General features: G+C 44.8%; 7 protein-coding genes, 2 long non-coding RNA genes and 1 other non-coding gene across 27 annotated transcripts; 4 read left to right on the top strand and 6 right to left on the bottom strand.

Annotated features, from left to right (window-relative positions):
* Positions 1–303,740: 303,740 nt before the first annotated feature.
* LOC133055702 (uncharacterized) lies at positions 303,741–313,159 on the bottom strand. The gene is made up of 3 exons (XR_009692685.1): positions 313,061–313,159; positions 307,529–307,612; positions 303,741–304,231 (listed from the first exon to the last, which is right to left on the bottom strand). It is a non-coding gene; the product is annotated as an uncharacterized LOC133055702 (long non-coding RNA).
* Positions 313,160–324,667: 11,508 nt separating this feature from the next.
* Positions 324,668–372,369, bottom strand: MN1 (MN1 proto-oncogene, transcriptional regulator). The gene is made up of 3 exons (XM_061141647.1): positions 372,259–372,369; positions 366,903–370,955; positions 324,668–325,499 (listed from the first exon to the last, which is right to left on the bottom strand). Exons 2-3 carry the CDS (start codon positions 370,630–370,632, stop codon positions 325,318–325,320), a joined length of 3,912 nt encoding a protein of 1,303 aa, XP_060997630.1. The 5' UTR covers positions 370,633–370,955; positions 372,259–372,369; the 3' UTR covers positions 324,668–325,317.
* A 23,314-nt stretch (positions 372,370–395,683) lies between these two features.
* On the bottom strand, positions 395,684–417,182 carry LOC133055492 (uncharacterized). The gene is made up of 7 exons (XM_061140686.1): positions 417,177–417,182; positions 415,225–415,411; positions 409,630–409,838; positions 408,871–409,110; positions 405,398–405,555; positions 405,131–405,318; positions 395,684–395,865 (listed from the first exon to the last, which is right to left on the bottom strand). Exons 1-7 carry the CDS (start codon positions 417,180–417,182, stop codon positions 395,684–395,686), a joined length of 1,170 nt encoding a protein of 389 aa, XP_060996669.1.
* Positions 415,951–474,298, bottom strand: PITPNB (phosphatidylinositol transfer protein beta). 2 transcript variants are annotated; one of them, XM_061141646.1, is made up of 12 exons: positions 474,176–474,298; positions 469,259–469,289; positions 466,368–466,513; positions 459,617–459,708; positions 458,981–458,988; positions 458,401–458,475; positions 456,724–456,807; positions 436,717–436,794; positions 424,308–424,418; positions 422,526–422,648; positions 419,162–419,247; positions 415,951–417,990 (listed from the first exon to the last, which is right to left on the bottom strand). In XM_061141646.1, exons 1-11 carry the CDS (start codon positions 474,193–474,195, stop codon positions 419,200–419,202), a joined length of 816 nt encoding a protein of 271 aa, XP_060997629.1. In that variant the 5' UTR covers positions 474,196–474,298; the 3' UTR covers positions 415,951–417,990; positions 419,162–419,199. The 2 variants fall into 2 exon arrangements, with proteins under 2 accessions (XP_060997629.1, XP_060997628.1); XM_061141645.1 differs by lacking the exon at positions 419,162–419,247.
* Positions 474,299–474,434: 136 nt separating this feature from the next.
* LOC133056377 (uncharacterized) lies at positions 474,435–535,052 on the top strand. The gene is made up of 3 exons (XR_009692795.1): positions 474,435–474,552; positions 532,939–533,283; positions 534,920–535,052. It is a non-coding gene; the product is annotated as an uncharacterized LOC133056377 (long non-coding RNA).
* TTC28 (tetratricopeptide repeat domain 28) lies at positions 528,664–1,104,232 on the bottom strand. 3 transcript variants are annotated; one of them, XM_061141642.1, is made up of 23 exons: positions 1,104,116–1,104,232; positions 1,086,131–1,086,409; positions 815,526–815,673; positions 806,321–806,593; positions 805,282–805,412; positions 693,123–693,630; positions 630,679–632,020; positions 628,901–629,424; positions 625,316–625,425; positions 623,420–623,549; positions 621,140–621,358; positions 619,034–619,199; positions 559,277–559,417; positions 548,797–548,941; positions 543,557–543,736; positions 541,268–541,988; positions 539,817–539,941; positions 537,323–537,554; positions 536,790–536,866; positions 535,544–535,567; positions 534,987–535,116; positions 532,612–532,719; positions 528,664–531,547 (listed from the first exon to the last, which is right to left on the bottom strand). In XM_061141642.1, the coding sequence occupies exons 1-23, from the start codon at positions 1,104,215–1,104,217 to the stop codon at positions 529,920–529,922; spliced, it is 7,443 nt and encodes a 2,480-aa protein (XP_060997625.1). In that variant the 5' UTR covers positions 1,104,218–1,104,232; the 3' UTR covers positions 528,664–529,919. The 3 variants fall into 3 exon arrangements, with proteins under 3 accessions (XP_060997625.1, XP_060997626.1, XP_060997627.1); XM_061141643.1 differs by lacking the exon at positions 535,544–535,567; XM_061141644.1 differs by lacking the exons at positions 1,086,131–1,086,409; positions 1,104,116–1,104,232 and adding an exon at positions 936,023–936,701.
* LOC133058077 (U6 spliceosomal RNA) lies at positions 893,433–893,542 on the top strand. Its single transcript, XR_009693201.1, has one exon. It is a non-coding gene; the product is annotated as a U6 spliceosomal RNA (small nuclear RNA).
* Positions 956,795–957,258, top strand: LOC133055701 (small ribosomal subunit protein eS25). Its single transcript, XM_061140828.1, has one exon. It carries the CDS (start codon positions 956,817–956,819, stop codon positions 957,192–957,194), a length of 378 nt encoding a protein of 125 aa, XP_060996811.1. The 5' UTR covers positions 956,795–956,816; the 3' UTR covers positions 957,195–957,258.
* A 1,197-nt stretch (positions 1,104,233–1,105,429) lies between the features above and the next one.
* On the bottom strand, positions 1,105,430–1,143,648 carry CHEK2 (checkpoint kinase 2). Of its 5 annotated transcripts, none has more exons than XM_061141637.1 (15): positions 1,142,579–1,142,715; positions 1,141,136–1,141,433; positions 1,135,046–1,135,170; positions 1,134,780–1,134,927; positions 1,132,277–1,132,367; positions 1,128,225–1,128,333; positions 1,126,364–1,126,417; positions 1,121,033–1,121,094; positions 1,118,735–1,118,834; positions 1,116,319–1,116,405; positions 1,115,231–1,115,394; positions 1,114,885–1,115,000; positions 1,113,813–1,113,898; positions 1,109,587–1,109,667; positions 1,105,430–1,108,457 (listed from the first exon to the last, which is right to left on the bottom strand). In XM_061141637.1, the coding sequence occupies exons 2-15, from the start codon at positions 1,141,425–1,141,427 to the stop codon at positions 1,108,368–1,108,370; spliced, it is 1,605 nt and encodes a 534-aa protein (XP_060997620.1). In that variant the 5' UTR covers positions 1,141,428–1,141,433; positions 1,142,579–1,142,715; the 3' UTR covers positions 1,105,430–1,108,367. The 5 variants fall into 5 exon arrangements, with proteins under 5 accessions (XP_060997620.1, XP_060997621.1, XP_060997623.1 ...); XM_061141638.1 differs by having other exon boundaries at positions 1,142,563–1,142,682; XM_061141640.1 differs by lacking the exons at positions 1,141,136–1,141,433; positions 1,142,579–1,142,715 and adding an exon at positions 1,143,568–1,143,648.
* Positions 1,143,649–1,143,801: 153 nt separating this feature from the next.
* HSCB (HscB mitochondrial iron-sulfur cluster cochaperone) lies at positions 1,143,802–1,152,482 on the top strand. 11 transcript variants are annotated; one of them, XM_061141625.1, is made up of 8 exons: positions 1,143,802–1,144,113; positions 1,145,641–1,145,737; positions 1,146,238–1,146,327; positions 1,146,911–1,147,055; positions 1,147,161–1,147,307; positions 1,150,874–1,150,921; positions 1,151,003–1,151,104; positions 1,152,342–1,152,482. In XM_061141625.1, the coding sequence occupies exons 1-8, from the start codon at positions 1,143,878–1,143,880 to the stop codon at positions 1,152,431–1,152,433; spliced, it is 957 nt and encodes a 318-aa protein (XP_060997608.1). In that variant the 5' UTR covers positions 1,143,802–1,143,877; the 3' UTR covers positions 1,152,434–1,152,482. The 11 variants fall into 11 exon arrangements, with proteins under 11 accessions (XP_060997608.1, XP_060997609.1, XP_060997611.1 ...); XM_061141626.1 differs by having other exon boundaries at positions 1,143,804–1,144,113; positions 1,147,233–1,147,307; XM_061141628.1 differs by lacking the exons at positions 1,151,003–1,151,104; positions 1,152,342–1,152,482 and adding an exon at positions 1,150,375–1,150,515 and having other exon boundaries at positions 1,143,804–1,144,113.
* Positions 1,152,483–1,153,433: the final 951 nt, after the last annotated feature.

The following is a 1,153,433-nucleotide window of genomic DNA, read 5'->3' as shown; positions in this document are numbered from 1 at the left end:
AGCCTAACACTGGGCCAGGTATTGGGCATCCAGTGATAAAGGCAGATGTGGATCTTACATTTGAGGCGCTTAGAGTCTCCATGTGGAATTTCCCAGATAATAGAGGCAAAGGTGAAGATTGTCAAGGTCAGGGAAGGGTTTGACCTGAGCTTTCAGAGAACAGCCTGTTTCCCTCTGCTCTCTGCCTGCATGCATCCCCTGTGAGGAGCTAACATCACTGCTAAGAAATTCACCTGTGCGTTTTCTTAGTGGAGCTTCCCAGGTGGTACTGGTGATAAAGAACCCACCTGCCAATGCAGGAAACATAGAGATGTGAGTTCGATCCTGGGTTGGGAAGATCCTCTGGAGGGGTGCATGGAAGCCCACTGCAGTATTCTTGCCTGGAGAATCCCATGGACAGAGGAGCTTGATGGGCTACAGTTCCTAGGGTCGCAAGGAGTCAGAAGCGACTTAGCACACATGCGCATTCTCTTACTGACCCGACATTCATTCCACAAATACTTCCTTAAGCATCTACAGGGTACCATCCTCCATGCTAGAGGCTAGAGATTCCAGGAGGTCCAAGTCTCCCAAATTATAAACTCCAGAAGGTGGGAGGGCCCAGAGCAGACCATTCTTGTTAAAAGGTCCTTTGGTGACAAATAGCAGCATGGTTCTTTCCAACCTGGCCAGGGACCAGTCAGTTTCCTTCATCCCTTATAGATGCAGAAAAATGCATGAGTCAAGACTATGGTCTCTGTCCTGAGCAGACTGGGTTTGCATCAGGTTTGTAGAACTACTAGCTGGTTGGCCTTGAGCAAGTTGCCTCTTTTCTGCACACCTCAGTTTCTTTATCTGTAGAATGGGAGTAAACACACTATCGACCTCATTGGGTTGTTACAAGAATTAATGAAAACTGGCAGAGCACTTAGAACAATGTCTGGAACACAGGTCTTATTAAGTCTTTGTTAGCTAAATCACAAACCTTACTTTTGAAACAGTTACTCGAAAATAAAATCCATTGTAAAACCAGATTGCTTTGCTTGTTCCATGATTGCCATAGGGGATTCATTTTACAAGGGGAAAAACTTGGGTAGCCGTGTGTTGAATTTGCTAAGAGTGAAGGAGTCGTGCTGCCGGCTTCTGACAGGGGCGGGAAGGGAACTTTGCTAGGAGGTATGGCAGGTTGCTGTGGAACACCCATCTCTGAAGGGTCTGGGAGCTCCTTGAACTCCCTGATTTTGCCTCCATGTTCGTCTATCTTTTTCCTTTCTTTGCCCCCAAAGTCCTTGCAACACTGGGAGGTGAGAAGGTGTCTCAACTAAGACCTAGTAAGGGACACATGTCCTGCTTTCTTAACATCTCAGGACGGAAAATACTGAGAACTTTTCTGAATCCACAAGCCAAGCCTGCTGTGGGAAAAAAAAAAATGTCTTCCCTGTACATCTCTCTTCACTTCCTGTACCTTTCCGTCCACTTCCTGCTCCACAGGAAGTGTTGAAACAGGAAGTGATCACTTCCCATCTCCTGGGCATCTTGGCCAAGGTGCTCTGAACATAAACACTCCCCTCAGCAGAGTGCTGGGCCAGGGCCACCCCTCACTGCCTCACACCCAGCGACGCGGGACCACCTCTGAGCGTCACAGCCCAGCGGATGATCTCAAAGTTTTCACAACTATTACAGGTGTCAACAGAATGGAAATTAAGCCAGAAGCTGTGCTGAGATTCTGCCGTCGAGATCCAAAAAGGAGCATTCGGCTTCCCAGCATTTCTTGCCAAAGATGATCTCAGATTCATCTGTTCCCATTCACAGTGAGCAAAGGCCTTGATTTTAATAAGGGTGTGGCTCCCCTTCTCCTGTTCCTGAAACGGGGCTGGGTGTGGGGTTGTTGATGGTCAGAACTGGGGCAAATCTGGAGAAAAGTGTCCTCGTGTTGGCAGCTGGCGAAGTCTGCTGCCTACAAGGGTTTTGGCATCTCTCCTTGTGTGGCTCTCCTCTCACACAATCCGCTCTCTCCTGAGGGCCCCTGGGCCTCTGCCTGCTCCCATCTCCACTGACTCATTTATTATTATTTTTTTTAAGGTTGAACATTTATTCTGGGAATGCAGAGTTGAATGAGACACAGCCCTGTCTCGTGGAGCTCACAGCTGGAACACAGGATGGGGGCAAGTGAACAAATAAACAGACAGTTAAACACAGTGGTAGGAAGCGTGACACGGGAGGCAGGGGCACGTAACAGCTTGAGATGAGACATTAGCGCAGCCTGGAGAATTAGGGGAGGTTGCATGCACAGAGGGGATCCAGCAGAGCATCTCTCTCAGAACCTCCCTGCATCCCTCGGACCTTATCAACTCACTGTGCCAGCTGCTGCAGGCATCTTCGGGTCTGAGGGGTTGTGCCAGAGATCCACGGCGTAGGTTACAAGTGCTCAGGAGTTAATTCATCAACCCCAACACAGAACAGCCCTCATTCTGGAGAAATGGTGTGTTAATACCCAAGCCCCCTCACTCCTCCAGTGAGATGATGCTGAAGCTTGTGTTTTATGGTGTTTTCTAGACTTTCTCTGCAGGATCAAGCTCCAGCCACGCTCTGTGATAACTGGCTCTATGATACACCCTTTTGACCCACCTCAGTTCCTCATTCCCCTAAGTGAACACCCTGGGGTTCCTTTCCCAAAACACTCCCTGCTGTTGAATCCTCCATGTTGGCTTCTGAGGAAATTCAAAGTAAGTGTGTGGGGAGGAGAGAGATATGGTCAGGTCTCGGTTTCCGAGAAGACTTGCTCTTTTTATCCACGTGGCTGGGAGGTGTCTCAGAGTGGACAGGTGAGACAAGACCACAGGTTATGATCTGACTGGACACCAGGATTCAGCCCGACCTTTCAGTCCTGGAAATGCTAAGAATGTTCCCCCTCTGTGTCCCAGAGAGCATTCCTATCCTCCTTTAACCTCACAATCCCCTTGAGGCAGTTTCTGTCGATGGGAACCCTGAGGTCCAGGGTCAGGGAGCAGGTGACCGGCAGACGGTGACTCTGCCATCACTGGGTAGAGACAGGATTGAGGCCAGGAAGACCCAGTATTCGGGCAGCTGGACTGGCATGTTCTGAGACAGGAACTCTGGCCCAGAGAAGGGAGTGATCTACTCCAGGGGATGTCTAGACCTAAGACACTCAGAGTCTGGTGGGCCCTGAGCACCTGCTGTATCACACACACGCCAAGGGTGACGGTGGACGTCCCCGGCTGCTGTTCTCTGGGGTCCTTCCCACGGCCAGGTCCCCAGTGTGTTTATGATTTAAAAGGAAAATTAATGGTTAAAGTGTGTGTAAAATTACCTGTTAATGTGTGTGTGGGGGGGTTAGTCTCTCAGTCGTGTGTGACCCCGTGGACTGCATGCAGCCCGCCAGGCTCCTCTGTCCATGGGATTCTCCAGGCATGAATACTGGAGTGGGTAGCCATGCCCTTCTCCAGGGGATCTTTCCAACCCAGGGACTGAACCCAGGTCTCCTGCATTGCAGGCGGTTTCTTTACCACCTGAGCCACCAAGGAATCCCCTAACAGTTAATAGAGAGGAAGAAAGAAGGGGACAGTAGAAAGAGGGGAAGGAAGGGAAGGAAAGAGGGAGGGAAAGAAATCTCAGAAGGGCCGGGCCCCTGGCAAGGGAATTTGAATGTGAATGAGCAGGATTTTTTTTTTTTAAGAGAACATTATTTATTTACTTTAGGCTGTGCTGGGTCTTTGCTGCTGCATGGACTTTTCTCTAGTTGAGGCGAGCGCGGGCTACTCTCTGGCTGCAGTGTGGGGGTTTCTAGGGGCGATGCCTTCTCTTGTTGCGGGGCGTGAGCTCTGGGGCGCGTGGGATCAGTAGCTGTGGCTCACGGGCTTAGTCGCCCCACAGCATGTGGAACCTTCCCAGTCCAGGGATTGAACCCGTGTCCTCTGCATTGGCAGGTGGACTCTTAACCACTGGACCACCAGGGAAGTCCGTGAGCCAGTTTTTTATCCCTGGTTCCAACTCCTGAGGACTTTGCACCTGGTGACAGATTCCTCCATGTCTCAGCATTTAGGATTTCTCATTCGCCCAGTGGGAGCCTGCTTCATTTATTCCTGAACAGCAATGGTAGCAACAATATCAACGACACAGTCGCGCTTCTGTAGGGTTTGCTCCATGCCTGGCCCTGTGCTAAGCACTTTGTGATCTTGGTTCACTAGAGGCTCAAGATGACCCTGGGAGAGAACACTAAGCTAACGCCAAGTCACCCTAACCCGAACCCTGTCTCCTTTACACGCTGGGACACAAGTGTGCTCAAGTCGCTTCCGCGGGGCCGCAGGGCTCCGGGGTGGCTGTGTTGGAAGATGAGGACAGGGCCAGGGTTTGTGGCCACCAGGCCACACCATCTCTTCCTGCCCATCAGGCAGCGGGCTGATGGGGCCACTGGCAGCTACATGGGAGGACACCTGCATGAGCCTGGCACGATGCTGAGCACATAGTAGGTGCTCCAGACCCACCCCTTGCCTGGCCCGCTTGCTACAGTCTCCTAAGAGCCAGCCCTCTGAATAGTGGCTCAGACAGTATGGAGTCCACCTACAATGCAGGAGACCCAGGTTCAATCCCTGGATCAGGAAGATCCCTTGGAGGAGGAAATGGCAACCTACTCCAGTATTCTTGCCTGGAGAATCCCATGGATTCTGGAGGAGCCTGGCAAGCTACAGTCCATGGGGTCACAAAGACTAAGTATGCACCCACTCCCAGGGCATCTTTTAATTTTTTGTAAGTTTTTTTTTTTCATATGGACCATTTTTTTTAAAAAGTCTTCATTGAATTTGTTACAATATTGCTTCTGTTTTATGTTTTGGCTTTTTGGCCGCAAGGCACATGGCATCTTGGCTCCCAGACCTGGGGTTGATCACATACCCGCCCTGTACTGGAAGGAGAGTCTTAACCACTGGACTTAACCACTGGGGAAGTTCTGGGTATCTTGTAATTTAACCACAGCCTCGCTCTGTCCCTCTTAGGATGGCCAGTCCTGACAGGACCCCTGGGCTCATACCCTGGCCAACCAGTGGCGGCCCAGCACCCCATTATCATTCCACTGCCTGCCGATGGAAATTATAAGCACTTTGTGTCAACCCCAGCAGGCGTGCCGGGGGAAAGCGATTGAGGTCAAGGGAGGCAGACAGCCTACCCATCACGGCCGCCACGGCCATTCCTCACGCGGTGACATGCAATCTCCCGCCGAGGGTCACCTCTGGGGAAGCGATTCCTTCAAGCCCAGAACAAGTGCCAAATTGCAGCTTTGCCGAACAATCACGTGGAACACATTGAAAATAGCGGCCTCCGTAATAGATGGTTAACCAAAGCGGCCCCTTCCTCCAGCATAAGCAAGAACGCGGTCACTGTAAATACATTAACTTATTCGTGCTCATGGCCCGGGAGCCGGCTCCACAGGCAGTAGAGAGCAGACCCCAGCCAGCCTGCGAGGGAGCAGACGGTGAGTGGGAGGAATTTGTCAGCCAGGAAGAGGAGGAGGTAAGCAGGGGCGCCCAGCATGAAAGAACCCACTGCTGGTCCCGAGGCCCCGTCCCCGGGGAGATCTCCCTAGAAGGAGACTTGTGATTTTGTATGAGGCTGTCACACTGCACCCCATGGAATCTGTGAATTAAGACTGGATTGAGGAAAGAGGCATCCGTGTGTCTTCCTGCTCACGTGGACGTCAGTGGAGTGGCAACTCCGAACTCTCCTGGACAAGTGTGTTGGGGAGGGACTTGAGGGAGGGGAGGAGAGAGAGCAAGACAGAGGGATGGGGAGAAGGAAAGAGTGCCGGTGAGAGGCAGAAACGTGAATGAGAAACGCGAAAAAGAATGGAGAAGTGATTGGAAGATGGGAAGAAGGATGACCAGAAAAAGCAATACAGAAAGGAAAGATTCTTTGTTATGTTCTTTTCCCTGATGGTTTATGGGAAAACAGCACCGGGAACTATACTGAATATCACACAGGATGTGTGGTTCCCTCTGCTGAACGGCAGGGCCTTGTTGTTTGCCCATTCTCAATATATTACCAATAGTTTGCATCTACCAACCCCAAACTCCCAGTCCATTCCCCCCCACATTCCCCTTGGCAACTGCAAGTGTGTTCTGTATGTCAAGGACTCTCTCTGTTTTGTACATAGGTTCACGGTGATAAGCCTGATTGGAAAAGGGTAGAAAGAATGTCTACATGTGTATGGCTGAATCACTTTGCTATACAGCAGAGAGTGGCACAACATTGTAAATCAACTATATTTCATGAAGAAAATCAAAATTTAAAAAATTTAAAAATAAATAAAATGAAAAAATCATGACAATGGCAAGATTTATATGTGTTATGCTGCAATAAAAAGCAGACCTATTAAAGCATTTTATATTCTTTCTATAGAATATTTCTGCCAACTTTTCCCAATCTCAAAGTACAAGATTTGATGTATTTTTCCCACATTATGGACTATTTGTCAAAATTATGGTCATGGGTTATCAATATTGTCACCTTAACCTGCGAGTTAGTCAGAGAACTGGTTAAACTGTATTATAATGTACCTTGTGATTGTCATTGACAAATACTAGGATTTCTTTATTTTTTCTAAACTTATTTTTAGCTGCAAAAAAAAGAAGGAAAATGTGCTGGAGGAGGTGGAAGAAGAGGATGGAGAGACAGGGAATGTGCAGGGAGAGAGAGGTGGAGAGGGCAAAGGTCCGCTCTGCAAGGCAGGGTTTTGTTTTCACCGAGAACAAACATCATTCTTTGTTATCAAAAGCCTTGCGTGACACCAGCAGACCCTTGGACCCCCTCTCCAACACAGCAGCACCCAGACTAGTGCGAGCATGCACTCCCTGACACCCTCACACACTGACTCGTAACCCACAGTCCATCCCCTGCCCCCCGCCCCCGCCCCCAGCTCTGAAGGCAATTCAGTCCCAGAGCAGAAAGCACAGTCAGTGGTCCTAGCTAAAGGAAGGAGGCCAAAACCAGATGGGAGCTGGGTGGAGGGGAGGGCAGAGGAGGCAGCCCGGGTCAGGGGCCCAGAGAGGACAGAAATGCACGTGGAAGGAAAGAGAACCTGGAGCGCCCTGGGGCAGGGCTGTGGCCTCCAGCACCCCCAGACTTGTCCCCCTTCATCCCAGCATCAGGGGCCAACTTTAATGGGCCATGGCCGCCCGCTACCTAGAGAGGTCTGTAGGACACAAGCTTCAAGAGGCAGGGACACCCCTGCAGATAGCGGGCATTCTGGGCCACGGCAGGCTCCCAGCGTCTCCTTCTGAATTAGGTGGGCAGCTTCCGGCCAGCCTTTAGCCCGTTAGCCTTACTCCCTCCCGCCGCCCCTGACACCTCTCACTAATTTGCCAAAATTAATAGATTTATGGCAGCACCTTGGTTTGGATGAACTTTTCATATGTACTTTGCAAGAGAAAAACATTTCCCTCTTCCCTGACTTACTGTTTGCCCATTAATACACTCCACATTCACTGGTGCTTAATGACTGTTCACATTTTCTCTCTTCATCGAGAATGCTGTTGTGATTAAGGGTGCCAGGGTTCTCACAAGTACAAACACACCAAAACCATAAAAAGGGCAATTAATTCTTTTAAAAAAAAAAAGATACAAGAGTGTGGGAGACAATGGAAGCTCTGTTTACAGAAAAGCAAGAAAGAAAACAGGTGTTTGTCAGAAGTGTCCTTACAGGGCAGTGATGTCTCCTGTAAACCATTGGAAAGGTATTGTCCAGCAGACACTTGGCCATTGAAAGGCTGTGTGTCAACCACTTGTGATTAAGCCGGCTCCTGGGGTGGTCACTGGAGGAAACCACAGAGCATGGTTCGGAGGGGGGATGTTCTGGCTAGAATGGAAATTCCACCTCTAGATAAGGCACCTGCTTCCTCTGAACTTCAGTTTAGTGATTACATACTAAGTCATGTCTGACACTTCTCGACTCCATGGACTGTAGCCCGCCAGGCTCCTCTGCTCATGGGATTTCCCAGGCAAGAGTGCTGGAGTGGGTTGCCATTTCCTTCTCCAGGGGATCTTCTTGACCCAGGGATCAAACTCACACCTCTTGTGTCTCCTGCATTGGCTGGCAGATTCTTTTTACCACTGCATCACCTGGGGAACCTCAGTTTTCAGTTCAGTTCAGTTCAGTTCAGTCGCTCAGTCGTGTCCAACTCTTTGCAAACCCATGGACTGCAGCACACCAGGCCTCCCTGTCCATCACCAACTCCCGGAGTTTACCCAAACTCAAGTCCATTGAGTCAGTGATGGCATCTAACCATCTCATCTTCTGTTGTCCCCTTTTCCTCCCGCCTTCAATCTTTCCCAGCATCAGGGTCTTTTCAAATGAGTCAGTTCTTTGCATCAGGTGGCCAAAGTATTAGAGTTTCAGCTTCAGCATCAGTCCTTCCAATGAACACTCAGGACTGATCTCCTTTAGGATGGACTGGTTGGATCTCTTTGCCGTCCAAGGGACTCTCAAGAGTCTTCTCCAACACCACAGTTCAAAAGCATCAATTCTTCGGTGCTCAGCTTTCTTTATAGTCCAACTCTCACATCCATACGTGACTACTGGAAAAATCATAGCCTTGACTAGACGGACCTTTGCTGGCAAAGTAATGTCTCTGCTTTTTAATATGCTATCTAGGCCAGACCTCAGTTTACTCACCTGCAAAACGGGAAGCTGAGCCCCCTCCCCAGGATGGCTGTGATCATTCAAGAGGAAAATGTCTATCAAGGGCTTGGTTGGGTGCCTGGCACATAGGCGTACAAGAATGAGCTGGTTCTGTGTTCACTCGTGCATTTATGGACCACCTCCTCTGGATCAAGTCCCAGGCTGGATTCTGTGGGTGAGATGCCAAGAAGGATGTACCAGTCCCTGCTTGTGTTGAGCTGACGATCTCTGAATGGGAGTCAGAAACTCTAAGCCTCTAAAACTGTGATGTTTCCTACAGTGACCAATGCTTGCAGAAAAGCAGAACACAATGAGCGAATAAAAATGTCCTGGTGGGCTCCGACAGACCGTGGATGGTGGCGGGGATGGAGGTGGGGGTGGGGGCAGGCAGGGGACTTGAGCACAGACCGAGCAGGGCAAAGGGTGAACGGTGGATTTTGTTGATATCTTTCCCAGTCGCTTTCATCTTTCCTAAAAATAATGCTTAACAAGTCCCGAAAGAGCAGGGAGAGACAGTTGTGTGTGAGCAACTGAGACATACTTTGGGAGTCATTAAAAAAGAAAAAAAGGTCAGGACACACTCAGTGAATGTTCTCTTTCAAAAATATGTATGTGTGTTCTGAGCACCTACTACGTGCCGGGTGCCGTGCTGGATTGTGGGGATACAGCCACAGAGAGAGCAGGTGTGGCTCCCGCCTCCTGGCTCTTAGAGCTGCGCAGGGCTGGAGTTCGCACCGTGAACGAACCCACACGCTCTGGTGATGTCCTCACACGCTCTGGCAGGGGCCTCAGTGAAGACGCGGTGAGCTCTGGGGCCCGCACCGGGGGCCTGACTGGAAGTGACTACGCAGGTGAAATTGGAAAGGTGAGTAGGAGGTAGGGGGTGGCGGGAGGGTGAGACAGGGAGGAACGTCCTTGAGGGAGGGAACAGTGTGTGCGTGGGCCAGGCCGGTGGGGAAACGAGACACACAGGCTCCGGGGTCAGGCCGACTCCGGTTCAAGTGCCTGCCCCGCCGCCTCCCACCTGTGTGACCTTGGGCAGGTAACTCGGTGTCTCTGAGCCTCACGGTTCTCACCTGTAAAATGGGGCCTCGCTGAGACTCCACGGGGCTGTCCTGAGAACCTGAGGGAGGGAAGCGTTTAGCAGAGTGAAGTCCTAAACTAAATTGGGCTTCTTGCAGAACGATTGGATCTGGGGGCAGGGTGGGGTCCAGGCAGCGGTCCAGAGACCCAGCATCCAGATCCTGTGCTGTCCCTTGTCCCGCGCTGACATCATCTCCTGTGATGTCCCACACCATGAATGAGGGGTCCCCATCGCTGTCTCAGGAAAATAGCATTCAATCCACAGAATGGACACTGATCAAGTGCCTCCCAGGTGCCCACCAGCAGACTCAGGAGCTAAGATGACCTGGTCTCAGTTTCAGTCAAGGTCAGCATGAGTGACTTATGTCCATCCAGTGACCACAGAAACAAATTCCAGATGGTTCTCCACACTCCGCTTCACTCAGCCGGTCACTGATTCCCCAGTCCAAGCCTCACCCCGTCCAGTCGGATCGGGGTCAGGTCACTTCCACCTCCTTGGGAGGGGTCCCTGACTGGCTTCCTGGCAGCTCCGTGTTTGCTCTGCCCACGACCCCTCCATCACTGGCTCTGCCCTGGTGCCATCTCCTCCAGGGTGATCCTGTGGTCCTTGCCTCTCTCTGCCTGGACTCCCTCCTCAACTTCAGCCTCGCTGTCTCAGCTGCCCCCGTCTCACCTCCACTCTGACGTCTAAATGACATGCATGCTTAACATGATCAAAGCCAACCCTGACCCCACCTGACCCGCCCCCACCCTCTTCCACCACACCATGCCCTCCTTTCAGCAAAGGATGGTGCCAACCTTCTTCTGTCCCCGTTTCAAGAAAAACCCTTGGCCTCACCCTGGATGCCTCTCTTTTGCTCACACTCCACATCGAGCTAGTACTCTTGGTTCCAACTTCATCATTTGTCTGGAGGCCAGGCACATCTCACCAGTCTCAGAACTACTACCCAAGCCCGGGCCACTGTCACCTCTCGACAGGGTTATTGCGGCAGCCCCCAAACACCTTGCTGCTCTCTGCATTACCCCCTCCCCATAGTCTAACTGAAAGCTAAGATATACATCAGACCAGGTTACTCCTCCCCTCCAGGTCCCGTTAATGCAAGCTGGCTCCTTCAGAGTAGAAGCCTGCATCCAGCTCCCCCATCACAGCCTCACTGGCATGGTTGGCCCCAGGGCCTTTGCACTTGCTTCTGAAATGCTTCTCCCCAACGTGGCCACTCCCTCACCCTTTCTAGGTCTCTCGGGCTGTCAGCTCAGAGAGGATGGCAAAATTAAAACACTCCCTAGACCCGGTTCTCCTGCCATATGGTCTACAGGGCACTCAGCCCCTTCTGACCTTCAGTATCTGTTCAGTCACTCATGGTCTCCTTCCTTCTCTGCACTAGAAGGCTGGGTTCTTGAGGTTTATTGGTTGTGGGGGGTGCCACTGAGGAAATATTTGTTGAATGGATGATGTCTGTGACTCAAGCCGTGATTGATTCACTGGCCCTTTAGATCTTAGAAAGATGGCAAGGGGCAGCTTCTAGTGACATCTAGAGCATCCCATCTGCCAGGGGTCTAGCTTCCCTTGAGCTTGACTGAGATATCTAGAGGCTGAGCTGAGGGGGAATGAGGGGATGGAGAATCATGCTTCAGGCAGAACCCATGCAAATCCCAGCCTTGGGAACTCCCTCCAGGTACCTGATACTCATGTTCTCATCCATAAAATGGAGCATGTTGGGGACTAAACTGTGCCCTCCGTAAAGATATGCTAGCTTACCCCAATGACTTAAGTGGTTTAAAAAAAAAAAAAACGCCTGCAATGCAAGAGACGCAGGTTTGATCCCTGGGTCAGGGAGATCCCCTAGAGTAGGATAATGGCAACCCACTCCAATATTCTCGCCTGGAAAATCTTGTCGACAGAGGAGCCTGTCGGGCTACCCTCCATGGGGTCACAAGGAGCAGGACATGACTGAGCAATTGAGTGCACACATAAACACGTGCTAAGTCCTAACCTCTGGGAATGGGATTCTATTTGGAAATAAGAGGTTTTTGCAGATATAAGTAGCTAAAAACTGAGGTCATACTGGATTCAAGCGGGACCTAAAACCACTGGCTGATAAGTTTATAAAAAGGGGGAAGTTTGGAAGCACACACACGTAGAAGACAGCGTGGGAAGAGGGAGACAGAGCTCGGAGGGGTGCTGCCTCAGCCACGGAACACCTGAAGCTTCCAGAAACTGGAAGAGGCAAGGAACGCTCCTCCCCTGGAGACCTCAGAGCAAACATGTTACTCTGGACACCTTGACTTTGGAATTTCAGCCCGTAGAACCGTGAGACATGAGACTCCCGCTGTTTGAAGGCACCCAGTTGCTGGCATTTTGTTACGACGGACAGAAACACAGAACAACACCCCCCTGTTGCTAAGGTCTGCGGGATGCACTGAGGGCCCCCAAGGGCTAGGTCACAGCAGCCCCTCCCCGAGTGCCCCCTGGCCCCTCTGACATGCCGGACGCCACTTCTGCCAGCTCTGAGGAAGGGAAGGGGGAGGACGATGAGGAGGACGATGCTCGAGTGACAGGCTGAAGCTGCGGTCTGATCACAGGGTCACCAAGATCTGGGCACACAGGGGACCCACAGAGTTTGGCGGCTGGCCCCTCTCACCTGCAAGGGGGCCAGATAAGCAGCGACCCTTGTGAGCCCTCAGAGATCTGCTGAAATCTCTGTTCTGGTCCCTCGGAACCACGCCTCCTCCCCAACACCCCCAACTAAAACACAGCCAGATTCTCCATCGGATTCTGCTAAACAAACCCAGTCTATCCATCCACCACCACCCCCCCACCCCGACCACCACAGCCCACCTCCACTGCCTCCATCCACTGACATTTGGACCCCAAAGCTAATTGCAGCAGCTTCATCTAAAAGGAAACCACAAACACGCTCTCACCCACGTTTTACGACTTTATAACTCACCAAATAAACCTGATTCCTATAACCATAAAACAAAGCAGAAACGAGTTGGACATGTACCAGCCAGGAGAAGTTGGGGGGGGAGGAGGGGGTGGAAATTGCCGGAGGGGCCTCTTAGCTGTGGAGCCGCGGTTCTCTGTGTGGATTTCGGCGCCGCCGCCTCGCAGAAACTTAATATTCCAATCAGCACCCAAGCAAGGCATTAGAAGCCAAGGAGTGCATGAATGCCCCCATAGCTGGGGGAATATTACTCACCAGGTCATGGTCGGCTGCGTAAAATACAACCCTCATATATCATTATAACTGCCAGCCAACGACAGTTATAATTGAGACGGCAATAACTAGGAGAGAGTTCTTTAATTTAACATCCAATTATTACAAGTTATCACTTCTTAATAAATGTAATATAACAGACAATCAATGTTGCATGCGACGGCCCAGACTGCAATGGGATGGGAAATTTATATCCTGGGGAAAAAAATATACTCTGTGTAGTGTGTGTGCGTGTGTACGTATGTGTGTGTGTGTGTGCATGTGTGTGTGTGTGTGTGTGTGCGCGCGCACGCGTGTATGTTTCAGCTTTCTGAAGTCTGCAGCGGCTGTGATAAGTGTTGCAAGACTCCAGCTATAAATAGCAGAGTTTGCCTCAATAGCTGACATCGCCTCATTTGCATATGTACAATAGCTCCAGGCCAAGGCAGAGGAAAGAATCAGAAGAGGGGGAGAAAAAGATTTTCTTTTCTCCCTGTTACTGGCTCTGAGGGGAGCAAGGGGAAGCAGCTTTCCCCTGACCCAGAGTGTGCTGAGACCCAGCAGGACAGCTGCTGAAATTGTCCTCAACTTAACACTCTGTCGGGTGCGACTCTTTGAGAACCCGTGGTAGCCCACCAGACTTCTCTGTCCACGGGATTCTCTAGGCCAGAATACTGGAGTGGGTTGCCATTTCCTTCTCCAAGGGATCTTCCCAACCCAAGGATTGAACCCATGTCTCCTGAATTGACAGGCAGATTCTCTACCACTGAGCCACCAACTTGGCAGGGAATGCTTTTTTAAAATATTTTTTTGTTCTTTGATGTGTGACAAGTACACAGAAAAGTGAGTACGTTGTGAGTGAGAGTGCAGCTGGGCGACTTTCACAAAATAGATACACCCTAGGATTAGCAGCTGGGTAAACAAGTAGGAAAGATCAGCCCTCTCCCCAGAAATCCCCCTCCAGGCATTACCCTCTCCTGGCACAGCCAAGATAACCTCTCCCGATTTCCTCCTCCACAGATGATGTTTGCTCTTTTTCCAACTTTGCAGAAACAGAATCAGACAGTGCATTCTCTTGAGTCTGGCTTCTTCCGTGTGATATTATTTTGTGAGTCTCAGCCACCACACTACTGCACGTGGAAGCGCTTCGTTTTTTTTTCCCAGATAATACCCAACCTTGGGAATACGCCGTGGTCTATTGATCTGTTCCTTAACTGGACGTCTGAGCAGAGTTTTCAGCTTAGGGCTCTTACGTGTAGAGCCGCCACAGACATTCTTGTGCGCGTGTTTGGCGAATGTATGTAGATGGTTCTCTGGGGTGTGGGCCTGGGAGGAGGATATCTGGTCTCCAGGGAAGGTGCGCGTTTACTTTAAGAGATGCGGCCAAACAGCTCTCCAGGGTGGCTGTACCGTCTGCTTTCCCAGCAGCAGTGCTCTACATCCTCACCAACACTTGATGGAATCTGTCTGGTTGGCCTCCATCATTCAAGCGGGTGTGTGGGAGGATCTGGGTGTGTCTTCATTCACACTCTCCTGGGGACTAGGAAAATCATCACTGTGGGCGAGACTGCCGTCTTGAGATTAAAAGACGCTTGATCCCTGGGAGGGAAGCTATGACCAACATAGACAGCATATTAAAAAGCAGAGGCATCACTTTGCTAGCAAAGGTCCGTCTAGTCAACGCTATGGTTTTTCCAGTAGTCATGTAAGGATGTGAGAGTTGGACCATTAAGAAGGCTGAGCACCTAAGAACCGATGCTTTTGAATTGTAGTGGTGAGGAAGACGCTTGAGAGTCCCTTGGACTGCAAGGAAATCAAACCAGTCCATCCTAAAGGAAATCAACCCTGAATATTCATTGGAAGGACTGATGCTGAAGCTCCAATATTTTGGCCACCTGATACAAAGAGCTGACTCATTGGGAAAGAGCCTGATGCTGGGAAAGGCTGAGGGCAGGAGGAGAAGGAGACAACAGAGGATGAGATGGTTGGATGGCATCGCCAACTCAATGAACGTGAATTTGAATGAACTCCAGGAGAGCGTGAAGGACAGGGAGGCCTGGCGTGCTGAGGGACACAACTTAGCGAGGGAACAACAATCAAGTGGCTAGTGAGGTTGCCCACCTTTATGTGCTTTCATGAGCCATCTGTCTGTCCTCAGTGGTGACGGGCTTGTTCTAGTGTTTTGTCCATTCTAGTGGGTTGTTTGTCCTTGTCTTTCTCTGGATACAAATCTTTGTTGGTTGAAAGGATTGCAAATGTCTTCTGCTCTGCTTTGCAACTTGCCTTTTCATTCTGTTATAGTCTTTTGGTGAAGAGAGATTTTCAAATTTCAATCCGGTCCAATTTGCAAAGATTGGCTTTTGCAGCAGTGCTTTTTCTGTGCAGTACAGAATTTTGATCCTCTTTAAAAAGAGGAATCTGCTCGAAATAAGTTTTAGTTAAGCTTCTAAGAGAACAAATCAGTTGGGCATTTTGTGGGGGTTTTTTTGGCTCCGCCTATTAATCCACACCCTCAACTTGGTTCACATGGATCCAGTGAATAAAGATTATGGTAAATCATTCATTCACTGTGCATCCATCTCTCCATCCATTACTCAGTTATGGAGACTTGAGTGCCAGGCACTGTGCTTCTAAGAACTTGAGTCACATAAATGAATACAACAGACATAGTTCATGATCTCAAGAAATATAAAATTCCCAGAAAGAAACATAGGGTAAAATTCATAGTGACCTTGAGTTTGGTAAATAATTTTTTTTTAATTTTTATTTATTTATTTTTGGCTATACTGGATCTTTCTTGCAGAGCATGGGCTTCTCATCGTGATGGCTTTTCTTGTTGCCAAGCACAGGCTCAGATGCCCTGTGGCATGTGGGATCTTCCCAGAACAGGGGTTGAACCTGTGTTCCCTGCACTGGCAGGGATTCTTAACCATTGGACCACCAGGAAAGTCCCTTCTTAAATTAAACAAGAAAAGAATGAAAACACATGAACTATAAAAGCAAAAATAAATCCCTATATTGGACTTCATCAAGATGAAAAAATTTTGCTTTACTAAAGACACTTTAAGAAAGGCTGAAAACAAGTTTTCCAGTAATCTCTTTATTCATCCATTCAGTATTTAATGAGTACACACGATGTGCCAGGGAGCATGGGGGGCCCTAGGTAATCACACCTGGAGGAGAATGGCCAAGGAAGCACGGCTATGGGGCCCTGTGCAACGGGGGCTGCGTGGAAATCAGGGCGGACGTTGTGGGAATGGTGAGGAGGACGCTTGGAAGGCTTCCTTGAGGAAGTGACCTTTAAACAGGGCTCTGAAGGATGAATACCGGAAAACAGTCAGAGGCTAGGAGTTAGGAAAGAGGAGGCAGGTTCCACAATGGAAAGTCGCTTTAAGACCTGGAGGGCAGACAAAGGAAGGACAAGAGGTGAGCCTGGAGAGGAGGCGGCCACGTCTAGAGGGGTCCACGTGCCCTGAGAAGGGCTGGGATTGCATTGCGAGGGCAATAGGAATGTCGGGAGGACTGGAACGTCTCAGAAGTAAGAACAAGTAGAATTTCAGAGCCGGGCACTTGGCGCTCAGGGTCCTCTGCATCCTCCCCTCCTCCGGGCATCCCCTGGGCGGGAGCGGGGGCAGCCCGCAGCGGGCAGGAGTGACACCCACGCGCCCCAGACAGAAGGTCCCCACGTGGGGCGTGGGCTCTGAGCTGAGCCTCCGCAGCCGCACCGCCCTCCTGCTGGGGGAGCCGAGAGGTGGCGGGGCTGGGGGCCGCGGGGGAGGGTTGCGCTCCGCTCGGCAGCCTGCCGGGCAGACTAAGGGGCTCCCCGCCAAGGGAGGTGTGATCTCCCCCCAGCTCGGCGTCCTGGAGTGCGAACTTCAAACGCCCGATTCCCAACATTTGGCCGATTTTTTTTTTTTTTTCCCTTACCGCAAAGCAAATGTGGCTCCAACGTGGGCTTCTGGCGCCCGACCCTGGAGCAGTTGGCTGTTTTGCCGGGATGAGAAGGGCTCACTCAGCCGGACCAGGGAGGGGAAACCTAGTGCGGGGAGAGGGAGGCGAGACCTCGGGCAGGGTCATCGCGGGTCGGGGTCTGGGTGGGTGGATGGATGGAAGTGCCAATACAGAGGCACAGAGCGGGCAGTGTGGTCAGAATGGGACCAGGACCCACCATCCCCTCTTGCGTCCTTGTCACACTCACCTCCCCGGACGAGGAAGACCCCCTTTCCTTTCTTCTAAAGGGGTGAGTCTCCCCAAACTCCCTGAGGCTGGGGCTGAGCATGGGGCCTGACGCGGACCCACATCCAAGTGGAGAGCAGAAACAGGGAACGAGATGGGAAAGAAAGAAGGAAGGAAGAGGAGGTGAAAGGAGGGAATTCGGTCTTGATAGAAACAACAGGACGTCTCACACAATAGAGAACCTTCTCCTGCTACTCCCGGCCGGGATGACACAGCTGCAAAAAGGGCCAGACACTAAAGGGGAGACTGTGCAATCCCAGCTGTCTGAGTGTCAGACCGGGCAGCAGTCGGCGCTGCAGGAGGGGTCGGAAGAACGGTCACCCCTGGGGTCAGGTAGTAACTGGGGAGGCAGGAGGGTGTTGGGAATATTCTACAATCTTGATCTCACTGATGGTTCGGGGGGCAGCCACGTATGTAAGAATCTATCGAATTGTAACATAAAGATGTGTGGACTTCAGAATACACGTTCCTATGGGCACATTTTAGAGCTCCATCACTTTTTAAAAGTAGATAACAAGACAGAAAATGGATGGATGGATGGACAAAGGACAGATACTCATTTAGTGGATATGTATGGACCCTTCATGTGAGCGGGATTCTGTGGTGTTTTGGGGGTGCCCAGAGACAAACCAGTCAGCCTTTTCTTCCAAAGAACTCACAGTCGGACCGACCGGGAGACAGGTGCACCCAGGCAGGCAACACAACAAAACAACAGGAGGGCCGCGGTTGGAAAGAAGGGAGGGGCTGCATCAGAGGAGAGGGAAAATATTTGCCAAGAGCATCAGATGGGCCGAATGGGAAGAAAACACAGAAGCAGACTGAAAGCAGAAGCCTGAGCAGAAAGAAATGTGAAAAACAGAAATGGATGGATGGATGGGTAGAGGGATGGATGGATGGATGGATAGAGGGATGAATGGATGGATGGATAGAGGGATGGATGGATGGATAGAGGGGTGGATGGATGAGTGGATAGAGAAATGGATGCATGGATGGGTGGATAGAGGAATGGATGGATGGATAGACTAATGGATGGATGGATAGAGGAATGGCTGGTTGGCTGGCTGGCTGGATGGATAGAGGGATGGATATCTGGATAGAGAAATGGAGGGATGGATGGAGGGATGGATGGAAGAATAGAGGGGTGGATGGATGAGTGGATAGAGAAATGGATGCATGGATGGGTGGATAGAGGAATGGATGGATGGATAGACTAATGGATGGATGGATAGAGGAATGGCTGGTTGGCTGGCTGGCTGGATGGATAGAGGGATGGATGGCTGGATAGAGAAATGGATGGATGGATGGATGGATAGAGGAATGGATGGATAGATAGAAGGATGGATGGATGGGTGGATAGAGGAATGGATGGATGGATAGAGGGATGGATGGATGGGTGGAGAGAGAAATGGATGCATGGATGGGTGGATAGAGGAATAATGGATGGATGGACAGGAATGGCTGGTTGGCTTGCTGGATGGATGGATGGAGGGAAGGAAAGAGGCAGGGATGGATGGGGAATTTATTTTACTCCTTGAATGTTGAAATTGCCTTGCACATAGTACATGTTTAATTAGATGTTGAATGAGCAAGTAAATGAATCTGATACGTTCCAGTTTTTCTAGCATGGCTGATAGCAAGGTAACTAAGAAAGGATCTTAAACATTTTGAGCTTCTTTTGGATCTGAACATCTACTTGCTCAGATCCAGCCTACAGAATAATCAGGGATGCAAGAAAGACCATGGAACAAGGGGTTTGTTGTGGCTTTATTTATAATGGCACAGGTTAGGTGGCAACAACCCCCGAAAGGTAACAACAGGGGGCTTTGATGCAGCCACACAGGACTATGTAGCTTGACAGAACGCTCCCTTGGTGCCTCAGACAGTAAAGAATCTGCCTACAACGTGGGAGACCCAGGTTCGATCCCTGGGTGGGGAAGATCCGCTGGAGAAGGAAATGGTTACCTGTTCCAGTATCCTTGCCTGAAGAATCCCATGGACAGGGGAGCCTGGTGGGCTACAGTCCATGGGGTCATAAAGAGTTAGACACAACTGAGTGACCAACTTTCACTTTTTTTCACATAGGACAAGGGAAAAAATGTTGTCAGTGACACGAGAAGATGTTTAGGATGGGGAAAAAGGGCAAAATAAAATAAATAGTATATAAAAGTAGTTTTACTATATGAAAGCACTAACGTTTGTGGGGTTTTTTTGTTTTTTTGTTTTTTTTTAAGAAAGGACTTAGAAAAACATCATGTGCAGGCGTTTCTTGCGGCTTTCCCTAAGTGGCAGGATAATTTTGTTTTCTGCTTTGTTACATATTCTGCACTAACTAACCATCATGCAATGACAACAGAGCGCTTTAGTTATCAGACAAAGAAAGGCCATTTCTGTTTTGCCAACTTCAAGGGAAAAAGAAAAAGGGAATTTGGTCTAAAAAATAATGATGGTGTCAGTGATGTAATAATGACAATCAAGTCGAAAATATTCCACCCTGAAGTTGCTCCTTTTTTAGTTCTCACGAGCATTTGTGTCCCTCTGAGCAGAGCAGTATTAAAAGGCTCAAGAGACAGATCTGTTTGTCCCTGGAAACAGTGCCTTCATTCACCACAACACGTCTGCTGAGCATCTACTATGAGCTGGATAGGCCAATGGGCTGCAAATGACTCTCTTTGCTGGGAGTGTGTGTTTTGTTAGGTGTCAAGCCTGAGTAGCTGGACTGTCACCCCTGTTCACCCAAGCAGGGGTAAGAAGAGTGCCTAGCGTCTATGGAGTCCTGATTCCATGCCAGGGCCCTGACATTCATCACAGAGACTAACCTCAAGCCAGTCCATGAGACCAGCCCCTGTGTGCATTTCACCAACCAGGAAACTGAAGCTCAGAGAGGCCAGGGAGCTTGCCCAAGGACACATGGAAAAGATACGGCAGAGCAAGAGCCTATGCTCACACCTTCAAGGCCACCCTCTTCACCCTCCCTCTCTGAGACCTGCTTTCTCTTTGCCATTACACTCATTCAGAGAGAGAAGGCAAAGAAGAGATGATGGAAAGATAACATAATGTCATGCTGTGGAAAGTTTTGTGGAGGAAAGCCAAGCGGATGAAAGGCAAAGGGTGACACGTGCATGGGGCCAGTTTAGATAGAAGGGGCTCCGTGAAGGAGAACACCACGGGGAGAAATAGATGGAGTATCCCAGGCAGCAGCTATGGCAAGTGCAAAGGCCCTGTGGCAGGACAGAGCTTGGCAGAAACAAGGAACAGGGGAGCTAGTATAGCCGGAGTGAGGTGGGAAAGAGAAAAAGGGTGGAATTAGCTGTGGGTGTGTGGTAGTGAGTTCCCCATCCCTGGAGGCAAACAAGAAAAGTAAATGAATCACTGCACACATATAGGCTTCAAGTATAGAGTATACTAGATTATCTGTATTATAGTAATAGCCAGAGCATATGTCATTCACTCATCCATACATATGCTTATTCCATCAATCATCGAGCATCTACTATGCACCAGACACTGGGTTTTTAGCAAAGACACAGGAAAAATATATCAACATGGTCCCTGTCCTCACAAGGCTTACAGTGAACATGATAGCATGAGCATTTTGGTAACATTCACTCCGTTATAGACAGTGTGGCTGGCAACCCTGCGATGTTCACACTTTTTAACTTCATTAAATTTTCTTCAAGAAGAAATTGGCATGCTCCCTTCATAGAGGAGGAAACTGAGGCAGGGAAAGTTACAGAGACCTCCCTAAATGGTGTGTTAATGACAGAGTCGGGACAAAAGTCTGGATTTGCTAAAATCTGCATGGCAGCTTCCTTCCCAGTGAAGGAATGCTCTAAGACCCTTACGGAAAACACTGGGTTCCTTGCACTGCACCTCCCACTCCTGGCCCCCGCCCCCCAAAAACCCCTCATGCCGATTTGCCAGGTCAGAGGGTGCTCTGGGAATTCCCAGTCTTTCCCCCACTCGCCAGGAGGAGACCCTGAGCCATGAGCCAGGCCACTTCCCTCCCAGCTCCCAGCTTAATGAATTCTCTGCTAAATTAAAGTCGTACCTCATTTTCAATTAAGGGGATTTTTTAAAAAGTAAAATGTCTGAAACATTTAAATATCATTAGTAATTACATTTTATTTTATTTCGAGCTGGTTGGAAACATTTTATTTCTAATTAGGTACATTTGTTTTTAATATCCAGTTTACTAAACAGAAAGACCTCTCTAGTAATGATTGGGGGAGGGGTGAGGGGCTTTGCTGGGTCCATCAGGTGATCAAGGGAAGGGGTCTGGGCTCTGTGGAGATCAGAAACCATCACCCCCCCTCCAGACCAAAACTCACAACTCTGAAGCCAGTCTTTCCTCTGGTCATCAAAGAATCCAGGGAGAAAATACAGAAGTGAACGCTAGTTAAAACTTACAATAATAATCACAGCGAACTCAAAAAAAATTTTTAGCGTTTACTATTCCTAAAGCACTTATGCTAAGCACTTTACTACTCCAAACGCCACTGCTAATGATTATAATCAGCTAACGTTTACTGAGCAGTTGCCATATGCCAGGCACTTTGTGTGTAGGATTTGTTTTAATCCTCGCAAGAAACTTTTTAAGGTAGATTTCAATGCCTCAGTCTCAATTCTATAATCCAAAAATCTCTGGAAACTTCAAGTCTTTTCAGTAACGCACCTGGCAGCCATCCTGACCTCAGGATCGCGCCTACTGGGAGCCCACAAGCTCGGCAGCCCCAACGCCCCTGGGATGGTCCTGGACACTGGCCCAGCCCGCAGGTGAAATCTCTGAAATCTGAACAGGATCTGCTCCCCTCAAGAGACTTGGACGAGGGATTGTGCACCTGCATTTCTTTTCTTTCTATTTCACAGGTGAGGGTACAGGTCGGGTGGTGAAATAACTCACCCCAGAGTCATACAGCTCAGAAGTGTGGATTCAAACCCACATCTGGCTTCCCAGGGGCTTCCCAGGTGGCTCAGTAGTAGAGCATCTGCCTGCCGATGCAGGAGACCCGGATTTGATCCCTGGGTCGGGAAGATCCCCTGGAGAAGGAAATGGCAACCCACTCCAGTATTCTTGCCTGGAGAATCCCATGGACAGCGAGGAGCCTGGTGGGCTACAGTCCATGGCGTCGCAAAGAGTCGGCAGGACTGTGGGACTAAACCACCACTGCCACTTCCTGTTACACTGGTCAGAGCAGCAGCCGTGATGGTCCTTCACAGACGTATTTCTTCTTCCTCTGTCCTGGCGGGAGGCTGAGGGCCCCAAGCAGGACCAGGACCCAGGACTCAGCCTTACTGCCCCTTCCCTTTCCCTGTTCAGCTCGCTGGCCAGAGTGTTTGTTGACTGGCTAAGGAACCTCACAACTTGCATCCTGAAAGGATGACCTTGAAGTTATCTAATTACTGAGCTGGAGGGGGACCTCAGATGTTATGGGATCTACAGTTCAAACCTTGGGGAGGTTTTTGCACAAAATACTGCTCTCTGAGCCCCCACCCAGATCTGTGGAAGCAGCGTCTCCCAGGGTGTGGCCCAGGAATCTGCATTTCCGGCATTGACACCTCCTTCGTGATCTGATGGTGAGCACCTCAGGTCCTGGGCTGGCATTCTGGAGCTTAATCACCTCACTGCCCCCTCTGTCTCCATCTCTTGTACTGATCTTCTGTTCAGCCTCCCTGACAGAGATGCTTGGCCTGTTTTATTTGCACACCTCCAATGGCAAGGAGCTCACTCACTCTCATAGCTTTTAAGCCCATACTTGAAGCTGATGAAGCACCCCGGGGCTCATCTCTAGCATACGTATGTGCTTAATGGCTCAGTCATGTCCGACTCTTTGCAATCCCATGGATTATAGACCACCCACCAGGCTTCTCTGTCCATGGCATTTTCCAGGCAAGACTACTGGAGGGGGTTGACATTTCCTTCTCCACTGATCTCTGGAGCCTTTCAAAAGGAGCAATTGCTCCTTCACAGGTTAACTTGATGGAGGGCAGATCAGACAAGAGTGTGCATGCGTGAGACAGAGGCTGGAGCCGTATTCTAATTCATGTGGAAATCATCACTCAGGTAAAGGGATGGGAATGGGGCTTCAGACGTAGCACCACCGCACATGTGCGCGTGTGAGCAGTGGGTTAGACCGCATCAGGCATAGTCCTCCGGATGGGCGGTCAGGAGATTCTGGCTCTGCCCATCATTTCCTGTGACCTCAGGTGATTTGCTCACCCTCTCTGAGCCTCCCTTCCTCTTCCGTACAAGGTAACAAATAATGACTACGTCTCAGGGGTGTATAGGCTGAGTCCCTGCAGGAAAAGGATGCCATGTTGCAGATGGGAACCACTGAATAAGGGGATGTATTTATCACGTTGGGGGCTGAGTACAGGAAACCACCAGACAGCTTCCTGGGGTCTGTAGCAGGAGGGAGAGGGTGCAGAGAGACCCCGAAGGGGCAAATGGACAATATTTGAGCGCATCTGTGCTGCAGATTTAATGAGAGCGTGGACTGCAGAAGCTGGCCTGGTCCCCGGGGCATACTCAGCCTCGGAAGCTTAAGTCCACTTCCACTTTCCCACCTCTGCTGTTTTTTGTTGTTATTTAGTCGTTCAGTCGTGTCCGACTCTTTGCGACCCCAGGGACCGTAGCCCACCAGGCTCCTCTGTCCATGGGGTTTCCCAGTCAAGAACACTGGAGTGGCTTGCCACTCCCTTCTCCAGGAGATCTTCCCGACCCAGGGATCGAACCCGTGTCTCACGCTTGGCAGGCAGATTCTTTAGGGCTGGGCCAGCTGGAAAGTTCCTAATGCTCTTGGTGACGACCAAAAACCCCAAGCAGAATACCTGGCTGGAGGCACCTTACGTCCTCCCCTTCGGAGTTGGAGGTGGGGGGGTGGGGACCCACCAAGTGGCCGGATCTGGGTTCTGCAGAGACACAGGGCACAGCTGCTCTGGGAAGCCGGCCCGCTTGAGGCCAGGGGCCTCCGGGGCTGTTTGTGAAATTCTGGCTGCGCGGAGCTGTGAGCTGTCGAAATCAAGAGGCTGACATTTAACATGCAGCAGCTTCCTGTGATGGATAAATATTAAGCACAGCACGACCGACAAGACTAAGTAAATACCTATTAGTCTCGGCGATGGAGTCGGCAGACACAAGGAGAGGATGTCCTAATTGTTCACCCTTCTCGCAATATTAAATCAGCACCCCGGCAGACTTCAGCCAGGACGGGCTGTCTGACTTGGCTCCTCTCTCTTTCTCTCTTTATTTTAATCATATTCAGTTGAAAAATCTTACTTGTTTTGAGGCCAGCCCCCAAAATGGATCTCACAGGTGGAAAACCATTTCCATGACCCTCCTTCAAAGACTAGAATAGAATAGAAGGGGAAACTTAGAGATGGTCTAATTCAACCCATCACTTGACAGGTGCTAAACAAATAAATAAAAGATGAAGGCCAAGGAAGTATAGAGGAATATCATCCTTGAAGCGAGCTCTGACTTCTTTCATGTATATTGTAAAGTCTAATTCATATGTGTATATAAATATATGTATAATTATATTATCATATGCATTGTAATTATTCCTAACATATATATTTATACATCCACACACATCTTGGCAAGGAGTTTCAGGTCCAGGGGTGAGCATCATGCATTTGATCAAACAGCAGGTGTTCACTAAGCACCTACTCCAAGAGAGACGCTGTGTGAGCCTCTGAGATAGCAAAGCAAAGAAGACAGAATGGCTTATTTTGTTACTACGATATAGCTCAGTCTATCACAACTGTTCCCGGAGGCAACCTCAGGGCCCAGGGCTTCTGGAGAGGAGAAGAAGGAACATGGAGAGGAAGGAGCTCAGCCACGCGTGAGCATGCCCTACTCTGCCTGAGCTCCAAGCTGTAGGCGAGATTTGTTTGGGGTGGCTTTTCTCACCCCAAGAGCAGCCGCACTCCTTAGTACGCGCTCTGTTGGTGTACGCAGTGGCAAAGCTCTCAGACTTAGGTTAGATAGACTCGGGTCCCATTACTGACTCCGTGACCTTCGTCAGGTGATGCAGTCTTTCCAAGGCTCAAATGCCTCACCTGTAGAACCCGGGTAAAGATGGCACTTTCTCCAGCAGCCGCTGTGACGATCCAAGTAAGCGCTCAGATAATGGTGTGCGCGGGTGCTCCTTGTTTAGTCGTGTCCAACTCTTTGCAGCTCCAGGGACTGTAGCCCGCGAGGCTCTTCTGTCTATGGGATTCTCCAGGCAAGAATACTGGAGTGGGCTGCCATGCCCTCCTCCAGGGGATCTTCCTGAGTCAGGGATCGAACCTATGTCCCTTGCCTCTCCTGACTTGGCAGGTGGATTCTTTACCACTATCGCCACCTGGGTAAGCCCGTACCCAGGTAACGATGCGTGCTAACTTGCTTCAGTCATGTCTGACTCTGAGACCCTGTGGACTGTAGCCCGCCAGGCTCCTTTGTCCATGGGGATTCTCCAGGCAAGAGTGATGGAGTGAGTAGCCAATGCTCTTCTCCAGGAGATCTTCCTGACCCAGGGATTGAACACAGTCTCCTGCATTGCAGGTAGATTTCTTTTCCAACTGAGCCACCAGTAGCTATTATTATTAAGGTTTGTGCTTGACTAATAGCGTTTGGCTTCCTCCAAAGCTGACTTCTGTCTGATCCCTCTGAGTGTCATCCATGAGGTCAGAGCAAACCCATCTGAGGACTTGCTCCAAAGGAACATTTAGAAAAGGGAGCACCCAGCAAGGAAAAGGTTTGCCAGGAATCCCAGCAAGCAGGGAGGTGCAGAGTCAAGAACCCCAGGCTGAGGCTGAGGCTGAGAGCTGAAACCACCACTGAGCAGAAATGAAAGGAAGTCCATCTCTGAGCCCTGCTGGAAACCAATAGAAGACCTGGAATTCACACTGAGGCTGTTTCATCTCACAACGTGGGTGCTTTACCACATCTCTGCAGGCTCTTTGCAAAGCTGAGGTCCATGAATCCACCCGCTTTGTTATGCTGTGTCCTTCATGCCGGTAACTAACATGCTCCATTCCCATGCAAGTTTATTTCAAGGTTAATGCTTGCTTTTTGTAGGTGACTTCCTGCACTCCCTCTCATCAGAAGTCCCCGCCCATACAAGGTATGTCTGGATGGTGGGGAGCTTTGGAACACAATTCGGTGCCCATGGGTTTGAAGTCGTTTGTCACTTTGTGTCCCTTCTAGGGTCTCTGACCTCTTCTCTCCTTTAAAATCTTACCTCTGCCTCATGTTAGAAGCAGTGGCAAGCTCCCCAGTTGATGAGCAGATTCAAAATTTTTGCAAATGTCCATACCAACTGAGTTATCTTAGAATATGTCCGGGCCTGTATAGGGTCACCACCAAAGCCTCTCAGTGGGTGGAACCATAGGCTTCTAGACCAAGTGGTTCATTATCAGGCCTGGTGTATCAGTTATCTATTGACGACATGATGCTGTGTAACAAACAGCTACATAATCTTAGGGGGGCACAGCAATGAACTTGTGTGTTATCCCCATCACCTCTTCCCAGGGGTGGCAATTTGGTTCCATAAAAGCTTCCTATTTTCTGGGAGCTATTACCAAGAGGCCAGGCATCTCAGGAGGGGTCTGCCAGGGGTTATCCCATTTTCCAGAGACAAGCCAGCCAGGTACCAAGGCAAAGATGCTGCAGCCACACAGACCAGCCGGAATAGCTCTTGTAAAGGCATTAGTCAGTGTTTCTAACAGGCGAGTGACAGGAGCCACCCAGTGCCATTCGGGGGCAGCCTGGGACAGAGGAGAAGCAGTGGGCTTAGGGGTGGCTTCCCCTGGACCCAGTACTTGTTTGCTCTATGACTGCCTGCCTGAGTCTTCATCTCTCTGAGCCTTGGCATCCCCCGGAAGTGAGGATGACACCTAGCTGGCACAGTACAGGGCACACTGGGTACGCGGAGCTGGAGGGCGGCCAGGTACTATTATTGTTTTTGTTTTATCCTTCACTCCCATCCCCTCTTCTTGACTCTTCACAGAAAAAAAAACACCCATGCATTTCAGCCGGGGCCCAAGCTTCTGTTTAGTATGCAGCTGACTGTGTTTTCCCCAAACCCTCTTTTGAATTTTAGATTATAGGTTTGATTAAGGATTCAAGATATTAGAATATGAGAGTACAAGTAACGTCCTATTTCCTGCTGTGGATTCAGGCTTTCTCCTCCCCCGCCCCCGTCCTTCCATCCCACGGACTTTGCTGTGTGGTACCCGGGACACAGCAGGCTGGCACAAGCTGCCCTCACCCAAGCCCCTCCTTACAGGTCCAGGTGAGTGTGGTCCGTTGTCAGAACCTTTGTAAAATCAGGCCTGCTGTCATTCATTCATTCAATTTGCTAAATAGGAATGAGGCACTTGCCATGTGCAGGCAGTGTGCTGGGAACAGGGAAGCAGGGGGTGACAGCCAACCCCAGCCTGCCCTCGAGAACTCAGCATCCTAAATGCCATGGTGATAAAAATGAGAGATCTTTACTGAACGCTCTGCCCAATACTTTCCAAGCTCTGTCTCATAACAGCCGAGCCCCAGCCACCTGCCCACACATCCCCAGGTCCCTGACTCAGAGGCAGGACAGATTGGGGTACCCAGGAGAGAAGGGATCACAGCCCAGGGAGCAGGGGTGGTCACTTCCCCGTGCCAGGCCGTGTGCTCAGGGAGGCCGGAGCAGGAGGGAGGATCCTTTAGTGACTGCTCACCACAGCAGGGGCTCTTCTCAGCCCTGCACACCCACCGTGGACCAGAGCAGACTGGGACAGTCTCTGGGGTTTGGGCAGCAGCCTCTGGTCACCCGTGACTGACTCTGTGCCCGTGATAGCACTTTCCGCTTGGGATGGTGAATGGACATTGCAAGCTTCCCTCACCATCTACTGGGCCTAGTGCCAGCCTGGGGGGAGGCGCAACATGTGGACTGATCATTATGCATGTGGTAATAAACATCTGGGTGTCTGCCCATGTGCCCACTTTACAGAAAGGCAAACTGAGACTCCAAGAGTTTAGCAACTCGTTCTCATTCTCCTAGCAAGCAAGCCAGCATGAAGTTGGGTGGGGACTTGAACTGATTGACGTGAAGGGTCCAGGCCTTTGCCACCACCTCCCATGTACCCAGTGATTGGGCCTCGGGTACGGGGAGGAGAGGGGACTGGTGTTGTCTCGATGCTCAAAGGCTGAGAGTGGAATCGAATTGCCAGGAGCAGGAGTCTGTGATTATGTTTACTTTTTTAATTCTTTCTTATTTCATGGGTTTTGACATATGTACACACCATAAAACCATCACCACCCTCAAGATCATGAGCATATCAATTACCCCCAGAAGTCTCCTCCGGCCCCTCTGTAATCACTCCCTCCCTCCAGCCAGGCAACCGTTCGTTCATCTGCTTTCTGTCACCGCAGATGACTTCGCCTCTTCTAGAATTCTGTGTGAATGGAGTCCTACAACATGTAATCTTTGGTGTCTGGCTTCTTTCACTCCGAACAATACCCTTGAAGTTCATCCAAGTTTTTTGAAATGTCAATAGCTCATTCCTTTTTATTGCTAAGTAGTATTCCGTTGTGTGACTACACTAGTCTGTTGATCCATTCACCTGCTGATGGGAATCGTTTAGATTGCTTCTAGTTTTTTGAGCTACTTCAGAGAAAGCTGCAATGAAGGTTGGTGTTGTCTTTTTATGAGCACACACTTCCAGTTATCTTGGGTGAGTACTCAGGATTGGAAAGCCTGGACTATCTGGTAGTGGGATGTTTAAGTATTTTTAAAACTGCAAAACATTTTCTGAGGAAGCTGTGCTGTTTACATTCCCAACAGCCGTGAATGAATGTTTCCATTTCTCTATGTCACCAGTACCTGGTGTGAACAGTCTTTTAAATGTTTGACTTTCAAAGGAGTATGCAGTGGTATTTCACTGGGATTTGAGTTTGCATTTTCTTTTTTTTTTTAAATGAATGCCCATTAGTGATTTTTTTCTAATTCAATCAATGAGGGGAGTAGGTAGATGTTACAAGTGGTTCAAAAGAGAATCGGAAAGAGAGCAAACCTATTTATAGATCAGGAATATTGACATGGATGTGCAAAAAGAGGCAAAATTTGCTTCCTCAAGGGGCTTGGGAGTCAACTGAGCCTCTACCATAAGGGACGGAGAATTTACATTTTCTTAATGATGATTGTTGAGCGTCTTTCCACCTGCTTCTTTGCCACCTGTATGTCTTCTTTCCTCACCTGTCCATTCAAATTCTGACACTCAGAGAGCAGATACCCTAGATACCAAGGGCTTCCCAGGTGCCTCAGCAGTAAAGAATCTGCCTGCCAAGCAGGAGACACGGGTTCTGTCCCTGAGTTGAGAAGATCCCCTGGAGAAGAAAATGGCAACCCTCTCCAGTATTTTTGTGCAACCCATGGACAGAGGAGCCTGGCAGGCTATAGTCCCAGGGCTCACAAAGAGCTGGACACAGCTTAGCGACTAAACAACAACAACAAACCTAGATTCCAGGACTTGGGAAGAGCTGTCCAAGGTCCCAGAACAGGGACTTGAATACAAGTCTGTCTGATTAGGCTTCCCGTCTTAGCTCACCACCTGGCTTATTCACTGAATGAATGAATGAAATGGTAGGATAAAGTGAGTGAGCACACGCATTAGCATGTCTGTGGGTCCCTCTATTTCTCACAAGTAATCAAAACTTCCTGTGCAGGTTATAGGGAGTCATTTCAGAGGCTCAGGGAAGGCAAGGCATTTACCTAAGGCCATGCAGCCAGAGAATCAGCTCCCCCCAAAAAAAAAAAATTCTCCTCTCCCCTTCTTTTCCAATTGAGGCTTCTAAAGCAAGAACTGTGTTCCGATAAAATATATATATATTTACATGCAATATTTGGCTTTAAAGATGTGCACAGCTATATCTCTTTCACCTTGGCTTGCAAGCAGTCAGGTTTTATTTGGACAAATGAGGTTTGAGTGCACAGCAGAGCTCTGGGTGAGGGGACAGAGGTCAGTGCTAAAGAGGAGAAAGGAAGCAGGGCTACTTGGTTAGGCTCTGTCGAGGCTTGTTTAGAAAACACGCTCAGTTCACTTTCCCCTGCAGCAGGGAACTTAATCTGGAGGGCTTTCTTCTCAGGATCATCCCAGGCTACATGCCACCCGTTGAACCACCAGGACTGTTTTTCTTAGAGAACCAGTTTGGAAACAAAACCATTGAAAATGACTTGCCTTTAAGAAGCCTCTTGGTTCAGGCTAAGAGGCACATAGGGATGAACATGAGTTTGAAATGAGATCAAGTCCAATCTGGGTTCCAACAGGTATTAATTAGGACTCTTTCTGTTGTAAATTATATGATCCAAACCAAACTAAATTAATAAGTGTATATATCTGTGAATACATATAAACACATTTGTCCATTATGTGTCATGTAATCTGTTCATATAACTGGGAAGTCTGGGATGGAATGCTTTCAGGTAAGCTGAATCCAAGTTTCTGTCCCCCTTTTAAAATAATCTTATTTGTTGCCATTACAAAATGAATCATGGTCATTTTAGAAAAAGTATTGCTTAATATATTTAAAAAGTGCTGTATATGGAACCCTGCTCAATGTCACGTGGCAGCCGGAACGGGAGGGGAGTTTGGGACAGAATGTACATATATATGTATGGCTGAGTCCCTTTTGCCGTTCATCCGAAACTATCACAAGATTGTTTGTTAATCGGCTAGACCCCAAAACAAAAAGTGTTTTAAAAAATAAAGTAGAATGCATAATGAAGGGGCTTCCCAGGTGGCTCACTGGTAAAGAATCCTACTGCAGTAGACGTGGGGTTCAATCCCTGGGAAGTTCCTCTGGAGAAGGAAACGGCAACCTACTCCAGTATTCTTGCCTGGAGAATCCCATGGACAGAGGAGCCTGGCAAACTACAGTCCATGGGGTTGCAAAAGAGTCGGACACGACTGAAACAACCTAGCACTCATGCACGCACACAAGAGAAAAAAGGCTGATAAATTGTAAAAGACCATTCCTTGTAAGTAAGTTCCATCCCAATTTCAATTGCTAAAATGAATTTACATTTTAGCAACATTCAGTTGCTAAAATGTAAAAACAACAGAGGGAGAGACAAAATGAATACAAACTAACAACAACTAAATAACCTATGTATATCCTGTTAATAACAAAATTCAGTATTTTTTCTCTTTTTATATTCACAGTTGCCTTCTATTTATGACTGGTGATGAGGGTTTTCTGTTTAACATGGTTACATAAACTAGCTTGGGGAATAAATATGTTTATTAAATAAAAGATTTAAATTGTTTACTTTTAATCATTAAATTTCATTTTATTTAATTAAAATGCATGAATTTAGAAGTAAATGTGTGTCCTAAGTAAGTTTATGGATTTATTTAAAGGAAAATATTAAGTAGATCACAGCAATCCTGATACAGATACTGCAGGCTGGTCAATGAACAACTAAAGATCGGGAAACCCCACTGCAGATGGTTTGGCAAAGTGTGGGTGCCGTGTAATCATCAAACCTTTCTGAATATGAGGAAGAGAGTCCCCTCTGACTGGAGATACCCTAAATGAACATTTGGCACATTTTCATCTGATAGATGGGGAAATTGAGGCTGAAGAGGAAGGAATGTAAGTTCAGTTCAACTCAGCTGTATGTCTTCTCCTCTTCCTTCCTAGGACCAACCTCCAAGCCTTACTATTCACTACATTATTCAGATAGAATCTCTTGCTGGGTCAAAACCAAAACATGGGTTACATGCAAGTCCTTTCTCACCATCACTTAGATATTCTTGAGTCCTAAATTTTGATTCATCCTTTCATTGGCTGGAATACTTCTTCAATTACTTTTTTTTCCAGAAGGGTACATGAGAATACGTTATTTTCCAAATCCTTCACTGTACGTTTCCTTCTGTGGTTTTCATACGTTAAAAGCAGTTGGGCTGGGTATAAAATTCTTGGGCCACAACTTTTGTTCTTTTAATATATTCCTTTCAGGGAGAATTTATTATTGTGGAGGATAAATCATGGTCTTTCAAAGATAAAATGATTCTTTTAATGTTTCATTTTTTTTTTCCTGTCTAGATTCCTATAGGATTCTTTAATGTGCCTTTGGAATGCAAAATCAGATTTCATCTAGTCATGGTCACCTTTTTGTTCGTTTATGTATAATGTCTTTTGTAATTAGCACATGTACCATTGTGTATATGTATATGTGATGCTGCTTTTCAAATACTTCTTAAGACGTTTCTTTCCATTGCATCTTTGATTAATGCTGGAATTGAAATGTTCCAGCATTAATAAAAGATGGTTGCTGATTAGATAACCATTTTAACTAGAAATTTCTCCCCTGATTTCTGGCCTCTACTAGGTACTCAAAATTTTAACCCCCTTACCTGTTTTCTTCATAATTGTTTGGGGGATAGTTGGGCTTCTCATTTGCATATATTTTGTGTTTATTCATAAATTGTTTCTCATGATTATGTTTTGCCAGATTCCTTTTATTAGGTCCAGAACAAAGTGCTTTCTGATCTCCTAGAACACAAGAGATACCTTCATCTCAATGAAAGAGACTTTTGAGGTTTGACCTGAATCTCTAGAGAAGCACCAGTCTTTCAGTCTCAGACAAACTAACAGCAGACTCTCATGAAACATTTTGAGATTACAGATGTGCATTCTAAACTTTCTGTGAGTGAGAAGGCATAAAACTTCAGCAGCTGATAAATTCTTTCTTTCCACAGTGCAATTAAGCTGGCTAAGCAAATGTAAGCAGGATAGAAGAGTATCTCTTAAGAAAGGAAGAACTTTTTTTTTCAAGCAGTTGTTAAAGACCCATCTACAAATTGCATATATGCTAATTATAAATCAAGTACCCTACAAAGGCCCATTGATAAATTATTTCTATGCAAATTCTAAATCACTTAAGAGAGCTCATTCACAAAAAGATCTATGTGCTAATCACAAACCAAGCAACTTAAACATACCCGTATACAACTGGTATATGTGCTAATTACAAAAGACACTTTAGATGTTCTTATTTACAAATTAAATACATGCTCACTGTCCACTAAATAATTTAGAAAATTCTATGCACCAATGGTTTTTATGCTAATCACACAACAAGTAATTTGAAGCACATATTTGCAAATAAGCCATGTGCTAATTACACAACAAACACTTTAAAAACACTAATATACAAATGATTTATGTGCCCTTGACACACCAACACCTTAGGAACCCCCAAGTACAAATGATTTATATGTAATTACACACCAGACACTTCAGGAACATCCATGTGCAAATGATTTATGTGCTAATTACACCAACACTTAATCTCAAAAATGTCAAACAACAAATTACTTGTATGCTAATCACAAATCCAAACGCTTACTTGCAATTGATTTATGTGCTAATTATTAGCTGCGCTTATCTGTTTCCTTTAAAGGCACATTGTCATCGACAGATTGACAGCTTTCTCCTGGTTGATACTCATTATAAATACAAATAAAATTTGACTCCATAATGAAAAGATTTTAGGACCCTCTTTTTATCCCCCCTCCTCCCTTAATCTTGCCCAGTCATTGCAGTCTGATCACATTTTGGGGGTGCTGTGAATCTGAGGAACCGTCTCTTAGAACAAGCTCACAGATATTATCCAAGGTAAGAATACACTCTTCCCTGTGTCTGTTTGGAACCACCCAAAGAAATTAAAAACTGAAGCATAGATGTTTATTTGCCCCTTGGTCTATATAATCATCTTTCACATTCAAGGGGGCTCTTGCCATCCTCATTCTGTTTATACATAAATGTCCTTACGTTGTCTATCACAGACACTTCTATCTGTTTATGCGTCATCTAGCATGTCATAGCTGATAGAAACTTTCCATACCCATTAGGTCTTTCCATACCCGTTTGGACTTAGATCTCATGAAAGAGGGAGAAATCCAGAACTGGAATTAGACTTCCCAATTTTACAGATGGGAAAACTGAGGCTCAGAATAGCAAAGCTGTCTTTGACCTAATTCCAAAGTCGGCCAGACTCCACAGCTCTCGATCCTCCTGCATGGTCTCCAGGTGTCATTTCTGCCACAATAAAACTTCCAACTGCCATACTCCCAGACGCCTCCTGAACCAAAAGACCCACACTGCCGGAGGCCCCACTCACCCTTGCCACCCCACCCCATCCCCTCTCCCCTCCTGGCATCCTCAGGTCCCTGGCCTCTCCCTCCAGACCAGGCTGGCATTTCAAACCAGACTGGGGGCCCCGGCATGCTTCTCACCTCTTTAAGAGTGAAAATGTATATCCCTGAGATTGTGGCTTAATTGACTGATTAATAACAGAAAACCTAATTGAATGCTCCCAGCTTGTATGTACGATGTCTTAATGTTAGAGCCTTGGGAATAAACGCACAGCAGGGGAATCTGAACTGCAGCACAAGCGCTAGCACTTTCATTTTAAGAGTCAATCTCATTATACAAGAAGCTGTTCCCTTGATCCCCCTGGAAAAGCTCAGGCTCTCAAACCAGACTCCCCTTGTACCAACATCCTCCACTCTATCCTGTCTATGAGATGCAAATAGGAAGATGGGTTCTCCTCTCTCTCTCACCCTCCCTCCCTCCCTCTCTCTGTCTCTCTCTCCCTGTCTCTTTCTCCTCTTTATTATTTGCTCTCCCCGCTGCATATCTGAGCAGCTCAGTGAATATTCATGAAATGCCATCGTGGGGTCTGTGAATTGCACAGACGTGGGCCCTGGGAGGTGATGTGTAATTTGAACTTGCCGGCGCTGAAGGGTGAAGGAGGCAGTGAGATGCCTCCAAGTGAGTCCTCTAGCTACAGTCTGCTCCTTTTAGCTTTCTCCTTCAGGGCAGCCAGATCTTTTGATGCCCACAGAGCTGGGGCTGATGTTCTGGGCTCAGAGTGATGAGAGAAGACACCCCAGACCCCAGGCTGGTGTTCCTACCTGCTAGTCAGTGGCAGCATCTCGGAGCCAGGGCCGCCGCCTCCTGGGCATCCCTATCAGTCAACCTGGGCTGCCGTAACAGTACCATGGACTGAAGGGCTGAGACAATGGGAAATAATTTCCCCCAGTCTGGGACCTGGAAGTCCAAGGTCAAGGTGTCCGCAGGTTTGGCCTCTCTCATTGGTTTACAGAGGCTGCATCTTATCTCTTTTGAAAGAATAAATAAAAAGAGTCACTTGAATTTTTGTTTTACTTCAGTGAACTCACACTTTTTTTCCTGACTGATACTTTCCTTCTCTGTCTTGTGCACCTTACTGAAAAAGCCTTCCATGGTGTGTAACCCTTCGGAGTATCTCCCTGTTTATCATTTGAGATGCTGTCCCACTGGGGAATCATTTAATAAGGCCAATTAGGTCTTCAAATCACCTCAATTAGACTTTGTTTTTTAACACAGCACCAAGGAAAGGTCATGTGAGAGGGTGGCCTTCTGCTGGCCAAAAAAAGATAGTCCTCACCAGGAACAGAATCAGCCCCACTTTGATCTTGAATTTTCCAGCCTACAGATCTGTTGTTTAAGCCACCCAGTCTGGGGTATTTTGTTATGACAGCCCAAGATAATGAAGACAGATGTTACTCAGTCACTAAGTGATGTCCAACTCTTTGTGACCCCATGGACTGTAGCACCCCAGGCCTCCCTGTCCATCACCAACTCCCAGAGCTTGCTCAAACTCATGTCCATTGAGTTGGAGGTCCATCCAACCATCTCATCCTCTGTTATCCCCTTCTCCTCCGGCCTTCAATCTTTCTAAGCATCACAGTCTTTGCCAGTGAGGTGGCTCTTCACATCAGGTGGCCAAAGTATTAGAGCATCAGCTTCAGCATCAGTCCTTCCAATGAATATTCAGGGTTGATTTCCTTTAGGATGGACTGTTTTGATCTTGCTATCCAAGGGACTCTCAAGAGTCTTCTCCAGCAATATAGAAACTTGCATCCAGCAATTCCTACCTTTTACTTTCTATAAAGTGAACCTCATACCGAAGTCAGCAAAAAAGAGAGAGAAAGGGCAGCCTGACCTCATTTGTACCCCCCAGCTGGTAAGTGGGTGATGCAAGTTGCCATTTCCTGTGCCCATTTGGCAGACAAGCAAAGGGAGGCTGGGGATGCTGAAGGACTGCATGGATACAGTGGCAGAGCAGGGTGTGCAGTCCAGCTGAAGTTTGGTGCCACTTCTGAGGGATGCTAGACCACGGGGTGATCATGTGTAGACCCAGGCGTCCCTCCTGAGGAGTCTAGCCATGACAAGTAAGTAGGTATTTACAATACTTCATGGTCCCCACCTTGATGGGCTTCAGGGAGGTCATGAAAGCATCACAGGGCCACCCAGCAGCCCAGGATGCCAGGAACAGGGGCTTTTGAGCCAAGACTGAAGGATGGCCAGGCACTGAACCCATTTTGACCCACTTTCCCAGTCTGTGCATGGGAGCCTTTAAGCCCTGCTTCTTAAGGTGTGGTCTGTGAGCCAGCATCAGCATCGCCTGGGACCAAGTGTCTGTACTCAACCTCCCGATTGGCAGGTCTACCCCAACAGATATGTGAGCCTCTGATCTAGAAATTTGCTTGCTGGCTGGAAAGCCAGCTACTTGCCTGCAACAAAGGGGGACTTCTCCGCTCCGAGTCCCTGGATAAAGAAGGTTTCCAGGCTGGCTAATTACCTGATAGGTAACAAGGTTCTCTCACCAACTAGGCCTTTTAGCTCAGATAATAAAGCAATCCACTTGGCCTTTTATCCTTCTCTTGTTGTGACTTCTTGGCTGACACAGGTTTTTACAAAGTGAGAAAGTTGTACCAAGCCTGCTAGCTCCAGGGTTTAGCATCTAAAAGAAGGAGGAGGGCCCGGACTCCTCCAGCTCCTCCCCAGGCTACAGCAGAACAAGGCACCTGTAAGAAGGTGAGCTCCCCCCACCCCCTTCTCTTGAAAGGTCTGTAGACCCAGCAGGTGTCTAGATAATTGTACCTACTATGCAGGTTAGTATAGCTCCGTTGGTAAAGAATCTGCTTGCAATGCAGGAGACCCCAGGTCGATTCCTGGGTCGGGAAGATCCCCTGGAGAAGGGATAGGCTACCCACACCAGTATTCGTGGGCTTCCCTAGTGGCTCAGCTGGTAAAGAATCCGCCTGCAGTGCAGGAGATCTTTGTTCAACCCCTGGGTTGGGAAGATCCCCTGGAGAAGGGAAAGGCTACTGAATCCAGTATTCTGGCCTAGAGAATTCCAAGGACTGTATAGTCCCATGGGGTCACAAAGAGTCAAACATGACTGAATGACTTTCACTCATGCAGGTTATGCTAGAACTAATGTCAAGATCATATGTGGTGGACTTCCCCAGTAGTTCAGTGGTTAAGAACCCACCTGCCAATGCAGGGGACACAGGTTCGATCCCTGGTCCAGGAAGATCCCACATACCAGGAGTCAACTAAGCCGGTGCCCCACAACTACCAAGCCTGCTCGCCTGGAGCCCGTGCTCCGCAACAAGAGAGTAGCCCCTGCTGGCCCAACTAGAGAGAAGCCCAAGCACAGCAATGGAGACGCAATATAGCCAAAAATTAATAAATAATACGTTTTGAAAAGCAACCATCATCTATGTAAAAGGAGCTCAGTAAACTGTAAGCTTATAGGTAAGCCCGTGTGCAGATCTGCTTGCTAAGCTCGATCTTGCCGTCTTGAAATCGTCTGCTCAGCTGTACTTAAGTGATGGGTCCCCGTCATTATTTACTATCTGCCCAGTGCGTTGTACACCACAGGTGCCTAATGAATGCTTATCAAATAAGTGAAGGAATGAATGAGGCAATTGACAAGGAGCCCAGATGGCAGATCCAGGCTTGCCGGTTCATCTTTCCCACCCGTCCCTGCTTTCTGACACCTGGAAGGTCCCTGCGGCGGAGAGGGGGGTCCCACTCGGATGCAGGGGAGTTGCCAGCTCTGCATGTGGAAAGGGCGGGAGGCACAGGGAGCTTGCTCACCCAGCCCAGCCCTCGGTGCTTGGGTCTCCGGCCTCTGGCATGGTCCCCACGGGAAATGCTCACCTTTCCATCTGGGTCAGCCACCTCCCATGTTTGCCTCCGCCCCACCCATTTCTTCTTTTTATTTGGAGCCTCTTGGTGCTCAGAAGAATGTAGGTTCTGAGATGTAGCTCTCATGTTTCAGGAAGTTTGGAATACCCATGGCTTCTAATGGTGTGTGTCTCCTGAACTGCCCCAGAAAGAAACGGATTAGGCGCCTCTGTCTGTGGGATTTCCCCGGCAACAGTACTGGAGTGGGTTTTAATTTCCTTCTCCACCACCCATCTTCTGAAATGACAAGACGCATGACCTTCAGCCACCCAGGAGGCCCAGAAAACCCAAGCAGCTTTGTCTCCTTGCTTGACGTGGGCTGTCAGGCAGCCCGGAGAGGCCCTGTGGTTCCCCGGCTCCTGGTACCTCCACAACCATCTCAGGGCCTGCCCTGGCGGGCTGGTGGCTAAAACCCTGCACTCCTGATGCCGGGGTGCGGGTTCCCTCCTTGAGGGGAGGACTGCGATTCTGCAGGGGGCACAGCGCGGCTGAAGAAAGAAGGAAAGCGCCATCTGAGACACCGACAGGCCCAAGAGAGGAGGTGACTCCCGCTTAGGGAAAATCGGTGTAAGAGCCGCCTGGTGCCTCATCCCCGTGTCAGACACAGGACGTGCGTCATTGGGGTGACTTGGCTGCACCATCATTTCTTCATTTAGGTTTTTAGGGTTTTCTGTGTTGGTCTGCCAGGTGGGTAAGGGCGCTGCCTTCAGTACAGACCAAGGGCACAGAATGCTTGAGTCCTAAGTTCTCCACAGTGTTCTCCAGGAAGTGGGGGGGGGTGGGAAGGAGTGTCTGTGACACACACACACACTCACACACACACACACACGTGCACGCACACCCACACACGTGCCCACACATGTGCACACACATATAAACACACGCACACGCACACACACACGTGCACACCCACACATGTGCATGTGCACACATGCGTACACACATGCGCACATGCATATAAACACACACACATGCCCACACCCACATACACACACACACGCCCCCCACACACACACATATCCACCCAGACACACATGCACACATACACGCCACACATACACCTGCATGTACATGTGCACACACACCCACACACACATGCACACACATACACACATGCCCACACACACACACAGACGCCCACACACACACACACCCAGACACATGCACACACCCACACACACATGTGCACACACACACACGCAACACACGCCCACACGCGCCCACACACACACACACCCACACACACATAAACACAAACACACACACACCCAGACACACATGCACACACCCACACACACGTGTGCACACGCATGCACACACTTACGCCCCCACACATGCATGCACACACGCCCCTCAAGTGCACACACGCCCCCACACATGCACACACACACGCATGCACGCACACACGCCCCCCACACACGCACACACACACACACACACAAGCACAGAGGAGCCTGGGAGGAGGTAGGATTCAGGGCAAAGAAGAATGTAGGAGGAAACAGATCAGCCAAGAGTGACAGAGGGTGCTGACATTAAAAGGAAATAGGAGAAGGTGCTGGAAGGTAAGATATAAGAAAAGGGAGGTAAAGAGGGCAGGAAGAAAGGGTGAGGAGATGAGGGGCGGGGAGGGAAGGGGACAGAGAAAGAGAGACGGCGGAGCAGAATACCCCCAGAAAGGGGGGAAAGGAGACGATTATGAGACAAGACAGATGGAAGGGAACAGAAAGAGAGAAAGGAGAGGAAATAAAATAGGGATGGGATTTGGGAGAGAGAAAGGGGGAAAGGAGAGAGAAGGGGGAGGAAGATGAACAGAATGAAAACAGGGAGAGAGGCCAGCGCTGTTCTCAGAGTCCTGCCGAGCGAGTGAGGGACACTCCGGGGTTTTCTTTTCTTTGAATTTATTTATTTTTATTTATTGACCATGCCACATAGCATGTAGGATCTCAGTTCCCTGACCAAAGATCGAACCTGTGTCCCCTGCTTTTTGGAAGCTCAGAGTCTTCACTGCTGAACGATCAGGAAGTCCCCAGCAAGCTTCTAATTTTTTTTTTTTTTTTTTTGGCAGCACCCTTCGGCTTGCGGAACTTCTCCGACCAGGGACTGAACCCTCGGCCCTTGCAGTGGAAGCTCGGAGTCTTCACCGCTGGACCTCCAGGGAAGTTCAGGACCTTTGATGAGCATTGCTACTTGTGGATGACAGACAGATCCAGGGGAAACCAGAGACCCAAACAGTAGTGTGGTGGTGGGGTGCCCAGGCACCCCTGAGTTTGTCCTCTCTGCCCTTCAGAAAGGAATCCAGACCTCTTGAAATGTGGCTGCAAATGGACTGCGAGCTTCCCAGTGGCCCCAGAGAGGAGTGGAAGCCACGCAGCAGCCGCAGGAACTTGGCTCTTGACCTTTGCACAGAATCCTGCGTGTCCCCAAGTCAGCTGCGTCCAGCATCCCAATCCATCCACCTGCGCCCCCCACCCCCATCCCATGGGCCCAAACGAAGCCAAAGGATGTTTCATGCTTGTGGTGCAGGCAGCCTCCCAGCTTCCCAGAGAGGTAATGCTATTTCAGTATCAATATATGTATTTTGTGAACTTCAAATGACTTCAGAGGCATATTATGTCCCCTTCCAGATGATCTCCTCAAGGAGAGATACTTTGGCACAGAGTCCTGGTTACCGAATCTTTTACGGCATTGTGTGTGGCAGGGTGCAGAAGACCTGTACCATAAACACCAAGTAAATAGAACATTAAAAAGCAAACAGAAATTCAATTCCTTGTCTCCTGCTTTATAGAAAAATTTGTACCCCATTATTCTGGGGGAAAAATATTTCAGAAATGTCTTTAGAACAGTGAAAAGAATCGTATCATAGGACCAATAATTATGAGAATCCAAAAGAAAAAAATTTTAACCCAAATAATAAATTTCTGACATTGGAAGTAAAATCTTTTTGAAACATTCTAGAAGGCCAGTAAAAAAAAAAAAAACAAAAAAAAACAAAGTTAATTTTTAAAACAAGATGAGGGATTTCCCTGATTGTCCAGTGGTTAAGACTTGAGCTTCCACTGCCTGGGTTTTGGGTTCAGTCCGTAGTCAGGGAACTAAGATCCCACCTGCCACGTGGCCAAAAAAAATTTTTTAATTAAAAACAAGACGAAGAAACTTTGTAAGGAGATTTTCTTAATGTTGACCAAGTATCTCCTTACTCTGAACTCTGAAAGAAATCTATCAAATGGGACTTTATTTATGAACCAAAAGAATGATTCAGGAGCAGTACCCTCAAGTGGTCAAAATCTATAGTGACATCACTCTGGAAGGACAATTCTACAAAAATGTATGCTTGTGTGGTCTATTTCTTATTACTCCTTGCGAATTTGCTTTTACTCACTGCTTTGTTCTTAGCTGCTGAAGAATCCTAGTATTTTTCAAGTAGACTCTTGCTGCTGTGTTAAAAATATATTCTGTACATCCAAAACCTGACATTCACGGGGTCTCTGAAGCTAAACCATTTGACTAAGAACAGTGAGAAAGATATCCATGTGCACCAAAACCTTACTTAAGGATTTAAAATATATTTTATTACATACCTATTATAAACTAGATGTGGGGGGGGAAGGAAGGGGACAGAGAAAGAGAGACGGCGGAGCAGAATAGCCCGAGAAATGGGGGGAAAGGAGACGATTATGAGACAAGAGAGATGGAAGGGAAAAGATGTGCATACATATATGTGCATACATACAAGTGCACATATATGTGTACACACGTGTACATGTGTGTGCATTGCATATACATATGTATGTGTATATGCATATGTGTGTTTATGTGCATACTTTGTTCTTTAAGCTTACAACTCAAACCACTGTGAGGATCTCAATTTTGAAAAAAAGAAGAAAAACGCAATGAGGAGACATAAGAGTCCTTCAATGACCTCTGCATGACAATGGAAGCCTTTGGCCAGGCCAGGCTGGATGCTGCTTCTCCAGTTACTGGCCACACACGAGTCAACCTTGACCCCCGGAGAAGTGTGAGCAGAAGCCGCTAGGCGTCTTCCGACAGGTGTTTTTACCTTTAATAACTCCGAGGTGCAATTATGCAGGAATGTGGCCAAGCTTTTTTTCCCAACTATTTATACATTCAGCATGTACCCAATCGGGAGAGGGAGGGATGGGTTAAAAAAAAAGAGAGAGAGATTTTAATCTCATGAGATTTATTTTTTGTCGTAAAATGACTTTAAGGGAAATGAGGTGGGTGGGTGGCAAATTGTCCCGTATGGAGAGCGTGCTGTGTGCCGGGCGCCACACTGGGGGCCTCATAAACAGCCCCTCATTTAATCCTCATAAGGCCCCTACATGATGGGGATGGCCATCACGTTTCGGGGATGAGGAAACAGGCTCAGAGAGGCCCAGGAGGTTGCCCGAGACCAGTCAGCCTGTGTTGGTGGGTCTGGGGCCCTGGACTGCGTGCTCACAAAGCCTGACCCCAGGCTTTTCCAGGGGGCCAGAGGTGGCTGCCCTGACTCCTTCTAACAGCCTCCTGGGAAGCTGAGCGATACACGCGGTTTCAACTCTCTTTTCCAAAATTGTCTCCCTCTCGTTTCTCACGTTTGCCCTGTTCGATCCCCAGACCCCAACCCAAAGTCTCTGCAGTTTGGGGGTTGTGAGGCTAGATGCTTAAGGGGTTCCCCCGGCCCTGGGGGTGCATGAAATGCTCGGGAAAGCCAAGGGACTTTCATAAAAAGGCAATTTCTTCAGCACGCAGTGGGGGATAAAAGCCACGATATTTTCCCATTCTTTTTCTTCAGGACTTGATGAAAACATGAGCCCATGCACAGGCAGGAAGCAGAAAACGATCATTTCCCAGCAGGTGGCCGCTGCGCCTCTACACAGGGCACCATCTAATGGGAGGGGGGTACCGGGCTGGTGCCTCTGAGGGATGGGCTTCTCTCTGCAGCCCGGTGGGGGCCCTTCCCCTCTCGGGGTCCCCCCTCTGCTACCTCCCTGCTCTGACGGTCTCCCACGCTCCAGGTTCGCTGGGTAAAGTCAGGGGCTGCCCGAGCCCAGCATTCTGCTGTAGCCTCCACTCGAAGGGGTGGCCTGAAATGTCGAAGTGGTCCAGCAAACACCTTCTGACTTCTGGGAGGAGATCTTCAGGAACGCTGGCAAGTTCATGCACCTCTTACTGTTTGCACTTGGCAAAGAACTAGCTCTGGGAAAGAACATTCCTCCTAATCCTGACGCTGCTGGGGGTGGGGGATGAGGGGACAGGCTCAGACACCTGTTCCCACCTCCAACAAATCGCCCGGGGTTCCACTTTGTTGTTGTGCTAGGCTTCTGCTTCCCTGGTGACTCAGACAGTTAAGAATCTGCCTGAGATGCAGGAGACATGGGTTCGATCCCTGGGTCGGGAAGATCCCCTGGGCAAGGGAATGGCTACCCACTCCAGTATTCTTGCCTGGAGAATCCCATGGAGAGAGGAGCCTGGCGGGCTATGGTCCATGAGGTCGCAGAGTCAGACACGACTGAGTGACTAACTCTTCCACTTTTCTGTGAAAGGTTATTATAAAGAAGCAAGTCCAACAGACCCTGGTGACACAGAGAACAGAATTGATATCTGCTGGCTGTGTGACCTTGAGCAAGTCACTCACCCTCTCTGGTTCCTGCACTACACAGCGGGCTGTACTTTCTCTGGCTATTGGAGAAATGCAAGACCTAAGAACATGACAGCCTGTGAACACAATAGGAGACTGTCTCCCGTTGATGACTATCACACAAGCTCTGATGGGTTAATTCAACCATAACTAGGATGAAGATACAGGATCAGCAGGAAGGCGGGTGGGTCAGGGAGGTGGGATAGGGGCAGCCTAGATGCTGGGTTGCCAAGGATTACCTGGCTTTTGTGTACGTGGTGGAAAGAACTGGGCAAGTGAGCTGGGGGGTGGGGTGTCTCTGCAGGACCACCTTCATGAGCATGCTACCTCTGCAATCACGCAGAGTGACCTTGGCACTTGGCGTCATGCTCCTGAAATTCACATACATTTTGAAGAAGGGGCCCCATTTGTCCGTTTGCACTGCACCCTGCAAATTGTGTGGGCTCTCCTGAGTTTCAGCCCATGTAGTCGTCTTATGGCTGCATGTCAGCTGCGATGTCTACAAAACAGGCACGCCGGATGGTGAGGGCATGATGCTACAGGGGACAAAACATTGCCTGTGCTCTTCGGAGGCCTCCTGAGCTGTGCCGAGCACTCCCCATGCCTTGCTCGGTGCTTGGCACCAAATAAAGACGTGTTAAACACTCTGGTAAGTTTGGGACTCAATGCCCACTGCCCACTTGTAGGACAGCAAGGAGTTCAATCACAGGAAATTGGAACCAGCCGGACCTGGGTTCACATCCTAAGCCCTCTACCCGGCAGTCATGACCTTGGGCAAAACCCTACCCTTCTCTGCAACGTCATGGTTTACCATGGGGGTGATGACACTATCTCTTTTCGAAGTTACTGGGGGGTTAAATGAGATTATGTATGTTGAGCAGCAAGCTGGGTATTTTAATAGCAACCCTTAAGATGCATTTATTTATTAACTGAGGACCTACTCTGGGGTGGGCTCTGACCACACAGTGATGAGCTGATTCAGCCCTGACCCTCAGTGGGTTGACAGCCCAGATGGAGGGCAGCAGATAAAGAAGCAGAGGCCGCAGGGTAATTTTACATGGTGCTGGCGGGGAGGGAAGGCTCTGCCATGCGGAGGAGGTGATTAATCACGTGACAGCTCCTTCCGACTTCAGAGCTGAACTGGTTTGGGGCTCGAGCTGGGGGTTTCAACCCTACCCATGGTGCAGCACAATTCAAAAGCATTAGTCTCTCAGTCGTGTCCGACCCCATGGACTGTAGCCTGCCAGGCTCCTCTGTCCATGGGGATTCTCCAGGCAAGAATACTGGATTGGGTTGCCATGCCCTCCTACAGGGGATCTTCCCAACTAGGTCTTGAACCCAGGTCTCCTGCATTGCAGGCGGAATCTGAGCCGGAACCTGAGCCACCATGGGGTATGCAGCACTATTAGGGGAGGGAAATATTTTCTAGGAATTTCCAGACAATTCACCCCCAACTCTACACCTGGAAAAGAAACTGTGTCTCCCCACCTCCGGGCGGGGTGAGGGGTCGGGGGCAACCACCCCCCAGGGGACCCCACTAGGAGCCTCCCAGCACCCTGCAGCCCTGGGACCCTGACCCCCGGGACTGGTGAGAGCTAAGAACAAACAGAAAGGGAAATGAACAAATTATCCTGATAATTTGTTTAAGAAAAGGAGGGGGGGAAAGGCACCCAAGAAAAATGATATCCACTAGGACGGTGGGTTTCTAATGAATGTACGGATAATGAAATAAACCCGTTTAGGCCACGCTTGGCCCTGATCTTCCCAGGCCTAGATTAAAAAATGGAACATCTGTGATGATTTAATTTACATCTTAATAACAAACAGGCCTCGAGAAACCCGCGGATAAATGCCTTTTATTGCCGGCGTATCTTTTGCACTGCAGCTTGAATGAAAACTCTGGTAATTAATTGTTTTAAGCGATTCTATTAAAAAGTGTCTGCAAGTGCTGTGTGCCGAATGTTTATGCGGGCCAGGCTGCCACAGGAATATAGACAAGCCGAGCAGCGGGCAGAGAATGAGGTGACTTAGCCTTTTTTTTTTCTTTCCACATTCATTGCCTTAAAGACACGCAGTCTTTTTATTTATTCTTTCCAAAAAGATAGCTGCAAAGCTCGCTCGTTTCCCATCCATGTTTTTCAAATCTTGTCAGTCTCTGAGGTGACAGAGGCATGGTCTCCTCCCTGCGGTCCCCTCCCTACCCCGACATTGGCTTGAAAGTCTCCTCCCATCCACCCCAGGAAATGCGGCCAGGTCGCATCCTGTTTCCAACCTTCAGATTCCTCATCTGGAAAATGGGGCCATGACTACGCTGTGGCTGGATGGTAATGGTATCAGGTCCTCTTCTGAAAGATGGTTCCCTCGAAACACACTAAGGAGGGTGGACGTGCCGGGCAAGGTGCTTGGCAGACTCCAGGGCTTGCTTCACGGCTCCTGGCATCTGTGAAGCTCTGGTCGCGGGGTGGGGGGAGCAGGCAATAAATGTGCAATCGGCGAGTGACCTCCTCCAGCCCTGGTTCCAGCCCCGGCTGCACATTAGAACCCCCGGGGGAGCTTTCAGTGCAAACCCAGGCCCCCACCTACCCCTCGGAGGTCTTGATTTAATTAGTCTGAGGTGGAGTCCAGGCATCAGTATTTTTTTTTTTTTTTGAAAGCTCCCCAGAGGATCATAGAGGCATAGAGCATTTATGGATATTTTCAACTCAGCTCAGAGTTGTGAAGGGATGAGGTCTCAGAAGGTAGACTCTGAGAAGCAATCAGGGTGGCCTCCTGGGGGTGGTGACACCCATGGTCAAGACCCTGTGTGGGTCTGAGGAAGAGTGTTCCAAGCACAGGGAACAGCATGTGTGAAGGCTCTACCAGGGCTAGGTGGGTGTGTTTGATGGACAGAAAAGTGGGTGTTCATGCTGAGGGTGGAGGAGGGGCGAGGCTGCTTCCTGGGCCGGCTGCCTGTGCCCCCACCTCCAGCCCCCTAGTCTGGACCTGGATCCAGCTCTGTATTCCCTTAACCCCCAAGTGACCCCATCACTGCCCAGGGCACAGTGTGTCTGTCTATACCTGGACTGAGGAGGGGGCTGGATTCTGGATGGCAGGTGGGTCACAAGCCTGGATGAGCCGTCCAACAGAAGGGCTATCTCCGTGTGGGACCCTGTCCAGGTTTTTGTCTTCCCAGCCCCTGTCCCATCCTAGACCCAGTACCCACTGCAGCACATCACATACACCGCTTCTATCCAAGGAGGAGAGTGAAGTCAGACTTCGAGGGAGTCTCTGGGTCTGCCACCTGCTTCCTAGTCCCCATCTTCGTTTCTTGCATCTGATCCTTTTTCAAATTCTAACTTTAAGACTATTTCTCCCATACACAGAGTCTTTACAAAAGTGGAGATGGGCCTGGTTGGCAAACACAGGCGGAAAGCTCAACTTCAATAGGAATCAGAGGAAAAGACATTAAGGCAATTAACATATAAAGGCTTTAATTAAAAAAAAAAAAATTGTTGTTGTTGTTGTTGCTAAGGTGACCTGTCCATGAAAATCAGGACGTGGTGAGAAGGGCCCCTCGCGCGTTCCTGGTGGGGACATAACACGAGGGCAGGGCGTCTTCAGAGTACGTGAGGCAACCAACTAAACTTCCCAAAACGACATGCCCTGGCCCTGGGCTCCAGCTCCTAAGGGGTTGCCTTTGAGATGGAAAAACAACAGTGCTCCATGTAGCATTACATATGAGCCCCCAAATGGGCATTGACCTAAATGTCTACCCAAGGGAAAATGAAAAATGAATTATGACTTATCTGAAGGCAGAATATTATGCAGCCATTGAAATGTTTATAAAAATGAGTAACAACATGGAAACATAACTGTAACATAATAGTAATTGAAAAGGAAAAAAGACAAAATTACATAGCAAATATGTCAAGCACAAAAAAAAAAAAAGAAAAGAAAAGAAAGGCACAGGGCAAAGACTCCAGATAAAACCATGAAACAATAAAATAGCCTCTGGTTACATTGCTGGAAATGGAAATTAAAGCATCTTGTTTGTTTTGTTTTGGAGGGAAGGGGGAAGGGTTTACCATAGTCTGTTCTCTGCTGTCTAAGAATTATGGAGGTTTTTTTCATCATTTAGCCCCATTTGCACACAAAGGTAGAAATCTCAGTCTCCAGAATAGGTCAGGCTAGGCTAGGCTGGATTCCTGCTCCCCCACTCACCAACCCTGTGACTTTAGGTAAACCATCTCTTCTGAGACTTGGTCTCCTCATCTGTAAAATGGGCTCATTCATGCCTTGTGAGACCATCATGGGGAACTTAGCAAAATCAAGGTGTAAAGCCTTCAGAGTCAGCCTAAGTATTGGTCAGCATAGATCAGTGTTGTAATTATTTTCACGAGAGAGATTATTTTTAATCAAAGGTCATTCAATTTTGTAGAGCTTCTCATGTGGCACTAGTGGTGAAGAACTCTCCTGCCAATGCAGGAGATGCAAGAGACTTGGATTCAATACCTGGATCAGGAAGATCACCCGGAGGAGGAAATAGCCACCCACTCCCGTATTCTTGCCTGGAAAATTCCACAAGCAGAGAAGCCTGGTGAGCTATAGTCCTTTCGGTTTTGTACATTAAAAAATTTTGCAAATCTTTATTAAGTGAAATAGTCCTCCAAATCTGGGCCACAAACTAATAAAGGAAGCTACACCTGAATCCAAGGGTCTCTGACCCACGTTTTTCAGGGCTCCCCCCTTTTCTACAGACTTTGGCCGTCCACATGAGATCTTTGAGGATCCCTCTTTGAACAGGGTGGGCAGGACCAGAGAGACAGGGTGGGTGTGGAGAATGAGGCAAAGCTGTTAGAAAGTCAGAGATCTGGGTCAAGACTCAGAGACCGAGACCCTCAGTTTCCCGACCTATGAAAAGGATAGGTGAGTCTAGACTGGCTTTTCCCAGCAAGGACTACCAGGATATGAGTCTGATGCATCCTGTCCAGGGCTAGGCTCTCTTCTAAGACATCAACTTTTTATGAAATGCATTTGACCATGGACATTTCCCCCCAACTGTACTCTCACTGTTGCTTTTGTGGCATAATAACACTTACCAACCTGCAAACCCCACTTGGGAAGCTGAGAATAAAGATGATGCATTTCATATCTGTTGGGAACCTGATGTGTGTCCAGCAGCGACATGGGTGTTGAGGATACAGCAGGGAACAACACAGAGAAAAATTCCTGCCCTTGAGAAGGCGGACAAAATGAACCTCATAAATAGGTAGGTTATAGAGCATGATTGTTGTTGTGGTTCAGTCACTAAGTCGTGTCCGACTCTTTGCAACCCCATGGACTGCAGCGCGCCAGGCTTCCCTATCCATCACCAACTCCTGGAGCTTGCTCAAATTCATGTCCATTGAGTCGGTGATGCCACCCAACCATTTCATCCTCTATCGTCCCCTTCTCCTCCTGCCTTCAATCTTTCCCAACATCAGGGTCTTTTCCAATGAGCTGGCTCTTTACATCAGGTGGCCAAAATATTGAAGCTCCAGCTTCAGCATCAGTCCTTCCAATGAATATTCAGGGTTGATTTCCTTTAGAATCAACTGGTTTGATCTCCTTGCAGTCCAAGGGATTCTCAAGAGTCTTCTCTAGCACCACAGTTTGAAAGCATCAATTCTTCAGCGCTCAGTCTCTTTACGGTCCAACTCTAACATCCATACATGACTACTGGGAAAGCCATAGCTTTGACTATTCGGACCTTTGTTGGTAAAGTGATGTCTCTTCTTCTTAATATGCTGTCTAGGTTGGTCATAGCCTTTCTTCCAAGGAGTAAGCATCTTTTAATTTTATGACTGCAGTCACCATCTGCAGTGACTTTTGGAGCCCAAGAAAATAAAGTCTGATTCCATTGTTTCCCCATCTATATGCCATGAAGGAATGGCAAATAGAGTTTGATAGAAGGTGATATATGCTATAGCAAAAAAGGCAGGAAAAAGAGGGGAAATAAAAGGACCAGAGGGAGGGGTTTTGATTTTCAATAGAGTCATCCAGGTTGCTTCATGGAGAAGCTGACATTTGAAGAACAGCTAGAAGGAACAGAGGGAGGTATTGAGGCATTTATTGCAAGGAAGAGAGTTTCAGGCAGGAAGAGCAGCCAGTGCAAAGGCCCTGGGGCAGGAATATGCAGGGCTTGGAAGAGCTGAGTGGGGCTGGAGCAGAGTAAGCAAGGGAGATTTGGGACAGCAAGGACAGAGAGGTATCAGGGCTACTACAGGGATGCTGGCCGGCATTCTAAGCATTCTACAGCTCATGGACTAGAAACAGGGCTCCCCTTCCACACTTCTCTCATCCCACCTGTATCCGAGAAACTCCACCATGCCAAAGGTGGACAATACAGAGGGGCTTCCTTCTCCTCCCCGCCTCACACAGCCCCCTAAGTGGTACCCACACTCTGCAGGATCGGTCTCCTTGTTCCCCACGTACAGAGGGGCCAAGCAAGCTTGGCGAAGTGTCTCGCCCACCGCCTCACACACCCTGGTGGAGGGGGAGGGGGTTGTAGATGCAGACTCAGGTCTGAAGGGCTCCATGGCAGGGCCAGCCCTCAGAGAGAATGAGTTCCGTGATGGAGGAAAAAGCTTAATCAGCGTGTCCCCTCCTCTCCCCATCCATCTCACGGGGACACTCCAAGGCATTTTAGGGAAAAATTAAAGTGCTGTAGGGCTTTACTCGGTGGGAAGTAAACATATGAGATTCATTATCCCAAGAGGTGGTGCGGGCTAAAATTACATGTTGGTTCGCGGAGGGTTTCGAGTAAAAGTAGGGATGATGGATTCGGGACGTGTTATGAAGGGGAGCGAGGCAGCTCAGCGAGGAGGCAGGACTGGAAGGAGGCGAGGTCCCGGAGGGCAGGGGTCGCCTCCAACCCCGCCCTCTCTGGGAGCTTTTGGGAGGCAGCTCAGAGGAGGGGTTTACCGGACGACTCTGGGGCCAAGCAAGCAAGCCCGAGTCGCAGTCCCAGCTCCAGTTTGCACATCGCGGGCAAGTCTCCCACGTCTCTGACCGCAGGCTCCTCTTCTGAGAAACGGGGAGAGCACTGAGCCTCACCCTCCGGCAGGGGAGCGATGATGAGATGAGATAACGCTGTAACCAAGCACGCTTAGCGATGCAGGCGTTTGTTCAATGTCTGTCTCCCCGCCGCCACCGGGACGTGTCAGAGGCGCCTCTCTGCCCAGCTGGTGCCTGACCCACAGGAAGAATATTGGTTGAGCTACATGTCCGCCTCCTGCATGGTCGAGCGTATCTACCTGGGTGTTGGACCCACCCCTTCCTGCTTCCTCAGGGAGCTACAGCCCTCCTTGCGAAGTCCAACCAGCCCGGGAAACCACCCGGCCAGCCCTAACCGACAGCCGGAGTCAGAGGAAAGAGCTAAAGGCCTCGACGTCTAGACATATACACACTGCTATGTTTAAAATAGGGAACCGGCTAGGACCCACTGTAGGCCCTTAGAGAATGTCCATAATCTCAATATTCTGTAAAAACCTAAATGGGAAAATCGCTTGAGAAAGAACAGGTACATGGATGCGATGAGTCACTTGGCTGCTCACCTGAAGCACAGCATTGCTCATCAACTCTACTCCAACATAAAACTTTTTAATAAAAAAATAAAAATTTACCAACAAAAATATGATAAAAATGACTCCTAGTCCAGACAGACATCACCCTCAGCAGTCTAATCCCCAAGGAGTAGCAGGAATGGAGTGGGGTATGGGTGAGCAGGGGGTTGGGGCTTGAAACCAACATTTCCATTCTGTTGTTGTCATCGTTCAGCTGCTAAGTCGTGTCGGACGCTTTTCAACTACAGCACACTGGGCCCCTCTGTCCTTCAGTATCTCCCTGAGTTTGCTCAGACTCATGTCCATTGAGTCGGTGATGCCATCCAACCATCTCACCCTCTGTCACCCCCTTCTCCTCCTGTCTTCAATCTTTCCCACCATCAGGGTCTTTTCCAATGAGTCGGCTCTTGGCATCAGATGGCCAAAATATTGGAGCTTCAGCTTTAGCATCAGTCCTTCCAGTGAATATTCAAGGTTGATTTCCAGTCTGAGGTTTCATTACTTTTTCCATTCTAAAAATTGTGGATTTCAGCTGGGTGGAATGTTTCCTTTTCTCTACAGCAAGACAACAGTCCAGAGGCTAAAAGCAATCACAAACAAGCTGGCCTCATGTCTCAGTGCAACGAGGTCACAGAATACTTCCTCAGCGGCAGGGGCAGACCTCAAGTCCTAGAGCAACCCAACCCCAGAGGAACACAACACAAGCAAATCATTTAAACTTTCTAGAAGCCATCTTTTTAAGAAAAAAAACCTGGGAAATTAATTTTAATAATATCCTCCTTAACCCATTACATCAGAAACACAGTTCCAACCTGCAACCAACATGAAAAATGTCTCATCACATAATTTTCACTCATTCTTGGGACCCAATCCTTGAAACCCAGAGGGTGTTTTACACTTACGGCACATCCCAGTTCATCTGAGAGTGTAAATTCACATGGCCACATTATTCTAAGTACACTTAAACAATTTCCAATAACTGAAAGAGTATCTGTTTTTAGATTTCGCTATCATTAAAATCTCATGTAATTTAAAATTCAGACCCTTGGTCCCATTAGCCACATGGAGAACAGCCACACGGGAATGCGCAGGGGTCAGCAGCGGCCCTGGCCCCTCCATCCTGAATCCTGCTTTTCTCATCCCCGTGTCTCCTGTTGCAGGTTCTCCCCCATCCAAAGCCTGGAGAGATTCACAGCACGGCGTCTGGCAGGAGAGGGTCAGGCTCCCTGTCTCCACGCCCCCATCCCTGGGGAAAGGCCTTTCCAGTGGCCCATCCACTCAGGGCCTGTGCACGCGTACACACACACACACACACACACCTCTCTCATGGAGCAGTGTGGAAAAGAAGTATGTTGGGAAGGAAGCCTATGTGCAGAACTGGGAGGTGTCAGAAAGTCTCTCTGGGGGGCTGGAGGTCGCAGGGTTCCCTCTCCCTCCTCCCAGACCGCTAGTCCTCCCCCGCCTCCCCTCATCCCTCCCGGCGTGTGTCCATCTCTGGACTCGACTGCCCAGCCCCTCTGGGGGCGCAAATGCTGTGCTTTTCTGGCCAAAGAGTACAACGTGGGCAGTCTGGAGGAAAGGAAGGAGGGATGCCGGGGGGAGCAGGGGTGGATACGAGAAAGGGGGGATGGTAGGAGACAGACAGACAGAATGACAGACCCAGACGGAGAGACAGGAACGGAGAAAGGACCAGAGAATCCTGGAGAAGGAAAGGCTCAAGACATGGGGTGATTGATCGCCCAGTGTGCCTGGCACCAAAAGGGCTCGTGGGATGTGTGACTTTCTGTGGGGGGTGAGGGGGTGTCGGGGGAACCTCACCAAGAACCGCAGGCACTGAGAGGTGAAGCCTGAGAGATGCAGAGGGTGGTAGGGAGAGGAAGCGATGGTCAGAAAGGGGCGGGCAGGAGCCCTGCCCCCAGGCCAGGCTGGGGTCTGTCGCTGGGCAGCCCTGGAGAGTTGCTTGGGGTAACATGACCCCAACCCACAGGCAAAAGTCAAAGAAACTTCCCTCAAACGCTCATGAAGCTGACCTTCCCAGAGAGCTACTCCTTTCTTGCGTGCATGCTTAATAGCTCAGTCATGTCCGACTCTTTTGCAACCCCATGGACTGTAACCCACCAGGCTCATGGGATTTCCCAGTTAAGAATACTGGAGAGGGTTGTCATTCCCTTTTCCAAGGGATCTTCCCGGCCCAGGGATCGAACTGTCGTCTCCTGCATTGGCAGGTTGATTCTACTGAGTCCTAGAGGAAGCAGCCCTGTTCCTGTCTACCATTTGACAATGGTTCTAAAGCCCAGGACACATCTGGACCCAAGGCTCTGGCCTCGGATGGTGGCCTCTGAGCCACCTCTTCCAAAATCAAGTCTTGATGAAGTTACTTGCTGAGCATCTGACCTCGGACGGCCCCCACTGCTCCCCCAACTCGGGCTGTAGCCCGTCCATCTTCAGCTGGTTGAGCTGTCGCAAAACCCCCCCAGCTTGAAATATCCCCGGGTCTAGGTGCCGGGTGATTTCCCCCCCCCCCCTTTCTTCCCTTTGCTTTCAAATGTTAACCGTGAAGGGATTTATTTCAAACCAAATCACCTCTCCCCGTTTCCCGGGGAAAGTGACAGTTTGCAAGGCCTGTAATTCTTTTCTTCCGAGTTAAGATTTGCTGGAGAGAAATGGATTTCTCCACATCGCACAAAGAATGCAAGGGAGAGAGGAGGAGATATAAAAAAAGAAAAGGGAGGCATTTGTCAGCTTTGGAGAGTGTGTGTGCACGCGCACGTGCACGCGTGCCCGTGTGTCTGTGTTTCCTGCTGTCAGCCGACATTTCACGGAACTTTGTTTTCACTAGTTAGCACGATTAAAATCACAAGGAGGAGTCAGGTAGAAATCAACGTTCCTTTGCATTTCACCAGAAAGACGAGCGGCTGACTCCTCACTCAGCGTGCACCAATAAAAGATATGTGGTCGCCTTTGGCGGGAGAGGCAAAAAATAAGCAATTTAGGATCTTAAAAGATAAGAGATAATAAAAGTAATTAAGATAATTAACCACCCTGAAGAGAGAAGAATTTACTGCTGTAAATTTTGTATTTTGTTTCGCTTGGCAATACCACAGCTGCCACTCTGCTTAATATACAGCGCGTCAAGCATCTGAGAGTCTTTGGCTGTCAAAAGGCATATATAATAAAAATTTTTAACAGAAGAGGAAGGGGGGAGAGATGAGGGCTGCAATTACAATTTTTAAAAAATCTGGTTAATTGAGTTTGGAGCCAGGTGGTCGGGCTTTCTCTGCGTCCTGTGGATTTGGAAACGATGAGATTTTAGTCTCTCCACGTACGGTCTCTGCAGCCATGGAAGGATCCCATCTGTACCACCCTGCTTCTCCCCCCGCCACCATCCCCACCCATTGGTCCCCAGTGTCACCAACTCAGTTCAGCCCTTCTTGTCTCTTTCCTGGGCTGCCCCGTTCCTACCGCGCTGTCTCCGTAAGCATCAGATACACGTATACCTACGGCTGATTCATGCTGAGGTTCGACAGAAAACAGCAAAATTCTGTAAAGCAATTATCCTTCAATAAAAAATAAATTAATTTTTAAAAAAAGATGCTCTAGCATCCCACTGCAGGGTCTCCCCGGGGGCCCTCAGGTCTAAATCCTAATTCCTAGCCTGACATTCAAGCTTCTGAAAGATTGGGTCCCTGTCTCAGCCCTGGGTCCGTCCATCCTTCTTGCAAAATACAGACACTCAGCACTCTCAGGTCTTCCTAGGGGACGCGATGTTTCTATCCCTTGGATCCTTTTGCCACATGAGCACTCTGACAAACTCCTGCTCACCCTTCATCTGTCAACGCGAGCGTCAAAGCTTTTGGGAAATGCCCCCAACAGACCCCGTACCCCTAGAGCCCCCATGGCACTCACACTCCTATGACTCACTGGTCATCTCTGCCTCATGATACTTCTCCCATCTGAGCATATTTTCTATATCATTCATCCCCACATTTCATTGAACAACTGTTTAGCTGCTGTTGAATGCCAGCTACTGCATGGGCTGTTGTGGGTGCAAAGATAGGTTCATTCATTCAAGGAATTGTTTATGGAGCATCGATCACATTCCAGTCACTGATCCAAGTGCTGAAAAGTAGCGGGGACATAAAGAGACAAAATATCCACCCTCATGAAGCAGAAGTTCCAGGGGGAGGGAGGGTGACAGATGATAATCAAGAACAAATAAATGTCGATCACGAGAGGCGGTGATAAGGGTTGAAGTGATATAATAGTAGTAGGGCAGAGAAGGGTAGAGAGATTAGAGCTGAACAGAGACACAAAAGAGAGGAGGGAAGGAGGCAGGCATTTAATTGGGGCACCAGTACTCCTGGCAGACGGCTTGGCATGTGCAAAGGCCCAGAGGTGAGACTGAGTCCGGAGTGCGGAAGGAGACCCTCTAGTATGGCTGGGGCTGGCCAGCGAGGGTGGGTGATAAGAGCTCAGATCATGAGGGTCCAGAGTTTCCCTGGTGGTCCAGTGGGTAAGTCTCCATGCTCCCAATGCAGGGGGCCTGGGTTCGATCCCTGGTCAGGGAACTAGATGCCACAGGCAGCAACTAAGAGTTTGCATGTTGTAACTAAAGATCCTGCATGCTGCAATGGAGAACCGGCACAGCCAAACAAATAAGCATTTTTGAAAAGTCACGCAGACCTTGTAGACTATTTTAGGAGTCTCAGTTCTCCCCTGGGAGGGGCAGGAACTGGAGGATGAGGACAGAGGGGTGACCAGACCTGCTTACTGTCGGCAGCTCATCCTGAGTTGCTGTGGGTGGGGGCGGGGGCAGGTTCAAGTGGGGAGGGAGAAAGGGAGGGATTCAAGAGGAGGCTGTCTTCCCCCCACCAGGCCAGAGAGTGACCAGTGAGGGACCCCGAATGTCCTGAGCATCTAACAAGCACCTGGTGCGTGGGAGCCTTTCAGTTTTGGTGTGTGTCTGAGGGTGTGCACGCGCACACACACAGGCACACATGATCCACACCATACAGCCTAGAATTTAAGCAGTGAGCAGAAAAAGGTGACCCTGAGTGAGCACACTTGCCTTCTTGCAAAAAGTATACATGATACACCAACTCTTTGTCCAGCCCCTGGTTTAATAAGAGATTCTCTCTCACCTCCAGAACCTTTATATTCAACCCTGATGCACGAGGGGTTCTCCTGATCTCTTTATGGAATGAATGAATGAATGGATGAGACGAGGAGGGGAGAGAGACCGGTGAACAAACAGATCACGAGATAGCTCTAAACCAGAGGCACGAAATGGAATCACAGGTATGAACGCGCGACAGGAACCCACTGCAAGAATCCAGAGGGCTCCCCAAGGAGGCCCTGCCACCCTCTTCGGACACACCCCGTTCTAGGTGTCCCTCTGGACCTCCACGTCCCTCCTCCCTGAGAGCCCCCAGCTACCCCTTCGTCTGTGTCCCCGCGGATACGCCTATGCCAGGAGCCCCCCCAGCACCATGTAAATCTGGACCCAGGTGAGACGGGCACCTGAGATCTCTCAACAAGCAGATTTCAAGGGGCCCCCATAACTCAGCAGCCAATTACCTCACCCGCTCCATCGGCTCAGCCCTCAGAGGCAAGCAGCCCATTTCCCTGGCAGGCTGGCCCATAAAACGCAAGAATTTACTGTATTTATTTATTGGGATTTGGAGAAATACACCTGGTACCCAGGGGCCTTGGGACGTGGGGACATGATTTTGAAATGCAGATTGTTAAACTAAGGGAGAATTATAGGAAAGAAAGAGTCAGGAGGCTCCCACTCTTCTGGGAAGCATCCAAGTGGTGGGAGTGCAAGAAAGGCAAAATTTACAGACCCACCACCCTGGTTTGGGGTCCTGAGTTCTGCTCTTCTGCTTAGGCCCCAAGAGACTCAGTTATCTCATCTATGGAGCAGGGAGAGTAACAGCCCCAACGTAATCACGATGAGGAGCTTCCCTGCTGGCTCTAGCGGTAACAAACCCTCCTGCCAGTGCAGGAGATGTAAGAGATGCGGGTTTGATCCCTGGGTGGGGAAGATCCCCTGGAGGAGGAGGGCATGGCAACGCACTCCAGTATTCTTGCCTGGAAAATCCCATGGACAGAGGAGCCTGGCGGGCTACAGTCCACGGGGTCGCAAAGAGTTGGACGTGACTGAAGCGACTTAGCATGCACACACGCAGTCATGGTGAAAGGGCACACGTAGGGCACCCCAGGCAAATAGTAAATGCTCAGCAAATTACAAGAGAAGGTGTGTATGAGCACAGTCCTCACGCCCAGCCTCACGTGTAGCACTTTGCAGGTGGCTCCCCAGTTCTTCCTTACGCCAGGCGTGAAATAGGGGCCCTCACCAGTCCCAGGTCACAAAACCGAGAAGGCTCAGGAGGTGAAGGTCAATGGCTCACAGGCAGAGGCCACACTCAGGCCCTGTCTGTCTGACACCAGAACCTGTATCCCTAACAGATTCCCCTCGCTGTTAAGACGTGTAGGCTTGGAATACACGTTTGCTGCCTTCTCTGGCTTCGCACATTAATCTCAATGTGCAGGGGGATGGAGGGAGGGGTCCCTCCACATGGACGTTGAGGAGGACCCCAAATGGAAAGCATTTTAGGGCAAAAATATCGTGTGATTCCTCCCAGGAGAGCTGTCTTTTTGGGCCTGTGTTTGGAGACTGTAACTTACAATACAAGGGACTAGCTGTTTACCAAATGGTGACAAGAACACGTGTTCTAGCATCTCAGTACTACCTGCTTCCTCTGTTGGAACAATAGGCTGAGATATGACGGGTCCAGGGAGGAAACTGGAAAGGAAATACACAGCTCCAACGCCTCTCCCCACCCCCCGTCCTGGGAGCCTAGCCCAGAACCCCTTCCCCCTCCCAACCCATCAGCAACCTTTCCCCAGACCCCAGCTTGCAGGGGCCCTTGGCTCCCAGAGGCAGGACCAGCCATCCATCAGTGACAGCCCTTCATGGTTACTCTGGGAGAGTCACCTTAAGTCCCATGGAAGAGAGGCAGAAGCAAAGAAAAATGGCCCCTGACTTAAGAGCAAGATTCTGGTGCCCACACGGCCCTTATTTCACTGAGAGCATCGAGCAAGTAGCCTTATCCTGTATAGACCTCAGTCTCCTCATCTGCAAAATGGGTATAATCATGATGTCATTCCATAGCCACTTTCCCTGCCACCCTGGCAGCAAATCACTTACTTTGAAAAGAGGCTCTTTTCAAAGCCTCAGTTTATTCACCTATAAAATGGGTCAATAATAACAATGGTCACAGAGTTGCCTTGAGCCCTCAGTGCCACGACAGACACCAGAGGTCAGCAAACATTTTCTCTAAAGGGCCGGATAGCAAATACTTTCAGCTTTGCAGGCCAGATGGTCTCTGTTGCAACTACTCAACGCCGCCATTGCAACGTCAAAGCAGCCTAAGACAAAATGTGAACGAATGGGCGTGGCTGTGTGCCAATAAAACTTTATTTCTGGACACTGAAATTTGAATTTCAGATAATTTTCATGTGTCACAGAATAGTATTCTTCTTTTGATTTTTTTCAATGATTTAGAAATGTAAAGCATTATTTTTAGCCCACAGATCCCACCAAAACAGATGGGTGGTTTGCAGCCCCCAATACACACACCAGTTGCACCGTACCTGGCACATAGGCCCTCAGTCAGTGTTCATTTTCTCTTTCCTCTGAAATTTAAGTTACAGGAAGAACGTTGGAGGTCATTCATCCAATGTTACTTCCACTTTAGGAAGCTCATCCATCAGACTTGGGAGAAAGACAGAGCTGGTTGTTGTCTTTCTGAATATAAATCTTCTAAGATGGGGTCCTTGATTTTATCAAGGCAAAATCTCACTTCCATCTCTGGCCAGACTGGCCCAAAGTGACTTCTGTTGGCTGTTTAGTCACTAAGTCCTGTCCCGCTCTTTGCGACCCCAGTGACTCTAACCCACCAGGCTTCTCTGTCTGTGGGATTTCCCAGGCAACCATTTCCTTCTCCAAGGAATCTTCCCAACCTAGGGATCGAACCCATGTCTCCTGCATTGCCAGCTGGATTCTTTACCACTAAGCCACAGGGGAAGACCCAAAGGGACTTTACCATGAAATACAAGTATGCTTTGTAATAAGCACATTTCAATGCTTATTTGACAATCTCTGTACCCTTAATTGCTCACAATACCCTTTGAGGTAGCAGCTATTATCCATGCCCATTTTTCAGATGAGAAAAGTGAGGCCAGAGCAGTGGAGTCATGTGGCCCATGATTGCACCACCGTGTCTGGGCAGAGTCAGGGTTTGAACACTGGCTGTCTGAACCCAATGATTAGGCTCCAGGGTAACCAGGGTACAGCCTCTCCACCTTTGAGAGGATGGAGGTCATGGTACCACTAGCCATCAGCTCCCATCTCCTGACATCCCCCCAGAGAGAAGCCCCCCTCCCAGACCTCACTGTTCCTAACAGTCAGTTACACCCTCTCCCATGATTCAGTGAAGCTGAGCAGCTTCCCGGCAAGAACATTATTCTTGCAGGGAAGCGAGTGTCTGATGTTGGGGGGATGGGGTGGGCAAGGGAAGGGGTGGCGGGCAAGAAATCAACACATAAGCAATTAAAAGGCATAAAATTAAAAAAAAAATATATTGCTTCCTCTGCATGGGTGGGCTGCAGATACTGACGGAAGGTTGCACAGATGCCCTGTGCTTTTCTGTCCGGGGATGTAGGAATGGATTTGGCTAATTGAACCCCCATGTAGTGAGAGGTGCGGGGGGAATCTCAGGAGCGATCCATCTCCCCTGGCAGGCTCGTTCCAGGAGGCAGACGAGGGAGGCCTTGTCGAGCGCCTTCCAAGACGAATATCCCTGTAGCACGAGGGACGGCTCGCAGGAACCCTCGTTTGTTTTTCGGGATTCTTTTTCTTATAGAACTGACGTGGCAGTTTTTCCCCCTGATTTTTCAGAAGCTACACTTATTTACTGCTCTTTGTGCATCTTCAGAGAAATGTGACTCCAAGTCTTTTCTTCATGGAGCGGGTGGGAAAGGAAGATCAGAAAATGGAATTAACCTATTTTCTTTTCAAAAAGAAACAATCAAATTCTGTAGTTTATGTTCCTGGGTGCATGCATGTTCAGTCACATCCAGCTCTTTGCAACCACATGGACTGTAGCCCGCCAGGCTCCTCTGTCCATGGGATTCTCCAGGCAAGAATACTGGAGTGGGTTGCCATTTCCTCTTCCAGGGGATCTTCCCCCATCCAGGGATCAAACACGTGTCTCTTGCATCTCCTGCACTGGCAGGCGGATTCTTTACCTTTGGTTGCTTCCAGCTTTAGGCTATTGCAACCAATGGTGCAGTGAACATCCCTGAGCAAAATTTGTTTTCGTAAATATAGAAGGAACTCGGAGAGGATCTATGTGCTGGTCACTCACACTGCCCACCTCATATGCCTTGCTCTCCTCTGAGGCTGTGGTAGGACTTTGCTTCCTTGCCCACATAGAGACAGATGCGTCATGGGCCTGCCTTCAGTGACCTATGTCATATTTTTCTTGCATGGTCACTTTGGGACTGAGATTCTCCCCTCTTTTTTCCTTCTGCCACTGTGGCTGGCCATGCTCCAGAAAGTGACTGCTCCACCCACCAAGGTTCTAAGCTACAGATAATGGAGACATGTATCAGATCCCCCAGCCAACCTGCAATGGACATATATTGTGAACCATAAAAAACAAACAAACATTATTTCATGCCATTGTGATTTGGAGTGTATTTATTAGTGCAGCATAAGCCAGTTTATCCTGACAAGTACAAGCTACTAAAATGCTTCCATTTTATAGACAGGAAAATGAAAGCTACCTTTATTGCCTCTAATCCTTCAAGTTTAAGTATTTTTATGGTGCCCCACCACCCCCAGATTAGAACTCAGACTCCTTAGTATGTTATTAGTAGGCTTTGATTACTTTATCACAGCATACCAATCATTGTGGTATTATTTCCACCAGATTTACCTTGTGCCCCAGCCATACCTAAGATTCACCATAACTATGGATTCTGCAATTTCATCCACGCTGTTCCCTAGACCCGGAGTGTACCTTCCTGCCTCAGGGGGAATTCCTACTCATCCTTCAACAGCCAGTTTAAAGAGCTGCCCATTTGTCGAGCCTTGTCTGGTGCTCCCAGGCAGCTGCTTCCCCAGTACCTTAAACAGCCTCCACGTGGGACAGAATTACACTCTTTCCTAATTGCTTATTTGTGTGACTGTTTTACTGACCCCCAGACTGTAATCCTCTTGATTGCATGTAATCTATTTTATTCATTGCTCCCCAGTGTCCAGCACAGGGCCTGCATATGGCAGGTTCTAGGTGAACGTTCTACCCATGAATTAATGATACCAGTGAATTAGTGAATGGATGGATGAATGAATGAATGAATCTACGACCTTGACCTTCTAGCCTTGTCCACTATCACACTTCTCTCTCCTTCCACAGCCCTTCTTGTATCTCCTCGCTGAACAGCTCGTCCCTGATTCGAGGTTTCCCTGCCAACCCTCAGATGGAAATGGACGGGACAGTGACGGTGGACAGGTTTCAGGTTGCCAACACGACTCCTCTAAAGACATTATTATGGTCCATGCAGTAAGATGATAAGGCAATGTAGCAGGTCTTCAAAAAGTTCAACGTGGAATCACTACACAACCAGCAGTTCCACTCCTAGATATAGAACCAGAAGATTTGAAAATAGATGTTCAAACAATCCTTGCACACCCATGTTCATAATGGCATTATTCACAATCACCAAAAGGTAGAAATAAACATCCATCAACAGATAAATAGATAAGTACAATATGGTCTAGCCATACAATGGAATACTATGCAACTGTAAAAAAGAATAACACATGCTGTGATGTAGATGTCTCTGGAACACAGTAGGCTAAGCGAAATAAACCAGACACAAGGGGCATCTATTATACCATTCCAATTATATGAAATGTGCTAAATAAGGAAATCTAAAGAAGCAGAATGTAAGTTAATGGATATCCAGGCAGGGGCAGGTGGGTGGGTGGGATGGAGAGTGAACTGTTGGCTGGTTATTTTGTTTTGCTTTTTTTTGTTTCTTTTTTTCACCTCTTCACTAGGCTTGCGAGATCTCAGTGCCCAGACCGGGGATTGAATCAGGGCCACAGCCCTGAAAGTACACAGTCCTAACCACTGAACCACCAAGGAACTCCCAAAGAGTGAACTGTTGATGGATAATTTTGGAACGACAAGAGGGTTCTGAAACTAGATAGACGTGGTGGTTGCCCCATACTGTGAACGTCACAAAGCCACCAAAGTGTTCACTTGAAAACAATTAGTTCAATGCCATGTGATTTTCACCTTAATTAAAAATAATTTTTTTTTTTTTTTAATAAAAGAAGCTAGAAAGGCAGCTGGCACATTCCTTCCTGGCTTCCTTCTGGGAGGCAGGATGGTGGGCTGAAAGCTGGGGCAGGGCAGGAATCCTGAGCAAACGTGCCTGGCACTAAGCAATCTGTTTTCCTAGAGGCTGATCCCTTCAAGGGGGCAGAAATGAAACATGGGATGTCAGTGGGGTGCATATACTGGAGGAGGTGGAGGAGGGAAAGACAGGGAGAAAGAGGGAGAGACCTGGAAAGAGAGAGAGAAACCAAACCCTAAAGAGAGAAACTTGGGGCGGAACAGAGGAGAGGGAGGGTCTTGGATGAATTAAGCAAGCCAGGAGGACCACAGAGCCCTGATTACTCCCTGCTGGGCAACATGTGAATAAGGAGCTGAGAAAAAATAAGCAGAAAATCCGTTTTTTTTTTTTCTCTTCCCTCCCAGTGACAAATCCATCCCACAAGCCAGATGGAGGCTCAGCCACAGGCTTTTGAGTGGGGCCTGGGGAGGGAAGGCCACCTCACTGGCCCCCACCGGCGGGGGGGGCGGGGAATGGACACATTCCAAGGGGCCCTTGGGGATGATGGGATGGTGGGCTTCCTATGCAGTGTGGGCCTGGGGACTCTTTCCTCCTCTGAGCCTCTCTGGCCTCAGCTGCAATTAGAGCAAATTGTGTTTTCCAAAAATGATGACAGCAACATTTGCAGAACTTGCCAAACAAGAAGCGCCGACTGATTCCCCTCCCTCTGAAAGTGGGCAGGTCTTTGCAACTGCATGGGCTTGAAAGAAGGTGGCAGATGCTCTAAGAATTCTGAGACGAGGCCGTGAAAGGTCATGTGGACATTTGCCCTTGGAATCTGGCCGCCATGCTGTGAGGAAGCCCAGACCACACATAGAGAGGATGTGGCCATGGGCAGGCGTTTCCCCCAGTGGCCCCAGCTGAGGTCTCAGCCTACAGCCCCCAATCCAACGTCAACCACATATGTGTGAGTGGACACGACTTCAGAAGCCCCACTCTCAGACCCTGAGCCATCTCAGCTGACACCCTATGAAGCAGAGACCAGCTCTCTGTGCCGAAGTCTGCCCCACTCACAGACCCATGAACAAAATAAATATCATTGTTTTAGGCCACTAAGTTTGGGATGGTCTATTACACAGCAGCAGACACCTGGAAGGAAAAGCAGAGTGCCTGATGCATTGCTATTGCTCCCGAGATATTTGCTACAGATGAATGGGCAGCACTCAAAGGGCCACCACGTCCCTTACAAGGTAAATGCTCCATCTTTTTTTACATTTTATTTATTTCCTTTATTAATATTTATTTGGCTGTGCTGAGTCTTAGTTGTGGCACGCAGGATCTTTGATCTTAGTTGCAGCATGTGAACTCTTAACTGTGATATGTGGGATCTAATTCCCTAATCAGGGATTGAACCTGGGGCCCCTGCATTGGGAGCGTGGAGTCTTAGCCACTGGACCACCAGGGAAGTCCTGCTCCATCATTGTTATGGGCTGAATTGTGCCCACCAACCAATTCATACTATGTCTCCCCCTCCCCCCAAATCTCACATTTCTTTCATGTTGAATTCCTAACCCTTAGTAGCTCAGAATGAGACTGTATTTACAGATGTGATCACTATAGAAGCAATGTTAAAAGAAGGTCGTGAGAGTGGGGAACCTAATCCAGTATGTTGGGGTCCTTATAGGAAGAGGAGATTAGGACACAGACATTCTCAGAGGACAGACCCTGTGACGACAGTGGGACAAGGTGACCACCTGCAAGTCAAGGAAAGAGGCCCCAGAAGACAGCAACCCTGCTGACACCTTGATGTTGGGCTTCTAGCCTTCAGGATGGTTAAAAAGTCCTTTTCTGTTGTGTAAGCCATCACGTGCGTGGTGTTCTTTATGGCGGCTCTAGAAAATGAAGATAATCAGTGAACCCACTTTACAGGTGGGAAAACAAAGCTCTAAGCATTCATGTGTCACCAGACTGCCCAGCCAGCCAGCAATGAAGTGGGCTTGGATCTTCCCTACTCCTGAAGGGGAAGGGGTGTGAGCTCGTGTGCTGGGTCTGAATGGAGTGGATGGAGTAGACCAGCAGGGTGGCGCAGAGCCCCAAGCTGCACCCCGGGCGGGCACGGCCAGCCCATCCAAGCACCCCATCCCCCAGCCCAGAAGTGGCCTGAGTTTCCTTCTGCAACCAGGCGGTCCCATGGGGACCAGGAAGACAGACAGTCCTAGGCACCGCTCAGAGGGGCCTGCCTACAGCTGCTCTATCTGGGTAACCCTTTAGCGGTGCTGGTCAGACCCTGAATGGGTTGTTTAGTCGCTCGGTCGTGTCTGACTCTTTGTGACCCCATGGACTGTAGCCCATCAGGCTCCTCTGTCCATGGGATTCTCCAGGCAAGAATAATGGGTGGGGGGCACCGTTTCCTTCTCCAGGGGATCTTCCCGACCTGGGGATAGAACCTGCGTCTCCTGCATGGGCAGGTGGATTCTTCTTTCTCTGAACCACCAGGCAAGCCTTCTGTACGGGTTACTGTAGTGAAAATGTTACTCCAGGAGGCCCTTCTGACTAACTCATGAGCATTATGGTGACATGGCGTCTGTGAGATAAGCTAGGTTTCAAACAGAGACTTGTCCAGGGTGCAAAGCTGGGCCTACCACAAGGAAAATTATGGATTAAATGTTGTCCTCAAGAAGATCCCTTCTCCCCAGCCATTGGGTCAGGAAAGTTTAGCAAGACCCCAGCCTTGGAGTCTGAGTGACCCCCAGTCTGCCTGTTGGAATTATGCAGAGGATTAAAATAATTACTTGAGCTGGTTCCAACTTCCAAGAGTCTCATGGGATTGCCCAGGCCTAGGTTTTTCTTTAAAGCCCCCTGGAGATTTTCTCAGAGTCTGAGAACCCCGATATGAACCTCAGTGGGAAGCTGGAGGTACAGAGGGGGCCCCGGGGTCAAGGGCCTCCTGTCAGTTTCTCGATGGGGCAAGCTTGTCGCTGCCACAGGGTCTTTGCACAGACTGCTCCTGTGGCCTCCACACGCCACCCTCTGAGGTTCCTAATTCCCCCTCCAACCTCAGCTTAAGCACCATCTCCCCCAGGCTGCCTCATCCTGGTTCTCCTGCCCTTTTTCCTCCTCTCTCACTGTTCCCTGTTCTTTCCCTTTAGATCTCTTACAGTATTGTCCAATATTGTATTCTTGGCTGTTTTCCTTACTTATTGGGTGTTTCCCCACCACACTTCAAACCCACAGGGGCCACAGTGAAATCTGTGTTCTTCACCAATGGGTCCCAGGGTTAAGCATGTCACAGGTTCTCAACAAATAGAGAGTGAATGAATTTAATGACAACAGGTCAGTTCTCCTCCCCCAGCCTCACTTTGTTGGAAGAAGTAAATGAGTTCATTTCTGTAAACTGCTTAGAAAGCTCTACTTCATGTTGATCAAATGCATTGGTGCAGATCAGATGCCTCGTGTGAAGTCAGACCTAGAATAAGCTCACAGTAATAATGATGGCTTACTATTATTGTCATGGCTACTGTTGTTGTTTACCCCGGCCACAGCACAGAGTAGGTGCCTGATAAAAACACGAACTATCAAAGTCATGTGGCCTTGGACCAGCCATGAAGATGGAGGACGTGGCTACCGGAGGAGGCTTCCGCGGCGGTCCGAGATGGAGAAGAAAGCATGGCTCAGAGAGGGGAATGCACCGACCCAAGGTCACCCAGCAAGTCTGAGGCAGCTCCAGGACCACAACCCAGAACTCCTGGCAGTGTGCCCTTCCCCTCTGTGTAATGGGCCTGGGGGCTCTGCCGAGGTCACAGAGGTCAGGCCCACCCCTGCCCTCTGCCCCCAACCCCAAAGCCTGCAGCATGGTGAGCTGGGTGACCACGTGGTGGCGCTGTGGAGTCATGCCAACTGGCAACCACCCCAGGACCTAAGTCTAGTGGGGAGCGGCCAGAGACCTCAGAGGAGGCAAAACTGGGCCTCAAAGGGTGTTCTGTGCTGCTTTCCTTTGAACAAGGAAACCAAAGCCCAGAGAAGGACAGGCAGCTTGCCAAAATCACACAGCCAGCCTCAAAAAAAGAAAAAAAAGGCTTTTAGTGAACACCTACTATGTACCCAGGTGGCGCTAGTGGTAAAGAATCTGCCTGCCAAGGCATGAGATGCAAGGGATATAGGTTGGGTCTCTGGTTTTGGAAGATCACTTGGAGGAGAAAGTGGCAACCCACTGCAGTATTCTTCCCTGGTCAATCCCACGGACAGAGGAGCTTGGTGGGCTATGGCCCACGGGGTCACAAAGAGTCAGACATGACTGAACACATGCGCACGTGGGCAAACACACACACACGTGCACACACAGACACACACACGCACACACACGCGCGCGCACACATGCGTGCATACGCGTACACACGCACACACATATACACACGCACACACATGCACACATATGCGCGCGCACATGCACACATGCACGCGCGCACACACACACACATACACACACACACACTGTGTACCAAGTCTGCAACTATCTCATCCAGGTCTCACAACCGCCCAAGGACTTGAGAACTCTTCTCCCATTTTCCAGATGAAGACACTGAGGCACAGAGCGCTCACGTGGACCTGCAGCAGCAGGGACGACAACAATAACAGCTGTGGATAATATTTACTGAGCGCCACCTGTCCAAAATGTTGTCAGTACAGCTGGGCAGGCCCACCACAAGGCTGAGGCTTGGACTCCAGGATCAACACATTTTAAAGAGATGGAAACTGAGGCTCAGAGAGAGGAAGGCCTTTGCAGAGGTCGCACAGCTGGGGCATGTCTTTTGCCAGGACTTGCTGCTATCCAGACAGGATTTCACCGATTCTTGTCCTCTCCCCACAGTACCCCAGTCTCAGGCAACTCCCGTCCAGCGTGACCAGACCTAAGCCAGATCTATCCTTCCAGGGCTATGGGAAGGCCAAGCCCCTTCCCCAAACCCAGAGCTGTCCAGGTTGGGCTCCACGGCTGACTGAACTGGGCTGCCATCAAGTGTCTGGTGCCCACTGGAGCTCGCAGGTATGTGGAGGGGTCCCTGCACCTCTCCCCATGGCCCCACAGTCCCTGGACCAGACGTGAGTTCAGGGGTGCTACTGCCTGTGTGAGAATTCTCTCCAGGGTGCCCTAAAGGAAGAGGGTGCTGGGGTGATAGCCACAGAGAAAAAGCCACGGAAAGATGGTGCAGTAGAGAGAACAGAGGCGGCGACAGAAAGAGAACAAGAGAGCCCAAAAGAGAGAGAGGAACAAATTCAAACAAAACAGAGGGGAACCAGCCGGACCAGAAAGATAGGGGCAAGGAAAGATGCTTATTAGGACAGACAGAGACAGAGAGAGGGAGACAGGGACAGAGATAAGGAGAGGCGGGCATTATCAGAGACAGATAAGGACCAAGGGCCAGAGGGTCACAGAAACAGAGAGGGACGTGCTGCAGATGGAGACCCAGAGAGAGACAAGCTCCAAGAGAAGGACCCCAGGGAATTCTCAGGTGAGAGGGACCAGGAGTTTGGGCAGGGAGAAAGCCACTGAAAAAGAAGGGCTGGAGGAAGGAGGCTGAGAAGAGCAAAGAAAAAGAGATCCGAGGGAAGCCAAGAGGAAGGTGAGACTGTGCAGAGAGCAGAGAAGGGACAGTCTGGATGGGGAAGAGGGGAGGAAGACAAGACAGTCCGAGGGCGGAGGCCAGGGCCAGGCAGGGCTGGCCCTGCGGCCAGGGTTCCTGGCAGCCTGGAAACACTGGCAGCCTGGAGACCCTACCCGGGGCCTTGGATGCTGGGCGGCCAGGGCCCTCCACTCACCATCTGCCCCTGCGCCCTGGAGCCTCCCCCAGCAGCAGGGACCTGGCCAGGACCCTGGACGGCACAGGCCTGGGGGGAATGGACACCCTGACATCTTCCATTTCCGCCCACTCAGCAGGCCCCAAGCATGTCGTTTGCATAAAACAATATTCCTGTGGGGGATGCTAATGGGCCCTGCTATTTTTGCCTCTCCTGGATCGTGGTTTGCATATATTTGCATACCCTGGGAGAATTAAGCTGGGATCATGTAAATGAGCCCACAGCTCGGGGGTGAGGGAGGCTCCTGGCTCCTTGCCTCCCTACAGGCTGCAGAGGCCTCAGCCACCACCTACCTGCACCCCGGGGCTGCCCTGGCAAGACCGGTCGACATGAAGGATCTGATGTGTGCATCTCCCATCCTGAGGCCACTGTCCACCAGGTTTCGTATAGCCAGAGGGAGCTTTTTCAAAAACCCAGATCTGCGTGCATCACATCTTTCTTGGAAGCTTTCATGGCTTCTGAGGTCTTAGAGTAAAGGTGCAAACCCCACTAGAGCCACAGGGATGAGCCCCCACCCCCCCCAACCCACACTCCCCCTCCCTCCAGACACATGGAGCTTCCTCCTCTCGGGGTTCACCCTCACCAGGGTTTTGTCCACCACAGGCCCTCTGCACGTGCCATCCCTGCTGGCTGCCATGCGTTTTCCTTCTCCTCTTCACTTACTTACGTCTAATTCATCCTTCAGGCTCCAGCAGAGCACCACTTCCTCAGGGAAGCCTTCCCGTCATCTCCAACCTCCTGAACCTTATTTCCCCTTCTGCAAACTGGGAACAGTAGAACACTTCTCCTTCAAAGGGCTGTGTATATCAGATGCAGCCACGGTGCCTGGTACATCGTGAGCCCACAATGAACAGACAGGCATTCTGTTACTACTGGGCTTCCCAGGCGGCACTAGTGCAGGAGATGTAAGAGACTCGGGTTTGATCCCTGCGTCAGGAAGATCCCCTGGAGGAGGGCATGGCAACCCACGCCAGTGTTCTTGCCTGGAGAACCCCATGGAGAGAGGAGCCTGGCGGGCTGCAGTCCATGGGGTCACAGAGTCAGACATGGCTGAAGCAACTTAGCACGCGTGCACGCTTTCTGTTATTATTGTTCTTGCTCTCTCCTGTCTAGGTGTCAGGAGTTTGGTCCAGGCCCCTGCACCACCCAAGAGACAGAACACATCCAGGCTGCCTTCTCCTCCCGTGGTTGGTGTCCTGCAGCCTCGTAGAGAATGAGGCTCAAAACAGGTCTGAGTCTCAGAGCAGCTGAGCCACACTTGCCCTGGAAATGAAGTATTTTCTTTCCAGAAAGTTCTGCCCTTGACATCAAAGTCTCTCCTGTTCAACAAACCAACACTTGTTTAATTATTAGGAGACGCTCTTCAGCCAGGGCAGGGATCAGCCTGGCTGGACTTTCATGGGTGCCAGCGTGCCCCGCATGCAGGCATCTGTGGTTGGGAGGTGAATAGGGCCAGGTCTGGACAAAGGCGCTGGAGGAGGTTGTGGTGGGGAGGAAGATGCTGACAGTCGATGTTCCTCCAGCCTGCTGTGTCCAGCTCTTCCTAGAAGACATCGGGGTGTTGGGGAAGAAGACAGAGAAAATTATCTTCCTTACCTCCACCCTCTCTTTGGGGAGGACGCCCTGCACTGGTCCAGCCGACTCAACGGTATCAGCGTGTGTGGGCTGGAGACACCCCAGGTCTGCCTTTTCTCGGGGGGAGACCCGCCCTTGTAAGGTTTCCACCTGGTATCATGTTTCCTCATATCAGGAGCCTCAATCTTTTCAGCTGAAGGAAGCAGGGGGTCTTTTTGCGGAACTACAGAGGTGTTCCCCGCGACTTCCCTAGAGGCCCAGTGGTTAACACTTCACCTTCCAGTGCAGCGGGTGTGGGTTTGATCCCTGGTTGGGAAGCTAAGATCCCACATGTCTCAGGGCCAAAAAATCAAAATGTAAAACAGAAGCAATATGGTAACAAATTCAATAAATGGTCCACGTTGAAAAAAAAAAAAAGACTCTGCTCTTCAAAAGCCACAGGTTCGAGCCCTGGTCAGGGAACTAACATCCCACATGACATGCTGCATGGCACAGCCAAATTAAAAAATAATAAGAAAATATAAAAGACAGAGCTTCAGCCTCATACCACCCTCCAAGCCCCTCTGAGTGGGTATGAATATCAGTTCTGGACTGGACGCACCAATCCAGCTTCTGCACTTGCAAACCAAACGCTGCTCAGATCCACCCCCAGAGACTCAGCTTTCCCATCTGAGAACTGGGGATGGGTCTCAGACTTACTTCATTCATGGGGCTGGGGCGAGAGTTAAAACAGTGCAGGCAGCTCTGCACATAGTAAGAGCTCCATAAGTGCATCTTCTGTGTCATGACAATTGTCATGAGGTCTTAGGTTTCCACTGGGTTTATCACCATCTCCCCATGTGACTGGGCAAGTTCTTACTCGCTCTGGGACTCAGTGTCCCCATTTGAATAAGTAAAGAGCGGGGGCTTGTTCAAATGACCCCCTGGGACTCTTAGTATTTTCACCATTTCCAGTCTCAAGTTCTGTCTCTTGAATTCTATGTTTCTCTGCAGCCAAGATTGAATTCACCCATTTCCCACAAACATCAGCCCAAAGGATCAAAAGGTTACCTTGAAAACACAATTCCCAAAAGAGAGAGATCCTCCATAAAATCCCCTTCCCCACTCTGCCCACAATCGCCCCTCCAAAAGGACCCTTGACAGAGATAGCAGCCACGCTGACCCAGCACCTACTGTGTGCCAGGCACTGTTGTACACACAGCCATGAGGTACAACCAGGGCCTCCATTTTACAAGAGGCACAGAGAGGTTAAGCGACTTTCCCAGGGTCACATAGCTCAAAATTAACCCAGCTGGGATTTGAACCCCAGCCATCAGGCCCTCAACCCCAACGCTCCCCTCAACAAACGATGGAATATCGGGCATGCGACAGACGGATGGCAGGTGACATTTGGGTAGGGAGAGCCTTTGGTGTCACAGACACTGCCCTGTTCTCTAAAGATGCCCCAGACTGGCCTCATGGGGTCATGTCAGGAGGTCTGCTCAGCCCAGGGGAGGCCAGACCACCCCCTCTTCCCAGCCTGTTGGTTTAAAGAAGGTCCAATTATCTCAGCCGTGGTGCACACACGTGCTCTGATGAGCTGAAAAGGGAAAATGAGGAGCCTGCGTCACATGCTGTCGGAGATAATTAGAGGTAACATCACTTTTAAGGAAACAAGCCTGTGGCCAATTGTTCAGAACTGATTCAGTCGGTGGCCAGCAGGGGCAACGGGGATCAGGGAGGGCAGTCTGACCCTGATCACATGGCCTGCATGTGGCAGGGGCCATGTGCTGGGCTGGATGGCCAAGGTGGGTGACTGCCAACCCCCAGCCTATGCCCTCCCTGCCCCAGGGGTTCCTGAGAGCTGCTGTCATGTGCATTCAGGGTGGATGTGTGAGCAAGGGCCTGCTTGCTCCCTCAAGGCAGGACAAGGGCTTGCCAGCCCGGGGGCATGAGCTGGGTGCCCTCAAAGAGGGGAAGATAGATTAGGGCCATCAACTCACAGCCACTTGGGCACTGTTTATTGAGCATCTCTCATACACCATGAGGATACAGCCTGAAAGTTTCTTCTAAGCAGAAAGGGCAGTATGTGCAAAGGCCCTGAAGCAGAGGCAGGCTTGGATATACTTGAGGCCATGCAGGAAGTTCAGCTCGGTGGGAGCAAGGATGCTTGGGAGAAGACAGAACCAGATGAGCTTCTTTTAAAAACTGTGAATGAGCCACTGGTGTTTCTCAAGGATTCCCTCTGTGCCTGGCATTGGGCTCCATCTGCCCCACAGAAAGGCTCTGAAATGAATCACAGATCATAGATGAGGAGTCTGAATGTCACAGAAATGAAGTCATCGCCAAGGTCCCATAGGTAATACATGGCAGAAGTCGATTCCTTTTATAACATGACTTGTCCCACACGGCCAAGCCCAGTTGCCCCAAACCATAGCTTTCCAACAGGACAGAGCCTGAAGGTGACCTTGAAAGGTGAGTAATGGGAAAACTGGACACGGCAGCATGGAGGTAAGGTGCCGCCTGCCAGGCTGAGGATCTGCCGTCCTTGCATCGGCCCCCACAAGTACCACTTGGAGGCAGCCACGGTAAAGCAGAAACCACCGCTGGGAACTGTTATGACAGAGCCAACATACTGGTTTTCTATGAGCCAACAGACATTATCCTTTTCTTTGAAAGTCACCACCCTAGAGCATTTCCAAATAGTTTTGGGTACACAAACTCTCTGGGGTCTTCTAAAAATCCATGGTTCCAAGCCATCTGAACTTGGAATATGCTGCTAACTGTACCCACTTTGGAGAATCGCTCTATGTGTGTGTGTGTGTGTGTGTGTGTGTGTGTGTGTGTGTATGTGTGTGTATTCAACATATAAAGGCTCTGATAAGGCCTGCTGCAAAGGAACCTGTTTTCATTTCCTTAGCCCAGCATTCCCCAAATTCATTAGAGCATGTCATCTTTACAAACATGATCAGAATTAGAATTTTCCAGGAGTGATAATGGAAAACACTGGTGTTGATAACTAAGAGAAGCTAAACTAGTCCTTCCGACCTTAGAGGGGAAAAAAAAAATCTGAATATGATTTGGAGGGCAGGTGAGATGGTGAAGTGATGGAGAAGTATTTAAAGAACCAAGGGGGCTATTTCATACAGAGAAACAAAGACCCAGAACAGGGGATGGTGGCCATAGTGGCCACCATCAAACCCACTGGAGACTCCCAAGTGTTCTGGGGGGTGAGGGAGGGGAATTCCTCTCTAAATTCAGAGAGCAGAGCTAGGACCAGTAGCTGATGCTGAAGTAGGAAAGGAGTTGGAGCTTTCACTGGAGACCCTCCGTCTTGGTAGAAACTGAGTTTCCCATCACCAGAAGTGTCCAAGTAGAAACTAGAGGACTATTGGCTACTAAAGGGCTAGTAAAGAACAGATTCATTCTATAATTCTGGAGTTTCCAAGGCAAGGACAGATTGACCTAGGCCCCAGCCATGCTATATTCCCCCTCTTCTCCCAAGGCTGGGCAGAAAGAAACCAGGCATGTCACATCCATCTGACATTAGGAAAATTCTTATAAATAAAATAGTTCCTATAAAAGGTGTATGAGCTCTCTCCAGTCCATCTCATCTCGACAGTAATAAAACCAAGCCCGTAACTCCAGCGTCGCCTTGCCATCTACAAGAGGAAACGCTTATTTTAAGAAGTATAAAAAGAAAAGTAATTTACAGTCTATTAACATTTTAAAAAGTGTGTTAGCAAGAAGGGGGAATACATTACGGGCTCGATGAGGGATCCACAGAGAGCGGAAAGTGAACTCGTATAAATTTTCCTCGGTCTCCATCTTAACCTGGGGACTGCAAACGCATCCTGAATCCTTTCCTCTTTCCTGGAGAGGAAGGTCTGATGGAGAAAGGGTGGCCAGGAAGAGAGCAGTGAGGTGGCTCCATGAGGCAGTGGGAAAGGCATGGATGGGGTGGATTAGGATATCAGATCTACATTCCCTTCCCGGCTGGGGTTCCTGGGGGGCTTTGTCAGCTGCCCAACTTCTGTGAGCCTAAGCGAGTTGCCTAATCAATGGATGTAATAAATCCCAGGGTCCCGCTCTTTCATGTAAAAGTCTTAGCTTTCCAGTAGACTTGAGAAGATGGTGACTGGGAAAGGTACCGGGTATGCTGTGATCCGCACCTAGCCTCACCTCCTCGCCCAGCAGCCGGCCCTCCATCTGCAGGCCCAGAACTGAGCCCGGTCCGGGGCGGGGGAGCGGAGGAGCGTGAGGATGGATTGCAAACTACAAACCGAGGGAAATACATGGAAACAATTACAGAAGGATGGACTGGAAGGGAAAACAAACCGTTCCCTCAAAGGAACGCAGCCACAGAAGACTAGCCAAGGGGAGGACTAGCCGGGGGAGGACTAGCCAGGGGGAGGACTAGCCAGGGGGAGGACTAGCCGGGGGAGGACTAGCCAGGGGAGGACTAGCTGGGGGAGGACTAGCCCTGGGGGAGATGCCAGCTGCTGAGCAGGAGGACCAGGCAGGGGGCACCCCCGAAGGAGGGGACATTCCATGTGGCTGTCACTCGGGCCTGGAGCCCTGATTCAGACCTTCACCTGCCGTGACATTCCAAATAAGCCCCTTCTCCTTCCAGGGCAAGCACGCGTGCACACACACACACACACACACACACACTATAATTTACATACACACAGGCCAACACAATCTCACACATGACACACAGACAGTACAGTCTCACACACCTATGCCTGTCATAGGCACACAGACACACAAGCCACACGCACACACACAGGCACATGCACACAACGAAACTTACCCACACAGACACCAAAGCAATCACACATGTGGTCACATGCTCATCCACTTCTTGTACACATGAGCCAATGTAGGCACATGTGTGCGCACACATGCCACCCCGCACACGTGTGTGTGTACATGTCTGTGTGATTGTCCACAGGCACGTAGGTATACGTGTGTGTTCAGTGCACACACCCACGCTCACCCCTGCTCCCAGTCATTTGCCTTTACACACTTGTGTGCACACACAGTCGACATACCCACATCCTGACACTTGCTCCACACACGTGCACACACATAGACACCCAGGCGGCAACTTCCCTCCCCCTTCTCCACACCCCCCACCATCCTGACTGCTGGAAATCATGCCCAAGTGCAACACACGCGTGTAGATTCTCCCAGGAAAGTGTCCGCGGGCGCCAGCATGGGGTGCGGGCTGCCGGGCGGGCGGCATCTCACACCCCGGCCGCCCCCCTGCCTGCGCCTCTGTTTGTGCAGCTGCTGCTGCTGGCCCCCGACCCTGCTCCCAGCGCGGGGAGGGGGCAGGAAGAGCCACGCAGGGGAGGGGGTTGGCCGCAACTGGCCCTAATCAAAAATTTCACACCCCCATCGGGACCAGGCCCCTGTGCAAAGCCCGTACGCAGCTGGGGGAAAGCCCAAAGCTGGCTTTGTTCACGGCTGCTGACGGCCGGGGCCCCTCACCGGGACAGAGTTCAGAGGGCCGGGCCCAGACTCGCCCATCTCTCGGCTCTTCCAGCCCTGAGTCCTGCTCCCCCAGCTGGGGGCCCTGTCGAGGGCGGCCAGCAGGCCCCGAACGGGCCTCAGAGAGCCCTCCGCCCCTGGCCCTTTCCCAGGCCTTATCAGTGAAGGGGGAGGCGGTGGCCTCCAGACACATCGGCCTCCAGCAGGCTGTTGTTCCCAGTGTGGCTGAGCATGGCTGCTTTTAAGATTTGAATCTGGAGAGGCCTATAGTCTCAGAACCACACTCCCGCCCTCCCTCCCATTTTTCCAGCCGATCATCCTTGAAAATGATGCACCGTCTTCACCTCCTGGCCTTGCCCCAAGTTGTTCCCCCCATCCCCGACCCATCTCAGATGTCTTTCCTCTTCTCTGAGCATGGACAACTCTTACTCATCACTGTTCAAGACCAGCACTGATGCCTCCTCCTCCAGGAAGCCCTCTCTGACTCTTCCGGCATCTTTCTCCTCTCGCACCGTGTTGTCAATTTCTTGTTTCACTCATCCATGTCCTGGACCATGAGATGCCAAGGGCAGGGACTGGGCTTCCATCACCATAGCAACCCTCAAACTGACACAAGACCAGGCGTACGGTGGATATTTGTTGAAGGAAGGGAGGATTACTGGGTGGAGAGACATGGTGAAGTTCCACATCAGTGCCTCACATCCACGGGCAATGAATTAAGTCCCTGATCTGAATTTAAGAGTTAAATAATACCACACATATATTACAAAAGTTAGGTAAATTTCGCCTTCCCTCCTGTCATTACCTAGAAAGCTGCCAACTTCTAGATTGTAATTATGTACATGAATAATGAAATTAGCATATCTACCAGCTCACTCCCTGCTCATTACTTACCAGCAAGAGCCATGTGTTCTGATTCCAAATCTCCCACCTCTGGAGGCTGGCTGGGCTCCGGGCTCTGGAACAGCCCCTGGGGAAAGGTTGCAAGTCCACCCTGCACACCCTTGGCCTGGGGGAAAGGGCTTCAGGGAGCCCCTAAAGACCCTGCTGGATGGAGAGCTCAGGTCTGATGAGCCTTTAACCTCATCCAGTGGGTAGATGGGAACCTTCATTGAACCAGCCATGGCAGGGGGTTGGGGCAGTGGAATAGTGATGCTAGGAAGAGGACCTGAGTCCTGGGTCCACTCTGCACCACTGTGGGCCTGCGGATAGGCCTCCTTTCCCACCCATGAAGTGAGCATGGCGGTACCATCTGTTTTGTTGAGGATGGTACGTAAACAGGATGTGCTCAGAAAAGCAGTGTCTGGATGCAAATGGACTTGGGTTCAGGATACGGCTTCACCACTCCTCTGCTACATGATGTCACTCTGAGCCTTGGTTTCCCCTTCTGTAGAATGGGTATGATCAGGCAAGTGGAAGGATCCAGTGAAGTTCCACTGTGCTCATATCATATAATAAACACTCAGTAAACATCAGTTATTGCAGGTGTCTTTGTGGAGATGGGTGTTTATGCCTTAGCCTGAGGGATGTCATTCTCTGTGATGGACTACATGTTTGTACCCCGCCTCCAAATTTGTATATTGAAACCCTACTATCCATGGGATGGTATTAGGAGGTGGAGGTGGTGCCTCTGGAAGGTAATTAGGATTCAATGAGTTCATGAGGGTGGAGTCCTCATGATGCAATTACAGTCTTTATTAATGTAAGAGCCCTCCCTCCTAGCTCCGTGAGGATACAGCAAAATGTGGGTAGTCTATAACCCAGAAGAAGGCTGTCTCCAGAACCTGACCATGCCAGCACCCTGATCTTGGACTTCTCAGCTCCAGAGCTGTGAGAAGGAAATGTCTTTTTTATTAGCCCCCCCGTCTGCAGGATTGTTGTCACGGCAGCCCAAGCTGAGGAAGGCATAGGCTCCCAGCAGGAATCCTCGTCACAAAATGGTACTAAAATAAAACCCAGGACTTGGGGCTTCCCTGGTGGCCCAGCGGTTAAGAATCCGCCTGCCAAAGCAGGAGACGCTGGTTCAGTCCCTGGTCTGGGAAGATCCCGCATGCCATGGGACAACGAAAGCCCGTGCCCCACAATAAGAGAAACCACTGCAAGGAGAAGACCACACACCACAACAAAAAGTGGTCCCCACTTGCCGTAACTAGAGAAAGCCTATGTGCAGCCATGAAGACCCAGCACAACCAAAAATTTAAAAATTAAAACAAAAAAAGGAAGTCAGCACTTGGATCAGCCCTGCCTCTCTACCAGGCATCCTCAACTCCTGGATCCCCCTGTAGTTGTACCAGAAGGCCAAGTTCTAGACTCTCCACCTTGACCTCACCCGAGCTGCCTTTCCCCGTGGAGCTGAAGCCGTGAGCAGGCAAAGGACGGGCCCAGCCCGAGACTGCCCAGCTCACATGTACCGACGCGTTCAAACTCTTATCCTGGGCTCCCTGTGGGCGATGTAGGAGGCTGTGGGGAGCCAGTGAATGCTTGAGAGCAGGGGAGAGTTGGATGCAGAGTTTGACTTTCAAATGATAAATGTCAGGCTGCTCTGGGGACCTTACCCAGACACCCCTGACCCCACAGAGAAAGACTCAGAGGCTCAGCTGGTGCCAACTTTGCTTCCTGACTTTCCTCCTCAATTTTGCAGGGCTGGCTGGCTGGCTTTGGCCCAAGCCTGCTAGCTTCCCAAACTGACTGGGCGTCTTCACAAACATCACCGTTGCCCCCTTGGAAGATCAAGATGGGCCAGGCCTCTTCCTAGCACTCATCATCCAGAGCTTTGCCACCGTGAGCTCAACTTCCGTGCCCAGTGACTCTGATTGGGTCCCTACTGCACCCATTTCAAAGATTAGAGATGAGTCAATCCAAGATTCATGGAGTCAGTGGAAGCATTCAGCTGAGACCCATGGGGCTGGGCATCTGCAAAAGAAGAGGCTAACTAAAAAGAATGAAATCATGCCATTTTCAGCAACACAGATGGACCTGGAGATGATCATAGTAAGTGAAATAAGTCAGACAGAGGAAGTCAAATATCATCTGATATCACTTAGATGTGGAATCTAAAAAATAATAATAATACAAATGAAGTTATTTACAAAACAGAAACAGACTCACAGACATAGAGAACAAACAAACTTGTGGTTACCAAAGGGAAAGGCAGGATCGAGGGACAAACTAGGAGTAGAGAATTAACAGATACACACACTACATAGAACCTAGATAAACAAGGATTTACTTTATGGCACAAGGAACTATGTTCAATATTTTGTAATAACCTATAATGGAAAAGAATATGAAAAGGAATATGAATTTATTATATATGTTCTGTATATAAATAATATATATTATTTTAATATATATATATTAAATCACTTGGCTGTAACCTGAAACTAATGCAATAATGTAAATCAACTAGACTTCAGTTTTTTTAAAAAAACGAAGAGGCTACACATTACCTGTATTTTTACAATCTCCTCCACACTCCAGGTCACCATGGCCTGTGCAAGACACACCCCACGTAGGTAGATAATAGTAATCATAGGAGCTAATAACCTGGGCACTTACTACATGCTCTAGGCCCTCATTTAATCCTTGCAAAGCCCGGAGCACAGTGCCTGGCACATAGTAAGAGCTCGATAAAGGTTTACAGAAGAGATGAATGAGTGAATGAGTGAATGAATGAATTCAACAATAGCGACAAAGAAGCAAATCTCACAGCCACAGCCCGGGGCTGGGAGTCAGACAGACCTGGGATCGAATCCTTGCTCTGCCACTTATCTTGTCAACTGTGTGACCTTGCCTGAGATACACTCCTTCCTGGGGACTCGAGTCTTCCCATCTGTAAAATGGGCGTGGTGACACCTGCCCAGCAGATGGGAAAACTCGGCACAGGGAGAACTCAGCACCACCGGGTAAGCCCAGAGCAGGGGCCAAAGGCTTTTGTTCTTGCTATTGTTGAGGATGAGGGTGCTCTTTCCATCTGTCCCCTCAGCTTGCAGTCACGGGTCAGGAAGTTAGAGCCCAGAGGTCACACATGCATGGTCTGGAGACTCCATTCGGCTCCCAGATGTGTTTGGTTTGGCCCTCCTTTCAATTTTCTTTTTTTTTTTTTCCTAATTGAATTAGTTGCCAACATTTCAAGATTGAGGGATTTCACATAAAATACAGAATTTTTTTGGTGTCTCTTGGAACTTTAGAAGTTTGAGCCACATCAGAATCACATTCACCCGGAGCCAAGGTCAGCCTAAGCCGAGAAGCATCCATCCTGGAGATGAGCTCTGCCCCGGTCCCCACCCCTCCGTACGGCCTCACTCCCCGCCAGCTTTGCTCATTTAGGTCATTCACCTGCCCCGGGAGGATTCTGTGTTTAGAAGGCCCGCTCTAGATTTTCTCTTCTGTGAGATGTACCAAGCAAGGTCCAAGTTATCTTGAACCAAGGGGAATTCAACAACGAGAAGGAAAGCCTACACCTCCCAGCGATTTCATGGGCTTTTCTCCCAGCTCCACAAATGCACGCCCACCTCCCCGAAGGTTCCATCACCCCGTGGATGGTGAAAGCCACCTTCGCACCCATGCCCACTAGAGGAGCCCACAGGAAACGCCCCCCCTCCAAAGCGCCCCAGCCCCTCCTGCAGGAGGGGGGTGAAGAGAGAAAATAGCTCCCATCTGAGCCGCTGGGGCCACCGCTTCTCCAGCTCTAATTGGGATGCAGTAATTAGATGATGGCAGAGTGTACCCGGGCTCAGCTTTCAGCCTGAGGTTCCACCGACAAACCATCCCATTTGGAAAGTTCGCCTGACATTCCTGAGCCGGGACGCCTTGCCAAAGAAAACTCAAGCGAGGCTTGTCTTGGCGCTGACTCAACCCCCAGCCTCAGCAGGAAAACCGAAAACATTTACACAGCTGGGGCTGCGACGCCCGCTTCCCTCAAGAGTTTGTCAGGGCCCGGACAGCTCGGCTGGCTCGGGGGCCACCTCTGAAGGGGCCTGTGTTCCCGAGCACAGCCAGGCTCGGCCGGCCAGACAGAAAACACTGTGGCCGGCCCCAGGGGGTGGGAGAGAAGGGGCTAGAAAATAAGGACGGAGCAGGGAGGGCTGGGGGCCCGGGTGAGGTCCATCCTTGACCTCCGCCCCCTTCACCAGCTGCATCGGCACGGGTCATCCCGGCCAGCCCGCCACCCCACCTGTGCACGCTGGCTGCTAAATGGACCCCTAGATACAGCTCCTGGAGGGCTCGGGGCCTGGGGCCCCCATGCTGACAGCTCTGAGCACCTCTCTCTTCACCACCCTCTCGTTGCACTCAGTCCCCATCTCTTTCCCTGGCTACCTTTCCGTGGGCTTCTCTGATGCTCTCCACATCCTCCCTGTCCTGCCGCCACCAGGCACCCCAACTGGCCTCCCTGTCCTGATGACCGAGGACAGTGGTGAAGAGGTCCTCAAAGGTGTGGTTAAAAGCCAGAAGCCTAAAGCACTGGCGAGCACGCCGGGAGTCACCAAATTATCTGCCAAGTTCCTTGGGAGCCCCTCCGCTTCTCTCTGTCCCCATCACCACCGCGCCCCCACCCCCCGTCAAGGTGACCATCGTCTCATACCTGGGTGGCTGTGGCAGCCTCCCCTCTGGTCTCCCAGCCTCCATCCTGTCCCTAGAGCCCAAGCCAGCAGAAGCTTTTTTATTCTCTCAATCGTGAAACGTAACTAACATACGGCAAAGCACAGAAAATGTAGTTTTGCACAATTTCATGATTAATTATCCAGCAAACACTTACATATCAGACAAGAAACAAGATCTCAGAAGCACCTGCTTTCCCTCTTCCATGCTTCTCCTTCCCCTCCTCCTGACTCTGGTGATCATCACTTCCTGGGTTTTCTTTAGACCAGAGAAAAACCTGGTTTCCTATTGCCTACTTCTGGATAAGTGGAATAATAGTATTATTACAATTATTCTTACTAATAATGTCAGTGTTATTTTGTGTCTGGCTTCTTGCCTTCAACATTGCACAGCAAGACTCATTCATATTGTTGCCAGGAGCTAAAGGTCATTCATTTTTCACTGCTGTATAACATTCCACTATGTGAGCATAGCAGAGTTTCTTTACCTGTTTCACTATTGTTAGATTTTGTGTTGTTCCCAGTCTGGGACTATTTTAAGACTATAGTTTTATCTTCTGGTGTCTGAGTACATGGCATATAGAAGTTTTATACTCTGTGATCAAACACAAGATCAAAGAAAGCTACAGTATGCAAAACTAAAATTACTTGTTTCCTGCAGGACTTGTCAGAGCCTTTAATGTATCAATGTGTTGACATGCACTAGGACTCTCCAGAAGGACCACCTCTGTGCCAGGCCCAGATGACGCAAAGGTGAATAAGCCTGCCTTAGTGAGTAAATGGGGTGGATGGAAAGTATTGGCTTCAAAATGTGGTCATGGTCATTACCTCTTCCTGATTTGCTGTGCAGGTTTGGGCAAATCTCTTGCCCTCTCTGAGTGTCTATTTATTCATTTGCGAAATACAAGTTGAGAAATTGTGATTCCCTCACAGACTTCCCCCTCTGACACTAAAATACTCATGTACAATGTTTTTAAACAATCGTTCACTGTTTTAACTGACCAAACCCTGGAGGAGGGGACATCTGACCTGCATCTTGAGTATTTGGATAGGGGTCGGGTGGGGGCAGCAAGGCCGCGTGAGGAGAACACGGACCTCCCGGAGCTGGTTTGATGTTGCTGTTCAGTTGCTCAGCCGTGTCCGACTCTGCAGCACCATGGACTGCAGCCCGCCAGGCTTCCCTGTCCCTCACTGTCTCCCTGAGTTTGCTCAAACTTGTGTCTGTTGAGTTGATGACACCATCTCATCCTCTGTCACCGCCTTCTCCTTTCCCAGCATCAGGAGCTAGTTTAGGGGGAAGCAAGAGGAGGCTTGGGGCCCGTATGGAGGGTTCATCCAGTGCAAAACGAAAGAGAAATGATTTACACAAATCAAATCACCTCCTTGACACCCCCCTTCTATCCTTACCCGACCACCGTGGGAACCACTAAGAGACAAGCAGTGACCTTATAGCCTAGAGGATGCATTCTCAGCAAGGGTGAACTTTGCCCATCGGGGAACAAACAAACAAAAAAATCTCACAGCTATACGTACAGAACATGAATACTTATCCAATATATCTGTGGTATTAAAATTTCACCAGAGGGAGAAGGGACAAGTAGGGAGAAATGTCTAAAATGGTTCCTTATGGGGGCAATAATGTTTTAAAGGCTGAGGACACCTTGATCTATAGATGCCCAATTCAAATGCCCCAGGGGCCAGGCTGGAAACTTAGGGAATCCAGTAAGTGGTATATGAAGCAATAAGGAAGGGTGGGGACTGTGGCAAACTGGCACACCCACATTAAATGCATCATTTCCTTTTTTTTTTTTTTCCATTACCATTCAGGCCAACAAAGCATACCTGTGGGCTGGATCAGTCCTGCCATCCATCAGCTTGCAACCCCAGATTTCAATAAAGAGCCGGACCAGACCCAGTTTCTGGAGCTGATGCCAAGACAGCGCTCCATTTGCCTCCATGCCAGTTGGCTGCCGCCACGTGAGAGGCGCCCCACACCCCCACCCCAAACACACACCATCCCGGCAGCTTCTTTCAGCATCCTCCCGCCGACAGGACCCGAAGCCTTGCTCCACAGCGCTCACACATGCATATGATGGGGATTAATGCTGCATGATGCATAATTAATGATACTGAATAAATATGCAGATTGGCAATCACCGATTGACTGCTATGATCGGATTCCTGAACATTGGCTAATTGATAGGCTGCCTGTAATCACCGTATTCAGCGCTGTTTTCTTCAGCACATGTGCAAACCAGTCCTGGCAAGGGCAGAGGGCTGCCCCATGGCCCTGTCGGTTCTAAGAGACACAGACCCTCCGTTGGAACCTCCTCTCGTTGCTCAAGGTGAGGTTTTCTTGACCCCTGGCTCTTCATCCGTTGCACCAAAGGTGTGGACCGAATGCCATGCCATTGTTCAGGAACATATCATTATTGCCATTTCACAGATACAGAAGGAGCGGTTCAGAGAGGGTATTTTGCTCAGGGCCCCACAGCTTAAATAGATGGGGGAGGCCAGGATTCCAACCCAATGTGTTGACCCTAGCCCCTCCTCTCTTTCCTTTTCCCAGTAGTTTCTGACCTCCTGATGGTGCAACAGGGGAGAAAAGGGATTTTACTCACTGATTCACTCAATTTATCTTGGGCACATCTGTTGCGCCAGGCAAACAGCGGTGAACCAGAGACAAAATCCTACCTGAGAGAGGACCATGTTTAGGGTTGGAGATTGTGTTTTGAGAGCCTCAGAGCGAGCATCCCGCTGTGTGCATCTCATGGAGAAGGTGGTAATTGAACAGGATTTTGCAGAGGTGGAAAGCATTTGGAAAGGAGGAGATCATGGGAAAGCTAACTTCGAGGGCAAGGGCAGTGGAAAACGTGTGGAGGTGGGAAAATAAAAGGTGTCGCGTGAGAAGAGGCAGATGGGCATTTAGAGGGAGGCGGAGGGAAGGTGGCAGTGGGAGGGACAGGGAGCTGGGCGGTGAGATCCCTGAATGCCAGGCTGAGGAGAACGAGCTGGGGTAAGCCCGGGACCTGTGCCCTGCAGCGCAGAGCAGAAGCCAACATCGGGGGCTTCCTCAGGCACTGCACTGGGTCTTCTCCTTTCCTTTTTTTATGTTTATATTTTTACTTATTGATATGGCTGCTCTAGGTCTTAATCACAGTACATAGGATCTTCTGTCTTTGTTGCGGCATATAGGATCTTTACTTGCAGCATGCGAACTCTTAGTTGCAGCCTGTGGGATCTAGTTCCCTGACTGGGGATCGAACCTGGGCCCGCTGCATTGGCAGCATGGAGCCTTAGCCACTGGACCACCAGGGAAGTCCCTGCAATGGGTCTTTGTTGACTGTTGTCCCTGTATGAACCTCTGCTGACCCATCAGTCACGTGTTCACAGTCACATACACGCTCACACACTCTCCAGTGTTCACACTCACTCTTGGTTACGTAGCATCCGGAAGCGTCCTCTGCCAGAATCAGAAGCTGCAGTTGGCCCAGCCTTGCGGTATCCAGCATAGGAAGCCCTGGCTACAGACAGCAGGATCCCAGAGAGAGCCACATGCTAGGGCCCTGACCTAGAGCTGGTGGCACCATCACTCTGGGCAGCGGGGAGGAACCCCCTTGGTCCCAGAGCCCAGCATCCGGGTTCTGGGCTCCTGCATCGGGGAACCTCCCTCTGCCTTCCTGCCTAGCTGCTCTGGTCCCGGGAGGTAGATGGTCTCCTAGATAAGAGCTCAGGCCTCAGAGGCAGCACCAGGTTCCCATCCAGCTTCACTGCTTCCTTGGGCAAGTTCCTCACCTCCATGTGGCCTCAGTATTTTCACCTGTAAAGAATAGATGCCTTTGAGCATCTTGAGAGTCCCTTGGACTGAAAGGAGATCAAACCAGTCCATCCTCAAGGAAATCAACCCTGAATATTCACTGGAAGGACTGATGCTGAAGCTCCGATACTTTGGCCACCTGATGCGAAGAGCCAACTGATTGGAAAAGACCCTGATGCTGGGAAAGATTGAGGGCAGGAGGAGAAGCAGATGACAGAGGATGAGATGGTCGGATGGCATCGCCGACTCAATGGACATGCGTTTGTGCAGGCTCCAGAAGATGGTGACGGACAGGGTAGCCTGGCGTGCTGCAGTCCATGGGGTCGCAAAGAGTCGGACACAACTGAGTAACCGAATAACAACAACAACCTCAAGGGGCTGAGTCTAAATAACACGATTCACATAAAGCACTTGGCATTTGTCTACAGCGAAGCTCTCCATAAATATCAGCTCTTATGCATCGTTGGGCTTCCCAGGTGTTGCGAGTGGTAAAGAACCTGACTGCCAATACAGGTAGATGCTAGAGACTTGGGTTCGATCCCTGGGTTGAGAAGATCTGCTGGAGGAGGGCATGGCAGTGCACTCCAGGATTCTTGCCTGGAGAATCCCCATTGACAGAGGAGCCTGGCAGGCTACAGTCCACGGGGTCACAGAGAGTTGGACACGACTGAAGTGACTCAGCATGCACGCACATGCATTGTCGATCGTTATGATTTGTATTAGGATTTTGGAAGAGGGGTGCTAGCACACACATGTGCTCTTGGAGGTGTGGCAGGGAGCTGGGTGTTTGTAGGAAATGGAGGGGAAGAGGCCAGGGTAACCAGAAGACACAGATGTTGGGGGACCACTTAGCCACGGGACTAACAAGCGGCCTTGTGACACCACTCAGAGTTGCCTGAAGGCCACACCGACTCACCAAGGAGAGGGTGTGTCAGTCGCTCAGTCGTGTCTGACCCTGCGACCCCATGGACTGTAACCCACCAGGTTCTTCTGTTCATGGAACTCTCCAGGCAAGAATACTAGAGTAGGTTGCCATTTCCTTCTCCAGGGGATCCTCCTGTCCCAGGGACTGAACCCAGGTCTCCCACATTGCAGGCAGGTTCTTTACCATCTGAGTCACCAGGGAAGTCCAAAGTATTTAGTTCTTTATTTTAATTTATCTATTAATTTGGCTGCACTGGGTCTTAGTCGCAGCATGCAGGATCTTAGCTGCCACACGTGGCATCTAATTCCCCAACCAGGAATGGAACCTGGGGCCCTGCATTGGGAGGGTGGAATCTTAGCCACTGGACCACCAGGGAAGTCAAGGAGAGGTTACCCCAGGCTCATTCCTCTGGCTCCCCCGAGGCCCAGGGTCACATCTCCACCCTTGTGAGCAAAGCCAAGAGCCTACATACCCGCTCCCCTCGCCCCTCCTCCCGCAAATGAGTCTTGCTTTCTTCCAACAGGTTGCCACATGGAAATAAACAGGAGCCTCTGACGCCTCGGACGATTTCCTTGGGTTGTCCTTCAACTATGTAGAATAGCAAAGGGACAGAAGACACTATTAAAGCAACGTAGGAGTTGCCATAAATAATAAATCAATAACTATCGGTGATTCGCCCATCTCTCTTCAACCGGGTTTAAAACAAAAAATTAAATATAGAACAAAGGAAACTATAAAGGAAATACAAGAAGCAGCGGGAGAGAGATTTTCCTGCTGTTTCTTGCCTTAAAAAAAAAAAAAATCCCTCCAAGGCAACCGGTCTTGGCTGAGGAGGGGAGGGCTGGGGGGCTCCGTGGGGGGTCGTCATCCAGGCAAGCTGCCTGACTAAACACTCCCCTGTTGCTGAACCACAGATTTTGTGCCACAGAATAAAGGAGGAAGCCCCCTAGAGCGGGCCCGGGGGCTGCGGTGGGGAGAGCTGAGTCTTGGGCATGTGGCGTACGTGTGTGCTAAGTCGCTTTAGCTGTGTCCAACTCTTTGCGACCCCGTGGACTGTGGCCCACCAGGCGTCTGTCCATAGCGTTCTCCAGGCAAGAATCCTGGCGTGGGGTGCCATGCCCTCCTCCAGGGGATCTTCCCCACCCAGGGATCGAGCCCGTGTCTCGTACATTTCCTGCATTGGCAGGCAGGTTCTTTACCACTAGCGCCGCCTCAACAGTGGTCTCAAGCCCCCGCCACTGGGAGCATGTCTGAGCTTGGGCTTTGCTGTTCCTCCAGGCTCTCCACCTGTAGGGGGACGGGAGGCGGGGTCGGCACTTTACAAGTTTGCCTCTTCCTGGGACTGTTGGGAGGAGGGAAAGAGACAGAGCAGAAGGGTCTAGAACCTTGGAGACAACAAGGGAACTCATTCAGGTCAAGTGCCTTTCTGGTCTGACAATGCGCCACCGATTTTTGTTCAAAGCAGGACATGGAGTGCGTGCTTCCTCACTGGGGGTGTGCGGTGGGGGTCTCTCAGCCAGCTCTGCCTCTGCAGCGCCCCACAACAGCATTTACCTGCTGACCCCCACGGGGGTGGCTGCTTGGCTCTGCTCCTCTGCTGGTATTTTGTTGAGCACTTACTACACGCGTGCCAGGCAAGGCCTCCGTGGCCATCCAAGCTCCGGAGTTTTCTCTTCTATGAGAAGCCGAGGAGGATGGGGAGATGTTAAGGAAGAAGAGGCCTGGCTCCCCTCTCAGCCACATCCCTGGTCTGGGCAGCCCCTCCCCTCCCCTGCCTTCAGGGACTGTGCACGGCCCACAGCCTCAAACCTCCAGTCCTCTGGTTCCTCCACATGGCTGGCTGGACACCCCCTCTTGGCTGCCATCTCTCCCCCTCTCTGTATCCATGGCTTTGACCATGTGACTCGCAGAGCCCTTCCCCCTCTGACTCTGGGCTCAGCCACCTGCTTTGGCCAACGGGATGCTAGCAAACACGACGCAAGCAGAGGCTTGGAAAGCGCTCGTGTGACTGGGCTTTCTGCATCTCTGCGGAGGCCGTGAGGACACACTCGTGCCAGCCTGCTACATGATACGCTGTGTGGAGCCGAACCTAGATCGGCCGGCAACCCGCCCCCTCCAGGACTGTCTCAGAGAAGATCAGCCCAGCCCAGTTCAGAGCCCCTGAGTGCCATGGACACACAAGATGAATAATTATTGATCACTAAATTCCACTGAACCTTAGTGGCTATTTGTTAGGCAGCACAATTGTGGTTGTAGGTAACTGATACACTCTCCAACTCCTCAGACGTGACGTGGGTCCATCTAAACTCTTTTTCTTTGCCCTCAAACTGCCCACTGACCCCCGTTTTATGGACTGCCCCCACCTTCCACCCAGCTGCCCAGGTTAGAGATCTAGGCTTTACCTTCAACTTCTCCCTCTTCCTCACGCTCCCCACAGACAGATTTGTGCTGCAAACTCCAGCCCTGAACGTCTCTGGACTTGGACTCATCTCACCTGAACATCTGATTCTTACGCTTGGCTTATTCCCACGGACACCTACCTCTGAACTAGTCTCCCCCATCCAGACTTGTCCTCGTCAATTGGGTATCCGCCCAGCCCTGCCCCCAGGAAGAATTTTCTAAAAGGGAATCTGCTTAAAACTATCCACCGACAGCCAGAGATGCACCCAGCCCCTATCGCCTCTCCAGACGAGGACTCCTACTGTACTCCTCCAAGCCTCCCTCACTCCACCCCCTTCTCTGCAAACACCGTCCTGCTTCATGACGCTGTGCCTTTGCGGGTGCTGTTCCCACCACCAAAGACGCCCTTCTCTGCATCTTTCAGGTTGGTACCTTCTATGAAACTCCTTCATAAATAAGCTGTCACCTCCTCCGGAAAGTTGCAAGCTGCCACAGGAAAGAGGTGCCACAGTTCAGAGGATTGGGAGTGGGAGACAGTTCACTCTCCTCCCGGAAATTCAGGAAAGCTGAGCTCAGGATTTTGACTTCCGCCAGTCTGCCGTGAGGAGTGCGTGCATGGTCCTGGAGACACAGAGAACTGGTTTTAAATCCCGACTCGCCCTCCCCTTGCCTAGAACAGCAGCTTTCGGAGCCTGAACTCTCTGCAGGCAGGAGAGTGGCTGGTGGAGTGTAAGAGCCGAGGCCCCCTGGAGACGTGCAAGAAGTACAGGGGCTCATTGGATCCTCTGCTGACCCTACTGCGCACGGGAGGAAACGGAGGCTTTGAGAGGATGGATGACTTGCCCACGGAGTTGGAGGTGCACCCCCTCAGGGGGCCTTCAAAGAATAGAGAGGGAGCAGCCCAGACCCTCCCACCACCAGCTTCCCTTCCCCACAACTCCTTCTTGCAGGAGTCCCTCCCAGCCTCCTCTTTCATTCCGGCGGCGGCGCCCCTGACCCCTTGTCCCTGAAGCTGGCGTTAGATTACAGATAAAGCTCTGCCAGGCAGGCAGGAGCTGAGGCTGGGGAGGGCCTTCCCCCACCATGACCTCTGACCAGGGATGAATGGGGGCAGGAGGCGGGCAGAGGGGACAGAGACAAGCCTGCCTAGCAGAGTGGGGAGATAGCTGAATAAAAGACAGCTGGGGGGTGGAGCCAGAGTCAGGAGCCAGGGGACCTGGGAGTGAGGAGGGACCCCGGGCTGGGCTGGTCACAGGTGGGAAACCTGACGCCCCGTATCCCACCAACTCTTAGTCACCAGTCTGGGCACAGACCCCCAGACTCCCGATTCAGTGTTTCTGCAAACAATGAGAGCCAGCCCCCTACCCCACCCAACCGATGTTAGCAGACAGACCTCCCCTTTCTCTTATCCTCCCTACAACCCGGGGAGGCTGGCAACACGGGCTTGCCTAGACCCATTTCACAGATGGAGAAACTGAGGACCCAGGTGTTGTATCCCCCAGTCTCACAGAGACACGGTGAAAGGGCTGGGATAAACCCCCCTGGGGCTGATGTCTCCAGGTCAAGGCAGATGTGAACATTATTGGGAAGAAGAACCCAGTAGGAAGGCACACAAATGAAGACACTAATGTTGGCTGGCACCTCTCCCATGCTGGACACTGGGTGACCAGGTGAGCCAGGCAGGCGGGGTCCCTGCCCTTTCAAGGCTCACAGCCAGAGGTGGAGACACAGTACAAGCAGAACAGCGCTGAGGGCCAGGCGGGGGCGGGGACCCAGGAGGGCGGGGGTCAGAGACCCTGTGAGACAGACCCCAGGGTGACGCTGCACCCATTTCACAGATGAGGAAGAGGGGCTCAGAGCTGGGATGGTGCCTTGAGCCCCAACTGACCTCAGGCTCCCTTTCCCATCATCTCGCCTCCCTCCTCATTCCCAGGACCATCCTGGGTCTGGATTCTCTTTCCTGGTCCCCGTGGGAGATGACAGAGGCGTGGCTAGGCCACCGCAGGCCCTGGGCATGCACGAGCATCACCAATCACCTTGGGAGCCTGAAATGGGCTTCCTGGTTGGATCCAGAGTCCAGCTCCCCAGGACAATGGGGGCTATAGGTGCTGTGAAGTCTTGGGATAGGGCGTCACTACGCTGTGTGAACTCACACACACACACACACACACATACACACAGATGCAATCTCGTTGGCCTTGGAAGCAGCTAATCTCTAGCTGCTAGATGTCAGGACCAGCCCCAAAGTAAATACAGAAATCAAACTTCTCTCCAGAGGACTTGCAACCCCGTTCCTGTGGGGCCAAGAAATCCTCCCATCTCAGGGGCTGCGAGAGGCTGAGTCCCTGACCAAATACAAGCCACCCCCTTCTTCCTGCTGAGTTTTCACCCTCCCGGGGGTTCCCAGGAGAAGGCTCAGAGACCTCAGCCCTGGCATGCTGACTTCACAGATGTGGAGCCTGAGGTCTGGGTCGGGGTGGGGGGGGGGCAGCGCGGGGTTGGGGGGAGTCGTGGCAAGAATACACCAGGGTCACGTGGTCTGGAAGCAAGTCAAACCTAGGCCTGTCTGAGGCCAGGCCCAGGGGTCCAGCCACTTACCCTTAGACTTCTGGAAAACAATCTCGGCATCTTTTTTTTCCCTTTTCTTTCCCCTTACTTGAAAGCCAAGGGAGAGAGTGCGGCAGAGATGAGATGGTTGGATGGCATCACTGACTCAACGGACATGAGTCTGAGCAAATTCCAGGACACAGTGAAGAACAGGGAGGCCTGGCGTGCTGCAGTCCGTGGGGTCGCGGAGAGTCGGACATGACTGAGCGACTCAGCAGCAGCAAGAAGGACTTGCTCCTCTGTTACCTCTCCATTTTCTCTTTTCACTCCCTCGTTTAATGGTCCACCTGCCCTCCCTTCTGTCTCTTCCTTTCTTCCCTCCCTCCCCTTGGCCCCCTCCCTCTCTCTCTGTGGCTAACTTTGTCCATTTCACCACTTCCTTTCCCATACCCCTCATCTCTATCCTCCTTAATCCTCTCCCGGTCCTCCGTTTTTCTCCCGAGACCCCCATTTCCTCTCCCCTGCACCCCTTCCCCATCCCCACCTTTAGAGGGTGCCCTCTGCCTCTCTGCCCACCCTGCCCACCAGCATCAGCGCCACTCTGCCCCATCCCCCAGCCCGAGCTCCGCGAAAGCCAGGAAGCTTCCCCGCCCTACCCCTCCCACCACCCCCTCCAGCCCAGGACCACCGGGCCGGGCTCCGGCTGTATCTGCAGCCACGAAGGAGCCCCCACCCCAAGTGAAAGAGCAAACACCTGAGGGGCGCAGGGCTGGGGTGGGGTGGGGGGGTAGCTCAAGCCCTGATTAAAGAATGCGCTTCCAGGGCGGCCTGGTTTGTATTACCCCTGGCCGGGCCGGCTCCAGCCTGACAGCTGGACACACTTTTCCAGGGTGCGGGGAAGGGAGCTGGGCCGTGTGTGTGCGCACATGCGTGGGCCCCGGCCCGGACAGCCCCGTAATGGCTTTCGCATGGAAGAGGAAACAAACTTCTCCAAGCTCAAGCACCGATTTTCCTGTCAAGAGATTTCTGGATTCCAGAAGGGAAGAAAAAAGAAAGAAAGAAAAAAAATTATAATCACAAAGAAAAGGGCTTTGCAGTCTGCACAAAAGGGTCTGGAGCCCTGTGAAGTCAGATTCTGAAATGGAACCAGGGTCAGGAGACAATAGCGCGGGGACAAAGGGAGGCAGAGGGGCCAGTGGCTCTACCCCGGCGGCGGCGGCCTGAGACCCTCCCGGGCCAGGCAGGCCGCAGCGGAAACCTCTGCTGCCCGGCCGGCCCGCCAGCACTGCCCCCACGGTCCACCCCCTGCTGTCCGTCCACCTCCTCCCCTCCCCGGGTAGGAGAGCCCAGGGGCATGAACCCAGATTCCCGCATTTGCTCCTGGTTTGAGTCCCAGCTCCTTCACCAACAGCTGTGCTGAGCCCACCGAGTCCTAGCTTCCTGCCTTGTGAAATGGACCCATGTGCCTTCTTCCTGGGGCTGTGGGGAGACTCTACTTGAGCTGGGACCTGCGTCCTGCTTGGCTGATGGCCTAGACTTCTCCCAGCTGGAGGTAGCTCTTCCTCCTCGGAGGAAAGCCCCGTGAGCTGGAAGGCGGCGAGCCCAAGATCCACCCTGGCTCTGGCTTTCGTCTCTCTCAGGTGACTCCCAGGCCTCAATTTGCCCATCTGTAAAATGGGCAGGCAGGGCCTGAGCCCTCTCATGTCCTCCTCCTAGTGTCCTGACCTGCCCTAGAGCCTGGCCCACGGAGAGGCTCACAGGACTTGCCCCGCCACTTCTCCCCACTTCACCGCCTTTGCCTGGAAGGCCCTTCCCCTCCCCCACAGGCCTGAGGGGAGGTGACTCCTGCTAGGGGAAGTCCTCTCTGGATCTCAGCCCACTGGAGTCACAGACTGCGTGAGTGTAACCCTGAACAATCCCTTTATGAGGAAATAGAAATTTCCCCTGCCACAGAGCCCACAGGACCCAGCAATACAGTGGCTTGTCTAATTATAAGAAATTGAACATGTATAGGGCACCAATTATGTGCCGGGCACTTTAGCCATAATAGCAAATGAATGGATGGTTGGATGGATGGGTGGATGAAAGGATGGATGGATGGATGGTTGGATGAATGGATGGATGGATGGGGGGGTGTGGATGGATGGATGGATGGGTGGGTTGATGGATGGGTGGGTGGATGGATGGTTGGATGAGTGGATGGATGGATAGTTGGTGAGAAACAAAACACATGGTTATGAGGCACTTACGCCAAGCCTGTGCCAAGCTCTCTACACGAATCATCCAATTTAATTCTCACATCAACCATTATCCCCGTTCTATAGCTGAGGAAGCCCAGACAGGTTAGGTAACTTGCTCAACGCTGCATGGCCAGTGTGGTGGAGACAGGATTCAGTCTCTGGCCGTCTGGTTCCAGACCACATGGGCTCAGTCACTCAGCTAGACTGGGGCCAGCTTGAAGTGATCATGAGGGCTATCTGTAGGCACGTCTGTCCCCACCCACTGGACTGTGGGTCCCTGGCTCGCCTCTGCAAGGGGCAGCCTGGATGCAGAACAGAGGGGCAGGGCAAGACCAGCCTGGGAAGTGGCTCCAGATCCCAGGGAGGGTGTTTGGGGCCCATTTTACATCTGTGAAGGACTTCCCTGATGGCTCAGACGGTAAAGTGTCTGCTTACAATGCAGGAGAGCCAGGTTCAATCCCTGGGTCGGGAAGATCCTCTGGAGAAGGAAATGGCAACCCACTCCAATACTCTTGCCTGGAAAATCCCATGGACAGAAGAGCCTGGTAGGCTACAGTCCATGGGGTTGCAAAGAATCAGACACAAGTGAGCGACTTCACTTACATCTGTGAGTGATTGTGGAATCAGACCGGACTTCGAATCCCTCCCTCTACCTACACAAAGTGACTGATTACCAGCTGTATGACCTTGGGCTGCATGTGAGCATGTTCAGTTGTGTCTGACTCTCTGTGACCCTGCGGACGGTAGCCCGTCAGGCTCCTTGGTCCATGGGATTCTCCAGGCAAGAACACTGGAGTGGGCTGCCATTTCCTCCTATAGGTGACATTCCCAACCCAGGGATCGAACCTGGGTCTCCTGTGTCTCGTCTCCTGCACTACAGGCCAGTTGGTTTACCGCTGAGCCACCTATGACCTTGGGCAGGACACCTAATTCTTTTGGGGCTTGGTTTACCCATCTGAGCAATGGGAATGATAAAACCTGCTCTGCAAATTAACACGCTCCTGTTGCAAACATGTGCCCACCCAGTTCAAGTCGGGGCACATAGGGGGCTCCACTCCAGGCGATGTTTCAGGAGCAGCAGAACCTCCTGAAGGACTTGCACCTCCCGGACCCAGCTGGCTTCTGGCCTGGGTCCAGCCTGGCCGCAGCCGCCAGTCCTCCAGGCTTAATATCCTTGGCGGCAAGGCTGGAATAAGCTGCCTTTCAAGAGGGGAACTTTATTTATACACCAATGCCAGTCGCGCTCCTGCTATTAGAAATTTCATCGGCTCCTCTGATTTAGGGCTTGCCACGAGCTGCCAATCGCAGCCGCCTCCCGGCCTGGCCCTGTGGCTCGGCCAGCCTTGTTCCGGCTCACAGAGGCAGAAATGAACATTATTTAATTTCCCGCCAGCAGGCAGTGAGAGCCGGGGCTCCCCCTCCCGCTGGACGTATTTATTTAATCCTTTTTTGAAAGTGTCTGGCTAGGGATCTGATGGGCAGCTCTGGGTACCCTCCTAATTCTCTTAGCCTGGGCAGATGGGGCCTGGGGACCACTGAGGGAAGGAGTCTCTTAGGAAGATTCTAGGGGTACCTCAAGATGGGGTACCTGCCACCTCCTGACCCCCAAGGTTCTTTGCATGGAAGGTGTTAGCCACAGACCCCGCAGTAAGCACTCCAGGGTGTTTATCTGAGAACAGATCCCAAGAACCATCCGAGGAGATGGAAGAATTGAGATAGGAAAGGATGAAGGACTGGCAAGCAAATCAAGATGCATAAGTGAGCAGGTTTCCACCATGAGCACCTGGGGCTCTGGTGTGCCGGGAGATTGCATAGAATCTCTGGATGCGTAGACCCTGGATGATGCATCTCAGGGTCATCCACCCAAGGGCCCAGAAGGTGGGGAGTCTATCCCAGCCCCCACCTGCCTTCAGGTGAGGCTACTTCCCCTGGGGGAGGGGCGGTCCGTCCCCAATACTTCTCTCCTGCCCCACGTTCAGACCAAACATGCACCTGCAGCTACCCTGACAGCTTGGGGGGGGGGGGGCACGGGGCATGGGAAGGTGGGGCACTAACCTCACTCACATGTCTGTTCATCCTCCTTGTCCCCTGTCAACTCCTCCTTGTTCTTCAAAGGGCACCTCCTCCAGGAAGCCTTCCCTGACCAGTCCAAGAAAGAGACTGTGACCTTGTCATCAGATAGTTCTTCCCTAACCTGTACCATGAGCCACGATCCTCCATATATTTGTTGGTGGGTTTATTGTCCATCAGCCTCAACTAGACTGGAAGCCTCCTGAAGCGGGGAGTCACATCTGACAATTTCCATCATTGCCCCTTGTACAACTTAGCTGCACAACGAATGTTGTGGGAAGGGGAAGACTGACACACGCCATATTCCAGGCCAGAGGTCATTTACCCCAGCACCGAGCACCAGACTTGGCTTTTTCACATGTGACGACAGATTCTTTAACACTCAAGCCAAGCCTTCGAGGAAGGGAGTGGAATGCCCATTTGACAGATGGAAAGATGAATGCTCAGAGGAGACACTGCCTCAAACTCAGCTGCAGGTTTGCATAATGCCCACATCTTGCTTCTTCTTCCCTGCAGCCCCAAAGAACAGGTAGAAAAGTCTTCCAGACCTCATTTCACAGCCAGGAGAGCTGAGGTTCTTGGGGCAGGGAGCGGGGAAGACAAAGCCCTCCTGGAGCCTATAAGATCAAGTGCTAGAGGATAACAGTGGAGAAAAGTATTCAAAAGGGGGGAAGCAAATCAAGGGATGCTTCCTGGAAGAGGTGGCTTTTTTCTCTCTCTCATAAGCAGCCAAAGAAGAAAGTCTCTTGAGGCTTGAGGAGGGAGGAAATTAAAAAATATTTGATGACCCATTAATCCCAGCAGTATCGAAACTTTTATGCACAACATACTTCCAAGTTGAAATTTTTAAACTATGTATGGCTCAGTGTTAAAGAATCCACCTGCCAATGCAGGAGACGTGAGTTTGATCCCTGGATCAGGAAGATCCCTTGGAGAAGGAAATGGCAACCCACTCCAGTACTCTTGCCTGGGAAATCTTATGGACAGAGGAGTGGGCTACAGCCCATGGGGTCGCAAAGAGTCAGACATGACTTAGCGACTAAACAACAACAACAAATGTAACATAATGTCACACTTTACATGTAATGATTTTTAATATGTAATGATTCCAAATTGCTGAAGCTGGGAGATTAAATGCCGAAAAGTCTAAAATAAAATAAAAGGGAACGAGAACACAAGGAAAAATGTGTAACTAGATGAGGTGGTGGATATGTTAACTAAATTTACGGTGGTAATCATTTTGCAGTATATACATGTATCAAATTATTATGTTGTACACCTTAAACTTATACAATGTCATACATCAGTTACATCTCAGTAAAGCTGAAAAAAACAAAATAGTAGGTCAAACTGAAATAAATAGAAGGTGGAGAGAGAAAACCCAAGGTGAAGTGGGCTGGAGCACAGGTGGGAAGAGGCGTAACTCTGAGCTACTGACTCAACCCCAGGGCGATGTCGGAGTCTTTCTCACAGGATGTGGTGACAGCACTGGCCCGGGAGTGCTAATTGTCTGTGAGTCCTAATAGGTGTAATATTCTCGTGTGTTACATGTGCATTAATTAAGTCACAGTGCATTTAGCTTCAAATCATGCAGAAGGCTTGTGTGGTGTTTGCACAGGCATAAATATCCGTTCAGTTACCAAGTGACTGGCGTGCTTTCCTCTGTGCCCATTGCAGTCAGAGAAGGCATTTTGGGGAAATGGGGGGTAGTGGAGCCAGAAGGGGATGCAGGGAGTGAGGAAAGCCTCTCCATGGCCAGGGATGGCGGGGGGAAAGAGGAACGGAAGATAAGCTCCATGCATCTGGTAACCGGTGCACTCTGAAGCCAGGCAGATGCACATTCGAGGCCCAGCACTGTCCCAAACTTGCTCTGTGACCTTGAGCAAGTGGCCTGGGCTCTCTGAGACTGTTTCCTTATCCAACAAAACAGGACCACAACAGGACCCCCTCACAGAGCGGTTGTAAGAGGCCCAAAGGATGAACGCCTGAAAAGCGTTCCGCACAAATCACTTCAAGATGGGCAGCGGTGATTCGAGCCTCATTTTGGGATGAGATCTGAGCCTCTCAAAGTTGGGGTCTGGCCCCAGGTGAATCCTGTGCGTTCAGGATGCTCCAGGCAGAGCGGAGATGGCAGGAGGAGAAAATGGTTCCCTGCTTGGTGCAGGACTGAGCTCTCCGCATGGGAGGGAAGGAAGCAGCTGCAGCAGCTACCTGGGAGAGGCAGCCTGGGGTGGGAAGGGGCTAGAATTGTCACAGGATGGGGTTACAGATATGCCATCTTGTCCCCCTCTCGGCTCCTGCAGGACGTGACGTGGGCTCGGGCCCTCTTCTGCTCTGAGCGTCAGTCGTCAATGTGGGACCGTAATTCTGAAACATCCTGATGTTTGTGTTCATCGCTCAGTCGTGTCTGACTCTCTGTGATCCCTTGGACTGTAGCCTGCCAGGCTTCTCTGTCTGTGCAATTCTCCAGGCAAGAATATTGGATTGGGTTTCCATCTCCTTCTCCAGGGAATCCTCCCAACTCAGGGATCAAACCCAGGTCTCCTGCACTGCAGGCAGATTCTTTACCCTCTCAGCTACCTGGGAAGCCCCAAAGTGTCTGTAGCTGCCCACAGGAAACCTTATTGGAATAAGAAGGATGTTGACATTGGCAAAGAGGCAGGAGGATCTGCAGGGCAGTGGAGGTCCCCAGGGTCCTCCCTGGCCTCACTGAGTGTCCCCCAGCATCATCAGACCTTGTGCCTTCCTCCCCTTTCACAGATGAGGAAACCGAGGCCCCAGGAAGGGAAGGGACTCTCTCAGGGGTTCTTTGCCATCGGGTGGCAGCCTAGAGTCCAGAACCTTGACTCCTGGCCCTGGTCCCTTTCCCTCCACCCGGCTCCAAATCCACAGGGGGACCCTCAGTCACAGCAGCAGCCCGCCCCATCTACCGGGCGACCAGAACCACCGGTTTTTTGTCTGTTTCACACTCTTGCATCTCTGTGTTTTTGCTTCTTCTTTTAAAAAGGGCTCCGGATTCAGGAAAACCAACTCAACGTGCATAATTTAGTAATTATTTCTTGCGTTCATCCTCAGGGCCGCGCCTGCATACAGATATTGGAATTTGCATAAAACAATCTTGCTACCAGTCCTCCCCCCGGCCCCCTTCACCAACCCTGCTTGCTGGGGAAGAAGACACCCAAGTGGGGGAGGGGAAGCTCAGGTCAGGCCCACCTGTCCCCGGTCTGTCCTCCACCACAAAGGCAGATCCAGGGGAGGGGGCGGGGGCTCAGCCTCTGGTACCCACACCCAGGGGAGGCAGCGGAAGGCGGGACCGGTGGGGCCTCGGTGGGCGGAAAGACACCCCGTGGCAGCTCGGAACCCTCCCGATTAGTATTCAGCGAGCATCTCGCTCAGAAAGGATTAATGGAGTCTGATGCTTAATATCCTGGAGAACAATTAATTTGCCCACAGTTTTGTCATGGTTGAAAGTCAAGTGCTGGAACAGATCGATGCTTGTGCAGCGAGCAGGAGCCCAGGAACCTTCCGCAGGAGCGGAATTTTAATTTTCCCGTCGTCCTGGCCACCCCCTCCCCCACCCCATTCCCAGCACACCCACTTTCTAATAGTTCTAAAAGCCACCTTCTCCACGTACAGCGCGTGTTGTCTTCACGACAAAAGTCCACTGGGAGCCTTCGAAGGCAAAACCCTCCCAGTCTCCCATTATGGGATTAAAGTCGGCTGCTCTTTCTTGGGGGCGGGGGTCTGACCTGTTTAATTCCAGTTGCCCTCTCCAGTCCCCCCCCCCACACCAACCCCCACCTCCCCCACTGCTGGGCCCCTGATGTCTCAACACTGTCACCAGAACACTTGTTCTGAAAGATGCTGGAACGAGGTGGGACATATGTGGGGTGTGGCGGGGATTTGCTTATTTATTTGCTTGCCAGGGTTTCACCATTTGTTTACCCCGAGACATTGACTTGGCAAGGAAATTGCAGGCGTGGTGGTGGGCTTGAAAATGTGGTGAATTGATAGGCTGGGAAGGAACGTGGGCTTTGTTTAAAAGTCACTTCCAGCCGGGCTGAATGGACGAGGCGACTTTGGTGATTTGATTCTGGTCGGGGTTTGGGGGTCTACGATTTGGGGGCTTCGTGGGGGGACAGGGTGCCAGAGGGGAGCTTCCAGGCCACCCCATCTGACCCCCTCACCTTCCAGTTGGGGAGACTGAGGTCCAGAGAGGCCAGACTGGTTGCCCGAGTTCACGGCACATGGCGAAGGACCAAAACTGACAACCGGCTTAGCTTTAATGCCTCCCAGGGCTGCCCCCGATGGCTCAGCTGGTAAAGAATCCGCCTGCAATGCAGGAGACCCTGGTTCGATTCCTGGGTTGGAAAGATCTGCTAGCGAAGGGATAGGCTACCCACTCCACTATTCCTGGGCTTCCCTTGTGGCTCAGCTGGTAAAGAACCTGCCCGCAATGCAGGAGACCTGGGTTCGATCCCTGGGTTGGGAAGATCCCCTGGAGATGGGAAAGGCTACCCACTCCAGTATTCTGGCCTGGAGAATTCCATGGACTGTATAGTCCGTGGGCTCACAAGGAGTCACATAGGACTGAGCAACTTTCACTTCACAGGGCTGCCACTGGCACCCCAAACCCCGCTCCTCCAAGTGTGGCCCCGGGCCAGTGTGACCCCGGGCCAGCAGCCATCACCTGCCCCCCCCCCCCCCCCCCCCGCCCAGAGCTTATTGGAAACGCAGACTCCCAGGCCAGCTTCTCAGACCCGTGCAGCCCATGTGTTTAACTTAATGCTCTGCCGTTGACATCTTGAAATTCTTTTCAGCAATTTCTGAAGCAGGATCTCGCGTTGCCATTCTGCCCTGGGCCCTGCAAATCAGAGACTCAGGCCTGCTCAGTCAGAGTCTGAATGTTAACCCACCTCCGAGTAACTCCCGGCACAGTGAGCTGTGATCGTGGTGGATTTGAAAATCCCAGGTACCAGCCCCCAATTTGGAGGGCTGGCCAACGAGTGCCATCAGCACCCCAAAACCCACATGCCATCCACACCCTCTCTCCCAGGAGCAGAGAGCCACCCCCAAAGGGCAGGCTCTCCTATCAGGCTGTATCTCGACTCATTCAGTGTGGACCAAGTGCCAAGGTCCCCACTGCACTTAACCCCTTTGTTGTTTAGTCGCTCAGTCATGTCCGACTCTTTTTGACCCCATGGACTGCAGTCCGCCAGGCTCCTCTGTCCATGGGATTCTCCAGACAAGAATACTGGAGTGGGTTGCCATGCCCTCCTCCAGGGGATCTTTCTGACCCAGGGATCGAACTCCCGTCCCCTAGGTTGCCTGCAAGGCAGGCGAATTCTTTATCACTGAGCCACCAGGGAAGTCCCATATAACCCCCGAGGCAGGCACTATCCATGGGCCCATTTTACAGATGTAAATGCTATGGCACTGGGAGGGGACATGCCTTTCTTGGGACCTCAGGCTGGGGGAGTCTGGGGAAGGCTGAGTAAGGGGCTGGCTGTCCTGGGCCAGCGTCCAAGCTCCTCGGTGCAGACAGGTGGTGGGAGACGGATGATCCCAGTAGTCTGACCCCACCTCACACGCCGGGTGACTGAGGACCAGAGAGGGTGAGTGACCCCCCCCCCCCCGCCCCGGTCACACAGCCAGCCAGCTGGGACCTCCTGCTTGGACCCAGGAAGCCAACCCCCGGGGGACCCCCATAGGCATGGGTGTTGGGGGGGCTGGAGAACATGGGTCTGTGGGATCTCCCCAGCCCCGAAAGAAAGACCCAGAAGGTTCCTGCAAGCACACACCCCTGCACAAATGCTTCCCCAGCCCGCCCTCGACCGCGGGCTGAACCCCGTCACAGAAAGCACCCCTCCCAGCCTCACGGGGTCAGCCAAGGAGGTCCTCAGCCTCCAGGACCACAGCTGGAGCCTGCTTCGTGGACACCAAACATCTGGCTGCTGGCTTCCAGAACCACAGATGGGCCGTGGGGGAGAGGGGCCCCTCGAGAACGCCTGGGTCGGATCTCCCCCCAGGAGGCCCCAAGCCTGGATCTGCCCACACAAGCAAGCAGCAAAAGTGGGGAGAAGCATGAACATGCTTCTATGGGAGGCAGGGTGGGCCACCTCGGTTCCCTAATCTACAAATTGGGACAATAAGACTCTATTAATGGACTCTAGAAGCACTGACCCTACCGGATCAGGCTAAGTGCTCAGTAAGCAGGCACTGCCAATATTATTACTTTTAACTAGAAATACAGTCATCCCTCAGTATCCCTGGAGCATTGGTTTCAGGGCCCCCTGGCTAGTACCAAAATCCCCAGATGCATAAGATCCCCGGCTTTATATAAAATGGTGCAGCATTTGTATATAACCTATGGTACATCCTCTGAAATCTGAAATGGTTTAAGAACCATCTCAGTTCAGTTCAGACTCTCAGTCATGTCCGACTCTTTGTGACCCCATGGACTGCAGCATGCCAGGCCTCCCTGTCCATTACCAGCTCTGGGAAGCCACTTAAACTCTGGTCCATCGAGCCGATGATGCCAGCCAACCATCTCGTCCTCTGTCATCCCCTTCTCTTCCTGCCTTCAATCTTTCCCAGCATCAGGGTCTTTTCCAATAAGTCAGTTCCTCACATCAGGTGGCCAAAGTATTGGGGCTTCTACATCAGTCCTTCCAATGAATATTCAGGGTTGATTGCCTTTAGGATTGACTGGTTTGATCTCCTTGCTGTCCAAGTGACTCTCAAGAGTCTTCTCCATCATCTCTAGATCACTTATAATCACTAATACAATGTCCATATGATGCAAATCATTGTAAAGACCATGTAAATGCTATGCAAACAGTTGCCTGCACATGGCAAATTTCAGTTTTACCTTTTGGAACTTTCTGGAATTTTTTTTTTTCTCCCAAGCATTTATAACCCAAGGTGAGTTGAATCTGCAGATGTGCGGATTCAAGCGCTGACTGTATTCACGCCACCATGCACCCTCTGAGCTTCACTTTTAGCACAGAGAGTTCAAGGTCAAGGAGGTCACTGGAGATCAAACCTCTAGGAGAGAGGCAGCACGTGTGGCCGATAAAAATGCAAGGGGCTGGGCTCAGCTGGGCTTGAATTCCTACTCAGTCTCCACATCTTGCAATCTTGTGTGCTCAGCAAATTACTCCTGAGGCTGAGCCTCTGTTTTCACATCTGCAAAATGGGAAGCGTGCCAGCATCACTAGGTTGCCTAGTGATCTCACAAGGCTCTGACTGTCGGAGTTTATGGTCAAAGTCTCTGTTGCAACTAGACATTTTTCATCATTGTTGTTTTACTTAAATGCCAGGTCCTCGGTGGACTACTGGTTCTCCTAGGACCTAATATGATGGTGCCTCCTAGCTGGTTCTCATCCTCAGGTAACGCCCTGCCAAATTACTGTGGATTCAGTTTTCTCTGCTTCACGATGAGGAGAAGGCTTTGGCCAAGGTCAAGTGCCCCAGCCCTGGCATGCCCTCCCTGGATATGGCAGAGGAGCCGGAGGCAGCCTCCAATCAAAGGCCACATTCCCCGGAGGAAGGTCAGAGACAGGGCTGGGCATGGTGGGGGAGGCCGGAGACACCATCCATCTTCCAGGACTGCTCCACGTGCCGGCACGGTTATTAGCGCCGTGAAGGTCCGATAATGCTGCTCATCTGTCTGGGAGCCGCATCACGTCCCAGCTGTCTCCTGCATCCCAGGAAGGGAAGATTTAAAGACAAGGCCTTTCTTTAGGGCCCCGGGGATGGGGTGTTCCCACTGAGGTGATCCAGGAAGAAGACGGGGGTCAGCGGTGTGGGTTCAGATCCTGCCTTTGCCTCCCCCTTGCTGCAAGGCCTTCCTTCTCTGGGCCTCGGGTTCCTCACGGGTAAAACGAGGGTCACACTCAAGACCGGTGAGTGCAATAGCACGGGTCGTTTTGGGCGCCCGCAAGTGCTCAGGAAACAGGAGAATCAGCAGGCACGTGAACCACTGCTTTAGTCTCCGGACCCTTGACAACACTGTCTCCTATGCCTGGATTTACAAGCCAGTCAAAGACTCAGCAGTGTTCAGGGGAGCCCCAGGCTGAGCAGCTCAGGGCGAAGGGCAGAAGTGGCAAGAGCATGGTCTCCAGACCGGGCCTGGCCTAGGTTCGCATCTTCGGCCTGGCCCTTGCAGCTCTGTGAAGCCTGCTGACCTCTCTGAGTTTCTGTCCCCATCTGTGAAATGTGCAGAGCATCCCCACCTTGGAAAGGCTGAAGAATGTTCTTACACATGTCAGAACCATCCTGGTGTACAGTTCAGTCCAGTCGCTCAGTCGTGTCCGACTCTCTGCGACCCCATGGACTGCAGCACGCCAGGCCTCCCTGACCATCACTGACTCCCGGAGTTTACTTAAACTCATGTCCATCAAGTCGGTGATGCCATCCAACCATCTCATCCTCTGTCATCCCCTTCTCCTCCCGCAATTTTTCCCAGCATCAGGGTCTTTTCCAATAAGTCAGTTCTACCCATCAGGTAGCCAAAGTATTGGAGTTTCAGTTTCAGCATCAGTCCTTCCAATGAATATTCAGGAGGGATTTCCTTTAGGATGGACTGGTTGGATCTCCTTGCAGTCCAAGGGGCTCTCAAGAGTCTTCTCCAACACCACAGTTCAAAAGCATCAATTCTTTGGCACTCAGCTTTCTTTATAGTCCAGTTCTCACATCCATACATGACTACTGGAAAAACCATAACTTTGACTCGATGGACCTTTGTTGGCAAAGTAATGTCTCTGCTTTTTAATATGCTCTCTAGGTTGGTCATAGCTTTCCTTCCAAGGAACAAGCATCTTTTAATTTCATGGCTGCAGTCACTATCTGCAGTGATTTTGGAGCTCCAAAAATACAGTAGAAGCTAGACAAATGCTGTCTTTCATGGCTCCATACTCAAATTAGGTTTCCTATCCTCATTAAAGCAACTTGCCACTTTCTATAGGAAAAGATGTGTTTTACTCACAGATTTCACAGATATTTCAGACAGTATCTGATTGGGGTTGGGGATGGGGAGATGGGAACTCGGAGTTCCAGGCCAGGGAGCCCAGTCGAACCACATTTGATGATCTTTAGCAGGGTACAACTCTCCTCTGAGCCTCGCTTTCCAGGTTTGTAAACTGAGGAGGTAAAGAGACGGTTAACCATGATTATTTCTATGTGCGAGGAAAGTCCTTTGATCACACCCCCCAACTTCATTGTGGTTCATAGGAACGGACAGCCACTGAGAATTGTCAGATGAATGACATCGAGGGATTTGAGGGTGACTTTACAGCCCCTTGAAGCCAGCAGAAATGAAACAGTGTCAGAACTTACTAGAATTGTGGCTGGCTGTTAGCTTTGCACAAGTTCCCCTGGGCAGGTCCCACTGCCCCCTAAATACTGGCCACAGTGTGGTAAGGACCCACTGCTTCGGTCCTTCAAGGGGGCAAGCAAGGACTTCCAAAGCCATTTTTGAGTTAGACAGATAGAAAGATAGTAGACAGGTAGTCAGGAGGGTGGGTTGAAGGATAGTTGGATGGATAAAAAATGGGTGCATGAAAAAATAAACAGGTGAATGAGTGAATGCTTAGAAGGGACATCAAAGAAAAAGCTAAAGTGAAGAATGAAAACCCCAAAGATTTTCTAGTGAGAGAAAAGTCCTTCACCTTCTCTCCAAGGCTATCCAAACTCTGTTTCTGGAGCCCTAGCGCCTCTCTGGGACATTCCTGGGATGGCCACAGTGTAAATAAGCCTGGTTTCCCACCCATCTTTTAGGTCCTTCCATCCCCCATCCCACAGCCCAACAGAACAGGAAGTCCTTGCCATATTCCTTGTACTTGAGGACATGTGTAGCCTGGGATGTAGAACCATCCCTATTCCAGGATTCTCCCAAGTGCCTCAGAGGCAAAATAGGATGCTCTACAGATCCTGGAGCTGGGAGCCCACTTGGAAAACAGGCTTCAAACACAGCACCCTGGCCCTGCGCTCTGGGATGCGAACCACCAGCCCCGAAGAGTTTTACCAAAGTCTGATCAGTGATGTCCTGGTACACCTGCTCATCCAACCACGGACATGTTCATTTAGCAGCTCTTTGTCCATCTGTCCATCCATCTGCCCATCTATCCGTTTGTCTGATACGTATTTGGTGCTTGCTACCTGCCAGGTACCACGCTTGGTGCTAGGCACCATACAAATCCCATTTGGAGCTCCAAGGTGCCAAGTCTTCAGGGTTTCACAGCCCAACTTGCCAATTACACAAAGTGGGAAAGCGCGGTGCAAAGAGAGGAAGAGAGTGGGGTCTCTGGTTCTGTCCTCCCGCCGTCCCCCCACCTCCAGCTTCCCTCAGCCCTCCAGCCTGGGAGAGGGCAGCCTAGCTCTCTGGACTGATCAGGCCACTAACTTGGCCACTTGCCTTTAGCATTTAGCACATTCACATCTTTCAGCCCAGTTCACACCAAGGTGTCAATGACTGGATATGCCTGCCCCCTGGGGAGTCATCTATTGAAAATGAAAGGTGCCGAACCCCAGGATCTTTCTGGCAGAGCCCTCCTGGATTGAGATAGAGAAACCTAATTCAGGAAGCACTTGAGACAAGATCTCAGTGGGGGTGGCATGAAGGAGGGGGTTCTGGAAAGCCCTGTCTACGTAACAGACTGGTGTGGGGGAGGGGGAGAAAGCATGGAGTCAGGAGTCTACTGTCCTGTGTTGGGTGCAGACATCTCAGCTCATGGTCCTGTGCACAGCACTCAACAGTTTGCATGCGTGGCTGGGCAGACACACCCCATCCTGCAGTGAGAGGACTGATCCAAAGCCAAGGCCACTGCTGCCCTCTTTCTATTGCCTCTGATCAGTCACATGGCTTCTGTCCTCCAAAGCACCACACTTCTTGCCTCTGGGTCTTAGCATGTGCTATTCTGCCTTCCTGAAACGCTCTTTCCTCCTCCTCCCACCCCACCCTGTTGCCTACTTAACTGTCTCTCAGCTGTCAGATCTCATCTCATATGTCACTTCTTCCAGGAAGCCCACCATCATCCAAGTGTAGGAGCTGTCCGTGGTGTGTGACGCCACACCCTCAGTACTACCTCGATCAGTAATCCACCCTTTGCTGGAATTTTCCTCCTCTCCATCTCACCCTCTGTCCCCTCACTCCTGCTTCCTGTAATCAACTCCAAATACATCTCCTTGTCCCTAAGGCGGTTTCTCGAGTCCTGCTTTCATAGGCGCCAAGTTAAGACATTTGATGAGCAAGTTTTTCTCGCTGACCATACTTGCTGTTTCTTTGAAGGCAGAGCCTGGACACTCTGGGGTCTTTACTGCATCCCGCGCCTAGGACCTGGCCAACAAATGACCTTGGAGAGAGGGGAGGGAAGGGGGAGGAAAGGGAGGGACAGAGGAGGAGAGGGAGGGAGGCAGAGAAACAAACACCTCAAACCCAGGTGTGTCTTGCATCATATCCCAGATATATCGCATCATCCTCAGGTTCAGCCAGTGTAGAGAAAGGAAACCCCTGGGGTGGATGCCCTCCCTCATTCTTATCATCATTCAGAAGAACTCTAGTTCCCCCTTCTCTTGCTCACCACCCTCCCACACACACACATGCAATGAATTATATCCCTGGGGGGGGGGGGGGAGCTGGGGGGGTGGCATGGAGGGGTCCTGCCTCTGTATTAAAAAAAAAAAAAAAAACCCATAATAGAAAACTCCACCAGTCATTTTTCCCCCTCTTTTTGTATCCATGAGCAGGTGCAGTGTAATGCCCCTGATTTTCAAGATCTGATTAAACTGTCATAGACGCAGCACAATCGCAATAACTCCTCCGCCTCGGCGAGGCCCAAATTATCATGGACCCGTGCACACCCCGAGACGCTGTAGATAAGGGCCTGTCAGCGTTTCTATTACGGGGCCCCGTTTGGGGGATTTGTTTATTTAAATTGGACGGACTGGGTGCGCCGGGGAGCGACCGCTGCGCTGCAGGCAGCGTGGGCGGCGGCTGGGGGAGGAATCGCCTTCCGGCTGCCACCTGTTGACGTCACGCGTGCCTCGGGTTCCGCGGGATCGGCCGGGCCCCGGTGACTGACTGCAGATGGGGCGGGCGGAGCGGCCGCAGGAAGCTGGAGGAGGAGGGAGTCACGGGAAAGATGTTGTAATGTGGGGTGCAAGAAGTGTCACATCCACGCGGGTAGCGATTTTAGAGGAGAATCACAGCAAGGGGCCAAAAGGCAGTGGGCAAAGGAACCAACAGGCTTGGAAGAGGTACCTTGTTATAAATTAACTCCTTGCCAGGCATTTGGAGCATGGTGGCCTCCTGGTAAAGAATCTGCTTGCCAGTGGAGGAGACATAACAGATGCAGGTTTGATCCCTGGGTCGGGAAGATCCCCTGGAGGAGGGCATGGCAACCCACTCCAGTATCTTTGTTTGGAGAATCCCATGGACAGAGGAGCCTGATGGGCTACAGTCCATGGGGTCGCAAAGGAGTTGGACAGGACTGAGCGACTAACATCAATAAGCAACATGTGTGAACTTGAGCTCGACCTCACCAGCACCTTCACTCCCAAACTCTTGGCCACAGATGGCCTTTGAGACATGCTGTGATTGCGTCTCACCTCTGACACACCCCGGACCCACTCACCCTGCTCCAGCCACATGACTACTCAAGTTCTTGAATATGCCAAGCTTCTGGACCACAGGGCTTTTGCACAGGCTAAATAAACCATTTGCCTGAAATGCCGTCCACCCACTGGCTTCCTCACACCCTTCCTGCCTCAGTGTGAATCACTCCCCTGATGACTGTCCCTGACCATCCGTCCAAGGCTCCATCCCCACAGCCCGCTTCAGCATGAGTTACTCTTTTGAGCGTCCTGTCTTTGGCCGACAGAGCATTTATCACCCTGGGTAATTATGTCCTTGAGTGTTTATTTGTTTATTCTCCAAAGAGGACATATGTTGTTTTTGTTTTCCTACCCTCCCTCCTTTGGAGAAATCTCAACCTCTCGTTGCATGTGGCTCCAGCCTGGCTGCAGTCACAGGCTCACCCTCCCCGCCCACCCCCCGCCCCCCCGCCAATGTGCACACCGGCCCCAGAAATGGGGGTGTGACCCAGGTCTGGACAGTCACAACATCCCCTTCCGCAACAAGAAGGACTGGTTCAAGGAGTGCACACGGGGCCCAAGCAAGTGCACTCAGTGACCCCAGAGCAGAGGCCGTGCAGTGGTTTTAAAACATGGCAGCAAATTCATTGACCCTGCCTGCTCCCAACAAAAAGGCAGAATCCAGTTCTCCTCTCCTTGGATTTGGACGGCCTTTTGTAAGTGGCAGAGAGCAGAATATAGCAGGAGACGCCGCATGACCTCTAAGGCTGGGTTACAAAGGATGACACAGCTTCCACCTGGCTCTCCCTCTCTCGGGGCACTCATCCTTGGAACCCGGCCACCATGTTGTGAGGAAGCCCAAGCCACATGGAGAGGGCACATGTTTGATGTTCCAGCCCCAGCTGAGCTCCCAGCCAAGAGCCAGCATGAACTGTCAGACGTGTGAGCAAAGGAGACTGTGGATGGTTCCAACCCCCAGCCTTTGAGTCACTATAGGTGATGCCAAGTGGAGCAGAGACAAGCTGTCCTGCTGAGCTCTTCCCAGATTGCAGATCTGTGAACAAAATAAATGGTGTTGTTTTAACACTCAGTTTTGGGGTGGCTAGTTATATAGCAATAGAAGAGGGGAATGGCATACTAAGTTGAGAACTCTAGGTAACCAGGATTCAAATTCAGGCAGTGTGAATAAAGAGTCTGTGGACAAACTTTAGGGGTGAGGAGCTATCCGAGGCAGCAAGGAGAAGGAAAAACATTTCTTATCACCTGAGTACCCTTTGTTGCATAGAAACAGTGAAAAGAGAAAGAATGGGGCAAGGGGAAGGGGTAAGAAAACTGTTACTCAACACTCAAGACCCCAGCTAAAATGCCCTTCCCCCCACTGACCTCACACAGAATATAGTAACTCTCCTGTCTTGTGATTACCCTATAATAATAACAAAAGTTAATATTTATTGAATGCTTACTATACATCAGGGGGTGTTCTAAGAGTATTATACAATTTAAATAATCCCTATGGCCTGTAGCCCACCAGACTCCTCTGTCTATGGAACACTCCAGGCAAGAATACTAGAGTGGGTAGCCATTCTCTTCTCCAGGGGATCTTCACGACCCAGGACTTGAAGCCGGGTCTCCTCTATCACAGGCAGATTCTTTACCATCTGAGCCACCAGGGAAACCCCAATAATAGTAAAAAAAAAAAAAAAAGCTAATATGTATTGAATGCCTACTGTGTGTCAGGGGGTGTTCTGAGAGTATTACACAATTTGAATAACTCTCATGCTCACATTGATTCATGAGGCAGGTATTATTGTGACCCCCACTTTGCAGATGAAGAAATGAGACCCAAAAAGATAAAGTGACTTGCTCACGGTCTCTCAGTTAGTATGTGGCACAGCCAGGATTTGAGCCCTAAGCAATCAGTCCTGGCCCCTTTACCAGGCAGTTGGTACTTGGCGTGTGTCTCTGAACTTGTCTCTGAACTTGTCTGACTTAACTCTAGGCCTCCCAACTCTCCTGCCACCAAAAGCTCTGTCTTCCCTCCCATCCCTGGGGTCCACCCTCACTCCTGGGGACTCCGGTCCCGTTTGTGACACTTGTCCCTTCACCAGGCAGAGTCCTGGGGTGGAGGCATCCTGGGACAGGTGAAGGCACTCCTTAGACCTTGCATGGCAGGGTGGGGACCCCGAGCATCAGAGAGAGTCCACAATGGAGTCTGCAGGGTCCAGCCCCACAGCGTGGGGAAGCAGAGAGGACAGTGGAGAGAAAGTTTCTTCCAAATGAGTGGGGAGATGGAGGAGGTGGACACAGGAGGGGAGAGGAGGTGAAAACACAGGAGGGGAGACGCCCAGACAGAGGATGGGGAAACGGACAGAGATGAGGAAGGCAGAGACAGGGAGGGAGAGAGGAGCATTGAGGGGGAGAGAGGGATGAGACACACAGATAGATGAGAGAGGAAGAGGAGAAGGGAGAAGGGAGAAGGGGGAGGGAGGGAATGGCCGGGAGGGGGTGGATGGGGAGGGACGCAAACCGCAGGAGACAGGGACAGTCAGAGGGGCGCAGGGATACCGAGGCGCAGAAACAAAGGAGACCCAGGGACAGAAAACCAGGGGGACGGAGACCCCGGAGCCGAGAGAGACCAGGGAGAGGCCCCGCAAGTCGCCGGCAAGAGGGCAGGGGGCCGGAGGGGCCTTAGAACGGCCCCCTCGCTGCCGCCTGGCACCCTGTTCCCGGTACAAACACTCGCTTTGCTGGCCAAACAAACCTGGGCGGAGTCTGAGCTACATCACTTTCTCGTGGCAACTGTTGCCACATGGAGAGGCCCCCCACCCATCTAAATAACCCTACGTCCCCCTCCTCCCCGGATCCTAAGCTCGGTGGTCCCCCGAGTCGGAGTGGGGTGGGGTTGGGCGGGGGGCATGCCCGCCTCCCTCAAGTCTGGAAACATAAGTATGCCTCTCTTTTTCTTCCCTTCCCTTTCCCCCTCCCCGCCCCCATCACCGCCAACCCCACCACACATCCCAGGGAATGTTTTATTTTTTAATTTTTTTTTTTTTTTTTAAGAAAACAAGTCTTTCGAGACAGAGGTGACCCCGACAGTGATAAGTGGGAAGGTTCACCTGGGAGAGTGTTATCAGCTCTCCGTGGCTGCCGGGGCCTCAGATTTCTCATTTTGATGAGGAGGCCGGGGAAATTGGATGCAACCCGACTGTGCGTCCTGTGATGAGCTTCCTGGAGCCGGGCCTGCGAGGGCAGCGCTGGCCTCTCTCCGAGGTCGGGGGGGAGCGGGGAAGCGGGGCGGGCTGGAGGGGCCCTGGGTCTGGCCGGGAAGGGCTTTCCGGAGTGACTTTCTCTTCCAGCTTTTCCTCTTTCTGAGCATTCTGCCTGCCTCCCGCTTTCTTGCTGTCTCAGCCGAGGGGAGGGGTCTTCCTGACTCAGGAGGAGATGCCCACGGAGACCAGCTCACAGCCAGAAAGATCCCCACGGTGGGCACAGAGGGGACGCCCCCAGCCCACCTCCTCGTTCATTCGATCAACATCCCACCTAGGGGTCAGCCAACCTGGGCTGTGAGAAGACCTGAGAGTAAACACTTTCAGCTTTGCCACCCACGGGGTCTCCCTCGCCTCCTCGACTCCGCTCATGTAGACAAAACATGAATGAATGGGTGGCTGTGTCCCTAAAACCTTTATTTACAAAAGCAGGCAGCAGGCGGGACTTGGCTACTGGTCTGCCACGTCCCGATCATCAGTAGCCTCGCTACTCAAAGTGCGGTCCCCGGACGGACCTGCAACCTGGGCGTTCCCTTGTTAGAAATGCAGAAGCTCAGACACCACCCCGGACCCGCTGTCTCATTTAATAAATTCCCCGGCGAAGTCTGGGAAGCCCTGGTCTACACAAAGAGAGGGGTGACTTGCTCTCTTGCATTTGAGGTCCCATGTCGCATGACAGGTGAGGAAACCGAGGCTCAGAGAGAGGTCGGCCGCCCAAAGACATGGGCCAAGGGTGGCAGAGTCAAGATTTGCATCCAAGTTCAGAGCCCACGCTCTTGACTGCTGGGGAAAGAAAGGCCCCTGGTGTGGCTGCTTCCGTCTGCCTGAGGGACTGTGCAGGGACCCTGGGGTGAGTAGAACTCACTCTGTGCCAGCAGCTTCTCTGCTTGGAGAGACCCGTCAGCCTGCCGTCCACTGGCCTGGTTTCCTGGAAGGCAGGGCCACCTGGGGAAGGCAGTGGAGCCCCGGGGCATCCGGCCCCGCACTCTCTGGCCAGGCCCTGTGGCGCCCACCCCGTCCTGCCCTCTGTCTAGCCCCTGCAGTGCCCCACTCCCCAGTTCTCCGTGCCGCTGCCCTTCTTCTCCACGCTCAGGTCCCCTCCTGGAGAACACACAGATGCTCATTGACTCCAATGCTTGGAGAACGAACCTGTGGTCAGAGCTGCTGGCGAGGGACCCACTCTGTGCCACTTCATGTCCTGCCTCCAGCTGGACACAGGACCCTTGATCCACGAGCAGACCTCCCCGAGCACCCACTGTGTGCCAGGCTCTAGGCTGGAAATAAAAACGTGAACAAAGTGCTTCTTTCCTCCCCCAAGGAGCAGAGAGCCTGGCGAGGGAGACAGATGTGGATCCAAGTGGCTGTGACGGGAGGTGGAGAGGGGTCAGTGCTAAGTCAGAAGGCCATGGACCTGGGACTGGCTGCAACATCGTAGAGCCTGCTGTGAGCCAGCCAAAGACCCACTGTGGTCAGCGTGACCGGTGACACGCTGGGAAGCATCGGCCTAAGAAGGGGCTTGAATGCTGAGTAGAGAAACCCACAGGTCTTGGCGTCGTCCTGGCACTGTGAGGGTGTGGATCTGGGCCCTGCCTCTGTATGACTTAGGGTCAGAGTGAGCGCTCCGATAAACAGCACTGCATTTATTGTCATTATTAACACTGGAGTCAAAGCACTGCTGTTGACAGTGTTTTTCGGCCAGACTATCCACTTCAAGATAAGTAGACTTTTCCAGTTTCTGCCAATGCTGAACAGCCCAAATTCCATCATCCTAGAAGAGAAGACCAGATAAGAGAAATTCCCTTTTTCCTATTCTATCCATTAAGGTTAAGACTGACTGAGAGAGAAGCCAAGTAACAGTGGCTTCAACAAGATAGGCTATTTCTCACTGATGTCACAGAAGTCCAGAGGGAGACCCCCTATACAGAGCTTTGTCTTCACAGTCCAATATGGCTGCATGAGCGCCAGCCATCATGTCCACCTTCCAGCCAGCAGGAAATTGGCAAAGAGGAAGAAAAGGCGACAGGGTGCCCACCCACGATGTTTTAAAGAGGTTTCCCTGAAACTCTTTCCACATCACTCTGTTTGCCTCTCATTGACCAAAATGTAGTCACAAGGGAGGTTGAGAAATAGTCTTTATTTTGGGCGGCCACGTACCCAGCCAAAAATTGCAAGTTCCATTAGTAAGAGGAAACAAACACATTCAGCGTAGGTGACTCATAGTCAGTTCTGCCCTTATTATTTGTGGGGGTGGGGGTGCAGGTGGTCTTTCAAGGCAGCCTGGAACCCACCTACTGGAGGATTATATTTGGAGGCTTCCAGACCTGATAAGAAGGAACAAATATATTCAGGTGACCTTTTGCAACATCCCAGGCACCCTGCTTTCCCTCCATCCTCGTGTTGTGAAGCGGAAGATGAGAAAGTCCAGGGTCGGAGGGGGACAGCCTCCCCAGGGTCACCCAGCCGGCCAGGGACAGGGCTGGGTTCTGGATTCTTGGAGGCCAACCTCCGACCACTTTCCAATAAAGCTCACCGCGAGCTGTTGAGAATACGTTCATTTCCCGTCTTGACTCTGAGAGGCAGAGATGGAAGGAGAGAGACATATACACATATACATACATAGAGATGGATACCTGTGTCTCTCTCCTTTCCTCTTCCCTTTTTGAAAAACAACTCTGAGCTTCAGTTTATCAAAGTTCACCCTTCCTGATGAGGCTCCTGAGGAGCCTGGTGTGGGGGCTCCCCAAATAGGACCCCCAGTCCATGGCATGTTTTTAGATCCCTGCTGGGGGAGCCAGGCCTGGCCTCTTCAGGGCAGAGCTGGAGCTGGCTGTCTCTGAGTTTGGGGGAGCGTGTCTGTGCCTGCCCCGAGCATCTGGTGCCATCAAGGGCTGCGGAGGCAGATGTGTTGAGGACGCCAGCCTGGGGAGAGGGGCGAGTGGGCCCGGCAGACGGACGTCACTGAACCTTGGCCACGGCCCGGCAGGCGTGCCCCGACAGTGTCCCAGCTCCCTGCTGGGGACTGGGATTTAGGGGCTGCCCTGCTCAAACCACAGCCTCCCAGACAGAGAAGGGCAGGATTCCAATCGGGCGGCGCCATCGTCCCCGCCCTTAAGAGAGTCCTCACAGCCCCACCCCCGCCCCAGCCCAGGTGCCGGGTCCTCAAATCTGCAGTGACCTGAGGGCCCAGCAAAGGACCAGGTGGTCCAGACACAAGCTGAAGAAGAAGGGGAGTTTTTGCACGTGACTCCGCACACACACACATAGAGGCATGCATACGGACACACAAAAGCATACACACGTGAATGTACACACAGGCACACGTGGACATGTGCAAGCACAGACACGCACAAATGAAGACACGCAGACACAACGAACCACGCACGCACACGGACATCACGCTTACACACATGCGTGCATGCTCACACACGCACATGTGCACACGGCCCATATTCCAAACAGGACCCAGTCTCTCTGACCCCCGTATGGAGGGGGAGACAGTCTCCAGACACTCCTGTCTGTGGCCTGCTGCACACTGGAGACTCCTCAGCCAAGGGTGGAGAAAACGAAGACCCCAGAACTGAGGTCCGTCAGTCCCTGAGGTCTGGTTCCCTGGTCCAAACTCAACCCTTCAGGCCCCCGCATGGGGGGCTCTTTGGGAATATTTTGGAGTCATCCAGTTCAGCCTCCTGCTTACAGAACCTTCTCCCAAGTCCAGGCTATGAGCTTGAATGCCCCCGGGGGTGGGGGGCTCATTACATTCCTGGGCATTCACCCCAGTGCCGGGCCACTCAGGACATCGGAAGAAGCCTCACTTGCCAGCCACGTGACCTGAAGAGATCGCGCCCCACCTTTTACAGCTCTGTACCTTGGTCTGCAACCACAAATGGAGTCTCTGCCCCCACGAGGCTTATATGCCATCAGGCAGGTACAGCTCTTCTCTGAGCAGACAAGAGCGTGAGAGTAATTATTCTTCATTGCTGCCTCCTCCAAAGTCAGCAGGCCCTTCCCTGTTTGGAGCAGGGTGTCCGCACTGTGGAGAGGGGAGAATCAGAGGACCAGGGGCCTCTCAGCAAATAGGATGGGGCTGTGCCACATCCTGGAAGCCACCCTGATTTCACCCAGGAGCATCTCCAGCCCTCACAAGGCTCACACAGGTGAATGGCTGCTGGCCAGGGCTCCCCAGGGATGGGTGGTCGTTGGGGTCTCACCGCGATGAGCCAGCTGCCGGCATTCGTGAGCAAGGCTGCTCAGGAACATGGCAGAAGAAAATACTCTGGGCAGGAGTGCAAGCATTGCGTTGGCTGCTGTGTTATGGCCGGCAAGCCTGTCTTCTGCCCGGAGCCTCTTTCCCCAATTCTTATCCAATGGAGAAGGGCACAGCTGCCCCAGAGCTCTGTTGTGAGGGTCCAACCCACAAGTAGGTGCCTATCCCCTAAGCAATAGGTACTCACCTGTATGACTATTAGTTTCAACCAAACTAGTCCATAGAGAGAAAAGTGGACACCCAGAGAGGGCAAGTCATTGGTGCAAGGTCACACAGCACGCGTGACCATGTCATCCATCTCAACCCCTATTTGATGAAAGGAAAGAAGCTGCCCCGTGGGCGTGGAGACTGCCCCCAGCACAGGAAACCCACACGTCCGTCCTTCAATAACTTACACCAAATCCACTGGGCATTGAATTAACTCCTCCTTTTGCAAATGATCCGCAACACAAAACTCCTCCAGAGACAAGGGAAAATATTTCCCCTAAACCTATTTACTTTTCAAATTTCAGTTGCCATAACAACTCGGCACAACTATTTATGTGAAATCTTCGCCTTCCAAGTCTTGTCGAGCACCACGCTCTGCAGAGAGTTCAACTCGGCCCTTTCAATAACAACACATTTTTTCAATCAATGTGGGTCTTGGTTTTCTTTTTTTTTCCTTTTCTTTTCTATAAACACACATAAAGTATGTTGTGCAAAACTTCTGAAAGCTAACAGGGAAACGCTGAGTTTTACAGACCTATTCTTCTCTGATTGCCCCCAGTAGATTCTTCTGAAGTATGACAGTGACAGAAACAACAGGCCAGCTTGGGTTTGGGTTTTTTTTTTTTTTTCCAAATGTCTCTGAATTGTTTCCACTCCTGGTCGTCTGCGGAGCACCTAGAGGCAGCGGGGGTTCTAGTGAAGCGCTCTGAACACCGGCTCCAGCTCAGGCCCTGCCCCCCAACCGGCTGCACGTCCTTGGAGAACTCAGCGCAAGTCTCTGGGGGCTTGGTCCAGGGGCACACTCGGTCCAGCTGGACCCCTGCCCGAAACTGAGGGATGGAGGATCAGGACAGGCATCGTGTGTCTGAGGCATCCTGCAAATATCCTGGGATCATGACGGCCACGGGTTTTCATTTTCCGAAACAACCCCAGCTTCAGATTTTCTGTTCCAGGGTCCTTGTGAGCCTTCGTACAAGCTGTTCCCTTTGCCTGGAATTTCCCCTTTGTCGACCTGTCAAGTTGACGCAAAGGGGCCCATGCTCGGTGTAAAGTTCTGTTGTTGCTGTCTTGAAGTTCATACGTATTATTGAACAAGAGGCCCGGCACTTTCATTTTGCAACTGGGTCCTTGGATGCCATAGCGGATTCCTTGGAGTTCTGTTCCAGCCAGTCTCTATTCTAGCACGTTGTGTGTATCAAACCGTTGAATCCTCAGACAACCCTTTAAACACACTGTGGTGATATCTGTTTTACACATAAGGAAACTGAGTCCCAAGAGACCAGAGGTCGAGGATAGTCATCATTCCCACCCACCATCACCCCCCTATCCCAATAGGAGCTGTTATGCATTAGGCACCATTCCAAACACTTTTTTGGGTCACTTCATCTAACCCTGTGAGAAGGGAACTACTATGATTCTCATTTTCCAGAGGCACAGAGAGGTTAGGTAACTTACTCAAGATCACACATCAAGCAAGTAGGAAAGCCATGCTCTCCTCTGAGGCCCTCTGGATCTCTTCCCTACATGCCAGCAGCAGCTTTCTCAACAGGTTCTGACCTCTGAGCTAACCCCTCCCAGCCCATCCTCAGCCCAGTAACTAGAGCCATGCATCTCCCGTATCCTGACCTTTCATTATGCCAGTTTCTGGCGACAAATCCTCCCATGGCTGAGGAAGGAGGTTTCGGGAACCTCCAGAAACATCTAACCTCCTTTATCTGACCGTTGAGACCCTCAATGATATGACCGCTGCTGACCTCCACAGCTTCAGTGTCTCTTGGGTCTCCATGCTCCCACCTTTCAGATTATTTGCAGTTAGATCTCTGCACACATCAGGCTGCTTCTTGACTTATCAAGTTAGGGACCACTGGTTCCCTACACAGAGCCTGGCACACAGGTATTCTAGAAAACTTTGCTGAACTGAACCAACCTGTCCTGGTGGAATCCATCAGGATGGATGGATGAATGGTGGCTGGATGGGTGGATGGATGGAGGGATGGGACGGTGGATGGGTAGGTGAATGAAAGCATGGATAGGATGGTGGATCAGTGGATTGGGTGGTAGATGGGTGAGTGGGTGGATGGATGAATAGAATGGTGAATAGATGGGTTGATGAATATACAGATGAATGAAAGAAAACCCCAGAAACCATCTCGTAGCCATTAATACTTGGATGGTAAGGTACTCGAAGTTCTGAGCATGGAGTAGACCAGCAATAAATGTTGACTGAATGGATGGTTAAATGGATGTCAGAGAGCAACTGGTCATTAACCCTCCATAAGCACCTGTTTTCCCTCTTGTTTATTCCTTTCTGTCCCATCTCCACCCTCATTCTCCCAGCCTCCCATCACTTCCTGCAGTTGTCACATGACTCACAGTGGCCAAGCTCCCCAGGTTCATGCCTGCACATTAATTATTGAGTCATATAATCCAAATTTATCTAATGAATTAATAATAGACCATGGGGTATTTTAATAATGAAATATTTGGAGTTGTATTTTGATAATTGGAGCAGGCTTTCATAATTACAGCACGGCTGTGGAACTAAAATCAAAATCAATTAGGTGGTATGCAATGACACCCCAGGAGCACCTTCTCAGAGCTTCAATAGATAGACCCACCAAGATGAGGTAGAACCATTTATCTCTGGAACCAGATGAGGCCTGGGGGTCAAGGCCTTTGCTGGATGCTTAGGCTGGGGAGGATTCCAGGAAGGACAAGGGAAGGAACATCACTGAAATACATCAGATGTTTGAGTCACAAAGTGCTTTAAAGGTCAACCGAAAAAGCGTCTGCTCTTACAGAGGAAGAGACCAAGGTTCAGAGAGTCACCCTGACTCACCAAGGCATCCTTAACATAGAGAACCTGGACTGCATCTCTCGACACCTAGTCCAGGGCTCTCTTGGCCCTGGAACACACACTCTCCTCCTTTGGCCACAATACAGCTCTCAGTGGCTTGGCTATGACTCCTGCCTCAACCCCTGAGACTCCCCGTCCATACAGCCAAACCTCGTAATATTCATGAACTTCAACTTCACACCTCTCTGCCTTCCCCTGCGCTGTGCCCTCTGCTCAGGATGCCTTCCCTTCCCCACACTCAACATTAAAATCCTCCCAGCAGGGGTGACCTCCTTTCCTCCTGCCCTCAAGGGTTCCCACTACATGGTGATTGCCCCTCTGTCTTCTCCAAAAAGATTGGAGCTCCTTTAAGCCAAGGGCAAGTTCATTGTGTCTCCCTGGGATGTTAACACTGGGGGCTAACAAAGAGTAAATGCATAATATAGGTTTATTCAAGGCCAGATGGTGGACAGGGAGGGAGGAACAAGAGAAAAGAAGGGAAATAAACAAGAAAGTTGGTTCTGGAGTTATTTCCAGAGTGCATTTAGCCAAGGCCTCCGAAAGGACATTTGGGCTTAAAAATACTAGTTTAGGGACATCTCACTGGATATTTAAGCTGCAACAAAATTAGACACAAGAAAGCAAGAGACATCTTTTCAGGAGGACAAAGAATGCTAATGATGGCAGATTGGTATTCTAAACCACCATCCTCCCCCTCAATCCGCCCCACACAGTCAAGAAACCTGGGCAATTGACCCTGAGGTCCTTCTCTAAGATGCGTCCTCAAGAAGCTACTTGAACTTCTGCAGACACTGCCCAAAGCGGGTCCCCCATGCAGAGCTGACAAGCGGCAGCTGGGCCTGCAACCGGTGCGATTAAGATCTGTTTCTTAAGGCCGTGGTGGTTCCACTGCCGGTAACCATGGAGCCAAGTGTGAACTGCAGAAGCCAGCCAGGTTTGGCCACCTTTATCATCTGTGAAACAGTGGTCGGGTTTCTGGAGGTGGGAGGGAGGCTAATGTTCAGGAGTTTGGTAACCTCAAAGTATCACCACCTCCCACCCCCTTCCCCCACTCCCCACTTCCAAGCAGGATCTGTTGATTCAAGCTCTGAGCTTTGAGAGGCACCATAGCACTGCAGTTAAAAACACAGACTCCAGAGCCTGACTTTAGGGTTCAGACTCCAACACGGCCACTTAGGAGCAGCATGACCTTGGGTGACTCTCTTAACCTCTCTGTAAACCAGGGCCACTTGTGGGGAGTGATGAGCTGATTGACCTAAATGCTGGATTAGGGGATGTCTCTGTTCTCCCCTCCTCTGTTCAGAGCACCTTGATGTGCAGTGCTCTTCCTGACTCTCAGTATGGACTGGAAGACACTGGCCCCGCCCACCAGCGCCAGGACTTAAGCCCCTCCCCCATAACCAGCCAATCAGCAAAGTCCATTCCTCTGGACCACAGAGATTGGTCAGGATCAAACCCTTACTGTCAGTTTTCAGTCGCTCAGTCCAGTTCAGTCTCTCAGTCCTATCTGATTTTTTGTGACCCCGTGGACTGCAGCACGCCAGGCCTCCCTATCCATCACCAACTCCCGGAGCTTGCTCAAACTCATGTCCATCAAGTTGGTGATGTCATCCAACCATCTCATTCTCTGTCATCCCCTTTTCCTCCCACCTTCAATCTTTTCCAACATCAGGTTCTTTTCCAATGAGTCAGTTCTTTGTATTAGGTGGCCAAAGTATTGGAGTTTCAGCTTCAGCATTAGTCCTTCCAATGAATATTCAGGAGGGATTTCCTTTAGGATGGACTGGTTGGATCTCCTCGCAGTCCAGGGGACTCTCAAGAGTCTTCTCCAACAGCACAGTTCAAAAGCATCAATTCTTTAGCACTCAGCTTTCTTTATAGTCCAACTCTCACATCCATACATGACTACTGGAAAAACCATAGCTTTGACTAGATGGACCTTTGTTGGCAAAACAATGTCTCTGCTTTTTAATATGCTGTCTAGGTTGGTCATAACTATTCTTTCAAAGAGCAAGCATCTTTTAATTTCATGGCTGCAGTCACCATCTGCAGTGATTTTGGAGCCCCCCAAAATAAAATCTCTCATTATTTCCATTGTTTCCCCATCTATTTGCCATGACGTGATGGGACTGAATGCCATGATTTTAGTTTTCTGAATGTTGAGTTTTAAGCCAATTTTTCTACTCTCCTCTTTCACTTTCATCAAGAGGCTCTTTAGCTGTATTTGCTTTCTGCCATAAGGGTGGCGTCATCTGCATATCTGAGGTTATTGATATTTCTCCCAGCTATCTTGATTCTGGATTGTGCTTCATCCAGCCCTGCATTTTGCATGATGTACTTTGCATATAAGTTAAATAAGCAAGGTGACAGTATACAGCCTTGAAGTACTCATTTCCCAATTTGGAACCAATCTGTTGTTCCATGTCCAGTTCTAACCATTGCTTCTTGTCCTGCACACAGATTTCTCAGGAGGCATGTCAGGTAGTCTGGTATTCCCATCTCTTGCAGAATTTTCCAGTTTGTTGTGATCCACACAGTCGAAGGCTTTGGCATAGGCAATAAAGCAGAAGTAGATGTTTTTCTGGAACTCTCTTGCTTTTTTGATGATCCAACAGATGTTGGCAATTTGATCTCTGGTTCCTCTGCCTTTTCTAAATCCAGTTTGAACATCTGGAAGTTCACGGTTCACGTATTGCTGAAGTTGGCTTGGAGAATTTTGAGCATTACTTTGCTAGCGTGTGAGATGAGTGCAATTGTGTGGTAGTTTGAGCATTCTTTGGGATTGCCTTTCTTTGGGATTGGAATGCAAACTGACCTTTTCCAGTCCTGTGGCCACTGCTGAGTTTTCCAAATTTTCTGGCATATTGAGTACAGCGCTTTCACAGCATCATCTTTTAGGATTTGAAGTAGCTCAGTTGGAATTCATCACCTCCACTAGCTTTGTTCCTAGTGATGCTTCCTAAGGCCCACTTGACTTTGCATTCCAGGATTGTCTAACTCAATGAAACTATGAGCCATGCCATGTAGGGCCACCCAAGACGGACGGGTCATGGTGGAGAGTTCTGACGAAACACAGTCCACTGGAGAAGGGAGTGGCAAGCCACTTCAGTATTCTCGCCTTGAGAACCCCATGAACAGTATGAAAAACCCTCACCTGAAGCCCACCAATCAGAGCTAAGGAGGCTCTTCATCAGGGATTATGAGCTAGTTTGGCTGCTATGTAATTGTGACAGATGTTGGCTCTCCAAGTTGAGTCTGTCTAGAGGGTGAGAGAGACAAGGCGACTAAGAGGTCTGGGATCCTTGGGTGGAACGCCTGTGTCCTTTTCCCCTGTGTTCCCCAGCACGGCTGGGTCGGAAGCCTTCTCTTCTGGTCCTCAAAGGCTCCTGCTATCTCTATTGTAAAGTGAAATAAAACTGGTCATGCTGACGGTGGGTCTGATTCAAACCTCGATCCTGGGACATCCCTGGTAGTCCAATGGTTAAGACTTTGCCATCCAATGCAGGGGATGCGGGTTCAATCCCTGGTCGGGGAGCTAAGATCTCACATGCCTCGCAGCCAAACAACCAAAACATAGAACAGCATGGTAACAAATTCAACAAAGACTTTAAAAATGGTCCACATTAAAAAAAATAAATAAAATAAAATCGTAAAAAACTAAAACCACCCCAACCCTCCCTTCTTACACGTGGGACCATCATCTCTCACCACTCAGTTCCCTCACCTGGAACGTCGAGGTGACAAAGGACGCTGGCCCTGGGGAGGCTCTGAGGCTCAGTGCAGTCAGGCGTGCCCAGCACTTGGCACCAAAGTGGCGCCCAGGCAGAGGCGCAGGTCATTAGTCACATGCCTGTCCCGCCTTCTCTTGCAACTGGCTCTTACACATCTGTCCCCCGTGCCACACTGGGCTCCGAAGGCGGGGCCCGTGGGGATGATCACTGTGCCTTCAGCATCCTGTGTGAGGCCAGGAACGGGCGGAGGAGGAGGGGGGATGAAGGAGGGGACAGAGGAAGGGAGGGAGGAAGCTCAGGTGTGTTTATGACACTGAAAGCCCAGCTGCTCCAGAGTCAAAACACATTTAGATCAGGAGACAGCCGACCAATCTTAAGGCCTTCACTCTGCAGCGACAGAGCTCAGAGAGAGGCTCTGACTTCCCCAGGGTCACACAGCAGAGCCTAGCTAAATAGCCCCCTGCCAACAGTGCCTCCCCAGACCCTCCAGCCAGCCTCTGGCTCCCCGGCAGCCCAACCCCCGTCAGGCCGATCCCAACGTGCAGCGCCTTTTTCTGTCTGGAGGGAGAGACGCCACCCCCAAGCCAGGTGTTCCCCTCAGGTGTCTCCTTCCCCAGAAGGGCTGGGCCCCAGAAAATATCCTGGGGCCTCCAGGCCAGAAGGAGCAAGGTGAGTCAGAGCCAGGTGAGGGGGAAGTGCAGGCAGAGAGAGGCTGGGGGTGTAGCGGGGAGAGAGTGCTTTGTAAGTGAGTCAGGCAGGCAAGCGTCTCTCCAAATAATATCAAGGATCTCTTGGCCTGAACTCAAGTCTGCAGGGCACCAATGTTGGTTTCCTGTAACTGAACTTGCGGGACCAAAGCCACCCTAGCTCGGTTCTGAACGCACCTGCCGTGTGACTCCTATCATGGGGTGACCTCCAGTTTCACTTCTTTTCTGGCAGTCTCACCTGGGGGCGGGAGGTCTCTGTCTCATTGGCGGAGGGGTGGGTCACGGGTCACCAGTACTTCCCAATGAATTGCTTGTATCTGAGGTTCTGACCTGTGAAGTGATCGTACCTCCTCACACCCAGAAGCATCATTCCCTCCTCCAGGTAATAAATGCAGGATGCTTCCCCTGCCATGATGCCCTGATTGGGGGGTGAGGAGGGTTACAGGAACCCTAGAGGCAAACCTCTGGGTCTTGTTTCAAAGAAGCATGTCTCTCCTGCCCGTCCAGGGTGGGCTGCTCCAAAAGCACACCTCTGCCGACAAGCACAGCGGTGCAAAGGATGTAAGAGGGTTGGGGGGAGGAGTGAGAAAGAATTCTCATTTTCCAGGAAGATTCCACTGTGAGCAACTGGGGCTCCATCCCCCTGGGGACCTCTGGGAGACCTTGAACCACGCCTGGGAGGGTCTCACCCAAGGGAGGGGGGAGCTGGGGTACAGATCCTCCATCTCCCATAGGGTCTGCCATTGGCCGAGGGGTACTCCCCCGGTACGTTAACCTCTGTCCCTGTGAGACAGGCCTGGGACCTGGGACTCTTTGCTGCAGTGTGGCAAAGATTGCCCCTGGATGCACCTCTCCTCAAGCTACAAAATTCAGAGAAACTACACGGGACTCTGCGCCGGCACAGTTGGGGCAAATTCTGGATCAAAAGATATCAAAAAAGGAAGAAAAAAACACCCTGCTGTCATTTCTGAAGAGCCAAAAGCAAAAAAAAGAAAAAAAAGAAAAAAGAAAAGCTGGGTGTTGGGAGCAAAAGCAGGGTATTGTTTATGCCATCTGCACTCACCATCACAAAGGAAGGGGCAAACCACCTCAGACACCCGTCCAGCCAAGGCCTGGACTCACCCTCACCCCATAGAAGTCTGAGCTCGCCCCTCTCCTTGGAAAGCAAGCAAGGGAACCCGAATTACTTGTTTTAGCTCCCCCTGCAGCTGGCACCTGAGCCCCTGGAAGCCTTGCCTGAATTTCTTGCCTGGCCTTTTTGTTGTTCGGTTGCTCAGTCGTGTCCGACTCTTTGTGACCCCGTGGACCGCAGCACGCCAGGCCTCCCCATCCTTCACCATCTCCCGGAGCTTGCTCAAACTCACGTCCATTGAGTCGGCGATGCCCTCCAACCATCTCATCCTCTGTCGCCCTCGTCTCCTCCTGCCTTCCATCTTTGCCAGCATCAGGGTCTTTTCCAATGAGTCGTCTCTTCGCATCAGATGGCCAAAGTATTGGAGCTTCAGCTTCAGCATCAGTCCCTCCAATGGATATTCAGGGTTGATTTCCTTTAGGATTGACTGGCCTTTAGTCAATTTCTGTTGATGGGGGAAGGCCAAGCCCCTTGGTCAGTATCAACTTCATCAGGGAAGGACTGGCATTTGGAAGACGTGGGGTGGGCCAGCATGGGGACGGTGAGAGCCACGGAGTGGTGGGTGAGCATCAGCGGTGTCTGCCACCCTCACTCAGCTAGGAGTACCAGTCCCCAGCCTGTCCATGGAGCTTTGCTATTTACACTGCACTCACCTGTGATCTCCTAGCATCAGCTGCAGACATTGGTTCCACCCCCTTATTACAAATGAGGACGTTGAGGCCTGGAGCAGGGAAATGGCTCCCTGGTAAGAGGCCAAGAGGGGGCCACGAATCCAAGGCACTGGCTTCTAGATCCAAGGGAACCAGCTTCAGAGTTAGTCCTGGCTCTGGGTTCAGATCCTGGCCTACCTCTCCTGGCTTTCACAATACAGAGCAGAGTTGTAGACTTGACTTCCCTTTGGCCTCTGTTTCATCAACTGCGAAGTAGGGACAAGATCAGGCCCCCTCGCAAAGTCGACGTCAGGACCCAACCAGGGGACACGTGCAGACAGACGGGAGCAGGCCCAGCGCACAGTAGCTGCTCGGCCATCATTTCTCTCCAGGCCCCCCTGGCCTCAGTCTGCTCCCCTCAAGGCACTCTGGGACTGTGGGCCAGGCCACGGTTAATCCAGCAAACACTTACCGAGCCCCTGAGGTTGCCTTCTTCCTGTGCTAGTGCTGCTTACGAACAAGACAGGCCGGGACCCTGCCCTCGTGGGAGGCAGGCAGGTAAAGAGAGACTTGAGCAGCGTGGGGATGGCTGCACACCCTCCTGAGTGGGAGGCCTGGGAAGGACAGACGGAGTTGCCCCGAGGAGAGTCAGGAGGATGGAGGGGGCTGGGGAGCAGTGAGCTCACAGCAGAGGCCAAGTAGCCGGGCCTGGAGGCAGCCTGGGGTGGGAGCAGGGTGGAAGGCTGAAAGCTGGAGGTGGCAGGGTCAGATTTTTAAACACCTACGGCTGCTGCATGGATGCTGATTGGAGCTGACCAAGAAGGACCATCTCTTACCAGAGATGAGCACAGATGACGGCCTGGCCTGGGACTGGAGTGGGGAGGTGGGCAGAGGGGCTGCAGTGCCAGCACTGAGTAGGTCCTTGGGGAGGCAGGAAGGGCAGCCAGGAGACGTCAAGGACAGCCTTCATTTGGGAGCCTGAGCCCAGCTTGTCCCAGGACCTCAGTTGACCCTGCCCAGGTTGTCCCAAGACCCAAAGCACCACCCCATGGGCCCCACACCCTTCCTGCACCTCGGGGTTGTGACTGTGGCCCCCTGGACCCTCCGCTTCCCTCAGCTCCATAGTCACTAACCTGCTTGTTGTTGTTCTTCGCTAAGTCGTGTCTGACTCTCTGCGACCCTATGGACTGCAGCACACTGGGCTTCCCTGTCCATCACTATGTCCCGGAGTTTGCTCAAATTCATGTCCATTAAGTTGGTGATTCCATCCAACCATCTCATCCTCTGTTGTCCCCTTCCCCTCTTGGCCTCAATCTTTCCCAGCATCAGGGTCTTTTCAAATGAGTCAGCTCTTCACACCAGGTGGCCCAGGTATTGGAGCTTCACCTTTAGCATCAGTCCTTCCAAGGAATATTCAGGGTTGATCTCCTTTAGGATGGACTGGTTTGATCTCCTTGCTGTGTCCACGGGACTCTCAAGAGTCTTCTCCAGCAGCACAGTTCGGAAGCATTAGTTCTTTGGTGCTCAGCCTTCTTTCTGGTCCAGCTTTCTGGGGCCCCCACCCATTTCTTCCATCAGCAGATATAAAGACTATTCTCCTCCAGGATGAGCTCTGAGACCCAGCTCCTGCTGAGAGAAACCAGAGGCCAGCAGAGTAAACAGACCTAGGCAATGATCCCTTGCCTGGTAAAAATGTAGATAAATGATGGTGGGAAGGACTGTTTTTGGAGATGCACCCACCCAGCTCCTAGGCTCTCGGGCAGGCACCTAGATCAATTGACCCATTCTCTGATTGTCAGAGGGACTTCCCATTGCCTGGGCATTCTCACAGCTCGGTGAGGAGGCTTCTTTGCAGACCCACAGGGGACCCACTGGGTGTGCAAGGATCCCTAAGTCAGACAGCGGGTCCAGCAAAGGAAAACACATTTGAGAGGTTGTAGCTCGGTTAGTAAAGAATCCGCCTGCAATGCAGGAGAGCCTGGTTCGATTCCTAAGTCAGGAAGATCCTCTGGAGAAGGGAATGGCTACCCACTCCGGTATTCTTGCTGAAGAATCCCATGGACAGAGGAGCCTGATGGGCTACAATCCATTGTATTACAAAGGGCCAGACACGAGTGACTAACACCTTCATTGTTCTTGCTTGTGTTGGATTGCTTTGCTTTGGTTTGATTTTTTGCAGACAATCTAGGGATATACTATCATGATTCATAATTCAAAAGGTACAGAAGGATATACAGTGAAAAGTCTGTTAGTACAGTTATCCCTCGGTATTTGCAGGGCATTGATTGGTCCAGATTCCCAAATGACCAAAATCCACAGATGCCCAAGCTTTTTACAGAAAATGGCCATAGTATTTGCCTATAACATATGCACATCTTTTTAATTATTCCTGGATTTTTTAATGATGCCTAACACAATGTCAATGCTATGGAAATAGTTATAAAGACAATGGGAATGCTATGTGAAAAGTTGCTTGCAAACAACAAATTCTAGTCTTGCTTTTTACTGGCATTTACTGGAATTCTTTTTCCTGAATATTTTCCATCTGAGGTTGATGGAACCCGTGGGTAGATGCAGGACCCACGAGTGGCTGGCCGACTGTATACTGAAGAGTCCCCCTTCAGGGCATTGATTGTTCCAGATTCCCAGTCTGTTAGTATGTTTAAAACACTGAATTGTACCCATAAGGCGAATTGTATGGTAAGTGAGTTATATCTCAATACAACTGCTGAAAAAAGAAAAAGTCTCCCTCCTCCTACCCTCCTCACCCAGGTACCACTCCGTTATCCTGGAGACAACTCTAGGACCTGTTCTCTTCTGCCCCATCCATTCCTTCTTTAGACTTGGGTGGATCTGGGGTAAAAAAAAAAAAAAAAAAAATCATGCTGCCAAAATAAAAGTATTGAATCTCTCTCTTTCTCACTCCCTGTCTGACATTCAACAAGCACCTACTACTTGCAGCCATTCCAACGTCTGTTTCAGACTTCACCACCATGTACTGAGCAGCAATAGTTAATTCCACTTGCCAGATGAAGAGGAAAGCTGAGCATCAGTTCAGTTCAGTTCAGTTGCTCAGTCGTGTCCGACTCTTTGCGACCCCATGAATCGCAGTACGCCAGGCCTCCCTGTCCATCACAAACTCCCGGAGTTTACTCAAACTCATGCCCATCGAGTCGGTGATGCCATCCAGCCATCTCATCCTCTGTCGTCCCCTTCTCCTCCTGCCCGCAATCCCTCCCAGCATCAGGGTCTTTTCCAATGAGTCAACTCTTCGCATGAGGTGGCCAAAGTATTGGAGTTTCAGCTTCAGCATTAGTCCTTCCAATGAATACCCAGGACTTATCTCCTTCAGGATGGACTGGTTGGATCTCCTTGCAGTCCAAGGGACTCTCAAGAGTCTTCTCCAACACCACAGTTCAAAAGCATCAATTTTTTGGCGCTCAGCTTTCTTCACAGTCCAACTCTCACATCCATACATGACCACTGGAAAATCCACAGCCTTGACTAGACAAACCTTTGTTGGCAAAGTAATGTCTCTGCTTTTTAATATGCTATCTAGGTTGGTCATAACTTTCCTTCCAAGGAGCAAGCGTCTTTTAGTTTCATGGCTGCAGTCACCATCTGCAGTGATTTTGGAGCCCAAAAAATTAAACTCTGACACTGTTTCCACTGTCTCCCCATCTATTTCTCATGAGGTGATGGGACCAGATGCCATGATCTTGGTTATCTGAATGTTAAGCTTTAAGCCAACTTTTTTACTCTCCTCTTTCACTTTTATCAAGAGGCTTTTTAGTTCCTCTTCACTTTCTGCCATATGGGTGGTGTCATCTGCATATCTGAGGTTATTGATATTTCTCCCAGCAATCTTGATTCCAGCTTGTGCTTCTTCCAGCCCAGTGTTTCTCATGATGTACTCTGTATATAAATTATGCATAAGCTGAGCATAGCCTTCCCAATTCTGGACATTTCACTGAAAGGGAGTGATAAAAGATGCAATTTTTTTTTTTTTTTGGTCCAGATTCTTTCACCTAGCGTCATGTTTCCAAGGTTCATCCATGTTGTAGCGTTTGTCAATGCTATGTCCCTTTTCATGGCTGAATAATATTCCACTATGTGCCTAGACCCCCATTGGATTTATCTGTTTCTCTTTTGAGGTGCAGGTGGGTTATTTGTACTTTTTGGCTGTGGCGAATAATGCTGCTATGAATATTCATTTGCAGTTTTTTTGTGTGGACATATGTTTTCATCTCTCTTGGGTGAATGCCTGGGAATGGAACTGCAGGATCATATGGTAACTCCAGGTGTCATTGTTTGAGGAACTGCTGGACTCTTTCCCAACGCAGCTGCACCTTTTTTTTTCATCCTCCAGACAAGGGGCTGTTTCTTGAGCCAGCAGCTCACACAAATTATCTTACCGAATCTTCCCCACAAGCTGCAGAGGTGGTGGACGCAACTTTCATCCCATCTTCCAGATGAAGAAACTGAGGCTTGGCAAGGCAGATCCACTGGCCCAGGTCACCCAGCCCGTGTCCAGGATTCCAGCCAACTGGCTGGCCTCGGACCCAGCCATCAAGGAGCTGACGGGACCTTGGAGGCTGACGTGAGAAATCGGGGGGCAGACAAGACTCCAACACTGAGGGGACCCTCCCCCATGCCTGCCAGGTGATCCTGGAGAGCATTTACCCTGGGGCTTAACCGGCTGAGAGGGAAAGCCCTCGGGGGCTGTAACTGAAGAGGCTGGCCCTGGGGCTCTGCTGGGGCAGTAGAGCAGGCACAAAGGGGTCTTTGTCCTGCCCATTGTTCAGTAGCCCAGCCAGTCTTGCTGCGCCCCTCGGACCAACAAGGGACGCGCTGGGTCCACAGAGCAGCTGGGCTGTCTCAAGTTCTCCAGGGGGCCCCCTGGGATGGGCCTGAAGATTCATTAGAGGCTTGGGAAATATTGGGGGATTAGTAGATACCCAGCGGATGGGAAACCATCGCCCTGATTTTTTTTCACTTGTCTTCTGTCCTTGATGTGAAGTCCCCGGGACACATGCAAGCACAGAAAACCAACCAGCCCTAAGGACGGGTACATTCAGCCTTCCACGCTGAGCCCGCAGCCACATCCATATCTCTTGTGTATCTTTCCAGAAAGTTGTCCTTGCTTGTAGAGGAAAGCATTTGCATGTGTGTATGTGTGTATCTGCTTGTTTTTTTTCACATCCATCCCACTTTTTTTTTTTGTACGTGGCACCTGGAAATAATCCTGTCCCAAGACCAGCCCCTGCCTTCTTCTCATTGACTGTGGTGCTCTGTCTAGAGAAGCAAGATCCTTTATTCAGTGAAGCTGCATGTAAGCTTTCCTAGTATTCCTACTACCCCAGCTGACACGAATGTCTTGCACAGGGATCTTGGCACACAAGGGTGAGAACGCCCTGGGCGTGTGTGAGATGGGCCATTGCTTTGCTTCTCCGTGGGGGGTGGGGGCAGGCTCCACACTCTCCCCAGCATGGCGTGGGGGCCCCTGTGTGCCAGCACCCCGCCAGCACAGGCTGGCATCAGCCCTTCTGTTCTTTACTTTTTCTGTATAAAAGCGCACACCCGTCCTCAGAGTCCAGCGCGGTGGGTTTTCACCCTTTGTAACCAACACCCAGCTCAAGACCGAGAACATTCCAAGCCCCCAAAGCCTACTTGTAACGCCCTTCCCAACATCACCCTGATTTTTGCTCAGCCCTTTCTGCTAACTAATACCCGCCTCCTGTACCCAACCTGCTTCATCCACAGTGGCCATGCCAGCATCACCTCAAGCATAAGCCAGGAAACTTAAAAAAAAAAAAAGGCTTTGTTTTAGAGGAAAGATAAATCAATGAGAACAAAGGTCAGCCAAATCCAGTTCATAACCCTTTTTTTGTATGGTCCACAGGCATAAAAGGATAACCTTCGTTAACCATTTTTAAAGGGTTTATAAAGAAACTACAGAAGAATAATTCATGGCACATAAACATTTTATCAAATTCAAACTCTGGAACCCATAAATAAAGTTTTATTGGAAGGGAGGCATGTCCTTCATGTATGGATTGTCTCTGATCACTTTCCGGTCACAACAGCAGTCGAGGAGTTACTACAGAGACCCTGTGCTCACAAGGCTGAAAATATTGCTATCTGGCCCTTGGCAGAAAATGTTTGCCAGTCCATAATCAAAGCATCATCCCTGCTTAGGTAGGGACCTAGATGCTGTCCCTTGGGGGCTGGAACTGCAACGGATACCCAAGCCTCCCCATCCTGCAGTGGGGCCGCAGGCGGTGCAACCAGAGCCCAGGTGGCGGATGCTGCAGCCTGGACTCACTCGCAAGGCAGCAAGGATGGAGAAGAGGAACTGAACTGAGCAAGTCCAGGGGTTACACCAGCAGCCGTGGGCTGCTGAGGGATGTGCAGACAGAAAGAAGGGAGGACAAGAGGATTCGGGAACTATTTGGGAGAAGCACTTAATGGCTTCATCACCCCAGGAATCCTCTGATCCTGTGCATGGCACAGGTGTCCAGAATCCATTTAACCAAGGGAAAGAATTAAGGGAGAAGAAGCAGCATTGTTGATTGCAGGAGGTGTGTGTGAGGGGAGAGAAGATCCCATACAACCAGCAGGGTTGGTTATTTGTGCTGGGCACCACAGCACATTTGAGAATCACCTGGCCCAGTTGCCCATCCAACTAAACAGAGGTGGGATTAATGTCGAGTAGTGGCCATGGGATGTTTCTAGAGGTTTCTCCTGGCTTGGGAGTGGAGACAGTGCACACAGGCTGCAGACTCACAAGCCTTCAGGAGAATTCTGGCCGCATCACTCAGCAACCCTAAGTGAGTTCTCTTTACCTCTTATATCCTCAGTTTTCCCTTCTGTGAAATGAGACTGTAATCTTGACTTTGTAGCAGTACAATGAAGATTAAAGAAGAGTTTGTGTGTGAGATGATGGCTCATTGGAGCCACAGCCCAAATGCCAGCCCCTTTGGGGCCTTCAAAAAAGTCTCTAGATGGGCAGCCAGGAGTTCTACTATTTTGTTGATTTGGAGAAATTTCCCCAGAGGGTGACTCTGCGGGAACAGAGTGGAGGCGATCCGGGTTGGGGAGAGGCCGTTTACGACTCTGAGTGATGCCAGCTCCAACTCTTATTGTCATAAAGGAAGTTATTCAAACACAATCAATTAGGCACCCATATTAGCATATTTTTCATTGTGATACAGCCGCAAAGAGGAGATTCTAGAGACTGTTTATTGCTGTTCTGAGCTAATATTTGTTAAAGTGATTAATATGTTTTTCAAATATCTGTGACAGGCATGGCAGGCATTGTTTATCTCCACCGCCTGGAGCCTGGAAGGGTGCCGGGTGAGAGTCTTCGGAGAGGGGCATCAGGTAGGGGCCTCGGGGGGCCGCTGGGGATGGTGTCCACCTCCCCCTCCCTGCTCGAGCCTCACACCTTCCATTGTACCCCGTCCCAGCCCCCCAATCCAGCCTTGAACTCCGGCTCTGCCGACCGCTCTCATCAGCATTCAAGGGCGTCCCTCAATGCAACAGATAAGACCCCACAATTCCTTCTCCATCTGTTCCTCTGAACCCCCACGTCCTCCAGCTCTTTAACTGTCTTCCTCCTTTTCTCCAAACTCTTCCAAAGAACCCTCCCTACCTCCTTTATTCACCTTCCAGTCCTGGCTTTTAAAAAATCATTCTGAGATATGAAAAGCACACAGAACCTTCTAGAACAGCATCGTCCGAAAGAAGGTTCTGTGATAATGGGAAAGTTCTCTATCTGCATTGTCCAGTATGGGAGCCGCAAGCCACATCTGCCTGTCGAGCCCCTGAAACGTGGCCGGTGTGACTGACCAATTTATTGAAAATAAATTTTTACATTTCATTTATTTTTAGTGAACTTCTACATATTTAATTTTAAACTTTTTATTTTGTATTGGGGTATAGCCGATGAACAATGTTGTAATGGTTTCAGGTGAATAGGGAAGGGACTCAGCCATACATATGCATGTATCCATTCTCCCCCAAATGCCCCTCCCATCCAGGCTGTCACATGATATTGAGCAGCGTTCCCTCTGCCTTACAGCAGGTCCTTGTTGGCGATCCATTTTAAATAGAGCAGTGTGTCCATGTCCACCCCAAACTCCCTAACTATCCCTTCCCCCAGCCTTCCCCCAGCAACCGTAAGTTCGATGAACTTCTATTAAAATTGAAGTTCCCATGTTTGGCAAGAGACTACCGCGTGGAACTACTTAGTTTTAGAGAGTCACATAATGAACACTGCATACTTACCACCCATCAGCTCTATCGAAGGTCTGCATTTTTGTCATACCTGCTTCTGTTTTTTTTATGTAATTAGATGTTATGATCCATTTCCCCCTTTTCCTCTGTTGAGTTAACCCACTGTCTTGAATGTTTACATCTCAGTATTGACCCTTCCCATTCATGTTTTTATGCTTTTACTATATATGGATCCACAAGCAATATATAGCAATATTTTTCACATTTTAATACTTTGTATACATGGTAAATTATTCTATGCATCATTCTGCAACTTGCTTTTTTTTTTTCCCAAATGGGCGTCACACTAGTTCATTTTCACCAAACTGTAGTATCCACCTGCATAAGCAGCCTGCTATTTAGTTCTCGTCTTAAGGAGTGTTCTAACAACACTGTGATGAACATCTTGGGACATATTTCTCCGGGCAACAGGCTAACATTTCTAGAGAATATTCACCAAGAAACAATAGTTCGGTCAAGTTACAAAGCTTTAACTTGACTAGATGCTCCCAGAGAGCTCTCCAAGATGCTTGTACCAACTCACACTCCCACCAGTGGCAGAGGAGAGGTCTGACTGCTCTACAGTCTCATTGACACTTGGTATTCTCAAGTTTTAAATTCTCTGTTAAGCAGATGGGTGGCATCTTACGGTTCTTTCCATTTGTATTTCCTGATTACTGGTGAAGTTAAACGTCTTTCATGACAATCACTCATTTGGGTTTTCTCTTTTGAGAACGGTCTGGTTGTACCCATTGCCTATTTTTCTACTGGCTAATTGGTGTCATTCTTATTGATTTGCAAGTGCACTTTACATACTATGGATTCAATTCTCTTTTAGTTATATGTGCTCGGATATTGCTTTCTGGGCTTCCCAGGTGACTCAGTGATAAAGAATCTGCCTGCTATGCAGGTTTGATCCCTGCATTGGGAAGATCCCCTGGAAAAGCTATCTGGGAGAAGGAAACCCACTTCAGTATTCTTGCCTGGGAAGTCCCATGGACAGAGGAGCCTGGAAAGCTACAGTCCATGGGGCCATGAAAGAGCTGGACACGACTTAGTGACTAAACAACAACAAAATTGTTTCCTAGTTTTGTCTGCTCTGTTAACTTACTTATGATGACTTTGATTGAAAAGAAGTTTTTAATTTTAAGGCAGTCAAATTTATCCACTCTTTCTTTAAGTTTTGTTTTTTGTGCTATGATAAGAAATCTCTCATCCCAGGGTTGTAAAGACATCTTATATTTCCATTTGGAACTTAATTTTGTTTCCCCTTCTTGTATTTAGATCTTTACTGCAACTTGAATTTATTTGTATGTATTATGCTAGGCAGTTTGGTATCTAATTTAATGCTGTTTATATTAGCTGTCGACATTGCATGATAAAGTTATGCACAAAATTGATGGTTTAAAACAGCACACATTTATTCTCTCACAGATTCTTTGGGTCTGCAGTCTGGACACAGCTTAGGAAGAGCCTCTGCTTAGAATCTGTCCCAAGGCCATAGTCAAAGAGTCAACTGGAGCTGCGTTCTCAGCCAGAGGCTTGACTGGGGAACGATCCACTTCAAGCTCCTCGGGCTATTGGCAGAATTCATGTCTAGCCAAACATGGGGACTTCAGTTTAAATAGAAGTTCATTGAACTCATGGTAGCTGGGGGAAAGGATTGTAGCTGTAGGATTCATGGCAGCTTGTCTCCTCAAAGCCAATATGGAAAGAAAGAGAGAGTGGGAGAGAGAGAGAAAGACAGTTTAGGAGAGAGAGACAGACCCCCAGTAAGACAGAGTCTTACATGATGTAAAGTGATGGAAGCAGTAACATCCATCCCCTTTGCCATGTTCTACTGGTTAGAAATGAAGTAGCCAGTCCTGCCCACACTCAAAAGGCAGGGGCTGCACAAGGACCTGAAAATCAAGAGGTGGGATCATGGCGTCGTCTGAGACTGTCTGCATCTTGTGCACATTGACCATCATTTTCCAGTATTCTTTTGTTAAAACTTTCAATTCTTAGAGCGATTTAGGTTCACAGCAAAACTTAGAGGAAAACACAGAGATTTTTCATAAAAATTTTTTTCATAAAATTTCAAAAAATTTTTTCATAAATACCCCCAGATGCATAGCCTCCCCCATTCTCAACATCCCCCCACCCGAAGGGTACCTTTGTTAGAAGTGATGAACTTACAATGACACGTCATCATCTACCAAGGTCCACGGTTTACATCCTAGCAGCTAAGTCTTGGTGTTGTACACTCTATTTGTTTGGAAAGTGAAAGTCGCACAGTCGTGTCCAACTCTTTGCAACCCCATGGACTATATATACAGTCCATGGAATTCTCCAGGCCAGAATACTGGAGTGGGTAGCCTTTTCCTTCTCCAGGGGATCTTCCCAACCCAGAGATCGAAGCCAGGTCTCCTGCATTGCAGCCAGATTCTTTACCAGCTGAGACACCAGGGAAGCCCAAGAATACTGGAGTGGGTATCCTATCCCTTCTCTAGGGGATCTTCCCAACCCAGGAATCAAACCCGGGTCTCCTGCATTGCAGGCAGATTCTTTATCAGCTGAGCTACCCAGCAAGTCCTTTTTTTTTTTTTTGGACCAATGTATAATGATGTGTATCCATCGTTATGATATCATCCAAAGTGCTTCCACTATCCTGAAAAAGCCTTGATGCTCTGCCTGTTCATCCCTCCCTCCTCCAGTTCCTGGCAACCACGGATCTTTTTACTGTCTCCATAGTTTTGCTTTTTTTCCCCAGAATGTGATAGAGTTGGAATCATACAGTATGAAGCTTTTTCAGATTGGCTTCTTTTACCTAGTCATATGCATTTTCATCTCCTCCATGTCTTTTCATGGTTTGATAGCTCATTCCTTTTTCATGACAGATAATACCCACCAGCATTCTTTTATAGATGGCCCAACCTCTTCTCCACTGGCCGGTAACGCTTTCTCCATCACATACGAAGTTTCCCGAGGCACGGAAGTCTGTTTCTGGGCTCCTTCGTGATTGTTGTTGCTGCAGTGGGGTTCCTGCTCCTACCATCTGTCTGAATATGCTCTAGTTTGGGATCACCAAGAGTACCATGCTGCTGAGTCATACTGGATCTTTCCGGACCTCACCAGGCTAGACCCCCTCACAGACACTGGGCTTTTGCTGCTCAGTGGCTCAGTCGTGACTCTTTGTGAGCCCATGGACTGCAGCCCGCCAGGCTTCCCTGTCCTTCACCATCTCCCAAAATTTGCTCAAACTCATGTCCATTTGAGTTGGTGATGCCATCCAACCACCTCATCCTCTGTCATCCCACTGGGTACCAGAGACCTTTCTCTTCCTCTTGAATCATCCTCTCCAGGTTTGAGGTGCCTTGGCATGGATCTCCACCAGCTGTCCCTTCTGTCTGACACGGAAGCCCTAGAAGTCATTCACCCTTTGTTCATTGTCCAGGTAATCTCCCCTGTGCATTGGAACTGAATGCCATCTTTAGGCTGAGGGGCTCAGGCCCCATCCCAGGCTGGAAGCTTCCTGGGTCTCCACGTTAATGTAGCCAGTGGCCTGTAAAACTCCACCCGGCAGACCCGTGGCCAGTTTGGACAACACAACCGCATGGCATTGGGGCTTGAGTCTGCCGCCCCCCGCAAGGACCCCCATCCATTATCTGCCTCTAACAAGAGGTAGGTCTCCCACCCTACGCCCGCGGTCGCCTCACCCGGGGTCTGGCCGCCTCCTTCCATCCCCTCAGCTCCCACCTGGCCCGATCCACCGTCACCTCCTCCATGAGCGCCTGCGGGAGCCTCCAAGCTCCCACGCCCGCCCTCTGCAGTCAATTCGCCACACGGCGGCCAGAGCAATATTTTCAAAAACATAAATCATCTCACATCATCCCCCCACTTAAAACCCTTTCCAGAGCTTCCCACTGCTCTCGGAATGGGATCCAGTTTCCTCAGCGCGCCCTCAATCAATAGTGGGCTGTCACCTCCTCTCCAACCCCATCCATCACCACCCGCACCCCCCCACACTCTCAGCCCCCACCTCACCCCACCCCCGCTGGACCGTGGAGATGATCTGATTATTTCTCTAAGAGGGAGACTTTGGGGGTGGTCCAAGCGGTCTGGGGGTGAGGTGCCAAATTCCCTCTCTGAGTGGCAGGACCCGGGCAGGGCCACGAACCCCGAGGAGGTCAGGTTAAGCGGCGCTATTTACTTTAACCCTCTCCAAAGTGTGTTTTGGTGGTGGGGGAGAGTTATGAATAAGCTCTTAATTCCAGGGAGGGCGTGGGTCAGCTCTCCGACAGCGGCGTTTATTGACATTCACGTCTGAGCCTTTGCCCAGCGCCCCGAGTTTGACTGGCCTGTCTGTGGCGGGCCTGGTGGCCCCAGCACACCCAGACCTGTATGGGCACGGTCCTCCCTGTCAGCTGTCTCCAAACTGGCACCAGCATCTCGATTCACCTACTGGACCCTCAGGGAGTAAGCATCTGCGAAAACTGTGGTGAGCAGGGAGTGACCCACACCCCACGCCCGGAAGGGAGAGCCCAGAAGCCAGACGCCACCCAAGGAACCAGGCGGGTGGGAGGTCGGCGGGGCTGTTTGAGGACCTGTCACCTGGTCAGGCTGTTTGTTTGTGTTTTCACCAGACTGACAGGGTCCTTGGGGGCAGAGAGGGAGCCAGCTGGGCTCCTGGGCGGCTGGCTATGTGGCTTGGTTTCTCTTGCTGGTCCTCAGCATCTCCATCTGTCTCACAGCCCTTCTGTGCAGTGGACAAGGATACAAGCACATCTGATGGCATCCTACAGCCTCACAGAGGACCATGGCACCTTTAAAGAGGAATATTTGAGAACAAAAATCGAAAGTTCAGAGAGGACAGTTTGCGTGGCATTCTTGAAATGATGAAACTATAGCGCTGGAGCGTAGATGAGTGGTGGCCTGGGGACTGGGAGAAGGCAGGAAGGGCCCATCCCTAAAGGGGGGGTCACACAAAGAGCTCCTCCATGCGGGTGGATCATCTTGACTGTGGGGGTGGGGGTAGGGGTGGGCCTGGGTATCCACTGTTGTTGTTGTTCAGTTGCTAAGTCATGTCTGACTCTTTGCGAACCCATGGACTGCAGCACGCCAGGCTTTCCTGTCCTTCACCATCTCCCAGAGCTTGCTCAAACTCATGTCCATTGAGTCAGTGATGCCATCCAACCATCTCATCCTCTGGCACCCTCTTTTCCTGTCTTCAATCTTTCCCAGCATCAGACTCTTTTTCCAATGAGTCAGCTCTTCGCATCAGGTGGCCAAAGTATTGGAGCTTCAGCTTCAGCAACAGTCCTTCCAATGAATATTCAGGGTTGATTTCCTTTAGGATTGACTCGTTTGATCTCCTGGCTGTCCAAGGGACTCTCAAGATTCTTCTCCAGCACCACAATTCGAAAGCATCGTTTTTCCGGCGCAGGAAAAAACCATAGCTTTGACTATACAGACCTTTGTCAGCAAAGTGATGTCTCTGCTTTTCAACACACTGTCTAGGTTTATCATAGCTTGGGTGTCCATATGTGAGAGCAAGTTGCACAGAACTCCATACACACATTCATGAACAAACCAGTGAAAACTCAGTAAGTAAGTGTTAGTCACTCAGTCGTGTCCAACTCTCTGCAACCCCACAGCCTCCTCTGTGGGCAAGGGATTCTCCAGGCAAGAATACTGATGTGGGTTGCCATGCCCTCCTCCAGGGGATCTTCCTGACCCAGGGATCGAACCCAGGTCTTCTGCATTGAAGGCAGATTCTTTACCATCTGAGCCACCAGGGAAGATCTGGAGTAAGGTCCCGGGGTCTAGTTAAGCTTGTACTGAGGTCAGTTTCCTGATTGTAAGTTCGTGTTCTGGCTCTGTAAGGTGTCGGCACTGGGGGAAGCTGAGTGAAGGGTTCACAGGACTTTCTGTATGATCTTCACAACTTCTCATTTCGAAATGAAAAGTTTCAAGAAAAAGTTCACAGAGGGTCATGAATGTGCCCAATGCCAGCCAGCAAATCGAGAATGAAGCTAGAGTTAATACCCTGGTGTCCTGATAGCCAGGTTCTTACTGATCTTTCCTAGAATGATAGGGTGGGGCGGGCATTTGGCAAAATAAAAATAAGTGAGTCTTAGTGATGGCAGCGTGAGAGGGGAACTAGAGGAAGTGGAGATAGTGACCATAGTAACAGGGATTAAGAACAGCTTCTATTTATTGAGGCCTGACACCAGGCAAGGCATCTTGCAAGCAGTCTTAAATGCATGACTCCCACTCCTCACCATGCTCTCCAAGGTCACATCTGCCAAGCTGAAACTTGAACCCAGTGCCCAGTCTCAGCCCCTAGGGCCTGTCTACTCTCCGAGGGGGGTCCTGGCAGACACGAGGAGCAGTAGGATGACTGATGGCCCTGTCCGGGGTCCTGGCAGCCATCCAGGGGTGGCTCTAGCGCTGAGCGGCCCTGCCCACCTCATGTTCACCCACGAGCCATCCTGATGGAGGTCAAGGGCCAGGACAAAGAGGTGTCCAAACAAACGAGGAAGCAGTCACCCGAGGCTGTGAACACAGGCAGGGTCACCGGCCGAGCAGCCCCGGATCCTAGTCGCCAACCTGCCGCCGTGGGCTGGGTGCCTGGGAAGAGCTCATCCCTCTCTGGTCCCAGGTTTTATCTCAGAAAATTCTAGGCGGGGGGCTTCCTGCTCAGATTCCACCTCTCCTCCAGGTGGGGATGTTTCTAGCTCCCCAGACAGCCTGACCCATCCAGGTCTGTGTGGCCTGGATGACCCTCTACTGCTGGGCGGGGTCCTGTATTACTGTCTCGTGGCTGTCATAACAAACTGTGTGGCTTACATTAACACAAACATAGTCTCTCGCAGTTTTAGAGGCTGGAAATCTGAAATCAAGGAGCTGGCAGGGCAGTGATGCCCCCACAGTCTCCAGGGGAGGATCCTTCCTGGACTCACGCCTGCATCCCTCTGTCTCCATCTTCACCTGGCCTCCTTTTCTCTGTCTCTCCTCCAGTAGCTGTTATAAAGATGTTTGTCCTTGGATTTAGGGCCCACTCAAGCAGTCCAGGGCTTCTCTGATGGCTCAGTGGGTAAAGAAAATTCAACAGCAATGCAAGAGACACGGGAGATATGGGTTTGATCCCTGGGTCAGGAAGATTCCCCTGGAAGATGAAATGGCAACTCACTCCAGAATTCTTGCCTGGAGAACTCCATGGACAGAGGAGCCTGACATGCTACACCATCCATGGGGTCACAAAAGAGTTGGACACATCTGAGTGCACGCACAGCCTTTGTTGAGCTCCCACCGTGCACCAGGCATTGCTAAGTTGTCATCTCAACAGCCAACTCTGAAGAGTAGGTACCCTTCTTGTCTGCATTTAACAAAGGAGGAAACTGGGGCTCAGAGAGGGGGAGTGAGTGACCCAAGGCCACACAGCAGTCATGCCTCAGAGATAGAGCTAGAACCCAGGCCTGCCCAATCCTAAACCCCAACTTTAATCTATTCACTTTGACCGTCTACCATCTTTGGCCCAGTCATATTCTCATTCTGGACTTGGAACACGCTCACCCCAAGGACTGTGACCCAAGCATCTACACCAGGGCGTTGGCACACCACAGCCCACCATGCAGCCAATCCAGCCCATCACCTGCTTTGTTGTTTGGTTTTAATGGTGCCATCAGTTTATTTCATTCTGCTCTGTTTTAGGCCACAGTTGCATGTGGAATGTGGAATCTTAGTTCCCCGACCAGAGATGGAATCTGTGCCCCCTGTGGTGGAGGCACTGGAATTGAAAAGTCTTAACCAGTGGACTGCCAGGGAAGTTCCCCACCACCTGTTGTTTAAAAATTAAAGTTTTATTGTAACACAGCCACCCCCATCCTGTTACATATTGTCTTTGACTCCTTCCATGTTCTAGTGGCAGAGCTGAGTAATATAGAGACTGCGAAACCTGACAGATTAACTGGCCTTTTATAGATAAAAGAGTTTCCCTTGTGGCTCAGTTGGCAAAGAATCTGCCTGCAATGTGGGAGAGCTGGGTTCGATCCCTGGGTTGGGAAGATCCCCTGGAGAAGGGAAAGGCTACCCACTCCACTATTCTGGCCTGGAGAATTCCCTGGACTATGTAGTCCATGGGGTCGCAAAGAGTCAGACACGACTGAGCAACTTTCACTTCACTTCACTTCCAGATAAAAGTTTGCTGAGCCCTGCTCTGGAGTTAAGGATGGTTGGATCCTGGCTTCATATAATTTAAAGTAGAAGAATGATGCCCACAGTGGGGCCCCTTAGCCCTGGAGTCCATGGACTCCCAAGGAACACCGCTGAGAGGGGGGTTGGCGGGGGCGGGGAGGGGGAAGGTGGCCAAGACGGGTGTGCATGTGTGGGAGGGCAGAGACAGCTGAGAAAGACGTGTTTCCTGCTGCAGAAACGTCTCTAGTCACCGAAGGGGAAAGCCCCAGGCTCTCAGCTGCCTCTGACTTTTCAAGCCCGCCGGCTCCCCCACCCCCATTTTCTTCCTCTCCAGCCCCACGGCTTCTCGCAAGGTTTCCTTGCATTCTAGAAAACATAGCCCCTGCCCTTCTAAGTCACCAGGGCCCTCCAGCCCCCAAGGGAGCCCTGACTTGGGAGACAATGAAAAGTCGGTGAGAAACCCAATCTGGGGCTATCAGGTGGGCAGGTTGGTGGAGGCGGTCTCCTTTCTGGCCCCCAGACAGGTCGGATCCTCTTGCCCGCTCCCAGACGTCGCATTCCGAGCACCAGTTGGATCCTCTCGGCCGAAGAAAAGAAAAGTCCTTCCTACCTTGCAGGGGTTCCGAAGACTTTTTTATTTTTTTCCCAAAGTAACCCCCCAAACAGTGGCTTTTCAAGCCACACACAGACTGAATCAGGCTCCATTTGTTTCCAGAAGGCCGAGGGGCAGCGGTTTGGAAAAAAGAACCTTCTCTGTAACTCACGGGGAGGCGAAGGCGGGGTCAGAGGGCACATTCCTATTGCTAAGATGCATTGACAAGAGCCCAGGCCCCCCTTGGCCCTGCCCAGAGACCTGAGGAAGGGGAGGGGTCTGGGGGGGGGGGGTGGTGCATAGCAGCCTCAGAAATGCTCCCCTGAGTCACAAAGAGTCAAAGGGTGACCCCTCCTCTGTTGCTGGACCCCCACCTCCTACAGATACGCCCAGAAAGAACCCCCAGGTCTGGAAGGAACAGAGTAGGGAGGTTTAGCTATGACATTTTTTTTCTTAATGTTGGTTTGATCAGTTGATTTTTGCCCCCAAATGTTCAACTGGAAGCACAAGTGATGAACCATGGTGAAAGCTGGGAATTTCTCATGACTGTTTGCAAAAGGGGAAGACACGGACTGGGAGGTCATGGTACAAGTCCACGCTTGGCTGTTGATGGCTGGGTGACCTTGGACAGCTGTCTATACCTCTTTGAGTCTATTTCCTCGGTGTCAACTGGGATCTGCCCCTGGATTTGGACCATCCACTCAGATGGTGACACAGGGTGAGGGCACGTGCGTGGTGACTGCACGCACAGACCAGATGCTCTGAGATGGTGACGGTGGATGTGGGGAGACTGAAGGACCGGGGCTGAGCAGATGAGGTTCCACTGGGGGCAGGGAAGGACCCAGACCCAGAAGGAAGGGTTAACCTTGCACCATGGAGCGGCTCGAATAAAAACTCAGAGAACCATTTGTCGAAATGCTCTTTCCAGGGGGAAACTGAGGCCTGGGCCCACCCCACGTGTCAGTGAATGAACCCCTAGCATCACCTTATACCCAGCCCCCCATCTCTGGACTCACCTTCTCCAGGTGGCACTTTGACCAGATGCCTTGGTCCAGCCCTTCAAGGTAGGTCAGAAGCATCATTCCACTATAGATAATGGGAGGAGGGGGTATGCCTAAAAAGTTAAGAAATGCAGAAAGAAAGGTTGCCTCTCTCCCTACAGAGAATAAGCATTCACAGCCCATGAGTTCTGGCCTCAGCTCAGTCTAGCGGGGTGAGTGGGAAGTATCACAGTACCGCATGATGCAAGGTGAATTCACAGGAGTGTGACTGTGGGGTCACACCGGGGGCAGGGTGGTCTGTGAAGCCTTATCTCCTCGCCCTCCTTAGGCAGCAAATCACCACAAATTCCCAGGCAGGCTGGGGGACAAGGGGACAGAACGCTGGGGAGAGGTGTTGGGCCATCTACCCTCTTAGGGCAATTTCATCGTCCTGATAACTCTCCAGGCAGGCTGCTAATGCTGTGCCTTCCAGATCCAGGCTCTCAAACAGGCTCTGGCGGAGGCCACTTCTGCCTTGATGAGCCCATTTCCCCATCAGCCTGTCCCAGGGGTCTACTGAGGGTACCAGCTCCCCTGGGTACAACGCTGAGCTGGCAAAATCAATGACAATCTTCTTTCCTCTGTTTGGGAGATACCTGTTCCCCTCTTGCTTCCTGCCTCCCATAGAACCAGGTGACCCAGGGTCTCCTCCCACAATGAGATGTTTCAAACTCACCTCTACAGACAAACCCTCAGGAACCAAGCTCCAGTGCTTGGGAGAAAAAATGGGATGATGGCTCCTCCCAGGACCTGAGACCCCACCTCCCCAGGACGAATACACCATCTTATTGCCTCCCGTGAAATTCTCAAGGTTGGAAGTGATGTGAAGACCCTTCAGAGGTCAGCCCCGGCCTGGGGCTCCTTCCTTATGTCATGGCACGTGTGTGATCTTTGCTTCTGCACAGCGTCCGGGGCCTGGCCTGGCTCACTAACCATGGGACCCCCTTCCCAGTGCTCTTAGAGGGAGGCTATACCACCAGTCACCCCTCAGGGTCCTTGGACTCACTGCATCTTCTTGCCCAACAGAACTGTGTTCCTGATCAAGCCAGCCTACCCTCTCCTGGACCAAAGCAACGACCTCAGTTCCTACCTGTGTGTCTATCACCCCACTTGAAAGCTCCTTCCACCAGGAGCTGGTGCTTCCCAGATGCTCTGGACCACTTCTGTTTCAGCAGTTTCCTCACTAGCCACTTCTGGGCCTCTGCCAGCAAGGACCATCACAGTTCCAAAGTTGGGCTGATGGGAGGACTCTGCGGCTGTGACACGGACCCCGGTTCTAGGTGGCTGTCAGGATCAGTACTATGAAAAGGGGCCCCAGGAGATTCCAATGCTGGCTCAGCATCCCGGGGAGTGTGAAGGTGACACCCTGAAAGACAGCCTCACATGCATGTGCAAACGAACGGCAAAGCCCAAAGTTGCCTGGTCCACAGCCCTTCATAGTTTGCAACATGTCTTTCCTTCCTTCATGAGAGCTCCCTGGTTCTTCTGAGCAGCTTCTCAAGGCAGGGAGGACAGGAATTCTCATCCCCACTCAACAGATGTGGATTCTGAGGTTCAGAGAGAACCAGGACTCAGGTGAGAAAGGTGTTAGGCAGGAGGAAGAGGGAGCTGCCAGAAGCCCTGTCTCAAAGGATCACATCCTGGGTCTGCTGTGGATGAGCTGTGTGACATTCAATAAGTGGCTTAGCCTCTGTGTGCCTCGATTTGCTCATCTGTCCAATGGGGATACTAAGAAGTTCCTACCTCTTGGGGTTACCGTACAGATGAGATGAGTTAATAAACATAAATCACTCAGGGCCTGGCACGTGGCAAGCAGAACAATTGCCTATCACCATCACCATTGTCGTCATCCCAGCCCCGCAGCCAACCAGCAGTGGGACCTTGGGTAAGTCCTCTTTTGCCCCTGGGCCTCAGTTTCCCCACTGGTAGAATGATCCCTGATGGTCTCTAACAGCTCAGCTGTGTCCACAGTTCATGCTTCCAGACCCAAAGCACAGACCAGAAAGGGGATAGACAGTGGAGCTCCCAGAACCCACAGAAGCCCATCTCCTCTTTCCTGGGCCTCGGCTTCCCCCTCTGCTAAGTGAGGAGGGGGAACAGAGAAGCACAGAGCCCAGTCCCTACACCGTGACCTCACCAGGGTCCCAGACGTGGAGCTCTGGGGGAAACTGAGTTACTGGCGTCCACTTGCTCCTCTGTGGCGACCCGGCTGCAAAGCCAGGGCAGGATGCAAAGGGTTAACCGCCGCAGGCCAGGTAAAAGGAGCCCCAGGTGCCACCTCCGGACCCAGGTTTCAACAGCCAGAGCCCTGAAAAGAAGAGCCTTCGTGTTTGCATTGGCAGCTGGGCCAGTGGTGGGAGGAATCACCGCCCAGCGGGGCCTGGAAAAGTCTGCTCATCTCGCAGCTGGGCCAGGCCGCCTCCTCGCTGGGGTCCCCGCTCCACCTCCTGCCACCCCATTACCTAAGCCCCATACAGGACATGACCGCATGGCCCAGGATGAGGGGCGCAGGCGGCCCAGACAGGGTGGCCATTCACAGAGCCGCCCTCAGCCTGGCTCAGACGCAGCCCTGTGCTCCGGGCAGAGGAGCGGGTGCCAGGAGAGGCGGACACCCGGTGGGGGTAAGGGGCAGGGCAAACCCGGCCGGGCGCCCCACACAGGCTCCTGGCCTGGAGGACACGTGATGTCATGGGGGATGGGAAGCGCGGGGTGAGGTAGGAGTGGGGAGAGCTTCCCCTCCCTCACCTGAGCCCCTGGAAACAGGGCTTCACTGGGGGCCCTGCCTGGGGGGCAGGGAGCAGGAGGCTGAGCCCATTCAGGAGCTTGTCCCGCTCTGAGGAGCTTTACAGAGGCTGCAGAGCCAATGGGACGTGTGGCCTGGCTGTTGAAGGACAGAGGGGAGCTGACCCATCAGACCAAGAAGAGGAAGGTCCTCCAGGTGGAGGGAGCCATGTGAGCAAAGGTTCAGCCATGTGAGACCTTACCTGGGACATCGTGGTCTTTGAGTGGGAGGGAGGCAGGGGAAGGAGTTTTCCTGCAGGGCACCGGTGTCTGAGGGGGTCTGCTTCCATGAGACCTCAGACAAGCCAGTTTGCCTTGCCTCAGTTTTGGCATCTGTACAATGGGCACAATCAGTGGGCTGCAGATGTAGTGAAGAGTTCCTGACTCACAGTAGGCCCTCATGAACCCGTGGGCCTTCCTCCTGTGAAATTCTGGGTCTCCATTCGAGGCACTGAGGCAGGGTTCAGAGACTGGGCTCTAGTCCCGCCCCATGGAACCACACCTGCGGCCTCTCCAGCCCTTGATGTCTCGTGTCTGAGATCGGATTGTTCCCTTGCTCCTCAGCATCCTCACTGACCAGCCTGGGATGAGCAGTCAGAAGATGCTTTGCCAGCAGAGGACTTTCTGTGACTCCTGGGGCCCAGCCTGGGGCTCGTGTTGGAACCAGCCTGGGTTCGAGGCCTCACGGCACGTCGTTTGCCCCTCCGCATCCTCACCTGGTTCTCTCTCATCTGTAAGATCAAGGCCGCGGCAGTGCCTGGCCCACCAGGGTGTGCTGTGGGTGAAATGAACTGGACCAGATGGGGCTATGGGGCTCCCCAGCCCCCAGGCTCCCGGGCCCCGACCACGAGGGCTCGTTCCGTCAGACTGATGCCGGCGGTCCAGGGCCCACACGTGGAAAACCACTGGTCTTGTGCACGTAAAGGCTGGACCTAGTGCCGAGGACATGGCACCCATCCCTCCAGATTATAGCTCTGGTAGTGCCATTAACAAACCATAGCAGTGATAACTGTCCCCCTCCAGCGAGCACTTCTGGCCATGCAGACTCCGGCATTTGACCCAAACGCTTGTTCCCAGTGTTATACCAGGCCCAGGCCCCCATATCAGCAGGGGCAGCCCCTGACCTTCCCAGGACTCTCCCCACCTGGACTGCTAGGACCCCAGCTTAGACCTCTCAGGCAAGAGTGTGTGTGTGTGTGTGTGTATATTAGTCGCTCAGTCATGCCCGACTGTTTGCAACCCCGTAGACTGCAGCCTGCCAGGTTCCTCTGTGCATGAAATTCTCCAGGCAAGAATACTGTAGTGGGTAACCATTCTCTTTCTCCAGGGGATCTTCCTGCCTTAGGGACTGAACCTGAGTTTCCTGCATTGGGGCTTCCCTGATAGCTCATAGTTGGTAAAGAATCCACCTGCAATGCGGGAGACCTGGGTTCGAGCCCTAGGTTGGGAAGATCTCCTGGAGAAGGGAAAGGCTACCCACTCCAGTATTCTGGCCTGGAGGATTCCATGGACTATACAGTTGCAAAGAGTTGGACTCAACTGAGCAACTTTCACTTTCACCTCCTGCATTGCAGGCAGATTCTTTACCATCTGAGTCACCAGGGAAGCCCCGCACCACCACCCCCAGCAGCCAAGAAGGAGGCTAAACAATAAGCTGCTGGGGAAAGGCGAGCTGGTTCCAGGTCCCATCCCCTCCCACCTGCCCTCAACCCCCTCTCCCCCACAGCCCAAAGACCTCTGAAAAGAAATCCCTTTATCTCTCTTTCCCTTTGTCCCACCCAGGATGGGGCTGTCACTGGGGCATCTTCTCTCCCCAGACAGGCTCAGAGCCTTTCCCTAGGAAATGTGCCAACCAGTTGGGAGATTTGGACATTCATACTCTCCTCCTGGGCAAAGGTCAGCTTTCTGGGCTGCACATGACATCCTGGGCCACAGGTAACAAATCAGAAGGCTTAGGGCCTAAGCAGGAAGGGAAATGCATAAAAACAGAACGCGAGACAGTAGGGAATGATGGGACTAGAGCCAACTGTAGAGTACTGGTCTGCCCTCTAGGCGGTATTGCCATGTAGAAATGTGCGCCCACAGCACCCACTTCTTCTTAGTTCTTTGAGAGAAGCTGGAAATTTAGAATTTTCTCTTTTGAAAGTAAGAGTTGCTGACCTTCTAAATCCTATGTGGGCCACATAAAAATCACTGAGGACTAGATATGGCCAGGAAGGTCATAAGTGCCGACCCTATTCCAGGCTAGTGTGTTCTGCAGACCAGGAATCCACAAAATGATCCCTGATTAAAGAGTTCCTTGGTCAATAGTGCTGGGCAACAAAGGCATTCTAAATCCCCGCTGGGTGTCCCACTGCGCATTAGCATATTAAAGGCTCTGAAAAGGTCTGCAGGAACTAGACCTGATGAACTTTCTGAAGCCCAGGAGCGCATGCGTGATCCACAGGGCCTGTCCTGAGCCACAGCCTAGAGCTGCAACTTCTGACTTCTGCAATGTGCTCACCAATTCAAAGCTACACGGGCCCCTGGGGCCCATCTGAGCCCCGAGTTAGGAAGCGCCTTCCTTCATCTGCTGGCCCAACAATAGCTATGGAGATTGTGCTGGGCCAGGCTTGGTGTGAGCTCCAGGGACCTGATACTTGGGCCCCTGCCCTGTCTCGTGGAGCGCACACACAACTGCCCCTCTGTCCAGGTTTGCCCCCTTCAGTAACTCTGGGCTTCCCATCACACAGCACTGACGCACTTCACATAAATATGAAGCCTTTGTTAGCCAAAAGCAGGGACTGATGGACAAGCCACCAACACCTGAGCCCAGGGCTACTTTGCACATACTGTGAGACGTCGAGACAACATTTAATCAACAGTACTGACCGAGCGAAATGAAAAGAAATTAGAAGATGAAATTAAAGGATGCTTGTTCCCTGGAAGGAAAGCTATGACACATCTAGACAGCATGTTAAAAAGCAGAGATATCATTTTAATAACAAAGGTCTGTAGAGTCAAAGCTATGATTTTTCCAGTAGTCATGTACAGATGTGAGAGTTGAACCATAAAGAAAGCTGAGCACCAAAGAATTGATGCTTTCGAATTGTGGTGCTGGAGTAGACTGCTGAGAGTTCCTTCGACTGCGTGGAGATCAAACCAGTCAATCCTAAAGGAAATCAACCCTGAACATTCATTGGAAGGACTGTTGCTGAAGCTCTAATACTTTGGCCACCTGATGCGAAGAGCTGACTCACTGGAAAAGACCCTGATGCTGGGAAAGATTGAGGCCAAGAGGAGAAGAGGGTGACAGAGGATGAGATGGTTGGATGGCATCATCGACTCAATGGACATGAGTTTGAGCAAACTCTGGGAGATAGTAAAGGACAGGGAAACCTGGCATGCTGCAGTCCATGGGGTTGCAAAGAATCAGACACGACTTATCAACTAAACAACAACAACTGAATGAGCACCTACTAAGTCCAGGCAGTGAGCTCAGCGCCAGGGGCACAGCTGCAAATAAGAGAGATCTCAAGACTCGGCCCCTGTCATCATCAGGCCTGCAGTACAGAGAAGGAAGCAGAGAGAAAAAGCAAGGGGGCTGGGGAGACAGTGGGAGAGAAAAAATACAGTTCCAAGGAAGCATTTCAAGTTTCACAAAAGACATAAATAAGAAACTGAAATCAAGTGCAGTGAGCTGGAAAACCTACTTTTGATGGGGTCAAGAGAAGTATCTCTAAGAAGTTGTTATTTATACTGAGACTTAAAGTGTGGGAACAAAAGAACCATGAGAAAGCTTTCCAGGTAGACGGCACTGCATGGGCAAGGGCCCTGAGGCAGGGAAGAGCAATAATCATGGAGGATAGCTTAAGATGAGACTGAAGAGGTCAGAAGGGCTCAAATCATATAGCAGCTGTGGGCTGTATGCATCAGCCAGCTATGGCTGCATAACAAACAAGCCCTAAACTTAGTGGTGCGTAGGAAGTACCACCAATTATTATAGCTCACACTCTGGGGGTCAGATGGTGTCTGAGAGTGCTCTACCATCAGGCTGAAGAAGCCTTGCTCCACATATTCCCCCTCCTCCTCCTTAGACTTGGGGGACTAGCCTGGCAGTCCCCTTCTCATAGTGATGGTGGGAAGGCAAGAGAGAAGCAGGAGCTGCAAGGCTTCTTAGGGCTCAGACTTAGAACTGATAGGCTGTGTTACTTCTGGTCCTTTCTATTGACCAAAGCAAGTTGCCTGTCTCCTTCAGGGGTGGGGAGGGACATCCCCCTGACAGTGGGAAGACATCGCAAAGGACAGAGGAGGTGGCTCAGATGAGGATGGCGACCATGATGGAGAGAAGTCACCTAAAGGCAGAAGCAATAGGAATGTTGCTGATGGATTAGAGGTAAGGAAAAGGGTGGAATCAAGTTTGGCCTCCGATTTTCTCCCAGAGTGATGAGGCAGGCAGGGACGTCTATGGGAGGCGGAAGAGACAAGACATGGGGGCTCACCCCAGCTTGCTCTGGCCCCTCGACTTCCTTTTCTGCACCACGAGAGGTCAGGGGAGCGACCCCCCCACCCCCCGGCCAGCCCAGGCCGCTCTTCACCCCCCTCCCCAGCCAGAGCCCAAGCTTCCCGCACTCGAGTACACTGAAGATCGGCCAGCCCTGTGGTGAATTACGAGCCCCATAGCTCACAGTCGGGCTGGCGCTGGAATGATGTGTTGTGACCATCCATCACCTCCTGACGGGCACCCAGCGCCAGAATTCGGCAGCTGCCCTTCACCGGGACACTTAATTATAAAGGCCTGAAACTTTCCCCTACCGGCCCAGGAAATAAAGGCTTTGTTTACCAACTGCAAGTGGGGAGGCACCCAGGGGAGAGCCCATATATCAGGACAGCCTGGCAGAGGCAGGGAGAATCCTGGGACCTGGTGGGCGGGTGGAGGGGGGCAGGGCACGGCGGAGGCTTCCGGGGAGCTGTCACCTCGACCCCCCCACCGCCCCCCCAGCCCTGCGCTCCTCGTCTCCATAGAAACATTGATCCCAGACGGTCTATGTCATCTCACCTGCGCCACGTCTGAATTCGTTCAAAGCCAACGCAAGGCAATGCTCTGGGCCCCTCTTCTGGGTTTGCCAGCCCCTCCAAAAACTCTCAGAGCCTTATGGATCTTGGGGGAAGAGGAGAGGGCACAGCAGGACATCGAAGACACCATTTAACTCACAAGGATGTGCGTTCATCCCGCCGGGTTCTCAAAGTGTGGTCCCCAGACCAGCAGCCTCGGTCTTTAAACGCATGTTCTTGGGCTTTGAGAAGTAGTGTTAGTCGTTCAGTTGTGTCCGACTCTTTGCAACCCCACGGACTATAGCCCACTAGGATCCTCTGTCCGTGGAATTCTCCAGGCAAGAATATTGGAGTGGGTCGCCATGCCCGTTTCTATATCTTCCCTGACCCAGGGATCAAACCTGGGTCTCCTGCATTTCAGGAAGATTCTTTACTATCTGAACCATCAGGGAAGCCCTGACCTAATGAAGCAGCAATTCAAATGACTGTAGCTGGAGAAGAGCAGATTTTCTCCAGGGAGAAGGAACAGGCTTCCAGCACTGTAGGCCCCTGGAACAGGAGCATCGGAAGGAGGTATGCAAGGAGAAGCTGAATTTGATCCTTGCCAGGTGATCGGTCCAAGACACGCTTTCCTCCAGATCTGATCCCCTCAGTGGAGACATCACTGTCTGAGCAGATCAGGGAGGACTGTGCAAGCACCCAGACCCAACCCAGCAGGGCTGAGTTATCTGCACTGATGTGGACCCCTCCCAACACTCACACACACTCTCTTCATTGTCCCCCACCTCATTCCAGGGGACCATGGCATTTGGCAGCTGCCCTGAAGGAAGGAGGTGGTTTGTGGCTGAGGGACAGAGGGCATTCATCTGCCCACAGGCGTTGGAGGCCACTCCACAGCACCATAAAGTGACACATGGAGAAACTGAGTCACGGGACCCGAAATACATCTGGCAAGTTGGGTGTGGAACTATGCCGGGCCTGCAATCATGGCCTCCTGGCCTCCAGTCTGTACTCCACGGCCCACAGCGCTGTGTTTCTGAGCAAGTCACTGCCCTCCTCCAGGCACTGGAGTCTTTGTCTGCAACATGAGAATAATGATATTCCCCCACTGGGTTGATCCAAACCAGAATGGGGATGACCAGTGATGACGGATTCCAATTCTAATCACTGATATGGGTCCCGCATCACTTTTCAGGAATGTGGATTGTTTGTCATCCACAACCATCCTTCTGCTTTTTTTTGTTGTTGTTGTTAATTTGAGGTAATAACTACCCTATCTTGTTTATTTCTTTGGCTGTGCCGAGTCCTAGCCACGGCATGCAGGGTCCTTCATTGCAGTACATGGACTCTCTAGTTGTAGCTCTTCTTTAAAAAAAAGTTTTAACTAACTATTCCACTGTCTTTGGATTCCCTCAGAGGCAGGCTTTGAGATGAGTCATTTGCTTGGAATGTGCAAGGTAACCCTTGTTGAGGAGCAGAAGAACGAGAGAAGAAGGCACCTGTGAAGGATGTGTTATCACGGGCAGGTACCATCAGGGGCTCCATCTCCCTGGGGGGCGTTGGAGCTTCTATAGCCACACGCCTCAGGGGTATCCTGCCTAAGACAGGAGGGAGCTGGGGTGTATGTCAGTGGTTGAGGGCTTCCCAGGGTTGTTAATTCCCAGCCCCTTCTTGCCTGCCCCTAGAGAGGGCAGAGCCGACACTGGTGGCCAAACCCTCAGACAAAGAACTTTTGGTGCTAGCCATTGGATGTGGCTGATGTGCCCAGAAACACTTAGTGCCAAGGGGGGACAGGTAGGGCCCCCAGTACAAGCCACACCCTCCTTCCTTCTCCATGTGGAGAAACGCTTTATCTATTTCAAGACCCAACTCGGAGAACAAGCTTTCCTCCAGTCAACCCTTTCCAAATGCCCTAAGGAGAACTGGAATGTGCCTTCTTGTGGCAACTTTGTCTTGTCTCTTCCATGAGCATTGCTTTCATTCATTTGCCAGATGTTTCTTCAAAGACAGCTGGGTGCCAGGCACTGCATGGGCCCCTGATCACACTGCACTGTAACCATTCTTGACTTGCCCGTGAGCGCTGGACCATGAGGGCTCCATGGGCGGGGCTGGATCAGATTCCTGTGGGCATCCCCAGCGCTGAGCACATAGTCAGCACTCAGGAAGCATCAACCAATCTGAACTCCAAGGGAAAAGCAAATCTGATGCTACATGAAAAGCCCTTGGCTTGTTACAAAACCCGCCAAAAGAAAAGATCTGAAGAAATAGCCATTAATGTGTGGGTACAAGCTGCCTGAGTCCCTCTGAGACACATCACCACCCCGATCTGTACCTGCCTCGCCCCAGGCACTCCAAAAGACAGAGCCTGCATCCCCTTGGGAGAGTCCCCGGCATAGGAGCCATCTAAAATTAGACCTGCCCTTGCAGGCGCTTAAAATTAGAAGGACTTTGCATTCCAAGATGCCAACAGGTGCCGAGCAACAGTTCAGGGACCAAAATAAATCGGTGGCTCACTGGGACTTAAAATTAGATGAAGCCTCTGGGTTCAAGCAGCTGTCGGTGTTGGGCAAGTTGTCTTCCATAAAGGATTGAGAGGAGGTAGTCCAAAGCCCTCCGTATCAGAACCCCTCGGATGAATCAAAGGGAATGGGTGTGTACTGACAATATACCTGGTGCCAAGCCCGTGCCAACAGCCTGGCTTGCATTCTGCAGCTCAATGTACACAGTGGAACTGAGAAGGAGCATGATCAATTATTATGCTGCCTGGCAATTGATGCCAAAGAGCTTCATTCCAGGGACTTGTCCACAGGCACCCAAATGATGGAGCAGGGTTTGAGCCTCTGCTTCTCCCTGGCTTCTCCTGGCTCATTTCAGGGAGCCAGACCACCTTCATCCATTTCTAGGAGGATCCTCACCCACCCCCTCTACCTTCCTAAGTAGCCTTTGTTTGGGGTCATGTGACCTGCCCCTGGCCACACTGATTGGACAAAAGCAGTAGCATCATCTAAAGTGAACTGCTCACTGGCTGGTCAGAGTGTCTAGCTGGGAAGGATGAACTGGACCACTCGGGTCTCCTAGTAGAACGTGCAGTGAGCAAGCTTCCTAAGAGTGAAGGGTGGAATAGACCCAATCGAGGAGAGAGGGGGATGGGGCAACAACACGGTCACACAGAGACTCCACCTGATGTTAGGGACCAGTGGGACATAGCACACACTGCATCCTTAACTCATCCCTAGGAATTTCACCCCCTTTTACAGATGAAAGTAATTACTGTCAGTAATCACTCACAACTTGTGTCCAACTCTTTGCAACCCCATGGTCTGTCCATGGAATTCTCCAGGCAAGAATACTAGAGTGGGTTGCCATTGCCTTCTCCAGGGGATCTTCCCTACCCAGGGGTCAAACAGCTCTCCTGCATTGCAGGCAGATTCCTTATCATCTGAGCTACAGGGCAGCAACTGTGATTGGAGAGATCACCAAATGACCCCGGAGATAAAGATGAGGTCTGGGTTCCAGAGTCCTCCAGTCGAGGGGTGCCAATCCACATGTGTGCATGTGTGTGAGAGTGTGTGGGTGTGCACAAGCCCGTGGGTATCACCCAGAAGAGAAGGCACAGGAGGACTGGGGATTCAGAGCAGGTGTGGCCCTCAATGCTGCTGTAGTGGGCTCCCCACCCCTCTGGGAACCTCTTCACGTTTCTTCCGTTTTCCATTGACAGGGCCACCTGGGCTCAACCAGTAATTGCTGTTGACACCAAGACAGAAAGTGCTGTTTGCAGCCTGGGCACCATGGCCTGGCAGCTCTGTCCTGCCCTCCACGATACTGAACAAAATAACCAGCTTTTGGAAACTCAACTCTCAAATCCTGGATCATCCGTAGCATGCCACTGGGCCAGCTCTAACCTTCTATCACCTCAGTTTCTCCACCAACGATGTTGGAGAAATCATGGCTCTCTTTTTTTTTTAATAGATTGTTCCTAAGAAATTTATTTAAAAAAATAAAGAAATAAACATGGGAAGTCATTGTTCGGTATTTGTCAGTTTCTTTGAATATCCTAACATCAACTTTGCATGCGGGCTCCAGGAATGCTGGGTTCCACTTTTTCACTCTGCCACAGACCCTCTGCAGGACTTCCAGCAAGTCCTTTATCCTCAGTGGACCGCAGTTGCTCCCAGTTCTATGACAGAAGGTAGCCACGATTCAATCATTGATTTCCACTATATACTTCTGGGTCCTGCATTCAACATGGTAGGTACAGACATGAATGAAACAAAGAGGGTTACAGTGGTATCCGGGAAGGCTTCCTGGAAGAAGAGGCATTTGGCTGACTCCTCTCTTTCTTGGGAGGCTGCAAGATTCTGAAAAGAAAAGAGGTCCACCTCGAGGGTTCCTGAGGCCTGTTTGTCAACTGGCTCACTGAATCCAGAGCACACAAGTGTGTGCATATATGCATGGGCCAGTGTAGACACGTGGGACACACCCTCCAAAAGACAGGGTTCGACAGGCCCAGAGATGGCGTCTTGGGGAGAAGGGTTAACTGGAGAGGAAACAGAGCAACTCCAAATGTTCAAGGCTCACTCAGCAGCCACGTTCTTTTTCCACACTTTAGGAAGATGAGACGGGACAGCGGAGGGCGGGGAGGTGTGTAACGCTCTGGCTATTTCCTGCCGTCCTTCCCAGTGCCCCCAGAGGCCCAGACTGAGTGCGGTTATCTCCTCCCTGGCTGGGAGGGGGCTACTTCAGAGCCAAAACCACGAAGATACGGGGAAGAAGCAAGCGGAACGACACAAACAAGCCAGGCTCATGACTCCAGGCCAACAGGAACGGAGCCAACCATTCTCCCCTGCCCCAGCCCCCATCCAGACGCTGGCTATTCCCCCTGTTATCGGCCGCAGAGGTGATGGGGGTCCAGCTTCGGGATCTGAGCCCTGATTCTTGAGTGAAACTGATGGGGGAGCTGGTGAGGGAAGCTGCAGAGGAGAGGGAGACGGGTGCATTGCGCTCTGTCTCTCTCTCTCCTTTGGGTGTCTCCAGCTCCCCCCATGTAAGAGCCTTGGAATCTACCTTTATACCTGCGTCTCAGCATCTCTCATCACCTCCCCCTCTGTCTCACTTCCCTGTCCCTGTGTATCTGCATGTCTCTGTGTATATCCAGTACCTATCTCTAAGAGGTGGAATCTCTTTCCCAAACAAGTAGGGGTAAGCTTCCAGGAGAGCTGGAAAAACCCAACTCTACCAAAAAAAAAAAACATGCTATGAGACACAAATTCAAATGAGATGCCTTCTTCTACCACATTGACAAAAATGAAAAGATCAGCAATATCCTTCCTTCAGGATATTATATTAAAGACAGAGCAAACAGGCCCTCTCAAAAACCACTGAGGAGAGTAAAGCCCAGTATTATTTGTGTGTGTGTTGGCGGAGGGAGTGGGGGAGTCATTTGGCAATACCTATAGAAATTTTAAATGTACACACCAACGGAAGGAGATCAAACCAGTCCATCCTAAAGGAGATCAGCCCTGAATATTCATTGGAAGGACTGATGCTGAAGCTGAAGCTACAATACTCTGGCCACCTGATGCGAAGAACTGACTCATTGGAAAAGACCCTGATGCTGGGAAAGACTGAGGACAGGAAGAGAAGGGGACGACAGAGGATGAGATGATTAGATGGCATCAACGACTCAACAGACAAGAATCTGGGCAAACTCCAGGACAGAGTGAAGGACAGAAGAGTCTGGTGTACTGCATTCCTTGGACTCACGAAGAGTCAGACAGGACTTGGCGACTGAACAACAGCAAACAACACATGCCCACTGACCCAGCAATCAATGTGCACAAAAATGTGTAAGGATGTACAAGGCTATGATAGCACTGTTCACACACCATTGTGTGTAACAGTAAAAATACGGAAATAATTGACAAACTATTTAATGAGGACAGGTCAGATAAGTCAAGGTGAAGCCATGCCATGGGAGATGTGGATATTAGGCAGATATTAAAAAGAGTGAGCACGATCTGTGAGTCAGGGCAGGGATGGATGTCCACAAAATAAAGAAAGCAACAGAAATGGTATGGACCTAACAGAACAAAAAGATATTAAGAAGAGGTGACAAGAATACACAGAAGAACTATACAAAAAAGATCTTACTGATTCAGATAACCATGATGGTGTGATTACTCACCTAGAGCCAGCCATCCTGGAATGTGAAGTCAAGTGGGCCTTAGGAAGCATCACTAAGAACAAAGCTAGTGGAGGTGATGGAATTCCAGTTGAGTACTTCAAACCCTAAAAGATGATGCTGTGAAAGGGCTATACTCAATGTGCCAGCAAATTTGGAAAACTCAGCAGTGGCCACAGGACTGGAAAAGGTCCGTTTTCATTCCAATCCCAAAGAGACAATGCCAAAGAATGCTCAAACTACCACACAACTGCACTTATCTCACACTCTAGCAAAGTAATGGTCAAAATTCTCCAAGCGACCCTTCAACAGTACGTGGACTGAGAACTTCCAGATGTTCAAATTGGATTTAGAACAGGCAGAGGAACCAGAGATCAAATTGCCAACATCCTTTGGATCATTGAAAAAGCAAGAGAGTTCCAGAAAACATCTACTTCTGCTTTATTGACTATGCTAAAGCCTTTGACTGTGTGGATCACAACTATCTGCAGAAAATTCTTCAAGAGATGGGAATACCAGACTACCTGACCTGCCTCCTGAGAAATCTGTATGCAGGTCAAGTAGCAACAGTTAGAACTGGACATGGAATAATGGACTTTTTCCAAATTGGGAAAGGAGTATGTCAAGGCTGTATATTGTCAGCCTGCTTATTTAACTTATATATAAAGTACATCATGAGAAATGCAGGGCTGGATGAAGCACAAGCTGGAATCAAGATTGCCCAGAGAAATATCAATAACCTAAGACATGCAGATGATACTACCCTTATGGCAGAAAGTGAAGAGGAACTAAAGATCCTCTTGATAAAAGTGAAAGAGGAGAGTGAAAAAGCTGGCTTAAAGCTCAACATTCAAAAAATGAAGATCATGGCAACCGGTTCTATCACGTCATGGCAAATAAACAGGGAACCAATGGAAACAGTGAGAGACTTTATTTTATTGGGCTTCAAAATCACTGCAGATGGTGACTAAAGCCATGAAATTAAAAGATGCTTGCTCCTTGGAAGAAAAGCTATGACAAACCTAGACAACCTACTTTTTTAAAAAGCAGAGACATTACTTTGCTGACAAAGGCCCATCTAGTCAAAGCTATGTTTTCTCCGGTAGTCATGATGTGAGAGTTGGACCATAAAGAAAGCTGAGCACTGATGAATTTATGCTTTTGTACTGTGGTGTTGGGGAAGACTCTTGAGAGTTCCTTGGATTGCAAGGAGATCAAACCAGTCAATCCTAAAGATATCAGTCATGAATATTCACTGGAAGGACTGGTGCTGAAGCTGAAGCTCCAAAACTTTGGCCACCTGATGCAAAGACCTGATTCATTAGAAAAGACCCTGATCCTGGGAAAGACTGAAGGCAGGAGCAGAAGAGGATGACAGAGGATGAGATGGCTGGATGTCATCACCAATGCCATCAATGGACATGAGTTTGTGATGGACAGGGAAGCCTGGCATGCTGCAGTCCATAGGGTCACAAAGAGCTGGACATGACTGAGCAACTGAACTGAACATGACATGTTAGTTGGCATAGGTCAGGTTATGCTGTGATAACAAATATGCCCCAGAACTTCAGGGGCTTAATACAAAAAAAGGTCCATTTCTTGTTCACACAAAGCCTGATGTAAGTTCAGTCCCTCCAGGAGAGTTCCCTCAACACAGTGACTCAGGGATCCAGGTTGAGTCCACCAGTATAAGTATACTCTCTTATACTGGCCCCATCATTACTTGGAGAAGGAAACGGAAACCCACTCCAGTATTCTTGCCTGGGAAATTCTTTGGACAGAGAATTCTGATGGGCTATAGCCCGTGCGGTTATGGAGAGTTGGACACGACTGAGCGCTTGCACGGTCACGCACGTGCACACACACACAATCACTTGTGCACGGGAAGAATGGGCATAAAGGACCACTCTAGCATGTACTGTCCTTTGGCTGACGATCAGTTGCTCCACCAAAATGCAAGGAAATTGGGGGGACTGTGTAGATATCAGGTGGATAACAAATGGCTCAGTCAAATATAAGGATCGCATGTAGAGCACAGTCTCATGTATGCAAAAAAAAAGTTAAAACGAAACCATGGGAAATGTGTGGGAAATAGATGAAAACACTTCAGAAAAGATCTGGAAGGACAAATCAAGGTATTGAATGAATTGATCTCTGGGGAGGGGAATAGAATTGGAATTAATGGGCCGGGACACAATAATTCTAATTTCACTCCATATTCATTCATATTGATTGATGTCAAAATAGCACAAGGCTAGAGAGGCAGAGAAGTGGAGCCCCAGTGACCCCATTTGAGCTTCTGGATCAATCCATTCCTGAAGCTGATGCCAATTACTGCAGCCAGTATTTTTTCATTCCCCATTCCCCCTGTTTTTTGGTGTGTATGTTTTCTTGTTTTTTTTTTTTTTTTTTAATTATTTTTAAAATGTGTTTTGGCTTGTTTCACTTAAGCCTCTTAGAGGATGGGTTTTTCATCTGGACTTAAACCCAGATCTGCTAAAATTCCGATGCCCAGCCTCTTAATTAACATACAGGCTACCCTGTCCAGGGCACTAGAGTCAAAAGGGAACTTGGGTTATCATTAGATGCAAACCCTTTCATTTCATAAATGAGGAGAGGAAGACCCGAGGAAGCCGAGTGACTCCCCTGAGGTCACAGAGAAGCCTGCGTTGCTGTTCTATATGCCCCAGAGCTTTTCCCAAAGACCCCACATCTACCTGACCTTGGTCCCTCGCGTGGCTCTGGGACCCTGCAGATGTCAGCATCGCGTCTGACATTTAGCAGAAGTTGATGACTAAGGCCCACCCTGGTACCCTTGGCTGTGAACTACGTCCTGAGACTTTTGCTGCCAGTAACCATCCAAGTGCTGACACTCTTGACTGACTTAGGTCCTTTTCGTTTCCCTTGAGCGTGGATTCTAGTGACATCACCCTCCCTCCCTGGCCTTCCAGTGGATTTGTTCCAGGGCAAGGGAAAGGCTGAGAGAGGCTGCTGACACGCTACAGGAATTAGCAGAGCCCCACAACTCAAACGTCCCGCCACTTTAGACCTCCAAGCCTCAGATCACATCCCTGAGAAATGGCAGTAACCACAACACCCGCCTCATAGGCTGCTGTCACAGTGAGATGAGACTTCACGTGCACGAGCTAAGTGTGCGATGGTGTGGATTCACTGAGCGCCTTCCTCATCCTCCTTTAGGGGCCCCAGCCTGGTGGGGTATAAGACAGGGGGGCTGAGATTTAGGAGATGGGCATGTCGGCCCCGACAGTGTCCCTCATTCCTCTGAGTCCACGAAGAGTCCCCTCCACACTGAGCCTCAGTTTCCCCCATCAGAAAGTAAGACCAAGATTCTCTAAGGACCTTCCCGCCCTAACAGCTGGAGAAACGCCATTTAGCTGATTGCTTGGAGTCTCTGCGTGCCTGCTGGCTACCAGTCCGTGCCAGAGGCCCTCCATTCATTTGCTCACCAGCCCCAGCGGGGCGGGAACTGTTGCCTCAATGTTCAGAGAAGGAAACTGAGGCGAGGGCCCTCCTGCCCCAAGGTTCCTGGACATGTTTCCAAGCGAGCAAATTGGACTCTATTCCAAGCTTCAGCAGGCTCTTCAAGATGTTCTTTCCTTGAAGTGAGGGTCCCCCAGTTACTGGTGGGGAAACTCCAAGTCCAGAGATCTTGACCGCCTTGCCCAAAGCTACAGAAGAGGAGCTCAGAACAGGAGTCCACGGCACCGGACTCCCGAGAAAGGATTCTTTTCCCCAGATCATGTTGCTTCTTAAGAATGTCCCTCCTTGGGACTGCCATGGCCATCCAGTGGTTAAGACTCAGCATTTCCATTGTAGAGGTTCGATCCCTGGATGGGAAACTAAAATCCTGCATGCCACACAGTGTAGTCAAAAAGTTAAAAAGGAAAAAAAAAAAAAAAAAAAACCCTTCTCAGTTCTCTTCAAAAAGCAAAGCCCTCAGAGCTGTTTTTCAGAGGCAAGGAGAACTGTGACTTTTGAGATCAGAAGGAGGAAGAACTTGGCACTAAAATCCAGTCCCTCTTGAGCTTCAATAACTACCAGGGGTAACTGTGGGAATCGCCCAAACTGAAGAAGAAAAGTCGTCAGCCATAGGCCCTTCTGTGTCATGATTTGATCAACAAACCTTGACTCCATCAAACCCCCTGCAGAGCTGCAGAGGTCCCAGGGGTGCCAGGAAAAACCCAAAATGCAGAATGCAGCTGCAGGAGTTACTAAGCATCTAGCCCATCCCAGGCTCAAACTCCAGCTTGGCCACAAGAGAGCTGGGCTGAGCAGCAGCATATTTTGTGGCCTCTGTTTGCACATCTGTGAAATGGGGGCGGTGGAACCCAGCACATAGTAGACACTTGGTAACATCACCTCTTGCTATTACAGCCCTGGGGCCTTGGCCACCTCCTTTCAGTCTGTTAACATGAAAAAAAAATTATAAATGTGCATAGAGATGGCCACTGGGGTCCCCCTGTCCCTGAGGCCTTCTGGGGTGGACAGCCCCCCTCCATGTACTCCTCCAAGCCCCAAGTCTGCATTGCAATTTTTCTAGCTTAAAAGATTCACTGCAGAGGATGAGCTCCAGCAAAATGTGGACAAAAGACACTTAGGAGTGGTGGCCTGACCCCATCAGAAAGAAGATGCTAGAGGGGGGTGAGGACCCAGCCCCTCTGGGCCTCCAGTTGGACCCACAGCCACACCCTGGAGTGGAGGAGGGGGTGAACTTTTTAAATCATCCCTTGGTACCCAAGAGACCTGAGTTTGAGTTCCGCTTCAGCCACTTACAGAGTGACTGAGAGCAGTCGCTGCTCCCCTCCAAGCCTCAGTTTCCCCATCCCATGGGGGGTGTGGGGCAGACCAGGAGAGAAAATGAGTGTGACTACATGTAGGTGAGTGTGCACAACATGGGCAGAGATTTGAGCTTGTGTGTGGACCAGAGCAGGACTGGGGTGAGACCAGCGAGGTGTGCAGGGCACACAGTTTAGGGAAGCGCCCAGTCCCAGCCCTCGTGGGGGTCCTTGTTGCCATCACCCCAACACCCCCTGGATCACCAGGTATGAAAAATGAGCCAGAGCCTCCCAGCCTGGCCACCACCTCTCAGCTTCCCCACCTCTCAGGCACCCCGCCGGGCAGGAAGGAGTTAACTGGAGGTCCTTCCAAAGCAAACAGGGCTCAGAGCTGCAGCCAGCCCCGAACTCAAAACACGTGGGGAGCCAGGCCCCTCCTCCCGCCCTCCCCTCCCCCAGGGCCGCCTTTGTGTCTCCCGCCCCTAGCCCCTTCACCCCTGCCCCTCAAGTCCTCGGGACTCTGCCTCGCCTGTCCCCCCTTCCCTCCCCCCATTTTTGTCATCCGCAACCTGTAGGGCCACCAGATGACCTCCTGGACACTCTCAGCCTCCCCAGGCCCTGCCCCCACCTGCCGGGGGAGCCCCCCCACCCAGGGACTGTGCTCCATCGCTCTGCTGTAGGACCAACTCTCTCTGGGGTCATCTTTGCAACCTCCCATTGACTCTGAGAGTGGAGGTATCCTTGAAAGGCAGGCATCAAACCATCCACATAGCCCCCACCTCCGCCCCCACTCCGGGGGAATCTGGCAAGAGTTAGGCTGACAGCAGCTAAGATTGGTCTGTACCTCCTGGCTGGGCGACTGCAGCCCCTTCCTGGGACTGTAGCATCGTGGGTGCCCGGCCTTCCTCGGGGCCTCTGTAAGGATGGAGGGAGACCTTGGGTGGGCAGGGGCAGCCCGCGGGAGTGTCTTTGTGCATCCTTGTGCATCTTTGTGTCTTTGTGTCTCTACTTTCACGCTCTCTTGCTCAGACGACTCTAAGAGGAAGGGGATTCTAACTCTTAGGATCTCTGTCCCTTTAACACAGGGTAGGCAGGAACTGATGATCCATCTTTTAGTAATGGTAATCATGTGAATATCTTATTGATCCACACTTGCACCCCAACCCCCTGCACAGAGCCCTTCCTTCTGTATATTATTTCATGTTTCTGCACAACAACTCTGAAAGGAGGTTAATACTCTCCCCATTTTACAGATGAGGAAACTGAGGCTCAGAGAAGTTTTTAAATGTGCCCAATTGCATTTCTCTTAAAGAAGAGAAAAAGGACTCAAAAGTCCAGCTTTCTCTATACCTCCCTCATCATTTATCAGTTGACAAAAACAAACAAAATCCTTGTCTAGAGAAGCTTCCAGTCTGCACCAAGGGGGAGGTGACCTGCAGGTACCGAAGTCAGTGCAGACAGCCCACACAGGTAGCCAGAGGGGTCAGAGTCATTTATTTCCTTATTCCTTAAAAGTGGTTTACAACTGATCTGTGCTTGGAATGCTTTAAACTGACTGTCCACAAGGCCACTGGCAAGGCAGATCTCACTTGCCCATTTTACAGATGAGGAAGCTGAGACCTAGATGGGAAGGGAATTGCTTGGGGTCACAAGGTGGTTATCCAGATGCAGGAGGAGACTTCAGTTCCCAGGCTGGGATCCCATGGTTCAGCAGAGACTGTCAACACCTGTACTCCCTGGGAAGGCTTGTTACAACTCAGATGGCTGGGTCCGCGCTCAGGGTATCTGAGTCAGAAGGTCTAAGTGGACCCAAGAAATTGCACTTCTAACAAGTTCCCTAACAAGTTCCAAGTTCCAAGAAATTGCACTTCTAACAAGTTCCCTAACAAGTTCCCTCCTGATGCTGCTGGCCCAGGGTCTGAGGAGTTCAAAAGAACAGAGTTGGGGTAGGGATGGTCGTGCCCCCAAAAGTCATTCCATACAGCCAGTTGCAACTGGGTCCTCCCATTTTGCAGTTGGGAAAACTGAGGCTCATAGAGGGAATGTGCCAGGCCCAAGGTGGCCTGGCTGAGACTATGACTAAAGGCCCCAATGGGGGGTCGGGGAGGGGGGGGAAGGTGGTGTGATTCCTGGGCCCAGGGCAACATGCAAATGTGGCACTCCTTGTTTGAAAATGTATTAAGAATTTGAGGGGACTTCCCAGCAGTCCAGTGGTTGAGAAATCATCTAGCAACACAAGGGACACTGGTTTGATCCCCGGTCGGAGAACTAGGATCCCACACGCCATAAGCCCGTGCGCCAAGTCTGAGGGTCACAAGAAGGATTCCGCATGTTGCAACCGAGGCCTGGCACAGCCAAAGAAATAAATAAATTTTTTTAAAAAAAGAATTTCACAATAGCAACGGCAGAGCTTGAAACAAAGCATGGGGCCCTCTGCAGCACGGGGTTCTGGGCAAGGGCAGGGGTCGCATGCCACGGACTGGCCTGTCCCCCGTCTCTGGCTGCACCCAGTACTGAGTCCCCAGCTGAGAGTCTGGAGACACCGTGGGGGTCACAGGACACCACCTCCCCCGCCCCAGTTCCTGGCCGCAGCTGCCTTCCCAGGGAGCGGTCTGCACCATCCGCCCACCAGGTGAAAGGACCCCAGGAGGTGGCCGCCTGGACTGGATTTCAGTTTGTTTTCTTTAGGTGGAGAGACACCGCGGGAAGCCGACCTGGAGGAAATCCAACCCCTGAAGAATTTGGCCTGCCCCGGCCCTGCGCCCAGCCCCCCCAGCCCCCTCCCCTCCTGCCCTCCTCTCCAGCCTGCATCTTATTCTCGAGGATTTTAGAAAGCTTTGTGAGCGGGGGGGGGGGGGGGGGGGGGGGGGGTGGGGGGGGGGTGGGGAGGGCCAGCCAGGCCAAAAGGGGGAGAAAATGATTTTAAAAGTCACAGACCAAGGAGATGTAGCCCTGCGGAATCGCAGAAGAATAGAGTGGTTTATATAGAAAGAAGTGAGGGTTGAGTGACGCTTTGCTGAAATTCCCAGAGCAGCTCAGTCTGGGTTGGCATCATTCAAAGTCATGAGGGGAGAGAGGAGAGGACAAGGGCCTCCCAGGAGAGGACCCTCTCCTCCCCAGCACAGACCCCTTTGTCCCCAAACACAGGTGACATGGAGAGTGTCCAGGCTGTGTATGAGCGGGGGCCCTGAATGACGCCACCACCTAGCAGATTCCCAGAGGAGAGTAGAGCTGCCACCTTCTTTCCAGGGACTGTGAGGGGAAGGGACCAAAGCCAGCTGCAAGACAAGACGCCCAGCAGCCTCTCATCTGTGTCATCAGGCCATGTGTGCATGTGTCTGACGTGTGTGTGTGTGTGTGTGTGTGTGTTGAGGACACTGGTCCATTGGCCATGGTTATCTGGGGAAGGGGAGGGAGAGAGGGTGATTTTTGCTATTGGTACTAAACCTGCCCCCATGGCAAGAGTTTTTCTAAGAATACATATGATCTGGAGCCTGAGGTTAAGTTGTTAAACTATTAACTGATGAAAGGATAAATGGAATGTCATACATTCATTCAATGGAATATTTCTCAGTCGTTAAAAGGAACAAAGTGTTGACACATGCTACAACATGGATAAACCTCCAAGTATGATGCTGAGTGAAATAAGGCAGAAGCCACAGGCCATGTACTGATATGATGTATGATTCCACTGATTCCACTGATTCCACTGATATGAAATAATAAGAATAGGTAAATCCACAGAGATACAGAACAGACTGATGGTTGCTGCCAGGGGCTGGGTGGGAAGGGAGAACGCAGAGTTTAATCTCCAGACTGTATCAGGGGTACAGGGTTTAATTCTAGGATGAAAACAGTGTTTTGGACTAGACAGAGGTGGTGGTTGTATCACACTATGAATGTACTAAATGCCACCAAAGTGTTCACTTTAAAGCAGTGAACTTTATGTTATGTAAATTTCACCTCAATTTTTAAAAATTAAAAATTGAAGTGGATCCTTGGTGCACCCTAAGGGGCTGCTCGGCAAGATCTGCTGAAACTAGACAAAGAGCTGCCTGTGGGTCCCAGAGACGCACAGCGGGATGCTAGCAGCCCGCCCTTCTTAATAACCCCAGACCAGAAACTACCCAGATGCCCATCAGTAACGGACGGAGCACAGACTCTGGGAGATTCACAGAACTGAGAACTCCCCAGCCATGAAACGAACACACTACCAATATCCACAATCACAGGGGCGAATCTCAAACACGCATTGTGAGCCAAAGAAACCAGGCAAAAAAGAGCACGCACAACTCCACTCCGATGAAGTTCAAGAATGGGGGACCTTACAAGTCAAGATGCCAGTAACTTACACCTGCTGAAGGCTGGGAGTCACTAGAAAAAGAGAATAGTATTCCTGGATGGGGAGCTTTTGAGTGTCCCCCACAGCCAGGCAACACGGCAAGCACTCTGTGCACTAAACCCTCAAATGTTTTTATACCCATTTCACAGATGAGGAAGCTGGGGGCACCGAGGGTTGAAGACTTGTGCTCGAGGTAAGGCAAGGAGCTAAGTGGCAGGTTGAGGTCTGAAGGTAGTTGTGCTTGGTTCTGGGGACTTAAACACGAGGGGGACTTATTCAAAGACTTGTAAGAACCTCTAAGTGGGGCCTGGACCCTGAGCCTTCCTGAAACCAAAGCCCCATGCTCTTAACCTCTCCCTTCTAAGTTTGAGTATTTTATAAAAGACTAAGCACCCAGCAGGAGTTCAATCCAGATTGTGCATGTGTGCTAAGTCACTTTAGTCATTCCTGTCCAGCTCAGTGCAACCCCATGGACTGTAGCCCGCCAGGCTCCTCTCTCCATGGGATTCTCCAGGCAGCAATACTGGAGGGGGTTGCCATGCCCTCCTCCAGGGGACCTTCCCGACCCAGGGATCGAATCCGCCTCTCTTACGTCTCCTGCACTGGGAAGCCTGTTCTTTACCACAAGCGCCACCTGAGAAGCCCCCAGTCCAAGTTAGTTATTATCATTGATAGTAGTGGTAGGACTTTTCTAGCAAGTGATGTAGGACGGAGGACAGCCCAGCCTCGTGATCGGTGGTGGATCCAGCCTTGTAAGCGAGTGTAGGGACAGGGGTCCATGGCCTGGGAGACGACAGGCCAAGGTGGGGTCCACAAGCCAGAGCCCAGAGCTCTGGCGCCTGTCCTCCCAGAGCCCCCGGACTCTCTTCTGAGGTGTTGTTGACCATCTGGACCAACGTGCATGGGCCACTCCAGGCCTGGTTCAGGGAGGTGGAGTGCGCGTTCACAGATCTCTGGACGGAGAGGTGGGGGGCTGGGACCAGCGCGCTCTGAGCTCCTCCGCCAGGAAATGTGCATTGAAAACACATCCTGATCGATCAGAGGCCGGAGGTCAGGCTCCAGGGACAATGCATATTCCCTGCATGCCCAGACGTCCCCCGCAATTTCACAAATGAAAATGGAGAACGCCTTGATTACCTCTCCTGGGACAGACAGAAGGGGGCTGTCCAACGTCCCCTTCCAAGGCCGGTTTCTCTGGCTAATGACAGCAACCTCAGGCCCGGCAGAGCTGGCGAGGGTTTCAGGTTCAGCCACTCCAGGGCCCCCATTCCACAGCTGAGCACATTGAGGCCCAGAGCGGGGCGTGGACGGCTCCAAGCCCAAAGAGTGAGAACCGGAGGCACAGTCAGGTTTCAAAACCACCTTCCTTGATTCCCAGGCTCGTTCCCTCTTGGCCAGTGTTCTCATGGTCCTACCTAGAGGGTCTCTGAGTCGTTTATTTCTCAAATATTCATTGAGTACCATCCCTACACCAGGTTCCCCGCTAGAAGCCAGGAGGCCAGGCATGGTGCCTGCCTTCGGGGAGCTTACAGTCCAGGGTGATGGAGCTTCCAGCAGGTCACTTCTCAGCCTTGGAAATTCAATCACCTCCACTTCGTAGACAGCGGCCCAGGCTGAGGACAGGGCAGGGCCCCAAGCCAAGGCCAGCGAGCAGAAGGCAGCGAGGGGAAGGTATTGATAGTGTGGTTTCTCCATTTTCCTCTTCGGTTTTCATACCAACAGCCTACTGGAGAAGAAAGATACGCCCACTCGCTGTTTTCTAAAGAGGAAACTGAGGCCCAAAGAGGGGAGGGCCTTGCAGTGAGGTCACCCAGACAACTGATTGGCTGAGGCTGGACTTGGGGGCGGGTCTTCTCGCTCCAGGCCTTCCAGCTGGTGAGGTGCGCAGGGGGCGACTTGCAGTCCCCCGCATCTCACGCACCCACCGTAAAAGAGGGCGCCTGCGTGGCCCCCCGCCACACCCACCTGCCCCAGGTGTTCTTGCTGGAGTCTCCAAGGAGGAGGCGCCGTTCCCACAAGCCCCGCCCCCACCGCCGCAGGCCCCGCCCCCACTTCCCCCAGGCCCTTACTCTATAGCCAGACCAGCCCCTGATCTCACTGTGTCTCTTGCCAAAGCAGCTGAAATCGTTCAGGTCTTGGCTGGAGTCTGCTGGGAAGGCTGGAGGTGGGGGGGCGGTGCTGGGGAAGGGGATGGAGAGAAACAAAGCCTTCCTCCTCCTTAGAGACAGTTTGTTCTGCGGACAGCTTGTTGAAAATATTGTTCGTGCTCCAGGTTCAGAAAGGAAAGAGGGGAGACAGCTGGGTAGGGAAAACATTACTTGTAGACAGCTGCGTCCAGGAAGGAAGCGATGCGGGGTCGAGGGGTGGGGGGTGGGGGGCGCACCTACTGCGCTCTGCAGACCCTCAGAGCAGCAGCAGCCGCCGAGCCAGGATCAGAGGCGGCTCTAACCGTGTTGCATTCACGGCTCCACTCCAGACTTCCGCTGACGACTCTGCCACTCTGAGCCTCAGTTTCCTCATCTGTAAAATGGACATGACAATAGTTCCTTCGTGGAGGGATAACCGGGGCAGGAGGTGAAATCAGTCAAGCACTCAAGCAGTTAGCCCAGAGCCAGGGACAAGCCCCGGTTCTGTTTATGCAGCTTAGAGTCATTATTTCTGTCGCGAGGTTATCATTGTTGCAGCGATCTTTGAGTTTAGGATGATCTGGTTATCTCTCTTTCCAAAGCAGGGATTAAACACGGGGGCTTAAGTGGCTTGTCCAAGATCTCACAGCCACTGGACTGGCTACAAAGTTTGGGGGAACTCAGTGCAAAATGAAATGCAGGGCTCCAGGCTCAAAAATTATCAACAACAGCAAGATGGCAACAATGGAGGCTTAAATCACGCGTCTTGCACATGGGACCTTGTACGGGTATGAATGCACCTCTTGCACATGGGACCTTGTACGGGTATGAATGCACCGGCACGTGGAGATGTTTGCGTCCAAGGTCAAGGTCTCAAAGAGCTGGAGTCGGGCCCCAGAGTGGATCTCCACTCAAGCACCTCCCTTCTGTGCCCTCCTCTTCTTTCCACACCCAGGGCACCCCAAAGTCACTGCTTGGACTCTTTCCAGAGCATATTCGCAGATGTATTCTCGTGGGTGACAGAAGGAGATTGCAGCTGAAAGCAGACTCACAGTTCCCGGGGGCTGGCCGTGGCGAGGGTGAGTTGGTACCACCACGCATGTGCGACGGGACACACTCATGTGCGCACGACACACTCTTGTGCTCCAGGACACACTCGCTCAACAGATCCTCACAGTGAAGACCGAGCTTGTCTTGCCTCTGGGTCAGGGAGGGCTCTGGGGCATGATTCCACTGGACAGACGGGCCCAGGGAGGCCCAGGCGGGCCAGGGTCAGTCAGAAGACTGGCAGCAGGGTTAGGGCTGGGTCTGCCCTCCCCCACCCCCACCCCCACCCCCTAGGTCACCCGCTGGCACATCCTTCCCTCTCTCCTTACTTTTCCAAGGTCTGGGCCTTCATCCGTCTTGCTCAGTGTGTTTGCCTCCAGGCCTGGCAGAGAGTTCAGTTCAGTTCAGTCGCTCAGTCATGTCTGACTCTTGGTGACCCCATGGACTGCAGCATACCAGGCCTCCCTGTCCATCACCGATTCCCGGAGCAAGCCATCAATAAGAGCTAGTTGAATGAATGAATGAATGAATAAACCACTGTGGCAACTGCCTCTAGGGTGCCCTCACCCCAAGATCCGTAGCTTTTAATATTTTTCTTCTGCACAGTACCCTCTCCTGGAGTGTGAGTGGGACCGGTAACTTACTTCTAACCCATAAAATACAGCAAAGTTGACACAATGTATATAGTTACCTACAGAAGACTGTAAGGCCCATCTTGCTGTAATCTCCAGCTTGTAAACTGGCTTTAGAAAAGCAAGCTGCCATGGTGTAGGCTCCCTGTGTTGGGAGGCCCGCACGGCATGGGACTGTGGTGTCTAGCAGCTGAAGGTGGTCTCTGACTGACACGAAATGCTGAAGCCCTCCATCCCACAAGCAGGAAGAAATGAATTCTACCAACAGCTTGAGTGATCTTGGAGGCAGACCTCGCCCAGCTGACCCTCAGTGAGACCACAGCCGAAGAGTGACACTTTGATGGCAGCTCTCTGAGACCCTCAGTCGAGGACTCATCGAAGCCATGTCAGGACTCCTGACTCACGGACACGGTGAAATAACAGAGGGGCTGTCACTTGCCCAGAGTCCCACAGCTGGGAAGGGGCCGAATCAGGATCAGAACAAAGTCCTCTTGCCTCTAGAGTCTTTTCTCTGAAATGCTACACCCAAGAGATTGGTTGCATCCTTTGTGGGGCCCAGTGCGAAATGAAAATGCAGGGACCCTTGTTCAAAATTTGTGAATTTCAAGTCGGTGACAGTTGAGCATTAAATGGAACTCAAGGTCCTCTGTGACAGCACAAGTCATGTGCCCATGAAGCCAGCATTGTCTACATGGGTGATGTTAACTCACATTATTCTTATTACAATTTCCTCTTCCTGTGTGCCTGGAGTCTTCAGGTCGGGGAACAACAGAACAACTGAATTCTGGAGTCTCAAGGATCTTGGCAATGCTGGAATTACAGAACAGTACATGTGCCCTCAGATCCTTGCTAGATCAGGACTCAGAAGATCAGAAAGGATACAAAATAGGTTGGCATATACAGCGTGTTGGAGCTGGAAGAGGTCATTGAATAAACCCATTTTACAGATGTGGAAGTTGAGCCCCAGAAAGTAGGAGTGGCTTTCCTGGTACCCAGGACCCCCGGATCCCCCTTCGTGAATTGAAGTCAATTCTCTGGGTCCCAGGCTCTTCTTGTTCAGCTGACAAGCCTCCCCCATTCCTCTGCCTCTGGCTCCCTAGGGCGATTCTTCACTCCATTGTCCCCCTTGAGGGCCCCTCTTCTCCCAAGCCATCCACCTCTCTTAGCTCAGTGCCCTAGGAGATGTTACCAGAGGTTGCTTAACTCCTGTGATAGCTTCTTTAGAAAGAACAAAAAGGAGAGAGGAGATGCAAGCAAACATGCCACTCTAAAGAGGCCCTCGTCAGCCTGCTATGAGTGAGGAGTTTGTTTTTTGTTAATATTTTTTCTGCATGGTGTGCTGCAAATAAGAACATTCAGAGAGCAAATGGGTGGCGTATTTATTGCTGTTGGCTCTCCAGCAGGACTCAGCCAGTCATCACGGAGAAGCCGCTTGACGTACAAGCTCAATTCTTGTACGTCAAGGTTAAAGAGATCAGGCTCCACTCAGAGGCTGGGTTTCATCAAGCTGGCTCAGAGCGCAACCCCAGAACACCCAAGTGTAATAGGATGGAGCCTTCCACGTGCTCCCCGCATCCCCATGGGATGCTCAGGGCAGGTGCTCAGCGCCCAGTTTCATGTACCCACCAGGTACCAACCAAGGACCAGGGCAGGCTGGTGTCTCCCCTCCCCAGTGAAGCTGTTCTCAGCGCTGCAGCCTATCACTGGTCACCCGACTGTGGCTACAGGAAGGCTCAGGGCGTAGCTGTGAATTGCTCAGAGGCCCCAGCTGAGCAGGCCAGGCAAGGGCCCTGAGCCAAGTTCAGAGTCCTGCTTCTTAACTGCTACACCCAAGGCTGGCTGCCTAACTGCAAGGCTGGATGCAAAATGAAAATGCAGGGTCCCTTGTAAGTCACACCCCAGGAGGCTAGGGGTGCATCTCTGAGCAGAAGGTTGAACAGACAAGATACTGAGGGGGCCGCCTGGGTTCATGAGCTATCATTCCTGAATGTGTGGTCTTCACCTCCCCGTCCACACCTCTATTTCTTCATAGAAAATGAGTAAAATAATGTGTACCTACCTCATAGGATTATTATGAGGATTAAACTGAGTTAATACGCAGGAAGCCCTTAAGACAGTCGCTGATCCATAGAAAGAACTAAACAAGCATGGATTTTATCATCATTGGAAAGATCACAAGTCTGGAATCTGCAGCCTGGACTTGGCATCTCGAGTTGTTTTGCTTTATATCATCATAGGCTGACACTGGGCTTCCCTGGTGGCTCAGTGGTAAAGAATCCGCCGGCCAGTGCAGGAGACTCAGGTTCAATCCCTGGGTTGGGAAGATCGCCTGGAGAAAGAAATGGCAACCCAACCCAGGATTCTTGCCTGGGAAATCCCATGGACAGAGGAGCCTGGCGGGCTACAGTCTGTGGGGTTGCAAAAGAGTCGGGCACAACTTATTGACTAAACAACAATGACAACAACAGGCCAACATTATGGGTTTTATTTTATGGGCATTAAAATACCTCGGTAAAAAAAAAGTTTAAGTGTTTGGTCGTTGGGTCAGGAAGGCCTGGGTCCAGTGTTGTTTTGCCTTCAGCGGTCCACAGTGACCTTGGCCAAGGCACCTCACCTCCGGGGGCCTCCAGACACCCCACTATGTTCTGAGGAAGCTTAAATTCAGCTATGTGTGTGTGATGGCTTAGCAGAGCAGGGCGTCAAATGGCCACTCGGATACAGCCCCGGCAGCTCCAATTCAATTCCAAATCCCAGGGTCTCCGAGGGGTCTTCCTCATGGAGCCTGATGAGCAGGAAGACAGATTCCCCAGGTGCCTTTCCTGGGGCAATGCCCCCTGTGCTTCCAGTGTCTGGGCCTCTCTTTTCCACGAGGATGCTGAGCAAGGTCTGCGGGACCACTTCCCTGGATTACAGGGCCCTGTGCTGACACCACCCGTGTCTCTGAAGGTTTCTGCCGGGAGGCACCTCGGTCCGCCAGCTTGTCTCTTCCACCAAGAAGGAGGAGGCACCCTGAGTTGCTTATATTTGGAGCAGAGGCTTGGACAGGATGGTAGTGGGCAGGGTCCCTGAAACCCTCTTCCCTTCCTCAAGAAGAGTTGAGACCTCATCACCAAGCTGCCTTGTTTTCTGTCTTCTCTGATTTACCCACGTGGAGGCAGACCTGGTTGGCTTTCTGTCGTGCGCCTTCCTCATCCATAGCAAGCTAGAGGAAGGCCAGCTTTCGCATTTGGTGTGGTCAAGCAATGAGCCCCTTAGACCCGACACACAGATCCTGTGGCCCAGCCTAGCCAGGTCAAACTCACTAACAGCCATATGAAAGTCACCTTCCAATGCCCCTCTTCCCATCCACCTCTCCTTTACAAATCTTATCATATTTATCCCGTTGCACAATTTAATTCTACTCCTCAGGAGGACAGACTTGGTTCTCTGTTGACTGAAAGTCCAAACACCAACTAAGGCAAGTTTGACCACTCTTCACCTCTCTTCACCTGCTCTTAGCACATGGTCCGAGGTTCAGGTGTGAAACATTACTTCCATTTAGAATCAACCTCAGTCTTTTTTTTCTCTTCTTCCTGCTTCCAGCTCTCTAAACATGCGTGAATAGAAAATATAAATATATGTAAATATAATTCTGTGGCTGTTTGTGTTCAGGATTTAGAATTTCCTCCTAGAGGGAAAAGGCAGGAAGGGAAAGGCTTGTAAGCACGGGCTGTGCTTCATTAAGAAGCGTGTTTGGGGTGGCGATCACTTTTCTCTAACGTAGACGAGTCGACTGGAAGCTGACCTCAGTACATCCTGAAATTTCATCAACTCCTTCCCCCCCACCGCCTCCCCCACCACCACAAAGAGCCTCTCCTGACCCCTCCCCCACCAAAACAGAGCCCTTTTCCTTCCTGCCTCCCCAAGGACCTCCAGGGGTCACAGGCTCTGCGTGAAATACACCCCTCGGCTCGGATCTGTGGGGCTCCGGGCTTCCAGACAGCTTCAGATGCCTGGCAGTCCGCCCGCCGGCACGTGATAAGGCCCCAGGTCACGAACAGCAGGGCCGAGGGCTGATGCTGAGAGCCACTGTCTGCGCCGACAGAAAGGAATCCTTGCCTGATTTCAGCCACAGACACACTCTGCATCATTAACACAACTGTTCCAGAATACTAATACACGGAATATCGATAATAACACTGATCATCGCACCAGCTCTATTTGCGTGTTCACTATCTCTGATAAAGACAGAAACCCTGACAGCTGTTTATTGGGTGTCTGTTAGATGCTAGGGACTTCCCGGGTGGCACAGTGGTAAAGAATTTGCCTGCCAATGCAGGAGACGTGGGTTCCATCCTTGGGTTGGGAAGATCCCGTAGAGGAGGAAATGGCAACCCACTCCAGTATTCTTGCCTGGGAAATCCCAGAGGGGCCTGGCGGGGTCCGTGGGGTTGCAAAGAGTCAGACACGACTGAGTGACCGAGCGCACACATGAGATGCTGACATCTTATAAACATCTGGGTATCCGATTCTCACAAGGATCCTATTCAAGGAGGGTGGATTATTCTTCCCATTTTACAGATGAGGAAACCAAGGCTCAGGAGACACGGGCTCCCTTGTCCAAGGGCACCCACGTGGTACATGGCATCATACCTGGGGCTCTGCCTTTCTCTCTATTCCGAACATTCACCGCAGCGTAGAGATGTCAAAATGACATTTCTTCCTGGATTAAGCTCAACAAGCAGGCTCCCTCAGAGCTGGAGCCCGTGACCCAGACTCCCACCTGCCCTCCTGGCCCCTGACATCCTCATAAAAATTTTAAGATTCCCCATCAAGGTTCATCCCAGCAAAGCCCCGTTGCCAGACCATCACCTGCCAAATACCCCAGCATATGCGTCAGCCCAACCCTCGTGATATCAGAAATATGGAAACTCACTCAGGGCTTTCCCGGTGGCTCAGCAGTGAAGAATCTGCCTGCAGTGCAGGAGATGCAGGAGACGTGGGTTCGATTGCTGAGTCCGGAAAATCCCTTGGAAGAGGGCATGGCCACTGACTCCAGTATTCTTGCCTGGAGAACCCACGGACAGAGGAGCCTGATGGGCTACAGTCCGTGGGGTCGCAAAGCGTCAGACACGACTAAAGAGATTGAGCTTGCATTCAGGCATGGAAATGAACTCATAGACTCTCCCCTCTGTAGTCCTCCATCAACACCCTGGCCGCTGGCAGGGTACCCCGAGCGCCTGGCTTTGTGCAGACGGGCGGGGCCGCCATGCTGGTTTCAGCTCTGGGCGGGCCCTGCAGGAGGCAGAACCTTCTCTCCCTGCTCTCGACTTAACCTCTCGGCCAGAGTCTGCCAGGCTTCAGGGGGCTGGGCTGGGCTGGGCTGGGGGTGGTGGAGGGCCCGATCAGCCTGAGCGGCAAAGCCCCCTTCAGCTGGCGGGACATCAAAACCCACGCAAACTGCTTCCATGTGGTGCCAGCCCTCCGCCTGTGTCCTTCACGTCGGATTAACCCTCGGGCTGCTCGGACAGACATGTCCTCACCACTCTGCTTTCATGTTTGCCCACAATTTCAATGTCATCACACAAAATCAAGGCTAATTGTGAACAGACCTCCCCCACCCCCCTGCCCTGCCTCCCCTCCCCCCTCCACCTTCCCCATCCACATCTGGAGCCCACAACCTCTCCGGGGGCCTCGGGGACCTGCTGAGGCTGCGAACTCTTAGAATCTAACTCCATCCCGCCCGCCTTCCCTTCTTCAGCCTCCTCCTGAATCTGGATATCGGAAAGTTCTGTTCTTTCCTCTGCCGTTGACTTTGTCATTTGCCGAGACGACCCCCAGGAATTCTCTACCTCTCTCTAGGTGGATGGCCATGCCCTGGCAAAGCCAAAGGAAACGCCTCTTCAGCCGGACCAGGAAAACCACCCAGAGCTTCCCCCTCTGCCGGTCACATCCCACTCCCCCAACCCTCACCCTCACTGCGTTTCGCCTGAGCAGGAGCCCATCGTGATGCACGAATATGTTGCCCCACACCCCGCCTCACCCCTCCTGTGCCCTCATGTGAGTGATGTGTCGCCCACAGCAAAGGGGCATTTCCAGCTTGATGGGGCTTCCCAGGTCAAGAGGAAGGAATTTTGCACAGAAGAAATGGAGGTGTTGGCCATCCTTGGAGGATCCCAGAGGAAGAAAAGGTCTTTGATGCTTGCAGGTGACTTCTTTGGATGGGGGATCTGGGACGAATCTCCAGGTTCTGGTGGGAGAGGTGCCTTCAGGTACCCAGGGCTCCATAGAGGGCAAGATGCTTGGGGACAGAAGGCTGGGGGGAGTGGGTGGTGGTTGGTGTCAACTGTGTGTGGCCAGGTCCCCCAGGGTGTTCCAGAAAGAAAGTCCATGGGTTGTAGTGACACTTTGTTGTTGTTTGGTCGCTACGTCATGTCTGGCTCTTTGAGACCCATGGACTGCAGCACACCAGGCTTCCCTGTCCTTCCCTGTCTCCTGGAGTTTGCTCAAACTCATGTCCATAGAATCGGTGATGCCATCCAGCCATCTCATCCTCTACGGCTCCCTCTCCTCTTGCTTTCAATCTTCCCTAGCATCAGGGAGAAGGGAATGGCAAACCACTTCAGTATTCTTGTCTTGAGAACCCCATGAACAGTAAGAAAAGACATTCTCTCTACTCAAAAAAAATCATAGTTTCTGGAGAATTCCCTGGTGGATCAGTGGTTAAGACTCTGTGCTTCCAGAGCAGGAGGCGCGGGTTAGATGCCTAGTCTGGGAATTAAGATCCCTCATGCCACGCCATGCAGCCAAAAAAAAAAAAATAGAAAAAAATCATAGTTTCAGAGTCTGAGTGGGGGCTCCGGGACCACCTAAGTACCTACTGTGCAGAGGAGAAAGCTGAGGCCCAGAGAGAAGAGAAGGGCTTGCCCGAGGCTGGAGATCAAGGTGGTCCTTTGGGACCAGGAGGGTCTTCACCTGATGCTGCTTCTAGGAAAAGATGGCAGTGAGCACCACTCGTGGCTGATACCCACTGCTGGGGCCCCCAGAGAAGGCAGCCCACCCCGGACAGGCCCCAGAGGAGACACAAAGAATCTGAGTTTGGATCTGAGCTCGGCAAACACCACTGAAGCACAGGGCCAGTGGCCTGTAGCCTGAGGCGACATGTGTGCTAAGATTTAGCAGAAGAGCAGAACGAAGGGAAGGAAGCAGACCCACTGGGCTCGTATCCCAGCTGCTTGACATGCTCGCCGACCGTGTGGCCCTGAGCAGCAACCTAACCTTTGTGGGATGGAGTACATTTCCACCACCGCCCTCACAGCACGTCCCCTCCTGCAAACCAAGTGTTTAACTCGACTTAACCCATTTAGCTCTAGTACAGTCCTGGGCTATCATTGTCCCATTTCCGAGGTGTACAAACTGAGGCTCTGGTGCACATAAGGAGACATGAGAAGTCAAGATTCCAATGAAAAATCCAAAGGGTAGTTCATCGTATACCATAGTTGGTATTTCCTACCCACCCCGGAACCGCTGTATCACCCTTCTTCCTTCCTTCTCCCCGCTGGTACCCACTACTTTGTCCCCTGTGTCTGTGGGTCTGCTTCTCTTTTGTTGGATTCACTGGTTTGTTGTACTTTTTAGATTCCACAATAACTATAAATGGAGTATATTTAAAAAACTTTAAAAATTGTGAATGACTGTATTGTACACCTGCAACTTATATAATATTGTCCATCAGCCATACTTCAATTAAAAAACAGTTATAAACAAAAAAACCAAAGTGATTATGGAAATGAATAAAGGGACAATGTGTGTCATTTAATAAAGCAATGATTTAAGAAGCAAGGAGAGGCATGATTGGATGGTTGGATGGATGGATGGTTGGATGGATGGATGGATGGATGGATGGATGGATGGTGAATATACATTTGTCCTTCTCCCGGGCTCTAAGGCACATTTTGCTTTCTCCTCGTTGGGTGAAACTCGGTGTTGGTGGTGGAAAAGCACTGCCACTTCATTTTCAAGGACCGCAGAAGGGAATTTAGACTCGTACCTCTCCCCTATCGTCCGCATCTGCCAAGAATAAGGCTGAAGCCGCTCCGACAAATGAAATTCTGACAAAACACGTCACAGGCTTGAAGCATCTGTCACCGAGAGGAAGAGACGCACATTTGAATGTGAGAGAGGCGCCCCAAGCTTTCGAATGACAATTGTGCGGTTCCTTCCAACCGTCCCTCTGACCTTCCGCCAGCAAGGAGGGCTGTCTTCGGTAAACATCCCCTCAAATAGTTTATCTTAATAAAAATGCCGGTGATGGAGACGGAGTTAATTTGAAAGGGTTTCTTCGGCCATTTCTCTTGTCGGCCCATCGCCGGGCGATGGCTAGAGTCAACCACTGCCCATGCCTGGAAGGGTCCTGCAGGACCCATGTCCGTGGCAACAGGGCAACACGACCCTGTGTAATGAAGCTCTGAGGAGCCCAAGTGGGTGATTTCAGCTGGCACGCTGGACTTGACGTCAGACACGGCCAAGGGCCAAACTCTCACACCCTCACCTCTTTGCCCTGGAGTTTAATAGCAGAAGGTGGGCGACTAGATGTCCATTTTACAGATGTGAAAACTGAGGCACAGGGAGAGGAAACAGAAGACTGTGGTCCCCTAGCAAGCTGTCTGGAGGCCTGGAAACTGTGTTTTCCTTCCCTGAACACACGTGCCACTGCCAGCTGGTAACTGCGTGCTGCAGATATAAAATTCAGTAAATGGCAGCAGGAACCCCTGGGGGTCCCTACACCCAGTGAGCGGAAAGAGTAGGGGCTTAGGGGGTGGGAAGCATGGGTTCAGATTCCATAGAGGCTACCTCCCGGCTGGATCACTTGGAGAACATTGCTTAACTGCTCTGAGTCTCAATCAGAAAAGTCATAATATTTCGCAGGAGAGTTCTGAGGGTCCGACAGCTTTGCACGGGGATATAAAGGCCTCACGCAGTGCCTGCCACAGAGGAGGCCCCGCCAAGTGTAAATTCCCTCCCCCGATTCCTAATCCGGCGTCTTTTCACCCAAACCCGTCTGCATCCCGGTTTTGTCCAGGCCTGAGCCTCCACACTGCCCGACCCAGAAAACCTTGCAGATGTGGCAAAACGAGGAACGCATTAGGCTGGCCAGCGATGGTCTGCACGGCCGTGTTTATGTTTGCAATAAAAGCAAGCAGGTGCTGGCAATTTAACTAATCAGGTACCATCCTGGCCCCAGACGCCCGCCTGCCGCCGCTCTTCACTGTGGGCTAATCTCTGCCTGGCCTTCCCCAAGCCCGCAATTAGCCTGGTCCCCTGGCCCTGCACACGGCTCGGATTACCGCCACAGGATGGATGAATGGACGAATGAACAGACCATCAGTGGTCCAAGACCGGCGGTACAGAACTGAGCACTTCTCAGACCCCTGGAGAAGAGAATGGCAACCCACTTCTTGCCTGGAGAATTCCATGGACAGGGGAGCCTGGTGGGCTACAGTCCACGGCGTTGCCAAGAGTGACTAACACTTTCACTAACTTCTGCTAAAGAGATCGACTCTATCAGGGGTTTGCCCAGGGGAAGATGAGCAATTTCTAGAAGTTGTACAGACCTTCAGACAAACCCTAGTGTGGGTGAGGCTGCTGCTGCTAAGTCACTTCAGTCATGTCCGACTGTGCGACCCCATAGACGGCAGCCTACCAGGCTCCCCCGTCCCTGGGATTCTCCAGGCAAGAATACTGGAGTGGGTTGCCATTTCCTTCTACAATGCATGAAAGTGAAAAGTGAAAGTGAAGTCGCTCAGTCGTGTCGGACTCTTAGCGACCCCATGGACTGCAACCCACCAGGCTCCTCCATCCATGGGATTTTCCAGGCAAGAGTACTGGAGTGGGGTGCCATTGCCTTCTCTCCGGGTGAGGCTAAGCCTCCAGAATTCAACCTGATCAACTTGGCCCTACAGAATCTGACAGAACGGCTCGTTTGTGTCTCCCCCAAGGTCCATCCTACCCCACGGGGGAACATTAAGCATCTCTCCTTGGTTGTAACAGGCACTCCAGAGCTCCTGCTTCCCCTGCTGGTGTAGGGCTCCCCAGGACCCTGGCTCCCGGGCCTCATCTGATCTTGTCCTCCTGAGACCAAGTCCCACAGGCCTTCCTGACCCGGCCCTGCCCTCCTCCTTCTTCCCTCCTCCCTGCCTCCCCACCTGCCATCCGTCCAGCCCTCTGGGGTCCAGGCCATTCCTTGGACACTCAGCTTCTCTCTCTTCTTACAGCCTCACCCATGCTGTTCCCTCAACTTAGAAATCTGTTCCCAGAGGACTTCCCTGGCGGTCCAGTGGTTGAGACTCCACACTTAAGCAGCAGGGGATGTGGGTTTGATCCTGGTTCCGGAAACTAAGATCCCTCATACCCCATGGCATGGTCAAAAATAAATAAATAATAAAAATAAAATAACTCAACTTTTTATTTTTATTTATTTGGCTACGCCAGGGCTTCGTTTCGGCATGCGGGATCTTTAGCTGTGGCGTGGAAACTCTTAGTTGCAGCATGTGGGATCTAGTTCCTCGACCAGGGATCAAACCTGGGCCCCCTGCATTGGGAGCACAGAGTCTTAAGCCACGGGACCACCAGGGAAGTCCCTAGCCAAGAAGGCATTATTGTCCATCACTGGCAAACAGAGGTACTGAGGCTCAGAGAAGCTATGTTTTCGCAAATAGCCAAGCCCCCAGCCCTGCCTGTCTAGCTCTAAAACCGTGCTCCAAACGTTCCGTGTCACGTGACCCATGAAGTCTCTAGCTGCCCTTAATGTTTGTGGTTACCTGCTTACTGTGGGCTGGGAGAAAGGAGACTCAAGTTCATGGTGGGTAGAATAGAGGGCATCAAAGAAGTCTATCTGGCTAGACCACAGGGCCTTTGTAGAACCTTGGCAGGAACTGGAAAGAGTAGACCCCAAGGGGCCACAAACCACAGAAAAAAATCAGTTCGACTCAGACCCTGAAGGTTTCCCCTGCTGCTTGCTGGGTTCCTGGGGAAGGGTGGGTGACCGCGTTCCCCATCCATCTGGGAGGGTCCTCTTGGGGGCACTGGCCTCCCTGTTCAGCTGGCCTAACGTTTTCTATTTAAATGCAAATTTTGACTTTTCGCTTGGCAGCTAGCAAAAGTTTTTTGCACTGGAATGAGGGTCAGGATAATAATTTATCCACCGGCCTTTTTCTAACAATTATTATTTGTTCAAGGGAGAGGGTGGAGGCCCCAGCGATGGGGGAAGGGGCTCCGTGCCAGCACACAGGGTGGCCTGCAAGTGTCAGGGGCAGAGGCTGAACCTCCATCCCTGAGGCACTGCAGCCAAGGGTAAACAGAGGGAGCCCGCCCTGGGGACCCCAGCCACTGGGGCATACAGAAAGGAAACTGGCGTTTACTCAGACCTCCGCCCTATGCTGGGACCTGAGTGGGCCTGAGGACTTCTTGATAAGTAAAGGTTGGTCTCAGGGAGCTCCAAGTCTGATGATGGGGACAAAAAAGGAAATAGACCACCACAGTACAGGGTACTGCCAACTTGGCACTGAGGCTGGGACCCTGTTGAGGCTAATGAACTGAATGCAAAGTCTGAGAAGCCTTCCTGGAGGAGATGGCAACTGTTCATAATCCTAAATATGATGAGGGGTCAACCAGGCCTTTCTCATATTCTGGTGGAAGAGTGTCCCTTGGCATCCTCTATGGGGAATAATTAGATAAAATCTATTGATATAATAAATTGGCACTTATATTAAAGAGATTCTCCCATATGCACACATAGATGTATAAGGTTACTCAGTGAACCTTTTAAGTAATGGCAAAATAGTAATGGAGATAACCTAGATGTCCATTAGTAGGAGACTAGACACATAGATGATGATGCAATGACACCATGGAGTACTATACAGCTGTATAAAATGAATGCAGAGGCCCTTTATTTACTGACGTGGAAGATTTCCAAGTCATGGAGAGTGAGGAGAGATACAGTGAACATAGAAGATTTTGTGGGAAAAGCATCAAGTGTAATCTTTTGTAGTATTTGATTACATTTGCAAAAAATGTCTCTGAAAGGACTCATGCCAATTGAACACAGGGTTTGCTTGGGAGGAGGGGTCTTAGAGGCTGGAGGACAGCCCTGGGAGGGAGCTTTTCAGCATGTTCTGTACCTTGATGATCTTGATCCTGAACGTGATACTGATTCAAAATGGAATTTTTAAACAAGGGGAGGCTAACCAGACTGTTAGACAACAAGAGTCCCAGGCAGAAAGGTTAACAAGTGCAAAGACTGTATTCATTCTCCAGAGAGAATGAACTAAAAGGCTAACCCTCCTCAACAATAGGGGTGGCAGTTGGGATGGGTTAATCAGGATGGGCTCTGGCTTTTCACCACCAGCCCCTAGGGTGGGCTAACCCGTTGTGGAGGAGACTTTAAGCTCATTGTTAGCTTAGGGGTTAGTTCATTGCCTTTCCACACTGGGAATATGTCTTTCTAGAATCAGTTTAAGTTTTTCCTTCATTGAGGGTTAGCTATCTCACTGCATCTCTTATCTTTTGGATCTCAGATGAAATGCTATTCAGAGGGAGCTTTTGCATCAGTTAGCTACTGCTGCATAACAAAACATCTCAAATGTCATGGCCTCAAACAGGAGGCACTTGTTTAGCCCACACGTCAGCAGGTTACATGGGTAGTCCTACCGATCTGGACTGATAAAATGATCACTGCACTTGAGGTCAGTCAGCAGATCAGCCGTGTTCTGTCTTGTCTAGGCTGACCTTGACTGGAATGGCTTTTCTCTGCTCCGTCAGACTTCCAACCTCCAGCAGAGGACCCAGGCTCATAATCAAGGTGGTGGCGGGGTTCCAAGGGAAGAAGCAGAAATGTACAAAGTTCCTGGAGGCCTCTGGTTGGAGATGGTCCTATATTGCTGATACCACATCCTGCTGACCAAAGCAAGTCCCATGACCAAGTCCAGATTGCAGGGGTAGGAAATAAATGCCGCTCTTGATGGGTTGAGTTGCAAAGGTGCATTGAGAGGAGAAATGGCTACAGGGAACATTGAAAGACTGGGCACATTTTTGTAATCAACTTTCCCCAGCCCCCTTCTGTACTGTATCTAGGGAAACATCCCCAAAGATTGTCACTTCACCTATGTGGTTTCTCATGTCACACTTTTTCCAATGTGCTCTTATTTATTTAGTTGTTAATTTATTCTTGTCTAAGTCTTCCACAAAAATGTAAACTCCCAAGGGCCCAGCACAGTGCCTGGCACATAGTGGGAGCTGGAAAAACACTGTCCTGGTCCCGTTTCAACCAACACCCACACCGCTCCCCATCCTGGGATGAACAAAATAATCCAGTTCAATTCCAGCTCAGAGTTGGGGAGATGGTGCTGTACCAGCCCAGACATTGATGCCTGGAAAGCAGGGGTACAGAGCTCAGCCCAGCCTGGACCACATTTCCCAGAGCCCCCCACCCCCCAAGAGTATTGGCATATCCTCCCCCCACTCCACAACCCCCCTGAGGAGTCTGGGTCTTGCATCATAATTGCATCTGAATGCAAATAGCTCTGCCAATGTGAATATATTAAAATCCGCATTGTCAGCGATCACAGTGGAGTGGAGGGGAGGGAAGGAGGCGGAGGGGGACCCAAAATACAAATGACTGTCTGGATGATCGCTCCATTCCAGGGAGGCTGTGAGCGGCTACCTCCTTGTGTCCCAGGAGGGTTTCCTGCTTAGCTCCCTGAAGAGACTCACCACTGGGGCCTAGCTCATCCTGGCGGTAAAGTTGAGGCACTAGCAGAAGACAACACCTACCTCCAAAATGATGCAGGCGGTGTCTTTCAAAGGGGATCACCTGCCAGGTAAGGTTGATTTGTAGGAGGTGGATAAAAGAGGGCAGGACCCTGAACCCCAGGGGACCATGAAGTTGAGGTGGTGCTTGTTCACCAACTCAAACAGCTCATTCATTCTTTCATCCGTTCAGCATTCCCTGGGCACCCACTCAAATTTATTGTGGTGTTAGGTCCTTCTTAAAAGTATCTGAGGTCCCCTGCAGTGCCTCACATGGGTGAAGCTTCTTTACCATCTGGCTCCTGCTTCCCTTGCCTCAGCAGCACCCCCTCCTGTCCCCTGCCAGCACGGCACTTCATACAGGCCTTCTCCACTTCTGATGCCACCTCCAAGAAGTCTTCCCTGACTGTCCCTTGACCACAGCATCTGTATTTCTTCATAGTCCCTGATATCGTCATTTAAATTAATTTACTTTTTCTTATCTCTCTCTCTCCCCATTAAAAATGTCAGCTCTGCGTCTGTCATTTTCATAGCTGAGTTCCATACGTTCGTTCACGGCCTGCCTGATACCTGACAGTAGATGTTTGTTGAGTGAGTGAGTGAGTGATCAAGAGGAGCAGTGGCTGCTACTTGCCGTCACTGCCTAGGACATGCTGGTTTTCAGAAGACACGGGGAAAGGATGCAGTAACGCTGTGTTCTGAATCAGGAGGTGGGAGGATACAAGTCCTGAGATGAGGTTCAGAGATGATCCCCACTACAGTGGGGGAGGCCACCCGTCCATCTCCAGTCCATCTGGAGACACCATGGCAGCCAGGTGGACACAGTCCCTGCTCTCACGGCTAGCATGGGAGGCAGACGACGATGGATCAGACAAATATGTGGTGTGAAGTGGTGACACGTGCCGAGCAGGGAAGTTGTGCTGGAGGAGGGGTTAGATAGTGCTGGGGACACGGGCAGTGTCAGGGAAGGAGAAAATGCTTTTGGCAGAAGCCCAGATGGAGAGAGAGCAGCCCTGTGGGGACCAGAGAGAATTGTGTCCCAGGCAGAGGGACTAGCCCGGCCAAAGGGAACTGAGCTGGCATGTTTGAGAAACGCCAAGAGTTCCAGGGTAGTGGAATGGAGGGACTAGCCTGGGGCCAGGTACGAGATGCTATGAGAGGGGTGGGGTTTTGAGAAGGGTTCCACGGTGGAAGCCATTGCAGAGGACAAAGCAGACCCAGGGGATCGGATAAACAGATTCCAGGCTGCACTATGCTCTGTGGTGAGGAAAAGCTGAAGGGGCCCCAGGGAGAGGCAGAGAGATGAGTGAACGGGCCGCTGCAGATGAAGGGGTGATGGAGGGGAGCTGGTGGGCTTGGAGCGTTTTAAAGGCAGAGTTGTCAGGACTCGCCAAAGGGCCGAGTGTGAGTGGAGAGAATTCCAGGGTGACCCGGGGTGTGGGGCCTGAGAGCTGGGTGTGGCACGTGGGGGACAAAACAGGCCACACCCAGTTTTCAGTCTGGGCAAGCAGGCTGGCAGCAGGTCCAGGCCCCTCGAATCCTTGTGGCCCACTCCCACGTCACCAGAACGTCCTCGTCAAGTTGCCGTCCAGCTTCCACTTCCAGCCCTGCAGTGACGGAGAGCTCACCACCCAGCCAGGGAGCCGGTTTCCTTGTCACAAATGTTCTCCTTCTTAAACTCCGCCAGTTTCATCCAGGCCAGAAAACCAAGAAATGAAAAGAGGAAGGGAGAAAGGGCGGCCAGGAATGGGAGAGGGTAAAGTTTTCCGAACCCTGGAGCTCAGGGCTTTGGCGTGTGAACCTGAGAGCGGAGATATAAACCTTGAATCGGTAACATCCTCTCAACAACTTGACTTCAGCGATGTCACCACCCCCAAGTGACAGGCCAGGAGACAGCGGCTCAGCAAAGAAGACGGACTCGCCCAAAGCCTGCAGGAAGTGCGTGGAAGAGTCAAGATTCAAACCAGGGTCGGGATCCCACCTGTATAGTTCAGTCTTAGCATCCCCCATGGCCTCAGAACAGAACTGATCAGGGAAATTCCTCTGTCCCCCCGTCCTGCAACCCACCAGGCACGGTGATGCCCCAAACCCCCGCCTGCTGGTGTGAGCCTGGGGCCTCCACCTTGAGGGCACGTGAGAAAACAATTTGGGGTACATGGTTTCCCCAGAGTTGGTGGGGGCCACCCTAACCTTTTCTGACACCTGGCCCAGCTCAGGCAAAATGCCTGGTTTGCCAGTCTCTGCCCCAGCCTGGGGGCACTGCCTCACCCGTGCCACACCCAGCGCCCAGCACAGCCCTTGGCACATAGCAGGTGCTCAATTAATGCACGTCTGAATCACGGGGTCAGGTCATGTCCTGTCCCCTCCTCCCTGGTAAGGAGAAAAGATCATCAAGCTCCCCACTTTTTAAAAATATTAAAGATAAAAGCCAGTCCATCCATCCCGGGGTTTCGGTGGCAGGGGACGAGAGTCTGGGTGGGTGTGCCAAGTTGCACTGGGACAGGGCGCCCGCGTCAGCCCCACTGCGAGCCTCTGATAAGAGGCACTCGGCCGGCGAATCCAGACGGCTTGTCCATCAGCCTATTAAACACCATTCTTACAAGTTTTTTTTTTCCTTCCCCCTTTTCATTAATACGCAGGGTGAATAGAACATTGAATAAAAATCAGCCTTTCCCCACAATTGCAGGATTGAAAGGTAACTGTCAACAGAGGGATTTGGGTGACAAAAGGACCAGTTTCAGCGCTTAGCAAATGATTTTCGGCTTGTCATTTCAATGGGCTGTGTTTTTCAGAGATTGTGGGGTGAGTTTTTCTTTTCTCTTTTCTTTTTGAATAGCATTTATTACCATGCTTTTAAAAAAAAATTTTTTGTGTGTTCTCTTTGCAGCCGTCCTTCCTTCACAGATGCTGTGTTTCCATCCTTCCCGGGTCTTCTGGATGCAACCTTCTCCCCAAATAAAATAAGATTAAATAAGACACACACAGATCTGGGAGGCCAAGGAGGGGAGAAGACGTTGTGTGGGGAGTGGAGAGTTTGGAGGTGGGGAACAGAGGGCGGGGGTCTGAGTGGAGGCAGGAGGGGACCTCTGGGGGCGTTAAAACTGACCTGGGGCTCAGCCCGGCCAGCGCTGGCCTCAGACCTCACCAGGGGCTGCCTGTTTTTCTCAGGGTGGAGATTAGTGACCCACCCTTGTCCTGTCTTCCTCTGGGAATTAGTGTCCAGCAGCGCCCTCGCTGTCCAGACCTCACCATTGTGATCTGGATGGCTTAGGAGGGCCCCAGGTCTGTAACCATGGTGTGTCATAGGCTGCGGTCTGACGGACATCTGGCGAAGTTCTGATGTGACTACCAGTCTCCCATCGTCAGCTCTCCAGATAGGCAAGAAGACAGAGGGACGGGACACAGCACAAACAGTCAGTTAGAATATCAAAAGAGCACCTTCTGCACCTCCAAGCGAAAGTAAGCATCACTTTTTATTTCTATTTTTTTTATTTTGGCCTATGGGGGCTTAGTTCCCTGACCAGGGATAGAATCGAAGCCCCCCACCCCAAACCCCCGCCCGCATTGGAAGGCAGAGTCTTAACCATTGGACCACCAGGGAAGTCCCAGCATACTTTTAAAGAGTTCTTTTAAGAGGGTATGACCAGGAGTCAGGATGAAGCCTGAGGGGGTCCAGCTGCAGCTGGGCAAGTCTGTTTCAATTCCTGGGCCTCTTTTTTCTCATCTGTGAAATGGGCCAGTGGGACCCAATAGTGGCTCCAAACATTTTTTAAAAGCCCAGAGCAAGAGATCATGAACAGTTAGGAAAATGCAAATTCAAACCACGAGGAGATGTCATCACTCCCCTATCAGAGTGGACAAGGCGGTGTCCCTGGGGTGAACAGAGCCAGGGCAGCATTGCAGGAGAGATGCTGGGGTAGAAGGGGCTGAGCTCATGAATGCTTTGAAAGCATCGCTGTCTACAGTGGAAAGGTTCTAAGAAGGCATGGACCGGATGGGACCTCCCGGGTGAGGTTGAGCAGATCCCACGAGTGTGTGAGGTACTAGTAACACACCCAACCTCTGGCCAGACTCTGACCAGCTCAGACTCACCAGCCCATTTGTCCAGCCCTGCTGCAGCCAGTAGCCTGGACCGTCCACGGGTCCTGAAGACAGCCATGAAAGCCACCCCCCAGGGTATTCCCCATGGTCATCATCTAACCTCTGAGTAGATTCAGGACTCATCTTTGATGGATCTGGGATCCCCCCCTCATTGAGGGCCCAGAGCCTCTTTTTCCTTAGTATTTATTTACTTTTTCGGCTGCCTCAGGCCTTAGTTGCAGCACGTGGGATCTCCGTCACATCATGCCAAATCTTTCCTTGTGGCGCAGGGACTCTCTAATTGTGGTACCTGGGCTTAGCTGCTCCCCCAGTATATGAGATCTTAGTTCCCCAACTAGGGATTGAACCCACATCCCCTGCATTGCAAGGCGAATTCTTAACCACTGGACCACCAGGGAAGTTCCCTCAGAGCCTCTTGAGATGCTGCCGGTTCCCAGAAGGGCCACCGGCACTGTCCCCCTACCCTGCCCATCCATGCTCCACACCGTACAGACTGACACCATGGTGATGGTCCCAGGCCATCTCTGAGACAGGCTGCATTTTATTAGTATCAGAAAGTCGAGTGCTGTGATTCACGGCCTTGGGAAGAACTGGCTCCGTGCCCCAGGCATATCGACAGGTAGACAGGAATTACAGGATGGTGAAGAGTTTGCATGTAAGTTTCTTGGGAGGGGGAAATGAACTCCTTCTACCAGCCTCTTCCTACCCCACTTCTCACGTACCCCATCTTCCAGGTGGAAGCTCTGCTGCCCAGCCCTGGTCCCCATGCTGGGTGGGAGACACTCCCTTGCCTCCTTCCCACTGCTTCCTGTTGGCAAGACTAGGGCCCCCAGCATGGTCCACTTGTGGTGACTGATGGTCAGACCTGGGCCTGGGAACATCCCTAGGGTCCCTTCTTTAATGATTAAGGATGATTATTGCCTGGCAGGTACTTGAGAGAAACTGGAGGAATAGATGTATGGAAAGATGAATGGATGAATGGTTGGATGGATGGATGGATGGATGGATGGGAAGATGTATGAATGGATGGATGGATGGGTGGGTGGATGGATGGATGGATGTAATGATGGATGGATGAATGGATGGAGGGAGGGATGGAGGAATGGAAGGATGGATGGGCAGATAGATGCATGGATGGATGGAGGGAGAGAGGGAGGGATGGATGGATGAATGGATGGATGAAGGGATGGATAAGTAGAAGGATGGATGGATGGGCAGATAGATGGATGGATGGAGGGAGGGAGAGAGGTAGGGATGGATGGGTGGATGAATGGATGGATGGAGGGATGGATGAATTGAAGGATGGATAGAGGGATGGATGAATGGAAGGATGTATGGATGGATGGATGGGTGGGCAGATAGATGGATGGATGGAGGGAGGGAGGGAGGGAGAGATGGATGGATGGATGTATGAATGGATGGATGGGTGGTCAGATGGATGGGCAGACAGAAGGATGGATGGCAGATGGGCAGGTGGATGGATAGATGGATAGATGGATGGATGGATGGATGGATGGATGGATGGGTAGATGGATGAATGGATGGATGGATGGGCGGGTGGATGGATGGAAGGATGGATGTATGAATGGATGCAGGGAGGGATGGATGAATGAAAGGATGGATGGATAGATGGGCAGATAGATACATGGATGGATGGGTGGATGGATGGATGGATGGGTGGATGGATGGAAGGATGGATGGATGGATTGGTGGATGGGAAGAAGAGAGGCAGGAATGGAGGATGGGAGGAAGAAAGGGAGGATAGGAGGATGGATAAATGAATGAGTAGATAGGGGGATGAATGGATGGATTCTTTCAGAGTTGAACAAACTCAGATTTAAAAATTCTTATTCCTCCACAACTTATCTGTGTGATTTGTTCAAGTTGCCTTTTGTCTTTGAGCCTCACATTTCTCAACTGTAAACTGGGGGTGGTGATGTTCAGCTTGCTGAAAGTTCTAACAAAAATCGTACATATGAAGGGACTGGTCTGATTTTCATCACATCGTTCTCAGAGTTTCCTGGCAGTGGCTCATCTGACACATAGTAAGTCCTCAGGAAGCCTTGAGGTTGGGGCTCACTTTTAGGCCTAAGGTCACCTGGCTTTCTTTGGGGCTCTGAAAGCCCTTTCTTCAGTGGAATCAAGGGAATTTCTGATGTTGACTCCCACTGAGTGAGGGGAGCAGGGCTGGGACACAGCCTCTGCTCACTTGTGGGCAAGGTAGACCCCTGCCCCAAGCTTGTCCTTCTCAGGAACCCACCAACTTGGAAGGTCCCAGCCCAGCCTCACAGGGGGCACCCAAGGAAGAAAGAGAAGCAGCAGCCCCATTTCTCCAGCCTCCAGCCCAGGAATTGGAGAGGGGGGAGAAGCCGGAGAAGAAACAGGTCCACACGCTGATGTCCAGATCAGACACAACCTCCCAGCTGCCCCTTCCAAGGCAAAGAGGATATTTGGAAATCTGGGGAATTTTCCAAGTGACCTTCAAACCCACTCTGCTTGGGTTAAATTCAGGAAGTTTCCCAGTGCTGGATATGTCACCTGGTGAAGGGCCCTGCTTGGCTAAAGACCCCTCCAAGGGTCCTGTGAGTGAACCTGGTGGATGAGAAGAAATGTGCACGATCATTGTTCTCAGCTCTTCACCTGCTCTTAGCTCACCGTCAGGGGAGACCTGCCACATTCCAGACTGAAGCTACCCTATTCCAAACTCTCCAAAGCTTGCTCTGTGAATGGTCCCCGCTCCTCCTATCTAACACTTCCTTCTAGAATAAAGCAGCAGGGAATCCTCCTCACAGACAACATCCTCTAAAAGGGGCCCCGGGAAGGGGCTCTCAGAATAATTGAATAATCCCGACAAGTGTGAACAGCAGTGAAGGAGGCATGTGGAGGGGGAGTCCAAGGTGAAATTTATTTCTGTCAACTGGTGGTCTATTTCCCTGATACTATTTCCTTGTATACAGATAAGGAGTTATCTTAAATGACCATGTCTTTTTCAATTTGTACTTAACAGTCAATCCCATTTTCCTTATATGATACTATCTCAGCTGGATGAAAAATGCATTCAGTAATCCCTAAGGATCTTCATATATCAATATCAAATGGTCTGAAATTGACCTGTTATAAAATCCAGTCCTTCAAGTTAGCAAGAGACTAAATCAAAAAGAAGCAAATTTTAGCACTCACGGTGTTTTTTGTAAGCTGACTGCTCTGGCACGGACTTTGGAACTTTAATGAGAACAAATTCTCAACATCCATTAAAAACCAGAAAAAAAAAAGAAAAACTACTCCAAAGAAGTATCTAGATTATTGATACAACTTCCTGATGGATAGGCCTTCTCAGACAGATGGGCCCTGGCAGGCATACTAAGAAACAGAGGGCGGTTAACAAGATCTATCCAACAAAGTTCTTAGGAGCCTGAGGCTTTTGCCCCAAGAATGTCAAGGACTACACAGGGAAGATGCTTGGGCTCAGGAGAGAAGGCCCAGACACGCACCTCATGAGACTGTCTTTCACGTGCCTTGATCCCTTCTTTGGCAGTAAATATGCAATAGGCATTCTTGCAAATTTTCCCCTGATGCCAAAATAAGAGTCATTGTTCACAGCTCTTCACCTGCTCTTAGCAGTCATCAGGAACTCTATTGGGAAAGCAAGTTTCTTCCTGGCTTCTAAAGTCCCCCGGCTTCTCCCCATTAGTAGATGAAATGGGAGAAATTTCTAAATTCTATCTTATGGAGTACTCCAATAGTTTGGCCACCTGATGAGAAAAGCTGACTCATGGAGAAAGACCCTGATGCTGGGGAAGACTGAGGACAGGAGGCGAAGAGGGCGATAGAGGATGAGATGGTTGGATGGTATCACCGACTCAATGCACATGAGTTTGAACAAACTCTGGGAGATAGTGAAGGGCAGGGAAGCCTGGTGTGCTGCCTTTTGTGGGGATGCAAAGAGGCAGACATGACTGAGCAAGTGAACAACAAATGGAGTGCTCAGAATAACCCTCTGATGTTAGAGATGGAAAAAGTGAGGCTCGGGGCAGGAAGGGGGCTCGTTCAGGGCCACAGACCTAGTGGCAGAGCTGAGGTCCAAGCCCAGATGCTCCTAACTCAGAGGTTCTACCCTTAACCAGTGTGCACTTTGTCCCAGTAGATATTTAAATCACATTTGCCAGTGAAAGGAGGGGGAGGGGAAAGGAAAGGAGAAGGGCGGTGATACAGATGGTGCTACCAAGGGTCTGGGCTCCTTGGAGTCAAAGAGAGGAAGGTGAGGTCCCTGGGCTTGGGGCATTCAGTGCAGGCTTCCTGGGAGACGGGGATTAACCAGTGTGTGGAAGGGGGAAGATGGTGCAGTGGATTCTGCCTGATGGCCTTATGCGATGCCCTTGCTACCAATTAGGCAGCACGTGGCATCTGTAGGGAACCCAGATGCAGGAGACATAGGTCCTGCCTTCCAGGTCAGGACTAAGGTTACCACAGGGAGGGGGAGAATGGCAATCTCCAACTTGCTTTTTGTTTTAAAGGTACTGTTTTTTTTTTTATGTAAACCATTTTTAAAGTCTTTATTGAATTTGTTACAACATTGCTTCTGTTTTATATTCTGGTTTTTGGCCACAAGCCACGTGGGATCTTGACTCCCCAAACTAGGGATTGAAGCCACACCGTCTGCTCTGGAAGGTGAAGTCTTAATCACTGGACCACGGGGATGTCACCCAGAACCCCGTCTGTAGTCCCAGAAAAGACTCTCTACTTCCCTCGCTGACTAGCTTGGGGCTCCTGGTATGCGGAGCTGGGACTGCCAGGTGGAAACCTTACCCTTCAGCAAGAACAGGTCTCCTCCAAGAAGAGGCAGACCTGGGGTTTCTCCTGACAAGCTGATACTCTTGTGTGGGCTGGATCAGTGTGCGGGGGGCTCCTTCCCGAAGAGGCGATAAGGAAGATAATTTTCTCTGTAGAAGGAATGAGCAGGAAAACCCAACAAGCCTGGTCCAAGTTCCGGTGTGATCAAGCCGGTGACCTTGGGCAACAGCACTCACCTCTCTGACGCTCTCATGTTGGTATTAGAAAGTGAGGCGATCAAACCAACTCTGGGTGGTTACAAGCAGAAAAACCATGTCAAGAGTTCCCGGTATGTTATAGATGCTCACAAAGCATTGGCTCTTTTTCCATCCTGGGTGGGAAGTCAGCTCTGTGAGGTCAGGTGTGTCTTCTGCATTGTTCGCCCCTGGGTGCTCAGTGCTGAGGCAATCAGGGCTCAGTGAATATTTGTCTAATAGGTGGACAGACAGATGGATATAGAGAGTACCAAGCTCTGTGAAAACTAAGTGTTTCTGCAACCCTGTCCCCTCCCAAGGGAAACATTCTGCTCCTTCAAATCAAGAGCCCCCGGCAGTCCAGTGGTTAAAGTCTCACCCTCCAGTGCAAGGGATGTGGGTTTGATCCCTGGTCAGGGAGCTGAGATCCCACGTGACTCATGGCCAAAAAAACCAAAACATAAAACAGAAGCAATATTATAACAAATTCAATAAAGACTTTAAAAATGATCTACCTCAAAAAAGAATCTTAAAAAAAAAAAAAAAAAAAGCCAGGAGTCACCACTTCCCTGACCCAGACCCTCTCTCAGATCCTTCTGGCTCTTCCACAAAGGGGCCAGGACACCATAAATTCCCACCTGGACCCCCAAAGTGTATGAGTGTGTGTATGGGTGTATCCTGCCAACACTGAATCTGAGAAATGAAAAGAACAGCCAGATAGCAAATCTAAACACATCCCCAGCCAATGCTGAAGTGTTTGATGAGCCAAACTCCTGTCAAGGGTGGGCTGGCAGGTGCAGTGGGGGCATCCCTCTAAACCTTCATTCAGTAGATATCCTCTGAGTACGTATGTAAGAAGTGCAGCCAGCCTGAGAGCACCACTGGGTACCAAGCGCTTGGTGAGTAGTTTGGTGCTTCCACTTACCCGAGTATCACAGCAACCCAGCTTGGCAAAGGCTGCTCTTCCTTACAGCCCGTTAAGGGAAACTGAGGCACAGGAGGTTAAAGAGACTTCTGAGGAGACATAGATGTAGGATGAGCTTGAGCCCACATGGAGTGTGCCATCCAGCAACATGGGCACTGGCTACAGTTCCACAAATGTTGGTGTATTGTGGTATGTTTGCGTATCCATCATGGATGCTTTGGCAGAAATGCATGTGAAGTTGCCTGAGCAAAAGCAAGGAAGGCTTCCTGGAGGAGGTGGCCTCTAAGGTCTAAGTCATATTCAGTAGTAACAGACACATTTACTGGAAGTTTCCCAGGAAGTGGGCAAAACGATATTACTTTTCCTGCCAAAAGATATTTGAGAGACTTCTCTGGTGGTCCAGTGGCTAAGACTCCACGTTCCCAGTACAGGGGAACCCAGTTCAATCCCTGGTCAGGGAACTAGATCCCACATGCTGAGACTAAAGATCCCATGCGCTGCAACAAAGACCCCGTGCAGCCAGGGCCTTAATTAAATAATTTAATTAATTAATTTTAAAAAGATATTTAAGCCAAAGAATGGTCTCCTTTGAGCCCTTTAACTTCTAACCATAACACCTTCCAAAAACTCCCCATCAGACTCAGAATACAATTCAAACTCTGCTGTAGCCCGTTTGTGGTCAGGCCCCTGACCAGGCCATGCTCTCGGCCCTTCACTGAATTGATTCCAGCCACACTGGGCTTCTGCCCATGCCTTGACTACTCTGAGTTCTTGCCGGCCCCAGGACCTTTGCACATGCTGTTCTCCATGCCAGAAGCAGCTTTCTTGCACTTTTCATGTAACCAGCCTTCTCTCATCTTTGGATCTCAGACTGAGAGTCCTGTCCTCAGAGAAGTCTTCCCTGACCAGCCCTCCAGTGTATAGTTGCTGTCCCCTCATGTTCCATCTAAGCCCCTTCTTTTTTCCCTTCTAGGACACTTATAACTTCCAGATATTTTGCCCACTTGTCTCTTGATTCGTTTGATCCATCTCCCCCACTGGACTATGGGGCCCAAGGGGGCAGGGATTACACCTCTCAGTCACGGCTGTGTCCCCCAGCCACCATCACACAGTAGGCACTCAATAAGACTCATCAAATGAGGGACTTCCTTGGTGATCCAGTGGCTAAAACTCCACCTTCCAGTGTAGGGCGCTTGGGTTCAATCCCTGGTCTGGGATTAAGATCTCACATGCTGTGAAGCATGGCAAAAAAAAAAAAAAAAAAAGACATCAGATGAATGAGTGAATGAGGAAACCAACAGCTTCCAAATTTGAAAAACTTGTGTCAAGCCGAGGAATCAAACATCAGACATCCCTTATGTGGCTCTTAAAGACTGAGCCCCCCCAAAAAATATGAGGAGGGTAGACACAGATGGTCACAACGGTGACCTAGCCTATGAGAGCATCAGAGATGGTTCCTGAAAACCTTGCCTGTGTGGTCAGTCGCATCCAACTCTTTGGGACCCCTTGGACCCTAGCCCGCCACACTCCTCTGTCCATGGGGTCCTCCAGGCAAGAATACTGGGATTCGTGGCCATTTCCTCCATCAGGAGATCTTCCTGACTCAGCGATTAAACCTGCATCTCTTACATCTCCTGAATTGGCAGGTAGATCCTTTACCACTGAGCCACCTGGGAGACCTTGCCCAGCTGGGCCCAGATGTACTACCCGGAGTGTGCTGGGTCAAGGCAGTAGTGGGTACAGAGCTTTTCTTCCACACCACTCTGTTTTTCAGAGTGGCCCCAGAAACACCCACATCAGTATCTCTGGGAAGTGAAATCATGTATTAAAAATACAAATACCCCGGCCACCTTCCCCACCCTGCTGAATCAGAGCCTCCAGGGCTGGCCCCTGGGCACCTGTATTCTTACAAGCTATTGTAGGAGATCCTAAAGATCCTAAGTACATCTGAGTTTGGGAAATGCTACAAAGATTCATATAGTCAAAGCTATGATTTTTCCAGTAGTCATGTACGGATGTGAGAATTGGACCATAAAGAAGGCTGAACGCCGAAGAATTGATATTTTTGAACTGCGGTGCTGGAGAAGACTCTTGAGAGTCCCTTGGACAGCAAGGAGATCAAACCAGTCAATCCTAAAGGAAATCAACCCTGAATATTCATTGGAAGGGCTGATGCTGAAGTTGAAATGCCTATACTTTGGCCACCTGATGCAAAGAGCTGACTCACCAAAGACCCTCATGTTGGGAAAGATTGAGGGCAGAAGGAGAAGGGGATGACAGAGGATAAGATGGTTGGATGGCATCACTGATTCAATGGACATGAGTTTGAGCAAACTCTGGGAGATAGTGATGGACAGGGAATCCTGGCATGCGGCAGTCCCTGGGGTCACGAAGAGTCAGACACGACTGAGCCACTGAGCAATATTTCACAAAGCCAGCCAGACATTCAGAGCCAAACTGACCCAAGAAGCAAGTTGCTTACAAGCAACTTGATGTTCTGTCATCCCTGCTCCCAGGTCTCTCTACTCTTTAGCATCAGTGCTTCTCAGGTCAGCCCTTCCTCCCTCAGGTCAATAACTTCCCCCTTCCCAAGAAGACCCTGACAACCCCACCCTGTTTGGTTCAAACTGACTTGGTCTGCTCCCAGGTCTCCACGTGGAGCCCCAGGAACTTGCCAGCTCAGGGAGAAAGATCTGCAAACAAGATGCAAACATCACTCATCCTGTTTGGTGGTTGAAGAGCTTTTATTTTTTAAAGAAGAGGTAAAAAAAAAATCTCTGATGATTGACTGCGTTTTTGCATCTTCCAGCCATTTGTTGCCATGTGATATAGACATTTGCCTGTCAACAAAAACGCCGTCAGTTTTACAAACACACTGATTCCACTGGCTTCGTCAGGAGGGAGTGTTTTGACTGGCTTCACTTGTTGAGTGTGTGCTGCTCTGCCCCGACCAGCTGCAAGAGAGATCGAGGCCGCCTCAAGCTTTCTCTTCCCGACAGATCTCCACCCCTTCAGGCAAGCAGAATCCGACCAACAGACCTAGTCAGTCCATGAGAAATGGGTGGGATTCAGGAAACCAGGCCTGAAATCATACTGTAACATCTTCAAGACTTAGACGAGTCACTTGGCTTCTCAAGCCTCAATTCCCTCCTCTGTAAAATGGAAATCAGCCTCCAACATTCATTGTGAAGATTAAGCTAGATCATCTATGAAAAGGACATAGTGTGTAGGGGAGCCAACCTCCAAGAAGGTGCCCCGTAATCCTTGGTTTCTGCTAGCCATGCCTCAGTGTAGTACCGTCCCACGGGGAATCAGAGCTAGACTACATGATCAAGGCAATCCAGTGGGTACAACGCTGTGGGACTTCTAAGGTTAGGTCACAAAAGCCATCGTAGCTTTTGGACCACCCCTTCTGGGGGAAGCCAACCACCGTGTTGTAAGGATGCTCGAGCATCCCTGAGGATAGATCCACATGGAGACCAGAGGTACTGAAGCCCCTGAGAACCAGCCTACCATGAATGAGCCACCTTGGAATTAGACTTCCCTGTCCCGGGCATACTTCAGAGATGACAGCCCCAAACATCTGACTGCAACCAGCAAGAGCAATCCTGAGCCAAAACCGCCTTCACCCAGCAGCTCCCACATTCCTGATCCACAGAAACCATGAAAGATAATAAATAATTACTACGGTTTTCACACACACACACACACACACAGTTCTAAGCTACTAAATCTCGGGGTGATTTATTGCACAGCACTAGGTAACTGATGCACAGAGTAACTGCATATACAAGATTTGGCGTATACCTCTACCTCAAGATATTTGTTGCCAATACTTATTGCTTCCTGTGCTGCAGACACAGCGCTTGCTCATTTGCATACATTTACATATCTCACTCCATCCTCACCCGACGCCTGTAAGGTAGACTCCAGCACGAGGCTTGTTTTAGAGACCAGACGCAGAGACACGGAACAGCTTGCCCGAGATCAATCACACAGCCTGGAAGTGGCAGAGCCGGGATTTGAACCCAGGCCTGTCTGCCTCTGAAACCAAATTCTTCGCCAAATTCTAGGTCATCATATCCATTCCAGAGCGCAATGTGACTTGTCATTATTATCACTATTATTGACTGTCGAATGGGGTGTTTTTTATTTTCCCCAGTAAGAGGACTAGTAGAAAAACCAAATTATCTCCAAGCCTCCCCCGCTTCCCCGGTCCTCCAAGGCAAATGGGACACACCCCAGACTCCCCTGTCCTAGGGGCTTAAAGTCAGGTGGCCTCAGGGGACGGTTTGGAGGAGACACAGATTCCCAGTAGGAGCGGCCTGTCTGCTGGCGGCACAGCCTGCCTGCCAGGGCTGCAGGGGTTAAAGAGAACAGCTCGGCTGCAAGAAAATCTCTCCAACGGTGTTAGAGCAGGGGAAAAAGGCAAAATGATTGTAAATTCCGCCAGGGGAATTCTGCCATGAATCCGGCTCACCTTTCGCGGACTCCCCCCGCCGCCCCCCGCCCCGCCTGAGAGGATAACTGACCTTTGGAGGGAAATAATGAAAAGAAGAAATTCCTTGGAGAAAATAATGTGTCCGGGCCCCAGTAATGAGATCGGCTCCTTTTATGTTGCCATGGCGACGGCAGTCATTTTATAATACAAAATACATGAATGGGTGCGGGCAGGGGCAGCCTCATCAACCAAAGGGGTGGGGGCGCGGGCCACTGGGCGGTAGGGAGGGGGTTAGCCTCTTGCAGGCTGTGGTCTGGGGGTCGGGCAACGGCTAGGGTCAGGGGCCACCGTGCCTCCTTTCCCCAGAGAAGCAGGCCTGGCTCAGGGTTGTGGTGGTTTCTTCCTAGGCTGGGGTCTGGGGATGCAGAGAGGGGCTGGGGGGCCTGGGGGCGGCATCAGCTTCATGGCCTGCGGGGATGGGGCAGGGGACCCGAGGTTCTGGCATACTCATCATTTTAACACAAGCCCCCGTTTCCCTGTGTGTATTTCTCTAGGACAGGATTTCTCTGTCCCTGCCTAGGAGAGAGGGAGCAGTGGCTCCATTGTACAGATCAGGAAACTGAGGCTCGGCCAGGTGAAGCAACTTGTTCAAAGTGACACAGTAGGGATTCCAGCTGAGTTCCCACCAGGGCCCCTGATTGGGGTTAAGATCGTGGACTCTGAGTGGGGCACAAGGGAACTTTCCAGGGTGTTGTCATGGGCAACGACTGGTGTAAAAATGCATCGAGCTCTCGCTTAAACTTTGTGCATTTGGTAGTTTGTAAATTAAACCTTAATTTGTAAAACATGTTTGTGGGGGGTGGACGCCTAATGCCACACGAAGATGAAGTGTGGGGTCTCGGCTGTCAGCTAGACCAAAACTCAGACCCCAGCCCCTCCCTGCCCAGCTTCCTCCTCCGGGTCCCCCGTCCTTACCTGGATCACGTACGTGATCCAGTAACGTGCCTACATCCTAGGGTGTCAGAGGGTGTTACCCCGGGATGGACTTAGCTCACGACCCGGGATTCAGGAAAAGCCACAAAGTGCAGCTAAGAGTCTTCACTCTCTCCTGCTGTTGTTTTGTGTGTTATGATGACCATCACAGGCAGAGCAGGTGGGGTCAGGAGACGCCCAGAGAGAGAACAGGAAGAGAGGAGAGAAAGGGAAGAGGAGGAAGGAGGAGGGGGGAAATGCAGCAAGGGGAAGAGGAGAAAATTAGGTCAGAGAAGAGGCAGTGGGGCCCAAGGTGTGAAACTGGGTGTCCAGAAGATCTGTTCGCTCTTGTGCTGTGTGGTCCTGGGAAAAGCGCTGTCCCTCTCTGAGCTATGGCTTCCTCGTCTGTAAAAGGGTTATCAGGGAGGCCCAGGGTGCACATAGTAGGTGTGCAGGCTACTGAAGGAGGAGAGAAGGAGAAGAAGGGCCAGGGAAGGGGGCACCCTTCCTCAGAGCATACGTTTAACAACCACCACCTCCCTGGGTTTGTATTCCTGGGTCAGGAAGATCCCCTGGAGAAGGGAATGGCAACTCACTCCGGTATTCTTGCATGGGAAATCTCACGGAGAGAGGAGCCTGGTGGGATACAGTCCGTAGCCCTCTTTTCAGGGGTCAAAAAGAGCCGGACATGACTGAGCAACTAACACACACAGACATACACACACCCCACCCCTGGCTACAGTTGCCACCATCTGTCTATTCCTCACCCTTGAAAGCCAGCTCTGAGCTCTGTCACCAGCCATGGGAACCAGAGGCCAATTCCAGAGAGGACCCTTTGTGGAAAACACAGTGACTGTCCTTAAAATAACAGCCTGGTCAGGTTTTTACAGATATAGGCCTGAGGGGGTGGTACAGAGGCCCACCGCAGGGGTCCCTGTCGAGAAGAGATATTAGGACAGGCCAGCGGGTGTCTGCAGAGGACCCGACGTCAGTTCTGGAGGGACGGCCTGGAGGACCACATCACTCAGCACCCAGCAGGCTGGCCTGCAGACAGAGTCAAGGCAAGGGGCAGCCTGCCTCTAGCTCCGACCCGGCCTCTTGCCTTTGAAAGAAGCTGGGCTACTTTGGTGTGTCCCTTGGCTCTCTGAAAAATGGGCTTAACATCCACGAGCCAAGAGCTTCCAGCGCCATCTTCCCCCAGCACTGCACATCTGTTATTTCTATGAAGTGTCACAAAATGTGATCATTCCCATTTTACAGATGAGAAAACTGAGGCTCAGAGAGATCAAGCAATGTGCCCAAGGTCACCCAGCCGGTGAGAGGATTGATGGGAGTTTGAGCTCACCTCTGGCTCACTCAGGAGCCCACAGTCCTGAGACTGTGAGGCTCTGCCTCCCAGGTGCCGTCTGAGGAGAGGCCCAGCTGTGTGCAGAGCTCACGACCCTGTCTGTACACAGCTCACTGGCACTGTCGTCCTCACCACTGAAATCCCCAAACTGGACTGGAGAACCGAAGGTGAAATGTTCTATCTAGGGTGTTAGTACTGGGGCCAATTGAACGTTTCTTGGAAAAATTCCATCTTGCTGGTCAGTAATCCCTGAGAAAAATATCTTGGGGCAGAAAGGAAATGTCAGAACAAGCCTGCTAGCGAGAAGACAGAACAATCTTTTCATTCCCGTATTCTATTACATGTCGCCGCTGCAAGAGCTGGTTACGTTAAATATAAAAAGTTATCTGGCCAAGATTCGTAGGACCTGGTTTCTGAGCCCTATTTTGCCATTTGCCTGGCAGCATGATCACGGGCCTCGCTCTCCCCATCTGCAAATTGGGAACTAGGAGACCTTTAGGAATCCTTTCCATTTCTAAGTTTCAACAGTCCCCAGGACACCCTTGTGTGGCCAAGCTGGCCATGCTGAGCCCATTGCACAGATGGGGAAACTGAGGTTCAGAGACGGCAGAGGGTCAGCCCCGAGCCCCACAGTGGTTTTGAGCTGGATTCAGCCTTAGGGCTCCTACCTGGGGAACAAAGCTGAGTCCCTTGGTCTTCAGTTCCTGCCTGGTGAGAGCCCGGTGACCTTGCAGGGCAGTGGGACCCTTGTGGGTGTCTGGGTCCCCTAACCCAGGGCTATATGCAGTGTCACGGGGACATCTGGGGGTCATCTGGCAGCCTCCTTGGCCTCTGGGTCTCTGAGACATCCTGGGGCGTCACGCACATCTGGCCGGCTGGCGGGAGCTGCAGCTAACATCTGGGGGAGAGGAGGAGGAAGCAGCGGAAGGAAGCTGATGCTCCCAGGGTCTGAGGGATGGAGTCCTGGCCCTGCTCCAGCGAGCCAGGTGAGCGCTTCATTTTCGGGTCTCGGAATGTATGTATGAGTGAGTGCAAGTGTGAACATGTGTGCGCACGTGTGTGTGTCTGCACGTCTGCCTATGTGCATGTACTGTGTCCGTGTGATTGCATGTGTGTGGACGCATGCGTGTCCAGGTGACTCAACGGTAAGACAGCTCAGAAACCAGCTCCACCACTTGCTGGCTGTGTGACTTCAGACCAGTCGCTTCACCTCTCTGAGCCTCTCCATCCGAGATGACGGGTGGCTGACTTAAACAATTACCTCCTCCACCTGGTGAGGTTTGCTGAGTTAATGCACAGAGACCGACTAACACCAGCCCGCTGCAAGTGCTGCACAAGTGGCCGTGATTAGTCCTCTTTTCTTTCCTGCCCGCTGTGTGTCTGGGGGCTTCGACGTTCCCCACGGCAGGGCTGGCCCATTTGGCTGTGGGTCTGTCCGCCGCTCCCCCGTAAATTCAAGAACCGTCTGCTACAGGAATGCCGTATTTCTATCATCTCCCAGACAGCGTCAGCCTTTTCAGAGCTGTTTCCCTTTGGCCTATAGCCAGGTTTAAGAGTTTTACGAAAATTCCCAAGACCTTTTGCCGTCTGGACTTGAGAAGACAGGGCTGCTGGGGCCAGAGAGAAAACTCGAGGCTACTGAAGGCAGGAAGCAAGCCGGATTCCTGGTCCCGAGGAGGTACGGCCGGGCTGGCGGGAGGCTCTGAAAGGCCAGGACATTCTTCCCCGAGTAAAAAACATGCAGCTTGTCAGCTGCGGCACAGCCTCTGAACTAAATCCGTTCCAGAAAGCAGCAAGGTACAGCAACGTCTACACTTTAGCCTGGGAAGCAAAGGAGGGAGGGCTGGCTCCCAAAACTGCGGGCCCCCCAGCTGGCCCGTGTCCACCACGGTATCAACACTCCTGATAGCAGCATTCTTTGTGCTGGGTCTTCATATCCTCAGCCACTCTCCCTGCCACACGACACCCAGTTCCGGGGTTCAAATCCCAGCTCCGCTCCTCACTTGCTGTGTGTCCTCTGGAGAGTTGCTCCACCTCTCTGAGCCCCAGTTCCCTTCACTTTAAAATGGGACCATCAGATAACCAACAAGGACCTGCTGTACAGCACAGGGAAATCTGCTGTTCTGTAATAACCTAGATGGGAAAAGATTTTGAAAAAGAATAGATACGTGAATATGTATCGCTGAGTCCCTTTGTTGTACACCTGAAACAACAGTGTAAATTCACTATACTCTAATATAAAAGTTTTAAAAATTAAAAAATATGAAACTAAATCATTAAAAAACATGAAAATAAAAAATAAATTTTAAATGGGACCAAGAAGGCATGCCTCCAAGGATGAACAGAGATGGTGTCTGTGAATCTCTGCCTGCTCTCATTTCAGAGTCAGGCGGGACCCACCCTGGGAGGAGCTCTGCCTTCCCTGATGCATGCATGGTAGGGGATAGCCTCAGACCTGGGAGACAGGAGGCCTGAGCTGTGCTGGTTGTGTGGCTTTGGGTAAACTCCTGACCTTCTCTGTGCCTCCATGAAATAAGATGATTGAACAGGATCAGCAAGTCCCCACATGATTTTTAAACATCAAAGTGGCCAAGAGATGGTGGTAGGTGGCAAACAAGCAAAAAAAAAAAAACTTTTATTTTTAATTCTCAAATATTTGTTTTAATACATCTTAAAGATATCACCCCTTAAGTCCTGGAAAGTGACGGATCTTGTTGCTAAGGCTGAGGCTAACATCTTTTTTAAGTGACTTAATGTAAAGTTGATTTAAAACATGACATTGGATAAATACTAGAGCAAGATATTGGGGTGGTACAGGAAGGTTTGAGGTTTGGGGACACACTCCCGGTGTAGCGGACAAAGGAGTCCAGTTCAAATCCTGGCTTTTTCCTTTCCCAGCTTCAAAATCAGGAGCCAGCCACCACGTCTCTGAGCCTCAGTCTGTCCCACTAGGTTGGACCCCAGCGGGCACCAGGCGTGGGCATGCTCCTGTGTGTATTGGGTATGTTTTCAACAGCTTACATGCTTGTGTGCTGCAGTGGGTACAATGCATGAGTCGGGGGACAGGGGGCTTCCCCGGTGGCTCAGCAGTAAAGAATCTGCCTGCAATGCAGGAGACCTAGGTTCGATCCCTGGGTTGGGAAGGTCCCCTGGAGGAGGGCACAGCTCCAGTATTCTTGCCTGGAAATTTCCATGGACAGAAGAGCCTGGCAGGCTACAGTCCATAGCGTGGCAAAGAGTTGGACGTGACTAAACCAACTGAGTGTGTTTGTGTGTCTAGGGCAGCTGTGTGCTCACCTGCTGGTGTCCATGGTCTCCAGGTCCCGTGTGTGAGACAGTGAGTGTGTGCATCAGGGGAAGATGCTCCAGAACTAAATCCACTGGCTGGAGTCCGGGAGGGGCCTCCCTGCCAGCCTCCCAACCAGCCCCTGTCCTGCACAGGCTTCCTGGTTCCATCACTCTGTGTAGAACCCCCAAGTGCAGGAGAAGAAGGCATCCCCCATTGCTGGGCCCCCAATATCCTGGCGCATAGATTCCTTCCACCTTCCCCGCTCCCTCCCAGAGGTGGGTCCCATGACGCACCCTCAACATACAGCGGTGAGCCCAGGGCCCCACAGGGTGGGAATTGGGATACCACACTAGGCCCCGGAGCCTGGCGAGATGATGGTAAGCCCTGCCTGTTCAGTCTCTCCTCCCAGCCCTGACCCCTGCCTTCGCCTCGTGGGAGAGTTTTCGTGATCCCCACCCGTGTCCCATCTGTCCCACCTAAGATTTCATCTTCTCTGAGATCACTGATCAGGGACTTCCCTGGAGGCCCAGTGGTTAAGACTCGATGCTTCCAATGCAGGGGGCGCAGGTTTGACCCCAGTTCTGGGAACTAAGATCCCACCTGCCGAGTGGTGTGGCCAAGAATAAATAATAAAGTCACTGATCTGATGGGAAACCGGGGCCCAGAGAAGGGATGTGACCTATCTAAAGCGAAACGGTGAATTTTTAGTGAAGGAAGGAGGTTTGCAGCTGTCTTAAATTTGTCTCACCGAAGGTGGGGAAGGAGATGCAGGCTCCTGCAGGGTACAGGAGGAAGAGGGGCTCTGGAAGGACAAGGTTCGGGGACGCCTGCCCCACTTTAGACACAGGCTCAGGTGACGGGCGGGAGAGGAATCACCAGGATCCTGGGGGATCTCAGGGAAGAAGCATGCCCGTCGGTCACTACAGACACCCAGCCTTCTGTCAGGAATCAGAAAGACAGTCTCTAGGTTGCGAGTGTCAGGGTTGGGCTCTGTTCCCTCATCAGAGGGGACTTCCTCATCACCCAGGCCCATCCAGGTTCCCTCAGAGAGGAAAACTTCATCACATTCAGGTAGACGCAGAGGGAGTCCAGACTCTGTGAAGAGAAGCATCTGCTAGGAGAGGATTAAGGCACGGCCGATGGGGCAGGATTCGAACCCAGGCAGCCAGCCGCAGATTCTGGGTTTATACTCCACCACCCCCAGCCGGAGGGGGCAGGGGACTTCCCTGATGGCTCAATGGTAAAGAATGCACCTACAAAGCAGGAGACCACTGCAGTGCAGGAGATGTGGGTTCGATCCCCAGGTCGGGAAGATCCCCTGGAGAAGAAAATGGCAACCCAGTCCAGTATTCTTGCTTGGAGAATCCCAGGCACAGAGGAGCCCGGCAGGCCACAGTCCTTGGGGCTGCAAAGAGTCAGATACAACTTAGCGGCTAAACAACAACACAGCAGGAAGGAAGGTCCCCCGGCCAGTGCCAGAGGGAAAACCCCAGAGCTCTGGTGGACCCAGGGTTCTTGCAGACGCCACATCGCAGGGTTTCCACCCAAGGGACCCGCCCAGACAGGAGACAGAAGCAGCTGCTGGGTCCAAAGAGCGTGGAAAGGGCCAAAAGTCAGTGGGCTCGGAGTGGGGCCCAGATCCAGCGTTGCCCCGGCAACCCCAGACAACAGCCTCACAAACAGGACGGGCCGGGAGGAGCCAGGGAGGGAGGGAGGCCTTCCGAGGCGAGGATGCGGGGCGCCTGGCAGAACCTGACAGGTTTGAGGAGCCAGAAGCCAGTGTGACGCTGGGAGCAAGGAAGCCTGCACACAAACGGGCCCAGAGCCATCAGGCTCAGGGCAATTCCGTGGGAGAGGATCCTGGCCAGGGTCCAGGCAGCAGTGCCAGACGCCCAGGGTTGGGAGGGGTGTTAGAAGTCCATCAGTCAAACCCTCTCACTGGTGCCAGGAGCCATGTCAAGGATTTGTCTCGAATCTGGTTGCATGCCTCCAGTGACAGGGAGCTCACTCCCCATTTCAGGTACAGACAAACCTGTGGCATATGGAGCTTCATCATTTCCCACTCATCCATCCATCCCTTGGACCACACTGAACAAAGGCTGGAAAATGCTCAGGTCCCATGTTGAATGGAGCTGAGGTGACATACAGGAGGTGATGTACAGAATCCATGACTGAACAAGATAGACCAGGTTCTACCCTCAACGGGCCTACAGTCTGGCAGGAATTCATCAAATAATGAACTGGGTCAGGGCTTCTTGCCTCTAACCCATTCCTCACTCTGAATCCAGAAAGAGCCTGAGAAGACCAGATCCTTGCCCTCCCCCCCTCCACCCACCCACTAGACTAGGGGGAAAAAAATACCCTGTCAATCATCACTGCCCAAAATGTAAACGGTTAGAGGATTTTAGAAAAGCAATCACGTGCTTCATCCCTGAAAATGTAAAACCTACCTTAGAGACCAGCAAATACCTGTCCTGGGAGTCTGTCCCACAGAAACAAATGCACAGCGCTGAAGAATATGCATCACCCGCAGCGTTCTCTGTCACAGCCAAAAACCAGATAGGCAAGGCCAAACCAGAGCGCTTTGGCCAGGGAATGGGGAGTGCTTGAGGGTGCCTCTGTGGCATCGAACAGTACCAGCCCTCAACGGGAGGGAGCAGAGCTGTGCCAACCAGGTCGGGAGACACCCAGGAGACTTTATGAGTGAGCACAGCAAGGTGGAGAGATGTGTTTGCAACACGATCCCATCGCTGTGAAAGGAAATCAATCACAGAGTCTCACGTGTGTGCTTGCACGTGGCCGACGACACTGATGGGGGCGCGGGGGGACAGGTGTGACAGTCGTGGGGAGATTAAGACCAGGTTGTTAACTTGGGTGACCCAGTTGGGAGGAGGGGAGGAGGAAGCCAAAGAGAAAGAAAAAAAGAAGGAAATAAAACTGTCAGCACTATAGGAACGGCTCCGCAACAGGACATTCATGCAGGTATATAAAATTACACACGTGGGTAGCGTATAAAGGAATTAAACATAGAGACTGAAGAGACAGAAGATGCTAATCTGCCCGCCACCGCTTTTCCCCTCCCCAACCTCCTCATCACCTGCAACATCATGCTGTCCTGACCACACCCAGGTTCTGCCCTCCTCCAGCCTTCCTCCTGCCTTGCCCTCTGCCCCGGACGCCCTTGTCTGCAGCCCACATCACATCGAGGCTTCTTTTGGAGGATCCCCGAGAGATGCTCTTTGAGCCTTAAGACCACACGGGTGAGCACCTACCGTGGACCAGCTGTGGGGTGGGCTTGGAGAGCCGGGCTCGCCGGCTTCATCCCCGCACGGCCCCAGCTCTGTCCTCTGCTCCACTGAGCATCGTTCTCACCAAGCGCTGACCCCTCCATCCAAGCTGAACACCCCTTCTAGACTCTCAGCCCTGCCTCATCATTCATTCCAGTTTGCACTTTTTCAGCTTGGCAGGCAGGGAGGCCAGGAGGGTGCCGGGAAGAGGGTGTTTAGGGAGGCAGGTAAATGTTAGGTGAGCACAGGGGTGATGACCACAGGCTGAGGAAGAAACTGAGGTTCAGAGGGTCAGGTTCACGTGCCTAGGATTACGCAGATGGGGAGGTGGGCTTTGGATCCAAGACACTGACCGTTAGAGAGTTAGGGAGACTGGAATCAACATGTACACACTGCTCTGTTTAAAATGGATAACCAGCCAGGACCTCCTGGACAGCACAGGGAACACTGCTCAGCATCATGGGACAGCCTGGACGGGAGGGGCATTTGGAGGAAAATGGATACATATATACATATGGCTGAGTCCCTTCGCTCTCCACCTAGAATTATCACAACATTGTTAACTAACTATACTCTAATGATTCCCTGGTGGCTCAGACGGTAAAGCCTCTACCTGCAATGCAGGAGACCCAGGTTTGATCCCTGGGTCGGGAAGATCCCCTGGAAGTAAGGGAATAGCAATCCACTCCAGTATTCTTGCCTGGAGAATTTCATGGACAGAGGAGCCTGGCGGGTTAGAGACCATAGGGTCGCAAAGAGTCAGACACGACTGAGCGACTTCACTTTCACTTTTCTTTCAATGTAAAATAAAACCTAGAAGAGAAAGAAAAAAAGAGATTCTGACCCTTAGGCCCAGCCTCCTTCCTGGGAGCCACTCTGCTCACTGTTTGGAGGAGGACAAGAAGAGAACTTGATTTAGTCAAAGCCGTTTCAGGGCTGAGGTTGCTCATCCAGGGGGGCTCCTTGCCTAGACTCGGGCTCTGGAGTTGGGGGCTGGGGGTTGAAGCAGCTGTCGGGGGCCCCCAACACAGTCATGCTCGGGACCCCTCCTTCAGGCTTCCCAGCCAGGAGACACGCTCCGTCCTGCCCCCAGCCTGTGGTCATCACCCCTGTGCTCACCTAATATTTACCTGCCTCATTAAACACCCTCTTCCCGGCACCCTCCTGGCCTCCCTGCCTCCCAAGCTGAAAAAGTGCAAACATCGTGGCCCGTGGAGCAGGCCCATAAATCAATGGGGTTTGGCAGAAGCACTGCTGCGTCCCCGTCACCTCTGGCTGGGAGGCAGAGGCCCGCCCTGCCAGGACTCAATCACACACTCCTGTGCATGGACTCTGCCTGGCTAGGGACACCACAAGTTTCCCAGGAACCTGGGGACAGAGATGCCTCAACAAAGCCTTAACATTAGGCTCCTCTGCAAAACGAGCAGGCCTAGGTGCTGTAAGCCACTGTCGTCCACTGGGATCTCTAAGTGGGTGAGTCCCAGCCCAGAGAGGGAGAGAGCCTTACCTGAGGCCACACCGCAGTCCGATCAAAGCGGTTCCCCAGTCATACAGGAGATGGCCACGATCACCTCGACAACAAGAATCGTTACCACCACAATCACTGTCATTACCATCATTACAGCCATAGACCATCCTGGGACCCTTGCTAAGCCCCCATACAATGCTAATTATTTTACATGAGCTTCTTCTGAATCCAACACCATTGGGCCATCTCCCTGTGTCTGTCTTCCCCAAATACTCCTCCCAACTATTTATTCATCTTTTCTTAAAAAATATTACCTTGTTTTTTCAACCTCAGTCTCATCTGAAGCAATAACATCCATGAAATCACTGGTAAGATGTACTTGTTAGATCTGTGTCTAGTATTTATTAAAACAAATACATAAACATGAAAAATTGAAACTTTACTCATCTCCTGTCCTGCTTGTCAGTAAAATGCAGACCACCCTCTGGCAAATGCTGAGTTCTTTTGTTTAATCTTCACAATGACCCTTCATGGTTGGTAGACTCTGCCCATTTCACAGATGAAGCAAACTGAGGCTTGGAGGTAATTAAACAAGTAGCCTGGCCAAGCAGCCCAGGAGAGGCAGAGCCAGGATTCAGAGGAGGGTTTGTGTGAATCCAAGGGTCAGCTCAAAGCTCCTCCTTTGGCTGCTTCTAGAAGTCAAACGTGCCAGGAGCCTTTAAAATCTATTCAGTAGTCATAGATTATTAGAGGCAAAAACAACTACTCCCTCAGCATTGCTCCCATTTTACAGATACAGAAGCTGAGGCCCCAGTGGGCAGACCCTGCCGCCCAGCACCCTCACCCCACCCCCATAGCCACACAGGTCCTTCCCTAGAGCTGTACTCAGCACTCAAAGCAGTGTGTGACACATAGGAATTCCATGAGGGTCTGCAGAGAAAGCAGAAAGGAGAGAGGGAAGGAGGGGAAGGGAAGGAAGGAAAAAGAGAGAGACAGTGAGCCGTCACATTCTAAACTGGACCGAAGCCCAGAGAGGGAAAGAGATTTGCACAAGGTCACACAGCAAGGTAGGAACCAGGTCACCGGATATTGCAGTCTCTCCACACAGAACCCCCCGTCTGCCTGGTCCCCCGTCTTCCACACACACACCAGGACGGCCTGCACCGGCCCTGAGCTGGGACCTGGGGAGACACGGTGGCCGGCGGCCAGCCAGGACCCGGATAACGCAAGCCCGTACTCGCAACTCTCTGTCCCATGAGCCACGCCATCCCAGTCGGAGAGCTGTCAAGGAAACCGGCCCTCTTGTCACAGCCAAATGAATTTCAACAAAATTATCTGTCAGGACGGCACTCCCAGGCCCTGGGAATCCTGGAGCTTACGACTGTAGTCAAAATACACCCCTGACTCCCTCCCCTTGTGAATTACGGGCCAGCATCACAGGTTCCCGCTGACCTGCTTCCTTCTCCTTGCCCACTGGGAGGCTGCAGGCCATGGCCACGAGGGTCTCAGCTCCCCATGGACTGCTCCTGTCCTGAGGCTGCAGGAGGGCTGGGCACTGGGGTGACACCAGGCTGGGCCCTGCTCGTGCTCAGACCCAGAGCCTCCTGCCCACCATGCCAAAGCCTTGGTGCCCCTGGCATCTAGATGGAAGGACTGGAGTTGGCAGCTGGGGGCTAGGGGGAGCCTGTCAGGGAAAGAAGTCTGCCCAGGACCCCTGGTCACCTGGCTGGGGAGAGGCCACAGCGTCTGCTGATCAGAACTAAAGAACAGAACTGAGAGGCAGGGGTACCTGCCAGACCCCCGGGTCCTGGTGCTCCAGCCACGGGTTCTAAGAACACCCATTTCCTCCACCCTAATGTGTGACTTCCCTGGTGGCTCAGATGGGAAAGCGTCTGCCTACAATGCTGGAGATCTGGGTTCAATCCCTGGGGTGGGAAGATCTCCTGGGGAAGGAAATGGCAACCCACTCCAGTATTCTTACTTGGAAAATCCCATGGACAGAGGAACTTGGTAGGCTGCAGTCCATGAGATAGCAAAGAGTCGGACATGACTGAGTGATTTCAATCACTCGCTCACTGTGTGCCAGGCTTTTTATCAATGCTGCCTCCCACAGCCGCTCTGCAAGCTGGCTCTCACATCACCCTGTGGACAGATGGGAAAACTGAGCCTCAGAGAGTTAAGTATCCACCCAAAACCATCCAGGTAGGATGGGAGAGAGGCAGGACTCAGTCACAACTCCTTGTATCTTCTCATTCAGCCTCTTCCATGCCTTCAGGCCTGGGTCAGGACACTGTGTGGGTGTGGCAAGCAAATTATACCTGTGTGTGAGTGTGCTGAAGCTCCAATACACTGGCCACCTGATGCGAAGAGCTTACTCATTGGAAACGATCCTGCAGCTGGGAAAGATTGAAGGCAGGATAAGAGGGCGACAGAGGACGAGACGGTTGGAGGGCATCACCGACTCAATGGACATGAGTTTGAGCAAGCTCTGGGAGATGGTGAAGGACGGGGAAGCCTGGCGTGCTGCAGTCCATGGGGTCACAAAGAATTGGACGTGACCTGGAGACGGAATAGCGACAACATGAGTGTGTACGCGTAGTAGAGAAGCGTGTGTATGTGTGCAAGTATATATATGTGCCCCATGAGTGTGTGTGAGCAGCCTGCAGTGTGGACACGTGTGTAGGGGTCCTGGTGCATGTGTGTGTACACATTGGCATGCCTGCTGTGATGCTTGCGGGTGTTTGTACACACATGTACTAACGCTGGTGGTGCGTGGTCATACATGGGTGACTGGGTGCATCCCTGTGAATGTGTGTGTAGGTGTGTGTGCACAGGTGGGCATGACTGTGTGTGTGCACCGTAGCTGGGTGTGAATGCACTCACATGTGTGTTACAGTGCATCCATCCACGTGTGTCCACTTGTGTGTGGATGTGAACGCGTGTTGCAGAGGGACCCACACACGTGTGCACCACCATGCCTGGGCAGCCTCAGCCGAAATCCCCAGAGGCCACAAACTGGGCCTCACCTTTCCTTTCAGTGCCTCTTGAGCGAAGGGCTGGACTCCATCAATACTAGGAGGACCGGAGTATGTTCAGGTAGTGATTTTCATATAAAAACACGACAACCTCATCAATCAGGTTGAAGCTGCGGTCATCACAGCCTCAGGATTAAACACACCTAGTAGCTTGTTTTGGCATCAATCACACACATTCGCTCTGGGCCAGGCTGGGCGAGGCAGGTCACGTGAGAGCAGCCCGAGTGGGTCACTCTCCTCCCCAGGTGGGTCGGGTCCAGGGCCAGGAGCCCCGCTCAGCCGCTCCCCAAGAGGCAGGTGCTGGGGGGCTAGTGAAGTGGGGCGCCCAGAAGACTGAGGAAGGCCGAGACTGAGGGAGGGAGAGACTGGTGTTTATGCCCCAGGCCTGCTGCTGTCCGCTGTGTGTCTTGAGGCAGGTTGTTTGACCTCTCTGAGCCTTAGTCTATGGGGATACTGGTCTGACTTCACTGGGATGTTATGGAATCAGATGAGATCACACGGCAAGGGTCTGGCCCTGCACAGGGCGCAGAGTAGGAGCGCAGCCAGTGTTCCCTGTTCTTTGCCATGGAAATCAGCTCAGATCTGGGGGGAAAGGGACCCACCTGGCCCAGCTCACTTCGTCAGAACTGATACTGCATCCCTGGAAACCACAGGTTCCTATAGGTACTGCCTCCTAAGGCTTGCGACTGGAGTCTGTAAGGTAACCCGTGAAAAGCTTTTGCCATACGAACAGTGCTCAGAGAAGGCCCAGCTGCTATTATTATTTTATTATTATTATTATATCTGTCATTCATGGATGTAATTCCATTTGCTCTTCCTGTGAATTTAGGGCCAGCCTTTCCCATCCTTTCCCCGTCTCCCTCTCTCTCTCTTTCCCCATCTTATTGGTGCTTTGCAGCTTCTGGGGCCCCTCTAGGCAAGAGGCAGGCCTGCGGGCAAATATGGCCTGAGGTTCCTTGGAGGCATCGTGACAGCGGCATTCAAACTCTAAGCTGCACCCAGAATTTGCTGTTGTTTTTCTCTCACTAAGTCATGCCCAACTCTTTGCAACCCATGGACTGCAGCACGCCAGGCCTCCCTGTCCCTCACTGCCTCCCAGAGTTTGCCTGAGTTCATGTCCATGGAATTGGTGATACCATTCAACCATCTCATCCTCTGCACCCAGAATGGGTATCCACAAAGGGCTAGACAGGGGCAGTGGGAAGGGAGTTCCTTCTGAAACAACCAAACAACACCCACCACAACGGGAAACCAGGGGTTGGAGTCCTCAGGTCCTGGGGGAAGCAGGAGGGCAGCTCAGAATCCTCCTTGCCATCTCTGAGCCTCAGTTTCCTCATCTATAAAATGGGACTGGTGCTAGTACTCGCCCCAGCACTGGTTGGAGGTCACCCTGCCTGTCTGTGCCCATTGGGATCAGGGTGCTTTATTGACCGTCAGCCCCGTGCACCCCACCTCCCAAGCCCAAAAGGCCTCAAATGATGACTTGATTTGGACAATGCCTCCCACGGAGCTCAGAGATCTATTATGGAAACATGTGACCAGAGCTGAAGGCAGAATGTGTTCAACTTTACCTGGTACCCAGACCACACGCCTGAGGTGCCTGCAAGTTTTTGTTGGTTTTTTTTTAATGAAGTGGTTTTTCCCAAACAACTCGACCTCCCTGCCTCACAACCTCTCTGAATTACAAACTATACCTTGGTGCTGGTGAGCATGGAAAAGGTGCCTGGATGCCTATAATTTTGCGACCCCCTGTGGTTGATGATACAGACCAGGAGGTTCAAATGGCTGAAGCAGCCGATGGGCCTCCACCTCTTCTTGTTGCCCTCTGCCTCTTCCTAGGCTAGGGTCCCCAGGAACTGCAGTTCACTGCTTCCCATCACTCACCTGCAGTGGGTCCCCCACTCCCAGCTTTTTTAAACAGAATATGTCATTTAGTGTCATTTCTATAAAGAATAAACACCAACAGACATATACATATCAAGGGTCACCATTCACAGTTGCCCAGGTTGTGCACTGGACAACTACAGTCACTCCTAACACAGAGTTCCCAAGTCCTTCCTCTCCAGTCTCTATCTTTCCCTTTTGCTTTGGACCTGGAGCTTCATGGCCGTTTTGCACGTGATTCTGCTGCTGCTTCCCGAACTCTCTCAGTCAGGGCTGCCAAGCCGCGTCTCTGTTTCTCTCTCCGCCTCTTCCACGGCCTCACCTCTGTCTGTCATTGCTCCCTTCTCCTCACTCTTCCCCTCTCCCAGACTCCCAGCCAGGCCTCCCCAAATCCAAGGCCTGTCCCCTCTCCAAAAGCCCTGGGTTCAAATCCCACCTCCTCCTTTTCTCAGGGATAGACCTTACTTAGACAGATGACTTCATCTCTCTAGGCCTCCTTCTCTCTAAACTCAGAATATTAAAAGTTTCTACCTTTTCCCATTGTTGAGAGAATTTCTTGAGTAGGTGTACATGAGGATTTTACCATGTACCTGTGCACAGTGAGTGTGCAATACACATTTTTGGCTGTGGTTGTGGCTGCTGGTTCTCCTGCCTTTAGTATTGTTACTATTATTAATACTGGGGCTTCCCAGGTGGCTCAGCGGTAAAGGATCCGCCAGCCAATGCAGGAGACACATGAGATGCAGGTTCGAGCCCGGGGTTGGGAAGATCCCCTGGAGGAGGAAATGACAACCCACTCCAGTATTCTTGCCTGGGAAATCCGATGGACAGGGGAGCCTGGAGGGCTACAGTCCATGGGGTCGCAAAAAGTCAGAGACAACTGAAGTGACTCAGTATATTATTGTTATTATTACCCTCAAGCAAGAAAATGTTGGGAAGGGTGATCCGGGCAGATGGAACAGTGAGGGTGAAAGTCCCGAAGAGTGATGGAACGTGGCTTGTATGGTGGATCTGGGGGAAGGGATCATCGAGGCCCCTCAGAACTTGTAAGAATGATCAAGGTCTGCAACATGATGAAAGATCAATTTCCCCCAGGAACCAGGGCAAAATTCTCGTAAATCACCCCTGCTAAATGGAGCCAGCAGAGTCAAGGACTCATTCTCAATTTCCACCAAGCCGCCTCCCAGGCCTCCCTCCTCAAAATAGCGCCCAGATTCCAGGGCTGGGAACCGTGCGGCCCTGCTGACTCTGGAATGCAGTCAGGGGGGGACCTGGGACCCCCTCCTTGCCTCCTGCCTCAGAAGGAAGCAATCTCGGGCATAACCACCCCGGGAGACCGATTTCTCTTCCATAGTCTGTCCTGTTCCCAGCAACCAGCCCCCACTGGGCCCTGCTTCTCTCCTGCTCAAGAACATTCCATGGCTGCCCACTGCCTGCCAACCACTGGCCAACTCTTCATGCTGACACTCGAGACCCTTCCCAGGCGTCTTTTGCTTTTCCACTTCATTTCCTCAAGCCTCCTCTCTCTCACCACCCACAAACCTCCTGCTTTAGCCACATCAGGTTCTCCAATCTTCCCCCAAAGGCCTCCCAGTCTTTACACCTTCAGGCCACCTGCACAGGCTCTTCCCTCTGCCTTGTATTCCATTTTTTCCCTTACACTCTGGAGAACTCTGACTAAGCCTTCCAGATCCACTCCCAATGGTGCCTTCTTGGTGACCTCGGCCCAGAGTCAGCCTCCTCCTTCTGTGTGTGCCCTCACCTGCTTCATACACCTGTGGACAGGCAAACCTACAGCAGCACCCATGGAGACGCAGGATATCACAGCTAAAAGGGCTGTTAGGAATCATGGAGTCCTGGTCCTACTTTTTAGCAGCAAAATCTTTTGTTCAAACAAAATTTTTATATGGAATTCCAACATAAAGAATGGATAAACATAGCTTGGCCCTAGTCCCACATTAATTGCAACTTTTTGGGTCGTAAGCTACAGAAACTCAACTCGAACTTGCTGAAGCAAAAATAGAAATGTATAGGCTCAAATAACTGAAAAGAAAAAAAAAAAAATCCAAGACATCAGGTATGGCTGGATCCAGGAGCTGAAATGATGATACTGGGAATCTGTTTTGTATTTTGGTTCTACTTTCTGCAGGAGACCCAGGTTCCACCCCTGGGTTGGGAAGATCCCCTGGAGAAGGGAATGGCTACCTACTCCAGTATTCTTGCTTGGAGAATTCCATGAACAGAGGAGCCTGGTGGGCAACAGTCCACAGGGTCACAAAGAGTCAGACGTGACTGAACAGCTAACACTTTCACTTTCACTTCCTTTCCATTGTCTTCATTCTCAGACAGGCTTTTCTCTAAACCATGGTCAAGAATGGTCTCCAAAGCCTGATCTTCCATTCTCTGGCTCAGCCACTCCAAGGGAAAAAGAATCTCATTCTGAAGTTACAGCAAAGGTACCATGAGAAAGTTTCGTTGGTTCTGATTGGCCAGATGCGAGTCATGGGATTGGTCCAAACCAATCACTGTCAGGTCACTTTGCTGATCTCACCAGCCCATCCTGTGTCACTGGCCACCATCTGCTACCAGGGGTCAGTTAATCCCTTCAGAACTACATAAACTGATGACAAGGAGGGAAGAGAGATTGCCCAAGGTAAAATCAGGGGGAAAAGAATGTGGACAGGTTCCTCCAACATGATACCCCTCCACTGAAACCTCATCCATTCTCATCCATCTGCCTTTCTTTTAGCCTGCAAGACATGTTCTGAATCCTTAGGACTTCTGCAGGATGTGATTTGAAAATCACAGATCTAATATCATTTTATAGAAAAAAATTGAAGGCCCAGAGAGGGAAAGTGTCTCCCCAAAAGCCACACAGCACTTTCCAACATCACATTCCCAATTCCTTGAAAGTGCCTATTGCGTCCTTGATGAATCTCCTCCCTCTCTGGGTCTGTAGCGTCTCCATTACCGGGTTTGGCTGAAAGGATTTGTCAGTTGTCGGCTTGCTTGTCTAACTAAATTAATGTTTTACATTTCTCCACCAGTTTGCAAACTTTTTAAAAATTAATCCCATCATTTCAACAAGTGTAACAACTAAATTATCATCTTTACATGATTAAGGAGCCTGCCGCGTCTTCTCTTGGCAAACACTGCATGCACATAATTTTACTAAATGTAATAAACCAACCATAGAACTATTAATTTTGCCATGGTATTCATAACAATTAGAAACGCATGAACCTTAAAATGATAAAAACTGAATGGAATACTGAAATCATAGGAAATTCCCAATCCTCCCTCTGCAGGCTGAAGACAATGTCATGAGATGCTGAAGAAGGTCGAGAGACAGAAATTGAATGTCATCAGCCTCTTAGCTACACTGCAACACACCCAGCATGAGACAGATCAGGGTGAGAGCACTTGGCTAACTCAATGAGGCTTTTCTCAAAATCTAGACATCTATGAGGAACAAGATGGCAGGAAAAATTCCCTTCCTTTTCAGAGCTCTAACAGTCTCCCAAAGTGTCCAGTCCTGGAATAGCTAGTACATGGCAAAGGTACCATCACCTCACTTCCTACACCCATGGCAGACATTATTAATTGATCACAGCACTCTTTCTTGCCAACTGTAGATAACTTGGAAGCTCAACACAGTCCTGCCAGGCAGGAATTACCAATCAATCACAGAATGATAGTGACTGTGATTTAGTCCAATCTCACTAGCTTACAGGGAGAGAAACTAGGTTGCAGAGAGGGAAATGACTTGGTCAAAGTCAGACAGAGATTCAGGCTGGAGTCTAAGGCAGAAGCTGGGATGATGTGACTTTATTGCTATAGGCCAGGAGGCTGACCTCTCACTGACAAACTGCTCCTCTTTCAACCTCCTAAAGAGAAAGTCTGACCTACAGGCCACTAGTGGATCAAATATCCCAAAATCCCCTCTCTTTTTCCTCCTCCTGCAATTTTATCCAATTTACACTAACCCTTTTCTTCCCTGCATTATTGCTGGAAATCTCCTGGAGAACAATTTTGCAGTTTGTGTTTCAAAAGACTCATATATCAAATATGCTCTTGCTTGAAATTCCTAGAATTTATCCCAAGAACTTAAATATACAAATGTCCCCAAAGCATGTTCATCATGCTATGTTTTAAATAAAATGGAAATAACCTAATAATTTAACTTATTGTTTTAAAAACATTTGGACTTCCCAGGTGGCTCAGTGGTAAGAATTTGCTTGCCAATCAAGGAGACACAAGAGACGCCAGTTTAATCTCTGGTTCAAGAAGAGCCCTGGAGTAGGAAATGGCAATCTAGTTCAGTATTCTTGCCCAGAAAATTCCATGAACAGAGGAGCCTGGCAGGCTACAGTCCATGGAGTCGCAAAGAGTTGGACACAACCAAGCATGCACTTAAAATGAGATATTTGTTAACATAAAAAAAATTGATCATGGTATGTTTTCAGTGAGAGATGCAACTTTTCAAACAGCATATGTTGTTTGATATCAATTCTATAAAGAATAAATAGCAACAGGCACACACACACATATTTATATATATATATATATATATATATATATACCCAAGGTTCAGAACAGGCAAAGGCACCCCACTCCAGTACTCTTGCCTGGAAAATCCCATAGACAGAGAAGCCTGGCAGGCTGCGGTCCATGGGGTCGCTAAGAGTCGGACATGACTGAGCAACTTCACTTTCACTTTTCACCTTCATGCATTGGAGAAGGAAATGGCAACCCACTCCAGTGTTCTTGCCTGGAGAATCCCAGGGACGGGGGATCCTGGTGGGTTTGCCGTCTATGGGGTCACACAGAGTTGGACACGACTGAAGCGACTTAGCAGCAGCATATATCCAAGGTTGCCATTCATAGTTGCCCAGGTTGTTCACTGGACAACTACAGTCACTCAGAATGCAATATGAATGGTGCCCAATGGAATAGGGCTGTGCCCCATCCCTGCATATAACTTAAAAAACATGGTGGGTTATTTACCAACATGGTAATAGTGGCTATTGTGGAGAGGTGATTTTTTTTTAATGTTTGTCGTCATTCTCTAGTATTTCTGTAATGAACATGGTTCACTTGTGTAAAATGCATACAATAACTTTTTCATAGCGCTTTCCTGCTTGTGACCCACTTATGACCTAGGCTGGCTTATTTCACTACCTGCCCTGGCTTACTCTGATGCGTGTGTATGTGTAACAGTAGTAAGTAAGCACTGATGCAGGGCCCATAGGGGCCAGGTATTGTGCTAGGGCTGCATCTCGGCCTTCTCTAATCTCAGATCCAATGGAAGGGACAGACCTCAAGCAAATCCTGCAAACCACCGTGGGCCAGAGCTGTTGGGGGGCGCAGAGCACCCTGCCCAGCTGCGCAGTGCCAGGGGCTCTTGGGGGGCATCCTTGGGGGTGTTCTCTAAGGTGCATTGCAGGGCCACCTTGCCTCCCCACCAGACCAAGCATCTAGGGGCACATGCTGTGCCTTATCAGCCTTCTCAGACCAGAGAACTCAGACACCTTCCAACAGAGGCTGGGGCTGGCCAGCTTCTAACATGGCCCTGAACCTGGCATCTGGGACTCTCCATAACATTCAGTTAAATACCACAGAGCTGGGACTTCCCTGGTGGTCCAGTGGCTAAGACTCTGAGCTCCCAAAGGAGGAGGGCCCGGGTTCAATTCCTGGTCAGCGAACTAGATCCACACGCTCAGACATGTTCACATGACTCAACTAAAGATCCCGCATCCTGCAACGAAGATGGAAGATCCCGCACGCTACAACCAAGATCCCAGCCAAATTGAAAAAGAAAACCTCAGAGCCCTGAAGCCAGCAGAACTGGGTGTAAATCCAGACAATGACTGAACCTCAGTTTCCTCATCTGTGAATTGGGAAGAACCACAGTTTCTAACTCCTGAGGACTCAGTGAAGTAAAACAGGCAATGTGTAAATGAACGCAGGGCTTGGAGCAAGTGTTCCGTGGATGGTAGCATTTATTATTTATTGTTACCATTCTTATATCAGGGCCTCAGCTGATGAAAGGACCAGACATCAGCTCCACCCCATTCTTCAAGACAGGGCTGGAAGGGGATCAGAAAGAAAGCATTTTCCCAACCTGGCCATGGACAGAGGGCTGGGCAGCTGCTGGCAGGAGATGTGACCTAGATATTTTCAAGGTTCACCTCCCTTTGTCCCCCCTTCCTACCTGTCCAGTCTCCAAGCATTTGGCCCCAGACATTTTTCCCCTTAGATGGCAGCTCGTTTCCTCGGAGGAAATTGCCGTCTGTGTATCTGTGACTCCCACCCTTCAAGAAAAATTGAGGTGACCTGAACAGGTCTGAGAATTGGCGTCTCCCTACCTGGCCCCGTATGCCTCTTTGTCAGCCAAGAATTTCTCGTTTTCCTCCCCAAAATGTATCACAAGGCTAGTTCCAAAGGAAAGGAGCTGGACTCGGAGTCAGAATCCCTGGCTTTCAACCCGGCTCTGCTGTAAGACGACAGGCAGGTCCTCTCATCTCTGAGTCTGCCTTTCTGATACTGCACTGGTCTTGGCTCAGACAACCCCAGCATTGGATTCCTCCTGCCTCCCAGCCTGGAGAGATTTTCCTTTCAGGCCTCTGTACCTTTGTAAAGTCCACCACACCTTCCAAAGAATGCCTTCCCCAGGCAAAGTTGCCTCCTCCACCCCTAAACAAGATTCCACCCACCTTTTCCTGAGAATCACCCCTGAACAACCTCATGCTCCCAGATGAAGAGAATCAACATCTAAGTGGTGGTCAACCCCAACCTCTAAGACCATCTCTGCGCGGGTGGGCCCGCAACACTCCTAGGCTGGATCTCCAGACCCCTGGGATTACCACGTGCTTGGGCAAGTCCCCTGTGCCTGAGACCCCTCTTCTGAGGACTTGGTTGACCAGCAGGCTGGAGTCATTTCATCCTTCAAAGAATACACAGTCTGAGTGATGTGCTCAGGTGCGGATCAGGGTGCCAGGGGTGCAAAATTGAGTAAAGCCCAGCCCAGTGTCCAAGGAGCTCGCAGCCTGGGGCAGGAGGACAGAAAAGCAGGTCATTCCAACACATCATCGCTTTCCAGGCAGAAAGGACGCAGTGGACAGGCAGAAGTAAAAGAGAAGCAGGGGGAAGGTGAAGGTGGCTTGGTCATGAGGGTGGACAGGTGAAGGCGGGGGCTGTGGAAGAGGGGGTTGCTGATGGTCCAGACGCCGTGGCTCCTGAGAACCTGGCGGAAGGAAGTGAAGGAGGGAATGAGCTGCATTTCGCAGTGATGCCTCTGGCTGCCGTGGGGAGACGGGCTGTTGGGGGGCGGAGCAGGACCCGGGAGCCGGATGTAGAGGGAGAAGACAGAGGCCTCAAGGGGCTGGAGGCAGTGGGGGTATAGAGACACATATGGACTCAGGGGAGACTCAGAAGGTAAACTCTCCAGGCCTTGGGGATAGTTGTTAGGGTCTGGGGGTGACGGGAGGAAGGAGCCCGGGGGGGCTCTAGGACCCTCTATTCAAGAGACAAGGGGGTCACTTCCCCCAGAGGAGGTGGAGGAGGGAAGGAAGGAGACGGTGGGTTCAGTTTGGAACATGTTGAGCTCGAGACATCAGCTGTCCACAGCTAAACACAGTGGATGCTCCAGAACAAATATGAAGATGTTGACACCATCATCATCAGATGACTCAGCAGATGAAGGACAGGTGTATGCAACAGGAAACTGGGACAGGGCGTCCGTGAAGATTCTGGAATCTGGGTATCTAAGCCCCCAAGACTGGCCAGGAGGCCCCACTTTCAACAACAGACCTCGGCTCACCTGGGCTAAGTTGGGTTGCCTGTGTCATGGGGCAAGTCCCTTTAGTTCTCTGAACCTCCTGGGGTTGCTAAGAGGATCAGAAATAAAACGGGAAGTGTGTAAGAGTGAAAAAGAAACTTTCTCGGGGGCATCGTGGAAAACACTGGGTGAATCATGCTGAGTACGGTTATCAATGTTGTCAGTGACCTCCCCCCCCAGGTGCCAGGCCTGTACCCACCCAGCCAGGCTGTAGCCCAGCAGTCCCCTGGTGACCCAGCACCCTTGGCTTTGCTCCATGGAGAACCTCTTCAGCCTCCCCGATGACGATGCTCCCCAGAGACGCCGGAGCCTCCATTTGCAAGGAACTAGAGGAAAATCAATGAGAACAATGTAGTCAAAACAGTGTCGGCAGGCGTCGGGCCGGCCAGAGTGAACATTACCGGGGACTCAATCGTGCCCCTTATCTGGCAGTTTGTTCTCGAAAGGGAGCTCTAGCCTCGCTGCGAACCCAATAAGTCTTTCAGTTTGACTTGAAACCCTACATTTTTCCTCTTTAGAAAAATGTCACCGACATTCTTCTGTTTCATTACTCTTGGTCTCCAAGGCTCTGGCCACAGGGAAATTGTTAGCAGAGGGAGGCAGCCTGCGCCCGCTGGCCACCGTGGGATCTGGCCCCAGCTGGCGGGCCAGTCCCTGCTGGACATGGCCTTCTTCACCCCGACTGTCACCCTGCTCGGGCTGGCAACCCCCACCCAGCTGTATAGCCCCGCTCTACTCCCACTGTCTGTGATAAGCCCAGCTGAAGCCCCCCAGAGGCCCCTGCTTTCGGGCCAGTGGACATCAGCTTCCCCCTCCGCCCGGCCCTGACCACGTCTTGCCAAACCGATCTGTCTATCTCCATCTCTGCCTCTTTTTTCATTCATCTCTCCGCTTGTGTATTCAACAAATATGCATTGAGCACTTAGGCTAAGTCGCTTCCATCTTGTCTGACCCTGTGAGACCCTATGAAGCCCGCCAATCTCCTCTGTCCATGGGATTCTTCAGGCAGGAATACTAGAGTGGGTTGCCATGCCCTCCTCCAGGGGATTTTCCCGACCCAGGGATCAAACCTGCATCTCAGGGGATCTTCCCGACCCAAGGATCGAACTTGCATCTCTTACAACTCCTGCATTGGCAGGTGGGTTCTTAACCACTAGCGCCACCTGGGAAACCCATTGAGCACTTACTACTTGCCAGACACTTTCAAGAAGCTGCAATGCAGGAGACCCGGGTTTGATTCCTGGTTCGGGAAGATCTGCTGGAGAAGGGATAGGCTACCCACTCCAGTATTCTTGGGCTTCCCTTGTGGCTCAGCTGGTAAAGAATCTGCCTGAAATGTGGGAGACCTGGGTTCGATCCCTAGGTTGGGAAGATCCCCTGGAGAACGGAACGGCTACCCACTCCAGTATTCTGGCCTGAAGAATTCCATGGACTGTATAGTCTATGGGGTCACAAAGAGTTGGACACGACTAAGCAACTTTCACTTTCAAGAAGGTGAGGCTATGCAGCAAGTGAGACCAGGTCCTTGTGGTTCTGAGACAGGCAGCAAATGAAGAAGCAAATGCATAGATGCAGTGGATTATATTTTCCAAACAGGGTCACACAATCTCCTCTGTCTCTCAAGAGGTGGGTCTTTTGTCTCCTTTCTCCTTGAAACTGGGCAGGCCTTCATGACGGTCTGACCCACAGAGTAGGGCTAAAGTTTTGCTATGTTACTTCCAAGGTGGGGTCATAGCAGCATCACAACTTGCACCGAGTTCTTTGGGGAGATTCATCCTGGAGCCCAGCCGCCATGCTAGGAGGAAGCTCAAGCAGCTCGTGGAGGCCCCCACATGTGGGGGAGGAGAAGTCCCCAGACAACAGTCATCCCGTCAGACACACAAGTGAGCAAGCTTGGACAGGAATCTTTCAGTCTCCACACTATTGTAGCCAACCCCACGTACAGCAGAGAGGCGCCTTTTCAGCTGAGTCCTACCCAGATGACAGAGTTGTGAGCCAAATAAATGATCCTTGCTGTTTTAAACCACTCAGTTATGGGGTAGTTTGTTACACAGCTGCAGATAATGAGAGCAACCTATGAAGTCATGAGTGGGGGGTTAGTGATGAGTGCTAGCAAGAAGAATCAGACTGAGTGAGGAGATAAGGAGAGTCAAGATGAGAAGCAGGGGGAGATGGAGCCTGGCAAACCTGGACCTCCATTCCAGCCCTGCCTGGTCCCAATGGCCAAAATATGTTCACCAACCCCAGGGACATGCTAGGGACACGTCAGCTGAGGAAGGAGGAGCTTACAAGTAGTCTCACTCCCAGAATGCAAATTCCAACTGCAAAGCCCCCAGCCTCCACTTGCATACTTCCAGAGACAGGGAGATCACTCCCTACCCAGGCACCCCATGCTGTGGGGATGGGCTTCCTTCCACCAAGGGAGGCTTGCCTCCCTGCACGGCCCTCTGGGGCCTTGTGAACACGAGACAGGGACACGTGTCCCTGTGACTGCCTAGCTCCACCCACATCCATGGTGGTCCTTAGAGAACAGAGCTGGTAGGACCCCTGGAAGCTTCCTGAGTGTGTTCAGGAAGGCATGGAGTCACAGTCAGGGAGGACATTTGTCATCACATGGGGGTGTAGGTAATGGAGGACACGTGGCAGGTGTAAGCAGAATAGGGCTTCTGAGCCTCAGTCACCACGATGTGGCTGAAACTGTAGCAGAATCATGCCTACACGGTCACAAGTTCTTTTGTGGGAACAACTCACCAAGGGGGTCTTGACCCCCACCTCACCCCTAAATGGGAGCAACTCCCAAAATAAATGCTTTGGAGTCATGAAGACCTAGAGTTTGGGTCCCTTCTAAGCGACATGCACTTACTGTGTGACCTCAGGCAAGTCACCGACCCTCTCTGAGCAGTCAATGCCAAAATGACAAGTGTGTGTTTGTGGCCTCCAGCAGCTTTTCCAAACCTCACTAGTTTGTGTATCTCCAGGTTAATTTCTGCCCTCTCCCTCCTTCCTGCCTGAGGTGACCTACTTAGTATTTTTTCTCTAAATTGATCTCCTCCTTCTGCAGAAATAAACATTTTTAAAGAAACTTTTAATCACCACCTCAAATGGGAAATGAACATTAGGTGCCATAAATCAAAAGGTACCCTAAAAATGAAAAGAAAGAACAATGGTGCTGAGTTAGAGACAAACCCTGTTGCCCTCTCCACCCTCCCCCTCAACAAGGCTTTTCAAAGAGAGATTAGCAAACCTTAGAAAGAAGTGTTAAAGACACATTAGCACCCAACAGGGACTCTCTCTGGTTTCAGGGAAGGTTGCAGGAAACCACTTTCTCATCACTGGTTTGGGGAGCAGCTGCACCCCTCCTGGCCCCGGGCAGGTGGTCCAGCCCTTTGGAAGCCCTGAGGTCCTGACCTACGGTGACGGAGGCAGGGAGCAGCTGATCTAAGGGGTCACAATAATGGCTTTTTGCCCCAACCTCCCCCTCCCAACAGTCCAAGCAGGGGCAGAAGGTCCCCAAGCTGCAGAAATCAAGAATGACGTCCTGGGGACAGTGGGGACGTGTGTCACCCTATGGATGGCTATAGGCTACACAGGCACTGGCCACCAGTCAGCATGGCCACAGCCCGGCTCCAGGAGATCAAGGGGGCGGTGGAGGCGCTGGATAGGGGCAAGCCTGGGGACCGCGAGGGGCTGCCCCATCCTCCGGAGGGAGCCTGGCAAGCACCTCCCATCCCCCACCCTCCACCTAGGCACTCGCTGGGTCTTGGTTTATCCCACTCCTTTGTTACAGGATGTGTGTCCCTCATTCCTCTTTGAAACTCAATTCTCTCCCTCTCAGTTTCCCTTCTGTACAGAACCAACTTATCCATCAGGTACGGTAGTGATCTCGGGTGGTCTCAGCCTGAAATGGTGTGGAGCGGGGCTTGGGCTCCCAGTCAGAGATTGAGGCCAGGTCACAGCGGTAAAAGCACCAGATCCTAGCCACTAGACCAGTGGTCAGTGACAAGGGCCCTGGCCCTTCGGCTTTGCGGATAAGAATTTTCACCAAGACGGAAAGTACTGAAACAAGTAAAGTGTTTCTTAAGAGGAAAAAAGAGTACAGTGCGTGTGGCTAGATACGCACATGGGCAGACCCAGAGGGAGAATTCCTGAGTCGCATCCTCGTGGCGATTTGAATTACTTTTATGGGGTATTTCTTCCTGGTTTCCCTTAGCCAATCATTTTGATTTGCCTGGTTCACAGTCCGTATTTGGTATAGTTCACGATCCTCCCAAGTCAAGATGGATTTTACCGCAAAGGCGTCTGGGTAGAACATTCCTTGACCTAACTCTCCTTTGGCCTCCAAGAGGCCTTTTCTGCGCACGTGTGGTTGGGGAGGTCCCCTGACTTCCGGAAAAGAAATATGTGGTCTGGGCAGGGCCCACCCTCCTCACCTTAATTGTCCTGCTATTCTCAGCTTGGAGTTTCCATCCACAGGGAATGAATCTCCAATCGCTTTACCCTGGGGGAGGGAAGGGGGGCTCACCTATCTCCTGCCTCAATAGTCCCAGAGCCTCGGGCCCACAACAGTTTTAGGGTTTAGTTTTTCTCATTTTGAAAAACACAACCGTTTTTCAAAAACTATTTTAAAATGTTTTCATTTCTTCTAAAATCCGAAGGGGGAAGGAGGCTTTCTGAAGATAATGTTTTAATATCTAAAATTAATATTTTCATCTTTAGACCAACAGTCATAATGTAATTTTTAATTTTTTCAACAGAGAAAGAGACCCACGAATAATAATAATAATGTGGCCTCTGTAAAACGAGGAAGAATAAAAGCACCTGCGTGGAAAGCCTTTGGCCGGAGAACCCGGCACCTGGGATGGATCCAACAAATCCTTCTATTGTTCTTCTCATTGGCATTGTTCTTAGAGGGGTGAGCACTCATGTAGAAGACAGGGTGCAGGGTGTTCTGGGCTGCTCTGTCCCCGCTCTGTGTGACCTTGGGACACTGTCCCAGGGCTGGCCTCAGTTTCCCCCACTGCTCAGTGAGGGTCCTGCAGCCTGGCATCCTCTTTGTGCTCCTTCGCTGCCTCTCTGCCTGGGGAAGTGAGAAGCCCCAGCCCCACCGCACCCCTGGGGGAGGCAGACCAGCCGGCAGAGATAGGACGGCCCACTGTCCAAAATCATCTTGTCCCCTCTGGCAGGTAATATTACAGGTTCAGACAATAATTGCGGCTTCTCTTCTTTTGTTTATTTTCTTTAATTCCCGGATGTTTGACTTGGCCGGGGCCCAGGGCCTGGTGTTTTCACCTGGGCCATCTCTGATTCCCGCTCCCTGGCATCAGAGCTCCCTGTAGGAACGGGTCAAGCATCTTTCAGGGGCCTGGTGGGCACAGCCTGGGCTGGGGGAGGCTCCTGATGGAGTCTGCAGAGTGTAACCAAGGTGATCACTTCCTGAGCGCCCACTCTGTGCCCGGTGCTGTTCCAGGCCCTGGGATTCAGCTGGGAAGATCAGAGGCATCTCTGGTGGGTGGTGGAGGGGGGGCTTCCTCAACTCTCAAGGCAGAGAGTAAGGCAGATATAGAGCAAGTAAAGTGTTCCCTCTTATGAGAGGGGGGCTGGGGAAAGCAGGGGAAGAGAAACAAGGAAACGCCTAAGAAGACAAGTGTAGATGAGTCTGCAAAGGTCCCCCCAAAAGTAAGTGATGGTTCAACATCACGGATGCATGCACAGCTCTCAACTAGGAGGACAGGGAAGGAAGGGCACCCAAGACAGGTGGAACAGAATGTGCGAAGATTAAGGTGCTTTCCAGCCCAACGAGGGAGGTGCTTTCCATCCCATTCTCCAGATGAGGAAACTGAGGCTCAGAGAGGTCACATAGCTGGTAATTGGCAGAGGTACCACTTGAACTCGGGGCTGCCTGGTTCCAAAGCTGGTTGGTAATCACTAGGCTATGATCTCCCCCTCCCACAACATCTTCCACCCTTCCAACATCCCCATCCTCAACCAGCCTCACTGGAGGAAAAGGTCAGAACCCAGATCACCTACTTGGATTGGTTTTAAGGTCTCCAGAGAGGCCATTACCTCTGTGTAAAAGTAACAGCCAGTTCCTCAAATGCCTCTAGCAGAGTCATGAGGCCCATCGCCTATAAAATATGACACCCCCACCCACAAGGAGTCCAGAGAAAACCCAGGTGGGAACACTGAGGCTGAGGCCGCTGAAGGCTTTGCCCAAGGTCACCCAATGTCCGGAGACAGAGAGGTGGAGACCCAGGGCTCAGGCCCCTGAGCCCAGCCCTGTCCATGGGCAGGACACCCCCTCCCCAGCCCTCGGTTCAGGCCCCAGCCCCCTCCTTTCCCCCAGGACAATAGGGCCTTTCACAGCCAGACAAAGGGAAAAAGTTTAAAAGGCGAGAATTATGTTTCCACCAAGGCAAGGGGGGTGGGGCAGGGGAGCAGAGGAGCTGGGCCTGGGGAGGAGCTGCGGCTGCCGCAGAAACGGACCTGTGTGTATTTATTCATGTCTGACACAACACAATTTGATTTTCCACATAAAAGATCAAATAATATTTCAGTTACAGTTAATTACACACCCCAAAAGCACATCAAAGGACGGTCCGCGTCCGCCCAGCCCTTGCTTCGCCGCGCCGCATGCGCCCAGATTTCACGCCTGGCTTCGAGGCGGCTGCAGCACAGAAGCGCCACGGTTCACACCCACATGGGCCTTTGAGGCTGGGCTGGGGGGCTCCAAGGTGCCTCCTGGGCCCTCAGGCCCCTCGCTGGGCTCCCAGGACCGTCCAGTGCCCAACTGATGCCCAGCCTCCCCACCAAAATAGTTGCCCTGGTGCCAGTGTTTTATAAGGCCCGCTCTCCCACAGAAGAGAAACCCCCCTAGTGACACCAGCACTCCCCCTGCAGGCTGGGGAAGGGAGCAAAGTGGGCACCAGTGTCCCCATTTGTTAGATGGGGAAACTGAGGCCCAGAAAGAGGAAGTGATTCACCCGAGCTCACACAGCCTGAAAAAGTCGGGCAGGGATTTTAGGTGAGCTGGATGACTCCAAAGAACCTCCCCTTCATGATGTACCACACCTTGCTGAAAAAGAGTCCTGGGTCATTTTTATGTCGTCTGAATGGAAGCCTACAAATTGCCAGAGAGGTGGCTTCTGCATCGTGTTTGTTGAATGAATAAATGATTGAATAAAGGAGAAAGAATGTGAATGTGAAGAGGAAGGACGGGAGACAGGGAAGAAGGAATTGGTTTAACATCAATCACATCAACAGAATCACCCTTTTCTCAGGAAGCCCTGCTGACCGACCAGCCACAGGGAGAACCCCTTTGGGGTGCAGGAGCAAGGCTGAAGTGGGGACACTTAGGAAGTGTGACCTTGGGGGACCGTTAACCCTCCCAGAGTCTTAGCTTACCCTGCGATGCTTCTCAGAACACTCACTGTGCCTCATGGTAGAGAAAACTGTGGAAAGACCAAGTCTGAGAATCCCAGAGTCTTAGAATATCGAAGGTGACAGAATCTTAAAATCAGGAATCTCAAGAACAAGAAGAGACATCCAAGTCCAGAGCTATCATGAGGCCCAGAGAGGTTGTGTGCTCAGCTCAGGATGGCACAGCAGGCGGGGTCGGGCTTCCTGGCACCTCAAGTGCAGTTTGGGGTGGTGGTCAGTGCACCCCGGAACCTGGACAGAGCTGCACCCTGCCAGAATCTCCCATCGGAGTCCCTACCTTTAGGAAAGGCCTTTAAAATACCTGCAGAAGGCCTGTCCCAGGCTCCTCCCCGGGGTGAGAGCTTGCTGGGAGCAGTGCCTGGGGGAGTGGGGTGCAGAGACCAGAGCTGGGGGCCCCTAGAGCAAGGGAGACCTAGATCTGCTCAGATGGCAGCTCTGCCAGAGGGAGGCAAGACCCCCAAAAGCTGTTCCTTCTCCCCCCACTCCAGATCCTAAAAGAGCCACGGGCCTTGAGCTGGAATCAGGGTCTCGCCGGGCCAGCCACATCCCCTCTCTGAGCCTGTTTCCCTTCTGCGAACTCAGGCCCACAGGAGGCTCAGAGGATGATGCCTCTCTCGTGAAGGTTCCCGGCTATGGGCACTGGGGGGGGGGGGGGGCAGGGAATGGGGGTGCAGAAGGGCTGGCGGGAGGCCAGGCAGAGAGCAGGGGCAGGGGGAGGGCAGGAGCTATTCTGGGCCCCTCTCCCTCCCCGCACCCATGCACCCATGCTCAGACGGCAAACGACCATCCTGTTTGCCAGGCAAAGATGTTTCCTGTGCTGGCCGCAGCCAGGCTGAACCTGCCTGGTGCCTGCCGCAAGCTCTTCCCAGAAGCCTCTGCTTTGCGGCCACCTTGGGGCCAAGCCCCGCACAGCCAGCCTGGCTCCCGCTGCACCCCTCAACTGTCCCATACCTCCAGCCTCAGTTCCCTTGGGCCCCAACCAGAGTCAGAACTCCCAGACCTCAAGGGGCGGGGACGCTCAATAAATAGCATCAGCCAAGTAAGGTCTGGCACGTGATAGGTTCACGCTTCAAATCAGTGGCTTGACTGTCGATATGTCTCACACTTGCTGGCACACAGCAAGCCTCAGACACAAGGGAGTTTTAGAGCGCTGGTAGGTGACGGTGGCCCCGTTGCTGTATTTACGCTCCCATCGTCGGCATGGAGTGCGCGGTTCTGTGAACAGCGGGTGCCTTTGGGGTGCGTGCTGACCTTTTCCCTCATCACCTTGTCACCATTTGTTTGTTTCCTTGAAGGCAGGGCTATGTTTTATTTACCTTTGTGCCTTGCAAATATTCACGAGTATTTATTGAATGGATGGTAGATGGAAGGATGCATGGACAGATGGACAGATGGGTGGGAGAGTAGGTGGATAGGTAGCTGGAAAGAAAATGAGTGGATGACATTTTGTGGTAGACATTTATCTGTAGCTGGATCTTTTACAACAAGAATATATTACTTTTTCAATCAATTTATATTTGAAGGAAAGATGCGAATAAAGTTGTGGGGTTCACTCCAAACCTACTAAATTAAATTTTGAAACAAACAAACAAAAAGAATGAGTGGATGAGTGAATGGATGAGTGGATGCTGCTGCTGCTGCTGCTAAGTCACTTCAGGCGCGCCCGACTCTGTGCAGCCCCATAGACGGCAGCCCACCAGGCTCCCCCGTCCCTGGGATTCTCCAGGCAAGAACACTGGAGTGGGGTGCCATTGCCTTCTCCGGGATGAGTGGGTAAATAAAAAGAAACCAAGGGTGAAAAAACACTCTTTGGCTAGAGGACTCAGAAGTCCTAGATTCAAGTCTGCCACCTCAACTTATTCTGCTGTGTAGCCTTGGGCAGTGAAGTCAGCCTCTCTGAGCCTGTTTCCTCATTTATCAAAGGAGCCTGGTGACTCTGCTCTGGCAGCTTCCTGGGAGGTCTGGGAGATTCCTTGTGAGGCTGGTGGAAATTCCTTCCTAAACTGTAAAGCTCTCTGCCCTGGGCAGGTGGTGGCCAGTCCTGAGTCTTCTGGGGAGGCAGGCAGAGAGAATGAGGCCTGGGGTGGTGTAGCCTGGCAGGCAATGGAGGTCCTGAGGCCTGACACCCTGGTGGGCTCTAATCCTGCGTGGCTTCACTCACAGGCAGAAGCTCTCACTCTAGTAAAATTTTATGGCCTCTGAGAACAGGCAGAGAGCTGCCAGCAGCAACTTGCTGGAAATTTATGACTGGCCTCCTCCCTCCTGACCCGCCCTTCCTCAGCCCAGCTCTCACCAAAACTCAGGGCTCTGGGCTTGGCACAGAGACCTGAGCCCCTCACTGGGGCAGGGCAAGAGGGGCTGAATTAGGAGAGGCCAGAACATTGTGGTCAAAGGCAGGACAGAGTCAAGCTGAAAGATCTGCATCTGAGAAGCATTTACTTGTCAAGATTGTGCAAAATACTGTCACACCTTACATGAGGTTACAAAACAGGCTCTTATCTAAGATCCCTTTGGAGAAAATAGGAATGTGACGACAGCAGCCACAAGTGTCTCATCTAGTCCCTGAATACATCTTTTCCCCCCACCCCAGGGCCTTTGCACATGCTGTTTCCTCTGCCAAGACACCTTCTCCCCAAACTATGATTTGCATAGTTAGCCAGACTGCATGTGTAGAACTGACATGGGTAGGCACACATGTGCATGACGCTTATGTGAATGAGTGGGTTTCTGACACCTGTGGCATGTCTCATGAACAGGAAAACCAGAGGGCTAGGTGGTGGGGCTGCATACATCTGAGGCAAGTGCTGCATGTGGCCCCAGGTGGGATGGGAAAGGGGGCAGCACCCCCATTTCTGGGGGCTGACAGGTCCCCAGCACTGCATGGCCTATTTGTGTATGAGCCCATTAACCTGACATCAGGGTTACTTATTTAATCTGTGTTTCATAGAGGCAGAAACCTAGGCATCCAAGATCTGGCTAGGGGATTTGAACCCTGACTCTAGACGGGTTCAGCACCCCCATCCAAAGCTGGAAGAGCTAAGGAAGGGTTCTAAGGGGGCTCCAGCGCACCCCCCCCCATCACTGCCAGTGTGGAGGCTGCATGGAGAACAAGCAGGGAGTGAGGGGACTGCCCGGGACCAGGCTGACGGTGGGGAGGGGAAGGAGGAGGACCAGAGACTTAGAGAGCCTGGGAGGGGGCAGGCAGGGCTGTGGGGCGGCCCCTTCCCAGGCCAGGCTGGGACCCGCTTCCCCCGCCAGCCCTGCCTCGCGCTGGCTTCGAGGTGGCGCTCTGGTGGCGTGGGGCCGCCGTGGTCAGCGCCCGTCAGGCTGATTTACGGGCGCTCCCCGCCCGCCGCGCACCGGCAATCAGCCGCAGCCGCCAGATCTATTATTGATGAACTTTCTGAGCCCCGCTAATTAACTGCACGCACCCACTGTGGCGGCCAGCTAAAATACGGGCCTGGACACGCCAACCAGTGTCACGGGCACCACCCCCCGACCCGATGGGGCCCAAGGCAGAGAGTGGCCCCCCAGAGGAATCTCAGCTAGCCCAGACTCAGCCCCCCACTCCCAGGCCCCGCCAGGCTCATGCCCTGACCCCTGGCAACCTGCTGTGTGACCTAGGGCCAGCCACTTAATCTCTCTGATCCTCAGGCTCAGATCACCTACAGCAGGCAGCAGGGGACGGGAGCTGAGCGTGCTGCAGATGGAAGGGGTATGAAGATTCCTGTCAGTCCTTTGAGGGAAAAAGGCCGAAAGCCCCATAGTTAAGGGCACAGCTTTGGAGCCATACAGACCTGCGTGCAACCCCGCCTCTGCCGCGAGCCAGCTGTGCGGCCTTGGGCACGTTCCTTCCCTGCGTCTCAGTTTCCAGATCTGTGAAATGGGTGGCAGCAGTCCCTGCCTGTGGGTTGTTGGAAGGCGTTAACAGCTGGGGCCCGTGTGACAGGTTGTTGGAAGGAGTTAACAGCTGGAGCCCATGTGACAGCTCAAACACAGAGGAGTAGACAGTCGGCACTCAGTCATGCTCCCTTCCCTCTGTCCTTCTGAAAAACAGGCGCATCTGGCCTCTTGCCAATAACAGCCGCCCCGGGGGCTCCCGGCTCCCCCCTCCCCCTTGAGAACACCTGTGCAGATCCCCTTCCCCGGCCCCATGGAATGAAAATTATGTAGAGAGGCCCACACTTCTCCCTTGCAGACAAAGACTGAAAAATAAAAATTCCACACTGTCCCAGGAGGCAGCTGGAGGCTCAGGAAAGACCCCAGCCAAGACCCCTCCTCCCCCAGGGCATGGGGGCTGGGCCTCCAGGACCCCCGTTCACCCTCATAGCTGGTGGAGAGCCAGGCAAAATGGTCCAGGGTGGGGAACCCCCATTCGTCAGGAGAGAAAAGTGAGGCCCTGAGACCGGAACCAGTGACCCCCAGTCTGGCCCCCGAGTTGCTCCCTGGAGTGTGATGTAAGGACCCTGAAGGCTTGCAGGGGTGACCAGGAGGGAGCTGAAATGCACTGAGCGCCTTCCTGGGAACTGGACTGTGGATTCAGATACCGCAGAGTGGGCCGGGGGCCGTTCACAGACAGCAAGGAAAACACCACTGAAGGGCAGGACCATAAAAGCCCTCGTGGTCATCTCCCAGCTCTCCTGATAACGGCACAGAAAACCCCACCCGAAGGCTGCTGGGTCTTAAACATCTAATGGAGGGAGTTGTCAACCTGGGCCCTGAGGACAAGCCACCCCGGCCAGCCAGTCTGAAATGCGCTTGCACGTCTAGCTCAAGAGTGAGTTTTCACTTCCCGCAAGTCGTCAATTCAAAGCAGTGTTAGAAAGTTTCGAATTGAAATGAAAACCAAGTCCCTTTAAATACACATGAAGTAAGAACAGCGCAAACGCAGTGCTGAGAAGGGCAGCATGGGGACGGACACATAGCAGCTGGGGAAGCGTGTTTCTTTCCAGCTCAATAGATGGGTGGCTTTCGGGCCTGCCCCTCCCCCAGGAGGATGCCCACACCCAGCCCGTTCACCAGTCATCAGCTAATAAGTAATAGGTACCAGCCACGCGCCCTATGCTGGGCTGGCTGCTCACAGTACTCTGCAAACAGATGAAGCCCTGCCCTCTGGGCCTTATAATCCAGCAGAGAAACCAGTGCATCGGATCCTCATGGACGGTGATGAATGTCCTGAGGACCCCAAGCTGTGCTAGAGAAAAGCAAAGGGTGGGTGGGATGTGGCGGGCGGATGGACAGGAAGTCTAGTCATACTTAAGGGGAACCCAAGGGACGAGAAGGTGCAGGCTATGCTGAGAGCAGAGGAAACAGCAAATACAAAGGCCCTGAGGCAGGAAAAACCACCACCACCCTCTCCCCTACAGAAGAATTGAAGGGGGGAGGGGGTGGGGCAGTGAGAGATAAGGTAGACGGGTCCCAGCCCACTCAGGACCTGGAAGTTTCCAGAGGATTTGGGCTTTGTTCTGGGTATTATATGGGCTTCCCTGGTGCCTCAGACAATAAAGAATCTGCCTGAAGTTTGATCAGGAGATCTGGGTTCGATCCCTGGTTCGGGAAGATCCCCTGGAGGAGAGCATGGCAACCCACTCCAGTATTCTTGCCTGGAGAATCCCGAGGACAGAGGAGCCTGGTGGGCTACAATCCATGGGGTTGCAGAGAATCAGACATGACTGAGCAACTGACATTTCACTTCACTTCTGGGTATAATCGGGAACTACTAGGTTGTCTTTATTTTGTTTAGTTTTCTTAATCAGGAGAGTGGCTTGCTCCCGTTTGAGTTTTAAGCAGACCCCCCAGCCAGTGTTTGGATCACGGACTGCGGGGGCCACTGTGGAGGAAGGGAGGTCAAGATGAGGGGGCTTTGTCTGTGGGGGTGGGGGGGTGCAAGCAGGTGCCAGAAAGCAGTCAGACCTGAGGGTGATACTGGAGCAAGGAGCAGCAGGGTTGGGTGATTTGTGTATGAAGTTGACAGGTATTTATTAAGCACCTACTGTTTACCAGACCTCAGGCTGGGCACCAAGGAAACCTCAATGAGTGACACTGGGAAGGAATCCGGTCCTCACGGGGCTGGCTTTCCAGGAGAGGGGGAGATAGCACACGGTACGCCCACACATGCACAAACGCACTCTCCCCCTCTCCCCCAGGCACACACGTACACATGCATGTGGGCCCCAGGCGCCTGCCTGCACACTCCTGGCCCCCATCACTTTTGCACACGTGCACGCACGCACGCAGTCCTCGGCTTCACTTATGAAAATAATCTCAGTGATGACGCTGCATCGGGCTGACGTTGGCAGGGAATAATTGAGATCCCCTCGCTCCCGTTTTACCAGGTGATTCATTGAGAACGCAGTTCGCCCTCGCCTCAGCCCCGCTGAACACTGCGAGCACTAAGAATACTTTCTTTTATTGTAGCGAATGACATTTGAATTCATTTTCCTCCCCATTATGCGCCGAGATGGCAGAGACGGAGGGGTTATTACCTGCCCGCCATTATGTAACATGACAGAAATCCGCCACGGCTCACTGCGGTCGGATGCCTCTGGGGCCGCCGACCCCAGGCCTCCTGGCTAAGAGGGGAGAGCACGCGTCTGTGGGCCAGGTCCCCGTGAGGCCGTGCAACTGCCAGGGGGCTGTGGGCCGGTGGCCTCAGTTTCTTCATCTGCTCAATGGGGGTGAAAAGGATGAGCTGAATGACCTTCAAAGGGTTTTTCAACCCTGCCACGTGTGATCTGTGCCTCCGACGAGGAGGCTGGTGTCCTCCTAAGCCTTCTCTATTTAGGGGTGAGGGTTGTCTTTGTTGAGGTTTGAAAGAGTGATTCCTCCCTGTATGAGACTCCCTTCAGGCCCTGAAGGTTCCCTCCAGCCCCCCTAGGGGGTACGGATGGGAGGTAGCAGAGCAGAGTTCCAGGGCCAGTTGGGGCCGATCTTCTTTTTCTTTTTCATTTTCAATTGAAGGTAATTGCTTTACAATATTGTGTTGGTTTCTGCCATACATCACCATGAATCGGGCATAGGTACACCTATGTCCCCTCCCTCCTGATCCTCCCTCCTGCCTTCCACCCCATCCCACCCCTCTAGGTTGTCACCCAGCACCAGTTTGAGCTTCGTGAGTCATATGACAAATTCCTACTGGCTCTCTAATTTTTACACATGGTAGTGTATATGTTTCCACGCTACTCTCTCAGTTCATCCAACTGTCTCCTTCCCCTACTGTGTCCACAACTCTAGGCAGTCCTTCTTGTCTGATCTCTGGGGTCCTGGAAGAGTTTTCCTAAACCACCACATCATGGCTAAGTAGAAAAAGATCAGAGTAACAACCAAGCCAGACAGAATGGGAGGAAGGGGAGAGCAGGAGAGGAAATGTGTGTTTCTGCAAGGGAACACAGTGGAGTCACCACTGGCCTTCACTGTGTCAAGGCTGAATTTCCTGGTTCCTAGAGAGAAACCAGTCCATCCCATTCCAGCCCAATAATACAGGCTCTGGCGCTGCTGAAATCTGACAGACAACCTGGAGAGCTGTCTCCTTCCCCCTCCCTGGGAGTGGGAAGGGTGCCCAACACTGGGAGGGAAGGGTCGAGGGTGACCACTTGAACCCTGGCTGGGAGGGTGGGTATCACCCTAAGCACACTGGCTGAGCCAGGGACCCAGAATTCCAGGAACGGCTGGGGGATGTCCATAGGGGTACCCAGGCATCCCCCCACAACAGGTGGCCAGCTGGGTGGTCTCTGATATGTGGGGTTCTTCCTGAGGGCAGCCTGGCATTCTGGACCCAGTCCCGTGCACAGAGGTGACCCTCAGGCTTCCTCAAGTGCATCCCCAACCCCAGATCACATTCTTCCCATTCCACCCTGGCACTCGGGCCTCAGCGCAAACTGTTGCACTGTAATCAATGACGTCACTTCTGCAACCCTCTCACCGAGGACCCACAGGCCCACTGAGGGCTGTCACGGAGCCACCGCATGGGCGTTGGAGGGCCTGGGAAGTTTCCCAGGCCCCCGTCCCGTTAGAAACAGGAGCCAGTTTCTGACACTGTTGTAAATCGTCCAAAGGCCCTCGAGGATTTCCTCTGAAGGCCCCGTGATGGGACCCATGTGCCGTCAAGTTAAACCTGAGTTGGACAAGACACCACTGCAGTTTATTCAAATTGCAAGGTGGGAAAGAAATGGGCAGAAAAAAGAAAATAAAAAGGCAATGACAGGGCTTCCCCCATGGCTCCGTGGTAAAGAATCTGCCTGCCAATGCAGGAGACACAGGTTCCTGATCCGGGAAGATCGTATGTGCTGCAGACCAACAAAGCCCAGAGTATCATAACTACTGAGGCTGCGCTCTAGAGCCCGGGAGCCGAAAGTACTGAAGCCCACGAGCACCCCTAGAACCTGTGCTCAGCAACAAGAGATGCCACCGCAATGAGAAACCCGCGCGCCACAACTAGAGAAAAGCCCGTGCAGTCACAGGGACCCGGCACGGCCAAAAAATAAACAAGTAAATAAATAAGGCAATGACGGGGACTTTTCCTACTTCTTAACAATTTCTAGTGTGTTTGATGAAGTCGATCGTACCCACAAATGGAAGAAAGCCTCCTTCACCTGGTGTGGGCTCGGGGGTGCTCCTTTCATTTCCTCAGCATCCCACCCCCTGCCTACAAAGCCTTCCCCTCCCCTCCCCTTTAAGCACTGATGTCTGAAACTCCTTTCACCAGCACAGTTTGTTTGCTTACAAAGCGCCACTGGCCATTACCAGGTCTAGCCCTTTCCACCCCCCACCCCCCTGCCCCGCATCCCTGCCACCTGGAGCATCTTCTCCTATGGGTCCTGGAGGGCCCTTGAGGACATCAGGGGTCTTTGCTGGCATCCCAGCCTTTGGAGAAGCTGGGTTTGACAGCAGGACAGAGGCTGTGCGGGCCAGGACCATATGGATCCTAAACGCTGCATCCAGACGGGGATGGCCGGGCTCCCTGATACTCAGAGTCCAGAATTTCTACAGTGAAACAGGAGAAATCTCCCCCTTTGTCATGGATTAAAATTCCAGATTTGACACCTTGGTCATGGGACTTTGAAATGACGGCCAAAGCATTAACCCAGAGCTGGACAGCAGGAGCCTGGGCTCCTAGGACGTTAAACCACGTGTTCTCAAGGAGCTGTCATCTCTAAGTTTTGGAAGATGTAAGCTCTTCACTTTGGAGAACTTTGAATCTAGGCCGTAGAGACCTTTCATCAGAAGGATTGGAGGGCTGCCTCGTCATCACCCACACGTAATTTCACAGTGTCACCAAGAAATAGCATGTGTTATTTCTTTTATCAGATGTAATATACTTATTGAATACATTTTAGAAAATACCTATAACTGTGAAGTCATGAAAGAAAACCACCTAAAATCATCAAGTCTGGAAATCACCGAGTTTATCATATTATTACCTTTAAACTTGTTCTCCATACATATGTGGTGCATATTTATACAAAATGGGATAACATGGATAACTTGACATCAGTAAAATGATCTTTCCATGTTGTTAAGTGTTCATTCATTTGTTCATCCTCTGACAAATTATCGAGCGCCTACTGTATGCCAGGCACCGTCTTAGATCCTGGAAATGCAACAGTTTAAAAATGAATGGGTAAGGATTTCTCTGGTGATCCAGTGGCTAAGACTCCACGCTCCCAATGCAGAGGGTCAGGGAACAAGATCCCGCATGCTGCAACTAAGGGTTCGCATGAAGATTCTCCATGCTGCAATGAAGGTAGATGATCCTGAGTGCCACAACTAGGACCTGGCACAGTCAAGTAAATAATTTTTTTTTTTAATTTTAAATAAATGGGAGAGCTAAAACCTTGCCTGCTTAGAGCTTTTCTTCTGTTACATTCTGCTAACCAGCAAGTTGGTCATATGATATCCCACCGTGGGGATGTAGCATTATTCATTTAACCAGTCCCCTGTGGTTGGACAGTTAGGTTGCTTCTTCTCTTACTGAGATGAACATGCTTTTATAGCTGAAACTTTCTGAGACACGGTGATCGTTGATTTCTTAAAGAGGGAGCCCTAAAGATGAAAGGGCTGAACAGAGAGATAAATAACTACATATTTATGTACATTGCTTTGGATGTCTACTTCCAAATTGCCCTCCGAAATAAATTCTATCCATGTGGATGCTTGCCAAGCAAGGAGGGAGGGTACATGGTTGTAGTGGATTTATTTAGACTAGACAGGAGAAAGTTAAGGAGTTTCTCAGTCTTTATTTATTCATTTTGGGCTGTGCTGGGTCTTGATTGCTGAGCGCAGGCTTTGTCTCACTGCGGCAAGTGGGGGCTACTCTCTAGTTGCAGTATGTGGACTTCTCACTACAGTGATGTCTCTTGTTGAGGAGCACAGGCTCTAGGGCCCATGGGGTCAGTATTTGCGGTTCCCGGGCTCTAGAGCACAGGCTCAGTAGCTGTGGCACACAGACTTAGTTGCCCCAAGGCACATGGGATGTTCCCGGACCAGGAATCGAACCTATGTCCCCTGCATTGGCAGACAGATTCTTAACCACTGGACCATCAGGGAAGTTCAGAGTTCCTCAGTCTTAAGAAACAAAAGTATGAGATGGTTCCCAAGACCTTGAAGGCATGGGTTAAAGGCCATTTTCTAAGAGGCTGGAGACAGGGAGTGAAGTGAAGGATGAGGAAACCCCATCACTGCAACAGGGACAATTTCCTTCTCGCAAACAGCTTTGGAGACTCAAAGTCACTTGTGTTCCCAGAACAGAGTACCACACTCTCCAAAATGACGTCAGCTTAGAAGATGATCCTCCACATCATATATATCCAGGGATACCAAGTCTTAGAAAGAAATTATGCAAAAGGGACTTGTGAAGTCTGGGAGTAGTGGAAACAAATTTTGGAGCAAGTCAGACCTGGGTTCAAACTGGTTTGGTTATTTTCTTCCTTGTGGTTGTGGAAGGCAGTAAAATGCCCCCTACCCACGTTCCTGAGATGTCCATGTCTTAATCCCTGGGAACTGTAATGTGTTACCTTACATGTCAAAAGAGACTTTGAAGTTAAGGATCTTGAGTTGGGAAGATTATCCTGGATTATCTAGGTGGGCCCAATGTCATCATGAGTGTCCTTATAAGAGGAAGGTGGTAGGGTCAAACAAAGAAGGAGGTCAGAGTGAGGAGCTTCAGAAATGCAAGAAGGAGCCACAAGCCAAGGAGTGTAGGTGACCTGTAGAAGCTGGACAAGGCCAGGAAGGTTATTCTCTCCTAAAATGTTCTGAATGAATGCAGCCCTGATGACGCCATGATTTTAGCTCCATGGAAACAGTGACAGACTTTAATTTCTTGGGCTCCAAAATCACTGTGGCTAGTGCACTGCAGACTGTGACTGCAGCCATGAAATCAGAGGATGCTTGCTTCTTGGAGAAAAATGAATTAAAAAGCAGAGACATCATTTTGCCAACAAAGATCTGTATTGTCAAAGCTATGGTTTTTCCAATAGTCATGTATGAATGTGAGAGTTGGATCATAACGAAGGCTGAGCACCAAAGAATTGATGCTTTCAAACTGTGATGCTGGAGAAGACTCTTGAGAGTTCCTTGGACAGCAAGGATATCAAACCAGTCAATCCTAAAGAAAATCAACCCTGAATATTCATTGGGAGGACTGATGCTGAGGCTGAAGCTCTGATACTTTGGCCACCTAATGCGAAGAGCCAACTCATTGGAAAAAATCCTGATGCTGGTAAAGATTGAGGGCAGGAGGACAAGGGGGCAACAGAGGGTGAGATGGCTGGATGGCATCACTAACTTGATAGACATGAGTTTGAACAAACTCCGGGAGATAGTGAAGGACAGGGAAGGCTGGTGTGCTGCAGTCCATGGGGTCACAGAGAGTTGGACACCACTGAGTGACTGAACAACAACAACTCATTTTGGAATTCTGACCTCTAGCACTGTGGTGGTGGTGGTTTAGTTGTTAAGTTGTGTCCAACTCTTGCGACCCCATGGACTGTAGCCTGCCAGGCTCCTCCGTCCATGGGATTTTCCAGGCAAGAATAGTGGGATGGGTTGCCATTTCCTTCTCCAGGGGATCTTCCCAACCCAGGAATCAAACCCGGGTCTCTGGCATTGCAAGCAGATTCCTTACTGACTGAGCTATGAGGAAACTGTAAGGTAATATATACCTGTGTGGGAGGCTCTGGGTCTAAGTCTTAGTTCTAGCCAGGGGCTCCTTCATGTCCCTTCTCTGAGCCTCAGTTTGTCCATCTGTAAAGTGGGGAGGTAATAGTAACCTTCCCCCAACCCCCCGAAACAGACGATATGGATAGCACAAAGGAGAAAATGTTCACACACCATAGAGAGAGATGCCCACCCGTGGAGCCTGCTGTACCTCCAGCCCCCTACCCACCCACCGGGCAGGGATGGAAGAGGTTATTCCCAGGGCCCAGCCCAGATGGGGCTTAAACTCCAGCCAGACAGGAGCCAATTTCCCCAGCTCATTATCCCAAACCAAATTAGGAGCAGCCTGGACTGCGCCACTCCTGGCTTAATTGGGGCTCACAGACGCCCCTGCCCCGTGCCTCCTTTCTTCCCCCACTCCCCCATCCCCAGCCGGGCAGCGCCTTGAGGGAGCCAGAGGCTGTGCAGGCCTTGCCACCTGGGCCCGGGCAGACGCCCCAGTGTAATCAATTAGAGCCAGGCCAGGCCGGGCGCATAATGGGGCACCACTGGGCAGCTGGGCCCGGCTTCGATCCCGGCCGCCCGTGACCCCCAGGGAGGCGAGGCAGCCAAGACAGGCCTGCAGATGGCGGTCCCCAGGGCCCTCTGCCCCCGCCCCGACCCGGGGCTACCCGGCGGATGGATGGAGAGGCTTCTGCTCTGGGTGGACCCCCCGACAAGCCTGGGACTCTGGACTTCAGTGTTTGGTCTCCAAAAAGAATGAGAAATATTCAGGAAATACTGCCTTGCTGGGGTCTCAGTACCCACCCACCCCCCAAACTGGAGCATCTTTCATCCCTCAGAACCACTGGATGCCTTCCACGGCCCCCATGCTGACCAGGCCCAGACCCCCCAGGGGAGCCCCTGCAGATGCAGCCAGACGGAGACGGGCCAGAGCTTTCTTTGAAGAACTTTCTCCAGGGCCTCCTGGGCCCCCTTCCCACCACAAAGGTTGGTTCAGATTGGCAGGGGGCATGGGGAGGGGGTTACAGGATTCCCATCTGGGGACCACGAGGAAGCCTGCATGGGGGGGTCTCTGCCACGGTTTCCACCCAGGATGCTGCCTCATTCCCCACCCAACTGCCGTCACCCCAGGAAACAGGGGTGGAAGTTGTGGAACCCGGGAGGGGTGTGGAAACTTAGGGAAGTGACAGGACTGGGGGGAGCCTCCTGCATAGATAGGGGTGGGGGTGAGGATGTCAGGGGATATTGTTGAGGGTTGGGGGGGAACATTGCCTGAGGGCAGGGGCTTCTCTGGGATTACCCTGTTACCCCCTGTGAGGACACACAGGAGGTGTTAAGAACTATTTGCTGAACTTGTGTGAATGGGCCTGTGAGGGAGGGAGTGTGTGTGTGTGTGTGTGTGAGACAGAATGTATGCAAGTGTATATGACTATGCATAAGAGAATGTGACTCTGTGTGTGTATTTGTGTGTCCTCGTGGCATTTTTTTCCCTCCCTCTGGGCCAGTGTGCATATCTAAGAAAACACCCGAGGGGTTTTCTTCCTCTGGGAGACTGCAGGCCCCAGAGCACCCCAGCCACCTGCTGTGGGAACTTCCTTGCCCAAGTGCGGGTGAAACACAAATTTGGAAAAACAAAAGTGACGTAAAAAGACTAAAATACAAATCACCTCTAGTGACACCACTTAGAAACGTGCCTGAGCAGAAGCGCTCACCTCGCAGCCCTGCAGGGCAGGTTCTGCTAACAGCCCACTTCACAGATGAGCAGCGTGAGGCTGGGGGAGGCCAGGGGTCAGGGTTGAGCTGCCACGGTGGGGTGCTGAGACCAGAATAAAGCCAGGCCTTGAGGAGAACGCTGCCTTGCAGACAGGAAGGAACTTACGATTCCTGAGGGCTTGGTGTCCCTTGGGGCTGAATTTTCTAAGTCAGGTGCCCAACACAACAGTGTGAAATTGAATCAAACCCAACCCAAGAAACTCTAGCAGGCTTTCAGTCTCACACCTGCTACCAACTGGCTGTGTGACCTTGGGCAAGTTCCTTACCCTCTCTGGTCTGTTTCCCCATCAGCACTGCTGCCTCCAACAGCTTAGAACTCAGGGAGGGCCTATTCTATTCTCCTTCCTAATATAAAAACCCTCTCTCCTTCCCCCAATAATTCGTGCGAAATCTGCCCAGCCACTGCTTACACACCTCCCCCAAGGGGGAGCTCACTCTCTCAAAAAGCGCCAGGTTGTACAGTTGGCCAGTTGAGCCACACAGAGAGGCACGTGGACTCAGAAGCTGGACTGCCCGACTTCTAGACTCGCCTCTCATCATACCAGCTGTGTTACTAACCCAGCAGTGCCTCAGTTCTCCCATCTATAAAATGGGGATATTTCACTCACAGGGCTTTGATGGTTTCAGGAAAGCCAGTCTGCCTCAGCAGCTGCCTTAATGCTATTTGAACTGCTGTGCATCTTTCCTGCACCCACACACCCCCTGCAAAAAAGGATGCTTTCAAGCCAGAGTAGGATGGTGTGGGGTTGAATAGTCCTGGGCACTGAGTGAGGGCCATCAAAGTACTCGTTACTATGATCGCCCACAAAACCCTGCCCTGTGTTCAGAGGTATCTTCCTCCTTGTCCCTTCCACTTACTAGTCCTCAATCAGGAATCAGCTTACCCATTTGACAGATGTGGAAACTGAGGCCAGGGGGGATGAAACTACGGCCCAGGTCACCTCTCAGCACCCTGAGCCGCAGGGCTGCTGTCACCCGGGGCTGGGCCTTCCATTGTCCGCCCATCCTTGTCTGCTTGAGTCCTAGCCGGATGGGCGGGGAGGCCAGAGAGAGGGGGTTGGGCTGAAGCTCCCCTCCCCGGCCAGGAACACGGTGCCGGGTGAGCAGGCTACGGTCCAGCCACCAGCGCAGGCTGCCTAATTGCCGACGCGCGGCCGCTGCCCTGGCCCGTGACACGGGCCCCTGACAGACGTGATTTATGAGGGCCCTCGGCAGAGCGGAACCCACTCAATTGCCTATTACCTCACTTAGCAGACACCTTGTCACCGCCCGAGAGCCGGGTGTTAAAAATACAAACCAGGCGGCCAGCAGGCCCTGTGCTCGGGCCCTCCACCTGCTCCCAGCCAGAGAGCCACTCCCCCAGCCCCGCACTGGCCAGGCGGCCCGCTGATCTCCAGTTGGGCTGGGCTTCAAGAGAAGTGGCCGAGAGAAGTAGGTGTCGTCGGCCTTGGCGGCTGAGTGGAAGCAGGACAACTGGAGAGGGGACAGAGCTGGAGTCTAGCGTCTGTGAGCCCCGCCCCCTCAAGGCAGGGACCGTGGCTGAGCCAGACGCCCAGTGTTGTTGCCAGGGACACAGAGGCCCTGAGTCAGATCCCGTCTCCACCCTCTACTGGCTCACCGACCTCAAGAGACTCCCTTAGTCTCTCTGGGCCTCGGTTGCCTCATCTGTAAAATGGGTGATGCAGACGATGAAGTGAGTGAATACAGGATGTGCAATTAGGAAAGTGTCTGGAACATCGCAGATGCCCAGGAGTATGGTCCTTGTGATATTCTTTTTCTCCTCCTCCCAAGCACTCAGCACCTGGCCAGGGACACATGTGTTCTAATCAACTGATATACCATCATCTGCCTGCAACACAAGAGACCTGGCTTCAATCCCTGGGTCGGGAAGATCCCCTAGAGGAGGGCTTGGCAACCCACTCCAGTATTCTTGCCTGGAAAACCTGCAAGGACAGAGGAGCCTGGTGGGCTATAGTCCATGGGGTCTCAGAGAATCGGCCCTGACTGAAGTGACTGAGCACAAGCAAGCACATCATCATCAGCACCATCAGCACCATCACCATCATCATCACCATCAGCACCATCATCACCATCATCACCACCATCATCACTATCATAATCACCATCACCTTCACCATCACCATCATCACCACCATCATCATCACCATCACCATCACCATCATCATCACTATCACCACCATCATCACTATCATAATCACCATCACCATCATCATCACCATCATCACCATCATCATCACCATCATCACCATCATCACTATCATAATCACCATCACCTTCACCATCACCATCATCATCACCTTCACCATCACCACCATCACCATCACCATCATCACCATCACCATCATCACCACCATCATCATCACCATCACCATCATCACCATCACCACCATCATCACCACCATCACCATCACCATCATCACCACCATCATCATCACCATCACCTTCACCATCACCATCATCACCATCACCATCATCACCACCATCACCATCACCATCATCACCACCATCATCATCACCATCATCACCTTCACCATCACCATCACCACCATCACCATCATCATCACCACCATCACCATCACCATCATCACCACCATCATCATCACCATCATCACCTTCACCATCACCTTCACCATCATCACCACCATCACCACCATCATCGCCATCACCATCATCACCACCATCACCATCACCTTCACCATCATCACCATCATCACCATCATCACCACCATCACCATCACCTTCACCATCATCACCATCATCACCATCACCACCATCATCATCACCATCATTACTCAGAAAGATGGATCAGGCCATTCTTGGCAGTGGGAACCGCTCATCTTGATGATGACAATAACCCCTGACATTCACATGGACTTGTAAAGCCATCGAGAGCTTACCCAGATGCTGTTCCACTTCCTCCTCCAAGTCCTGAGGAGACGCAGGAGCCCGGAACTCTGTCCCGCCTGGCTTTGAGGCCACACTTGGCAAGCTTACCCACTGCTTATCCACCCCTTGCCATGTGACTTCTGGCCAGTGCAGTGCCTCTCTGAACTCTGGGAGGGGTGGGCAGCTCAGCTTCTAGGAGTGTCAGTGCAGCCCCAGATCAAGGAATCACTACTCAGCAGACAAATGGCCTGAGGTCCTGGGCTGATGGCCAGCATTCCTGGGCCTGGCAAGACGACACCTGCTTCCCTCGTGACTCACCTACCTGCCTGGGGCCCCGGCCCAGGTCCCTCAGCCATATTATGGTTTAGAACCAACATTAAAAGAAGCCACAGTTGAGATTTTTCTACAAAGTCGCGCATTCATTCAACAAACCATGAGATAGAGGCAATACGGCATCTACTAAAGGAGCTCACGCTTCAAGTGGGAAGATGGTGGCTTCAATTAGAACAAGGGGCTTTGTGGGTTCCGTCAGGGACAGTCACAGCAGAGGAACTGAAGCAACACTATGAAGGAGGTGGAGGAACTAACTAGAAGGAAGGAGTCTCAGGGAGAAGGAACAGCACATGCAAAGGTCCCCAACCTGGAAGAAGTGCCAAGAACTTAGAACTGGAGCAGAGAGAAAGAAGCAAGAGAGGCTGGCCTTTTCCAAGACTTCCCACATTAGAAGGCAAAGCTGGGAGGGACTCGGTCATGTGATCATTCATTCATTCACCCTCTTGGTCATTCAACAGTTACTGCTTATACTCCCTGCCAGACCCGACTGGGAGCTGGAGACAGGGAAATAAACAAAGGAACACGTGAGACAGGTGAGGGAAGCCCAGGGGTCATGGGCGGAGCCAGTGGGAAAGGCATTAGGGAAGACTGCTTGGAGGAGGGGACTCCAAGCAATCTAGAAAATGCCTCCTTGTACTTCTAAACTGAGCTCAGGTGTCAAGGGCAATATTGGTCCCAAAGTTCTCCCTGCTGTCAAGGGCGAGGAAAGTCCAGATTTCTCTGGTAAGTTGGATATTCTCATTCATTCATTCATTCTCCCAAGTGGAAAGACAGGTAGAGGTAACTCAGACCCAGCCCAGCATTCACCTGTCTCCATGCTGCTGCAAAGAAGACAGGTGAGCATAAACAAATGCAAATTGGTGACCGGGGTGATAGAAGGTGGACACCCAGTGCTAGCTGGTCACAGAATCAGTTGGAGCCTTGAAATGAACAGACTGCCAGGCCTCACCTTGGGTCACTGACTCTGCCTCTCGGAGTCAGGGCAGAGAATCTGGATCCTAAAACCCCTCGGAGGTTGGAGAGGACTCAGCCTGGCACTAGACTGCCAACTGTCATTTCAGAACCCGCCACGCTGGGAGCACTGAGCCCCCGAGTGGCTGAGCTGATCTGATGGCAGGCAGGACCAGCTCCTGCTGACTTCAGGTCTTATTTTAGCCTCTGGTGTGTCCCCGGGAGGCCCAATGGGAGGAGGTTGGATATTTTACAAGGGGGATTTGCACAGGTATTTTCAGTCCGGATGGAGGGTCAGGCTGGTCCTAGCTGGCCAGCTCTGCAAGAAGAGAAACCAGGTGCTGAAATCAAATACAACTCCCCACCCTTCACCCTCTCTGAAGAAGCTGGTCCCCCTAAGCCTAGGGTGGGGGCTTTCCAGTAAGCGATGGACCAGAAGAACCCATGTGGGATGGGTCAGACCTGTCACCTGGAGGTTCCAAATAACTTGAGACTTCTTGGTTGCAAAAGAATGGGGAGGTAGGTGACATCGTCCCCATTTCACAGATGCAGAAACTGAGGCTTGGAGAGTCCAAGGCCAGCATCTTAGGCACACTCAACCCCAAATCCTGTGACAATGAACTAGATTTTTCCTTAAAAGGCAGCATCAGTCCCTAACAAACATCACTCCAAGCTGGTGATTAATAATAATTGTGACAGCCAGAGTTTACATGGCTTTGTTCTAAGCACTGAGTACATTTTGTTACTACCTTCTTTTCATCCTCTAAAAAGCAAGAGAGTTCCAGAAAAACATCTATTTCTGCTTTATCGACCATGCCAAAGCCTTTGACTGTGTGGATCACAATAAACTGTGGAAAATTCTGAAAGAGATGGGAATACCAGACCACCTGACCTGCCTCTTGAGAAACCTGTATGCAGGTCAGGAAGCAACAGTTAGAACTGGACATGGAACAACAGACTGGTTCCCAATAGGAAAAGGAGTACGTCAAGGCTGTATATTGTCACCCTGCTTATTTAACTTATATGCAGAGTACAGCATGAGAAACACTGGGCTGAAAGAAGCACAAGCTGGAATCAAGATTGCTGGAAGAAATATCAATAACCTCAGATATGCAGATGACACCACCCTTATGGCAGAAAGTGAAGAGGAACTAAAAAGCCTCTTGACGAAAGTGAAAGAGGAGAGTGAAAAAGTTGGCTTAAAGCTTAACATTCAGAAAACTAAGATCATGGCATCTGGTCCCATCACTTCATGGGAAATAGATGGGGAGACAGTGGAAACAGTGTCAGACTTTAATTTTTGGGGCTCCAAAAATCACTGTAGATGGTGATTACAGCCATGAAATTAAAAGACGCTTGCTCCTTGGAAGGAAAGTTATGACCAACCTAGATAGCATATTAAAAAGCAGAGACATTACTTTGCCAACAAAGGTCCGTCTGGTCAAGGCTATGGTTTTTCCAGTGGTCATGTATGGATGTGAGAGTTGGACTGTGAAGAAAGGTGAGCGCCAAAAAATTGATGCTTTTGAACTATGGTGTTGGAGAAGACTCTTGAGAGCCCCTTGGACTGCAAGGAGATCCAACCAGTCCTTTCTAAAGGAGATCAGTCCTGGGTGTTCATTGGACGGACTGATGCTGAAGCTGAAACTCCAGTACTTTGGCCACCTCATGCGAAAAGTTGACTCATTGAAAAAGATCCTGATGCTGGGACGGATTGGGGGCAGGAGGAGAAGGGGAGGACAGAGGATGAGATGGTTGGATGGCATCACCAACTCGATGGACATGGGTTTGAGTAAACTCCGGGAGTTTGTGATGGACAGGGAGGCCTGGCGTGCTGAGATTCATGGGGTTGCAAAGAGTCGGACACGTCTGAGCAACTGAACTGAACTGAACTGAACCACCTACAAAGCAGGTACTGATAGGATGCCCATTTGATAGATGAAATAAAGCTGCCACCCAACTTGGAAGTCAGGCAGAGGGTCTACAGAGCCCTGAGTTTCCAGAGACCCTCTCCCTCCCCAGACCACCTCCCCAAACCCTCCCAGCCCTAATGCCGTCTCTGATGAGTCCTTGAAGCAGAGGCCTGAGAGTACGTTAACAAGACACAAGACACACAGCATCCTCCAGGCCTTGGTTATACCTGCCATGTGGGAGCTGACAGTCTGGGGTTGATAGGCAAAACTGGAAGCCTGAGTTTGAATCCTAGCCCTGCTCTGGCCCGGCTGTTGTTCCTTTAGAAAGGTCTCTGGCCTTGGGACTTCCCTGGCAGTCTTGTGGTTAAGACTTCACCTTCCAACGCAGGGGTGCAGGTTCGATCTCTGATTGCGGGGGGAAGGGGGGGGGCTAAGATCCCACATGCCCCGTGGCCAAAACACCAAAACATAAAACAGAAGCAATATCGCAACACATTCAATAAAGACTTTAAAAAGGTCCACATCAAGAAAAAAGAAGAAAAGAGAAAGATTTCTGGCCTTTCTGAGCCTCAGTTTCCCCTTCTGAGAAGTGGGAGAGTCTCTTCCCACCCAATCTACCCCCCAGCATAGAGGACTGGATCAAGCAAGTGGGAAAACACTTCCCAGGCTGCAGACCAGGAGGCTGAGCAGAGAGGGGCTGGGAGACACCCGAGGCCCTCAGCTGGGCAGGGACCACGTGGGCCCTTACAAATCCATACGCCACTGTCAGAGTGACAGTTAAGGGGGAGTCAAGGAAATGGAACCCCACTCCAATATTCTTGCCTGGGAAATTCCATGGACAGAGGAGCCTGGTGGGTTACAGTCCATGGGTTTGCAAGGAGTCAGACACTTCTGAGCGACCAACATACCCAGCCCATGGGTCTCAGGAGGACGGGGTGGGGAAGATGGGGATCAAGGAAGGGCCCCCAGAGGCCTGAGTGTTGGACATTGCAGGGCTGGCATTTGCAGGAATGACCCAGAAGGGCACCTGGGTGGAGGAAGCCGGACACGCAAAGGCCTGGGGAGGACTTCCCTGGTGGTCCAGTGGTTAAGAATCCGCCTGCCAATGCAGGGGACACAGGTTCCGTCTCTGGCCCGGGAACTGAGATTTCACATGCTGTGGAGCAGCTAAGCCCCTGTGCCACAGCTACTGAAGCCCCGGCTCTAAAGCCCGCAATTCACAAGAGGAGCCACACAATGAGAAGCCTGTGCAGGGCATCAAAGAGTAGCCCCGCTCGGGGCAACTAGAGAAAGCCCACGCACAGCAAGGAAGACCCAGCACAGCTAAAAATAAACAAATAATTTAATTTTTTTAAATAAAGAAGGCATTAAAAAAGGGCGGGTGGAGGCTAGAGGTTGGACCGCGGGAAGGGGCATGCATAGAGAACAGCAAGGCGTTTGGACGGCTGCAGCTAAAGATGCGTGAAGGTCTGCAAATGGGTGTGTGAAAGGTGGCTTTTCACCCGTGCCCGTGCGCGCGTGTGAGCCTGAGCGCGTTCTCCGTGCCCCGGATCCCCCAGCAGCGCTCGCTCCGGCATTTGTTTGCTCGGTTCCCGCCCTCCCCCGCCCCCCGCTGCCTCCTGGCTCCCCCGTTTGCCAGTCGGCTCTCTCTCCCTCTCCCGGGGGCTCCATGGGTCACTGAAACCGAAACAAGCGCCCGCTCTGATGGTTAAACCAGATGCCCAGACCTCGTCCCGCCTGGGCCCCATCCTGGGTCAGGAGGAGCCTCGGAGCTGCTGGGGAGGCCCCGCCCCGGCAGCATCGGACCGTGGGGGGCCTCGGTCCCCAGAGGGACAGGGCCAGACGAGGGGAAACCCAATCCCCGACACATGGAGATCATTTGCAGGAGGGACCGAATCCGTGACCAGCGGAGGGGAAGGAACGTGAGGTGGGGGGTGGGCCGGCTGGGGAGCACGGGGCGGGGGTGGGGGGGGGGTGGTGAGGGGGCGGTCAGTGAGAGAGGGGCCGGGGCCAGCTCTGGGCCAGCCCCAGACCAGGCTCCAAGGCTGGGAGCCCCAGGGCAAGGTTCCCACCCTCTCTGGGCCTCCATGTCCTCCTTGCAAAGACAGAGAGGACTGCAAGAGATAGCTCGCAGCCGTACCTGACCCTGTGCCCAACACACAGTCAGCCCCCAGCAAACGGGGCTGATGCGGAGCTGAGGCCCAGAGAGGTTGTGTGACTTGCCAAAGGGCACACAGCGAGTCAGCACAGGAGCGGCGCTGGAATCACTCAGAAGCCTCTGGGGAAATGATACATCCGCAGGGAGAGCTCAGAGGTGGCGGCCGGCCACCGTTGGCCAAACTGGGCACAGTTTGAGTGGCCTTTGTCTCCCTGTGGGCAGCTCTTCCTTCTACCTGTTTCACTGGGAATCCGGGGACCACCCTCCCCTCCCCAGAATGGCTCCCACCCATTTTGTTTGGCTTTTCATTCACATAGGACACAATTCACCCATTGGAAGTGTAAACTCAAGTTTGGGTATATTATATGATTAATTTTTTCAATTGTAAAATATACATAGTGTTAAGTTCACCACTTAAAACCATTTTAAGTGAACAATTCAGTAATATTAAGTACATTCACAATGTCATAATCTTGTGCAACCATCACCACTAATTCCAAAATGTTTTCAGCACCCCAAACAGTAACTCTGTTCCCATCAAGCAATGAGCCCCCACCCGTCCTCCACACAGCCCCTATTAATGTCTACCCTCCCCCTATGGATGAGCACATCTAAGTGGAAGCACCGAGTATTTGTCCTCCTGTGTCTGGCTTCTTTCACTTTGGGTTTTCCATGTTCATCCACGTGGTCGCCTGTGTCGGTATCTCATTCCTTTTGAAGGCTGAATCAAACTCCGCTGGAAGAACAGACCGTCTTGTGCTGTTTTCATCTGTGATGGGCACTTGGGCTGTTTCCGCCTCTTGGCTCCTGTGAAAAATGCTGCTGTGAACGTGAATGAACCCTGCTGGAGTCTCTGTTTATGAGTCCTTTGGGTGAGCGAGTACCCAGGAGAGGAATTGTGGGGTCACAGGGTGACACCATGTTCGCTTTTGAGGACCCACCAAACTATGGCTGCACCAGGAGTCCACAGCCCCCTGGCTTGGAGTCCAGCCCATGCAAAGACAGGGGGACCGGGGCCCAGAGCTGGTCACCTCTCGCCTGGACCTCACAGGAGACTCCTTGCTGCCCCTGCCTCTGCCTCAGCTCCTCCTGCCTGAGACATCCTCTCCAAACTCTCGGAACCCACGCGTGGCTCCCCATGGCTCTCTGGATAAAATCCTCGGACGTGGTGCCTTTCATGGAGCCCTCCTGACTCCAGGCTGGGTGGGGGTCCCCCCTCAGTGTCCCACCTTTGCATCTACACCCACCACAGCACTGATCAGGTGCCCTGGGCTTCCTGCTGACTCACCTGTCCATGTCTCCTCATGGTCCTGAGTGTGGGAGGTGCTCAGTAAATAAGTATATTTCACAGATGAAGAAAGGGGACTCAGAGAAAGAAAATAACCTGCCTGAGGACAGCGAGCTGAGAAGCGAGGGAAACCTGAAACGGGTTACCTTCTAATTCAAGAAGATAGCAGGTGTCAAGTGCCTGGCACATAACTGGTGTTCAAAACATATTAAGTGCTGGTTTCCTCCCCATCCTTTGCCTTGAGCCTAAATGTCCCTGGGCCCAACCCAAGTGTGTGTCAGCCACTCAGTTGTGTCCGACTCTTTGGAACCCCAAGGACTGTAGCCCACCAGGCTCCTCTGTCCATGGACTTCTCTAGGCAAGAATACTGGAGTGGGTAACCATTCCCTTCTCCAGGGGATCTTCCTGACCCAGGGATTGAACCCAGGCATCCTGCATTGCAAGCATATTCTTTACTGTCTAAGACACCAGGGAAGCCCAGGTCAAGCCCAAGCCCTCCCTCTAACCCACTATGTGACCTCGAGCAAGGCTGTTGCCCTCTCTGAGCCTCAGTTTCCCATCTGTGATCTGGGGGCTGGAATTTGAGGCTTCTCCAGCCGCCGCCACCCCCGCACCTCCGAGCAGATTCCTAACAGCTCAGCTGGACCCCCTCGCCGACCCCTCCTGCCCACAGGTAATTAGAGGAACGCAGTGGGGGTCGAGGGCAGGGGGAAGCCCCAGCAGGCAGCTCCTTCCTCTGAAAGGGGCCCCTCAACACTGCCGGCCCAGCCCCCGCTGCGAGAACAAAAGGCCTTGTGGATGTTCAAAGCGAGGAACCGGGCGGGAGGCCAGCGTGGGCGGCCGCAGAGATGGCCACGGGGCTCGTGGCGGGGATGGCCGGCAACTGGAAGCTGTCCCCATCCATCAGTCAGCGGTGACAGCTCCCGGGGCCCTGCGGCCCCCTGCAGCCCAGCCAGCTGACCATCCCGGCTGCACGGGCCACCCGGCCCCCTCCCGTCCGGTGGCTCCAGTCTGATGACCTGAATAATGGAGCCGCCTTGAGCGTCCAGCCACAGTGACAGACACATCTCTGATCCAGGCCTCTCACTCTGCCACTGAGCGTTACTGTCTCAGCCACAGCACCGGCCACCAGCCCCTTGTGTGAAGAGAGAGATGTGACATTCCGACGGGGCTGTGGGCTGGTGTGGCCAGGGGCCTGGGAGTCCAGGAGATGACCAGAACTTGGCCTTGCTTGATGCCAGCCCCCTGTGTGACCCTGGGCAAATGTTGATCCCTTTCGGGGTCCTCAGTTTCCCCTTTTGTGAAATGAAGGTGTCACATCCCAGCTTCAGTGGGTGAATTCTGTGGTCTCAAGGGTTTGGGGAGACAAGTGAAATTGAAGACCATCCACTCACTTTTCTGAAATGAGATCATCATTGTAAAACACTCAGCCCAGGACCTGGCCTGAATCTTACAGACACAGACCATCAGCCAAATGACTAGTTAATACCTGGGAAGGAAAAAGAGTGAAGAGTCCAGGAAGGGTCCTGAGAGGCAGGGTTGGAGATGAGCCTGGAAGAGCATTCTGGGCAGAGGGAACAGCCGGTGTGGATGCTCAGAGTTAGGATCAAGCTTGGGGTGGGGGTGTGTTTGAGGGATATGGTAGAGGGGGATGATGGAGGGAGGCAGACCAGGCCATGCGAAGGGACTGGCTTTGCTGCGTGTCTCTGGGAGGCTGTTGGCCTCTCTGGTCTCCACACTCTGTCTGTTCCATGAGCTCCATGCTGGGATCTGCCACGTGGAGTACGAGGAGGAAAAAAGACAACGGGCTAAAGGGCTCAGAACGGCCTTGCATGAAATAAACACTCAGGATCTGGGAGCTATTTTGTATCATCGTCATCCTCACCATTGTGCAGCACGCTGAGCGCTTTGACAGATCATATCGGCTTTCTGTCTCCAGGTGCTTATCTTTGAGAGAACACTGGAGGCCAGGGATGTCGACGGGTACGAAAAAGTTCTTACAGCTTGGGTGGTAAGAGGAAGGGGGAAAAAAAAAATTGGAAAACAACCTAAATGTCCATCAGCAGGAGGATGACTCAATGAATAGTGACATTTTCATACCGTGGAAGAGTCTATCGCAGTGACAGTGTGGCAACTGGAGCGTCACGTATCAACAAGGATCAGTCTCAAACGAGGATGTCGAGCCAAAAAAGCAATCACGGAAAATACATATGGGATGCTTGCATTTAGAGAAAGCTTTGTAACATAACAAGCCGCGCCGCAGACCACGTGTGGATATGCACGTAGGTGGTGGAGGATAAAACGGGGTGGGAGAGTGATCAAACCGACTCAGGGGAGCAGTTCTCCTGCATGGGGAGTAGGGGGCAGCCCTGGGGGACTGGCCAAGCCCCAAGGCTCCCTTCCAGCATCTTCTGCTGTATTTTTATGATTATCTGACATGGTATGTATTGTAACCTTTTTTTGTTTATCATTAGTGTTCCTTACTAGAATGTAAGCTCCATGAGGCCAGGGATCTTGGCCTGATTAGGTCTGTGCTGCGTCCCCAGAGCCTAGAATGGTGCCTGGAATATAGGCTCTCTGTAAATGTGTATTGAATGGGAAGGAGGGAAGGAGAGGAGGAAGGAGGGAGGGAAGGAGGGAGGAAAGAAAAGAAGCACAAGAAGGAATAAATTAGCATTGCAGAGAGAAACACAAGGCCTTCCTTATACAAGACTGCCCTGGTGGCTCAGACAGTAAAGAATCTGCCTGCAGTGCAGGAGACCGGGGTTTGATCCCTGGGTCAGGAAGATTCCCTGGAGAAGGGCATGGCTACCCACTCAAGTATTCTTGCCTGGGAAATCCCTTGGCAGAGTAGCCTGATGGGCTATAGTCCATGGGGTTGCAAGGAGTCGGACATGACTGAGCTACTAACACACACACACAATAACTTCCTTACACAAAGGAAAACATCAAGACCCCAGGGGAAATCAGAGGGTGGCTTGAGAAAATGGAGGAAGACCACCCCCTCTATTACCTCTGCCTTCGAGGGTTCCAGCCGCCCCACCCTGTGTCTTGGGGGCCCCCACACACCCGACATTCTCCCTGGAGCTGGTGGGACGGGAGCCTGTGCTTTGAGGTGGGCCGTCTCTCTCCTCTGTTGGTAAAGTAGATAGGAGACGGGGTCCACTGGGCCACAGGGAGTCTGCCTGCCTGGTGTAGAAGAGGTTTGTCATCTCTGAGTCAGGGTGGCCCAAGAAATACAGATGCCCTGAATGACCATGTTCTTTGCCACCATGGCTCCCCCGATGGCCTGAGGTCAAGATCTCCCACCAGACTTAAACCCGCCAAGCCAGACACCCTGTGCCCCAAGCCCAGGTCCCCAGGGTCCCACCCTCTAAAAATTTTTACCAGGTGCATCCGGTTTTCTCCATCCCCGGTCCCCCTCTCTGCCGGATTCCACTGTGGCCTCCTGGCTCATCTCCCTAAGACACCCTCTGACCCCTCCCAGCCCTCTGCTCGCAGTTGACCAGGTCCCCTCTGCTAGCCCTGCCTCCATGGCCCCCACAGAACTCAGGACACAGTCTCTGCCACAGCCAGAGGCCCTGCCTGCAGCTCCCCAGAGTCACCCCTGCCACCCCCACCCACACTCTGCTCCAGCCGCTTCCCCCGAGGTCCCCTCCCACTTTGTACACACCGGCTCCTTTTCTCCTTCTCTCCTTTCCCCAACCCCAACACCCCCCACCCAACTCCAGGCCACCAACCCCGAACGTTCCTCCTTCTCCTTCAGTAACTCAGCTTATAAGCACTTGCCCCACCATCTCCATCAGGAAGGCTTCCTAGACTTCCCAGCATAGGTGAAGGCCCTCTCTGGGACTCTGCCAGCACCCTGGGTTTCCTGTTGCACTCGGCAGAGTGAGCTGCAGTGGGGCAGAAACCATGTTCTGTGCATCACTGCACCCCCAGTACTGGCCCCGGGAAAGGCCCTGGTTACATACCTGCTGAATGAATGAATGAATGGACGAATGAGTGAATGAATGAACAAATGAACAAACCACATCTGTCACACCTGGATTTAAGCCTCAGGATCCTTTGGAAGGTCTAGATGCAGGGATTCAAAGCCATCTGAACTCAAGGCCTCCGGGGGGTCTGCCTGGCCCCACAGCCCCTTCTTGCAGGGAATAAAGACGTAAGGAGTTTATCGCCTGTTCCAAGCACTTGTCCAACCCCACCTGTAATTCTCCCGCCAAGTAAAGTGAGCATGATATAGCTGATAAAACTGCTTTAAAATTCCCCTTGGCCCGATTTCCCTACAGGAAAATGGTTGGAACCCTAAATCTTGATGGGCATGAAATACAGCCGGGGGTGGGCAAGAGCCGCACTGCTGGGAGGAACCAGGGAGCAGGGAGCTGCAGCCTCATAAATTGCCTGGAGCTGCCGCCCTAGAGGCTCAGCCCAGAGGAGGCTTCCTGAGCAGCTCCCATGGTGGGGGTCAGCCGGGCGGGGGCAGTGTGGTGGGGAGGCGGACCCTTCCCCAAGCAGTGTGGAAGACTGTCCAGATGCGATAGGCATGAAACATTTCTGGAGGGGGCGGGGCGGGGGGAGGAGTTGCAAACCCTTTTAGGCCTTCAGCCCCTCTGAAGCACCTTCTTTAATTAATCCCTACAACAGCCCCAGGAGGAAAGTGCCTCCGTCATGCCTGTTTCCAGATTTGAGGCTCAGAGAGGTTTAGTGACCTTGCCCCACCTCACACAGCTGAACAGGGCAGAAGAGGCAGACAGAGGCCAGGCCTGAGGATGGTCTGGTATGGGGAGAGGATGTTTAAACCTTAACTTTTTCCTTTCCACCCTCTCTGTATCCTTACAACTTCCTGTCTTTGGCAGCTCCCACCACCCTTCGCAGCAAAGGGGGTGCAGACCTCGAGAGATCTCAAGGAGGAGCAGGGTTCTCCTGACAGCGTTTTCTTCCCACTGTGTTTATTTTTGAAGACACCTTCTGTTGGCAGCCACGATATCAGTTTCCTGTTATGTCCGGCGAGATAAAGCTTCCCTTTTAAAAAATCTCTTTGTGTGTTTGAAGTGAGTCAACTTAAAGAAAATACTAGGTAAGTGATACAGGTGGTGATGAGCTACACCCCAAATCCGCAGCCCGCACCTCCTCTCCTGCTGGGTCAGCTCCTTGAGTACTGTCACTGCCTCCTCCCTGGGGTGAAGCCCAGGAGGTAGGGATTGTTGCTGGCTTAGCTCATGGGTCTCTCCCGAGTGGCCTAGTGCTCAGCACTCAGTAGATGCTCAATAAATACATGTGAAATGAAGGCAGTGGCGATACAGGAGTGGGGTACTGAAAACTTGCTCAGCCAGCCCCTTTCCCTGCAATTCTAAAATCCTCCGATCCTGATGTTCTGTTGTTGTCCGGGATTTAATGGACTCAGATTCTAGAGTCCTAGGGTGCGGGGAACCCAGGATCTTGGCTCTGTGGTTCTCTGATGCCAGCCTTCTCTGTCCCTAAGGCCTTTGGTGGCTCAGATGTGTGTGCAGTTGCTCAGAGACTCTAAGAATGTGGATGGATGGATGATGGACGGATGAGTGTAAGAATGGATGGACAGACAGGTAGATGGATGGAAGAGTGGTGGGCAGTGAATGGACGGATGGGTGGATGGAAGGATGGGCAGATGGATGGGTGGATGGGTGAGTGAGCGAATGGAAGAACGAGAAGGAGAGAGACAGGATAGTTTAATGGATGACTACTTGGCAAACCGTTCATTTTCATGAAGAGTGCCTCGCCCCTCTTCCAAAATCTTCCAATCATCCACCAGCTTCTTCATCCCGATCCTGTCCCAGACACGTCCCTTTAACATAACATCAAACTAATGACTGCAAGAAAGAATTGCAAGAAGATAAGAACGAAGCTTCAAATACTGGTGAGACCTGCCAGACGAGAGGAAACCAGCCCTGAGAACGTAAAGAGGAATGAACAGCTTAAGCATAGACCTGAGGCAGGAACTCAGTGGCACTCGGAGTATTTAAGGAGCGGAACTGAGAGCCGTGGGACTGGGGCTCTGCAGGAAGGAGAAGAAGAGGGCCTCGCGGGCAGAGTTTGCACTGGGCTTGATGCCGCGGGTTTCACACAGGGGGCTGACCCGACCACCGACACGGCGCCCGACTCACCATTGCTTCCTGGGGAGGAGGGGGAGGGGTGGGAACAAGAGAGGGTGGCGAGGCAGAGAGGCGGCCGAGCGCGGGCTTGGGCATGTTTGGAGGGGGACCCGTCAGATCTTGGTGATGGGTGGCCTGTGGAGAGCAGCCAGTGCAGGAAGCAGGGGTGACTCTCACGTCTTCTGGACTTCAGCTCTGAGAGCACGGTGGGAGCCGAGATGGAGCTAGGGAAGCCTGGTTGGGATTGTAGATGGGACACCCAGTGCTCTCCTCTTCCTCCATCCATAGAGAAATGCTCGTGGTGCACCTACTATGTGCCTGGTCGTGCCCTGGACTCACAGAGAGAACGTACCAACTCCCCCACCTCCCGGCCACCCAGCACATCATGTACCTGACCAAGTTCCCACCAGCTCACCAAATCCCCTGGGAGTGACAGGACCAAGTGTCCGGGGGTGTCAGATTCCCCCCCCGGTCCCTCCCCGCCAACAACCAGCTGGCCCCATGTTCACGGCGCCAGGCCTCGCAGAGAGCAGGCGACCTTCCCGAGTGGCTGGGGCCCTGGGTGCTAATCCCTGCCCCGCCTCCTCCTGGAGGGCACACCCAGGACTTACACAGCGGTGGCCCGGGTCACCCCTGGAGGTCATGCCCTCAGAGAAGAGACAACAGCTACCCAGCTGGCCCTCACCAACTGCGTGACCTTGGGCGGGCCACGTTCCAGAAAAGATCACCCTTAGAAGGTGTCATCTGTTGACCAGTGTTCACGTGGCACCTTCTGTGTGCCAGGCTCAATGGGAACAAAAGAGACCCCTCTTGTTGGACCCCCACCCCCCACCACCAACATCCTACCCAGAAACAGATGAATTGAGAAAGATTTCCAGAGTGAGGGCTTCTGGGGAAACCCAAGAGGACGCATAGATCATCACAGATCACATACATCCCTTCTTTCATGTCACCTTCACGTTAACCCCCAGGACAACCAGGGAGACATGGGGAAATCGAGGTCCTCAGAGCTGGAAGTTCCTTCCCAGGTTGCATACATATCACACCTGCCTCTTAAAGCTGCTCCTGAAGTGTCCGTCTTGGTATCAGCTTTATCTGACGACGAGAGAGGCAAGTGACCACGTGACCTGGAGGCCCTTGGACAGAGAAGAATACACTAAGAAATGGAATGTGTTTTGGGGATGTCTGATGGAGGACTTGAGGGTCTCTTGCCTCCTCTGAAAGCCCCCTCCTGACCATGCTAATTCTATCCCTTCCAAAAAGGATCTGAGAACTCCCCAGGTCCCACACAAGAGCCAGGGTTGGAAAGATGAATCGGTCAGGGTTACACGAGGCTTTGCCTGTTGCTAAATTTACAACTGCAATGTGAACCTCAGGACAAAGTAAAAACACTTGGGGGGAAAACTGGGCCAAAGGGAGAACTTCAGACACCTCTCTAGGCCCTCTGAGTCCAGCAGAGCGAGGCAGTTCCCAGTTGGGCCCGGAGAGAGGCTCTCGAAGGCAGCCTTGCAGACAGTAGGAGAGTTACCAGCCCGCCCAGCCTGAAGAGCTTTGCAATCCTGCCCTAGTCACCAGAGCTGCTGTCTGCTCTCTGGTTCCTGCCTGGAGGGCCTTGTTCCTGATTCCAAGAAGGAAGGAGAGAGAGAGAGAGAGGAAGACCCTCTTTACTGGCCCTTGAAGCAAATATTTTTTGGTAAAAGGAACATCTCTCCCTACAAACATCTCCACATGAATGAAAATATTAAGTTCATGAGTACTGATATAAAATGTTCAGAGCAAGCACAAATCCATACCTTACAAATATCTACTAGGTTTGACCTAGTAGATGAGTAGACCTGCTCATCATGAACATACAATTCACATGCAATGTCCATAAATACATTAAAAAAAAGGATGTGCCCGTGTGTGTCTTGCTTATGTGTGTGCAGACACTTGCCCCCATGGCAACATGAACGTTCAAAGGTGATAAGCACAACATATGTGCTCACGTAAGATTCTGGACCCAACTTGCTGCACACACACACACACACACACACACTCTCTTCATCAACATCATAGGTAATTCATATAGAGCTAACTGTGTACCAAATGGGCTTTCTGGTGGCTCAGTCAGTAAAGAATCTGCCTGCAATGCAGGAGATACAGGTTCAATCCCTGGGTCCGGAAGATCCCCTAGAGAAGGGAGTGGCTACCCACTCTAGTTTTCTTGCCTGGAGAATTCCATGGACAGAGGAGCCTGGCAGGCTATAGTCCATGGGGTCACAAAGATTCAGACACCCCTAAGAGCAGCTAACACTTTCACTTTCACATGGACCAAATACCGTTCCCCACAGCATGCCCATGTTCTTTGCGGCCCATGGACTGTAGCCCGCCAGGCCTGCCCTACCTAAACAAGGGCTCCTATGGGCATGGCCCCCCACACGGAGAAAGGGCGGCCCCAGCCCCCAGCCCTTGGCACTGCCGGGGTCCCACCGGCTCCCAGTAAGTCACGGCAGGGGGCTCCGGAGGCAGCTCTGCAGGTGGGGAGGGAAGTCCTCTAGGCCCGGGGTCCCCAACCCCCAGGCCGCCGACCGGTACCGCTACATACCGCCGCATCAGCACGCTGGTGTGAGGCTGTCATTTCTCTGACGGAGAAACAAAGGCACGAGCCTCAGAGTCGCCCGCCCAGGGTGCCAGAGCCAAGTAAACAAGGATGCTGGCAGGTCTAGCATCTCCGGCTCCAGCCAGCCCTGAGGGCCCATGCCCGTTCCTGCTCCCAGCCCCCCGCCCTGGGTTCCAACCCCAGACAGTGCCATTTTCTTCCTGCTACCCAGATGGTGCCTTCTCTTTGTCTTGAGGGGTTTTCTCCCTTCCCTTTTCTTTTTTTTTTCCCTCCGCTTTCTTTTCCACCTCCCCCCCTCCCCAGTTCCAAGGATGAAGGAGCAACTCCCAGGATGGCATCTGAAAACAAAAGTGGCTGCTGTCACCCAGAGCTGGGGGATATGGAAATAAGCTGGTGGGTATGCAAATGAGGCTCCTGGGTGATTTGCATAGAGGCAGCCGGGGCGGGGCCGAGGTGGAGCAGGTGGGAGAGGCTGTGGGAAGACCTCCTGGGGGCCCTTCCCCCAGGTACCAGGCTTCTCCAGGCCCACCTCCCTGCCGGGAAGGTCTCCCTCAATGCCCGGCCACTGCAGTGCGAGATACCTGGACAGCTGTTGGGGTTTAATCGTTTCTCTTTGGGTAAATGAAATTAAATTTCTGTTTGCTATCTCATGATGCAAACACATGGCTGGTTGAATTTTTTTTTTTTTAATCAAGTTTGGAGTGCAAGTTTGGGATGATTTAACAAGATATTCATGGATGGAAGAAGGAAAGTGAAAGGAAGGAGGGAAGGAGGAAAGAATAAAGGTAATGGATGGATGGATGGATAATGAGTGGATGGATAATGGGTAGACAGATGGATTGATGGATGGATAGGTATGGATGGATGGAAGAAGGAAAGTGAAAGGAAGGAGGGAGGCAGGAAGGAATAAAGGTAACGGATGCATGGATGGATAATGAGTGGATAGATGGATGGATGGATATGGATGGATGGGTGGATAATAGGTGGACAGATGGATGGATGGATGTATAAATATAGATGGATGGATGATGGATGGATGGGTAGATGATGGATGGATGATGGATGGAAGAATGAAATGATGGAAGAATAGGTAGGTGGAGAAAAAGAAAGAAAAGAGGAAAGAAGGAAAGGGGATTGGAAGGTATATGGTCAGCTTGGGCCACTATGACAAAATACTACAGACTGGGTGGCTTGAACAATAGAAATGTATTTTCTCATCACTCTGGAAGCTAGAAGTCTCAGATCAAGGTTCCAGCCAATTTAGCGTCCATTGAGGCCTTGGTTTATACCCTTCTCCTCGCTATGCCCTCAAAGGACCTTTCCTCTGTGCATACAGGGGCAGAGAGAGCTCTCTGGGCCCTTGTCTTAGGACTCCAATCCTATTGAATCAGGCCCCATCCTCATGATCTCATTTAATCTTATTACTTCCTTGCTGTGCTGTGCTTAGGCACTCAGTCCTGTCCGACTCTTTGCAACCCGATGGACTGCAGCCTGCCAAGGCTCCTCTGTCCATGGGGAATCTCCTGGCAAGAATACTAGAGTGAGTTGCCATGCCCTCCTCTAGGGGATCTTCTCAACCCAGGGATCGAACCCAGGTCTCCCACATGGCAGGCAGATTCTTTCCCATCTGAGCCACCAGGGAAGCCCTGTGTTACTTCCTTAGAGGCCCCATCTCCAAATACAGCCACACTGGAGCTTAGAGCTTCAGTGTATGGATTTGGGGAGATACAAGCGTTCAGTCCACAGGTAGATGGGTGATGGGTGGGTGGGTGGATGGAGAAGCTTCACATCCTTCCCTGATATTCCTCCAATTATCCAACAAGCCCTCCTGAAGCATCTGCACTGAGCTCCAGTCCAGGTCCTGGAAACACAGGAGGAGGCTTATTTTCAAGGTCACGTGCAGGGGGGGAGTAGGGACAGTCCAGGCTGCCTTCGCCTCCGGCCAGCATGAAGAAGGCTTGCGGGTGGCCAGAAGGCAGCTGCTCCACGTCTCGCTCCCTCCCCTGCCCACGAGTGGAGGGACGCCCGTTTCCTCCTCTGTCTCTGTCTCCGCCCAGCCCTCGCGCCATCAATCCCCCGCCAGCCGTGGGACCGCGCAGGCGTGCCCTGCCCTGCCCTGCCTCTGGACGTGCCCCGTGGAGAGCTACACTTCGGGGTGGATTTACTGCCCGGCCATCTCCATGGGGCTCTTCCAGTGGATCTCCCGGTGATTTAAAGTCTTGTTCGTATTCTATCAATAAACAAAGTTCTTGGGCCCACATTTTGATGTAAGCACTCCTGAACCTCTGGAAGGTGGAGGAAAAAAAAAAAAAAAACTCCTCACGAAAATGCAATGTCTCGTCGAACAGGATTCTATGACTTACAGTTCTCTCCTCTTCGCTGCACTTGAATATTAAATGTTGTATTAATAGCTCACTCTTAATTATCCATGAGTAATGTACTACAGCTCAGAAATTAATGAAGGCAAAGACCCAAGCGAGACTATTTCCCACTCCTCTGGGGGCTGCAGGGCTGATGGGAGTGGGGGGTAGATTTGCATAAGGTTTGTATGAGCCACTGTGGGTCTGGCGGTCCTGGCTGGGAGGGTGATAGGAAGACATGAGATCCAATGTGGGCGACTGCCGTGAATAGACCCAGCCCCTTCCCAGCACTTTCCAAAGAGAGAACTCACTTCTCTCACTCCCACCTCCCAGCTTGTGCCCATTTGATCCCCTTGCCAGGAATGCCCAACCCACACACCTCTATGGACAGAGGACAGAAACTATCTCAATAGCTACCATCCCAGGTGATGCTAGTGGTAAAGAACCAGCCTGCAAATGCAGGAGACTTAAGAGACGCAGGTTGGGAAGATCCCTTGGAGGACGGCATGGCAACCCACTCCAGTATTCTTACCTGGAGAATCCCATGGACAGAAGATGCTAGGGGGCTACAGTCCATGGGGTCGCAGAGTCAGACACATACACAAGGACAATTCATTTCAGACACACATACGAATATATTTATATCTGTAGTACACATGTACAAATGCAAATGTCCATGCACACACACACATTTACTACCATTACAAAGTTCAGGAGCTTCCCTGGGGGTCCAGTGGTTAAGACTTCACCTTTCAATGCAGGGGGCGAGACTTCAATCCCTGGTAGAGAAGTTAGGATCTCACATGCCTGGAGACCAAAAAACCAAAACATAAAACAGAAGCAATATTGTAAAAATTCAACTAGAAAGACTTTAAAATTGATCCACATAAAAAAAAAATCTTTTTTAAAGAAAGTTCGGAAAACATATGGTAAATATATATGTCTCAATGCTATTCTCTCAAATCATCCCACCCTCACCTTCTGTCATACAGTCCAAAAGTCAGAAAACATTCCACAAAAAGTTCAACTTAGATTTACCATAGGACCAGCAATTCCTCAACTGGGCATCCACCCAAGGGAAATGAAAACACATGAACATAGAAAAATGTACATGAATGTTGAAGGCAGCATTACTCATAATAGTCATAAGGTAGAAATAAGCCATATGTCCTTCACTGAAGGAATACGAAACTATGCGTGATGTGGATTCATAGGATGGAATATTATTCAGCCACAAACAGGAAGGATGTACTGATGCGTGCGCCAGTTTGGATGAACCGTGAAAATCTTATGCTGAGTGAAAGTAACCACACACAGAAGACCATGTTGCATGGTTTCATTTATAGGAAATATCCAGAAGAGGTGAACCTATAGAGACTAAGTCGATGAGCGGTTGCCAGGGGTTGGGGGATGAAGGAATGAAGGGAGTAGGGAGAGCTAGCGGTACAGTTTCTTCTTGAAGTGATGAAAATGTTCTGAAGTTCACTGTGGCGGTGACTGCATCCTTCTCGATCACACCAAGTGTTACTCGCTAAGTCGTGTCTGACTCTACGCTACCCCATGGACTGTAGCCCGCCAGGCTCCTCTGTCCCATCGAATTCTCCAGGTGAGAACACTGGAGTGGGTTGCTGTTCCTTTCTCCAGGGGATCTTCCCGACCCAGAGATTGAACCCAGGTCTCCTTGCAAGTGGACTCTTTACCGTCTGAGCCACCAGGGAAATGAACATACCAGAAGCCGTTGAATTGTGCTTCAAATGGGTGAACTGCGTAGTTTGTGAGTTATATCTCAGTAAAGAAATTACAATAAAAACCCACACATTGGGTCTTGCCTGATGGTTTGGTGGTTAAGAATCCACCGTGCAATGCCGGGGACCTGGGTTCAATCCCTGGTAGTGGAACTAGGATCCTACATGCCATGGAGCAACCAAGCCTGTGCAGCACAACTAGAGAGTCCACAATGAAAGACCCCCCATGACATGACTAAGACTCAACACAGCCAAATAAACAGCACTAATTGTAAAATCCCACGTATTTATGTCCTGTCCCACCTAGGACTTTGAATATGCCATTCCCCCTGGTGGAAACACCCTTCCCCATCTCCCTTCCTCTGACCAGTAGTGATATCCCCTGGGGGCTGAGAAGCAGAGCCTCGGGTAGGGCACGTGGGGTCTGCAGAGACCTGTCATGATGACCAGCTGCTGGGCTGTGTGATGTCCTGGGCGAGTGACCTTGCAGCCCCGAGGTCTGCTGAGTCTGAGTGTGGGGAGCATGCATGAGCTGGTGAGAAGAAGGCTCACGGACCAGGCTTTGGCCTCCCCTGGGTGCCCAGTGAGCAGTGGTCCTCAGGCCTCCTCCTGCTTGGCACTGAGGTCACAGGGTCGCTGGGAGGCCAAGCAAAGCAGGATACGGCCAGCCTGGCTCTGGGTGATGCCCAGGAGTGGGGGTGACACAGGGCCTTGCAAGCGGGCAGGGCATTGGCTTGGCCAAGGAAGGGATTTGCTGTTCCCAACTCACTGCAGTGGGGGCAGGCGGTCTCCCACCCCCACAAGTGCACAGGGCCCTTGGCCTGTGGCCCAGCTGATGGACCCACCTACGGGGCACACGCCCCACCCCAAGGATGCCAGAAGGGAGGGCGCGGGGGAGGGTCCTTGCATCAGGAGGCCAGCAGACTGCCAGCCACAGCCCCATGGCAGCCAAGGACCTTTCAGAATGTGGATCCGGTCACGTCCCTCCCCTACTGAAACCCTCTGCTCACCTCTGATGGCAGCCTGCGTGTCCTAGCCGTGCCCAGCTATCTAACCCCATCTCCTCCCGCCCTTGTCCTTACCCAGCCAAGCCAGCCTCCAGGCCTTCACCCTTGCCGGTCCCTCCAACTTTCTCACTCCCTCCATTCCTCTGCCCTATCTCAGGGGTCACCTCCCAGCGAGACCATCTCCTCCCGCACTCTCTCTTCTCCACCTGACCCTGTCTTCAGCTCCCATCCCTCCAATCATAAACTCCAATTGCTCAGGCCTTCGTCTGATAACTGGGGTTTTGCAGCCACCCTCGTAGAACAGAAGCTTCGGGAGAACAGAGACCGAGTCTGGTTCCGCCCTGATCCTGCAGGCCCAGCCCAGTGGCTGGCATACACCTGGTGCCCACTAATGATTGTCCAGTGAACGGGTGAGGCAGGCAGCCTGGGTCGCAGCCTCGGGGCTGCTCCTGATTTGCTGAGAGACATTGACCAAGTCATGCCTCCTCTCTAGATGACAGGCCCGGCCTTTTTGAAGCCAAGGAATTCTCCTTTTTGATCAAAAGTCTGAGTGGCCCCACAATATCAAAAGCAGCCAGAGACAATTGTTTGGGCTCAGAGTGGGGGGTCTGGGGCCCCAGGTGCCCAGTCCCTCCTTTGCCATCCTTCCCTACAGAACTGTGGGACTTCTCGAGCCCCAGAGATGGGTCGTGTCCATCGGAGATCCCCACACTTGGAATATTCCAGTGCCGAGTTAAGAACCACAGGGACTTCAGTCGATATGACGTAAAACTAGCACAGTACCAGATTGTACATCCAGGATGAGGCCAACCATGTAAACAGAAGTATGGAGCGCAAAATACACCCAAATGCCACCATTGATTATTCTGATGGTAGAAATATGGGGGTAGCGGGTTCTGTTCCTTCATACTTTGATCATTTTTTCATTTTCCCATGATGAATAGTTCTTGGTTTATCAGAGATAAAAGATTATTTAAAGGAAAAACTCTAAAACATCATCTGAGAATGCAGAGCTAGATAATGTCTCAAGGTTCCTCCAGGTATAGAAAAGGCAGTGAGGAGCTTGGGGAAAAAAAAAAGTGAGGGGGGCAGGAGGGACCCTTGTCTTTTTCAAAACAGATGAAACACAGATGGGGGAATTTCAGGGAGGATGACAACGTGGTGGAACAGACATCAATACATCATGCTTCTTTATTATTTCTCATTCGAGGTCTGCAGAACTCTCCCCTCATCTTGCCCATGGGCTTTCCTAGCTTCATTCATTCATCCATTCACTCATTTTCTCCCTTAACTCACATGCATTGAGCACCTCCTGACCTTAATGTTGCCATCTGAGAGATGGGTATATTCCTAGCACCCACCTCTATGGTTCACTGTAAGAACTAAAGATCCAGACAGCTGCCTGGTACCTGGCACTGAAGAAACTCAAAATAAATGTGTTACTGTGAAGAAGACGAAAGAGAGACACATAGCTTCACTATCAGGAACAAATCTAGACAACATTTTGGTTTACTTCCTTCCAGATATGTTTTCTCTGCACAGATTTATAGAGATATAAAATGAAGTTGTACAACAATTGGGATCATGTGATAGTTCTTTTCTGTCATTGGATCCTTTTTTCACTTAACAACCTGGAGGTTATCGTGTCAATACATTCTCTTTGGAAGCTGATTTCCACCGCTGAACAACATTTCAGGATGCAGCCATATCATAATGCATTCAAGCAATACTAGTCAAATTAGTCAACAGTAAGAAATAGTAAATAAGCAGCGAATAAGCAACCATGATTTCTTTTCTGTTCATCTCTTAGTTTGTTTCTACCTGTTCAGTATAAACAATGGGATACTTGTTGATAAATCTTTATCTACAAGAAAGAAATGCTTTAGGATTTCCAAAGATACAAATCCTCAAAGCTGAGACTACAAATAAGCTTTCCTGAGTGTTGTCCCCAGGATATGCTAACAGAGAAGGCGACCAATCTGTTGGGTCATATTTTAGGTAGCAAGTGTTATGCTTTGCATCTGACCAGTCATTTAGTCTCCATAATAATCTGTGAGAGGGTACTCTTACCCCCATTTTCCCCATTTTAGGGCTTCCCTAGTGGCTCAGATGGTAAAGAATCTGCCTACAATGCAGGAAACCCAGGTTCAACCCCTGGGTCAGGAAGATGCCCTGGAGAGGGAAATGGCAACACACTCCAGTATTCTTGCCTGAGAAATCCTATGGACAGAGGGGCCTGGCAGATAACAGTCCACGGGGTCACAAAGAGTTGGACATGACTGAATGACTAACACCTCCATTTTCCAGATTAGGAAAGTGAGGCTCACAAGATTATAATATCACCTTGCACTTATAAAGACTGTTCATGTTTAGTTACGTTATTAATGGGTGTGCAAAATATTAGCTAACTGCTCCCCTGACAGTTATATGTGATAAAGCCTCTTTGCCCCCACTGTTACCCATTGCCAATGTTGGGTATCATGATTTGTGTCAGTCAGCTATCGCTGTGTAACAAACCACCACAAAACTCAATGGCTTAAAACAGTAAGCATTTCGTACTGCTCCTGTCCCTACAGGTCAGGTAGGCAGCTCTGCCAGGCCTGCTTCTGCACTGTTGGTTGGCTCTGTTAGCTTTGACTGGGCACTCTCATATGTCTGGAGCTTGGTTCTGCTCCTCATGGTCCCTCCTCCTCCAGGAGGCTAGCCCAGGCTTGCTCACGGCATAGCAGCAGGGTCCCAAGAGACCAAGCAGAAGTTGCAAGGCCTCTTGAGGCCTGGGCTCAGCCTGGGCACTGCCTCATGTCTGCCACATCCTATTGGCCCAAACAAGTCACGTGGCCGAGTCTGATTCAGAGGGTGAGGCATAGACTCTGTCTCTTGATGGGAAGAACTGCAAAGCTCATTGCCAAGGGGATAGATACAGGGAGGGCCAGAGAATTGAGAATATTTTTGCAACCAACTTAATCATATTTTTTTAATCATTTAAATTTTTTAATTTCTACGAATTTTGTAACTTAAAAATGTTTTATTTTAAGGTGTATTTTTGGATCACCTACTACTGTGATGACCTTTTTTTTTTTCCCCTCCCATCTGCTTATTAAGGGGAGATTGATTCCTTGCACCCAAACACTAGTCTTTACATCCACCTTGGCTGGCCCACGGTCCCCTTGGAAGTCCTGCTCGTGCCCCTTCTGGAAACCAGCCGTCATCCCCACACATCAGCTCCTCCTTCCCATAATGAATAGCCCAGGAGCCCGCAGGAGAGAGAGCCCTGCCCGCCCCCTGCCCGCACTACCCCCTGGGCAAGCCCCGTGATGACACCATCCATCACTGTCACCCTCAGAGGCTGGATGCCCCAGGCCGGGCCAAGGAGGGGAGGAAATGCTGCCCACAGCTCAGTGGAGCCCTTAATGATTACGTCAAGTGGCAAGCCATCTATTAGTCTCCTTAGCGGCCAAAAAAAATAAGACCCGAGAAGCCGGCAAGAACATTGGGGGACTGCGGTTTAATTTTTTATGACGGCGTCAAGCCTCAGACACGGAGGGGGATACGGGCCTTACTGGTGGGGGGTAGCGGGCAGGAGTTCTGGGCTCTACGCCTGTCTCTGCCAATAGACGTGGGCACTGAGAGTTCCTGTGTATCCTGTCCGAGGTCACAGAGCGCCTAGGTCAGGTCTGTGTCCCTGTTAACAGCCTCCGTGAGGAGCACTGCCTCCAACACATTTTTGGAGTTTGGCAGCTAAAAATCAGCCGAGAGGACACATGTGGGAAAAAATAGAGAATGCTCCGGGGACTCCCTGGAGCCTCACTTTTTCTCATCTGTGAAATGGGCGTGATCAGGGTCTGCTTTAGGCATGTGTGCTCTCTGTGGTGAGAAGGGCTCCACACCGGCGTTCACATTTTGCTGACGTTGTCTCAAAATTCATTACAGTTTTATCTTAGAACCTGTGTTTTGAAAGTGAAGTCCAATGAGACAGTAGAGGGTAGGCATGAGCAAAAGAAAAGGAAGGTTTTATATTTTAGTTGTCTATGGGGACAACTCCTGCTGTTTGAACAAGGAGCCCTGCGTTTTAAAAAAAATATTTATTTATTTCTCTGGCTACTTTGGTACATGAGTTTTCTCTCTTTGCTGCTGCGTGAGGACTTCATTGCTCCATGGCATGTGGGATCTTAGTTTCCCGACTAGGGATCGAACTTGTGTCCCCTGCATTGAAAGTCGGATTCTAAACCACTAGACCACCAGGGAATTCCAAGCCCTGCATTTTTGTTTTCCACTGAGCCCTGCAAATTATTTAGCTGGCCCTGGGCATGACGATCTCTCCCAGGCTTCTCTTGTACCTACAAGGCTCGCTGCAGCAGGCAAGGCCCCCACCTCCCCCTTCCTCATTTGGTTTGGCTCCTCACCTCCATCGGGACCTGTATCATTCCAGACAGTGCCCCCTCTTCTCTGGCTACATCCAGACCAGAACCAAGTCCTTCCATGCCGGCCCTGCTCTAGCTCATCACTGCCCCTGCTCTGATCTAGTCCCCCAGTATGGTACCCCTGGATTGTTTCCACCTGACCACACCCATCCCCACATACTCACCCCCCAGGGACAAGTCAAACCCCCTAGACCCATCCCTGGCTCCCCAGGCTCCCAAACCAGGCCCACCACCTCCCACTCTGGGCTTTAGACATTCCCTGCAAACCACCGGCTGGCAGTTGCCAAGTTCCACGTGTCTTTTACTCCCCACATGCTCTCAACAGCTCATGTTTTATTGAGCATCTACTGTGTACCAGGTCTTGTGGATTAGCTAAGTACCCTACATGGATTACCTCGTTGTCATCTGAGGATATAAGCACCATGATATCTTCAACTTACAAGTGAGGAAACGGAGGCACAGAGCAGTTCTTCCACGTGCTCCAGGTCACATAGCAAGTGGCAGAGTCAGGATTTGACCCCATACATCAGCTCCAGCACCCACTCCCCTAACCATCATAGAACTCCTCCCCGGTACCTTAGTACAAGTCAAGCCTTCCTCTGGAAATGCCCTTCCTGAAAGACTTAACCTGCCCAACAATATTTGCCAAAATGGTGAGTAAATAAATGATTCTGCCCCTTGTTTGCTGTGTAGCTTTGGGTAAGTCACTGACCATCTCTGGACTTCCATCTCCTCTCACGTCCAAAGAGGATGAGCTCAGAACCCCTCACTGAGCAAAGCAAAGCCTCAGATTCACTGAGATTGGCCGCAGCTGCTTGGGAAGAAGCTAGACAGAGATACTGCCTCCTGGGGCCAAGGTTATATCTGGGCCATGACTAAGCGTGCCCAGCCCTGTCCCATCTGTCTGTCCCTGTCCATCACCGCGGGGAGGGGTGGAGGGTGGCATCCCTGAGCTCCAGCCCCGCAGGACACCTCCTCCCAAGAGGGCAGAGCCAGGTGGTTCAGGCTGCCGGCTTCTCAACCATCCCACCACACGACCACAGCCCCTCCAGGGCTCATGTCCATCCTTCCTGGGCAGGAAGGGCCAGGAGGAGCTCTGGACTGGTCCCAGCTCACCCTCTGCCAGGACCTTGAGAAAATCCTCAGTGCGACCAGGGAGCAGGTATCATTGTGCCGCTCATCCCGCTAGCCGATGCCAGGTTCTTAGCCAATGTTGTGTGTGTGTTACCTCCCTGAACTCCGCACCACCCCCGCCAACCCAACCTTGGGATGTGCGTGCTCATATTAGACCCATTTCACAGAGGGGGCAAACTGAGACGTGCAGAGGGGTTGGGACCATTCCGAGGTTAGACAGAGGCTGTGGCTGGAACCACTGGGCTTTCCTGCCCACCTTGTGCAGACACTGGTGGGAGAGACGGGATCCAGGGCAGACGCAGCACCCATCACCCTCAGAAGGCTTCTAGAAGCCAGTGCACTCATGCAAGGGACCCCGTCACTCTTCCTCACCAAGGCAAAGGGCCTGCCTCGACCCAGGCCCTTGTAGGTGGAGACAAATGGGTGCCCTTCTCCCTGCCTGTCTAGCCATTGGCGAGCACCTGATTTCTTCCCTACTTCAAGGTTAAGCTGTGTGACCTTGGGCAAGTCACTCTGCCTCTCTGGGCTGCCCTTTTCTCCTTCATCAACAGGCTTGCAGATGCAGTCAACCATGTGACTTGTCTAGATGGAGCCTCAACGCCATCTGTAGAGGTTGGTGGGTGATGATTCCCATTATCCAGATGTGGAAACTGAGGCTCAGAGAAAGGGAAGCTACACGCCCGAGGTGAGGAAGTGCATTCAGGGCGCAGCAGAGGATGTGGGTGTCCACAGGGCCTAGGTGCCTCCTGCCCAGGGCTGAGGCCAGGGCCAGCCAGAAGGGCGGGACAGTAACCCTTTCCTGGCCATGCTCCTCCCTCCCACCCTCCTCCCCCTGCCCCCTCTGAGGCCTCCAAACAAAGCTGCCTTTATCCAGAATGTAGCTGCATTCCTCAGTGACACGTGAGGACAAAGGCAGGGGCCACCGGCAGCGACAGGAAAGCCCTACCGCCCCAAACCAGTTTGCAGCCTTCCCACGCCCTGCCCCCACCCGCGGGGCCTCCCTGGGGGCCTCCAGCCGGGCCCGGGGAGGTCTGGGAGGAAGCCTGACCAGGGCCTTGGGCCTCGCCTGTCCCCTTGGGCCGCGCTGGTCATCCTGGCGAGGGGCTGGGCGCACGCAGCCGAGGCCTGGGTCCCTCCACAGGTCTCCTCCCCGCTGGCCCCTGTTGCCCTGACTGTAAAATGGGGGTGGATGTCTGGGAGGGCTCAGTGAGATGATGCCTACGGGAAAGAGGACTATTGCTGTTATTACTGATTTCCCATCTCCGCTCACTTCTAAGCTGGTTTCCGTCCACTCTCAGAGCTTTGCATATCCATTCTCTCCTGCCCTTCCGCCCTCCCGCACTTCACTCCTGCAGGTGTTTCCCTAGACACCCTCTCCTCCAGGCAGCCTGCCCTGACAGCCCCCACTCTTGGCTGGTTTAGGGGCCCCCTGTGGGCTCCTACATGCTCTGTGTGTCCCCAACACAGCCCCCAGTGCCCTGAATTATCGTCTCTCTGGACCTACTGTCACCCCCAGCAGGCTCTCAAGGGCAAAAGCACAACCGCCTTGTTCCCTGTTCAATTCCCAGAACCTGGCATGGGCCTGGCCCAGCTCTGTCAGTGTTTGTGAGGTAGATCGGGTGTGGTTGGATGGATGGATAAGTGGATGGGTGAATGGATGGATAGATGGGTGGGTGGATAAATGGATGGGTGGATGGATGTGTGGATGGGTGGATGAGTGGATGGGTGAATGAGTGGATAGATGGAAGGATGGATGGACAGATGGATGGATGGATGGATGGATGGACGGAGGGGGGATGGATGGATGAATGAAAGGGTAGATGAATGGATGAGTGGTTGGGTGGATGGATGGATTGATGGATGGAGAGATGGACGCATGTGTGGGTGGATGAGTGGATGGGTGGATGGGTGGATGGATGGATGGATGGATGGATGGACAGATGGATGAATGGATGGACAGATGGATAGATGGATGGATGGATGGATGGATGGATGGGTGGATGGGTGAATAGGTGGGTGGATGGATGGATGGGTGGGTGGTGGATGAGTGGATGGGTGCATGGGTGGATGGATGGATGGATGGACAGATGGATGGATGGAGGGATGGAGGGGGGATAGATGGATGGGTGAATGGACAGATGGATAGATGAGTGGATGGGTGGTTAGATGGATGGGTAGATGGATGGATCAATAGATCAATGGACAGATGGATGGGTGGGTGGATGAGTGGAGGTGGATGGGTGGATGGATGGATGGATGGATGGAAGGACGGATGGATAGATGGATGGATGAATGGATAAATGGATGGATGAATGGATGGGTGGATAAATGAATGGACAGATGGATAGGTGGGTGGGTGGATGGGTAGATGGGTGAATAGGTGGGTGGATGGATGGATGGATGGATGGATGGATGGATGGATGGATGGATGGATGGATGGATGAGTGGATTAAGTAATAGGTGATTGCAGGACCCTATTTCCTGAGAAGGAAGGAAGACAGGAAAGCAGTGGTTTGAGTCCTGTGGGTGGGAAGGGAAGGGCAGGGCTGGTCACCTCTCCAATCCACCAAAAGGTTGTCAGGGGAGGTCTCTGAAGCAGAACTAGCTCCCCAATCCCACCCTATCTCCATTTTTGCCTCACTGATGGCAGATTCTGAGGCCAAAGTGTTTCCATGAAAATAAGAAGTGCAATAATCTCTTCCCTTACACCCTCGACCCTGGCCCAGCTCTCCCAGGAGAATGAGCTCCCCTCGGACAGCCAGAGCCCTCCAACCAGATCCTCACAGTTTGGGACTCAGACGTAGCTGACTAACAATTCACTCACCTCATTTCCACGTTCTTTTCTGGAGTACCTTCTATATATTAGACAAGATAGAAAGATAGAACTGAGTCCAGTTTTCCCAAGAACTCACAACCTGGACCCGCAGCTCGAGAACGGGCCTTTGAGATGATCTGGTCAGATCAGAGAGGGACAGATATTCGCCCAAGGTCACACAGCAGAGTACAGCAAAGTGAGAAAGAGGACCCAGGGTTCTAGACTCCTAACCCCATGCTCCCTTCTCTACAGCACAGGTTCAGGTGGGGAGAAGTCTGAGTGACAGAGACCAGGAGAGATGGAGATGGATCAGGGACGAGAGGAAGAAGTTCTAAGCACCTGCTGCGTGCCAGGCCAGTGCCAGATATTTCTCTCTCATCCATGATGTTGAGACCTCTCCCAGCCACCCCTGGAGGCTGGTTTTATCATCCCCATTTAGTAGATAAGGAATCTGAGGTGCTATGGCAGGAGTGGGACTGGGATTCAATCCCAAGTCTGCTGAATTTCAGAGCCTGGTCTTTTAACAACAAAAGGATGCCCATGGAGAACAAAGACGCTGGCATTGCAAGCACCTGGCCTGTAGTAGGTTCTTAATACACGGTGGTTAGAGGAAGGAAGGGAGGAGAAAGGGTGAGACGGCTGCCCACGAGTTGTTCACAGTGGAGGGTGGATGGAAGGATCTTCACGTGGACAAGTCCAGGGCTGCCTCAATGCAGGAGCGCGGGGTGGCCCCCTGGGCTCCCCGAGTGACCACCTGTGAGTGTGAGCAGCCCCGCCTGGGGGTCACCGTCCCCCAAGCAGCACCCCCAGCCCCGGGACGACCTTCCGCCTGCCTCCAGCTTGGATGGGCGGCTCCGGGGAGGCCCCCCGGGGCCTTTCAGCTGGACATAAAGGCTGTGTCTAAAAACAAATAAACGACTTCCGGGGCAGAGGGCAGGGAAGCGGTTCCAGTGGGGTGTTTGGGCAGCACGTCGGCCATTCAGTCAGACCCGCTGGGCTGTGAGGGAAACGGCGGAGAATCAATCATGGGCCGTGTGTGTTTGCTAAAGGACGTGTGTGGCTGTGACAGCAGCAGGAGCCCCCGGGGAGGCCCCCCGGGAACACGTGTCCACCACCTGGGCTCCCATGTCCGCTCAGCCCCAGAGGCCGCAGCTGCTTAAATACAGATTCCCGGTCCCCAGACTACAGCCTTGCAACTGAATTGCCAGAGATGGGGCCCAGGACTCGGCAGTTTTCCTTGAGGGTCTCCCAGGCACTTCTGGTAAGCAGCCAGGTTTGGGAGCCCCACTTGAGTCCATCAGCAGCAGTTGGGACCACCCCATCTCCAGCCATGTTTGGGCTACCATGAGAGTCCCTTGGACAGCCAGGAGATCAAACCAGTCAAACCTAAGGGAAATCAGTCCTGAAGATTCACTGGGAGGACTGATGCTGAAGCTGAAGCTCCAGTACTTTGGCCACCTGATGTGAAGAACTGACTCATTGGAAAAGACCCTGGTGCTGGGAAAGATTGAAGGTGGGAGGAGAAGGGGACGACAGAGGATGAGATGGTTGGATGGCATCACTGACCCAATGGACATGAGTTTGAGTAAACTCCAGGAGTTGGTGATGGACAGCGAGGCCTGGCGTGCTGCAGTCCATGGGGTCGCAAAGAGTCAGACACTACTGAGCGACTGAAGAACAACAATGGGGTCAGAAAGCAATGTCAGGGCCGAGGAGAAGCCGATCGGCTGGAGAAGCTGCCCCCTCCCCGCCCCTACTCTGAAGCCATGAGCACGCTGCCTGCACCTGGGCTTCCACCTTGCAGAAGTACCGCCACTGTCTTCATTCCAACCAATCCCTCCCCCTAGACCTGGCCATCAACCATCCTTTTCTGAGCCCTGGCCCCCACCCCTGTCCACTGCCACAAAAAGACACCCACAGGACCGAGCCACCCACTGCACAGATAGGGAGATGGGCAGGGAAGGGAGTACTGGCCCAGAACTGCCCAGAAAGTCTATGGCAGCCCTTACGACCTGGATCATGGGTGGTTTTCTCTCTCAAAGGCAGCCTGGAACCCCAGACTCTCAAAGGGCATCCATTTTATTCAAGTCCATGCCCCTCCCCTACAGATGATGTTACAGATGATGACTACAGATGACAACCCAAAACCCAGAAAAATAAGATGACCTGCCTGGAATCACATTAGGACCACCACTGAGATTTTTCTGACGCAACCCTGGTGCTCTGGATGGTGCAGGGGGTGTTGGGATTATAAATGAAGAATTGGTTAATCAAGAGTTAAGTCCTTCATATGCTTGGCCTTGCATCCTATGTACATTTAACTGATTTTAGTTCAGTTTGGTTAAGGTCAACTTACCAACACACAGTGGCTGCCCTTCCTCCCAAGGCGGGGGAGGTTTATAGGATGAGGGATTTCCCACACCACTGGCTTTGAGGTGTGTCTTCCATAGCCATGACCTCACCTCCAGTCCCACACATCCCTCTGGGTGTGAGCACCAATGACTCCGGCTCTCTGTGACCCTCACAAACTTCTTCTTTATGTGGAGTCTGAACGAGAAAAAGCGTGATCTGTCTTCACATGGGAGGAAAAACTAGCCATGCTGGATTTATTGAGAGACGGCAATGGGCTCTAACATGATGGCTTCCCAAGGAACTTTCAAGGACATTGAAACTATATGTGATTTTCCCCTGGCACACTTGTCCTCTACATAAGATGCAATCCCATTGGCTCACTGGCAATGAGAAAAGAAACAGAGAATTCGCTTTTTTTTTTCATCTCTACCAAGGTATAACCTACACAGAAATGCACACATTGCAGGCATACAGCTCAACAAAGTTTCACCTGGTGGACATTCTCAGATAACCAGCCCCCCTCACACCTCCTCCCAGTCACTGTCCCCCTAGGGTAAGCACTTTCCTGACTTACCTCATCATAGATTACTTTTACCTATTTCTGTACTTTACGTATAAATGGAATCATACAGCATGCATTCTTCTTGGTTGAGCTTCTTTTGCTCTACATGGTATCTGAGGTCTCTCTACATCCTGTGTTCAGTTCAGTTCAGTCGCTCAGTCATGTCTGACTCTTTGTGATCCATGAACTGCAGCACGCCAGGCCTACCTGTCCATCACCAACTCCCAGAGTCCACCCAAATCCATGTCCATTGAGTCGGTGATGCCATCTAACCATCTCATCCTCTATCGTCCCCTTCTCCTCCCTCCCTCAATCTTTCCCAGCATCAGGGTCTTTTCAAATGAGTCAGCTCTTTGCATCAGGTGGCCAAAGTATTGGAGTTTCAGCTTCAACATCAGTCCTTCCAATGAATATCCTGCGTAGCAGTAGTTCATTTTCCATACTGTATGTTATTCCCTTGTGTGACTATTCCTCATGTATATTACTTTTGAGGATGTATCAATTAGCTATTGCTGTGTAACAAAGCATCCCAAAGCTTAGTGTCTTAAAACAACAGCCACCTAATTAGCAAACACTTCTGTTCGTTGATTTGGACTGGAATCTGCTGGGTTGTTCTTCTGGTCTAGGCTGGGCTGATCTCAGCTGGGCTCACTCATGTGTTCACGCACGTGTCTGCCATCTGCAGCTGGGGCTGGCAGGTCTAGGATGATGTCAGCTGGGAAAGAATATCTCTGCCCCACCCATCTCTCATCCTCCAAACCACTAGCCTGGACTTCTCACACGGTGACCACAGAACGAGGAGAAACGTGTAGGGCCCCTGGAATTCTGGGCTGGAAAGAAACACATATTCTGCCACATACTCCTAGCCACTGCATATAACTAGACCAGCCCCAACTCAGAGGGAGAAGAACAGACTCTGCCTCTTAATGAAATGGGCTGCCAAGAACTGAAGCTGTTTTTGCAGTCTACTAAAACAGGCATTTGTTCATTTTCAGTTTTCAGCCGAGATAAATAACTCCATTGTGAACATTCTGTGCTTGTCTTCTGATGACCGCAGGACTCATCCCGAGTGGTGACGTTCCTAGGGGCGAAGTTGTTGGGTTATGGAGAGAGCTTTCACTCAGCCAGTATAACTATTTGTCCAGACGAACAGAAGCTGCTATGAGATTTATCTTTAGGAAATCCCTTAAAGGGGCATGTGCACATTCTGAAGCCCCTCCCACCTCCAGACAAGCCCCTTCCTCATGCGAGAACTGCCCTGTTACCCTCTGGACTGGAGTGACTAGTGCCCCTTCCTCAAAATGCAGGTCCACCCAGAACCTCAGAATGCAGCTCTACTTCGAAATAGAGTCTTTGCAGGTGTAACCAAGTTAAGCTAAGGCGCTTATTTGGTGATTAGTGTCCTAAGAGACGAGGGGTTGTTTTTTTGGAAAAAGAGGCAGAGACACACCAAGGGAATGCCTGATGACGAAGGAAGCAGAGATTGGAGGGATGGATCTATAAGCCAAGAAACAGCAAGGGTGCCAGCAAGCGTCAGAAGCTAGAAGAAACAAGAAAGGATCTCCCCCTAGAGCTTTCAGAGGGAGCACAGCCCCATGGGCACCTTGATGTCAAACTTCTAGCCTCCAGAATTATAAGAGAATAAATTTCTGTTGTTTGACACTCTCCAATTTGGGGTACTCAGCTACAGCATCCTTGGGAAACGAATATACATACCCTCCTCCCATCTTCTTCCTACTCTGTCTTCTGGTCCAGAGCAGGAACAAAGGGCAAGTTCCCTTTTGCCCCTTGCACTTGACCTTTTCATGCTGCTTGGTCCCCCGGGTCACCCATGTAAGCAGGTTACTCAGAAGATTTATCCCAAAGCACGCACAGGGCACGGGTCCCGTGCAAACACTTGCTGCTGGTTTGACGTGATTTACTCACAGATTACCCTCCGATGGGGTTGGGGGAGGGGAGCGCCCAGCCGATGAGCCTCTCTCATATATCAAAAAGGAAATCCTGAAGACGTCCCTATAAACGCAGCGGGGAGGAGAACCTGCCAACGCCATAAAGTGACGCGATGCGGTGGAGTCAGATGGGCCATCTGCTTCACTCTCCCATCCAGATGCGAGCAGCAGAGTGGCTCACTTCCAAGACTCCGTGCATACCCCAGACAACCCCTCTCCCCATCTTCTGTCTGTACCATCAGCAGCGGGGCAGCCCACAGGAGGGTCACAGCAGGGTATCGAGAGGATCTGAATTATAAAGCCAAGCGTCTTCAAACCTCGGCTGTGCCACAACAGTGCCATGAGTCCTGGGCTTGAGCCACGCCTTCTCTGAGTTTCAGCCATCCTGTCCACAAAATAGGAGCCCTCCCCAAGATTACAGAGCAGCGGGGAAACTTGAAGGAGAAAGTGGCCACCCACCCCCTCCTCTCCACTCCTCACTGCTAGATGGTATGACCAGGACTCCTGGTTGCAAGGGACAGAAATTCAACTCATAGTAACTTAAGAAACAAGCAAATGAGAATTTGTTTTCTCACTCATATCTGAAAATTTTCTGAAACTACACCTTCAGGTATGGCTAGATCCAGGGTTTCAACAATGCCAACAAGAACCTTCCTCTCTCTCTCTTTTTTCTTTTCTTTTTTCTTTATTTTCCAGTTTTATTAAGACATCATTGACATATAATGTTGTGTAAGTTGCTGTCTGTCTCTCAAGTCAACTTTCCTCTTGATTGACTTTGTTCTCAGGCCAACTCCCCTTGGGGTAGCTTAGCCAATCCAGCAGAAGAGAGGAAGATCTCGCCATATGCCCTGGACTGACATGAGAAAATTCTGATTAGCAACAAGGATATGACGAGGTGGGAACAAATTCCCAGACTCATGTAACGAGATATTTGTGAGATATTCGCCATTGCTTTTTTTTCACCCTAGTCAATCTTTGCATCCTCTCAAAAGACAACATGTTTGTCTACAGGCCCATGACTTCTGCTTACTAGACAAGGTTCCCATTGTCCTCCACGGGGTACCATCTAATGTCACTCTGCCCCCAGCCCAGTTCCTACCCTTTCTTCCGGGATGACAATAACCACTTTTGCCTGAACACTCTTCCAAACTGTCAATTGGGAATTTTGTGCCCTGGGTCCTTCAAGGCTTAGCCTACTGAAGCTCAAAAGCCAGGTTCTAGTAACTTAAGACAGACTTTTGAAATCAAAAAGCCACAGACTTGGGCTTCCCTGGTGTCTCAGTGGTTAAGAATCTGCCTGCCAATGAAGGAGACACAGGTTCGATCCCTTATCTGGGAAGATCCCACAAGCCGCAGAGCAACTAAGCCCATGGGCCACAACTACTAAGCCTGTGCTCTGCAACAAGAGAAGCCACAATGAGAAGCCCATGCATTGCAAGTAGAGAGTATCCCCCACTCTCCACAGCTAAAGGAAAGCCCAGGCAGCAATGGAGACCCAGAACAGCTAAAAAAAATTTTTTTTTAATTTTAAGCCACAAACTTAACTTTCTTATTTTTCTTTGCTGTTACATCCACTACTTAGGCAGAAAATACATAATGCCCTGTGGCAGCCTGAAATAGAGGAAGGATGGGTGGGGAGCAAGGGAGACATTAGTTAAAGTATTGAAGCATCACCCTGATAGTTCCCACACAGAGCTGGCGCTCACCCTGGGCAAAACTGCCTGCCCACCATCTGCTCTCAGGGAGGAGACCCCACCCCACCCCAGCTCATCTGAGTCTCTCTGCCCTCCAGTCAATGGAAATACCTCTTCCTCCATGATACCCTTCTTGGTTTGCCCAAATAAGAATGGTTCCTCTACTTCCTTCCTTCTCTTGAGAGTCCCTTGGACTACAAGGAGATAAAACCTAAAAGAAATCAACCCTGAATATTCATTGGAAGGACTGTTGCTGAAGCTGAATCTCCAATACGTTGGTCACCTGATGCAAAGAGCTGACTCACTGGAAAAGAATCTGATGGGAAAGACTGAAGGCAAAAGGAGAAGCAGGCAGCAGAGGATGAGATGATTAGATAGAATCATCAATTCAATGGACATGAATTTGAGCAAACTCCAGGAGTTAGTGGAGGACGAGGGAGCCTCGTGTGCTGTAGTCCATGAGGTCGCAAAGAGTCATACACAACTTAGCAACTGAACTACAACAAACCATGTTTTAAGCAACCTGGCATTTACAGATTAGTTTTGTAGCATGATGATAACATGCCATGTGAGATCTAAATGTGTCTCACTTCTTCTAAAAGACCCTGAGCTACTTGCCAGCAAGGGCCTGTTTTATTCTCTTTTCTGTCCCTGACACCTGGAACTCAGGAGCCACCCTGTTTCCATAAGACAGAAGGGAGTGACTTCCTTATTTACACCCAGAGCCACCAAGTGAAAGTGAAAGTCCCCAGGAAGCAATCTAAGGAAAGACTTGGAACCATCAGAACCTTACAGAGATGCAATCGCCTGCCTCGTTAAGGGGTGAGCTCCCTGTCACTGGAGGCAGACAAGCAAAGCCAACTTGACAGAGACATTTGAAAGAGTATTCAAGTTTCAGATGGGCAGTTGGTTACCTAGAATCTGAGTCAGAGAACTGAACAGCTGAATGAATGAATGATCTTTCATGTACCTTTCAGTTCAAGACCTGATATAAAATTCCAAGTCCTGCATGTCCAGGGAGTCTGTCTGTCCCATTTCGTCACACTGCCAGAATGACAGAAAGCCAGGGCTCCAAGCTGAAATGGGGCAGACCAAGGGACAGACGGAGCTTCTGGGGCCTCTGGACCCCAGGTCAAAGTAACCCCAGAGACCTGGGCTTCCCCAAGAGGTGCTTACAGAAGCAGCTCTCACCCCTGCAGAACAAAAGGAAATTGAACCCATTGGCTGGGGGTGACCCCATACTGGGCTCCACCTGGAATCTGGCAGGCCTGGAAGTTTGGAGGCAGCCCTGGGGTTCCTCCAGGGCCCCCAGAGAAGTTTAGCCCCTAAGGCACAAGGAAGCTTTGAGCGCCTTCCCTGTGCTGGTTTCTTTCTCCAGGAGTCAGTCCAGAGAAGTGTCTGGGCGAGAGCCTGGTACACAGTAAGCATTAAATAAATGATTGCTGGCATTACCTTTGTCCCTCTTCATGGTGACTCCATGCATCTGCTCATCCCTCTAACATCTACTGCATGTCGCTGCATGATAATGAACAAGAGAGCCAGGTGGAGAGTTACAACAGACATCAACCTTGCCCGGGCGGAGCTTCCGGTCTGGACGCGACCCAGGAAAGACACCAAGAGATGCTGCCAAGCGGTATGTGCTATGTAGAAGGTGCTAGATCTACTGGCGAGAGCCCTGGGGGCTTGACCTGGCCTGTGGAGGGGAAGGATCCTCTGCCTCGGTCTCTCTGATTTCTCAGTCTGTCCTGGGGTGCACTTGAAGGGGAGACGTTCCCCTGCATGGACCCTTCATCCTGGTGGATGGATGTCCAGAACCAGCCTGAAGCTGGCAGTTCCAGCCTGTTTCAGCACCCATGGGCTGGTCCTCCTCGGCCCCTGGCTGCTGCAGCCACCCTGGAGTTGGGTAACTTGCTGAACTGGGAAAAGTCATCCCGGAGAGGTTCAGTGGCTGCAGGTCAGAGTGAAAAGCAAGGCTGGTCTTGGTGCTTTCTGGATCTATAGCCCAAGACAGAATTGCCCTTTCCTTGGGCCACCAGAGGAAGTGTCACGGCCCCCGTGTGTCTGGTTGGCCACTCCAAGAGCTGAATTTCTTCCTTGTGTACCTCTTTGCACACCACCATGTGGCTGCCTCGGCTGATTGGGGCCCTGGGTTCCCTGAAACCTCTCTCTTTCTATTTGCTGGTGCTCTGCGAAGCTTTCTGCATGATTGGTTGACTGTGACATTGCCCTTGACTTTGTAAGGGCCTTAGAATGAATGAGGGGCAGGCACCTGAAAGGGCTGGTCTGAGGGCTGAGAAGGGAGAATCTTGTAAAGCTGACATTCTTGGAAACCCCAGAAGGAAACCCCATGGAAGAGGCCAAAAGTGGCAAATCAGGACTTCCCTGGCGGTCTCATGGTTAAGACTTCGAGTTTCCAAGGCAGGGTCATGGGTTCGACTTCTGGTCAGGGAATCTCCCATGCCGTGTGGCATAGCCAAAAAATAAAAATGTTTTTTAAAAAAGATTTTTTTTTTTAAGTGGCAAATCTCTCACATCCATCAGCTGCTTACTGGATTAAAAGTGGGCTGGCTATGTGTTGAACTGTGAGAAGCAAAAGCTAAGTGGATGCATATAAAATCCTGAAAAAGGGCCATCAGTGACTTGGCCTAAACATGGTCCACTCAGGGATTTAATAACACAGTTTAGCTCTCAGGGAATAAAATCCCCACTTTTGTATAACATACGAGTTTATTGCTCAGTTTTCACTCATTTGAATTTCTTATCATGCATGCTCATCTGTAGCATGAAATTGGGGAATTGGAGGGAGGCATGTCCTCAGCACAGAGCCTCCCCAGGCTTGCTCTAGGGCTGCCAAGAGCCCAGGGACCCCAAAGGACTGGGAGGAGCTGGAATCCCGACAAGGGCCCAGCCATCGGCTCCCGGCTCACCGAATCTGGAGGCCCTGAGTCCACCCCCAGGAATAGAGGCCAGTCAACCTTGCCCTCCCGTCTGCAGGCAGCCCCAGGAGCAGGTGATGTGGGCGTCTGTCCTTCCATGAGCCCCCGAGGAATGAGAGAAGGGGTGGAAAGCGTGTAAGGAGCCCGTGCGTCTTCCTCAGGAGGCCAAGGGCACCCGGGACGTGGAAATTAAAAAGGAGGAGGGGAGGCCCAGCATATTAACCTCCTTAATCTTTCATTTCTGACACAGATTGTGGTCCCTCATTTCAAAGAATTTCAAGCTAATGTCTGGAGGGCAGAAAAATCTATTTCCCAATATGCGGCTACAGCTTTTTCACCAATCGACTGCCCTTCCTGGTACAATCAGCCGAGCATTGATTTTTCTTTTTCTTTCTTACTCTCTCCCTCTCTCTCTCTCTCTCTCTCTCTCTTTTAATCCTAGAGCATCATCCAAAAATCTATCAATACGAACAACATCTTTGGGGAAAATACTGGCAAGTCCCAAGTTGCTTCTCCATTAACTCCAGAGCTGCTGGCTTGAGACGGTGGGGTCACTCCTGGGAACCCCAACACTGGGGACGCATTTGTGCTTCTTCTGAAAATGTTAGTCTCCCCAAGGATGTGTGGATGTTGGAATCTTTAGTTTCCTTGTGTCTTACTGCTTAGCCCTAGAGCTACAAGTGGCGATTTCGATGTAAATTAATTGGCATTACATAAAAAAAATAATTTCTCAATCAAATGAGCCATATTTCAATGGCTCATATTTCAATGGCAGTGTGGGAGACCTGGGTTCAATCCCTGGGTTGAGACGATCCCCTGGAGAAGGGAAATACCTAACTCCAGCATTTTGGCCTGGAGAATTCCATGGACTCTATAGTCCATGTGGTCACAAAGAATTAGACATAACTGAGCAACTTTCACTGCAGTTACTGTGCATAAATTGTCTTTCACTTTTAAAAATTCTTGAGAATGTTAGACTGTTTTAGGGAGATAGAATGTCTTCGGGATATGAGACAGGACTTGGAGCTTTGTGGGTGACAGGGGGATGGGGCTGGGCACAGGAGTCTCTGGGACCCCCAAGTCCCACTTTGGCCAGGAGGGTTCCGTCTTCTGTATTATGCATATTGAGTTTGTGAGTAAGAATGTGGCTATATAGAAGCTCTTTTTCAAGAGTTTGCTGACTACTGCCTTCTGGTTTTGGAGTCAGAGTATTTTAGCTCAAAGCAAGCAGCAGAGTGGAGGGCTAAAAGTACAGACTCCAGAGCCGGAAGAAGAGTTCAAACCCCAGCTCCAGCTCTGTGACTTTGGGGCAGTGGCTTCCCCTCTTTGTGCCTCAGTTTCCTCTTCTGTAAAATGGGGTCAGTGATAGGAGCCCCCCGCCACCATCACAGGTTGTTATGAACATGCTTGAACAGCACTCTGAACCGTGCTAAGCATCTCTTGTTTGTTAAAGAAAAAGGACGTTAGAGTCTGTCTAGGACCACCTCCTCGCTGCTTAAAGATCCCCTTATCAAGCTCCACTGATGGAGAAGCCAGGCCTGGAGACGGGACATCCTGGCCAAGTCACAGCAAACACCATTCTCTCCTGACTCCCAGGTCCCACCCACTTCCTGCCTTGCTGCTGCTCCACCACACGGGTCCCTGGAGCCAGTGCCAACAAAGACCAGCAGCTCAGCAGGAGACCCCACTCCCACCCAGGAACCGGCTCTGCATCAGGGGTCGCCAGTGTCTGATGTCCCCAGCTAAGCTGGGGAAGGAGAGGCCCCCTGGCCCTGACCTGGACTGGGCTGCCTCCAGCACCCCTACACCTGCCCGACTCCCTCTCCCAAGACTGGATCCTGCTCCCTGTTCCCCCACAGCTAGAGGAAGCCCCTCTCCAGGCCTGCAGGTGGCCTGAGGTTCTTTCCCCGCAAACATTCACCTGCCCATCCATCCATCCTGATGACTTCTCAGACCTGAGGATCCCTCATCCTCAGTCAGTCACTCACTTAACAACTATTTATAGAACACCTTTGCTGTTGTTGTTGTTTAGCCGTTCAGTCACGTCCAACTCTTTTGCAACCCCATGGACTGTAGCCCGCCAGGCTCCTCTGTCTATGGGATTTCCCAGGCAAGAACACTGCCATTTCCTCCTCCAGGGGATCTTCCCAACCCAGGGATCAAACCTGCGTCTCCTGCGTTAGTAGACAGATTCTTTACCACCGAGCCACCAGGGAAGTCCATAGAACTCTTACTATGTGCCAGTTTGGCTCCTCAGGATCACAGGGAAGAAGAGAAACGGGCAGTCTGCCCTCATGAAGTTTCCATCTAGTTGGAAACAAGAAATAAACAAGCCGAGACCATTTCACCTGGAGATCAGTTAGGAGATGAAAATAATCCAGGCAGAATGGGAATGGATGTGGTCAGGGAAGTCTTCCTGGCAGAGGTGATAATTACACAGACACCCAATGGAAGGAAAGGAGCCAGACAGGCAGATCTAAGTGAGGGGCATTCCAGACAGACAGAAAAGCACATGAGAACAGCCAGTGCCCTCAGTAGGCCTCTTACCTGTCTGCTCAGCCAAAACCTTGCTTTGATCTTCAAATGAGCTACCATTTATTGACAGAGCCTGCTAGTTACCCTCTGCAGGCTACAACCACAGGGCTCTGGGTTCAAATCCTGCTTCAGCTGCCTCCCAGCTGAGTGATCTCAAACAAGGCTCCTCCTGGGCCAGGCCACAGCTTCCTCACTGGAGAATGGAGAGACTCAAGCATCTGCCAGGGGCTTAGAGTGAGGGTCAGAGTAAGGGTGCAAAGGGCTTAGCACAGTGCCTGCCATGGGGGAGTGCCCAACCAACATGAGCCAAGACAGAAAATCCGTCACCCCTGACGCCAGGCAAGGCCTAATTATAGATGCCAGGGTCACTTTCCAGGTCCCTGTGACTCAGGACCAAAGCCAAGGAAGCTCAGGCCACCGACCCAAGGGAGGTTCTCCCTACACTCACATGGTCTCTGCCCACAGGCTGGCCCGCTCCCGTATACCCACGGCTCTGCAGGACATGGATGGCAAGAGGCAGCATAGGGCAGCTGACAGGGCAAGAGATGAAGAGCCCAGCTGGAAAAATGTGCCTCAGTTTCCCTGCCATCCACGGAGCCCGCTTCCCAGGGCTAAGTGTGGGTTCAGGGGCCCAGCACCCGGAAGGGGCTCTGTCAACCCCCACAGCCCACAGCTATGCACACAAACAGGACCATAGCTGTCATTTGGATAAATTCTCCCTCGAGGCTTTCTTCTCGTTAATTCAACAAATAGATGCCGAGACTCTTGGTGTGTGTCTGGCTCCGGGTTAAGTGCTGGGTGGACAAAAATACCCATGACAGCCACCCAAGGCTTTACAGAGCCAATGAAAAGGGTCAGTGAGGTCGCAGGGGCATGTTTAACCTGCTCAAAGAACAAACTAGAGGTTCCGGAATGAACAATCTTTTTTCTTTGTTCTTCTGCTGGTTTGTTTGTTCAGCGTCGTAGGAACCAGACATCGTCCATCATGCCTCGGTGTCTGAAATCTGCTGGCAGGAGAGGGGAGGTGGAGGGTCCCTTTCCCCAGCCCCGAGAGTGGGACCCTCTGCGTGACCCTGGCCTCCAAGATGACCGTATTCACCTCAAGATCTGAGTTCCAGTCCTGAGTCTGCCCCTGCCCCACTGTGATACCTTGGGCAAGGCACAGGGCCATGTGTGTACCACAACTTTCTCATCTGTGACAGAGGTGATGGTACTAATAAAAACACTCTGTATGGGCTGTTTAGGGGGTGACTGTGGTCATGAGGGTGCTCTGTGTCCCGCAGGCTCTAGTAGGAATCAAAGCTCTCCTTACTGTCTGTCTAGGAGATGATGGTGATTCCAGTTCTAACATCACCCCAAGTCAAGAAGGGGAGACACATCCCTAAACAGCCCCAGGACCAGCCCCGCTGGATAACTTTGGGCAGGACTGTCCCTCTCTCAGGCCATTTCCAGGCCACCCTCTGGAAATGAGAGTGCAGGGCTGAGTTGAAGTGACCACCAAGGAGACTTGCTCTCTTTCCATATCATACAGTTGTTGCTGGGAAGTAGCGGATCAGGCTGGGACTACAATTCCCAGCACCCTTTGCCTCTAGTTAGGGTCATGTGATTAGATCTGGCCAATAGACTGTTAGAGGAAGTGGTGTGTATCACTTCAGGACTGACGTAGTTAACAGGTGGGTGTGTCTCCCCATCCTTTCTTCCCCACCTGCTAACTGAATGGGGTGGACTCCAAGCCACATGTTGAAGATAATAGAGCCACAGATAGAAAGAACCTGGGTTCCTGAATCACTGCATGGAGGAGGGTCACCCAACAAAGAATGCCAGCAGTAGGCTGTGACATTAGTGAGAAATCAACTTTTATTGTGTTAAAACACAGAAGCATCAACTATATCCATGCAGCTAGCATTGCCTTAACTATGACATACACACTGTATATATATTTTTTCAGTTGTATCTTGTATACTTGTCTCCTTTGGTACTCGGCAAATTTCTAACATCAATAATACAAGTTTCTAGTGTTTTGAGCACTTAATTTGTGCCAATTCTGGAGCAATCTGGGTGAAGTCTTTTGCACATATTTTCTTCTTTGTCTTAACCACAGTTGCATAAGGTGGACTCACAGGATTATTATTACTATTATTCCCAATTTTTGATGAGGAAACTGAGACTCAAGAACATTCAGAAGCTGCCAGGGTCATCAGCTAATCAGTGGGAGTATCTGAATTAGAACCCAGAGTTTACCTTATTAGTTGTTACACTCCATGCCTCCCCGCCAGAGAACCCAATAAGGTAGCTATTACAAGCGCTGATTTACAAGTGAGGACACCAGGGCTGATAGGAGATCCATAACTTGACCGTGGTTACAGAACTAGTAAGCAGCAGTGACTGGCTTAGAACCCAGAGCTGTCTGGCTCCCAGCCTAGTGTACCTGCCTGACCCACACTGCTGTCTCAGTTGCCCTCTCCAGTGGGCATGTAAGCCCTGACCCTGTTTCCATTCACCAGCGTTACTGTGCCATGGATGAAGGCAAACTTGGCAACCACAAAGCCTGTTATGACGCTAAATAAATTTTTCTCTTGGCAGCCTTGGCACTTATTAAGCACCTGGGAGGCTGTTAGTGCTTCATGCTGTCCAAAACATTCTTAATTACTGTCTAATGAAGATATCTTTCACTGTAGGAAAAAAATAAGACAGATGATAAGAGGAAACATTCATGCATGCAACTTTCGGGTCCTTCCTTGTGCATTTCCCCTCAGCCATTGTATCTCCTGAATCTTGGTAAGGGAAGAGAGTAAAGAAATGAAGATGGAAGAAAATTGTCACTGAAAGAGGCTTTGCTTTCCCCCAGCAATATAACTTCCTAGACTTGATCTGGAAGTTGACTGGAATGAGTAAATGGTGAAGATGGACTTTACATGCTGGTCATAGGGAAAAATTGAAGACATCTAAAATTCCTACTGATGGGGCATGGGTTAAATAAACTTTGGTTCATTCATGCAAGGGAGTACTATGCAGTTATTAAAAGAATGACCTGGCGTGCTTTGGAGTGATATGGAACAGTCTGCAGAAAAAGCAAAATGCAGAACAATAAACTTCCTATGCTCCCAGTTGGGTAAAAACAAAAGGACATTTGTTGTCATTCCCAGCAGTGACTGAGGGCCTAATATATCACATTTATTGCTTCATCTAATTCTTTCAAGAATTCTATGATATAGGAACTTTTATCATCCACAGATTGGGGATGACAATATTGTGGCAAGCCAGGCAGAATCAAATGCTAAGCCTCCCCAGAGAGTACCAGACACATCGTCAGCCATGGCACCCAGGATTCCCACAGTTACAGCCACGCCAAAGATGAGCTCACAATCCCAAATTATAAAACATATAGAAAGCAAACCACCACAAAAATGCCTGGCAAGACACAGGAAGAACCGATGGCAGTGGTTGCCTTTGAAGAACAGTAAGTGGACGCATAAAGTGGAGCCACGCTTCGGCTTTTCTTTCTTTTTTTTTTTTTTTTAATTTTATTAGTTGGAGGCTAATTACTTCACAACATTTCAGTGGGTTTTGTCATACATTGATATGAATCAGCCATAGAGTTACACGTATTCCCCATCCCGATCCCCCCTCCCACCTCCCTCTCCACCCGATTCCTCTGGGTCTTCCCAGTGCACCAGGCCCGAGCACTTGTCTCATGCATCCCACCTGGGCTGGTGATCTGTTTCACCATAGATAGTATACATGCTGTTCTTTCGAAACATCCCACCCTCACCTTCTCCCACAGAGTTCAAAAGTCTGTTCTGTACTTCTGTGTCTCTTTTTCTGTTTTGCATATAGGGTTATCGTTACCATCTTTCTGAATTCCACATATATGTGTTAGTATGCTGTAATGTTCGGCTTTTCACTTAATACATAAGTTGAGGCAGGTTGAGTTTGTTAAAATGAGTTAATGCGGCTTCTTCCCATTTTAAAGTAAGAGATATTTAAGTTGAAAAGAAAGAAGGGAAGGGATGCAAGAGAATAATGGGGAAAGAGGACGGGAGAGAAGATAGCTAGCTGTTTGTGGCACCAGCCCCCACTTCAAGACCGCTTCCCAACTCTACTTTTGCTAACTATGGCTGTGGCCACTGGCTTTAGTAATGCTTCATAGAAGAGGACTTCATAGAACCTTCCTAAGTGCCAACGATGTCTTCATATAAGTGATCCGCTACTTTATCTAATATGCATAGTTAGGGTCCGTGCCCTAAAATTGCCTCCAACAGAAGGGAGGCCCCACTTTAATTCCTCTGCTGACATCAATCTATCACCAAGTTCCTTGTTTCCACTTAAATATTCTTCAAGCCCCGCCACCTTGTCCTCCATCCCCAATCCCTCCTCTGTCCAGAAATCATCTCAGACCTTGCTCTGAACACAGTTCCCCTGGCTCTTCGGCTGACCCTACTGGCCCATCCTAAAGCCAGCAGCCTGAGAGATCTTCCCAAGATGCAAATCAGATTACCCCCTTGCTTGACTTGCTCCATCAGTTGCCCTCCTGCTCAGAATAAACCACAAGTTCCTGGGTGACCTGGTCCCCACTGGCCAGCCCCACATCATCACATACTGTCCCCCCTCTCCCCACCTCCACTCAGTCTGCTCCATTCTGTGCCTGACACAGCTGTAATCCCATGTCTTCCCGCTGGAACTGTCAGCCCCATGGAGGCAGGGCTGCGTTCCTCTCCTTTCCCTTGTGTCCCTGGAGTCTGGCATAGGGCCCAGCATGCTGGGCATCCTGGATAAACGTTTGTCTGGTGGCCAACTGAGTAAATCAGCTTTTTAGATATAGCGGAGCGTCCTGCAGAAAGCAGAAAGCATTCACACTGCCAACAGCCTCCTAATTGGTCCTTGGGGGCTGCTTTCATGGAGCCCAAGTTCCAGCTACAACCTCCCTCTGCATGCAAATATGGGAGGTGCCAAAATCCTCAGGGAGTTTGCTCTCCTAGATGGATTAAATGTGCCCTCTGCCACCAACACCTGCTAGTACAGATCAGGCTTCCTGACCCCTGTGGGTAGGACTAAGCCACCGGGTGGGCTCACCAACTCCTGATGACGAGTCCGCAGGAAGATCTCTCCTCTTAGCAGAGGTCCTTAGCCAGCCCTCCAGGGCTTTCCATGACTTTGCACCTGCTGAGCTTGCCTGCCTCCACTTTCATATCCCAACTTCCCTCCTGGATTCCAGCCTCTCCAGACCAGTCAGTGGTTCCTTTTTATCCTCTGCACCTTTGCACATGCTGGTCCCTCTGCCTAGAACATCATTCCTCTCTTTCTGACCCTGGAAAATGTATGCTCAATACCCAGCTAAAATGTCCCTTCCTGCAGGAAGTCCCTCTGTCCTGAGCATCCATCTCTGATTCTGGTCTGTCATTCTGGCTCCATCTCCCTCACTGGCCCGGGAGGTTCTCAAGGGTGGGGACCGTGTATGACACCCTCATGGTCAGTCACGGTCAGTACCAGGAAGTCCTTTGGAGCCACACACCTTAAAGTCCTGAGTCTCAGTTTCCTCAGTCAGAGAATAGGATCATCACACCAACCTCAGCACCATGGGGAGGGGGAAACAAACAGGGCACGTGGAGCCCCTCAAGGAAGATGAACAGAGCAAGAGAAGCCACACCTCACCCCAGCCAGAGCACCGAGCAGGGCCCGCCTCCATCTGGCGGGGGGTGAGGGTGCATTAGACTCCCGCTGGGATAAGAGGCAGCAAGCACAAATGCAGACCCCGTAACCCTCAGAGCCACCTTCCTCACCTTCCATCCTCCCCGTGACCCTGCCGAGCCCTCCCTGCCAGGTTAACACTCGCCGATCTCATACCACACCGGTCAAGAGACCGAAAGGAGAACTTGTCCCCAGTCCAGGGCCAGCTGTCCTCACGGACGTCACGAGGCTGGGCACCGGTGAAAGCTGAGCCTGAGAGTCGCCGAGGCTCCTGCCTCCTGCCCTTCGCCAGGCCGAAACGGAGACAGAACTGGGCCGGGCACCCCCAGTTCCTGAGGGTGCCACAAGCTTCCCAAACGTCATCTCGAATGCCCACACCAGCCTGGTGAGGTGTGTGCCCTGAGCATCCCCATTCTACAGATGGGGAAACTGAGGCTGGGTGTCAAGGGATGGGTCCCAGGTTTCACAGCCATGGGGCAGTTGGGGGGTCAGTTGTCAGGATGTGACCCTGTGTCTGTTGAATGTCCCCAGCTTCCCGGCTTCCTCACCTTGGAAGCTTTTGTTGGTGGTGTTTTCAGCCAGGGCACACCCTCCCCTCCCCCAGGTTCCCATTTTGGTTCTGTGTGTACAGCAAGGAGGCCCAGAAGAAATGGCAAATGAAGACGTGGGTTCTTACCCAATGCGCCTGGGGGTCGTCTGCCGCCACCAGGGAGCGGGGGTCAGGGGGTCCCAGGGCTCCTCCTCTCAGGACCCAGCCGAGCCACCCCTGTCCCTCACAAACAGAAGGAACTTGGGCCAGAAGACTGAGCCCCAGTTCACTCAGCTGCTGGCTGGGGAGGGTCAGGATGAGGCCCAACTCCATCCTCCCACCCCGTGACCTGCATTTATTGAATATCTACTATGGTCACCATGCCCAGGGAGGGTCTTTCCGTTGCATGTACCCATCATGATCTCACCTCCCAGACTTTATACCCACATGTCCCCCCTCAGTCCCTCAGGGCACATCCACTGATCATTAGGACAGAGCTGGGCAGAAGTTGGACACCGTCCCTGCTCTATCATCACGTGGAGAAGGCAGACAATACACAGATAAGCAAACCCATCGCTAAATATTAATAAGTAAAGATTGCGTGAGGCATGGGAGAAGTGAACAGGGCACCATGTAAAGACGGCAGACTGTGGGGAAGTCAGAGAAGGCTGCCTGGAGGAGGAGGTCCCTGAGCTGAGAGCTCAGAAATGAGAAGCAGCCACCATGCAAGAGTCTGGGAGAGGAGCATGGGTTAGGGTGAGCAGAGTGAGAGAAGTCTTTGTCCAGCCCCTGCCACAGACGGGGCTCCATCAAGGTCACTCTCGAGGTCTGCCTGGCCCTCCGCGATGTGACCACACCATCCTTCAGCTGCTGGGTCTCACACCGCAAAGCACGTCATAGTTTACAACCCCTGTTCCTCCTCAGGACCTTTTTTCAGTTCCTCACATCTACCCTAAGAAGTGTCGACGAGGAAAATTGAGGCTCAGAGAGGAAAATGTCAGCCAAGGTCACACGGCCAGGTGTCCCCATCCTGGCCCAAGCCCCGGCCCCACTCCACCTGGCTCTCCACCTTCTCAGAGGGCAGTGGCTGGAGGACCCTTGCCCACACCCCCTCCCAGCCTCCCGGGAGGGGAGCGGTTCTGCAGGAGCCCATATATAACCCGCTCCACGCGCCTTCCCTGCGTTAATAAATGGGGAACCAAAGGGTCATAAATCCTGGTGCTGCCGATGTCCCCGGGACCAGCTCTTTCTCTGGCCACGCACTAGTACCCTTTACAACCCATTAATTAGTCCCTCTAATAAAGTTTGACAAAATGATAACTTGCCCATGAAAAGTGTTGTAATAAATACATTTTCCCTAACTTTCGACCATTCGAGCATGGCTGCCCCATAAACCCTCTGCCACGGTTCACTGCCTTATTGTCTCTCTATATTTCTCCATCACCGTCAAAGTTCGGGGCCTAGGGCCTCGTGGGCTCCAGATAGACCTGGGTCTGACTCCAGGTCCCTGCCATCTCCAGGGAGACAGTCATGGGCAGCACCTCCCCTTGCTCCCAGACCTGGCAGGGCTCTGCTGTCGGGGACAAGCCTCCCCCAAACTCCAGTCCCATCTTCCCAAGTCCTGCTTCATCCCTGGGGCACCCAAAGGAACAGGGTTTGAACATTATGTTTTCTTCAAATCGATTCCCTTAAATAAACTTATTTTTCAAGAAAATTTTATAGCAGCATTACAGAAAACTGGAAATGCAGAATAACAGGCCCTGAAGAGGAAGTCAAGGTAAATCCAATGAAATAAAAGGATGTCGCTGAATCCCAGACAACAAGTCCTCCTGTCTGCTGCGCATGCCCAACCCGGGGGCTGCCTCTGTGTCTTTTACGTAAGGGGAGAAGGACTCCGTGGGCGCTAGAGAGGAGCCGGTGACGCAAGTGGAGACGTTCTCCCCCTGCAATAACACAAGAGCAGACATTCTCCTTGGGGTGGACGGAGGGTCTGATGGTAGATTTCAAGTGGAACCATCTTCTCCCTTGGAGAACCTCTGTAGTTGAACCCTGTACACCACCTAAGAGGGGTGGAGTGGTACCCAGGGTGGGCCTGGGGTTGGGGAGGAGCTGGGGCCCAACTGGAGTCCCCAGTTGCTTTGTCAGCCCACCATGTTTCAGGTTAGTAATGAGATAGAGTTCTTCAGGTTCTTCCCATTTTACAGAAAGTGGGGCAGTCAGATATCATTCATAGGACAGTAAGAACTCCAAGGTATGGTTTGCAGGGTGCAGGCTGAAGTCATATCAGAGTTCACCCTCAACCCCTCAAAATCAGTTGTCCGTTCTCCTCCCCACAAAGGATTTAGAATGACCTAAGCTTGCCACCAGTGGTCATGTATGGATGTGAGAGTTGGACTGTGAAGAAAGCTGAGCGCTGAAAAATTGATGCTTTTGAACTGTGGTGTTGGAGAAGACTCTTGAGAGTCCCTTGGACTGCAAGGAGATCCAACGAATCCATCCTAAAGGAAATCAGTCCTGGGTGTTCATTGGACGGACTGATGCTGAAGCTGAAACTCTAGTACCTTGGCCACCTCATGAGAAGAGTTGACTCATTGGAAAAGATCCTGATGCTGGGACAGATTGGAGGCAGGAGGAGAAGAGGATGACAGAGGATGAGACGGCTGGATGGCATCACCGACTCGATGGGCATGAGTTTGAATAAACTCCGGGAGTTGGTGATGGACAGGGAGGCCTGGCGTGCTGCAATTCATGGGGTCGCAAAGAGTCGGACACAACTGAGCTACTGAACTGAACTGAAGCTAGCCACCAGTTCAGCACTGACCTGCCTGGGGTCCCCAGATACCAGACCCAAGATCTCTTAGATCTCCCCTACCCCCATCAGGTCACCATCCACCTCGGGGCTCCTGGCATTTCTCACTCCTGTCCCTCAAGGTGAGGATTTGGGCGTAGGGTTGTTATTCTCTCTCTGCTCCAGTGCCTGACCCTGCAAAAGGAGGAGGGTCCCACTCAGTGTTGCCTGAATGAGTGACTGAGGGAGAATCTGGACATCTGGTGATGGATCATCCCCATTTCACAGATGGGCAAAGCAAGGCCCAAGAGGAGGAAAAACAGGCCCAGGATCCCAGAGAGTCTGGAGCAGAGCAGAGATACTGGAGCTGCCCTGCTTGTGCCCAGACCTGCTTCTCCTGCAGCCACAAAATCCTCTGGGGTGTCTTGGCTCCAATCACTGCCCACATCTTGGGACCCAGCCCCCTTGAGCCCACCTGGACTGGCAGGGGCTTCCTACCTCCAGGCCAACCTCAGAGATATGCAAATCCACCAAACCAGTATGGCTCGCTGGTAAACCACACTTGCTGACACAGAAAACCCAGCCCCAAGCTCAGGCCACCGCCCATCACAAAGGTGGCTTTGAGTTCTGTGAGCCACACTGTCAGGGAGGCGCTCTTCCTGTTTGTCACTGTTGAGCTTCTCAATGATCCTCCCCAGATGCAATGACTCTGCCCATTTCACAGGTAGACAAACAAAGGCTCCAAGAGGTGAAGGCGCAGGCCCAGTCCCAAGCACGCCAGTCCGCACTCCTGTAGGGTAATCATCGGAGCTGACCCAGTTGTGAGACACAGGAAGTATGGGAGACACACTCAGTGCCTAAAAGCCCACCATTGGTCTCACCCATTTGTGATAAAAGAACCTATTGCCTAAAGGCCTCCTTAGCATAGAGCAAGGAAACCTAGAACAAAGGCTATGACCAAAATAACGTATTAAAAAGCAGAGACATTACTTTGCCAACAAAGATCTGTATAGTCAAAGCTATGGTTTTTCCAGTGGTCATGTATGGATATGAGAACTGGACAATAAAAAATGCTGAGCGCTGAAGAACTGATGCCTTCGAACTGTGGTGCTGGAGAAGTCTCTGGAGAGTCCCTTGGACAATAAGGAAATGAAACCAATAAATTCTAAAGGAAATCAACCCTGAATATTCATTGAAAGGACTGATGCTGAAGCTGAACCTCCAATACTTTGGCCACCTGATGCAAAAAGCCGATTCATTGGAAAAGACCCATGATGCTGGGAAAGACTGAAGGCAGGCGGAGAAGAGGGCAGCAGAGGACAAGATGGTTGGATGGTATCACCAATTCAATGCACATGAGCTTGAGCAAACTCCGGGAAATAGTGAAGGACTGGAAAGCCTGGCGTGATACAGTCCATGGGGTCACAAAGAGTCGGACATGACTGAGCAACTGAACAACAAGAGCCTTGGGTCAGGAATTAAAAGATCCAGATTCTAGTGGTAATTTTTCTATTAACTCTGATCTCAGCTAAGTCTATCCCACCACCCGCCCTGGCCTCAGTCTTCCAGGAGAAGAAACAGGGGGGAGGATTGGAGGAGAGCATGGTTTCCCACACTATGTGGGGGGGCAGCACCCCAAGAGATGATTTTAGGAATATGTGTGGACCCAGCATTAAGAATTACCTAAAGAAAACATTGCCTCTTTTCTGATCACTTGCCCAATTTCTAAGAAGACAGTCTCGGTTTGGTGTCGATGTGTCTTTAACGCCTCCGCTTTGGCTACCCTCTTTTTAACAAAAATCCAGCAGGGCTCAGAGCCTTCTGTGGACTGCAATGCCTGGCCGGAATTCTCAGAGAATCACTCTCCTCTGTTTTCATTGCATTTTGGTTGAAGGGCGCCTACTATTTAGGGCAAGTGGAACGCACTTCCCATTCACTGCAGCCGTATAAAATGTCCTTTGTAAATACACTCCTTGGAGTGGAAAGAATGAGTTGACAGAAAGCAAAGCACTGAATAAATGTGGGTGTTGGCAAAACTGGAACTGGGGAGACTTGTGAGTGGAAGGTGAGTGTGGGTATAGGGGAGACCCCAGCCCAGGGGCTCTGTTCAGGGCAAGTGGGGGTGCTCTGTGGACGGCCAGTCATGAGCACGTGCTTGAGTCATAGTTTACAGAAGCCCTTCCCAAGCACGGCTGTGGCTGGTTCCCCCCAAGCCCAGTGACCCCACTTCACAGGCCCTTGCCCATGGCCATGTCCTGGAAGCATCCCAGCGCCAGTCACAGGCTCTGATGGGCATTTTGCAGGTATCCTTGAACCGTGCCCTACGCCTAGCCTGGGAAAAGGGCATGACATGAACCCTACCTACCAGAGGAGGAAACGAGACTCAGAGAGGCTAAGGAACTTGCCCAAAGTCACACTGCCATCTCTCAGTGTCCTATGGCTTAAAACAACAGGCCTCGTTCTCTCACTCTTCTGAAAGCCAGAAGTCTAAAATCATGGTGTCAGCAGGGCTGCAAGCTCTAGGGGAAATCTCTCTCTTGCTTCCTGCAGTTTCTGGGGGTTCGGGGGCTCCTTGGCTGGAGGCTGCAACACCCCAATCTTCTTCCGTCTTCCCGTGGCCTCCTCCTCTGTGTCACTTCTCCTTCTGCTTCTGAGGACACTTGTCATTGGATTTAGGGTCCACCACGTTAATCCAAGCTGATCTCATCTGGAGATGCTTAACCTAATTACATCTACAAAGACTCTTTTTCCAAATAGTGCTGTGAACTGGTTCCAAGGACACCTTTGGGGGATCTGCCATTCAATTCACCGCAAGTGGGATCAGAATTGATGCTTAGAATGGAGACTCCTGGTTCCCTACACACACACACACACACACACACACACACACCAGAGCCTCCCTCCCCTGCCCATGCCATCACAGACTGCCCGTCCCGCCACCTTCATGCCCAGGCATACGGGGCTCCGGGGGCAGCAGGGCCCAGCTCTCAGGCCTGAGTTGCCATTTAATTAGGACAGAAGACTGAACTCGGTTCAGTGATACCAGCATCAACCCACCCAACCTGCCTGGAGACCTATCTCTTTGAGGAAATTTATGGCCATAATTTAGCGGGGAAATTATGGCTACCAGCATGAGAGCTCTGAGAATCGCCCGGGCACATTAAACCCACCCACTGATGCCCCTCAATGCCAGAGCTGCCCTCACAGAGCCTGTAAAGCAGGAGATGGCAGAGAACAGGGCCCCCGAGGGAGCCACCAGGCCCCCAGGATTGTGGCAGCTTCTGGAGCTGGGGACTGAGGCCTGGATCTTCTCTGAGCACTGCCTGGCTGGGTGAGCCCTAGCGGGCCCCATGCCCATCCTAGGTGCCCAGTGGCCCGGTGGCACTGAGGGGAATGCATGGAGTAGCAGCAATAGCATCTCAGAGAAGGTTAAAGATGCAGGAGCTTATACATGCATATTCAGTTCAGTTCAGTTCAGTTGCTCAGTCATGTCTGACTCTTTGTGACCCCATGGGCTGCAGCATGCCAGGCTTCCCTGTCCATCACTGACTCCCGGAGCTTGCTCAAACTCGTGTCCGTCGAGTCAGTAATGCCATCCAACCATCTCATCCTCTGTCGTCCCCTTCTCCTCCTGCCCCCAATCCCTCCCAGCATCAGGGTCTTTTCCAATGAGTCAGTTCTTCGCATCAGGTGGCCAAAGTATTGGAGCTTCAGCTTCAGCATCAGTCCTTCCAATGAATATTCAGGACTGATTTCCTTTAGGACTGACTAGTTTGATTACGCATGAGATGACTACAAAACTCACGTTGCAGTTTTTCTTTTTTTCTTTAGAGAGAGAGTCATGTATCAGAGGTTAAGAAGCTCAAAACATTTTCGGTGATCACCTTGCTCAGTGCCATTAAGACCGCCACATTGATTTTTTTTTTTTATTTCCTCAGACCTGAGCTTTTAAAAAGCTTAGGACAAAAGAAATCCTATTCCACAAAGAAGATAAATATATAAAAGCTGCTGACCAGTTGCACTGACTAGATTGACAACAAGGGTAAATAATAGCAATAGCAATAATGGTAACGTAGGCTACAGTCTCCTAGAAGGGGTTTTGTGGACAGGCCTCTGACCACAAGAGAGGCAACTCAAATTCACATAAAACAACCTCGAATCACAGGCAGGAGGCCACAAGCTGAACTGGGATGTGGGGAGATTCCAGAGGCTGCTGGTGGGGACTGTGGCAATCCAGGAGGACTTCCTGGAGAAGGCAGCCTCTCCTCCCCTACCTCACTGACCTCCACTCCCTCCTGTGGCAACAGACAGGCTTTCTGTCTGCCTGGCTGGAGCCTGAGTCCGGGTTTGCTGGCTGCTGACCCACGTCAATTACCCTCTGCAGGTAGTTCCAGTCTCCTACACTCTATCAAGGTGAAGACACACTCAGAAGCCAAGTCCCCAATTAGGTTGTTTGGAATTCCTAACTGGCGCAATTAACGGATCCCAAACACCATTAATTATGTTTCCTGTGGCCAGTGTACACAGAGGCTGATCGATCCACCCCGTGCTGCCAATTATGGAGGCACCACAGCATCAAGGCTCCGGGGGGGCTCTGAGGAAGGCTTCAAGCAGACCCACCAGACACTTCTCTGGCAGTCCAGTGGTTAAGACTCCATGCTTTCACTGCAGGGGGTGTGGTTTCAGTCCCTGGTCTGAACTAGGGAACTAGGATCCCACGTGCTGTGCAGCTTGGGATAAAATAAAATAAAAACCAACTTACTTTGCTGTATGGTTTTTCCAGTAGTCATGTACGGATGTGAGAGCTGGGCAATAAAAAAGGCTGAGCACCAAAGAATTGATGCTTTTGAACTGTGGTGCTGGAGAAGACTCTTTAGAGTCCCTTGGACAGTAAGATGATCAAACCAGTCAATCTTAAAGGAAATCAACCCTGAATATTCACTGGGAAGACTGATGTTGAAGCTGAAGCTCCAACACTTTGGTCACCTGATGCAAAGAGCCGATTCGTTGGAAAAGACCTTGATGCTGGGAAAGATTGAAGGCAGGAGGAGAAGGTGATGACAGAGGATGAGACGGTTGGATGGTATCACTGACTCAATGGACGTTAGTTTGAGCAAATTCCAAAAGATGGTAAAGGACAGGGAAGCCTGGTGTGCTGCGATCCATGGGGTCGCAAAGCGTCGGACATGACTGAGCAACTGAACAACAACTCTGTTGTATACCTGAAATATTGTAAAAGCAACTATACTTAAATTTTAAAAATTAAAAAAAAAAAAAGCAGACTCACCAGCGTGCCTTTGCGGTGTGGCACCAGCAAGCTCAAGTGGTCCAGAGCTGGACACTCACACTTAGAAAGCAGGAGGCCATGAGGCCATGTCACCTGAGAGGGAGCAAATGTCCTGACTCCTGTGTGTGCCACTGTGTGTGTGCATGGGGTGTGTGCATGTGTGTGTGTGTGCAGGGTACGTGACTCCAGGTGCGTGTGTGCAAGCATAGGCAGGGGCAGGACCAGAGGGATCTTTGAAGGCGTGAGTATGTGTGCCTGTGTTGGAGGGCTAGGTGTCCCTGTGAGTAGGTGCATAGAATAGGCTGAGTGTGGGAATGTGTGTGAAAGAAGTGTGCAAGTGAGTGTGGGGCCCAACCAGGAGCTCACAGAGTCCTGGGAGAGACAATGTTTGTGGAGTGCGTAGAGTGCTTCAAATTAGAGATGTATGGAGGGACTTCTCTGGTGGTCCAATGGCTAAGACTCCCGCTCCCGATGCAGGGGGCCAGGCTCCAATCCCTGGTCAGGGAACTAGGTCCCACACGCCACAGCTAAAGATCTCGCATGCCACAATGAAGAGCTGGTGGAGCCACATAAATATTTTTTTTAAAAGAAAGAGAGAGGCTTGTGGACTGACTAGAGTGTATATCCTCTTTCTTAACTCTTCCTACTTAAAGTAAGTTCTTTTCACTTTATCTCCATAAACCAGAGGAAAAGAACAAATTCCCCCTGGAGAACCTAGCACAGAAAAGGGGTGCTTTTTTAAAACTACTTATTGAGTGAATGAATGGGCACTGGAGATCCAATTCATGGTTGGCACTCAGGTCCCCAACTGTCAGTCCCATGCCCGTAGCAGACATCACAAATCAATTCCAGCATGCTAGGCCGTAGATCCCTGATTCAATCTCTATATTCTCAAGTCAACAGCCCAGGCAGCCACCTCCAATCAGCGACAGCATGGAAGAAGAGATGAGGTTTAGCTGAACCTGTTTTGCAGATGAGGAAATGGCAGCTAAAGAAGGTCCAGTGAGAAGCCCATGGGGACCAGCTGGTATCCTCTGGCTGCCTGCTTCACCCAGCCTCTCCAGAAGTTCCAGAGAAGCCCTTGTCTGGCTGGGCAGGCCGGGGTGCCAGGGAGGAGCACAGCTGGGCAGCTGGCACGGGTCCCTTGCAGCATTGCCTGTCCGCGCCGCGTTCGCCACTCTGGCGACGTCCCTGCTGTTTTCCGTTGCCCTCTCCCCACAGCTGCTCTTTTGAAAGCCCTGCATGGGAAGCTGTTGATGCGTCTCTCTGTTCCCTTTTCAGACCATTGTCCTCTCGTTGGCGCCAGCCGTGTTCTTCTCTTGGCCGCTTAATTAACAGTATTATTAATGCCAAGAGGAAAGAGTCACCCAGATCCTTTCTCATAGCAACTCGTGCTTGTGAGTATGAGCTGCGGGCAGACAGGAAGCAGGGGCTGATGCCAAGAGGTGTCCTCCTCCCCGCCTGTGGGGCCCTTCACTTGCCAATGCCCAGCTGGACCCCTTGGCTCCGACTCCCAGGGGCAGCCACTGGGGGTCAAGGAGGAGATGAAAAGTGAAAGTGAAAGTCATTCAGTCAAGTCTGACTCTTTGTGATCCCATGGACTACACTGTCCATGAAATTCTCCAGGCCAGAATACTGGAGTGGGTAGCCTTTCCCTTCTTCAGGGGATTTTCCCAACACAAGGGATCGAACTCAGGTCTCCTTCATTGCAGGCAGATTGTTTGCCAGCTCAGTCACCAGGGAAGGCCAAGAATACCAGAGTGTGTAGTATATTCCTTCTCCAGCGGATCTGCCCAACCCGGGAATCGAAACGGGGTCTCCTGCATTGCAGGGGGATTCTTTACCAGCTGAGCTACCAGGGGAGCCCCAAGGAGGAGGTGGTTTGCAGCAAATCTGTGTGGAGGTCCCCAAGCCTGGTTAATAAATCCTGCTCTGAGCAATGGAAGCAAGTTAAATCTTTGGGGAGAGGGGCTAAGGCCCCAATCCTGGGATGAGATGGAAGACAGTCATGTCTTCTACATGCAGAGAAGCAGCAGAAGCAGATGGAAAACCTGCAAGGAGCTGTGTGACCTTGGGCCAACTCACCACTGTCTCTGTGCTCACCTTCTTCTCTGTAAAAAGTGCTGACCGCACGCATGTCCCTGGGCTAAGCCCCCTACGGCACTGTGGCACCCATCCCTAGTTCCAGCAATCTACTGCTACACTACACATCACCCCAAACCTTCGTGCCTTCACACAGCGACATTTTGTTTGCGCGTGAATCTGTGATCTGTGCAGGGCTCCGCAGGTAGAGTCCACCTCTGCTCCACACGGTATCAGCTGAGACAACTCAGCTATGGGGCGGGGGGGCAACTTTCAAAGGGGCTCACATGCATGGCTGGCGGGTTGGCCCCCGCTGTGTGCTGGCAGCTGGGCTGGGCCTGTACATGGAACAGAATGGGGCAGCGGGGAGGGAGTCTGTCTCCATTCCTCTCTGCAGGCTGCCTGGGCTTCCTCACAACACGGCGGCTGGGTTCTGAGGATAAATATCCAAAGAAAACCAGGCACAAGGACATGGCATTTTTATGGCCTAGCCTTGGAAGTCATAGCATCTCCTCCACTGTGCTCTGTTGGTTGAAAGTGAAAGTGTTAGCCACTCAGTCATGTCTGACTCTGCTACCCCATGGACTGTAGCCTGCCAGGCTCCTCTGTCCATGACATTCTCCAGGCAAGAACACCGGAGTGGGTTGCCATTCTCTTCTCCAGGGGAATCTTCCCAACCTAGGGATCAAACCCGGTTGAGGCAATCACAAATGCCCACCCAGTTTCAAGGACAGGGGATTTAGACTCCACCTCTTGCTAAGGGACTGGAGAGGGGTGGGAAATACTGTTGTGACCGTCTTCAGAAGATACAGTTGGTCACCTCCTTCAAGACAACTGCGAGGCAGGTATGATTCTTATTCCCATTCTACAGATGAGGAAAACCGAGTTTCAGAGAAGTTAAGTAATTTCCCCAAGGTCACACAGCTAAGTGAATGAGCAAAGATTTGAACATATGCAACCTGACTTGAAAACTTAGGGCTTTGGTCTTTTTATTTTTCTTTTTTAGATGCAAAATTCTTCTAAGAAAAATCTTTCGAGGAGAGACCTGTAAAGGGAGGCAAGAAAGCGGTGAGGGGAGAGCCATGACCCCATTTGGTCTTCAGGAGGAGTCCTCGGCCATGGGATGGATGATGGACTTGGGGGTGGGGGGTGCAGCTGGACTGGGGGGGTCCTCCTGGGGCTGCAGAGCAGGGCAGCGCCATCCGCCCTGGTGCTCGGTGAGGATGGGCACTCCTGGTGGAAGATGGAGTGGAGGGTCCCTTGTCCTCAGGAAACTCCAACGAGACAGGCTCAGGGAGAGAGGAGCTGAGACGTGACAAAGAGCAGGTGACTCATCAGAGAGCCCCCCCTCACCCCCAAGCTGCCAGCCGGGCTGCTCTGACGTCAGCCTGAGGCCTCTGTCTGCCCGATCGTCACTTCCCAGAATGCCTGGGCTGCTCCTTATGTGGTGGCTTTGACGTGAACATGTCTTTCCTATAAAAAGAAGGGTTTAAAAATAGCCAACTTGTCATGAGGTGTAGGGAAGACAGACACCCCCTCCCCACCCACAGAAGTGAGGTGGAAAGTCCCCATCGCTCGGCAAAGCCGTGCTCATCACTGCCACCCCCTCCTCACCACCCAGAGCCACTCAAGGCAAGTTCGCAGAGATTTACTAAAGTCCTGAACTCGGGAATCTTCCTGCTACTTTAGGCAAATCATCCTGGTGATCAATAACATGACAGCCACCAACTTCTCTCTCTCTCTCCTCTTAGGGATCAGTGAGGCTGAGAAGAAATGCCTGAAGTCATTCAGGGGCCAGCTGGTATCCAGGGGAGCCCGTGGGGTGGGGGTGGGGGTGGTTAGTGCTCATAGACTGGCTCTGGACACCGGTGCATCTGAGTTCAAGTCCTCTCCCTTTCCCTTCCTCGCTGGGTTTGCACAAGTGATCAAACCTCTCTGGGCTTCAGTTTTCCCATCTGTAAAATGGGTCCCAAAAAGAGTTGGACCATAAAGAAGGCTGAACCTGGAATAATTGATGCTTTTGAATTGTGGTACTGGAGAAAACCCTTGAGAGTCCCTTGGACAGCAAGGAGATCAAACCAGTCAATCCTAAAGGAAATCAACCCTGAATATTCATTGAAAGGACTGATGCTGAAGCTGAAGGTCCAATACTACGGCCACCTGACGCGAAGAGCTGACTCATTGGAAAAGACCCTGATGCTGAGAAAGACTGAAGGCAGGAGGAGAAGCGGATGACAGAGGACCAGATAGTTGGATGGCATCACCGACTCAATGGACGTGAGTTTGCACAAATTCCATGAGATAATGAAGGACAGGGAAGCCTGGCGTGCTGCAGTCCATGGGGTCGAGAAGAGTCAGACAGGACTGAATGACTGAACAACAACAAAATGGGTCCCATAACACAGGGAGACAAGAGAGGCATTGGTGAAGAGGGGAGAGGAAGATGTGGAAGCATCTAGAAGGTTGGAGCTAGAATCCCCCTCATCCATCTTGCAGGTCCAACGAGTGGCCTGCTTCCCATGCGGACACTCAGCAAAGAGCATGGCCCACGGGAACAGCCTGAGCACCTTCAAGCTGCTTGATGAATGTTCCATTTAGTGCAATAAACAACACAATTACTCAACTCCTGCAAACTCCACTCTGAGGGCGGGGGGCGGGGGCAGGCAGGACGGGCCTTCTGAGTCAACCCTGCTATTAATTAAGGCACTGAGGCACAGTTCTAGAAGCCTATGTCACACCTTCTCAGCTGCTGAAAGGGTGGGTGTGGGGGTGGGCGAAGATGGTACCTCGTGGCCCTTCACTATGGCGCCCACAAAGAAGGCACAGCCAGCGATGGCCTAAGAAAGATACTCTCCCCTTCGCGCGCCACTGTCACTGCTTGTTCTCTTGGTCCCAACAAATCCTCATGACGAAACAATGACAGCGTCAGCGGCATCCAGTGCTTGGCTGGGTTTCCTCTCGGGTCTGGGGCTGAGCTGGCTGTTGGCTTATCGAGGCTGGCCTCGGCAACTCAGTTCTGTTCCACACGGCTCTTGTGCTCCAACAGGCTTTGTTGTTCAGTCGTCCAGTCACTCAGTCCTGTCCAACTCTTTGAGACCCCATGGACTGCAGCACACCAGGCCTCCCCGCCCTTTACCATCTCCCAGAGGTTGCTCAGACTCACGTCCATTGAGCAGTGATGCCATCCAACCATCTCATCTTACTGTCATCCCCTTCTCCTCCCACCCTCAATCTTTCCCAGCATCACGGTCTTTCCAATGAGTTCCCTCTTCAGGCTAGCCCGGACTTATTCTCATGGAAGCTGAACAGGAATCTGAGAAATGGTAGAACCAGCAGACCCTCATTAAAGCCAGCTTGGAACCAGCATAGTTCCATTTTCAGCACCGTCCTTGGCTAACACAAGTCACATGACCAAATCTAGATTTGAGGGATGGAAATAGACGTTGCCTCTTGATGGAAGAAGATGCAAAGCCACATCATAAAGAGGCATTGAGAGAGGAAGGAACCGGGAAAATGAATTGAGGTCTTTTCTAACACCTCCAGCCCCCTGGTATAGAACTTATGTGTGCCATCTTGGAATCGCACAGGCAACCTGGGTTCGCCATTTTCTATCCATGTGACATCTGATAAGTTGCCAACCTTGCTAAGCCTCTTTGCCTCACTTGCAAAATAAAATAAAAGGAATAAAAAATGGGATTGACCTCAGGGGCCATCGTGAGAACTGAAAGACACGATGTACCTGAATTGCTGACCACACAGTATGTGCTCAGTAAATCTCTGCTCACCATCATCAATACCACCATCACAGACCAGTAACAAGGGGGTTGAAAACTTGACCTGAGTTTGCAGTCTGGCTCTGCCACTTGCCAGCTGGCAGTCCCTTAGCCCCTATGCCTCTCCATTTCCTTATCTGTAAAGTGAGGATATTAATACACATTGCTTCCAAGAGCATGGTATGATGCAATGAGATAATTCCTACAAGAGGCTTAGCTCAGTGGCTGGTACAACACTGAGTTCTTGGGAAATAGGCATGATTATGATTATTAATATCTGTAAATAGGAATATTAATACTTATCTCAGAGAGTGGCTCTGAGGAACAATGAGGGTAATGAATCCTGGAGACGCCTTGGAGGCCAGGAAAGGCTTGCATTTATCAATACTGTTTTAATCTTATGAGACAGAAACACAAGTCCAAAGCTTGTGTTTGAGCTTAAGCGAAGCAAAAGATGTTCTTGGCTCTAGTCACCAAAAATTCTGTGAGGAAGACAGGTGCCAACCTGTCTTCCTCCAGGATGCCAACCTCACCTGGACATTTCCTTTGTCTTCATCTGCTTCTCTCTTTACTGGGCACCATCTTTCTCTCAGACCTATCTCTCCACAGAACAAAGGACAGCTCATCTCATGGAGGAAAGGAACTAGCCTTCATCCAGCCCCAAAACAGAAATCCCAGAGAAAGCTCTGACTGGCCCAGTGGGGGGTCACATGCCCATCTTTAGACCAATCACTGCAGTCAGTGGGTGGGACATTATGCCAGAGAGGGCTCTGATTGGCCCAGTGTGGGTCACATGCCCATCTTGAGATAATCACTGCAGTCAGTGGGTGGGAGATTATGATTGGCAGCCCCCATCATAAGTGTTAAGATGCCTGGAAGGAAAAGGAAGTCGAATAAAAACAGGATACTTGCTTTGGTTCTGCCTGACACTCCCCAGTTCTGCCCGCCCACATTTCACAGGGAGTCCCTTAAGTCTAAGCAAGGTCAAAAGACTCACTCAGAGGACTTCGCTGGTGGTTCAGTGATCAAGACTCCACACTTCCACAGCAGGGGTCAGATTCCACATGCAATACAGTGCAACCTCCAAAAAAAAGGGAGAGGCTCACTCAGGTTACACAGCAGGAAAACAAACCCCCAGTCCTGACACTATGTGATGCTATTTCTCACAGGGAAGAGTCCCTTGTGCCTGGGCAGCCCTGCTCAGCACCTCGCCCAGCCTGGCTGAATTCCCCCTGCATCTTGGTCCCTATCCATGTGTCCCTGGCACAGTCACAGGACGAGCCGTGGCGTTTGGTTGCTCGCGCCTGGACCGGCTGCCCTCGCTCAGCACTGCCGGCCGTTCTGCTGAGTCTTGGAGTTGTCAAACATCTCAGAAGCAATCGCCCGCATATTTTAGGTCTAGCCAAGGCCGCCTGCCTTTGTCCAGCATCATTTGCTGTATATTCCAAGAGAAATTGGATCCACATGGACCAAATTCCTCTACACTCATCTCACACTGGCAAGGGTTTGGCACAAAAGAAATAAGGACTGTGGAAAGTCTTCTTCTCCTTCCCTGGGGACCTCCACAGCCTCCAATGCCAAGGGGATGACAAGCTCCCGGCCGAAGGTGCAGTCTGTGCCGTCAAAGCCTAGACTCCCAGGGTCAGAGAAGGACAAAGGCCAGAGAAGAGGGAACCTGCTCTCCCGGCCTCCTGGGCTGGGGGAGGGATGGAGCACACACAGTGTACCACCTGCTGCCTGGAAGCAGGAGGCATGGGGTCCAGGGCTCAATGCTCAGTTGTCAGACCAGCCTGGCACCCCACCCCACCCCACTCCGCTAGTCTTCAGCCAGGTGGCCATGGGCAAGCCTCAGTTTCCTCATCTGAAAAATGGGGATAAAAATGAAGTCGACCCCACAGGATAGTGGTTTAATCATAACAACGAGGTGAGGAATATAAAAGTCAAGATTCGTCAATAGGAGTATTTGTGCTGTTGTGGGCTTCCCAGGTGGCTCGGTGGTAAAGAATCACCCGCCGGTGCAAGAGATGCAGGTTCCATCCTTGGATCAGGAAGGACTAGGAGATGGCAACCCGCTCCAGTATTCTTGCTTGGAAAATTCCATGGACAGAGGAGCTTGGCGGGCTACAGTTCACAGGGTCGCAAAGTGTTGGACACGACTAAGGGACAACGCACACAGTTGTGCTGTTCCCACCACGGATCACCGACACCATCATTGTAACCATCATCCCCACTACCATTACCATGTCACCACCATCAACATCATTACATCATCACCATCATAATCGTCGTCACCAGCACCGTCACCGCCACCATCATTATGACCACTTTCGTCATCCCATCATTACCATCGTCAACGCCATCTTCGCCACCATCACCATTAGGCAAAACCTAATCGTCAGGCCGGGCTTCCCTTGTAGCTCAGTCAGTAAAGAATCTGCCTGCAATGCAGGAGACCTTAGTTTGATTCCAGGGTCGGGAAGATCCCCTGGAGAAGGAAATGGCAACCCACTCCAGTATTCTTCTCTGGAGAATCTCAGTAATCTTCTCTGGATCTAACCCACGTCTCCTGCACTGGCAGGCAGATTCTTTGCTGTTGAGCCACCGAGGAAACGGCCACTAAATTCTAGCCAGACAGCACAGCCTGCAGAAGGTTCTCGACTTCTTGGTTAAACCAGGAGTTGAGTAAGCGCTGGAGAGAGATGTTAAAGTCACATTAGCACCCACAGGAGTCTTCCCCTGATGTCATTGAACTGGGAGGAAATAGCCGTCTCGCTAGGGAATTCAAACCGATTCATCTCATGTCCCGCCCAGGGGACTGCACCCCACTCTTCAAGACACACTGGCAGGTATGACGTGCCCCATGGGGAGCTTGGGGCAGGACTCTGTCTCCCCAGCATCCTCTCTGAGCCGAGCCAGTCCCACACGTTTAGAAGGTTCACTGTTTTTTACGGCCGAAGTTACATCATGTGTCCTCTGAAGCAGACATTCCTAGTGTAAATCCCCGCTCCGCCCTTTCCCGTCTATTTGAAGGACCTCGCTTCCTCAACTATACAAGGCTGGGTTGTAGCAAAGGACCTCAGAGGACCCTTCCCTTCCTATCCTGAGCGGGGAGTCGCAGGGCTTGGAGCCCACAGATCTGTTTTCCACCTGGCAGAGCTGCCCACCCTGACCGTGAGCATTGGGGCTCCCCTGTGGTGAGCTGGAAGCTGCACGCTTGGACCTCGGTGTGGACGGCGGCCTCCGCCCTGTGCCCGGCGCCCGCGGAGTCTGAGCTGTGCTTTCTGAGCACGGAGCCTGGCACAAGCGGAGTCGGTGCCAACACGGGCTGGGTATGACTCAACGCTCTCCCGCCCCCTCCCAAAGTGCAGTTGCCTTGGGCAGGAGGGGGCTTGGAGAGGGAGTCTGGGCAGGCTGGACGCCCAGAGGGGCCAGACCCCATGCCCACCAGCTCCCGTTGACGCTCCTTTTAGAGCTGTAGGCTTCGTGACAGAGCATTTGGCTGGAACCTCCACAACTAAATGATTTCAGAGAGAATGCAGATGACACCGGAAAATGAGCTGCAGATGGTGCCTGCCGCCCAAAAGAGGGCCTCCCAGGCCCCTCCCGGGTCCTGCGTCAGCACGCCTCAGGCCCCGCTCCCGTCCGGCTGGCCCACTGTGGCCTGGAGGAGGTGCCCTGGGGAAGGGGCAGCAAAGTGGGGACGGCCCAGCTGCGTTCCTGCGCAGAAGAGAGGAGGGAGAGGGCGGAGCTGCCTGTCACCCACTCGCTGACCTCCTGGGTGCCAGGCCCTGCCCTGGGACACTAGAGGGACTTCATCTGATCCCTGTGGCCCAGGAGGGAGGCAGAGAACCCCAAAACCACAGTCCCTCAGGGGACGACTCTACGTGAGGCTGGCCCGCCTCACAGGGTCACCTCCAACCACCCTGTCCTCTCTCCCCTGCTCTAACTGCACCGGCCTCTTCGCTGTTCTTGCACACAGCAGGCACTTCCTGCCCCAGGGCCTTTGCACTTGCCCGTTCCTGGGCCTGGAGGGCGCTTTCAAATTGCACCCCTTCAAAAGAACTTCTCTCATCACCTGGAGCAATCCCAGCCTTTCATCCCTTATTAAAGCACACCGTTTATGTCCTTCGTACATGTCTTCACAGTTAGGAACAATGCATTAGTGTGTGTTTACTCCTCTTGCGCAGAACTAGGGAAGTTTATTCATCTGTGTTTCTCTAGGACCTGGCACCATGCCCTGGAATATAGAGGTACTCAGGTATTTATGGGATGGAGAGGAGTTTGGCTGTTTAAAGAAGCAAAGAAAAGGCCATCTGAGCAGGGTTCTGAACAGTGAGTTCAACAAGTGGAGGGAAAAGAGGTGATGAGGCAGAAAAGGCAGTGAGGTGTGAGCAGGCAGGCCTGCAGCAGTCTGGTCTGGTGGTTCCGGACACACAGGAAAGCATCGAATGGCCTGGGCTTAAACCCGGTTACCCCATTCACAGTGACTCTGGGGGAGTCACCTCAGTTCTCTGAGCTGTTTCCTCATCGCTAAGATGATGGGGTGGAGGAAGGGGGATCTGGGGAGAAGGCACACAGTCTTGGCCCTGCACTTAACACACAGTCAGCTGGATAAGCAAAGTCGCTATTGTTTTCATGTAGAGACTCAGCTGAAGAACTTCTAGGACCCAGGCCTGGGAAGGAAGGAAGGGAGGGATGGAGGAAGAAGGAAGTGGAGTGGGAAGGAAGGAAAGATGGAGGGAACAGAGGAGGAAGGGAAGGAAGGGAGGAGAGAGGGAAGGAAGGGAAGGGAGGAGGGAAGGGAGGAAGGGAGGGAAGGAAGGGAGGAGAGAGGGAAGGAAGGGAAGGGAGGAGGGAAGGGAGGAAGGGAGGGAAGGAAGGGAGGAGAGGGGGAAGGAAGGGAAGAAGAAGGGAAGGAAGGGAAGAGGGAGAGAAGGGGGTAGAGAGGGAACAGAGGAGGGAGGGAAGAAAGAGAAAAATCTGGCACATCTCATCCATGAGGCCAGGCTGTCAGGGATCCTTTGGCTCCGTACAAAGAGCCAAGTTCCAAGGAGCAATCTTGGCTGGGGGCCTGGCCCAGGAATCATCCTGGTAGGGGGTGGGGGGAGGGGGTTAGAGTCACGTGACCTTGGGGCTCTCCTCTGGGGCCTCTGGCTCAAACCTCCACCTCTGCCTTCACCGCTCTTCCTCCAGGTTCTAGGCTTTGGCAGCTTTCCCCTGAGACCGTCTCTAACTCCAAAGCCTTCGCCCAGGTCATGACCTCTTCCTAGAATGCCCTTTCTTGAGCTGTTGAAATGCTCAGCAAATTCGCAGCCCGTCTCTGATGACACATCGGTCAGGGGCTGTCACTTACGTCCCACCCTCTGGCCACCTACCAAGGGGTGATGAGAGCTGTGGCCTCTGGCTTCGGGGTGTGAGCAGGGCATGGCCCGAACAGTGAATCTAGGCTGAAAGAAGGGCCCCGTCCCCCAGATCCGAAGTCCCTCAGGACTAGGATCAGGTCAGTCACGCCTGGCACAGAGTACATAGTCAGCCAACATGAGGCATAAGTAAACGAATTTATAGAACCACAGGGGTCAGGATTGTAACTGGCCTCTGTAAACTCAATCCCAGTGCTTCCCTGGTGGCTCAGTAGTCAAGAATCCACCTACCAATGCAGGAGACGGGGATTCAATCCCTGGATCGGGAAGATTCCCTGGAAGAAGGCATGGCAACCCACTCCGGTATTCTTGCCTGGGAAATCCCATGGACAGAGAAGCCTGGCAGGCTACAGTCCTTGGGGTTACCAAGAGTCAGACATAACTGAGCGACTAAACAGTGACAAACTCAATCCCGCTTCTGTTCCTCATCCTCACTAGCACCCCATCCCCGTGAGGCAAATCTGATGACCTCCAATCCAATCTGGAGGATGCTAAGGTCCAGGAAGGTCCCAGTCTGGCCACCCATGACCTCACCTGGGCCCCTGCTCCTCCATGGGCCTCAGTTTCCCGCTCTGAAAGGGAAACAGTGTCCTCCGGAACAGGGCCAACTTCTCAAGCTTGTGACATGTCCAGTCTACACACTCCATGCTCTCCAGGGTCCCACGGTTGGTTTAATATTTTGCTGTTGCTGTCTTTAAATTCCTGATAGTTTTATCTGAAAACATGTTTTGTCAAGTGAAGTCTCTCGGGACAAAGGAGCACGCATGCAAGCAGATGAGATACATATAATATGGGTGTCCACTGCTGTTTGTTGCTATGCGGTACCCGTGTAGCTTTCACGATGCCCCACGAGCAGAGTTCAAGTGGACGCCTCCTAAGCGTGGGGATTCAACAAGAAGCAAATCAAGTGCAAGGTGAGGAGTTTGCATCTAAGATTGAGTAAGCAGAGGAGGTTGGCCAGGCAGGAGAAGCCCCCTTTCCCACCCAAACTTACTTCACATGCAGCAGGAGGGCACTAAGAAAGAGACAGCCAAGGGATCTTAGTAACCTTCCTGACTTGTGTTTACTGATGCTGAAAACAGCGGCAAAGGAAAGGGAGAGTAACTTACTACTACTCCTTCTTTCAGTAAGCCTCTCTCCAAAGGTAGGGTCTTGGAAGAATGTGCGTGTATCGAGAAGTGAAAGGAAAACAGCCGGGTTCGTTTTTTTGAGCAGCATTTCCACAGTTCTGGTTACGATGCCTTTGTACCAACTACAAATGCAAGTTGTGTAATTTCGATGATTTCGCACATAAACACTCTTGTATTTGTGCTTTGAACTGGTGTTGCACAACATGAAACTGAGTGGTGAAATTCACGCTAATAACTTGAAAGTATAATTTTTCTTCACTTAGACCCACATTAAATAGCAAAGAAAAAACACCAGCGGTCAGAGGAGCCACCGCAGCAGAAAGGGAGAAGCTCTGCATGTCAGTGCCTTTTTTGTGGGTTTTGCTTCCTGCTCTTTGAACAAGGGGCCCATGTTCTTATTCTGCACTGGACCCCCAGAGCTGTGTGGCCAGCCTGTCCCGAGTGGCCAAGAAGCCAGCCCAGCTGTGTCTGAGCTCACCGCCCGCCGCCCTTGGCCCTCCATCTCTGTCGGAAGCTGGCCTGGCCACCCTGCCCTCTGTGCTACATGGGGTCAGCTGCCATCAGGACAGGGTGCTGGGGATGGGACTCTCAACCTGAGTTTCACCACCTGGCCCAGAAGCCGGCATGTCAGACCCCACATCCAGAGAGTCAGGTCAGAGCATCCTGACGGGGACCGGGGCCTCTGCGGCCTTTCACACGCCCCCCCGTCCTCGCTCCAAGCTGTCCAGCTGCGCAGTAAACCCTGGTCTCCAGACCCCAGAAAGAAAAGCCACTTGGTTTCAGAGCCTAGGCTGCTGCAGGCTTTCTGCATCCAGCTCAGTAACTCCAGTCCTGCGGGAAGCCCTCCCAAGGAATCCCTGAGCCCACTTTACAGCTGAGAAAATGGAGGCTCTGGAGGCAAGAGTCTGGCCCGCCCAAGGTCACATGACCAGCAGAAGGTCCCACAGGACTCAAATCCCATGCAACACCCCAGCATCCACACAGTGCTCGTCCAGCCCCAAATGGGGCCAGACTCTGGGCCCCCTGACCGTTCGGGCCCTGCCTTGCCTTCCATGAAGTCACTTCACGGCCAGAGCTGTCTCCTCATCTTCAAGCTGACCATGACCATGGTGTCCACTTCACAAGCCTATCACTATTCCATCGCCACGTCCACCTTTAACACAATACAGGGAAGGGATTCTAAGAAAACCTGAGTGTTTGGTGTGTGTAACACGGGCTTCCTCATCTGTAAACAAGGCATGCATGCTAAGTCACTCCATCGTGTCCAACTCTTTGCGACCCCGTGGACTGTAGCCTGCCAGGCTCCTCTGTCCATGGGATTCTCCAGACAAGAACACTGGAGTGTTGTCACTGGAGTGGGTTGTCACGCCCTCCTCCAGGGGATCTTCCTGACCCAGGGATCAAACCTGTGTCTCTTTTGTCTCCTGCATTGGCAGGCAGGTTCTTTACAACGAGTGCCACCTGGGAAGCCCCATAAACAAGGTGTGATGACCCCACAAACCTCCAAGTACCTGTAGACACAGGTACAGCCAGTTACCCCACACATCTCAGTGTGAGGGCCGTGGGGCAGAGGCTTGCTCTGTTGTTCCCTGTTGGGTCCCTGAGACCTGAAGCAGCGTCTGGCATGCTTAATAACTATTTGAGCATGAATGAACTGTCTGCAAAGGAACGAGTGAATGAACGAATTATAGCAATAAAGGATCATATTCTGTTACATGCAATCCTGAAATCCAAAAGGGCTCTAAAAACAGACAGCTGTCAGATTCGCACGCCTGGAGGTCTTCAGCCTGCTAATGAGAGTATTCTGATGGTTTCTAACATTTGACAGCAGCCCCACCACCACCCAGGAGCAGGGTGGGGTGGGTCACAGAGCACACAGTATTAGTCCCGTCTGTGTATGTGTGTGTGTGTGTGTGTGTGTGTGTGTGTGCGCGCACACGCGCGCGCGCATGTGCACGCTCAGTCGTGTCCGGTATAGGTCCTACCTTACCCAAATTTCTAAGTTCTCCCAAATTCTGGATTCAGAAACACAGCTGGCCCCAAAGGTTGGATGCAAGACAGTAACAGTACCTATATGAAAAACATTCAACCCAGTACATTATAAATACAATATAACAGTTACAGGTGATAACCAGCCACTATGGACTCCCAATCACCCCATCTCACAGATGGGTAAGTCAAGGCTCCCAGAAGCAAGGCTCTCAGTGGTATGGGGGTTGGTGGGGCACAAGCAGCCTTGTCAGCTCTTGTCAGGGACTCCGCTCTGCTCCTCCCCCACCTGGCCTCGGAGCCTCAGAGAGCCCTTTGTCCTCCGAGAGGCTCAAAACTCCTGAGGGTTCCTCGATGGGACAAAGGCTGCTTGGGGTGGCTGGCAGGGCTCCAGAGGCACAGCCAGGAAGAACGTGCTCCCGCAGGTGAGATTCCCGTGAGTCTGGCTCCCCCAACACAGCGGGATAGGCAGTCATGGTAGGGTGAGGGTGGTGGCCTCAGGGCCCGGCGACAATGACCCCCATCCCCACGGCCCCCCAGCCCCTACTCCAGCCCCCAACCCATCGGCCGGATCTGCAGGGCTCCAGCCCCAGGAGGAGCCATCCCTACCTCCCAACAGTGGGCAGGAGGGGGGCTGCAGGGACCTCCCACCTGGCCCAGGCCGAGAGAGGGTAGGCACTGAAATCAGGAGACAACTCCTCCCCAGCCTCTCCTCCCAGCCTCCTTAGCCAACAGCAGCCTGAAGGATGGGAGATTGACCACGCCCTGTCCTTAGAGGACAGAGCATTTATCTAGTGAGCACTGTATGCGGGGCACAGAGCAGGGCAGGCAGAACAAGACAAGACCTGATGCCTTAACCGGAAAGACCCAAACTGCACCTGTGCCCTGCCACTGGCAAGCTGTGTCCTCAGGTAAGTGGCTATGCCCCTCTGAGCGTCATCTGTATCATCCATTAGGGGCTGGCCAATCCTGGCCCTGTGCTGAGCATGATTGACTCCTCATGGTCCCAGGATGGGGAGCTGCCACACGCTGCCCAGGTGACCTCAGCCAAGTGGCTTCACCTCAACTTCCTTCTCCAGAAAAAGGGGCTCATAATAGAGCCAGCCTTCAGTGCTGTCAATGTAACTCATCTGTGGAAGTAAAATGCTTTGCTCAAGCCCCTGCACATTGCATCACGTGAGTGTTTCCTGTTATTGTTTATTATCACTAAGTCTGTTTTGAAAGGGCTTCCCAGGTTGCTCAGTGATAAAGAATCGGTCTGCCAATGGAGACACAGGATACCCAGGTTCGATCCCTGGGTTGGGAAGATCTCCTGGAGGAGGGCATGGCAACCCACTCCAGTATTCTTGCCTGAAAAATCCCAAGGACAGAGGAGTCTGGCAGGCTATGGTCCTTGGGGTTGCAGAGTCGGACACAACTGAGCAACTGAGCACCCCAAACCATTGATTGCAAAGGTAGAGCCCCCAGCTCACATCAGGGAGCATCACAGCTGTTTCCCTGGAGCCTCCAGGAGTGCCCTTCCCCACATCCCCGGACCCTGGTGCTGTCCCCTGGGGCCTGGCAGCCTCTGCACTCACACAGATATCACACAGATCTTTGTGTCACTCCCTTCAGTAAAATAAAGTGAGGGGAATGGCTGAGAACTAGTGAACTCTGAGGAGAGCCAGAGAGTCAGAGACCCCAGACATGCATCAGGCCCAGGGAATCAGGTAGCAAGTGGGGTCAGAATGCAAACTCTGGGAGCCCAGGAGAGAACAGAGAGACAGAGAGCATATTTTTTCAGTTATTGTCTGCAGATGCACCAGAGGACAGGGACCAGTTTCTGAAAGCCCCTTGCTGCTCTGCCTCTCTACAAACTCTGAGCCCATCAAAATATGGTCGTCCTGACCACCACAGGGCCTTTGCACATGCTTTCACTCTGTCCAGATATCTGCTTGGCTCACTCCCCAACTTTCAGTCTCTTCCCCAGGCCTTCTCTGACGAGGCATTCCTAAGCCACCCTATTTCTTTCCCCAGCTGTATTAGTCTCCTGATAGAATTCACTCGAGACCTGTGGTGGGTTTTGTCACCACAGCCATGAGTAGTACTGGAAGTGTATTTATACATCAGCCAGAGTCTGAGTCTTAGCAGTCAGCTCTCACCCCCAGACATGAGCCCTGTTCTCCATCCATTAACCCAACAAGGGGGGATTGGAGCAGGAAAGCGGGAACCACCAAGGGACCCTCTTATTCAGCCTGTATCTAGTGCAGTCCTACTGTGTGCCAGGCCTTGTGCCAGTTACTGCAGATACAGAGCTGAACAAAACAAGCTTCTGCGTGGCGCTGCCCTGCCCTCCAGTTAGCCTGGGACTATGTCTGAAGACAAGGAACAGTTAGTGACAGGAGGCAGGGTATTTGGTTCTGGCTCTGTGGCTGCCCGGCTGCCTGACCTTGAACTGGACATTCTGAGCCTCCGAGTCTTCGCGTGTAAAATAGAGAGGTTGAGCAACATTTCTGGGAAGTCTGGGGCAAGATGGCACATGAGGTGCCCAAATGAGCCTTGAGCAATCCCCAGCCTCCTAGTGATGAAGTCACTCCTTTTTCAACTCTCTCCAAGCCCTTTCCATTGCTGGAAGGAGGATGTCTCTGCTCACTGTTACTCCGTCTCTAACATCTTTCTCGGGCAAGTTGACCTCATTTTCAAAAAAGACAGAAGTTCTCAGGCCGGGGGCCTTCAGCAGGAAACAGTGACACTATCATGCTGTCCATGGGGCCCCAAAGAGTCGGACAGAACTTAGTGACTAAACTGCGGCAGCATTTTTTTTTAAGAGTTTTTATGTGAACCATTTTTAAAGTCTTTTCTGAATTTGTTACAATATTGTTTCTGTTTTATGTTTTGGTTTTTTTGCCCTAAGACATGAGGGATCTTAGCTCCCCGACCAGGGATCGAACCCACACCCCCTGCATGGACAGGCAAAGTCTTAACCACTCAACCTCCAGGAAAGTCCCTCAAGGCAAATAAATTCTAATTTATTTTAGAATTATGGAGGACACACTATAATCTCTTCTAGACTCCCTCTCTTGTCCATTCTTCAGAAAGAGCTTACCAAAATTTCCACCCTAGCTTAAAATTTATACATGTAGCAGAAAAGGGGCAACAAAATCAATAGACTAGAGGGTTCAAAAATAACCCCCTACAAATATGGTTAAATGATTTTCAACAGTGTTACCAAAACAGCCTATTGGAGGAATGGGAAAATCTCTTCAACCAATGGTTCTGGGACAAAGGAATATTCTAGAAATAAAGAACTCTTTTTTATTATTTTTCATCTTCTGCCCTGTGCTGCATGTGGGATCTTAGTCCCCTGACCAGGGATTGAAACTGCACCCCTTGCATTGGAAACGTGGAGAAAGAACCCTCACCTTTGCCATATGCAAACCTCAATCCAAATGTATCATGGAAAGCTCAACGTGAAAGCCAAACATAAAACCATAAAGCTACTAGAAGAAAGCAGAATCCCAGGGAAGACACAGGTGACTTTCGCCCTGAGAAACGATGAAATGTACTTCGGGGAACTTGTGGAATATTTAAACATTTGCACTTCAGAGGACACCACAAGAAAACCACAGACTGGGAGAAAACACTTGCAACACATGGAGAAGGGACTTGTGTCCAGAATATATAAAGAACTTTTAGAATTCAATAACAAAAAGACATGCAATCGTACAAATAATTGGGCAAAGGATCTGAACAGACATTTCACCAAAAAAAAAAGATATTCAGCAAGCAAATAAACACATGAAAATACACACAACATCATTAGGGAAATAAAAGTTACAACCTCAATAAGATATCACTGCACACACACTAGAATGGCCAAGTTAAAAAGACAGATAGTAAAAAGTGTGGGCAAGGATGTTAGAAGGAACTTGGAGCTTTCAGATGTCACCAGTGAGAATGCAAAGGGGCACAACCACTTTTGAAAAATGGTTTGACAGTTTTTTAAGAAGGAAAACATAGACCTCTTATATGACCCACCCAAAAACTTGGTGGCCCCAACGATAAAGAATCTGTCTGCAATGCAGGAGACCAGGGTTCTATCCCTGGGTTGGGAAGATCCCCTGGAGAAAGAAATGGCAACCCACTCCAACATTCTTGCCTGGAAAATCCCATGGACAGGGGAGCCTGGGGGGTTACAGCCCATGGGGTCGCAAAGAGTCAGACACAACTGAAGCGACTAAGTATACAAGCACAAAAAAAAAAACTTGTACACAGATCTTTACACTAGCTTTATTCCTAGGATGGACAGACTGTGGTATATCCATATGATGAAATACTACTCAGCAATTCAGTGTTGTTTCACTGCCTACTCTGGGCTGAGACTCCCCTCTAGGAGGGAGCTGGGGACCCCAAGAGTCCCCTGCTGGTGGCACTGCCTCATGATGCCTGCCTGGGGATGTTGATGGGACTCTTCCACTGACGTTACCACAGTCCCTGTGTGACTAGACTCTTTGATTTGCAGAGTGTGTTCTAAGGCTTTGCTTACATTATGCCCTCACTAGTATTTACAATTAATTTAACAGACCCAATTTATTAATTTTCTCCCTAGAACAACACACGTTGATGTTTTTGAAAAGACCCTGATGCTGGGAAAGATTGTAGGCAGGAGGAGAAGGGGGTGACAGAGAATGAGATGGCTGGATGGCATCACCAGATCAATGGACATGAGTTTGAGTAAGCTCCGGGAGTTGGTGACAGACAGGGAGACCTGGCATGCTGCAGTCCATGGTGTTGCAAAGTGTAGGACACAATTGAGCGACTGAACAACAAGTTTCTGTCTCTATGGCTTTGCCTTTTCTGGACATTTCATATAAATGGAATCATCTAATATGTGGACTTTTTAAAAAAAAATATGTGGACTTTTTGTGTCAGACTACTTAGTCTAATATTTTCAAAGTTCATGTTTCTATGGTTAAATAATATTCCATTGTATGAATATACCACGTTTTGTTTATCCATTCATCATCCAGTCGATGGTAAGACGGTGTTTCTGTTAATATGGAAAAACCAACCTGCCAGCCGCACCAGCCTGAAGCTTGAGTCCCACCCTGCCCTCCTCGGGGTGAATACACACCTCAGTGTGAAGCCCCATCTGTTTCACATGATCCCATGCCTTCCCCTCAGTATGCCAGTCAGTGGTCCCTTTGGTTCATGAATCCTCAGAGACGTGAACCCCTTCACTTTCTCATCCATGCGTTTCACACCGATCTGAAGGCTCTCAAATGCTCATCCCTCAGTGTTCATCATTCTCTCATCTTTCTTCCCTTCCTTGGGTACCAAACATGGTCATGTACCACTGTTGCTTTGAATAGGAGATCTTTCAAGCTTGAGGAGATTTTTGCGCTCCTCCAGATTATAGTGAATGGAGAGGTCACGTCTTAAGACTTTACATTCTGACAAATACACTGTTGCATAACTGCTGACCCCTGAACCACAAGGGGTTTTGGGGTGCTGACTTGCCCTCAGTTGAAAATCTACATGTAGTTGATAGTCACTTCTCCTTATATCTGGTTCCTCCAAATCTGTGATTCTGCATCATTGGATTCAACCAGTTCCAATTGTGTAGGACTGTAGTATTTACTATTGAAAAAAAATTTGCCTGTAAGTAGACCCACACACTTCAAACCCATGTTGTCCAAGGGTCAACTGTATAAGAAAACTTTAAAAACTGAAGGGAAGAAAATATAACAAAGTTTCTGCCAAATCAGGGTCTGTTGTATGCTAGGATGAATAAGGTGAACTCCTGTTCATCCTTCAAAACCCTACCTGGGCATAACCGTTGGAGGAAGCCTTCCCTAAGCCTCCAATGTGAGGTTCATGGATCTCTGGGAGTGACATTCATCCCTTGTCCTACAGTGGGTGACTGGGCATATTCCCCTCACTGGTACCTGTCAATTTATTTGTCTTGTCTGTCTCCTCCCCACCACATTTCCCCCTTTGGAGACGAAGGGTCTGCTATGACCTCAAGTCTGAGGCTGTAGGTACCAGAGTGAACCTGCTGCCCAAAGGGAAGCCCATGGGACAGCCAGAGCTTTACAGGGCCTGTGAGCTAGTGCTCATGGTAACCTTCAAGCTAGATGTGATTTACTCCATTTTATTTATTATTTAAATTTTTATTTATTTATTTTGGCTGTGCCTTGCAGCTTGCAAGATCTTTGTTCCCAGACTAGGGATTGAACCCGGGCAATGGCAGTGAAAGTGCAGAATCCTCACCACTAGGCCACCAGGGAATTCCCTCATTTGCTCCATCTTAGACATAAGAAAGGGCTTCCCTGGTGGCTCAAATGGTAAAGAATCTTCCTGTAATGTGGGAGACCGGGGTTCGATTCTTGGGTTGGGAAGATCCCCTGGAGAAGAGAATGGCAACCCACTTCAGTATCTTGCCTGGAAAATCCCAGGGACAGAGGAGTAGGGCTGCAGTCCGTGGGTTGGCCAAGAGTTGGGCACACCTGAGCAGCTAACACCCACACATACACGAAAACAGAGGTGGGGTAAACCACTTGTCCATGGCCCAGGGCTGCCAAGGAAGCAGCCCCCGATGCAGAACCGCCCACCTCCAAAACGCCAGCAGCCGCACGTGAGCTGATCGACATGACGCCAACAGTTTATGTATATAGAGCCCTCCCACGTGCTGCGTCCACACAAACCGTCTCCTAGAGCAACTCCACGAGCGCTCATCTCCTGGAGGAGGAAATGGAGGCGCTGAGCACCTATGCAACCTGCCAGAGGCTAATGAAGCTTACTGGGATCTGAATGCTGGGACCTGAAAGAACAACCATCGCCCAGCACGGCCCCGTGCCCCTGCCTCCCTCCTGCACCAGCGGCTCTCAGCTCCAGGGGGCCAGGTCCTCCACAGGACATTAAGCAAAGCTTGGAGAGGTCTGGAGTTGTCGCAAGGGGCGGGGGAGGAGAGATGCTACTGGTACTCAGCGGGGAGAGACCAGGAAGGACGCTGAATGCCCGACAGTGAACAGGACGGCTGCCCCCGCCCGCCACAAAGACAGAGTCTGAGATGACCCGACTTAGAACAGCATCGGTCCACACGTGCGCACACACACACACACACACACACACACACACACACACACACACACACACTACAGCTTCCAGACCCACATTCCCATCCCCCATGGGCTTCCCCAGTGACTCGGTAAAGAATCTGCCTGCCATGCAGGAAACCTGGGTTTCATCCCTGGGTCAGGAAGAGCCCCTGGAGAAGAGAATGGCAACCCATTCCAGTATTCTTGCCTGGAGAATCCCATGGACAGAGGAGCCTGGCAGGCTACAGTCCGTGGGGTCACAAAAAGAGTGGGACACGACTGAGTCACCAACACAGGTAAAAGGGGAGGGGTGGGGGAAAATAATGCAAGCCCCGCCCACAAATGTACCACCGTCACCATTAACGTCATATTTATTGTTATTTAGCTGCTCAGGAAAACATATACAGGTATATACAATATGCATGAATACAGAAGACTGCACTTTACATATTTTTTTAAAAAAGAAAGAAAAAAATAACACTCAATTTCATGAGCTATTGTCACAGTCTTCCAACCAAGCATTTCAGAAATGAATTTCTTTTAAGAGTCAAAAAAGATTACAGGATTGCCTAACACACAGCAGAGTTAAGTTTCCATATTTTACATGTGCAATAACGTTTTCATATTCTTTCCCGAAGAGTTTTGCTATGCAGTACCGATTACCAGTGTTTGTGGAGTCTCGTGGGTTGGGTGTGTTTTTAATTTGCTTTTATTCTTTCCATTAAACCAAATCTAGTGAAATAACATCCTTTTGCTTAAGGCTATTTTTAAAGCTGTTCCATTCTGGGGTCGTGGGGAGCGAGAAAGTTGAAAACTTCAGGGGTTTCCGAAGTTGCCAGGACCACGAGCTGATGGCCGTGTGCTGACGGCCTCAACGCAGGGAAGGTCAAAGACAGAAGTCAAGACACTTGGCTCCCCGGCCTTAAGCAATTAAGGAGAAATCATTCCTGTTTAAGAAATAAAAGGGTGAAGCTCTCAAACAGCTGTACATTTCAGAATCAGAGGGGGCGTGGAGTTTCGCTCAGACTATGGCTGGCCCTCCTGCAGTCCATTGCAGGAGGGGACATTCCCTCCCCCTTTCTCTCCTTTCCTGGCAGAACCCGGGACTGGGTAAGCCCCCACCTTCTTCTCTCTGATCAGTCCACACCACCTGCTTCTGCCTGCCTTCTGCAGGGGCCAGGGTCAACCCAGGTCAAACTGCCCATGCAGGAACTCTGGACGGTCCAGACTCAGACCCCGAGCCAAAAGGGCCAGCAGGAGGAAAGACGAGGAGGGGGAAGTGGAAAGAGCCAGATTTTTCTGGATGCTCTTCTCCCTTTGCTAAAAAGTTCTTTGAAATAAACAATGTGGGTGTTGTATGGTGAGCTCAAAGCCTTCAGGTCACTTGCTAAAAAAAAAAAAAAAAAAAAAAAGCCGGGTCTGTAAACTCTGGGGACCTGGGGCGGGGGGCGGGAGGAAGGATGGAGGGGGCGTGAGGCTCAAAATGGAGCATTTAGTAAGATGCTCAGAAATTGAAATCGAGCAGAAGATTTACGGATTTGGGTGACGTGGTATCAGCCACTCCTTGTCTGGCCCACCCTGGAATCTGGGCCACCCCCACCACCCCCGTGAATCACACAAGCCCTTCGCGATCATCAGCAGCACCCAAAGAAAGCCTCCCCTGCCCGCGCCAGGCCTCCGCTGACCGCTGCTCTGGAAGCGCCAGGTAAGAGGCCTCAGCTGGGTCCCTGCTCACCCAGCCGCTCCTTCACCTCTGCTCAAAGAAGTCACCCCTTCAGGAGATGCTCACGACGTGGCTCTGGTTTTGCAGCAGGCTGAGATTACACCAAAAGCGGGAGGGGGGATTCCGGGGTTTTAAAAAAAAGAAAAACGCCCAAGAATCAAAGTCACTAGTTGCAGTCCCTTTCTCTCCCCTCTAGTCCTCGGGAGTCTGCAAACTCCTCCAAAGAAGACACACAGGCTGGAAGGAGGAAAGGGGGCTTGGCCGAGAGAGCCTGGGGTCTCCTTTACTCAAAGAGCTCCTCCAAAAAGTGCTGGTCCCTCCCCGGGATGGGGGGCGGCCCAGAAAGGGGAGAAGTGGGGGATAACCCAGAAACCACTCCTTCTTGCCCCAGTGCCTGGTTGGCAACAGACGTCACGAAAGGTCAAGGCTGAGACCTGACCCTTCAGCTCCAACACCCGAAACCCAGCCGACCTGGCCCAGAGCAGGGCGGGAGCCTGCCATCATCCCCATGCGGATCAGGGATGCTCCGCACAGCATGAAAATTCAGAGCCTGAGCGTTTGGTGCAGAGGCCCAGAAAAGGAGAGAAAACACCACAGTTGAATATTCCAACTACTTCCCACAGAAGCAGGCTGGACACGTCATCACCTCCATCGCAGTGAAAGGCAGCTCCCGGCAGAAGAGAGAAAGGCTGAGCGTGTGTTTGTAGGAACGAAAATATATATGTCTATTTTCTTAGGGAACAGACAAAACAAAATCTCAGGCGGAATACCTAAGGGGGGCATTAATTGTTTGGCTCCTGCCTGACTGATGACAGTTGGGTGTCAATATATAATATTGTGATGACAATTTGACTCTCACCCGGCAATATTCCAGAACTACTATTCTCCAGGATTTCCATTTTAATAAGCAGTGAACAAAGCAAAAGGAAAAAGAAAAAAAAAAAAAAGGAAGTGGGGAGGTACAAGACTAAAAGAGAATTAAAAAGGAAAGCAACTCTTGTCTTATTATGAAATAACAATACTTGGACATACAGCAGCACGAAAATAAAACAAGGAAAGAGGTCATCTAAAAAAACGTATGCCAAGATTACAGAAAAGAAAATGGGAATTATCTAGCAGGAAAAAATGCTTCAGCAAAAGTTTGCTAACTGCAGAAGGGTTAACACTGGTAACATACCGTGGCGGACGAGTTTCTTTTTTTTAAAAAAATTTTTTGAGGTTTTTTTTTTTTTTTTTTTTTCCCCTTTAAATTAACCCCTTCCGGTCCATATGCCACTAAGCAGGTACCAACCTAGGAAAAAAAAAAAAAATCACCCACTCAGCAATAGTGGCCCTTTCAAATTCACGTGGTGGGGGTCAGTAGGGTGGGGTCAGGTGAAGGGGGAAGAGGAAAGAGAAAGGGGGGAGGGGAGGGCCTGGTGGGGGAGGGGGTATTTCTTGTCACTTCAAGTCAGGGCGGCCACGAATGTCCCGAATCTGTTGGAAATGTCGGAGTGCAGGGACCGCCAGGTGGGCACGGAGGCTCGGGCCTTGGCATCACCCACATCGTCTGTGCAGTGGACAGACAGGCACTGCAAGTGGCTGCCGGGCTGGGGCGCCGAGGCCTTGTTCGCAGGGAGGTCGTGGGCTGCAGAGAGAGAAGGAAGAGAGAGTGTTAGCAGCTTGCTTGACTCTGTAAGAGGCCCTGATGGGGACAGAGAGGCAGAGGCAGGAGAAGAGAGGACAAGTCCAGGCCCTTTTTTCTCATGCCTAAAGATAGTCTAAGGAGATCTAAAGTCACTTGATTCGAATCCTCCTGCTGTTGCCTTTGACTTGGGCTGTCACGCTTTAGCCAAGGGAAGACCCCTCCCTCTTGGGTCCATTTTTCCCCCACCACCTTGGAAAATAGAAGAGTTAGGCAGGATAAACACAGGGTTTGCCCATCTCTGATGGACTAGAGTTCCCAAAAGATTAACTGCTCCTGAAGTAAGTTGGGAAGGCTTCCTGGAGGAGGCATATCTCAACTGGGTGTTGAGGGATATGTAGGAGTTCATCAGATGCAGTGAATTAAATAAGAGTGGGGAGGATCATCCAGGTCTAGAATATAACCCATTCTCTTGTCATCCGCTAGACAGACATTTGCTAAGGGGCTGCTATGTGCTGGGAACCCCCTTATGAAGTGCCAAACTGCTCAGAGCAGTAGAGACTAAGAGTGTGGACTCCCCAGCCACATGAGTGCCTTTGCCCATCCCCAGCTGCTGCATGAAAGGACTTTCGGTGACAGAGGTAAGGGAATCTACTCCTCTCCTACACCCTCAACGAAAATCCCCTCAATTTCCTTCTCATTCAGTCATATAGCACCAGAAACAGCACAGACCATAGTCATGCTTTGATTAGACATCCTTGAGGGGAAAGAAATTTGACAACCATTCACACATAGTGTAAATTATATTAGAAGACAACAGGAATTGGGAGTCCTAGGGCAGGGAAGGAAGACAGCAGTCATTTCAGAGGACTTCTAATTTACTGTTGCCCAGTGACCCATAGTTCTGTTCTGAGGCCTATTAAATCATGATTATTCTCATTGTTTCATTTTCAGAGCCTGAGTCTCAGAGAGGCAAGGTGACCTGTCCAAGGTCACACAGCCAGCAAGGAGCAGAGTTGGGTTTGAAGACAGACTGATAGTGAACTCCTGACTCAGCAAAAGTGAGAAGAGCTGGCATTGGGGGCGGGGGCCCAGCTCCAGCCAAGGGAGCACACCCAGATACTGAACTCCACGACCGGCCCACCCTCCTCAGCACACTATGCAGGCCCAGCCTGGGCCCTGCGCCAGGCAGGAGTCACCCCACCCATCCCGCCCTCTGGGATCCGGGGCGGTAGAGGGGGAGGCTTCCCCCGAGAGCTGAGCCACAGCCTGCAGAGAACAGCCCTCCCAGAGGGACGGGCCCAGGCAGCCGAGGCCAGGCATGACTAACTGGGTTTGGGGTCCCCACCCTGAAGCCCCAAAGACATCCAGCTTGGGGACCTGCGTTCTTGGGAGGAGCTGGGGCTGGGAGGGAAGATTCTCTCCTGTGCCTCTTCTTTCCTTCATTCGATTACGAAGTCTTCACTGGGACCCTACTATGTGCCAGGCATGGTGGTGAGCCTGCAGATTCCAGCAGGGAACAAGGCACTTTCTTCCTCCTCCTCCTCCTCCTGCATCTGACAGTAAGGCTGGGAAAACAGCGTCAGAGCCCAGTCACTTTGGAGTCAGAGACTGAAGCCTGAATCCCAGCCCAAGCGCTGTGTGCACAGGGTCTGACACTTTGCCCTCTCTGACCCTCAGTTCTATCCACTGGTAAAGTGGGGGTGATGCCGTCTCCCTCGGGGTCTTGTCACAGGTGTCCTGGCACACAGACACATCCCCAGGCAGGGCTTATGAGACTGTCATTCATGTCTGGGGTTGGGGAGGCAGTCCTTGCAATCATCTAGAAGCCTTCAAGCCTGGTCCCCTCCTTCAGACTGGCCAGCTGGGAGTGTTCCTGCCCATGAAACGGGAGTCTTTGCCCATTTCGTGGGCGGGGAAGCTGAGACTAAGATTTCAAAGTCAGTGAGAGGTGGTGGAGCTGGGATGCTGTGACCTCAGGAAGCTAGAGACACCAAATTCGGGGTCCCCTTGCCCCGAGCAGGCCCTGGATTTCAGCCACGCTGATGCACAGCCCTCACTCACATCTCCGCTCTTGAGCCCACGCTTGCCTTGCTTCCGGTGACACCCTGCTGCTTAACACCGTTGTGGGTATTTTGTTCTGAGCATTGCAAGATCTGGATTTGGGGGAAGAAGTAGCATCTATCAGAGGGCGGGGAGAGAGAGAGAAATTCTGAAAGGAGTTCCTTACTTCACTTCACACATATTATTCCAAGAAGCCAACACAGCAACGTTTGTGCCCATTTTACAGGTAGGAACCAGAGACCCCTGCCAAAACTTGCAACAGTTAAAGAAAGACAAGACCCAGACATCAGCTCCGGACCCCCAGCTTCCTGGCTCTGCGGCTGACGCACCAGAAAGGCAGACACAGAAGGGCCAGGACACTCACAGGAGCTGGGTTTCCTCAGCTGGTTCCAGAATGTTCCAAATGGCCACGTTTCCTAAAGATGCTCTCTTTCCAAGACGCAGACAACTGAAACGCATGCAATGCGCCAAAACCAGAGACAGCTGCTCTTCTTCCTTGGGGTGGATTTAACGAGGGCGTGGCAGGCACACAGCTGAACACATCCATGTATTATCTAATTCCATCCCCCAGCAAGCCCAGCAGCGGGGGGATCCTTCTGCCCACTTGAGAGGGGGCACCTGGGGCTCAGAGAGGGTGAGGGGCTTGCCTGACATCACAGAGCACGGACACCGGATCTCCCAGCCTCTCTGCTGGGGACAAGTGAGCGAGTCTGGTATCCACGGGGAACGTTTCCAGCAGAGAATATGACTCTTCAGTTCTCGACAACCTAAGCATGACCAAACTCATCTTCCCGCCGGGTCCATTCCAGCTGGGGGGACCCAACACGCCCTCGGACCGCGGCTCCCCTGGGCTGCCGATAAAATCAGTCCTGCAGGAGCCGCCTCAAGTCAGGGCCTGCCCCGGCCCGGGGTGGGGAGCGGCCCTCCGTCCCCCCTCCTTGGGGGCAGCAGACGGGCCAGCCCCCACGCCAGGGCCCAGAGATAAAAGCTGCCCCCCTCACCCAGCTCCCAGGGTTGGGAGAGACCCTGGGGTTACTCAGCGCCCGGCACTGGCAGATACCGCAGAACCGCTGGGTGTTGTCCTGTTTTCCCTCGTTGGCTGTCGGCTGCGTGGGGGAGGGGCGGGTCTGGCCTGTTCAGCTCAGCTGGGCCCCCGGCACGCTGACTGTGAAGGGACTTTCAGCCCCATTTGGCAGATGGGAAGACTGAGGCCCCAAGGGACAGGGAGCTGCCCAGGGCTCACCTGAGGCCAGGTCGCCAGTTCTGGGACCCGCCCTCTCCTTTCAGCCTGGGATTCCTCGCAGGGTCAGGCTGAGATGGAACCCCAGATCCTCCAATCTGGGCCACTGGCCCCCTGCTGCAGGGCCTCAGCTTCCTCATCTATAACTTAGGGGAGGCGGGGGTGGGTGGTGATTCCCATGGGCCTGGCTCTAGGCTGCTGGAGGCCATGCAAGAGAAAGAACTGGGCTTCCCTGGAGGCTTAGCGGTAAAGAATCCACCTGCCAATTCAGGAGACACGGGTTCGACCCTTGGTCCAGGAAGGTCCCACATGCTGCGGAGCAACTAAGCCCATGCGCCACAACTACTGAGCCTGTGCTCTAGAGCTCCGGAGCCGCAACTACTGAAGCCTGAGAGCCCGAGAATCTGTGCTCCACAAGAGAAGCCACCACCACGAGAGGCCTGAGCACCGCAACTAGAAAATACCCCCCGCTTGCTGCAGCTAGAGAAAAAAGCCCGCACAGCAACGAAGACCCAGCACAAACAAAACGAAGTAAATAAATCAAATTACGGATGGGGGAGGACTTACTAAAATTTTTTCTTATAAAAGGGGAAGAGCTGCTGACACCCTGCCTGTGGGGTCAGTTCCTGAGGCACGGGTGGCATCGACTCAAAATTATAACCACACGGTGCCTCACCCTGGGCAGCCACAGGGGCTGAGATGAGGGGCTTCCGGCTCATAGGACAGGACGGCATGCCTGCCCAGCAAGGAAGGACCGAGGGGCAGTTTTTAAGGTCATCCCCCTAATTGGCCGGGCTTCCCAGGTGGTGCAGTGGTTAGGAATCTGCCTAGCCAATGCAGGAGATGCAAGAGACGTGGGTTAGATCCCTGGGTAGGGAAGATCCCCTGGAGGAGGATATGGCAACCCACTCCAGTATTCTTGCCTGGAGAATCCCATGGACAGAGGAGCCTGGTGAGATAGAGTCCATGGGGTCGCAAAGTCAGACATGACCGAGTGAGCACGCAGGCACCCTAATGGCCGGAAGGTACCATCTGAGTCCGCACGCGCAGGGCAGGGCCTGAAGCTGGGATGCCTCGCTTCTCCTCTCCCTGAAAGCTCTCCCCACCCCTTCCCCCTGTGCACAAGCCCTGGCTGAACCATCCGGCCCCTTCTCAGCCACCCCTCCCTAAACGCCACCGACCTGGTATCACCCTACCCAGATACCAGCTGCTTCGGGCTCGCCAGCACAAGGCCACGTCGGATTTTGTCTTCAGCGTTTCCCCATCCCGTAAATTCCACAAAGGGAAGACGGAGAGAACCTTGAGCCAGCGCCCAGAAAGTGACCGCGTGAATAATGGATGGAATTCCACTCCTCCGGTGGGTTCCGCAACCATCGTGGCCTGCCGACTGTGGAACGTGGGACTTTCGGGCACATCACCCCTTTCAGCTCTCAGAACCTCAGTCCCAGGAAATGGGGGAAATAATCGGACTGGCCGTCACGGAGGCAGGGATGAGGATTAAGTGAAATGATCCATGTAAAGTGCTTAGTACACAGGGTTCCTGCCATTGCCAAGAGGAATGCCCTGTGCGGTTGTGGACCGGCCCTGCAGGGACCGGCAGGGCTTGGGACGGCTGGTCGGAGCGCTAACGGGGATGGCTGGGTGACCCTTGGGCTGGCCGGCCGCGGCTGGGGTGAAAGGGAGAAGGGAAAAGATGCGCCTGACTTTACCTGGGGATGTCTCGTGGTTAATTTCACTTCCAGAGGTGCCGCCCACGGAAGGGGGCTGGGTGTTTCTGTTTTTAATGTCAGCAAAGCAGGCCTTGTCACTGCTTTGCTCTGCACTCAGTATCCTCAGGAATGGGCTCCAATCTGGGTGAGCCATGTGCTCAGGCATCCAGAATTCTGGGGGGTGGTAGCTGCCTCCCACCTCCCACCAAACCCCCCAAGCCCCCCAGGGCAGCTTAAGTGCTGCCTCGGCGGTACCCACAGCCACGACTTTGTTCTTGAACCCTCAAAGAGGGGACTTTTGACTGGTCACCTCCTGTTCTTCAGCACTCCCGCCCCAGAAGGAAGGCCAGATTATGGGAGTCAAGGGTGGGCTCCAGGTAGCACCCGGGTGAGAGGCCCCCCTGGATGCTAATTCAGGGTGTGGCCTAAGCAAGGGGCTGTAAAACAGGAAACTATTCTTGGGCTTGGAGGAGGAGAAAGTGCAATCCCACGGGTGAAGACTTCAGCACGTGATGCGCCCTCAGAAAAGGTTAGCTGCTCAGGATTTTTATAATACTCACGACAGTTGAACAGCCCGGGGCTTTGGAGGCAGGCAGAGCTAGTACTGCCAAGCGCCAGCCCTGTGCCGTGGGGCAGTTTCTTTGTCTCCTCGGGGGCCAGGGGCCTGCCCCGCCCCCTGCCCGCCCGAGGCTGGGGGTTGGGGTGCCCCTCCAGGGTACAATCCCAGGCAGAGACGCAAATTAGAATTCCGAGCGTATTTTTAACTTGAAGCTTATGTAAGGAGCAGTGTGGGCCCCAGAACACAATAGCGAATGACTCTCGCCCGGCTCACCAGCTCACCCTCGCCGGCTTCCGACAAAGGGAAATGTATTTTGGTTTTTCCTTTATTTGGACCTGCAAGGGACGGGGTGCAGGGCGGGGGGAGATGCTGGTGTCTGTGACAGCTGCCACTCAGCTAGGGACTGGGCCGCTGGGCCTTGAAGCAGAGCCGGCAGGCCTGGAAGGCAAGGGCTGAGTCGCTGAGCCACCCGTTCTCAGCACCTCTGTCCTGAAGCCCGGGAGTCCCTTAGGACCCCTAGACACACCCATGTCCCCCCACAGACGCTCCTAGCTCCTAGTCCGAAAGGCCAGGCCATTGCACCCAGCCTAATGCTGGGCGTCAGTCTTCTCCAAGCTTAAAGTCCAGCACCAGGGAAGGAAGAGCTTGCCTCCAAACTTCACCATCCACTTCTCTCCCGCCTTGCTGCCCCCACCCCAGCCCAGACCCCCACACCTGCCTGCAGTGACCACCTTGCTGCTCTGTCTGCTTCCACACTGGCACACACGCCCCTCTTCCCTGAGAGCCAGGTGAGAAACTCTAGAACGCCAACCAGAACAGCCCCTCCCCTCCTGCTGAAACCTTCCATGGCTCCCCAGTGCCCCCAAGACAAAACCTCCAGCGTCCCATGACTTCGCCTGCTGCCTTCTTGGGCCTCCAGCCTCATCTCTCAGCTACAAAGCCTCTCACAGAAGCCTGATCCTTCCCACCTCCGCCCCTCTGCTCCTGATGTTTCTTTTGCCTTGAACACCCCTTCTCCCCAACCCTGCTCCTCACCTCTGCTGACTCCTACCATCGACCTGGCTTGTCAGCCTCATGGTGATGTGTCCCCAACTCCCCCGCTTGCAGATGGCACCCTGCCACCAGCCATAATAACAGGAATGACGCCACCAGCGACTGCCCCATGGGCTACAGCAAAGTGGCATCACACCTCCCCCGGCAGAGAGGGAATCCCGACTTCCCAGCCCCTTATCAACAGGTCAGCAAAGATGGAAAACATCATGGGGAAGCTTGGGAATCAGATGACCCGATGTCTGCATCTCAGCCCCTGGCACTTTCCCCAGCCTCCGCTTTCCCATCTGTAGAAGGGGTAACATTCCCACCAGTAAAGTTCAGAGGAGCCTGCCCTGGACAGAGTCCCCCGAGAGCCGACACACCCAAAGGGCTCCCCACGGTCTCTCTGGGCGCTGGCGCACAGTAAGCACCTGATAAAGATTCGTGAAATATTTAAATGAATTACTCACAGTCCCATCGCCCAGCTCTTTACCTGCGTGCTGTGTGACCTTGGGCAAGTCATTCCCCCTCTCTGGGCCTATCCAGTACACTTAGAAATGGATGGTGGTGAGTAGATGTACTAGACAGCATATTAAAAAGCAGAGACATTGCTTTGCCAACAAAGGTCCGTCTAGTCAAAGCTATGGTTTTTCCAGCAGTCACGTATGGATGTAAGAGTTGGACTATAAAGAAAACTGAGTGCCAAAGAACTGAGGCTTTGAACTGTGGTGTTGAAAAAGACTCTTGAGAGTCCCTTGGACTGCAAGGAGATCAAACCAGTCCATCCTAAAGGACATCAGTCCTGGGTGTTCATTGGAAGGACTGATGCTAAAGCTGAAACTCCAATTCTTTGCCCACCTGATTGGAAAACCAGACTCATTGGAAAAGACCCTGATGCTGGGCAAGATTGAGGGCGGGAGGAGAAGGAGATGACAGAGGATGAGATGGTTGAATGGCATCACCGACTCAATGGACATGAGTTTGAGTAAACTCTGGGAGTTGGCGATGGACAGGGAGGCCTGCCATGCTGCAGTCCGTGGGGTCGCAAAGAGTGAGTGACTGAACCGAACTGAAATGAGTAGATGCACAAGCCCCCAGATCTTTCTATCCCTTTGGGGTGGTCAGACTTTACATTCAATGAAGGCAGGAGGGTGAGGTAGGTGCCCTCTGAAAGCAAGGGACACTCAGACACACTAACATACACTGACCTCGGGCTCCCTACGGGACTGGGCCTCAGGCCAGTCTCACTGGACCAACCCAACACCCAGGGAGAGGAGGCATTTTACAGGGGAGGAAGCGGAGGCTCAGAGAGGGAACGTCACTGGCTCACAATCACACAGCTGATTGTGTGACTGCGGCAGAGCCAAGTTCACCCTCGGGTCTGTCTGACGCCAGAGTCACAGGAGGAAGCAAGATGTCCCAGCCAAGGGGCAGGGACACCCTCTCTGTCCCCATCACTCCCGTTCCCACCCACCCCCTCAGTCTCTCTTTCTCTCATCCACGCCCTCCTCCCTCATCCTCGTCTCCTCTCCCCCCTCCCTCCCTCCCATTCTCTCTCTCTGGATCAGCGCTCCCCTTTCAAGGAGAGGACCCTGCAAGACAGAGATGGACTGAACGACCCCCAGGGATAGAGCAGCCCAGGACAAAACCCGAGACCCCCATTCAGTGACTTCTCCGTGGACGCTGACCCAGCGTTTCCACGCCAGCCCCTTCAGACTGGGGGGCGGGGAGGCAGGACACGGCCCCACACAGCGGGGGGGCTCCTGAGGAGGCAGGAAGGGCCCCCTACCAACAATCGGGAGGCCCCACGAGTGTGAGGAAGGGGCCTCGCTCCAGCCGCTGGGGCAGCTCTGTCTGGGGAGAGGCTCAGCCAGGCCCCTGGAAGCCTTCGGAAATTAATTGGAGTTGACTTGGCTGAGGGCAGCTGTCATTTAGATTGAGAACTGGCCGAGGGCTCCACTGAGGCGAAGCAGAGAGGGCATCGCTGGGACCAGGCTGCTGAGAGCTGTGGGGAGGGGTGGGCTGGGGCTGGGGTGGGGGGCTGAATTCCTGGGACCCTCCCCAGCCCCAGAGGAGGGGGCACCAGGGCGGTGTGTGAGCCCAAGAGCCCTCTCCCCAGCCTGAGCATCTCCTCCAGGCTCCTCCTCCCGGCGCCTGCGGCCACGTGGCCAGTGACCTGTGACGGATGGAGCCCTGTGCATCCCCTGGGCCTCTCCCGGCCTGCCGGCTGCCGAGACGTGACAGGCTGGGGGCTGCTGAGCCCACCCCTCAGCCTGCACCTTCCTTCCGACAGCGTCCACGGGGGCGCACTAAGGCTGCTTGGGCATAGCGCATCTAGAGCGCTGGGCTTCAGGGTTGGCTTTGGGGATGTTCACCTCTCCCTGCCTCAGTTTCCTCATCCTTGGTATGGGGCGGGAGACAGTATTCTTCCCACAGGGCTGTTGGGAGAGTCCCGTGATAATGCGAGCAGAGTGCTTAAAACACTGCCACGCACCAAGGGTGCCCAAGGAATAGTAGCTGCTGTTAGTACTTCTACTATGATTATTCCCTTGTGGCTCAGCTGGTAAAGAATCTGCCTGCAATGAGGGAGACCTGGGTTTGATCCCTGGGTTGGGAAGATCCCCTGGAGAAGGGAAAAGCTACACACTCCAGTATTCTGGCCTGGAGAATTTCACGGACTGTAAAGTCTGTGGGGTTGCAAAGAGTCGGACATGACTGAGCTACTTTGACTTTATTTCTTCTTCTCTATGATTACTACACTGGAGATTCACTCCAGCCCTGTCTCTAACACAGCCGTTCCCACTCTGTTTTCTCACCTTCTCATCCACAATTCACCCCCCTCCCCATGACACTGGACCCAGTGCTGTGTGCCCCTGGGCAGGACACTGTCCATCTCCGAGCCCCAGCGTTCCGCCTGTACACTAGGGACAACGTAACACCAGGGCCGACACCTCACTGAGCTCCCCCACTCTGCACGGTGTGCGGTAAGCCATTCAACCATTATCTTTAGAAAACAAGACAAACAAATCTACATCCATGTTTCTAAAGAATTAGAACCACGATGCTGTCAGCACATGGGAAGAGAAACCAGATTCAGTGACAGGTCTCAATTTTAAAAAATAAGCTTTTGAAACGCAGATGTTTTGGGTGGAGGATCTTAGGGGCATCTTCCCTGGTCACCCATCCACCGGAGAAGCTCTGAGATCTTCCTGCGTCGGGTCAGCGGGAGAGCAAGTGGCTCGCATGGCCAGGAAACTTCCCATAGCAATGCTGTGTCCCACAAAAGGGCTCTGCTTGGGGGTCAGTCAAGGGACAGTCATGCCCTTTGGAGACAAAAGATTAGGTTCAAATGCCAAACCTGTCAGTGTCAGGCTGTGTGGTCCAGGATCAGCTGCCTCGTCTCCCCGAGTCTCCTAAAAAGTCTTCCTCAAAAAAAAAAAAAAGTCTCCCTCACCTAAAAACTGAGTCTGGCCATTGCTGCCTTGCAGAGAAGGGATGAAATGCCTGGTACCCAGGGTATGTTCAATATCTGGTTACCACGACCATCTCCCCAAACCAGGCCGGGGGCAGCTAGTAAGAGGGAGTCCTTAAGACAATGATAATGACATGATGACGAGCTAAAACATCACAAGCAAACATGTGTTCCTGGCTGAGTGCTGGGTGCTGGGCTCAGAGAGCCCCTGGAAATGAGCTGGAAAACACGTAACTGCAGAACAGAGACAATCCCTGGGGGACAGGTCGGGACCCGGGAAGACTTTGCAGAGTGGGGACATGCTAGGGGGGCTTGAGGGTGAGTATAAAGTTCTGCCTCAAGAGAAGCAAGAGGGGAGCTCCAACCCCACCGTGACGGCCTCAGAAGAGTAAGAGATCAGCCCGGACACCCCAATTTAGGGCCTGGGGGACACAGAGGAAGAAGAGGCTGCAAAGCTCAACTGGAGTCAGTCGTGGAGGACTGGAGACTCTGAGAGAGGAGTCTGGCTTTGTTCCTGCAAAGGAGACCCAAGGAAGATTTCCACACAGGGGAGGAACTTCGGGAATCTGTCAGAATTAATAAGAGGCTTGCACCTTCTCCATCCTAGCCCTGACACAGGACACCCGACTAAGAAACTCTTTCCCTCTTTGAAGACGAGGTCCCTTGTTCCCCAACTCTAAGCAAGTGTGGGGATCAGATGGCAGCCCCATGAGAATGATACTCAGAGATGGCTGGTCCAACTGGACCTGCCATTCCTCCCTGGCATCTTCTGAGTCAGACGCCTGTAACCCAAGTCCCCAAGGAATCCAGCTCGGGTCCTAATTGCAACACTGCCATGCCTCAGGTGGACCCCGCACGAGACTCCACCTCTCTGTGCTTCCACATCCCCTCGGCACAATGGATGTGATCACTGTGCCTGCACTTTTACATCGATGAATCCTCCCCGAGGACTCAGGTGGGGAAACTGAGGCACAGAGGGCAGAACTGCACCCCGGGTTATCCACTGATGAGCAGAAGGGTTGAGGGCAAGTTACCTGATCCGTCTGCTTCTCAGTTTCCCCATCTGTGAAAAGAGATCCTATAGCAGCTGGGCAGTGCTGCTGGGTGATGGACAACTGATAGAATTAACTAATAGACAAGAGCTGGTTAGAGAAGGCAATGGCAACACACTCCAGCATTCTTGCCTGGAGAACCCCAGGGACGGAGGAGCCTGGTAGGCTACCGCCTATGGGGTGGCACAGAGTCGGACATGACTGAAGTGACTTAGCAGCAGCAGCAGTTAGCACCTATCATGTGTTTGTTCTTTTAAACTCACTCCTTCCTCAGCAGAACCCTGGAGGGCAGCTGCTACTCTCTCAGCCCATTTCACAGATGAAGAACCAGCCAGCGTTAGCATATTACAACCCCTGGGGTGAGTCCAGCCCACTGTCTATCTTTATAAATAAAGTTTTATTGGCACATAATAATGCTCAAATGTTTATATTTTGTCTATAGCTGTTTTCATGCTATAGTATCAGAGCTGAGTCATTGTGACAAGAGGTTGTATAACCCACAAACCTAAAATATTTACTATCAGGCCCTTTACAGAGAAAGTTTGCCAACTCTTGAATCTAAGGCTTAGAGGGGTGATATCACTTGTCCAGGTTCACACAAGTGGGAAGGAACAGCCAGCTACCCAGGAGGCGCTCAATGCATGCGCCCAAGAAAGGTATTTGTGTGCCAACAGCACTGCTGATCTGCGAAAACTCACATGGTGATGTGTGGGGAATCAGAAATGTCCTCCCCATTCAAGAGGTCCCGGTTTACCTTCCCTGGCCATGGAAGAAACTGACCTGCCTTCCTACTTAAAAATTAATGACACAGTAAAAATGTTGCTTGGAGGGGAGAGGGGTTGTTGTAAAAAAGAAAACAAAACAAAAAAAAAAAACATTCTTGTGGGAAGTCACTGTATAGCACAGGGAGCTCGACCCAGTGCTCTGTGACAACCTAGAAAGATGGAATGCAGCGGGGGGTGGGAGGGACGTTCAAGAGGGAGGGGACACGTGTATGCTCATGGCTGACTCACACATGTTCATACATGGTCCATTCATGGTTTGTTGTATGGCAGAAACCAACACAAGACTGTAAAGCAATTATCCTCTAATTTTTAAAAAGAAAATCTAAAACAAACAAAAAAAAAGATTTCTTTCTTTTTTTGAGAAAGACATTCTTAAGAGCATCCACAAATACAATGAGAGAGGAGAAAGGTGGGCTTTCCGAGGAAAGGTGGGTGGCCCACATCAGACCAGAGGTGATGGGCAGCCACCCAGCACTCACGGCCCCCCGAGGACCCTTCTCAGCTCAGCCTTGACTCAGGGAAGGACTGAAGGATGGGTGAAGTGGTCGGTGACAGGCTGGGTGGGCAGGGCCTGAGGGCTCTGGTTGGCCCACCCCAGGGCTGGGCCGGGACCTTCTCTCTGGCTGATCCCTTTTATCGCCGCGACAGCCCCGTGAGGACCGAGGTCACACTGCTAGACAGTGGAGAGCTGGAGCCTGAACCCGCGTCTGTATCCCTTCAGCCACCCCGTGGCATCTGCTTGGCCTGGAGAGGGAGGCGGTTGGAGCGGTAGAAGCTGGTCAGGGCCTGGGAGAAGCTAGCTGATCATTCTTCATTCCCACCCAAACAACAGGGACCAAAGCTCCTGGGGGGCCTAGTCCGGCAGGCCCACCTTCCAGGGGTTCCAGCAGGTCCAGTCTTGGCTTCCTGGGAAGAGGGTGTGTCTGCTAAAAACAAACCCCAGCCTGCTTTTTCCTGCATGCTGGGCTCTCCGCCCCTACTCCAGGAAGCCGGCTGTGTGACTTCAGGGGCATCACTGGCCTTCTCTGGGCTGCCATCCCCACGGTACGTGTCAGGAGTCCCCGCCGCCAGGCCTGCGACCCTGTGACCTGTGACCTGTGACCTGTGATGCCGGCTTCTTAAAGAAGCCACCCAAATGTGTGTTCCCCACTTCAAACTGCGCTACAGACTGATGGGAAATGTTAGCCAATCTCTGCCTCGGAGTGATGGAGGGGACTGGCTTGGCCCTGAGCACTCCCACACGGCCTGCAACGCCCACAGCGTGCCTCTGGGTTTGACCTGCCAGGTGGGGGCCGCCACATTCCTTCCAGGCAGGGAGCGTGGGACGCGGCAGGCACAGGGTGGGGGTTAGGTGACTAAGCCGACCCCAGTCTCGCCTTCTGTCACATTTTCCCTGGTCTGGACGCATTTCGCAACACTCACACTCCACCTCTTGGAAGCCTTTTCCGGATCTGGTTTATGTCTCAGGTATGGAGAAGCAGGATTAAGACTCAGCGCCTCTCCTCCCGTGGCAGAGGTCACAGACCCTTGTCCCTGTGACCTTCTGGGGAAAGCAGAACGGGATTCTAGGAAGACCAGACTGACTGGCGCCGTACCCTGGAGAAACTGAGGCCAGAGAAGGTGGGGTCCAGGGCAGCAATGCGACCCAGTCAGAGGGTCCGGGCCGCCTGCGCAGGCCAGCACTTGGTCCTGTCCTTATGCAGAAGATTTCAGTCACATCTGCAGTCCACGGTCACCAAGCAGTGGAAACACTATCATGCCAGCTCTCCCCTCTTCCCGGACCACCACTGCCTTCACCTAAGTAATAATTCCACATTCTCCTTACTCACGAAGGTCTCTCCCAGCCCCGCAGGGAGCTCCAACACCCACCAGACTGTAGCATCTGGGGCTGACCATGACTTCTCAGAACTGTCCTGTTCTGGGCTACTGCCTCCAGAAGGGGAGCTCCATGAAATCAGAAATCCTGACTCTCCTATTTCCCCCTGTGGCCCTGGCACCGGGTATATGGTTGACTCTCAAACCATATGTGCTGACTGCTACAAACTCTAAAAAAAAAAATCATTAAAATAAGGAAGACTCGAACCACATCACCTGGGCCTCCAGACAGACCTGAATAAGGACTTTTCAGGTTTCAAGGTTTCCTTGATGACAGAGAAGTGAGACTTCGTTAGGAGGTCTGCCCACTGCCCCTCCCCAAAATCTACTGAGAAGGACCACTCCCTCCAGCCTATCCAGAAATGGAGGGGTGGCATCCATTTAACTCTCCAGACTCCCAACCCAGTCAACAGACTTCCTTCAAAGAGGAAGTTAGCATTCTCACCATTTATTTTAGGCCCCACTGGTGTATGAGAAGGCACAAGATGCAAGTGGCTTTAACGGAGAGAAAAATTCAAGGGTCAGTGGACATATGCCAGCAATCTCCTTCTGCCAGAGGAAGATGACCCAGGGAGGCCCCCTCTCCTGACCCAGGCCCCCACCAGACACCCTTCCTGCCTATGGACCTTGGGCCTGGACCCGTTGGAATAACCTCTGAGATGCGCTTTAAGTTCACACCAGGCATGGGAATCAATCAGATTACCCGCCAACACTTTAACACCATCTCTTTTTTTTTTTCTTTTCCAGGGAAAGGAACCATATCCCAGACACCATTCTATGCGTTTCTTTCACATCTCTATATTGGGTCCTCTTGTTAACCTTTGGAGGGCAGGGCTGTAATTCCTTTTCTTTTTTTTCAGTGTTTGCCCTTGGGTTTGGCTGACTGTGTGCACGTTATTCTTTTAATGGATGTTAGGAACAGGTTCAGAGAGGTAGGGTGACTTGCCCAACATCACACAGCTAGGGAGTGACCAAAGTAGGATGAAGTCAAGTCATTTTTCAAAGGCTTGCTACTTTTGCCCCATGCCAGAAAGAGAGGGAGAGGAAGAAAGGAAGGAAGGAAGAGAGAAGAAGGGAAGGAAAGAATAAAAAATGGTTCTCAATCTCCTAAAGGCTGTCGCCTGGCCTTTGGTCTTGGCCCATCCACTCTGTTCATTAGAAGGACTGATGCTGAAGTGGAAGCTCCAATACTCTAGCCACCTGATGCGAAGAGCTGACTCACTGGAAAAGACCCTGATGCTGGGAAAAATTGAAGGCAGGAGGAGAAGGGACGACAGAGGACAAGATGATTGGATGGCATCAAAGACTCAATGGACATGAGTTTGAGCAAACTCCGGGAGACAGTGAAGGATAGGAAAGCCTGGAGTGCTGCAGTTCCTGGGGTCGCAGTCAGACACAACTGAGCGACTGAACAACAACAACCCACTCTGTGTCTGGGAACACCTGCCTGTTTCCTGGGGTGCTATGGGATGAGAAGAAGGTGGCCTTCATGTCATGGCCTGAGGGGGGCATCTAATCCAGGCCACGCCTTGCCCACTGCAAAGTCTGAGCCCTGGGGAACCAGGTGCCCTGGGGAAGGCAAAGCAGAGCAGAAAGGAAGAGCATTTATCCTCCTGTGCAGAGCTCACCCACCTGAGCAAAGCTCTTGCAGAGGTGGTTTCCAGCTGCCTGGGGGCAGGTATCTGTTGCTAAGCAACAGGCTTTCGCCAGACGACCTAGCCAGAGTTCACCGCATGCTTGGGGTATAACAAGTTGATGACCTTGGGGCCTCTCTAGGAGTCTAGAAGCAGGCTGGCCAATAAGGTAGCCACGAGTCACGTGTGATGTTTTAAATTTAAATAGAATGTAAACATCAATTCCTCATTCACAACTAACCACAGCTGTCTGGACAGTATAGACACAGGAATCCCCAGGAATCCCCGACACTGCAGAAGGTTCTATTGGACAGAATGAATCCAGAAGTATAATCTACCAAGTCTCTCCCGATCTGTACCATTGGCCGCTGTGACCACTAGCTTTCTTACAAAAGGAAAGTCCTATCACCTCTCACACAGGAAGCTCCCATAGATGGAGGCAAATTCTGAGCTAGAAGGAGCCACAGGGGTCATCTCTTCAAGGATTATCAACAAGTTGGGACTCACACGGAAATCATATTTTCTCTTGAGCCCACAGCAGACATCGCTCGTCAGCCTTGGCACTCCCTCCTGTGGAACCCGGACCCAGCCTCAGAGTCTTCCTCAACACAATGCTCTAGGCAGCCAGAACTAATCCATCCAGATTAGCACTTGACATTGAATCAGTAAATCTGACCTAGTCCAATCACAGACAGGAAGGCACTGAGGCTCGTGAAATAAAGTGACTTCCCCGGGGTCAGAAGATGGGTCAAGGTCACGTTAGGATTAAAACTCACATCTCTGGCTTCCTGTTCTCCCCACCACATCCCCCCCGTGAAAGCTCTGGATAGTCCAAGTTCAAAATCTTCAAAAAAAAGAGGCCAGGAAATGCAGTGACTAAAGACTAAGAAGAGTGATGGTAATATTAGCAATAATAATAACAACGATGCCAGGTTATTGATCATCTGCTATGTGGCTGACCCCAAGCCTCACTTTTCACCAGTACCTTCCGTTATTCTCATGACAACCTCTAAGGAACACAATCACTCTTCCTGTTGTCCAGAACAATGAGTAAAGGGAGACTGGAAGACCTACGGGGACCCGCCCAAGGATGCATCATCACTAAGTGACACTCACACTCTGATATTGATAACTGGCATTCGGAGCACCTAGCACTGATCACACATAGTCCCACAGTCCTCACTCCAACCCAAGACAATCCCTGATCTCATTTTACAAGACTCTCCCCCTAGTCCTCTCTGGCCAGGACAGCAGATGGATCCCACAATCCCCTGCCTTAATTCACGGAATGATCAAAATTGCCCCCATTTTACAGGTGAGGAAAACTGAGGTTCAGAAAAAAGGAGGTGTTCCGAGCCAAAGTCCCACAGTTGGGAAGTGGCATTGCTGGGACCTGAACCCTGGGGAGAGAACACTAAACCTCCTCGGGTTCCCTTTCTGGAGGTCCACTATTTGGATCTTCCAGGGAGATTACAGGACAGGACGGATGTAGGGCCACCTGCTGGAAAAATCAAGCCTGGTACTGCTTGCTGAAGCTCCTCAGACATAAAGTACGCAGAAGGGGCTGTGTATGTCCAACTGCTCGGACCTCCATAGGGCTCTCTACCTTGGGGAGAAATCACCACTGCGGGCTTAAGTCCTGGTGATGGTGACACTTGCGGGCAGTTCACATCTAGCCACTGACAAGCCAGCACCTGGCCTAGCGGGCACCAACTCAGCCTGCTCTCACCCCCATGCTTCACCCCACCTCTCGGTACAGAAATTGCCCAAGATTAATTGTAAGTAATATTTAATTTTATCAGGGATAATTACCTGAAATTTACTCAGCTTCTACCTGGAAGCATTTTGTTACCATTGGCTTTCCCAGGGAGCTGGGAGGAACACTGAACACCACCTCCCAGGAGCAACAAGGGGAGGAGAGGAGGGAGACGGCACTGAGAACAGGCAATGGGCATCACCAAGTCATCAAGCAGAGATAACAGCTAGCGCTAATGTGAGCACCTACTGTATGCTTGTGTGAAATGCTCCTCGGATGATGTCACTTAGCTCCCCATGATCCTGGAGGTGGGCATGTTAGACCACACACCCCCCCAGACCCCTGCATTTACAGAAGAGGCACAGGATCCCAAATGCAATAGGAGCAGACACCTGTGAGCTGTCAAAGAGAGAGCCGGACTCTGGCTGAAGCCCTGCCTGGCCACTTCCTAGCTGTGTGATCTTGGACAAGCCAGCTTGGGCCTCAGTTTCCTCATCTGTCAAATGGGAATACAGAGAGTAAACTGCCCCAGTGGTTTTGAAGAGTCAATAAGGCCATGCAGACAAGACACTTGACACAAGTGGGCGCTTGGTGAGGGCTCCAGGGATGCTGCTGGCACGTTCACCATCACTGTCATCTGGCAGCAATGCTTTCGGGCTGGGCCTCCTGCCTCCACTGGCCCCCGTTTGAGGCTGGGTTGGGGGAGGATCAGGAGAAGAATTTGAAGAAGGAAGGCCTGGCTTTCTCGGCCTCCCCAAGGAGGCCTCACACACAGAACCTCTGAGCCAAGAAGTACAAATGGGCCCCCGTACAGACTGGGAAACCCAGGCCGCCCCTCCCCAGGCTCCAGCCCCCCAACCCAGCTTTCCAGGAGCCCCATTTGGGGGCAAAGGCTCCCCCGGGGCACCAGGAAGAAAAGGGGGCCCCTCTCCCACAGCTGCTACCCTCGCCAGCCTCCCCAAGGCCTGAGGGGGGTCCGGAGCGGCTCTGAAAGTCTGCCGGGCGCCGGGGGTTCATTCAGCTGTTTTCGGGTGGCTCCAATGAGTTCATTTTACCACGGCAGAATATTAAACAGCTCCTGGGGAAACAGATGCTGGGCTTTGGTTTCAGAGGGAGGGAGGAAGGGAGGCCACGGGCCGGCAAGGGGAGAATTCAAGTTCCACTTCAGGTGGCTCCAAGGACATGTTCGGGCTCAGCTCAGCCTGAGTCGTTGTCACGGTGACTGGGGCCTGGGGACCAAGTGCATGGCATCGTGCGGGGCAGGGGTGGGGGGAGCAGACTGGCACCTTGAATGCCTCACTCAGGTCTCACAGCCACCCAAGGAAACGGGAGCTCTACTATGCCCATTTCACAGACGAGAAAACTGAGGCACAGGGCGGCAGCATGACTCACTCAAACCCACACAACACAAGAGGGCACCGAGATTGGAACTCAGGCCTCCAGACGTCATCTTGGTCCTTTTAGCTAGACACTATTACTCACTGTCCCCATGGCACCCACCCGAGGGCAGATGCTGAGCAAACGGACCCCTGGACAGATATGGAGATGTTGGGTGCCACACGTCCCTTGTGCTCGGGTTTCCTTCCACTCCCTATCATTTTAATAATAATTTCCCACAACTGAGCAGCTCTTTCGGAGGCTGCCAAACACGTCCGGGGAGGATCACTTCCTCCGAGCTTCATAGCAGCTTCCCCATTCCAGATGGGGAAACTGAGGCCCAGCCAGCAGGGCGAAACACAAAGCCGCTGCCCAATTAAAGGCAACATGATGGAGCCCACCCTCCTCTGCTCCCCCTGCAGATCCAAGGTCCAGATTCATCCCACTGCCCACTGAGGAGGCTGGCATTCTCCCCCCACCACCGGAGCACAGAGAGGTGAGGAGACTTGCCCATAGCCACACAGCTGGGTTCAGAGGTCAACCCCTTGAGCCAGGCTGGGGCGGAGCCCCTCGGTCCCAGCTCTTCCTGGCCCTCGGCTCTCCACAGAGGTGCTGGTCATAATATGAAGCTTCTTCCCTTTGAGACTTCATCGGTGCCTACATTTTTTCCCCTCTATGATTAGGAATAAACAATAATGACAGTTCCATGGAGAAGGGATTGGCAACCCACTCCAGTATTCTTGCCTGGAAAGTCCCCTGGACAGAGGAGCCTGGCGGGCTATAGTCCATGGGGTCGTAAAGAGTCGGACACGACTGAGCAACCAACACACAATGTGTATTGAAACTTACCAGGTACGAATCACTGATCATAAAGCTTAATGTATATGAACCAGTGTAGCCCCCAGCTACACCAGACCCCCACGAGGTGGACACCCATCATCCTCCCTTCAGAGATGAGGAACCGAGGTTCAGGGATCAACACCAGATGGTCTCCCAGTTGCCCTCGGGCAACTCCACGGGTGATGGAGACCAGGTGGTCACAAGGCATGAGCTCGGTACTGTTTTTCCTTGTTTCCATGAACTGGCAGTGTCCCCGTGCTTAGGGGCACCCTGGCCCAGCGGGCAGAAAGATTAGAGTTAGGGGGCGGGAGCAGATCTGGCTACACCACCCGCCGGCCACATCCACAAGCAGGTCCTTCACAGCTCTGCACCTCACCCTTCTCATCTGTAAAATGGGTCGACAGAAGCAGCTGCTTCATAGCAAGATGAGGGTGACTCAGAAACTGGCACAAGCTCAGCTCTCAAACTGGCCCCCCTGCCCTTTCCACGGCTGCAGAGTGGTTAAGGAGTCCAGACACCATCCTAGAGCCTGGACTTTTCTCTTACTGGACCCTAGGGATGGAGTGGGGGGCACTGGCAGGGCTGGGCAGTCTCCAGTAAATAGGAATCAAAGGTTCAGGACAAGAAGAGCTGAGCCTCCATCCTACCCCTCAGCCTATCAGCTGGCCTCCTGGGCCTCAGGCTTCCTATCTGTGAAGTGGGAAGCTTTCTGGGATGCTGACTGGGTTGCCATTGTTCAGTCGCTCATCGTGGCCAACTCTTTGCGACCCCATAGACTGCAGCACACCAGGCTTCCCTATCCTTCACCATCTCCCGGAGCCTGTTCAAACTCACGGCCTTTGAGTTGATGATGCCATCCGACCATCTCATCCCCTCTCTCGCCCCCTTCTCCTCCCACCTTCAAACTTTCCCAGCATCAGAGTCTTTTCCATCAGAGTCACACTGATGGAGTGTGAGCAAGTGAATGTGACCAGACCTGCCCCACCAACCCCATTTCCAAATGGGCACTATCTTGAGCCCAGTTTCCAAAACAACACAGGGGCTCAGTATGTGCTCCGGGGACCACAGACCCAACTTGCATTCTTCCAAGGGCTGCTGATGTGACTGCCCCAGCCCTCATCCTGCTCGCCTGCCCCCCACCAACACCATGGAGGGGGTTAGTTTTCAGCCTGCTAGGTGCCTGCACGCTCAGTCATATCCACCTTTTTGCGACCCCACGGACTCTGGTCCGCTGGACAGGCTCCTCTGTCCATGGGATTTCCCAGCAAGAACACTGGAGTGGGTTGCCATTTCTGCCTCCAGGGGAATCTTCCCAACCCAGGGATCAAACCTGCACAGGTGGATTCTTTACCGCTGAGCCACTGAGAAAACCCTGTTTTCAGCTCAAAACCCTAAAAAAAGAAGTCCTGGTGACAAAATTCCCCTGACTCCAGTGAAAAGAGTAAGAGGCGGCGCCCGGAACCCGCAGGCAGGGGCTGGGCTCCAAAGGGTTAAGCTGAGCTCTGATTTCTCCGGATGGCAGAGACAGCCACAGGCTGCCCCCTGCTCCCCGCTGCCTGAAGCCTGACCCCTGACATTTCCACTCCCAGCCGCACTTGCATTTAAAAAAAGGGAAGGAAAAAAATTTAACCATCCACACAGACAGTTTGGGTAGAAATGTGGGGGGCGGGGGAGGGGGGTATCGGGGTGTGGGCAAGGAAGGAGGGAGACTGCTGCAGACTTCCTTTAACAGAGTTCAGTTCACCCAAAAAAACATTTTTTTTTTTAAAGAAAGACCTAGAAGGGAGGCAGAAGGGGGGAAACAGAAGAATGAAAAGGTGGCAGACAAGTTCTCCGGAATCACCGGGCACCACTACATTTTCTGATTAATTAACCCTGAAAGGGCCTCTCTCTCCCAGCCCTTCCTGGGGGAGGCTCTGGCTGGCGGAGCCCTTCTCTGGGGGGGATTCACTTAGAGGTCCCCGGGGCGGGGTGGGGGGTGGTGGTGCTCAATTCCCTCTTGCGGACGCACTGCAGCTAAAGCCAAGGATGATAAGGAATTTATCAAATGAGATTTACACAGGGAAACCCTAATTAAGAGGTTGGTCTCCAGTTTAATTGCCTTCAAACCTAGGCAGGCGGGCCCAGGCAGATGGATTTTCAGTCTGACCTCATTAAAAAATAATAATAACCAAATAGAATACAGAGGAAAATCCGAAGTCTGCAATGTGGCTAGCAAGTAGAGGGGGGCAGGGGGTATGAAGGGCCGGGGCTCGAGCGTGACCCAGAATCCGCTAGCTCGTGCCCCCTCCTCCTTACGGCTCCTGGGCAGGCCTCAGACGCCGAGCTTGTGGTCCTTCTTTCTCCTCTCTGGAAATCTGATGGTTTGGGGGCTCCCCGCTCCTTGAAGTCTCTTCTCCCCTAACCCTTGCTCCCCTTGGAAGCTGGCACACCAAATATAAATTGGAAGCATGCATTTCCCCCCTAACCAAACCCAGGCAGACGCCACATACCAGACAAAACGACTACAGGCCTGGTCATCTGGGGTTAAGAATGGTTTTTGTTTTTGGCAGGGAAGGCGGAGGAGCCCAGAGGAACTGGCCTGGACGATTGTTCCAGGAATGAAAGACAGAGAAGCAAAGACGAGGGGCGGGGAGAGGGAGATGGGCAAACACCTGGGGAACAACAGCCAGAGGTGGTTTTCTGTCCCCCAGGGGATGACATGCAAAGTTTTTAAAACACAAGGGGGGACGTGGAGGTACCCCAACTCTGGGCAATAGAACTTTGCTCTCTATATGTACCCTTTTCAACGCCCCACCCCCAGCTTTGTTTGATTAAACCATAAATTAATACACAAAGTGGAAAATCAGAAGAGATTTCTTTCCAAAAGAAAAATCTAGGGAAAAAATCTCCAGCAAACGGGCTTGCTCGCTGTCCCATGGATCAGGGGAGAAACACAAGCAAGATGCAGACTCCTAGAAAGTGTCCGTCTTTTCTGCTCCAAGTAGTTGACCCAGGCCGATGACAATGTAGCAGGTCACAGCTAAGGGTGCTTCCTTCCAGCCAGGCACAGTTGTTTTGTTTTGTAACATTCCACTCATGTATTTATTTAAAAAAAAAATTTTTTTTTGGCTGCTCCACGGAGCTTATGAAACCTTAGCTCCCCCACCGGGGATCGAACCTGCGCTCCCGACAATGAAAGCAAACAGTCTTAACTCCTGGACCACCAGGAAGTCCCCAGGCACAGTTTTGAAGGGTGACTCAAAGTTTGTTTCATAACCACCCATGGAGAACACACCGCTGCCATCCATATACAGTGCGATTAATATGCTTTACACATTATTAGCATCGCTGCTAAGATTTTTTTTTTTTCCAGAAAGTTCCCTAACGTTAGCAAGCAACTGATTTTCCAAACCCCACATAAACAGAGACGCTCAGACGTGGGTATGTGGGGCTGGGGTATTGAAAACTCTAAGGGGCTTTGGAGAAGGCACAGTTCTTGCCTCTGAGCTGTTTCTCACCGACTTGCCTTCCAAAGCATCTAGCCGGCTGTCTGGGGAGTTTCTGCCAGCTGCCACCATGGCTACCATCCACAGCACCCAAACACCTCCAAGACTCTGCAGGTGGCGTTTTCAAGGCCCACAGGGAAGACGTGATGCTGTCTAGGGGCACCCCGCTCCCCACCTCTTCCCCTTGTAGGTCCCCGACTCCTCCTGCCCAGAAGGTGGAAAGCACTGTATTTACAGCAGGGTTTTGTGACCACTATGATGCGCCAGACACGGGGCTGAGAGCTTCCCTTTTTCTCCCCAAGACCCTTGTTTAACCCAAAAAACACGAGGAAACTGGGGCCCAGGGCGTGAAGGGATGCACTGGGCCACTACAGCTGCTGCCTCCTGCGCTGTCCTCCTTCCCGAGGCCTGGGATGCAAACGCCAACGGTCCGCAGTCAGGGCACTAACAGAGGAAGCTCCGGCCTCCTCTCCAGGGTCAGGCGAATGAACCCTGATGTCTGTCCCAAGCCTTGGGTGGGACAGAGGCTGTGTCCTGGCCCCCTGGGTCTCAGGCAAGCACAGCTCATGGAAGAGAAGGGCTGGTGAGGACCAGTGTCGGGGCAGGAGGCGAGGGGCGAGCGAAGTTGGGGCAAGGAATTTCGATGCCCTAGCCTCCCTCCCTTTCTCACTCACCCCTGCAGAGATGGGGGCTGGGATTCCTTGACCCTGGAGCAGCCCCACCCCAGCTCCTCTAGAGGACACCACCATCACTCCTTCCAGGTGTCAGGAGTTTTGGGGTGGTACTGACCCCTAGCTCTGGGACCAAAGATGAACCCCAACAGCTGACAAAGCCCCCTTCTTTCATTCATCCAATCTCTGGGCACCCACTGGCCATGGGTGGACCAAGGCCAGGGGCTGGGGAAAAACTGCCTCTTCCATCTTCATTCTCCATTTACACAGCAGAGCCCCTGCTGTCCTGGCCAGCGGGCACGCCCCAGATCCCCTCTCCTCATGCTGGCCAATGTCCTGTGAATTATTAAGGCAATTATCCTTTTTTTCTATATACTTACTGGGTAATTCCCTCTCTTAACAAGCACGATGTCTGTTTTATCCACAGCACCGATTCTGGCATGGTGTGGGACACAGAGAAAGAAGGTGACAGACACACAGGCCGCATGCTCCCCACTCACGGGGCTCCTAAGAGCTATCAGAATTGACCCACTTGACAGATAGGCAGACTGAGGCTCAGCAAGGGTGCCGAGCCTTGCCCAAGTCACACCAAGCCACCTCCTGGCCCCCAAGCCCGGGGCTCTGCCTGCTGCCCCTTCATCCATAGGGAACAGATGGCGAAGATCTGGACAGTCAGTGATGACTGACAATTGTCAGGAGGGGTGGTGCCAGACTGGGAGCTGATGTTTGTTTTGGGTTCTCTTTCTTTTGCCAATCTCTATTTTTACTTTTTTTTTTTAATTGGAAGTACAGTTGATTTAAAATATTGTTAGTTTCCGATGCACAGCAAAGTGATTATTTCAAGCACCTGTCCTTGAGAAATCAGCTTCCTGGTTCATCCTTAAGGGTTCTGAGCACAGGCTCCCAAATCAGACAGGCCCAGGTGTGACTCTGCTCACCACTTCCCAGCTGGGTGACCTCAGGCAGGTCACTTTCCCTCTCTGAGCCTCAGTTTTCTCAACAATAAAGCAGGGCTTGGTGTGACTGGGGCTCAATGACCACGGCCTGTTACGACTCCTTTGCAACTCAGACAGTCAGGGAGGAAAGCCAAAGAAAGGCTTCCAGAAGGTGGACGCCAGGCCCGGGTCACCCGGAGGCTCAGTCCGGCTGGTCCTACGCCTTCCTGTCCCGTGACCTCTGAAGGGCCTGGAGAACAATGCCTGGGAGAAGAAGGAAATGGTCTCCCTGCGCTAGGACGTGAGCCATGCCCCGCCCAGATCGGGGAGAGGACAGTCACTCCCCCCACGCCCCCCGGCCTGCGGCAGGCTGAGTGCTCCCTGGGACCTGAGGGTCCTTGGGGAGGGTGGGGACACCTCTGTCCTAACCTGTGGCTCAGGTGCTACCACACTATTGGAAGAGAGTTTCTGCCTCCTCGGAAGGGACCAGGCAGGAAGAAAGAGAAGGGAAACAGACATTTCTCAGCTACTCTAGGCTCAGATGCAACTAGCATTAATCACTCATCTACTATGTGTCCTGAGCTTCCATCCTCTCATGCCCAAGGCCCTCCCCTGGTCCCTTACTCCATCATTCTCAGAATCAAACCCATCCTCCTGACTTGAATGTGATGACAGCCCTCAGTGGTCCAGTCCTTCTTGCCTGGACAGGCTTCACACACACACACACACACACACACACACACACACACACACAGCCCCTCCCTGTTCCTGAAACTTGCCAGCTCAGTCCTGCCTCTGGGCTCCTGCTCTCCCCCTGCCTGGAACACCCTTCCTGCAGATCTGGACCGGGCTGGCTCCGGGGTGTGGGAACCTATTGTTAAATACTCAGGAATTCTGCAAGCTGGCTGACAGCTGACGTTACAGCTTGACATGGGTCATGGTGGGAGTATTTACACCATGAGAATTGGCAAATGCTCTAAGCAGAACTTTCCCCCTTCCTAGAGAGCCGGCTGTAAAACAGTTACCAGCACACCACAGGCTGACTCCTTCTCGTCACTCGGGGCCTGCCTTAACCATCACCAGCTCACAGAGGCCTCCCCGGTAGCCCCATCGAGAACCTCTCCTGCCTGCTGCCTTCTGATTCTCTGTTCCTGGCCCTGCTCACTCTGTGACATTCTTCTCATTTGTTGTTTGTCTGCCGGTCTGTCCCCTCCCTTAGAATGTAAACTCCTCGAGGGCAGGAGCTTCTGCCTATCCGCTTCCCTACTGAATCTCAGCACCTACTACAGCACTGCCATGTGCTAAGCATTTGACACATATTTGTTGAATGAATAAACATGCCAGGTGCTGTGAAGTCAGACTTTACTATCATGTTTTGAAGCTCACCTCCATCCTTCACTGTAATTCAGGGGTTCTCAACCTTGGCATTTTTGGCATCTGGGGCTGGTTAATTCTTTGTCAGGGAGGAAATGGGGTGAGGACGGTCCCTGGGTGTTGTAGGGTGTTTGGTAGCATCCTAAGGGAAATCAACCCTGAATACTCATGGGAAGGACTGGTGCTGAAGCTGAAGCTCCAATACTTTAGCCCCCTGAGGCAAAGAGCCAACTCATGGGAAAAAAGACCTTGATGCTGGGAAAGATTGAGGGCAGGAGGGGACGACAGAGGATGAGATGGCTGGATGGCATCACTGACTCAATGGACACGAGTTTGAGCAAACTCTGGGAGATAGTGAAAGACAGGGAAGCCTGACGTGCTGCGGTCCATGGGGTCACAAAGAGTCGGACACAACTTAGTGACTGAACAGCAACCGTCGGACACAACTTAGTGACTGAACAGCAACCGGACTCTACCCTTCAGATGCCAGTAGCGGCCTCCTTTCCTGCCATTATGACAAGTAGACACTGGCAGGTATCCTGGGGAGAGGGGAGGGGTTCCGTCACCCCAGGGTAAGGACCACAGCCAGGGCCCTCAGGGGACTGTGTCACTTGCCTCAGTTTGCCGCTGAGAACGCTGAGGCTGGGAGAGGAGCTGGGACATGGCCCAGGGCCCCGGGGGGAACAGAGGATGAGTCCCCTCCAGCAGATCCCAAAATCCTTGCTTTCACAACCTTCCCCCAACTGCTGCTCACTGCCCCCACGGCCCAGGGCTCAGCGACCCTCTGAGAGAGGTCCAGGGATCCCACCTGTGTTACGGGTCCTGGAATCGGTGACTCACTGGCCCAGGGTCACGCAGCACACAGGAGGCAGCGCTTGTGCCCAGGGATTCGAGCCCGGGCCTGTGTGACAGCTAAGCCCTCCCACCCTCACCAGGGGCAGGGGGTCGGTCGCCCACTCGCTCCCAGGCACGCTCTCTCTCTGTTCAGCCCGCGCCTGTCAGGTTCCCAGGGCCCCACCTGAGGTGCCAGACGGCAAGGGGTGGGCGGGGAGGGGTCTAACTTCTTCATTGCCAGCACCCAGACTGTTTATGGCTGGCACAGGCTCCCGGCAAGGCGCTCAGGGGCCAGGGGCCGGCTCATTGCACAGATTCCTTCCGCGAGAAGGCTGACCATTCTTCACACGCATCAGAAAGCTGTTCCTTCGGAGCCCAGGAGGGCTGTCACGTGAAAGGAAAATACCGGAGCGTTGGCATCCCAACGCCAGGGACCCGGGCCTGAAACCGCGGCTGCCCACACCAGGCTGGGGCCAGCCCACCGAGGGGCGCACGTGGTCTGACTGCCCCCGGCAAGGGCAGGGTCTGCAGCGAGGCCTGAGATGGCTGCTGCAGGAGCAGGGGGTTCCAGCCCTGCCCTGCCCTTGGCCACGTAACAGATGCTAAGATGTGCCTGGGTGCCAGGCCCCACGCTCAGGGCCCCACGTACAGCCTGGCGAGGCTGCCCTCCAGCCGGCATGACTCCATAGCCCACGAGAAGTCACACGGGCTCTCCATGACTCATTTCCTCACCCCCTAAGACGGGACAACCTAGCAGCTATACCATCTTGCACATCAAAGGGTCATAGGACAGTGCAATGGGAACCCCAGGCATGGGGGCTGGCGGGGGGGCATCCATAAAAGCTGGGACTGGCATAGTGCGTCCTCAGAGTTGGGCAGGCTTCTAAGCATCTGCTCATGTGTATGTTAACTCAGCGAACCCTCCCTGCCCCACGAGGTACACTGTTATCCTCTTTCCCTGATAAGGAGATGGAAGCACAGAGAAGTGAAGAAACCTGCCCAAGGGCACACAGCTAGGAAGTGGAGCTGCTTGGGTCTGAACCCAAGTGGTCTGGCTGCAGAGCCTGTGCTGTTAACCTCATCATTATAGAATCATAGTCCCATTTAGCTAAAATTGTCCTATTTAGTCTTCACAATATGTCCATGAGATAAACAGTAATTTTTTTTTTTTCCCCTTTTTCCAACTTTACGAGGAAACCAGGCTGGGAGCCCTGAAGAGGTGACGGTCACATAGCTCAGAGGAGTCAAAGAGCCAGGCCTGAAATCTAGACCACCCGTCTGGTAGGAGCCAGAGCTACTGTGGTTTCCCCAAGGTCAAGAATTGTCTCCCATTACAACCTATACCTCCTATAGCTCTGAAAGAGGAAGGGGGACAGTGCTGCTAACAACATGTGTCATGGTGCTTCCTACAAAAGGTTTGGAAATTTCAGACGTGGAGCCTCAGCATCCAAGTGCGGGGTCAAGAGGTAGGAAGGCAAGATGAAAGCGGAAGTTCAGCTTGTTGTGCAGCTGTGCTGTGTGACTTTGGCCAAGTTGCTTGCCCTCTCTGGGCCTTGGATCTCTCAGCTGGAAAATGTTGTGGAGAAGAGGCACAGAAAGAGAGAAGCTTTTCTCTCATTCTATAATTTTACCTATGCTTTCACCTTCGTGATGTTTCAATGGCGAAAATTACAAGCATGTTTTCCAGAACACCCATCTACCACGGCACTGAAGCGTCAATCTCCGTCATGTCTGGACATCTGAGTTGCCAACACAAGTCTACCCAATATCTCCACATACGCACACCCTGGCTGGAAAAATTGGGTCAGCAGACAGTGGCCCATAGCAGCCAGCAAAATAAACTCTCAAAGACTTTCCACAACGATGTCGCCGCAAAGTTCTGCTGGAATGCACAAAGTAGGCCTTCTAAGAAGTTCTGCATTTCCACTCCTCCCAAAATGGCCACAGAGGCCCTGGCAGAAAGGCAGAAAGCTGACCCACAGAACCGCCCCTCAGCAGGCACCCCGGGGCTAAAAGCATCCTTTTCCACAGCTGTCACAAAAAGGGGAGAAGGCAGTGGGCACCTAGGGCTCCTGGGAAGTAAGGAAAAAGTCAGGGATCAAGGGACACACCAAGAGGATGATGGGAAATTCCCTGGGGCAAGAGAGGTTAAACCTCCTACCCCAGGAAGGTAAGGGGGTAAGGGGCGCCCAGCACAAATAGTTCAGATCTCAAGACCAGTTTCTCTGTCTGTGGAAACTGTCCAACACCCCCAAACCCACCACAGGAAGAAGAAAGAAAAAAAAAAATGTGGGTAAACCCATCCCCTCTCCCTGTTCTCAGCCTTAACGTGGACAGAGAAAAGAATTACCATTCCATCCTCTGCAGTATCTAACTTCAAAAATCTTGGGTGCAGAGCAGAGAAAGAAGGGGCCAACCAAAAACTGGGACACCAGTTTTTGCAGGCTTAAAAACAGATCAATTTTACTCTAAAGTTTAAAATGAAACATGCTCCTGTTTGGGAAAAGAATTTCATTAGGAGGAAAATATAATATAAAAATACCCATTTAGGAAGAATGTGCTATTAATTCTTAGCACTCTATGCAGAAGGGAAAATTGCATTTTTATCTAAATGGTTTTTCTGCATAAGCCATTTACAATACTCTTTGCCTCTCTATAATAGGCCCTGCTACCATTAGTAGTGGGACAACCAGGCTGAGGGCTGAAATCGCCCTCAAACACATTTAATACATAACCCCTGAAAATCTATTCCAACAGGGACCTCAGCAAACAGGCCCAGCATTCCTTTTTTAAGGAAGAAATAAATATTGCTGAGGGGGGTTGGGAGTGGTGTGCTGATGGGGGAGGAAGGGACAAGATGGTTTAAGTTAAAAGCAAGCGCTCTGGGTCCCTTTAGCAGCATTAAAATTGCAACTGATTTTGGCTGCATGATTGCAACCATTTGACTGCCTGTGTGTGTGTGCAGTTGTGTGTGCTGGTATCCACCCCCCACACACACACTCATGGGTTTCCATCAAACAAGCAAACAAGCAAAGGATGAAATTCAGGATATGAAAACAAACTATTTTTAAACACTAAAGCAAACACACCAAGATAGCAATACTGTTATTTTCCCATTAAACTAAGTTTCTCTCAATTTGAAAAGTGAGAAAAATCTAAACAATACTTCCAAACAAACTGCATAGAGCCTGGGTGTTGTGGCCTCCGCCAGCTTTAACAACGGAGAAATCGCCTCCGTGGAGAAGCAAAAAACAGGCGGGGATGGGGCCAGGCGGCTTCGCGAACGGCCTGCCACGTCCCACCCAGCGGGTCCCCCCGACAGCAGCCCACGCCTGGATGCCCAGTCGTCTCCAACTTCAGAAAGCGGTACTTTTTCTTTTTTCCAAAAAAAGTTTTGCTTTTTTTTTTTTTAAGTCTTCCAGCTCTTTCTCTCTTGGACTCCCAAAATAACTACTTACTTAATACCAAATGCCGGGGAGCTAAATGAATTCATTAAGGAAACGCAAGGGCTGTGATGGACACTGAATGCGGGGGCCTCCATGATTCTGCTGCCATGAGCCAGAACGCCTCGGGCCGCTCTCTTCCGGCAAAGCTTGGTCCATAAATTCCTCCTTTCAAACCAGGAGCCCAGAAATGTCATAATTATAGCTGATACAGGTAACAGGTGTGCCCCTCTGTCCCTCCCACCCCCTCCCGCCACCCGCCTTCCAGACAAGCTGCTGGAAGATTTAGTGGTCTAGCCAGGGGTGTCGTAATTACCGGAAACGACTCTGGTTTTAAGGGTTAGATAAAGACCCTCTCCAAATTTAAGGCCAGACACCGATGTCCATTAGACTTTAACGGGCCCACATAAAAAAAGAAATTGTATCCTCATCTCTCCGAATGCCTGCTTCCCCAGCGCCTCGAGATCATTTCAGGCTGGCTCAGCGCCCAAAATACTCCTGTCCGGCCCTCGTTCTGCAAAGGCAAGGACTCGGTAGAAACTGATGTGCCAGGCATTAAGCAACTGGGGAGGGGGGCTCAGGAAACACCTTTGCTCTATAATTGTTACAGTCAAAACCTCTCTTTTAAAAAATAATAATAAAAGTGGAATTTTAACCTATCATCTAGAAGCAGAGAGACAAGGAGGCTATAGGAGCCTGGGGAGAAGGGGTGGGTGGCTGGTACCCAGAGATGCCCGGCTGAAGAGCCCAGCACCATCAAGAATGACACACGCTCCCCTCTGAGACTCAGTGCTCAGAAAGGCCAAAGCTGTGGGCTGTTTTGCCCTGTTTTTCTTTTTCCCAGCTTTCGAGACTTACGCATACTTTTTCTTCCTTCTTTGGAAGTCAAGCCAGGCGTTCCTCTAAAAGTTACACACACATACACTCCAGGATTACTGTCTGTCCAGGGGCAGCATGGAAGGAGCCCCCAGAGAGGTTTACGATCCCTCACTCTTCTCCATGTCTGCGCTCAGCTCCCAGTCAATTAAGAATTAATGCTCAGAAACTTTCCGGGGACCAAGACACCAGTAGGAAGCGGATGTTCTCTGGCCATCTCCAAGGCACTGGGAGGCTGAGTTTGCTGGGTCAGGCTTTTTCTCCCTCCTTCCAGACAAGTGATGCTTGGAGGGGCCTCACCCTCCCTTTCTGCCCTGGGAAGGTGGTGGGAACCTCGACTGGGGGCCTTTATTCCGTGACGGGCGAGCGGGCCCATTAGTGCGTACACACACACTCTCATACACACACACACATACACGCACACATACTTCTAATCCCAGCAAAATGCTTCACACACACTGAGCACAAAATAAATGCTTATTAACTAAACTGACCCAAAATAGTGAAATGTACAAGTAAATTAATCATGCCTCTCCCGGAGGCCTAACAGGATTACAAATTCGGCAAAAATTGACCACACGGAGATCAATGAGCTTCTACTTAAAACTCAAAGGGGCCAAAACTTTGTAGGAGCTGCTTCTTGGAGAAAAAAATAAATGTATTTTTTCATCTCTTATTAAGATTCCTAAGGCCTATACATGTGCATGTGGGTGTATGTGGGTTTGCTTGTGTGTGTACTCAAGTCGGGGGCGGGGGGCGGCGGTATGGGAGTGCATGCATGCACAGCAAGCAGAAACCAGCAAAAGGCAACCAGAGCTTTATGCCCAGACAATTTAGAAATAGTCACGGCATAAAGATCGTGAAATTGCTCCAGTTTAAAAAAAAACAAAAACAAATTTTGGTCCACAGCCTCCCTTTCTTTTCCTCAAATATCAAACAACCACCAAAAGTTACATCACAGGGGATGAAAGTAATTAATTTGTTTTCAGCCAGTTAGGTCTCACTTGCTACAGAAGTTTTAAGGGCTGCAGATGGCTGGACCATGGGTGCTCCCCCCAACCAAATGGGAGGAAGACAAACCTCTACTGTGTCCAGCTCCTTCACACTAAGCTTATCTCAAGTCAGGGAAACCTTCCTCTTGCTGAATTTGTCACTTAACTTGCATTTCCCTTTTCGCCTACCATTCAGAAAAAAAAGGAAAAAAAAATATATATATATATATATACATATTGTGTGGGAGGGCACTGTTTGCGTTTTAAGACGGTGGAACCTGCCGGCAAGGTCTGTCACAGACGAGAATATCCCTAAAGAGGTTCAAGGCTGGAAGAGACACATCAGTGGTCACTTTATGGGGTCACCAGGGAAAAGGTCACTCCTTTTTCCCACCCCCATCGTCCCTCTTTTATGGAAAGACCTGGGGGCATCTGTGAAACTTGATGCTTCACAACAGGCCCCGTGGGACCAGCTCCTCTGCAGGACAAGTTGGCCACAGCCACTTTACAAGGGCTCAACCCGCCCAGGGCCCGTCTGGGTCATCATCTCCACTCTCCCCCTGCCCCACGCGTCTAGCCTGGCCTCTAACTGCACAGAAAGGGGGTCTGATTGCTAATAGACCCACGATGCAGACATCAGCCCCAAGCTGGGTCCCCTGTATCTATTTCCCCCATACAGCTGCAGTCATGTGGAAGCCCCAGGCCCAGCAGAGGGGAGCTGAGCTAAGAACTTTCTGTCCTCTGTGAGGGCTGACACCAGCCCCCAAGCCATGCCCTCAACCCCCAGCCTTGCCCAAGAGATGGTATTCTAAATGTCTTCCACACTTATAAATTATTTTCCACTCCTGAACCCCGCGTTGGTAAACAACATTTCAACTCTGAGGGGCACACTTCTCCCTTCTCCATCCATCCCTCAATCACTGTCCCCCCCAAAGAAAATAAACTACATCCCAGTCTGCATCCAGTGTTCCTAACTGTGGCTGGCGTTTCTCTCTCTGCCTTCCGGCTCATAGGAAAGAACAGAGTGTCCACATAAGGACTCAGGCCCTTGAATTTCAAGGACTTTTCCAACAGCCCACGCGATCCGGGTAGAACCTGCTCACTTCCATGTGAATTCTCAACCAAGCCAGGCTCTCTCTGGCAGGCTGAGCTCTGGGGATTTCAAAGCAGGCTATGTTTTCTGTCGACTCCCCTGGCCCCTCTCTGATCATAAGATGGTCCCTCAGAAGTATTTTATTCCTGGTGGTCGTTGCCAATCACTCAACAATGCTTGTGTTCCCAGATCCAAGGGCGCCTGAAAACACTGCTTCACGGTAACTTTAAAGGGTCCTATCTTTTTCACATCACACCCTGCCCTGGACGACTGGATGAACAGGGGGCCGGGTGTGTGTGTGTGTGTGTGTGTGTGTGTACAAGTGCGTGCGCATGTCTGCGCATCTCCTCTCATTGCAGGAGCTCCCAAATACAACCAGGAACACCATCACTGGGGCCCTCAACTCTGGGGCAGACAGATTTCTTTCCCCAGTCACACACCGCAAAGTCACCTAGGACAAAAAGGCCCAAGCTTGCCCAACTCCAGTCAAAGCGTTGACCTGAGCTCTAAGAGCAAAGGAAACCTCCAGGCCCAAACTCTCTTTAAATTATCATCAGCAATGAGAAGGGAAAACTCATTTTAAATCCTCAGATCGCATCTCCGGGCCGCTTAGGTCTCACAAGAGAGACAGGGCTTCTGGAGGAGGGAGGAGGGGCGGGGAGGGGGTAAGTCCGGAAGGGTCTCAGCACCCAAGTTAGCCCATATCTCCTGCAAAGGCATGACAATGTTGTCTATTTCTGAGTCGGTGTGGAAAGGGTTTTTGAGACATGCAGGATAAAAACAAGAGATGGTTCCCTCCAACTTTCCAGAAGCCATCCAAGTCACTGGGCCCCAAAGATGCCTCCACAGAACCATCTCCTTGGGTCCCTAATCCATCTTCCAACACACCTGACTTACCTAAACTGAACACTAGCATAGGTAAGTCAGACTGAGGCCCAGAAAACCAGAGATCCTCCCCCTAAGAATGGGAACCCCAGGGCCAATCGCCAAAGGGTCCAAGGTTTTCCAGAAACGTCAATTCAGGAAGAAGACAGAGCCTTGGGGTCACATGGTCCATCCTACCAGCTACAGGGGAGGCGGGGCAGGCTAAGTCTGCTGGACCCCTGCGCTTTACTGATCAGAACATAAAACCCAGCTCTCCCTCTAGCATGTGAGTTTGCGTGGGGATGTTTATTGGAGGTTTCCCCCTCTTTGGGGAAAAGTCTATCCCATGTATGATTCTCCTTCTGGGATACTCAGAGAGCCAATTTGTTATCGTGAATGCGCTAAGGCCTCCAAACTGTTAAATTCAACTGCCATTATGTTTAAAGGGCATTTGGGTCCTTATGATGATGTACATAAATTGTGAGAAGTTCCACGCATGACCACCGTAAAGTACTCCCTCTGATCCCGCTTTGCAGGAAGCCGAGATGATGAAACCCTGCCGACTTTCTCAGCCAAGAAGGAAAAACGAGAATGTGGGATGTTGGGGCTACCATGGACACCCCCGCCCCGAGGAGGAGGTACCCAGGATGGCAGTCCAAAGGGGCCTTGTGGGACCAAAACCAAAAGCCATCGGGACCCAGCAAAGAGCCCCTTGGATTTCTCAAGGCTGGGCAGCCTCTCCACAGCACCCCCAACCCCTGTCCTTCCTGGACAAACACCATGTTGGGAGCAGACCCTCCTCTTGCTTCCCAAACCTCAGAGGCCGCTGATTAAAATGCAAGCCAGCAAACAAAGCAAGCCTCGGCGTCCTGCAATAATTACACCCCGTGAGAATGATGGCTTGCAAACGTCCCTTCTCTGCGCAAGTACATGAAACTGAACTCTGCCTTTCGATCCCGGTCACAAAGTGAAGTTAGGAGTTCAGGGCTCCAGATGTGCACACCCACGGGGTAGCTTCTGACCCACACCCTGAAGTCACCGATGGGCCCACAAGGCTGTGTGAAGATGCGTGCTGTCACGTCACTGGAAGATGGCAAAAAATGATCAAGGCTGCCGCAGCCCTGGGCAACCCCATCCTGCAAAACATGATGGGCCAGGGTTCCAGAACCATCTCTCCCTTCCGATCCGGTTCGTGAGTTGGGGGGACCGTTGGCTGAGCTGCTATGCACCAGGACTCTGAAGGCAAAGCTGTGACTAATTCAAAAGCCCAGCGTCCTCTCCGCCAAGGCGTTGGTACCAAAAGATTACAATAAAGGAGAGGAATTTCCATAAATGAGAAGCAGCGTCCGCTTCCCACCACTGGGAGGGGGCATGGGGGAGGGGGGTGGTGGTGGTGGTGGGCCCTGATTCAAAAGATTCCTCTCCCAGGCTGGAGGGAGTTCAGTTAGCTGAACTCAGCCAGAGACACCTCCACGCGCAAAACCCAGCAAGGGACGACGTGTGTCTGCTACCGAAATACTCCAGATCAAAGTCACCCACAGCCTGGGAGGCCCGGGAGGCCGAGGTTTCGTAATTAGGATCTTCAAAATCCTCCTCTATTTTTAGGACGTGCGCTCATTCAGTCCTTTAGAGAATCAGAACCTGTCAGCTAAGGCCAAAGAGACTGAAGGTTTGGTTTCTCTCCCCGCTTCCCCATTCCCACTGCCCCCCTCACCAACCCTACTCTGCTTTAGGAAAGCAGATTAAGGGGAAACTAAAGGAGTAACTGGATGAATTGATGGAAATATACTTGGCCATGCATATGTATATGCGCATATGCTGGGGAGGGGCTCCTTCCCAAGAGAAGGCCATGGGCCCTGCTACCCCCCCACCCCCCCCCCCCACCCCTGTGGGCTGCGGACAGACCCCGACCGGACATTACACGTTGGCCACACTCTTTCAAGCCAGCCCCCAGACCACTTTGCCGGGCTCCAAGGTGTACCAGAAGGCGAGGAAACTTGAAAAATGTCCCCCAAATGTCTCTCTTCTCAGTCATGCACTCGTGTACGTATCAACATCTCTGCCACTAGCAATCAAAACCCACACTAGAATCTGTCCACCCAAGACATGCCTAAAAATAGACATTGTCCTAAAACAAACACATCGCCTGGGCAAGTCAAAATCCTGACTTGAGTCAAAACGATGAAGCTGGGGTTCTTCCAGCCCCTCCAGACTGAAGACATGGGTGGAACAAGCAGGGGGGCATTGAGGGCAGGACATAAGGTGACCCCACTAGTTACAGGGGACCCCCCCATAGATTCGGGGGCCCCCTCATAGATTCGAAGGTCCCCTCTGATCTAAGAGGTTTGGCGCTTTCATGTTGCAATGTGCTTGGGCAGCCTTCTTGCCCTCACACACTGCCTGGACATTTGATACTATTACATAAAGCTATAGTTTTTTTAACCTCTAAAATTAACCAAACGTAGGTAAATACAGTATCTCTTCCTTGGAGTATTTATCTCTTAACATCTTTCGATAAAGCAGATCATTCCCTGGGCAAAGAACAAGACTCGACGTTACTGTCACTCAGAGAGAAAGGTGATTTTTGCTAAATCTTCCAGCATATGGTGGGTTCAGGACATTCTGTGAAATCCCAAAGATAGGCTCAAGTTTGCCCTTCCAGAGTGGGAAGAACGCCCCTCCTCTAATTTCACCTGGTCCTCCCGGACTGTTTATTAAAGATGTATATTTTATATCAGACAGAGAATCTCAAGTAACTTCTTGGCAAGGGCAGCTGTATTTTCAGGACCCATTAAGATTCTTTGTGGAAATTTAAATACCTCTGTCAGGCAAACAAAATCATATCAGGAATCATAGAATTTCATTGCTAGAAAGAGAAATTAGATTAACCAACCCTCACTCCTTTCCTAGAAATCTCAATAAAATAGAAGTACATTTCAACAGTCTCTTCCGGTCTGAAGGGGCCTCACCAGAAATCTAAATGAATTTAGGTTTAAATTAAGAAAGCTAAAGAAAGCTATCCTGAGAAAAGGCCTTCCATCTACAAATACTGTATACATCGATACAGATGATAACATATAAGTGTATATTCCATATTAGAAGGCAGAGCCTATTTAAAATCAAACCAGACAGAAAAAAACCCAGTGGCAGAAACCACGACAAGTTCAATGCCGATAAGCTTCAGCCCCTTGGAAATCCCTGTCCTTTATTAATATTTAGTAGAAATGTATAATTGCAGATATGCGCTTGGTTGGGGTTTTATGTCGGGAGGCGGGCAAAGAAGACAGGTTTATTACAACCATGAAATATTAAACAAGCACCAAAGAAGAGGAGCTGTGTGTCCCGGACTAGCCAGGGAGCAGGCAGGCCCAGACCGTCAGCTGCACAAAGGGGGCTCCTATCTGTTTACATTACCCCTGATTAACACCTGCGAAGTTTTGGGTTACATCTTCCGGAGGCTGCAAAAGTCACTTGAAGGCATGCAACCCGTGCTGGGTGATTTCTTGAGGAAATAGGACTGCAAGGCTTCGCCTTCCTAAAACCAGTTGGAAGGAGCCTTAAAAATTCTCTCCACGGTGTGAGGAATGGGGAAAACGACTCAGAAGAAAAAAAAACAAAAAACAGAAAAACAGCACTAGCAGCCTTCCCCCTTGCCTGCCCCCACGACTAAGGAAACCCAGCGTTCAAATCCTGCCTGCCTAGTACTACTCAGCACCGCTTTACTGGGCTCTGACTGGAACACTGAGAGAAGCATGAAATTCCAAAAATTTCTCCCGCATCACTGTAAAAATATCATTCTTCCAAAAAGGGCCGGATTGCATGCAGAGCGTAGACGGAGACCTCTCCCGTTTCCGTGTGTGTGAAAGAGTGTTTCTAGACATCTCTGGATTTCATGATAGAGAACAGCCAACAGAATGGAAGTTTGGCAAGGGTAAACTTATTACAGAAGAGAGTTAGTTCAAGTTTTGAAACCTGTAAGGGACCTGTGGGCAGGGGCCGGGGGACATACTTTTTTAGGCTTAATAGCCTTTATCTACAATCTACGATGATTTCTCCTTCTCTCTGGGTTTTGAAATTCCTCCATAGCCAGACACCTATTACAAAGATGGGTGGATGATTTTGCAAACTAATTTCAAATTCAGGTAACCCTCACTGATTTAATAGATGTCTGAATAGGCCCAAACTCAGGCTGGTTTTTCTTTTTCCCCCTCTTCCCAACCTCACCCTTCCCCCGCCCCAACTCTGTGCAAACAGAATCTCATGAGGAGACCTAGAGTTTCATGATATAAAAGTTGTTTGGCGGGTTGATTAAGAAGTCTGAGGAAGCATAATTTGCAGAGGCTCACTTTCCTGTTTTTTGGTTTTAAAAAAAAAAAAGATCATCATCACATGTGATTCTGGCCGAGACTTTGTGAGAACGAACGGTAACTTGCCAGTCAAGTTCCCTCCCCTCCGAAGGACATCTAAACCCCAGAAGACAATGTGGACACGTCCTCTCCAATCTGAGCAGGATCATTTCTGTTAAAGACCGACTAGTATTTTGTCATCGGAGCGAAGAAATTTCAGAAACAGTGTTAATATTTAATCACATTAGTACTGGCGTGTTTTATGGCGTGACAAAATAAAATACCATTACAAAAATGGGCTTTGCCTGAGGTGGGGGGGATGGGGGCGGGTGGTGAAAGACAGTGCTCGCTGAGGCTGGAACTTGGAGAAGGTACCTTCAAAGCTGCTTCGTGGCTGATGGGACCCTGGGCGTGTGTTTACAGAAAAGCAGGATGCTTTCCTTTCAATTCTTTTTTTTTCCCCTCTCTCTCTACTCTGTTTCGAAGGGGTACACTTCATTCTGATTTTCAGTCAGGGCACCGGGGGCCGTTGAAGGCTCTGTGTACCTATTTATACAACGTGCAGATGGAGCTGCGGGGTGTTATCATAATGAAAAGTTTAATCGTCCTTATTTACTACCAGTAAGGGAGCAGGAATCAGATGCAGATATCTTACAAAGCCTTAACTAGCAGTCCCAAGGCTGCAGAAGCTGTGAGTGACCTCAATTCGGGGCTTTATCTAGGAAACTGTCTTTCCTACATCACAGAGTGGAAAACAAAGGAGGTCAAGTGGGTGTCCCTGCCGAGGCTTCTAAGGCAGCCAGCCCCGAAGCCGGTCCCTGGAGGAAGTTTCCCATCTCCCCGTGTGCAGGGGAGGGTTGTGTTTAGCGTACAGGGGGAAATCAACCCCGAAACTAACTAGTATCTGTTTCCAAAAAAATATTTTCCTTTGCCTGACGGTGATAATGTAACAAACAAAACAAAACATTTTCTTCATTCTCAGTCTGCATTTTTTTTTTTTTTTTTGTCTGCAAAGGAAGATTAGTCGGGCTGAGAAGGTAACAGTGCAACACCTTGGGAAAAAAAATCTCATTAAAACCACCCAACTCCTCTGCACCTAAGGCCCTTCAAAAGACTTGCAGGCCAAGTGCTATTGGTTTTTCTTTATTAATTCTCTAAATCGGGTTTTGTTTTTTTTTTTCTTTCTTTCTTTTTGACTCTTCTCACACCATTTTGGCCAATGTGGTCTTAATTATGGGTGCGGGGGAGGGATGGGAGAAGGGGGAGGGGGAGGGGCAGCCAGGCCAAGCCAGGTAGAAGTGACAGGGGCTGGCATTTGTGCTAACCAGCTATCGATCGGTAGGACCAAGATGTTGTGTACAAGAAAATAAAAGAGAAGGGAGGCAGAGAGACCAGGATGCTGAGTCCAACTCCATTTAGAAAAAGTGGGGGGGCGGGGGGCAGGGAGAAGCAGCGGAGGGTCCCAAACTAACCAATTTATGGCCTTGCCTGGGAGAAGCCTGGAGAATGCTGATGCTGGCCGCAGCGTCTGCTGTGCATGCTAAACACCCAGCTTCAAATGAGAGAGCAGCGTCCCGGGCTGGGCAGTAGGCGAACAAAGAGAAAACCAGCAAGGCCGCATTCATGAATTAGAAAACCCAAGCGGGAAAGCTACCCGGGACGGCGGTCAAAGCCCGGAGTTCTGAGCCACCCAACTCCTGCCGCACTTCCCCTCCCCCTCTCCCTCCGCCCCCATCCCCTGGTCCTAAAACCTACCCGCACCTTAAACCCTGGGTCAAGAGATGGCAGGATGCAGGATGTGGACTGAAACTGAAGGTAGAAGCAAAAGGCAGAGGAGAACCACCCTAAGAGAAGCAAGGATCAGTGGACATATTTTTTTTTTTAAGACACAGTTATATCGCCAGCTACAGGCTCCAAGGTAATAGCCTGGTGAGACCAAGGGGATCCAGGGTGGTTTTAAAAGCAAAAGGTAGGAATGGGGTGGGGGGTAGAAAATGATGCTACCTAAAAAGGCCCCATAAAAAAATAGAACAGATATCTATTGCAGCCCCGGTCACCTTTAGGTTAAAAAAAAAACTATTATTACTTTAACGGCAATGGTGGTCCATTTTACTAACCCCCACCCCACCCACCTTAAAGGCCTCCAGGCCCGACAGGGAGGGAGTGCTTAGAATGCAAAGGAGAACTGGGAGCAGACATCTGTCACCAAAGCCAGGCGAGATATTGACAAACTCAGGTCCTTTGTGTCTTAAGAATATATATCCATATCCCCATGCACAAATGATGCCCTGGTCGACTGGTCTGGTCTCTGCCAAGTAGACCCCACCCTGGCCCCCGCCCGCCACTCCCCCCCACCAACCAAATGTCAAGGAGGTGCACTCTGAAAAGACTGCCTGCCTCCTACAACCCTGACAGGTCTCCAGTTTTTCAATGAAACTCTAATCGTTAAGAAGAGACAAAACAGCTATTCATTAGGAACGAATGTCAAATTAGGCGTTGCCGCTGAATGATGCTGCGGACACCAGAACTGGTAACTTTTTCCCCCAAAGATGCTGGCACACGCGAGGGAGCTCAAGTTGCAGGCTGGCTGACTAGGAAAAGATGGGGAGGCATTAACACAGCTTCCCAGGTGCCCTGCCAGGAAGTGGAAGCTGGGGGGGGGGGGGGGTGCGGAAGGATGGTAGGAAACTCCTGAAAAGTGGAATAGGCCTGCACGTTGAGGGGTGAGGAGGGGTCTGAGTGTGAAAGGGAAGAGGCCTAGTCCTCAGGGCACCCAGAAACTCAGCTAAAATTTGACAGGGGGTACTCTACAATAATCCCCAAATGCGTGCCACTTTAAGTTGTTACTGCAGCTGTGAAACTAGAGTCTACTTGGCAGCACCTAGGGGGAGAGAAGGGGGTCTGCCCACGGAGCCCCTGGGGTAACCAAAGGAAGGGTACCAGCTCTGAGCTGGGCGTCAGGAAGGCCCTGTGCCCTGCCGACCCCGAGGGACCCTCCCCTTTTCTGAAGCCTCCCAGGCAGACGCCAAGGCCAGCGATGGGGGTGGGGCGCGTATCCGCCAGGTGAGAAAGGAACTGGGAAGGAGCGCATATACCTTCTTTGCTGTTGGGATTCTGGGGTTTGGCCTTCTCCCAGGGCGCCAGCGTCTTGTCCTCGTCTGTGCCGTCCACCAAAGACTTGTCGGCCGGCATGTACCAGGCGGCGCTGTGCTCTGCCATCAGCGAGTCCAGATCAATGGTGCTCATGGCGCTCTTGACCGCCTCGGAGCAGCAGCTGCCCAGCTCGCTGTCGCCATTCTGCGCGCCCGAGGCCCCGACGGCACACTCACCCTTCTTGCCACCCTTGAGCCCCAGGGGCTGGTCCTCAGAGATGCTGAACTGCTGCCTCTGCAGCTGGATCTGTGCCTGGAGGATCTCCAGGGGGTGGATCTCGTCAGGTGGCGGGGCACCGCCGCTGCTCGTCGGGGTCCGAACCTGCTCCAGGCCCGGCGTGCCGGGATGGCCCGTGCCCCCTCCGCCATAGCTGTCAGGGGTCGAGGTAGAGGTAGACAAGATGCCCAGGCCAAGCGGGGGCGGGGGTGCCTTCGGTCCGTGCTCCCCGGCGCCCACCCCACGGGGAGGGAGTTTGGGCGAGCCTGTCACCAGAGGGCTCCTACTCGCTTTGGCCAGGGCTGGGGGGTTGTCGGAGCTGGAAGACACCTCGTCCTCGTTGGCGTAACTAGTGCTCACCTCGTCGGAGGCGAACTCGCCCACGTGCGGGGAACTACCGTCCGACTTGGCCCCACCGTCCAGGGACGCCATGAGGTCTGGCTGGTCCCCCAGGAGCAGCTCGGCCCCCTTCCCCCACGACGGCGACGTGAGCGCTTTCTCGTGAGGCGTAGGCGCCCCGCGCGCCTCTCCCGAGTTTCCCCCGACGGCTGCGCCCTGCGCCTGCTGCTGCCCTGGGCTCACACCAGGCGCGCCCCCGCTGTCCGGCGCCGCCGCCGCTGAGTACTTGTCGAAGAAGGTCCCGGGGCTCACGTGACCACTGTCCCTTTTTCTGCGCCCCCGTCCCCGGCCGCCGCCCCCAGGGACCGGCTTGCCGTCGTTCCCCGACGTCGATTCCAGGGTGTAGTTGGGGGAGAGGCTAGTGCCGTCCCCCTGGGCGGGCGGATTGGGCGGCCCAGAGGCTTTAGAGCCGCTGCTACTGGTCCCCGACGGGCCTCCGGGCCCTGGAGCCCCAGGAGCAGTCCCTCCTGGGAAGTAATCCGACCCCGGGTTGCCGGCCACGGCCGCGCCGTCGGTCTCGTTCTGGCTCAGTTTCCTCTTGCCCTCGGGCGGGTTCTTCTTGTTGAAGGTCACGTTGAGGTTGGGGGCCCCGAGGCTGGCGATCATGTTCTGGCAGGCGGTGGAGAGCGCAGCCAGGCAACTCTGGCCGAACAGGTTGTCCTTGGAGCTGGGTTTGTTGAAGGAGCCCAGCGAGAGCGCGCCCAGCTTACTGGCCGAGGTGCGCTGGCTGGGCTGGAAGTCAGGCTGCGGCGGGTATGCGCTCCCGCCGCCGCCGCCGCCGCCGCCGCCGCCGCCGCCGCCACCGCCCGTGCTGCCGCCGCCCCCGCCCGTGCTCGGGGGCGAGTTCACGCCTGGGCCGCTGTGCGGCGTGGCCTGCCGGTTCGCTGCGCCGAACGGGAAGCCAGGCTGGCCCCCGAGCGCGGGCGCCGTGAAATCAGGTGGCTGGGGCCGGCGCTCGGAGGGAGCGCTGGGCAGCCCGACCCCAGCCCCGGGCGACTGCAGCTGGCCCAGGCTGGCCAGGCTGCCCCCGAACTGCAGGCCAGGGGAGGGCAGCCCGGGCACGTGGCCCTCTCCAGGCATCCTCAGCGGCTCCTGCAGAGAGCTCCTAAACAGCACCCCCGAGCCACCGGGCGGAGGGGGCGGCGCCAGTCCTGGGTCGTGCGGGCCGCAGTCGGAGGGCAAGCCTGAACCTCCCATCCTGCGGGGCAGCAGGTCACCCGGCGGCGGATGCGGACCTGGGAACCACGCGCTCTCCTGCGCCAAGTGCTGCGCCTGCGGCTCGAACGTGCCCAGGCGCCCGGCGCCCGCGCCGCCGCTGTCGCGCTCAAAGTTCGGCTGGGCCAAGCCGCCCACTGGGCCGCTGTGCACCAGGCCGCCCTGGCCCACGTCCCCGGGGTGGCCTAGCTGGGCCAGGTTGGGCTGGCGCAGCCGCTGCTGCTGATTCCGCGACGCCATCTGCTTGATCATGAGGGCCGCGTTTTGGCGTTGCTGCTGCTGCTGCTGCTGCTGTAGGGACGGGTGGTCCGGGGCCGGATGCTGCAGAGGCGGCCCCGAGGGGAAGCTGTCGGGCACAGGCGGCGTGAACTCGCCGGGCAGGCCGGAATAGGCAGAGGGCGAGAGGTGGTTGTCCAGAGCGCCATTGTGCATGCTGCCGTTCCACGAAGCGCAGCGATCCACTCCTGCGCTGCCCGGGAAGTCAAAACGCGGCCTCTTGGCCACGTTCATGTAGGGGGGTGCGTCGAAATGCTGCAGCCGCTGGTTGGGCGCCTGCTGCATGTTGAATACAGGCTCGGAATAAGGGTGCATGCTCCGGTTCTCCAGCCGGTGGATGGGGTACTCGAACTGCGCGTGTTGGTTGGGCAGCATGGGCCCTCCGTCCTGCAGGCCGCTGCTGGGCGTGCCCGCCTCGCCCTGCTGGGGACGCGGGAGCGCGGGCGGACACGAATTTTGTCGGACCAGAAGCCCAGGCGGTGGCGGCGGCGGCGGCTGCTGCGGGGGCGGCTGCTGCGGAGGCGGCGGGGCCTGCTGCGGGGGCTGCTGCTGCGGGGGCGGCGGGGCCTGCTGGGGAGGCTGCATCAACGGGTGCCTGGAGCCGACTCCAGGCTCCAGCCCCACGGGCATCTTGCGGGTCCCGCCGAACCTCTCGAAGAACACGCCGTGCTGCTGCTGCTGCTGCTGCTGCTGTTGGGCGTGCATTTTCGACAAGCCCACCATGCCTGCGGCTCTGGGCATGGCCGAGGCACCCGGGAAAGAGCCCCCGGGAACCTGACGACCCGCTGCATAATGAGGCAGCTGCCCCTCGGAATCAGAGGGAGAAAACATGTCGAAATGTCCCGAGGGCGGCTCGCCCGGGTAATTGTATTCCAGCGAGTCGACGGCTCCTTGGTTCGCCACCCTCCGGGGCTCTAGACTGTGGGAATCGGAGCCACCGGAGGCGGGCAGGCCGTGGAAGGAGGCGGCTCGGTTAGGGCTCTGGTCCAGCGGCAAGCATGGGGCAGGCACGGCATGGCCCGAGGCGCCCGAACTGTGGAAGTCCGGCAGGTTCCCGGGTCGCTGCGGGCCGAAGCTCTCCGGCCCCTGGCTCTCAGCCATATGATCGTAACCTTCGGCGAAGGGCGGCTGGCTGCCCAAGCCGCCGGCAGCGCCGCCGTAGCCGAGCAGGCGACCCCCGTGCAGGCACGAGGCCCCTGGATCCGGCCCGCCAAAGTTGCCCCCAAAGTGGGGGTGATGCTGGTGGGGGTGGTGGCCTCCCGGGTGGCCGTGGTGCGGCTGTTGGCCTCCAAAGAATCCGTGCACCGGCTGCGCCTGCAGCCCCCCCGCGTGCAACTCCGAGTGGCTGCGCGCGTGAAAGCCGTAAGGCTCCATGTTCATGCCCAAGATCGGGGGTTCGCCCAGCCCGCTCATGGCAGGGTCCACGGGGCCAGGGGGTCCCCCCGCGTGGAAAGCCGGGGCCTTAAAATGGGCGTTCATGCTTAGTCCGGCCTCGTTAAAGTTCCTCTCGCCCTGGCCAGCGTTCCTGCTGTTGATCTGGGGCTCGAATTGGTCCAGCCCAAACATACTTGGCGGGGGGCGGGGGGATCAATAGGGCATGACAGCCTGCTCTCCGCGGCTCGCCTCCGGCCAGCTACTCGTTCCGGCCCTGGCTTGGGCGCTCCCGGACGCTCAGCACCGCCCGGGCGCAGCGCGCCCCGCCACCTCGCCTGGCTTGTGAAGGCTTGGGGCTATCAGCTCCTCTCCCGAAGCTCTCGTTCTGCCCGACGCGGGCCTCTCACATCTTGCGGCGCCGCGGGGCCTCCAGGAGCCGTGTTGGGGGGCCCATGCCCCGGGCGGTTGGCACAGCCGCGGGTGGGTTTGCGGGGAGGGGACGGAGCTGCGGGTGACTGAAGACAAAAAGTTAAGTGGGGGGAAGGAGGCGGGAAGAAGGGAGGGAAAGCAGAGCAATCACCTTCTTAAGTCCGATCGGGTTGGATGGGGAGCCCCTGGACGCTGCCTGAAGCCTCCCGGAGTCCGTGGCGGAGCTGCTAAGGGGCCAGGCAGGGAGACCCTTCAAAGCCGTGGCTGGCGCCGGGACACAGACCGAGCGGTCCCTCCCCCCCTCCCCCCGGAGTCCCCGCGCTCCGCAACCGGAGCCTCAGCCAAGCACGATCGGCTCGCACAGTCCCCGTCGGCCCCAGCAAGCGGATACTGCTTCTTCAGCGGGTCGGAGGACTGGAAGCTCCGCTCGGCATCACTGGTGCCCGCCCCCGAGCTGGGAGCTGAGCGGGGCTGAGGAGGAGCGGCGGGCGCCCGAGGTTGAAACCGAGGGTTGATGGAAGGCGCGGCTCCCCTATTCCGCGGCGGGTGCGCTGCACCCCGGCGCGCCGCTTCGCGGCCACGTCCGCTGCCTGCCGCTTCTGTCCTCTGCTGTTCGGTCTCTGAGTTCGCGGGGATCTCCGAGCCCCGTTCCAGGCGCGGGCGGGCAGCAGACGAGGAGTTGGGGCGCTCCAAGGCTAGGGTTCCCTGCCTCCGCGCCGAGGTGCTTCGCAAGTCGCCCTCGGACCCAGGGAGGGGGGCGTACGCGGGTTGGGGGGCCACGCTGGGCTAGCAGGCTAAGGCGTTCCGGCTGCGCTTTCGGAGCCCGGAATGGGAGGGGGCGGGGGCAGCTCTGGGGGGTCCGTGCACCCCTCTCCTGGCTGGCGGGGGGGCCCTGCGTGGGGCGTTCCGAGGGTCTCGGCTCCCCTCTCTGTGTCTGCCTCTCGCCCAGAGCCGGGAGAAGCAGCAACAAGTTTTGCATTTCAGCAATCAATTTCAGCCATTACATTTGCACCAATCAGCGCAGCCCGAGCTCCGGGCCCGGGGCGGGGCTCGCTCTTAAGGTGGTCCTGGGTGCTGACTGCAGAGGCCCCCGCCACGAACCCGCACTTTGCCCGCTCCGGGGTCCCCCGCACCGGTTAACCTCGGGGTCCTGTGCCAGCGCGCTACGGGCGCGCCCTGGCCTCCCCCGAGCACCCGGCTAGAGAGGGCGCAGGCAGAGAATGGCGGGAGCTTGGCTTTGTTCACCCCGCTTCCCATTCACCACAGTTCCCAACTCCCCACCCCCAACTGAAGCGAGACCTGCGGGGTGGCTAGGGGGCGGGGAGGCGGGCGGTTAGCGGTGCGGGGCGCTCAGACAATGGGGTCGCCAGGCAAAGATCCTGGACTCACCGCGGAAAGTCGCCTGGTGTCGACTGCACTTCAGCACTGAAGCGAACCTTCGGCTCTCCACCGCTGTCTGATTACTTGTGGCACCCAAGTTAACCGGCCCTTGCATTTTCCTGGAGGTGAAAACAGACAGGGAGCCCCGAAGTTAGGGATCTTCTCGAGAGATAGGGGTGCTTGACTCGCTCCTCCCTCATAGGGCGCGAGCAATTTTTCCCTATCCTCGCTGTCCAGGGTTCCCGGTTCTCAGTGACCGGCTTCCATAACCACTCTGCCACTTTATGGGGGCGCGTTTCGGATGAGCTCAGCGCCAGAGCGGCGAGGCAGCTAGGAGCCCCTGAGAAGACCAACGCGCAGAGGGCCACCCTGGACGGCCAGCGCACCCTAGTTCAGGCACTCTGGTCAAGGCCCAGGCCCTTTTCCGGTGCGAGGTTGGCCTCCTTAAGAGATCAATTAAACTGAAGAGGCCAAGGAACGGAATTGGGTTGTGATACTAAAATCAATGGGAGTAATTTAATATCTGCCCTGCTCTTTATGAAATATTCATCCCAATAATCTTAGTTAAAATGTTTAGATCTTCCTGATCCCCACTGAGGCTGCAATCTATCTTGCAATTAGAAGTTGGGAGTTAGAGGCGATGGAGGGTAGAGGAAGTGTTTATTCTGTGTGTGTGTGTGTGTGTGTGTGTGTGTGTGTATTTTCCTCCCTAAAGCTTTTGTAGAGGAGGAAGGGGGAGAAGGCCTTCAATTTTCCTTGCCAAAAAATAGCACGAGGTGTAGCAGGCCAGCATTCTTAGGAGAAGGGGGGGGGGGGGGGAGGAACTTTCTTTGAAGTGCCCCTGATATCGCTATTAAATCTAAATAAAATTAAGCATGGTGTATAAAAATGCCTTTTCCCCCCACAAAAGAAAGTGTTTATCGCCCAAGTCTGTCTAGCGTTTGCTAAATTGCGCATGAAATCTGAAATGAAATAAACGTTATAATAAAACCAACCCCTGAGCCCTTTTTATTTAAAAACCTCAGATTAAGCACTCCACCGTCACAGGCAGGGAGTTAAAAAGTTACCACGAGGAGCCTAGCAGATTCATTGCTCCCCGGAGTTACTGGTGGGAAGTCTGGGTGTTCCAGAACTGAAAATGCCAAGAAAATGGGCTCAGTTTAGGGAGAGGGGAATCAGGAAGCAGGGTCTTCAGAGACTCTGGAAGAAAATAATACCCTCCCCCCCCACCCACCCAATAAGAATAAAAAATAAAAGCAAACGATAAAAACGTGTAACTTTAAAAGTCAGAGAGCAGAAGCCAGCTCAGATCCCAGGCCCTTCGTGGGACCTCCCTGTGGTGAATGTCTACAGATATTTTTTTTTCTTTTTGAAATTAAAAATGAAAATTACCCCCACCAAAAAATGGGGTCCATAAATAAGCATCCAGGAAGAAGTATTTGTACAGGGCGGTGGAGTTTTAAAAGGATTTTTCTGCAGGATCAGGTTGTTGGTCTGTGATTAAATATTGATTTTGTGTAATTAGTTTTCATGTGAACTATCCTCTTGCTGATAGCTTAGAGGTTTCAGAACTAGAAAAGAAATGGAATTGGACATGGAAATTATTACTTAGCAAAGTGACAGGAAAGTGAGGGCCAGAGAAAAGACTGAGGCTTGGCTGATTTCGGCACAAAGAAATAAAGGGCCTGGGTAGGCCTCCAGGGACCACCCCCTCTATCCCCACCCTGGGGCCCCAGGCCAGATCAGGGGAAGGGCCTCCTGAGCAAAGAAGGGAACCGGAAGAAGGAATGGCTACCCAAAGAGGATCCTGTATGGGCAAAGACCTGTGCAAAACCCATGATACCTGGACACATACTTGGTCCAGAGAGGAAGCTCCTGGGCTCTGGGTGCCTCAGGAGGCCCCCTTGTGAGGACCCTTACGTCTCTGGGTGTCTGGAGGGAATACGGAGAGTCGGGGCCTGTCTGGAGCCCTGGGCGGGCAGGGCAGGCGCTAGGAAGAATGGCCCGCAGACCTACACTCTGGGGAGACCCTGCTTGGACTGTGCTCTCTGCTGAGGCATGACTTCACGCGGGGCTGGGCGGGGGTCCCCTGAACACCTGGGCAGGTTTCCTGTGGAATAATTCTGTGCGTTCCAGGGAGGGGGGAGGGGGGCGATGGTGTGGGAGTATTTTTCTGGGGCCGTTTCCAGGAGTTAAGTCTACAAGGTGTGCGAGTGTCTGAAAGCAGGGTGTGTTTGGGCCCGGCTGTGTTTCTGTTCAGGATGTGTGTCTGGGTCACCTTTCCTTAACACTGAAGAATGTTGCGCGGGTGTGCAGGCATGTGCCTGCGTTCATGTCTCCGCCTGGGTGCGGGTGTCCGGCATCCGAGCATGTCTGTGTCCACGTGTGTGCCCGCCCGCGTTGCTGTGTTTCTGTGAGTGGCCCTGTCTGTCCCCCAGCCCCTTGCTTCTATCTCCGGATGCCTCTGTGTTTGTATACCTGTGGGTGTGTGTGTGTGTGTCCATGGCTGTGGGCCTTGCACCTCGTGTGCCTGTATCTCTGCTCATGTGGATCTTGCTTTCCCCACGAGTGTGAGAGCCTGTGCCCCTTTCTGTGCCCATCTGTGCCCGTGGATGTGCTGGCGGGTACGCCTCCGCGGTGTGGGCGCCCCTGCGCGGGTCTGTGTGCGCGCTCCGCCTGCGCCGGCCCCGCGGCTTCTTTGAAACAGACACACTGCCCCCTAGCGCTCAGACGAATTCCAAGTCCCCGCCCGCTGGTGGCACACAACCCCAAGCTACAGGAGCGGCAGGATCCAACCACCTCGGACCCATTCCCTCCTCTTCCCCTTCTTTCAGCCTTTCCCTGGAGAGGGGCACTGTGTCTGAGGGGGCCTCCCGGGCAAGGAAAGGAGGAGACACAGCTGGACGGCGGGCCCCAGATCTGAAGACGGATGCTCTCTGCTGGTGACAAGTAGGGGGCTGCTCGGAATGGCCCCCAGGAACTCCAGTCCCAAACTAGTGAGCACTCCCACTCTATGAAAACACAAAGCAATCGACCCTCAACACCCTTTCTCCAATAGACACACAGCCGTCACCCTCGCCAAAACCAATCAGGCCCCCCAAACCAATACAGACTCGCACACTCACAGTCACAGACACACACACCTCCACAGGGGGACACGTCTGCACACTGGCTGCAGGCTACTGACAAGCTCCCTTTGTGTGGGGCCCGGGGCTTTTTCATTCAGGGTCACATTTCATCCTTGTTGTAACTCCTCAAGTTAGGATTCTGAACCCATTTTACAGATGAGGCCATGGAGCCTCAGACTAATCAAATGGCTTTCCCAAAGTCAAAAGAGGCAGAGCTGGGATTCCAAATCCATCTGCCCCACCCTGAGGCCTGGCTCTTAACCACCCCCTGCTCTACATGTCTGTACTCATTCAGGTAAAGTGACCAGCACAGCGCAGAAAACGCAGTAAGTGCCAAGAAATATTGACTACTTTTATCACTATTGCCGTTGTGATCATCATGAATATTATTGTGATTATGATTAGTACCATTCTCAAATTAGTGTGTGCGTGCCCACACACACACATTGTTTTATCCTCAGCCCTCTCCTCGCTAACCTCCATGCCCTTTAGAGCTGGAAACTCACAAGGATCAGAGTGAACCTGGTCTCCCTTGCAGACAAAGTCCCCCAGGATGCCTGGAGGGCAACCTGCTTCTGTGGTCACCTCTCTCTCCTGAGTTAGTGGCAGAATGTATGTGGGCCTTGGCATTGCACACCCAAATTCAGATCTTGGCTTCACCACTGCTGATCTGTGTGACCTTGGACAAAATACTTTCCTCCTCTGAGCCTCAGTTTCTCCTGTTGGGAGGGGGATTCATTGCCAGTACATATGGAGCATAAGGATTGGAGACAATGTTTTAAAAGTGGCACAGAGGGTGGCAGATGGTGGGCATTCATTAGAAGGTAGCCTCTTATTACCATTAGTAACATTATCATTTCTTCTGTGTTTGGATCCAGGGAGGTAGAAAGCAATACAAGGATGCCAGAGAAACTGGGTTTATTTGACAAATCAGTTTTGCCTCACCAGCCCGCCTGTGAGAAAAAGGATGACTCTCTTAGGTACTCACATCAAACTCTCCCATCCCCAGCTGTGCTGGTGTAAAGTGGGTGCAGGCCCAGCTTCTGTTCAAGGAGCACTCAGGGCTGAAGTCTTTGGGAAAGGTCCCGCTATGGCTGAATACAGGATGCAGTAGCTGGCTAGAGGTTGGAAGGGATGAGACCTCCGTGTAACCATGGGCTGCCAGTTGCTAAGCAACAGCATCCCCCTCCCTCTCTCTATTTTTGATGCCTGCTATCTTTGGGGGTCTCTTCTCCATTGAATAAATACATATTGAGTGCCTACTCAATATCAGGGTTCAGCCTAGAAACTCAGAAGAAAACAGTGGAAGTTCTAGCCCCAACCCTCAAGCCAGATCAAAGGAAACCTAGTATTCTATGCAAAAGGGACTATGTCACACACTATAAAGGATAAAATAACTGTCCTAAGAGAGAGGGATAATCCGGAAGTGTGCCCAGAGATGGGTTTTGAAGGTAGAATAGGAGTTTAACAATCCAACCAGGGTCCAAAGACTTCCCAAGTAGAGGAATTAGATTAGAAGGAGAGTGGGAAGTTTCAGGCAGCACTTTGTTGAGAGCAGATGAGAGAGGGGCAGGATCTGAAGCTCAAGAGGTCAGCAGGACCCAAGATCAGGAGGGCCACATAGGCAGATGGGGAATTTTAGACATTGTTCTGGGGAACCAGACATGAAAGGGTTTTAAGCAAAGCCAAGTGACATAGAGGTGAGTTTTAAAAGGACCTTGGAGACCTCAGGGTCTCCCTCTTCTTTGCCTTTCAAGGTGACCCCAGAAGCCATCTTCACTAGTTTCCCTGGAAACAAGGTCTGGGAGAGGGAAAGTTCCAAGTTTGTCCCCAAGGAACCAGCACAGATCAAGGCAACACACGCTGACTCTCCCATCCCAGGGTTGTTTGAGTGAACAAGGGTCTCCTCTGGCCCCAGCATCGAGGGCAGATGGATGCTGCTTCCCACTGAGTAGGACTTCCCACCCTCAGCGGGGTGGAGGGGCGGGGCGAGGGGAGGCCAGGGGACATTTACGAAAGAGGCATCCTAGGTTCAAAGCCCAGCTCACCACACCCTAACCACATGACTGTGAGCAAGACCTGGGGTGGAGCTCCTCTTTCTGGATTTACCAGTGTCCTAGGGTGTCTGGGGGCTAAAAGTGTGGGAAAACACCCAGCCTACACTCTATAACCTTTTTTATATAGACTAGATATTACCACAGTCTATCATATATTCTATTATTGTATTGTTTAGACTTCGCTGGTGGCTCAGACAGTAAAGAATCTGCCTGCAATGCAGGAGACCCGGGTTTGATCCCTGCATCAGGAAGATACCTTGGAGAAAGGAATGGCAACCCACTCCAGTATTCTTGCCTGGAGAATTCTGTGGACAGAGGAGCCTGGTGGGCTATAGTCCATGGGGCTGCAAAAGAGTCGGACATGACCAAGCGACTAACACACACACACACACACACACACACACACTCACATACACTCACACACACACACACACACCCGCACACACACTCACACCCTGTGAGGTAGGTTCTGTTGCTGTTTAGTCACTAAGTTGTGTAGCCCATGGACTGTAGCTCCGCCAGGTTCCTCTGTCCATGGGATTTCCAGGCAAGAATCCTGGAGTGGGTTGACATTTCCTCCTCCAAGGGATCTTCCCGACCCAGGGATCGAACCACATCTCCTGCTTGGCAGGCAGGTTCTTTACCATCTGAGCCTCCAGGGAAGCAGGTTCTGTTAGTTTTCCCGTTTTATAAAGGAGGAAACTAAGGTGCAGAGAGATTAAGGGACTTGACCCGGGGTCATCCAGCAAATGAGAGGCAGAGTGGGACACATACCAGACCTGCAGGGACCCCCACCATCGGCCTGCAAACCAGTCCACAGTCTGTACAAATGTGGGCCAGGTCTGAATCTCAGAGGCAGGGGCATGGGCAGGGCCTGAGAAACTCCCGCTCCCCTGGACACGCCCAGCCTGAGGTGGGGTCTCCTCCCTCTCTGCTCCTTCCTGCACCTTCCTGCTTCCAGGAGGCCCCTGGGACCTAAGAGAGGGTCTCAGTATGGTGAAGCCACTGACCTTTCCCGCGAACAATAGCTGGATGGGAAGTGGCTGTTTCCCAGCTCACCTGGCCGGGAAGGGCCACATGCACAGGAAAAGCGCTCTGGCCACCATGAGGCATATCGGCTTCCCAGCATTGAACCCTCCTTGGCAACCCAGGCTTCCCTCTGGCACACTCCCTTTTCAGGATCTAGCTCAGAACCAGTTCGGACATCCAAATGCCAGGGCAACATCCTGGCTGATCAGAGATTGGGACCACCACCTGGAAGTGTGAACAGCAACTTCGATAAGAGCTTCCCCTTTTTCTGAACATGGAAGCTCTCTGAGACCTTGTTTCATCTCAAAAACACTCCCAGGAAGATGGTGCCACCTTCACCCTTGGGCACTTGCTGGAGGCCACCAGGCTTGTCCATGGTAGGGCCCAGGCCCAAGCCCGGGTCCATAGGATCCTGAGGCTATTCAGCGAACTTCTCCATCTATGACGATTTCTCTTCCGCAGACAGCATCCAGCTATGAGCTTCTATTTTCCATTCTCTAAGCGGAGTGCACTGAACCCAGGCCCTGGTCCCAAAATAACTCAAACCAGCCCCACGAGCTGGAACTGAGGCCCTGGCGACTCCAGAGCCCAGTCCAGCCTCCCCTTGAAAAAGTTCCCATTCAGCAAAAAAAAAAAAAAAAAAAAAAAAACAGGCATCATACATCACGTGTCACGCGCCACACAATTAGTTAGAAAATGGGAAAGTTTGGGAGGGTTCATAATTATTCAACAAACCTATTTAGCATGATCCCCCCCCCCCCGCCCCCACCTCTTCAGTTTTCTTTCCCTGCAGCAATCAGCTATGCAGGCTCATTACCACAGAGAATCTATCTGGCAAAGCAGCTTCATAAACGGAACCAAACAAGCATGCATGATGGGAAAACTTTGGACCAGCCAGTCATTAGCCAAAGCTTTTCAAGTCACATCCCTGTGGCTCCCCCCATCCCCACTCCTCCCCTGCTGGGGAAGACTGCTGTTCAGTGGTGTTTCCATGGGGCAGGGATGGTGGCTAGTAGCATCACCCCCAACGCAAGGGGAAGTTCACCCAGACTTGGTCCCACAGTGCCTGGGGTCACAGACTTGTCTCCCAGGAGGGAACCTCTCTGGGTATCAATCAGCAGCAGCTGCAGGGGCAAGGGTGATCAGGTAGGTCCCTGTTTGCTCAACTCTATCCGACCCCTCTTTGCTTCTCATCACAGAGGAGTAGGCTGGTGTGACTCAGAGCACCACACAGATCTGAGGTCTGTGACCAGGTCATCCCCTTCCCTGTACCTCAGTTTCCTCTTGGGCACCTGTGAGGACGGATTAAGTGTAACAGGCTCACACTTCCCCTAGGAGGTAAGTGGAGGGGGGTTAAAAGGACACAGAGGCATTCTCTAAAGGACTTTCTGGAAATGTGAACTCCTGTGTAGGAAATGCAACCCTCCCCCAGCAACTCACAGAAAGAGGGAAGCAGTCTCCAGCCTTGAAGCATCACGGTGTGCTGGGCTCCATCTGAGTCTTTGTCATAAGGCTATTTCTCCTATAACAATTGCCACAGCAACCCTGCAACAGGGGTCCTAGGCATGTGTCCATTTTGCAGAAGGGAATGTAGAGGAATGCACATCGCTTTGGGAAAGAGCATGGGGAGAGTTCGCCCATGCAGTTCGCCCAAAGCATCCTGGCAAGAGTCAAACAGAATTTCCCCAGGGAAGGCTCAGACTCCCCCCACTCCAACCGCCCCCCCACCCTTACACCCAGGCAGTGAAGTGCACTCGGGGCTATTGGGCTTTGAATGCCTTTCCACTCCGACAAGGAGATAGAGCCCAGGGAGAGTAATGTACTTATTTGAGTCAGATCCTTGGAAACGTTGACAAATTATCACTGTTTGGCCTGTGACAGTATGAATGGATCTTCCTCTGAACGTTGTTTTGCGTGTAACGGGCAGGACAGCGTGGCCTAGGGGTGACATGTGGACAGCGGCCTCAGGCTCGGCCACTTATAGAGGCTTTCCCACTCATAGCCTCAGTCTCCCCGTCTGTTCAATGGGGAGAATGATATTTCCGAGGGTTGTCTGGGAGGGGGCGCCCGGCACAGAGCACTTAGCACGTAGTTAACACTCAATAAACAGCAGTGCTACTGCCGCAGGAGCGAGGCCCCTGCAGGGCGGGCCCAGCTCCCACAGGGCTGCCCAAAAAGGATTGATGAGGTGCCTGTGTCACGCGTTTGCTCCCTCCCCGACCCCAGCTGTGAGGTCCCAAGGCTCCCAGCTTGCATCCAGAGTCCTCACGATGCCAACGCTCTGCCAGCTCCCAGGAGGGGCAACACCGCCTCTACCCCACCCACCCCGGGTTCTCCCGGCCAGGCCCCAGCTGTTCGAGGCCCACCCTCCCAGGAGCTACCGCCTCGTCAGTGGAGGCCCAGCAGCCTCTGACATTGGCCACCGGGCCACCTGGTGAGCTCCGGGTGGGCTCCAGGCGCCAGCTCCCCCCCAACCCCCCACTTCTGGCTCGGGTGAGCTCATCTGGGTTTGGTAACGTCCGAAGCAGCCAGGAATGTTTGCTCAAATGTTCCAGGCCCAGCGAGCAGAAGAGCGCAACGCCGCCCTCCGCCCCCCTCGAACATGCAGAAAGCAGTGTGCTATAATTCAGACAGGCGGGCTTCACCAGGCCCCAGGAGATGGATGCGGCGTTTGGGAATCTATATCACCCAAAAGGAAAATGCCTCTTAAATCACAGGGAGCCGGCAGAGGACAGGGGCTCTGGGGAGGAGGAGGGGGGAGGGGGAGGGGAGGGGGGAGGGGCGGGGCCGAGACCCAGGGGTGCTCCAGAGGCGGGGCTGAGAGGGAGGGGCGGCACACAGGGCCCTGGACCTAGTCCTGTCGTTGGTCATAGCTTCTCCTCCCTCGAGGAGTCTCCAGGGGAAGCAGGGAGGCCTGGAGGTGCTTGCCCGCTGTGGACACTCATCAGAGAATGTGTGGACCTGCACACACACACACACACACACACACACACACACACACACACATCCTGTCCCTCTCCAGGTCCTGTTGAAATCTCTCCTGGCTCCATCCCTTTCCTGGTCCTGCCCCGCCCCTCCCCAGCCCTGACAACAGCCAGGATCTAAATCTGATCAAATTCAGTCACACTCAACCCTCCTCCTGCCCTGATACCTATATCCTTAAAACGTGCCAGTGGATGCCACTGTTTGGAAATACAGATCAAATTTCTCACGATGCCTTCTGTGCCCGGGCCCTGGAGACCTCACTGTGCCTGCCCCAGTCTCCCCAGTGGAGCCCACACTGGCCCCAAATCTGTCCTTCTTGCTTTCCCCCTTCCGGGACTTGGCGGATGCTGTGTCCAAGGCTGGAGGGCTCCTTCCTGCTTATGCCCCCTTCGCCCAGTTGAGAAAGCACAGCCATCCCTCTGCTCAGCTGCCACATTCTTAGAGAAGTCTTCCCCAGCCCCTCCCAGGATGCTCTCCCAGCCCGAGGATCAGATAGTGTGACATCCAGTAAGTAACATTACCTCTTTGATGAACTTCTGTCCACCCCACTTAAAAGTGAGCATCCCGCGGGCAGGGGCTCTGCCTGCTTCTGGTTCCTTGCTGTTTGCAGGTCCCATGTAGGAACTCAGGCTTCCCAGGTGGAGCTAGTGGTAAAAAACCTGCCTGCCAATGCAGGAAAGGCAAGAGACACGGGTTTGAGCCCTGGGTTGGAAAGATACCCAGGAGTAGGAAATGGCAACTCGCTCCAGTATTCTTGGCTGGAAAATTTCAAGGACAGAGGAAACTGGCGGGCTCCAGTCCGTGGGATCGCAGAGTCAGACGTGACTGAGCGACTGAACACACGAAGGAACTCGATGGACATTTGCTGAATGAATGCATGAAGACACTGTGCTAATGAAGAGAAAGTGGCAAGGTTAGGGGTCCACAGCAGCATTTCTGAGACTTATTAGGATCAAACCCAACAGTTGCTGGCCAATAAGGACCCCTGATGTCTCGTTTTCCCTATTCAGTCCCACCCACTCTGGGGCCTTTCTGTCTGGTCTTGCTGTTACTTGCCCGTCTGGGCCCAATAAACTCCTATTCACTCTGCAAAACCCCACTTAGTGTTTTTCAAACTGCAGACTGTGACCAATCCATAAATTATACGTCATTTAGGAAGTGCAGTATATACATGCAATGGAATATTAGCCATAAAAAAGAAGTGAAATTCTGGTACCCAGCATCCTGGGACGGACTGGGTTTATTCACCATGAATATACCTTGAAAACGTTATGCTAAGTGAAATAAACCAGAAGCAAAAGGACAAATAGTGTGATTCCACTTACATGAGGTAATTAGAAGAGGGAAGCTGGTAAACAGAAAGTAGAACAGAGATTACTAGGGGTGGGAGAGTGGGGGCAATGGAGAGTGAGTATGTAATGGGGACAGAGTTTCTAGTTGGGATGATGAAAAATTCTAGAAATGGACAGTTGGTGAGAGTTTCACAACATTGTAAATATACTTAATGCCATTGAACTGTACCCTTAAAAATGATTAAAATGGTAAATTTCATGTTATATATGTTTTACCACAATAAAAAAAAAAAAAAAAAAAACCTCTTAAGCTAACCAAGTAAGTACACAAGTAAGAAAAATCTGGTGGAACTTTTTTTGTGTGTGTGTGTTATTGTGTTTGTGTAAAATATATTTCCGACATTGGGTCAAGGTCAACTGATTCTGGAAAACACTGCGCTCTGGGGTCACAGATCATCAGAAGCCTGCCCTGACCTTGCAGAGTGACGTCCCGCCCACTCTGTTCTCTGGCCCCTGTGTGCCAGCTCTCAGCACTCGGCAAGCTTCCCCTTGTGGCCTAACCTCACATTCATCTGTTGATCACCAGCACTGGGCCCCAAGCTCATCAGGCCCAAGGGCTGTGTCTCACTCCTCTCTGTGCCCTCAAGACGTCGAGTTCAGTGCCTGGTGCATAGTAGGTAGGTACTCAGCATTTTTTAGAAGTGAGCAAGGTGTAGATAAGTCCAGCAGTCCCAGCTTTGGATTCACCCTGATGTCAACTCCTATTAATAGCTCTACCACTGATATGCTGTGTAAGCTCAGGCAAGTTACTTCCCCTCTCTGGCCCTCTATTTCCAATTAATAATAATAATAATATTACCTATTGCCAGGCTCAATGTTTTATAAATGTTGACTCATTCATTCAACAAATGCTTGGGCACCTACTATGGGCAGCTTTGCTGATTAAAAAGTCAGCAGACACGCAGGTCCTAGATCTTTATCTTTATGGATCTTTATCTCAGCAAATCCTCCCAGCACCCATTGTACAGACAAGAAGACTGAGGCCAGGATATTTCATTTGACTCCGAGCCTGACCTCTTTGCTGCCTCCCATTGCCCTATGAGGGTCACGTGGTTGCAGCCTCAGGACTTGAGAGGAGTCGATTTCTTCCTCGTCCCACAGAGACTTCATGAGTCCTACTTTGCACCAGATCAGCCCTGCACTGGCTGGACAGATAAACACAAGAATGGTCACTAATGCCTGTATGGGGGAATCTCTGGTCCTGCAGGAACATGTAAGAGACGCTGGAGGGGAAAATGAGTCAGGGCAGGCCCCCTGGAGGATATGACACTCAAGCAGAGTGCTGTAGGTGAAACAGGGAAGGGCATCAGAGGCCTGAAGACTCTGGAGGGGAACTAGATGAACCCATAGCAAAAGACTCTGACTTAACCTGGGCACAGAGTAAGCAGGTAAGAGTTAACTGGGTTAGAGAGAGACAGAGAGAGAGAAAGGGAAAGTGCTCCAGGCAGAGAAAATGCCATGTGCAAAGGTCCTGTGGCAGGAAGCAGCAGGCAAAGTTCAAGAAATGAGGAAGATCAGAGGGGCCAGAGATGATGGCAGGATCCAAGCCCGCAGGACTCGTTGACCAAAGGCAGCCATTGAAGTTTAAGGGACACTGATATTCATTTACTCATTCAACAAGTCAATCTGCAGTTAGCATCTACTGTGGGTCCTTCTTTGCATAGGTCAGTTCTAGGATCTGGAGACACAACCCTGAGTAAAACTGAGAAGGTTCCAGCACTCACAGAGCTCTTGAGATCAGATTTGTAACATCGCATAAGCCTTCTTTGTCTCCCTCTTCCATCCCTCCCCTTTCTCTCCTTTCTCCCTCCTCCCTCCCTCTCTCCCTTCTTTCCTTCCTCCCCTTTTCTTAACTTAAGCCATCCTTTCCTGTCAACCTCAACGTTCTTACTTATATCACATCACCATCTGGAGAAAGAGCACCTTTTAGCAGCTAAAACAAGATGGGTAGTGACCCCGTGTGTTCGTGTCCTAGACCTACCATAAACAGAGCACCGTAAAGTAGGTAGCTTCAATCAGCAGAAAGTTATTGTCTGGCTGATCTAGAGGAAAGAAGTCCGAAATAAGGGGCTGGCAGGGCTGTGCTCTCTCCAAAGGCTCTAGGGGGGAATCTTCCTTGCATCTTCTAGGTTCTGGTGGCTCCAGGAAACCCTTGGCACTCCTGGGCTTGTAGACACATCACTTCAGTCTCTGCCTCCATCTTCATGGGAGCATCTCCCTGTGTATCTCTGTATTCCAGTGTCCCTCTCCTTATAAGGATACCAGTCATATTGGCCGTAGGGGCCATTCTAATCTAGTATGACCGCATTTTAACTTGATGACATCTGCCAAGACCCTATTTCCAAATAAGGTCACATCCACAGGCTCTGGGTGGACATGAACTTGGGGGTACACTATTCAAATCAGTACACTCTGCTGCTTTTAAATCAACTAGAATGTCTTCCAGCGACACCAGCTTTTTTTCCAAGATACACTGGATAAAACCCATGGATAAAAATTGTATGTAATTTTGTCCAGATTCAGCATATGTTATTCAATTAGGTGTTAAAATATCTTTTGTCAAGTAATATCACAAAGCATTTCATTCCAGTTACAGTCAATCTGCATTTCATCTCACAGAACATTTAATAGGTTTGATTCCAATTAACAAAAAAAAATTTCTAATAGCTAATTACAGACTGGTTAAGTATGAGTATCCTTTACACTTACTGTTCACTCAAGGTAGAGGAAAGGTTTGATCTTGATTCATCTCATTATGGGATACACTTCCCCAAATATATAGTTAATAATTATTTCATAATATAGCTATTTTATACTTAAAACTTATACATTACAGGAAATGTTGTATAATATTTACTATAATATATATGATCCTTTTCTGTTATTTTGATCAATTGTATGCTAATAATTGGGCTTCCCAGGTTGCTCGGTGGTTACGAATCCACCTGCAATGCAAGAAATCCCTGGGTCAGGAAGACCCCCTAGAGAAGGTAATGGCAACCCACTCCAGTATGCTTGCCTGGAGAATCCCATGGACAGAGGAGTCTGGAGGGCTACAGTCTATGGGGTCAGAAAGAGTTGGATATGATTTAGTGACCGAACAGCAACAACGACTATGCTGATAATTACTGAAATAACTATACAATGATAACTCGAGACAGAAAAAATACTGTAATCCTTAGAGCTTTACAGTCACAGAAAACATGACAAATATTAAAAGTTTTTTAAAAAATCTGTGTGCAGCACTTTGGCCTTGAGAGGATGAGGGCTGGGTCTGAGTGGTGACAGTAGTATTTCTGTAGCACATGCCACGGGCTAAAAGAACGAGACCCGCCCACCTTTCTGGATCTTTCTCATGTTCTGGCCAGGACATGACCCAGTAAGGAAGATGCAGGATACCTGGGGAATCGTCAGCATCTCAGAAACCACTCCCTACCTGGGCTGAGACCGGGTCTCTTGAGACCTGATGGTGAAATTCTTTAGTCCCAGAAAATCAGAACCCCCATCCCACAACCCCCAGGAGAAATGTCAGCACAACTCCTCCAACCCAAGACAACCACCCAAGAAGTACTTGCAATCCTGCAGACTCTAACTGGGACACGGAGGCGACCAGAAGCGCGGAGGTTAGTTCTGCGCTAAGGTGGAGAAGCCAGAGTGAGAGCAGTCAGAAGGGGCTGCTCTCCCCTGCACACGTCGCGGCAGACGTGTGCTCCCTGCACCCTGAATGTCCAGAGAAATGTGAACTCCCCAGGTGCAGATGTTGGGGTGTCTCCTGGCAGCTCGAGACATGTGTGAAGGCAGTCAATGAGCATGATTCACCTGCCCCGTGGAAATATTGATATGTTTCCATAACAACAGGCCTTTCAACTTGGGTCAACAGGCTCTCCCCGCAAGGGTCCTCATTGCTAAGACAGTTTCCTAAAAGAACCCCTGGGTCACTCATCTGACCTTGGACCTTTGAGGGAACCTCCATAGCGGGCTTGACACAAGCCCAGGGCGGGGGCAGGGAGGGACACAGTGCAAATCCCTTTCCAAGGCCACTGCAGGAGGCATGTGGAAAACAGGGCTGGGCCGCCAGAAAACCACAGTGCAGCCACTGTACACCCAGCAAGGCCAGTATCTCCCCAGGGCCTCTCCTTTCTGATCTGTTAAATGGAACTGCAGAAATCCTGTCCTTCCAGAGTCACTGTGAGGGTCACTTTTTTTAAAAATGGGGGTGAAATTCCTGTAACATGAAATTAACAATTTTAAAGAAAACAACTCAGTAGCGATTAGCATGTTCACAGTGGTACAGCCACCACTTCTGTCTAGTTCCAAATGTTTCCATCACCTTGAAAGGAAATCCTGTATCATATTAGTCCTCATTCCTCCTCCCCCCAGCCTCTGGCAACCACTAGTCTATATTCTGTCTTTCTGAATTTGCTTACTGTGGACATTTCTTATAAATGGAATCATTCAATGCCTGACCTTTGTGCCAGGCTTTTTCCACTTCATATGATGTTGAGGTTCATCCATGTTGTAGTCTAGGTCAGGACTTGTTTCCTATTCGTGGCTGAATAATATCCCCCTGCCCAGACAGACCACTTTTGTATATCCATTTCTCCACTGATGGACACCTGAGTTGTTTCTACCTTTTGGTTATTGTGAAGGGTGCTGCTATGAACATACATGTACATAACCTACTATGTGCCAGGCATGGTGATAGGATCTAGAAAAACAACAGGGAATAAGCTGGAAACACATCTGCCCCTTTGAGCTCTTTGCAACACAGCATGGGATGAGGTATGTGAATGATAAAGTGGATTACCTACAGGAGAGTTCCTTTTTCGGTTCTCCAGCTCCTGACCCATAGTAGGAGCTCAATAAATATTAGCTGAGCGAATAAATGAATGAATGGATGGATGGTTGAACCTTTGTCTTTGTCTTGTTCATTACTGGATCCCTAGTGTCTGGAACTGAGGCTACATGTAAGGTACTCAACATCCAATTGCAAATGACTAGACCTGAAACCTGGGGCCTGGTTCCACAGAGACACTCAGGGCTTTGTGTTCAGAACCAAATAGAAACTCCAGCTGTGCCATTCACACATTGGGTGACCTTGACCAAGTCTTCCACCAGCCCCTCGTCTGGAAAGCAGAGATGAAGCTAGTGTCCCCTTCCCTGACTGCTGCTGGATCGCCACAGCTGGAACACGCCAAAGAGGGTTGTCAGCCCCTGCAGGGTTAAGGCCATGCCATGTCACGTGGCTGGTTGCCCTTCCTACCCGACAAAAGGCCAATTTAATCCAGTCGCCGCCGTCACCGCTGCTGAGGCCGGGGGCGCAATGCAGCAGGTTTGCGGCCAGTGTCTGCCGATCAGGTTTCGAGTAATATCCCCGCCAGGCTGCCCAGCCCAGCAGACAAAGGCCTCTTTGTTGCAAATATATTTTTTAAATCCCTCAAGATATTAGCAGTGCTGGGGAACTCACACTGCAAAACAGTTCAAAAACTGTTTAAGGAACATGTTTCAAATTTGGGGGGTGATTGTTTAAATGGAAGCTGCCCTGGTGCTTTCTTATCAGGAACAAGATTAGCTCAGGGCAGACTTGGCCCTTGGACCTGAGCTGGGACGTCTCAACGGCGAAATAATCTTAACAGGCGTCGTAATGACAAAACCAGTTGTGATTTACAGAGTCCTGGACAGGTGCCAGCCCACCTATGTATGTTAATTCCGATCCTAAGCACTTGGATTTGGACTAGCGCTACCATTTTATGGATGGGAAAACTGAGGTTTAGGGAGGTCTTGGCCCAGAAGGACAGCTGACGGCCACGTGACCCCATGCACACCTACCTGGTCCAAGTTCACCAATTGGAGCGCCTTCCTCAAACCTCTCCTGCAAACCTCCTCTCAAGTAATTCCAGTGGTTCCAGACCACACCTACCCTTGTGTCTTTAATAAAGAATGATGACAGTTCTTCAGGGCTGTGTAGTGGCCTAAAGCATGCAGACGCTTCCGTACCCCTCAGCCTCAAGAGAGCAGATGGGCAAAGTACTTGACCTTGGATCAGAAACACCAGTTCTACAGAGATTTTCACAAGCTGTGTGGCCAAAAGCAAGTTAAAAGTGAGTTCAGTGTGGGGAAGAGTTAGATGGGGAGTCTGGGCTCAATCTGTACGCTCTGTTATATTTAAAATGGATAACTGACAAGGTCCCAATAATAAACAGCACAGGAAACTGCTCAATGTTATGTGACAACCTGTATGGAAGGGGAGCCTGGGGGAGACTGGATACATGTATGTGCATGGCTGAGACCCTTAGCTGTCCACCTGGAACCATCGCAACATTGTCAATCAGCTATACTCCAATATAAAACAAAAAGTTTTAAAGATGAAATCAGTTCCTCCACAGCTGAACTTAGAAACACCTTGCATGCGTGCATGCATGCTCAATCGCTTCAGTTGTGTCCGACTCTTTGTGACCCTATGGACTGTTGCCCACCAGCCTCCTCTGTCCAAGGGATTCTCCAGGCAGGAATACTGGAGTGGGTTGCCATTCCCTCCTCCAGGGGATTTCCCGACCCAGGGTTCAAACCTGAGTCTCGTGCATTGCTGGCAGATTCTTCACCACTGAGCCACCAGGGAAACCCTAGAAACAGCTTATGACCCAGCAATTCCACGCTCAGGTAGACACCCAAGAGGACCGAAAACAAGTGTTCCAAGAAAACTTGGACATAAATGCTCATATCTAGGTTATTCATAATAGCCAAAAGGTAGAAACAACCCAATGCCCATCAACAGAAGAATGGATAAGCGAAAAGTGGTTCATTCATATAAAGGAATATTATATAAACTAGAAGATAAAAAAATGAGCAAAATACTAATAGAAGTTACGATATGGATGAACAATGAAAACATTATGCTAAGCAAAAAAGCCAGACACAAAAGGTTGTATGATTCCATCGATATGAAATGTTCAGAACAGGCAAACCCATAGGAACCGAAATCAGACTAATGATGGGCTGGTGCTCAGAGGAGGTGCAGGGGAAGAAGAGTGACAGCTCATGTGGGTGGGGTTCCCTTTTGGGGTGGTGAAGACATTTCGGAAATAAACAGGTGGTGTTCGTACACTGCTGCTAACGTACCATCGAATCCTTCCCTTTGAAAGGGTTAAAACGGTGACTTTTATGTCATGTGAATTTCACCACAGTTTTTTGCAATTGCACTTATTTATTTTAATTTTTGGTTGTGCTGGGTCTTCTTTGCTGTGCAGGCTTTTCTGCTGTTGCAGCGAGCAGGGGCTACTCTCTAGTCGCGGTGCTCAGGCTTCTCCCTGAGGGGGCTCCTGCTCTGCAGCGCGGGCCCCAGACGTCGCGGCTCCGGGCTCCAGAGCACAGGCTCAGTAGTTGGGGTGCAGGGGCTCAGTTCCTCCACGGCACGTGGGATCTTCCTGGATCAGGGATTGACCTCGTGTCTCCGGTATTGACAGGCAGACTCTTTACCACTGAGCCACCAGAGAAGCCTCGGCTTTACTGCAATTTTTTAAAAGTGTATTTGCTATCTCTGTGCCCACTTCTCTTACCGTCACACATTATGGTGAGATCTCGAGAAGATGACACATTTAAAGAACCTGACACAAAGCAAGTGGCAGCAGCTTGTTCATTTTACTTTGAATGTCAAAACCACTCTTTGGTTCCCTTCATAGAGCAGGGAGCCGAGACTCAGGGGTGAGGTGCCCCAGCCAGTTGCACAGTTGGGCAGGGGCCGTGGCAGACCCCAACACTGCTCTGCCTGGGCCTCTGCAGTGTCCACTGGGCCCTGCTTACGTGTCCAGGAAAGAGGATAGTCTGATTACAAGTTGCCTTCAACTCCCCACTCTGTGCTGGACACGTTGGCAGTGATTAATCTTTTTAGTGCAAAGTCAAACCAGGACTCAGACCCTGTGCCCAGTCTGGCCCGCGAGTCTGACTTTCCTCGTCAAATCAGGCCCTTTGCATCGCAAACATCTGAGAGGAGTCTCCACGTGTATGTACTGAGAGCTTTTACTCTGGGCCTGGATAAGTTGGAGTCCCGCAGAAGCTGAGAATTGGGGCAGGGTGGGGGGAATGTGATGGACGTTTGATAGAAAACCATTCACAGGAGAAAGAGCCAGGGGACAGGCCTGCAGAGGAAGTGTGTGCACCAAGCACTTCTCAAACACAGGCACAGGCACACGGGCGTGTGTATATATGCACATACACGCACGCGTGCACACACACATACACACACACTCGCCAGGAGGATTCAGGGGACAACACATGGAGGCCCCCTCATTCTCTCAAAACTGGCCAGGGGACTTCCCTGGAGGTCCAGTGGTTAACACTCCACACTTCAACTTCAGGGTGTGTGGGTTCGATCTCTGGTCAGGGAACTAAGATCCCACGTGCTGTGCAGAGATGCCGAAAGGAACAAAAACAAACAAACAAAATTGGCTGGGATCCTCTCTCTCAGGTTCTGAAGCTTCATAGCAGCATTATTCCCCTGGAGAAGGAAATGGCAACCCACTCCAGTATTCTTGCCTGGAGAATCCCATGGACAGAGGAGCCTGGCGGGCTACAGTCCAGGGGGTCACAAGTTGGACACGACTTAGTGACTAAACCACCACCACCAGCATTATTCACAATAGCCAAAAAGCGGAAACAACCCAACGTCCATCAACAGATGAATGGATAAACAAAATGTGCTCTAGCCATCCAAGAACATTATTCAGCCATGGAAAGGGACGGAGTACCAACACACGCTACACCAAGGATGAACTGGAAATCATCATGCTTTGGAAAGAAGGCAGTCACAAAGACTGATCCCATTTCAAGTGATCCCATGTATATGAAATTTCCAGAAGAGGCAAATCTATAGAAACAGAAAGTGGATTAGTGGTTGCCAGGAGCTGAAAGAAGGGGAATTGGGAGTGACTGTTAGTGGGTATAGAGTTTCCCTTTGATGTAAAAATGTTCTGGAACTAGTTGGAGGTGACGGTGGCACAGACTTATAAATGTACTTGTAAAGGCCAATGAATCATTCACTTTAAAATGGTTTAAATGACTATTTTATGTGGTATTTTAACACACACACACACACACACACACACACACACACCCCTGTATGACACTGCTCTTTCAGACAAGAGGTGACGTGAGGGAACAGGAAAAGAGCATCAGAAGACATAGGTCTCAACTGAGCTCTGCCCAACCTGCTGGGCACCCTTGGGCAGGTCAGTGCTCCTCTCTGGGAATCTCTGTCCTCCTCTATGCATCAGGCAGATTGCCCTGGGCCCCACAGACCTCACCAGGCTCAAGACAAACAGATGCAGGACCACATTTGGAAAAAAAAATTCATATTATGACACTGAGAGCAAAGCAAGAATAGAACCCTTGGGCTTCACACAAACATTGCTCAAACTTCCCTTCTTTTTCTGAAGGGCCCTACTTCACTTTCTCCTCACAAAATCCCTGGAAAGAAGGCAGTCCAGGGCTGGGGGGGTGGGGGGCGCATTCTCCCAGCACAGACTACTGGCACATCCGCCCTGGCTGGCTTTCCAGAGCACCCCGGGGTGGGTATACTGAGGGGAGCCTTCAGATGCCTGTCTGTGCTTGGAGGTGCCCAGCCATCTCATTGGTGATCTGTCTGGACCAGTAAGGGCAAGGAGAAGCGGCAGACACACCCGCCTCAGGTCCCCTGCTGGCTCTGCATGTTCCTCTGGACTTTGCAGAGGCTGTTCCCCCTGCCTGGAACTCTCTTCCACCGTATTAGTTTCTGTTGCTGCTGTAATGAATTACTACACACTTACTGGCTTCCAGCAATACAGATTTATTATTTCGGCTCTAGAGGTTAGACGTGCTTCCAGTTCTGCAGGTTAGGGTCTCCCTGGGCTAAAATGCAGCTGTTTCATCCTGCAGGCTCTAGGAGAGACTGAGTTTTCCTGCTTCTTTGAGCTTCTGGAGACTGTTTCGTTCCTTGGCTCATGGCCTTCTTCTTCCATCTTCAAGGCCAGCAGCACTGTATCTCTCTGGGCATTCTTCCACAGTAACGTCTCTCTCTGAACCGAGTTGGGAAACGCTCTCTGCTTTGGAGGGCTCATACAATTACATTGCCCTTACCCCAGATAATCCGGGATAATGCCTCCGCCTCCCCCATCTGCAGACCCCAAATCTTAATCCCATCTGCAAAAACCCTTCTGCCATGCAAGGAAACACAGTCACAAGTTATAGGGAATTAGGATGTGGACGTCTCGGAAGGCTGTTACTCTGTCCACCACAACCACCTCTTCTTACTTTAGCTGTGCTCTGCTTAGTCGCTCAAAATGTTTCTGACTCTTTGTGACCCCATGAACTGTAGCCCGCCAGGCTCCTCTGTCCATGGGAATTCTCCAGGTAGAAATACTGGAATGGGTTGCCATGCCCTCCTCCAGGGGATCTTCCTGACCTAGGGATCGAACCCAGGTCTCCCGAAATGCAGGCAGATTCTTTACCATCTGAACCACCAGGAAAGCCCAAGAATACTGGGAGTGGATAACTTATCCCTCCTCCAGGGGATCTTCCCAACCCAGGAATCGAAGCAGGATCTCCTGCATTGCAGGCGATTCTTTACCAGTTGTGCTCTCAGGGAAGCCCCTTACCTTAACTAACTCCTACTCATTCAGTGGTTCAATGTGTACATCTTGGGTGCCTACAATGTCCCAGGAACCATGCTGGGGACATAGCAGTGATTAAGACAGATGCAACTCCTGCTGTCAAGGATCTCCTAAACTGGCAGGTCTCAAAATAGACAATCACTGCCTCCAAGAAGCCTTCCCTGACTGTCCTGACTTCTTTGACAGGCAGATTCTTTACCACTGAGCCACCTGGGAAGCCTCAGCCAGGAGACAAGGCCCCTGGAAATTCCACAAGGTCGGTCTCTGATTTCCCGTAACTTGGAGACTCCTACTAGACTCCTAACTTTGGAAAATATTCTCTTAGCATTTGCAATTCTTGATCTGGGCCCAACACTGAAATTACTGCAGACTTTTTTTTTCTTTTTCTTCTTCTCTTCTCCTTTTGACAGCTTGAGCAAAAGGAGCTGTTTTTGAATTTCAGAGGGGAAAAACACACACACTCACGCACACACCCTAAACAGCATCATTTTGCAGGACAAAATGTCCCCTGTGCTCCAGAGCGGGCAGCCCGGGCCCCGCTTCGCTGGCCTCACAAACACTTACTGTCACTGGGGGTTATGTAAGCGCGGTTTGGGCCTGCGAGGTTGGACGTGGCCTTGGGTTTGAAAAGGAGGCAGAGGAGTTTGGGTGAGGAGACGTTTGGCTCAAAATAAGTCCAGGAACAAAATGCAGGAAAAAAACATAATAATAATCCCCAAGACTCTAATGGAGGAATATTTAGATGTATAGTTTAAAGTATCAAGAACTCAGAAAAATCCAGCCAGAGTTTGGCCAATGTGACTTTTTCTCAGCCCTCTCGTGCACATGTATGAGGCTGAGAGGCCAAGGGAATGGGGGTCAGGGTGGGGTGGTTATAATGTGACCCCTTCAGAGGAATAAAGGGCAACATGCAGACCACATCACTCCTGGAAGGAAAACATCAATTCTTAATATATTTGAAAACTGTTTGTGCTTTTGTTCACTACATCTCTTCAGTTGGGGTTTCCAGCTTTTCAGCTGGGGCCCCAGATTCAGCGATTTCTATTGGCCAGCAGGGACCAAGGCAGGCAAGCAAGATCATTGATCCGAGGAGAAGAAAGCAAGAGATGTAGGGCCCCCAACTCATCCTGACTTGCCCCAAATCTTCCCAGTTTTAAAAACTAAAAGCCTTACATTCAAGGAAACCTCTCAGCCCAGGGAGGATGGGGCAGTTGGTCACCCTACAAAGGAGAGTAATCATGATGGCCCCTCATAACTGTTAACAGTGATGGTGGTTTAGTAGCTAAGTCATGTCTGACTCTTGTGACCTCACAGACTGTAGCTCACCAGGCTCCTCTGTCCATGGGATTTCCCAGGCAAGAATACTGGAGTGGGGTGTCATTTCCTTCTCCAAATATTACACAGCATCTGCTGAGTGTCCCTGGCCATACTAGGGAATCTATATAAATACTATCATACTTCATCCTCCCAGCTACATCTGCACGTTGATTATGCCCATTTTACAGACCAGGCAACTAAGAGTCAGAGGGGAAAGTCAAACAGTAGAAGAAGCAGAAGACCATCAAGGACCCCAGCTCGGTAACTGGGGACCTGTGTTTATAACACAATCCTAGTGATTCTATGAGCAAGTAACTTCAGTGTGCAAAACTCAACCAAGCTCCGCTGGGGACGATCTTGGAACTGAGCACAGAAAGGCATTTCAACAGGGACGGACGTCTGAGTGGAGGCAATAGCATAAGGAAGGGCACAGAGTTGTAGAGGCTGGTGGCTGTAGAGCTGAATACGGTTCTCTCCAGGAACAGAGCTGGAGGAGAGGCTGCTATTGACAGAGGAGCAGCTTGAATTCCAGGCTAAGGAATTTTGAATTTAACCCGAGGGCACTGGGGATCCCTTGAGAGGATTTAAATAGTAGTGACAAGGTCAAATTTGTACTTTTATAACCCACCCTCCCAAGTGGGTCCCTAGCAAGAGTCCTGTCCAGTGTCGTTGGAATCAGTAGAAAGAGACCAAGTTTAGTTCGGAAGCAAAGGAAGGCTTTATCTTTTTTTTTTTTTGACTGTGCTGCAGGGAATGTGGGATCTTAGTTCCCCGACCAGGGATAGAACCTGCACCCCCTGCCTTGGAAGCACAGAATCTTAACCACTGCATCACCAGCGATGTCCCAGTTCTTTAATCAATGCATGGAGAAATGCAGACGCAAGCTCCACAGTCCAAGGTATCCGGGCAGGCTATGGGCGGGGCTACTTTATAGGGTCAAAGGGGAGAGGGCGGAGCTCTGCACAGCGGCGCTGCTCCGGGCGCCAGAGCACACAGTCTGCCGCCGCCATCTTGAGTTGAGTGTCGTGTGCAGCCCGTCTGCACACCGCCCGCCGAACTGAGGTATCTGTGCAGCCATTTTGCACCGGGAACTCTGGCTCGAGGCCTGAAAGGTTTGAAACGTCAGCACGTGACTCTCTGAGTGAGTGAAACTAAGCACAGAGGAGACAGGAAAAAAAAAAAGGTTAGACTTCGTTATATCCAGATTCTGCTTTTATTTCCCGAGAGCTGTTAGGGGGCTTTGCTGGTGACAGACAAACCCCTCCTCCGCCCCTCGTCTGGCTCCTCGGTTTGTGGAGGCACTGAGGGAGCAGGTCTGTCTTCTGTGCTGCGTCCTGCCGGGAGGCAGGGCCCTCATGGTGACGGGTGGGAGAGCAGAGCTGCTCCTGGCCGCCTTCAGCTCTGTTTGGTTTTCCCCCAGCCCTGAGCGTCGGCATCTCTGAGTGACCCGAGATGGCTCAGTTGTTCCCGAAAGAGATAAGCCCCAGGTCTGGGGGTGTCGGGTGGCACGTGCATCCGGGAGTCTGTGTAAACATTTAAGATCTTCTGTATCACAAGCTCGCAAGCTCCAGGAGGCCTGTGGGTTCGGCATTTCGGGCAGAAGTCCTCGGGGGAGGCATCGTGCTTCTGTGACTTGGGTCTGGCGGTCCCTGCATGTCCTGTCAGCCTCTTCCCGTCTCTCCATCTGTCAACCGTTCCCCGTCAGCGCTTGGTGGGGGCTCACGTCGTAGGTAGGGGCGTCAGGAGTGGATCTCATCTGTGGTTTCTGTAGGATCATGCTTCCGGGCCCCATTTCTGTGCGGAGCATTGTGGTTGGGTGTAGCCTGTGACAGGTTTTTATGGTAACCTTTGGGTTGTCTAAAAGCACAGCCTGAGCTTGAATCCACTTTGGAGGGGGGGCAATATCGTTCTGTTCCCTTAGAACTTAGCAAAACCTGAACCTGCTGTGGAGTCCATACTGCAATTGGCAGACCAAACTGCACGCTTCCGCTGTGGGTAGGCAGGGAGGTCACTCCTTAGAGAAATAAACAACCCCCCAAGTGAGGGGTCCCAGGTTTTTTGGGGGGGGTTGTTTGTGTTTTGGGGTTGTGTGTGTGTGTGGTTTTTCGGGTTTTTTTTTTTCACCCCACTACACAGCTCAGTGAGATTTTACTTCCCCAGCCAGGAATCAAATCTGTGCCCCTGCAGTGGAAGCTCTGAGTCTAAACCACTGGACCATCGGGGAAGTCCAAGGCGCCGGGCTGGGGGGGTCCCAGTTTTTGAGCGCATACCGCAAGGGCGATCCCCCTTCTCTCATGAACATAAAGGTCAAGGGTTTAGCTAAATCTGGGAGGGCCAGCGTGAGGGCCTGAAGTAATTGCTTTTTCGACTCTTGAAAGGCCCCTTCCCCTTCTGAATTTCATTCAAAAGGATCGTCATCCTTTCCTTTCAACGTTTCATATAGAGGCCCAGGTATTAGATCATAGTTAGGGAACCAGATGTGGCAAAATCCAGCCATCCCCAGGAAACACCCCGAAGCTGTCTTACAATTCTAGAAGGGGCAAGACTGCAAGTAGCTTCTTTCCTTACCTGGGGAAGGCTGCTCTGACCTTCTGTGAGAATGAAGCGTACCTAGGTCACCCTAGTTTGTGACACCTTATATCCTTTATCAGCTCGGTGACTCAGGGTGGTTACAGCTGGAGATCTGAATGTCGTCTAACATGTTGGAGGAGGGTTTCCTCCTCCAGATGGAGATCTTTTAGGTCTTTAGCTAAAGTTTCCCCAAAGATGACGGGGGTATTTTTGAACCCTCAGGGCAGGACAGTCCAGCAGTATTGTTGTTTTTTTTGTTGTGTGTTTGGGCCCTGCCACTGGAAAGCAGAAATGTCTTGTGACTCTGGAGCTAACGAAATACAGAAGGAGGCATCTTTTAAATCTAAGACAGAATAGCAGGTCCTGGTGGACAGTAGAGTGGCCAGTGAGGTATACGGGTTAGAGACCACTGGACATGTGCCCTCGGTGGCTTCGCTGGCTGTCCTGTGGTCCTGTGCCATCCGGTATCCCCCCTGGGTATTATTTATTTCTGTTTTGGCTCTGCCATGTGGCATGCAAGATCTTAGTTCCCCAGCCAGGGATCGAACCCACACCCCCTGCAATAGAAGCACGGAGTTTTAACCGCTAGGCTGCCAACGGAGTCCCTCCACTAAGTGTCTTTACAAGGAGACTGGGGGTATTTCAGGCTGATTGACCTGGTCTGATAGGGTCTAATGGTGGTTCAGATGGCAAAGAATCTACCTGCAGTGCAGAAGACCGGAATTCAATCCCTGGGTCTGGAAGATCCCCTGCAGAAGGGAATGGTTACCACTCCAGTGTCCCTTGCCTAGACAGAGGAGCCTGGCGGGCTATAGCCCATGGGGTCACAGAGTCAGATATGACTGAACAACTAACACTTTCACTTTTCCAGTAAGGCTTAACATGGTCAGTTGGGCCCTGTATGACGGGGCACTGCCTATCAGAGAGGGAGCTGTTTTCTGCTGGGCCACATATATCCAGGTTTTAGATGGATGATCATGGGCCTGGTTGCTGCACCTTGTCCCTCCCTGGGGACTTACTCCAGGGAGATCAACTTGCTCTGTCCAGGGAGGTTTGTTCTCAGCTGTTAACATTGTCATCCATGCCCTCTGTCTAGGGGACACCAATCTCCAGTTTGTCTCCCAATAGGTGGACAGTAGCTCCCAATTGATGTAGCATATCCATTCCTGGCAGAGGTATTAGGTATTCAGGGATGAATAGGGAGGAGTGGTATATATGGTATATACTCATCCAGTTTGTGTTCTCATGGCTCTAACTGCCCGTTCTCAGACCTTCACTGATACACCCGTAATTTTACAACTCTTGTGATCAAGTTTGCCCTATCTGGTGTTCAGAACCAAGAATGGACCTTGTAGGGAGGGAGTGAAGTAGCCCAGCCTTGAGCTGAAACTCCCTGTGTTACCATGCCCCTCTCCTGAAGTGGAAACAGAGAGGTGAAGTGGGTGGCAGAAGGTCACATAGCAACCCAAGGTCTCTAGACTTCGTTCAGACAACCGTTAAGGCCAGCAGTTTGCCCTGTGGCTCCTGTAGGATGGGAGTTGTGCATACTCCTTGGAAACAGCCTAGAGAAGCTGCCCACGGACTCTCAGAAGTTGAAGCAGCATCTCTAGAGGCTGCCCTCATGCAAGCCCTGTCTCAATAGCTAGTAATCCTGCAGGCATAGATTAAAAGGAGTCCTCAAGAAATCTCTGGTCCAGAGGTAGGCATTGAGAGGGGCCTAGAAGCCCCCAGGACAAATCACTTCATGTCAGAGGCATGAAGAAAGGGCTGCAGGTCATGGAGCTGGGGTCCATGAAGCATGTGATAGCACAGTGACCTGTAGCCCAGGCACAATTCATTCCCACATGCAGAGCTGTGGTTGCCTGGAGTGGGGACTTCGCAGTGTGAGAAGGGGAGCAAACAGCCTTGAGCAGCCCCACAGAGTGCATGCTGTGAGGTCACTGTCCTTTACCTTTCTGTCTCCTTTCCCTCTGCCTCCAGGAAGGCAGAGACCATGTCACCCGTGTCCTCAGCAACTAACACAGGCCTGACACACCATGACGCCCGACAGATAGTTGTCAGATAGTGAATAACTGCCCCAGTTGTCCTGTACACCTCCAGGCACTGGAGGCTCACTGCCTCACTGTTTCTGTGTCTAACAGCCCTGCTGGAAGTGCCATCCTTAATGTACCCCTTCTCCAAAATGGCAAAGTAACAGAGTTAGGCCCAGGGATCTCCCAATTCGAAATTCATCCTCAGGAGATAATTTAAAAATGGCAAAAACAAATTATCCCTATGAAGATGTTGTCTACCATGGTGGAAATGTAGGAGCAGTCTGAACACCTCACAGTTGACAGAAGTTGTGTGAGTGTGAGCATGTGTGTGTGTATTTGTGCATACATTATGTGGCTTTGAGCATGTGTGCTTTAGTTACTCCTGAGACACACCTATAATGGCCAATTTAGCAACCATTAGAAATGTAAACCATGGGAATTCCCTGGCAGTTCAGTGGTTAGGACTCTGTGTTTCCACTGCAGGAGGCATGGATTTGATCCTCGGTTGGGGAACTAAGATCCCACATGGTGTGCAATGTGGCAAAAAAAAAAAAAAAATGTAATCCATAAGAAGCATGTAAAAATGTGGAGAATTGTGATCTAACAGAAGGTTAGGAAAAGCAAAATGCACGCTATGCCTGCAGCCACATAAGCCAAGTGTGTGCAGACAAGACGGAGTGGGAACGTGGACTGAAGGGGGTGGTCAGAGTGGCAGCACCTTGGGTTGTTTATTTAAAGTTTCTTTCCAATTGTACCCCCTCATCCTATAGATGCTATTACTCCCATTTTAGAGGTGAGGAAACTGAGGCTCATGGAGGTGACACTTTTTGCAGGTGGTGGCTGCTGAGAGGAGCCAGGCAGCTGACTGAGTCCCTCTATAGTCCTGTCTGCCTCCCCACCCAGGCCTTCAGCTCTTGGGAGCTGAAGACAAAACCCTTGCCTCCAAGGCCTTCTCTCCTCCTCCTCAACCATCCCTGCGCCTCTGGCTGTCTCCACTAAGACTCAGTCTCAAGTTCCCCACTGCAGACCAAAAGGGAGCCAGAGCCAGAGAAATCCCCACAACAGATAAGAATTGCCTGAAAAATACCCTCATGACTACAGCCTGACTTTTGCATGAGTCTCGGCACAAAGGCCCCCGTGCCCACTGGGGCGGCGCTGCCAGTCGGGCAAACAGAGCAATGTGTCAGAGCCCCTGGCGTGGCCATCTGCTCTTTAGGGCGCAATTAAATGTGACCCAGCAACTATGACTTCACAGTAGGTGACGGCCTCATACACGCGGCGCATCCCCAAGCTTTCCGGTTCCAGGCTCCACAGACTCCTAGGACCTCACACACTGTAGGATCAAAAGCCCCTTCTTCGGAGGCAAGTGGAAGAAGTGACTTGTGACCGCTGAGCTGGCCGTGCTGGGCCCGGCTCTCATATCAGCTTCTTTACTCTCCCTGAGACCGCATTAAGGCGCATGTCTTCTCCCTGTTTCACAGACAAGGGGCACGAAGGCAGCCGGTCTAGCTTGGAACATGCCCCTGTCCTCCAGCCCAGGCAAACAAGCACAGATCTCTCTCCTCCCCTACCCCAACCCCACATACTTTGCTTCTGAGTCACTTGTTCAGGAGTTTTCTTTAAACACAAGCTCCTCTGCAGATATTTATGAAGTGTTGACCCTATGCCAGAATCTGTGCCTGGAGGAACAGAAGGTGCCATGGGCAGGAAAAAAAAAAAGGCACAGCTCCTGCCCTCATGGAGCTTATGGACAAAATAAGGAGGAGGCATTCAATAGTGCAGGAAGCTATACAGTCCGAACAGAAAAAGGAGGGGTATACGATGCCCTGAGAACATGGGAGTCACAGAGGGCTTCCCTGGGGAAGCTCCACACAGGTTGGGGGCTGGAGGCTGCGGTCGGTAACAAAGAAAGGGAAGAACAGTGTCCCAGCAGCAGACACAGCATACGAAGAGGGCCTGTGGAGGGACCCAAAAAGGTCAGTGTGACAGGAGCACAGTGTCCAGGGAATAATCACGTCTTTCCTTCCACAGAAAGGGTGTGGAATCAGTATTTGTTTCAGCATGTTGTTGAGAGGATTAAACTGCAAAGTTCCTAGAAATGGTGCCTTTTGTGGAGTGGTGGTGTTCAGTCCCTAAGTTGTGTCCACCTCTATGTGACCCCATGAACTGCAGTATGGCAGGCTTCCCTGTCCTTCACCATCTCCTGGAATTTGCTCAAACTCATCTGCATTGAGTCCGTGAAGCCATCCAACCATCTCATCCTCTGTTGCCCGCTTCTCCTGCTGCCCTCAATGCTTCTCAGCCTTGGGGTTTTTTTTTTTTTTTCCTAATGAGCTGGCTCTTGTATGAGGTGGCCAAAGTATTGGAGCTTCAGTTTCAGCATCAGTCCTTCCAATGAATATTCAGAAATGATTTCCTTTAGGATTGACTGGTTTGATCTCCTTGCTGTCCAAGGGACTCTCTATAGAGTTTTCTTCAGCAGCACAATTCATGGCATGGAGTAAGCATTCCCTAAACAGTAGTGATTCTTGTGTTTTTCTCTTCTTATCACAGTATGTCATCAAACCTAAGACACCACATCCCAATTTTAGAGATATTAAAATGCAAGAGGGAAAAAAATTACTTTTTTAGAATTGATGGAATACAGTATAATTCCTGTTGCCCAGACTGAGGCTGTGAGGCTTGGGGTGGGGATATGATTTGCCAGTTTTTCTCCCCATGTTCCCTGCTCCTTGCCCTGGGACAGGGTCCTCACCGGGTCATTCTGGTGTCAGGTTCAGGCAGATTTTTGCTGTTAATGACATGTTGCAAGAGGAGACTCAACCCTTTTTTGAGCCATGGATTAACTTATTTTACTGCCATGTCAAAGAGAAGCAGAAGTCGGGAGCAATTATGCTGATGAGGGCCCCACCCACCCACCCCCAACACCCTCCTCCCAGCCTCTGCCAAGATGACTCAGCCCCAACTATCCCCCTAATTGTCTCAACCTGTGTGGACTCCCCACTGAGGCCCCCCTTCCCCCAAACTTGCATTACTGGATCCCCAAGGGCTGCAGGCAGGTGGAGAGATCCTCTGTCTCTGAAATGGACTGTGGGCTTCCAGGGCCTTCCACCATTCCTCATAAGCCCAGTTCCCACTTCCGTCTCCTTTCTGCCCACCCTCCTCGGCCTGCATGCCCCGTGGTTGGTGGCGTTTATAGACGTTCCTGCTTAGCACTCTTTCTTTGGGCATCCCTGTTTCTCCACCCCGGCCTTGCCTGTCAGTCTGCCTGGGAGAGAGATACTGAATTTGAATTCCCTCTGAGAAGAGAAACTGTGTTGCATTGACATCTAAAAATCCCACTCAAAAAAATAAATAAATAAAATCCCACTCAGAAGAGTTCATGGCACAAAGAAGTTCTTCAAGACGAGTCAGTTGATATATGATATTCATTTTCCTCTTTTTGACTTACTTCTCTCTGTATAACAGGCTCTGGGTTTATCCACCTCATTAGAACTGACTCAAATGCATTCCTCTTATGGTTGAGTAATATTCCATTGTATATATGTACCACAACTTCTTTATATATATGGAATCAGAAGAATGGTACTACTGAGCCTATTTGCAGGGCAGGAGTGGAGACGCAGACACAGACCAGACTTGTGGACACAGTTGGGGAAGGAGAGGGTGAAACAAATTGGGAGAGTAGCATTGAAACATACACTTCGCCATGTGTAAAATGGGTAGCCAGTGGGAAACCGCTCTGTGACTCAGGGGGCTTAAACCCGGTGCTCTGTGACAGCCTGGGGGGCGATGGGATGGGGTGGGAGGTGGGAGAGAGGTTCAAGAAGGAGGGGACACGTGTATACCTACGGCTGATTCATGTTGATGTATGGCAGAAACCAACCCAATATTGTAAAGTAACTATCCTCCAATAATGATAATTAAGAAAAAAAAAAAGACAAGTGGGTTGAATGAAAGAGAAGAAAAAGGAAAAAAAAAGAACCAAAGAGAACCTTGGTCTCAGAAGAGACAAGAAGGCCTCCAAGGAAGGGGTGATATGGCTGAACCAGACTCCTGTAGTGGAACGAGCGGAGCGGAGAACAGTACAGAAACAACAGCAAGAATGAGCAGATGCACCGATGTTCCCTACAGGTCTACAAATGAAGGGATCCGTAGATCCTCACAGGGAGAGGAGAAGGCACTCAACATGGATTTTCACACTCAGGATTCGATAAAGGATCTTTTGGCTGAGAAAGTGCCCCTAGCTATGTCAGTTTCATGAAGGCTGGAGTCCCGTGAATTGAGCAGGCATTGTAAGAAGACCCACTGAGCAGGCAGACCGAGGCTCTGGGACCCAGGCCCAGGCTGGGAGATGCTGGGAGCCTGACTGACTTGCCTTTAATCAGCGATTAAAGGGATGAACTGATTCCTTCAAGGACACTCATCTGTGAGCAGCTCAGTGTCAGCATCTATCCAGACAGACCCTCCCCTGCCAATCTGTTCCGCTCCTTGCTACCACAGACATGGGCATTATGTATTTAAGGTCATTTCAGCCTTCCAGGACACCTGCCACCCCTTTAAAAACTGCCTTGGGTAGGTGATTTTAATTTATTATTTTTTAAAATTTTGTGGCCATGATGCCACTTAGCAGGTGGGATTCTAGTTCCCCAACCAGGGATCGAACCCATGCCCTCCTGCATTGGAAGCACCGAGTCCTAACCGCCGGACCACCAGGGAAGTCCCCCAGGGTTACTGGTTTTTTAAATGAATGTAAGTGATATCATCCTCTGTGGCTCATTTGCCATTTTCTTTTCTTCGTTGGTGTAAATTTTCAAAGGTTCATCCTTGCTCACTCCTTTTAGCTACTGTATACTACTCCATTTTATGAACATCCCTTATTTTATCCGTCCATTTCCCCACAATGTAAGTTATCTCTAATCCTACCCTACCACACACTTCATTTCCTTTTATGAAAATGAGGTGCCACGAATGACTTCCAAGTTTACATAAGCTGGCTGCCTACATAGTACAGACCTCACCCCCAGGAAGCACACGGTCCAATTGGAAAATTCATGATTTATACATACAGACGAGGGATTTCACTGCTCGGCTGGACTGGGTGCCAAATATGTGTCTTAATTTTCATCTCTGCTGTTGGCCCCCTCACCCTGTGGATGCTTTGCAGAGTGATCTGATAGAGGGGTGGAGGTGGAGGTGGAGGGGGGGCCAGTGGGGTGCAACTCCACGGATTCCATCAGGGGGCCCCTGCCTCGTCCATCAACAGCAGTCCATCCTGGCCCAGACCAGTAGGACGAACCTCACGTCACGCAGTGGGAATCCTCTCACTGTTATTTATGTTGGCTGCAAAATCCAGGAAATCGCCACTGGATATATAGCCCAACGTCTCAGGATTAAATCTTGTTAGCATGAATCTCATTCCTTGGTATTCCCCTGTGACCCAGACCGCAGGGCCCGCCCGATGCTGCATCCAGGTTTGTTGTTACAGGGAAAAGAAAGAAACCAGAGCCAATGTCGGGGAGGCTCCGAATCAGATCTATGGCCTGGCGGAAACACTGCCATATGCTTAATTGTACTCCAATTACACAGAATGCTCTAGAATCGCCGCTCTGGGGTGGAGTGACACTAATGGCCATCATTACATTTGGACAGCCCTGTTCAGTTATACTGTGATCTTTGCATCTACCGTGTGGTTCACCAGCCTCTTGTAACGCGGGAGAAACGCTGGGGGGAGTCACTGGCACGTGCCTACTGAGCACCTAGTACAGCCGGCACAGGGTCCGGGCAGGAGGGCCTCGGGAAACGAGCTCTCATGGAGCTTCTCGTCCAGTGGGAAGAGACGAGCGGTGGGCACACACACGAGACACACGGTGCAGGTGGTGGTGAGTGCTCCCAAGGGCGCCGAGCTGCGGCGGGGCGGGGCTGTTTCAGGTAAGGTGGCTTGAGAAGGCCTCCTAGAGTGGGGAGGGGGCATGTGAGGGCATCTGAGGGAGGCAGGAGAGGGAGCCGGGAGGGGCTCTGGGGGCCGTGTACCAGGCAGCAGGAGTGGAGGCCCCGAAGGGAGCGGCTGGCGTGTTGGAGAGCCGGCCTGCAGGAGGCTGGCTTGGCTGGAGTGTGGAGTCCAGGAGAGGCGAGCGGGAAGGGGTTGGCACAGGTGGGCCCAGCAAGTCGCTCTCGGTCACTCGGGAGGACTTTGAGCAGAGAAGGGCTGATACGGTTTGTCGCTTAAGAGAGCCACTCTGGCTTCTCTGTGGGAGGAGAAAGGGGCCAGTTAGGAAGGTCTTGAGCAACAGTCCAGGGAGAGGACGGTGGCTGGGCTGGGTTTGGTTTGTTGAGGCAGGTGTGGTGAGAAGGGCCAAATTTTAGACCTGAGTTCAAGGCGGAGCCCATTGGAACCTGTATGGGGATGTGGGGTGAGAGAGGTGCACGTGACTCAGTCGGTGGGGGTGTAGGGAGGGTTGGGGGGCGGGATGGGAAGGCACATCACCTGCTCGGCTGTGTCCTCAGCTCCCTCCACCACAGCCTGTCACTGGGCTTTGCTTTATCCACTTGGACAACCATGCTGACTGCCACTAAATCCAGCGGGCCTGACGCCTGTTCAGGTGATCCCTGGACTCCCCTTTTGCTTTTGAGGACTCTGCTTCTTGCATGCACTCCTTCTTACCAGTGGGATTATCGTGAACAGGGTTTAGGACCAGGACCTTGGGTCAACCTCAGTGTTTTCACAGATGCATAAAACCCATACAAATAATCCTTTGTGTTTGCACCTACTTCAAAGCCATACCCAGAGAAGAGGAGAGTCATCACCTGGCTGAGCTCTGCCCAGGGTGAGGCGTGAAGGATCCTGATGCTGGGATCCTGCCAGGGCCAGATGCTGGCTCCCACTCGTTCCCCTCAGCTCAGCCCATTTCCTGGGCTCCCTGGTCCCCATCATCCGGCCTGGAGACCTCACACGCAAGTTAGAGAAGAGTCCGTCTTCATGCACAGCTGTGATTATTTGAGGAGCTGCAGATTTTAAACATTTGAAAGCACTAAGGGATGCTAGGCTTCGATAATCAGGTACAAGGCATCTGGCCTCTTGTTCTTTCTGCCTGCAGAAGCTCCCGTGATGATTAAGGAAGAAAGCAATTCTGTCTTAGGATGTTCATGGTTCCAGTCCATTCCATTTTAGAATTTCTTAGATCTAATTCCTTATTTGTTCCATCTTGGAATATTCAAGGTTTTCACTCCCTTAACAAAATATCCTAGATCCAATTCCTGCCCTTCTAGAATTTCCTTGATCTAATTTCTAATCGAATCCACCCCAGAACTTTGGAAGAGTATGTGGGAAACAGGTCTGGGTCACTTTCTCTACCATGGATATTTGCTTGCATCCAGTTATTTCTTCACTGCGTCTGAGTGTCAACTGTGGGCCAGACAGAGAGCTGGGAACTGAAGGCAAAAGCAAACTGGGCTGAGCCCTTCCCTTGAGGAACTCACACCGAGTGAAGCAGACAGTCTACACAAGAAAGTGATAAGGGCATCGTGTGCTACACTCGGGCAAAGTGAGGGAACGTGGGCCCTGAGTGTACTTGTGGTTCCCCAGTTCAAGTGCTCCATCACCACAAGGGAAATGATAAAAATTAGATCCCTTGGCCTGAGTCCTCAGCAGTAGTTCTTCTGGGGTCTGGGGTGGGGCCAAGTAGGGTGACGTGGAAAGTCTAGGACATGGGACTTTCTGTGCTAAAACTAGTATCATTCTGAGCAAACTGGGTTAGTCTGTCTCCCTCAGTCCAGAAGTCTGCATTTTTAACATGATCATCAAATGCAGGATCAATGGTTCAAATGCAGGTGGCTCCCAGGGACCTGGGCAGGTGCAGAGAGGAGGCCCTGAGCCCCAGTCTTCCCCAGGATATTTGAGGGTTTCCAGTTTTCCCTGGGATGGAGTGGGGAACATGGCCAGGCTGTAAAGTCCAGAGCGAGTTTGCAAGGGCAAAGTTCGCTGGTTGTTGTTGTTTAGTCGCTAAGTCATGTCCAACTCTTTGCAACCCCATGGACTGTAACCCACCAGGCTCCTCTGTCCATGGGATTTCCCAGGCAAGAACACTTGTGTGGCTAGCCTTTTCCTTCTCCAGGGGATCTTCCCGACCTAGGCATGGAACCCACATCCCCTGCCTTGGAAGGTGGGTTCTTTTACCATTGAGCCACCTGGGTTGGCTGGTGGGGATGTGTAATCCTGGCAGACAGGGCAGTCAAGACTCCTGGGACTAGAAGCACAATTGAGGGTTAAGACCTCCAGTCTGCTGACCTAGATCTGAGCATCCCATCCCCCAGTGTGGCAAGCTACTGTGGGGGAGAAATAACAATGAAAACGGATTGATTACCCTACCTGGGTGGAGATATCTGAGCTTGTTGATACCACCGGGCCAGTTTTCCCAGCAGCCCCCCAGCCAGGCACAGCTGAGCTTCAGCTTCTGTGAGCTGCAGGATATTTGGAATCAAGGCTCAACCTTGAAGAAGTATTAATGAAAATGTCACAGGCACTAAAGTCAAAGCAGATGCGAAGCCGGCTCCATGGGCAGACATAGCTGATAAGAAACAGCCCAGGAGAGAACTAAACCTCTTGAGATTAGGTCAAGGGCAGACCGGGAAGAAAAAAAAAAAAAAAAATAACATCGGGGATCCCCCATGGCAACTCAGAGGAACGCTGTTGCTCCTGTGGACAAGTTGACATTTTTGTGCCGCTGCGTTTTATACCGACATCCCGACAGGGCAGCGTTCGGAGGCCTCCACATCAGCAAATAAATATTACGTCTCCATCTTCAGCTAAGCAGAGCTGTGGTGCATTCCTATTACTTCATGTGGATTAACCATCTGGAAGTTGAATCAAGCCACAGAGTAAAGAATGGGATCCAATTTTGCATTCACCAAAATAAGCCGTACTAGTCTCAATTTATGGCAGATGGTTATGCAGTCTCAGTGGGCCAAAAAAAAAAAAATCTCTCTGCAAAAGAATAAAGTTTATGCCAATTACTGTAATAGGAACCAGCACAACAACTGTGTGGGTTGACTAAGATCGCAGATATTGTTGTACAGCTCATAAACCGTGGGGGGCCCCGGGGAACGATGGGGACCCAGTTAATTCATTAAGATAACGCGAGAGAAATGAGGAGCAGAGTTAGTCATAAAACAGAAATATTTCCTTGCAAAGGAGGGGAGGGGAGCAAGGTGGGGTAACTCTTAAACTGGGACGTGGCCTCGGCCAGGCTGCAGGCAGGGCAAAGGGGAAGGGTTAACAGGTAGTGGTCGAGAGAGAGCCTGTCTGCAGCCCTGTGGGAAAGGCGTGAGAGGGCAGGGGTTAAACCCGGGGCTTCTCGGCTCCATGCATTCCAAACAGATCTGTGGCGCGTGGATGACTCTGTGGCAGACAGTGGGAATCCGGCCCTGAGCTCTTGGTGGCCAACGCCGCCAGTGCTCCTTGTCCCTGCGTTTACGGAGCTCCCAGCTTGGCGGAGACAGCAGCACACTGTTAGGGATGTTGGCCTTGTCGGGAGGTCAGGGGAGGCATCTGGGAGGTCGGGCCCCCGTCCCCCGCCGGGCTGAGGTTGGAGGATGAACAGGGAAGGGAGGGGGCTCCAGACCTGGCGGGCACCCCAGGGCTTAGGTCTTAGAATCTGGAAAAAGGCGCATGTGGCTGGAGCTTGGAGGTGAGGGTGAAGATGAAGAGTGTGCCGGGCCAGTACAGAATGAGGAGGTCGGCTTCTGTCCTGGAAGCAAAGATGGAAGGAATGACCTGACCCACCTGCTTGGGGAGAGAGGCCCTGGCCGCAGGAAGCTCTGCCTCTTGTCAGCCGAGGTCAGCTTGTTGATTTGTGGAAAGTGTGAGGACTTCCTGTTCCCTCCCAGGTGGTGTTAGGGTGGACCCCTGAGCTAGAGCAGAGGGTGGGGAAGGGATTCGCTCCCTCTGAGATGGGTCATCCCGCCTGAGGAAAGCAGTCCCGGGCCCCTGGGCGGAGCAAGAGAGGCAGTCAGTCTAGGGGCACACGGGGCTGCAAGGCAAGGTGGTCTGTTTCCTATACAATCTGGGTTTGGCTTTTGTATTTGCTTTTAAATGAAAGCTTTTAGCTTCAAAAATGTTGATATTTGGGGCTGGGAATAAGGTAACCAACTGTCGTAGTTTGCTCGGGACTGTCTTGGTTTTAGAACCCAAAGTCCAGCCTCCCAGGAAACCCCTCTACCCGGACGAACCAGGATGGCTAGTCCCCCTAGCTGATGAGTCAACCAACCGTAGGGTGAATCCAGTGCTGTAGAGGTCTCCACGCATTGCTTACACATTCATGTCTCCCGGCCATGTCCCATGTTGGTATGATCACCCCAGCCTTCACTGGCAAGACAGTGAGGTTCAGAGGGGCCGAGACGTACTTGTTGGCCTGTTGCTCAGTAAGTGGATGTGTCAGGCTTGGAATGCAGGCGGCGAACGCCAAAGCCCCCACGTCTAGAGAGATAGCAGCAGTGACCATTAGTAAACCTGACGGGGCTGGTCATGGTTGACAACCTCCACATTCTCTGGTGGACAGACTGACAAGGACAGGAACGGAGCTCTTTGCAAGCAACAGTAATCCCACTGTTCCTCGCCCGGCCAGATGACTCGTCCACACTCTCGGGCCCGAGCAAACACAAGGCCTGCATTTCAGCCTGGTGGCCCAGAGCCAAGGCTGGGCCAGGCTGTCCCCAGTCTCTGATGGACCACCCCCCCTGCCCCGCCCGGCCCTGAACCCCAGGATCCAGGGCGGCGAGGAGGAGGGAGAGGGGCGAGGAGGAGGGAGAGGGGCGAGGAGGGGGGCTGAATTCCAGGGTGAGTCTGAGAAGCCCCTGCCTGAGGCCTGGAGCTTGCATGTGTGGGGAGCTCGCCAGCCGGAATGCAGGCGCTGACCTCAATCACACAAGTGGAAAATCTGAGCCTGTTGGGTTGGAAGGGGCCGGGAGGAATCCTGAAATCCCCCCACCAACGGCTTTCTGGCACACGCCTAGGGAAAGGGGTGATCTCATGGGCCACCAGATGCCGAAGCGAAAATTCCTACCCACAGTGAGAGAAGGCACGGCTGGGCGTGCACACGGGGAAGTGCCCACAAGGTCCCGAGCCTCACTGAGATAGTTTAAGTAAGAGTCATCTTCTGTAAAGCGAGATACTGAGGACAGTTCTCGGAGGAAAAGAAACTACCCCAAATTCCCCCACGCTGACAAAACCACCCTGGTGGCCTCCCCCTCCAGGGGGCCACAGGCCTTAAGATTACCCGCAGCTGAAGACTGCAGTTCTCCTGACTTCTCACCTTGACAGGGCAGACATTGTGTTTCTACCTATGTCAGAATCATCACTAAACCTTTCCCGCAAGGAGTTTGAGGGGACTTCCACGCAGGAGGCGTGGGCACAGGCCCTCAAATGTCACAGCACCGTCACAAAGCTCAAGTAGGAGGGGTGGCAAGGGGGACTGGGTGGGTGTGGGTGGAGTGATGCTAGGAGGCCTGCCTAAAGAGGTGGCCTCAGTTTGGACATAAATGCCACATGGGAGTTTCCTGACACCTAGACTGAGCGGGAAACCGAGCTCTGTTTAGGAAGAACTGCTTTCTTGGCTCTGAGCGCTGGGAAGAATTGGTCATGGAAGTTTGCTCCTAAGTGGTGTTTGAGAACATGAGTGTCCTCAGAATTATCATTGTGGCTGCTCCTTATGTCAGCCCTTAGTATATGCCACAGGCATGGAACCTTGCAGCTCTCAAACAGGGAGACACAGGGGTGATGGGCAGAGGTTGTGCGTGACTCTGGAGTGGCCCCTGGGTGAGATCCCTGGCTCCACTGCTTTCCGTAATAATACCTAGCAAAATTACACTTACCTGGGCCTCAATGTCCTCATCTGTGAAAGGGGGTGATAACAGCACCTACTTCATAGGGTGGTTACTGTTAAGTCGCTGAGTTGTGTCCGACTCTTTTGAGACCCCATGCACTGTAGCCTTCCAGGCTTCTTTGTCCATAGGATTTCCCAGGTAAGCATACTGGAGTGGGTTGCCATTTCCTTCTCCAGGGGATCTTCCCAACCCAGGGATCGAACCCACATCTCCTGCATTGCAGGCGGATTCTTTACCACTGAGTCAGTGGTAGTGAAGATTAAAGGAGGCCATTTACATGCTGTGCTTAGAACAATGCCTGACAGACACTATTAAATGTTGACTGTTTTAGTGGGGGGTCTGGGGGGTGGGGCAAGAATCTAGAGATTGGCAAACTGTGGCCCTAGGACAAGATCCCAGCCCACCACCTGTTTGTGCAAATAAAGTTTTATTGGAACCCAGCCACACCCATTCATCTGCACAACATCTGAGGCTGCTTTTGAGCTACAAAGACAGAAAGAGGAGCTGTGACAGAGACTGCACGGCCCACAAAGCCCCGAATATTTATGAAATACGACGTGACCCTTTATAGAAAAGATCTGCCACCCTCTGATCTACATGAATGAATGACCCTTCTGGGCCCGATCCTAAGCCTCTCTCCACCCTTCCTTGGGAGAAGCCCCATCCTACAGAGTGCCTCTCCGGGGAGGAATTTTCTGGAGCAATAGCTACAGAGCAGCATGGATGGGATGCACCAACAGCCCTTCTCGGCAGGCTGAGTGGTCTCAGGGCTTCCGGGGCCATGGGAAAATGGAGGTGGCTCTGAGAGAGCACGCCAGTCATCAGTATTCGGGGCTGCAGGGAGCCGGCCTGCAACGGGATGCCCAGAGGCGAGGCTTTTGTTTAGCACATACATTAATAAACACTGTAAGCCACGCCTTTGTTCCACTTCATGAAGCCCCCTCAGTCTCGAGTGCAAGGCAATTCTACCATCAACTGATGAGCAGGTGGTGTCAGAATATATAAGTGATCCACGAGGCGGAGACTTGGCACGGCGCTTTACTGCTTCTCAGAAGCCCAAGGAGTAAACAGACTCGACCGAAGGTGGAGTGTCACTGACTCAGGGAAAACTCCAGGCTGCTTTTCCAGGCCTAGCTTCACCGTGCCCGGTCAGGAGCCATGGGGGCCAAGCTCAGGTTAACATGTTAGCAATGGCATCTATGGAAGGAGCCAGATTTTAATTATGGAAAATGTATAGGGCATCTGTGAGCTTTCCCACGAGAATAGCATTTTGGTTTAACAGTCACAGATGGTATTTCCTGGACAGTAGACATAGAGCAATGTAAAATTATGCCAGTCGGGAAGAGTTTAGCTACCTGGGATTATCTTGTATTTTATATGTCAACAGATTTTGTTAGCACAGCTCTTCCCTTCAACTTCTGGTAGGTGCCTGTTCGACTCTGGGTTGGCAATCAGATGGCAAACTGCAGTGACTGTCTTCCTAAGGCTGGAGCCTCTCTAGAGACAGTACCCAGTCCCTTCACACATCTAGTGGCCATGAGGTGGACGAGCAGTCGCTGGCTCCACTTTACAAACAGGAGATTGAGGCCCTCACTGCTCACAGGCCTTGGCTACTGGGGTCCCTGGGGCCCCTGGGAGCCATGCAGGTGTTCAGGCAAGGGTGCAGCACCATCAGGAGCCGTTCTAGAAAGTCACCCCTGGCAGAGCCTCATTGAGGCTTTACAAGATGTAGTCCAGCACTTGGCACCTATGGCCTCAACAGCCAAATCTGGCCCACTGCCTGTTTCTGTAAGTAAAGTTTTATCGGAACAGACATGCTTACTTTACCTATTGTCTATGGCCCTTTTTGCCTTGCAAGGGCAGAGTTGAATAGCTATGAGAGATCGATCATGTGGTCTTTAAAGCCAAAAACATTTACTGTGTTTGCAGACCCCCTGCCCCAGATGAGAGGCTGGCTCACGGGAGCACAGCTTGCACCAGGATACCTCAAGAGGAGCAGGATTTCACAAGCAGTTGGGGACACTTTTAAGACTCAGTGATCAACTAAGATTTCTGGCTTGGGCAGCACAGCCAGTCATGCAGTTAAGTGATGGGAGGAGGAAAGACTTTATGAGTTTGGTTTTAGACTCCTGAAGAAGTCCACCAAAACTCCTGTTGGCATCTGGAACGCAAGAAAGAAACACGGACCTGGAGCTCCCTCGTCTGTCCTCTCCTCGTACTTTGTACGCTGAGCTACCAGAAGCGCTACCTCCTGCTGCGGCTGGCAGTCAGGATCTGATTCTCAGAGCAGAAATTTGATCTTACGGATTTTTTTTTGGTCATGCTCCCCTCCCCTGTAGCCCCAGGATTCAGAAGCGGCCCTGCACAGCACAGGCAGGAGTCTGTTGTGGGCAGGAGCAGCTTCAGTCAGACGTTCCACCAGGAGAGGCGGTTCTGGGGTACCACTGTGACTCCTGCCCGGGAGGAGTTCCCGAGCTCACGTGGGAAGCGAAACATACGGACACATGAAAGATGACAATGAGCATTATTAACCGAGGCAGCAGAGCCTGTAGGAGCCGAGTGAGGGGAATGGACCACTGGCGGTCATGCTAGGCAAACAAAGGCTGTGTGGACAGTGGGCACTGGGCTTTGAAGAACCGGCAGGAGTCTGATGACTTAGAGAGAAGGTGGTCTTCTTGACCGTCTTTCAGGAGGAGACTGGAAATTCTCTAAGCTTTTCCCCTGTCGTTTGAAAACAGGGCACACTCAACACAAGCCATAGAAAAGCAGCTGGTGGGCAACTGACATTTTTAAAGGTTCCCCTGTGATTCTTAGTGGAGCCAAGATTGAGAACTTTTGGTTTGCATGTGCTGAACTGCTTTAAACCAGTAGCTCAAGTGTAACAGAACACTCAAAAGTTTTCTACTTTCCCTAGTCCAGTCTGGTTTAAGAACTGGTTTTGAAGAGATCGTGGTTGCTTAACATTTCCAAGTCAGAAAATGCCAAGTGACCCTGGCAGGTTCCTAGGAAGCACGCCCTGTAGATGCTCCAGTGTCAGCAGGACAACCTTTAACCTGCCTTCAAGCACCTTCCCTCCCTCCCTCCAGTCGTGCAAAGGCCCCAACTCTAAAACTGACAATGAGGGCAACTTGAAAAAATCAATTTTGGACCCACTCAACTCTATCTCCTTACATCCAGTGGCCCTCAATGGTATTAGGTCTGAGTCTAAGAACAGTCAGAACATTCTCCCTCCACGTGGTCAGGAATAGGGGATTCTGTGCCAACCCCTTGTCAACTTGATTGCGGAGGAGAAATGGACAAAACAGCCATTAATAGATTGTCTTTTACTCCCTCAGAGACAAGACCTGAGAGGTAGGTTGGGCTGGGCTGTGAAACTTTATTGCTTAATGAGTTGAAAAGGAGAGAAGAAAATGAGTTTTAAAAGCCAGGTGTCAGGTTCACGGGCTTCCCAGGTGGTTCAGTGGTAAAGAAGCTGCCTGTTAATGCATGAGACACAGCAGATGCACATTCGATCCCTGGGTCAGGAAGATCCCCTGGAGGAGGAAATGGCAACCCATTGCAGCATTGTTTAGCTGTAAAACTCCTTAGACAGAGGGGCCTGGTGGGCTACATTCCATGGGCCGCAGAGCTGGGCATGACTGAGCACAAGAGCGCAGGTCCGCAGGTGATCTTAGCTGTGATTCACCAAAAGCCGGGAGGCGGGCTGGCGAACGGGTGCAGCAGGAGAGAGAAACCACACTGAAGGGGACCACCACACGCTGGAGGACACGGCGCCTTGGCTAACTGCACACACCACAGCTGGGCCCCACGGCCCCACACACACACAAGGAGTCCAGGATTGGTGAGGGGTCAGCAGGGGGCTCCCAGGGACCCCGCTACCTAGCTGCCTTCAGCCTGGACGTTCGCTTTCTCACATGTGTTGACGTGGATGACATCTAAGGTGTCTCTCACCAACTCTCTACTGTCAGATGGCGACTTACCAGACGGAGCTGTCGTCCACCTGTTGACACGCCGGTCTCCCACACTGCACTCTGCACGGCTGCTCACTGTGGCACCTCCAGGAGACCCGCGTGCCCGCCGTGGAAGCGCGCGCACTGCTGAACCCAGGGATGACAGGCGGTCCACGCGAATGCAAACATCACCTCTGAGGTAAAACACTGAGATCACCTTGGAAAACGCACACAAGAACACCTTGGAAATACATTAACTCCATCTAGATAGTTGGCCACCTCTCTGAAGGTTGAACTGCTCTAGAATGTTAACCCAGCACCACGAGAAAAGTTAGGTGTGAAACCCGGCCCCAAACCAAAAAGCCATGGTCTTGAAATGGGCAGAATCTAATGGCAAAATCCTTACTGAGTACTTTAAAAATACTATGGCTTTAAAAAAAAAAAAAAAACTATGGGTTTTCCATACTTTTCCCCTTTAAAAGTAAATTTTTAGAAAACCTCAGAATAATATATAATCCTTCTTTACTGTTCAGCTTTTAGAGACAAAATTATTTAAGAAATCAAATGTAACAACTTAAGGTGGCATAGGCACACCTCAAGAACAGAGGTTTACAATAAAAAGTCAATAAAAAAAAATTTTTCCCCCAAAGTGATAGTGCTGACCACCACAGAATTCTTTAAAAAATAGCAGAGAAGCGGTTCATAGTGTTCTGAACCAGGCGTGGCATCAGGCGAACAACCACTCAAGCACACAAGTGGCATTTTGTGATCAAATTTATTTTTTGTTTAAATTTCATTTACTTTGTTTTACTATAATTTACACAAGAGACTGCCAAGTAAACTAGATATTTTACATTCACCACACATTCCCTCAGATCTCCACAGTTGTTAGAAAAACATTAAAATCCATGCGCCGGGCCATCATCTCCACGTGCGCCCAAGCTCCCAAATGATGCTACAGACGCCAGTGAGAGTGAAGTTCATTAAAAGAAGGCGAGACTCTTTACTTCACCAGATTAGCAATAATCTTCCTGGCATCAGACACTTTGCAGACAATGATTATGCTCTTGACAAAACCTATCTTACAGCAGTGCCCAGAGAGTAGACGTCGGTTCTGATCCTGAATACACAGAGGACGCGTGTGGTGAGGGGTCTGCAGCCGTGGGGAACCAGGTGTTGCCACGCAGGAGTAACCCTGGACAGCCGTGTCCAGGCCACTGCGATCACTTCAGTGGGGACATAGGGCTTCCGCAGGAAACCAGGGAGCAGGGAGGGCGGGGCTGTCAGCCAATCAGATTACAAATGTGGTATGACCACGGGGCCTGGCATGGGGCAGGAGGGGTGGGAGGTTAAAGAAGATGGCTGGGGCCCCAAGGCTTCAACAACAACATTCTATTTGAGCTCCCAGGACTGACAGGTGAAGAACTAGACTTGGACAGAGAAAGATGATAAAAATCTTACCTAGCTATTGTTCTTAAAAGAAAAGGAAAAAAGAAAGAGGACAAAAGGAGGCCAGCAGCCTCTAGGCTGTTTTCCCGATGCGTGTTCAGGGTGTGTTCCGATGACGTCCCAGGAGAGCACACCCCAGCGGGTGCGGGTGCAGCTGCGCTGGCCGCCGGCTGGGCCGCCTAACCGTGTGCAGACAGGCCTCGCGCTGCCTCTGAATCTCTTCCTGTCTCAGATGCAACGTCTCCCCCGCCCAGTATATATTTCAACCAGAAAAGAGCAAAACAGCATCAGTATCTATGTTCTACCGTGTTAACTTGTGAGGAATCTAGATCATTTGCATAGTTTCCAAGCTGTAATTTCAGAAAACAGTCATTTTAGAAACAAGACTCCATGGAAGCGCTGTACTTCCAGTTTTTCTTAACGGCCTACAATCCTATAAATTTCTTCATCAGTTTCTGTCTTTGCCTGACAGAAGCCTGAAAAGTTATACAGTGTTCTTTTTCTTTTTTTTTTTTTTTTTATAAATCACAGACCGTCATTTCCATTTTTCCTAGACTTGATGTAGAAAAATACTTGAAATTTAAAATACAAAAATTGAATAAAAAATGGAATTCTTTTTAAAAGGATCTTTACCTCAGGGGCAAACAAGTAAAAACTGGCCTGTAACTCTCTTTACTAATAGATATTGTTCAATTTGGCTATATGATAATGAAAATCCAGAAAGAAATGATTTTAAATACATTCAGAGTTTTGTTCCAGATTCCTTGGAATACCAAAAGATTTTTAATAAGTTTTCCTGTGGGATTCTGTTGATTATGGGACTAAAATTAAAGTTTATAAGAGACTGATTTAAAAGAACAAAAAAGTAATAAAAGGCTATATATATATATATGTATATATATATATATATATATATCTTGGTCCACAACTTGACATTTACGAAACATACCAGCTAGTATTACATTGCAGTCAATTCATCCATTAATGGTATTACTCTGATAATTATTAAAATCTGTTCCAGGTATATATATTGAAAATATTTTCTTTTGCATTCTTGCTGAAGATAGGTACAGTACTTTGGAGAAATTGTACTAATCCCTTCAGTATGTTTGTATGTACATATATACACAAGTGTGTGTACTGGGATCTGTAGCTCTACATGCGTTTTATATACAGCTACAGATTGACACACACAAACATATATACACACGTAGTTGGGACCTGTGCCTGTGGGCACAGAACCACAAGCACACGTCTGGGAAACGTCAACACTGCAAGACATGGTCAGATTCTTCTTCACTCATCACTGGCTGCACTGGTTCCCCTTACTTGACCTTGATTACGTAACTGTAAGAAAAGCAAAAGACAGTGCAATGTATTAAAATTCAAAGACACACAAAACATGTTAGACCACAGCTTGTCGCAAACATTCTCTAGGGAAAAGATCCTCAGTGCAGCAAAACTTCTGGCAGACAGTGCACACCAACTACTGCATTTTTAACATTTAATCTCTTGACTCAGGTCTGACTAAGAGCATATTTTGTTTCATCAGAGGGAAAATAAATTAGAAGCAGAAATAAATCACAGAAACGCAGGAAAACTTAATGAAAGTAACAATAAATTTAAAAAAATTTTTAAGTGAACACTGAATTTTAAGAAAAGGGCTTTTGGAGGAGCCCTAGTGGAGTTCATCCATTCTTACTGGTACAACTTTACTTCAGGACTGAACACCGCTTGCTCAGTAACTGAAGAGCAGGCAGTACATGTCAGGGGGCAGCAAAGAAACAGCAGGTGAGAGAACTGTTGTGTCTTGCCGTTTCCGCAATAACCACCACAGTTCAGTATTAACAAGTGGCAGCAGTAGACTGCCTGTTTTTGTTTACCTATCCTGGTCTCAACATGTGGGCTAGATTCTGATGTTCTCTTTTCTCCCCTATAAGAAAATCTCGTTTCTGGGCATGTACATGTGTGTGAATGAAGTAACACCATACAAATATTTCACATTGGAAGTGAAAACCAGTGTATTTACACATATTACAGCTAAATGTAAAGACACCTGAAGAGTCAGCATGAGGGAGGACTTCCTGGTGTTAAGAAAAAATCTCAACTCAGGTGAGTTACTGAGACTGGCTCTTATGGCACGGGATGAAGGATCTTTAATTTTAAATGCTTTTACATGTTTCCTTACTAACCACAAAAGGTCCTGGTGAGAAAAAGGTCAATGAACTGGCTATCAATGGGAAATTAGCTGCATGATGAGTGAGTGTACTTGGCAGCTGGATTCTAATGTGCAACACTATGAACTAACTTGGGATTACTAAATTCAACCTGCTCCACAGATGAAATTCTTATACAATAATAACTCGTGTTCACTGTCAATGTCTGAAATATATTAAATTCTCTTAAATTCTAAAAATTAAACCACATTTAACACACTGTCTCAATGCAGCAAGTTAACTACCCATTACCAAAAAGGTATTGGTTTTTAAACATTCTTTTTACCCAGGTCTTCACTTACACAGTTTGATATTGTCTCTGACCCTACAGGGGACTCATTTAGACATCAGCAGCCGACGTGCCTCGGACGGAACCCTTCTTACGCATCTAAACGTAAAATAAAATCATGAGCTGCTGAAATTACAGACTCTACATTGGGTTAGTAACCAAAGGGAGATAAAGACCTTGAAGAGATTGTGAAGTGACCGCTGCCTGTTTATAAGCATATAACCTCATTAAAATGAAGTTCTGAGGCCATTCCAGTTACCCTGACCTAAAGAAAATCTTGCAAAAGGCTTTTCTTACACAGCACAAAAAAAATATGTTAATATCTCTTCTCGAAAACAGGAAACAAAAGCCTGCAGACTGATGAAGTGAAATTATCAAAGATCACCACGGTGAGTGAACTGCTCACCAACACAGTGTGAGAAAATGCCCTGATGGTCTGGTTCACTTTTTCACAGTCCTTGGACCAGAGAGGAAGCCATGCAGTGTGGCCACCTCTGGCTTCTGAGACCAGTGTCCCTCAGAGGAGTTCTTCACGGGAAGTTCATTAAAGAGCAGGAGGCGAAAGAAGAACGAGAGCGCACAGGGACAACGCAGGGAGAAGAAACAGGAACACAAGGATGCTCGCAAAGGACAGACATTCGCGTCGGCCTACAGGCGGCTTGATGAGGAAATCGGGAAAAGGGTGGACGGAAAGGAACGCATTTCTGAAGCTCAACCCCTCCCACCACCCTCCCCTGCAGGGCCAGGTAAGAACAAGTGTAAGGTTGCCCTAAGTATTCCTTCAGTTGCTGGGCCTAATCTCAGTGTTTCTGTGGGATTACAGGCATGGGCATTCCTCTCATGCCTGACCTCTCGAGATGCTATGCCTTCTCTCCAGGGCCAAAACCCATTTGAGAGAAATCCAATTCTTAAAATATTTGAGAATTAAGAGAATTACAACACATCAAATTCTCCCACCAGGTGTCAGGGAAACGACCTCAAGGAAAGGGGAGATGCCTCCGTGGTGCAGAGGATGTGGAGATGTTAAGCGCTCTGGGTAGGCACTGCAGGCATGCTGCCGCCCAGACTGAGGAGATGCCCGCAAACCAGCCGTGAGGACTCAGAGCAGCAGCGACATGACACGGGATAAAGCATCCCCGGTGACCTCGAGCAAAATAGCCTATGTGGGATTTAACACCAAGATGACCAGCACTTAACCCTGAAATCTGACCTGAAGTATTTCTGAGATACTTCAACAAAGAAACTGCCATGGACTCCCAACCCTGAACCAAGGACAGATTTCTACCAACTTTATGAGGGAATTTGTCAGTTTAGGCCACATGGGTACAATCATGATGCTTTCTGATAAGCTGGGTTTCTGTGTAACTAGCTGTCTTACACCTTCTTTTCAAGTGCAATTCCCAACTCACGAGTGACAGGTGTGCATGGAGACGCAGCTGGGCCTGCAGGTCTGCCACAGGTGGGAGACAGTCACCACCTCTTGTCAGCGCTGCACTTCAGTGTCTGAGACTAAAACGCTGACAGGGAAGCAAGCACTCCCCCCGGGGAAGAGGAGGCCTCAGCCGGCATCTGTCCAAGGGCTCCACCCGCTACCCTTTTGCCATCACCACTCTTCTCGTGCTACGAGTGCGGCCTCAGAAATCAAAACCAGAAGAAAGCGTCCTTCCTGAGAGTTCAAACCAGTACAAGGAAGTCCATTTTCGGTTTTTTAACTGGTGTTGGCAAATCACTTTTTGGAGATGCCAAGGCTGTACTGTGGATGAGGGTGTAATCCTGGTCTTTTCAGTGTTCAGCTGACACCCGCGGCTCCGAGGGGCTGGAGGCAGAGCTGGCGGCTCTCTGGAGCCTGGTGCATCTGGAAGGAGTGGACCCAGGCAAGGGGTGGGGGGGAAGAGGCCGAGACTGTGTGGTGGTGAGGGGCGCTGCTTAGAGAAGGGCGTCTGACTTGAGAGAAACAGTGCGACAGATGTGGAACAGAGGCACTGCAGGGAAGGGAGCAAGCACCCATAACATACTCTTGTCTGTTTAAACACCCTGCCTGGGGCCAGCCTCAAAGTACAGGCAAGAGCCGGTCTTCTGTACTAGCCATCCTATCACCCGGCTCCCAAGACCCAGAACTCAGAGCCACACCGTTAAGTGTCAGGAACTGAGGTTGGAGAGGCCTCTATTGGCTGGCCTGCAAACCAAACCCCGATTTATAATGTTGTCACTACGGGAGAAACATGTTCCAAATTTCAAAAACTGAACTAAAAAACTTTTGGAACAAAATCCATTCATAAGCTGGAGGCTGCTTAAAGTTTACTTTACATATAAGATAAGGTTAAAAGACTTTATTGCCTTATAAAGAAAATATGTGCTAGTCCTCTCAGAAGGTTTGTATAAAGCTAATTAGAAGCAGATCTGCTGTAATCACCAAAAGTAAGCAATTTTAAACACAGATTCTTTACAATGCTATGTGCCAGACAAATAGATTTCCTTCTGTGCCAAAGAACCTGATTTGCTGCCAGTCTCCTGTGATTAAATGGAGTTCCTGCCTCACACACAGGCATTTGTCAAATACTCCCCTCCTGCCTGCGGGCCTTCCCAAACTGGGACTGCTGGCAGGACTCTGGATGACTGCATGGAAACCACGAGCCTCCACTGGACATTCCTCGTCTTCCCCGTGGGGCCTTACTTTCAACTGAGAAGCACAGCCCAGAGCAAAAGCAAAACCAGACACACGCAAGAGTAGGTGGGGCAGAACCATCCGCTCTGGGAGAAAGGGGGTGCTCACGAGCTGCAGGGCTGGCTCACAGGTGCGGGGAGGAGCTGGGGTGGGCTGGACTTTCTGAGACGTGGCCCGCAGACCTCTAGCCCAAGGATCACCTGAATTTCTGCCTCAAGTTTGTAAGAAATAAGGAGTCATTACTGGCTATGGGTGGGAGGAGGCACTTCTGGAATCAATGACAATACCACTACCTTTTTTATCTTGGCTACAGAAGAGGGAACTAGGACTTACTGTGCTAACATTAATAACCTATTGTGATAATAAGATGACAGAGGCAACTTGGCCTAAATTAAGTGAATGCCTCAAAGGACTGTGAACCAGGCACCATCATGGAGAACCAACACGTGAGAGAGAATACAAAACCACTGGACATTTTATGGGTAACAAATTTTAGATAAAGTTCTAGTCTACTTGCATAAAGATGCTTAACAAAAGAGAAATCAGAATAGAAGGATATTAGTGTCTAAGAAACCAGAGTTTAACAAGGATACAGAGATTAACAAATGGCTTTCAATAACACTTTTCCTAATTGTAAGCCTAAACTTACTAAGCACGGACACAGTTTTAGAAAAGGGAAATTAGAGAATTTCCACAGAATTGGAAGTCTTACTGTTTCTAGTTCTTTCTGAGTTTCATCTTCCATTCTCCTAATGTCTTCCATTGTCAGATCGATCCACTTGTCAATCCAACAAAAAAGCTGGCGATGAAAATTTGTAAATATCCTTTTTTCTTGCTTTTAAAACAAAAGAAAAGTATTGTTAAGATGGCAAAACTCTAACATTAAAAACATATTAACTTTTATATGCCCCAGTTAACCCATGAATTTACATATTCTTGGCTTGAAAAGACCACTATTTCAGTTAGTGAAAATCTTAATTCCATCCTATAAACATTTTGTAAAGCAAAATAAAAAGAGAAATCTCCCTGAGAAACGTGAAAGAATTCTCCTTGCAAAGGCAGAATGATTTGTCAGAAACTGAAAAAAATATGGTGGATGTGTTCAGAGCCAACATGAGCTCCTGCCGGACCCAACTCATTTTTACATTTTTCTAACGTCAATGACCTAAGGTCAATTTGACTTCTGCTACAGAACCACACATTATCATTTCCCCCTGCAATTCAAAGAAATACTGTGAGGCAGAATACAACATGCACTGAAAGAAGAGTCAGGTTCTTCAGAATAAGATGTTTTATTAAATTAAGAATTACTGCATACTCTCCATTAATTTTCCTGCCCTAGTGTTACTAAGTATATACGTATGTGTGTATATATACATATATATATAAAATTAGTGACTTTAATGTACGTAATTCATGGCTTTAATTGCTGGATTATTTAAGTTTTACTACACTTTCCAAGAAGAAAGAAAAGTGCAGTGAACAGTGAGTACTTAAGTACTTTTGGACAATCTTCAACTTTAAATTTTTTTTCCATGAACAGAAGGGACCTCATCAATTATATGTGTAACTTCTTTATCAGAACTGGATTGTTATCCTATTATTCTGATCCAAGAGGAAGAAAGAGAGCCAGTATTTACAGAGTGCCTACTGTGGCCAACTGCAAGCAGGCTTAGGAAATAAGTTTCCAGCACTTTAAGATCCTTTTTAAAGAAAAAAAAAAAAAAAAGAGCAGTTACAGTTTTAAAGTAGAAGTTATGGTGAAACTCAGATACAACTAGTTGTGGGAAGTTCCAAGGGCTTCTAAATAATGACAATGGAGACAATTCAGACATCTATGAATTACTCACCCTACAGGAAAATTCAATACCAAAGAAACTTTCATATTCCTTACAAAATTACAATCATGAGTATCTATGCAACTGCAATTCTCCCATCAAAACACTTGTGTTACTATCTCTTGAGTGAAGAAGACAGAAAAACAGGTAATGAGAACCGGGGTCCTCACTCAGATCATGTCACCGCAGGTTCAGTGTAGCCATTCCCAGTGAGGACCTCCGAGGACGACGTCCCATCAGAAGGTGCGAAGTTCATAGAGAGCACCGTCCGGAGAGACCTGCGGAGGGCTATCCGCCCAGCCGGGACAGAGGGGCCTCAACAGCAAGGCCTGGCCTCTCCCCTCAGCCAGCACCGGGACCCAGGCTCCCTGGGGACATGCAAAGGGCTCCCCACAGAAGAGCCGAGCAAACCATCAGGAAAGCACTCGGCACAAAACGAAAGCTTTGGTCTTCCCCAGAGAAAGCCCCTTAACACCTCCGCTGGTATCTGTTTTTGCTGTTTGTAGGGAGAAAAAGGAGGGCAGAGAGGAATTCTGCTGGGACAAGAATCTCACCCAAACGAGAAGGAAAAGGTGGTGGGAGAGACAACACCCCACTGACGGGCACCTCCAATCTTAACCTACATTTAAGTCACTGTGTTCTGGGACAGGCTTTACCTTCTGGATGAAGTTTTCTACTTTGCTCTGCAGGCCCCACCACTTGAATTTGATGGTCACCAGCTTATAGGCACACATCTGAGGACAGTCAGGGTTGTTTGCCAGCTCCTTCTGGATGAGGAAAATAAAAAATGGGAAATCGTGACTTGAATATTTAAGTCTTGATGAAAACTGACTGCTGTGTAACAACATCATAGACATCTATGAAGAAAATCACATCGTATGCGTTTAATTCGGGTACCTGGGAATCTGAAATCATTTTAGCAAAAGCAGCAGCATTCCCTTGCTGCTGACCCTCCTTCCACAGAGCAGGCCACTTCCTGGTTCTACAATTTAATAGGCACAGTGCTCTGCCTCAAATCACACTAGTCGGATTTCACATTAAGTACCAAATTCTATTCACATTGTGTCAACAGCACGCCTTTAACATGTGGAGGTTTTCATAACGCCATTACTGCACTCCCACCGTGGATGCGCTGGGGCCTCATCCATTTTATTGGGCCGCAGTAAAAAAACCATGAGGAAGCTTCGTCGTCGTCTTGTCTTCTAGCACTGGCAAGCGCAGGGGCACTGCTATTAATTGAGGTATTTTCCAACCAAATGAGGGAACATGAAAAGGTATGTAGCAGCAAAAATCATCTATCATTACCAAGTATTTGGAAGCAAATTCCACACATTAGGACTTTAAACTTCCACAAATAATTATACCTCATAGTTTAAATGTAGTCAAGAGTTAGGGTAAGAAAGGGAAAATAATGGGAGGAAAAAAAAAAAGCAAGGGAGAGAGGGTGGGGGACTGTCTGGATTGGAAAAACAAAATGTTTATAATTTACTTTCATAAGAAAACAAAAACGCAGTTAGAATTTGGATCCTCAAAACACGTTACCCTAGGTCCAGAGTATGAAAACTTAACTCTGGATTTTTAGGTTCAGAAATAAGAAAAGAAAAAAAATTGGAGTGGAGGAGAGAAAGAAGGGAACAAACAAACACGATAAAGTGTTAACAACTGTCAGATCTGGGTGGAGGCATTTCCAGTTCTGTGCTTTTGGTTTCTTGACTGCTTCTGAAATTTTTCATTATAAAAATAGGGGGGGTGGGCGTTGCAGTCCGCAGTACTGCTGATGATCTCTGTGAAACTTGGTGCAGGCGGCCGTCCTGGCACAACACACGAGCATGCTTACCTGGGGGAGGGTGTCGACCAGGAGCTCGCCGCACACCTGCGTCCTCACCATGGACACACTGTGCATCACGGCTCTCCCAAGGTGCTGAGTGCAGGAGCCGCGCCGCCTGCCTGCCTGTCAGGGAGTGTTTGACGGGAGGGTTCCTACAGGCGGTCTCTCATGAGCCCTTTGTCCCTCTTCAAGCGGAACAGCACGCTGCTCCCAGGGACTGAGGTCACTGTGTGAGTCAGGCTTGGTCTCCTTTCGTAAACATTCTCTTTAGGACAAAACTGCTTAGTTTTGCTCCCCTTTCTTGAGATACGGATTGTCTCCTGACCTTGTGACTAACATTACCCCTTGTTCCCTTGGTAACGGTTGCTGTACGTTTGGTTTTCTGATCTCTATCATTCCCGAAAGAAGTTTCTTGTACCACAGCCTATATATACTCATAGAAAAATCATTAAAGCACCTTTGCTCCATCAGAGCTTAGGTCCCCGGGTCTTTCTCTCTCTTTTTCTGGCTGACTCTCTGGAGCGTGGAGACCCGTCGTGCTCACTTTCCTGCTCGGGCTTCTGCTCGGGCTTCTAAGACCCTCTCGAGAAGGTCTTTGTGCCTTCACCCCCTCGAGAGGGTGCCTGGTGCCTTCGTGAGCGATGCAAGTCCTGTGTCAAGGGCTTTATTGGTCCTCTGCGTAAACCAGGGAATATCAGCCTCTTTCTCTCTTTTACTTTCTTATCGTCGACTCCGTACCACCAGGTTCCGGTCCATTAAAGGACCCCAACACCTGCCAGAGCAGAGAGCCTGGGAGGGGCCCACAGCAGTGAGCAAAGGCGGCCGCGGTCCAGCCCGGAAGGCAGGTTGGGCTCAAAGAGTCCCAGGTGGCAGAGGGGAGGACCGCAGGCGGCGGGGAGAGAAAGGGCCGCCCTGCAAACTCCCGGCTCAGTCCTGGTGTACTTTCAAGAGCAGAGCCGTGTCTCAGGACTGTCGTCAGGACTAAATAAGGCAGGGTATGTACGATCCGTGCTTAGCTGGTGGGACTCAGCTGAGCACATGCTAGTTCTCTCTATTCTTACACAGAGCTCAAAGAGTAACTTGAATATGCAAAACAGCTTTTCAAGAAAGTTTCTCAAAAGAGTAGACAGTTATGGGGGCCCTTTTTATAAAAACTGAAGTATGGCGTGAAAAGGAAATGCGCCTTTTACAAGGTGCTCCCTTCCCCCTCACTGTTCTCGGTGTCACCCAGCGCTCGGGACGCCTCAGCCCTGGCCGCGGCCACGCCAGGTGCCACTGCCACGTGCCGTCACCTCCCACTCACACGCTCACCCCACTGGCAGTAACTTCACTCTGTGTGAGCGAAGTTACTCTTCGCCAGGTACAGGTACATACATTTTTTAAATGATGAATTTCTGGGGTCTTATTCTAAAGCCTCAAGATTATTCCTCATTTATGCAATCATAGCAACCAGGCCACATTCCACTCCCCCCACCACCCCCTGCAAATCCTCAATAATGTTCCAGTTTCAAGTGAATTCTATGATACATGAAAAAAATTCTACTTTTGTATTATTAATAGGACCCAAAAGTTCTATAGAGTCCTGCATGATTGATCATCTTTTCTCAGAAAACGTCTTCTGTAATAACATATCACCTTCTGAATAATGACCAGGTACATGGATTAAATCAATGAGGCAGCACCACAAGCACTTAACTACAAACATTACGTACAGCAAACTGTCCTTTCGTAAGTGCGTTCTACGTCAACAGAGGGACTTGACTAGCTTCTAGCTCTATTTTTCCAATTTCCTTCCCATAAAACAGAGTACAATGTTAAAATTCAGCATGGATGGGTACATGTGTGTGTGCACGCACAGACCCCCTTAATTTATAAACAAATTTAATTCAGCAAGTATTAATTGGGCATCATTTACAACCCAATCTGTGCTAGGTGTTATCAGGGCACATGAGCGGCTGGTAGACAGGAAGGTAACTATGTATAAAAACAATGATGAAACCACTACCCTTGGAACCAACAATCTCTACCAGAAGGGACACCTCCTACTGTGGCTGCTGCAGCCCTGGACTCCCATCTCTGAGCTGCAGGCCCTGCAGCTGGGCTCGGGGGTCTACAAGGCAGTCCACAGCCTTCCCCAGCGGACAGCGAGCTTCTCAGGGCCCAGCCTCGTTGAAACATCAGTAACAAGGCTGGTCGTTTACAGATCATTTTTCCAGTAAGCAATGAGCCAGTGTGGAGGTGCGCTCTAATCCAATGAGGGTCAGTGACAACTCTCACATGAGATGCATCTGGGTGTATGCAGAATAAGGCATTTAACACAGTGAGGAGCGCCTGCCAAACAGCAGGGCTAGACTAGGAGTAAAGGGCTTGGGTCGCAAAGTAACCTATGTAATGTAGTCAGGGTTCTTTCCCTCCCCCGGCCAGTAGAAGCAAATGCTGGGCTCCACTTACCTATTTATGCCACACTCACGTGCCACTGAAAGCAGGGGTGTGAGCTGGGTGTGACGGGTGGGGTTGGCCCAGGGCTGCTGGGGCTAGGCTCATGTCCCTAACATCCAATGGGTCGTCTTAAAACTTGCTATAGTTTTGCATTTTATTCTATAATATGCCCAGGCTTAACAAAATATCCCCCTGCCGACCAACTCTGGCTGAAACGTCCTCTCAGTGGAGAACCTCTGATATACCCACTGATTAGCCCTAAGACACCTTCCAGGAATGGAACATTCCAAGGTCCCTATTAATTATGGGCTACTGAGAGCTTCATTCTCAAACTCCAAATCACTGGACAGCCTATGTAGGTGAGAACCCTGGGTGTTTCTAGAACACCAGCTCTTCAGAATCCATGCCACCCCCCACGCCCCCATTTTATAAAGACAGCAGGATGAGCACAGTTCTAATTAAAGAGCAAGCTAAATTTAATACATACATGCCTACACTAAGCCGGGCCTCCAAGAACAGAGCACACACACGTGACTCCAACAATCACCTGAGTTTGTGTCTCACATCTTCCTAGTGACTTTGGCACGCTGCTCAAATCATTTAAAACGACTACTGGTAATTGACAAAATCTATTGGTCTACAGAATTTAGTTTAGAAACTGTAAGTGATGGGACAAAAAGGAACCAGTTCTCTGAGCTATCTTCTGTGGATGTAAAATGTATAGTCAATCTGCTTTTGGTTTTCTATCTAACTTATAATTAATTTAAAAAGTTCAGGGAAGAATATGGAAATCAATTAAAAGATAAATAAGTGAACAAACAGCCTGCTGCCTTTATTTCTTGGCCTAACTCTCCACAATATCAACACACAAGGGGGAGGCACAGAGGTGACATATAGAAACATAACCTTAAAGAGCCTCGGAGAAAGATGAGAACACAGAAGTTATATATTTTCAGTTATTATTAATACTGTATTAGTATTATATTACATTAGTAACATCTGTCATATTTGAGATCTCATCCAATCTAAAAATGACTTATGCAATTCACCTCTTCATCTGTGCTATGGTCTTAAAACTAGTGACAAAAAAAAAAGAAAATAACTTACGAAAAGTCTCTATTACTTTAATGATGACAGAAAATAATGAACTTGACCACAAGTGGTAAAAAAAAAAAAATTCTTTTGACATAATCTTTCTGACACTAAGTAATTAAAAAGTCTTAAAGCTGCTTATATCTTATATATATGCCATATACACTTCAGCCAGATAATTCTACCTTCAGAAATGTACCCTAACTCATCAGGTAAGAAAATAACAACACTGCAAGTCTGCTTACAACAGCACAACCTTGGACTCAGTAAATGCCATTCCCACTGAAAGAGTTGGTGAAACACCTCACAGGTCTTCCAAACAATGGGCTATTACATGAAGGAATAAAAAGCATAATGTGAGTATAAATAGGTATCTGTGTATAGCATAAACATCTATAACAAAATAAACTATGTCAATCAGGGAATATAACAAGTAGCAATAATTAAATGGTGAGGCTACAACTGCCCTTTTTCAAAACCTCTAAATATGTATCATTTTATAATCAGGAAAAAAACTAATACACTTAAAAAAATAAGACTCTAAAATAAAAGTTTTTGCTGTCAGCTGAGTATTTTAGGACAATAATTTACTTTGCCTTAAATTATTAGTATCTGGAATCTATTTTAAATCTTCATTCATCTTTGATTACAACAATACATGTTTTTCTGCCTCTTTTCTTTTTGATGGTTCATAAATCAAAGCTAAAAGTTGAATTAAGATCTTTAATATAACTTTAGTCCAGTACATATTTAATTTTTCCTCATCTTAAACTTCTAAAGCAAAAATGAGGTATACGAGTAGAGTGAAATATTACCAACTCTTCAGAGTTACCAGAAGTATTCTTATGAAAAAATATGTAACCTTTAGAAAATGTGAAAAATCTAAATGGGACAAAATATTTGCGACCCCATATTCTGAGCAGTGTTCCAGAACCTAGAGAACCCGAAGGAGTTTCCACTGGTCTGCCCAGCCTTCAGGAGACTCACGTGATGCTGGCCGAGGGCAGAGTCTGCTCTCTGGCCTTCAACAATACAAATGTTTTCTGATTCTTTCCTCTTCCACCAGTTGGAAAAAAAAAAAAAAAATCCCCTAACAAATGAAGCCACAATCTAAAGGTGGATCATTCACAGCTAATTCCAATCCAGCCCAACCCTAACACTTCCTAACTTAAAATAGGAATAAATAAAAATTATTTAACTTGTATTTAATGAAAATACAAGTTTTATACAGATTATGGCATGAAAATTGAAAAGAGCAACTGAAAATAAAAGGTAAAGGGTGGTGGGTTACAAAAATATAAGAATCAGAAGTTCTATAAAAAATAAAGTCATGGGCTAACAGAACCCCAAATCACTCATCTCTACATGATTTAAATTTCAGCTGTAGTACTAGCTAGTTGTGAAATGTTTCCAAAACTGTATTTAAATAGTTTGTGTATCCACTGAATTCCTTACATTTCACATTTCTAACTATAAACGAAACCCCTAAACTCAAATCATGTTTTTAATTTAACAACACATATTAGGTTACTCTGAGGTATGTGGACGAGGCCTAAGGGAGAGTAATGTATACTGAAGCCACACAACGTAATTAAACAAAACGTAGCATGTTTAACCGGAATGGTGAGCAATCAGCCCATGCTCTCCACAAGAACTGGTTTCTTGGATCTGTGACAAACACACATGAATGTAAAGGGGGGTGGGGGAAACCCCAAAGGCATTCTGCAAAGTCATTTTCTAAAAACGCGTTTTCACAGTTGCATCCCACATGTCAACTGCACATACACTCTTTCCTATTTAAAATGAGTCGGGATAAAGACAGCAGATATACGCTACATTTAACCAGTTAATATTTCGCAAGGACACAGCAGTTTCTATGAGGCTCACACCCCCCTTCAAATCTTAGACAATTTGAATGCTCAATTTCAGCTGCCGATTTCATAAGGTTAAGTTTCCAGCCCAGATTTCAGTAAAGTTATACGTAAATGCACTGCTGGGGCTGTGGCCAGTGCGCCCACCGGTAAACGTCAACAGAAGACTACACTACGTGTGTCAAGCATGCGTGCCGGAATCTCAGGGAGAGCCCGATTCTACCATTCCCGCCATTCTCAACCTGCTCCGATTTCGGCAGCCATGTGGACAGGCCAACACTGGACATCACACTCTCTGTAAGCACACGGTAAGTCTAACGCTGATGGTTCCTTAAGATGGCTAACCTGAGTCCACTGGATACTTACTAAGCGTCTACGCTGAGCAGACAGACCCCTGTGCTCAGCACTGCACATGTCAAGTGCGCTGGACACAGGGCCTACAGGCTGCGAGTCTGGAGGGTGGGGACGACGTGGGTGGGGGAAGGGAGGGAGTGTGAACCTGTGCACTGCGTCTCTGACATGGGACACACCAACGGCCAGGAGCAGGGCGTCGATGCGACACTCAGGAGGTTTCAGAGTCAGGAGGTTCCTATGTGGTTGGGCAAAGGCTATCAGATGGAAGAAGTAAACGTGGGATAAAGTTCTAAAGATTATACTAACCGTAGGTTAAACTTATATATAGTTAAGTTTCACAATAATAAAGACAGCAAAGCTTACTGCCTGGGAGAGAATGATTGGTCACATTTTCCATGTCTCCACTCTTAATATTTTTGTAGCTCACTCCCATTTTACTCTGACATGTGCTTCATGCTTGCGTCCAATTACTCCAGGAGTGACACCAAGTACAAGTGAAATCACAAGTTCACCCTTCCAGTGAAACCCACGAAGAAAAGTTTCTGTCCTTGACAGTGTCAGGAAGACGCAAGAGGCCCATCTTGTCAATGCACTCCTAGCATCCGAGTGGGACACCCCATCCGTCCACACCCGGTTCTTTGGCTCTGTCCAAGAACAGAGGCATTCAAGGGCCCAAAGTAAGGCTGGAGCTAATCATGTACCGCTCAGCTTCTGGAAGAGACAGCTCTTCTGGTATCCTCCTAGGAGTTGCATAATTAATACACACTAAGGGTGAAACGCCTATTTTTTTACACTGAATTAAAAACCCAGTTGCCAAACTAAATACTTAAAAAAAAAAAGAACCATGTTTTAGGGTCTGCAAACATAATCCATAATGTGGTCTAACTAGAAACTAATTATTATGCCTCTTTATACCACCCCCATGGGGCTTCCAATGTGAGATTATAGGCGAGGGGGCAGGTTTTTAAATGCCTTCACATCCCTCCCGGGCTCAGAGCCGGGTACAGGTGAAGACACAGGAGAGCACCCCCCAGTCCTCCTCCTCGGGCAGCTCAGTGCGGGGCCTGCCCTCATTAGCCTCTCGAGGGCCATCTGGGCTGCTTTCCTGCCAGTCTCCACCTCAAAGACGCTTCCACAGCGGGGTTTCAAATTCTCCCTCATCCACCTATTTTTCATTCTCCCCATCTCCGGTCAACAGAACCTTGTGTTATCTTTACGTTAGGCCATCGGCAACCAAATCTGCCTTCTTTTCACAGATGTGAGGGGAGCAGGAGCAAGGCGTCTTGGTAGCACAGCAGAAGATACAGCAGCATTCCCATTGCCCACCGATGGCTGTCCTCCCCCAGCTTGGAGAATCCAGAACGGCCCCCATGGCAAGTTCCAAATGAACCTAAAGCGTGGCCACACACACGGGTGAACAGGACGACAAACTGCTAGGCCAGGTCAAGCTCCGGCTGCTGGAGTTTCTGCGTAGACCAGAAGTACCTGCCGCAGGAGACAAACTGCATGTGTCTTCATGATCAGAAAGAGTATATTCACATAAAGATATATAAGAAGGGGATATAAAACCCACCACAATTTCTGCATCAACTTTCTTACTCAACTTGATCCCCTAGTACCCCAGTGTTCAGATACCAAGTCTTTCAAGACACGTCAAGCAAAGCCTGTGACAAAGACCTTTACAGGCCTAATTATTAACTATCGTGTGTGTGTGTAGACACAGCAGCTTATGTCTTCATGAGGCATCTGGATTAAATGAAGAAAAAAATGAGACCATACTACAGTCTTCGAAGGTGTTATTTCAGCTGGTTAACCTAACAACTCCACAGCCCATCAGAGAAGGGAAACTGCAGAGTTACAGGTATCCACATGTAAATGCCATGAGAAACGCACGGTTTTGCCTTGAAGCAAAAATGTTTCTCAGGTTATAAAATACTCTATTATCATGCAGACTCAATCAAGTGTTGAGACCTAAATAACAAAATATAATTCATGTGCTCAGATTTTAAAAATTCTTTTTTAGAGGGAAAATGAATATATATACAACTAAAGTCTGAACCTCTAGGTTTGTAATTTAAAAAAAATTAAAAAGCTATGCATCATACCATAAACTAAAGAAGTCTATACTCTTAACAAATACAGAATATATGAAAATCTATTATTCCCTGGTAACCCTATGACCCCCTGCTAGCGAAGGCTCTAAAACTGTGCCGCCTCTGCTTTATGGCTGACCCTGGGTCAAGCACTCATTAAACACTCATAACCATGAGGGGTAAGGACAGGTGAACCAGGATGTGATGGACAATCCCCAACACTGAAAGCATGGGGACCCCTGGACACAAGACAAAGAAAAGGAATAATTATGTCCCAAACAAGGGAGCACATTCACCAACCTCACTAAGCCCAGGAGATGATAGAGGCTTTTTATTTTCAAAGACAAAAGCATGACAACAATGAAAAAGCTACCATTTATTGTAGACCCCCTCTCTGCAGGGGATATAACGCTCATTAGTCCTCACACAAACCTTCAGAGGCAGTTCCCAGTATCATTTCCCACTTAGAGATGTGGAAACATGCTTGGGAGTTAAGTTATCTAAGTCACAGCTTCTAAGACTCACGACGGGTTTAACGGGTCTCCCCTGCTGCCACTGTCACCTAAGAGCTTCCCAGGCCACTGGGAACATGACTGGTATTGAGACAGGTGTCAAATTCTGGCAAATACCATGAGCAAGACAGCCGCACGCCTGCCATGATACAGGAGGGCAAACAGGTACGTACTGGTGAGCCAGTGTCTCTGGATTAGGAGTGAAAATCTGCTATGTCTTCATGCCTTACACATCTCTGTGAGGAGTACTGAATCAGATATGACAGAAATGGCAGACGTTTCTCCTGTGACTATTATCCACGTTTCTCTGGCCAAGTTTCTCATCTATAAAGCGAAGGAGTTGTATTTACCCCATAGGAAAACTGTGAAGATTAAATATGACCTTGTATAGCGCCTGGCACCAAGAAAAAGGTTCTTTTCCCTCACCCAGTCTGGTGCAGACAAGCAGTAAATACGGCAATAATTCAGAAGGAAAACACCACTGTGGGGTGAGTGAAGGAAGTTTCAGAGAGATCACGGGGATGCACTCTGGAATGTGTTCTGGAAAGGCGCGTCTGTGGAGGGGCATGCAGCGCCTCTGGAGCACAGCGGGACCACCAGGCGAGGCAGCACTCGTCCGGAGCACCGCTCCATGCAGCCCCGGGGGAGCGGGTCCACGATAGGGTTGCTCCTTCCCCCCTGCCCCGAGCACTATGCCCTTCTTCCCTGTCCCCGTATTTCAGAAGGACAGAAACCTTCAGCTGTCATCCTTCCCTGGGGCTCCCTTTGGTGCCATGCAAGTAGGGCCTGCTGAACAGGGCAGGAGATGTTGATAAGGGCAAGTCAGTCCCTAGGTTCCTATGATTCCAGCTGTATCACTGGCTAGTCAATCTTTACTTTTCATTATCTATCTCAGCAGTAAGCGATGGGTTACTTAGTTAATTCTCGACTACCTGAGTTATTTCTGAGATCGTGATAACTCACTGAAATGCAGTTAAACAGTAACTCAACTTATGGACTAGCTGCACCTACCATCACCTGGCCCGAGTTTAACAACCAACAGGCAAATGGAGAGAATGGTATCACTATCAGCCACACTCTCCCTGAGAAATCAGCTATTGTTCAACACCACCCCCCGCCCCGCCACACACACACACACACTCACACACAAGGGGGTAAGAATTCGCTACACTATAACGACTGAGCAGCTTCACTTTCACTGAGCGGCTTCACACTGCAACCCGAAAAAAATGCAAAATTCACATTTCTAAAACCTAAACCTCTTTTAGAATTTTAAGTAACCATTAATGGATAATAAAAAGACAAAGCAATGTTAGTTAAAGAGATAAAAGTCATAAATAAAAAAGCAGTAAATGTCATATCCCAAGTTCCCAAAGGTTGGAAATCAGGTAGAAATCACAGTGTCAAGCTACGTTTGCTGTCTTTTATAGAACTGGCTAGACGTTCCTACAGGAAAGATAGGCACCCAAACATAAATAGCCCACCACATTATATAGCACCACCTTTTCAAGTTTATGCTTGAAAAACTGACAATGTGAAGAAAATGTGAGACTTAATTCACCTCCAAGTCTCAAGCCCACGGCCCCCTACTTTTCCCTGAAAAGAGGAGCTGGTATTATTGGGGCCAGACAGCCTGTGAGGACACCCAGCAGCCTCAAAAGCAGCCCACCTATCCGCTCCAACACAGTTCTCTCTCTTAAGGCCTGTGTTAAATCTCAGAGAAAAGGCTTCTCCTCTGACTCAGGGTGAGTTCTAAAGTTCACAGCGAGAAATCTTGAAAGGGGTGTTGGTTTTGTTTTTTTTTTTAATCCATTAGAGTAAATTTAGAACATGTATACTGAACTTGTCCCTTAATTTCTAAGTGATATATATCACTATCTGGGTATTAAAAGTCTCTAGTCATGGCCATTAAACTGGTAGAATCTTGAACCAAACTCTACCCAGAGAACAAATGTGAAAATAAGATAATTATGAATCATTTCTTAGAGAATAAAGTCAGACTCATTCTTCATTTTAATTGATGTGCAAGACAGTCCCAAACAGTCCAACACCCATGGAGAGCCACTCACTGGGTTCTTGTGGGGCTGTTACAGTAACCCCCTATCTACAAGCAACAGCTAGCACCTAGACTTCATTTATGGATGACCTGTGACTGGCTTCAGCATAAACAGACTGGTCACCAAGTAAAGTCCTGTTGGTGGAGAATCTGCTTCGGGCATGTTCAGGTTTTTATGCGCCTCCTCTCCTGTCCAATCAGCTGGAATAACCTGCCATCAGCACACTAAGCCCTCTCTAAGGGGCTGGCATTTGGTTTAGCGGATGTCTTTAAAATCCACTCAATTTCCATAGCGATTTAAATTACTACCTGGACACTGCTTTCCTTACTTCCACAAATGAAAATAAGGACGTGCTCTTTATTAGACAACAACCACTTGCCATCAAGACTGCTCTCTGGTGCCCCGCTTTCCAAAATATAACTATTAAAAGGCCAGGAACATGAGCCCGGGGAAGGTGAACTTGTTCAGTTTTTACTAAGATTAAATTTAAAACTATCAACCTTCATTTAACATAGACTTCTGTACTGCTTCAAGTCTCAAAAGAGAACATTACAATCCCCAAAGACTAAATCACTTGTCTCTTGTAAGAGTTATCAGAATAGCATTATGCCGAAAGTGACAGCCTGGCTCTGTTCTGTTTGTTAATGCAGCACAGGCTTGCTGGCCAACTGCAACTGGCTGTGAGTCCTTATCGCAAATAAAACTGTTTTTGTGCCATTTCTATTTTTCACTTAAACGTCGCCAGCTCTTCCAGACTCAGGACCTGTCAAATGTCCTGCTGCCAAGACTCTGCCTGTCAGAAAGGTCAGCATCCAGTACCTTCCAGTTGGGTCCCAGAGGGCCTCTCTTGGTCTTGACGGACTGGAATAAGGCTGGGTCTTCATCAGCTTTGTAGTCCTGCAAAGCAAAACAAAGTCAGAGGCGGAGAAGAAAACCAGAGAAAACTCTCTAACCTTGGCTGGAATGGCCCTTTGCAGCTACTAAAGACAGGACAGAAACCGACCGGGCTCACTGTGCTTTGCATAAATGCAGGGAAGTGCTTCTATGTGACATTAAGTTGTCTGTTTGGTTCTCTTTGCTCTAAGCTTTTATCTTAAGGCAAAACAACTACATAATAAAAAGTAATACAAGTTTTGACCAACAAGTCCACCACAACTGATTGCTGGATTGCTGTTAATATCTCTAAGAACAAAATTTTTAACACTTCTCAACAGTTTCAGCATTTTGATACAAATATCAACACACTCAAGAAATAAAGCAGACCCACACCAGTTTTGAAATGCCCATGAGACTCTAATGCCCACTGGAGAGCAACCATCATGACTGGGAACACAGATCAGAACCGTGGCTTCCGTGCACCCTGAGCGCTGCCAGGCGGGTCTGAGGCGGAGCCTGTCTGTGGAGAGTCGCCGGGACCACGCTCAGGTCAGTCCCGGATGGCCGAGTGAGGTGAGGGAGGGCTTCACGACTCCGTATGGGACTCAGTCACAGCATGTCACAGGGCACAGCCCTAAAATCTAGGTTTTATGCAAGGTTTCTGTTTGTGTGAATTGTTTCCCTTAATATAGTCTTTCTGGTAGAATGGAAAATACAAGAGAAGTAAATCCTTTTAATCGTATCTGCTTTACAAAAGCTCTTGTGTCATTTCACACGTACATACACATAATCCACATACAGAAATTTAAAACTCTCTTTGAAGAGCTAACGTCCAGGTTTAAAAAATGAAGTGAGTTATAATACTAACAGTGAACAGAGGTCAGATGAAAATATTACAACAGGACAGCCCCTTTCTTCTTGGGCAGGGGTCCTTCACAGGATTTGTGGAGGACCACATACTTTGAGAAGAATGCCCAGATAAGTCAATATGAAAACATATCATTGTTTTAGAGAGGCACTGAAGGCACGCCAAAGCACAATACAAACTTTCAAAATCAAAGAAAACAGGCTGAGAAGCAGCAAATCAAGACTCGACAGTTACTCAGTAAATGCATGTGGCATGTCAGTATTTTCTGAAAAGAAAGTTACAAATAAATCATACGAGGAAGGAGAAAAGTGAGGTTCAGGTAGATAACAGAACTTCCTTAAGGGGTGGTAACTGGGCAAATACGTGACCCTGAACGCAAAGCTCGTCTAAACAGTTACAGAGGCAAACCTGACTGGCCGCGCTGGGCCTTGCTGCTGAAACAGGCAGCGCGGCGCAGACGCGGGAGGAGGTCAGCCAGCCTCGTCCAGGGCAACAAGCTGGGAGGAGCCGACTGCACGGAGTCAGACACGGGCAGCCACTCGGCGTGTGGGGGCACATCAGCAGAGAGTTCAATTACTGTCAGCTAACAGGAATTCTTAAATTCCAGTTTAGAACCACAGCCTAAAATTAACAACTTCACTGCGGACTGAGAGAGAAAAAAAGAATCAACTGCACAGGTGGTCCCAAGACCCGGGTTCATAGTGAGACACCAGCTCTCCTGCTAACAAACATGCAACATGCAACAAACCATGCAACATTTTCTTTTAGGTCAGAGGCTTGGAAACCCAGAGACGAATTCAATTTCCTCCAAAACTGAAAGCATTTAACATCCTCTCAGATAATCACTTTTGACATCACCTCCCTCGATTCAAGGTCTATTTACTGAACAGCCATCACAGAGAAGGGTGCATTGCATAAGCACCAAGCAGGGTGCAAGATGCTAAGAGGTAGTCTGGGGGTCCTAGAACAGAAGAGTCAGCACCTGGGTCTGGCTCCTAGGAAGTCAGTCTAGCTGGAAGCAAAGCAAGAGAGACAAAGAAAAGGTACCCGGAACCCCAGGGATAACATGTCCACTGCCAAGAGGGAATGGAGAGAAGAAATTACAGTCAGAATGGAAACCAATCAACACCAGCTGAGGAAAAGTGAGTTTTTAAATGAGTTTTAACATCATGTTTAGAAGCAGAAAAATCCTTCTGCTAAAGCGCATTGTGTTACAATCTTTTCTGATAAAAGTTCAATTATCTGTATAATGTTCAGAGGCCTGGCCAGTGTTTAACACTTACCAGTTCATCCCACTTGAGGGAAAAACACTTCTTTTTTTTTTGCTTTTTTACTAAGCGAGGTGTGACCTTACTGTGAGCAAGACGCCCAAGTTTTTGCTTTTTCACAAAACCTAAGATATTATGGAGCCCTGCATGAGCTGAAGAGTAAATAATCACATTTCCTGACTCTGAGAGACTGCCAGTTACAGGATGCTCCATTATTTTACGTACCATTAAAAAGGCAAACACTAGGCCAATAAAACATGCCACAACTGGAAGACAGATCTGACTTTGACTATATTAAAATATGAGGAGGAAAATGAGAGGGGATCTCAGAACTGACGGAACAGAGACTGCAGAACTCTCTCTGTGGATTCTAAACTTGCCAGCTCCAAGACAAAAAGAAAAACAAGTCCACAAAATACAGTGTACACAAGTGTTAGTAGGACTGACAGTATACAATAGGGCAGCAGACAAACCAAGGCAGAACTCATTTAAGAAAAGCGAGCTTGGTCTGAATTGTAATCAGCATAAATTATTGTCTTGTAGAGGTAAACTAATTAAGGGGGTGGGTGCCCCAGGAGAAGGGCTGATGCTGGATTAAGGCGGCAGCACTGAATGTGAAAATGTTAAGCGGATGGATTAGATGGACTTCTGGACAACACTCCTTTCTCCGTCCTAACCCCATCCAGCACCACACCAGGGTGATGACTTAAGGGATTTTTCAACACTTATTTGACATAATTAACTGAAAAATATGGAGTAACAGTTATTTCAGAGCTTTCATCATTAGTGCTGTTGACTGAGTAACTTTTCTGAACTATGGAGTCACAACATGACAGAGGGGAACTGCACCCTGAAGACCACCCAAGCTGCCTCATTTCCCAGGTGAGGAAAGCACTGCCCACCAAGGAGGCGGTGTGCCCACCCACCTGGGGACTTGAGCACCAGCTTCCTCACCCCCGCTGCCCTAGGCTCGCTCTAGGCCATCACACAGGAGGGTGGCAGAAGGGCATCCACACAAGCCAAACACATTTCAAAAACATCAGGCAGCAGCAGCACCAGATACCAAAGTGGATTCTCCTGAAAGGCATGAGTGTGTGCGTATAAAACACACAGACACACACACACCCGCTCCAAAGCTAAGTCTCCCCTCTCTGCTCTTTTCCCTTGAATACAAAGCAGCAACATTGAAGATACACTGGAAATGTTAACAAAACCCAATTATTAACAATAGCACCTTAACCTTGACAGATGAGGAAAATGCATCTTGTCAAAACCTAAGAATTCTCACACTTTTTAATGTTAGTTTGAATACATAGATGTTTAATCAGCTGAATTAAGTAGCAAGATATTAACAAGCAGCAAGCAAGTGTGGTTTTATTAACCTCACTTTTGTATTTATATAACATTTAATTTTTTGAACAGTATCTCTCTGGCTACAATTTTATCATTGGGTATCTAGTTTTGTCTTTCTGTATTTGAAATCAACTGGCTGATTTATATCCGTATCACAATGAACAAATATATTCCTTCATGTATGACAGTTTCAGCATACAGAATGCAACCTCAGCTACCAATTATAGCTGCAAATGAGCAATAGTGTGGAATGAGACAGCCTGCTGGCTTTGTTAGTATTCTGTCTCCTTTGGGATCCCATGGGGAAAGGGGAGGCTCTGATGAAGAGAAGCCCTTGGCTCATGGTTTATTGTGCTTGCCACCAGCTGCAGACTTCTCATCTCATTAGTTCTTTTAGAATACTGTGGGTGAAGACAGCTGTAGCCTACTTGAGTCTTCAGCTCCTGGGTATTCTGAAGGCTGAATTTGCTATGCACTTTCTGTAATCCTTGGGAAAAAAAAAAAAGCGCAGATTCACTGGGCCAAGGAAATGTATTTTTTAAATGAGTTTTAAAATCACATTTAAAAGTAGAAAAATCTTATTGCTAAGGTGCATTGTGTTTAAAATTTTTTTATGATCAAATTTTAATTGTCTGTATAAAATGCCCAGAAGTCTGGCCAGGAATAAGGGCTTAGTAAAACCATCATTATCAAGTTAGGTGTAGTGTCCCCAGACACTGCTCACTCCACCAATGCTAGTGCCTGAACAACAGAAAAACACAATGGTATCAGCATAAGGTAGATGCGGATCAGTGTTAATACAACTCTATTTAATTGAAAACTCTGTTTAAGTAAGAAAGGAGGCAACTCAAGACACCCTTTGGAGAACAAATAAAATCTAATATGGTAAATAAGTGGATTACTGAGTCTCCATGCTGGAGCCACAGAATACATTCATTAAATTCTTATAATAACTGTTTTCTGTCACTGGAATACAAAAGTTGTGCTACCTCTTGGGTGTACATCTGTTACTCACTACCGTTTTCGATAGAAACTCTCAACAGAAACCAGATTCATTCTGAAGACAAAGAATATTAGTTTTATGAATCTTTTAACATAGTGGCTGCCCCCCAACCCCAAATGCAAGTACAAAATCTGTGCTGAGACAACCCAACTGTCCTTGAGCCCAGATTGAACTCATGATTATGAATGGGGAAGGGAGCAGGAGGTGGGGGCAGGCTGGGAGGAGTTTCTTAACAGCTTGCGGAAAAATCGAGAGCTCCAGACACCAGAAACTGCTTAAAGAACCACGCCTGGGTCACCACAGGTGACGCTACCTGTATAGTGAGGAAAGAAAACGCCGGCCCAGCCCATGTACGCGGGCGAGTCCTCCACACCTACCCTCCCCAGCAAAGAGAAACAACTCTACAGGGCAAACAAAAACTTGAGAGGGATATTAGGATCCTGCAGCCTGCTTGTAAAATGCTGTCCTTTAGCATAAGATGATTAATCAGGTGTCTATTCAAATAGCTCAAAGATAATCACCAAGTTTAAAATGCAGATACTGCTGCTCAACTCAGCAGAGCTCATTTCCTCTAATCACACCCTAAAAGTAAAGACCAGGATGGGGAGAGAGCTGAATTAAATAGGAAGATAAATAACAAACATCATTTATTAGCACTGTGCTGGATTTTTCAGTACTGTAGCACTTAGAAAAAGGGGGTTCCCAGATACTATCATCACTAACCCCAGTGTGTAACTCACTGGAGCTGAGAAAACTCAAGTGACTCCAAAGGGGAAGCCTATTAAGAAAAAAAAAAAAAATGTTTGCATTAAATTTTGCCAAGCATTAAATTTTGCAACAAAAGGTGCAAAGAGAAATTAACATTTACTAACTTAAGATACTCATTTCAACATATTTTCAAGTAAGCAGCTTTCTTTCCGATTTTTAATTACATCTCCCCAGTGACTCCTCACCCTTTCAGGTTCCCACAGAGTACCATTAATATAGTGTAAGTAAATCTTATTAATTCAGGTTCTACTACCTTGGAATTTATAATAATTCGGACAGGGGCTGGACTGAAGTTTATCTTTGCATGATCTATGAAAAAAAGATTTGCTACACAAATTAATAGAGTAACAAGATCTCAGGAGGGCTGTTTAAACAGTTCAGAAGTGTTTTAGAGCAATTCAGAAGCATTCATTTGCATATAATTATTATGCTAATTACAAATCATTCTTATCTATTCATTAAAGTAGATTCCCAAAGGACCACTAATTGTCAATAACTTGTTGGCCTAGTTTCTGTTGCTGAATGTACCTCAAAGGAACAGAGTTGCATTAAAAAATATTCTCTAATTCAGCCCTCTCATTAATCCTTACAGGCTTTCCACCAATGAATCCTTAAAACTGAATTTTTAAACAACTGCCCTGAGAACTGAGAAATGCAGTCAAACCTACACACCCAAGCAGAACACTTGCTTGTAATCTTTTCAACCTCACAGAGACCCCGTGCAGTGAGACTTCGGGTGGGCGAGTGTGGTGGACAGGGGAGGGGGACGGAGGCTGTCAACAGGACCCTGGGCTGAAAGGTGGCCCCTGCCTCAGGCACTGCTGGGCTAGAACACAGCTGGGGCAATCGCCTCCTCCACTCTTTCTCATCTTGTCCAAATCACAGCCAGAGCCTGCCAACCTTGTCATGGTTATGAAGGCAGACCCCTCAAAGCCTTTGGAAGGTTACAAACTAATATAGAAAGAGAAAAAAACCCCAGAATTTCAGCCATGAAAAGAAGTTACAACCAAAAGCCTGACATTCACAACCCAGCGGGGAAACCAAATAGCTGGGCTCCAGAAGAGGGGGTTCCCGGGGAGCCAGGGCTGGTAGGTATCCCCCAGGTCTCCCCTACAGGGGTCAGTAGGCTACTGGTTTGGAGGAGCCTATATTTCATGCACAAATATACGATGTATTTGTTACTGTCACAAATTTATTACTATGTATTTACATATTATAGCATTAAGAAACAAATATATTTTAAACTCTTCACACCAATGAAATTAAGTACCAACACACCAATTAGTCTTATTAAAGATGATTGTTGAATATTATATATCTTAAAATTAAACTACATATGCCTAAAATGTAAATAATAAGTTTAGCAAAGTTTTACTTAATATGTTCTGTGCTTAGTCGCTCAGTCGTGTCCGACTCTTTGTGGCCCCATGGACTATAGCCCGCCAGGCTCCTCTGTCCATGGGAATTTCCCAGGCAAGAATACTGGAGTGGGTGGCCATGCCCTCCTCCAGGTGATCTTCCCCACCCAGGGATCAAAACCAGGTCTCCTGCATTGCAGGCAGATTTTTTACCAGCTGAGCCACCAGGGAAGCCCAAGAAAACTGGAGTGGATAGCCTTTCCCTTCTCCAGGGGATGTTCCCAACCCAGGAATCCAATCAGGTCTCCTTGCATTGCAGGCAGATTCTTTACCAGCTGAGTTACCAAGGAAGCTTCCCTGATGGCTCAGATGGTAAAGAATTCCTGTTTTTAACACAAAATGCATTTCCTTAAATGATAGTAGATCGTAGAACATACTACATTAAATTCCTTAAAGTGGGAACGTCCTTTTGAGAACTTACAGGGTGAGCCCTCTCCATTACAGTGTTCATTTTGGTTCATGACCTGGGCTTCAGGCACAGCTGCTCCTAAGTCCCAGGACCCCACTGATTACATTAGTACCAATTTAATAAACACTAAATAGGATATGGCTTCCCTGATTCCTCAGCAGGTGAAGAATCTGCCTACAATACAGGAGACACAGGTTCAGTCCCTGGGTTGGGAAGATCCCCGGAGGAGGAACTGGCAACCCACTCCAGTATTTTTGCCTGGAAATCCCACGAACTGAAGAGCCTGGGGGGCTACCGTCCAAAGGGTCTCAGAGAGGCGGACACGAATGGCCAACTAAGCCCAGTTGCTTAATTATAAATATATAATTAAATATAACATTTAATTATATTAAACATTATTAATTATAAATATAATTAAAATTATACATTTTAACCTTAACATATATAATATCTAACAATTATCTTTAATAAAACTAACTTAGTGTGTTGGTAAATAGGATATAATTGCAGAGAAAAATTTAACTTTTTTTTTTTTTCTCAAACAATAATAGCAAAATCTGATAAGCAGCATCATTCCTGCTACTGTCTTTGGGAACATCTTCGTTCTGGGCACACACGTCCTCGCACCCTTGGGGTAAGGCACTACCATGGAAACTGGGGTAAGGGAGTGAAGGTCCTGCCCAGCCAAGTTCACGGCAGCTGGGCAGGGCGAGGATGCAGAGGTGCCGGGCTCAGGGAACGTCACTGCAGAGATGAGATGCGGTTTACACTCGTAAAATACGAGAAGACTCACGCACTTCACTCCCGGAGCAGCCTAGAGAAGCTCTCCTTGAGGGTTTCCACTGCTGTAAAGGGCCTTCATAAGGAATACACTTTAGAAACTTGATTCGGAGCTGTTTATGCTCATTTCTTTAAAAAATATCTGTCATTAACTGCTCAAAAAAAAAAAAAAAAAAAAACCCACAAAAAAAGTTTTCTCTTACCAGACCATTTCTCCCCACCCAGGAATACTTCACACCTGACCACCTGCATCACCCTTCCTGATTTTTTTAAACTCTGAAACCGTGCAAGAGATTAGAAGTAAACACTAATAACGGGTTCTAGCGGGAAAAGTATCTTCTGCGACATAAGCTGGTACACGCAGAGTTTTCAGGGAGAATTTCTATATTCTTGCCAAGATTTAAGCAAGCGCGGGATAAGCAATGTGTTCTTTTCCCACCAGAGGGCACTGCCATCCAACTACGCCTTCAAATACAGAGGACATTCTCTAAATCCACCCTTGGATGCAAACCTAAGTGTTCCACAGTACTTGACCATGTAAGGCAGCAGAAGAAAGTGGGAAACACTTTCACATTTCTTTTTAATAAGAACCATGCTTACATTTATTTATATCTTCTTTGAGAAAGGGTGGGAAAAAACAAAATACCTCTGAAAGTCACTACAGAAAGGATCCTGACAAGGGTTTGCGTCACAGCATAGCAAAGGGAGATGAGACAAGCCATTGACAAGTGAAGCTTTGTAAGCAGAAGCAAAACCACTGCTACCTCAAACCCTGTAACTTGAGTTGTTCTGTTTTTTCCTTTTTCTGGAGCTCAAGGAGGCCACTACTACACGTCAGGAGCCAAGTCACAGTTCTCACCTCTTTATTATGCACACACTTTAATAAAGAGCTTTTGGAGCTCCTGCACATAGACCTGGGATAAGCAGCACCCTTTCGAGACAGAAATGAGTATCTGGGTTCATTCTAGTGGCAGAAGGAAGAGGTACTCAACTCGGCTGAGTGTGTGCTCACGCCAAGGAGACCCGAAGCACTTGGCAACCGCAGGCTCCTCGCACTTGCTGGAGGCTGGCCACAGACTTCTAATAAACAAAAGCTCTTTTCAGGGCTAAAGAATGGGATAGCCACAGCTCTGGGAGGCAGACCGCCCTTCTTAGGAAGTGAGAAGCAGCAGCTGGGACACAAGGAACATCTAAGATGCAGGTGTTTCCAAAAAGCTGTGAGCAAGAACAAACTGGAAAGATGATCAAGCCTGACCATTGAGGATTATCAGCTACCAAGGGTTATTTCTGAGGTCTATCAGGTTGACCCCCAAAGTGTCACTTTTGCAGCTCAAAAGCTGACAAATACTAACAATTTCATATGGTCCGATCAAATATTTAACTTTTTCCAGTCGGATTTCATCATGTTTCTAATTTTAAAGAGAAAAAAAACGTAATCTTGTAAAGATTATTTAGAAAGCATGTTTTCTGATTCTTACATTTCTTTAAAATTATGAAGTTTTTTTCTGAAGGCAATGCAATAAAGCACATGTTGCCAAGACTACCTACTCAAATGTGTAACATCTGGGCACTGTCTCACAGAACGCCTGATCAAAAGAAAAGATATGCCTGAATCCTTCCTAGAACACACGAAACAAACACTGCTTAAGTGTGACCAAAATTTACACGCCTAAATAAATTAAACCAAGTTTCATCAGCTTTCCATGGCTGACATTTAGGAAAAAGTATGTTTGAAAAGAGCAGGAACTTTAAAACAATACATACTCAAGGTTTAAAACAATTATAAAGTGCCAGACTGTTCAATACTCAAATAATGGAATGGTGCTCAAAGTGAAAAACAAATAAATGGGTGGAAAAGGCAAGTCTTATATGCTCGTTTCCAAAGGCAACCGAAACGTCAGAAAATCAGATACAGAGGAGCATACTTCTGCTGTCAACTGAAATTGGATGCTGCCCTGCCCACCAAAACACATTCTCCAAACAAACAGATCACAACCAGAGAATAAATGGTCAGTGCTGGAAAGAACAAGCAAAAAGTACAAACTTGAAAAGACAATTCATTTTCCTGGAGATCGCCATCACCACGGGACTTTCTACTAGTGGCTTAGATGACCCCACCAATCCCATCACTGTCTGGGATATGCAATTAAATGATGGGGACTCTTCATTTAGTGGCTCAAACGGTAAAGAATCTGCCTGCAATGGAGGAGATCCATGTTCAATTCCTGGGTCGGGAAGAGCCCCGGAGAAGGGAATGCCAACCTACTTCAGCATTCTTGCCTGGAGAATTCCATGGACAGAAGAGCCTGGAGGGCTACAGTTCATGGGGTTGCAGAGTCAGACACAACTAAGCGACTAACACTTTCACGTCTTCATTTAGTTAGGTAATAAACACCAAATCTCCCATCTCGTCAGCCTATGAACCTGGACTTTGCCGGCACCCTGGAGTCCAGCGCTGGTCTATCAGACGTGAGAAAAAAAGCTCTTTGGTGGAGGGTACTAACCACCACCAGTCTACATGATCAGAACAAACAAACTCCAAGTCGCTCAGAAACACTTTAACATGTTCACTAAGAATCTTGTACGCTCTTCAGACAGATACAATTCTTACTTTATCTGAAAAAATATTTACCATGCCAACAGAGAGCAAATAGCAAGTTCCAATAAATGTTTGCTAAGTGAACATGAAAATATATGAGTGGTGTTCTCTATTTTAAGTACCCACATCAAAAGACATCTCAGGGTCTCTAATCCTTTTACTCTACTGTATGCATGCAAATTTCCAAACATGCCGCAGTTCAGGGGTTACGGATGAAGGTAACCAAGGCTACCAATGAAAACTGCTATTACGATGGGGCGGGGGGAGATAGGGGGATGCGCGGGAAGATGGACAAAAGGGCAGGCACTTGCTTGTTTTACATCAGTTAAGAATGCCCTTCATCAACACCATGCAAAGGAAGAAACTACAGGGACACGTTCTAGAAACAGTAAGTCGGCAGCCCTGCTCTTGAGTCCTGGCTGCCCTCCGTCAGTAATGGCAAGTCACAGCACTTCACTCGGCTCAAACTCCTTAACAGTGCAACTCATAACTGGTGTGGATGTTCTCAACCATGGCCTCCAACTGAGATTCCCCCTGCTTCCAAAATCCTAGAAGAGTACCCCCCCCCCCCACCCTATTCACCGTGAACAGGGCATTAGAGCACTTCTCAAGAGCGATCAGCGATCACCGAGAGAGCTGGACCGAGTCCAGAGCCCCGGAGGTGCTGACCTGGCCACTATGGCAGTTACACTCATGGGCAGGAAAGGATGAGGAGCTGGAAGTGACAAACTGGGCAAAAGGGGGTTAAAAAGGTCGGAAGAAGAAAGAGATATGAATGAAATCTGAGCCTCATCTCAGAAGTACAAGCATACTGGGTCACCCACAGCGAAAGGGCCCCTCCGACCTCTCCGAGGAAGTCTCCACCAAGGACTTGATCAATCAGCCCACACCGTGCACATCCTGTCTGTGACCCAGAATCAATACAGCCTGTGAGTTTCAAACCTGTCTCTTTCTTTTAGGAATACCATCTTCAGATAAACAACACCAAGCTTATAAAACTGGGCAACTCTTGGTTTTGAAATGCCTCATTCAGGATAAATCTTTCACCTTTAATAAATATACCCCAAGATGTTGACACGAGGGGGGAAAAAATCATTCTCTAAACTTGCTGCATTTTAATTTGGAATGGAGCTATAGTTTTAAACTACATCTACTGACCAACTTAATACTTATATGCCATTAATATCTGCTTATTATTGACATCTAAAAAACAGATGTTAAGCTACATATCACTTTTAGAACTGTGAGCCTTAAAAATTTGAATTGAACATTTTTTCTATGAAAAAAGAATTGGAAATGCTAAAAATCAAGTTCCATACATGTCCTTCAGAGGAAGCAAAGACTATAGAGGAAGGCTGATACAATCCTTTCTGGTTACACACAAATACCTAAAAATGTGGTTCCAATTTTTTTCTTTTTTTAAACCGTGCTCATTTTCTTTCAAATTACTTCCAAAAACGAAGGTCTCTCTGATGTTAATCGTGTGTACACTTCAGCTCACACTTTAAAGAGTCTCCCTCTCCTGGGAAGTGACTTTTGTATACAAATCATGGGAAGCTACTTAGACAAAGTGCTGGAGATGATTAAAAGGGGCCAGATTCAAATTTATACCTTAAAAAAAAAAAAAAAGCAGAAGCAGATGTCAACTGACTCATTTGTGTATATTTTGGAAATGAGTTGAAGATATGCATGTGCATTTCATCAGAACATTTAAAGAATTCTCAACTTTTTACTGTGGTTATGAATCAAGAACAACTTTAGAAATTAAAAATACTTTGAAGCTTATATTCCACTGGAATATATGCTGGACACCTTGACTCCTCCTTACAATCTGATCTAACTGAAACACTTTTTAATCTGACAGAAAGGCATTTGCTCATGTAGAAAGGACAGTTTTTAGAACTGAAGGTACATCATATATACATCATGGTCTAGGATTAGTAAAGAAGGAGCTGAAGTAGCATTTGCTCACTTAATACTTGAACAATAAAAACTTCATTTCCTCCAAACTGTTGCCCACTCCACCCCACAATTTCAATACCACACAGGGGAAAAAAATCTGCACCTTCCCACCAAACCTTTATTGAAAAGCTCTTGACATAGGCAATGAGCACCTTGCTGGGTCCTAGAAACACAGAGATGATCAGTCCAGTCCAAACCCCCAAGGGGAACCCGGTTTATTGAGGAAGGCTTTTTAGGAGTGACATCAGGGTTGTATCTGAAATGGGGGAGGGGTGGGAGGCTGAGGGGACATAGGATCTGAGTGGGGGCGCGGCGGTGTGTGCTCACTGGCTGCTGGAATTACAAGCAGAAGGCGCCTTCCTTCTTAGAGAACATAACATCCTAGTATGTCACTCTAATGCCTCTTTTCACTGAAACAAGAAGTCTGTTTTGTTTGGCCAGAAGATGATCGGGTGGGGACATTTATACAGGAATCGCAGACTGCTCAACTTGTTTCATTAGGCAATGATGTACCTTCTAAAAATTACAGAAAACACTGGCCACAGCAGCAGTCCTATGCAGACTTCCCATTAAGTCATCGAGGGAAAAAACGAAGTAACCCATCAATTTAAGCATATGTATGATTCCTGTAGCAAACTACTTGGTGACTGCGTCACACTGGCAGAAGTTCACAGAGTCATTTTGACAATGTCATCCTTCAAGTATGTAAAGACATCAAAGGCCCCACCTGAGCATCAGTGACACTGCGAATCTAATCACACCCTTTCCGTGCATGGTGAAATATGGAACCTCAGCATGACCCAACCCAGCAAGTCCACAATGAGAACTGTCTGACACCAGCAAACCAGCACTGAGAGTTAGACACTCAAAGTCGTCAACGGTTGCTCTGAACTAAAATGGTGTTCAGGGCTGTTTGGATTAAATCCACCTGCAGTGACGGAAGACGCCCACCAGGTGGAGTAAAAAGATTCACGCTTCACTCCCAACTTCCTGGTTTCTTAACTTCGACCCAATTCATATTCATCCTGATTTGGGAGACTTGGCTGTACCCTCTCAAAATTACTAACCAACTGTTTCCGTTTCTTTTAAAGCAAGCAATATGCAGGACAGAAATTCAACCGTTTAAGGTGTTTTAAGAAAAATTAGCTCATTCAAGAAAAACCAGGGTTCATTAAAAACAAAATGAAAACCAAGGAATTAAGTTGGACTGAGACTAAAGTGAAGTCATTCAGTTGTGTCCGACTCTTGCGATCCCGTGGACTACACAGTCCATGCAATTCTCCAGGCCAGAATACTGGGGTGGGATCAAACCCAGGTCTCCTGCACTGCAGGCGGATTCTTCACCAGCTGAGCCACCAGGGAAGCCCAAGAATACTGGAGTGGGTAGCCTATCCCTTTCTCCAGCGTGTCTTCCCCACCCAGGAATCAACCAGGGTCTCCTGCACTGCAGGCGGATTCTTCACCAGCTGAGCTACCAGGGAAGCCCTCCAGGAGTTCAGGTACCAGCCTGAGCATGGAGGGATCTCCACACCTGCAGGTCTCCCTGCTGGAAATCCACCTTGGCCCATTCACAGTTACCAAGCTTCCAACTCCAGCATCAGTTTATCCTTAAAGAGCGAGTTTTAGGTACTAACAAGTGATCGCTGGTATGGCAGTCACATCCTAAGATGACCCCTCTCCCCACACTGAGTCATAATCTTGTGTAATCACCTCCCCTGAGAACAGGTGGAGCCCGTGACTTGCTTCCAGCCAAGCCACTAAGGCAAAGGTGAGGGGCTGTCATCCCTTGACGAGGTTACATTACACAACCCCTCCCTCCATTTGTGGTGATCTGTCATGCAGCAAAAGAAAACCCTACACTGAGTGAGAAGAGGTTGTGCCCCTATGCCATCCATACCTCTGCAGACTCGGGCTCGTCTACCCTGTCCCCCGCATCTAGCTAGAATCACCATTACCACCACCATCTTATACATGTTTCTCAACTGTCTATACGTAAGCAAGCAAATGCATGCACATAGCTATTATCCTGTTCCCTCCCCATTATCTGGAAAGGATTCCCTATCAGTACAAACAGGCTCACTCCCTTCTGGAAACTGCACTGAACTCCACCATACAGGTGAACCACATTCACATTAGTTCCCCACCAACGAAGAAACATTTGAGACTTTAGATCGTTTCCTTATAAAAATCTTATGTCTATGTATTTGGTACTTCACACTGAAGCGACAGATTTTATTTTCTTGGGCTCCAAATTCATTGCAGGCAATGACTGTAGCCGAGAAATTAAAAGACGCTTGCTCATGGGAAGGAAAGCTATGACAAACCTAGACAGCATATTAAAAAGCAGAGACATCACTTTGCCAACAAAACGTCCATCTAGTCAAAGCTATGGTTTTTCCAGTAGTCATGTGTGGATATGAGAACTGGATCATAAAGAAGGCTGAGCGCCGAAGAATTGATGCTTTCAAACTGTGGTGTTGGAGAAGACTCCTGAGAGTCCCTCGGACTGCAGGGAGATGAAACCGGTCTATTCTAAAGGAGATCAACCCTGAATATTCATTGGAAGGACTACTGCTGAAGCTAAAGCTCCAATACTGTGACCACCTGATGGCAAGAGCCTACTCAATGGAAAAGACCCTGATGCTGGGAAAGACTGGGAGCAGGAGGAGAAGGGGGTGACAGAGGATGAAATGATTAGACAGCATCACTGACTAAACGGACAAGAATCTGAGCAAACTCGAGGACAGAGGAGCCTGGCGTGCTGTGCACAGTCCACGGGGTTGCAAAGACTTGGACATGATTCAGCAACTGAACAACACTGCTTCAGACTGAGGAGGACCAACTCTGAGACGTGGAACTATGCTGGGGCTAAGGCGACATCCATCTGCAATCCTGCTACCGAGGCTGTGCGCCTTAAAGCCCACAGCGATGTACGGGGAGAGCGCAGTGGTGCGCCCCAGGCACCCAGGTGCGAGCAATTAGTTTCTTCACTGCCCTCAAGCTCATTAAGCTCATTTGACAAGTATTGACAAGCAGCCACTTGGTGAAGAGCAGACAGGTTCCTGAACACAGAACAAGACACAGCAATGAGACAAACAAGAGCTGAAACGCAGAAGAGGGGAAGACTGACGCGAAGAAAGGTGAAATCCCCCGAAGCAGACTCTGCAGGACACACAGGCTATGGGCTGAGAGGAAGGACCCCAGGCCCCACCGCGCGTGAACCACGTCACCGTGCTGGGTCGTCTCACCCAGAGTGTGAGCTGCTGCAGGGCGTTGGAGCAACCTCGAGGAGCTGCTGGGGGCGTGCCAGCCGCACAGACTGAGCCCCACGACAGGGGCTGACCGCTATGACAACACTGCCCTTTCAGAAATGCAAATGCGTCCTTAGAGCCTCCTTTGACACTGTGGGCTCTAATTTCCAAGGAACATACAAGTGCAGAATCAAATGAACAAATACATTCAATAGAAAACCCAAACTGGACCTGGCAAGAAGGAAGGCTGGCTAGGTGGTCCAGGTGTTTGCAACAGAAGCTAATCCTGATGCAAACACTAACTAGAGGAGGCCCAAGAGACCAGGTGGGGCCTGAAGGGAGAGTGGGGGGCGGCCGTCCATGCCGGCAGAGGGCACTCGAGGGGCTCTCCACCACCCCAGCCTCACCCACCTCGGCCCTCACACACCCCAAACTGTCAAGGGCACCCGCACCTCCCACCACACAGCATTCCTTCCCCTCTTCCCATTTATAGCAGAAAAGATGCATGTTGAGACTTTTCTTTTTTTTTTAAATGTCCAAAGGTCAGAGAATCCCTTTAGGATATCATTTGCACTTGTAGTTTCCACGACTTGAGAAAACACACAGACGAAACGCTTCTATGACACATGGTTCACGGCAGCACTGCTTACAATGGCCAGAGGGTGAAAACCACCCAAATGTCCATGAAGAGAAGAATGCATAAACAAAACGTGGTATTCACACACTGGACTAGTCTTCACCCATAAAAAGGAATGACGGGTGACGCATCCTACATGGTGGATGCATCTTGGGGACATTACACCAAAGCAAAAGAAGCCAGACACAGAGGCCAGACACTGCAATGATCCCACCTGTATGAGAGATCCACAACAGAGAGGGCTTCGGGGCAGAAGACACTCAGTGGCACAAAGGCTGGGGGGAGGGAGCCATGTGGTGAGATGGGAACAGAGTGTCCTTTCGGGGAGGTGAGAATGTTCTAGAGCTAGATGGCGGTGACGGTCGTACAACACTGTGAATGCACTACACACCACTGCGTGTTTAAAACTGGCTAATGTGTATTTTATCACAATAAAGAAAAAAAGGTACTGTAAAATCAGTAAACTTTTGAAACAGGCTATCATTTTACTGGGCTTATGGAGAAGGGAAAGGCAACCCACTGCAGTATTTCTGTCTGGAGAACTCCATGGACAGAGGACCCAGGTGGGCTCTACAGTCCAAGGGGTCGCAAAGAGTCGGACATGACTGAGCGAGCAACACTTTCACTTCCTGGTATCTACGCGGTAAAGAATCCGCCTGCAATGCAGGAGATACGGGTTCAATCCCTGGGTCAGGAAGATTCCCTGGAGAAGGGAATGGCTACCTACTCCAGTATTCTTGCCTGGGAAATCCCATGGACAGAGGAACCTGGAGGGCTCCAGTCCACAGGGTCACAAAGAGTCTGACATGACTGAGCAACTAAACAACAATTATCTTACTAATCTTTAAAGGGTAACTTGGAAAAGGGGAGCTATGCATGCTGAAAAAGAAAACCGCACACACTTATGTGAAAAAACCGCACACACACACTTATTCACTCCCCAAACCATGCTCAGTACACAGGTTCTCAGAACTCCTGCTAAGAATAATGACCATGACGGCAAACATTTATTCCACTAGGCACAACTCTAAGTGTTCACGCTTAACCCTGTGAGGTAATTAGCCCCATTTTACACAAGATAAAACAGGCTTAGAGAGGTTAAGTAACTAAGGAGCCGGCAGGCAGCAATCGCAGAATCTGAAGCCCATCTAGTTTCTGACTGCATGTTCTCAGCGCCGCTGCCCTGGACTCACAATGCAGACCGTCCTCACCCGTCCCAGCCATCCTCTCTCCCTGTCCATCCACCCACACGTCCTTCCAAGAGCCCGCCACCTGCCGCGCCTCTGCACCGCAGGGACCTGCACCCGGAGCCACCGGGGCAGCGCAGCCACCACACAGCACCTGCCCTCCCCTCTGGGCGCGAGGCTGGGGTGGAAGGAAGGGGACGCCCGCCTCCAGGGCTACTGCACGGTCGGCTGAACTGTCCTTTCCCCTTGCACACCCGCCGGCAAACACTGACTGGGGGCCCACTGTGGCCCGAGGACAGGAACGAAAACCATTCCGGTGGCCCCGGAAGAAAGAGGCGCCCCGAGCTCTGCGGGAGAACAACCTGGAATGCAAACCTCTGAGTAACAGGCTGGACCACTTCTGTGGCCAGCACACCTTTGTCGGACACCCACAGTAGGGTCTGAACGCCTTCCCAGGGGCACCCAACCCCATGGGCTGCACGCACTGCTGCTCCGGGCATCTGAGCTCTTCCAACGGAGCCATCAAGTCACCCACACCAAGTCATCTTCCACCCTGTCACCACCCTCCCACAAACAAAGCTCGTGGCTAGAAGAGATACCAAGAGCAATAAGGGGCCAGACAGACAACTGAATGTGGTTGCTAAAAGAGAACATACATTCATTTCTAAGGATGAAAAATAGTCCGAGATAACTTCAGAGGTGAAAATATTTCTGAAACTAAAATAACTTAAATGACAGCACAACTAAAACTTCAGAATTTCTATGACAAGGGGCCCTAATCAGTGCTCACAGCTCTGATCAGGGAGGGGGCCCTGAATAGAACAGGACCTGGCTGAGCAGAGGGGCACTGTGGGTGGTCCCCACCCCGGTGATTTATGAGACGAGGTCCAAACTTTGTTTCTGAAAGCTTACCTTTCAATTTCAATGGCAAAACCAGACATTTATTAGTTTTTTTTTTGGTTCATCTTACAACACTGCTCAAGTTCAGGGAATAAGCGCCAAAATTGAAATGGAAAGGGACCCTAACTGAACACGTGCTAACATGATAAACCGAGAGGTGCCGCTCTTACTGCAGAGTCTCAGCACGTAGAGAGGCCACAGCCGCGCCCCACATACTGTGAGAACCCAGTTAACACTGACTGGGGTAAAGAAATAACAAGGGTCTTAATTGCTGGTAGGGGGGTGGGGCTGGTGAGGAATAAAGTGTCCTTTGCAGGTGAAAACAATTACTTTTTTAAATTAAGTCAAAAGTCTAGAGCACAAATATCTACATCCAGTAAGATGCAAAAGTGAAAGCTACACAACTGTTAAACTGGGATATTCTACCATCAACTGTTTTCCACAAATGACAACTTTAGCCCTGAGTTACTGAAAGAGGAGAGTGAAAAAGTTGGCTTAAAACCCAACATTCAGAAAACTAAGATCATGGCATCTGGTCCCATCACTTCATGGCAAATAGATGGGGAAACAATGGAAACAGTGACAGACTTTTATTTTCTTGGGCTCCAAAATCACTGCAGATGGTGACTGTAGCCATGAAATTAAAAGATGTTTGCTCCTTGGAAGAAAAGCTATGACCAATCTAGACAAAGCAGAGACATTACTTTGCTGACAAACGTCTGTCTAGTCAAAGCTGTGGTATTTCTAGCAGTCACGTATGGATGTGAGAGTTGGAGAATAAAGAAAGCTGAGCGCCGAAGAACTGATGTTTTTGAACTGTGCTGCTGGAGAAGACTAGTCCCTTGGCCTGCAAGGAGGTCAAAGCAGTCAGTCCTAAAGGAAGTCAACCCTGAATACTGAAGGGACTGATACTGAAGCTGAAGCTCCAATACTTTGGCCACCTGATATGAAGAACTGATTCCTTTGAAAAGACACTGATGCTGGGAAAGATTAAAGGCAGGAAGAGAAGGGGACAACAGAGGATGAGATGGTTGGATGGCATCACCGACTGGATGGACCTGAGTGTGAGCAAGCTCTAGGAGTTGGTGATGAAGAGGGAAGCCTGGCGTGCTGCAGTCCATGGGGTCATAGAGTCAGACAAGACTGAGAGACTGAACTGATACTGAAAGTTTGTTAAGTTAAAATTCTGCTCTCTTAATCAGACTTTAAATGTATAACGGACCGATGGTATCTAAAGAAACTGAAGAGAATTCTTGTAAAATAATGTTTTTTTTTTCTCTCAATGAAAGCAAACCCCTATGTCCCCCAGGTATACTGAGACCTCTCAAAGGGATCACCTGTGCAAAGGTGACATCCACATGAGAAACAAACCACCCCCACTCCTGCTCTCTCATCTCACGTGCTGCTCTGACCTCCTTCTGGACCCAGAGCTGAGCTTCAGACTTATTTCAGAGTAGAAAGGGAGGCCACACAAGAATCAAATAAAAGAACTTTTAGAGGTAAGAGGTAACAGGTGAAAATGTTATCAAGCTGTACGTAGTACTTACTGCTGGTTCAACTTGACTTCGATCTGCAATATCTATGTGGACAATTTCAACCGTTTTCCATGTGTTCGGATCTAGACCGTGTACCTACAAATGACAGAAAGGAAACAAGGCCAGCTTAAGACTCTTCTCGTTAGGTAAAACTAGTACGCTTCCATATATAATCTTTATCTTGAGTCTCTCAGAGTATATCAAGAGCCATAATAAAAACAACCCAAGCTGCTGTTTCATTAAATCAGCTGTCTGAAGGCTGGAGGGAGGGAAGAGAATGCTGCCAAATTCACAGAAATCGGTCATCATTATTTCCTGGTAATTCTTAGAGATGACTAATAGAAAAAATAAACCTCACCTATGTTTAACCCAACTGATACATGACAAAGTCCTTATAACCTCTAAGTCCTAGACAAATAGAAAGTGACATAATAATTAGATTTTAAGAAGCTGCACTGTAAGCTCGAAAACCTCTCCTGAACTTGATTCACTCTAAATGTATTCCACTTCAGTAGGATGTCAATTCCTCTATACCTCATGTCATTCAATCATTTACTTCTGAAATTCCATCAATGAACCCATAAAGAACTGTTTAAAAATTGCCAGACAGGCCCATTTGAACACTAAAGATGGCAAATTAAATTATATAGACTAAAGCATACCAAAATACCTCATTCAGACTCTAAATTTTAGTTACTATTGAAAAAAAAAAAATACAAGTCAAGTAAGTGATCATCTTGAAGAAAAACTCAAGTTAAATACTCTAAGTTATAGCTCAAAAGTTCCTTTGATTGGCACCAGTAACAGAAAAGCAGAGGAAAAACATACTCTACCACCATTACCCATAAACTTACTCTCCCGTAAGAGCATATCAAAAGGTTTCAACGGTCGTTCTCAAACTGGAATGCCCCCCAGAAAACAGACTGCAGAGCCCCACCCCCAGAGACTCTGACCCAGCGTACGGAGTGAGGCCTGAGCATCGGCACTTCCAACAAGTTCCCCGACGCCACTGCTTGCTGGTCCAGGGACCAAGCGCCTGAGAACCCCTGGGCCAAGGCATCAACCTACAGCAGACACAGACGCCCTCCCAAGCTCCCTGCTACACCTCACCAAAAGTTAGAAGCTATACCAAGTCATAACCGACTTTCTGGTAATTCAGTTGAGGGGTAAAAGTGCACCAATTTGTAAAAGTCAGGAGCGTTTTAACATTTTTGTAAATTATTCAAAATACCTTCTTCCTTCCTGCCTTTTGGGCATTTCTCTGAAATCAACCAATAGTTCAGGCCAAATGGAATGGAGGTGAAAATTAAAGCAATCAATTTTGCTATGCACAGGAGCACTGGCAAATACAGAGATGAAAAAAAAACTTTTTTTTTAATTAACAGCTGAAACTGGCCTAAGGCTTATCTGTGAGTTTTGTTTACCTACCCTCTCCCAATCCCAGATAAAGAGAGTTACTGATGAAAACAGCGGCCTCACCAAGTTCACTCGCACACCAAGGCAAGGGGCCTGACAAGGCAGGCCCCCTGGCTTCTGGCGGCAAGCCTGCCCCACCGCGGCCGTCTGACACGCGCCAGCCTGGCCGGGCGCTCATCTGAGGCCGCTGGCGTCATGCTGGCGATGACACAAGACTGCGGTTTCCCCATTTCGGAGGCCTTCTACACTGAAAGCCCAGAGTCAAAAACTTACATTTTCTAATGTTCCCAAGTCTGGTTTGTGCCATGTTTCAATTTTAATGAAGAAATCATCTTTCATATATTCGTTCTGCGGAAAACACAACAGCAAAATGACAGTGACCTTTCGCCGGTTCTCGGGCTTGTGTCTGCAGGAGCGTTCCACAGGCACAAGCGTCCGCGCTCTGACTCTACAAGAAGACTGGCCCTCAGGTGACAGAGAGTCATTAGCTGCCGACTGTTACAGACTTGTCAGGCCAAGCCAACATGCATTTAAATAACGTGCACAACCCTGCCTGACATGCAGCGCACAGGGCTAACACTGAAGAAGCTGTGAGCTGTGCTGAGCGGATGTGGCATTCAGAACAAGTTGCAGAAGCAAAATAAAGTCAAGAGGGAGAGGTCGAGGTAAGGCTGCAAAGAGCCCTGTAATAGTAGAGTACGTGGTGGAGTGTAAGCTGGTGCCCGGAGATAGAGAAGGGCCATGCAGCGGTGGGCAGTTTTAGGAAAATAAAGCAACAGATAGCTAAAGCAATTACTACATAGGGCGAAGTTTAAAGATGAAGACTATGTGATACAGAAACAGTTTTACTCACCGTTACAACTGAGGCATACCGGAACAGGTAGGCAACAAAGGAGGAAAAATTTTCAGAATATTATAATCAGAGCCAAAAGAGTCTGCCACAATATTTAATGTCACAAAGATTAAACTACCTGCCAACACAGAACATTCGGTTTAGATCTGCAAAACACAATCTCTAAACAAGCGACACTATGGGATATGTTGAGACTGTGGAGTTGCAATCTAATCATTTTAAGTAATTTTAAAACAATGGTAAAAGGAATAATTTCACAAGAGCAAAACACCATTTATAAGGCTGATGGAACAAACAACAGGAAACAGTTCCACCACGTGGCAATGGAAGCAAAATACTGTTGAAACTACATCAAACAACGCTTGCGCGTGAGGGTAACCTTTAAGATTTCTGTACTCCTTTTATCTGCTGCCCGTGGAGCCTGCTTGGTCAACAAGGATCTCAGGGTGCCTATCTTCTGGGCAGGAACTGTGTCCCTCACCAGGGCTTGGGGGAGGGACCCCTGCAGCTGCTTTTCTGCCACAGCTTGTGCAGTGACCCCCACAGAAGGCCCCACCTGGTGTCACCCTTCCCTAAGGTGTGGACCCCGGGAGTGCAGGGCAGAGGGGGGGGACGGTTTCTGGGAACCAGACTTACTTGTTCTACAGTAGGGGTATGCGTTCCAGGCTTTCTCGTGAAACACCAAGGAGCCCTCGGGAGCGATCATCCTCACGAACGCAGGGACTTTGCTGGGAGGAGAGAAACACTGTATATATTCTCAACAGCATCACTACTCCTTTGTTGGCGTCCATCAGACTGTTTCAGAGTACTCAAGTATAAAATTAATGTAGAGACAACAAAATGACTGTGTTTTTAAACAGAAGTAATTCTTTCTTACCGCTTGTGACCTACTCCCATAATACGAGATCTAAGAGTTAACTGAAGCTGTTCAACCTGCGTGTGACACGAAGCTGTCTCTGGCGATCAGACCACACCACGCTGTTTCTTAACGTAATAGAGAGTCTCTAGAATAAGGTAATGAACTCAGAATAAAAGCCTTTTAACACATTTTACAGAAAAAACTTAAAAATGATAATATGAAGGGTCCGTGAACAGAGGAAGATAGGCAAACATACCTAAGTATAAAATTGTGTCAACCTGGAAAATAAATGTCAACTGCAGCCTCAAATCTGATCAGATCAGACAGGTTAACTATGTAACTAACACATGATGAGCTTGTGCAAATTCATGAGATTATCAGGAAAGATCCCAACAGATAAGTGGGCAAAGCACAACCACAGACAGACCACTGACAGAACACACAACGGGAGAGTCAGCTTTAGCAGCCTTCACAGCAATGCCAACGAAATGACCGTTTTCCTGACTGGCGCCTACAGCACAGACACTTTTACGAGCGCGGGCTTCCCACAGATGGGATGCAAACCCCACGTCGCCCTGAAGCGGCTGTGTGGCCTGGAGCATGTCGCGTCACGGGGCTCTCTGAACTTCCTCCTGTGTTGAATGGGGTCCGCATCACGTGCTCTGCCGGAACTGCGAGGGTCCCGTCAGGCAGCGTCTGTACCGTGTTAAGTACCGGGCACAGTGCAGCGAGGGCTGACTGAACAGCAGCTGTGGGTGCTGTTGTTTGGTCGCTCAGTAGTGTCCGACTCTCTGCGACCCTGTGGACTGGAGCCCTCCAGGTTCCTCTGTCCACGGACTTCCCAGGCAAGAATACTGGAGTTGGGTTGCTATTTCCTCCTCCAGGGGATCCTCCTGACCCAGGGATGGAACCCATGTCTCCTGCATTGGCAGGTGGATTCTTTATACCACTGAGCTAGCTGGGTGCTTTCATATGCCTTTCTTCACTTTAATTCCCCGATAACACTATGAATTAACCATTAATTCATTATTTCATATAACCAGCATTTAAGTAGCTAAATAACAATGTCAGAATGATATCCTCCAACTTGAAGCCCTATGTATATTCTTTCCATCAGAGCTGCTTTCTGAAAACTTAAGCACAACTTAATTTCCTAAACTAAGAGAAAGAACAGCAGCCCCACAGTAAGACTGCGCAGTTGATCAGAAATACTCTTACGCTGAATTTCAGAAGCTAAGCAAGGAAGGCGGAATGAGCCCCACAGCAGCCAGAGTGCCGTGTAGCCACAACGGGCAGTGCGCACAGCCCCCTCCGTGCCTCTGCAGTACACAAGAATGGTGCAGTTGAGGAATTCCCTGGCTGTCCTGTGGTCAGGACGTGGCACTTTCATTGCCAGGGCCTAGGTTTGCTCCCTGGTCAGGGAACTAAGGGCCAACAAGCGACATGGCATGGCCAAATAAAAAGAATGCTATGGTTTGAAACTCCTACTATTGTGGCAAATTAAATCTTTAAATCACTGGAAAAGCTGAAGTATTACTATCACACACACAGTATGCCCAAGATTGCATATTCTTAATTATTCTAAAATACTTCTTAAAATATTCTTTATTATTCTATTTCTATAGTGCCCAATATTCTAAAAACCCTAATATTCATCAAGTTTCAAAATTTGCTGACACAAGAAACTTGGCAATCAGCTACTGAAGGTCAGCATAATACCAATCTCTAAAAAAATTTTAGTATTTCTTCATCGTGCTTCCAAATGCCTATTATTTTAATTCTAGGATGCTTTTTCTACCATGTGTATTTCAACTCATTTTATGTTTGACTTAGTTTCATGCAAGGATGGGCACAATAAAGGACGGAAACAGTAAGGATCTAACAGAAGCAGAAAAGATTAAAAAGAGGTAGCAAGAAAACACAGAACTATACCAGAAAGGTCTTAATGACCAGATAACCACACTAGTGTGGTCACTCGCCTAGAGCCAGACATCCTAGAGTGTGAAGTCAAGTGGGCCTTAGGAAGCATTACTACAAACAGAACCAGTGGAGATAATGGAATTCCAGATGAGCTCTTTCAAATCCTAAAAGATGATGCTGTTAAAGTGCTGCACTCAATATGTCACCAAATTTGGAAAGCTTGGCAATGGCCATAGGACTGGAAAAAGTCACTTTTCATTCCAATCTCAAAGAAGGGCAATGCCAAAGAATGTTCAAACTACTGTAGAAGTGCATTCATTTCAAGTTCTAGCAAGGTAATGCTCAAAATCCTTCAAGCTAGGTTTCAACAGTATGTGAACCAAGAACTTCCAGACGTTCAAGCTGGATTTAGAAAAGGCAGACGAACCAAAGATCAAATTGCCAACATTCATTGGATCAGAGAGAAAGCAAGGGAATTCCAGAAAAACATCTACTTCTGCTTCACTGACTACATTAAAGCATTTGAATGTGTGGATCACAACTGTGGAAAATTCATCAAAAGATGGGAATACCAGACCACCTTACCTGTCTCCTGAGAAACCTGTATACGGGTGAAGAAGCAACAGTCAGAATCAGACATGGAACAAGAGACTGGTTCAAAATTGGGAAAGGAGTATGTCAAGGCTATGTATTGTCACTTTGCACAGTATATCATGTGAAATGCCAGGCTGGATGAATCCCAAGCTGGAATCAAGGTTGCTAGGAGAAATATCAACAACCTCAGATATGCAGATGACACCACTTTAATGGCAGAAAGTGAAGCAGGAGCTAAAACAGCCTCTTGATGAGTGTGAAAGTGAACAGTGAAAAAGCTGGCTTGGAACTCAACATGCAAAACACTGAGATCATGGCATCTGGTCCCATCACTTCATGGCAAATAGATGGGGAAAAAGTGGAAACAGTGGCAAATTTTATTTTCTCAGGTTCCAAAAATCACCGTGGTCGGTGACTGCAGCCATGAAATTAAAGACGCTTGCTCCTTGGAAGGAAAGCTATCACAAACCTAGAATGCATATTAAAAAGCAGAGACATCACTTTGCAGACAACGGTCTGTATAGTCAAAGCTATGGTTTTTTCCAGTAGTCGTGTGCAGGTGTGAGAGCTCGACTATAAAGAAAGCTGAGCGCCAAAGAACTGATGCTTTTCAACTGTGGTGCTGGAGAAGACTCTTGAGAGTCCCTTGGACAGCAAGGAGATCCAACCAGTCCATCCTAAAGGAAATCAGTCCTGAATATTCACTGCAAGGACTGTTGCTGAAGCTGAAGCTCCAATACTTTGGCCCCCTCATGTAGAGAGATGACTCACTGGAAAAGACCCTGATGCTGGGAAAGACTGAAGGCAAAAGAAGAGGGTGCCAGAGAATGAGATCATTAGATAGCATCACTGACTCAACAGACATGAATATGATGAGCAAACTCCAGGAGACAGTGAAGCACAGGGGAGCCTGGCATGCTGCAGTCCACAGGGTAGCAGAGAGTTGGACACAATGTGGCAACTGAACAACTATAACAAAAACATGAGCAAACCTTTGAACTAGTTTTGTTTCACATTTACTGGCTTTTCATGTTTAATATGAGAACATGAACTGACTACATTTAGGGAAAATGCACACATGGAATAAATACAATAAAATTTCAATTCTATTTCAAAAGAGAAGAATTTTCATCAAGGGCAACTTCAACATATTGCTAACAAGACAAGTCAAAGGTGCCATTTATACACAAGAGAAAGTGTATACCTCGTTCTCCCCCTCAGGGTCACTGAGGAAGTCACTTCAGCAACATGCAGGAAACTCTGTTTTGGAAGCTTAGTCTCAGAAAACGGAGAAATAGTAGCCAAATTAACAAAACAGAGCTAGACCTTCAAAAACAAACTAAAAAGGACATTCATCCTCTTGTTACTCCAAACTAGTCACAAAATGTCCTCTCACAATAAACCAGTCTCTGTGACAGTGCTTACCTCAAGGTAAACACAGCTCAATCACAGAGTTTAAGTGTTACCCACACTATGATGTCCAGTTGCACAAACACTCTTTGCCAGTGCACAGCCTTCCACCACCCCATCTCTGAATACAAAGTAAGAATATTTAAGTTCATGTTAAAGTTCAACTGAAGTGTTTCATCAATTGTGTTATCAATATCAAATCTAACCTCAACGTACTAATGGCTGTGAACCTGTGTATTGTGCAGTAAGATACCTTGGTTAGAGTGGGAGAAGAAAACAGAGGGCTTACGTGATTTAAAAGAGACATAATAAATGACCGTAGTGTACATGTAGCTTCTCCTGACGCAGGAGCCAACTTTAAAAAAGAAAATCCTGTTCCTAAGATAAATAATACCTTGGCAAATCATTTCAAACTGCACTTTCCCCAATGGAAAGTTTACGTCTTCTTGAGTAAGTAATCTTTCACTTTATAATCAACTGAAATACACCTTACGTACAATGGAGACCTCGTTCCTTGATTCACTCAAGTATTTACTAACTGTCCACTGTGCCAGGGACCATGTAAACAGTGTAAAAACAGGGACAATTCCTACCTGGAGCTCACCTTCCCAAGAGGGAAGCGGAAAATAAGTCAGCAGACAGCAAAAGGCAAAGAGAAGCAGCGTTCCTAAAGTGCCATGAGTTTAAGGAACATGGCAGTGGGCGAGCGAGCACGGGAGGCAAAGGTGCTCAGAAGAGGTGAGGGAGGCTCAGGGAACTGCAGCGGGGACCTGAGGGCCAGCGACACCCAGAGACAGCGATCACAGAGCGGGCAGAGGGACCCGCACGACCAAAGGGCCACTCGGAGGCCTCCAGCGTGGCAAAGGCTGGCCAAGAAAGAACAGGGGGACACAAGCTTAGCATGGTGAGGTGGGCAGGGAGCAGACAGAGCACGCAGGGCCCTCCTCAAAGGTCTGTATCAGACGTTCTGGTTTATTTTAGATGCCCCAGAGAGTTTACTGGTGATGATAAAGGGAGGTTTTTTTATGTATTGGTGAAATTCAGTGAATGAGTAAATGTCAAGTGCTAGAAACGTAAAACTGAGTAAACATAAGTAAATTCAATACTATGAATACTATATAGGTTATACCATGAAGAATGCTAAAATTTCTCAAAAGGCACATTTTTAGATATACTGCAGGTGCTAATGAATTAAAAGAAACCATGAACAACACAGTCTCTGGAAAATTGATTAATCAAAGTTATTGCCCTCACTCAAACCTGCAGCAGAAACAAAGAAATGCTGCATTCTAAGATAACATCAAAGTAAAACTGAAAGTTCTACAAAGTGACGACCCACTTTATATTCATGTGTCATTATAAACAAAGCAACAGCCTTAAACTGAGAGAATTATGAAAAATACGAATCATCACAGCTCATCCACACCCTTAAAAGGCTCTACAAAACCCCAGCGTGAATCAATATGAAGAGAGAAAGCTCAGTGCAGAGCAGATTCCCTCCTCCTCTGATAAACTGTGGAGACAGACACTACTGACAAGACACTCTTAAAAACCATTGCTGATCTTCTGCCCTTATGCAAGTATTAGTATGCATTCTCTATCTTAAAATATTTATACAAAAAAACAGAGATCAAACTGCCAAACTTAGGAGAACTGCAAACTAAGAGATAAAAACAATGAACAAAGGATCTGAATGGTCAAGTCACGCAATAAATTCAAAGGGCCAGTTAATACGAAAGAACATTTAACTTCACTGATAGAGAAATGCAAATTTAAAGAAGAGGCTATTTTCTGTGCATCAAATTGGCAAAAATTAAAAAGAAAATTATGGGAAAACGAATGCTCTCAAATTCTTGGAAGGCAATCTGGCAATAATACCAAAACTTTAAAAGAGCATGGGCTTCCAGCAATCCTACTGTAACAAACTTCTTCCAGAGACACAGGAACCTAAGGCATAAAGACTTATGCACAGCCACCTTCACAGAAACATTACCTGCAAAAGACAAGAAGGCAAATACCTAAAACACCTAAATCAACTTATCATTTAGAGAATGGTTAAGCAAACTGTGCTTATGGCCACCCCAAGACGTTTTACTCAGCTTTGAAAATAAGGAAAGGGCATTAAATGATAACAACATGGAAGGATGCTCACGAGGTATCACCGGATAAAAGCTAATGCAGGGTGCAGAACCGTGCGTGTGGTATGATCCCGTTTGCTGTGGACAGCAAGAAACGACACAGGTGACATTTTCATGTTTCTTAAAAATTTCTTTGAATATGTGTAGAAAACGATCTGCAGGGACAAATGTTAAGTTGTTTCTAGTTTCTCACCAGGGATATGGATTTGTGATAACACAAGGTGGGTACTAAGTTTTTAACTTATCATCTTCTTTTTGAATTTATTTAATAAGCAGACAGATCACTTCATAATTTAGAAATAATAAAGGAGAGGAATGCTCTCAAAAATTAAAATGCAACATATTATCACAATAAAAAAACACCCAACAGTCAATTAGGTAGTTACATGCTTAATAAGTGGCTGGATAGTCAAAGTGTGATTATTTAATATGATGACTAAGCACCAAATGCAAACACCCTGCTTACCTCTTTAGGTGATAAATTTTGTGTGTATACTGTCCCTTTTCTCCATCCTTTTCATAAGGTTCATTCTTTAAGACTTCAATTCCTTCTCCACCACCAGTCTCATTCTTACTGGCTTCTGCCACAGAGTAAAGCTGCCCAACCTGATACTGAAATATCAAAGAGTACCCAACTTCAGTAAGTCAGCAGTAACTGCAAAAACTTCCTGTGCTAAAATCTTTCTGCAGATACAGAGAAGCACATCCCAACCACTGAGCACATATGTTCCACATGAAAACGTGACTCAGATGAGAAATTAGTATGTGTGGAGAGATGAACACCAGATGATCATACAGCTTCAAGAAACTATAATAGTTTACAAGATTTCCATGATTTAGGAAAACTGTTAGTTACAAACATTCTGGTGCTTTAATACATACTATCCACTTGTTTCAATGTCGAGATGCATTTTTTTGGAATAATAAAGATACATTCATATTTTCAAAATCATTTTGACATCTATGACATCTCACTTTATTTCACAAAATCCTGAAGAAGGTACGACAGGAATGTATCTGTTACTTCTTCGCGAAAAAAGAAAGCTGAGCAATCAGAATACCATTCCCAATAATGAGAAGGGCTATAAAGTGATAATAAAAGCCTGCAAATACAAAGAACCATTACAGTGCAAACTTTAGTAGACCTCTGGGGTCTTGTTTTCCATGCTCATGTATGTACATGCCTGATTTGGCTCTGGTCCACCTAAGCACAAACAGTATTGGGTATCTAGGGTCTGAACTGTTAACTGTGAAGTTCTCCAGTAAAAGGAAACTGGTTTTAAAGTATAAATATACAAGTATTAACATGAAAAGGCAAGAAATTGCTGACAGTGCTTTCTCTTTCACTTTAAAGTGAATGAGAATTCTCGCTGGCTTGCACCAACACCTGTGAGTGGACAGCACTATCCTACGCCCATCTGGGATTTCCAACAGTTCCAACGAATGATAAAAAGCAAAGTTCCTGCATTCTAATGTGTTCCAGTGACTCCATCATGGCACCATCTCCAATCTCTTCAAATTTGGCTACATTTCTTCCTTCTAATGATGAGAGCCTGAAGAAATGCTTTTCTTTTTTTCCTCTTTTTTTTTTACAGCATATTTTCAAAGAAAGGCTACCTCTAAAAACTAATAATTCAAAACTAACATTTTATTCTGAGGAACAAAAAATCAGGGTGGTTGTAAGCTCAGCAAATAGTCCTATCTAAAAAAGTCCATGGAAATATGATGCTATATTGACGGTTAATTCAAATACACACACACACAAATTTGGAAAGGTTTAGGAAGCTGGAACCAAACACATTTCTTAAATACGTCAAAAATCAGTTTTTGTAGAGATTTCAGACTACAGAAAGGGCTGTCTTCTTTTCTTCTGGTTTTTATGAGAGACCACCAGAGTTAGTCCAGGAATGCTACAATACTTAAGTCCTTCAAAATACACTTTTCAACACTGTCATATTTTAAAAATAGGATTAAAGTGTCTCTAAGTCTGAGGATAAATTTGATCTTGGTTAGAAACAGAGTTAACAAAAATTTACACAGAAAAAAAAAAGATTTACACAGAAACAACAGTGTTCAAAAATATGTTATTAATGGAATGATAACTTGTCACATGCCACTAGGCCTTCAATCTCATTTTTAAGAAGAACTTAAACAAAGACAGGAGGCATGTTAAGTCTGAATATAACAAAAAGCTGAGATTATTCTGGGTGACAATAACAAAAGACTCAGAAAGATTTCAACAAGTTGATCCAACTAGCTGAAACCAAAAGAAAAGAAAGTCAAATTCCACATTCAAGTTCAAGTTCAAACAATTGTACAAGTAAAGATTTGGGGTGCCTGGCTTATCTGAGTGCTCTAATACACTTGAAAGCTTAGACCCCACTGAGGCGCCTGCGGCTGTGTTCAAGTCCACATCAACAGCGCACACGGCTACTCGTCTTCAGCTCCTGCATTTTCTCCTGCCTGCCTCCTGTCAGCTGTCACATCTCAGGTTATCAGTTTGTTTCCTTCCACTTCCAATCCAGTGGTTCCAGTTGAGTCTCGCCTCTAGGAAGCCCAGATAACCGAGGAGTACAAGCTGTGAGCAGGTCACAGGAGGACCCCAAGGTCTTCGTGGGTTTTGCTCCGTGGACCTTGATTTCTCATGAGCCGTCTCTGCTTTCATCTCCATTCCTAGCTGTACCGCTGAGAGCTGCGTCCGCAAGACACGCGGCTTCTGAGCAGGTGATGCCTTTCTGAGCCGCGCGGCCTCGAGCGCTCCTGTGCAGAACCCTGTTTCGGCTGAGAGCAACAGGTACCACATATGCAGCAGCGAGACGCGCTGGCCTGGAAGTCTGGAGGCCCTGTTACACCGGCCACATCTCTGTGCTGGGAATGCTTCACCTTGGGACTGCAGGCAGAGAAGGTGCAACAAAGGGCCAAGGAGAGGGGAGAGAACTGCCAAAAGTTACCCTGAAGGGCCACCAAGGGTAAGAGAGAACAGGCTTCCTTCCTTCCCTTTCTGCTCACGTGGAAGGAACTGTAAACAGCAGGCAGACTTTACAGGAAAGCATATTTTGGTTTAAAGTAATGAGAAATGTTTAAAATACCCAACAGTAAAGTAGGCGGTTACTCCAAGCAGCCAGTGACTTAACCCTAAAATGCCCAGGTTGCGGCTGGAACCTCCATTCTCTGACACACTGCACTGGACAAGTTGGTCAGCGTTCTCAGACTCTTCCAGAACCAGGCAGGGTAACAGGTATTCATTTACAATTAATTGTCTCTAACACATCATAATTCACTGTCACATATGGCAACATAAATCAAAATATGACCTCAGATTAGCATATCAAAATAAACTATGTAAGCAAGACTTACCTCCTGAACTGAACATGGCAGAACCACACGGCTAAAAAGACAAAAGGATAACAAATGTTACACATGAAGTGGTTGGCTTTATAACTGATCTCCGCGATTAAAAGACCTTTTGCTTTAAATCCAGTGACAGCATAGTACGAGATGTCATTTATGGAAGAGGGTCCTTGCAATGACTACAGATCTAAATAAGAGTTTTTAAACTGGGGAAATAAAACTACCCATTGCTGACTCTCAACAATCACTTGGATGTAGCATCCTCATCATACCAGGACCCCAAAAACACCACTGTAGAGATTCTTATGAGTAGTAAAGAACAAGAGGAAACTCATCACTGAAAACTGCAGGGGACAGGATATATCATTTGTAGACTGTCTGGTCAGGCTGCCCTCAAGAAATTTTTAGTACAGTTTCATTCTCCATCTATACACTATGCATTTTGTTTTTATGATACTTTCTCACAGAATTCATGTCTTGAATCTCACAAATGAGTGCCTCCAAAAATTGCTCCCTACTACCCAATTATTGCTCAGTCTTATTCGAAAAAAAACCACGTAAAACATCCTTTAGACTTAGTAAGAAAAAACTACCATGGAAAATACTTTTAACCTGATAAATACAACCCCTTTCAGTGTAGATTCAACATGAGGTTGCTGTGTTTGACCTTGTCCAAGAGTCTGTTCCTGTACATACAAGAGGACTAGGACAGAGGCATAATGCTCCTAAAGATGAATTCCAAAAAAGAATTCTGTGACAAATTATTTTATATCAGGATACTGCATTTTACCTCCAGATTTTTTAGGCAAGTACCCTCATACTTAGTTCCACAAGAAGCTCTGAAAACCAAGGCCATCCCCAAATATCCAAAGTCTCAAGGTCCAAGAAGGCAACTCCCCACCCCACCACACCCGCCCTGCACCCCCGTCCCCCCGCAACCTGGTCATTCTTAGACTTTTCCCTCCTACCATCTAACTACGACAGCAATGCCACTTAAAATCTTATTTTAACTCTACTTTAAGGAGAGGAAAAAAATACCACAGGGTTCACCTCAATTTTCATTTTACAGGAAATTCCCAATAGTTTTCTTCACTCCAACTTCTCCTCAGCTGCGCTTTTTATCTGTTGCTCTCTCCCCAGCCTTCCTCAAACACTGATGCCTCAGTGCTCCCATCACCTTCATCTCTACCACTTGTCTCTGTTATTCCCCCCTCCTCCTGGACTACTGGGGGTCACTCATCACTCTGTCATTCTGATAATGATCGTCTAAAGACAATGAAGGTTCTCCAAGTCTTAATGGTTGCTAAGTTCTTCTCATCAAGAATAAACTTGTTATACAAAACCCCTCCAATACCTAATCATTTATTTCAGCTGTCTCCTCGGGGTACACACTAACATGCTCACCGTCTCAGTAACAGAAAATAAAACTGGGGTGGAGAGGTGCAGTGGACAGGGGAGAAGACTATGATATAGGCTGGGAGCCTATCTGGGGAGATTCAGACAAATATACAGGTAGGGAGCATATTTTCAGGGCCTGGAATACAATGGTACGAAGTCTATTACATTCATTCAACAACAAAGAATCCTGGAAGATTGTTCCAAAAAGTAAGCAACACAGCTATAGCTAACATGTCCTCTTAGGTGCTTAAAGACAATGAGAAGCAGGAGGATGTGGTAAAAAGCCATCTTTTGCGAGGCAGGGCAAGGATTAACAAAGACCCAAAGGAGGATGCTCCATGTACTGAGGAGCCTGAGGGGCTGTCCACGGATCCATGACTCACACTGACACACTGACACACACACACACACACACACACACACACACACACGAGAACTCTGAGGAGCCTGGAGGGCTACAGTCCATGACTCACACTCAGTCCAAGGGTCCATGACTGACACTGACATACACACACAGGAGAATGCTGGGCTACAGTCCATGGATCCATGACTCACACTCACTCACATCTCACATACATACACACACACACACACACACACACACACACACGAGAATGCTAGGCTGCAGAGGAAGTCGAAGGAAGGAACAGAAAGGAAACAGACTTCCGTGAAGTTTCACAAAACCAAGAATCACTGCTGAATAATTTTACTAGTAGGGAAAACTTACTTCACAAAATGAAAGTGACTGATTGTGACATTCTGAATGAATGACGAGTCAAGTAACTTCTTCAAGATTTAAGAAAAAGTAAAACAGATAAGAAACAGGCTTTAATTTTGCATTATTATTATTCTAAAAGCAATATTCAACTTTTACAGCACTTTGAAAATTTTCAAACATCTCTGAAAACTGTTATGAAAATAATTTTCCAAATCACACAACCTATTAGTTCTTTAAAACCAGGATTTTATGCTAATGGAAATTTCACCTACTGCTTAAATAACAACTTGAAGGTAACTCCCCATCCTGAAAAAGTTATTTCTAACCTTTTAATTCATGTCAAAAATAGCTGGCGTTTTTAAAGACAACAAACATTTGCCAAAGTATATTACAGTTTACCAACATCCTTATATAGGGATGATCTACCTATTCATTGCTCCTGACCAAGAACAATTTTAGAAAACAGACAGGTGAGTAGGAAGAATCATTTTTTTCATTAGACAACACTGAGTTCTTACTGTGTGCTAGAGGAGATGCTATGCTGGATACCAGGAATACTGGAATAAGAAACAGCCTCTGACCTCAAAAAGTCTAGGAGAAAAAGGGGAATTCCCTGTCAGCCCTGTGGTAAGGACCCTGAGCGTTCACTGCCAAGGGCCCAGGTTCAATCCCTGCTTAGGAAACTAAGATCCCACAAGCCACACGGGGCAGCCAGAAAAAGAAGTCTTTAGGAGGGAAATAAAATCTAGGGGAGACACAGGTGAGGAGTGGACATCAAGAAACGTTAACTGAGAATTCCTTCAGAAAAAAGTATTACAACTTGGGCATATTTCAACATTGGTTATCTTGGTACATTAAAATTTTTATGAAGAAAGTAATGATTCACAAAAAGCATAATGTGCAAATTCCCAATGAGAACTGCTCTCCATGATTTAGCCTGACGCTACTCACATAACTGTCAAAGGGATCTACTGAATACAATTCACATTACAGAAAAGAGGAAGTAACTCTAATAAAAGAAAAATTACTAGATCTGCAACCCAAAATTAGTTTCGCAACTTACTTGTTGTGTGACTTGGGCTAAGTCAATTTTCTCTTATTTCCTCCAGAAGTCTTAACACCTGCCAACTACAGACACTACAAAAATTTCAGAGTAATAAATGAGCTACCACTTTCACGCTACATTATACAAATGAAATGGAAGAAAATTTTTATAAATTTAATAAAATTTTAACTGAAAACTTGTCTTTTCTCAGGATCGCTGTCACTGACTAAAGTTAGAATTTTTCATTCATTTTTTTTAACAAATATTTATTGAACGTTTACTATGTGCCAGAGACTTCAAGAAGTGAGAATAGGAGAATGAGCAAAATAGACAAATTCATGAAGTTTATATAGAGTGAGAGACTACATCCAGTAACAGAGAAGCAAGTTAGATGGCGATAGCTCTATGAAGACCAATGAAGCCGGAAAAGCAAAGACCAAACCATGCGGGTTGCAAGTGAATCTTCAGAAAGAGATTCCAAGAAGGTGATATTTAACCAAACACCTGAAAAGGCGTCAATCAGTAAAATGAGGGAAGAGCAAGCAAAAAAGCCCTGGACTGTGCTTCTTTTCCTGGAGTAGTGAAAGAACAGCAAGAAACCTCGTAAGCTTCAAAAGGGCAAGGGAAGGGCTGTAACTGAAATCAGAGAACAAAACAGTGGTTAAAACCTGCCAGGGTATCTATCCTATAGGCGGTGGCTTTTACTCTCAGTGAGATAAGGGGGTCCGAAAGATTTTTAAGCAGACAAGCGACAGGAATGACTTAAAAAGAAATCTGAACACTAAAAATAAGCTGTCTGCAGTTAGCTAAATTAAGTCCAAAATTTCAAGAGTTTACAATGAAAAGAACATTTGAAACACCCAAGAATGCGCCACACTAGAAATCCCCAGTTGCCCAAACGGTGGCTGACAACATGAACCAGCTGTGACAGCGGAACACTCGCTGCCAACCAGACTTCCTGAGATCAGTCACAGTCCTTGCCGGTAGGAAATGCCATAACTTTTCAACAAAATCACTTCGCCGGTACGAAGCACCTGGGAACTCTTCCACACGACCGACGACATGTTAACGCCTCACCTAAACCCGGGGGAAGTCCATGGAGCCCAGAGTGTCATCCCATCTTCAAGATATAGAAACTGAGACTCAAGAGCAGAGAGAGAGAGCTCTCTCGGGATGGGGAGAGCTTCGCTTGCCAGCGAAGACAGGTTTTTCCCGACTCCCAGCTCCGGCAGGAACTTCGGGGCGCCTACGTGCCACCTCGAGCCCCCGACCACCAGGGCAGCCTTTAGCTGGCAAGCCCACCTCCCGCGGGTTACAGGCAAGCTCCACCCCGGGGACGACAAATCACAGACCCACCGCGTCTCCCCCGCACCATCGGGCTTCGGCTGCGGGTGGGCCCAGTCTCAGACTGGGTGTGGGGGGTTGGGGAGAAGGCGGGTCCCAGCGGAAACTCCGGGCCTCGCCCGCCGGAGCCACGCGCTCCGGCCGGGACCCTGCCCCCTCCGCCCCTGGGGTGGGGGTTGGGGGGGAGAGGGCGGCACTGTTACCACGGCAACAGCGCTGGGGGTGGGGGGATGCGGCGAGCGCACCGCGGAGGGGCCTCGGGCGGGCCGGGGGCGCGTGCCGGCGGGAGGGGGCGCGCGCAGGGAGCGGCCGGCCCCGCGATTCGCTCCTTCTTAGGAATATTCCGCCACTTCTCAGTCAGTGGATCCCCCACCACTGCCTCCCCAGAACCTCGCTCACGCCCACCGGTCCCACTCACAATTCTTTAATCAGCACCATGTTTCCGGAACCCCTTCACAGCTGCCGCCGCCGCTACCTCTACCACCACGGCCGCCGCCGCCGCCGCCGCCGCCGCCGCCGCCGCCGCTACCGCCTCGCAAAGCGCCTGCGCGGCCCCGCCCCCTGCCGTCTCAGCCGCCGCGGCGCCTGCGCGTCCACACCCTTCCGCCGCGACCCGTCGCGTCAGCGCGCGAGAGGAGCTGGCCCCGCCCCAGTCCCGCGCCCCGCCCCGGGCGCGCGAAGCTTCCTCTGCGACTGCGCGGGCTCAGCGCGCGCTCGCTTGTCTCCTGGCGGCGGCTCGCGTTTCCAGTCAGGTTCTGTCGAGGGAGGGGAGGTCGGTGCAGCCTGCACTCTCTGGTGAGTTTTCCGAGTCGGTTGCCTGAAGTCGTTTTCTGGTGAGAAGAGCTAAACTTTCCCTCACCGCTTTTGAGAGGAGGCCGCCTTCTTGACGGACGCCTCCGTTGCGAAGTCCGCGTTAAAGACTCGAGACGGATCTGAGAACTCAGGGTTGGTCCGGTGGGGGGTTTGCGCGCCGGTTCCACAGACCCGCGCGCTGCGGACATCTGTGGCCGCTCGAGTTTCCAAAGTCCACATCCCCTACCCCTGGGTCCAGAATTCCGGCCGTGGCTGTGACTCGACCGCGGGGGCGTCCCACCGTCCCATCCCGCCCAGTTCCCTGGGGGAAAAGGGAGTGCGCGTCCTTAGGACCCAGGAAGGGGGCTGGTTGTGAGGAGAAGCTAGCGGGTCCCGATGAAGCCCCCACACGACCCAGGCTCCAGCCGGGAGCCAGGAGGTGGCCGTAGGAGGAGTTGTAGCTGGGTCACTCGCGTGCTCTGTGCGAAGCACGGGTATAAGCCCTGGGCTCAACTAGCAAAACGGACACTATCCCTTGTCCTCACTTGGAAACAAGAGAATTGGGCGTCGTGGAAAGTACTAGTCCAGGAATAAGATAACAGACTGGTGGGGGAGGCAGAGTAATGAAGGGAAGAAGGGCTCTCAGGAGGCCACAGTTGTGTTAAATACCCCAGACTTTATTTTGGGGGGCTCCAAAATTACCGCAGATGGTGACTGCAGCCGTGAAATTAAAAGACGCTTACTCCTTGGAAGAAAAGTTATGACCAAGCTAGACAGCATATTAAAAAGCAGAGACATTACTTTGCCAACAAAGGTCCGTCTAGTCAAGGCTATGGTTTTTCCAGTAGTCATGTATGGGTGTGAGAGTTGGACTTGTAAAGAAAGCTGAGCACCGAAGAATTGATGCTTTTGAACTGTGGTGTTGGAGAAGACTCTTGAGAGTCCCTTGGCCAGCAAGGAGATCTAACCAGTCCATCCTAAAGAAAACCAGTCCTGAATATTCATTAGAAGGACTGATGTTGAAGCTGAAACTCCCAGTACTTTGGCCACCTGATGCAAAGAACTGACTCATTGGAAAAGACCCTGATGCTGGGAAAGATTGAAGGCGGGAGGAGAAGGGGATCACAGAGGATGAGATGGTTGGATGGCATCACGGAGTCAATAGACATGAGTTTGGGTAAATTCCAGGAGTTGGTGAGGGAGGTCTGGCATGCTTCAGTCCATGAGGTCACAAAGAGTCGGAGGCGACTGAGCAACTGAACTGTGAAGTTGGGGGAGGAACTGTCCTAGTTAGAGGAAAATAGACCCTGAGGCTGAAATTCGCTTAGGGGTAGTAGTTGAGGAGCAGGTGGAGGCCAGGTGTGGCTAGAACATCTTAAGTAAGGGGGAGGGGAAAGAAACTGGGACTAAATAGATCCTAAAGAGTTTGCGTTGTATTCTAAAAACCATTGGAAGCTGTTCAAAGGTTAAAAGAGTAATAAAACGCTTATATATAAACCTATATAAAATACACCCAATGAAGTTAGGACTGCCTCCAAAAAAGTAGTAGTAGCGAAATATTTGTCTCAAGTTGGAAACTGCCTGCTATGATAGCCGGCAATCCCTGGGATTGCCTGGGTTTCTGTTATGTGTGAAGCACTGTGCTAGTTATTGTGATGATGAGGATTCAGGGAAACACATGCTGTTACTATGGGGGAGCTTAGAAAGTGGCAGTCACTTCTACTGATCAGGCCTCTGTTATATGCCAAGTACTGTGTTAGGTAATGGAAATGTTTGTCTCATTTCACCCTTAGAACATTAGGAGATAGCTGTTTTAGCACACTTTTAAAAAGGAAAAAAAAAAGTGTTCAGAGAGCCAAGTTAAGTGACTTGGGCAAAAGTCACTCTACTAGCTTGTTTACAGAGCCAAGTTTAAAATGTAGGTTTTAAAAACTTCAAAGTCTGCTCTTTCCAGTACACTTTTTTCTAAAAATGAAAAGTTGAGGCACGTAGGCAATATTTAAGACAAATCATTGTTCTCAGTTTAGGTGATACTTAAAGGTGAGAATAGACAGTCTACCATTTGAATACTGTAGTGCTGAACAAGAGCACTAGGAGGTACATTTTAAGGTCCAAGGAGATAATATCGGATTCCTCAAAAGGTTCATCAGGGTTTTTATAGCATTTTGCAACTAACTAGTCTTAGTGAATTTCAGCTGCATAGTCTATTTTCCTCTAATTGGGACTCCTCCCTCATCTTCACAGGCTGGGCTATTTGTAACATTAGGCTCAACTGTTGCCTTCTGAGAGTACTTCCCTTGATTACTCTGCCTCCCCCACACTGTATGGTTGTAAAATAAAAGACTGTGTGCTGGGTGAAACATAACTCTGAGCTACTGTACAGTATTGACTCTGTCTCTTTCCACAATGAAAGACTCATAGTAAACACTCAATTGAAAACCACAAGATAAAGAAATCAACCAGTTTAGATGTATATATTGAGGGAAACAAAACCTGCTAATCCAAAATTAGCTAGTTTGATAGGAAACGTGAAGTCTGTAACTAAATATCTGTACATTACCTTTGCTTAAGAGATAAAAATGGCAGAATGAGGGAATATTGAAGAAGGCTAGAGAGCAGGAAAGACGAACCATCGCCTGAAATGAGAAAGAAGGAAGTATAAAGAAAAAGACTGTGTTACACGGGCAAAAAATAAGCTAATGGGCTGTGTGGCATTTTCTTGTTTTAAAACTAAAGATTTTGCATCTTGTACATTTTTGCAAATATGAACCTACGGTGGGATGTAACTTATTAGTGATTACTTCTGGTTTTATAAAAGGTCCTCCTTTAAGCCTAATGTCTGTTGATCTTTGTTCTAACTTTCATCCTTCAACAAAGGTAACCTTTACACACAAGATGTCTGAATTTAATTCTGGAAGCCTCCTGTAACCACCAGCCTCATTACTTCTCTTGTATATGTTCTAGAACAGAGAGCTAGTTATAGTTAGAATGGTGGTAGATTTTACTTAGGCAAACCAAACGGTTTCTGATTACAGCAGTGTTTGGTCCATTTATGCACTAGTTGATAAAGTACAACTCGGGTCAAAGAAATTTGGATGGTCCTTCAAATATTTTACGTGAATATGGCCTGTTTTTTCCCCTGAAGAGAAGTTTTTTAACTTGGATTCCAAAGACTTTTTAGTGATTGCTCCCAGGAAATTTGTGAACTGCTAAGATTGTATATATTTCATGTCATGTACATTTTTCTAGGGGTGCCGTCTATAGCTTTTATTTGCTTTGCTTACTCTGCATTTTGCCATCCTCTTTTCTTTATCATTCTCCATCCTAGAATTATCTTGATTGAAATATTTTTATGAAAAGAATAATTTCCAAGAACGCTTTACTATTGTCAAACATTTGCACGTAGGTCGTAACATTGTACTGCTGTGGGAGAGACAGGATTGGGCCTTGCAGTGGAAAGCCCTTGGCCTGAATCCTGGCTCTGCCACTAGCTGACTATATTGACACCTTGAGTAAATCATTTAATTTCAGATGCATATTTATTCATCTATTTAAAAAAAGGAGCTACTGATATCTATAACCTAGATTTGTTGTGAGGAATATCAGATACGAAGTGTATCTTACACATTACCTGATATGTATTAGGGTTTCAGTGAATGGGAATCATTTAATTTTAATTTTTGGTTGTGCGCGGTCTTTGGTGCTGTGCGTGGGCTTTCTCTGGTTGCTGTGAGCGGGGCTCCTCTCTGGCTGCAGCGCTCAGGCTCCGCGTTGCACTGGCCTCTCTTACTGCTGCCGGAGCACAGGCTCAGTAGTTGTGGCACTCGGGTTTAGTTGCTCCACGGTGTGGGAGATCTTTTCGAACCAGGGATCAAACCCATGTCTCCTGCATTGGCGCGCGAATTCTTCAACCCTGAGCCACCAGGGAAGCCCCAGGAATCATTTTAAAACCTACAGCTTTCAGAGAGCAGAACAGTAATTTTTTTTTTTTTTTAAGATAAGAACCTCTTTTTTAGAACTTTTTTGTTGTTGTTATACTGCGTCTTCCTTGCTGCACCGGGGCTTTCTTTTGTTGCAGCGATGGGGGAGCTACTCTTACTTGCTGTGTGCGGGCTTCTCATTGTGGTGTCTTCTCCTGTTGTGGAGCACAGGTTCATGGACTCAGCAGTTGTGGTGTATGGGCTTAGTAGCCCCTTGACGTGGGATCATCCCAGACCAGGGGTGTAAGTGTTGTTCCTTGCATTGGCAGGCAGATTTCTTAACCACTGGACCACCAAGGAAGTCCGTAATTTAAATTAAGATATAAGTTCCTCTCCACTCCCTCCATCCCTATGGTAACTACTATCATTAATCACTATTCATCCTAATGCATGAATAGGAATGCATATATATATATATACACATATGTGTGTGTACATTCCTTGTGGCTCATAAGCAAAGAATCCGCTTGCAATGCAGGAGATTCAGGTTCAATCCCTGGGTCAGGAAGATCCCCTGGAGGAAGGAGGAAATGGCAACCTACTCCAGTATTCTTGCTTGGAGAATCCCATGGACAGAGAAGCCTGGTCGGTCGCAGCCCATGGGGTGGCACAAGAGTCAGACACAACGTATCAACTGAACAATAGCAACAATGTAGTGATGTATGTAGTGATATATGGTTATAATGTACCTTTTCACCTGCAGTTTATAACAGTGTAGATTTCTGTTCTCTGTTGCACCAGCATTTGGTATTGTCAGTTTTTCATTTTTTACCATTTTATTGATTTTAAAATGCTATCTTGGTCACTTTGCATTTTTCTACAGGTAGAGGATCTTTTCATGTTGACTGGCCATGTTGTTGTCCTTTGCTCATTTTCCTGTTAGTTTTGTTGTGGTGACTGTTCTGTGTGTTGCAGAATGTTCCACAGCATCCCTGACCTCTATCCATTAGAGGCCAGTAGCACACCTCCAGTCATGACAATCCAAACATTGCCCAGTGTCCTGGGGGCAGAATTGCCCCTGGTTGAGAGCCACTGGTTTATAGTGACTCATATGCAGTTATTTGTCTTTAAGAAAACTTTGTCACAGTAACATTTTTGAGGTTTATATTATATGCCAGGTGCTAAGTTCTAGAGTTTTCATATCATTGATACACAGTTGACCTTTGAACAACACATGTTTAATCTTCAGGTCCATTTATAAACATTTCTTTCAGTAGTAAACGCAGTACTGCACAATCCTTGGTTGAATACACAGATGTGGAACTTCAGATATGGAGGGCCATCTGTAGAATTTGAGCATCCTCGGATTTTGTTACTCGTAGCTGGCCCTGGAACCAGTTCTCCATGGATACTGAAGGATGACTGTGCTATATCCTTATTTGTTTCTGGCTTTTTACACTCAGTGTTTTTGAGATTCATTAATGTTGTATGTAGTTCAGTTCTTTTCATAGCTGAATGATATTCCTTTGTATGGATATATCAGATTTTGTTTACCGTTTGCTTGGTGAACATTTCAGTTCTTCCTAGGGTTTGGCCATTATAAATAAAGCTCCAATGAATATTTTTACAAAAGTCTTTCTGCAGATATGTTTTCATTTCTCTTGGGAAAATTTCCCTTGAATCATAAAGGAAGTGAACATTTAACTCTGGGACAAACTGCCAAATAGATTTTTGAAGTGGTTGTGCTCAGACGATAAAACATCTGCCTGCAATGCAGGAGATCCAGGTTCGATCCCTGGGTCGGGAAGATCCCCTGAAGAAGGAAATGGCCACCCACTCCAGTATTCTTGCCTGGAGAATTTCATGGACAGAGGAACCTGGCAGGCTACAGTCCATGCAGTTGCAAAGAGTCGGACACAACTGAGTGAATAAAACACTTGCTGTTTTACATCTCCACCAGCAATGTATGAGAGTTCAGTTATTTCACAGCCCTTTCAGCACCTGTTAGCCATTCTAGTGGATGTGTTGTGGTGTCTCGTTGCAGTTTAATTTGCGTTCCTCTGAAGACTAATGATCTTGAGTACTTTTTCTTGTACTTATCAGTTGTTTGTATATCTTTTGTGAAGTGGTTGTTTAAATATTTTGCCCATTTTAAAATTGATTTTATTATTGAGTCATAACAGTTCTTTATGCTAGATACAAGTTCTTTCTCAGAGCTATTTGTTGTGAATACTTTCAGCAGCTTGGCTTTTTGTTTTCTTGATGGTATATTTCACACAAATTTTAAATTCCAAGGAAGTCTGATTTTTTTCTCTAATGTTTTGTGCTTTTTGTGTCCTACCTAAGAAATCTCTACCTACCTCAAAGTCACAGAGATCTTATTTTGTGTTTTCTTCTAGAAGTTTTAAAGTTTTACCGTTTCACATTTAGGTCTGATCCTTTTCCTTTTTTTAATTTCCTTTATTATAAAGCCTTTTCCTTTTTTTTATTATGAAATGTACATAATTTATCATCTTAACCATTTTTAATTTCATAATGTTTTGAGTTCATCTTCATGCTGCTGCTGCTAAGTTGCTTCAGTTGTGTCCGACTCTGTGCGACCCATAGACGGCAGCCCACCAGGCTCCGCCATCCCTGGGATTCTCCAGGCAAGAACACTGGAGTGGGCTGCCATTCCCTTCTCCAATGCGTGAAAGTGAAAAGTGAAAGTGAAGTCGCTCAGTCGTGTCTGACTCTTCGAAACCCCATGGACTGCAGCCTACCAGGCTCCTCTGCTCATGGGATTTTCCTGGCAAGAGTACTGGAGTGGGTTGCCATTGCCTTCTCCTCCATCCTCATAGGTCTTCTCATTTTGTAAAAGTGAAACTCTCTGCCTGTTAGGCAGTAACTTTCCATTCCCCTTCTCCCCAGCCCCTGGCAAGCACCATTCTACTTTCTGTCTATATGATTTTGACTACTATAAATATTATATAAGTGGAATCTTTCAGTATTTGTCTTCTTGTAACTGGCTTCTTATTTCACTTAGCATATTGTAGCCTGTGTCAGAATTTCCTTCCTTTTTTAAAGCTGAATGATGTTTCATTGTATGTGTATACTACATTTTCCTTATTCATTCATCTGTTGATGGACATGTGGATTGCTTTCACCTTTTGGCTGTTGAGAATAGAGGTATACCCCTGAGATAATACAGGTTTGGTTCCCAGCCACCACAGTATAAAGTGAATGTCAAAATAAGTCATGAGTTTTTTGGTTTCCCAGTCTATTTAAAAGTTATATACTATATTATAGTCTATTAAGTGTGCAATAACATGTCTAAAAACATGTACATACGTTAGTTAAAAAATACTTTATTGCTAAAAAATGCTAGCCATCTTCTGGGCCTTCATGGAGTTTTTTTTGATTGGGTCATGTCTTCCTTGTACATGCGGTCTCGTTGGTTGCAGCGAGCGGGCTTAGTTGCCCCATGGCCTATGGAATCTTAGTCCCCTGACCAGCCCCCTGTATTGCAGGATTGATTTTTAACCATTGGACCACCAAGGAAGTCTCAAGTTTTAATCTTTTTGCTGGTGGAGGATCTTGCCTCAGTGTTGATGACTGTTGATCAATCAGAGTGGTGGTTACTGAAGGCTAGGGTGGCTTCTGGCACCCTAAAACAGCAATGAAGTTTGACATATCAGTTGACTCTTCTTTCACAAATGATTTCTCGGTAGCGTGCAATGCTCTTTGGTAGCATTTTACCTACAGGAGAACTTCTTTCAAAGTTGGAGTCATCTTCTCAAACCCTGCTGCTGCTTTATCAATTTTTTTTTTAACTTTACTTTTTTTTTTTTTTCAATTTATTTTTATTAGTTGGAGGCTAATTACTTTACAGTATTGTAGTGGCTTTATCAATTAAATTTATGTGCTATTCTAAATCTTTTGTTGTCTCTTCAGTAATCTTCACAACATCTTTACCAGGTGTAGATTCTATCTCAAAAAACTGCTTTCTTTGTTTATCCATAATAAGAAACTCCTCCTCAGAGTTTTGTCATGAGATTGCAGCAATTCAATCACATCTTCAGGCTCCACTTCTAGTTCTCTTACTGTTTCTGCCACCTCTGCAGTAACTTCCTCCAATGGAAGTCTTAAACCCCTCAAAAATCATCCATGAAGTGGAATCAACTTCTTCCAAGCCTCTGTTAATATTGATGTTTTGACCTCTTTCCCTGAATCACAAATATTCTTAGTGGCATCTAGAATGGTGAATCTTAAGGCAGGTGTAGACTTAAATGTATTTCTTAAATAGTAATACTTGAAAATTGATTCCTTGATCCATGGGCTCTAGAGTGGATGTTATGTTAGTAGGCATGAAGGCAATATTAATCTTGTTGTACATCTTCAGAGCTCTTGGGGACCAGGTTCATTGTCAATGAGCAGTAGTTCTTCAAAGGAATCTTTTTTTTTTTTTTTTTTTGAGCAGTAGGTCTCAGTTAACCATATTGTAAACAGATGTACTGTCATCCAGGTTTTGTTGCTCCATTAGTAGAGCACAGGCAGAGTTGATTTAGCATAATTTTTAACAGTTCTAGGATTTTTGAAATGGTAAATGAGCATTGGTTTCAACTTCAAGTCACCAGGTGTGTTAACCCCTAACAAGGGAGTCAGCCTGTCCTTTGAAGCCCAGCATTGACTTTTGGTCTCTACTTATGAAAATCCTGTATGGATGTAAGAGTTGGACTATAAAGACATCTGAGCGCCAAAGAATTGATGCTTTTGAACTGCGGTGTTGGAGAAGACTCTTGAGAGTCCCTTGGACTGCAAGGAGATCAAACCAGTCCATCCTAAAGGAAATCAGTCCTGAGTATTCATTGAAGGACTGATGCTGAAGCTGAAACTCCAATACTTTGGCCACCTGATGTGAAGAGCTGACTCATTGGAAAAGACCCTGATGCTGGGAAAGATTGAAGGCAGATGGAGAAGGGGAGAACAGAGGAGGAGATGGTTGGATGGCATCACCTACTCAATGGACATGAGTTTGAGCAAGCTCCAGGAGTTGGTGATGGACAGGGAAGCCTGGTGTGCTGCAGTCCTTGGGCTTGCAGAGTTGGACATGACTGAGTGACTAAACTGAACTGTGAAAACACAAGAGGTGATAAAGTCACTCTAAAATTTTAAAATTTCACATTTTACATTTGGGTCTTTAATCTGCCTGGGCATAACTTTTGTGTACGGTGTAAGGTGTCGCAATCCAATTTTTCCTCCTATGTGGATAATGAATAATTTAGTATCATTTATTGAAAGAAATGTTTGTTATTGTTGAAGTAGATGTTTGATTTTTCCCATTTCATACTTTATAGCAGAATATGGCTTAACAAGATGACTGGTAGTATCTTGAGATTCAGATAATACTTTACAAAGAGGGGCAAATGGTGCTTAAAACAGTAGCTTGAGAAGTTTTTTTTTTTTTTTCCTTTCAGGTGAATTGATTTATTATGTGTAATGTCTTTCTAGCATTGTTTTTACCTGATATTCATTTAACTAAACCAAGTCACTTTGTGTTAGTATTTGCCCAGGATATCTTTCTGTCGTTTTAAACTTGTTATTTTGAAAGCAGTTTTATCATATGCAGAGTTGGAAGTGTGTAATAAATTCCAATATGTCTGTCACCTGTCTTCAACAGTTATCGATTTGGTGTTCTTGTCTCATTTATTTTCACTCCCCAGTTTATTTCTTTTGGGGGATGGGGGGAATATTTTAAAGCAAATCCCAGACATATAATTTCTCCTACAAGTGTTACTGTTTCCTTTCCCGTCTCCTGACTTTCAACTTTAGTTTGTATATAAGTGTAACTCTTGCTCACAGATTATATGTTTGTTTAACATTTATTCTGATTTTTTATAGCTCTGATATCAATGTAATTGTCCACTTCATTCACTGTGAATATATTTTTACAATTTTAGGTTCATCTTAGCGTTTGTATCCCTTTTATACCTTCTTGTCACCTTTTGGGTTGAAGGGATTTTCTTACTCTGTTTTGCTGCTTTTCTCCATTTTGTTCATCTATTTTTTGGGAATTTAAATGCCTTTGCCTAGTCTCTCAATTATTATTTTAGTTTTTATAACATACATGTAAGGTTTAAAAGTAAGCAGTATTTTTACTTCCCTTATGAATAACACAAGGAGCTTAGAATAGTCTAACTTTGAACATGTTTGAACTTGAAACTTTAATTTGAATATACTGAAAATATACTGAATTTTATGTTTATCCCATTCAGTTTTTCTCTTATCAAACATTTTTGTACCGGTGTTGTACAATCAGTATTTTATTTGGATTTGCCCACATTTTTATCAATATATCTGCTCATCGTTCCCCTTCACACTGCTGCCCTTCCATCTTAGCTAATTTTATTTTTGCCTGGAATTTGTCTTCTAAAATTTACCTGAATAAAGGTCTATTAGTGGTAAGTGATGTTTTCTTGGTCTGCAAATGTCTATATTTTGTCTTCATTCATAAAAAAATGCTTTGTTATAGAATTCTAGGCTGAGATATGTTTTTTCTTGATATATTTAGGATACTATTACCCTGTCTTCTAGCTCCCGTTTTTGCAGTAAAGAAATTAGTCGTCTAATTCCTGGCCCTTTGTAGATGATACATCTTTCCTCTCTAGCTTTTTGAGATAAATTTTTATTAAAATATAGCATGCATACAGAAAAGTGCAGAAAAATCATAAATATATTGCTTGGTGGATTTTTAGTAATAAAGACACATAACTACACCCCTAAATATAAATGGAGCATTACTAGAACCAGAGAGGTCTCCCCTCGTAACCCATTCCAGTATTTACCATCTAATTATTGTTTCATGAAAGGTTTATCATGATAGGTTAGTTTTTTCTTATTTTGAACTTGTATATAAAAGGAATAACAGGCTTTCTTTTGTGTCTGGCTGCTTTTCCTCAGCACTATTTGAAATTCTTCTGTAACAACTTGGTCATTCTCATAGAATGTTCCATTATAGGAATATACATTAGCCATTTTACTGATACTAGTCATTTGAGTTGTTTGCAGTTGTTGACTGTTACGAACAGTGACACTAGTCTTTTAGCAACATACTTATTTCTATTGTATATGTACTTATTTCTATTGTGTATGTACTTAGATGTGAAATTTCTTGCAGTGGGAAACTGCCTAATAGTTTTCAGAAGTGGTTATGTCCTTTTATGCTCCCAGCAGAAATACATAGTTCTGATTGCTCCATAAACTCATCATCTTTGTTGTGCTCAAGTTTTTAAATTGTATCTGTTAGCTACTTGTGGCTTTAATTTGAATTTCCCTAATGATTAATGTGCTTGTTGGCCAGACATATATTTGTTAAATACCTGTTCAAATCTTTTACCCAGTTTTTGATGTATAATTGACGTATAACATATTAATTTCAGGTGTAAAATAATAACTTGATATACGTATATATTGCAGAATGATCACCACAATATGGCTAGTTAGCATCCATCACTGTAATTAAAGTTTTTTTCTTGTGATGAGGACTTTTAAGATTTACTGTCTTAGCAGCTTCCAAACATGCCAGTGAAGTTACTCAGTTGTGTCCGACTCTTTGCGATCCCATGACTGTAGCCTACCAGGCTCCTCCATCCATGGAATTTTCCAGGCAAGAGTACTGGAGTGGGTTGCCATTTCCTTCTCCAGGGTATCTTCCCGACCCCAAGATCGAATGCAGGTCTCACGCATTGTAGGTAGATGCTTTACCGTCTGAGCTACAGGGGAAGCCCTCCAAATATGCAGTCCAGTATTATTAACTATAGTCACCACACTGTAAATTATATCCCCATGACTTATTTATTTTATAACTGGAAGTTTGTACCTTTTGATCCCCTTCACCCATTTTGTGCAACCCTATACCACCCCTCCAACCTGTGCTTCTGGTGATCACCCAGCTGGTTCTCTGTATTTATGAGCTTGGTTTGTTTAAGATACCACATATAAGTGAGATTATACAGTATTTGGCTTTCTCTGTCTGACTTATTTTACTTAGTATAATGCCCTTAGGGTCTACCCATATTGTCACACATGGCCAGGTTTCTTCATTTTTATGGCTGAATAATATTCCATTTTAAAATTATGTGGCATTTTCTTTATCCATTCATCCATGTCTTGGCTCTTAGTCTAAACAGGGCTGCAGTGAACAGGGGGTGAATATATCTTTTCATATGAGTGTTTTCACTTTCTTTAGATAAACAGCTAGAAGTGGAATAGCTAGATGATATGATAGTTTTATTTTTAGCGTTTTGAGGAACTTGCATACTTTTTTCCACAGTGGCTACCCTAGTTTATATTCCCATCAACAGTGCACAAGAATTCCCTTTCTTCACATCCTTGCCAACACTCGTTATTTCTTGTCTTTTTGATGACAGCCATTTTGACAAGAGTGAGGTGATCTCTCATTGTGCTTTTGATTTTCATTTCCCTGATGACTGATGATATTGAGCACCTTTTCATGGCCTGTTGGCCATCTGTATATCTTTTTTGGAAAAATATCTATTTAGATCTTCTGCCCATTTTCTAACTGGGTTGCTTTTTTTTTTTTTTTTTGCTGTTGAGTTATATGGGTTCATATATTTTGAATATTAACCCCTTATCCGATATATGATTTGGAAATATTTTCTCCCATTTAGTAGATTGCCTTTTCAATTTCATGGTTTTTTTTGCTGTGCAGGAGCCTTTAAGTTTGATGTAGCCTCCATTATTTATTTTTGCTCTTGATACCTTTGCTTTTGGTGTCAAAAAGTTATTGCCAAGACTCATGTCAAGGAGCTTACTACCTATGTTTTGCTCTATGAAATTTAAAGTTTCCCAGATCTTGTGTTTTAATCCATTATTTTGCCCTTTTTAAAAAATTGGATTATTTTTATCTTGAGTTGTAAGGTGTTTTTTAAACATGTATTCTGTAAATGGGTTCTTTGGTTTATTTTCTGTATATGGGTATACAGAATATATATATTTTCTATATATATTCTGCATATGGGTTCTGCTTATTTAACTTATATGCAGAGTACATCATGTGAAATGCTGGGCTGCATGAAGCACAAGCTAGAATCAAGACTACCGAGAAAAATATCAATAACCTCAGATATGCAGATCATACCACCCTTATGGCAGAAAGCGAAGAGGAACTAAAGAGTCTCTTGATAAAAGTGAAAGAGGAGAGTGAAAAAGCTGACTTAAAACTCAACATTCAAAAAACTAAGATTGTGGCATCTGGTCCTATCACTTCATGGCAAATAGATGAGGAAACAATGGAAACAGTGACAGACTTTATTTTCTTGGGCTCCAAAATCACTGCAGATGGTGACTGCAGCCATGAAATTAAGAGACTCTTGCTCCTTGGAAGAGAAGCTATGACAAGCCTAGACAGCATATTAAAACTCAGAGACATTACTTTGGTAAGGTCTGTTTAGTCAAAGCTATGGTTTTTCCAGTAGTCATGTATTGATGTGAGAGTTGGACTATAAAGAAAGCTGAGTGCCAAAGAATTGATGCTTTTGAACTGTGGTGTTGGAGAAGACTTGAGAGTCCCTTGGACTGCATGGAGGTCAAACCATTCAATCCTAAAGGAAATCAGTTCTGAATATTCATTGGAAGGACAGATGCTGAAGCTGAAACTCCAATACTTTGGTCATCTGCTGTGAAGAACTGACTCACTGGAAAAGTCCCTGATGCTGGGAAAAATTGACGACAGGAGGAAAAGGGGATTACAGAGGATAAGATGGTTGGATGGCATCACTGATGTGATGGACATGAGTTTGGGCAAATTATGGGAGTTGGTGATAGACAGGGAAGCCTGGCGTGCTGCAGTCCCTGGGGTTGCAAAGAGTCAGACACAACTGAGCAACTGAACTGCTGTGGGTTCTTTGATACATTTAATTTATTTAATGCATTGTGTACTAAGTGGTGGGATCTTAAGGAACAAAATTTTAAGTTTTAAATGACACCCCTTATATGTGGAACCAAAAACATATATATATAGATATATATATAGATATATATATATATATAAATGAACTTACAAAACAGAGACTCACAGACTTAGAGAATGAACTTATGGTTGCTGGTGGGGGAGGGATAGTTAGGTATTTGGGGATGGACATGTACACACTACTGTATTTAAAATGCATAACCAGCAAGGACCTACTGTACAGCGCAGGGAACTCTGCTCAGTGTTATGTGGCAGCCTGGATGGGAGGGGAGCTTGGGAGAGAATGGATCCATGTATATGTATGGCTGAGTACCTTTGCTGTAGACCTAAAACTATCACAACTTTGTTAATCAGCTGCACCCCCAATAAAAAGTTTAAAACTAAATTCAGTGTATCAATTTATCAGGCCTTAGAACTCATGCTTTTAGAGTCTTATCTTAAATCTTTTCCTGTCCCAAAGTTGCATAGATTTTTCTCTTACATTTTTTTCTTGGAAGCTTTGGTCTTCCATCCCTTTAAGTAAATTTCATTTGTAGTATGAGGTAAGGGTTGACATTCATTTTGTTATACAGTTGCATATTCAGTTGTTTATCTCATCTATATGTTATCCAGTAACAGCTTTGATTATTATAATTTTGTTGTAAATCTTAATATCAACCTTCTATATTTTTCAAAACTATTTAGGCCATCAATTTCTGTATAGATTTTAGAAAGAGTTTGCCAGTTCCTATGAACACACCTCCTGCTAGGATTGGACTGGTTATTCAGTTTGGGGAGGACTGACATCTTAACAATACAGTTAATCCTTGAACACTGCAGGGGTTCGGGGCCCCAGTCCTCTGCATAGCTGACAACCCATGTGTAACATACTGGGCCCTCCAGCTACATGGTTCCTTCAACTGTGCATTCCCTCTGTATCTCTGGTTCTACATCCACCGATTCAACCAACCAGGGGATTGTGTAGTAATGTAGTATTTTCTGTTAGAATAAATGTACATACCAGTGGATAACACAGTTCAAACCCATGCTATTTAACATGTATTGCCAATCCATGAACATGGCTTTTTCTCCAGTTTTTTTAGGTCCTCTTTAGTATCTCTAAGCAGTGTTTTATACTTTTCTGGCGAAAAGTCAGAAATAAGTTTTATTAAATTTATCACTAAGCGTTTTATGTTTGTTGTTCAGTCTCCCAGTTGTGTCCGACTCTTTGCGACCCCATGGACTGCCTCACACCAGGCCTCCCTGTCCCTCACTGTCTCCCAGAGTTTGCCCAAGTTCATTTTCATTGCATGGGTGATGCTATCCAGCCATCTCATCCTCTGTTGCTCCCTTCTCCTTTTGCTTTCAATCTTTCCCAGCATCAAGGTCTTTTCCAATGTGTCGGCTGCTTGCATCAGGTGACCAAAGTATTGGAGCTTCAGCAGCAGTCCTTCCAATGAGTATTCAGAGTTGATTTCCTTTAGGATTGACTGGTTTGATCTCCTTGCTGTCCAGGTGACTCTCAAAAAAGAGTTCTCTAGCACCACAGTTCGAAAGCATCAGGTCTTCAGTGCTCTGCCTTCTTTATGGTCCAGGGTGTTCCTGGTAGCTCAGCTGAAAAAGGATCCACCTGCATGCAGGAGACCCCAGTTTGATTCCTGGGTCAGGAAGATCCCCTGGAGAAAGGATAGGCTAACCACTTCAGTATTCTTGGGCTTTCTGGTGGCTCAGCTGGTAAAGAATCCACTTGCAATACAGGAGACCTGAATTCAGTCCCTGGGTTGGGAAGATCCCCTGGAGAAGGGAACAGCTACCCACTCCAGTATTCTGACCTGGAGAATTCCATGGACTATACAGTCCATGGAGTCACAGAGTCAGACACAAAAGAATGACTTTCATTTTTCTCACAACCATATGTGACTACTGGAAAGACGGTAGCATTGACTATACTGACCTTTGTCAGCAAAGTGATGTGTTTGCTTTTTAACACGCTGTCTTAAATTTCTGATTGCTTTCCTGCCAAGAAGCAGTTGTCTTCTAATTTCATGGCTGCAGTCACCATCTGCAGTGATTTTAGAGCCTAAGAAGAGGAAATCTTCAGTGCTTCCACCTTTTCCCCTTCTATTTGCCGTGAAGTGATGGGGCTGGATGCCATGATCTTAGTTTTTTAGTATTTAGTTTTAAGTCAGCTTTTTCACTCTCCACCTTCACCCTCATCAAGAGGTTCTTTAGTTCCTCTTTGCTTTCTGCCATTAAAATGGTATCATCCACATATCTGAGGTGGTTGATGGTTCTCACTCCGGTCTTGATTCCAGCTTGTAACCCATCCAGCCTGGCATTTCTCATGACATGCTCTGCTTATAAGTTAAATAAACAGGGTGACAACAAACAACCTTGTTGTACTTCTTTCTCAATCCTGAACCAGTCACTTGTTCCATACAGGATTCTAACTGTTGCTTCTTGACCTGCATACAAGTTTTTCAGGAGACAGGTAAGATGGTCTGATACTCCTATCTCTTTAGAAAAGTTTTCCACAATTTGTTATGATCCAGTGCACACATAGTCAATGAAACGGGTTGATGTTTTTCTGGAATTCCCTTACTTTCTCTATGATGCAGCAAATGTTGGCAATTTGATCTCTGGTTCTTCTGACTTTTCTAAACCCATCTTGGACATCTGGAAGTTCTCGGTTCATGTAATGCTGAAGCCTACAATGCAGGATTTTGAGCCTAACCTTACTAGCATGGGAGATGAGTGCAATTGTCCACTGGTTTGAACATTCTTTAGTACTGCTTTCTTGGGAATTTGAATGAGGGTTGACCTTTTCCAGTCCTGTGCCCACTGCTGGGTTTTCCAGATTTGCTGACCTATTGAGTGCAGCACTTTGATAGCATCATCTTTTAGGATTTTAAATAGCTCTGCTGGAATTCCGTCATCTCCTCTAGCTTTATTGACAGCAGTGCTTTCTAAGGCCTGTTTGACTTCACACTCCAGAATGTCTGGCTCTGGGTGAATGGCCACACCATCATGGTTATCTGGTCAATAAGATCTTTTTTGTACAGTTCTTCTGTGTATTCTTTCCATCTCTTCTTCATCTCTTCTGCTTCTATTAGGCCTTCACCGTTTCTGTCCTTTATTGTGCTCATCTTTGAATGAAATGTTCCTTCGATATTTCCAGTTTTCTTGAAGAGATCTGTAGCCTTTCCCCTTCTGTTGTTTTCCTCTATTTCTTTGTGTTGTTCTTTGAGGAAGGCCTCTTGTCCCTCCTTCTGTTGTCTGAAACTCTAGTTGAGTGTACCTTTCCCTTTCTCCCTTGCTTTGCCCTGCTTTTCTTTCTTTAGCTATTCGTAAAGACTCCTCAAAGAAGCAGTGTCTTCTTGCTTTTCCTTTTCTTTAGAATGGATTCATTCATTGCCTCCTGTACAACATTACGGACCTCTGTCCATAGTTCTTCAGGCACACTGTTTACTAGATCTAATCCCTTGAATTGTATTTGTCACCTCCACTGTATATGTATAGGGGATTTGATTCAAGTTGTACATGGCTGACCTAGTGATTTTCCCAGCTTTCTTTAGTTTAAGCCTCAGTTTTGATATGGAAAATTGATGATCCGAGCCATAGTCAGCTCTAGGTCTTGTTTTTGCAGACTGTATATAGCTTTTCCATCTTTCTACAAATAATGTAATCAGTCTGATTTTGGTATTGACCATTTGGTGATGTCCATGTGTAAAGTCATCTCTTGTGTTGTTGAAAAATGGTGTTTGTTATAACCAGTGTATTCTCTTGGCAGAATTCTGTTAGCCTTTGCCCTGCTTCATTTTGTACTCCAAGGCCAAACTTGCCTGCTACTCCAGGTATCTCTTGACTTCCTACTTTTGCAGTCCCCAGTGAGGAATAGAACATCTTTTTTTGGTGTTAGTCCTAGGTGGTCTTCTAGGTTTTCCTAAAACCAGTCAACCAGCTTCTTTGGCATCAGTGGTTGGGCATAGGCTTGAATTACTGTGATGTTGAATGGTTTCCCTTGGAAACGAACCAAGATCATTCTGTCTTTATTGAGGTTGCACCCAAGTACTGCATTTTGGATTTGTTGATTATGAAAGCTACTCCATTTCTTCTATGGGATTCTTGCCTACAGTAGTAGATATAATCATCATCCTAATTATATTCACCCTTTCCCGGCCATTTTAGTTCACTGATTCCTAAGATGTTGATGTTCACTCTTGCATCTCCTGCTTGACCATGCCCGGTTTACCTTGATTCATGGACCTAACATTCCATGTTCCTATGCAGTACTGTTCTTTACAGCATCAGATTTTACTTGCATCACCAGACACATTCCCAGTTGAGTGTCATTTCTGCTTTGGCCTATCTGCTTCATTTTTTCTGGAGCTGTTAGTAGTTATCCTCCGCTCTTCCCCAGTAGCATTTGGACCACTTCTGACCTGGGGGACTCATCTTTCAGTGTCATATGTTTTTGTCTTTTTATACAGTTTGTGGGGTTCTCACCTCATGGTGAGTATACAGGGGTGGTTTGCCATTCCCTCCTCCGGTGAATCGCATTTTGTCAGAACTCTCCACTATGACCTGTCCTTCTTTGGTGGCCCTACATGGCATGGTTCATAGCATCACTGAGTTATGCAAGCCCCTTCACCACGACAAGGCAGTGATTCAAGGGATTTTATGTTTAGTCCACTAAAAATTAATTATTGCTATGGTTGTTATCTCCTCTGTTTTTCTTCTGTTTCTGCTTTTTAACTATTCCCATTGTACTTTTAAAAGGAATTAGGAATTAATTAATTGAGTTATTAGGCCGTCCCTCATGACTCAGTCAGTGAAGAATCTGCCTGCAATGCAGGAGACCCGGGTTCGATTCCTGGGTTGGGAAGATCCCCTGGAGAAGGAAATGGCAACCCACTCTGGTATTATTACCTGGAGAATCCCATGGACAGAGGAGCTTGGCAGGCTACAGTCCTTGGGGTTGCAAGAGTCGGACACAACTTAGCTACTAAAGAGAGAGAGAGAGAGGAATTAATTAATCTAGGAATTAAAATATATAAACTCATTTTCCATAATCTACTTAGAGTTAAAATTTATGTACCGCAGCACACGAAATACAAGAATCAGCCATCTCGGTTTATTTACTCCATTCCTTTGCAAAGATCTGTTTCCACCTGGTATCCTTTGCCTTCTGCCTAGTAACTTCCTTTAGCATTTCTTATAATGCAGATCTGCTGATAGTGAATTGTTTTAGTTTTATCTAAAACTCTCTATTTCACCTTAATTCTTGGGATATTTTTACTGAGTATAGAATCCTGGATTTATCATTTTTTACTCTTTTAGAATTTTTAAGTTGTTGATCCAGTGTTTCTTCTGGCTTTTGTTGTTTCTGGTGAGAAGTAAGCAGACTTTTAAATCATTTGTTATTCCTTACATGAAATGTGTTTTTTTTCTTTTGGCTGCTTCAAGAGAATTCTCGTCATTTTGATTATGACTGTGACTGGGCATATTTTTTTGTGTGTTTGTTGGGGTTTGCTGAGCTTGCAAGTTTATATCTTGCATATTTAGTTAGCTTTTGGCCAGTATTCATTCCTCCAGGTATTTTTTCTTTTGTATTTTCTCTCCTCCTAGGAATCCAGTTACATACACATTATACCTTTTCCCACAAGTCCCTAAGGCTCTGGAAGTTTTTTAAAAAAATATTTTCTCTTTCTAAATATTGTCTAATCTCTGTTAATTTCAAATGTCCTTCTGTTCGTTTCCTATGCTGTTCGCTCATCCAGTGAACTTTTTTGTTTCAGATATTGTAATTTCAAATCTAAAATGTCCAATTTATTCCTTTTATATTTTTTGCTGTTGTTTGTTCATGTCCGACTCTTTGTGACCCCATTGGACTGCAGCACACCAGGCTTCCAGGTCCTTCACTATCTCCTGGAGTTTGCTGAAACTCATTTTCATTGAGTCAGTGATGCTGTCCAACCATCTCATCCTCCCATTGCCCCGTCTCCTCCAGCCCCCAATCCTTCGCAGCGCCGGGGTCTTTTGAATGAGTCAGGTCTTTGCATCAGGTGGCCAAAGTATTGGAGCTTCAGCTTCAGCATCAGTCCTTCCAGTGAATATTCAGGGTTGATTTCCTTTCGGATTGACTGGTTTGATCACCTTGTAGTCCAAGGGACTCTCAAGAGCCTTCTCCAGCACCACAATTCAAGAGCATCAATTCTTTGGCACTCAGACTTCTTTATGGTCCAGCTCTCACATATGTACAACTACCAGAAAAACCATAGCTTTGACTATACAGATCTTTGTCAGCAAAGTAATGTCTCTGCTTTTTAATACACTGTTTAGCTTTGTCATAGCTTTTCTTCCAAGGAGCAAGGCTCTTTTAATTTCATGGCTGCAGTCATTGTCTGCAGTGATTTTGGAGCCCAAGAAAATAAAATCTGCCTTTGTTTCCATTGCTACTCCGTCTATTTGCCATGAAGTGATGGGACCAGATGCCATGATCTTAGATTTTTGAACGTTAAGTTTTAAGCTAGCTTTTTCACTCTCCTCTTTCACCCTCATCAAGAAGCTCTTTAGTTCCTCTTTCGTTTCTGCCATTAGAGTGGTATCATCTGCATATCCAGGGTTGTGGATATTTCTTCTGGCAGTCTTGATTTCAGCTTATGCTTCATCCAGCCTGGCATTTTGCATGATGTACTCTGCATGTAAGTTACATAAGCAGGGTGACAGTATACAGCCTTGATGTACTCCTTTCTCAATTTGAAACCAGTCCGTTGTTCCTGTGTCTTATTGGAACTGTTGCTTCTTGATCTGCATACAGGTTTCTCAGGAGACAAGCATGGTCTGGTATTCCCGTCTCTTTAAGGATTTACAGTTTGTTGTGATCCACACAGTCAGAGGCTTTAGCATAGTTAATGAAGCAGAAGTAGATGTTTTTCTGGAATTCCCTTGCTTTTTCCACGTTCCAACGAATGTTGGCAATTCGACCTCTGGTTCCTCTGCCTTTTCTAAACCCAGCTTGTACATCTCAAAGTTCTCAGTTCATGTACTGTTGAAGCCTAACTTGAAGGATTTTGAATTTTACCTTATTTTCATATGAAATGAGCGTAATTGTATGGTGGTTTGAGCATTCTTTGGCATTGCTTTTCTTTGGGATTGGAATGGAAACTGACCTTTTCCAGTCCTGTGGCCACTGCTGAGTTTTCCACATTTGCTGGCATATTGAGTGCAGCACTTTGCAGAGTACATCATGCGAAACGCTGGGCTGGGGGAAGCACAGGCCGGAATCAAGACTGCCGGGAGAAATACCAGTAACCTCAGCTACACAGATAACACCACCCTTATGGCAGAAAACAAGAAAGAACTAAAGAGGCTCTTGAGTGAAAGAGGAGAGTGAAAAAGTTGGCTTAAAACTCAACATTCAGAAAACTAAGATCATGGCATCTGGTCCCATCACTTCATGGCAAACAGATGGGGAAATAATGGAAACAGTGAGAAGACTTTATTTTGCAAAATAAAGTCTTTATTCTGCAAAATCACTGCAGATAGTGACTGCAGCCGTGAAATTAAAAGTCACTTGCTCCTTGGAAGAAAAGCTATGACCAACCTAGACAGCATATTAAAAAGCAGAGACATTACTTTACTAACAAAGGTCTGTCTAGTCAAAGTTATGGTTTTTCCAGTAGTCATGTATGGATGTGAGAGTTGGACTATAAAGAAAGCTGAGTGCCGAAGAATGATGCTTTTGAACTGTGCTGTTGGAGAAGACTCTTGAGAGTCCCTTGGACTTCAAGGAAATCCAACCAGGCCATCCTAAAGGAAATCCGTCCTGAATATTCATTGGAAGGACTGATGCTGAAGCTGAAAATCCAGTACTTTGGTCACCTGACGCGAAGAACTGACTCATTGGAAAAGACCCTGATGCTGGGAAAGATTGAAGGCGGGAGGAGAAAGGGACGACAGAGGATGAGGTGGTTGGATGGCATCACCAACTTGCTGGACATTAGTTTGAGTAGGCTCCAGGAGTTGGTGATGGACAGGGAGGCCTGGCGTGCTGCAGTGCAAGGGGTCGCAAAGAGTTGGACATGACTGAGCAACTGAACCGAACTGAACTTTGATAGCATCTTCTTTCAGGATTTGAAGTAGCTCAGCTGGCATTCTGTCATCTCCATTAGCTTTGCTTGTGGTGATGCTTCCTGCGGTTCACTTGACGTCACGTTCCAGGATGTCAGGCTCTGGGTAAATGACCACCCTTTTGTGGTTATCCAGGTCATTAAGACATTTTTTGTATAGTTCTTCTGTGTATTCTTGCCACCTCTTTTGAATCTCTTCTGCTTCTGTTAGGTCTAAAAGTGGCCAGTTTACTCCCTTTATGTTTCTGCTTATCTGCTGAGTTTTTTGTCTTTTTATTCCTTATAAGCATATTCTCCTTGGTGTCTTTGAACATAGTTGTCATAGCTGCTTTAAATTCCTTGTATGTAAATTTCAACATATGGGGTCCTTGGAGTCAATCTCCACTGAATGAATATCTGAGTATGGTTCACATTTTCCCATTTTTGAATCATGGTGTACATTTGGGTTACATCCTAGACATTATGAATGATATATTATTGTAAAGGCTTTGGATTCTGTTTTGTTCCTCCTAAGAGTATTCATTTTTTTTTTTTTAATCAAGCTATTAGGTTGGTTGAACTGGAACTAGAAACTCATCTCCAAGGTGGGCAGCAGCTGAAATTTTTCTTTAGTTCTTTTAGTCTTTTAGGCCCACATGGAGCCTGCTCTTGACATATGCACTTCAGGGATTAGCTAGTGATTTGTGCACTGTTTATAAATACTTTCAGGATACTTGTTTTGCTCTCTCCATTGTAGCATTTTCTTCCTTAGCATTTGCCCTGAAATATTTCAATCTTACATGAAAGTAAGACTGTAGATTTCTTTATCTGAACCTCTTGGCATGGCATGGTTTGGGTTCTGCCCAACTAGGAAATGGAAAGAAAAGTCAGCCCAGGGCTCGACCCTCCACCATAGAATCTTTCTGCTTCTGATTGCCCTCTAGTACTTTTAGGGGAGTTGTTGGATTTTTGTTTTGTTTTTGTCCAGAATTCATAGTTTTTATATGTAGAATTGTTTTTCCAATAGGAGTTACTCAGCCATGATTAGAAGCAAAATCTCTGGGCTCTTTGTAATGCATGAGCTCTATACCTACTCATCTGAGGAGAGCAGTCCTGCCTGAGCTTTCTGAGTCCCTATTTTAAGACATGAGTTACATGACAAGCAGAAGTAACATTATCCATGACTTTACTGCAGGGTTTTTCTGTTAGATTTGGTAGTAGTAACTGAACCAGGAATCCTTTTTTTTTTTTTTTCCCCCAGGAATCCTTTATTAGAGTTAATTAGATCAGTTTATTCAGTCAGTTCAGCCGCTCAGTTGCGTCCGACTCTGCAACCCCATGGACTACAGCATGCTAGGCTTCCCAGTCCATCACCAACTCCCAGAGCTTGCTCAAACTCTTGTCCATCGAGTCAGTGATGCCATCCCACCATCTCATCCTCTGTCGTCCCCTTCTCCTCCTGCCTTCAATCTTTCCCAGTATCGGGGTCTTTTCCAGTGACTCAGTACTTTGTATCAGGTGGCCAGAGTATTGGAGTTTCAGCTTCAACATCGGTCCTTCCAGTGAATATTAAGGACTGATTTCCTTTAGGAAGTCTGGTCAAAGTATTCTTCCAAATTGTATGTAATGAGAACACTGCACCTTATATGGCCAGTGGTTTTAACAAGTTGTAAGTTTCATATTTGTGTAGAGCCCAGTGAGGCAAAAGCCCACTTTATGTGGTCAGTACATGTTAAATCACTCTTATAAACAGCTTCAGTCCTTGTAAATGATTCAAAAATAAGATATAATTTAGAGTAGTGATGGATTGGAGTGTGTCCAAGGAAAAGAAAATTGCCTAGGATATTAGTGAGTTCAAGACATATAACCATCTGTGACTTGATGGAGGGGGGTGTAACATAAAGATGTATGATGCCATTTGTAAAACTAATTTCTCTTTTCATTTAATTTCTTGTTGCCTTAGAAAATGCAGCTAGTAATTAAGATACCATTTTGGTCTTGCTTGTAAATGTTGCTGCCTTCATTAAATTTCACACTTGTGAAAAGGAGCTATTAAGAGACAGCCTAAGGTAACACTTTTGAATAGCTAACTTTGTTAAAAATACGTTTTCCAAATTTCTTGCAATAAAATGTAATTGCATTTTCTGTTTTCACTTGTGTAGCGTCTTCTCACATACTATCTATTAGAGATAAGATTTGGCGCTAGGGGGAATATTCTGTTAAACTCAAGTAGTAAAGTGACTTCGGAGTTCTTTTCTTGTCTTTTATAATAAATAAAGTTTTCTGGTTTCTCTAATGTAGGTGGTGGCAAGGGAGAGATTCTAGAATATATACTATTTTGAAATAGTGTCCTTTTAATGGATTGTCACTGAATTAAAGTGGTTAGGAAGCAATAAATAAATAGTCATTGAGTCTATTGAATTACTAGAGTACTTTGATTGAACACATATATGGTTAAATACAAAAGAGTGTGAGGGAAGAAGGAAAGAGGAAAAAATCCATATAATCTTTTTATTGTTGATAATAATACAGTCATGGCCCATGGAAACATGTTTTATCTTATAAAAACGGGTACATAGTAAAATTGTTGCTGCTCTGTATGAACATTGAACTTGTGTGACATGTTTTTTACTGTTTCACGTGTTGTGATTTTTTCATTGGAATTCTAAGTCTTCACTTGTGTTACTGGTCACTGCTTCATGCATGCGTGCTCAGTTGTGTCCAACTCTATGCGACCATGTAGTTAAAGTGTTAAAGAATCCATCTGCTGTTGTTGGATAGTTGGATAGAAATTCCAAAAATAAACTTAAACTCTTATTGAGATATCTCTGTATATATTAAATATATATATATATATATGTGGTGGAGACTGAACCAAAGGGGTAGATGTTATTTTGTGTAAATTATGCCTCAACAAACCTGAATTTAAAAGCAATCAAATAAAAAAACACATCATGGTATCATTTTGTTGTTGTTATTCAGTTGCTCAGTTGCGTCTGACTCTTTGCGACCCCATGGACTGCAGCACACCAGGCTTCCCTGTCCTTTCCCATCTCCTGGAGCTTGCTCAAACTCATGTCCATCAAGTCAGTGATGCTATCCAACCAGCTCGTCCTCTGTCATCCTCTTCTCCTTCCGCCTTCAATCTTTGCCAGCATCAAGGTCTTTTCCAATGAGCCAGCTCTTCGCATCAAGTGGCCAAAGTATTGGAGCTTCAGCAACAGTCCTTCCAATGAATATTCAGAACTGATTTCCTTTAGGATTGACTGGTTTGATCTCCTTGCTGTCCAGGTGACTCTCAAAAAAGAGTCTTCTCCAGCTCCGCGGTTGAAGACCATCAATTCTTTGGTGCTCAGCCTTCTTTATGGTCCAGCTCTCATATCCATACATGACTACTGGAAAATCATAACTGTGACAGTTTGGACCTTTGTCAGCAAAGTGATGTCTCTGCTTTTTAATATGCTGTCTGGGTTGTCATAGCTTTTCTTCCAAGGAGCAGGCGTCTTTTAATTTCATGGCTTCAGTTACCGTCCACAGTGATTTTGGAGCCCAATAAATAAAGTCTGTCACCATTTCCATTGTTTCCCCATCTATTTGCTGTGAAATGATGGGACCAGATGCCATGATCTTAGTTTTTTGAATGTTGGGTTTTAAGCCAGTGTTTTCACTCTTCTCTTTCACTTTCATCAAGAGTCTCTTTAGTTTCTCTTCACTTTCTGCCACTGGGGTGGTGGTATCTGCATATCTGAGGTTATTGATATTTCTCCCCATGGAGTAGGAAATGGCAACCCGATCCAGTATTCTTGCCTACAGAATTCCAAGGACAGAGGAGCATGGAAGGCTATTAGAGTGCTTTAACCTGCATATATGAGGTTATTGGTATTTCTCCTGGCAATCTTGATTCCAGCTTATGATTCATCCAGCCCATCATTTCATATGATGTACTCTGCATGTAAGTTACATAAGCAGGGTGACAACACATAGCCTTGACGTACTTCTTTCCTGATTTTGAACCAGGCCATTGTTCCGTGACCGATCCTAACGATTGCTTCTTGACCTGCATACAGGTTTCTCCCAAGGCAGGTAAGGTGGTCTGGTATTCGCATTTCTTTAAGAATTTTCCATAATTTGTTGTGATCCACACAGTCAAAGGCTTTAGTTTAGTCAGTGAAACAGATGTTTTTCTAGAATTCCCTTGCTTTTTTTATGATCCAGTGAATGTGGCAATTTGGTCTCCAATTCCTCTGCCTTTTCTAAATCCAGCTTGAACATCTGGAAGTTCTTGGTTCACATATTGTTGAAGTCTTGCTTGAAGGATTTTGGTATTATCTTGCTAGCATGTGAAATGAGCGCAATTGTGTGGTAGTTTGAACATTCTTTGGCATTGCCCTCTTTGAGATTGGAATGAAAATCAACTTTTCCCAGTCCTTTGGCCACTGCTGAGTTTGCGAAATCTACTCGTATATTGAGTGCAGCACTTTCCCAGCATCATCTTCTAGGATTTGTAATAGCTCAGCTAGAATTCCATCACCTCCACTAGCTTTTTTTGTAGTAATGCTTCCTCAGGCCCACTTGACTTCACACTCCAAGATATCTGGCTCTAGGTGAGTGACCACACCATTGTGGTTATTTAATGGATATACATACAAGTAGAAATGAACATTTTCCCCCTTTCAGACAGATTTCTGCCTCATTTACTCACTGTTCCATACTTTATTTTCTTCACTTAAGATATATCAGAGATCTTTACGTACATAAAGGAAAACCTCTTTGTAGAGTTTGGGTGCTTTGTTTCTAAAATGTTTATTAACAGCTTCAGAATATATTCCATTGGGTATGTAATTTATTATGTAACTACTCTCCTGATGGACATTAAGGTATTTTTGTTTAATTACTGTCTTGATATTACAGACAGTGCTGCAAGGCAAAATCATTTCACAAGTTTGCAATATATTTGTAGGATAAATTCCAAGAATTAGAATTGCTGTGTAAAATGAAGGGTACATGTTTAATTTTGAAAGAGTATTTATTAAATTAACAAATTGCCATCAGTAGGGATTGTACCACTTTATTACTATTACCACTGATGTATGAGAAAGACTATTTCCCCTCAGCCTTGCCAACAGAATTTGTTCCCAAGTCTTTGGATTTTTTATCGAAATTGTCATATTTTAGTTTTATCCATTGGTTGATTTTCTGTTAAGTTGCCTGTCTTACGATTAAATCTTTTGTGATGTGAGTTCCAAATATTTTCCTGATTTTGTCAGTTGTGCTCTTGACTTTGCTTTTGGTGGGTGTTTTCTTTTTTCTGTATAGAAGTTTCTTATTTTTATGTTAAATTTCTTTCATAGTTTGTGAATTTTTTTTTCGAGACCACATGCTGTTCTCCCCCGCTTAAGAGGAGAAATTTGGTAATTAAATTTATTTCTAGTTTATTTTTTCCTTTTAGCTTTATTGTGTTATAATTGACGTATAGCACTGTGTAAGTTCACAGCATAATGACTTACATATGTTGCAAAGTGATGACACAGTACATTTAGCTTTCATCATCTTATATAGTGAAGTGAGTGAAGTTGCTCAGTCATGTCTGACTCTTTGCGACCCCATGGACTGTAGCCTACCAGGTTCCTCCATCCATGGGATTTTCCAGGCAAGAATACTGGAGTGGGTTGCCATTTCCTTCTCCAGGAGATCTTCCCGACGCAGGGGTTGAACCCAGGTCTGAGCCACCAGGGAAACCCATCTTATATAAGACACCCCCTCAAAATTTTTTCTTTTCTTTGTAGTGAAAACTTTTAGGATCTTTTAGCAACTTTTAGATACATCATACAGCAAGATCAATTATATTGTCATGTAATACATTACATCCCCAATAGTTACCTTGTAACTCGGAGTTTGTACCTTTTGACCACCTTCATCCAATACCCCTACCTCCTGTTCTTCACTTCCAGGAACCACAAATCTGATCTTTTTCTACAAGTTTGGCTTTTGAGTTTAGGGAGATTATTTTGTATTTAGACTACATATGTAAGTGAGAGCATACAGTATTGTCTTTCTCTGTCTGACTGACTTTCGCATTCCTTAATGTCCTAGAGGTTCATCCATGTTGTCATAAATGGCAGGATTTCCTTTTTTTGCTGAATAATGCAGTTCCATTGTATTTATATCTATCCCACATTTTCTTTACCCATTCATCTGTTAATGGACACTTTGTTTCCATGTCTTGGCTGTTGTAAATAATGCTGCAGGAAACATGGGGTTGCAGGTATCCCTTCAACATAGCAGTTTCATTTCCTTTGGATATATACCCAGAAGTGGAATTGCTGGATCAAGTGGTAGTTTTAGTTTTAATTTTTTGAGGAACCCCTTTACTGTTTTCCATAGTGACTACACTAATTTACATTCCCACCAGCAGTACACAAGAGTTCCTCTTTGCTTCATTCTCACCAGGGTTTGTGATCTCTTATCTTTTTGATGATACTCATTCTACAGCTGTGAAGTAATTCATTGTGATTTTGACTTGTGATGTTGAGCACCTTTTCATGTACAGGTTGGCCATTTGAACCTCTTCTTTGGGAAAATGTCTGTTCAAGTCCTTTGCCCCGGGGAATTCCCTGGCAATCTAGTGGTTAGGACTAACTGCTGGCACCCGGATTTGATCCCTGGTCAGGGAATTAAGATCCTGCAGGCTGCAAGGTGTGACCCAAAAAAAAAAAAAAGACTGTTTTTCTGCTATTAAGTTGTAGAAATTCTTTATATATCTCAGATATTAACTCCCTATCAGATACATGGTTTGCAAATATTTCTCCCATTCCATAGGTTGTCTTTTCATTTTGTTGATCATTTCTTTTGCTGTGCAGAAGCTTTTTAGTCCCACTTATTTTTTATTTTGTTCTTTGTACTTTAGGTGTCATGTGAAATATTATTGCCAAGATTTATATCAAGAAGCTTTTCTCCTATGATTTCTTCTAGGATTTTTATGGTTCCAGGTCTTACGCTTAAGTCTTTCATCCAGTTTGAATTTTTGTGAATTGTGTAAGATAGTCTAATTTCATTCTTTTACATGTGAATATCTGTTTTCCCAGACGCACTTAGTGAAGAGACTCTCTTTTCTCTGTTTTGTATTCTTGGCTCCCTTGTCAAGTGTTAACTGGCTGTCTCTGCAAGGGTTTCTTTCTGGTCTCTCGATTCTGCTTCCCTGGTCTATGTGATTGTTTTTATGTCAATACTGTACTGTTTTGACTACTATAGCTTTATAATATAGCTTAAAATCATAAAGCATGATGCCTCCTGCTTTGTTGTTCTTTCTCAGGATTGCTTTGACTCCATATAGATTTTAGGGTTTTTTTTTTCCTACTCCTTTAAAACATGCCATTGGAATCTTGATAGTGATTGGATTGGATCTAGATGGCTTTTACAATGGACATTTTACAATATTGATTCTCCCAGTGCATGAATACAGGCTGTCTCTTTCTATTTATTTTTGTCAGTTTGTGAATTTTGAGTTCATTTAAAGAAGGGCTTTCTCAGTCTAAAGGTATTAAAGAACTTTGCCATGTTTCCTTCTAGTGTTTCTTGTTTTTTTTACCTTTAGCTCTTTGATTCTTATGGAATATATCCTAGTGGATAGTGTTCTTATTTTTTTGAATAGTGAATTATCCTAACAGTTTATTGAACAATCTGCTTTCTTCTTGGTAATTTGAGATATCACCTTTCCCACATACTGACTTTTCAAGTATTAGTCTACTTCTGTTGTTTATTTTACCTCATTGGCCTCCCTGGGTAGGGAAGATCCCCTGGAGGAGGAAATGGCAACCCGCTCCAGTATTCTTGCCTGTAGAATCCCATGGACAGAGGAGTCTGGCAAGCTATAGTCCATGGTGTCACAGAGAGTCAGACAGGACTGAAGAGACTTAACAACATTGTTACATGCGAACCACAGTTACTGAGGCTTTTACTATTTTGTATGGCTTAAACCCATTATTTGTTTTGAAATATATATATATATCTATATATATAGTTTTATTTCCGCTCAGAGTTTTCCTATCTTTTATATTTGCAAATGAACTTGAAAGTCTTATATAGTTGAACAACAGTAACAAAGCTCTGTAAAAACTCAGTACTAACCAGAAGCTGATTTTTAAATTAATCTTGTCTTACATGTATAAATTAGCATTACAAGAGCTTGCATTTTCTTCCTAAGCAGCACATACAGCATACCATACACTTTGAATACTGGAATTTTTGGCTTTACATTTGAAGGATTAAAATACTCAAAATTAAATAAAAATGAAATAAAGCAGCAGTAGCTGTAATACAATCAATACTCTATCAAAATAGTGTCTCACAGCATCTTTAAAAGCATTCACAGTTATATTCCCTGAGTTGCTTTTAGTGATTATCAGTGTGTCTCCCTTTGAGGATCAGTTTACTTCTCTGCCTAGCCTGCTTGTGTTCTCAGGAAGCCAAGGCATTTGTCATAAATACACCTAAGTGTTGGTTGATGGTGAGATGTAACTTTTAATCTCCTACTCCTGTTGTCTCCCTCTGTCCCTTACATACCACTTACTTAGGTCAAACTGCATCCATTTAAACAGTTTATGGGTATTTTAAGGAAACTCATTCTGTGTTCAGAACATACTACACAGCTGCAAAGATCAAGGAGTGTATTAATGGCCAAAGAGTAGGCATGTTGACTGTGAGATACGTATATGTAAATGTATGTGTGTGTATGTATGTATAAGTGTTGTGTGTGTGTGTGGTGGTGGTGGTTTAGTGGTAGTTTAGTTGCTGAGTTCTGGCTGACGCTTGTGACCCCATGGAGGGTAGCCCGCCAGGCTCCTTTGTCTGAGATTTCCCAGGCAAGAGCATGGGTTGTTGTTGTTTAGTCTCTCAGTCGAGTCCGACTCTTTGCAACCACATGGACTGTACACACCGCTTCCCTGTCCTTCACCATCTCCCGGAGTTTGCTTAAACCCATGTGCATTGAGTCAGTGATGCCATCCAACCATCTCATCCCCTGTCACCCCCTTCTCCTGCCCTCAATCTTTCCCAGCATCAGGGTCTTTTCTAACGAGTTGACTCTTCGCATCAAGTGGCCAAAGTATTGGAGCTTCAGCCTCAGTCCTTGATTTTCTTTAGAATTGACTGGTTTGAGCTCCTTGTTGTCCAAGGGACTCTCAAGAGTCTTCCCCAGCACCACAGTTAGAAAGCGTCAGTTCTTCGACGCTCAGCCTTCTTTATTGTCGCACTCTCACATCCATACATGACTGCTGGAAAAACTATAGCTTTAATTATACAGACCTTTGTCTGCAAGTGATGTCTCTGCTTTTTAATATGCTGTCTAGGTTTGTCATAGTTTTTCTTCCAAGGAGCAAGTGTCTTTTAATTTCATGGCTGCACTGACTGTCCACAGTGATTTTGGAGCCCAAGAAAATAGTCTTTTTTTTTTTTTTGAAAATAGTCTTTAGTTCGTCTTCGCTTTCTGCCATAAGGTGGTGTCATCTGCATACCTGAGGTTATTGATATTTCCCCTGCAATCTTGATTCCAGTTTGTGCTTCATCCAGTCGGGCATTTTGCATATTGTATTCTGCATATAAGTTAAATAAGCAGGGTGACAGTACATAGCCTTGACATACTCCTTTCCCAATTTGGAACCAGTCCATTGTTCCATGTCTGATTCTGTTGCGTCTTGACCTGAATACAGATTTCTCAGGAGGCAGGTAAGGTGGTCTGATATTCCCATCGCTTGAAGAATTTTCCATAGTTTATTGTGATCCACACAGTCAAAAGCTTTGGCGTAGTCAATAAAGAAGTAGATGTTTTTCTGGAATTATCTGGCTTTTTTGATGTTCCAACGGATGTTGGCAATTTGATCTCTGGTTCCTCTGCCTTTTCTAAATCCAACTTGAACATCTGGAAGTTCTCGGTTCACATATTGTTAAAGCCTGGCTTGGAGAATTTTCATCATTACTTTGCTAGCGTGTGAGATGAGTGCAATTGTGCGGTAGTTTGAAAATTGTTTGGCATTGCCCTTCTTTGGGATTGGAATGAATACTGACCTTTTCCAGTCCTGTGGCCACTTCTGAGTTTTCCAAGTTTGCTGACATACTGAGTGCAGCACTTTTACAGCATCTTTTAGGATCTGCAGTAGCTCAGCTGGAATTCCATCACCTCCACTAGCTTTGTTTGTAGTGATGCGTCCTAAGACCACTTGACTTCAGACTCCAAGATGTCTGACTCTAGGTGATTGATCACACCATTGTGGTTATCTCAGTCATTAAGATCTTTTTTATATGGTTCTTCTGTGTATTCTTGTCACCTCTTCTTAATATCTTTTGCTTCTGTTAGGTCCATACCATTTCTGTCCTTCATTGTGCCCATCTTTGCATGAAATGTTCCCTTGGTATCTCTAATTTTCTTGAAGAGATCTCTAGTCTTTCCCATTCTATTGTTTTCCCTATTTCTTTGCATTGATCACTTAGGTAGGCTTTCTTATCTCTCCTTGCTGTTCTTTGGAACTCTGCATTCAAATAGGTATATCTTTCCTTTTCTCCTTTGCCTTTCATTTCTCTTCTTTTCTCAGCTATTTGTAAGGCCTCCTCAGACAACCTTTTTGCATTTCTTTTTCTTGGGGATGGTTTTGATCACTGCCTCCTATATAATGGTTTTGATCACCACCTTGTGTGCCATGTCATAAACTTCCGTCCATAGTTTTTCAGGTATTCTATCAGATCTAATCCCTTGAATCTATTTGTCACTTCCACTGTATAATCATAAGGGATTTGATTTAGGCCATACTTGAAGGACCTAGTGGTTTTCCCTACTTTCTTCAATTTAAGTCTGAGTTTGGCAATAAGGAGTTCGTGACCTGAGTGATAGTCAGCTCCCAGTCTTGTTTTTGCTGACTGTATAGAGCTTTTCCATCTTAGGCTGCAAAGAATATAATCCATCTGATTTCGATATTGACCATCTGGTGATGTCCATGTGTAGAGAGAGTCATCTCTTGTGTTTTTTGAAGAGAACGTTTGTTATGAACAGTGCATTCTCTTGGCAAAATGCTGTTAGCCTTTGCCCTGCTTCATTTTGTACTCCAAGGCCAAACTTAACCTGTTACTTCAGGTATCTCTTGACTTCTTACTTTTGTATTCTAGTCCCCCTACGACAAAAAGGACATCTTTCTTTATTTTTTTGGTGTTAGTTCTAGAAGGTCTTGTAGGTCTTCATAGAATCATTCATCTTCAGCTTCTTTGGTATTAGTGGTTGGGGCATGGACTTGGATAATGTGATATTGAATGGTTTGGCTTTGGAAATGAACAGAGATCATTCTGTCATTTTTGAGACTGCATCCAAGTACTGCATTTTGGACTCTTGCTGACTATGAGGGCTACTCTACTTCTTCTAAGAGTTCTTGCCCACAGTAGTAGGTATAATGGTCATCTAATTTAAATTCACCCATTCCAGGCCATTTTAGTTCACTGTTTCCTAAAATGTCGAGGATAGGGTAGCCTATCCCTTCTCCTGGGGATCTTCCTGAACCCAGGAATCAAACTGGGGTCTCCTGCATTGCAAGGGGATTCTCTCCCAGCTAAGCTACCAGGGGAGCCCTCACACCCACTAGGATGGTCATAATCAAAACGATAGATAGTTAATAACAAGTGGTGGTGAAGATGTGGGGAGGTTGGAACCCTCATGTACTTCTGCTGGTGTGAAACAGTGCAGCCACTTTGGTGCTTCATGTGAACTGTGGGAACTGGGCCAGTGAGTCGAGTGCTTCTCAAGTTGAGAAAGTAGTGTCAGAGTTTTATGTACATGTACACTATCACGTGTGAAACCGATCACTGGTGATATGTTGCTGTGTAACGCAGGGATCCCAGCCTGGCGCTCTGTAAAGACTGAAAGGGGTACAGTTGAGGGGGAGAGAGGGAGGCTCAAGAGTGAAGGGACGTTTGTATACTTAAGGTTCATTTGCGTTGTTGTATGCCAGAAACCAACACAACATTATAAAGCAATTTTCCTCTAATTAAAAAAAATTTTTAATTTAGAATATCCTAGATGTTTCCTTTAGTCATGCTGAATGTTCTTGTTTGCAAACTATTCTATGATATAATGCTCTGAGAGGGAAGAGGGGAATTCTAAGCTTATTTGGAATAGAAAAGTCAGGAAATGTTTATCTGTTAGCCATTTTTCTTATCCTGATGAATTAAAATGTTTACTTTCATAATATTATTTAAAGGTTCAGCTTAATTTTCAGAAAATGGGAAGTGAAGGTACTATTCATTGACATTTTGCCCTTAAAAAAAAAAAAAAACTAATACAAGATTAGCAAGATTATTAGAGTTGTGGTAATTGGATGTCTTTCAGGGAAATACACCATTAAAGTTTATGAGTCACGTCAACAGAAAGCCTTCTCATTTCCACCATTTCCCTTTATCAGTTCATTCTACAATAAACATAAAATCCTCTTCCTGGAGTTCAGAGCACAGCAAGGGAGAGATGAAAAAGCCAGAGCAGAAAATCCAGACAGTCGTAGGTAGGAAATGTTCAGTTAGTAACCTTTTGCTCCTCATGGTCATGACGAATGCACACTGCTCAGTGCACGGCCAGGACTGGCAGAGTTTGGCTCTGGTGAGACTTCCTCTCAGCGGCTTAGTAACTAGTCTCTGGTCTCAAGAATTCAGGGACTCCCCAGATAAGTTTTCTGGAAGTCATCTCAAAATCTTTTTAGTCATTAAAAAAAAAGATGATGAAAGCAAGTAAGAGCATCATTAAGGGCTCTGACTGTTCATATGGAAGGAGTCACGTGATCGTTCCTGGATGCCTGGGCAGCTGGGAGCGGGAGGCAGCACGCAAACCGTCTCTGAACACAGGAAGATCCAGACAACTGGGTGCGAGTCGTCTCTGACCTCTGATTCAAAGAGAAGAGTTCCATTGCGGCAACGAGGATGGACCTGGAGATTACCGTGCCGAGTGAGGAGAAAAAGACAAGCACCACGTGATGGTGTTTATATGTGGAATCTAAAATACAAGACAGATGAGCAAATCTATGGAGCAGCAGCAGCCTCACAGACACACAGAACAGACTTGTGCTTGCCACGGGGAGGGGTGTGAGGTAGGGAAGGACTGGGGTTTCGGGTTAGCAGATGCAGACGGTGACATCCAGGATGGATAACCAGCAAGGTCCTACTGTGTAGCCCAGGGAACTGTAGTCAGTTCCTGTGATAAACCATACTGGGAAAGAGTATATGTGTGTGTACCTGAATCACTCTGCTGTACAGCGGAAGTTAACATTGTGAATCAATTTAAAAAACAGAGTGCTTTGCTATCCTTCCCCCCGTACTTCTCATTCGCACTTGGAGGAGGCTGTGTGAGTGATCACAGACCACAGTCTGCAGAACCTTCGAGTATGTGTGATTCACTTATTTTCTTCTTCCTACCTCATTCCCTGACTCTTATTTTTGTTTCTGTGGATTCTGTGCTTGTATTTAGAGCAGCTTCTCAAAACCTCTTTTGGAAATTGAAGAGTATATTTGTATATAGGTGTTCCTCAATGCATTATTGTAAAAGGAATATCCAAATTGACTTACATATAAAAATAGGTTTTTCATGATTTATGGAAAGCTTGATGCAAATCTTATTGTGTGTGGGTTTTCTTTCAAAAGAATTCTTTGATTACAAATTTTTCAAATAAAAAAAAGTCATTGTTTGCAACTTATTCTTCAAAAAGAATATGTAAACTGCCAGAAGCTCTTTTGTGGCCAGGAAGATGTATCAAAAACATATCCCTCTGTAGAAAGTTCAGCATCCTTCTGTGAATTCTGAAAGTCTGAAAAGTCACATACTCAGTTGTGTGTGTGTGTGTGTGAAGATCTGGGTAGGAATGGGGGACAGAGGGCTGGGGTTGGGATGGGCTCAGAAAGCAATCCGGCATCGACTCAGTCAGTTGTTAAGTCACTGCCCTCTTTAGAACCCTGTACGTAGAACCACTTTTACTGATTTTTTTTTTTTTTTTTTTTTAATAAAATCAAAGTAACCATTCTTTGGCCTCCATAGCCAGCCTGAAGGAACTTTTCACTTCCAAGAAGCTGTTCTTAGCGAAGACTAGGGAAAAAAACTGTTCTGTCCTGTAACCTCTGGTAGAAAAGGTCAGACTCCCAAAATGTTCTCTTGTCACACTCATCTGATGTGTGCACATGACTCAAAGTACAGTTCATGGTTGTATGCAAACTTTTTTTTTTTTTTTAATGGAGTTGGATATATATCACTTACCAGTCAGTACCTGCCTGAGGGCCACCCCCACCCAGTGTTTCAAGATGTATTAGAGCTTCATCAGTTACTCAGATCTGGACTAATTATCAACTTAGTCAGTTTCTACATGAAGTCAATTGCCTTGCTCCAGTGTCAGAATCAGCTAAATGTCTGGAAACTATCACCTGATGTTACCTGCATGGAACTTCCTTATGAGTGCTTTTTTTTTTTTCTTTCCGGAAAACAGGTGATGTGCTAAAATAAAACTGTTCTGATTTTTATTTTAACCAGTTTGGACAAAATTTTTTCAACTTAAATTAGTAACATATTTATTTTAAAAGTTTCAGGCTTAAAGGTAGTTAGAATAATAATGAAAACTGATATGTCTACCGTCTATCCTAGGAAATAAAACATTATAAATATAATTGAAACTGCTGGTATATTCCTCCCAGGTTATATTTTCTCCAGTTACAATTCTCATGCTTATCTGTAACAGATTAATTTTACTCATTTTTGTTGATGGGATTTATCTATGTGCGTGCGTAGCTCTAGTTTAACAAGTCCCCAACCTTTTTTGCACCAGGGACTGGTTTTGTGGGAGATAATCTCACCACGGACTGGAGTGGGGTTGGATCAGGGGTGGGGGGGTGGGGGGTGGTTTCCGGATGATTCAAGGGCACCGAATTTATTGTGCACTTTATTTCTATTATTACATCACTTCCACCTCAGATCATCAGGCATTAGATCCTAGAGGCTGGGGACCTGGCTCTAGTTCACTCTTTTTCATTGCTCTCCTTTTTGTCATTGTCTTCTTGATAGGTATTTAAGTTGATAATTTTTTTTTTTAACAAAATTTTAACATTTTGCTGTAATAACACCTTGATGGACCTTAAGTTGCCTTTTGATGCACAGAAGTTAATTTTCTTTACGGTTTGTTTTTTGTGTCTTATTTTAAGAAATCTTTTCTTACTTTGAAATGATAAGAATATTCTATTTAGCTTACAGAAACTTATTTTTCACATTTAAGGCTGTAATTCACCTAGAATTGAGCTTTGTGTATGTAAGAAGTAGGGATCCAGGGTTTTTTTCTTTTGAAATAGATATTTCTTATGAAATGGGTCCCAACAATTTTTATTGAATAGTTCATATTTTGATCTATAAGCTACTGTTGATCTGTGAACTGTCCATGAAACTGACCTGTAATTTCACTTCCATCAAGACCACGTTTCAATATATGCATGAGTTTAATTCTGAGCTTTCTTTTTCTTTAGGTGTTTATTTCTGTGCTAATCATCACCAGTCTGCCTTCTTTACTGTAACTTTTCATTCAGCCAGGGTCCAGTCAGGAGAACAAAACCACTCTTAAGTATTTCAAGCCAGAACGGTTTAGTATGGAGAACAGGCCACTTCGCAAAACAGTGGCGTGACCGTCCAGTGCAGGAAGTGACTGACCGCTGCCTCCCAGGCTTGCCACTAATTTTTAGGAAGTCAGGGAGGTGTAGAAACTACAGATCTCTGAAATTAATCAGTTGTTACTGATACTGATGATTTACAAAACACACGTGAAGGTTGCTGCAGAATCACACGTCTGCCCATCCTAGACAAAGGAGCAGAAATACTCTACAGCTTCTCCTCTGCCCTCCGGTTCTAGGAAAGTCTTCCACTGGGAATCTAACCTGAAACCTGCTGGCAGGGTCCAGGGAACTAAGCTCCTGGACACCCAGTCCTGTGAGTGGGAGAAGGGACAGGGGTGTGACTTGCCAGCAGGCCTTCTGGCCTAGGTTCTTACTAGCCTCACTCTGTGTAGAACAGTCCTCCCTTCACTGTACATGCCTTTTCATTATCAGAACCCCGAGTCCTTTGCTATACGAACTCTTCAATGATCTTATTAAGAACACAGGATTTTAGATGGCCTTACACCTGATTTTCACACTAAGTTTGAGATAATTGACCCTTTATGATACTTGGGCTTCCTGCCTATGACCATGATCCATCTTTCTTTGTTAATGTCTTTCAGTAAAGCTTTATGTCCTCTACATCAAGGTTTTGTGTCTCTCATTATATTTAGTAATTAAACAACACTCAGTTTAAAAAAAAAAAAATATATATATATATATATATATATGCTATTTAGGTGGTGGCGGAATGCATAATGTGAACGAAACGCAAAGTACCTATCTGATGGACCTTCCATCCATTCAGTTGCTCAGTCATGTCTGACTCTTTGTGATTCCATGGACTGCAGGCAGCACACCAGGCTTCCCTGTCCATCACCAACTCAAGGAGTTTTGCTCAAACTCATGTCCATCAAGTCGGTGATGCCATCCAACCGTCTCATCCTCTATCATCCCCTTCTCCTCCTCCCTTCAATGTTTCCCAGCATCAGGGTCTTTTCAAATGAGTTCTTCGCAGTTCTTTGCGTCAGGTTTCCAAAGTATTGGAGTTTCAGCTTCAGCATCAGTCCTTCCAGTGAATATTGAGGTCTGATCTCCTTTAGGATGGACTGGTTGGATCTCCTTGCAGTCCAAGGGACTCTCAAGAGTCTTCTCCAACACCACAGTTCAAAAGCATCAATTCTTTAGCACTCAGCTCTCTTTATAGTCCAACTCTCACATCCATATATGACTACTGGAAAACCATAACTTTGACTAGATGGACCTTTGTTAGTAAAGTAATGTCTCTGCTTTTAATATGCTGTCTAGGTTGGTCATAGCTTTCCTTCCAAGGAGCAAGCATCTTTTAATTTCAAGGCTGCAGTCACTATCTGCAGTGACTTTAGATCCCAAGAAAATAAAGTCTGTCACTGTTTCCATTGTTTCCCCATCTATTTGCCATGAAGTGATAGGACCAGATGTCATGATCTTAGTTTTCTGAATGTTGAGTGTTAAGCCAACTTTTTCACTCTCCTCTTTCACTTTCATCAAGAGGCTCTTTAGTTCCTCTTCACTTTCTGCCATAAGGGTGGTATCATCTGTGTATCTGAGGTTATTGATATTTCTCCTGGCAGTCTTGATTCCAGCTTGTGCTTCATCCTGCCTGGCATTTTGCATGATGTACTCTGCATGTAAGTTAAATAATCAGGGTGACAATATACAGCCTTGATGTACTCCTTTCCCGGTTTGGAACCAATCTGTTGTTTCTTGTCCAGTTATAACTGTTGCTTCTTGATCTGCATACAGATTTTTCAGGAGGCAGGTTAAGGTGGTCTGGTATTCCCATCTGTTGAAGAATTTTCCACAGTTTGTTGTGGGTCCACACAGTCAAAGGCTTTGGCATAATCAATAAAACAGATGTTTTTCTGGAATTCTCTTGCTTTTTCAGTGATCCAACAGATGTTAGCAATTTGGTCTCTGGTTCCTCTGCCTTTTCTAAAACCAGCTTTAACATCTGGAAGTTCATGGTTCACATAGTGTTGCAGCCTGGCTTGGAGAATTTTGAGCATTACTTTGCTAGTGTATGAGGGCTTCCCTGGTGGGTCAGATGGTAAAGCATCTGCCTGCAATGTGGGAGACCTGGGTTCGATCTCTGGGTCGGGAAGATCCTCTGGAGAAGGAAATGGCAACCCATTCCAGTACTCTTGCCTGGAAAATTCCATGGACGGAGGAGCCTGGTAGGCTACAGTCCATGGGGTTCCAAAGAGTCGGACATGACTGAGCAACTTCACATTTTCTGTTTGCTAGCGTGTGAGATGAGTGCAAGTGTGCGGTAGTTTGAACATTGTTCGGCATTGTCTGTCTTTGGGATTGGAATGAAAACTGACATTTTCCAGTCCTGTGGCCACTGCTGAGTTTTCCAAATTTGCTGGCATATTGAGTGCAGCACTTTCACAGCATCATCTTTCAGGATTTGCAATAGCTCAACTGGAATTCCATCACCTCCACTAGCTTTGTTCATGATGATGCTTCCTAAGGCCCACTTGACTTCACATTCCAGGATGTCTGGCTCTAGGTGAGTGATCGCACCATCATGGTTATCTGGGTCATGAAGATTTTTTTGTATAGTTCTTCTGTGTATTCTTGCCACCTTTTCTTAATATCTTCTGCTTCTGTTAGGTCCATACCATTTCTGTTCTTTATTGTGCCCATCTTTGCATGAAATATTCCTTTGGTATCTCTAATTTTCTTGAAGAGATCTCTGGTCTTCCCCATTCTATTATTTGCCTCTATTTCTTTGCATTGATCACTTAGGTAGGCTTTCTTATCTCTCCTTGCTGTTCTTTGGAACTCTGCATTCAAATAGGTGTATCTTTCCTTTTCTCCTTTGCCTTTTGCTTCTCTTCTTTCACAGCTATTTGTAAGGCCTACTCAGACAACCTTTTTGCATTTCTTTTTCTTGGGAATGGTCTTGATCACTGCCTCCTGTACAGTGTCACGAACCTCTGTCCATGGTTCTTCAGGCACTCATGAGATCTAGTCCCTTGAATCTATTTGTCACTTGCACTGTATAATCGTAAGGGATTTGATGTAGGGCATAACTAGTGGTTTTCCCTACCTTCTTCAATTTAAGTCTGAATTTTGCAGTAAAGAGTTCATGATCTGATGAACATATAGACCTTGCAGCAAACTAATTGTTGACTGTATTACCATTTGATAGTAAGAACTGTGATGAGAACTAACGTGGAGTAAAGGGTATAAAACATGATTGCAGATAATACAGTGACAGAGGGGCAGCATCTGAGGGGTAAGAGAGCAGACGCTGAGTGGGGCAAGTGAGGAAGCCAGGAGGACGCCTGAGAGCAGCCCGTGTGGAGGCAGGAGCAGCCGGCATGTCCGGGCCTCTGTGGGGAGTGAGCGGGGGCAGCGGTGGGGCCAGACCACAGAGGAGGCGGCACAGGCTGCAGGAGGGCTGAGAAGGCTTTGGAGCAAGCGCGTTAGGTGAGCTGTTGCATGTTTAAACGCGGTTGCTGTGGCTGCCCTTACTGAGCAGAGTGCGGGGACGGAGGGTGGGCGCTGGAAAGACCAGGAAGGAGGCGTGACGGGCAGCGAGCAGGTGGCAGCGGTGAGACGGCTGGCAGGTCTGCGCTGGACTGTGTGAGGCGTGAGAGAAGGGGGCGTGGGGCATGGCCTCCCTGATTTTGTCCTGAGCAGCGGGATAGAGCTGCCGTTGCGCTGAGATGCAGGAGACCTCAGCGGGAAGACGACTACGGAGAAGAACTGGTGGTCTTTTTAACCTGATTCGTGTTGATGTGTGACACACACACGGAAGAGTGCAGGACCTGTGACTGCACAGTGTGAAGGTTTCTTCCCAAGTGAGCCCATCTAGACACGCACGGACCCGGAGTAGACAGTGTCCCAACTTTAACACCATCCGTTTGTTTTGCTAGTTTTTGAACTTTATGTAGATGGAAACACATGGTATATATTCTGACTTGTTTCACTCAACATTCTATTTTAAATATTTGTGCTGTTACACATGGTTGCCATAGCGTTTTCCGTTGTCTGATACACAGTCGTTGGTTTAGTCATTCTGTAGTTGATCATCCAGTTTGTTGACTTTCTATATCCTGTTTAAGAAACATTTTCTTACCATAAGGTTATAATGTCTTCTGTTTTCTTCTAAATATTTTCCGTAGATTTTCTGCCTTTTAGTTTCATATAGCCCACCAAAACTTGACCTGTGGAGGTCAAGATTGATTTTTTAAAATATGTATATCCAGTCGAACTACCTCCATTTATTGAAAAGTCTGTTCTTTCTCCACTGTACTACAGTGTCAGCTTTGTCATAAATCATGTATCTGTTTCTAGACTTCCTGTTGTGTTTCATTCATGTTTATCTAACTTTGCACAATACTACTGTCTTAATTTTTTGAGGTTTAGAGTTCCATGCATGTAGCTTTAATAAGTGCAAATAGAAACAAAACAAACTAAAAACCAGCACCCAAACAAACGCCGCATATGCACGGTGTCCCTCTGCATTGCACTCTAGAAGGAGGAGCCACCAGCACCCGGCCCCACCCTGTAACCAAGGGTGGGAACCAACCCCCTCCCAGAACCGCCCCCCCCCGCCCGACTCTCTGCTCGACTCTGTGGCCAGGGCACCACCTCCCTGGGCCCCGATCGCAGCCACCAGGGTGCTGCAGAGTCAAGCGGAGGGTGCTGGTGAGATCTCTCCATGGAAATCAGTGCCATGATTTTAGGACAGACAGCCACCTCGTCTGCTGGGAAAATCATCTTTCATGCTTGGGCATAAGAAACCTTATACAATTTGCATACAGTTTGTAGTAAAGGAGATTATTTAGAATAAATGCAGGTAACTCATTCTGACAGTGGCAGATTCAGTAGCTACAGAAGACATATTTTGGGGGTAAAAAGACGAGTCAGGGCTTACTGTGCAAGACGCTAGAAAGCGCAGAAATACGTCCTCCCCTCTCCCCACCTCGGCACCAAAGTTCCATTTTTGCATTTTCGTTTTCATCTGATTCCCTTGTACATCCAAGCACCACAACAGTTTCTTTTTTTTTTTTTTTCCACAACAGTTTCTAAACACTCGAGTGTTTAGGATGTGAATGCCCTATATATCGGTGTGCAGTATTTGAAAGTAAAAACCTCTGTTAATCAGAGAATAAAAAAAGACAGGAAAGATTTCTGACAAAGTGCAGTTCTACTTGTCTTAATTATAGCTTTATCAGTTCAGTTTAGTTCAGTCACTCAGTCGTGTCCAACTCTTTGCGATCCCATGAATCGCAACACGCCAGGCCTCCCTGTCCATCACCAACTCCCAGAGTTTACTCAAACCCATGTCCATCGAGTCGGTGATGCCATCCAACCATCTCATCCTCTGTCATCCCCTTCTCCTCCTCCCTTCAATGTTTCCCAGCATCAGGGTCTTTTCCAATGAGTCAACTCTTCGCATGAGGTGGCCAAAGTACTGGAGTTTCAGCTTCAACGTCAGTCATTCCAATGAACACCCAGGACTGATCTCCTTTAGGATGGACTGGTTGGATCTCCTTGCAGCCCAAGGGACTCTCAAGAGTCTTCTCCAACACTACAGTTCAAAAGCATCAATTCTTCGGCGCTCAGCTTTCTTCACAGTCCAACTCTCACATCCATACATGACCACTGGAAAAACCATAGCCTTGACCAGACAGACCTTTGTTGACAAAGTAATATCTCTGCTGTCTAGGTTGGTCATAACTTTCCTTCCAAGGAGTAAGTGTCTTTTAATTTCATGGCTGCAATCACCATCTGCAGTGATTTTGGAGCCCAAAAAATAAAGTCTGACACTATTTCCACAGTCTCCCCTTCTATTTCCCACGAAGTGATGGGACCAGATGCCATGATCTTAGTTTTCTGAATGTTAAGCTTTAAGCCAACTATATAGCTTTATAGTGGAGCTTATTTTCTGGCCATGGAACTTACCAAGCTGTTTTTTTTTTTTTTTTTCCCTCCTAGACTGCCTTGGATATTCTTGGCTCCTCTGCATTTCCATACAAAATTTAGAATCACCTTGTTAATTTCTAGCCCCCCCCCCAAAAAAAAAAAAAAAACTCGGCAGAGGATTTTATGTAATTTACACACAGTAAGATGTGTAAACTTTGCGAGTACAATTCGATAAGTTTTGACAAACATCCACTCATGTACTGAGCACTCCAGTTGAGATACAGGAACAGTCGCATCACGCTAGGACAGTCCATCGTGTTCCCTTCCCATAATCCCCTTTTCCTCCCAGAGGCAACCTCTCGATTTCTGTCGCTGTAAGTTCGTTTTGACTGTTCTAGGACTTTATATAAATGGGATCATCAAGGATGAACTCTTGTGTTTGACTTCTCTGCTCACCTCAGTGTGTCTGATTCTCACTCCCATTGCCACCCCCATCCTTCATTCCGTCTTTCTGTAGCGCCGTGCCCCTTGTCTGACTGTACCACGGCTCCTTTATCCTGCCACTGGGGTTTTTGCATTTGGGGGCGCCCGTGAACAAAGCTACGGTGGACATTCCTGTAGGACTCTCTCTGTGGGCATCTGTCTTCATTTCTCACAGGCAAACGCTTGGACATAGGATTGGGTGGGTGTGTATTAAATTTTATGAGAAACTGCTGAACAGTTTTCAGTAAATGATTATCATTTTGGTTCTGGATACGCACCAACACTTGGTGTGTGTGGCCAGTGTCTGATTTAGCCATTCTAGAGGTAGGAAGTGTTTTGTTTTTACTGGGATTTTAGTTTGCATTCCCAGATGACTGATGGTTCTGAGCATACTTTCATGTGCTTATCGATCATTTGTACGTCTTCCTTTGTGAAGTTTCTGTTCCGATCTTTTATCTTTAGTGTTTGATATCTTATTGGTGAGTTGCAGTTGATAATAGATATATTCATTCCAGATATAGCTGTGCCATCAGGTAAAGTTACTGTGAAAATTTTTCATGAATATTCTCTTCTAGACTGTGCTTGCCTTGTTATTTTCTTAGTGATGTCTTCTGAAGAGCACAGGGTTTTATTTTTTTTTTTTTTTAATTTTTTTATTTTTTATTATTTTTATTTTTTTTTCCCAGTGGGTTTTGTCATACATTGATATGAATCAGCCATGGATTTACATGTATTCCCAATCCCGATCCCCCCTCCCACCTCCCTCTCCACCCGATTCCTCTGGGTCTTCCCAGTGCACCAGGCCGGAGCACTTGTCTCGTGCATCCCACCTGGGCTGGTGATCTGTTTCACCATAGATAGCATACATGTTGTTCTTTTGAAATATCCCACCCTCACATTGTCCCACAAAGTTCAAAAGTCTGTTCTGTATTTCTGTGTCTCTTTTTCTGTTCTGCATATAGGGTTATCGTTATCACCTTTCTAAATTCCATATACATGTGTCAGTATGCTGTAATGTTCTTTATCTTTCTGGCTTACTTCACTCTGTATAATGGGCTCCAGCTTCATCCATCTCATTAGGACTGGTTCAAATGAATTCTTTTTAATGGCTGAGTAATATTCCATGGTGTATATGTACCACAGCTTCCTTATCCATTCATCTGCTGATGGGCATCTAGGTTGCTTCCATGTCCTGGCTATTATAAACAGTGCTGCGATGAACATTGAGGTGCACGTGTCTCTTTCAGATCTGCTTTCCTCAGTGTGTATGCCCAGAAGTGGGATTGCTGGGTCATATGGCAGTTCTATTTCCAGTTTTTTAAGGAATCTCCACACTGTTTTCCATAGCGGCTGTACTAGTTTGCATTCCCACCAACAGTGTAAGAGGGTTCCCTTTTCTCCACACCCTCTCCAGCATTTATTGCTTGTAGACTTTTGGATAGCAGCCATCCTGACTGGCGTGTAATGGTACCTCATTGTGGTTTTGATTTGCATTTCTCTAATAATGAGTGATGTTGAGCATCTTTTCATGTGTTTGTTAGCCATCTGTATGTCTTCTTTGGAGAAATGTCTGTTTAGTTCTTTGGCCCATTTTTTGATTGGGTCATTTATTTTTCTGGAATTGAGCTGCAGGAGTTGCTTGTATATTTTTGAGATTAATCCTTTGTCTGTTTCTTCATTTGCTATTATTTTCTCCCAATCTGAGGGCTGTCTTTTCACCTTACTTATAGTTTCCTTTGTAGTGCAAAAGCTTTTAAGTTTCATTAGGTCCCATTTGTTTAGTTTTGCTTTTATTTCCAATAATCTGGGAGGTGGGTCATAGAGGATCTTGCTTTGATTTATGTCGGAGAGTGTTTTGCCTATGTTCTCCTCTAGGAGTTTTATAGTTTCTGGTCTTACATTTAGATCTTTAATTCGTTTTGAGTTTATTTTTGTGTATGGTGTTAGAAAGTGTTCTAGTTTCATTCTTTTACAAGTGGTTGACCAGTTTTCCCAGCACCACTTGTTAAAGAGGTTGTCTTTTTTCCATTGTATATCCTTGCCTCAAAGAGGACACAAACAGATGGAGAAACATACCGTGTTCATGGATTGGAAGAATTAATATTGTCAAAATGGCTATTCTACCCAAAGCAGTCTATAGATTCAATGCAATCCCTATCAAGCTACCAACGGTATTTTTCACAGAACTAGACCAAAGAATTTCACAATTTGTATGGAAATACAAAAAACCTCGAATAGCCAAAGTAATCTTGAGAAAGAAGAATGGAGCTGGAGGAATCAACCTGCCTAACTTCAGACTCTACTACAAAGCCACAGTCATCAAGACAGTATGGTACTGGCACAAAGACAGAAATATAGAGCACAGGGTTTTAACTTTGATAGAACACCATTTAGTTTTCTCTTGTGGTTAGTGTTTGTTGTGTCCTATGAAATCTTTGCCTGACTTGGAGTCAAGAGGTACTTTCCGATGAATGAAGCTTTATAATTTCAGCTTTTATGTCTAGGCATATGACCCACCTTGAGTTACGTTTTGTAATCACTGAGGTTTTATTTTTCTAAAGATACGTCCTTGTCTTAGTGCCGTATGTAGAAAATACTGTTCTCTCCCCCTGTCGAGTTTCCTTGGTACCCTTGGTTGAAAATCCATTGACCGTCTGTGTCTTGGCTCTCTTCTCTTTATATTTTTCTGGACTCTCCTCTGTCCATTGCTTGTTTATATTCCAAAACTACATAGTCTTATTATAGCTTTAAAGTAAATTTTGAAGGCAACTTTTTTCAAGTTTGTTTTGACTTTTCTAGATTCTTTGCATTTCCAAATAAACTTTAAATATAACTTGGCGGTTTCTAATAAAAAGACTAAGACTTTTTCCTGTTTATGTCAACATTTTTGTTATAGCTGTGGTTCTATAGATAAGTCTGGGGAGAATTAACATCTTAACAATATTCAGTGTTTCACCTGTCAGTGTAGTATCTTTCTCTGTTTATGTCTTTAACTTTTCTCAGTAGTGGTTTGTCTTTTTCAATGTAGAAATCTTACTTGCCTTTTGTTAAATTTATCCCTAGGTATTTTTCCATCAACTTTATTGACATATAATCTGCATATTATGAACTTTACCCATTTTGACTATAGAGATCAATGTGTTTTAATCAGTTTATATTTATTGACATAATAGTAAACCGAATGGGTTTTAATTTTGTTTTCCAGTGTTTGTTGCTAGTATATAAAACTACAGTTGTATTTCCATTTGGTTGTGGTGTCAGTTACTTAAAAATCTCTATTGAGGAGTTCCTAGCTTCTTATTTCTCTGTAATATTGGAGTGTTCGAGAGAACAGACCACTGCACGTACAGATAAAGTAAATTTCATATCCTCGCTCACTCTGACCGTGTTTTGGCTGCCCGGGACCACGTGTGCCTAGTGGCCGCTGGGTTGGACAGCACAGGCCATCGTCATAGTGTCAGAAAGCACTGCGTGGAGTGAGGGGGTGACCCCACCTTGGGATTCACCTGTCTCCTCAATCTCTGTATTTACAGTAAATTGAAAGTTCCATGCCTATGTTTAAAAGCCTAATTAAATGCAGATTACAGTTTTATTTCACGTCCATCTCAGAGGTGATGCCGGGCGCTCTGTGCTGCATCACAAAGAACGGAGAACTGACACTGGATTTTACAGTGCGGATGTAGCGCCTGGTCTTGTCTTGGCAAAAGCTTGATTTGAAGGGTGGTTCAGGAGAGAAGCGGGCGAGTGGAAGTGCTGCACTGAGTACAGAGCTTTGTTCTGAAAGAAGCTGAGAAACGTGGGTTCCGGCTTCGGCGGGTTCGCAGGACCGGGGTGTGGGGCTCCTGGAGCGAGTACAGCGTGCCAGCGTGTGAGGGAAGGCCTCCCCTGAGAGGAGCACTCTGACGGTGCGGGTCCTTCAGCCAGCAAGCGAGAGCCGGTCTGGCAGGGGAGGTGGGGGCCGTGGAGGAGTCCCAGGTGCTCCCCCACGGTGACAGGAGGGTGGGCTGAGCCTAAGCTGTAGGAACGGACTTGGGGCTTCTCTTCGATCGATTCCATTGTTTATTTACACCCAAGATCACAGAGGCCCCTCTGGATGGCCTTAGACTTGGGTGTCGTCCATTTCACGTGTATATCTTACTCCTTAGCTTTTGTTTCCATCTTTAGTTTGCTGGCTCTTCTTCTGACTTGCTTATTTTTCACCACGTGTTCCGCATCCACAACGAAGGCCCTGTTCAGGCCTCGTCACCTGCAGCCTTCCTGGAGCCCCTGCGCTGGCTCATCCCAGCCGTTCCAGCAGGGCGCAGTGGGGGAACCGTGATGGGCACTTCCATTCATCACGCTGTTTGGACCGTTCACAACACAGGAGAAAGCAGCGTGTAAGTTAAGGACACAACTTATTTTATGGACTTTTATATCTGTTTTAACTTTCCTGCTTTCTTGGGGATAGGGCAGGCTACATTCTATTTATTACAACAAACCCTCAGCAAGTATTTGTAGACTCAGTGACTTTTGAAATATTAGATAAGAACTACCTCTTTTTTATGAATTACATAGCAGTTTTATATTTGCATTTTGGGTTCAAAAAGAAAATGGCTACACTTCAGGAAAAAACTTGTATAACTTCTACTTATGGAAAAAAAAAATATTCTGACTTGACAGAATGCTGCCCGGCAGATCAGAATTCAAACCCATTTACCTGTCCCAGCTAGAAAGGCAGACTTTGAGCTCTGCTACTGGGATTCAAAATTATTTTAAAATTTCAGAACTTATTTAATATACATATATTGAGGATATTTATATATTTAAGAACTTATCATTCCCTGAGGCCCACATGCACAATTGCTGCAAATCTAATAAATATCTTGAGATTGGATGCAAATTCATTTGGGAGGCAGAATGTTTCCTAATGCCAACACGTCCCTTTAATGTATTTGGATCCAGATGTTTCGACCTCATTTGCTAGAGTGGATGCAGCATTAGTCTGTCAAGTTCCCTGCTGTTTGCCATTATTTAGTATTGTTAGAGTCTGTAAGCTTGCACACTCATTGGGAGAGTTAAAGAAAGGATTTAAACTGGAAAAGGTACTACCAAGCTGTGGCCCTTGTCCAGAATTCCTCAGGTTAAAAACAACAAAACAGGGACTTCCCTGGTGGTCCAGAGGTTAAGAACGTGCTTTGCAGGGACAGGAGGGCGGGAAGGAGAGGGACAGGGAAAGACAGAGAAAGAAGGGGAGAGGGAGGGAAGGGGGGAGAGAGAGAGAGAGAGAGAGACGGGGGTGCAGGGACATGGTTCGGTTCCTGGTAGAGGAACTAAGATCCCCGTGCCTGGGAGCAGCGAAGCCCGCGCCAGAGCTCCAGGCGCCCTGCGCCTCAAGGACAGACCCCGCGCAGTGCGGGGGAGGCACCCAGTGCAGCCAGGAGCCAGACGAAATATTTTCAAAATCCTTTTTAAAAAAAAAAAAAAAGGTGACTATAATAAAGCGTTAGAGTAGTAATATCACAAAGCAGCCCCGTTGGACTTCCCTGGTGGGCCAGTCGTTAAGGCTCCGTGCTCCCACTGTGGGGGGCCCGGGTTCAGCCCCTGACTGGGGAACGAGACCCCACACGAGGCGCAGCACAGCCTGAGGAGCTAAGAGCAGTCCTGCTGCTGACTACAAGGTCCCCCGCACACGAATACCAGATCCTCACCAGGGGCCGGTCTTTCCTTCTGGGAAGCGTCCAACAAATTTGGGACACGCAAATTCTCCAACTCTGACAGATTACATAAATCGTGTTTTCTAAGGTAACAGGGAGCACACAGCTGTGCTCAAAGATCCTTCGCGGTGCTGCGCTAACCTTGCATCCTTCCGTCTGCTCTGCAGATTATTAAAGTCCCTCTCTGCTTCAACAGTAACAGTTTCCTAAGAAACAGCTGGACTGCCTGGAGTTTGCCTCACACTGACAGACCTGTCTCGGTACGCCTAGAGTAGGGTGTCACAGGCCTGCTTTCGTGTGTGGTCACAGGGTAAACCTTGGACGTCGCGGCACCCCAGTTCTCAGAGTGGTGACGTGCTCCGTAGTTTAGTGCTGACCGCTTTTCTGTATGCAGGTGTGTTTATAGATACCGCTTAGGGGCAGAGCTCTGGCCCTTGGGAATACCGCGTGTGTGTTCATGAGCAGAGGCAAGATCAGTGATTAACACATAGATGCACTTTCAAGCTACGTTTTCCTACTTTTAATGGAGAAGGAAATGGCAACCCACTCCAGTATTCTTACCTGGAAAATCCCATGGACAGAGGAGCCTGGAAGGCTATATAGTTCATGCGGTTGCAAAGAGTCAGACACGACTGAGCAATTTTCACTTCTTCCTAGTTTTAAAGGCATAGGAATTTAATGGTTATAGTTTTATTTCAGATTTTTATGTCCAGATTCATATATGAAATGGGCTTATACTTTTTCTTATACTATCTATTGATCTTAGAATTAAGAATACCATCGTGGAGTGATTTTAATATCTTTTCTTATTTTTATAGTTTCTTAAACCATTTAAAAATACAGAGTACCACCGGTCCCTGGAAGTTTAGTGAAATATATGCAAAACTTTCTGGGTCTGTACTCTTTGGAGACTTGGATAAAGGGCAAGGAGTTATGGATACCATTTTAATTTTATGGGCTCTGGTTTTGTTTTCTTTCCCTTTGCACACCAGAGATTTTAGTATTTTTTTCTAAAAGTTTATGTAATCTGATTTTTGTTGTGTAGTTGCCAATAACACTTTTCACTCATTCTTAAATTCCTTATGAAACAGTTCATGTGCGTGAACAAGGAGTGTACATTGCAGCTCTTTGAAGTCACGTGCTTACCACTCCTGCATCTGGGGCCCACTATTCGCATTTAGGGGTCCCTCAACTATGTAAATATGAATGCCTAAAACATACCAGGTGTTATCTTGCATTTTCACATATTTTGGCATAAAAGTATTCATAGTATTTTCTGATTAATTTCTGCTGCAACTTTAGCTGTACCCACCTTTCCTTTTCTGTCTCACACACATGATCAGCCTTCACAGAAATGGGTACATTTTTCACTCTTGGCAGAGTCTATGTTTGGCCTTCTGTGCTGGCTGTTACGAGTCTCTGTGTTGTCCCCTCCCTTTTCTCTCTGGGCTGTTGTCGCTGTGCTGTCAGCCACGCGCTCAGTGGTGCATCCTTCCCAGCAGGCCACTGGCTGGGCTTTAAACAGTTACATGTTTAAAATTAACCTTGAAAATAAATATTTAGGTCTGTAATTTTTCTCTAAAAATGCCACTTTCACTGCATCCACTAATTTTCATGAAATTTTAAATCAATTTTATTTTTAAGCTATTAGTAATTTATGTATTTCCTGAAAGTGGTATGTAAGCAGAACTAAGAATAAGTCTATATTTTACTTTATCGGGTGAAAAAGATTGTAGTCTACTGTGCAAACTTCCAGTCTTGAACAGAACAAATAAGAGACATCTCTGTCACTAATAAAAGTGAACCCCAGAAACTCCCAAGGTAGCGCTGGAGGCCTCTGTGTGTTTAGATACAGAAGGTCAGCTCTGCTGTGCACTTTCTTTGGGTCTGCTCCTGGCAAACATGAGGCAGAAGTACATTCATAAGGATAAACTCCTGACAGGAGTCTGTGTTCATTAATGACATGATACTGTGTGTACTACAGAGAAACCTAGAAAGTGTGGAACAGGCAAAGAAAGTGATTCAGATACGGCACTTAAAACCAAGGGAACTCATGCTTTAATAGTCACTGAAATCACAAAGGAAGGCCAAGTGCCTTAGCAATCTCAATAAAAATACGAAGTTCTTTTTACATGGTAAATTTCATAATATAAAAAGTTTAATGCCATCTGGAAACTGTCATTTACAAAAAAAAAAGTCCACATAGGCCAAGGATGGCTAACACTGCATACAGGGGCATGAGTGCCACGTGGGGAAGGCGTGTGAGGAGGGAGACGTGGCCACGTGTGTCCTTCCACGGGGCATCTCGGAAGGACCTGGCACAAACGGGGGCCCAGTTCACAAAGCACATGTACAAGTTCTTTTAGGTAAAAGAACAAAATATGTGATGAAAATTACACAATTTTCACATTCTGCCTAAAGCAAGCCCGATTATCGTGTGGTTTTGTTTTCCAGCCTGAACTGAAACTGGCGAAGTGAGGGTTCCCCTTGTGGTGGCGGGGGTGCGGGACAGGGCACCCCTGCTGGGCACCCGCGGCGGTGGCCCCCTGCCAGCTTCCCCCGGACAGCCGAGCAGACACGGACGCCTGTTCGGCGGCGTGTGGGCCAGGGGCTGTTGCGAGTGGGTGGAGGCGAGAACGTTCTCGTTTCTCTGCATACCGATACCAAACGCATCAGAGTGCAGGCTTGAATGGCTCACTGTGTCTTGGTAGATGGACTCTGTTAAGATGAGTGAAGTGTGAAGAGTTGCCTGCGTGGCCCACTGGTGACAAGTAAGATCTACTACCTTGCTTTGTGGTCACACCAGGGTTTGTAGGAGAGGGAGATTTTATTGCTTGCGTATTTGCATCTGATGGAGCAGAGTAGGGGCAGGAGTTCCAGTTTCCTGAGCTGAAAAAGAAGTCCTGTCCAATGCTGTCCGCATACAGTGACCCAGCGACCCCTTCCACATGGGGCGGGGAGCCAAGGACTCCTCTGGGGCTGGTCCCTTCCCTCCACAGGGCTCAGGTTCCCACACACCCCGTCAGTTCTGTCCACTGCCTGACATCCGCTTTCCCTAGACTGCAGAAACAAAACGTTACGCCATTTGCGTTTTCTGCCATCTGGACCAGGAGTCAGCAAAATGTTTTCATAAGAAGCCAGATATTTTAGGCTTTGTGGACCAAGAGGTAAAAATCACAATATTATGTAGATACTTACATTAATATTTTAAAATGCAAACTCCATTCCTAGCTCATGGCTGTAAAAATCCAGGCCTCTGATCAGATTTGGCCTGGAGGTCATTTGCCAACCCCTGATCTGTACAAAGAAATCTGCAAATTATACAATGTCACATAATTTTTAAGTGCATCCTTTTTTCAGGGAAGCCTAAAAAGTTCACTTTGATTTTACATCCGTTTGACTTGAATAGGAAGCACCAAGACTGAGAGCAAACAGCAAGAAGTGGCAGTTGGTCTTGATTTTATCATCTTTGCTTTCCTTCATTGAAGCCGACATCCAGGACCAAAAAAAAATCATGTATTCCATTTGGCTTTTGAACATGAAACCTACAACAACAAATGTACTTAGACTAAAACCAAGTTAGGGTCCACAAGCCCTCCTAGCTGGCTTGGTAACCAGGAGAAGCGGTCTGGGTGGTAGGGGGCTGTGCTGGAGGCGGGCACCCGGGGCCGGAGCACAGACCGGCCTCTCCTCCAGGGCTCCTTGGCACTTGGGAAAGAGGCTGAGAGGTGCTGAGAAAGGAAGAGCCTGACTACATGCGTGCAGATTCAGAAATTCACTTTTGAGGTTTGTTTCATGTTACTGAGGACCTGATTTTGCTATCTAAATGCACAGTGCTATACACTTGGCTTTCATTTGCTACACTGGTACTTTTATTACCATTTCCAAAAGACATAAAGACAGCCTTATAGTTGCTTGCTTCTTGATAAAAGTATTTCTCTTCCCAGTGTTGGGATCGGGGTTAGGATGGGAGGGACTTGCTTGCTTTTGTCAGCATGGCTGTTGGGTTAAACACTAAAAGCTTCTGTGACACAGCTCAAGAGAGTAAGACAGATTGAGTATATAGTATCTTTCTCTCTTTCCAGAGCACAGTGAGGAATAGGCAGGTGGTCAGTGTGTGAATAAAATGAGGCCTCCCCAAGGTTAACCCCCCTGGGGCCTCCCTGCGGCTGGTGTCCCCGGACGAGAGGCTGCTGCCTTCGTGGGATGGACCTTCCCAGTGAGGAGGTAGTAGGATTTCCACTTGAGAATTACCTAAAAGTGGCCTAAACTTAGCACTAACATGATTTTCAGCATTTCATTTCCTTATAAGATAAGTTAATGGTTACCCCTGCCTAGACTGTTCTTTTGTCTCGTCCTGGCTGGCAGCAGTATCAGGGGGCTATCATAGCTGTAGGAAGACTCCCTCTTTCCCCCCCACCCATGACGGCACATTTAAGACTCTCCCTCCCTGTTGAGCAGTAACTCAGATGCATACATCCCAGCAGAGACCCCTGCTGCTGCGGCCGTGGACAGTAAGGGTCTGTCCTCAGACCGCAGGAGCCAGTCACACCAAGACGGGGTCACATGCAGTTCACGGGTGGGAGGTGCTGGGACGGCGGGAACCTGGCAGCAGACGTAGGTAGAAGAGGTGTTAGCAGCCTGGAGTTGGGAAAAGATGATAAAACTAAGCAGGAAGTAAAGGGAATAGGAGCTGGAAGGCTAGATTCTGGTTAAATCTAGTTAGCCATAGGATTTTTTTTTTTTTTTTGCTATTTTTTTCTTCTCTTATAAGGAAACTGAATAATTTCAAACTCCCCCCCAAAACTTGATGACTGTTCAAAATTTGACATTTTAAAAAACTTCTTGAGCTTTTAAAAATAATAGCTATAAATGCAAAGTACTATTGATAACAAAACCAAGTTGTTTATCCACGTACAAAAAAGGTCAGTAAGGTTTTAAAAGCACAAAGTTGCATTTTAAATCACAATTGCATAGTTCTAAAATGCCTGGATACGAGTTACGTAAATTTTTAAGAAACTTCAAGTTTGGTTGACTGCGGGGCTCCAAGGACATTGGTAGAGCTCAGGAGAGCAGAGTTGAGGATGGAAGCACTATTTCCAGGTGAATTATTGCATCGGTTCTATGATGTTACAGTACCGTGAGACCAGAATTGCTACAATTTAATTACAGATCATTGGCATTTTTAAAATCGGTATCCTGTTTTTTGGCTACTATAATAACACTTTCATGTAGAATTCAACTTAGATTTTATGTATCCCACCCCCAACCAGCACCTGAAAGCCTTACAAAAGCTCTGTATTCTGTGTATAAAAGGTACTGCATATACACCTCCTAGCAAAATATGTACTCCCTCTCCTCCCCCACCCCAGAACCTTGACCATTTTTGTACAAAAGTCCTGTTGAAGAATCGCATCAAAGATGAGAAGAGGGAGCTTACAGGTAAACATTTGGTGATGTGTGTAGAAAATTCCATGAGCATCCTGTACCAGCCCCACAGAAGTCCTGGCTTTTGGGGAGTCTGCCCAGAGTCCCCGGGGACCACCAGGGCCGGCAGTGCATGCTCACGCAGGGGCAGCCAAGTGAATGCGGAGAGCCAGCTGGGCCGCTGCGCTCCGGGTTGCTGTCGGTGGGTATAAAAGATGCTCTAGCATTTAGAGGAAGGAAAAAATCTTCCCGGGGACAGAAACTTGTAGCCATTTCCAGAAGGAAGTCTCAAAGGGCGCGTGGGAGCCGGGGCGGGTGGGCGCGCGGGCAGCGGCAGCGTGCTCAGCGAGGTGGTCTCCGTGTGCCAGTGTCCGTTGGGAGGGGCCTTGGGCGGTGTTTCTCCACGTCGCTGCAAAGACAGCTCCTTGAGTTCCAGCTTGTCTGCGCCCTCCTCCTTCTTGTTGTGCCGAGGTGACAAATTTAATAGGCTGAGGACATCTCTCTTAGAAGTCATGGTCCCAGGGGCCCCCCGGAATATTTTCATCGGTCCCGTGGAGTGCTGGGGTGTGCTCTGCCAGAACATCTTCAGGTTGTGGACCGCCTGCACCTTCTCGTCGATGGCCGCCATCTTCAGCTTGTCAAGGTCGGGGTGGTCTGCGGGGCTGGATCGTGCGGAGCCCGCCGAGGAGTAGGAGAGAGCCGGGGACGGTGCGCTTCCCGCGGGAGACTGGTGGCCTGAGCTGGGGGACATGTTCCTTGGAGATTTGGAGATGTGAGCGCTGTAGGGGGAGCTGGGGTACTTCAGCTTGAAGAGCGGCTGGTCACTCAGGGAGGTCTGCGAGTCGGAGCCGGGCGACGGCCGGCCGCTGTGCTGGCTCGGGCTGTCTTTGGCGGACGCCTCGGAGGCGGTGGGGCTGCTGTACCCCGAGCTCACCTTGGGGAGGGAGGAGCTCCTGGCTGGGGGCTTTGGTTTGATGGAGACCGGCGAGGACGACGGCTGGCTCTTCTGGTGGGAGAGGGCAGGCCTGCTGAAGGCACTGGTTTCTGACGCTCGGAAGACGGCAGTGCTGCTGGGCACGGAGACGCCATCCTCAGCACTGGAGCCCTGACCGCCGCCCCGCTGGAGACGCTCCACCGCCAGGAGGTGGCTCTGCGTCTCCTCGAGAATCTTCTGCGCCAGCTCTTGAGGGTCAAGCTTCGGGTTGCTTTCTTCTTGGGACTTCACGGTACTATCTGTTTCCGTGCTCGACTGGTCTGATTCTCCCGTGTCTGAACTGGCTAGTTTTCCAACTTTCTGGAAGGGTGAGTTTGGGCTGGGAATCAGAGTCATTTTAACAGGAGAGTTTGGAGTGCTGATGCTCCCCTTGGAGCTCACCGAAACTTTGACACTGCCCGCTGTCCCGACGCGGGACTGCTTGTGGTCGGGAGAGAAGCCCGTAGGTGGGTCTTCCTGGGAGGCTGCCAAGGGCTCCGTGCTGATGATAGAGAACCCCTCATACTCCTCCTCGTCCTTGGCGCCTGCAGGGCGGGCAGGCGGGGACAGCGGGCTCCGAGGCAGGGCGGCACGCGGCGGGTAGGCGTTCTTGGACCGCTCGTACTCCTGCCGTCCCCGAGGGACCGCGCCTTCTGACCCCCCGTCAGGCTTGGAGACGAAGCTCATGGAGGAGGCGATGGAGCTCAGGCTGTACACGGAGATGGCGTCTGAGGCTATGCTCTCCGCCCCAGTCGGGGAGAAGGGAGGGTGCTGGTAGCCCAGGGGCAGAGCGTTGGAGACAGACTGGGCTGAAGCCAGAGACTCCAGGGAGGACGAGCTGTCCAGGCTGAGGCGCTTGGGTAGCTCGGTGGAATCTATGACAGAGGAGCACAGTTAGCATTCTCTACGATGTTGACTTCTTTCACAAGCATCCTTATATGCATAGAAGCTAGAATTATACACAAGCTGAATTCATCTCAAGCCTGGAAAACAGTCCTGTGGGAAAGGTAAGTCTCACACTGGGGACAGAAACAGGAGAGGCCTCCGGCGCCGTAGGCCTGCCCTCACTTGCTCCCTATCTCCCGAGGCCCCTCAGCCGCGCCCCCCCCCCCCCCCCCCGCTCTCTCTGGCACCCCTGCCTGATCCCTCACCCGCCATCCCTTCCAGCTGCGGCTGCATCGCTCCACATCCCAGCACCCTCCTCCTACCGGCTCAGAACCCGCTCCAGCAGGCTTTTGTCTCCCCAGCTCATGTAAAGGTCACCAGTGGCCACCACCAAACCTGGCATTCAGTGCCTGCTTCTGCACAGATCACACACGGCTCTTGGGGTCTGAGCCTTCCCTGGCCCCACCTCATCTGTGACCTTGACCCCGGGAGGGCCCACAGGACAGTCTTGTTCACCTGAGACCTGTGCGCATGTTAACGTCTCCAATCTGGACTCATCTAACCAGCTGCCTATGAACGTGTCCAGGAGGGGACTCAGACCCAGGCCTTGTGCCACCTTCACCGTCTCAGCGAAGGCAGCCCGTCCGGCAGCCGTCACCTCTGACCCCTCTCTCTGAGCACGTTCGTCAGCAGGCTTTGCTGGTTCCATCAAGCCTTGACAACATCAGCGCCAGCATTCAGCCTCACTCGGCCCCTTGAGGAGGGTAAGCTTGCCCCAGGGTCTGAAAACCGCCCCACAGGCCCAGCTCTGGGTGCCGCCCCTCCCCCAATGCCACCTGCACTTGCTTGTCCCTTGATTTCCTCGTCTGACATACATTGTATGTGTGCATGTCATAAGCTGAGGTCCATCAGAACAGGGAGCTTGTTTTCTTCAATGTTTGCTAACATACAGCAGATATTCGCTCACTTAATTCTTCCCCTTCCCAAACCATCCCCAGGGCCGTGCCTGTAGCTCCTGGGAGCCACTCGGCATGGTGCCGCGAGGAGCTCTTACCGAAGAGCGCGAGCAGGGCCTGGAGCGCAAAGTGCATGGTCCGTCGATTGGCTTGTTTCCCGGTTTTCAGGATTACTTCCTCCTGCCCGACCTCACAGAGATCAAAACCTACAGAAACAAAGAGCATAAACACCTGCTTCCTTGGGGAAGATTCCCGGTCCTGAAAAGGATGCGCACTCCAGGGCTTCTCACACCATCCTGGGGAACCTGTGCAGACCCCTCACACCCTTGAAGGGGGCTCCCCTGACTGCTGCCCTGCTCCGCCCTCTCCAGAGAGGAGGGTGGGAGTAGTAAGGCTCGTTGACACTTGTCTCCATTCTTTTGCAGAACAGTTCACTTAAAGAAGACTGGCTCCTCTGTTTGCTGGATATTTAAAGCTGGTGCAGGAGAAGGTGGGCAGGGTCTGCCCCAAGGGCTCTGAGACAAGCTTCTCCGATGCTGCAGAATCTGCTCTGGGCTGAAGCGCCCAGCAGGGACTTGCTCTGCCCTGCCGGAGCCCACAGGAAGCAGCCCTGAGTCTAATAAGACCCAGCGCGGGCACAACAAAGGCCGGGCGGCTGCCTAACAAGCTGTTGCCGCAGCACTCAAGACTCATCGGGGCCATGACAGAGGCAGCCAGCGAGTCTCCCCAGGAAGAGAACAGGAGGAAGAGGCCGCAGACAGTGCCAGCAGGTAAGGAGTTAGGGCCTAAGGGGCTCGGCTCAGAACGTCTACACTTGACCTCCCAGCGGATCACTGAGCTCTGCTTTGAACAGTGTGGACACTTGGGGCTGGCGGCAGCCTGGGGCTCCCAGGCCCTTCTCCGCCTCACCTCGGTGTTCCCACAGCAGGGACCCCAGCACCAGACAAGAAACCTGTCTTTTTTATTCTTGTAATTACTGTGTTGGGTCTGACACTATCATTCCTTTGGGAACTGGACTCAATAGAGGTGCCTTGTACTTAGCATTCTGGTTGCTATTGGACATTTTCCCCTCTGAACTCAAAAATAAACAGTCCCTGAAAACAACAGGAAGGTCTCAGAGAACTCAGCACTTAGAAAATGAGTGACTAATAACGTTTTAGTTAGAATCCACTATCAAAGGGAGTTGAACTGGTTGTCCCAGCAGAACTGAGTTCTCTAAAAAAGCCACAGCTGTGACTTGCCGAGGGGGCACTTCTCTCCAGGCTCAGAACAAAGGACTTAAAGATTAGAAGTATGTGCACGCAAATCGCCCTTGAGGATCAGTGGGAGGAGCATCAGCAAAAACCACCCAGGACCCCAACCCGAGAGCGGCAGCAACACAGCCTGTCCCGGGAGGACAGGAGCTCCTCCTTCTCACCCCTGCTGCCTTGCTCATGACTGTGCTTACTAGATATAAATGTGCTAATGTATACCAAGAAGGCTATGTTTTAAGTCCACAAGAAACAAGCAAATAATAAAAATCATAAAAGACGTCAGAGTACCTACTGCCAGGGGATTTGGAGGCCCCCAAGTTGAGGCGGTCTGGGAAAAGTCATTCAAATGGGCTAGAAAAGGTGCCCAGGCTTCCCGAGTGGAAGGAACATTCCCACAAGGCATCAGATCCCCACTCCCTCAGACTAAAAACCAGGGGCCTCCCATCAGCGTCTCAACCCTAGGCTCTGCCTCCGCGTCCCCTGCCCGGCCTCAGGCTCTTCCCTCGACCTGGATCTTCCCTCCACAGGCTCTGGGCCTGCGGGGCTCCTGCCCCTCTCTGTGACGCGGTTCCTCACTTCTGAGCTGCTCGCCTTAGACTGTGTCTTTCTACGTGTCTGTCTACCTGCCCCGCTCTGGTATGAAAGCGCTAATGAGAGCAGGGCCTTTCGTCCTGTGTTCACGGCTGCCTCCCCCCGTGCCTGCGGCAGGATGGCAGAGCCTCTCAGGGTGATTTAGCAGCAGATGCACCTGCGGTGAGGAGACAGCAGTGTTGCTGGGAACTGCCTCGACTGGCTCAGAGTGCTGAAGGAGGATCTTGCAACAGGCCATCTAGGTTTCGGTGGTCAGTCAAAGGCAGTTTCAATTGTATTTCTTTCTCTGCCAAGTCTGAGTAGCCAGTGATAGAGCCCAATGTTGAAATCTTGAGTTTTCTTTAGGCTGTAATACTGTAATACAGCAATACTGCAGTCAAGCAGGTTCATCTTAACACGATGACTCCAAGTGAGAGGAGGAAATCATCATGTAGGGGATGGGATAGAGCCGGAAGGCCATCTGGGAACTGTGCTGAAGCACTAGTCTTCACATTAGCTACTGAGTAATAAACACAGAAACACCACTTAAGACCCCTAAGAGTCTACCAGCTTCACCCAACAGAAACTAGGAGAAGAACAGATTAAGAAGAGGTGGAAGGAAAGGAGCCCCTTCGCGGACGTGGGCCTACCTAGAGCCGCCAGGAACTCGTGACAGCCGGGGAGCCGCCACAGCTGGACGCTGATGGACACCTGGATGGGCGCCGCGGCGAGGTCCTGCTCCTTCTCGCCGGCCTGCAGCTGCACCAGCACCTGGTGGAGCTGAGCGGGGAGAGCGTCAGCCTGCGCGTCCGGGCCCGGGCTCGGCCCGAGCCACCCGCCTGCCGCCTGTCGCTGACGTGGCTCACGCCCTCCTGTGTGCGCAGCACCTGAAGCTCTTTTCAGGGGGCCTCTGTGCCTGCTGCCCTCTGTCCTCTCTGTGGGAGCGCGAGGCCCGGCACGGGCAGGGTTTCTGCTTCGGGCCTCGGCTCCGAGCACAGGCTGGGGTGGGGCTCGGGGCGAGAGGAGGGGCGGGGGGCTCCCAGACACTGCTGAGTGTGAGCACTCCCCCCGGGGCAGGCCAGCAGTTCTGAGGGAACGTGAAAGGTCAGATCCAGAGCAGAGCGGGAGCCTGAGCCAGCAGCGCGGGGCCGGGGCGGGCGGGTCGAGGGGCTCACCTGACCGCAGTGCTACTTAGAGCGGTACTCACCATTCCAACCATATTTTTAACAGCCTTCGGCCAGCAGAGTATAAGAGAAGGAAAGAGAGAGAAAGAGAAGAGAGTTTAGACTCAAGCACAGGTGGTTATGCACCCCAAGCTGATCACTGCTGTAGCAAGCGCCACGCGGGCCGGCTCTGACCCGGCGGGAGCAGAGAGGAGCAAGAGTCAGCAGGGACACAGGAGAAGGCGCAGCCACGCCCGCCACACGCCCCGGGGTTGCCCCGCCCTTCCGCGCCAGGACGGGGCCGGGACTGCGGCCTTGTGGCCACGCTGAAGCAGAGTCTCCAGTTCGGGCGGCTCAGAGGCACCCGCCGTCCCGGGGCAGAGAGAGCATTCGGGGAGCCACCAAAAGCAAGAGAGTAAGCAGTTGGCTCCAGGCGCTCAGCCTCACCCTGCACACGCCTGTAGCCCTGAAGTGTCTCCCTGATTCTCCCCAACAAGCAGATCCTAACGCTTATTACAAAATGAGCAGAAACTCAAGATCAGTGAGCTATGTTCCGAATCTGGGTGGAAACCACCCAGGCAGCAGGGGGAGAGGCACCAGAGCTGAACCCTTGACGGAGCAGCTTATTTCCACATATAAACAGTTCCACTAAAATGAAATCTGCTGATAAATACCTAATAACGTATATTACTTTGTCAAATTATTACACTTCAGAAAACTGCTCTGTCCTCTTCAGGGGTCACTACACTGTCACCAGGGCCTTGTTCCAGACCCTCACGGGCCAAGAGGAAGATCTGAAGCTCAGTGGCCAAGTCAAGGACGGCCTACATGATGCCAAGGGCTAGAATCCTCCAGGTCTCTAAATTAGATCTACCTTCTCCTAAAAGAAAGCACTTCGTGAAAAACCTGCTAAGGAGTATCTCCCATGAGAGGTAACTCTGTGTTCACCACTGCCTCAGTGGTGGCTTTGTTCCAGGCAGGGGTCACGCTCTGATCTAAGTACGGGATCGCCTGCTGGCTTGGGGCGGTGGTGGTCAGGGGTGCCCAGCGCAGGAGGCCACTGGATGCAGAGGTCAGGAAGAGCCCTGAGACCACAGGGGACTGGGGCCCCTTGGGCATCCTCTGAGGCCTTAGCGCTGCTGGCACTCAGCGCCCAGCTCCTCCGTGCTGGCTGATCTGCCCCGGCGCTCGCCTCTCCCTCTTATCCCGAGGGCTGAGCTTCCTGTCAGGGTCGGAGCTCTGTCCCTCAGTGCGGCCCAGCCCCCGGGCTCCGCTTCCCGCTGGACTCACCCGGCTGATGAGCTGCTCGCCCGTCTCCGAGGCCGTGATGAGTTTGCAGAGGGCTTGGAGGGCAGGGTTGGGCAGACCTACGGCAAGGAGGAGGCGGGCGTCATCCGGAGGGGCATGCTGCACCCCGTCTGCGCCTTCCCAGAGGAACGCTCCCTGAATGCTCAGCTTTGCTCCCATCTTCAAAAGCTCAGCACAGCCAAACAGTGTGACCAAGTCCCACCTGGATGGTCTCTGAGAAGGGCAGCTGGAGGCTGCACCTGGTCACTCAGGCAGCATCACCCCCCGCCAAACAATGCACGAAGGGGAGCCCTGTGACCGTGTCATCCTGGGTTCGGCCACAGGGCTCTGTGGGGCCTGAAGCTGCCGACGAGATGGAGCCGCTGCTGTCAGCAAGGGGCAGAGCTGGGGGTCACAGAGGGAAGCACCAGGCCGGGAGGAGTCTGTCGGGGACTCTGGAGACACCGGGCCCTCCCCGTCCGAGGGCGGCGGGGACCACGGCCCCCACCCTGCACGCGCTGCCGGCCGAGGCTCACCCAGCAGGGACTGGATGGTGCTGCTGCACTGCTGCAGCCGCTCGCCCGGGTCAGAGGTCGGGAAGAAGACGGCCGCTGGCAGGCCGCTGGCCGGGGGGTCCAGCCGGAAGCCCACGGCGGTGAGGAGGGCCTGCCAGCCGGGGATGCCGCCCACTTTGTTCTCCACGCTCTGCTGCGACGTGTACATGGCGTTGCGCTGCCCATTCTGAATGCGCTGCAGTGACTTCTCCACCTGCAGGGGAGGGGGGTGAGGTGCCGCTCTAGGCAGGGGTGGGGACCCCAGTTTCTCTCCAGGTGGCTTTGGGGGAACACACGGCAGCAGCCAGCACCTCACAAGGGAGGGGCCGCCAACTCAGAGCCAGCAAGGGCTGGGGGCTCCGAAGAGTCGTGTGCCTTCCCTAATGTGGCTCCAGGCTCTGGGTGCCTCCACGCACACAGGAGGTCTGTCTGGAAACCCATCTCCTGCCCCACACCCTGCAGGGCTGACTGCCCATCACCAGGACAAACCCTCAGGCCTTCAGGATCCCGCACACACACGGGGCGGTGCCCTCACGGGGCCTGTGTCTCCCAGGCCTCCAGCTCTGACGTCGGGACCCTCGGCCGCTCGTCTCCTGAGACGCCCCCTGCCCTGCACCACTGGAGGGGACAGAACACTGTGCAGGATGTCCCTAGAGTAAAAGCCGCGGATGCTGGGGGATTGCCTGCTTGTCCCGTCGTCAGGACTCCGTGCTTCCACTGCCTTGGGCCCAGGGTCAACCCCCGGTGAGGGCACGAAGATCCCAGGAGCTGTGCAGCACAACAAAAACTAAGATAAAAATAGATAGCATCATATCTAGAGGGCACCCTAAGTGTGCTCAAGTGTTAAAAAACAACCCTTTGCCAGGTAAGCCTACTTTTAGGAACGTGGCCTGGACAGTCGTGTTTCAGAAGTTCAAACCATAGGGAATTCCCTGTAGTTAGGGCTCTGTGCTCCCACTGCAGGGGCACGGGTTCAATCCCTCATCAGGGAAGTGACACATGGTGCAGCCAAAAATGAAAAACCCCGGGACCTGGGGACTGACATCACAGGCAGGAGGAGACGTGAGTTCCTGGGCAGGACAGGTGGGCAGCCAGCCGCTGTCTCCCAGGCTGGGCGGGCCCTGGAGACGCGGTCTGCTAGGTAGGTAGGGAAGGACTGGTGGATTCGACCCGTGGGCCCTACACTCATCCCCAAAGGTGAAGCCGAGAAAGAGGCGAGAACCCTGGATGTGCTTGAGGGGCCCTGAGGCTGGATTCCGGCCCTGGGGGGGGCAGCGCCTACAGTAGGAAGGGGGCGCCGCCTGCCAGAGTCTGGGTGCTGAGCAACTTAAGGGTACGTTCAGCTTGCAGGCACAGGTTAAAACCAGTTGAGAAGGTCTCCCCCAAATTCTCAAAGCATGTGAGTGCATCTACCCAGTGGGGTGGGGGTGCTTCCTTGTGTCTGGCCTGAGAGCTGTCGGAGGTCAGCCTCCAGCAGTTTTCTTTAAAGCCTGAGAAAACCTTCAGACAGACCTGAGTAAGAAGCGTCTGTGGCTGACTCATCACTCGAGTCTGCCCAGGCTCCTGGGCCGTGCCTCTACCCCCTCCCCCCCCCCCCTCCGCCCCAGGACCCCCGGAGAAGCCCTCACCGGCTCTTCCCTCCTGAGCACCTCTGAGCTGCCAGGTGGCCATGGGGGGGCTGTGGGCCTTGGACTGGTAAAGAGCGTGGATGTGGTGGGAACTTCCCTGGGGGCTCAGTGGTAAAGAGCCTGCCTGCCACCCCTGGGTCGGGACGACCCCCTGGAGGAAGAAATGACAACCCACGCCTGAGAAACCCCGTGGACAGAGGAGCCGGGGGGCTGCAGTCCCTGGGGCCGCGAAGAGCCGGACACGACAGTGACTAAGCTAACAGCAATGGATGCAGTGTGGGCTGCTGCCGTGTGTGGACAGGGCCTGGTCTTTCTGGCAGAATTCCAAGGAGGCTAAGAATTCTCAATTATTTGAAACTGCCTTTAGGTTACCAAGATGAAGAGGTGGAACAAGTTTCATGTCACTCCTGGCTTGGTTTACCACCTTTCAGTTCTGTAGCCAAAGGCATGGGGACTCTGACTGTGTCCTCACCAAGATCAGGGCCAGGCTGGAACTCTCCCAGCTGACTTTAGGGAGAGGCCAGTGTGCTCTGATTATACCAGCTCTCGGCTACTGGGACCCTGTAGGGTGCCAGCTACTCACCTTTTCTCTAGCCCTCAAGGTAACCTTGAAAAGGTACATTTTTATCCCCTTCCACTCACAGCTGAGGCTCAGAGAGCAAGGCCATGTGCCCCAAGCCACATGGCTGGAAGTGGCTGTGGTCAGGCTTTAAGCCAGAATCCCGCCTGGCCCAAGTGACAAAGTCCCCTCCATCTGCTCGCCCCCTGCCCCCGCTGCCGCGGGACCCCCAGCCTCACTGCCGCTCGAGGCATCGCAGCCGGTTCCCCGAGGGCCCCGCACCCCTTACCAGGTGCAGCAGCACTCGCAGGGCATCCCGCGCGCGCTCCGGGTGCTGGAGGATCTCGGTGAGGGCCTGACCGATGAGCGAGGAGGGACTGTTGAGCTTCACGTCGCTGCCGATAAGCATGAACCCTGTGAGGACACGGAAGCACCTCAGGGCTGTCCGTCCCCAGCCCAGCTCGTTCGCAGAGAGCGAGCAGGGCCTGCCTGGATAGCTGCTGCAGGGGCTGGACCGGGGCAGCCACTCACTGGGCAGCTTGACACCCCCACCCCCACTCTAGGAGGCGACGCTGGTTCATCACTCCGCGGGTGAAGGGGGGTGCCTCTGCGCTCCTGCTGTGCTGAGCAAGCCCGGAAGAGGCCCTCCGCCGGCTCAGCCCCCATCCCGAGGAACGATCTGCCCTTTTTCCCCTGAAATTCACCGGTGTCTGCTGGGAAGGAGGGGCGCTGTGCTGGACTCCTCACGTCACCAGAGGAGGGGACAGGAGGCGGTTCTCCCCCAGACAAGCACACGGGGCCTGGGCTGCGGGAGCCACATGTCCGCTCCCCCAGCGCCCACTGCTGCGAGCGGGGCCTGTGCCTGGGGGAGGCAGCTCTAGGAGCGCTAGGTCCTGCCCCGAGTAACGGGGAGAAGGGCTTCTGAGAATGAATGCACCAAGGCAGTTTTTAAGGCTAACAGGGCAGCATCATTAACCCCCATTTCCCCCACAACAACGTTGGCTTTTCTACTGTCACTGAAACTAAGCTGACAAAACGCCCCTTGCACGGGCATCCTGACACGCTGGGGAGGGTCCTGTCAGGACTATGGCCGAGCGCAGGGCTCGTCCCCACAAGCCCTGCAGCACCTTCTGTGGGACCATGTGGGGGCCATTTTTAAACAGAAATGAATGGTGTATTTTTTTGCCATTAGAACAATAAAGTATAAATGTTTGAGAACAGTATTTTTGGTGTTCCTGTTTTAGGGATCACTGCAGCATGGGTAGGATTGTGGCTCAGCTGGTAAAGAATCCACCTGCAATGCGGGAGACCTGAGTTCAATCCCTGAGTCGAGAAGATCCCCTGGAGAATCCCATGGACTGTATCGTCCACAGGGTTGCAAAGAGTCAGACGTAATGGAGCGACTTTCACTACTACAACACCGCTCAGGTCACACAGCTCGACACGGAGCTGGACTGAGCCCAAGTGCCCTGACGACCAAACCTCAGGCCTTTCTATGGCGCTGACTGCTCCTTCCTATGTCTGGGGGTCACACTCTACACTCACACTTGGACAGCGAGCCCTCCTGCTGCTCCCTGCTCAAGAGACCACTTGCCTACCAGAAGAGTCAGGGCTGACTTGGCAGCAGGCCAGAGTGTCAGCCAGGGGACTCTCTCCTGGAGCCTCTGCACTGTGCTCCCCAGAACCGCCCGAGCACCCCCCGCCCCACCCCCAGGCCTCTGACAGCCCCCGCGCCCCTACCTGCCCAGTTGGAGGGGTGTGAGAAGGCCTTGCTGCTCTGCACCACCTTCATGGCCTCGCCCAGCGCCGCGCTGGCCTTCAGGCCATTCAGCAGGGACGAGTACAGGGCGTGCAGGAACACCTTGGAAGCAGCCACGGGCACGGGCCACAGAGACACGAGGACACACTGCGCGCCGGCCGCCAGGAAGGCCCGCGTCAGCGCCACCACCCCGTCGGCCGTGATCTTGCCGCTGGACTCCTGGGAGGAGCCGAGCACCACCAGCTTGACGGGCAGCCGCAGGTCCAGGACGTCGGCGGCCGTGAGCAGCAGCTCCTGCAGCGGCGGGCAGTCCGAGAGGCTCTCGCCGTCGCTGGCGTCGTCCTGCACCCGCAGGGACTCGGGGATGGTGTAGGGGTGGCCGAAGGAGCTCTTGCCGCCCGCAGGGGTGCCGTCCACGCTGGGCGTGAGGACCAGGGCCGATAGTTTCCAAGAGATGTGGGTGGCGAAGTGCACGCACTCAGCCTGCGTCAGGGCACTCACGACGCGCTCCTTGGTGGCCACGCTGCCCACCAGCGGCTGGCAGCCCAGCAGCTCGGACACCATGTGGGCCTCCTCCTCGGCCGCGGGCATCGGGCCCCACAGCCACCGGTCCATCACCGCCGACGGCAGCTTGGGGTTGCCGACCACCGCCGCCATGGACGTGGAGCTGGAGTAGGCGGGCGGGCTCTTCCTCAGCTGAGACTAGGAGAGGAGGCAAGGCGGGCGCGCTGGTCAGGGCTTCCCCGGGCGCTCGGACGCCCGCTCAGGTGGGGCCCACCTGTCCTCCTGGTAACCTCATTCACTCCACTTTTCAATACCTTCCTGACACAGGGCACGTCTGGCTGAGAATCACACCTGCTGTGACAAGCTCTTGAGAATAACCAGATTAGACAGGTGGTGGGGAAACCCCATGCTGTTTGTCAGGCCCGGGGCGGGGGGGCGGTGGTGGAAGCAGGGGCAGGGTGTGCGGGGGGTGCCAGGTCGCCTGCCCCACATCTCCCCCCGCGAACCCCTCAGTAAGGGGGAACCAATGCCACAGGGGCTTCAGGGGTGGCTTTGTTTAAAGCTGCAGAAAGCAAGTCACTCTCAAGGGAAATAGGGCCAAATTAAGTCCTTTAGAGGCACTACCACTGAAAAGATTACAGCCCCTTCAAAAGAGAAACCTCCCTGAATTATAAAATCAGCATAAAGAAGCCCAGCAAAGTTCTGATTTCACCCCACAATGCCTTCTGATGTTTTGAGGGGACACATCAAGTGTCAAACTATTTCAAAATAATTTTCTGGTGCTTCCACCTGGTGCCACCTTCTGGGAGAGCAAGGCCTGTGGGAGCCTGTGGGAGGCAGGACGCCTGTCCCTGGCTCGCCTCTGCCCGCTGGGCGCCCCGCAGCGGGAGGGGTCGGCCCTCAGGCTGGATGCACACAGCTCGCTCATCGACAGGATTCAGTCAACTGTGGGCACGAGGAAAACTTGGAGAAAATAATTTCTTTCTCCTTGAACTGAATCTGTCCCATGTGAAGGATGATCCAGCAACAAAAACAGTCAAAACTAAGCTCTCCAAAGCCCATGGGGGAGAAACTGGCCCGGTGGAACCTTGCCAATGGCCAAGGTCAGCGGAGGCTGAGATGGGTCCCCTGCAGGCGCCCGTGCCCAAGCCTGGGGTGGAGTGCCGGGGCAGGAGGGAACCCGGGTCTCAGGGTCCCTGGGAGAGCTGAGAGAAGGGAAGAGGGTTCAGGGCTGGCTCCGAAGGCCCTCTAGTCAGGCAAACAGGGCCAGGGGTGGCAGTGGGGTGAGCCCTGACCCGCGGGGGCCCACTGTCGCCCCCTTGAGTCCGTAGAGTTCATCCTGTGCTGACTTTCACTGAACGAGACGGGTCCCCTCTCCCCTGAAGGCCACTCATCGTGTTGGTTCTGTCGCCCCACAGCGCTCTTCTCCACTTGACGCTGATCTCATCCGTCTGCCCTCCCTCCTGCGGCCCCTCCACCGGGCAGATGCAGCGCCCACTCCACGGTCAGCCTGCGAGTGGGTGCGGCCTCGGGGGAGCGATCCACCCCCACAGATGCATGACCCGCCTCCAGCCCAACTCGGTGCTGTGACTGAGCTCCTATTCTGGTGTCAGAGCAACACAGCAGAGACAGAAAGGACGCCCGGCGCCTCCTGGGTGGCTGAGGGCTGCCGGGTTCAGAAGGCTGTCCCCTGCCTTTAGACAAATCTGCTCTGAGGTCCCTGTGGCCGCTGGCCGTGGCCCAGCTCGCTGGGCAGCCTGACTTACCTTGGCCTGCGGGCCGAGGGAGCGGATGGAGGGGACGGCGATGAGGGCAAAGCGCTCGTACAAGTACTCGTTGGAGGAGCTCCCCTTCAGGAGGGCAAACGGGATGAGGTAGAGGTCCCCTTCCAGGACCAGGACCAGCTGCCGGTGCCGGCCCACGGGGCCACTGGAGTGCATCAGGCCCTGCGGGGGAGCGCACAGCTGATGCCGGTGGATGCCTGCCCCCCAGGGGTGCACTTGGGGGTGGGGGCGCCCGCCTGCCTCCCTGGCCCCGCTCCGAGGGGGAGGGTAGAGGAGCACGGCCAGGGGGGGGACTGGGGTCACCCGTCACGGAGGGGGTGTCCCCAGAGATAAGGCCCAGCAGGTCATCTGGATGTTCGCCAAGAGCAGTTGCCCCGAAAGCGCTCTGCAGTCACAGTCACCCGGAGCAGCGTGGAGGGACCTGTCTCAGCACTGAGGGCTCAGCCAGGGTGGGACCACTGTCCGTGGGTGAGAAGCGAGACCCAGTGTGTGGACAGAGGCTCCGAGACCAGGACGACACCCCTGGAAGAGGAGGTTCCGACTGCAGGGCCTCTGGGTCCCTCACTGGCTCTTCAGGGCTGTCCCCACCCAGTCCCCTGAGACTGGCGGGGACTCTGACGCTGACAGGGCCCCCGTGTCATTCCTGGAAGGCTGGGCGGGACCCGAGGGGTGGGCGCACACAGACCAGTCAGACACCTCATGCTCCAACAGAGCTGCTGCTGGAGACTAAGGCCCGATGATTGGATAAAGAAAAGCAGGTGACGGCTGTGAAGCCTGGACTGGACACAGGGTGGGTGTGCATAAAGATGAGGCGGCCACAGGAGCCCGCAGGGGAAGGTGGGGGCCCACAGCCCGCGGGCACCAGGTGCCGGGTGGCCCTGGGCGCTGGCTCGGGGGGCTCACAGCCGGCACCCTGCCCTCGTCCCTTGGCCACCCGAGCTGCCGCGCACCAGGGGTCAGCGCCGGGCTGAGGGTGCAGGGGGTGCTCAGCAACCACAACTGAAAGCTACCAGGACCGTCTCCAACCAGAAGCGCAAAAGTCCAAATTCAGCCCACTCCACTGTGCTCTCTGAACCACAAACAATAGATCACTGGTTCCCCTGGGGAGTCTGAGAAGTGGAGGAATCTGGCTATGGAAACGCAAAACCAGTGGGCGGCCAGAGCCAGAGGGGTCCCCTGGACCCCCAGGGTCCAGTCTCCTGGCCACTCCAGGCCACGTCAGCTCCAGGGGCTACTCACGCGCAGGGGCCTCTCTGAGGCCAGGGTGGTGACCACGAGCCCACACACCCTCGGTGCAGGTGGGCCTCGGCTCCCCCAGAACCTGCTGGAGTCAGGCTGAGATAGGGGTGGTTGAACATCAGCTTGAATCAGCCCACAAGCCCTGACCCAGGGGAGGACGCCGCTTGCCCAGCGGGCGGGCTGGCGTTCTCACCGCTTCCGTGGCCCAGACAGCTGGCTGGTCAGTGCCTCCATTCTTCCTGCTCCTCGTCAGCTGTGGAGACGCCTCGGGCCTCAAGTGACATCTGTCCTCGTGGGAATGTTACTCCAGAGTCCCCAGCAGAGACCAGACAGCCTGGCAGCGCCCACCCCGCAGGCCTGGTGCCCCGTCAACACTCAAGCATCAAGGGCCGGCTGTTCTGTGGATGAGCATCCCCTGATCACCTCCAAAGCCCCCCTTCTTCTTACAGACCAGCCATGACCAGGTGGTCATCTCCCAGTAAGGAGAAGTCGGGTTACCACACCACTTGATTCGTCTTTACAGCCACGACTCAGCCAAAGCCATGCTCTTCTCCTAACCAAGCCCCTGGCAGAGCCAGATCCCTCCTCCAGTTCTCAGAGGGGAGGTCCTGGGCCACCCCGGAGCTCTGGTGCCTGGGGAGGCCGGGTACTGACCTAACCGATGTGACCGGCAAGTTGGAAGTCAGTTTCTGCAGTCCTGAGCCCGATGACTCCACTTAGCCTAAGAGTGGTCTTTGGTCAACAGCAGAGGTAGACGCGGATGACCTTTCCTTCTGCCCAGAAGCATTCACTCCTCCCACCTGTCCAACTATCTTGGGTTTGACGACCATAAACACAGGGAACAGGGGATTTAAATACATGCAAATAAATATAAGAAGGACAAAGACCATAACTAGAACAAGCCCAGAGACTTCCTAAATCACGTACAAAGAGTGACTTGACAAATCCCAGGGAATGTTTGCCTCTGAATCTGGTCCTGGATGCTAGCAGCTCCTGGCCCTGGACGTCCAGGCCTCGAGGCCCCGTCTGTTCACGGAGAAGGCGGCCTGGGACCTGCGTGCATGAGCAGCTTCATGCGCAGCAGCCTGTGGCTGCGAGGGGCTCCTGAGGCGAGTCCAGGCTCGGGCGTGAGGCACTCCCCTCCACTCCAGGGTGAATGCCACGGACGCGCACAGGGTCTGGTCCCTCTCACACTAACCAGGCGCACTTCTCCTTTGCGTCTGAGACAGGATTTGACTTAATGTTTGCTGATGACTCGTGAGCAGATGGAACGGGGACTCCTCAACGATAACTGGACATGCTTGCCCTGTCCTGACAGCAAAGGACGGCAGGCTTCCAGGAAAGAGCCACGGCGGTATTTCCCTTCAGCTAAATTCAATCAAGTCCTGGTGCAAGCCAGCGGGAAGACATCATTCTGTTCCACTTTTCATACCGTCTGACCTAGGCCCCTAGCATCAGGACTGCGGCTAAACAAAGGCAGTTGTTCAAATAATTATGAGCTGCATGTGAAGAGGCTAACAGCTTTAGTCTTGAAGTGTCAGTGATTCATAATCTTGGACTTTGGGTTTTGATGTGTATTTTCATTGAAAACATGGAGAAGGCCTGGCTCCATCTGGCAGCTGACAGCGCGGGAGCAGTGGATGGTGTCGCCCTCTAGTGGCCTCGGAGCAGGGTGGGAACGGCCAGCCCACCGACGGGGAGGACGGTCTGGGAGCACAGGGCCGCCGCCTGCCCCGTGTCTCCTTGGGTCCAGGAGGCAGTGCGCCCAGCAGTGCCCGGCACGTGTCAGTAAACACTCGTGGGACGAGACAAGCTCCTGAGGGAAGTGTGTTCACTGGACCACAGTGGGTCCCGAGAGGTGCTTCCCCATCCCGTTCCCTCTAACGGCCTCTGAGAGGTTTCACTCCACGTCTCTTTGGAGGCTGTCTGACTCCTTCACTGCGTTCAAACTCCTCAGTCACAAACGAGAACACTTTTAACATCAGGAACTGAACGTTTTCACCCTAAATGCCTCCTTCAAGACGTGACCACACTGCCGAGGGTCACACCTATTCTCATGCACAGCTCCTGGGCACATGCACATTGGGGACCGGGGTTTCCTTCCTGTCAGTCATACAAAGACTGTACAAAGACTGTCATACAGAGTCACTGTTCCAATGAGTTTGGGGCTCGAGTCCATAAATCTTCCCTTCCTGGCACCCTGGAGGAACACAGAGGTCCAGCCACGAGCAACCACTAATGCCACTGGCAGGTTTTTTATTCTTTAAGTCACAGGGCAAAGTCCTCAGAGAGAGAAATTGTCTAAAAGTCACAGGGCGGATTCAGAAGGGGACCCATAAGGGACAACTCACGGTTGAAGCAGCCCCTCCCACTGAGTGGAGATGCTGTGATGGATGAAGGGAGGGGCCGCCCCCGCCCCCGCCCCCGCCCCCGGACTTCTGCCTTCCATACCAGGAAGGGCCCCTCCAAGCCCTGCCTTCTGGGGCCCAAAGGGGCGCATCCTCCAGCGAAACAACTGGCGCTCAGGTGCCGGTCCCCTGAGACACATCCCTGCACTTGGGATCTGCCCAGAGGTGAGCCAGGCCCAGCACCCGGCTCGGGGCCAGGGTCAGGGGCTCAGCCTCGGAGCTACCCCACAGGCCCGGCGGCTTCCTTCTGCATCCGAACCTCTCGGAAAGTGCGCAGCTGCCATCCCAGAGCGGTCACAGAGAACCCACTCGCTGACTGAGGTCTTGGGTCTTCTGTTTTGCATCCAGACTAGACCCGAGAGCCAAATGCATCTCTGGACCACGTACCGCCAGTAAGCTTCACTGAGTGCCAGCACGCGCCAGGCCCCGGGCCGGCCACGGGACACGGGGACGGCTCTGCCCGGCCGCACAGCCTCCATCGGCCGCCACTGGCACAGGTGCCTGGCCGTTCCCAGGGGCCTGTTACGAACTGGGTGTTGGTCTCTTCCCAGATTCATACGTTGACGCCTACCCCCTCAGTGATGGTGTCTGGAGGTGGGACCTTTGGGAGATAATTCGGTTTAGATGCGGGCAGGAGCTCCAGGAGGGTCCCCTGTGAAGGGGACAGGAGACCTGAGTGTGCTCACTCTCTTTCTCTCCACCACGTGAGGACACACGAGAAAGTGGCTGTTCTCACGCCAGGAAGCGGGCCTCCACCAAGAAGCTGACGATGCCAAGCACCCTGACCTGGGACTTCCAGCCCCAGAACTGTGAGAATCCAGGTCACCCAGTCGGTGGCATTTTGTCACAGCAGCCAGAGCTAACCCACAGCTGTGGGCAATGACATCTGGCGGGCTCATGCACAGCCGTTCAGATTCACGAGATCCCTGAGCCCTTCAGCAGCCTCGCACCCGGTCAGAGAACCGCGTCTGGACGAACAGTGACGGGCAAAGACCAAGGCCACAGAACCCTGTCAGAGGCTGCGCTCAAGCTTCTCGAGAACTCAAGTACAAGGACGAGTCTGCCGCTGGACCCCGAAGTGGAGTGAGTCCTCCCAGGGCAGGGGCCAAGGGTCTGTTCCCATCAGGAAGTAGCCCCTGGCTTGAAGCTGCTCAGGCGAGACCCTCAGATGAGCAGAGGGCAGGGGAGCTAACATGGGCGCATCTCCCACCCTGACTGCGAAGATGGGGGGATCATGCTGCCCTGGGCCCCCGGACCTCCCCAGGTCTGAGGAGCATGCTGGGAAGGAGCAGCATCTCATGTGCACCTGAGACTCCAAGGTCGACCCAACCGCCAGCCGGGAGACTGGCCAGGGCCCAAACCTGTGTCTGCCCCCTTGGAGCCCAGGACCCCATTTGCGGCCCAGCGGCCCCCTTAGAACAGCGCCCACATGAGTGTCTAGAGGCTGGCTGAGAAGCCCCATGTCTGGAAAACCCCCGCTGTCTCAGGAGCCTGTTCTGTGTCTGGGGGCAGGGGCATGGGGTGCTGAGTGGGAAGTGATGCGTCCTGACGCCAAGGGGCCAGCCGGGCACTTACCCCTTCCATGGGCGCCACAAGCAGGTCGTACAGGGCGCGGAGCGGCGGCCTGGCGAACGAGCTCTGCCTCCTGGGAAGAGAGGAGGCCCCGTCCTTGACAGGCGATGCAGCACTGCCCACCAGGCTGGTCACGCTCTGGCAGCTCCTGGGGAGAGAAGGGGGGCTGAAGCCGGCAGGAGGCCGCCCTCCCCTCAGGTACGTTCGCGGCACCGTGAGCGCAGATACGCCGCGGGCGGCCCAGCTGCACACAACATCGACACGGGCTGTGGAGCCTTTCTGCATAATCAAATGTCCCGAAGCGCTGTTCAAAACATTTAATTACATCCTCGTGTGGTGCGACTGGGCAGGCAAACGTGAGGACCATGAGAATTGGGGCAGCCGCCAATCTGCCAGGAAGACAGTGCCCTGAGACCCGTTAGTGTCCGGGGCGGGAGCCGCAGACAGAGGCTCGTGGTAGCCCCGCCGGAGCCCCAGCGCAGCCGGAGGGGCAGGTCAGTTCAGGCATGGCTGCAGGTTCTGTTTTGTTTTTCATGTACGTTCCATTGTTTCTAGGCAAAATTTTATCAGTACAGATGGTATTTTCAACCCCAAGGCCCCAACTTTCACACTCTTGATGTTAGGGGAAGCACACTGACTGAAACCACTTACCCTGGCCAGGCACCACAGTAAACATTTACGTGAGTTATTTTATGACAGGAGGTCCTGGTAAGGAACACAAGAACTAACAATCTACCGCCAACTGGAAGACTTCGGGAAAGATCAAAAGGAGATGTCACGTGTCCTTCCACCTCCCAGAATCCTTCTTGCTGGCATCCATCTTGGCTGAGCAATGCATGCACCATCAGGAAGAACGCTGAGTAAGACTGGCCAGAGACAACCCAGAAACTGACCCCATCACCATAACCCTAAGACTGCGAGCCGCGTGGCAGAGCAGTCTTCCTGGGCTCCCTTCCCTCCCGCTCTCCCCCAGGGCGCCCCTTCCCAATAAAGTCTCTTGCTTGGTCAGCATGTATGTCTCCTCAGAGAATTCATTTCTGAGTGTTAGACAAGAGCCCACCCTCGGGCCTGGAAGGGGGTACCCCTTCCTGCAACACCGACACAGGATGAGAGCATTAACTGAGTCACGGAGCAAATGTTTCCCGCCGGGCACTGATGCAGGCAGGCCCTGGGCAGTGAGAGAGGACAAAGGACACGGCTGAGAAGGAGGAGGGATGGCGGCGGGAAACAAGCCCATTCCCTGCAAGGACAGGCTGCCCCTCAAGTCTTGCTAAACCGGCCCTGCAGCCTGGTCGGCGTGGCCTCAGCACACCCTCCAGTGACAGGCTCCACAGAACCAGTAGACAGTCAGTGGTCCCTCAACCCTGATTCAGACACTGTGCACGGTTCAGGAGTTTCTGCTACACATTTAGGACCTTAAGACACAGAGCAGGCCTCACAGCAGACTCAGCTAAGTCAGTGCTCCGGACATAGGACCGGTGGCTCTGCGATTGTTACCAAAGGGAAAAGCAGAACACCCTTCTGCCCAGCCCCCACCCCCAGTCCCCGGGTCAAGCCAGGGTGCTTGACCATCTAAAGAAATGATGTGAAAAGTTTATTTGCATTTTTGAGACCTGGCTCTATCCCCTGGCCTTCCCCCCCACCCTGCTGTGTTCTCAGAAACATCCTAACTCTAAACCCTAGGGCAGTGCCAGGCCAGGCTGAGAGCACCCCCCGTCCCCACCTGCTCCTACAAGAGAAGGAAGGGTAGAGGATTCGAGGGCCTGAGAGCCCGCTCACGGCGCCCGTCCGTCACCCTCACTCAGAAAACATGGAATCACAAGTGACAGGGGCCGGAACACGTCTTTGCCGTCAGAGCCAGTGAAGCACTGATAACCCTGGAGTGACACTCACAGGCTCACTTAATTCCCTGGAATACACCACAAAGAGCATTGCTCCCCTGAAAGAGCGAGCACCAAACTGCCCCCCAGAGGAGACAGTCTGGTGCCACACGTGGTGTCCGTCACAGCAGCGTGTGCCCGTGCACACAGCCTGTGTGACCTCACATCCTTGGGAGCCAGAGCTGCCCCCAGGACAGCTTAGGGGTGGAGCGGGGAGCGGCCAGACGGCAGCACCCTCTCGCTGCACCGCCCTCACTAGACACGTGTCTGCCTGGACGGTGGGCTGGTTACCCCATTCAGGCACCTGGTCTGATTAATCTGGCCAAAGACATCCAGGGGAGTGTCATGTTCCCAGACAACGCTGTGTCCCCAAGTCCTAACGGGGACTGATGGGACACTCCCCAAGGCCCTGAATTAAACAGCTCCTACTGGAGTGAGACCAGCTCAGCACCCTGAGCTTCCCTGGGTACCAGGAGACCAGCATAACCAAGCTGTACGGGATGGGGGCCAGGGGGAGGCAGGAGGAAGTGGGGGGCTACTTGGTGGACAGACCGTTTGCAAAAAGGGTGAACAGTGCAGGATGGGGAGGACAGCGGTGAAGCATCTTCACCTAGACGTGCTGGGCGTCTCGGCTGATGGGACAGTGAGTGGGGAGGTCTGGGCAGGAGGGCCAAGTGGGCTGAAGGGCCTTTTTATTGAACCCGGGAAGTGCCAGAGGTACCTACCGGGGCCCAGCAACGCTAACCCTCTCAACACGCATCACGCCCGCAAGGTGCCAGGGTCCACAGAGGGCCAGCCCAAGGGTTCCTGCACTGGGCTGTGGGAAAGGGGGTCCGGGGTACAAGAGACTCTGCTGGTCACACAGAGAGGAGGCCAGGCTCTTGGAAAGAGGACTGCTTGCTGTGGGTTAGCCCACCTGGGGACAGGGCGGGAAAGGCCACTCCAAGGCCAGGAACAACGCGGGGCGAAGCACCCATGTTGGCAGTGGAACAGTGGGGTGCCGGGGACAGAGCACTGAGGGAAGTGGAGGGGGTGGGGCTGCAGGGTGAGCGGGCTGGGCGCCTTGGCCTCTGGGCTCCGGCCCACACCCTCAGCACCAGGCGTGCCTGAACAGGAAAACAACTCCACCAGGCCAGCTCCTTCCAAGGCTCATCAGAGAAAGGCCCGAGGACTTCACCCTTCCCTGCGGGCCTCTGGCGGGGCTCCAGAACTGGGACCAGGCTAGGACATGGTGCCCCCAGCCCTGGCCAGTTCAGGGGGGAAGCCGGTTGATGTCAGGTCCCTGGTCAGGGCTGGTAAACACGTGGCTGGCCGTGGCACTTCAGTGGCGGTTTCGGAGGACACTCTCTGGGCATCTGCACACTTGCAGGGGCAGGTCTCAGGCTAGGAAACCGCCCCCCCTCCTGCCCGGGGTCATAGGTGAGAGCAGTGGTTTCCTCACCTCCACATCGCTGGCCGGGACAGACTGCAGTCAACTAGCTCCCTGTGTGTGCGGCTTCTGTTTTTACTAGGACATCTGACATTCACAGTGACCGAAGGCCGCTCTCACTGGCCCGCAGCACACAGCCACGGCCCAGAGCCCCCACTGAGCTGCTCCTGCAGGCGCGGGGGCAGAGTCTGCCTGGCGGATGTGTCCGCGGCGCCCGCCCCGAGCCCCGGCCGGAGTGGTTGACAAGTGTGAGCGGCTGTGTGGGATGGCCGTTCCCTGCTCCCTGCTCCCACTGTCTTGCAATGTCACCATAGCCAGGACCCCCTCGCACTGCGGGCGCTCGGCCAGGGCTGCGGCCTCGGTGACTGCACTGCTTCGCTTTCTGCGGCAGCCTGGCTGACTTCTCTCTGCCTCGGCAATCTGGACTCAGATGGGGTAAGGGTGCTTTGACAGGGTGGATGCATCCCCTGTGACAAGCGTGTAAGCTGCGGGAGGGGCCGCATCCCCATTCAGGCTCCAGCCAGGCCCGCCACACCCACATCACCGCTCAGGAGGCAGGGCCACCCCTCCCCTAGGGATGAAGAGCCCACTTCAGGGAGGCCAGGAGGCTGCAGGGCAGGCAGGGTCAGGGCTCCCACCTGCCGGGGAGCCGTTTTTTGTGTCCCCCCAGCCTTGAGGACACGCTGAGCCCCCTGCACTCACCTCTGCTCCCCACCCTCCTTGAGTGGGGCCACAAAGGTGACCTGACCGCGGCGGCCCGGCTGCTCCGCGGGCGCAGGAAGGAGGGCTCCCGGGACTCGCAGCCGCGCCGCCACGTGGCTCCAGCAGGGGGCGCCGGCTCACCGTCCTCGAGGCCTCGTTCGCTGCCGGGGCGCCAGCTGGGCTAACAGCCCAGCCCTCAGCACAGCACAGAGGGTTTTCTCACACATCAGCTCCTTCCTTAGGTGATGTTTATTAATCTGCTTCTGGAGAAATACTCGTTTTCTCTGCGGCACGGCCATCTGTGTGCTAACGGGATGGGAGAGGCACTGAGCGGTACCCGGGCCGGGAGGCCGGCAGGCTGGGGGAGCGCCTGGGCTCGGCGCCCTCCGCAGAGCTCTGAGGTGAGGTGTGAGGCGCCCCGGGGCAGGGAGAGGCCGGGGTGGTTTATGTCTCTGGAACGATGACAAATGCCGGGCGGCCTGGGGAGCACGCGCGGCTCGTGAATCTCCCCGGGGATGAAGAGATCTATTCGCCAAGCAGGGGATTTATAACGCACGGCTGCAGAAGACCCTGCGCGCTGGGACTCACGCCGGCTCACACGCTGACGCGGCCCCACCCGAGGCCTGCCAGGCGCCCGGGGACACTGGGGACACTGCGGGATGCGCACTTGGAAGTCTCGGCCCCAAGTGCCGCTCTCAGCGTCAGGCTAGCTGCCCTGGCTTCCAGTCAGGGCCCCATGAAGGACGGGTGTTGAGGGCACATGCAGAGCCAGCGTGGTGGGACCCCACCCCAACACACACACATTTCTCAGGCCTTCAGTCAAGACGGGGAAATAGGTGAGCAGCAGAAATGGAGCAGCAGGGCTCAGCCCCCCAGAGGTAGGACTAAGCAAGGGTCCCGCCAGGCCCGAACACCCCAGGGACGGAGGTGGCCAGCCTGGCCCTGAGGTCCCGTCCATCCCGCTGGTCTCTCCGCTCGGAGGGAGGAACCCAAACCTAAGCTTGGCGCATCCCAGAGACCTGCAGGGACCAGGGCTCCACTTCCACCTGGAGGTCTCTATGCCAGGAGAACAGGCCGTCCTCCTCTGCGGAGGGACAGGGACTGGCAGAGCACAGGGGTGATTCTGACAGCAGGGAGGGTCGGGCTGACTGAGGAGGCGCAGGGCGGGGCCCCACCGGTGCCTCCCTGCACCTGGAGGTCCTCCACGCAGTTCTCAACTCCCTGCCAGCACTCAGGTCCTTCCCACCTGACCCCGTGCACGCATGGCCAAGATGGGAGCTGAGCCAGGAACACTCCCCGGGGGCCCTGCCGTCTTCAGGGCCACAGGAGGGAGGGGGCCTCAGCTGGGGTGGGCCTGGACCGGCGGACACATGCCCGTCCCTGGAAGCCTCCAAACAGAGACTCTAAGCCTGAGGCCCCGAGGCCCAGGGCAGGGGCAGGGCCCCACCGGCTCTCAACAGTCAGGCATCAGGAAGCCGGGAGCCCAGGGCCCAGCGCGGCCACAGCCTCAGGCCTTGCGCCCGTCTGGAATGCCTGACAGACAGATGCTGCACTGGGCACCGCGTTCGGTCTGCTTGCAGGATGTGCACAGGCCAGGGTGTGCGGGTGGGGGGAGGGGGGAGCAGGAGGGAGGGGGAAGGGAGGGCCAGAGGGCCCCACAGTGCTGAGCTCCTTCCAGGTGCCGCCCACCTTTGCTCAGACAGCTCCTCTCCTGCCCTGAGGTCTCTATCACAGGTTCTCACTTTCCAGTGGCCAGTTCAGGAGGCTTCCTGTCTGCACTCACAGCAGCAGGGTCCCAGGCCTTGGGGTTGGGGGTCCTGCTTCTGCTCCTCATGAGCTGCACGAGTCCCAAGAGGCCCCAGCCTTCCTCAGGGGGCCTCCTGCCCCACATTCGAGGAGCTGGGAGCAGTGCTGGCAGGCGGAGCTGAGCGCCTGCTCCACGGGCATCTGCTGCTTTGACCCACTGGGCTCCTCCTCCCCACACCTCGGCCCTGCCTGAGGCTCCAAAAATCCCCTAGGGGCTCTGAACTGCGACCTGAGGGAACGGGAGCTGGCCAGCCTGAGATCTGAACAAGTGCCTGGGTTTTAAGGTACCAGTGGAAAGATTAATTGATGAACCCATTATATTCAAGCAGCCAGTGACTCTCCACCACGAACATCCTCACATGAAGGCTGTCTCCTCGAGGAGGTGAAGGCTGTCAAAGGCTGCATTTTAAGTACTTATTCAATAAGCTGTCGGTGCTGTCTGCCTGCTCCCCTCCCCAGTCACCCACCACCCGCTCCCTGGCCTCTCCCTCCTCGAGGGGTGGGCTCAGGCAGAGACCCCTGCCCTTCCAGGGACGCGACTCCTCTCAAGTTCAGGGACAAACCTGGGCCGCGTGGGGCTCCTCTTCTGCTCGCAGGCTCTCCCGGGAAGGCTGGTCAACGGCTGGGACACACGTACCACCAAGGGGCTGGGGACAGCCCTCCTGAGGGACCATGGCGCGGCCCACTCTGCTCTTTGCTCTACAGCCCAGTCTGGGGTGGGGGGGCGGGTCACCTAGGAAAACCCGATGCCCAGGCCAGCCTCACACAGGCTTTGCCTGCTGACCCCTTTAGGGGCCCAAGCTGGGCCTTAGGGGGACGGGCTTACGATGCACTCAGGGATAGAAAGAAGAGGTCACTGTGTGTGTGGCCTGCCCAGCTGATGCTAACACAGAAACACCCTTTCCAAAGGGCCTTGTTCCCATGGGTGATCTGTGGGTCCTGTTCCACACAGGACCTGTCACCCCACAAACCTGTGGAGTCTCATGGAGTCTCATTCATTAACAAAGAACCCCCAGAGCCAAGTTAGTGTTTTCCAAGGACAGAAGGCACCACCTCAGAAGCGGTGAGCTCTCGCTCACTGGAGGAGTTCAGGCAAAGGCTGTGACCACCTGGAGGGAGCCTTAGATGGCTGGGATCTGGGAGCTGGAGCTCTGTCTCTGGAGCTGGCAAGACATGGATCCTAACAGTGGCCCTGTCACTGGGCCCATGTGACCCACCCATCAGGCAGGTCCATGTCGGAGCACTGACATGGGCGCGCGGGCCATGCATGGGGGCCTCTCTTTAATCTCTCCCATCTGGTCATGGGAGGCTGGTCCCCCAGGATGGTGGTGCCACCTCTCTTCTCGCAGGACCCTTGGTCTTTGTCACTGACTCTCTTGGGGGACCCTGACCAGGCCAAGGAGTCTCATTTGCCAATTAACCCTTTTGTGGGGGTGATTGGGGTATTAGTTGGAGGTTACAGAGCTGAGGGAGGGCTCTGGCCCCATCGTGACCCCTCTCTAGAAGGAGAAACCTCGACATGTTGTTGCTCTCCACTTTGGTTCTAACCACTGACATCTGGGCAATAAGAAAGTCCCTTCCTACCCTCTACCTCACACACACTGCCAGAAGGGGAAAGAGCAAAGACAGTGGCAACAGCAGTCGGAATCCTTCTGGGATACTGGCACCAGTGGGTCCTGGCTGGGTGCACCTGCTAGGCCAGGGCACGGCCTGGGACCCAGAATCCCGGAGCAGTAGACAGCATATCCTGTTCCTCTTCCTCTTTTCTTCAGGAAAAGTGATCTGCTGACTGCCCCTAGGTTCAGACACACACACACACACATGCATACCCATACATGCACAGCGGCGTTCCAGCCTCCAGCATAACTTCTCAAGCATTCTGCAAAACAAGGGGCAGAGGCCCCTTTGGGCACTGCTGCTCTGCCCAGTGGGGGACCTGAGGGTCAGGTGCTAAATGAGAGACTCCTTGCTTTTCCTCACTAGCAGTGCCTGCTCTGGGCTCAACATGCAACTGTGTTTTCTGCCAAAGTGCAGAGGCAAGAAGAAATATAGTGGTTGTGGTGACCTCAAGAACAAAGACCAAGCTGTGCAGTGTGTGGAGGGGAGGGGCAGAATTCTAAGGCCGAGTCTCAGCTGACTTGCATCCGCCACGGCAGCCTCATCCCCAACCAGTCCAGCGAACCACCCGGAACAACAGGGTCAGCAGCCCGTGAATCACAGAGCTGGAGGGCCCTGCCGCGGGGACCTGGCGCTGCTATACCCACGGCTGCTGCCACCTCACCTCCTCGGGCTCAGGGACCAGTGCTCTGCAAGCCCCCACAGTAGTGGGGTCTGCAGAAAAGCCACTTCTCAGCCGTCCCAGCCAGTGACACACCAGCCCGACCTCCTAGTCACGAAGAGGCAGAGAGAAAGGCCTGCAGGGACCCCACGAGGTCAGGACAGCTGGGAGGTGGGACCAGAAACACAGCCCTGCACCTGATGGGCGGCAGGTCTCCACCCTCCTGGCCTGTGTGTGCCCCTCAGCTGCAAGAGCCGTGGCTGGGCTGGAAGGTAGCAAGCGCCCGCACCGTCCTAGCCAGGATACCTCTGCTTCTGTGGGCCGCTAGGATGGACAGAGGCCCAGCACTCCCCTTCCTGGACTTGTGGTTGACAGCAGAGGCCTGTGGCACCCGGCACCAAAGCTGAAAACAGACTGTTTCCTCTCCTCCGATCTGCCCTCAGAAGCCTCTAGGAGGTCAGGACTGAAAAGGCGTGCAGAGAGGTGCAGGAGTTCCATTCCCGACATCTTCCTGAGGGCAGGCTTGAGGCTTTAGGCAGGTCAGGCCTGACGAGGGAGCTGGCCAGAGAGTAGCCAGGCAGTGAAGCCACTGCAGGCCTGGCAGCCCCTCCCAGCCTCAGGCTGGCCCATCCTCGGCCTGGCCGCAGGCACTGACCGCATTGTTTAATGAACCAGTGAGCTAACCGTGGTCCTGGGCTCACTGGACCTACCTCAGAGCTGCTAGGAGTGACAACAAACGTTTTCTCAAAGCAAGCAACTCCATGATACAAAATTCACACCCCTTCCTGTCCAGGGATGATGAGCTAGGACCCCGCGTACACCTAGTTTGACCCCTTCCTTGCCCAGCACCCAAGGCCCTGGAGGAGGGGCTCCTGCCCACGGACGCGCCTGAGATCAGGTGGGCCGCGGACACCTGACAGAGGCCTCTGGCGTGCACTCTCACACAAACGACACGAGGTGGGACAGGAAGAGAAAGGGCGGGTGAGGCCGCAACCTGGGGCGGTCAACAGCTGCTGCACAGGCACATGCACACTTCATCCCTCCAAAGTCTATCCACCCACATTATCGGGAGAATCCAAGTTTAACAGTGTCCTTCCCACTTCACTCAAGGCAGCAGAAAGGCAGCACACCTATGAGCCTTCTGCACATTCTGAAGCCTAGCGTGTGCTGTTCATACATTAGCTGCTGTAATCCCATGTTAAGGGAACCCTGCAAAGTAGGAAGCTTGTTCCCGCTTTAGTGACGAGGAAAAGGCTGACAGTGGTGAAGTCACCTGCTGCAGGTCCCACAGCTGACACGCGACAAGGCCAGACCCAAGTCCTGCGCTCTTCACACCCTAGCTTACAACCAGGGATGGCAGCACTGGCAGAGACCCCAGAGCCTGAGGAGCTGAGGCTGAGGATGCAGCCAGCCTCAACCCCACACCTCCTCGCGCCTGGTCCTGTCCCGTCCAAGAAATCAGAGCCCCGAGCGACACCTGCGAAGGGGACATGGCCGCAGAGGAAACTGGGAGTGAACCAGCCGGGGTCTCTGGCCTCCTGTCAACCAGACGCCAGTCCCTTCAGCCCTGGCTCCTGGCTCCCATCCCATCTGACTCACCCCTGGGAAAGTAAACATGCGTCTGTCACCCTGACAGCACAATAATGGGAGGAAACCGGGGCCTGGAGCAGGAGCACACAGGGCCCAGTGGCCCCCCCACAGCGGTCACTCCAGCCCGTGCGCCCGCTCCCCCTGCCACCCTGCAGAGGCAGGGGCCTCAGCGTCCAGGATGTCTTTCTGGAACGGTCTCTCCAAATGTGACTCCCAGGTGCTGCCAACCAGTGACAGTGGGACAAGTGCTCTTTAACCCCAACCGCCTCCCCTGTTCATCTGGACACAGCTCGGCTTGCACCCCTGGTGAAAAGACACAGGGGCGCGCCGGCTGGCAATTTCAACCTTGGCTCATCTCAACGCCAAGTACTTTGGTCAAGTAGTGGAGACAGGCCCAGGAGGGAATGGGTTCCTTCCCGGCAATGCTGGCATCTGCTCCCCTGGCCTCCCTCAGCCCCAGGCCAGAAAGGTCCAGGCACAGGGCCTGGCCGTGAGCTACTGGCACAAGCTGGCCAGGGAGAAAGTGTGTGATGCGGCTCTCTGTGCAGCCTCTCCTGGCGTCTGGGAGATCAGCCCCGAGGCCACGGGAGGGAGCGGCCGACCGTCCCCTGGGCCTCCCACCCAGCCACGTGGACAGTCACGTCAGGCCAGCTGCGCTTCCTCCCCCGACCCGGAGGGCTGCTGTGACCCCAAAGGCCAGGGCACCGCGCTTGCCCCAGCAGACCCCCATCCCACCAGAGCCCACGCAGCTGGAAGGTCACAGAAGCTGCATCACCCAGGAGGCAGGGCCACACGCACCTGTTAAAGAGGTTGTTGCGGCGAACCATCCGGAGAAAGCCAGTGGGGTCGGTGACCGAGTTGAGCCTGTTGTTCATCTCCTCGAACTGCTGGTCCATGATGTCTCCGGCTTCACTCTCGGTCTCACTGCTGGCACAGGCCCTGCGGGGAGACAGCAGAGAAAGGCGCTGAGTGCTGCAGGCCTGCTCCAAGGCCCCGTCCGAGGCTCCAGTGTGGCCCGGCTCCTCCAGAATCCCCTCATGCTCCCCTTGTCCCCCTTCTGCTCCCCACAGTCCTCCTGCTCATGTCCAGCACTGCCCCCTGGCTGCAAACCCTCTTCAGGAAGGGATTGCACCAGGGCCCAGGCTGCACTCCCTGCATCCAGCCTGTGCCCCACATGGACGGGGTGTGGAATCGCCCCTTGCTGAATGAATGGCACCACTTGCTGTGTCCTGCTGGCCAGTGGGCACTCCGCCAGCACAGGGCTTGGGCAAGGGCGCGGTGTGGCAGGAGCTCCGGTCCACTCCAGCTCGGAACCAGTAACTAAGCGCCTGCCTGTGCCAGGTGCCACACCCAGCAGGGGATGCACAGCCCCTAAAGGCACTTTTCCCGACGAGGACACAGACATGCCCAAGAGTGGCGGCAAGGCCAGGCAAAGGGGGACTGCTGAAATGAAGGCTTGAGAAACACGGCTGATTGAAGCCCATTCCAAGGTCAGCATGAAGATGTTATAAGTTTTGAATTACTAAATTCGTATTTCCCCTATGACAGACTGCAAAAGAGCATCTCACTATGGGTTTTAAATAAACAGAAGTACTCAGGACTGTCTTGATTCACCAGTCTGAGTAAAATAAGAGAGGGCATATTAAACGTAAAAGCCGTGCCCCGTGGCCCTGACAGACCAAGCAGAGGCAGCTTGCGTGGTTGCAGACGTGTCGAGGGAGTGCTGGCCGCCCCCAGGCCCACCTCGACCCCGGCCACTGCACCTGGGGCTCAGCAAAGGCCGCTCCATGTGTGGGGACCCGCCTTCCTTCAGCGCCCGTTGCTTCCAGACTCTGGAAATGCAGTGACGTCCGCTCACAGGCGACTCCCAGCCCGCACGGCAACTGTGTCTAAAGCTCCTGCTGCCTAAGGAGCGGGTGGAGGGTAGAGAGCGCTGGGGGCACAGGACAGACTGACGGACCAGCCACGTAAGCTGCTCACGTGCAGGAGAAGTAGAACCTGGGCAGGGACAGACCCACTGCCAGAGAGAAGAGCTCGGCGCACCGAGACTCAGGCTGAGGGTGAGCACGGCCTGCCTCCAACAGCCAGGCCGGTGAGCCCCTGGCATCTGGATCACAGGACAGAGAAGGGGAGGACTTTCCCCCGGGTCGTCCTGGGGCCAACGAGATGCAGCGTGTGATGCCACTTAGTACACCTGAAGGCTCTACCTGAGCGTCAGCCCAGATGAGAGGGTCCATATTAGGTGTCAACTTGAGCGGGCCCCGGGGTGCCCGGCCCAGCATTCCTCTGGGTGTGCCTGTGAGGGCGTTTCCAGGTGAGATTAACATCGGAATCTAGACTGAGGGAAGCAAACTGCTCTCCCCGGCTCGGTGGGCCCCGTCCAGCCCGCTGAGCATCTGAACTGGAGGACAAGAGGAGTGAGAGGGGCCTCCCCGCCCGCCTCCCCGAAGCTGGGGTGTGGCGCTTCCCACCTCAAACATGGACGCCCCACAGCTTACACCACCGGCTCTCCGTCTCTGGCTCGCCAACAACAGACCCGGGGCGTCTTGGCCTTCACAACTGTGTGAGCCAACTCCCCACAACAAACCCCGCGTGCAAGTGTGCCTGTCGGTCCTGTCTCTGCAGAGCCTGGCATGAGGCGCCAGAGCCCTACTCAGCCGTGCTCCTTGGAGAAGGTCACACCAACGCCCCACCACTGGGAGGGGATCCCAGGAGCTGAGCCCCAGAGAAGTGCTGGGAGACGGACAGCTTTCAGAGATGGCAAAGAGGTGTGATCTCTGAGCCAGCGACCCTCCTTCACCCCAGAACCACACCAATGGCTGATCAAGGCATTACTGGCCCGACTTCCTCCCGGCCCCACAACTAAACCCGGCCCTTCAAACCCAGCACACTGCCTGGCACACAGCAGGTGTACAAGGAAGAATGGCTCAACTACGCCAGCACCGGAGAGCATCTTACAACATGCAGGGTATTTCTGGCCAGATGTGATTTCATCTGTACAGCAAGCCTGTGAGGCAGCTCTCGTCATCTCCTCTAGGCCTGGAGAAGCTGAGGAGCTAGCCCAGAAGCACTCAGCGGTGGAGCCAGGCCTGACTCCCACCCCTCCCCCTCTGAGGTTCCAAGCCTCTCGCACATTCCATCTCTCTCTGCTGGGCTTTGACAGGGAAGGGAGGGAATGAAGACAGGAAACAAGACGAACCAGGAAACTTCCGAGCACCTAAACAAATCACCCTGCCTCCACCCGGCTGGAGAGCAGGGAACGAAGCTTTATTCCTCCTGCCACCCCACGGGTGTCAGTCGACCAGGCCAGCAGCTGAAGGTTGAAAATGCTCCCTTGGGAGCTCAGGGCCCTTCATGGAGACCCTGGTAAATATCACTCAACAAGCTCTTCTGTCCAGGGACACATTTATCATCTGAACATGACGGCCTGCTCCGAGCTGAGAAATCTGCTTGTCACTCAGCGCTTTGCAAAGGGGAGAAGAATCGACTGCACCGGCATCAGCCTCCATTATCTTGCAGCTCTGCTCTCCCTGTCAGCTGCAGACGGAGCCCTCAGAATCTCATGCTTAATGTGGTTGTTTCCTATTTCCTGACCCTTCAGAGTATTAACACCAAAGGGAAAAACAAACAGGTGATGTCACAGATAAGGGAATCTCCCATTTACAAAGCGAGCCTCATCTGTACGGCAGGGAGCCCAAGTGCCTTACCATCAGTGGTTGTCATATCACAGTCACAGCCCTCTCATCTCTCTAAGAGACTTTCTAGAGATGGCACAGCAGCTGGTCTGGTTCCATTCACTTTGATCCAACAAGGATTACTAACCGAGAGCTACATGCAAGAGCCACAGAGGCCAGACAGAAGACAGTAACATGCTTTCAAGGTACAATACATCCAGTATGACCAGTGATCACTGGCTAAGGTGGGTTAAGAAGAAGGCAGGAGGGTGTCAGCCTGGAGTCAAGGAAGGGAGTGTGCGAGAGCCCTCTGGAATCATCGGAATCTGAGAAGCACTGGAAGGACAGCTTAGACAGGAAGCGACTGGGGTGGTGTGTGGGAATCAGGGGATGGAATGGTATGAGAAGGCATGGAGGTAAGAGAGTAGGGGGCTCTCTGGGGCCCAGAGACTAGCCCTGGTGAGCTGGAGGAGATGGTAAGAGTGGCGGAGAGAAAGGAGAGAGAGGGGTAGGGCCTTGAACCTGGAAGGCAGTGGAGAGCTGTCAGTCCAGGCTTCTGGTGGGCTCAGGGCGGTTGTCTGAGAGGCAGTCAGCTGACCCAGAGTGGAGAACATGGACTACACGGGGCGGAGAGAGAAAATCAGGTGGCTTTTAGCAGCACTGCTCAGAAGCAGCCCTGAAGGCCCAGGGCCAAGCCCGAAGGAGACTGCTGTCCCCTCACACCTACTGGGAGCCCAGTTATCGGGAGTCACTGCGATGTTAATAATACATCAGTGTGCCTGGGTCTCAACACCCCCAAGTGAGGCAAGCTTTCCACAGCCCTCAGGCTTGGAGATCTGGGTAGCAGCTCCCTCCTCCCCCAAATCCCGTCTCCCTCCCTATAAATGGACATTCCTGGCCATGACCCCACGTTCCTGGTTCCTCCTCATTATTTGCTCTCTACTGTCACCAACAATGGTTCTGCTTGTCCTGTGGTTGGGCCAACTTAACTCATAAGTCTAGATGTGTAAACTAGGGTGGCAAGGTGGTGAATGAGAAAGCGAGAACTATCAGGAAAATACCACCAAACAGAGAACTTGTTTGCCTGAAACTCATTGAAGGAAAAGGATAAAAGACAACTAGCAGTTAATTTATAGCAGATGAGCCCGTGGTGGCAAATAAAGAAACTGAAAATAGGAGCTGGTCTTCAGTGGAAGAGGAATGGGTTTAGTTTGGACATGATGAACATGCAGACAGGACTCTGTATTGGTGATGCCAATTGTGCAGATACTGACTCTATTATTGAGATGGTCTTCATTCCAAAAGGGCTGGAGACTTAGAAATTCAGGTCTGGTGCTAAAGACAGAGCTTGGGACCAATTGTTTGATAGCTCATTCATTTATTTGCCCAATAAATATTATTAAATATTTGTTATAAATATCCTGCTATGCCAGGTTCTAGTTCCAGGTGATATGGAGTAAGCACATGGAGTAAGCACTCCATCTTTCTGAATGAATGTCACTGCACTCTCTGTCTGGACTGCATGGAATAGGATGTCTGAGGAACACGAAAAGTTAGTATCAGGCAAACGTGGGAAGAAGATCAGAATTCAAAATGGCACCAAATCACAACTGAACATCACATTCTTTGTCTCTGCAGAATCCATCAGACAACTCTCTGCAGCTCCCCCTTCTCTGTAGCCCCCCTTCTCTGCAGAAGTGGGCATCAGCATGAACAGAGACTTCCAGGAGAAGATGATCTCTATTTCCAGCTCAGAGACAACAGAGAAAACCCCCCATTTTTCTTATTCTCTCATCTCTGTTCTCATGTTACAGGCCACAAACAATCCTGTCAATTGACCTACTCTAAAATAATTGCTAATGGAAGAAGAAAAATGACATAAGAAAGCATCAGGAACATCAAGAAAAAAGGGAGAGTAATATAAATATCAGATGTCTGAGTAAATATAATAGACTATTCTTCTCCTCACACTGTCTCCTGGAGTTTTCACATAAGTAGATGTAGTATATAAGACAAATGCAAGATGGGGGGGGGGGGGGGGCAGGCGGCAGGTTGTGTGGTGGTAGAGGTTCCCATATGGTGATGAGACTTTTACATTTCATTCAAATTAATAAAGTATCAACAGCAAGTAAACTGCAAACTATAAAAAGTATATATGTATTATAATCTCTAGAATAATTATTTTAAAAGTTATAAAAGAGACAGTCAAAGACATAAGAGATAAATTAAAATGAATTTTTTAAAAGTTCAAAACTCCAAAATAAGGCAGGAATGGGGAATTAAAGGAATAAAAAACAAAGAACCAACAGAAAACAAATATTCAAATACTGATATGACATACATAAGCCCACACATATCAATAATTATATTAAACATAAATGGTCTAAATGTAGGAGCTGACAGAATGGAATTTAAAAATAATCTAATTAAATGCTTCTACAAGAAAGTCTCCTCAAATATAATGATATTAGAAGGAGTAAAGTAAAAGGCAAAGAGATAGACCATGCAAATATTATTCCAAAACAAAGCTGGAGTGCTTATGTTAACAAGTAGACTTGTATACAAGTAGACTTCAAAGCAAAGAAAATTACCAGGGATAAAGAGGGACATTACACAATGATAAAAGGGCCAATTCATCAGGAATGCACAACGGTTCTAAATGTGTTTTCACCTTTCAACAGAGCTTCAAAATATATGATGTAAAAAGTGACAGAACTGAAAAGAGAGGTGCATAAATTGAGACTTCAATGCTCCTTTCTCAGTAGTTGACAGAATTGGTACACAGAAAATCAATAAGATACAAAACAACTTAACAATACCATCAACCAACTGAATATAACTGACATTCAGAGAAAACTCCACCCAACAAAAGTTCAATACATATTCTTGTCAAATTCATAGTGAGTATTCCCCAAGATAGACCATATCCTCAGTCATAAAACAAACCTTAATAGTTTTTTAAAAATTGAAATCATGCAAAATAAGTTCTTCACCCACCATGGATTTAGATTTGAAAGTAAAAAAACAACAGGAAAGTCTCCAAACTCTTGGAAACCAAACAACTCACTTCTAAAAAACTGTTATACAAGAAGTCTTAAGTGAAATTAGGAAAATATTTCGAGCTGAACAAAATTCTAAGTACAACATAAAATTTGTGGGACATAAATAAAGACTTAGAGATACATTTATAGCCCTAAATGCTTATATTAAAAAAGAAAGGACTGGGACTTCCCTGGTGGTCCAGTGGTTAAGAATCCACCTTCCAATGCAGGGGGCGTGAGTAAGACCCCCTCATCAGGGAACTGAGATCCCATATACCATGGGACAACTAAGCTTGCATACTGCAGTTAGAGAGCCCACATGCTGTGACTCAAGAAGCCCACGTGCTCTAGAGCCTGTGCTCTGCAATGAGAGATGCATGCCACAACAAAGAGGCCATGCAGCCAAAAGTTTTATAAAAGGTGTTGTGGGGAGGAGCCAAGATGGCGGAGGAGTAGGATGGGGAGACCACTTTCTCTCCTACAAATTCATCAAAAGAATAACTGAACGCAGAGCAAACATCACAAAACAACTTCCGATCGCTAGCTGAGGTCATCAGGCGCCCAGAAAAGCAGCCCATTGTCTTCAAAAGGAGGTAGGACAAAATATAAAGGATAAAAAGTGAGACAAAAGAGCTAAGGATGGAGATCCGTCCCAGGGAGTCTTAGGCGGCATTGCTTGGGCTAGGGTCCGGGCCTGAGTGCCCTGAGGACAATCAGAGGGAGCTTCTGTGAGTTGCCAACTTGAACTGTGGGAGACCAAGAGAGAGAAAATTAACCGGCCCGAACACACTGCCGGCCGTTCGCAGAACAAAGGGACCGAGAAAGTCCAGAGAAGAGCTCGCAGGCTGCCGACCGGCCCAGCCCCGCCGGAGGCAGGAGGCAGGGGGGAGGGGAAGGTCGCGGCGAGACACAGGGCGCAGGCACCCGACCGGCGCGGGCGGGGACTGGGGCTGGGGACGCGGAGGGCAGAAGGCGCGCGCACCCGACTGGCGCCAGCGGAAACTGAGACTGGGTCCGCGGAGGGGAGGGGGCGCGCCACACCTGGGGAGAGTGCGCCCACCAAGGCCCTGGCTGCCTGGACCGCTCTGACGGGGAAGGCGCAGAGAGCAGGTGCAGCTTTTTGCTCCGCGCTTTTGTGGAACACCCAAGGGCTGGAACCGCGCGCAGCGCGGGGCGCGCTCCATATAGAGCAGCCGGGAGCCTGAGCGGCGCAGACGGAGAAAGCAGCGCCAGCCCCTCCCCGCGGCGCCAGCCCCTCCCCGCAGAGCCACGGAACTAGCTACCTGAATAAGAGTCCACCTCCGCCCGCCTGTGTCAGGGCGGAAATGAGGCTCTGAAGAGACCGGCAAACAGAAGCCAAATAAACAAAGGGAACCGCTTCAGAAGGGACTGGTGCAACAGATTAAAATCCCTGTAGAAAACACCGACTACACCAGAAGGGGCCTGTAGATATCGAGAAGTGTAAGCTGGAACGAGGAGCTATCTGAAACTGAGCCAAACCCATACTGACCGCAACAGCTCCAGAGAAATTCCTAGATATATTTTTACTTTTTTTTTTTCTTTTTTATTTTTTCTCTTTTATTTTCCTTTAAAATTCCCTATTACTCCCCCATTACTCCTTAACTTTCATTTTCATGATTTTTACGATTTTTTTAATTAGGGGGAAAAATTTTTTTTTTCTTTCCTTTTTTTTTTTTTTTTCTTTATTTCCTTTTTTTTTTTCTTTCCTTTTTCTCTTCTATTTTTCTTTTTCTCTTATTTCTTTTAAAGTCCTCTAGTACTCCTCTACTACTCCTTAATTTTCATTTTCAACACACTATAACCTTACCAAAAAAAAAAAAAGAGAGAAGACCTATTTTTAAACCGAACTTCATATATATTTCTAAAATTTTTTGTGTGTGTTTTGGTTTTTATTTTTAATATAGTATTTTTAAGAGTCTAACCTCTACTCTAGATTTGTAATTTTTTGTTTTTCAGTATATGATATAAATTGTGAACATTTAAGAATCCAATATTCAGTTCCCATTTTTATTCAGGAGTGTGTTGATTACTCTCTCCCAATCTTGACTCTCCGTTTTTTACCTCAGAACACCTCTATTTTCTCCTTTCCCCTTCTCTTCCCAATCCAATTCTGTGAATCTTTGTGCGTGTCTGGGCTACGGAGAACACTCTGGGAACAGACAACTGTGTAGATCTGTCTCTCTCCTCTTGAGTCCCCCTTTTTCTCCTCCTGCTCATCTCTATCTCCCTCCTTCCTCTCCTCTTCTTCTTGTAACTCTGTGAACCTCTCTGGGTGTCCCTAACAGGGGAGAATCTTTTCACCATTAACCTAGAAATTTTATTATCAGTGCTGTAGAGTTGGAGAAGTCCTGAGACTACAGGAAGAATAAAACTGAAATCCAGAGGCAGGAGACTTAAGCCACAAACCTGAGAACACCAGAAAACTCCTGACTACATGGAACTTTAAGTAATAAGTGACTGTCCAAAAGCCTCTATACCTACACTGAAACCAACCACCACCCAAGAGCCAATAAGTTTTAGAGCAAGACATACCACGCAAATTCTCCAGCAACGCAGGAACATAGCCCTGAATGTCAACATACAGGCTGTTCAAGTTCACACCTAACACATAGACCCATCTCAAAACTCATTACTGGGCACTCCATTGCTCTCCAAAGAGAAGAAATCAAGTTCCATGCACCAGAACACTGACGCAAGCCTCCCTAACCAGGAAACCTTGACAAGCCAATCGTCTAACCCCACCCACTGGGTAAATCCTCCACAAGAAAAAGGAACCACAGACCTCCAGAATACAGAAAGCCCACTCCAGACACAGCAATCTAAACAAGATGAAAAGGCAGAGAAATACCCAACAGGTAAAGGAACATGAAAAATGCCCACCAAGTCAAACAAAAGAGGAGGAGATAGGGAATCTACCTGAAAAAGAATTTAGAATAATGATAATAAAAATGATCCAAAATCTTGAAAACAAAATGGAGTTACAGATAAATAGCCTGGAAACAAAGATTGAAAAGATGCAAGAAATGTTTAATAAAGACCTAGAAGAAATAAAAAAGAGTCAATTAAAAATGAATAATGCAATGAATGAGATCAAAAACACTCTGGAGGGAACCAAGAGTAGAATAACGGAGACAGAAGATAGGATAAGTGAGGTAGAAGATAAAATGGTGGAAATAAATGAAGCAGAGAGGAAAAAAGAAAAAAGGATCAAAAGAAATGAGGACAACCTCAGGGACCTCTGGGACAATGTGAAACGCCCCAACATTCGAATCATAGGAGTCCCAGAAGAAGAAGACAAAAAGAAAGGCCATGAGAAAATACTCGAGGAGATAATAGCTGAAAACTTCCCTAAAATGGGGAAGGAAATAGCCACCCAAGTCCAAGAAACCAAGAGAGTCCCAAACAGGATAAACATAAGGCGAAACACCCCAAGACACATATTAATCAAATTAACAAAGATCAAACACAAAGAACAAATACTAAAAGCAGCAAGGGAGAAACAACAAATAACACACAAAGGGATTCCCATAAGGATAACAGCTGATCTATCAATAGAAACTCTCCAGGCCAGAAGGGAATAGCAGGACGTACTGAAAGTAATGAAAGAGAATAACCTACAGCCTAGATTACTGTATCCAGCAAGGATCTCATTCAGATATGAAGGAGAATTCAAAAGCTTTACAGACAAGCAAAAGCTGAGAGAATTCAGCACCACCAAACTAGCTCTTCAACAAATGCTAAAGGATCTTCTCTAGACAGGAAATGCATAAAGGTTGTATAAACGTCAACCCAAAACAACAAAGTAAATGGCAACAGGACCACACCTATCAATAATTACCTTAAATGTAAATGGGTTGAATGCCCCAATCAAAAGACAAAGATTGGCTGAATGGATACAAAAATAAGACCCCTATATATGCTGTCTACAAAAGACCCACCTCAAAACAAGAGACACATACAGACTAAAAGTGAAGGGCTGGAAAAAAATATTTCACGCAAACAGAGACCAAAAGAAAGCAGGAGTCGCAACACTCATATCAGATAAAATAGACTTTCAAATAAAGGATGTGAAAAGAGACAAAGAAGGACACTACATAATGATCAAAGGATCAATCCAAGAAGAAGATATAACAATTATAAATATATATGCACCCAACATAGGAGCACCGCAATATGTACGGCAAACACTAACGAGTATGAAAGAGGAAATTAATAGTAACACAATAATAGTGGGAGACTTTAATACCCCACTCACAACTATGGACAGATCAACTAAACAGAAAACTAACAAGGAAACACAAACCTTAAATGACACAATGGACCAGCTAGACCTAATTGATATCTATAGGACATTTCACCCCAAAACAATCAACTTCACCTTTTTCTCAAGTGCACACGGAACCTTCTCCAGAATAGGTCACATCCTGGGCCATAAATCTGGTCTTGGAAAATTCAAAAAAATTGAAATCATTCCAGTCATCTTTTCTGACCACAGTGCAGTAAGATTAGATCTCAATTACAGGAAAAAAATTGTTAAAAATTCAAACATATGGAGGCTAAATAACACGCTTCTGAATAACCAACAAATCATAGAAGAAATCAAAAAAGAAATCAAAATATGTATAGAAATGAATTGAAAATGAAAACACACAACCCAAAACCTATGGGACACTGTAAAAGCAGTGCTAAGGGGAAGGTTCATAGCATTACAGGCTTACATCAAGAAACAAGAAAAAAGCCAAATAAATAACCTAACTCTACACCTAAAGCAATTAGAGAAGGAGGAAATGAAGAACCCCAGGGTTAGCAGAAGGAAAGAAATCTTAAAAATCAGGGCAGAAATAAATGCAAAAGAAACTGAAGAGACCATAGCAAAAATCAACAAAGCTAAAAGCTGGTTTTTTGAAAAAATGAACAAAATTGACAAACCATTAGCAAGACTCATTAAGAAACAAAGAGAGAAGAACCAAATTAACAAAATTAGAAATGAAAATGGAGAGATCACAACAGACAACACTGAAATACAAAGGATCATAAGAGACTACTACCAGCAGCTCTATGCCAATAAAATGGACAACTTGGATGAAATGGACAAATTCTTAGAAAAGTATAACTTTCCAAAACTGAACCAGGAAGAAACAGAAGATCTTAACAGACCCATCACAAGCAAGGAAATTGAAACTGTCATCAAAAATCTTCCAGCAAACAAAAGCCCAGGACCAGATGGCTTCACAGCTGAATTCTACCAAAAATTTAGAGAAGAGCTAACACCTATCTTACTCAAACTCTTCCAGAAAATTGCAGAAGAAGGTAAGCTTCCAAACTCATTCTATGAGGCCACCATCACCCTAATTCCAAAACCAGACAAAGATGCCACAAAAAAAAGAAAACTGCAGGCCAATATCACTGATGAACATAGATGCAAAAATCCTTAACAAAATTCTAGCAAACAGAATCCAACAACATATTAAAAAAATCATACACCATGACCAAGTGGGCTTTATCCCAGGAATGCAAGGATTCTTTAATATCCGCAAATCAATCAATGTAATACACCACATTAACAAACTGAAAGATAAAAACCATATGATTATCTCAATAGATGCAGAGAAAGCCTTTGACAAAATTCAACACTCATTTATGATTAAAACTCTCCAAAAAGCAGGAATAGAAGGAACATACCTCAACATAATAAAAGCTATATATGACAAACCCACAGCAAGCATCACCCTCAATGGTGAAAAATTGAAAGCATTTCCCCTGAAATCAGGAACAAGACAAGGGTGCCCACTCTCACCACTACTATTCAACATAGTGTTGGAAGTTCTGGCCACAGCAATCAGAGCAGAAAAAGAAGTAAAAGGAATCCAGATAGGAAAAGAAGAAGTAAAACTCTCACTGTTTGCAGATGACATGATCCTCTACATAGAAAACCCTAAAGACTCTACCAGAAAATTACTAGAGCTAATCAATGAATATAGTAAAGTTGCAGGATATAAAATTAACACACAGAAATCCCTTGCATTCCTATATACTAACAATGAAAAAACAGAAAGAGAAATGAAGGAAACAATACCATTCACCATTGCAGCAAAAAGAATAAAATACTTAGGAGTATATCTACCTAAAGAAACAAAGGACCTATACATAGAAAACTATAAAACACTGATGAAAGAAATCAAAGAGGACACAAACAGATGGAGAAACATACCGTGTTCATGGATTGGAAGAATTAATATTGTCAAAATGGCTATTCTACCCAAAGCAGTCTATAGATTCAATGCAATCCCTATCAAGCTACCAACGGTATTTTTCACAGAACTAGACCAAAGAATTTCACAATTTGTATGGAAATACAAAAAACCTCGAATAGCCAAAGTAATCTTGAGAAAGAAGAATGGAACTGGAGGAATCAACCTGCCTGACTTCAGACTCTACTACAAAGCCACAGTCATCAAGACAGTATGGTACTGGCACAAAGACAGAAATATAGATCAATGGAACAGAATAGAAAGCCCAGAGATAAATCCACGAACCTATGGACACCTTATCTTTGACAAAGGAGGCAAGGATATACAATGGAAAAAAGACAACCTCTTTAACAAGTGGTGCTGGGAAAACTGGTCAACCACTTGTAAAAGAATGAAACTAGAACACTTTCTAACACCATACACAAAAATAAACTCAAAATGGATTAAAGATCTAAATGTAAGACCAGAAACTATAAAACTCCTAGAGGAGAACATAGGCAAAACACTCTCCGACATAAATCAAAGCAAGATCCTCTATGACCCACCTCCCAGATTATTGGAAATAAAAGCAAAACTAAACAAATGGGACCTAATGAAATTTAAAAGCTTTTGCACTACAAAGGAAACTATAAGTAAGGTGAAAAGACAGCCCTCAGATTGGGAGAAAATAATAGCAAATGAAGAAACAGACAAAGGATTAATCTCAAAAATATACAAGCAACTCCTGCAGCTCAATTCCAGAAAAATAAATGACCCAATCAAAAAATGGGCCAAAGAACTAAACAGACATTTCTCCAAAGAAGACATACAGATGGCTAACAAACACATGAAAAGATGCTCAACATCACTCATTATTAGAGAAATGCAAATCAAAACCACAATGAGGTACCATTACAGGCCAGTCAGGATGGCTGCTATCCAAAAGTCTACAAGCAATAAATGCTGGAGAGGGTGTGGAGAAAAGGGAACCCTCTTACACTGTTGGTGGGAATGCAAACTAGTACAGCCGCTATGGAAAACAGTGTGGAGATTCCTTAAAAAACTGGAAATAGAACTGCCATATGACCCAGCAATCCCACTTCTGGGCATACACACTGAGGAAACCAGATCTGAAAGAGACACGTGCACCCCAATGTTCATCGCAGCACTGTTTATAATAGCCAGGACATGGAAGCAACCTAGATGCCCATCAGCAGATGAATGGATAAGGAAGCTGTGGTACATATATACCATGGAATATTACTCAGCCATTAAAAAGAATTCATTTGAACCAGTCCTAATGAGATGGATGAAGCTGGAGCCCATTATACAGAGTGAAGTAAGCCAGAAAGATAAAGAACATTACAGCATACTGACACATGTATATGGAATTTAGAAAGATGATAACGATAACCCTATATGCAGAACAGAAAAAGAGACACAGAAATATAGAACAGACTTTTGAACTTTGTGGGAGAATGTGAGGGTGGGATATTTCAAAAGAACAGCATGTATACTATCTATGGTGAAACAGATCACCAGCCCAGGTGGGATGCACGAGACAAGTGCTCCGGCCTGGTGCACTGGGAAGACCCAGAGGAATCGGGTGGAGAGGGAGGTGGGAGGGGGGATCGGGATTGGGAATACATGTAAATCCATGGCTGATTCATATCAATGTATGACAAAACCCACTGGAAAAAAATAATAATAATAATAATAAAAAAAGAAAAAAGAAAAAAAAATAATAAAAATAAAAAATAAAAATAAAAAAAAAAGAAGATATAACAATTATAAATATATATGCACCCAACATAGGAGCACCGCAATATGTACGGCAAACACTAACGAGTATGAAAGAGGAAATTAATAGTAACACAATAATAGTGGGAGACTTTAATACCCCACTCACAACTATGGACAGATCAACTAAACAGAAAACTAACAAGGAAACACAAACCTTAAATGACACAATGGACCAGCTAGACCTAATTGATATCTATAGGACATTTCACCCCAAAACAATCAACTTCACCTTTTTCTCAAGTGCACACGGAACCTTCTCCAGAATAGGTCACATCCTGGGCCATAAATCTGGTCTTGGAAAATTCAAAAAAATTGAAATCATTCCAGTCATCTTTTCTGACCACAGTGCAGTAAGATTAGATCTCAATTACAGGAAAAAAATTGTTAAAAATTCAAACATATGGAGGCTAAATAACACGCTTCTGAATAACCAACAAATCATAGAAGAAATCAAAAAAGAAATCAAAATATGTATAGAAATGAATTGAAAATGAAAACACACAACCCAAAACCTATGGGACACTGTAAAAGCAGTGCTAAGGGGAAGGTTCATAGCATTACAGGCTTACATCAAGAAACAAGAAAAAAGCCAAATAAATAACCTAACTCTACACCTAAAGCAATTAGAGAAGGAGGAAATGAAGAACCCCAGGGTTAGCAGAAGGAAAGAAATCTTAAAAATCAGGGCAGAAATAAATGCAAAAGAAACTGAAGAGACCATAGCAAAAATCAACAAAGCTAAAAGCTGGTTTTTTGAAAAAATGAACAAAATTGACAAACCATTAGCAAGACTCATTAAGAAACAAAGAGAGAAGAACCAAATTAACAAAATTAGAAATGAAAATGGAGAGATCACAACAGACAACACTGAAATACAAAGGATCATAAGAGACTACTACCAGCAGCTCTATGCCAATAAAATGGACAACTTGGATGAAATGGACAAATTCTTAGAAAAGTATAACTTTCCAAAACTGAACCAGGAAGAAACAGAAGATCTTAACAGACCCATCACAAGCAAGGAAATTGAAACTGTCATCAAAAATCTTCCAGCAAACAAAAGCCCAGGACCAGATGGCTTCACAGCTGAATTCTACCAAAAATTTAGAGAAGAGCTAACACCTATCTTACTCAAACTCTTCCAGAAAATTGCAGAAGAAGGTAAGCTTCCAAACTCATTCTATGAGGCCACCATCACCCTAATTCCAAAACCAGACAAAGATGCCACAAAAAAAAGAAAACTGCAGGCCAATATCACTGATGAACATAGATGCAAAAATCCTTAACAAAATTCTAGCAAACAGAATCCAACAACATATTAAAAAAATCATACACCATGACCAAGTGGGCTTTATCCCAGGAATGCAAGGATTCTTTAATATCCGCAAATCAATCAATGTAATACACCACATTAACAAACTGAAAGATAAAAACCATATGATTATCTCAATAGATGCAGAGAAAGCCTTTGACAAAATTCAACACTCATTTATGATTAAAACTCTCCAGAAAGCAGGAATAGAAGGAACATACCTCAACATAATAAAAGCTATATATGACAAACCCACAGCAAGCATCACCCTCAATGGTGAAAAATTGAAAGCATTTCCCCTGAAATCAGGAACAAGACAAGGGTGCCCACTCTCACCACTACTATTCAACATAGTGTTGGAAGTTTTGGCCACAGCAATCAGAGCAGAAAAAGAAGTAAAAGGAATCCAGATAGGAAAAGAAGAAGTGAAACTCTCACTGTTTGCAGATGACATGATCCTCTACATAGAAAACCCTAAAGACTCTTCCAGAAAATTACTAGAGCTAATCAATGAATATAGTAAAGTTGCAGGATATAAAATTAACACACAGAAATCCCTTGCATTCCTATATACTAACAATGAAAAAACAGAAAGAGAAATGAAGGAAACAATACCATTCACCATTGCAACAAAAAGAATAAAATACTTAGGAGTATATCTACCTAGAGAAACAAAAGACCTATACATAGAAAACTATAAAACACTGATGAAAGAAATCAAAGAGGACACAAACAGATGGAGAAACATACCGTGTTCATGGATTGGAAGAATCAATATTGTCAAAATGGCTATTCCACCCAAAGCAATCTATAGATTCAATGCAATCCCTATCAAGCTACCAACGATATTTTTCACAGAACTAGACCAAAGAATTTCACAATTTGTATGGAAATACAAAAAACCTCGAATAGCCAAAGTAATCTTGAGAAAGAAGAATGGAACTGGAGGAATCAACCTGCCTGACTTCAGACTCTACTACAAAGCCACAGTCATCAAGACAGTATGGTACTGGCACAAAGACAGAAATATAGATCAATGGAACAAAATAGAAAGCCCAGAGATAAATCCACGAACCTATGGACACCTTATCTTTGACAAAGGAGGCAAGGATATACAATGGAAAAAAGACAACCTCTTTAACAAGTGGTGCTGGGAAAACTGGTCAACCACTTGCAAAAGAATGAAACTAGAACACTTTCTAACACCATACACAAAAATAAACTCAAAATGGATTAAAGATTAAATGTAAGACCAGAAACTATAAAACTCCTAGAGGAGAACATAGGCAAAACACTCTCCGACATAAATCAAAGCAAGATCCTCTATGACCCACCTCCCAGATTATTGGAAATAAAAGCAAAACTAAACAAATGGGACCTAATGAAACTTAAAAGCTTTTGCACTACAAAGGAAACTATAAGTAAGGTGAAAAGACAGCCCTCAGATTGGGAGAAAATAATAGCAAATGAAGATACAGACAAAGGATTAATCTCAAAAATATACAAGCAACTCCTGCAGCTCAATTCCAGAAAAATAAATGACCCAATCAAAAAATGGGCCAAAGAACTAAACAGACATTTCTCCAAAGAAGACATACAGATGGCTAACAAACACATGAAAAGATGCTCAACATCACTCATTATTAGAGAAATGCAAATCAAAACCACAATGAGGTACCATTACAGGCCAGTCAGGATGGCTGCTATCCAAAAGTCTACAAGCAATAAATGCTGGAGAGGGTGTGGAGAAAAGGGAACCCTCTTACACTGTTGGTGGGAATGCAAACTAGTACAGCCACTATGGAAAACAGTGTGGAGATTTCTTAAAAAACTGGAAATAGAACTGCCATATGACCCAGCAATCCCACTTCTGGGCATACACACTGAGGAAACCAGATCTGAAAGAGACACGTGCACCCCAATGTTCATCGCAGCACTGTTTATAATAGCCAGGACATGGAAGCAACCTAGATGCCCATCAGCAGATGAATGGATAAGGAAGCTGTGGTACATATATACCATGGAATGTTACTCAGCCATTAAAAAGAATTCATTTGAATCAGTCCTAATGAGATGGATGAAACTGGAGCCCATTATACAGAGTGAAGTAAGCCAGAAAGATAAAGAACATTACAGCATACTAACACATATATATGGAATTTAGAAAGATGATAACGATAACCCTATATGCAAAACAGAAAAAGAGACACAGAAATACAGAACAGACTTTTGAACTCTGGTGGAGAAGGTGAGGGTGGGATGTTTCAAAAGAACAGCATGTATATTATCTATGGTGAAACAGATCACCAGCCCAGGTGGGATGCACGAGACAAGTGCTCGGGCCTGGTGCACTGGGAAGACCCAGAGCAATCGGGTGGAGAGGGAGGTGGGAGGGGGGATCGGGATGGGGAATATGTGTAACTCTATGGCTGATTCATATCAATGTATGACAAAACCCACTGAAATGTTGTGAAGTAATTAGCCTCCAACTAATAAAAAAATAAAATAAAATAAATAAAATCATTACAAAACAAAACAAAACAAAAAAAGGTGTTGTGGGGCAGGGCGGGGGGGACTGAAATGACAAGAAGGTGGATGCAGCGATACTCACATCACACAAAGGCTATAAGGAAAGACAAAGGACATCATACAATAAAAAGATTAATACAAGAAAAGAATATTACACTCATTAACATATATGTTCCCAATATAGCAGTGCCTAAGTGCATAAAACAAATACTAACAGACCCAAAGGGAGAAACTGATGGGATTATAATAATAATAGAAGACCTTAACACCTCACTGACATCAATGGACAGATCTTCCAGACAGAAAACCAATAAGGCAACAGAGATCCTAAGTGACACAATAGAACAGTTAGACTTAGTTGATATTTTCAGATATTGCATCCAAAAGCTCAGAATACACATTCTTTTCAAGCATACCTGGAACATCTTCTATGGTAGACTACATACTGGGACACAAAACAAGCCTCAACAAATTTAAGAGGATAGAATTATTTCAACAATCTTTTGTGACCACTACAGCATGAAACTACATGGAAAGAAAAGACAAAAATAAGAAAAAATGATTATATGGAAACTAAATAACATGTTACTAAAAAAAAACCAATCAGTCAACAATGAAATCAAATAGGAAATTAAAAAATACCTCAAGACAATGACAATAAAATCATAACTATACAAAATCTATGTGATGCAGCAAAAGCAGTTCTAAGAAGGAAGTCCATAGCAATATAGGCCTTTCTCAAAAAACAAGAAAAATCTCAAATAAACAACTTAACCTACCATCTGAAAGAAATAGAAAAAGAAGAACAAACAGAACCTAAAGTCAGCAGAAGGAAAGAAATAATAAAGATCATAAAGGAAGTAAAAGAGATAAAATAACAATTTAAAAAATCAATAAAACCAAGAGCTGACTTTTTGAAAGGATAGACAAAATTGACAAACCTCTGGCAAGGCTCACCAAGAAGAAAAGAGCAAGGACCCAATAAGCAAGATAAAAAATGAAAGAGGAGAAATAACAACAGATACTTCAGAAATACAAAAAAAGAAGAGAATACTATGAAAAATTACACACCACCATATTGGACAATCTAAAAGGAATGGAAAAGTTTCTAGGAATGTACAGCCTACCAAAAGTGAATCAAGAAGAAATAGATCATCTGAACAGACCAATCCCTATTGTGAAACAGAATCTGTAATAAAATTTTTTAAAATCTCACTGAAAACAAAAGTCCAAGACTGGATGGTTTCACAGGGGAATGCCACTAAATATATAAATAACTTACACCAATCCTTCTCAAACTCTTCTAAAAGACTGAAGAGGAGGGAACACTCCCAAAGTCATTCTATGAAGCCACAATCACCCTGATAACAAAACCAACACTACCAGAAAAGAAAATTACATGCCAATATCTTTGATGAATATAGATGCAAAAATTCTCAACAAAATATTAGCACACCAAATACAACAACACATAAAAGGATCATACACCATGACCAAGCTGGTTCATTCCAAGGTCATAAGGATGATTCAACATATGCAAATCAATGTGGTACACCATCACAACAATAAAAGACAAAAACCATATAACCATTCAATAGATGCAGAAAAAGCATTTGAAAAAATTCTTCATTTATCCATTATAAAAAAATTCTTACCAAAGCGGGTATAGAGGGAACATATCGCAACATAATAAAAGCTATTTATGACCAACCGGCAGCCAATATAACAGTAAATGGTGAAAAGCTGAACACCTTCCCACTAAAATCTGGAACAAGACAAGGATGCCCACTCTCACCACTTACGTTCAACCTTATATTGGAAGTCTTAGCTACAGCAATCCAGACCAAAAAAAAGAAATAAAATTGAAGGGAAGAGGTAAAACTGTCATCATGTGCAGATGATGTGATGCTCTAGATAGAAAATCCTAAAGACTCCACACAAAAACTACTAAAACTGATAAACAAATTCAGCAGGGTAGCAGGATACAAGATTAACATACAGAACTCTGTTGCATTTCTCTACGCTAATGATGAAATATCAGAAAGACAAAGAAAAAAAAAAGTCCCTTTTAAAATTGTATCAAAAAAACAAAAACAAAAACACCTAGGAATAAACCTGACCGAAGAGGTAAAAGACATATATGCTGAGAATTATGAGACACTGATAAAGGAAATTGAAGATGATTCAAAGAAATGTAAAGATGTCCCACATTCTAGGACTGGAAGAATTAATATTGTTAAAATGGCCATACTACTCAAAATAATTTACAAATTTAATATGATCCCTATCAAATTATCTCATGACATTTTTCACAGAACCAGAACAAATAATCTTAAAATTTATATGGAATAGCAAAAGACCCAGAATTGCCAAAGCAATCCTGAAGAAAAAGAACAAAAGAGGAGGCATAACCCTCTTGGACTTCAGACAATACTGCACAGCTACAGAATTCAAAACAGTGTGGTACTGGCACAAAAACAGACATATGGATCAGTGGGACAGAATTGAAAGCCCAGAAATAAACCCATACATTTATGGTCAGTTAATCTTAGACAAAGGAGGTAAAAATATACAATGGAAAAAAGATAGGAAGTAGTATTGGGAAAGCTGGACAACTGTATGTAAATCAAAACAGTCAGAAATTTCCCTCACACCATACACAAAAATAAACTCAAAGCAGAGTAAAGACTTAAATATAAAGCATGACATCATAAAACTCCTAGAAGAGAATATAAGCAAAACACTGTCTAACAAAAATAGTAGCAATGTTTTCTTAGGTCAGTCTCTCAAGGTGAAAGAAATAAAAGCAAAAATACACAAAGGGGACATAATCAAACTTACAAGCTTTTGCACAGGAAAGGAAACCATAAATAAAATGAAAAAAAAAAACCTATGGACCAGGAGAAAATATTTACAAATGATGTGGCCAACAAGGGCTTAATTTCCAAAATAAACAAATAGTTCATACAGCTCAATATAAAAAAATAAAACAGTAACCCAATCAAAAACTGAGCAGGAGACCTAAGAAGACATTTCTCCAAAGAAGATGTACAAGATTGTCAAGAGGCACACAAAAAGATACTCAATATCACTAATTATTAGACAAATGCAAATCAAAACTACAATGAAGGATCATGTCAAACTGGTCAGGATGGCCATCATCAAAAAGTCTACAAAGAATAAATGCTGAAGAGGGTTTGGAGAAAAGGAAATCTTCCTCCGCTGCCGGTGGGAATGTAAATTAGTGCAGCCACTATGAAGAAAAGTATGGAGATTCCTTAAAAAACAGAAGAGTTACCATACGATCCAACAACCCCACTCTTGGGCATATATACAAAAAAGATGAAAACTCTAATTCAAAAGGATACACACACTCCAATGTTCATAGCAGCATTATTTACAATAGCCAAGACATGGAAGTAACCTAAATGTCCATTGACAGATGCGTGGATAAAGAAGATCTAAGTAAATGAAGAAACATACCATGTTCACAGATCTTAAGACTAAATTCCCAAATTACTCTGCAAGTTTACCAGAAGTCCAATCAAAGTATCAAGCCATTTTTATAGCTATACAGAGGTTAATTCTAAAATTTATATTAAAAAAATAAAATTTATATAAAAAGACAAATGAACTAGAGCAGGTAAAGCAATTTTGAAGAAGCAGAATAAAGTTGGAGGAATGACACTGCCAGATTTTAAGATCTGCTATAAAGCCACAGTAACAAAGATAGCGTTGTATTGGTAAAAGGACAAACAATAGAGACCATTGGAAAAGACCCTGATGCTGGGAAAGATTGAGGTCAAGAGGAGAAGGGGATGACAGAGGATGAGATAGTTGGATGGCATCACCGATGCAATGGACATGAGTTTGAGCAAACTCCAAGAGACAGTGAAGGACAGGGAAGCCTGGCATGCTTGCAGCCCATGGAGTGGCAAAGAGTAGGGACATGACTAAGTGCCTGAACAACAAAAACAACATATATAAATGAAATAGAATAGAGTCTAAAACTGCTGCTGCTGCTGCTAAGTCACTTCAGTCGTGTCCAACTCTGTGCGACCCCATAGACGGAAGCCCACCAGGGTCCCCCGTCCCTGGGATTCTCCAGGCAAGAACACTGGAGTGGGTTGCCATTTCCTTCTCCAGCACGTGAAAGTGAAAAGTGAAAGTGAAGTCGCTCAGTTGTGTCCGACTCTTAGCGACCTCATGGACTGCAGCCTACCAGGCTTCTCCGTCCATGGGATTTTCCAGGCAAGATTACTGGAGTGGGGTGCCATTGCCCTCTCCAGAGTCTAAAACTAGACCCATTCAAATACGGACAATTAACTTTAGACAAAGGTTAATTGCAAAGACGACTTAACAGAGGAATAAGTCTTTTCAATAAATAGCTTGGGAACAACTGGACATCCACATGCAAAGAAATGAACCTTGTAAAATAAACTTCAGACTCAATATTACACCTTATAGAAAAACTAAGTCACAAAATCAATCACAGGTCTAAATAGAACAATATTAAGCTATGAGACTGTTAGAAGAAAATAAGGGAGAAAATTCTTGTGATCAGATTTCTTGGTCTCATTTCACCAAGAGCATGATCTAGAAAGAAAAAAACCGATAAAGTTGATGTCATAAAAGTTAAAAACTTTTGCTCTGTGAAAGACACTGTTAAGAGAAGAAAAGGACAAGCTGTGGATTGCAAGAAAATATCTGTAAACCAGATATTGGGGCTTCCCTGGTGGCTCAGGTGGTAAAGAATCCACCTGCAATGTGGGACACTGAGGTTCGATCCCTGAGTTGGGAAGATCCCCTGGAGGAAGGCATGGCAACCCACTCCAGTATTCTTGCCAGGAGAATCCCCATGGACAGAGAAGCCTGGCAGGCTACAGTCCATGGGGTTGCAGAGAGTTGGACATGACTGAGTGACTAAGCACATATCTGTAAACCAATGTATATGTCAAAAGACTTATATCTAGAATATATAAAGAACTTTCAAACTCAACAACAACAAAAATACAGCTTAATCTGAAAAGTGAGCAAGAGAGCTGAATAATCTTCTAACAGTTTTCTTTCTCACCAAAGAAAATAAAAGGATGGCTAATAAGCATATGAAGAAATGTTCAATGTCATTTTGCCATTAGAGAAATGGCAAGATATTAATACACATCTATATGAACAGCTCAAATTTTAAAATGCTGACAATATCAAGTACTAGCAAGACAGATCAACTGGAACCCTCATATACAACTGGTGTGGATGCAAAATGGTATCGTCATTACAGAAAATACTTTTCAGTTTCTTACCAAATGAAACATATATTTATCATATGACCCAACAATTCCACCCCTAAAGAATTTATTTATCCTATTTACCCTAAATAAATGGAAATTTATGTTACATAAAAACTGTCCATGAATATTTATAGCAGTTCTAGTCATAACTACCCCAAACAAGAACCAACTCAGAAGGCCTTCAGCAAATGAATGGATAAGCAAACCATGGTACATCCATACAGTGGAACACTCACTAATAAAGAGGAATGAACTACTGATACAGTCAGTAACTTGAAAGACTCAAAAACTTTAGGCTGAGTGAAATAAGCTAGTTTTAAAAGGTTATATACTGTATGATTCTTTTAATATAACATTCTCAAAAGAAAAGACTCTACTGACAGAGAACTGATCAGTGGTTGCCAAGGGATGGTGGCAGAGGGAGGTATAGGATATGATGATAAAAAGATGGAGTTTTCTGGGTTACAGAACTATTTTGTATCCTGGTCACGGTGGTGGTCACACAAATCTTTACATGTATTATATTTTATAGAAATGACATCAGAAGAATAAAATGTACTGTGTGCCAGTTATTCATTTATTTACTGCTTCTGTGCTCCGGATTCATTCTGCCTTGCCTGCGCTGTGATGATGGGTCACAGCCCTTTAAATATTACTCCTCTGCCAGTGGGCATGGTTCTCAGCACTGTCCGTAGGCAGCACGAGAGACGGGCAGGAGGGAGCGGCTCTGCCGCCCTGCTTCTGGTGTGCGCGTCCAGAGGGCTCCTGCTGGGTGGGCGCCTTCTCCAGGGCCCAGTTCCTGCAGCTCTGGCGCCTTCTCCACAAGCCCACTTTCACAGCACACAGCAGCCAGCAGCCTCCAGTGGCCATCAACTGGCCCTGGTATCCACCCCTAGGTGGTTCTGCAGTGGAATAGGACAGCCCCCTGTGAACAGCTTCCCACAGCACCCTAAAGAGCACAGTTCCAGCAAATTCCGAGGGTGGATTTGCAGCATCTTCTCTGTGGTAAGCCATGGCAGTGCCTCTCCAACAAACTCCAGATCTCAGTCCTCAGCGAGGGTGGGGCGACATAGGGCCTTCCTCCTCAGGGTAGTGACTGCTCCCGACATCTGCTCTTCCTATACCCTTTAGAATATTCTTACTAGCCAATCCCTTTTCATTCAATTCTCTGTTAGAGTACCTATCTATCCCTGTTCAAACTACTGGGTGATTTCTTGCTCTTGCTTTGATGCTGACTAAAACATATCTTATGTTCATTAAAAAACATAAATTAAATCCTGCTATTACTAAATCCTGAGAGGAATTCAGAAGAGCAAGATAAACCTTGGTGCTACTTATTTATCCATCTGGCCATTGGGCCCACCAACACTCAAAACAATTCACTGTGCAACCAGTGTGTGCCAGACCCTTAGCTGGGGTTTAGATCGCGCCAAACGAAGTCAGCCTCTATCCTTGACAAGCTCAGGGAAGTGCGAGGTGGGAAAACTAATCTCTGCAACACAAAAAATAAATTATTACATAGTGGCGTGTATATGTATAGAGATTAAATGAAGTATTGGGGACGAGAGAGAAAGAAATGGAGGCTGAACATGAGAATATGAACAGATAAACAGCCTGTGATTGTGCACAGAGAGTCCCTGGAGCACTTGGACACATGGCCAAGTTCTGGCCACTCTTCTGATGGCCATGATCTCAAACAGAAGGAAGAGCAGAGAAGTGCCGGTTTGGCAGACAAAACTGGTGGCCACAGTTTAGCAAAGAGGCACCAGGCGCCTGGAAGGACAGAAAAGGTGTGGGCCAGGTGGTGAGGTCGGAGAAGAGGAGATGGGAGGCTGCCCAGAATGGGGAAGCCAGGGCTGTGCCAACACCTTTCTCCTTATTCTGCCCACATCCAGTCCTATGGGCCCAGCCCTGGACCCCTGGCCTGCCTACCTGTCCCGCCCCCCTGGGCTACCTCTCCACCCCAGTGGCTCTCTGGGCCTAAGGATATTCTGGATCAGATTTGCCTCCCTGGGCCTTTCTACTGTTGAACCTCCGAGGGAGGCAGCATTCTCCATTCTTGTTCCAGGCCCCTGACTTTGCATTTGCCCAGCAGCCAGAGTTCTGGCTGGACCTTGCCCTAGTCCCCTGCATGGGGCTGGATGGAAGGTTGAGATTTAGGTCATTTTGGTTATGGAGAACAGTGAAGGCAAAAGCTAAAGCCAGTACAAGTGGGCTGAGGTGCAGGATGGTGGCGCCGGTCCTGGTAAGGGGCCGAGAGGCGAGCTGGGGGCCCAGTAGGTGGGCGGTGGCTTCTCCACGGTGCCCACCTGCCCTGCCGGCATCTGCTCCTGTGGCTGAGCAGCCCGGCCCTTCCCGGCTCTGGGGAATATAAATCATGCTGTCACAGAACAGGCTCCAGAACGCTGCTCACATGCAGCTTTCCCCAGAGATGGAAACGGCCCATGAATCAAGTGCCACGCAGCGGCGCCCGAGCTGTCCTGTTCTGGGGGACAGGGCTTGGCCACAGTCTCCAGAGAGGATTTTCATCTGCAAGCATGGCCTCCTGATCTCTCCAAGTACACACTCTCTGTCATCCCTCTGACAGCTGTGACTGAAGCTTCACACAAGCGCACTTTAATTTATGTCTCAGCATTCCTCTGCTAACTCATTCCTTCCTCAACCCCCTACCCCATCTCTAGGCCTCTTCTGTACTGATAACTGGTTACTTTCCAAAGACCAACCCCTGGCAACCCTGAAGTGAGAAACAAAGGGGGAAAAGCCCCGTTCAGCTCCTAGTGTAGCAGGAAGCACAGGTCGGTAGCTGTGGTAGCTCCAGTACCACTAGTCCCGAGCCAATGGAATCAGCTCAAGGGCAGGAAATGCCCCTTCTTTCAAAGCAAAGACTTCTTTTTAAATTTTTTTACAAAAATTTATTTATGAGTCTTCATTGCGATGCACGGGGTCTTCACTGCTACACATAACGTTTTCTCCAGTCGTGACGAGCAGGGTCTACTCTAGTTGCAGGGTGTGGGCTGCTCACTGCGTGGCCTCTCTTGTGGAACACAGGCTCTAGGGTACTTGGGTTTCAGTAGTTGTAGCTCAAGAGCGCTAAAGCTCGGGCTTAGCAGTTGTGGTGCACGGGCTTAGCTGTCCTGCAGTATGTGGGATCTTAGTTCCCAGACCAGGGATCAAACCTGTGTTCCCTGCATTGGCAGATGGATTTTTAACCACTGACCACTAGAGGAGTCCCAAGACCTCTTTACAACTGAAAAAAAACTTGAGGAGGCAAGAGTTATTAATTCATTTGCTGCCACTGCACACAATCATTCTGGGTTTCCTGGTGACGAGGCCAAGTCTGAGTGTGCCAGCACCCTGGGTTAAGGGAGTCCAGAGCTGGGTGGCAGAGAATGTCTTGAAGACATGAAAAGGGACACAGAGGGCAGGCACCGTGGGCAGTGGGCTTTGCACAACCAGTCAGCCAACAGCTGAAAAGACCCACTTATCCCAGAAGCCACTTAGCAGGAGTCTCAGAAACCAAAGACATGTGACTCGTGAACTCAAGACTTCTAAGACCTCTGAAATTTCCCCATGTGAATTACTTGCTAGTCCCTGTCTGTTTTTTCATCGTGATTATAAGTGAAACTTCAGATGAAAAGAGCCTGGGGCTTCCTTTCAGGGACAGCAAGGAAAGGCGGCAGTGGAGAGGCAGCGTCCTGCTCTGTGGCATCTCATAAGGGAGAAGAGCCAAGGGAACAGAGATGCTGATGCGAGGCTTTAGAGCAACGGGGGAGAAAGCTGTGGTGCAGCAGACAGCCTTAGGGCATCTGCCCTGGTCATAATGATTCCACTTCTAGAAACTCTCCCTGACCCACAGGACCACAGGGGCGAGTTCCTGCTGCCAAGTGTGTACCTGACAGCTCCCACTGCTGACTGGAGCAGAGGTGGACACCAGCTCTAAGCGGGCCAATCAGATTCCTTTCCCAGAATCCGAACCCAGGAATTCAGGGAGAGTGAGGCGTGACTCGCTGTTGTCAGCTCTGCAGGCCGTGTGTGAGCACCGCAGCTGCTTCCGATGGCCCTTCCCACCCTGGGACGAGGAGAAGGAGCAAGCCGGAGGGAGGGCCGGCGCTGGAGACACACAGAGGGGTGGCTGGGCAGTGCGGGACCAGGCGGCCCGGTGCAGCCCGGGGCTCCCCACAGCTTTCCTTCCCCATTCTAGGCTCGCCTTGGGTTTCAGGGGACCCTCTGACCCCATAACCTTATTATAAATGCCCCTTTTTGGTTCAAGTGAACCTCCCAGAGGACTGCTGTGGGGGCAGTGGAGGAGGAGGGCTGGAGGTGTCCTTGGAGACCTGTGTGGCCTTGGTGCAGGGAGCCAGTCCCACAGCTGCTCAAGTTGCCTGGGCATCGCTCCATGCTGTGGGGCACACAGAGGAGAGGCCAGCAGACGCTCAGCGGGAAGGAGGAGTGTGAGCTGCCACCAGAGAAAGGTGTGCCAGCATCACCCAGGAGGGCAGGGCGACGAGAGGGAGGAAGCCCTTCCCAGTGAGTGAGGTCCAGCAGGGGCGCAGTACAACCAGAGGTACAGCCAGCGCAGACTCTGAGAGCAGATCCAGGGGCTCACACCCACACCCCTGGCGCCCCCCACCGCCCTCGGCAGCAGCGCTCACTGTCAAACTGCCCAGGGGCCCTGCTGCTTCTTACCAGAAAGTCAATGTCACTGTCATCAACTCATCTCACTGGATGGAACTAGGTTTAATTTGTTGTTCCTCTACGTCACTCTGAAAGTGAAAGTGTTAGTCGCTCAGTTGTGTCTGACTTTTTTTGACCCCATGGATTGGGGGCCCCCAGGATCCACTGTCCATGGAATTCTCTAGGCAAGAATACTGGAGTGGGTTGCCCTTCCCTTCTCCAGGGTATCTTCCTGACCTGGGTATCGAACTTAGGTCTCCCGCATTGCAGGTGGATTCTTTACCATCTGAGCCCCACCAGGGAAGCCCTTATATCACTCTAGAAATTACTTTTCCTTGTATTGTCTCAAGATTGCAATCCACACTATTATCTAACAGTTATTATTTACAGAACAAATCTGTTGGTCTGAAGGCAAATGACTATATTCACCTGCCAGGAATCTACACATAAGACACATACAAAATCAGTAAGTTCTGTTAGGTGCCCTGGTGGTTAACCGACACTGGAATTGCATTCTTAAAATAAGCATTCGAATGTTTAAAAAAAGCCTCTTGCCTTTTGCATCCAGACAGTTGTACAGTTTTAACTCAGAAGTACTTGTGAATCCTAAGTATCTTACAGCCTGGAATTATCTAGTCTCTATTTAGGAGGAGGAACGTGGGTCTTTTCCTAGCTTTTCTTCCTTCAGTAAACACAGTGATCAAACAAATGAGGAGGTTTCACTTCCACTAGCTCAACAGCCTCTGTGCACGAGGATGGAAAGACTGTAATCGACAGGAAGGACCCATTATTTGGTCTCTCATTTTTGAAATCTCCGCTGAGAGAGTGTCGGCAGTGGAGAGCTCTCCTGACGATGTGACTCTGGAACCCTCTCTACTATCGATTTGGCTTTGTCACATCAATAAAGACACATTCAACCAACATGGACACTGTGTGTTGCAGCGTCTGAAGGTGTCAGTCACTCAGTTGTGTCGGACTCTTTGTGACCCAAAGGACTATAACCTGCTAGGCTCCTCTGTCCGTGGAATTCTCCAGGCAAGAACACTGGAGTGGGTAGCCATTCCTTTCTCCAGGGGATCTTCCTGACCCAGGGACCAAACCTGGGTCTCTTCTATCTCCTGCATTGCAGACAGATTCTTTACCACCTGGACCACCAGGGAAGTGGAAACAGCCAAAGCCCCACATCAGAGAGACTCAGGGAAACTCCCCCATCCTGGTCACCACCTGTCTCCCAGGTGACTATCCTTTGCCTCACACTGGTTGGGGGCTGTCCAAGGGCTCACGATGGCCCTGCTTCACTTTGTCATGTGGTGTGTAAGGGTAGTGAGGAGTGTGGTGGCGAGGGAAGGAGGTGAGTGTAGCGTGCATGTCACTGTGCAAGGTGAACGTGTCATGGGAGAGCTGTAGGTGTGAGGGTAAGTCAGGGTGTGTGCAGACAAAGCATTTTATCAGGGGAGTGGCTCTGGGCCCTTCCCCAGGCATCTGAAATAAGGTATCCATTCTCATCCACAGGGTACCCCAGTTCCCAATCCAAAAGGCAGCAGAGCTGAGATGTGTTACTATTCACAGCAGGAGGCAGTAACTGAACGCCGGGGCCGATGCTGAGGGAAACTCAGAGGAGTGCAGGCACCTGTCCAACTAACCCTAAGCAACAGAACTGGACTCAGGAGCCAGGGGGTGCAAATTCAGGCCTATGCCTCATCACGTCCCCACCCCAGCCTCCATGAGCTCAGAAGCTGCCTGATCCAGGGACATCTTCTAAAGGCAGGTGGGGACTGTGAAGCCAAGAGTCCACAGAGGTGCTTCCAGACCTCAGCCTCTGAGCAGCAGCCCCTCCCATACACCAGGCACGCTTTTTTTTTCCCCCCCTCTTCATTTGATCCTATGTCTTGTGGAGAACAGGCTATTATAATGAAAATGTTTTTGAAGATCCCCATGAGGTCCATTTCCCTTGTCCACTAAAAGCTAAGAAGGTCTGTGGAGGGGACATCTGCATCCATGGTGAGTGCCCTACATACCATCTAGGAGCACGTGTGCATGGAGGGACTGATGCAGGAAGGTGAACGGTGGAGCGTGGGCATTCCTTTTTTTCCTGCATTCCTGCATTCCTGCAACTGCTCGAGTCAGTCTTTAAAGACTTCCGTTCTCTACAACTGCACTAATACAAATTATATGAAAAAGCCGAGTGAATCCTCTAACAAATGAAAAGAGATGAGGTTTAGGATAATGAGACTATTATAGCAAAGCTCCTACTGTGTCTGTTTTTGTAAAGGGGGACCTGCATGAGACGCTGTGAAAGAGCCCCTCAGAACTGTGACAAAGGCACCCAGCCCTGATATGTCACCATAAAAATGCATATTTCAATACAACATGGTCCCCTTAATGAGGAAAACCAGAGGGACTGTGTGGTAGTTTTATTTATAAGCCTTTAAATCTAGGTAAATTGCACGCATTTGAAATTTCTACACAAAGAATGTCACCAAAAGCTACCAAACTGAATCTACTTAATAGGTCTAAGCACCGAGACAGGGGACAGAGAAGGTCAAGGCATGGCCATCTGCTGGGCAAAGGCCACGGGAGGGGAGTTCTTTTTCATGTGGTGCATAGTCTCTAAAAGCTTCTAAAATCGCTTCTACAATTGCCCCCTATTCCCGAGATCCTCTGTCAAGACCGTTTAATGAAAACAGAGACGAGCTGAAGGGACCTGTCTGGTGACTTCTGTGATGATTTCTAATGTCACAAGCACGCTTGGTACTGTCTCAACTGAACTCTGGGTGGACAGTTTCCGGTTCACTTGCAGTGTTTGTTTCCTGAGGAGAAACACAGGTTTTCTGAAACAAGTTAAAGTGATATAGGATTTTCCTTTGTTAATATCGAAGTCTTTGACCTCGAGGGGAGAACCAGTCTCCCCCACCCTTCCCTCTAAGCAAAGCGTATTTCCTTCTCTGTCTAATTGGATTTTCAAAAAGGATCTGTTTCCCCTCCTCTATCCAGATGCCCGCGATACAGTGCCGTACAAAAAGCTGCTGGCTGGGGTCGTTCTCGTCTTTTTCTGCCACATTAACCCAGTAGGGGGTCTAACAGCTCGGGATTTTGAAAAGCTGTTGTCAAATTGTGAAAGCCCCCAAATGCAACTTAAATGGTTATTAGCTGGTGGGAAATGTCCCCTGCATTCTAATACCTCCATTTAAATAACAATAATAAAGAAAATAATAACAATAAGAGTAAACTCCATGCCTTCACAGCCATGATTATACCCTACCACCCATAGTCCACACAGTCCATGGCCAATTCTCAAAAGGTCTGGGAGTGAGGGTGCAGCTTTGGCTGGTTGGGCGCTTCTGATTTTGCAGCCAGCCAGCAGGGGTCGCTCAAGCCATCTATCTAGCAGCTAACTCAAGCTTCCATGACACCGTGGATAATTCCTTTAAACAATCCAAGGCATAGACAAAAGAGCCAAGGGGGTTCCTTGCTCTATTAAAAGACTTGAAACACATGTATTTGCCAAATGGAAAGGTGCAGAATTAATTGGAAAAGAGATGAAATTTGTGTTCCTCAGCTCCCTTGGGGGTTTTATAATTAATAAATATTTGTAAAGCCTTTGATAAGTATGAAGTATCATATATGCGCTAAACAAAACAAGCTTTTGTGAGCATCAGAATGTACTTGTGGTACATTTCACATTAAATCAAAAGACACAACAGTTAGGAATAAGAGAAATGAAAACAGTGCCAGATAGTGACCCTTTATCACATGCCAGATATTTTCCCTATGTTATTGCCTTCATCATGATCATCTATCAAAGAAGATATTATTATGCTCATTTCACAGGTTTTTGTCAAAAGCCCCTAAAAGCTCTGTGAGATTCTGTCACTTGCCCCAGTAAGCCTAGCCAGTAAGTAGAAGAGCCCTGATTCAAACAGGGCAGTACATCCAATTCTTTCCAAGTCCCAAACTGGGGTTCTTTCCATAGCCCTCTTGAATAGCCAGCATAACAAGATGTAAGGATTCCTTATGCCAGGAATTCTCTAAAGGAAACATTACAGCAGGGAAAAAAAAGGACCCAGCCATTTTTAGAATAATGAATGAAATACAAATCATGTAATACCAAAAAAAAAAAAAACTGAGTTGGCTATGGGGTTTCTAAAATAATGTCTCAAGTGTTTTTCTTTATGTATATTCAATACTCTATAAAATGTCTACAGATGTGAAAATTATAGTAAATATGTTCTGCAGTCTTAATTGCTAAACGATTACAAAGTAACTAAATAAGAGGTGGCAGGTTGCCCTGTGGCTTTATTCATCTCTTTCCAGAGAGCAGCAAAATCATAAAGTCTTCTCTGACACAACAGGTTTCTATGGTTACGCGAGACGTAAATATGTTATATGTCCTGTACGGCGTGAGAGGACCAGGCAGGCGCGCTATGTGTGCAGCAGCCCCCAGAGGGAGAGCACTCATGGAGACGGCACTCCTCAGCCAGTTAAATATTTGTTTCCAGGTTTACAACAGGGTAGGAACAGGAGTAAAAGCTTGTGGTGCTAGCGAGACTATCTACAGAGCGCAGAGAATGTATAGGCATGCTGGTCACAAAGAAACGCAAAGAATGAAATGGCTTCTGCTGTGTCAGGCTTGAGAACAGGGGCTTGGGCCTTAGTGAGCTGTGGGAGGCAGAGGCTTCATCCACCGCCCCTCTGGATCAGGGGGGCCTATCTTCTCCCACTGGGCATCTGAACAGAAGCTACACAGATCCAAATTATTCTGCTGGTGGTCTGCTTTTTAAAAAAAAAAAAAAACCTTAAAGATGCGTAACTCGATAGTGGCTGCTGAGAAACCAAATAAGGAAAGTCGCTTCCATTTAAGACAGGATAGGGTTGAGAACTGCCACCTCTGAATCCAGGGTTTACTACGTGTATCATGAAAAGTGACAAAATGCAATAACCTCCACCATTAAGACTCAGGATGGAATATCAGCAAATCCAAATTCAAAGACATAGGATAATAACAGCTTAGATTTCTCCAGAGCTATTTTTATTACATGAATTATGAAGCAACGTTAAATGGAGAAATGCTGTTGCCCATTAAGTGGAATTCCTGGGACCCTGAAGTGTGGCCTCTCCCTGCCTCACCCTGAAGTGTCCCACAGATCACCTGCTCCATGTGCACGGACTCCAGGGCCCCTGCAATCCAGAAAGGCAGTGACTGGTACAGCTACATGCCTTTATTTTTCAGTGATGAGAAAAGGAAGGATGGGCAAAGAGTCCCTAGGAGAAAAAGAGGCAAGGTCTTCTGAAGAGACAGCTTTCACCTGAAGAAAGTACTCACTGGTACCTTTTGGAGAAAAAAGGAATGCCTCTTGGCTGACGGTTCAGCTTTTAAGGTTTTTAGAATACAGTGAAATAATTCTTTTGAAGGTATATGTTAACTGGATGCTTCTTAACCAGAGGAAGGCTTATACAAATGCTTAGTACTTTCTCCTCTTAAAGGGGACAATCTGAGTTAGGAAAATAGCACAGGGACCCATTTAGGAGAAGACAGGGGCATATATGCTAGGTATCCAGCCCTCCCAGAGAGAAAATAAAGAGGCTGGTTTCCTCAGCTGGTTTCCACAGGCACTAGAAATATGGCAAAGGCAGGAATGGAGAAGGAATGATGAGATGGACCAAAGGGAAGTCCCTGGTGATCCCAGGATGGTCCTGCGGGCAGCAGACCACTGGCTGAAATGAGGCCTCTGAATGAATAGTTTGGACTGATTTGAAGACAAGGAAATATTAGGCTGTGCTAAATTGCTGCCTGGGTTCTGGACCATTTCAGCTGCCCTCCATCTGCACCAGACACAATGCAAAACCAACACTTCTGGGTTGAAATATAGGATTCCAAATGGGTTATTTGGATTTCATTTTAAAATCAGGAATTGAGCCTGTCTTTGGCCCAAATGAAAGGAAGCGGAGGTCAGAACCAAATCAAGGATGAGATAAGGCTGTTGCAAAGACAGAGCAGAGAGGATAATGGCTTCCAACTCGATCACTAGCCATCTTGACCCCTTTAAGTCACGTGACAATCCTGATGTGGGACCAACGTCCCACTGTGGGCTCCCCTCTAGCGCATGCCTGAAGCCATCACCAGCTCCCAGCTCACATCACTCTACACCCTTGGAATGTCCCACCCTCTCTTTAGACAACCCACATCTCTCCCCACCAATAGACTGCCTAATATTTGCCTCCTCCATGAAGGCACTCCCACTGACTAAGCCCACTGGCTTTAGATCCTTTCATCTACATTTAGAATTCAAGGGTTTGAGTATAAAAAATCTAAGAGCACTTCCAGCTCTAAAATGTTATTCACAGTTTAACAGAATAGCTGAAAACAACAGCCACAGTAAAGAGAACGTCTTACTACAGTCCTTGTCTTTATTACGGTCCCTGTCTTTGAGTCCAGCGGGGTTCTGGAACCACATCCAGCAGCAGATCTTGGCTGGGCTCATATGATCACATTGGTGTGTTTGGGTAAGTTCAGCAAGTCTGACGGTGAATAAGAGCAAAGATAAATCAGTGTGCTGACCAAACAGCACTGAGTGAAAAGCGCAGTGACAAAAAGGTAACTCTATTCTCTCATTCACTCAGCAAACACCTGCTGAGCCCCTTCCACGAGAAGGCAAACAGGGAGTCAGGCAGACCCTGTCCCTGCCTTTCTGGTCAGGGGAGAGACATACCAGAGGCTACACAACAGCAGCGCTGGGTGACAACTCAGCAGAGGGACACGCAAAGCTATGCTGAGTCCTCAAGCAGCTACGGGATGGTGAGTGAAGAGATAAGACAGACAGATACACACAAAGCAACTCTACACATGTGAGACAAAGTTGGACAGAAAGGAATGGTATGCAAATGCCAATGGCCCCTGGAAAACAGGAAGAAGAGGCATGATTCTGTAGACTTAGACAAGGTATACCCCTTGAAGGACACCAAGGATTGAGATGAATGGAAAGACGAGGAAAGGATGCCAGACTTTAGTCTACATAGATCTGGGGCTGTGTGCTAGGAACTTCCTGGATACGATCTGGTTTTAACTCACAACAACTCTGTGAAGTAGACATCATAATCTCCATTTTACAGATGGGAAAAGTGAGTCTGAAGAATGTTAAACAACTTGTCTAAAATGGCACAGTTAGCAATTGACAAGGTCAAGATCTGACTCATCAAGGACAGGCAAGCCTGGTGCACTGCAGTCCATGCAGTCACAAAGAGTAGGACACAGCTCAGTGACTGAACAACAACAGTGCTTCACCATCCTCCATCTACCCCTGGCCCTTCTCTCCCCACCATCACCACTTGCCCACGCAAAGCCTACCTACCCAGCACTCACCTGTCACTTATCCCATCATCCCGAGAAGACCCCAGTCACATTTCCTTTCCCATTGGCAACTGTTCTAACGTGTTTGTTGTAATTCATTTTGCCTGAACGTCTTCCTCCAAATCTGGATATAGGTATTTTAATCATATTAACAGTATCATTTTATACACTTCATTCTCTTTCTCATTTTTCCACTCTAATTTTTAAGGTCCATATGTCCATGCTGCACTTAGTACATTTTCCCAAAATGTAATTATGAAAGAATTAAACATATAGAAAAGTTGAAAGAATTTTTATAGTGAATACCCAAATACTTACTGCCTAGATTAACATTTTAATAAACTTGCTTCATCACATATCTATTCAACTATTTTTCTCTCTTTCCATTCAATTCATTTTGAATTTTGGATTCAATTCAAAATAAATTTACATGCTTTATTAAAGTTCCCCTCAATACTTCAGAAGGCATAATTATTAGCACAATTATTTGTTTACAGTTTTTAATGTGAAATTTATATACAGTAAAAATAAAAACAAATACATGAAATGAACTACACAAATCTTCATTATGCATTCACTGACTTCTGACAAAAGCATGCACTTGTATTCAAAAACCCAATCAAGATACAGAACATTATTTTTACTTAGAAAGTTCCTTCATGATTCTTCCTAGTCAGTCTTTGCCCTTCCCACCCCAGAGGCAGCTGCTCTTCTGACTTTTTTCCCACTGCGGGTTAAGTAAGCCTGTTCTAGAACTTTGTACAAATGGAGTCATATAGTATACACTCTATTGTACAAGGCCCCTTTCACTCAGCAGAGTATTTCTGAGATTCATCTGTCCTGCTATTTGTACTCCCAGTTTGTTGCTTTTTATTGTTGGGTTCCTGGTGGCTCAGACGGTAAAGCGTCTGCCTACAATGCGGGAGAACCAGGTTTGATCCCTGGGTCGGGAAGATCAACAGAGGAGGAAGATCTCTGAAGAAGGAAATGGCAACCCACTCCAGTACTCTTGCCTGGAAAATCCTATGGACGGAGGAGCCTGGTAGGCTACAGTCCATGGGGTCGCAAAAAGTCAGACACGACTGAGCGACTTCACTTCACTTCACCATTCCATTGTACAACTATAGCACAGTTTGCTTAATCATTCTATTGACAGACCCTGAAACTGTTTCTAGTTTGAGGATATTATGAATAAATCTGCTAATAACATTCATGTAGAATTCTTTTTGTGGACATATGTTATCACTCCTCTTGGGTAAATACCTAGGAGTAAAATTGCTGGCCCACAGGGTAGATATACGTTTCGTTTCATAAAAACTTTTAGAACTTTTCCCATATAGCTACAGCCACTCCAATAATACATGAGTGTTCCTGTTGTTCTATATCCTTACCAACATTTGTGTTGTCAGTCTTTTAATTTTACCCGTATTGGTGGGAATGTAATGGTATCCTTTTGTGAGTTAAACCAACTATCCTTGATGACTAACGACAGTAAAAACAAAAACAAAAAAAATTCTTTTGATGTGCACATTGCCATTCATGTAACTTTTTGTGTGTAAAATTGTGAGTTTTTTCTTAAGTATTTAATAGAATTAACCAGTGAAACCATCCAGGCTTTAAGTGAGTTCGCCATTGTCATTAAATACTTTTTTTATTGAATTAAATTTCTCTAATAGATGTAGGGCTATTCATATATTGTTTCATCTACTGTTGGTTTCTGCAAAATGTATTTTTCAAGGAATTTTTCCATTTCATTGTAGCTGAACTAATTGGTATGAAGTTGTGCCTAATATTATTCTCTTATCCTTCGGTGTCCATAGGATCTGCAGCAACAATGCTCCTTTCAGCTCTTACATCCATAATCTGTGTTCTAGTTCTTCTTAGCCAGTCTCACCTGAGACTGTTTGCTCTTCTCAAGGAAGCACGTTTTAGTTTTGTGTGTTTTCTATACATTTTCATGTTTCTCTTCCATTGATCTTTCTTTTATCCTTGCTATTTTCTCCTTTCTACAATGCTCTTTTTTCCCTAGCTTCTTTAGATGCAAATTTAGGTCACTGATTTTATTTCTTTTTCCAATATAAACATTTAAAGCTATAAATGTCCCTCCATGTATGTTTAGCTACATATTGTAAACTCTGATATATTTATTTTCATTGTTATTTATTAGAAATATTTTTAAATTTCCTCTTTGTTATCTTCTTTGACCTATATAGATTATTTAGAAGTGTGTTTAATTTCCAATTATCTGAGGTCAGAACACATACTCTATGTAGTATTTCAACCATTTTTAGTTTGCTGAGATTTATTTTATGGTCTACCTTGTTGAATGTGTCATAGGCACTTGAAAAGAATATGTACAGGCAGACCTTGGATATAGTGCAGGTTCAGTTCCAGACCAACACAATAAAGCAACTATCTCAATCAACTGACCCACATATAATTTTTGGTTTCTCATTGCATAAAAAAGTTACATTCATACTATACTGTAGTCTATCAAGTGTCCAATAGCATCATATCTAAACAATGTACATACCTTAGTTAAAAAATATTTTATTGCAAAAAAAAAATTTTATTGCTAAAAAATACTAACCATTGTCTGAGCCTTCAATGAGTCATAATCTTTTTGCCGGTAAAAGGTCTTGTCTCAATGTTGATGGCTGCTGAATGCTCGGGGTGTAGTTACTGCCATGACTGTGGCAACTTCTTAAAATAGACAATGCTTCAAAAAAGTTATAGTAGTGACATCAAAGATCACTGTTGCTGCTGCTGCTGCTGCTGCTAAGTCGCTTCAGTCGTGTCCCAACTCTGTGCGACCCCATAGACAGCAGCCCACTAGCCTCCCCCATCCTGGGATTCTCCAGGTAAGAACACTGGAGTGGGCGGCCATTTCCTTCTCCAATGCATGAGAGTGAAAAGGGAAAGTGAAGTCGCTCAGTCGTGTCCAACTCTTAGCAACCCCATGGACCGCAGCCTACCAGGCTCCTCCATCCATGGGATTTTCCAGGCAAGAGTACTGGAGTGAGTTGCCATTGCCTTCTGACCACAGATTAATACAACAAATAATAATGAAAAAAATTGCTGAGAATTACCCAAATGTGACACAGAAACACAAAGTATGCAAATGCAGTTGGAAAAAAATAACAATAGACTTGCTCAACGCAGTTGCCACAAATCTTCAGTTTGTAAAAAATACAGTAGCTTTGAAGTGCAATAAAGCAAAATGTAATAAAATAAGGCATGCCTATATTCTTCAGTTTGGGAATGTACGTGTGTGCACGCTTAGTTGCTCATTCACGTTCAATGCTTTGTGACCCCGTGGACTGTAGCCCGCCAAGCTCCTCTGTCCATGGGATTTTTCAAGCAAGAATACTGGAGTGGGTTGCCATTTTCTTCTCCAGGGGATCTTCCTGACCCAGAGATCAAACCTACATCTCCTGTGTCTCCTGCACTTCAGGCAGATTCTTTCCCTGACTAGCCATCAGGGAGCCCTGGGGATGCAGTGTTCTACAAATATAAATAGGTCAAGATGATTCGTGTTTTTGTATCATCTATGCTTCTTGTTTTTTGGTTTTTGTTTATTCTAATTGTTCTATCAAATTCTAATAGTTTATCAATAAAAAGCAGTGTTAAAATTGCCAAATACAATTGCAGAAATGTGCATTTCTCCCTTTATTAAATTTTATGTAATTTGAAACTTTGTCATTATGATTACATTTGACTTTTCTGTATTTTGGGTCAATTGATCCTTTTATCATTAAGAAATGTCCTTCTTTATCTTTGGTAATACTCTGTCCTGAAGTCTATTTTACCTGATTGAAGGTACTTCATCTTTCTTCAGGCTTACCTTTTGCATGGTATATCTTTTTCCATGCATTTACTTTCAACCTATTTATAAACAGCAGATATTTTGGTTCTGCTTTTCTAAAAATTTATTTTGACAGTGCCTGTCCTTTACTTGGAGTATTTAATTCCTTAATATTTAATGAAAGTACTAATATGCTGGATTAAAATCTAGTGTTTTATTATTTTGTTTGTCCCCTGTGAGATTTTCCCCATTTCCTACCTCCTTTGGGATTATCTGCTTTCTAGAATTCCATTTTAATTTATATTGGCTTTTTAGCCTGACAGTTGTGTACAGTGGTTGTTTGGGGATTAGAACGTACATCCTTAACTTTTCAAAGTATCACACAAAGGGTCCATTTAACACCATCTCCAATTTTCACTATATAATTGTGATATGTATCTCAGCTATCTCCATTAGAAATACCATAGGACAGTCTGACTTTTGTTTGTTTTATATAATCTTATGTACTTTTTAAAAAATAAGGGAAAACTAGGTCTTGTTTTTACCCATTTATTTTCCATTTCTGACATTCTTCTTTCTTCCTGAAGATCCAAGTTTCCATCCAGCATTAACCTTTCAACTGGAAGTGTTTCTTTTAGTACTTCCTGTAGTAAAGGTCTTCTGATTATCAATATTCAACTTCTGAAAAAAAATCTGAAAACATATTTATTTTGCCTTCATTCTTAAATTTTTTTTTTTTTTTTGCTGTTCCTAATACTCTGGATCAATGATTTCTTCAGCCAACATTTTAAAGATGTCATTCCTGGTGTCTTCTGACCTTCACGTATTTAGCATGAGAAATCCACATCACTCGAACCACTGTTTCCTTCTATGTAATGTGTTGATTTGAGCTGCTTTCAGAATTTTCTCTATCTTATTTACAAAAGTAAATATCTTATTTACTCTCTGAGATTCTTGAACTTTTAAATGTTATGTCTTCCACCAAATTTGGGGGTGTTCTTCAAATATTTTTTTCTGCCTTTCTCTCTCTCTTCTTTTTTCCTTGGACCCTAATTACATGTTAGGTCTTTTGGTATTGTTCCACAAATTTGTGAGGATCTTTTTTTTTTTCCTCCAATCTTTTTTTATCTCTCTTTTCTTAAGATTAGATACTTTCTACTGATCTATATCCAAGTTTACTCTTTCTTTTGTCAACTCCAATCTGTTATTAAGACCATGAAGTGAATTTTAAATTTTAGATACTATATTTTTCAGTTTTAGAATTTCCATTGTGTTCTGTTTAAATGTTTCTCACTGTCTGCTAAATTATATTTTCATATTTTTTATTTTGCTTTATATGTGTATTTTAAATATACTTGACAATATATTTTTATATATTTTACACATTTAAATATAATGTCATTCTCTTATTTTCACTCATTGTGAGCATAGTTAATTTAACATCATTATAAATGCTTTGAAATCCTTGCTAATTCCAACATTTGAATCAGATCAGGGTTAATATCAATTGACTCTTTTCTCTTAAAAACTGAGCTATATTTTTCTGGTTCTTTGTATGGCAACATCAGCATTTTTTTTCAGTGCATCTAGGGTATTGTGAAAGTTATGCTTGCTGTGAATTCTGTTACATTCCTCTGAAGAATATTTATTGATTTTCCTTTTTTTTTAAAGCAGGAAATTCACTTGATTGGATTCAAATGAAAAATTTTGTCTGAGTGGCAAATTCAAATTCAATTCAGTTCAATTTTACCTTTAGCTAGAATCTGTCCTGTTCATTTGCAGTTCAGAGGTGAGCCATAGATGGGGCAGAGTTTATACATGGGCCGCGGTCACCCTGAACATGGTCATCTGATTCTTCAGACCAGAAGGATGTCATGTTTTATCGGAGTTCTAAGTGCCAAATATGGTTGCTGACTGCGTTCTTACCTTAGGCTAAAAGCTGTAAAAATGGGACACATCCTCTATGCCATTCATTTCTTCCATGTTTTGACTCCTCTCCAGAATCTGTTTGCTTCTGTTCACTCTCTAGTACCATCGGGTACTTGGTATTTTTCTTCCCCATGAGTTTAGTTGCTATGTGTGAGGAGTGTATTTCTGCATACCGGAAGCAGAATCACTGCAAGTGCGGTGTTCACTGCTGCATGCGGCACCACCCCCGCCCCTCCGCAGTGACTCCGATTCCCCATCCACACAATGACACAGTCCAGGGCCCTCTCTACCACATGCCCTGTGGTAGGAAGGCATCTGGACAGATTCCTTCACACCCTGGCTGTGAACCTGGTCCATGAGGAGGAGGAGACAAGACCAGCAGAGCTGTGAGAAGGCTGAGTAACAAATGGGGTGGGGACTACACAGGAATGGGGCGCTGCAGCCTCCATCAAGGGAGCAGCAGGACAGCCACGGTTCAGGAGAGGTCTTGTGCCAGCAGGGAGCTTGTTGTCCTGGACTGCACAGAGACTGGGGTCCAGGAATCTGGTTTGGTGTCCTATTTTCAGCACACATTTGACAGGATATGAACCAGGAGAAGCATAGTTGGCAGGGCTGGAAATAAAGGACTGACGTGGTCTTATTACTTTTCCTGTGGATAAGGGAGGGGTGCAGGAGTGAGGCCACTTTAAATGTAGTTTGCAAGGCTGCTCCTCACAAGACTGGAGATGAAGGAGTGGAAGGAATGTACTCGAACTCCATGTCTGCGGGTTTGGTGTCTTGGGAGGCTCATGGTATCACTGACACACGAATCAGAGGGAAAAGGATGACTTCAGGCTTGGATGGAGTCTCTAAATAACCTCCTGGGCCCCTCGGACTTCAAACCTCTCTGATTCCATGTTTCCGAGTGTGGTTTCATGATCATGTTATGTTCTGAAGTTTATTTGTGTTATTTCGATGCCTTCAGATTAATGGTAACATCCTGAAAGCAGGAAGCAAGCTTTTACATCTTTAATATTCTATGGTATTTTAAATAGAGCATGACAGTTGAACTTTTATCATCTTTTAATAACTGCTGGTAATCAAGACCCATATGCATTTGCTGGATTTTTAAATAAAGAAAATATCTCTGTTATGAAAATAATAATCATTTATGCTCTGGCCATCTAATCTGGGGAGGCAGCACTTCTTGGCAGAAATAGGTACATACTGAATTTGAAATCCAGTTCTACCACTTTCAAGTTGCATATCCACTGGCAATTTATTTCCTCTCTCTGTATCTCTGTTTCCTCACATGTAAAATAGGTGAACACCAGGCATTAAATGGCATACCTAAAGCACCGAGCACAATGTTGAAACAGAGGCGGGCTTAGAGACTGGTTATAGTGAGATAGCTTTCTTAGTATAGGTCTTTAATAAGCCCTCACAATACTGCTTGTTCCAATATTTTATTGAAAGCAAGAGACAAAAGTATTTCTAAAATCATAGCAGATACCATTACAACTCTGAATATATAGTAATGGAAATCGATTCCCCTAAAATCAGGCTTACAACACTGGACAGAAGCCTGAACACAAGGGGAACCCTCTCGCATCTAACTGCCACAGATCAGCGGTAAGACAAAGAAAGGCACTGATTTTCTCTTCACCTCAGTTTTGTGAACTGTAAAGTGGAAATAATAATACTATAATACTTGCTCTTATCTGTTTTCTAGATTATAATAAGAGTAAAATGAGACATGGAATAAAAATATTTCAATGATATATCATGTAAAATTAATATTTTATTGTTGAACAGGCCTAATTACACCCCTGCCCCAAGTAACTTCACTCTCAACATCAGCTCTATGTTCAGAATGAAGGTGGTAAAGTAGTTTTCCCACAACTACTGTGAAACACCTTCAGTGCCCCCAAGAAGCAAGAGGCAGACATGTCAAAAGTAAATAGTGAGATTTTCTCTGGAAATGTACCTGGGAAACTGGAATACCGGCCAACTCCAAGGAGAATTAGGTCATGAGAAACAGAGATGGGAGAGAGACTGTTCACCATTGTCTCTTTGAACCCTTGCAGTTCATACCAATTACAAATACTACTTGCTGAAAAACTAAAGTAGGAATGCAAACGGTGGATGGACAGGAGACGCATTTAAGGAGAGCTCTCAGTGCGTCACTTTGATACATTACACACAGGAATGTGTGGCCTTCTCTATCGCATCCAGAAACCAGCAACGCCTCTGGTATTCCAGCCAGGCCACCCCCCTCGCGCGGCAACTTGGCAGCAGCTGCTAAACCTCACGGGGCCAGGCAGGATGGATTCTAACCACACTGGGTATTTCCTTTCAGTGATTATGGACACACGTTCTCTTCCCAAAGTGGCATATGCAAGGGTAATTATGCTTCCCACCAAGACGAGATTCTTCCAAAGAAGGAAGTGAAAACCTGTGGATGCCGAAGAAAGTACTGGTTCCTCTGCCGCAGCTCACAAGCTACGTACTTAGCCTTCCACTGACTTAGCGTATGCTCCGAGGTCACTGAGAATCTGTGACCGAAGCGAGCTGACATTCTTTCCAGACTTCTCTGCCGTATAACATTATTCTTCTTCATAAAATGATCAGGCCAACAGGGGTCAGGCGTGCTAACTGTGATCATTTTTCATTTAAGAAAACACCCTATAAGGCCAAAACAATTTAAGAAAACATGTTTTCTCTGGTTAAACTGAGGGCCAGCGAGCTCCCGTGACAGCTGTGCTACAGGTAAAGATAGCTCAAGCCTCCCAGCCTCGTCGGCCCTTCAGAAAAAGGAGACGACTTCTTCCTACTGTTTTTTATTTATTTTTATTGATACCATGACAAAAATATTCAATTTCTAATAAAGAATAGGGTAAGAAGAGCATTCGGTGCCATTTCATATCGCAGGCTGTCATGGAGTCAGGCCCCGGCCCTGAGTTTAGAGAGAAGGGATTTTGGTTTGGACTACACACAGCTTAAACCTTGCTTGTTCCCTGAATGTTTATCCCGGCTAGGTAATTTTCTGCCAACACAAAGACATTACTAGGAAATGCACATATTATACTTGACTTGTTCTTACAACATTTGCTGGACCAAATCAGAATATTAATTTTCTGGTTTTCTCTAGAACTAGAAAGTGAGCCTCCTCCCATCTATGTACAGTATTTCTTGGTTGAAGGCATATTCTCAACATGACTTAACTGTCCAGCAGGTTTTTAAATGGTTCCCTTCACTCCTAAAATAACAGACCATGTGGAATATTTAACCCAAGAGCCTAAGAGAGCACAGGGCAAAATGATCTTGAGTCCTCCTTGGACAAGTGGGATGGTGCATCTTTCTCAAATGCAAACTTCCCGCCCTGGCTGTGGGGTGACACCACCAGCCACGGCCACACAGCGTCTGGTGCCTTCGCAGCTTTCCAGCCTGTTTCTAGGGGTGTTTGGGTCAAAGTTCTCCCCCCACTCGACATTCCAACTGTGCTGCCCTCCCTACCTTTCCCCTCCGCTGGCAGCTGCCCCACATTCCGAGCCTCAGCTTGTGCTGCACACTCCAAACAGGGTTCACCCTGCCTTGCAGGCCTGGCAAAAACTCACTGCACCTCCTCCTCCAGGAAGCCTCTCCTGACTAAACCCTCTTGAAGGAACAAGTGCCCCTGTGACCTCTGTGTGCCTCTCCCAACTTTCCTCATCAGTGACAGCAGCAACTGCATGAAGGCTTCTAATGTGCCCAGCTCTCTCCTACTGTTTTTCAGGTATTATCATTGTATTGTTATAAAAACCCCATGAGATTAAATGGTCTGCCAAAGGTCATGCAGCTATAAGCAACAAATCCAAACAGAACACATTTGTTTTTTATCTTTCTCCTTTTAGACTGAGAGCTCCTTACCACAGCAAAGCTGTTGGTTTCATCTCTGCAACCCCAGTACCCAGCAGACAACCAGACACATAGTACACATGCAACAAATATTTGCTGAATAAATGTCTCAATAACTGGACTTCTCAGAGATGAGAGTGATTGCATTATCTATTGTAATATGAAATATTGAAAATTCCAACTTGAAGAAAATAAAAGATCTGAAAACTTAGGGATAGGTAAGATGAATGCTAAACCTCTGTGAAACTTTTATCTGTGCTTTCGAGTGTCTTTACTCATGACACCCACATACCTACTGGCCTGTGAATGCCTAAGGACAGGAACCATGTCTTTCCTTGGGGCCCAGTATAGTAACTGGCCTTATGGGAGGATATTAAGCAAATAGCTGCTGAATGAATAAATGAATTTAAAAATCTCAAACTCTATTTAAAAGGCTAACTTATTCAGAAAAATGCTTCTAACATCGTCCACACTATATTGCAAACCCTTCACAGCTGTTCTTTTAAATAGAGTAGAGTTGCACTAAGTGACACCCTATTTATTTATTACTTTTTTAGCAGTGCCACACAGCTTGCAGGATCTTAGTTCCCAGATCAGGGATCGAACCTGTGCTCCTCTGCAGTGGAAATACAGAGTCCTAATCATTAGATTGCCAGAGAATAACCTGATGCCGGTCTCTTTTCCCACTTTGATTTAAGCAGCTTCAGATTTATTCTGGAACCCACATGCCCAAGCCATGTAGAAGTTAAGTAGATCAGCTTATTTATATACTACTGACTGAAATTTAGTTCATCTGAAGGCTTGGTGTGACACAGAGAATAATTCAGAACTTTAGTATTACAGCTCAAATTCCATCTCTATAAATACTGACTCCAACCCCAGGCAATGCCCATCTGTCTCAAACACAGGAAAACTTTTACTACAGTGAGAGACTTGGCATGAGCCTTGGCAAATCTAACAGAAGCTTATCCACAGTAAATACTTGCCTCTTGAGAGAGACAAATGGCTCTGTTGGAAAGAGCAGTAGATGGGAACCTGGAGGCCTGGGTCCAAGTTCCCAATTTATCCTTTAGCTGTGTGATTTTGGGTAAGTCAGTTTTTGAGGCTCAACTTCCTTGTCCCAAAAAGAGGGATCCTAACAGTTGTCTTACCTATCTCCAAGGGTTACTGTAAAGATTAACTGAGGAATGAATATATGTGAAGATGCCTGGTAGACGTTATATAACGCTCCTATATAGAACAGGTGGTATTATTATTATTATTGTCAGAGCTGATACCTCATTGCATTCTGGGCTTGCACACACTTACTTCTCTCCTCTAGTCCCTGTGGATAAAAGATTTAAACCTCTGAAGTCTCTGTGTCCTTATAAATTTTCTTTCTTTCAAATGAAGTCAAATATACAACAGATTCAACTCTGTTTCAAGGTTGAGCTAAAATCACCAAAGCAATTATTTAGGAAGAGTTCAGGGAATTGTATGTAAGATTAAACGATCACTTTAATGTTTGAATGGAAACTAGGTAAATTCTCAAGGACTGCTGAATTATTTCTTTCATGATATGGCTTGATATGTACTCTTTTCATTTCAAGAAATACCTTGGGTAATGAAGGATTTATTTTTTGAAGATATTCTTTAAGCCAAAGGACTTTTATTTCTCAATGAGAAACCATGATCCGTGCTCTCAAATTCACCTTAGTAAGACTGTTTAAATGATGTGTTAGATTGCCCTGTGACAGAATATTTCTCTAGTTTTTCATCTTGTATATTTTCCTACACTGCTCTTTCCTCCATTTTACTGCTGAGACTGGAGAATACCCAGTACTTGGAGACTCAATGGAAGCTGCCAGAAGGGGAGGAGACAACTGTACTAAAATCTCCAAAGGGACAGCAAAAGTCTGGAAAGGCACTGAATGAGTAATTTTCTGTCTTTTTCTCATCCTCAAACAAAATCATTTGAAAAGGCAATTCTAGAGCCCCAGAAGGCATAGCACTCTTTGCTTTTGAGAAACCCTTTCTAAAGCCCACATCCAGTTTCACCATTTAACTAGCTATGAACCCCTGACAATTCCTTGAGTAACTCAAGGGCTTCCTGCTATGTAAAATGGGACCACAATCACCACCTCGGAGGACATCACAAACAGTAAGTGAGTATGGGCACCTGTGTGTGGCACAAGGTAAGGGTCGTGAAGGCCATTTCTCTCTTCTTCCCTGAAAGAAGCAAGTTGAGAGGCTCTAATAGGGAGTCAGAGTTAAAATATGAGTGCTAAACAGAGTCCCCAGGAAGGCATTTTACATATCTTGGTTTGTTAATACTATTTAGTAGTGTAAGATGAAATCAAAGCCTGTACACATATACTGAAAAACCCTTCCTGCCATGAGAAACTGAAATGCCTTGTATTTTACAGAACCTGGATTCTCTTGCATACTTGACTCATTTTCAAAGATAAGTTAGACAAATAGCTTTTTTCCTCTTTGTAACTTTCTCCCATCTCTAATTCTCTATCTTTCTAAACTTAGCCATTTCCATCATTCAAAAATACCATAACCCTCATTCACTACAAACTCTGGTGAGTTTTCTCTCCAGAACTTTAAACTCAACACTGAACTAAAGTAGGAGGAAGCAGATTAAAAAAAAAAAGGTAACACATTAGCTTACGCTTAATTGAAAGAAAGTTGGTACACACACACTCCCTCCCATCTTCCCCCTCCACCCCCATTTCACTCTGGTATTAATTCTGTTTGCTCAATCTGTGTCCTTTGGAAATTTTTTTCCTTTATGTAGCCACATCAACTCTAGCATTGAAGGGAAACTTTCCTAGCTTCAGCAATAACATAACTTAACATAACTGGAGTGGGTAGCCTTTCCCTTCTCCAGGGGATCTTCCCAACCCAGGGATCAAACCCAGTTCTCCCACATTGCAGAGGGATTCTTTACCTGCTGAGCCACAAGGGAAGCCCATTAACGTAACTATGAATTGACAATGTTTGTATGGGGGAAAGAAAGGTAGGCCCATTTCATTTAGTCATTCAATGACTATTTTCTGAGAGTCAACCACGTTCCAGGTACTGTACTGATAGCAAACCACGCAGACCCAATCCTTACACTCGATGGACTTCTAGTCCAGTGAGACAGAGAGACACTACAAAATGAACTCCATACAATAAATAATATTGTGACTAGAACACCCAAAAATGAAACATACAAGGTGTTGAGATAGAAGGAACCAGTGAAAACCCAACACTAAAACAACTGAGACCTAACAAATAGCTTTTTAGAAACCCCAAAGAGATGTCTTCATTCTCTGCAGGGATGTGGCACCCAAGTCTGGAGTGGCTGGTCAAAGGAAAGGAAATCAATGTTGTGTATCACTCCGTCTTTCCATTTAATCTTCTCAAGAGAGGCTGTCTCCAATCTTGAGGTGACAATCAATACGTGACACATGTACTGTCAGCCCCATCGGTCTAAACCAGTGGATGTATATATTAACTTACAGTCAGATCTGCAAGTTATCCCCACCCCAAGGCTCTATCCTTTCATGGACGACATGTGTCCATCCAACTTCCAGTTTTAGGTGGAAGCACCCACTGTTGTTTGATCCACCTGCAAGGCTGGAGATGAGGACACAGAAAAAGCACTGAAGCCAGTATCAGTGGCAGACTCATAGGAGGCCCTGGAGTGGAGGCAAGGAGGGGACGAGGGCAGGACAGCTACGGGGCTGACTTCAGAGATGGGAAGGGATGCCATCCCTCCTAAAAGCAAGATGCTTTTAGAAGGGATGCCAGAATGAAGTGTTGTTTCTTGATGTCTCTAATTAACAGGGGATGAGCAGCATGCACAGGAATATAGGGAAAGACAATTTACAATGATAACTTTGTCTCCATCGGACAGTGTGTTTTTGGAGGTGACAGATCCTTAAGTCATTCTGCTTCTCCTTATTAGTCTCTCCTTAATAGTCTCCTTAATAGTCTCTCCTGCTTATTAGCAGTGACTCCTCACTGTATTAGCATAAGTCCATCAAAAGACAGGAAAGAACATCTCGTTACTTTTGAAGCCTTAGTGAGTTTAATGTGTTACTACCCTCAGAGGAGTTTCATGTGCTGGCCTAGGGGCCAAGTTTTGTAATGTGGATATAAGTTCAAGGTCCGCACTAATTATCTGATCTAAGTCCACCTCTTTGAGTGTTGAAAATTGTTCTTTCATGGTACTTCATGGGGGCGGAAGTGGCAAGAAAAGACTAGAGCAATATGGGAAATAACTATGAAACATGTTCCCACCTGTGTCATGATCTGCCATATCAATGATGCCATACTGACCTCATGGTCAAGGGAAGGAGTCCTTCTAGCCCCCAGCAGTTCTCTCCCCCCTTTCCTCATCCACTCATCAATGAACACTCACTGAGGGCCTCTTAGGTACCAGGCACTGTTAGGAGCTGGGACTGTAGAGATAAGACACAATCACTAGAGCTGGTCACTGTCCAGCCATTCAGGGACAATACTCTTGGGACTGAGCCAGTCTGTCCTATTTAATTTTAGTTACCCAATGAGTATACATCAGACTTCTATGTCCCACATGCCCAGACTTTTCTAACTCCTGGTTGGTAGGTAAAGAAGGGGGGAAAGCATGGGTGGTCAGCTCCCAGCAGGTATCCCCTACTTTGTCCTCTCTCCTTAATACCCCCTGCTCCACTCTGACTTCTATCCACCTGTGTAAGCAAATCCTGCCTTCAATGTGTGCTTAAGACTTCCAGGAAAAGCAATGCCCCAGGGGTTAGGACTCCAGGGGATCCCACGCTGGCAGAAGAAGAAAGTAAATGCAAACCCAGGAGGGTTTGCACGATGTGGAGGTGGTGGCGGGGGGTGGGGAGAACCTGACCCCTGTTGGAACAGAGGGTTGACTCCAGGCACTGGCGTGAGACAAGCCATATGGAACAATGGGGCCTGCTGACCCAATCACCCCAGGTGCCCCTCGGCCACCAGCATTCTCTGTGGGTTATGATGTGTATGGGAGCCATCAGATGACAGTGCAGCTTTGGGGAAACTCCTCAGGCAGCAGGGGGCCAAGGGAACGGAAGCAGGAGAAGGAGGCAGGAGGCAGGGAGGCCAGGCTGGTCACGCGACGTATTCTTATATGAGCCGGCCCAGGGTGGGAAAACCGGATATACTGGTGAACCTGATTGGGTACCACCTGAGAAGAGGTTTGACTTTGGATGTGGGAAGCCTGAGGTCATTTCCACAGGACCTGCTTGTACACAAGGGGAAGGTCAAGCCTAGAAATCAAGTGAGACACTGGGCAAGCATGCACATCTGTGTCCTTGAGGAAGACGACCTTTCCAAAGAAAAGCCCAATAACCAGATGTGAGCATGGGGAAAACACCCGTAGTTTCAGAGCAAGAGGAAGATGAGAAGCAGTCAGGGGAGACGGATGAGGGCTTGCAGAGCTTGGCTCACACCAGGGTATGTGCTGCGTTGAGGGGGAGAGAGAGAAGCAGAAGGTGGTCCACGTCAGATACTGAAGGGAGCAGAAGCAGGAAGCCTAAACAAAGACCATCCCGTCTCCGCCCATCTGCAGGGGGGCTGCAGGTGGGAGCCTGAGCTCCTGCTCAGCACGCAATCATGCAGCAGAGACTCCTGTCCTGTCTGTGTCCCCCTGCATGCATGTCTTGCTTTAGCCAATGGGATGTGAGCAAGCGGTGAGCCTGATGGTTTTGCTTGGCCTCCTGTGATCCTGGCTTCTGCTCTGAGAAGAGTGCTGTCTAGTCACAGAAAAAATGAGACACAGAGACCTAAGCCCAACAGGCTGGCTAAAGCAGAACCACCCCAGTGGACCCGCGGACCCAGAGCAAGGAAGGCATGTCTGTGGTACTCGTCTCTGAAACTGTGAGGTGCTCCATGCATCACCAGCACAGGGTGAACTGCGGCCTGACACAGTAACGTGTGCTCCTAGAAGGTGGCGCCTCTTCAGGGCCTCCTTACCACTGTGCTCAAACCGTAAAAGTACAAATGAGGTGAAAACAATACCTATTTTAGCCATTCCAAAGAGGAACTTAGTGGCTACACTGAGGTTATTTTCCCAAAACAAGATAAGTCAAGAGTTATATATTAAATGTCTTAAATATTAATTGTTAGATAAAGCTGCACAGAATCAATCAGAAAGAAAAGACCAGGGAATTTCACTGGGGCAAAGGGCAGGATACACAAAGTCAAAGATACTGAGATCTGATTAGTTCAAAGAATTTTTACAAAATTGGTTATGGCAACAGCCAGCCAAGGCTGATGTGGGCCTGAGAGGGAAGCACTGACTGGACTGGTCAGTGGATTTGCCTCACCCCTTTCCTCCAGCCCTTGTTCTAATAGAAATGCCACTCCAAGCTTTGGGACCATGAACAAAGGATCTGGGATGAGACATAAAAGAAGTGTCCGGTGTCTAGCACTGCCCCGGGCAGGGCCCCAGGACACCTACCAGAATAGCCTGTGCCCTGTGGCCCCAGTACAGACATGTCGGCCCTGGTCCGGGAAGTCCGGGCCTTTCACAGCTCCAGGCCCGAGGACCCCACGTGGGCTCAATGACTGGCGCAAATGGCCTGCCTTGCATCACTGCTGTCACCTTTTTGTCCTTAGGCTGATTCTACTATTCACCAGATTATCCCTCCTACGAATAATGGGAAAACACATGTCGAGCAATTTCAAGAATTCTGCTTTTAAAAAAGTACATGAGAAATACAAGAGGAGATTCAATTTAGGCTATTTCAAAGGTCACACAAAAAGACCAACTACACTTATCCTTCTTGCTAAGCTGCTGACTTACACTAAGAAGCTTATCAGAGCCTTCTGTACTCATTTTGCATTCAGCCTTCTGGAAGGAATCCAAATTCAGGAATCTGGGGCATAAGACCAGAATCTACAGCATGTTCCACTCATTTCTGCAGCTGTGTCTCTTCAAGTGCTCTAATCCCTAACCTGGCATCATGTTGTTTTTATTTTATTTTTTCTCCTCAGATGTAGCTGAGCCTGTGTGAGTCACCTCAGAGATAAATCCTGCCCTTTGGAAGGAGCCTTTTCACGAGAAGACAGGACATAAGAGATTCAGCTAGGCAAGCCCACCCTATCAGAAAGGGAGCTTGACTTCAGATCTTACAGGAAAGAGGCAAGCCTCTGAAGGCAGCAGCTGAGCACTGGGATGTAGGGAGGACATTTCCTGCAGCACAGGACAGGGGTCCTCCTCTTGCAGTAACACTCACCAGCTGAAGGCCTGGGCCCTTCCCTTCCTCCAGGCCCTGCGGGTAAGGGACTTCCTCCCCTAAGAATGACCTCTCCACCTCATGCTTCAGGGCCCAGCTCAAATGTCACCTCTGAGGAAACCTCCTGAACCACTGCCTTGACCCTGGGGGGCAAACTAAGGCATGGTCTTTTTCTGGTTTGGACCTTTACCATAGCATTTCACATATGGTGGATTAATAATTTACACATTTGCTGCATGCTCCACACTGGCAGGTACTGTAAGGTCAAGAATTCCGGCTATTATTCCTGTATGCATTTCCAAGCTCAGGACCAGCTCTGGCACAAACTGGGTTACATGCTCATAAAATATTTTCAAAATGGCACTGACCTAATTTAGAATGAAGTTGGAAACTCTTTAAGGGGTAAAATAAATGCCCCCAAATATTATATCCACTTTTACTTCATAGAATTCTGGGGAAAAATTTGGGATAAGAAAAACATTTGATTTGCAAAATAAAACCTTACTAGTCTGGATTAATTGGGAAGTCAGCCTTGAGTAGCAATTTGCCAGAATTAGAAAATATCATGAAGATAGCTTTAAACTTTCAAAGTGAAAGACGCTCAGTCGTGTCCGACTCTTTGCGACCCCATGAACCACAGCATGCCAGGCCTTCCTGTCCATCACCAACTCCCAGAGCCTACCCATACTCATGTCCATTGAGTCAGTGATGCCATCCAACCATCTCATCCTCTGTCATCCCCTTCTCCTCCTGCCTTCAATCTTTTCCAACATCAGGGTCTTTTTAAATGAGTCATCTCTTCGCATGAGGTGGCCAAAGTATTGGAGTTTCAGCTTCAACATCAGTCCTTCCAATGTACACCTGGAACTGATCTCCTTTAGGATGGACTGGTTGGATCTCCTTGCAGTCCAAGGGACTCTCAAGAGTCTTCTCCAACACCACAGTTCAAAAGCATCAATTCTTCAGTGCTCAGCTTTCTTTATAGTCCAACTCTCACATCCATACATGACCACTGGAAAAATCATAGCCTTGACTAGATGGACTTTTGTTGGCAAAGTAATGTCTCTGCTTTTTAATATGCTGTCTAGGTTGGTCAGAACTTTCCTTCCAAGGGGTAAGTGTCTTTTTATTTATTGGCTGCAACCACCTGCTCATCTGCAGTGATTTTAGAGCCCCCCAAGATAAAGTCAGGCACTGTTTCCACTGTTTCCCCATTTACTTGCCATGAAGTGATGGGACCAGATGCCATGATCTTCGTTTTCGGGTTGTTGAGCTTTAAGCCAACTTTTTCACTCTCCTCTTTCACTTTCATCAAGAGGCTATAGAGTCCATGGAATTCTCCTGGCCACAATTCTGGAGTGGGTAGCCTCTCCCTTCTCCAGGGCATCTTCCCAACTCAGGGATCAAACCCAGGTCTCCCACATTGCAGGCGGACTCTTTACCACGTGAGCCACAAGGGAAGCCCTAAACTTTCAAAGGCTCACTGTAATTTAAAATAAGCCAATGATGAAGCAATGACCAGTGCATGGTTACTTGCTTAGGAGGACAGATATAAGTAGTTAAATCAGTCTATCAAGTATCCGTTTTCATCAATTAAATATGTCCTAGTTGCAAACTTGCTTTTGCAATTCACTTGTTTAAAAACCTCTGGGTTTTTTCCCCTTCTTTTAGCAGAGATGGGGGGTGGGAATCTCTTTGGACTGAATTAATCATAATTTTTGGTTCATTGTCAATCCATGAGCAGCCTGTTTTCACATATTTATTCAGTAATTTTTAATAAAGTCATAAGTACTCATAAACCCACCAGCCCAAACAGCTAGAGAGCAATTTACAGCTAATCATCTGCTACCTCCCATAGAGCCCATCTCCCTCCCCAGTCTGAGGCAAGTCCCAACCCCAAGCCCACGGCCATCACTTCCTGCCTGTCCATTCCACACAAGTTTTATTGCCTCTAGCTATATTCCGCTGGATCATAGAAAAAGCAAGAGAATTCCAGAAAAATATATACTTTTGTTTCAATGACTACACTAAAGCCTTTGTGTGGATCACAACAAACTGTGGAAAATCCTTCAAGAGATGAGAATACCAGACCACCTTACCTGCCTCCTGAGAAATCTGTATGCAGGTCAAGAAGCAACAGTTAGAACCAGACATGGAACAATGGACTGGTTCCAAAAGGGAAAGGAGTAGGTCAAAACTGTATATTGTCACCCTGCTTATTTAACTTACATGCAGAGTACATCATGTGAAATGCCAGGCTGGATGAAGCACAAGTTGGAATGAAGATTGCAGGGGAAAATATCAATAACCTCAGATATGCAGATAACACCACCCTTATAGCAGAAAGGAACTAAAGAGCCTCTTGATGAAACTGAAAGAGGAGAGTGACAAAACTCAACATTCAAAAAACGAAAATCATGGCATCTGGTCCCATCACTTCATGGCAAATAGATGGGGAATAATGGAAACAGTAACAGACTTTATTTTCTTGGGCCCCAAAATCACTGCAGATGGTGACTGAAGCCAAAAGATGCTTGCTCCTTGGAAGAAAAGCTATGACAAACCTAGACAGTGTATTAAAAAGCAGAGATATTACTTTGCCGACAAAGGTCCACCTAGTCAAAGCTATGGCTTTTTTCCCAGTAGTCATGTATGGATATGAGAGTTGGACCATAAAGAAGGCTGAGCACCAAAGAAGTAATGCTTTTGAACTGTGGTGTTGGAGAAGACTCTTGAGAGTCCCTTGGACTGCTAGGAAATCTAACCAGTCTATCCTATAGGAAATCAGTCCTGAATATTCATTGGAAGGACTGATGCTAAAGCTGAAGGAAGCTTCAATACTTTGGCCACCTGATATGAAGAACTGACTCATTGGAAAAGACCCTGATGCTCGGAAAGATTGAAGGCAGGAGGAGAAGGTGACAACAGAGGATGAGATGGTTGGATGGCATCACCAACTTAATGGACACAAGTTTGCACAAGTTCTGGGAGTTGGTGATGGATAGGGAAGCCTGGCATGCTGCAGTCCATGGGGTCACAAAGAGTCGGACATTACTGAGCGACTGAACTGATCGCTATATTCCTATAAGCATATTTTGATTTCAGTTGTTTTAACTCTATCAATAAAGATGTCATGCTATAGGTAGTATTTTTGGGACCTACTTTTTCACATAATATTTCTCCAATTTATTTAACTTATTTAGGAAGAGGTTCACTATGACTCATCTCTTTTGTTTGCTGCCCAATATTCTATTTGGGCACTAACTGCAGAACTATTTACTCATCCACTCTCTCACTGATGGCCTGTATTTCCAGAATTTTGCTGTTGTTTGCAGTGTGACTCTGAAGATTCTCGCTCATATACAAGATCCTCTCTTGGATATTACACATATATTATATTATGTGCCTAGGTCAAAGGGTAGGCAACTACTTGGCTCAGAAGGTGACGACAAATATTTTCTGATGTGGTCATGCCAATCTACTTCCCCAAGCCACATATAAGATACCCTGCAGACCCACATCTCTTCCAGCACTTGGGATTGTCAGTCTTGTTAACATTTGTCCCTGGTTATCAGGCTAGAACCAGCTAGAGGCATCAGCATTTATGAACTGGTGCACTCTAAGTTAATCAGTGTTTTGAAATAAGAAAATACATTTGACTATAAAAATAACTTTCACTATAGAAAATTCAGAAATATAGAAAAGCACCAAAAGAAAAAAATAGTAGCAGCTACAGTATGTCAAGATTTCATATTCATTTGCAGTAATGAAGGAATATTTACCCTATTACAAGGGCAGTCTACAACTGCAATTTATTTAAAGACCCTGGGGAAGACCAGACCAGATCTACCACTGAACATGGCCCTGCTAGTATTCTAACCTGTCAGCTTAGCACCCCCAAAGTGCCACTGCACTGTCCCAGGTGCCCAGGAAGCAGCAAGGCTCTAGCTAAATATCAGAATTAAAAGCTGAAGATGTGCTTTGAAATTCATAACATCTCCCTTATGGGAGGTTCATGTTCTGTACAGTGGTTTCAATCTACACCTCTTTTGATCTGGGAGGAAGGGACTGGAAGTTCTTATTAAACACTTAATAAAAGCAGTTCTTTTATTTTAAATCCATTTTCAGAAACTCCTTTGTAGCAATATACTTCCTTTTAGCAGCAAGATGCCATTAAGGAGAGCAAAAATGGTCTGCAGAATAACAAGGATATCATGGCCAGACTGTGGGTAATTGAATGAAGGTGTTCCCCTAGGCGCGGAGACTCAATTTCTAGGGGCACACTGTATACTTTACATCCACTGGAAAAAGGGAATCAGTGAGCCAGTCCAGCATGAGCAGAAAGTCTGCTCACAGCACACCTTCTGGTGACTAAATTTCAAATTCACTGACGTCCCACTCTGGGCCAGGCACTGTGTTAGACAGTGAGAATTCAGAGAGAAGAACACCGCACCTGCTCTCCAGGCATCGCCATCTGCTTGGGAAGACACAACCCAGGTGACTGTGGAACAAGGAAGAATGAAATAACTGCTATTGTTAACGACCATGGAGAATAGCAGAGACCTGAGTTAGACTTACAAGGACTGGATGTTCCTGATGGAAACAGCACAAGTTTTAAACAGGGCTCTAAAGGGAGATTAGACTACCTACAGGAAAAGTAGAAGGACAAACTTTTTGGCCAATCCAATATTTTTAGAACAACTAAATCAATTTATATTCCTAGGGTATGAGACTGTCTACTGTACTCACACTTTAAATATATTTACTCATTTTATTGATGAGAAATAATTTATCTGTCACTTGAAATCTTTTCTTGAAACTGTGAGGCAAAAACTAGTCTCACAAAAACTCCATTTTAGTAAATTCAAACCATGCCAACAAAGCATTCAATTTTAATATCATAATTAAGAACCTGAGTTTGAGATCACAAAAGATGAACAAATTTCTAATAAGACTAGTTCAAAGCAACAGGAAAGACCCTCACTTCTGGATGTTCAACCTGGGATCGAAGCTACTGAGGGCAGCCCCCCAGATTCATGCTGAGCATCAAGCCAGCCAACATCCTAGAGACCCCTGAGGATGCACCCTGAGGAGTGAGCTTTCTGTCCCGGGCAGAGGGGAAAAGGTTAATGTGGGGAACAGAAGCAAGTTACAGTGCTTTCCTCTCTCCCTGCCATTGACGAAGGGCTGAACTATAACCCCAAAGTCATCCTTCTAAATCAAAAGGCACCAGGAAACTCCAATGCCTCCAGTTTCTTATAAAAGAACTGCTCAGGCACAAGCGTTTGGAGTTAAACTATGGTGTCCAACAAGGGGGTGCCAGGAAGTCAAAGGGTAACCCTCTCCTCCTCAGGATGAATTTCAACCTAGGTCCAAGAAAACTGAGATCAAGAGAAGGCTGTACGTTCACACAGGCTGAGTCCTCTCACTGGCTGGTGTGGACTGCGATGTCCTGGCTGCGGCAAGGGCGGCACACACAGAAACCACCTCTGCACGCGTAGGGGTTCAGGTGGCAGGTGCCGCACACCCGGGTCCCTTCATGATCTCATCTCAGCTCAAGCTCCGCAGTGCGGCCCTACAAGCTTGAAAACCTCATGCTATGAATGTGCTCAAAGAATCCTGGCCTCATGGAGCTCGCTTCCACCAACCAAGGTCATAGAGTTATACAAATCAGAATGCCAGTTTGTTATGTACACTTTATATCTGCAAGTAGATGTCATGAGAAACCAAATGATAGTCAGAAAGTCTGACAAAAAACATCAGGGAGGCAGGACCACCTGAGAGGTCTCTCCACTGAGGGTCACTGCAGACCCTGTGCGTCCTGCCTGCGGTGGCCTTCATCTAGTTCATTTCTCGTCATCCTTCTGCGCTCAGCTCAAACACACCTTCCTCAAGAACCCCCTGCAACTCCCAGTGTGGGTTTCCCCACCGCTTACACATTTTCACTACCCCCTGCAATTTTAAGTACTTACAGCAATTTTCATTAAAAGACCATATCTGCTCTATTTTTTTTTTCACTTCCCTCAGAGCAGGAGCTATGCCTGCCACCTTGACCACTCTGCCTGATCTCCAGTGGATGCAGCACGTAGTAGGCACTCAAGTAAGTGTGGAAGGGTGGGGAGGAGGAGCGCATAATGATTGCCTGTCCACTATGATGAGAACAGCCTTCCGACGGGACCTAGAGTCCTTTTGTCAAGATTCTCTCTCCCTTTGCACAAGATTAGAAATGGGCACGGCTGAAGTCTGCCCTACTTATGGTCCCGTTTCTGTATTTTTACTGCTGACCAACCCTTCCCTTCTCACATTTCCTTTGGATATGCAATACCTTTGACCGGGTTACAGGTTAATCAGACTGGTCTAAGCACCTTTCTGTCTGCTGAAACAGCTCTGTGTACCCCTGGCCTAATCTATTTTACGGTCATTTATAGTTAAATCTGGGGAGTAGCCTTACATCCAAGTTCGAGGGGTTCCCACTCTGCGAAGCCCCTGTGGTCGCCAACCCATGTGCCAGCATCAAGGACAGGGATGCCCCAGGAGGCAGGGCAGCCGGGGGAGAAACCGAGCGGCAGTGTGCGCGTGTGGCTGACGCCTGCTTGTGCTTCCCACACACAGAAGCTAGAGATGACATTTTTACATGCTTCGGCTATTGTCTCAAGTATGATATTAATTTTGATAATTAAAAACAGAACCAGTACTGGCCCGGGAGTGTGGCTGAGATCGAGATTGTTTTGATCCTAGCCCTGACACTAACTCACTGTCAGCAAGTCCCATTCCGTGCCGGCTTCCGTCAAATAATGAGTTGGCCTTGATGACCACCAGGGCCCCTTCCGGCCTTGACAGTTCATTTTCCAATGGTTATTTTTTGTCTAAGAGCTCATCTCAGACCTGATAAATACCCGAAGATCAATCCAGCTGCTGGCAATGACTACCGTACACTCGGGAGTCTGAGTTAAGCACCTATCTCTAAAGAAATCACTGCCACATCTTAGGATTTTCATGATTACAAATAAAATCATTAGAGGAAAGCAGATGTCCCAGGGACCTGACACCAGCTCACAAAGCAGATTCTCTGACACAGATCTTCTCAACATTTGTTAATCACAGGACGGAGGACTGAGACGTCTGGGAAATCTGGCTATGACCCAGCTCTCAGGGACTCTCTTCCTTCCATCTTCCCAGAAACAGGGTCCTTATGGAAATTACTTTCTATATATAAAATATATATTTTTATATATACATATATTTCTATATATAAAATAGTCAATTATGATTAAACATTTCCATGAGTATATAACTTCTACAATATTTGCAAAAAACAGCACTTTTCTTCCCTATCCTTGATATTGGAAGTTCAACTTCCTTCACCTCAGCCTCCCAACGCACAGATCCTGTCACTGGTGATAAATTCTCAAACAGGCGTTCAGTTGTAGTACAAACTCATTATGAATCTGTTTATAACCAAAGAAGCATCTCAATTTTAATTAGCTAATATGTTAAATTCAAAGTCATGTTTATGTTTAAACATTCTACAAACCCATCTTAGAAAATGGGCATGTCTGATGAGGCCCTTCCCTGTCTGAAAGGAAATTACTGAAAAGAATAAAGACAATCTGCTAAGGGGTTTGTACTCCAGAGACACATATTTGCTTCTGCTACAGCAACTGTGAAGAGACTGAGCACAAGTGTGTGGATTTCAGAAGATTTCTGCAAGTAAGATGTTTGTAAAGGAAGAGACAAACGGAAACCCCCGTACCTGAAGGCAGGCCCAGGAGCGCTGCCCTCCTTACCTCGAGTAGCAGGAGTCCACACCCAGGGCCTCCCGCACGCTGGCAACGTGCTGCTCCAGGGCCGAGCTTGCGGCTGATGGAAGGGCTGTGCTGCTGCCTGTCTGGAAGTCACTGGAGTTTTCTACCGTGGTGTCTCCCAGGTAGTGTTCATGAAACTTCAGAATTCCTGAAATAAGACAAGCACAACCAACATTACATCTGACAGGGGGGTAAGGGGAAGGGGCAGGGCAAGGGGCAACAAGGTCAAAGCTACGTGACCAAAAGGTCAAAGATGACAAGCGTGCTGTCCTCCAAATCATGGGAAGAAATCCTAAAATCCTAGGTCTTTCAGAATTCTAATCAGTACCATTTTTACAATTTTCACTATCAGGTTTGGTGCATGAAAACAAGGAATTCAAGACAGGACTTTTGCCTTTGATGATATATATTCAGAAGCTCCGGGACTGATGGCTAGTTCACATATTTTAAAACAGATGCATCTCAGAAACAGCAACCAGGGAAAGTTCCCTTTGAGGAATGGTGTGTGCGCATGCCAAAGGTATATTCTCCCCAGAAGCTGAACTCCTGACAAAAACTGTAGCTAGCCAAATATAGACCTTTCACAAAAGCAAAGCAAAATAAATACGCAGCATTAAGGCCAGATAAAAACATTTTAAACCATCTTTAAATAAGACCAACTGGTCAATGGTCATTAATGGATTAAAGGAGCAAAAAATGATGGCTGTATGAAACCGAGGCAGTCTGCAGTGGTTTTCTGGCAATAAACACAGGACATATTCTCAAATGGTAATGAGGTGTGTCAGCCCTAGAAAATGCTGGTCCTCTCTGATTGGATTAAAGCCCCAGTGAAAGCTTCAGAGTCTAATTAAGGGCAAAGAGAAACGGAAAGAGAAACAATAGGAGCCTCATTATACATGACTCGTTATTACAGGGATTTGGATATGCCACCTGTCAAATCATGTCCCCAAAACATAACCACCACGGAGAGAGAGAACGTGCTCGATGCCTCCATCATCAGCTGTATCCTCCTGAGCACCAGGGCCCGCAGGGGGCTGGGATACAGAGATTCAGCCCACTGTATCTGACACTCACCAAGTCACCACAGACATCACAACTCAAAACCGTTAGCATATAAAGATCAGAGGCAAGAATGTTCTTTATGGGAAGCCTATGGAAATGTGGGATTAAGGGGAAAATTACAAAGAGTAATCCTGCTGAGGCATGGAATGTATAGGCATTCTCAGAATGTAATCAGAACCCAAGAAGTACCTCAGAGCTATCATCCAGCAATCATTTTTTAAATTAAAGGAACAGAGAGGTAATCAAGAAAAGCTTGTCAGTTCGCCTTGGCAGTTGAACTTTTTGAAACTGGCTTACAGATATCCAAGAAGCCCATTCTTCAAGATTCCCAATTATAAGATCCACTTCCCCAGTCAATAAACTCTAATTGGATCTGGTGTGTCTCCAACATGGTAAAACCATCAGCATTTTATTATGCAAAAAATATGGCCCTAACAGCTAATTAGTGGTTCTGTACTTAGTGAAGCTGTTAAAGTCTGAACATTTAATCCTGATTTAATCAAAGGGGATTTTTATTTCTGAAACAGATTAACAAATGAACTGGTTAAAAATGGGTTTTGCTAAACTCAGAAATTTCAAGCATGAGACTTCATTGATATACTGTGATAAGAGTTGCCATCACCATTTCAGTCTCTTTAACTGGACCACAACAAAGGGTCACAATTATTAAATCATATCGAGAAAGAACTCATTAGGACTTAACAGTTATCGCTTTATTAGCTAGTGAACAACAGTTGCCTAAAAATAGGGCGCTGGTGACATTAATCCTCCTGTTCTTAGTCTTCCTTGATAAATGCTTCCACATTCACCAGCGAGAAGCTGTGATTTCTTGGGGGAATGAAAAAGCTGGGCTGTCTTATTAATTGAATGCCCCACCACCAGCTACCCACTGAGGTTGAGGTTTCACTGAAAGCCAACATTAGCTCCTGGATCTGATCTATGGTAATGCACCTCTCCCACCTCTGTTCATTAGACTTTCACAGTCTGCTGTTTTAATTGCCCTGTTCCCAAGGAAAGAGATCTTACCTGCCCCAGGAGCCAGCAGCCAGCTGTAGAGGTAGCCCGCCGCCAGGGAGTAGTAAAGCACTAGTCCCCTCTGGCCATTAACCATCTCTAAGATCTGATCAACAGTGACCGGGGAGTAGGGGTCAGAGTCCTGCTGTCCTGTTTGTCGTTCTACCAGGAGATCTGCAAACGCCCTTGTCCGTCCTCTTTCTGCCACGGCCAGAGCTTCATCATGATGGCCTAGGAGACAAAGGGATAGGCTGGGAGTCCACAGGGAGTGTGCTTATCAGAGAGGGCCTCCAGGTCCAGAGACCCTGGGCAGGCAGAAGCCCCATGGCCTCTGCACGCCAACACGTGGCAGACTCTCAGTCAGACTGCCTCAGAGGCCGCATGCAGTGACCACGCTTCTCAAAGCCCCCGGGTTCAGATCCTGCACTCCTGAAAGCTGCTGGGCTTCCCTGTCTGGCAGCTACCTCAGGAGAGCTGCTGACAGCATCCATCCTAGCCTTGCCTACTCTCCCTCCTCAACCCAAGCTGCTCCAGGCCTTCTGGCTTCTGACCCCATCCCCTTGGCTCACTGAACCTGATGTTCTGCTCTCTGGTTACCCTCTCACTTTCCTGCTCAGCTTGGTTCTGATTTGGTCGTGACAGTTGATCCCTCTGGGACATGGCTTCTGACCATCTTTCTATTTCTCCTTGATGTAGCTCCTCCGTGCATCACATTGACCAGCCCCGTTGCCACATTTCACACCAAATTATACCTCTGTGTTCTTACACATGCTGGTCCATCTGCTAGAGTGCCTTTTCCTCCGTCACTTGAAACAAGGACTCCTGACAGCTGTCCTGCCTATCTCAACAACTAAATGAGGCCCTACACATGGAGATGCCTGGTAGGCAGCATTCAAAGCACGGTGCATATGTAAGTGACATTATAATCGCTGGAGCTTATACCTTATTCCATTCTGGGGTTCCATAAACTTGCTTCTTGTCTCTTCTAGTTCCCACAGGCAAAGGGTTCAAACCTCCGAGGTCTCTAATTCTTTGAAATTGCTTTTCTCTTTCCAGTTTTTCCTCAGTCTTTTGATCCAACCTCTAAACCCACTTTGTCTAAGAAACTAGTCTGTAATCTAGTTTAAAAGCTAATGCACAATAATGAGAGCACAAAAGACACAGCAACATCCTTTCAAATGAAGATTGTTAGAAGAAATACAATGCAGAGGATTTACTTGCAATTGTAAATGTACAAACGGAAGAGCTGCTAGAATGAAGGTCCGAAGAGAGAGTGGGCAGAAGCAGGAGACCAGATGCCTCAACTCCAACAGCACTGCGAGGATGCCCCACTTCCTGCAGGCCGTGTATCAGCAGACAAGCGGGGATTTACAGGTGTGTATGCAAATGTCTCCTCTTCCTTTATTAAGTTATTAGCTGGAACAGCAGGGACGATTTCTATACACACTGGAAAACTGGCCCCAAAGTGCTAGACAGACTTAACATTGTGATTATAACAGATAATAAATTGCAATCCCAGGCAATGAGCACAGTTAATAGACACATTTTTAAGGGGAAGTTTGAGCATTCATATATATATATAAAGCCAAGGATAGGTTATTGGTGAGGCCTTAACAACCAACTTCAAAGACATTGTTAATTCCAGTGGACACCTACTTAACCCAGCTTCTGGGCTGCGGGAAATGGTCTGCAGAGACGGGCAGGCCTGAGGAGAGGCAGAGCTGGAATCAGGTGGCTGCCACAGTTAGGCCAGGTAAGGGGCGGGGTGCTGCCCCAATGCAACGTGGCACCCCGGCCCGGGAGAGTTGTCACTGAGAGTGTCACGGCCACGGGGCAGACAGTACACATGTTTACTAGACAGCAGCATTAAAGGATGTGTGGCAATGAACCAGGGAAGAGGCCAGTGACTTCTCAGGCGCCTGCCCCCATGTACCGTGGGCAGAGGGAAGCTGGTGGGAGCACCTGCTTCAGGTACCCTGTCTCCAGGGCACCTCCTCTGGCTCCTGGGTCTGCCTGCCAAGCCTCTTTGTTTCCACAACCAAATCACACCCTACTGGACCCCCAACTTTCATCTGCTGACGAACTAAGAGCTTCCAGAGGTCAGGAGCTGGGCCTTCTTGACCAGCACGTGGCACAACATTTGTTGGATGTATGAATAAATTTTTGAAGGCAAGGCTGTGGTTGTGGCTTCAGTTCTGCCATGACAACAAATTGTATTTCATCACGGTGCTCACTAAACGACTCAGACATGGGGTGCACACTCGGGGTGGAAACCCCACCGCTCGCTCTCACCGAGGCTGACGAGTACTCGCTGCAAGGCCTGGTAGGAGGACGTCTGCAGGTCGAAGAGGGAGAGCTTGTAGTCCGTGCTCAGCTGCGCTTCGTGTCGGATTGTCTCAAACAAGGCTGATGCCCGGTAGAGCTGCAAGGGAGGGAAGACAACATTATCCATTGTCCAGAAACTACAGGACAGCCGTTCCCTGACTAGAGACCACTGCTGCTCACATCTTGGTATACCATGGAAAAGTTGTTTTCAGAGTCTCCATTTCCAGACCTGAAAAGGCATCAGTTTGATCATACTTGGTAAATTACAGTTTGTGTAATCAATTTTTGACAGACAAGGGGATCTAAAAGACAGGGGTAATAGACTCATAGTCTGAAAGTTGTGAAAAAAGATCAGCTATTAATGCAATCAAGTCCTGATTTTGATTAAAACAAACGAAAAGCCTCTGCTCTTGTCATCAAGCCACTGTAATTCACCACCCCACACGCCTCGCAGTGCAGAAGGGCTGGGATGGGAGCGGGTGGGGGGTGGGGGGGGCAGGCTGGAGACGCCTGAGGCAGGGGGCGTGGGGGGAGAGGGTGAGCTGTGAGGACAGCTGTGCTCTCAGGAGGAGGAGGGGGCTTTGTGCAGGCTGTTCTGAACCAGATGTTGCTGCGCACAGCCGTGCTCCAAGAACCGTGTCCACGCACATGGACGCCCTGACACCAGACACGCAGTGCTCCTGAGGAGACACTGTCCTGCTGCTCTCATGGCTTTTCTCCGTGACCTATAGGTCCCTTTTCTCCGGGACCATGAGGCTTTTCTCCGATACCTATAGGTGGAAACAGTATCAAAATTTAAATTCATGCAAATGTAAAGAACAGCATTCTAAGACTAAGGGACTGAGACCAGGAGAGAGGAACGTACTCCCTCGTGACCCTGCCACGAATTTGCTGGGGGACTTTCAGCAAGATTCGGAGCCTCGGCTTCTTATCTATAAAGGGATGGCTATCACTCTAGCTCACAGGGTCACTGAGGAATACACTCAGTCAGTGAAAGTACTTTGAAAACTATAAATCACTGTATCAATAAAAATTTTAATATCTGAAACCAGGAAACCAGAGGATTAATTCTTTAAATTGTAAAATGCCGTAACATCCCAGGATGCTATGGCACAAGTTCAGGCACATCATGTCCTCAATCCCAGCAGCACCTCGGATGGGAGCCTGGATTCACCAATCCTGGGCCCCTTTGCTAGCACAGCGGCCTCCATGCTAAGGGCTGCCTCAGCGGCTGAGCACGTGATTTTTGAAGCCATCTCACAACTCTTGCAACCCAACAGAGTGATCTTTGACTAGAGACCACTCCAGGGATCTTTCTAATTTCCAGAGTCAGCCTGAGAGAACATTTCTCTTCAACTCTTGGTTGAACATATGCAGAAACATGAACTCTGTGTGTGTGTGTGTGTGTGTGTGTGTGTGTGTGTGTGTGTGTGAGAGAGAGAGAGAGAGAGAGAGAGAGAGAGAGAGGGAGGGAGAGAAAGAGAGGGAGAGGGAGAGGGAGAAGGGAAAGAGGCATCTAATGATATAATTAGAAACCTACAAAGACAGTAAATCCAATAATTACAAATTCTTGGATTACTTCTGTCAAAAAATGTATGTAATGTCATATTAAGGTTTTATGAGGAACAGCAGCACATAATACAAGAATTCCAAAGAAATTATTGAGAAATCTATCACACAAGTGAACAAGTCTTTACTATGGTTCAACGTGTCTGGGCTGATAAAGGCTGGATATCTTGTGCCTCATCTCAAGAGCACAAGTCAACACCTTCTGATAAATGTCATCACTGTTAGGATAGTAATCTCAAGATCTTCCATGCTTCTAGAAACAAAATCTACTCAGAAAAGGGTTCTCCTGCTCACCTGATGTTGGGCCTCCTCCAGATTCCCGCTCGCCCAGAGGGAGAGGCCAAGACCATGGCGAATTTTGGCTTCATCTTCTCTTCGGCCCAGCTGCTCTGCTAACCTTAAACCTGAATTCAGAGAGAGAAATCTTGAGGATGTATAGAAGACAGACAATTCCACCCTGCCAAGGAGTTCTAGAGGGTAATTCTGCCTCAGGTGGATATAAAGATTGTCAGCAACACAGTGAGATAAAATGCAGGACACAAGCAGACTCGGCCAAGGCAGAGTAAGCATTCTTTGCAAATTCTGTGTTAGCAGCGACCTTTCCAGGTCACTCCAAGATGCCCCCGCAAAAGCTCAGGCGGTGGCTATCAGCAGGAGACGGGCTTGCAGGGCAGGCAGAAACACCGAAGCAAATAGAACCCAACTGGCTGCCTTCCCCACTGTGAAATCCCTAGCTTTGCGAATGAAAACTCCAGGCCTATAAATGTATCGAACCCAATTCTCTGGCTGGCAGTAGTGTTTCTGACAGCTCCACAATCAAGTACAGAAGCCCAGCTCAGATCTCTCCTATCACCTGTGCACAGCATCCAACCAGCATCGACGGGAGACACATCGGATGTCCTGGAAGCAGAATGCTCGCACCGCCTGACCCTGCCTTCTGTTACTCGTACCACTGACACATTTCACATCCGATCTGCTTTTCCTTTAAGGCTGAGACTTTGATGTGCCTCAGTGGGGATGCAGAACAAGTGCTTTTGTGAGTCAAAGCTTTAGATGAGACTATCCTCATTCTACTGGCCTTCGGATAGGCACCGGCAGTTTGGGTCACTTACTCACAGCAAGCTTCTGGATTTCAGGACACTGGCAACCTCCAGGGCTTTGAGCGAGTCAAATCCGAAGGCAACCTTTTATTGTGTGGGTCACCAAGCAGTTCTCAGCATCACTCTGCCCTCGTTACCCTGCTCTCTGTACTGAGAAGTCAGCTTGTGCCGAGACGGCAGGAAGGCCCCCATGCTACAACTGTACACACAAGGAAGGACTTCCTCTTTATAATCTAATTCAGGGTGAATGGGAACCTACCTCTGAGCATGCTGGGCCCACTCAGTTTCAGACTTCTGGAAAAGAATCGAGTCAGCTGAGAAGCTAATAAAAGTGAGACTCGGGTTCAAGTTCCATAAAATATCATGTATCTCAAAATGCACATAACTCAGAAAACTTAGCAACAGCATTTTACATTTAAATCATGTCACTGGGTAACAAAAACAATATGTACTTGAAAATTATTCACATTTTAAAATACTTCATAGAGTAGGAACAGAAATAGAAGAAATGGTTCTTGGGTGAAAACCAGGAGGAGGCTGGCTGTTTAACCTCCAACCAGCTAACTCTATTCACTCTTCAGGATTGCTCTCCTTGCTGGGCCTGGGCCTCCGAGCTGGAAGTCCCTGTGGCAGCCCTCCAGAAGGTATGCTCTGTGCAAGCAGCGACTTGACCATGCTTCCCGCTGGATCCCATAGTGGGGACCCTCGCTGGCCCCATGGTCAGTGGTTCAACAGTGAAGAGCAAACACGGCAGACACGACATCTGCGCTGTCCCAGTTTCCACCTGCTTCTGCTCTGAGGATCTGACCCAGACATCCGGTTCTCCTGGAGCCAAATTGGCTCTAGCTCCCTTGCTTTATTTGCAAAAAGAGAAAAAACTGGATAAGACCAGTGGTTTCAATCAAGGGTAACTATACGACCCACAGAGCTTGTTCAAAGGACTCTGACCAGGCCCACTATGAGATTCTATTACACATGGGCGGTGTGATGCTAGTGCACAGCCCCTTCTGAAAGTCAGGAAAGAGAACTAAAGTGGTTTCCAACTGAACTGTTCCCTCTCTGCAAGAGTCTGAAGACCCAACTCAAAGCACTCAGAAAATGCCCAATAGGGGTTCTGCACCTATAACAACTCATGTGAAGAGGCATCTGGATGGGCCCAAGGGGAACATCAGGCTCTGGGGTAGATCACATCCACTAAAAAGACACCGTGGAGACGCCACAATAAGAATTTAGATCTCTGCAAGACTTAAAATTACAACAATAAAAAAAAAAAAACAGCCTTCCATAAATATAGAATTATGTTACAATATCTCAGGCAAAGCAGCTGCTTCATGGAAATAATATTTCAGAAAAAACCAAAGAACACAGCTGAAAGGTTTTGTCATACGCTAGGTCTGAATTTAATAGTTTTCACACATTCAACTGAAAACTGCCCCCAGTCTGTTAGAATTTTACCACAGTCTAATTTCAGGAAACCAAAAGCCAACTCTCATGTTTCATGCATTGAGGCAGAGCTCCCATTGAGTGGGAGTCAAATAATGTCTGGGGAGTGGCTTTCAGCCTCCCAGTAACCTCTCAGCCTGGGCAGGCCAGGGCAAGACCTGGTCTGTGCAGAGGACCACCCTGACCATCAGCCGCTGGCCCGTTCTCCACTCCATGTGCTGCCTCCCAGCTGGGGCTCAGGAGTGATCGTGGACGCGACTGCGCCAGCCTGGCTCTGTTCTAGGGGGCTGCGTGGAGTCTTGTGCTGTTCCTGGGATCAAGAAACCTGGGCTGAGCCCCATGCCACCACTGACTGACCACGAGGTCAGGATCAAGCCACTGCACTCTGAGCCTCAGGTCACTTAGCTGCCAATGAGAATGAAAAGATACACCTCTCAGGGTTACTAAGAGAATTAAATCCAATTAGATAAACTATGTATGGGAAGTTTTCTGGAAACCACACATGAGCATTTTTGCTGGAAATCAGTACCCCTTTCCTTTTACTCAAGAGCCAAGAACACTGTGTCTGCTGTGCCCCCTCCCAGGTGGTAACACACCATGGCCCTGTGAGAAGAAGTGCTTTCCAGGAGGGTTTCCGGAGTGGAGGGCAAACACACTGCCGCAGGGCTTCTGCGTGGTGAGGGAGGAAGCACTGCAGGCTCACCTGTGTGCAGGTAGCCACATGGAGTCTCTGCCAGAGAGGGAACAGAGCCAGGGAACTGAGGGAAGCAGGCACTTTCCGGGCCGGCCGGAAGCGACCGCACTGTGGCTCCAGCCCAGCCCCGGAGGTAACCAATGCCGGGAAACCTGGCTGACGGCTTGAGCGACCCTCAGACGGATGCTACTGGATTAGACCCTGGCACCACCTTGAAATGGACTTCTACACAGTGCTGATGCAGCTCAGGTATTGTCTAGCAGACAACGGGCTCAGAACCACTGCGCATCTCCTGATGCAGAGCATTAACCTGTACGTGCTTAGATCTAACTTCACCTTGTGGAGAAGGTGTTTTTCATTCAGTGGAGGGTTCTGAAAGGCAAGGAGGGTGTCAGCCCCCTGGACAGCTGGCTAGCATAGTGAGACAAGCTGGGTGATGCATCCAGGAGAGCGGAAAGAACTGTGAACTCTCAAGGAGCACCCACGGGAGGACACCATGGTTTTGGAATTGAATTGATGATATAGCCTCTGAATCCTCACTCCAGGTCAAGATGGTCACTCACATGAGTGCATTTCCTCCTGGGCAGACTGTGAGCTCAGTCTCAGAGTGGACCGAGAAGCTGCACAGACCTTTCCACTTACCTTCCTGCAAGTACATGACTGCCTGGGAGTAGTTCTGCAGAGCATGATGCGTCCTTCCGAGGCTGCTGTAAGACACCGTCTTGGCCACCAAGTCGTTCATCTGTGCAGCGATGCTCAAGTGCTGCTCCTGATAGACCACAGCTCTCTCAAAGGTGCCCAGGGACTCATAGGTCAGGCCCAGGTTCCCGTAGGCCCGGCCCTGGCATGTGGGGTTGTTGGTCTCCTCGGCAATCTGCAGATCCAGCTGGTGGTACTGCAGGGCTGTATCGTACTCCCCCATCTGCTGGTACACACCCCCCAGGCCACAGGCTGCATCACTTTCCAGAGCTCGGTCCTTCATCTCTCTAGCAATGTTCAGCTGGCGTTCAAGGCAGGAAATGGCTTGTTCATAATTCCCTAATTGGCTGTGCAGACTTCCCAGCTCGCCGTAGGCCTGGGCTTTATTAAAGGCCTCCCCAAGCTCGTGGGCGACCACAAGCCTCTTTTCAAAGCACACCAGGGCTTGCTGCAAGCTCCCCATTGCCCTGTGGGGATGTAGACAGAAAAGCAATGATATTATTTTGTGCAGGTGCAGACATGCTAAAGCCCCTGAGAAAATGAAAAGCATTTGTCACTGTCACTTACTATAGAAGCTCTTAACTCCTCTTCTAGCTAAAATCTATCATGTGCCCTTAGAGTGAGATGCAGGGGAATTTCATAATCTGGAAAGCAATTCAAGAGTCATCCCTTAGTGACCTTCCCAAGAGCCTGAGATTCAATGGGATATACACCCCAGAGGAAACATAAAATATATTAATAGGCACAATGATAGCAAGTGAACTGTTTGGTTCTTTGGGCCTCCCAATTTCCACTACCGCACAGACTATGTTTTTGAAATCATTTTACAATGGCGATAAATCTTTCACCCTGAGCTTCTCAGAGCACTCTGTGGGTGATGATTTAGTCTGACCCTTGCCCTTCCTCCTCTCCAGGAGCCCTAATCCCCTGCCTGTCTGGAGAGGCCATATATTCTGCAGACACAGACACCCTCTTGGGTTCCCCACACCCAGGAGGAAAGCAGCGCCTTGGTCGACAGTGGGTCTTGTTGTGCTGCTGAGAGATGACACAGTAAGAGGGAGAAGGGCGTGGACTCCGGCAGCAGACCAAACCAGTTGTGTAGGACACATGGATTCCCTTCCCTGAGCTTCAGTTTCTGGACGCTGATAAATCCCATATCCTGTAGCCAATGATGACCAATGTAGACTAATACACAACTACAATAAATATTAAACAAGATATCTACACAAAGTGCCTAGCATGATGATAGTATATGCTCGTTTACTCCCCATCTTTTGAGGTGGCTTTCCCTAAAAGCAACAATATGGGGTCCAAGTAACCGGTGGGTAGAGATGTTATATTAATGAACACATTCATATAATGTGAGGGGCAATCAGAAAAGATAAGTTAGATCAATTCACTCATCTTTCACCTTCCTGTTTTCTCTTTTAGTCTGCTCATTGTGATGTAGTCAAAAAGGCACTGCATTTGGAGTCAGAGAGTCCTGCATTAAACTCTCAGCTATCCCTTTTAAGCTGTGTAATCTTGGACATACACTCTGGGCCTTAGTTTCTTCCTCCATGACACAAGGGTAGAAACACCCTGGCTACACTCACAGGATCACTGGAGGAAGCCAATGAGCAGTGTACGGAGCTGCTCTGCGGTCAGTGGGCTGTCATGTGGACACAACAGCTGCCCCTGGTGAAGGTTTGCTAACCACACTTGTCCTCTGTCGTTTTTACCTGTGTCCATTTCCCAGGCCTCGGTAAGCCTTGGCTTGGTCTTGCATTCGATTCAGACTCTGGGCAACAGATAAGTACTGTTCATAGTACTTGATAGCTTCCTCGTAGTCGCCCAGGGCCTCGTAGCAATCCCCCAGGTTGCCATAGGCCCGGCCCCTGTCGAGCACAGACTCGTTCCCACTCAGCTGCTGCAGCATGGCCAGCTGCTGCTCGAAGTAGCCGATGGCTTCTTCCATCACATTCATGTTCATTTTTGTGATGCCCATGTTGCCATAGACCTGGGCTTCGAGACTGGGGTCCTTCAGCTTCTGCCCTAGGTCCAGCTGCTCTTCATAACACTTGAAAGCCATTGTGTACTTCCCCAGGGCCATGTAGACTGCGGCCAGGTGCCCATGAGCTCTGCACTCTCCCGGCAGGTCACTCAGTTCCTGATATACCTCCAGCTCCTGTGTGTGATAACCCAAGGCCTTGTCGTGTTTCTGGATCATTCGGTATGCGGTGCCCAGGGCTGCATATGCACTGGCCTCCAGTCTCCTGTCCTTCACGTGGTGAGCCAAGCCCAGCTGCTGCTCATAGAATTTTATTGCACCATTGATATCTTTTTTACAGATAAATATATCGCCCAGGTTCCCCAGGGCTCTAAATTTAGCCTGGGAATTATTCAGGGACTGGGCTAGGGACAGTAGGTACTTTTGACACTCTTCAGCTTTGCTGAAATTCAGCAGAGCCTTGAACGCTAAGCCCAAGTTGCAGTAAGCTTTTGCTTGACTCAATTTGTCATGAAGGTCTTTGGCCAGGGCCAGATCCTGCTCATAGTACTTTACTGCCTCCTGGTAATTTCCAAGGCAGTAATGGGCGTAGCCGAGGTTGTGGCAGACCTTTCCTTCTCCCTCCATGTCTTGAAGGTCAGGAGCAAGTCGGAGGTACTGCTCGTAATAGGGGGCGGCCTGGACATACTCCCCTCGAGAGCAGTGGAAGTTGCCCAGGTTGCTGAGAGCCCGCGCCTCGCTCTGGATGTCTCGCAGCTCCCGGGCGATGTTCAAGTGGTTCTGATAGTGCTGCAGGGCGCGGTCGTGGGCGCCCAGGGCCTGGTAGGCCACGGCGAGGTTCCCGTGCGTGGACGCCTGTGAGGCACGGTCGTTCACTTCCATGGAGATCTGTAGCTCCTGCCGGTGGTACTTGACCGCCTGGTCATACATGCCCAGAGCATTGTAGGCATTGCCCATATTTCCATAGGCGCGGCCCTGGGCAGCGTAGTCGCTCAGCTCCTGGGCGATGCACAAGTGGGTCTTGTGGAGTTTCAGCGCAGTGTCATAATCACCTTTCATCTGGTGTATGATTCCTGAGAAAGAGCACAAAAGAAAAGGGTTGGAATGACTGATTAGCAATAAAATGTAATTTGCAACTCAATTTATACTCCAATACAATCCAGATGAATTAAAGAATTTAAAATAACAGAAGGTAGAATTAAATATTTATCAGCTTTCCAGAGGGGGAATAGCTTTCTAAGCTTCAAAGCAACAGAAAAAAGAAAAAAAAAAAAAAAACACACACATACACACAAAAAACACTGACAGATTTGGTTACAAAAATAGTAAGTTTTATACTACAAATAGATGCCTAAAATTAAAAGGCAAACACAATACTGGGAAATATATAAATCATATACAAAAAATTCAATAGCTATTGTGTGTAAAGATTTAACTGGGTTTGATTAAAAAAAAAATCAAGACCTTAATTTACTGAAATAGGCAGACAACTCACATCCAAGGAAATACAAAGAGTAACCATAGGGGAAAATGTTAATTTCTTTTAATAATCAAAGAAATGTAAAATAAAGCAACTCTGAAGTATCATTTTACTTCTACTAAATTAGCAAACAAAAAATTTAAACAACACCCTGTACCAGCAAGGTGGCCCTGAAACTAGTAAACCCATCAACTGCTGGACATAAATGGGAACAGTCTCTGGAGGAGTGGTGAGACAGCCTCACTCCCGGTGCTGCTCAGGCCCTGCAGTCCGGCTCAGGGGAGTGTCTTCTAAGGAAATCCTCAGAAGTTCTACGCCTGACAGTCTTCACTGCAGGATTATGGATTAGTGAAAGATCAGAAACATCTTCAATGGCAAACACTGGGGGTTGTATAAGTACATTTCAGTACATCAACTCAATAGGGGATTATGCAGTCATTAAAAAGATTATTACAAAGACTACGCAGAAAAACAGGGAAAAACAGGTTCTTGCAATAATGTTAAGTGGAAAAAGCAAAGAACAATGCTGCATGCTCCCTTGTAACAATGATGAGGAAAATGAATGTGTGCACATGGACAAGACCTCAAGGGGATTATGAAAAGATAAAAACAGTTGCCTTGTTAGGTGATGGGATTTGAATGATTTTTGTTTCAAAATTTCTTCTAATTTTGCTATCCAGCTTTTACAGTCAACAATAATTGCATTTCAAATAGCTCTCATAAACTATGCTATAGCTGCTAAGCCAAGCAGTTGTTTTTACAAGCAGTTCAAAATGAGATATATCATAAATATAAAGCAGTTGCAAATGTGGGATATCATAAAAGGAACTTGGGAAGAGCCTTTAAGGACAGCCTGGTTCATTCCAGTTGGGGCTGGGTGGGAGACACAGAAAAGGCAAAAGGATCTAGTATGCAAACAGGTTTCTCTCTGCCCTTGGTTTTGAATATGCTTTTCTATGCATCAATGTGTGAACTTTGTACTGGTGACCAAAACCTGCAGAAGTATAAAAACTCAAAAACACCAAGATGGGTTCTCACTGAAATGTCTGAATTGAAAACAGAGGCATCGAGAAAGCAAGCTATGAAAATTCAGCCTCTGCAATTTGTTTATCTTTACATCTTTCTTTCCTTCCTTCCTTCCTTCACTCACTTACACACTGACCCAGCAAATATTAACTGAACATTTATTGTGTACCAAGCCTTGTGGTGGGCAACACATAGAGAGAGAAATGAAGACACAAGTCTGCGCTCAGAAAGCACACAGGGTCATAAGGCAGACAGTCATGAAACAAATACTGTCAACACACATAATACAAGCTGAAGTGAGCAGGGCATGGGGGAGAGAGGGGCATGCCAGGGCCACTCCTTTGGTCCTGACTCTCTGCAGCAGAGGTCTGTCCTGCCCCAGGAGTCGTGCCTGTCTCTGGATCCAGTCATCCGTATGACATTAACTGGATTCAGGACACTGGATAAATCATTTAGCCTCTTTGAGAATTTTTTCAGTTCATCCATAAATTGAGGGAAATGATAGTCTTGATACCAACCTTAGGATAGTAGTGAGGATCAAATGAAATAATGTATGTGCAAGCTCACTGTAAACTATAAAGTGAAATTCAAATATTAGTTACTGAAATTACTATATGCTTCCAGGGAAGGGAATTCTCAAGGTGGTAGAGATTAAACAAACTATGGTAATTCTTCTGTGTATTTCCTTGTACAAGCTAAATATTTCCATTTAAAATAAGCAAATTATGGTACTCTATATGATGGAATAACATGGTACCATTAAAAATGGTGAAGTAGAAATTTATATATTGACATGGGAAAAAATAAAATGTATTAAGGGGTTATATGGGCTTCCCCAGTGGCTCAGCAGTAAAGAACCCTCCTGTAATGCAGGAGATGTGGGTTTGATCCCTGGATTGGGAAGATCCCCTGGAGGAGGGCATGGCAACCCACTTGAGTAATCTTGCCTGGAGAATCCCGTGGACAGAGGAGCCTGGCAGGCTACAGTCCACGGGGTCACAAAGAGCATACACAACTGAAGTGACTGAGCAAAGGGGTTATATGGGCACAAAATAGTATCCTTAATAAAAACATTAATAGGGTTCAGGCATGTGTGTGTATAGATATATGTTTACACTTATACATACAGTATACATTTTTAAAAATGTTAACAGTAGTAATTTTGGAGTGGTGGAATTTTGCTGTATTTTATTGGATTTTTCTATGATGAATGCATAATCCTTGGTTTAAAAATTAATCAAATATTTCTGAAACTCTGCTCCAATTGGAGCAGATTAGGTCTGGTCACTCCCCTGGATCAGGGATGTCACTGGCGTCCCAGCTGGAAAGAACAGATTTTCAAAGACTGTTTCAAGGTTAGAAACTCTAAGATGCCCAAAACACATTACCTCAGAATCACCTGAAACCCTTCTAGTGGTGAAAAATTACTAGTGAACCAATACAGTATACTAACACATATATATGGAATTTAAAAAGATGGTAACGATAACCCTATATGCAAAACAGAAAAAGAGACACAGGTGTACAGAACAGACCTTTGGACTCTGTGGGAGAAGGCAAGGGTGGGATGTTCTGAGAGAATACCATTGAAACAAGTATGCTATCAAGGGTGAAACAGATCACCAGCCCAAGGTTGGATGCATGAGACAAGTGCTCAGGGCTGGTGCACTGGGAAGACCCAGAGGGATGGAATGGAGAGGGAGGTGGGAGGGGGGATCAGGATGGGGAACACACGTAAATCCATGGCTGATTCATGTCAATGTATGGCAAAAACCACTACAATACTGTAAAGTAATTAGCCTCCAACTAATAAAAATAAAGGAAAATAAATAAATAAATTTTAAAAAAGGAAAAAAATACTGGAAAAAAAAATAAAAAATAAAATTTACTAGTGACAGAAACATTTCAGTTCTGAAGGCCTGAATATGGCCTGGATCCCTAACCTGCTTTTACCTAAAGAGGAAACTTGTAAGGTTTCAACTTTCCAGGTATCCTTAGCGGAAATGCACCATTTACTCCCTCTCTCCTCAGCTTTGCATGAGGAGAAGCAAGTGGCAGGATGCCTGCCCTGCTGTGAGTACGAACCGGAGCTGGGGAGAGTGGTGGAGTGTCCTCTTAACCTTCTCAGACTTCCCCTCACAGTGATGCCTTTACAGTGATTGTTTCCCCACAGATTTTGGATTTCACGGCAATGATTTTTAAGGCAATATGGTCACTAATTGGTCGCTAAGATGATGGTAAGAGGAAGTGAGCAGCATGGGACCTTCAGAGAAGGCAACAAAGGAAGCTCAGGTGTTTTGTGTGCCTCCTACCACCAAAGAACAGGTCACCTGGCTAGAACCCCATCCTCCCCACCTGTACCCCATCCTATAGGAAGCTGGTTAAGTATCTGGAAAAGCATGCTATAATGGAAAAGGCACAGGACTTTAAGTCAGAAGTCCCATTTTATAAGCCTAGCTCCCATCTCATTCAATTGATATCTTTGAGACTGCAAATTTATGTCTCTGAGCCTTTGTTATGTTGTTTTTTTTTTAAACTGAAAACTTTTTGGTGTTTTTTGTTTTCTTATTAACAAGGCCAGGTTACAATAATCTCAAAGAAACAGTAATGGAAACACAGTAGTGTATATCAATAAGCTTTGCTAATGATGCATGCTACGCAAACACACTGTGAGCAGCATTCCGAGAGTGAGAGTTCAAAGAAAAGGAATTCCGTTTCTCTTACTCTCAGGGCCTCAAGAGTCTGGCTAGTTAATAGGGAGCAGTTGGGATGATAATGGCTACCCAGGGCTCAATGATTTGTGAAAGAAACTGCCTGCTGGTTATGGCAAAATGATCTGACCTCCAGCCAGCTTGCCCACACTCCCCTTTCCTCCGCCTCTCTCCTCGGCTGACACCTCCAAGAGTCCATAAAGAACACAGGAAGATTCTCAAACAAAGACTGCCAGACACAGCTAAGGGTAAGAGGAGACAGGCCGGCTGAGGTGGGCATTTTTTCTTCTGTCTTGTGTCTGCCCTGTCCCCGCCGCTGCCAGCCTGGAGCATTCTGAACAGAACATTACACACTCTTGGCAGCCCATCTCTTTGTTGAGGCAACATAAAAGCGGCCCTGAGAGCTGCCAGCAGAGTGACTGTACATGCTGAGGACATAATCTGTAGATCCTCCTTCCCTTTCGAGACCACAGCTTGATCTTCCAGGGCTGTCACTCAGATGAAGACTTACAGAGGGCCTGTCAGCGGGGGCGCACTAGGTGACAACATGCTGCAGGGAGGGGAATTAAATGAAGATTAGTGGGGCAGAAGATCCTCACAAAGCCCAGTTCTCACAAGGCGTAGGGAGAAAGGACACATGGTTACGGATTTATTGTTGCTCTTCACTCACTAAATCGTGTCCAACTCTTCACAGACCCCATGGACTGCAGCACCCCAGGCTCCTCTGTCCTCCACTATCTCCCAGAGTTTGCTCAAATTCATGTCCACTGAGTCAGTGATGCTACCTAACCATCTCATCCTCTTTCACCCCCTTCTCCTTTTGCCTTCAATCTTTCCCAGCAACAGGGTCTTTTTCAAGGAGTTAGCTTTTCGCATCAGGTGGCCCAAGTATTGGAGCTTCCTTAGGGTTGACTGCTCTGATCTCCCTGCTGTCGAAGGGACTCGAGAGTTCTCCAGCACCATAATGCAAAAGCATCAGTTCTTCGGCGTTCAAGTCTTTATAGCCCAACTCTCACATCCGTACATGACCACTGGAAAAGTTGTAGCTTTGACTATATGTACTTTGGCAACAAAGCGATGTCTCTGCTTTTTAATACGCTCTCTAGGTTTGTCATACTTTCCTTCCAAGCAGAAAGCGTCTTTTAATTTCACGGCTGCAGTTACCATCCACAGTGATTTTGGAGCCCAAGAAAATAAAATCTGTCACTGCTTCCACTTTTTCCCCTTCTATTTGCCATGAAGTGATGGGACCGGATGCCATGATCTTAGTTTTCTGAATGTTGAATTTCAAGCCAGCTTTTTCACTCTCCTCTTTCACCCTCATCAAAAGGCTCTTTTGTTCCTCTTCACTTTCTGCCATTAGACTGGTATCATCTGCATATCTGAGGTTGATATTTCTCCCAGCAATCTTAATTTCAGCTTGCGATTCATCCAGTCCAGCATTTCACATGATATACTCTGCACAGAAATTAAATAAGCAGAGTGACAATATATAGCCTTGTCATATTCCTTTCCCAACTTTGAACCAGTCAGTTGTTCCATGTCTGGTTCTAACTATTGCTTCTTGACCAGCATACAGGTTTCTCAGGAGACAGGTAAGGTGGTCTGGTATTCTCATCTCTTGAAGAATTTTCCACAGTTTTTCATGATCCCAACAATCAAAGACTTTAGTGTTGTCAATGAAGCAGAAGTAGATATTTTTCTGGAATTCTCTTGCTTTCTCCATGATCCAATGAATCTTGGCAATTTGATCTCTGGTTCCTCTGCCTCTTTGAAACCCAGCTTGTACATCTGGAAGTTCTCAGTTCATGTACTGTTGAAGCCTAGCTTGAAGGATTTTGAGTATAACTTTGCTAGCACGTGATATGAGCACAATTGTTCAGTAATTTGAACATTCTCTGGAATTGCTTTTCTTTGGGATTGGAATGAAAACTACCTTTTCCAGTCCTGTGGCCACTGCTGAGTTTTCCCAATTTGCTAACATATTGAGTGAAGCACTTTCACAGCATCATCCTTTAGGATTTGAAATAGCTCAGCTAGAATTTCATCACCTCCACTAGCTTTGTTCGTAGTGATGCTTCCTAAAGCCCACTTGACTTCACACCCCAAGGATGTCCAGTTCTAGGTGAGTGATCACACCATTGTGGTTATTTGGGTCATTAAGACCTGTTTTGTACACTTCTAACCAGATGGTCAACACCGATGGTCAACACTGAAATCAGATTGATTATATTCTTTGCAGCCAAAGATGGACAAGCTCTATACAGTTAGCAAAAACAAGACCGGGAGCTGACTGTGGCTCAGATCATGAACTCCTTATTGCCAAATTCAGACTTAAACTGAAGAAAGTAGGGAAAACCACTAGACCATTCAGGTATGACCTAAATCAAATCCCTTATGACTATATACAGTGGAAGTGGGAAATAGATTTAAGGGACTAGATCTGATAGACAGAGAGCCTGATGAACTATGGACGGAGGTTCGTGACATTGTACAGGAGACAGGGATCAAGACCATCCCCGTAGAAAAGAAATGCAAACAGGCAAAAATGGTTGTCTGAGGCGGCCTTACAAATAGCTGTGAGAAGAAGAGAATCTAAAAGCAAAGGAGAAAAGGAAAGATATTCCCACTTGAATGCAGAGTTCCAAAGAATAGCCAGGAGAGATAAGAAAGCCTTCCTCAGCGATCAATGCAAAGAAATAGAGGAAAACAACAGAATGGGAAAGACTAGAGATCTCTTCAAGAAAATTAGAGATATCAAGGGAACATTTCAGGCAAAGATGGGTTCGATAAAGGACAGAAATGGTATGGACCTAACAGAAGCAGAAGATATTAAGAAGTGGTGGCAAGAATACACAGAAGAACTGTACAAAAAAGATCTTCATGACCCAGATAATCACAATGGTGTGATCACTCACCTAGAGCCAGACATCCTGGAATGTAAAGTCAAGTGGGCCTTAGAAAGCATCACTACGAACCAAGCTAGTGGATGTGATAGAATTCCAATTAAGCTATTTCAAATCCTGAAAGATGATGCTGTGAAAGTGCTGTACTCAATATGCCAGCAAATTTGGAGAACTCAGCAGTGGCCACAGGATTGGAAAAGGTCAGTTTTCATTCCAATCCCTAAGAAAGGCAATCCCAAAAAATGCTCAAACTACCACACAATTGCACTCATATCACATGCTAGTAAAGTAATGCTCAAAATTCTCCAAGCCAGGCTTCAGCAATATGTGAACCAAAAACTTCCAGATGTTCAAGCTGGTTTTAGAAAAGACAGAGGAACCAGAGATCAAATTGCCAACATCTGCTGGATCATCGAAAAAGCAAGAGAGTTCCAGAAAAACATCTATTTCTGCTTTATTGACTATGCCAACGCCTTTGACTGTGTGGATCACAATAAACTGTGGAAAATTCTGAAAGAGATGGGAATACCAGACCACCTGACCTGCCTCTTGAGAAACCTGTATGCAGGTCAGGAAGCAACAGTTAGAACTGGACATGGAACAACAGACTGGTTACAAATAGGGAAAGGAGTATGCCAAATCTGTATATTGTCACCCTGCTTATTTAACTTATATGCAGAGTACATCATGAGAAACACTGGGCTGGAAGAAGCACAAGCCAGAACCAAGACTGCCGGGAGAAATATCAATAACCTCAGATATGCAGATGACACCACCCTTATGGCAGAGAGTGAAGAGGAACTAAAAAGCCTCTTGATGAAAGTGAAAGAGGAGAGTGAAAAAGTTGGCTTAAAGCTTAACATTCAGAAAACTAAGATCATGGCATCTGGTCCCATCACTTCATGGTAAATAGATGGGGAAACAGTGGAAACAGTGACTGACTTTACTTTTTTGGGCTCCAAAATCACTGCAGATGGTAATTGTAGCCATGAAATTAAAAGACGCTTACTCCTTGGAAGGAAAGTTATGACCAACCTAGCCAGCATATTAAAAAGTAGAGACATTACTTTGCCAACAAAGGTCCATCTAGTCAAGGCTATGGCTTTTCTAGTGGTCATGTATGGATGTGAGATTTGGTCTGTGAAGAAAGCTGAGCACCGAAAAATTGATGCTTTTGAACTGTGGTGTTGGAGAAGATTCTTGAGAGTCCCTTGGACTGCAAGGAGATCCAACCAGTCCATCCTAAAGGAGATCAGTCCTGGGTGTTCATTGGAAGGACTGATGCTGAAGTTGAAACTCCAGTACTTTGGCCACCTCATGCGAAGAGTTGACGCATTGGAAAAGACCCTGATGCTGGGAGGGATTGGGGGCAGGAGGAGAAGGGGACGACAGAGGATGAAATGGCTGGATGGCATCGCTGACTCGATGGGCATGAGTTTGAGTTGACTCTAGGAGTTGGTGAAGGACAGGGAGGCCTGGCGTGCTGCAATTCATGGGGTCGCAAAGAGTCAGTCATGACTGAGCGACTGAACTGAACTGATCTGAACTGATGTATTCCTGCCACCTCTTCTTAATCTCTTTAGCTTCTGTTAAGTCCTTACCATTTCTGTCCTTTATCATGCCCATCCTTGCACAAAATGTTCCCTTGAAATCTCCAATTTTCTTGAAGAAATCTCTAGTCTTTCCCATTATATTGTATTCCTCTATTTCTTTGCATTGTTCATTTAAGAAAGCCTTCTCATCTCTCCTTGCTATTCTCTGGAACTCTGCTTTCAGTTGGGTATATCCTTCCCTTTCTCCCTTGCCTTTCACTTTCTTTCTTCAGCTATTTGTAAAGCCTCCTCATTTTGCCTTCTTGCATTTGTTTTTCTTTGGGATGGCTTTGGTCACTGTTTCCTGTACAATGTTATGAACCTCCATCCATAGTTATTCAGGTACTATGTCTACCAGATCTAATCTCTTGAGTCTAATTCATCACCTCCACAATATAATCATAAGTGATTTGAGTTAGGTCATATCTGAATGGCCCAGTGGTTTTCTGTACTTTTTCCAATTTAAGCCTGAATTTTTCAATAAGGAGCTCATGATCTGAGCCTTGGTCAGCTCCAGATCTTGTTTTTACTAACTGTATGGAGGTTCTCCATATTTGGCTGCAAAGAACATAATCAATCTGATTTTGATATGTACATCTGGAAATGTCCACGTGTAGAGCTATTTCTTGTGTTGTTGGAAAAGGGTGTTTGTTATGACCACCCTGTTCTCTGGACAAAACTCTGTTAACCTTTGCCCTGATTCATTTTGTACTCCAAGGTCAAACTTGCCTGTTATTCTGAGTATCTCTTGACTTCCTGCTTTTGCATTCCAATCCCCTATGATGAAAAGGACATCTTTTTTTGGTGTTAGTTCTAGAAGGTGTTGTAGATCTTCATAGAACCAGTTGACTTCAGCTGCTTTGGCATCAGTGGCTGGAATATAGACTTGGATTACTGTGATGCTGAATGGATTGCCTTGGAAATGAACTGAGATCATTCTATCTTTTTTTTTTTTTTGTATTTGAGGTCACACTTAAATACTGTAGTTCGAACTCTTTTGTTGACTATGAGGGCTACTCCATGGATTTATATATCCTCACAGAAAGCCTCCACTATGTATTAGGAACAGTCCCTGCATGGGAATAATAAGAGCTATTGCATTGTATATTCTTGCCTCCTTTGTCAAAGATAACGTGTCCGTAGGTTCATGGATTTATCTCTGGGCTTTCTATTCTGTTCCATTGATCTATATTTCTGTCTTTGTGCCAGTACCATACTGTCTTGATGACTGTGGCTTTGTAGTATAGTCTGAAGTCAGGCAGGTTGATTCCTCCAGTTCCGGGATGGGGAACACATGTAAATCCATGGCTGATTCAGGTCAATGTATGACAAAAACCACTACAATATTGTAAAGTAATTAGCCTCCAACTGATAAAAATAAATGGGGGGAAAAAAAAAAGAGCTACTGCAAAGACCTGTGGTGAAGGCCAAGGAGTCTTGCTTATGAGTAGAACAAGTGCCTAGGAGAAAGTAAGTGCTCAATACATTTTTGCCTCTGTTGCTAACCATTACCAGCAAAGACCAAAAAAGGTGTGGAACAGGATGAGACTAACAGAATTCTGCTGAAACTAAAACAGCATTTTAACAGTGAATTTTGGCAGCCTTTTCTCTTGCAAATTTTCTAAAAGTAGGGCCTCAGTGTACTTCGATGTATAAACTTCAATGTACAAATGATGGATGTGTTCTCATTTACTGAAAATATTACTATTCTGATTATTAACAGTGCATGATCCAAATGGGGTTTTAAGAGCCCATCTATTCTTTCCCACTGCTTTCAAACAGGTTAAGTTTGGCTAAATCCACTAACTATTCTCAGAAAGTATCAAGATTTGGGAAACAGAAGAGCCCTCCTAACTTTATAAATGATGTGGCCCTGGCCCAGTGAGAGGAAGTGAGTTAGTGACAGTGGAGAGAGGAACTCTCGACCCACAGACCTTTAGTTGTGTCAGCCCATCTGCTTTCAAGATAAGCAGAAGAAATAAAAGAACTGTATTTAGTCTCACTAGGTGTGACATGAGACAACATCTGTACTTTAAAAACTTTTCATCTGCTAGAAGTACATATGGAACTACTTACAGATAAAATAACATGGTGTCTACTGTTTGCTTTAAAAATATTCCATCAGAGGGGAAAAGTAAGTATATGTGTGTATTTATGAAAATAGATGAAATAATATGAGCAAAATGTTGATAGCTGGGCAATCAATATAAGGGGATTTATTATACTATTTTCTCTCCGTGTGTATGTATACGTTTGAAGGTTTTATAATACAAAGTTAAATCAAATAATCCAGACAAGCATAGAGGTCTGTAGTTCCTTGTGGATCAGGAAATGTCCTCACAGCTAAGGACCAACACAGATGTTTAAATTTACATCTCCTCTGTGGGACTTTGGTAGAAAAAAAGAAAGCAGCTGGTCACCAGCAAGTACAGCTATACCAGCCTCCATACACGTCCCTCTCCAGGCTGGGCAGAGGACACGTGCAGACAGAACAACACAGGGCTTCATCCTATTGCCCTGATTTGTTTAACATCATGATATTTAGTTTTGTCTATTATCTTAAAGAATAGGTGATGATTTCTTGATCAAAGAGCAAAGTGGGAGGGAATGGGAAGAACAGCTGAGGAAACCTGCTCCAAAGAATATTCTGCAGCACTGCGTATTTCAGGTGCTTCTCCCAATTCTCACCCTCCCCAGGAGACAGGGCCCCAGTTTTTTTCTGGGGATTCATTATTACAACTCTACAACAATTCATTATTACAACATGGGGCACTATGGTGCTCCCATCCCACTCCTCCACCATAGACATCTGGACACTCACAGGCAAGTCTGGAGTACATCATGAGAAACCCTGGGCTGGATGAAGTACAAGCTGGAATCAAGATTGCTGGGAGAGATATCAATAACCTCAGATAGGCAGATGACACCACATTTATGGTAGAAAGCGAAGAAGAACTAAAGAGCCTCCTGATGAAAGTGAAAGAGAAGAGTAAAAGAGTTGGCTTAAAACTCAACATTCAGAAAACTAAGATCACGGCATCTAGTAGTCCCATCACTTCATGGTAAATAGATGGGGAAACAGTGGAAACAGTGACTGACTTTATTTTTTTAGGCTCCACAATCACTGCAGATCGTGACTATAGCCATGAAATTAAAAGACACTTATTCCTTGGAAGAAAAACTATGACAAACCTAGATAGCATATTAAAAAGCAGAGACATTACTCTGCCAACAAAGGTCTGTCTAGTCAAAGCTATGGTTTTTCCAGTGGTCATGTATGGATGTGAGAGTTGGACTGTGAAGAAAGCTGAAGAATTGATGCTTTTGAACTGTGGTGTTGGAGAAGATTCTTGAGAGTCCCTTGGACTGCAAGGAGATCCAACCAGTCCATCCTAAAGGAGATCAGTCCTGGGTGTTCATTGGAAGGACTGATGCTGAAGTTGAAACTCCAGTACTTTGGCCACCTCATGCGAAGAGTTGACACATTGGAAAAGACCCTGATGCTGGGAGGGATTGGGGGCAGGAGGAGAATGGGACGACAGAGGATGAGATGGCTGGATGGTAACACCGACTCGATGTAGTCGAGTTTGAGCAAACTCCGGGAGTTGGTGATGGACAGGGAGGCCTGGTGTGCTGTGATTTACGGAGTCACAAAGAGTCAGACATGACTGAGCGACTGAACTGAGACACCACTAGGTTCCCTGAACCCTATCCCTCCCTCTCAAGTTTCCACCTAGAGTCTTCTACAGTGTAGTTAAAATATCTCAGAGCCTGAGGCAGGGAGGGGGTGACAGACCTGGTCAGTAAACAAATGGTTACAATCAAAGGCATGGGAGCATATGCTCTTTATCTTATATGCAACCAACTGACTGTCTTGACCGGCTCATTTTCAGGTGACTATGTTCCCAGAGACAGTCTCCATTACTTTCACCAGTGGAAGATAGCAAAGACATAGATTTTTGTTTTATGTTTTTTTTTTTTTTTGACATAGATGTTTTTAAATGGCAGACCAGTCCAAAATTACTTATCATATGATTTCAGCTACAAGCATCTTCCAGGTAGGTAAGCCTTCCCTGAGAATCTGGGCCTGGTTTCCTACCTTGATGACCTCATTCACTCGTCAAGACAATCTTGTGGTCTCAGAAACTCACAAGGTTCAAGAACTTATTCAGGCCCGTGTAGGTCTAAGTGGCAAGAATGATACTGGAATCTGGTTCTTTGGATTCAGGAGTCCAAGCTATTTCACTTGCTCCCCTTCTGGAATGAAGCTGGTGTGCCTTCTAGTAAAAGGTGCTCATGATTTTGTACTCATTTCTTCTTTATTAACATTAGTATGCTACTGCGCCAAACCAACCCTGTAGCAGCTATGTAAAAACAGACTGATGGTCTGGCTAACTTTGTTTCTAGAGCAGACAGGTATACATGACAGACCAGAAAATCCTAAGAGACTCAGGAAGGTAGGAGGCGGCAGCAGATGTAATTGTCTGTGTGGGCATCACCTCTGGAGAACTCTGTGGCCACCACGTGTCTCTTCTGCCCTTGTCTATCACATCTGTCTACTTTTTCTACCAAACCCACCAGGCTCTTTCTGTTCCTTCCAAAGGATAAGTGAAGTTAAGAGCCTCCTGTTGTCTTCTTTAGCTTCCACAGCCATCTGGGATGGCTCCAGTGACACCGAGAGCACAGGGGTCCCAGATCCCAACTGCCCTGCCCTTCGGTCTCAGCCTTGAGGTGGTGGCTACAATACAGCCGAGGAATCCCTTGCACATGCTGCCTCTACCTCCCACAACTTGCCTCACTGGAAACTACATGTCCTACCACCCACCTCCAGTTTTACTGAAGCATAATTGACAAATAAAATTATATACATTTAAAGTGTACCATGTGATCTGATACACATGTAAGTTAATTAACATATCCATCACCTTTTTGTGGTGAGTATGCTTAAGACCTACTCTTTTACAATACAGTATTATTAACTATAGTCACCATGCCGGTGGCTCAGATGGTAAGGAATCTGCCTGCAAAGTGGGAGACCGAGGCTCAATCCCTGGGTCAGGAAGATCCCCTGGAGAAAGGACTAGCAACCCACTCCAGTATTCTTGCCTGGAAAACGCCCTGGACAAAAGGGCCTGGTGGTCTACAGTCCATGGGGTCACAAAGAGTCAGACACGACTGAGTGACTAAGACTTCCACTTTCACCATTCTGTACATTAGATCCCCAGAACTTACTCATCTTACAACGATTAAGAAAATGCAGTAGGAAGGGAAAGAGAGCCATAGCCCTAACTGTTCCACCCCTGCCCTCAAGGCTTCCTTGGGCTGAGCAGAGGCGGCTCCTCGGGCATCCCCTTCTGCCACCATCCCCAAGGCCGGGGCTGAGCGATGATGACAAGAAGCCAGCCTAGAGCCAGCGAGTTCACAGGTACGTCACTGCCTTCGCACACGGCCCCACGGCCCACCTTCCCTTGGAGAGTTAAAAACCAGGACTGCAGGTGAGCAGCACAGTAACTCCCTGGGCCTGTACAGCTGTAAATCCTGAGGCAGTGGGGAAGATTAATTGTGCCATGAAGTAGGGGAAGTAATAATTAAACCTATTAAAAAGGAGGTGGCTGCAGAGGGGGCTGTGGAGATGGATGATGAGGTAGGAAGTGCTAGGCACAGTCATCCCTAATGGCTGTGGCCAGGCCACTGTGAGAGAACTTGGTGCGAAGCCCAGAGCAGAGTGAAAAATATGCTGGGCCTGCCTGGCCAAGCCTGGCCATTAGTCACTGCTTGTAGAAGGCAAAGTATGCCTGGTTTTCATTCTGGTTCACAATAAGAGGTGGGAGGCACCCTCACAAGTGAACAATGCAGAGAATGTTACAGGGAGTTTGTTTCAATATGAAACAAGCATTTCTTTTGTTTCCAGCCCTGGGGTGGACTCTGAAAGGCAGAGATAGCCCCTTCTGCTCCTCCCTTGAGCGAAGCCTCAACTGGAGTGGCCCCCACCTCCCAGCAGCACCTTCTGAGGGTTCCTCCGGCCTCAAGTGTGAAGAGTAGGCTGGTTACAACGGCATTTACGAGATTCCCGGATGCAGGCCCAGTCCAGCGGCCTGTGCCCCGTGCTCCTTTGCTGTGCCAGCCATGAAGCCGCCCGCTCACCAATCGCTCCCTCCCAGCTGCCCTGGTCGCCTGACTTCCTCAGCCCACTCCCGAGAAAGGCTCACCTTGCCTTTCTCCCCATTCTGTGATAGACCCTCCTAATGTTCCCTGTTCTCTGGTTCTCTTCTACATCCATTGCCCCACTCACTGGAAGTTAGGCATGGCCAAGTGAGTTGCTTTGCCCAATGAAATGCAAGTAGAAGTGACATGATATGGCCAGACGAAGCACTGAAGGGCTGGACTGCAACATTCCACTCTCTCTTCCCCTGCCCCAGTGACTGTGGAAACTGTGCTCCACCCAGATGGCGCCTCTGGAGGAAGATGGAACCACGGCCAGCCTGGCTCAGCAACCTGCCCCTGAGGGTTGCATGAGCCTGCAGTGGGCTGTGTGCGACCATAACACCTTGTTGTTTTAGGGCCACTAAGATTTGTGGGCTGTTGTTTCCTCATCAGACCCTAACACATCCTGATGGATATGCCATCCAATATCAATACTCCAAAACTTGTCATAATCTACAATTTCAAACTGTCCTAAAAAGTCTGTGTGAGAAGAGAGATACTTATTAATAGACATTTCATGATGGGTTTTTGCTTTTTTGCATTCCTTTTTCTTGGTCATCCACACCTCTGGACATTCTAAATTCTAGCCCTGGATCAAGTGAGACCACTAAAATCCATAAACTTGAACCAAATTACCTTTGACTCACACAGAATAGGCTGCAGTGAATTGACATTTAACTTCAATGCCCTAAGATTAGCTGGTTTGTTTTTGATTCAAGTTTGACAGTAGAAAAAGCACACTTAAACCTATTATAATCTTTGCTGGTAAAAAAAAATTGATAGTATAAATTTTGTCACCAAAATCTCTTATATAAAACCTCTTGAGAAATTTCTTTTAGAATTCAATTTTCCTTCCTCTGAGAAATTCTATGCTTCTACCTTTTGGGTGGTGAGAATCATCCCTTTCTCTTTTTGCTTTGGCCACCAGGAAGCTCTGACTTGAATATGAAGCTCTGTTTAACAACTATTTTAACCTTCATGGGCTCATGTTTAGGCTCTTTTCCTTAATTTTGGTGTCCTACTTTTATTTGCATTTCCCTGATCCTGATTTTCTATTTCTACTGTATCATCATTAGATAAGTAAAATCCTTTATAGAATGAAACAAGTTATAAGTAAGCAATCAATCAAAAACCCTTTTCACATCTATTGTACACTCAGCTGACCTTGCCTTGGTAATCTACCCACCACCCTAGCCTGTCACTTCTTGACTTTGCCTCAATTTGTTTCTTTGACCCTGTTCTACCAACATTAACAACCCAGAAGCACCAGTTACTTAGAGACAGTTCTTTATGATGGAAAGACACTGTGACCAGAATTAGAAGTTTCCTATTCTTGGTTTTACCACTTCACTGTTTCATGCTCTTAGGAAAAGTTACTGATTCTCTTGGCCTCAAGTTTTCATCTTAGACGGTTGTTATGAAGATCAAATAAAACTGGATACCACTGTTTTATATTCAATTTTCTAGTACATCAGTATTATTCCAAACAGTTCATTTATCAAAGTGTTCAATATTACTAATAACAAAATCAAAATGTGACACTGACTCTAACATTATTTTACCATAGAGTGTAATTCACTCTGTCTTAAGATGCCATCATATTTCCAAAGTGAGTACACCACAGGGGACTTGATAACAGTTCATATCATCTAAGGAGAGTGCAAAATCAAGGGCTCTAGGAATACTACAGCCAAGTTCTGTATGTGATAAGAGAAATGGAACCCATTTCCTTAAGAGCCTCATGTGGGAGAGGAGGTCCCCCAGGGGTGTTTGGAAATGCAGAGGGGCAATCTGGGTTGTTATCATATCTGGGGGCCACAAAGGCAGGCTATGGGCAGGGCTTGCATCATGTGGGTAAGTGAAAAACTGCTGCATCCTCAAATCCCCAAGAGACCACACTAAGAAACACTGGGGCTGAGGTGATTTTATACTCTGGCACCAATTAATAATCTGAAAAATACAACGTCACTTCTATATACTGTCATATATCAAAACTAATTAACTGGGAAGTCTTTTGGCTGGTACCCAATAATTTAAGCAAAAAACTAAGAAATTGAAAACCTGAATTTTAAAATCTAGTATGGGCTTCCCTCATGACTCAGATAGTAAAGAAACTGCCTGCAGTGCAGGAGACCCAGGTTCAATTCCTGGGTTGGGAAGATCCCCTGGAGAAGAGAATGGCTACCCGCTCCAGTATACCTGATGGGGAATTCCATGGACAGAGAAGACTGACTGATCCCTTTCACTAGTTTCTTACTGTGAAATGTAATTCAGAAAATATAAATTAAAAGACACCATATATAGGCTTCCTCCCAATTTCATTATGATAATTAACAAAGAAGAGGGGAACCTTTCCCTAAGTAATAAAAATAGTAGTAGCAGTAATAATGACAATAATATACAAAATACTTCTTTGTGATCACATCCAATACTATGACAACACAAAACAATTGTGTGACTCCCAGATATGCAATTTCAGAACATTAGTCTCATAAACCTAATTGCCTAATGGATATACTTCAGATATACCTAAAATTCAATTACTTCCAAAAATGTTCATTGAATAATTGAACAGAATGAAATCTAACATTTTAGGGTACATGTTGGTTTTTAAAGTCTTCAGCATCCACTATCTTATTTGACTCCAGGACAAAGGCAGGGTAGCTGGGTCGGCTTCTGAAGACACTCACAAAGGCCACACAGTCACTAAGTCACACAGTTAGGACTGGAGCTCAGGCCCACAGCTTTCCAGCCCCACACTGTTCCCCTGGATTACTTCACCCCTTCAAGAGTCTGAGACAGCAACCGCTACAGAATTCAACCATGCAATCTGCAGTGAGGATAAAGACCACCTCCTGAGGCTGCACCATTCCAGCAGCCCAGAGAGGACGAAAGGATGGCAGGGTCTGCCCAGACCAACAGGGAGCCCTGGGAACAAATAGGGAAGGGGAGGAGGAGCAGAAGAGCTAGCCAAAAGAACAGCTCTTCAAAATGATTTCACTTTGCAAATTCAATTGCAAAGACAGATGGATTTTCCAGCAAGGCTGGAGAGCAAATTATGAAATCTGCTTTCCCAAGGCAATCGGGTCTGAAAAGCTTCATTTTAAAAATTCACAGTGGATAGAAAACTCAAACTCTATGATTGTGTGAAGTGTTCTAGCTAGATTAAGCATAATGCTATCAAAACAAGTGATTCATATATTCTGCTCATTTTTCTATTAGTATATGGGTTTTTGGCTAGGGCAACTTCAAAAACATGGAGAGCAAAATGAGATTGAAATTGTGAATCCATTTACTGCTTTCAGTTTTTCTTCTCTTTCTGCTTAATTGAGAGAAATTTACTTAGGAAATTAGAGGCTCCTGAGGTGGGCCCACTCATGCACATCGCAGAATATTTAAAAGTGTATTCCTCTTTTGAACCGCTTTAAATCTGAAACCCCATTTATCTCCTTTATTCAAGGTGTAGACACACAGGATCAGAGAAATCTGTAGAAATCACCTAAACTCAGGCTTCCCAAAACATTTGTTTGTTCTTGACACACCTCAACCCTGCTACATCAGGACAAGGTGGGTCCCTGTCTGTCTATCTTGCCAGACCAGCCACCTGTCCATCTACACACCTATCTCCAGTCAACCACTTCTACCATGTACATATAAATAAAGGAACCACCCAACCTCTCCCCCTCTATCACACAAAGAAATGTTAATGCAGAATACTACAACTGTCAAGACCCAGAGCAGACAACTTCAATGCTTTTCCTTCTTTTGTCCTTTAGGTATGCATATTTCTATGTTATAGAGATATGATAATATAGCAAATTGAACATAATAATCTCAAAAAATATTTTCCAATTTAAAAATAATACATGTTAAAAAATATTTCTAGCAGAAACAAATTTTCGTTCACCCAACACTCATTTTCACTTCCTCCCCTTCCCGTGCTGCCTCTGGCTATGGAGCTGGAAAAGTAAATATTCACTTTCCCAGCTTCCTTTGCAGTCAGGGTTGGTTACGTGACACTACTGTGGACTACAGACAAAAGCACAAGACTGCCAGCATTTCAGGAAAAGTTTTTGATTTTCTGGTAAAAACTGCTTCTCCCAGTTTGAACAAGTCATGATGCCTGGAGCTTTAGCAGCCACTGTGTTACAATGAGGCATAAGCGACTAGCATGAGAATTGCAGAGTATAGGCTCTGTTATCCTTAACCTCTGAACCAACATTAGGTGTCTCACACTGTTTTGTGAGATAAATAAGCCCTTATTTGTTTAAGCCATTGTAAATCAGATTTCTTAGCCAAGGATTATTGTCACTATATTCAATGTAGAAAATACAAAACACAGGAAAACTCTTTATCTACCCATCTACCTATCTCACTCCATGACTATCTGAGATAATTATTGCTAACACTTTAGTATAGTTCCTGACAATCTGTTTTTTGTGCTCGTATAGATTGTTTTATTTATATCATTAAGACATTATATGCACTGATTTCTAAACATAACTAAAACAAAACTAGATTCTTAAAGGAAGGTAATAAAAAAAGAATTTTGATGATGGATATCTGCCATTAGGTCTATGCTCTGAATTAGATCATTCAATATGCATTTAAAGGATGCAGACAATCATTTCTCAAGTTTCTTGGCAATGAAAGTAGTTATTATGTTGCTCTCTACAGCTCTGCTTTTCTGAATAAAAACTGTTTTAAGTCCAGTAACTCTTCTGAAAGTGTTTTAGCAATGTAAAAACAAGCAACTCTCAGGAAGTGCTGGGACAGAACTACCTCAGTCTTTGAGGGTTTCACACTCAACAGATTTCACTTGAAATAGGGGGTAAAGGATGTGGCAAAAGAAACAGATTTCCTGGTGTTGGTCAGGAGCCAAAGAAGGGAGTTGACATGTACACAAGAGGTTCATAGAAGCCACTTCACAATACACCAGCCAACTGAAACATGGAAGATAAAGCTCAAGGCTAACACTTCCTAATTTTTGTCTTTGTTTCTAAGTTCTTCTCTTCTATATCCCAATAGAGTGCATTCTCCAATGATTCAGCTTTCCATTGCTCAGTTCTACTTTTATTTGCAGATTTTACATGTTTAGATTCTCTGCGGTTCTTCCTTCTATCGCTCATCTTATTCATCTGACCTTTTTTTCATATCATCCTGCTTTCCTCTTCTGGTTTTCTACTCCCATCTCATGTCTTTTTGCACCTACTAAGGATGCCAAACTCGTAAAAACTTTTCTCTTAGTTACCATCAGTTCAGTTCAGTTCAGTTGCTCAGTCGTGTCTGACTCTGTGACCCCATGAATCACAGCACGCCAGGTCTCCCTGTCCATCACCAACTCCCGGAGTTTGCTCAAACTCGACTACATCGAGTCGGTGATGCCATCCAGCCATCTCATCCTCTGTCGTCCCCTTCTCCTCCTGCCCCCAATCCCTCCCAGCATCAGGCTCTTTTCCAATGAGTCAGTTCTTCACATGAGGTGGCCAAAGTATTGGAGTTTCAGCTTCAGCATCAGTCCTTCCAATGAACACCCAGGACTGATCTCCTTTAGGATGGACTGGTTGGATCTCCTTGCAGTCCAAGGGACCTCAAGAGTCTTCTCCAACACCACAGTTCAAAAGCATCAATTTTTCGGCACTCAGCTTTCTTCACAGTCCAACTCTCACATCCATACATGACCACTGGAAAAATCATAGCCTTGACTAGATGGATCTTTGTTGGCAAAGTAATGTCTCTGCTTTTTAGTATGCTGGCTAGATTGGTCATAACTTTCCTTCCAAGGAGTAAGCGTCTTTTAATTTCATGGCTATCTGCATGTGATTGTGGAGACCAAAAAAATAAAGTCACTCACTGTTTCCACTGTTTCCCCATCTATTTACCATGAAGTGATGGGACCAGATGCCATGATCTTAGTTTCCTGAATATCGAGCTTTAAGCCAACTTTTTCACTCTCCTCTTTCACTTTCATCAAGAGGCTTTTTAGTTCCTCTTCACTTTCTGCCATGAGGATGGTGTCATCTGCATATCTGAGGTTATTGATATTTCTCCCAGCAATCTTGATTCCAGCTTGTGCTTCCTCCAGCCCAGCGTTTCTCATGATGTACTCTGCATATAAGTTAAATAAGCAGGGTGCCAATATACAGCCTTCATGTACTCCTTTTCCTATTTGTAACCAGTCTGTTGTTCCATGTCCAGTTCTAACTGTTGCTTCCTGACCTGCATACAGGTTTCTCAAGAGGCAGGTCAGGTGGTCTGGTATTCCCATCTCTTTCAGAATTTTCCACAGTTTATTGTGATCCACATAATCAAAGGCTTTGGCACAGTCAAAGCATTGCTGTAAAGAGCAATATTGCATAGGAACCTGGAATGTTTGATCCATGAATCAAGGCAAATTAGAAGTGGTCAAACAGGAGATGGCAAGAGTGAATGTTGACATTCTAGGAATCAGCAAACTAAAATGGACTGGAATGGGTGAATTTAACTCAGGTGACCATTATATCTACTACTGTGGGCAAGAATCCCTTAGAAGAAATGGAATAGCCATCGTGGTCAACAAAAGAGTCTGAAATGCAGTACTTGGATGCAATCTCAAAAATGACAGAATGACCTCTGTTCATTTCCAAGGCAAATCATTCAATATCACGGTAATCCAAGCTTATGCCCCAACCAGTAACGCTGAAGAAGCTGAAGTTGAATGGTTCTATGAAGAACTACAAGACCTTTTAGAATTAACACCCAAAAATGATGTCCTTTTCATTATAGGGGACTGGAATGCAAAAGTAGGAAATCAAGAAACACCTGGAGTAACAGGGAAATTTGGCCTTGGAGTACAGAATGAAGCAGGGCAAAGGCTAAAAAAGTTTTTCCCAGAGAACGCTCTGGTCATAGCAAACACCCTCTTCCAACAGCACAAGAGAAGACTCTACACATGGACATCACCAGATGGTCAACACCGAAATCAGATTGATTATATTCTTTGCAGCCAAAGATGGACAAGCTCTATACAGTCAGCAAAAACAAGACCGGGAGCTGACTGTGGCTCAGATCATGAACTCCTTGTTGCCAAATTCAGACTTAAATTGAAGAAAGTAGGGAAAACCACTAGACCATTCAGGTATGACCTAAATCAAATCCCTTATGACTATACAGTGGAAGTGAGAAATAGATTTAAGGGACTAGATCTGATAGACAGAGAGCCTGATGAACTATGGACGGAGGTTCGTGACATTGTACAGGAGACAGGGATCAAGACCATCCCCGTAGAAAAGAAATGCAAACAGGCAAAAATGGTTGTCTGAGGCGGCCTTACAAATAGCTGTGAGAAGAAGAGAATCTAAAAGCAAAGGAGAAAAGGAAAGATATTCCCACTTGAATGCAGAGTTCCAAAGAATAGCAAGGAAAGATAAGAAAGCCTTCCTCAGTGATCAATGCAATGAAATAGAGGAAAACAACAGAATGGGAAAGACTAGAGATCTCTTCAAGAAAATTAGAGATACCAAGAAACATTCCATGCAAAGATGGGCTCGATAAAGGACAGAAATGGTATGGACCTAACAGAAGCAGAAGATATTAAGAAGAGGTGGCAAGAATACACAGAAGAACTATACAAAAACGATCTTCATGACCCAGATAATCCCAATGGTGTGATCACTCACCTAGAGCCAGACATCCTGGAATGTGAAGTCAAGTGGGCCTTAGGAAGCATCACTATGAACAAAGCTAGTGGAGGTGATAGAATTCCAATTGAGCTATTTCAAATCCTGAAAGATGATGCTGTGAAAGTGCTGCACGCAATATACCAGCAAATTTGGAAAACTCAACAGTTGCCACAGGACTGGAAAAGGTCAGTTTTCATTCCAATCCCAAAGAAAGGCAATGTCAAGGAATGCTCAGACTACCACACAATTGCATTCATCTCACATGCTAGCAAAGTAATGCTCAAAATTCTCCAAGCCAGGCTTCAACAGTATGTGAACCATGAACTTCCAGATATTCAAGCTGGTTTTAGAAAAGGCAGAGGAACCAGAGATCAAATTGCCAACATCCGTTGGATCACTGAAAAAGCAAGAGAGTACCAGAAAAACATCTATTTCTGCTTTATTGACTATGCCAACGCCTTTGACTATGTGGATCACAATAAACTGTGGAAAATTCTGAAAGAGATGGGAATACCAGACCACCTGACCTGCCTCTTAGTTCCCACAATAAACATTATTTAAGGGTCTGCGGACCTTCTGAGAATCAGTGTTGCCTCTCCCTTATTTTGTAGCAATTTTTCATTTATCTCTATTTTTTTCTTGTTTAACCTCCAAATAAAGCAAGGTGTGTCTAATATTTACTCATAAATAAAGTACAGTGTTTGTGGTCCAGTGGGATTTGACCCCATCTTCCAGTGCGTGGGCTCTGGCTAAATCCCAGTCTCAGATCTGTCATGAGATGAGAAAATGATGATGTATATAATGCCTCACTCAATTCCCAGTGTATAATAATATACATTTTAATAATTAAAATTATTGAGGACTTATTATGTGTCAGGCACTATTTTAAACATTTTACATATGCCAATGTGATTCTCAAAAGAGCATATGATTTAAGTACTATAATTATCCTCACAGTCTAGACAAGCCCACAGAGAGGTTAAGGAACTTGCCCATGGTCATGTGACTAGAAAGTGGCAGGTGGGGATTTGAACCAGGCATCTGATTCTAGAATTCAAGAGCTTAGCCAGCACATTTGATAGCATTTAACGGCATCTGGACAATAAATCAAGGCTTCTGTGAAGAAGATGCAAGTGGATAAGGTGGGATCTGGGGAGGTACAACTAAGCTCGATAACTTCTAAATCATGTCTAGATTGCTCACCTGAGGCTTTCACTACATCAGCTTGGGACGGAAGGTTGGGGGGGAGTGGGTAAACTTCAGGACAAAGTCTCAGAGGTTCCCCAATACTAAAAAGATGGAATCTAAACTGGGTGCACTCTAAACTGTGTACCCAAACTCATCCTGCACATCTCACTAGCCCAAACCCTCTACTCCAGCTAGCTCTCTTCTGTGCTCTTCAAAGGAGTAAACTGAATACACCTCACACCCCCAGAGAAACAGTAACAGTGGCAATTACGGTGACGGAGTGTTACACTGGTCTCGCTTCCAAAGAGTTCACTGTGCTCTCATCTCTCTCTCCCCTTTATCTTTATAGCATGACTCGGGGGGATGCAAAGTTATTAATCATTCATTTTCCAGATGGAGAAATTGAAGTACAAAGAAGGAGAGCAACCTACCAAAGTCAGACAGCTGGTTACTGTTAGTATGTACCTGGCTCCTATCTCATCTCCTTAGGATCAGGTCCTGAGAGCCCTCCAGAGTGAAAAATGACTTGATTTATTCATCTCTGTTGGCTCAGATATAATTTGCTAAAATGCCATTATCACTCTTTCAGCAAACATTTACCGCAGCGCTGCAATGGGCATCAGGGATAAGAGATAAGGACTACAGATTCCTGCTCACGACCTGGTGGGGCAGGGGGGCCTGATCACTATGCGGGATAACAAGTGTGTGAATGGAGGCACTGCTAACAACACACAAGTCCCCCAGTCAAGCCCCCCAGTCACCAGGTGCTTGCTCGAATGACCACCAGTGCCGCCAGAGGCTCTGCTATGTGGGGCAAAAAGAATAAAAAAATGCTTTTACACCTTGAACTTTTGTAAAAGGAAACAGTACAGATCAATAACACAGGCTTTACAGCAAGAGGATTCATATTTCTTTTTATACGTGCTTATCTGCAATAGTTCACAAAGGTTTGTTTGAAAAAAAAGGATTATCACTGATTATTAATAAAACAGGTTAATTTGCTTAGCAATGATTTTTTTTTAAAAAATGATTAATGAAATTTATTCACCATAAAAAGATTATCATAGTTAATTCACACATGCTTTAAACATACCCATCCATTAAATTGCAATAACATGGCAGAGCTTATTACAAAAAACAGGGTAAGAGACAAAAGGGTAAGTTTTCTCTTACGAGGCCTCTGCATAAATTAGGTGAAAACAACAGCCACACTGGGAGCTTAGAGACCACGCATGCCCAGCTACAACCTTAGAGGAACTGAGGGAATGGAAATTAGAAAGCAGCTAAGTCCTATCTTCTTTATCACTTTGAAAGACACCGTACCCTGGAGGCAAAAAGCAACATAGAAAACAGGAGAGAATCCTCTGGCCCTGGAGAGGACTGGAGAAAGAGAGAGAAACATGACCATTCAGTCCAGAGTACTGGACATCCCATCCTGAAAACAGTTCCTAACTACACGGTGCCAGGGGTTGCCAATGAAGGACAAGAATAGCTCGTCTCTCTCTCTCTCTTTCCCGACTCCTGCTCCACCAACAAAAAGGTGTTTCCTCAATATTTCTCTAGAGGTGTGCTCTCCAATACAGCAGCCAGTGGCCACAAGTGGCTACTGAGCACTTGAAACATGAACAGTCCAAACTGAGATGTGCTGCCAATGCAGGAGATGCAGTTTCGATTCCTGGGTCGGGAAGATCCCCGGGAGAAGGAAATGGCAACCCACTGCAGTATCCTTGCCTGAAAAATTCCAAGGACAAACGAGTCTGGTTGGCTACAGTCCATGGGGTCACAGAGAGTCGGATGTAATTGAGCATGCAGGCATGTAATATAAAACACACCCAGGATTTCAATTTTCACACTGATTAATGTCATTAATTTTCATATTGATTACATGTTGAAATGATAGCATGTATTATATAGTGAGTTAAGCAAAATATGTTATTAAATTTATTTTCACTTTTTTAAATCTTTTATCATGTGGCCACTAGAAAAATTTAGATTATGTATGTGGCTCACATCACCTTTCTAGTGGACAATGCTGCTCTGGCCCATTTGTCTGCCCTTCAAGACAGTGAGCTCCGTGAAGCAGATGACTGATCTTCGTTCCTGGAGCCTCGGGAGTGAGCTCAGTGTTTGACTTACATCAGAGCTGCCAAAGGTCTTTGCTGATCTAACTGGAACTGCAGCTCCAACAAATGGCTTACTTCTTCTGAACTGCAGTCGCTCACCTGAGAAACAGGGTGAGGAGAGGACTCAATGAAACCCTCATCTAAAGCAAACAGCTGACTGATGGACTGGACTCGGATTCTGGTATCTATTCTGAACACTTCTGTGGCTAATACTGAGATCCACCTGCACACCTAAACATAAGATTTTAAGTAGGTGGTGCTTGGAGATGAGGGCCAGGCTGTGTGAAGAGTAAGAAAAGGGAATTCTGCAATCACCATAAAGATCGGTTGGAAAAGAAGCCTACTCTGCCTTTAGACATTTAGTGAGATTTAAACGGCCCTAGTCAATTTCTCTCTCCCTGAACACAGTGGGGTTACTGCATGCAACAACACATCAAATGCCTGAGGTATTTATACTACCACTCTGGCATTCTCAGTGCCGGCAATCTGAAAGTCTACCCGGGTAACAAGTGAAGCGAGGCGGGTGCACTCTTCCCAACAGGAGCCCTGCCAACAGCGCCACACCGAGAGACATTCAGCCAGTCTGGAAACGAGCGGATCTCATCCTTAGGGTACATGTCAGACTCTTAGCGGGAGCTTTTAAAAATCCCAATGCCCAGCCCAGACCTCAGGCCAATTAAATCAGGATCTCTACAGTGGGGTGCTATGGTCTGAATGTTTCTAACTCCCCAAAATTCTTATTTTGAAATCCTAATCTCCAAGTTGATGGTATGAGTAGGTGGGGCTTTGGGAGGGGACTGGGTCATGCAGGTGAAACCCTCATGAATGAGATTAGTGCACTTATCAAAAAAGCTCCAGAGAAATCCTAGCTTCTTTTACCATGACCCAGAAGACAGTCACCCAACCTCACCCAACCATGCTGACCCTCTCACCTCAGACTTCCAGCCTCCAGAACTGTGAGCAATAAATTCCTGCTGTCTATAAGCCACACACCATGAAATTAAAAGACACTTACTCCTTGGAAGGAAAGTTACAACTAACCTAGACAGCATATTAAAAAGCAGAGACATTACTTTGCCAACAAAGGTTCATCTAGTCAAGGCTATGGTTTTTCCAGTAGTCATGTATGGATGTGAGAGTTGGACTATGAAGATAGCTGAGTGCCGAAGAATTGATGCTTTTGAACTATGGTGTTGGAGAAGACTCTGGAGAGAGTCCCTTGGACTGCAAGGAGATCCAACCAGTCCATCTGAGAGGAGATCAGTCCTGAATATTCATTGGAAGGACTGATGTTGAAGCTGAAACTCCAATACTTTGGCTACCTCATGCGAAGAACTGACTCATTGGAAAAGAGTCTGATGCTGGGAAAGATTGAGGGCAGGAGGAGAAGGGGATGACAGATGATGAGATGTTTGGATGGCATCACTGACTCAATGGACAAGAGTTTGGGTAAACTCCGGGAGTTGGTGATGGACAGGGAGGCCTGGCGTGCTGCAGTCCATGGGGTCACAAAGAGTCGGACACGACTGAGTGACTGAACTGAACTGAACCGATAAGCCACACAGTCTGTGGTATTCTCTTATAGCAGGTCAAACACACTAAGACAGCGGGCATCAGGGCTTTGCGATGTTCCCCAGGCAATTCTAAAATCAGCCAAGGCTGAAGTCCTCTGTGATAACCCCTTTCTCCTTCTAGCATGTTTTTAACACTTGGAAAAAGAAGAGGCCCTGAGATCAGGGAATTATCTGGGCTCTAGCGTTTCCTGGTTGCGTGATCTTAGATTTACCTACCCTCAGGAGCTGCATTTTCCTCCACTGTCAAATGGAGCTAATAATACCCCCTTTACAGGGTGTGCTGCGGATGAAATGAATGTGATCACCTGTGCAGAGTGACTCGTGTGCAATGGGCTCCTGAGGAACCACAGCTGCAATCACTGTCATTATTCCCCCACCGCAAGGGAGAGGATTCGTGCATGTGGTCCGGTCAGTGTCGCTTTCTCCTGTGCTCACGCTCTGCTAGCAGAGCAGACGGTGCACATCAAAGAACTTTGCAGACCAAGGCTTCTCAAACCTTAATGTGCAGGAGTCACTGGGGACCTTGTTAATATACAGAAGCTTATTTCCTAGGTCTGAGGTGGGGCTGAGAGTCTACACTCCTAATAAGCTCCCAGGAGATGAGATGCTGCCCAGTCATGGGCCACACTTTGAGTACCTAGACTGTAAATGGTAAACTGTTTGCCAAAATAAAAGGTTACTAGTACTTCCTTAGCTTACTTTTGGGAAGTATCATCATATTACCTACTCTTGTGAATGTTCAAATGTTTTTCTTTTGAGAGACTTTATAGCAAGTTTAATACCCACAAAGGAACCAGTACAATTAGAGATCCTATAGAAAAACTTGAAGGTTTAAGCTCATTATTTTTCACCTGATGATTGAACCTAATAAACACATCTGAATCACAAGTGTGAAAAACACATTTACCCTCCACTTCCCCAAGAATTGAAGGTATTTCTCCCTTTGTCTGCTCCAGAGGACAATGAGAAGATACATTACAGCCTCCAAGGTACTTTGTGTTTCTTCTACTACTTTGGGAAAATAACAATAAACTCTTTGATGTTTCAGAAACTTCTCTGACTTTATCTTCATAATGATAGTGGTATTTCTCAACGTGAGCAGCTTCATTTGAGTGTCATAATCTTAGTCCTGCATGTGCTCTATCTGAATGATAATGGAATTTCTGTTTCATATGCATGTTTCCAACTTTACATATAAATATGTCCTCAAAAATTGAGCAAGGAAAACTTATAAGTGAATCAAATCATATTTTAGATGCAGAAAAACAGCTGGCTATTTAAGGTTTCTATGAAAGTTAATTCTGAAAACCATCTTTGAAAGTCTATTTTGTCTTTTGGAGAATCTGGATTTTCCATTTTTCTACACGAGTGGATTACATCAACCTCAATTAGTGATTGTCTCTACAGGGTGTCTTCCAGGCCTATGGATTCTGCGTTTTGTTTTTTTGTGTGTGTGTGTTTTTTTTAATTTTCTCTTGGCTTAGCCATGCTGTGTGATCTAAGGTCAGTCAATAAATCTCCCCACATACAAGTTTCCTTATCAGTGAAAAATATTCACTTTCTTATAAAGCGAAGGAATTAAATTGAATAACATTTTATAAAAAGCCCTTTCAGTTCTAACGTCCCATAGTTCTAGGATCCTTTTAATGGTAGGGTACGCCAATATTCTGATTTTCTAACATGACTCTCACAGTGTCTGGAAGCATCCCACTGACAGCTTTATTCAGGTCACAAGCTATGTGCCTCAAGGGCAAAGGATGTCTCAAACTCTTTAGCAAATACAAATGAACCAGACTATAGAATATACCAGTGGCTCTTGAAAATGGTTCCAAGTGCTTGGAAGTCAAGGAGGCTAAAGAACTGGAAGAGTTCACCAGTTCTGGCATCCAGACTTGGCATCTTGAAATTGCAAAAGCAAAAAATCAGTTAAGTTTCTTGAGGGTTCAGAATGATAATCAAGCTTTTGATAAGAGCAAAAAGACCTTGTTCTCAATCCTGGTTCTGACTTTTAACTGACTGTGATTTTTTAGAATAGTTTTTACTTTGAAATAATTATACTTTTCCCCTTCTGCACTGGCTGATACCATCATGTGACTTTTCTTCATGAGCCTGTTAATATTAATACAATAGTTTACAGGGACCAATTTTCAAATACTGAACTAGTTTTGCATGCTCTGTGTAAACTCCACTGGTCATGGTGTATAATTTTTATATGTTGCTGAATTCTAATGGCTGATTCTTTGTTAAGACTTTCGCATCTGCATTCATTACCTATACATGTGTGTGTGTGTGTGTATATATATATACACACACACAGATATGTATATACTTCAAAAAAGTCTTTGCTTGGTTTTGGTATCAGGATAATAGAGGCTTCATAGAATGAGTTAGGAAGTGTTCACTCCTCTTCCATTGTCTGGAAGAGATTGCAGAAATGTTAATTCTTCTTTAAATATTTGGTAGAGTTCTGCAGTGAAATCATCTAGGTTTAGAGATGTCTTTGAGGGGTGGTTTTTAATGAAAAATTCAATTTCCTTAGTAGTTATATTTATAGGAATATTCAAATTATCTAGTACACATTGGGTAAGCTGTGCTGGTTTGTACTTTTCAAGGAATTGGTCCATTTTAAGTAAGCTGTCAAATTATGGACATGGAGTTGCTCATAGTACCTCCTTACCCTTTTGATACTTGTTGGGTCTGTGATGATATTCCCACTTTATTCACAGTAATAGCCATCTGCGTCACCTCTATTTTTCTTTGTCAGTGCTGCTACATGTTTTGCGATTTTATTGATCTTTTCAAAGAACCAGCTCTTAGTTTTACTGATTTTCTCTACTGTTTTTTTCTGTTTTCAATTTCATTGATTTCTACCCTTACATTTATTCTTTTTTTTTTTTTTTAAAAAGAAACAACTTTATTGAGGTATAATTTAGGTTCCATATTTAAATTGTACAGTTCAATGACCTTTTTTAAAAAGTTTATTTTTAAATGTACAACAGGGTCCAAGACAACACTTCATTCTAGATATGGGTGGCAATAGATGTTATGGCAGGGAACCCAGATGCTTAAACAGGAATGGAATTGAGGATCACTTCAATGACCTTCATTAAACTTACCTAGTTGTGCAACCATCACCACAGTCAAGTTCTGTAACATTTTTATCTCCCCAATAAGATTCCTCTTACTAATTAACAGTTAGTGATGATTCCCATTCTTACCCCTATGGTCAGTAGCTCAGTCATATCCTATTTGTGACCACATGGACTCCTCTGTCTGTGGAATTTTCTAGGCAAGAATACTGCAGGCAGGAGCCAAGATGGCGGAGGAGTAGGACGGGGAGACCACTTTCTCTCCTACAAATTCATCAAAAGAATAACTGAACGCAGAGCAAACATCACAAAACAACTTCTGATCGCTAGCTGAGGTCATCAGGCGCCCAGAAAAGCAGCCCATTGTCTTCAAAAGGAGGTAGGACAAAATATAAAAGATAAAAAGTGAGACAAAAGAGCTAAGGACGGAGATCCGTCCCGGGAACGGAGTCTTAGGCGGCATTGCTTGGGCTAGGGTCCGGGCCTGAGTGCCCTGAGGACAATCAGAGGGAGCTTCTGTGAGTTGCCAACTTGAACTGTGGGAGACCAAAGGAGAGAGAGTAAATTAACCGCCCGAACACACTGCTGGCCGTTCGCAGAACAAAGAGACCGAGAAAGTCCAGAGAAGAGCTCGCAGGCTGTGGACCAGCCCAGCCCCGCCGGAGGCAGGAGGCAGCGGGGAGGGGAAGGTCGCGGCGAGACACAGGGCGCAGGCACCCGACCGGCGCGGGCGGGACTGGGGCTGGGGACGCGGAGGGCGGAAGGCGCGCACACCCGACTGGCGCCAGCGGAAACTGAGACTGGGTCCGCGGAAGGGAGGGGGCGCGCCACACCTGGGGAGAGTGCGCCCACCAAGCCCCTGGCTGCCTGGACCGCTCTGACGGGGAAGGCGCAGAGAGCAGGCGCAGCTTTTCGTTCCGCGCTTTTGTGGAACACCTGAGGGTTGGAACCTCGCGCAGTGTGGGGCGCGCTCCATATAGAGCAGCCGGGAGCCTGGGCGGCGCAGACGGAGAAAGCAGCGTCAGCCCCTCCGCGCAGCGCCGGCCCCTCCCCGCAGCGCCGGCCCCTCCCCGCAGCGCCGGCCCCTCCCCGCAGAGGACGGAACTAGCTACCTGAATAAGAGTCCACCTCCGCCCGCCTGTGTCAGGGCGGAAATGAGGCTCTGAAGAGACCGGCAAACAGAAGCCAAATAAAAGAATACTGGAGTAGGTTGCCATTTCCTTCTCCAGGGCATTTATTATTTCTTTCCTCTGGATTGTTTTAGGTTTATTTTGCCTTTGTTTTCGCAGTTTCTTCAGGAGGAGCTTAAATTATTGACTTGAGATTTTCCCTCTTATCTAACTTAAATATTTATTTAGTGCTATAAATTTCCCTCTCAGCACAAATTATGATATGTTGCATTTTCATTCAGTTTAATGTACTTTTTCATTTTCTTTAAGACTTTCTCTTTAATCCACTTATCATTTAAAAGTGTTTAGTTTCCAACTGTTTGAAGACTTTTTATTTTTTACCTGTCTTTCTGTTATTGATTTCTAGTTTGGTTCCATTATGGTCAGAGAACATTCTGTGATATCAATTATTTTACATTTGCTGAGTTTTGTTTCATGGCCCAGGATACATATGGTCTGGTTGCTTTCAAGAGATTTTTATTTTTCTTTAGTTTTGTGAAGTTTGACTAGGATGTGACTTGGTATAGATTTCTTTCTGGATTTTTTTCTATGGAGTTTGCTCAGCTTTTAAATCTGTATGTTTATATTTCTTGTCAGTTTCAAGAAATTTTCAGCTTTTATTTCTTCATATTCACTTTCAGCCCCTCTCTCCTTGTTCCAGGGCTCAAACAACACAAATGTTGGATCTTTTGTTATAGTTCCACATGTCTCCAAGGTTCTGTTCATTTTTTCCCCCAGTCTATTTTCTCTATGTTGCTCAGACTGGATAATTTCTACTGTCGTATCTTCAAGTTCATTGATTCTTTCCTATGTCTTCCCCTTTCTGCTACTGAGTCCATCTGTTGAGATTTTTATTTCAGTTACTGTATTTTTCAGTTCTAAATTTCCATTTGTTTCTTCTTTATACCTTCTCTTTCTTTGCCAAGGCTTTTCATTTTTTCCATGTGTTTCAAGAATGTTCATAATTGCTCACTGAAACACTTCTGTGATATTTGCTTTAAAAATCTTTGCGAGATAATTCTAGCAAATGTGCCATCACGATGTCACTGTCTCTTATCTCTTCTCATTAAGTTTGAGATTTTCCTGGTTCTTAATGAGTGGATTCCAACTGAAACCTGGTCTTTTTAATTATTATAAGATTCTGGACCTAATTTTAATCTTATGTTTTAGCAGATCTCCTCTGACATCACCAGGTCATCCTCTGGTGGGTGAAGGGTATGATACCATCTTGTCACTGCCAGATGCAGGGAGAAGTCCAGTTTTCTCCACTTTGCCTTCTAAAGGAACTCACTACCGTGCAGCTTATTACCTTGTCATTCTTTGGGTCCTGAGGTCCCTACTGGTCTACCTTATTTTTTCTACCTTTCTGAGCATTCTTATGCTTGTTTCATACATATGTATATATGTAAGCATATACATAATGCTTAGAGTTTTTGGAAAGTATATCTATTCCATTCCCTAGAAGCAGAAGTTGGTGATGCAATCTTGATGAGCCATTTCACCTCACTAATAAGGAATTATCCTTATTATCCAGCAAAGAATCTTACCCTCCACCAGACGGCAGACAGACTGAAAACCACAATCACAGAAAACTAACCAAGCTGATCACATGGACCACGGCCTTGTCTAACTCAGTGAAACTATAAGCCATGCCGTGTAGGGCCACCCAAGACAGACGGGTCATGGTGGAGAGTTCTGACAAAACATGGTCCACTGGAGAAGGGAATGGCAAACCACTTCAGTATTCTTGCCTTGAGAACCTCATGAACAGTATGAAAAGGCAAAAAGATAGGATACTGAAAGATGAACTCCCCAGGTCGGTAGGTGCCCAATATGCTACGGGAGATCAGTGGAAAGAATGAAGAGATGGAGCCAAAGCAAAAACAACATCCAGTTGTGGGTGTGACTGGTGATGGAAGTCAAGTCTGATGCTATAAAGAGCAATACTGCATAGGAACCTGGAATGTTAGATCCATGAATCAAGGCAAATTGGAAGTGGTCAAACAGGAGATGGCAAGAGTGAACATTGACACTTCAGGAATCAGCAAATTAAAATGGACTGGAATGGGTGAATTTAACTCAGGTGACCATTATATCTACTACTGTGGGCAAGAATCCCTTAGAAGAAATGGAGTGGCCATCATGGTCAACAAAAGAGTCTGAAATGCAAGTACCTGGATGCAGTCTCAAAAATGACAGAATAATCTCTGTTCATTTCCAGGGCAAACCATTCATTATGAGAGTAATCCAAGTCTATGCCCCAACCAGTAATGCTAAAGAAGCTACAAGACCTTCTAGAACTAACACCCAAAAAAGATGTCCTTTTCATTATAGGGGACTGGAATGCAAAAGTAGGAAATCAAGAAACACCTGGAGTAACAGGCAAATTTGGCCTTGGAGTACAGAATGAAGCAGGGCAAAAGCTAAAAGAGTTTTTCTCAGAGAATGCACTGGTCATAGCAAACACCCTCTTCCAACAGCACAAGAGAAGACTCTACACATGGACATCACCAGATGGTCAATACCATAATCAGACTGATTATATTCTTTGCAGCCAAAGATGGACAAGCTCTATACAGTCAGCAAAAACAAGACCGGGAGCTGACTGTGGCTCAGATCATGAACTCCTTGTTGCTAAATTCAGACTTAAACTGAAGAAAGTGGGGAAAACCACTAGACCATTCAGGTATGGCCTAAATCAAATCCCTTACAATTATACAGTGGAAGTGACAAATAGATTCAAGGGATTAGATCTGATAGAGTGCCTGAAGAACTATGGACGGAAGGTTTGTGACACTGTACAGGAGGCAGAGATCAAGGCCATCCCCCCAAGAAAAAGAAATGCAAAAAGGCAAAATGTTTGTCTGAGAAGGCCTTACAAATAGCTGTGAAAAGAAGAGAAGCAAAAGGCAACGGAGAAAAGGAAAGATATACCCATTTGAATGCAGATTTCCAAAGAATAGCAAGGAGAGATAAGAAAGCCTTCCTCAGCGATCAATGCAAAGAAATAGAGGAAAACAACAGAATGGGAAAGACTAGCGCTCTCTTCAAGAAAATTAGAGATACCAAGGGAACATTTCATGCAAAGATGGGTGCAATAAAGGACAGAAATGGCATGGACCTAACAGAAGCAGAAGATATTAAGAAAAGGTGGCAAGAATACACAGAAGAATGATACAAAAAAGATCTTCATGACCCAGATAATCCCAATGGTGTGATCACTCACCTAGAGCCAGACATCCTGGAATGTGAAGTCAAGTGGGCCTTAGGAAGCATCACTATGAACAAAGCTAGTGGAGGTGATAGAATTCTAATTGAGCTATTTCAAATCCTGAAAGATGATGCTGTGAAAGTGCTGCACTCAATATACCAGCAAATTTGGAAAACTCAACAGTTGCCACAGGACTGGAAAAGGTCAGTTTTCATTCCAATCCCAAAGAAAGGCAATGTCAAGGAATGCTCAGACTACCACACAATTGCATTCATCTCACATGCTAGCAAAGTAATGCTCAAAATTCTCCAAGCCAGGCTTCAACAGTATGTGAACCATGAACTTCCAGATATTCAAGCTGGTTTTAGAAAAGGCAGAGGAACCAGAGATCAAATTGCCAACATCCGTTGGATCACTGAAAAAGCAAGAGAGTACCAGAAAAACATCTATTTCTGCTTTATTGACTATGCCAATGCCTTTGACTGTGTGGATCACAATAAACTGTGGAAAATTCTGAAAGAGATGGGAATACCAGACCACCTGACCTGCCTCTTGAGAAACCTGTATGCAGGTCAGGAAGCAACAGTTAGAACCAGACATGGAACAACAGACTGGTTCCAAATCAGGAAAGGAGTGCGTTAAGCCTATATATTGTCACCCTGCTCATTTAACTTATATGCAGAGTATATCATGAGAAACACTGGACTGGATAAAGCACAAGCTGGAATCAAGATTTCCGGGAGAAATATTAATAACCTCAGATGTGCAGATGATACTACCCTTATGGCAGAAAGTGAAGAAGAACTAAACAGCTTCTTGATAAAAGTGAAAGAGGAGAGTGAAAAAGAAAACTAAGATTATGGCATCTGGTCCCATCACTTAATGGCAAATAGATGGGGAAACAATGGAAACAGAGGCAGACTCTATTTTGGGGGGCTCCAAAATCACTGCAGATGGTGACTGCAGCCATGAAATTAAAAGACGCTTGCTCCTTCAAATAAAAGTAATGATAAAAAAAAAAAAAGTAATGACCAACCTAGACAGCATATTAGAACACAGAGACATTACTTTGCCAACAAAGGTCTATCTAGTCAAAGCTACGGTTTTTCCAGTAGTCACGTATGGATATGAGGCTTGGAATATAAAGAAAACTGAGCACCGAAGAATTGATGCTTTTGAACTGTGGTGTTGGAGAAGACTCTTGAGAGTCCCTTGGACTTCAAGGAGATCCAACCAGTCCATCCTAAAGGAAATCAGTCCTGAATATTCATTGGAAGGACTGAAAGTGAAGCTGAAACACCAATACTTTGGCCACCTGATGCAAAGAACTGACTTATTGGAAAAGACCCTGATGCTGGAAAAGACTGAAGGCAGGAGGAGAAGGGGATGATAGACGATGGATGGTTGGATGGTATCACCGACTCAATGGAGATGAGTTTGAGTAAACCCTGGGAGTTGGTGATGGACAGGGAAGCATGGCATTATGCAGTCCATGGGGTCACAAAGAGTCATACACGACTGAGCGACTAAACTGAACTGAATAAGGAGTCAATGTGCCTGTGCTTAACCAATGGAAAGCACTTTGAAAATGATGACTGAAGTAAATCAAATGAAATTGAAATGTTTTAAAATGAAGATACAGTATCATTCATGCTTTGGAGTGAAGAGAAATTAATAGTGAAATAGGTGATGTTACTCTGTGTACATGTGTGCGTGTGTGTTTGCTTTCCAGACAAAAAAAAACTATAATTTTTTAAAACTTACAATTTAAAACTAAGATGACTCTTATTCACATTACAAAAGAATTCTTTACAAAATAAGCACAGTTGGTTATTAAATCCATTCATGAACTAAATTTCAAAAATTTTACTCTAATGATTTATGCCCAGTTTTTGCTAGGCAGAGTTGCTGATAAATAAAACCCCAAGGCTAAGAAGGGCTTTGGAAGCCAAGTGAAGGAGGAATCTGAGAAAGGGTGTCAGTGATGCAGACATGGAGGGGAGCTCAAATAAATGAAGTACAAGGCGAGGTTGACAGATCTGACATTTAGAAAATCATTGAGACTTTAGCAAAAGAAATTTAAAAGGCGGGGTGGAGAAGGCAGATCTAGGGTGGTTGATAAGTAAATGGAGTTAAGGAAGGAGAACCTGAGAGGAAGAGGAATAAAAAGATGAATCCAAATTTGAAAGTGAAGGGGAGGAACTATGGAGATTTACATCCTGATATCACTGCTGAAATTGTTATTGTATTCGAGTCATTTCCAAAAAAAAAGATCAAGAAGACTTAAAACAGAATGGACATATGGAATAAATCCAAAAAAGAAACAATTCCAAAATTGACTATTCTTTTAACTATATCTAAGACTGATAGAATATACTATAAAGTAGTACTTCTAAAACTATCTTGGTGAAGGGCCAGTTTGGGTATTCTTTGCTTTTTATAATCAACTGCAAACTAATACTATTATAAGACAATGAAATATCACAGCAATGTCCAATTGCTATAAAAGTTTCAAAATGCTTACCCTTGCTTTCTTTCCTTATCTTCTTGTGGACAAGGAATAGATAGCTCATGGACTGGCACTGGCTCAGCTTAGAGCAGCGGGCTCTCTAAAGCTGGACTCGGCTGCACAGACCTCAAATTCAAAGCCTGCCATCTCAACTGAGCTCCAGCTGTCCAGGGCAATGTCTAACATGAGGGCACTCCATGTCTGTGCCCTGCTTGTGTTAATCAGGGCGGGCTGAGTCACGCTGTCACCAAGCACAGCCTGGCCTCAGGTTCACCACGTGTCTCCCGCTCACTCTGCCTGTCCCAGGTGAGCCAGCAGGAGGCTCCGTTCTGCACACCCACCACCCCAGCGGCTGCAGCAGGAAAACAGACACGGAAGAACTGCATGAGCGCTTTCCATGGTCTCACATTTCATTGGCTAGAAGCAGTAACACTTCCATGTCAAGGAAGCTGGGAAACTTCAGCACACCACTTTAACCATAAGCAGCACAGAGGAGAGTCTGCTGTTCTGCTAGAAACCAGCTGGTGGAGAAGTTCTTCTCCCTTCCTCTCACTCCCCGGCGTACTGAACTAGGAGATTTGGGAAGGGATGGGTGACTCTTAGTGTGAAGTTAAAGTGTTAGTTGCTCAGTTGTGTCCAACTCTTTGCAACCCCACGGACTGTAGCCAGCCAGGCTCCTCTGTCGATGGAATTCTCCAGGCAAGAATACTGGAGTGGGCTGCCATTCCCTTCTCCAGGGAAACATCCCGACCCAGGAATCAAACCAGGGTCTCCCCAACTGCAGGCAGATTCTTTACCGTCTGAGCCACCAGGGAAGCTTACCCAGTATTCTCTTGATGACTGCAGGCTTTTTGCTGAACACTGGCTACCGCTGCTACCTGTACATAGGCATCCAACTGCCACCCTCATTTGTAAGGGTCTTGTACAAGTTCTCCGGAGCTCTGGGGGGAGATATACCCACTGCACAGCTCCCTGATGTGGGAACCCTCTCTTGGATTCCCTCCACAGTCACACTCCAGAGCCTTGTGCTGCTAGAGTTTGCTCGTCAGAGGCAGCCCTCCTGGCAGTGGTTCTGGACAGCTGTCTCAAACCAACCTCTCCTCTCCCTGGGCCACTGGACACTGGTGCATGCCTGACCTGCCAACACAGGAGTGCCGCTCTTCACTGCTGGCCCTGTCTCCATCTTTCTCCTCTCCCTTTCAGGAAGGTACAGATAGCAGACCAGCAAGTTCACTATTTAGTCAGATATGGGTCTGCAGAATGCGACTCCCGTGCCTGCACGTACCTCAAGCACTAGGAGTAATTCTCCTGCAGGCCCCTTCATGGTCTGGAGGGAGAACACGCATGTCTGTCCCCTGAGAGGTTAAGTATGAGCATCCTCACGGTGAATAGCTGACGTCCCCCACAGTGAGTGCTGCAAGAGGGAAGGAGCCAAGGGGATGTTGTAGTCTTTCTGTAACCTTGCCTCAGAAGTCATATAGCATCACTTCTCTCATGTTCTATTCTTCATAAGGGTTATTAAGTCTGGTCCACATTCCAGGGAAGGCGATTTAGACTCTACTTGGGAGGGAGAAGTGTCAGTGAATCTGTGGACACATTTTAAACCCCCACTCTCCTTAAACACTTTCCAACTCAGTCTGTGGAATAAACTATAGTATGAACCAGCCAGAATCTGGATCAAACAAATATCTGACATAGAAATCACTAGAATCTCAAGATACAGTCAAAAACTGTCAGAACTCTCTGCTTTTATAAATAAAGGGTAAAGGGATGTACTGCTAGACTCTTGAGAAATGAGATCCAAAACTCTTCAAATGCTCCGATAAATCTCTTTCTGCCACAAATTTTTAAAAACACTGAAAGACTGTTTATAAGTATTTGCATGAGGGAAGTTTTAATAACCAATCAAATAAGAGGCTAAAAGTCTGTTCTGTATCCTTCCTCCTACCCCGTGTCACTACGAAGACTCCTGCTCTGGCAGAAGCCCAGCTGTGCATCTGCATGGTGATCACAGGAGACAACCCAGGCCTCACTGCTCTTCTGAACTGTGATGACACTGATTTTGTCAAAGCAGCTTTGGCTTCAACAGTTAGGGAAAATCCCAAGACCAACCAAGGCCTAACAACTTGCTCAGAGATAACCTCACAAGCAGGATATGGGCGACCCTGTGCCCCTCCGACTCCACAGCCTGAACTCTTCATCATTAGGCAGCGTTCTCTCTCCTAAACACCAGAACATAACTCAATATGCAAGAAAGATCTAAGGTGGCTTCTATTTCATTAAGAGGAAATCAATACTGTTGAACCAAACTCCCAAAGATACAAACAAAAACAGCGGCTAGTTCAAATGAACAAAGAATAACAATGACCAGTACTTCTGAAAATACAGATACTTAAAAAAACAAACATAAGCATGAATCATGAGGCTGCAGTGTTTCCTGTCTGTTAACTATTAGGATTACAGAACCACTGCCTTTGTCCTGAGTTTGAGGGGGTGGAGTTGAGGGGACTGAGGGAGATGCAGTGTTAACCTGCTACCAGAAGAAGCGCATTTAATGAACGCCTTCTGAGAGTCATATACACAGTATCCACAGACTCCAAAGGCCTGCTACCAGGCCTTTAAGGAGCTCACAGCCTAGAGGGGAGGAGAGACATGGAAAGAAATAAGAACAGCACACCGAGATACAAGAAACACCAGAAAACAAAACACGGTTCTGTGCAGTGAGCAACTGCCTCCAGGCCCCAGTCAGCTCTTTCTACGGCACAGTCACGCACCGAGGAGATGGTGGGAAGGAGGATAAACCCACGGTAACAAGGACAGGATGGCCTCAATCACTGCTCATTTCAATTAAAGGCATTTTCATCAGGGCTTTTAGGAACTGTGAGCACTGGATGAACAACTTTAAAATACGAAACTCAAAAATTAAAGGGCTTTCTGTTGTAGAAAGGGATTAAGGCAAGGAAGTCTGATATGAGGAAGGAAAATACTAAGAAATCTGTTTGCCCAGGCGTTAGAAGTACCAGGCTCTCACACTGCTTGGCCTCAAGCCAGCTCTGCGATTTAAACCCCTCAGCTCCCCTGAGCTGCGGTTCTGTTTCGCTTTGCTTTGTTTCTCTAAACATTAAGGGGACTGGATGATACAGCCCCTCTCCAGCTTGGAAATCTGGGATCCTCGTGTTCCAGGGACACGTGTTCTGCTCTCGGGTGCCATCTCCCCTGCAGGGTTCTCTTTGGTTTCAGGCCTTGAGCCAGACCTCCTTTCTCTGCTCGCCTGGCTCACCTCCCGCATGTCCCCATGATCACCACACAGACATAACCCCGGAGGACTCACTCCTTAGAAGGACCTGCCATAGGTCAGCAGCTCCTGTACCAAGGAGGGTGGTCCTCCCCTGCATGGTGGCCCTGGGGAAGCTTCCATGAGCTTGGTGTAGTCCTGGCTTCTTGGGTGATCTTGGACATGTGAATTCTCCACCCACCAGGGCAAGAGGGTCTGCCCTGAGTCTCTGCAGGGTTGTTAATGGGGACAAAATGAAGTAATTCATAAAGCACCATACAAATACAGAGTATTACAGCAGCGGACCATGATGACCAAATGCTCTGAATTCAGGGGCTCCTCCAGCTGGAAGTCTTGCCAGGACAGAGCTGTGTGCTTTATTGCTCCCTGAGAGGAAACTTGATGTAAAACAGACACAGCCTAGAGGCTGATGTGTCTTTGTATCTCTCCCCAGAGCAGCTAGTGGCTCTAGAACTAATAAGGTCCCAGCGGATTCCTTCTCTAAGGAAGCCTGTAACGTTGCTATGAACTGACAGTAATGCTGTCCACATCAATCCCACTCAGATCACAGTCTCCGGAACACATCGCATTAGAAACTTTAACTGGAGAACTTTTCTATCACTTCCCACTTAGGTCAACATTCATGCCACCCACTGTCCCATGTAGAGTTCTAAGAAGTTAAGATCTCTATCCTATTAAAACTCCCCCAGAAGGGTTTTATGGGACTGCAGGCATGTAGTGTAATGTACCCATAGGTCTGGACTTTTCAGAGATGGCCAATTTCATGTAACCTCCTTCTTCTCAATAAAGGCAAAGATCACTTAAAAGTGTGATTAACTATAATTAATTTTTCCAAGTATCTTCTCAATAAAGGCAAAGATCGCTTAAAAGTGTGATTAACTATAATTAATTTTTCCAAGTCCTTTGGATATTTATTCATATAAGTTAATAAATTAGGAAAACATTTTTTCAGATCAGATTCTTAAATTTTAATTGGAAAATTTTACACACGGGTGTGTGTGTCCAATTCTTTGCAACCTCATAGACTGTAGCCTGCCAGGCTCCTCTGTCCATGGGCTTCTCCAGGCAAGAATACTGGAGTGGGTAGCCTTTCCCATCTTCAGGGGATCTTCCCAACCCAGGCATCAGGTCTCCTGTATTGCAGACGGATTCTTTTTTTTTCAATTGGAGGATAATCACTTTACAATATTGTGATTGTTTCTTTCCATACATCAACATGAATCAGCCACAGGTGCTCCTGTGTCCTCCCCCCCAATCCTGAACCACCCTCCCACCTCCCTCCCCACCCCATCCCTCTGGGTTTTCCCAGAGCACCAGCTTGAGTGCCCTGCTTCATGCATCAAACTCGCACTGGTCATCTGTTTTACACAGTTATGTACATGTTTCAATGCTCTTCTCTCATATCATCCCACCCTCGCCTTCTCCCAAAGAATCCGAAAGTCTGTTCTTTACATCTGTGTCTCTTTTGCTACCTTGCATGTAGGGTCGTCGTTACCACCTTTCAAATTCCATATATATGCATATTAATATACAGTATTTGTCTCTCTGACTCACTTCACGCTGTGTAATCGTCTCCAGCTTCATCCACCTCATCAGAACTGACTCAAACTTGTTCCTTTCTATGGCTGAGTGATATTCCACAGTGTATATGTACCATCACTTCCTTGTCCATTTGTCTATAGACAGATTCTTTACTGCTGAGCCACTGGGGAAGCCCACTGATGATTACTGTAGATACTGTAAATCCTGGGTTAATCCCCATGGTCAGAGAACACAAAGCTGTATTTAATTTTCAAGTGCAAAAGAAGACAAAAAGGAGAACAGAATCAATAAACACCAAACACGTTCCTGCAAGCAAGAAGAAGGAACTGACTTAAGAGAGGTCTAACAGTGAGCAAGTTACAATGATGGAATTCAAACCCAAGTTTGGCTCACTATGAAGTTCACTCTGCTTCACTCAGGTTTCTGTGCAAATGTCAGCCCCTCATAGAGATCTTCTTTGACCTCACCACCTAAAATACCCCAGCTGGCACGTGACTCCCTTCTTCTCCATCCATTTGCTGTCATTTTCTATCCCCCTTCCCAGCTTAGTTCCTTTACAGTACTTATTTATTTAAAACCACTTCTCCTGTATTAGAATATAAGCTAAGCAGAGATTTTTTGTTGTTGTATTCACTGTTTCATCTCCAGTGCCTAGAAAAGTACCTGAGATGTGGTGCTCACTAAATATGAAACAAAGAACAAACTAACCTAAATGTTTGTGTTTTTCATCACAACTCACTGGAGGGTATAGTAAGAAAGCAGACATGTATATACATCCACATGTACACATTCTGTTTCACTGTTCTGTCCATGTTCTGGGTGGTAAGGTCATAGAGTAAGGGTTCCAGTTGACTGTGGACACAACTCACCAACCTGTCTCCACAAGAAAAGAGCCCCTGTGTCCCAGGAGAGGAGGACACTTTACACCTGTGCCAGCACTCCCGTCCACACACCTGTGTCCTTCATCACAGGAATCACTATACATCAAGAGTCCACCAATCTGGTAAGGTGATTTCTATCTTATTTTTCCATACAAAGGACAATTTAATACCAAACAAACCTCCCAGATCCTTCTTACAGTCAATCCCACAACCACTAAACTTATCCTGACTCACCAACAAAAGCCACATCAACATGAGAGCAAGGGATTCATTTATTATACCAAAAGAGTCTCTTCAGAACTTCTAAAGTAACTGCAATTTTTGGTCATTTAAATAATTTTACATTTAACACAGGCTCTATTTTCAGATCTTTCTGAAATAGCTGGAAGATACACCTAATAAAAAATAATTTCAACAAAAAAGAATTAAAGAGATTATGGAGCTCTGGGGCCATCACCCTGGGAAGGTAAAACTTTAAAAAGGAAGACATGCCTCTAAGGGTACATCATTAGGGCACATTCCTACTTTATTGAGGCAGAATGAGTGTACCATAAATGTTGGTTCACCCATCATGTATGACTTCCACATAAGAGACACTCTGAGATCTAAATCACATATCTAATATTCAGCAGTGGGTCCGAGAATCGAGGGGTGAACCATGGGGGGAGGGAGATATGCGCTTCTTCCTGATACTCGTAAGCACAACACTGCTGCACAGACCCATTTGATGTTTTTATAATTGCCTCAATTCTCTTCTTTTGTCAGAATTCATTCTCAGTAACAGCTTGAGCAGTGTAGCAACCGTGCTCTGAAATGACTTGTAAACCACAGACACAAATATTTGGGCCAAGAATGTGGAATCCATTGCTGTCACATTCCATTATTTCTGGTGGAGCAATTCACTAACATTTTGGAATCTAGATCATAAATTATGCAGAGCCTCAGCAAAAGAGCTGAGGACACAAACTGCTGTAATAAAATTCCTGTTACTGGAGCCATAAAAAGAGAACAAAAGAAAGGCAAAGAAGGGAAATCAGGATTGGACTTTTCTGACATTCCTTGTCCACCATTGTTAATGGTTTTACAAAATCAAAATGTAACATGCGCGAAACCATCAGACAAGCCAAAAATGATATGATGGGCATACTGTCATTTATAAACACCATGACCACCATGAGACTCCCCAGAATAAAGTGAGCTTTGTGGAGAAAGCTTGAATATTGACATAAATTAAAGTGCCTAAACGTACAACAGAGCCATCTGTACATTTTTCATGATTCTCAAGAGGTGTGAAATGTCCTTCAATCACAGCACCCAGGCAGTGGTCGACTTTTCTTTTGAGATATATTACAAAATGTCAGAGGGAAAGAGCTCTCTGAATTACCATGTTACTTTTCCTTTCTGTGGAAACTGAGTTAATGGCAGAGGCAGAACTAAAACCCCATCTCTTCACTCCCAACCCACTGGGTTTCATCTTGCAGGATGGTGCCTTAGGCAGGGAGGTGTTCAAAAATTATTTCATGGACAGATGGATGAAAGAATGGGTGAATAGATGGGTAAACGGATAAATGAATGAAATAAAAAACTGTCCTCTTTGGGTCAATGTTCATAACAAGAAAAAGCCAAAAAGAACATAGCACTGAAATACTTCAGAAATAAAGAACTGAAAAGTCAACTGGATCATGCTTAGCAACCATTCCCAATGTGACTCTAAGAATTCTTTCTTCTCAAATATAACTTGAGAGCACTGGCATATGTATGTATGTGTATACCCCAAAAGGAGTAATGAGCATGAGAACAAACACAGGCAAACATATTTCTTAAGCAGGACCGCTATCACTTGGCAATATTTAGTGTGACTCCTTTCCTCGAGGTGCACCATGAATGAGGGAGAAGAGAGGAGGGGAAAGGGGAAAAACCCCAGCACAGAGACGGATGGGAAGTCAGGCGTGTACTTTCTGAGCACAGCACTGCTTCTGCAATTATTACAAACATATTCAGAAGAAAACAAAATGCTTTTCAAGATCACATAGACGGTCTAAAATGTGAAAACAGGAAAAAGGGGCTCAGCACAAGTTTAAAGCCATATAAGGGAAGAAAGTTATTTTTTCACCAGGATAGGAGGAAACTTTTCTTCTAGCAAATCCCAGAGCACAACAGAAACTAGCTCCAATCATCTGTCTAGGTGAGGAATCTTCAAGTCTTCTACAGAGAAGAACTGCTTTACATTTCCCCAGAGCCTTGACATCACTCAGAGGAGGAGGGAAAAGGAGCAGAGAAGCAAGAAGGAAAATACAGCCAGGGGTGCCAGCAGGGCCCGAGGCGCAGGCGCTCTCAGCACCACGCCAGCCGCGGTTCTGAGCCTGCGCCGTGTGCCAGGCCCAGTGCACGGCGCTCCACACACGTCGGCCCATTGAATCCCCACAAGTGCTCTACCCCTGGCCCCACCCTGCAGGCTCTACTCTTAACTCCTTGTTTCAGATGAAGAAATTGAAGTCTGAAGAGGTTATATAACTTTCCCAAAGCCACACAGTTCATAAATGGCAGAGCTATGATTCAAACCCAGTCTGGTCTGACACCAAGGATCAGGTTTTTCTATCTCCTGGCTGCCAGTCTCCCTCCCCACTGAGAATCCCAGAAAGCCATGGCTTTACCAGGCTTAATAGATGGTTTGGAAATCTACCAGGTATACCTTCAAGTTCTTTCAAGACTATGAGCTGAGAGTGCTGGTCAAAGTCTCAAAACTCTGGGTTTACCATTACAAAACAACTGGCACTTGTCTTTCTTTGGTAAAAACCTTCTGGAAAGCCAAAAACTGCTGTGTTATGGTCATTCCTTACCCACGTCTGCATTTTAACATCCAGCTAATTGAGATGAGTGGAGACATCTGTAAGCTGATTTTTAAGAGACAAATCTCTTCGGAGCATACTAACAGCAGTACCATTTACTGAGTGCTTGCTATGTGCTAAGCACTACTCATTAATTCATGCAGCATCAAAGATTAACAAGCTAGCACTAAGCCCTGGGAACACAAATGCATCAGAGGGCGGCCCACAGCCTGCAGGAAGCCAACACACAGAGCAGTCCCTGCCTGTTGGGCACAGGGCATCACGAGGGTGCCAGAGAGCACCCGTGTGGCTCCTGGAAGCCACCTTACCAGTGCGGTCACCTCACAACACCTCAGGATGGAACCGGAGGGTCAGAAAGTTTAAGTAATGTGAAAGGGCACAGCTCTGAGGTGGGCTGAGCTCAGGTTCGCCTTACTTCAGAGCCATGCTCCGCCCACCTCTGGCTGTTGCCTCGCAAGAAAATAAGCTCCTTAAAGCTCCTGCCACGGGATGACCTCCTTCTTACACGGCAACACGAGACAAAACCCCTACAGTAACTACTAGGTGCTCAGTCGAGTCACGTGATGGGACTCTTATTTAGCACCTGTGAATGTGTGCTCAGTCACTCAGTTGTATCCAACTCCTTGCAACACCATGGACTGTAGCCTGCCAAGCTCCTCTGTCCATGGGATTCTCCAGGCAAGAATACCGGGGTGAGCTGCCATTTCCTTCTCCAGGGGGATCTTCCTAATTCAGGGATTCAGCTCGTGTCTCTTGCATTGCAGGCAGATTCTTTACCACTGAGTCACCTGAGCTAACACTCATCAAAGTATTTTCACATTCATATTCACATTTTAAGCCTAGAAACCATCTTGTAAAGAACAAAGATATTATATGGTGCTTTTTCCTTTTGGCATGTGAGAAAATTAAGGCTCAGGAAGGGAAAGCAACTTGCCAAACAAAGTTGAGGCTCGGAGCTCAGTTTGGGGCCCTCTCGGTCCAGCCAATCTCTGAGCCACAGAACATGAGCTTATCAGGCTGGTTTGTGTGTTTCCTTTCTTGGTGTCCAAAACTGAATGACTTAACTCCAAAAATGAGTAAACAGTGCGGCACAGTTAGAATCTGGGGCCAGTTCTCCTCAGTCAATGTTCTGGTTTAGATGAGACTCCTACAAACAGTATACTGATTGGTTATATGGTTACCAGTGACTGAAGAGTGGGGTGCATGGGGAGATGGGTCCAAGGGTACAAGCTTTAAGTTAGAAGATGAATAAGTTCAGGGGATCTAATGTACAGCTTGATGACTAAAGTTAACAATACTGTACTGTATACTTAAAACTTGCTATAAGAGTAGGGCTTTGATGACCTCACAACAACAAAAAAATGGTAATTACGTGAGGTGGAGGGTATGCTAACTAACCTTACTGTGGTGAAGCATTTTGCAATATATATGTATCAAATAATCACACAATCCACCTTAAACCTATACAATGTTAAATATCAGTTATATCTCAAAAAAGTTGGGGGGAAAAAAAGAGATGATGAGATCAAAGAACAACATGTATTGCTGGCCCCTGATAACCACCTTCAACTTTCAACAGATCAGAATATTCTGAAGGGTAAGAAATACTACGTATTTCAGTAGCATTTTTATCTCTCTTTTAGCATCTTCCCACACGTGATATAAAGTTATGATGATGACAATGATGAAAACAATTTTGAATGTTATGTGTTAGGCATTGCTCCAAAGGCTTTACACATATTAACTCACTGAGTCCTCATAGCCATCTTGGGAGATGGGTGCTAAAATTATGCCCATTTCACAGATGAAGAAACTGAGGCAGAGGGCAACTAAACATCTCGTCCGAGGTCACAAAGTCATTAAGTGGCATAGCTAGGATCCCAAGCCAGGACATCTGATTTCAGCAGTCAGGTTCTTTACATGTATGCCAGACATAGGGTGACTTGATACCCTATATCCTAGACTGGCCCAGTGATAAATTCTATAGTCACCCTAGCTATACAACATTGTAAAAGCCATCACATTGGCAGAGAAGGGGAGCCATTTGTGAGTGGGGCTTCTTAGTGATTACAATGGAGAGAACTCAGCATATGAGCTGAGTGGTTTCTACATCACCAGGAGAAAGAAAAAGAACAGTCCCAAAGGATTCCTATGCAGAGTGCCACAGCCCTGGAGGTCAGAATGGGAGCAGGGGAGAAGGATCATAAAAGTGTTCACTGAAAGATTCAGCATATAGGTGCTTCTTATTCCCTTTGTCACACACAGAGTAGTATGAGTTCCTCACTGATGACAAAGAGAATGTCTTTCTCCATCAGGCATTTAAGAAGTACCAGGAGTTGTCAAGGCAGACATGCCAGCTTGCCGGATGGTGCCATGAACTAAAGAACACCATCTGTTTTGTTAAGGTTGACAGTCTGAAATTTCTGGTTAAACTCCAGATCTCCTTGTTGTGCAGGGCTTGACAACTTTGAGTCCATTACCTTCTGCTTACTGAGTCATGGAGCATATTATCCCTCCCTTCAGAGCACTCCAACAGCTGGGCCATGGTATAAGCTGTCTCTGTCTTATTCGGTATTAAATAATGGATTTGATGGGACCTTCCTTTTGAATCAGGGAAACTCAATCAGAGAACTGCTGTTGTTTCAAATAAGTGGCCAACTCTGACATTCTGGCTCAGGAACACAAATCTGTTACTTTTTTTTGCCACTGGGGCTGTTCTGATGAGGGCTTGCTTTACAAGCACATTGGACAGATAACAACAAAGCATTTACTTCACTTTTTAATTGCTCTTGGAAACATTCTAAATGGCACCAATGCAATTTTTACTAAAAAATGAAAGTGTTTGCTTCCCAGAGTAACTTAACTCTTCAAAGGAGAGCAGAAAGGACCACTTTTTGAAATCCCTTGAAAACTGAGAGTCTGTATTCAGGAGCTAACAAAGCTGTTTGAAAGTCAAATGGGGACAGGCTGAGTCAGCAATACCAACTAAAAGTCGCATTTCGGTTTTAATCCAATTCAACAAATGCATTTTCTGCTGTGTCAGAGACAGCCTTAAGAAGAATTTCTGGAACAATATGCTGAAAATGGTTCTCGATGAAAGCTACTTTTTGAAGGCACCATGAAATTACTAATTATGCTGAAGAGAGTCTTAAACACTTGAGCCTCTTGTGGCTTTCATGCTGGGAAACAGAAGTGAGTTCAGGTTGTAGTCTATGAGCAGCCACACGTATGCCTGGTGTCAGTCTGAAGGTGTGCCTGTGTGTGACTGGCATGAAGTAGGGATAAGTGCATGAGAATGAAAAGAAGCTGTGGTTTTAAAATGCTCATTTCCAGTTTTTTTCCAGTTAAAATGTCAACTCGCCCTAGCCACTTAAAAATGCAAGAGCTCTTGCTCTTCCCTAAATAATTGCAGCCACTCTCTTTATAGAGGCAGGCCACATGACATTGTATTATAAAGACCATGGACTTTAGATCCAGAGAGCTCTGGGCTCAAATCACACACACTTGCTGTGGGAACTTTAACAAGTTAACCTCTCTGTTCTTCAGTTTTTTTACTTCTAAATAAGAATAATAAGCCCTATCTTTCTGAATTTTAAAATGAAACAATGACTCTGCAGAGAAAGCTACCCCAAGAAAAGTGTTAGCAACACTGGAGGCATTCCAAAAGTGAAATGACTTATTATTATTATGACTTTTAAGCTATTTCACAGGTGTGTTGAAAAGATCACAAAGGCCTTTCATACATTCTCTTTAGAACCTGTTATTTAAATACCTAAAAAGTGAAGCTAGTAATAGTTTCTTAAGACTAAATGATAAGTGCAGAGGAGAATAAACTGTAAAGTTATACATTTAAAAGAAGAGAGAGTGTGATATCTTAGTGATTTTCTTGTCCAGAAGTAATAAATATTAGGGCTCTTCAAATCTGCACAAAAGGCCTCATTTTAACCATGCTTTGTAAACTACTTGGATAAAAATCCAAAAAGGTTAATTTATTAGTTTGCCTGCTTCTCAGGCTGTCTCAGTTATCACAGGGCAAAAGATTATGTAAAAGGAAGAAATATCTGCTCAATTCAGTATTCCTACTGACTATAAAGAGTAAAATTAAAATGGTATCATAAATCCTAATCACCACCTGCTGGTTTAACTATTTCTCAAGCTGATTATAGTTTTGGTTCATTTAAAAGCCCTTAGGATAAAGTTCCAGCTTCCATATACATCGTCTTCCCATGGAAAAAATAACAGAATTTCTGTTTTTTAAAGTAGTAAAGACTTTCAGAGATTATTTACACCATTGGGTATTTGAAGATCCAGTATAAAATCTGGAAACTGCCATTGTTCCCAGGACTAGTCCACCTGTGCTATGGGATCAGAAGCAGCAGGAATTATATCTTGACTTAAAGCAGCAAGGTACAGTGGATGAACACAGTAGCTATGAAAGAGGTAAGTGAGCACTTGACCCTCAGACTTCAGTAATTTAGTTCCTGGCATTTCCCACAGTGCTTGGCTCTTGTCATCTGTATCTATTCAAGATACATATTTGGTGTGGCCACTTACTAGCCACTAGGGAATAAGACCACCAAAAAAAGCTAAGAAGCATATCCTGTCCATTCTTGGCATTTATGATTTGGTTGGTAAATAATTATGCTTAACAAGTGCCGTATACAAAATGTTAGATCACAGGTGAACACTACATTTCCTGGAAGAGCCTGAGAGGCTTAAGGTAATATGACACTTGACTGACGTCTGAATGAATAAGCAAGACTCCAAAGGCTTGACAGAAGGAGGAAGACTACTCAGGGCAGAAGAAATGGTGTGAGGAAAACCGTGAAGGAAAGACCGAGCGCAGAAGTTTGGAGGAGGAATGAGTGAGGGGTAGGGTGACAGAAAACAGCATTAGAAACACCAGCTGGTGCCAGTTCCCTAGGGAAGAGTTTTCTGGCACACCCTACCTCCATTAAAATTGCACCCCATGTAATAATTTCCAAAGTCACTAAGTATTGCTCCTTTAAGCACTTAAAATGCCTATTTTATCTACCACACAGCCACTGGCAATAGATTTTGGCACATAGTAGGTGCTCAAGAAATGCTTTTTGAAAGTTTAGGGTTATTGAAAAATATATATGCTAGGTGTAAATGAAAAAAATCTCAGTGTTTTCCTTCCTGTCTGGGAAAACACAGTTCTTCCCACTGTGTTTCTCTCCCCTGAGTCTCCTTTACACTCGCACAGAACACTTCATTCCAACACTGCTGGTCATCAAGCGTGGTGTTAGGGGATGTTCTCAGGTAACAAGTGAGTCTTAGATCCCAGCTGGGTGTCCTAGGAGTCAACTTAATTCTGACCCTGTCTACCTGCAGCTGGCATCAGATCCCACAGGTACAGGCTCAGTCTCACAAGACCACCCCCACTCCCACTTCAGATACCAGTCTCAACCTCTGTGCTTCTGACCAACAGGCTATACAGGAGATTCCTACAACCTCCTCCTCAGGGTTGACTGTTGGCTAGAGAAGCTCACAGAACTCAGGGAAACACAAACACCAGTTTATTAAAGGGCGTGATAAAGGATACAGTTGAACAGACAGATGAAGAGACACACAGGTCCAAGCTTGGGAGGGTCCTGAGCACAGGAGCTCTTCCAGTGGAGTCTCCGTGGAGCTGGGGTTCATCACCCTTCTGGTGTGGGTGTGTTCCCCAACATGAAAGCTCTTTAAACCCCCTATATCAGATTACTATTAGGATTTTATAGGCTTTCTCATATAGGCATGATCAATTATTATTAACAACTCCATTTCTAGTCCCTCTTCTAGCTCTGGAGGATGGGGAGGGCAGGGCTGCAAATTTCAAGCTTCAAATCACGGGCTAGTCCTTCTGCTCCCATCCAGGAGCCTACCCAGAGTCGCCTCATGAAGTCACAGACTTAAGAGGGAGGCCTGTTTGGGGCAGATGGAGCTGTCGAGGGAGCAGGAATAGACAGATGTCTCAGATGGAAGTGAGGGATTGGTTTGGGGATTTGGTGTATGGTGGTGAAGGCCATGGTCATGGATTAGGATCAAGAAAGGCATAACATTCCAATTCCACTCTGCCCCCAGAGAGCAATGTGTTTTTAAAAGTAAACCTTTAATTAAAGTATAATATACAGTCAGAAAGGTATGAAATTTTAAGCATACATTTGAACAAATTTTCAAAAGTGAGCACATGTAACTACCACTCCAGATCAAGAAGTAGAACATTACCAGTATCTCTGCAATGCATAAACCATCAAAGGCATTTACTGCCAGTATCATATTGGTGACTTAGAGACCTGGACTTTTCACCTGTAACAATAAGCTCTCTTTAAATAGAACTCACCATGAAGAAGAACCACAGACGTGATCTGAATGTTTAGCTAAGTGACCCAGTTCAAATGTTCTACTTTTTCCACTGTTATTTTGATTTTCTCAAAAAATTAATCAAAAAGTAAATTCCTCCAGACTGACCTCAAAACAGATGGATTCCTTAAGGAATGAACATGAGACTAAAACAGAGCCAAATGTTTCTACAAGAAAGACCCCGCAAAGCCCACTGCAGTCACGTGGCACAGGTCCAACAGGCAGTGTCCAGCACAGATGGCAGGACCTGGGGTCACATCTGCACCCACCACTGCTGGCAAAGCGAGTGGCTACACAGGGGCCGCTGCAGATGGAAAGACTCAGGGATGGGCGGGTGTGCCCGTGCCAGGTGTGGGTGGCAGGAGCCAGCGACTAAACCTCATTGTGAGGCTCCCCTGCTCAAAGCACAGGGCCAGGCAGCACTGCTCACACACATCAGCCACACAAGGAGGGCTGAAGGCTCAGTGAGTGCCAAAGTGGCAATACCCCCAGAAGGCAGTGCCCACCTAAGTCTGGGAAAACAAAATCATGTTCAGAAATCAATGTTCTCCAAAGTGATCACTCAAAGTGTTCCCTTCTGAAGTCCTAACAGAAGTGTTATCAATGCTCAGGACTAGGCTGCCTAATGGGAAATGCCCCCATGGGGGCTTTTGACACATAAACCTATTCAGCCTCACATGTTCATAATCATTTGTGTAAAGAAGAAAAAACCTCCAAGCACTAATTAGAAAGATGGAGCTGTTGTATTTTCCTCCTGATCACCTTATCTTCTTTATTCAGTTCTTGAAGACTCAGCTATTAAAAGAAATTAAGTAATTCATCAAGACCATTTCAATTACCTGCTGCTGATAACATCAGATTACAATTAGCATCTACAAATGAACCAAGTGCCAACTGCCAAGCTGAAACATAAGCTAATTTACTGCTAGACTCTGCCTGCTGGAGACAGAACGCTGGGACCTGGCAGCAAGCATCCACTTCATTATTCCAACAACAGTTTTGCAGCCTCTGCTGCAACCCTCCAAAGTGCAGCACTGACCAAGATTTACTGCCCCGTCCGCCGCCGCTCACATGTTTACAGACGCGCTGTATCTGTAAGCAAATCACAGCTCCCTTTAAATGGCAATGTCTAGACAAGCAGGGTGACAAATCTTGACCTAAAGGAGAGAATAAATATTATTAATATTTATTAGGTACTGATAGGTGTGGGGCGCAGCACAGGATGTGCATGTCACCACCGTAATGAGGGCCTGAATCATTTTCTGTGAGTCCTCTGGTGCTTGATCAGAAAAATCTCCTGCTCTGGTTGACGCTCTCCATTTTTCATTTCTCCTTTCAAACAGGGAAAGCACTTTCTTGTTACTTTCTTTTAGATGTCTAGAAAAATCTGTTTCAGGCTCTGGGACACATTTTTCCCCTTTTCATGACCTGAACAGGAACTGCTTTGAAAGGAAAGCAGAGGTGTGTGGTTTGGCTTCCTACAGCATGGATCTTACTAGACTTTGACAATCTGTGCAGTCTCGTCTATGAGTCTCAAAGTAAGAACTAATGGTTCAATTAAGTGTATGGGGTTCAGAGGAGGCTGTGGGCTGTTGCAGAAGACAGCAGGTAAACCTGGGTTTGGATCTTGCCTCTGCTGCTTATAAACCGTACAATCCTGGGCCAGTACCTTTACTTCTATGCCTACCACAGGGCTCTGTAGTGAAGATGACATGAAATAACATATGCAAAATATCTAGTTCAGTGCAAGTAATCAACAGAAAATAGATCCTCTAGGGAATCTAGGGAACCTATTCCACCCTGACGGTGCCTGTCCTTCTCGGGTCCCAGCACAGGCTGGGACCACCGCTCACAGTGGCCAAGAGCCCTCCACTGGTGCCCCTTCTCTCATCTTCCTCTCTATGGAGGGTGGGTACAGAGGAAGCACCTTTGGTTTTTCACCCTAGGCTAAGTAACTTCAGCATGGCTCCCTCTGGAATCCACCCACCATTCTAGGGGGAAGGCTCCCTCACGGAAGGATCAGTGGACTGGAATCAGAGACTAGAAGTCTAGACTCAACTCTGCCTCTTATTCCACAATGTTTGGTGAATTACAGACATTCGTTAATCTCTGGAACCTCATCAGTGAAAATGAATAATAATAATTTACCTCATAGTATACCTCATAAATACCAATCTACTTCATAAAACACAAATGTTATGGAATTACATTGCTGTAGCAAGAATTTCTTCGTGAGAGTCTTATGGACCCTTCAGTATCTTAAGTGGCTATTTTGAACACAGTCTCATAAATCATACTGTGGATTCTCAAAGATAAATACCCAATGAGTGTAAATTACTTACTATCTACAATTACTAACATTTTACTTGTAAAGCTAGACCTCTCTCTACCTAAAGAAAACCCAACATATAAAAATTGAAATGTGAAAAATAGGTAAAAGAGAGTGACTGCCATATGACAGAATTTTTTTCTCTTACAAATGAAACATATTACAAGATTTTTCACGATACTGTGTTTTACATGTGTTCACAGTAATTATTTAATTCATAAAATGTAATCAGGAAAACAATATAATTAAGGTACAATGTGTGTTTGTTATGTATACAACATGTAATACTGTTGCATCTTTCTTTGGGAATTTAGAATTTTTTGATTCACATTGTCAGAGTTTGTAAATATAATTTTTATAAAAGTTATTCAGATGATATTTCTTAAATCCTAGAATTAGAACAGCTGAGAGTCCCGCCTCTGGTGACTATTATTTTGCTGTACTGTGAGTATACCCACCAGGATAGCTACCAAACTTTTACCTCAACACATGACTCGCACGTTGGTTCGAAAACATGGGGAAAAAAGAAGCCAAACATCATTTTATGAGATCTTAGTAAGTCTTTTATGCTACAGGTCTCTTGAAACTAAATAGATAAAGAAATTTTTTAATCTACCTGGGCTGTGATTTTCTCACATGTAAAATTAATTAATACTCTTGACCTCATAGGTTTGTGGAGATGATTAAATATGAAAATGAATAGACCTCAACATAAGCCTGGTAAATGAAAAACCATAAGCTCTGTGGGGGCAGGAAGCATGCCAGCTTCATTCATAAAAGACGCCAGCACAGAGCCTGTCACACAACTAACGTTCAATTAATATTTGCTGTGCAAAAGAATAAACGATTAAGTGAGCAAGTGAATGAATGAACATTAGTCCCAACTGCTATATTTAAAATAGATAACCAACAAGGTCCTACTGTATAGCACAAGGAACTCTGCTCAATATTTTGTAATAACCTAAATGGGAAAAGAACTTGAAAAAGAATAGACGCATGTACTTATATAACTGAATCACTCTGCGGCACACCTGAAACTAACACACTGTTAATCAACTATATTCCAATATAAGATAAAATAATTTAAAATAAAACACAAGTCCCATTTCCCTTTCTTTCCCAAATAAGCTACTCTCCAGATATCAAACATCTTTTTAAAATTTTAAATTATTTTCCATAGATAATTAGATATTTCACCCTAGGCCCTGTTGAAAAATACTTTTCATTTCTCATATCTGACCCAATACTAGAAACAGAACCAGCTCTGACACTGTTGTGCATGGAAAGTGGTTTCTGAAATACGTTCACTTTCATATGTATTTCAGGGGCATAGTGGCAAGCAAAGTGGTCACCTTCATCCAGAAAGAGAAAGGAAGAAAAAGAAAAAAGGAAGGAAGGGAGGGAGAAGTCACCTTTAGTCTCCCTTCTCACTTCCCTAACTGTAGCTTATCTCAAAGTAAAATGAGAAGCATTGCTGAGACGATCTGGGATGATCAGAGAAAGAGGACTTGAACTGAGTCTTGACTCAAGTGACATACTTTGCAGCCTAACAGATTCGACTCCAAACTACCAAAATAAGAACCATAAAGAAGGTTACCAAAAAACCAGAGGCTACAGAAATACAATCACGCAACTACCATTGTTTTGAGCATAAAAAAGACAAGATGAACATTTTTTCAGGCAAAATTTACATTAGCATTATTTTCACAATTAAGACTTAACTTAGAAAACATTAAGCAATTCTTTGTTGTTGATAAGAAACCTAAACAGTCTAAATCATTTCTATTTGCTTTATTTTAAATCAACTACAAGGTGGATGGTAAATATTGGTACATGCTGACCACCAAAGGGCAAAGATTTCTCGTCATCTCCGCCTCTCTTTTTCTCCATCTCTGTAAGTTCTATTGGCTTCTCCCTCAGACATGCACAAAAAGCCTCTAAGGTCAAAAAACCTTCTTAGTGACTCAAACCTCATTCTCCTTGGCTTCTCTGATGCAAGTGATATGCCTTCTACATACTGAGGTTCTCCTCTCCCTGAATGAACTCCACCTGGATCACCTCTACCCTCTGTGATCTTGACTCAGGCTCCCTGACTGGCTTTCCTCTCTTACCTTATAGGTGTCATTAGGACGATGCCACCTTAATACTTGTTTCTAGTTCTATTTGTTCATGTTACATTGAGAGGAACACACACTGGGCATGTCCAGAACAAACACGCCACGTTTGACAGGGAACAGGTTTTGGCGAGTTCCTCCTCTCAGCTTTCCTATTCCTTTCCAAAGGCACCACTATGCTTCCAATCACCAAGGCACAACATCTTGGCATGAGCTTTGACTCATTCAGTCTAATCACATAAACTCTTACTGAGTTCTCATCATGTCTAAGCAGTTACACTCAGAGATACAAAGACCATGGAGTTGAAATGCTGTTCGTTCATACATCTACCGTGTTTTAATCCAGTGGCGGTAACTATACAAGTACACAAATAACCATATTTTATGATTGAATAGAAATAGAATAAGAGAAATTTTAAAAGTAGACTCAGGACTCAGACAAGGTAAATAACTTTTCTTGTTATCAAGAGAGGGCTTCAAGAAGTGAATGGTGTCTGGGATAATACTAAGAAGATGGGCAAACTTTAGACAAGCAAGATACAGACACAGAAGTTCTTCTAACTGGAAGAAATAGCTTGAGAAAATACATTAAAGCAAGAAAGGACAGCTGGGGGGCTTGATTAGAAAAGATGGAAAAGCAGTTTTAGGTAAAGAGTCTGGACAGAGGAGCAGCAGAATTTAAAAATGGAAACCATGACAGGCCCCGTTCTGAGGTACAGTTTAGGAAGGTCGGTCTACTCTTGACATGTGGGTTGGAGGAAACATGGGAGGAGGGGATGGTAGTGAGGAAAAGCCAACTAGTTGGTTATTGCAACAGACTGGGCAACTAGGAAGGAGCGAGAAAAAGAAAAAACTTCAGTGAGAATATTTATTTGACAACAGCTAGATTGAGTGTCAACTGAAAAAAAGGGGGTGGGGTGGGGTAAGAAATCAATGATGACTTTAGATTTCTAAGTCAGGATGGTATAACCAAGCTGAATGACAAACCCCTCCCTCCCTAATGTCTGCATTCTAATCCCAGGAAGCTGTGGGTGTTACTTTACAAAGGGGATTTTGTTACAAAGGGGATTTTGGAGGTATGATTAAATTGTGGATCTTGAAAAGAATATTCTGGATTACTCAAGTGGGCTTGATGTAAACACAATAGGCTTTTTCAAAGAGGGATACAAGAGGAGTTAGGTGCGAAGAGAAGGTAATATGATGACTCAGAGGCAGAGACTAGAGTGGCACACCCTGGAATTGGGGGAAAAGGCCACCAGCCAGCAAACACAGGCAGCCACCAGAAGCTGATTCTTCCCTAGAGCCAAGAAACCAGGCTCGCCGACATTGACCTCAGCCTGGTGAAATGAATTTCAGACTCCTAATCTCCAGAACTGTAAGAGAAACCATTTGTGTTGTCTGAAACCACTAAGTTTGTGGTAACATGTTACAACAGCAATAGGAAATTAATAGATATGACTAGAAGAATGGGGCTGTAATCAACAGAATAAAAAAGCTAGGAGAAGCAGTTAATTTAGGAAAAAGATATTTCCCATTTGGACTCACAAACTTAGTCAGATCAGCATGAAAATCATATGAAGCATCCACTAGGCAGCTGAAAATGTGAAAACAATCTCAGGCAGCAGGTCAGACCTGGTGAAAACGAGTTTAGAAACAATGTACGCTGAAGCAGCAGCTGAAGGTATGGTGGTGTAAGTGATAAAGAGCCAGATACAAAGAAAGAAGGGGGAAGAATCAGGAACAAAATACAAGAACTCCCACATTTAACACATGGCAATACAATGGAAAAGGGCCATTAAAAATAAAGTAGGGAATCTGAATAATGACACAGAGGGAAGCCCAAGAGGGAAAGTGGGCTAAAAAAAGCAGGTGGCAAAAAAAGATATACATTATGATCCAAGTTTTTAAAAAAGGAACAACCTGTACACACATGTGTATATTTACACATATGATTGTACTACCATGTGTTTATGTGCATAATAAAAAGGCCTGGAAGGAGTCTAACCAAATTGCTCACAGTAGTTAACCCTGAAGAGTGGGACAGAAGAAAGAATGTAAGGGGGTGCACCTCCCTTTTCTACTTTATACCCTTTCATAGCGTAAGAATTTTTAACAAAAGTAAGTACCACTTTTGTAACTTTTAAAATTGCTTTCTTTTCCCCCTTAAAGAAAAGCCAATGAAGATGGTACAGAAAGAGCAGCCAAGAAGAAAACAGGACAGTGGTGCTTCCCAGAAACTGGAGGAGGAGAGAATTTTACGGAAGAGTAAAGCCTGCCAAATGTTGTATACTGATTAGGGAAATTTAGAGGTGAGATCAAGAGATCTCTAAACTGAGCCATCAGGAAATTACTGTTGATCTTTTTCAGGGTACAAAAGGTACATATCAAATTGTACTGGGTTAGGAGTCTGGCAGGCTACAGTCCATGGAGTCGCAAGAGTCGGACATGACTTTAGCGACTAAACCGCCACCAAAAATGAGTCCATCCTAGAGGAAATCAACCCTGAATATTCACTGGAATGACTGATGACGAAGCTCCAATACTTTGGCCACCTGATAGGAAGAGCCAACTCATTGGTAAAGACCCTGACGCTGGGAAAAATTGAGGGCAGGAGGAGAAGGGGATGACAGAGGATAAGATGATTAGATGGCATCACTGACTCAATGGATTTAGGTTTCAGCAAACTCTGGGAGATAATGAAGGACATGGAAGCCTAGTGTGCTGCAGTCCATGGGGTCGCAAAGAGTCAGACATGACTGAGCGACTGAACAATAACAAAACAGATAGAAGGAGCTCCACTTCCAGTAATGGAGGAGCAGTTGCTCTCAGACACACCCACGACAGATAACGGAGTCTGACAGTGGGCAGGGGGCAGGTGTGGAGAGGGAAGGGGAAGGAACTTACCCAGAAACGATGGAGGGCAACCAAAAGCGATGAGAGACTGTGAGCAAGGTTGGAGTTGACTCTCTACAGAAGGGAAGGGCATTAGGTCAGCTTCCCATTTTTGAAATGCCACAGGGCATTTTGTGGTGGCAGGGACCAGATGGCAAACCCCATCAGAGCTATGCGGTAAGGCTAAAACTCAGTATATATACACCATCTTTCTGGTTTGAAAACACAAAGGCAAAATCCCAGAGAGAGTCACAGTGGGGAGCCTTGAATTCTGAGTATAAATTCTACACAAATCTCTGTTTAACTCATGAAATACGCATGTGTGTGTGTGTGAGTCACTCAGTCATGTCACTCTTTGTGACCCCTATGGACTGGGGCCTGCCAGACTTCTCTGTCCATGGAATTCTCCAGGCAAGAATACTGGCGTGGGTTGCCATTCCCTTCTCAGGGGATCTTCCCAACCCAGGGATCAAACCCAGGTCTCCTGCATTACAGGTAGATTCTTTACTGCCTGAGCACCTGGGATCTAAGCAGCTCCGTGAAAGCTGAAAGACTGAACAGAGATTTCAGCTGCCTGAAATCACAGGGAAGACAGAATCTGGAGTTTGAACTAAGTTAACTGGTAAAACAACAACAAACGTCAATACTGTTAAGAAAAATATATCAGAATCCAGAGTCTTTCTAAAATATCACTGACAGTGTTAGATATAATTCACATCAAAAAGTAGGTTAAAATGTGACTAACAACTCAAAACAAAAGGCAATCAGTGTACAACTCTGTGACTACACTACAAACCACTGAATCACACACCTTAAAGGGGTAAATAGTATGCTATGTGAATTATACATCAATCAAGCTATTAAAAAATAATGACAACAACAGGCAATCAAAAGGGTGTAACTCTGAGATGACCCACATGGAACTAGAAGACGAGATTTTTATATGCTTTTGTAATAACTAGGGCTGCCTGTGAGAAGGAAAATATAAATGTAATGAATTTTTTGGCCACTCCAATACTTGGTTACAGTTAAGACCTTTATATATTTGGATGAATTTATAAGGAATGGTAAGAGGTGGTGAGTATTAGGATCTGGCTACTTCTTAGAAGATACTGGTAGCTTCCCTTTCATTTAAACCAAACATAGCTTTGTATCTGCATTTCATTCCCCTTCTCTCTAATTAGATAAATCTGCTCACTCTTCTCTCTAGACAGATTAAAAGGTTGGGGTGTTTTGTTTTTCCAGTATTTGAGCATTCTAATGCTCACAGCGCTGGGATGACAGAAAGGATCCTGTGATTTAGAGCAGGCAGGCTTCAAGGAAACATAGCTGAAGGAAAAATATAACACAAGCAATGAGGACTACTGAATATAAACACACAGATTCCTGTCAAAGACAGTGGTCACTCCAGCAACTCCCAGTCCGTGGCCCTGACCCCGGTGCCGCAAGAAAGCCTGTCCTTACCCAGGTTGGAGGACGCGCGCCCCTCTGCAGCCCGGTCCTTGAGATCCTCAGCGATGCCCAGCTGCTGCTCGTGGTACTGTTTAGCCCTCTCCAAATCCTGCATGCACCTGGCAGCGTGGCCCAGGCCAGCATAGGCCCGCATCTCAATGGCCTTCTCCATCAGCTCCTGCGCCAGCTCCAGCACGTAGTTGTGATAAGACATGGCCTTGTCAAAGTTCCTCCTGTAGTGATAGGCACTGCCCAGATTGCTGTAGGCCCGGGCCTCTTCTCGCTTGTTCCCCAGGTCCTTGGCTATCTTCAGATGCTGCTCATGGCACTGCACAGCATTCTCAAAGTCACCCATGGCAATATACACAGCTCCCATGTTGCCGAGTTCTCGGGCTTCAGAAAGCTCATCTTTGGATTGCTTGGCAAGAAGAACACACTGTTTGTGACTGGCCAGTGCATTGGGGTAATCTCCAATGGCTGTGTACACGTGGCCCAGACTGCTCAGGGCTGATGAAGCTGCCTGGAGAGAAAGGATAAGGAAGAGAAAAGAAAGCACATCAGAAAATGGCTTTGGTTTGTTTCAGCAAATAAAATGTTTGAGAGTTTGCCTGTAACCATCCAATACAATTTCCAGTAGTGTCTCTATCAGAGGTCTGCAGACCTATGCAGAACTGAAAAACAGTGCTTCCACTCAGCAAGTTCCTAATAAAAGACAACGGCAATTCAATCAGTAACTTCCAATACCGAATCTCACAGAAACAGGTTGTGTGACATATAACCTTCATCTTAAAGACCTGACATTTTTAATATTGTGATATTATATCTCTGTTAATAGCTATTAACCTCTGCAGTTAGAAGAAAATGTTGAAGAAAATAAAAATTAATTATTACATGTTATATAACACAGGACATTCATAGGAAACTCCATGCACAGCTCTTTGCACTCCTGGGCATTTCTCAATTCTTGTCTTCTCCCAAAGCAAATGGATACACTAGCAGCAAGGGAGATATCAAGAATGATGGCTGATAATTCTGTGACCCAGGACCCACTGGAGGGTCCTGTCCTCTTATCTTTGCCCCCTCAGTGCGACTTCATCAGTGCTGGCTATGGTGGAGGGCTTAGATGAGATGAGAACCAGAGGAAAACGACAGAGCTACAACTACATCTCTGAATGGGGTGGTCCCCACGGGACCCCACCCTTTTTGCACTTTGTGCTCTGCTGTTCTCGTCTCTAGCCTCTTCTGGCCTCAGCCTCTTTGCAGAAAGATACTATCTTCCCGGTCGCCTCACACTGCTTGCCACTCGAGCAGTTCTTGTCTAAAGAAAAGAACATGACCTCTTTTTTGTCTTAAAGGTTTTAATGAAAATGCCTCTTTATTGGTATAGTGAACCAAAGGGAAACAAATATAACTAAGAAGATGTTACATGGGTTCTAGAATCTTACTAAGTGCAGACAGTCTTAGATTCTCACCTCTAGTTTCTAACTCCTTTGCAGAGACATAAAAGAAGTTACACTGCATGTTTCCTGCCCTTCTTTTCATTCAGCAACTTGCCTGTCCTCCCCTCCCTTTTCACCAAACCTACAGCGGGAGCCACGTAGCCCCCTTTCTTTGGGATGCTCCCTCCCTCTATCATGAACATGTGATCCTGGCAGAACAAATGGTAAAATAAACTCTGTCACAAATGGGCAAGCCATCTTCACGTGGGCCCCCAGGCTAGGGAAGGCCATCCCACCTTGGAGTGAGGGCACTGTTTTATCAGATGTGTTCCACATCTGTGTGCTTCAGAACACATTTACTAATATTTTATAGCTGTGAGTGATCTGCTACCTTATTTCTTTGCCTCTGAAATAAAGACTTGAGACTGACCATCTTCACGATGCTTGCAAATTGTATATTTGCCAAAGGTTCCACACAGCTTTAAGCTGCTTTTATCATTTCACAGATGGTCCAACAAAAAGACTGAGGAAAACAGAGAGGAAATAAACACTTTGAAATGTACTTTTTTGTTTTTTTTTTTCTGAGTGTTGGAGAGCAGAAACAATTCCGTGAACATCACAATCCTGCAGCAATGTGATTCTGGCAGAAGCAGCAATGATGTCACCCAAGAGCATGCCACTTGGACATGAACTGGCCTCTGGTTCCTACTTTGGGAACCTCTTTGGGATCAGAGGTTAAGACTTCATGTCAGCACATTGCACACGGGCCTTTCTACTGCTCACAACTCCCCACCTCATGCGCAATGAGCTTCTATCCTCCTTGCCGCAGGCCCAGGGGCTCAGTCTCTCTCTTTTCCTTCTGTAACTGGCCCTCCCCTCCTTACTCTCAGGGGTCCTTCTGTGCCCAAGTGGGGCTAGAGAGAACACAGTCCACAGACCCTCCCATCTGCAAATCTTTGTTGCTCTCAAAGTAAAACACATGGCTTTTTCACTCTGGAGCTAGTGTAACTTGGAATCAGATGCACGTGGTTCAAAACTGTACTGCTGTTTCCGAGTTCTGGGATCTTTAGAAACTTCACTTTTCTGAGCCTCGGTTTTCCAGACAGATGTTTCTAGGACCCAGCAGTAAGCCAGGAACTGAGTGTTTTCAAACTTAGCCATGAGCCTCTGTCAAATGTGTAAACCATAAATAATTCACTAGATAATTCCGAACAGTAGGTCTGGCTGGCGGCAGTGAGCCCTTGAACACTGCAGGGGATAGACTTATAAGGCCTGGGGCAGGCACAGCACCCCAGGCGTCACTGTTCGTAGGAACTTCTGATTTATGGCAACTCCAAATGACAGCCCAGGGATCTTCTGCTTCTGGTTCTTCATTTCTGTAAATGCCAGAGAGACATAGCTCATTTGCTCAAGCTCTCCTGAACATAAGGAAAGGGAGTACTGGGGCGTTTCCCTTCTGGGGTGTGAGGGAAAGAGGGAAGAGTGACTGCATTAGCTCTTCCCTGGCACCTGCCAGTCGCAGGGAGCACCATCAGGCTGCAACTCCTCACGCAGGTGTCCTGGAAACCGGCAGCTCCAGACAGGACAATACGGTCTGTGAAGCACACATCACAGCCTCCGAAATGAGAAAGGCTGCTTGACATAGTATAGGAATGGAACAGGATTTAGAGTCAGAGGCCCTGTCTGTGTCACCCTGGTAAGTCATTCAACTTCTTCACCTATGTTTTCTTTATATGTAAACTGCTCTGATAATGACAGCATGTGTACTTCTCAGGGTTAGGATGGGATCAGATGAAGCAGTACATGCAAGTGTCCTGATTAAACTGTGAAGTTCTCCGTAAACATATCACTAAGGTGTTGATGGATGTTTTATGACTGCAAGCTGGCAGGGCTGAGCTCTGCTACCAGAGCAGAAGCTAGTAACAGCACTGAAAACATCAGTCATTGTGACCAAACATCTATATTCCTATCAGTTGCCACTGGAAATGAAGGCCAGTGTTTTACAGCCGCTGGGCAAATAACATGTGATGATATTTATCAGCTAAGTGAATTACAAATTAATCACTTGTCTTTGTTCCTGTTCCTTCAGAACAAGCTTAGATCTGAAACAATAGTTTCAGGCTGTTAACGAGAATATGAAGACCCACTATCTAGGGGACTCATAAGCCCCACCTCAAGCAGATGCTGTACTTGCCGCTAAGGTTCACACTGCCTTTGTATATTAATCTCATTGAGATTTCTGTGCTAGAATAGCAGCAGCTGCTTCCCATGGTGGAAATATTTTGGAACATCTGTATTTGAATATCAAAATGCACACAAACAGTTATGCTAACAAACTATCCAGTTGGAATAAGACAACACTTTTCTCTTTTTACAAAAGATAAATTACTCATGTTCTTGCCAAAGCATGATTTCCAGCTGCAGACTTCACACACAAGAGTCATTACCCCTTGCTCTGTGACCTGAGTATTTGCAGAAGAACTGCACCTGACGAGTCCTTTCATGGGACATGAAGCTAGAAAGGAAATTTGCTCATATTTTTTCAAACCACCTTTAAGGACTTTCAGTTTAGGACATAAAGTAGACAAAGTCTAAAACTACCCAGGTTGCAAAAAGTTGGACATGACTTAACGACTGAACAACAGCAAAACTACCCCAACTATAACCACAGTGATGATAACTACTATCATCACTATATCATCAACAATAATATTAAACATTATTTTGAAGAATTAAACATGCTTTCCTTCACAGCTAGAATGTTTTTCCCCTTATTGTATGTATTTTCATAAGGGTTATATTTTGTGGGATGATTAAACACACATATAGAGAATATTTGACATAATTGCTGATTAATTGCATATAGTTTTAAGAACAGGGGAAATACTCCCATAACTAGTGCCAGAAATACACTTTTTCATCTTTACTGTCCCAATCCACACACACCTTGTATCCCCTGCCAGTTCAGTGCCCATGAACCCAAGGCATTGGGTTAACCACCTGCAACCCAAGAGGCAGAGGGATGGAGAAGAATAGGGACAGACTCTGGAATCAGGCATGCACGGGTTCAAAGGAAAAACTATGTAATATTGCACAAGTTATGCCACATCTCTGAGCCTCAGTTTCTTCATATGTAAACAGGAATATTGATATTTCGCAGTGCTCTGATGAGTACAATGTAAGATAGAAATTGTAAAGAGCCCTTTTCAGGGCTCACAGAAGATACTCAAAATGTTTAATTTTCATTTATTTACCTACCCTAACCAAGACAACACTAGTGTCAATCACTCAGTCATATCTGACTCTTTGCGACCCCATGGACTATAGCTCTCCAGGCTCCTCTGTCCATGGGATTCTCCAAGCAAGAATACTGGAGTGGGTTGCCATTCCCTTCTCCTGGGGAATCTTCCCGACCCAGGGGTCTCATTTCAAAGATGGGGTAGAAGACAGATGACCAGAAAATAGAACATGACGTTACGTTACCAAAACTAAAAAGACAACACAAGAATCTTGTCCCACTGATGATGGGGAGGGTTATTATCTTCATATGCTAAAGCATGTTACTCACAATCAGTCAGTCAGTTCAGTCGCTCAGTCGCGTCCGACTCTTTGCAACCCCATGGACTGCAGCACACCAGGCCTCCCTGTCCATCACCAACTCCCGGAGCTTACTCAAACTCATGTCCATCGAGTTGGTGATGCCATCCAGCCATCTCATCCTCTGTCGTGCCCTTCTCCTCCTGCTCCCCATCCCTCCCAGCATCAGGATCTTTTCCAATGAGTCAACTCTTCGCATGAGGTGGCCAAAGTATTGGAGTTTCAGCTTCAGCATCAGTCCTTCCAATGAATATTCAGGACTGATCTCCTTTAGGATGGACTGGTTAGATCTCCTTGCAGTCCAAGGGACTCTCAAGAGTCTTCTCCAACACCACAGTTCAAACTCTTCTGCTAAAGCAGGCATAAGAAAATTCACTCTTTACTCCAGGGCATTTTAGAATCATTGGTATATGCAATGCAAAATGCTGGTAAAAGGACTTTAAGTGGTCAAAACTGACAAAGATACTCGAGTGTCTGGGGTCTTTTTGGGTGGTTCATTTCCTTAGTCACTCATATACTCAAGAAAACTCTCTAGACTTACACAAACAGAATCAACTAATTTTGACAAATGAGCAAAAGTAATTCCAAGGTGAAAGGACAGTCTTTTCAAAAAATGGTGCTGGAACAACTGGACATCCAGATGCAAAGAAAGCGAATCTAGACACAGACTTTACACCTTGCATACAAACTGATGCAAAACGGATCACAGTATATGTAAAATGGAGAACTATAAAACTCGTTAAAGATAAGAGAAATTCTAGGGGACCTGGAGTTGGCAATGAATTTATAGATAAAACACCAAAGGCATGACCCATGAAAGAAAAAATTACTAAGTTGGATTTCATTAAAATTAACAACTGTGCTCAGTGAAAAATATGGCTAGGAGACTGAGAAGACAAGCTACAGGTTGGGAGAAGATATTTGCAAAACATTTATCTGGCAAAGGACTTATATCCGTATCTAAAATATATCAAAGATTCAAACAAACAAACAAAAACCCTTAAAACACAACAAGAAAACAATCCAACTTTAAATTGGACAAAAAACCTGAAAATACACTTCACCAAAGAAGATACAGTTGTCTTCAGTATCCACAAGGCACTGGATCCAGGACTCTAGCAGGTACCAACACCTGTGCATGCTCAAGTCCCTCATGTAAAATGGTAAGGCATGTACATATAACCTATGCACATCTTCCCATATTCTTTAAATTAACTGTAGATGGCTTATAATGCCTAATATAATGTAAATTGGGCTTCCCTGGTGGCACAGTTGGTAAAGAATACACCTGCAATGCAGGAGACCTGGGTTCAATCCCTGGGTTGGGAATATCCCCTGGAGGAGGGCATGGCAACCCACTCCAGTATTCTTGCCTGGAGAATCCCCATGGACAGAGGAGCCTGGCGGGCTACAGTCCGCCTGGGTTGCAAAGAGTCGTACATGAGTTAGCAACTAAGCAGAGCACACATAATGTAAATATGAGGTAAAGAGTCACTGGTGCATGATAAATTCAAATTTTGCTTTTTGGAACTTTCTGGATTTTTTTCCCAAATATTTTTAACCTGTGGTTTGTTGAATCTATAGATACAGAACCCATGGATATGGAGGGCTGACTATATATAGATGGCAAAGAAGCATATGAAAAGATGCCCGCATCATGTATCATCAGAGAACTGCCGAGATACCACTACACACCTATCAGAACAGTGAAAATCCAACATAACTGACAACATCAAATCCTGGTAAGAATGTGAGCAATAGGAACTCTCGCTGATTGCTAATGGGAATGCAAAATGGGATAGCCACCTTGGAAAATATTTGGGTCATTTCCTACAAACATACTCATAGCATATGATCCAGTAATCATGCTCCCAAGTATTTACCTTAAGGAAATGAATACTTATGTCCACCTAAAAACGTGCACATGTATGTTTGCAACACCTTCGTTTATAATGGTTAAAAGCTGGAAGCAACCAAGATGTCTTTCAATAGGTGAACAGATAAATAAAACCTGGTATATCTTTAGAATGGAATATTATTCAGCACTAAAAAGAAATGATCTGTCAAGCCACAAAGAGACATGAAGGAAACCTTAAATGTATATTGCTTGATGAAAGATTCCAGTCTTAACAAACTACACACTATGTAATCCCAACTATATGACCCTCTGGAAAAGGCAAAACTAGAGAGAAAGCAAAAGGATCAGTGGTTTCAGTGGGGGGAGAGGATATAGCACAGGGGGTTTAGGGCCATGAGACTATTCTGCATGACATTATAATTATGTACACAGTGCATCACATGTTGGTCAAAACTCACAGGTTGTGTAACACCAATAGTGAACCCTAGTGTAAACTATGAACTTCAGTTAATAATAATATATCAATTGGTTTTTCAATTGTAACAAATGTACCACATTAGTGTAAGATGTTACTAAGAGGGGAAACTGAGTGGGAAAAGAGACGGAATGTGAGAACTCTCTGTACTATCTGCTCAATTCTCTGTTAAATCAACAATTGCTCTAAAAATGAAGTCTATTAGTTAAAAAATTAATAAATAAATTGGATTTTTCCTCACTGTGGGAGTGGGCAATTCTAGGAAATGGAAGCAGCACAAGCAAAGGCATGAAGTATGACAGAGTGTGTAGTGACTAGAGACCAAAAAACCAGTTAGACCTGGGGGTGGGGATGGTACTGGAGAGAAGTCTATAAAAGGTAAGTTTGGATGAATTCTGTCTATCAATTTGTAAAATCTAAAATATATTCCATGTATGTTATTTCATTTAATCATTATACAAACCCTCCTAAGTGTGTTATTATTAAATCCATTTGTGAGATAATGCTAGACTCAGATAAAATGACATACCTAAAAATACACAACTAATAGCAAAGCCAGGGTTCACATCCACAAACTTCAAACTCTAGCTCTCATGCTCATACACGCAGTTTAGCCTCTACTGAAGAATTTATGATCCACCCATGGGGCAATAACAACCACACATTTAAGCAGGAGACTGACAGGATCAGATTCATACTTTCACATATTTCCACAAAGTAGCTGAAAAGGAGGGAGACCGGAGTAACAACAACATGTTTAACTAAAATAATGACTAATTAGAATACAATAAGTTCTATGTTAGGCACTAATGATATAAGGGTGGAGAAGGAAATGCCAGCCCACTCCAGTATTCTGGCCTGGAAAATCTCATGGACAGAGGAGCCTGATGGGCCACAGTCCATGAGGTTGCAAGGGTCAGACACGACTTAGCGACTAACCACCCCCCCCCCGCCCCCACCACCCATGATATTAGGGTAGGCTTTAGGGATATTTTTGCCTGGAGAATCCCATGGACGGAGGAACCTGGTGGGCTACAGTCCACGGGGTTGCAAAGAGTCGGGCACGATTGAGCGACTTCACTTCACTTCACTTTAGGGATATTCACAAGTTTGCTGGCATCTCTGCGTCAAAGCAGGTAAGACTGCACATCCCTGCCTGCAAGAAGTCAGGTAAGAGTGGCAATGCAACTTTCTTTGGCCAATAAATGTGCTCACATCCATGTAAAGCTTTAAGAACCAGCGCAGGCTTCACCACATTTCCTCTTCTCCTTGCTACACACTGCTCCATCCGAACTGAACTTCAAGTGACAATCACACCATTGTGGAACACAGCCCTGGCAGATTTATAACACACACACAGTGGGCACAAGAAATCAGGCACTAAGATTTGGGAACTGACTACTATTGCAGCATAACCTCGTCTACCCTAACCACAATACTGAGTATAAATTAATCATTTTCATGCTCCAGTCACTATAATTATAGTTAGCACTATCTATCTAGTGGTTCAATTATTTGAATTATCATAGGTTTTTACATGACGGAATTTTAGTCATTTTTCTAGAAAAACTAAATTTGAGGAGAACTAGGTACTAAATACAGAAACTTAGCTAATCTTTAAAAATCTCTATTAATCTGTAGACCCAAATACAAGGGTCTACTTGGTAGTAATTTACCCACACTGCAGATCAATTTAGGAGGAATTAATACAAATTACAAAATACAACCAAATACAAACCTGTAGAAAGAGAAGACTGCGTCATGTTCTGCAGGGTCTATACACTTCCTACAATCTTAAATGACATCCACTCTCTATATAATGAATGTACCATAGCCTGAAAAATCTACCCTTGGTCAGCAATTGAGCTGATGAAGTAATTCTGTACAAAAAGTTATAATAATAATAATAAGTAATAAATAAATAAATAAATAAACAATAAAGTCCAGAGTTGCTTACTCAATAGTCACACAAAACCAACCAGACAAAATAATAAAAAATGTATAATCTATATTGTTGAGGACACTGTCCATGATACCACCTGATGTCATCTTCATAAGAATCAATGGTAAAATCTCCTTCCAAGTCAATGCTTCTAACAAAGCAGTTGCTATGGTTTTATCTTAAGAAAAATGTGAATCTTATAAGTGGTCATGTTTACCTTTTTGTTTCAGTCACCAGGAAGCTTATGATTTAATACAGAGCTTCCTTTTAACAGCCAGATAGAATCCCATAATAGGTACAAAGTCTGCCCTGGCTTCAGCAGATGATAGGATTCTAATCCTCTCATTACTCTGATTTCTTCCCTTTCATGTTTTGTTTCCTGCTTCCACAAATCCTTCTTGGACTGCAACAAAGAGAAGACAAGTCAGCAAAACACAAACAAAAAACAGTTAAATATTAAAGCTCTTGGTAGGGAGAAAGCTTCCTGAAATGGGATCGCTCAGAATTATGAACTCACAACCACAGCCTAAAGAAGAGACTTACACACCACATAAACAGGGAAAATTTTAATTAGATGATCTTTAGCAGTCTTCTAGACAGCATATTAAAAAGGACAGACATAACTTTGCCAACAAAGGCCCATCTAGTCAAAGCTATGGCTTTTCCAGTAGTCATGTATGGATGTGACAGTTGGACTATAAAGAAAGCTGAGCGTCGAAGAATTGATGCTTTTGAACTGTGGTGTTGGAGAAGACTCTTGAGAGTCCCTTGGACTGCAAGGAGATCCAACTAGTCCATCCTAAAGGAGATCAGTCCTGGGTGTTCATTGGAAGGACTGATGCTGAAGCTGAAACTCCAATACTTTGGCCACCTGATGAGAAGAGCTGACTCATTTGAAAAGACCCTGATGCTGGGAAAGACTGAAAGCAGGAGGAGAAGGGGACGACAGAGGATGAGATGGTTGGATGGCATCAAAGATTCAATGGACATGAGTTTGAGCAAGCTCTGAGAGCTGGTGATAGACAGGGAGGCCTGGAGTGCTGCAGTCCATAGGGTCGCAAAGAGTCGGACACGGCTGAGCAACTGAACTGAATACCATAGTTAGAATAGCTAGTTTGAATCTATTACTATGAGCCTAGAGAGCCGTTAGTGATGGTTATAATTTCTCCAGAGTAACCTGTCAGCCTTTTCTAATGTTACGGGGCCAGAGGAGCTTTCACAATAATTATTTTTATCAAAATTATATTAGGGTTGGAAGAATAATACAGTGTCAGAAAGATCTATTACCTAGACCTAAGAGTTTCTATCACAGGTGATAAATTATTTGTAATGCCCAGCATTAATACAGCAATGTTTTCAAACCAAGAATTTGTAAATGTCCTTTGCAGATGCAAATTAACAGATTAATAAGGAAACAAGCTTTCTTGTTTGAGAAACTGGATGACAGATTAGCTATTAAGAGCAATTTATAGGTCATAAGATATGAAAGTTGGCAAGAAACACTACCTCTGCTGGCTCTATAAATAGTAAAACTGCATTTAGTTTCCCAGAGGTATCCTGTTAGACATTTTAATTATACTATAAAAACTGCCAGAATTTATAATGAATTCATTTTTTTTTAAACTTGATGCTCCATGTAAACTTGATTCAATACATCAAGCATCTGTGCTATGTGCTATAACTGCCAAGTTGCAGCCAATGCAAGAGTGTGTGCTGCTTCCTCATGAAGAACTGCAAACGATGAGGTTGATGCTGAATGTCAGAGAGAAGAAATGTTCCTTCTTAACATCTCTTCCAGGTTACCTAAGGATTCTCCTCCTTCCTTTATATCTTAACACTTGCCATGGCAGCCACATGCTATCCTTCCAGAAAGATTTTTATAAAGAATTCCATTCTACATAGCTCTTTGACCACAAGATGATGACCAAGTAAAAAATCCTAGAGTCCTGGTAGTCCTACAGGGAAGTGAGTTTCACCGGGTGTAGATTTTCTCACTCACTCGAGATAATCAGTTAAGATGACTTTTGGAAACTTCTTTCCCATTATCAGTTTCACCTATATCTTCAGTTTTATTTGGGGGAGTGACAGGCAGATAACTTAGTCTCAAATTAGTGTTTTTACGACATAATTCACTCAAGTTTCTTATGCATCAGTACTGGTTTAGTCCAATCAAAACTACTCCATTCCACACTTGCCAGCCAACCTGAAATTTAGTGGACTATAAAACACTGTTCCGTAGGGAGCTGGAATGGAGTCAATCACCCTTTGAAGACTGAATCATAAAATCTGTCTTTGGCTGAGCAGGATGTAATGGAGAAATGTGGAGAGGAAAAAAGATGGAAAACACATATGTGTTCAAATGCACATACAAGAGGCAGAAGAGACATTTCTTGGAAGGAAGAAAACCCAAGAAAAGGGCGGCTTATTTACAAGGATAGGCAGATTAACAATTTAAACAAGGAATCTTTTCATTGACTGGAAAGGAGTCTGCCACGATCCTGGAAAGATGTTAGGAAATTAAGAAACAACTGAGGACTTCTGCTACCATCCATGAAGGAATATTGTTATGGCCCTCCCACTATGAAGAACAGGCCCTAGTGCAGGCTGAGACCTTCTTAAATTCACAACTTCTAACTGCTTAGGAATAAATGGCCCACCATCTCAGCTCTCAGTACTTTCAGTCATTCTAGCAGATTCAAATTCTATCCCTTTTGGATGATTATAAATTCAGATCGCAGAATAAGAGACAGGGGATTTTAGAGCTGGAAGAGGCCTTAGAGATCACCTGATCCATCAGTTTTCAAACTTTTAAAGAATCAAATTAAAAATAAGTGTGATAAATCTGATTAAAAGTGTAGTTGTTTAGGTTACTTAGACTAGAGTGCACTCTTCTCCCCAACACCCTTAAGAGAATCAATGGCATCCTGAAGGTTTGAAAACCACTTGGCAACAGTACTTCTCAGTGTCTTTAGATACAGAAACGAAGACCAAGACATGTCAAGCACCTTGGCAGCAGGTCAACCTGCTAATAACCAGCAAAGGCAGGGCTAGAGCCCAAATCTTTAGGCCCCCAACTGGTAAGTTCCTCACTCTGCTTTGCCCACATTCCATCATAACATCTAACAGTCACCTCAAACTCAAGCCTCATCACCTTTCCAAAGTCTTAATGAAAGAAGTGAACATTATCTCTATTTCTTTCAACAACTAGTTAAAAGCTCAGCATTATCATTGACTTTTCCCTGTCTTTTGGCCCTCACAGTCAGCACCTACGCCAGACCAGATTTATTATACTTGTAAAGTTATAATTATACTAGCTTTTATTTAATAATCTCCACTTTAATGCCCATTATTTATGCAAAATATCTACTCAGAATTAAATTCTGACCATTTTATTTTAAATAATAAATATTACCTTTAAAGTTATACGACAATGTTAAGAGATGAAGTTTGTAATATATTTTAAATACATAATACTCCTCTCTCTAAAATCTAAGCCAGCTATTTAGTGACAAATTCAGTGGCAAACTTTAAAACGTCAAACTTTAGCAATTTTTCTAACAACTACGGATTCTGTCTCCTAAACAATAATACACCCAGCAATGCAGGGCAATACAGCGATTAGAACTATCGAGGTTGAAATCCTGTCTCTGCTGGCCTTGTCTCTGTCCTTGTCTCCTTATCTACAAAGTGGGGGTAATGATATCTATCTCATGGGATTGTTACAAGGATACACTTAAAGAATTTCGAGCTGCACCCAGCACATCACAAGTATTCAATTACTGCTAGAGTTTATTACAGATGCTCAACATCAATAAAATCAAGTAAATTAAGTAATCTTAAAGTCATATATTCACTTAATCTGTTTTGTATATTTATTCAAAATTTAAATGTACTAAATTAGTGCCTCTCTTTCTCTTTCTCATTATATGAATTTTAAAACCTGAAAATGTCACCTCCCTTCTGTGGCATTTGACATTCCCTGTGTCACTATTCCTTTGGCACAGAAATTACTTGGGTATACAAGCACATAAACAGTCTTTTCTGGGGATATCCAGAGAAAGAGGACATCACACAAGATCTAAAAACGGAATGCAGTAAGTTCACAGGCAGAGGAACCAGAGATCAAATTGCCAACATCTGCTGGATCATCGAAAAAGCAAGAGAGTTCCAGAAAAACATCTATTTCTGCTTTATTGACTATGCCAACGCCTTTGACTGTGTGGATCACAATAAACTGTGGAAAATTCTGAAAGAGATGGGAATACCAGACCACCTGACCTGCCTCTTGAGAAACCTGTATGCCGGTCAGGAAGCAACAGTTAGAACCAGACATGGAACAACAGATTGGTTCCAAATAGGAAAAGGAGTACGTCAAGCCTGTATATTGTCACCCTGCTTATTTAACTTATGTGCAGAGTACATCATAAGAAACGCTGAGCTGGAGGAAGCATAAGCTGAAATCAAGATTGCCGGGAGAAATATAAATAACCTCAGATATGCAGATGACACCACCCTTATGGCAGAAAGTGAAGAGGAACTAAAGAGCCTCTTGATGAAAGTGAAAGAGGAGAGTGAAAAAGTTGGCTTAAAGCTCAACATTCAGAAAACAAAGATCATGGCATCCAGTCCCATCACTTCATGGCAAATAAATGGTGAAACAGTGGAAACAGTGGCAGACTTTAGTTTTGGGGCTCTAAAATCACTGCAGATGGCAACTGCAGCCATGAAATAAAAAGACGTTTACTCCTTGGAAGAAAAGTTATGACCAACCTAGATAGCATATTAAAAAACAAACATTACTTTGCCAACAAAGATCCATCTAATCAAAGCTATGGTTTCTCCAGTAGTCATATATGGATGTGACAGTTGGACTATAAAGAAAGCTGAGCGTCGAAGAATTGATGTTTTTGAACTGTGGTGTTGAAGAAGATTCTTGAGAGTCCCTTGGACTGCAAGGAGATCCAACCAGTCCATCTGAGAGGAGATCAGTCCTGAATATTCATTGGAAGGACTGATGTTGAAGCTGAAACTCCAATACTTTGGCCACCTGAAGAGAAGAGCTGACTCATTGGAAAAGACCCTGATGCTGGGAGGGATTGGGGGCAGGAGGAGAAGGGGACGACAGAGGATGAGATGGTTGGATGGCATCATCAACTCAATGGACATGAGTTTGAATAAACTCTGGGAGTTGGTGATGGACAGGGAAACCTGGCATGCTGCAGTCCATGGGGTTGCAAAGAATCAGGACACGACTGAGTGACTAAACTGAACTGAAGTTCACTGAAGAAAAACTAAAATTTTAATTAAGATCCTAAACTACTTTTTAAAATGTTAACTTATTATAAAAATACCCAAACTGACATTAAATATAGGTTACACTGATAGATAAAATTTTTAATTACAAATGTGGTCAAATTCTTCATCTTGTTAGTTATTAAATTTGTTTTCAGTGGGTATGCTTCCTTTGGATAAAAGTGAATATCAGAAAATGTACTAAGGTGTCAAAGGAAATATATTCTAAAACAAAAAGATGTGATTCATATAGTTTCTATTTAAAGCAATAAGATATAGGATATATGGGTGAAAGGATGAGGAACACAGCATGTGAAAGGTCAGACTAGGCTTTCTTGAAGCCAAGAGTTGTCCTCATCTCTGAAACTTCAGAGTCCAGTGTAACACCTGGCACATAGCAGGCAATCAGCAAACAGCTGAAGAACAATCCAAATTTCAGTCTGCACAGAAGAAGAAAATCCCATCCTCTAAAGTAAGAATACCAAAATCAATGTGCAGTACCAATACCTCAGCTCTAGTTTTGTTTAAGCACAATTCAAACACACTAAAGCTTTTCTACAGCACCAACAGGGGATCCATAGACACACAGGGATTTCTCAGTTGCACTTTGGTGTCTGTATGCCCAGAACTCATGCTCCCCATATCTGTCCTTGTTCTGCCTGCTGCTCATTTAGCCACTCTTTCTGAGTCTGATGAAGTCTCCCTTTTACACGGTTCACGTGTGATGTGAAAGACTATACAGGAGCCATTCTTATTTTTATTATAGCACTATTTTTCCTGAGAATGATTATAATGGTACCCCCCCAAATAAAGTCTAGGAAATTTAATCTGGGAACCATGAAAATCTTCTTTAGAAAAAATATACCATACAATAAGTATGACTACTATCCATTGAGAACCAGGCATACCACGTTTCTTCAAATCAAAGTTGCCACCAATTTACGAAGCACTTTATAATATGTATCACAAATAAAGGGATCAAAATATTACAATTAAAAAATGAAAGCATGCTTTCTTATTGATTATAAAATCATCCTACATGGAAGCAACCTAGATGTCCATCAACTGATGAATGGATAAAGAAGTTTTGGTACATATATACCATATACGTATATGTGGTACATGGAATATTACTCAGCCACAAAACAGAGTGCATTTGAGTCAGTTCCAATGAGGTACATGAACTTAGAGCCTATTATGCAGAGTGAAGTATGTCAGAAAGACAAAAACAAATACATATTAATGCATATATATGGAATCTAGAAAGATGGTGCTGATGAACCTATTTGCAGGGCAGTAATGGAGATGCAGTTGTAGAGAACAGACTTGTGGACATAGTCAGGAAAGGAGAGAGTAGCACTGAAACATACACATTACCATATGCAAAATAGATAGTGTGAATTTGCTGTATGATGCAGGGAGCTCACACCCAGCATTCCGTGACAACCTAGAGAGGTGGGATGTGGTGGGAGGGAGACTCAGGAAGGAGGGGACACACGTACACCTGTGTACGGCTGAGTCACGTTGATGTACGGCTGATTCACGTTGACGTACGGCTGATTCACTTTGACGTATGGCAGAAACCAACAAAATATTATAAAACAATTATCTTCCAACTAAAAGTAAATAATTTTTTTAAGAAATCACGTCTGTATTCCAGGCATCTGCAGTACTCCCTGGGCATTGATAGATGACTCCAACGTGCTGTGTTTCTGCCTGCTTGTGTTCTGAACCTTACTTCACTATTTATTCCTGTAACTCTCTTGTGGAAAAAGAAAACAAAAAATAAAAACAAGTTTCTCAAATAATATTTGGCATGAATATTGTACCTGAAACTGTCTTCTCTGTCTGCATATTAATTTTAATGCCACTGTAGATGTAAAAACTGCATAGGAAACGAGAAAGTCAGGTAAGAGCATAGGAAATGGGAAATTCAGGTAAGAAAGAGAAGAAAATAGAGACAGATCTCAAAAAGCATGAGGTGATACTATATATGTATGTATGGTGTATATATAATAAAATCATAAATATATATATGAAATACACATATATTGAAATTTCAAAAAAACAACAAAACAGAGAGCTCTAGTGTTGTGAGGTTGCAAGAGCTATAGTAGCACACCTTTTCTCCTTAAGTTAAGGAAAACTAAATTCCCATGGTTTTAGTCGCTAAGTCGTGTCCAACTCTCGCGATCCCATGGACTATATATAGCCCGCCAGGCTCCTCTGTCCGTGGGATTCTCCAGGGAAGAACACTGGAGTGGGCTGCCATTTCCTTCTTCAGAGGATCTTCCCAACCCAGGAATCCAACCCGGGTCTCCTGCATTGCAGTCAGATTCTTTACCAACTGAGCTAGGAGGGAAGTCAATAAAAATTCCCGTAAGATGAACAAAAGGACAATGGTCTTATATATCAGAAACTAGACTAGGTCACTAAAGAGGGAAAGGAAATAAAATTTGTCAAGCTTATTAAAAACAATTTGTGCTCGGACCTGGTGCACTGGGAAGACCCAGAGGAATCGGGTGGAGAGGGAGGTGGGAGGGGGGATCGGGATGGGGAATATGTGTAAATCTATGGCTGATTCATATCAATGTATGACAAAAAAAAAAATAAATAATAATAATAAAAATTAAAAAAAAAAAAAAAAGAAACAAGAAAAACATATTCAGTGTATCAAGGAAAGAAAACATGAGCCAAGGGGGAAAAAATCATCCTAGAGATTATTGTACTAAGCAAACGAAGAAAGAGAAAGACAAATACCATACGCTATCCACTTATATGTGGATAGGACACAAATGAACACATCTATGAAACAGAAACAGACTCACCGACATACAGAAAACACGGTGGTTGCCGGGGGGGTAGGGGGGAAGACTGGAATTTGGGATTAGCAGATGCAAATTACTATTATTATATAGGATGATTAAACAACAAAGTCCTACTGCATAGCTTCCCTGGTGGCTCAGGTGGTAAAGCATCTGCCAGCAATGCGGGAGACCCAGGTTCAATCCCTGGGTCGGGAAGATCCCCTGGAGAAGGGAATGGCAACTCACTCCAGCATTCTTGCCTGGAAAATCCCATGGACAGAGGAGCTTGATGGGCTACAGCCCATGGGGTTGCAAAGAGGCGGACACGACTGAGTGACTAACACATACATACAGTATAGCACAGGGAACTATATTCAATATCCCGTGATAAACCATAATGGAAAAATATGAAAAAGATTATATTTATATGTATATATGTGAGTCACTTTGCTATATAAGAAAGTAACACAACAATGTAAATCAACTATACCTCAATAATTTTTTTTAATTATTTTAAAACATCCTGATTTGAGAGACACTAAAATAAGAAAATAAGTGTGCATTTTAGAGTTGATAAATGATATATCAGGTGTCTTATTTACAAATAAGGTGTAAATAAGGTGTCTTATTTATAAATCCACACCAGACCTCTCGGAGGTAAGGAATTTTTACTTTTACTTTGCAGATGAATAAAAAGACATTAAGCAACTGGTCTGAAGTCAAAATAGCTAATAAATGATTAAGACTGGAGTTTAAACCTAGGTCCACCTGACTGCATATCTGAATATTTGATTTATACAGGACTTCCACCTAGAGAAATCTCAGACAGAAAATGAGGAAAACAGAACAAGCACTTGCTCTGAAAGGGCCTACTTACTATTGCTGCTCACAATCAGGTGCTTAGAATAGCTTAGCAGGCAGGTGTTTCTAATTTGCAATATTTAACAACAAATGGCTATTGTCAAGTTGTATCACAAACTAGATACAGGCTCAGAATTTTACTAGGACGTGCTTTAATCTGCAATAATTAACCTACCTTGTTGTTTTCTGAGTAAAATAATGTTTTACTCTCTAACCCTTAGATATAAAAACTACTTCTGGATGTCTTCAAGTTTGCCAACCTACCTTTGAGGTTCAAAAGAGATGTATTTTATTTGATTAATATTATCTTCGGGATGATATATAAATGCTGAGATACGATGTGAAAAGTTTAGGAATGTTCCAAGTCTAGGACTGGTTAACGTGTCTGGCATGCCTGAAAAATCCCAGAGAGCTGCTCCCAACTGCCTGTAATTACAGACATTCAAGAGATGTGTTATGCATCAGGTTTAAGCTTATTCCATCTAGTGACAGAGATGGTTTTCAACAGCGGTACTGGGATGTGAGTTCAGGCAGGACTGTCCAAATGTGCCTTAGTAATGCATGTGTGATGGGAGCTCAACAGAAAACAAGAGTTAGCCCAACTTTTTGAATGGCAGGGTCTATTTCCAGAAGGTTCCATTCAAAGTATTATGGCATTAAATACAGACTGCTGTTAAGTTGTGTAGTTTTATGGAAACCTCAGAAGCTTTATTTTGAAAAAATCTGGGATTAGGAATGGATTGGTTTACCTTACTTGTAGTGAACAGTGAAAGGGAAGGTGATGATTTGGTCACTGTTAAAGAGAAAAAGCAGTGGGAGGGAGAAGATGAAGTGGTGAGTGATGACACTTCTGTCCATGCCCCCTTCCAGATAGGGGTTGGAACACAGCCTTTTCCTGCTCTGGCTTCTGCCCAAGAAAGGAGCAGCACATTTTCCCTACAACAAAGCACATGTTGCATCATACCTGATTACACCTAAAACTTATTGTACGTAATTTTTTGTAGTTCAGAAGAAGAAGAAATACAGAGGAAATGAGGGAGAAAACAGGAGGATAAATAAAGTTTCACTTCCCAAGTTCTACAGCTACTCTATTGGTAGTGACTTTATTCTGTGCTTAGTTAGTGCCCAGAATCTAAGAAAACTAGATAGAAATGCTGAAGAGAGGGAGTCATTAAGTCAGAGTAAGGACAAAGATTAACCTCTTGTTTTATATAAGAAACTCAAAATTAAGAATGGAAAGAAGTGAGAAAATGCCAGTACTAAAACATTCATCTACCAAAAATAATTTTGCATAAATGTGAAGGTGGGACAACTTGAACTTAATTTAAAAGAAACACAAAGCCTTGATTTCCATTCAATGAGCTGTCAAAAAGACAGAAATTAGATTTTTTTTAACCTAATTTTTAGTGGAACAAAATTAAACCTGCCGCACCAGTGACAAAAGGCAGAGGCCACTATCCACAACCACTCCAGGCTGCAGTCACGGATCTGCCAGTCTTCCGCAGCAGCATCCAGATGTGCCCAAGTGAGCTACATTGCCCCCTGGGATGTTTCTTCCAACATCTTCTCTCTAACAAGATAAATAGTGGTTCTCACACTTCTCATGGGTGCCATCAGAGGCAAAACCAGAGCAGTGCATTAAACATGTGCTGGGTACTTGAGAGCAATGTGGTGATTAAGTCAGCTGGAGGCATCAAGGATGTGCTTCAGGGGGTTGGTAATAAGAGTCTGGGAGATATATTCATCATTGGATACTTAATAAAATCCTCTGTATTAACAATGTCCACTGGGAATTCTAAGTAACTCAAGCATACTGTGAATACCAGCTGCATTCAAAGGAGACTGGCCTCATCACAATGGCAGAATCTAGAATGGCACTGGAAGCACTTTACTTATGGACACTTCAAGAAAATGAGTGTTTTGCAAAACTAACAAATTTGTTTATTAAAATTAAAATTTTATTACAATTTATTTACTTATTCATTCAACAAACATTCGAGAGCCTACTATGTCCCAGGCCCTGGGAAGATAAAGGCAAATGAGACGAGGCATCTGCTGCAAAGTCCCTCTCAGCTTGGGAGACAGAGCAGGACAAGTGGATGCAATAGGACCCTGGGGGACTAGGACACATGGAAACCCCAAGTTCTCAACTTCTGTCAGATGGCTCAGAAAAACAACAGGGAAAGGCTTCTTAAAGAGCTGTAAGCCCAAGCAAATAAGAAGACTGAGAAAGACACCAGCAATCTGTGCCTCCTTTCTTGCGTCTGCTTGAGCTTAGTCTCCGGCATTGCCGTGTAGACTGACTCATGTAGACGCAAGAAAGGGAACCTTACACCACCCAACAATTTTTGGAGGTCTTGTGAGATTAAGCAAGACCAAAAAAAAAAAGAAGAAAGAAAAAAAAAAAAAGAAGAAAAAATAAAAAAAAGAAAAAATCGAAAAAAAAAAAAAAAGAAAGACACCAGCAGATGAGAGATATCCACCAAATTTTGGAAGAGGGAAAGCAGACGGATGGATGGTAACTGATTTGGTAGGACAGGGAAACAAAAACTAAACTGCCTGCAAGGAGGAGTGCCAAGTCCAGCTGCAGAACGCTGGAAAGAAACAGGAGCTGAGGCATGAGGGCTTCTGAAGGTCAGGGGAAGGGATGCAGGGTTCAAACAGAGAAGGGCATATAAACTTACACACTGATATATAAGATATATAAACTTATGTTGATATAAACATATATGGGATATAAACAATGTAAGAAGCAATGAGAGCCTAGATCTGCTCCCCAAATCTGGCAAAGATGGAAGCCTACTTTCTATAGATGCTTAGAGATGATAGAAATGAAATGCTATACTGAAAAAAAGAAACAGGAAGCTCAGTAAAAATCTGTATTCTGAATGACTCTCCTCACCCCACACCCCTCTTCACATTACAAGTCCCTCTGCTCGGGCCCTACTAAGCTGGCAACTGCATGGATATCTTCTGGCAGCAGACTGGAAGTTTCTGGGGAAACTGGTCCAAAGAAAAGATATGCACATATTAACATGAGAGTATTCCCCAAACTGAAAAAAAAAAGTTCTCTGTCTTTTTAACCTGCATTGAAATCTCTCGTGCATAAGACCCGCCCAACCAGATACAGGCTCTCATCAGTTCTAGTGCCTCACTCCTAACATGAGAGTTGGCCAAAGATGATCAGACACCTGAGGAAATCTCTGACATGAAGAAGCGACTGAAACAAACAAACAAAAGAACTTAATAGGGAAGAGATGCAATGAGAGCATGAAAAACTTTCAAAAAAAGTCTGCTAGGACATAAAATAACTGTACTGCAGCCATGAATACAAGGCGCCACACAAAGAAACATTCAGAGAGAGGCCTTTAAAATTTCAAATGGCAGCACAAAAAAATCTTATGAAGTAAAATAAACTGAAGAAGAATATTACATCACAAGAAGTAGGATCTGAAACAATAACAAAGAAATAGAAAAGAGGATGAAGGACAGATAATCCAATTAGAGGAAGAACCCAAGAAGCCTACCATCTGACTAACAAAGCTCCTGCTGTGGAGAACAAGGAAAAATTATAGGAATAAACTGTCAAAAATTTTTCAAAGAAACTTCCCCAGAAATTTTACACTATAGACCCAGACAATGAAAAAGAAGGGGGGAAAAGCCCACTATAAACAAGGATAAAGAAAAGATTCCAAAATATTCCAGAGAAAAAAAATCTGCTAGTAATTAAGAATTAGAATAACATTGGGCTTCTCAACAGCAACTGAAAGCTTAAAGACATTGAGTACTGTCAAAATTCTGGGAGAATATCATTTCAATCTAGAATTTTATTCCTAGACAAACTATCAGTGAAGGTTGAAGGCAAAATTAAAGAATTTTAAGATGTTTAAAGTCTCAAAAACTTTACCTATCATCCAACTTTTCTGAGGGTGCGCTCTAGTAACATATAAGTATAAATCACCCCCACCCCCAAAAAAAGATGCAATCTAAGAAAAAAAGGCTACAAGACAGGAAAAAGGCAAAGGGAATTCTCAAGAGTCACAGGGGAGGGCAGCTGTCAGGGGCCTATAGAACAACGAGTTAAGTTTGGAGCAGTACAGAAAGGCCTTAAAGAAGAATTTCTCCAGAAAAAAAGAAAACGTATAGATTATTTGATATGTTTGGAACTCTAGAAAGGAGTTTTCTCGTTCAGTTGAAAAGCCTTATGGTAGTGACTGGTATATAGAAAAGCAAAGCAACAACAAAAACTATAGTAGTAATTAATTCTGATTTTACAATACAGAAAGATCACTGGGGCAATGTGAAGAATGGATTGTAGCAGGGGTAGCACTGGAGGCAAGGAGGATAGGTTAAGAGTTGAGTGACAAAGTCTGGAAGAAGTTATAGGGCCTGAACCAGAGCAACAGCAGTAGGGATCAAGATGAGGCCAATTTAAAGGGATGGAGAGCTGGGAGTATAATTTCTGATATAAACTCAGTCTATATCCTTAACTACAGTCTTGCTGATGAAGAGTTAAGGCAAAAAGAATTTTTAAAGGAAAAAAAAAAGGAGTGTCATTATAATCAGTTAATTAACTGGGTGGAGCAGTAAGCATTGCTATTCTCATTAAGATGCCTAAGTAGTTTCAAGAGGATTCACCAATTCTAGTACTACTAGACCACCATGCTGGCCTTTTCAAGCGACAGGGTTAGGAAGGTCTTGCTGCTCCCCCATTTTACTGTGAGGCATGGAGAGGGGAAGCTAATGCACCCATGGTCACACAGCTGGGAAGTGTCAAAGGAGTCAAACCCAAGCCAGCTGTCCCCATAACCTAGTCTCTCAAGTGTGGGGTTCATTCTAATAACTCCTAAAATAATAATTATCACTTCCTATCTGAGTACTGTGTGTCAGCACTGGGCTAAACATTTTACATGTGTTAACACATTTAATCTTCAGAACAATCCTATGAGATAGATACTAGTATCATCCTCATTTCACAGGTGAGAGATAAAGTGAATTGTCCAAGGATATCTAATTAGTAACTGCTAGGATTCAAGCCCTTGGATCCTAGCTTGGATTCAAGCACTTGCTCCTTGGAAGAAAAGTTATGGCCAACCTAGACAGCATATTAAAAAGCAGAGACATTACTTTGACAATAAAGGTCTGTCTAGTCAAAGCTTTGGTTTTTCCAGTAGTCATGTATGGATGTGAGAGTTGGACTATAAAGAAAGTTGAGCACTGAAGAATTGATGCTTTTGAACTGTGGTGCTGGAGAAGACTCTTGAGAGTCCCTTGGACTGCAAGGAGATCCAACCAGTCCATCCTAAAGGAAATCAGTCCTGAATATTCATTGGAAGGACTGATGTTGAAGTTGAAACTCCAATACTTTGGCCACCTGATGCGAAGAGTTGACTCATTTGAAAAGATCCTGATGCTGGGAATGATTGAAGGTGGGAGAAGGGGACGACAGAGGATGAGATAGTTGGATGGCATCACTGACTCAATGGACATGAGTTTGAGTAAACTTGGAGTTGGGGATGGACAGGGAAGCCTGGTGTGCTGCAGTCCACGGGGTCTCAAAGAGTTAGACATATGACTGAGCAACTGAACTGAACTGAGGATTCAAGCCTAATCATTCCAGCTTAAGAATGAGCTGTGCGATAGGGTGCTGCCTCATGTACCACTGGACCATATCACCTTCTCTACAGTTATCTTGATTCCTCTAAATCTCCTTCTTCCCTAGATCCATAATGGGCAAATCCTACTGAGGTATGCATGTCAAACATAGCACATGGTGGCTAGCAAACATGCTTTATTTGGTTCACACAGTGTTTTTTTTTTTGTTTGTTTGTTTTAATTAGGAAATCTCACATAAAAATCTAGGTTTTCAATTTCCCTAGGGGGAAAAACCCAGATCTGACAATACCAACCCATAGTTTCTCTCACACAGGAAAAATCACCTAACTGAATAGTGTCTGTCTCCATCAGATACTGCATATCTGCATTTTCAAGTTCTCCACAGACCCCACCACTCCCCACATCAAACTCTGCATTCTTTTGCAGTACTGCCTGGCTCCCATGGGCAACTGCCTCCTGAGACCCTGTTCTTTGGTCAGACCTTCCCCACTCTGGACCTCTTTATCTCTCACCTGTGTTGCTCTAACAGTCTCTTAACAGGTCTTGCAGCCTCTACCCCCTCCATCTACTCCATTAATTTCTGCTAAAGCATAGCTCTGATTATGCCATCCCTTTGCTTAAAAACCTTTGATGAGTTCCCAGTGCATACTAATTCAACCCCTAGGCTTGGCAAGTAACGATTTTTCACAACAGTGGTTCCAACCTTCTTTTTTACTATTATCACCCTCCTTACAACCCAGACCTCCTGGCATATTTGTTGTTCTCTAAACAACCAACTCATTTCCTGCTTCCAGGCCATGGCCCATATTTGTGTTAAATTTTTAATCATAAGAAGTATTTAAATGCAAGTTTGTTTTTTCAAAGTATGCTAGAAGCTTCTTTAAAAATCCTGGCTTAATAAAAATAAAAATCCTGGCTTATGAGAACAATAGATTATGAGAACAAAGGATTATTACATAAATGGAGATGGAACAATTAGTTTAAAATATATATAGTTCTTTCAAAAATAAATATCAGATGGATTAAAAGGTTAAACATAAATAAAAAACAAAAAAATTGAAGATGATATAGGTGATTAATCTCTGAATGGGAAGGCTTAAGCCTAAAAACAATAGAAACCCAAAATAATAAAATCAAAAGATTTGACTGTATAAACAATTTAATTTACATCAAAAACATCATAAAAGAAATTAAATGGCAAAAAAAAAATTCTGAAAATGTATCTGTCACAAATAAGGGATGAAAAAAGATATAATTTATCAATACAATATAAAAAAACATGAAAAATTCATTTTCATTAGTTAGTAAAGGAACACAAAGGAAAAGATTCAACATCAACGTTCAAAGAGTAAAAACTTAATTTAAAAAAACTCATCATGTTGGTGAAAATGGAGTGAGGGGGCACAAAAGTACTTTAGGGCACTTTTGGTAGGAACACTGGTGAAGCCACTCTGAAAAACAACCTGACAGAACAAATCGAAAACCCTAAAAATGTTCTTCGACACAGGAATTTTTCTTCTAGACACAAGACCAAGAATTTTAAACTGCAGGTATATTTTGGGCTGGATAATTCCTTCTTGTGGGGATCGGAGCGGGAGGAGGCTTTCCTGTGCATTGTAGGAGGTTTAGCAGCATCCGGACTCTACCCCCTAGATGCCAGTGACAACTCTTTCCCACTCCACCCTTTAGGAAGGGCAAACACCAGGACAAGAGTGTTACTTTAGGAGAATGGTGGGGGGGCGAATAAAAGGTACATTCATTTTACCTGTAATATTGTTAACATCTACCATGAGAGTCTGTGTATATTCATGTACTTTTATTTTTTAATTTCAGAAATAAAAAATACAAACATATTAACAGTAATTATCTTAGAGTCATAAAACTGGATGACATTTGTTGTATCATTTATCTTAAATACTGACTTAAATTTTTTAATAAAAGTAACCTTATTTTTGAAGAAAAGAACAAAGACTGAAAAGATTTCACCTGGGAAATGAGGTGACGTGTCATTTTTGTTTGCCTTTTTGATCATTGCTTTCTAAATTTGCTACAGCAGCATGCACTAATTTACAATTCAAAAAAAAGTTTTGCTTTTTGAAAATCCTAGTCTTATTAACTCTGAATTGAAAAGAATGGTTCCAAAGAATAAATTAGAACCAAATGAGGTCAGAGATAGTGTTGGTATCTGGCTCTTCCTTACAAGGCAGTTCAAAAACCTAGCCTTCAAGATTGGACACCAGGGCTGGGAAAGAACAGTTTAGAACTCGGTTTAGAACTGCAAGATAAGGAACACAGCCCCTCTGAGAGCTTAGGAACCAGAGGAAGGCAGCCAGGGCCCAGAACGCAGAACAAACAAATGGGTGTGGTGCAGTCTCAGACATGCCATCTCCAACTAACAATTGAGGAGCGATACAGACCGCCACTGGTTAAGGCCGGAGAGGGTCTAGCAGCAGGAAGAACACAAACTCTGCTAAGATGAGCAGCTGGTAGCAGAGTTTCAGAGACTTGCTCTACTTGATTTACAAGTGGAAAGCCATATTTTGTGTTACTATGCAAATAATTTTTAGTTGTTTTTATTTTTAGAAAGCACCATTATATTGCCTGGAAAATCTCTTATCTTCTCCCTTAACTATTCATGAAGAAAAAAATTGGTATTCACTCGGCATCTGCTATGTGCCAGGCAGTTGACACAGACTGGCTTACTTGCAACTCAAAACACTCTAGGGTTGGAAGCTGTTATCTCACTTCAAAGGTTGGAAAACTGAGGGTCAGACAGGCCATTTAACCAAGAGCACATGGTGAGTAAAGTATAGGAGCAGCACTTGATCAATCTCAAAATCAATTCATTCAAACATTCAAAGCAATATTTTTGGGCACCTATTATCTGCATCTGGGGACATAACAAAGGCCATGACAACCTTTGCTTTCATGAAGAGTGTGGGGCTACTGTAGAGCACAGACTTTACAGAAGAAATCACAACACAGGGTTTGATGAAGGCTGGGGAAGTGCAGAAGATGAGGTCAAACAGCAGAACTCAACCTCGGCTGGAGATTACTGGAGGCCTCCCAGAGAAACAGATTCAAAATGAAGCCTGAGCCAACACGTATATAAAAAGATGTGCAACACTAACCACCAGGGAAACACAATTCAAACTGCAGTGAGACATTACCCACACCTGCTAGAATGGTTTTTATCAAAATGACCAGAAACAAGCATCGTCGAGGATGTGCAGAAAAGAGAAACCTGGTGCGATGTTGGTGGAAATGTAATTTGGTGCAGTCACTACAGAAAACTGCACAGAGATGTCTCAAAAAATTAAAAATAGAACTACCATATGATCCAGCAATTCTGAGTATTTATATGAAGAAAATTAGAACACTAACTCGAAAAGATACATGCACCCCCATGTTCACTGCAGCACACAGCCAAGATAGGGAAGCAACCTAAGTGTCCATCAATGGATGACTGGATAAAGATGACAGACACAAATATTCATATATATATATATATATTCTTGCCATCTGAAACAACATGGATGGATTTTGCAGGGCATTATGCTAAGCAAAATAAGTCAGACACAGAAAGGTAAATATTGCATGAGCTCACTTACACATGGACTCTAAAACCAAAACAACAAAACCAAGTTCACAGATACAGAGAACAGACTAGCAGTTGCCAGAAGCCTGGGCAGGTGCAGGGACAGGGACAAAAAAAGTGAAGGGGGTTCAAAAGGCACAAATTTCCGGTTATAATATGAGTTAAGTCATGGGGATGTAATGAATACAACACAGTAACTATTAGTTAATACTGTATTGTACATTTGAAAGTTTGCTAAGAGTGATCTTAAAAGTTTGCATCACAAGAAAAATATTTTTCTATGTATTGATGACAGATCTCAACTAGACTTACTATGAGGATCATTCACATTGTACACAAATATCAAATCCTATTGTACACCAAAACTCACATAATTGTTATATGTCAATTATACCTCAATTTTTAAAGGGGGAGGAAAAAAAGTCTGAAAGATGTGTGGGAATCAAAAAGGTGAGGTGGAGCAAGTTGCAGAGGGAGGACAAAAAACAAGAGGCAAAACAAAGCACGAAAATGAAACTTTCAAGTTACTGAAAAAAATTCAGATTGGGTGAGTCATGCCCTGTGGCCAAGAACAGTGAGAAAGATGTGAGGACAGCAGGGACAGCCAGGAGAACCCAACAGGTTAAAAGGAGCAAGGCAGGCCTGTGGTCTGATCTGGGTCTCTAAGAAAGCAAAGAACCTGGAGGGAAGCTGGCATGGACACAGGATTGTCAGTTAAGTGGCTGTTCATCAAGTCCAGATGAGAGATGAATGTACCCAGAACAGGGCTGATGGCCTTGGGATTAGACAGAAGTGAGCAGACACGAGAAATACCGCAAACACAGAATTGGTTGGATATGAGTGCTGCACTCAATACGTCATCAAATCTGGAAAACTCAGCAGTGGCCACAGGACTAGAAAAGGTCAGCTTCCATTTCAATCCCAAAGAAGAGCAATGCCAAAGAATGTTCAAACTACAATACAATTGTGCTCATTTCACATGCTACCAAGGTTATGCTCAAAATCCTTCAAGGTAGGTTTCTGCATAACATGAACAGAGAACTTCTGGATGTGCAAGCTAAGTTTTGAAGAGGCAGAGGAACCAGAGATCAAATTACCAAAATTTGTTGACTCATGGAGAAAGCAAAGGAATTTCAGAAAAACGTCCACTTCACTGACTACACCACAGCTTTTGATTGTGTGGATCACAACACACTGAGGAAAATTCTGAAAGAAATAGGTGTACCATCTTACTGACTCCTGAGAAACCTGTACGTGTGTCAAGAAGCAACAGTTAGAACCAGACATGGAACAACTGACTGGTTCAAAATTGGGAAAGGAGTTCAACAAGGTGTATACTGTCATCCTGCTTATTTAACTCATATGCAGCGTGCTCAGTCACTCACTCATGTCCAGCTCTTTGCGCCCCGATGGACTATAGCCCGCCAGGCTCCTCTATCCATGGGATCTTCCTGGCAAGAATACTGGAATGAGTTGCCATTTCCTCCTCCAGGGGATTTTCCTGACCCATGGATTGAACCTGGGTCTCCTGCATTGGTAGGCAGATTCTTTACCACTGAGCTCCTGGGAAGCTCGTTATATGCAGACTACATCATGTGAAATGTCAGGCTGGATGAATTACAAGTTGGAATCAAGACTGCCAGGAGAAATAGCAACAACTTCAAATATGCAGATGATACCACTCTAATGGAAGAAAGCCTCTCAATGAGAGTGAAAACACTGGCTTAAAACTCATCATTCAAAGAACTAAGATCATGGTATCTGGTCCCAAAACTTCATGGCAAATAGAAGGGGAAAAAGTAGAAACAGTGACAAATTTTATTTCCTTAGGCTCCAAAATCACTGCCACCAGTGACTGTAGCCATGAAATTAAAAGACGCTTCTTCCTTGAAGGAGAGCTATAACATATTTGCTGCTGCTGCTGCTGCTAAGCCGCTTCAGTCATGTCCAACTCTCTGCGACCCCATAGATGGCAGCCCACCAGGCTCCGCCGTCCCTGGGATTCTCCAGGCAAGAATACTGGAATGGGTTGCCATTTCCTTCTCCAATGCATGAAAGTGAAAAGTGAAAATGAAGTCGCTCAGTCATGTCCAACTCTTCGCGGCCCCATGGACTGCAGCCTACAGGCTCCTCCATCCATGGGATTTTCCAGGCAAGAGTACTGGAGTGGGTTGCCATTGCCTTCTCCATAACATATCTAAATATCATTTTAAAAAGCAGAGATATCACTTTGCCAGCAAAGGCCCATATAGTCAAAGCTATGGTCTTTTCAGTAGTCATGTATGGATGTAAGAGTTGGACCATAAAGAAGTCTGAGTACCAAAAAATTGTTGCTTTTGAATTGCGGCACTGGAGAAGACTCCTGAGAATCCCTCGGACTGCAAGGAGATCCAACCAGTCAATCCTAAAGGAAATCACCTTTGAATATTCATTGGAAGGACTGATGCTGAAGCTGAAGCTCCAATACTTTGGCCACCTGATGTGAAGAGACAACTCACTGGGTGTGTGTGTCGGGGGGGGGGGTGGTGGTGAACCCTGATGATGGGAAAGATTGAAAGCAAAAGGAGAAAGAAGGCACCAGAGGATAAGATGGTTAAATAGCATCACCAACTCAATGGACATGAATCTGAACAAACTGTGGGAGATAGTGAAGGACAGAGGAGCCTGGCATGCTACAGTTCATGGGGTCTCAAAGAGTCAGTCACAACTTAGTGACTGAACAACAACAAGAAAGTATTTGTATAGACTTCAGAGACCAAATGAGATAACCTACTCAGTGCCTATTATGTGCTCAACTCTTTACACATATCCTCTCTAGCCCATGACAATCCTATGAAGTAGTGGTTTCCTCACTTCACAGAAGAGGCAGAGGCTCAAAGAGGTTTCATAACTTGCCCTCAGTTTCATGGTTGTCAAGTGGAAGGACTAGGATTCATATCTTAGTCTGACTTCATGGAACCCCACTAGGCTCCTCTGTCTATAGAATTTCCCAGGCAAGAATACTGGAGTGGGTTGCTATTACCTACTCCAGGGGAATCTTCCCGACCCAGGGATTGAACTCCAGTCTCCTGCATTGGCAGGCAGATTCTTTACCACAGCACCACCTGGGAAACCCCAAGGAACCCCAGCTCTTTTCAAATATCACACTGCATCTGAATAGATTCAGAAACTTCAAAATCCTGCTTATCTTCAACAGTTTAAAAACAAGAGAAACAAGGATAGGAAGGAGAATTTTCTTGGCATCATCATTCTCTATCTTAGATTTGTAAAGATGTCAAACTAGCAGAGACCTTGGTCATCAGAGGACCACAGAGGTTTATAGCTGTCCTAGAGGGGCTTCCAAGGTGCCTGCATTGTCTAGTTCTTCCCTCCTTCCACTACAAGTGTCACCAAAGCTTTCTGTGTCATAATTTAGGGCCAGTTTTCCTTCTGTTTTTATTTTTTTGAAATTTTCAAACAGAGAAAAGTATTAATATATTGAGTGCCTGTGATTCAACTTTAACAAATCTTAACAGTTTCCTGTATTTGCCTCGGGTTTTTCTTCTCTTTTTTATGGAAAATAAATATTACAAATGCAGTTTACCTCTTCCTCCCTTTCTAGAGTAACCACTATCCTGAGTCTGAAGTTCACCACTCTATGCATACTTGATACTATTACTATGTATTAGGAATCCATAACAGGTGTTAGCATTTTGCATGTTTTCAAATGTTATAGAAATGGTAACGTATTAGGCGTATCATTCCATAGACTTTATCATCTACACGTATTTGTATTCTTTGTATTTTCTGGCATAAGACAGCATGGTAAAGTGAGACAAGTATGGGCTCTGGTAGAGCCAGGGAGGCCCTGTGGCTTTTTCACGCAGGCTCTCAGGCAAGCTACTGAACCTTCCTGCACTCCAGGTTCCTGATTGTGAAATGGAGATAAAGAGCTACCTTCCAAGGCTACAGGGAGGTCTAAGATAATACCTATCTTTAAGCCTGGCACCAAGCAAATGTTCAATAAATATTAACCATTATTTGCCACAGTAAAACAGTATACCCTCAATAAACAGGAGCTGTTTTGACTGTAACCTGTAAAAGTTCTTTCTATCTTCGGGAATCCAAAGCCTTGAATGGCGTTGAGGTCCCGTGTCTGACTGTGCTTGGTAACAGGAGGTGTGAGAATTTCCAGGTCAAGTCTCCGTGAGTTTTTATGTAGCCTCCATCCAGCTGGGCTTGGCTTGTTTACTTTAACGGCAGAATTAAACTCTGCATTCTTTGCTCTCTACTGAACGCCATTCTATATGATTGAGATCAGGAATACAGCTTGCAGAAGTCTTTTAAAGCCTACTCCTGTCCGCCAGCCCCAGACCTTTTATGTCTCCCATGGACAAATTCATCCCACTACAGTTCTGTGTTACCCATAAATTTAATGAGCATTCATCTCTGTTTTCAATAAAGATGCTAAACATGGGCTCAGGACTGACATCAGCAGAAGCACTGCTATTTATATCATCCCAGCTTCACTTGTCACAAGATTGATATTATGGCTTCAAAAGCTCTGATTATGTTACTGCTCCATTTAAAAAAAGAAAAATATGTTTATTCATTGTCTTATTTTTAATTCCTCAATCCGACTTGTCATACCTACCTCTGCTGGTCAAAACTTCACCCGTTCTTCAAGATTCCTCCCAACTACCAAATCCTTCATAAAATCCATCCTGACTGCCACCTGCCCCAAAGGGGAACTCTCTCCCTCCCCCACCCCCTTGCTCTTCTGAACCCGGGGCCTGCCCCTGTTGCACAAAGCTCAGCACGTAGTTAGCCCCACGCTGCCCTAATTAAACTGCAAGCTTCCCAGGGAAAGACTCCTACCCACTCCTCTCACAGGAGTCAAGAGAGCTGACTAAGAAGGCACTGACTGGAACTCAGTAACTATGAGGACCTGGCACACCGTGATGATGGGACGCCAGCCCACATGCCAACCGTCACCACCACCGAGTGCCGACCAACCTGCTGCTCCTGATGGCAACATGGACTCAATCTCTGCCTAAAGGTTATCAGTAATAGCTAAGAATCAAGAGTCTCTGCCATGCCTGGCCCTGACATGCATTAACTCTACCCTCATATCAATCCCGCAAGAGAAGTGGAGCTGAACCCATTTCCCAGACTGCAGCAGAACCGTCACTGAGATCCAGGTCTGTCTAGCTCTGAAGCCCATGTTCTTCCTACTGTGAATGCCCAACATAATAAACACCAGGCTGAATCTTGTGGCTCTGCAATGCAGCTACCCCGCCACACGCAAAGGGGCTTGAGGCAAGGAACACAACGAATAAGTCAGTCAGGATGCCCTCAGACACAGCTGAACAGTAACTCATAAAAAACACTTAATCTTTCCCAAGATTCCTAAGCCTCTGGTCCTTCCATCCCCTGGAGAAAATCCAAATCCATTCAGGATATTAATTATGATAAAAATTTATTAAACACTCATAAATGCTAGACACTATAGGGAACACTAGAAAAACACTGCTCTGTATCTTCACTCTTATTCAAAGAAAATTAAGTGTCTAAATGATGACTCCCAGTAGCAGTAAACACTACTTTATTACTTGCATTTCCCCCACCCTTCTCTTAAAATTGTATATTATTTATTCTCTTGGATTTCAGACAACAGGCCAAAAACTAATACATGTTCCAGTAAAATATGATCTTACTGGAGAGAACACCACCAACTCACTATCAGCCTTATCTCCATCATAAGGGTCCTTGTGAAATATTACCTTAATGCTTTCATGTTTCTTTGCTCCTTCTTAGACTGAAACAGGGAATAAGAAGGGCTTATACCTTTTGTACAAATACAGTGAGGATGAAAGGATGCTCTTTTATTTTAATGCTAGAATTGCACAGAGAGAGAGAGAGAGAAAGAAATGACTATATTCATCCTCATCTATTTTTCCACAGAAGATCTGGATACTCTTCCCTTATAAATGTCCTCAAATTTCAAAGACTTATTTTTTTTCTCAGAACCTCTGTTCAAGGTGACAGAGCACAGTAATTAATATATGTGACAAGACCAGAAAAGATCCTGTGCATCTTGAAGCCCGGACTAGAATTTACACCTGACGGTAATTCTGCTCAGTTGCCCCCCACTCCAAGGTCAAGGTGACATTAAATTTTTAATAAAATGACAATTCCATCTAGTGGTTTCCTAGGAACTGAGGTAACTGAAATTAACATTAGGAAAATATCAGACAAGTGAGTGATTCACCTATTTGGTGGGTATCAATTAAATGAGAATTTTCAGTGATGAAGACATTAAATGAACAACAGAATAAAACATTTAATGGGATAAATATATTCAAATAAAACATTTGAGAACTAAAATAAAAGTATGATTTCCTCTATCAGGGAAGAAGCCCACATAAGCCCAAATCCTCTTCCTTCCCTCATGCATGAATTCCTTTAACAAGCCACAAAATCATTTATTTCACCATTAGAGATCAGGCTTAAACAGAAATAACCCCTTGGAAGAAGTAGCACATTGATTTTCATGAAATAACATTGATTTATTTCCACCTCCACCCCCCATCCCACAACACACTGATTTATGCTAAGGTTAAGTATCTGAAGAGTAGAAGAGGGTTACTATAGACTGTCTGCACAAATCTCTAACTAGCCATGAGATGTCAAAAAAAGAGGGAACATTACAAGGATCTGAAGCAAAACACTTAAAATCCTACCTATGTCCCTTGAAAGCCAGCTTGCAAAACCTACTCCCAATTTTTCTCATTATGCATTGGATCAGCTGTGAGATACTCTGCAGTAATTGCTAAATAAAATACAAAGGCCCATCATCACAGACAGGTAAGTGATGACAAATAAACACACATTTACAGAAGACAGGAGAAACCTAACCCCTCGGATTTCTTTGCATTAAATTCTGGCTCACTCTAGGCTGTGACTCAAGTTATAGCCATACAGCAACTCCAGATCTTTTGTTGTTTAATTCTTTGGAGAAGTAACAAAGTATGTCCGTTTTCTAATCATATTTCAACATGAATACCATCAGACGCTAAATACAATGTTTGTGCTAGCCCAAGCAGCAGTTAAGCGTCTGAACTAGTGAAGAGAACCTAGTCTATCATACTGCTCAGACATTAAGCCACAAAGGAAAATTTAGCCGACTCTGCTGAAGCACAAATCTAGTTAACACATCCCTTGTAGTAGATGAGCTGATTAGTACTTTCTCTGTTAAATCATTTAAGACCTAAGAGTTGCATTTTGCCTTAAATAGCACTAGGGCTTCATAAACAAAGGCCATGGGTCCTCTCACCAGGGGTTTGAAAAGTCACTGAACGCCAGAAACAAGAAAACTGACACATCTCTATTTACCCTGGGAGACACACTATATTCGAGTTACCGTCCTCGTTAGTACTTTACTCAGCACTACCCCAAGAAACAGCCACTCAAAGATAATTTAAGCGCAACTGACTCTCATTGTTACAGATAATGAGGAAAAGTCTCTACTCTGGGCAGAGGAGGGGGAGGGGCAAAGGCAATAAAACATGAAGGACAAAGAAAAGGACCAATTCGCTTTAACGTTTCAACACTGGATTAATATAAAATGTTGTTAGGAAAGTAAACATGGGACTCTCCTCCAAATGTAAATGTTTAGACTGTCTGGGTTGGGATTATCTATTACTGGAAGTTATCTACCAGATGAATACAGTACCCTTAAGGGGAAAATTCTGAGTGCAAATAACTAACAAGTAACTAAGCCCTTTGAAGAGTATGCCACTTGATTTTGTGGAGGCTGAGCAGCTGTAAGGGCATGGTAAATGGGCCTTCAATAAATAATTCTTTAATGCTGTGACACAGTATAATCACTTTGGGTTAATTTACCCTAAAATTCACTGTAGCATTCCCTTAGAGGAACACAAAAACAGTGACCCCAAAACACTATCCTTTGCTGCATGGTACACTGAAAAGGGCAAAATGCCACCTTCTGAATCAGACAGATGTGGAAAGGAATCTCTTCCCTCCATTCTGTAATCTGCCTAAAGTGTTGCAAGGTGCTTAAATAAACGAAGGACACATGGACTTCCCAAGAAGCACTCACTGATATCCAGAAATTCCAACGTCTTAGTAACTAAAGACAATGTAACTTAGCATTAGCCAAGCCTAAAGGTGCTTTTCTATGGTGGTAGTTTAGTTGCTAAGTCTTGTCCGACTCTTGCGACCCCATGGACTGTAGCCTACCAGGCTCCTCCGTCCATGGGATTCTCCAGGCAAGAATACCAGAGTTGGTTGCCATTTCCTTCTCCAGGGTATCTTCCCAACCCAGGAATCAAAACCAGGTCTACTGCATTGCAGGCAGATTATTTACCTCTAAGCCACTGGGGAATAGTATTTTCCTTCACCAGCCCTGGCCACAAAACTCCATACTACATTTGGTTCTTCATCCACACAGTAATGTGACTAAAACAAAGAAATGGGAGAAATGCCAAAATTGCCAGGGTGGGCTGGTGAAAAGGGCATCACACTAGAGGAATCAGAAGAACTAGGTTCAAGTCTTAGCTCTAACTTAATCAGAACAGCTTCTAATACTTCTGTGCCATAGCCAGAAAACAATGAAGTTCAAAGATTCTGAAAATCTGGGAATAAAAACAGCCACACACCCACAGAGGACCTTCATGATGTCCCCCAGGCATGGCTATAACTCACACTTATACAAAGGTAACTTGTCTTTTTCTACATAAACTAATACCCTATGAATTCTAGTTACAACAATCCACGGTCTTCTAAACTATGGTATTTTAACCACTAAAACACACACACACTTCAAAGATGCAAAAAGGCTGCAGTCAACACCTGGAACTGACTTGAAGACTTGATAGACCTGAAACCAGTTTCAGCCTCTGAGAAAAGGTCTGTCAGAAAATTGTGTGCTCGGATTTGAGACTTAAGATACTTACCCTCTACATACCAGAGGGTCAATCGCCAATCATTCAGAAGAGCAATTGCTCATTAGAATCATCTAGGACCTGCCAAGGAAAATTACGTGCTTTGTAGCCACTGACTCAAACCTTTAACTCAGTTGAATTAAAAGGTTTCTCAGACACACAGCCTTGTTAAACAGACTTAGCACACACCAAGAGATCATGGCTCTCATAGTTTCTTATTTTCACACCAAGGGATCTAGAGATTGGCTACCACTAGCTGGCTGAGAGACATCTCTGTACTGCTGTCCGCTTAGCTACAGAGAAGGAGATGGGATCAGATGGTCCACGTGGTACCTTCTAACACTGCAGTCGGCACCTCGCTCACCCCTGGCAACCACCGCTGTGCCACCATTTCCCACACTGCACAGGAAGGTAGCGTTCCCAGTGATGGATCACAGTAATTGGGGTTTACTGTGAAAAATAATGCCTTCCCTGCCCTCTTTGTTTCTTGTTTCCTAATTTGGCAGTTAATTTTCTTCCCCACAATAGTGGCCTCAGTATGGAGTTTATCTCTTAAGGAAATAAAAGCAAGGCCATCTCAAGGTGACAAATCTCTGAAGTGATCTTAAAGCGTGTACATCTGTGTGTGTGAGGATGCGTTTGTGAGCAGAGGAATGTTGGGGGCTGGATCAGAAGTCTACGGTCCTAGGGATGATGTGCAAAATGGGAATAAAACCATCTTCTCTACTTATCATAGGCATACTGTAAGAGTCAAATAAAACAAGTATGGGAAAAGATTTGTTAGGTCTAGTGCAAGCAAGAGGTGTGTTTTTTATTAACTTCCCTTACTCTTATATACAAGTACCTGGAAATCAGATAGAAAAGGCCAGATTTGCAAAGTACAGGCTCACTAAAATTTAACTGGCTAAAAACTTAAATACCAGGAAAGACGGTGAATGAAAAGCATCACACTATTCAATAGACATTTTCTGTTTAGTGCTCACTATGCAGCAGACCCTGTGGGCTGAGAACCACATGCCTGCATCACTACTGCATCCTTACTACCTGCACAGCAGTTAAGACAGAGAGGCACTTGACGTTTGCAGAGGGAAGGAGTCACTGAAGAGCCGAGTGCACGGTCCAGAGACCTGGAACGTAACAAGCCCAGTGATTATCATAGCTGATGGGAAAGAAGTCCACACGGCCCACGCATGAAGGAGGGAGTGATCAGTCAGGCTGAACTAGGTTTACTGAGCAGGGGTGAAGTGGAGAGAAAGTCAGAAAAGCCTCAGCAGAGGAGGTGAGCTTGGACAGAGCATCTGCATACATCTCACTCACCAGTTTAACCTTCCTTGAGTCACAGGTGTTTGGAGTGAGACACGTGAGTTGTGGTTGTGAAGTGGGGTACAATAAGGAATAGAGTGTGTTTCTATCATCTTTGCTATGTGTAATCCTACTGAGCTGAATTTACATGCCTTACATGGCCTTGTTTACAAAGTGAAAACAACAAAAACAAGGCAAGAAGCAGTCACTGAGGAAGAAAGGATATTAGCAGCTTCCACTAAGGACCAGCAACACCACAGTTGCTACTGATCCTGAGGTCTACAAAAGATGTTAATAACAGCAAATGTTATTTTTAAGGATAACTTATGGGATGAAACCTCAGGTTTGGAGAAAATACTAAATGCCCTCAGACACAGGCAAGAGGCTTGCTGTAGTCAGTTCTAGCACACTGAGGGCCTGCATGCTCGGTCGCTTCAGCCATGTATCTTTTGCGACCCTATGCAGTCCAGCAGGCTCCTCTGTCCATGGGATTCTTCAGACAAGAATCCTGGAGTGCGCTGCCCCACCCTCCTCCAGGGGATCTTACCCACCCAGGGATCGAACCCACATCTCCTGTGTCTCCTGCACCGCAAGTGGATTCTTTACCCACTGAGCCACTGGGGAAGCCCTAGCATATTCATTAGACATCATTAAATGGTCCAGGTCGGAGAACTCATTGCTCCTAATAGCTGAGTGTTAATGACTACCCAGATATACATCATCCTAAAGCTGTGGTCCCAAGAATCACTCTACAATACAGGAAAGACGGAAGGGGAGTAATTAACAACCCAATTTATATTGCTTTCGGACTGCAAGGCTAAGGAATTATTTCAATGGCAAGTTTGATTGCAACCTACATAAACCGGTCAGTGAAACAGTCTACAGTTTTGCACCATTAAAACTGAGCGTCACTTGCCAGAAAAAAATCTACAAATGACCTAACAATAAATTCAGAAATGAATATAAAATGGGTTTTACCACATACCTATTTATATCAGTTCAGCCAAGTCATGTCTAATTTATGAATTCCATTCAAGGAAAAGGAATTGTTGTGATAGAGGAAAGTGGTAATTGTATATAACCTCCCAATATTACCAGGAGATTTCTTTCTCAACAGCAAAATCAAAGCGAATAGCTTGAATAAAGGTGAAACAGACTCAACATCATTAGTGACAGGATCATGCATCTTTAAAATGTTTCTAACATTTCCCTTTATCTTCAGAATAGACATGTGGGTACAAGAAACAGAGCACAAAACATCATTTCAAAAAGCACTTTTTGGTCTCAGGACCCCCTTGTACTCTTAACACCTGCAACAGTAAAATTTGTGTGTGTGTGTATTTTACATTTCACTATTTATTATATGAAAAATTTTAATTATGAAAAAATTAAATATTTATTAACTATAAGAAAGTATAAACCCATTACAGGTTTAATATAAATAACACATTCTTTATGAAAATCAACTAGATCTTTTAAAACAAAGAAATTAATGAAAAGTATGGCATTATTATGTATTTCTTAAAATCTTTAATGGATGCTTAACAGAAGACAGCTGGATTTTCATATCCATTTCAGTATTTATTCTGTTGCAATATGTTGTTTGGATTGAAGTATATGAATAAACCCAGCCTCACATAGATAGGTAATGGGAAAAGGGATAATTGCAGATATTATTCTTTAATACTATACTGAAACTTGACAAGTGATATTTTTTTAAAGGTTATCTACAATGTGGAATCTGAGGCTATATTAACAAACATTTTGTACTCTGTTCTGTTAAAACACATTGGTCTACCTTGTACTTTGAATGGATCTTTTACCTACTTATGACTTTGTACTGTCATGCATCGGTTATTTGAAAATATTGTTCCCTTATTCTCAGATTTCCAAAAGTTGACACATTTCATTATAGAACAGCAAACACTCACTACCAATCTCATCAGAAAAATACTCAGGAAGTTGTCAAGCTCACAGTTACAGTGGCAAATACAAGATTTCCAAAATTCTAACTTTTCCTCGAAGCCTTGGATTGGCAACAAATATTGTTTTCCTTCAAGCAATAGGCTCATTCGGGTTTTTTTCCCACTCATTCATTTTTGATAAAACCTCTCTATATATTCAAGCCTAGATGACCAGTTTTTTGTCAGCTATGTAAGTAAAAAATGTGTTCCATGAAAAAAGCAGCCACTGGGTCCACAAATCAAACAACACAAGTGCTTTTCTCCAGGCCAGCCACAGTACTTTGGCTGGTAGGCTGCAGAGCTGATGTAAATATACCACCTATCTTGTCATACAGAATATTAAACAGACATGTACTCAAGGGCTGAAATGCAACAAAACTAATTTTTTTTATTGCTTCACTGAGGATACTCAAGTGAAACTGGCTTTTTCCCCTTAAACTGCAAGTTTATGGCAGTGAAGAATATAATGACTTCTAGTAGTTTGGTGCTACTGCCCAGATTCATGCTAAGATGCTAGCAGTTTTTCCACATGGCTTTTTTTTTTTTTTTTGCCACTTTATTTTTTTTTTAATTGAAGGTTAGTTGCTTTACAGAATTTTGTGGTTTTCTGCCAAATATCAACAAGAATCAGCCATACTACCGGTATAAAAAAAATCAACGTGGTTTAAAAAAAAAAGAAAAAAAGACACCCAAAAGTAACACCTTAGTATTAACATGAAAATAATTTTGACCTCATGGAGTCCCTGAAAAGATTTCAGGGGCCCCAGGAGGTCCATGTACCAAATCTTGAAAACTGCTGGGATATAGGAAAGACAGCTCTGAAGCCATGCGCATTAGAGTTCCGTCTCAGACTTACTAGTTCTATGCTCTTGTGCACGCAACTTATCTGCGTTTAGTTTGCTCACTAAACAAAATGAAGATTGAAAGGAAAAAAAAAACCCTCATTTTATAGACCTGCTGTGAAGATCATATGAGATGCGAAACAAGTAGCAAAGTACTCAGTAGGTGTTTACAAAATGTTCTTTTTAACTCTCTTTCCCCTATATGAAATGGAGATTAGCCTATTTTCAAATATATGCAAAAGCCAAGAGAACTTGTTAAATGACTGAAGATAAGAACTAAAATAAATGGAAAAATTACTATGAGAATGATGCATAAATAAAAGATCAATCTAATATTTTTATGAAACTGAGATTTTTAAATGCCATGGACAAATGCTGACTTTGTTTGTAAACACTGGTGAACTGCCCTAATTTCAAGCGATGGTACTAACCCTGCACCAATCGTCACTGCTCCAGACACTACAGACACCTCCCCCAACACTTTTCAGAAAATGTTTTAGGGACTCATTTTTCCCTTTGTTCTCTGCTACACACAAGGTTACACTCAATATAATCTCTATGATTTTATAGTTTTCCTACCCCAGCTGCTGGATCCCATCTGGTGTTCTTTATCTAAGACACCTGTTTCAGGAATCAGACAATTAAGGTGATGAACCATTTCCTTGTAGAAAATAAAAATTTCCCATTTCCTTAGGAATGTTAGTAGGAGAGAGAAAAATGCTTAATAAAGCACAATTACACATCTAATTACCAGATGTCAAGTATTTAACTAGAACAGATATTCTAATTGCTGTATCTTGTTTTGCTCCACTGAGACATTGTATTAGTTATCTATTGCTGTGTAACAAAATTACCACAGATTTAGTAGCTTAAAAACAACACACATTTCTTATTTCACAGTTCTTTGAGTCAGGAGTCCCAGGCATTGCCTAGTTAGGTCTTCTGCAGGGCTGTAAACAGGGAGTCAACCAGGCCTGGGCTCTCCTTACCAGGTCAGATAGGGAAGAATCTGCTCCCTCTCCCCTCATGTGGTTGTATGGAGCAGAGACTCAAGCTACCTGCAGTTCCCTGCCACATGGAGTTGTCCAACATGGCTACTTGTTTCCACATAGCCAGCAAGGAAGAGACTCCAGGAGGACAGATGCTACAATCTTATGCAACATAACCACCTATACATGATCATGTATATTCTGGCACCACTGCCATATTCTATTGGTTGGAAGCAAGTCACAGGTCCTGCCCACACTCAAGGGGAAGGGACCTTACAAGAGCATGAATATCAGGAAACAGGGGTCATGGGGACCATCTTAAGAGCATGTTCTCCATAGACATGCTGGAGCACTAGCAACGTGGCCAGTGGGGAATAAGAGTAAGTGGGGAAGAGCCAAGATTAGGGTGAAAAGAACTAATGAGTTTAATGAATTTGACAGCTATGGAAAAGGAGGAGCACAAGCTTATTACCAATATAAATTTATATACATCAGTTCAGTTCAGACGCTCAGTCATGTCTGACTCTTTGCCACTCCGGGAACTGCAGCACGCCAGGCCTCCCTGTCCATCACCAACTTCCAGAGTCCACCCAAACCCATGTCCTTTGAGTTGGTGATGCCATCCAACCATCTCATCCTCTGTTGTCCCCTTCTCCTCCTGCCCTCAATCTTTCCCAGCATCAGAGTCTTTTCAAATGAGTCAGTTCTTCGCATCAGGTGGCCAAAGTATTGGGAGTTTCAGCTTCAACATCAGTCCTTCCAATGAACACCCAGGACCGATCTCCTTTAGGATGGACTATCAACATACAACAAATCCAGACAAAAGATGAGATGATCTTAATACACAAGGAGGTCTAAGGTGGTGAGTTGGATACCACTGTAAGTGTGACGGGCACTCACAACCAGCAGGTGACAATGGTGTGGCTCTGGCAAAGTGCCAGTTGGAGCAGGATCCCAGTGAGCAAGCGGAATACGGAAAGAATCGAGGCTTGAGGAGGATGACTGGCAAGACAGACTCAGTCTTGGCTCTAGTTGAGGAGGCAGATGCATGAAGCAAGCTCTAGCTCTGGGAATCGGAGAGCTTAGTAAAAAACCAAGCAAAAGCCCAGTCACAAGGACCAAGTGAACAAGAACACAGCAAAGGTCCTGTTACAGCGCTCCGGGAGCACCAGGGCACAGCACCGTTTAGGGCGGCGAGACTAATTCTAATCCTACTGGCTAACAACCCAAAGCTATCTTAGCTCCAGAGACTGACTTGGGGACTGACTAGGGAGGATGAAGTTTAAGGTATTAGTGTTGGGAACTTAGCAAGAGAAGACAGGAACTTGCTTTGAAGGTTGCCCCCTCCCTTAGGATGGGATTCCGCTGTGGCTCAGTGGTAAAGAAAATCCACCTGCAATGCAGGAGAGACACAGGAGATGGGGGTTTGATCCCTGGGTCAGGAAGACCCCCATGGAGGAGGGCATGGCAACCCACTCCAGTATTCTTGCCAGGCAAATTCCATGGACAGAGAAGCCTGGTGGGCTATGGTCCATGGAGTCACAAAGAGTTGGACAGGGCTGAAGCAACTGAGCATGCACACACTCATGACTTACAACACTGGCAGGGGTCTGAATCCATGGTATAGTATGAATGCTGCCATAATCTATCCTCAGTCTGCCCACTTATGTTGACACTCCTTAGACTGAAATTACTGGACCGGCCTGCCATGCTGTGAACCTGGCAAGAACTTGCATGCCTCTGAGACTCATTCTCTGTTCACCATGCCTGGAGGGCCCTGTCCCCTCCATCTCCATCTGGAGATTCCTACTTTCCTTTCAGGACCTAGTTCAAATGTTAAAGTGAAAGTGAAAGTCGCTCAGTTGTGTCGGACTCTTTGCGACCCCAAGGACTATTACAGTGCATGGAATTCACCAGCCCAGAATACTGGAGTGGGTAGCCTTTCCCTTCTCCAGGGGATCTTCCCAACCTAGGGATCGAACCCAGGTCTTCCACATTGCAGGCAGATTCTTTTCCAGCTGAGCCACAAGGGAAGCCCAGTTCAATGCTACTTTCTCCATAAAACATGCCCATGTCCAGGCCACCCTTGCAGCACTTAGCAAGTTGGATCCTTTGCCAGGCAAGTCTTTACTCTACAAGGCTATGGGTATGAGGGGGAAATGCTTCTCATCTAGCCACTCGACTTTGTATCCTTCCCACCTGGAAGAGTGGTGGGGATCTCACTGTTACTCAATAAAAATTGCTGAAACAACAAATCCAGGAAGCAATGAAATCATGCTTTATTGATCTTGCCTTAGGAGCCTAATTTTGTTTCCCCCTCTCACTGACACCCCCCACCCATCCCCTTGCTACACACCTACTTCTTGCAATATTGATGGGAGCTCTGTGTATATGTCTGGGTTCACATAACCGCTGCTCTTTAACGAGCATTAATGCAGTTGAAGCTTGACATAGAGAGCTGAAAAAACAGTACTAAATCTTTTATGGACAAACTGCAAATCTGCGTGCACAGTCAGACAGTTCCCTTGTTGACCCTGGGCTCTGATCACCAGATGTGAGAGGTAAAGCAGAACACAACACCCACATGTTTTCAAAAGAGAGTAAATCCCAAGTGCAGTTCACGGCTGCCACTGTGGGTAACCCAGAAAGCCCACATGACCCGAAGGTGATTCGAAGTCCCTCTCCTTCTGCTGACAAGAAAAACATAAGTCTTGGCACTTGGTATCTTTAGTGTCTGAAGCTACAGTACAAGTATTTCCTTTTCAAAATTCATTCTGCATGTGAGAATGGCTTCCTTCTGCCCTTGTATGTGAGACTTTAATGATTAAACCTAATGCACAAGCACAAAGCTGGATCACAGATATAACCATGGCTATTTCTAAGGCCGGCTCTTGCGTTCAGCACTAAATAATGTTCAGATGCTGTCTACCTTCTACTGGGCAACAGAGAAAAGAGTTATTCATCATCGTCAGACATGCACAACAGTATTAGTCAATTCTTTTCTATGATGAAAGATTTTAAGTTGAAATGAATCTTTAAAGTCTGATTTTTAATGCTCAAGATGACCCCAACAGGGAGTGGCTGGAAACAAGCTCAGCTAATTTGCACGATCCCTTTTAGGCCTCTTAATATAGACATTAAACCCTGGAAATGGGGACAAATTATGCATACATCTTATCATTTTATTTTAAAATATGCATAGATCCATGTTTTAAAATGGCCCTTTGGCCCGTGACAATAAAAAATTCCATTCATAATGAGGGACAAGCATTAGATATGCTGAGAAAAAAAAGCATGAATTTGTTTAGTATGTCCTCAGAGTTGGCCTTGTGGAGAGACTGTGCCCGGGAACCGACGGCCCGCCTGCCAAGCACTGAGCACAGCGGGTGAGTCCTACGTGGCGTCGGCGGTGCCGCATCTCACGTGCTGTCCTGACCCCCTGTGTGCCCGCCAGTCCTGTTCTCCATGTCACCAGTGCTCGCTGAGAGCCTACTCAGTGCTATTACAGTAGACACCTTCAAGAATAGAATTTATATAAAAAAAAAAGAATAGAATTCATATAGTAGCATAAGTAAGAAATTAAAGATGTAAAAAAAAGGAAGTTTTAAACCACATTAGGTGAAGCCAACAAAGTCCCTTTGGAAAGCATACTTGGCTTACTTCTCCAAAAAGAGAAATTGAAATTGCAAAAATATTTACTTCCACTGTTCATTGTTAAAAGTTTAAGGAAAGCTATTAAAATGATTCTGGCTTTTATAATCCATTTCCATGAGCTTCAAACATCTGTGCATTAGAACTTAATTATTTGAACTGGATTTGATCTGTTTTTACATCTCCACAGTTGGTCACAGCAGTGGAACTTCCTGAATGATTAGAGCTTGAACTTCCCAAAGAGATTTCTTTGAAAAGGACTCTGTTAAATGACAAGAGGTATTTTATAGAAAACAAATACAATTAAACAAGTGCTAAATTCAGGATTTAATGTGTATATGATAACTATGTGAGTAAACATTTTACCATCATATCAGAAAAAATGGAAAATGAAAAGAAATGGCTTTCTAAATCAATGCAGCAAAGGTGTATAAGAATGTGACAAAACTTAACACTATGAAGGAATAAAAATTCACTAAAATCCTGATATTAAATCTACTCTTTTCATGGCCTTTGGCTTTTGGAGGGAAAAATCCCATCAGACTGACTAATGTTTATACAGATATTTATAGTTTATAAAATACTTTATGTTATTTCCTTTAACACTCTAAAGTAATGGTTCTAGACCAGGGCAATATCCCCCCGGCCCCTAGGACACATCTGGCAATGTCTGGAAACATGTCTGGTTGCCACAACTGGAAAAGAGGTGGGCAGAGGTTAAGGGTGCTGCTAAACATCCTACCAGTCACAGGAAGGCCCCCCACCACAAAGAATGACCCAGCCCCCACGTCAAGGCAGAGATGGAAGACATCCTGCTCTAGGCAGTGTGTCTTGAGCTGTAGAGTGAATGTGCCTCACGCGAGATCAGGTCAAAATGCAGTGTCCAGGGCAGGGTGTGAGGTTCGGCACTTTTCTCTGCTCCCAGGCGATGTGGATGTGGCTGGTCCATTGAGCACCAAAGGCTCTGCAGGTCACATGCAGTGTTCAACGTGCCTATCTTGTGCAGCTCTTCTCAAGAACCTGCTCCCAAAGCCCATAGTGAGTGGTCCTCATGACTCCACCCTCCCAGCAATGGCTCCTGTACTTCAACAGACCCTAGCAACCAGCTGAGCCTGTCAGATGACCTAAGAATTTGTTATCAGGTCTCAAGGGCTCTGGAGAGTTTCTGCTGAAAACGAGGAGCTAGCAATCAATTCTGGGAGCCAGACACTCAGCCAGAGTGAGGTTTCAGGCTGGCTGTGTGTCTGGCCCATGTGCACAGAGACACAGAAGTTTCTGAATGAAGGAAGGAAAGAGGAGGAGGAAGGAGGAGGGCGGGAGAGAGGGAACACCTGAAGAGAGGCAAATGTAAGAGTTGCACAGACATAAGAACTGCACAGATAATTCAAAATAAAATGCAATCTGCTTACTTAGGTAATTGATGAAAAATAAATGGCATATATTTGAAGCAGAACTTGACAAGCTCTGATATCAACACCCGTGAAACCATCACCACAGACAATAAGGTGAACATAGTCCATCATCCCCAAAGCTTCCTCTTGCCCCTTGGTGATCCCTGCTCTTTTGCCCCTCCCTACTGGCCCCCATTCCCAGGCAGTCATTCGATTTGCTTTCTATGGCTAAAGATTCGTTTGTATTTTCTAGAGTTTTATATAAGTGAAACCATAGAGGGAGGTTCTTTTATTCACAGTAATTATTGAGACCCATCCATGTTGTTTTATGTATAAATAGTTTGTTCCTTTTCATTAGTGAAACGCATTCCATTGTTTCAACACAACCACAATTTGTTGATCCATTCACGTGATAACGGGCATCTGGGTTGCTTCCAGGATTTTTTTGGCTATTACAGATAAAGCTCCTGTGGACATTCATGTGTAAGACATTGTGTGAATATGCTGCTTTTCTTTTCTCTATAGAGTCCATGGAATTCTCCAGGCTGCAATACTGGAGAGGGTAGCCTACCCCTTCTTCAGCGGCTCTTCCCAACCCAGGAACTGAACTGGGGTCTGCTGAAATGCAGGCAGTTTCTTTACCAACTGAGCTGTCAAGGAAGCCTCCAGAGGGAATATCTCAGAGTTAAACTGCTGGGTCATACAGTAGGTGTGTGTTTAACTTTTTAGAACCGCCAAACTGTTTTTGAAAGTGATAGTACAATTTAAAGTTCTCAGCAGCAGCATATATAAGTTTCAGTTCTGCCACATCCTCACCAAAACTTGGCATAGTCAGTCTTTTTATTTTTTTTTCATTTATTTTTATTAGTTGGAGGCTAATTACTTTACAGTATTGTAGTGGGTTTTGTCATACATTGACATGAATCAGCCATGGATTTACATGTATTCCCCATCCTGATCCCCCCTCCCACCTCCCTCTTTATAGTCAGTCTTTTTAATTGTAGCCATTCTATTAGGTATATAGGGTGTTAATGTATATTACCCTAAAAACTATTCATGTTGAACATCTTTTTATGCTGTTTTTGCTATTCAGTGTCATTATTTGATCAAGTGTCTGTTCAATTCTGGCCAATTTTTTGTTTCTTTTTATTCTCTCAACAATGTCTTTCAAAGAGCAGTTTTTATTTTGATAAAAGCCCAATTTATCAATTCTATTTCTTTAGAAAATACAGGGCTATCCAGGTCATCTATTTAATAAGTGTTCTTTGATAGTTTTTGTCTTTCAAGAAATTTGTCCATTCCATCTAAGTTGTCAGAGTTATTGGGATAAATCTGTGTAATCATAAAATCCCCTTAATTTTTTAATATTTGTAGTGATACCTGTTGTTTCATTCCTGATACTTGTAATTTGTGTCTTTTTTCCCTAATTAGTCTGGCTTGAGTATCAATCTTATTGATTTTCTCAAAGCACCAGCTTTGATGTTTATTGATTTTCTGTATTTTTTTCTATTTTTCTGTTTCATTGACTTCTGATCTTTATTATTTCCTTTCCTCTGCTTACTTTCAGTTAATTTGCTCTTCTTTTTCTAGTTTCTTAAGTTAAAAGCTAGAGTCATTGATTTGAGACCCTTTTCCTTTTGATAATATAGCTACTAATGTCATGAATGTCCCCTGAAAGTGCTGCTTTAGCAGCATCCTACAAACCTTGATATGTTGTGTTTTCATTCAGTTCAAAGTACTTAATAATTTCCATTTTGAAATCTTTATTTTTTTTTTTTTGGCTCATATGTCAGACAAGATAAATGACTGACCCCAGGGACATGAAGCAAAGCAGCAGAGCAGCTAGAATTTGAATTCAAATCTACCAAATTCCAAAGCACAAGTTCTTAATCACTATGTAGTCAACCAAAATGGCAACCCTTTTTGTGCTTCCACACTATTTCTGCTGTGACACTCTTCCTTTGCTTAACTTCCACTTGGCTTTCAAAATCACTTCAACCACTACCTATCTAGAAATAACAGTAAGACAAAAATTTTAAAACTAAATAGAATGAATGTTAACATTTGTTGAGAGGTACTAAATTTCAGATAACACATATTTAAATCTTACAACTCTGTAATGATCAGTAGTGTATTTCCAATCTCAATTCTGAAGAAATGTCCAAGGTCAAAAACTGGAAAGTGGTTAAGTGGTGAAGTTGAGATTTAAGTCATTTTCTAGCCCCAAATACTACTGCAAAGTTTGGGAAGGCCTAGGAGCAGAGTGCCTAACTAAAGACAGGCATCAGAATTCCCTAAAGCTTTTCAAAAATATACATGTTCAAACCAGCTGCATTTATAGATACTAATAACGAACAATCCAAAAAGGAAATCAAGAAAATAATTCCACTTACAATAACATCAAAAAGAATAGAAATAACTTTTAAAATAGTAAATATAAATTGAATAAATACACAAATTTAACCAAGGGACAAAAGATACTATACGTTGAAAACTTGAAGATATTACTGAAGGAAATTAAAGACATAAAATCAGTGGAATGAAAGCCATATTCATTGGTTAGAAGACATAAAATTGTTACGATGCCAATACTACCCAAAGTGATCTGCAGGTCCAATGTAATTCCTATCAAAACCTTAATGGCACTTTTTTGCAGAAAGGGAAAAATTCATCCTAGAATTCTTAAGGAATCTCAAGGGACCTAAATAGCCAAAATAATCTTGAAAAAGAAAAATCAAGTTAGAGGATACACATTTCCTAACTTAGAAACTTCCTAGAAAGATACAATAATCAAAATATTGTAGTACTGGCCTAGAGACAGAGAGTCCCTAGATAAATTCTCACATATATGGTCACTTGATTTTCCATCAGAGTGCCAAAACCATTCAAAGGGAGAAATGACAGTCTTTTCAATAAATAGCACTGGGAGACTGGATATCTACATGCAAAAGAATGATCTGGACCCTTACATTACACCATGTATAAAAATTCACTCAAAATGGACCAAAGACCTAAATGTAAGAGCTAAAACTATAAAACTCTTAGAAGAAAACACACAGGGAAATCTTCAGGGCTTGGAAATCTCCCAAACCCTAGATTTGGCAGTAGTTTTTAAAGTATAACACCAAAAGCATAAGCAATAAAAGAAAAAAAAAGAGAAACTGAGCTTCATCAAAATTTAAAACCCTTGTGCAGAGAACACTATCAACAGAGTGAAAAGACAATGCCCAGAATGAGAGAAGATATTTGCAAGTCATATACCTGATGAGAACTTGATATCAGAAGATATAAAGAATTCCTGTAACTAAGTCAACAACAAAAAATAAAGAACCCCATTCAAAAATACCTAAAGGACTTGAATAGACATTTCACCAAGGAAAATATACAAATGGTCAACTAGAACATGAGAAGATGCTCAACAACACTACATTAGGGAAGTGCACATGAAAATCATGACGAGACACCACTTCAATTTTGTTAGGGTACTATAACATGTAGGGGACGACAGAGGATGAGGTGTTTGGATGGCATCACCAACTCGATGGACATGAGTTTGAGCAAGCTGCGGGAGTTGGTGATGGACAGGGAAGCCTGGTGTGCTGCAGTCCATGGGGTCGCAAAGAGTCGGACACTACTGAGTAACTGAACTGAACACGTAAGAAAGGAAAGACGGGAGGGAGAGAAGGAGGAAGGATGGAAGAAGGAAATAAGTGTTGGTGAAGATGTGATGAAATTAGAACCCTTGTGTATGCTGGTGGGAATGTAAATAGTGCAGCTGCTGTGGAAACCAGCCTGGCAGTTCTTCAAAAAATTAAACAGAATTACCGTATTATCTAGCAATTCCACTTCTAGGCATACAGTCAAAAGAACTGAAAGCAGGGCCTTGAACAGGTATTTGTATAGTCATGTTCATAGCAACATTGTTTACAAGAGCCAAAAGGCAGAAGCAACCAAAGTGTTCACCACAGATGAATGGATAAACAAAATATGGTATACACATACAATGAAAAATTATTCAGACTTAAGGATGGAAATTCTGATACATGCTACTACGTAGATGAATCCTGATGAGAGTATACTATGTGAAACAAGCTAGACACAAAAGTACAAACATTATATGATTCCCTTATAAGAGATATTGAGAACAGTCAAATTCATAGAGAAAGAAAGTATAATAGTGGTCACCAGGGGCTGGAGATGTGGTGGAGAAGGGAATGGGGAGTTAGTTTTAAGAGTAGAGTTTAAATGAGGATTTAAAAGTTCTGGAGATGGACAGTGGTGATGGCTACACAACAATGAGAATAAACTTAACACCACTGAAAGTGAAAAGTCAAAGTCACTCAGTGGTGTCTGACTCTTTGTGACCCCATGGACTACACAGTCCATGAAATTCTCCAGGCCAGAATACTGGAGTGGTAGCCTTTCCCTTCTCCAGGGGATCTTCCCAACCCAGGGATTGAACCCAGGTCTCCCACACTGCAGGCGGATCCTTTACCAGCTGAGCTGTACGCTTAAAAATAGTTACATTAGTTAAGTTTTATGTTTTACCACAATATAAAATAAATTTTAAAAAGTACACATGCTCAGATTACACTCCAGATCTAAGGAGAGTCACCCTAACAGAGTGAAGATCCCCTTTATTGGTAGAAATCATTGTAAAACTCTTATTTAAGTCAATAAATGAAATATAGATATTTTCCAAATGTTTCAAAAATAAAAACAACCCTCCAATAAGATAAAAACGTTAGTTTCAAATGAAAAGATAGCCAATCATGTATCTTTTGAACAGAATATCTACTGCCTTTGAAAATCACACAAAGAATAAATAAGTTCTCCATCTGGCTTTAAAATACAAACAAAAAATTTAAGTCAAGTTAATTAAAACAAGAGAGGGACCAAGTGGATCAAGAAGATAATTAACTATTAACAGCTATCATAAAAAACTACTATCAACTGTTCCCAGCAAAGACCAACTTCAAAAATATTAAATTCAACCTGGTGGCCCTATTGTATTGTAATATAGACATATACAATATGGAACTGATTAGCTTATTTAAATACTCCATATTCAACTAATTTTACTATTTTAACTTTCTCCTAACCATTTATTCATGGTTGTATAATTAAAAGTAAAGCAGCCTTCAGAATAACACTATAGGTTAGCAGGGTAGTTAGGCAATAAGCAGGTTCCCAAGAGATGCTAGTCATAAAAGTTTATTCCCTACCAATCCCTTCAATCTACAACCATATGAATCAGGAGTTAAGACTGATCATCCAGGGTGGACAGCAATAACTGAAGCCTCATTCTGAGTTCTCTGGATTAGACACAGCGTAACGTCTCAGAAATGTCCTCTTCTAACACATGCAGACAATGGTGTTTTCCCTTCTCAAGAGAGGATTTTGATAATTACAGTTCCATAAAACATTTTGAAATGCTTAAATTCTTTCTTAAAAATCTAAATAAAAAATTATATTCCTAATGACGGTCTCATGATGTGGTAATAAAAAGGATGCACACATGCAGCGTATCTGGGCCCCAGACGGAATATTCAAATAGCGGGAACCTGCTCTCCAGTCTGGTCACCAGCTGACAAACACCAATTGGAAAGAAAGAATGGAAAAAGCCATTGTGGTAGTAGCCTGTATCCGGCAACAGCAAACTGGCCTCACTTCTACTATGAAAGGTAAAAGAACTTGACAGAGAAAAATGCGGGCTCTTTTTCTACTTGCAATGGTCACATCAGCCCAAGTGACAGTATGATGTACAAGAGTCAAAGAATGAAAGCAAATATCCGTAGTCATGGAAAGGCCCCTTCAGCTAAGCTGAGACAAAATTTCATGTGGATAGGCAGCAGTACGCATAGAGCTCTGTTGGCCGTAAAAGGCTTATTGATCCTGCTGAAGCATTCTGCAGGTTATTAAATCTAACTCAAGAGATCCAGACAAGACTTATTACAATCCATTCACAGGTGACTGCAACATAAGACTGCACCTACACATCAGGGGGACGCTCTCTGTCTCTGCATTGCCAGAAAACAACCTTCTTATTCTCAAGTGATACCTGGACACCACAGGAGATTCTTCAAAGGAGATTCTTCCACAGCCTTTCCTTCCATGATATGACAGTTTCATGCACAAGCTTTTATTGTATTACAGGGAGAGGTGAGAAAGGGGTCCAGCAAAAACAGGATGTTTTCCCTTGGAAGTATACCCTATACTGTGCCGGCTGGGAATGATCTGAACATTAAGTCAAGTGTGAGTTGAACCAAAATTTTTTCTTTATGGTCAGGAGAAGCTTTTCATAACTGCAAACTACTGAGCTCTCATTCATTCCAGTCCCAGGATTCCACTCCCCCTTCAGCCAGGAGGAGTGACCTAATGGGAAGTCTAACTGCATTATACAATTCTTTGTGTGAGTTTTAGGCAAAAATGTTTAAGTAAGAAAGACATGTGTGCCTGCATGGGAAGCGTGTACTTGTAAAAATGCATCAAGTATTTTAAAGGTGTGAATTATAACAAACATTAACATTGGTGATCCTTGTACATATTTAGGTATATTCTAAAGTTAAGATCTCTAGCTTTTCTTTCAACAACCTGTTCATGCCACAAATGTTGTCTACAGACCTAGCACATATATTACTGCACTAGAGACAGAGGCCGAAGGGTGAGGGGTGAAGAGGAGAGTGAGCAGATCAATTAAACCTGGTATCGCACTTGAGGAACCAGCAGTTTATAGAAGGAGATAGATACATAAAACAAATGGCTATATAATATGATAAGTGCTTTAATACAGAAGCTAAGGAAACTCAAAGAGAAGATCATAAAACCTGAGTCTGGGTTTTTAGCATGAGACAGGACAATGAGCCTTGAGTCCCATTTCTAAATTTTAATTCCAAAATGCACAACTTGTATGTAGCTCTTCTAACCTTCCTAGAATCACAAGATAAACCCACTACAAGAGAGGCTGGTATCTGCAGATCACAGCTGGGAACAGCTCCGGGTCCTGTTTGTTTTATAAGTCCCGTGGGGGGGTCACGGAATGTGAGCAGTTTACACACGGCTGATGCGGAGAGGCCATGCAAGAGCCACCAGGAGCTAGCTCTAACAGACCAGGCCGGGCCACGAGGAGAGTCTGTGAAAATCAATGTCTGGAAAGGAGATATTTGTTGTTTCAAAGATTCAAAGAAGTCAACCATCAGGTCATTTACTGCTATAATCATAAATTAATTCCAGCATTGATAATGGCTAGGAAACAATGGAAAATGATTTCGTGAAACTTAAAGTATCAATCAATGCCTTGAAAACTTAAGGACATTTTCTTTCTGATTGAATACAAGGCTTAAATACTTATTCCAGACTTACACATCTAGGAGCTACAGCAGTTCATAATGTCTGAGAAAGTATGCAGCAGAGAATCAGGGGCCATGGATTATTTTTTAAAGTAATATTAACTGATAACCACATAGGTCAGGTATTGGTCTTCTTATATCACACAAGACAATGATAAGGGAATGCAAGCCCATAAGCCCCTCGAAACTGCTTCTTCATCCCAGACCTGGCTGAATGCCACAGCTGGCCAGGGTGAGCACCACAGTATCTCAGTCACCCTGTCATAACTGACTGAATCAGGTGTGGAAATTTTGACTGAAAGACAGCCAATCAGTTGGATAACCAATGATCTGTTTTGCGGTCTGGAATGAAAAAAAGAGCATCAACCAATCAGATCAGTTCACTTTCAGGAAATCAAACTGATACATATTAAGAGAATGAGGCAGTTAAAAGTGAAACTAAAATTGAAGCAATGCATAAAAAGAAGTCTCATGAGGCCAAATGATGGCAGATTCTCAGAGAGCAGTAAAGATCTAGAGAGAGAGACACACACACAGACATTAATCAATCCAACAGACAGAGGAAAGCTGGTGGTCCTAACTTGTGTTTCCATTCCAGGGTAAAATGTATCCTTACAACAAATTTCCTTTCACTTAATGTATTTTTCACAAATTTCTGCTTCTTGAAACCAAAAGAATCAAGTACAATCTTCATTTTACAAATGAAGAAACTGAGATTTAATACATTAAATTATTGGTTGAGTGGTAGAGCTAGGACTGATCCCTGTAAGTGGCTCAAGAGAGAAAACTAGTATAAACAGATAAAATAATGTGACTAATATCTTTTGCAAACTTACGGCTTTTTTTCTTTTACTTAAGATTCCTTTGATGACATTACATCTTTTTTTTTTTTCACTTTTCATGTATTTATTTTTTCCCCCTTTGATGACATTACGTCAGTTATTTAGCTTTTTAAATTTTCCATTTTAATTTTGATTTGTATTTCCTTTATTGCTTTATATTTATTATAATACAATATTATTTGAAATTTAAATTCTGGATTTTTTCAGTGATAATTTTTGGAGAAAATTAGGTACACTGGTAGAAAGAACAGTTGAACGTGCTCCTCATCAATTTATATTTGAATTTTAGACCATTTTTCTCATACTTTACTATCTTTAAATTATAATATATATCACATAATTATGCTTCAATTAATTTACTTTTCCCTCATTATAAGATTTCTCTACATCTCACAAAATGCACACATTTTTATTAATATCTTATTTATACACTCTTCTAAAATATTGCCATATTATTTAATACATGACTATTTGTCCATTATATAACTAGTAAAATAGTGGAAAATAAAATGATAACAAAAAACAACTCAGGGGTTAGTTCCCTTGTTGAACATATATATTCCAAGTATCACTCAGACATTAAAAACTCACCAGCAATACATCACACCATCCAAAGTCACGTGTGTTATTTGTTACAAGAGCACAGGAGCCATAACTAACATGCATTCTACAACACAATACATCACTGACTAAATGACAATAGAAGAATTTGCTAAAATTGTTAGGGAAAAGGGAATTCACTAGGATCTCAAACTCCATTTCTATTATGCTAGCCTCATCTTCTGATCTAAAGACTACAGAATTAGAGGCTGAGATCCCTTAAAGTGTTTATTCATATATAGTGAAACAATAGGGTGAATAAAACCCTTAAACTCTAAGAGACATGCTAAGAAAACACTAAAAATATATAATTTACTTCTAAATTAGACTACAATGATGAATTGTTCCTGTGGGGTTGTGAACTTACATGTAATAAGCCCTTAAAATATATTCACTGACAGACAATCAGCCAATGTTTATCTCCAACTTGGGTCATGATCTTTTATATTATTTTCAAGGAAGGGGCTCTTATGTATTACAAGTGCCTCTTCTCTGAGGCTTTTCCGATACACAGTATTATAAGGTTTAGTCATAGAATGTTAGGGAAGGAAAGACTGTTTGAAGTGTTTAATCTAGTCCACTCATATGGCAGATGGGAAATCAAAGCCCAAAGAGATGAAACAACTTTCCCAGAGTCAAAGCTACTACCAGCCTCTGTATTACTTTCTCTTCATCCTTACTTCACTGCTCCTTCAGTCATTCTCATAATATACTCATTGTTTGTTTATTTGTTTTTCACTGAGGTTTTCTTCCCCCATTCTAAAATAGGCAAGACCAAGAGATCAGGGAAGGAACTGATATTTGTCCTAGCATTTGGTATCTGGTTTTCACTCGGCTCTAAATATGAAAGAAGCTTCACCCCAGCTGAAACTCCACAGTAACCACTGGCAAAGCTAATTGGACTCTAAATCTCAAATCTGTCCTTTCCATTAACCAATCCAAATATTAAAGGTGAAACATTGATCTAAGTGAGAGTCTAACTAAAGAAAGAATAGTATTTAAATATGGACTTTCAAATTTACAATGGAAGACTAGCCCTATCAGATATGAAAACATACTACAAGTCTCCAGGCAAAAACAACGTGGTGTTGGTATATGAACAGAAAAAATGAACCAGGGAACAAAGTCTAGAACAAACGCAAGTACAAACGCAAGTAAGGAAGCAGAGTATGAAAACAGCAGCATCTCAAGACAGTAAAACAGAGATAGACTTTTCAATAAATGTTGATGGGGAAAATTGAATAACCCTGGAAAATGATAAACTGAAATCCATATATCCTAAAGGAAATCAGTCCTGAATATTCAATGACAGGACTGATGCTGAAGCTGAAACTCCAATACTTTGGCTATCTGATGCAAAGAACTGACTCACTGGAAAAGACCCTGATGCTGGGAAAGATTGAAGGCGGGAGGAGAAGGGGATGACAGAGGATGAAATGGTTGGATGGCATCACTGACTCTATGGACATGAGTTTGAGTAAACTCCAAGAGTTTGTGATGGACAGGGAGACCTGGCGTGCTGCAGTCCATGGGGTCGCAAAGAGTTGGACACGACTGACTGACTGAACTGAACTAATACCTCAGACCATAGAGAAGAATAAACTCAAAATGGATCATAGATAAAAAAAAAAACAACATAAAAACTGAAACAATATGATTGTTCTGTTGTTACCTTGGGTAAGTCCAGCACTACATTTCCTAGATTCCTGCTCCTTATGTGGTTTCAGCGTAGAGGAGGCCAAAAGAGGAGCTTGTGAGCAATCTGGAAGGTGGAAGTGAGCCACAGCTACTACTGTCCGAGAGACTTCATGGTCTAATATGGCGGTGAACAGACAGTTTCAGCTGGTGTGTTTCAGCCTGACTTGCTCCTCTGCCCCACACCCAGGCTGCCTTCCAAAACGCTGGTCGTGCTGACCATCTGCAGTCCCGGGTCCACCCCCAGAGGCTTGGCAGAAGACAGAGGCAACAGTTTTCCTACAGACCCATCCATGAACTACCCCTCCACAATTCAACGTCTGTAGCTGGGCACACTCACTTCTTACACTCCTGTGCAAGCTCCAACCTGCCCACCTGTGCCAGTGCTTCCGGAGTGGAGTGACCTTTTCCCTCTCATCCTCCAGCTCCCTTCTTGACCTTCCTTTCCTTAGCTACTCCCACATTTGTATAGTTCTAACCCCCTAACGCTCATCGTGGATTTGCTTATAAGACTGATGTGTTAGTACTATAGCTATCAGTCTTGGGAGTGGAATTCCAAGATAACAGAAGGAAAGGGAATCTAGAAATAGTTCTCTGATCTAACTATACTCAAAGGCATTAGTACTCAAAACCTTTTTGCTGGTTTTAAATGGGATACTGAGTATACAGCACACAGAAGCAAAACAGATTATAAAGGTGTTACCTAGAGTTGCCTGAAGACAAGTGCCAATAAAGGGCAAAATTCTGGGTGACCAAGAAGCTGCTGCCATGGTAGACACCAGTGGAAATAGAGTATAAAGACTGTAGGTTTAGTTGCTTCTAAGGATTGAGAAGGAAATGGCAACCACTCCAGTGTTCTTGCCTGGAGAATCCCAGGGATGGGGGAGCCTGGTGGGCTGCCATCTATGGGGTTGCACAGAGTCGGACACGACTGAAGCGACTTAGCAGCAGCAGCAGCAAGGACTGTAGAGAACTTGAAGGAAGAAAATTATGAGCTCAGCACTATAAACATCCAGCCCAAGGTCAGGGTAAGAAAGCTTCCATGACTGCCCTGAAAGAAGTCCTAATTTTCTAAAGTCAGGTTTAAGATTTCCAAAAATAAATTACAACATAGACTTAGAAGGAATGGGACCTTGAAAAAAAAAGAATGAAGACATATAGGCATATTCTGACGAAACTGAGGACCTCAAATTCCAAGGGTTAGTCTTTCCTTCCCTGAAAACCCAAAATGAACAACTTCTCCTGAAGCAAGTGAAGCCCTGCAGAAGATGCTAATCTTCTTGAGACTGGACCCCAACTCCATTGGATCTCATTGCTCCTAGACTAGGGTTTCTCAGTCATGGGACTACTGACATTTGTCGGATAGTAATGCCCTACGCACTACAGGATGCTTAGCAGCATGCCTGGTTTCTAGTCACTGAGTTCCAGTAGCCCACACCCTGAGTTGTGACAATCAAAAATGTCTTCAGACAAGATCAAACATCCCCTTGGAGGGCAAAGTTGCCTCCAGTTGACAACAACTGTTCTAGGCCAATAACTAGTCTCTCTCTCTCTCTCCCCCAACCCCTCTCTCCGTGACTGCTCTCAGGGCCCTCTTTGACTGGGATTCCACCGCAGACTTAAGTCCAGATGCCCTAAGGTATCCACTGTATGTAATGATTTTACTCTTCTATGCACCGTAGGATGGTAGTATTTACATCTCATCCTTAGGAGAACTGGGACAATAGTCACTCAAATAATTTTCTGTATTCTGAGGTTGAAATGGGGAACTCCAGTTGAGAAAGGATGCTAGGGTTTACAGTAAACATACACATCTTTAACTTATCACAGTCTACCTTTAAATATTATACTTCATGTAAAATGTGAGAATTTTGTAACAGTATACCTTCATTTTCCGCTCTTGTCCATTGAGCTATTATAATATATTTTACTTCAACATGCCATAAGCCCCACAATAATTGCTATTATTTCTGCTTTACGCAATCAATTAATTATCTTTTAAGTAAATGAAAAAAGGAGGGGAAGAGTCATTTCTATTTATCTGCATATTTGCATGTTAAGCTCTCTTCTTTCCTTTGTGTAAATCTGAGTTTCTCTCTGGTATCATTTGCCTTCCACCTGAAAAGCTTCCTTTAACACTTCTCTAGTACAAGTCTGCTGGCAACAATTTTTCTCAGCTTTTGTCTGAAGATGTCTTTATTTCATCTCCATTTTTGAAGTGTATTATTGCTACATATAGAATTCTAGGATGACTGTTTTTTTAAGACTTTAAAGATGTCATTGTATTGCTTTTTTGGCTTGTAGTCTTTCTGATGGGAAGTCAGCGATCACTCTTATCTTTGTTCCTCTGTATGTAATGTCTTTTTTCTCTGGCTGCTCTTCAGACATTCTCTTTACCATTTGTTTTCAAGAGTCTGATTATGGTGTACCTTGGTGCAGTTTACTTTATGTTTATTCTGTATGCATGGGGTTTATTGAGCCTCTTTGTATAATTTTCACACTATTAGGAAATTCCTGGGTCATTATTTCTTCCATATTTGTACATCCTATTCTGGGAATTCAGTTACACATATGATAGACCACTTAACATATCCAATGGACCACTGAAGGTGCTATTCGTTTTCCTTGGTCTTTTTTCCTTTTCTTCAGTGTGGATGGATTCTATTGTTTCATCTTTAGGGTTGTTTTTTTTTTCATCTTTTCTTCAGCTCTGTCTAATCTGTTATTAAGCCCATCAGTAATTTTTCATTCTCAGTATTATATTTTTTTCCAACTTATTAATAGAAGTTTCATTTAATACAAGTTTCATTAATAGAAGTTCATTTATTAATAGAAGTTTCATTCTTTCTGATTGTTTCCATTTTTCTTTCAAAAGAAAAATATTTTCTTTTAAATCCTTGAAAATATTTATAACACCAGTTTTAAAGTACTTGTCTGTTGATTCTATCATTTGCATCACTTATTTGCAGATCAGTTTATTTTGAGACTTCTAAGTTTGTTAGTTGAAATAGTATGTCTGGATATACATATATCCTTGTTATGAGTTCTATCCTATATGACTCTTTACATTAATCAACCAATTACTGGTCCTAACTGGGTTAGGTAAGTTTCAGCTTTATCATCTACAACAGACAGCCTATAAAAGGCACAAGTAATAATAAGCAGATTCATTTTAAAAAACATGCTAAAGTTGAACAGACATCAGATTGAGCAACCATGTCCTAATACAGTGCTTCTCAAACTGTGGTCTATACATCAGTCCTGATCTGCAAGGACACATGTACAGAAATTGAGGGTAGTATTTAGAAATGGCTATCAGTTTGACAGAGTAATTTTAAGTCTATTTAACCTAATAATTTAAAAATTGGGCCTTAGATCATTTTTTAAATTTTATTTCATTTTTTCTGGTTTTTTTGAGCAGACAGTAATCTCCAAATATGTCAGTTTGTGACTGGTTAGAAATTTGAGACTGACCCTCACCCACAGAGTTTGAAAAGTGCCGCCCTAACACAGCACGAGCTTTTGGGCGCCTGTCAAGGCTGCAGAGCTGGATAAAGATCGGAGCCCGCAAGAAAATGCTCAGCGTTGCAGGCTTGAGCTACAGGGAATGGGGAACAGACATCCACTGAAGATGCAGCTCACTGCTTTAGTAACCTCCCAAGCTATGTGGGGAGAGAGGGAAGCCAGATAAAATGAGAGTGTCCTCTGGCACCAGGGCTTCCCTGGTGGCTCAGCAGTAAAGAATTTGCCTGCAATGCAGGAGCTGCAGAAGACGTGGGTTCGATCCTTGGGTTGGGAAGATCCCCTGGAGAAGGGCATGGTAACCCACTCCAGTATTCTTGCCTGGAGAATCCCATGGACAGAGGAGCCTGGAGGGCTACAGTACATAGGGTCGCAAACAGCCAGATATAAGTGAAGTGACTTAGCACACACACGCACTGGCAAAGACAAGCAAGTGAAGATAAAGGTGAAGAGGAATACGGAAGTGAGACATAGGGGAGTAAATGTAGAATACCTTTCCCCCAAATCCCTTGAACCCAGGGAGTTCATTCAATTCATTCAACAAATATTTATTGAGCTCCTATTATGTAACAGGCACTGCTAGAGGTGCTCTAAATACAGAATAGACAACACAAACAGAAACAGATATCTTTACCGTCATGGAGCTTATATTCTAGGGGTACAATTTCAGAGATGTTAAAATGTGAAATACAATACATAAGCAACAAACATGGCAATAAGTTACACAGTGCTAAGTTCTGAGGGAAAAATAAAGCAGGGCAGGTGGATAGGCAGGATTGGAGTAGGTCTGAATAAAAACGTGGAGGAAGCTGAAAGAGTGAGCTAAGTGGAGACCTGGGAGAAGAGCAAAGGGAAAGCAGAGAGGCGAGATGGAGACCAGTCCCTGCTTTACCAGCTGGAGAGCTCTCACAATGACCATGTGGGTTCCACTCAGAGAAACCTCTTCCAACCACCATGTCCAAAGTTACTTTTCACCTCTGTTCAACTATAGGGGAGAGATTTAACTGAGAAATAGCTTATCTTGGTTTTCTAACCAAAAAGTAGGCAAAGAATGATTTAGCTATGGAGAGGAAAAAACTTGTGTCAACACACTACTACACCTAAGTCAGTGAACGAATGAGTGTTACTGAATGACTTAACCGATTGCAAGATTGTCCTCTTGTCCTCTTGCTAGTAGGGTATAAAGAAGGCAAATGAAAAATCTGAAAAAGCTTCAAAAGAGAAACCCAAAGCACCGTGTTTTCTTTTCCCCAAGTACAAAATACATGCTCTGAATTTTCAACACCTCTGCTTCCAGGGACTCTTGATACATTATTCAATGTTTTTAATTCACGACAAATTACATCTAAATTTCCTTGCTCATGTTCATTTATGGGACATTTTTATCTTGTCATCTTTTTTCATGTACCGTGCAAGCAAGAAGAGAACACCCAGCACAACATACCCTTCAGAAATAAGCTAATGGCACAATTTGGTGTCAATTTCACAGCTCACTGAAGTGAAAGTGATCTAGCTGGCCGTCCACATACACCTAGGAGGAGGTCTACGGAGAGCGCCCAGCCTTGATGTTGCTGGTGTCATGCCTACAAGCAAGATAAGTTCAAGTGGAGACATTATGTATTAAGAGAGAAAGCACTTATCATTCAGATGCCCTTAGAGCTCGCTAGAACAGAATGCAGAGAGAGAAGGCAAGCCAGACCTTTCATTTTCACACTGCGGAAAGTTGTTTTTCAGAAGTCATGCTTATATTCACAAATGGCAAGGAACTGTAGCTTCCCTTTGGGGTTTTAATAACATTTAGAAGCAGAAATTTTCTTTAACAGAAGCATGAGAACTGAATATTTTAACTGCTTTCCCAGCTTCATGATGGGAAAAAAATCAGACTTCCAGCTATAGTTAATACAAAACCAAAGTAGAAAGATTATGTAGCTTCTATTATTAACAGCAATATCAATACCATGTTTTGCTAGCACTCAGTAATGACTTCATTTCATCCTTAGTCTACTTTTTCAAAGTTAAAGGGCACAATTAATGACTTTCCCTGTTTTATAGATAAGGAAGCTGAATCTGAGGTGACAGTTAATACATGCAAAAAAGTCAAAACTTAACCTCTGGTTTTTAGGGGGGAATTAGACTAGGTAGTCCCTAAGACTCTTTTCCAGTCTTTAACATTCTGTGATTCTTTGAGGAGCTAAGCTTATATTCATATATAACGTATCATACTGAACTTGTTCCATGTGACAGTGCTTTTTATCCTTCACAGACCCTAGCACAGCTGCATATAGTGATGATCACAGTGATCGTGTACTCAGTGTTTTATATGTATACATTATCTTGCTGAATCCTCACACTAACCCAGTGACATAGAAACTACCCCCATTTTCAAGTGCAAAAACTAAGGCTCACAGAAGTCACAGGCCAATTACACTCTACTAAGCGGTGGAATTCTGCTTTCACCCCAAGTCCTGGACTTTGAAACTCCTATTATTTCCACTGTGCTATGCAGCCTCTTGCAAAACTGACTAGTAGAAGACCAAATATAGCAAACTAGTAAAAATATAAGGTGGAATAAAAGGTGGGAAAACAGTTAAGAGCGTCAGGATAGCAGGCACTCTTTCTAAGATACTACTTTCCTCCTAAGTGTAAACAAGGTGATGAGCCTGCTAGGTGCCTGCTAGGACCGCCAGAGACAACACTCAATAAATAGTGTCTCTAGTGACAACACTCATGAAGGAAAACAGATCGTACAGTTTGTATATCTGGGCTCCTCAATCATGGAAAACTGAGGGAGTCACACTGCCGGCCAGTTCTTCAATGTGAACTTTCTCATCACGTGGGTGTGTAAGGCAATGGATAAGGAGGATAATGAAAATCATATGTGACTGTGCCTGAGTGAAGCTCAGAGTTGCTCACATGGCAGTGCAAGTCAGTTCACGAATCGCTAGTGGCTGCCTCTGCGCTGCTTCAGGCACGGGACTGGGCACCTGAAGGCGGATGAGAGAACAAGCACCAGCCAGTCTCCAGGCTGCCCACACCGTGAGACAGAGAGGAAAACAGTATTTCAACACAAGGCAAGAACTACCTGTGGCAGATGGCATCTCACCATTCTCTGAGCACACAGACTGAGTGGAAACCCAGACTGTGGCAAGAGAAGTAGGGAGGGCTTGCTGGGGCAGGTGATGACTGACTTAAGTCTTATAGAGAGGGCCTCACCTTGATGAAGAAGGCAGAGAAAGACCTTCTCAACAAGCAGAAAAAGGAAGCAGAGGTCACGGGAGGACCAAAAATTGTACAGTACATATGGAGAGCTAATAGCAGTTCCGCCTGCTATAGGCAATGGAAGGGGATGAGGCTGCAGAGAAGGCAAAATCCAGTTTTGAACAATTCTGACTATGAGTCACTGAAGATTTAAGCAAGGAAGACACATGATCAGATTTGCGTCTTAAATATCATCTCCTCTAGAAACAGCGAGTAAAATGCTAATTCTTTATAGATGAATTTCTGAGTTGTTATGAAATAATACCCTTAGACGATAAACCTTCTAAAAGAACTAAGTCATGCTGTTTGCTGCGTACTTGTAGCAGGGCCTGAGTGCCAGTCAGTATCAGTAAGTGGCCTATGATAAACGACCCATTCTACTCTGCAGTAAGGCTGGGGACAGAGAAGGGTCTGAAGAGTCCCTAATGGAAACAGCATGTGTTCTTGTATTTGTATTCACTGAACACACCACATGTGGTGCCCACACATGGCTGAAAACTCCAGGAAACCTTGGAGCCCCCATCTATCTCCCTGACAGTTCTCACTGTAGCCAGCCTGGAAAACAGGGGCCAGGCTGGGGGGTTGAATTTACTCTAATCTCCACGACTTTCCCAGGCTTATTTGCCATGGAAAAATGAAGAGTTAATTTCAGAGGTGCTCTTTAATTAAGGAGAACATTAAAATTTAAAGCAGAACATAGTTCTCAACACTCAACCATCAAAATACTGTGAAAATAACCAAAACATACCTTAGTGTATGCACTACCCAAATACAGAGGGTTGTTTTTAGTTCAACAGTTAGTAAGAGGAGGAAAGACTTGGAATATGATCCCACTTTTCTGGCTGCAGCCCTGTCCTTCACAGTACACACCCACCGAAGCCACACTAGAGTTTGTCCTCCACTGATGCTCACTTGTGGAAAGAGAGAGGATCCTACCTGAAGCACCCTATAAACCTATAGGGGCTTCTAACCCAAGCTGCCAAGAATAAAGGTACATACTCGGACTTCAAATCAGAATTTTCTTGTAGGTTTGCTTTCTGCTTCCATGAGGGTTTAGTAATTCACTAGTCTAGCTTCTCTGACTTTTCTCCATAATAAGACAAACTAACACTTCCAGCCATATGGGGTATTCAGCAAAGGGGGAAAACGCAGAACCTCGAGAACAGTTTGCTTTTACAGCAGCTTTACCACCTGAGTAAATATGTCCTTCCAACATAAATAATATACATGTTAATTAGAGGGTAGAACTCATAGAAATAACATTAATTCTTTAATTCCCCCAATTTGTCAATTTGCATTATTATATAAGTCTTCGTATAGCCTGACAACTTACTTTCAGGAAAAAAAAAAAAAAAAATAAGAAGACAAACTAGGCACCATAACTGGTAAAGGTAGAATAACACAGAGGTTGAGAATACAGTCTCTGAAATGGGACAAACCCAGGTTTCAAATCCCAAGTCCGCCACTTGGGAACTCTAACCCTGAGTGTTCTCATTTGTAAAATGAGGACAAGAACAGTATCTGCCCCAGTGGGCAGCTGTGAGGATTAAATAAGTGAATGCATAGAACATTTTTACTTCAGTATCTGGCACACAGAAAATGCTCAGTATATGTAAGGTCTAATTATCTTTATCATTGTTACTTCTCAAAGGGCAGCAAGGTGACTCAGAATCCCTGCAGATCTTCAGAGCAGGTAGAATAAAACCTCCCACAGGTAACTTTTATTTTTTTAAACACAGCTTTAAAATTAATTTTGAATTATATAAGTAGTACATGAAGACACTCTCCTTTGCCAGAGATAATTTAAGTGAATTCCTACTTGGAGTCAGAGGACTGGATGAGATAATGTCTTGCAATCTCTAGTAGCTCTAGGAACTGATGAATTTCCCAAGGACAAGGGCAAAGGGCAGCACCTCCGCCAGGACTTGTAATACGACTGGGACGCAGCCCACCTCCACGTCCCCTGTGGCAGGGCTGCGTGCCCTCCACGGCCGCCTTGTGCTTTCACTGAGATGGGCAGGCCCTTAATGGTAAACACATTGTCCAGCAAAATGAGAGGATGGATGTGTTTCCAGTTCAGGAAACTTAATAAAAATTCTTTATCTATTTTATTGAAAACTCAGTTCTGAGACATTACCTCAGAGGTCAGGCCTGAAGACCAGCCACTCACTTGCTATTTCATATTAAGACCAATTCACTGTGCCTCCAAGCAGCATCTCTGAGGTTTCGCTCTTCTTGTTGTGATTAAAATAAGGACTCTCAACCACTTAAATAAAACATTTCAATTAACACTCAACTAAGAAGCTAATTCTACACATAAGAGAGGTGTCTAATGTAAGTAACTGACAAATCAAGGTCCTGGAAGACAGTTGTGCAGATTCATTAAGCATTTTCAGTATTTCAAAAGCCTCCAGGAAACTGTGAACATTGAATGTCACGTTTCCTTGCTGTGCCTAGCATAGCGTCAGCAGTCACAATGTGACTCACACTGATCACTTCAGTGTGAGGTTTTCCCTTTTAAGGTCCCAGAGGACATAAACAGAAAAGACTATCTATTCAGGCATTCTTTGGTTTATCTATCCTTTTGCTATATTTCAAAATTTTACACTCTATATCACTCTTAAGATTTCAAGTTTAATTTTCTTATTATTCACTCTATACCAACACTTTTTTTTTCCATTTATTTTTATTAGTTGGAGGCTAATTACTTTAAAACATTGTAGTGGTTTTTGCCATACATTGACATAAATCAGCCATACCAACACTTTTTAAGAATTCTTCTTTGTTTTTCTTTGCTTTCTGTACCATCACTTTTAAAGAGAGACTTATAATATTAACTTAAATTCACCTCAGTGCATTAAGTTACGTTTACAAATTTAATATATTCAGTTCTAAGTTCTCTAGTTACCTGACTGACAAGCGCTTTCAAAGAGTACAGGTAATTCTTATAAATAAATGTTCAAATATGAAAATTCTTGGGCTGTCTAAAATCTTTCAGGATGATTTATAAACTTAGAGCTCTAACTCAAAATCATAAGTCTAATCAATTATTCAATTAAAAATATTAAGAAAAGCAACCTAGATGCCCATCAGCAGATGAATGGATAAGGAAGCTGTGGTACATATACACCATGGAATATTACTCAGCCGTTAAAAAGAATTCATTTGAACCAGTCCTAATGAGATGGATGAAACTGGAGCCCCTTATACAGAGTGAAGTAAACCAGAAAGATAAACAACATTACAGCATACTAACACATATATATGGAATTTAGAAAGATGGTAACGATAACCCTATATGCAAAACAGAAAAAGAGACACAGAAATACAGAACAGACTTTTGAACTCTGTGGGAGAATGTGAGGGTGGGATATTTCAAAAGAACAGCATGTATACTATCTATGGTGAAACAGATCACCAGCCCAGGTGGGATGCATGAGACAAGTGCTCGGGCCTGGTGCACTGGGAAGACCCAGAGGAATCGGGTGGAGAGGGAGGTGGGAGCGGGGATCGGGATGGGGAATACGTGTAAATCTATGGCTGATTCATATCAATGTATGACAAAACCCACTGAAATGTTGTGAAGTAATTAGCCTCCAACTAATAAAAAATAAAATAAAATTAAAAAAAAATATTAAGAACACAAGGCTGATCCATTGATCTAATAGTCCAAATTCTCTTAAAAGTACATATTGCTAAAAACAAAAATACTAATACTGGGGTTTGAATCATCTCTATATTTCAACATATAATTCTGAAAAGGTGCTTACACACTAAGGAAATGATTATGCCATCTGCAGCAAAACTGAGAGCTATCCTGGGAAGCAACCTGGGGGTTAAGTTAGCTGCACAGCCATTGAGAGATTGGCTGGGCTGCAAGTTTACAGACACAGGTATCAGGGAATTATTCTCATAACCCGATGGGAAGGTGGGCCCCTTTCTGCAGCTGGCATGTAACAGGTTACAGAATCTAAAAAGGGAGACAGTCACATACCCCAGGCCCAAGGCTTGAGTTATATCATAATCTAATTTTCAAGTCCTCATCTAGAAGGCTGTGCCCTTGACAGGAAAATGGACTCTGGGTATCACAAGACAACACTGACTCAAGGGTCACAGCTTTTAAGAAACATGCCATGATAGGTTTTATTTGGCATTAATTTTAAAATGAGAGCGTGAACTCATTATTATTTAATATTGAGTTTGTTTAAAAGTCTAACTTTTAAAATATGGGGGAGCAGCAGGAGTCACAAACAGGAAACATATAAGACCCTTTAGTAAGGAGAAGTTTGGAAGCTACCAGTTTAGAAAAAAGATTGGCAAAATTCATGCACCACATATTTTTCTAAATAAAGTTTTATCGGAACACGGCCATACCCATTCAGGCACTCTCTATAGCTGTTTTCAAGCCACAATGCATTGCAATGATCTGGCCAAAAAGACTCTTAAGCATTTACCATTTGGCCCTTCATCAAAAAAGTTTGCCAACATCAGGTTTAGGAAAATAGCCACAGAACTGGAAATGAGAGTTGGACTCCATACCTAATTCCTACATTGTAGAGAAACAAAAATACAGCATGTATGAATTACTAATAAAATGTAAGTGATTCACAAATATATGGTGGTATATGATTAGTAATTAATTGAGCAATCTTAACTACTTTATTTAACCTATTTTTAGCTATGTTTCACAGCCTAATGTACAGAACGGTAATATTTATCCTAATCAATGATAAAAAAGCATGAGAAAATACAGACTTTGAAACATTAGAAGGGCTATGCAATAGGGTAGTCCCATTCCACTATCCATTAAAAAAAAGTACCCTGGATCCAAATCAATCTCTTTCAGTATTCCGTATTCCATGTTATTAAAAGCAAAACACACACCAAGACCACGAGCATTTATCCTATACCCCCAACACCACTGCTTATTAGTAATGTCAGCTAGCTGTTCTTCACTTAGTGACTAATTTTTTTTTCAGAAGAGGAAATTAAATTTTATTATATTCAGCAAGGACACAATTCAGAAATAGCTACAAAATGATACAGTATCATAACACAAGAGACGGCTACATGGTAACATGTTTCATCTCTCTTTCCAGAACAGCCTTGGGCTAATATGGAGTCATTTCAATTCTATATTTTGCTCCAACTCATTTGATAGGGCAGTTTCAACAGATTTGCAAGAACTCCTGTCCCATTATCCAGGAGTAGTGACAGTCATTGGCTAACATCAGCGACAACTCCCTACCAAAACAGAGCTCCAGTATTCACTGTAAAAATGCGATGATAAAGTATCCCATCATCATTTTTAACCTGCCCCACCTGCTATTCTGTGGTTCAACGACTGAAACGTACTGACCTGAGAATGGCTGCAAGAGCAAGAGAAGGGCGGAGGTAGACGATGGTATATATTTTGACAAAACTGAAGCCAGACAGTTAAGCTGTAACTGTCATGACTAAACCCATAAATGCAAATGGTGCTGTCTCATATTCCTATCAGCATTTATCTAAGTGAAACAAATGAAACCAGAGAGAAGCTGTTTATTTGCAATACGTAGGATGCTCGGATCTTTTTTTTTTCTCATTTCACACTGCCAGGTTCATCTTCATTAGCACTGCTGAAATTTTTAAAGATGTGGACATTAGGGGAAAGACTCAGGTTTGTATTCAAAGGCCACAAAAGACCTGGCACCATCCTCTGGCAGAACCTGACTATGGGGACAGGCGTCGTGGGTAGTTAACTCAGCCAGCAAGCCAAGATCAATGTTCTGTCCCTCTGCCCTTACCCAAACTGGAGTTATTAGTTAACATGGTTTGGCTACTGATTTTAGAAACACATTGACTGATTCATCAGCTGTTGCAAGCAGAAAAACAGTGTAATATGGACATAAAGATACTCAAATATACACTCTTTCTGTTAAATGCTGAGACAGGGTTTGAGTACTCCAGTGCTCACTAACTCAGTGGCTATAGTTTGTTGTTTTTTCCTAAAAATGTCACAACACTTTAAAGATCCCTATAAAAAATTTACATTGCTATTTCAGAGAGTGGACTGAAAAACACATCCTGAAAGAAAATTATGAGTACTCTTGAGAAGGACTATATATTTCCAGTTCTGGGAAATTTTCTAAGTATAGTGTAAAGAAAAAGTCACCACATAAAAATAACGTATCATATAATCAAATGATTATTTAAAAGAAGATATTTCAAAAATGTAAAGGAAATAATTGCTTCGGCTTCCAAACAATTTTAAGTAAATTTATGTTTCACATATTCAAAATTCAGAGAAATAGCCATAGTATGGCATTTTCTGGCACTTATTTTCATTGTAGATTGAATCTTCAAGAGAGATTTTTATTTACATTCCAAAAAATTAAACCTGCAAATGACCTAAACCACCACTAAGTAACAAAAGAATGTCACTGCAATGCAATGACTTTTTGCTATCTAACATCATGCTACATGTTACATATTTACTTGTTCACTATCTCTCACATGTGAAGAAAAACTCTTTGGGGCAGGGACTCTGCTATCTTAGTCACCACTGTGATTTCAGTACCTAGCACATGGTAGGTATATAATACATATTTATTTTATGAACAAATGGATGAATAATAAGGACCTTAACCATGTATGGTAGTAGGGATAGAGAGCACACTGATTTTTAAAACATTTAGGAGCTCAAAGAGCAATTCATGGTATCTAACTAGACAGCTGTTGAAGGACAGGAGGCCTGACTTCCTGTTTGAATGACCAGGGAAAAGGGGATGTCATTAAGTGGCATGAGGAATTCATGGAGAAAATTAGTTTTGAGAGGAAAGTAATGAGTCCAGGGTTAGATAAGCTTACTTCCCTGGCTCAGTCAGTAAAGAGGCAGCCTGCAATGCAGGAGACCCGGGTTCAATCCCTGGGTAGGGAAGATCCCCTGGAGAAGGAAATGGCAACCCACTGCAGTATTCTTGCCTGGAGAATTCCATGGACAGATGAGCCTGGTGGGCTACAGTCCATGGGGTCACAAAGAGTCAAACACGACTGAGTGATTAACACTTAGATAAACTTAGTTTGGGGGCATTTAAATGCATACGTTCAGTGAGCCACTGAATATACCAAGGAAAGGAAAGGGTAAGGTTGGAAATACAGTTTGGTAATAGTCATAATCATGAAAATATACAGGATCATACAAAAAGAGGAAAGAGAGGAACACAGTGGAAATAAACTTGAACATCAAAATTTGGTGAGTGGGAAGAGACTGAGACAGTGAAGAAATACCAACAAGCAAGAGGAGAATCAGAAAAGTCTAAGAAGAACATTTCAAAAAGAGGGCTTATTCAGGAATACTAAATGTGCAGAGAAAGTCTATAAGACAAGAGGCTGGAAAGTATCCCGAGATTTGATAAAATGAAAGTCAATCAGAAACCACTGAAAAAAGGTTGAGTGTGTAAGAGAGAAAGAAGATATACTACAAAGGTTGAAGAAAAGACTGAAGCCTGGTATGGACCTTCTCCCATTAGAACACATAGAAATGTCAGATAATATAACATGTTAAAGTCCTCCAGGTGCTAGAAACAGAAAAAATACAAAACCAAACAAGTATGGGAGCAAATACAGTTGTGGTCCAGGGTTCATCTGATGAGGAAACCTGGTCTTAGGTTCACAGAAGGCAGAGAACCAGAACTGATACTCTTGCATAAAGCAAAGACTCTGAAAAGGTCTTCTCCTTTCAATGAAAGAGGGACTAAAAAAACCACCCTTGGAAGACACAGGAACCTAGACATCTGTCTTCTATACAGAAACACTGTATCAACTAAGAAATTAAAACCCCAGGCCTGTGGAAGACAGAGCTGAGCTGTGGAGTCTTGAATTTAAATCTCACAAGTTGTATAGAATCTCAAAATAAGAAATCAACATTGAGAACAAGTCCTAGACCATGGAAACCCCTGAGTTTTTTCAGCAAAAGCAAATGCAAAGCCATCTGTAGGAACTCTTCTACAATCATTCTCAATAAAGATGATCTTGCCATTTGAGAACAGCATGGATGGCACAAGAAAGCCATTTACCAAGAGGGGGTCACAAGACACAATAAACTGAGAATTAGCACCCCTAAAAAGTGACATAACGTAACTGTGGTTGTCATTAGTGCTACTGCCAAATAGTTCCAACCCTTTGCCTCCAGGGCATGTAAGCCTGCACCTTGTGGTCGATTTGTAGGTGAGTAACATGTGTCACTTCCAGTGTGAGACCCTCCTATCACTACTCTGATGTGTCAACGAGCGATGTTCAAGATGGTGGTTAATCTCTCAGTCTGGGTCTCTGAACGACTCTAATGATCAGAGACTCTCTAATGGCCTGCAAAGAACATACAGAATAAACAAAATATGCACCTTAGCTGCTCTAAACCACTGAGATTTTTTGGTTGGTTGTTATTGTAGGATAACTTAGCCTGTATTGTCTGAAATGAAAATAATTTAGAAAAACTAATAAAATACATTTTTAGCATGATCGAACAGATTTTTTTTTTTAAATGGAAGAGTGACTAAAAAGTCAGGAATTGTGACTAACAAGTGTAGGTTACGTTTTTGAGAAAAGTGTCTCGCTTTGGTGGTAAAGAAATAGCATAGTAGCTAAAAAAAGGAACACAGGGCAAGGGAACTTTTTTCTAAAATAGGAGAGACCTGAAGATATTCATAAGACTAATGATAAAGAGAAAGAGGTTAACATAGGGTTAAAGACAGAAAGAAAGAACTACATATTGTTTATCACTTCATCTAAGCTCTCTAAGCAAATCATATAGGAAGTCTTAGCTGATTTTTATCACCACTGTCCTCACAGAAATCCTATTTCCTTTCTTTATAATAATTAAAAACCTTTGCAAAAGATAGCCCCAAAATTTTCCCCATAGAATAAAATAATTGTCCTCTATTGTTGTTGTTCAGTCACTAAGTTGTGTCCAACTCTTTGAGAACCCATGGATGCAGCTGGCCAGGCTCCTCTGTCCTTCACCATCTCCGGGAGTTTGCTCAGATTCATGTCCACTGAGTTGGTGATTGCCCACTATACTCTTAATTTAGTCCTCCCATTTTCTACCTTCCTTAGCAGAAGCCAACATACTATAAATTAACACAGTATAGTTGGATTAGTCGGTGCCCTTAAGTGGTAGACATCACTTATCAATGCCCTTGTCTTTTAGACAGAATGCTCAACTTTCAGTGCATAATTTGCACCAAATGTGAACAAAGGCTGAAAATATGGACAAAAGCTCACTGTGCCCTAGTCAATGAAATTTCATGTTATAATGGAAGTTCTGGCTCTACGACTACAGCTAACCTACTAGACAGGAGCTTCAAAGATATATTTTCAGCATTTTATATATGTTCTCAACCTTTAATCTTTTCCTTAATTTACTAGGAGACATCAAAGAAAGTCAATTTGAGGATAAAGATATATTATTTGGGGCAGGGCCAATAATTCTCCATCTTAATCACAAATGTATTAACTTTTGAGACCCACATATCTTTTTGCTAATATCAACACTTTTATATTTAAATTTCCATTCATTTTTATAAAATAAGGGCAATATGCAATAAAACATACAAATAATTACACAAACTCACTCACAATGAGTTTGCCAAAGATGGCAATAGGAGAAGACATGTAATATCTAAAACTGGCAAGGGACCTAAACTCGAGGGCACAGGAAGAATGCCTGCAAGTCAGTAGGACAGCAACCCCAATAAAAACAACAACCCCAACAATAACATGTCTAACAATTTATAGAAGAGGGAACGTAAGGGCAAACAAGAACATAAGCAAACGTTCCAATTTGTTAGCAATGAAAGAGATGCAATTAAAACAATGAGGAAGCATGTTATACTCTTTAGACCAACAAAAATTAGAGTCCTAAAGAAGGCCAAGTGCTGACAGAGATGTAGGACACAGTAATATATCTGTGGGAATAAAGACCGATACAGCCACTCCAGGGAAGAATCTGGCAGTTTCTGGTTAAGTCCAGTGCATGTACATTCTACGGCCTCACACTTCCACCTGAGTATATATTCCAAAGACATTCTCCCCAGGTGCAGAGGGGAGTGAACCTGCAGGTGACCCCCGAAGCACTCTGTGGCGGCGGGAGGCTGAAGCCCGCTCCTGGGGGCTCAGCGGTGAGAGGGGACGGAGGCCCACGCGGCACAGGGAGGCGGCCGCCCTCAGGAGCCGCCCGCCGCTGCTGCCGCTGCTGTGATCTCCTGTCTGCCTCTGAGCTGCGAGCTCCTCAAAGGCAGGGATGGAATCTCATTCATCTCTGCACTGAAGTCATCACACACTGTTCTTAGCGTATAATAGGTGTTTGTTAAATATTTAATGAGTGAATAAAAATGGATTTAATAAAACTTTTAAGGTGCAAAAACAACGTATATAATGTCTGAGAAAACAATTTTCACTTCTACATAAAAAAACAACTTGACAGCAACTGCAATAATGGTGGTAATTTAACATTTTGGGTTTCATTTTTTTTCACCCCCAGTTTGGACTCAGAGTACCACAGATAACAAAGTAATTGATGCTGGTTCAGAAATACTTACGTATGTCACAAAACTATAAGAAATGGTTCTAGGATATAAGACAAATGCTAGAAAAATCTAGTTCAGACTGTTGTAGATATCCTCAGATCAAATCACATTTCTAAGAAAAATGTGCTGCCTGTTCAATGGATAGAGCATCAAATATGAAAAGACAGCTCAATGGGTTTGCATCATATTTTTTTTAAAAAACGAATCAGCTAGCCACCTTTATGTATGATGTCTAGAATCCACTAAGAGCAGCTATAATGGAAATGTCAAATGAAACTACTTCACTATTTGCCTTTAAAAGTGTTGTGCTGCATTTTAAAGACACTTAGATATTTGGCATCAAAAACTGTGGTGACAAGGTCACATGGTTTCTCTCAGAGGAAATTACAAAGAAAGGGGAAGAGGGCAGAAGGAGACCACCGTCTGGCAGTAGAGGCAGAAAGTCAGTTTCAGGCCCAAACCCTCTACAGCTGAGGTTTTCTCCCAGTGACAACAAATCAACTACCAATGCATTTATTAAAGAAATATCTTCCCACAAAACTGGTATATTCAGGTAATGCTGTGTTCTCTTGGATGAATGCTTCAGAGAAAAGACAGGAACAGATGTGGAAAACGTAATAATTTATTAGGAATTAGTAGAGCTTGCGCTTTGTTTAGGGTAATTACACATTCCAAGGCAAAAACTCATGGGACATAAACATACTTATAAACAATTCTCTTTTTATGAAGCAGAAGTAGAAGAAATGGAAAACTAGCAGTTGTGATTCTGCACTACAACATTAACGGGGACAAATTTTAGACTAACTCTCAAGGACAGTACTATATTCATTCCTTCTAGCTAATTAAACAGAAGTGGTATATTCCACCCATCTGGAGAAGAATGAAGTTTAAAGTTCTTCTTTTATATCTTTTTGAAAAATATATGAAAGCAAAAGGGAATCCCAACAGCTAAAAAACAGAATCTCTATTTCTTGAGAGCCAGAATCAGAATTATCGTTATAGTCCTAAATCTGAAACTTAGCCTTTTATTATTTTTTTGAAAGAAAAAAAGGAATTCATTTTTAATATAATGAATTTGGGAAGTAAAAGGTGAAATTATCAAAATCCAGAAACCAAATGAACAAGCTTTGTAAAAACAACACAGCAACAAAACCTGCCATTGGAAAAACAGTATCGCCCAAATGAACCTGTTCTTTTCATAACTTGTTTGGCATGATTTCACATCCTGCAAATATGTGCGTAAAGAATGACAGGCCAGTGTTTCCCAGACTCAGAATCATTCAGAACCAGGCGAGACCCAGGACTCGCTGTCGAGCTGTGCCAGAGGGCTTCCCATTCTTTCAAGTGACTCTGCCTGTAATTACAGGAGAACTAGCACACGAAGGTGACCACCATCACCTCCTTCTGTTTCAGGAGCACCACTCCTATTTCCTCCTATTCCCCTTCTCATCCCTGATGCTGAAAAGGATACTGTGAGGATACTGTGACCACATTCATGGTACAGCATCATAATATGATTCACATAGGACTCTTACTTCCTTATACAGGGACTCTGTAGAGGGAGTCCTTCTGCTCTGCTTATGCCTCTGCTCCCTTGCCTGGCCTGTTTGGGATGGAAGTGGTAAAAATCTGTACATTTCTTCCAAGCCTCAGGAACACCGTCCTCATCTAGATCCTTGATTTCTCCCAAGGACAAATTAGCTCACTCAACAAATAATTATTGAGTACTACATATTAAGCAGTATTTTAGATGCTGGGTTATAGCATCTAAAATTATTGTACTTCTTGGGTACATCAGAGGAAAAAACACACACAGAAATACTGTCATCATGGAACAACATTCTAGTAGGAGGAAATCCACTTTGTGGATAACAGACTTTTCATGGCAAAGGGGCTTGCATAACTCATTGAAGCTATAAGCCATGCCTTGCAAGGCCACCCAAGACGGACGGGTCATAATGGAGAGTTCTGACAAAATGTGGCCCACTGGAGAAGGGAATGGCAAACCACTTCAGTATTCTTACTGTGAGAACTCCATAAACAGTATGAAAAAGCAAAAATATATGACATCAGAAGATGAGCCCCACCCCAGGTCAGTAGGTATCCGATATGCTACTGGGGAAGAGCAGAGGGCAATTACTAATAGCTCCAGAAAGAACAACCAACCTAAACAGCATATTAAAAAATAGAGACATTACTTTGCCAACAAAGGTCCATCTAATCAAAGCTATGGTTTTTCCAGTAGTCATGTATGGATGTGAGAGTTGGACTAAAAAGAAAGTTGAGTGCTGAAGAACTGATGCTTTTGAACTGTGGTGTTAGAGAAGATTCCTGAGAGTCCCTTGGACTGCAAGGAGATCCAACCAGTCTATTCTAAAGGAAATCAGACCTCAATATTCACTGGAAGGACTGATGCTGAAGCTGAAACTCCAATACTTTGGCCACCTGATGCGAACAGCTGACTCATCTGAAAAGACCCTGATGCTGGGAAAGAATGAGGGCAGGAGGAGAAGGGGACGACAGAGGATAACATGGTTGGATGGCATCACCAATTCAATGGACATGAGTATGAGTAGGCTACGGGAGTTGGGGATGGACAGGGAAGCCTGGTGTGCTGCAGTCCATGGGGTTGCAAAGAGTCAGACATAACTGAGCAACTGAACTGAACTGAACCAGAAAGAACGAAGTGGCTTGGAGTTACTCCTGGAGTAACATATAAGTTTGGCCTTGGAGTAAAAAATGAAGCAGGACAAAGGCTAATAGAATTTTGTCAAGAGAACACAGTGGTCATAGCATAACACACTCTTCCAAGGACACAAGGGCCGACTCCACACATGGACATCACCAGATGATTAATACCAAAATCAGACTGATTATATTCTTTGCAGTTTAAGATGGAGCAGCTCCAAACAGCACAAACAAGATCTGAAGCTGACTATGGCTCAGATAGTGAGCTCCTTATGTAAAATTCCGGCTTAAATTGAAAAAAGTAGGGAAAACCACTAGGCCATTCAGATATGACCTAAATCAAATTCCTTATGATTACACAGTGGAGGTGATGAATAGATTCAAGGGATTAGATCTGGTAGACAGAGTGCCTGAATAACTATGGACATAAGTTTGTAACACTGTACAGGAGGCAGTGACCAAAACCATCCCAAAGAAAAAGAAATGCAAGAAGGCAAAGTGGTTGTCTGAGGAGGTTTTACAAATAGCTAAGAAAAGGAATAAAGTGAAAGGCAAGGGAGAAAGGGAAAGATAGACCCAAATGAACAGAATTCCAGAGAATAGCAGGTAGAGATAAAATAGTCTTCTTAAATGAACAATGCAAAGAAACAGAGAAAAACAATAGAATGGGAAAGACTAGAGACCTCTTTAAGAAAACTGGAGATATCAAGGAAACATTTCATGCAAGGATGGGCATGATCAAGGACAGAAACAGTAAGGACCTAACAGAAGCAGAGGAGATTAAGAAGAGGTAACAAGAATACACAGAAGAACTATACAAGAGAAGTCTTAATGACCTGGATAACCATGACGGTGTGATCACTCACCTAAAGCTGGACATCCTCTAGTATTAAGTCAAGTGGGCCCTACAAAGCATTACTATTATATGCACAAAGCGAGTGGAGGCTATGGAATTCTAGCTGAGTTATTTAAATCCTAAAAGATGCTACTGTTAAAGTAAGGCACTCAATATATCAGCAAACTTGGAAAATTCAGCAGTGACCACAGGACTGGAAAAGGTCAGTTTTCATTCCAATCTCAAAGAAGGACAATGCCAAAGAATGTTCAAACTACCATAGAATTATGCTCATTTCACATGCTACCAAAAGTTATACTCAAAATCCTTCAAGCGAGTCTTTAGCAGTACCTGAACTGAGAACTTTCAGGCACACAAGCTAGATTTAGAAGAACCAGAGATCTAATTGCCAACAATCACTGGATCATGGAGAAAGCAAGGCAATTCAAGAAAAACACCTATTTCTGCTTCACTACTCTAAAGCCTTTGACTGTGTAGATCACTGACAAACTGTGAAATAGAAGAGAATACCAGACCACTTTACCTGTCTCCTGAAAAAAGTGTATGTCGGTCAAAAAGCAACAATTAGAACTGGACATGGAACAACTGACTGGTTCAAAATCGGGAAAGGAGTATGACAAAGCTGTATGTTGTCAGTCTGCTTATTTATCTTATATGCAAAGTATATTATGAGAAATGTTGGGATGAAGCACAAGCTGGCATCAAGATTTCTGGGGAAGATATCAACTACCTCATATATGCAGATGATACCTCTCTAATGGCAGAAAGCAAAGAGAAACTAAAAAGACTCTTGATGAGGGTGAAAGAGGTGAGTGAAAAAGCTGGCTTAAAACTCAACATTCAAAAAATGAAGATCATGGCATCTGGTCCCATCACTTCATGGCAAATAGATGGGGGAAAAGTGCAAACAGTGACAGATTTTATTTTCTTGGGCTCCAAAATCACTGCAGACGATGACTGCAACCATGAAATTAAAAGACACTTGTTCCTTGGAAGGAAAACTGTAACAAACCAAGACAGCATATTAAAAAGCAGAGACATCACTTTGCTGACACAGGTCCGTATAGTCAAAGCTATGGTTTCTCCAGCAGTCATGTACAGATGTGAGAGTTGGACCACAAAGAAGGCTGAGCGCCAAAGAATTGATGCTTTCAAACTGCAGTACTGGAGAAGACTATTGAGAGTCCCTTGGACTGCAAGGAAGTCAAAGCAGTCAATCCTAAAGGATATCAACCCTGAATACTCGTTGGAAGAACTGAAAGTGAAGCTGAAGCTCCAATAGTTTGGCCACCTGATGCGAAGAGCCAACTCACTGGAAAAGACCCTGATGTTGGAAAAGTTTGAAAGCAAAAGGAAAAGGGGGTGGCAGAGGATGAGACGGTTGGATAGCATGACCAACTCAATGGATATGAATTTGAGCAAGCTCCAGGAGACAGTGAAGGACAGGAAGCCTGGTATGCTGCAGTACACAGGGTTGCAAAGAGCCAGACATGACTTAGCAACTGAACAACAACAAGAAGGAAGAAACAGACAGCACAATCATATAAGGCAATGACGTAGTTAGTAGAGTAGAAGACATTATGTGCTATGGAGAAAAAATAGAGCAGGAAGGGGAGTGGGTAGGGAATACCTGCATTGGACAGGATGGTCTAAGGGAACCTCATTGGGAGGTTCAGTGTGCCTGGAGAAGGGCAGGGAGAACCAAGAGATGAAGTTAGAGAGGAATAGGAGGTCAGAGTTCAGGAGGCCACTCGAAGAATCTTGGCTTTTATTCAGTGTTAGATGGGAACTTATTTCATTGGTTTTGAGTATCAGAGAGGCATACTTGTCTTACTATTTTTTAACTGGATGTTTCTGATGGATATTAGTAGGTGTCCCACATAAAAAGAAATAAAAAAATTCAAGTCAGTTTCCCTAATTAATTAGCCCTCTCTAATTAGTAGCTTTATGATTAACACAGTATTTTAACACATTTAAAGCTCTGAGAGCTCCTGCAGAAAGACTTCTACTAAGCTTATTTTTTAACCTTTGATATCAGACACCTATTAGGCCCATAGAATCCTTTGATTATCAAACATCTTACAGAATACAGTTCAGAACCCAGTTTAGGAAACACTGAGCTAGACAATTTTTAAGGTCCTTTGAGATTAATAATCTAAGATTTTGTAATCAGAAACATTTTAATACAAGCCTAACTAAACTGATATTACATAACATCAACAAAATTGCTCATGAAAAACAGATGAAATAACTTCGGGCTTTAGATATCAGTGCTTTTCCTCTCTCTCGCTGCAGGGAAATAATAACAAAGAGAAGGGAATCATGAATATTTGGAAGCAAAGTTAGGGCTAAAATCCCTTTGACATACTGTGATACTAAGCAAAATCAAAGTTGAAGTCACCAGTTCAAGCAGAGACCCCTCAGTGGCTCTTGTCTGTCACGTAAGAGTAGCTTTACAGCTTGAACTATTACAGCTAACACAACCCTGCAGCCATTTATATCTGACACAAATGTTTATCTCAGCTACCTACTTTGTAAATTAGACTTTATGCAAACAATAGTTCTGTGCCACTAAACTAGAAAAATAGAGTTTTCCACACTGCAGCATGGCTAAATTAAAGTTACATTTTTCAAAGCAATATATTCATTACACAATTTCTTTCTTTAATCATTTCTTACATCAAAGTATCTCAAATGTTTCATACAACCACAATGTCACTCAGTCACTAAAATCTAATATAAATGAACAGCCTATTTCTATAGCTTCATCTCTGATATAATTAACTATGAGCTATATATATGTATATATAAATCAGTCTTAATGAAGGGACCTGGAATGACAGGTCTGCAGATTTCTATTTGTAAGGATCCCAAGAAATCATGCATTATACACATGATTCCTTATCATACATAGTTAACTCAGTTAAACTGTGTTGTTCTTGTTCAGTCACCCAGTCCTGTCCAACTCTTTAAAACCCCATGGACTGTAGTACACAGGCCTCCCTGTCCCTCACCGTCTCCCGGAGTTTGCCCAAGTTCATGTCCATTGCATCAGTAATATCGTCCAGCCATCTCATCCTCTGACACCATCTTCTCCTTCTGCCCCTGATGTTTCCCAGCATCAGGGACTTTTCCAATAAGTCAGCTGCTCACATCAGGGGTTACCAAAATACTGGAGCTTCAGCTTCAGCAGCAGTCCTTCCAATGAGTATCTAGGGTTGATTTCCCTTAGGATTTATTGGTTTGATCCCCTCGCTATCCAAGAAACTCTCAAGGGTCTTCTCTAGCACCACAGTTCAAAGGCATCAGTTCTTCAGTGTTCTGCCTTCTTTATGGTCCAGCTCTCACAACCGTACCACATGACCACCGGAAGACGGCAGCCTTGACTATATGGACCTTTGTCGGCACTGCTTTGTTGTCTCTGCTTTTCAACACACTGTCTACGTTTGTCATAGCTTTCCTGCCAAAAAGCAATCGTCTTCTGATTTTATGACTACAGTCGCCATCCTCAGTGATTTTGGAGCCCAAGAAGAGGAAATCTGTTACTACTTCCACCTTTTCCCCTACTATTTGCCATGAAGTAAAGGGGCTGGATGCCATGATCTTAGTTTTTTTAATATTTAATCTTAAGCTGGGTTTTTCACTCTCCTCCTTCACCCTCATCAAGAGGTTCTTTAGTTCCTCTTCACTTTCTGTCATTAACATTGGTATCATCTGCCTATCTGAAGTTTCAAGTTTCTCCTGCCTATCTTGATTCCAGCTTGTAACTCATCCAGCCCAGCATTTCTCATGATGTGCTCAGCATAGAAGTTAAACAAACAGGGTGACAGCAGACATTCCTGTCGTACTCCTTTCTCAATCTTGAACCAATCAGTTGTTCCATACAAAGTTCTAACTATTGCTTCTTGACCCACATACAGGTTTCTCAGGAGACAGGTGGGAATTCCCATCTCTTTAAGAGAGTATTATTATATGCTGTATTACACACAGATAACCCAGTTAAGGCCTAAGGCAGGGACTGGCCAAATATTAGCCTAAGAGGTCTAACTTTTCTCTCCCAAGGGCAAGCAAAGATGACAAATATGTTATCCCACAAGTCCCAACTGGCAATAAAGAATATCTCATGGCCTTCCTCATGGGGAAGGGTAGCTCATAAGACAGGACAATGACTACCAGAAGTCAGCTCCTCATGAGACCACAAGAGGTGCAATATGGTTGACAAGTAAGCATATTAGATGCAGGGTGGGAGCCAAGCTACAGAACCTTAATAAGGGGTAAGAGGCAAAGGTAGGTCAGGAATTAGGCCTGGCAAAGACAAGGAAGACAAGGGCAGACAAGCAGAGAAGGTGGTCTGGAAGAGTTCCAGAATAAAGGTTAAGATACACAGAGTGGTTTCTAAGGAAGCCACAGGATGGGTTTACATGGTAAAGCTTTATGTTGGATGTTGAATGAGAGATCAATGAAACAGTTTATGGCATCGAGAGATAAACAAAAATAACAATAATGTCTAACATCTATTACATCTTTACTAGGTACTTTCACTAGGCAAGATGTTAGTGTGTTATGTGCATTTTTAATCTCTTTAACAGCCCCATGAATATTTTCTGTTTTTACCCTCATTCTACAGATGAGTAAACAAACATTGAGAGAGGTTGAGCAGCTAACTTGAGTTTTTTAAAACAATAATACGACTCTACTCATACAACTCAATACCAAAGAAAGCTAAACAATCTAATTCAAAACTGGGCAGAAATGTCTATTCAGATAGACATTTTCCCAAAGAAGGCATACAGATGCCCAACAGGTACATGAAAAGATGCTCAACATCTCTAATCATCAGGGAAATACAAGCCAAAACCTCAACGATACACCAACTCACACTTGTTAGAATAGCTATTATCAAAAAGTCAAGAAACAGGAATGCAAACTAGTACAGACACTATGGAGAACAGTGTGGAGATTCCTTAAAAAACTGGAAATAGAACTGCCATATGATCCAGCAATCTCACTCCTGGGCATACACACCAAGGAAACCAGATCTGAAAGAGATACGTGTACCCCAATGTTCATCACAGCACTGTTTATAATAGCCAGGACATGGAAGCAACCTAGATGCCCATCAGCAGACGAATGAATAAGGAAGCTGTGGTACATATACACCATGGAATATTACTCAGCCATTAAAAAGAATTCACTTGAATCAGTTCTAATGAGATGGATGAAACTGGAGCCCATTATACAGAGTGAAGTAAGCCAGAAAGATAAAGACCAATACAGTATACTAATGCACATATATGGAATTTAAAAAGATGGTAACGATAACCCTATATGCAAAACAGAGAAAGAAACACAGATGTACAGAACAGACTTTGGGACTCTGGGAGAAGGCGAGGGTGGGATGTTCTGAGAGAACAGCATTGAAACAAGTATACTATCAAGTGTGAAACAGATCACCAGCCCAGGTTGGATGCATGAGACAAGTGCTCAGGGCTGGTGCACTGGGAAGACCCAGAGGGATGGGATGGAGAGGGAGGCGCGGGAGTGGGGATCGGGATGGGGAACACATGTAAATCCATGGCTGATTCATGTCAATGTATAGCAAAAACCATTACAATATTGTAAAGTAATTAGCCTCCAACTAATAAAAATAAATGGGAAAAAAAAAGTCAAGAAACAACAAATGCTGGGAGGATGTGGATAAAAGGGAACCCTTGGGCACTGCTGGTGGGAATGCAAGTGGGTACAGCTATTGTGGAAAACAACATGGAGGTTTCTCAAAAAATTCAAAACAGACCTCATGACCCAGCAATCCCACTTCTGGATATTTATCAAAGAAAATGAAAACACTTATCCAAAAACAGACACATACCACCCTGTTTACTGCAGCATTACTTACAATAGCCAAGACATGGAAGCAACCTAAATGTCGTCAATGGGTGAATGGATAAAGAATATGTGATATGTATACATTATCTGTTGCTGTTTAGTCACTAAGTTGTGTCTGACTCTTTTGCAACCCCATGGACTGTAGCCCACCAGGCTCCTCTGTTCATGAGATTTCCCAGGCAAGAATGCTGGAGTGGGTTGCCATTTCCTTCTCCAGGGGATCATCTCAACCCAGGGATTGAACCTGTGCCTCCTGCATTGCAGGTAGATTCTTCACCCCTGAGCCACCAGGGAAGCCCTGATATGTATACATACATGCATATGTATGTATGTATACATACATATGTATACATACATACATATATATACACACACAATAGAATATTACTCTGCCATTAAAAAAGAATGAGATCTTGTTACCTGCAAAAACATGAATAGACCTGAAGGGCATTATGCTAGGAGAAATAAGCCAGAAAAAGAAAAGAAAATACCATATTATCTCACTTTTATGTGGAATCTTGAAAAAAAGAAAAAAGCTAAACCAAAACAAACAAACAGCTGAGCTCACAGATTCAGAGAACAGACTGGTGGCTGCCAGGAGTCATGGCAGGGGGATGGGCAAATGGTACAAACTGCCAGTTATACAATAAATAAGTCATGGGGATGTGATGTAGAGCATGGCAATAAGAGTTGATAATACTGTATTGCATATTTGAAAATTGTTGACAGAGTTAAGTTTTAAAAGTTATCATCAGGGACTTCCCTAGTGGTCCAGTGGTTAAGAATCTGCCTGCCAATGCAGGGGACACGAGTTTGATCACTGATCTAGGAAGGTCCCACGTGCTGCAGAGCAACTAAGGCCAAGCACCAAAACTATTGAGCCCATGTACCCAGGGCCTGGGCTTCACAACAGGAGAAACCACCGTAAGCAGCAGCCCCCACACTGCAGTGAAGAGTAGTCTCCAGAGTTACTGCGGCGATTTCTCAATGCACAGAAATACCAAATCATCATGCTGTACCGCTGAAACTAATATGTCAACTGTACCCCCCAAAATTTCTAAATTATAAAACTCTATTACATTTGTGCTTTCCATATTACATTACATACGTAGTCTAAAATAAGCATTTCATGTATCCAACCTGGGCTGGTGATCTGGAAGACCCAGAGGAATGGGATGGGGAGGGAGGCGGGAGGGGGGATCGGGATGGGGAACACATGTAAATCCGTGGCTCATTCATGTCAATGTATGGCAAAAACCACTGCAATATTGTAAAGTAATTAGCTTCCAACTAATAAAAATAAATGAAAAAAATAAAATAAAATAAGCAAGCATCTCATGCCTAGTGACACAAAAATGAATAGCAACCCCCAAAATTACCAATGTGTAAATTATTTTTTCTTTAATAATAAACATTTGATTCTGAACTGGGACAATTTCACAACAGGCAATCTGCCTTTCATTTCATATAATTATTCTACTTTCCTATATCTACACTATTCACCTGTGTCAATTCTGATATACATGTGAAGCAATACAGACCAAAAAAACGTAATGCTGTGTATTCTTTTTTAAATTTTTCTTTAACTATTATTTGTGACTGCATCGGGTCTTGGTTGTGGCACGCAGGCTTCTCTCTAGTTGTGGAGCACGGGCTTCGTTGCCGCGTGGCATGTGGGGTCTTGGTTCCCAGGCCAGGAACCAAACCTCACCCCTGCATCAGGAGGCAGACTCCAACCACCGGCCAGCAGGGAAGCCTCCGTGCTGTGCACAGTTTTCAAGCGGCTTATCGGTGCTCACGCACTCCCTCCCAATCAGTCTTTACAGAAAGGAGAAACGAGCAGAGCTGTGTATCAGATCACCTGCTGAAACACTTTCTCAAGGAAGGCACCTCAGTTTACACATATGTAGAACAAAGACGACATTCTCTAATTGTGTGGCTTATTTTAAGGATTAGAGGAGACACTGCCTGTACCCTGTGGGACACAAGAAAGAATCAGCAAATGGTAGCTATTGTTATAATATTTACAGATTTGCTAAATGACATATCCTGCCAGGCTCCTCTGCCAAGGAATTCTCCAGGCAAGAATACTGGAGTGGGTAGCCACTCCCTTCTTCAGGGAATCCTCCCAACCCAGGGATTGAACCTGGGTGTCCTGTACCGCAGGCAGATGCTTTACTGTCTGAGGCACTCAGTTCAGTTCTGTCGCTCAGTTGTGTCTGACTTTGTGATCCCATGGACTGCAGCATGCCAGGCTTCCCTGTCATCACCAACTCCCAGAGCTTGCTCAAACACATGTCCATCAAGTCGGTGATGCCTTCAGTCTTTCCCAGTATCAGGGTCTTTTCCAATGAATCAGTTCTTCGCATCAGGTGGCCAAAGTATTGGAGTTTCAGCTTCAGCATCCATCCTTCCAATGAATATTCAAGACTGATCTCCTTGAGTCCAAGGGGCTCTCAAGAGTCTTCTCCAACATCACAGTTCAAAGTATCAATTTTTTGGCACTCAGCTTTCTTTATGGTCCAACTCTCACATCCATACATGACTACTGGAAAAACCATAGCTTTGACTAGAGGGACGTTTGTCTGCAAAGTAATGTCTCTGCTTTTTAATATGCTGTCTAGGTTGGTCATAACTTTTCTTCCAAGGAGCAAGCATCTTTTAATTTCATGGCTGCAGTCACCATCTGCAGTGATTTTGGAGCCCCCCCAAATAAAGTCTCTCACTGTTTCCATTGTTTCCCCATCTATTTGCCATGAAGTGGTGGGACCAGATGCCATGATCTTCATTTTTTGAATGCTGAGTTTTAAGTCAGCTTTTTCACTCCCCTCTTTCACTTTCATCAAGAGCCTCTTTAGTTCCTCTTCCCTTTCTGCCATAAAGGTGGTGTCATTTGCATATCTGAGGTTATTGATATTTCTCCCAGCAATCTTGATGCCAGCTTGTGCTTTATCCAGCCCAGCATTTCGCATGACGTACTCTGCACATGAGTTAAATTAGCAGGGTGACCGTATACAGCCTTGACGTATGCCTTTCCCAATCTGGAACCAGTCCGTTGTTCCATCTCCAGTTCTAACTGTTCCTTCTCGACTTGCATACAGATTTCTCAAGAGGCAGGTAAGGCGGTCTGGTATTCCCATCTCTTTAAGAATTTTCCACAGTTTGTTGTGATCCACACACGTTAGCAGTTCTACTCAAAAATCATCCCCTATGTCAGGCTGCTTCTGAGTGACCCATGCCAACTTACTTACACACTTAAAATTCTTGGGACAAGACAAATATTAGAGAGAGTGATGTTAAAACAAAAAGTCAAAGTCATTTGCCCAAGATAACAATAGTAAATGAGATAAACTCAGAAAAACCAAGCAATAAACATTGAATCATAAATATCTCATGGTAGAAAATGGCCTTTGTAAGTTACTGATGTTCCTTCGACAGCATCCAGATAGGAATCAGAAAGCCCAAATTATTCAGGGATAGCAATAATTATTAGAGTTATTAAAAGGGTCCTTCTTGTAGGCTTTTGTACAGATAAAATGGGAAAAAATATGGAAGACTGGATAAACTGATTCACCATTTGTCCTGTTCTTCCTTCTTAAGACATGGACAGTAAGTTAACAGAAATCATACTGAAAATAATTCATGCTAAGTAACTTGTAAACTGGGTATGTAATTTTCAGATAATTATGCCACCACACTGGGGTAGAGTGGTTGCACTGATAGCTCCAATTTTTCACCCTTCTCACTGAGGATGCGGTAACGACTCGAGGATCATTCAAGTTCACTTGCTTATTAGGCCAATAAAATGTGCAAGTGTGATTCGAGCCGAAGCTTGACAAGAACTTGCTGCTCGGCTTTCATCATAAGAGCATGCCCAGGGTGACCCGCTGGAGAACAAGATGCACGGAACAGAGCCTGCTCTGCACGGCTGTCCCAAGGGATGTCTCAGACATGTGAGGGAGGCAAGGCAAGGTCAGGGAAGAAGCTGCCTCGCCAGTGTCCAGCTGACTTCAGCTGATGGCAGACACACAAGTTAGCCCTGCTGAGCCCAGCTCTGATCAGAGATATGTAAGCAAAAATAAATGTGTATTGTTTTAAACCACTGAGGTTTTGTGGCTGGTTTGTCATAAGGCATTACTGTAGCAACAGAATGCTGATATACATGATTATTTTTTTTTCTTTTTTTTTTTTTTTATTAGTTGGAGGCCAATCACTTCACAACATTTCAGTGGGTTTTGTCATACATTGATATGAATCAGCCATGGATTTACACACATTCCCCATCCCAATCCCCGCTCCCACCTCCCTCTCCACCCTATTCCTCTGGGTCTTCCCAGTGCACCAGGCCCGAGCACTTGTCTCATGCATCCCACCTGGGCTGGTGATCTGTTTCACCATAGGTAGTATACATGCTGTTCTTTTGAAATATCCCACCCTCACATTCTCCCACAGAGTTCAAAAGTCTGTTCTGTATTTCTGTGTCTCTTTTTCTCTTTTGCATATAGGGTTATCATTACCATCTTTCTAAATTCCATATATATGTGTTAGTATGCTGTAATGTTGTTTATCTTTCTGGCTTACTTCACTCTGTATAAGGGGCTCCAGCTTCATCCATCTCATTAGGACTGGTTCAAATGAGTTCTTTTTAATGGCTGAGTAATATTCCATGGTGTATATGTACCACAGCTTCCTTATCCATTCATCTGCTGGGTGCCCACTCTCACCACTACTATTCAACATAGTGTTGGAAGTTTTGGCCACAGCAATCAGAGCAGAAAAAGAAGTAAAAGGAATCCAGATAGGAAAAGAAGAAGTGAAACTCTCACTGTTTGCAGATGACATGATCCTCTACATAGAAAACCCTAAAGACTCTACCAGAAAATTACTAGAGCTAATCAATGAATATAGTAAAGTTGCAGGATATAAAATTAACACACAGAAATCCCTTGCATTCCTATATACTAACAATGAGAAAACAGAAAGAGAAATTAAGGAAACAATACCATTCACCATTGCAACAAAAAGAATAAAATACTTAGGAGTATATCTACCTAAAGAAACAAAAGACCTATACATAGAAAACTATAAAACACTGATGAAAGAAATCAAAGAGGACACAAACAGATGGAGAAACATACCGTGTTCATGGATTGGAAGAATCAATATTGTCAAAATGGCTATTCTACCCAAAGCAGTCTATAGATTCAATGCAATCCCTATCAAGCTACCAACGGTATTTTTCACAGAACTAGACCAAAGAATTTCACAATTTGTATGGAAATACAAAAAACCTCGAATAGCCAAAGTAATCTTGAGAAAGAAGAATGGAACTGGAGGAATCAACCTGCCTGACTTCAGACTCTATACTACAAAGCCACAGTCATCAAGACAGTATGGTACTGGCACAAAGACAGAAATATAGATCAATGGAACAAAATAGAAAGCCCAGAGATAAATCCACGAACCTATGGACACCTTATCTTTGACAAAGGAGGCAAGGATATACAATGGAAAAAAGACAACCTCTTTAACAAGTGGTGCTGGGAAAACTGGTCAACCACTTGTAAAAGAATGAAACTAGAACACTTTCTAACACCATACACAAAAATAAACTCAAAATGGATTAAAGATCTAAATGTAAGACCAGAAACTATAAAACTCCTAGAGGAGAACATAGGCAAAACACTCTCCGACATAAATCACAGCAAGATCCTCTATGACCCACCTCCCAGAATATTGGAAATAAAAGCAAAACTAAACAAATGGGACCTAATGAAACTTAAAAGCTTTTGCACTACAAAGGAAACTATAAGTAAGGTGAAAAGACAGCCCTCAGATTGGGAGAAAATAATAGCAAATGAAGAAACAGACAAAGAATTAATCTCAAAAATATACAAGCAACTCCTGCAGCTCAATTCCAGAAAAATAAATGACCCAATCAAAAAATGGGCCAAAGAACTAAACAGACATTTCTCCAAAGAAGACATACAGATGGCTAACAAACACATGAAAAGATGCTCAACATCACTCATTATTAGAGAAATGCAAATCAAAACCACAATGAGGTACCATTACACGCCAGTCAGGATGGCTGCTATCCAAAAGTCTACAAGCAATAAATGCTGGAGAGGGTGTGGAGAAAAGGGAACCCTCTTACACTGTTGGTGGGAATGCAAACTAGTACAGCCGCTATGGAAAACAGTGTGGAGATTTCTTAAAAAACTGGAAATAGAACTGCCATATGACCCAGCAATCCCACTTCTGGGCATACACACTGAGGAAACCAGATCTGAAAGAGACACATGCACCCCAATGTTCATACATGATTATTAAGCATGTGAAAATTGTTTACTCACTATAAAGCCCAGACTCCACCAGAATGACTACATGACAGCATCTCAACTATGACTGCGTTGTGTGTGTTTGAATAAGGGTTTGGGTAATCACTTTTCTTTGGGTGTTTCTAAACAGATTTTAATAAAGAGATGCATCAAGCGTGGGGCCTTTCCTATTATACTAGTTTTAAGCTCAAAATCAGAAGGCATCAAGGAAACTGAGCTGCCTAGGTCATATCCATTTGAAAAAATTACCTTGTACAATAGCTGACTTCCTAGGTGCATGCAGGGGAGTAGCAGGATACTGTACTAAACCCTGGGCTAAATGCCTACAGTATCTTTCCTATTTCCAATTTCTGTGATTTCTCATTCTATTCTCTGATAGAACCCTGTTTCCTAACTATACAGAAATATTAGTTTCCAGTGAGAAGAAAAACCAGCTGGATTTCTATTTCTATTTCCTGGAAAGTCTTCTCCAGTATTCGAGAGTCTAATCTTTGCATATCAATCTAGAAGAAGCTCTATAAGCTGGGAAATCGACTGCTTTTAATAGCCACACGGGACACGGAAACAGCCAGGTGCCAGGGCAAATGACACTTAGCAAACAGGAATAAGGCAAGCCAAAAAATCTGTTTCTAAAATTCAGTGGGAGAAGGGTCCAAGTCATTGCTTTCTTGTGATCCTTTACCTAAGTCCAATTCCTTCTGTAATCAAGAAAAATAAAGCAGAACAAGAAGAAAACATAAAAGTCTGAGAGTGATAATAATGAATGAGCTAATAAGACAAGATATTTTGAGTTCTTCAGAGGAAGATCATCATAGTAATTAACCTAGTACTGTTAATCCTATTGCCCAATCAGCTAACAGGAATTAAACCTGCAGAACCTAATCAGAAAAGGACATTCTCTAGAAACAAATAAAATATATTAATGCACATATATGGAATCTAGAAAAATGGTACCAATGAACCTATTTGCAGGGCAGGAATAAACACACAGATGTAGAAAACAGACCTGAGGACACAATTAAGAGAAAGATGGTGGGACGAACTGAGAGAGGAGCGCTGAAACAGATACGTGACCACGTGTAAAGCAGATCGCTAGTAAGAAGTTGCTATATAACACAGAGAGCTCTGCTCGGTGCTCTGTGATGACCTAGAGGGGCGGGATTAGGTAGGGGCAGGATAAGTAGGGGTGGGAGTGAAGTTCAAGACAGAGGGGATATGTGTATGCTCACGGCTAATTCACATTGCTGTGCGGCAGAAACGAACACATTGTAAAGCAATTATCCTCCAATTAAAAATAAATTTTAAAAAGTGAGAATTCTCTAAACATAATAAAGCCAATAACATGCATTAGAGTTTTCCTAAATTCAAATGTCTTTGCTCAGATTTCAGTCACTGTTTTCAGAATCTTTTCAGAATGATTCATTTCCCAAATTTCTAAGTAACAGTGTAGGACAGAGATCAAGTCCTTTGAGACCAGAGCTGGACAGCTGCAGTGAAATCCTTTTACTGACATTTTCAAAGTTTAATATCAGATATCGTATTTAAACCTAAAGGGCATGTTGAAGCCGACTGTGCCATCAAGAACGAGCTAACAGATTCTTTTTTGGTCATTTACACTGGAGATGCATACTCTGGTACACTCAAGAGATTAAAAGCAAATGGAGTCATGAACTAGATTAATGGTCTGGTCCCTGAGGCCCTAGTGCAGAGTTTACTTAAGATGAAAGCTTTGGGTGCAGAAGCGAGTTTTTAGATCTAACCAAGATTCTCACTTAAATGGCCCCATAATAGTATTAGTACTGAGCTCCTCCAGCTTGTTCTTTCCAAGGCTGCTGGAAACAAGAATATTGCAGAAAAACCTGATTGAGGTTACTGCCTGCAGTGGGTGCAGGAAAAGAGTTCTACAAGTTCAACAGCAGAGTGGGTCAGGGAGGCGGAGGCATATGCCAATACAAGTCCTTTTAAAACACTGATTCATGAGGCTGGGAAAATCTTTTCATCCAGGTCACTGAAATGCATCTTTGAAGGCAGACTGACTTCAGGACTCATCTATGTTAATGATATATGTGGGAACGAAAGCCAATTGCCACGGTAATGCATATTTAGTAGCAAGAACCACTGAACCAGAGCAGGCTCTGTGACATACAAGTTTGAAAATACCTGATTCTAAGAGAGAATCAGTTTTCCTTTCAAGTTGTAATGAGAATTCCAGATCTTCTACAAATATGCATTTAATGGGAAATGCAATGATCCTCACCATACCTTTCATGTCTAATTCCCCTTTACGGATTACTTTTTTCTCCCTTACAAATTAATGAAGAATTAGCTTTCTGTTGCTGGTGGTAGTGTTCCTTATCTAGACCATCTAGTTTCTCAGATGTTATCTCTTAGATACTCTTCTTCACTTAATCAGTTTTTTTGAGAAAAGCAGTAATATTTCTCCTTCAGAGTTATTTAATTTCATCTCTATTTTGAAGAGAAAGAGTAACACATTTATTATGACAATCTATTTTTTTCTGATCCATTTTCTATTACTTAAAAAAAAAAGTTTAACATTTATGATCATGAAGAAAAGACATTCTATCTTTAATAAAACGCCTAATTCAGGTCTCAAAATACTGGCCAGTGAATGCTTGAATACTGCCAACACCCAGCGGCCTTCTGGCAGCACGGGACCTTCTAAAAGCTGTTCTCTGGCAATAGTCTTTCACGCAAGCACTAATTTTATTATAGCTAGTTTATGATTTTCCCTTATTTCCCTGCTATTTTTAAACATGGGGCTGTAACAGGAGGCAGCCAGTGGCTCAGGAGATGAAGGAACCATTACACACTGTTGGGCCTCTGTGGTATCAGTGGCCTTTGGAAGCTAAGGACGCAAACGCAATGTCAAAGAATATTTGAATACAGGGTCCCTCACAGGAACTCTGCCCAACAAGAAACACATTGCTTCGCTCTCTGAATTTTCCTTTTAAATTCTGCTTTCAAGTCCTTGTGGTCTCTCAACACTCTCCCCAGTTTTGCTCTTTAAAGTTATTTTTGCACGTTGCTCATTCTGGCCAGACCTATTTAGCTACATTTGACAACACTGTCTTTGGAAATGAGCTTTTGACATTTTGCATAATGTACTAGTAGTGATTTCTGTAACCCAATAAAACAACAAAAGATGTACGCAAGAACTTGCATGAAGAAATACCAAATTTACTTCTTGTCTGTCTACATGTAACTTCGGGATGCAAGCGTTCAGAAAGACTGGCTCTGAATTTATGCTAATTAGAAAAAAAATTTGAAGAAGTAGAATGGATTTCAAGGATGGCTTATTGGGAAAAAGAAAGACATTTATGAAATGGTAGAAGGAAAATCATGTGTTTTTCTTAGAAACATACTTTTAATAACTGAGATAAACAGAGCTCTCACATAGGAAAGTGATAATTAAATGCCCTAGGCCCAAACTGCACCATCCCAATCAATTTCTATAATCAAAAATAGGGGGAAAAAGTTCAAGATACAGCCCAAGTTGTACATTTATAAATACCAAAGCACCCTGACTTTAAGCTAGAAAAAAACACATGTGGAAGAGTAGGGACCAATGACAAGAACAGTGAGCTGTGAGTCAGAGGGGTTGCAGACTAGTCCAAATCTACTTCTAATTTGTCCCAGAGACAACCCAGGGTTACATTTACTTCAAAACAAAATAGAGAGAGATGATAAAAGTCGTAAGCACATAGAGGTATGGTTCTAGCAATACTATTAAACAGTATTAATCTCTGGAGCAGACACTGCCTGACAAATATACTTTGTACAGAGAAAGTGAAAGCCCAAAGTGACACTAGGATTCCTTGGACAGAGATCCATAATATTGCACAGGAGGTGATGAACAAAACCATTCCAAAGAAAAAGAAAAGCAAGAAGGCAAAGTGGCTATCTGAGGAGGCTTTATAAACAGTGGAAGAATGAAGAGAAGTGAAAAGCAAGGGAGAGAGGAAAAGGTACATCCAATTAAATGCAGAGTTTCAAAGAATATCTAGAAGAGATAAGAAGGACTTCTTCAATGAACAGTGTTCCACAATGGAAGGAAACAACAAAAGGGGAAATATTAGAGATCTCTTCAGGAAAATTGGAAACATCAAGCAAGCATTCCACCCAAAGATGGGCACAATAAAGCATAAAAATAGTAGAGACCTAGTAGATGATGACGAGATCAAGAAGAGATGGGAAGAATACATGGAAGAACTGTATTAAAAAAGATCTTAATGAAAAAAAAAAAAAGATCTTAATGAACCAGATTACTACGATGGTGTGGTGAGTGCAAAGTCAAGTGGGCCTTAAGAAGCACTACTGTTAATAAAGCTAGTGGATGCAACGAAATTTCAGCAGAACTATTCAAATCCCTAAAGGAGGATGCCATCAAGGTTTTGCATTCATTAAGTCAGCAAATCTGGAAGACCCAGCAGTGGCCACAAACTGAAAAAGGTCAATCCTCATCCCAATTCCCAAGAAGGGTAATACCAAAGAATGTGGTAATCATCGGACAATTGCACTCATCTCCCATTCTAACATGGTCACGTTTAAAATCTTTCATGTCAGGCTTCAGCATTATGCGAACCAAGAACTTCCAGATGTCCAAGCTGGGTTTAGAAAAGAAAGAGGAACTAGAGATCAAATTGCCAACATTCACTGGATTATAGAAAAAGCAAGAGAACTTCAGAAAAACATCTAACTCTGTTTCATTGACTACACTAAAGCATAGATCATATAGATCATGACAAATTGTGGAAACCTCTTAGAGAGATGGGAATATCAGACCATCTTACCTGTCTCCTGAGAAACCTGTATGTGGGTCAAGAAGCAATAGTTAGAACTTTGTATGGAACAACTGATTGGTTCAAGATCGAGAAAGGAGTACGACAAGGCTGTCTGTTGTCACCCTGTTTGTTTAACCTATACACTGAGTACATGATGAGAAACGCCAGGCTGGATGAGTTACAAACTGGAATCAAGACAGGCAGGAGAAACATCAACAACCTCAGATATGCGAATGATAATATTCTAATGGCAGAAAGTGAAGAGGAACTAAAGAACCTCTTGATGAGGGTGAAGGAGGAGAGTGAAAGAGCCGGCTTAAGACTAAATATTAAAAAAACTAAGATCATGGCATCCAGCCCCATTACTGCATGGCAAATAGAAGGGGAAAAGGTGTAAGCAGTGACAGATTTCCTCTTCTTGGGCTCTAAAGTCACTATGGGTGATGACTGCAGTCAGGAAATCAGAAGACAATTGCTTCTTGGCAGGAAAGCTATGACAAACCTAGACAGTGTGTTGAAAAGCAGAGACATTACTCTGCCAACAAAGGCTCGTATAGTCAAGGCTATGGTCTTCCCAGTGGTCATGCAGGGTTGTGAGAGCTGGACCATAAAGAAGGCAGAATACCAAAGAATTTATGCCTTCGAACTGCGGTGCTAGAGAAGACTCCTGAAAAGTCCCTTGGACAGCAAGAGAATCAAACCAGTCAATCCTAAAGGAAATCAACCCTGAATATTCACTGGAAGGACTGACGCTGACGCTGAAGCTCCAGTATTTTGGTCACTTGATGCGAACAGACGACTCACTAGAAAAGTCCCTGATGCTGGGAAAGACCAAGGGCAGGAGAAGAGGGCGTCAAAGGATGAGATGGCTGGAAGGCATCACAGGGGCAATGAACATGAACTTGGGCAAACGCCAAGAGATGGTAAGGGACAGAGAGGCCTGGCGTGCTGCAGTCCATGGGCTTTCAAAGAGTCAGATACGACTGGGAGACTCAACAACAACAACGGAGAAGGTGAAAGCTCAAAGTGACACTAGAATTCTGTCTCAGACTGTCATCAAGTACAGATTACACTTTAGTCATTAAAAACAAAAGACTCTATAAAGTAGCTTTCGTGTGTACAGAGGTCAAACACTAAGCAGAATTTATTTCCCATTAATGTCCTATTCTATTTACCTATTTCCATCACCTGTGTTTCATTTCCTAACATAAAAACTAAAAGGCAAACAGATATGCAACCCAGATGCTACCTTAGCATTCTTGTAGAGCAGGTGATCAAGCTTTGCTATTATAAAGCCACTGTCAACAGCTCCACTGTGGGACCCATAAACTAGATCAAACTCTAGCCAGTCAGATCCATCCATTCTACAGTGTATCCTCTGAACTTACAAGTAAGTTTATCCTCTGTAAGAGTAGCTATCAACTTGACTGATAAATAAGATTAAGATTATTCAAACATTCTAAAAGCAAACTGCAAAAGTCCAAAACAATATTCATTAGTTTACCACCCGTTGATTGTATGTGATTCCACAGTCATATATACCTTATTCTTCTCTGGCATAACCTCTGAGCTATTATAGTTAATAAATACTCCCCTATAGCATGATAGACGGGCATGATCTGGTAATGTTCTTTATGAATTATCCACTCTAGATTGGAAAAAAAATTCATTTTACATGCAGAGTCTAACAAAAGGGGTAAAAGGATTTTAGAGTCTTAAATGTGGGTGGTTTGAGTAGCCCAGACAAGGCTTCATGGATGTGCCTGCAATTTGACAATATTATCACAACTTCAAAATGTAAGCTCTTCTCTCACAATATGAAGCACAATCATCACTCAACCAGGCCGAGGTTGAGTTGATTTTATAGAATGCTTGCTAGACATGGTTTATGACCTCAGTAAGTGAGTAGAAGACACAAATACTGTATTACCTACCAGTGATGGACTATAAGTTGGGAGTCCCTGATATAAGAACAGATATTAATGGGCTGTGTGTCCTTGGATAGGTCTCTCTGTCTCAGGGCCCTCACTATTTCAGCTATAAAATGAGGACAAGTTACTCTTTAACATTTTTGTTTGATCCAAAAGTTGTGATTATAAATAAACAAACATCAGGAATCTAAATATTGACTAGTAAAAAGCACATAATAAACTACTTTCAGTCATGACAGACTAGTTTGTAGCTAAAGAGTTCATTTGTCAAGAACTAGGAAGAAATGGATTTAAAAAAATACTTAAAGGCATTAAAAAAAATAACTGAAATTACAAATGTAATATGTAGGCCTAATAGCCAGTCAGAGCTAAAGAGAAAATATTTGTGACCATGAGTAGAGCATAGTAAAAAAAATATCTAGGCTGAAACACACAGAGATAAAAATTTCCCAAAGACGGAAAATACAGTATAAAGAATAAGAGACAAATGGAACATTATGAAAAGGTGTAAGTTACATGCAATTGAACTCCTAGCAGGAAGACAGAAAAAAATGGGGTGGAAGAAATATTTGAAGGGATGATAGCTGAGACTGTTCCAACACTGTTGAAAGCATCAAGCCGCAAATTTAAGCAGCCCTGGAAACTTCATACAGGATAAATACAAAGCAAATCACATCTAGGCAATTTCATAGTAAAAGTGCTAAAAGTTAAAGACAAAAAGAAAAAGCAAGAAGAGGGAGGAAAAAAGACATCTTCAAAGGATCAACAGTAACACTGAGATAGACTTTTCAATAGAAAGGATGGAAATAAACAAGATGAACAGTGCATATATTCACATAATAGAATACTATATAGAGATGAGAATATATAATATTACTGCTATAGGTATCAACAATAATGAATCTAAGAAATACCATATTCAGCAAAAGAAGTCAAGCACAAAGAATATATTTTGTGAATCCATTTTATAAAGTTCAAAAACAAGAAAAACTAACCTACACTATTATAAGTCAGGATAGTGGTTATCCTTTGGAGGTGGTTAATACTGGAAGGAGATGAGGCTGGGTTGTTGATAACATTCTAGTTTCTCATTTGGGTAGAGGTCAGATATGTTTACTTTGTGAAAATTCATTTTAAAAATGATTTGTGTACTTTTCTGTGTGCATGCTATATTTCAATAAAAGTTTAGTTAAGTAACACATGAATGGATAACAGCAGTCTTTAAACTACAAATTCATTTCACAATGATTTCATACACAACTTTTTTCCTTTTTTTTTTTTTTTTGCGTGTGTGCTCACTTGTGTCCAACTCTTTGCAACTCCATTGACTGCAGTCCACCAGGCTCCTCTGTCCATGGAATTTTCCAGGCAAGGATACTGGAGTGGGTTGCCATTTCTTCCTCCAGGGTCCTCCTTTTTACTCACTGCTTAATTTATCTTCAAATTACCCCATTTTTGGGGTTCAAAGACTCTCAAGAATGACACAGTCTTAAAAAGAGAAGCTTCAGTTTACAGAGAGTCCCTTGGACTGCAAGGAGATCCAACCAGTCCATCCTAAAGGAGATCAGTCCTGGGTATTCATTGGAAGGACCGATGTTGAAGCTGAAACTCCAATACTTTGGCCACATCATGGGGAGAGCTGACTCATTTGAAAAGCCCCTGATGCTGGGAAAGATTGAGGGCAGGAGGAGAAGGGGACGACAGAGGATGAGATGGTTGGATGGCATCACCGACTCAATGGACATGGGTTTGGGTAGACTCCAGGAGTTGGTGATGGACAGGGAGGCCTGGCATGCTGCGGTTCATTGGCTTGCAAAGAGTTGGACACGACTGAGTGACTGAACTGAACTGATATCTTATAAAGTAACTGAGGTATTCACGGCCAGGCTAGGAACTTGATCACAAAAAAAAACACATCTGCTTCAATGAGGAACCAATTTTAAACATAAGCAAAACAAAAAGAATTTAAAGAGGGAAAGAATTGTTTATTAAGAGTAATAAGAGAAAGAGAATGGATTGCAGAAGAGGCTAGTAAGGAGCATTAGGAAATGAGTAACTTGATAAGATGGTTCAAGAAAATATAGTATCTTAAACTTCACAGTAGGGGATCCATTTGTGATACATGACACTTATCAATCACTAGGAGAACAAGAACTGTAAAACAGGGTAGGATACATTTATGATACATGTATCCTATTTAGGATACATTACGTATTAGTATAAGAAATTCTACATTTCTAGACGAACTTACAGAGAATCCATCAATCTGGTGTAAAAGCTTTGGCAAAGGCCTTCCCCACCTCATGCATATTTCACTTGGAACAAAGAAAGGGCCCTTAAAGTATTAATAAATTCCCGCCACCACCGTAAGTTTGCCTAAAGCAATAAAATCAGTATGTGGTTTGTGATACAGACTGTTAATAAAACAATCTTACTAATTTGGCAGTTCTTTTTTCCTAATCATTTTCTTACAAGACCTCAAATGAAGTAAAAGTGGCTTTATAACTGAACAATGTTAGAAACCAGAAACCCAGTACAGGCTTTACAGGTACTGAATATTCTTCCATTCCAATAATTTAGTAAAGGAAACCCTTATCAGACTCTGCTAAGCTTCGGGAAAGAGTCACTGCTAGAAATATTCATATCTAACCTTATAATTGTTCTTATATGAAAATGCCCTTTTCTTCTTCTCCTTTATGAAAGAAAGCACTCCAGCTGCTTTTTAGAGACAGTAAAGGTATGTCCCAAGTGGCCTAGTGTTTAAAGAACCCGCCAATGCAGGAGACATAAGAGACGCAGTTTCAGTCCCTGGGTCAGAAAGATCCCCTTGAGGAGGAAATGGCAACCCAATCCAGTATTCTTGCCTGGAGAATCCCACGGACAGAGGGGCCTAGCAGGCTACAGTCCATGGGGTCACCAAGAGTCAGACAGGACTGAAGCGACGGAGCACAGCACGCACAAAGGTACTCTGCACCAGAGCAAAAAGTGACAGGCTTTTTAATCTACTGTGGGGAGACAGGAAGCTTAGGCTGTCTACCACTCTACTCTCTTATGATACTGAGATGGTGAAAACATTAAGTAGATGGGGTATAAGGTGGGAGCCAGAAAGTCTGGTCTGGAAAGACTGGCCATGTGCTTCAGATCCCCTAGCTGAAGCAGCACTGGACTGCAGCAAAGCAAAGAATCTGATACTCAGAAAGTAACAGGTTTTGGAGGATGGTTTCATTGACGGCTAAGAAATCAACAAAATAGGGGGTGCTTTTATTACAGGAACACTTCAAATGTATCAACATGCAAACCTTGGTTAGCCTAAGCCACTGGGATCAAATTATGAAGTATCAAAGGAAAAATAAGTACCTCACTGATTTGGATTCAGGAAAGAGAGGGATCTGAACTGGTAATAAGATTTGACTGGATAAACAGGCAAAGCGAGGATACCATCAAGTATACACAGTTACCAGAACTTCTCTAACAGCTTTTGTGGCTAGAGGAGGAGGATGAAGATGATGAGGATGGCAGTGGCAACTCCTGCAGCTTACCAACTGACCACATGCTATATGCTAAAAACTGTGCTAAACATTTTATTGTGTATTATCCCTATTTTAGGCATTGGGAGACTGAGGCTTAAAGAAATGTAAGTAATGTACTCAACGTCATATAACCAGGTAAATGTCAGAGTGAGAACCCAATTGAACAGACATTCGATCTTAACCACCTTCTGCTCATAATTTTGATCAGCATAGTCAATTCCTTTTATGCTGAACATTTCAGGAGAATTTGGGAATGCTTATTGTCTTAAGGATTTATTCATCCTGTAATCATTATTACCCATGGTGTGTCTAGTGAAAGTGAAGTCTCTCAGTTGTGTCCAACTCATTGCAATCCCACGGACTGTAGCTCGCCAGGCTCCTCCATCCATGGGATTATCCAGGCAAGAGTAATGAAGTGGGTTGCCATTTCCTTCTCCAGGTTTGTCTAGTAAAACCTCCTAAACGATACAGTTAAAGTAAATTTGAGGCTTAACTAATTACCACAAATTCTAAATAGTCAGTTGAATTAACTGATTAATCAGTGAAGTGCTACAGGAAACTAAAATGGTTTAAAAAAAAAAATTAGATTCTTAGGACTCTCAACCTCTTATCCTTCAGGAAAGGCCCAAGGACATGCTATAATATACCTCCAGAAACCAGCGGACACCTGGCTAGTGAGTCTGCAGGAGAATGTAGATTAAGGAATAAAAGCAGCAAGTAATTCAATGGTGATTTCTTTGGGATGTGATTTCTCTGTAGAAAAGGAGAACTCTGAGATTCATATGTGTTTTATGATAATTAGAGAAAAGTGCTTTTATTCAAGGGGAATAAAAGATTCTGATTACTGCTTTGAGAACTGATGTTTTTTTCTCCCAATAGTGAACTAAAGTTGAAGATAAGAAAGGATTCCTAATTTGGATCATCTGTACTAGTGGAGGGGAAGGGTATTGTATTTGCAATCTATTTTCATCAGATTTCAATTGTTCTAACCCACAATAACATAAAATTAAAAAAATCTCAGTGATGTCCTTACAAAATTAAAATGGACTGCAGGAAATTATGGTTTTTGTTGTTGTTTTTATTTTGGAAATTACCTTTTTAAAAACTGGACACACAGGATAAAAATTCATTTCAGCAAGGATTAATGAATGAATGTGCTCTAGCAGAACACATTTCATGTTGTCTTCCAAGGCTATGATTCTAACACTTAATTGTCTATGTGGCCTAAAGAAAAATCACTCATACTCTTTAAGTGTTCATTTTCTCATCTATAAAAGAGAAACAGGATCAGTAACTGGCTTCACTCCCTGAAGTTTCCATGGCCCCTAGAACAGATAAATCCAAAGGCAAAAATCAAGCAAGTGCCAGTTGCTCTGGCAGCTATCCTGTCAGAGCGCTCACCACCACCACCCTGGACAGACAGCGCCTCAGCGTCACACACTGTCAGAGAGCCTTCAGGAGCCACACCACTCACGCGCCTCTCAGCCCTCGCGTGCACTGCAGTCTCCGCTGTGTCACAGTCTACCTGTCTCTGAGTCCTTTGACTCTTTATGCTTCTCTCTCTCAGCTCTCATGGGAAGTATATGCATAACCAAGCAAAAGGCTTTTGGTATAGCCCAGGGAGCCTGTCTCTCTGCAAAGTTACTCAACTATATCAAACAATACAAAAATCCATTCTGGAAACCTAAAAACATGCTCTGGGGTTTTGTGACAAGGAAATACTATATAAGGCAATCAGAAATGTATTTGGAAATAGTAAACATTAGTCACATATATATATAATAATTAGTTATCATTGATAATCATGATTTCAAATAACTAGGACTCAGTTAACATTCTACAAGTTGTATCATTATACAGAAGATACTTGACAAAATTAGGATCTTTAGAAGTAAACTGCCACATAATGACCAAAAAAAAAAAAAAACTATTCCTAAATATAACAGCTTTAAGCAATTTACCATTGATCTTAGGCCAAGTCACTTCATTTCTACAGGCTTCCTATTCCTTAAGAAAAAAGAGAGGGCTCGATCTGGTGATTTTTAGTAAACAATATGAAGCACTTTTTTCATAGGGCCTATATCTCAGCCCCTGCCCTATTCTATCACCTTGTACGACACAGCAAGAGGTGGCTCCCCATAGACAGCGCTGCAAGAAGAGGCCACTGGCCACGCAGTCGGGTGAGCACGCCCAACTTCACTGACACAGAGACGACACCACCACCTCTCCTTCCACTCAGACCAAAGATCCTTCTACTTTATTTAATTCTGCTTAATTTAAAATAACCATTCGTGGCTAATGGCTACTTGGGCAATATGACTCTAAAAATCATCTGATCTGGTCTTTCTGTTTACAGACGGTGAACCAGCAACCAAGAGTTTCCAGAAGAGGTCTGCCCATGATACATAGCTGCTGGTGGCAAAACCAGGACTCAGAGTAAGGTCTCCCAATTCTAGTCTGAAGTTCCTGCTACCCTGAAGAGAAAAAGAATGCAAAATGCTATAGCTGGAAGAGGACAACCAAAAATATAATGGATGAATGATGATAAATCAAACTTGAAAAAAATATAGGCAGAAAAAATGGAACAGGTGAGGGCACAAAGATTTGCAAACACATCATATGTTACATATACATACACACATATTCACTGGGTGTGCCCATTTCTTTTGATGTAATAACTATTTTGTCAGGAGGAGAAAAAGAGCTTTTAATAACTCATTACAGGCCCAAAAGGTCTGACTTAGCCAATTTACACAAAATACAAAGAGCACAATCAAGAAATCGATGTCTTATCTCCATTCTCCACCAAATGTCCACTTTCCAAGTCCTACAGTCTTCAGTGATTTGCTGAGTTACAGCTTAACACTCTTATTTGTTTCTCAAAAGCCTGTAAGATACACACACCACTGGCAAGGTTGCCAAGCATTTGCCTCCTGAACTTAATATTCCCTTTGAGGATACGGCTCTCTGCTAAAATGGAATGCTTTTCACCTTTTAACCCACTCTCCTGTACTACTGAAAGTAAAATTATTACTTCTCTGCATTCCTTCTTTGTCTCTCTCTCAAACACATGCTTCCTACCCCCCCACCCCCACAAACCTTTGCATGGATCTCACACTAGGGCTACTAATATACTAATATACACAGTGTAGAAAATGTCTGCAAAAAGGTCCAAGAAAAACAGCATTGTTTTCAGAGAAAGTCCTGTTCAGGATGATGTCATAAAAAATCATCTAATTAATTTCCTGTAGTTACATCCTGAAAGAAATCCAGAAGGCTCAATCTTTTCACAAAGTCAAGTAGTCTCTTTGGGGAGACACTAACTGTTCCTGTGAAACCACAGGTGTCATAAACTAATAAGGATTACAATTTACCTTTAATCTTCAAAATCACAAACAGTGAAATTTCATTTTAAAAGATCTTTAATGTGGGAGGCATTATGAAAATATAAAAAGTATCCTCATTAAATGTGTATTTTAGATTTTAGTTACTGACAGCAAAGGAAAAAAATGAGTAAAGGTATCAATATTCCTAAGGCCAGTAATCTCCTGGGCTTCCTAGTGTTTCCTCTCCAGACCTGAGTGAATAAAGACCAGCGTTTACAAGAGCCAAGGAGAGGGCACACTGTGCCCACTGCACACCCTCAGTGCCCTTCCTCCAGGCGACAGGCGTTCACCAGCACGCAGCTGGGGCCCTGCAGGACACCTGCCAGACTTGCACTCCTTGAGGGCAGGAGCAATAGCAGATTCAGCTTTACACCCAAAGGCATTATGGAGCCAGGCACCCAGTAATCACTTGGTAAGCATGCTTTGAATGAATTAATTAATAAATGAGATAATCAATATAAGTAAGTTATCCTCCTTTCCGCCCCAAAGCTGCCAGTTAATAATGTCAGAAGACCATATTACAAACAAATAATCAATAAGCACCATAACTGATGACCAACCTAGATAGCATATTAAAAAGCAGAGACATTACTTTGCCAACAAAGGTCCATCTAGCCAAGGCTATGGTTTTTCCACTGGTCATGTATGAATGTGAGAGTTGGACTGTGAAAAAAGCTGAGCACCAAAGAATTGATGCTTTTGAACTGTGGTGTTGGAGAAGACTCTTGAGAATCCCTTGGACTGCAAGGAGATCCAACCAGTCCATCCTAAAGGAGATCAGTCCTGGGTGTTCATTGGAAGGACTGATGCTGAAGCTGAAACTCCAATACTTGGGCCACCTCATGCGAAGAGTTGACTCATTGGAAAAGATCTTGATGCTGGGAGGGATAGGGGGCAGGAAGAGAAGGGGACGACAGGGGATGAGATGGCTGGATGACTTGATGGACATGAGTTTGGGTAAACTCCAGGAGTTGGTGATGGACAGGGGGGCCTGGTGTGCTGCGATTCACAGGGTAGCAAAGAGTTGGACACGACGGAGCAACTGAACTGAATTGAACCATAACTGAGGAATCACTAAGGGCTACAGTCTGCCAAACAATTTGAAAAAAATCTAAAAATTAATGTGACATGCTAAAGGGTTTAAAATATCCCCTGTGGTGATCACTGGGGAAACCCTTTTAACTTAAAGTATGTCTAATGCTTCTTGATCCAGCAATCTCACCTGTCACACACTACTCTCGTCCTAAATGTATATAAAAAGACTTGTAAAAGGTCTTTTCTCCTGCAGCCATGTTTGCAAAAGGAAAAACAAACCCCTCTGAACACTCCACCAGCAGATGAATGGCACATTCATAATACATATACTACAAAGAAGTTCAAAAGAACATGGTTGATCTGTATGTGCTAACATGAAAAGAGTTTCAAGACTATTAAGTGAAAAAATCATTTGGAAAACAGTATCATATTCCCATCCAGAAAAACAAAGCCATAATAGAAAATAGCTAGAGCCATGGTGTATAATACAAACATAATAATTTAAACTTTCTAGCAACCACAGAAAAAGATAAAAGAAAAATAAAATTAACTTTAATAACATTTTATTTAACTCAATGTATCTAAAATATTATCACTATATTGCCATCAATATGCAAACTTAGTAATGAAATACTCAACATTCTTTTTTCATTCTAAGTCTTCAAAGTCCAGTGTGTATTTTGCATTTATGGCACATCTCAATTAAAAGCACACACATTTTAAATGCTCAACAGCCACATGTATCAATGGCTACTAAAGCAGATGGCATATGTCTAAATGATACACTTCAAACTGGTAACAGTGATCACTTCTGGAATGGATTGTGTTTTAATCTTTTACATCAATAACTAACTCATATATTACTCATGTAATGGTAAAAACACAATAGCAAAAAGCCAAGCAGTACGGGAATGTGGATGGCTGAACAAACATGCCTCTTCCAAGGGTTAGTGAACATCCAGCTAGGAAAGGGGGGCCCAGGGAAAAATAAAACGTAACAATATCATTTACAATAACACACCCAGGTGTGTGCATGCATACATGTACACACACACACAAAACCTAAGGATAAAACTAAACAAAGATACACAATAGTTCTATATTGAAAACTATAAAACATTGCTGGAAGAGATTTTACAAGACCTAATAAATGAAGAAACATACCATGTTCATGGACTATGAAATTCAAATATATTTATAGATTCAATGCTACCCCAATCAAAATTTCAGCAGGATGTCTGAGTGAAGGGAGGGGGAAATATAAGCTAATTCTAAGACATATATATGTTTTATATATTTATGTGCTGTATGCTGAGTCACTCAGTCTTGTTGGACTCTGAGACCCCATGGACTGTAGCCCACCAGGCTACTCTGTCCATGAAATTTTCCAGGCAAAAATACTGGAGTGGGTTGCCATTTCCTCCTCCAGGGGATCTTCCTGACCCAGGGATTGAACCTGCATCTCCTGTGTCTCCTACACTTGCAGGCAGATTCTTTACCCTTGAGCCACCCGACATATATATGAATGTAAAGCCAAAACAATTTGGAAGAACAAAGCTATAAGAATTTCTAGAGTCAATAACAAACTACAGTAACTAAGTAATATGCTACTGTCATAAAGATAGACAAACAGATCAATAGCACACATCACCTTGTCTCTGACAAAAGTGGCAGACAGCGCAATCCTGTGAATACATGGTGCTGGGTCAACTGGGTATTCACGTGGGGGACTGAAGTTTGATACCTGTGCCAACCCAGACACAAAAGTAAACTCCAGGTGGCAGCAGAGCAAAATGTAAAGGTAAAACAATACAGCCTCACAGAAGAATATCTTCACGACCTTGGGATACACAAGCATTTTGTTAAACAGGACACAAAAGGCAGTAACCATTAAAAAAAAAAAAAAAAAGATTGGTAAACTGGCCTTCACCAATATTTGTATAATATTGGATAGAAAAAAACAGAAACTGAGAAAGAGCTTTAGTGAGCAGAGACAATTCAAACAAACCTGGACGACAGAAAACATTGCTGAGGAGTCAAGGAAAAGACCTTCTATGCAGAGGGGCCATAGTAAGTAAAGACGCAGAGGATGAAGCATAAGGCACTTTAGCAAAGTGCAGCAAACAGACATGTATGAACAGACTATAAGGTGTCTGACGCACAGGGCAGCTGGAGAAAAGTCACAGAACAAGATCATGGAGAAATGTGGACTTTATCTTAAAGGCAGCAAAACGCTGTCAAAGGCTTCTAAGCAGGAAAATTACATGATCTGAAATGAATTTTAGAAGGGTAACTCAAGGAGCTCCGTCAAATATGGTTGAGAAAAAGAAGAAACTAGTATCAGGGCAGAGTTAAAACAGATTTAGAGTATTAAAACAAATTAGAGTATTTAGATAGTCCAGTGTGACAAGAGGTGTGCAGAGCTCCTAACAGTACTTTTTCTAAGAGTGTCCAGTTTACTTGACTATCTGGGGGAAAACAATTTTACACTACAATAAAAACTGATCTTATACAGGATATGCAACATTCATATGAATCATTTAAATGATCATGACAATGATAATGCCCATAATAATGCTTTTTTGAATCCTTACTATGGCTCAGTAAGGAAATGGCAACCCACTCCAGTATACTTGCATGGAAAATTCCATGGACAGCGGAGCCTGGCAGGCTACAGTCTATGGGGTCACACAGAGTTGGACACAACTGAGTGACTAACACAGCAATCTCTTATACTGCTGATGATAAAACTTGGTACAACTACTTTGGAAAACTGGTAAAACTCTTAATAAATCTGAACATATGCATGACCAACATTCAACAGATCTTAAGTGCTGATGTTTACCTAAAGATATGTGTTCATAGTAGCTTTTCCATAACAGCCAAACATTAGAAACAACTCACATGTCATCACACCTAGAAGAGTTATGTAAGTTTCAGGGACACAGTAATAAGTGGCCAAGCCAACATTCAATCCCAAGTTTGCCTAATAACTAAGTTCACACTCTCAGCCACTACACCATACTTGAAAAAAGTTAAACTCTTATGGCAGTAGCTTCAGGCTACAATCACAGATTCAGGTAGTAGACACCCTCTCTTCTTTGCTTGGAGGAGAGCACCTGTTAAAAAGTACAGAAAGTTCTGAGAGGAGGCTACTGCAACAGTCCAGACAAGATGATCTGGCAGAAGGAAGGCACCAGAAAAGAGATTTCTTTTATAGAAAGAAGAGAACCCAGTAACAAATCAAACACTCGAGTGAGGTGGCTTGGGCAAGAGGACAAATGGTGACAGCAGAAGTCAGCACTGATCGAGGGCTAAGTCAGGCATATTAAACTGAAGATGGGTGTCCAGGATGTACTTGGATAAAGAAATATGAAGCCCAGGAGAGAAATCAGACTGATAAAAAATGAAACAAAAACTTCCAAGTCACCAGCATATGTGTATATCAGACTTTCTGAATAGAGAATAACATCTCTAACACTCTTCTGACAATTAATATTAACTCACAGGAAGGTCTCTGTGGCCATCTGAAATTAATTTTGCAACTGCTGACACAGATAGAAGGCTAGTTAGAATGAAGGTGCCTGCCCTCTCCTATTGAATATCTGAAAAGAGTCGTACAAAAGAAAAACATGCTGCTCTTTAAGGTAAGCGGACAGTGGTTTCAGGCTGCTTCTTGTTACTTGGTAAAATCTTAAAATCTATTATAGCAAAGATGTAAGAGGCAGAAAGATGCAGCTTGGTTTTCTCACCAGTCATAGTATTTAAGTGGTTAATCTCTGCTTTAAAAGGCAGCTTTTTCCTGTATTTTATTTCAATATCAAAATAATGCAAAAGGAAAACCAGGATACAATTTGAGGTCACAGACACAATGTAAGAGGAGGATAATCACTAAAAAGTACATCCTCCAAACTTTTTATACTCAAAGGGTATGACTGCTTTGGGGGAAAGAGTTCTCAAAGTTCTAACCAGTGCAATAACTAAAAGAAAAAAAAAATAGGGGTACAACATAAGGATAGAAATGCACAAAACTATCACTATTTGCAAAAAGTCTGCATTACAAGAAAATCTAAGGAAATCAACAAAAAAATCAACAAAAAAACCATGAGCTATGATGAGATGGTCAATTATAAAATCTGCAAAGTAAACACCTTTTCTATATGCCATTAGTAACTAACTTTTAGAAAAGACACAATGAAACAATATTCCATTTCCAACAGTATATATTAAATATCTACACTCCCCAAAAGTGTAGATCCGTGAGGGGTATAAAAGAGTAAATAAAAGAATAGACCACGCTCTTAAATAGAAGATCAACTATTAAAACTACATCAATTTATACATAACTAACATGTAAATTTAATACAGTTTTAGTAAATACCACAATAGGAGAATCTCCAAAATTTGACAAAATGATTTTAAAGTTCATTTGGTGGGAGAGGGAGAGACGAGAATATCCTAGACATTAAGAATAATAATGATGATATGGGATTTGTAGTAGATGAAAAATATAGAGCAACAGTAAATAAAACTATACATTAGAACACAAATCGCCCAATAGCTCAGTAGAATGATACAGCAATGTCCAAAATCACATCAATATAAAATAACCAATATTGCGATAGAAAATAGTTTGAAAATTAAAGATCTTTATAAAAGAAATTTTTTAAATAGTCAACCCAATAGACAGCAGAGAAATGTAAATCAAAATAATAACATACCACTTTTAAACGCCAAGCTGACCTTTTAGTTTTAACAATAATGCCTACTGTTAGCTTTTATCCACTGTTTGTAGAACTGAAACAGATACAGCCCTTCTGAGAGCAATTTAGCAATACGTATCAGAAGTCTTAACGTTCTAAGTAAGCCCATTTAACCAAAGGAAATAATGAAAGATACATTCAAAGATTGATCTACAAACATGTTTTTCTGGATTTTACAATACCAAAAAATTTGAAACAAACTAAATGTATAACAGTGCGTGTGTGCTAAGTCACTTCAGTCATGTCTGACTCTTTGCAATCCAATGGACTGTACTGTAGCCCACCAGCCTCCGCTGTCCATGGGAGAATACAGGAGTGGGTTGCCATGCCCTCCAGGGAATCTTCCCGACCCAGGGCTTGAACCCGTGTCTTTTATGTCTCCTGCACTGGCAGGTGGTTTCTTTACCACTAATACCACCTAGGAAGCCTGTATAACAGTAGGGAAATAGATTAAATACATGATGATAAAAGACCTTCATTTAATAAAATGAAAGACCATTTAATAAAATGAAGAAATGTTTAAAATTAAGTGGAAAATATTTTCATGTATAATATTTATGTAATTAGATACAACTAATATATATGGGTGTTCATTGGAAGGACTGATGCTGAAGCTGAAACTCTGGTACCACCTCATGAGAAGAGTTGACTCATTGGAAAAGACCCTGATGCTGGGAGGGATTGGGGGCAGGAGAAGGGGATGACAGAGGATGAGATGGTTGGATGGCATCACCGACTCGATGGACATGGGTTTGAGTAAGCTCCGGGAGCTGGTGATGGACAGGGAGGCCTGGCATGCTGCGATTCATGGGGTCACAAAGAGTCAGACAAGACTGAGTGACTGAACTGAACTGAATATGTATCACATATTTTAAAAACCAAGAATCTGTGACTATATACACAATATATATAATACAATGGTTGAAAATATCTGTTTTAGACCTCATATGCCAATTTCTACATCTCTCTCAGAGGCCAGCTTGAGTTCTGCCTGTTTCACAGAGCTTCCTCAAGTCTATATCACTTTCTGCCTCCTCTAGAAGGACAGAATCTTGGCAGTGAATTAGGATGCTTTCCTTTTTTAATACCTATCACAACCCTCTGCCCCTAATTAAAAGTCTTTCTAATCTATCCAATAATTGGGCTAATATATACATCTCAAAGGTTAGGAAAACAGGGTATAAACCCAGCTCTTGACATACTTGCAGCTATCTGTCCCTACACTAAATGGCCCTATCTAGATACCTATGCTATTTTAGTTTTTAAACCCGCCTTAACTTCTTATGCTATCAGTATATTTGTCTCTAGAAACCTGAGCCCTGTTTTTCATCCTTTTAACATCAAGAAATCAGATCATCTGGCTTATAAGGATTGCTTGTAAACTAAAAGTAAATAGGCAAAGAGAAAAGTGTGTAGGCAACTCTCTTGAGAATAAAACTGCCAAAACATCACGGTCCTTGGTAGCTTTCCAAGGCTTTTATCTGACACTCATGGATGAGAGAGACTTCATAGAAGTCCAGCATTCTCAAGGGGCTATTCCAGCATGCCACTGAAGTAAAGGTTTTTTTCTTTACCATTCCTTTCTAATATCTGACTGTGTTCTAGAGAAATGACAATCCTGGGTCATTTAAATAATATAATTAATCTCCATAATGTCCTACAGTAAAATTCTAAGATACAAATGTAACTAAACTTATTTCCCACCATATGGATTAATTCATAAATTTATTGTTGCCTCAGCTATTAACCTTCTCTTTCTCATTTATAATATTATATTACTATTACCATTTATGGAATTCCAGGTACCATGTTAGGTACTTCACATATATTATTTATAATCCTATCACGACTGTGTACAGAATGAATGGAATCATCATTTTCCGAATAAGAAATAAGAGACAAAGAGAAGTTAAACAATAACTTCCCCAAAATTCCCAAGCCAGGATGAACTGGAGTAGGCATTCGAGTCTGGGTCTGTCTCCCGCCAAACCCCACCCTCTTTCCACTCTGCAGGGACCATCGTGAGCATCTACTAGACATGAAGTCTCTAAGAATTTTACATTTCATTTATCTAGAAAAGACTAAGGGGATATTTCTCTGTCATTACAATTCAGCTCTCCTGAGAAGACTAAATATGTCTCTACCACCAGAGTTAAAAACCCACCAAAGAAACAGTGTGAAGGATTCACAGCAGTAATAGTCCATCCCTGACAAAGCATCATGTGTGCGCCCTTAATTTAATGGGTATATCATACTGATACAGCTTTTGGCTAGGTTTACACATATCCACAGCACATGTGAAGAGCGTGAGAACACTGCATGTGACAAGCTATTAGATCCTGAGGTCAGAGGCCAAGTCTCACTTATCTCTATATTCCCAAGCCCTGTATGTGGCAGATGTCCAACACCTCTTTGTTGATGAAAGCTAGAAGCAATGATTATCACCTTCTGAAAGTAATATATTAAGATAATTAAAACATTTTGAGCATCAAAAAAGAAAAATATCCCATGTTTCAAACAAGCTGGTTTTGGTCTGTAGGTAAAACTTCCTACCTCTCGATCCTTGAGTTTCATGGCAAGCACCAACTGATGCCTGTGGTTAGTGAGAGCCTCCCGGTAATTTCCTTTGGAGAAGAATGCAGAGCCCAGGTTCCCATGAGCTCGGCATTCTCCTGTCTGGTCACCTGAATTGGGTTTAAAAAAAAAGAGAATATTCCTCTAAGTTACAGCATTATTTATAATATATAAAGGCCATTTTAATTTGATAGCCACAGGTTTACTACTTAAAATTCCATTTGCCTTTTTTTCTTCCTCTAAAAGACTCCATGTGGAAAGTTATGGTCCTAGAAGTTAAACCTCTGGACAACTGTTATTGATGTTATAACATATAACAGGGACATAAGTTTCCTGGAAATGAGAGGTCATTGCTTTGGTTCTGAACAACCATCATCTTGTTGGTTGGTTCAGTCACTTGACTCCAAACCTATTATAATATGTTGCTTCTTTACAAGTATGCCAATGGTAGACTCACCACATCTCTTCTCTTACTGCAATCTTCCAAGTCCTTAAATAATCAATGTGATGATTATCATAAACCATCTTTTTTGTTTTTTTTAAATGAGGAAACAACAGCACAGAGATGTTGGGCAACTTGCCAAAAGTCACACAGTCAGTAAGTAGCAGAGTCAAGATTCTAAACTCAGCAGTCTGGCTCCTCAGTCCACACTCTAAATCACTGCTCTGCTTCTGTCTACTCCAACAAAATAATGGTGCATTCTTGTAGGCAAAAATGTAAATTTAAGTAAAAGATCCCACACATACCACCATTTGAGATATTAAATCAGTGAGCCCATATCTCTGAAAAGGCAATGAGTATGTTCATCCATATCTTTTGGCCTTTTGGAACCTTGATACCTTGTTAAATGAAAAGCCCTAAAGACATGAGTACTCTAAAACACAGAATGTTCCAGAGACAGAATCACTTTTCACTGCACATGTTTTCACTGCACATTTCAATCCCATTCACGTCAGGTTAATCCATTTTCTTCATTTCCTTTCTGCACTAAAATAAAGGAGAAAAACATAACTCTACCTAAGGTCTTGGCTACATCCAAGTCCTGCTGCATGTATCCCGTGCTCTTCTCTGTGTTTCCGAGAGACCAGTAAGCACTGCTCAGTGCAGAGAAAACGGAACCTCTCAGTTTGAGGCTGCAGGTGCCAATCTTCAGAGCGGCTTCTAAGACAACCACAGAGGCCCCGTGATGGCCAGCTGTCAGGAGTTCCTGCCCAACCACAGAGACAACCACAAAGGGGCTCTTGTCCAGTTTCATTTTCTGAAGTTGCTGATAAGTGGGCTCGAGGGAGTCTGAAGAAAAACAAAAGAAAACAGAGAATGTAGGAGAATACACAAAACAATCCTTTCTAACATGCTCTAGAAACAATGGTCTCTCAAACTTTCTATGGTCCATTTCAGGTACAAACTCTTCCAGCTTTTCATCCAGCACCATCCTCACTGTCCACTCATTCACATGACTGGACAACACCAAGGTCAGTCCAGCAATTTCCTTACTTCAGTCTCACAGGCGTACGCCACACTCTTCCTCTCCTCTGGTCTTTCTTTGATTAGGACCCATCACTTTCCCTGAATAGTTCTCTCTTCTCTGACCTGCTGCCCTCTCAAAGTATCACAGGTACATCACTCAAGTCCCACTGCTACCATATCCAAGCAGACCTCAGAGATGCTGTGGGTCTGTCTGCAGACCACTGCAATAGAGCGAATGTCACAATAAAACAAATCGCATGCAATGTTTGGCTTCCACACATATCAAAGTTATGTCTACACTATACTGTAGCCTATTAGGTGTGCAATGGCATTGTGTCTAAAAAAATCCCATTAATTAAAAATACTTTATTGCTAAAAAATGCTAACCATCATCTTGAGCCTTCAGTGATACAATAGCAACATCAAAAGTAACAGATCACAGACCACCAGAACAAATACAATAATAATGAAAAAGTTTGAAATATTGCTAGAATTGTCAGAGTGTGACACAGAGACATGAAGTGAGCAAATGCTGTTGGAAAAATGGCACCAATAGACTCACTCGATGCAGGGTTGACGCAGACCTTCCATTGATTTTTTAAAAAAAAGAAAGAAAGAAACAATATCACAATAAGGTGAAATGCAGTAATATGAGGTACGCCTGTACTATCCCCAGGTCCTCCAGCCCACATTAATCTTTGTATCTAAACTTCTGATATATTTTTATAGTTAGTATTGCAGTTTGGCCCTTAACTTTTTTAGAGATGTTTCACGTGTGTTAATTTTTAAAATATTTTCCCAGCTAAATCTGAAGACCACTGTAGGACTGTTTAATACTTTATTATAAACCATTTCTATATAGGTGAAAGCTCCTAACACATCTGGCATTCAACGAATGAAATGTTTGTTAAACCTGAATCTGAATGACTGATTAATAAACTCTGTCCACCTTTTCCCCTAGAAGATATAAAAGCAGCTCTCTCAACAAATAGCCATCATCCTCACTGGCAACCCAGTATATCCTGCTGTTCCTGAGACTAGCATGACCACATTAAAAAGTATTATCAATTTCTGTTGTGGTGACAAATGAAACCATAAAGAAATCATCTGAGTTTACTAAGGTAAGATGAAAGACAAAATTAATGTTTAGCTTGTTTTATTTTCATGTGGTGAAAAGGACATAGATTAGGGGTCAGGAAGCCACAAGGAGATTCTGAAGCTAGGTTTCAAAGTGGATGACCTTTAAGCTTCTTCTTCCTCTTCTCCTTTTTCCAAAGACAATCGCAGAGCTAATGACTATAACCCTACAGTGAGGCAGCACTTACAACACTTTTGTTGTTAGCTTCCCTGAAAAACTGTTTCACATTAGTTGTACCACTGTGCCTATGTTAAAAAAAAAAAAACTATTAAAAGGTTGGTCTCTTTAAATTGTGAATCTCTCAGCCAACAGTACTGCATTAAAATGTAATTTTTACAATTTATGACTTCAAATCTCCACTCACTAAGGTGCTCTCGTCTGAATCAACATTACCACGGAAACCTTGAAACCTACTGGTGCCTAGAGCATTTTTTTCCCTTCAATCAGATCACTAAACAGAGAACAAAGAAGATTTTTACACCTGTCAAGATGCAAGCAGTGCACAACACCAGTAAACACTTGCTAACCAATAGGGTTAAATACAGGCAAAGAACCCAGGAATTGCTGGAACAGGAAAAGAACAATGCCATACTCAAACAACTGGGAGCAGAATTTTGGTGGTACCCGCTGGACTTGGCAGCCAGTGATGAGCATATTAGCACACCACTGGCCAATCAGCAGGAGCAAAAATAACAATTTTAGAGCTGAAGAGAACTTGAAACCACCCTTTATTTTAGAAAAGAAGAATGAGTATTCAAGTGATTGATGCAAGGGCAGACAGCTTGGGACAGAGCCACGACAAGAACCCACTGCAGGATTCTAAGTTCAGGCTCTCTGATACCATACCACACAACATTCTTAGTTGTTCACACAAGACATCAATTAGAGCTGATTTTAAGTGGAGAAGAAAGGTACTGAGATGCTACTGGAAAGGGGATGTGGGTTCAATCCCTGGCCAGGGAGTTAAGATTCCAAATGCCTTTCAGTCAAAAAACCAAAACATAAAACAAAAGCAATGATATAACAAATTCCATAAAGATTAAAAAAAAAACTGTACAGGCTGGATTAGGTGATCTATAAGGTTTCATCCCAACTCTACTATTCTACAATTCTAATTCCTATCCTACAATAAATTTAGGCTGTTAGCAAAAGGACTAACTGTGTGATTTTCTCAGGCTAGATGGAACAGGGATTTGGCAGCCCTGTAAAGATATCTTTCTTTATAGAAATTATGCATAATACATAAAATATCCAATGTCAAAGCAACTTCATAAGAATGTAAAAGTACTTTGCAACAATCACTGAACACTAGTTATGTGCTTTCAAAATGTAAAGGCTTTAAGAATTTAAGATAAACAAAGTCATATTTCCTCACACTTGAAAAACTTGAAGGAATGTAGTATTAAATAGAAGCTAGTACTGTTTATAATAGCCAGGACATGGAAGCAACCTAGATGCCCATCAGCAGACGAATGGATAAGGAAGCTGTGGTACATATACACCATGGAATATTACTCAGCCATTAAAAAGAATTCATTTGAACCAGTCCTAATGAGATGGATGAAGCTGGAGCCCCTTATACAGAGTGAAGTAAACCAGAAAGATAAAGAACATTACAGCATACTAACACATATATATGGAATTTAGAAAGATGGTAACGATAACCCTATATGCAAAACAGAAAAAGAGACACAGAAATAAAGAACAGACTTTTGAACTCTGTGGGAGAATGTGAGGGTGGGATATTTCAAAAGAACAGCATGTATACTATCTATGGTGAAACAGATCACCAGCCCAGGTGGGATGCATGAGACAAGTGTTCGGGCCTGGTGCGCTGGGAGGACCCAGAGGAATCGGGTGGAGAGGGAGGTGGGAGGGGGGATCGGGATGGGGAATATGTGTAAATCCATGGCTGATTCATATCAATGTATGACAAAACCCACTGAAATGTTGTGAAGTGATTGGCCTCCAACTAATAAAAAAAAAAAAAAAAGAAAGAAAGAAATAGAAGCTAGTAACAGACAAATAATCATACTCAGTTAAAAGACATACTATATTTATTTCATCAGTACTGCATATTTATTCACCTATTAACATCTGTGAATTTGAGATTTATTATCCATGACCTCGTACTTCCTTAGTGGCTCAGTGGTATAGAATCTGCCTGCCAATGCAGGAGATGTGGGTTCGATCCCTGGGGAGGGAAGATCCCCTGGAGAAGGAAATAGTAATCTACTCCAATATTCTTGCCTGGGAAATCCCATGGACAGAGGAGCCTGGCGGGCTATAGTCCACAGGGTCACAAAGAGTCAGACACGGCTGAAATGACTAAACAACAGCAACAATCCAGAACTCAACTGTGCCTTACAATGGTTGGTTATTTCTGTATCTGTGCTGTGCTGAGTTGGTCATTCTGTCCGACTGTTTGTGACCCCATGAACTGTGGCCCACCAGGCTCCTCTGTCCATGGGGATTCTCCAGGCAAGAATAACAGAGTGGGTTGCCATGCCCGCCTCCAGAGGATCTTCCCAACCCAGGGATCGAACCCAGGTCTCCTGCACTGCAGGCAGATTCTTTACCATTTGAGCCACCAGGGAAGCCCATTTCTATGTCTAAAAGTAAAAGTGAAGTGTTAGTCGCTCAGCCGTGTCCGACTCTGTGATCACACGGACTATAGTCCACCAGACTCCTCCTCTGTTCACGGGATTCTCCAGGCAAGAACACTGGAGTGGGTTGCCATGCCCTTCTCCAGGGGATCTTCCTGACGAAGGGATCAAACCCAGGTCTCTCACGTTTCAAGCGGGTACTTTACTGTCTGAGCCATCTGGAGTCGATTTTCTTAATAATATGTAAAATAATGATACAACTTTCAATCCAGATTTCTCAGAAATGGTAGGATATGCTATGGGACCCCTGAGGAGAAAGGAAGGCAGGTCCCAGGTAGGTCTGAGGATGCTTTCTGGAGGTAGTGATATGTGAACAGAAACTGGAGCTATGAGAAACCAGTGTTTTCCAGGAACTGCAGGTAGTTTTAGCTGGGAGTATCTTAGTGATGAGAATAAAAGAGGTAAGATCTTTTATACTAAAGCAGTTGGCCTTTATCCTGCAGGCAAAAGGGAAAATGTAGAATTATGAATAAGAGAATGACAGATCACATTTACATTGTAGAAAATTCATTCTGGAAGGAAAGCAAAAGCAGGGACTGGAAAGAAGCCTGGAAAGTCAGTTAGAGGAAAAGTTCTATATTTTGCAATGACAAAACAGATGGAGAACAAGAGATAAATTTAAGACTTATTTAGAATTTTAAAATCCACAGAATTGAGGAATAAATGTATTAACAGGTACAATGCCTTATTCCAAAGTGATGATATTCTACTGACTGTCTCCTATGAATCATTCTTAAGGTAACCGAAATTGTGCAGACTTCAATCTGTCCCAGATACTAAGAAGACATTCTGGAGCCTTCCATTTTATCCTTATAACATTTCATTACCATACATGACTAAGAAGGCTTCAACTTTCCTAAAAACCTGGTGATATCACTACCAGTTACTATTGGATACAATATAACACTGAACTGCAAATTCAGAAGACCGGGGAAAACAATTTTGGAATGAATCTCCAGAACAGGGATCCAGAGAGAACAGCAACTGCTAACACATAAGAAGGCAAGCAAAGTGTGATGAGAGTAAAGTATTGCCCATAAACAAAGTTTAGAGGTAAGGTTCATAATATTAACTTAATTTTAATTTCTATCTTTTCTTAAGCAAATTCCTTATAGAGGAAACTAAGTTAAAGATCACCGGGCATGTCACAAAGAGGACAAATACTGTGTGATTCCACTTACGGGAGGTACCCTGGTAGTCACCAGGAGCTGGGGTGGGGTGAGGGAGGGATGAGGAGTTATTGTTTAAATAGGTACAAAGTGTCAATCCGGGAGGATGAAAATCTGGAGCAGATGAAGGGCTGGCTGCACAGCCCTGTGAGTATACTTAACACCACATAACTGCACAACTAAAAATGATCAATTTGATGTTATGTACCTTTTACCACAATTGGGAAAAAAAAAAAAAAAAAAGCTTTGGTTCATACTAAAAGGAAAACTTAACTCTGCTCAAAAAGATAAAAAAAAGAAAAACTGACAGGTTTAGCTCTCTAGGTAACTTCATTTTTTCTGGGTTCACTTATGAATTTATTTATATCCTACTTCATTCCAAAAGGATTCAAAGACCTTCCATATAAATAAGGCAGAAGACATGGTAGTCAGAGTGAGTGGAAAGTAAAGTAAGGAAAATCCAGCTTAAAGATTGTTAAAGTCCTGGCACACTTCTTCAAGGTAGCCAGGACACTGGGTTCTACTGCTTCACAGAGGACAAAGCAAAAGAATCAAGGATCACTTTAGGTTAATTCCCAGACCTTTTATATAAAAATACACTAACACTCAGGCAAAAGGCAGTTTTTCCAGGAACCAAGCGCCTAGCAAGAGGATCATGTGTGCTGTGCAGTGTTTGTTCCATATCCACAGCACAAAGACAAGAGCAAGCTTATCACCACTGCGACTTCTCTCTCCAAGAGAAGAGGCGCATCACACTGCAGGGGGTCAGTGTCCTACAGGGGCCTGCCTTTACTGCCAGGGCTTGATTCTCAAAACAACAGTACAAGTTACTCACTATCATGCCCCTTTTACAGATACGAACTGAGAAGCAGAGAAAGGAAGAAGCCCAGTCAATGGGATAGCAGATGGCAGTGCTGGGATCAGAGTCCCAGTCTTTTCAGGAAAAGTCAGTTCTGTTTTGTTTTCAACATTTCAGAAACAGGCCATCTGTGAAAAGTGACTGCCTTCTAAAAGAAAATCAGACAAAAAGAGTTATCAAGGGTGGACAATCAGGTAAGTAAAAGGTGAACACAAATTTGACTATAAGAGAAAAGCTTATTATACACATTCCAGCCTTTTTCCACCAGTACATCACAAAAATCAGCTTCCTGGATCCTCTGGAGCTGAAAGAAACACCACGACAGGTGATAGCCCATAAATGTAATAGTCTTTAGATTACCGAATTAACAAGAGGGGAGAAAATATACACAAGAGAACCCTCAGCAAGAAGCAGCCCTGCCATCTTTAGAGGAACAAATAAAGGTAAACTCAATCTCACTTTGTAATTGTATTATTAAATCTGTGGTTGGCAGCAGGACTGTGCGACACCATCCAAATCTGCATAAACATTTATAAGATATAATGAACTGAAATTGCTGCAAGACGATCTAAAAAAGAAAAATGGAAAATAGTAAAAGGACAATTTGAGAGTCATGAAAGAGTCCCACTTTATATTAATACTCATATTTGTATATTTTCATAAATGATTTAAGGGAAATACATTACACACAGTGATGTAAATATATTTACAAGAAAAGTAGATAATCTGGTATCTGGTTGGTGAGCATGAATGAACCACAAAAATAAAGTAAAAAAGACAATGTAATTATCAAAATAGGGAACAACATTTTAAAAAATCAAGGAAGTTTCGATGTGGATTAATAGAACGTAGTTATTTGGGAACAAGGGTATATTATCCCTATCTTTAAAAAAAAAAAAATGAAACTTCCCCCAAAGGCCAAATGACAAGAATGCTATGCTTTGGGGGAGTTTTGTTTGCTTACAGAAGCACCTGGACCAGGGAGTCTCCACGTTGCATTTCAGATTCATTTTGCATTTCAAAACAAAAACAATGGACACACAGATCAGACCTACACAGAAAGTATCCTGGACTGCACAGCTACTCAACAATGGCAGAAACGGAGAACACTGCAGGAGACTACAACAAACAGTGGGCAAAAAATGATGACAGATTTTGTGAATTGTAATCGTATGACAAAAAGAGAGGTCATTAAGATGTGAAATGATAAACAGAACAACACTGTGTAAAGCAACAGTCTTTCTATAAAATGTTGATAAGAAAAGCCCACCTGGAATAGATACGGTGGTAAAGGCAATGCCAAAAATACATGAGATAAGTCATTTTAAGGATAAAGAAGAAAATACTGAAGTGCTCCAGGCACCTGTAAGATGTAGCTTTCTGCAGGGTCACCCTGAGATCACTCTGTAAGATGGGAAAGAACACGGCACAGAAAACCCTAAGGGTGACAGCAGCCTGAGCTATTTCTTGCAGCACAGAGAAGATTTTTTTACATTTATCTAAATAAATTGCTTCAAAGGCAAACTGGTAAGTATGATTCTGCTGATCTCAACACATTCACTCCAATGTTCTAAAGGCAGCAGCAGAAATACCTCAGAATAAAGGGATGTCTTCATGAACTAAACAAAAAATGATCTATGTAAATTACTTGCAGAGGGATACAGGGAGAGAATGAGAAAATACTAGAAAAGTAGAAAAGAGAGAGAGATTGATTTTCGTTGTTGCTGTCCATCTCCCCTCCCTCCCTTCCCACTCCTGGCGCTCCAAAGTGCGTCTGCTCTTAGTCAGAGTTTATTAAAGCAGGTCCCCCAGTGGGAGAAGCCATTAGGTTCCTGCAGCAAAGACTCAGCTTTGTATGGGGTTATAAAATCGCATGAAGAGAGGTTTCCTTCCCACTTTTTTTCTAAAACATGAAATCTTCGCTTTCAGGAAAGTACTTTTTATAGCTATGAATTGCTCAGAAACCATATGAGTACCATTTAGTTCATCAAACTTTTACTTAGCACATAAATATTTTGAGCCAAGTATCAAACTAGCCAGTATATTAAAATTATCTAATGCTGCAAATATTTTCAAAACTAAATAAATTACCTAATGATACTGCCATCCACCATGTCAGAGACAAAAACAGAGTTCTGCTTGACATCATCTAGTTAGTATGGGACATCATTAGCATCAACCTGCCTTAGTGTCTCCATTATTCCACAAAGGTGACAACTGGTATACACTTTCAGACCAATCCTCCCAAGAATTCTTTCCACAAAAATCAATGTTCCTCAAACAGAAGCCTTAGAACACCTGATCTGAGCCTTAGAACACCTCCAACCTTCACAGTACTATTTTCAATCTATGTTCCAGAATACCAATTGGTATAACACAGAAGTAATACAGGTAAAAACCACATATCTACTTATTTTTCTCTTTCCTTTTAATTCAACATAATCTTTTAATGTTCCTCTGAAAAATGTTAGACATAGCCTACAGTTAGATCCATATTTCCTCTTAAGAAATGTCTAATGTTTTCTCTCATTTGTTTATTTCTAGATGGCATATTGGTCCAGCTGAGCAGATCAATTTACTACTAGAGGTGTTTTGTTTTAGATGTACAGAATCTGACAACTACAAAAAACATAAGGATTCTTTACATAACCCTAAAACCCAGAGAAGTTGTATAGTTAGTTAACGAAAAATTCAAAAATACAATCTAGGTCCACAAAGTTCCAGACAAGTGGCCTTACCACCATCCCATTGTGCCTCATTAATGTCAGCTATTGACAGTGATTTCCAATTTTCCTCTGTCTAAAATATCAATCTTAGCTAATATGATAACCTATCAATTCTCAATGCCTGAGTCAAAATCTTCAAAGAATAGAAATGTTCTGACTTAAATTAGTGTTGGGACAAATACTTTTATCATATTTACCTCTCATGGGAGATTTCATGGCTGCTTCTACCATCCCCACCAGAAGCTGGAGACTCTTGGGGTCCTGAGCCAACCCAGATGCAAAGGCTGCCAGGGCATCGGCATGACGTCCGAGGTACTGGAGGGCAACACCCTGTCGGAAGTATGCCTGGAAATAAATAAAAGATAATGCATGTATTACTTATACACTAGGCTCCACCAGGCTGAGGAGGATTCTTAACTAGAACAACAGGTCAGCAGAACTAACATTGAGGTGATCTCAGTTCAAAAACCTAGTAAAGAGTTTGTAATCAAATTTGACTTCTCTGAACATCATAAAATGTAAGCACACTTCTTGCAGGCAAATTATATTTAAAGCTTTCATTCTTTTGACTTCTAGAACATATTAATTTTATCACATTCTTTGGTACTTATTCACATAGTATATAATATTTTACCATTTTTTGATGATTTTAAAAACCTTTTACCCCAATTTAATAGCATAAGTTCCTCAAGGACAGGGGTTTGGAGATTTCTTTACATCTCACCAAAGTATCTAGTACAGTGCAAGACAAATGAGAGACACTCCAATTTCACTTATTTTGTTTTCTCCTCATTAATTAAAGGAATATGTCAGCATGTGATTAGTATTAAGATAATTGTAATAATTGACTAACACAACATGGCTACATTTTTTTTTAACATGGCTACATTTAATGTGGTATTTCAGACATAGTATTTTAAAACCATTATTTAAAATACATGTGCTTTGCTTGAAACAAAATAAGATTGCTGTTGTTTGCATCTTTTAGTTGGATTAGTTTAAAAATTGATATTATCAACTGTGAATATTAAAAAAAAAAAAATCCCTCCTTCCAGCTAATTACAGAAAGGGCCAGAAAATTAATAAAATATTTAAACTTCATAATGATCGTAAGAACTTATAGTTTATTTTCAAACACAGAGTAAAATCAAGTAAATGATCAGTGTTTCAAGTATACAACCAGCAAAGGGTTTTGAACCTGATTAAATAACACATAAAACTGACATATTATTAATGCATTCATTGCTTATATGACATCTGCTTCTAAAATACCTGGTCTATTTAAATATTTTTACAATACTCTATGCTTGTAACACAAATGTAACTTTTTCATCCAATATTCTTTTCAGTTGTAACAAATTGTATTTATGGGCTCTAAATGAAGTTTCAAACAACTTCTAAAACTACTATTCAAATTTAATACATAATTTTATATTATGTATACACAATATGAGAGAGCACCTTTCATGTTTACAAAACATAATTACTTACCTTATTTCATTTTTACAACTATGCTTTGAGGTAATTTAAGATAAGCAATACTATTCAGTGTTTCTATTAAAAAACAATCCATAAACAGAATGAATACTCAAATTATTATGGTCTATTCAGACTTCTATTAGTTTAAACTACCAGCAGCTGTTAAAACTCAGACTTCAGTAAGACAATAACCTGTAAATGCACTTTCATCACTAATTCATAAGATCACTTCCTTTCAGTGGACTCAGACACTTTTTAATCTTTAATGTGTTTATACACATTTTTCACTACCCTTTTCATCTAACATTTTAGGTGATTTCTATAATCCAAGAGGCATCATGTACCACATTCCAACTAAAAATAACTATAGTTTATATAATTCTAGAAATGCTACATTAAAGCTAAATTTAAAAATTTATGTGTGTGTGTGTGTGTGTATGTATATATGGGTTTCCCAGGCGGCACTAGTGGTAAAGAACCTGCCTGCCAATGCAGGAGATGAAAGAGATAGGGATTTGATCCCTGGGTCATGGAGATCCCCTGGAGGAGGGCATGACAACCCACACCAGTATTCTTGGGCTTCCCTGGTGGCTCAGACAGTAAAGAACTGCCTGCAGTACAGGAGACCTGGGTTGGATCCCTGGGTTGGGAAGATCCCCTGGAGGAATACATCGCAGCCCACTCCAGTATTGTTGCCTGGAGAATTCCCATGGACAGAGGAGCCTGGCGGGCCACAGTCCATGGGGTCTCAAAGAGTCAGACACGACTGGTCAGCTAAGCACAGCACAACACATACACATTTTGCTTTCTTAGGACACTCAGAAATTAGATGAGGAAAGATATGACTGGATCACGCTGCCCAGAGTCTCAGTTTCCTTCCTGAGAAGATTCTAAAAAGAGGTAAAGGTGAGAAGGCCCGAAGACCTCCCCTGACCTCCTCTGTCCTTCCAGAATCCCCAACCCAACGTCACAAGACTTTCTATTAAAAGCTTAGAGTTGTCAGCACAGTGCCTGACATAGAGTAAATACTTAATAAAGTAAGCTATTTTGATTATTAATTAATGAGGAAAACAAGAACACATAATTACAGACTAACAGAACATAAGGAGAGTTCAATAAATATTTAAAACATTTCATTATTCACTGTAACAGCATTCAATTCCTATCACTGCTTTATTCACTCCTCCCTCTTGCTCCATGTAAGACTATTAGCAACTGGGAAACTCACTGCTGTAAGGCTCCCAGACAAAATCTGAACCACCCGAATAAAAGAAGTTGGTGCTAACATGTCTTGGGAGATGTAGCAACCCCCCACCCCCACAGGATTCTCTATCAGTCTCTCCTAAAGGAAAGATCAAGAAGCACTGAGTTTCACTGCTGTTTACTAAACTTAAAGAAAACTGATGTGACCTAATTCTTCTCTTACTATCACAGGCTTCATAGAAAGCATCAGCATCTGGGAAAGGGACAAATCTGAGTCACTTAGGATTGAGCCCAGCCAACCTCAGATAATATACTCCTTGTTTCAGCACTCCTCATGTATATACCCACATTCTGGTCACTGTTATGCAACAGACAGAGAAGGGAAGGCAATATTTTGAGAGCCCCTATGGCCCTGAGAACAATGGTTTTAACCTGAAGCTTTAGCCAAGAAGAAAGACTTGTAAGGAGCTAGGTAATACACTGGACTACAAGGGGAATGCCTAGATTTTAAAGTGTTGTAGAGTTGTTTATATATTTGTTGTTTACCACAAAGAATCTTCAGTGATTATTCCACACATGCTACTAAGTAATCTCACAAATAACAGAAACACAAGTAGGTTACAAGTATGTTTTCATTCCTTCCATACTACTTCAATTAACATTCTCTAAAAATCCACAGAAGCAGGTACTGTGATGTGTACCACAAATAAAAAGAAATAAAGATAGGACTTGGACTCAAGGTGCTCACGGTCTAGAGGGAAAGAGTATAAAATTTCTTGACTTCTACCTACAATAACTGTTTACAATAGGGAGGGTTTATAACATTTTAGCAGTAATAAAAATGTAATGAATGACCAAAGTGCTTACATCCTTTGGTTAAAATTGTTAGTATTTTGTCCTTAGTGAATGTACATTCTTCTCATCTCAGAGAGTTTGCTAGACTGAATGTGTGTGTCATTCCAAAATTAATAAGTTGAAACCTAATCGCCAGTGTGATGGTATTTGGAGGTGGGGCTTTGGGGAGGTGATTAGACAATGAGTCAAGAGTCTCTAATCCCCTCAAGAGTGGGATTAGTGCCCTTATAAAAGTGACTCCAGAGTGCTCTCTCCTCCTTTCTACCACATGAGACCAGGCACAGCAAGAAGACGTCAGGAAATCAGCCCTTACCAGATACCAAATCTGCCATCACCTTGATCCTGGACTTCCCAACCTCCAGAACTGTGAAAAATAAATGTTATTTAAGCCACCCAGTCTACAGTATTTTGTTATTTCAGTCCAAACAGACTAAGATAGGGTTAAAGTAAAAACACTCAAAGACTAAACATGTGAAACAGTAAGCTATTCACCCCTCAAGTATCCCTGGAAGCAATGAAGGACCTTTAAGTCTTTTCTTTCAACAATCTATTCACAATTCTAAAACATCACTGAACTCAATAATAACCTAAACTTCCTCCTCTTCCATGGTTCAAATGAGTAATAAGATAAATTATGCTCATAGGTACACATGTACATTCATAACAAAAAATATAACAAAAAATAAATGTATATAATATGTAATGATACATAAAATTGTTTACTTACATGTACAGTATAATCTATTACTTAGTACAAGTGCTCCCAAACACTCCGCCTTCGATTTAATCTGTACTTTTATTTTTATTTTTTTTTTCTTTTTCGAAAGTCTAATCTGTACTTTTAAATGCTATACTTTAATGTTCCTAACCTGTTTTTCACTGTTTGAATTTGAACTTTTTTTTTTAACATCTTCTGAAGAATAAATCTCTCTATAACATGGTAGTATACTCGCCAGCCCATCATACCACCTGCTACCATAACATCACCATCTTGTCAACAATACTGGTAAGTCACAGAACTATTTTCACTGACTTTTCCCTTGCTATTTCATTTTAAAATGAGGAGAAATTGCAAAAACAGAAATGCTGATTTTAGTTTTTAAAAGCACCAGCATTAAACTACAATTAAACCATGATTGGGTCAAAAGTGAAAATGATTACAAGATGGCAAAAGTAGAAAAGCTTTAACATCACACAGAACTAACTATGCTCAGTTTTGATGGAAAAGGATAAAATTAGAGAATATATATTTTTAAATGAATCTTAAAAGGAAAGGCATGATTTAAGATTTTATTTTTCAGTTCTCTAGGAATTAATGCTCCTCACTTTATTTGTCAATCTCTTGTTTAATATTTGTATATGTGCCATCTCACATATTTGACTTTCATATACTTTTTCAGGAAGGCATTATATAAGAAAATAAAAGACTGTACTCCTTAAAACATATCCATCATACAAGCAAAATGTAAATGTACACATAATGCCCACAATAAAATTTACTACACATTATAAATTATATGTCACATTAAAATATGACACATAAAAATGAAGGGATAGGACCCATGTCCTCAACAAGTTTCCACAGTCTTGCATCAAATAGGAATCCAGATGGATACATAAGCACAAATTATTTTTGTAACATATTTTGTTATGTAGGCTCATTTAGGACAAGGGAGAAATTAACAGAACTTTCTACAATGATGAACCTGTTCTCTATACTGTCTAATAACAGTACCCTCTGGCCAGCCACCTGTGGCCACTGACCATGTGAAATGTGAACCATGTGACTAAGAAACTAAATGTTAATAAGTTTAAACAGCCACAACTGGCTAGTAGCTACTGTATTAGACAGTAGAGCTCTAGAGTTTGGTCTTTCTTTAACAACAAACATCCAAACACAAAGTGAAAGGGTATACACTCAACAAATAAAAATAACTACTACAAAAGCTGGGAACTGAAGCTATGTGACTTACTTCCAGGGCAGCTGCTGCAGAAAAGACTCATTGGCTGACACTAGAATCCTATTCCAGTTGCTTTTCAGCTGTGTGCCTTTAGCCAAGGCACTTCTCCCAACTTCATGTTCCATTTCCACTTACAGAGAGGATGATAATAACAATGTCAATAAAGAATGCTAATTGATATCACATATGGTATATAAAACAAAGAGTGGCTACATTTTTAAAAACTGAAGAGAAGTGAATTTCTCACTATTGAGTCTCAACTTGGCATCTGCTATTTAATCAGGTGGCTCATCTGCTTTACCACTTCACACAATAGAAATTACTTGTGGTAAAGTGGGTGAGGAACTGACAAAAAGTAAGCACAAAACAAAAATTAATGATCTCAATGATCACCTTTGGTCATTAACAGAATAGTTAACTTATGTTTGGCATCTTCCATTTCAGAAGCCTATAAATAAGTAATCTGCTTAATGGAAATTTTTAAATCAAAATTGCTTTTAAAAATCTTTACACTTTTGGCACTTGATTGGGTAGGCTTCAATTATCTAGTAAGTTTGTTACCTGGGAAAAACATCATATGCACTTTAAATCAAGTCCCTTAGCCTAGGTGGAAAAGAAGAAAGAGATGGCAAAAAAAAAATAGATGACACACAAAAAATCTATCTGTGGAAACATGAAAAAGTCCTTTCTATCAGAGACTCTATCCTGATATACTGATGATTAGAATTACAAGATGTTCTGAGGTCCAAGCCTGAACACCTATCTAAGAATTAACAAGCGCCCAGTCTTACCATATCAGTCTTGCCATTACAAAACCATAACTTTTAGTGCACAGATGCTTCATTTTCCAAAATCCCTTCTAGTTATCACTGAACTGCTACTCTGTGTCCCACACAGTGCTAGTTGTTTTCCATAGTTCGTCACTGACCCTCACGATATTCTGCAAGAAGTTCTTATGACAACTATTGCACAAAAGAGGTGGTTATGAAACATCCCTGCTGCCAAAAACTCTTTCTACTATTCCACACTACCTCTTTGATAAAAGAACTAATAGTGTGCAATTAACCTCTAAATCAAGCTTTTTGTTTGGGAATTCTTACACTGGCAAAATCCAACCTATGGAGGCAGAAATGAAGGAAAATCAGAAATGACACAGAAAATTTATGAACATGAATATTTAATCTCTATTCCATTAGCAACCGTTGATTGTGGAACAATTTTTAATGAATTGGATGGAGGGAAAATTCATTTCATTAACCTTTCATATAAATGTATTATTATTGAACCAAACAGGCCACTGTACTTGCAACTCAGTTTGATGTTAATTAGATTACAGGCATGACGCTTTAAATCAAAGAGAAACAAAGGGAGCCATCAGCAAGCTTCTCAGCCAATGCTTATTTGTTTGCTGGCTAAAAATGGATTTTTACCTGCAATACAATTTGCTATGCTTCTTTAATTTTCTGAGATTTTCAAGTGAAGTTTCTTTTGCTTCTATATGCTGACAGTTTGTATTAAAAATAAAAATAAATAAAACCTTGAGAATCGGCAAAGAACACATTCTTCATGTAGCAATGTTTTACCTGCTCAGCTGGGAGTAATCATTCCTATCTCTCCAGAAAGCTGTGCTTATATTTTTTCACCAGTCTGTCTTATTGTATGCTGACAGCACATGCAAGAGATTGAAGGCTATTGTAGAAAACACCATCATTCAGTCTGTAACCCAGAGTCAAAGGCCCAAACGGCCTAAACACAATGTTCTAACCAAATCTGCAGCTGTGAAGTGTTTTTCTCTTCAATGTTGCTTTTGGTACATACAGTATCAATTTCTAAAAGAAATCTGCTCTCAATCATGATTGTTTCATACCATATCAGCTATTTCTTAACCCTAAATTAATTTTAAACTAATTCTATCAAATTTGTTAAAGTAACAGTTTATGGGAAAATCATATTTTGAAAAGAAACTAGAAATCTGATCAGCAGTTAAAGATGAAACAATAACCAGGAATTAAATAATTAAGTAGGTGTCGTTTTCTAGCACTGGAGGAATTCCTAACACTAATGTTCATGTCAGATCATAAAACCTGTGTACCATCATCTTGAGTTTCCCTTGTAAACTTTGAAACTAAACAATGAAAGGAGTTTGAAGTCCCCTAGAGTAATGGTTCTGAATTGCCCATACCTTGTGCCGTCACTCTATGGGTGTGGCACAGGAGGAGTGTAAAGCCATGCCAAAAAACACACCAGGGAATTATCTGAACATTCTCCAAGTAATCATCTGGCTTCAGTGTAAGTTCTGTGCCCGTGCCCCACCAACCCTCCCTCTACTCCAGAACACTGAGCACGTGTGCCTTCACACATACAAATGATCCTGGGGAGAGTGTGAAACCAGGGGCAAACTGGGAAAAAATAATGGTGAGCAAGGGAATTAGGAAAAACACTGAAGCCAACATATGGGAATTATAGGATTCACTAACTGTTGAAAAAAGCACTTGGTATCTCATCTACCTATCTCACCCAAACCATACCAGACTAACAGGAATCCACTCCCTCCAGAAAGCAGTCTATAAGAAATTATTGCCAGAAGTGCTATACATCAGGATACAGGCGTGCTATACAAGGCGTCCTTGAGCAGACGAAATCCCACCATTAGTTGCTCATTCTCTGATCTTTCTGATCTAACAGCTGATAGTTTCATAATTCTTACTTTTCTCATCAAAGTATAATTCAAATGCGAGTCCACAGTGTTATACCATGGAGGTCAAAACTATATGATAACATAACATGTCCCTGAAACGTCCAATCTATTTGAACTTTCTGGGAGAGAATCTTTTTAATTAGTAAACTACAGCAATTCTAGATTCACAGCAAAACTGAGTGAAAAATACAAAGAACTCCCATAATAACCATTGTTCTGACACATGCAGAACTTCCTGCACCACTGTGGTACTTTAAAAAAAAAAATAATCAATGGAGAATTATTTTTATATGAAAATTACAGAAGAAAATAAAAGAGTTCACACAATTTTTAAGAAACATAAATAAATACCCATCTACATTCCATCTGCAGCCCCAATCCCTCGGATAGTCCTCTCTTCTGACTCCTCAGGTACTGGGGAAGCAAAGCTGGAAAAGTGCTGCCAGAAACCACTGACAGCTTCTTCACTGTCAGCTGCCAGCTCAGACAAAGAGCACCCAGAAAGAAAGCATACTAAGAAGAGGGACAAGACAGGGTGACGTGCGCAAGTGGTAAGGACAGAGCTGAAAGGCAAGAACGGTCCTAAAAAAAACCTTAACGCAAATATTTCATGTGTGCTTTTCTAAACAATGAACTTCATAGACTATGTCTTTCCCCTTCCTGTATCAGGTAATCTTTCTACGTTGTCACATGTGTGTTAAGGTGCCACACATCACAATGAAAACCAAGAAAGAGAAAAATGTCTTCCCCTCAGTATCTACCACTACAGAAACATAATGATGTACTTTTGATCTTTTCAAAAGAGAAAAGGTTCCATTTCTAGGCAAGATAGAGGAAGCATCCCGTCTTTCCACTGAATACCATCACATCTGGAAAGACTTCATGGAACAGATCTCTGAACAGCCAATGCAGTAGATGAACTGAGGAAAGAGACTAGAATTCAAGGTAGTACCAAAGCACCAATGGGCTTCCTCTTGTGTTCTGTATTCTTCCCATCTGCTATCACGCACCTTGGATTCAAAGGCAGCTCAAAATAAGGAAACACTCAATTGTGCAAACAGAAGCTCTCCAAGAAAAGTCCTATTCCAGTCAGAGAAGCAAGAAAGAGAACTTCCAAGGGTCAGAAAGAGTAGAAAAAAACCCCATTTTTCAAAATCCTCTTTCCATTCTTTCTCAGCTGACACCTCAGGCAAACCAACAGTGCCAGGGAGAGTGGCTGCAGCGGCCGCTGGGCAGGCATGTAAACTTGTGAGGAAGAGGGCCCTGATCACAGGACCTGTGGTGCCCAGAGTTCAGGATGAGTCCCACAGCTTTTTTTTCTCTCTCGCTCCGTCTCTCTGCCCTTTCACTACTTGATGCCTCATTAAAGACATAATTATAGGATATGCATGGCAGCGCAGAGAAAACTAAAGCCCTAGTTTTGGCCAGTGGATGAGAAGGGAAGAGGGCAGCCAGCCAGAGAGCTGGAAAGTGTTGGGGAATTTTTAAAAAGATGTGGGAGGGAGCTCATGAGAGATCCCATAAAGAGGTGTTTGGATCTGACCTTAAATAGCATACCAAAGTTTTGAGAACTAAACTACAGGAGAGACTACCATCTGGTTCTCAAACTGGCCATTGGGTGGTGCATACAAAGGCAAGGTCCCAGTACAACTACAAAAACTCCGAAAACTTAACTGACTTTGGAACCAAAGTCCACAAAATAGGGGCTGAGACTTACAGCCTAAACCTAATCAGGTGAATAGTTTATTAAAATAAAAAAATTTATTCTTCTTAAATTGTAAACAAAATGCAATGAATAATATCAAAGTATTTGGGATATAAGCAAAATCACTTCACCTGTGAAGAACTGAAAAAAATCTCTACTCACAAGGAAATCAACACATGCCAACTCTAAAATGACACAGAAGTTAACATGACCAGACAACTATTATATTCATGTTGTGAGATGGGCAAAGAGTCTTGCAAAAAAGATGACATCCCCAGCAAAGAAATAAAAGATACAAAGAAAAACCAAATAAAAAAATTAAATATAAAATAACTAAACTATCTAGGAAGGGGTTCAATAGCAGAACTTTGATTACAGAGAAAAGAATCAGTAAATTTAAAAACAGACCAAAAGAAATTACCCATCTGAACAATGGCGAGAAAGATAATAGAAAACCAAAGATATTCAGAGCCTCAGGGAAACACTGGACAATAACAAAAGCTACAATATTCATGTCATTGGTAGGTATCCCAGTATAAGACAGTAAGAAATGTGAAGCAGAGGGGAAACTTGAAGTAACTGAAAACTTCCCACATTTGGTGAAGGACATAAACCTACAGATTCAAGGTCAGCAAATCCCAAATAGAGTTAGCCCAAATAAATCCGTGTCAAAAAGCATCATAATCAGCATTTGTTGCTGTGTGTATAACTTTTATGTGACCCCATGGACTACAGCCCCCCAGACTCCTCTGTTCATAGGATTTCCTAGGCAAGAATACTGGAGTGGGTTGCCATTTCCTTCTGCAAGAGATCTGCTCAACCCAGGGATCAAACCCATGTCTCCTGCATTCACATACTGAAAACTAAAAACAATGAAAAACATCTTGAAAGCAATCCAAGAAAAATGCCATATTATTTGCAGGAAAACTACATTTCCAATGACTGCAGATTTTTCATAAGAAACCATGAAGGCCAGAAAGCATAGTAAAGACATTTTTAAAGGGCTGAAAGAAAAGAAATATAAACCTGAAATTCTATAAACCTTCAGGAAAACATCCTTCAAGAATAATGCTGACATAAAAGAACTATGAAAACTTGAGTTAAAAAAACAAAGAACCCAATAAAAATTAGGCAGTAGATTTGAACAGACACTTCAACAGAGAAGTTACTGAGATGGCAAATAAGCACATGAAAAGATGTTCAACATCTTTTAGTTAACAGCCAACATTAGTCAAGAAAATGAAAAGTAAACCACTATATACCTATTTGAATAGCAAACAAACAAAATGAAAAAACAATGTCAATAACCAAGTGTTGGTGAAGATACAAAGCAACTAGAGCACTCATACAGTGCTGGTGCAATGCAAATATCTGGAAAATAGTTTTTCAGTTTCTTATAAAATAAAATACAGATTAACTATTTTGTTGTTCAGTCTCTAAGTTGTGTTCCACTCTTTGCAACCCCATGGACTGCAGCACACCAGGCATCCATGTCCTTCACCATATGCCAGAGCTTGCTCAAACTCATGTCCATTGAGTCGATGATGCCATCCAACCATCTCATCCTCCGTCACTCCCGTCTCCTCCTGCCCTCAATCTTTCCCAGCATCAGGGTCTTTTCCAATGAGTCAGCTCTTTGCATCGCGTGGCCAAAGTACTGGAGCTTCATCTTCAGCATCAGTCCTTCCAATGAATATTCAGGGTTGATTTCCTTTAGGATTGACTGGTTTGATCTCCTTGCAGTCCAAGAGACACTCAAAAGTCTTCTCCAGCACCACAGTTTTAAAGCATCAGTTCTTCAGACCTCAGCCTTCTCTATGGTCCAACTCTCACATCCATACATGACTACTGGAAAAACCATAGTTTTGACTATATGGACCTTTGTCAACAAACTGATGTCTCTGCTTTTAAATATGCCATCTGGGTTTGTCATAGTTTTTCTTCCAAGGAAGATTTAACAATATAATCTAGCAATCCTACTTTTTAGGTGTTTTTCCTAGAAAAATAACAGATGGTCACACAAAACCTGTACATGAAAGTTTACCACTGTTGTACACAGAATTTCCCCAACTGAGAACAATCCAAATGTCCTTCACAGGTGAATAGATAACTCTTCTTTTCAGGTTTGATTTTTTATTACTAATATTTCACCCATTTGCCTACTCTTTCAAACAAGGTCAAAGCAGAACCCAAATAAAGTCAAGGGATAAATCTATGAAGATCAAATTCAGGGTTGTGAGTCATGGGGATGATTTAAAAATTTTAAAGGTATTTTTTAAAAGTAAAATGCTGCTTTGGACATCTCAGTGAAAAGCACACACAAACAATACACACTGCAAACCCTACTGTGAAACAAAAAGAACAGTTAAAAATGAAATGCGCTTTGTATAACATGAACAACAAAACTATTGTATAACAGTTTCCTATACAATTATATTTATATAAACTATTATTTAAAGTAAAGCCAAAAATATGAAGTTGTGAGATTTAAAAATGGATAGAAATATGTATAATTAATCTCATTATTCACAGATTCTATATTTTTGAATTCAACTACTTACTAAAATTTATTTGTAACCGTAAAAATCAATACTACTGTGCTTTCATGTTCATTACAAGACATGTGCAGATCAGAGAAAATTTGAGCTACCCAATCCCTATGTTCCTAAAACAAGTTGACACGTTGTCTTCTTATTTCAGATGCCAAAAGTAAACAAGTATCCTTTTCATTGGTGATTTCACTGTTTTAATTGGCCCCCAAGTGTAGGTCTAGAGTGTTTCTAGGTACAAGTCTATTATGTTCCTTATAGAGAAAATACATGTCTTAGATAAGCCTTGTTCAGGAATGATCTACAGTGCTTCTGGCCATGAGTTCAATGTTAATGAATCCACAATATACATTAACTCGGGTCTATTTAAACAGAAGCACACATAAAACAAGGTTATGTGTAGATCGTCTGACAAAAATTTTGTGACCAGAGACCTGCAGGAACCTAACTCTGTATTTCCCCTAGGAGCAATGGTTCAGTATTTGCTGACTTACAGAATATAACCAACCGCCTTGTAACCAGAACTGATTGCTACATTTTAATTAGAGGAGAAGGAAACCATTTCCCTCTTGGCTTTGACATCCAGTGAAGGGGCAAATATGCAAGTGCTCTACTGTCCACTGCCCTCTCCTGGAGCCCTAAGGCAGGAAGCAGAGAAAGAATGGTTACCTACATGGTAAGTAGAGGTACAATTACTAACAATGCGATAATACCTACTGTTCACTAAGTGCCTCTTAATTTACCAACACTCTTCCACATGCTTTACATTCATTCATTCATTCTTTAAACAAATATTTGTATGATTAGCTCTGTGCTAGGCACTCCACGGGAGAGAACACAGAGAACACACCGTCTCTGCACTTCTAAAGCTTTCATCTACTGCAGGAGTAAACAAGTACATGGTGAAAAAAATTATAAAATATAAGTTGTGAAAGTACAATAAACAAAGCATGTATAGTAATAAAGAATAACTGGTGGGGGAGACATACCTTATTTTAAAACATACCCAGGAAAGGTACCATTTAAGCTGAGAGTTAAGGATGGTAAGAAGCCAGCCAAGGAAAGAGCAATGCAGGGAGGAGTGCAAAGGCCTGAGAGTATAAAGAGGGTACTATGCTCTAAAAAAGCACACCTCAGTGGGAAAGAATGGCCTGAGATGAGTTATTCAGTTCCTTTAACAACTTCGGCATTATCATCCCTATTTTTAAAATGAAGGACTTGAAGAGTTCAGAGAAGTAAAGAGACTTGCTCAAGGTGCACATCTAGTGGGCAAAAATTCAAACAGGATGAACTGATGCCAAAGTCCACACTCTTTCACTTACGTCATGCTGCCTCCCACTTTCTTCCTGCCCCTATGACTCACCCCCAAAGATTTCCCTGTCTCACTAAGGTGGATATATTTATATACCTTAAAGAAAAATAACTAAGTAAGAGAAACATAATAAACAGGACTTGATGCCAACTAGTTGATATATGTTGTTTCTCTGTGTACATCCTGGGACCTTGTGCACTTCTAAATAGTCACATCCTACTGCTGACACATGTTCAATAATTACATTATTATCCTCATTACATCTCTCTAACCCTTTGATGCCAGTGCTTTCTCTCAATCATGAGCTAATCTAGCTTTCCCCTATGAGATATGAAAAGAAAATGACTTCTATTCTTATACAGGGAAAAACTAAGGAAAAGAGAGGTTAAAGTTCACAACGTCATCCTCTTAGCACATCACAGTTACCCTACTTGGGGAGTTCCGTTTTGCACATACTATTTACAGAGACTTTAATCCTGAAAGGGTCTACATCAGAAACTCAGGTTTCCCATTTTCTTTCTTTGTTTTTGTTTTCTTAGGTAGTTATTTATGTGACTGTCCTCCTAACTAAATGGACCAATCTGGGCATAAACCATTTTCTCCTTTTCTCTGCTTATAGAAAGGAATGGCTTATTTCAGCCCTGCAGATAACATCTTCAGGTCTCGGGAGGATGACAAATTGGAACAGTCTCTTTCTTGCCTAACATTTCTTACCCAAGAGTCAAGGGATGATGTTAAGTAACAAATTTCTCTTCTGACAATTTGCACTTATTTTCTTAATAGCCCTGCTAAGATTCAATGAATTTTAGTTTGCTTAGAGCCTACTTAGTGCCTGCCAACAAGCACAGGATGCTTCCATTCATCAGCGTAATAGTCAGAGGAGTGAGGCACTGCTATGAAATTATGGCAGCAATTCCAAAAAAGAAACAGGAGAAATAGGGGAAATGAATTATCTTTCAAAAGAACCATCAGAATAGCATAGCAGTGCCTACATAACTAGAAACTTTTTTAATAAATTATTTTGATTTTGATTGAGAAATATTCAGAAATTTTATTGAGGTATAATATCAACATGCTAAAAATTACCTGTTCACTGGCTTTATCTATATTTTACAAAATCATTTGAAAACAAGTGCAGCCACTGAGTACAACTGCATAACTCTATTAATAAATCTAAGTCTTGGCAATCATACACAAAGAGTAACATTTACAGACCCCTGATGCCTCCAATGGCTAAAGAGTTTCAGATTAATGGCTGGCATTGACCTGTTAGATTCTCCTGCACATAATTCTGGTGTACTATCTGACTGGTACCTTTGGTGCAGCAATGGTGTGTTTACGCATCTCTTCCCAAGATCACAAATTGCTAACACTGTTCCCCCTATCATTTAAGCTCTCTTTCTATAAAACTTGTAAATTGAAACACTCTTTTCTAGTATTACCTGTTAACAAGTTTTAAGCTGCAGAGTCAAAACAATTCTGCGTTTTTAAATTAGTTCATCTCCGGCCTTCTTCTGTAACTTTCACCTTTCGTCAGTCATGTGTTCTCTGTCTACCAGGTATAATGTATTCAGTACTACAGAAGTATGTCAGAAGAGATAATTAATGTCAGCTTTCAGAAAGCATACAATCAACTTAGGAAGGTATATAAAGGCTGCACATTAAATAATTAAAGAACTGTTTCAAAGCAACATACAAACAAGTGCTTATGAAACTGAATATGAATCCTTCCCAACTTACAAAGCAATTGTTTTTCAAAAGTTCATCTTCAAGCCAGCTGTTCAGAATGTTTTAAGCATTTTTGCATTAAAAAGTTATACTGTAAACGGTAGTCATTTTATCCAGCCAATTCATAATGACCTACTTCATATAAGATGTCACTGAATTACAGGACTGACAATATTATGGAATGGAAAAGAAATGGAACTGATATTAATATGTGATCAGCACTATCACACAAGTAATGTTATTTAGTCTTACTAATCCTGCAAGGTAGATTATTATGTCTTCCTTTAAAGATTAGGACCTTGAGTTGATAAAGGTTGAGTAACTTGCCCATAGTAATAGCTTAAAAATGACAGAACAGATTCAAACCCAGAACTGTCTGGTTCTAAAATCAGGACTCCACAACTGCAACATGTAGCTTTCCCTTAAAACAGCATTTATAAGGGAAGCTTTTTTTTCAGTGTTTCAAATGGGAATGTCAGAAATAGATTTCACAACCCAGAAGCTCCTGAAGTGCAAAAACAATGCCTTTTCATCTTTGTATCTCCAAGGTAGTATCTGACACAGAGTAGGTAACCCATGATTACTGAATGAATGAACAAACAGAAAATGAGTTCTTTGAAAGGATCATTTTTTACTGATATGTAGATACCTACAGCCTACCATAGACATATAATCTATCCATCAATAAATATTTCTAGCTAGTAAAGAATTCCATCTTGCTAGTACACCTCCTCTCATTCTGCTTTTCCTGAATTTGCAATCCTGACCACTTCCAAATTCACTCCTTGAACTCAATGTCTTTCAAAACCTCAGTTCTCTCCTCCTTCCTTTCCTTAGACAATAAAATCCAGAAGACTAAATCCATATTTACATCTTTTATGGGCTCAGCAAGCTCCCTAGCCAAGACAGATATGAGTTTAACCTAGGAAGCTTTTCCCATAATGCTCTTGGATCTCCGAGTCTGAAAAAGATGCACTGCCCCTCGGGGAGAAATTATCCAAACCAGTATCAATGAAGTGGATTTATCTTGTCCAGAGGAAATGCAAATGAACTTTAGTTGCATCAAGTCTCTGAAACTATACTGCTTAAGCAAATTAAGAAACCCATTTCAAGTTGTTTGAAAGGAATGTTGGCTGACACTTGCAAATGAGTCTCCTACAGAGAAGGAGCTCTGATTCTACAGCTTATCATTTCATATGATCTTAAAGATGAATATTCAGATCCCACATCAATTCTTAATGAAACGGATAGAATCCCAAAAGCTTAAAAACTAGGTTCCACTTCATAATCTGTCATTCTCTCTACCTTCTTTCAGGATATATTAATTTTTTAATAAGTTCTTTTAACTATCTTCTAAGATACATTTTTAACCACTACAAGTTCAAAAATGATGCACCAAGCCCCTAATTTAATTGATATCTATGTATAGAATTCTTATTAATTATAAAATTGTGACTATAATTAAATAAAAATACAGAAGTGACAGAAATACAGGTTCTGAATTTCTTACATTAAAAGTCCTTGGAAAAAAAGACAAATCATCTTCTTAAACTGCCAGATGAGTACAGTTAATATCCTATACCAACCATGTTATTTTCAAAATTATCCTGAATATTATTAATGGCAAATGTTAAACTCCCAAATATCTTGTACTATTGATAAATTCTCTCTGAAGCCATGGCTCAGCAATTTCAGTATATACACTTTGTGAAACAAGAGAACCAGAAGTCCTTTCAAGAAAGAACAACAACAAAACCATCATTCCCTTCAGCACAATTGGCTCAGAGTAATGAAACAGAAATACTTGTTTTTAAAACATACTTTATACCCACATTTAAATGCCTAATTAATCCTAATAATTAAATGCATCCACTAACCACTTTCTTTGCAAGATCTCTTTTCTATTTCCATAAACCCAGGAATTTAATGGAAATCACTGTGTCATTATGGCCAGGGTAATAAATGCCTATTGGTCAATAAGCTCTGAACCTTAACAGGCAGTTAACTAATTCAGTCGGAAATAAGACCAATAGTTCTAATGGCCTCTAATTTCACTGCAAGAGCCCAGCCTTATGAACTATAGATGGTTTTCATGAGCTCTTCCTACAGCAGAGAACAGCAATTTAAATGTAAAAAACATGCATTTCAAATTCAAGTGCTTACACTGATTTCATTCGCCAGTGAGACTACAGATCAGAAGTCCTTCCAGAAGAAATATTTAAGTGCAATCAGTAGAGCCAATGCAAGCAAAAATAAACGATTTTAAACTACAAGAGATCAAGGCAGTCTATTTGAAAATTATTCAAATTTTCTTTTGCTTATCTCAAACAATGTGAATAATTTTTTTTAAAACTAGACAAAAGTAAGAACTGTACAAACACCTTGTAACAAAAATAAAAAGGGAGGCTTAGAAAGCTGATCTCTTCCTGCTGTCTCACTCATCCTCCTCCCCTAAGAGTGAAGGCTTCTAGATTTCAACATAAATAGATATAACTTGGTATACAGATATCCGATATCAGTATACTTGAAATAAAATAGTTTGGAGACATCAGTAGCCACACAAAACCTAATCTTTTCAGCTGTCTGTCTCACACTGCAACAGCAGAGAAAGCATTTCAAGGGATGAGACAAAAATGTCCCTTCATCCTATACCAGGAGGTGACTTCCATACAAAAAAGAACTAGGTTATGTCATTGTTCTGCCAGCATTCAATTCTGACCTGATTATTCTGTGCCTCTCTCCATACTTTTATGGTAGTTACACTTAACAGGAAAACCTCTTAAATTATACATTTGGGTTCCTTATTCTTATGACATTTAATTTAAAAAGCATTTACATGCCAAATTTAAAAAGTCCTTATACTTATTCATTATTTACTTTGTCAATTATGGTGAAAGAAATTAAAGTTCTCTGGTCTGATTTTACAACAAACTTCTGACAAACCTGAAGAAAACAAATCACTATACTTTCTAGCCTCTAGTTCAATCATAATCACACTTCTCACAAAATATTTAGACTATATTAATCTTTCCATAGCACAGTAATTCAGAGAGTAATAATATATGGTAGTGAACCAGAACACTAGGCAGATAGTAAAGAAACCTTGGGCTGGTATTAGCCTTGTAACTAACCAGTTATATTCATTTCAATTTACTTTCCCTTTTCCAGCCTCAATTCTATAATTTCTAAAGTGAGGAGTTGGGTTAAATGACCTCTTAAGGTTCTTTAGAACTGTGTAACATCCTAAAATCCTATTCAATGAAATGTGATCTTCTTTAAATATTTATAGACTGGCTAACTGCTGAGGTATCCTATTAATAAATTTCTCCTTAATACTCCCACGTTCACTATCATTTGGAAACTTGTGACTACCATACTTGGTTTCATTTCAATGTCTCCTTTTTCAAACATATTTTACCTAAAAGAAAACCTAACACAAGAGTCCTAGATAAAATATCTGCCCCCACCATTCATCCCCCAAAGCAAGACAAGCTTTTTTTCTCTTTTAACAAAAAACACTCGCAACTGGCAAGGAAGGTGTCAGCCAGTCTATTTCTTTCCATGTGTTAATGAACCACCTATTGCCAGATGGAAGTCTTTCCTTAATTCCAGACCAGTAAACACAGTTTTCTGATGATATAAAATGACAAAGTACTCATTAGAAGGAATCTAATATGAAGTCACAATTCTCATTAATTGGAACTTATTAGAGTAATTATTAAGTCACATTATCATTAGACCAAAGAAAACGTCAAAATTGATTTATGTATTCAGGAGTTTCCAATAATCAAGGTGTACAATCAAGGTCCTCTATACAGTGACCGGAGTAGAGAAATTAACGTTTTACCGGTTTAACAAATGTTCTGAAAATATCACATTTTTTATTGTTCAGATGTCTCTTTCTGGCATTTAAATAAATATACCCTGAAACACTGAATTAAATGAGATGACTAGGAAGAGAGCACTTTACAGTCTCCAAAGAGCACAGCCTGTAGCATCTTCAGGAGGCTAAAACAACCCCAACGATGACTGACGCCGTGAAGGTCCCAAGAAGCATCTAACTCTAAAGTCAAAGGAGTACTGCCTTTGTTCAACTCCCTAGTTAAGATGAATTGAAGATAAATGCAGACAAATATTGAAGGGCTTTGGAGACCAATACATCAAAACAACAGAGGGGAGAAAAGCTGCTCAATTAATCGCAAAGCCATAACAACATGAATAAATTTTATGTTTCTCTTGGAATTCATCGGACCTCCTAATTCTTTTCTTAACAGATTTTTGCAATTTTTGAACTAGCTCAGATGCTATAAATACATTGTAATGTTAGCAAATTTTGGTATGTATTTTTACTCTGAACATATTTTAAAACTCTGTAATGAAAAGCTACTGATCAAGGGAATTCCTTGGCAGTATAGTGGTTAGGAATGTGCATGTCCATTACAGGATGCACAAGTGTGATCCCTGGTTGGAGAACTAAGATCCTACAAGCCAAGCATGCAGCTGGGGGGAAAAAAAAAAAAAAAAAAACTACCGATCTTTGATTTATAAAAGTAAAAATTGTTTTGTGTGTGTGTTAAATTCCCTAAGTGCTACATATGGTCTAGGTTACAGAACGATGTTCTCAGAGCATACTGTCAGCCGCTCAGTCATGTCCAACTCTGCAAACCCATGGACTGTAGTTCACCATCTCCAGGGGATTTCCCAGAACCAAGAATCAAAGGCAGGTCTCGTGCACTGCAGGCAGATTCTTTATCATCTGAGCCGAAAATGCTAATGTGATGGTGAAATCAAAAGTTAATATAACTAAAAATTATTTTACAGTTAATTTCACAAGTTAAACTCAAATTTTGAAGCTAACATATTTTGTTGTTATTCAGTCACTGAGTCATGTCCAACTCTTTCCAGCACTGCAGTCTCCCCTGTCCTTCACTACTTCCAGAGTTTGCTACAATTCATGTCCACTGACTCGGTGATGCTATCTAACCATCTCACCCTCTGCTGCCCGCCCCCTTCTCCTTTTGCCTTCAGTCTTTCCCAGCAACAGGGTCTTTTCCAATCAGTTGGCTCTTCACATCAGCTGACCCAAGTATTAGAGCTTCAGCATCAGTCCTTGCAATGAATATTCAGAGATGATTTCCTTTAGGTTTCACTGGTTTGATCTCCTTGCTGTCCAAGGGACTCTGAAGAGTCTTCTCCAGCACCGTATTTCGAAAGCATCAATTCTTTGCTTCTTCACCTGCATACAGGTTTCTCAGGAGACAGGTAAGGTGGTCTGGTACCCCCATCTTTTTAAGAATTTTCCACAATTTGTTGTGATCCACACAGTCAAAGGCTTTAGCATAGTCAATGAAACAGAAGTAGATGTTTTTCTGGAATTCCTTTGCTTTCCTCATGATCCAACAGATGTTGGCAATTTGATCTCTGGTTCCTCTTCAAAGCCCAGCTTGTACATCTGGAAGTTCTTGGTGCCCATACTGCTGGAGCCTAGCTTGGAGGATTTTAAGCAAAACCTTGTCAGCATGTGAAATGAGCGCAATTGTACTACAGTTTGGACATTCTTTGGCATTGCCCTTCTTTGGGATTGGGATGAAAACTGACCTTTCCCAGTCCTGTGGCCACGGCTGAGTTTTCCATATTTGGTGGCATGTTGCGTGGAGCACTTTAACAGCATCATGTTTTAGGATTTTAAATAGCTCAGCTGGAATTCCATCACCTCCACTAGCTTTGTTTCTAGCAATGCTTCCTAAGGCCCACTTGACCTCACACTCTAGGATGTCTGGCTCTAGAGGAGTGACCACACCATCACGCTTATTCGGATCATTAAGACCTTTTTTGTATAGCTCTTCTGTGTATTCTTGCCACCTCTTCTTAATCTCTTCTGCTCAGTTAGGTCCATACTATTTCTGTCCTTTTTTGTGCCCATCTTTGCATGAACTGTTCCCTTGATACCTCCAATTTTCTTGAAGAGATCTCTAGTCGTTCCCATTTTATTGTTTCCCTCTTTTTCTTTGCATTATTTATTTAAGAAGACCTTCTTATCTCTCCTTGCTATTCTCTGCAACTCTATATTTAGTTGGGTGTATCTTTCCCTTTCTCCCTTGCCTTCTGTTTCACTTCTTTCCTCAGGTATTTGTAAGGCCTCCTCAGACAACCACTTTGCTTTCTTGCATTTCTTTTTCTTTGGGATGGTTTTGGTCACTGCCCCTTGTACAGTGTTAAGAACCTCCATCCATAGTTCTTCAGGCACTCTGTCTATCAGATCTAATCCCTTGAATCCAGTTGTCACTTCCACTGTATCATCATAAGTGATTTGATTTAGGTCATACTTGAATGGCCTAGAGGTTTTCCCTCCTTTGTTCAATTTAAGCCTGAATTTTGCAATAAGGAGCTCATGATCAGCCACAGTCAGCTCCAGGTATTGTTTTTGCTGACTGTATAAAGCATCTCCATTCCTGGCTTCAAAAAAACATAATCAACCTGATTTTGGTATTGAACATCTTGTGATGTCCATGTATAGAGTTGTCTCTTGAGTTGTTGGAAAAGGATGTTTGATATGATCAGTGTGTTCTTTTGACAAAACAGTTAGGCTTTGCTCTGCTTCATTTTGTACTCCAGGGCTAAACATGCCTATTATTCTGGGTATCTTCTGACTTCCTACTTTTGCATTCTAATCCCCTGTGATGAAAAGGACATCTATTTTTGGTATTAGTTCTAGAAGGTCTTATAGATCTTCATAGAACCAGTCAACTTCAGCCTTTTCAGCATCAGTGGTTGCCACAGACTTGGATTACTGTGAGGTTGAATGGTTTGCCTTGAAAATGAATTGAGACCATTCTGTCATTTTTGAGACTACACCCAAGCACTGCCTTTCAGACCCTTCTGTTGACTATGAGGGTTGCTCCATTTCCTCTAAGGGATTCGTTCTCTCAGTAGTAGATATAATGGTCACCTGAATTAAATTCACCCATTATTGTTCACTTCAGTTCACTGATTCCTAAAATGTCGATGTTCACTCTTGCCATCTCCTGCTTGACCATGTCCAATTTACCTTGATTCATGGCCCCAACATTTCAAGTTCCTCTGCAATATTCCTCTTTACAGCCTCAGACTTTACTTTCTCTACCAGACACATCTACAACTGAGTGTCGTTTTCGCTTTGGCCCAGCTGCTTCGTTCTTTCTGGAGCTATTAGTAATTGTCCTCCACTCTTCCCCATTAGCGTACTTGGAACATCTTCAGACCTGGGGGGCTCATATTCTGGTGTCAGATTTTCTTGCCCTTTCATACTGTTCCTGGGGTTCTCGTGGCAAGAATATCACAGTGGTTTGCCATTCTCTCCTTCACTGGACCATGTTTTGTCAGAACTCTCTTCTGTGACCCGTCTGTCTTGGGTGGCCCTGCATGGCATGGCTCATAGATTCATTGAGTTACACAAGCCCTTTTGCCATGACAAGGCTGTGATCCACGAAGGGGCTAATAAATTTATCAATTACTAATCAAATAAAAACAAAATTCTCAACTAACAGGTCACATAAATAAATTTACAATATGTCTGCAAGGCAGGAGACCTAGGTTTCATCCCTGGGTCAGGAAAATCCCCTGGAAAAGGCAATGGCTAGCCACTCCAGTATTCTTGCCACGAGAATTCCATGGACAGAGGAGCCTGCTAGGTTATAATCCATGGGGTCCCAAAGAGTAAGACAGGGCTGAGCAACGAACATTTTATCTTATTTGTTTATTTTTTTGTCCTGGGCAGGCAGCTTGTGGGATCTTAGTTCCCTGACCAGGGACTGAACCCATACCCCTGGCAGTGAAAGCATAGAGTCCCAACCACTGGTCTTCCAGGAAATTCTCTACATTTATCTTATTTTAAAGATTTATATCAGTCTAATTAAATAATATATGTTCATTCTAGAAATTTGGGGGAAAATAAAAAGCAAAACAAAAATTTAGCTCATCCTTTAATCTCATTACCCAGAGATCATCACTTTCATTTTAATTTATGTGTTGTGCTCAGCCAAAAAACCAAAACATAAAACAGAAACAAGACTGTAACAAAGTAAATAAAGACTTTTAAAATGGTCCACATTTTAAAAATCTTGGATGGGATAATTATGTGTGTTTCTGATACAGAGGAGTAACAGTGTCCTAAATCTAACTCAAGAATTCCAAAGCATTACTTTTATGAAGCACAGGGAAGTCCTTTTTATGAGATTTATAGAATATGGCATGGAGATGAATATAATTTAACTTGGAATTAACATGTGCAACCATCTATAAACATCTATTGGAGCCCATCTGTTTGCAGCAATAGTTTCACTGAGTTATGTGTTCTGCTGGAGTAGGAAATGGCAACCCATCCCAGTATTCTTGCCTGGAGAATCCCATGGACAGAGGAGCCTGATGGTCTACAGTCCATGGGCCACAAAGAGTCAGACACAACTGAGTGACCAAGCACACACACGTGTGTTCTGCACACCAGTAAAGAAATCTCTATAGCTTTTGAATGCTAATTAAAAAAAAAAAAACTAGCTTCTACCTACTGAAAAAATTACATGAACAGTAAAAACTTGTATTAACCTGGTGTTCTGGTATTTTTCATTTCCTTGGGAAGAATATACAGAAAGGACAAAGAAAAGCATTTTTTATTTCAGCATTAAGCGTATGCCATTGCTTGTACATGACCATAACCACATATGTTTATATCCCTGATTACTCTTTAGCAGTATTATGAATTTCAATAGGAAAAAAAAAAAGAGCATTTACTATTTTAAAATAGCCTTAGTCATTCTACTAGTCATTTGGTGTCTGCTCTATGTCCATGAAAAAATGTGCTAACCACACATATACCAATCCTGGGATCACTGGTCCAGAAATCTAGTGTGGTGTCTTGCAACACAACTGAGAAATCAGACTTATTCAAAACAAGTACCTTTAGGCTGAGCCTTGAAGGAGAGTCACTACCAGAGAGAATAATGAAACACATACTACCTGAGGCAACATTACCAAGAAAAGGTAATTCAAATTCAACCATGCTTCCTTTGAAATAATCTCAACTCAAAATTTCTTCAGCTTTCCTTCTCAATTAAAATCAGATATTAAGATCTTTTTGGAAAAGTCTTAAGAATTAACATGGGACAAATACCTTGTTGTCAGTATTTAATCATGATACCACCTGCCAAGAATCTGAAAGCATTAAAGAAACTGTAGCACTGAGTCTCTAACATGCTAAAAGATTTGGAAGGTTTAAAGAAAATATAACTGAAAATAATAAATTCTTTCGTTGATCGGTATAATCAGTGATGAGAATTATTACAATTAACAACCACATAGGCACTCCATTTATGCCCCATTCTCAAACTTATTTTATAATCATCCTAACTCTATAATCTGCATGAAATAAGATATAGCCTATTGGGATTAGGGAAGTTTCCCAAAGGGGTGAGAAAATGAGTCTCTCTGACCTTAATTGGGAGGAGAAAGAAGGGTTTTTCCCTCTCCTTTCATCTCTAAAGGAGATGGTAAGGCCCTGGCCCAACGTGAAACCAGGGGTTGAATTCTTTTATGAATAAGGAGTGGAAAGGGAAGGAGAAGAACATGGGGATGTCTTTATACATAGGACACGTGACATAAATCAATTATCTTAACCATCTTAAACCATGAGAATTACTAAGTCATTTTTTCCAGTGAGGGAGAGGAGCCTCTGAGAGGCGGAGCAGTTACCCCCATGTCAAACAGTTGAGTTGGGCGTCAAACTCAGATCTAACTTCAAAGGCTCTGCTCCTTCCACGGAAGCATGCTGCTGCCCTGACTGAAATTTTTCTCAGCAAAGTTTAATCATAATACCTTTCTCTATCAAAATAAATAACTTCAACCAGCTGGTCTTAATATTACAGGAACTGCAATTAGGGGAAAAAAAAATCACAACAGCCACAAATATCTGGAACCACAAAGGAACATGTTATGTTACAGTTAATAAAGTGCTGGTTAACAGAAATTCCAAAGTTAGACCCCCAAAATAAAAACTCGTAGGAAGGAAAAAAAAAAATAACTGTTGCCAAAATGCAAATAATCACCCCCTAAAGATCCTTAACACAGCATATGGGACGATTGAGTCCTCAAACCCAGAACCATCTCCTTTCCCAGGCCTCCTGCCCTTCCATTTCCTTCAGCCTCACTCTTCTCAGAGAGCAAAGGTCACCAAATTAGGTGCCTGCAATGACCTTTTATGGATCTGCCTGCCTGAGTTTGCTCACAGAGCTGAAGGTAAAGCAACTTTTTCTGGCAAAGAAACTCACTTTCAGTTGTTTTTATTTTTAAGAGAAAGCATCATCACAAAAACATTAATGCTCTGGGTACATAAACAAGAAAAATTTGTTATGAAGCTCACTCTTTTTTCCAAAGACTTTTACTGCATAAATATCAGAACCTAAAACCCAGAAAGAAAGTGAGTCGTTCAATCATGTCTGACTCTTTGCAACCCTATGCACAGTCCATGGCATTCTCCAGGCCAGAATACTGGACTGCGTAGCCGTTCCCTTCTCCAGGGGATCTCCCCAACCCAGGGATTGAACTCTTACCAGCTGAGCTACCAGGGAAGCCCAAGAATACTGGAGTGGGTAGCCTATCCCTTCTCCAGCGGATCTTCCCAACCCAGGAATCGAACCAGGGTCTCCTGTGTTGCAGGCGAATTCTTCGCCAGCTGAGCTAGGCATATTACATTGGTTTTTCAAAAATAACAATGAATTATAAAATTACAGGGCTTGAAGGGATCTTGCACAGTTACACAGACCATCATCTTCACTTCAAACAAAATTTATTGAAGCATTTTAAATAATTGGGAATTCATTCAATGTTAAAATCTTCTCTCAGGAAAAAAGGAAGCATTCACAGGCAAGAAATTATTTCATATAACATGAAACACTCATTTTCCCTTATAAACTTGTGAGGAGTTTATTAAAAAAAAGAAAAAAACTTATTAAATCTTCAGGGTGGGAGTTGGTGGTAGGGATGGTTTGTGTGAAAGAAAGGAAAACAATCATTACATGTCAGGCACTACCCTGAAAGCTTTTATTTAATCTCTACAATGATCTGTGAAACACGTACTATGAACCCATTTTACTAGCAGATATTAAAGTTCATAAGGGTAAATAAAATGCCAAAGATCAGAAGGTTAACAGATGGAAGATTTGGGACATTAATTCAGGTTTGCCTAACTATCCTCTTGTCAGCTCATAGTTCATCACCTCTGGGCCAGATATTACCAATCTTGTCAAAGTGGTTATGCACTGCCTTTATTATCAGGGTGAAATGAGACAGCCTGGATCAGGGACAGTAACTTGAAAGCTAGGGATGGAGACAAGTGCTGGCCAACAGCTCTTATTTGAAACACTGGGTCTACTTTACAATCACTGGAAACTTCTAAAAGCCAGGAGGGCCACTCCAGCTCCAAACTCTCACCACAGTTTAAGAACGAGATTCAGACTGGCCGAAAATGGGCCACAGATTATGAGAAAGATCCCAAAACTACCACCTGTTAGGGCAAATGGCTGACAATAGCCCTTGAAAGTGATAAGGAGTGGAAACTGTGGACAGAAATATCCATTAAAACTGCTTAACACAGCTTTCCTTGGTATTCATTTCAGAGATCGCCAATCTCTGTAACATATAGGACTTTTCACATTCAGATAATGCAGAGAACATAGAGAAAGGGGAGCAGGGAGAGAAGAGGGTAACAATAAGATCCCGGTCTCATTGTTCCAGAAGGGGTAGGAACTGGGGAGAGCACTGGGCAAGCACACTCCACAGCACAGCAACAAAGAAAACAACTTAAATCAAAAGGAATAAAACACAAAAGTGAAAACAAAAGTCAGAAAACGAGCAAGCAAAAAATTCAAAAAATATTCAGTGACATGATCAGGGTAGAAACAATCTAACGATTTTTAAAGGAAAATCTCTTGAAGAGTCACTTTTCTCCTCAGCAAACACTCCTTCTACTTACACTCTTCTCCATTTACAGTGCACTCCATTCAATTTCATACTTCATTCTCAGAGTTCTGTTAACAGAGTCTCACCTCAGATAGCTTGAGTAGCAATAACCAATGTATTACTCAGCAACAATATACATGCATTAAATGCCTAATGCCTCCAGATCATCAAATTTACTCCTAACCCATTTGGGGCAGGTGAGGCCCACTGAGAAGGGCAGCGGGAAGAACAGCTCCTACGCAATCTCACATATTTTGAGAGAGAGACTTAAAGCAATAGGATTTGGACATCTTCTTTAGAACTATCAGATTTGCATCAACCAAAAAAAAAACCCAAAAGCAGGCTTGCCACTTGAGTCTGAAGCAAGCGGGAAGGGTCAGGCATATGCCTTTCCACGATTCCAAGTCAGTCTAGAATTTGTACCTCAATTTCAGCCAGTTCACCTAATGCTTGAGAGGTATGATGGGAAAAGATTCACCCCTAGGGTAAAATCTTTAGAAGAAAACAACCATAGCTCTGTTAGATACTAGAAACAACTGCAGAACTCACAGATGTGGTCTCAGGTTGTCCAAAAAAAAAAAAAAAAAACAAGTTAAAAGCAACAGATGAACCTCTAGCCCTTCCCCACATCCACAGTAGGCTCAAGCCCGCTCATCTGCTTCTGGTGTTTGAAAGGTGGAATGATCAAGAGATGGATGCATCAAGAGATGATCAAGAGAAAGTGATGATATTCAGCACTCACTGGGGCTCCCAGAGGGTACCAGGTATCGGCCTAGCCTATCAGGCCTCCAGAGTTACCTGAGCTCAAAAGAGAGCACAGAGATTTCCTAAAAGCCTTGGAATTAGCTCTCACTTGAGAGGAAAAGAGGCTTCCATGATGCCTAGTGGAGCTAGAGCAACTTCTCCATGTTGCAATCAGAACAGATAGACCTTCACAGGCAGCAGAAAGACCTAGTTGTTTGGGAGCTGACTTCCGAATATGTGGAGCTTCTTTCACGATCGAACGCTACTTAAAAGTTACAGACTACTTCTAACCAGTCGATGGCTCCTGATCCCATGCTCCCTGCTCAAGTGAACACAGAGAAACGAAACGTCAGGCTCTTTAAACATGCCAACTGGAAATCAAAGTGAAAGGCTGAAGGAGAAGTGACAGCTCAGTGTTTCTAGCATAAATTCCCTGGTGTTCACTCTTAAAAGAAATTGTCCCAGTCCTTTCCTGTTTGACATTTCCCTTCCTCACTCAAGCTAAAGTGGGGCCTGTGCATAATCACTGATGAACTAAATGCCCACACAACCACCTCAAGTGACACACACAGTGCCCTGACACAAAAAACAAAATCAATAATCTGCTGCTCTGTGTCACATGGAAATCCTGACTGCTGTCAGCACAAAGGAGGAGGAGACTTGGGGGTTGCAGCAGAGACAATTAGAGCCCTTGGAAAAGCAGAGCAGAAAGTAATAAAACCTCCCCAAGTTCATCAGTCACACACACACACACACACACACGTGTGCACATGAAATGAAAAGGCCATGTAGCCAGAGGTCATATTTTTCCAGTCTGCTAAATTAAAGTGACTGAAAAGCTCTGTAATTACATAGAAACAGATGAAATTGTTATCTTAACTAAACTGTAAATGCACTTTAAATGTCATAAGTTTTGATGCAATTTAATATTTTAAATGGACATTGTTCAGTATATTCACTGAGTGTACACCAAGCCACTGGGGATATAAGCCATGTCCATTATCAAGACTGAACAAAAGCTCATCCATCTGCCTGAGCAGTACAAAAGGTTACTACAGAGAAAGCAAAGAACAGACCCTCTCTAACTGGAATCACAGAAAAGAGCATTGCAAAAGAGCCAAGAGGCCCGAGTTCCAGTCTCAGCTCTGCCATTTACTCACTCTGACCTTAGGCAAGTCACAACCCCTCTGGGCTTCAGATTCCCTCTCTGTGAAACAGAAAAATGACCCCTGACATACTAGTGTCACAAGTTACTATGAAGATAAAATAAAATAAGCAAAAATATTCTGCAGTCAGATACAAATGTAAACAATCATTAGAATTTATGCCATTACATATTTGGGGAAAATAGGAAAACAAATCATTACTTACTATAGCCCAGCAAAGATCTAAATTAACTTTCCACTGCTAAGTCACTTCAGTCATGTCCGACTCTGCGCGACCCCATAGACAGCAGCCCACCAGGCTCCCCCGTCCCTGGGATTCTCCAGGCAAGAATACTGGAGTGGGTTGTCATTTCCTTCTCCAATGCATGAAAGTGAAAAATGAAAGTGAAGTCGCTCAGTTGTGTCCGACTCTTAGCGACCCCATGGACTACAGCCTACAGGCTCCTCCGTCCATGGGATTTTCCAGGCAAGAGTACTGGAGTGGGGTGCCATTGCCTTCTCCGAACTTTCCACTAACCAGTGGTTAAAAAAAAAAAAAGAGGATGGATGACACATTCTCAGTGCATTACTATTAAACCATCAGAGCGTCTAACACTTATGTTACAATGAAGATGAGGCAATAGTCTTCATGTACAAAACATAGACATACCTATCTAGTACATACATAGGAGGGTAAAAGAGCAAATAAATGTACTTCTTTTCATATCTAACTCATTAGCAGAGAGTGCCATAAGCGCTGGAGAGAAACCAACCCATTCTCTCTCACCTTTCTTTGTCCCTTCTTACACACATTGTATATAAAATAGCAACTAAAGCAGACTAAGAGAAGCACTCAAGTGGCAAGTTTATATATTAATTGCATTCCAGATAAAGTACAATTTTCTCATAGCGATAGTAACTTATTTTCCTATTATACATTCTGGGTATCTAGCAGATTTACTCGCAATTTTTGGACTCAAATGCATTATGTGTATTATTAATATTGTTAAAATCTGGATCTATATTTCAGTTTCCAGTCTTTTTAAAGTACTAATAGTTTTTAGATATCTGTTCATCAAAAAAAGAAAAAAAGGCTTTTTCATCATGCTTAATGTGTTTTGCTCAAACCCTCCAAAACTTTGCTTTGGGATTAATCACAAGAATGGAAAGTTTTAGCTTTGACGGAATATTTTTTGAGTCCTGGATGAGGTTAAGCTAGAAGATACTTCACACTTTGAGCTGTACAGGACTCCACGGATGGAACTGTATTTCTACAATCATTCTCTCTTGTGATCACAGGTTCCACCAGATTTCTAAGGCAATCCAACACACAGACACACACACACACACACTTACACACATGTCTGAGTTAGTGGTAAGTCAACACAATAATGCAATCAGAAACAAAGAGGGCTGGAGTTAATGCACTGATAGTGGAGAAACAGAAAATGACTCAAGGAGTATTTAGGAGACCCTCTTGCTCAATTTTATATATAATGCACCAGTCTACACACAGATAATTTTGTATAGTACATAAAGGTTGAAAATTACTATTAAAATCCTCCAGAAATATTTCTCCAGAGCTGTGAGGACAGGACCGGCAACATTGCACAAAGAGAGTGTCTCCTAACAACCTGTGTTCTGCAAACAAAAGAGCTCAGTCTCATAACAAACAGATCTCCATTTTACATGTGTAGAGAAAGCATTGCTTAGTCCACTTAAAAAGAAAAATACTACCAAAACAGAAAGGAGAACATCATGTCTTAATATAGTTTTCCATCGTTTTAGCCTTTGGGCTCACTTGATCTGAAGAATTCCATATATGCTTTGAGAGGTGAAAAGCCTTTGTGAATAATTGAAGACAAAATAATGAAACCCTAGAATGTCAGAGACATAATATAGTTTTGTAGAATTCATCACGGAGCTTTTAAATTCCCAAATACTACATGCTGAATAATTTATTCCTGTGTCAATATGGGGCCAGCAGATGTTCATTCAGAGCCAATATTAACCCTCCTCAAGCTGAAAAGCAGAAAAATAGGCTCTATCTGAGATGGAAGAAGGCACTTAGCTTAAGTGAGATTATCTTGGTATTTATGAGAAAATTAAAGCAGCTTTGAAAGTCAAGAAAAAACACACTACTTAGTCAGCAATCTTTTATCAAAGTCTGCTTATAAAGATAAGGAGGTGAATTTCATGAAAAAACACAAATGGTTGATACAGGGGGAGCCGATAACACTGCTCTCTCCTTTCAGAAGGGTCCCTGGGGACTTTTCACTGATTCTGTCCAAGGCTATCTTTTAGTGGTTTATTGATATTTACCTCCCTCTTTGGATCACTAATTCCTGATGCAATTTTGAACTCTACTGCAGTTTAGTTTCTGGGTATTCTCCCCTCTATGGTCCACTTCTAATTCTGTTCACTTTAATTAAAAAAAGAATAAGGGAGAAGAAAACTGAAAAATTAAGCAACAATAAAGTTTAAAGTTTCACCAATGGTATTAAACTTCAACACTGGAAACCAATGCCTTCCTTAGATCTCATTCATTCATTCACTCATTCAACAGCTAGTTATTGAATACTATCTCTGTACAAAATATTATGCCAGGGCCGAAAATAGATGAGATGTTTAACAAAATATTCTAAAGATTTACTATACAGGGGAATATACATGTACATGTCTAGATACCCGTGGAGGCTTCCAGTCAGTTACAGTGTCAATGGTGTACTAGGCCTCTGCAAAAAGAGACAGTTCTTGATCTGAAAACACACAATGGGTAGAATATATGAAAATAATTTTAGGCTACATGACTGAGCTCACATCGAAGGAAGGGAAATCCCTCAACTGCTAGAAACAGAGAGGAAATAAAGACAGAGTGATAAGCAGGGGGTAAAGCCAATAAAGTTCCCAGGAAAAGTAATGAATCCAAGTCACTGAAGGGGCACCCTGATACCACCTCAGCGAGAGGCGCCCAGGCTACAGCTTCAGGTACTCCTCGGTGGACATGAACTACCTGAATAAAATTAAGAATCACCAAGGTCTACACATGAAACAGAGACAAGGAAAAAACTCTACCTATCACCCAAAATGGTGATGTAGATGGAACAATCTGTACCACAAGAGTTAGGCATAATTCAACAGACTAAAAGAAACTTTAAAACAACTATGTTTAAAACGTTAAAGGAGATAAACATACAAAGAGAAGTAAGAAGGTTTAGGGGAAAAAATTTAAAAAGGACAGTACAGAAAATGACCAGGGAATAATATGAAAAAGAATCAAATAGAGACTCTAGAAATAAAAGAGAAGGTAACCTCACTTAGGGGGTATAGGAATTCAAAGGTGGCCTGAGCAATACACAGCTGATAGAAACTAGGGTTATTAGCTCAGGGAAATCATCCAAAATTCAAGACAGACAAGGAAATAAATACAGGAAAAAGAGCTTGAGACAAAGAAGATAGAATAAGATGGTTCAGTCTACACTAACAAGGATTCCAGAAGAGAAGTAGGAGAAAAATGAGAGAAAGACATAATTGAAGAGTACTATCTAGAGCAGACCTGATTTTACAGATGAGAAAATCTCAGCCCAGAACTGTCTTCGGTCACACAGCTTGTAAGTTAAAGGAAAGGGGGCAGCACATGGGCCACTAGCTGATCACTCTTAGATTATTAAACATCTTTCCAAAGGGAGAAACTCACTTAAAAAAACACCAACCTGAAATTCCTTTTAGTTATTATACTATTTGAATTTTTTTCCATTTATTTTTATTCATTGGAGGCTAATTACTTTACAATATTGTAGTGGTTTTTGCCATACATTGACATGAATCAGCCATGGATTTACATGTGTTCCCCATCCTGATCCCCCCTCCCGCCTCCCTCTCCATCCCATCCCTCTGGGTCTTCCCAGTGCACCAGCCCTGAGCACCCGTCTCATGCATCCAACCTGGGCTGGTGGTCTGTTTCACCCTTGATAGTATACTTGTTTCAATGCTGTTCTCTCTGAACATCCCACCCTTGCCTTGAATATTTTACTTAAATGTATATGACACAGTGCTAAAATCCTTGTATGTTACTACCACTGATTTTCCAAACAACTTTACTATTACTTTCATTTTACAGATAAGAAAACTGATACTTAAACATAAGTGACTTTCCCAAAGGCACGTTAAGTGATGAGTGGCAGAGCCAGCATTCAAGCAAAGGTGTGTCTGGTTCCAAAAGGCATACTCTTTTTTTCTAATTGAAGTATCAGTTCAGTTGCTCAGTCACATCTGACTCTTTGCAACCCCATGGACTGCAGCATGCCAGGTCTCCCTGTCCATCACTAGCTCCCAGAGCTTACTCAAACTCATGTCCGTCGAGTCAGTGATGCCATCCAACCGGTTACCTCATCCTCTGTCGTCCCCTTCTCCTCCCGCCTTCAGCCTTTCAGTATAGTTGATTGATTGTTGTGTTACTTTCTGGTGTACAGCAGAATAATTCAGGTAGTATGTGTGTGTGTGTGTGTGTGTGTATTTTCTTGGTGGTGGTGGTTTAGTCACTAAGTCGTGTCCAACTCTTTGCAACCCCATGGACTGTAGCTCACTGGCTCCTCTGTCCATGGGATTTCCCAGACAAGAATACTGGAGTGGGTGCTGCCATTTCCTTCTCCAGGGGATCTTCCCGACCCAAGGACAGAACCCATGTCTCCTGCATTGCAGGTGGATTATTTATCAATGAGCCACCAGGAGAGCTCTCTATATGTTCTAATACACGTATATTTTTTATATCCTTTTCCATTATGGTTTATTGTAGGATATTGATACAGTAATATCAATATCACTGTATCAACAATAATGATACAGTAATAATAAAGATACTGTAGTAATGATACAGGATAGCACAGTTTCCTGTGCTATACAGTAGAACCTTGCTATTTTATCTATTTTAAATACAGTATTTTTTATCTGCTAAACTCCTGATTTATCCTTCCCCCACAGCCTTTCCCCTTTGGTAACCATAAGTCTGCTTTCTGTATTTGTGTGTTTGCTTCTGTTTTATTAAGTCAGTTCATGTATATCATATTTTAGGTTCCACATGTAAGTGACATCACATGGTGTCTCTCTCTCTGAGTTCACTTAGCATGACGACCTCTAGGTCCATCCACGTTGGTGCAAACTGCATTCCTTCTTCTTATGGCTGAGTGATATTGAGTTTGGGTAAACTCCAGGACTTGGTGATGGACAGGGAGGCCTGGCGTGCTGCGATTCATGGGGTCGCAAAGAGTTGGACGTGACTGAGCGACTGAACTGAACTGAATATTCCATTATATAAATGTACCACATCTTCTTTACACGTTCATCTGTTGATGGACACTTAGGTGGCTTCCATATCTTGTTTTTTGTAAATAGTATTGCTGTGAACAATGGGGGGCATATATGCAAAAGAAAGTGAAAGTGTTAATTACTCAGTCATGTCAGACTCTTTGCAACTCCACAGACTGTAGCCTGCCAGGCTCCTCTGTCCATGGAATTCTCCAGGCAAGAATACTAGAGTGGGCTGCCATTCCGTTCTCTAGGGGATCTTCCCAACCCAGGGATCGAACCCAGGTCTCCTACACTGCAGGCAGATTGTTTACCATCTGATCCACCAGGGAAGCCCGTATACCCAAAAAGCATACTCTTAATCACTATATAATAATGTTTCTATAGTGATATAGCTTTAAAATAATAAGGCAGCCCTAAAATTTACATTCAAAGATCAATTTAATTACATCACAGTCTCACTGTATACTTGGGAGTATGATCTTTGAAAAAGCACAGTCAGCCCTCTATATCCACAGGTTTTGTATCTGCAGATTCAACCACAAATGGAAAATATGTATTTTTTAAATTCCAGAAAGTTCCAAAGATCAAAATTTGAATGTGTCATATACTGGCAACTATTTACATAGAAATTTCATTGCATTTATAATTATAAGCAAATCTAGAGACAAATTTAAAGTATATGGAAGGATGTGTGTAAGTTATATGCAAATACTACACCATCATATAAAGGACTTGAGCCACCTCAGATTTTGGTAATCTTACGGAAAAGCTTGCACAAACTTTAAGGCCAACCTAATATATATACCCAAGAAAACTGTAAAGCAGGGACTCAAACAGATACTTGTATATCAACATTCATAGAAGCATTAATCTCAATATTCAACAGGTAGAAACAACCAAGTGTCCATCAACAGATGAATGGATAAACAAAATGCGGCATATACAAGATTCTGATACATCCTACGTCATGGCTGAACCATGAAAATATGCTGAATGAAATCAGTCAGATGCAAAAAAAAACAAATCATTTAAGATTTCACTTACGTGATATACCTGGAATAGGCAAATTCATAAATACAGAAAACAAAACAGAGGTTACTGCAGAATGGGGGTAACCAAGGAGGAATGGGAGTTCGTATTTAACAGTACTGTTTCTGTTTGGGTTGATGAAAAAGTTCTGAAACTGGACAGTAGTGCTGTTTGCACAACTGTGAACGTACTTAAGGCCACTAAATTATACACTTAAAAATGGTTAAAATTATAAATTTTCTGACACATATATTTCACTGCAACAAATAAATGGAAATGGCATGTGACTCACAGAATATCTCTTCCTAATGTTATTGAAATATACTAACATATCTTAAACATCTTTAAGAATAAATACCCCTTTACTATCACAAATATGGGTACAAGTATTAAAAAATACAGGATCCTTCAGTTCAGTCACTCAGTCACGTCCGACTCTTTGTGATACCATGAACTGCAGCACGCCAGGCCTCCCTGTCCATCACCAACTGCCGGAGTTTACCCAAACCCGTGTCCATTGAGTCGGTGATGCCATCCAACCATCTCATCCTCTGTCGTCCCCTTCTTCTCCTGCCCTCAATCTTTCCCAGCATCAGGGTCTTTTCCAATGAGTCAGTTCTTCGCATCAGGTGTCCAAAGTATTGGAGTTTCAGCTTCAACATCACAGCATCCTTAGACAATCTCAAAATAATATGCAGTTGAAAAAAATAATTATAGGCTTGCCTAGTAGCTCAGCTGGTAAAGAATCCTCCTGCAATGTGGGAGACCTGGGTTTGACCCCTGGGTTGGGAAGATCCCCTGGAGAAGGGAATGGCTAACCACTCTAGTTATTCTGGCCTAGAGAATTAAAGTATTTAAAAATACAGGATCCTTAGATAATCTCAAAATAATATGCAGTTGAAGAAAATAATTATTGTTCATATTTACTGAGCACTTACAATGTGCTAGCCACCATTCTTGCAAGAACGTCATAACACATACACTAGAACATATATATATATTATTATCCTGACTTTACAGATAAGGGAGTCATAAGAAGTTAAAATCTATTTGTCACTATGCAAATATTTTAAAAAATAAACAAGCTATTTTCTTTGCAAAAGTATTTCTGCTTTTGTGGAAAAGGAATTATCACGGAAAGTTTTCTTTTAATAAAATTTCATGCAGCATAATCAAAAATTCTTAATTGATTTTGCACATAATTTATGCAACCATCTCTACTGCATCAAGAAAGGTATAGCTACATGATACTTAAAAAGAAAAAAAGAGAGAGGAGGAAAGAAACTAGTATTTGTCAAGCATCAAATGAGGCACCAGAGACTGTACTAAGCGTTTTACATATCTCATTTAAATCTTCTCAACAACTGGGGAGGTAGGGATTACTACTTCCATTTTACAGGTAGGGAAAACAAAAATATACTAATCCAAAATAGTCCTATTCACTACTTTCTAATTCTGATAAATATTTTATTCAAGTAGGAGCCAATTAATTCCAGTTCCCTTGGGAGTCAAAGAAGAGTGGTCACTGCCAAAAACTACCACAGATACCCAAAGTAGCCAACGTGACAGCTGCCCCAGCATGCTGCATGACTGAGTGTCCAAAAGCCCAACAGATCTCACACCCAAACACAGTGTGCAAGGGCAGAGGATCACCTGCCCGCACCACTGAGTCGAAGAACGGATTGTGCAGCCTTCTGCTCCAGCATCAGCCCAACAGCTGAAACGACAACCAAATAGGGATGGCCCTGAATCACATTAAGGGAGGCTCACACTGCCCTCCCCTACTTGGGTATAAGAGTAGAATCTAAGGCACCTTCTTTTGCTTTGGAACATGAAAACTTCTGAAATTCAAATAAGTGCAGCAGAAACCATACAATAAATTTTTATCAAATATTTTGGAAATGATTATATTTAACTTTTCCCTCTGGGCTTACTTCATCTTATTAACATAAATATTCTCAGTTCTCTTTAAAAAGCAAAACACAAAGAACTCTTCTATTTTATCTCCCACCCTAGCTACCACTCTTTTCCCTACAAAGCAAGTCTTTCAAAAAACTTTGTTTCTGGTTCAAATGCTATCAACACCCTCACCTTTGACTCACTCCTTCATACACTCCTATCTGGGTCCCTCGCCACCCCTACTAAACCGATCCCATCAAAGTCACTCTTACCTAAACCATGGGGGATTTGAAAGTGCCCAGAGAAATCTCTAAGTGTTCTGAAGAGCAGAGTTTGAAAATTACTATACTTGGGTCTCGTTACATATTTTGCAAGGCAGTTACATAATTTGTCAAGGCTAGTACAAAGTGAAAATGTGAGACTCTTATTTAAAAGCAGGAAAGAGGGCTTTTTCCTTATTTTCCCCCCTGTGTTCTCTCTATATACAAGTTGTGATGTTTTCTATTTGCTACTTGATACTGCGAAGAATTGACTCATTGGAAAAGACCCTGATGCTGGGCAAGATTGAGGGCAGGAGGAGAAGGGGACAACAGAAGATGAGATGGCTGGATGGCATCACCGACTCGATGGGCAAGAGTTTGAGTAAACTCCGGGAGCTGGTGATGGACAGGGAGGCCTGGCGTGCTGCGATTCATGGGGTCACAAAGAGTCAGACATGACTGAGCGACTGAACTGAACTGAACTGTGCTCCCTAGGGCATGAAGATGTCTCTAGGACAAATCCAGATCCTCACAGGCACCCAGGCAACACCCACAACTTCGTGTGTAAGACACACACCAAACCCTACTCCTCACATGCCCCTGTTCAAGGCCCTGCCAAGGCTGGAGAGTGGCAGCAATCTCTGAGAGGAACAGGGAAGCGGGCAGCCAAGAGTCTGTCCCAGGGAAGTGGTTAAGAAGTAGGAAAAGGCTAGGTCGCAGAAGCTCCATGCCCCAGCATAGGCACCACTGTTCCATCTGACTTCACTCACAAAATACAATTTCAAAAATACAAGTATGCATAATGTCAAGATAATGACCACATAGCATTAAATTTTAAGCACAGGACTCCCTTCCGAGAATGAGATTTTATGCAACTACACTGATGGCAAACCCCAGTCCTGGCTACACCATGTAATAATCGTAATAATGCCACCTTACAGCTGCATAAAACATCATAGTCCACAAACATTCCAATGTACTTTTAATCCTACAATAAACCTATATATAGAGATCCTCATTTTACAGATGAAAAAGTGACTCAGAAAGGTTAAGTGCATTGCCCAAGGCACAGAAGAGCAGGTGTGAAACCCAACTCCTGACTCCAAGTCCAGGATTCTTTCCAGTGCAACGCGCTTCCTAAGCAAAGGGCAGAGGGAAGGGGACTAGAACGGTGACCATTTCTGTACATGAGCCACTGGCTTAGTCATTAGGTGGAAAGTATTTCTGCCAAACTTCTGTCAATTCCAGGTTTTTAAAAACTTGATCTTTTACATGGTCAAATTCAATGTCTTTATATAAAATATATGGTCTAAAAAAAAGTAAAAGCAACAGGTGTAAAGTTAGATTTTTTCCCCCAATGTACCCCATCCAGTATGCACCTTGAGACCAAGCTACTCTAAGACACGATGTACTTCAACTATAGGAGAGCCAATTCCTTGATTTTGTTGGGAGAAAATTCATCAAGATGCCAGATAGCAACAAGAGATGATAGGGAAGAAGGTAGCTAGAAGACCAGCAGTATCAAGGAGGGAGGTAGTTTCTTCAACCTGACTCTTCCTTACCCACTTTCCACATACTTTACAGAGCTCGATCTTTCCAGATAATGAAATTGTTGCTAAACGTCCTCATGTTAAAATAAAGGACTTTATTTTCAGACTTGAACTCTCGACTCATTCGTTTCCTAATTCAATTACTCAAAATTCTTCCCTAAAAGCAATAAGAGAGCATTTTTTTTTTTGTGGTTGAACTAATATGCATTTGTTACAACCATTCACAGTGTCAACCCTTCACACTGGCTGATCACCCAGAAAATATTGAAGGAAAAAGAAGTGCAATTGAATGTTAGATCCAAATAGCACAATCTCTCAGCTCACTAGAGCAGAATCTCTCTCTAATACAGTGGTCACAGGCTATATTACTAGCTCTTTTTATCCTGTCTCTAGGTAGGAAAGCTATAATTTAAACTGACAGCATTACTTGTCATGAAGTCTATGGGTTTACAATTTCTAAATGTCAGTTTGAACTTCTGACTAGTTCCTTAGAGCACTACTGTTTGTTTCTAAATGAGGCAACTTGTCAGCTCTGCATACATAAAAGCAGTTAATCAGCAATTTGCAGTGCAACACTAGCGGGATCAGCTGGTATGCTAACAGTGAGCCCACAAAGCACCTCCAATTAGGAAAGAAAGCCTCGTCCTAAGCCAGTAATATCCTCATGTATCACAAAACTCATTCTCCTACTCAGTAGATGAAACATTTCATGCCAAAGAACTTATTATTTTGAAGTAACTTATTATTTTGAAGTAACTGTCTGCCACCAGCCTGATGAACACAAGCTCCCACTGGCCTATAACGGAGGAGCTGCAGGCAGAGAGTCAAGACCCCTGTGACTCCTGACCCTCCTCTCTCGTGGCTTCTCTTCAGCTCCCAGTGGGTTCTTATTCTTGACTCTCCTATCTACCGTCCTGCTGTCCCCTTTTCTATGCGGCCATCACATCTCCTGTCTTCAGCTCTCTAAGTAAAACGAGATGAGATCCTACCTGAGAATTACCCTGGCTCCTCTAAATTTTCCACTATCACCTGAAGGGCCATAATTTATGTTAGGGTTTACTCTTGGGTGATATCGGGCTTCCCTGGTGACCCCAGTGGTAAGGAATCCACCAGCAGTGCAGGAGACCCAGGTTCGATCCCTGGATTGGGAAGATCCCCTGGAGAAGGGAATGGCTACCCACTCCAGTATTCTTGCCTGGAGAATTCCATGAAAAGAGGAATACTGGAGGCTATAGCCCACGGGGTCACAAAGAGCTGGACACGACTGAGTGACTAACACTTGGTGTTAAACATTCTAAGATTTGGACAAATGTACAGTGACATGTATCCACCATTATAATAGCATACAGAATAGTTTCACTACAGTAGAAATCCTCTGACCTGCACCCACTTTTTGCATGTTTTAAAACAAAGTTCAGCATTCTTAAAGCTGGTTACAAGAGTCCTCTTCTTACTAGGACATTGATATTAAATCTGAAACTAAGAAACATTAATTTTTTTCAACACCATCAGCACACATGAATAGCTACCTGGTATAACAGATTTATTTAGGTGATATTTTAAATCAGGAAATAACGTCATGAGATAATTGATAGCAAAGTGAAGTGAAAGTCGCTCAGTCATGTCCAACTCTTTGTGACCCCATGGACTGTAGCCTGCCAAGCTCCTCTGTCCATGAAATTCTCCAGGCAAGAATCCTGGAGTGGTGGCCGCTCCCTTCTCCACGGGATCTTCCCAACCCAAGAATCGAACCGGGATCTCCTGCATTGCAGGAGGATTCTTTACCACCTGAGCCACCAGGGAAGCCAAAGAATACTGGAGTGGGTGGCCTATCCCTTCTCCAGGGGATCTTCCTGACCCAGGAATCAAACTGGGGTCTCCTGCATTGCAGGTGGATTCTTAACCAGCTGAGCTATCAAGGAAGCTAATTAACAGTAATGTAACAGAAGTATCATTCCTAAAAGCTACCAGGAAAAAGGCACATGAACCTGAAAACACAGAAGCAAGCTTTGGGAAACTTTAGCAGAAAACATACATGATATTACCATATGCAAACACAAGGCATCCATCTTATTCTCTTGAGTAACTATTTTCATTAATGCTAATGGGCTCAGGACCTCTGTTTAAAGGCTTTTTCTGCAAATGCTAGAACAACACAAATCTTATTCTTTTTGGTGAAGTCCAATCTCATATACAAGAAAAAAATGAAATCTATGTGTTGATATTGACACATGTCCACATGAGTATTTGTCTATGTATTACTTCTAATCACTTTTCCCTTTCACTTGAATTTATTAGTCATTAAAAATCCTGCCAAACATTACTGAGTAATACAATGTAAAAATAGCACCAAAATAAGATCCTATGGACATATCTAACTAAATCCCTTTCATTAAGATTAAGAATTTTTAAAAACTATGTGTAAAAAGGTAGTAGCATTGAAAGTCATTCACCACAGATGGCTTAAAGGTATGTGCATTCAGTCATGTCTGACTCTGCAACCCTATGGACACTATAGCCCACCAGGCAAGAATACTGGAGTGGGTTGCCATGCCCTTCTCCAGGGGATCTTCCCCACCCAGGAATCGAACCCACATCTCTTGCATCTCCTGCATTAGCAGGAGGGTTCTTTACCACTAGCACCACCTGGGAAGCCCAGCTTAAAGGTAGTAATATAAAACATGCCACATATCAATCATATATTTGTTAAACACCAATTTACTTATGGTTAATATGCTTCCCTAGTCACTCAGTTAGTAAAGAATCTGCCTGTAAAGCAGGAGAACCAGGTTCAATCCCCAGGTCAGGAAGATCCCCTGAAGAAGGAAATGGCAACTCACTCCAGTACTCTGGCCTGGAGAATTCCATGGACAGAGGAGCCGGGCAGGCTACAGACCATGGGATCACAAAGAGTCACTTTCACTTTTCACCTTACAAATGGCTAAGTGCTAAATAATATACAAAACTGAACCCAAAAGGCATGTGCCCAATTCAAGTAACTATTGTTTTAACAGATTTTTTCCTCTTCCTTTACACATGTATATGTTGAAAATACCATTCTCAATATACCTTTCCTGATCACTATCTTCTGTCACTTACAAACTGAATTCAATTAAGAAACAATGCCAAACTTCAACCAAGAAGGTTGTTAACAAAGAAATCTATGGAAAAACATGCAGTTCTAAGAATTCCTACAGCCCATTTGACATTCTGCCCCACAGAGGCAAATAAAATCTAAACACGATGCAATTTCTTCTCAGTAAGTTCTTCCTGTTAAAATATTCCCTCCTGATTTTCTTTCTCCTCTCTCAATCACCCATTCTTTTAACATTTTCTTGTTGTGAGTTCTATTTACTGGGATACAAAGGTGAAGTAGTAATGATGTTGGTTCCTGTCTTCTCAGGAGCCCACAGTCTGTTAGCAAAGACAGAAATGCATGCAATCACAGGAGAAAGTAATAAGTACTCAACAGAGGTCTATCTACATTGCTTTGGTGATGCAAAAGAGGGAGCAGTTAACTTAGGCAATAAGAGGTTTCTCAGAGGTGACATCTGGATGAACTTAACAAAGAAGTAGACGCTTAACTGGGGAACTGATAATTCAGGCAGAGGGAAGAGCTTGTGAAAAAGCACAGAGACCTGAGAGCCAATGACACAGTCAAGAAGCGATTTCACACAGAAAACCGGGGGACATGGGAAGAGACTAGCTTTGGCAGGAGATGAACAAGGAGAGTTAAACTGGGGCAAGATTATTTAAAGTCGTGTTTATTTTCCAAAGAGTTTGGTCTGTATCTGTTCTCCTTTTGTTTTCATTGTGCTGAACAACAGCCGAAAAGCAGAAGGGCACAATCCACTGGTTTTAGGCAAAGGCACAAAGATAATGCAGTGGAGAAAAGACTGCCTTTCAACAAAGGGTGCTGGAACAACTGAATATACATATGGAAAAAGACAAAAAAAAAAAAAAAATGTGGATCCATACCTCACTTTGTATATAACAATCAACTAAAAATCAACCATAGACTGAAATACAACACCTAAAACTAAAAAACATCCAGAAGAAAACATAGGAGAAATCTTTATGACTTGGGAGTAAGCAAAGATTTCTTACATATGACACCAAAAGCACAATGTATACAATAAAAAATTTTAAATGCATTTCATCAAAATTAAAAATATTGCTCATCAAAAGACGATTAGGAGACTAAGAAGATAAGCCAGAGACTGAGAGAAAAATCTCCTTGATAAAGGACTTATGTTCAGGGTAAGAAGAGCTCTCAAAATTCAACAATCAGAAAACAAACAATCCAATGTGGGGAAAATGGCAAAAGATTTAGACACCTGTGTTAGTCGCTCAGTCATGTCTGACTCTGTGACCCCATGGACTGTAGCTTGCCAGGCTCCTCTGTCCATAGAATTCTCTAGGCAAGAATACTGGAGTAGACTGCCATTCCCTTCTCTAGGGGTTCTTCCCAACCTAGGGATTGAACCCAGGTCTTCCACATTGCAGGCAGACTCTTTACCATCTGAGCCACCAGGGAAGACCTTTAGACACCTGACCAAAGAAGACATATGAATGGCAAATAAGGACATGAAAAGATGTTCAACATCATTAGTTATTATGGAAATTCAAATTAAAACCATAATGAGATACCACTACACACCTATTAAAACAGCTAAAATTAAAGGGATTGACCACACATACCAAGTGTTAACAGGGTGAGGAGCAAACAGTTCTTGTAAACTGACAGAGGGAATGTAAAATGATACAACCATTTTGAAAAAGAGCTCAGCAGTTTCTTGAAAAATTAAACATACACCTACCATATGAATCAGCGACTCCACTCTTGGATACTTACTCAAGTGAAAATAAAATATAGATTCATACAAAGATTTGTACATGAAAGCTTACAGCAGCCTTATGTATAACAGCCCAAAACTGGAAACAATCCAAATTTACATTAACGTGAATAATTAATACACTGTGGTATATCCATACAATGGAACACTGTTCCACAAGAAAAAGTAATGAACTGGTGATATAGCAACAACATGGGTAAAATTCAAAATAATTATGCATAATTATGCTGAGTGGCAGAAGCTAGATACAAAAGACTATATACTTCATGATTCTATTTACATAAAAATCTAGAAAATGCCAAGTAATTTACAGAAAAGATAGTGGTTGCTGCCTGGGGACCACATTGCTGGGAAGAACTACAAACAGCACACACAAGGAAACTTCTAGGAATAGTTAATGTTCACTATCTTGATTGGGATGATGGTTTCAAGGACGGATACACATGTCAAACTGATCAAATTGTACACTTCATATATGTCCAATTTATTTAATGTTAGTTACATCTCAGTAAAGCTGTTTTTTAAAAAAAGCAAAAGCATTAAAGGAGTCTATTCAATCATTAAATCATTAATTCATTTCTACCCTGTTTTTACACTTTCTTTGCAAGAGAACTGAATATGTGAGATAATACCACAAAGGCACTACCTGAGGTTTGTGTTTTCCAGTACTTTCCCATATTTCTGACCAAGTTATGTACGATAAGATGAATAAGCAGACAAGGATAGAACACACAAGTTGGTAAAGACCAAACTTTTGAGGCATCTCCACAAGAAATCTGGTATGTATAAAGTAGCTGCTCTTCCTTATGTTGTTTCCCCTTAAACTACCCAAATAATGTATTTGGCTCCTTATTTTTCCCATGACTGCAAAAAAAATTTTAATATACAGTAGTCTTTTTTAATTTTTTGACTATAACGATGAAAAACTACAAAGAACGTTTCCAACCCATCATGGTAACAAGATGCTGCAATATTACTGTGAAATCACATGTGAGTGCATATACTACAACATATAAATACTCTGCCTAGTAAGACAAGTGTTTAAATTAATAGAACAGTGGATGCTGCTTTCAGATGGTGATTTCAGAATGTGCAAAAACATCTGAAAGAGTGAGAAGACTTAAACATTTTTAACAACACCCATCTCAAGAGTTTGTAAAAATATACCACAAAATAAATCCCACTCAATACTCTGGCCTTCTCCTCTACATGCCCTAAAAAAAATGTTCCAAAAAAGATAAGTATTAAACAATTCTAGAAGGAAAAGAAATCCAACAGCCCAGAATGAGGTCATGTCCTGGCTACAGTGCATACAACTTGAAGTTACTTTCTCAAACTACAATGGTAAGCCAATGTTCTTTAGATTTGAATCAAGGACTTAATAGGATATCTGTCTTTTCGAGGAGTCACTACTTAGAGTATCCACCGTTTTTTGTCTGAGCTATAACACTTTAAGAAAAACAAAAACAAAAAAACATCCAGCTCTTTTCTTAAAAGTTCAGATTTGAAAAGCTAGTACTAGAGTAGTAGTATATTCTAATGAGTGTGATGATCAGGGACTAGAAATGAACCAAGCTGACTAGCAAGATATCTGGCCCCATTACCAGGGCCAGGGGCATCAGTGTTCAGGGGTAGCTTTCTCTGAGTGAACAGGGCAAGAGAACTTCACCAAGTTAGAGAACTCTCGTATCTTGAACACAAACCGGCTACAGGTAAGGGCATCAGACTGAAGCTCAACCACAAAAAAGCAACAAAACCCCTTTTGTTGCTTTTTTGTGGTTTGTTTTTAACACGGAACTGCCTCATTCGAGGGATAAGGTCTCATAGCACTGTATGCAACTCTGATGGGTCACAAATAAAACCGGGCTTGTAAACTTCTAGACATATAATAGGTTATAGGAAGATCTAAGTTGTATCATTCAGAAAACTTTCAGATCATGGCATCTGGTCCCATCACTTCATGGGAAATAGATGGGGAAACAGTGGAAGCAGTGTCAGACTTTATTTTGGGGGGCTCCAAAATCACTGCAGATGGTGACTGCAGCCATGAAATTAAAAGACGCTTACTCCTTGGAAGGAAAGTTATGACCAACCTAGATAGCATACTAAAAAGCAGAGACATTACTTTGCCAACAAAGGTCCATCTAGTCAAGGCTATGGTTTTTCCAGAGGTCATGTATGGATGTGAGAGTTGGACTGTGAAGAAAGCTGAGTGCCAAAGAATTGATGCTTTTGAACTGTGGTGTTGGAGAAGACTCTTGAGAGTCCCTTGGACTGCAAGGAGATCCAACCAGTCCATCCTAAAGGAGATTTAGTCCTGGGTGTTCATTGGAAGGACTGATGTTGAAGCTGAAACTCCAATACTTTGGCTACCTGATGCGAAGAACTGACTCATTTGAAAAGACCCTGATGCTGGGAGGGATTGGGGGCAGGAGGAGAAGGGGACAACAGAGGATGAGATGGCTGGATGGCATCACTGACTTGATGGACATGAGTTTGAGCAAACTCCGGGAGTTGGTGATGGACAGGGAGGCCTGGCGTGCTGCAATTCATGGGGTCACAAAGAGTCGGACACGACTGAGCGACTGAACTGAATTGAAGTTGTATCATGAAGGCATGTCAATTACAGAAATACATGAAAAATATCCACTGTGTGGTCACTTGTAACAAGTACTAAACAAATTACTCAAAAGATCAGACACTAAAATAAAAAGAATGCTGTCTTTGTACAGTCCATGCACAAAAAGGCTCTTCAAAGACTCATGCTTAAAATTATCTTTCACCAGCTTCAAAAAAAGATGTCAACATGACCAACTAGATGTATTCTCTTGTTGAGTGTAATAAAGATTTAGAGAAATAAAATCTACAGGACAAGCTGATTTTGGCTTTTATGATTTAAATAGAACACCCTCTTCTTAAAGCAGTTATAAGGGATAGTGAAAATTAATATTTGTAAAGAGTTTAAAGAACAGATGCAACAGAAGACTAACAGAAATATACAGTAAGCATAAAGAGAAACCATAGATGTGTTTCTTTTTACATTAAATCTGAATTTTATTTGTAAATCAAAATATATCCCTTCTGTGGTGGTTATTCTGTTTGTCCTCCCACTCCCCACTTATCCATACCTGCCACTGTCTGCTCCCTCTGTACCAGGGGGCCAACCTCTGCAGAACCTACAGTTTCCTCACCGCCCTGGCTTCAGGTTGAGCTGAACCAATGGGAGGCAGCAGCAAGTGATGAGAATGTAAGAGAAGAGAGGTATCAGAGAACCGGATTCCTGACTCCTCTCCTGACCCCTCGGTTCTCTCACTCTGCTCCCTGCAGGTGTGTCAGGGGCTCCATCCCTCTGCAGCTGTGACTGCCGCCCCGTGGCTCTTCTCCAACAGCAGCAGCGCTCATCAAGCTTCACTGCACTGTTCTCTCCTCCTGGGAGAGGGGACACGGTGACCCCAGATACCACCTCACTGTCATCTTCCGGTTTCCTTAACCCTGCCCAAACCTCTGCAAATAGTGCCCTCGTTAAATTCTCTTCAGTCAAACCCTGACTTTTTACATACTGCATGTCTTTAAAGCAAAATAGTCCTGTTTTGAGAGATAAACGAACATTTTACATGAAGACTGCTATTACACATGTTGGCCAATCTCAGATTCCCGTCTATCTGAAGCATCACTCTGATACCAGTGACTGCACACATCAATCTGCACCATTACATTTACAATCATATATTAATTCAAAGGTTTCCTGGGGGGGGGGGGGGATAAAATATCTTATCTCAAAAGATAATCTATAGTTTCTTGGTAATTAGGTAATTTGACAGAAAACATCATATGTGAAATTTTGAGATGTTGAATCCCAGGAACATTCAAACTAGTATGAGAACATGAGCGCTGCATCTAGTAAGTGCAGGGACCATTTACCGAAGAAAAACTCAGATAAATAAGGAACTCAGCTGTTCAAGGCCCTACTCATTCCACCCGACATCCTTTCTTCTCCACCAAAACAAACAAACAAAAAAAATATGAAGGATGTTTCCAAAATCCAGGATATCTTCTAAGACAGTTGTTAATTCTACTTCTGTCCAGTGACAAGAAGTATACAGTATCCAGAGCACTGAAAAGTAAAGGCACTCAGCTGGGCTTTTTTGGCTTTAGATTAACTAGTGTTAAATATTACATCTACATATTGACAGCTTGCCATTTCCTTCTCCAGGGGAACTTCCTAACCCAGGAATCGAACCCAGGGTCTCCTGCATTGCAGGCAGATTCTTTACCAGCTGAGCTATGAGGGAAGCCCCTCAAAAATACAAACTATATCCAATATGTTAGCCCAAGCAAATCTACTGTTTGTAGGTTTCTGTTGAAATTAGATAATATGTTTTTAAATAAAAATGATATTTGTTTACATTACCCCTTAGCTACATTAGTAGATAAATGAGAGATAAATGCAATATATTAATCTTCAAATTAAACACACAACATATCAAGTCTAGCCCCACTCTACAGAAAAAGAAATTTATATTATGATGCAGAAGTGATCCAATTAAGAATTTAAAGAAACTAACAGTCAATATGTGAAATGTCCTTTACCAACTGATTTTTAAAAAATCACAGAATGTCATAGCTAAAAGGAGCCTTGAAGACCATCAGTTAAACTCTCTTATTTTACAGATGAGGAACTTAGTGCCCAAGGTTTAAGTAAGTTGCTCCAAATTCTTAGTTGCTCTGAACCCTATCAGGACTAAAGCTGGTGGGCAAGAAGTATGGTTGTAAGAAGCATTACTTCTTGAAGGGGAGTGCTTAAGTTAGGGGGAGAAATTACGCTTACCAGCTAAGACTGCTGGGTTTTGAATGGCCAGTGTAGCTTTCTGTGATGATCAAGCTAGCTGGGGGAATTTATGTGCTTTTCTAATACTTTTAAGAGAACCACGATCACCTGCAGAAGGATGTCTCAGAATCCAGAATCTCGATGATGTATAAAAATTCAGACTCCCCCTTCACCCTTGGCATTGTTCCTTATCTTTGATAACAGGGAGAAAGGTTTTGGCTTAGACTTTAAGTGGGAAATACATCATCAACATCATTAAATACCATTCAACATTCTTCACTGAGAATCTCTGTTCCCTATATTGTAACTCTGTGAGTAGGGTGTTTGTGAGAGAGAGAGAAACAGAGTGGAAGAAGGGGTAGGTTAAAAGAGAAGATAAGGAGAGAAGCAAGATATTAGAGAGCGGAGACAGAAAAAGGGAAAGCAGAGGTGGAAACAAAGAGACAAGAGAAAGAGACAGAAAGGCAGAAATACAGAGACGTGTGAGTCGCTCAGTCGTGTCTGACTCTCTGCGACCCCGTGGACTGTAGCCCACCAGGCTCCAGTGTCCATGGGATTCTCCAGGCAAGAATACTGGAGTGGGTAACCATTCCATCCTCCAGTGGATCTTCCCAACCCATGGATCAAACCCGGATCTCCAGCATTACAGGTGGATTCTTTGCTGCTGAACCACCAGGAAAGGTGAAACAGAAACAGTGAGAAACAGAAGCAGAGAGACAGATAGTGATGGAGAGACACGCAGATCAGAAAACACAGAGGGACAGAGAGAAGGAGGAGAGCAAGACAGCGAAGCCACACTAGAACCCCCTTTGTTAGACAATGCTGTCCTCACCAGGAAGTTTTAGCACCACCTGAGAATTTGTTAGAAGGCAGGAATTCAGGTCTTGTCCCAAACGCACTAAATCAGAATCTGTATTTTTAAGACTATCCCCAAGTAATTCAGGGGCTACGACAGTTCTATTTACTCAAGGTCATTTTTAACTGTCATTAAAGGAATGAAATGGTTGACACTATGTGCAAAGTTACAAGGTTCCATCACTTAGAAACCCAGGATAAATGTCAATCTCAGGCCAGGTAACTTGCATGCAGACATGTAGATTCAACCCAACCATACTTGCTACCAGTTTGTTTTTGTTTTTTTTTTAAAAGAGTAGGTTCACATCTAAGAAGTTAATAATACAACCTTTTGTTTCCACAGAAATTTCCTTTCAAGTGTTCAGAAAACAGGAAATCTTCAAGACTGAAAAATGACAGATTTAATCAGATGCCTCTGAAACAATCATTCATAGTTGGAAAATTTCTGAGCAGCCACTATTAAAAACATTTAATTTCTTTTTCTGAAAAATTTAAGATGTAGCACCCATCCCATGATGACACATGTATTTAAGATATTCTGCACTTCAGATAAAAGAGTAAGTATATTGTAATTTCACTACACAATGTTTTTATTAAACAGCCAAGCACGTAATTACAGGATTTTCAGTGCAAAATTACTGCCGCTTTGAAACTCCAGTATTTCACTCACCCACATGGCAATGTTTTTCTCTTCCTACAGTCCCAGTCATATTCCCTGAACCCTCTGCCAGCTGCTCCTTTCTCTCTCCACTTCCCTATTGTTTATGGCTTATCCTATTCATCATCTTTTAAAGGAGAAGAAAATAAGTATTAGACACTGATATCTACCTTTTTCCAAGAATATGCTCTTTGTTCTATGCACTGAGTAGAAATAATAACTGTTGCTAACAGAAGGGCCAGGATGGGAACTCTTGACTCTGATGGTCACCTTTTCCTTCTCTTTCCTCTTCCCTTCTCCCTCTCAGTCAATCTCAGTGACTCTTCACCCTGCCAACATATCCTAGCTAGCCAACACCTAAAGTGGAGAAAGCAACAAAGATCTGTACTAAAGGGGTGCAAACACGGAGGTCAGGAGAAGACAGCTAGAGACCACACACTGACTGACCAAATGACCTTGAACACACCATTTCCAAGTCTAGGAAATATGCCTCAATCAGTGAAATGTGGGTGAGTTAAGTCCTTTCCAGAGTAAACACTCTGTTTATAGCTGAAATCTGCATTTAGCTGAAGCCCTCTTTTCTTCTCATATGTAACAAAAGACTGAGCGGTGAAGAATACCTACCACAAGAGCAAGTGAAAGAGAGAAGATGGGAACACTGGACACCGGTGAGCTCACCGCTAAAGGTACTTCACACTCTGGAAGCACCTTCACATTATTCACTAATCCTCTCATTTACAAAAATAACAAACATTTACCTTCCCACCCCCCCACCCCCACTCCCGCCAAAAAACAAGATGAACAAATTAAGAGGATCCCAAGTGCTCAGGCTGCTTTACTTACATAATAATGCTTAGCATCCCAGGGCATCATAGGGCTATTGGCCACATCCTTCCATTGGAGAAGAGAAGATATAGAACATTTAAGTCCACAGATTCCAATCACATCTTCAAAAATACCTCCGTTTAACATCTGCACTCAATAAATGTACATTTATCTAGAGTAATGTGCTTGGTTGTTTTTTAAAGTTTTTTTTTAATAAACAATTATTAAGAATATAAATAGTAGCTAAAGAAATAAATAAAACTACCACCAAATAACTCTACTAAGTTTACAGAATGACTCAACAAAACTAACTTCTGAAAATGACAGCAATCCTCTGCCTAAATCTCTAAGCAGTATAGGTAAAAGAACAAAAATTGGTCAAAATAGGTTCTTGGGGGGGAAAAATGCAACTATTCTAACATGAGAGAAGTAAAAGGGGTTAAAAATCAATTACAATGAATTTCCTTGTTGGTCCAGAAATTAAGAATCTACCTGGCAATGCAGGGGACATGGGTTCAATCCCTGGTCCAGGAAGATTCCACTGCCACAAGGCAACTAAGCCTGTGCACCACAACTACTGAAGTCTGATAGCCCGAGAGCCTGTGCTCCACAGCAAAGAAGCCACCACAGTAAGAAGCCTGCACACTGCAAAACGCAGCAGCAAAGGCCCAGCACAGCCCCCAAAATAAATAGCTTTTTTAAAAAGTTAATTACCATGAATAGGCCATAATAGCCCAAAGAAACCCGTCTACCTGTAAGAATACTGAAGTGGAGGCAAAAACCATGAAATAAATGTTAAAAGTACACTTCGTTTTGTTTCTGAAAGCAAATATGGAAGAACACAGACATTTTTTAAAATAAGGACTATTTTTCAAAGGAAACACTTGGAAACGTCTATCATTTGAAACATCCTGCCTCCTTTCTTTGCTTTAAATTCCATGTAGGGTATTTTGAGCTTATTGCTTTGATCAGATTTAGCCCTAAGTAATTATATTTAGTCATAGACATTTGATCTATAAATGGAATCTACTAAAGGAATTATTATAACTTCCATGAAACTGGCAAACAGCAGCTCTGTTTGATGTGATTCTAGAAAAGCTTTATTCTGAAAAGAAAATGCAGTAAATTTACCTATATAGAAGATATTTCAAAGTTAAAATCTTTCAAAAGTATAGTTATACATCTATAATACATTTCAAAGAAAGAATTACCATTTAACAGGGTCCTGCACAAATATGGATTACTCAATAGTCACTCTTCTTTTGAGGAAGCAAACGGTTAAAAAAAAAAAAAAAAAAAGTTTCTCTTTTCATAGATCTCATGCAAATATCTACGGACTGAATGCTAGCCACTAAGCAAAAAGACTGTTCAGGATGCTTGCCTTGAAAGAATATAAAATATATTGTTGACAGAGTATGTAAATCTAGACACAAGCAGAATGTGTCACTAGGTAGCAAAAGGCAAAGGAGAAAGGGAAAGATACATCTAACTGAATGCAGAGTTCCAGAGAATAGCAAGGAGAGATAACAAAGCCTTCTTAAGTGAACAATGCAAAGAAATAGAGGAAAACAAAAGAATGGGACAGACCAGAGATCTCTTCAAGAAAATTCGAGACACCAAGGGAACATTTCATGCAAAGATGGGCATATGATAAAGGACAGAAACAGCAGGGACCTAACAGAAGCAGAGGAGATTAAGAAGAGGTGGTAAGAATACATAGAACTATACAAAAAAGGTCTTAATGACCTGGATAACCATGATGGTGTGGTCACTCATCTAGAGCCAGACATCCTGGAGTGTAAAGTCAACTGGGCCTTAGTGGCATCACTACAAACAGAGCTAGTGAAGGTGACAGAATTCCAGCAGAGCTATTTCAAATCCTAAAAGATGATGCTGTGAAAGTGCTGCACTGAATATTCCAGCAAATTTGGAAAACTCAGCAGTGGCCACAGAACTGGAAAACGTCAGTTTTCATTCCAATCCCAAAGAAAGGCAATGCCAAAGAATGCTCAAACTACCACACAATTGCACTCATCTCACATGATAGTAAAGTAATGCTCAAAATTCTCCAAGCCAGGCTTCAGCAATACATGAACCATGAACTTCCAGATGTTCAAGCTGGTTTTAGAAAAGGCAGAGGAACCAGAGATCAAACTGCCAACATTTACTGAATCACAGAAAAAGCAAGGGAATTCCAGAAAAACATCTTCTTCTGCTTCATTGACCCTGCTAAAGCCTTTGACTGTGTGGATCACAACAAATGCTGGAAAATTCTTAAAGAGATGGGAATACCAGACCACTTTACCTATCTCCTGAGAAACCTGTATGCAGGTCAGGAAGCAACAGTTAGAACCAGACACGGAACAACAACTGGTTCAAAATCAGGGAAGGAGTACATCAAGGCTGTATATTGTCACCCTACTTATTTAATGTCGATGCAGAGTACATCATGATGCAAAATGCCAGGCTGGATGAATTATAAGCTGGAATCCAGATTGCTAGGGGAAATATCAACAACCTCAGATATGCAGATGACACCACCCTTATGGCAGAAAGTGAAGAAGAACTAAAGAGCCTCTTGATAAAAGTGAAAGAAAAGAGTGAAAAAGTTGGCTTAAAGCTCAACATTTAAAAAACTAAGATCATGGCATCCGGTCCCATCACTTCATGGCAAATAGATGGGGAAACAGTGGAAACAGTAGTTGACTTTATTTTTCTGGGCTCCAAAATCACTGCAGATGGTGATTGCAGCCATGAAATTAAAAGACGTTTGCTCCTGGGAAGGAAAGTTATGACCAACCTGGACAGCATATTCAAAAGCAGAGACATTACTTTGTCAACATGGTCTGTCTAGTCAAGGCTATGGTTTTTCCAGTAGTCATGTATGGATGTGAGAGTTGGACTATAAAGAAATCTGAGCACAGAAGAATTGATGCTTTTGAACTGTGGTGTTGGAGAAGACTCTTGAGAGTCCCTTGGACTGCAAGGAGATCCAACCAGTCTATCCTAAAGGAAATCAGTCCTGGGTGTTCATTGGAAGGACTGATGTTGAAGCTGAAACTCCAATACTTTGGCCACCTGATGCGAAGAACTGACTCATTTGAAAAGACCCTGATGTTGGGAAAGATTGATGGTAGGAGGAGAAGGGGATAACAGAGGATGAGACAGTTAGATGGCATCACCAACTCAATGGACATGAGTTTGGGTAAACTCCGGGAGTTGGTGATGAACAGGGAGGCCTAGCATGCTGCAGTTCATGGTGTCACAAAGAGTCAGACATGACTGAGTGACTGAACTGATTAAGTCCTAACTCTGTGGCAAGCACTGTGCTAAAGGGCTTTATATACATTAATTAATTTTCTCAACAACCATACGAAATATGCAATATTGCCCCATATTACAAATGGATTAGATAGGCAGAATAACTCTGCTGTGAATTAGTGAAAAGAACAACAAGGATTTCAACTCAAGTCTGACTCTACAGACTGTGCTCCTAATCACTATACCATTCTGACTTGGGGAAAAAAATTATTTCAGAGAAAGTTACTACCTTCTATCAGGATCAGAGTATTAACAAGGATGTTTTAGACCTGATAAAATAAATAAACAGAGGAGGGAACAGGAAGGGAGGAAGGGAAAGACTTTTACTAATAGCTCTTGCTCTTTAATACTCTGACTTGTAAGTCAGAGAAAGTGAGTCAGAATAAAAAGGACTGGCTCATGATCTTAGTTTCCCAGACTAGTGCAAGCCATTCTCTCCCTTTTTTTGGTGCCAGTAATAATAACAACTAACATTTACTGAGTGCTTAGTATGTGCCAGAAACTCTTCTAAGAGCTTTATGTGTATTTTCTTATTCAATCCTCACAAATCCATAAATATTATCTTCATTTTATAGATGAGTAAACTAGAACATAAGGAGATTAAATAACTTGGCTCAAATTCTGCCTCCAGGCAAGATAGAGTAACAGGGACAAGACTTATTTACCTAATTACTTAAACAACTAAAAATCTGTGGAGAAATATACAAGAAGTAACAGTTTTCAGACACTGGACAAGAGACAGCAAAGGACAACGATCCCTAAGAGAGAATGAAGAAAGAGGTATACTTATGAATAGTCCAGCTCACTGCATAGAGAGTTTTACTAAGCTGCAGTTCTGGGAAGGGGAACCCAAGAAGAGCCCAGAAATCTCCCTTAGTTGAGAAGACAGAGTGGGGAGCTCAAAGAAGCTATGATGGGTCGAATCACAGAGAAGACTGAAGAGGAGAAGCTACACTGAGAGAAAACTGCAGAGACCTTCAGAGCCCTCCCAACCCCTGCCCCGAGCCTTCATCTGAGAACTGGGTAGTGCATCCACATGAGAAAACCATCCAAGGATGGAAAAGAACCACCAGAAAGATGCAAGTGGAATACCCTCAAAACTCACACAGGGCCAGGAAAAGGCTTTTCACAAGCCAGAGTGGAAAAGCCTCACAATACATAGGACATAGGACATGAAGTATTCTAAAGGACACTACCTCAATATGTGGCTAAAATTTGCCCAGACTGTAGGCTGCTCTGGTCCCCCCTAAAATATGTTAAAAGTGAGCTTCAAGAAGATCAAGTAATTTACAGATAATTTAACAGCATCAGAGCTCCACAACAAAGTAAAAAAAATCTTCAGTAAACACAAGAATACCTAGCACTCAACAAAGTAAAATCCAACATGTCTGACATCCAATCAAAAATTACCAGGCAAGCAAATAAGCAGGAAGATAAAATCCATAATGAAGAGAATAATTCAAGAGAAACCAAACCAGAAATGACACAGATAAGTGTACAAGAATATTAAAAGCTATTATAATAATATTCTATATGTTCAAGAAATTAGAGGAAAATATGATCATGTTAAGACCTGGAAGACATTTTTTAAGACATATATCAGAGCTGTAGAGATAAAACCATAATGTCTCAAATTTTAAAATGCAGAAAATATGACTAATAGTAAACTAGAAATTAAAGAAAAGATTGGTATATTTGAAAATACACCAAATGAAACAACTAAAAATGAAACAGATAGTGTTTTAACAGAACATAGTGAGCTGTGTACAAGTTCAAGCAGCCTAATGTATGTGTAATGGAAGTCTCCAAAGGAAAAGAGAGAGAGAAGAAGGCAGGAAAAAAAACTCCTTATTCAAGGAAATAAGAACTGAAATATGTCCAGGTTTAGTAAAGACTATTATTTAAAAAATAAAAACTATTTAATAAAAAGTACAACAAGGCACATCATAATCAATTTTCTTAAGCACATTAATAAAGAAAAAGTCTTAAAAGCATTCAAAGAAAATAAAGATTTGATACAGGAACAAAGCTAAGAATGACAGTGGAATTCTCACTGGAAATAGCACGAGAGAGACAAGGAAGCAACATCCTTACATCTGTGAAAGAAATCTCCAGACTTAGTGAAAGTATCTTTCAAATAGCACAGCACAAAGCAATCTTAGACATATAAAAGCTGAAATGGAAAACAGTATGGTGGCTCCTCAAAAAATTAGAAATAGAATAACCATAGCATCTAGCAATTGGTGGCGCTAGTGGTAAAGAACTCATCTGCCAACACAGGAGATACAAGAGATGTGGGTTCAAGCCCTGGGCTGGGAAGATCCCCGGAGGAGGGCATGGCAACTCACTTCAGTATCCTTGCCTGAAGAATCCCATGGATAGAGGATCCTGGTGGGCTACAGTCCAAACGGTCACAAAGAGTCAGACATGACTAAAGCAACTTAGCACACATGCACTAGCAATTCCACTCCTGGGTATATACCAAAATAAACTGAAAAGCAGGGACTCAAACAGACATATTTGTACATTAATATTCATAGCAGCTTTATTCACAATAGCCAAAAGATGTAAGCAACTTAAGTTTCTATCCACAAATGAATGGATAAACAGAATATGATATATACAAACAATGGAACATTATTTGCCTTAAAAGAAACTCTGATACACAGATACACAGGTTCATGCTACAACAAAAGATAAACCTTGAGGACTTCCTGCTAAATGAAATAAACCTGTCACAAAAAGACAAATACAGTACGATTCTATTTATATGAGGAACCTAGAGTAGTCAAATTTATAGAGACAGAAAGTAGATTGGTGGTCAACAGGGAATAGGGGAGGCAGGAATGAAGAGTTGTTGTTTAATTGCTACAGCATTTCAGTTTTGCAAGATGAAAAGCGTGCTGAAGATTGGTTTGCATGACAGTGTGAATGCATATAACACTACAGAACTATACACTTAAAAATGATTAATCTCAAAAATTTTATGTATATTTTTACAATTAAAAAAAGCCTTTTTTACGCGGAAAGAATTAATCAGCAGCTGCATTACAAACAAAAAGAAAAACTAGAGGAAAGACTGATAAAGACAAGGAAGACAAGTCAAATATCAGAGGACACTTGAGGAGATTGCTCAGTTAAGTGCAATGCAATGTGGGATCCTGGATTATATCCTAGAGCAAACAAGGGGATTACAGAAAAAATGGTAAAAATTTGTATGGGCAGTAGTTTAATTAATAGTACTGTACTTGTTTTAATTTACTAGTTTTGATAATTACACTGTTTATTCAAAATGTTAACATTAAAGGAAGCTATGTGAAGGGCATATAAGAACTCTCTGTTCTGTTTTTCCTGTAAGTCTAAAATTATTTTAGAAGAAAAATATTTAAAAAAAAAAAAAAGAAGAAGAAGAAAGCATGGTTAGCATACCACTTGTGACAAGAGTTAAGGTTCCCCTGTTAATACAGGTGACTGAAGTCCAAAGTGAGCATATTTTAGATCTAACTTAGAGGAGAGAGAAGCAATTTTGTTTTGCCTTTTTCAGTTTAAACAGGAGTACAGAGGAGAATAAGGTCGTCAAGTATTGTTGAAATAGCATAAAAATCAGTCTATACTTCACAATAAAAATGCCACCTTACCAAAGTTGTGATACATGTGACAATATCCCAGAACTAACCCAACAAATACGGGGATATAGGTACAAAAGAAATGTAGGAGGAGTCAAGAGAAAGAAAAGAGGCTTAAAGGACTGGTTTGTACAGTTCTGAAATCCAATCACTTTTAATCAATTCCTTAAGATAAAGAATAATAATTTCTTAGTTAAATTTCCATAAGAAGACTGCATGTTTTCCCTCCACTGTTCCTGTCCATGAGATCCACAAATTTAATTCTCAGCCTTCTCATCCACTGCAATCTGGAGCAGTTTTATGGAGCAGGAACAGCATGAAACTGAAACTGGTATTTACTGATCAGCTACTCTGTGCCAGGTACTGCATGGATTATCTGATAATCCATTAAATCCTCACAATAAGCCTAAAAGGTACTATTATCCCCATTTTAACAGATGGATGATCCAGTGCTGGCTTTTCTACTATGTCACTGGGAAAACTAATTTGAATCACAACATCTCTGGACCCAAAGAGAACAACACAGTTAAATGTCACTGGTGGCATTTGTTTCGTACCTGCCTTACCTCTCCTACTCTGAAATCCTACAAGGTAGGAGAGTCGTGACCTTGGTATTAGGCATATACATGCACAGGTTTGCAGTTGCTAAAAAGAGAGAATGTTACATGAGAAGGCTAAACTAACTAGAAAAAGAACCACTAGAGTTTCCTACAGTTCTGCTATCATATTCTTCAAAGAAAAAGCATTAGAGAAAGGAATAGACTAGGGATGAAGAATCTGGGATCTGGTCCCAACTCCACCACTGACTGGCTCTGTGGTCTTAGGCTCACAAACCTCTCTTTATCTAAGACTCAAAACCAGTGCAATAGAAAGTAGCTGACCTTTTTGATTCGACATACTGTGAGGAATGAATGAGCCTATCTTAGAGGCTTATTATAAACCTAAAAGAGACAAAATAAGTAAAGTTCCTGGTACAAGATCAGCGTCCAGCACTATCGGTTCCCTCCGTTTCAACACAAGGATTCAAGGATGGAGCTGCCTTGTTAGTAGACGGTGCCTTCCTGTCTGCTGCATTTTAGTAACCTGGCATTTTCACTCTGATGATATTATTTTTGTGGTATCCTACAAATGTTGGTATAGAGGGTGATTCATCATGTAAACTAAAATCACTGCTTGCAAGTAAATGCAAACTGAAAATTACAGAGAGAACAGAGGTTTAAAAATGTACTTAAAAATAATAAAAACTCAAGTGAAGTCACTTATCCAATATTTTACTGGAAATTGGACCACCTCCAATTCTCTTAAGGGTACCCACAGTTTGGTAACCAGATGTTAATACTGTTCTTCTGCCAAAGAAAACTTCAGGATTCAAAGACTATTTTTTCCTTTAAAAAACATATTTATATCTCAAAACATGTATTTCTCTGATATCTTAACAGATTAGACTAAAAACAAAGTATCCCTTTGATCTCCATTCTACTCTAAGATACATTTGATGTGCACTGGCAGGAGGCACTGGAGAAGAGAAAGGGCCTATTCATTATTTGAATAAAGAATAAAATAGACACCAGTAGATAGCCAGCCTGACATTCAGATTCACAACTGAAAGGTAAGATTCAGAAGCAGCCGAGACCCAACAAGAACTTAATTACTTTATTATAACTAGCAAGATGAGCTTTATTAAGGGACAGGCACAGTAGTCATGAAGCAACTTGGCTGCTGGTACAATCCAACCTATCAAAAGGAATAAAGTAAACCATCATCCAAACCAACCAAATATCAGATTAAAGTAAATTCTCTGCAATTTCCCTCAAGACACAAATATGAATATCCTAATCCACAGTATCAGAGTGGCAATTATGACAACTATACCAGGGCATTTTATTACTCTCTACTAGACTTGGCTAGATCTCTGAGCTGCTTTCATCATCAGTTGAGTATTCCCTGAACCCCAAAGCTGTTTCTGACAGAAATGAGGCACAGCAAATATGATATTCACTTTGTATCCTCAAAGTACAGATAACAGAACAGAGTAGATTTGATTCTTTGACAGGATTATCTACGGGCCTGACCTTTGGTAACTGTTTCTAAGTTCATCAGCTAACCAATAAGTAAATGAGCAAATGAACAGGAGAGCTGGAATGCATGACTGTTCGACCAAACTCATATCATTGTGCAAATACCTCCAACTTAAAATCTTAATTATCAAAGGAATATGAGAGCTAACCTAGACCAAATAGATACACAAGTGGCCACAGCAAATGACGATATTAATATCAGATAAAGTAGACTTGAAAACAAAGAGATAAAGAGGACATTTCATAATTACAAAAGGGAAAATTCATCAGAAAGACATGACTGTAACATGTATGCACCCAACTAACAGAACTTCAAAATGCAGGAAACTATCTATTCTTTCTGTCACTACTTCATCTCCCACTTTCCTGAATCCTCTCCACGAAAATGTCCCTAAGCAAGATCACCAGTGACATCCATATTGTCAAATCCATTGATCAATTCTCATTTCATCTTACTTGACCTACCACTTCCTCATCCTTGAAACATTTTTCCCTTTGGACTGAAGGACTCCATTTTCTCTCCATTCTTCTAAAATCTACCATCTTTTCAATTAGGAAGTGCATTAGGCAAAAGACAGGATACAGAAACAACAGTTGGAATCATTCATTTACTGGCCTTTTTTCTTGGTTTCCTTTCCTGGTTTCTGATTATGCTTTTCTAAATATTCTACCCCCAATATGTACTTGGTTTTGACTTCTTCTCTATTATGCCTATTGCTTTACTTCTGCACTTTCTTTGATGAAAATGACATTGTTTAGTTTGAAATACTTTCCTTTGCCCACAGTGGTGATGTGTTTATCCTAAATTGTCCACACCCCCTTATCTACCTCTACCCTGTGTGGTTTTAGCATAGCTGACCATTGTTAAAAGCTGCAAATCTCAAATTTATAACTATAGTAAATTTCAAATGTGTATTCAAATCTCCACTTAGATGTCTAACAGGCATCAAATCTGCAATCTTAATTCCAACCTCCCTTCCCCCTTTTTTTTTTAGTTGTTTCTTTCTTTTATTTATTTATTTTTTTTTTTTTTCCAGTGGGTTTTGTCATACATTGATATGAATCAGCCATAGATTTACACGTATTCCCCATCCAGATCCCCCCTCCCACCTCCCTCTCCACCCGATTCCTCTGGGTCTTCCCAGTGCACCAGGCCCGAGCACTTGTCTCATGCTTCCCACCTGGGATGGTGATCTGTTTCACCATAGATAATATACATGCTGTTCTTTCGAAACATCCCACCCTCACCTTCTCCCACAGAGTTCAAAAGTCCAACCTCCCTTCCCCTTTTTCAATAAATGGCTCAGGCCAAATAACTTAGGTCCATTCTCTCTCTTGTAGCCCCATATCCAATCTTTCAGGAAGTTCGGTTAGTTCTACTTTCAAAAATAGATCCAGAACCCAACCATTTCTTACCATTCCATCACTATCACCTTGGTCCAAGCCTCCCTATTGGTCTCATGGCCCTGAAGCCCAGATAGCCTATTTTATTCTCCATATAGCAGTTAGGATGATCTTTTTGAGCACTAGTCTGAACATGTCTTTACTTTGCTCAAAACCCTCTGATTTCCTTCCATTATAGTAAAATCCTAATTTCTTACCATGGCCTTCAACCCTTACATGATCGGCCCTCCCCTCAACAACCTCTTTGACCATATCAGAAATCCTACCATTATGCCATTCATTCCCTCCAGCCAAACTGGTCTCCTTCCCCTTCTGGGAGTACAGCAAGCACATTTCCTGCCGTGGGTCTTTAACCCTGACGGTCCCCTTGCCTGGACTTCTCTTTTTTTTATTCCCCAAAACCACATGGCTTTTCCCTTTACTTCTTCCAGGTCTCCGTTCATACATCACTTCTTAAGAAATTCATCTGACAATTGGATAGTGCATCCATATGAAGATATTCTCTCAATTAAATGAGTATCTTCAGCATTTTATCTCCCTTATTACCCTCATCCCATTAGTATCTAAGTTCTTTCAAACGTGCATCCATTACATCTTCTTCACATCTCTCCATTTCCATTATCAATGCGAGTTCAGTCCCCATCATATATCTTCTGCAACAGGCTCACCAGTGCTCCTTCTGTATCCAATCTCTTGTCTAATGCACTTCATAAGTGAAAAGATTATGGACTTTAAAAATTAGACAGATATAGACCTTCCTTGAGCAGTCAATTACCAGCTACGTGACCCTGAACAAATCATGTGAAATTTTCAGGGTTTCAGTTTGCTCATTTGTAAATGGGATTAATAAAACCTACTTTAAAAAATTTTACAGACTTTATTTTTTAAAACAGTGTTAAGTACACAGCAAAACTGAGCAGAAGGTACAGAGAGTTTCCACATACTCCATATGAACTCCACAGTTTATATATATGAACTTCTGCTCATATATAATACCTACTTATCAGGACTACGGTGAGTAAAAAAAATAAGAATACAAAGCATGCAATGATGGTCGCAAAGTACATAGCAGACACTCAAATATTACGAGGATTTTTTTCCTTTCCAAACTCTGATCATGTATTCCCTGGTTCAAAATTTTAACTGGCTTACCACTGTGTGTGTTAGTCACTCAGTCGTGTCCAACTCTCTGCGACCCCATGGACTGTAGCCCACCAGGCTTCTCTGTCCATGGGATTCTCCAGGCAAGAGTACTAGTGGATTGCCACGCCCTTCCCCAGGGGATCGTCCTGACCCAGGGATCAAAACCAGGTCTCCTGCACTGCAGGTGGACTCTTTACCACCTGAGCCACAAGGCTTACCACTAAATACACATAAACCAACTTTTTCAGTATGCTATCCAAAGATTTCCACAACTTGGCTCCAACCTAGTTTTCCAACCTTATCTTTTATTTAACACTCCCATCTTCTAGCCCCCACACAAATTCTACTCCACCCACCATCTACTTGCTATTTTTTATCACATTCAGCATTTTCCTACATCTATTCTTTGCCCCACCTCTGCCAAAAATACTTTTCTCTTCCAGTATGTCTGCCAAAATCTTGCGATCTTTCTAAGCCTGGCTCAAATTCCATTTTTTATAAGAAGATACCCACAGCTTTACCAGTTGGCATTTATTTCTCTTTCTCCTATACGTTCATGTTACTTTGTTTATGCCTCTTTTCCCATTCTCTCCTGATGAGCAGGGACAACATCTTATTCAGTAATTAGCACAGTGCTGTACAATACTCGGCATTCAGAAAAATCTGTCGGATTGAATCGAACATATTGACTACAAAATCACAAGTTACTCATCATTAGAGGAGAAAACTGGAGATCCATCCGTAGAATATTCATCTTCAAATGAGTACTTGGTCAAATGTAAGTACTCATTCTATACTAGGATTCTACGAAGACTTTTACTTTGAGAACTTTTAAAAAAAATGCCTTGGGGTGAAAAGGAAGAAGGGAATAAGTATGGGGAAGGAGAATACTAAATATCTAAGAGCTATGGAATCTTATAAATTGTATAACTCCTCAGAAGAATGAGGTTAAATGTTTTTATTTAACTTCACCCAGAAAGTCAGAGTTAAAATAAGAAACTAAAATCAACTTGTCCCTGAATCTCTTTCTGAAGTATGCTTTCCCCATCTCTAAGTTCCTAGAACAATTATGTTCACATTACTCATCTGATAATCATATTCTGCATTTTGTTACTACTGCAGTATTTCCTTGAGCCATTTTTAGATCTTTCATCACTGAACTTTAATTCTCATATTCTCAATTAGATGATCAATTCCAAAGAAGTAGAGTTCATATCTTACACTTTTACAGTCTTTTCTGCTACAACACATTTCCACAACACCACAGAGCTCATGTCAGTAGAGTGTGGAAATCATATGTGATTTTTTTCTTAGGCAAGAAGAGCTGGAATAGTAGAATAGAATTACAGCCTTCAGAAGGAAAGGTAAAACAGCTTCAGCAAGTCTGCTATACTGACAAGGCCTTTTGCTCTACTTAAGGAAAATGAAAAGTGAATGCCTGCATACAGGCTAAGAGAGGTGTAATTCCTGATTCTCATCTCAGGGCAGGTCTTACTTCCTTCTGTGCTCCTTAATGGCAACCCCACAGGCTCAGGGCTCCACTTTCAAATGCATTATCTCACATTTCTGCAAGTCAGCATTTTTTACTCTTTTTTAGTGCATTTTTAATACCTATGGCAACTTCCACCCATACTGAGCTATCTGCCTGGGCTGTCCAACCTACTGTTTTTTTGGTTCCATGGTTCAAAGTGGCATGTGTGTGTGTTTAGTCGCTCAGTCGTGTCCAACTCTTTGTGACGCTAAAGGACTGCAGCTTGCCAGACTCCTCTGTCCATGGGATTTTCCTGGCAAGAATACTGGAGTGGGTTGCCATTTCCTCCTCCAGGGGATCTTCCAGACCCAGGGGTCAATATGGCACCTCTTGCATCTCCTGCATTGCAGGCAGATTCTTTACTGCTAAGCCATCTAGGAAGCCAATAGATTTTGAGTAATCTACATCTAGCCCTATTTTTTTTCCCCATAATCTCTATTATTTTATACACATACATACATATACATACACACATATGCATAGATAGTATGTTATAGTAAAATGCATGATTATCCAAAGTCATTAACACACTACCTTGAATATAAAATTTATAGGTTATTACATTTAATTCTGAAAACATCTGTATTTTGCCATTGTTCACATGATCTTAAATCTAAAATCCACTTTCTGGGGTTCCTAAAACCCTTCAGCCCCACAAGGAGTCCTTCATTCCCTGCTAAGGTGTCTATCATCACACCAAAATCACTACCTAAACGAAACCATTTCTGCTAATATAACATTCAACTTACTGTTGTAAAAAGATCTAACCTGCAATACCATCAGTATGACTCTCATAAATGATGTGACCTCTCTGCTTGGTGATGCTAAACTTCTAGACACAATGAATGGAAAAGTGGAGACAAACAGGCTGTTTTCTATTCACTTTCACAGATGCTTGGGCTACTGCCCAATCTCCATAATGAGGGTGGTCTCTTGCTTTGTTTTTATGAAACCAAGAGCATGTAGAACACATAGCATTTCAATATGCAGCCTTCGGGATATTATATTGTCCCCAATTGCTTGATATTTTGTCTTTCTCGTCAGAATAGTCAGAAACACACTGAAGCTGTAACAGTAACTATGACTTCTACTGAATCAGCTTAAACAATCTACTTACTGTCAACGAGATGAATAACCAACTGATCATTTTAAGTGGAAGTCTCCACACTTGGATCTTTGGGACATGAGTTTCAATTAAAAAACTTGGAGATGAGTAGTATATTGTATTATATCCCCAACCAGGCCTGATGACACTCCTTTAACCCGGTTTAGGGATGTGCACATATATGGGCATACCTTCACATATACAGCAACATGATTTGTTTCCAACACACATGAATGTCTTAAACACATAATTCAAGGAGAGAGAGGAAATCAATCTTCCCTCCTTCCTTCCTCATTCCTTTCCTCTTTCTTCTTGAGGGAGGTGGGTGTAGTGCCAGAAAACATTTTCCTATGTAAAACAGCAACAATCCCAATGTTCACTGTTATTGTGTATTTATACAAACCCTGTGTAAACAATCCCCATGTCCTTGTAGGGCTATTTCATCCCTGACATATGATGCTCAACCAAATTATTTACATTACAAAATATATTCAAACAAAAGCAACATTTTTAAACACCATGCAAGCAAGGCCTAACCACCATTTGGATATGAACTGTGGCTTATCTTTCATCAAAGCAGGAAAAATCAGAAAAGGCACTGATAAATGTCATGTTTCTTAGAATCTGAATAATATTCACAAATTATGGCTAATACTGACAAATCAGAAATCACTTTCAAGTTATGACCTTAGGCCCTAAATTCTAAAATTCTAAAATATCACCTTGAAGGTACTTTAAAGATCAGATATTCCAACCACCTCATTTTCACATGAGAAAATTAAACCTTATAGTGAGGAAGTGAGGAGTATAAAGCCACAAAGCCAGAATTGTGCACTGATACTTGAGCACCATTAATGCCTCTTTTCACAATTTAAAACAATTATTTTAGAACATATTTTGAAATAAACTGAAAATGTTATTGACAGAAACTTTTTGCAGGCTTCTAAAATATATATGCTAATTTAGCAGCTGTACTTAGTCAACTCTCTATTTTCTTCTTAGAAATTGTTTCATATTTGTTAACACCAAGATGACATTCCCCTGCAACTCCAAACAATTTTGGCATCCTTTTCCATCTATTAGGATGTGCTCAAAAAATATATGCTACATTAAATATTTATTTAAGTAGAATCACTAGTGAGGCAAATTCATTGGGAAAACAACAAATTAATAGTAACAGTAAGCAGTTAAGTACCAGGCACTATAATAAGTGCTTTATATTTATTACCTAATTTAGGCCTATCAACCCTAGGAGGTGGGCATTATTAATACTACCATTTTACAGATAAAGAAACTAAAGCACAGAGATAAAATACCCAGGACTGACTATCAATTAGTAAACTCCAGAACAGGTGTTCTAGCTTCTGAGCCCATGCTCTTAACCACTATACTACAGGGCCTCTCTAAAAGGAAATTACATTTCAAAAAGAAAATAATTTCTTGATTACCTGAAAGTTGAAAGACAAACTAGACTGTATTATCTCACAGAATGATAAAATTTTCAAGCTCAAAAAAACCCCAGAAGTCACTAGTCCAAGTCTTTCACTTTAAACACAAAGAAACTGACACTCAAAGAGGTTAAGTGATTTGTCCAAGGTCACACAGTTTTTGGTAGTAGAAACTATTTGTCATTACAGTCTAGTATTATTCCTCATTGCTCTCTTCTGCTAACAGACAAGCTAGAGAAAGTACTATTTAAAGTAGCAATAACTACCTATCAGATAAAGAGTCTAAAAGGAAAACTTGACTTTGGGGAAGTAGAATTTCTAAAGAGTGACATATCAAAGAAAAAGTATGTATGTAATTTGGTGATTACATGTTCCACAAACAGGCAGAAGAGATTTTACTAGTTCAAAGAAAGCCAAAGTTACATTATCTCTTAGAAAATAAGAGAGATTTTGCTAGTATTGGTTGTCCCTAACTGAACATGGCCCAAATTGAGGTCCAGCAGACAGTAAAAGCAGTCCACTGTCTGGCTGTTCTCACTTGGCCACGGAGCTCAACTTGTAGGACTGCTAATTCTTGAGATATCAGTTTGTGGATGCAAGTGTTAAACAAAGCCTACTGTGGCCGCCCAGATCATTTCCTCCTCCCCCCCTTTTTTAATGAAGCCACAAATTCAGTGGAGTCTGGAGATTTAAATTCTAATCATTTTCCCTTTGCCCTTTAACACTGGTGCTCCCAAGGGAACCTTTACTTCCAAGCATTACCATTCTAGGCCCCTGAATCAATAACCCACAGCTCTAAAAGGCAAGAATGCCAAGTAAATGCTGTTCTCTCTCTCCCTCCCCATTCCAATTAAAGAAAATGAAATCTATAAGGCTGTGGAAGAACTTCCAATAGACATACTATCATAATAAAAACCACTTAGAACATCTCGAACCAGACTAAACAAAATGCTGCATTCTCCTTGCACACGCAGCCATGCAATAATCCAGCTGACTACATTTAGGAAGAATGCATAGGTTTCCTCTCAAAAGAGGGAACCTAAATCTGGTTGCCTTTTTGTCCCTGCTCCCGATCCAAACCCACCAGAAGCGCCCAGCACTCACCTTGTTCCTGTACACAGGATGAGATCTACCAGCAGACAGCTGGGTCTCTGCATTATCAATACCACTTTGCACAAAGGATGTTGCTGATTGTGCAGCAAACCAATCCAACATTAAGAATAAAAATAATTTTAAATTTCAATTTAACGAATATTTATTGACTATCTTTAATATACCACACATTGAGTTATACGCTGGGAACAAAGTAAAGGAAGAATATCCAGTCCCTAGTTCCAATAATCTTACTAACTAATAAGGCAAAGAGATAAGTGGGCAGACAAAAATCTAACAGGAACTGCTTACAGTTATATAGCCCTTCATAACTTTAAAAAATTTTTGCATTTTTTTATAAAACGTTTGCCTCTTTTGTAGCTCACTAATCCCCACAACAGTCCTGAGGAAAGGAAGACAGTTCTAACTACTCCTCTTTACAGATGAAAGTACAAATTCAAGTAGAGAACTGCTATGAATAAAAGGCAAAAGGAATAACACAGTACAAAGCTAGTGCCAAAGAAACAGCATATTTGATGAAACCACAAATACTGTTGCATCATGATCATGTGAGAGAGCTCAGTCTGGCAGTTAAGACCTCCAACAACAAAACAGCGCTGAAAGAGTGATGACTAAAGTGTTATACCAACCAAAGATGTTTTTTACAGGCACCAGGACCATGTGATGCTCTAATTCTAACTCTACTGAACTGCTACTGACTTGTTTAATGCTGTTCTGAGATTTTAGTCTCTTCAATTACATCACCAAAACGTCATTTTAAAAATTTGCCACAAATCTATGTATATATTTTAAATGTGCAACAAATATAAAAAGCTTACAAACACTGACCTAAAAACACAGCAGAAATAAGCGGTGGTATAAAACAGAGTTTTGGATCTCTCATTCACTGCTCTTTCCACTATAAAACATAGCCTCTCAGACTATACAGGGAGGTCCAGGTCACACAAATTTCCCTTTGGAAAAGACTCCTTTAATAATATAATCCAGAGGGATTTCAGTCCAGGACTCCGGCATAAATCCCACGTTTCAGGTAGCCTCAAAGTTGATCCCTGGGTCCCACACATCCCCAGAATTTGTAAACCAGGCTGTAACATCCATTTTTTTTTTTACATATATAGTTGATTTACAATATTATGTTAATTTCTACTATATAGCAAAGTGACTCAGTAATATACATATATACATTCTTTTTCATATTCTTCTCCATTATGGTTTATTTATGGCTGTTGTTCCCTGTGCTATACAGTAGGACTTTGTTGTTTATCCATTCTAAATGTAATGGTTTGCATCTTAGTTGAGTTCAGTTCAGTCGCTCAGTCGTGTCCGACTCTTTGCGACCCCATGAATCGCAGCACGCCAGGCCTCCCTGTCCATCACCAACTCCCAGAGTTTACTCAAACTCATGCCCATCAAGTCGGTGATGCCATCCAGCCATCTCATCCTCTGTCGTCCCCTTCTCCTCCTGCCCCCAATCCCTCCCAGCATCAGGGTCTTTTCCAATGAGTCAACTCTTCGCATGAGGTGGCCAAAGTATTGGAGTTTCAGCTTCAGCATCAGTCCTTCCAATGAACACCCAGGACTGATAGCCTTTAGGATGGACTGGTTGGATCTCCTTGCAGTCCAAGGGACTCTCAGGAGTCTTCTCCAACACCACAGTTCAAAAGCATCAATTCTTCGGCACTCAGCTTTCTTCACAGTCCAACACTCACATCCATACATGACCACTGGAAAAACCATAGCCTTGACCAGCGGACCTTTGTTGGCAAAGTAATGTCTCTGCTTTTCAATATGCTATCTAGGCTGGTCATAACTTTCCTTCCAAGGAGTAAGCGTCTTTTAATTTCATGGCTGCAGTCACCATCTGCAGTGATTTTGGAGCCAAGAAAAATGAAGTCTGACACTGTTTCCCCATCTATTTCCCATGAGGTGATGGGACCAGATGCCATGATCTTAGTTTTCTGAATGTTAAGCCTTAAGCCAACTTTTTCACTTTCCTCTTTCACTTTCATCAAGAGGCTTTTTAGTTCCTCTTCACTCTCAGCCATAAGGGTGGTGTCATCCGCATATCTGAGGTTATTGATATTTCTTCCGGCAAACTTGATTCCAGCTTGTGCTTCTTCCAGTCCAGCATTTCTCAAGATGTACTCTGCATGTAAGTTAAATAAGCAGGGTGACAATATACAGCCTTGAGGTACTCCTTTTCCTGTTTGGAACCAGTCTGTTGTTCCATGCCCAGTTCTAACTGTTGCTTTCTGACTGCATACAGGTTTCTCAAGAGGCAGGTCAGGTGGTTTGGTATGCCCATCTCATCTCTTTCAGAATTTTCCACAGTTTATTGTGATCCACACAGTCGAAGGCGTTGGCGTAGTCAATAAAGCAGAAATAGATGTTTTTCTGGAACTCTCTTGCTTTTTCGATGATACAGCAGATATTGGCAATTTGATCTCTGGTTCCTCTGCCTTTTCTAAAACCAGCTTGAACATCTGGAAGTTCACAGTTCACGTATTGCTGAAGATTGGCTTGGAGAATTTTGAGCATTACTTTACTAGTGTGTGAGATGAGTTCAATTGTGCGGTAGTTTGAGCATTCTTTTGGATTGCCTTTCTTAGGGATTGGAATGAAAACTGACCTTTTCCAGTCCTGTGGCCACTGCTGAGTTTTCCAAATTTGCTGGCATATTGAGTGCAGCACTTTCACAGCATCATCTTTCAGGATTTGAAATAGCTCAATTGGAATTCCATCACATCCACTAGCCTGGTTCGTAGTGATGCTTTCTAAGGCCCACTTGACTTCACATTCCAGGATGTCTGGCTCTAGGTGAGTGATCACACCATTGTGGTTATCTGGGTCGTGAAGATCTTTTTTGTACAGTTCTTCTGTGTATTCTTGCCACCACTTCTTAATATCTTCTGCTTCTGTTAGGTCCATACCATTTCTGTCCTTTATTGAACCCATCTTTGCCTGAAATGTTCCCTTGATATCTCTAATTTTCTTGGAGAGATCTCTAGTCTTTCCCATTCTGTTGTTTTCCTCTATTTCTTTGCATTGATCGCTGAGGAAGGCTCTTATCTTTCCTTGCTATTCTTTGGAACTCTGCATTCAAATGGGAATATCTTTCCTTTTCTCCTTTGCTTTTTGCTTCTCTTCTTCTCACAGCTATTTGTAAGTCCTCCTCAGACAACCATTTTGCCTTATTGTATTTCTTTTCTATGGGGATGGTCTTGATCCCTGTCTCCTGTACAATGTCATGAACCTCTGTCCATAGTTCATCAGGCTGTCTATCAGATCTAGTTCCTTAAATCTATTTCCCACTTCCACTGTATAGTCATAAGGGATTTGATTTAGGTCATACCTGAATGGTCTAGTGGTTTTCCCTACTGTCTTCAATTTAAGTCTGAATTTGGCAATAAGGAGTTCATGATCTGAGCCACAGTCAGCTCCCGGTCTTGTTTTTGCTGACTGTATAGAGCTTGTCCATCTTTGGCTTCAAGGAATATAATCAGTCTGATTTTGGTGTTGACCATCTGGTGATGTCCATGTGTAGAGTCTTCTCTTGTGTTGTTGGAAGAGGGTGTTTGTTATGACCAGTGCGTTCTCTTGGCAAAACTCTATTAGCTTTTGCCCTGCTTCATTCCGTACTCCAAGGCCAAATTTCCCTGTTACTCCAGGTGTTTCTTAACTTCCTACTTTTGCATTCCATTCCCCTATAATGAAAAGGACATCTTTTTGGGGTGTTAGTTCCAGAAGATCTTGTAGTTCTTCATAGAACCGTTCAACTTCAGCTTCTTCAGCATTACTGGTTGGGGCACAGGCTTGGATTACCGTGATACTGAATGGTTTGCCTTGAAAACGAACAGAGATCATTCTGTCATTTTTGAGATTGCATCCAAGTACTGCATTTCGGACTCTTTTGTTGACCATGATGGCTACTCCATTTCTTCTAAGGGATTCCTGCCCACAGTAGAAGGTATAATGGTCACCTGAGTTAAATTCACCCATTCCAGTCCATTTTAGTTCACTGATTACTAGAATGTCAACATTCACTCTTGCCATCTCCTGTTTGACCACTTCTAATTTGCCTTGATTCATGGACCTAACACTCCAGGTTCCTATGCAATATTGCTCTTTACAGCATCGGACCTTGCTTCTATCACCAGTCACATCCACAACTGGGTATGTTTTTTGCTTTGGCTCCATCCCTTCCTTCTTTCTGGAGTTATTTCTCCACTGATCTCCAGTAGCATATTTGGCACCTACCAACCTGGGGAGTTCCTCTTTCAGTATCCCATCATTTTGCCTTTTTATACTGTTCATGGGGTTCTCAAGGCAAGAATACTGAAGTGTTTTGCCATTTCCTTCTCCAGTGGACCACATTCTGTCAGACCTCTCCACCGACAGACCGCGCAGAAGCGCGTGTGTAAAGTGTAAAGCATGTCTCCTCACTAAACACCATGGCCCATAAACACAAGCTAAGTGTATCTGGGGCTCAACCAAAGAAATGTTGCTTTGTTCTAACATTGGAGGAAAAATCTGCTGTATTAACACCATTAATCTCTAACATGAAATTTTTAGAGAGATTTTTTTTCAAGGTAATTTTCATTATTCCATTTTTCACTTTAGGTCTTGACCCTGGAACCTACTACCCAAGTAATACGTAGGTAGGTAGCTTCAGAATACTTTTCTCAGGGCAAACATGATTTCCCTACCACCTGAGTATATCCAGCTTTTTGCTATTATTCCGGCTTCTAATTTCTAGTTTAGTATTTCTATATCCTTCTTCCAACCACAATCTAGAAAAATGGGACTCCAATAGCTGGTTCAAATAGAATGTAATTTTTAAAGCTTAAATATGCACTAAAGAAACCAAAACAGTTTTTATTATTTCTAACTTTAGTTATTCAGCAACGAAAATTCATTGCATTGCTGATGATCCTAATATACGATGCACTTCAACTCTACCAGACTTTTTCATTTTCCAGCCAACTGTCTCCTGTCAGCCTTTGTTTGAAATTTCTTAACTCCTGGGGATTTCTGCCAAACTCTTAATACCATGAACTCTGCATTGTCTCTATAAAATTTAAATCCCAGGCTGGCTTCCCCAGTCACCTAGCTCATTTCTGAGCTCTTTCCACTACAAGCTGTGTATAATCTGAGAAGAGAAACTAATTTTATTATCACTGTGAAACATAATTAGGAAGGTAAATTTCTCATAATCACACAAGTTGATAAATTTATCTTAAATACTATCAGTTAAAAGATAAGGTTTTTATTCTTTGATGCTTTGTATTATCAGTCACTCTACTTAAACCTTCAAGGTACTCAGTCCCTTGTCTCGCCGTGCCTGGTCCCACACCAAGAGTCATCCTCATCTACCACCAAAAGCTGACTTTATAAGACATTCCTCTTCAATAGCCACTTTTGAAGACAACCTCTTATTATAATAGTAGAAGCATGTGCATTCATAATAAATAGAAAACACAGATGAGGAAAGTGTTTCTAAATAAACATTCCACATTTCCAGCATTCAGAGATTAGACCTTTCAACATGTTGATTTATGGCCTGGTAGGTCTTTCCAAAGAGAATCATCTCTGTTCATTTCCAAGGAAAATCATTCAATATCACAGCAATTTAAGTCTATGCCCTGACCACTAATGCCAAAAAAAAGCTGAAGTTGAACGGTTCCATGAAGACCTACAAGACCTTCTAGAACTAACACTCCAAAAAGATGTCCACTTCATCACAGGGGACTAGAATGCAAAAATAGAAAGTCAAGAGATACCTGGAGTAACAGGCAAGTTTGGCCTTGGAGTACAGAATGAAGCAGAACAAAAGCTAACAGAGTTTTGCCAAGAGAACACACTGGTCACAGCAAATGCCCATTTTTAACAACATAAGAGATGACTCTACACATGGAAATCATCAGATGGTCAATACCGAAATCAGACTGATAATATTCTTTGCAGCCAAAGATGGAGAAGCTCTATACAGTCAGAAAAAACAAGATCGGGAGCTGACTATGGCTCAGATCATGAACTCCTTATTGCCAAATTCAGACTTAAACTGAAGAAAGTAGGGAAAGCCACTAGACCATTCAGGTATGACCTAAATCAAATCCCTTATGATTATACACTGGAAATGACAAATAGATACAAGGGATTAGATCTCACAGACAGAGTACCTGAAGAACTATGGACGGAGATTCATGAAATTGTACAGGAGGCAGTGATCAAGACCATCCCCAAGAAAAAGAAAGGCAAAATGGTTGTCTGAGTAGGCCTTACAAACAACTGAGAAAAGAAGAGAAGCTAAAGGCAAAGGAGAAAAGGAAAGATATACCCATTTGAATGCAGAGTTCCAACAATAGCAAGGAGAGATAAGAAAGCCTTCCTCAGTGATCAATGCAAAGAAATAGAGGAAAACAATAGAATGGGGAAGACTAAAGATCTCTTCAAGAAAACTGGAGACACCAAGGGAACATTTCATGCAAAGATGAGCACAATAAAGAACAGAAATGGTATGAACCTAAGAGAAGCAGAAGATATTAAGAAGAGGTGGCAAGAATACACAGAAGAACTATACAAAAAAGATCTTCATGACCCATATAATCACAATCATGTGATCACTCACCTAGAGGCAGACATACTGGAATGTGAAGTCAAGTGGACCTTAGGAAGCATCACTACAAACAAAGCTAGTGGAGGTGATGGAATTCCAGTTGAGCTATTTCAAATCCTAAAAGATGATGCCGTAAAAGTGCTGCACTCAATATGCAAGCAAATTTGGAAAACTTGGCAGTGGCCACAGGACTAGAAAATGTCAGTTTTCAGACCAATCCCAAAGAAAGGCAATGCCAGAGAATGCTCAAACTACTGCACAATTGCACTCATCTCACACGCTAGCAAAGTAATGCTCAAAAATCTCCAAGCTAGGCTTCAACAGTACATGAACTGAGAACTTCCAGATGTTCAAGCTGGATTTAGAAAAAGCAGAGGAACCAGAGATCAAATTGCCAACATCCAATGGATTACAGAAAAAGCAAGAGAGTTCCAGAAAAACACCTACTTCTGTTTTATTGACTATGCCAAAGCCTTTTACTGCATGGATCACAACAAACTTTGCAAAATTCTAAAGAGATGGGGTTACTAGACCACCTAACCTGACTCCTGAGAAACCTGTATGCAGGTCAAGAAGCAAAAGTTAGAACTGGACATGCAACAGTGAGCTGGTTCCAAAGTGGGAAAGGAGTACATCAAGGCTGTATATTGTCACCCTGCTTATTTAACTTATATGCAGAGTACCTGATGCAAAATGCTGGGCTTGATAAATCACAAGCTGGAATAATATTGCCGGGAGAAATAATAACCTCAGATATGCAGATGACACCATCCTTATGGCAGAAAAGCGAAGAAGAACTAAAGACCTCTTGATGAAAGTGATAGAGGAGAGTGAAAAAGTTGGCTTAAAATTCAATATTCAAAAAACTAAGATCATGGCATTCAGTCTCATCACTTCATGGCAAACAGATGGGGAAACAATGAAAACAGTGACAGACCTTTTTTTCTTGGGCTCCAAAATCGCTGCAGATGGTGAGTGCAGCCATGAAATTAAAAAGACACTTGCTCCTTGGAAGATAAGCTATGATCAACCTAGCCAGCAGGTTCAAAAGCAGAGACACTACTTTGCCAACAAAGGTCCTTCTAGTCAAAGCTATGGTTTTTCCAGTAGTCATGTATGGATGTGAAAGCTGGACTATAAAGAAAGCTGAGCACTGAAGAATTAACACTTTTGAACTGTGGTGTTGGAGAAGACTCTTGAGAGTCCCTTGGACTTCAAGGAGATCCAACCAGTCAATCCTCAAGGAAATCAGTCCTGAATATTCACTTGAAGGACAGATGCTGAAGCTGAAACTCCAATACTTTGTCACCTGATAAGACGGACTGACTCACTGGAAAAGACCCTGATGCTGGGAAAGATTGAAGGCAGAAGGAGGAGATAACAGAGGGCAAGACAGTTGGATGGCATCACTGACTTGGGACATGAGTTTGAGCAAGCTCCAGGAGTTGGTAATAGACAGAGGAGCCTGGCATGCTGCAGTCCATGGGGTCGCAAAGAGTCAGACATGACTGAGCAAGTGAATTGAGCTGAGGTCTTTCCCCTTGCCCTATACAAACATATTCACACACATTTTCACCAAAATAACATTATATTCTACACATTCTTCCGCATCCTGTTTTTGAAAGCCTTTGCTTTTCCATTTCAATAAGTTTTCATCTTATGTAATACCTAAGCCAAATTCAGATATACCAGGTGACCTGAGGTGGTTTGTTTAAGTTAGTGTCAAATCTAGAATCATCACAACAAATTTTAAGTTACTTCTTCCAAGCCTGCTATGACCTGCCTTCTTGCCTTTGCAGATCTGCACAGCTCAAGTTCTTCATTCAATATCTCCAAAGTGTTCCAACTCCAATCCCAACATGTGTACAGTTGTATACAGTAGTAGCAGCAGCAGCAGCAATACTACCACCTTGCACTTGGAAACATTTCCTTATCATACACACAAAAAACTTAATGCAATGCAAAATCTTTGAGTTAGTAAGCACCTTATCTCCAGTCTGGAAAAAAAACAGAAACTCCAAGTTAGAGGCCGTATTATCCAGACTGATCAAGAAGATCTAAATGAATCTGTGACCTAATACATAAATATTGGCTAAAATACTTAGGATAGACCAGATGGTAACAGCAGTAGTGCCAACTCCTCAGGCCACTTATTTATATGCTTCTAGTATTATTCTTTCAGCCTTCTATATTCTAAACAAGTGTGTGTACGTAAGAAATCCAACAAGATCTAATTTTATTTTTTCAAGTCTTAGACTCTGAAACATTTTTAAAAATACAAATACATACTCTTTGAACACTGAAAAGGCATTAAGTTTTATTCTTATTTTAGGTAAATGTTTCAGCTTCCTTAATTCTCATTTATATTTGGGTTGAAAGAGAAGACAGGAGTAGTAAGGGCAGGAAAAGGGGGGATCAGGGAGGTGTGATAAGAAAGATAACACAGGATACTTTACAGTTTAAAAATGAAGCAGAAAGAAATATTGCTAGAGGGCCAGAAAGAAAGGGAAACAAAAGGAAAACTCAAAGGCCTATTACAGCCAGTCAAGAAACCAGTGAGAGAGAAGGAAGTATATAATGGCTGAACTGGCCTTTCCATTAGAGGTACCTCCACAGATTAGCAGTAACAGGGTTCCTGTTCACTAAGTGATTATCCAAGACCAAAATAAAATCCAAAGCTTTTAAACATGCTTAAAAGAAATTCAGAGAAGTCAGATTCAGAAACATCTGTATTCCTTCATTCATTCCCAAGTGTTTGCTGAAAGCACTATGTTGAGCAACAAACACGCACATATCACACATCCCTAATGTCAAGATAATTATTCTCAGATTAATGTTGTCTCTTCACTAGCATATCAACAGGATTTTTAAATCATAAAATGTTCTTACGAGGAACAAGAAAAGGAGAGGGAGGATAAGAAAAAGGAGGGAGGAGGAGGAAGAAGATGAGCAAGAGGAAGAACAGGAAGAAGAATCAAACAATACTCTCAATGGGCTAAAGTCTCCAAATGAAGTTCAAAGCCATCCATTATCAAATTAAACCATTAGACTCACAGCTGAACATAGACACAATCAACTCATTTAGAGATCCATGATGCCAAACCTAAATATCAACTTGATGAAGAAGATCTATGCATTTAATTCACAGCTGCTATATTTCAGACACAAGATTTTTTAATTGACACGCTCTCCCTTTTTTTTTTTAAAGATAAAATCAGGATCTTCCATCATCTGCTTACTGGTCAAGTTCCCCTATTCTTAGTTCAAATTTAAAATCAGACTTCAGTGCTCGCTTCGGCAGCACATATACATATAAAGTTGGAACGATACAGAGAAGATTAACATGACCCCTGCGCAAGGATGACACACAAATTCATGAAGCGTTCCATATTTTTAGCTGTTCTTCCACAAACTTCCACCAAAATGGAAATTTGGTTGATGGAAAATAAACTGTTTCTAAAAAAAATAAATAAATAAAATAAAACCTGACTTCGGAACTAATTTCACTTAAATATGGGATCCCAAAGAGTATGTCTATCTGTAAAGGCGGGTGCACTGGAGACTATAGTTCTCCATTTAACTCTTGAAATGGTAGGACGGGCAAACACAATACCACCACTTTATGCAAGCTTGTCAGAGGAAGCACTGGCATGGTAGGCTTAGAGAACATCTGTTTCCAGTAGCAGCAATAGATGGAAGGAGAAAAATAAGTTCCTGGTGTCTGCACTGAATAATGCCTAACGCAGTGACAGAAAACACAGGGCTCACAAACATTGTCATTTTTAAAGCATAGAAAATCAGTTCCTTAAAAATCCTGTGGTGGCACATACAAAAATAAGCGCTATTAATCCTTCCCTTTACCTGAAATTACCCCAGAGTGTTAGTTAAGTAACTCACTCTCTAATTCATTCTGATCATCACGTGTTGTTAGTTTGTGGTCTTTGATAATGTGTTGAAAGCTCTGCTTTTGGCTACAGCGCCTTAGAAGTTTTGGCGCTACTTCTTTGGTGGGCCTGTCTGTGATTTTTTTTTTTTTTTTTTCATCTTAAAGCACAAAACTGTACAAACTGTGCAGGACACCTGTGTCAGACAGATCCAGGTTCGAATCCCAGATCACCAGTTACTAATTTTGTGGTCGTCAGCAAGTTACTGACCTTGTCTTAGACTCAGTCTCCTCTCCTGCTCTAAAACCTTCCTGCAGTATTGTTAGGATGTGAAGGAGGTAATGATGTCAGCACTGTGCCTAACTCACAAGAGGCTCGCAATAAGTGGTAGCTATTATTAGTATTAACATCGACAACTTTTTTCCAGGTGGTCTATGCTTCTGTTTTATTTCCATCTGCAAAATTGGAAAGCAATTTCAAAAGTTTTATCTCAAATTATGCTCTTACAACCAAGATTTTCAGATTTTCTTTTAATTATAAGTCTATCCTATGGTTACAGGCTAGTAAGAAACCAATACAAATTCTATACAGTCTCCCAGTCCCCAGAAGGCAGTTGGACCTATGGAAGCAGGCAAGCATTACAGAGACTGTGTTTGTATACCCTTTAACTCTACCCCAGTCTGCTCACGAAGTGAACCAAGAGGCAGATGCCAAACCTCACTAACAGGCTCTTGTCAGACTCACTGGAAGAACATGGGACACCATGGCTGATTTTTGCTACCACCAGTCTCCTATTGTTACTGGGGCTAGATCCCCAACATGACTACTACAAGGCTGACACGCGGACGAAAAGTGGCCCAAAACACATTGTTTTAGCCACAGACTATTAGATTATGAACAAAGATGCTACCTCCCTGTAATATTAGAGACTGTTGTTACTTAGAGATACGGTGGCTCAAATGGTAAAGAATCTGCCTGCAATGCAGGAGAACTGGGTTTGATCCCTGGGTTGGGAAGATCCCCTGGAGAAGGAAATGGCAACGTATTTCAACATTCTGGCCTGTAGAATCCCATGGACAGCTTTTCCGGTAAGCAGTCTGAGCTGACCCCTAAAAATGGTGCGCTATTCACTCGACCCAGAAAACCCCACAAAATCATGCAAATCAAGAGGTTCAAATCTTCGTGTTCACTTTAAGAACACTCGTGAAACTGCCCAGCCCATAAAGGGTATGCATATCCGAAAAGCCACCAAGTATCTGAAGGATGTCACTTTTAAGAAGCAATGTGTGCCATTCCGTCGTTACAATGGTGGAGTTGGTAGGTGTGCACAGGCCAAACAGTGGGGCTAGACACAGGGTCGGTGTCCCAAAAACAGTGCTGAATTTTTACTACACATGCTCAAAAATGCAGAGAGTAATGCTGAACTTAAGGGCTTAGATGTAGATTCTCTGGTTATTGAGCACATCCAAGTGAACAAAGCCGCCAAGATGCGGCGCAGGACTTATAGAGCTCACAGTCGGATCAACCCCTACATGAGCTCTCCCTGCCACATTGAGATGATCCTTATTGAAAAAGAACAGATTGTTCCTAAACCAGAAGAGGAGGTTGCACAAAAGAAAAAGATATCCCAGAAGAAACTGAAGAAACAAAAACTTATGGCCCGGGAATAAATGCCACAGAAAATAAATGCAAATAAAAGTAAAAAAAAAAAAAAGAATTCCATGGACAGAGAAGCCTGGTCCGCTACAGTCCATGGGGTCGCAAAGAGTCAGACACGATATAAGCAACTTTCACTTTCACTGAGGTCTAAAGGGAGATTTTAGTGAATGGAAATGAATGGGCAAATGGATTCCATAATTCAACTCATTAAGTAGACAACTGCCCTGGTCATGTGTTAAATGTGATTTGGAGGTCTAAAGTCAAAGCCTGGCTAACATTTGCTCATGTTACCTCCTGTTTAGGCCCTTTGTACAGACAAGTCAGCAGGCTCCATAAAAGCCGATTTTACCTTGCCTCCAGCTACCATACCAAATGCTTCAGGAGAAGCATTAAATTGAGATCTCTGACTCCCAACATACCTGGCAGTCAATCAAAGCTGTCACTTGACTCTAAATAACATACTATCTCACAAATGCCCCATTTCTTCTGCTTCACATATAAAAGAGTGTGAGCAGCTACCAGAGAGCCTCAGACAGGTTTGGCTTGGCTTCTTGCCAGCAGAGGTGAAAAGTTTTGGGTGGTTCAAAGCAGTGATGGATTTCCTTCTGTCACGAAAACAATCTCCACAGCCATTCACACCATAAGTCTGAGGAGGTCAGCCACAGCTGGGGAGACAGACACATTTCTTTTAAGTAAAGAAACATCTGCCCCCAAACCTGAAGTAATAAGTTTCCATCTTCATGTGACTGTGGCTTGGCTTTTGATCTCTGCTTCTAATATGACAAGCTCTAGAAGCAAAGGACACAAAACTACTAACAAAAAGGTACCCTGAATACTACTAAGATGGAAAAAACCTTGAACATACACTTTGTTTTTAAGATACACACACAAAAAGGAATGACGTTGACAGATGTGAACCACTGCTCTCCTACACACACTTGTCATCTTCTCCTAGGCACTGGCCTGCCTGTCAGTCCATCCTGTGTTGACCTCTGCTGCTTCTTACTCCCAGCCTGCCTGCCAGCACCCAGCCTCCAGGTTCCTCCCCTCTCCAGTCTTTCTACCACCTCTTTCCCACCCACCCTTGATTTTCTTCTATCTTCTCAGGTGTCCCTATATGACTTCTTACTAAGAGCCTTAACAAAGGCATAATCATTAGCTGCCAAAATCCTAACGTTTGTTTTATGAGAATTATCTAGGAGGGCAGAGCTTCAATGAAGATAAGGTCTAGAGAGTGAGATGATAACAATCACCACCAAGGGGCAGGAAAGCATCAGAGAGCAGTGGTAGAAACCGATTCCAGAGTCATACAGAGCTGGCAATGACCAATGACTGCTAGAAGTAGCCCCTGAACAAACATTTCACTTTATCATACCTCCTCAGATGCATGGTGAGTTTTTTCTGTTTCCCCATTAGTTTACCATTTAATAGTGTGTGTTGTTAGGACAGGAGACTTAGTGAGACCTCAGAGCTCTGTACAATTAATGAATTCTATTTTGAAGAAGGCTCGTGTGTGTGTGTGTATATATATATATATATATATTCCCGGTATTTAGTCTGCAAAGTTTTCTTGATTCTGCTAAGAGGATCATATGTCAGTTTCTTATATAAAATTCAGCATACAAAAGTTTCTTAATGATTCTAATTTAGTATTTTTGAAATTTAAAAATAAAAATATTCTTACATACTTAAGAACAGGTTCTAAGTCCCTTCTCAAGACCTAGAGTATGATTATATAGATTAAAGTTAATGATAAAATATTTCTTTCTATTGATCATTCACTCAACAAATGTTTCTGAGTCAACCACAACGTGCAAGCCATTGCCTTAGGCTCCTTGGAGGACAAGACAGTGGTCTGTCACTAAGCCTTCCTTTAAGAAGCAGCATTTGTAAAACATATGTATATAAACAGCAGAAAGTAGAAAATATTGTAAGAAGTATACATATAAAGCACTCCAGGAGTTCAGAGAAGGAAGAGATCAATTTTAGTTGAAGGACTCATGGAAAAGATGTGGGAGTGGGACAGTTTAGACAAGAGGCCATTTCATCATGCATTACCATGTCAATTTCTGTGACCTTCTCTAGTAGCCAAATCTCCTGTGGAATCTACAGATTCTATGTCTGATGTCAGTATTCTTATCCATAAAACTTCCCCAAGCTACCTCTCCCGTTCATTGACATGAAAATATAAGAAAGAACATAAGGATTTAAACTCTTAAATACAATTAAATTGGTAAAGGGACTGGAATATAAGCATAATTCACTTGACTAAGCCTCAAGCCCTTTGTATTTGATAGCAATAATCCCATAGCAACTAGAAAACACACTTATCTTATTAACGAGACTGGAATTATTTTAATTAGGTAGCTCCACATGCACCAACTGTTAGAAATCAGACTGTTTTGAAACAGTTGTTAATGACTTAACACGGCAAACGTTTCCCTGAATTTCAGGGGGAAATCTATGATTGAGACAGATGGGGAAGAGCCTGTCCCTGCTGTGTAGCAGAGGAACAGCCTTGTGGGCCCAGAAACACATCTTCCACTGGGATTTAGCACAACAATCCTAGAGACACCCAGAAAGACAATCAGAAACTTTGGTAACATCTGTTACATTAAAAGTTCAAAAGTGGCACTAGCACACATCTAATAATGAAGAAACGCTTCATCTCAGAAACAAGTCTCTAAATTTCAGAGTCTCAGAACACCTAATAAGAACATCAGAGCACAAGGTCTAACCCCAGCCTTGTGGCTAACCTGGGTGAGTGTGCTCTCTACCTCTACTAGATCCTTCTCACTCAGATAAGAAACAGGAAGCATAATGGAGTTCTAGTCTGCTTCACATCCTGTTGGAAAGGAGGTTGTTTTCAGTTATTATTAATTCGCAGAAATGCTTTAAACCTTTGAAAAGGCTGTTAACAAATTTAAAGAAATATTTCCAGGGCCATCTGAGAAGGTACATGCCCTAGAAATTCTATGTTCAAGAGATATGTATGTGGCCTGCCTGAAACAAGATGGAAATGTGTTAAAATGCAACAACTAAAAAGGAATACATTTTATGTTTTAGCAGTTGGATAAGTACTATCCTTCACAGTACTTCACAGGTAAGTTCTAGTCTACTGAAAGCAAGTATGTCAAAAAATGGCATACTGATTTCCTTTGCTCTTATTTTCTGGCCTAAGTAGGAAGAAAAGTAATAGAGTTCTCTTCCAGCCAGTCTAGTCTTTTCCTATACCTGAGACAAAGATATATTGGAGAAAGTAAGAGGGAGAAGAGCAAACACAAGCATAATAATACTTATTTCCAAGGTCTGTGGTACTCTGTACCTGCTATTTCTCCAAGGGTGTGATGAACAAAGGTTTTTCTGCCTGGCATGCCTGGGCTCCCTGGGCTCCAAGGTTTGGGAATATGAAACAATTGTTATGTTTCATAACACACACACACACATAGTGTTTTATAGAAGGTTTTGCTGTTTGGACAAGACAGAAGTTCTTTTGATTATAAGGCTGAGGGGCAAGGTAGGTATGGCTTATAATCCATTTACTGATGGATTTCATGGATTAAATTTTTCAGAGTTCTAATCTAATTTTACAAGATGGAAAAAACTTACAGTTGTTACCAGGTACAATAACATTTTTAGTCTAGGTATTTTTGTGATATAATATGCATTGTGATTTGCACATATAATGAATATAAGAACTGAATCATTCTGCTAACAAACGCCTTTTCTCCTCTATTTTTCTAGTTCTCTCATAGCCAACTCTTCTATCAGAGCTTAATGACCAAAGGGCCAGTCTATTGGATCTGGCACACTGCCAAGTTCACAAGGCAATGAATGCTTCAGAGTCAACATCTTCTCTAAGGGATGAGAGTTGGATGGAGAAGTTAAGGCCACAAGGCATCAATTAACTCTTAAAATGATAAGTGGAGGTACAGCTGATGCTGTTTACTATTTGTATTCCAGAAAAGATGTTTATGAATTCTTAGTGATTTCACTTATATTCTAATATTTTCTCTTATAATTCAGTTATATTATGGAAGAATTACTATAAACCTGGCTATTGTTTCTGTTTTTCCTGCTTGGTAAACACATTTTTATAGGGTAGGCTTAATAAGATGCCTAGGAAGCAGACTTCCTAAAAGTTGCAAAGAATGGAAGAAAATAACAATAAAGGGAGTTTCTAAAACATCAGCACTGCATGTGGCAAATACACAACTTTCCAGTTCCACTGAACTGCTTTAGTTCCTCAGGAAGAACAAGGAGTTTGGATCAGGTTTCTTCTAAGGTCCCTTCCACCTAGAAGATTCCATGTTTCTCAAAAGTATTGTTTATTTCATAATACACATAATCAGCAAACACTTTGAGGAAAAAGTCCCTAAAACCTCATTCTTAAAGCCAGTACTTTTTTTCATCTACTCTGCCATGACCATAGGGCCACCAACATGTGTTAGAAATTAACCTACAATTAAAATGAGCTTTTCAAGCAAATCCTGAACTATCACCTCAAATTCTTGAAAGAAAAAGTGAACGAAGAGAATTGTTGCTCATGTAGAGCAGAAGGTACAGTTACTAGTCACTTAAGAACCAGGCAACAGAGTATTTCTCACATAGAATTTCTTCAGATCATGTTTCATTATTCATTAAACTTGGAGCTGAATCCTTTCCAAGCTACTGCAGGGTAAAGGAATCAGTTCCAAGCTTCCAGCTGCAATTTATGACTCTCATCCTTGCTTCCTTGTCCTCCTTGCAATGTTATACAACATCCGCCTCAAGAACTGGGAGTTTCACTCCACCCTTCTCCTGCTGTGAAAAATTGGTGATAATCATAGGAAGAAAAATAACAACTGTTAAATAATATGGTTGTAAGCTTAAAACTAAAAAAGAGGTCACTCATAATCATACCTATGTCTACTGACTCCTATGTTATTAAAGAGCAGAGAAAAGTGTATCTTTCAGAATCAAAGAAATTCAGCCTAGAGGTCATTTAACTCAACCTTCTCTCAAATGCCTAAATTGTATCAAGAGCAGCCCCACAGCACCTCCACTAACAGAAAACTCAAGGCTTTCAGACAGAGAGCAGCAAATCCTGAGACCATTCTATCTGAAAGCTCTGCTTTGCATTAAACAAACAAGCCAAAACATGGCCCTGTCATTTCCACCAACTAGTCTTTGCGCTGTTTTTTTAAGATATAATTCATATACCATAAAATTTACCCCTCACACAACTTTTAAGTAATGTGGAATATGGCTAATTTCTCTCCCACATCATAATCCTTCAAATACTTAAGAACAATATTGTATGCCTCTTACTACTAAAGATGTACATGTCCTTCTATCAGTCTCCATCTGAGACTACGGAAAAGCACACTGTCATCCAGTCGCAGTGACGGAGGCCACACTGGGCATCCTACAGCTTATCTTCATCTTAGGTTACATCTGCCTTATCATAAACATGGCAAATAATGAATAAAAATAAATTATACAACTGTAGAAAACATTTCATTGTGAGAAGGAACACGGATTGATTGTATTACTGTGAGAGGGAAGAGGCAAACTAATTAACAGACGTTTTTGAGATACAGAAAGAAAGGGATCACTGAAAAAGAGAGAGAAGCCTAGTAGGTTGGGAGGAGACCTCACTGTACTAAGGATAACAAAAATAGCATTTAGTGAGAAACAAATAAGAACACATTTAAATGAAGAGTTTAGGACCCATCTGTGAGGATAAAACAATAAAATGACCAGAAACAGAGGAAAATGGTAATTTAGTGAACTAGCAAATAAAGTGAATATATAGGATAGGATTCTTTTTCAATCTTTCCAAAAGAAAATAATTCTATCTTCAATGATGTAAGCTTCGATATACAACTTTCTCATTCATAATTCTCACCTTGGATGGAATGAAAACAAAACATAAAGAAAATCCAAACAACTGTTTCTAAAACAGTAATTTGGCTATGTTATGGATAAGACTTTATTTTCAGTCAATTTCTTTATTTTCAACTTTGTTTTTTAAAAAGTGATGGCCTAAGTTCTCAAAAAGTGATGGCCTAAGTTCTCAAAAAGTGATGGACTAAATTCTCTGGTTTTAATACTGTAATGAAAACCTGTTCAGAACATGCTGTTGTTTTTAACAGATGCAGCAAAACTCCAGATCAAACTCTTCTGATCTTAAATAAGAAGTGCTACATTTTTATGACGTTTTGTCACCCTTAAAAACTTCAAGTCCAGCTGCAGGGTCAAAGACAGCCACACTTGCAGATCCTAGCTATGTGGAGCCAGGAAAAGCAACTGCAGAGTTAGTCAACTCTTTACAGAAGGCATTCCCACCACTGTTCAACCATGTTTATCATATTTAGTAATCTAAAAGCAAACTTCTTCCAAGAGTCCATTACAAAAACATAGTCTTGGAAAAGATTTTTGGTTCAAGCAATCATTCTTCTCCATCTGCAGAACCTCAAGAAGTGGTTCTGCAAAAAAAAAAAAAAAAAAAAAAAAAAACCTATCCTTTCTGCAAGAATTCATTAGAAATCAGTGCTTATAAGACAGCACCATGTATCTTGACAACTAAATGAGAACTACAACCTTCCCAAAAAGGCACAGGATTAAATGATGCCTGCAAGAAAGCACGACTTTCACAAGAACACTTATAATGTCAGTTTAATGGCCTTCACACTACTGATGACCTCCTCAGTTCCAAAGGCAGTGAAAGAAGTACCTTAAAAAAAAGAGTAGTTCTAACCACTAAAGGAACTTCAACTACTACAACTACAGCTATAGCTGAAGCAGAAGTACACTGCCACGAAAATTCAGCTTTGCTGAATTTTCTTCTGCTCGTATAGGTAGCAGTACACAAGCAGAGACAAACAACACCAGCATCATTTACGTTTTCCTCACCAGAGACAAGAGAAACAGTCAGAACTAGAGTCACCAGTCTGCGATCTGGCAGACAGGACCGTCCCACACAGTCTCCAGAATTCTCTCCACAAGCTCTAGACCCTGCTGGGGTTTCCTAATATAAAGACCCCACTCAATATGATTTCAAAATAATCAAATACTTCAAAGCATAGCAATTTCAAAATAATAAGAATAGTACAGTCACATAACTTATGAGAATAGTGAAGCCAAGTTCTATAAGCAGGCTGACAAGTCATTGTTAAACCTTGTCCCAGTTGGAGAGCAAAGCTAGGACTTCAAAAGTTCCCCCAAAAATATGCCTTGATAAAGAACACAAGCTTCCTCTTTCAGACATCTGAAAACCTGTCACATAGAAGATGAACGAAGACTGTGCCAGATGGTCAGATTCAGTACCTTAGTCCAGCTTTGTTACCCCCTGATTAGAACTATTAGCGCCTCAGCAGTTAGCAGATCTTACCCCTTTTCTCCATAGCTGTGTCTTCCCAGTTCATCTTCTACCACGCGGTCAGAGAGAGAGAGAGAGAGAGAGAGAGAGAGAGAGAGAGAGATGATCATGGTTCTCTGCCAAATGTGAAAAATATTTCTTGGATGTTCACTGGCTCCTAAACAAAACCAAAACTCCCTTTCTTGGCATACAAGCCTTCACAATGTGACCCAGTCTCTCTCTCATGCCATGCTTCCTTATAACTTCCCACCAGACTCATGAAGATCCTGCCACGGTGATCTTTTCCACCTACCAGGTTTGCCAGATATTTTCACAATTCTGTGCCAGAATACCCTTCCCCCATCCCTCCTCCACCTGACAAAATTTTACTCCATTTTTTGCGCCAACTCTGCTCTCAGAGTTAAAAGTGTCTTACTCTACTGTTTTGTTCAACTCACAGTTTTAGCATGTACTGTGTTTTTCCGTAATACTTCCTCTGTTTTTAGGAATGGTGATGCTTAGAGACAGAATGTGCAGGAAACAAAGAGGTGGGCTGAAAGCAGATAGGAATGCAAAGTAGTTAAGAGGCAAACTTTCTCCATTTAAAATATTTTATCTAAAGCCTTGGTTGTCAGCTCTTTAAAAAAGCACCCCACTTGCTGCATTATTTAGATCACTAATGCCTGGGAGCACATTCACATAGGCTTTCATAAAGAATTTGGGCTTAATGACTCCTTTAAGATCAGACCATTTCTAAGCACCTGATGTAATACTGATAAAACAATGTGAATTGGATTTTATTTTCATGAAATATTGAGAATATATGAAATATAAATGCTTAAATGCTACAGTGAACTCTGGTACTTTAAATGTTAACAGTGAACTCTGATACAACAACACAAGAGTCAACTCTACATATGGACATCACCATATGGTCAATACCAAAACCAAACTGATTATATTTCTTTGCAGCTAAAGATGGAGAAGCTCTATACAGTCAGAAAAAAGAAGACCTGGAGCTGACTGTGGCTCAGATCATGAGCTCCTTATTGCAAAATTCAGGCTTAAATTGAAGAAAGTAGGGAAAACCTCTAGACCATGCAGGAATGACCTAAATCAAACCCCTTATGATTTTACAGTGGAGGCTACAAATAGAGTCAAGGGATTCGATCTGGTAGACAGAGTGCCTGAAGAACTATGGACAGAGGGTCTTAACATTGTACAGGAGGCAGTAACCAAAACCACTGCAAAGAAAAAGAAATGCAAGAAGGCAAAATGGTCATCTGAAGAGGCCTTACAAATAGCTGAGAAAAGAAGAGAAGTGAAAGGCAAAGGGACAAGGGGAAAGACATACCCAACTGAATGCAGAGTTCCAGAGAACAGCCTTCCTAAATGAACGATGCAAAGAAATAGAGGAAAACAATAAAATGGGAAAGACTAGAGACCTCTTCAAGAAAACTGGAGATACCAAGAGAACATTTCATGCAAAGATGGGCACAATAAAGGACAGAAACAGAAAGGACCTAACAGAACAGAAGATATTAAGAAGAGGTGGCAAGAATACACAAAAGAACTACACAAAAGATTTCTTAATGACCCTGATAACCACAATGGTGTGGTCACTCATCTAGAGCCATACATCCTGGAGTGTGAAGTTAAGTAAGCCTTAGTAAGCATCACTATGAACAAAGCTGGTGGAGGTGATGCAATTCCAGTTGAGTTATTTAAAACCCTAAGAGATGATGCTGTTAAAGAGCTCAGTTGTGCAGTAGTTTGAACATTTTTTGGCATTGCCTTTCTTTGGGATTGGAATAAAAACTGACCTTTTCCAGTCCTGTGGCCACTGCCAAGTTTTCCAAAACTACTGCACAACTGAGTTCATTTCATATGGCTAGCAAGGTAATGCTCAAAATCCTTCAAACTATGCTTCAACAGTACATGAATCGAGAATTTCCAGATGTATAAGCTGGATTTAGAAAAGGTAGAGGAACCAGAGATCAAATAGCCAACATTCACTGGATCATAGAAAAAGCAAGGGAATTCCAGAAAAACGCCTGCTTCAATGACTACACTAAAGCCGTTGATCATATGGATCACAACAAACTGGAAAATTCTTAAAGAAATGGGAATACCAGACCACCTTACCTGTCTCCTGAGAAACTTGTATGCAGGTCAAGAAGCAACAGAACTGGATATGGGACAACAGACTGGTTCAAAATTGGGAAAGGAGTATGACAAGGCTGTGTATTGTCACCTTGCTTATTTAACGTCGATGCAGAGTACATCATGTGAAATGCAGAGCTGGATGACTCACAAGCTGGAATCAAGACTGCCTGGAGAAATACCCACAACCTCAGATATGCAGATGATACCAGTCTAAATGGCAGAAAGCAAAGAGGAACTTTGTCCCTTGGACAGCAAGGAGATCAAATGAGTCAATCCTAAAGGAAATCAACCTTGTTTATTGGAAGGACTGTTGCTGAAGCTAAAGCTCCAATACTCTGGCCACCTGATGCGAAGAGCTGACTCACTGGAAAAGATTCTGATGCTGGGAAAGATTGAGGTCAGGAGGAGAAGGGGGTGACAGAGGATGAGATGGTTGGATGGCATCACTGACTCAATGGACATGAGTTTGAGCAAACTCTGGGAAATAGTGAAGGACAGAGAAGCATGGCATGCTGCAGTCCACGGGGTCACCAAGAGTTGAACACAATTTAGCAACTGGACAACTTATACTGACACCAGAAGTAGCCTGGAGGCCAGCCACAGGGGTTAAAAGAGAATCAATTTTGAAATAGAAAAACTTATTTTAAATGCATAATTCAGGAGGAACACTTTATATTTCAAAATATCTTGTCAAAATTATTTAAAATCCTAAAGAAACAAATACATTTTTTGTTGTTGCTCTTCAGTTGCTCAGTCATGTCTGACTCTTGGCGATATTTTTAGAATTTTTTAATTAAGATTGAGGGTTTAAAAAACTAGGCAACTTCTCCCCACCATTCCCACGAGTTGTGGTCTATATCACTTATAATACTGCCAGCAGAATAAATGAAGGTGGACTATTTGCTTTGGGTTGTTCAAAAGCAAAGTACAATGACAGCCAAATGACATAAAGCCAACAGAGTTTTGTAGAAAGCTGTTATATTTAAGCTTTGAGGTGATATTATGAACAATGAGGAGAAAGATAAACTACTGACTAATTCAAACTCAGAAACAATTCTCTAATTCATCATGAAACCTAGAAACATGTCAAAGCTTTGATGATCTTAAATATTCTTATTTTCAACTATTCCTGTCAATCATTAATATACTACATCATCATCTAATTTTGTTTGCCATGCAGTACATCTGAATGGAACTTTAATTTCTCTTCCATGTACAATGAGTACACAAGAGAAAAAAGGCTGTACTCTGGCTCAATCTCCTGTGGCTGGAATTCACACCAGGAAATGACCTTTCAGAAACAAACACCCTGCACAGATGCAGCACAGCTCTCTAGAGAGCAGCAGTAAATCTGAAGTTGATCAGGCTGTAACTGGGGAGTGCCTGGAGGAAGGACTATTTGAAACATCTGGGATGCTAACTACAACCTTCTAAAATAATGTAAGGTGACAGAGAGTGTGAGGAGAGCCCAACGTGTTATGTTCTTAGGAGCTGGTTCTTGTCAGACCAAGATATCGGAAGATATTGAGAAGACAGTTCTGAGTTGAAAACTGCAGCAGAGTTGGCCTATGGTGGGAAAAGCATTTTCACTGGAGACAAACCATCCAGAGGCCTGTGCTTCAGAGATGTAAGAGTAATGTAGACATGAGGATGCAACAGGAACAAGTGTCTCAAAAGCCAAGGCAGTCTGTCCAAACATTTATATTAGTGGGTGGGGAAGGGGAAAATTGAAGAGAGAAGGACAGGCAGGACAGGGATGTGTAAGCCAGTCCCTGAGGGAAGGAAAGTGAATATGCAATGATCTAAGCACCAAAAATGGAGCAAAATTCTGTTAATTGCCTAATAAATTCATAACCATATAGTTCAATGTTCAATTTTGTATAGAAACTTCAAGAAATATTTTCCTTTGAAATAAATAAGAGTAATAAGCAATAATCAGTACAGTATTTACAACTTTTAAAAATCATTTAAACAGGTTGGACAGACTTGATCAACTTTCTTTTAATATTTTAATTGCATAATTTGTTGAATTATAGCAAAACCAATGATCTAAAACTGTAATCCAGTAAAATATCTGAGACAGGGTCTCAGAGTCTAATTCACAAGTTTAATTAAAATTGGCCTAATATGAGCACTGCCAGATGGATTGACAAGTGGCTCTGAGATCACATAGGAAAATGATAAAGGAAAATATGTCAAATGGGAGGAGAGTCTGCTGCAAATGCCAGGGTTGGTACTGCATCTGAGTTTAATTAACACATTCCTTAAATGACAAGAGAAAAATAAGATAATATCAGATAAATGAAATTCCCTTGAGGTAAATAAGAGAAATTTTAAATGAAGGAACAATTATAGAAAAGTGGAGACTATTCTTTGGAGGCGTGCAATAGCAATTATAATTTTTATTAGAAAAAAATAATACATGGTACAGATTTAAGGGGAAAATCCATCATTTTACTGAATCAGAATTGAAACATATGTTCAATGTGACTCTAGAACTATGGTGAAATCACATTTGGAAATTAAAAAGAAGTTTAAATAAAGATTTGCTTGTAATAGACTACAGCGACCAAAAGTAAATATAATTTGAAACTCCCTTTTATAGAAATGATAATAATGTATTGCTTTACAGTTTCCTAGATGCTTTCACATATATTATCCTGTGAAATCCTCATAACAGCCCTCTGAGACAGGCAAGGTTCCTTATCCAATTGTGCAGATAAGAAGCCCGAGGCTCTGAATGGGTACATAATGCACCTGTGATCATACAGCTAGGACACAGAAGAAATGCCAGCAAACCTCAATTTGCTGACTTCTGTTTCCATAAAAGAAAAGGATCACATCACTGGAAGAAAAGCTTATGCTACTGCAATTGTAAATCTTCCTTCAGTGCTTTATCAGGCACTTCAGCCTCTAACCTGGGCAACATCCAAATAATGATGTGACTTATTAAAAGGGCCAAAATAATTTTTAAAAAATATTTAAATACCAAATGATATGTTTTCTACACTTTACAACCTTCAAAAAAGTTTAAGAATGTTGAAGAGTTCCAACATTCAAGGTTAAAAGTTGAATTTTCCTAAACACCTATCTATGAAAGAGGATGCTCTAAAAATTGCCTATTTTTCTTATGCAAGTATACAGAACTTGAAAAAACACACCAGAGGAGGCAATATCAATTATTACAAAGAATATATTCTTCACCTCAGGTTCCATTAATTTCAGTGTATTAGATCACAATATTCTATGGATTGATTGTTTTTCCTCTGCCCTTTTAAAGATTTCCTCTTAGCAAAAATATTTATTGAGAGTATACTAGAGGAAAATATCATACTGGTACAGGCAGTTTTTGAATAATTCTAAACAGTCTCAGCAGGCACTGCCCTTCCATGTATCAGTCTGAAGTGATGGATCTGGAACATCATGTGGTCATTACATACTGAATACAACTCCTCCCAACCTCCACACCCAAAGAACTTTTACTTTACTGCAAACAAACCAGAGGAAAATTTGCCAGGTTGTAAAATGGAATTTGTGCTACTGTTGTTATACTCCTAGAATATTCTTTTCTTACATCCATCAATCTTACTGCTTCAATAAAACATGACAAGTTAGAGTGAGCTCCAGAATGGCTTGGCTCAGTCTCATCTCTCCAAGGTTTTCAGTTACCCCTACCTATGCTGACGAACCATGTGGGAAAGCACAGAACACAACACCGAAACAAAAGAGATAGTAATATGCTTTGCAAAAAGAGCTAGGAACATTTGAACCAACAGGAAGACTGCAGTCAAAGGAAAGATTTAGAACTCCTATGATAAAACTTCATTACATTCATTCTATCAGCAAATATTCACTGAGCACCTTCTCTATTTTTTTTTAATTTATTTATTTTAGTTGGAGGCTAATTACTTTACAATATTATAGTGGTTTTTGCCATACATTGATATGAATCGGCCATGGGTTTACATGTGTTCCCCATCCTGAACACCTTCTCTCTATATAAAGAATACATTCATAGAAAATGGCACATCCATACCACAGGCATATTATTAATAACTTCCCATAAAGCAATTTTTCAAAGGAGTTTCTTTTAACATAGTCATTTTTTCCTCAGTTTGGAAAAAATTAAGGAAAAAACATTTACTTGAACAATTCCAATGAGGACTACCTTATGTTGACATGAACCTTAGGAAAAAGAATGAAATCACTGTGTTCTGTGTTGGAAAGAAATTCTAAAAAGGCAGACAACATATGGCTGACTTAGATGACTCAGGAATTTACAAGATTTAGATTCTATCTACCTACCAAAAGCTGTGGTAGACGTGTTCACATAATTTTATTACTAAGGCATATGCACATGCATTTTCATTACATCAGTAAGTTACAATACCCCAAGTCAAGCTTCCTGACAGAAAAATGGCACGACATTTGATTACTAATGTACTTATCAGACCAAGCTATAGAAAAGTTGGTAGCTCTGAGCCTAAAACCTCAAGCCCTCTGACTACAAAGATGCAGACGGTTGGTATGAGTCTTAACCCAGGAATTAATGTGGCTTTTAAAACATTAGCTATCTCTTGCTCTCAATGGTACTATGCCATGGCTTCTCTAAAATATGATCAACTTCTTAGAATAATCCCAATACACTAAAATACAGAGAGATCTTTTACCTTTTGTCTGACAGTAACTAAGAAAACCCAGTTTTAAACAGCACACAAGCATAATCTACAATGGAGGCAATCTCTCAAGACTCGGGCAAAGAAAAATTAAAAGGGAAAACCTTGAGAAGACAGTAATTGGGCCATTGGAGTCTCTTCTCACTAATTATCCCAGAGTGGCCATTAGCTACGTAACCAAGGAGGAAAGTGTGTCAGACTTCAGCGAAGCTGTGTCTTCAGCATCTTATGGAATGCACCCTAAAGCCACTATGTAATTAACTGCCAGGAAAATGCTGAGCGAGTAGAATAAAGAAGCTATAACAAATCAAATATACTGCACAGTTCAACCTCTAATGACAGCAGTTGAACTGCTTAGAACTTCAAAATACTCATCAGCATCCATTCCTTTTCAGAATCTCCAGAATACAGATCTTTGGTTGAGTAAAGAAGCAAAAATACATGCTTTATTTATTCTATAAATAAAATTATAGAAATTCTCAGCAATATGACTTGCTTTATCTAGCTGCTCTTCATAATGTTACAGGAACACAACTATCGGTGATGCTCAAAGCATGGGCCACAAGGAACCTATGGGACTTTTCCAAAAAACTAAGAGCATGATATACTGCGGTCAAACAAAGGAAGAACAGACCAAAATAGGGGAGAAGGGATGAGTCTTGAATTTAATGGAGGTACTCTCCATTAAGACTTTTCAGTAATTCATCTATTCAACAAATATTCAAATATTTAGTACAACATCTATTAAACAAAAATATATTGAGTACCTATGTGCTTAGTCACTCAGTCATGTCTGACTCTTTGCAACTCCATGGACTGTAGCCCACCAGGCTCCTATGTTCATGGTGATTCTCCAGGCAAGAATACAGGAGGGGGTTGTCAGGCCCTCCTCCAGGGGATCTTCCCAACCCAGGGATTGAACCCAGGTCTCCCGCATTGTGGGTGGATTCTTTACCACCTGAGCCACCAGGGAAGCCCAAGAATACTGGAGTAGGAAGCCTATCCCCTCTCCAGGGGATCTTCCCAACGCAGGAATCAAACGGGGTCTCCTGCATCACAGGTGGATTCCTTACCAGCTAAGCTATCAGGAAAGCCCAATAATAATCTTCCCAATCCAGGGATCAAACCCAGGTCTCCCACATTGCAGATGGATTCTATACCAGCTGAGCCACCAGGGAAGCCCAAGAATATTGGAGTGGGTAGCCTATCCCTTCTCCAGTGATCTTCCCCACCCAGGAATCAAACCGGGGTCTCCTGCGTTGCAGGTGGATTCTTTACCAGCTGAGCTACCAGGGAAGCCCAAAATAGTAGAGGAGGGAGTCCCTAGGTGGGCTCAAATCACCAGCCAAACGTGTTAATCAATTGCACCACAGAGACTCTTACATGCCTATAACCAACAATAAACTCCAATTCCACTTAAACATTGAAATTTCAAGGATCAAATAACTAGGCATAGGCTGAAACATGCCCATTTGTTTTGTTTTGCTTTAGGAACACAGGAATGAAAGGAGGAAAACTGTATTTTCAGTGAGCAATGAAGCTCATAAGGAATGAATGTTATCTTCCAAACCTGGCAAGGCAGAATCACAAGGAACTTAGAATCTTGAACCCTACCCAACATCTACTGAGACAGACTGAGAGCAAAGTCTAGAAACATATAGTTTTTAAGACTCCTAAGCCTAGACAATTATAATGATTGGCTAGGTGTAAGAATCCCGTTAAATATAGAATCAGAACCAAAAATTCTATGTAACTATCTGAAGCCATAATTGCTCACTGTATCACCATTTCCTTCTTTCAAACTTATTACATGAAAAAAGAAAAAGAACATCACTGTTTTAAAATACTTTCCCATTTCTACTTCTTGAAATTCTACCCATTGTTCATGACAAATTAAAATGCAAATTCTTCCAATAAGCCGTCTCTGAGTCCTCAGCAGGAATTGCTCCCTCCCCTGTGTTCCATAGCACTTTACATTTCTTATATTCTGCCTGTATTACAAAAGGTTGCTTATTGGTCACCCTAGCAAAAAATTAATCTCTGTGACACATGGAACCTTACCAACTGAATCTCTGTATCTATTCCAGCATCTAGTTCCTTGCTCAATGCAGATATTCCATACATATTTGTTTAACTGAACTAAACTTATAAACCAGAACAGAATTTGTCTTTTCTTTCTGTGGGGGGCATTCTTAAGAAACACTGATGATTCAAGACTCTTGCTGAAAACATGATGTTAAAACAGCAAATTAACAATCTAAATAAGAAAACCACCACCTCTAGGCATGGTATGTCAGCATTCTGGTTAAACCAAAGCACTGACTTAAAAGCAAACTGACCATGACAAAGAAATTGCTTATTTCACTTAAAATCTCAGAGTTATACACTAAATGTAAGATTATACAGTTTCTGTTTCATTTCTTCCAAGTATTAGAAATACCCAAACAGCTTAGAATTCTATTTTCCCAAATGCAACTCTAAGTAAGACTGAGACCCAGTGTATTTTCAAGAAAAGAAGCTATAGATTATTATAAGTAAATGTCCCCAAATCCCTATTATGGAATATTAACCTACGATCTATAAGAAGTTAGGTAATTCAAGTTACCAACCTTATCACGAAAGGCTGATTTGTCATATCAGGCGAGCTGGATTCTTTGGCAGCTGCTACTGGTGTTTGTACAGCCCTTGTCATCACCCCAGATGACTGCTGATTGACAGGACTAATTGATTTTTGTTTTAATCGTAAAAGAAGACAGATGAAAGCTTTTGGCCACATGACTAACTGCTCATCTTGAGTAATAAACATGCCCCTTTCTCTCCCTCCATATTAAATAACTATTTTTAATTCACTATTAACTAATTAAATAGGACTGCAGTAATTAAAAAAAAAGAGTATAATGCAAAAGTTCAAGTATATCTCTTTGAAAAAACAGATTTCTTCTTCTAACCTGGATACCAACTAGGAATTACTAAATACAAACACAAAGTGAAACTTAAGTATTTTCCTGGTAGTTTCTCTTCTCTGCAGCTGCAAGAATTCTCAAAACTACTCTTAAAAATATAGAGATTGAGAGGGAAAACATGCATATGCCTTAACTCTAAACTTTTTTTCTCCCTAAGCACTTGAAAGAAAACAATTTAATTCTGTTTTTATAATCACAAAACCAAGAAACTCAACATTTTAAACAATTTTAGCTGAGATACACCTGGAAAAGAAAGTACATGTCTACTTTTTGGCCTTCTTTTGGCTATATTTTATATTAACCAATATATACTCATATCTATAATGCCACATTTTATCCAAAAACTATGTATCAAACTTATGACTAACCAAATAAAAAAATTATTTACCACTAAAATGGTGTAAGTACAGAGAGACCTAACTCTGCTATATAAACTGTGTGTGACCTGCAGAGGCTAGTGCTATTACTGACCAATAAACCAGATGTTCAACAGTACAAAAAACATCTTCATGATCCAGATAACCACAATGGTGTGATCACTCACCTAGAGCCAGACATCCTGGAATGTGAAGTCAAGTGAGCCTTAGAAAGCATCACTACGAACAAAGCAAGTGGAGGTAATGGAATTCCAGCTGAGCTATTTCAAATCCTAAAAGATGATGCTGTGAAAGTGCTGCACTCAATATGCCAGCAAATTTGGAAAACTCAGCAGTGGCCACAGGACTGGAAAAGGTCAGTTTTCATTCCAATCCCTAAGAAAGGCAATGCCAAAGAATGCTCAAACTGCCACATAATTGCACTCATCTCACATGCTAGTAAAATAATGCTCAAAATTCTCCAAGTCAGGCTTCAGGAATACGCGAACCATGAACTTCCAGATGTTCAAGCTGATTTCAGAAAGGGCAGAGGAACCAGAGATCAAATTGCCAACATCCGGTAGATCACTGAAAAAGCAAGAGAGTTCCAGAAAAACATATAGTTCTACTTTATTGACTACGCCAAAGCCTTTGCCTGTGTGGATCACAATAAACTGTGGAAAATTCTGAAAGAGATGGGAATACCAGACCACCTGATCTGCCTCCTGAGAAACCTGTATGCAGGTCAGGAAGCAACAGTTAGAAGTGGACATGAAACAACAGATTGGTTCCAAATAGGAAAAGGAGTACGTCAAGCCTGTATATTGTCACCCTGCTTATTTAACTTACATGCAGAGTACATCATGAGAAAAGCTGGGCTGAAAGAAGCACAAGCTGGAATCAAGGTTGCCAGGACAAACATCAATAACCTCAGATATGCAGATGACACCACCCTTATGGCAGAAAGTGAAGAGGAACTAAAGAGCCTCTTGATGAAAGTGAAAGAGGAGAGTGAAAAAGTTGGCTTAAAGCTCAACATTCAGAAAACTAAGATCATGGCATCCGGTCCCATCACTTCACGGCAAATAGATGGGGAAACAGTGGAAACAATGGCTGACTTTATTTTTCTGGGCCCCAAAATCACTGCAGATGGTGATTGCAGCCATGAAATTAAAAGACACTTACTCCTTGGCAGAAAAGTTATGACCAGCATAGACAAGCATATTAAAAAGCAGAGACATTACTTTGCCAACAAAGGTCCGTCTAGGCAAGGCTATGGTTTCTCCAGTAGTCATGTATGTATGTGAGAGTTGGACTATAAAAAAAGCTGAGCACCGAATAATTGACGCTTTTGAACTGTGCTGATGGAGAAGACTCTTGAGAGTCCCTTGGACTGCGAGGAGATCCAACCAGTCCATCTTAAAGGAGATCAGTCCTGAGTGTTCATTGGAAGGACTGACGCTAAAGCTGAAACTCCAATACTTTGGCCACCTGATGTGAAGGGCTGACTCATTTGAAAAGACCCTGATGCTGGGAAAGATTGAAGGCGGGAGAAGAAGGGGACGACAGAGGATGAGACGGTTGAATGGCATCACCGACTCTACGGACATGAGTTTGAGTAAACTCGGGAATTGATGATGGACAGGGAGGCCTGGCGTGCTGCAGTCCAAGGCGTTGCAAAGTGTCAGACATGACTGAGCGATTGAACTGAACTGAAACCAGACGTTCAGGAAAGAGCCACAACATTCCTGGTTTACCTGACAAATCAGTATATCAAGATGCTCTATGGCCTCAAATTGTGCTCCTATGTATTTTACTTTCTTCCTTCCTTTTGTCCTGCATCCACTAACTATAGAAAAGGAATTGGCACATCCTATCCTGTTCTATCCTTACACATAACATGCAAAAGCATGCTCAATGTATGTTGTCTTTCAAAATTAAACACATAAAATTTCAACACTAGAAAACTAATTTGTCTCAATCTAGGAAAATATAAGTAATAGAGTGAAATCTTCAAAAAGAATTGTTCTGATTCTACTTTACATGGTAATTTACTGACTCTTTGAAGAAAGTTACAAATAAGCACAATATCAAAAGAAAAGAGGGCAATCTCACCCTCCAAAAAAATCTGCATTGTATTTCTCTGTTGACTAATGAGGTGGAATGTTTTTCCATATATACTAGCAGTAATTATTAATTTATGACTGATTATGTGCATAAAAAATAACACAAAAGAAATGATGCAATTATATAGTTCTTTAAGGCATTTATCAAAAAGCCTATAGTTGCTACTTTAAATCAAGAAGAGTTACCAAAATGCCTAGTCAAAGGAAAAAAAAGCAAGATACATTGTCTAATATAAGTTTTAAACATTTGACATGGATGTTATGGTCTTCGGTTGTATTTCTCTTTAAAATTTTAAATGACTATTTTTAAGAGGAAAGGAGTAAATGAAGTATCTCTGTTAAATCAACAAAGCAGTAAATGTTACACTCAACACTGTAACAGTAATAATACAATGCTCAAAAAACATGAAAAGCAGGCTGTCTAGCTCTCACTTTATACTTGAATGATGTCCCTGCTAAATGATTCTGATAAGCAATAACGGGGTCTATATACAAATGGGCAAATGTATGGATGGATTTCAGACGTTAGTGGTTAAAAGCTTTTTTTTTTTTTTTTTTTGAATCATGCTCCCCTGGTGGCTCAGCTGGTAAAGCATCCACCTGCAATGCAGGAGACCCCGGTTTGATTCCTGGGTTGGGAAGTTCCCCTACAGAAGGGATAGGCTTTCCACTCTAGCATTCTTGGGATTCCCTGATGGCTCAGATGGGAAAGAATCTGCCTATAATGTGGGAGACCTGGGTTTGATCCCTGGGTTGGGAAGATCCCCGGGAGGAGGGCCAGACAACCCACTCCAGTGTTCTTGCTTAGAGAATCCCCATGGACAGAGGAGCCTGGAGGGCTGCAATCCATGGGGTCGCAGAGTTGGACACGACTGAGTGCCTAACATAGCACAGTACAATGGACCTCACAAACAATGATGGCATCTTTTCACTTGTGATTTAAAACCTTGAATATATCTAAGTTTGATGTATTCTGCACCTTTTGCCATTCAATAATAATACATAAGTTTAATTTTATTCAGGCCTCAATAAGAAGCTTAAAAGCATTTTGAAATCCAGAAGAGAAAGCCCTTATTCCCTAAACACTAAAATCTAATTTTTATTTTTAAACTCAATTATATGTATTTTAAATACATTGATAACATTCTCAATAATGCCTATCAATGGATAATACAAATTGCCATTTTCTTATTTCTAGTCACCTACCTCTTCACTCAAAATACTGACGGCTTAGTTCAATATTTTTCATGAAGAAATACAGATATTACAAACCATGTATCTGATAAGAAAAAGATTTCTGGATTAATAGTCAAGAACTTAAAAACCACTACATGCCCCTGACATTCCTAAAGATCTCTGGATCATTCTAATTCCTCCAATTTGCAAAAGATACTACAGCATATAGCTTCCTCCACAAAATTCAATAAAACATGACTGAAAATTTTAGGTGACCCCTTTCAGACTCTTGATTCTACAAATAATGAACTAAAGTAATTTACGATGCCATTAAAATAAGTCCTGCCATGCAAATAAACTCTAAAGTCCATTAAGTTACATCATTATAGTAGCTACATTAACCTTATCTGTGTGTACAAAACAAGAATAGTACTTTCCAACCAAGATGTCCATCAACAGATGAACGGATAAAGAAGGTGTGCTACATATATACAGTGGAATGTTACTCAGCTGTAAAAAAGGAACAAATTTGAGTCAGCTGAACTGAAGTGGATGAACCGAGAGCCTGTTACACTGAGTGCAGTAAGTCAGAAAGAGAAAAACAAATATATGCACATATATGGAATCTAGGAAAATGGTACTGATGAACCTATCTGCAGGACAGGAATAGAGATACAGCCATATAGAACAGGCTTGTGGACAGTGCAGGGGAAGAAGAGGGTGGGGCCAATTGAGAGAGTAGCACAGAAATATATACATCACCATGTATAAAACAGATAGCCAGTGAGAAGTTGCTATCAATCAAGGGGAATTCAGCCCAATCTCTGTGACAACCTACAGGGGTGGGGGCGGAGGTTGGGAGGGAGGCTCCGGGAGGAGGGGATACGTTATGGCTGGTTCACACTGTTATACAGCAGAAACCAACACAACACTGCAAAACAATTATCCTTCAATTAAAAATAAATTAAGAAACCAACACAATACAGTAAAGCAATTATCTTTCAATTAAAAATAAAGTTAATTTAAAAAATTTTAAATTTTAAAATTTTAAAAATTTTAAATGTAAAAAAATTTTTTTAAATAGTGCTTCCAAGAGCTGATGATGGCCACTATACAGCACATAGACCATCATGATAAAGAGAAGGATGGTGGTGGAGAAGGATGGTGCATAGCAGGGAAAAGTCAGTTTATGCTAGCAGTAACCCAAATGTGGGTATATTTACCAAATGGTTGAATATACAAGGTTGCTGGGTAGCCAGCTATACTCACTCATTAGCTAAGCAACTTACAGGTGGCACATGGGCAGTGCATGCTCTATCAAGATCACAAGTTTCTATATCACTCTTTGCAATCTCTAGAACAATTTAACTCTTGAAATTCTATCTGGAAATGACAGGTGCTTTGGCATACTTAACTTATGTATAAGTAACCCTATGAAACAACTTGAAAATGATACCTAATAACTGCACATAAAAAGATGCAATAAAAGATTGTCCTTTCACAAGGAAATTAGGCTCTGAATAATTATTTGCACCACACACTTTACATTCCCACAATAAACAAATAAACAAACGCGTCTTACTGTTCAACATCTTCCTGCCTTTGCCAATGGTGATGGCCTGCCCAAAATGAAACTTTCTCACCTCCCTCAAGTGTGGGAAACCATCTCTATTTCCCTCACATTCCTTTCTTAGCCAATCCACGATCCATAGTACACACTTTCATCAGAATACTCAGAACACTGTACTATAACTGAATATTAATATATACCTCTCAACTACACTCTGGTAAATATAATGCCATTTTGAGGCTGTTTTGAATATTATTTCTTTATCCAGGCCGCAGTATAAGTCTGATAACAATTTCCTTTTAATACAGTCCCCAGTAAAAGCATCTCATACCTAACTCTGTGTTTGCGTCTTAGCTGTTCCTAGTAAAATTCTTTCTTACCACTTGGCTTTGAGAGGAGGTGATTTCTCACCTCTGGGCTTTACCATACCAAACTATAACCACATTTAGTCAAACATTTAGATCTTTGCTAATTTCCAGTTAGCTCCTATCCATATGTTCCCCTTTCACAAACCTCCTGGATTAAATCAGTAAGGAATGGCTGCTGGCAGCTGTATGCCGTTCAATTTTGCTACCACTAAAGCATGTGAATATTTCATTGTTTAGGCGTTGCAGAGACTCTCAGCAAACATTTACTCTGGGTTCTTGGACTAGAAGAACATTTGTGGTAGGCAAAAGGTAAATAATAAACCACAATGCTACTCAACCAGTGACCTAAAAACCTTTTGACATCTGACTCTACTGCTTACTAAATCACTGTGCATATAAACAAAGATTCAACCCTTTGTTTCTATTACCAATTATATTTCTAAAACATACTTGTTCAGTTATTTAGTTTATATAAAATAGGCTATAAAGTAAGGCACAATAGTTCAGTGACTTGTAAGCTAACATAAAAAGTATCAGAATATGAATTCATCTGTAACTGACTGACTACATACAGCTGGATGTGTCATAATATAAGCTGTCAGATCTCCAGTTTCCTCCAATGTGAGTCTATATGTAAGTTTCAACTCTAATGAAGTAATGTTCATGAATCTTCAGTCTGTGTGTCAGAAATGAAAACAAACTCAATATATTCAAAGATATGTGCTGAATGCCCTGGACAGTCGAGCACTATGCTGGGCACAGAAGAGAAAACGAGCAAGAGCCATCAGCGCTCTTTAGGAGATGTGAATCTAGGGACAGAAACAGATATAAACACACAATAAGAATGGAGAATTCGCTCACTGAAGATATGATCAAGGACAGCTCATCAGTTCCTTCCTGATATGTTGTATGGCTGATACACCGTGTATAACAAACACATGTTAAATAAAATGTACTAATCAATCAATTTACTGATCAACTGATCAAATAGCAAAAATTGCTCTAATAAGGGTTAACCAGTGAAAGGGGGGTCTCGGGGAGCCTCATGGAGAGAAAGGCTTTAAGAAAGTTTTGAAGAACAAGTTCCAATGCGATAGAGTAAGGGAAACTTCCTCACTGAAACAAGAGTCTAACGATATCTCCTCGGTCTCACGTTCCCCTGGAGTCTGTTCATGTCGAGTGTGGCCATCACCATCTCACTGGCACCAAGAGATGTGTTGCGCTCCCCATCAAACTTCAGTAGGCACTTGGTAAACAACTGTTCAACAAAAGACCTAACTATTGGAAGCAGAGGAAAATAGTAACAAAATCTTCGTCTCTTCAGCTATAGCTAATGACATTCTCAAAAAGACTCAAAATGCCAAGGTTAGAAAAACTAAGCACAGATCATTATTAATTAATTATTCAACTAATTCAATTAAATTGACTGACTCACACAGTCAACATTCTAAATCTACCTTCACATAGCTAGGTGGTTTGCCCCAGGAGTCCTATCAGGTCATTCCAATTCATAAACTAGCTACATTCTAACCCCAAAGCATCTCGACAGCTTCCCAAGTTTCTTTTCTTCCACATCCTAAGGCTACTTTAATGCAAAGGGATGACCTGGGGATGGCACCACACTGGAGCTAACCAGAATATTCTGACAAGGTTTAGGGCACACGCCCACTGTTAACAGTCCTGTTCTATGCTACCTGGTAAGACTAAGGCAAACAGACTCAATGACTCTCCTTTACCTCCCCTTAATCAAGCTCAGGAATGGCCTTTCATCCCACCAGAGCTTCAAAAGAATGACAGCACTCCATCAAAAGAAGTAATCAAACAATTGAGCAATTCATATCCTCATTCATGACTTAAACAAAGACTACTACAGTTCACACTGTTGTAGACAACATCACACTTAGCCGACTCTTCTTACCACCTCAAACTTACAGCCCTGAAAAATTCAGGAAGGGAAAATGTTTTCCCAGTTGTGCAACTGACCAAGGGAACTACACCCTCTTATCTAACTTTGTATTGTTAAAATTTTTAGTCCTTTAATAACAAAGTGAAACCCTCATAATGTTTTTCAGGAAAAACGGTAGGGAAATGTTTTAAGTGCTGTAAAAAATTGAATGTGAGAAAAATAGCTTGGCACTTAGCAATATGTTCATATCTCCAGGGAAATGTTAAATCCAGGAACCTGATAAGACTTTACTACGTCACATTTTAGTAACATTTTATAACTTACAAGATAAGTTTTCGTTTTTACCTTCCTGCTGCTACCAGTATTTTTTTCTCACTTTTCTCTATCCCTATAATCTTCTCATTTTATTTCCTTCTCTTGCCTTCTTCTATTTCCTTCTAATTAATTTCAGCCGTAAGAAAACAATATTTCCATAAACTATGTATATGAATTTTTATATCTAATCCAAAATAAAGATATGTTAATAAAGCAGTTCCCAACACATATATTTTCATGTTATTTTAAAAAGAGGCCATATCTTGGAAATAATTGATTGAATAAAGGTAAAGAAGTCTCTCTTCTCCCCTTCATTCTTTCTTTTCTAATTATAGGACTTCTCAGAACCCTCACAATATGCCAAAGGAGATCATGTGGGTATACCTCTTCTAAATTTATTTAACCACAGAATTTTTTCCTCTTCAGTGAATCCAGTGGAGTGCACTTTAAGAACTGTTTTCCTAAATTTAAAAAAAAAGGAAAAAACTTAATATAGGCATAATACATTCAAAAGGTGTATGTATACTATTTTTTTTTTTAAAAAAGAGGACATTATGCCATAAGGTCAAAAGCTAGCAGGGTGGAGGTGGGGGGGGGAGGACTGAGATAGCACTCATTTTATTAAGAATCCAACTGCAAAAACTAATCTTCTTAGAGGTGAATACGTACAAAATACATTAATCTTCCAGAAGTATTTAAGAGGAAATCAAGCTATGAACAACAATATGACAACATGAGAGTAATAAATGAAATACAAATGGGGAGCTCCTTTAAAATTAGTTCAGTTGCCTTTAAGTCACTTTAATAAAAATGAACGGGTGAGTGGTAAGAAAGTCTGTACTAGAGAAAATACATGTGGCTAATGACTGAGACCACTTCCACACGCAGCTCAGTGCTTAGTTCACACCACCTCCGCTTCCTTCTTCTCCTGCTTGTCAGTGTTCCCACAGCACTCTATACATGGCACTGCTGTTATCATGTTGTACTGAAATAATTCATTCTCTCATCTAACTTCCTGTCTAGACTGTAAGCTCCTTGAGAATGGGGATTATATCTGAATCTAACACTTCATAAATTACTAGAGTGCTTATAGTTAGTAAATTAATTGATTCTCTCAAATTCAATAATTACTACCTTACTTAGCAAACATTCATAAGGATTAACTGAGTATTTGAAATTTTAGAATAATGGAGTCACCATTAAGTATTACTCATTTTTCCTCCTCATGATATAAAGAGCTAGCATGTGGTACATACTAGGCCCTCAATAAGTGCATATTGAAGTAATTATTCAATCAACTGACCCCAAGCTTTGACTACAAGTTTAGGCTTTAGTGGAGGGCACAGGATGCCTAAAAGCTGCTGTCCTGAAGCCTGACTTCTGACTGCTGCTGAGTATTGCACATGGCGGCAGGAGAGACAGAAAGCTCAGCACTAAGGCACCGTTCTCAGCTCCCTGCAGCCAAAAGACATTCCTGTGAGAGGTAAAGAAACAGGTGCTACTTGAAAAGCTCAGAATTTTATAAAGCCATCCCAATAGCTCTGAAGACTGAAATCACTCTCTTTTTTTGCAGACAATCACAGCCTAACAAGGAGTTAACTTCCTGTACTGAGCACCTTTGTCACCTACACAGACATATGTCCATCATTTCTTTTTCAATATTCTTTCCAATTAATTATATTCTGGTATAAACTCATTCTTCCCACTCCAGTTTTCTCTGTCTTAACTACACACATGTTATCTTTCCCAGATGGTATAATTAAATACTTTAAAAAGTAGTCAGAATTCTGTCTTCACAAAAATGCCCAGAGATATAGCATTCCTTTTTAAGCCACAGCAATTACCCATCAGCCTAGAGGCCATCTAAACCTTAAAATCTTCAAGGAATAGCATGACAGGAGAACGTACTAAATATGAGTCAAAGACTCTCTTCACCTTCCAGACTATGATTTTGGAAGTTTATTCTCCTAGTAGAACTGTATTATTCTTTCATAATTTACTTAGGATGGATATATAAGTTCTTTCCAACAAGAGCTCTGGAATACAATTTTTTTTTTTTTTTAAAGTAAAGGCTGCTTAATAGAAATTCAAACAGAAATGTGAATTAAAGGGGTAATTTCAGATGTAGTGAAAAGCTGTAATGTCCATTCAAACTAATGAAGGCACACAGCATTAATCTCCTAAAAGATTCAAATACTATGAGTAGAGCAATTCTATTTCTTGGTAGGAGCAAATTAAGATGATTTCCCTTACAGAAATTGCCATAATTACAAGTAATTATCTTGTACTCTCTAAATTTACCACTATAGCACATTCTGCAAATATCATTCCCTTCAAATACTTTATTTGGAAATACAGGAGAGATAGCTGTTTTATGAATTGTGCTACAGACCTCAAACTGATTGTTTAACAGTTCTACATAATATGTGTAGTAGAGAGATGACATTCTGAAGTTGGAAAGACTTGGAATTCCAAATTTATGATATTCCTATCATCAGGTAACTTATACTACCCAAAGGATTACAAACAAAATGAGAATGGCAAATGTTCAAAGATAAACTTGAGTCAAATGCGGACTTATGCATAAAACGAAGAGGAGAATCATTCTGATATACACAGGGCAATCATGAAAAACGTGTAAACAGTTGCTGCAGTATTTATAAAAACCCTTGCAGAGCCAAATAAAATCTCATCATTTACAACCTACTCAGTTGTTCATTTCCCTTTAATAAGAAAGGGTGAGAAAAAGCAGTTACTCATTGAGCATTAGGAGGAGAAGAAGCATGTGAAAACCTAATTCCCCATCTTTGGGGCCAATTACTGTCTGGATTTCAGCTGGCATTTGAAATCTATTCTCCAGCCAAACTGGGATGCCTTACCATGTTGTAAAAACATGCTCATAACTTGCCTCTCCCTTCATTATTCTTGTTGCCTAGAATGGTCTCCTCATCTTCCTCTGGCAAGCCCACCAAGTCTAACTGGAACGCCACCCCACCATGAAAACTCTCTTGATTGACTAATTCCTACCCTGAATTTCAAACCCTTCCCCTTCTCACCAACTCAGCTGTGTCCTCGCCTTTTAGTTACTTTCTCTGGTGATGCTTAACATTTGCCACCTCACATTTCAGACATTTGTGCACATGTCTTATCCTCCCTTCTAGAGGAAATGTATTTTATTCATATTTGTATCCCAAACAGCTTTAATAAATGTTTACTAATTTGATCATTTAAAAGATATTTTATTTTTAATATTACTATTGAAATCACCTCTAGAAGGGCTTTGTTGTTGCTGTTGTTTAGTTACTAAGTCATATCCGACTTTTTTGTGACCCCCATGGACTGTAGCCCAACAGTCCTCTGTCCATGGGATTTCTCAGGCAAGAATACTAGAGTGGGTTGCCATTTCCTTCTCCAAAGGATCTTCCTGACCCAGGGATCAAATCCACATCTCCTGCACTGGCAGGCCAATTCTTTACAGAAAGAGCTACAGAGTCCACTAAGAAATCATACTTTTTTTAAACTCTGAAATAATATCTGGTTCTATTTAATCAAAAATTGTACATTTTTATAATTAGCATTTAATACTCATCCATAGTAATATTATAATCTCTGTGCCTATCAATCTTCCCTAGTTTTTTGGTCAGTGTGTGCATGCTAAGTCACTGTAGTAGTGTCTCTTTGTGACCCTGTGGACTGTAGCTCACCAGGCTCCTGTGTCTATAGGATTCTCCTGGCAAGAATACTGGAGTGGGTTGCCATTTCCTACTCCAGGAGATCTTCCCAACCCAGGATTGAACCTAAGTCTCTTACATCTCCTGCACTGGCAGGCGGGTGCTCTACCACTAGTACCCCCGGGAAGCCCATATTTAGCCAGTATAAATGCTAATTATATTTGCATACATAAATACACATAATAGCTCAGTTGGTAAAGAATCTGCCTACAATTCAGGAGACCCCAGGTTGATTCCTGGGTCGGGAAGATCTGCCGGAGAAGAGATAGTCTACCCACTCTAGTATTCTTGGGCTTCCCCTCTGGCTCAGCTGGTAAAGAATCTGCCTGCAATGCGGGAGACCTGGGTTTGAACCCTGGGTTGGAAAGATCCCCTGGAGAAGGGAAAGGTTAACCCACGTCAGTATTCTGGCCTGGAGAATGCCATGGACTGTACAGTCCATGCAGTCACAAAGAGTTGGACACGACTGAGCGCCTTTCACTTTCAATAACTTATAATTTAAGATCCTCCCTGAGCTGGTCAATCTGTTAAAGTAAGAATTTTTACATTTAAATTTTAAACCAAAAAAATAAAGAAACCTACTCACTTTCTTCACATTTTACACTATTTTAATCAACTTCTCAATGTCAGCATTGAGAAGTATATTCTATGTATATTCTATACATTTATAATAATTTAAAAATTAGCTCTAGGGATTTTACATTCTCATTCACCCTTAATCCAGAATGACAGAGTGCAATGTGTATCAATATTATGAATTCACTTTTAAAAATTGTCACAGAATTCTGTTCAAATTACAGGTAGTTTACTCACAGTTATATTTATACTAGAAATGCTGGTTCCATAATAGCCCAATTCTTCTAAATTGTTTGTTTCATGACCACTATAAATGGTCCACACCATTTATATGGTTCATTAAAATTTCTCGAGAACCACAGCTATCATCAGAAATAATTAGAAAAGCGACAAGAATATTCTGATATGATTTATTATCAACAAGGTCTATTTCAAATTTGTGGAAACCTACATAAACTGTTTTACTTTTCAAATAAGTTATTCTGTCTTTATTGATAGTGATCATTAATTTTTCCTCCCTTATGCTTGGTCCTTTGGGTCATCTATTCTCACCTAGAGCTGGTCATAACCTTAAAATTACAAAGTACATGGAGTCTGTGGTCAACAACCTCTCTCCAGTTCCACTCTCAGCATCTTCTTCTCCTGTTCTCTCTGGATGCTACCCCCTTAATGCTACTTCTTTTTCACTCAGGATCCCCTCAAAATGACCCCGTCCTCCACCTCAAAACAGGCCTCTCAGTGACCAGGAACCTGATGTTTCATGAATCCTTCCCAACCAGCTATATCAAGAGTTTATAAGGATCTCATTTCTGAATATCTTGCTGGGTGACAGAGCAGCAAAGCTGACAGACAGCAAACAAATGTTATCATGTTTGCACTTTACTACAAATTTTTAAAGCATTGGCACAAAAGAATTTTAGGAAAATAAGTCACAGAAAAGATGTCTGAAAGCAAATAGATTTCTTGTGTCTCCCAAATATGTTATCTATATAACTGTCTCTTTTTCTTTTAAACAAAGTAAGCCCCACCCTAGAGTCTGAATGCCTAGAGAAGAGGTAGAAGCAGCACAGCCCAGTAGACACGGCCCGCTCCTTGGAGCACCAGGCCTATAGCCAGGCTCTGAAGATGGAGCCAGCTTACCTTAGTGGCACTCCACTTCCTACTCTGTAAACCTAAACGCTCCTTAAACTTCCTTTCATTTCCAAACATGTTTTAGTCTCAGTGTTATAAATGCTGACTAGTAAGAGCCTAGGCTAAAACAGAAAGTTGTTGAGAGTCCCTTGGATTGCAAGGAGATCAAACTAGTCAATTCTCAAGAAAATCAGTCCTAAATATTCACTGGAAGGACTGATGCTGAAGCTGAAACTCCAATACTTCGGCCACCTCATGCAAAGAACTGACTCATTGGAAAAGACCCTGATGTTGGGAAAGATTGAAGGCAGGAGGAGAAGGGGACGACAGTGAATGAGATGGTTGGATGGCATCACTGACTCAATGGACATGAGTTTGAGCAAGCTCCAGGAGTTGGTGATAGACAGGGAAGCCTGGTATGCTGCAGTCCATGGGGTGGCAAAGAGTCAGACATGACTGAGCGACTGAACTGACATCACTAAACAGATAATGTTTTAGTTAATTAACATTTAAGTAATTAATATTTAAATAAACCATGGTCATTTCTTCTCTTAAGTAATCACCAATACTCCCTAAGATGTGTAAATCTACACTTCACATAAACTACTAATACTAGTTCCCTCTACAATAGTTTATTATTATGTGTATATATTGAACAAGTTATTGAGGGGGGGGGGGGAATGTCAAGCCAGATACTAAAGCAAAGTTAGAAAACAAAAAACTAGCATGAAAGTGAAACTGGCTCAGTTCATGTCCGACTCTTTGCGACCCCATGGACTATAGAGCCCATGGAATTCTCCAGGCCAGAAAACTGGAGTGGGTAGCCTTTCCCTTCTTCAGAGGATCTTCCCAACCCAAGGATCAAACCCAGGTCTCCCACATTGCAGGCAGATTCTTTACCAGCTGAGCCACAAGAGAAGCCCAAGAATACTGGAGTGGCTAGCCTGTCCCTTCTCCAGAGGATCTTCCCAACCCAGGAATCAAACCGGGGTCTCCTGCATTGCAGGTGGATTCTTAACCAACTGAGCTATCAGGGAAGCCGAGCATGGCATTTACCAAATCATTCAAAATGTTTTTCAGTCCCTGTCACTAAGCATCCTCAAAAGTATCTAACTCAGTATTCAACAGAATAACAAATTCTCACTTACCAAAAGGTCATTTATTAATCACCTTAAATATCTCAAACACTGCTTAAAACCAGAAATTAATTATTAAAAAAAAAACCACAAAGTAGTCAAAATAGAAAATCACAATTCATTACTCTCAAGTTCAATACTCATAAGAGAAATCCCTCATTCAGAGGCTACTTAATTTCAGTCACAAGTTAAGGCTCAGTTAGCTGTGTTTCTCACCCACCACAGATAGGAAACAAATACTTAAAACTGCAAGAGGTAGGCACATGACAGCAGCATTACTTTGGGCAACATGGAAAGAAAGGTAAAAATCGCACAAAGATGTCATAAAATTATTTTAAAAGAAATAAAAAAGCAGTCTGGGGTCATTCAGTATAGGATCAAATTATTCTGTATTCCTTAAAAGCTATCCTATAGTAGTGCTGCATTATGCCAAAGTAGAATAACTCATGCTTGTGATAATAATCCTGAGTAATCTGGAGACTCTTAGTACCTTCTGTTTAAGAAGATAGAAAATATATATTTTAGAAAATTCCATATTAAAAAATGGTTGAAATTTAACAAGGGCTGGCAGTTAATGAATTAAGTTTGAGCTAAAAAGAAATTCACAAGAACCCCACAGTTAAATAATAGCATAGTGATTTTTCATGAAAACTATGGTGACTCCAATACTTTGGCCACCTCATGCGAAGAGTTGACTCATTGGAAAAGACCCTGATGCTGGGAGGAATTGGGGGCAGGAGGAGAAGGGGACGACAGAGGATGAGATGGCTGGATGGCGTCACCAACTCGATGGACATGAGTTTGAGTAAACTCCGGGAGTTGGTGATGGACAGGGAGGCCTGGCGTGCTGCAATTCGTGGGGTCGGACACGACTGAGCTACTGAACTGAACTCATGGTGACTACAGAATATTAAAATTCAAAATAATCCCTCAAACTTATTTTAGTCTTAATTTCAGTATTTATCACCACCATTCCTAACCTACCAAATACTAACTGAACCAAAGTAGATTTCTAGTTTTGTAGGTAAAAGATGGTAAAACATCAGCAATTTCACATGCTTCAATCTAATACATTCACCAAAATTAATAACAATATAGTAGGTTGCATTTATGTTTTATTTCTCCAGCTCACCCACTGTTGGAAAAAACTAATTATTAAATAATAAAAGACACAAAGTCCACAAAAATGATCATGAGTCCACTACCACTCACTATGACATTCTCTTTCCACTCCTCAAAAACAAATTTATTTCCAAAACTACCTGATAGATCTGGGCTTAAGCATTTCAGTTTTTCACAGATAATCGTGATTTAACATAATACTAAAAATGAGTGTGTGGATTTCCATATGTTCATTTATAAGGATTTAAAATATAAAACATGCTTAACAATTGTCAGAGCAATGAAGTAATGAACCAGATAAATATAATAATACTCAAGGTTTTCAGTTATATAAAACAAGTTGACATTCAATTTTCAGGTTCAAATATTGTATTTTGACTTTCCATAAAACAAGGAACATCTATTTATACATTGGACCAGTCAAAATAAGAAATCACTTAGCAACTTTGAAAAACCCAATCTCTAATCTAATAAATGTTGTTATGCCAATATAGGATATGCTATCCCAGGGTGCACAACAAAATTTCCTTGTAGCTTTCTTCCCTCCCTACCCCCATATTATCTTTCAAGGTTTAAGTCTACATATATCTGTGTGTTTAGGAGAGTATATACCCAAACACAAAGAGTTTCCACAATGATCTCCTAGTTCCCAACTCCACTTTGTCCCTATTCCAAATGGTAACTGCTTTCTAACTCAAAATTACCTAAAATCTGTGTTTCCACAAGCCTTAGTCTCCCAATGTGATATAAATCCAAAATATTACCTCCCCCAAAGTAAGTAATGCTGGAAATATGGGTATTCATGAATGGACATTAGCTTACACAACCAGACATAAGCTATAGAAATTTCAGCCTTTCATAGTCCAAACTGAGAGACATCTACCAGCAGAAAGCTTATGTGAAGCTGACAACTGACATCAAGTTTATTTCAGGTACTCAGGTACTTTCTCCAGAAATGCTAAGTTTATTACACAGAAGGTGTAAACCAAAGGATACAATTTTATGTTTTTCCTAACAATACATGCTAAAAGGATAGAATACTCAAAATAACAAAGACAAAACACTCCAACAGAATGAATAACAAACTGTGTTGAAAAAGGAATATAGTTAAAGGCTCGATCATGTGAGAATAATGCTCTTAGCTACAAAAATCTAAAAGGGGAGACTAATAAGAAAGTTCAGGAAAAAAGCTTCATATATATCCCAAAAATGACAGTTAAATGATATAATTTTTATAGCTTTCAATAAAACTACATGGTTTTAGCACATCAATAAAAGCAAAGTCTTAAAGCTGAGACATACATTGTTATTAATGACATAATGAATTCACTGTGGAAGCTAAGGCTGACACGGCCAGCCGGGATTTCAGGTTTTCTCTTGCGTCTGCTGTGTTTTCCACAGCATGTCATCACTGTGACTGACTAGCAAAATGAAGGTGGCTGCTGGAGCCTTTTCTTGAAGTTGGGCCAATTAAACTCTGTAGCCTCTCACACTGGCAATGTTTACTGGCTAGCTCCTGAACAGTAAAGGTGCCAAATCAGATTTCCTCATCACTGACTTCCTTCACTTCTTATCAAGTCTATCAGCTATTTCCAGCTACTCCAATGTCCCTGGAAGCAGTTTTCTATTGATGACCATTTTCCCACCAGTTTTACAATATCAAAAACATTTCCAGCTGAAGGGAATAAAGATTTACTCTGGTAGTATACAACCATGGTATTGCTCCACTGGTATCTTGCGACCCAGTTGTAAGATGTTATCATTTCATGCAAAGATGGGCACAATAAAGGACAGAAACAGCATGGACCTAATAGAGCAGAAGAGATTAAGAAGAGGTGGCAAGAATACACTGAAGAAATATACAAAAAACGTCTTAATGACCCGGATAACCACGATGGTGTGGTCACTCACCTACAGCCAGACATCCTGGAATGCGAAGTCAAGTGGGCCTTAGGAAGCATCACTACGAACAAAGCTAGCAGAGGTGGTGGAATTCAGTTGAGCTATTTCAAATCCTAAAAGATGATGCTGTGAAAGTGCTGCACTCAATATGTCAGCAAATTTGGAAAACTTGGCAGTGGCCACAGGACTGGAAAAGGTCAGTTTTCATTCCAATCCCAAAGAAAGGCAATGCCAGAGAATGTTCAAACTACCGCACAACTGAGCTCATTTCAGATGCTAGCAAGGTCATGTTCAAAATTCTTCAAGCTAAGCTTCAACAGTACATGAACTAAGAACTTCCAGATATAAGGGTTAGATTTAGAAAAGGCAGAGGAACCAGAGATCAAATTGCCAACATTCACTAGATCATAGAAGAATAAAGGGAATTCCAAAAAAGCATCTACTTCTGCTTCATTGACTAGACTAAGCCTCTGACTGCGTGGATCATAACAAACTATGGAAAATTCTTAAAACAGATTGGAATACCAGACCACCTCAGTTACCTCCTGAGAAACCTGTATGCGGGTCAAGAAGTGACAGTTAGAATCTGTCATGGAACAACAGACTGGTTCAAAATTGAGAAAGGAACATGTCAAGGCTATATATTGTCACCCTGCTTATTTAACTGCTATGCAGAGTACATCATGGGAAATACCAGGCTGGACAACTCACAAGCTGGAATCAAGATTGCCAGGTATGCAGATAATACTACCCTTATGGCAGAAAGCGAAGAGGAACCAAAGAGCTTCTTGACGAAAATGAAAGAGAAAAGTGAAAAAGCTGGCTTAAAACTCAACATTTAAAAAATTAAGATCATGGCATCTGGTCCCATCATTTCATGGCAAACAGGTGGGGAGAAAATGGAAACAGTGGCAGGTTTTATTTTCTTGGGCTCCAAAATCACTGCAGATGGTGACTGCAGCCATGAAATTAACAGACGCTTGCTCCTTGCAAGAAAAGTTATGACCTAGAGAGCGTATTAAAAAGCAGAGACATCACTTTGCCAACAAAGGTCCCTACAGTCAAAGTCCCTATAGTTTTTCCAGTAGTCATATACAGATGTGAAAGTTGGACCATTAAGAGCACTGAAGAACCGATGCTTTCGAACTGTGGTGCTGGAGAAGACTTGAGAGTTCCTTGGACAGCAAGGAGATCAAACCAGTCCATCCTAAAGGACATCAGTCCTGAATATTCATTGGATGGACTGATGCTGAAGTCAAAGCTCCAATACTTTGGCCACCTGATGTGAAGAGCCATCTCACTGGAAAAGACCCTAATGCCATGAAAGACTGAGGCCAGGAGAAGGGGGCGACAGAGGATGAGATGGTTATATATCATCACAACTCAATGGAAATGAGTTTGAGCAAACTCTGGGAGACAATAGAGGACAGGGAAGCCGGGCATGCTGCAGTCCATGGGGTTCCAAAGAGTCACACACAATTGAGCAACTGAACAACAACAACTAGACAAAAGAGAGGCATCGTAGAATGTTAAGGAGGAGAATAGTGCATGTGTTTCTTTAAATAATTATTCTAGAAGAAGAAAGAAGGGAAAATCAGAGGAAAAGAGACAAGAAAAAGAAAAATCATTGGGATGTCATTTGCAATAGCTCCCGCAAGTGACAATGAGGCATTTGACTCTAACAGTGAGGAGTCAGATGTGAAAGATTAAACGACACACCCAAGGACACAAGTCACGGGAACTGCCAGAACCAAAACCTAGGTTTCTAGGTTGCAGTGATCCAGGAATGATGTATAGAATAGATCTGCAGAAAGACCTTTATCATGAAATTTCTAACACTTCTCTTTAAAACTACTTTTGGTCACAATGCTTATTTTTAAGTTTAATTTTATACTATAAACAAACTGTGGTCCAAAATGAACATGATAATATCAACTAGCACAGCATTTAGGCAGGTACCTAAGTAAAATTTAGTATAGTTGTATTAAAATTTGAAACTGAGCTTTCTAATCTAAAAACAAAATACTTTATCATAGAAAAATTGCAGGGATATGAAATACACTTTTTTTGGTAAAAGGAATAAGCTATTTCAAGACACAAATTTATAGGATGCAATCCTTATAAGTGAGCTTTGAAATAAGCTTTTTAAATGAAGCCCTATCAGAGAAGTCATTTAAGAAGCCAGATTCACATTATATTAATGTGACAAGTATAATAAGATAAATACATCATATGATTCTCAAATGACATAATTAATGTAGCTTATGTGACATATTCCTATTAATGATCTTTTATTATGTGTGAACAGTAAAATAACATTAGATAAGCAATGAAAAAATCCAATCAGTAGCAGCTTTCCTGAAGGTTTTGACTGCAGTCTTATTTACACAGTGTTATCTGATACTAATCCTTGGATTTTTAAAGAGCAAAAATCACTTCAGAATTGTAAACAAACATGTTCCTATGAGATGATCATTTTAATTACTATCATTTCTGCAAATACAAGATAAAAATAATGTGCTGCATGATCGCCTCTTAAGGGGAAAACAGATTCTGCCAGGCCAATAAGGTTATGTTAATAAAAGAATCGTGACCCTGGATCCAAGCCTAGTCCACAGAGCCTGACAGTGCGTCTTCACAATGGCTGCTATGGGACCTATGTGGAAAGTGTGGCTGTCCCCTCCCTGATATTGTCTATGAATGGTGAGAAGTGAGTGTCAAAATATTGTTGTTTTCTTTAATAATCCACTACAGTCTAATACCTATGAGCCAAATAAAATATTTTGAACTTTATTAAAGATCATACCACCCTAAAAACAGATACAAGTTTTACAAAGCAATATTTCTTATTTACTTTTACATCAAATAAATACCTACTGAGCAACTATATTATCCTTGGCACCAAAAAAAGAGGTGTGAAGTATTGTTCCTAAACTCAAGGAGCTTGAAGCATAATTGAGAGGCTGATTTTTTAAAGGTGGGGGGAGGGGCGGTTTACTATCAGTAAAGCACAATCTATCTAAAAGAGCATAGATTTTAAATGCTTGAGGAATTCAGAGGTAGATAAAATCACTGTTTCTTCAAGAAGGGGAAGGAAGAAGAGCATCTTGGTGGTAGTATCCATAAGTGAGGGAGCAAAGCTAGGCTAACTAAGCTCCTCACTGGTCCTGAGGGCGGAACATGATTAATCACGTTCTGGTGGTTTCTTTGTGAAAAAAGGTAGCAGACCCTAATTGAATACTCACATCTTGAATTTTAGTATTTACTTAAACCCAGCAAATAAGCAGAGGAAAGAAGAGTAAAGAGCTCCCTTTCAACCATATACCCCAGCTGCATGCTCAGTTAGAAACAAAGAAACCTAGAACCTATGGTCATGGTCTTACAGTGAGACCAGAATTGACACAAGCCAGCACTGGTAGTGGCCGACAGGGCACCGTGACAGCAAGTTACCCCCCAATCCCAGCCACAAGGCCCAGCTGCACCCAACGCTGCCTGGGCCAGTATTCTACCGACCATCTTCTAGCTTTGCTGAATCACATCAATGTAGTATCACTTTTCATTTGTAGCATAAATGGTTTTTATGAAACAGCTTGACAAAACACAGGGCACGTGACTGTACCACTACAAATGTGTTAGCATACCCAGCCAGAAACCATGGCAATGATTTGATCATGTGAGTATTCTTGCAAGTGTAAAAAATAAACATAATCTTTGTAAAGACTTATTTGTGCCCTCTAGGAGTTGAATATTCTTTCAAGGAAGCTTCCGTTTCCAATGTAGAAGAAGCAACAAGAACTGTTCTCCAGCCACCTCCAAATAATCACACAGTATTTGATAGCTCAGCTTATTTTTTAATCTTCCATAACTCTGTAGAATTTTATCTGGACCCTTATAACATGATGATTTGGGATTATGAATGCAGTGAATAAACACAACCTTCTGGTATAGCAATTTAAGTATCACAGAGTGAGTAAATACTTCAGAGTGAATCCTAACACTTGAAACAGAATCTTCCAGAGTCCAGAAATCCACCTGACTGCCAAGAATAATACTTCCGTGGTTCAAGCAATACCAGTACCCAGAGGGGTTTCCACAGACACAACCACATGAGTTACTGCGTACTGGGTAAAATAGAAAAAACAGACATTTATGAATGTATATTTTGCAGACATCTTAAAAGTACTCATAAATATACAATTTACAAATACAGAAGAAATTGAGGGGAGGGCTCTAGGAATGCACAACATCTGTTTAAATTGCTTGATTATATCGCTTCTTCTACGGGTTTTCCTCACCCTAACTGATTTTTATAGGTCGGGGGTGGGGGGGAAGATGCATGGATCTCTTATCTAAAATACATGAAACCAATCTCACTGAAAGAAGCTCTATGATAAGAACTAATATATGAGAGATTCTGACTTCAGGATGAGGTAGAAATGACTTCGTTTCAGATAGCAAATTAGATATCAAAGAAAACCTTTCAATTCACCAGGCTATACTGAAGCAGTGTTTGTTAGATTTTCTAGCAATAAAACAAATGCACAATATCGTCTCATGCATTTCACACAATTTCTATTTCAGCTCTGATGTAAAACATGGTATCACACATCATGCCACAAAGAAAGAGTCAGTTTAGCTAGTTCAAGTAAAACACCAGGCGGCTGCTAACATAGACAGGTCATGGCTGGGGAGGCGCACTGCACATTCAGTTCACTATGTTTTCCCTCAGAAGAATGTCAATAAAAACCAGGCCAAATTAGGTATTTGGGGGGTGGGGGCGGGGGGAGGAGTCCTGCTATGCAGTGAACCACTGCGTTCACCTAACAGCACCAGTCAGACAAGTTAGCAAAAGGGAGCCCTAGCCAAAGCTACAGCCGCCAACAACTTGAAGAAAGCTGTCTTTCTCCCTGAACGTCCTGGGGTAGCGACCAGTCCCACATTTAGAAACGTTATTTCTGGGACCAATAGCAATTTATTTTGATAGAACCACTGGATTTTTTTTTCTTGAGTTCTCAACAAAGGAGCCATATTAGGAAATAATCTCGCAAAAAGCAAAGTGCCCCCTCCCCCTCTTCCCCACGATCGATGCACACACACCCGTGCAGGCTGCCACGCACAGACACGCGCCCGTGACAATGGCTGGCGTGTTCACTCGCGCTGGCCCACGCGGCCGCCTGGAGCCCCGCGGGCAGAAGGCCCAGCCAGCCGGCCCCAGGCGCTCAGGCTGGAGGCCCCGCGGCCCCGCTGCCCTGGAACCAGCAGCTGGGCGGTTGTGCTGGGGATGCTCGCCCCCCAGCGGGGCCCTGGGGAAGCGGCTGCCAGCGGCTCAGAGCCTATTAACCCCTTGGGGAAGTAGGTGCTACAACACCCACCTGCGAGGACGCTGGAGTGTGTCGGGAACACAACCCCAAATGGCTCCCCGCAGAGGAGGCGCCACCGAGTTCTTAGACCCTGGCAGCTCTTGGCTGGCTCCGGCAAAGCTAATCGTGTTGCTAGCTCCACCGGGTTTCTAAAGCAAAGGGCTGTTTCTTAGCTGTCACCCCTGAGAGTCCGGGCATACCAAGAAGGAAAAACTTAAGAGGGCAGTGGACGCAGATCAGACTTGGTAACTCGTCCCTACGGAACTGGCCTAAGTCCCAAAGGGACAGAGCTATTTGGACCTGCCCATCCAGCAAACTATGGAAAGGGTGGAGGGACCCGAGGGCAGCCGCCCCCGTCGCCCCTCCCTGGGTCGGGCATCAGGGCCCTGTCCCCACTCTGGGACACTTACCTTCTTCCGGGGCTGCCATTTCATCATATTTGTACAGCCGATATGTGGAACATCAAGATGCTGGCTGGGGGCTGGGGGCAGATGCAGGGCAGCGGCGACTCCAAGTCATGCTGCCTGCCTCCCACCCCCTAATTCTTTCCCATATTCACCGCGAAGGGAAAGAGCCCAGAGAGTCCAGTCTTTTCGCCTGCAGTTCAGTGAAGTATCCCCAAACCAGGAACACGCTCCCCACGGGGCTAGGAAGTCCCAGCAGCAACCAGAATACTCCAGCCAGAGCGGAGCATTTTCCCCTCGGGCCAGCGCCCGCAAAAGGAGCCTGCAGCAGGGGGTCTCCAAGCCGGCGCAGAGACCCTCCCTCAGAGAAGAGCCAGAGGACGCAAGCTGCTGCAGAAACCCAGTCGGGTTCCTGCCATCCAAACCCCTTTTGACGAATTCTCCTCTTCTCAAAAAAAGATTAGACAAGCAATCAAACCCTCACGCGCAGCCTGGAGCAATTCCCAAAATTCTGAGTGTATTTCTCGTTTGTAAAATTTAGCAAAGAAAATTCCAAAGATCTGTAATCAGAGCTTCTTTACGCTGTTTTCTCTTCCTTCTTGGATAACTTGGGGAAAGGATCTACCCTTCCCGAAATGTCTACCTTCCCTTAACACTGTAAATAGGAAAACTTGGTTTGTGTGTTTAGATTTTTTTTTTTTTTTTTTTTTTAATTCCCAAGAACCTTAGTGGGGAAAGGCTGGAAGGAAATCCTGCAAGAACCCAACTCCACAGCTCAGTCTGCACTAATGACTTCCTTCCCTTCAGCGCAAGCACAGCCTGCCCAGCTCCAGCCACACAGAGCAAATGGTTTCTGGGTCTTAGTGCCACGACATCTGCTCCAAAGCAAAAAGTAACGCACACAGTTTCAGAGGCACCTCACAGCTCCCAAGGACTCAGAGTCAGAGGAGATCTACAGAAGCAGGAGACCATTTCAAAAGATCTTGATTTGTGAGTTATATCTAGAGGAAAAAAGAAACAGAAAAGATTTCTAGACCAAAGGGCTATATAATCTAAAAGTGTGACTTGAAGGAAAAAGATTTAAGGTATCTGACAAGATTAAAATTTTAATCAAAAGTAGACTCTGCTTCTCTAAATTTAGCATTGATTTTATTATTGCTATCAAGATTAAGTTTCACGCAGCATCTGTAAAATGATTCCATCCTACTTAAGGAGATACATCTCCAAATACAAAATACAGTGTAATTCTATTATTTGTCATCCAACATGTCTAGTAATTCTTATTACTATGAGGCTACTTTGATAAATGGGAATTAATGGGTACTGTAAGCTACTAGAATACTAACTGATGTGCATAATAAAAACAACTGATGTACCATCACTCCATTGTTCCAACCACGTTTAACGTATTACTCTCAGAGTTCTATAATATAATGCATTGGCAGGATTGACTGATGGAGATGATTATAAGCAGACTGGACACTAACAATATCAGATACAAATGTCATTAAAATACCCAAAACAGTTAACTAAAACAAATTACTTTTGTGTCTTTTTTTCTAAGCCTGAGTCTGAAATCTGATGGTGAAATCATTATCTTTTAAAAATAATAATATCAGCAATTATAGCTGAAGGAATAAGCACTAGTTCTTAAGCCATAATCTGCATCATAGGTACACATCAGCCTTACTGCTCTGCTCCATAAAACTACTAAGTGCCTATGATGTAAGCACCTATTATTTGCCAGCCCCTGTTCCAGACACTAGAAATATGAGTAAGAGGCTGTCCCTGCTCTTAAAATTACATACTGCAGGCTGGAGTCACAAATAACACCAATCCTTTGTGTATGTTCTAACATATCCAAATCATTCTTCACAGCTTAACATGGATATCTTACTAACACGGAAGTTCAATAAACTCCAAACCAAATTCATTAATCTTCCCCAAAATCAGTTTCTCTTTCCAACCTTCCTGTATCTGTCCATAGCACTGTTATTCTTCCAGGATCACAAACTAAAACTTTAATTAACATCATTCCTATGTCTAATTTATCACCAAGTCCTTTCACTTCTTTCTTAGACATTGCTTTCAAATTCCTACTACTGATATCTGAGGTCAGAGCCTCACAAAACATATATTAAGTCTCAACTGGGTGCAAAACATCATAAAGGATAGAAAGGTATAAAACTAAATCCCTACACTAGAAGAAGTTAAAAGAAGTTAGGACAGAGCTGAAGACCTATAAGAAGACAACCAGACATTTGCCTTCATCAGTTTAACAAATGAGTTACGTGGTTTATAGCATTCCAAGAGACAGAAGAAGAAATCACTGTAAACAGGGATGGCCAAGGAAGGTGTAACAAAGGAATCTGAAATAGAAACTCGGAGGAGATACAACTCATTCTAGAGCCAAAAGCCAACATCCTTACCACAGGCAGTAATGCTCTTCAGAATCACAGAACTCATCTCCTACCCCCTCTCCCACTGACTTTCTCAGACCCTGCCATACTGGCCACCTCACTGTCCCCTGAATATATCAAGCACCCTCTTCCTGAATCACTCTTCCCCCAAATACCTTCTTGGATCTCGCCCTCAGTTCCTTTAGTTCAAATACCATATTAGAAAAGCTGTCTTTCATCACCCCTTCTAAAATACTAGCACTATGACCCACATACTGTTACCGTCTCTCTTCCTTGGGCCTTACAGTTACTTCATAGGCCTTACGGCATATATTAAGAGTTTATTTATTTAATGTCTTATATCCCCAAGAATATAAGTTACAATGGAGCAGGAACTTTGTTATAAAATCAACACCCAGTGAACAGTGCCTGATACAACAGTCAATAAATATTTGTTGAATGAAATAACGAAAGACAAGAATAGTGTGAGCAAAGGAGGCAAACCTATGTAAGATGTAGTCAAGATACAAAATATATCGATCTGCCTAAAATGAAAGCTTAAGTATGAGAATGTTAGAGGCAGAATGTTTCTTGTTCAGCTCTGTAATCCTCAGCGGCCAGCATACTGCCTGGCACAGCAGAGGTGCTCGATATTTATGGGAAAAAAGAATGAAGGGAGGGTAGAGATTGAATGATGAATGAATGAAATTCCATTCCATTCCATATAAAGTAAAAGATACTTTGGCAAGGTACATTGGAACATATTAACATGTTAATAATGTTAAACATATTAACAATGGTCAAGAGGCACACTGAAGCAACATTTTTAAGCAATCTAACAAAATATTAACTATGACTTTATGAGGCTGCTTTGTACATAAACCTTTAGATTTTTAAATTATGTGCATAGTTAAAATGTTTATAATGATCATTCAACAGATATCAAAATTGAAATCACAGGAGTTAACTGACCTTTTCAATGCCACGGGGCAAGTCAATGGTAATGGAAGGATTAGAATCCAGGGCTTATAAACCAACACCTGAGTAATGGAGGCAGGAACCTACAATTGCTTAGGGGTCAGGTATTTTTCACTCTGCCTCTGACTTGCTATACAACAAAAATTTTCAGAAGGGCAAGGCAGGTGACATGAATAAATGAAACCAGTATAAGATAAAAGGGAATTGTAAGGATTATAAATCCGGAGAAAGATAAATCATGAAAAAGAAGGAGTTACAACATAACACTAGTCAATTGATGTCATACAGGAATATCAGTCCAACGGTGCCAGATGCTCTAAATTTTCATGAGAAGCTAAAATTTTCCTGATTTTAACTGTTTGCTCAAAAGTTTTAAAGCATCCTAACAGGCCAAACAAAACATGCCTGTAGGTCTAAATTCCATCTGCAAGTCATAATTTGTGACTGTGGATTTAACTACTCAAGGTTTCACTTTCCCACATGTAAATTAAGAGAACTTTGCACTCCCTAATCTATGGGGTGGTTTTCTGAGGGCATCTGTAAATCTACATGCATACCACACATGGTCTGTGGACTAAGGAGCTCAGATGCTGTCCCGTGCTCAAATGTTGCTGGACTTAGTAAATTAAGACAGTTATTTAAATTGGCAGATTGGGAGTCTGAGAACAGTGGATTTAACAGGAAAGGCGACAGAGAAATTTATGTTTCGATAGAAAGACATAATCAGTCTAAAACTTTAAGATGATACAAGGTTTCAGCTGGTTTTCAATTTTTTAGGTATACTTCCTTTGGGTTACTTATTTGTATGGTATTTCTTCCCCCACTGACTGGTGAGTGTTTCGACTTTCATTTAGTAGGTGCCACTTGACAGAAGAATCACATGGACAGAGGAGCCTGGCAGGCTACACAGTCCATACGGTTGCACAGAGTCAGACACAACTGCAGCGACTTATCACAGCACAACACTCAATAGAGGACCATTACCTATAAGCCTATAAATATGAATACAATCTTTAATCACCTTGCTTTTTTTCTTTGTGCCTTTATTTATTTTGCTTAATCCAAACTGATTTAGTAATTTACCTGAAATATTTATAGAATTACTATCATACCAGTATACCTTCTCCTTTGGAAATTACTTATATGGAGCTACCAAGATAACACAACTCAGTGCAGCTTATTGTTTGAAAGACCCAGTGTCAAACAGTAAGAACACAATTTCTCAGATACGCAGCTACTAAAAGGCATCTGTACAACTCCACAGCACTTTGCAAATCACTTACCTAAAAGCAGATACTGTAAAACAGTCTATTAAAATAGTGTTTTCCTCAATAACTACTTGTCTATTCAAATCTGAACAAAAGCAAGAAAGAGGAAATGAATGGAGAAAACACACCTTTTTTCATTGTTGTGAATTTCTTCAAGATTTCCTAAGGAGTGATATGTCTGACACTGATCACAGGGTAAATGCCTGGAAAAGCTAGTATCATAGTTATTTACATTTATTGTGTTTTAGAATAATAAACTCAATGTGAAACAGTATTTGGAAAATACATTAATTTTCCCAAAGACCTCTAAATTATTTTCAAGTATCTAAAGAGACATTAGGAAAGTAAAGGGACAAAGGTAGAAGTATATTTGAGACCAAAAAATGTGGCCTCATTAGTGATCTGCATGTGCTCAGTCACTCAGTTGTGTCTGACTCTCTGCAACTCCATGGAGCCTGTCAGACTCCACGGAATTTTCCAGGCAAGAATACTGGTGCAGGTGACCATTTCCTACTTGAGGGAAGCATCCCAGCCCAGAGATTGAACCCACATCTCTTGCATCTTCTGCACTGGCAGGCAGATTCTTTACCGCTGTACCACCTGGGAAGCCAATCATTAATAACACTTCACACAACTGGGTGCTTTCAGAATATTAAAGGCCTTGCTTTGCTTTAAAAAAAAAAAAAAAAGAAAGAAAGAAAGAAAGAAAAAGAGAGAATTTAACCTGTTATATAGTAAGAATTCTGCCACACAACCAAGTAGATGTAGAACCATGCTCCCATTCCTTGGAAGTACACTCTACAACCTCCAGGGAGAACCACCTCTAACCTTAGCCACCTTGCTTCCTTCCACTATGTCAGACAGTGTCAGAGAAACTGAAGCACAATCCTGTAAATTCAACACATACTGATGTAGGAGACGGATGGGCTCCAGGTTAGACATTTATAACTGGCCTCCTGTTTGCATTTCATGGGGCACAAAGAAGTGGGCTTCAGGCTGGATACAAACTATTAGCATTTTCTGAGACAAGAGACGGTGGGCTCCAGTTAAAGCAGTTACAATCACCCTCCTGTTTACTCTCTGAAATAGAAGTAACAACAGAAATAGGGTAAATAGCCAGTATTTGTCTCTTGTAAACACTTTAAGGTAATAGTCATGCAGTAGTCAAGGTAATAGTCACAGCAAGAACAAAGATGGGTAAACCCCTGTTTGAGTAAAGAATTAAAGGATCTCTGTTCCCCACTCTTTGGGGACAAGGGAAACACCACACAGACACAGAAAGGCTCCCTGCGGGTCAAAAGTCAAGGCCTTATTAAGTTGTGCTCCTCCCAGAAGCCTTCACTTTGAGATCCATCTTGGCTGAGGGATGTGTGCCCATCCAGGGGAGGGTCCCAGCATACGTCAGGTGAAGAGAAAGAAACCAGATAATTGGCCTGAAAGAAGACAAAGAGCCGGAAGAACTGACCTATATAAATGACTTACCATATTGTTACTCCAGCTCCTCCTCACTAGCGGGGAAACCTACACCCTCTCTGTCTAGGTGTGCGTCTCTGCCTTGCTTCTGTCTTAACTAAACTAACCATTCCTCTGTGTGCTCTCTGACTTGCTGTTGTGCTATGTCTCTAGTAATAAACTTTGTACCTGCATTTACAGTTTCTGCCTCTATGATAAATGCATTTTTCACTGGGGGTAAAAATCCAGGGAAAAATAGTTTCTAGCCTCCAGCCCTTTGCTGGTCTGGTGACTAGGATTCCTGGTTCTCATCCAAACTATCCAGGTTCAATTCCTGGGCAGGGAACTAAGAGCTTTGCTTCATATCATAGCTCATTGTTGCCTCACCAAGATCAGACTGAGTACTCATTCTACACAAGGGACTCTACTAGGTACTATGAAAGGAGACAAAAATAAATCAGATGATTTTTGCCCTTGAGACAGAGCAGTCTGGTGGAGGTTGAAGGAGAAGACAAGTACACAACTAATAAAAAATAACAATAACAATAGCAGCTAACCCTTACTGATCTTGCCATTCATCTGACTTTAAGAATCCAAGCTCTTAGAGCAAGCTAAGTGCTAGAAGATGAAATAATTAAGGGCATATTCTCTCATTAAGACTATGAGAGCCCTAAAGAGTAATTAATTCTGACTGTTGTAACTAAGAAAGGGTTTACTGGAGAGGTGCCACAGTATCCTTTCAGCAAGCAGAGAAGAGGTTGGGGAAAGAACGTGCCAGACTGAAGGAACAGAGCATGAGCCAAAACATGGAGGTTTGAAAACACGGACCACATCAGTAAGTCATCTTATTGATCTGAAACATATAGCACAAGGCAAGGCATAGTGTACTTAAGGTTAGAGGGCTGTGAATGCTATTACCTTAACAATAATAACTATCGTTTATTGAGTATGTACTAAGCACTGAAGTCTTTTATATGTATATGTTTTCATTTGTTGATTCTTCTTAACACCTTTATGAGGAGGAACTATCATTACGCCCATTTTACAGAAGAGAAAATTAAGACTAACGGGTTAACACCCAAATAATTCCCAAAGAATCACGGCTAGAAGAAAGGAAACTGGAGTCATATTCTCAAGTCTTGTTCTTAACTTCTGACTTAGAATACAAGGGTGAGCAGCACAGGTTCTTAATTAAGCCATTAGTAAATCTATTTGAGTTTCATGCTAACTCTGGAAGTATACTGTGAAAGACAGAAAAGCACATGAGAACAATAAAGAAAGGAAAGCCAAAGAAGTTTCTGTTGCAATAGCTCAGTAAGGGACGAAGAGGTCTTGAATTAGGGCAGCAGAAACAGAGAAAGACCTTCTTGAGAGACATTCCACAAGTAAAACATGGCCTAGGCTTCCAGGGTGGTTCAGATGGTAAAGAATCTCTCTACAATGCAGGAGACCCATGTTTGATCCCTAAGTTGGGAAGATCTCCTAGAGAAGGGAATGGCTACCCATTCCAGTATTCTTACCTGGAGAATTCCATGGACAGAGGAGCCTGGCAGGCTACAGTCCTGAGGTCACCAAGAGTCAGATACAACTGAGTGACTAACACACATACAACAAAAACAGGAAGTTGTTACATGAAAGAGACAGAGAAGGAAGGATTTAAAGATGATCCCTAAATTTTTCACCATCTTTTAGAAAAAGAGATATCCCATTAACTAAGGTATGTATCACAGAAAGAACAGGTAGGTATTACATTCAGTTTGAGACTTATAGGTCTAAGGTAGTGATAAGATATTCACAGGAATGTAAACTTGGCAGGTGGAGGTACTACCTGGAGTTAAGGATATATATCTGTATCTACAGCTATAGCTATAGAGAGTTTGTAGTTCATTCACATAATGATGACATGTATAAAGCTTTGGTGAAAAAAGAAAAAATACAATATCACTGCTCAGTTGGGATGGGTGGGACACCTGCCCAGTTTCCTGAAGCAGCACTTTTTATTTGGCTAATTATGCCTGGTTCAAACTCTAGATCCACCAACTAGCTATCTGACCTTGGGTCACTTCATTTTTCTGTACTTCAATTTCCAACTTTGTAAAATAGAGATAATAAGAGCAAAGTGCGGTTGTTGGGAGTTTTAAATTATATATGTAATTATACACACACACACACACATATATATATAATATATCCTGTATGTAATGCTGTATGTTTACTGTTTTTGTTACTGTTGTTGTTTTACTATGCTAACCCTGACTTGATTTTTTTCTCCTTATCATACCAAGGGTTTTGTATTGACTATATATTAAGGGCCACAAACTGTCAGAACTAACCGTCATGTATTTCAGTGGTAAAAGTCATTTTTCTAATGAGACCTGCTTCTGTTCGTGACACAGCAGTTGGGACCGGGCGTACTCTCCTAGCATAACCAGAAGCTGGATAAAATACAGGAAAAACACTGCTTTTGTACTATTTCAGACAACAATATGCACATAGTCCATAAACCTTGAGAGAAGCAAAACAAATGAGGTAACCCCTGTGATCACCCTGGATTTCTGCCTGGAGGCACTTTCCAGACCACAGAGGAAGAAAGGCATCCCAAGCATAGCACAATGGTCTTGAGGAGTCAGAGTCTGAGGATGCCAAGGAAGCTGGAACATTCAGGGCAGAGACATGAAGAAGATGAACTCTAAGTGGGTAAGGTGGACATGGTTCTCTAGAAATCAGCAGAGGCCTTCTTGAGTTTTGGATGAATACAAAGTTGCCCAAAATAGGGTAAAACTCTGTGAGGCTAAGTGAAGGAAAGCTGTAAGATGAACAACTGTCAGAACTCTCTAGGGCTGTAAGTCTTTTAAGTTCCAATAGCTAGAGTAGACGGAATACCTGGAGAATTCAGTAGAGACCTCAAAAGAGTCATTTCTCAATAGAAGAAACTAACTACACTAAAGAATATTATAAACTTACCCTGACAAAGTTTAAAAACAAGTCTTGAAAAAAGCACATTTAATGTACAAGTAACTTAACTATTTGGCAGAATGAAATTCAATACTCTTTGAAGGAAGACAACAAAATCTACCACTCAATGAAAAAGTCCAGCATTCAATTAAAGGACATGGGTACTAGCCTGGAAATACTTTATCTCTTTGGTAAATAATGAATCTTCTGTCTTAAGAATACCATGACTCTGTGACTGTGTTACAATTTTCTCATATAGGTCAGATCAATGGACTATAATATTCTGGGCTACAATTTTGTTACTTCTCTCTACCAGGTAGCCATAGTATTAGAGCATGCATAATTGGTGCTATATAATTTATCAATCTGGGAAAAATTTCAGCATATGTTATCTTTACTTAGAATTTATAGGATTTATCTGGAGTCAGTTCAGTGGTCAGATACTTGGGGCAGAACATACAGCTTTGGGTTTATTAACCTTCTTAAAGGAAACCTGAATGTGCAGGGGCAGTGTTTTATTATGTTAAATTTAACATAATAAAGAAGCTTGAACAGGGGGCTTATTTACTTGTGTGTTTTTAACTAAAAGAGGCTATAATTTCTCTGGTTATGGTTATAAGGAACACAGGGAAAGTAAATCTCGTTTCAATTCTATGGCAGGATAAAGGCTATGAGAGAAGAAAGTCAATAGAAGAAAATATTACTCTTGAAGTCCATTTGAAAGCACTGACTTGTTGCAGGCTCTGTAATTAAGAAGCAACCAAATAGATCACACTCACAAAATGGACACCTGTGTGTTGGTAGTTGTTGAACTCCCTGGTATCTGAACTTAGCCTCTGTTTGAGGAATTCCCCATTATCTGAGTCTTGGTGGAATGTAGGAAGTATCTCTCATGGCAGTAACAAAAGGTCAGATAATTACTTGATATCTATCACCTGATAATTGGGATGAAAACATAGTATCTCTGGCAAAGCTCTTTGCCAAAAGTCTGAATGTGAAGCAAGTGACTCAAAGAACAGTAAGAGAGAGAACTTACTCTGGCAGGACCCACAGCAGCATCTAGCTACTGTGGGCACTGGTGCCAGGGAGCGCATCATGACCTACAACATCCAGCTCCAGGATGTAGCAGTTGCTGCGCACCCATTATGGCTGAAGTCCATGTACCTTTGAATTAAAACAGTCACAACTGTTTTCCGTTAAACTTGCAACCAAGGGCTTCCCTGGTAGCTCAGCTGGTAAAGAATCACCTGCAATGCAGGAGACCCCAGTTAGATTCCTGGGTCAGGAAAATCTGCTGGAGAAGGCATAGGCTACCCCCTCCAGTATTCTTGGGCTTCCCTGGTGGCTCAACTGGCAAAGAATCTGCCTGCAATGCTCGAGACCTGGGTTTGGGAAGATCCCCGGGAGAAAGGAACAGCTACCCACTCCAGTATTCTGGCTTGGAGAATTCCATGGACTGTATAGTCCATGGGGTTGCAAAGAGTCAGACACAACTGAACGACTTTAACTTGTAACCAAGAACTGTGGTTGACTCATATAGACAGGTTTGACTTTGTATGGGCACACAAGCTTTTCTTGCACGAACATATAGGAATGAAGAGATATGCATGTATGCTAGAGAGCTCCAAGGCAGAGTCTTCTGCCTATAAGTACACCCTCAGATCTCAGATAGCCCCAAGTCTCTAAATATCACCTCTTAATTGATGACATCCATATTTATACACCAAATTCCTACCTCTCTGAGCTCCAGACTTATATGAATAGCTGCCCACTCAACATCTTCACTAAGACATCTAACAGAACATCTCAGACATCTCAACAAAACTCTTGATTTCCCCCCAGTAATCTGGTCATTCTTCATTCTTTATTTTATCTCAGTTAATGGCATCTCTATTCCTCTAGCAGCTCAGGCCAAAAAATTAAAACAATTACTTTGGATTTGGCTCCTTTGCTTGCCCTCAACATCTAACCCATTAACAAGTCCTCAACTTTCTACCTACAAATTCTAACTCATATCCTGCCACTTCGCAGCACCTCTACCCCTTCTTCTTTAGCCACAGTAGTCATGGATACCAACTGGACGACTACAAGAGCTTTACTTTGCCTCCTGTGATCCAGTCTCTCTGTGAAAGTGAATGTCACTCAGTCATGTCTGACTCTCTGTGACTTCATGGACTATATACAGTCCATGGAATTCTCCATGGTCAGAATACTGGAGTGGGTAGCCGTTCCCTTCTCCAGGGGATCTTCCTGACCCAGGAATCAAACCAGGGTCTCCTGCACTGCAGGCGGTTTCTTTACCAGCTGAGCTACCAGGGAAGCCAAAGTGATTTTTCAATAATATAAATTAGATCATACAGTTCCCCATTTGAAAACAGCTTAAGGCTTCCCTTTGCACAAAGTGTAAAAATACAAAGCCTCTACCATGTCCTGCAAGGTCCTACATTATCTAGCCTCTACTTTTCACCCTCATCTCTTACCATACTTTTCTTTAACTGTGGCCAGACCTGCCTTCTTATGCTTCCTTCATGACCTCAGTGGTTACAGTTATGTCTGCCTGGAAATCTCTTCCTCCAGAGTAGGTATTCTTTCTCAATATTTTGAGTCTCTTTTCAAATATAAATAGCAAGTCCTCAGGGAGTTCTCCTGAACAAAATCAACTCCCCATCCCAAATTCACTATATAGTCTCTTACTTTGTTTTCTTCAAGCCACATCCACATATTACAGTTTGAAAATGCATTATTTACTCATTTGACCACTATGTCACCCAACAGATTCTAAGGTCTAGAGAGTAGTATCTGTATTGCTCACCACTCTAAGTCCAGTACTTCAAACAGATATTAAGTACTGATATTAAGTACCAACACATATTAAGTACTCATTAAATATTCATTCAATGAATCAGTGAATTTAACTTTCTATCTTCATTTATATTAAAGAGAATCTTATGTTACCTAAAAATGGGTGGATAAAATGATCTTTAGATAGTTTAATAAATAAATTAAAAACACTTAGAAAACCTTAGATGAAGTACAAATCACTTGTCAAAAGTACCATCTTATTTGTCAAAACATGAAAATGAGAAAAGAGAAGACACAGAAATAACAGGCTCAGAGCTGCCAAACTGACAGGCTGTCTTAAGTGAGATAGTCAAAACATCCATATGCTAATTTTTTAAAGTGCTGTCTCTCTGGCCATTGATATAAAAACAAGACAGGGCTTTTTCTTCCTACTTCAAGAGTACGTGAATGGGCCACTATGGTGGCCACTGATTACCAAATCAAGGAACAGCAGTTAAGATCATAAAGAATTTTCTGTTTATTCTGAACGCATATATAAGACAAAAACTAACTTGCATGAAAGGTATTTCAGAAAATCCACCTCCCACAGAAACACTCTTATCATCTAACACAATTACTGGTAAGTGTTCTGCATATAGGACACAGTGCAAAAGATGACTGTCCACGTTAGTAGCTGGGATTAGCTATACATTGTAAATGGCAAAGGTTGAATAGCAAATAACTACCAAAGCAGGTTTAAAGATTAAACCAAAATGTACAAACAATATTTCAAATTATTTTCCTTTTTCATTTAGTATCTTAAAGTGTTTTCATGTTCACATTTCTACTAGGTAGTCCTCCCTCTTACAACACTAATAATTCTAAACAAAAGAGCACCTCCTTGAAATGCTCCATTCATTGGGCTGATGAATCTATCATCCTCAAATCTATTATCAAATCAAATCAAATCTATCATCAAATCAAAATCCACTTCCTGGGATGCTACACAAATCCAGTCTAGAAACATTATTGAAGTTTTGTTCAAATTTGCTTTGGTCAGAATACTGTTTCCAGACTTAGATTCAGATGTTCTGCTGCTAAAAAAGAAAGTGACACATACTGTACGGTTCCATTTATGCAAAATGTCCAGAACAGGCAAATTTGTAGAGACTGAAAGTCAACTGGTGAATGGTTGCCAGGGTCAGGCGGGGGAGGGGGGGGTGGATAGGGGAGGGGGAGTTGGGGAGTGGTTAGGAGACAGGAAGAATGGCTGCTAATGGGTACAGGATTTCTTTGGAGAGAGATGAAAATGATTTAGAATTGGATAATGGTTGCACAACTTAGTGAGTAAAAGAAAAACCACTAAATTCTACACTCTTAAAAGGGTAAACTTTATGGTATGTAAAAAGTATCACAATAAAGCTTATTTTTTAAAACAAGTGATCAGCTTTCCCCAATTCACAGAAAATTTAAGTTAATATATAATTCTCTTTATTTAAAACTCTTCCTCTCATAAATTTTTAACTCTTTGGCATAAGCTATCATATTCCTTCCAGCACCAGACAACAAAAATAAAAAATCAGCAGACTGATGTCAGCATGGAAAGTTGACAGAACAGATCAACAACATTCTTGGTTGAATGAGTTATTTTATTCATGGACATGTGCTGATGTATTAATTTATTGTAACCATTTTCTATAATTATCATCTATAGAGCATCTGAAAGATAAAATGTGTCAATATTTCACATTATTCTACTAAGAACACCATGGCTCTATATGGTGTCTTGTTTAGACACATTAGAGCCAATGAAACAGAACAAAGCTAAAAAGGCCAAATAAAGATGAAACTAACCTTTATAACAACATATGCTAGCCTAATACAGTTCATCTATGACTATAAACTATTAAAAAAAAAAAAAAACCTGTACCCAAACTTTTCTGACTGCCTCCAAAAAGCAGGTGGAAAGGTTGTTTCCTATAATTCTCACCAACTTTAGCATCACCAACTCAAAGATAAGATTTTTAAATTCCAATCCTAAAATGCAGTGACTATTCTGTGTCAGAATCAGTTCCAATTGAAGAAAAAGAAATCTTAAAAAAAAACTCTGCTTCCTGAAGTAGTCAGTTCTTAATGACAAGTAACAGTCACAATTTTCATACCTGCCAAGTGTAATGCTACTTATTTTATTGTATTCTCACTTATTCTATATCTTAGTCAACTTACTTAGACTTTCTACATATAAAATGTTTCTACATATATAACATATAATATGTTATTAGTTCAGTTCAAGTCAGTTGCTCAGTCATGTCCGACTCTTTGCAACCCCATGAACCACAGCACGCCAGGCCTCCCTATCCATCACCAACTTCCAGAGTCCACCCAAACCCATGTCCATTGTGTCGCTGATGCCACTGCCATCCAGCCATCTCATCCCCTGTCGTCCCCTTCTCCTCCTGCCCTCAATCTTTCCCAGCATCAGGGTCTTTTCAAAGGAGTCAACTCTCCGCATCAGGTGGCCAAAGTATGTTATATTTATATATAAATTTATATATAAATGTTTCTACATATAAAATATTTTTGCCTTAATTTTATATAAAACCCTGTTTAAAGTTTTACCTCAAAAAGCTTAGAGTAAAATTCAAAGTAATAATAAAAATGCATTTAAATGGATAAGGGACCTGGGTCTGAGGACTGAGACAAAGGAAGGATGAAAGGGAAGGAGGAAGGGAAGAAAGATAACGAATTCATCCAAAAAGCAAAACCCAGGAGATTTTAGCTTGAAGATAGTATGGACTTCATTTAAACTTTTATCTAAACACTACTGAAATGGGTGAGACAATTTGAAAAATTCCAGATGTATCTAAACCTATTTTTCAATAACTTTCTCAATAATCTCCCCAGAAATAGAAGTTCTAATACAAACCAGGATTTGGTAAAGACAGAAACATCAAAAGATATGTTACTAAATAAGAGGCTTTAATCTTTTTTAAAAGTCAGTTTCTAAAAGGTAATACTGAAATATTTACCTTATTAATAAAAGTGTAGTCTTATTTCATCAGGTCATTAATGCATCATGTATCCCAGTAAAAGATTATTGAACACAACCACCAAAGACACAAAGATCTCCTACCTGTAGATGTGTGTGTGTGTGTGTGTTTTGACAGAGGGAGGTGGAAGTGGTAAGTGGTTTAGCTTGGGAGTTTTTATGTTCCTACTCCAAAGATCTTACTCTTTTTTTCTAATACAAAGTCTAAAGAAAGTAAGTGGAACCTGACACAAACTGCCTTGCCCTCCAACCTTTCTCTCAAAGTGCCACCTACTTACCTCTCCCAGGTCAGGTCAAGTCCACTCATACTCCAAGATCAGCTTCTGCTTTTTGCAGAAAATATAGATTAGCAAGCTCTTTTCTTGTTATTGCTGTTGTTCCATATTAGCAATGCAATCAATTATCTTATGCTTAATCCTCAATCTCCTAAACTGAGTCCTAATCACTTGGCACCTACTCCTTATCCAAATTTTTTCTTCCCTGTCTCTGAATACTCAGAAATCTCACCCAAAGCCTGGCTCTCGCCCTCATGAACAACTTGATACCTGACCTATATATTATCTGATTCTGATCTTCTGTGTGTATCTTCTGTTCTGGATTGTCCTCTGCTCTCAAACAGCCCAGACTTGGTTGTAGCTATAAATTTCAAGGCTATCCTTTCAGGAAATGTTGCTTGTTCTGTGGAGGAGGAACAGGGAGGTGGAGGAATATGTTCATTGAAAAAAAGGATTAAATACCAACAAATTTTCTGTTACTATGTTTTACCACAATAAAAAAAAATTGAAAATAAAACAAAACAAATACAGAAGTGAACCTCAGACTATATGGGAAAATAATAGCTCTCTGATGAGACCCTAAAAGGAAATACAGCTAAGATTATCAGGGTAAAAGCTGAATAAATGAAGAAGCCAGGTCAGAGTTGAAATATATTAACATGAAGGTTTTAAAATTAGGATGTTTAAGTCCAGAGATAAGGTCACAGGTAAAGGGTGATTATGGTGAGATACTTTTTTGTTAAACTAGTTGTAACTATAAAGTTAAAATATATTATGGTAAAATCTGAACAGATAGAAGACTACAAAATAAAGAAGACTACAAGATAAAAAATTTAACTCCTCCTGCCCATTACTGCCTGAACTCATCCATGCATATTCAAACATTTTTTTCAACTCACATGAGATAACACTTTACATATGGACCTGTAACTTGTTTCTCCAACCCAAAGAACATCTATGACATGGCATGCGCTACCTCCACTAACTTATAATGGCTATATTACTTTCAAAATACAATAATAATCATTGAGAATATCTGTAGTAAGAGAAACTCATTCACCATTTGGATATCCCACCAACTGTTGAAGCACATTAGAATACAGATAAACGGGCCCCATCAGGCTGAAGAATTTACATCTCTCACAAATTTCCAGGTGACACTGCTGCTGCTGTAAAGACTACACTTTAAGAACTACTAGGCAACATAGATTGGAGGAGGCAACAGCAACCCACTCCAGTACTCTTGCCTGGAAAATCCCATGAATGGAGGAGCCTGGTAGGCTGCAGTCCATGGGGTCGCGAAGAGTCGGACACGACTGAGCGACTTCACGTTCACTTTTCAATTTCATGCATTGGATAAGGAAATGGCAACCCACTCCAGTGTTCCTGCCTGGAGAATCCCAGGACTGGGGATCCCGGTGGGCTGCTGTCTGTGGGGTCGCACAGAGTAGGACACGACTGAAGCGACTTAGCAGCAGCAGCAGGCAATATAGATGCAAAAATCCTTAACAAAATTCCAGCAAACAGAATCCAACAACATATTAAAAAGATCATACATCATGACCAAGTGGGCTTTATCCCAGGAATGCAAGGATTCTTTAATATCTGCAAATCAATCAATGTAATACACCACATTAACAAATTGAGAGATAAAAACCATATGATTATCTCAATAGATGCAGAAAAAGCCTTTGACAAAATTCAACATCCATTTATGATAAAAACTCTCCAGAAAGCAGGAATAGAAGGAATATACCTCAACATAATAAAAGCTATATATGACAAACCCACAGCAAACATTATCTTCAATGGTGAAAAATTGAAAGCATTTCCCTTAAAGTCAGGAACAAGACAAGGGTGCCCACTCTCACCACTACTATTCAACATAGTGTTGGAAGTTCTGTCCACAGCAATCAGAGCAGAAAAAGAAATAAAAGGAATCCAGATAGGAAAAGAAGAAGTAAAACTCTCACTGTTTGCAGATGACATGATCCTCTACATAGAAAACCCTAAAGACTCTACCAGAAAATTACTAGAACTAATCAATGAATACAGTAATGTTGCAGGATATAAAATTAACACACAGAAATCCCTTGCATTCCTATACACTAACAATTGGAAAACAGAAAGAAAAATTAAGGAAACAATACCATTCACCATTGCAACAAAAAGAATAAAATACTTAGGAGTATATCTACCTAAAGAAATGAAAGACCTATATATAGAAAACTATAAAACACTGATGAAAGAAATCAAAAAGGACACAAATAGATGGAGAAATGTACCATGTTCATGGATTGGAAGAATCAATATTGTGAAAATGATTATACTAACCAAAGTAATCTATAGATTCAATGCAATCCCCGTCAAGCTACCAATGGTATTTTTCACAGAACTAGAACAAATAATTTCACAATGTGTATGGAAATAAAAAAAACTCGAATAGCCAAAGCAATCTTGAGAAAGAAGAAGGGAACTGGATGAATCAACCTGCCTGACTTCAGGCTCTACTACAAAGCCACAGTCATCAAGACAGTATGGTACTGGCACAAAGACAGAAATATAGATCAATGGAACAAAATAGAAAGCCTAGAGATAAATCCATGTACCTATGGACACCTTATCTTCAACAAAGGAGGCAAGGATATACAATGGAAAAAAGACAACCTCTTTAACAAGTGGTGCTGGGAAAACTGGTCAACCACTTGTAAAAGAATGAAACTAGAACACTTTCTAACACCATACACAAAAATAAACTCAAAATGGATTAAAGATCTAAATATAAGACCAGAAACTATAAAACTCCTAGAGGAGAACATAGGCAAAACACTATCTGACATAAATCACAGCAGGATCCTCTACAATCCACCTCCCAGAATATTGGAAATAAAAGCAAAAATAAACAAATGGGACCTAATGAAACTTAAAAGCTTTTGCACAACAAAGGAAACTATACGCAAGGTGAAAAGACAACCTTCAGAATGGGAGAAAATAATAGCAAATGAAGCAACAGATAAAGGATTAATCTCAAAAATATACAAGCAACTCCTGCAGCTCAATTCCAGAAAAATAAATGACCCAATCAAAAAATGGGCCAAAGAACTAAACAGACATTTCTCCAAAGAAGACATACAGATGGCTAACAAACACATGAAAAGATGCTCAACATCACTCATTATCACAGAAATGCAAATCAAAACCACCATGAGGTACCATTACACGCCAGTCAGAATGGCTGCTATCCAAAAGTCTACAAGCAATAAATGCTGGAGAGGGTGTGGAGAAAAGGGAACCCTCTTACACTGTTGGTGGGAATGCAAACTAGTACAGCCACTATGGAGAACAGTGTGGAGATTCCTTAAACTGGAAATAGAACTGCCATATGACCCAGCAATCCCACTCCTGGGCATACACACCAAGGAAACCAGACCTGAAAGAGACACGTGTACCCCAATGTTCATCGCAGCACTGTTTATAATTGCCAGGACATGGAAGCAACCTAGATGCCCATCAGCAGACGAATGGATAAGGAAGCTATGGTACATATACACAATGGAATATTACTCAGCCATTAAAAAGAATCCATTTGAATCAGTTCTAATGAGATGGATGAAACTGGAGCCCATTACACACAGTGAAGTAACCCAGAAAGATAAAGACCAATACAGTATAATAATGCATATATATGGAATTTAAAAAGATGGTAATGATAACCCTATATGCAAAACAGAAAAAGAGACACAGGTGTACAGAACAGACTTTTGGACTCTGGCCAGGGTGGAATGTTCTGAGAGAATAGCATTGAAACAAGTATACTATCAAGGGTGAAACAGATCACCAGCCCAGGTTGGATGCATTAGACAAGTGCTCAGGGCTGGTGCACTGGGAAGACCCAGAGGGATGGGGTGGAGAGGGAGGCGGGAGGGGGGATCAGGATGGGGAACACATGTAAATCCATGGCTGATTCAAGTCAATGTATGGCAAAAACCACTACAATATTGCAAAGTAATTAGCCTCCAACTAATACAAATAAATGAAAAAAAAAAAAAAAAAAAAGAACTACTAGGCAATGAATAGTTGATCTGCTCTGATAATTTGAGAAAACAAGCAGAAAGAGGCAACAGTGGAATAGGTTAAACTCCCATCAACTGGCATGGCAAAGAAAGATATAAGAATTTTCAAATTCAGTTATCATAGAAGGTGACGGGATATCTTGCTGGTACCTTACCCAGGAAGACTGCCTGGAGGCAAGGGGATTCCAGTAGCAGGAGGCTTTAGATTGTATCACTAGAGGTGGAACCTCAGAGAGGCTGGAAGTGACAGAACTGGAACTTAGTCTCTCATATTAAGAAACTGCAATGGAGACGTTCCTAAAGGGCCCTTCAAAATATTCATACGTGTGCCTCCAGAAGAGAACTAGTATTTGAACAGCTGCCAGTGGAGACCAGAGAAACTGCAACAATCAATGCTGAGTGAGCTACAGATGGACCGGGGGAAGTGAGACATTCAACTCTTTCCACTTCCTTCCCTCTAACTCACTAGAAGAGCTAGAGACCCAGAAGACACAGGGAAAATTTTTTTCATGATGAAGCCTGAGCCACTGGCTTTGGACAAAGGGGAAGGGAAGAACTTTAAACTGGATATACTATTGGAGCTTTAAACAGGAATTTTTTACATATTCTGAAGTATACACAAAGTTATGGAACTAAAAATCTGCTCAAAAAGAGGGATTTCACAGAACATGGTTGAAGGAAGTGATTACAGAAAAACAAAGCCATGTCATGTTTGTAGCTCCATAAGATGGTTAAGGGAGCCAGATGCTAATTTATCATATCAGCACCTTCATTTTCCTGATTATGTGTCTATCTTTTACAGTCTCTTGATGATGCTTACTTTTCAATTTTATTTAGGAAAGATTTTCCCTATCTATGAAAAAGACTAAATTAGTATATGGTAAGATTTTGTTGGCCTTCATTTGCTCACTTCAAAAGAGAAAAAAAAATCCTCACACTTTTATCTTTCTTAGAACAGAATTTAAAATGAAATACTCTCCTTCTCTCTCAGTATCAGAACTTGCATTTCATCTCTACTTTTTCTGTTACTATCTCTAAGTTACCCTATTACCATTTCATTTTCAGCACTGGAAGAGACGATATTTCACCCGATGTTGATCCTCCCAGGATTCTTACATCTACCTAACTAAACTACAGCACTCTTCACTGCTTTAAAATCCTCTTTGAGAACAGAAGGAAACAAAACCACTTGGAAGCCATTTATATTAAGCCAAATTTCAACTCACAAAAGAATCTGAAATGACTTGATATTGTGGTCTTTTATAGACTTCACACCAGATGCTTTCCATTTTATAGACTCCCCCAAATTTCTTACTGCTATTGTGTGCCTCTGTGTCCAATGATCATATATAATCAGCAGAACCATAAAACATCATAGATTTACATTTCTGGTTACTGACTTAGGTTTACAAACTTTGGTTTCTCTCATTCGGGAGAAAAAATTCTTCTTCAGCTGTCTTACTGAAACACAATTACTAGGGTAAACTCTACATGTAAGAAAATTGCAGGAACACATTAGGTCAGATACAAATAGTGAGAAGAGGGTCGCAATTGCTCTCCGGTCTTCGCTATGCCGCCCAAGGACGACAAGAAGAAGAAAGATGCCGGAAAGTCGGCCAAGAAAGACAAAGATCCAGTGAACAAATCTGGGGGCAAGGCCAAAAAGAAGAAGTGGTCCAAAGGCAAAGTTCGGGACAAGCTCAATAACCTGGTCTTGTTTGACAAAGCAACATATGACAAACTCTGTAAAGAAGTTCCCAACTATAAGCTTATAACTCCAGCTGTCGTCTCTGAGAGACTGAAGATTCGTGGTTCCCTGGCCAGAGCAGCCCTTCAGGAACTCCTTAGTAAAGGACTTATTAAACTGGTTTCAAAGCACAGAGCTCAAGTGATTTACACCAGAAACACCAAGGGTGGAGATGCCCCAGCTGCTGGTGAAGATGCATGAACAGGTCCCACCAGCTGTACATTTTAAAAAATAAAACTTTATTAAATCAGAAAAATAAATAAATAAATAAATAGTGAGAAGAAAACCAGAAGCTAACCTTTAATTTTTAAAAGCATGTATCTAAATTCTAGAAATGGTCAATTAGCCAAGCTTATAATAGGTACAAAGTAAGTCTTATTTGAGGATGCTTATGTTAGCCAGGGTTAGCTTGAGCTTCAGGGACTAGATAACTCAAAATAACAGTGGCTTACCTAAGACAAATTTAACTTTCTCCTATATAAACAAAGTCCAGAGATTAGAAGTTCAAGGCTGACACTGTGTCCCTATCATCAAGAATCCACTCCCTTATCTTGCCTTCTCTCATCTTTAATATATGCTTTCAGTACAGTTCAGTTCAAATAGCTACGTAACCACCAGCCAATATCTACATTCCATCCAACAGGAAGGAGAAGAAGACAGGAAGAAAAGCACATCTCTCCCTATAAAGGTGTCCTAGGAACTGTACTAGACACTTCTGATTACATCCCACTGACCAGAATTTAGTTTTATGAATACACCCTAGCTATGAGTTTGGGTAGTCTTTATTCTAGGTGGCAAAAGGTCCAGTTAATAACTGCTACGGGAAAAAAAGGGAAGTGAATACTGGGGAAGAGCTAGCAATTTCTGCCTCAGTGATGATCACGTTTTGTTGTTTCTGAACACCAGGACTTAGCTTGCCACCTCAGGCAAGTCAATTTACATTTTCTCAATCAAAAGTTTCCCAGCTCCTGGCATGAAGAATATCAACTAGAAAAATGTAAAGTATACAAACTTTAAGTTAGAGTATGAATACATTCTGGGATCTGAAGTACAGCAGGTGATTATAGTTAATAATACTGTATTATATAAATGAAAGTTGCTAAGAGGGTAAATCTTAAATGTTCTCATCACAAGAAAAACAATGGTAGTCATATGACCTATGGTGGTAATCATTTTGCAGTATACATTTTTATATAATGTTATATGTCAATTATACCTCAATAAAGCTGGGTGGGGGGAGAAAAAAGGCCAAAAATACAGGGCTATACTGAGAAAGACAAGAGATTCTTAGAGGCAGCAATAAATTTCCCAAAGATGTTAGAAAGCATTTGAAACAGGGAAGGATATAAAACAATGCTGATCTGATCTGTTTCTTCTTTCCCCTTGAGATCTTTCCTCCATGTTGCAGGTACAGGCATCAAAAAATTCCACTGTAAAGCATCAATGGTATATAAAAAATGGCATACCAAACAAAAGTAATAAATCTAAAGAAATCATACAGAGCACCAAGAATGTGAAATCTGATTTGGCACTAAGACTAGCAGTGAGCAGCACAGTGCGTGATTAATCCTGCATGGCCACATTTACGTCTCTAATTTGCTCATATAAATGCATTAAGCCAGATGGTTTTAGAGACTAGCACTCTGCATATGCTCGTGGGTCAGCACCCACATCTTCTATACTTGATGGGTGCCCAGACTTTGACAGGATGCACCCCTTACCCTTCAGCAGTTTCCTAACATAACCCCTTTATTCTTAATTTTCCCCACTTTCCATAATCAGCATTCTCACATCCAATATTCACTTATGCCAACATCTGCTGTAATGTTGCTAAGCAATATATTAGGAGGACATGAAGAGACAACTGTCACTTTAACTTGGAACACATCAGAAAGACAATTTTGAAAATAGGGATTTTATTCTACTTGTGAAGAATTAACACCCCCTACCAAAAATAGGAATTACATATTTTACTAGTATAAATCCTATTCCATCTTTTAAAGAAAAATTCACAGCAATAACTGATATTCTCAAATATCCAATAAAAATTCCCAAACCAAAGCTTTTATTTGTGAAATGTTAATACTGATTTTCAATTATTATAATAACTCTACACTTATTGATCTGTTGGCATCTAGCTCCAACCAGACACATCATGTGAGCCTATTCAGTAAGGCAGCTGTGGTAACAATTTGATTCTAGGCAAATAATATACTGTTGAATATGGTCATTTTCTTCTATCTCAAGTGCCATCAATTAATGGACCATCAATTAGTCTTTAGTACGGAACTGTCACGTTAGGAACTATACATGACAAGCAGATATAAAACAAAGATACCCCTGAAGCATTCACAAGCTTAGGATTTTGATCATAACCTAAAAAAAGAGTAATCTGAAAGAGCTCAGAAAAGACCTGTTTATTTTAGAGACATAGGGTACAAAGTAAGAATGCTATGAAAATTGGATGGTGTGTTCAAAACGAAGACATCCTCAAAGATGTGGGGGTGACTGGGGGGATTACAGACACAATTCTCTCTGAGAAGAAGCTGAATCCCCTCAGTAAACCTGCAGGTGCTCTACAAATGGTGGGTGCAGGGGCCAGCTGGGGTGGGGGGCAGGCCTCTTAAGGTTCACAATGCAACTAGGAGAGGCCCAGGGTGCAATCGCAACACCCACCGGATTAACCTATTGGAATCATGGCAAAAGCTATTTAAATCAGCAATCTCAGGGAAATATAAATAGTAAAGATACAGAGCTAGCAAAATCTCTGTCTATGGGTCCTATCTCTCCTCTAATTTTAGACGACCATTTTTTTCTTCCTCTACCTCTTTTACACATGTAAGAGTTTACCCCTTATGATGCTATGTGGGGGGATCACAATTGCAGGATTGTCTCTCATTTGGTTTTAAGAGCAAAGGGATAAAAATCATTATGAAACTATCATTTCTTATTAGAATTCATCCATTTTGGTACAATCAAAACACTCCAATTACAATTTTCAAGAACATGCAATTATTCTGTCTCTAGTTATAACTAAATCAGCAACCTCAGTTTAGGTACTCTACTTATCCTTCTTTCTCTGAGAACCGCACCCCATCAATAGGATAGGGAGTCTGAAAGTGAAAGTGAAGTCCCTCAGTCGTGTCCAACTCTTTGCGACCCCATGGATTGTAGCCTACCAGGCTCCTCAGTCCATGGAATTTTCAAGGCAAGAGTACTGGAGTGGGTTGCCATTTCCTTCTCCAAGGGAGTCTGAAGCTGTGTTTATTAGGCATGAATCTGCCTCTTGGCCACAGGAAGCTGCACCAGGGTTGGACATCTGACCAAGTTAGGGCTTCAAACTGCTTTGTAGGAATCTGGAATCAATATTCAACTCTATTATCTACTATCCTATTAGTCTGAACTATTCTCTTGTGAACCCAAGACCTAAGACTGCCATTATGGGTTAGATATGCTTGGTACTTGTATACCAAAACAGAGAAAGGTGGTCTTCAGAAAAAACATGAACAGCTGCAGACAGAGAAGGAATGATTAGAGACTGGTAAACTAAATAATAGCTCCCAAAGATATCCAGGGCCTAATCCATGAAACTTGTGAAAATAATGTTATACACCCAAAAAGTACTTTGCAGATGTGATCAAGTTAAGGATCTTGAGCTGCAGAGAGTATCCTGGTTTATCCAGGTAGGCCCTATATATAACTGTAAGCGCTCTTAATAAGAGAGAGGCAGAGGGAGACTTATACTACAGGAGAAGGCCATGTGACAACTGGAAAAAAAAAAAAAAGTCATGCTGCTTTGAAAAGATGGAGAAAGCCACGTGAATCAGAAAAACAAGAAATATAACTCTAGGAGATGGAAAAGGCAAGGAAACAGATTCTCCCTTAATTATTAAGAGGGAACACAGCCCTGACAACACCTTGATTGGAGCCCAGTGAAATTGTTTTCAGACTTCTGGGCCTCCACACTTTTAAAGAGAATGAATTTATTGTTTAAGCCACTAAGTGTGTGGTAATTTGTTACAGCACCAACAAGAAATTAATTCAGAGACCATGTGGCCCTAGAGAAAGAGGCTTTGAAAACGGCTGCCTGAGTTCTAACTGCTTTCTATTTCATTCCTTCACATGGCCTAGCTGGCACATCTTGCCATTAGGTTCCACAAGACACCAGTGTTTCACTACAATAAAACAATATTTTGCTTAGGCCAACCAGAGGCTTAGCTAAGATGTAAAGAGGGCCAATTAAGTAAAAGTACAAGAAGCTATGCAGTGTAATTTGAAAAGAACCATAATGCATGGTCTCCAGATAAAAATGCCCCAAGGTGGAAAACAATGTACCAAATCTACCCCAGTAGTCACCCTTGCAGCTTTAAGTATCATCTCCAAAAGCCCTTGCTTTAATTTTTTTTTTTCTGTTTTTTTGTTTTTTTCTTTTGTTTTTTTTTGTCCATCGAGTCAGTGATGCCATCCAACCAACTCATCCTCTGTCGTCCCCTTCTCCTCCTGCCTTCAATCTTTCCCAGCATCAGGGTCTAAAGATAGAAAGATCAGTGTTGCCCAAAGGTTGGGGGTGGGGAAGGGCAGGGCAGAGAATGGCTAATGGGCACAGGGTCTCCTCTGGGGGGTGAAAATGATCTGGGATTAGACAGAGGTGGCTGGGGTACCACAGTGTGGATGAACTACATGCCACTGAATTGTCCACTTTAAAATGGTTCATTTCAGGGACTTTCCTGGCTGTCCAGTAGTTAAGACTGTGAGCTTCCACTGCAGGGGGCACAATGCAGGCTTGATCTCTGATCGGGAATTAAGATCCCGCATGCCATGCTGTGAGGCCAAAAAATCTTTTCAAAAAAGTTTATTTCCTATTATATGATTTTTGCTTCAAAAAAAATTCAAATACTTAAAAAAAAAAAACAAAGCTACTTTTCCCCTCCCAATCCATAAAGGGAGGCTCAGCATCTCCTACTTGCCTGCCTCCTTCAAGAACTGACTGCTCAACTCTACTTCCCCCTTTATCTTCAATTTTTTATTAGCTGATAAGTCTGTTCAAGTCTCCCCAACCTAAAATCCTTCTCTCAACTCTATTCTACCCTTGAACATCACCTAGAACCATCTCAAGATTTCATAAAAAGCAGTCAACTTCAAACAGCCTTCACTTTCTTAGTTCTGTTTCTGGTGGTAAAACAGTCTACAGATGCTGAAATCTACATGCTACAAACCCTTCTAAAAGTGACAGGTAAGATATACACAAAACTCCTATAAAAATGCATCGGCGAACTTGCAAGAAACTCTGAGGTCAAGATGGAGGCAGGCATGAGTCAGTAAAAGGAAGCTCTCAGATTCCCTGGGAGTTGTATCCTCTGGGGAGACGGGAGCCACACAGGGCTATTTAAAGGTAAATTAAAAGGAAGTGGAAAAACTCTGTTGCATTAGCCATATTCCAAGTGCTGTAGTAACTACTACCCATGACTGGTGACTACTATACTGGACAATGTAAAACATATCCCACAGAAACACCTGAGCACGTGGAAGCGAGCAAGCCCTTGCTTTAAAATGAAACTCTCCTTTTACCTGAAAGTGGAATTCCCCAATATAATTGCATCAACTGAACACATCAATACGGATCTGCCAACAAAATAATATTAACAAAGTTTATACTTGGCCCTAAAGAAACAGGGCAAAGAAAAGGTACATTTGCAAGAAGGAACTTGTAAGAGGCTGGAAACTAAAACAGCATCTAAAAGGGCAAAATTCAGTAAGGTGGAGGTGTTACAATAAGAAATATATATTTGGTCTTTGTCTTTGGCCCCTGGCACACAGTTTCTAAAACCCTTGGTATCTCTAGAGTGGTGAAAGCATCTTTGGGGAGGTGAGAATTCTTAACAATGACCCTCCAGTGCCTCCCGAAGAGTGTCTTTGCATGCTAGACACTTCAGTGGAGGCTGGACTCCAGAAAGACCAAGGTGTGTCTAGAAGGCTGGAATATTCAGGCCCACCTTCTGACCTCCAGGGAGAGAGAGGGCACTGGAAGCTGAGTTAATCACCAAGGACTGGTGATTTAATCAACCATGCCTACATAATGAAACCACCATAGAATGACACCACCACCTAGATGACAAGGCTCTGAGAGCACCTGGGTTAGTGAATACACTGAAGTACTGGAAGGGTGGCACCCCCAGAGAGGACATGGAAGTTCTGTGCCATGCCCCCGTATCCTGCCCAATACATTTCTTCCATAAACTATTTCCCTGCACTGTGTGAGCAGTTAAGAGCAAATTATCAAACATGAGGAAGGGTCATGTTGTTGTTGTTGAGTTGCTAAGTCGTGTCCGACTCTTTGCGACCCCATGGACCACAGCCCGCCAGGCTCCTCTGTCCAGGGGGCTTCTCAGGAAATAATACTAGAGTGGGTTGCCATTTCCTCCTTCAGGAAGGGTCATGGAACCCCTTATTTATAGTCAGTTGATCATAAGTACAGGTGGCAAACTAGGACTTGCAAGTGGTGTCTGAGGTGAGGCAGTTTTATGAAACTGAGCCATTAACCTGTGGGATCTGCACTAACTCCAAGTCGTTAGCTCAGAAATTAAATTGACTGTAGGACCCTCATTTGGTGTCTGGACAATCAGAGAAGTGGTTTGCTATGAGAAAAGCTCACACATTAGCAATGAAAAAGGTTTTCACAGGTAGAGAACAATATAAGAGAAGTGTGAGATGCAAACCTAGAGATGAATGAGCAGATTTTCCCCACATTTCAGCCTAAGGCTTACAGATCAACAGAGAAATCAATGTGTTTCAAAAATCAAACCTATTTTAAAAGCTCAGTACAGAAATTACCCTATCCCAACATGAATCACTAAATTTCAATAGGATGAGAGAAGTTTTTTTTCCATTTTCAATGAGAAACAATCCTTTCATCTTTCAAAGCTTGGCAAGTTGTACTTCTGTGAATAATTATTAGTCTATCAGTCTGTTATTCACCTTTTTAATGGTAGGTGTGAATAGCTCTTTTTCCAAAAAGTGTTATCTTTCCTTGTAGTAGTTTTGTGGGATAGGGTCATTGTAGTGCTGAAATTCCTAGTACTCAATCTTCAATTCACATGAAAAGACAAGATGTCTTTAGAAACTGTTTGATTAGTGATGCAGAAAAACAAAATCCTAACGTAACAGGGAACTAATCCAGGTTGAAATGCTACAGCTAAAAATCATGGGAAATAAAGACACACTTACCTAGAAAGGGTTCTCTAACAGAAGAAAAGACCTGGGGAGAAAACACATGCTTAACATAGATTAGGAAGATGTTGCATCATTTGGTGAAGAAAAAGCAGAATTTCTGAACAATAGGTAATTAAAGTGCTCATTTATCTCTTGGAAACAACAGGGAGCATGGAAGGTCAGAACAGGGGAGCAATCACCCAAGCAGGATTATTTGTGAACTCTAAATGCTTGTCACTAATTACAAATTATCTAGTAATACTGTAAAATGATCAAATAGGTTAATACAGGATTTGAATTAATCTTCCTGGGTTTAAGATTTTTCCTCTAATCCACTGAACCCTGGAATTAGTGAAGAGTGATTTCTGTGTTCTCAGAAAGAACACTGGGATCATTAACACAATATTCCAATCTCTTGCCAGGCTAGTCTCAGACACATCTCTTTTGCTGGGGTAAAAACTTAATGCTTTGTGTTCTGACCTTTAAATGGCAACCCACTCCAGTACTCTTGCCTGGAAAATCCCATGGACAGAGGAGCCTGGTAGGCTATAGTCTACGGGGTCACAAAGAGTCAGACACGACTGAGCAACTTAACTTTACTTTTTAGAGAAAGATCCATTTGAGGTTAGAGAGCATCTTTGACTCTCTAGAGGGCAGTGACCACGCTCAAAGCATTTTTGAATCTTCAATGCTTAATAACTGATGTAAGGCTGACTGATAAATGAATGAACAAGTTAATATCGAAAACCTTTCTTAAAAGATTCTGCTTTTCTTATTTAGCAAGTTAAAGCCCACCAAAACACCACCATACTGTAACCAACTAAGAAATATTGATATCATTCTTTTATTAATTGACATTAAACATAGTATCTACCATTCATGTTCCAATTCTCCACCCTGGGTTATTTTCTTCCTGATGTCCCTATCACTCTTTTTTTTTTCTCTAAGTACAATGACATTTCATAGGCTAAATGGACGCTAGTCTCTTTACATAGAATGACTTGTATAGTTCATTCTTTTACTAGTGGAGATTTTGAGCCTCAAGCAGTGAAGAAATAATTCTTACAGGGGATGGGAGGTAAAAAGCAGAGGATAGGAAAACCTCCATTCCATGACTTATCTTGAGTGGTTTGTTTCACAGGTGTTTACTTAGTGATAAATTATACATTTAGTTTTGCATACTTTGTAGATTATTATGTTTTAACAAAAAGAAAAGGTGTGTGTGCATCAACAGATATATTAAAAGAGAAACTGCAACCATGAAATAAGGACAGGTTACTTAAAACACACACACATGCACTACAGAGAATCAAGAACTCCTGAAGTTAAATACATAATAAAAATGAAGGGTTCACTAAGAGGACAGTAATATGATAAAACCTAGGCAAGTTTCTCCACAAGTATAATGAAAAGCAAAAAAATGTGAAAAAGAGAAAAGCTAAGGGAGAAAACTACCAGTCCAGGAGTGCCAATATCTACATAACATCTCAGCAAAGGAGAATAAAGAAAACAGGGGGAGGAAATCATCAAAGAAATGATTCAAGAAAATTCCAAAGGATATTAACTTCAAGATTGAAAAAAGCCCACCAAATATCCAATGCAATGGATGAAAATTTCACTCACATCAAGGCATCATATCAGAAATTTCAGAACATTTACTATCTTATAAGCTTCAAGGGAAACGAAGATATTAAAGAGTCATGAAGAAAGGATTTGGGATCAGAATGACTTTAGACTTACTTCTTGATAGAAACACCCTGTTTAAGCAAGTTTGGGTGAGTATCTAATCTTTGCAGACGAATGGAGAAAGAACCTCAGCTAAACATTACTAAGCTCACTGAGCTTGGGGAAAGCATAACTCAAAAAATAAAAATAGAAAGTCATCCATAATTATTCTTACAAACATGAAAGATTTCTTTGCATTATAATAAAAATGGAAAGGTATACAGGCTGAAAGTATTAAAATCAATTCACTTAATAAATGTCAAAAATATTCTTATTATAGACTGAATTTCAGATTACTGAAGTTCTAACTCCCAGTACCTCAGAATGTGACTATATTTGGAGACACAATCTTTAAAGAGGTAATTAAGATAAAATGAGGTCATAGGGATGGGCCCTAATCCAGTATGACTAGTGTTCTTATAAGAGGAGATTATAACAGATAACAGACACCCATAAAGGAAAGTCCATGAAGATAGAATGAGAAAACAGCCATTTACAAGCCATGGAGAGAGGTCTCAGAAGAAATCATCTTAATGTTGGATTTCTGACATCTTAATTCTACTGACATCTTAATACTGGATTTCTAACTTCCAGAACCACAAGAAAATAAATTTCTGTTGTTTAAGCCACTCAGTCTATGATACTTCATTATGGCAGCCCTAGTAAGCTAGTATTTCTAATACTCTGCTAAAATAATTATTACTAGTTAAACATGGTAGATTAAACACAAGATTTGCATATCCTCTCTTCTAAAATTCCACCTAAATGACATTAAAAGGATTTTATAAATGGCATCAACTCACAAGTAAATAAAAGATTAGAAGGTGAGGCAAAAACAGCAAAGTTCAAAAGGCTAGAAAGCAGATGGGCAAGTGCTAACTGACTTAGCAGAACCAAAACTTAAGCCACCGAGAAAAGTCTATTTATATTGCAGAACGTCTATCAGGCTCAGGAAGTGGCAGCACTGGAAGCTGAGATGAAGACAGACGAGAAAGCTAAAGATAGGGTGAAAGTCTATTTAAGAAGCAGTTACATATCCAGATGACCGCTACTCTCTCTTCTGGCAGAAGCCTGGATAAAGGAAAACAGAGATCTCTGCTTGGGGAATAAAAGGCATAGTTGGAGGGCTCAACTGAAAATATGGCACTGAAAATATATGGCTGAATTATAGGCTTGTATGTTTGGCTCTCAGAACACTGACAGGGAGCCAAACATAAATCCTCAGATAGAAAAATGGAAGAATTAGTGCTAAAGAATCTGACTGCACACAAGAAGGGGAAAAAAGACCCAAAGGGGTTCTACCCAGCCAGATCACCATGTGATGAAACATACAATCAGTCTCACCCTTGCTTAGAGAACTTCCATTAAGTTTTATTGTACTTCTGTCTTAAATCTAAGGAGAAAAATAAGGGTAGACATTTTTGAGAAAAACATCTTGTATAAAAAGCAGACACCAAACCACAGAAAAAAAGTTACTTGGGGAAATTAAAGAATATGTACAAAGATAAAATTTTCAAAAAGTTACCATCAATACCCTGAAAGATAATAAGAAAAAATATTGCTTCAATGAAGTAAGAACAGGATGTACTAAAAAAAGAACATTCAGGAGAAAAAGGACATATACACACACTACAACATGAATTGAGCCTGAAAACATTATGTTAAGAGAAAGACACAAGAAATAAAAATTCACATATTGTATGATTCCACTTACATGGTATGTCCAAAACAGGCAAATACACAGAAGCAAAAGGTAAATTAGTGATTGTCAGGGGCTGGTGAGTAAGGGGAATAGAGAATGACTGATGTGTAGGGGTTTCTTTTGGAATAATGAAAATGTTCTGAAATTAGAAAGTGACAATGGTTGTACAACCTAGTGAATAATATCTCATTTTTTAAAAGAAATTTTTGAATTAAAAATATGATAGAAGAAACAAAATACCTTCAATATAAGATCTAAAAGGTAAGGTAGAAGAGATGTCCCAGAAAGTAAAGCAAAATGAAACAATAATGAAATTAGGAGGAAAAAAAAGGTAAGAAAATTAAATGGCAGGCTCATGAGGTTCAAAATCCTAGTAACAGAAATTCTAGGAAGAGAGAACAGAGTAGAGAGATAAACTGTCAAACTACCTGTCTGTAAGTTCTATAAAAATTGGCCTGAACACACAATCAAAACAGATCTACATTAAGGCATTTTGTTGTAAAACTGCAGAATGTTGGGGATAAGAAAGATCTTATAAGCTTCTAAACAGAGGGAAAAAAGAAAATCCAGCTTTCATACAAAGAATCAGGAATCAGAATAGCACTGGACTTCTAAGCTACAACAATGAAAACAAGACAACACAGAACCAATGCCTTAAGAATTTGGAGGGAAAATAATTTCTAAACTAGAATTAAATTAATTGTGAGAGTAAAATAAATTTCTTTTTCTCCCTTTCTTATTATAAAGGTACTAAGGAGCATGCTCTACCAAAATGAGAGAATAAACCAAAAGAAATGAAGATGTGGGATCCAGGAAAAAGAAGATTCAAAAAGGTATGAAGCAAATGTACTCTCCAAATGATGATAAAGTGAAATCCTTTGACAACAGCGATACAGCAGAGATAAAGTAAGAAAGGGAAGAGAGAGCGGAGAGAGAGACTTAAGTGCAGAGTGAAATACTACTCTGAGGGGCTGGATCTTAATGTGAAGAATCAGGCTTAATCAAGCCATCAGTAAAAGTGTATTTTTATTTATATTCCAAGTGATAACATAAATGCTATAACTGAGGAGATGCCAATCAGACAATGAACAAATAAATTATGAATTAATGCTGCAAATGTACTTTAAATAAATGTTTCCACATTTTTAAGTGCCCATTTAATGGAAATTTGGACCTACACACTGAAGTATGAATGGGGAATCAATAACCTAAGAATCATGTTGTACGGACAGGATGGGATGCCAAGCCTGTACACTTCTGTCAAATAAAGTACTCCAGTCCAAGTAAAAGGCAAGAACTAGCTTTTCCCTGTAACAGTTGTGACAAATGTTGCTTTGAATGAAATCAGTTCTTTATTTGTCTCATTATAATCTACTCTTCTATACAAAAGCCAGAGGAGTTGTTTGATTTGTATGCTCATTTAAATATTTGATATACCAAGAGCTATACTGATGATTATATTTTAGTTATAAAGCAATTCAAGACCAGAACATTACCAATAATTTGCATCTACCTCTACCACTCCATCAACCTGCCCTAACCTCCCACCTAAGGAAATATTCTTACTGTTGTATTTCTCATCTCCTTGCCTTTTTGACATAGTTTTATCACATTATGTCTGAACAACATATTTAGTTTTGCTGATTAACTTTATCAATGTTGCAAATAATAGGAGTTCATTCATTTTCCCTAATGTATAATATTGTAATGTGTGAATATGCACAATTTATCCTTTATCCTATCAATGGACACTTGGGTAGTTTCTGGTCCTTCTGCTATTATAAACAGTGTTATTTTCAAAATTCTAATGCACAGTTCCTAATACACTTGTACAAGTGTTTCTCTACATAGGAGTCGTTTCAATATATTGCCAAACTGTTTTCAAAATCAGTTATACCAGCTAACAGCTAACATTCCTACTAACAAGGTATAACAGTTCCTAGTGATAATCACTGCCTGCAAAACCGTGTTGAATGGTACTTCTATAAACCTAGTGTGTGAACATAGTATCCCACTGCAGCCTTAATTTCCCTTTCTTTGATTGTAATGAGGTGGTACAATGTTGAAAAGCAGTTTGACAATTTCTTATAAAATGAAAATATACTAAACCATATGATTTAGCAACTTCACTTTTAAGTATTTGCTCAAGAAAAATGAAAACATATTTACAAAAAGACTGGATTGTATACAAATGTTCATAGCAACTTTATTCATAATAATCAGAAAGCTGGAAACAACCCAAATGTCTATCAACAGGTAAATAAATAAACTGTTGTACAGTCAAACTATGACATAGCAATAAAAATAAATGAATTCGCTAATGCTTGAAACAACACAGACGATTGCACAGTACAGACATTATGCTGAGTGAAAGGAGACAGATACAAAAGTGTACATTAGTATGGCTCCATTGATATGAAGTTCTGGAATAGGTACAACTAATCTATGATGATAAAATCAGATTAGGGGTCATTAGAATGGAAAAGAGCCTGACTGCAAAGGGGCAAGAGGACACTTCTTGCAGTAATGGAAATGTTTGATACCCTGAACTTAGACAAGAAAAAAAAAAAAAAAAAAAAACATAAATTGCTCAAGTCATTCTCCAGCTCCAAACCCAATATGGCTGTCCAGTCACTCTTCGGAAAACACCCAAAGTCCTTCCCATGATTCACAAGGCACCATATGAATTAACCTATACCCTCCAAGAAAAGGGAGAAGAGAATGGCAAACCACTTCAGTATTCTTGCCTTGAGAACCCCATGAACAGTATGAAAAGGCAAAAAGATAGGACACTGAAAGATGAACCCCCCAGGTCAGTAGATGCCCAATATGCTACTGGAGATCAGTGGAGAAATAACTCCAGAAAGAATGAAGAGACAGAGCCAAAGCAAAAACAACACCCAGTTTTGGATGTGACTGTTGATGGAAGTCAAGTCTCATGCTGTAAACAGCAATATTGCATAGGAAGCTAGAATGTTAGGTCCATGAATAAAGGCAAATTGGAAGTGGTCTAACAGGAGATGGCAAGAGTGAACATCGATACTTTAGGAATCAGCGAACTAAAATGGACTGGAATAGGTGAATTTAACTCAGGTGACCATTATATCTACTACTGTGGGGAAGAATCCCTTAGAAGAAATGGAGTAGCCATCATAGTCAACAAAAGAGTCCGAAATACAGTACTTGGATGCAATCTCAAAAATGACAGAATGATCTCTGTTCATTTCCAAGGCAAACCATTCAATATCAGAGTAATACAAGTCTATGCCTCGACCAGTAATGCTGAAGAAGCTGAAGTTGAATGGTTCTATGAAGACCTACAAGATCCTCTAGAACTAACACCCAAAAAAGATGTCCTTTTCATTATAGGGGAATGAAATGCAAAAGTAGGAAGTCAAGAGATACCTGTGTGTAACAGGCAAATTTGGCCTTGGAGTACAGGATGAAGCAGGGCAAAGGCTAATAGAGTTTTGCCAAGAGAACGCACTGGTCATAGCAAATACCCTCTTCCAACAACACAAGAGAAGACTCTACACATGGACATCACCAGGTGGTCAACACTGAAATCAGATTGATTATATTCTTTGCAGCCAAAGATGGAGAAGCTCTATACAGTCAGCAAAATCAAGAGCAGGAGCTGACTGTGGCTCAGACCTTATGAACTCCTTATTGCCAAATTCAGACTTAAATCGAAGAAAGTAGGGAAAACCACTAGACCATTCAGGTATGACCTAAATAAAATCCTTTATGATTATACAGTGGAAGTGATAAATAGATACAAGGGACTAGATCTGATGGACAGAGTACCTGAAGAATTATGGACAGAGATTCATGAAATTGTACAGGAGGCAGTGATCAAGACCATCCCCCAAAAAAGCTGGATTTAGAAAAGGCAGAGGAACCAGAGATTAAATTTCCAACATCCACTGGATCATAAAAAAGCAAGAGTTCCAGAAAAGCATCTACTTCTGCTTTATTGACTATGCCAAAGCCTTTCACTGTGTGGATCACAATAAACTGTGGAAAATTCTGAAAGAGATGGGAATACCAGACCACCTGATCAGCTTCTTGAGAAACCTGTTTGCAGGTCAGGAAGCAACAGTTAGAACTGCACATCAAACTACAGACTGGTTCCAAATAGGAAAAGGACTACATCAAGGCTGTATATTGTCACCCTGCTTATTTAACTTATATACAGAGTACATCATGAGAAACCCTAGGCTGGATGAAGCACAAGCTGGAATCAAGATTGCTGGGAGAAATATCAATAAACTCATATATGCAGATGACACCACACTTCTGGCTGAAAGTGAAGAACTAAAGAGCCTCTTGATGAAAGTGAAAGAGAAGAGTGAAAAAGCTGGCTTAAAGCTCAACATTCAGAAAACGAAGATCACGGTATCCAGTCCCATCACTTCATGGCAAATAGATGGGGAAACAGTGGAAACAGTGACAGACTTTATTTTTGGGGGCTCCAAAATCACTGCAGATGGTGACTGCAGCCATGAAATTAAAAGACACTTGCTCCTTAGAAAATAGGCTATGACCAACCTAGACAACATATTAAAAAGCAAACACATTACTTTGCCAACAAAGGTCCATCTAGTCAAGGCTACAGTTTTTCCAGTAGTCATGTATGGATGTTAGAGTTGGACTGTGAAGAAAGCTGAGTGCCAAAGAATTGATGCTTTTGAACTGTGGTGTTGGAGAAGACTCTTGAGAGTCCCTTGGACTGCAAGGAGATCCACCTAGTCCATCCTAAAGGAGATCAATCCTGGGTGTTCATTGGAAGGACTGATGCTGAAGCTGAAACTCCAATACTTTGGCCACCTGATGTGAAGAACTGACTCATTGGAAAAGACCCTGATGCTGGAAAGATTGAAGGCAGGAGGAGAAGGGGACAACAGAGAATGAGATGGTTGGATGGCATCACTGACTCAACGGACATGAGTTTGAGTAAATTCCGGGAGTTGGTGATGGACAGGAGAGCCTGGTGTGCTGCAGTTCATGGGGTCGCAGAGTCAGACATGACTGAGCAACTGAACTGAACTGAAGTGAAACCCTCCAAACCTTGCCTATCATTCAGTCCCTCACTACTACACTCCAGTCACTTTGGTCTTCTCAATATTGATTAGGAATTCCCAAATCTCTTTTAAAAAATAAAATACAAGGTAAAAAAAAGTGCAGGAGGAAGAATCTAGTAGAGTAACTTTATTTGGATTCTAACTCAAACAAAATGCAAAACAAAGTCATTTACAGCATTTGTGTTAGATTGATTGCATCAGTAAAATCAATGAATGATTTTCCTGAATTTTATCCATTTTGTCCTGCATCTCTATAGTCCCTTCCCACTCTGTCTTGCTTTGACCAATGGGATGGTAGCAAAGGTGAGGCAAGCAGAAGCTTGAAAAGCACTCATTCATCTCACCTGCTCTCTTGCACAATTCGCTTTTGCTCTTGCTTTTCTGTTTTCAACATGAAAACATGCCCAAAATTGCTTACTGGAAGAAAAAACACATGGGGCAGGATCTAGTCGGTCCATTTGACCCTAAATATGTGAACAAGCCCAACCAAAATCAACAAAAATCACCCATATTACCCACAGCTAACCACAGATACATGAGTGAGTCCCTCCAAGCCCAGCTTAGAGCAACAGAACCACTCAGCTAATACACAGACTCTACATTTGCTCTTTGTCTTTGAACCTCCAAGGTTTTGTGGTTGTTTGGTATGCTGCACAACTGTGGCAAAAGAAAACTGATAAAGCATTTTCAGACAACTGGAAGTTCAACACTGACTAGATATTTGATGATATTAAGGAATTATTGTTAATTTTTTTCTAGTCATTCTGGCCATATTGTGTAAAAGAGTTTTAGATACACGTTGAAATATTCTTTGATAATATGATGTCTGGAAAATAATATGAGTGTGGGGTAGGATAGGGAGGCCTGTCCTGCTCAATTCTGATTTTCCAGCCTCTACAACACATCTGGTTCATCGTAGGTACTCAAATAATAAACAAGCAAACGAAACCACAGCTGACTGAACCAAGCTGCAAATGCAGAAGTGAAGACAATGAAGACAGAATAAGTACAAGGGAGAAGACACACTTCTCAGGTATCCTCAGAGAACCACAACTAAGAGGTATACTCAGTGCAGAGTACCCCTCAAGCTGACCCAATTAAACTGTCTGTCTTGAAAATGTACAAACGGTACACAGAATGAGGAGAGTCACTTATTTTAGGTTGTTAACTACAACCAGGCTGGTCTCTCCACAACAACCCTTGATTTTCCACTGTTAGCATCAGGGGTGAGAACCCCATTAGGGTAAATTTCAGTGCTATGCACATACATCCTTACAATAAAACCTCATTCAAAAGGTAATAAGTATTTCTTTTCCTTGGGACCAGAAAACCTATCTAATCACAAGATAAGGACAAATCTGACCTTAATATGATCTTACACTAGCCACTGCTGTTGCACCTAAGAGAATTTCCATTCTAGTGAACTGCTCTGATTTACCCATATGGAAGGAAACCTCTAATGACCTAAGAGGTGATGAATCATATTTAATTAACAAACATTTTCAAAGGACAATAGATAACAGATGATAATAAGAACCTCAAAGCTTAAAATGAGAACTGTGTACATTCTCACTGATACTAACCTCAAAATAATTATCTTTGGTCTCCCTCCTCATTCTCCCCTATCCCTGTTATCCAATACCCCAGTCTCTTCATCTTTGCCATTCTGCCACCCATTCTCAATTAATCTCTTCCGTTTCCTTTCTTTCTTCCTCCACGCTCATTTCAATTCCTTGCCTTATCCCCTTTTTCTTCCCCTCCAAGCTTCCACTGAAATGAACTCATTCACATTTTTTTAATATTTATTAAATAATACACAAGAAATGAAAAGTAAAACTATAAAAATATATTGCTTTTACCTATCAGATTGAGGCTGTCCTTCCTAAGGGAGAGAAAAAGGAAAGCGGCAAGCTCACATGACAGAAGATGTGGCAAAGCCAAATGGGGTTATCACTATGCAGATATTACAAGTCTCCAGATGTGAACTGTCAGTCACAATGATTACCACAGTAATCTCACAAAGGCTGTATATGAGAAACAAGAGTGCTGCTACAAGCATTCATTCTAAAAGCATTTGTTTAATGGGTTGGGGAAATTTTTGCAAACATATCCAACAATTTTCTTTCTCTCGTTTTTCAGATACTTGTTTCTCTTGTAACTAAGCTATACATAGATCCTAAGGTTTCAAGCCAACAATCTTGCCATAAAACTAAAGTTTTACACTTGTGACCTCACCATCAACTTTCTGGCAATAATATCAGGTCATGGACTCTACAAAGACAGAAATATACACTCAGTAGAAATCTTGATATGTTCAGAAAATTAATTAATATTTGGCATGCTGTTTAAAAAGTCTTTCATTCTGGTTCTGTCAAACGCAGTCTGGCACATTTCTCTAACAAGTTGATGACTAGTAAACCAATGTTTTATTTAGGTCCTTTCCACAGTTCTTCACTGTTTCATTTGCATACATGCATAAGAGCCAAGTCAAAACTGAGGTTCTAGAGGAGGAAAAGGCATTTTATACACATTCTTTTAATGCTTTTTTATGCTTTTAAGACTATTTCCTATCACATGAGACAACAGTAAAGGAAGCAAACCAAAAACAAGAAAATGCAGTCAAGTGTTCACAGCTGCAAAAAAAGAGAAGCTACCTTGCAAATTTTTTTATTGTGTTTCTCAAAATCAATCATTTAAAAGAACAATCACCCCTGACTATATGTCAGATCCTATTTTTTAAAAGGGCTACCAAAGAGATACCTTGATCATCCTCATTCTATAGATGGATAAAATGATTATTATTAAGGTTAAATGGTTCCTCCAAGGTCGCACAGCAAGCAAATAGCAGAGAAGGGATGAATGTTCGGGTCTGATTCTAAAATCCTACATCTTTAGCTACTATGCTACTCTTATTTTATTCTTTGTTATAAGTACATTGCATTACATCTATAAAATATATTCAACATAAAAATCTAGCTATATCAAGACAGGTACTTTTATAAGAATGAAATGTTTCTTTTTAATTTTTATTTCTGTCACTTATCTAACAGGTGACATGCTGCAGAAATTTTGGTTGTTCATTATTAACTTCCACAGAGAAGCAGTTATAATCTACATTTGAGAATAACCCTAGGCTTATTGCTTAGATAGTTTCCCATTTTGAGAGGTGCCTATAATAGAGAAATCATTGCTAATAATTAAACACATGGGAATATAAAACAAAAAAGGGAACATGAATAAAGGGAAAAAAACACTTTAGGATTATACAGCATACATAAAAGGCTGTATTTTAGTACGGAAAACACCAAGTCTGGACACTTTGTTATAATTTACAATATTCCAAATTATTTAGATTCTGATTAGCAAAACACAGACATGTGCATGTGACAATCATTATGGAGACCAGCAAAGCTACAGAATGAAACCAGGTGAAAAAATGAGAATGGAAAATTTGTTCTATTTAGAAGAAAGGCAAGATTTTCTAACTGCTGGGGTAGAATGACTGAATTCAACTGTTGAGACAGAATTTGGATTAATTTTTTGGTGCTGTTTTCCTTCATTTCCCTAGGAAGAAAGATTATGTCACTCAGCAATGATACTTCCACTCAATTAAAGGATGGGTTCAGGCTATACCTCTAAGCTGGAAAGATTTCAGCTGTAACTTAGGAGCCACAATAAAGTAAGGAAGAGTAGGTAAAATGAGCTCTGTCACACAGGCAGGCAGGCTCATGGGAAGGAAAGAGCCAAAGAATTACTATTTCTGAATTTGACAAGTGAACGTCACAGTCACAGAGACTCTATATGCACCAGCAATCTTACTCTGCTCTGTCCGTTATACTACAAATCAGGTTTGAGGAACTATTTCTAGGTGTGCTCCATGTCAATCAAGGATATTTCTTCTCCCATACGAACCAAAAACTTCTGTAGATTTTTAGTCTAATCGCTGCCTGTTCCCACTCTCCCATTTTGCTCAGATTGCAGAGCTAGTAATTGGCAGTCTTATTCACAATACCCACAGCAGGCATTCAAAACAAACTGACCACTTTCATTATTCAGCAAACATTTTTTTTTTAAAAGCATTTTAAAAATAATTTCAAATATCTCATTTTAAAATACATTTTTAAAAATATTGAGGTGAAATTCACATAACATAAAATTAACCATTTAAAGTGAACAATTCAATGGCATTTAGTACATTCACAATGCTGTGCAACCACTGCTCCAAAACATTTCCATCACTCCAAAGTGAAACTCCAACCTCATTAACCAGTTTCTCCCCATTTCCCTTCTTCCTTCAACCCCTAGAAATCATTAGTCTGTATTTTGTCTCTATGGATTTATCTATTCTGGACATTTCACATAAGAGGAATCATGCAATATGTGACATTTTGTATCTAGCTTTTTTCACTTAGCATATGCTTTTAAGGTTCATCCATGGTGTACACATATCAGATATTGATTTCTTTTTATGACTGAATGATGTTTCGTTGTAGGTAAAGACCACAGTTTGTTCATCCACTCACTCACTGATAAGACATTCCCACCCACTAGCTGATACGAACAGTGCTGCTATGAGCATGTGCGACCTGTGTCTGAGTGCTTGCTTTAAGTTCTTGTGGGCCATATATCTAGCAATGAAATTGCAAGATCATATGGTGATTCTAGGCAGCTTTCCTGGTGGCTCAGACGGTAAGACTCTGCTTGCAACACAGGAGACCTGGGTTTGATCCTGGGTAGAGAAAATCCCCTGGAGACAGGAATGGCTACCCACTCCAGTATTCTTGCCTGGAGAAATCCATGGACAGAGGAGTCTGGTGGGCTACAGTCCATGGGGTCACAAAGAGTCATAAAAAGTGTCTAACACTTTCACTTCACTTTTCTTTCATGGTAATTCTATGTTTAACTTTCTTAAAAACTACCAAACTGTTTACCACAGCCAAGCAAGCAATTCTGAGCACCAACCATGTACTAGATAAAGTCCCTGATCTCATGAAGTTTACATTCCAGTGAGAAAAAAATAAACAAGTTAATCACTAATGTTGTTATATTGGGCCTATTTGTAAATATACACACATGTAAGTGTCATATCAAATGGTGGTAAGTAGTATGAAAAAGTTATGCAGAATAGGGTAAAGAGAGTTAAGGGAGGGTACTATTTTATATAGGGCAGTCAGAAAAAGCCTCTCTGATATGTAAACATGAAATGAGATCATTAAATATTTTTAGAATACATCAAAAGTCAGTGAAACATTCTTTTTATGAAACATTATTTCTTATATTACATTTCTCCAAAGTACTTTCATCTTTTGGGCTTGCATAATGTTCCCTTTGTGATTTTTTCCTGAACATTAATTCAGACTAGTAACTTTAAAGATTCTTGCTATTTATTCTGTACAACACAAAACAAATCCACCTAGTGAATTTTGTTGATCACCAGTAATAACCTGTGACAACAAATCTACATTTCTATCATTACAGTTAGAGGTAATCATTAGTTGTGGAATGTAAGGACTCTGTAGTCATTTCAAACCATTCATTTCCCATAAAAATCTAACCAGAAATTATGAATAACTCACATAAAGTATTAAATCCCAAATGTGGGGCGAATACACTTGGCATGCAGGATCTTAGTTCCCTTAGGAGGTATCAAACCCATGCCCCCTGCAGTAGAAGCGCAAAGTCTTAACCATTTGACCGCCAGTGAAGTGACTAGAATCCATCCTTGTCCCTTCTTCTCTACTGCTGCTTCCTTAGTTCAAGTCATTGCCATCACGCTCCTAAACTATGCAACAAGAATCACTGCCTACCTGTTCTCCTTTCCTGATTCCCTATAAACCACACATTAGCCACAGTGATATTTCTAAATCACTGATCAGATAATGGCACTTCCAGGCTTAAAACTCAATGTGTTTTCACTGCACTTCAATAAAATCTTGCCATGTTCTACTACAAAGCCTCATGACCTGGTCTCTTACCATGGTCCCTGACATCACTTCTCATGACAGCTCTTCCCTCTCTTGCTCCAGCACACCGCTCCTCTGTACCCCAAGCATAACAAGTTAGTTTCTGTCTCACGGTCTTTGTGTTTGTGGTTTTCCCCTATTAGGAAACCTTGTCCCCAAATCTTTATATAATTCATTATTAAGCTCTCAGTTTAAATGTTACCTCCACAGGTTACATCTGAGACCAAATCACTAACACTCAAATAATTTACTTCTTTAGAGCATTATCACTATCTATGATTGTTTTTCTAGTGTTATCACTAGCTTCCTCCCACAAAAATTTAAGTTCTTTGAAAGTATAAATCTGGTTTGTTTTGTTTATTATTGTATTTTAAGTACCTCAAAAACATTTCCTATTGCATAGCAGACACTTGATAAATGTTTAATAAATAAATGAACAAATGAATCTACAGACAAGTATCAATATTTTTTTACAAGTCAAAATTATTACTACACTACCCTACCAACTTGAAGGTAGTAGCTATGTCTAATTCATCTTCCTATCTCCAGAGAGCTTCTATAGCACCTTGTATTACTGTAGGTGCTCAAAAAATGATTAAAATTAATGAAGGAAACTTTATTCTAAAGTGTCCAAAATATACTTAATTATATATACTTATATTGATATTGATTGAGCATTTAGTATGCCCCAGGTCTTATTCTAAATGCTTTATGGATTATTTAATTTGATAAGCCTAACAATTCCATGAGATAAAAAATATTATTCACATTTTACAGAGATGTAGAATCTAAACATAAAGACCTTAAGTAACTTGCCCGATGTAACACAACTACTAATTAAGTAGCAGAGCTGAAATCTGAACTTAGACATTTCTCCCCAAGACAAGCATTAGTATCAGCTAATTGAGGATTCTCAGAAAAATCCTGCCATTTTATCTGTTTGAACCCATAACTTTTCAAAGAATTTGAGGTTCTTCTAAATTTAAGTAAGCCAAAAATTTATTTAAGTCATAGCTGTGACATAATCATTATTTCATATTAGAACAGGGTAACCTTCCAGAATAGTTTTGTCTGCTATGAGGTCCAAAGCAATGGCAGAAGGATTTTTGAGCAATTAAAAAACTGTAAGGTATAAACTTAATTCATAATCACTGGAGGGAGAAATTGGGTTTATAGCTTAGGTGGCTCAGAGGTAAAGAATCTACCTGCCAAGCAAGAGATGTGGGTTTGATCCCTGAGTTGGGAATATTTCCTGGAGAAGGAAATGGCAACTGACTCCAGTATTCTTGCCTGGAAAATCCAAAGGAAAGAGGAGCCTGGCAGGCTACAGTCCATGGGGTCAGAGAGTCGGAAATGACTTAACAACTAAACAACAGTTAAGTTTATGATTCAATATAAAATTCAACAGGGTACTGAAGAAGTATAAAAATTCTTAAATGTTTGGCAAATATACAAAAAGTAATATGAAATATACTACTTCACAACAGGATTTGTGAATAGTTAATATGAGGTTATGTTTTTTCATAATATATAATTCAACTCTGTGAAGACTGATAAGTAATATCCTTTTGGCCTTGCTCTTCAAAAGCTCTGCTATAGTCATGACCCATCACCCTCAAAGTTTCATCAAAAGTTTTATGATTCCATAACTTCATAACATCAAACTTCTTATAAAAACAAGCAAACCCTGTAGTTCGCCATTTTTACTATTTGGAACTCCTCTGATTCTAGCCAGGAAGGCTAAGGGGTAGACAACCTCAACAGTGTTTCTGACACACATGCCCTACATCTCACTCTGCAATTACTCCCTTCCCCTGCTCCCAGGTCCTCTACCAAAGATGTCTGCCATGGACATTAAACTCTTGATAGACTGGGGCCAAAAAGGAAAACCCTCCATAACCCCAAACCCAAAAGAACCTCAAATGACAAAATTATATAGATCTGTATTTAAATAATTCAGTGAAAGTATATAATAAGAGGAGTAAGTAAACAAAAGGTAAAGAGAAAACAATATCAGACAGACCTCACAACTATTCTCTCAAATCTGAAGACTCTTCTGGGTTATCTTAGAGTCCTCCAACATGATTTATGTGTCTGATCTGTCTCCTCAGCTTGACACTAAGTACACTGAAGAGCACAGTGTCTGTAAATCTCCTAATGAAAATATCCGTAAGCTGCTCCCTCTATAACGCTCCTCAAAGTCCAGTATATTTTTACTATCCTGTCAGTTTTCTGTCATGATATTATGACAGGGTTATTTCATTTTAAAGGTCATCATTCCGTCAACTGCCAGATATCAGCTATCACAGGAGCAAATAACGGAACAGTATTTCTGTAATCTACATAGAGTTAACATTTTTTAAAAGGTAGTGAGTGAGTGAAATGATCCAACAATTCTAAAACCCAGTCTGATGAGAAAATAAGAAAAGACCACCAAATCTGAGGAAAAATAAAATCCTTCCATTGTTAAACTAGCACCATATCATGACTGAATCAAGCCATTTCATTACATTTCATTTTTAGTTATATGGAAGTCAATATCATACATATATTAAAAAATAATCTGAAAACCAGAATAATGTATAATAGTGACTTTAACATTGCCTTTATTTAATTTTCATATTAAAATACAAACTGCTATCTTAACACGAGGTATCTGCTTAATTCCTAATTAACTTCACTTCCATCCTTTCTTTCCCATAGCTTTTCTCATTTGGTCAGCTTTAAAAATACTCTGGCCAATTCTCCAAGTCTCACCAGCATGATTAAAAAAATTTTATACAATATTGGTATGGGAGATGATTGATAATCTTATTTTTTTCTTGCTGGGTCTGTGGGATGGGAACAACGTTAAAAGTGATTTAAAAGCTGATTTTCTGAAATCCTACCTTTTCAGATGAATATCAAAAGAGAAAGAAAATGAGCATTTAGTCATTCTACCTTTAAAATGAGAAGCCCACACTGTGAAAATAGAGAAAAATATATTCAAAGAGACTGAGTAACAAACTGCTCAAGCCATCTCCTGAAAAGAAATTACATTTGTGATTGTTAAAATTATAGAAAACAACTTTCTGTTCTTCAAAAACCACTAAAATATGACTCCAAAATTGTATTATTTTTTAAATGTAAAGATGTTAAGAGCAAAATCACATTATTAATAAATTTAAGTAATGAGCTGTTATACTAGAAGACAACTGTGGTAAGATATACACAAAATACTAACTCATCTTGCCAAAAAAGGAAGACAAAGAGTAATAAAGACAAGTATAAAAGAAAATTGATTAAATCACCTTGAAAAGAGGGGCTGATGCTTTTGAAATTCTTTAGTATGGAATTTTCTTCCTATGGAATATTGTACAAATGTCTTTGTCTTGTCTAACATGCACTAAAATTACAAATACACACGCACACCAAAGAAAATTGCTTTTACTTATCAGGTTGAAAGGAACAAGGAAGCCTTAGAAAAACAGATATTTTCAGGAAAGAAAAGTAAAGCAGGAAAGTGAAGGTATAATAAAAGGACTATAATCAGAGATATGGGAGGAAGACAAACTGCATTAATTAATTTTCTTTAAGAAATGAGACTAGCTGCACACTGAGATGAATTGTCTCATTTGCCAAGTGTCCCAAGTGGCAAAGTCAAACAAATAACTCTGTAATTCTTCATTAGTATTTCATCAAGTTTAACCATTTGCAGACTGCCAAAGGTAGGGGTTGGGGAAATCCTTCAAATCTTATGAGAATCACAACTAATCAACTTTTTACATGGATTTTTCAATATCTTCCTTTGTTGAAATAACCAAGTACCAAATGGAAATGGATAAAAACAAAGCAAAAGCAAATAAGATAAACATCAGAAAGGGTCTGCTCTTCATGGGAGGCCAGGCTGGACAGAGCCTTTCAAATCCTTCAGAACTGGGTTTAAATTCTGACTTTTTCATTTCCTAGTTAAATGACTTTGTCATTTACTTCATCTCCTGAGTCTCAATTTTCAAAAATGTACTAAATGAAGGATATATCAGCACTTCAGGAATGTTGTGAGATTAAACATAACTGTGATTTAAATATCACAAAGTATCTAGCACTTTCCTTAATAAACGTTAATTTCTCTAATAAAGTATACAAGTCAGGCAAATATTTAAACATTGTGATATATTGTTAAATGATCAAATTTTTGAGTACTGTGTGATGTTCTGAAGCCAAAAGACTCTCAATCAATATTTAGTTGAGAAATTTAGTCTTCAATTTTTATGTATTTTCAAACAGAGATGAAACTTATGGAAAGATTTGTTATAAATTTCTTTTTCCTTAGACATAAGCTTTTTTTTCCCCTCAGCCCCACTACAATAAAGTTTTAAATCAAAGCCTAACTTTTACTAGCACAGGGACATTTTTCCCCAAATGAAAATAGCTTTATTATTTTTATTATTAAAAAATAATTGCCCTGATTATTTAAAATTAGATATTACAAAAATATCATAAAGAATAAATTTTTAAAATCTTAACACCTAGAAATAAGTGATTAAGATTCTGACCATTAAATAAACATATACACACATTCCCATCCTAGACCTCATTCTCTGTATAAATAAATGTATGTTGTGATTTTGTTGTTTAGTCACTAATTCGTATCTGACTCTTTTGCGACCTCATGGACTATAGCCCATCAGGCTTCTCGTCCATTGGATTTCCCAGGCAGGAATACTGGAGTGGGTTGCCATTTCCATCTCCAGGGGATCTTCCCGACCAAGGGATATAACCCCGTCTCCTGTACTGGCAGGCAGACTCTATATCATTGAGCCACCAGGGAAGCCCATAAATGTACATGTAAGTTTGAATAACTCCTGGCTGTCTTTTTTGTTTTGCTTTTCTGCCACACCACACCACTTGCGGGCTTCCCCGGTGGCTCAGACGGTAAAGAATCCTCCTGCAATGTGGGAGACCTGGCTTCGATCCCTGGGTTGGGAAGCTCTCCTGGAGAAGGGCATGGCAACCCACTCTAATATTCTTGCCTAAAGAATCCCATGGACAGAGAGGAGCCTGGCGGGCTACAGTCCATGGAGTCGCAAAGAGTCAGACACAACTGAGCAACTAATCACAGCACACAGCACACCACTTGCAGGATCTTACCTCCCCAACCAGGGATCAGACTGGGGCCCCTGCAATGGAAGCAGAAAGTCTTAACCACTGGACTGCCAGGGAATTCCCTGGATTTCTCTTATTAATAGTACAAAATCGTAGGAATAACACTAAAAATACATAAAACTTCCACAATCCCAACACCTTAAATCATGTTTTTATTTTTGTCACATCCATTTCTAAGGTTTGCCCATACAAATAAGTAATGACATAATTATAATCATAAAAGAAACAATTTTATGTTATCTCTGTATCCATTTATAAGCATGCTCTATGTTGCTCCATGAAAAAAATTAATACAATAAATGAGATACTTTGTCATAAGAACTAATATTAAAATATCCTTCCTGATCAGGATTTATAAAGCCAATTCCTCTTTCTCAGAAATGACTAGTTTTAACAAGCATACCTGCTTTCATTTTTAAGGTTTTTATACTTTGTTGCTATGGAGATTAAACATAACGGGATGTGAAAACTCTTGGTAAACCTGAATTATATTAATGTAACATATTATTATTATCAATGGAATATAGTATGTTATGAATGAACATTACCAAGTATATGTGCTGTCTCTCAATATTCTTAAGAATGACTTTTCTAGGTCTTTTTTGTTCCATAACAAATAAGACTCTTCCTCTATCCTACAACTAGATCAGTATATATTATGAAAAAACAAATTTTTATGTACTTCTGGGTTTGCAAGCAAGTAATGGAAAACTCTAAGGGAGAGAAAGGAAGCAGGAGTTGAAATTGAATAGGGGGCACAGAGGAACTAAACCTCGGATGAACAGAATTTCCCACCTCAAAATTCAGCCTAGACTTTTTTTTTTTTAAGATTCTTTTGTTTTGGACCATTTTAAAAGTCTATTAATTGTCACAATATCGCTTCTGATTTATGTTTTGGTTTATTGGTCACTTTTTTTTTTAAGATTCTTTTGTTTTAGACCATTTTAAAAGTCTTTATTATTTGTCACAACATCACTTCTGATTTATGTTTTGGTTTATTATGCTTTGGTTTATTGGCCATTATGTTTTGATTTATGTTTTGGTTTATTATCCCACAAAGCATGTGAGATGTTAGCTCCTAGACCAGGGATCAAACCTATATCCTTTGCATTGGAAAGCAAAGTCTTAACCACTGGACAACCAGGGAAGTCCCCAGCCCAGACTCTTGAATTATGCTAAACTAGTCCCAGGTCCACAGAATTGTTGGCTTCAGACAGAAATAAATGCAAACTCTCCCTGAAATAAACAATCCCCAATTTAGGCCCTTAGGATTCTCACAGATTAAGTTCAAATATGCACTAAGAATTAGTTTTTAAAAACCACTAAACCATTCAGGGAACTAAGCCACCATGAATGAGAGTAAAAGCAACATGCAAATTTAAACTTCCAAATTTTTTTTTCCTAAAAGAAAGCTATATTTTATCACTACATTAAAAGACATTTGTGTTTCCACAAGGTCAGAATTTAAATGTTTGGTTTCTGTGTCCTATGATGCAAACTACTGTACAGTATCCTCAGTGTAGACGCCAGCAGGGTAATGCCCAAACCCTTCAGACTTTGCCTCAGCAGTATGTGAGCTGAAAACTTCCAGATGTCCCCGCTGGGTTTAGAAAAGGTAGAAGACCAGAGATCAAATTGCCTCCATCCGTTGGATCATCAAGAAAGCAAGGGAATTCCAGAAAAACATCTACTTCTGCTTCATCAACTACAGCAAAGCCTTTGACTGTGTGGATCACAATGAACTGTGGAAAATTCAAGAGATGGGAACACCAGACTACCTTTCCTGTCTCAGGAGAAACCTGTATGCAGGTCAAGAAGCAACAGTTAGAATTGGACACAGAACAACAGACTGGTTCAAAATTGGGAAAGGAATACGTCAAAGCTGTATATTGTCACCCTGCTCATTTAACTTCTAAGCAGAATACTTCATGTGAAATCTCAGGCTGGATGAATCACAAGCTGGAATCAAGATTGCCAAGAGAAACAGCAACCACCTCAGATATGCAGATGATACCACTATAGTAGCAGAAAGCAAAGAGGAACTGAAGAACCTCTTGATGAGAGTGAAAGGGGAGAGTGAAAATGCTGCCTTGAAACTCAACATTCAAAAAACTAGGATCATGGCATCCAGTCCCATCACTTCACGGCAAATCGACAGGAAAAGTGGAAACAGTGCCAGATTTTATTTTCTTGAGCTCCAAAATCACTGCAGGTGGTGAATGCAGCCATGAAATTAAAACACGCTTGCTCCTTAGAAGATAAACTATGACAGTGTATTATAAAGCAGAGACACCACTTTGCCAACAAAGGTCCTTACAGTCAAAGCTATGGCTTTTCCAGTAGTCATGTATGGATGTGAGAGTTGGACAATAAAGAAGGCTGGGCACCAAAGAATTGATGCTTTTGAACTGTGGTGCTGGAGAAGACTCTTGAGAGTCCCTTGGACTGCAAGGAAATCTAACCAGTCTATCCTATAGGAAATCAGTCCTGAATATCCACTTAAGGACTGATACTGAAGCCATCTGATGTGAAGAGCCAACTCATTGAAAAAGACCCTGAAGCTGGGAAAGACTGAGGACAGGAGGAATAAAGGGTGACAGAAATGGTTGAATGGCATCACTGACTTAATGGACATGAGTTTGAACAAACTCCAGGAGACAGTGAAGGACAGGGAAGCCTGGCATGCTGCAGCCCATGAGTTCACAAAGAATCAGACAAGACTTAGTGACTGAACAACAACAATGATACAACCATAACTACCAAAGATGTGAAGAATATATTTCTCCAAAATCTCACCCTGAAATTTCATCCTTCATAAACTGAAGCTTGATTTTAAAATAGTCATTAAATTTTTTTTAAAAAGTCATCTCTTTTTGTTCTTAACTGTTTAAGCAGGGATCAAGGGAAACAATAATGCCTTGGTTTTCTGGTTGTTGTTGCTTTTAGTAACTAAGTCTGTATTATGGTGTGGTTAGTAAAGAAATGCTAAATTACAGCACAGCAGCACAGGCTCCAATCACTGAGGCTTTAAGTAAGCAGGTTTTTTTTTTCCTGCCCTCCCTGTATGCCCACTGCTCTGCTCTTTACAGTCCTCACACAGAAATACAAGCCACAAGAGCTTCTATTGCATGGAAGAAGACAGATCACAAGACAGAAGTGAACATGGCATATGGCAAATTGTGAGCTGATCTCATGACATTTACTTGGTCGGAGCAAGTTGTATGACTGTGTCTAAGTTCAAGGGGTAGGGAAGTAAGTACCAGCCTACCACGTGCCTAGAATGAGGAGAACCAGGAATACTGATGACTAGCACTAAGCAACACCACATACAGTTATTTTAACTCTTCAAATGACATCTCCATTAGCAACAAAAAATGCTGAGCTGGATGCAACTGCAAGTTTATGTAATAAATTCCACTGCTCACTTTTAATGGAGAACCACAAGATGGCCTCAGAGAAATGTGGGTTTGACAACAGCTTCAGGCATTCATTGTTTCAAGACACTAGACTTCCTTATCAATTGAGTAAACCGAGCAGTTATCCAAGGCTCTACTCCTCCAACTAATTTAAGTCTCTAACTTAATGTTTCTCTAATCAGAGGAGAAAATGGTTGACATACCACAACAGACAGAAGTCAAATAAAAATCACCATCATATGCTGTGTACTTAAAAGAAATATCTCTGATATCACTAGCAATGCCTTTTTACCTAAAATATGGGTCAATCATATAGTAGTTTAAGCTGCTTTTAGTCAAGAAGACTTCTTTTTTTAAGACATGGGCAATAAAGCTATCAAACTTTAAACTTAAGAATAATCTATAAATTCTCAGCCTTGTCATTTCTTCCTGCCCCCCCTTGCTTCTATCTCTTTATCTCTCTTTTTCTCCTTATTGAAGGTAAGTGATAAAAGATATTTTTAACAGTCTCCCTTAAGATGAGCACTGCCTTGGTTTAAGAAAATATCCTACTCTGTAGATATTCTGAAGAGGGTAAAGTGAGGACAGCCAAACTGTTGCTCATAAGAAGTTAACGGGTGGCTTCTAGTTAAAGATAATAGATTATATATAAACAGTTAGCACGAAAAAATGACTAAAACTAAAAGGAGAGAGTTTATCATAAATCTGCAAGGAGGAAAAAAAAAAAACCCAACCTAGAACAGAAAGAAAAAAAGCAACAAAACTTTGGAAGCTGTGAAGTCAACAAACTAGTTCTAACAGACTAAGCAGATCTAAGACAGTTAAGCCAACAGTAATGAAAGCTAAGAAATAACCAATTTATAACAATGAATCTCTCAAGACTTGGGAAATAATAACACCAGGTACTTCTGGGGAAAAAAAAAAAAAAGAGGTAAAAATTAACCTAAAAATAGAAGGACTGGTAAAAAAAAATATATATATATATGTTTAAGAATATAGACTGTGGTTCCTAAATATCACATCTCCAAAAAGAACAGAATTCCCTAGAAAATGGCTGAGTCCAGCCTTTAGGCAGAAAAGATAAAAAAAAAAAAAGATTGTGCTCAAAACATTTTGTCGTTCCAAAAGGTAAGATAACTTTCAAAGATCACTGGAGTCATGTCAAAAGACACAGAAGTCAACTTGAAGAGGCTTCAAGGACCAGAGACTGGACATCGGCAAGGATAATAATTACAACACACTGACACCCATCAAGTCCATTTAGTCCAAGGGTTCATTATGATGCTTTAGAAAGAAAAAAAAATTCACTGATCTCCTTTGGAAGACATGAAGAAATCAATCTATAAGTGTGAAAATAGGAAAATAAGAGAAAGAAACATTCATCTTGCCTTTCTATAGGAACCACATCACAGGTAATCAAATAGCTATTTAAGTGGAAGACTGCTTTATAGAAGTTTCCTAGCTAATAAATACAGACGGAATGAAATTATCCAGGGTATCTTCATTTTGCAACCCCCAAATAATTTAAGGATTTAGGCAATGATTATCAGTGGCTGCTAACAACACAAAAAGAGAAACAAAGTATTAATACCTCATGATAGAAGTATACAACACTGGTGAGGTAATCTCCTCACCCTCCAAAACTGCAGTAGTGAGTCTGACAAAGCATCTAAATCCAACTTTCAGTTTCTGGGAACAGAAGAGAACCGCAACACGTAAAGACACCACAAGGATGCCATCAGCAAAGTCCAGGCTGAGAAACTGCATGACAACTGACTCTGTTTCTTCAAGAAGTATTTGCAAGGGGAAAGGAAAACAAGAAAGCAAGAGAGACAGTGACTGAGAGCAAGAGCATATACAAGATAAAAAAAGAAAGGGAGAGAGAGGGAGGGGGAGGGGAAGAGAGGGAGAATAAGAGACTTAGAGCAATACATGGATGTTAATTTAGATCTTGAGTCAAACAAACACACAATGGGGTGGATATAGGAACTATTACTGAAACAATGAGGGAAATGTGAAAATTAAACTATCTGTGAAGAAAAATGACTGTTTATTATATTTAGGTATGATGATGGTATTATGATTATGCTCCTTGTTTTTTAAAAATGTCTTTTTCCTTTAGCGATACATATAGAAATATTTATGAATTAAATAATTATGTGCAGGGCTGCTTCAAAATAACATATAAAAATGGACATGAGTTAGTAACTACACATGCAAACTGTTATTTCTCTTCTTGTATATGCTTGAGATTTTCATAATGAAAAGTTTATTTTATTTTATTTTTTTTTAGTTTTACCAGTTTATTGCTACCAACCCATCTTCCTCCACCCTCATGCACACATGCTCAGTCATGTAACCCCATGGACTGCAGCCCACCAGGATCCTCTGTCCATGGACTTTTCCAGGGAAGAATACTGGAGTGGGTTGCCATTTCCTTCTCCATCAAGATGAAAAGTTTAAAAAGCAGTTAGATAATCCCCACCCAGATACTTATTTTCAAACTATGTCCAGCATAAAATGACACAGATTTACCCTCTGGAGGGGATCCCTGGTGTCTCAGATGGTAAAGAATCTGCTTGCAATGCGGGAGACCCAGGCTTGATCCATGGGTTGGGAATATCCCCTGGATAAGGGAATGGCAAACCACTCCAATATTCCTGTCTGAAGAACTTCATAGACAGAGGAGCCTGGTGGGCTACAGTCCATGGGGTCGCAAAGAGTCAGACACCACCGAGTGACTAACACTTTCACTTCATCCTCTGGAGATGTTAAAACATTGAATCTCTGATGTAAAGGACATCAGGAACACTTAAATGTAGGATACTGCATGAAATGAGAATTACTTGAAAGTTTACATAATGAATGTTGAGATTCTTCTCTAACCTCCTTCTCCTACTTGACTTCAACAGCACTGGCGATCAGAAAAATATCCCTTTGGGCCAGAAATTGAAATAGTCTTCACTACAGAATCTCACATGCCCAAGGAAAGAGCTCTAAAGAGACTGACATCAGGAGTTCCTCCCAAGGAAACAGCCCAGCCACTCACCCTGTGGTGATGACTTGGAAGAAACAAAGCAAAGAATAAAATTTCAAAACTACCCTTTGAGAGATGAGAAAATACTGCATTTATGAAATGAGAATAGAATGCAAAAAAAAAAAAAAAAAAGACTAAAGTTATTAAAAATAAGATAGAATAGGAAAAAACTAAACAGAAGGATTTGATAATAAAATTTAAGAAATACTGGAGAAAACAAATTAAGGAACAAGAGAGATGGAAAATGACAGAGAAAAGCATCAGAAGATTAGCTAAAGAGATTTGATATCTGAATAAAATTAGTTCAAGAAAACAAGAACAGAGAAAACCATAAAAATGAAATCATTAACAAAATCACTCAAGGAAATTTCCCAGAATTAAAGTAAATACCTCAGTTCAATTCAGTTCAGTCGCTCAGTTGTATCCAACTCTTGGGGACCCCATGGACTGCTGCACGCCAGGCCTCCCTGTCCATCGCCAACTCCCAGAGCTTACTCAAACTCATGTCCTTCGAGTCAGTGATGCCATCCAACCATCTCATCCTCTGTTGTCCCCTTCTCCTCCTGCCTTCCATCTTTCCCAGCATCAGGGGTCTTTTCCAATTAGTCAGTTCTTCGCATCAGGTGGCCAAAGTATTGGAGTTTCAGCTTCAGAATCAGTTCTTCCAATGAATATTCAGGACCGATTTCCTTTAGGATGGACTGGTTGGATCTTCTTGCAGTCCAAGGGACTCTCAAGAGTCTTCTCCACACCACAGTTCAAAAGCATCAATTTTTCTGCACTCAGCTTTTCTTTATAGTCCAACTCTCACGTAGGCTTTTAGATTGGGAGTTATCCATCAAGTGCCCTGCATTGTTGATGAAAACAAATCCTCCCTAGACAACAATGAGGAGAGATGGTTGAATGGCATCACTGACTTGAAGGACATGAGTTTGAGTAAGCTCTGGGAGTTGGCGATGGACAGGGAGGCCTGGCGTGCTACAGTCCATGGGGTTGCAAAGAATTGGACACAACTGAGCGACTGAACTGAATTGAACTGAGGTATTTACTTTAATTCTGGGAAATTTCCTTGAGTGATTTTGTTAATGACTTCATTTTTATGGTTTTCTCTGTTCTTGTTTTCTTGAACTACTTTTATTCGGATATCAAATCTCTTTAGCTAATCTTCTGATATTTTTCTCTGTCATTTTCCATCTCTCTTGTTCTTTAACCTTCTCGACTAAGAAAGTTTCCATATAAACAAGCAAGATTTTAAATTTCACCAAAAAGAAAAGAGAGCAATGGCTGAAAATCAATTTCTTCAACATTCAGAGTGTAAAATAATTCCCAACCTATAATACTATAACCAAACTATTCCTCTCCTGTGAGAGTATGACATTTTCAGCAATGCATGCCACACAAGCATGTTTCACTTCTCACAAAACAGCTCACGCATGTGTGCCTCCAAAATGATGACAGGAAGATGACATGGGATCCAAAAAATAATGAATCAAATATAAGAAGCTAGAAGTATTCCTTGGCTGCTTATAAATGATTATCAAAATATAATAGCTGTGGAGCAACTAGATCAAATTGGGGCAGATCAAAAGGCTCTACAGAGACTTGTTCAAACATATGAAACTGTTAGACACACACTCATGCGTCTAAACAAATTAACATGTTTCACACAACCAAGGAGACTGGAAGGGGATTTAATTCATAATATATACTTACTATCTCCAATTTTCTCTTCCCATCATTTAATTAATTATTAATTATATATTTATATTTATATTATATATTAATTATATATTATTAGTATTATATATTAATTATATACTAACTCATAATATATACTTACTATCTCCAATTTTCTCTTCCCATCATTTCTTAAACCCATACTAAACAGGTGTTTTACCACCATCACTCCACTGAATCTGCTCCTGTCAAGGTAATTAGTAAGCTCCGCATTGCTGAATTCAATAGCCAATCTTCAATCTTTATATTAACTTGATTTATTAGCAAATAAGGTCAAAGAAAAAAATCAAAAGGGAAATCAAAAAAATATCTTGAAACAAAAGAAAATGGAAACACAAAAGACCAAACCTATGGGATGCTGCAAAGCAGTCTAGGAGGGAAATTAAAGCAAAATATATCTACATTAAGGAAAAAAAAAAAGGTATTAAATAAACGACCTAGCTTTACACCTCAGGGAACTAGAAAAAGAACAAAGTAAGCCCAAAGTTAGCAGAAAGAAGAGGAAACACATACACAAACACACATCTGTACACGTGTATATATGTACATACATAGAGAATACAGTAGAAAGACAACATGGATGAACTGTGAGAGCATCACGCTAAGTGAAATAAGCCAGACAAAGACAAATACTACAGGGTATCACTTACATGTATGTGGAATGTGGGAGGGGGAGTCAAACTCAAAGTAACAGTAAAAAAGTGGTTGGCAGGGCTGGAGGAAATAGGGAGAAGTTAGTAAAAAGATACAAACTTTCAGCTATAAGATGAATAAGGTCTGAAGAACTAAGGTAAAATACACCAACTATAGTCAAAACTGTACTATGTAATCAAAATTTGCTTAAAGAGTAGAATTAGAGTGTTTTCACCAAAAATAGATAAATGTGTGAGGTGACTGATATGTTAATTAACTAGGTGGGGAAAGTTCTTTCACAGCGTACACATATGTCAAATCATCACCATGTACACATTAAATACCCTACAATTTTTTCAATTTTATCTTGATGAAGCTGAAAAAGTAATAATATGCCTTTAATACCTTTCGAAATACAATACAAATAGTATGTATTGAATAAATACTTGTTCAATTGATGTGTTAATGTGTAAACCCTTTGGAGAGCCTGTAAAAAAGTGAGAGAAGTCTCCAAGAAGGAACCCTCACCACCTAAACCTAAGACTACCATGAGCTGTCTGCCATCCGTAGCAAGTGCTTAGTATCATCCATTTGCACGTTCTGCTGTTAGAATTTCACTGTCAGTGTGTTTAAGACATTTATTTTAATCATTACGTCCATATGGCCTTATCAAACTTCCTCACAAAGTAAGAAGAATTCAAAGATGATGTCAGATACACGTAGTGAAGTGAAAGTCGCTCAGTCGTGTTCGACTCTTTGCGACCCCATGGACTGTATAGTCCATGGAATTCTCCAGGCCAGAATACTGGAGTGGGTAGCTGTTCCCTTCTCCAGGGAATCTTCCCAACCCAGGGATAAAACCCAGGTCTCCCACATTGCAGGCAGATTCTTTACCAGCTGAGCCACAAGGGAAGCAGGATACATGTAATAACCTTTCAAAAATATTTTTCTTATAGAAGGATCCATTATTATTACACATAAAAAATGGTTACCAAATGGTAACAGCAAAAAAGTCTAATGTAGGTCCAATTTATGCTTAATATTCAGAGTTGTTTTATCTCTTGAATAATACAAAATCTTGCTAGGACACAGCTAACTACATTAAAGTCTACAATGTGGAGAAACCTCAACATTTATAATAGATAATTCCTTATCACAGTAATCCCATAATTTTCATTAGCAGTAAAAACTTCTATTTGTTAGCAATAACAATCTTCTGTATTATTCTTGATAACATGAGTTTCATAAAGCTGTACAAAGAGTGAAATATTTCCTTAACAATTTCATGAAAGGAGACAAGAGAAAGACTAGAATAGATCACTTGAGGCATGACATTCTAAGCTGGAATAAAAAATAATGTTAATATTTGATTATGCTTACCTTTAATTTGCTTGCAAGTATGAAAAACAGAGTATCTTATTTGACTAAATTTAGGAGACTGGAAGAATATTTCTTACTAATATGAAATATGAACATTTTGGAAAATATTCTTCAGTCTATTACTAGAGCTTTTCTAAAAACTTATAAAATAAACACCTATACTGCACCTACTACACACCAAGCATTGTATTAGGCACTAGAAACACCAAAAAGAAGGGGAATAAAATGCACCTTAACCTTACCTCACATCATACATAAAAGTTAATCCAAAGTTGATCACAGACCAGATAAAAGTAAAACTATAAGACACCTAGGAGAAAAATATTCACAATCTTTGAGTATACAAAGATTTCCTAGACATAAAACAAAAAGCATCAATCATGAAAGAAATATATGGTAAATTTGACTTTTCCAAAATTTAAAAGTTCTGTTCTTTGAAAGATACCATTAAAAAATCAAAAGGCAAGCTACAAACTAGGAGAAAATATTCTCAAGCATATACCTGATGAAAGACTTGTATCTAGCATACATTGTTAAAAACTCAATAAGAAAAAAAGAAGCAACCCAATTAAAAATTAGGCAAAAAAGGTTGAACAGATACTTTACAAAAGTAGATATACTAATGGCCAATAATCACATAAAAAGATATGTAACATCACAAATTCATCAGAGGAACGAAAGTTTAATTTTTCTTTTTAATTTGGCCATGCCATATGGCACATGGGATCTTAGCTCCCCAACCAGGGATCGAACCCATGGCCCTGCGTTGGAAGCACAGAATTACTGAACAGCCAGAGCAGTCCCCTGGAAGTTTAAAATCACAGTAAGATACCATTACATATTCAAAGGAATAGCTAAAGTTAAAAAGAATGGCAAACAGTCAAAGGACATATCACAAGGAAAATTAGAAAATACCTTGCAACAACAACAACCAAAAAAAAAAATGAAAACCCACTATACGCAACTAATGAGATGTAGCAAAAGCAATGCTAAGACAGAAGTTCACAGTGGTAAATAAATTTTAAAGAAATATTTCAAATAAATAATTTACATTTCAAGGAATGAGAAAAAGAAGAACAAACTAAACTCAAAGTAGGAAGGAAATAAGGATTAGAGCAGAAATAAATGAACAAATGAACCAGAAAAAACAGAAAATTTCAACACAACTAAGAGTTGGATTTTTGAAATTATCAACTAAAGTGAAACCACCCTTAGATAGACTAAGAAAAAAAGACTCAAATAACAAAAATCAAAAATGAAACAGGAGACACTACATTTGATGCAAGAGAAATAAAAAGATTCTAAAAGACTACTACAAACAGTCATATGTCAACAAATTGGATAACCTAGAAAAATGGACACATTCCTAGAAACACACAACCTACTAAGACAGAATCACAAAGAAATGAAAAATCCGAAGGTAACTTCAACTTCAAGGAGATTGAACTGGCAATCAAAAACTTGCCAACAAACAAAAGATTCTCTAAAGAATTCTCACAAACATTTAAAGAAAAGCCAACAGCAGTCCTCCTCCAACTCTTCTCAAAAATTGAAGAAAACACTTCCAAACTCCTTTTATGAGGCAAGCATTACCCTGATACCAAAGGTAGACAAAGATACTAGAAGAAAATAAAACTACAGACCAATTGACATAAAAATATTCAACAAAATACTAGCAAACTAAATTCAACAGCACATTAAAAGAATTATACATCATAACCAAGTGGGATTTATCCTTGGAATACAAGGATGGCTCATCATATAAAATCATTCAATGTAACAAAAACACATTTACAGAATGTAGGAAAAGAACCACATGATCATCTCAAGTGATGCAAAAAAAGCATTTGACAAAATTCAACACCTTTTCATGATAAAAACATTCAACAAACTAGGAAAAGAGGGAAATGACCTCAACATAATGAAATCTACATATGAAAAGCCCATGACTAACATCATATAACTTTGGCCACCTCATGAGAAGAGTTGACTCATTGGAAAAGACCCTGATGCTGGGAGGGATTGGGGGCAGGAGGAGAAGGGGGCGACAGAGGATGAGATGGCTGGATGGCATCACCGACTTGATGGACATGAGTTTGAGTAAACTCCAGGAGTTGGTGATGGACAGGGAGGCCTGGTGTGCTGCGATTCATGGGGTTGCAAAGAGTCGGACACGACTGAGCGACTGAACTGAAATGAACATCATATTCAATGGTAAAAAAAAAAAAATTGAAAGTTTTCCCTTAATATCAAAAACAAGGCAATGTTGCCCATTCTTACCACTTCTATTCAACATGAATCTTTAGGTCCTAGCCAGAGCAATGATGCAAGAAAAAGAAATAAAAGGCATTCAAGTTGGAAAGGAAGAACTAAAATTACCTCTGTTCACAAATGACATAATCTTATATGCAAAAAAATTCTAGACTCCATACACAAATTTTAGAACTAATAAATGAATTCAGCAAAGATGCAGGATACAAAACCAACATACAAAAATCAACTAACGATAAAGAATCTGAGAATGAACTTAAGAAAACAAGCCCATTAACCAAGTAAATTTAACCAAGGAGGCAAAAGATCTATATAATGAAAACTACAAAACATTGCTGAAAGAAATGAAAGATAGCACAAATAAATGGAAAGACATTGTGTGTTCTTGGATTGGAAGACTTAATATTGTTTAAATGTTCGTATTACCCAAAACAATCTACAGATACCTACCAATATCCCAATAGCACCTTTTGCAGAAATAGGGAAAAAAATCTTAGAAGTCCTGTGGAATCTTAAGGGCCCACTAACTGCCAAAATAATCTTGAAAAAGAACAAAAAAGGGTCCACATTTCTTGACTTCAAAACATACTGCAAAACACCAGTGATCAAAACAGTGAGGTAAAGCAAAAAAACAGAGACAAATGAAACAGAATAGAGCGCCCAGGAATAAACCTTCATGAATATAACCAAATCATCTTTGACAAAAGTGTCAAGATCACAAAATTGGGAAAAGACAATCTCTTCAACAAACGGTGGTGGGAAAACTGTATATTCATGTGCAAAAGAAGGAAGCTAGACACTTATTTATACCACATACAAACATAATTCAAAATGGATTAAAGATCTAAATAAGACCTAGAGTTATAAAACTTCAAGAAAACAGAGGGGGAAAGTTTCACAACATTAGATTTGGCAGTGATTTCTTGGATATGACACCAAAAGCATCGGCAGTAAAAGCAAAAACAGACAATTGGGACTATATCAAACTGAAGAACTACTGCACACAAAAGGAAACAATCAACAGAGTAAAATGGCAACCTATAGACTTGGAGAAAGTAACTAAAATCATGTATCTGATACAGAGTTAATGTTCACAATATATACAGAACTCTTACTACTCAGCAACAACAACAAAGACCAAGTTATCTGATTTCTTATTTTATTTTTTTAAAGTTTTTTTTATGTGAATCATTTTTAAATTCTTTACTGAATTTATTACAATATTGCTTCTGTTTTATGTCTTGGTTTTCTGGTTGCGAGGCATGTAGGATCCCAGTCCTCAATCAGGGATCAAACCTGCACCCTCTGCATTGGAAGGTGAAGTCTCAATCACTGGATCACTAGCGAAGTCCCAAGCCTGAATATTTCAATGGACTTGAGTAGATATTTCTGCAAAGAAAATAATATAAATAGCCAACAAGTATATGGAAAGATGTTCAACATCACTTACGTCAAGGAAATGCAAATCAAAACCACAATGAGATAATACCTCACACTATTAGGATAGACACTATAGAAAGAAAGGAAGAAAGAAAGAAAAAGGGAAGGGAAAAGAGAAAGAAAATAGTAAATCTTAGTAAGGATATGGGGAAATTTGAATCCTTGTGCACTAACAGTGGGAATGTAAAATATAGCTATAGGGATAAAATACAGACACCCTGATGAGTGAAACAAGCCAGTCACAAAAGGCCAAATATTGTAATAATTTCACTTATATTTCTACTACAGAAAACAATATGAAGATTCCTCAAAAAACTAAAAACAGAATTACCATATGAACTAACACTCCTACTTCTGGGTATACACCCAAAAGAATTGAAAGCAGGATCCTGAAGGGCTATTTACACATTATGTTCACTACGGCATTGTTCACAATAGCCAAAAGATGGAAGCAGCACAAATGTTCATCAACAGATGACTGGACAAAGAAAACGTGGGATATATACACAAATGGAACATTATTCTACCGTTAAAACAATCCTACCATTTGCAACAACATGGATGGACCTTGAGGACATTATGAAATACACACACACACACACACATTATTCACACTTATACATATATATATTCATTGGAAAAGACCCTGATGCTGAGAAAGACTGAAGGCAAAAGGAGAAGAGTGTGGTAGAAGATGAGATGGTTAGACAGCATCACCAACTCAATGAACATTAATCTGAGCAAACCTGGGAGAGAGTGAAGGACAGGGAAGCCTGGCATGCTGCAGTTCATGCAGTCACAAAAAGTCAGACATGACAGAGACTGAACAACACATACATACATTCATGTACATACACAGATACAATGGAATATTAGTCAGCTTTTAAAAAGGAGGAAATCCCGTCACATGCTACAACACGGAAAAACCTTGAAGACACCCTGATGAGTGAAATAAGTCAGTCACAAAAGGCCAAATACTGTAATGATTTCACTTATATGAGATATTTAGAGTCATCAAAATCATGGAAACATAGAGTAGAGGTTTCCAGAGCTGGGGGAGAGGAAACGGAGAGTTGTTGGTTGAGTATTACCCAAAAAAATGAAAGCATATGTTCACACAAAGACTAGTGTTCATAGCACCTTCATTCATAATAGACAAAAATTAGACACAGTCCAAATATCTATCAACAAGTAAATGGATAAACTCATTGTGACCTATTCATACAATGGAACACTACTCAGTAATAAACAAGGAACACATTATTGATATGTGCAACAATTTATATTAAGCTTTAAACTTCAAAAATTATACTGAGTAACAGAAGATGAATACAAAAGAAACATACATTCTATACAATTTCTTTGAAATGAAACTCAAGAACAGTTAAAAATAATCCATGATGACAACAGATCTAGTGGTTGCCTAGGGAAAGGGGTAGTACCCACGGGAAAGACTGCAAAGCAGTAAAAGGAAACTTTCTGGATGATGTTGTTAGGTAGTTAGAATAGGGGAAGGGAGTCCAGAATGGCGGTGGCTAAAAGACAAGGAAGGGAAACGCCCGCGAAAATAGAGCAGAGGAAGGGCAAAGGAAGGTCCGAGGACCGGAGAGGGGACTTCAGGTAGAACAGAGCTCCTGCCTGAGCCCAATTTGCATAGGGCAGGCCCAGGGGGAACAAAAAAAACATAAAAAGAGGAGCCAAAGCCCTCTTCGCTCTCTCTCCTGCACGATGGGGCACTCTTCTCTTCCTGTCTTTGGATCAACGTGCCCTCACACCTCGAAGATGGATTTTCCTGCTATCATCTAAATAAAATTGAGCTGTAACACTGATTTATTTAAGAGCTGTAACACTGGTCTGTCCAAGACCCAAGAGCTGTGACCCGCCGAGGGGGCTTCAATGTCTGTCACTCCAGATTTTTGTTGCGACGAGACAAAGAACCGAGGAGCATGCACTCGCCTGACAATGTCAATGCCTTACATCTTGATTGAGGTGGTAGTTTCATGGGTATATGCATGTGTCAAAACTCATTAAATTTATGCTTTAAATATGTATATTTTATTGTATGTAAATTATACCACAAAAGAGTTGATTTCTTTAAAAATCAACTACAGACTAGGCCAAAAAAAAACAAATCTCAATAAATTTCAAAGGATTTTAGTCATACAAACTGTTTCTCGGACAATACAATTAAGCTAGAAATTACGAGCAAAAAGATAATCAGAATATGATTATAAATGAAGCAATAAACTCTTCAAAACAGATAAGAGTAAAAATTTTAAAAGATGGTAGAAAAATATTTTTCAATAAATGATAATTAAAGTTCAACTTATCAGGACTTCCGGGGCAGTTCAGTGGTTAAGAATTTGTGCTTTCATTGCAGAGGAATTGAGTTTCAATCCCTAGTTGGGGAATTAAGATCCTGCAATGCTGCAGAATGCAGCGAAGAAAAAAAAGTACTGAATATCAAAATCTGTGGGCTCACAGGAAAATACATAGATATAAATGCAAAGAAAAAGACTGGAAAATCAATAATCTAAGTATTCTTATCAATAAGTTAAGCATGTGCACCCACAAAAACACAAACACAAGTTAAGCTCAAGAAGAGTAGAAAGAAACAATGAAGATTAAAACAACCTGTAATATAGGAAATTCAATAGAGACAGTCACAAAAGAAAATGTTGATTCTTTAAAAAGACTAATTTATAAACTCCTCAAAAAGCTGATCAAGAACAAAACATGCAGAAAGAAGTCTCAGATAATAAACATAATGAATAAAAAGGGCTTCCTTCATAGCTCAGTTAGTAAAGAATCTGCCTGCAATGTAGGAGACCCCAGTTCAATTCCTGGGTTGGGAAGATCCTCTGGAGAAGGGATAGGCTACCCACTCCAGTATTCTTGGGCTTCCCTTGTGGTTCAGCTGGTAAAGAATCTGCCTGCAATGCGGGAGACCTGGGTTCGATCCCTGGGTTGGGAAGATCCCCTGGAGAAAGGAAAGGCTACCCACTCCAGTATTCTAGTCTGGAGAATTTCATGGACAGTCCATGGGGTCCCAAAGAGTTGGACACGACTGAGCAACTTTCACTTTCACTTTCAATCACTACAAGCCCTCCATTATTACAAAAATGGTAAGTCTCCCTAAATTGATCTGCTATAGATACAATGCAATCCCAATCAAAACCGACATATGTAGTAATGAGTTGATTTTTAAATGTATAGAAATGTAAAGAACAACCAAGATAACTTTGAAGAAGCAGAAGAAAGACAAGCACTTACTCTTCTGGATATCAAGACATAATACATGTAAAGTAATTAGCCTCCAACTAATAAAAATAAATGGGGGGGGGGGGGGAGACATAATACAAACTCGAAATAATTAAGATAGTGTAGCTTTAAAGCAAGCACAAGCAAAAAAAACAAATAAAACAGTATAGAGAATCCAGAAACAGACCCATATATGTGGACACTGGATTTATGACAATGGTATCACTGCAGAACAGGCTTCCCTAATGGCTCAGCAGTAAAGAATCCACCTGCAAAGCAGGAGACGCAGATTTGATCCCAGGGTCTATAAGATCCCCTTAGAGAAGAAAATGGAAACCCACTCCAGTAAGCCTGAGAAATTCCATGAACACAGGAGCGTGGAGCCCTACAGTCCATGGGTTTCAAAAGAGACGGACATGACTGAGTGACTAAACAATAACAATCACTGCAGAACAGTAGAGAAAAGCTGGAGTTTTCAATAAACAGTGTTGGGTCAGTTAATATCCACACTGGGAAAACAAATAAACCTTTACCCTTACCTCTCCCACACAAAAATCAATTCAGGTGAACTGTACATCTAAATATAAAATGTAAAATAATAGGTGATGTAGGAGACAGATGGGCCACAGGTTAGACATTTACAACTAGCCTCCTGTTTGCATTTCCTGAGACAAGAGACAAGTGAGCTCCAGCTGAGGAATTTACAACCAGCCCCCTGCTTACCCTCCAAAATGGAAGTAACAACAGAAACAGAGTAAATAAACAGTTTCTGTCTCTTGCAAATATCTCAGGGAAATAATCAAGGCAAGGACAAAGAGCGGCAAAACCCTTTCTGAGTAAAGGATTAAGAGATCTCTGTTCCTCCCTCTTTTGGGGACAAAAGAGACCCTCTACACATGCTCAGAAGGGTTCCTTGTGGGTCAAAAGTCAAGGGATAAACCCAGACCATAATGAGTCTTGCTCCTCCCAGAAGCCTTAACTTAGATCTATCTTGCACTCCAGGGGAGGGCCCCAGGGTGGGTCAGGTGTGAAAAAAAGAAAGCAAGTATTTGGCCTGAAGGAAGACAAAGACTCAGAAGAACTGACCTATATAAAAGACTTAACCACCTCACTAGGGAGGACGCCCACACCCTTCCTCTCTGGATGTGCATCTCTGCCTTGCTTCTAACCTCAACTAAACAAACCATTATTCTATGTGCTCTCCCACTTGTTGTTGTGCTATGTCTCTAATAATAAACTTTGTACCTAAATTTAAAAAAAAAAGTAAAACAATAAAGCTTTAAGAATATAACATAGGAGAATATGTTCACGACCTTGAATGGGTAAAGACTTCTTATGTAAGATACAAGTGAAAGTCACTCAGTCATGTCTGAGTCTTCAACCGCATGGACTATACAGTTCATGGAATTCTCTAGGCAGAATACTGGAGTAGGTAGCCTTTCCCTTCTCCAGGGGATCTTCCCAACTCAGGGACTGAACCCAGGTCTCCCGCATTGCAGGCAGATTCTTTACCAGCTGAGTCACAAGAGAAGCCCAGGAAAACTGGAATGGGTAGCCTATCCCTTCTCCAGTGGATCTTTCAGACCCAGGAATCGAACCAGGGTCTCCCGCATTCTAGGTGGACTCTTTACCAACTGAGCTATCAGGGAAGCCCACAAAAGTGCCACCATAAGGGAAAAGAACAGTACACTGGACTACATTAAAATTAAGAATTTTGTTTATCAAAAGATACCATTAGGAGAATGCAAAGGCAAACTACAGAGTGGAAGAAAACATAGGCAATGTATAAATTCTTGACCAAGAATTTGTATCTAGAATATATAAAGAGTGTTTCTACAAATCAGTAAGAAAAAAAAAAAAAAAAAAAAACCTTCAGCAAAACATTTCAATAAACACTTCATAAATGAGGATATCCAAATGGACAGCTGGAAAATAAGTGCTCAAATTCATTAATCATAAAAGAAATACGAATTAAAGTCATAATGAGGTATCACTATACAATCACCAAAATGGCTAAAATTAAATAGACTGAAAATACCAGCCACCAAGGATATGGAAAAACTCCTCACCAACTCATCAACTGCTGGCAGGCACTCAAATGGGCACAAACTGTTTGGGATCACCTATAAAGTTGAACACACCCTATGACCCAGCATGGAGAAGGAAATGGCAACCCACTGCAGTATTTTTGCCTGTAGAATCCCATGGATGGAGGAGCCTGGCGGGCTGCAGTCCATGGGGTAGCAAGAGTCGGATACGACTTGGAGACTAAACCACCACCACCATGACCCAGTAACTACATTTTCAGGTATGTACCCAACAGAATCTTGGTAGGCTACAGTCCATTGGGTTGCAAAGAGTTGGACACAACTGAGCAACTTCACTCACTCACTTAACAGAAATACATATGCCTGTGCATTTAAAAATTATCCAAGAATGATTATAGTATCATTATTCATAATAACTAAAACCTAGAAAAAATCCAAATATCCAACAACAGGATATAAAAGTAAACTGTGAACAAACTACTGCCACATGTTAGAAGTCAATCTCACAAACATATTGTGAAGCTAAAAGAGCCAAAACACACAGAAAGCCATCAAACAACCTATACTGTTGGATTCCATTTAAAGAAAGATCAATATCCATTCTGTTAGACATCTGAATAGGGGTTACCTTTAGAGAAGAATGGGAGGGGAAAGATTGGGAGGGAGCAAAAAGAAATGTGCTTCTAAAATGTTGGTAATATCCCATTTCTTCACTATGAGTGGTGATTTTTAAGAGTATGTTCATCACTTGATTCACACATGATTTTATACTTTTCTGTACGTGTATTATATGGAAATAAAATGGAGCTTTTTCAAAGTTAATGTGGATCAGAACGAAGGTAGTGGCAGTGAGAATGGACAGGAGAATGTGGAATTGTTTTAATTGCAAAAGACATAACTGATGTAATAAGGGATACAAAATAAACGTAACAGCAGGACATTACTTCAAAACACAAATAGCTTATATTTCACACTCCTATGTAGAAAGAAGCTTCACATTTTGAATCTCAGAATGTCTGCACTACAGATCTGATAAAAGTCAGTTTGAAATATATGATATTTATTCCTATTCTACTTAACAAGATCTCCCCCAAGAACAACTTTTATATATGTGTGAAGAAATCCTATTGATCCAGATTTTTAAAAACTGAATTAGACTCTTACTGAGCAGTTCTTCATTTCAAAACTTCATATTTTCACAATAACGCAAACAGAGGGGCCAGAAGTCTTTCTATTATGCTACTCTTTTGCTTTTTTATATAATTTACGCAATGTTGGAAAATATATTTTTTAAAAATCATCACATACCTATTCACTTTTTTATAACCAGTCTTCTTTAGATGCAATGAATTTTTTAACTGTCCCTAAGTTCTGGGTTTCACAGTGTATTCTGATGCTTTAAGTTAAAGAGTTGATTGGTTCTAAAAGCCTTCTCTAGTATCTATAAAAGCATTATGCTTTTTCACCAAATCTTTAAAGATTTACATAGTTAAACCAGTATTCTCATACATATTTCCCAAGTGGAACAGAACAGCATTACGATTTTTGGTGATGGACTATAACTAAAGCCTTGAAAATTATCTGGTAACAACCAGTTAAGAGATAATTGCTGTTTCTACACTGGAGCAACAATATCTGTCTATTATAGCCTAACCTCCATTATCCCTGCATCTGAGGAGAGTTGCAGCTTGAAAAATATTCATCTACTGATATCAGTATTACTTGGTGACTGGCAACACATCAAGAACCATGCAAATTCCCTTCTAAATTATAAAGGAAAATGTGAAAGTAGCGCCCAAAAGTCCTTCTAAAAAGCTTTCCACAAGATTCTGACAATTAGGCTATCAACGCAAAAATCTTGCATAATGAAGATCTTCCCCAATTTTTATCAAAGTCAGAGGAAAGGAACTGATCCTTAAAACCAAGGATAAAAGGCAAGCATATCCTAGCTTGGGCTATATATTTTGTTAATAAAAATTGATCATAAAATACCACAATATCCATAAAAGTCCAGGGCTGGCTCTGGGCAGCATTTTAATTTTTGCATTTTCTAATTTAGATTGGACATTTGTATTCTTTCAGAGGAGCCCGGCGTGCTGCAGTCCATGGGGTCACAAAGAGTCAGACACAACTTAGCAACTGAACAACAACAAATTTTCATATAGCATCGTAGAAAGTAGTAGGAACTAAATTTGTTGAGTCTTTCTGTGAAAAAACATAAGATTTGGACCCTGACCCCTAATTACATCGCCAGACATCTTTTTCACTCATTCTTTGTGCTTCAAACACACATATAATTTCAGATTCTTCCCTTTTCCTCCTACCTCCTCCCCTTTCTTCAGAACTCAGATGAAGTATGTTTCCAGGGAATTCCAGATGAGGTCGGGTCTTCCTGTTTGCTCTCATTTTGCATTGTACACTTTCACACCATTAATCACAATTGTAATTAAATAATTATCCTGTGATTGATTAGTTTAATATCTGTCTCTCCCTGGGGATGTAAGTGCCATGAGTTTTCACAACTTTATCCCAGTGCCTTTAATAAGCAGAATCAAAATAACTGATTGTTGATAAACAAATGAGTTTGAACCCTAGCTATACAAGTTACTAGGTAAATTTGAAAATACCACTTAATACCATTAAGCTTCAGCTTTTATATCTACGAAATGATAATGAAAAGGTTACCTTATTGAGTTGTTGGGATTTATGGTGAACTCTAAACTTTAAAATGTTGTATAAAAATCTTATTATTATTCTCAGCAAGGATAATCCACACTATAGTTAATGTTGTCTTTAGCTATATCTTAATAATCTTAGCTAAGGTCTTCAAAAAATCTTACACATTATCGAGATGCTAATAAATAATGGAACTATCTGACAAAAATTAATAAGTGGTCATTAGTTCCAGTCAGTAGCAGCCTGTGACAGATTCCAAGCACTGATCTAACGATCGCCAGTTTCATAATGATTGTCCACCTCACATGAAAGCTGGCAGGCCCACTGTAATTCATGCCTCAGAGAGAAGCATGTCCTATGGAGTCAGCCTCAGACAAACAAATACACCAGTTAAAGCATGGATCAATAGTGAAAAGATGAGCTTTTCCAATTCACTCACAACTATGCTGGAGTCAATAGACTCATGTAAATCAATAATTTGTTATATTTACTACATTTACAGACTTGATCTTTAATATAAACCTGGCAATAAAACAACACACATTTCTTTTCCTGTTTTCTACAGTGATCTGAGCATGAATACGGTAAAGGAAAAAACTATTTTGTCTCTCATCTGAGTAATAACTACAAACCAAATTGTCCATTAACCTCTTTCAGGTATCTCTGGTAACTGTCTTCATGAAAAGACTTTTAAAAATTTATGTAAGCAACATCTAAAAGCTAGATACACAAAGGGAAATTACAAATCGTAAGTAATTTTACATCCAAGGTGTATCTGTATACATACAAATATCACCACACATACATACACACACACACATTATAAAGTACAATACACACACTATATATATGTGTGTGTGTGTATATATATATATATATATATGAAATCTCAACCCTTGCTCTACTATTATAATTATGTAGTATTTATCTGTATCCTCTCCTAGAAAATTACCTCTTTAAAGGCAGGGTCAATGTTTTTTAAATCTGTATTATCCTGTAGTAAAGTGTTTCAACATAATAAACATTCAGTGAATGTTTGCTAAATGGATGTTACCCTTTCTATCCATCATAACATTTTTCTGACACCTGATTCACAGTCAGCTTCTGGGGCTGTCCATCCCCAGCTCTGAGGAAAGACATGCTCTTAATAAAAAACACTTTCCTGATAATAATGTCTTGTTGTTTTCTTCAAGAAAATCCAGTGCCAGGGGGAAGGATGTTGCAAAGGTGAAATAAAATTGTCTATGAGCTGATAATTTATGAATTTTTAATATTGATTCATTATACTAATTCACTCTACCTTGGTATATTTGAAAATTTCCTTTATGAAAATTTTTAACTAAAAAACAGTAATATTTCCATATGAATTTTACATACCGAGCTTCTTTGAATATCTTCACTTGAAAATTTCTTCTTTAATACTCATATTCAAGACAATACAGTAAGTAGTGATTATTAACCAGTCCACACTTTAAATTTCTGTAGCAGTCTGGAAGATATTTGTTCTTGCTTTTTCTCTACAACAGTCATGCTGATACAGAATGAAAAGAGCCAAAGTGAGAGTTAATGTGTCAACTGATAGCTTCAACTACCTTATTATTTAATCCTACCCACAGCTTCTCTGGTTCAAATTTTAGGAGCTGAGAGACAGCCGGATAAGCCAAGACAAGCTATCTAAAAAAAAAAAAAAAAAAAACTTAAATGGAAGGGTATATTGACTTTTTCCAAAAGGTAGCATTTCCTTTTAAAGATAAAAACTCAATTTTCATTACCAAAAAAAAACAGGGGGGAGGAGCAGTGAAAGATTTATACAATCTGAAAAAAAAAAACCAGAATCTCAATTCTCATTAAAAATAAGATTTCTAAAAACATTTTAATGACATGAGAAAATCTTATGCTATATAAAGTAAAAATAGCCAAGGAAATGTTCATTTCAAATGGCTTCCAAACATAACAAAAATAAAAATACACATCCATATCTATACACACAGATATGTTCATGCATTTATCTATATGTACATAAACAGAAAAAAACCTAGAATGAAATATAAGAAATATTAACAGATTTTCTATATATGATAATATATACTTTATTATTTATATTTACTATATGTTCTAATGCAGTACTTGGATGCAATCTCAAAAATGACAGAATGATCTCTGTTCGTTTCCAGGGAAAACCATTCAATATCACAGTAATCCAAGTCTATGACCCAACCAGTAATGCTGAAGAAGCTGAACGGTTCTATGAAGACCTACAAGATCTTCTAGAACTAACACCCAAAAAAAGATGTCCTTTTCATTATAGGGGAATGAAATGCAAAAGTAGGAAGTCAAGAGATACATGGAGTATCAGGTCAATTTGGCCTTAGAGTACAGAATGAAGCAGGGCAAAGGCCAATAGAGTTTTGCCAAAAGAACGCACTGGTCATAGCAAACACCCTCTTCCAACAACACAAAAGAAGACTCTACACATGGACATCAACAGATCGTCAATACCAAAATCAGACTGATTACATTCTTTGCAGCCAAAGATGGAGAAGCTCTATACAGCCAGAAAAAACAAGACCGGAAGCTGACTGTGGCTCAGATCATGAAATACTCATTGCCGAATTCAGACTTAGTAGGGCAAACCACTAGACCATTCAGGTATGACCTAAATCAAATCCCTTATGATTATACAGTGGAAGTGACAAACAGATTCAAGGGATTATTAGATCTGCTAGACAGAGTGCCTGAAGAACTATGCACAGAGGTTCGTGACATTGTACAGGAGGCAGTGATCAAGGCCATCCCCAAGAAAAAGAAATGCAAAAAGGCAAAATGGTAGCCTGAGGAGGCCTCACAAATAGCTGAGAAAAGAAGAGAAGCAAAAGGCAAAGGAGAAAAGGAAAGATATACCCATTTGAATGGAGAGTTCCAAAGACTAGCAAGGAGAGATAAGAAAGCCTTCTTCAGTGATCAATGCAAAGAAATAGAGGAAAACAATAGAATGGAAAGAGATCTCTTCAAGAAAATTAGAGATACCAAGGGAACATTTCATGCAAAGATGAACTCAATAAAGGACAGAAATGGTAGGGACCTATCAGAAGCAGAAGATATTAAGAAGAGGTGGCCAGAATACACAGAAGAACTATACAAAAAAGACTTTCATGACCCAGATAATCACGATGGTGTGACCACTCACCTAGAGCCAGATATCCTAGAATGTGAAGTCAAGTGGGCCTTAGGAAGCATCACTATGAACAAAGCTAGTGGAGGTGATGGAATTCCAGTTGAGCTATTTCAAATCCTAAAAGATGATGCTGTGAAAGTGGCTGCACTCAATATGCCAGCAAATTGGGAAAACTCAGCAGTGGCCACAGGACTGGAAAAGGTCAGTTTTCATTCCAATCCCAAAGAAAGGCAATGCCAAAGAATGCTCAAACTACCGCACAATTACACTCGTCTCACACACTAGTCAAGTAATGCTCAAAATTCTTCAAGCCAGGCTACAGCAATATGTGAACTGTGAAAGTCCAGATGTTCAAGCTGGATTTAGAAAAGGCAGAGGAACCAGAGATCAAATTGCCAACATCCACTGGATCATCAAAAAAGCAAGAGAGTTCTAGAAAAACTTCTGCTTTATCGACCACGCCAAAGCCTTTGACTGTGTGGATCACAGTAAACTGTGGAAAATTCTGAAAGAGATGGGAATACCAGACCACCTGACCTGCCTCTTGAGAAATCTGTATGCAGGTCAAGAAGCAACAGTTAGAAGTGGACATAGAACAACAGACTGGCTCCAAATAGGAAAAGGAGTACATCAAGGCTGTATATTGTCACCCTGCTTATTTAACTTATATGCAGAGTACATCATGAGACACGCTGGGCTGGAAGAAGCACAAGCTGGAATCAAGATTGCCAGGAGAAATATCAATAATTTCAGATATGCAGATGACACCACCCTTATGGCAGAAAGTGAAGAAGAACTAAAGAGCCTCTTGATGAAAGTGAAAGAGGAGAGTGAAAAAGTTGGCTTAAAGCTCCACATTCAGAAAACTAAGATCATGGCATCTGGTCCCATCACTTCATGGCAAATAGATGAGGAAACAATGGAAATAGTGACAGACTTTATTTTGGGGGGCTCCAAAAATCACTGCAGATGGTGACTACAGCCATGAAATTAAATGATGCTTGCTCCTTGGAAGAAAAGTTATGACCAACCTAGACAGCATATTAAAAAGCAGAGACATTACTTTGACAACAAAGATAAAGTTCACTGAACATTCATCATCTCATATAGATACAAAATTAAAGAAACAGAAAAAAAAATGTTTCTTCCTTATAATGAGAACTGAGGATTTACTCTCAACAGCTTTCATATATAACATATAGCAGTGTTAATTATATTTATCATGTTGTGTATTAGTTCCCTAGTACTTATTCATCTTACAACTGGAAGTTTGTAATTTCTAACTGTCTTCATCCAATTCCCCCTCCTCCCACCCTTCTTTTATTTCTATGTACTCTTGAAATTACACTATCTGTTTATGAAGTGATCTCTGTATACAATACAAAGCAGTTTAAGATTTTAAGATGGCATATATTCTTGGTTAAGAAAAACAACACTGGATTTTTACTAAGGACACTGTGACTTGGAATAAAGTTTTATGAATAAAATAACTGGGTAGGTAAAATTTTTTTATCTCCATGAATTCTTCTATTCTGTCTTATAGGTTGTAAATTCCTAGTAGAAATCAATTGCTTTACTTACTTGACATATCCATTACTGACATATCCAGATACTTTTAGAGTATAATGTCTTAAATAACAGTAATGAGAATAATTAAAACACAACAACTATACCCTTTCTGATACATACAGAAGTGTAACAATGACTACCAGTACGAATCTCCCCGATAACACTGTTCTACTGGGAAAAAAGAGAACAATTTGGCAAGTTAGCTAAATCAATTAATCATTTCCATCTGCTGCAAACCATACACACTAAAATACTCTCCCAGCTTTACTTAATGGAGAAAATGGAACTTTCATTTGGCGTTCATATCATATCAATAGAAAGAACATGCTGAATAAGGCCTTCCGAATGGACTACTTTGAGAGCTAACAAAAGGCCGGAAGCTAGAGAATTAAGAAGAGAAAACCTTACAGGGAGTATTCATACTTGGCAGCTACTGGTGATTTGATCAGGCCCGGGACAGAACATTCTTGTTTTACTTCTCTGTATTTTCATAAAAATGATTTTTCCATTCCAACACTTACATATGCCTGTGCACGGCAGTGAGAATAGCATTCACCGACTGTCAGTACATATGGTATGCATTCAATGACATCATTCACTACTGCATTTGCCAAGTCTAACCTCTCCTATAGACCACCAAAACACAGCTTCACAGTCCCGATGGGGCTAAGCAAGTAGTTCCAAAGCAACAGGTCAGTCCTGCAGAATGGAGAGGTTATTAATGCTTCATCCCATACACTCCATACCCTCCCTATCCCCTAATAAATAAAAACCTTTGTAATCTTGTAATGTATTCAGCTTTTATTAACTCTTTCACTGTTGCTTTGCATAGTGAAGTGAATACACACTTGATGGCTGTTACTGCCACAGTGCTCTGGCAGGTGGTGTTTACTGTCTTTTTATACAAGAGATTATGAGTGAAATTTTATTATGAAGATAGATGAAAATTACTATGTGAGCTGTAAATCGTAATTCATGTAACTGATATTTTTAATTAATGATCATGAAACAAAAATCAAAGCAGCTTTTCTATCAAAGGAAAGGTTCCAGTAATATTCTGATTTTTTTAATTTAAACATCCCACTTAAAAGATTTTTAGAAGATTATATAATGGACTCATGATCTTTCAAAACAGTTACAAAAACCTCAATAATAATTTTCAAAGAGGTATTAAAGACTTTGCTTAAATATTTTTCAAACCAGTGGAAAAAATTAGAGAAAAAGCAACATTACTCATATAAAATTTTTTCCAATGGTCTATGATATATAACCACACATGTAAGTAGAGGAAAACTAAAGTAAAAAGATACTGCTGAACGATTTCAGGTGGTATCTTGCTTCACAGCACGCTGGTTACTGAGGTAGTTTAGCAAATAGCAGAGCTCTTAACACAAACTATTCAGGGCTTTAAAGCAAATGTCAGAAACCTAATCTCTAGGCAATGCAACAGAGAACTCTTTTTTGAAAGGTCTCAGCATCTCTTCCTTGAGCTGGCCTTTCTCAGATTGTTACAGGCTAGAAACTACAAACAGGGTCTGAAATTCTGTAAATTACAAAATAAGTCAGGTATTACATAACAAAATTATTACATCTTTTTAATAAACTTGGATAGTAACATATTTCCATTTAAAAGAAAATTTCAGTGAATTCATGTGATTTGCAACAGATATGATTTTATTCTCCATGTCTTAATGTAAACAGTAATGTTACATTAACGCTATGAATTTTCTGAGGCATGAACATTCCTACTAGATATTATGATACTTAAGAATAACATAAGCATTTCAAAACCAAACTCTATTTAGCCATTAAAAAGAATTCATTTGAATCAGTTCTAATGAGATGGATGAAACTGGAGCCCATTATACAGAGTGAAGTAAGCCAGAAAGATAAAGACCAATACAGTATACTAACGCATATATATGGAATTTAGAAAGATGGTAACGATAACCCTATATGCAAAACAGAAAAAGAGACACAGATGTACAGAACAGACTTTTGGGCTCTATGGGAGAAGGCGAGGGTGGGATGTTTCGAGAGAACAGCATCGAAACATGTATATTATCTAGGGTGAAACAGATCACCAGCCCAGACTGGATGCACGAGACAAGTGCTTGGGCCTGGTGCACTGGGAAGACCCAGAGGAATCAGGTGGGGAGGGAAGTGGAAGGGGGGATTGGGATGGGGAATACATGTAAATCCATGGCTGATTCATGTCAATGTATGACAAAAACCACTACAATTAAAAAAAAAAAAAGAAATGTATAACCCAAAAATAATTGTGAAAAATCAATGATTAAATTGTGAAATACATGCCATTTTCCAGAATAATAGAATAGTTTTCATATCTTGAGTTGGTGATGGACAGGGAAGCCTTACGTGCTGAAGTCCATGGGGTCGCAACGAATCAGACGCGACTGAGTGACTGAACTGAATACTCATTACAACTCACTCCTCAACAGCAAGTGGATAATACTCACTATAACCTATTTTATAGTTGAGGAACCTGGGCTCTGAGACAATTACTCTCTTGCCCAGGGTTGCAGACTGAGTAAGCAGCAGAGCTAGGTTATCAAACCAAGTGTTACTATTAAGCCTCCCAGCTTTTCTCTATATGAAACTGACCACATTTAAAGAGACTTAATATAAAAGTATAAAGCTAAAATTCTCTAAAGACGAGTTAGCCAAGAAGACTGGAAGAGAGCTATCATTTCCATAATATTTGTAAACTGGATAAAAGCAGAAATTTTCCAGCATTTTTTGACAGCCAAAAGTAAAGATAAATCTATTAAGTAAGATGAAAGACACATTCTATTTGGTTAAAATATATGTAGCTTAAGACACTAAGCAAACTAGTCCCCAACTCTCAATATTTACTGGACTCCTTGATATATATTCCATTTCTGAAATTCTGTCATTCTATTTGCTGGCCAGCGTTTGAGGAAAACAGTTCCCTAAAACCAAGAGATAACACTGCCTTCCCAAAAATAAACATTGATGGGTCCTAAATATTAAAACAATCTAGTATAAATTAGGGATTAAAGCATTTCTTCCAATCAGCTTTTGCCCAACATAAAGTAGAGCATTATTAAAGATGTATGTGTGCATGCATGCTCAGTTACTAAGTTGTGTCTGATGCTTTGCAACCCCATGCAGCTTGCCAGGCTCCTCTGTCCATGTAATTTTCCCAGCAAAAATACTGGAGCAGGTAGACGTTTCCTCTTCCAGGGGATCTTCCCACCCAAGGGAACAAACCCAAGTTTCCTGCATCTCCCCCTGCCTTGGCAGCCGGATTCTTTACCACTGAGCCATTCAGAAAGCCCAAAGATGTGGTATACCCAACAAAATTAGAAATCTAAAGAGAAAAAAAGATTTCCACAGAAGATACTCAAGTAACCACCCTCTTATCCACCTCAAAAAGAAATACATATAGAGACCTGCAGGCAGAGTCTAGTGGTACAGAATCATAGCCAGTGAACTTTCACTTGGGTCTGGCATACAAGCCAATGGCAAGGCCCTACTGTGTGATAAGGAAACTTTTGTAAGCTTCTAAACTACAGAACATCTCAATCATCAGACTGCCCAATAGCCAGGTTAAGCTAAAGTCCCACATTTCATCCTGAAACATTCATTATGAACATTTCATAAAGTCATTTAAATTCCTTTAAAATAATGGTTAAATATGTATTAAAGCAATGTTCTCACTATTGTAATTACGACTGTAGGAAGAAAATGCTTTCAACTCTACTTTCTCAACATTGCTTCAGCACTTACTAATATATCAAATATGAACTCACTCAAAGTGACTATTAAGCAATTTTTCTCTTTTCTGAAGTTTTCAGAAAGAGCATTTTTCAAATATTTATTACACATCTATGATATCTCTACTATAAATATTAACTATATTATGCTCAGCAATTTTGAGAAGAAATCTTCAAAAATTCCTGTCATTGGCTTTTTCTGGCTTCAGCATGGAAATTTTAGATTTATGAAAATGAAGACTGCTATACGGTTTCAGCTGCATGGGTTTAAATGAATTGAGATGTTTACTTATAATAACAGATACCTGATCTAAGATCACAGATGACAAATTTAAATTTTTAAGAATTAGTATATAATATTAAGGATAAACACATATACACAAACCAAACTTCTGCTGAAGTAGCATGTCTGGCAGAATTCATCTACCAATTAGGAAGGAAAAAAGATCTCTAAATATTCAAGAAAGATGTGCTTTATTCATTAGAGTTTTCCAGGCCCTCATTCAGGCCCTAAAAAAGAAAAATTGTGGAAAAATTGAAGCCCATAGTACAGTCCATAGAAAAGATTTAGCTGTTGTCCTGTGTTAACTAACTGCTGAGCGTCTTGGCCAAAGTAACTAATTTCTCTGGACCTCAATTTCATTATGCATAAAATAAAGAAAAGCAACTCTAGATACCCTCTTAAGTAGTAAGATGGTATTCTTCTTTTTAAAGACATTTTAACACTCTTGGTTATCTAGTTTTTGAGCAAAAACAGATCAAAAATAGTCAATTACAGAGAGAAAGAGATGTAATAAGAAGCAAATCATTGATCATGGCATAACTGGCAGCTGACAAAGGAGGAGGTGACTAATAATTTAACAATCAGACCCAGAAACCCTAACAATAATATGAGTCTGTTAGGAATAAAAGAAAACAGCTCTTAAAGATATAGATTATTCAAGGGTTTTTATTCTGGCACTTCAATTTTGCTTTGGTCATTTTACTGAACTAGATGATGAAAAACAGACAAGACAGAAATAAATTTATTTCAAGTATTGACAATTAAAACACAAAACTCTTTGTGAGCTTATGTTTCACTTAGAAAAAAATAAAGAAAATGTGTCCTCTGAGTATATCTGTAGGTTAGACACTACTTTACAGCTCTAATAACCCTATTAGGAAGTAAGACAAATGATTTACACAAGAACCAGTTTCTAGAGTTCCACATGGATGCATGTGGGGGAAAATATCAGATTTGGGAGTCATATGATCTAGTTTTGAGACTTAATTCTACCCAAAAGCAGCACATGAAAGACAGACGACAAGTCATAGTCTTTTCAAGCTCAACTCTTAATTGGAAAATGAAGAAGAAGATAATAATACTTAGAAAGCTGAAAGGATCAAATGAACTTAAATCTTTGAAAATGTTCTGCAATTCTATAAAAGCCTTTCACAAACAAATGTCTCACATACACAACTTATGAATCTCCATCTCCAAGGTCTGGAGTAATTCTTGTAAAGTTTTGCCTTCTTACAGAGAATAACTGCAAGACAACTGCATAAATATGAATAAACTATAAAAGTTAATTATAAAATAAAAGTTAGTGTATTTCTCTGACCAACATTGCTTTGATTCACTTATAAACAGAAGCAGAGATATTATCCAGTTCGGTCAAACTACTGATTTAAGTATGATGGAGTACTTTGTGACAGACCAACTCTCCCATCAAAAATACTCCAAAATATCTAAATAATGGATGGATGGACATGTTCGCTCAGTCATGTCCGACTCTTTGCAACCCCATGGACTATAGCCTGCCAGGCTCCTCCACCCATGGGATTTTCCAGGCAAGAGTACTGGAGTGGGGTGCCATTTCCTTCTCCAGGGGATCTTCCCGACCCAGGGATAGAACTCAGTCTCCCGCACTGCAGGCAGACTCTTTACTGCCTGAGATAATATACATTTTTAAACTATCTGTTTAAAGGCATCAAAAAGAACAGATAAAGCAACTGGCCCTGGAGAAGCCAAGATCCCAGAAAGCAGAAAGGAACTGAGGTGAGCGGATATTCTACTGCCTCTCTTTCCCTGCAGGCATTGCTAATTCTGAGTAAAGGTCAAGAGGCTGAGAATCCATCCTAGCTTTCCTCTCAAGAGGGAAGGTTGCTTCTGGAAAACACAGAAACATACAGAGTTTTTGCTTGTCTCCTGGGACTAGTAAAGCAAAATTAGAAACTTGAGGGGCCAAGATCCCAGAGAAAAAAGAGAGGTAGAGAACTAAGCCTGACATAGAGCCAGCTTTCTCCTTAAGACATCTGCTAAATAATGCAGGACAAGAGCCTAAGCAGAAAACCTTCAAAAAGCAGGGTAAACTTTCAGCAGTCTCAGAATGCTGAGCAGACAAGAATTAAAGCTCAGAACCTATGATGCAAGAAGCTTTATTGAACACACAGAGCTCTTCGTAGAAAGTTCTCGAAGGCTAGCCTCAACTCAGTATCTCAGTAGATTAAGGTGATCAGCCCCACTCTATGTGCCTACCAGAAGAAAGACAGACCCTCTCCAAAAGAAAACATTCTCTGAACACTCTCCAATTTTTATACACAATGACCACCTTTCCATCAAAGTTACCAGATATGCCAAGAAAGACAAAGCAGACAACCAAGAGAAAAAAAAAACAGAGAAACACAATTTAGAAAGCAGAGTTAGCAAATTAGAACTTTTAAAGTACCGTAACTAATATATTTAAGAAAATGAAGAAACAGACTGAAAATACTGAGAAACAGGCTGAGAATTTCAGCAGAGAATGAAAATATTAAAAATATAAAATAGAAACAGTAGAACTGAAAAACTACTAAAATTAGAATTCAATAGATGAGTTTAACAGTAGATCACTGATGAACCAGAAAGCCAGCCAACAGAAAATAAACTGAAACAAAGAAAAAAAAAAAAAAATACTATAAAAAGAATGAAGTACTAATACATGCCATGATATAAGTGAGCATAAAACACAATCTAGGAGAAAGAAGTCATGCACAAAAAAAGACCAGGTATTGTATGATTCTATTTATATGAAATGTCCAGAATAGACAAAACCACGAGCTAAAAAGCATATTAGTAGCCGCCAGAGTCTGGGAGATTGAGGCAGGCAGGGAAAACAGAGAGTGACTGCTAATGGGTATAGGATTTATTTTTGGAATGATAAAAATGTTCTAGATTTAGATAGTGGCAATCCATGCAAAACTATACAAATACACTAAAAATCACTGAATTTAAAAAGGATATAGTGACATGTGAATTACATCTCAAGAGAGTTATTGAAAAAACGGAATAAAACTCAATATATGACTTATAAGAGACACACTTTGAATAAAAGATACAGAAAGATCAAAGGTACAAGGATAGAAAAAGATGTAACATGTAAACACAAGCCAAAAAGCTGATAAAGCTACACGAGCACCAGACTTTAACAAAAGTAATATTATTCAAGATAAAGACATTTCATAGTAACAATTTTAAAAGTTAATCCATCAAGAAAATATCACAATGCTAAATCTATGTATACCCATACGATAAAATGAGTTGTTATTCAGCAAATATACTTATCCCTCTACATCTCACTGAAGGTATTCTCCCCACTCTCTTTAATGTTAGGCCTGGCCAGATTACTTCCATCAGCCAGTGGACTGTCAGTGAGCATGACGTGAACAAAGGCCTTAAACGTATCTGCACATTTTGGATTGAGTCTTGTGCTCACTGATCTACTATAAGAAGAGAATGACCCAGATAACCTTTCCCCATTAGCAGGAGCTGCAAAACAATACCACATAAGGTAGAACTAAACTCAATCTGCAGCCTGAAGCAAACTACCCAGTCAACCACAGACCCATGAGAAAAAACAGATGTTTATTGTTATATGCCACAGAGGTTCCTGAGGTTGTTATGCTATATATATATAATGACTATGTAATATATATAACTAATATAATACTATATCAAACTATATAGTGCAAAAAAATGGACAAAAGTAAAACAGTAGACACTTATATACTTCTTTTAATGGCTGATGGAGCAAGCGGGCAGGAAATCTACAAGAACATAGAGGAACTGAATATCCAGCTAGGTATTATTATAACAAATTGGTATGATAAGTGTCTCCTTGGTTAATAATAAAATTGGAATCATTTGAACAGAAAAGATTGCAGCAAAAGGTATTACCATCATATTCTGATAAACAAGGCTAAACCTTAAGTACAAGTCCTATATATGAAAGTGAAAGTCGCTCAGCACCTGACTCTTTGCAACCCCATGAACTATACAGTCCACGGAATTCTCCAGGCCAGAACACTGGAGTCGGTAGCCGTTCCCTTCTCCAGGGGATCTTCCCAACCCAGGGATAGAATCCAGGTCTTCTGCACTACGGGATTTTCTTTACCAGCTGAGTCACAAGGGAAGCCCAAGAATACTGGAATGGGTAGCCTATTCCTTCTCCAGGGGATCTTCCTGACCCAGGAATTGAACCGGGGTCTCTTGCAGTGCAGACAAATTCTTTACCAGCTGGGCTACCATGGAAATTAGACTGAAGTTTAGTTTTAAAAAGTATGACCTTCAATGCCTCCTTCACAGGTTTGGGGTGAAGTCATTTACAATCCTTAGTCATATAAAATACTAAGTATCACCTCATTTTTTGCTTCCCTTCAAAGTTATATTTCCCCCAAAATACTGTCCCCCAACTTGGTTAACCCCCAACTATCTCAAACCCCGCTTCCCCTTCACTCTTCCTCTCATGCAAATATAGCATCTAGCAGCACCATTCCACTGAAATCACTTACAAAGCTAACAATACCTCTCTATTACCAAACGTAATGGTCACTTCTCTGAAATCATCTGATTCAAGCTTTCTCTTGCCTTTGACACACCTGACTGTCACCCTTTACTGAAACAAGCCTTTCTCAGTTCTGATGACTATGTAACTCCTGCTTTTGCTCCTATTGCACTGGCAGCTTCCGCTCAGTCTCCTTTGCTGGCTCTTCAAATCTCTAAATGCAGGTGTTAGGATTCAGTACCAAGTCCTCTTCCCTTACTTAAACTACACATAATCCATAATGATCTCAACCTATCCCATGGCTTTAAATACAATTTATTAGGTTCCTATCTTCAGTCCTGACCTTTACTCTGAGCTCCAGATTCAAATATATGACTGCCTATTTGATATTTCCCCTTGAGTTTACTAGAAATATCTTAAACATGTCCTAAACCGAACATTTGATTTCATGTCTCTCCTTCCCAAGTCTGTTCCTCCCCAACAGTGAATAAGTCATCGTTGCCTTAAGATTTATTTATTTATTTGTCTGGGTCTTATTTATTTGGTGGGTCTTCACTGCTGCATCTATTTCTGTTCCCAGGTAGCTCAGTTGGTAAAGAGTCTGCCTGCAATGCGGGAGACCCGGGTTCAATCCCTGGGTCGGGATGATCTCCTGGAGAAGGAAATGACAACCCACTCCAGTGTTCTTGGGACTTCCCTAGTGGCTCAGACGGTAAAAGCATCTGCCTACAATAAGGAAGACCTGGGTTGAATCCCTAGGTCAGGAAGATCCCCTGGAGAAGGAAATGGCAACCCACTCCAGTACTCTTGCCTGGAAAATCCCATGGACGGAGAAGCTTGGTAGGCTACAGTCCATGGGGTCGCAAAGAGTCAGACACGACTGAGCGACTTCACTTTTGCTTTCACTGCTGCACATGGACTTTGTCTAGTGTGGTGAGCAGGGGCTTCTCTTTGCTGCAGTATGCCAGCTTCTCATTGACATGGCTGCTTTTGTTGCAGAGCCCACAGGCTCTAGGGCACACAGGCTACAGCAGTTGCAGCACATGGGCTCAGTAGTCGTGGCTCAGGGGTTTAGTAGCTCCGCAGCATGTGTGATCTTCCCAGACCAGGGATCTAACCAGTTTTCTTTGCATTGCAAGGCATATTCTTAACTACTGGACCACCAAGGAAGCCCTGCCTTCTTTTCTTTATACCACATTTCATTAGCAAGTTAGGGCAATGCCATCTCCAAAATTTATCTCCTATACCAACACTTCTTTCCATCTTCAATGCTATTTGCAAAGTCCATGCTATCACCCAGTCGCAGCAGCCAGCTCTGGTAAAGCCTTCTAAGTAATAAGCTCTATCTTTAGGGACACTTTCATAGAACAATTTAAGAAGTATTTAGGGAATTTATCCTACATTAAGGCAATTTAGGTTAAAAAAAAAAAGAACAATAGTTTTGAATTTTTTATAATTTTCTCACAAAAATAGAAAAATTTAAAAGTTGGCTGATAAAAACAGCAAACTGGAAATCTAAGGAACAAGATTTTTAAAAAGTATAAGTTTTTAAGCCAAACAAAATCACAGAGAATTGGACAAGTTGCCTTTAAGTGAAAGCCACTAGACAAAAATTACCCAGATCATATTAATAATTATTTAACAAGGAATGAGATAATGATGATCCTGCCCCTCCACTTTTCATCTAAGTTCCTTCAGTTCAGTTCAGTTGCTCAGTCGTGTCCAACTCTTTGTGACCCCATGGACTGCAGCACGCCAGGCTTCCCTGTCCATCACCAACTCCCAGAGCTTACTCAACCTCATGTCCATCGAGTTGGTAAGACCATCCTACCATCTCATCCTCTATCATCCCCTTCTCCTCCCGCCTTCAATCTTTCCTTATAACTGAACGAAGTCCAAAGTCTGTTGAGCTTCAGAAGAAAGAGAATTAACTAGCCAAACATTATTTATATGGCAGTCTCCCTGTGTCTTTTGGAAATTCACCATCAGTAAAAACTTTGAAGCTTACAACACTGTGTAACAGGGAACCACAGAGACTAAACGTGACATCATATCAGGAGCCAGATTAAGATAAGCCAACCTCTCTAGCTTCATCAGTAAGTCACTTCCCTAAAGGATCTGCTTTAGGGAAATAAAAGCTTAATGATGCCATTATTTAATAGTTTTTTTTCCTCTACCATCTATGCAGTCATTGTTGAGCACATTTTCACCATTCAAAATGCACCACAACAGTGGCAGCTATGAAGATAAGAGCACCATGCTTAACAACACCTGAACTTTCATACAAAACTTTTCTCTGTATTAGTGTATCTTCTTCTTTTAAAAAATATAATTGCTTCCCTTAGGCTTCCTCCTTACCACCAAATGTGCTTCCCTACCCAAAAAACTTTCCTCCATCACCTGTCACACTGTCTGAAATCCCACACCACAAGTTACTTTGATAGAAGCATGATTTTCAGAGAGACGATTTTAGTAAGAAAACATTTAATCGGTGAGACCTTGTAAAGATCAAGAATAACTTTTCAAATACAAACATTGCTCACTCCCTATGTGCTAGCACTGAACTAAATATATTCATTTTCAAATTTAACCCTCATAAGAAACGTACAAGATAAATACTATTTCCATTTCAGAGAGGTAAAAACTGAAGGCTTCCCTGGTGACTCTGCTGGTAAAGAATCCACCTGCAATGTAGGAGACCTGGGTTTGATCCCTGGGTTGGGAAGATCCCCTGGAGAAGGGAAAGGCCACCCACTCCAGTATGCTGGCCTGGAAAATTCCCACGGACAGAAGAGCCTGCTGGGCTACAGTCCATGAAGTCACAAAGAGTTGGACACAACTGAACAACTAACATTATCTTTCACTTTCAGAGAGATTTGGTTATTTGTTCAAAGTCACATCTATCCATCTAGCTAGTAAACCAGTGATATGAAGCCAGATCTGGTTGACTTCAGGACCCAAATAGCTTAAATCTTAAACAGTACGACCTAAAGAGAGTCAACAGAAAAACAAGTGTTTTATGGTAATAATAATAGCAGTGGCAATACTAGTAACTTTTGAAAAGTACTTAACTTCAAATAACTTTACATTATCTTATTCGCTCCTTTTCCTTCTTTTCCCCTACTTTCTTAAAATATACATAAAGGCAAAATAGTACTTAGTAGAAAAACCTAGAAGGAGGAAGAGTATGAAAAAAGAGATTCTGAATAATTCACAATTTCATCAATATTTCTCCACTTATTTAAAAGAATTTTTAATAGAATGTCTTTGAATTTTTAAGTCATTTTCAAAGGGTGATGAATGAACATGAGTAATTTACTCTCAAAAAATTAATAGTAGCCAGTAAATATATGCAAAATGTTACCCTCACTAGAAATCAAAGAAATGCAAATTGAAAGGAAACCATTCTTTACCTCACAAAAATATGAAGTTTTTTTTTAAATTATAACCTCCAGCATTGGCAAAGGAATGGTGAAATAGGCACTCTCACGTGCTGCTGATGAAAATACAAATTAGTATAACCTTTTCAAAGGACAATTTGGAATTACATATTGTTGGCCACAAAAATCGTAACACTATTGAACCATGTAATTCTAATTCTGGAAATTCATACTAAGGAATAATCATAGGCAAAGATTCATGCAAGTATTATTTTAATGTGGAAAAATTGGAAGCAATCTGCATGTCCCCAAATAGAAAAATAGTTAAATAAATAATAATAAAATTATAATATCTTCATATAATGAAATGCATTTAATTATTCTCAGTCACATTTTCCAAAAATTCTATAGCCATGAAAAAGTACTCAGGACATATCAAATGGAAAAAATGTTTATTGGACTGACTGCTAGGGGTTAAATAATTTGTAATGTATCTTTAAAATGTGCTGAATTAAAAAAATCTTTAATTCAAAATGTTTTTTTTAATTATTCTCTAGTATAGATCTTTTAAGGCAAAACACATTCACATCTTTTTTAAAGGGTGATTAAAATTAGGATCACTCTGGGGAAAGGGAAAAACAGTTAAGCTTAAACAACAGAATCCATTTTTTCTTTTATAAATAATTGTGTTTGTTTAAATAGTTTGATTATCTATATTCCATGAGGTTTCCAATACAGAGAACATAAATACTACAAACGGAGTCTGTGCAGGTGCCAGGAATATAAGAATTCATTCTCATATCTGAATATTATCTAAAGCCCCAAGGGAATATTAACAATAAATCTTAAAACCAACGAAATATTTACAATTAATCAACCTATTAAAAATCTAAAATAATACAGTACTTACAAATATTTGTATGGCTTTGGATTGAATTGGACTAAAATAAGTCCAATGTAGTAAACACCAACCGACAATCTACTATGCTCCACATCCTAGAAGAATTCACGAAAATGAGACAGCATACCATTTTGCACTTAAGAGACTAGAATCATAATGAACAGGTCAAAACATCAATTACAGAACTTTTTTTCCTTCCTGTACTAACATTACGACCAAAGCTGTGCCTATGCTCATATCTTTCAGTATGGGACATGCACTGTGGAACAGGACATGTGCATTCAAACAGTAGCTCTGCCATATGATCTCAGCAAAAGAAGAACCTCTCTAGCTTCAATATCCTTGATATGAAAAACTGAGGTAATAACCAGCATTAGGCTGAAATAAAGTAACATATCTCATTTGATATATGGTAGATGTCCAACATATGTTAAATATAATTATTCTAACAATACCTTTCACAGCTTTAAATTTTTCTTTGTACAATAAAAACGCAGATTCCACTACCAGTAATGGTACAGCAGCTTATATGGACCATCTCAACATAAATATTTTAAACTATTAACAAAATATACAAAATAACTGTTAAAAGGAAGGTGACAACTGAACTCAGAAAGAAGACAGAAAGGAGTCAACCTTTGAAATAAGAGAACTGCAGTTGACAAGAACTGTTTGTATACAGCATTTTGTCTGAGAACATCCCATTCCACACAGTGCAGGGCAGCTAGAACTCAAACAGAAAGCCAGTCTTACTGGCCTGAGGGGTTTGAGGATGCAGTTGTCTCTAGGCTCCAAATTCACCCTTCAATACCTGTTCCACAACAATGAATGGCAATCTCCTTTAGTCAACATACTGAGATTTTTCAGTAGAGGGCACTAGAGGACCACTGCAAGAGGAAAGAGCTCTGATTCACTCCCGGTTGCACACAGGGAATCAGTGGTGTCAAGTATGAGGACATCGTGGAGCACTCTGCCCCAGCCAAGTGCTAAGAACCTGCAGTCACTTAGCAAATCCACAGTCCTCACCTCGGCCTGGTGATTACTTTCCTGTAGCCTTCTCGACACAGACGCTGCATTGCCCCCAGGTCCCCTGCCCACACACTGGTGCCTCAACTCCCTCTGCGTGCCCCTTCCCCTAGGTCTGTTTCCTACAACCACCTCAAAGGCCACACTCCTACCACGTGGACACCACGTACACAAGGTCTGAGTGCACTAGTGCCCCTGCTTCCTCTAGACTCCCATCCGACTGGGGACCAGGGTAAGGCCTGCCTGTGCCCAAGAGCTGCTTCCTCTTTACCTAGAAACTCCAGACCTGTCCTGGCCCAGGCAAACTGGAAACTTCTCTGCTATTCAATGTAGCAGCTACAACTGCATCTTCTCTGATAAGGACTCCAGCCTTGGGGGAAGGGACACCCTTCCTAGTTTGCCTTTTCTTGGATATTCTCCCTAAACTTTAGGTACTCTAGAGAGTTCTCTTAAATCTTATAGATATACTTCTATCATAGATTAATAATTCTTTATATTAAATTTTTCTATTTAAATTACTGCCTCCTGATTGGAACCAAAATGATATAGAATTATTACAGGGTGTGGTCCCTGGAAATAGACTCCTAAAGAAGAGATTCTTGGATTGGTCTTATTGGGCTCAGGGGTTTTAGCAAAGTTATGTGCTCCTCGTCAATGGAAAATAGGATATTAACAACCTATAGGATACAGTGGCATCACACATAATCAAAACATCACCTGTGGCTGTTTGTAATAAAGTGCTAAGTAAAGCAAGTGCCTAAGTGACTCAAGTGACTGACGTACTTCACAAGTCATGACAATGACAACTACAAGGACTCTATCATGGGATGAATCCTTTTGACTGCATTTCAGGGCTAACAAAAATAAAAACAACAAATTCAGGTCTGTTGACTCTCAGCCCAAATCATGGTCTGAGATTCATAGTTTCCATGAGAGCCCTAAAAGAATATTTTATTTCATGTAGACAGAGGGATGGAGAAGGAAATGGAAACCCACTCCAGTACGGCTGCTGCTGCTGCTAAGTCGCTTCAGTCGTGTCCGACTCTATGTGACCCCATAGACAGCAGCCCACCAGACTCCCATGTCCATGGGATTCTCCAGGCAAGAACACTGGAGTGGGTTGCCATTTCCTTCTCCAATGCACAAGAGTGAAAAGTGAAAGTGAAGTTGCTCAGTCACGTCCGACTCTTTGTGACCCCATGGACTGTAGCCCAGCAAGCTCCTCCATCCATGGGATTTTCCAGGCAAGAGTACTGGAGTCGGAGAAGGCAATGGCACCCCACTCCAGTACTCTTGCTGGAAAATCCCATGGACGGAGGAGCCTGGTGGGCTGCAGTCCATGGGGTTGCAAAGAGTAGGACACAACTGAGTGACTTCACTTTCACTTCTCACTCTCGTGCATTGGAGAAGGAAATGGTAACCCACTCCAGTATTCTTGACTGGAGAATCCCAGGGACAGAGGAGCCGGGTGGGCTGCTGTCTATGGGGTCGTACAGGGTCAGACACGGCTGAAGCGACTTAGCAGCAGCAGACGGAAGGAAGATCTTGCTAAAAATCAAACACAAAACCTAATTGTATGGGTTGCTGAATTACAACAACAGTTGAATTTATAGTCTCACCAAGTTTCTCATATGGAGTTTAGGATACTGATTAAGACTGGGTTTTTCAACTGAAACTTGAAATAGGAAAATTTTCATATGAGAAACAGTGAGACCAGAAGAAACTGGAATATTTTTAAATGCTGAAAGTGAAATCACTCTTCAAAAATTAAGACAAAATAAAACTATGTTCAGAAAAATTAAAACAGAGCATTTATCCTCTACAAACCTTCCCTATGAAAATTCTAAAAGAGGTTTTTCAAACTGAACAGAACTGATGCCAGATGAAAACTGAGATCTTTGGGAAAGAATGAAGAGCACAGGAAGTGATAGATTTGTGAGTAAATACAAAACATATACTGTATTTTCTCTTAATTTCTTATAAGACAGATGATTTGATAATAGCTTTTGATTTCTTTTAATCTTTAAATTTCTACTTTGAAGTAACTTTAGACTTAAGTGTTGCAAAAAGAGTACTGAGATTTCCTATGGATCCTTTATTCAAACCCCCTAAACATTTTATGTAACTACAGTATAATTATCAAAATTAGGAAATTAACATTGGTGCAATACTGTTAAGTAAATGATAGACCATTTTCTGTTTCAGGATTCAATCTAAGACCTCACTTTGCATATAACTGGAACACCTCCTTAAGTCTCCTCCAATCAACATACAACAGTTTAAAGCAAAATTTAAACACTGTATTGTGGGGTTTACAGTATATAGTACAATATATATGACAACAATGTCACAAAAGATAGGGAGGTGATAAACAGAACTAACTTATTGCAAATGTTTTTATGTTTTATGCTTTTACCTTTTACATAAATTGGTACCAATAGATCTCAAGAACACATATGGTAATTTCTAGACTAGCATATTAAAAACTGCAAAGAAGTTAGCTGAAAAGTCAATGTGGAAATCAAAATGAAATATTTAAAGTTCATATAGCACAATTCTGTAATACTTAACATGAGCAGAAATATTATGATTCACACTATACTAGTGATTTTGCAAATCTATTTGTCCACTTCCAGTGGAAACAAATTTCATTTGCGATCCAATCTCTGTAATACCAATTATGCTTTGGTTTTTTGTTTCATTTTTCAAACAGACCACTTTAAATAGTTTGAACACATGTCTAAAGTATGCATGGAAATGAAACTGAAATAAATCAATAAGCAAGGAAATACATAAATAAAAACACCAATAACATGAAATCAACACAAAATGGTAGAAACTTGAATTTTTTTAAATCTCAGTTCATTAAAAGAACGTAGCTACTTTCTTAACATAATAAAATAGATACATGTATTTATATAGATCTCAGCCTAAAAACCAGCATCACATTTAATAAGGAAAGCTTTAGAAGTATTCCTACCAAAGGCAGGAGAAAGCCAAAAACATACCCACTATAACCATGACTATTTAACATTGTTCTAAAAGTAACAGTTCATGCAGTTAGATAAGAGAATAAAAACTCAAAAAGTGGGAAGTTAAAGTTATATTTGCAAATAATATGGCTGTATTCCTAGAAAAACATTTTTTAAAGCAATAAAATTAATAAATTAAAAAATGACCTTCACATATACAAGCAACAACTATTTTGGATGACATAAATGATATAAAAGATGATACAAAAGAAGAAATTATTTCATTCATAGCACAACACAGCACAATAGGAACAAAAAAAGATGACTGGCCTAAGATTCAAGTTTATCAAGAAAACTACAAGATATACATGACAAAATTATTTAAAACTACTGAGAAATACTGACTAATGTAACTACCTATCCTATCTTAGACGGAAAGGCAATCCTATTAAGGCATCAATTCTTTGATATATAATTTTATTGTTTTATGAATTCAATGCAGTCCAAAAAATTAGCAATAAAAATTTTACATTAGACACCTGATCTCAAACAAAAAACAAACATGCAAGTAAAACTGGAAAGATATTTTAAAAAGAAGTAATGAGGAATACTAGCCCAACTCAGATACTGGACTACGGTTATATATTTTACATTATAATTCTAAAATAATTACAAACATGGTCATGATATAACAATAGGCAGACACATTAATAAAAAATAAGAGAATCCAGAAACAACCCAAGTATATATGAAAATTTAGAAAATGAGAAAGATGAAATTGTTTAACAGTGGGAAAAAGATGAAGGCGTTAGCCACCTTGGAAACCACACCAAAATAAACTGCAGGTTGATCAAAAGTTTAAATATAAAAATGAGTATTGTTAAAATCTTAAGAGTAGGGAAGTTCTTTCAAATAATGGTTGAAAGACCCAGAAAGATAAAAGAAAAAGCTGGCAGATCAAAATACATAAAAATTGAAATTATATGCAAGGTTAAAATACATACCATAAACAAAGTCAAAAGACAAAGAACAATTTAAGGTAAATATAAAAATTACAAGTAACTATACTCATTTTATCACTGACTATAACAGCAAAAGCTTGAAAATAATCCATTATTGGAGTACTGTTAAATTATGATGCATCCATTGGTTCAATGTAAAGCAGCTGATAGACTAATACACAGTTCTCTATAAACAGAGATGGAAAAAATTTTAATACAAAAAGAGGGAAAAGCATAGAACAGAATAATGTACACAGTATAGTACTCAGTATGTGTGTATATTTATATAATTTTAAAACAGATAGGTATACATTTATATGCATGGGATATCCTACCTGCATAGGATAATGAGTGTTGCTTCAAGGAATCAGCTCTAGAGAGGGAAACTAGATTGCTGAAGGTTGGGATGGGGTAACAAGGAGATAAATTTATATTTCTATAAATCGCTGTTAGTACCTTTCATATTTCAATTACACACATTTTACATAATCAAAATAGTTAATATTGAAAGGACCTGGGTAAGAATTTTTAATAGAGATTAAGAACTTAATATTCATATATTCAGTTGTACCTCTCCTTGAAAGGAGTTATTTCTAAATGACATCCTCTCCTACCAGGAAGTTATTTTTCAATGAATTCATATGCAAACCCAAGGTATTACAATAGTACTTTACCATCTATTACATACCAATCCCTTATGACTATACAGTGGAAGTAAGAAATAGATTTAAGGGACTAGATCTGATAGACAGAGAGCCTGACAAACTATGGACGGGGGTTCGTGACATTGTACAGCAGACAGGAATCAAGACCATCTCCAACAAAAAGAAATGCAAAAAAGCAAAATGGCTGTCTGAGGAGACCTTACAAATAGCTGTGAAAAGAAGGGAAGTGAAAAGCAAAGGAGAAAAGGAAAGATATACCCATTTGAATGCAGAGTTTCAAAGACTAGCAAGGAGAGATAAGAAAGCCTTCCTCAGTGATCAATGCAAAGAAATAGAAGAAAACAATAGAATGGGAAAGACTAGAGATCTCCTCAAGAAAATTAGAGATACCAAGGGAACATTTCATGCAAAGATGGGCTCAATAAAGAACAGAAATGGTAGGGACCTAACAGAAGCAGAAGATATTAAGAAGAGGTAGCAAGAATACACAAAAGAACTACACAAAAAAGATCTTCACGACCCAGATAATCATGATGGTGTGATCACTCACCTAGAGCCAGACATCCTGGAATGTGAAGTCAAGTGGGCCTTAGGAAGAATCACTACGAACAAAGCGAGTGGAGGTGATGGAATTACCAGTTGAGCTATTTCAAATCCTAAAAGATCATGCTGTGAAAGTGCTGCACTCAATATGCCAGCAAATTGGGAAAACTCAGCAGTGGCCACAGGACTAGAAGAGGTCAGTTTTCATTCCAATCCCAAAGAAAGGCAATGCCAAAGAATTCTCAAACTACTGCACAATTGCACTCATCTCACACGGTAGTAAAGTAATGCTCAAAATTCTCCAAGCCAACTTCAGCAATACGTGAACTGTGAACTTCCAGACGTTCAAGCTGGTTTTAGAAAAGGCAGAGGAACCAGAGATCAAATTGCCAACATCCACTGGCTCATCAAAAAAGCAAGAGAGTTCCAGAAAAACATCTATTTCTGCTTTATTGATTATGCCAAAGCCTTTGACTGTGTGGATCACAATAAACTGTGGAAAATTCTGAAAGAGATGGGAATACCAGACCACCTGACCTGCCTCTTGAGAACCTGTATGCAGGTCAGGAAGCAACAGTTAGAACTGGACATGGAACAACAGACTGGTTCCAAATAGGAAAAGGAGTACATCAAATCTGTATATTGTCATCCTGCTTATTTAATTTATATGCAGAGTATATCATGAGACATGCTGTGCTGGAAGAAGCACAAGCTGGAATCAAGATTGCCAGGAAAAATATCAATAACCTCAGTTACACAGATGACACTACCCTTATGGCAGAAAGTGAAGAAGAACTAAAGAGCCTCTTGATGAAAGTGAAAGAGGAGAGTGAAAAAGTTGTCTTAAAGCTCCACATTCAGAAAACTAAGATCATGGCATCCGGTCCCATCACTTCATAGCAAATAGATGGGGAAACAGTGGAAACAGTGGCAGACTTTATTTTGGGGGGCTCCAAAATCACTGCAGATGGTGACTGCAGCCATGAAATTTAAAGATGCTTACTCCCTGGAAGAAAAGTTGTGACCAACCTAGACAGTATATTCAAAAGCAGAGACATTACTTTGCCAACAAAGGTCCATCTAGTCAAGGCTGTGGTTTTTCCAGTGGTCATGTATGGATGTGAGAATTGGACTGTGAAGAAAGCTGAGCGCCAAAGAATTGATGCTTTTGAACTGTGGTGTTGGAGAAGACTCTTGAGAGTCCCTTGGACTGCAAGGAGATCCAACCAGTCCATCCTAAAGGAGATCAGTCCTGGGTGTTGATTGGAAGGACTGATGTTGAAGCTGAAACTCCAATACTTTGGCCACCTCATGTGAAGAGTTGACTCATTGGAAAAGACCCTGATGCTGGGAAAGATTGAGGGCAGGAGGAGAAGGGGACGACAGAGGGATGAGATGGCTGGATGGCACCACTGACTCAATGGACGTGGGTTTGGGTGGACTCCGGGAGTTGGTGATGGACAGGGGGCCTGGCGTGCTGTGGTTCATGGGGTCACAAAGAGTCGGACATTACTGAGCAACTGAACTGAACCATCTATTTGCATAAAATACTATTAGGATGTGCAATATTTATGAATAAATGCCCTTTGTACTATAAAATTCAATACTCTAATGCTGTTTTCTTCTTTGATTTATTATTTAACTAGATCAAGTAAGAAATAAACTTTGCAAGAGCCAGAACGCAGAGTCTTCATTTTTAAACAATGCTTAACTGGTTTCAGAGCTTAGAATTCAACCTGCAGTGACATTTATAGACAAAGACAAAGAATCACAGAATTTTGCAACTGAATAAGACTTTAGATCTTAGGTCATCATTCTAATATGCTTCCTTCATCTTAGAGTGGAAGAAATGAATATCTGAATAGCTTGACTGTCCAAAAACACATATAACAAATCAGAGGCAAAATGAGATTGAATCTTGCCAGATTCAGTCTTCATTCTATGTTATACTAAATCATTCCATTCCCAGTACCATTACCCTAAAACAAGAGGAGAGTAATTAAAAGGCAACAAGAAAAGATCAAGCCATCTTCACAGAATTTACTCAGAATAAATATTTGATAGACCAAAAGAAAAGAAAAAAAAACCATAATAGAGCTATTTTAAGGTATTTCAAAGAACAACCCTAGGTGTGTTCGGTAGTCATTCACTTAAAATAGCTTGGCTATTCTACATTTCTATTGACCAACTGGAGCCATGCTATGCTAATATAGAATACCATGGCTACTTAAGCTGCTGGTGAAATATGGGAAGATATGGATACCTATGCTACCTAAGTAAAGATAAAATGGTAACTGTAGCTTACATATCACAGCCTGCATTTCACCGATGTTAAAACCTGATACAATAATCTTGGGAAATTTCAGTTAAAAAACAATCATATGAAGGACTGACCAAGGCTGGAGGATCTACTTCCAAGGTAATTCACTTATATACCTCACATATTGATGCTGGTTGTTGATAGTAGCATCATTATTCTGCTTTGTAGACAATGTCTCCAATTTATGGTGGTTCAACTTACAATTTTTTGCCTTTATATTGGTGCAAAAGTGATACACATTCAGGAGAAAATATACCTCCAATTTTGAATTTTTATCTTTTCCCAGGCTAGCAGTATGCGATATGATATTCTCTCAAGATGTTAAGTAGTGGCAGCAAGCCACGCTTCCCAGTCAGCCACGTGATCACAAGGGTAAACAACCAATACACTTATAACTATTCTGTACCCATACATTCTGTTTTTCACTTGCAATGCAGTATTCAATAAATTACATGAAACATTCAATCAGTTCAGTTCAATTAGTTGTTCAGTCATGTCCAACTCTTTGTGACCCCATAGACTGCAATACACCAGGCTTCCCTGTCCATCACCAACTCCTGCAGCTTGCCCAGTCTCAGGTCCATCAAGTCGGTGATGCCATCCAACCATCCCATCCTACTTTATTATAAATAGGCTCTGTGTTAGATGATTCTACCCAACCTGTAGGCTAACGTAAGTGTTCTGAGCACATTTTAGGTAGACTAGGCTAAGCCAGTTTATCCCCACTCCCCCTCGGCCCCATGCACATTCTGTGTGATTTCTTCAAATCTACCCTACAATTTATTAATTCTCTTTCAGTTCAGTTCAGTCGCTCAGTCATGTCCGACTCTTTGCGACCCCATGAATCGCAGCACGCCAGGCCTCCCTGTCCATCACCAACTCCCAGAGTCCACCCAAACCCATGTCCATCGAGTCGGTGATGCCATCCAACCACCTCATCCTTTGTCGTCCCCTTCTCCTCCTGCCCCCAATCCCTCCCAGCATCAGGCTCTTTTCCAATGAGTCAACTCTTCACATGAGGTGGCCAAAGTATTGGAGTTTCAGCTTCAACATCAGTCCTTCCAATCAACACCCAGGACTGATCTCCTTTAGGATGGACTGGTTGGATCTCCTTGCAGTCCAAGGGACTCTCAAGAGTCTTCTCCAACACCACAGTTCAAAAGCATCAATTCTTTGGCGCTCAGCTTTCTTCACAGTCCAATTCTCACATCCATACATGACCACTGGAAAAACCACAGCCTTGACTAGATGGACCTTTGTTGGCAAAGTAATGTCTCTGCTTTTGAATATGCTGTCTAGGTTGGCCTAACTTTCCTTCCAAGGAGTAAGCATCTTTAAATTTCATGGCTGCAATCACCATCTGCAGTGATTTTGGAGCCCAAAAAAATAAAGTCTGACACTGTTTCCCCATCTATTTCTCTCTTTAGTCATGTCTAATTTGCTCTTTAATCAAGCTATTGAGATTTCAATAACACTTTTCACTTCTGGACATTCTATCTGGTTCTTTTTCAGATCTTCTTGGTCATCTTTGATAATCTCTTGTTGCTTGTTCATTTTTGTGAACCCACCTCTTATTTCTTTAAATATTTTATGCATAGTTATTCAATATTCTATATCAGATCCTTCCAGTATCTTAAATCCATGAGGGTCTAAATACATTGTTTTTTCAACCAACTCCTTAACAATGACTTATATGATTGGTGATCTTTGATTGCAACCTTCATATCTGGTTGACCTTAACTGAGAGAATCCTAAGGGATGTAAGAATGTTTTCCTTCATAAAGAATTTCTATTTTCTTCTGCCAAGAACCATGGAGCACTATCTATCTCACTTTAGCTCCCTTCTATGGTCCTTGGCTTAAAGCTGTAATCTCATATTTGGCTTTGTCACCCTGTTACTGGCCCAAGGCTTAGACTCTCAACTGCTGTAATGATATGGGCATTTACTTTCAGGAAACCTTTCATGTGTGCTTATCTTTTATTGTTCCTGTTTTGGTTCACATTTTTAGTTGGAATTTTGTTGTTGTTATTTTGTCTTGCTTTGCATTTGAAGGGTGTTATAAGACTTTCTTTAATTTTTGCAAATCCAACAATGCAACAGCCAATGATTTGCAGTGAAAGGTCCTTCGAACTTAACTTTTACATCATTCTTTCAGAAGTGAAAGTCCCCAAGACCTTTACTGATCCACTCATCTTTTACCTAATAAATAATTTCAGAGAAACTATCATGAACTCATTTCAATATTTATCTTAAATAATTCATCATTTAGAGTTCATTTGCATGATAGTAAGATGTAAGCCATCAAGAAACCAAAAACCTTGGGATATTTTAATCATATAGCACTGAATTAATGTGGTACTCATTAATGTGGACATTAACTTGTAACGAGGATACAGCATGTCAGAAATATTGCAAACCTGAAAAAACAGGAAATCCCAAGTTACCAAGTACATAGTGTCCCTGAAAAAAGGAACTACATATAGAGGGCCTGCTGAAAACTGACAGATTGAAATCATTTACATGAGTTACACATGTCCATAGAGATCTTTAGCTTATTCACATGCTTAGAAAAACTTTTTCCACAAATATACCCCTAATCCAAAATATTGGTGAAAATTTCATTAAATAATTTGACTTAGCCAAACTTGCATAATTTGATCAGTTCAAATAATACTAAAAGCCTCAGCCTCTAATGTATCCAAAATTATGCCAGCTACAATAAATTTAGCTTTTTGTTCTTTCCTTGTTTAAATAGTTTTAGTGTTTAAAATTCAATCTTTTCAAATATTACTATCTAAGACTCATAACAGTCACTCCATACCCAATTATCAAGTCTATTAATTCTACCTCCTGAATTTGCCTGTAACTCTCCATCCCAATTTCACCACCTTAATCTAAGACACTATAATTTCCTTTTGGGTGGGCACAATAACATTTTACTCCCCCACTTCTAGTCTTGCCTTGAATTTTGGGATCTGCATCAGCTTCTAGAACCAATACCCTGCACATACTGAGCGATGGCTGTATATGAAATATCAAGAACTGGGTAATCCATAAAGACAGAATGCAGAGTGTTGACAGAGGCTACAGGGAGAGAGAAGTAAGGAGCAACTATTTATAGGTACAGGGTTTTCCTTTGAGGTGAAAATAGTTTGGAACAAGCAGATAGATGGAGGTGGTGGATGCATAATATTTCAAATGTATTAAATCCTCCTGAATTGTTCACTTTAAAATTGTTAATTTTATATAGTGTTAATTTCACTTCCATTTTTTAAGTGTAAAATGTTCAAAATAATTCTTTTAACAAAACCTAAAGTTGAACTTAAATTAATGTCGAAGAACCTTCAAGATGCCACTTCCTTCAAGATGCCACTTCAAAGACTGGTCCAAAATTTAATGGTCTACTCAAACATTAAGAAGGTGACTGAACATTCAGTGTGGCTAAAGTGCAATGAGAGGAGATTCAGAGAACTAGGGGATATCTGGGAATGATCTAGTGATAAATACATAGAAAAAAATGAAGAAACAATTATCATTAACTCAAGAGAAAAAGTTTTACAAGAAAGGAAATGTAATCACAGTACACCAGTATACATAACCACAGTACATATAATCACAGAAATGATTCAGCTGTGAATGACCTTTTCAGAGAATAAAGCATAAAGGTATGCTTTATTCAATTTACTTTTATCAGGAGTCCCAAGAATTTACCTATCTGCTCAGAAATAATGACATTTTTACACAAATTTCAAACATAGTCATGTTTAATTAAGCATTTACTAGAGACATTATAAAAATATCTACCGAATACCCATAATGTACTGAACACTGTATAAAATCTAAAATTAAAAATTCTTCCTACTGAACATGAACTGCAATTATTTTTACCTATTACTTTTCTTTGACAAATCTGCCATTCATTCCTAAAGTAATTTATAAAATACGACATTTTGGGTCTTCAGGATTCAATTATCTAAGTCACTCTAAAAGCACTGTAAAGACTGTCTTAGGGAGCTAAAGTCCCAGAGGCCTCAAACTGTATCCTCTTGGAATAAATGAAAATCAGCATTTATTTAAATAAATTTTCTAATTCTATCATCATCTGATTTTGCAATAGCACTCTTCCTCAAAAATAATTTAGAAAAATAGTTATATAAAATAAATTTTAATGACTTTATATCATCCCTTGAGATAACTAATATACCCTAGCATGTTACAAAGCAGGAATATAAGAGCAAATTAAGTAACAGCAGTAAATTTCAAGGAATAAATATGTAATATGTTGTGATTTAGTGGAGAAAAGTCTCATAATTATTCAAAGTATTTAAGGAAACTAATAATCATGAGCAGTTATCAAACACATACACACAAAACTTGTAATTTCAACAGGTAGGTGCAGGACACCACTAACAAATAGAACTCAGTGATTTTCATCTACAGACATCACTGTAAGACCATTCTCCCTTTTGTCACATGGCTATTTTCCTTTGTATCTATGTTAGCTGGCATCATTTTATTAGTAGATTGTACATCATAATCAACCCACTGGTGTATCTCATATGTCAAGTAACTGATATAAGGCCTAAAACAGAGTAAACGGCTTCATAAATTTTTGAAAGAGTGTATTATTTAGAATGCTTTGTCAAGCACAAGGTTTTTATCTCAAAATAATATTAAGTGGCTTTTTTTTTTAAAGGAAAGTAGTATTTTTTAAATAATTTTGTGGTCTATAAAGCAAATGTTCATATCTATAATTACTAACCATTTTTCTTAGCTAAGAATAGATGATTACTATATAGGCTTTTAGATTTATCTGAATACATCAGGATGATTACCTGACCAAACTCTGTCCAGTGCTGGGACTTAAAATGTTATAAATATATGCTACAACATTAAGGAACAATGAGGAGAAGATCCCAGAAAACAGAGGAAAGAAACAATTGTTTCTTAATGACACCAAAAAGATGTAGAATAAAAAAGTTCCACACTTAAGTACAGAGCAGCTTTAAAAAATACACATAGATTATGCCTCACAGAGGATAAGTAAACTGAAATGAATGATCCAAGGTGTTGAAAATGCCATCATAGTTCTTTCAAGGAAGACTAGGTTAGTGACAACACTGTAAGAACAATGTAACAGCTGCAGCTGTGTATTACTGAAGGAGGACTAAGGTGAGACTTTTTACTATCAAAGTAATAAACATAAACGTGCAAATGAGAAAAGGAGATTGAAACCCATGAAACAGTCAGTATATGCTGAGTTTCAGAATAACCCATCATAGCTAGAGAACTAGCGAATCCAAAAAAACTCCATTAAAAAGTTTTACGTCTAAAAAATTGGAATGTATCTTTTTCACAAATTAAAGACAGATTGTAAAGAGACGGTTAGAGTTGGAAAGTTCCCTGCTCATCAAATTAAAAACAAGAGCTCTATTCATAAAAATAAAAAAAATATTTTTAAAAACTTATGTGGTCAAGTCACATTCTTAGGTCTAAAGTTTTTATGCAACTAGGGGTGAGCATTCTACTGTGATTCATAAAGAAAAATGTCCAGTATAACAGGGGTTCCTAGAGCATGTGAGTACATTCTAGGTAATATGTAAGTAGCCATTTAAGATACCATAGAAAAGAAGAAAACACACCCTTAATACTTGGAGGAAATACTGTGTTCACATGACCGACAGCTGGACTTGATTAGAAAGAAATCCCAGGTTAGGCTCGATGGTGGTTCTCCCAGTTACATGACGACACAAATGAGAAATGCTCCATCTCTCACAGCCTGCTGCCCAGTGATTTCAGGGCCTGCTCCTTTACCCACCCACACAAGGCAACCACTTCTCCTCCCTTTCTTCCTCTACGTCATTTCAGTATTCTCGCTTTACAAAATCATCATTTAAAAGGACATAATGAGAAAACAGAGCAAGTATACATAAAAAATCAGTTTCACTTATAATCTGAGATTCATTTTCACTTTCATAAGCATGATAAAATAAAAGCTGAAGTTTCCTTATCAAAAATTAATAAGAAGTTACAAATGTATACAAAATTACTTTAAATAGATTAAACTATGCTGGTACAGTAGAATTCCTGTCTTCTGAGAATGAAAGTTAAAATGCAGGATAGGAAGCAGATAACAAATCTTTCTTCCTTAAAATTAACTGAGCAATACAGCAGAAGGTTAACGTAGAATGTAGTACTATGAAAACAACACAGTTTTATTTAACTGTGAACTAAAGACTTACATTAGATACCCACAATTCCTTGTGAAAAATCCCTCTGTTTTTCTGCTTGTCAGCATCTGCATTTTATAGCTGCCTCCTCAGTATGGACCCTGTCTTGCGGAAGTTCAGAATTTAAAACATTAATACCCAGAAGCTTAAAATCACAGCATTAATAACTTATTCAGATGGGGGAAAAAAACACAGCATTCTTAACTAAAGATGAACAGAAAATAAATCCAAAGACTGGAGATAACTATTTACAGGATATACGGATAAAAATATCTCTTCAGACTCAGCAAACACATTTATGCTTGAAAAATTCCACACACACACACAAAGAGAAATTCCTTTAAGCCAAAAAAGCAGATAAAGGTTAATAGCAGGCTTAAGGTATTATTTACCAAAAGGTTAAAAATCCCAAGAAAATTTTTCCCAACCACTTACTCTTTTCTCTTAATAATACAAGTAAACACCATTTTTTTTCTTCTGACATAAATGTTTAACCCAATGCAAAAAGCATAATTTCCAGTAATTTTCCATTTCTTTCTCTCACTTAATGAGACTTTTATTTTTCATCTGCAGTCCAAGATAATGACAGAAGTAACTCCTGACTCTCCTGATACCACCATCACTCATGGTCAGCTTTCAAAGTATTCCTCATTTCAAATGCTAATCAAAACTACAATGAAGTATCATCTCACATTGGTCAGAATGGCCACCATCAAAAACCTACAAACAATACATGCTGGAGAAGGTGTGAAGAAACCCTCTTACACTGTTAGTGGGGATGGAAATAGTATGGAGGTTCCTTAAAAAACTAAAAACAGAACTATCATATGACCCTGCAATCTCACTCCTGGGCATATGCCTGGAGAAAACCGTAATTTGAAAAGATATATACACACCAGTGTTCACTGCAGTACTACTTACAATAGCCAAGACATGGACGCAACCTACATATCCACCAGCAGAGGAACAGATGGAGAAGATGTGACACATATACATACAATGGAATATTGTGCTGTACTGTGCTTTCTCGTCCATGGGGATTCTCCAGGAAAGAATAATGGACTGGATTGCATGCTCTCCTCCAGGGGAGCTTCCCAACCCAGGGATCGAACCCAGGTCTCCCGCATTGCCGGTAGATTCTTTACTGTCTGAGCCAACAGGGAAGCCCACAAAGGAATATTACTCGGCCATAAAATAGAATAAAAGAACATGGATGGACCTAGGGACCGTTATACTTAGTGAAGTAAATCAGACACAGAAAGACAAATATCACACAGTATCATTTATATGTGGAATCTAAAATAAAAGGGTAAAAATGAACTTAGAATCATGAACACAGAAAACAAACTTGTGGTTACAAAGGGGTGCGGAGGAAGGAAAAACTGAAAGAATGGGACTGTCATATATATACTATATAAAAATTAGATAATAAGAACCGTCTATATACCACAGGGAACTCTACTACACACTTAGTAATGGCATATATGGGAAAAGAATAAAAAAAATAAAAGTTGATATACGTATATGTATAACAGATTCACTCTGTGGTACATCTGAAACTAATACAAATTGTAAGTCAACTATACTCCAATGAAAATTAAAATAAACAAAGTATTCCTCATTGCAAGACAGCTCCAGCTTCTCCCAAGGAGCCTTAACTCCTCCCGGTAACAATACGAGCTCTCCAGCGTCGTTACCTCTGCTTCCTCTGCTCAGCCCAGCTAGGTCTGGTATAATGCCAGTTTGCTCCCTTTTTAAAAATATCCTGAATCTAAATCAGCATGTCCAATAGAATTTCATGCAATAATGAGAATGTATCTGAGCTAATAATATGGTAGCTATTAGTCACATGTGGCTATTTAACACTTGAAATATAGCTAATGAAACAGAAGAATTAACTTTTTATATTCCAGCTGTTATTAACTTGAATTTTTTTTTATTAAAGTTGACATACAATATTACATTAGTCTCAAGCGTACAGCATTGTGATTTGACATTTATACATATTACCAATTGATCACCACAGTAAGTCTAGCTACTATCTGCCACCAAACGAAGTCAATATTCCCAACTATATTCTCTATATTGTACATTACAGTCCCATAACATTTATTTTACAACTGCAAGTTTGTATCTCTTGATCTTCTTCACCTATTTTGCCCAACACTGCAGGCCCCTTCCTCTGGTGATCACCAGTTTTTTCATATCTATGTTTCTGTTTCATTTTATTTGTTCGTTTGGTTTTTTAGATTCCACATGTAAGTGAAATCATACAGTCTTCGTCTTTATCTGACTTATTTCACTTAGCATAATACTCTCTAGGTCCTTCTGTGTTGTCCCACATGGCAAGATTTCATCCTTTTTATGACTGAGTAATGTTCCATTGCATACACATATACTACATCTTCATTATCCATTCATCAACAGACACTGAGTTGCTTCCATATCTTGATTATTATAATTAATGTTTCAACTAATATATCATTTTCAATCACAAGAGAAAGTTCCACTAGATTCCTGCCTCTCTGGCTACATCCTAAATTAGTAAATGAATCTCCTCACAGAATCCAGGCATTTTACAAGCTGCTGCTTCTGCGCTAGAACTCAGAGCAAGTAAAAGTCTCGGTTTCCCACAGCCTCCAGTTCTGGATGCAAGCCCCGCTGATTTTCAAAGCCAGATGTTATAGGGACTTGTCTTCCCAGTGCAGGATCCCTAGGCTGGGGAGCCTGTCATGGGGTGCTGAGCCCCTGCTCTGCAGAGGGCACTTCTATTGTTGTGATATCCCTGCTTCTTATGGGTCACCACACCAATTGTGTGGTTTCTGACTAGATAGACCATGTCTCTAGGCCTCCTATTCATCTCAACTTGGCCTTTTCTTTACATCTTTGCTTCTAGAAAATCTGTTCTCCAGGTCATTTTCAGAGATAGTTGTTCTACATGTAGTTGTACTTTTGGGGTACCTGTGGGAGGAAATAAGTTCAGGATCTTCTTACCCTCTGCGATCTTGATCTGGAACTAATTAAATCAAATTAAATTTTATATATCCACATATGACTAGTAATCTATCATATTAGTACAGATCTAGAACAAGAGTTCTTTTTCCCCTACCAGAAATGACTAACTTTATCCTGCAAATGATGGAGAGCCACTAAATGACTGAATTTACATTGTAGAAAGCTTTCTCTGGCTGCTCTAAGGGAGTATGATTTGGAGGGTTGGGAACAAAAAGAAAATGTTGAAGGTCTGAAAGATACTCATTAGATTTTGCAAGTAAGAGATCACTGCTAATTTTAGATAGAGAAGTTACAGCAGAGTAGCAGGGTTGTAAACCTCACTGGAAAGAGAGACTACAAATACAAACCATTCTTGAAAATCTGTTCATTCACATTTTGAAACTGTCTTTTGGTTAGTTATTCTCCTCCAAAGACCAGAATCCCTAAGTAAAGGATTTTTTAAAGTAACATCTCAAAAATAATTTGAGATATATTTATACAATCTAACTCATGTTTTCAGATCCTAGACGGAAAAAAAAAAAAACTATGCATCTTTCACTGAGTGTCATCTTTAACTAATGTATATACTTATGCTCAAGTCTTCTTAACTCCCATTTCTCTTTTACCACTTTAGGAAAATATAGTAGCACTGAGATATTCTAAATAAGTCCCAATTCTTATCTCAGGCAGTTCTAAGTCCTAAAAGATAAACCTCCAATCCCTCATCTTCTAACCTATAGTTTATCTAAATAACCTTGTTGTATATTTTCAGTGACACTTTCCCTGAAAGGGACTATTGTACTAAAATTCAGTTTTATAACATCTATGGGACTTCCAATAACTTCCTGCAATTACTACTATTTGAATTATAAAAATAACAAGATCTTGAAAAGATTCCTATAACTTCTCACTTGATTTCATTGGCATATTCCAATCTCTATCTCAAAGAAAAAGAAATGCAAGAGGGAAAAGTGGTGGTCTGAGGAGGGCCTTACAAATAGCTGTGAAAAGAAGAGAAGCAAAAGACAAAGAAGAAAGGGAAAGATATACCCAACTGAATGCAGAGTTTCAGAGAATAGCAAGGAGAGATAAGAAAGTCTTCTTAAGTGAACAATGCAAAGAAACAGAGGAAGACAATAGAATGGTAAAGACTAGAAATCTCTTCAAGAATATTGAAGATACTAAAGGAACATTTCATGCAAAGATGGGCACAATAAAGGATAGAAACTTCTCTTAGGCAAGGACCTAAAAGAAACAGAAGAGATTAAGGAGAGGTGGCAAGAACACAGAAGAATTATATTAAAAAGGTCTTAATGACCCAGATAACCACGATGGTGTGGTCATTCACCTAGAGCCAGACATCCTGAAGTCTGAAGTCAAGTGGGCCTTGCATGCTTGTGCTCAACATTCAGTCGTGTCCAACTCTTCACAACCCTGTGGACTGTAGCCCACCAGGCTCCTCTGTCCATGAGATTCTCCCGGTAAGAACACTGCAGTGGGCTGCCATTTCCTCCATCAGGGGATCTTCTTGATCCAGAGACAAACCCTGCATGTCCTGCATTAGAAGGCAGATTCTCTTCTGCTGAGGCCACCTGGAAAGCATACTAAGGCAGCCTTAGAAAGCATTAAGAACCAGAGATCGAATTGCCAACATCTGTTGGATAACAGAAAAAAGCAAGAGAGTTCCAGAAAAACATCTACTTCTGCTTTATTGACTACTCCAAAGCCTTTTACTCTGTGGATCACAACAAACTGTGGAAAATTCTGGAAGAGATGGGAATACCAGACCACCTGACCTGCCTCCTGAGAAATCTGTCTGCAGGTCAAGAAACAACAGTTAAAGCTGGACATGCAACAACAGACGGTTCAAAATTGGGAAAGGAGTACATCAAGGCTGTATATTGTCATTCTGTTTATTAACTTATATGCAGAGTACATCATGAGAAATGCTGGGCTGGATGAAGCAAAAGTTGGAATCAAGATTGACGGGAGAAATATCAATAACCTCAGATATGCAGATAACACCATCCTTATGGCAGAAAGTGAAGAGGAACTAAACAGCCTCTTGATGAAAGTGAAAGAGGAGAGTGAAAAAGTTGGCTTAAAGCTCAACATGCAGAAAACTAAGATCATGGCATCTGGTCCCATCACTTCATGGCAAATAGATGGGGAAACAGTAGCAGATTTTATTTTTCTGGGCTCCAAAATCACTGCAGATGGTGACTGCAGCCATGAAGTTAAAAGACACTTATTTCTTGGAAGGAAAGTTACGACCAACCTAGACAGCATATTCAAAAGCAGAGACATTACTTTGCCAACAAAGGTCCATCTAGTCAAAGCTATGGTTTTTCCAGTAATCATGTATGGATGTGAGAGTTGGACCATAAAGAAAGCTGAGCACTAAAGAATGAACACTTTTGAATTGCTGGAGAAGACTGTTGAGAGTCCCTTGGACTGAAAGAAGACCAAACCAGTCAATTCTAATGGAAGTCAATGCTGAATATTCATTGGAAGGATTCATGCTGAAACTCTAATATTTTGGCCACCTGGTGCAAGGAATCAACTCATTGGAAAAGACCCTGATGCTGGGAAAGATTGAGGGCAGGATGAGAAGGGGGTGACAGAGGATGAGATGGTTGGATGGCATCACTGACTCAATGGACATGAATTTGAGCAAACTCCAGGAGATAGTAAAGGACAGAACTGGACATGACTTAGCGACTGAAAAATAACAGCAACAAGCCTTCCAAGAGGCCTCAGTAATCTTCTCCATGGAAAATTTAGAACAAATCTGCAAGAACTCCCAAAATCTCCAGCAATGATGTAAAATATCTGCTTATGCAATGAATGAGCAGGATTGATGAACCTTTGCTAAACAACTATAGAAACTACGATCTTTTGAAAATTTTCAATTAAAGGACATTTATAGAATGCTATAAGCAACTTCCACACCCACTTAAACCCACTCGACTAATTCCAGGAATGATATTCACAAAGCATCTTTTTATATCATACCTTCTCTGTATCTTAACTATATTCAATGACAGCTGACCCAATAATGAGTTCTATTACGACTTTCAAGATACCACACTCTCATTAATTTCTTCATTGCTCATCTCCTCCTCAATCTCCTTTTTGATTGTTGTCCATCTTCTCCCTGATCTCTGAATGGTAGCATACCTCCAAACTCAGTCCTGAAGACATCTTATCTTCTCTTTTCTATCTCCCTTCAGTAATTCCATCCAGCATCATGGTTTTAAATACAAATTTATACATCTAGCTCATCTCTCTAAAATCTGAGATTCATATAGTTAACTGCCTACTTAACTTTTCACATGGATGTCTTTGAGGTATTTCAGATTCAACACGTCCAAAACTGAGCTTTTGATCTTCTTCCCAATCCAACTCCAACCATAAACTTCTGCATCTCAATTGACAGCAAATCTATCCTTTCAGTTACTCAGGCAAAATGGCTTGGAATCATCTTAGACTTCCTCAAAATTGTATAAAAATACTGTTGGCACTACTTCAAAATATATCCAGAACCTGACTACTCACTACCTCCATACTTATACCCTCATCTCTGACACAGATTACTGCAACGGCTTCCTAATGGGTCTCTTACCCTATATTCCACAGTCTAGTCTCAACACAGTAGCCAGAGTAATCCTCTTAAACGGTAAGTTAGATTATTACACCTCTGCTTACATTTCATATAAAAAGTTAGAGTTCTTATAATGGTCTATAATCACCCAGATGATCCAGTTCCTCTTACTTTCCTCTCTGCTCATTCCTCTCCAACCATATGAAATTCCTTCTTCAGATGCACCAGGTACCCTCCTGCCTAAGGAGTTTTGCTTTAGATATTCCCTCTGCTTAGAGCACTCTTTTTCCAGATAACTTCATGGTTAACTTCCACACCTCCTTAAACTCCTTGCTCAAATATTACTTTTTGCATCAAACCTACTCCCACTCTCCTACCAGTGCTACCTTTGCTTTGCTTTTTTCCCCCTGACAGCACTTGTCATTTCTAATGCACCACATATTGACTTCTATTATTGTTTACTTCTCTCCTGTCCCCAGATAGCTCCATCTCAGCTGATGAAAATTTCCTCTTTGGATTCATAGATGTATCCCAAGTTCCTACAACATTATGCAGCACATAAGAGATATCCAATTAATATCTGCTGGGTGAAAAAAACACAACTCATAAGCCTGTTAGTGACTAAAGAATGACAAAAAACCACAACTACTAAGAGCCGAAGCCCTTTTCTTTTTGTTCAATCTAGCCTAACAAATAGATTATAAACCTACTGGTCCTACAAATAATGACAAGTCTTGCAAATTATGGCTCCACATTGTTCCTAAAACCATAAAAACATGAACTTAATCCAAAAGGGACACTATTCACTGCAGATTTTTGGCCTATACATAATATTGACAGTAAACTCATTGCTTGCAGGTAAAATCAAAGTTTGGGAGAATTATAACTTTAGAAAGTAGAACTAAAGTTCAAAACTTCAAAGTGACTTTGAATTTGTGAAATGGTCCATTAAAAAAACAAAAACAGGCAATTTCCTGGCAGTCCAGAGGTTAGGACTCAGTGCTCTCATTGCTGGGGCCCAGGTTCAATCCCTGGTTGGGGAACTAAGATTCTACAAGCCACATATCATGGCCGAAAAACACAAAAGAAACCCAAGATGACCCTTAATAGGTAAAAGTATTCTTAATAATTAAAAGAATACAATTTTAAGTAAGTTTCATATAGAGCTCTGACATCTACAAATTGTTTTCAGAAAAACCCTTAATGGATCCTCACAACAATCCCAAGAGATGTATTATCACCAACTCTATTTAACTGCTGGGGTAACTGAGGTTAAAAGAAGTTACCTGCCAACTGCAGGAGACATGGGTTCAATCCTTGATCTGGGAGGATCCCACACGCTGCGGAGCAACTAAGCCCAAGCGCCACAACTATTGAGCATATGCTCTAAAGCCCAGGAGCCACGACGGCTGCAGCCCGTGCTCCACAACAGGAGAAGTCACGGCAATGGGCAGCCTGTGCACTGCGACAAAGACCCAGCATAGCCAAAAATAAATAATTTTTTTCAAATTTTACTTTTTGGTGTGTGTCTATGCGTGTGTATAGAAGAGTGAGAGAGAGCTTTATATATCCATCAAATACCTGGGAAGGATACAAAACAGCCTAGTAGCAGCAGATGCCTTTGAAGAGGGAAACTGCATGTCTAAAGGAAAGGAATGAAAGGAAAACTTATTTTTCACTGTATAACTTTTTGTACCTTCTTGAATTTCATACTATAAGCATCTGTCACCTATTCAAAACTGAAGTAGTTATTTAAAAGTTACATACCCACATAATTATTGTTTTATTCCCCTGAGGGCCCCATGGACCCATGGTCACTTGCTAGTTTTACTGTTCAAACCTCTGAGCTGGAAGGACTAGTGGAGTAGAGAGAGGAAGAATGACTTCTTGCGAATGAGGTTTTGTACTCATAGCGGAAAGATCAGTTGTAGGCTACTGGTCAAAGCTTCTTGAGCTTGGAAGATGTTTTCTCATTCATTCAGTAGTATATTTAACAATATATCTGCCCTTGACAGATACAAAGCCAACAATAAGAAATCCCCAGTGCTACAGTTAAGGCACAGATAAAGTATGGAAGTTATGATGAGAGATATCTATGCTGTACCTAAAGCTTTAGAGACAATATGAGCTTCAGAGAACATTTAGTCTGCAGTATTGTTTAATTATTAATAAGCTATACTTATCTCTCATCACCAAGGGGAATTACAGCTTTTTTGACCTTATTATGAGATTGATAATTCCAACATTTAATAAACTCAAAGCAGGAGACTAGTCAGAAGTATAATTTGGGAATTTCAATAAATTGAGAATTTTAATCAGGGATTACATAAATTACTAAAATGTACAAGATCTTTTACTTAAAATACACACTCTAGGGAATCTAGTAAAATAAAGCATTAAAATATTTTCCTTAACATCCAGTACCAAAGCCATTACCAGCTGGTAGCATCTCTTTCCCAGAGAATTCAGAGTTTCTATATGACTTTTAAAAGAGAACAGGGGTGTTTTGAATTATTTCTCAATTCTTATAAACCACAACGGGGGAAAAAAATGTTCTTTGCACTCATCTGTCAATGAGCCCCCAAACAACTAAGTTAATCACTGTACTGAGAAGTCTTATTCTAGAGCTTCAAGTATCTTTCAGAGCATTTTCTAATGTTCCGGACTTCAGGAAACAAACAGAACAAAAGAAACAGGAAAGCTGTGCAGTTTTCAGTACAGATGACAGTCAGCTCAGTTCAGTTCCGTCGCTCAGTCGTGTCCGACTCTTTGTGACCCCATGAACCGCAGCACTCCAGGCCTCCCTGTCCATCACCAACTGCCAGAGTCTACCCAAACCCATGTCCATTAAGTCAGTGGTGCCATCCAGCCATCTCATCCTCTGTCGCCCCCTTCTCCTCCTGCCCTCAATCTTTCCCAGCATCAGGGTCTTTTCAAATGAGTCAGCTCTTCGCATCAAGTGGCCAAAGTACTGGAGTTTCAGCTTTAACATCAGTCCTTCCAAGCAACACCCAGGACTGATCTCCTTTAGGGTGGACTGGTTGGATCTCCCTGCAGTCCAAGGGACTCTCAAGCATCTTCTCCAAAACCACAGTTCAAAAGCATCAATTCTTCAGCGCTCAGCTTTCTTTATAGTCCAACTCTCACATCCATACATGACTACTGGAAAAACCATCGCCTTGACTAAACAGACCTTTGTTGGCAAAGTAGTGTCTCTGCTTTTGAATATGCTGTCTAGGTTGGTCATAACTTTCCTTCCAAGTTACAGATGACAGAAATGACAGTGAAATTATCATACCTGTAGGCAGGTGAAAGTGCAGACAATCAAGCATTGGCTGAAGGCTATATACTTCTAGAACTAAATAGAATATACCTTATGTTACTGATCTGTTTAAGGTACCTGATCTGAAGGCATGGCCTCAACCATTTAAGTGCTGACTCTAAAATCACTATCAGGAAAATATATGTATTGGTTTAAGGGTAGAATACCACAGGAGGAAGAGTAGGGGTTTCACACCTTCATATCTCCATAGATACTGCAGAATGTGCTTTACAAGGCATTTCACATTTTACAGTTAATACTATACATTAAAATCAAGCCTCACACCTATTTTGAAATTAGTTATAATGCTAGTTCTCATCAACTCTATGTAATTTCCAAAAATTAGTAATCAATGCAACAATGTGCCAAACCACCTTCAGAAACCATTACCTATCCTTTCAGCATCCATATCTTTGTCACAGAGAAATAAAACCAGTTTTAAGGATCCATTAGTGCTTTCAGAAAGTTCTGAAACCAGTATTTCCAGCATAAGTTTCTAAAATTTCACTGATAAAATGCATTGTGTATAACTCCCAAATATCTCCTACAGCAAAAGACCTTTGTAAATGGCATCTTTCTGATTCTGCACTAAGTATCTTTATTTAAAATATTTCCAGTTTACACAAATCCAGCATTCATTTACAATATTTGCTGAGCATTTATTATGTACTAGGCATTATAGACCTGGAGCACTTAAGTGAACAAGACAAAGTTCCCACACTCAAGAAATTCACAGTCGAGGGTTCCCTGGTGGCTCAGTGGTAAAGAATCCACCTGCCAACCCAGGAGACATGGGTTAAGTCCCTGGTCCAGGAAGATTCCACATGGTGCAGCGCAACTAAGCCCATGCGCTCTCGAGCCCAGGAACTGCAAAATACTGAGCCCATGTGCCGCAACTACTGAAGCCTGTGTGCCCTGGAGCTCATGCCCCGTGACAAGAGAAGCCACCACAATGAGAAGCCCCCACACAGCAGCTAGAGTAGCCTCCACTTGCCACAACTAGAGTAAAGCCCACAGCAACAAAGATCCAGGATGACCATAAATAAATAAAAAAACAAATAAATAAAATTATTTTTACAAAAGAAATTCACAGTCTAAGGATAAAGAGAAGGGTAACAGTCAGCTATAATACAGTGTGAATGGTCACTACTGATGGCTGTGATAAGGACAGAGCATTATGGGAGTACACAGGGGTATCCCCAAGAAGAACCCATTAATGCCCAAATGCTTCATGATTTTTAAATTTCCATATTTTATAAAACAAAACACTGTTGCTGGTGTTTAATATAAAAAACCCTTAATGACAAATGTGAAGCAAGGGTAAAGTATTTAAAGTAATATTCTTTTTGATGACTGCCAACCCTTATTTTGTGAAGATGAATAACCCTAATTCTCTGAAGCAGGACTCTAATTATATAATGAAACATGAAGCCCTCTAAGATCTGGAAAAAAACTGCCATAAGCTGAGAATCAATGAAGCAGCAAGCCACTGTTAGAGCTTTAAGTATATCTTATCCCTTAGTACTTTAGGGTAGAAACAAAGGTTGAAACTCACTGCCAAAATAAATTTAAAGTAAGATTCAATTTACTAGAATTCTAATCTATTCATAACTTTTAGAGAAAATCTATAATATAGCATAGCATAGTATATTATAAAGTGGGATACCCCTGTATGTATAACAATCCCTAGATATCATTACACTTCAATTACTGAAATAGATAGATCCTCTCTTTAGGAAGGAAAAATGCTTAAACACAAGATATCAGAAAAATATGGGAAAATGAAAGTCAAAATATCTGTCGCAGCCTTCACTATCTGATCAATAAGAAGGGAAGTCTGCATGCTAAATCAAGTCACTAATCACTCACAGGCTTGCACCGCTGTTTTTTATCTTCTTGGTATACTAGTGCCTCCTGGGGGTTACAGCACATTACTACTCCTTTGAGAAAACTGGCATAAACAGAAAACACAGATATTATTTTCTACTAAAAACACAACACAAAAACTCCATGTCAAACAACACGTAGGCCTTTCCTAAATAGTCTCTATTTTTAACTGTCATATTTGTTTCTGTCTGAATAATTGGGAACAAAGTACATAATACAACTTAATTATAGAAAGTGGTTGTTAATATGATTAAGAACATCAGGGCTTATACAGCATTTTGCATTTACAAAGCACTAAGCCAACATTAGGCGATTAATCTTTAAAACATTCTTGAGGTCAATATCACAACCATGTTTTTACAGAAAAGTAAAGAGCAAAGTTAAGTGAAGTATTAGAAATTAAAAGACTAGTCATGACTCTAATCAGCAAAGTGCCACAGAATGGTTTAATGTAAAATAGGAAGCATTAATACAGTTATTCATTTCTAATACCCTATGACCCATCTCTAGGAGAACCTCTTAAACTGTGGTCCCATAACATTTTCTAGACCTCTATTATAAGACTTACTACTTCTGTCTTATGGTCAGCTTGACAGTCTCTGCTGTGTACCCCCACAGGGCTCTGTACAGTGTCTCGGCTCACAGCAAGACACGGCAAAGAACCATTCAGGCGTCTTCCAAGTATTAAAGACTTGCTACAAGCAGGGGCTATTCTGGACACAGAGGACACAGTGGTGAAAAAGAAAGCCAAGTTCCCTAGTCTCATGGAACATACATTCTAGGAGGCAAAGGCGGATGACAAAAAAAAAAAAAAAAAAGCTATCAAGCAGTAAGAAGAGCTATAGAGAAAACAAAAGCAGGACAGTGTGACTACAGACGGCTATGCAGTTACATTAGATTAGGCAGTGATATTCAAGCTGGTATCTGAACACAAAAAATAACCAGCTATAACTATTAATATATGAGGAAAAGACAATTCCAGGGGGCAAATGACAAAGTGGGTAAGAAATGGAAACATTCAAGGGACAGGAGGGAAAAAAGAAAAACAAAAACCGTAATTAGAGCAGTGGGCCAATGAATGAGTGATAAAATGTGAAATCAGAGAGGTGGGTAGGGCATTCTTGGGTCATGACAAGAATTTCACTCTGAATGAAATGGACAATTCTTTAAGATTCCATAACATGTATTTGCCAATCTGAATTGCTGCATTTGTATGGTTGGTAGCATTAAAAGGAAAATTAATTCTGAAAAAGGAAAATTACTATGCTGTTCGTTAGGGAGCCTATTTTAATAAATTACTTTTCAGTGAAAAGTTATTTTATAATTAAATCTTCAGACTAAAGGATAAAACAGCAGTGTCTACTAACATTTTAATAGAAGTTAGAATAATGAGATTTTGACAGTCTCTTATTGGAAGAAACTGAAGGGCTCCTGCATAAACCACTGTACATTATACATGACAGTACTAGGATCTTATGCTAATCACTTATTAATTTTGCAAAGCCTAAGATATCTCCAAATAGCTCATGATGAGTGCCAGACAGGCATCTGGAGAGGAGGTTCCTGAGTAAAAGCATGGAAGTATCATTAAACATAATAAATCTCTTCCTCTTACCAGAGAAATCAGAAAGAAAAAGTATCCATTTAGAAGTGAGAACACGTCTCACCATATTAACAGAACAAAATACAGCAATCGCCTAAAAATTAAGTGCAGGTTTAAATTTCCCCTGAGATGACAAAGATGCTATGGAGGCCTCAAGGCCAGTTCCAAGCTACAACACCAAGATTCAGTTAAATTTAACCTCACAAATAGTCAATGCACAAAAAATATTATCATTTGCACATTCTAGGTAGCTGGTTCCTGGACATTTGAACTTCGTGTATTATCTACCTATTTAAGGTGTTTTTATTTTTATGGTAAGAAAAGGTAACAAAATTACCATCTCAGCTATATTTAAGTGCATAGTTCAGTACTATTAAGCATATTCACATCGTTATGCATCGGATTTCCAGAACTTTTTTATCTTGCGAAATCTATACCCACTGAACCACACTGCCCATTTCCCTCTCCCCCAACCCCTGGCAACCACCATTCCATTCTGTATTTCTATGTCACTCCCTGTTCTGTTTTTTACTGATAATATTACATTGTAATAGTATACAAGTTCCTACAAAAGTAACTATGTATACAAGATTTTGATTTGGCATTTTAGTTGATTTGTTTTTGTTTAAACACAATTTCATCCCTGTTTCCTAAACCAAAACATGGATAGTAGAAGGGGCTAAAAATTACCTCCAATATGTAGGCAAGAATACAGAAGTGACCTGGAATTACACTGTAATACACACTACACTATTTTCAATCCACCATGAATATTAACAAAATTATTATAGAGAAGAAAATTATTAGCCATGAGTAGTATGCCAATACAATCTAGTTATATGGAAAAATACATAGTATATAGGAAAAATTAATCATAGACTTAAAAAGACTTAAGTTTGAGAATAGTCTAGTAGACAATAATAAAATTTTTATTTTTATGTTTTATCAAGGACTTCTGCATATAATAATTCATCAAGTTAAGTCATAGTCCCTCCAGATGCTTCCTTCTTCTCTAAGATATAAAAATGCTTATCATGCTTACCTCATAAGGATGATATAGAGTAAAAAACTGAAATAATAAATGTACACAATTTGAAAGTTGACACTTCTGCATGTATATAAATTGTCTAAAGATAAATCAAAAAAATGTATCACTTGTAACGTAGAAATAGTCAACATGGTGCTAAATTTGCAATTAATATTTACTATTTGTCAAATAATTTATAGGTTATCCTGAATATGAAGACACAGCAAAATTTCCTCTACCCACTTGGTGCAAAAAAAAAAAAAAAAAGAATTCTCTTAAATCTGCTAATGGTGAGGTCAAAACCAAAAGAAAATCAAAATACAAATCTACAGACTGCATATAACAAGAACAAAAGGAGCAGGAATAAAGGGGTGATTATTCATGATACAGAGCAGGGGGTCTTCAGAAAAATATACTATGTGTAAGTAACTTTTTCCAAAAGTACTTTCTTTCTGAATTGGTGACTTGGTAAACTGCCTCCCAAGTAGTGCTAGTGATAAAGAGCATGCATGCCAATGCAGGAGATGTAAGAGACATGGGTTCAATCCCTGGGTCGGAAAGATTCTCAGAGGAAGAAATGGTAACCCACTCCAGTATTCTTGCCTGGAAAATCCCATGGACTGAGGAACCTGGTGGGCTATTGTCCTATACTCCACAGGGTCACAGAGTCAGACATGATTGCAACTTACCACATCAGTAACACCTGTTCAATGAAAATTACAAAGGCACAAGCACAGGCAAGATTCTGTATAGGACAAATTAACACTAAAATCAAGAACAAAACCACTTCTCTGTGACATTATATACTTACAGAACTATGTGGAATTGTTTACATGAAGAAATCTTGTATCTCATTCTTTTAAAAGTTGTGTTAAATTTGAGAATATGATAAAGAAAGTCATATAAAGCCATATTTATTTCCATCTCTGAATTGTACAAATTAGCCGGTAACTGCCTACACAAATCAAAAGTAAGAGAGTTTTATTATTATCTAGTAAGCAGGCAGTTTAGTTCAGTTGCTCAGTCGTGTCCGACTCTTTGTGACCCCATGGACTGCAGCATGCCAGGCTTCCCTGTCCATCACCAACTCCCAGAGCTTACTCAAACTCATGCCCATTAAGTCGGTGATGCCATCCAACCATCTGTCATCCCCTTCTCCTCCTGCCTTCAATCTTTCCCAGCATCACTGTCTTTTCCAATGAGTCAGTTCTTCATCAGGTGGCCAAAGTATTGGAGCTTCAGCATCAGTCCTTCTAATAAATATTTGCGACTGATACCTCTTAGGACTGACTGGTTTGATCTCCTTGCAGTCCAAGGGACTCTCAAAAGCATCAATTCTTCAGCACTCAGCTTTCTTTATGGTCCAACTCTCACATCCATTCACAAACTACTGGAAAAATCATAGCTTTGACTAGGCGGACCTTTGTTGGCAAAGTAATGTCTCTGGCTTTTTTCATATGCTGTCGAGGTTGGTCACAGCTTTCTTCCAAAGAGAAAGTGTCTTTTAACTTCATGGCTGCAGTCACCATCTGCAGTGATTTTGGCGCCCAAGAAAATAAAGTCTGCCCCTGTTTCCATTGTTTCCCCACCTATCTGCCATGAAGTGATGGGACTGAATGCCATGATCTTAGTTTTCTGAATGTTGAGTTTTAAGCCAACTTTTTCATTCTCATCTTTCACTTTCTTTTTTTTTTTCCTTTTTTTTTTCCTCTTTCACTTTCATCAAGAGGCTCTTTAGTTGCTCTTCGCTTTCTGCCATAAAGGTGGTGTCATCTGCATATCTCAGGTTATTGATATTTCTCCCGTCATTCTTGATTCCACTTGTGCTTCATCCAGCCCAGCATTTCACATGATGTACTCTGCATATAAGTTAAATAAACAGGATGACAATATTACATGCTCCTTTCCCAATTTGGAACCAGTAGGCAGGCAAGACATTCTCAAATTCTGAACCTCTGGTAGCAAACCCTTTATAATTGCCTTTTAAATTCCTCCCCCTTTTGAAATGAATCCTTTGTTTATGATACTATTTGGTGAGCTTCTACCATCATTTTGGCACAAAACATAAAGCAGCACCAAAGGATTCTAATGGGATCCATAAAACAAATCACAATAATTCAGTCCATGAAGAGTTCAAATAACTGGGGGTTGGGGGGGAGGGGAAGAGCTCTAGTTTCATGTCAATTAGAAAAAGGCTACAGTGAAATTTTAATGTGGTTATAAGTACCATAAGGTATTAATATAAAGGTCCTACTTTAATTAAATATTGACCCAAAGATTAAAAGTCACTTATTCGCCAGGTTTCTTTGCAACTAGAGCAACAAGCTGTCCTTCAAAATACAGCAAGGTGCAATTACCCAACTAATTTCAAATCTATCAATCAGTAAGAAAAGTATCATCAGTTATGATACTTCATTTTTCCATTTAACACATATTTGTTGAAGGACTAAAATGTTCCAAGCTCTTATTACTTTGATCACCCAATAGAGTCTATAAAAGCCATAGAAACTTCATATAATGGTATAATTAAACCTTCTAAGTCTTTTTAAAAATAACTTATATATACTTCAATAAATGCATTAACTAAATACAATAAAATCTGATATTCAGTTCAGTTGCTCAGTCATGTCCAACTCTTTGCAACCCCATGAACTGCAACACACCAGGACTCCCTGTCCATCACCAACTGCCAGAATCTACACAAACCCATGTCCATTGAGTCGGTGATGCCATCCAGCCATCTCATCCTCTGTCATCCTCGTCTCCTGCCCTCAATCTTTCCCAGCATCAGGATCTTTTCAAATGAGTCAGCTCTTCGCATCAGGTGGCCAAAGTACTGGAGTGTCAGCTTCAATATCAGTCCTTCCAATCAACACACAGGACTGATCTCCTTTAGGGTGGACTGGTTGGATCTCCCTGCAGTCCAAGGGACTCTCAAGTGTCTTCTCCAACAACACAGTTCAAAAGCATCAATTCTTCAGCGCTCAGCTTTCTTTATAGTCCAACTCTCACATCCATACACGACTACCAGAAAAACCATAACTTTGACGAGACGGACCATTGCTGGCAAAGTAATGTCTCTGCTTTTGAATATACTGTCTAGGTTGGTCATAACTTTCCTTCCAAGGAGTTAAATGTCTTTTAATTTCATGGCTGCAGTCACCATCTGCAGTGATTTTGGAGCCCAAAAATATAAAGTCTGCCACTTTTCCCCATGTATTTGCCATGAAGTGATGGGAACGGATGCCATGATCTTAGTTTTCTGAATGTGGAGCTTTAAGACAACTTTTTCACTCTCCTCTTTCACTTTCATCAAGAGGCTCTTTAGTTCTTCTTCACTTTCTGCCATAAGGGTAGTGTCATCTGCGTAACTGAGGTTATTGATATTTTTCCTGGCAATCTTGATTCCAGCTTGTGCTTCATCCAGCACAGCATGTCTCATGATATACTCTGCATATAAATTAAATAAGCAGGATGACAATATACAGATTTGATGTACTCCTTTTCCTATTTGGAACCAGTCTGTTGTTCCATGTCCAGTTCTAATTGTTGCTTCCTGACCTGCATACAGGTTCTCAAGAGGCAGGTCAGGTGGTCTGGTATTCCCATCTCTTTCAGAATTTTCCACAGTTTATTGTGATCCACACAGTCAAAGGCTTTGGCATAATCAATAAAGCAGAAATAGATGTTTTTCTGGAATTCTCTTGCTTTTTTGATGATCCAGTGGATGTTGGCAATTTGATCTCTGGTTCCTCTGCCTTTTCTAAAACCAGCTTGAATGTCTGGAAGTTCACGGTTCACGAATTGCTAAAGCTGGCTTGGAGAATTTTGAGCATTACTTTACTAGCGTGTGAGATGAGTGCAATTGTGTGGTAGTTTGAGCATTCTTTGGCATTGCCTTTCTTTGGGATTGGAATGAAAACACCTTTTCCAGTCCTGTGGCCACTGCTGAGTTTTCCAAATTTGCTGGCATATTGAGTGCAGCGCTCTCACAGCATCATCCTTTAGGATTTGAAATAGCTCAACTGGAATTCCATCACCTCCAGTAGCTTTGTTTGGAGTGATGCTTCCTAAGGCTCACTTGACTTCACATTCCAGGATGTCTGGCTCTAGGTTGGTGCTCTTACCATCGTGATTATCTGGGTCGTGAAGATCTTTTTTGTACAGTTCTTCTGTGTATTCTTGCCACCTCTTCTTAATATCTTCTGCTTCTGTTAGGTCCCTACTATTTCTGTCCTTTATTGAACCCATCTTTGCATGAAATATTCCCTTGATGTCTCTAATTTTCTTAAAGAAATCTCTAGTCTTTCCCATTCTATTGTTTTCCTCTATTTCTTTGCACTGATCACTGACAAAGGCTTTCTTATCTCTCCTTGCTATTCTTTGGAACTCTGCATTCAAATGGGTATATCTTTCCATTTCTCCTTTGCCTTTCACTTCTCTTCACAGCTATTTGTAAGGCCTCCTCAGACAGCCATTTTGCTTTTTTGCATTTCTTTTTCTTGGGGATGGTCTTGATCCCTGCCTCCTCTACAATGTCACGAACCTCTGTCCATAGTTCATCAGGCATCCTGTCTATCAGATATAGTCCCTTGTATCTATTTGTCACTTCCACTGTATAATCATAAGGGATTTGATTTGGGTCATACCTGAATGGTCTAGTGGTTTGCCCCACTTTCTTCAATTTAAGACTGAATTTGGCAATAAGGAGTTCATGATGTGAGCCACAGTCAGCTCCGGGTCTTGTTTTTGCTGGCTGTATAGAGCTTCTCCATCTTTGGCTGCAAAGAATACAATCAATCTGATTTCAGTGTTGACCATCTGGTGATGTCCATGTGTAGAGTCTTCTTTTGTGTTGTTGGAAGAGGGTGTTTGCTATGACCAGTGCGTTCCCTTGGCAAAACTCTATTAGCCTTTGCCCTGCTTCATTCTGTACTCCAAGGCCAAACTGGCCTATTACTCCAGGTATCTCTTGACTTCCTACTTTTGCATTCCAGTCTCCTATAATGAAAACGACATCTTTTGGGGGTGTTGGTTCTAAAAGGTCTTGTAGGTCTTCATAGAACCATTCAACTTCAGCTTCTTCAGCGTTACTGGTCGGGGCATAGACTTGGATTACCGTGATATTGAATGGTTTGCCTTGGAAACGAACAGAGATCATCCTGTCATTTTTGAGATTGCATCCAAGTACTGCATTTCGGACTCTTTTGTTGACTATGATGGCTACTCCATTTCTTCTAAGGGATTCCTGCCCACAGTAGTAGATATAATGATCATCTGAGTTAAATTCACCCATTCCAGTCCATCTTAGTTGGCTGATTCCTAGAATGTCGACGTTCACTCTTGCCACCTCCTATCTGACCACTTCCAATTTGCTTTGATTCATGGACCTAACATTCCAGGTTCCTATGCAATACTGCTCTTTATAGCATCGGACCTTGCTTCTATCACCAGTCACATCCACAACTGGGTGGTGTTTTTGCTTTGGCTCCATTCCTTCATTCTTTCTGGAGTTATTGCTCCAGTGATCTCCAGTAGCATATTTGGCACCTACTGACCTGGGGAGTTCATCTTTCAGTGTCCTATCTTTTTGCCTTTTCATACTGTTCATGGGGTTCTCAAGGCAAGAATACTGAAGTGATTTGCCATTTCCTTCTCCAGTGGACCACATTCTGTCAGACTTCTCCGCTATTACCCACCCGTCCCGGGTGGCCCCACGCAGCATGGTTTAGTTTCACTTAGTTAGACAAGCTGTGGTCTGTGTGATCAGACTGGCTAGTTGACTGTGATTGTGGTTTCAGTCTGTCTGCCCTCCGATGCCCTCTCTCAGCACAGTTTGATGTGGAATACGTGAAAGTAAATGTTGGGGACAGAACCAGGGAAACACTTAAAATTCTTTTCTCTTCTAATAATGAGATTTGATAATATGTATTGAATAGTTATCATTATACTTGAAAATTTTTAATCTCTTCAAAACACTGCACATATACCAACTCAATCCATCAAGCTACTGAAAGGCAGAACAGTCTTAACTATAAACACAAGAGGGCGCACAAGCCTGGTAAATCCATAAAACCGAAGGCAAGTTGCATTTTGCTTAACTATCTGCAGCTCTTAAAGCATTGTCACATGGATTTACAAAGGATTCTTCATGCATGTAGCTGAGGCCAATTGCAATGAAAATATTCCCCTTTCTCAATATACTTTCCAGAAATCAAATCACTGCTTCTCTTGCTAACACAAACTCCTATCCAAATAGACTTTAAACTTACATTTAATATTTAATCACTATGAGAAATTATGACTTTTTTTCAAGGTATAGATGCTTTACACTGCTGTGTCACCCTCTACTGTCCAGTAAAATAAATCAGCCATACACATACCTATATATCCCCTCTTTTTTGGATTTTTTTCCCATTTAGGTCACCACAGAGCACTGAGTAGAGTTCCCTATACAGTAGGTTCTTATTAGTTATTTAGTATTTTATACATAGTAGTGGTGGCTTCCCTGGTTACTCAGACAGTAAAGAATCTGCCTGCAATACAGGAGACCCAGGTTTGATCCCTGGGACAGGAAGATCCCCTGGAGAAGAGAATAGCTACCTACTCCAGTATTCTTGCCTGGTGAATTCCATGCACAGAGGAGCCTGGCTACAGTCCATGGGACTGCAGAGTCGGATATGACCGAGCGACTAATACACACATACACACAACGTAAATATACCGATCTCCCAATTCATCTCACCCCCTCCCTTTCTCCCGTGGTACCCATACATTTGTTCTCTACACCTGTGCCTTTATTTCTGCTTTGAAAATAAGAACATCTAAACCATTCTTCTAGATTTCACATATATGCATTAATATACAATATCTGCTTTTTTCTGACTTACTTCATTCTGCATAACAGTCTTTAGACACAACTATATCTCTACAAATGGCACAAGTTTGTTCCTTTTTATGGCTGAGTAATATGCCATTGTAGATGTATGTGCCCCAACTTCTTTATCCATTCTTCTGTTGACAGATGTTTGGGTTGCTTCCACATCCTGGTTATTTTAAGTAGTGCTACAATGAACATTGGAGTGCATGCATCTTTTGGGATTATGCTTTTCTCCAGTTATATACCCAGGAGTGGGATTGCTGGGTCATATGTACTTCTATTTTAAAGTTGAAGAAACCCCCACACTGTTCTCCATATTGACTATGCCAATTTACATTCCCACGGACAGTGTAAGGGACTTCCCTTTTCTTCACACCCTCTCCTGCATTTATTGTGTGTAGATTTTTTGATGACAGCTGTTCTGATCAGTATGAGGTGATATCTTATTGTAGTTTTGATTTGCATTTCTCTAATAATTAGTGATGTTGAGCACCTTTTCATGTGTGTGTTGGCCATCTGTATATCTTCTTTGGAGAAATGTCTATTTAGGTCTTCCACCCATTTTTTGACTCAGTTGTTTTTTTTTAACATTGAGCTGCACTGTATATTTTTGGAAATTAATCCCTTATCACTTTCTTCATTTGCAAATATTTTCTCCCATTCTGAAGGTTGTCTTTTTATGGTTTCCTTTGTTGTGCAAAAGCTTTTAATTAGGTCCCATTTGTTCATTTTTGTTTTGACTTTCATTATTTTAGGAGGTGGGTCAGAAAAGATGTCACTGCACTTTGTCAAAGAGAATTCTGCCTATGTTTTCTTCTGAGAGTTTTAGTGTCTGGCTTTACATTTAGGTGAAAGCATGACTTCTAATCAGAAGTTTATGCCACTTTATAATCTAACTTTCTCCTTGGAAAACCTACCATTTAAAAGCTAGCCAACTCTTATAATGCCTGTTTTCAAGCAACTTAAAAGCTTCTCCATTTAATGACTAGAATCATAATAAACTTAGCTATAGGAAATAAACCTCCAACTTTTAGAAACTGATGCAAATCTGTATCATACTAGTATCAGCTATTTAATTCTCCGGTAGTTAATATTCTTTCTATAACATTCTATTCCGATATTGGCTGTGAATCTATTCCAAGTAATAGAATATGATTTTAGTTCACTCCCTCACTAAATAAGTTACCACATGAGAAGTTTCTCTATGTGAATAAATCAGACTAAGATTACAGAGCCTACATGAAGGTGCACAATCCAAAATAACTTCAGAGCACATTCTGCCTACCCTAAGATTCATAGCAGATCATATTCTACACACACACACACACAGTTCTAGGCATGTAACTCTGTTCAGCTTTATACTGTCCTAATACAGGCTGTGACACATGAAATTACCCTGAATGCCAGTAGTTTCATACGTTGCCTACTTCCTACACAGAAGAGACTTGTATATTATTTATCCAAAACATATGTGAAAGTGAAGATTGCTCAGTCGTGTCCGACTCTTTGCGACCCCATGGACTATACAGTCCATGGAATTCTCCAGGCCAGAATACTGGAGTGGGTAGCCTTTCCCTTCTCCAGGGGTTCCTCCCAAACCAGGGATCGAATCCAGGTCTTCCGCATTGCAAGTGGATTCTTTATCAGCTGAGCCACAAGGGAAGCCAAAGAATTCTGGAGTGGGTAGCCTATCCCTTCTCCAGTGGATCTGCCCGACCCAGGAATCAAACTGAGGTTTCCTACACTGCAGGTGGATTCTTTACCAACTGAGCTATGAGGGAAGCTCCATTATTATGTGAAGGAAACAAAAAAGACAGATGAAACTGACTGCTAGGATCAAAAGTCAGGCAAAAAGTCCAAACCAGGCTAGGTAGTATGAGCAAAGCCTGACAATCCAGAACAAAGGATGAAATATGTATTATTTTAGTCATCAAAAGTCAGGGCACAAACCAAGGGAATAACGATTAAGAACCCAGAATCCAGTCAATTAAATAAGTTACTTGTAATGTAAGCACGTGGCACAGACCTAGATACTACAGTCTATCTGATCTAGATTCCTAATATACTTCTTTCTAGGTACTTGATTCTGGACCTGAAAGGGAAAGGTATTTATAAAAAAATACCACCAGAGCATCAGTGAAATATGAATAGAGTCTGCGGACTGGATAGCAGTATTGTATCAATGTTAATGTCTTAATTTTAAGGGTTGTACTGTGGTTATATTCAGTACTTGTTGAAGGGTTTAGGGGTAATGGGACATCATGTCCACAATTCATTCTCAAATGGTTCAGAAAATAACAGTAACAGTTAAAGGAAAAGAGAATTATAAACCAAATATGGTAAAATGTTAGCAACTGAGGGATCCAGATGAGGGATATACAGGAGTTCTTCAAACTAATACCACAACTTATCTGCATGTTTTCCATTATTTCAAAATTAAAAGTATAAAAGTAAGAAAATCAAAGTTATAAATGCTTTGATATAGTATATTTTAAGAGAAATATCTAAATTAATAAACACATGAAATTATTTCAAAATAAAAACCAACAAAAGTAAATGAGATGCTTTGACAAAAGAGTATATTACATCTCAAAAAAATCTATGTTAATAAGCAGATGAAAAAAAAATAAACAGATGAAGCAATTCTAACTTCAATTCTTAAAAGCCTCACTGAATTTCAATTAACATGAAAAAATATTTCCCTCAAATTAATGAGAACATACTCCTTCCGAAGAATTCAAATGAAGGTAACAGTATCAACATTCTAGAAAGCCATCTGAAGGTAAAATATTTTTTATCTTTTAAAATATAATGCTTTTAGTAGCACTCTTCAAAACTAAAACAGTATAACCTCTTGTAAGGGGTGAAAAATCACTAAATTTAATCAATGACTAGCTTTACTCAGTGACTTCCAGTGTTGCTAAAAAGTAACACAAATATAAGAAGAATTTTCCAATTTTGGTAGTAGTAATACCTCAATTTCAAAGAAAAGATTCTTTTCTTTTTTTTACACATATTGACCATCTAACAATCTTATCATTTAAGAAGGTTTTGGAAAAACACTTCCTTGCCATTGTTTGAGTTGCTTTCATAACTTCTAATCGGAAATGTTTCTTTGAGACTATTGAAAAATATTTTTCTGAAATGATTGTGGAAACCCCTAGGATAGTTTTTCTCCTTTTATTAACATAAAAAATGCTACCAACCCTTTATTACAGAACAAGAGAAACAGAAAAGTTGAGGGTCCTAATACATTTTGAATACTATCTCCCAAAAAGCATACATCTACAGTTCAATCAACTGTCAAGTATAAATGACAGTAAAATTTTCACTTCATTTAAAACAATTCATTCCCATTCCTTACTGATAAATTCATACCATCTAGGAGCTGGAAGTGAAATTGTTACTTACCATAGGTTTATGGCTTGGTCATTAGAACATTCTTGAGATGAATTATGACAAACAAACCTAAGACTTTAATAACTAAGTTCCCATTTCCTGAATTTCCTTTACAGCAAGACTTCCCTTCTTGCCAGACTTCCTGAATCATTTCCTAAGGATAAAGTACCCATCTTAAAAGTACTTGGTCTGTCCCACGAAAGTCTGGTTTCCAAGGAGATGATGTGTACTCTGCATTACCTCAGGCTCACATTTATGAAAAACAAGTCCTCTCAGTAAAAAACTGCAATTTTCATCTCAAATCAACAAGAGTAAAATAAAAACTTAATGTATAAATAATTACCAGTGAGCTTAAAACTCACTTCAGCAACAAATATAAAAAGCTACCAACTGAATGGTAGCAACTAGAAAATACGCTTTTGTCTGTCATCTCTGTCGTCTTTTCTAGAACAACAAAGAAACCAAGACTGCTTCGTGCCTTTTCACATGCACCCAAGAAAAGACAAAACCCTCAACCACTACCTCATCTCTGACACAGATTTCTATCTTCTTCTTAAATAAAGTCAAAAAATACCTAAGCTGGATTCATAACATGGAATCCATATTATGAATATGAACTCATTATAAATTCATAATATGGAATATTATATTTCCCAGGCAAGACTACTAGAGTGGGTTACCACCTCCTACTCTAGGGGATCTTCCTGACCCAGGGATAAAACCTACATTTCTTGTGTCTCCTGCCTTGGCAGATGATTCTTTACCACTAGCACCATCAGGGAAGTCTCTAAATAAAAAATCAAAAATATTAAACTGGTATATCCATAATATGGAATATTATATAGCTGTTAAAATAATTCGGTGGATAAACTGAGAAAATAAACATATTACCATGCTAATATTTAAAAAGCATGTAGGTATATGTGTGAGCCTATGTGTATATGTGTGTATAGTTGTACATATATCACAAAGTATCTCAAAATATTGAAATTGAATAAAAACAGTTAACTCTAGAACTGGAATGGAGGACGAGGAATGGAATGAGAGGAATATAATTTTTATTGTCTGAAATTTTTCCAAAAGTAATTTTGAGTTACTTTTGTAATAAGAAAAATATGTATGTATGAACATACAACTTACAGAGTAACCTATAATACCTGAAATATAGCTTCAAAGGCATACAAATAATAAGCCTGTCATAAAATCATGTTTTCAGACATACGAGTTCAGGCCTTCAGCACAGCTTGTCTTCTCTCTGCCGCCCTGCCTCGCCCCCTCTTCCCTTCCAGGAGCACAAGGTTGCTCCTGGGCTACTCACTAATAAATATCTTGCACACAGGGGGGAAACAAAAAGACATATGAAATAATAGCTTATATTAATAACAAGAAGCCATGATAAATTGGTAACAACATTTGTTCTGGTAATCAATAACATTAAACGAAGAAGTAGTTGACTATGTTGGATTTCACTTATGGTAAATATAGAGACCACTTAACTTTAAGGGAAGTGTCACATTCTTCCTCTTTTCTGATTATCATTCCAGCTATCCAACAAAAACTTTGAATAACTAAAGTCTCACTTCCTTAAAAGCAGGAATGAAATTATGCAAAGAAATTAAGTAAGGAAGACAGTCTATTTTATTGTAAACATTTATTCTGAACTTAATATTTGACTCATAACTTTGATTTTAATGTCATGATACAGAATGCACAGATGTGGAGAAAATTAGAGTCAGGTAAATAGCATTTCTAATTCTGATTTTTTTTTTTTCTTACTCTGACTGTAGGCAAACTACTTATATCTTTCTGAACTTAACCTATGAAATAAAGACAGTACCACCTATAACAGGTGATTGTTATAAGGATCAGGGAGAGCTTTAGAATTATGACAATCGGTGAGTTTTTGCAAAGCTCATTCCATGCCCCAAGTTTCTTTCCATTCAACACCAGTACTCTAGTCCAAATTAGCATCATCATTGGTCTGCCTGCTTCTGCTTTCATTCTCCTACTTTCCATTTCTCTCACAATGGTCTTTTACATTTTTCCATAAAGAAAATTATGAAGCAGCTCTTCCAAAATGGCATTATAAGACTTCCAAAAATATGCTTTTCCATAAAAGCAGCAAGAAATCAACTTCTGAGAACTCTGGAAATTAACCAACAACTTGCAGCAGCCCAAGGAGTGTTTTTTCAAGAAAAACAGCTGAATCTCGAAGAACAACAAGTTTGTGAGGTTTTACCCTACACTATTTTTATCCTCTTCTCCCAACTCTGTGGTAGATGTGAAAACCAAGCAGTCTCTCAAACACAATACTTGTGAAAACCAGAAGCTTAGGAACCAATGGTGGGGGTAAAAACAGTTTGGAGTTTTCCAAGCACCCTATCCCTACCACTATCTGACTTGTTTGGCAGCTTCTTAAGAAACCTACAGTCTTAAGACTTTATTTGACCTGACTCAGAGATAACCCAGTACAAACAGCCCTCTCCTCAGGGCATGTGTCAAAGAAAATCAGTGGCAATAGCTTAACATCACAGCTGCCTGAAGAAGTAATACAACTGCGTAAACAAGATAAAGAAATGTCTGGAAAATTAGATGTTCATAGGAGGCTCTGAAAAGCTCCAAAATATTCTTAGAAATCTAGGAATGTGAATGCCGAAGAAAGACCTGAGAATGATTCTAATCTCTTACCTCTGGCTGAACTTGAGGTTTTATACAAGCAGGAAGTGAAGGCTAAGACAGCACTGCAAGTTGCCAGAATGTTCAAAGTATGCCCCCCACACAGAGAGAACTCTTCAAAGGCTGGGAGAATTATTGGTTCAAGGCATTTAAGGAATTTCTATGCAATCAACAGCTAGCCAGGCAGAAACTTCAGTGGCTACACACGACTTTAAAAAATTAGTCCAGGAAAGTCACTAACTCACAAAAGGCAACAACAACAATCAACAATAAGCCCAGGCCAGGGGACAAGGAATACTATGGTTTTCAAAGTTGCTACAATATGTATGTGTGCTAGGTCACTTCAGCTGTGTCGGACTCTTTGAGACCCTGTGGACTGTAGCCCACCAGGCTCCTCTGTCCACAGAATTCTCCAGGCAAGCATAATAGAGTGGGTTGCCATTTCTTCCTCTGGGGGATCTCCCCAACCTAGGGATTGAACCTGGGTGTCTTTTGTTTTCTGCATTGGCAGGCAGATTCTTTGCCACTAGCGCCATCTAGGAAGCCCCTTGCTACAATATATTACTACTTAAAAAGTACATTTTTCAACATATAAATTATGAGATACATAAAGAAACAGGTAGGTATGGCCCATACACTGCAAAAAAAAAAAGCAGGCAACAGAATCTGTCCCTAAGGAAACCCAGATATCAGACTTAGGAAACAAAAACTTTAAATCAGCACTATAAACATATTCAAAGTACTAAAGAAAACCATGTCGAAGCAATTAAAGAAAGAAAAAAAAAAAAGTAAAGGAAAGCCTGAGCACAATGCAAAGAAATAGAGGGAAACAAAAGAATGGGAAACTAGAGATCTCTTCAAGAAAATTAGAGATACCAAGGGAACATTTCATGCAAAGATGGGCTCAATAAAGGACAGAAATGGTATGGACATAACAGAAGCAGAAGATATTAAGAAGAGGTGGCAAGAATACACAGAAGAACTATACAAAAAAGATCTTCACAACCCAGATAATCACGATGGTGTGATCACTCACCTAGAGCCAGACATCCTGGAATGTGAAGTCAAGTGGGCCTTAGGAAGCATCACTATGAACAAAGCTAGTGGAGGTGATGGAATTCCAGCTGAGCTATTTCAAATCCTGAAAGATGATGCTGTGAAAGTGCTGCACTCAATATGCCAGCAAATTGGGGAAACTCAGCAGTGGCCACAGGACTGGAAAAGGTCAGTTTTCATTCCAATCCCAAAGAAAGGCAATGCCAAAGAATGCTCAAACTACCACACAATTGCACTCATCTCACATGCTAATAATGTAATGCTCAAAATTCTCCAAGCCAGGCTTCAACAGTATGTGAACCATGAACTTCCAGATATTCAAGCTGGTTTTAGAAAAGGCAGAGGAACCAGAGATCAAATTGCCAACATCCGCTGGACATTCAAAAAAGCAAAAGAATTCCAGAAAAACATCTATTTCTGCTTTATTGATTATGCCAAAGCCTTTGACTGTGTGGATCACAATAAACTGTGGAAAATTCTGAAAGAGATGGGAATACCAGACCACCTGCCCTGCCTCTTGAGAAACCTATATGCAGGTCAGGAAGCAACAGTTAGAACTGGACATGGAACAACAGACTGGTTTCAAATAGGGAAAGGAGTACATCAAGGCTGTATATTGTCACCCTGCTTATTTAACTTATGTGTAGAGTACATCATGAGAAACGCTGGGCTGGATGAAGCACAAGCTGGAATCAAGATTGCCGGGAGAAATATCAACAACCTTAGATGTGCAGATGACACCACCCTTATGGCAGAAGTGAAGAAGAACTAAACAGCCTCTTGACGAAAGTGAAAGAGGAGAGTGAAAAAGTTGGCTTAAAGCTCCACATTCAGAAAACTAAGATCATGGCATCTGGTCCCATCACTCATGGCAAATAGATGGGGAAACAGTGGCTGACTTTATTTTTCTGGGCTCCAAAATCACTGCAGATGGTGACTGCAGCCATGAAATTAAGACATTTAACTCCTTGGAAGGAAAGTTATGACCAACCTAGACAGCATATTCAAAAGCAGAGACATTACTTTGCCAACAAAGGTCCATCTAGTCAAGGCTATGGTTTTTCCAGTGGTCATGTATGGCTGTGAGAGTTGGACTGTGAAGAAACCTGAGTGCCGAAGAATTGATGCTTTTGAACTGTGGTGTTGGAGAAGACTCTTGAGAGCCCCTTGGACTGCAAGGAGATCCAACCAGTCCATCCTAAAGGAGATCAGTCCTGGGTGTTGATTGGCAGGACTGATGTTGAAGCTGAAACTCTAATACTTTGGCCACCTCATGGGAAAAGTTGACTCATTGGAAAAGATCCTGATGCTGGAAAAGATTGAGGGCAGGAGGAGAAGGAGACAACAAAGGATGAGATGGCCGGATGGCATCAATGACTCTATTGACATGGGTTTGGGTGGACTCTGGGAGTTGGTGATGGACAGGGAGGGCTGGCGTGCTGTGGTTCATGCGGTCGCAAAGAGTTGGACATGACTGAGCAACTGAACTGAACTGAGCTCAATGTCTCACCAAAAACAGAATATCAATTAAGTAGAAACTGTTTCATTTAAAAGACAATGGCATAAAGTAATAATTATAAGATTATGCTGAAGGGCTTATAATATATAAAGATGTCATCTGTAGGACAACAAATAGCATAAAGGAAGGAGAAAGGAATGAAGCTGTATCATATCAAAGTTTAGTATACTTTTGAAATTAAATTTATATAAATTCAAACTATATTGTTTTAAATAAAGATGTTAATTATAACTCCTAGGGCAACCAGTGGAAAAAAAACTAAAAATATATATAGTAAAAATATATAAATATAAAATATATATATAGTAAAAAAAACAAGGAAATATAAATGGTATATAAGAAAATATTTAACATAAAAAAGGAAGTCATGCAGGAAGAGAAGAACAGAAAAAAAGACACAAAAAACAAATAAGACATTAAAAAAGACATATAGGAAACATAAAAAGCAGGTATAAACCCTACCTTTTCAGCAGTTACATTAAATATAAATGAATTAGACACTACAATCAAAGGAGAGGGATTGGCAGAATAGATTGTTATTGAAAAACAAAACCATGATATAGTCATAGACTATTTACAAGACACTCATGTTAGTTTCAAAGTAACAAGTTGAAAGGAAAAGTATGGGGAAAGATACACCCTGTAAGCAGCAACCAAAATAGAGATGGTGCGCTATTAATATCAGACAAAATAGATTTTACAGCAAAAATTGTGACTACAGACCAAGGATATTTTATGACAAAATGACCAATCTTTCAGAAAGACATAAAATTATAAAAATATTAGCACCAGACAACAGAGCCCCCAAAATACATGAAGCAAAACTAATAGAAGTGAAGGGAGAAAAAGAGAATTCAACAATGATAGTTAGGGATGTCAAAACTTCCAATAATGAACAGGACCACAGAAGACTTGAACAATACTATAAACTAATTAGGCCTACTGTACATCTAAAAAACACCCCTCTCAACCTCTCAACAACAGGAGAATACACATTGTTCTCAAATGCAGGCAGAACATTCTTGAGAAAGATGATATGCTAAGCTACAAAGCAAGCCTCAATAAATTTTAAATGATTGATATGATACCAAGTATCACAATGGAATGAAATTTTAAATCAGTAACAGAAGAAATTTTGGAAAGTCACAGATATGTAGAAATTAAACATACTCATAACCTTTAACTAGACTGACCATAAATTGTTATCACTCTGGTTAAAATCTTTCAATCATATCCTATCAATCTTTGAATAAACCTTAAAACCCTACAATGGTTTAAAAAGCCAAGGCTGTACATTACCTGGCTCCTGGCCACCTCAACAACCTCATCTCCTACAGTCTCCACTTCACTCACTCGTTCATTGTGCTCCACTGACGTTTGTGCTATTTTCTTCCGTTAACCAAATTCAAACTGGCTGCTTATGCTGTCTAGAATGCACTTCGCCCAAATCTTCAAATGCAGTCCTTCCGGGCCCCACTGAATCTCATCTCCTCCCCAGCACTCTCCTCTAATTCTGCCACTCACCTTCTCAGAACTCTTTCCTTTCAGTGTGAAGTGAAAGTCGTTCAGTCGTGTCTGACTCTTCGTGACCCCATGGACGATACAGTCTGTGGAATTCTCCAGGCCAGAATACTGGAATGGGTAGCCTTTCCCTTCTCCAAGGCATCTTCCCAACCCAGGGATCGAACCCAAGTCTCCCACATTGTAGGCGGATTCTTTACCAGCTGAGCTATCAGGGACTCCCTTTTAGTGTAGTCTGTTTCAAATAGTCTTCCAAGCACTTATCACTTTCAAATATTTACATATGTATTTATCACTTTATTTTCTGCGGCTCCCCTTCAGAATGTTAGTTTTAACAGCCTGGTTCTTTTTGAATCACTAAGCTTTAGAACGGTGCCTAGCACACAAAAATGCTCAATAAATGTGTGTCTTGCTGAAGAAATGAACTGAAATTTAAAAAGCACTAATGTGTATAATAAATGCATACAAATATTCTATAAAAAATAAACCTAAAAACATTTTGTGCATTTCTGTTATTAAGCTCCAAGTCATTTAAAACATCTTTTTTTTTTTTCACTTGTAATGACAGGTAAAAAGCAAATAAATTGATATCTCAGAATGATTTATACTATAGGAAACTGAAACTGAATAGTCGGCTCAACATTATATGGACATATCAGTGTTAAAACTTGAGACAGAATTCTGAACTCTTAAGATTCCTTAATTAATGAACTCTTTTATCCAGGGAAGTATTACAGTATACTGATTAAGGAAAAATTCTTCAGAGTCAGACAGACCTAGGTTAAAGTCTAACTCTTTAAGTTACTAGCTGGGTGTCTTGGGCAAATTATTTAACCACTCACTCAATATCAACATTCACTTTTACAAAGCTGGGATAATAGTATCTACTCCATAAGATTATTTTGAGTATAAAACTGATATCACAAAAGTATTCAGACAACCCTTTGGCAAATAAGCATCCAATAAGAGCTATTATATTTTGCTACTAATATAATTTAGGTAAACCAAAGGAAACATAAGGCCACAATATTTTTCAACATTTTTTATTACCTATAACTCTGTCATCAGGTGTAGCAACTAACAAATAAGATATAATACTCTGTCATCGAGTATTGTACCTGATGATAGGATTTTGCCATCAGGTATAATCAATAAAAAGCCTCTTGATGAAAGTGAAAGAAGAGAGTGAAAAAGTTGGCTTAAAGCTCAACATTCAGAAAACTAAGATCACGGCATCCGGTCCCATCACTTTATAGCAAATAGATGGGGAAAGAGTGGAAACAGTGTCAGACTTTATTTTTTGGGGCTCCAAAATCACTGCAGATGGTGACTGCAGCCATGAAATAAAAAGACACTTACTCCTTGGAAGAAAAGTTATGACCAACCTAGACAGCATATTAGAAAGCAGAAACATTACCTTGCTAACAAAGGTCCATCTATAGTCAAAACTATGGTTTTTCCAGTAGTCATGTATGGATGTGAGAGCTGGACCATAAAGAAAGCTGAGCGCTGAAGAATTGATGCTTTTGGACTGTGGTGTTGGAGAAGACTCTTGAGAGTCCCTTGGACTGCAAGGAGATCCAACCAGTCCATCCTAAGGGAAATTAGTCCTGAATATTCATTGGAAGGACCGATGCTGAAGCTGAAACTCCAATACTTTGTCCACCTGATGCGAAGAACTGACTTATTGGAAAAGACCCTGATGCTGGGAAATATTGAAGGCGGGAGAAGAGGACGGCAGAGGATGAGATGACTGGATGGCATCACCAACTCGATGGACATGAGTTTGAGTAAACTCCAGGAGTTGGTGATGGACAGGGAGGCCTGGTGTGCTGCAATTCATGGGGTCTCAAAGAGTCGGACACGACTGAGCGACTGAATTGACTGATTGATTGATAATCAATAAATGAAAATATGAAAAGAGCTTTACAGAAAGAGGAGGTATTTATGTTTCTTACTGTGAAATTTTTCCTTATATAGTGTTGTACCACATGAAAACTACCAAACCCCTCAAGAATATAACTATTTCTATAACTCACAATTCATACTAAAATGATAGTAACTACTTCACAATTGACTTGTCTGAAAAGATGTGATTCAAGAAAATTTCAAAACAAAAAGATAAAGGGTAAGAAATCAAACTAAAGTAGATACAACTAAGAAGCGATATGGAAAGTCAGAAAGAAAAAAATTTCTTGAATTAATGCATATATATAGAATCTAGAAAAATGGTACTGGTGAATTCCAGGGCAGGAATAGAGACGCAGATGAAGAAAACAGACTTGTAGACACAGCGAGAGGAGAGGGTACGATGAATTGAGAGTGACATTCAAACACACACATTACCATGTGTAAAACAGATAGCTAGTGGGAAACTGCTGTGTAACACAGCTAGTTCAGCCCGCTGCTCGGTGATGACCTAGAAGGATGGGTAGGGGAGTGAGGGGGTGGGAGGAAGGGGTTACATGTATACTTATGGCTGATTCACATTGTCGTATGGCAGAAACGAACACAACATTGTAAAGCAATTATTCTTCAATTAAAAATAAGTATTTTTACAAGGGATATATTTTAGGAATGAGGGTACATAAATATGTACCATATTGTACATATGACCTGGCAAAGAATACAGAGGTAAATCACAAGGATGGCCAAAAATTCTTCCCTTTCTAAATATGCCCTTAGGTAATCCCCTCTTAGAGTGGGTCTGGGCTTGGTCATGTGAGTTGCTCTGACCAATGGGAAAATAGCAAAGGTGAAAACAGACTCAAAACTGCTGTGTCCCAGTGCTTCCACTTTCTTGCAGTGCTTGGAATCCTACAATTACCATGTGAAGAAGTCCATGAAAATCTGCTGGATGACAAGAGACACATGGCCCAGTTACTACCGTTTCCCAGCTAACAGCATTCTAACTGTAAGAAATGGGAATGAGACTGTTTCAGGTTATTCAACCACCAGTCAAACCCCTAGGTGTCCTTGAACACATGAACAAGTCCAGTGGAAATTAGCTGGGTTGGCCCAGACCAAAAGAGTCACCCAGCTGACTTACAGAATCTTGAGTTAAATAAATGGTTCTTATTTTAAGCCACTAAGTTTTAGAGTGATTTCTTACAAAGCAAAAGCTAGCAAATACAAGTCTAGATCATCAATACACTTTCTTTTTGGTATTTTGGCCACGCCATGTGGGATCTTAATTTCCTGACCAAGGATCAAACTCATGCACCCTGTAGTGAAGCATGATGTCTTAATCACTGGACTGCCAGAGAAGTCCCTATTCTTTTTTTTTTTAATCGTTGAGAAGAAGTAGAATATCAAAACAATGAAAAATGTCCATATGCAAATTTTTTAAGATAAATCAACTAAACACTCTTACCAGAGAAGAACAATGCTTACCTATATAGCAAATGCCTAATAGATATTTGTTGAGTCAAAATAAAATATGGCACACATATAAAAGAAAAATAGTATCTGATAAGTTATTCAAAAGAGAGCATATGTCTTATATATATGGTAAAAAGAAGTCTCCCTCTTCCCTCTGTAACACATATATCTTAATGGAACATTTCATCCATGTGGCATCATACTTTTAAAAAAATGATCAGCAGAAACTGGGAGGACTCAGATGATTTCTGAGATTATTATAAGAGGAAGAAAAATGCTCAAAAAAGAATTAGGTAGTTTGACTAAAAACTGTATGTGTACAAATACAGAACAACTGTAGCATGATGATGGTGGTTAGCACCATCATCATTTGTAACTATCATGTATTAAATAACCTGTATATGAGAAACTCTGTGCTAAATGCCTAACATTATTTTATTTAATCTTCAATACAACCCTTCAAGGTTTGTGATGTTAACCCAGTTCATAATAGGAAAACTAGGGCTTATGGAGGAAAAGCAACATATAAGGAGAAAAAACTCAGGTCTTACCAAAGAACCAGCAGCCTCTGCTTCACATGCTTCAATATATATGAATTTCAGTTACCACAGTTAAATAACACCAGTTCCCTAATAATGCAGTTAGAGTTTTACATACCATGGTATATTCAGTTCAGTCCAGTCGCTCAGTCATGTTCTACTTTGCGACCCCATGGACCACAGCACACCAGGCTTCCCTGTCGATCACCAACTCCTGGAACTGGCTCAAACTCACGTTCACTAAGTCAGTGATGGCATCACGGGCATCACCAGGGTATATTAACTGTGAGTAAATGCGTAAAAGTACAAACTCCACTGCTAGCTCTTCAGTACACAATTGCTACATAATAAAAAGACATGCATCATGATTACTGACCAAACATCATTTGTTTCAAAGTCTGTCAGAGGGACTTTCCTGGTGGTCCAGCAGCTAAGACTCTGCGCTACCAATGCAAAGGGTCCAGGTTCAATCCCTGGTCAGGGAACTAGATCCCACATGCTGCAACTAAGATTTTGGGTGCCACAATTAAAGATCCGGCAAAACCAAATTATATAAATAAATAAATAAAAAGTCTGTCAGAGATTGGTCACTGCAAATCTGTTACTCAGCTCATATACAAACAGCAAAGAAGTAGTTATGCTGCCTCCTTATCTTCCAGTGATAAACCCATATGGACAGTCTCAAAAGAGAACTGACCAATGAATATGAGTGCAGCAAAGAAATAAAAAGTAACAACACTGAAGGTGAAATTGGAATCAAATGTAAAGAAAGATCTAGAAGAACAGCTGACTGTGGGGATGCTGGTATGTCTACCATTCAAGGAATTCGGTCAGAAGAACTTTGGATAATGAACTTACGGACATAAATGAAGAAAGGAGTTGTGACAAAAAAGCTGAATATGTTCCAGAGAAAGTGATGCTGGCAAAATTATTGGAAATACAGGAATTTTCAAAGATATTTCACAAAACTGAAAGCACAAATATTAAAACAGTAGAAGCTGATGCAAAATTACAAAGGAGTATGACAGTTTGTCAAGGCATATTGCCATTGACATTTGCTCATGCTGTATTATAAATTACATGATGAGAAGGAAGTAAGCACTGTTCAAATAACTCTGGGTAAGTTTTTAATATAAAAATAACACAAATACTTAATGTTTTAAATCACAGGCTTTGAATATTAGTTTTTAAATATTTTAATATTTAATATTTCCTTTCCTTATATATTTATAATCTACAGTAAGAGTTTTTAAAATTTTGATAAAAACTTGCAGAGGTCACAGAACAATCAAAATTGCTGCAATGATCACAGTGAAAGAGTTTTCAGCCTGCACAGTCATCTCTAAGGTACTGTGCTACCACACAAAGCAAGGAGTGCCTGTAAGTGCTGTTTCCATTACACAATGCTATCTCACTAAACATACAAAAGGTTTTAATGTGTGAGACTTGAAGGAAAGATTTCTTCCAGAACAGATTAAAAAGTAGACTAAAACTATTGAGGTCTTCAGCTAATGATTAAAAGAATTTCTAAACATCAAGTTTATGGTCTGTGACAACTGCATCCTTAGAAGTCTTCAAAAACACACATACACACACACAAACAATTATGCCTCCTAATTTTCTCATTGAGGCTTAATAAAAAGTGCATAGTTGCACTTCCCTAGTGGCCTGGTAGTTAAGAATCTGCCTGCCAATGCAGGGGACACAGGTTCAATCCCTGGTACAGGAAGATTCCACATGCCTCTGGGCAACTAAGCCCGTGCATCACAACTACTGAGCCCATGCTCTAGAGCCTGTGCTCCTCAGTAAGAGAAGCCACCACAATGAGGAGCCCATGTACCACAACGAAGACTAGCCCCCACTCCCTGCAAATAGAAAAACGCCTCGCGTAGCAACAAGAACCCTGTGTAGCCAATAAATGAATAAATAAAAATTTTTAATATTTTTTTTAAAAGTGCACAGCAATGTTAGGGCTATAAGATAAATAAACAACAAAGTTTCAAGGCATTTTCAAGCTAATTTAAGACTCAGATACATTCAAGTGACAAGTTTATCTAACAATAAAAACAATTAAGTGACGTTAGCGGGACTCAGTGAATGATACATTCACATAAGCTCACTGCAGTTTCCAGGAAAAAGTAAGAGTTGACAACCATAAAAAAGAATGAAGTCATGTCATCTGCAGCAACATGGCTGGGCCTAGAGATCACGATACTTAGTAAAGTAAATCAGACAGAGAAAAGACAAGTATCATATCATATCACTTATGTGTGGAATCTAAAAAGAAATGATAGAAATGAACTTATTTATAAAATAGAAATAAATTCATAGACATAAAAAATGTCTCATAGATATAAAAACAAACTTATGGTTACTAAAAGGGATAGCAGAGGGAGTGGGGGATAAATTAGGAGCTTGGGATTAACATATACACACTACTATATACAAAAAGGGTTTACTGTATAGCACAGGGAAATATACTCAATATCTTGTAAACATCTATAATGGAAAAACGGAAAAAGAATGAAAAAGAATACATGAATAAAAACATACACACTTGAAACTAACAAAGCATTGTAAATTAACAAACTCCCCAGGTTGGTAGGTGCCCAATATGCTACTGGAGATCAGTGAAGAAATAACCCCAGGAAGAATGAAGAGACAGAGCCAAAGCAAAAACAACACCCAGTTGTGGATGTGATTGGTAATGGAAGTAAAGTCCCATGCTGTAAACAGCAATATTGCATAGGAACCTGGAATGGTAGGTCTATGAATCAAAGCAAATTGGAAGTGGTCTAACAGGAGATGGCAAGAGTGAATGTCAATATTATAGGAATGAGCGAACTAAAATGGGCTGGAATGAGTGAATTTAACTCAGACGACCATTATATCTACTACTGTGGGCAGGAATCCCTTAGAAGAAATGGAGTAGCCATCACAGTCAACAAAAGAGTCCAAAACTCAGTATTTGGATGCAATCTCAAAAACGACAGAACGATCTGTTCATTTCCAAGGCAAACCAGTCAATGTCAGAGTAATCCAAGTCTATGCCCTGACCAGTAACGCTGAAGAAGTTGAACGGTTCTATGAAGACCTACAAGACCTTCTAGAATTAACACCCCAAAAAGATGTCATTTTCATTATAGGAGACTGGAATGCAAAAGTAGGAAGTCAAGAGATACCTGGAGTAACAGGCCAATTTGACCTTGGAGTACAAAACGAAGCAGGGTTAAAGGCTAATAGAGTTTTGCCAAGAGAATGCACTTGTCATAGCAAACACCCTCTTCCAACAACACAAGAGAAGACTCTACACATGGACATCACCAGATGGTCAATACCAAAATCAGACTGATTATATTCTTTGCAGCCAAAGATGGAGAAGTTCCATCCAGTCAGCAAAATCAAGACCAGGAGCTGACTGTGGCTCACATCATGAACTCCTTATTGCCAAATTCAGACTTAAATTGAAGAAAGTAGGGAAAACCACTAGACCATTTAGGTATGACCTAAATCAAATCCCTTATACAGTGGAAGTGACGAATAGATTTCAAGGGATTAGATCTGAGAGGGTGCCTGAAGAACTATGGATGAAGTTTGTGACATTATACAGGAGGCAGGGATCAAGACTATCCCCAAGAAAAAGAAATGCAAAAAAGCAAAATGGCTGTCTGAGGAGGCCTTACAAATAGCTGTGAAAAGAAGAGAAGCAAAAGGCAAAGGAAAAATGGAAAGATATATCCATTTGAATGCAGAGTTCCAAAGAATAGCAAGGAGATATAAGAAAGCCTTCCTCAGCAATCAATGCAAAGAAATAGAGGAAAACAACAGAATGGGAAAGACTAGAGATCTCTTTAAGAAAATTAGAGATACCAAGGGAACATTTCATGCAAAGATGGGCTCAATAAAGGACAGAAATGGTATGGACATAACAGAAGCAGAAGATATTAAGAAGAGGTGGCCAGAATACACAGAAGAACTATACAAAAAAGATCTTCACGACCCAGATAATCACGATGGTGTGATCACTCACCTAGAGCCAGACATCCTGGAATGTGAAGTCAAGTGGGCCTTAGGAAGCATCACTCCAAACAAAGCTACTGGAGGTGATGGAATTCCAGTTGAGCTATTTCAGATCCTAAAGGATGATGCTGTGAGAGCGCTGCACTCAATATGCCAGCAAATTTGGAAAATTCAGCAGTGGCCACAGGACTGGAAAAGGTCAGTTTTCATTCCAATCCCAAAGAAAGGCAATGCCAAAGAATGCTCAAACTACCACACAATTGCACTCATCTCACACGCTAGTAAAGTAATGCTCAAAATTCTCCAAGCCAGGCTTCAACAGTATGTGAACCATGAACTTACAGATGTTCAAACTGGTTTTAGAAAAGGCAGATGAACCAGGATCAAATTGCCAAATCTGTTGGTTCATCAAAAAAGCAAGAGAGTTCCAGAGAAACATCTATTTCTGCTTTATTGATTATGCCAAAGCCTCTGACTATGTGGACCACAACAAACTGTGGAAAATTCTGAAAGAGATGGGAATACCAGACCACCTGACCTGCCTCTTGAGAAACCTGTATGCAGGTCAGGAAGCAACAGTTAGAACTGGACATGGAACAACAGACTGGTTCCAAATAGGGAAAGGAGTATGCCAAATCTGTTTATTGTCACTCTGCTTATTTAACTTATATGTAGAGTACATCATGAGAAACGCTGGGCTGGATGAAGCACAAGCTGGAATCAAGATTGCCAGGAGAAATATCAATAACCTCAGATATGCAGATACCACCCTTATGGCAGAAAGTGAAGAAGAACTAAAGAGCCTCTTGATGAAAGTGAAAGAGGAGAGTGAAAAAGTTGGCTTAAAGCTCAACATTCAGAAAACAAAGATCATGGCATCCGTTCCCATCACTTCATGGCAAATAGACGGGGAAACAGTGGAAACAGTGTCAGACTTAATTTGGGGGGGCTTCAAAATCACTGCAGATGATGACTACAGCCATGAAATTAAAAGATGCTTATTCCTTGGAAGAAAAGTTGTGACCAACCTAGACAGCATATTAAAAAGCAGACACATTACTTTGCCAACAAAGGTCCATCTAGTCAAAGCTATGGTTTTTCCAGTAGTCATGTATGGATGTGAGAGTTGGAATAAAAAGAAAGTTGAGTGCCAAAGAATTGATGCTTTTGAACTGTAGTTTTGGAGAAGACTCTTGAGAGTCCCTTGGACTGCAAGGAGATCCAACCAGTCTATCCTAAAGGAAATCAGTCCTGAATATTCATTGGAAGGACTGATGCTGCAGCTAAAACTCCAATACTTTGGCCACCTGATGCGAAGAACTGACTCATTGGAAAAGACCCTGATGCTGGGAAAGATTGAAGGCAGGAGAAGGGGACGACAGAGGATGAGATGGCTGGATGGCGACACTGACTCAATGGATATGAGTTTGAGTAAACTCTGGGAGTTGGCGACAGACAGGGAGGGTTGCAAAGAGTCAGACACAACTGAGCAACTGAACTGAATTTTTTAAAATAAGAGTTGAGTTGGACCTATTCTATGTAGCCCAATGGGCCTCCTTGGTGGCTCAGCTGGTAAAGAATCTGCCTGCAATGTGGGAGATCTGGGTTCAATCCCTGGATTGGGAAGATCCCCTGGAGAAGTAACTGGCTACTCACTCCAATATTCTGGCCTGGAGAATTCCATACAGTCCATGGGGTCACAAAGAGTCAGACACAACTAAGCGACTTTCATTTATGTAGCCCAATAATAGTGGGTGCATGCTAAGTTGCTTCAGTCTAGTCCCACTCTTTGAGATCCTATGGCAGCAGGGACAAAAACCCCAGGCATAAAGCTTGGCATAAACAAAAAGAAAAGGGAAATGAGTGGATCAACAAGAGCAGCTCTGTCAGCAGAATAGGAAGAAATAAATGGGGAAATGTGACCACTGAAAGCACTGGAGAGTAATGAGAAGCAGGTGGATCCTGGAGAAAGAAAGTTATGAAATGAGTTTCCATTTTCAGGGTGCAGAGGTGAAGTGCTGATTGCAGGTGAGCAGGACAAGAGTGCTGCCTCTCTGGCCTGTGGAATCAGACTACTGAAGCACAAAAAAGTCATAGCCTTTAGCCAAGGAAGAAGGGGATCCAGAAGGAAAAGAGGCAGAAAAGGGATACACAAATTCTGCATTCCAACATCTCTGGATAAGCCTTGAGTTAACATGTATGAAGCAAATTCAAAGCAATTCAACTAAAGACAATATCTGTATTGAAGCTGAAGCTTCAATTCAAGAAATAAAGTATGTGGTTTTATTCTAACCAAGAAAATTACTAGCCAAACAGTATCATCAACAACCACTGAAAACAATGGCAAACTTACAAGAAAAAAACAAAATTAACTCAGAAAGATTTCAAACAAACCAATAAATAGCAGGAAAAGAGTAACAGAGGAACAAAAACAGAAGACAGAAATAAAATGGTAAGTAAAGGCAAAATCAATAGTATTGATGATCACATTAACTGTTAGTGGACAAACATTCAATTAAGAGACAAAGACTGCCAAAACTGACTTTAAAAGCAAGACACAATTATATGCTGTTCAAAAGAGATGAATTTTAAATGTAAAAGCCCAGAGAGATTGAAAATATATAAATAGAAAAATATACATAAAGCAAAAAGTAAGCAGAAGACGGCTAGAGTGGCTATATTAATATCAAACAAAATAGATTTTAGGACAAAAAATAGTATACCAGAAATAAAGAAAAACCTTGCATAATAATAAAAGGATCAATTCTTTAAGAAGACAATAATAAAAGTGCTTATGTTAATAACAGAGCTTTAAAACACAGGAAGCAAAATTTGACAATATTAAAGAGGAAAATCATGGAGAAGGAAATGGCAGCCCACTCCAGTAATCCTGCCTGGAAAACCCCATGGACAGAGGAGCCTGGCAGGCTACCGTCCATGGGGTCACAAGAGTCAGACACGACTTGGCGACTAAACCATCCACCACTACAAGGTGAACATATGCCTAAAGATAATGTGTGAAAAGGATATTTGCCATATACTAGATAGTTTTTTGGTGGGAGGGTGGGAGTCAAGGAAGACTTGGGGTTATTTTTTCATCAACTTCCATTTTATACTTATTTATAAAGGCCATTATTTTTACTAATACTGTAAAACTATGAAAATGAATAAAATACTAAAAGTTTCATATAGCCAAAAATTCATAATATGATGACTTTATTTTATATGATAATATGAATTAAAACATGTATCTGTCACAGATGTAAAAAATAAATAAATAAAGAGGAAAATAAATAAAAAATAAAGAGAAAAATCTCCAATTCCAAAATCTTAATTGGAGATTTTAACTTCACTCCAGCAATTGATGGAATAACTAGACCTAAATAAGTCAGCAAAGAGAAACAAGATATGAACAACTCTATCAACTGCCTTGACCTAGTTGATATCTTCGACCTAGCTGATATCCACAGAACTATAGCTCACTACTGCAAAATACTCATTCTTTTCAATTGCTCACAGTAGGTTCACCAAGATAAATCATATGCTGGCCATGAAACAAGCCTCAGTAAATTGAAAAGCAATAATATCATTCCAAGTATGTCCTTTAAAAACGATGGAAATAGATTAGATATCAGTAATAAGATAACTTTAAAAAATCCAAATATTAGGGACATAAGTACAAACTTCATTAAACAACTCATGGATCAAAGAAGTAACCATAAGGAGGATTAGAAAACATTCTTAACATTATCATTAAAATGAAAACATGTCAAAATTTGTGGGATACAGCAAAAGCAGTGATTGCAGAGAACATTTTAGGTTTAAATTATTGTGTTAAAAAATAAGAAAGATTTATGACCAATAGCCTAGGTCTTCCCTGGAGTGCAGTGGGACACTGCACTGTCAGTGCAGGGGACACGGGTTCCAACCCTGGTCTGGGAAGATTCCACATATTACTGAGCAACTAAGCCTGTGTACCACAACTACTGAGCCCATGCTCTAGAGCCCTCCTGCCACAACTACTAAAGTCTGCACACCTTAAAGCTCTCACACCTCAATTACTGAGCCTGTGTGCTGCAACTACTGAAGCCCATGTGCCTAAAGCCTGTGCTCCACAACAAGAGGAACCACCGCAATGAGGCCCATGCACCGCAGCTAAAGAGTAGCCCCTGCTTGCCACAACTAGAGGAAAGCCCAAGCCCGTGCAAAGCAACACACCCAACACAGGCAGAAAGAAATACAGAAAAAAATTTAATAAAATCAATGGCCTAACCTCCCATCTTAGGAAATGAAAAAGACAACAAATTAAATGAAAAATAATTAGAAAGAAGAAAATAATAAAGAGCAGAAATTGATGAAACAGAAAACGTACAATACTGAAAATCAATAAACCTAATAACTGATTGAACAGAAAGATGAACAAAATTGATAAGTATCTAGGCAGACTAATGAAACAAAAAAGATACAAATTAACAACAGTATGAATAGAATGAAAGAAAGAACACCATTAGAGATCCTACAGAAATGAAAACAATAATAAAACAATGTTACTAACAATTTCATGCTGATAAATTTGCAACCTGGATTAAATGTAAAAATTAACTGAAAGAAACAAAATACCAAAACTAATCCAAGAAGAATTAGAAAATTTAAATGCCCTCATATCAAAGAAATTTAATCCATAATTAAAACCTTCCCACAAAGAATAGTCACGGTAAAGATGACTAGACTGGTCAATTCTACCAAATACTTAAGGACAAAACATGCCTTTTTCCAGAAAACACAAGAAGAGGGAACACTTCAAAACTCATCATATGAGGCCAGTATCCCTCTGATAACCAAAACCAGCAAAAGACATCATGAGAAAAGAAAACACAAATCAATATTCCTCATAAACATAGATGCAAAAATTCTTGACAAAATTATAGCAAATCATATCTAACAATATATAAAAATGGTATATGTAATGACAAAGTGGTATTTATCCCATGACTGCAAGGCTGACTTAACATTCCAAAGTAAGTGAGAAAAAATATAACTTCAATAGATGAAGGAAAAATGTGACAAAATTCAACACTCAATCATAATAGAAATTGAATGGAATATCCTCCACCTGATTAAGGGCATCATCATCAACAATACAAAGCTCATACTTTTGCACTAAGATCAGGAATGAGTAGAGGAAGTTTGCTCTAATCTTTTCTATTCATAATTGTACTGGATATCCTAACTGGTACAATGGAGCAAGAAAAAGAAATAAAAGGCAAAGGTCAAAAAAAAAAAAAAAAGAAGGAAGAAGCAAAATTGTCATTACCTGTAGACAACAGGATCATGTACAGAGAGAATCCAAAAAGCCCTACTAGAACTTAAAAGAAAACTCAAAAGGGTCACATGACACACTTTTTTCTATAGACTCAGTTCAGTTCAGTCACTCAGTAATGTCCGACTCTTTGCGACCCCATGAACCACAGCACGCCAGGCCCCCTGTCCATCACCAACTCCCGGAGTCCACCCAAACCCATGTCCATTGAGTCAGTGATGCCATCCAGCCATCTCATCCCTCTGTCGTCCCCTTCTCCTCCTGCCCTCAATCTTTTCCAGCATCAGGGTCTTTTCAAATGAGTCAGCTCTTCGCATCAGGTGGCCAAAGTATTGGAGTTTCAGCTTCAACATCAGTCCTGCCAATCAACACCCAGGACTGATCTCCTTTAGGATGGACCGGTTGTATCTCCTTGCAGTCCAAGGGACTCTCAAGAGTCTTCTCCAACACCGCAGTTCAAAAGCATCAATTCTATACACTAGCAATTAAAAATTGCTAAATGAAAAATTTTAAATACATTTTTAATAGCATCAAAAAACAAAATACTTAGAAATAAATTTAATTAAAGATGTGAAAGACCTGAACACTGAAAGTGACAGAAGTTGCAAAGGGAAATAAAATAAAAACTAAATAAACAGAGAGATATACCATATTCATGGACTGAAATGTTAAGACAGCAATTATCTCCAAATTACTCTAAGAATTCAATGCAATCCCATTAGTTTCCTAGTAGATTTTTTTAAGAAATTGATGTTGATTCTACACTTACATAAAAATGCAAAGACAGAATTAGCAAAAACCTAGAAAAAGAATAGTTAGAAGATTCCCAATATCTGATGTCAAAACTTACAAAATTATAGTAATGAAAACAATATGATTTTGATAAGGATAAATAATAAATCAATGGAACAAAACAGTACAGTAATATCCTCACACTTTTACAGTCAAATGGTTTGTGGAAAAGGTGCCAAAGATAATTCAATGGTGAAAGGATAGTCTTTTCAACAAATGTGCCTGGAACATGGTTATCTATCTGGAAAATAAATGAATAAACCTGATCCTTACCTCATTCAGTCCCTAAAATTAACTTGAAATGAATCACAGACCTAAAGGTAAAAACTACAAAAATTCTAGAGGAAAAGAAAAACTTTACAACTTTCAGTAAGACAAATATTTCTTAAATAAGACACAGAAAGAATGAATATATACACAGACAACAGCTATGAGGCAGTTGGAGATAAAGATATCATAATGGGATCAGGCTTATTGTTTTCTGGGGGGATCTCATAGTGCTTTCGTCCATACTTCTTTTGAAGCCCATATCACACCAAAATCACTATTTCTTTCAGACAAAATAAATGAGAATAAAAAGCTCTCCATCCAATCTCTGGAACCCTTCGATCTTAACATAAAAAATTAACTTTTACAGAGAGAGAAAGAGAAATTTGAAGGTATGTTTTATCACATCAAACTAGACAACAATGACAGTTGGAGAAAGATTTCAGAATGGATTATAATGAAAATGTGAAAAAAGTCAAAAAGAAAAGGAATTGATAAAAATTTACCAGACATGTCTTTACAAGGGAGTAAAAATGAATCTTCTTTTATATAATGAGTATATTCCTAGAAAAGTATAAAAGCAAGTTTTTATCAAAGGAAACTTTTATGCAGTAGAAATTTCTTCACAAGTTAATTTTATTATGAATCATATTATATAGAAAGACCCTTTCATGACTTCAGTAACAAACCCTAATTTATATTTTATATAATTCTAAATCTTGTTGCTTAAAGCCAAATATGGAGTTGAAACATTAATGCAAATTTTAAATATACAATAAACTTACTTATCATAAGAGAAAAAAATCAGAGACTAAAATTGAGAGAAATTATCTTAAAAAGTTGATTTCTCATCTATAATCATAACAGTGCACCTTCCAGCCATTTTCTGTGCAAAAGCATAAGAAGTGGACATGAGAAAGTGGAAATGACATAGAAAAAGGGAAAAGATAAAAGTTTGAAGCTATTCACAAATAATAAGAACACAAAATAACTAGACCTCAATAAAGAAGGAATGAAGACACTTAATCTAAAATTTAAGCTCTCTATATTTATTGGGCTCACTGTATCATCACAGGCTTTTAAAAAAGAAGAAAGAAAGAAAAAGAGAGGATACAGACCAAGGTTTGCTAGAATAACTAATTTGAACATTTAATAAAAATGCACAATCATAGCTGTTAAACACGAAACACCAAGTATGTACAAGTAACAAATAATCTCTAACTCTTAAATAACCTTACAAGATAGGTACTATCATTCCATTTATCTTAACCCCAGAGATGTTAAGAGACTTATCTAAAGCCATATTGTCATTAATAGAAGTGAAGGAATTTGAACCTAGGTCTGTCCTTTGAAAACAGCAATCTAACTCCCAAGCAGTGACACATAACATTTTTTTAAAAACAGATCTGGTTTCATTTACAGTGATTATAGTTGTAAAAGAAATCCTTTAGGGAATTACAGAATCCTAAACAACTTATAAGGTAGCAGCATTGCTAGAAATTCCACTGACTGAGGCCAAAAATACCTACCAGAATTAAAGGAGAAAGCAACATGACTATGACATATCACTAATAAGATAGTAAGAATCGTTTTTAAATTTCTGGGAAATTTTCACTAACATTTGTTAGTCCAACAGAAAGCCAAAAATAGAATGAAATGAGTTTGTAGTTCAATTAAAAAAAAAATCTCAAACTCTTTGATCATATCTTAAGAAAGCATTTCTAAAACTGGATGTTAGAAGGTGAACAGGCACAATGAAAATAAAGTATATACCAAATAAAGATAACAACTCAAGCCTTAAACTATTCAAGGGAATATAGATAATTATCCTGATTTATTAGGGAGAAAAAGCTTCTCTGATCAACCACCATTCTGAAAACAAGCAGTTGTTGTTAGAAAATAAAATTATTTTAAACTGCAGAAACACGATCATAATACTCCATCTGAAATATCAGTGCAAAAAAGAGATATCCAAAACCTAGATAAATAACTAGAATGCATCCTATCAAGAAGGTAAGCTGGAGTAAAAAACAACAATGTATATCTCAAACACAAAGGAAAAGAATTAGACACGGAAAGCAAACTTCCAAAGTATAAAAAAGGAAGGCATTCACTAGTGTTCCAGCTCAATGAAGCCAATTCCACATCTTGCTGAAGTACAGAATATTAAAATATTAATAACTGTACTCAGTCAATAAAATGTTACATTAAAATAAGACAGCACAAAAGGTTCTGTGAAAGCAGAGGAAATTTCTACCTTTGGCCACTTGGGATTGAGAAGTCGAGCTTTGATTGCATCGTCCAGTGCCTTGTCATACTGCTGGATTTTCATATAGGCTGCAGATCTATTGCTGTACAAGATACAGTTCTGAGGGTCAACAGCCAGGGCTTCATTGTACAGAACAATAGCTGTGTGGAAATCTCCATCATGACAGGCCTGATTACTCTGACGAACTTTCTCAACAAATTCAGCTTTGCTCAGCACTGGTCCATCAGGACTTCTCCGGCCAATAGTCTTAGCACCAAAGAGAGGAATCTACAAATAAAGAAACTCTGTGAGATAAAGTTCAGTTAATCCAGAGAGGTTCCTTGTTGAAATTTCAAAAGAATATGGACATTCTTCATAGTCTGCTTTATATTACAGTTAACTTTTGTGCCCAGAAAGACAACACACTTTCCAAGAAGCAGCAAACATAGTACCTTAAATACATATGTATGTGTGTTCATATATACACATATAGTTACAAACATACATATTTATATATGCATATATTTTTTGTTTCAGAGAATGAATGAACGAATAATGCAAAAAATAATCAGGCTTTTCCTTGGCAATTTAAAGTTATACTAAGAAAAAAACAAAATGCAAACCAATGCAGACAACATGATCTCAATTATGTTAAGATGGCTGCATTTATGAAATTAACAAAAGGAACAAGATCAAAGTATCAACTATGCTAAGTTATCTTTGGATACAAGATTATGAGTTATTTTCTTAAAATTTTCTTTTAACCCAATGTGACGCAATGAGCACATGTAAGTCTTAAATTTAAAAAAATAATAACCTTTTAAAAAATAAATTTTCATGTACCAAGGAATCTTTTTAGACTGGCAAATTTGGTAACTATAATTTGCCTACCACCATGAAATTTCAAAGACAAACATCAGTTTTGGGAGATCATCAAAAAGGAAAAAAAAAAAAAAAACTGCTGTAAATTGTATCTTGGCAATTTAAACCCTGTCTCTGACGTTGATTTTTCCAAATCACTGTTTTCTATGACTTTATAGCAGTGACCTTAAAACAAAAGGGAATAAATGAGTCAAATGTTATTCATTTTTAAAAAAGGAAAATTAGAAACTGCATTAGAATCCCAAGGATAGATGCTTAAGACAGCAGTGTCAAGAGAAACAGTTCGCAATTTCAAGTAGGCGTGCCCTAAGTGATATTAAAACAAAAAATTTAATTTCCTTCCCCAAGTCTTCCTTTAAGACTCAGTCCAGTCCCTCCATTCAAAAGTGGACAGATCTAATAGGTAACAGATACAACAGGTACAAAAGTAACAGACTCCTCACTGAGGTAGTTGCATTAAAAAAGAACAGACTCCACAGAGAGGAAGAAGACGAAGCCAATCTCCCACACAGGCAATCAAATTTTTTCCTCTACTCATGGGGTATCATATCCTAGCTTTCTAGGACAATTTAAAATTTCCTAGAAATTTCAAACATCAGTGTCTAAATTATATCCCTCAAATTCCTCATACTAACATAGAAGTAGCCAATAATGTATACTCTGGTTGGGGTTCTGTTTGTGTTTTTTTAATTATGATCATGAAACATATTGCTTGAAAGTGAATGGACTATGGAACATTGAGCAAATGACCAGGATTTTCCTGAAGAGTCTTGATTAATTTTTTAATGATTTCAGCCACACCAAACTAATGGATCAATATAAGACATTTAACAATGTATACGATATTTCATTTTGGGAAACAGTCATCATCATGACTCTACTTAAGGGCAGTACTATCCATAAATTATAGAACAAATTCAACATTTGAAAATTCAGGGGTACAACATAAAAATAGCAGTAACAGTAATAGAAGTAAAATTTGTTAGGTTCATATGTGGCCTAAAAGTGAAAAAGACAATCCTACTATTACAGCGTTCCTTGCTTCTCAGGGTAATTTGGTTCTACTTCAAAATAGATAAGAATCAAATTAAGAAAAGAGTCTGCATTCTATTATCTCCATATACAGTAATACAAAGTAACATTTTCCAAAACATGTTCCAAGGAACCCCTAGGTCCTCTGGAGACTGGGATGAACAACGTTAAAATAAGTTTCTTCTTTAGTGGAAGACACTTAGACAGTGCATGGAATCCTCCAGGCCAGAACACTGGAGTGAGTGGCCTTTCCCTTCTCCAGGGGATCTTTCCAAACCAGGGATCAAACCCAGGTCTACTGCATTGCAGATGGATTCTTTACCAGCTGAGCCACAAGGGAAGCCCAAGAATACTGAAGTAGGTAGCCTGTCCCTTCTCCAGCAAATCTTCCCAAGCCAGGAATCAAACCAGGGTCTCCTGCATTGCAGGCAGATTCTTTACCACCTGAGCTATCAGGGAAGCCTGCTAAGAGTTATTTCACACACTGTAAATCTGATAGAGGAGATAGCTATTATACATAATAAGATCAAAGTATCTTTTTGATGGAGTACCTAGCTGGACGAGAAAATGCTCGAACCACTGATGTAAACTATTAAATAATGCCTCTGAGAGCAAAGAAAAACATCATGAAAAAGTGCTAGTGCAGAAAGATTATAAATACTAGAGTTCTCCAACACCATCATCATCACAAAATGCCCACAAATGTAAGAGAAAAATACACTCTAGTAGGTGTCCATAGAAGCATCTAATTTGTCAAAATATGTCTGCGTCTACTCAGCTGGTTACAATGTGGTCCTTAGGAGGCTAAGAAATGGCAATTTTTGTGTACGATTTTTTAAGAGAGATATAATTTCCTTTGTCCTTCTCTATCTTCTCTGCAATTGATAAACTTGGCAATACAGAGAGATTTTTTTTTTAAAGGTTTGAAAAAAAAAAACTAAAAAGGTTTGCATGTATTTCTCAGATTATATAGTACCTGGAATAAATGGCCATATTAAATTCATAGACTACTAAGGTGAATATACAGTACTATTCAAGGAGACCAAAAAAAAGCAAAGTTTTGAAATACCACTTAATTCCTCTGATATTCTTTCTTTCCTCATATATTTCATATAGGTATAGTTTATGAATGTCAACATCTGTTAACATTGCTGTTTTCTTCTGACCCTCTGACAGACTCATCTTAAAAGGATAGAAGTGTCAGTAACATATGGACCAAACTGACTCAGACTATTCAGCCACATACAATTACTTAACATAGCTCCAGTCCTATTATAAATTTTGACTATTCAAATGATATAAAAAATGCTTATCAGGTGTAAATATCTGCTTGGAAAAACTTATTTTTAAAAAAGTAAAAAGATGAGTCAAGTAAGTTTAAAAAAAAAGCTATTTGTAATACATGATAAAAAGCTAATTTGCTTACTATATAGTGAAAGAAAAGTAAAAGTTGCTCAGTCATGTCTGACTCTTTGCAACCCCATGGACTATACAATCCATGGAATTCTCCAGGCCAGAATACTGGAGTGGGTAGCCTTTCCCTTCTCCAGGGGATCTACCTGACCAACGAATCAAACCGGGGTCTCCTGCACTCCAGGTGTATTCTTTACCAACTGAGCTATCAGGGAAGCCCTTACAATATAAAAATCTACAAATAAATTAGAAAAAAAAAAATCCAGTGGAAAAAGCAAAGAATATGTACAGGCAGATCATGAGAAAGGAAATTTATATGGCTTTTAATCATATTTTTAAATGTGTGGCTTCAATCATTTTAAAAGAAAATCAAACCATGAAATATCACTTTTCACCTCTCCTACTAATGGGGGAAAAAAATACATTTTAATGGTAAGAGAATAAAGAAAAAGTCCCACACATACATTGTTGGTGGAAGTGCAAGCTGGTATAATCATAGAACAATTTAGGAATATCTAAAAAAAAAAAAAATGTAAAAGATACACACCCTTCAAATTCTAGAAGTTTTTCCTACTTCTAGTAAATTAAACTTCAGATACATTAACCTATGTAAACAAAGCTATATATACCAGGATATTCATAATAGCATCATTTGTATGAGCAGAGCTCTTGGGTGAACAGGTACATTGTCAATGAGCAGTACTATTTTGAAAGGAATCTTTTCTTCTGAGCAATAGATTTCAACAGTGGGCTTCAAACAGTCAGTAAACCATGTTGTCAACAGATGTACTGTCATCCAGGTAGATAGGTATAGCATAATTCCTAAGGACCCTAGGCTTTCTTGAATAGTAAATAGCATTGGCTTCAACTTAAACTTACTAGCTGCAATAGCCCTAATAGGGGTCAGCCTGTTCTCTGAAGTTTCAAAGTCAGACACTGACTTCTCCTCTGTAGCTATGAAAGTCCTAGATGGCATCTTCTTCCAACAGAAGGCTGTTTCATCTACACTGAAAATCTGTTGTCTAGTGTAGCCACCTTCATTAATTACCTTAGTGAGGTCTTCTGGAAAACTGGCTTCTATGTCACCACTTGCTGTCTCATATTCCACCTTCCTGTTATGGAAACAGCTTCTTTCCTTAAACCTCATAAACCAACCTCTAAAAACTTCAATTTTTTTCCTCTGCAGCTTCCTCGCCTCTCTCAGCCTTCACAGAAGTAAAGAGAATTAGGGCCTTACTGCAGATTAGACTTTGGCTTACAGGAATGTTGTGGCTGGTTTGATCTCCTATCCAGACCCCTACAACTTTCTCCATGTCAGTAATGAGGCTGTTTCACTTCCTTATCATTTGCCTGTTCATTAGAGTAGCACTTTTCTCCCCCACAGGTTTAATAAGTTTCCCCCTTCAGTGTCTATTTGCAGTGCCCAGTATTCCTTTGAAATACCAGACAGACTTAGCAGTGGCCAACAGTAAAGCTTAGACCTCCAAAGTTTAAAAGCTCAGGTCCTCTGAGCATTCTGTGTTGCACTTGTCCAAAACTGGTGACTCTCTATAGTTGAAGAGCTTTAAATGTACCAGTGAAAAAAGTTTTCTCCTCTTCAAGGGGAAGAAAGAAAAACACTCCTCAAAACCCAGCAGATCTGTCGGTAGGGGCTTTCCTCCTGCCCCATCTCCTCAGGTTAGTTTTCTGCAGTGGAGCAAGAGACCAAAATCTAACTTGAGTTACAAGAAACAAGACAGCGATGGCTATAAAGGGAGTGACAGAAGCAGCAGATTCTCCTTTACCTCCCACATCCAATATATGTGCCTCACAGAAAAACAAAAATAACAGGTCCACAAAATACAACAGCTAGAATTATAAAAAATCCATTCATCCAATGGTGGTGCAGTATTAGTCACTCAGTCCTGTCTGACTCTTTGTGCCACCACGGACTGCAGACTGCCAGGAGCCTCTGTCCATGGCATTCTCCAGGCAATAATACTGAAGTGGGTAGCCATTTCCTTCTCCAGGGGATCTTCCTGACCCAGAGATCGTCTGCATTGCAGTTAGGACACATACAACATTTACCAATTAAGTCTGGCATCTTATACGGGTACAATTAACTGTGCCCCAAAACAACCACAATACTAGCATCACAGATAACCATAACAAATGAAATAAAAAATTTTTTGAAATATTGTGAGGATTACCAAAATGTGACACAGAGATATGAAGTGAGCAAATATGAAGTGGGCAGGAGGGGAGGAGGGGGAGAATGCCACCAATAAACTTGCTCAAAGCAGTTGCCACAAACCTTCCATTTGTAAAAAAGAAAAAAAAAAAAAATGCAGCATCTGCAAAGTGCAATAAAATGAAGCACAGTAAAATGAGGCACGCCAATATTTTAGCTTGCTCCTTGGAAGAAAAGCTATGACCAACCTAGACAGCATATTAAAAAACAGAGACATTACTTTGCCAACAAAGGTCAAAGGACTACTGGTTTTCCCAGTAGTCGTGTATGGATGTGAGAGTTGGACTATAAGGAAAGCTGAAGGCTGAAGAATTGATGATTTTTGAACTGTAGTGTTGGAGAAGACTCTTGAGAGTCCCTTGGACTGCAAGGAGATCAAACCAGTCCATCCTAAAGGAAATCAGTCCTGAATATTCATTGAAGGACTGACACTGAAGCTGAAACTCCAATACTTTGGCCACCTGATTCAAAGAACTGACTCATTGGAAAAGACCCTGATGCTGGGAAAGATTGAAGGCACGAGGAGAAGGGGATGACAGAGAATGAGATGGTTGGGTGGCATCACCAACTCTATGGACATGAGTTCAGGTAAGCTCTGGGAGTTGATGATGGACAGGGAGGCCTGGTGTGCTGCAGTCCATGGGGTCACAAAGAGTCAGACACAACTGAGCAACTGAACTGAGTATTTTAGCCAATGACAAAACTGCCAATATTTATATTAAAAGTAGATATGCTTTAGATAGCTCATGATTTTGAAATGTTGTGGGAGGAACATGGCTTTCTTACTTCTAGTGTAAATTAAACTTAAAATGGCCCCTATGTTCAGGAATTATTGGATGCAATACTTTTACCTGCCACTTTAGCTATTAAAATTCCAGGGCATTCTAAACTTGACTCTCTGGAAGCTAAGGGAAATCACCTTGCTGACATCTCTGCAAGGAATGCTACCCTTAAAGGAACCAACAATCGCCAAACCTCTGTCATGGTCGAAGGGGATATTTCCCTAAATGATAACTTAGGAAAACTGGCTAAAGAAGCCCAACAGTGGCCTCAGAAAAAAACAAAAACAGGATTGGAAACTCAACAATTGTTGACTTGATAAAAAGAGAAAGCTCTGGTTTGGACCAAATAACAACCCAGCCCTACCAGAGACTCTCAAATTCTCAATCCTCACCATCGTACCTGCAATAAGCCACTGGTCTACTAACAAAATGATAGCCTTCATGAATCAATATTGGTGAGAAAACAATAACAAGGCCACAAAAAGTGCCTACCTCACTTGTCTCATTTATCTGAAGAACAACCCAGGGAGGCCTGTTAGTACTGCTCTCAGACATTTTAAACTGCCCAATGGACCACTTGAGGTCTGACAAAATGCATATCATACAACTTCTTCTGTCTCATGAATATAAATATGTTTTAGTCATGGTTTGTATGTTATCACACTGGATGGAAGCCTTCCCTTACAGACAGGCTACTGCCTCTTTTGTGGCTGAAAAGTCCTTTAGGAAAAAAATTATCCCTACCAAAAGAATGCTTCTCAAACTTCACAGTGATCAAGAACACATTCTATGGCCACCTCCTTCAACAAGCCTGAGTAGTTTGGCTGGTTTTACAACACTTTTACTGTGTTTACCACCCTCAATCCTCTGGTTTAGTCAAATGCCCAAATGGCATTATTAAGATTGGAAAAATTTGTAGAGGCTCTCCAAATACCTTAACCAAAAGCATTGTCATTGGTCCTTCTAAATCTTAGATCCACCCCTTTTGGAATTCATAAACTTTCACCCTTTGCAATAGTCATAGGATGCCTAATGCACTTGGTCCTGGTTCTTTTGATGTGCACCTGATGAAAAGAAGAGATACTCCAATATTGCAAAGGTCTAATTGCTTCTATTAAAAATAGCCATGCTTTGGTACAGCAATCTTTTCACAGTGCACTCTCAGGAGACAAAGTACTTAAGCATCTCATCTTGAAACCTGGAGATTTCATCTAAAGGAAATGACACCTCCAGGAGAGTATTTTTAAAAGTTAATGTTAAAATACTGCTGCATTTAAAGTAACTATACACAAAAAGTGATAAAATACTACACAAGAAGAAACTTTTTTTTTAATGTTTGAGCCAAATTGATACAAACTCACTTTCACAACTTTCTCTGATCAATCCAAATACTATGACAGAGACTTCCCTGGTAGTCCAGTGGCTAAGACTGTGTTCCTAATACAGAGGCCCTGAGTTCATTCCCTGGTCAGGAAACCAGATTCCACATGCCACAGTTAAGACCCAGTGCAACCAAACAAATAATTCTTTTTTTTAATGTTATGACAATCATGGCAAACCAACTACATTTTGAAAAAAATTCAACTAGTATTAAACAAACTAAATCTAACTCCTCCAACTTCAACTAGAAATAAATATGCACTCTAAAGCAGAAGAGTAGGGAATACCCTGGTAGTCCAGTGGTTAGGACTCTATACTCGCTGCTGAGGCCCTGGGTTCAATTCTTGCATCAGGGAAATAACACCCCGTAAGTTGCATGGTACAGTCAAATATATATGTACAGGTATGCAGAGAGAGAGAGAACAGTGTAAAACTGTTTGAGACATTTAACTATACCAACTCTTTAATTAAAGAAAAAGGAATAAGCTCAAAAATTAATATTTATTAAGTAGATATCTACATTTTACCCACACAGGAAATTCAAATGAAGAATAAATTTCTGGAATCCATTTTTTAACCAACCAAAAACTTCTTTCAGGAAACTAAAACTGTATTTTTATTTTTCAAATCTGTCCTTGGACTAAAATTTTGAATCAATAAATTACTTATAGTGTTAATTATCTTTTATTTTTAGTTAACAACTTTTAATTTGCATTATAAAGACTGATTCCCTTCATTAATAAGAAAGGAAGATATAAGCAATGATTTTACAATTCTTCTATTTCAGAGATGCATCTGAAATTATAATCATTCCTTTACTATCTTAAAAACTAATATTTTTATATATCCTCATTTTGTTTGATACTTTTCTTCATTATCTGGTTTAATTCCCAGTATTCATTCAAGAAACATTTATGTCAGATACTGCATTAAGTATTAGTTTAATAACAGTTTTATAACTTTAAATACTTAAAAATAAACTGCTTACCCTGCAGTTAATTTTATATTTTGATTAATAAAGTTGAGATAATAAAATGAAATAATACACTCAGTTTCAAGTACTCATCCTTTTGCTCTATCATCATTATAAAGACTCAAATTTCAGAATACTGTGCCAACATAACCTTAAACCCCAAAATGAAAACTAGATGTTTACAAAATATCCAGGGGCATTCCTATATTACTGTCCAGCAGTAAGTCTAACATTCCATAGCAAAAGATAGTTATATGGATTATTATTTGCTTAATGATCATTCAAATCAGTCTAGTGCAATGGTTAAGAAAGTAAACTCCAGAGCCTAACTACTAACTTAGATTTCAGGGTAAATCAGCTTCCTAACTGTGGAACTTGAACAGGATACTACTTAGTAACCTTGCAGTACCTCAGTTTTCTTTTGTGCAAAAAGAGGTATAATAACTATCTCATAAGATAGTTGTGAGAATCAAATGAGTTAACTTATGTAAAGGACTTAGAACAGTGCCTAAAACATAGTAAACACAAAATGTTAGTGATTAAAATCTGAAATCAACAGACCCTATACTTAATGGAAGGAACACTGCCAACATACAGTATTTTATAATTTACATGACTCTTCCAAATATACCTAATGAAAATTTTACTTTTTATGAAGTATATTTTGAATTTATGACCAATTTCCAGAACGATTTTTATAAATAGTCCTCATAAATCTTCATAGAGATTAGGAAGTAATTTAACAAGAGCATTACTTGACAGCGGAGCAACTTTCAAAAATCCCATTTCTGCATAAACTAAAAGATTCAAGACAGCACTCTACACAAAATATTGCATACAGAACAAAAGCATTTGTGACTGTTTTTCGTACTCTCTCAGGAAATTGTGCAATCCCCATAGTACACTTTTCCCAAGGACAAGAAACTATACACAAGGTCAAACGTCCAATAAAGGTGCCTGAATTCCAAAATCATATTAGTAACATGAAAATTTCTGAGACAGAAATGAGAATGACCAAATCAAACCAGTCAATCCTAAAGGAAATCAACACTGAATACTCATTGGAAGGACTGATATTGAAGCTCCAATACTTGGCCACATAACGCGAAGAGCCAACTCATTGGAAAAGACCCTTATGCTGGAAAGGACGGAAGGCAGGAGAAGGAGGAGCCAACAGAGGATGAGATGGTGGGATGGCATCACCAACTCAACGGACATGAATTTGAGCAAACTCCGGGAGGTACAAGTTGCAGTCCATGGGGTCACAAAGAGTCGGGCACAACTTACCAACAACAAATTCACTCCAAAATAAAAAGTAGTGTTTCAACCTAAGTGCTTAGCCTTATTAAATATATACTCTCCAGTATCAAACTATACTAGCTAAATTTCAGGAAACTAAGCTCATAGAGAAGGCAATGGCAACCCACTCCAGTATTCTTGCCTGGAGAACCCCAGGGACAGAGGAGCCTGGTGGGCTGAGGCCTTCTGGGGTTGCACGGAGTTGGACACGACTGAAGCAACTTAGCAGCAGCAAACTCTTAGAAGACGAAGGTCACAGGGTAAGTCTTACAAAGTTGATGGCGTCCTCTGTGCTATAACTTGGCATAATAATCTCATAAATATATAAAGGTTAACATGCTTCCATTTAAAATGTTATCACGTATAGACCTGTGCTTTCTGATAAGAATTGTATTGTTTTGGCTCTTACATTTAGGTCTTCAATATATTTTGAGTTAATTTTTGTGTATGGTGTGAGATAGGGGTCCAAATTCATCCTTTTGTATGTGGATATCCAGTTGTCTGCTGTCCAGCAACTTTCACTAAAAAGATTATTCTGCCCACTTTGAATGGTCTTCACATACTGTTGAGAATCAGTTGACTATACATGTGAGGATTTATTTCCAGACTCTCAATTCCATAGACTTATGCTATTCTTATGCTAGTAACACACTGTCTTGATTACTCTCACTTTACAAATTTTGAAACTGGGAAGAGTGAGACCTCTAAGTTTGTTCTTTTTCAAAACTGTCTTGGGAATTCCCTGGCAATCCAGTGGTTAGGATTCCATTTCCACTGCAGGTGGCACGGGTTCAATCCCTGGTCTGGGAACTAAGGTCCTGCAAGCCTCAAACAGAGATCCCAGTAACTTTTGGAATGTAAAGTGAAAGTGAGTCACCCAGTCATGTCCAACTCTTTGTGACTTCATGGACTGTAGCATACCAGGCTCCTCTATCCATGGAATTCCCCAAGCAAGAATACTAGAATGGGTTGCCATTTCCCTCTCCAGGGGGTCTTCCCGACCCAGGGATCAAACCCAGGTCTCCCACATTGCAGGCAGACTCTTTACCAACTAAGCCACCAGGGATATTATTTTTTTATTTTTTTTTTTTTTAAGCTCAGCTGGTAAAGAATCTGCCTGCAATGCAGGAGACCCTGCTTCAATTCCTGGGTCGGGAAGATCGCTGGAGAAGGGACAGGCTCCCCACTCCAGTACTCTTGGGATTCCCTGGCGGCTCAGCTGGTAAAGAACCCCCCTGCAATGTGGGAGACCTGGGTTCCATCCCTGTGTGGGAAGGTCCCTTGGAGAAGGGAACGGCTACCCAACTCCAGTATTCTGGCCTGGAGAATTCCATGGACTGTATATCCATGGGGTCGCAAAGAATTGGACACAACTGAGCAACTTTCACAATTTTTAGAATATTGTCCTTTAAATCTAGTAATTACCCTCTTCTCTCATCTCTGTTTGCTTCTACTTTCTGTTTATTTGGTTGACTCTTTTTCAATATGTTTTTTCTTCTAACCTATTCTTACTTTCTTCTTCTCATCTTCAAAAACTATTTTTCTTGTGCCTATTATCTAAAAATGAACACCAATGCATGATTTGGCAAAATATAAGCATCAAGTTTTCTGATTTTCCTTTTATGATGACAGAGGGAAATAATAATCTTAGGAAGTTCCATCTTCATCAAAGTGACATTTTTTATGCATTTCTGCAAGTGAAAAGAATACTGATTTTAAAAATTCCCTACCATCTTCTGAAATTAAGTCCACGTTAATAGAAACACTACTACGGCAATTTTTTTAACTTCCACTATGGCAAACTTAGGCAGTCATAGCATGGAAATGTCATATATACAATCATGAAAAGGGAAACTGTATACAGTAAGATTCCTTCCCTTATGTAACAGTCACAGCTAAACTTTTTTTCACTCTTGCAAAACCACAACACAGAGTCAGGTTTCCTGCGTTACTGAGACCACCTGCTATTTCTTAGCAATCTGTTCTTTATCCACAACATGATCATTATTTGTCAACTAGAATCTCAACAACTCACATTTCAGAATACTGCAAGTTAACGTCACACTATTAATTATTAAATACTGCATATTCTTCAGACTGAAATTTCCTCTCCTAGAGGTAATATAGTCTGGAGATGAAAAGAGGTTTTTGGTAGTAGTCGCAGTAAGGGCAATTAGAGCCCTTAAAGACCACCTGCCTCCCCACTTTTACGGTTCTTCTCTCCAGTTACTCTTACTGCTTTCTCAACCTCCCAGTGTGTATGTGTGTGCATAGTCGCTCAGTTGTGTCCGACTCTTTGCAACGCTGTGGACTGTAGCCCACCAGGCTCTTCTGTCCATGGGGATTCTCTAGGCAAGAATACTGGAGTAGGTTGTCATGCCCTCCTCCAAGGGATCTTCCCAACACCAGGACTGAACTCAGATCTCCCACATTGCAGGCAGATTCTTTATCATCTGAGCCACCAGGGATGCTCCAATCTCCCAGTACTACTTTGATGTCCAATAAAATGAATTAGTCTCTGATCTCAATATCCCACAAGTCATGCAGTCAAAAAAAAAAAAAACAGATATACAGAAAAAGTTCCAGAAAGTTATGCATTAAAATATTAATAGTAATCACTATTTTGGCAACATTATGAGGGCGGTATTTTTGCTTGTCTAATATTTTCTAATTTCATACAATGCAAACATGCAGTTTTTGTAATAATAAAAGGGTTTAATTTTGTTTTGGTCATACCACACCACATGCAGGATCTTCCCTGACCAGGGGTTGAACCTGTGTCCCCTGCAGTGGAAGTGTGGACTCAGCCACTGACCCTGAGGAAAGTCCAAAAGTTTTTTTTTTTTTAAATAAAAACACTATGATTTAAATTTTTTATAGAAATATCTATGAGTTATCAGTTTGAGGATGTGCGGGCTATAAATTTAATTGTGATCTTGAAGATAAGTTTTTGTTTAACTAATATTTACAATCAGTCAGTCAGTGAAGTAGCTCAGTCGTGTCCGACTCTTTGCGACCTCATGGACTGTAGCCTACCAGTCCCCTCTGTCCATGGGATTTTCCAGGCAAGAATACTGGAGTGGATTGCCCATTTCCTTCTCCAGGAGATCTTCCCGTCCCAGGGATTGAATCCGGGTCTCCCGCATTGTAGGCGGACACTTTACCATCTGAGCCATCAGGGAAGCCACCATATTTACAATATAAGCAATTATTTTATTTGGTTCATAGGAAATACACATTCAGTTAACATGATTTGTTCCAAGCACCATATCTCCATTATATTGTTGCTTCTGATTTCCTCCTACAGAAAACAGCAATCTACCCTAGCTACTAAAGAAACCTCAAAATAAAAGTACTATTAAGTTTAAGTTTAAACACCAGGTTCTGTCTCAAAGAGTTTTTCTAAAATAGCAACCACTCTAAAGAAGTAAGAATTGTTACCATCAAACTTAATGAAAAAGCACTGCTTCTGATTTTAGGAAAAATAAATAGTAAAAGAAGAGCACATTAATAAGAACTGTGGAAGAAAAACAGCTTTCAGTTACACTTTTATTTTTAATAATACATACAAATACACTATCAAGTATCATACACACAGCCTAGATTTAGCAGCCTTCTATAATACAACTGTGTGGTGTGGGAGACTTTGTCCTTCACTGTTCCTCAAGCACTCACAGGGATTTCTTGGGTCACAGAAAAGTGATGGGGACAGGAAGAGGTTTGAGGTTTTTGTCTGTGGTTTTTTCTTTGTGGGTTTTTGTGGTTTGGTTGTTTCATTTTTTTTTTTTTTTTTTGTCTTGTCTGTGTTTTAGGTTTGTTTATTTGTGGGGGTTGTGTTTGTGTATTTTTGGGGAAAAGAGGTTTGTTTGTTTTTTTTTTAGTTTGGCAGTTTTGTTTGCCTTGGGGCTTGCTTTTAAATAGAGTTAATTAGCAAAAGAAGATAAACAACAAGTACCAAATCCCTACCACACGCAAGGCATTGTTCTGAATATCTACCTACGTTCTCTCTTACTAGTAATTCTATGAGGTGGATATCACTGTCCCATTACGTATATGAGAACACTGAGATGTAGTAACAGTTAAGATGTGTCAAAAACTCAACTAGTATGTAGCAGAGCCAAAACCTGGAGATATGAACCTACATCTGTATCCATACTTGAGCTTTCAAAGACCTTTCTTCCTTAGCATTTTGGAGAAATGATCTGAAACAGAAAACTTGACGAGACTGCCACTAAACGATGAGGTTGACAGATAACATGTGAGGGGTGAGAGAGAGGTCCAAAGGGGGGATGCACATGCACTCACAGCTAATGCACAGCGCTGGACAGCAGACACTAACACAACACTGTAAAACAGGCATCCTCCAATTAAACATAAATGTTTAAAAGGACATATCCAACACTCAACTGTGTTTCTACTATACACTAGCAATGAACTAGTGATGAACAATGACGTGAAACGAAATGTTGAGGGCTTCCCTGGTGGCTCAGTGGTAAAGCATCTGCCTGCCAATGCAGGGGACACAGGTTCGATCCCCAGTCGGGAAAGATTCCACATACTGATGGACAACTAAGCCCATGTGCCACAACTACTGAGCCTGTGCTCTGCAACAAAAAAGCCACTGCAATGAGAACCCCACGAATTGCAACTAGAGAAAGCCCATGCAGCAAGGAAGACCCAGCACAGCCGATAATAAATAAAAACTATTTTTAAAAAAAAAGGAAGAAGGAAATGTTGAAAACAGTTCCATGTACAACAGCAACTAATACAATAACATAAACACTCAGGAATAAATTTTTGGAAGAAGTTTAAGACTTGGGCCTGAAAACTACAAAACATTATTGAAAGAACAGATTAAACACAATCTCTATAAAAACTCCAGCTACTCTTGGGCAGAAATTGATAAGTTGATCCTAAAATCCATATGCAAGGGACCCAGAAAAGTCAAAAAGTCTTTTAAAAAGAATGAAGTTACAAGACTTACACTTACTTTCAAAACCTATTACAAGCTTATTATCAATACAAATCTACTGTAACCAAATAGCATAGTACTGGCATAAGGATAGACAATAGAATAAAATTGAGAATCCAGAAATAAAACCCAACATATAGTCAGCTGATTTTCAGTAAGGGTGCAAAGAACATTCAATGGAAGAAGAAGAGTCTTTTCAATACATAATGCTGGGACAACTGGATCACCATATGCAAAAGAATGAATTTGGGCCACTGCTTTACACCATATACAAAAATCAACTCAGAATGGATTGACAACCTAAATGCAAGTGCTAAAAACATAAAACTCTTAGAAGAAAGCATAGGGGTAAACCTTGAATTTGGCAATGAATTCTTAGATATGACAACAAAAGCATGAGCAACAAAAGCAAAAATAGATAATCTGGACTTCATCACAAAACTTTGCAAAAAAGGACATTGTCAAAAAACTGAAAATACAACCTACAGAATGGGAGAAAACATTTGCAAATCATATATGTGACTTAGTAACCAAAATTTTTTAAACTCCAACAACTCAATAATAAAAAGACAAATAGGAATATTTAAAACTCCTGCAACTCAATAATAAAAAGACAAATAACCCAATGAAAAACTGGACACCTGAAATGGACAAAGGATTTGAACAGACATTTCTCCAAAAATATACAAATGGCCAGTAAGCTCACGAACACGTGCACACACAGACACACACACCCAATATCAGAAGTCATCAAGGAAACGCAAATCAAAATTGTAATGAGATACCACTTAACACCGACTAAGATGGCTAAGTTAAAAAGACAAACTGTAACAAGTACTGGCAAGATTGTAAAACTCTCATACACTGCTGGTGGGAACGTGAAACGATGCAACGCCTTAGGAAACAGATTTTCAGCTCTTCAAAACATTAATACAGAGTTACCATATAACCCAGGAAATGGGGTATGCCCAAGAAAAATCAAAACATTACATCCTCACTAAAACTCGTACAAAAATGTTCATAGCAGTATTATTTATTATAACCAAACGTGGGGGGGAGGGGAATCTCATGTCTATCAATACATCAAAAGATAAAATGTGGTATATCTATTCAATATTACTCAGCAATAAATGATACACATGCAACATGGATAAACCTCAAAAACATTGTGCTAAGGGAAAGAAACCAGTCACAAAAGACTACGTATTATAAGATAATTCTAACTCAAAAAAGCTGGGTTTTTTTTAAGATACTTTAAAAAAAAAAAGTCATGGGAACGTTATGTACAGCATGGAGACTACAGTTAATAACATTGTATTGCATAATTGACAGTTGTTAAAAGACCAGATCTTGAAACCTCTTTTCACAAGAAAAAAATTGTAATGATATAACTTAATGTGATCACTTTGCAATATATAAATTTCAAATCATGTTATACACCTGTAACTAATCAAGCCATTATATTGTACACCTGTAACTAATATTACAAGTCAATTATATCTCAAAAGAAGGAATTCCTTAAAAGACACTGCATGAACTACAAAAATGAAACAGTGGGAGAAAAAGAGCACCTAATTTTCAATTTTTCTTCTTCAGATGCCATCTCAATTCCTAAAATTTTGTCTTCCTATACATTCATATTTCATCCATCAACAAGAACTACTAAAATTAAATCAACTACTGAAATTCAAAACACATGAAAAAAACAGCCCCAGAAATATCAAATAACTTTCAAACCTACTTCAGCATTGATTCTGAACTAAACATAAATCTCAATTTCACAATATCACATAAAGATTAACAAATACTCAGAGGTTTAAGCAGATTGCCAACTTTCTGAATAAACAGTAATTCAGATTTGCTTTGATGAAAATGTAAATATTTACCTGCCTCAAAAGAACAAAATCCTATCAGCCTAGCTTTCCCAAATGATGAAGAGAAAAAAAAATGTATTTTTTTTATTCAGAATTCAGTTTCAGAAATTAATTTCAATCTAACTAGGGTATATACAGTTGATGGCTTATACTAAGCAATGTATATACCCTGCTTTTGCCTAAAATATACTGAAAACAAGGAATTTATAAACAGTCATAAAAGTTAAGTTGGGACCTGAGGAAAATCACATACAGTATATCTGACAGAGATCTTAACATCAAAAAGCTCCTGAAAATACCTCAAGAACTCCTATTTTGGAAGCTCCCTAAGTCAGTCTTCCTGCAAATATTTACTGACCATCTACCATGAGCCAAGCACCGCGAGTGATACCAGGATGCCATGGTGAGCTCTGAACCATAGTAACCTAAGAGTTTGTTAAAAATTCAAATGAGCTTCTCTGCCTTGGAGCGCCTGGGCCTGGGTTGAGTCGTGACGCCTGTATTTTTATCAAGCGCTCCAGTTTATTCCCAAACCCTGGCTGTCTGCGGGCAGGGTGCTCGGGGGCATCCCATCCCACCCAGTGGGAGCCACACCTCTATTTCACTCGGTTTCAGTCCATTTCACTCAGCTTCCTGCACTCAGACGGATAAATACCCCAACCACACCACCAGCTGAGATCAATGTAAAGCATTCCAAAATCCCCTCTGTGGTAACACTCTGACCAGACTTGCTTCTTTCCGAGGACGGACAGCTCACTCCCTCAGATTCTACCTGGGGCTATCTGCACCTGAGCATCCCGGAGCTGCACCAACACCTGTCTCCCAGAGGCTGCGGTCTCCCTTTCCCGTGGGCCCGGGCCGCGGGCAGTCGCCGCCTTGAGGGGCCGGAGGCAAGGAGTGGCACCGCGCGCATTAGGCGCCGACTGTATACCGCTCCCCTCCCCGCTGGCGCGCACACACAAACACTCCCGCGGAAACTGAGGTGGGCACGCGACAGACCCTGTCCTGACTCCGAGCGACGCAAGGCAGGGCTCGAACCCGGACGGCCGGGCGGGTTCCGCCTCGCGGGCGCTCGTCAGCCTCTGAGGCCCGGCCCGGCTCGCACCGACGGAGTTTCACAAAGAAAGTCTCCCGGCCCGCGCCCCTCACGCACTCACCGGAGCCGGCGCCGGCGGCGATTCGGGCTCCCGCCGTCTACGACTCCGTGCCGGGGTCGACCCCGGGATGGGCTCAGGCGCGGGCGGCGGCGACTGCTCCATCCCCGCGGGGCACGGGCCGCGTCCGCCTCGAGCTAACGGTCCCGCCAGCTAGGCGCGCGCGCCGGCTCCGCGCGCCATGTTCCCGCCGTGCCGCGCGCCGCCGCGGCGCCTCACACTGCCCCCCCGCCGCGCACGCGCGTACTCGCCGCGCACGCTCCCCGCGCGCCTCCGCGCGTGCCCCCGACCGCGCACGCGCGCACTCGCCGCGCCCCCGCCCCCCGAAGCCTGACGCCCTCCGGCCCCGGCCCCGCTCTTCCCAGCTTCGCGCCCACCCCCTCCGCACCCGTCAGGCCAGGCCCAAGCGCTCGCTGTTCTGGGCTGGGCGCAGCCGCCTGCCGCACTGCGGACGCCAGACCAGGCCCCTCGTAGCATTACCCCTTTTAAAAACTTCACCTGCTTGGATTTGAAGCGGTGGTCTACCCCAAGAGGGAATTACCCCCAAGAAGTGTGAGGGGAAGGACACCGCTAAGGTGATGAGATCCCCATCGCAGTGGTCTGTGAGCACGTGCATGAGCCTAAGCGGCACAACTGGATGTCTGTGTCACTGGAAAAGTCACACTCAATGGAGAAACTGAATTTGAGTCCCGCATCTCCACTATCTTTGCCTGATTAAGGTCAGGTCTCCAGAAGCCGGTTTTTCCTTTATGGGGAAAGTCTAACAACTAAGACAAGTCAGAGGACTTGAAGTAATCCAGATAAAATATCAATACCGCACCTAGTACTTTTACCAAGTAGTAAACTGGTGACAAAAACCTCTTAAGTAAATTTATAATCAAAAACCAAGGTCTCTTGAAAAGGGAAATTTCCGTTCAAGCCTTGCCTCCACTTCTTGCCAACTGGGAAATCTCTAAACCCATAAAGAGAGGAGGGGCAGCAAGGCCTCACAGGGTTGAGGTGAGCTTTCTGAGTAGGCACACATGTGTCTGAGCACAATGCCTGGCACACAGCAAGCTCTCCAAGCTTCAGTGGTATAATTCCAGCCCTGTCCTTCCAAGACTCCTAAAAGTTTAATGAAGGGGACTCTGCTCCCAAACCCTGTGGTATAATTAGCTGGGAGGGGGTTCTCTCAACCTTGAGGCTGGAGGGACTCTTAGTTCCCACATCTTCACTTTCCATTCTTTGCCCCAAACCTCTCTGAAAACCCTGAAGTTGGCACAAAAACAGCAGTTGTTTAATTTTCCCTACTTAAAAAGAAGTGTGTCCAAGGATCTCTTAGAGTTTGCAAATGGTTGGATTTATTAGTCTGGCCTTTTCTAGACACAAGTGACCAAACAATGAAAAAAATTAAAATAATTTGTTTCTTAATTAAAAAAAAAAAATCTGAAGTAAATCAACTAAGGGAACAAGTGAAAGTCCCAGGTGGTACCTCACTGAAGGGATAGTTGGATCCAGGTGCTCAAACAATAAGCTCAGTCATTCTACATCTCAGCTCTGCTTCTGTCTGTGATGACTTCATTCTCATGCAGTTCTCCCCACAGTGTCCTGGGCACCTCCCAGCTCACACCTCTACCATGGTAGGGTGAATAATGGCCTCTAAAGGTGTTCTCATCCTAACTTCCCATAATTTGTGAATATGTGACTTTACATATTCACAGCAGGAACTGTTTCCCAGTAGTTCCAGCCAAAGGCTTGGGTTTTCTTTCTTTAGGGCCCCACGGGTCACGTGCATCTGCCTGAGCCTATCACAGCAAGACTGGCCAGAATGAACCATATGGAGCCCCTCTAGGAAGGGAGTGGGGTCAGCCCTGCCAGGACATGGGTGGGTGGGGCAAATGGAAAAAGGGACTCCCCTTACCCCTTCTAATTGCTCCTACTAATGTTGCCATCCTAGCTCCACTTGCTAATGTTTCAGTCCTCTGCCCACCTCCAGCTGGGTGGTCAGTGGGGGAAGCTCTACCAAGGGAGAGGCCCCAGGGACCCCTTTGGCTTCTTAGGTACCATCTCCCTCTCCTGCTATGAACTCATGGGATAGGGGAAAAGAATTCCCCCCTAATGAAAACTGGCGTATGAGGTTAAGAAGTGGAAGTGGATGCTTGGTGTCCCCAGATCAGCAGCCGATGTCTCATTAGTGAGTATATGTTTCCTCTGGCTGCTGTAACAAATTACCACAATCTGGGTGGCTTAAAACAACACACATTTATTCTGTCAAGTCTGGAGGTCAGAAGTCTAAAATCAGTTTCATGTGACTAAAGTCAAGGTGTAAAGTAAAAGGAGAGCTCCTCACGGGGCTCTGAGGGGAGAATCCATTTCTTTGCTTTTGCTCAGCTGCTAGTGACTGCCTGTAGTCCATGGCTTGTGGCATCTTCCTCTGTTTCCAAAGAATACCACTCCCTCTCTCCTGACTCTCCCTGTGTCCCTCTTAAAAGGAACACTGTGATGACACGGGCCCCCTTTGATAAAACAGGACATATCTTCCCATCTCAAGATCCTTCATTTAATCACACCTGCAAAGTCTCTTTTGCCATGAAAAAGGAACATATTCATAAATTCTGGAGATTAGGATAAGAACATCTCTGGAGGCCATTATTCATGGTAGGTGTAATCAGAGAGTGCACTGAAAACAGAGACGGGCTGGTTGACTACCCCAAGAGGGAAAGATGCCCTAAGAAACCACAGCCTTCACATTAAGTATTCAAATGAGCTGAAACCCATCTAACTTGGCAATCTCCGCCTCATTCCTTTAAATATGCAAACCACCTAAATCCCCATCTAGCCCTCAGCAACAGGCCAGCCAAGCCTCAGAATGCCTACACACCCTTTTAATTTCCATTGCCAACCACCACCCTCACTGCCTGGGGCAACAGCTGTGTGCCTCTCGCCCTCCCCTGGCTGGCTCAGCAGCGGCATCTGAACCAAGGCACTCAACTCATGGCATGGTCAGCAAACTACAATGTGGCCTAGCATCAGTCAGCCAAAGTGACTAGAGAAGCAAATTCAGTGGGTCAGAAAGAGACAAGAGGAACCAGCCATTAGAACTGCCCGGGCTCCTGATGGCCTCCCAGGCCCAGCCCTCTGTAAGGCCAAAACAAATCTCCTTTTCCATGAAGTAATTTGAATGGGCCTCTGTTCCTTGTCCCCAAGATGTCCCAAGTTCCACAGATTATGGGGTTGTATCCATCCATCATGATTGAACATACCAGTATTCAAGACTTAGACATCGATCTCACATGAGTTTTGTCTGTGAGTCTACATCCCTGAGTCTGGATCAAATAGGGAACATGAATTTGAGTCAGGAAGCCCTGGGCTGGGTCCCAGCTCTGCCACTTCCTAGCTGTGTGACACTGAGTAAGTCACCTCACTTCTTCAGTCTGGGTTCCCCACTTATAACATGACGGTAATCAGAGGACCTAGCACACTGAATCGCTAGACAAGACCAACCAAGGCAGGCACTTTACACAGGGTCTTCTTGGTCATCATTGGATCAATATGACAAGCCCACATGCCTTATACACATTTCACACACAGTCAGTGTTTCTGGTCTTTTTCCTATAATCAGGAAGTTTTTGATTTCCACAACTTATCTGGGTCTGTGGTTTTAGGGACCATGAGGGTGAGAATGGGACTCTAAAACCATGGGCTAATTCCCTGTTGGTCCAGAAGTTAGGACACCATGATTCAAGTGCAGGGGGGCACAGGTCTGATCCCTATTTGGAGAACTAAGATCCCGAAAGCTGTGCAGCCAAAAAAATAAAAATTGAATTTAAAAAATTAAAATAAAAAACACAAAAGTGGGCCATGGTATGTGCACCAAAGTACCAACTGTCTGGTAAAGACTCTGGCAACCAGCCAGTTTCAACAAACCCCACCCTGACTTGCTATGCCCCACCCCCTGCCACTTTCTAAGGGGTCTTTAGAATTTGTATGCAGCTCACCCAGGGACGTATCCTAAGAAACATGTCTAGTTACAGCCTAAGGAGAAGCACCAGAAGTACACGTATCAAATACATACACACTAAAATCATGTAGCTAAGAGCTGATCAACACGCAGAAAGCACAAAGCCCGGGTTCCATCACATTTTGAATTGTGTATCAATGGTTGTGGACAAGCAGCTGTTCCCATAATGAAAATACAAACTATACAAAACATATTTAAAGAAAATGGCAGCAGAAGGGTTCAAGAAGGTACACGTCTTTCGTGGTCCACCAGTGTTCACGAGACAGCCGCGCACACAGCCAGGCGCTTCGTGGGGTCGGCATTCTCTGCTTCCCCTTCGCGAAGCCGCTTTCGACTTGTGGAAGGCTGCAAGGAAAGGAAAGGGGAGAGATGTTCAAAGAAAACCTCCGGCTTCGTCACAATCATCAGTTTCCCAATATGCTTCCAGTAATCTTGGAGCACTTCACGTGAACCTTCTAGGACCAAGAATGCTGGTCGTCCTCATTGGCTCTGAACCCCTACCACACCCCTCCCCGTCTCACACACATTTATGGGACTGACATTTCTCTCCCTTGGGGCCTCCAACCACTCAATGATGCCTATTGAAAGTAAGCTGCAGGGACTTCCCCTGGTGGTCCGGTGGTGAAGCATCCATGCTTCCACTGCAGAGGGCACAGGTTCAATCCCTGATTGGAGAACTAAGATCCTACACGCCAAGTGGTGCAGTGAAAAAAAGAAAACAAGGAAACAAGCAGCATAACCAGCCTCCTCTTGGTTGTCTTCTCCTGACCCTTTTGTGTGTTTTCCCATTTACAGAATTGTGAGGGACCAATGGGAAAATGAATGTTACCGAAAGAAGGCAGGACAGAAATGAGCAGATATTAACATATACACAAAACATATACACAATATCACAAATATCATCTTTGTGATATTAACATATACACAAAGAACTTCAGAGGAAGAAGATTATAATCAGTAAGTCATCAATCACTCCCCCAAATTTTTAAATTTTCAACAAATTTAAATCTGAGCCTCTAATACAGTCTTCCAATGTGGCTCAGTGGTAAAGAATCCACCAGCAATGCAGGAAACGCTGGTTGGATCCCTGGGTCAGGACGATCAACTAGAGGAGGAAATGGCAACCCACTCCAGTATTCTTGCTGAAAATATCCCATGGGCAGAGGAGTCTGGTGGGCTACAGTCCATAGGGTCACAAAGAGTCAGACAAGACTTAGCAACTGAGCACACACACAATCTTGCCTTACAGGAGACTTATTGACCCCTACCTGTGCTTCTCTAATTTATAAAACATATTCTTCATTATTAAATCTTCTAAAGATATTGGAGCAGATCAAGCTGAAAGTATCTACGACATTACTCCTTACAAAAAAATGTTAAGCAATTGCAGCTGAACAGACTATTCAAGCTCTTCATCCTCCACTCATGGGCTCCTTAAACTTAGCCTACATTTAATGACCATCATCCAGAATACCTGGGCAGGGACCTGGGGCAGAGCCATCAACTTATCTTCTTCAGAAAGCAAGTTGTTAAATTTTCTCTTCATGTCCTCATCCTGTGAAGAAATGGAAAATCTAAGTAGGCTGTGAATGCGGGAAAGAAAGCTCCTGAAAGGCAGGGCCAGGATGCTCCCGGAAACAGAGAAGTGGGCTAAGATGGGGGTGGAGGGGAGAAAAAGGAACAGTCTAATCAGCAGTCAACACTCAGTCAACATGGGCTCAACCAAACCCATACACCCTAAGTGCTCCAAGTGGGTCAGAGAGAACCACAGACCTCAGTGGTCAAAGACTTTCAGAATAAGCATCCCAGATCCTGAGAGACGGCAATCAGGAAGCCAGATACTGGGGTTGGCTCCATGCTGCTCTGCACATCTTTCCAGCAGGTGCCCCCCTCCTACTGCCAACAATGAGGCCTGTTACCAGGGCCACCCCAACAAAGTAACCCTGCACCCTAGAAAATTCACCAAGCAAGCACTGTATGAGTTCTAAGAAGGATGGCAAGCCTGCAGTACCCCAGAGTTAATGAGAGGGAAAACTGAACAGGTGTTTCCTGCTGCTAGAGATGGAAATGAGGGGTGGGGCAGCACACATAGACACCCCTGCCCACCTCCCTGGATGCTCACTTCTTTAGGGCTTAAAGATTTGCCCCCCAGGAGAGGTGGCCTGGTGTAGCTTCCCCCGTCAGAAACGTGAAATGCCACATGGTTAGGAATGTGGACATTGGGGCCAGCTGAAAGCTGAGCTCAGCCACCGCAAGTAGCACATGCAGAATACAGTCCCAGAGCAGCTCGTTTCCAAATCCCCATGTACCTTCCCATCCCAGCCCTCCCCTACTCCTCCCACTATGTATTGGCATACATAGTGCACCATGGGGGACGTGGAAGAGGAAGAACCAAGGAGTGAAGGCCTTCAACATTCAGCAATTTGCCTGCAGAAAACTTAGTGCACAAGGATCAGTTTACCTGTTCTACAGGTCAGTTCAGTTCAGTCACTCAGTCGTCTCCGACTCTGCAACCCCATGGGCTGCAGCAGGCCAGGCCTCCCTGTCTATCACCAACTCCCGGAGTTTACTCAAACTCAGGTCCATTGAGTCGGTGATGCCATCCAACCATCTCATCCTCTACTTTTAGCAGCTAGAATCACCTGCTTCCATCACTCTGTTTATTGAGCTACTCAGTGTAGCTCCCCATTGTCCAAGCACCAAGTTCATCCACACTCTCCTCCAGGATCTCACTTCTCGGGCAAGGCCACCCTCAAAGGTCCACCCCTTATTTCCTCCTACACCTGCTCACAGCCTCCACCGGGAACGCCCCCTGTGCCTTCCTGCCCACCCACCCCACCCACCTCTCTCTTTCACCCAGTGAACAGTTTACGAGGACCCTTGGGCGCCAGGCACCATAATAAGCACAGGGGCCTCTGTATCAGAGGGGCTCAATCAATGTTGAAAATGCTACTCACCCATCGTTATGGCAACTTAATTGTTGTTATGACTGAATTGTGTGAGTTATGACTGAATTGTATCCCCTCCCCCTTTCCCCACTTACATGTTGAAGCCCAATCCCCAGTATTGTGACTACTTGGAGACAGGGCCTTTGCACAGATAATTAAGTTAAAATGAGGTTCTTAGCTTAAATATAAGACATGACACCATACAACTCCTAGAAGAGAATATAGGCAAAACACTCTCTGACATAAATTGTACTGATGTTTTCTTAGGTTAGTCTCCCAAAGCAATAGAAATAAAAGCAAAAATAAATGAATGTGACCTATCAAACTTACAAGCTTCTGTACAGTAAAGGAAACCATGAACAGAACTGAAGGGCAACCTATGAACTGGGAGAGAATATTTGCAAATGATGCGACAAGGGCTTAATTTCCAAAACATACAAACAGCTCATACAACTCGATAATAACAACAACAACAAAAACTCAGTCAAAAAATGGGCAAAACACTTAAATAGGTATTTCCTCCAAAGAAGACATACAGATGGCCAACAGGCACATCAAAAGATGCTCCATGTGGCTAATTATTAGAGAAATGCAAATCAAAACTACAATGCGGTACCACCTCACGCAGGTTAGAATGGCCATCATTAAAAAGTCTATAAATAATAAATGCTGGAGAGGGTGTGCAGAAAAGGGAACCCTCCCACATTGTTGGCGGGAATACAAACTGGAGCAGCCACTATGGAAAATAGTACGCAGGTTCCTCAAAAAACTAAAAATAGTTGCTATATGCGCCAGCACTCCCACTCCTGGGCATATATCTGTACAAGGCAAGAATCCGCCTGCCAATGCGGGAGACGTAAGAGACTTGGGTTCGATCCCTGGGTCAGGAAGATTCCCTGGAGTAGGAAACCGCAACCACTCCAGTATTCTTGCCTGGGAAATTCCATGGACAGAGGAGTCTGGCAGGCCAAAGTCCATGGGGCCAAAAAGAGTAGGACACAACTGAGTGTGCACATACCCATATCTCAAAAAGATACATGCATCCCTAAATTGGACACTGTTAATGACAAGAAAGAATGACAAGATTCATATTCTTTGGACAAACAGTCCAGTGCCAGATCCACAAAATCACTTAGTTTCTTCAAAAAATGCTGACTTTCCCAAAATAAAACCTAAACTGTCAACTAACAGGTGATTCATGTGGGCAGTCGGCATCCTTGTTCCCATTGAATGTTCACTCCACCTTTTGCTGGAAAAATAAAACATGGACAAAAGAGTATTCAAGTGAGACCCCTGTGGCAGGGCTGAACTTCACCTTTTCCTTGGCCGTTAACAACAATTTTCTTTTGAGACAAAAAGTTAAAGAAAAATAGGCTACGCTTGTTTGTACATTTGGGGTGGATGTAAATCCTGTTCCCAGGCCTAACTGGCAAGCTCTGTTTTTTTCAAGACTAACAGCTCCTCCACCTCCATATCTGGCCCCCAGGAGTTTCCCTATTAAGGCATATGAAAAGAGCCAAGAGGAATGTTTTTCTTTTTCATCAAAATTAAGTCCCCACATGCAAAGGCACCCTTTGTTTCCAAATTCCTTTTCTCCAGGGTCCTGCAGTTTCAAATCTGTGTGGTCTATTAAGTGCTAAATCATCTGACAGATTTTTTTTTTCCTGGGGGGGAGGCGGGATGGGGGTGGGGGGGACTGCTGTTTCCAGGGCAACATCCCAAACATATACATCAACTTTTTTTTTATTGTAGGGATTTCTTGTTCTCAACCTGAGCTGGCCTGAGCTGAGCGTTGGAAGACAGAAAGAATAAGGACAGTCTTCCCAGAGCCCCAGAAGCACAATGCTGAGACTGGATGGCCCCAGGAGTTCCTGGACTAGAAATTCCCAGAGTATCTGAGCCTCCAGCTCAAGCAACCTGGTTAAGTCCCCCATCCATCCCCACAAGTAACAGAGACCAAATGCAAGTTAACAGAAAGGGGTATGGCTGGCTGTGCTGAAAGGAACTCCACTACACAGGCCTGGCATCTGTCAGAGAGCCTGCCCAGGGCTGTACTGAATTCTAAAACCAAAGACTAGCCCAGCAAAGGCACAAAGGGCTTCCAACTCCAGTAGCTTGAATGAAGTCAACGCATAATCTAATGGGAGCCACAACCCCCAGCAGGGACACAGAGGTAATGCAGACTTGAAAGGCGCAGGTGACAATCTGCTAAGAGCATGTTTGCTCACCATGAACAGGAAGCAGGACCCCCTCACACAGGATCACTTGGGCTTAAGAAACAGCCAGGTTCTCCCCGCACGAGGTTGCTCCCCTCCTCCCACCACCGTTTCCATGATCTAAGGTTGAAGATGGCGAGAACGCAGTTCATCCCATCTGTCTGAGGTAAGGGGTGTGAGAGAAGCGAAGGACACAGCCGGGGTGGAGGTTCGGAGCTACAACCTCCTCTCAAAGGAACAGAACAGAACACAGCTGAACTGCAGGCTCGGAGAAGAAGAGCGGAACAGGGATAGGCCATAGGAGAGCTTGTTCATCCAAGTCAGGCTGTAAAGGCTGCACACAAACGCAAGACATGCCCGCACTCACACCCACAGACATAAACATGCACCTCCACCCACCTACAGCTCAGTCTTGAAAGATGGCATTAAACAGACCCAACCAAACAAACGTGTGTTTTCATCCTCTTCCCCATCTTGCGGGCACAGTTCAGGGTTGCCTGGGTATTTCAGGCGGGCAGCCACTGCCCCATACACACCTGAAGCCACGGGTGTCTTAAAGCCTCTTCCGTCGTAAAACGCGCCTTTGGATCCACTATCAACAACTTCTTGACGAGATCCAGAGCTAAAGCAGTAAGATAATTTGGCAAACCACAGTGAGAAGGATAAAAACATTAAATCAACAAAATGAGAGTGTGCCAGAATCACAGGCCAACATCCAGAAAGAGAAGAGAGGGGCTGAAGTCACAGTGAGTCAGCAGACACAGCGAGCAGGGCCCCCTAGTCCTCCCCACTTTCAGTATTTGTCCGAAGACTTTAGAACACCAGGAATGCCATGATGGTCCCCATGGCTCCCTGCTCAGATATCACAACTTCTTAACTCTCTGTTCCTGGTCCCCTTACTGGACTCAAATTCAAACTAATTAAAGCTGAACTTCCCCCGGTTCTAAAACAGTCAGGATGTTCAGCCAACCCTCTCTGAGACCCATGGAGTGATGAAGAGAGTTCCTCAGCCAGGGAGAGCTCTCTCCTAGGAATCGCAAGCTTGGCAGAAACAAAGCCGGACTGCCCGGCAACAAGTGGAGGCTGGCTGTATATTATTGCAACAGTGTTATTCATCAGATGTTCTGACACTTAGCACAATCATCTGTGTTACATTGTTTGACATTTAGTTTCAGTTTTCTACTTTTTCTTTTGAGAATTACAAAGTTATCCTTTTAAGTTCTAAAACACAGAATAACAAGTTACATTTAGCTTTTGCTGTGCTTACTACATCAAAGGAGACCTTGTAACTAAAAAGTTACCCATTATTTTGCACCCTTAAATAGATACCAGGCACAGTGAGTATATTACAGGGTTAGAAATTAACAAAAAGGAGACCCAGAGATGTTAAGTAACTTGCCTAAGGTCACAAAGCTAAAAAGTACAGCAGTCTGGCTCTGGAGTCCAAGTTCCCAATAACTTCCTGGGCCTCTAAAATGGTGCAAAAACTAACAGAAAATAAGAACAGGATCGACAGGAGAAAACATCACAGAATTTGAAAATAGACTCCCATCACAGCACACATACATCTTAGCAAACCACAAATTCTGAACTCTTTCGTATCCATACCCTTCTCTGAGACCTCTGCCCAGACTTCAGGAATGAAGTTGTATTTTCCACTGGTGATCTGATCCTTCAATGACACTTGAGTCTTATGCTCAGAGAAAGGTGGATACCCACTGAGGCTTCATATTGGTAGAGAGAGAAAGGAAAAGAAATCAAGTGGCATTCTCAGTGGCATTCAGATATATCGATTTTTTTTTTTTTTTAGCATAATGAAAAATCAGGTATTGTTTTAAATCAATGGTCCAAATAAAGTGACCTAAATTAAACACAAGCTCTCTAACTGGACACATTTCTGATTTCACCTTAATACCACCAACCACAGTCTGAAGCGATAAAAACTTTTTCTTACCAAATGAAAAGAATAACTCCTAAACTCCAGCAGTCCACAGCACGGTTATATCCCGCAGTTCCAAAGGAATTAAGAACCTCTGGAGCCAGGTAGGTGGGGGTACCACATAAGGTTCTCATCAGAGAGGTCTCCCCCAAAATCTTGGACTGCCCAAAATCAGTAATCTAAAATAAGGACAAAAGGGCATCTCTTTTAATGTCATTAAATAAAAAGTAACATAGTCTGCCAATTCAAAAAAGACATGAAGGTTACAATAGTTCCTAGCCTATGGTTCATACCACTGTTAATCTGGACTCTACACATTCTTGTCTTCGTAAGGTAATTTTTTAAAAATATTTTTATTTATTTGGCTGTGCTGAGTTTTAGTTGTGGCATCTAGTTCCCCGACCAGGGATCAAATCCCGGGCCCCCTGCATTGGAAGAACAGAGTCTTAGCCACTGGACCCCCAGGAGAGCCCTGTAAGGTGATTTTAAATCTTGCAAGTTATTTAATTTTGCTTAAATGAAAATTCCTGAGCCAAGGAACTTTAAGGCTCAGGTTTTCTCCCAACTTAGATCTATATTCTCTGTAACCTTACAAAAGGCCAATAACCCTTAACAGACACTCTAGAAGTCTAGTTATTCCTGATTCTTCTTAGACCCCAGTTTTTCAATGTTGGCTGCAAACGGGAATGCTGAGGAGCTGAGGAAAATACTTCACCTGGGTGCCACCTACGGCAATTCTAAGGTGCAGGCTTGGTGTCATGTTTTTTTTTTTTTTTTTTTCCTCTAAATCAACAGGGGATTCTCAAATGAAGCCAGGCCGGAAGTACTGTCTTAGATAGAGGAAGACAGGGGATGTGCTTCTCCCATCTAGACCCTTCCTTCCTCTCTCTGAGGATGAAAGTGACTTGTACACATGGAGCTTAATAAGCGCTCATTTGCATCTTCACTGGAGCAATACCACCTGGATGCTAAAAGAACAGCTAAGAATGGAAATGTCAAATTCCTTACCTTTTTAGGCTCCCACTTTTTACTTGATGAATTTGAAAACAGTTTCTGAACAGAAATCTACTGGAGTGGCCACATACAGAGCATAAATTTCTTACCTTTATAAGGCAGTCCTCTTTTGGGGATGACAGTAGGACATTCTCTGGCTTTAAGTCCCGATGTATAATGCCATTTTCATGAAGGTACTACACAGAGAGGAGTAACCCTTAGATTTATGGAGTAGGTACGTGAGACAGACACACACACATCTTATGGCTGGATGAAACGACAAGTCATTTTACAACCACATTCTCTCCCAAATCATAGAAAACCACTGGATAAATGGACTACTATTTACAAATTTGTTTGCAAGAAAATCTTTAAAAAGTAGAAAAAGGCAACTTATGACAGTAGACCTTTAATTTCACTCTTCAAGATAATAACTATTCCTTCATGTTAGCAGAAATAGAAGATGTCAGTTTCAATAATAAAAATGCAATGGGTGACATAAAATATTTGGGGACTATTTAAACTATAAAAATTGTATCAGAAGAGTGTATTTGTTGATTCCACTTCTGAGAATATTTTTAAGGGGACTCTATCAAGTACACATATGTAAATTATCTGAACACCTAGAGTTAACATGTTCCTTGATGCAAGATCAGTCTTTGAAAACTTGATGACTGAAATAGAATGGGTTTCTAAACATCATAAACAGAATGATGTTTCTCTGTGTACTCATTTTTATATACCAAGTCATATTTCTTTAGGAAAAAAAGAATTTCCCAAGTCCACTGATCTGTATTCAATTCACCTTAATATTCTTGGTATAAGATTGGGAGCAAACCACCTGGGTCCCAGGTGACTCAGTTGATAAAGCATCTGCCTGCAATGCAGGAGACCTGGATTCAATCCCTGGGTCGGGAAGATGCCCTGGAGAAGGAAATGGCACCCCACTTCAGCATTCTTGCCTGGGAAATTCCATGGACAAAGGACCCTAACGGGCTACAGTCCATAGGGCCTCAGGAGTTGGACACAACTTAGCAACTAAACCACCACCACAAACCATGAAGAGAGTAAAACACTGGTTAGGTTGATAAAAGCAGATACTACACGTGATCTTAACCAAACGGCTGAGAAGTGATGTTTGGCAGAAACCAACACAATTCTATAAAGCAATTATCCTTCAATTAAAAACTAAATTTAAAAAAAATTAAAATCACTGGTGAGGTGTTTATGGGCTTCAGGTTTCTCTGGATATCCCTCTGGCCTAGAGCAAAATACCTCCAAAACACTGAGAAAGTGACCTGGTGAAACCCCCAGGCTGGGCACCCAGGTAGACCAGCCCCTGGAAAACCTCCCTCAAGCCTCACTCAGTACAACAGCTGCTCCCAATCCCTATGTTTCTTGCACAGAGGCACATTCTCAAGGAAAGAGACCTTGGTGGGTCCCCACAACATCTGGGTTGAGAACGGGTGATGTTCTTTGAAGCATGCAGGGTGCCATCAGCCATTCACCCCAACACCTGCCCCGAATACTGAAGAGAAGGCAGTATACATGCCTGCCCGTGTGCCTGCTGCAGCACTGAAAAAAACACATTACCACGTGTAAGTTCAGCTCAGCTCAGTCGCTCAGTCGTGTCCGACTCTGCAACCCCATGGACTGCAGCACACCAGGCCTCCGGGTCCATCACCAACTCCTGGAGTTTACTCAAACTCAAGTCCATTGAGTCGGTGATGCCATCCAACCATCTCATCCTCTGTCGTCCCCTTCCCCTCCCACCTTCAGTCTTTCCCAGCACCAGGGTCTTTTCCAATGAGTCAGTTCTTCACATCAGGTAGCCAAAGTATTGGAGTTTCAGCTTCAGCATCAGTCCTTCCAATGAATATTCAGGACTGATTTCCCTTAGGATGGACTGGTTGGATACAGATAGCTAATGGGAAGTTGCTGTATAGCACAGGGGGGTCAGTCTGGTGCTCTGGGACAACTTACAGCAGGTGGGAGGGAGATTCAAGAGGGAGGGGACGCGTGTATACCTATGGCTGATTCATGTTGATGTATGACAAACCAACACAACATTGTAAAGCAATTATCTTCCAGTTAAAAATAAATGGAGAAAAAATAAAAAACCAGGATGCTACAGATGAAGGAAACCCCTAGTACTGTGCCACAGGGGAGTGATCCATCCTCACACCTGCCCAGTTGCCTCCTCACCCCTGCCCCAGAGGTAAGGGGGATTTCTGCAAGGACCAGACACAGTAGAGATCCCTGCCCTCCAGAAAAACCTCCTAGCTAAAAAGAAGCCGTGTGGGACCATGTGTTTATTTCTTTAACTTCCTTATTTTTTTTTTCTAAACTTCACAGCAAAAACTTTCTCATCTGAGTCAAATGGGTGGGGTGTTTTTGCCAAGAACAGAACAACCCACACACAGACTCTGTTCTCTGGGTTTTTATCCCTGGTCCCTCATTTTCTGCCAACTCGGAGAGTAACTCACCTAAAAGAAAGCTGTCAAAAGCACCAAGGGCTTCTCTTACCTGCACAGCCAGGAGCATCTGGTAAAAATAGAGCTTGCACGTGGCTTCTTTCAGGCGCTTGTGCCCCACCACCCTGTCGAACAGCTCTCCTCCTTCCATCCTGAAACACACAGGCAAAGCAGGGGGTTCGTTCCTAGAGGGAAACTCACTTGGAGGGAAGATAACAACACAAACAAAACAAACTCGTCAAGACAAGCAAAGTGGTTTATCCACTCTCGGCTCCCATTTGTCAAGGCAATGAGGCAATAAGCCGCATTCACAATAAAGACATGTCCGTCGGAAACGGAGGAGCAAGGAAAGAGGCGGGGAAGAGAGTGATGGGCACTGGACACACTTGGGGAGCTTTCAGGAAATCTGATGCAGTAGATTGGAGGCGGACCCCAGGGGTCTGCATTTTTGTTGCGCACCCAGGTGGTTCCCAGACTGGTGTCGAGGAGAAAGCAGGAGCCTATGACCTGACAACAGGGTCTGAATTTCAGCTCCACCACCTCCCAGCTGTGGGACCTGGGGCGACTTATGCAACCTCTCTGAGCTTGTTTCTAAACCCATTCAAAAAAATGGGGATAAAACCCCACCTACCTTGATGACTGCTGTAAAAATTAAGAGATTAACTGCTGTAGGTAAAGCATCTGGCACAGTGGAGATGCTTGGCCAGATTATCCAATCCCTCTGCAATTCAGTTCCCATTTCTGTAGCTAAAGACAATAACTAACTCACCACTTCACTTATGTGACTTTTTCACTTATGTGACTTCCCTGGTGAGAGTAAAAGCGCCTGCCTACAATCCGGGAGACTCAGGTTCGATCTCTGGGTCGGGAAGATCCCCTGCAGAAGGAAATGGCAACCCACTCCAGTATTCTTGCCTGGAAAATCCCAAAGACAGAGGAGCCGGGTAGGCCCCAGTCCATGGGGTCGCAAGAACGACTTCACTACTACAACTCACCACTAACTTGTATGTAACCTGGATGACAGTTATGCAGATTACACGAGTCAATCCCAGTGAAGTGCTTACAGCAGGTTTTGGCTCATATTAAGTGTCTCATTAGCATCAGTTACTGCTATTGTATTATTACAACTATTATTAAACTATTTCTTTAAATTTATCTAACTGAGCCAGGTCTTAGTTGCAGCACGAAGGATCTTCAATCTTCATTGCAACATGTGGAAACTAGTTCCCTGACCAGGAATTGAACCCGGGCACCCTGCCTTGGGAGCACGGGGTCTTAGCCTCTGGGTCACCGGGGAAGTCCCAAACTGTTTTAATGAGATCCAGTCAGATAATAATCTCCTATTTCATAGCAACAGATATTCCCTCAAGCACTTCAAGGGCCACCCAGTCTCTCCTGGCACTATGACTGGCCTGCTGTTTACTTTATAATCTTTATGGTCAGCCAGCACAGCCACTGTTGGCCACTCAGGGGTCAGGCCCAGCCTGTCTGCCATGATGGCCAGTCCCAGAAACACTGCACACTTATGCAGAATGGACACCAAGGCAGGCCTCTTTCAGGAATGAGACAGCAGACGATTTTAATCACACCAAGTAAACCTGCAGGTAAGCCAGCATCTGAAAGATACTCAGGTGTCACCCTGGCACAGTGACGCTGAGCAAGAAGGGCCACCCAGGCTATTTCAGAGTAGTAACATGCGCCTGTGTTTGAGCTCCAAGCGTGACACGTGCTCTACTGCAGGCCTTCCAGCCCTCGGAGAACTTGATCCTTATGACTGCGCAGGGAGCTCCCATTATTACTTAACACTAGGAATGTGAGACTCAGACAGGTGAAGTCAACAAACCCATGGGCAGACAGCTAGTCACCAGCAGAGTTGGAGAAGGCAATGGCACCCCACTCCAGCACTCTTGCCTGGAAAATCCCATGGATGGGGGAGCCTGGCAGGCTGCGGTCCATGGGGTCGCTAAGAGTCGGACACGACTGAGCGACTTCACTTTCACTTTTCACTTTCACACATTGGAGAAGGAAATGGCAACCCCTACAGTGTTCTTGCCTGGAGAATCCCAGGGACGGGGGAGCCTGGTGGGCTGCCGTCTATGGGATCACACAGAGTCGGACACGACTGAAGTGACTTAGCAGCACCAGTAGAGTGGGCTTCAAACCCAGGCCTCAGATCCACCTGCCTTTGTGCTTTTACAATTGACACTAACCCCATGTGCTCGTTTTACGGGCCACCCCCCACATACATACGCTGAGGGTCCCCAGGATGAGAAATGCAGGCCAGCATTAGACCCTTTGGTGGTTTATAAGCATTTAAATGGAAACAAATTTTTAAAAGTTTGCTACTTACAATTCCAAAACAATATAATAATCTTCGGCATCAAAAAAGTCTTTAATCTTGATGATACAAGGCTAAAAGGGGGAAAAGAGAAAAAATAGTTAAGAAGCTCCCCAAGAGGAAAACTACAAGAGCAGAACTTGGGACACCCACCCCAGGTGTCAAGGAGGCCAAGCCCAGGCCTCTGGTTCCTTGCCCCGGGATTCTCTGAAGTTCATGCAGGGGAGAAGCACGCATTGTGTCCTCAGTCGCTTCAGTCGAGTCTGACTCTTTGCAACCCCGCGGACGGTAGCCCACCAGGCTCCTCTGTCCATGGGATTCTCCAGGCAAGAACACTGCAGTGGGTTGCCATGCCCTCCTCCAGGGGATCTTCCCGATCCAGGGATCAAACCTGCGTCTCTAAAGTCTCCTGCTTTGGCAGGTAGGTTCTTTACCGCTCGCACCACCTGGGAAGCCCGCAGGGGAGGAGACAGAACCCTAACTTGGCTGGCTCCTCTGTGAGAACACACGATAAGCTCTCCACCCCACCAAACCGACAAGGGAGCAGTCCATTTGACACTGGCGCCAAGGGTGGAAGGCCAGTCTCTCCCCAGCCTTCCTCCTCCCCGTCCCAGAGCACAGGGACGCAAGGACACCTAAGAAACCTGGGAGCTGGACAAGGAGCACGGGTAAACGAAGCCCAGGTGGGGAGCCCAGCCGTGGTGCCAGACAGCAGGGCCATCAGCGAACGTACCTGGCACCACAGGGCAACCCATGAGACAAGGTCCTCAACTTTCCAAGCAAGATGGCAATGCTAGTTTCAGAAGAATTCAAAAGCACATGTGTGGTGGAGGAGAGAGACAGATACACATACACACATACACACACACACACACACACACACACACACACACACACACTTGTGGCTGAGAGTCTGTGACCTCTGATCAATGCTGGGTGCATCTGCTAAACAACAAGGGAGAACAGTATCGTACATTTAAGGCATATAACACCCCTATTGTTTTTTCTAGTACAAAGGATGGACAGTAAAGCTAGTGGTCAGGGTAGATACAAGAACTGGTGAGTGTCAAGGACAAACACTCTTACCTACCAGGGAAAAGGATTCTCGCTATGACAATCAAAAGGAAGAGAGCAATAAGACTTTTAGACTGTATTTTTTCATCAAAATCTCGATTTTTACTGTCATATCTATTCACTTTACATTTTTCAATTTTCGATTAAAAAGACCAAAAACCTACCAGAGTGGGTGGGTTTGCATTTTCCTGCAAAGCACATTTCATCCCTTCCATCACTGATTAAAATCCCCCAAGTGATACCTGCCCACAATGAACTGTTAGACAGCGGTGAATGGACGCCCCACCGCCTCCCCCAGCACGATGGACCTTGGAAACACAAGGCCAAGTGGAAAGGGCAAGTCTCGAAACACTTTTGAGTATGAGGTAAATTCGACAGTATGATCAAGTTTCTTCATTCTTAAACTCATGGCAAGCTCAAAGGTGTTCATCTTAACCGGTTCGCTTTACCGCTTTCATTTATTACTTTACATGTGTCAAATATGATATAATTTAAAATTATTTTAAGGCAGAAAGGGAGAAGAGTGAGAGGAGGGAAGAAAAGAAAACAGAAATCCTTCAGCACCTTGCGGCTGAAGAGGCTGCAATCCAACTTCTCGGCAGGGATCACCAAGCCCTTCCAGACCCAGCCTCATCCTGCCCCCACCACCACCCAGCCTCATCGCCTTCTGCCCTCCCCAAACATCCTCCTCTCCTCCTCTCCAGGCCACAGAACTCCCCATCCACCCCAGGCTCTCTCCCCACATCACATCTTTGCTCACACTACCCTCCAGCCTGGTGATCCAGCCTTCTGGGCGCACTTGGCCTCAGGTATCAAGCCCCAGCTCGAAGTCCCCATGGATTTTTTTTTTTTTTTTGCCACACCAGACTCTGTAGCATGTTGAGTCTTAGTTCCCCAACCAGGAATCAAACCTGCGTCCGCTGGATGGCAGATTCTTATCCACGGGACCACCAGGGAAGTCCCCCCACTTGCACAGTTTGGATCTATACTTCCTGCCAGTGGCACTAATCTGTGTGGAAACTGACACCCAACACAAGCCTTTCAGCAGGTACTGCATGGACTGAGTCAATGAGTCAGTCTTCTTTACCTTCCTAGGACCACACTCAACAGAGCAGCTGGCACACTGTCCGGTTTAACACCATCAACACCAACAACAGACACAAGCACCCACTGAGGGTGGGTCCCGATGGCCATGGTTTGGTCATGGATTCCACAGCCATGGGGTCAGGCTCACAGCAAACCATTTCCACCTCTCCTTACCTGTGATCATTGTACACTTGGCTCTGCAGGACCACCTGTTATTGTCACGATGATGGAAACACTAAATATGCACGGCAGCATTACATTAAGAGGAACAGAAAAGAGAGCTGAGGGACCTTCCTGGCAGTCCAGTGGTTAAGACTACGCGCTTTGGGGATGAGGGTTTGATCCCTGGTTGGGGAACTAAGATCTTACATGCCACGTGGCCAGAAATAAAAATAAATGAAAAAGGAGAGCTAAAATTCTCCTGTAACAGAAAGACAACAAGCTATTATTGTTGATAAGCCAAGAGACAGCGGTTTATGCATTAATAAATCATGTAGAAGTAACGGAGGTAAATTCTTCTTTAAAAAAAGCTGAAAAAAATTTTAAATGCAGGGAAGGCGATTAGGAAGGAAGTAAAGCTGCTGTTTATAAACCTTTTAGCATTATCTGACTCCAGAATATACACCTGTGACATCTTTTTCTTTTGGCCGCGAGGCAAAAGGATCTTAGTTCCCTGACCAGAGATCGAACCCTCATTCCCTAGCACTGGAAGCGCAGCGTCTTAACCACTGGACCGCCAGGGAAGTCCATAACAAAATGAAAGGAAAGGCAGAAGAAAAGACAGACATGGAAAAGGAACAGGAGAGGAAGGACTGGGGACTGCCTGGTCTGTTTGGCCAGTGCCACTCTGGGAACGGGGTGGGGCCGGGGGGCGGCCAGCAGCTGACAGAGCATGCAGAGCCGCCACTAGACTGTCTCCAGTCCCCCCCCAGCTCTAGGGCCACAGGCTGCAGCTGTCACAGCTGAAAGTGTCTCTCAGAAACCAGAGGCCACCCACCCAGACCCTCCACTTAGGCCCTACAGGGCGGAGGGTAGGGAACGGCAGATCGCTGCCATGCCCCACGTGTGTTTCCTGTGCTGAGAGCTTTGTCTGCGTGCTCGGCCGCTCAGTCACGTCCGACTCTTTGCAACTCTACGGTCCGTAGCTCACCAGGCTCCTCTGTCCATAGGATTCTCCAGACAAGAATACTGGAGTGGGCTGCCATTTCCCTTCTGCAGGGGATCTTCCCGACCCAGGGGTTGAACCTGGTTCTCCAGCGTGTCCTGCACTGCAGGCAGATTCTTTACCACTGAGCCACCTGGGAAGTCCTGAAAGCTTTAGAAGCATATATTCAAGTCTCATCGACCTTTGAGGTTAAGTATCCTATGATCTCCAGGGACAGACAAGGGAGCAGAAGCTCTGCAAAGTGAAATGATCTGCTCAGAACAAGGGATGGGAACCCAGGTCTGTCTCCCCACTAGACTAAAGCCATATAAGAGGAGGGATGGCCAAGTCTATCTGTGCTGACTGCCTGGGGCCTAGAAAACAGGCTGGCACCATAAACATTTGACAATTGATAAATCAGTGCCTGACTCCAAAGGCCAGGGTCTACTGGACCTTATACTAGGCTCTATTCACTGTCCCCAAATATCCAAATGCACTCATGTGCCCATCTCTGCTTCCCAAGGACTCCCAAGTGCCCTTATAAATTGGCAACAAAAATCTCCAAGGATCCTTTTTAGAGTTTTAAATTCCTCTCTTCTGCAGCAGACATTGGATTTGTATAAATGTTATGTTTGGGGATCTTCTGACATCAGAGAAAATTCTCTGAGGATTCTAAGTGTTTATCTTTGGGGGATGTTTGAAGCAACCCCACCCTGGAAAATTAGAGGGTTCCTCTCTTTAACAACGTTCCAGATCCCATGGAAAAAAAGGAGGCAAAGGCAGGGGAGAGGTAGAAGTTGCAAGGCATTAGAAGAAAGCCAAGCAGGAAGTTCAGCCACTCACACTCTCATGGGTCTTCAAATCCACCACAAATTCTAAAGGAACCTACTGAATTACTGTGTCCATGTGATGTTGTTCTTAGTTTCTATTTGTCATTAGGAGGATCTGACCAGGCCAGAGAAGGGAGAAGAAACCTTTTGTAGTTCGGAGGTTAAGAACCAGAATCAGACAATCCAGGGGTCCCCAACCCATGGGAACTGGGCCCCATGGCAGGAGCTGAGCAGTGGGCAAAGGAGCAGTTTCACTTGTCCTTACGGCTGCTCCCCATCTATCGAATGACCGCCCACTGGTTCTGTATTATGGTGAGCTGTATCATGATTTCATTATATATCACAATGTAATAATAATAGAAATATAAAGAACACAATAAATGCAATGCACTCGAATCATCCTGAAACCATCCTCCACTCACCCCGGGTCTGCGAAAAAATCGTCTTTCGTGAAACCAGTTCCTGATGCCAAAAAGGCTGAGGATGGCTGAGATAATTCTCAGCTAGAAGACTGGAGGTCTTATTTCAAGTTTAACTCTGGTGCCCTACCTAGCTCACGACTACATGGGGGCCCACGAATTAATGAAGAAAAACAGGAAGAAGAAAAAGGAAGATGGGAGGAGTCCCATTCATCTAACTTTCTCGTCTCACATCTTTAGACTCTTTCCACTGAGACAAGGTCATGACTGCACAAAAAAGATAGGACCTTTGATACTCAGTGGGGCCAGAGACACCATTCAAACACTCAGGATGTTGTCATACTTACTGGGTACTCTTGGATATATTTGATTTATTCCAACCAAGGTGAATGGAAATCAGCACCTCCTAAAGGTACTTAAGAGGTATGAAATTCAGGTATAATTAATGTACCAAAAGAGTATTGTCTCCCCAAATATAATCAGTTGATCAAGTCCCTATGATAGTATTTAGCAGATTTACTATGTCTTTTGGTCCAGAACTAACTCAGTGGAAAAACAACATAATTAATAATTAAATCTTTTTACAGTATTGTCCTTTCAAAATTTTAGGGTAAAGCTCTTCCCAGCTGAACAGCTAACACCGTGCATGTATGTATACACACACGTGCATACACACAATTAAGGAACCCAGGTTAATACTGGTTTTATTACACTGAAGTGTTTTGCACTCTCCCCATTTTTTGAGATAAGAGAATTTAAGTATGGGTCATTTTTTTACAGTAGTACTTACATGATTTAGTTTCTTCAAAATTTCTATTTCTGTTTCAACATTGAGTGCCGGATCCTTTAATAAAATAACATTAGAGTTTATTAATGATAATAAGAGCCAATATTCAGAAAATGTTTACAGTTAAACTTAGTTGAGTAAAGGCTGCCTGAGTTCCAAACTCAGCACTGTTCTTACAGAGAAATCAAGGATGAATTACACAAAAACTCACCTAAAATCACTTTGCAAAATGCTTGGTAAGTAATAAGCCATTCAGTAAGTGACTAGGCTCTGTGCCAAGCTCTTTATCTAAAAGGGCCATCTCATGTAAGCCCCATAATCCAAGTGAACTGGGCTCTAAAAGTATTCCCATTTTACAGATGGAACAAGGCTCCAAGAAAGGAAGCCACTTGCTGCAGTTCCCACAGCCAGAAACAAATGTGTTCCCATTGTTCTTACATTGACCTGGTAAGCTCTGCTTGTCTCATCAAACTGAGGAATTGTTTACATTTGTAAAAATAATACAACAAGCAAAAACCAAAAAGAAGAAGGTATTCAATTAAACTGTGTAAAGAAAACGTAAAGTCACATTTCTCATAATTGAGCAGAGCCAGGTTCCAATTTCAAATGTAAGCTGAGATATACTGAGACTCTAAAGGGAAGAGGAAGCTTCAGGGTAGAAAAGTCGCTCTCCGTTACAATTCCAGAAGAATGACTCGAGTTACTCAACCTCATGGGCTACACCCTCTACAAGCAAAGAGGATATAGAATTACATATTTACGTAAAATGGACTTCAGCGAAGAAAGCCAGATGTTTAATTTTAAAAGCTGGCCTCTTCCTGTAAGCCGGTAAACTCATTACCAAGGCCCAGTATACTCTGATGATAAAGAGCTCTAAAGAATCTGATAGGATTTGAAAGATGAAATTAAAACATAAAATTGTGCTCCAAGTCATTAAGAATCTGGTAGGTTATTTTCTTCCCCCCCAAAATGGAAAACAAACCCAGAATCACAGGGGAAAGATCTATAACAAAGTGAACACTGAAAGGAAATTCCTCTTGCTATGTGAGAATGGCATTGTCTAGGGACCAAAAAAAAAAAAAAATCGATCTTTAAGGAATGTAAAGCATAATAGCCAGAAACAGCTGGCCACAAAGGAAAACGTGACTAGAGGACACGTTTTATATTACTTTGTAGGGTCATATGTTGAAAAACCAATACATTTGGCCACTCCACCAATGCAGTAAGTGTGTATTACAGGAAATGTAAAAAGTGAATGGTTACCATATAAAGGGACCATATAATTTAATTAAGATCTTTTAAAATCTATAAATATGGAGGTATTCATTGCCACATTATCAGGAAGAACAAAGAAATAGAAATTATCTAAATGACTTAAATGATCTAAATGATCAAGCAGAGAAATGGATAAATAAAGTGTGATAAAGTTGGTGAAACAGAGACTCAATCATCCAAAAGGATATAGTAAGGAAAAGTTTACGCATTAATGCTTATGTGGAAAAGCAGAATACAAAACTGTATACAATACGATCTCAGCCATCTAGAAACATGAATTCACAGGAACAAAGACTAGAAGGAAAGGGAAAACTGAAAACAGCTGTGGGTTCCAGCGGCGGGGGATACAACGGGATTTTTTTTTCGCCCCTAATTTCCTTTCATTTATTGTAAAAACAATTTTGTAACAACTTGGAAGGAAAAAAAAAAAGTTCCTGCTATGTGTATTATTATATACAACCAAATATTTTTGGAAACAAATTATCTGTAAGTGTTTAGGCTAGTCCAGTATACCCAAAATTTTCCAAAGTTCTTCTGAGCGGTAAATTCTTTACGATGGGGCCAAGCAGCCACCAACACAGGTACTTACTGCCTCTCTCTCGGAGCTGATAGCAAACTTCCTCTTGCTAATGATCTTTATGGCCACTTTCTTACATGTCTTCCTCTCGAAAGCTAGCTTCACCTCACCACAGGCACCACTAACAGGGAAAAATGTCAAAAGTGATTGACTGTCACGGTGTTTTTAATCCTGAGACCCACCACTCTTGAACTGGCCTGAGCTATTTCAAGTTAAAGACAGTCCATTGTCTCTGTTTACAGAAACCTCACCAGGGTAAGATGTCAAGGGCATAAGGGAACAGGGACCATCCAGCAACACTGAGTCAGCTCTAAATTCCACTTTTTGAGCCGAGCGATATAGACTTAAGTCTTACTGTCCCTCCAGATTGTGAAATGCTCAGAAAGACACTAAAAATAAATCAGAGAGAAATGACTTCTCCCAGAGGCCAGAGAAAGATCAAATACACAACCAAGTCCTAGTTTAAAATGAGTGCCTGCAACAAGGAATAGTAAACAGCATCTGCAAATAAATTACTTCCACTCATCCATTTCTTTCTTATTCTCTGTCTTCAACGGAAGTGCATAAGCAGTTGATGCCATGAATTGCACTGTAAATAAAATCACTAAGAAACCAATAGTACACCACTTGCAAGTACCTACTTGCAGCAAGCTCCTGAAGATTCACAATTAATTGGGACACTGATGCTAAAATGCAGGACCGCTACCCAGGATGGCACTCAGTACAGTTAATCAAGTTATCAAGCCCTCATTACCTACCTGAAGTAGATTTTTATAACCACTGTGGGTTTGGGGATGGGGTGAGGGGGTTGCCGAGACATCTTTTTTTATGTATTGTGTATATACATAAAATTTGCCATTGTAATCATTTTGAAGTGTACAATTCAGTGGCATTAAGTACATCCACAATGTTGCACAACCATCATCTCTATCAAGTTCCAGAACTTTCTCAGCAGCACAAATGGAAACCCCATCCCCACTCAGTGGTCACTCTCCATTTTTCCTGCCCTTAGCCCCTGGCAACTTCTATTTCTTTCTGTAAAGATTTGCCTGCTCAGAGTATCTCCCACTAGTAGATTCATACAGTATGTGGTTTTTTTTCCGACTTCTTTTACTTAGCTTGTTTTGAAAGTTCATCGTGCTATATAAGTATGTTCATCAGCATGTTCATCCATGCATGCATTAGTATTTCATTCCTTTTTATAGCTAAATAGTAGCCTGTTCTATGGATACATCACATTTTGTTTACCCATTCTCTTGTTGATGGACACTTAGGTTGTTCCCAACTTCTCGCTATTGTGAACAGAGCTGCAATGGAACATTCATGCACAAGATTTTGTTGAACATCTGTTTTCAATCTGGGGGGTATATACCTACAAGGGGAACTGCTGGGTCATATGGTAATTCTATGTTTAACTTTTTGAGACAACATCAAACTATTTCCCACAGTGGCTGTACCATTGTACATTCCCAACAGCAGCGCATAACGGTTCTAATTTCTCTGCATCCTCACAAATGCTTGTCATTTTCTGTTTCTTTACTATGGTCATCCTAGTGGGTTTGAAGTGGCATCTCACTGTGCTTTTGATTTACACTTGCCTAATGACTAATGACGCTATCTTCTCAAGTGATTTTTGGTCATTTCTATATCTTCTTTTGGAGAAATGTCTATTTAAATATCTTGCCCATCTTTAAATTGGGTTCTCTTTTTGTTGTTGAATTGTAAGAGTTCTTTACCTATTCTGGATATTGGGTCCTTATCAGATATGTCACTTGCAAATATTTTCTCATTTCATATGGGTTTCACTCTCCTGACAGTGTCTTCTGACACGCAAAAGTTTTAAAATTTGACAAAGTCTGGTTTTTCTATTTTTTCTCTTGCTGCTTGCATTTTTGGTGCCATTTGAGAAACCACTGCCAACTCTATGGTCATAAAGAGTTGTCTCCATGTTTTCCTTTTACAGCTGTATAGGTAAACCTCTTACATTTAGTTTTTTGTTTCATTCTGAGTTAATGAATATATGGTATGAGATAAAGTCCCATGTAACTATGATTTTTAAAAATCTACTCAAAACACTTTCTAATTCCCCTTCTGCTACGATAACAGTCACCTTTCGCCTAAGAAAACTTCGTCGAGTCTAGCAGAGTATCTATAGTAGTACAACACCCACTCCTGGGACTATGGGGTGGATGTACACACAAAATTGAGCCAATTAGGGATTTCTTTGGAATCAAATGCTGGTGTTGGGAGAGAAACAATTCTCTACACTGTAGCTTCTAGAATAAAGAAAATATGAAATGTGAGACTCCTGGAAGACATTTTTCCTGACACCCGGAGAAAGTTATTCTATGGGAGAACAGCAAAGAATAGGGGAATCAAGAGATGGAGGAAAAAGCCCTGGTAACACTTCAGTAACCCTCAGACTGAGCCACATAAAACCAAATAGATATTTAAAATTCAAGAGTGAAATAAAGCCCTAAAGGTCCAGTCACACCAGAAGTCAACTGTGCCCCTGTATTCCCCAGTTACAAGAGCCAGTAAATTTCTTTTGTTATCTGGCTCATTTCTGTCCCTTGCTAAAACCTAGAAAATTTGTGTTGAATCCTCCCTTAGGAAAAAACAAGAGTCCCAGACATTTCTTTAGGGTTGACACAAATTTGGCTGTGAGCTTCCAAGCAGTCAATGCCAAATATGCAAACGCAATGAGCTACTGAATTTAATGTTCATAAACTAAAATATCTCTCACAGATGATCATAAAGAGTACACTGTGCTTTATTCTCTGTGGCAGGAACGTGAGTGATTATCACCTCGTATTTTCTACTTTTGTGTTTCCAAAAATATCAATAAATAGAAAGTCTGTCGGGGACAGGGGAGGGTTGGGAGGGTGAAGGACATCGGGTACCATGGTAAAGGTGTCCTGAACACCTTCCCTAAGGAAGTGGTTCTTGACGGGCAACCCCCAAAGGGCCCTAAGATCCATTCAGAATGCCCACAAAGTCAGTACTAGCTATAGAATGACATGAAGACATTATTTGCCTTTTTCTCTCTCATTCTCTCATGGGTGTACAGTTTTCCAGAGGCTATATGGTATGCAGTATCACAAAAAAACACAAGTGAAAAAGCAAATATCAGGCTCCAGCCACCATCGAGTAAGCCAGATATGAAACAGATCTGTAAAAATGGGAAGCTTTCCCTCTCTTCTCACTAATCTTTTCTAAAATAATTATTTTTCATTAAAAAAAAATGTTATTCATCTTAACATAAGTGACTATTTTTTAATGAATTAACAAATATTAGTAACATGTCTCTATTTTAATTTCTGGGCTTCCCAGGTGGCTTACTGGTAAAAAATCCACCTGCCAATGCAGGAGACATGGTTTCGATCCCTGGGTTGGGAAGATCCCCTGAAGAAGGAAATGGCAACCCTCTCCAGTATTCTTCCCTGGGAAATCCCACGCACCAAGGAGCCTGGTGGGCTACGATCTGTGGGGTTGCAAACAGTCGGACACGACTCAGCGACTGAACGACAGGAACAATTTTAATTTCTAACACAGTAAATTTCAAGATCTAAGTCACATGAACAAAAGTTCTTTGAGGTCTTCAGTAATTTTTAGGAGTGTAAGGGATCCTGAGACCAAAAGGTTTTTGAGAACTTTGCCCTATTCAATGGTCAGCTTCATTTCTCTTCCCAAGATGTCACAATTCTGAAGAATGAAGAAATGCATAAATGTTTCTTTATGGAAGGTAATGAAAATGTTCTAAAATTGATTGTAGTAAAGGCTTCAGAGTTCTGTGAATATATGAAAAACCATTGAATTGTACACTTTTAAATGGATGAATTATGTGACATAAAAATTATATCTCAATAAAATTGCTTTTAAAAAGAAAAATTGTTCAACTGAAAATTATCAAATAAAATCATTAACATACCTATCACAAATAGGTACCCTAAAATATTTTCTATACTTAACAAATGCTATAAAATCAGGAACAAATAGCTAACCAGTGACAAATGTCTAGAAAGAAATTAAGTGCAAGTTCCATAAGAAAACAAAAAAGTTACCTTCCAAGAGTTTTTGACATGATGTATTCGTCTCTTAATTCCTTAGGATACACTGACTGATCATCTACAGTCAGATCAAAAAATACAAAAACTAAGGGGAAAAAATGCAGAGATAGGTCTTATTAATCAATTTGATAAAGAGAAGATGAATGGTCCTATAACTTAGAAAACATATGGAATATAAGACAATCATGCTTAGTTCCATTTAACATCTAACCCCAAAGAAATCATTAGCTAGGCTAACGGATACCATGAAACCCTTGAAAAATGATGGCAACAAGTTTCATTCCCACAATGGAAACACACAGTATCATTCTCACTACACAAGAAACTCATATGTAAATACTGTGCTTATTCACTGACCTCAGAACAGTTATCAGCTGGGCCCAGAACCAAATGCCAAATAGTTTAAATCTAGAAAATATATTCAAGGCAAGTAAATATCCAGATAAAAATAAAGCCAGAGGTCACCATCACCAATATTATCATCTCTCAGTCATTTCTACCTTTACCTAGCTGGTATTTTACAGCGCAAACCATCCTGAACTTACTTGTAAAATTAAATAACACTTTCCCCCCTAAACCTCCTTTATTTCTTTACTATTCGGCCTATATTTCAGAGAAAGAATACCAAAAAAACTGCTCATTTCATAATTTAACCATTCACTGGTCCAAACCTGAAATCAGTTATCAAACACTGCAATTCTACAAAATGATACATTTGCAACGGCCTATAATAGGAAAGAGTGAAATTTGTGAAGACCCTTGAGTTTCTCAGATTTCAGCTGACAGGTCTTAACCGCCCTGGAATAACCTAGAGAACCAGTGTCAGGCAGAAATCTGAACCATCTCAGCACATTTCAATCCAGGCTGGTCCCGAGCAGGTAGATACCTGCCTAATGAATGAGACCTGCTGGCCACCGAGGATACAACCGTTCCTCTCTGTGGATATTTATGAACCTAGATGTTATAATGACACCTGAGATCAGTGGATCTGAGGGGCTCTGAGATGTATTTTTCCCATGTATCAAGGTCAACTTCAAAGGCTGCAAACTCAGTTGCTTACAGAAGCCAGGAGGTCATGCAAACAGGTAAGGTTGGGATGAGTGTTAAGATGTAGAGCAGTGAATGGGGACTTGAACAGAAAAACACATCACCCATCTAAAGGAGGCAGTCTCTACTTAGCAGCCTGCAGATCCTCGAATTAAGGGACAATAGGCTCAAGTGTGGCCAGATATCCCATCTTTTCAAAGAAATCTGGATTTTCACATTAAAGCACACACATCAGCCAAGGCCTAATAAAATATCAACAGGCCAAATGCAGAGTACCAGTTTCATCCATTTCAATCGTGGCCAGCTTCAGACCACATAACACCTCTGTTCAAATTAGAAAAGGTGCCCTTTAGATAGAACAGTTATGAAAGGATGGCACGCCACTTGTCAAGTAGAGGACAGGCCACATTTCAGCGTCCACTTGCCCCCTCAACTGGGCGCTTTCAAAACAACAAAAACCTGGGCAAGCTGCCCTGACCGTAATTATCGGATAGGAAACAAAGTAGAAAACAGAGAAAACTAAGGCAATCATAAAATGTACACCAGGATGGCCAGAATAGCCATAATCCCGAGATGGTGGTCTGAAGACTGGCTGCAGGAGAACAACCTGAAAAGGATTTTTAACACCCCTGGAACCAGTGAATCAGGCTCTGAGGGACAGTGCCTCTGGGACTCTGTATGTTTAAGGTGTCACCCACACAAACAGATACTATTTCACATCACTCAACCCTCGAGTTTTGGGAAGATCTGTGAGGTTTTCTCAAATTAAAGAAACAAGAGTATTGCTCTTGTCCAAGGTTTTAAGATCACTGTGAGCTATGTTTAATTCTGTAGGTTGTTTTTTTTTATCCCCACTGAATGACAACTGTTCATTTCAGATGTGATATTCATGAAGTTTTAGGAACAGCTGCTTATAAAATGCTACCCGATGGTGATGATAAACATCTCCACTTTCAGAGGATAACCATGTTGTATTTAAGGCAGAAGGTCTAAACTGAGACTCTTACAGGAAAACCCATAGCCTAATGCTGGGCTATATATAATAGCCCAATAAATATATACAGAAATTAATGTCTAAAAGGAACAAAGAAAAGGAAGACTGAGCAAGGGAGAGAAAAAGGCAGGGAGGGAAATGAACTAATGGCCTAAAATAATTAATGGATATCTAAGGTAGACGTGATAAAACTGGATCAATTAATGAATGATAAATTAAACAATATGATTATTTAAAGCATATGGCTTTAAATGAAATTAATCAAACCAATCCAACCTTAGAAAATGTCTTGAAAGAACTTTTCATAATTAAAAAAAACAGCTAAGATTGAGATGAATCTTGAATGCTAACCTACTTACTTTATTTACCTAAACCATACTCTGCAAAGGACACAGTGTCATTTTTCCTTTTATACGGGAGGAGAAAGTTCCAGTAACCAAAAGATAATAATATTACCTTTATTACTCCATACTGAAAGTGCAATTTCAGAATTGTTACTCAAAGGAAGGCGTCTTCCTTTCCCTACAAGCTCTCTATTTACAAAGGTTCCATTCCCACTGTGATCTTCTATGTATGCGATGTAAGAGTTTTTAGGACCCATTTCCTAAAATAGAGAACATTTTATTTCAAAGTTTTAATGGTGGGACGTTAGAGTGGGGAGATAGCTGAGCGTGATGTCTAGATGACCAGTTTTCCCAAACGTGTGGGTATTTGACACCTACTCTGAAGATCCGAAAGTGCTTCTTGCTGTATGTCCGGTATTTATCGGTGCTTTTCAGCAGGGGCTCATCGAAGCAGTATTCACAGTTTCTATCCCTCCCAAACCAGTAGCTGTCGTTAACACAATCTGCAACACAAAAGCACACATCAGAGGGCTGTTGAATTTCAAGTCTCAAACACCTTTTAAAACTGCTGATAAAAACTGAAACATACATTACCATGAGTAAAATAAGATAGCTAGTGGGGAATTGCCGCATAGCACGAGGAGCTCAACGGGTGCTCTGGGACAATCTAGAGACGTGAGATGGGCTGGCAGGTATGAGGGAGGTTCAAGAAGGAGGGAACATAGGTATACTTATGGCTGATTCACGTTGCTGTATGGTAGAAACCAATACAACATTGTAAAGCAATTATTCTCCAATTAAAAAAAAAAGATTGCTCACAAAATCATGACACAGCATGAATGAACTTTGAAACCATTATGCTAAGTGAAAGAAGCCAGACACAGAGGACAATCATGATTTCACTTATATGAAATATCTAGAATAGGTAAACTCAAAGATACAGGAAATAGGTTACAAATTAACAGAAGAACTTAACAGGGAATGAACAATCTCTTCAATTAATGGTGCTGGGAAAACTGAATAACCACATGCAGAAGAATGAAACTGGACCCCTATCTTACACCACTCACAAAAAATTAACTTGAAATAGATTAAGGTCTTAAATAAAAGTTAAACTGTAAAGCTACAAGAAAACAAATGGTCATTATGTGATGTGATGAAGGTGCTAGCTAAGGCCACGGTGAGGATCATTTTGCAATATATATCATATATCAAATTGTATATCTTAATTTATACAATGTTATGTATGTTAGTGGAGAAGGCAATGGCTAACTCCAGTACTCTTGCCTGGAAAATCCCATGGATGGGGGAGCCTGGTAGGCTGCAGTCCATGGAGTCGCTAAGAGTCGGACACGACTGAGCGACTTCACTTTCACTTTTCACTTTCACGCATTGGAGAAGGAAATGGCAACCCACTCCAGTGTTCTTGCCTGGAGAATCCCAGGGACGGAGGAGCCTAGTGGGCTGCCATCTATGGGGTCGCACAGAGTCGGACACGACCGAAGCGACTTAGCAGCAGCATATATGTTAGTTACATATGTTTCAGTAAAGCTAGGGATGGGAAAGGAGAAATTACCAAAGGAAAAAATTTTGGAACTAGATAATGGTGATGGTTATACTCTCACAGTACACTGTGAGAACACTGATGCCAATGAACTGTATTGGTTATTGTTGTTTAATTGTTAAGTCATGTCCGATTCTCAGGCTCCTCTGTCCATGGGATTTCCCAGGCAAGCATACTGGAGTGGGCGGCCATTTCCTTCTCCAGGGGATATTCCCAACCCAGAGATTAAACCCCTGTCTCCTGCATTAGCAAGCATCAGATTCTTTACCACTGAGACACCAAGGAAGGTCAATGAGCTGCATACTTAATGGTTAAAATGGCAAATTTTTATGTTATATGTATTTTATCACAATGAAAAGTAAACATTAAAAAAAAAAAATTACTAAGGGGGCTTCCCTAGTGGTTTAGAGGTTGAGAATCTGCTTGCCAATGCAGGGGTCAAGGGTTCAATCCCTGGTCTGGGAGCTTCCCAAATGCCGTAGATCAACTAAGCACCAGAAGCCACAACTACTACACCAGTGTTCTAGAGCCCGTGAGCCGGGTACTGAGTCCTCGCTCTGCAGCTATGGAAGCCTGTGTGCCTACAGCCTCTATTCTGCAACAAGCAATGAGAAGTCCATGCACCCCAACCAAGACTAGCCCCCTCCAGTCAGAACCAGAGAAAGCCTGCGTGCAACAATGAAGACCCAGCACAACCAAAATTAAATGAATTTAAAAAAAAAAAAAAAGAAATACTAAGATATATAGTTTTTAAAATGCAAGATTTGTATTCTGAAAACTACAAAACATGGTTGAAAGAAATTAAAGACCTAAATAAATGAAGGATATCTCGTGTTCATAGACTGGAAGACTTGATACAGTTACAATGGGAACAGTATCCAAATTGATCTACAGATATAACCCCAGAGGCCTTCTTTGCAGGAAGTGACAAAGTTATCCTAAAATTCCTATGAAAAAGTAAAGAACCGTAGTAGTCAAAACAATCTTGAAAGAGAACAAATCAGAACTCACTCTGGATTTCAAAACTTGCTACAAAGACATACAGATGGCTAACAAACACATGAAAAGATGCTCAACATCACTCATTATCAGAGAAATGCAAATCAAAACCTCAATGAGGTACCATTACACGCCAGTCAGAATGGCTGCTATCCAAAAGTCTACAAGCAATAAATGCTGGAGAGGGTGTGGAGAAAAGGGAACCCTCTTACACTGTTGGTGGGAATGCAAACTAGTACAGCCGCTATGGAGAACAGTGTGGAGATTCCTTAAAAAACTGGAAATAGAACTGCCATATGACCCAGCAATCCCACTTCTGGGCATACACACCAAGGAAACCAGATCTGAAAGACACACATGTACCCCAATGTTCATCGCAGCACTGCTTATAATAGCCAGGACATGGAAGCAACCTAGATGCCCATCAGCAGACGAATGGATAAGGAAGCTGTGGTACATATACACTGTGGAATATTACTCAGCCATTAAAAAGAATTCATTTGAATCAGTTCTAATGAGATGGATGAAACTGGAGCCCATTATACAGAGTGAAGTAAGCCAGAAAGATAAAGACCAATACAGTATACTAACGCACATATATGGAATTTAAAAAGATGGTAATGATAACCCTATATGCAAAACAGAAAACGAAACACAGATGTACAGAACAGACTTTTCAACTCTGTGGGAGAAGGCGAGGGTGGGATGTTCTGAGAATAGCATTGAAACAAGTATACTATCAAGGGTGAAACAGATCACCAGCCAAGGTTGGATGCATGAGACAAGTGCTCAGGGCTGGTGCACTGGAAGGACCCAGAGGGATGGGATGGAGAGGGAGGTGGGAGGGGGGATTGGGAAGGGGAACACATGTAAATCCATGGTTGACTCATGTCAATGTGTGGCAAAAACCACAACAATATTGTAAAGCAATTAGCCTCCAACTAGTAAAAATAAATGGAAAATTTTTTTTAAATAAAAATAAAAATGATAATCATGTTTTCAAAAAAAAAAAAAACTTACTACAAAGCTAAGGTAATTGAGACTTTGTGGTGCTGGCATAAGGATGTACACATAGATCAATGGACTGGAAGTCCAGAATTAAACCCTGACATTTATGCTCAAACTGATAAGGACAGAGTAAAGGGATAAAGTTGGAGAAGGAAATGGCAACCCACTCCAGAACTCTTGCCTGGAAAATCCCATGGACGGAGGAGTGTGGTAGGCTATCGCCCACGGGGTCACAAAGAGTCGGACACGACTGAGCTACTTCACTTCACTTTCAAAGGGATAAAGTAGGTGACTAAATAGTTAATCACGCTAGGATTATAAGTAGAAAAAATATGGGAGACCCCTATAAGTTAATGATTACTCAAGAAAGCAGGCTTGCTTAACCACAAAACCAAGGAAGCTTGCTTAGCAACAAAACCATGTAACAGAAGCACAAGTCATGCCGCTAAACAATAAAACAATGGTGGTGTGAGCCCCACATCCTGGCCAGTGAGCTCAGTAAGTTAATGATCCCTGGGACATGCTCTCTGCTCACATAAAAACAATTTGTGGACCTAGCCTGACCATGAAGGGACAAGAAAACTCCCCTGCTAAACCTGCAGGAGGAGTTGATGATGGAAGCATGACATCTACTCAAGAAAAACAAACATGGTCTTCTCCCCTCGCCCACTTTTTTTTTTACCATAAAGCTACAGGCTAGTAAGTTCTCAGTGCAGCATCTCTCACCCACCCCACTGGTAAAGCTCAGAAGTGCCCTATTCTAATAAGTCGCTTTATCGATTACTTTGCCTCTCGCTGAATTCTTTCTGTGCTGAGACATAAAGGACTGTGGTACCAGCAGCTCTTTGGAGCCTCCCTCCCCCTCAAAAGGCCACCAAATGGCTTCAACATGATCTTTGATAAAGGTATCAAGACCATTCAAAAAGTCTCTTCAAGAAATAGTTCTTGGACAACTGGGCATTGCCATAACAAAGGATGAATTTGGACAATACCTCATACCAAGTACAAAAATCAACTCAGGGATCAGTGTAAGAGCTAAAACTGTAAATTATTTAGAAGGTAGGGGTTGAATCAATAACAGTAACAATAAAGTAGCTTCTCTTTATTCAGCAATTACTTTATTGTTATTCAGTTGTTAAGTCCTGTCCAACTCTGTGCGACCCATGGGCTGTAGCACACCAGGCTCCTCTGTCCTCCAGTATCTCCTGGAGTTTGCTCAAATTCATGCCCACTGAGTTGGTGATGCTACCTAACCATCTTATCCTCTGTCACCCCCTTCTCCTATTGCCTTCAACCTTTCCCAGCATCAGGGTCTTTTCCAATGAGCTGCTCTTGGCACCATATGGTCAGAGTATTGGAGCTTCAGCTTCATCGGTGCTTCCAATGAGTATTCAGAATTGATTTCCTTTAGGATTGACGGTTCGCTCTCCTTCTAGTCCAAGGGACTCTCAAGTCATATATCAAGTTCTCCCTTTTAAAGGAGATACATCCAGACACAGATGTAAAGAACAGTCTTTTGGACTCTGTGGGAGAAGGTGAGGGTGGCATGATTTAAGAGAATAGCATTGAAACATGTATATTATCATATGTGAAACGGATCACCAGTCCAGGTTCGATGCATGAGACAGGGTGCTCGGGGCTGGTGCACTGGGATGACCCTGAGGGACGGGATGGGGAGGGAGGGGGGAAGGGGGTTCAGGATGGGGACACATGTACACCCATGGCTGATTCGTGTCAATGTAAGGCAAAAACCCATTACAATATTGTAAAGTAATTAGCCTCCAGTTAAAATAAATTAATTTTTTTAATTTTTAAAAATTAAAAAAAAAATAAAGGAGATACATCCCACTTCACTCTTAACACTTCTGTGTCCCAGCCCTAAGCCTATCTTAAAAATATGGCTTAAATGAGTAAAAAATAGCTTCAAATGCTTACTTCTAAATTTAAAGTTATACATATGACTATTGTTATATTATTTCTCCATTTTTTACTGTTTTTTTCAAGTCACCAAGTTGCACATGATATAAAAGGAAAGGTGAGTGACAAGGTACAAAATGGTACATTAGTCATTCATTTCCTTATATTATTATTCTCTATTCCATTAACATCAAGTTCATTTTTTTTTAAATGAAGCATATTGTGCATATTTCAGTCATTCAGTTGTGTCTGACTTTGCAACCCACTGGGCTGTAGCCCTCCAGGCTCCTCTGTCCATGGGATTTTTCAGGCAAGAATACTGGAGTGGGTCGCCTTTTCTTTCTCCAGGGATCTTTCTGCCCCAGGGATAGAACCCACGTTTCCTGTGTCTACCCATTGGCAGGCAGATTCTTTACCAGCTGAGCCATCTTTTTAATGAAGAGGTCATTTTAATTCAAGACAGAGGAAAGATACTACATAAAACATACTGAGAGCAAAGTCTCACTGTTGGAATCAGCTGTCAGAGTGGGTGAGTACATTTAAACAGCAAGGTTGGCTATTTTGAGATAAAAACAAGTAACAGGGAGTCAACAAATAACCTCCCCCATCCTGAGACTGTAACACGGATGCTCTGAAACTGCTGCACCAGAGCAGGAGTGAAGTGATGACACTTCTGTGATTAGACAACAAATGTTTGCAAGTTTGCATGAATCAGTATTCTTCGAGGGAAAAGATCCACAGCCCTCCTCAGATGGACAACACATGGTAGAGGCCAAATCAACATCTGATGAAAGAATAAATGAAGGGGATCCACAGCAAGTAAGAGCCAGTGCACTACCCAAAACTGCTTTCTCGGTTCTGTCTTTCACCACCTCCAAACTCCAGAATCTTTCCAGGAGTGTCTTGGGTTATCTGTTGCAACAACTTTCTGTAACTGTTTTTCTGAGCACAATATTGCACTACATAACAAAAGATCTTACCAAGATTGGAGAATCCGTCCTGAAGGGCCCATAATCGAGCCCAAGGGGCAGGGACAGGCTCCTCGGGTTCTTGGTCCTCCGGAATAGAATAGAGTTCCTGCGTGGACACTGTGTCTAAGGAGCTCAGCGTGCCGGAGCTGGAGTGAGAGGACTGGCTGGACGTGCCCTGGGACTGTGAAGAGGAGCTGTGTGGCTGCGAGGAGGGGCCTTGGGACTGTGAGAAGCCGCCTTGGGACTGCGGGGAGGCGCTGCCGCGGGGCTGCTGACACTCCACATTCCTCTCCCGAGACATCACCACCTCAAAAATAAGTGTCCCACAACCCGGTGAGTCTCAACGAACAAGACTTAGAGGTCAACGGTGAAGGATGGGCATATTACAACAGCCAAAACAACACAAAAAAGAAGATCCAGGACAAGCATGCTCTGCAGAAATTAAAATTCCAACAGTCTACAGCTATCACTCTTCTGAGCTGAGTTTTTCATCAGATCATTTTCGCCTGATAAGTATTTTGTGTAACAGCCACAAACCACAGGGGAAAGAAACAAAGAAATAATTTGAAGACTATAAATAAGTGAAAAAACAAAGATACTGAATTGGGGAGGGGAAGAGACTCATAACAGCTTACACTCATCCAACTGTTAAAAATTAGAAATGGTGGTCCCTGGTGGTCCAGTGGCTAAGACTCTGTGCTCCCAATGCAGGGGGCTCAGGTTCAATCCCTGGTCAGGAAACTAGATCCCTCAGGCCACAACTAAAAAGATCCCACAGGCTGTCACTAAGACCCGGTGCAGCCAAATTAATAAATAAATATTTTTTAAGAAAAAAGAAATAGAACCTAAAATGTATTCATTAATACAATCAACACTACACTTAAACTTCATATGTATTTTCGGAAAGCAAAGAAGGGGAGAGGTCGGGTGGCTTGGCATAGGTGACCAGCGAACAAAAATTCTACAGAAATTGGCTGCATCACCCCAGGGGTGATATTTACATAAGATGTCACTGATGCCCCTTTCAAAAACCAGCTCCTGGAGGGTAGGACCCAACGTCATTCTAGATTCCTAGACACCAAACTAAGAGCTGGGCCACTTAATGAAGCAAAACACTAAGACAGTGCTAAACAACCCCACCTAGCCCTTTGTGATGCTAATTAACTATGGGGCTCATCTTTTCAGCATCCCAAACGACCTCCAAGCACAACAGAAGGAACTATTCAGACACACAGAAGATCATAACAGAGGTTCCCACCCTTGTTTTAGAATTTAATTTGACAGTTAAACCCCAATAACAGAAACTACAGTGAAGTCAAAGTAACTTTCAAACCCTAACTTTAAATCCCTAATCTGATTTTTTTTTAAGTGCTTTCTCTCCAGATTTCCACACTCAGGCTACCCCTCAAGAAAAATATAGTAAACATGACTGACACAGATTATTGCATTTACATAGGCCTTCCAGATGCAAAAGTCCGATGAGGTTTCCCGGAAGTGCACCAGAGAGGTGCTGCCAGAGCTTCGACTTCAGGACCTGCTGCTCTGATACCACCTCAGCCGAGGTGTGACCTCCTGCGCCTTTGGAGCAAAACTCCGCCCTGAAAAGTGGCAAAAGACAGTGTGTCAAGAGGTAGCTGCTATCATCGCACCTGATAAGAAGGGTCCACCACACCAGGACTACATGGGCCTCCGCCACATACAGTGGAGAGGTCATAAGCAAACAGATCTGGAGTCAGCTAAGCCAGCTCTTCCCATGACCTTTAGGTAGATCACAGCCTCTCAGAACCCAAAAAGTAGACGGAGCTAGAAAATCAAATGAGATGCCGCTTCAACGCTCTTTCAACCCCACCCCCTCAGTAAAGCTGGATAATCGGACTTTCAGGCCCAAAGAATCTGAATGCAGGAAAAGGCCTTACAAGTGCAACACAATTTATTTTTTCTCAAATAGAGGAACTGCGTCCCAAGGAAGACTGGTGGCCCCCTCCCCTCCCTTTGCCACCCAATCCCCCACACTTCCTTGCGGACACTCTCGAAGCATCTTCCTATGCAAGTCAGTGTGCTTCCAGTTCAAGCAGCGCCTATTGTGAATGGGTTCTCAAAAGGCATTTTTCAGATTGAGCCAAACTATGATAATAATTACTAACACCTTTAAAACTTTCTGCAGAGCAGCTTGGCTCTGATTCTGAAGAGCACAACTCTGTTCTTTCTTATCCTGTACTTCTGGGCCAGTTTCTGCTTGCAAGTAACAAGGGAAGTGAAATACACCTCGAAGTTTGTCTACAAAGGAGGAAGAGAGTCGCCCACGCATTCTTCTTTCCCCCCGCTTCCCGAGCTCATACACAGGACAAGATGGAGGCTCTGGAGATTCAGCTTGCAATAAGACCCTGAGTACAGGATTCGAACCCCTAAATACCCAAAAGAAGCTCCCCACGATGACTCACCGCGTGAGCCCCTCTAGAAGAGTACAACCCAGAGCAGCCGCAACCAGCGGAGTGGCGCTAAACCCGCAGATACAAACTCCACCCTCCACCAATCAAAACACCCCTCCGCTCCCGCCGGACCAATGAGAAGCAGCGGATGTGGCCGCCCGCAACCTCAATGCTTTCTGGGAGTTGTAGTTTAAGTTGCAGAGCGGGACTCAGAATCCAGGTTTCCCCCGGGTGGTCCCGCCCCCCGCCCAGTTCCCCAGCCAATGACTAGCACGAGTCTGGTCAGCCTCAGGTGACCTCGGCGAGGCAGGCCGCCGGCCCGATGTGGGGCGGAAGGACCGGGGCCATCCTCCGGGCGTCGGGGTGGTGGCCGACAGGGGTGTTCGGGAGAAGACTGCTAAACTGCAATGCTGCTTCGCTGGCAGGAAGCAGCTCCCCACGATGTTGGAACTGCGGCGGCCTAGGGGGCCCACCGCGGGGGGACCGGTTCTTCTGCCCTCAGTGCCGGGCGCTGCAGCCACCTGACCCGACTCGAGACTACTTCAGCCTCATGGACTGGTATGGAGGCCGTTTCCTGAAACGCGTCTGGACGTGCGAGAGGGGAGGGCGGGTCGGGCTAGGGGAGGAGGAAGGCTGGACCAGTCACACAGGTTGGCGGGGCCCTGGAGGACCGGGCTGGGGGTGGAGCCTGGTCGAGAAGGGTGCGTGGGATGTGTCTGGGGAGGAAATTAAGGGGCTGGCCTGAGCGACTTAGGGGGATGAAGACGAGAGTGAGTCTTGGAGTGGAGAGGCGGGGAGTGGTTAGGGGAATCTGAAGTTTGAGGGCAGCAATGGAGGGAGGCTTGAGGGGCGGGTTCTGAGACAAGGCCAAGTTGAGAGGCGGGGCTTTGAGGGGAGGGTACTTGCGCGGCCCTAGGGCTTCCCTGATAGCTCTGTTGGTAAAGAATCTGCCTGCAGTGCAGGAGACCCCGGTTCAATTCCTGGGTCGGGAAGGTCTGCTGGAGAAGGGATAGGCTATCCTATCCCAAGGGATAGAATCCTAACCCAAGTATGCTTATACTTGGGTTTCCCTGTTGGCTCAGCTGATAAAGAATCCTCCTGCAATGCAGGAAACCAAGGTTCCACCCCCTGGGTTGGGAAGATTCGTTAATTATGGGCTTCCCTTGTGGCTCAGCTGGTAAAGAATCCGCCTGCAGTGCGGGAGACCTAGGTTGGATCCCTGGGTTAGGAAGATCCCCTGGGGAAGGAAAAGGCTACCCACTCCAGTATTCTGGCCTAGAGAATGCCATGGACTGTATAGTCCATGCGGTCGCAATAGTTGGACACGACTGAGCGACTTTCACTTTCTTTGGAGCATAGAAGCTTGAAGTTCAGAATGTTTAAAGTTGGCTTGAGATTTTTAAGAAAGAAGTACAGAATTGGTATCCAAAATACGAGAGTAAGAGCATGGAAAAACTTAAGGCTGTGGGCAGAGTCTAAGGGAAAAGTGAGAACTGGAGGGTCTGAGAAATAAGTGTTTTTCCTGTTTGTCGCGACCGCGGAAGGTCGAGGAGTTTGGAGAGGTGAGAAATTTGGGCGAAGCTCAACAGATAGGGCAGGCTCTGGGAATAAAAAGCGAAGGGGATTCGTTTAAAATAAAGTGAGAGGCAGAAATGAAGGGACCTGGGCCTTGGAAAAATAGAGTATGATTCTGGAATGCCCCTTAACTCTGGGCTCTGGCCCCACCAGTCACTGAGCACTTAGGAAGGGCTGCAGTGACACTACCCTGTAAGTTGTTCAAGCATGCCAATCTTGTTCTAACTTCAAGGTCTCTGCGTGTTCCCTGTGCCTGAATGCATCTTTCCTCTGATCTCTGATTACTCCTCATCATCATTTAGGTCTCAGCTCAAATGTCATCTCTTTGTCCACTACATCTACCATTCTCTGACCCTATTCTGTTTTCCTTTGCAGTACCTACTACTTTCTAGAATAGCTCTTGTCTACATGTTTATTGTGTCCCCCCTGAGAAAAGGAACTAGGCCCATAGTATATATATATATCTATAAATATCTGATGCATGAGTTTCATCTCCTGATTTCCTTCCAGCAACCGCTCCTTCAGAGTTGACACTGTGAAGCTCCAACATAGATACCAGCAACTACAGCGCCTTGTCCACCCAGATTTCTTCAGCCAGAGGTCTCAGGTGAGCCTGTTGGCCACCCCTAATCATTCCCTGGGTGGGGAAGCTCCCCTCGAGGAGGGCATGGCAACCCACTCCAGTATGCTTCCCTGGAAAATCCCAGGGACAGAGGAGCCTGGTGGGCAACAGTCCATAGGGTTGTAGAGAGTCAGACATGACTGCAGTAAGTTAGCACAACAGACATAGCACAATCATACCCAAACACATATGCACCCTGGGTGCCATGGCCTGTGGTTATGAGATTACCAGGGACAAAACTGGTCGACCAGCTTTGCCCTGGGGCAGCCTGATTACAACCAACCAGGCCCTGGATCAATCCTACACTCAGAGCTTTTACTTTACTTCCTAGCAGAATTAAAACCAGTCGTCTGAAAATTAAAACAGCTTATCCCACACCAGTTCTCCTTCCTTATGTGCCTGCCCATCAGTGTTTTATGAAACAGTTTGTGATGTAAGATGGCTGATTTGTGTGGTAATATGACTATCTTCATTTCCACTTACAGAATGAAAAGGACTTCTCAGAGAAGCATTCGACCCTTGTCAATGAGGCCTATAAGACCCTTCTGGCCCCCCTGAGTAGGGGACTATACCTTGTAAGGTGATTTTCCAACTCTTCTATCATGACTGCCTGATCCCATTGCTCTGAGGGACAGCTGTTCCCCTGTATTCAACAGAAGAGTGCTTGAGATCTTAGCTAGTCTAGGGACCCATAATTAACCTCAAAAATGCTACATGCGAAAAAAAAAAAAAACTACATGCGTATAGTTTTCTGAGTATCTCTATAAACTTGCCCAATTGCCCTTTTTTTTTTGTTTTGTTTTTTACCATTTGCTATAAATTTAAAGAATTAGACTGTACTGGCTTTTAGGAAAGAGTAATTTTTGTTTTGTTGCTAGTAGAGAAGTGAGCACCTTAGAGTTTTAGGATTTAATAGAATCTTTACAGATACATAGTTCAACCTCCCAAGTGGAAGAATGACTCCCCTAGGGTCACATAGTTCCAGGTAGGAGAGTTCCAATACTCCTATCTCAGTCCCTATTTCATCACTGGGACACTTCAGGTTTTCTCTGTGAGTGACATTTTGTTCTAAAGGGTGAGAAGGATTTATGGTGAGTAGGATTTATGACTCTAGCCATAATTTCTTGAATTAATTTTCCCTGCTTTATGCCCCAATAGCTAAAGCTCCATGGAGTAGAGATTCCCGAAGGGACAGACTATGAGATGGATAGTCAATTCCTCATGGAAATAATGGAAATCAATGAAAAACTTGCAGAAGCTCAAGGTGAAACTGCCATGAAAGAGATTGAATCTATTGTCAGAGGTAAAAGATAAAATAGTACCAAATATATTATATTGCTATTTTGAGTACACATAGAGTCTAAGTCACTCAGTCATGTCCAACTCTTTGCGACCCGATGGACTGTAGCCCACCAGGCTCCTCCGTCCATGGGATTTTCCAGGCAAGAATACCAGAGTGGGTTGCCATTTCCTCCTCCAGGGGATCTTCCCGATCCAGGGATAGAAGCCAGGTCTCCCACTTTGCAGGCAGATACTTCAACATCTGAGCCACCAGGTAAGCCCAAAGGCAGGTTCTTAACCTCTGGACCACCAGGAAAATGCCTGTATATGTAGAGGTTAAGTGGAAAATGGATACAAAGACGACACATTGGTCTTCATAGTGCTTTTTTTTTTCTTGATCATACTGAAACCCATTTTGTTAGACCTGCAAAATCCCTAATTCTCTGGAAAGCAGGCTTAAACTAAGAATGTAATAGTATTTTGTAGACCACAGTGCTCTTTCCCACCCATGACATCATTTGGATGATATTATTATCTCTGCCAAGAAAAATAGGTCTCAGAAGTTCATGGGAATACCCAAAGTCACTCAGCAGATGTAGCAGAGCAAAGAATGAAACCTTGCTCTTATGATCCCATATTGCTTTACTTTCACTTTATTCCATAGAGGGTCAGTCAGGGTTTTCCAGAGAAACAGAATCAATAGTGTGTGTGTGTGTGTGTGTGTGTGTAGAGAAAAACTTATTTTAAGGAATGGCTCATGTGATTGTAGGAGCTAGCAAATCCAAACTATATCAGATAGACCAGCAGGCTGGAAACTCAGGCAGGACTTCTATGTTAGTCATGAGGAAGAATTCCCTCTTCAGGAAAACTCAGTTTTTGCTCACTGTCTTCAACTGATTAGATGAGGCCCACCTGTGTTATTAAAGATAATCTCCTTAAGGTCAACTGGCTATAAATGTTAATCACGTATACAGAAAACCTTCACAGCAGCATTTAGACTAGTGTTTGACCAGACAACTGAGCACTGCAGCCTAAACAAGTTGGCATGTATAGTTAACCATGCCAAGTAGAAAAGGCTCCCGGTTTCTCACTCAAATTGTATGCATGTACAAACTTTCACAAATGTTTATGGTGTGCCTACTATGTATCAGGCACTGTGCAGGACACTGAGAATCCAGCAGTGAACAGAAGGACATGACCTAGGCCTTCATGGAGTTTATATGTTCCAATTCAGCGTGTCCCACATGGAAGTCATGAGTGTCCATCCTCCGTCCCCCAAAATCAACCTGATCCTCTGCAGATATTCCCTTTCTAAGTAGATGACCCTCTGCAGTTACTCAAGTCCAAAACACTGAGTAAGCGTTCTTCACAACTTACTCCCCCACACCCCCATAGACAGTCTGTCACCAAGTCTAGAAAAACTGACCTTATTACTGTGTCTCAAATCCATCCATCTGTTTTCACTGCCACCACCCTGTCCCAAGCTACCATTCTCTCCCATCTGGACGACTGGAGTAACTCCGACCAGTCCATCTCTACCTTCAATCTGATATATTCCTATACTATCACGTGTGTTATCTTTCTGAAACCCAAATCTAATCATAGCACCCTTGGCCTTGCTTAAAAACTTGAAGTGGCTCCCTTGGCTCCCCATCACTTTCAGGTTAAAGAGACCTGGATAGCTGGGCCTCTGCTTCCTCCTGTTTGCTCCTTCCAGTCCAGCCTTGCAGGCTGCTTCCAGTTCTTCATCTGTACTTTCCACCTTCCTGCCCAGGGCATTTGTAGGTACTGTTGCTTCTGCCCAAAATCCCCTTCTCCTCCACCCTATCTACTAACTCTTCCTCCTTCAGATCTGGGGGCAGTCCCCACTTCCTCAGGAAATCCTCAGAGAACCTCTATGTCTTTTAGCCGAGAGTACCCCTCTTTTGTAGTACTAATAATAGTTATAACCTTATTGTTCTGTGTGAGATTATCGGCCCCATATCAGCCTCCCCCATTAGACCAGAAGTTCTGCGGAGGCAGAAATTGTGTCTGTTTTTTGCTTCTCTCACATCCTCAGCACACGTAACAGTACTTGGAGTGTAACGAGGACCCAGTAAATATTTATCAAGTGAGTGAATAAAAAATAACGAACAAGTTAAAAGCAGTAAAATAGAAGTTGTGGTGGGGGAACTGTCCAGTGGGGGTGTATCAGCACTAGAGCTGTGTGGTGTTGGAAAAAGAGAAGCTCGGCATTTGCAGTCAGAAGACCCAGCTGCATGGCTTTGGCAGGCAGAGGATCATGAAGCTCTGGGTGATGTGGACTTGGGTTCAGTCCCAACACTGCCACCGACTTTTTGTGTGACCTTGAGCAAAGTGCCTTCACCCCCTCTGAGACTCAGTTTCCTCATCTGTAAAATGGAGACAATATTAGTACCCATTGTTGCAAGTATTAAATAAGTTAAAAACACCCTGATACTGGAAAAGATTGAGGGCAGGAGGAGAATGGGGCAACAGAGGATAAGATGGTATGATGGCATCACTGACTCAATGGACATGAATTTGAGCAAACTCCAGGAGATAGTGAAGGACAGGGAAGGCATGGACTGGCATGCTGCAGTCCATAAGGTCACAAAGAGTCAGACACAACTTAGCAACTGGACAACAAAGTGTGTAAAACATTTGATACAGAGCCTGGTTCATAGTAAGTGTTCAGTCAGAGGTGGGGGTTATTTTAGCTCTGTAGTTAATGTCTGGCTTTAAGCAGATCACTGATCTTCATTTATAGTAATTCCTAAATTTCCTTCCCTTACCTGCTAATAAGGCCCAGTTAAAGTGAACGTTCAAGGGCATGAGCTAGATGGTTTTGGGGTCAGGACTTCAGAGCCTCCAGACTCCTAATCCAGAGTTCTTTTTTGTCGACACCACATTGCTACCAGAAAGGTGAGTTTCTAGCCACTGAACTAGGAGTCAGGTGACTTGGGGTCTGTTCCGAGCTCTTCCACTCACCAGCCATGTAACCACAGTACATTTTCCCAATACCTGTCGTTGCTTATTATGGGGATATAATATATTTAAAAGTGCTTTGAAAGCAGGTACCCCCATAAATGATTAATACTGTCTGTAACTGGGAAATGCACTTATAAAACTCCTCATTTCCTAATGAGGAAACAATGCAAGCATGAGAGAGCTGCTCCTTTACTTCATCTGGCATCTTCTCTCTTCAGGTATGTTCTAAGTGCTAAGTCGAGTCAGTCGTGTCCAACTCTTTGCGACCCCATGAACCATTGCCCACAAGGCTCCTCTGTCCATGGGATTCTCCAGGCAAGAATACTGGAATGGGTTACCATTTCCTTCTCCAGGGGATCTTCCCGACCCAGGGATTGAACCCGCGTCTCTTACATCTCCTGCACTGACAGGAGAGTTACCACTAGCACTACCTGGGAAGGAGAGGCTGAATGATTTGCCAGTGGTTGCCTGATTCTGTAACACCCTGCTGATAGGTGAGCCCAGCTTGTTGATTTTTCTCCTAGCTGAAACCTGGAAGACTCAGAGTGCTTGGTGGAGATAAGATATTTCCTTGTCCTTTTTTCTTTTTTAATGCTTCTGTAGCCATTTTATGAACTTTGGTGATTGCCCCTCAGACCTTGCGTGGATAGGAAAACAGTGTAACTGGGGTCAGCCAGAGCTGCACGGAACAGGAGCTGCCACTGCGCACGTGTAGAGACAGAGGGCATGAGGCCTCACCCTTGAATCCAAGCTCCCTGCTGTGCTGTATTCACAACAAGATGACAGAGGGTTGTCTTCATATTATCAGTCTACTTAAATAGAAAAATTAAGATCTTGGTTTTCTTCTTTCAGCTAAACAGAAAGAACTGGCTGACGATGTGAGCAGAGCTTTTGAAAGAGGTACTCCCTTCATTTCATGACTTTCTTAAATATGGAAAGAAATACTAAGCACTGAGATATAACCATTCATTCAATAAGTAGCTATTATATGCCCATCCTATGACAGGTATGCGGGGAGTGATAAAATAGAGATGAGCCTACATTTCTGCCTTCAAGGATTCACAGTCTTGCTAGAAAATCCAGGTGTGTGCCAAGCCAATAAATGTCCACTGAAGACTAGATGAGAGAAAATGCTCCCATTCCCCTTTGGCAAGTAGGAGAAGATAAGGTGAGGGATGTGGGCTGAAGCCAACCCAGACTGACCTCAGGGCAAGGCTGCACACTCGACATTTGGCAGAGCCCCATCTTCTGCAGAGCCCAGAAGGAGAAGCCCATGGCACAAGTGTGCTAAATCGTAAATCGTAAATATGGAGTCCTCACTGCTCCTAGCTCTCAGGCTGAAGAGACTAGATCTGTTTCTAGCTATTTTTAAGCAAGAACAGCCCATTCCCTCTATCCCTGTCTTGTGCCACCCCTTAAATAAGACAATAATATCCCTTTGGCCTAGGGATCATTCCGCTGCAGGAAGGAGAAAGCAACTCATACTAACCCAGATAAAAGGAGGTTATTCTAAGGAGTTAGGGCCACCTCTCAGAATCCAAAGTCCCAGAGATGAGTCCATACAGTGTGAGGAGAGCTGTTGCAGAGCAGGACCTGGAAAATAGAAGCAGTCTGGAACCGAGGCTGTGGTCCTGAATGTGGTGGCCTGTTGGTCCATTCCATCCTTTTCCCCCTGCACCAGGTGCTTCCACATTCCTTATCAGGCTTCGACCACCATATATGACAGGGGGAGAACTCTTCAAACGCAACTTAGGAACTTCCCTGGTGGCCCAGTGGCAAAGAATCTGCCTGCCAATGCAGGGGACAGGGGTTCGATCCCTGGTCTGGGAAGGTCCCACAGGCCACGGAGCAACTAAGCCCATGCATCACAGCTCCTGAGCCTGTGTCCTCGAGCCCCTGCTCTGCAGCAGAGGAGCCACAGCAATGAGATGGCCAAGCAGCACAGACAGAGTAGCTCCCGCTCACCACAGCTAGAGTAAGGCCCGTGCAGCAACAAAGACTCAGCAGAACCAAAATTTAATTAATCTAAAAAAACAAAAAACACAACTTAATTATACTGGGGATCATCCTGAAAAAGAATCAGCTTCTCATTTAAAGTCTGAATCCTGTGAACAAGCATGCTTTTGCTCCCTTTGGGTGTAAGTCCTCTGTCCCCGAGAGCAATCCAGGGTGTTCCATCTCCCTCTCTCAGATCTACTGAGTAACTGATCAGCCTGCCAGAGCCCAGTGCACAGCTTTGATCCAGCTGCCTTGGGTGGTAGAGTGATTTTATTCTTGCTTGAAATGAAGCCTCTCACATTAATCTTTCTCTTTATTTCAGACAATTTTGAAAAAGCCAAGGAACTCTTAACAAAGATGAGATACTTTTCAAACGTTGAAGAAAAGATTAAGTTAAAGAAGATTCCCCTCTAATGGTTGCTAATTTTAAAGTTTCAAAAAATAAAGTTCTTACCTATTTCTCTTCTGGCCTCAGCTGTCTGAGAACAGAGGTGCTTCAACCGCTTTGCCCGTCTTAACTAAACTGTGGCTCAGGCACTATCAGGCAGCAGAGTTAGTCATGTCAGCAGAAGCTCAGCCTAGCCAGGGTTTGAGTGGTCGGCTCTTCACGGGGTACTGGATATACCATATCCCCCAGCGAGGCTGGTGGATGCAGAGATGGAAACAGGGCCAACTTGAGGCCCTCGAGAGGACGGGACTTTTTCCTGAAAAGGCCAGTAGTAAATATTTTAGATTTTGTGGGCCTCCTCCTCTGTTGCACCTGCTCAACTCTGCCCTGGTAGCATGTGTATGCTCCATGCATACTAAGCTGCTTCAGTCGTGTCCAACTCTTTGTGACCCTATGGACTGTGGCCCACCAGGCTCCTCTGTCCATGGGGATTCTCCAGGCAAGAATAGTGAAGTGGGTTGCCATGCCCTCCTTCAGAGGATCTTCCCGACCCAGGGATCGAACCCACGTCTCTTACATCTCCTGTATTGGCAGGCAGGTTCTTTACCACTAGCGGCACCTGGGAAGCCCTTATAGCGTATTATTTACTAAGCAGGCAGTGGGTTAGATTTGACAGGGGTTTACGACCCTCTGCTCTAGAACCACATCTTCCTTCCAAAGGCATGACCTTCACAAATAGTCTTGTTAGTATGTCTTTCAGGGAATTCCATTTTGGAACCATGCAAACTGCCTAAGGGTCTCTTTGGCCTACACTTAAATAAGTGCATTTTATCTACATGAAATACAGGTCACAGTACCAAGAATTAGCCTGGTATGAAGCACCCAGCGCATTTTCAGCTCCACCTTGGTGGAGCAGAGCATTTTTAATCTGTTCCTGGACAGCTGCTCTCCTGTCACCCGAAGCAGCTTCTTTCCCCTTTTCGATCTTTGGAAATTCAATTTAAAGTTCTTGATTCATTTCCAGAA

Source organism: Dama dama, chromosome 5, assembly GCF_033118175.1.
Source record: "Dama dama isolate Ldn47 chromosome 5, ASM3311817v1, whole genome shotgun sequence".
In the NCBI taxonomy this organism is placed as follows: domain Eukaryota; kingdom Metazoa; phylum Chordata; class Mammalia; order Artiodactyla; family Cervidae; genus Dama; species Dama dama.
Note: the sequence above shows the minus strand (reverse complement) of the source record. Positions and strands in the feature narration are given on the sequence as shown.

Excerpts from the sequence above, each read along its gene's own strand:
- CHEK2 (XM_061141637.1), bottom strand. The coding sequence starts at position 1,141,427 with ATGTCTCGGGAGAGGAATGTGGAGTGTCAGCAGCCCCGCGGCAGCGCC. Across the intron at positions 1,126,418-1,128,224 it reads TCAGCTCCGAGAGAGAGGCA|GATCCGGCACTCAATGTTGA; the intron begins GTAAGTACCTGT and ends ATTTTATTAAAG. Across the intron at positions 1,109,668-1,113,812 it reads TAAGACACCCGTGGCTTCAG|GATGAGGACATGAAGAGAAA; the intron begins GTGTGTATGGGG and ends ATTTCTTCACAG.
- HSCB (XM_061141625.1), top strand. The coding sequence starts at position 1,143,878 with ATGTGGGGCGGAAGGACCGGGGCCATCCTCCGGGCGTCGGGGTGGTGG. Across the intron at positions 1,147,308-1,150,873 it reads TTCAACATCTGAGCCACCAG|CTAAACAGAAAGAACTGGCT; the intron begins GTAAGCCCAAAG and ends TTCTTCTTTCAG. Across the intron at positions 1,151,105-1,152,341 it reads AGTCTTGCTAGAAAATCCAG|ACAATTTTGAAAAAGCCAAG; the intron begins GTGTGTGCCAAG and ends TCTTTATTTCAG.
- LOC133055492 (XM_061140686.1), bottom strand. Across the intron at positions 409,839-415,224 it reads GTGGACGACAGCTCCGTCTG|ACGTGGGGGCTTTGGCGTTC; the intron begins GTAAGTCGCCAT and ends CTATCTCTCTAG. Across the intron at positions 409,111-409,629 it reads AGCACTGGATTCACCCTACG|GACAGAAGCCGACCTCCTCA; the intron begins GTTGGTTGACTC and ends CTTTGCTTCCAG.
- TTC28 (XM_061141642.1), bottom strand. The coding sequence starts at position 1,104,217 with ATGGAGCAGTCGCCGCCGCCCGCGCCTGAGCCCATCCCGGGGTCGACC. Across the intron at positions 815,674-1,086,130 it reads TCAATCCCAAGTGGCCAAAG|GCATACTTCCGACAGGGTGT; the intron begins GTAGAAATTTCC and ends ATTTATTTCCAG. Across the intron at positions 537,555-539,816 it reads TGCGAGTGCTGCTGCACCTG|GTGGAGAAGTCACTGCAGCG; the intron begins GTAAGGGGTGCG and ends CCTCCCCTGCAG.
- LOC133055701 (XM_061140828.1), top strand. The coding sequence starts at position 956,817 with ATGCCGCCCAAGGACGACAAGAAGAAGAAAGATGCCGGAAAGTCGGCC.
- PITPNB (XM_061141645.1), bottom strand. The coding sequence starts at position 474,195 with ATGGTGCTGATTAAAGAATT. Across the intron at positions 466,514-469,258 it reads TGCCATGTTCAGTTCAGGAG|TATCAGGTTGGGCAGCTTTA; the intron begins GTAAGTCTTGCT and ends TTGATATTTCAG. Across the intron at positions 456,808-458,400 it reads ACTTGGGAACATTAGAAAAT|GTACACGGTCTAGATCCGAA; the intron begins GTAAGTTTTTGA and ends TGTCATTTGTAG.
- MN1 (XM_061141647.1), bottom strand. The coding sequence starts at position 370,632 with ATGTTTGGGCTGGACCAATTCGAGCCCCAGATCAACAGCAGGAACGCT. Across the intron at positions 325,500-366,902 it reads GAATCCCAACAGCAAAGAAG|CCCACGACCTCCCTGCGAAC; the intron begins GTATATGCGCTC and ends CTCTCTCTGCAG.